Source organism: Bos mutus, chromosome 16 (assembly GCF_027580195.1).
Source record: "Bos mutus isolate GX-2022 chromosome 16, NWIPB_WYAK_1.1, whole genome shotgun sequence".
NCBI lineage: Eukaryota > Metazoa > Chordata > Mammalia > Artiodactyla > Bovidae > Bos > Bos mutus.
Genome location: NC_091632.1, coordinates 70,116,220 through 71,269,652, shown reverse-complemented (window position 1 = coordinate 71,269,652; position 1,153,433 = coordinate 70,116,220). Strand labels below are relative to the sequence as shown.

The window sequence follows — 1,153,433 nt, the reverse complement described above, 5'->3', positions numbered from 1 at the left end:
CATGGCATCTGGTCCCATCACTTCATGGGAAATAGATGGAAACAGTGTCAGACTTTATTTGGCGGGGCTCCAAAATCACTGCATATGGTGATTGCAGCCATGAAATTAAAAGACGCTTACTCCTTGGAAGGAAAGTTATGACCAACCTAGATAGTATATTCAAAAGCAGAGACACTACTTTGCCAACAAAGTTCCGTCTAGTTGAGGCTATGTTTTTTCCAGTAGTCATGTATAAATGTGAGAGTTGGACTGTGAAGAAAGCTGAGCGCCAAAGAATTGATGCTTTTGAACTGTGGTGTTGGAGAAGACTCTTGAGAGTCCTTGGACTGCAAGGAGATCCAATCAGTCCATTCTGAAGGAGATCAGTCCTAGGTGTTCTTTGGAAGGACTGATGCTAAAGCTGAAACTCCAGTACTTTGGCCAGCTCATGTGAAGAGTTGACTCATTGGAAAAGACTCTGATGCTGGGAGGGATTGAGGGCAGGAGGAGAAGGGGACGACAGAGGATGAGATAGCTGGATGGCATCACCAACTCAATGGACATGAGTTTGAGTGAACTGTGGGAGTTGGTGATGGACAGGGAGGCCTGGCATGCTGTGATTCATGGGGTTGCAAAGAGTAGGACACGACTACTGAACTGAACTGAACTAAGATAGAATAATAAGATAAAGATTTTAACAACATTTATTCCAGTTTGTTTACATTCCAATTTTGCACTGAGCCAAAATACATCTAAATTTTATTTAAACATAATCAATTATTTGACCATCTGCAGATTCTGTTAAAGCTTCAAAATACAATACTTTATTATCAAAATCACAAAGCTAGGTGACTAAATAGAAATTGCTATTGTTGTTCAGTCACTGAGTCACGTTTGACTCTTTGGAACCCCATGAACTACAACACAGCAGGGTTCCCTGTCCTTCACTATCTCCTGCTTAAATTCATGTCCATTGTCTTTATAATGTCATTCAACCATCTCATCCTCTGTTGCCCCCTTCTTCTCCTGCCCTCAATCTTTCTCAGCATCAGGGTCTTTTCCACTGAGTTGATCCTCTTTTTAAGCACAAGATGGTAGCTTTTATGCCTCAAGGGAAAGCAATCACATTGAGAAAGGAAAGATCCTTCCAGGATAGGCTTTTTCCTCCTGTATTCTAAAGCTGCACACTTATTCTCAGTTGTTGCTTTGTGCACTCTCTTAGTTGTGTCTGACTCTTGAGACCCCATGGACTATAGCACACCAGGCTTCCCTGTCCTTCACTATCTCTTGACTGTGATCCACACAGTCAAAGGCTTTAGCATAGTAAATGAAGCAGTGGTGGATGTTTTTCTGGAATTCCCTTGCTTTTTTTCTATGATCGAACAGTTGTTGGCAATTTGATCTCTGGTTCCTCTGCCTTTTCTAAATCCAGGTCTTACATCTGGAAATTCACAGTTCACGTACTGTTGAAGCCTATCATGAAGGATTTTGAGCATTACCTTGCTAGCTTGCTTGCATATTCTCAGTAAGCAAATACTAACATTTTTCCTTGTCCTCTTGTGCTCGTATTCTGTTTTCTCTGTTGTTTTGTTGAGATTCAGGATAAACTTTCCTCTTCTTTCTCTGGTGCTGGCCTGCACATTGCTTGAGAGATCTAGTGTTGTTTATAAATTATGGGAAGTCAGGTGGAGATTGGAGTGGGAGTGGATTGGTCGGAGAAACTGCTGCCAACCCTTGGTACCTGGAGAGTGAGCTGCCTAAAGGCACTCATCTAAAATCACAAATAGATTTGTCCATTATTGTATTAGTTGAGGATGTGTAGATTGTGTGTGAATTAGTGTCTCTTTGGAAACACAGTATCCTCATCCCATGTAAGTCAGAGAACAATGGTAAAGATAATGAGCTTCCCATGTGTGTTCAATCACTATGTTTGTTTTTTATTTCTAATTGTTTCAGTTTAAATCAATCAGCTGTACTCGCTTCAAGGAATTCATTATTAGCCAATATTCTACAAATGTGTTCCTGCCATTCCATGTGATTTGGCATGGGAAAGGGTGTAGACTCAGGCACTAAATGTTTTGCTTTCACTGTCAACTCATAAAATTTCTGATTTTAATATTAAAAACATGATATACTCTATTCTCATGCATAGAATGAAAAATTTTAAATGAGCTAATACAAAATTAAATTTATATGAATACATCTCTGGGTATCACATTAAACATGCTTTAGCACACAAATTAGTTCAATTGCTTTCATAGTTAAATATGTAAATAAATATAAATGATGACAGATTCTGTAGTTTTTAAAAATAATGCCTTAATGACAATGACTGAAATCAAGCATCTTCTCTGATTTTCTAAAAAATAGTATGTATGATGTGGCAGACACACTCACAGAGTAACCTTCAGTGAGTCACACTTTTGTACAATTCTCAGCCTTTGCATGTCAGAGGACCCAATAAGTTTTTTCTTACCAAAAGAAGAAAGATCATAGAATGATACTCCTGGATTAAGTTATGTTATCTGGCAAAGGTGATGGATTTTCACACCTGTGTTACATAAGACATAGCAGACTACAATGAAATTGTTGGCTTTGAAGAAACTGTTATTTTGTGAGTAGCCTTGGATAATTTTCCCAAGTAATTTTCCTTATTGTTCATTGTAAATGAATATGTACTACCGGTTTTATTTTGTCTGAATCTCCCTCAAGATATTTTTGATATATGTGGAAAACTAACCTGTTTTAGCAACCTGAGTGATTCTGTAAGAGACACCTTTTGTAATTCTGTTAGTGAATTTAGTAGCAGTGAGTACTGTGCTATAATCAACAGAATCTAAAATGTCAATGAAATCTATAGAGAAAGCAAGGTTTGGGCAGGGGAGACACAGATACTGTAGCATGAAATAATGGGATCCTATTTTATGCTGTGGCAAAAATTCTGGTTACAGTGGTGCTATTTTGTGGCTCCCAAACTCAGAGAAAATGGGGGAAAAAATTGGAAAGTCATATGCTGATTATTTCTTGTGAGTTTTCTCCTTTTTAAACTTCCATAAAATGTGGATTAAGTGATAATAGGATGACCAGTCTGTAAAAAAGAAAAAAAGGTGGAAAATAATATACAGCTATACTAAAAGGATGATTTGGGAGAATAGCATTGAAACATGTCTAATATCATATATGAAACGAGTCGCCAGTCCAGGTTCGATGCATGATACTGGATGCTTGGGGCTGGTGCACTGGGATGACCCAGAGGGATGGTATGGGGAGGGAGGAGGGAGGAAGGTTCAGGATGGGGAACACATGTATGCCTGTGGCGGATTCATTTTGATATATGGCAAAACCAATACAATATTGTAAAGTTAAAAAATAAAATTAAAAAAAAAAAAAAAAAAAAAAAGAGGCTTGAGGGGTAGCCATTAACACACCCAGTCAAGAGGATCAATCCACAGCCTCACTTGGCAGGATTGGCAAGACAGTAAAGTGGCTGTCAAACTCTCCCAGAGGTCCTCAGAGCTTTAGGCAAGTGATGAGGTCTGTAGAGTATGACTGCTATAATATGGTAAAGGTAGGCTTTGTTCATTTACTTTATCTTTAAATGTATCATTAATAAAATATTGATTTTTCTTTTATAAAAAATAAAAAAATAGTTATTAACAGTCTAAACTGGATGGGAGTAATATATTCACTCTTCTTTCCTAAATGCCTGACAGGTTACATTTTTCATAACATGAAAGAATCTGGAGATAGGGTTGGTAGGGATGCTCTGCAAAACACATTAGGGGCTCAGACACTTTCCATATTTATACTAGACTCTCTAGGATATAGACGTTTTCCTCCCAGTTGTAAAACCACGTATTTATTATGAATACAAGGCAGGAAAATAATTAGAAATGAAAAAGTCCAAAGGATATTCAAAAAAATGAAGATCATGGCATCCGGTCCCATCACTTCATGGAAAATAGATATGGAAACAATTGAAACAGTAACAGATTTTATTTTATTGGGCTCCAAAATCACTCCAGATGGTGACTGCCATCATGAAATTAAAAGATATTTGCTTCTTGGAAGAGAAGCTATGACCAACCTAGATAGCACATTAAAAAGCAGAGACATTACTTTGATGACAAAGGTCCATCTAGTCAAAGTTATGGTGTTTCCAGTAGTCAAAGTTATGGTGTTTCCAGTAGTCATGTATGGATGTGAGAGTTAGACCATAAAGAAGTCTGAGCACCAAAGAATTGATGCTTTTGAACTGTGGTGTTGGAGAAGACTTTTGAGAGTCCCTTAGATTGCAAGGAGATCAAACCAGTCAATCCTAAAGGAAATTGACCCTGAATATTCATTGGAAGGACTGGTGCTGAAGCACCAGTACTTTGGCCTCCGTTGAAGGCAGGAGGGGAAGAGGACAACAGAAGATGGCTCTGTCAATGGAACCATTGACATGGTTGGATGGCATCACAGACTCAATGAACATGAGTCTGAGCAAACTCCAGGAGATGGTGAAGAACAAGGAAGTTTGGCGTGCTGCAATCCACAGGGTTGATGGCAAGGAGTTGGACATGCCTGAGTGACTGAATAACAAAAAGGACACATCCCAGGTGAGTCTGTACTCTTTTACAGGTTTCCCATTCACCCATCTCTGTTGATATCTTAGAGGTTACAAATTTCTCACATCACTGTCCTATTTAGTAGGGCAGTTGGAAATCTGAGTGTTTCATCCAGTGAAAATTATTAGCTCAAATAAATGTATAGTTCTGCTAAAGCATAAAACTAAGAGAAGTTATTGGATACCAATCTCTGCCATAACTTTTAAATTTCTGAATCTGGTGTTTATAGTTAAGAAAGATCTACACTGTCTTAAAAAAGAAAAAGAAAAAAAGCTTTGGACTAATCACTGCCCCATTTTGCCCAAGATGAGACCAAGTTTAGTCTGGATCACCATATTCCCACACCTATATGGAGATGATATTTGACAGAAGCAGAAAGATGATTTGACTGGTGGGGCTTTATTAGCCTTTGGTAGGTTTAAGGCCTTCAAATAAGATGTAGTTGTAAACAGAGATTCAAAAATAATCCTAATAGTCATAGGTATTGGGAATTTAAATAGTTATATAAATATTTTTCTAATTTTAGGGGAAAAAATGGAAACAGGGATGTGAAAAGAACAACATGTGAGAAAATGGAACCTGGAAGAGACTGAGGATTAGAATTAAACCAAAGACACAAAAGTAAATAAATATGGAAAGGAGTAAAAGGTTAAATAAGCCTATGGCCATTTTAATGACTGATGTTAAGAGCATACTTGAGAGGCTCTTTGAGACTGTACAGGTACAGGCCAAGCAGCTGAAAATTCTGAGAATAGACAAAGAAACAAAGAGCCACCTGGAAATTACAGGTATTTCAAAGGAGTAATTGAGATTCAAACCAAAATCAAACTCAGAATTGAAGGGTATTTTATTGTACTGAAAATAGCACTAAGAAGCAAACTTAAGTGAAATTAAAATTTAAAAGAAAGCAAAAACAGATCTAAATACATCTGGTCACTTCTATTTATTGAGACATAGCCAATTCAATGACCTGAAATACTAGGCATTACAAAAGTTCTAGAAAGTCTTAATAAAATATCAGATCTACACACGTACAGTCAATTAATCTTCCACAAAGAAGGCAAGATTATACATGGGAAAACATAGTCTCTTCAGCTAGTGGTGTGGAGAAAGGTGGACAGCTGAATATATATCAATGAAGTTAGAATACAGCCTTTCACCATACAGAACACAACCTTTCACCATACACAAAAATAAACTCAAAAGGGCTTAAATACTTAAACATAAGACATGCCACCATAAAATTCCTAGAAGAGAACATAGGCAACACATTCTGACATAAACCAACAAATGTTTACTTATGTCAGTCTCCCAAGGCAATACAAATAAAAGCAAAAATAAGTAAATGAGACCTAATCAAATTTGAAAGCTTTTGCACAGCAAAGAAAACCATAAATAAAATGAAAAGACAAAATTCAGTCTGGAAGAATATATTTGCAAATGATGTAATTGACAAGGGGTTAATTTCCAAAATATGAAACAGCTCATGAAACTTAATAACACAAACAACAAAAACAAATAACACAGTCAAAAAAAGGAAAGAGGACCTAAATAGATATTTCTCTAAAAAAAAAAAAGAACAAAAAAATACAGATGGACAAATACACATGAAAAGAAGATGCCCAACATCACTAATTGTTACAAAATGCAAATCAATACTGCAATGAGGTAGCACCTCACTCTGGTCAGAATGGCCATCATTAAAAGTCTACAAACAAGTGCTGGAGAGGGTGTGGAAAAAAAGGACCCCTCCTACACCATTAGTGGAATGTAAATTGGTGCAGCCACTATGGAGAGGAGTATCAGTTCAGTTCAGTTCAGTCCGTCGTGTCTGACTCTTTGCGACCCCATTAACCGCAGCACGCCAGGCCTCCCTGTCCATCACCAACTCCCGTTTACCCAAACAAATGTCCATCAAGTCGGTGATGCCATCCAGCCATCTCACCCTCTGTCATCCCCTTCTCCTCCTGCCCCCAACCCTTCCCAGCATTAGGGTCTTTTCCATTGAGTCAACTCTTCGAATCACCAAAGTACTGGAGTTTCAGTGTTAAGATCAGTCCTTCCAATGAACACCCAGGACTGATCTCCTTTAGGATGGACTGGTTGGATCTGCTTGCAGGCCCAGGGACTCACAAGAGTATTCTCCAATACCACAGTTCAAAAGCATAAGTTCTTCAGTGCTCAGCTTTCTTCACAGTCCAACTCTCACATCCATACGTGACCACGGGCAAAACTATAGCCTTGACTAGATGGACCTTTGTTGGCAAAGTAATGTCTCTGCTTTTGAATATGCTATCTAGGTTGGTCATAACTTTCCTTTCAAGGAGTAAGGGTCTTTTAATTTCATGGCTGCAGTCACCATCTGCAGTGATTTTGGAGCCCCCCAAAATTAAGTCTGACACTGTTTCCACTGTTTCCCCATCTATTTCCCATGAAGTGATGGGACCAGATGCCATGATCTTCATTTTCTGAATGTTGAGCTTTAAGTCAACTTTTTCACTCTCCTCTTTCACTTTCATCAAGAGGCTTTTTAGTTCCTCTTCACTTTCTGCCATAAGGGTGGTGTCATCTGCATATTTGAGGTTATTGATATTTCTCCCAGCAATCTTGATTCCAGCTTGTGCTTCTTCCCAGCCCAGAATTTCTCATGATGTACTCTGCATAGAAGTTAAATAAGCAGGGTGAAAATATACAGTTTTGACATACTCCTTTTCCTATTTGGAACCAGTCTGTTGTTCCATGTCCAGTTCTAACTGTTGCTTCCTGACCTGCATATAGGTTTCTCAAGAGGCAGGTCAGGTGGTCTGGATTCCCATCTCTTTTAGAATTTTCCACAGTTTATTGTGATCCACACAGTCAAAGGCTTTGGCATAGTCAATAAAACAGAAATAGATGTTTTTCTGGAACTCTTTTGATTTTTCCATGATCCGGCAGATGTCAGTAATTTGATCTCTGGTTCCTCTGCCTTTTCTAAAATCAGCTTGAACATCTGGAATTTCGTGGTTCACATATTGCTGAAGCCTGGCTTGGAGAATTTTGAGCATTACTTTACTAGCATCTGAGATGAGTGCAGTTGTGCTGTAGTTTGAGCATTCTTTGGCATTGACTTTCTTTGGGATTGGAATGGAAAGTGACCTTTTCCAGTCCTGTGGCCACTGCTGAGTTTTCCAAATTTGCTGGCATATTGAGTGCAGCACTTTCACAGCATCATCTTTCAGGATTTGAAATAGCTCAACTGGAATTCCATCACCTCCATTAGCTTTGTTCGCAGTGATGCTTTCTAAGGCCCACTTGACTTCACATTCCAGGATATCTGGCTCTAGGTAAGTGTTCACACCATCGTGATTATCTGGGTCATGAAGACATTTTTTGTGTAGTTCTTCTGTGTATTCTTGCTACCTCTTCTTAATATCTTATGCTTCTGTTAGGTCCATACCATTTCTGTCATTTATTGAGCCCATCTTTGCATGAAATGTTCCCTTGGTATCTCTAACTTTCTTGAAGAGATCTCTAGTCTTTCCCTTTCTGTTGTTTTCCTCTATTTCTTTGCATTGGTCGCTAAGGAACGCTTTCTTATCTCTTCTTGCTATTTTTTGGAACTCTGCATTAAGATACTTATATCTTTCCTTTTCTCCTTTGATTTTCACTTCTCTTCTTTTCACAGCTATTTGTAAGGCCTCCTCAGACACCCATTTTGATTTTTTGCATTTCTTTTCCATTGGGATGATCTTGATCCCTGTCTCCTGTACAATGTCATGAACCTCTGTCCATAGTTCATCAGGCACTCTATCTATCAGATCTAGTCCCTTAAATCTATTTCTCACTTCCACTGTATAATCATAAGGAATTTGATTTAGGTCATACCTGAATGGTCTAGTTGTTTTCCCTACTTTCTTCAAATTGAGTTTGAATTCAGCAATAAGAAGTTCACAATCTGAGCCACAGTCAGCTCCCAGTCTTGTTTTTGCTGACTGTATAGAGCTTCTCCATCTTTGGCTGCAAAGAATATAATCAATCTGATTTCTGTGTTGATCATCTGGTGATGTCCATATGTAGAGTCTTCCCTTGTGTTGTTGGAAGAGGGTGTTTGCTATGACCAGTGCATTCTCTTGGCAAATCTCTATTAGCCTTTGCCCTGCTCTGTTCCATACTCCAAGGCCAAATTTTCCTATTATTACAGGTGTTTCTTGACTTCCTACTTTTGCATTCCAGTCGCTATAATGAGAAGGACATCTTTTTGGGTGTTAGTTCTAAAAGGTCTTGTAGGTCTTCATAGAACCATTCAACTTCAGCTTCTTCAGTGTTACTGGTTGGGGCATAGACTTGGATTACTGTGATATTGAATGGTTTGCCTTGGAAACGAACAGAGATCATTCTTTCGTTTTTGAGATTGCATCCAAGTACTGCATTTTGGACTCTTTTGTTGACCATGATGGCTACTCCATTTCTTCTAAGGGATTCCTGCCCGCAGTAGTAGATATAATGGTCATCTGAGTTAAATTCACCCATTCCAGTCCATTTTATTTCACTGATTTGTAAAATGTCTATGCTGACTGTTCCCATCTCCTGTTTGACCACTTCCAATTTGCCTTGATTCATGGACCTAACATTCCAGGTTCCTATGCAATATTGCTCTTTATAGCATTGGACCTTGCTTTTATCACCAGTCACATCCACAGCTGGGTATTCTTTTTGCTTTGGCTCCATCCCTTCATTCTTTCTGGAGTTATTTCTCCACTGATCTCCAGTAGCATATTGGGCACTCACCCACCTGGGGAGTTCCTCTTTCAGTATCCTATCATTTTGCCTTTTCATACTGTTCATGGGGTTCTCAAGGCAAGAATACTGAAGTGGTTTGCCTTTCCTAAGTGAAGTAAACCAGAAAGAAGACAAATACCAAATGACATCACTTATATGTAGAATCTATAATTTGACACGAACTATTTATGAAACAGAAACAGACTCACAGACATAGAGGACAGATTAGTGGTTGCCAAAGGGCTGGGTGTCAGGGGAAGGTTGGAATGGGAGGTTGGGATTAAATGATGCACACTATTCTATATATTAATACAACAGATAAACAACAAGGTTCTACTGTATAGCACAGGGAACCATATTGAATATTCTGTAGTAAACCATAATGAAAAAGAAAAAATAAAATATCAGAAACGTCTTTTAGATACACAATTGAATTTGAATGTTTATAGGAGAAATCTCATGAAAAAGATCAAGAAAAAGTGGAAAAGAGGGGCTGGTGTTTCAGTGTACTGAAGGTGATGGGCTGAGGGAAAAATCATTGGCCAAAAACCAAACAGAATTTCAAAAGTAAACATCACTATTAGAGCATAACATACTTGAAGAAAGGTGAACTATATGACAAGTTTTCTCAAAGTAACAACTAGTGCAATGAATAAAAATCAAATATTACAAGCATCATAGAAATCCTTCATCCATCAACAAAGGAAACATTAATTGCATTATAGATAATTTTGTCTATTTGTGAAGTTAAATAAATGAAATCAAAGAGAAAACACTTGCTTGTTTTGGCATCTTCTGCCCACTCGTATATTTGGAGGGTTTCATCATAAATGTGTTTATGCATTTTGACTGTACAAATATATCATAAATGAGCTATTTTTTGTCACTAATGATATTTAGGTTTAGTCTAGTATGGGGCCACTAAATATAATGCTGTTACAAACATTCATGTACACATCTCTTTGTGTACATAGGCATTTCTATTGGATATATCCATAGGAATAAAAATATCAAGCCATAGAGTATAGATAAGTTCCACTACTGTAACTAGTGACAAGCTTTCTAATATGATGGCATGCACGCCCATTTCCATCAGTGTATGAAAGGTTCAATCCTTCCTATCTCCACCTATACACAGTACTGTCAGCACCTCCCCATCTTAACCCCAGGTCAGGACCCCGCCTCCCACCCCACCCCAGAAGTCATGCAGGCTTAACTTTCTGGTTTTAATTTTCATTCCTTTGACAATTAATGAGATAATTCATAATTGAAATTAAGTGTATTTCTCTACCATATAGGTCACTTGGGTATTCAAAAAAGAAAATACATAAAGGAATAAAGTGTTTTTCAAGTCTTTGCTTCATTTTTATTGAGCTGTCTGAAGTCAGATTTTTCTACTTAAATTATCGAAATTTTCAAATTAAAAACATTTCTTTGTGGTCTGTGTTTATTAGGCCATATTTACAAAGTCTTTGCTTGATATAAGGTCATGATGATATAGACCAATGTTAATTTACTTTTCTAGAGCTTTTATTATGGTACATTCTACTACTCACCTAGAATTGTTTTACAAATACAGTGTGATAAGAGTCGGGATTCTTTTTATGCTCCATATCAATGGTCAATTAGCCTAGCACTATTTTTAAAATATAATTATTTTCATACTGTATTATATTGTCAACTTGATATAAAACAAGAGACCATGGTGTGTGAATATGTCCCTTGAATTCTTTATTTTATTCCCCTCGTTGAGTTGAATTCTGCTCCACTAATATTACAATGCTATTTTAGCTTTATGATAATGATTTCAATTGTTATTTGGTATAATATTTCCATAAATTTCTTTTTCTTATTTGTATTTCTCTTGGCTCCTCCTGGCCATTTGCAATTCCATATATATTCTAGAATCAATTAAGAATATTCACACACAACATATAAATAAACCTAACATATTACTAGTAATTTTATTAGGATTATATTGAATGTATAGATAATTTGGAGAATAAGGATATTTTAATATAGTGCATTATAAACCACAAATATAAATCCATTTATTATTATAAATATTTTTTAAAATTTATACACAGTTTTTATATCTTTTCTTAGATTTATTCCTAAGTATCTGGTAATTTTATGTCACTGTAAATGATGTAAATTATAATAATTAAAATTTTTGTCACTATATATAAAATAATTTTTACATTGGCTTCAATATTTAGCAACTTAGTTAAGTTCATTTTATTATTTCTAATAGTACTTGGAAATAACTATGCTGTGATCTATTTCTCATGTTCAATCTTTTTCCATAAAATAATCTACAGTTTAAAGAAATGGTCTGATTAGTCCTCAAAAGCCCATATAAAAACAAAATGTATAATGAAGTAACATAATTATAAGAAACATGATCCATATCACATCATAAGAACACCCTCAGAAAGAATAAAGAAATTTTTATAATTTATTTAGAAAATTATGGTTTGCTCATGTGGTCAGTTGCTCAGTCATGGCCAACTCTTTGCAACACCATGGACTGCAGTCCACAGGCTTCTCTGTCCATGGAATTTTCCATTCAAGAGTACTGGAGTGGGTTGCCATAGTCCAAATTAAAATTACATTCATGAGAAGAGACTGAGATTACTTAAATTTTTAGTTCCATAAACTACTCATGCTATGAATGATTTGGGTTGTCATTTTATTTTCAACATTAATATATGTGTGTAGATAATTTAACAAAATAAAGCCAATAATAATAAAAGTTAAAAGTTTGAACCACTGTGTACCAGATACTATTCTAAGTGTTTAATGTAAGATAATTAATTTAACTCTCACCATAAACAATTTCATATATAGGCACACTGAATAACACAAATAATGTACCCAAGTTCACATGGCTGGCAAACAGTACATCTGGGATTTGAAACCTATCAGCCTAAGCCCAAAATCTTGCTACCAATCACTGAACGTACTACCAAAAGAATTTAAAGTACTTTGAATAGAGTTTATATCCAATACTAAGCTTTTATACAGGCTTATACATTGGTAACATAAAAATCTACAGAAATTAATGCAACACAAACTTTATGATAGAATATAGCCATGTGGTATGGAAGTCAGGGAAACCCAACTATGAAAACACAAAGCTTCTATCAGTATTGACTTTAAGTCACAATTCAAAGTCTGCTCACTTATTTTATTACCATTAAATTCTCCAAATCCCCCAAAGTCCTTTAGGAAGATAAAAAAAGAAGTGACTTACATTCTGTTGAAAATGTAATTTGTGTTTACTAATACAAGCTTTCTCAAGGGTGTGTGTGTTTATAAATTACAATTAGAACTGTCATAGGATGGACAACCAAACTGATATTCAGTTCACTTTGTGTTTCTCAGTCGTATCTGACTCTTGGCGACCTCATGGACTGCAGCACACCAGGCTTCCCTATGTATCACCAACTCCCAGAGCCTACTCAAACCCATGGCCATCACATCGGTGATGCCATCCAACCAACTCATCCTCTGTTGCTCCCATCTCCTCCTGCCTTCAATCTTTCCCAACAACAGGGTATTTTCCAATGAGTCAGTTCTTCACATCACGTGGCCAAAGTACTGGAGCTTCAGTTTCAGCATCAGTCCTGCCAATGATTATTCAGGACTGATTTCCTTTAGGATTGACTGATTTGATCTCCTCACAGTCCAAGGGAATCTCATGAGTCTTCTCCAACACCACAGTTTGAAAGCATGAAATTTTCAGTGTTCAGCTTACTTTATGGTCTAACTCTCACATCCATACATGACTACTGGAAAAACCATAGCTTTGACTAGATGGAATTTCATCAGCAAAGTAACATCTCTGCATTTTAATATACTGCCTAGGTTTGTCATAGTTATTCTTCCAAAGAGCAAGCCTCTTTTAATTTCATGGCTGGAGTCACCATCTGCAGTGATTTTGGAGCCCAAGAAAATAAAGTCTATCACTGTTACCATTGTTTCCCCATCCATTTGCATAAAGTGATGGGACCGGACTCCACCATCTTCCATTTTTGAATGCTGAGTTTTAAGCCAGCTTTTTAACTCTCTTGTTTCATCTTCATTAACAAACTTCTTAGTTCCTCTTCACTTTTTGCCATAACTTCATCTGCATATCTGTAGTTATTCATATTTCTCCCTGGTAACTTGATTCCAACCTGTGCTTCATCTAGCCCAGGATTTTGCATGATATAATCTGCATACAAGTTAAATTGGCTTCCCTGGTGGCTCAGAGGTTAAAGCGTCTGCCTCCAATGTGGGAGACCTGGGTTCGATCCCTGGGTCGGGAAGATTCCCTGGAGAAGGAAATGGCAACCCACTCCAGTATTCTTGCCTAGAGAATCTCATGGATGGAGGAGCCTGATAGGCTGCAGTCCATGGGGTCACAAAGAGTCGGACATGACTGAGCGATTTCACTTTCACAAGTTAAATAAGCGGGGTGACAATAAATAGCCTTGACAAATTCCTTTCCCAATTTGGTAGCAGTCCCTTGCTCCATGACCAGTTCTAATTGTTGCTTCTTGACCTGCATACAGGTTTCTCAGGAGGCAGATAAGGTGGTCTGGTATTCCCATCTCTTTAAGAATTTTCCACACTTTGTTGTGATCCACAGAGTCAAAGGCTTTAGTGTAGTCAATGAAGTAGAAGTAGATAATTTTATGGAATTCTCTTGCTTTTTCAATAATCCAGAAGATGCTGGCAGTTTGATCTCTGGTTCCTCTGCCTTTTTTAAATCCAGCTTGAACATTTGGAAGTTCTTGGTTTGTGTACTGTTGAAGCCTAGCTTGAGAACATTGAGCATTACTTTGCTAGCATGTGACATGAGTGCAATTGTGTGGTAATTTGGACAGTGTTTGGCACTGCCTTTCCTTGGGATCAGAATGAAAACTGATACTTTTCAGTCCTGTGGCCACTGCTATGTTTTCCAAATTTGCTGACATATTGACTGCAGCACTTTCACAGCATCATCTTTTAGGATTTGAAATAGCTCAGCTGGAATTCCATCACCTCCACTAGCTTTGTTCATAATGATGCTTCCTAAGGCCCATTTGACTTTGCACTCCAGGATGTCTCGCTCTAGGTGAGTGATCACACCATCATGATTATCTGGTTCATAAATATCTTTCTTGTATAATCCATCTGTGTATTCTTGCCACCTCTTCTTAATATCTTCTGCTTCTGTTAGGTCCATACCATTTCTGTCCTTTATTGTGCTCATCTTTGCATGAAATGTTCTCTTGCTGCTGCTAAGTCACTTCAGTTGTTTCCGACTCTGTTTGACCCCATAGACGGCAGCCCACCAGGCTCACCCGTCCCTGGGATTCTCCAGGCAAGAACACTGGAATGGGTTGCCATTTCCTTCTCCAATGCATGAAAGTGAAAAGTGAAAGGGAAGTCACTCAGTCGTATCCAACTCTTAGCCACCCCATGGACTGCAGCCTACCAGGCTCCTCCATCCATTGGATTTTCCGGGCAAGAGTACTGGAGTGGGGTGCCATTGCCTTCTCCGAATGTTCCCTTGATATCTCTAATTTTCTTGACGAGATCTCTAGTCTTTCCCATTCTATTGTTTTCCTCTATTTCTTTGCAATGATCACTGAGGAAGGCTTTCTTATCTCTCCTTGCTATTCTTTGGAACTGTACATTCTCATGGATATATCTTTCCTTTTCTCCTTTGCCTTTTGCTTCTCTTCTTTTCTCAGCTATCTGTAAGGCCTCCTCAGACAACCATTTTGCATTTTTGAACTTCTTTTTCTTGGGGATGATTTTGATTATAGTCAGTTGTAGAATGGTACAAACTTCTGTCCATAGTTCTTCAGGCACTCTATCAGATCTAATCCCTTGAATCTATTTGTCATTTCTACTGTATAATTGTAAGGGATTTGATTTAAGTCATACCTGAATGACCTAGTGGGTTTCCCTACTTTCTCCAATTTAAGCCTGAATTTTGCAATAAGAAGTTCATGATTTGAGCCATAGTCAATTCCCAGTCTTATTTTTGCTAACTTTATAGAGCCTCTCCATCTTCAGCTGCAAAATATATTATCAATCTGATTTTGATATTGACCATCTGGTGATATCCAGGTGTAGAGTCTTCTCTTATGTTGTTGGAAGAGGGTGTTTGCTACGACCCGTGCATTCTCTTGGCAAAACTCTGTTAGCATTTGCCCTGCTTCATTTTGTACTCTAAGGCCAAACTTGCCTGTTACTTCAGGTATCTCTTCATTTCCTCCTTTTGCATTCCAGTCTCCTATGATGAAAAGGATATCTCTTTTTGGTGTTAGTTCTAGAAGGTCTTGTAGGTCTTCATAGAAGTTGGCTTAAAGCTCAACATTCAGAAAACTAAGATCATGGCATCTGGTCCCATCACTTCATGGGAAATAGATGGGGAAACAGTGGAAACAGTGTCAGACTTTATTTTGGGGGCTCCAAAATCACTGCAGACGGTGAGTGCAGCCATGAAATTAAAGATGCTTACTCCTTGGAAGGAAAGTTATGACCAACCTAGATAGCATATTTAAAAGTAGAGACATTATTTTGCCAACAAAGGTCAGTCTAGTCAAGGCTATGGTTTTTCCTGTAGTCATGTATGGATGTGAGATTTGGACGGTGAAGAAAGCTGAGCACCGAAGAACTGATGCTTTTGAACTGTGGTGTTGGAGAAGACTCTTGAGAGTCTCTTGGACTGCAGGGAGATCCAACCAGTCCATCCTAAAAGAGATCAGTCCTGAGTGTTCATTGGAAGGATTGATGCTGAAGCTGAAACTCCAATACTTTGGCCACCTCATGTGAAGAGTTGACTCACTGGAAAAGACCCTCATGCTGGGAAGGATTGAGGGCAGGAGGAAAAGGGGATAACAGAGGATGAGATGGCTGGATGGCATCACCGACTCGATGGACATGGGTTTGGGTGGACTCTGGGAGTTGGTGTTGGACAGGGAGGCCTGGCGTGCTGCGATTCATGGGGTTGCAAAAAGTCGGACATGACTGAGCGACTGAACTCAACTGAACTAGAAGGTCTTGTAGGTCTTCATAGAACCGTATGACTTCAGTTTCTTTGGCATTAGTGGTTGGGGCACAGACTTCGATTACTGTGATATTGAATGATTTGCCATGGAAACAAAAGAGATCATTCTGTCGTTTTTGAGATTTCATCCAAGTACTGCATTCAGACTCTTTTGTTGACTATGAGGGCTACTCCATTTCTTTTAAGGGATTTTTTCTCATAGTAATAGATGTAATGATCTTCTGAATTAAATTCGCCCATTCCAGTCAATTTTAGTTCACTGATTTGTAAAATGTTGATGTTCATTCTTGCTATCACCTGTTTGACCACTTCCAATGTACTTTGATTCTGGGACCTAACATTCCACGTTCTATGCAATATTGTTCTTTACAGCATCAGATTTTAATTCCTCACCAGTCACATCCACAACTGGGGATTGTTTTTGTTCTGGCTGTTCATTCTTTCTATAGCTATTTCTCCACTCTTCTCCAGTAGCATATTGAGCACTTAATGACCTGGGGAGTTCATCTTTCAGTGTCCTATCTTTTTGCGTTTTCATACTGTTCATAGGGTTCTCAAGGCAAAAATACTGAAGTAGTTTGCCGTTCCCTTCTCCAGTGAACCATGTTTTGTCAGTATTCTCCACTCCCAGACGGCTGAATTCAGTGCCCCCAACCCTGTAGCACGCCACTGTTGACCCATGCCTCCATCAGAGACTCCTGGGCACTCATAGGCAGGTCTGGTTCAGTCTCTTGTGGGATTGATCTTGAAATTTATATTACCACTATACAAAATAATTGCTAACAAAGAAGCAGTGAGTCTGACTCGTCTTTCACATTCTACATAATTTTATCAAGATGTGTTTTTCTTCAGAAACATAAGTCAATGGAACAGGAAAGAAAGTCCAGAGATAAACTCTTGCACCTATGGACACCTTATCTTTGACAAAGGAGGCAAGGCTATACAATCAAGAAAAGACAGTCTCTTCAAGAAGTGGTGCCAGAAAAACTGGACAGCTACTTGTAAAAGAATGAAATAGGAACATTTTCTAACATCAAAGAAAAAATTAACTCAAAATGGGTTAAAGACCTAAATGTATGCAAGACTGGACATTATAAAACTCTTAGAGGAAAAATACAGCAAGATCTCTTTTTGATCTACCTCCTAGAGAAATGAAAATAAAAACACAACTAAACAAATGGGACCTATTTAATTTATAAGCTTTTGCATAGCAAAGGAAACTATCAAAAGATGAAAAGAAAACTCAGAATAGGAGAAAATATTTGCAAATATTTGCAAATAAAACCAACAAGAGATTAATTTCCAAAATACACAAACAGCTCATGAAGTTCAATATGTATAAAAAAAGCCAATCTGATCAAAAAAATGGGTGGAAGATCTAAATAGACACTACTTGAAAGAAGATGTATAGATGACCAAGAGGCCTATGAAAAGATGCTCAACATCACAAATTATTAGAAAAATACAAATCAAAACTACAGTGAGGTATATTAAAAAGCAGAGACAATTCTTTGCTGACCAAGTTCCATCTAGTCAAAGCTATGGTTTTTCCAGTAGCCATATATGGATGTGAGAGTTGGACTATAAAGAAAGCTGAGAACTGAAAAATTGATGCTTTTGAACTGTGGTGTTGGAAAAGAATCTTGAGAGTCCCATGGACTGGAGAAGATCTAACCAGTCAATCCTAAAGAAAATCAGTCCTGAATATTTATTGGAAGGATGACAGTGAAGCTGAAGCTCCAATACTTTGGCCACCTGATGCAAAGAAGTGACTCATTGGAAAAGACCCTTATGCTGGGAAAGATTGAAGGCAGGAGGAGAAGGGGATGACAGAGGATAAAATGGTTGGATGTCATCACCAACTCAATGAACATGAGTTTGTGCAAGCTCCAGGAGTTGGTGATGCACATGGAAGTCTGATATGTGGCAGTCCATGGGGTCGCAAAGAGTTGGACACAACTGAGCGACTGAACTGAACTGAACTGAGGACATGGAAGCAACCTAACTATCCGTCAATGGAGGAATGGATGAAGAAGATATGATAATGCACATGTACAATGGAACATTTACTCAGGCATAAAATGAATGAAATAAGTCATTTGCAGCAACATGGATGAACCTAGAGATTGTCATACTGAGTGAAGTAAGACAGAGAAAGACAAATATTATATAATATCACTTATATGTAGTATCTGAATAAGTGGTTCAAATGAACCTATTTACAAAGTGTACATTGAGTTATAGATGTAGAAAACAAACTTGTGATCACCAGAGAGGATAATAGGAGGAGATAGTTTGGGAGATTGGGGCTGACATCCATACGCTACTATATATATAGAATAAACAACTAATAAGAACTTAATGAATAGCACAGGGAACTCAATTCAATCCTGTATAATGATTTACATGGGAGTAAATCTAAAAAAGAGTGGGGGAAAAAAAAGAACCTGAAAAATGTGTTTTTTTCTTTAAGAATTCTTAAAAATATTCACAATTCAGAAAGAAGGCAAATTCAACTTGACTTAATGTTTCTTAATAACTCCATTTTATTTTCACAATCCTCTAAAGTCCCTGGAATTTTGTATGTAGGTCAAAAAACACAAAAGCTAGAACCATCTCAAGGGTGATTTGCAAACATCTCTGTAGGCCTTTCATTTATAACTATCATGTGTCTTCTGCTAATAATGTGGTATATACTATTTAGAAAAAAAACTAACTGCAAAGATTTATTTCCATACAGCGTGATTAATATTATATATATTATAACTATTGTTTTCTAATACACATAAGCACAACAGAAACCAATAAAATATTAGCAAGACAGCAGAAATCCAGAAAATAAATAAAAATACAGAGTTTTTACAGATAAAGTAATCAAAGGCAGTGCTAATATTTTCAATAACTTTTACTTCAAATTATGCATGGGAACTATGGCTTGTTTTACACAGGGTCTTTTCAGTAAACATCTGACCATAACAGTGAGAACCATAACATTTTGGAAAGTGAGGAAATAAGTAAGACTATTAGCTTTAATTTTTATGTAAAGTTCTGTTCAAAATATACAATACAATTGTTAAAATAAAAATGTTTAACCTAGGTGATGTGTAAATGAAGCATTCACCCCAGAGTTAAGAAGGTGCTAATGACAAAATGTACCACCACAGACAAGTGAATCTGGTTAAATGAAACATAAAGCAATCAAACAAAAATGATAAAGAGGAAGCTCTTATATTAATTAGCCACCCTGAGTCATGGAGAAGCACTTCTCATTTTTTGTTCTTAATATTTTTTGAAGGTACATAAAAGAGATCCATGAGATCAGAGAATCCATCTGAGAAGGGAAAACTACTGAACATTTTTAGGAAAATCTGGGGCAAGGGGAGCCTTGTCATAGGAAAAATATATATATACTTTTAAAAAGATCTGTCTTGGAGATCTCAATAGAACCAAAGAAAACATTAACTTTTTAAACCAAAGGATGTAAGATAAAAAGGTTATATGTAGAATATAATAAAGGAGGAGCAGGAAGAAGCTAAAAGTATTGCAAAGCATAAGACTTCTTTGAGTAGGGGGAAAGGTGAGGACAGAAGAAACAATAAAATGATGTAAACCTACATGTGGAGACAATGCAGAAGTTGTACTTGAATTATTTTGGCATAGCATTTAGGTAAAATGAAAATGTTTACCTAATTACAATTCACTAAATGCAAACTTATCCTGATGAAATAATAAAAATTTTAATCAAAGACTGTGTCCCACAAGTAGACTGGCAAAATAATAAGCAGAACAAACAAAATGTGCTTGCTATAAAAATACAAGAAAGAAAACAAATGGAAATTTATCATAATGTCACCTGAAACTAACAGAAAAAAGTAGAACGAAAACAATTTTGAAAGAAAAATTATGTGACTGGCAAATTTTACATCTATGATTTGTTGTTCATAAAGCATAGCAACAGTACCAAAATCTTCAAAAGAGAATCTTAACATAAAAGGACTAACTAATCAGGACAACCTGAACCCTTCCTGAAAATGTCATCCAGCATTAGAATCTTGGCAAATATACTGAATTATTGTAAGTAACTAAGAATTTAAGGGTAAATAGGGAAAAGCGATTGATGTTCAATACTGAAACAAAAATCAAAATATGTGTAGAATTAAAAGCAATGAAGAGTCTGCCTGCTATGCGGGAGGCCCAGGTTCAATTCCTGGGTTGGGAAGATCCCCTGGAGAAGGAAAAGGCAACCTATTCCAGTATTCTTGCCTAGAGAATCCCATAGACAAAGGAGCCTGGCAGGCTACAGTCTATTGGATCGCAAGAGTCAGACACAACTGAGCGACTAAGCACAAACACTCACAGCATTTTCACAGATAAGAGTATTGAAATATTTTTAAAGTAATTTAAAGATAAATTATCTAATTTTAGACAAAAAAAATTGTTTTAGAGTCCAATAATATACAAGGATAAATTGAAAATGACTGAAGCAACTATATAAAGAAATATTAGTATACTCCTATTATTTCTGACAAAGAAACAATACTTGAAACAATGTCAATAGCAGGGCAAAGGCTAATAGAGTTTGGCCAAGAGAACGCACTGGTCATAGCAAACACCCTCTTCCAACAACACAAGAGAAGACTCTACACATGGACATCACCAGATGGTCAACACCGAAATCAGATTGATTATATTCTTTGCAGCCAAAGATGGAGAAGCTCTATACAGTCAGCAAAACAAGACTGGGAGCTGACTGTAGCTCAGATCATAAACTCCTTATTGCCAAATTCAGACTTAAATTGAAGAAAGTCAGGAAAACCACTAGACCATTCAGGTATGACCTAAATAAAATCCCTTATGATTATACAGTGGAAGTTAATACAGTAATAAAGTTATTATTTAAATAATACCCACAAAAATTAAAGCTAGTTAACTACCACATTATATATAGGAAAATTTTTCTAAAAAAAAAAAAAAAAACTACCCCAAATGAACAGAAATTGGAAGCAGGTAATAGGAAAGCAACTGTATAAGTTATGATGATGAATTCTGAGAGATCAGAGAAAATATTTTATGATTCAATAAAAAGCAAGTCCTTAGAATAATATAGCGCCAAAGAATTGATGCTTTTGAACTGTGGTGTTGGAGAAGACTCTTGAGAGTCCCTTGGACTGCAAGGAGATCCAACCAGTCCATTCTGAAGGAGATCAGCCCTGGGATTTCTTTGGAAGGAATGATGCTAAAGCTGAAACTCCAGTACTTTGGCCACCTCATGCGAAGAGTTAACTCATTGGAAAAGACTCTGATGCTGGGAGGGATTGGGGGCAGGAGAAGGGGACGACAGAGGATGAGATAGCTGGATGGCATCACTGACTCAATGAACATGAGTCTGAGTGAACTCTGGGAGTTGGTGATGGACAGGGAGGTCTGGCATGCTGCGATTCATGGGGTCACAAAGAGTTGGACATGACTGAGGGACTGAACTGAATTGAACTGAACTGAAAATAATATAAATCGGGTATTCAGCAACCTGTCCATATACAGAATCAATCTTGTCAAACCCCAGGTCAGCCTTTATCAATATAGTGCATATCAAATATTAAATCTCTTATTCAGTGTTTCATATAAAGTACATTTCTGTTGATAGAATTCTTAAAGTGAAAATCATGTTTTACTAATCTCTTCTAATTTTTATATTTGTCAGAAAGTACATATGAAAAACATGAAACAGAAGGTGGCTCAATAATTCTCCCTTTATAATACATAACAATGTATTTTCTAACCTGTTATTTTTACTAGTCTTAAATTTCATATCTGTAAGGTTTGCTATATTGTTTCTATTTTGAATGAATACATTTATTAAAATAATTACATTACATGAATAATAATGATGATAATAATAGTTTGGACCACAGTAGTTTGAATAAACAGATAATTTAATGTCCTTATGCATATTATTTAATAATAATATAAAGTATAATAATAATAATAAAAATGAATACATCAAGAATTGTCACCCTGCTTATTTAAAAGAGGTCTGTCTAGTCAAGGCTCAAGATTGGTTTTTCCAGATAGTCATGTATGGATGTCTAGATGAAGTGAAAGAGGAGAGTTGGACTATAGAGAAATCTGATCTGGTCACCAAAGAATTGATGCTTTTGAACTGTGATGTTGCAGCCAGAAGACTCTTTGGAAGAAAAGCTATGATCAAACTAGATAGAGTCCCTTGGTCTAGCAAGTAGAGATCCAACCAAAGTCCATCCTAAACTGTGGTGTTGGAGAAATCAGTCCTGAATATTCATTGGAAGGATTGATGTGAAGCTGAAACCCCAATACTTTGGCCACCTGGTATAAAGAACTGATTCATTTGAAAAGACCCTGATGCTGGGAAAGATTGAAGGCAGAAGGAGCAGAGGATGACAGAGAATGAGATGGTTGGATGGCATCACCGATGTGATGGACATGAGTTTGAGCAGGCGCTGGGAGTTGGTGATGGACAGGGTAGCCTGGCGTGCTGCAGCCCATGGGGTCGGAGAGTTGGACATGACTTAGCGACTGACTTGAACTGATATAAAGTTGTCAAGAATGTATTAAAATGTTAAAGTTTCCATTTTTCATATTTAATTCAAGTCATATATATATGAATTTAAAATATATTTTTCAGACATATATAAGCAAAATTAGCTCTAAGGCCTTCAAGATTTCAGGTGTTCATCACTGATGTATGCTGCAGGAGAGAAAATATGTAAGATTATTTTAATTACCATGAGCAATCATTGAATAATTGGTGATACGCTGACAGAATGACACAACTGCATATTTGCAGAATCATATGTCCTCATCTGTCTTTTTATCTTTGCCAAGTTTATTTTCCCCTCCTACATATTTTCAGTATGAAACATTCTTAAAAACTGAGATGTAGGAATAACATCTATTTGAGATATGCTCAAAATCATGACTTCTATCACCCTCGTCTTTGACTTGCTTTTTACCAGTTTATTATTTTTCTCTCACTGTGCTGAAATGAAAAGAAGTTCAAGAAAGAATCCTGAAATAATATCTCTTTTCATATCAAGTCTACCAGCTGTGATATTGGAGACATTTTTCCCCAAAAGGAACCTCCTACTTATCTTGCTGATGATGAGTCCTTGGGGCCTTTTTATTTAAGCTACAACAATCAGCTTTGGTGGACTCCTAGTATGTATGAATAAAGAGCCAGTTGGTAGAAAATTCTAGATGTGCTGTCTCAAACCATATGGAGTTCATAGCTATGGATTTGAATTTCTCTACTGTTTTACATTCTGGTGTTTTTTATTGAAGATGTTCAACTAGATTGATATTCTTCTCTAAAATCATGTGGTGACCCATTGCCTATTTCTGTGTCTGATTTTCCAACATTAAATTTTGTAAATTTGATTTATTTTTGCATTTTAATAATCTAAAAGTAAGTTGTATAATTTAATAATTAATAAAGCAAAATATGAGGATGAAGATATACTACCAATGAGTCCTACCTCTTTCTGAGATGCATTTTTTTTTCATATAAGAGGACAAGGAGCTTTGTGACACACTTTAATGGGCCTATTATATGCCACCCCTTCACAGCCTTGTCATGACAAAGAGGTCTACAATACTCAATGAACATATGAGCTATGCTATGCAAGAGTTCTAACAAAATGAGGTCCACTGGAGGAGGGAATGGCAATCCATTCCAATATTCTTGCTTGGAGAACCCTGTGGACAGTATGAAAAGGCAAAATGATATGACGGGAAAAGATGAGCACCCCAGGTCAGAAGGTGTCCAGTATGCTACTGGGGAAGAGCAAAGGACAATTACTAATAGTTCCAGAAATAATGATGTGGCTGGACCAAAGTGGAAATGACACTCAGGTGCAATTGTGTCTGGGATGAAAGTAGAGTCTGATGCTATAAAGAAAAATATTGCTCAGGAACCTAGAATTTTAGGTCCATGCATCAAAGTAAATTGAACGTGGTCAAGTAGGAGATGGGAAGAGTAAACATTGACATCTTAGCAATCAGTGAACTGAAATGGACAGGAATGGGCAAATTTACTTCAGATGATCACTACCTCTACTACTGTAGACAAGAATCCCTTAGAAGACATGGAGTAGCCCTCATAGTCAACAAATGAGTCCAAAATGTAGTACTTGGGTGCAATCTCAAAAAAGAATGATCCCTGTTCCTTTCCAAGGCAAACCATTCAACATCAGAGTAATCCAAGTTTATGCCCCAACAACTGATGCCAAAGAAGCTGAGGACGATAGGTTCTGTGAAGACATAATACCTTCTAGAACTAACACTAAAGAAAAATATGTCCTTCTGGAATGCAAAAGCAGGAACTCAAGAGATACCTGGAATAACAAGCAAGTTTGGCCTTGGAGTACAAAATGAAGCAAGGTAAAGGCTAACAGAATTTTGTCAAGAAAACACACTGGTCATAGCAAATACCTCTTCCAACAATGTAAGAGATGACTCTACATATCACCAGATGGTCAATATTAAAATCAGACTGACTTTGCAGCCGAAGATAGAGAAGCTCTACACTGTCAGCCAAAACAATACTTGGAGGTGACTGTGACTCATATCATCAGCACTTTATTATAAAATTCAGACTTAAATTGAAGAGAATAGGTAAAACAATAGGCCACTCAGGTATGACATAAATCAAATCCCTTATGACTATACAGTGGAGCTGATGAATAGAGTCAAGGGATAAGATCTGGTAGACAGAGTGCCTGAAGCACTATGAACAGAGGTTCATAATATTGTACAGGAGGTGATGACAAAAATCGGTCCAAAGAAAAAGAAATGTGAGAAGGCAAAGTGGTTGTCTAAGGAGGTTTTACAATTATGGCATGGAATTAAAAGACTCTTACTCCTTGGAAGAAAAGTTATGACCAACCTAGATAGCATATTCAAAAGCAGAGACATTACTTTGCCAATAAAGGTCCCATCTAGTCAAGGCTATGGTTTTTCCAGTAGTCATGTATGGATGTGAGAGTTGGACTGTGAAGAAAGCTGATAAATGAAGAATTGATGCTTTTGAACTGTGGTGTTGGAGAAGACTCTTGAGAGTCCCTTGGACTGCAAGGAGATCCAACCAGTCCATTCTGAAGGAGAGCAGCCCTGGGATTTCTTTGGAAGGAATGATGCTAAAGCTGAAACTCCAGTACTTTGGCCACCTTATGCGAAGAGTTGACTCATTGGAAAAGACCCTGATGCTGGGAGGGATTGGGGGCAGGAGGAGAAGGGGACGACAGAGGATGAGATGGCTGTATGGCATCACTGACTCAATGGACGTGAGTCTGAGTGAACTGTGGGAGTTGGTGATGGACAGGGAGGTCTGGCGTGCTGCGATTCATGGGGTCACAAAGAGTCGGACACGACTGAGCGATTGAACTAAGTAACTAACTAAGGAAAGATGAGATGGGGAAGGCAAGGGAGAAAAGGAAAGATCCACCCAATAGGATGCAGAATTCCAGAGAATAGAAAGGAGAAATAAGAAGTATTTTGTAAATGAACCATGCAAGTAAATAGAGGAAAACAATAGAATGGGAAAGATTAGAGATTGCTCTAAGAAAGTTGGAGATATCAAAGGAAGATTTCATGCAAAGATGAGCACAACAAAGGACAGAAATGGCAAAGACCTAACAGAAGCAGAAGAGATTAAGAAGAGGTGACAAGAATACACAAAAGAGCTACACGAAAAAGGTCTTAATGACCCGGATAACCACGATGGCATGGTCATCTACCTAGAGTCAGCTACCTTGGAGTGTGAAGTCAAGTGGGCCCTAGGAAGCAATGCTATGAATGAAGATAGTGGAAGGATGGAATTCCAGTTGAGCTACTTAAAATCCTAAAAGATGATGCTGTTAGAGTCCACATTCCATATGTCAGAAAATTTTTAAAACTCAGCAGTGGCCACAGGACTGGAAAGGGTCAGTTTTCATTCCAATCCCAAAGAAGTGCAATGTCAAAGAATGTTCAAACTACTGTACAACTGTGCTTATTTCGAATGCTAGAAATATAATGCTCAAAATCCTTCAAGTTAGGTTTTAGTAGTATGTGAGCCAAGAACTTCCAGATGTACAAGCTGGATTTTCAAGAGTCAGAGGAACCAGAGATCAAATTGCCAACTCCTTTGGATCATGGAGAAAGGAAAAGGGTTCCAGAAAAAGATCTACTTCTCTTTCATTGACTATGCTAAAACCTCTGACTGTTCAGATCACAACAAACTGTGGGAAAATCTTAAAGAGATGGGAATACCAGATCACCTTACTTGTCTCCTGAGAAGCCTGTGTGTGGGTCAGAAGCAACAGTTAGAATAAGATAAGGAATAATTAACTGGTTCATAATTGAGAAAGGAGTATGACAAGGCTATATATTGTCATCTTGCCTGTTTAAATTATATGCAGGGTACATCATGTAAAGTGCTACACTGGATGAATTACAAGTAATCAATATAGACAGAAGAATTATCAACCACCTCAGACATGCAGATGATACAACTCTAATGGCATAAATTGAAGAGGAACTAAAGAGCCTCTTGGTAAGGGTGAAAGAGGAGAGTGAAAAACCTGGCTTAAAAGTCATCATTCAAAAAACTAAGATCATGGCATCTGGTTCTATCATTTCATGGCAAACAGAAGGGAAGAAGTTTTAGGCAGTGACAGATTTTATTTTCTTGGGCTCCAAAATCACTGTGGATGGTGACTGTAGCCATGAAATTAAAAGATGCTTGATTCATAGAAGGAAAGCTATGACAAACCTAGACAGTGTATTAAAAAGCAGACATCAATTTGCAGACAAATGTTCTAGTCAAAGCTATGGTTTTTCCAGTAGTCATGTACAGATGTGAGAGTTGGATCATAAAGAAGACTGACTGCTAAAGAATTGATGCTTTTGAATGGTGTTGCTGGAGAAGACTCTTGAGAGTCTGTAGACTGTAAGGAGATCAAACCAGTCAATCCTAAAGGAAATTAACCCTGAATATCTGTTGAAAAGCCTGTTTCTGAAGCTGAAGCTCCAGTACTTTGGCCACCTGTTGCAAAGGGCTGACTTACTGGCAAAGACCAAAGACAAAAGGAGAAGGAGGCAGCAGAGGATGAAATGGGTGGAAGGCATCACCGACTCAAGGGATATGAGTTTGAGCAAACTCCTGAAGATAGTGGATGACAGGAAAGTCTGGTATGCTGCAATCCGTTGGGTTGCAAAGGCCTGGATTTGACTTAATGACTGAACAACAACAGTAGCAAACTATATACCAAGAAATTTTGGTGTTTTAATGACAATGTCTAAAATGTATGGAGCATTCCTATCACAGATTAATTAACATCAGAGACAAGATAAAATATGAAAGTCATCAGTTACTAGACTCTGCCAATTCTCACTCTTGATGTATTTATTGAACAATTGTTTACCATATGGTTGTTTTATTCCAAGCTCTATTCTAGGAAAAAGAGTAGCTAATGATTTATTTTTGAAAATATATGTTTAAAGTCTATTTAAGAAAGCCATGCAGTAAACAAATATGTAAACTATATATAGCATACTAAGTGCATATACATACTATACAGAAAAGCAGTGAACTATAAAAGGGATAGAGCTGTGTGTGTGTGTGTGTGTGTGTGTGTGTGCGCACACTACTTTGGTATAAGCAGTAAAGAAAGAACTCTTTGATAAGTTTATCTTTTGAGAAAGCTGAAAGAAGCAAGGAGATGGAATAATCTATATGAGCTTCTTTACATTTCTCTAATTTATACACATTTTTTCATTATTTCTACTACTACTAACTTAGTTTATAATCCACTCCCAGTGACCCACATCTCTGGACATCTCCTTTCTCTTTCTTCTTCACAAGCTTTTAGAGCTGAAAATTTTATCACCCCCTATGTAAAATCCTTCACTAGCTTCCATCAAAATGATGTCTACATTCTTTAATAAGATATTTTGACCTTTGGCAAAACTAATACAATTATGAAAGTGAAAAATAAAATAAAATTAAAAAAAAAAAAAAAAAAAGAAAGAGGAGAGAAAGAGGAGAGTGAAAAAGTTGGCTTAAAGCTCAATATTCAGAAAATTAAGATCATGGCATCTGGTCCCATCACTTCATGGCAAATAGATGGGGAAAAAGTGGAAACGGTGTCAGACTTTATTTTTTTGGGTTCCAAAATCACTGCAGATAATGATTGCAGCCATGAAATTAAAAGATGCTTACTCCTTGGAAGTAAAGTTATGACCTACCTAGATAACATATTCAAAAGCAGAGATATTACTTTGCCAACAAAGGTCTGTCTAGTCAAGGCTATGGTTTTTCCAGTGGTCATGTATGGATATGAGAGTTGGACTGTGAAGACAGCTTAGTGCTGAAGAATTGATGCTTTGGAGAAGACTCTTGAGAGTCCCTTGGAATGCAAGGAGATCCAACCAGTCCATCCTAAAGGAGATCAGTCCTGGGTGTTCATTGGAAGGACTGATGCTAAAGCTGAAACTCCAATACTTTGGCCACCTCATGCGAAGAGTTGACTCATTGGACTCTGATGCTGGGAGGGATTGGGGGCAGGAGGAGAAGGGGACGGCAGAGGATGAGATGGCTGGATGGCATCACCAAATCGATGGACATGAGTTTGAGTGAACTCCGGGAGTTGGTGATGGACAGGGAGGCCTGGCGTGTTGCAGTTCATGGGGTTGCCAAGAGTCAGACATGACTGAGTGACTGAACTGAACTGAACTGAAAGTATTACTTTGCCAACGAAGGTCACTCTAGTCAAAGCTATGGTTTTCCCAGTAGTCATGTATGAACTTGAGAGTTGGACTCTAAAGAAAGCTGAGCACCAAAGAATTGATGCTTTTGAACTGTGATGTTGGAGAAGACTCTGGAGAGTCCCTTGAACTGCAAGGCGATCCAACCAGTCCATCCTAAAGGAAACCAGTCCTGAATATTCATTGGAAAGACTGATGCTGAAGCTGAAACTCCAATACTTTGGCCACCTGATACAAAGAACTGACTCACTAAAAAAGACTCACTAGAAAAGATTAAAGGCAAGAGGAGAAAGGGATGACAGAGGATGAGATGGTTGGATGGCATCACTGACTCGATGGACACAAGTTTGAGTAAACTCCAGAGTTTGTGATGGACAGGGAAGCCTGGTGTGCTGCAGTCCATGGGGTTGCATGAGTTGGATATGACTGAGCGATTGAACTGAACTGAAAGTATTACTTAAGTAAGAGGCTAAATCAAACCTTGTCTAGGAAATCTTCCCAGAGATATGGATAGCCAGACTGCATCCTGAGGTATGTAGACTGGCCAGTTAAGAATAGGTTGAGGAGAGCGAGCATGAAGCTGTCAGAAATATTTCATAGAATGTTTCCTTACATGCAGTAACAAGGATGCTCTCAGTTAATTCAGTTCAGTGGCTCAGTCGTGTCCAACTCTTTGAGACCCCATGAATCACAGCACACCTGGCCTCCCTGTGCATCACCAACTCCTGGAGTTGGAGTCCAAGGGACCCTCAGGAGTCTTCTCCAACACCACAGTTCAAAAGCATCAATTTTTTGGCAGAAAGCTTTCTTCACAGTCCAACTCTAAAGTTCATACATGACCACTGAAAAAACCATAGCCTTGACTAGACAGACCTTTGTTGGCAAAGTAATGTCTCTGCTTTTGAATATGCTATCTAGGTAGGTCATAACCTTCCTTCCAAGGAGTAAGCGTCTTTTAATTTCATGGCTGCAATCACTATCTGCAGTTATTTTGGAACCCAAAAAAATAAAGTCTGGCACTGTTTCCACTGTTTCCCCATCTATTTCCCATGAAGTGATGGGACCAGATGCCATAATCTTAGTTTTCTGAATGTTGAGCTTTAAGCCAACTTTTTCACTCTCCACTTTCACTTTCATCAAGAGGCTTTTGAGTTCCTCTTCACTTTCTGCCATAAGGGTGGTGTCATCTGCATATCTGAGGTTATTGATATTTCTCCCGGCAATCTTAATTCCAGCTTGTGCTTCTTCCAGCCCAGCATTTCTCATGATGTACTCTGCATAGAAGTTAAATAAGCAGGGTGACAATATACAGCCTTGACGTACTCCTTTTCCTATTTGGAACCAGTCTGTTGTTCCATGTCCAATTCTAACTGTTGCTTCCTGACCTGCATATAGGTTTCTCAAGAGACAGGTCAGGTGGTCTGGTATTCCCATCTCTTTCAGAATTTTCCACAGTTTATTGTGATCCACACAGTCAAAGTCTTTGGCATAGTCAATAAGGCAGAAATAGATGTTTTTCTGGAACTCTCTTCCTTTTTCTACTTTAGGCATTTCTAAATAAGAACATTTACCAAGCCTTGGTATATTGAATGTCAATTTTATCTTTCTTCCCTTATATTGAAGGAAGGATCTGTTTTCCTTGCATAAAAATGTGTGTAACTTATATTCCTTATTTATTAAATAACTGTGAATAAATAAATGAAGTGATAATGAAACATATTTTATAGTTACACTATTAGCAAATGTGAGGGTGAAATTGGAAATGAATCAAATCTAAAAGTCTATGATCTATTAATACTAAATGATACTGATTCTGGGGAAGTTATTTTAATTTTTCTTGGTTTATATAGATCTTTTTATAGAAATTTCAATATATGTGATATCTGAAAACCCCATACACACATAGAAAGGAAAATTATTCTGTGAAATATTTAAATATTAATTATACATATGTTGCAGCAGCTTTCATTAGATGTACAATGGCATATTGATTTTAACCATCTGAATCAAACTAGACAAGTATGAGGTAGAAACTCTTACTACCAATCAGTTCCAACTATACTATTTTGAAAACTTGTATTTTTATTCTATAGTCACACAGAGAAAGCCATTTATTATTCACTGCCTCCATTGCTGTTTTGAGATTGTCTGCTTAACACAAATTATTGTATCAAGAAAAGCTGGCCATTGAATTGAATTTGTTCATATTGCAAAAGGCTACCTTTTGTGACCCTGTGATGGCTCAGTTTGTGTAGAATCTGCCTTCAATGCAGAAGACTCAGCTTCAGTCCCTGGACTGGGGAGATCCCCTGGAGAAGGAAATGGCAACCTAATCCAGTATTCTTACCAAGGAAATCCCATGGACAGAGGAGCCTGGTGGGCTGGAGTCCATAGGGTCACAAAGAGTCAGACACAACTTAGCAACTAAACCACCATGAACATAGTTGAGGAAAAGTATACTAATCTGCAGTACTAAGGAAAGAAAAATTGCTCCGATAGCAGTTTCAAGGCAATTTCCTATATAAATAAAAAGGCAAATAAATTTACCATGGGTTTGTTGAGCTTACACAGGGTAAATATAATATAAATAGAGATGTATTCATTCATTAGGAATTGAATCCAAGTGAAAAGCACTCATTTTCTATCTACAAATTTTGATCTCTATGACCGAATGAGAAGCCTTGGGAAAGTAGAGAATGAAAAGTAAAAAGATATTAAACATCACATTTTCAACTAAATCAGAAGTGCAGAATCAGCTGCCCTAAACCATGATAGTACTATGATAGAAATGTTTGCATTTCTAATTGTTAAAACGCTACTCGGATGTTTTTAAAAGCCATAAATTTAACTCTGCACAGAAAATAATTATATACTTAGTTACCAAGAAAAAAAGTTTTATTCTATTGTTGTCTCTACCTGGTAAACTACCCTCTTACTCTCTCAATCACAATGTTATCCATCCTTCATTTCAGAGGGCTGATCTTACCATGAAGACCTTCCTGGTTGCTCTCACAATCAAGCGCTCCTTTTTTTTCTTCCAACTTCCTGCTGCTGCTGCTGCTGCTAAGTCGCTTCAGTTGTGTCCGACTCTGTGTGACCCCATAGACGGCAGCCCACCAGGCTTCCCGTCCCTGGGATTCTCCAGGCAAGAACACTGGAGTGGGTTGCCATTTCCTTCTCCAATGCAGGAAAGTGAAAAGTGAAAGTGAAGTCACTCAGTAGTGTTGGACTCTTCATGACCCCATGGACTGCAGCCTACCAGGCTCCTCCATCCATGGGATTTTCCAGGCAAGAGTACTGGAGTGGGGTGCCATTGCCTTCTCCATCCAGCTTCCTACAACTCCTTAATTTATTTTATCTGCTTAACTTTTTCCAGGTTAGGTTTTTTGCGATGTGCCATACATTCCCTTGTCAACTTAAAACATTGTTTTATCTTCCTTCAGATTTTTAAAAACACTATGTAGATTATTTTGGAAATCACAGAAATATAGTTATTTAAAAAAATTGAAAATGTTAATGATTGCTAAGGTTCCATCGTAACTGTAGTCCCTTTGAAATCTTACCAGTCATTCCTAAAGAAAATCAACCCTAAATATTCACTGGAAGGACTGATGCTGAAGCTCCAATACTTTGGCCACCCGTTGCAAAGAGCCAAGTCACTGGAAAAGCCCCTGATGCTGAGAAAGACTGAAGGCAAAAGGAGAAGGGGATGGCAGAGGATGAGATGGTTAGATAGCATCACTGACTCAATGGACATGAATTTGAGAAAATTCCAGGAGATAATGAAGGACAGAGGACCCTGTCATGCTGTAGTCCATGGGGTCACAAAGAGTCAGACACAATGACTGAAGAACAGCAACGTAACTGCAGCATCCAAAGGTTGTCACTTCATGCTTACGGCGATACTGACCTGAGGCACAACTGTAGGTGACAGGGGTATGGTGAATTAATTGAGGAGAGAATTTTCCATGGCTCTTTCCTTCTTCTGCATGTCAGGGAGGCAGAAGCTCTGATGTTTTGCTCCAGACAAACTTTGCAAGAATGTTTGTATAGTAAACAGTCTTAGAAGATAGACATGACATTTCCTTCTGAGACACAGGGAATGCAAAAAAGTTAAAGTCTCAAAGATTCCTCCTAGTTCTTCACAGTGGGCTATAGGGACTTCAGGAAAGCAACAAGAAAGTTATTGTAAATAGTGACAGAAAGCATTGAGCTCAATGTATTATTGGACCATATTTATGCATCTTGAAGTTGGTTATGTGCCTCTGAAATAATTTAAAGTTATGAAGTAAATTATAAACTATTCAAATGATATCCCTTAAATTATAGAAATAGAGCCTATAAGAAAGAGAAAGATGTCATTATTTTATCATTCAGTATGAAGGCTTATCTATTAGTTTTAGTAAATAGAATCATTATAATCATGAAATATAATAGATACTAGCTTAATTTCTTAATTTACCAATGCGATATAGTATGTAAAACACTTCTTCCTTCATTTCATTTGGGTACGTTATTAAGTAGAAACGTCTTAAGAAGTTTATGGGTTTTTTGTGCATCAGATATTCTAATCTGTTCCTCAACTGGACTGTTATTTTTAACCTGAGGACACTTTATATGAAATTTTTCATGACCAATCCTGTCTTTAATTCAACCATGAAGCCATTGCTAATGGTATATTAGTATTTCTAAATAATTTTCTATCTAAGGACCAAGTTGTTTTTTCTCAGCCTAAGGCAAAGTCATGTATCATAAAATATTCTCAGACCTATTAATTATTTATCAGCCATTAATTCACACCAATTGTTCTATCAAAACATTCTAATTTTTAATATGAGAGATAAATTATACATTGCCTTGCATTTTTACTATTATTTAGAATTGTGATACCCTTTCTTAATGAGTTTTCAAAACTCTATCCTTTTTCAAAGAGAGTTTCTGAGAAGTTCTCAGCTACCAAAACCAGAGTAGATGAGACAAAATGACGGCATAACAAGAAAGCAATATGCAGATTACAGGACTTCCTAAGTGGTTCAGTGGTTTAAAGAATCCGCCTGCAATGCAAGAGATGCAGATTTGATCCCTGGGTCAGGAAGATCCCCTGGAGTATGAAATGGAAACCCAATATTCTTACCTGGAAAATTCCATGGACAGAGGAGTCTGGCATGCCCCAGTCCCTGGAACCCCAAAGAATCAGACATGACTGAATGTACATTATAAGTTTTATCATGGCTTACTACTCCTGGGTCCCTTGTGTGAATTTTCAATAAATGCTTGAAGAATTTTAGTATGAAACAGAATATTTACATTTTATCTGGTTGGACTAAGAAAGTATATTAGAGTCTTCTGCATTTCCACCTAAATATCATTGCATACTTGCCATTTATATTATGTGAAATTTGCTGCTGTACAATTGGTTCAAAGAAATGATAATGAAAACATCTTAACAGTGAATTATTGTCTTTCACATTAAAGCCTTAAATATTGTTTTAGTGGATCTTTGTTTTTCTTTCTACATGTTTCATATTAGAGGACTCTCTTTGGTGTTAGTTTTTGTGTGACTATAACTTTTTTTTTATTCTCAAATCTCAGGATAAGTTAACTTCAAGCTTATAGAGCAGTCAATAAGATTTTGACCCATAAGTCAATATGCAAGTAATTTCCTCCTATAAGGGAGATAAGCTCCATTATTTTTCTTGACATAAATGACATGTTGGAACTTTTTAATTATATTAATTTATCTTTATATGCAGTATTCTGTATGTGAAAAAGTATAAATACAGACACATTCTTTTCTATGTGGTACCTCTGATATTTAGATGAGTACTTTTATTCTTTTGGTAAATTTTATATCCATCAGTTCAGTTCAATTCAGTCGCTCAGTCATGGCCACATCTTTGTAACCAAATATAAGTTACATGACCAAATATAAGTTATATCCATAGCTTAATATAAAATGATGTGTCCCCTCCTTTCTAAACAGTGTCTATTAAAGCAACCAAAAATCACCTTTTACATTTGTTTTCCCCTCCTCAAACTCTTCCAATTTAAGTCAATATTTGTGTCAATTTTGGTGTATTTTGTTGTCTCTTAAATACACTCAACTTGTAATTTTTCTCTTGTGAGATAAATTAAGAAGTCATAATCAGAAGGGGAAAAAAAAACAGTTGGAGAAAATTGATAAACTGCATTTCATTAAATTAAGAACTCCGATCCATTAAAAGATAACATTTAGGCAAATCACAAAGGTAGAGAACTTATTTGCAGGACATAATCAATAAGGGAATTATAATCTCTAGATACAGGTAGAGAAAGAGAAATGGTTGATTGATTGATGGATGGATAGATAAATCAGTCCTACAGACAGAATCCTACAAAAAAGACAGAAGCTAATTGCAGAGAAGTTAATAGGCAAACAGGCAAAAGAATTAAAACAGTATCTCACAGAAGAACTTATTCAAATGGCCATTAACAAAATGAATATAAGCTCAACCTCTCTAGAAGTCAGGAAATTAAAAATGCTGTGAAATATCACCACCTCATACCATCATGAGTTAATTCTTTTTGTTGTCTACCCATACAAGTTGATTTTGCTAAAGAAATATGAACAGAGATAATGTATATCACTTCCTTTGGAAGTTTACAAGTCTCTATTTGATTCATCACATCACAGAAGCTCCTCACTGAAGCTTCAACCTGAATCATTGAGGAGCTACAATGAGACCAAGCAACCCTAATGACTTGTTTTGATTCTGTAGTTTAAGCAAGAAATTAAGATTTGCCGTATTAAGTCACTGAGAATTTGCCCATCATATTATACAGTGTAACTTCACCTTTGCTGTTTAATGAATTAAAAATTAATCAAAGGCTGCAGCCATGAAATTAAAAGACGCTTACTCCTTGGAAGAAAAGTTATGACCAACCTACATAGCATATTCAAAAGCAGAGACATTACTCTGCCAACAAAGGTCCGTCTAGTCAAGGCTATGGCTTTTCCTGTGGTCATGCATGGATGTGAGAGTTGGACTGTGAAGAAGGCTGAGCGCTGAAGAATTGATGCTTTTGAACTGTGGTGTTGGAGAAGACTCTTGAGAGTCCCTTGGACTGCAAGGAGATCCAACCAGTCCATTCTGAAGGAGATCAGCCCTGGGATTTCTTTGGAAGGAATGATGCTAAAGCTGAAACTCCAGTACTTTGGCCAGCTCATGTGAAGAGTTGACTCATTGGAAAAGACTCTGATGCTGGGAGGGATTGGGGGGCAGGAGGAGAAGGGGACAACAGAGGATGAGATGGCTGGATGGCATCACTGACTCGATGGACGTGAGTCTCAGTGAACTCCGGGAGTTGGTGATGGACAGGGAAGTGTGCTGTGATTCGTAGGGTCGCAAAGAGTCAGACATGACTGAGCGACTGAACTGAACTGAACTGAACTGAACTGAATATTCTTCAGGATGCCCTTCCAAAGAGGAAGCTAAGGCGGTTCATAGTGGGCTTATTTGGAAACTGAAAATTGCTTTATGCAGTCCTGCTGTACCAAGTATTAAGACAATGAATGATTCTACTTCACAGCCTTGACCAGTCACTGTGTCAGTGGCAACCACAATTCTTGGACCCCAGTCCATGGGATGAGCATGGGATGGGTGGTGCTTTTACTTTGAATAATGAAGTGGAAGTAAAGGACTTGAGGCCATGGATTTGTATATTATTCAAGCTGAAGATTCAAGGCTTGGGCCTATCCCAGGCCATGCTGAAGGATGAAGGGATGTTTTATCAACCTTGCAGTGTAAAAGGAAACAAGACAGAATTTTTCTTTTTTTTCAAATTTAACACTTAACAAATTTAACACTTTTTTATATCAACATCCATTTTGTGGTTTAAGTCTCTCTGAATTATTTATAGTAATTGAGATTTGCTTAATTCTAAGGAAAGCCTTTTCTTTAGAATTGTAAATGTCTGTAAGGAAACCCTGGATTTTCTCTAAAATTGTAAATTTCTGTTCCATGTTTTATTCACTTTGATATTTTACATTATTGGTATACTTTTAAAGCCATAATTTTTTTCACTTTGAATGGAGTACCAAAGCAAAGATTTTAAATTATGCAATTGAATGGGGAACAGTAAAATAACAATCTAAATGAAACATTTCAAATTTAGCTGAAAGTTAGCAAATGATACAAATTAGTGATTTGTATCCCTAAAGATCAGTACATTCTCTATCGTTTAGAATTTTAATAACAATCTGCCACTTGTTTCAGTAGCTTAGAAATATTTTCTTAAAAATAATAAAATGTGTGCTGCTGCTGCTAAGCCGCTTTAGTCATATCCGACTCTGTCCAACCCCATAGATGGCAGCCCACCAGGCTCCCCCGTCCCTGGGATTCTCCAGGCAAGAACACTGGAGTGGGTTGCCATTTCCTTCTCCAATGCATGAAAGTGAAAAGTGAAAGTGAAGATGCTCAGTCGTGTCCGACCCTCAGCGACCCCATGGACTGCAGCCCACCAGGCTCCTCTGCCCATGGGATTTTCCAGGCAAGAGTACTGGAGTGGGGTGCCATTGCCTTCTTCGAATAAAAAGTGTATTTCTTCTATAATAGTTTTAAAGTATAAACCTAACTTTTTATTCATTATATATGCCTTTTTCAACTGAAAGTTGTAAAAATTTTGTGTCTGGATGCTGTGTTCCATGAGTTTTTTTTTTTTTTTTTTTAATAATATGATTACGTAAGCTTGGAATCAATAAAGTGTTTACTACATGATTTATATGCAACATACTTATATATTTATATGCAATAAAAATTTCCAAGACAATATGTACGCCATTTCTCAGATGTCTTTATTTACAGAAATATTTCTTCTCGTATGCCATAAAAAACCCCTCAGGAAAAAAAAAAATAAGAATTTGGAAAAAGGGCTATGTGAGGCTAGGTTTCTTCTAAATTTATAAGAAAATATTTGCTTTGAAACAGAGTTTATTAGAAAATAAAATGTGATGTTATATAGTAGACATAGGTATGCGGCTGGGCGTCCAGTTTCTCAGGCATGTCCAACTCTTGCAACCCCATGGGCTGTAGCCCACCAGGCTCCTCTGTCCATGGGATTCTCCAGGCAAGAATACTGGAGTGGGTTGCTATTTCCTTCTCCAGGTCATCTTCCTGACTCAGGGCTTGAACACACATCTTCTTCATTGCTGGCAGATTCGTTGCCGACGGTGCCATCAGAGAAGACATGGGGCTTCCAAGGTAGCCCTAGAGGTAAAGAACCCACCTGCCAATGCAGGAGACACAAGAGACACAGATTCGATCACTGGGTCCGGAAGATCCCCTGGAGAAGAAAAGAGCAACCCACTCCAGTATTCTTGCCTAGAAAATTCCATGGACAGAAGAGGCTGGCAGGCTACAGTCCATGCAGTCATGAAGAAACTTTAGCTTACCTTAATTGATCTCTGATTTACTATAGTAATGCAATTTAAGAAAAACATAATTTTCTTGAAAAACTGTAGGAAAATTGTAGACAAAATCATTTGCTCATGACATGATTAGACTTGGATAACAATAACCATTTTTCCATTAAAATTGATGGTGACTAGAGTAAATGATATGTTACTTCCTAGGTACTTAAGCAGTGAAAGTTATAGAGGCCCCTAGTAAAAGCAATGGCACCCCACTCCAGTACTCTTGCCTGGAAAATCCCATGGACAGAGGAGCCTGGTGGGCTGCAGTCCATGGGGTCGCTCGAGTAGGACACAACTGAGTGACTTCACTTTCACTTTTCACTTTCATGCATTGGAGAAGGAAATGGCAACCCACTCCAGTGTTCTTGCCTGGAGAATCCCAGGGACGGGGGAGCCTGGTGGGCTACCATCTATGGGGTCGCACAGAGTCGGACATGACTGAAGCGACAGCAGCAGCAGCAGCAGTAAAAGCAAATATATCCTTGGAACAAGAAATATTTCAGTAGTATGCAAAATAACTGGGTACATTTCCTGGCAGGTTGACTCTAAGTACTCTAAAATAAAATTACCCAAAATTCTAGATTTTGGATTGTTGTTGGTTGCTCTTTAAAGCAATAACAATATTTTTGGGCAAGAGGAGAATCTGTTTTTCTCACTGAATAGATTAGGTAAAGGATTAATGTGAATAATTGAATCTTTAGGAATTTTAACTCATTAAAGTCAAAGAAAAATTATTCTGGTGGCTTTATATGTCCTGTTATGTATATCAAGACCTTCAAGAGTCTGTCTTGCATAAATGCCAAATTATATAATGCATTTTACTTAGCTTATACACTATGCCTTTGATTAATTTTATTTTTATAAATGATATATACTATATAAATTATATACATTATATAAATTGCATGTATCTTGAAATAGATCTTATATAAAGAATAAAAATGGTAAAGCTCCTCCTTTATATGCTTCATGAATTTATCTGTTTTATTTTTATACCATCTGTTAATTTTGTGTGTCAAATTGGCTGGGACATAGTGACTAAATATTTGGTCAAACATTGTTCTGGATGTTTCCATGAAGGTATTCGTTTGGATGAGATTAGCATTTTTTTCTTTCTTTCTTTTAACTAATTAATTTATTTTAATTGGAGGCTAACTACTTTATAATATTGTAGTGGTTTTTGCCATACATTGACATGAATCAGCCATGGGTGTACATGTGTCCCCATCCTGAAGCCCCCTCCCACCTCCCTCCCAATCCCATCTCTCAGAGTCATCCCAGTGCACCAGCCCTGAGAACCCTGTCTCATGCATCGAACCTGGACTAGTGATCTGTTTCACATATGATAATATACACGTTTGAATGCTACTCTTTCAAATCATCCCACCCTTGCCTTCTCTCACAGAGGACAAAAGTCTGTTCTTTATGTCTGTGTCTCTTTTGCTGTCTCGCATATAGGATCATTGTTACCATCTTTCTAGATTCCATATATATGCATTAATATACTGTATTGGTGTTTTTCTTTCTGGCTTACTTCACTCTGTATAATAGGCTCCAGTTTCATCCACCTCATTAGAACTGATTCAAATACATTCTTTTTAATAGCTGAGTAATATTCCATTGTGTATATGTACCACAGCTTTCTTATCCATTCAACTGCCGATGGACATCTAGGTTGCTTCCATGTCCTGGCTATTGTAAACAGTGCTGTGATGAACATTGGGGTACATGTGTCTTTTTCAATTCTGGTTTCCTCAGTGTGTATGCCCAGCAGTGGGATTTCTGGGTCAAATGGCAGGTCTATGTCCAGTTTTTTAAGGTGAGGTTAACATTTAAATCAGTGAGCTTTGAATAAGATTACCCTCAGTGATATGAGTGATATTTACAAAATCAGTTGAAGGCCTTAATAAAATAAAGAATGACCTCTTCTGAGCAAGAAGAAATTCTACTGTCTGACTGCCTTTGGGCTCAAACTGCCACTTCACTTCATCAATATTTTGGGTTCACCAAGCTTCCATAACCATGGGAGGAGCCAAATATAACAAATCTCTTCAAGGTCACTGAGATTTATTGTAAAGAATTGGCTCTCACACAATCATGATATATATCTACATACATACACATCCTATTGGTTCTGTTTCTCAGGAGAAATCTGATTAATACATCATCTAAGTTATAATACTTAAAAAGGATACATTGTGGGTTCCTATAAATATCTACACATCTATCCATCTATGTATCTATCTTTGTATCTACCTAAACCAGTTAATAATATATGGTAACATAAATAAATATGAGAGATAAATGAAAATATCCCACACATGATGATATAATATGATGAAATATACCTTTATCTGGAGACAGATATCTTAGAATCATTCCCCTGTAACACTGTGTGACAGCTGATGATTTTCAGTTTCCAGTTTACATATACAGTAGACCCTTAAACACCACAGGTTTCAACTTCAGGGGTCCAATTACACATGAGTTTTTAGTACATTCATACTACAGTACTGCATGATTTGCAACTGGTTGTATCTGCAAGTGTAGAAACACCCTTGTGAAGGGCAGACTATAAACTTCCAGGCAGAATATCAACTGCCTGGGGATTTGCAACCCTAAACTCTGTGTTGTTCAAGGATTAATTGTATACAAAAAAATTGACAGGATATCTGCTACAGAAGGGACTCTCAAAATTAACTCAAATTTGAAAATATAGGTGAATGTGTTTTATATATTTAAAATAATATAAAGCATTATTGTCACTCAAAGTCTTGATATGAAGTATGTAGATGATGTGCTCAGTCACTCCATCATGTGTGACTCTGTGACCCGGTGGACTGAAGCCCACCAGGTTCCTCTGTCCATGGGGTTTCTCAGGCAAGAATACTGGAGTGAGTTGCCATTTCCTTCTCCTAGGAAACTTCCTTACCCAGGGATTGAACTTGTATCTCCATTGTAGGTAGATTCTTTAGCCATTGAGCCATCAGAGAAGCGCAATGAAGATAATACTTTACTAAGCAGCCATGCATTTTATTGTAGTTAGTACTTCCTTTCTCTTTACTGTTTTAGGCGCATTAACTTTTCTTCTGTGGTGCTAGTTCTCATAAGGATGATTCACCTTCCCCAACCAGACATATTTTGCTTAGTCACTTCAGTCATGTCTGACTCTGTGTGACTCCATAGACTGTAGCCCTCCAGGCTCCTCTGTCCCTGGGGATTCTCCAGGCAAGAACACAAGTGGGTTGCCATGCCCTCCGCCAGGAGCTCTTCCCCACCCAGGGATCAAACCCAGGTCTTCCGCATTTCAGGCAGATTCTTTACCATCTGAGCCACCAGGGAAGCCCATTTAACAATGTCTAAAGATATTTTCAATTGCCATGCCTTGCCTGTGCTCCTGGCCTCCTGCAGTAGAAGCCAGGGGTGTCACTAAACATCCTACAGTGTACACAGCAGCCTCTGACAAAGAATCATCCTGTCCAAAATCTTAATAACCTTACTTGGTAATTTTCTTTCTGTGTGATGTATATCTTTCAGAAATTAGAATCTCCATTGATGCTGGTCTGCTGTAAGCAAAATCAGCTTTTATTAGTCTGAAAATGCTTACTTTTACTATTTTCTTTTATTTTTGCAGAATTATTTATCTGTGTATAAAACTATACTTTGACAATTATTTTCTTCCACCACATGGATGCTAGAGATAAGTCAGCTCTTAATCTGTGACCTTTAGAGATGAGTTGTCTTTTTTTCTAATAGTGTTAAGGATGGTCTCATGTTTTAGCTTTCTGCAGTTTCTCATTTTGATATAACGGGGCATGTATTTTTCTGTTTGATATCCCTCAGATTTACTGGACTTTAAAAATCAGTTAATTTATGTCTCTCATCAGTTCAGAAAAATTTGCAGGTGTTATCCTTTCTAACGTTGCCTCAAATATTCTGATATTTATTCATATCTTTCCCACTAGGCAAGATACTTGAGAGTAGAAATTGTGCCTATTTTGCTCATCATTGGAATAACTCTTACCTAATGCAGCACCAGACACATAGTACAAGTGCAATACATATATTATAAATGAAAAAAACAAATTGCAAAAGAATATCAAATAATTTAAGTATGCATACATACAAATAATATGCATATATACAATACACAAAATGTGCATACTTTAAAGATATGTGTCTACTTAAAATTATATTTTGTATTTGAATGACACAGTTTTAAATTTTAAATGAAGATTTTATTCTTTCTAACATGGAGTCTGGTGGGCTGCAGTCCATGGGGTCACAAAGAGTCGGACACGACTGAGCGACTGAACAACAATATGGAGTCTCCTGAGAAACCTCTCTGAAACTTTCTCTGAACTCCTTAAATTATGATATATCAAGAAAATAACATTATATACTTGACTAATTATGAGCCGTGAAAAACAAAACATGCATCACCTTTATTCTGAAGAAAATATTTACATTCAAGAAAATGACATATTAATTTTTCTGACAGCCTTTATCACATGATGGAATTATACCTTGATATTACAGTCAACCTAAGTCATTAAATAATTTAATGTGTTAGTGGTCTATTTCTCTAAAATTTGAGACTATTTCCTGTTTTCTAAAAATCAAGAGTTATAAAGGAAGTTTCACTGGTCATAGTGCTGATAATATCATAATAAATATTCTTGATGCTAGATTAAAAGATGAGATGGTTAAAAACTTAAAAGGAAGATATCATTTTTTCCCTTAAGCTAGAATACTAAAAAAAAGACCTAGTATATTAAAGCAACTAGAACAGATGCTTGCTTATTTTAAATGCTTAAGGAATGATAGGTGCCTCCAGGATGACACTAAGTAGCCTCATCAAAAGAAAATGACAGGTAGGGTGAAAAAAGAAGACAAATTATTACATGTGAACAAATGTTGGAAGTGAAAGCATTGTGCTAAAAACAAGAGAAATTATGGAAACATGGTAAAAATAATCCATTAATAATTCATTAAATTAAGTCACAGGAAGGGAAGATTAAATTTCAAAGACATCAGGGTCCGAATACGGAACAATATATTAAAACTACATGATCATTTCCCCTAACTATACATGAATATATTTGTCTACAGAGCTTTTTGAAAACAGAATAGTCTTTCATTTTCTTTCCCTGAAGTTGTTTAAGCTGCAAGAATTTGAAATGCTGCAGAAGGATACAAGTGCTGTGCTGTGGAGTAAATTTTATGGGGTCACTAACCATTGACAGGTATGTGATTTACCAAGACAACCCCAGAGATAGAAGAGATATTTCAGTAGAAGCCAGAATTTTGTACTTTTAAAAGTGTTTACAAACTTCATAAACATGGAACATTCTATGGACTGAGTTCTGAGTACTGTACTTCTTTATTCAAATAACTTATATGTGAAATCTACTGCTGAAAAATTCCTATGTTCACAAGAAAACAACATATTGTTTCCTAATCTGTTTTTACCACTTCAGTTATTAACATTTCAACAGAACTGTAATTACATTATTTTGTTTGAATTTCCTTTTGTATTCTTATGAATAATTTCCATAATATTAAAAAAAAATCAGAAACTGGAGAAAGAAAAAACAAACAAAACCCAAAGTTAGTAGAAGGAATGAAATCATAAAGATCAGAGCAGAGATAGAGACTTAAAAAAACAACTGAAAAGATCAATAAAATTAAAAGTTTGTTCTTTGAAAAGATTTTAAAAAAGATAAATCTTTATCTAGTCTCATCAAGAGAAAACAGGAGAGGAACCAAATTAATAAAAATCAGAAATGTTAAAGGACAAGTTACAATCGACACCACAGACATACAAAGGATTATATGAGACTACTATCAGCAGATACATGCCAATAAAATGGACAATCTAGAAGAGATGAACACATTTTTAGAAAGGTACAATCTCCCAAGACTAAACCAGGAAGAAATAGAAAATGTGAAGAGACCAATTACCAGTATTGAATTTGAATTTGTAATTTAAAACCTCCCAATAAACAAAAGTCTAGAGCCAGATGGCTTCACAGGTAAATTCTACCAAACATTTAAAATGAATTAAAACCTATCCTCCTCAAGCTAATACAAAACACTGCAGAGGAAGGAATACTTTGGAGCTCATTCTATGAGGCCAGCATTGCCCTGATACCAAAATAAGACAAAGATATCATCACACACACACACACACACACACACACACAGAAAACAAAATTACAGGCCAATATCACTGATGAATAGAGATACAGTCTTCAGGAAAATAACAGCAAATCAAATTGAACAATATGTTGAAAGGCTCATACACCATGATCAAGAAGGATTTATCCCAGGGATGCGAGGATTTTTCAATATTGGCAAATCAGTATATGTGATGCACAACATTAACAAATTGAAGGACAAAACCCCTATAATCATCTCAATAGATGCAGAGAAACATTTCGATGAAATTCAACATCTACTTATGACAGGAAAAAAAAAAAAAAACTCCAGAAAGTACAGAAAGAACAATGCACAGAAAGAACATACCTCAGCATAATAAAGGCCATATGAAAAACTCACAACTAACATCATACTCAACCATAAAAAGCTAAAAACATCCTGTCTAAGATAAGGAATAAGTACACTCTCACTGCTTCTATTCAACACTGTTTTTGAAGACTTCAGTTCAGTTCAGTCACTTAGTCATATTCAACTCTTTACACCCATCGAGTGCAGCAAGCCAGGCTTCCTGTCCATTACCAACTCTGGGAGCTTACTCAAGCTCATGTTCATTGAGTCAGTGGTGCCATCCAGCTCATCTCATCCCCTTCTTCTCCCGCCTTCAATCTACCCCAGCATCAGGGTCTTTTCCAATGAGTCAGTTTTCCAATGAGTCAGTCATCAGGTGGCCAAAGTATTAGAGCTTCAGCTGCAACATCAGTCCTTTCAATAAATATTCAGGCCTGATTTCTTTTAGGATTGACTGATCTGATCTCCTTGCTGTCCAAGGGGCTCTGAAGAGTCTTTTCCAACATACAGTTCAAAAGCATCAATTCTTCAGTGCTCAGCCTTGTTTATGGTCCAACTCTTACATCCATTCATGACTACAGCACAAACCATAGCTTCGACTAGATGGAATTTGTCGGCAAAGTAATGCCTTTGCTTTTTAACATGCTGTCCAGTTTTCTCATATCATTTCTTCTAAGGAGCAAGCGTCTTTTACTTTCATGGCTGCAGTCACCATCTGCAGTGATTCTGGAGCTCAAGAAAATAAAAGTCTGTCACTTTCCATTGTTTCCCCATCTATTTGCCATGAAATGATGGAACTAGATGCCATGATCTTCATTTTCTGAATGTTGAGTTTTAAGCCAGCTTTTTCACTCTTCTCTTTCACCTCCATCAAGAGACTCTTTAGTTCCTCTTCACTTTCTGCCATAAGGGTGGTGTCATCTGTGTATGAGATTACTGATATTTCTCCCAGCAATCATGATTCCAGCCTGTGCTTCATCCAGCCTGGCATTTCTTACACGATGTACTCTGCATATAAGTTAAATAGACTGGATGACAATATACAGCCTTGATGTACTCCTTTCCCAATTTGGAACCAGTCTGTTGTACCATATCTAGTTCTAATTTTTGCTCCTTGACCTGCATACAGATGTCTCAGGAGGGAGATAAGGTGGTCTGGTATTCCCATCTCTTGAAGAATTTCCCACACTTTGTTGTGATCCACACAAAGAGTTTAGCAAAGAAAATGAAGCAGAAGTAGATGTTTTTCTGGAATTCTCTTGCTTTTACTATGATTCAACAGATGTTGGCAATTTGACCTCTGGTTCTTCTGCCTCTTCAAAATCTGGCTTGGACATCTGGAACTTCTTGGTTCATGTACTTTTGAAGCCTATCTTGCAGAATTTTGAGCATTACTTTGCTAACATGTGAGATGAGTGTAATTGTGCAGTAGTTTGAACATTTTTGGCATTGCCTTTCTTAGGGATTGGAATGAAAATGGACTTTTGCCAATCCTGTGGCCACTGCTGAGTTTTCCAAATTTGACGGCATATGGAGTGCAGCACTTTCACAGCATCATCTTTTAGGATTTGAAATAGGTCAACTGGAATTCCATCACCTCCACTAGCTTTGTTCATAGTGATGCTTCCTAAGGCCCACCTGACTTCACTCTCCAGGGTGTCTGGCTCTAGGTGTGTGATCACACCATCATGGTTATCTGGGTCATGAAGATCTTTTTTGTATAGTTCTCCTGCTTACTCTTCTGCTTATTAATAGCTTCTGCTTCTGTTAGGTCCTTACCATTTCTGTCCTTTATTGTGCCCATCTTTGAATGAATTGTTCCCTTGGTATCTCTCATTTTCTTGAAGAGATCTCTAGTCTTTTCCATTCTGTTGTTTTCCTCTATTTCTTTGCATTGATCACTGATGTAGGCTTTTTTAAAAAATCTCTCCTTGCTATTCTTTGGAACTCTGTATTCAGATAGGTATACCTTTCCTTTTCTCCTTTATCTTTAGCTTCTTTTATTTCTCAGCTATTTGTAAGGCCTTCTCAGACAACCATTTTGCCTTTTTGTATTTCTTTTTCTTGGGGATGGTTTTGATCAGCATCTCCTGTGCAATGTTATAAAACTCCATCCATAGTTCTTCAGGCACTCTATCTATCAGATCTAATCCCTTAAATCTATTTGTCACTTTCACTGAATAATCGTAAGATAGTTGATTTAGGTCATACCTGAATGGTCTAGTGGTTTTCCCTGCTTTCTTTAATTTAAATCTGATTTTTGCAATAAGGAGTTGATGATCTGATCCATACTCAGCTTCCTGTCTTGTTTTTGCTGCCTGTATGGAGCTTATCCATCCTTGGCTGCAAATAATATAATCAATCTGATTTTGGTATTGACCATCTGATGATGTCCATGTGTAGAGTCATCTCTTGTGTTATTGGAAGAGGGTGTTTGCTATGAACAGTGTGCTCTCTTGGCAAAACTCTGTTAGCCTTTGCCCTGTTTCATTTTGTACTCCATCCAAGTTTTCCTGTTACTCCAGGTATCTCTTGACTCCCTACTTTTGCATTTCAGTCCCTTATAATGAAAGTGGAACTGGAGTCTCTCAGTCATGTCCGACTCTTTGCAACGCCATAGACTGTAGCCTACCAGGCTCCTCAGTCCATGGAATTTTCCAGGCAAGAATACTAGAGTGGGTTTCCATCTCCTTTTCCGGGTATGATGAAAAGAACATCTTTTTTTGGTTTTAGTTACAGAAGGTCTTGTAGGTCTTTAGACAACCATTCAACTTCAGCTTCTTTGGCATTAGTTTATGCCTTCTAAAGGCATAGACTTGGATTACTGTGATATCGAAACATTTGCCTTAGAAACAAACAGAGATTTCTGTTGTCTTTGAGACTGCACCCAAGTACTGTATTTTGGACTCTTTTTTTGACTAGGAGAACTACTCCACTTCTTTTAAGGGATTCTTGCCTACAGTAGTAGATATAATGATCATCTTAATTAAATTCACCCATTCCAGTCCATTTTATTTCACTGATTTGTAAAATGTCTATGCTGACTCTTCCCATCTCCTGTTTGACCACTTCCAATTTACCTTGATTCTTGGGCTTAACATTCCAGGGTCCTATGCAATATTGTTCTTCACAGCATTGAACTTTAATTCCCTCACCAGTCACATCCACAGCTGGGCACTGTTTTCTCTTTGGCTCAGCCTCTTCAGTCTTTCTGGAGCTATTTCTCCACTCTTCTCCATTAACATATCTGGAACCTACCGACCTGGGGAGTTCATCTTTCAGTGTCATATCTTTTTGCCTTATCACACTGTTCATGGAGTTCTCAAGGCAAGAATACTGAAGTGGTTTGCCATTCCCTTCTCCAGTGACCACGTTTTTTCAGAACTCTCCACTGTGACCCGTCCATCTTGGGTGGCCCTACAGAGCATGGTTCTTAGTTTCATTGAGTTAGACAAGGCTGTGATCTAGGTGATCATTTTGGTTAGTTTTCTGTGATTGTGGTTTTCATTCTGTCTGCCCTCTGATGGATAAGGATTAGAGGATTGCAGAAGCTTCCTGATTTTTGGAAGTCTTATCCACAGAAATCATCAAAGAAAAAGAAATAAAGAAATCCAAATTGGCAAAGAATTAAAACTGTACTCTTTGCAGATGACATGACTATGCATAGAAAATCATAAGGATGCTTCCAGAAAACTACTTAAGCTCATCAATGAATTCAGTAAAGCTGAAGGATACAGAATTAATATACAGAAATCTGTTACAATTCTATACACTGACAAATAAATATTAGAAAACAAATTAATAAAATATATATCACTTTGCTTTGCATCTGAAATATTATAAATCAAGCATACTTCAGTTTTTAAAAATTGAGTTTCTTGATTTTTTTAATGTTATTTACACGCATTAAAATTTTATGCCACCTATTCTCATATATATTTCCAATACTGGTTTAGAATATATCCTCCAAAAAAAAACACTTTTTTTTTTTTTTTGCTACTCTTCCACAATTTGACTGATCCAAATTACTGATAAGTATCACAATTCTATTTTCAGTATATTTTAAAAAGTGTATTAAGTATAGGTTACTTATACAGTAAACAGACACTTGCTTCTTGAAAGGAAAGATATGACAAACAATATATTAAAAAACAGAGACATCACTTTTCCAACAAAGTTCCATATAGTCCAAGCTATGGTTTTTCCAATAATCATGTACAAATGTGAGACTTGGACTATAAAAAAGACTGAGAGCTGAAGAACTGATGCTTTCAAATTGTGGTGCTGGAGAAGACTCTTGAGAGTTCTTTAGACTGCAAGGAGATCAAACCCATCAATCTTAAAGGAAATCAACCCTGAATATTCATTGGAAGAACTGATGCTAAAGCTGAAGCTCCAATACTTCAGCCACCTGATCCGAAGGACATTGGAAAAAAATATTGACACTGGGAAAGACTGAAGACAAAAGGAGAAGAGGGTGGCAGAGGATGTGATGGTTAGATAGAGTCACCAACTGAATGGACACAAACTTGAGCAAATTTCAGGAGATAGTAAAGGACAGGGAAGCCTGGCATGCTACAGCCCATAGGGTCACAAAGAGTCAAACACAACTTACACAGCTGACCAACAACAAATATAGTAAATAAAAATTCTTTTTATTAAAAAGCATAAAATGTTAAATCTCAATCAAATGTTCTTGAAATTATTAATACTATTTTATTGCAAATACTTTTATTTGGTCAATTAATTACTAAAAAGATTCCCTGGCAAGTACACTGACCAATTTTTGAAGGAAAATATTATATTGAGTTCCTTTTATTTAATTATGTACTGTCAAACCAGGCAATCTAAGAATAGTATTATATAATATGACACAGTATTTCAAATGAGATTTCATTGATATTGTAAGTGAGAAAGACATTTTCTTTTTGAGAAGAGAACTTATTTTTTTTCTAGAAATTAGCTGTGGCATATGTGACTTTAAAGTATTATTATAAAAGTGTTTTGTGTGGGTTGATTGATTAACTCTGAAATTATTCATTTATTCCTCTACATGGATAGATTTTAATCAAAACAATTATTAATTTCTCAGACATTTCTAGACTTTACATTAATAAGTAGGTCTTCAATTATAGCTCCTAATTCAAGTTTAAAACTCTTGCATCTGCTTAGGAGGAAAATTACATGAATGCAAAATAAAGGTAGCTAAATTACTTCTAACTGTGTACTTCATTTGGCAGGAGTTGTACTTCATTTGTGAACTGGACATTTAGCATTAAGAATCCGAACGAGGTAAAGAAACCAAAGATAGGGAGGAATGAATTTGGTTAGAGGTAGAAATATGTAATCTTCAGATTCTTATTTAAAATAATGGGAACTAAACAGAAAAATATTGTAAACTTTCAACTCATGCCATAAATAACATGGGGTATTTTAAATTAAATTTGTTATAGAATGATATAAAATATTTTAGCATTTACAAATGATGCATATTCTCATATTACCTTTTGCAGAAAAGATAGATAAGTTGGGTAAAGTGCTGGTCACCCAATCATGTCCCACTCTTTGTGACCACATGGAAATACTTACTATATAGTTTTATTCATCATGGGCATAGATTTAAAGGCAACTGTTTAAACATTAATTTGCTCATAATGTAGTTTATTGTTACTTCATTTTTCTATGTATTTAATCATAGGTGCCTCTTCCAGTTCATATTTTTCTTACATACATATAGGGCTGATATTCAGCCACTAGACTGAAAATAGCTACAGAACAGATGGGTTTAATCTTTAAGCCCTTTTATTCTGTTTGCAAATACTTATTAATAATTGCAGTGGAATACAAAATTAATAATTTATGTTCTGTCCAACAAAGACATTAGTTCAAGTCATTTAAGATGTGAGGACAATTTGATAAATGGCTTTCTAATATACTGTGTGTTGGAGAAGACTCTTGAGTGTCCCTTGGACTGCAAGGAGATCCAACCAGTCCATTCTAAAGGAGTGTTCTTTGGAAGGAATGTCGCTAAAGCTGAACCTCCAGTACTTTGGCCACCTCGTGCAAAGAGTTGACTCATTGGAAAAGACTCTGATGCTGGGAGGGATTGGGGGCAGGAGGAGAAGGGGACGACAGAGGATGAGATGGCTGGATGGCATCACCGACTCAATGGACATGAGTTTGGGTGAACTCCGGGAGTTGGTGATGGATAGCGAGGCCTGGCGTGCGGCAATTCATGGGGTCGCAAAGAGTCGGACACGACTGAGCGACTGAACTGAACTGAATATACTATGTGTTAGATTAATTCGTAATATACATAATGATGAGTAAATGCTTCAGAAAATTTTAAGAATTAGAGAATATTTTAATAGACTTGATTTTGGTGCATCAAATGTTGAGATTCAATTTGCCATCATAAAGAAAGAATAACTGATATACACCAAATATTTATTGAGGCTACAAGTCGCCTAGTAGTTTTCTCTTGATTTAACTTCAGAGGTAGGAGGTAGAAATGAGAGCAGTACCAACAAAGGTGTGGGAAAGCTTGGAGGTCACTGGGTAACCAGTGTAAGGGCAGTGGGGGCCATTTGTAGCATCTGCTCACTCTTCTAGAGAGATCTGGTCCTGGCCAGGATGGGGAGCAAAAAGCCTTGGAGGCAACTTGGTGGTACTGTTGATGGAAACTGTCACAGAATGTTGGAAGTACAGGTGTTTGGGTTTGCACCCAGCTATAAAGTGTTAAGTACCATGATTCACTTTTCTCCTTTGTAACAAATCATGAAGGATTGTGCCACTGTCACAAGGAATGCCTATATTTCCTTGTGCAAAGTGATAACTAAGAGAGGGCATAACTCATCCAAAGAGAGCAGCATCAGCATGATCACAAAATTTTTCTAAAACTCAACTAATGATTAGGGTTTTCTTAGCATAGAAATATAAATGACTTAGCATAGAAATATAAATGACTTACACCTTACGAATTATTATACCTTATGAGTATAATTTATACCACAAAGTAAGCATTTTGTGATAGTGTATTTTAGTTACAGAATAAGAGGCAATAAATGACTTCTGGTTTTACAATATTTTATTGTATTTGAAAGGTTTCTTGGATACCCATAAATATGCTCCTAATTTTTTCCTGTTTGTTTTTTGCTCATTTAAAGAGGAGTTACTCTCAAACTATAATAAGCATCTTTTATTTTGTTGTTAAATCTATTAATGGCACTGGTGGTAGTGGGAAAAGGGTCAAAATGGAAGGTATGGAATGTTTTTGTTGTTCTTACTTCATGCCAGCTATGGAGTCAAGGTATTACTTTCACATATATTGTTAAGAGCAAACTTCATTTTTCTTTCTTTAGATATAAGTTTAAAAAAAAAAAAAAAAAAGTGACAGCTAAGAAAGACCAGCAGATCCTAATATTACCTCTCAAAAAGTATGACAAATTCAGTAACAGGAGAATAAATTGGTGTATTCTTCAGATACACAGAAATCTTCAAAGATCCATTAAGGTAAGTCCTTTCTTAATTGGCTACATATTGCACCTGGAATCTCAAGTTATTTTTCTATTTATTAAAAAAATCTGGAAGTAATGTCGGCAAAAGTTATATCTTAGTGACAATTAGTAGAAAATTGTAGCTGCTTTTTTTTTCAGTTAAATTGTAGCTGCTTTTATTTTTTTCTGTGCTTTGAACCACTTTCTGTCACTGTGCCGATGTGCAATTTCATTGTGTTTGGTATTCATTGTTATAAGTTTACTGCTGAGCAGATTCTAGTGACAAAATAATTATTTATTAGGTGAAAAGAAAAGTGGGGTATAATGAGGAAAATAAAGTCCAGGGGAAAATACTATTTGACTAAGTGGGAAAAGTCAATTATGAATCTACTTTGAATAGGCAAGTTCCTTTTAGTAGTATTATGAGGTTGCACTCTAAAAATGTAACTAGGGCAAACAAAATGTAGTTTTCCATTGGTATAACTGTTATAAGATAACGAGAGGCAATAAACATGAAAAATCATATAAACAAATATAAAATTAAATGTAACTCAGCCCCTATATACTTTCTTTCCCACTCTGTGCACTATTTCCACAGAAAGTATATGTGATCAATTTCCCCTTCTTATATTGATGGAACTGCCTTACACGTATTTTGTAAGAAAGGGTGGATTCAGAATAACACTGAGTGTTAACTTCATTGTAAACACAATGCAACCACTTTTTCAATCCATCTTTATAGTGACTCAGAGCTGCCCTGGTAGCTCCGCTGGTAAAGAATCTGCCTGCAATGCAAGAGACCCTGGTTTGATTCCAGGGTGGGAAAGCTACCCACTCCACTATTCTTGGGCTTCCCTGGTGGCTCAGCTGACAAAGAATCTGCCCTCAATGCAGGAGACCTGGGTTTGATCGCTGGTTGGGAAGATCCCCTGGAAAAGGGAAAGGATACCTACTCCAGCATTCTGGCCTGGAGAATTCCATGGACTGTTGAGTGCATGGGGTTGCAAACAGACACAACTGAGTGCCTTTCACTTTCACTTTAGTGACTCAGATTACAATGAGCACTGCTTTAATGATAACAAGTGACAGGAGTGATTAAATAAACAGGAGTTAACACAGCTGGGCTTCCCTCATGGCTCAGAAGACAGTAAAGAATCTGCCTGCAATGTGGGAGACCTGGGTTCCACTCCTGGGTTGGGACAATCCCCCGAAGGAAGGCATGGCAACCCACTTCAGTATTCGTGCCTGGAGAATCCCCATGAACAGAGGTGCCTGGCAGGCTACAGTTCATGGGGTTGCAAAGAGTTGGACATGACTGAGTCACTAAGAACATACACATAACACAGCTAGGAAGATGTAGACTTTGACGCCAGTTCTATTTTAAAGCTGAGTTTAAGATAGTGTGCTACAGCAGATCTCTAGGGAGAAAACGTAGTAATATGCTGAGTGCCAGAGAGAATGTATGTCTTCACTGGAGTTGCATTTCAAACACATCATGTTGGCTTACAGTAGTTGTTTTAACTTCTTTCATTATTTAATACTTCCTCTTTCATACCCACTACATATGCTGCTATCAGAATAACAGAAATAAAACTCAACATTGACCATTCACTCCCCTTGTACTAAATAATTTAGTTCTTCATTTATTCCAAATATTTCAAAGTTTCCTGGTATTTAATTAATCCAATATCTAACCTCTACCTTTTCAAAATGTTTAGACAACCAACTCTATTATTCCACACCTTAAAACTCATGTACATTAATTCACTTCCCTGTCTTCTACCCCTTCATTTCCTCTCCGTCTACCCCTTTATTCATTCTGGTTCATCCTTTTCCCTGGAATGTCTTTCCTGCTGTATACATTTATTAAAATTCTTCCAGAGCTCAAAGGCCAGTTAAATCCCACAACCTTAAAGAAGACTTTCTAGATTTGCATAAAATAAGACTTCTAATTTGAATAATTCTTTTATCTTGTGTTCATTTATTCACCTTTCTTCTCTTCAAAAGGGAGGTGGACAAACTTAATAGTTCTTTATAAAAGATAATACTCAACTATTTGACATATTAAGTCTAGTAAATTTATCTTGGTTTTTTAATTGAATTTACATATATTAACATAATATATTATTTAAAAAATTATATATACCGGATTTGGCATATGGAATCATCATATCATTTCAGTTACTAAAAATGAAAATGGCAATGTTAGCTATTTCCTAGCACAATCAAATAATTTAGCAACAGTGTGGTTTTGAAACAATTTATTTCAGTGAAATGAAGGCTATTTTATAGGCAAAATAATATTGTCTCCAGTAGTATTTTCCAAACTCTGTCCCTGGTAATCCTAGGAATTCTGTGAAGCTTTTTTAGCAGTTGTACTCCCTTTTAACTAAATCAAGCTGCTCTTATTCACTTTTAAGAATATAAGATTTCCATTGGATATATTATTCCTTCTAAAGCCTAAATAAGTTAGATATATTAGTTAAAGTCAGCTATGACAGCATAGATAGTTCATCAATTTATATCTGCTATCTTTATAACAACATATTAAAATTATTTAAGCAAGATAAAAATGAATGAAAAATTGTTTCTAGGAACAGTCTTTGGGTTATACAAACAATGTGAAAGCCCAGAGGTTCAAGCCAAAGCTTTTGTAGTATTTTTTGGATACAGAGGTAAAAGTCAATGTGAGCTAGTTTTAAGGTAACATTTCCATGACATAGCACTTTCTTTGGGACTCATAAAATATGAATATTTGCTTCTTATGTATAAAAGATTAATATATTGAATTCTTGCATATATGTAATAGCCCCTCTTTCAATGACTATCCTTGAAATTTAGGAAAGTAACATGATGAGGGTCTATTACAGCATCATCTTACTATGAAGATCTGAATATCCAATTAAGGACAAATGCTAGCGAACTTTCCATCTATTTCAATTTATTTAAATAAGAAAATTTATATTAATCAAAATCTTCAAATGGAAATGCTAACTTCTGATATACTTTATCAACTAACAAATATGAATAATGATAAATCCCACATGTTCATAAATGAACTAATAGTTTGCATATGATCTCATATGTTTTATGAAACTGCTTTGTAGTGACTCCATTTTAAAGGAAGTTGCTATTGAAATTTTTTTCAAAAGAGGTTATTGATATTAAAAATCAGGGGAAGGGAGAAAAAATTGACTCTGGTTTAGCAGAAATCAAAGTGACAGAAAAAAATCTACAAGACAGAAATATCTTTAGCAGATATTTGAAAAACGTAAAGTGGTAGAAATTGATATACAAACTAAATTGAATTTTAGTAGAGCTATTCTTTGTTTTGAGGGGAAAAGCAAAGCACATTAGAAAGGAACCATTATATCTGGTCTTACTAATGTACTGGCATTCAATTATTTAATCAGAAGAGAAACTCCACAGATAGACCAGGTTTCAATAAGAGTTACAGAGCATAAAGATTATCTTCAGGATGATGTCATGCCCTCTTCATGAAAAGAAGAATCACACATCTTCAGGGAAAAGAACTAAGAATTTTAAGAGAAATAAGATATTCAGAAAAGAATTTAATTGTTTAACCTTGTAAGATCTCTGCTGTATCTAGAACTGACTGGAAAAAAAATTTAAAAGCAGAACATAGCTTATTTTTCCCTTTATAATCACCTAATATATAATTTAGATTGTCATCATAGGTAAAGAAAAATAGTTCTCTGAGGACAAACATTTGCCAAAATAAACTGATAAACCACCAGATGAAGTTTCTCTTTTATAAATTCTGGGAAGATATTTTTTATATAGGAATGGTACAGGTGAGTACAGGTTATCCTGCAGATTTAAATATAGAAAAAAATTATATACCAGTAAAGAGACTAACTTATGATTAAAAACAACCAAATACTTATCAGTGTTTCCTTCTCATTTTGACCAAGCTTATACTTCATATAAACAAAATCAATTTTACTTACATAGCTACACAAAAGAGACATACTAGCAATTTTTAAGCAAAATTACTTGACTGAATGCTAACTGATTATAAATTAAGAAACAAATTTTGTCTTAATTAAAATTAGGAACAATATAACCTTGAGTGGTAAATACATAATGTTTGGTAGTATGGCTCACAATAGAGAGCATTTAACTTTTTCTATTTCTTTTCTTTGAAGTAAGTATCAGATTGTTTTTCAGTCTCTCAGTCATGTCCAATTCTTTGTAACCCCATGGACTGCAGCACGCCACACTTCCCTGTCCATCACTATTTCCAGGAGCTTGCTCAAATTCATGTTCATTGAGTCAGTGATGTCATCCAACCATCTCATCCCCTGTCAACCCCTCCTCCTCCTACCTTCTATCTGTCCCAGAATCAGGGTCTTTTCCAATGGGATGGTTTTTCTCATCAGATGGCTCAAGTATTGGAGCTTCACCTTCAGCATCATTCCTTCCAATGACTATTCAGGGTTCATTACGTTTAGGATTGACTGGTTTGATCTCCTTGCAGCACTAGGGACTCTCAAGAGTCTTCTCCAACACCATGGGTCATAAACATCAGTTCTTCAGTGTTCAGTCTTCTTTATGGTTCAACGCTCACATTCATACATGACTACTGGAAAAACCATAGCTTTGACTAGATGGACCTTTGTTGGCAAAGTAATGGCTCTGATTTTTTATATGCTGTCTACGTTTGTCATAGTTTTTCTTCCAAGAACCAAATGTCTTTTAATTTCATGGCTGCAGTAATTGTCTGCAGTGCTTTTGGAGACCAAGAAACTAGTCTTTCACTTTGCAGTGTTTCCCCATCTACATGCCATGATGTGATGGGACCAGATGCCACGGCCTTCGTTTTTTGAATGTTGAGTTTTAAGCCAGCTTTTTCACTCTCCTCTTTCACCTTCATCAACTGGCTCCTTAGGGCCAGTTTCTGCCCTAAGGGTGGTGTCATCTGCATATCTGAGGTTATTGATATTTCTCCCAGCAATGTAGATTCCAGTTTGTGATTCATCCAGCCAGGCATTTTGCATGATGTACTCTACATAACTTAAATAAATAGGGTGACAACATACAACCTTGACACACTCCTTTCCCAATTTTGAACCAGTCTATTGTTCCATGTTCTGTTCTAACTGTTGCTTCTTGACCTGCATAGAGGTTTCACAGGAGGCAGGTAAAGTAGTCTGGTATTCCCATCCCTTTAAGAATTGTCCACATGACATACATTAGCATTTTTAAAACCTGTACCTAAGTCATGACGTGCTCATGTTAGCAATCTTATAAATATTTAAGTAATAAGTTCATGTGTATAATAAAAATAGCTTCTACTCAGTCATTTTCATAAGTGAGAAAAATTAATCATTTTCTTATTGTGTTATAACATTACTACCTACTACCTACTGGCTTAAAACAATTAAGACTATTAATGATGTTTTAGCATTTCATAGTTACTTACTTCCAAACAATCATTATGGGACTTGATTTTTTTAACTGACAATATTGTAGCAACTGAACATTAAAAGGACTAGTGCCTATGGTAATTAGTGTGTATGATGGCTGAATTGAGTTTGAAATAGTTATTGCCTGCAAATATAAATTCTATGATATAAGAAGTGGAAAGAAATAATCACATTTGTTGAAAAAAGATTCATGTTTTATCATAAGATTTCCAAAAAAAAGATTAAGAAAAAATTGACTCTTTCTGATTAATTTGCAATAAGTCAAAAGGATGTGCAGAAATGGATAATGGATTTCCTTCAAACATTACGACAAACACTTTTGAATATTTGCTTAAAGTTCTACAAATAAAAAGTAATTTTAGATATTTTGACATGTAATACTTCTTGCTATACTTCTACATATAAGAAATCTTTCTGCTCTTGTTAGAACATGTAAAAAGAATATTTTAAAACTAAAATAAATGAAAATCACTCATTTAGTTTCTAATTAGGATCATATATTCAAATACAAATATCCATCATTTTGTTTCATATGCATGCATGCTCATTCACTCAGTAATATTTGACCCTTTGAGACCCCATGGGCTGAAGCCTGCAAGGCTCCTCTATCCATAGAATTTTCCAGGCAAGAATACTGTAGTGAGTTGCCATTTTTTCCTCTAGGTTTGTTTCATATATGTCTTTACAAATGATGGACTAAAAAACAAAGCAGACCCTTTTACACAACACAAAACCAGAATGTAGTCAATAAATGGATCCCATAAAATATTTTCACTTACTTAGGTAGCTAAAGGAACTAAATGCATTTTAAAATGATATTTAATTAGCAACTCAACAAGACTATCACAAGTTCCCATTAAACATTAAAGAGCACATACAAAAAATACTGAGATGAGGACTCAGATCAATTATTTTCTACATGTATTTTCTGTTTTATCTCTTCCCGGACAGATATAAAGATGGAAAACTTAAATTCACTTTTGCAAATCTAGCATTAACTTGAGGTGGACATAAAAATAGCATCAAAAATAAAATATAGGCAATTTTTGCAAGACTGGTAATGATAAATTTTAGAGTAGTATAGCTTCATTTTTGCTTTCTGAAATTCCAATAGTTTCATAAAATATTATGAGTGAACCAAGAAATACTAAATTCTATTTTTTTCCTTATTTTCAGTAGTTCATGTTGATTTAAAAGTACTCTGCTAGAATAATGGCCAAGATGACAGAGTAGAGAGACCTTGAGCTCACCTCCTCTCATGAGCACACCAAAATCACAAATACCTGCAGAATAATTATTGATGGAAAAAATGGGAATCTGTCAGAAAATATCTTAAACAACTAAAGATATAAAGGAGAAGCTACAATGAGATGGGTAGGAAGGGCAGATGAGATATAATCAAATCCCATAATTCTTAGGCAGGTGAGCCACAAACTGGAGAATAATTCTATTACAGAGGCTCTATCACAGGAATGGGGTTTCTGAGCCCCACGTCTGGCTCCCCAGCCCAGGGGTCCAGTACGAGGAAGATGACCCTCCAGATAATTTGGCTTTGAAGTCCAATGATATTAAAAGCCCCATTGGATTTGGGGAAATAGAGACTTCCACTCTTAAAGGGTGCATTCAAAATCTTATGCACCCTGTGATACAGGGCAAAAGCAGTAACTTCAAGGAGCCTAGGTCCTACCTGCTGGTATTGGAGAGTCTCCTGGAGAGCAGACAAGATGCCTAAAGACTTCCTGAGATCACAGCTGCCTCAAAAACAAAACAAAACAACAAAACCCTAGACACTGCCCAGCCATTAAAGGGCAAAGACCCAGCTCCTCCCACCAGTGGGCAGGCCCTGGACCCTCCTACCAGGAAACCTGAATAAGCCTCTAGACTAGCCTCACCACCTATTAGGCAGAAGACACAAGAAGCAAGAAAAAAAAAAAAAATCCTGCAATGCAGGCCAGACCCTATCCTGGGACCAGCTGGGCCTTGGTCTTGCCAACTAACTGCTAAGTCACTTCAGTCGTGTCCAACTCTGTGCGACCCCAGAGACGGTAGCCACCAGGCTCCCCCATCCCTGGGATTCTCCAGGCAAGAACACTGGAGTGGGTTGCCATTTCCTTCTCCAATGCATGAAAGTGAAAAGTGAAGGTGAAGTCACTCAGTCATGTCCGAATCTAGCGACCCCATGGACTGTAGCCCACCAGGCTCCTCCATCCATGGGATTTTCCAGGCAAGAGTACTGGAGTAGGGTTCCATTGCCTTCTCCGTGCCAACTAGCAGGCCAATGCAAACGTTGGGACCCCTCCAGAAACTATTCCCCAGTGTGTCAAAAACAGGTCCCTCCCTGCAATCTGAAACAAGCTCTGGGATCACTGTGTCCTGCAGCCAGACTCAAGGAACCAGTTCTGCCTGTGAGAAGTCCAGCATCAACCCCAGGATTTGGCTTCAACTACCAAAGGATGGACGTCAGCCCTGGTCTTTGGAATACCGACTCTACACATCAGTGAGCCAGCACTAGCTCCAAGGTTCCCTAGGATTCTGCAACCAACCAGCCTCCTCATGGCCATACCCTGCTAATAAGCAGCCAAAAGCACCCACACAAGGCAGGGCTTGGCAATCAACCAGACTAGGGACCAACTAAGGCTACCAGACCAAACACAGAGCTGTCCAACCACAACAGAAGTAGCCATGCAGCCCTCTTAGCAGAAACACCTAGAGTATATAGCTTGGGTGATAAGAGGGGGATTGGACTGCTGGGATACATAAGATGCTTCCTACAGAGGACCACGTCTCCAAGGTTAAGAAACAACCAAACTTACTACATACATAAAAATTCAAACATTAATTAGACAAAATGAGGCAGTAGAGGAGTATGTTCCAGATGAAGGAATAAGAAAAAGCCCCAAAAGAAGAACTAAGTGAAGTATAGGTAGGCAATTTTCCTGAAAAACAGCCCAGAATAAAGATTGCAAAGATGACCTAAGAATTTGGAAAGAGAATGGATTCACAAAGTGAGAAGTTAGAAAATTTTAACAGAATCAAAAAAAAAAAAAAAATTTTAACAGAGTTACAAAGTATGAAGAACAACCAGACTGAAATGGAGAATACAATAACTGAAAAGAAAAATACACCAAAAGGAATCAATAATAGACTAAATGATACAGAAGAGTAGATCAGTGTATATAAAGTAGTAGAAATCAATTCCTGGGAACAGAAAAAAAAAAGAAATGAAGACAGTTTAAGAGACATCTGGGATATCAAGCACATGAATAGTCATATTATAGGGGTCCCAGAAAGAGAAGAGAGAGAGAAAGAACATTATAAAATATTTGATGAGATTGTATCTGAAAACTTCACTAACCTGGGAAAGGAAATAGTCATTCAAATTCAGGTAAGTACAAAGTCCCGAAAAGAATTAACCCAAAGAGGAACACACCAAGGCACACTGTAATCAAAAATGACCAAAATTCAAGAGAGAATACTAAAAGTAGCAAGGAAAAAAACACAAAGGAAGTCTCACAAGGCTACCAGCTGATTTTTCAGTAGAAACTCTGCAGGCCAGGAAAGAATGTCATGAGATATTTAAAGGGATGAAAGAAGACTCTGCCCAACAATGATTTCATTCAGATTTGATGGAGAAATCAAAAGCTGACAAAGGTCATATAGTCAAAGCTATGTTTTTTCCCAATAATCATGTATGGATGTGAAAGTTGGACCATAAAGAAGGTGAGTGCCAAAGAACTGATGCTTTCAAACTGTGGTGCTGGAGAAGACTGTTGAGAGTCCCTTGGACTACAGGAGATCAAGCTGGTGAATCCTAAAGGAACTCAAACCTGAATATTCATTGGAAGGACTGATGCTGAAGCTGAAGCTCAAATACTTTTGCCACCTGATGTGAAGAATTGACTCACTGGAAAAGACTCTGATATTGGGAAAGGCTGAAGGCAGCAGAAGGGGGCAACAGAGGATGAGATGGTTGGATGGCATCACCAACTCAAGGCACATGAGTTTGAACAAACTCTGGGATATAGTGAAGGACAAGGAAGCCTGGTGTGTTTCAGTCCATGGGGTTGCAGAGTGGGATGCAATGTAGTGACTGAATAAAAACAGCAGCAAAAGCTAGACTTAGAAGCAAAAATCTAAAAAAGCTAAGCACCACCAAACAAGCCTTATGACAAATGCTAAAGGAATATCTCCAGGTAAAAAAGGAAAAGCAACAACTAGAAATAAGAAATTATAAAATGAAAAACCTTACCAGGAAAGGCAAACATATAGAAAGGAGGAAATTATCAATGCACAAATATAGCACAGAAGATGAAATACACGTAATACTATCATCTGTACCCACAATAAGCAGTTAACAGATATACAATTCAATTAGATGTAAAATATGAAAAAAAAAAGTCATCATTATGTGCATGCGTGTGTGTGTGCTAAGTTGCTTCAGTCATGTCTGGGTCTTTGTACCTCTATGGACTGTGGCCTGCCAGGCTTCTCTGTCCATGGGATTTCCCAAGCAAGAATAGTGAAATAGTTTGCTATTTCCTTCTCCAGAGTGTCTTCCTGACCCAGGGATCAAACCCATATCTTATTATATCTCCTGCAGTGCAGGAAGAGAGTACAAATACAGGGTATGTAAAATGTTTTTGAAATTAAGAAATCAGCAACTTGTCATGTACATATGTAGACGGCTATACAAAAATCTCATGGTAACTGCAAACCAAAAATCTATAATAGATATGCACACAAAAAAAGAAAAACTTATCCAAGCATAACACTAAATATAGTCATCAAATCACAAGAGAACAAAACAAGAAAGGGGGAAAAGACCTACAAAAACAAATCTAAAACAAAAAAAATGGTAGTGAGAATATACATTGATAATTACTTTAAATATAAACAGATTAACAAACCAAAAGAAACAGACTGATTGAAGGGATACAAAATAAAAAATCAAGTATATGCTGCCTAGAATAGACTCACTTCAGATTAGTAATGCCTATAGCCTAAAAGTGAGCAGAGCAAAAGAGGTATTCCACACAAATGAAAATCAAAAGAAAGCCAGAAATCAACCGCAAGAAACAAACAAAAAAAGACACAAACACACAGAGACTAAACAGCCAATATATCACTGAAGAAATCAGAAAACTCCTAGAAACAAGTGAAAACTAAAACATGAGGATGCAAAACCGATGGTACACAGCAAAAGAAATTCTAACAAGAATGTTTATAGTGATACAAGCATACCTCAGAAAGAAGAATATCTCTAACAAACAATCTAAACTTATGCCTAAAGCAACTAGAGAAATAACAAACAAAACCTAAAATTAGTAGAAGCAAAGAAATAATAAAGATCAGAACAGAAATAAATGAAATAAAGACTAAAAAAAAAAAAGATGAAAATCAATGAAACTAAAAGCTGGTTCTTTGAAAATGCAAACAAAATTGATAAAGTTCTACCAAGACTTGTTAAGTAAAAAGACAGCAGGTCCAAATCAATAAAATCAGAAATGAAAAAGGAAAAGTTACAACCAACACCAAAGAAATAAAAAGGATCATAAGACAGTACTATGAGCAAATATACAGCAATAAAATGGACAACTTAGAAGAAATAGACAAATTCTTAGAAAGGTACAATCTCCCAACACTAAACCAGGAAGAAATAGAAAATATGAACAGACTAATTACTAGTACTGAAATTCAATCAGTAATATAAAAACTAAACTATCCCAACAAATTAAAGTCCAGGACAAGATTGCTTCGCAAGTGAACTCTGCCAAATATTTAAAGAACAGTTAACACCTACCATTCGGAAACTAATCCAAAAAATTGCAGAGAAAGGAACACTTCCAAACTCATTCTGTGAGGTCACCATCATGGTGACACCAAAAAAAGACAAAGATATCACACAAAAAATAAAATTACAGGCCAATATCACTGATGAACATAGAATTCAAAATCCTCAACATAATACCAGCAAACTGAATCCAACACTACATTAATGGGAGTATATAACATGATCAAGTGGGATTTATCCCAGGGACATAAGGATTTTCAATATCTACAAATCAATCAAAATGATATACAACATTAACAAATCAAAGAAAAAACAAAAGCAAAAATTATATGAACATCTCAAGAGATGCAGAAAATCCTTTTGGTGAAATTCAACATTCATTTATGATAAAAATTCTTGGGAGGGAAAGTGGGCATAGAGGGAACATACATCAACATAATAAAGACCATATATGATAAAAATCACAGCTAATGTACTCAATGGTGAAAAGCTGAAAACATCCCCTCTAAGTTCAGGCACAAAGCAAGGATGCTCACTCTCTCCACTTTCATTCAAAATAGTTTTGGAAGTCCCAGCCACAGAAATCAGAGAGAAGAAATAAATAAGGGAATCCAAATTGAAAAGGAAGAAGTAAAACTGCCACTGTTTGCAGATGACATAATACTATACATAGAAGATGTCACCAGAAACTACTAGAACTCATTGATAAATTAGGTAAAATTGCAGGACACAAAATTAATACAGTCATCTGTTGCTTTTCTATGCATGAATGATGAAATATCATAAAGAAAAATTATTAAAACAATCTCATTTACCATCACATCATAAAGAATTAAATACCTAGGAACAACCCTACCTTAGCAGGTAAAACACCTCTATTCCAAAAACTATAAGACACTGATGAAGGAAATCATAGATGGCACAAACAGAAGATATACAGTGTTCTTGGATTGGAATCATTGATATTGTTAAAATGACTGTACTACCCATGACATGAAATGTTCCCTTGGTATCTCTAATTTTCTTGAAGAGACCTCCTGTCTTTCCTATTGTATTGTTTTCCTCTGTTTCTTTGCATTGTTCACTGAAGAAGGTGTTGTTATCACCCCTTGCTATTCTTAGGAACTTTGCATTCAGTTAGGTATATCTTTCCCTTTCTCCTTTGCTTTTATTTATTTTCTTTTCACTCTTCTTCTTTTCTCACATATCTCTAAGACTTCCTCAGACAACTATTTGCCTTGTTGCATTTTTTTCTTTGGATAGTTTTGGTTACCTCCTCCTGTATAGTGTTATGAACCTCTATCCATAGTTCTTCAGGTACTCTCTCAGGTCTAATGCCTTGAAACTATTTGTCACTTCCACTGAGCAATCATAAGAGGTTTGATTGAGCCCATACCAAATGGTCTGGTGGTTTTCTCTACTTTCTTCAATTTAAGTCTGAATTTTGCAATCAGGAGCTCGAATCTGAGCCACAGTCACTTTAAGATCTTGTTTTTGCTGACTGTATAGAACTTCTTCGCCTTCAGCTGCAAAGAATATAATCAGTTTGATATTGGAACTGACCATTTGTTGATGCCCATGTATAGAATTGTCTTTGTGTTGTTAGAAGAGAGTGTTTGCTCCGAACAGCGTATTATCTTGGCAAAACTCTGTTAGCCTTTGCCCTACTAAAGGAAACATTACTATGAACAAAGCTAGTGGAAGTGATGGAATTCCAACTGAGCTATTCAAATCCTAAAAGATGATGCTATTAAATTGTTGCACTCAATACACCAGCAAATATGGAAAACTCAGCAGTAGCCAAAGGACCGGAAAAGGTCAGTTTTCATTCCAAACACAGAGAAGGGCAATGCCAAAGAATGTTCAAACTACTTTACAATTGCACTCATTTCACATGCTAGTAAGGTAATGCTCAAAATTTTTCAAGGTTCACTTCAACAACGTGAACTAAAAACTTTCATATGTATAAGCTGGATTCAGTAAAGACAGAGGAACCAGTGATCAAATTGCCAACATCTATTGTATCATAGAAAAAGCAAAGAGAATTCCAGAAAAAAAAATCTACTCTGCTTTATTGACTACACTAAAACCTTTGTGTGGATCACAACAAACTGTAGAAAATTCTTAAGGAGAAGGGAATACCAGACCATCTTACCTGCCTTCTGAGAAAACTGTATGCAGGTCAAAAAGAAAGAGCTAGACCAGACATTGAACAATGGACTGGCTCAAAACTGGGCAAGGAGAACATTAAGACTGCATTTTTTCACCCTGCTTATTTAATTTATATGAAGAGTACATCATGTGAAATGGCAAGCAGAATGAATCACAAGAGAATCAAGATTTCTGGGAGAAATATCAATATTCTCAGATCTATAAATGATACCACCCTTATGGCAGAAAGTGAAGAGGAACTAAAGAGCCTCTTGATGAAGGTGAAAGAGGAAACTGAAAAGCTGGCTTAAAACTCAACATTCAAAGAATGAAGATCATGGCATCCAGGCCCATCATTTCATGCCAAATAGATGGGGGGGGAGGGAATGGAAACAGTGGAAAATTTTATTTTCTTGGGTTCCAAAATCACTGTAGATGTTGACTTCAGACATAAAATCAAAAGATGCTTGCTCCTTGTGAGAAAAACTATGACCAACCTAGACAGCATATTAAAAAGCAGAGACGTTGTTTTGCCGACAAAGGTCCATTTAGTCAAAGGTATAATTTTTCCAGTAGTCGTGTACGGATGTGAGATTTGGACCATAAAGAAGGCTGAGCATCAAAGAATTGATGCTTTTAACTGTGGTGCTGGAGAAGACTCGAGAGTCCCTTGGACAGCAAGGAAATCAAATCAATCAATCTTCAAGAAAATCAACCCTGAAGATTCATTGGAAGGATTGATGCTGACCAACACTTTTGTCACCTGATGGGAAGAGCTGACTCGTGGGAAAAACCCTCACACTGGGGAAGACTGGGGGCAGGAAAAGAGAGGGGGTAACTGAGGATGAGATGGTTGGATGTCATCATTGACTCAATGGACATGTGTTTTAGTAAATTTTGGGACATAGTGAAGGACAAGGAAGCCTGGTGTGCTGCAGTATATGTTTGGAAAGAGTCAGATACAATTTAGCAACTCAACAACAATCACAATAACCCATGGCAATCTATAGATTCAAGATAATCCCTATCAGTTACCAATGACAGAACTAGAGCAAAAAACTTAAATTTGTATAGAAACACAAAAGATCCCCCAAAGCTAAAACAACCTGGAGAAAGAAGAACAGAGTTGGAGGAATCATGATCCCAGCCTCAAGCTATAATACAAAGCTGCTGCTGCTGCTGCCAAGTCGCTTCAGTCATGTCCGACTCTGTGCGACCCCAGAAACGGCAGCCCACCAGGCTCCCCTGTCCCTGGGATTCTCCAGGCAAGAACACTGGAGTGGGTTGTCATTTCCTTCTCCAATGCAGGAAAGTGAAAAGTGAAACTGAAGTTGCTCAGTCGTGTCCAACTCCTAGCGACCCCATGGACTGCAGCCCACCAGGCTCCTCCGTCCATGGGATTTTCTAGGCAAGAGTACTGGAGTGGGGTGCCACTGCCTTCTCCGATAATACAAAGCTACAGTAATCAAAACAGTATTAGGGCTCAAAAACAGACATATAAATGAGTGAAACAGAATAGAAAGCACTGAAATAACCTCATCAACTTAAGGTCAATTAATCTATGACAATGTAAGCAATAATATATGATGGAAAAACAACAGCCTCTTCAATAAGAGGTGTGTGGTAAAGTAGACAGCTACATGTACTAGAGTAAAACAAGAATGCCCCCTCTCCCGATACACACACACAGAAAAAAACTCAAAATTCATTAAAGACCTAAATGTAAGACTGGACATTATAAAACTCTTAAAGGAAAATATAGTCAAAATACTCTCTGACATAAATCACAGGACTCTTTTCCAACCTGTTGCCTAGTGTAATGGAAACAAAAGCAAAAATAAACACATGGAACCTAATAAAACCTATGAGCTTTTGAAAAGCAAAGGAAACCATATAAGACAACCTTTGGACTTGAAGAAAATATTTGCTAACAATGAGACCAACATGAGCTTAATTTCCAAAGTATACAAACAGGTCATACAGCTCAGTATCAAAAAATAAACAACTCAATCAAAAAACACACAGAAGATCTAAACAGACATTTTTCCAAAGAAGATATACAGATGGCCAACTGAACATGAAAATATGCTTAACATCCCTAATTATTAGAGAAATACAAACCAAAACTAATAAAATGAGATATCACCTCACACAGGACAGAATGGCTACCATCAAAAATCTACAAACAATCAATAATGGAGAAGGTATGGGGGAAAAGGAATACTCCTACACTGTTGGTGGGAATGTACATTGTCACATCCTGTACAGAGAAGAGTATGGAGGTTTTTAAAATCTCTAAATATAGACCTACCATATGATCCTACTCCTGGGCATATATCCAGAGAAAAAAGGTATATGTGCATAAACTGTGCATATATCAAAAAGATTTATGCACTGTTTAGAATAGCCAAGACACAGAAGCAACCCAGATGTTCATCAACAGATGAATGGATTTAAAAATGTGGTGCGTATACAGAATGGAATGTTACTCAGCCATAAAAAGGAACGCATTTGAGTCAGTTCTGATGAGATGGATGAACCTAGAGCCTATTATACAAAGTGAAGTTAGTCAGAAAGAGAAAGATAAATATCGTATTCTAACACACATATACGGAATCTAGAAAAATGGTTCTGAGCAATTTATTTACTGGGCAGCAATGGAGAAACAGACATAGAGAATAGACTTATGGACGTGGGGAGAGAAGGGGGTGAGATGTATGGAAAGAGTAACATGGAAACTTACATTACCATATGTAAAATAGATAGCCAACAGGAATTTGCTGTATGGCTCAGGAAACTCAAACAGGGGCTCTGTATCAATCTAGAGGGGTGGGACAGGGAGGGAGATGGGAGGGAGGTTCAAAAAGGAGGGGATATATACCTATGGCTGATTCATGTTAAGGTTTGACAGAAAACAACAAAATTCTGTAAAGCAATCATCCTTCAATAAAAATATAAATTAAAAAAAAATGAAATAATGCCACTGTCAGGAAAATGGATGGACCAAGAGATTATCATACTAAGAGAAGTAAGTCAGAGGAAGACAGATATCATATGATCTAATTTTTATGTGGAGTCTGTAATATAATACAAATGAACTTATTTACAAAATAGAAATAAACTCACAGACAGAGACAACAAACTTACAATTACCAAAAGGTAAAGAAGAGGAGTGCTGGGATAAATTAGAAATTTGTGATTAACAGATAGGCACTATATGTAAAATAGATAAGCAATAAGGTCCTCCTATATAGCACAGGAATCATATTTAATATCATAATAATATATAAGGCAAAATAATCTGAAAAAGATTATTGTGTGTGTATATATAACTGAATGACTTCACTGTACACCTGAAACATGGTACTCCAATAAAAATTGATTCAATTTATAAAATAAATAAAAATATTGTATTAATCATTTATAAAATTCATTTATAGTTTTCACTAAATCAATGTGTTAATTATTCTAAATTAGCAGAACAATTTCCCTACATCATTGGTCATATCTTACTCTACTCCTATTAATCCATGTTAATTTTATAGTTAGGGGTGCTGACTATAAGGAGTACAGATTTAGATTTTATGTGCATTGTGTTATGAAGATCCCTGAATTTATTAATTTTTCTCTAAGAAGTTATTAGTAAGCACATCCAAATGTCTCAGGGTACACTGGGGGAAATAAGAATTTAGATAAAATTTAATACCCAAAGTAAAGAAAAACAAAAGTATTAATAGTTTAATGTGGCTATTGAGTCAATTTACTTCTTTCTGCACTTATATGTAATCTTATCTTCTCCATCCAACTTAATTTTTTTTCAGTCCTTAGGACAATATACAGTTTACTTTTTCATATCAGAAGAGGAAACAATAGTTAAGCACAACCTCACTTTTCTAAATATTTCTATATAAATATAAACACAAAACAGTTTATTCAAAGAGTGGCAGGTATTGCGGAAAAAAAGAAAAAGTTGAAGAGAAAAGAGACATAAATTCAACACAAAAGATAATTATAGCAATTCTGAAGATACTGTGGAATATGGAGAGATTGTAAACATGGCAGGAGAGTACCTTGAGTTTGCATTCTTCTCTATTATACACTTATATTTAGGCCTTGTACATTTTCAAATCCCAGTTTTCTCCTGAAAACAATAATCTACACCCTATGGCAAATATAATTAATAAATTATATATTTGTGCATAAACTTACTTTTATTAGGAATTTACTATCAAAATTACCTACTATATTAGAGTGAAAAAAATGTGTTCTTAACAAGATTAGCAACAACATAACAATGCTCACTATCTCCAGTCATATTTGATAAATAGGTGTTAGCCAATAGAATTTAAACAAGTCAAGAAAATTAGAAGTATAAAATTGAAACAAAAGAAAACTATACTTATAGAAGACTTAATAGTATACCTGTAAATACCTAGAGTCAATGACAAACTTAACTACAAATAATTCAGCAAGGTAGCAAGATGGAATATCCTCATGCAAAATATAAGTGCATTTATGGACACAAATAAAAACTTAGAAGATACAGTGGAAGAAAAAATGCCATTTATAATAACAAAAAAGAGGAAGTAGAAATGGAATAAGCTTAGAAGTAAATGTTAAAACTGCTGTGAATAAAACTATAAAATACTCTTAGAAGTCACAACCAACCCTAAAGTAATATAAAACTGGGCCTTGACTTTATTTAGGAAATCTTAACTGCATCATAATGCCAAGCCTCCCTTTGTTAATGTGTAAGCTTACTGTGATCTGTGTGACCTGTTTCATGGCACTAGGCATGAACGCTGAAGTCCACAGGGAAAAGAAGCACACTAGAGTAGCTAGGCAAACATGGGAAAGAAAGAGCTCAGTAGGGGATCAGACCTTTCAGCACACTGGGAAGCCTCTATAATTAAAACTCCATAGTACTGAGGGAAACAAAAAGGGCATGAAAGAAATTCCAGGACTATGTGTAGAAATACATGTACATTATAAAAGTAGTATCAACTCATTGAAACAAAGTTAGTCTTTGTAGTAAATGGTGTGGGGATGAATGAATAAACATCTGGAAAAAGATGAAAACAGATTCAGTTCACATTTCACAGATAACATAAGAATAAACTCTGTGTTTACAAAGATCTTAAAGAGATATGTGCAAATTATATAGTAAAACATAAAGTACTTATAAAAGGCAAAAATAAATCATTGGCTAATCCCACTACAATCTGGACATAAGATCTTCTGATTATGATAAATTCAGATGGGATAAAAAGAAATATAACTGATTATATAAATTATATTTGGTTATATCAAAAACTTATGCAAGGCAAAACAGTTTAAATAAATTTAAAGACAAATGACAAACTAGAAAAAGATGTTTGTGGCTTTTAGCACTGCTGCTGCTGCTAAGTCACTTCAGTCATGTCCGACTCTGTGCGACCCTATGGACTGCAGCCTACCAGGCTTCTCCGTCCATGGGATTCTCCAGGCAAGAACACTGGAGTGGGTTGCCATTTCCTTCTCCAATGCATGAAAGTGAAAAGTGAAAGTGAAGTCCCTCAGTCGTGTCTGACTCTTAGCGACCCCATGGACTGAAGCCCACCAGGCTCCTCTGTCCATGGGATTTTTCAGGCAACAGTACTGGAGTGGGGTGCCATTGCCTTCTCCGGCTTTTAGCACAGGTAAGAGCTAATCTGGGGCTTCCCAAGGTGGCTCAGTGGTAAAGAATCGACCCGCTAATGTAGAAGACATCAACCTGCCAATGCAGGACTTATGGTTTGATCCTAGGGTCAGGAAGATCCCCTGGAAGAGGGCATAGAAACTCACTCCAGTCTTCTTGCCTGGAGAATCACCTGGGCAGAGGAACCTGGTGGGCTATAGTCCATGGAGTTGTAAATAGTCAGACAAGACTAAGTGACTACAACAACAAGGGCTAATGTCCCTAACGTAGGAAGAACTGTTTAAAATCAAGGGGAAAGACAAAATATCACATATGAATACTAACAAATGATACAAACAATTCAAACTAAGAAATATAAAGCTGACCTAAACATGAAAATATATTCAGCTTTACTCATCATAAGATACATGCAGATTAAAACTGCCATCCATAACAATCCTTACCCATTGAAAGTGAAAGTCACTTAGTTGTGTCAGAACTCTTTGTGACCCCATGGACTATACAGTCCATGGAATTCTCCAGGCCAGAAGAGTGAAGTGAGTAGCTTTTCCCTTCTCCAGGGGATCTTCTCAACCAGGGATCAAACCCAGGTCTCCCGCACTGCAGGTAGATTCTTTACCAACTGAGCTATCAGGGTACCCATTAGATGTCAAAATTGTAAAACTTGACAATCCAACTGTTCAGAGAGTCTAGAAGAGAAGAGGCAGTCTCACCAACTGCTTGTGGAAATGCAGAATAATGGAATTTATGTGTAGAGTAATTTGTTTTTGAGGGTAATTTTTAAAAGAAAATACTTAACTATGTAAAGAATGCATTACTCTTTTAGTGTTAATGTAGCAAAACAGCACAGCTTGAGTGACTAAAAAGATATTTGTTTTCTGGCATTTCTGGAGGCTCAAAGTCCAAGATCAACGTGCTGGTAGGTTTGATTTTTCCCAAGTCCTCTCAACTTTGCTTACAGAAGGCCACCTTCTCATTATCTCCCCTCATTACCTCCCCTCTCTCTGTGCCAGATCCGTATGTCCCTTTGCCCTCCAAATTTCCTCTTCTTGTTCCAATAAGGACAAGCCATACTGGATTAGGGCCTCCCCTAATGGCTTCATTTAATCACTTCTTCAAAAGTTATGTCTGCATATATAGTCACATTCAGAGGCACTGAGGATTCAGCTTCAATATATGAGGAAAGTGAAGCAAAGTGAAGTTGCTCAGTCATGTCCAACTCTTTGCGATGCCATGGACTGTAGCCTATCAGGCTCCTCCATCCATGGGATTTTCCAGGCAAGAGTACTGGAGTGGGTTGCCATTTCCTTCTCCAATATATGAGGAAGATCTCTGTAAATAATACAGTGACTGTTAGGTGATGTTGGCAAGCATCAATACAAAATGCAAAATGTATAGGACTATATATTATATACTAACTTTTGTGTAAGAAAAATGGGAAATACATAGTGTGTTAATATAAAGATAACACACACATAAATATACATATGTGATCATTACCAAAGGAGCTGCAGGAAGGATAAAGAAGAAAATAATGGCATTGAATACCTACAAAGGGTGGAAGTAAGAGACAGGTATAAGACAAGGAGGAGGAGGAGAAGGAGGGGAAAAAGAAAGAAAAACAAAAGAAAGAATTCTAAGTAATCCATGAACAAAAAATGGGAAGCCACAAATCAATCTTCAACATGTTTTAGAAATAGTGTTTTTGTAGTCATACAGGTCAAGCAACTCTGAGAATGTTTCAGATGTTTCATAGGGTTGATCTAATAAGTAAATGTGTTGGTCTTGTCAGGAGTCAGGTTTTCATTGAAGAAGACACATTCATATGGAAAGGGGAAAGCAAAAAGAACTTTATGAGAATAGAGTAGAATTGGCGGTTATAAGTATGAACTCATGGCTTCTAAAACATGTGTGTGTGTATATGTGTATACATTTATATATGTACACATAGGCATGTATATGCTTGTCTGTTTTTATCATGTGTATATGCACATTCACTTTCTTAAGAAGCCCAGAAACAGACATTTCAGTTATGATGAGTACACCTGTACCCTGCTCTTGTTTATAATATCATTCCTTAAAGAGAAATCATGCTCCTTAGAGAAGTAGCTGATTCCAGAGTCAGAGCAGGGCAGAGACAAAATAAATATGAAATGTCTTGCTATTCCAGAAAGCAAAAACATAAATGATGGGGCTTTCATAAGAAAGATATAACTGCTTCAAAAGTGCCAGATATGGGACAATTTGACCCAGAAAACAAGCAATTATAAACACTTGAATAATAAAGAATCCATGAACCCAAACCAATGGAAAATTCACAAATGAGGATGAAGGGAAGACTCTGTCTTACAGTTGGAAGGCTGAGTATTTCTTGATAAAAATGGAGGAACTGCTGGAGTTGCAATTTAATCCTTTGTGCAGCCATTGCAGTAAAGATTGATTCAGGAAAGAATCATAGTCATCAATGACTGAAAACTGGAGGAGGAGGGATTTGATGAAAAACATGATATCTGTATACTCTTAAAATATAAGACAATATATAGAAAGAAGTATACATACAGTATATATGACCAATTAATTAAAATTAACATCACTCCTGAGCAGCTGATGGACATCGTGTGCTTCTTAAAGTGATGGCTTGAGAGGCACAATGTCCCTCAGTCATCCAATAAATCCAAAATCAAAATGAAGAATTTTTAAGGATGGGGGTGGAGAGAACTATACTCTGAAAATATCAAAATGCCAAAAACAAAGCAACAAAACAAGGGCTGTGGAAATATCCCAGGTTAAAGCTCACTAGAGATAGATAAACTGAATGTGACATGTGATTTGGACTGAATATTACACTGGAGGGTAGGAAAGAGCATTGTTGTGTCAGTAAACAAAATCAGAATATGAAGTAGATTAAAGTAATATATCAAAGCTAAATACACTGAAGTTATTTAACTGCTGCACACTATAATTATCTAAGAGAATGTTCTTATCTTTAGGAAATGGATGCTAAGGCAGGTAGAGATACAGGGCCATGAGACATGCAACTCTTTCTCAAAGGTTCATTTTGGATACAGAGAAAAGAAGAGATGCATACCAGGAAAGAACGAGTGAGGAAAATAATAAATTATCAAATGGATCAAATGTTAATAATAAATAAATTTGAGTAAGGGGTATACAGGAGTCCTTTGTACTGTTTTCTTCCATTTAAAATTATTTCCAAATAAAGTGTTTTAAAATATGCCTTGAATTAGACAGAGGATGACATAAGACATAGAGATGATGAGGAAGTTTATTGAACATAAAAAAGATTAAATGTATCCAGAGTACATATTTCAGTGCTATTTATGCTATTCAAGAATTTTAAGAAAAATTGAAAGTATAAAGATTCTGGACTTCTCTGTCTATTCTCCTCTTCTGTCTATTTCCTGCTTAATTCTCAGTTTGGATACATCCAGAAAAACTGTTTCATTTTACAGAACAGAAAATTAGCTCCAAAGAAACAAAATAACTTCTTCTTAACTCACTTGAGGTTTTTCCTGAGAAGTTTAACTTGAAAAATTAGCCTTAACTATTGATTATAAAGTGATTATAAGGCATTTTTTTATCTTAAATCCTCCTCTCTAAATTAAAATGTTAGGCTGGTAAAACCTCAGCTATCTTTATGAAAAGCTAATTCAAGTTTCACTTATTTTCTCAATCATTCAATAATTCTGTATATGTAGCAATTTTGTGCTTCTAATGATTTTAGATTAAAAAATAAAATAGCTTTGCTTTCTGCTTACATTTTAAATAGAAAGTAAAATTCACTATTTTGAAGGTTATTTGTTGGAAATAATATTGGATTTCACTTGATACAGGTAGGGCATGTCGTGAACTCCATTATTTAAGTATATTTCCCATTGTACAATTTTGCCATTAAAATGTCATGACTTTTAAAATTAACTTAGCTTGAAAAGTGAAAGTTTAGTCGCTCAGTCGTGTCCAACTCTTTGCAACCCCATCAACTGTAGCCTACCAAGCTTCTCTGTCCATGGGATTTTGCAAGAGTACTGGAGTGGGTAGCCATTTCTTTTTCCAGAGGATCTTCCCAATCCAGGGATTGAACCTGGGTCTCCCACATTATAGGTAGACATTTTACTGTCTGAGCCACCACAGAAGTCCTGGTGGACTTAGCTTCAGATCAGATCAGATCAGATCAGTCGCTTAGTTGTGTCCGACTCTTTGTGACCCCATGAATCGCAGCATGCCAGGCCTCCCTGTCCATCACCAACTCCCGGAGTTCACTCAGACTCACGTCCATTGAGTCAGTGATGCCATCCAGCCATCTCATCCTCTATTGTCCCCTTCTCCTCCTGCCCCCAATCCCTCCCAGCATCAGAGTCTTTTCCAATGAGTCAACTCTTCGCATGAGGTGGCCAAAGTACTGGAGTTTCAGCTTTAGCATCATTCCTTCCAAAGAAATCCCAGGGCTGATCTCCTTCAGAATGGACTGGTTGGATCTCCTTGCAGTCCAAGGGACTCTCAAGAGTCTTCTCCAACACCACAGCTCAAAAGCATCAATTCTTCAGCACTCAGCCTTCTTCACACTCCAACTCTCATATCCATACATGACCACAGGAAAAACAATAGCCTTGACTAGACGAACCTTTGTTGGCAAAGTAATGTGTCTGCTTTTGAATATGCTATCTAGGTTGGTCATAACTTTCCTTCCAAGGAGTAAGGGTCTTTTAATTTCATGGCTGCAGTCACCATCTGCAGTGATTTTGGAGCCCAGAATAATAAAGTCTGACACTGTTTCCACTGTTTAGAACTTACTAAAATTTGGTATCATAAAAACAAAAGAAGTTTTGGTGTAACAGAATTTTATGAAAACTGGTTAATTAAGTAACTAATTAATTAATTAATCTTAACTCTTCATTCAAATAAATGGGCTTTTTATTAATAACATATAGAATTTTGCTTTATGCATTTAGTATCTAAATTATGTTTTATTTTGCAAGATGATGATCTTTAGATCAACTTAATAGAATATCCGAGTGATATTTACCTGAATTTTTCATATGTTCTTGGGATAATTATTTTATAGAAGTGATCATTAAATTGGCCTTGAAAGAATTAATGGAGTTTAATTTTCCTTAGCAGTTTATTCTGGTTATGAAAGTCTGATTAAGTGTTTAAGAATAAAATAAATCAAGGAGATAGTCTAGTCTTTTATAATTCCTATTAATTACCCACCTGTGGACTGTCAGTTCTATAATAAATAGTTCCTCCCAAATTTTAAAACCATAAAATTATTACCATCCAGGAAATGCCAATGCAATAAAAATAAAATTTTAATTATTTTAATGTTTTAAATGTGCCTTCAATTAAAACCTGAGAATTAATAGCTAGCAAAATCATGGGCATTAAAAAATGTAATATATAATGGTAGAAATTAAAGCAATAATTTACAATATATGCTGATTACTCAGGTTTTACACAAAAAGCTTGTGAAAGGATTTTGACTTTACACAAAAAGCTTTTCAAAGCCTTTATCTTTGTTATGAACTGAACGTTTGTGCATGTATGCTAAGTCGCTTCAGTCACGTCCAAGTCTTTGTGACCCTATGGCCTATAACATGCCAGGCTCTTCTGTCCACGGGATTCTCCATGGGAGAATACTGGAGTGGGTGGCCATGCCTTCCTCCAGGGGATCTTTCCAACCCAGGGACCGAACCAGCGTCTCTTAAATCTTCTGCATTGGCAGGCAGGTTCTTCACAACTAGCACCACCATCCTGCCACAAAATTCCTAGGTGCAAGCCCAATGTGATGCCATTTGGAGATTTGACCATTGGGATGTATTTAGGGTTAGATTAAGTTATGAGAGTGGAACATTTATAATGAGATTCATGACCTTAAAAAATTGGGAGAGAGACTTCTCTTTCTACCTGTATGTGTGCACTGAAAAATAGCTACATGAAGATGTGAACACATAGGGAAAATGTACTACCTACAAGCCAGGAAAATTGCTCTCACCAGGAACCAGATCAGCTGGAAACTTGACCCTGGACTTCCAAGTCTGCAGAACTGTGAGAAAAAAATGTGTTGCCTAAACCCCTCTGTCTATTTTGTTATGGCAACTAAGCAGACTATGACAATCTCATGCAAAAACTTGTGGAAATATTCTCCCTTTAAGTTCAAATAAAAATTTCATTGAATACTTTGTTCTTCTTTTTATTAAATTTGATGCACAAAGAATTCTTAGAAAGCTATATTTATTAAGGGCTTATATAATTGCATTACAATGTTATAATTAAGTAAATAAATATAGCTCCTTGCCCCTGAAGGAGACAGTGAATGCTAATCATGTAAATCAATTCACACAGTGATAAATTCTAAGAACAAAAATGAAAGATGACAAACTAGAGAATGGCTTTGATGAGGGGTAGGCCACTTTGAAGGTGGGTTAGGAAAGGACTCTATAAAATAGTAATGGTTAAACAAAAGCTTGACTAATAAAAAGTAGGAAGCCTCATGTTAATATGAGGAAACAGCCTTACAGAATGGGGGAATGCCAAGGGCTCAGCTTCCAGGAGTTTTGCCACCTGTGATTTCAGAGACTTTCAAACATTTTTGATCTGGTATTGGTGTTTATTATTTTCAGGAATGCAAATAAACATTTTTTAAATGTTAATCTTTACTTCAATTACCTCAGTTTGTCCTCATGTCCATGTTCAGTTCTGTTCAGTCGTTCAGTAGTGTCTGACTCTTTGCGACCCCATGAACTGCAGCACGCCAGGCCTCCCTGTCCATCACCAACTCCTGGAGTTCACTCAAACCCATGTCCATTGAGTCGGTGATGCCATCCAACCATCTCATCCTCTGTCGTCCCCTTCTCCTCCTGCCCTCAATCTTCCCCAGAATCAGGGTCTTTTCAAATGAGTCAGCTCTTCGCATCAGGTGGCCAAGGTATTGGAGTTTCAGCTTCAACATCAGTTCTTCCAATGAACACCCAGGACTGACCTCCTTTAGGATGGACATGTAAGGTAATTAAATCCTTTTTCCCTTTAAAAATGAAGACTCCTGAGCTATTGTGCCAGGACCCCCCACAGGGGTAACAAGAACAGGACCCCAGCCCTGCCCCACCCCAGGCTTGCCCTCAGCCTGACTTCTCTGGGGCACACTGTCCTCCACACACGACATACTGAGTAACTGTACAGACCACTTTCACTTTCTAAGAAAATTAAGTATTTTCATTATGAGAATTAATGAGAACATTTTGTCATAAGATGAGAAATTCTAGGCACTGAAAAAACATAAATGAGTCACAATATATCTTCCTAACAAGTACAGACAAAGTATATGCACTATGTAATATGTGTTAAGGTAAAATAGTTCAACAAATTGTTTTGATTAAGGTGGCTATAAGATAGTATTACTCTTTTGTATCTGAAATTATATTCAAGATAAAATGACCATGGTGTTTTGATGAAAAATGCCACCACTGTCCAATTGAAAAAATATTTTTTCCTTCATTTAAACACCTCTATGAAATAACAAGACAAAAGCATTTCTGTGACATGAGTTTCTCTGACAAATGCTTGAATTGTTTTGAAAAATATTGCTATAAAATATATTATTTACTATTATAAGTATTATTATTGGTGCCACTGATATGATAAAACATTTAATTTTTAATAAACAATTTTATGGCCATTCCAAGATGTATTAGACAGGATACAGGAATTTCTGCTACTTAAGGAATTATGTGGAAGTTATAACTTACAGAGGACTTAACTAAATTTGTATTCAGATGCTTAGCATATATGTTAATAATTTTAGCTAAGAAAACCTTTGCTGTTCTTGATTACAGTAGTGATTAAAAATATTTTGTGGAATGGTCAATTAAAAAGTTTAAAACAACTAGATCTTATTCTCTAGATTAAAACCAAGACATTGTGTGCACCAATAATTTTTCTAAAAATTTAATTTTCACAAAGATACATGCTTTAATCCCATAATATATAATCACATAGGGAAAACTCAAGAACTAACCATACTACAGTTGTCAGGTATGATTTTCTCAATGTTTTCATCATTTGCTTCAAACTACCGATTTCAAAGACATTGCACATACATGATCTTTGATCCTTATAATAATCTTTTGCTATGAACAAGGTAAACATGCAAGCTTATGAACTGTCAATGGTCTCTCCATGCTTCTCTTTTAGCATTCAGGAGAGAAAGTAAATATAGATTTTTTTTTTAATGAATATAAGACACCTAAACTTTTGTTTTATTCCAGATTTAGCTTTGTAATCAACCATTAGCATTTAAGTCATTAAGAAAACATCTAAAAATGATACAGATGAACCTATTGGCCAAGCAGAAATAGAGACAAAGATATAGAGAAGAAATGCATGACACCAAGGCGGGGAAGGCCATGGAGTGGGATAAATTGGGAGATTGGGACTGACAGATATACAATACTATGGACAAAGTAGATAACCAATGAGAGCCCACTATACAGCACAGGGACTTCTACTAAGTGCTCTGTGGTGAACCTAATAGGAAAGAAATTAAAAAAAAAAAAAAAAAAGGTGGGGGGATATTTGTATATGTATGGCTGATTCACTTTGCTGTTCAGCAGAAACTAACAACTTTGTAAAGCAACTATACTCTAATAACATTTTTTTAAAAAAAGAAAACTTCTAACTTTTTCAGGGTCAGAAGGGAAGTTGGTTACAGAGTAGACTTTGCCCAGTTCCTCAGATTGGAAAAAGAAAAGTAAACTAGATCATTTATTTTCATGTCTTTAAAGAATCACACACCTGATCTCACCTCTTTATTAAGCAGCATTGACTATTACATCTGAACATCAAATTCATGTAGCACCTTCCCTGGTGAATTTTATATCCTTGTTTACCTTACCCAAGTCCTGTGTTTTCTTATGCTGCTACTACTGCTGCTAAGTCGCTTCAGTCGTGTCCGACTCTGTGCGACCCCATAGACAGCAGCCCACAAGGCTCACCCTTCCCTGGGATTCTCCAGGCAAGAACATTGGAGTGGGTTGCCATTTCCTTCTCCAATGCATGAAAGTGAAAAGTCAAAGTGAAGTTGCTCAGTCGTGTCCGACTGTTAGCGACCTCATGGACTGCAGCCTACCAGGCTCCTCCACCGATGGGATTTTCCAGGAAAGAGTATTGGAGTGGGGTGCCATTGCCTTCTCCGGTGTTTTCTTATAGGTACTCTCAAAGGTCTCTCAGTGAGTTACTGAGCTTTTACAATACATTAAAGCAGTTCATGTTCCACTGCATGTGCCATTAATTCTATCTAGACATTTAATATGTGAAGATGAAAGTTCTTATCTGCTAAGTATTTGGCTAGAGAAAAACATCATTCATTCATGACAAACAAATTCATTTTAGGTTACAAGACATTTCCGTTAATTGTCTATGTTTGCATAGATTCAGTTCAGTTCAGTCGCTCAGCAGTGTCCAACTCTTTGCGACCCCAGTGAATCGCACCACACCAGGCCTCCCTGTCCATCACCAACTCCCGGAGTTCACTCAGACTCACGTCCATCGAGTCGGTGATGCCATCCAGCCATCTCATCCTCTGTCATCCCCTTCTCCTCCTGCCCCCAATCCCTTCCAGCATCAGAGTCTTTTCCAGTGAGTCAACTCTTCGCATGAGGTGGCCAAAGCACTGGAGTTTCAGCTTTAGCATCATCCTTTCCAAAGAACACCCAGGGCTGATCTCCTTCAGAATGGACTGGTTGGATCTCCTTGAAGTCCAAGGGATTCTCAAGAGTCTTCTCCAACACCACAGCTCAAAAGCATCAATTCTTCGGTGCTCAGCCTTCTTCACAGTCCAACTCTCACATCCATACATGACCACTGGAAAAACCATAGCCTTGACTAGATGGACCTTTGTTGGCAAAGTAATGTCTCTGCTTTTGAATATGCTATCTAGGTTGGTCATAACTTTCCTTCCAAGGAGTAAGCGTCTTTTAATTTCATGGCTGCAGTCACCATCTGCAGTGATTTTGGAGCCCAAAAAATAAAGTCTGACACTGTTTCCACTGTTTCCCCATCTATTTCCCATGAAGTGATGGGACCAGATGCCATGATCTTCGTTTTCTGAATGTTGAGCTTTAAGCCAACTTTTTCACTTTCCACTTTCACTTTCATCAAGAGGCTTTTTAGTTCCTCTTCACTTTCTGCCATAAGGGTGGTATCATCTGCATATCTGAGGTTATTGATATTTCTCCCTGCAATCTTGATTCCAGCTTGTGCTTCTTCCAGTCCAGCATTTCTCATGATGTACTCTGCATAAAAGTCAAATAACCAGGGTGACAATATGCAGACTTGATGTACTCCTTTTCCTATTTGGAACCAGTCTGTTGTTCCACGCCCAGTTCTAACTGTTGCTTCCTGACCTGCATATAGGTTTCTCAAGAGGCAGGTCAGGTGGTCTGGTATTTCCATCTCTTTCAGAATTTTCCACAGTTTATTGTGATCCACACAGTCAAAGGCTTTGACATAGTCAATAAAGCAGAAATAGATGTTTTCATGGAACTCTCTTGCTTTTTCCGTGATCCAGCGGATGTTGGAAATTTGGTCTCTGGTTCATCTGCCTTTTCTAAAACCAGCTTGAACATCTGGAAGTTCATGGTTCACGTATTGCTGAAGCCTGGCTTGGAGAATTTTGAGCATTACTTTACTAGCATGTGAGATGAGTGCAATTGTGCGGTAGTTTGAGCATTCTTTGGCATTGCCTTTCTTTGGGATTGGAATGAAAATTGACCTTTTCCAGTCCTGTGGCCACTGCTGAGTTTTCCAAATTTGCTGGCATATTGAGTGCAGCACTTTCACAGCATCATCTTTCAGGATTTGAAATAGCTCAATTGGAATTCTATCACCTCCACTAGCTTTGTTCGTAGTGATGCTTTCTAAGGCCCACTTGACTTCACATTCCAGGATGTCTGGCTCTAGGTCAGTGATCACACCATCGTGATTATCTTGGTTGTGAAGATCTTTTTTGTACAGTTCTTCTGTGTATTCTTGCCACCTCTTCTTAATATCTTCTGCTTCTGTTAGGTCCATACCATTTCTGTCCTTTATCGAGCCGATCTTTGCATGAAATGTTCCCTTGCATAGATTATGACACATTATTTTTTTGGGGTTTATTTTGCCTTTTTAATTCAGCCAGAAATCTGAAGATATGGAAAAAGGTATTCTTATGCCAAGAGAACATCAGTTCAGTTCAGTTGCTCAGTTGTGTCCAATTCTTTGTGATCCTATGGACTGCAGCATGCCAGGCTTCTCTGTCCATCACCAACTCGCAGAGTTTACTCAAACTCATGTCCATTGAATTGGTGATGCCATCCAACCATCTCATCCTCTGTCATCCCCTTCTCTTCCCACCTTCAATCTTTCCCAGCATCAGGGTCTTTTCCAATGAGTCAGTTCTTCGCATCAGGTGGCCAGGGTATTGGAGTTTCAGCTTCAGCATCAGTCCTTCCAATGAATATTCAGGACTGATTTCCTTTAGGACTGACTGGTTTGATCTCCTAGAAGTCCAAGGGACTCTCAAGAGTCTTCTCCTACATCACAGTTCAAAAGCATCAGATCTTTAGTGCTCAGCTTTCTTTATACAAAGTCAAGAAAATATTTGTTAGTGATGCAAAGTAAGAAACCAACTCAAAGCTTAGTATATATTTTTTAAAAGTTCCTCTAACATATGTGTGAGCCAGCTGGGACTCAGCTAGTATGGGCTGGACTTGAGACTGACTTTGCTTCAGGATGTGAATGTTGGTATGACTCTAGTCTTCATTCTAAGTCTGAGGAGCAGCTATGCTGCTGGGTTTCTGTTTTCTTCCTTGGATAAAGAGGAAATTTTTTTTTAATCTTATGGCAAGCTGAAATACCTAAGCCTTAAGTCCTGTTCTCATTTTACCTGTAGGCTATCTCCAAAAGAAGCCACATAACCAAGCCCATATCAAGGAGGAAGTGAAGATACATCCATTAGGAGGCCATAGCAAAGATGTGGTTGCAGATAAAAGCTAAGATTTGGAAACAACCTAAGTTTCCATCCGTGGATAAATGGATAAGGGAGATATGGTACATACATGCAATGGAATATTATTCATCCATCAAAAGGAACAAAATTCTGCCATTTGCAATAACATGGATGTACCTAGAGGATATTATGCTCAGGGAAATAATTCAGATATAAAGACAAATACTGTATAATATCAGTTACAAATGTAATCTAAAAAAGCCAACTCCCAGAAACAGAGAGAAGAAAGGGGATTGCCAGAGGCTGTGGGGTGGAGGGAATAGGGAGATATTGGTAAGTGGGTTCAAATTTACAGTTATAAATAAATTCTAAAGATCTAATGTAAAGCATATTTATTACAATTAATAATACTATATCATATATTTGAAAGTTGCTAAGAGAATGTATCTGAAATGTTTTCACCACAAAAAATGAAGTAGTAATTCTGTGATGTGATGCAGGTGTTAGCCAGTGTTATTATGGTAATCATTTTGCAATATGTAAGTATATCAAATCAACATGTTGTACACCTCAAGCTACACAATGTTATATGTTAATTATATATCAATAAAATTGGGAAAAATTAAAATAAAAACAGAAAAAAACATTTCACACATACGTAAAGATATAGATGCCAAGACAGGTTAACAACCAGTGCCAATTATTTAATTGTTGACAAAAATATCTGATTATGCTTAGTGTATACTCCTAATAAGAGATTAAAACACCAGTAATCAAGTTGAATTTATCATGAAATATTATGTTCAGATATATTTAGACTTATTCTGTATTCTACAGAATACATAATGAAATAGCTTAAAATACAATATAACAGTATTTTGTTTATTATTCTTCAATAAATAAATATCAAATAAAAACTCTGATTAAAACAAATGCCATAAACTCTGATTATAAAAATATTAACATTTATTTAAATCTTGCTACTTACTAACAACTATGCTAAAATCTTTCTAAGAAGTTAATTTAACCTTCATAAAAAAAGCATGAGGTAGTTATGATTATTCCAAATTTGTGAAGGAAAAAATTTTAAGATAGAAAGTTTAAGTATTGTGTTCAGAATCAAAGATATGATTTAAACTCACACACTCTAGACTCATGAAGCATACATTCTTATAAATGGGATTAATAATTTGTCTACAAGTAAGTACTATCTGACTTTAAGTACTTCTAAACTAATGGCAAATATTAAAAAAATAGATTAAAATAGCAATGTGCTCAGAAAAATTCAAGAAAAATATTTTGAGAAAAGCAAGAAAAATGCTTTCCAATAATCAGTCTATTATAATAGCAATCAGAAATTACTATTAAGAATTCTAGAATAGTTTCATTTCCTGATCGAAAATCAATGTGGTATTCCTTTTAAAACTCATCTGATATATTTTTATTGTGTTTAGGCATCTATTAAAAAGAGATAGAAATAACATACAGTTGTTGAAGTATATAGTTAATAGGTGTAAAATACCTTGACTTGTTTGCATTTCATAAGTTCATAGCAATACTAATGCATATCATTGCCAAAAATATATTTATTTAATATTGATTTTCATTTTGTATGCATTTTGTATTCTACCTGCAGATAAATTTGCTATTAAATTGGATCATATAGTTTACCACAGGAAAAAAAATACATAAAACAGTCTAAACACTCTATTACATATTGCTGCCCTCAAAGGACACAGCAACATACCATTGTAAAATTGAGTATTTTTGCAGAGGTATAGGAAAACTAAGGAAACGTTAAATCTAAATGTCCTGGGATTCATTCACATAGGAATGTGAGCCCTTGGTGTGGGTGGACTAATGGACATATTTAAATCAAATTAGCTTGAACAATTTCCAGGGACAAGTATTTGCTAACACTCAATGTGTGGAACTAACTTTGGTATGAATTCTATTTTGAATTCAGAATTTTTCATGTCCTTACATCTGTCAAAAAAAAAAAAAGTCTTGATTCTCCCAGAGTAAGCTCCAAACCTTCAGTGAAGTTCTTCAAATTTATGGCTGTCATGACGAGTCCTGCTCTGAGAGTCTACCTACTCACTGAGGGCTTTGGTGATGTTACTGAGTGCACCTGAGCCTTCTAGTCACCTAATAGCCTGCCAATTCCTAGACTGTATGCAGTGACTCTGAGTATGGGGTACCAGTGGAACATGCTGATTTTTACAGGACTCTGAAATCTTGGGGATCTCCCACAAACGGAGGTAAGAACTAGAAATGGCATCTCCAGGCCAGAAGGTAACGCACTGCATCCCTATCAGTCTGTTTTGAGACCCACGAGGACTGAATCCTGAAATTTCTGAAATGAAATGAGCAAGTACAAGTCACTGCTCCATCCTTACATCATTAATTCTCAAGCTATACACCCCAAAGGGGCATTATAGACCATATTTCCTGAGATACTCAATTGACAGGTGAGAAACAGAGGTTCAGCACAATACAGAATATACATAATAAAAAACTAACTTCTTGATTCTTTTTGAAAATCATTCATTTCTAAAAGTCAATGGTTTGTCTTCAATATATAAGTCACTTTTAAATTTTTCAAAATATTTCTATTATATCACTGTAATATCACTTCTGTGGCTTCCCTGGTAAAATTCTTTCATTGGTAAAAGAATCCACCTGCCAATGCAGGAGACATGGGTTCGATCCCTGGGTCGGGAAGATCCCCTGGAGGAGGAAATAGCAACTGGCTCCAGCATTTTGCCTAAAAAAATCCCATGGACAGAGGAGCCTGGCGGGTTACAGTCCATAAGGTCACAAAGAATTGGACACAACTAAGCATTGCCACATATCACTTCTGATTACAATATTTAAGTAAATTGTACCTTGGCAGGAAGAAAACAACCATAACCATAGCCACTTTATCTAGAAAAGGATTACTTTTAATAATTACTTTTAAATAAATAAAAGTGATGACATAGAGCAGAAGATACATTAGTACTAATAACTGAAGCTTTTCCCTTGAAGCCACATTCCCTAACTATGTGCATAGCTGCTGCTCATCTTCTCCATAAAGAGAATTTGCCAAAGTTGATAAAACAACATAATTTTTGGTATACACTGTCATCAGAGTTTAGAACATTTTATCAGAAAAAAAAAATGACACAATGTATGTTATTTTCACTTCAAGATTTATAAACATCAGGTTTTTCTGAAACAAATGTGGTATCAACCAGGCCACAGTCGTATATAGCAAAGTCAGTTCCCAGGTGTCATAAGACAGTATCTGTCTCCATCTTTCCAATAACCCAGAAAGACATTTTCTTTCAGCTCATGACCTGATACTGGTTTAATTTTCTTTCACACGGATGGAACTGACAGTGAGTTTTGTCTAGGGACCTGGATCACAAATTCACTTTACATTCCATACCAATAGCCTACATTTAAGGAAGATCAAGTAGATATTATCATTTAAAGAGTAGGAAACTTAATTCCAAAAAAATAAACTGATAAGATGATAGAGTTAGTTATGGAAAGAGTCAAAAAGTCATGGATGCCAGCCCAGATGGCTTTTCACAAACCACAGAATATTTTGATTAAAAATTATACCTATATAAACATTTTTGAGAATCAAGACATTGAAAAAGGCCTATTTAGTAATGAGTATAAAGTTTATGTATATTAGAACATAAACTATTTGCTGACAGCTGTTACTATATAATACTATTTTTTTCCTATAAAGTGAAGAGAAAGACTGGTTTAAGATACTCTTTTCATATAATTATAAGATCAAACTTTAATTCTTATTTATCAATTTTTAGTAGTTGTAGGGAATCTACAAGTAAAATCTACATTAAAGGGGTTAGGATTTAGGTGTTGATTAAAATCAAGTTTTATACTTATGCAATGTTATAGTCTGTATAATAGCAGTTGCCTATAACTAGAATATTACTCTAACCAGTAAAATAGTAGACTCAAAATAGGAAAACAGTAAGAAAAAAAACTAAAACTGACCATAAGTACTGGAGAAAACCAGGTGATAGAAGGAATAGAGATGATGAAATGACTGACAGGAATCACACACAATTATTAAACATTTTTCTTTTTAGAAAGAACTCAACCTGAGGGCAGTTCTGTATCTCTGAAAGGCAAAGAGAGCGAGAACTCTTCCTGCTAAAAGGACTCAAGACAAAGTCAGCAATGCTTAAAGCAGAACTAGATGGCAGAGATGAAAAGCGCAGTTCAGAGAAAAGCAGAAGTTCATCTTCTCTTCTAAATTCACTGTTTACCTTCCAAATTCCTCAGAGACCTCACTTTCTCAATAATCCTTTCTCTCAAGCTCACTAACTCTTGTACCACATAATAAATATTTCCAAATGTCCTTTCTGTCTTACATGATAGAGAAGAGAAGGGGAAAGGTAAGACAAAGGGTGACCTCCAGAAAACTTTGACTCAATATTATGTCCCACTGAGAAATACCTTCTCTCTTTCCCAGCAGAGCAAAGTCTTCTCTTCCCAAGGAACCCTCTGTCACTTGAAGTTCACTGAAGAACCTTGGTTTTCCTATCCATGCATCCACTGAAATTATTCTGGTTAATGTCACCAATGGTCTCAGCACTAAATTCATAGCATACTAATGAATCCTCCAACTCCGATTTCCCTAAAACATATTGACACTTTGCTGCTTACTTCTTGTTGTTGTTCAATGGCTCAGTCATGTCTGACACTTTGCAACCCCATGGACTGCAGCGCACCAGGTTTTCCTGTCCCTCACAATCTCCTGGAGCTTGCTCAAACTCATGTCCATTGAGTTGATGATGCCATCTAACCATCTCATCCCCTGTTGCCCCTTCTCCTCCCACCTTCAATCTTTCCTAACATCAGAGACCTTTCTAAGGAGTCAGTTCTTCACATCAGGTGGCCAAAGTATTGGAGGTTCAGCATCAGTCCTTCCAATGAACATTCAGGGTTGATTTCCTTTAGGATGGACTGGTTGGATCTCCTTGCAGTCCAAGGGACTGTCAAGAGTCTTCTCCAACACCACAGTTCAAAAGCATCAATTATTCAGCATTCAGCTTTTTTTATGGTCCAATTCTCACATCCATACATGACTACTGGAAAAACAATAGCTTTGGCTAGACAGATCTTTGTGGGCAAAGTAATGTCTCTGCTTTTTAAAATCTGCTCTCTAGGTTTGTCATACCTTTTCTTTCAAGGAACAAGCATATTTTAATTTTGTGGCTGCAGTCACCATCTGCAATGATTTTGGAGCCCAAGAAAATAAAGTCTGTCACTGTTTCCCCATCTATTTGCCATGAAGTGATGGGATCAGATGCCATGACCTTTTTTGGAATGTTGAGTTTTAAGCCAGTTTTTTCACACTCCTCTTTCATCTTCATCAAGAGGCTCTTTAGTTCCTCTTCATTTTCTGCCATGAGGGTGGTGTCATCTGCATATCTGATGGCTGTTACCCCTGGATTTCTTGGTGTTATTTACAGTCTGCCAGTGAGATGTACTTACTTACATTTAGAATGCTGAAGCAAAATGAGCTTCTGCCTCTGGCAGTGGCTGCATGGATTTTTGTCAAGCATGGGGATTGGCAAAGACAGGCCAGTCTTCATGTTCTTCTGCTAGTCAGCTGTTTAGGATTGCACAGCAGCTTTGACTTTAGCTGACATTCTGCAGTTTCTGAACTCTGAGTGTCAGCAACAGCTTCCTGGTACACTGCATGCAGATTGCAGTGACATGACTTAAAGACAAGTTGGCAGCTGTACCCAATTTCTGTTCTGCCAGCCCCCTCCAGCAAGTTAAGTAAGACTTCCTTCCCTCTATTATATTTCTTACCGATGGAAATACATAGAGTGGTTTATCTTCTCCACCTCTAAATGCTAATCTAATTATAAGTACTTTTGTACCAAGAGTAATTCTAGGAAATATACTTTTAAAGATTGGAATTTGAGATTAGTTGTTACCTATTTTTACCTTTATCAACTTGATATAATAAAAGATGCACATTTTGATCCTTCTAGTTATAGTATTGTGTGTAGGTAGATTACATGCAGATTATAATACAAATTGAATTCTTATAATTATCAGATCACTTATATTAAAAACTAGGGAACCGATTGGGAAACAAATCTGATAAAAGGAATGTTATCTTTGCTAGATTCTAGGTAACTTGAGCTCAATCCCATTGAGCGTTTTTCGTCAAACACCACCAGCCCTCTTCTTGAATTTCAGGAAGTTATTCCTTCTTATCCCAAATACCTTTTAATGACCTCATGCTATTGTGATCTACATTAGTCTTAAACAGATGGACAGCTTATTAAAGCTCTAATATATGCACATATAGCTCTATTTTTGTCTTTAAACAGAGACTTGCACTGCCTCATCGGAATGAAGGCTCTGATCCTCTAAACCAGACTTCATTCTCAGTTACTTTTCACTCTCAGCTGTACTGAAAATAGAGGTGGCTCTGCTCCCTGAGTAAGAATTCTATGGGGAGGCAGTCCTAAGATGGTGGAGGAATAGGACAGGGAGACCACTTTCTCCCAAACAAATTCATCAAAAGAACATTTAAATGCTGAGTAAATTCCACAAAAAAAACTTCTGAATGCCGGCAGAGGAGATCAGGCACTCAGAAAAGCAGCCCATTGTCTTCAAAAGGAGGTAGGAAAAAATATAAAAGACAAAAAGAGAGACAAAAGAGGTAGGGACGGAGCTCTGTCCCGGGAAGGGAGTTTTAAAAAGAGAGAAGTTTCCAAACACCAGGAAACACTCTCACTGCCAAGTCTGTGGTGAGCCTTTGAACCTCAGAGGGCAACATAACAGGGAGGAAAAATAAATAAATAGTTAAAACCCACAGATTACGTGCCCAACGGTAACACCCCCAGCGGAGAAGCAGCGCAGACGCCTGCACCCGCCACTAGGAAGTGGGGCTGGGCAGGGAGGCGCAGGCTGCATTGCTTAGAGTAAGGACCATGCCTGAATGCCCCGAGGACAATCTGAGGGAACTAACTTGTGCTAGCAAACCAGACTGTGGGACAGCTACCACGCGAAAAGCCCTAACCTAAGACACCGCCAGGGCCGCGCACAGAACAAAGGACTGAACAGAGATAGCTGGCTGCAGACCATCCCCCTCTGGTGACAGGCAGCCAGAGCCAGAAGCGGGCAATCGCAGCCCCAGAGAGGCATTATCTACCAAACTGCAAGCAGGCTTCTTTGCTAACTAAGACTTCTTAGACAAAAGAGACAACTAAGACAAAAGAGGAAGAGATAGGGAATCTACCTGATAAAGAATTCTGAATAATGATAGTGAAAATGATCCAAAATCTTGAAATAAAAATGGAATCACAGATAAATAGCCTGGAGACAAGGATTGAGAAGATGCAAGAAAGGTTTAACAAGGACCTAGAAGAAATAAAAAAAAAGAGTCAGTATATAATGAATAATGCAATAAATGAGATCAAAAACACTCTGGAGGGAACAAATAGTAGAATAATGGAGGCAGAAGATAGAATAAGTGAAGTAGAAGATAGAAGAGTAGAAATAAATGAATCAGAGAGGAAAAAAGAAAAACAAATTAAAAGAAATGAGGACGATCTCAGAGACCTCCAGGACCATGTTAAAAGCCCCAACATTCGAATCATAGGAGTCCCAGAAGAAGACAAAAAAAAAGACCATGAGAAAATACTTGAGGAGATAACAGTTGAAAACTTCCCTAAAATGGGGAAGGAAATAATCATCCAAGTCCAAGAAACCCAGAGAGTCCCAAACAGGATAAGCCCAAGGCAAAACACCCCAAGACACATATTAATCAAATTAACAAAGATCAAACACAAAGAACAAATATTAAAAGCAGCAAGGGAAAAACAACAAATAACACACAAGGGGATTCCCATAATGATAACAGCTGATCTTTCAATAGAAACTCTTCAGGCCAGGAGGGAATGGCAAGACATACTTAAAGTGATTAAAGAAAATAACCTACAGCCCAGATTACTGTACCCAGCAAGGATCTCATTCAAATATGAAGGAGAAATCAAAAGCTTTACAGACAAGCAAAAGCTGAGAGAATTCAGCACCACCAAATCAGCTCTCCAACAAATGCTAAAGGATATTCTCTAGACAGGAAACACAACAAGGGTGTATAAACTCGAACCCAAAATGATAAAGTAAATGGCAATGGGATCATACTTATCAATAATTACCTTAAACGTAAATGGGTTAAATGCCCCAACCAAAAGACAAAGACTGGCTGAATGGATACAAAAACAAGATCCCTATATATGTTGTCTACAAGAGACCCACCTCAAAACAGGGGACACATACAGACTAAAAGTGAAGGGCTAGAAAAAGATATTCCACACAAATAGAGACCAAAAGAAAGTAGAAGTAGCAATACTCATATCAGATAAAATAGACTTTAAAACAAAGGCTGTGAAAAGAGACAAAGAAGGACACTACATAATGATCAAAGGATCAATCCAAGAAGAAGATATAACAATTATAAATATATATGCACCCAACGTAGGAGCACCGCAATATGTAAGACAAATGCTAACAAGTATGAAAGGGGAAATTAACAATAACACAATAATAGTGGGAGACTTTAATACCCCACTCACACCTATGGATAGATCAACTAAACAGAAATTAACAAAGAAACACAAACTTTAAATGATACAATAGACCAGTTAGACCTAATTGATATCTATAGGACATTCCACCCCAAAACAATGAATTTCACCTTTTGCTCAAGTGCACACTGAACCTTCTGCAGGATAGATCACATCCTGGGCCATAAGTCTAGCCTTGGTAAATTCAAAAAAATTGAAATCATTCCAAGCATCTTTTCTGACCATAATGCAGTAAGATTAGATTTCAACTACAGGAGAAAAACTATTAAAAATTCCAACATATGGAGGCTGAACAACACGCTGCTGAATAACCAACAAATCACAGAAGAAATCAAAAAAGAAATCAAAATATGCATAGAAATGAATGAAAATGAAAACACAACAACCCAAAACCCGTGGGACACTGCAAAAGCAGTGCTAAGGGGAAAGTTTATAGCAATACAGGCATACCTCAAGAAACAAGAAAAAAGTAAAAAAAAATAATAATAACCTAACTCTATACCTAAAGCAACTAGAAAAGGAAGAAATGAAGAACCCCAGGGTTAGCAGAATGAAGGAAATCTTAAAAATTAGGGGAGAAATAAATGCAAAAGAAACAAGAGAGACCATAGCAAAAATCAACAAAGGCAAATGCTGGTTCTTTGAGATGAGAAATAAAACTGACAAACCATTAGCCAGACTCATCAAGAAACAAAGGGAGAAAAATCAAATCAATAAAATTAGAAATGAAAATGGAGAAATCACAACAGACAACACAGAAATACAAAGGATCATAAGAGACTACTATCAGCAATTATATGCCAATAAAATGGACAACATGGAAGAAATGGACAAATTCTTAGAAAAGTACAACTTTCCAAAACTGGACCAGGAAGAAATAGAAAATCTTAACAGACCCATCACAAGCACGGAAATTGAAACTGTAATCAGAAATTTTCCAGCAAACAAAAGCCCCAGTCCAGATGGCTTCACAGCTGAATTCTACCAAAAATTTAGAGAAAAGCTAACATCCATCCTACTCAAACTCTTCCAGAAAATTGCAGAGGAAAGTAGACTTCCAAACTCATTCTATGAAGCTACCCTCACCCTAATACCAAAACCTGACAAAGATGCCACAAAAAAAAAAAACTACAGGCCAATATCACTGATAAATATAGATGCAAAAATCCTTAACAAAATTCTAGCAATCAGAATCCAACAACACATTAAAAAGATCATACACCATGACCAAGTGGGCTTTATCCCAGGGATGCAAGGATTCTTCAATATCCACAAATCAATCAAGGTAATACACCACATTAACAAATTGAAAAATAAAAGCCATATGATTATCTCAATAGATGCAGAGAAAGCCTTTGACAAAATTCAACATCCATTTATGATAAAAACTATCCAGAAAGCAGGAATAGAAGGAACGTACCTCAACATAATAGAAGCTATCTATGACAAACCCACAGTAAACATCCTCAATGGGGAAAAATTGAAAGCATTTCCTCTAAAGTCAGGAACAAGACAAGGGTGCCCACTTTCACCTTTACTATTCAACATAGAGATGGAAGTTTTGGCCACAGCAATCAGAGCAGAAAAAGAAATAAAGGGAATCCAAACTGGAAAAGAAGAAGTAAAACTCTCACTGTTTGTAGATGACATGATCCTCTACATAGAAAACCCTAAAGACTCCACCAGAAAATTACTAGAACTAATCAATGAATATAGTAAAGTTGCAGGATTTAAAATCAACACACAGGAATCCCTAGCATTCCTATACACTAATATAGAAATATAGATCAATGGAACAAAATAGAAGGCCCAGAGATAAATCCACGCACCTATGGACACCTTACCTTTGACAAAAGAGGCAAGAATATACAATGGAAAAAAGACAATCTCTTTAACAAGTGATGCTGGGAAAACTGGTCAACCACTTGTAAAAGAATGAAACTAGAACACTTTCTAAAACCATCAGATCAGATCATTCACTCAGTCGTGTCCGACTCTTTGCGACCCCATGAAGAGCAGCACGCCAGGCCTCCCTGTCCATCACCAACTCCGAAAGTTCACTCAGACTCACGTCCATAGAGTCAGAGATGCCATCCAGCCATCTCATCCTCTGTCATCCCCTTCTCCTCTCACCCCCAATCCCTCCCAGCATCAGAGTCTTTTCCAATAAGTCAACTCTTCGCATGAGGTGGCCAAAGTACTGGAGTTTCAGCTTTAGCATCATTCCTTCCAAAGAAATCCCAGGGCTGATCTCCTTCAGAATGGACTGAGTCCAGTCCAAGGGACTCTCAGGAGTCTTCTCCAACACCACAGCTCAAAAGCATCAATTCTTCGGCGCTCAGCCTTCTTCACAGTCCAACTCTCACATCCATACATGACCACAGGAAAAACCATAGCCTTGACTAGAAGAACCTTTGTTGGCAAAGTAATGTCTCTGCTTTTGAATATGCTATCTAGGTTGGTCATAACTTTCCTTCCAAGGAGTAAGCGTCTTTTAATTTCATGGCTGCAGTCACAATCTGCAGTAATTTTGGAGCCCAGAAAAATAAAGTCTGACACTGTTGCCACTGTTTCCCCATCTATTTGCCATGAAGTGATGGGACCAGATGCCATGATCTTCATTTTCTGAATGTTGAGCTTTAAGCCAACTTTTTCACTTTCCACTTTCACTTTCATCAAGAGGCTTTTAGTTCCTCTTCACTTTCTGCCATAAGGGTGGTGTCATCTGCATATCTGAGGTGATTGATATTTCTCCTTGCAATCTTAATTCCAGCTTGTGTTTCTTCCAGTCCAGCACTTCTCATGATGTACTCTGCATATAAGTTAAATAAACAGGGTGACAATATACAGCCTTGATGTACTCCTTTTCCTATTTGGAACCAGTCTGTTGTTCCATTTCCAGTTCTAACTGTTGCTTCCTGACCTGCATATAGGTTTCTCAAGAGGCAGATCAGGTGGTCTGGTATTCTCATCCTTTCAGAATTTCTCACAGTTTATTGTGATCCACACAGTCAAAGGCTTTGACATAGTCAATAAAGCAGAAATAGATGTTTTTATGGAACTCTCTTGCTTTTTCCATGATCCAGCGGATGTTGGCAATTTGATCCCTGGTTCCTCTGCCTTTTCTAAAACCAGCTTGAACATCAGGAAGTTCACGGTTCACATATTGCTGAAGCCTGGCTTGGAGAATTTTGAGCATTACTTTGCTAGCGTGTGAGATGAGTGCAATTGTGTGGTAGTTTGAGCATTCTTTGGCATTGCCTTTCTTTGGGATTGGAATGAAAACTGACCTTTTTCAGTCCTGTGGCCACTGCTGAGTTTTCCAAATTTGCTGGCATATTGAGTGCAGCACTTTCACAGCATCATCTTTCAGGATTTGAAATAGCTCAAATGGAATTCTATCACCTCCACTAGCTTTGTTCGTAGTGATGCTTTCTAAGGCCCACTTGACTTCACATTCCAGGATGTCTGGCTCTAGGTCAGTGATCACACCATCGTGATTATCTGGGTCGTGAAAATCTTTTTTGTTCAGTTCTTCTGTGTATTCTTGCCATCTCTTCTTAATATCTTCTGCTTCTGTTAGGTCCATACCATTTCTGTCCTTTATCGAGCCCAACTTTGCATGAAATATGCCTTTGGTATCTCTGATTTTCTTGAAGAGATCTCTAGTTTTTCCCATTCTGTTGTTTTCCTCTATTTCTTTGCATTGATCGCTGAAGAAGGCTTTCTTATCTCTTCTTGCTATTCTTTGGAAGTCTGCATTCAGATGTTTATATCTTTCCTTTTCTACTTTGTTTTTCTCTTGTCTTCTTTTCACAGCTATTTGTAAGGCCTCCCCAGACAGCCATTTTGCTTTTTTGCATTTCTTTTCCATGGGTTGGTCTTGATCCCTGTCTCCTGTACAATATCACCAAAATAAACTCAAAATGGATTAAAGATCCAAACGTAAGACCAGAAACTATAAAACTGCTAGAGGAAAATCTATGCAAAACACTCTCCGACATAAATCATAGCAGGATCCTCTATGACCCATCTCCAAGAATATTGGAAATAAAAGCAAAAATAAACAAATGGGACCTAATTAAAAGTAAAAGCTTCTGTACAACAAAGGAAACTATAAGCAAGGTGAAAAGACAGCCTTCAGAACGGGAGAAACTAATAGCAAATGAAGCAACCGACAAAGGACTAATCTCAAAAATATATAAGCAACTCCTGCAGCTCAATTCCGGAATAACAAATGACCCAATCAAAAAATGGGCTAAAGAACTAAACAGACATTTCTTGAAAGAAGACATACAGATGGCTAACAAACACATGAAAAGATGCTCAACATCACTCATTATCAGAGAAATGCAAATCAAAACCACAATGAGGTATCATTTCATACCAGTCAGAATGGTTGTGATCCAAAAGTCTACAAGCAATAAATGCTGGAGAGGGTGTGGAGAAAAGGGAACCCTCTTCCACTGTTGATGGGAATGCAAACTAGTACAGCCACTATGGAGAACAGTGTGGAGATTCCTTAAAAAACTGGAAATAGAACTGCCTTATGACCCAGCAACCCCACTGCTGGGCATACACTCTGAGGAAACCAGAACTGAAAGAGACACATGTACCCCAATGTTCATCGCAGCACTGTTTGTAATAGCCAGGACATGGAAGCAACCTAGATGTCCATCAGAAGATGAATGAATAAGAAAGCTGTGGTACATATACACAATGGGGTATTACTCAGCCATTAAAAAAATACATTTGAATCAGTTCTAATGAGGTGGATGAAACTGGAGCCTATTATACAGAGTGAAGTAAGCCAGAAAGAAAAACACCAATACAGTATACTACTGCATATATATGGAATTTAGAAAGATGGTAACAATAACCCTGTATGTGAAACAGCAAAAGAGACACAGATGTATAGAACAGTCTTTTGGACTCTGTGGGAGAGGGACAGGGTGGGGAGATTTGGGAGAATGGCATTGAAACATGTATAATATCATATATGAAATGAATCGCCAGTCCAGGTTCAATGCATGATACAGGATGCTTGGGGCTGGTGTACTGGGATGACCAAGAGGGATGGTATGGGGAGGAAGGTAGGAGGGGGTTCAGGATGGGGAACACTTGTACACCCATGGCGGATTCATGTTGATGTATTGCAAAACCAATACAATATTGTAAAGTAATTAACCTCCAATTAAAATAAATATATATTAAAAAAAAAAAAAAGAATTCTATGACACTACTATAAAGAAGGGCTTCCTGATAGCTCAGTTGGTAAACAATCTGCCTGCAATGCATGAGACCCCAGTTCAATTCCTGGACTGGGAAGATCTGCTGGGGAAAGGATAGGCTACCCATTCCAGTATTCCTGGGCTTCCCTTGTGGCTCAGCTGATAAAGAATCTGCCAGCAATGTGGGAGACCTGGGTTCATCCCTGGGTTGGGAAGATCCCCTGGAGAAGGGGAAGGCTACCCACTCCAGTATTCTGGCCTGGAGAATTCCGTGTATAGTCCATGGGGTCACAAAGAGTCAGAAAGCTGAGCGCCAAAGAATTGATGTTTTGAACTTTGGTGTTGGAGAAGACTCTTGAGATTCCCTTGGACTGCAAGATCAAACCAGTTCATCCTCAAGGAAATCAACTCTGAATACTCATTGAAAGGATGGATGCTGAAACTGAAGCTCCCATACTTTGGCCACCTGATTCGAAGAGCTTACTCATTGGAAAAGACCCTGATGCTGGGCAAGACTGAAGGCAGGAGGAGAAGGGGATGACAGAGGATGAGATGACTGGATGATACCACTGATGCGATGGACATGAGTTTAAGCAAGCTCCAGGAGTTGGTGATGGACAGGGAAGCCTAGTGTGCTGCAGTCCATGGGGTCGCAGAGTCCCACACGACTAAGTGACTGAACTGAACTGAATGGAACTAAAATATTAAACTGTAAACCTTCTTTCCAGCTTACCCCCAAAGGCACTCAATCATTTACCCTAGACATTATACACTGTGAAAGAAAAATATGTAGACTTTTAAATTTTATAACCTGCTCTCTGGCTTTGAACTGTTTGCTAATCATAGGAGACCAAAAAAAGAACAACAAAGAACTGCAGCATAGTCAACCCCAACAAATTTTCATATTCCCCTATTATGTGTTTTCAGTTTGTCATCATTGTTGTTGTTTAGTTGCTAAGTCCTGCTTGATTCTTTTGTGACTCCATGGACTGTAGCCCTCCAGGCTCCTCTATCCATGGTTTTCCCCAGGCAAGAAAATTGAAATGGGTTTCTATTTCCTTATCCAAGGGATCTTCTTGATCCAGAGATCGAACTCACGTCGCCTGCATTACAGGCAGATTCTGCACCACTGAGCCACCAGGGAAGCCCATTTAAGGTTAGGGTTGGTACAACATGATTAGTTCTATCTAATAGAACCAGTACACCTCCTCTATCTCGCTTATCCTCCTCCACAACATTCCCTCTCAGACATCCCAGGTGCCAGGTTTCATAGCCTCAAGACGGTGGAGAACTGCTTCAGTGAACTCTGCCTGTGATGTAAACAAGACATTAAAGTCTTATATTAAATCACTGAGACCTTCAGATTGAAGGCTCGCACAGCACAGCTGGGTTTCAAAGTAGAAATGAAAATGACCTTACAAAGTTATAAAGCAGACTACTGCTTGATTTCAACAGTAAGAAACAGGGTTTAAAAATACTTTGATCAATAAAGGCACAGTAAAATTTCTCTTGCCAATGTTGAGATTAAGGATATAGCTATACCCATCTATTTTTTCCAGATAGTCACAATGTAGTTCCTTTTAAGTTGAAAAGTGTTATAGAATTAAGCAGAAAAATAAAGTAGTAGAGAACAAAGTCATCAAAGTGGGCACTGGCATGTGGAATTGACCTAAAATAAATATATTGATGGCTTCAAAAATTTTTGCAGGGAATGTATTTCCAAAGAAACCATAGCCTTTGCTTAAAATCTTTTGACTATTTGGGATTTAAAACAACTCTTTAAGTACCTCAAATTTTAAAAGCAATCAATGACTCTGTCTTTCTAAAGTTTTAGGACAGAGTTGAAAAAGTAAAACAGACTTAATCGTAAGAGTAGATGAACTTTAGATAAAGCTGTCATTCTGAACAAGACTCCTTCATCAAAATCAGGACCATAATAAACAATGAGTGGATGGAACCCTGATACTCAGGATGGGAAAGTCCACATGAAATTTGGAAGTCCATATCCCCTTGAACTCTCTGTGCCTGAAGAAGTGATACAGCTCCCAATCCCTCCTCACTTCTTGAGTAAGAAATTTCCTCTCTTGCTTGAGAAAACATAAATAAAAAGGTTTCCTTAAAAGGAATTGCTTTTGCCTTTTTCAATGTCTGCCTACACTTGTCCTCCGGGCCACCAGACCTACCACTAGGGTCAAATTGTAACATGACTCAACTTGGTAAATGCTCACCTAGCTAAACTGACTGTCTAATACAACATCTGCAGTCCATGGGGTTGCAAAGAGTCGGACACGCCTGAGCGACGGAACTGAACTGAATACAATATCTAGGATTTTTCTCTGAGTGTCAAACTAGTATATATTACTGTTTTACAGAGATACCCAAATTCAGCACATCTGAAATAGAATTTATTTTCCCCTTAATGCTCCCTTTAGAAATACTGATCAGAATATGGTGTTTTGTGTTTTTTGTGGTTTTTTTTTTTCCCACTTAGAGTTTTACCAGTCACTGATACTCAGCATACCACTTTTGTAAGAACTCTGAACACAGAAAACTTGAGTTCAGACCCCAGCTCCCATATCTTTGAGTCTCAGCTTTATCTATATAATAACTTCACTATGAAAATTAAATATAAATATATGTAAATACTTATACCTACACCTGGAACATGAAAGTGTTCAATAAATGCTAACCATGTTTGTTATTACTTAAAATAGGTACCAGAAAATTTATAGCCAAATTCTATAGTAGCTATCATTTACTGGATATTTTATCATGCTTTAGTTAATTGCATAATAAAGTAATCTGAAATTAACAGGAAGCACTTTAATGGTGAAATGATCAAGGCATCTCCCTTAAATCATGAAGACTATTAAAATGCTTATTCATATTATTACTATTTAGCATTTAAAAAAATAAATGCTTGACCTTGAAATAAATGATGCAAGGAGGGGTGGGTGGGGAAAAGGTATATATTGGAAATAAAAAAGAGAAGGTTAACACTATTTGCAGATCATGTGATTATTTATCTATCTAAAATAAACCAAACAAAAATAGCTGGTAAAATGAGAAATAAATTTAATTAGAGAATAAATTAAAATAATAAATTACAAGTTTTAAAAAATAGTTTTATATATAAAGGAATATTCAGGTAGAAAAATTAAGATGGGAAATCTTCAAAGCAGTATTATTCTGGTACAGGAAGTTATTTCATTTTGTAGAGAAAAGTGGATATTTCCATAAAAGATACTGATAAAGGTGATTAATTTACTATAAAGAGAATCATCAAAAACATTTCACTATTAAAAAATTTATTATGCTTGCGCTTAGTCGCTCAGTTGTATCTGGTTCTTTGCAACATTTTGGACTGTAGCCTGCCAGGCTCCTCTGTTCATGGGATATTTCAGGCAAGAATACTGGACAAGGGTGTCATTTTCCTCCTCTAGGGGATCTTCCCTACCCAGGGATTGAACCTGCATCTCCTTTGACTCCTACATTACAGGCAGATTCTTTACCTGCTGAGCCACAGGGTACACATTCCACATATTTGTACAAATATATATTTGTTTTTCTCTGATTTACTTCACTCTGTATGACAGTCTCTAGGTCCATTCCAGAACAGAGACACAGACATAGAGAATAAACAGTATGGATACTAAGAGGGGAAGGGAGGTGGGATGAATGGGGAGATTTGGATTGACATTTACACTACCATATATAAAATAGATAACTAACAAGAACCTACAGTATAGCACAGGGAACTCTAAATGCTCTGTAGTGATGAAGAGGGGATATATTCATATGGGTGGCTGACCTGCTTTGTTGTTCAGCAGAAACTAACACAATATTGTAAAGAAATTACACTCCAATCAAAAAATCATACATTTTAATTTTTTTAAAAAAAGTAAAAATCAATCTGGCTAGTAAATGACCTTCTAAGAATAATATGGAAAGCATAAACTAAAACAATCCAAAACTGATCATTTCAAATATATATTAGCATTATTTAACAAATAATGCTAAATATCACATGATATTTACAACATTTTAGTACTCTTGCCTGGAAAATCCCATGGACGGAGGAGCCTCGTAGGCTGCAGTCCACGAGGTCGCTAAGAGTCCGACACGACTGAGCGACTTCACTTTCACTTTTCACTTTCATACATTGGAGGAAATGGCAACCCACTCCAGTGTTCTTGCCTGGAGAATCCCAGGGACGGGGGAGCCTGGTGGGCTGCCGTCTATGGGGTCACACAGAGTCGGACACAACTGAAGTGACTTAGCAGTAGCAGCAGCAGTGTCAATACTAATAATTAAGATCTCTTACATTAATAATTAAGATCTCTTAAACATTGTAAGAAATAGGAAGATGCTCAAGCAAAAGTTATAAGTAATTCACAAATACTTACACATGTATATAAAACTAAGACAAATATATAAATGAAGCACAGAACTGGAAGAGTGTGAAGAAAAAGCTATTAATTAATAGTACCAAGAGGGATATCAGTTACAATGGAGTTTCAGAGAACTGGTAAAATGTCATATAATCTAAAAATATAAAAATTCTTAGAACTCAAAATGATTAATTTTTTTTCAGTAATTTTTTTTAAAGAAAGCCCACTTATTTTTTATTTTTAATTCAAGGATAATTGCTTTACAATATTGTGTTGGTTTCTTCCATATATCAACATGAATCAGCCATAGATATAGAGCCTCCCACCCCATCCCACCTCTCTAGATTGCTACAGAGCCCTGATTTGAATTCCCTGAGTCATTCAGAAAATTCCCACTGGCTAGGGCTACCCTGATAGCTCAGTTGGTAAAGAATCTGCCTGCAATGCAGGAAACCCTGGTTCAGTTTCTGGGTCAGGAAGATCCACTGGAGAAGGGATAGGCTACCCACTCCAGTATTCTTGGGCTTCCCTTGTGGCTCAGCTGGTGATGAATCCATCTGCAATGTGGGAGACCTGGGTTCGATCCCTGGATTGTGAAGATCCCCTGGAGCAGGGAAAGGCTACCCACTCCAATATTCTGGCCTGGAGAATTTCATGGACTGTTTAGTCCCTGAGGTTGTACAGAGTCGGACACGACTAAGTGACTTTCACTCTCACCTTCACTTTACATATGGTAGTGCCTGTTTCCATGCTACGCTCTGCATTTGTCCCACCTTCTCCTTCCCCCTATCCAATGTCCATAAGTCTCTTCTCTCTGTATGCGTCTCCACTGCTGCCCTGCCCCGCAAATAGGTTCATCTTTCTAGATTCCATATATATGGGTTAAAATATGGTATTTGTTTCTTTCTCTGACTTACTTCATTCATTTTGTATAATAGGCGCTAGGTTCATCCACCTCATTAGAACTAATTCAAATGTGCTGCTTTTTATGGTTGAGTACTATTCCTCTGTATATATGCACCACAGCTTCTTTATCCATTCATCTGTTGATGGACATCTAGGTTGCTTCCACACCGTAGCTACTGTAAATAGTGCTGCACTGAACACTGGAGTACGTGTGTCTTTTTCAGTTTTGATTTTCTCAGGGTATATGCCCAGAAGTGGGATTGTTTGGTCATATGGTAGTGTTAATTCTAGCTTTTTAAGAACTCTCTATACTGTCTTCCATAGTGGCTGTATCAATTTACATTCCCACCAACAGTGCAAGAGGGTTCCCTTTTCTCCACAACCTCTGCAGCCTTTATTATTTGTAGATTTTTTGATGACGGGCATTTTGACCTATGTGAGGTGATACTTTTTTATAGTTTTGATTTACAGGTCTCTAATAATGAGTAATACTGAGCATTTTTTCATGTGTTTGTTCGACATCTGTATGTCTTCTTTGGAGAAATGTCTGTTTAGGTCTTCGGCCCATTTTTTGATTGGGTTGTTTGTTTTACTGGTATTGAGTTGCACTAGCTGCTTGTGTATTTTGGAAATCATTCAAATGTATTGATTACCTTGAAAATTTTACCAGTTTATCCTGAAATGGAATACATAGCTATCTTTGAAATGATTATGTAGAAATACATTTAAAAATAAAAAAGACTTTTTATATTATATTGCTAATTAAAAATCACATTCTAGTAAACTATGTGCAGAGTATAATCTTAATTTTGTAGGAAAAAAAAATGTATATTTAGAGAAGAGGAGGGCAAATTAACCCACTCCAGTATTCTTGCCTAAAGAATCCAATGGACAGAGGAGCCTAGTGGGCTCCTGTCTATAGGATCACAAAGAGTCAAACATGACTGAAGCGACTAAACACCAGCAGTCTAAACTTATTTATCTCTGGTGGTAAGTTACTGTTTGTGTTACTTTTTTCTTTATGTTTATCTCTCTTTTCCAATTTGTTTTGTATAGTGGGCCCACTTTACATGGGCTAAAATAAACTAAATTCTATAATAAATAACTTTCATTTGTATAGTATCACTTCATTTTTTCATTCTTACATGATACATTCTTATATCTTTTCATTGTATTGTAAACTTCTTGGTTAAGCAATTCCTTCATTATTATTATTACTGATAAATGTTTCACAGATTGGAAATTGTGCTAAAAGTGGAAGTTCCCAGTGAAAGAAGTGCATCTTTTATAAGGTTTTCATTAAAATGACTTATTCCTGCATGAAGGTGACATAATATGCTTTCATAGAAACTTAACATTAAAAAAGCAACTTGAAAGTATTTTGTAGAAAACTTCAGGGGAGATTTTTGTAAGTAATTCAGCATATGGCTATCCATAAAATCAATGTGTTTGTGTGCTCGTTGCTTCAATCATGTACAACTCTTTGCAACCCTATGGACTCTAGACTGCCAGGCTCCTCTGTCCATGGAATTTTCCAGGCAAGAATACTGGAGTGAGTTGCCATGCCCTCCTTCTAGGGATCTTTCCAACCCAGGGATTGAATCCAAGTCTCCTGCATTACAGAATCCACCTGCAATGCAGGAGACCCTGGTGCAATTCCTGATAGGGAAGATCTGCTGCAGAAGGGATAGGCTACCCACTCCAGTATTCCTGGGCTTCCCTTGTGGTTCAGCTGGTAAAGAATCTGCCTGCAATGTGGGAGACCTGGGTTCAATCCCTGGGTTGGGAAGATCCCCTGGAGAAGGGAAAGGCTACCCACTCTGGTATTCTGGCCTGGAGAATTCCATGGACTATATAGTCCATGGGGTTGCAAAGAGTCAGACACAACTGAGAGACTTTTGCTTTCACTTCATTTTCACTCTTTACCACTGAGCCACTGGGGAAGCCCCTAAAACCAATGGCTTCCCTGAGCTTGATTACATGCTTCAACACTGTGCTAAATTACAGATGGAAATAAAGATCATCAAAAGAACTGTGAACTCCATGATAGGCAGAATATATTTATTAATCTCTGAGTTTCCATGACTTAGTACATGGGGTAACACACAGCATGTGCTAATTCATTATTTGTTGAACAAATAAATGACTTCATGATTTTGGAAGAACAATACAATCATGGTTCATCTGCTCATATGTTATGAAGATCATGGGCTGGTACTTCAAATGGATTTAATGCTACACTATCAGAAAAATCATAATTAGGATATTTAGTATGAAGTTACAAAAAATGTCTATGTTTTTCTTAAAAGATGGATATTTTTATTAAAATGCAGTCAAGTCCCACAGTTCTGCTGACCAGAAGCATAACTAAAAGCAACAACTTAAGGTATCTTAGTCAATTTAAGCAGAATGACTCAGAGAATGTTCTAAATACTCTTATTTGAAGCCCCATATAGATTCTGTCAATAATAACTGCGTCTTCAATGGTTTTCTAGTAGTTGCTTAAATCAATCAGCATTACATAATACCCAGGCACTTCATTGATACAATTTGGACTTTAAGTATATAAACTATGTGTATCTCAGTCCTGAACTATAAGGGACATTTTGAGCCTCCCTGGTGGCTCAGATGCTAAAGCGTCTGCCTGCAACGCGGGAGACCCGGGTTTGATCCCTGTGTTGGGAAGATCTCCTGGAGAAGGAAACGGCAACCCACTCCAGTACTCTTGCCTGGAAAATCCCACAGATAGAGAAGCCTGATAGGCTACAGTCCATGGGGTCACAAAGAGTTGGACACGACTGAGCAGCTTCACTTTCACTTTATGTAAGTTAAGTATTCCAAAGCAACATTGTCAAATGCTCTTCCAGTTCACATCTCCATCACGTCCATAATATATTAAACTCCATCCTACATTAACAATGACATGGTTATAGAAAACAGTAACAAGCTGTTTTTTAAAAGAACATTTTTCCAGTGAACGCTGTTGGCACTCTCTTCTACTACCTCCATTCTCTTGGAGCACTCTCTCAGGCAGAGCTACTCCATTTGTTTTCATGGACTTTGCAGCTAACAGTCTGCACTTGTACATTTCTTCACATGGATGCCCTTGAGCACTGAAATTGCTTGTTTGTGAAAAGCCAAGAACGTGTGCGTTTTTTGGGCTTTTGTTTTGTTTCGCTTTAACCCAGCTTCATCCCCTCTGCCCGCCCCAAACCACCCCCCAACCCTGAGAGTGACTGTAGCCAAATATTGACAGTTTGGAGATTAAAAATCCAGGTCCTTTTCCTGTAGGCAGATAAACTTGAAGATATACTTTACATGTAAGAACATCCTGAAGGATCAGCTTGAGTCTGGAACTTCATCAGAAATTCCAGCTTTGTTTCATATCTTCCCTTCCTGATTATAGTAATGTCATGCTTAAACATATATATATAGCTTTACGTATACAAAGGGAATCTATACTACACACTTAACCAAATATTTTTCCAGAAGTACCTTTTAATTTAGTGTTTTGGGATAGTATTTCATTATAGTTTTCTCATGATTTTATAATAAAATATATATTTGAGTATCCTCATGTCCTACTGGGCTCTGGCTGAATCTTCAGGGCATGCAGAGCCTATGATTATTAACATGTCTTCAAACTTTTATTCTTATCTTTCATTCATATTATAGCTCTTATGTACAAATAAGATCCTTGCTCTGAAGTCAGTAGTCAAGATGGCTGTTATGCTGAAGTGATAAGGTTTAACTTAAATATATATATGTGTGTATATATATATATATATATATATATATATAATATACTTGTTTTGTGTGTACATATATATACTTGGTTTGAAGAAAATGTTCATTTTCATCCTTATTATTTGAAAAAAATATAAAAACATTTTTTGTAATTTGCTTTCCTTACCCTAAACTAGACTGGGCTGATTTATATCTTACTATTTTCACATGAAATAACCATGCTAGTCAGCATGTTCAGATGTTTCAAAAGTCTTATCAATTTAATTTCTTTTACTTAAAAATCTGACAAATATACACCCAGTTATATGGAAACTAACAGAAACTATAACAGAAACAACTAACAAATTAGTACGTATATAGTAAAATAAAACTTTTATTTAAAAGTTAAACAAAAGAAGACACTATCTTTTTGATGATTATTTAAAAATTTTGGCAAATACAAGCAACTACGAACCAAAAAAGCCTACAGTTCCTAAAAATTGTTCCCAATATCTAATGTTAAATACAATAAAATTATTTTATATTTAAATTAAGTAATAAAATATTTATTTTAAATAAAATTTTAATATTTTAAGTAGTTTTCATGTGGGGTCTTGATCCCACAGGTAGCTATTGGTGAACCTATTTTACCTAAAATTCCACTAAAATTAATTGAGCAGATTAAAGACTTGTTCAAAAGTAGTACAGCATTGTGGTTCAGAATGCATGATGTAGACATGAATGCATATTTTGACCTAAAGGAAAATCACAGAATCTTTCTTTCCAAAGTTTTCCACAAATTTCTACAAAGTTAGTATACTTTATAGTGTTTCGAAGGTATATCTCCACATTCTACACTGCTTTCGTTTCCATTATGAAGCAGGAAAACTATGTAGGCATAATTGAGGAGAATTAGGGCATTTCACGTATGGGCATTAATGTTTATACTTGCCCTTATTTGTCTATCCTAGAATTGCTATAGAATGCTTACCATATTGTATATTCTATAGTTACTGTGTACCATTTTTATAGCTTCATGTAGCTTACATCCTAAAGAGTGAGCAGAAATGTAATAAAATAATAAATTAAAATATTAATTAGTGATCTAAATATTGCTAAGTTAAAGAATGAGGATAGCAACCTGATTTAATTAGGATGATCAATGAGTATTTCTTTCAGTCTCATCTAAGTGGAGACTACGTCAAGGCTGTATATTGTCATCCTGCTTATTTAACTTATATGCAGAGTACATCATGAGAAATGCTGGACTGGAAGAAGCACAAGCTGGAATCAAGATTGCAGGGAGAAATATCAATAACCTCAGATATGCAGATGACACCACTTTTATGGCAGAAAGTGAAGAACAACTAAAAAGCCTCTTGATGAAAGTGAAAGTGGAGAGTGAAAAAGTTGGCTTAAAGCTCAACATTCAGAAAATGAAGATCATGGCATCCAGTCCCATTACTTCATGGCAAATAGATGGGGAAACAGTGGAAACTGTGTCAGACTTTATTTTGGGGGGCTCCAAAATCACTGCAGATGGTGACTGCAGCCATGAAATTAAAAGATGCTTACTCCTTGGAAGGAAAGTTATGACCAACGTAAACAGCATATTCAAAAGCAGAGACATTACTTTGCCAACAAAGGTCCGTCTAGTCAAGGCTATGGTTTTTCCTGTGGTCATGTATGGATGTGAGAGTTGGACTGTGAAGAAGGCTGAGCGCCGAAGAATTGATGTTTTTGAACTGTGGTGTTGGAAAGACTCTTGAGAGTCCCTTGGACTGCAAGGAGATCCAACCAGTCCATTCTGAAGGAGATCAGCCCTGGGATTTCTTTGGAAGCAATGATGCTGAAGCTGAAAACTCCAGTACTTTGGCCACCTTATGCGAAGAGTTAACTCATTGGAAAAGACTCTGATGCTAGGAGGGATTGGGGGCAGGAGGAGAAGGGGATGACAGAGGATGAGATGGCTGGATGGCATCACTGACTTGATGGACGTGAGTCTGAGTGAACTCCGGGAGTTGGTGATGGACAGGGAGGCCTGGCGTGCTGTGATTCATGGGGTCGCAAAGATTTGGACACGACTGAGCGACTGAACTGAACTGAAGTGGAGATTTGAAAGATGGTTAGGGTCTAACTTCAATGAAAGTACACAGAAGAGTATGTCAAAAGGCCCTGAGGCAAGGAGAAGCTTATGGGTGACTGCATGTAGGGAAAGGAACATCAGTTGAGACTGGAGAACTGAGAATGTATAAGACTACTGCGGACCTTGTAGACTACGATAAGAGAATTGTCTTTATTCTTCAATAAATGGAGATTTTCTAAAGAAGTTTAAGCAGTAGACAGACATTTAAGTGGTACTTATCTATTGATGTCACTGTCATTATTACATATATATGCCCTCCCTGTTGAGCTTCCTCCTGCACCTCTCCCCGCCAGCGTCATCACAGAGTGCCAGTCTTGGCTGACATTGTTGTATGGCAGAAACCAACATAACATCGTAAAGCAATTTACTTCCAATTACAAAATAAATTTTAAAAATATGGAATGATTCTACAAATGCTTTGTGCAAGTAAAATCTTTCCCCATTAAAAAAAAAAAAAGTCACTCTGGTTGCTGTGTAAATGGATAAAGATTAGATTTCTTAGATCTAGTTAGAAGTGTCCTCTGAAGGCCAATGGCAGAATTGATTTTTAGGATAGAGAGAATACACAATTTAGAATCACTATTACTTGATTTTGAAGAAGGCAAGTTCAGGTAAAGGCAATATATAAAAGCTTTTCACTGCAGGCCAGTGGTAGGTAGTGATGCCACTAGGTGACAGAGGTAAGTTGGGGAGCAGAAACCAAGAGTTCACCTTTCAGAAATGCTAGTTTTTTGTGTGTGATATCAAAGAGATATCCAACTTGAATATTCTAGAATATATCTTAGAAGTCATGGCAAAAGATATAAATGTGTCAATCATCTACTTGTCAGTTCAGTTCAGTTCAGTTCAGTCACTCAGTCGTGTCCGACTCTTTGTGATCCCATGAATTGGCAGCATGCCAGGCCTCTCTGTCCATCACCAGCTTCCGGAGTTCACTCAGACTCATGTCCATCAAGTCGGTGATGCCATCCAGCCAAGTAGATGTTATGAAAAGTGAAAATGAAAATCGCTCATTCGTGTCTGACTCTTTGTGACCCCATGGATTTCCATGAAATTCTCCAGGCCAGAATACTGGAGTGGGTAGCCGCTCTCTTCTCCAGGGGATCTACCCAACCCAGGGATCAAACCCAGGCCTCCCAAATTGCATGTGGATTCTTTACCAGCTGAGCCACAAGAGAAGTCCAAGAATACTGGAGTGGGTAGACTAACCCTTCTCTTTCTGACCCAGGAATCGAACCCAGGTCTCCTGCATTGCAGTTGGATTCTTTACCAACTGAGCTATCAGGTAAAATGATAACCACTTTGGAAAAAAAAAAATTAAGTAGGGCCACGTTTGAGCCTTTATTTAGGCCAATGTATAGGGAAAGACTTGGCAAAGAATCTTGGAAATGTCGGCCCGAGAGATGACAAGAAATACATGACTAATGGCTGTCAGAAGGCCAGAAAAGGAACTCTTTAAGATAGTAAACTCATTGTGTAGAGTGAGGATGGAAATGTCCTGGGTTTACCAACATGGAAATTATTATTATTTTTTAATATTTATTTATTCAGCTGCACTGTATCTTAGTTGCAGCATGTGGGATCTACTTCTCTGATCAGGGATCAAACCTGGGCCCCCTGCTTTGAGAATGGTGAAGTCCTAGCCACTGGAGCACCAGTTCCTAATATAGAAAATCCTAATACAGAAGTTCCTAATACAGAAATTATCAATTGATGAGTAAGATGATGAGTTTATAGCAAAAACACTTCAGTGGTGGAGTAGGAAGGAGTAAAGGGAAAGAGAATCACAAAGTGGGAGATGAAGGGGTATGTGGCTTTAGAAGAGGTTTTTAGATATTTTGCTTTTGTTTTTTATTTTTCTATGTTCAGTGAAAATAATCAAGCATTATTCTGTGCTCTTCTGATTTTTCCAGTATAGTCTGTCCTCAGCTCCTAAAACTGATACTTTATTTCTCAGTCAGACTTCAAATGTCTACTCTCTCCCCGTAAGGCTCTTAAATTCCTTATTTCAAAAGTTCCTAAGTTATAACAGGAAATCATATACCATCACTATTTTTTCATAGACTTAATTCATTATTTTAAAATGTTTTAGATCTATGATAGTACAGTGCAAGAAAAGGCATGGGGGAAATTAGGGGTATAAAAAGGCATATCAAATTGCTCTTACTCTTTGAAGCTCAAAGAGAAAAATATATAAATCAAAAGTTGCAATATAATCTGAGGACCAAGAGCAGCAGATTAAATATTTTAAGTGCTTTCAATTTTATTTTTTAAATTTTAGCAAAGGTTCAACAATGGAGCCAAAATGACAATGAAGAATAGGACTGATTTGTCGAGAGAACATAGGACTTTCCCACCAGAAGAAATGGCAGATGTAGAGGTCTGTTTATATGAAAGAGCATAACGTACTTATAAAATGCAGATTGAGTGACATGTTTGGAAATTAAGGTAGTAATGCAGAGGTTGGAAAGATAATCTGAGACCAATAATAAAAACCTTTACAGCTAAAATGAACTCAGCTGATAAGTGGGTTATGTAGAAGTTTGTTTCAAGAGGGAATAAAGATATGAGGAGGAGAATCAGTGCTCTTTCCCCCCGCCCACAATGTCTAAAGTTTTTAAGCAGAGGAATGCAATGATCATATATTCAGTTTGGAAAGGTAATTTTGACAGCAGAGTTGAGAATATTTTATGAGATGGAAAGACTGAAGGCAAACTGTTAGGAGTTCATTTTATCAGTTCATAAAATAGCTAATGGAGGCTCAAACTGAAGTATTGGCAGTGAGAATAAAGAGGAAGGTGAAATTTTGAGAGGTATTTATGAACTAGCTTTAACAGACCTTTCTGACAAATGAATAAGACGGTAAGGGTGAAAGGAAGTTGAGAATTCAATAAAATATAAGAAACATTCACCTACAAGACTTATGCTAGTTGTTTTCATATACATTTTCTCATATGCATGTCCCAGTGTCTCCGGAATGTAGATGTTTATCATCCTCACTTTATAGGTGAGTGTACTAAGGTCTGGAAAGGGAAGATAATTTGCTCAAGATTTTATGGTTAGCAGTTGCCAGAATCATTGGGGATTCCCAGGTGGTGCTAGTGGTAGAGAACCCACCTGCCAATTCAGGTAGATGTAAGAAATGTGGGTTCAATTGCTGGGTTGGGAAGATACCCTGGAGGAAAGTACAGCAACCCACTTCAGTATTCTTGCCTGGAGAATCCCATGGACGGAGGATCCTGATGGGCTTCGGTCCACAGGGTCGCAAAGAGTTGGACACAACTGAAGGAACTTAGCATGCACGCAGAATCTGTACTTGAACTCCAGTTGTTTCATTCATCTCTACCTAGCTTGGTTCCTCATTCTACTTTTTCTCAAGGGCTACAAATCTGGCTAAATAACACTGAGAGTAGTTTCAACACACTTTGAAGCAACAAAAATATGCCTATAGATTCCAAAGATGACTAAGTGCTCTGATAATAACTTGCTTTTGTATAGTGGTTCACAGTATTCAAAACACTAAAATATATAGATTATAGGTCCCTTATGTAGGTCCCCTATGTAGAACCTCAATTTTCCAGCTTTCAAGATGTGAATGTATGTTTGCATGTTCAATCATGTAAGTCAGTTCATGTGTCTGGCATACACAGTCATGTGGGTGCACCCTCTACAGGTGGTTGTCCTTTTGTGTTCAGTACTATTTTTTGTGTTTGCTTTTGTGTATTATTTTTGTGAAAAGTATTATAAATCTATTACAGTACAGTACTATATAGCCAATTATGTTTGTTGTGTATCTACACTAACTTGGTTGGACTTACAAACAAATTGGACTTAGGAACACATTCTCAGAAGATAGCTCATTTGTAAGTAAGGGACTTATTTTATCTTATTTGAGCCTCGGCACAGCCTTGCAGATAAGGAAGGCAGATTCCAGATGAGGATGCTACTCTTGACCTACTTGCCAGCTCTTTAGTCCCCATCACACTTTCTTTATCTTAGTCCATCACCACTGGATACTGGAATAATAAAAAGTTTCACAATTTTCTTGTGAAACCTGAGAGCTGCAGAGAGACTTAGAAGGTATCAAGTAAAAGTCCCTCATTAGAGATGATGAAAATTTGACCTGCTGAAAAAAAGTGATTCACATAGACTGAACTCAGATTTTCAAATCTTCTGTATCCCTTTTTATAGTGTGCAGTATCTTTCATTAAAAATCATCCCTAACTTTGCTTTTAATAGCAATGCTAATAAATTCTAGAGTCCTTCTCCTGTTTAAGATTTGCCTCTTAAAAGGGGGGTAAGTTTATTTTACTAATAGAAATTAAATGTTTTCATTTTGAGAGTAAAACTGTTCTCTAAAAAAATACAGAATTATGATTTTGTTTCATAAAAAGGTAGGTTCTATGTAGTAATCTGCTAAGGAACTTAAATGAATTAATAACTAATAAATGACTATCATTCAAGCCCAAGAAAATACCAATTAGTCCATAAGCCCACTTGGTTGCTGGGGTAATTGTACTTATTTTGATCTTTCCCTGTTTACATTTGATTTGGTTTTCTGAAACTATTTCAATGTAATTTATTGTTTTTGAGATGGTTTGCACACTTTTAACTAAATTACAACCTTTGAAGCTTTCTCATTTTAAATCAGATATATCATTAGCAAGGTAAACTAATGAGGACCAACATATACAGCATCCAATGTACTGATTTCATTTTTCCTGAAAAAAGTTTTGCTTGAGAATTTGTATCTGTTTAACCTATTTATTGACATTTATGAGTTTTATTGTCTAGTTATATTTACAGTAAAATAATTTTCTATATGGTAGTTTCAATGGGTATATTTCCATTTGTAATTAGAGACAAAGTTTGCATTTATGTTTATTCAGCATTGTTGATAGCTTCAGGGAAATATGCCTTTTTTATATCAGTGGATTAAGAAAACAAGTTATTTTAGAAGTAACACTTCTGCTCAGCCTCCACTCATTCAACAACAGCAGCTCATGGTTTGCTTTCAATCTCATTTTAGATTTCAACAGGATTCAGTATGTGTATGAATTTCTTTCACAAATAGCCTTTTTTGAGTGAAACTGATTTCTGTGAGTAGTTGTCAAATGTGACATTTCCTGCCATTTTGCAAAAGTGGAAATTGTTCACTAGGGATGGAAAACTCTTTGGTAAGTTAAAGTTCAGAAATTGGTGTGTTGAAAATCAGGCCTTCAATGCATGTCTTGGGAGAATAAGTTTAAGGATGTCTGAGAACTTTTCTTCTCATGAAATAGGAAGATAAAAAAGTTTCTAAACATCATTTCCCGTATCTTAGGCAACACACATATTTAAGCAGCTTTTCTCATTTATTTCTAGCAAGTAGGCCATCTAAATTACACAGACACTATATCTTCCTTCAGCAGTAAACAGGCTATTCTAATCACCTTTGATTGCCTAAGTTTGCTGAAAAGAGATTTTTTTTTTTCACTTATAGCACACTATTTCTGGTCTCTGTATTTTTATTACTTAACAGACTCATTAAAATATTGATCTTTATTTATAAGCTAGCATTTCAGACTAACAACACCATAAAACAGAAAATCTCTTCTTCCTCAGTTACTAAGTGAAAATTGTGACTAAACGTATATAATATCATTTTGATAATATATATTTATGATTAAAACATAATACTTAAGGATGATCATACCTATAATATTTAGAACATAGAGGGAAGATGAAGATTAATGAAAAACATTATCTAAATGTATTCATATACAATAGACTATTATCCAGTCACTAAAGACAATAATTACATGAAATTTGAAGCAAAACAATTAGCTGTAAAATTTATATATTCTGTGACTTCAAATAATTAAAGAAACAACATACAAGAAAAATTTGGATGAAAGCTCCAGTACTCTTGCCTGGAGAATCCCACGGACAGAGGAGCCTGGTGGGCTGCAGTCCATGGGGTCATGAAGAGTTGGACACGACTGAGTGACTTCACTTTCACTTTTCACTTTCATCCACTGGAGAAGGAAATGGCAACCCGCTCCAGTGTTCTTGCCTGGAGAATCCCAGGGACGGGGGAGCCTGGTGGGCTGCTGTCTATGGGGTCACACAGAGTCGGACACGACTGAAGCGACTTAGCATAATCAAAATTAAGTATTATTCAATGCTAACTGATAGGATTATGAGTGATTTTTATGTTTCTTCATGTATTATGGAGTGAATGTAACTCCTTGAAATTCAATCAGAAATCAACAGAAGTTTTAAAATAATGAAAAGCAAAATATCCAAAAAAAAAAAAAACACCCATAAATCAATGCCTTCCTTTCCTTTCCATTTTCCAATTCAAAATTTACAATTTTAGATGACATCCATGGACTGATAAATCTCAATTTGGATCCATTCTCTGAAATTCAAACAACCAATTTGTCACCCCAACTTGAATGTCTAATAGGTATCTGGTATGCAACACACACACACCTGAGCCCATGGTATCCCCTCCACAAAGCTCTTAAAGTCTTGCCTCTTAAAGAATTGAATTAAGGTCAATTCAATTCTTCCAGTTGTTCCAGCCAAAAGAGTGGAATCACTTGTTTCTACATATTTCTCATGTTTCTTATCCAGCCCACCAGCAAACATTCATTGCTCTATTTTTAACATAAACGACAGGGTGAAAACGCCACACCATTCTCAAACCCCCATGGATTATAGACTAGCCTCCCATCAATTTTGCCTTTACACTCTCTAGTCTAATCTGAATAGAGTACCCACAGACATAAAGTATGACTCAGTTTATGTAAATGTATGCATTTCTGTGTCCCTGAGAGTACAGCCCAGGTTCTTACTATAACTCAGAAGAACCTACATAAATCTGGCCTCATGAAGTAAGTCAGAAAAAGAAAAACAAATATCATATACTAATGCACATATGTGAAATCTAGAAAAATGGTAGAGATGATCTTATTTGAAAAGCAGAAATAGAGACACAGATATAGTGAATAAATATATTGACATCAAGGGGGACTGGGAAGTGGGATGAACTGCGAGATTGGGACTGACATATATGTATGTGTTTACACATACTCCTATGTGTAAAATAGATAACTAATGAGAACCTATTGTATAGCTCAAAGAACTTTACTGAATGATCTGTGGTGACCTAAATGAGAAGGAAATCCAGAAAGAGAAAATATATGTATGCATATAGCTGATTCACTTTGCTGTACAGTAGAAACTAATAACACTGTAAGCAATTGTACTCTGATACAATTTTTTAAAAGACCCTACATAAATCTGGGCTCTAGTTTTGATTATGACTTTGTTTCCCACAATTCTCTATTTCATTCACTCCGCACAAGACACGCTGAGTGCCTTGTTATGCCAGCAGGCTAGATGTTCTGCTTTAAGATCTTCACTGACTTGTCCCTCTGCCTGGAACTCTGTACACTCAAGGTGATGGTCAGTATTATACATTAACTTGGTGAGTCTACAGTTTCCTGTTAACCAAACACTAAATTATGTGCTGCTATGAACAAATTTGAATTCCTTGAAGAAGAGAAAGGCTACCCACTCCAGTATTCTGGCCTGGAGAATTCCATGGACTATAGTCCATGGGGTTGCAAAGAGTCAGACATGACTGAGTGATTTTCTCTTCACATGAACGAATTTGTAGAGATGATTAAAAGCCCACAATCAGCTGACCTTAAGCAAGAGAGATTATTCTAGATAATCTGAGTGGTCTGGATTCAAGAAGCTAAAAGACCTTAAGAGGAGAGCTGAGACAACCCAAAAGAGGAAATTCTGCTGTGGAAAGCAGCTTCAACTCATGCACAGAAGTTCTAGACCACCCTTTCTGATGGTTTGCCTACTGATTTCAGATTTTCCAAGTCAGGCTCCATAATGACAGAAACCAATCCCTTGCAATAAATATCTTTTTCATTGGAATATAATTGCTTTAAAATATTGTGTTGGTTTCTGCTGTATAATGAGGTGAATCAGCTCTTTGTGTATATATAGATAAATAGCCTCCCTCGTGAGTGTCCCTCCCACCCCTCTAGGTTTTCACAGAGCACCAGGCTGAGCTTCCTGTGCTTTATAGCAGTTTTCCACTAGCGATTTTACACATGGTAGTGCATATATGTCAATCCCAACCTCCCAATTCATCCCACACTCTCCACCTTCCCTGAGTCCAGATGTCCATTCTCTATATCTGAGTCTTCATAGGTTATCACTCCCAGTTTTCCCTCAAAATATGGAGAACTGGAGAACAATTACACCAAAAAGTATCCCTCAAACTAGAGAACAATTATACCAAAGAAGCTTTCACACTTTTGCAAAAGTTCTAGGGCCCACAACAGATTTCTCTACCTGGGGGTATGGCAAAGGGACTTAGAACCCCAGGAATTTGACTTTGAAGTCCAGTGGGATGTGATTACAGAACTTCCCCAGAACTTGGAAAACAGACTCTTGGAGGGGAAAAAATAAAAAACCTTGTGTGCACCAGGAACCAGGAGAAAGGAACAGTGACCCCACAAGAGACTGAGACAGACTTTCCTGTGAGAGTCCAGGAGTCTTCAGTGGAGACACAGGTCACCAGTCAAGGGCACTGAATACAATAGCCCTGGGAGCCACAATGAGCTGACATAACTCCTTTTGAAGGAGGTCACCATGACCACCATTAGCCTTACCACAGTTTTGTTATATAGTTAGAATAGGAAAAAGGAGTCCAAAATGGTGGTGGCTAAAAGACAATGAAGGGAAAAGCCCAAAAAATAGAAAACAGAAGGTCCCAGAACCAAAGTGAGAGTCTCAGGTAAAACAAACAGCCCTCCTGGCTACCCCAAATTACATAGGGCAGACTCGGGGGGAGGAGACAAATGTATAAAAGAAGGAAGCCTAGAAGGATTGAGACCTCTCTTCTTTTTGGTCTTTTAGGTCAGCCTGCCCTCACTCCTCAAGGGTGTTCTATCCTTTATTTTTCCCAATAAAACTGAGCTATAACACGGGTCTGTCTGTCACTTCAAATTTTTGCTTCAGTGAGACAGGACCAAGGAAATGACACACTCCCCAACATCTATATCTGAGTCATGGCTCTTTGAGACCCCATGGACCACAGCACATTAGGGTTCCCTGTCCTCTACCATCCCCTGGAGTTTGCTCAAACTCATGTCCATTGAATCAGTGATGCCCTCCAATCATCTCATCCTCTGTTGTCCCCTCCTCCTTCTGCCTTCAATCCTTCCCAGCATCAGGGTCTTTTCCAATGAGTTGGCTCTTCATACCAGGTGGCCAAAGTATTGGAGCCTCAGCTTCAGATCAGTCTTTCCAATGAACATCCAGGGTTTATTTCCTTTAGGATTGACTGGTTTGATCTCCTTGCTGTCCAAGGGATTCTCAAGAGTCTTCTCCAACACCACAGTTCAAAGTCATCAATTCTTCAATGGTCAGCTCTCTTTATGGCCCAACTCTCACTTCCATACATGACTACTGGAAAAACCATAGCTCTGACTAGACAGACCTTTGTCAGCAAAGTAATGTCTCTGCTTTTTAATGTGCTGTCTGGTTTTGAGAGGGTAACAGGCAAGAAAGCCAGGGGTCTCCAAATGGAGAAAATATGCTGCAAGTGTCAGACATGTTTTCTCTCTCTCTTAAGTGGCAGGAGGAAACAAACAAGTGTTAGAAATTTTCCCTTTACTATACAAATTAAAAAAGAGGTTTCTCTTGAATTCTGTGTGGCAAGGAGGACACCTGACTCCACCTAAACTTAACTTTTCTCAAGCCTTGAGCTAAGCAATGTGTTTTTCTTATGAAAATGCTTTTCTTAAGTTATGTTAATGAACTGTGTATTTACCCTAGACTCTGTCTTTCTTTGAGTCCATTCCATTTAAGACTCAGAACCAATAAGGGCTCAGGAAACCAGTATGTTTTACTCATACATTGCTCTCCTAATCTATGTTAATGAAACTATATATTTACTTGGAAACCTGCCTCTCTTCAAGATTCATGCCCTGGGTCATTTTACGGCCCAGGATGACTTACCTGGTGCCAGTGTTATCTCAAAATGCATGTTGTGGCTGAGGGGCCTGGTACCACTCTGAGTTTGAGACATCTCCTTTCTATAATTAACAGCTTGCTAGTAGCTATATAACATATGGCTAAAGAATAGCAAGGGGGCACTCTTTCTGCCCCCTTCTGATGTATATGTCAGAAGCTTTCTCTATCTCTTTTATACTTTAATAAAGCTTTATTACACGAAAGCTCTGAGCGATCAAACCTCGTTACTGGCCCCAGATTGAATTCTCCTCTGGAGGCCAAGAATCCCGGCATCTTTCGTGGCTCAGCAACACCTTTCAGTTTGTCATAGCTTTTCTTCCAAGGAGCAAGCGTCTTTTAATTTCATGACTGGAGTCACCATTCACAGTTATTTTGAAGCCCAATAAAATAAAGTCTGTCACCGTTTCCATTGTTGCCCCATCTATTTCTCATGAAGTGATGGGATAGGATGCCATGATCTTGCTTTTTTGAATGTTGAGTTTTAAGTCAGCTTTTTCACTCTCCTCTTTCACTTTCATCAAGAAGCTCTTTAATTCCTCTTCACTTTCTTCCATTAGGGTGGTATCGTATCTGAGGTTACTGCTATTTCTCCCAGCAATCTTGATTCCAGCTTGTGCTTCATCCAGCCCAGCATTTTGCATGATGTACTCTGCATACAAGTTAAGCTAGCAGTGTGATAATATATAGCCTTGATGTACTCCTTTCCCAATTTTGAACCAGTCCGTTGTTTCATGTCCAGTTCTAACTGTTGCTTCTTGACCTGCATATGGATTTCTCAGGAAGCAGGTAAGGTATTTGGTATTCCCACCTCTTTAGGAATTTTCCACAGTGTGTTGTGATCTACACAGTCAAAGGCTTTAGCATAGTCAATGAAGCAGAAGTAGATGTTTTTTTCTAGAATTCCCTAACTTTTTCTATGATCCAATAGATGTTGGCAAGTTAATTTCTGGTTCCTTTGTCTTCTCTAAATCCAGCTTTTACATCTGGAAGTTGTTGGTTCATATAACATTGAAGCCTAGCTTGAAGGATTCTGAGCCTTACTTTGCTAGCATGTGAAATGAGCACAACTATGAGATAGTTTGAACATTCTTTGGCATAGCCCATCTTTGGGATTAGAATAAAAACTGATCTTTTCCCAGTCCTGTGGCCAGTGATGAAATTTTTGGCATATTGAGTGGAGCATCAATCTTTTAGGATTTGAAGTAGCTCACCTGGAATTCCAACACCTCCACTAGCTTTATTCTTAGTAATGCTTCCTAAGACCCACTTGACTTCACACTCCAGGATGTCTGGCTCTAGGTGACTTATCACACTATTGTGGTTATCCAGGTCATTAACATCTTTTTTTCTTTTATATAGTTCTTCTATGTATTCTTGCCACCTATTCTTAATATCTTCTGTTTCTGTTAGGTCCATACTGTTTCTGTCCTTTTTTGTGCCTATCTTTGCATGAAATGTTTCCTTGGTACCTCTAATTTTCTTGAAGAGATCTCTAGTCTTTCCCATTCTATTGTTTTTCTCTATTTCTTTGCATTGTTCACTTAAAAAGGCTTTATCTCTTCTTGCTAGTCTCTGGAAGTCTGCATTCAGATGGGTATATCTTTCCTTTTCATCTTTGTCTTTTACTTCTCTTTTCTCAACTATTTAAAGTCCTCCTCATACAATCATTTTGTCTTTTATCTGTAGGTGTATGTATTTAGTCATCCTGTATGAGGTAGCATTATGGGTTATTCAGGTAGATGACAGAAGTCAGGATAATTTCCTAATTTTTTGGATCTGTGAAACTCATGATGACTCAATTAACTTCCTAAAGACTGCTTCTCTATTGTGAATAGCTAACAAAGTTACTGTAGTGAGTGAAGCAGTGAAAGTGTTAGTTGCTCAGTAGTGTCCAACACTTTGCAACCCCATGAACTGGAACCCGCCAGAATTCTCTCTCCATGAAATTCTCCAGGCAAGAATACTGGAGTGGGTTGCCATGCCCTTCTCCAGGAGATCTTCCTGACTCAGGAATCAAACCCAGATCTCCTGCATTACAGGCAGATTCTTTACCATTTGAGCTACCTGGGAAGCCCACTGTTGTGAGTGAGTACATCACAATATATGGGGCAATATTAGGGCTTCCCTGGTGGCTCAGAGGTTAAAGCATCTGCCTGCAATGTGGGAGACCTGGGTTCAATCCCTGGGTCCGGAAGATCCCTTGGAGAAGGAAATGGCAACCCATTCCAGTATTCTTGCCTGGAGAATCCCATGGATGGAGGAGCCCAGAGGGCTACAGTCCACAGGGTTGCAAAGAGTTGGACATGACTGAGCAACTTCACTTTCACTTTCATATTTATATCACAATATATTGGGATGCAATTATACACAGTACATATAGTATAAAACATTATTAAAAGTATTAATAATTTGGGGATATTAATAAATATTTCATTTAATAATTAATTTCACATTATATATTCTAACAGGCTAATTTACAATACAATATATTGTCTTTAAAATTTATGTTAATAATATGTCTGCTACAAATAAAAATGCATTCAGTAAGTACTTAAGGTTCATACCTGAAAATATTTTAGTATAATCTGAGATTTACAAAAACATGTTTTCTATTTTAAAACTTATTAAGTGCAGTTTATGTTTAGATAAAATGTGTTTTTTTTAAATGAATCTTGGATAAGAGCTTTATCCACAAAAACTATACTGAAACAAGGGAGACAATGACAATTCATAGTGTCTTCATCTGTCATAAACACTGCTGTTTTTATTGTCATTTGGGATGAGACTTCTGAAACCACTATCAAAAAATCAACTTCACTGGACCATCTTCTATGGTTTTCATCATTTCCCTAGGAATCAGTTTCTCTCTCTCTCTTACCTCCTGTCTCTCACCCACACACATATACACATATGTAATACCAAGTCACAATTTTGTGCATATAACAATTGCTCTGGGTCAGAAAAAAAAAAAAAAAATCCTGAGCTTAGCTTCAGCTTAATGGCAGAACTTATAAATACATCTCACATCCCAATAATGTTTAAGTGTTATTTTGCAAGCACAAGTAGTTTCTGTGATTACTCTAACTCTAGCCTGGAAACATAAAAATCAGAAGTGATTTAGATGTTCTAATTCCAGACAGTAATACTGGAAAATATGTTTATGAAACAAGATATTCTAAATTATGGAGAAAATTTTATATGTAAGTCAAATTCAGTTGAATTTCAGAGTAAACATCAGATTGCATTTCCTAAATATACACAGAAAAATGTGAAATTATTCAAGCTAAGCTCTAATTCAAAATCCTCTCCAATTTATTGTCAATAAAATAAATCCTATACAACAACAACACAAAATACACAATGGCTAAAACATACACTTCTTGGGCCAACCCTAATTTAATTGACTGTTTTTGTTAAGTAAAAAATACATGTTAGAATACTTTTCTTGAAATTCTACAAGGTAATGCGAGCTTTGTTGCCCAATATTCAGTTTATTATGTTCTGAATTAGTTTAATATGAATATCTTAATAGAACGTTTTTAACAACACGTGGTAACCACTTTATTAAATTGAAAGTGCTGATGTGACCAAAGCTTACTAGAATGTCTGTGCACTTATGACAAGAATAAGTTGTTATGACCATTTTGAAAATATCTACCATTTATAAACATACTCTATGATCCAACAAATTTACTTTTAAGACCTGGAGCCATCTCCTAGTTAGCACCTTCTTCCCCTCCACTTCCCAAGAGCACCCCCAAAAGAAAAAAAAATCCACACTTGTTGTGGTAGAGAGGTTGGAATCCTCATGGTCAGAGCTTACAATTTCAGTTGCTTCTTACTTGCTCAGTTGTGTCCCTCTCTTTGCGACCCCATGGACTGTAGCCTGCCAGACTCCTCTGTCCATGGGATTCTCCAGACAAAAATACTGGAGTGGACTGCCATACCCTCCTCCAGGGAATCTTACTAGCCCAGGGATTGAACCCACATATCTTGTGTCTCCTGCATTGGCAGGTGGATTTTTTACCACTGAGCCACCTGGGAAGCCCCATGGCATCAATTAGATTGCACTTATAACTGAATGGTATTACTAATTTTACAAGAAAAATAAAATGGTAATGTGTTGAAGAGTCCTTTCAAGGCCTTGCCATTCTTTTTAGCATGGACATCTCATAAAATAAAGGGTAACATCTAGATTATCTAGGAGAACACTGAAGATAGACTGGAAAAGTCGTCCTTCACATTGAAACCTAAATCTGCCCAGAATATTTCAGCAGACATTAATAAATTTACAATGTATCTCCTATCTGCTGTCATTATCTAATGTTTTCTGTATTAGTAACACGTGTAAGTGTTAAGAGTCTAATGGAGCTAGTAGCATTTAGCAACATCTAAACTTTAAACTAAGTCCTTTATAAGAGTTTCAAATACCAAATGTATTTTTACAAACCTCACTATATTGATTGGCTAGCTTGCCAGTTTTGAAGACAGCCCTCATATCCAACTCTTTGTGATTCCATAGACTGTAGCTGGCTATTCTCTGTCCAAGAGATTTCCCAGGCAAGAACATTGGAGTGAGTTGCCATTTCCTTCTCCAGGGGATCTTCCTGACCCAGGGATCAAAACCAGGTCTCCTGCATTGGCAGGCAGATCCTTTACCACTAGTGCCACCTGGAAAGCCCAGACTTTAAACTTAGCCCTTTACAATAGTTTCAAATACTATTTATTTATTTATTTATTTTTTGAACCTTACTATATTATTTGTCAATGCAGGAGACATAAGAGACATGGGTTCGATCCCTAGGTCAGGAAGATTCCCTGGAGGAGGGCATCGCAACCCACTCCAGTATTCTTGCCTAGAGAATCCTATGAACAGAGGAGCCTGGCGGGCTGCAGTCCTTAGCATCTCACAGAGTTGGACACAAATGAAACAACTTAGCACACACGCACATATTGGTTGGCTAGCTTGCCAATTTTGAAGACAGCTCTGTTTTATATACATATTCTTAATATGGATTTTAAAATTTTAAATTACAGTATAGTTCATATTGTAAATATCTTTTCACATGTTACTATAGGGGAGCCTGGTGGGCTGCCGTCTCTGGGGTCGCACAGAGTCAGACACAACTGAAGCGACTTAGCAGCAGCAGCAGCAGCATAGTTCATATATTTTATTTTAAGCCCATTTTTCTCTTTAGGCAAATGTTATGGCAGAAGAACCCACCATCCTTCCAAGGTATCAGTCCCTTCAAAGGCCAGGCTGTAAAGATAATGATGACATAAAAATCAGAGGTGTCACAGAAAGTTTAGAGGGCTCAAATTTACTACTGGGAATTCGAAAGCAGAGATCTAACTCTTCTTTCCTAGTGATGAGCAGAGAGCTAAAAATATACCTGCTAGATAAAGAACAAATGTTGTTTAAAGCAGACTGGAAAGGCTTTTCATGATCCTGTAACCTACGAGTTAAAAATTCTGAGCTCTGCTTCCAGGGAATATGAAATAGTATCACCCAGTGTTATCACGGCAAATACATTCTCATTTGCACTCCAAGAAGGAAGTGTATTCTCACATTCAAAGGATTTTTTAAATGGCCCTCCCGTCACCCGTGAGCTGGCTCTGGTGATCACGCAGACCCAGCATCCTCGGGTAAGATCAAGAGATAGAACTGCAGCATCAACTGGCACTTCCATGAATACATCCAGCAGGCAGGAAGTATTCTCTAAGAACCAGAGTGACTTATAAGTACATTAAAGAGGAAAGAAAAAAAAAAAAAAATTCAGACAAATATAAATTAGACACTGAGTCGAAAGGGCTTCCAGTTAAAGTAAATGCTACCCCCTCCCCTTTCAGAGTCTGCTGTTAAAAGAGCAAGCTCAGGAGTCACACAGCTTGGGTTCTGATTCAGGCTGTGACATCGTGTGACTGTAGAGGTCCAAGGCCCAGCAGGAATCAGAGAGCAGGCTCTAAAGAGTTTCACTGAAGGGAATGTACAGAGAGCGCTATTTTCAGAGACACAGGCGAGGTTAACCAGCAAAAATGGCAGGGCAGCCCTGGGCGAGCAACAGCGAAGCGGGGCCCACCTTGACCGGAAGAAAAAGCGGAGGATCCGGTGTAAGACGTTACCAGGACCCAGGGCTTCGCAAGTGGCTCAGTCAGTAAAGAGTCTTCCTGCAACGCTGGAGACCTGGGTTTCATTCCTGGGTGGGGAAGATCCCCTGGAGAAGAAAATGGCAACCCACTCCAGTATTCTTGCCTGGAGAATCCCATGGACAGAAGATCTGGCAGGGGGTGTCATAGGGTCCCAAGAGTCTGACACGACTTAGCAACTAAACCATACCAAGACCCAGGGAAGGCTGGAGAGGCCACGCGCAAGCACGCACACCAAGAGGAAGGCCACGGCCAGACTGACAGCCCAGCAGGAAAGGGGGACCTACAGCCCCACTGCCCGCTCTTTCTACTCCTGTTCCACCAGCGGCCACCCACAAAGCCTGTTAACAATTCTCAGGAAATAAAAACAGAATGTGGATAAGAAAATAAAGTCTAACCTTTGCCTTCTCCTTTGTGCTTACTCGAGTTTCCCTGGCTCACAGAGTAGCGCGTGCAGAGGTTCCAGACTTGGTCACTTCCTGGTGCGAAATGGCTGCTTGGCTTGGGCGTGTGTAGACGCCACTCTCCACATTCGGATCTGGGGTGCGAGCCGCACAGCTGGACTCCCTACTTGAGCACACTGGTTCCTCCCCATCCACAACATCCCTGTAAAGCAGCCCCAACCCTGCCAGAAGAGCATGTCCTCTAGAACCCAAGTTCACACCTCTCCACTCTCCAATCAAAAAATGACGCCTGCCTTTGCTTCTCTATCCAACTCCATCTCATTCTTTTGGCTCAAATGACCCTTCACAGAAGGACAGAAGACAGAAGGACTGTCTTGGGAGGGTCAGTAACACAGACATCTCTCAGCTGCAGCAAACTGAAAGCCAGAAGCCAAAAGATTCTGAGTGATGCAGTTCAGGGAGATATGCCTCCTGGGCAGAACAGAACAACAATGGATCTTGAGGGATAAATCCTAGTTGGATGGTGGGTGGGAATAGGAAAGTGCAATAAGTCTCTGTTTTAAAGGCTAATGTAGCTGCTTCACCTAGAAGCAGAAATTTGAATTTAAACTTTCTCACTAGGGAGTCAATCACTTGTTTTCATTTTATCCTCTTCAGGACAAAAGCAGCTGCAGGTTATTATTATCCAAATCCCTCAGGCCTGTGTTTCTTCCTTAAGATTTTTCTCATAATTTTATCAATCGCAGACTTGTGAAATGGCTTGTTTTTCGCCCTGAATAAATTTAAATTTGTAAAACCAGATTTTCCTTAAATGATCCTGTATTCCTAAAAGCTTGCCTCTTAAACAGTTCACAGAAAAGATTCACATCTTTGCAGAAAATAAAATCTTCAGGTGAGCTGTCTAGAAGGGGAAGAAAACAGAACCCCAACCATGAGAACACAAAACTGAGTCTAGAATAAGAAGCTAGAAGAGTAAAATACGCTATATGAATCTCATGGACTCCAAGCCAGGCCTTGCTACATTCTGGGTGCAGAAAATCCTGGAACCTGATGGGTCTTCCTCTGGGCTCTTAACTTTAGTACTTGCATCTGCTTTCAGTGGTGCTTGTCCATGTGGCACAGTCTTTGCTAGTGTTTAGTTTAGTTTAAGGCTCAATCCTAGGAATGAAAAGAACTCCTTCCCTTACTCTTCAGAGCTAATGAAATTAGACATTACCATCAAGACAACATTTTTTTTTCTCCCCCAATGAATCAGCTCTTCATCTCTGATGCTGGGAAGGATTGAAGGCAAGAGGAGAATGAGAAGACAGAGGATTAGATGATTGGATGGCATCACCGAATCAAAGAACATGAATTTGAGCAAACTCCAGGAGACAGTGAAGGACAGGGAAGTATGGTGGGCTGCAGGCTTTGGGGTTGCAAAAAGTCAGACATGACTTAGTGACTGAACAACAATAATCAAGATGTCAATATCAATCCTATTTATTGGTTGAAAAAAAAATCAAAGAAAATTCCATGACTTACTCCCCTATTTTCTGTTGCCCCCAATTGGAAACAGGTTATATTTATGGAATACATTTCTGCCTTGTTGCCATGCATCAATAACATTTGTACTTGATTCCCTAGAAAGAGACCTGGTTATATTGTGCCCTATCTGATCACTTATCTTGAAGAGTTAAGAAGCTTTAAAAAGAGTCATTATCATCTTCCAAAATAAGTAGAATGCACCTTCTGTTAAGAAACAAAGTTCAACTCAGCAAATTTTATCTGTCTTATTGGCTGTATTCAATGAATCTTGAGTAGGGCATCATGCCAACTAGCAGATAGAAAGGAGTTCTGAACAGTTATATAAAATGAGACATTTATAGGCAGAAGGGGGCAGGACAAGGATTTACTATCAAGAGTGATTGTTTCAGACAAGCCCACTTTCCTTTGGAGAATGGCAGGTGTTTATCAGGCTGATTACCCCACTAGGGTTGACCAGGTAATTTCAGATTTACTCATTTAATATTCCATTCCTTAAAGAGGTTGAAATTATAATTGTTAGGTATTACTAAGTGGTTTAGTCATATTGGCTTAGGATGCTTTCTAACATATACCTTGGTATATCTTTGCTCACTTTTTATGCTCAGTCTCCAAAGCTTATGTCATCAGTAAAAACAAAAGGTTCCCATGATATGATGAGAAATCTTCTGTTCTTATTAGGGAAAGTGGTTCATTTCTTTATACAGACTAAATTTTTTTGCATTTATTTTCAAATAATATTAATTTTTAATTAATTTAAGAGGTATTTTCTGTTCTGGCTTCTTCCTCAGAAAAAAAGAACTAGAAAGAGCTAGAAAGAGCTGTACACATACAGTGAACATAAGCTACACCAACACTAGAAAGAACTTCTTGGGTGGCTCGGTGGTAAAGAATACACCTGCCAATGGAGTTGCAGTTTCAATCCCTGGTTAGGAAGATCCTCTGGAGAAAGAAATGACAAGTCCCTCCAGTAGTCTTGGGTGAAAAGTCCCTTGAATAGAGGAACCTGGCAGGCTACAGTCCATGGGATCAGAAATAGCTGGACACGGCTTATTGACTAAACAACAACAACAGGAAAAAATTTTATGAAGTGTCTATTATAGTGCAGAACTGGAGGAAAGGAGCAAAAACCATGTGAGAGAGCCTAGAATCTCCACCTGAATCATACCTGCCTAAAAACAAAGTTTTTAGAAGTTTGGGAAGAACAGTAAACCTCCATCACAATGTAATTTACCATTTTAACCAAAAAAGAAGAAAAGCAATGCAATTATGGCAATAAGTATAGAATAGACATTTGATTTATATGCAGAATACATCATGAGAAATGCTGGACTTGAAGAAACACAAGCTGGAATCAAGATTGCCAGGAGAGATATCAATAACCTCAGATATGCAGGTGACACCACCCTTTTGGCAGAAAGTAAAGAACAACTAAAAAGCCTCTTGATGAAAGTGAAAGTGGAAAGTGAAAAAGTTGGCTTAAAGCTCAACATTCAGAAAACGAAGATCATGGCATCTGGTCCCACCACTTCATGGGAAATAGATGGGGAAACAGTGGAAAGAGTGTCAGACTTTATTTTTCTGGGCTCCAAAATCACTACAGATGATGACTGCAGCCATGAAATGGTTCAGGATGGGGAACACATGTATACCTGTGGCGGATTCATTTTGATATTTGGCAGAACTAATACAATTATGTAAAGTTTAAAAATAAAATAAAATTTTAAAAAAAATCCAAAAAAAAAATAAAAAAAAAAATAAAAAAAAAAAAAAAGAAATGAAAAAAAAAAAAAGACACTTACTCCTTGGAAGGAAAGTTATGACCAACCTAGATAGCATATTCAAAAGCAGAGACATTACTTTGCCAACAAAGGTCCGTCTAGTCAAGGCTATGGTTTTCCTGTGGTCATGTATGGATGTGAGAGTTGGACTGTGAAGAAGGCTGAGCGCCGAAGAATTGATGCTTTTGAGCTGTGGTGTTGGGGAAGACTCTTGAGAGTCCCTTGGACTGCAAGGAGATCCAACCAGTCCATTCTGAAGGAGATCAGCCCTGGTATGTCTTTGGAAGGAATGATGCTAAAGCTGAAACTCCAGTACTTTGGCCACCTCACGTGAAAAGTTGACTCATTGGAAAAGACTCTGATGCTGGGAGGGATTGGGGGCAGGAGGAGAAGGGGAAGATGGAGGATGAGATGGCTGGATGGCATCACTGACTCGATGGACGTGAGTCTGAGTGAACTCCGGGAGTTGGTGATGGACAGGGAGGCCTGGCGTGCTGCGATTCATGGGGTCACAAAGAGTCGGACACGACTGAGTAACTGATCTGATCTGATCTGACATTTGACAAAATTCAACAAGTACGCATGATAAATACTCTTAGCAAAATAGGAATAAAAGAGACCTTTCTTAATCTGATAAACAAAAGCTATCTAAAAATTAGAGCTAGCATTATATCAACAGATGAAAAACTAAAGGCTCTCCCCATGAAAACCTGAACAAGGCAAAGACAGCCACTCTCATTACTCCTATTGAGTATGGTATTAGAAGTTCTAGCCAGTGCCACAAGACAAAAGAAGAAAACAAATGTTTTGGGAAAAAATTAAATGAAAATATGTCTATTCATCAGACCAGATCAGATCAGTCGCTCAGTCGTGTCTGACTCTTTGTGACCCCATGAATCGCAGCACGCCAGGCCTCCCTGTCCATCACCAACTCCCAGAGTTCACTGAGACTCACGTCCATTGAGTCAGTGATGCCATCCAGTCATCTCATCCTCTGTCGTCCCCTTCTCCTCTTGCCCCCAATCCCTCCCAGCATCAGAGTCTTTTCCAATGAATCAACTCCTTGCATGAGGTGGCCAAAGTACTGGAGTTTCAGCTTTAACATCATTCCTTCCAAAGAAATCCCAGGGCTGTCTATTCATAGACAGTGTCAATATTTTGTAGAAAATTTTGAAGAATATACAAAAAGTTTCCCAGAGCTAATAAATGGGTTTAGCAGGAATGCAGGATGCAGTAAACATAAAATACCAATTGTATTTCCTTATGTTAGCAAAGAATAATCTTAATTCAAAATTTTAAAAGCAGTAAAATTTATAATAACACCAAAATTGAAAATTTAGTTATAGATCTATGAATGTATTTTCTCTTATCTTTCTTTTCTTTCTCTCTTGATAGAGAAAGTCCCATGTTTGATTAATTCTATTTCCATAGTTTGTTTTGTGTAGCATCTTGTTGGATATTATGTGTAAATAACAGGTTTGGTTGCTAGCATTGAAAATACAAACATATACAGTGGTTTGTTTTAAGAGAGTTGTAGTTGGTTTTATAACATATTTTGTATGGTGATAACTATAAAACCCTGACTAAATAGGGAAGACATTTTCAGGAACTCCACAGACTTCAAGTCATTTTTTCTTGCTCTCTTTGCAAATACAAGTTCATATTTGTTTTGTCAGACTAGTGTCTTTCCCATGGACAAAGTAAAAACAGCATGGGAATTTTAAATGATGTTTGTAAAGCACAACATTTAAGAGGTGCCGGGAGGAAAGAAGACATCCAAGTAGGCAAAGTTCAGTTCTTATGAGCAACTCTTCAATTTGACCAATATCAGCTGTCAGCCTTTTATTGTCTGTCTCTACGCACATATTTCTTCTCAATGTTTTCAAGTTGGAAACAATGCTTTTCTCTGGCATTTAGGTTAGACTTCCATTTAGAACAATGAAAAGGCTGATTTCCTTATCTAGAAGAAGAAATAAAGGAAACATATTAGCAACAAGACAAAAATGTGAATTGCCTTTTCTATATCTGGTAAAAAAAAAAAAAAGAAGACAAATAAAGATAGATATAAATATCAGAGAATAATTTTTCAACAAGCTCCTATACATATAAATAGGCATATTGTGGTGACATTTAGCAGTAAGGAATTTCAAGGTGAGAGGGTAAAATGTGTAAATTTTCAAAATGGAAATAGAATAATAAAAGAAGAGCATTTTGCATAAAACGCTACTGTAAGCACTTGACTTCAGTCCTGAGAACTATAGATCCAGATGATAGATATGGAACTCAATAATGAAGCAAAAGAAGACATAAGATAGAAAAAGCAACATAGACAGAATTGTATAGAAATAAATATAATAAGCATCATCAACTCAATGGACATGAGTTTGAACCAAGTCCAAGAGATTGTGAAAGAGAGGGAAGCCTGGCATTTGCAGTCCATGGGGTCACAAAGAGTCAGACATGACTAACCAACTGAACAACAGCAAAAACAAAAAGGAAAATAGGGAACTGAATAAAGAAATTTGAAAAAAGGAAAAAGAAATCCAAACTAAAGTAATGAGAAGCATTTCAAAAATGTAGATAAAAGCAATCAATCAATATAAATAATAATTTCAACAAATAATATGTTAACAAAAAAATGGCAAGTCTTTGGAAAAATACGTTTTAATGTTACATAGCCCTTTATTCATGAAAAATCATTATAATTTATAATGATCTTATATGTGTGTATGCTTAGTCACTTCAATCATGCCTGATTCCTTGAGACTCTATAGGCTATAGCCTACCAGACTCCTCGGTCCATGGGAGTCTGAATACTGGACACTGAATACTGGAGTGGGTTGCCATGCCCTCTTCTAGGGGATCGCCCCCACTCAGTGATCAAACTGGCAAGAGCAAGCATCTCTTGCATTGCAGGTAGATTCTTTACCCACTGAACCACCTGGGTTGCTCATAATGATCTTAAATATGTCTATAAATAAAAAGTATCAGAGTGCTGAGAAAGAAGAGTATATATGAATAATAAATCTAAATCGTAATACTACATCATTAGTATCAACATAATAATACATTTCATGACTAAATAAATGGACCAGAACTGAAATAATTTCTTCATTATGAAGACCAAAAAATTATTGGGACCAACAACAGAAAGCATATTTTTTCCTTCACTTCAATTTTTCCTCAAAATGGGATATCTGGTTAGCTGGGTGGAGGGGAGGCCTTGAAGATAATTAATTAAGTATATTTTTTTTCCTGTCATGTCCTTTCTTTATCTCCTACCAGTTTAGAAGTGGGTGGCATAGACACTCAAGTTTTGTGGCATCTGAGGATTATGTAACTTGAAGGATTCTTTTTAAGAAAAATAACACAAATTTAGTAATAAAATATTAGATATAATAATATTTTTAGAATCAGGACAAGTACAATTTCAAAATTGTAAAACCTGATAAATACCACAATTTAAAAAAACAGTAAAGCAACATGATTTTATTAATTAAATGCCTGATATGCCTTTATCATATATGCCCCCCACATACATAAAATTTGGATGGAAATCCCTTAAGTACATCACATGATATTAATTTTTAAAGAGAAGAATAGAACTTGATCCAGTCTCTCCTGGTACTGTGAATCATTATTTTATTTTTATCCTTCAAAAAATTTTCATGCAGTATAACTATAGTACATTAATAACATAAATTTTAAGGCCATTGTCAAATTTGGGGGAAAAAATCTATAATTTTTTTTTCCTTGGGAGCTATCTTAGACATCTTACTATTTTATAATACTATTCTAGATTTGTGCCCTGGGAATAAAATTTTTTGATAAATTATTTTTCATGCGATTCCCATATTATTAGCCCAGTGCTCTGAGAAGCAAATGCCAAGATCGTACAAACGTGCAAGAACTTTCTTATGGAAATGCCTGTGAGAAAAAGAGAATGAGGTGATCAGTATGAGACAATGATGCAAGTCTGATTCCAAGTGAAGCAGAGAAAGAAAGCAGAAAGGAAGGTGGAATTGAAACCTCCTAGACTGCATTGTAGTTCTAAGAAAAGATCCACGAGGCTGCTAGGGAGTCATCAAGCCACAGTCACTTGTCAGAGGAATTCTGTATCTGCCAGGAATGCACTTGCCTTAACACCTCTGCCACATTCAATCATGAGCAGCCTGGGGAGAATGAGGCCTTGGTTCAAATCTTGGGATGGATATAAAGATGCAACTGCTGAGCCCATCAGTCAGTTATGGCCCCTGCAATTGGTCATGAGAATAGCAAATTCTCATGGCCACCAAAATTCCCATCAGAAAAAGAAACAGATGTATGGTTTATTGGTGATTGTTCTTTGTGTTCTATCTATCTATCTTTCCTTGAAATGAAACAACTTCTATTTTTGGTTTACATCAATAGAAACCAAGTCATAGGCAATAGATATATACCTAGGAGAAGATTCTACATCAGAACAAGTGGCAACTTAACTTCACACGTGAAAAAATTTATATTGACAACTTCATCCAAATTCTCAAGATCAGTCTTATGTCATCCAGTGAAAAGGAAATTTTGACAGATGGGAAATCAAAGTGGAAATGGATAATGGATCAAGAAGAACTTGTTTTAATTTTGTAAAGTTTATGAAAACATTTGACTATGTGAACACTTTGTTAGGGCAAGTTCTTGGGAGGGAGTTTTGAAAATTAGGGGACCCAAAGATTCACAGTTGATCTGTCCCTTAAGATTGTAAGTGTCTGAGTAAATTCTATTTTAAATTTAATTTTTTAGAGGGAGTAAAATATAAGAAATTATAGTATTCAGAAAAGTACAAGAATCAGTAGGACATTTCTACTGGAAAAATGACATGACTATCTGTTATTCAACTCCTGATTTAAGGAAAGGAATAGAATATGATGGAATCATGAGAGAAGTGTGGGCAGAAGGAAAGATCAAGTAAAACATCTAATTTGAGTACTAGGGCGTGTAAGTAAACATATTGTAATAGTACAAGGTAAATAATACAATGGGTGGTAATTATGTGTGTGTGTGTGTGTATGTTTGTGTGTGTGTTTATACATAGTGGAATCTATGCTTGCATACCTGCATGCTAAGTTGCTTGAGTCATGTCTGACTGTGATCCTATGGACTGTAGCCTGCCAGGCTCCTCTCTCCACAGGATTCTCCAGGCAAGAATACTGGAGTGGGTTGCCATGCCCTCCTCCAGGGGATCTTCCCAACCCAGGGATGGAACCCACGTTTCCTGCAGCTCCTGCATTGCAGGCAGATTTTTTACCATTGAGCCACCAGGAAGCCCCATTGGAATCTATGAACTGTCCTAAATCTTCTACTATAGCAGCATAATAGTTTTAATTGTATACATTTAAATGTCAGCTTGAAACATTAATTAGTATTTGAATCCCTTCGTACCTTTCCAAAACTTTCCCTAAGGAGTATGTTTATTACCTGGAATATTTTGATCTCATTTGCTACTACTACATTCTATATATATGACAAAACTGAAGAAATATGAAAGCTATGGTAAGATAACGAAGTCTCAAAGAACAGAATCAAATATTAAAGCAAATTAAAATATTTTAATAAATAGTTATTTTATGATTGTATAAACATTTTAAAATGATCATTTGAAAAACAAAAGCTATGAAATAATCACTCAAGAGAAATTATATCTACCAAAATTTAATAAATTAATAGGATTGTGTTAGAATGGAATTAAGCAATAATCCAAACCAAACTCTTACTTCATACACCAATGGCCATGTTTCTCTTTCAAAGTGATATAAACTTTACCTCAGTTCAGAATAACTTTCTGACTACAAGGGTTACCAATTTCAGCACTAGTTTGCTTTAGGAGAACGTGGAATAAACTCTCAATATTAAAACTTTAAGGCAATCTAAAACCATCTTCTGTGAAAGTTCAAATAAAGTCTCTCTTAGAGACAGAGAAATAAGGTGACTGACCCTGCAAAGCCTCTTCTGACCCCAAGAATATAAGTAATAAAGGAAGAAACGATCAGAGAACCGTGAGTGCAAAATCAGGAGCTTCACTTCTACACAATGTTTTCATGGACAGAGTTTAAAGTTCAGAAACAAGCTATAGATATTAAAGAAAATATATGTCAAAATAAGACATCTTTTAAAAAGATGTAAAAACATGCATGAAACAGATGTAGGCCTCTCTATTTTTATTCCACATCACTAGAAAAAATTGCCTGCATATCTGTAGATCTTAGTTGCTTGTGATTTTCCATTCATGTACATGCTAATGACAATATTGGTATTATTTGTAAATAATAATTCAAGTTAAGATAGCATCCTTTCTTAAATATAATAAAACATTTCATAGCTAAAGCTAATTAACTTTCAAAACCTATGTGGACCTTTGTTTATATAACCCAAGGCTTGTATTTCTATGAAGTAGTCCCATTTTACAGACTTCCCTCGTGGTTCTGTGGTACAGAATTTGTCTGCCAATGAAGACTTGAGCTCAGTCCCTGGGTCAGGAAGATCCCCTGGAGTACGAAACGGCAACCCACTGCAGTATTCTTGCCTGGAAAATCCCGTGGACAGGAGAGCATGATGGGCTACAGTCCATGGGGTCACAAAAGAGTCAGACACAACTTAGAGGCTAAACAACAATGAGTCTTATTCCAAGGCCAAACAAGCTGAATGTGACTAAAAGATCCATGCTGTATCCAATGCTTTTATTGTTTATGTATTTTATTGCAAGGTAACACCTAAACCAGTCTTTAATGTACTCAAAACCATAGTGAAAGACAATTTGCCCAGGGGACGAAGGATGAATGGAAGAATGATATACCAGTTCATCAAGTTCAGCTAACATATTCTTGCTAGATTAACCGGCCCACTGAATAGATTAAACAGTCAAAACACTAGAATGTTAAAATATAAGATGTCCAATATATGTAGATATTTGATAATTACAAAGCACTAATCATGAATTTTTAGTTCCGCCCTGGCTAGGTTTCATTTATTCGGATATGCAGTTGTTTCATGCTCTTTCAAGGCAAACACATGCCTTGGTCTAATGATGATAATGAAAAGTTAAGAGAATTTACACTGACGTTTTCAATAAAAAATTATGGTGATAAGTAAATTGACAGACCGAGATAGATGATAGAGAAGTAGTTGTATATTTAGATGGGTATGTGATATATATGAAGATACTTCCATAGATATATGTATACACACACAGAAGTTGCAGGTAGTTTCTGGATTAATTTAAATAGTTAATGCCACCAAATTTAAATTTTACCTCTTCCATTCAATTGCAAAAAGCATTTATTCATGCCATATACTTGCAAGTAGAAACGAAACCCTATCTCTCAGGATAGAATGCCTCATTCCCATGCAACCTTCCTCAGTAAGAATGCAGCTTGTGAGAGGTTAACAGTGATTCCTCCTAGACTCAGAATTTATTCTCTCTAGACATTATTTTTCCCTCTGATTATTACATGAGACATGCAGTTGGACCTCAAGTTGAGTCTCAAAACACCAGGCAAACAAGCAAACTTGCATGGCAGCTCCCCACAGAGTGCATTGTAATCAGCACTCTTTACTGTGTCTGTCCCAGCTCCTGTCCATCATACACACACACACACACACACACCACATGCATCATGCAACCTCTATCTCCCAGTATTATTCCCCTAAGCTATTTCATCAGATGTAGGGGATGGCTTATTTTTCATTAGCTAAACTATTTTATTTTACCTGGGAAGAAAAATTGGCAGTATTAGATAATACAGTATTTCTCTGGAAGGTCATTCTGTCTAGCACAAACTCATTACCTTTGCACTGTAGTTTTACAGCACTACATATTTACTTTTGGAACAGTGAACACTGGTAGGACATATGCTTTTTTTCAATGTGGATGGAGAGGAGACAAAACAATATTCCACAGAGAAAATTCTCAAAATACAGACTAAAATAAGCTTTACCTTTTTTTTTTTTGAGCTGAACCAAGGTTATTTAAGGATGATAATTTTAACACACATCTTCTACAATAGATAATTAATCCTGTTCTATTACTTAGGCAAAAAAGGTCTTGGAGGAGTAACCTGTTAAGCAAAAATAAGAATGTTCAGCTTAAACAGGAAGAAGTGTCCACAAAATAAAATAAATTGTTGCAAATAATTTCAGGCCAAGTATACAAAGACTTCAAAAGATGCAAGACTATTTAGAAAGTCTTTCAAATAGAAAACTTTGTAATGTATATCTTGGTTTCACTTAGGTATTGACTTTATTAAAAAAAAAAAAAGAAGGAAGAAGGAAAGAAGGAAAGAGAAAGTTACTATTGATATCTTAATATCTAAAGCAAATCATTTTCAATTCACAAATATTTCAGCTTAAAGTAAATGATTATTTTGTAAGCATACTTGGTCGATGGTAGCTGGTCTTTCTGATTTAATATCTTTAAAATATCTACTAGAATAATTAAGGAATAGAAATAGCATAGAGACAGTGATATATCATTTGTAGAGTAACTAAATTGTCCAAGAAAGAGAAATAGGTATATGCAAATCTAGATGTGTGTGTGTGTAGAATCTACACATTTTAATAGTAGCTTAAATCTAAATTAATTAGAACTTCACCTATAGATTCATATCTAGAACTGAATCAGATCAAGTGTGACCTTTAAAAGAGTAACTGAGACATAGTAAGCATTTAAGAAATGTTAGCAGCTTCTGATATTTCTATGCCAAGTTTGAGAGGGCAATGGCACCCCACTCCAGTACTCTTGCCTGGAAAATCCCATGGACGGAGGAGCCTGGTAGGCTGCAGTCCATGGGGTCGCTAAGAGTCAGACACGACTGAGCGACTTCCCTTTCAATTTTCACTTTCATGCATTAGAGAAGGAAATGGCAACCCACTCCAGTGTTCTTGCCTGGAGAATCCCAGGGATGGGGAGCCTGGTGGGCTGCCGTCTATGGGGTCGCACAGAGTCGGACATGACTGATGGAACTTAGCAGCAGCATGCCAAGTTTGAAATCTTGGTTTTCCTCAGGTTCAATCTATTTTGAAATAAAACTATTTATTTGTGGAATAAATAATTCTATGCATTTAAATCTATTACAAGTTATTAATTTAAGCCAAAATGTGTCGTTCATTTGTTTTCTCGTTCTTCCCATTATTAATTTATTCTTTCTTTCAAATTGATATTAATCTCTTACTTCATGAAAAGCTATTTCTCCTAGGTTGTAAAAATTAAAAAATGAATATGATCTTTCAGCTTTACTTCAAATAGTTTACAGTTAGAACATGGAACTATAGAAAGAGCAGCACAAAGATATTGTTTTAGAATATGAGAAAATTTATTAGCAGTGCCTTACTTGATCAAATTTTCCTCACAATAATAAACACCACCTTTCTTTTCATACCAAGAAATGCTTTATCTTCAAATTCTTCATTTTTGTCTATTTTACAAGCACATATTCATGTAACTAAAACAGATAAGAAAAAAAAAAAGATTTCTCATTAGGTAGCATGATATGTTAGGTGTCCTTCATGACCATGTCGATTGTTTCCAGTTTGATAAACAATCATCAGGCCTCTTTTTCTTTCAATGTTTTAAGAAACTAATTCCAAATAAAGCATCCTTTCAAATTAATTAGCAGAAAGTAGGATCATCTTGGCAAGTGGTAGAAGCAAGACAGAAATAAGAATATAGCTGGAAACCATTATGCCTTAGTTATTAACTTTTTACTCCTGTACAGTTTCTAATTGTAGCATGCTCTCAATTACCTGGTTATTTTCATCATTCAAACCCACATTATATACTAGAGTAGTCTCTTTATTATGAAATTCATGTAGGACAGTAGTCTTTGTTTAATAACTGATCATTGAACTTCATGTATTAATCATTCCATATACAATTATACCATAGGATCGATAGAATTTAATGAACTCTATCCGGTCAGTGAAATAGCTATAAATTATTCATGTCTGAAAATGTACTGTATTAAGTTAATCAGACCATTAGGATCATTTCTAAAGTAAATTACGAGACAAAGAAAATGTATCTTTAAATTAAAAGAGCTACTCTCACTTAAATGCTTTCTGCAATCACTCTCTGTGTTTTTTCAGTCTTTAAATTTCAATGGCTAAGTCAAAATGTCTCTTGGTAAACGAGGCATTGCACTTGAAAATGTGAGGGTTATTTTCAAATATCTTTTGATATTTATCTTTAACATAATTCCACAGTAATAAGAGAACAGACTCTGTATAATTTCCGTACCTTTTACCATTAAATTTTTGCACCATGTCTTATGTCCCTGCATATGTTCCTGTTTATAGTCCATGGGAACTTGAATAGAATTTGTATCCTGCTGTTGAGTGAAAACTGTATAAATCTTAATTATCTTGAATCTGTTCATAGTGCTTTTCAGGTCTAGGATATCCTCCTACTTTTCTATCTTTTCATTCTATTAGTTTTTGAGAGAGATATATTGAAACTGAAAATCTTAATTTATCTACTTAAAAAATAGTTGTAATATATAGTGGAACTATGTGCAACTTTGCTCCATATTTACCAAGTCTCCTATAGATGTGTTATCAAACTTTCATAATTTAAAAAATAAAAAAAAGAAGATTCCAAAAAATAAATATTAAAAATGAGCAATTCTACAGTAAGATCTGGCATTCATATGAAGTTCCGATCAAATACAAAATTTTCAAATGCGTTTTTCTGTGCTTTAGGTAAAATCTATCACACAAATACATATTATTTATTAAATATTTTATGAAACATGTTGAGTATATCTATTCCAGTCTCATGATGATTTAGAGTGAGTTTGTAGAAGATACAAATTATATTGCAAATTTATACTCTATGCACCTTTTAGAAAACATTAATGATTGCTAAAGGAATGACCTCTACTTAGAAATTAAATTAATTCAAATAACAATGACATATTATATCTCTAAATATTGTATTTTCTATTTCCAATTCTCTCTGTGGCTTATCCTCTAGATCTGTTTTATACTTGATCTTAGACAAAAGGCCAAGAAGGAAAAAAATTTGTGTTAGATCTAGTGTTAATTATTAGTTCTATTTTAAGTAATTATCTTTTCAATTAGGTCTCTACTATGTAACGCTATTTTACCCGTCCATTACATTTTAATTTTTTAGATGACATTTTCAAATAAATATTTTAGAATATATTTCAATTTACAGAAAAGTTACAAAAATGCTACATAGATTCTCTATAACCCCTTACCATTAATATCTTCCAATAGTATGGTACATTTTTACAAATTAACTAATATTAAAAAATATTATTAACAAAATTTCATATTTTACTTACATTTTTTAGTTTTTACCTAATGTTCCTTTTTTTGTTCTAGGATTCCATTCAAGATATCACATGACATTTAGCTGTCATCTCTCCTGAAGCATGTCTTGGATATAATGACTTGTTCATTGAATTTCAAATTTTAAGTATATTCTTTATATTTTAAATTTTCATATGATTCTTTTCAAAGAAGTCTGTACTATGTGTGCTTTATTAATGGATGACCTATAAGCTCCAATCCAAATTCAAAGTTCAATGTCTTTGAAAACTTATTAATTATTTAAACATAAAGATTGGATAATCATAAGATTATAGTTTTACTTATATGAAAAATGCTAATTTCACATCATAGTCCCAGTTCATCAATCACATTTTAGATTATAAAATTAGTTGTATCATGTTCTGTTCATATAAATGTAGGAAATACATGAATGATTCTCTGAAATATTCAGAACATTGGAATCTGAATATCATCATACCATGCTTTCATGGGCTTCCCTGGTAGCTAAGCTGGTAAAGAATTTGCCTGCAATGTGGGAGACCTGGGTTCAATCCCTGGGTTGGGAAGATTCCTTGTCCAATGGCAACCCACTTCAGTATTCTTGTTTGGAGAACCCATATGGACAGAAACCTTGCCGGCTACAGTCCATGGGGTCTCAAAGAGAGATGATGATCAACTAAGCACAGCATAGCACGGCAGTATGCATTCATATTGTATACGTTAGTTTATGAATATTCAGGAGAACACAGAATCTAAAACTATTTAAAAACTCATATTTTTAAAATCGTAGTGATTTAAGCAGACATTTTCAAATATTTGACACTATTATTTGTAGTAAAATAGTTTTAAAAAACAATTTTGCATCAATAGTGCTTTTTATTTCTATAGAAAATCCAAAAAATATATTACTCAATCAGCCTTTATTATCTTTCTTTATTACAGCAACAAATATATTTTCTAAACCCTGAAACATTGTATATTATTACCGTTTATTATAGTGAATTTGACTGTATAGCTAGCTTACCTCATTACAAAATAAGTTTGAAAACATTTTAAGATCCAGTTTATTTCCTCTGAAAAAATACCCACTATCATCACTATTAGAAAACTGAAATGCATGATGGAATTCTCTAGGCCAGAATACTGGAGTGGGTAGCCTTTCTCTTCTCCAGGGGATCTTCCCAACCTAGGGATCGATCCCAGGTCTACCTGCATGCAGGCAGATCTGTACCAGCTGAGCCATGAAGGAAGCCTAAGAACCCTAGAGTGGGCAGCCTATCCCTTCTCCAGGGATATTCCTGACCCAGGAATTGAACTGGGGTTCCCTGCATTGCAGGCAGATTGTTTACCAACTGAGCTGTCAGGGAAGCCTGTGATTGCAGATAACAGGTCATAATTTAAAACTGATTTAATCAAGATCATAATTACAATTTAAGAAATAACGTGCAAAAGTATATGAAAAATAGTACTGTTCTTCCTCAATCCTGGTCTTGTGTTTCTTTATAAAACAAAGTAAATCCATTGCTAATTCCTGAGAAAATCACTAAAAGCATCCAGGTGAATAGATCAAGCTAGATATTTAGACTGAAAAAGAAAATATGCTTCTGCAAAAGAAAAAAAATACAACCTTAAATTAATTAAAATTATTGAAGAATAATTAAAGTGTTTTGAAGACAAAAGATAATAGTTGTCCGCCCCCACCCCTTTCTTTTCAGTGAGTTTCTTTTCAAATCCTTTCTCCAATGGAAATTGCTTCCTTTTCTCAAATTTCCTCTTGGACACATTTTAATTTTTACTCTTGAGATTCACTTCACATTTTATATAGTTAACTGTTTTCTTTGTATTTCATTTGTTTTAGTCTTATTTTTCAATATAAATATTTCTTTACATAATTTTTCCATATGATTTTCACATTAATTTCTTTTTTATTATGATTACTCACATAGTCATTTAATAATCTTTATATGCTCACAAGTATGTTTGTAGAACTGTAAACTCTGATTATATAATGTCCACAAATGGGAAAAATCTATGTTCTCGTGAATTTAAAATCAGGTTGATTACCATGTAAAATGAAGTTTATTACTAATTTTTTGGCTGGCAAAACGCATAAATGAATTAGTTATCAGAAAGGTATACAAATATTCTCCTAGCTGATTGTCTATTTGATCACTTAGAGTCTTCTCGACATTGCAAAGAATCTCAGAACATGACATTTTGGAACGTTTGAGAGATCAGAAAGTGCTTTCAGCATCACATGGACACTTTGGCAATCGATGCAGGATGTTTCATCACCCACACCAACAGAGTCCCACACTAAATCCAAAGTCAAGATCATTCGGTCTAATTACTTTCAAACAGTGGCCTCTGATTGTGTTTTATCCTGTTCTGTATTATTTGAGAAGAAAGTAGAACTGATGTGCATACTGTGGCACCATCAACTGTTCCAAATCTGCTTTCATCATCTGTATGAATAGAACCAATATTCTTAAGCGTTCTAACCTTTTGTGGTGAATCTTGTGCTGAATATTCACAAAAAGCAGGCCTTGTGACTCATATTGTAACTGTACCACAAGCTCTCTCTTACACTTGTGTGGGGTTATTACTCTCTTAATTCTCTTCTTCCCCAGGATCTTGGCCTTCAACCCCAAAACTCATCTCAATGGTATCCAGAAGCAAAATGAATTGAAATGCCTATCAACTTATTTCTTTGAGAGATTTATTTTATATATTTTACCTCTTTCATGTAAACCAGCCCTGAACTTTTTCTTTCTTATCTAAATGCCTAGTGTACATTGTTCTATCAAAAGTACGATTATACTTTTAAGATAAAAATCAGCCAATTAATGACAATCCAGATATAGATGCGATGAACAATTTATTTTTTCCTGTTTAAGTTCACCCTTTTTCCCCCATCTGCTTTCCTTTCCTTCTAGTAAAATTTTTGTGGCCTTAGTGTACATGATGATGTATACTTTTTTTTTCCTGAAATGAGTGTAAAGAAATAGTCTAAAAAACATATTTAGTTGTAATATCAGGTTGTTTCATCCACATTGGTCCCTCACAGATAGTGGTTTCCAAACCAGATTCAGCAGTAACACACATGAATGATGCATTTCCTGGCAGACCTGTGTTAAACATACAGACCTGTGTATGCTTGCTAAGTCATTTCAGTTGTTTCCAACTTTTTGCGACCCTATGGACAGTAGCCTACCAAGCTCCTAAGTCCATGGGATTCTCCAGGCAAGAATACTGGAGTGGGTTGCCACGCCCTTCTCCAGGGGATCTTCCTGACCCAGGGATGGAACCCATTTCTCAATATGTCTCCTGCATTAGACAGGCAGGTTCTTTACCAGTAGCACCACCCCAGAAGCAGAGGTGTATATGAGACCAATTTTCTCACCTTCCTAATAGCTCCTTTTGGTATCTTTCACTCCAGCTTTAAAGTGTTCAATGTCAGGAACATTGTTCTTTAGTGGCCACCTGTAGTTATGGAAAATCTTCAGAAATTCTTAAGTAACCAAAAAAAGAGCTGTTTTCTTTTCTTTGATTCACAATAACCGCCTCAGAAACTAAAGCCTCTTCTAAGGGAAAGTGATCTATAGCTTACAGTCACCCCAAAAAGTGAAAAATGAGTCATTCAGTCATATTTGACTCTTTGCAACCCCATGGACTGTAGCCTCCCAAGGCTCTTTTCTCCATGGAATTCTCCAGGCCAGAATACTAGAGTGGGTAGCCATTCCCTTCTCCAGGGGATCTTCCCAATCCAGGAATCGAATCCATGTCTCTTGAATTGCAGGCAGATTCTTTACCATCTGAGCCACCAGAGAAGCCCAATCTTTTTCATTTAAGTGTCTAAGTTCAAACTCAAATCTTACACTGGATGCAAATGCATATGGCTCCTCTCTTCTTTGGAGAAGGTTCCCTTCCATCTGTTTAACTATGGTTATTCCTGTGCAGTTCAGAGTATGGGTACTGGAATTTCACCAATTACTGAGGAAATAAAAGATGAGTTTTGGAGCTGTGCCAAACTCTTCATAAACAGATCTTCCAGACTTCACTAAATGAGAGGGTATTCATGCAGAATTATACTAGTAATGGGAACCATCCGTTTATCATCCAATTACTGCCCCTTTTCTCAGTTCCACCAGGCAGGTTTTTATTTATTTATTTGGCTGTGCTGGGTCTGTCTTACAGAATGTGGGATCTAGTTCCCAGATGAGGGATTGAGCCAAGCCCTCTGTGTTGGGAGCCTGGAGTCTTAACAACGGGACCAGCGAGGAAGTCTCCCAGGCAGATCCTGAAGTAATTAAATTGGGCTTCTTATCAGAGCATAAAAATCAGCAGTTTATCATCACTTCTGTTTCACAAAGTATCAGAGTTCTGTTCACAAGTATGGCCTATTTGCAGCTGAATAGTATCCTTCTTTGGTAGATCCTTCAAAGTTTGGAACCTTTGACACACTGCTGCAAGTTGCCCTTCAAAGCAACATACATAACACATACATAATATATACATACAAATCCATCCAGATTTGCTCTATTTTTTAATTGTAACTTTTATTATTGATTATGCAATGTTATTTTGCTTAACACAATGTCAAAAATCTTACCCAAAGACTTCTACTCTACACCAAACTTTAGCTTAAATACCATTGTGAAATCAATCACAGGTACTAATCCATTTGGGAATTTGAGGCCATAATTGGATAACCTCAATTATATCATAGTCTCAGATGTTACTGGTAAGAGTCAAGATTTCAGATATTTTCAGTGTCCTTTACTTAATGGCTTCAAAAACATGTTAGTCCTATAATATCTCAATGGTTCATTCAAAACACCATACAAAAGACATCACTCCAATTCTTGGCTTTACACTTTTTTAGACCCTGCTTAGCCTTTGGTAAGACAAGACTGCCTTAATGGGCTTCATCCTTCATACTCTTGTATATTAAAGAGTGTGGATGCAATTTGGGGGATTTTCAACTCACAGAAGGGAATATAATTTTAATAATTCAATGTTTTCTAATTTCAAGACTCTAGCTCTTTCAGAATTTCAGTTCCTATAACGGCTTTGCATAAACATTAATCTTTATAGTTTTCTTTGGCTTATTACTTTCCTCCAAATGTAGAAGTTTAACCTTTCTTGAAATACACATTGCAAGTTTTATTTCTGATGTATTCAATCTTGAACAGCTTGTTGCTTCCTAATAGCTACAGTAGTGAAGTAAGAGCTTGGCATCTTAATTTGAAGTAATAGAAACTAATTCTACGTAATCAAGAAAGAAAAAATTTATTACAAATATGTAAATGTTTAAACAATGTAAGTCAAGGATATGGTGAGGCTACAGTGGACACCATAAGAGTGATAGAGGGTGGTCCAGTGGTTAAGACTCTTTCTTCCAATGCAGGAGTGCAGGTTCGATCCCTGGTTTGGGAGCTAAGATCCTACATGCCTCATGGCCAAAAGACCAAAGCAGAAAACAGAAGCAATATTGTAACAAATTCAATAAAGTCTTTTAAAATGGTCCATATCCAAAAAAATATTAAATGCAATAATAATAGAAAAATATTTTAATGAATTATTTATTCTCTACTTCTTACTTCTTTTTGTATCTGTTTTTTCCTTCTTTCTCTCAATTAATTTCTCCAGTCCACAATAGATTTTGAAAAATGATCATGAACATCTTACAAATGTCTGTCACTTCATTCAAAAAACCATCTAATCTGAGGCTAAACTCTCACATTCTAGAAGATAAATTCCAAGCAGTGAACCCTAATTGGCACAGCCTCCAGAGGCTGGTCCCTGCACCTGGTGGGTCTAACTCAAAGCTAACTTAAATTGTGCTACTTAGGATTCCAAGAGCTATTACCATAGTGTGCACACCTGCAAATGTAGAGACAGCCACAGAAAAGGCAGACAACAAAGAAATCTGGATCGGCCACCCACTAGTTTAAGTACTACAACTAAGTAGCTTTACTATCTAAGTAGCTTCAATAACTCTATCATTAATTTAGGGTATTTTTACCCTAAATTAAAAAAAAAAAAACAGCTCAGATTGTACTTGGCAGATCTTTATTCTACCCTGTTACTCATTTATAGCTTGGCTGCAGTAACAGCATGAATTCTTGGTATAATGAGAAGTCTAACATTTAGATATTTCTCCAGAAATCAGAAATTCGCAGAAAACTCTCGTGTATAAGTAAACAATCTTGGTCCCTTTCCTTTAAAATTCAAATAAAATATATAAATTCTATATTCCAAAATCCTTGGCAATCCAGATATTTTTCTAACATAAAGCCATTACTTTTGGATAATATTTTTAGAAAGAAGTCAAATATTAAAAAATCTAAAAACAATTGCTCTAGTAGGTTAGTATAGGTACAATGAATGATGAAGAACAGAATTCTAAAAGCAAAATAAAAAGAATTTACATACAGATTTAAGTAAGATGGTAGACTCTGGAGCTGGACCCTTTAAGTTCAAATCCCAGTCCAACACCTACCAGCTGTGTGTTTTTCAGGAACTGGCAAAATTTTTGTCTCAATTATTTTCAATTGGAAAATTGAGATAACAAAGATATTTGTCTTACAGGATTGTGGTGAACACTAAGTAGTTAAAAGAGGTAAAGAGATATTAATGATGTCTGGAATATGAGAATGTTCAATAAATGTTAGTAATTGCTTTATGTTTCTGTGATGAGTCAAAAGCACATGAAACCATCATTGATTATTTACTTGAAGTTCATTTCCATATGTGTCCTTTTGCCATTTTAAAATAGCCCTTAAAACTAAATATAATTTCTTTGTCTTCCCCTCCTAAGCAAGCTGCTTCCCTCAACAGCACCAAAACTGGGTTTGTCAGTATATTTTAAACATCAGAGTCATATTCTCAGTTCTCTCTCTTTCTTTTTCCTTGATCACCATATCATAGAAATTCCCTGATGATCACAGCGATCTTACATAGTACATGACATATTTCAGGTAATCAGGAAATGTTTACTGAATGCACTGAGGAAAAAATAAAAGTATATTGTCCTCCTTGTATCATAATGCCAGTTTCCTTATGTATATCTTCACATTGACCCTGAATTAATTGGTCTTCCCTGGTGGCTCAGATGGCAAAGAATCTGCCTGCAATGCAGGAGACCAGGTTTGATCCCTGGGTCAGGAAGATCCCCTGGAGAAGGGAGTGGCTATCCACTCCAGTATTCTTGCCTGGAGAATTCCATGGACAGAGGAGTCTGGCAGGCTACAGTACATGGGGTTGCAAAGAGTCATACATAACTGAGCTCGCACACACAAATTAATTAGTGACATAAAGAGCAAGTTAGTCCTATTTCCAAACAATATGTATATGCAAAGGCATTTTTCAGAAATTCAATTTTAGTAAGAGTTAAACAAGAGTTAAAGGAAGGAGAACAAGAGAGTGATAACTTCTCTGTCCATCATTTGCTCTGGGAACTGCTGGTTTTCCACACAGATGACAAAGGAGCGGTCACTGTACAGGGTTTAGTGGTGATTAATTTATAGAGTTTCATGAATAACAGATGGATGGGACAGTAAGAGTTCTGTAATGAGGGTACTCCGGTGACTAGCAGTCATGCAGAGTCATGAGCACTCACAAGAACTGAGGGCCACAAGGGAAGACTGCCAGAAAAGAAAGGACATTCCTTTTCTTTACCATTTTATTAATTATAAACCTCCACATGAGTTTGGGTAAACTCCAGGAGTTGGTGATGGACAGGGAGGCCTGGCGTGCTGCGGTCCACGGGGTCACAAAGAGTTGGACACGACTCAGCGATTGAACTGAACTGATAAACCTCCACCGTTTCTCATAGCACTTTTTTTTTTGTAGACTATTTTAAAAAGAGAGCTCATCACTTTTGTTAACTAAAAGTTGAGAAACAAAGACCTGATTAAAATAAAGAGGCATTTATTTGAGGTTTGTTAGGACCGCAGCCCAGGAGACTGAATAAAAAAGCTCTCAAATTGTGTTCTGCTGGACCACAAAATGAAGCTTTTATAAAAGCAGAAACCACAAGGTTGCAGTTAGTTCCATGAATTGTATCAGGGATTATAATTGGAGCTGGCAAGAAAGGTACTTGTTTAGTAAGGATTGGTTGAGGTCCAAAATGGTTGAATAGTTACAAATCTATCAACCTTGAGACACAGGTTGCAGCTAGCAGATGCTGTGAAAATGGCTGGAATCCTTGGGTTATGTGTAGTTCACAGGAAGTTCAAGTTCTCAGTGGTGCAGGAACTTGCCTAAGACCAGGTCCTTATTGGCCATCAACTCCATTTCTATAAGTCTGCACTGTAATTACTTCATTATAATTTCATCAAAAGATATATCATGTATAGTTATGTGTTTAGTAAATATGTATGTAAACAGGGAAAATGCAATTAATTAGACTGGAACTTTGTGTCTGTTATTCTGACATAACTCAATATTTATTTAATTACAATGAGCTTAAATATCACAAACATTAAATAACTGTCCTACATAATTTTTTAAGTGGTTCTAGCACAATCAAAAGCATTGTAGGGATAAGGAAGAAAGACATTCTCACTTTCACAATGTCTTTCTAGGAGCAGTGAGTGGATGGAGTAGAAGATTACAACTGCAGGACTTTGCTTTTATTACAGAAAACTAACGACTAATCATTCTGAGTTCTACACATATAAAAGGTACTATTTCTTTTTAAGGCATGATTCAGTGATTTTAATAACTCATGGTCAAATTAACAGGTCTATAAATGGCTCTAGACTGAATGTATTTGTAATTCTTAAGCTAAAAGATATTTCTCATTGAGAAAATTAAGGAAAAATTGGATTTTTTTTTTTACATTTTAAATAAATTATAATGAAAATGTTAAGGAGGAGCATTTTTGTGTCATGTACAACACTTTAAATGTGACCTTATATACTTTATGTGTATATAAACCTAAACTCAATGATGGTAGCCAGTAGCAATTTATAATACCAACAAAGACACATAAGCAATGTTAATCTTTTAGCTGATTATAAATTATATGGTACTTAATGCAGGGTAGTTATCTGAACTATAGCTATTACATTCTAAGGAAGAAAAATTATGTGAAATGGGTTCAAATAAACAAGAAATTAGACATGATTTTAAAATATAGTTCTGTGGCAAAAATGCAATATTCTGAGAAACTTATCAAGTATCATACTAACTTTTTTAAGCATTTGCTGCTATAAAAAAGCAAGATAGTCACACAGAGAAATAGTCTGAGCCCAGGGATTTCTTTCTTTAACAAAAACAAAGAACCAAACAAATACAGTCTTCTTCAGATGCTTCAAATTTGAATCTCTTCACAACTTAAATAATACAAGTTTTGAAATGAGACCACACATTTTAATTTCCTTCTGAAATGCACTGTGTAGGAGTTAATGTGCCCTAGAAAAGCAATCATCAATTTTATTCCTCTTTCTGTTTATGTACTATAGACAATGTAGAGAAAGTATAAAAATTGAGATGCATTTCCCATTCTCTAAAACTGAAATCAACATGTTAGATTCATACTCTAACAAAAGAGTTGCCAACATTTTTACAAAGTTGAAAAGTTCAAAGTATTCATACGAATGCTAAAAATAATTTAATTAAGCTTACCCACAGTGAACAGACACAATAAGTCCAATAAATAATTCCATTTGGCTTAGATATAGATTGCCCCATTATCCAGCTAAGGAAAAGTACAATGTATTCTCACGGCATTCTTATTTTTGTTATATGCAATTGTGAAAAAAAGGTAAACTGTGACATGGTTGCCAGTAAAACAATAGATTTATTAAAAAGTTTAACAAGACAATTGTAATTGATATAGCATGTATATGGCCTTTTATGTCAATTTTATAATTCTCTTTTTGAAACTAATACTTGGAAGTAAAAAGCCAGTTTCAATTTAATATCAACATATAACCAATGCATCTAACATACTTTATAATGAGAAATAGCTGAGAAAAACAATAAGCCTTACTTCTTATGAAAAGGACAGTTTAATAATAAGAAATCTGTTGACCATGTAAGTATCTAATTTCCTAGAAAATGGAAAAAGAAAGATGATTTGGTAATAATCAAATATATCACGAAATAGATATACTATTTTTGATACAGTATTTTTTAATAATTTGACATTTAATTTTGTATCAGAATATATACAATATGACTTATAGTGGTGGTTTACAAACAAATTATTAGCCAATTTCAGCTTTGTTTAAATTAAATTTTAAAAAGAAGCTATAAGCTTCAGTAGCAAGAAAATTTAGAGCACGAACATGTACTCCTGAGTTCAAAGTTTTAAATTAAGATCAAACTTGTTGAGATAGATAAAAAAGATAAGCAAATATTTATACAACAATTATTATTATATGTGTATCTAACTTTCTATTTCTTATCATCATAAAGCAGAGTTTTGTATTTCTGTTTGCTAAGTCTATTCCTCTGATACTGAAAGACAACTATTAATAATTTCAAAATCCATTGATTCATACCTTTGAGATAATTGTTACTTTAATAAGAATGTTTTATCGAATATGTGTGGTATGAACATGTTGTAATTTAACTATGTTTGCCATGGATGATGGAGTTCATTACTGACCTCAGAATGACTGACTGCTGCATGTCATGTAGAACAATAGTCATGGATTACAGCACCTAGTGTGTGTCAAGTACTCTTTCATGCTATCACGACACAGTAGATGTGTGTGAGTGTTAGTCGCGTCAGTCATGTCTAACTCTTTGCGGCCCCATGGACTGCAGCCCACCAGGCTCCTTTGTCCATGGAATTCTCCAGGCAAGAATTCTGGACTGGGTTGCCCTTCCCTTCTTCAGGGGATCTTCCTGACCTAGGAATCAAACCCATGTCTCCTGCATTGTAGGCAGATTCTTTGCTATCTGAGCCACGAGGGAAGCCTGGCAGAGTAGTCACAAAATATATAAGCGTGGAACCGACATTCAAGTGCTTCACTCATAGCTCAGTTGGTAAAGAATCCTCCTGCAATGCAGGTAGCATCCGTTTGATTCCTGGGTCAGGAAGGTCCCCTGGAGAAGGGATAGGCTACCCACTCCAGTATGCTTGGGCTTACCTTGTAACTCAGCTGGTAAAGAATCTGCCTACAATTCTCTTTTCAAGTAATGCAAACAAAAGCTAAACAAGCATATAACATACTAGTGGTGAAAATGCTATAAGGAAAAAGTAAATCAGTACAAGGTAGAGAAAAATAGAGGGAAAGGACCTAATCAAAGAAGACATCTCAGAAGAAGCAACATTTTAACAGAGACTTGTGGCAGGCAGAGGATGACATTGCAAGCAGAGATAGAGCAAAATGCCAAGAAATGTGCTTGATATATACAGAGAATAGCATAGAGGAGAGAGAGTTTGGACCAGTGAGAGCTGTTAATGTTTTGGACTTTGATGGTAGCAATGGAAGGGGGGATGATCCCCAAATTATAGAAGACTATAGCTTCACAGAGAAAATTCAGCATTTAAAAATCACACAGAACAACTCAATGCCAACTCTCCCACGAGAGTTTACAATTCTGTCTACATATAGAAATTGACGTGGGCCAAATTATAAGAAACACTTACAAAATTGTACCATTTTAAGTATTTAGAATTTCGTAAAGGAAAATGTGTGTAAAGCCAATCTCCACTTCTCTGCTTTTTTTAAAGCTTATGCACATGGCTCAGTGAGTTGATTTATCCAATGCAAGCTTCTGTCCTTAAATCTGGAAGTGTGTATTCAAACGCCTACTAGATAGCTTATGCACTTGGCATTGATTTACTCCACAAGTCGACTTCTTCCTTGGAATTTTCTCTCTCTGACACTGGTAGTACCCTTCACCTAGTTGACCAGGTCCCAGACTTGGATAATGGAAGCACTGTTGACTTGTGTATTTCTCACATACTCAACAAGTCACTTAATACACCAGTACATCAGCATATAATCATAATTACCCGTCACAGTTCTAGCTAGTTCTCATCACATCCACTGCCATCCTTCTGTGAATCCAAGTCAAGATCCGGTTTTGCCTCCACTGCAGTGAGAGCTCCCTTATTGAATTCTCTCCTTCTATGTCATCCCCACAACCCCAACACCACCACCCCACTCCACACCTAATAATCTGCTATCCAAGTTAGATCATTTTATCCCCTGATTCAAATCTTTATGGCTTCTCTTCTGCCTGGGGATGTGGAAGCCACCAGTCATGGCCTTGAAGACCCCACATGACCCTGCCCAGCACTTCCCACCTCTATGACCGCAAATGCTACTGTTCTCACCCTGTCTCGACAACACCAGCCTCCCCCTCTGTTCCTTTGCTGTGGTCAGCAAGCTCATGGACTGGGGAGGAAACCTCTTCCTGCAGATGTTACAGCACTTGCAGTCTCCCCACATTCAGGCCTCTGCTGTCCATAGAAGAGGCCTTCCCTGATAATCCCTTCTATAATGGCACTCCTGTTACCTCCTTGTCCTTCATCCAAATGAATTTTCCCCTGTCTTTTGGCATGGAATTGTCACTGTCTGCTATCACACTGCTTTATTTATCTATTTGCTTATTGCTGCATCAATTTCTGCCCCTGCAATTAAAACAGAAACTCCAGCAGGATAAGGACATTGCCTTGTCTCCCGATAATTACTGAGATGTGGTGACTTAGGAGGTGTTATGGGTTGAATTGTGTTCTCTAAAAATTCATACGATGAAATTCTAACCCCTGCACCTCAGGATGTGATCTTGTTTGGAAGTAGGGTCATTGAGATGTAATTAGGATGAGGGCATTCTGGAGTACAGGGGGCTCCCATCCAATGAGACTAGTGTCTTTATGCATGTGTGCGTGTTCAGTCACTCAGTTATGTCTGACTCTTTGTGACCACATGGACTGTAGCCCACTAGGCTCCTCTGTCCACTGAATTTTCCAGGCAGGAATACTGGAGTGAGTTGCCATTCCCTACTCCAGGAAATCTTCCCAAGCTAGGGATCAAACCTGCATCTCATGTGTTCCCTGCATTGGCAGGTGGATTCTTCACCACTGAGCCACCTGGGGAGACCAATGTACTTCTAAAGAAGAGGAATTTGGACACAGATGCATATACAAGGGAGAATGCTATGTGCGGATGAAGGCAGAGATTAGAATGATGTTTCTACAAGCGTAGAAATGCCAAATACTGCTTGCAAATCATCAGAAGCTACAAAAGAGATATGGCACAGTTTCTTCCTTAGAGCCCTCAAAAGAAATTCTGTGGACACCTTGGAATTTCTAGCCACCAGACTTAAAATTTCTCCTGCCTAAGCAACTCTTTGTGCTACTTTAATGACAAGTGGAAGAAAATGTTAAACACACCTAATAAAATATAAGACATTCCAATCTGGGGTGTTCCAATGCCTAAAATTTTTCAGAGGAAACTCATAAATCATTTTGTTTGTGTCCTTTAAAACAGGTTGTGCTTACCCTCAGGAATATTATGCAGGAGGAACACTGTTCCCTCCACATTGAAAAATATAGTTTTAATAGGAATAGTGGGAAATATTTTTGCCTTCAGGCAGGAGGAAGATTACATATTGGTGCTTTTATAGAGCAGTAGGATATTCTCAAATATATATCTTCAATTCCCTACAGTCAAAGGGAGAGATAAATAAGACCAATACATTGTTTGAATGCCAGGAGCAATGTAAGACAATTGCTCTTTATTACAAATTTTGTATAATATAAAAAAGGAAATTATCATTTCAAGCATAAAAGAAACTCATAACCATTTTGGAAAGTCCACATTTAATATACTAATTTGTAAGGTACAGTAATATAATTTCATTGTTCATAAACAATGTGATAATAATTGGATAAGCCTAATATGTAATGGCTTTATATCTGTATATGATATATCTTTTAATGCATCTTTTAAGTGTATACAATTTCTTTAAAAATATGTCTGCATTTACATTTGGCAATTATTTGAATTTCCACAATGTGGATAAAATTTATTTTAATATCAGTTCAGTTCAGTAGCTCAGTCGTGTCCACCTCTTTGCGACCCCATGAATCGCACCACACCAGGCCTCCCTGTCCATCACCAACTCCCAGAGTTCACTCAGACTCACGTCCATCGAGTCGGTGATGCCATCCAGCCATCTCATCCTCTGCTGTCCCCTTCTCCTCCTGCCCCCAATCCCTCCCAGCATCAGAGTCTTTTCCAATGAGCCAACTCTTTGCATCAGGTGGCCAAAGTACTGGAGTTTCAGCTTTAGCATCATTCCTTCCAAAGAACACCTAGGGCTGATCTCCTTCAGAATTGACTGGTTGGATCTCCTTGCAGTCCAAGGGACTCTCAAGAGTCTTCTCCAACACCACAGTTCAAAAGCATCAATTCTTCGGCGCTCAGCCTTCTTCACAGTACAACTCTCACATGCATACATGACCACTGGAAAAACCATAGCCTTGACTAGACGGATTTTTGTTGGCAAAGCAATGTCTCTGCTTTTCAATATGCTATCTAGGTTTGTCATAACTTTCCTTCCAAGGAGTAAGCGTCTTTTAATTTCATGGCTGCAGTCACCATCTGCAGTGATTTTGGAGCCCAAAAAAATAAAGTCTGACACTGTTTCCACTGTTTCCCCATCTATTTGCCATGAAGTGATGGGACCAGATGCCATGACCTTTGTTTTCTGAATGTTGAGTTTTAGGCCAACTTTTTCACTCTCCTCTTTCACCTTCATCAAGAGGATTTTTAGTTCCTCTTCACTTTCTGCCATAAGGATGGTGTACTAAAATAATTGAAAACATATGTGAATTATTTTATATGTGACCTGGATTTGCATAATTATTAGATAAAAAGCATAAGGCAAATGAAAACTGAGTAAATACCCAACTCTGCATTCACTTCAGTTCAGTTGCTCAGTCGTGTCTGACTCTGCAACCCCATGAACTGCAGCACACCAGGGCTCCCTGTCCATCACCAACTCCCAGATAACCCAACTCTGAAGGTTAATATTTTTAAATCATTATTCTTGCATAAAATAGAGATATTTCATGACTTAGGGCTTAATTAAATTATTTCTTTCAGAGCAGTAAGAAACAAGGAAAAAATCACCCTGTTAAAGACAGTACCATATCACTGTAAACAACTATTTCAGTACATCACTAAAACATAAATGAAAAAAATGAAAAGAATTTAGATAAGGATAAAATACTAACTAAGGAGCATAGTACATTATGGTGTACCAATAAGTTACGACTGCTCCCTCATTTTGAAATATATGAGATCATATATTTTGAATTGAGAATAATTTATATATTGTCAAGTAATAGAGGCTGTAGTTTAGAATCTTCCACTATCTGAATATTATTTTCATCCATTTTTCATGTTCTATTCTTATTTTTTTAAACTTTGTATTTTATATTGGAGTATAACTGAGTAATAATGCTGTGATGGTTTCAGGTGAATAGTGAAGGGACTCAGTCATATGGATACATATATTTCCCAAACTTCCCTCCCATCCTGGCTGCCACATAACATTGAGCAGAGTTCCCTGAGCTATATAGTAGATCCTTGTTGGTTACCTCATTTTGTTAGTTTGAGTTGAATACTTACTGATGACTTTTTCAATATTAATAGTGATTCTATCATATGTTGTTTCTACCGAATGAAAGTGAAAGTCGCTCAGTAGTGTCCGACTCTTTGCAACCTCATGGACTATACAGTCCATGGAATTCTCTAGGCCAGAATACTGGAGTGGGTAGCCTTTCCCTTCTCCAGGAGATCTTCCCAAGCCAGGGATGGAACCCAGGTCTCCCGCATTGCAGATGGATTCTTTACCAGCTGAGCCAAAAGGGAAGCCCAATTTCTACTGAACATTAGCATAATCAAACATATTAGATATTCTTCAAAATTTAATCTAACTCAAATTTTTATTAAAGTCAAATTAAACATATCAATGAAACACTAAAGCAAAATCACAAAGCAAAGATTTTCTTATGGATGTATATTAAACATATATTTAAATAACAGCAGGTTTTCTTAGAGATGAAACTTTCAGGAAATGATTAAATTTTAATTTTTTATTTTCTGCCTTATTTATTTGTTATAGTCCTAGAGAAAAGCTCTCAAAATAAGACACACACAGACACACACATACACTCATACCTACATCCAGAACAGAGTACTCTGTATACTTTATTTTCATTTAATGTTTCTTATAAGAATGAAAAAAAATGATTGAAGGACTACATTTGAAAATGTAATGATTGGTAAATCGCAGGATTTTTTCCTCATTTATTTCAATGCAAATACATATTTTTAAAAATTTTACCTTCTATTGGAGCATCCTTGATTAACAACATTGTGCTAGAGTTAGGTGTACAGCAAAGCGATTCAGTTATACATGTATCTATTCTTTTCCAAACCTTTTACCATTTAGGTTACTACAGAATACTGAGCAGAGTTCCTTGTGCTGTACAGTGGGTCTTCGTTGGTCTTCCATTTTTAATATGGCAGCATGTACTTATGTGTCCCAAACTCACAATCTATCCTTTACTCTCACCCTTCACCCACTCCTACCTCCCCCTGGTAAGCATGTGTTCCCTCTCTAAGCCTGTGAGTCTGTTTTATAAATAAGTTCACTAGTATCATACTTTTGTTTTATATTCTGCATGTGTGTGATATCACATGATATATGTCTTTGTCTATCTAACATACTTTACTGATAGTCTCCAGATCCATTCATGTTGCATACATTTCTATCTGACATCTTGATTTGTGACAGTTATTTATTGATGAGATTTACACATAGGTAAAATCAAAATTGGAGTAGGAAATGGCAACCCACTCCAATATTCTCTCCTGGAAAATTCCATAAAGCCTAGTGGGCCACAGTCCATGGAGTCACAAAGACTGGGACATGACTGAATGACTGAGCATAACACAATAGAATCAAAATAGAAGATGTGATTATTTTATATACATATTTCAAACTATAAACCCCAACTAAAATATCATTACATTTTTGTATTATTTAAACTATGTATTTGAGTTTTTAATGCATAGTTAAAAGTGTATTTATGTGATAAAAATAGATTTTTTGAATAATGAATTTATGTCTGCTTATTAATTTGATAGGCTTCATTGTGGCTCAGCTGGTAAATAATCTGCCTGTAAAGCAGGAGACCTGGGTTCAAGCCCTGGACTGGGAAGATCCCCTGGAGGAGGGAAAGGCCTCCCACTCTAGGTGGCCTCCCACTTCTGGCCTGGAGAATTCCATGGACTGTATAGTCCATGGGGTCTCAAAGGGTCAGACACAAATGAGTGACTTTCACTTTTCACTTTCATTAATTTGATAATATTGGCTAAATTAGTTATATTTTTAATCTCTTTTTACCTGCAAAATTAAATTGAAAATTATAGGAAGAATAGTGTAATAGTAATTATCAGCAGTAGTTATATTAATATTAGCTTATATTACCCATAATATTTTTATGTAATACAAATAAAATAGTATCTATGAGTGCATTTTCTAAATGGAAAAGCATTTTAGAAATATGAAACATAAGAATCAGTATGAATTGACATAGAATCAAAATGGTCAGATATAATTTTGGTCATTAATCATCACAACTCAGCAGACACTGGGTATACTCGTGTACTTTCTGGGCATCACAGCATATTTAGGATGTGGTGCTCCCAATACTTAAATGCTCCTGTAATACATGAAAGAAAGTGTTAGTCATTCAGTCGTGTCCAACTCTTTGCAATCCCATAGACTGTAAACTGCCAGGCTCCTCTGTCCATGGGATTCCCCAGGTGGGAATAGTGGAGTGAGTTGTGATTTCCTTCTCCAGGGGATCTTCCCAACCCAGGGATCAAACTCAGGTCTCCCACACTGGAATACATATGCAGGATTATTGTTTTGTAGAGATAATTCCCACTTTTGCAATATTTGTCATATGCTTTATATTTACAGGGAACATGTAGAGTATTAAAACTTTTTCACAAGTAATATCATTTTTCATCCGCATAGAATATTTCCAAGGCAGGTAGGGAAAAAGCATGATGTGTTAATAAAGGGCAGCTTATAGCAAATTGCTACCATATATTTCCAAAGGCTAATCTATCTGTAAAACTAATCCATGTGAAAGAGGCCAAAGAACTTGGAAAGTCTCCAGGCTGGCAAGAATTCTTCCTTTCGTATAGCATATGAGGGAAAACATTTTGCTATAGTTGGTTTGATGAGTCCATATCTGTGTAAGTAAGATGTTACCAGATGCTAACATTATGGTAGATAAAGGGAAGTGATTTTTCCATGTTTTTTCCATGTGAGTGAAAGTGAAAGTCACTTAGTTGGGTCCAACTTTTTGGGACCCCATGGACTGTAGCCCACCAGGCTCCTCTGTCCATGGAATTCTCCAGGCAAGGGTACTGGAGTCGGTTGCCATTCCCTTCTCCATGGGACCTTCCCTATCCAGGGATCAACCCCAGGACTCCTGCATTGCAGGCATATTCTTTACCATCTGAACCACTAGGGAAGCCCTAATCTGGATACACTGGTTACTAAACTCTCAATTTCATATGAGAGTCTTCCTAAAGAATTTTTAGAGCATCAGTGAAATATCTTTAACACTATCTATCTATCCATCCATCCATCAATTTTTTATTTACCGTCTATCTCTATCCAGCCATTTGCCTCAAATATCTATTTTCTGAACAAGCTGCTGATTATTCACTTCTTACATACATTTACATTATACCATCCATCATTGTAAATGATGATTTCTTAAATTCTGGATATTTGCTAAGTTTAAAGGGTACTGAGAAAATCAAATTTGGGGACCTGAAATCTCAGGGATATTCCCTATGTCATTTTTATACATTCAAATCTTGCCAAGCTGCATATCCTGACCATACTGCTACCCTGCAGGTCTGTGACAGATTCATCTTATTTAAAATTGCAGAGCTACTACCTAAACCACAGGCCCTATGCCTTTTCTTCTGCATCCCATTGACTTTCATAAATTTTACTGTATTTATCTGCTGTTTTACCCACACTGACGTTTCTGTTAACCTGTATTTGTGGCACATAACTACATATTGAAATGTTGCTTGCTGAACTTGAAATATACGAGAGTGATACTAGAGATGCAAAGTGCCTTCAAATAAATGCATACTTTCTGCACATTTCTTATTTTTATAAATGGTGTTTCATGTTTAGTATAGGGAACATGTGTATTCCCTACCTAACTCTTTTCCTAACTCTCGTGTAGTTTGTTTTATAAGCATTTTACTATCCCTCCCTGGTGGCTCAGCAGTGAAGAATCCACCTGTAGTGCAGGAGTTGAAAATGATGCAGGTTTGATCCCTGGGTCAGGAAGACCCCCTGGAGGAGGAAATGGCAATCCACTTCAGTATACTTGCCTGGGAAATCCCATGGAGAGAGGAGCCTGGCGGGCTACAGTCCATCCGGTCACGAAGAGTTGGACATGACTGAGCACACACACACACTATCCCTCCTGGTATCATTCAAATTTAAAGATATGAATGAGGCTGGTCACTTTCCTCTTTTAAAAGCCTTCCTTAAAATAACAAACACACTAAACACAATAATATTACTACTCCTGTATCTACAATTCCTGGTATTCTCAAACAGTTAATTTGCCAATGCTAATTTGATATATTTCCACATCTTATATGTATATTTGCTCGTTGCTCAGCCCTGTTTGACTCTTTGGTGTACTCATGGGTGTAAACAGAGACATATCCTCATTTATCATAACATTCATAATCAGGGGGAGGTAAAATAGATATTAAGCAACTAAACAAACAGAAAAATATATAAATTGAGTGGATAAGTGGTTAAAGGTAAGCAGATTTCTCCAAGTAACAGAGTAACAGAAGTAACAGAAGCAAAGAGTAACAGAAGGTGAAGTTATTACTTTACAATGTATAATTAGGGAAGGACTCTTCCAGAATGTTATTTTAGTTCAGACATATAAAATGAGAGAAGCCAGTCAGCAAAGAAATTAAGGGAAAAACAGGGGGGAAAGACAGAACAAAAAGTGCAAAGATTTTGAATTAGGAAAAACATTTTTTCCAAAGTAGAAGTAATTGGAGTGGTAAGAGGAAGTACTAGAGAATTAATTAGTTAAGAGCTCACATTTGCAAAGCTTCATAAATAATGTTATAAGACTTGATTTTATGACAGATTTCATGAAAAATTCAAAATCACTGGCATTGTGACTATCTGATTTACGTGTTTTAAGTCATTCTGTTCCTATATGTAGTATGAAATATAGGAGGACCAGAATGACGGGAGAAAGTTACTAATCATAGTGGTCATTTAAAAACTACCAGATGGTTAGCTTGTTTTTTAAATTTAACTAGTTAAATCGTGATGTACTGGACATCCAGGCACATAGACTTTTGTGAGAATAACTTGATATTTCTTCAGGGTAGATTCATACATTCTTGGATTAATGAGTCTGTTCTTTTTGAACTTAAAACATCGCCCATTTCTTTTTTGTTGTTATATAATACCATAAATATTGTATTAATAATAAAATATTAAGAAAATTATAAAAAATTTTTAAACTTTTTTTGTTCATTTATTATGTTTGTTTTACATAGTGCTTATATCTCTTGTAGAAAAACCTCTGCTCTAAACAGAGAATAAAATCATTTTAAAAAATAAATTTTAAAGTTCAAACATATTGCAATCATTCAATCTCCTTTTTTATAATTTTAAATGTAGTATCTGTCCTAGCTTATCAATTTTGTCATTGAGAAAATAAAGTTAATGAGCTTAATTAAATAGTAAGTCATGAACACAGTCATAAGTTAGGATATTCAGGCAACAGAGTTTCTCTTAAGCAAGTAATCAGATGACTCTTCTGATATATGCAAAGTATAATCAAAGAAACAAAACTTGCCTTTAATCTTCTTTACTGTATAAACAACAGTAGGAAATTAGCATACTGGGAATTCAGACATCACTAACATAATCCTCAAATCACTATAAACATTTGACAGAGAGTTAGAATTTTATTCTAATTACTTTTTCAATGAGCTACATTATTAGAAAAAATGTCTATTAATATTTCACCTTGAAGATCACAACAGAAGTTGTATTCACATAACACTTTCCCATAAGTGTCTGTATTTACACAGCATCCATTATTTTCTTTCCGAATAAGCAGATTTACTGCCACTGGCATGCTCCAGCTGTAAATAAATTTCAGTAGGGTGTATAGAAACAGGAAATAATATTCCTGGAACTTGGCCATTGTTTGATTTGGTCCCTTGTTAGAAGTAGCATTAATTTGAAAGAATAGATTGATTGCTGACTTGTGGAAAATATTGTAGAGAAAGAAGTGGGCAGTAATGCAGCATCAAATTCTGCTGAATAGTCATGGAAAATGAAAATGTGTATGCAAATGTGTAAAATTAATTACAACAATTTTGACCAATTCCTATACTGTTTTCAAATTATGTAAACTTAATTACATATGCTGTAAAATGATCCATGTTTTTACTCTAAGAAAGTATTTGAATATATGCATAATTTAAATTCTCCCTCAATTTCTCTCATTGTAATATTTTGTACGAAAGGGAGTAGCTACTACATTGTATATATGCCAGTAAATAACATGTTCTCAGAAAAGAAACTGAGGCTTTTAGCGGACTTTCTAAAAATATGAATTTCATTGTTTTATCATTTTAAAATTGGAACATTTGTAAAAATAATGTTTTTTTAAAGGTAATTTATTTCCCATAAACTTCAGTCTACCCATTTGATTAAAATATATGGTGGTAGGCAAAATAATGGACTCATAAACTTGTCCACATCCTGATCTTTGGAACATGTGAAATTGTTACATGTCAAAAGAAATTAACACAGTAGACAGTATTAGGTATTTAATCATTGGTGTAGTTGTTTGGTTGATAAGTCATGTCTGACTCTTTGTGACCCCATGAACTGTAGCTAGCCATGCTTCCCTGTTCATGGGATTTCCCAGGCAAGAATACTGGAGTGGGCTGCCATTTCCTTCCCCAGGAGATCTTTCTGATGCCGTGTCTTCCGTGTCTTCTGCTTGGCAGTTGGATTCTTTACCACTGAGCCACATGGGAAGCCCCAGTGTAAACACAGGGATCCTTAAATGTGGAAGACAGAGCAGAAGCGCATCAGAGTGATACAGGGTGATGTGATGGAGAGCCCACAAGCCTTCACCAAAAACAACAACAACAACTCACAATCGCTGCTTTTGGAAGTGGAAAGTGGCTAGGAACAAAGAAAACCAGCACCTGGAAAAGGCAAGGAAATGGATCCCAGGAAGGAATGCAGCGCTGCCAGCAGCTTGACTTTAGCCAAGTGAGATTCATTTCAGACTTTTGATCTCAAGAACCGAAAGATAATAAATTTGTATTATCTTCAGCCATCAAATTTGGGGCAATTTGTTACAGCAGCAATGGGAAACTGATACACACATGAAAATATTTAGCAAATAATTTTAAGGGGAGATAGATTCCACATTTCTTTTACATTGATAAAATATGAAAACATAGCATCACAGTATTACAGATATCCTACAAAGTACAAACTCTTGGGGGAGGGGAAATGGATAATCCCCCCAAATCATGAATTCAACCCCTATTTATTACTCATTTTTATGACCAAAACTAGTAGGACACTTTAATCCCATAGCATCTTACTTGTTAAGTATTTTTCAAAGACCAGAGAATAACTTCTTAGATTGTATGCACATTAAAGGAAAAAACTCATGATTTTGTAATAAAAACACATTAGCCGTTTTAAAATTAAACTCCACAAATACTAAGTTATTTAAGATCTCTCAAACAGGTAAAATGTAGCCAATTTTTAGCACATTTGTAAAACTAGTTTTCCTATAAATAAACATTGTCCCTTCTTGGAGAAGTTCTTTTTTCACTCCCCCTCCTCATTAGCTATCTATTTTACATATGGTAAAGTATATGTGTAAGTATATGTAAAATGCTCTTCCAACAACACAAGAGAAGTGCCGGGGACCAGCCCCGGCTGATCCAGGGTACTCGAAGGAGAGACGGCGTCGGCGAGGGTCAGGATACGATAGTTTCAATTAGATATTAATTAGAGATATAAAGAGTAATAGAATAAGGATAGCTCAGTAGGAAAATTCAGTGGAGAAAAGAGGCTGAGTAGCTTGGTTTACGCAGGGGACCAATAAAACTTCAAGACAAGAAGCTTGCACCACTTACGTAGGCCGCAGGCGTCCTTCCGTTCTCCCGAAGGAGAGGAGACACTGAGGCCTCCCCGGTCGGATCTTAGAAGCCCAGGCAAAATTAGTAAGCTTGGTGGGTTCCGCGCCTCCAGATGGAGACTCAGCCGGAGGGAGAGAGAGACATGGGGAGACCAGTATTTTGAGAAACTGATCCCAATTCTTTATTTTCCAGAGTCTGTTTTTATACACTGAGATGTTATACAAAAGTCACGTGGGGACAGCAGTCCTGACTTTTATTAAAGTCAGGTGCTTCACACAAATGTATACAGAGGTCTTAGGGGTGTTACATCATCTTCTGGCCAGGGGGGCCTGCTGACAATTCTGACCCTCTCCTTGTGACAGCGGTCAGTCAATCAGGACACTTATTTCTCCAGGGCTGATTATTCTCAAAACAGACGCCACCCAAGTAAAGTTACATTCCTACAGGGTGAGGGTGTAGTGGGTTTTAGCTAAGGAAAGAATTTACTTAGCCTAAGGTCTAATGATTAATATCAAAGGTTAATACTTATTTCTTCTATATATTCATTAATGTGTGTAAGGGCAGGGGATGTGGAGACTTAGCAACAAACATTGGCTCAACAAATGAAAAACCCTTCACCAACACAATTTCTAATTAGCCCATTATATTTATACTAATAGTTTTCTAACTTCTCTAAAGAACCTGTTTTTAGAGGGTTTAAAGCATCTTGTGCCTCTCACGGTTGGGAGGCTGTGAGCAATCACATGTGGCCGGACGAGCCTGTCAGGCAGGCTAGAGAACCTTCAGAGGAGTTTGTAGGTTAAAACACTCTTATCACGCCCAGGAATTATTATTAACTGGAGCTCTAGGTTAACTCCTTCTCCGAAAGAGGTGGTGGGGGACAGCCCCCCGTAAAGTCAGAGGTGTAGGTAAGCACAAAGTAGTAAAGTAGGCAGGCTCTGGTTATGGGGGTAGATGCTCGAGGAGTTCCAGGGGGACTCCTGAGGCTCGATCCCGCCTTTGCGTATGTCGAGCCTCCTTCCTCATGACCTTTGTCACGGGCGGAGTACCTCACTCTGGCCCCCAACAGAGAAGACTTTACACATGGACATCACCCGATGGTCAACACCGAAATCAGATTGATTATATTCTTTGCAGCCAAAGATGGAGAAGCTCTATACAGTCAACAAAAACAAGACCAGGAGCTGCCTGTGGCTCAGATCATGAACTTCTTATTGCCAAATTCAGACTGAAATTGAAGAAAGTAGGGAAAATCACTAGACCATTCAGGTATGACCTAAATCAAATCCCTTATGATTATACAGTGAGAGTGAGAAATAAATTTAAGGGCCTAGATCTGATAGATAGAGTGCCTGATGAACTATGGACTGACGTTCGTAAAATTGTACAGGAGTCAGGGATCAAGACCATCCTCATGGAAAAGAAATGCAAAAAAGCAAAATGGCTGTCTGGGGAGGCCTTACAAATAGCTGTGCAAAGAAGAGAAGGGAAAGCAAAGGAGAAAAGGAAAGATATAAGCATCTGAATGCAGAGTCCCAAAGAATAGCAAGGAGAGATAAGAAAGCCTTCCTCAGCGATCAACGCAAAGAAATAGCGGAAAACAACAGAATGGGAAAGACCAGAGATCTCTTCAAGAAAATTAGAGATACCAAGGGAACATTTCATGCAAAGATAGGCTTGATAAAGGACAGAAATGGTATGGACCTGACAGAAGCAGAAGATATTAAGAAGAAGTGGCAAGAATACACAGAAGAACTGTACAACAAAGATCTTCACGATCCAGATAATCACGATGGTGTGATCACTCACCTAGAGTCAGACGTCCTGGAATGTGAAGTCAAGTGGGCCTCAGAAAGGCCCACTAAGAACAAAGCTAGTGGAGGTGATGGAATTCCAGTTGAGCTATTTCAAATCCTGAAAGATGATGCTGTGAAAGTGCTGCACTCAATATGCCAGCTAATTTGGAAAACTCAGCAGTGGCCACAGGACTGGAAAAGGTCAGTTTTCATTCCAATCCCAAAGAAAGGCAATGCCAAAGAATGCTCAAACTACCACACAATTGCACTCATCTCACATGCTAGTAAAGTAATGCTCAAAATTCTCCAAGCCAGGCTTCAGCAATATGTGAACCGTGAACTTCCAGATGTTCAAGCTGGTTTTAGAAAAGGCAGAGGAACCAGAGATCAAATTGACAATATCCACTGGATCATGGAAAAAGCAAGAGAGTTCCAGAAAAACATCTATTTCTGTTTTATTGACTATGCCAAAGCCTTTGACTGTGTGGATCACAATAAACTGTGGAAAATTCTGAAAGAGATGGGAATAGCAGACCACCTGATCTGCCTCTTGAGAAATTTGTATGCAGGTCAGGAAGCAACAATTAGAACTTGACATGGAACAACAGACTGGTTCCAAATAGGAAAAGGAGTACATCAAGGCTGTATATTGTCACCCTGCTTATTTAACTTATATGCAGAGTACATCATGAGAAACATTGGGCTAGAAGAAGCACAAGCTGGACTCAAGATTGCTGGGAGAAATATCAATAACCTCAGATATGCAGATGACACCACCCTTATAGCAGAAAGTGAAGAGGAACTGAAAAGCCTCTTGATGAAGGTGAAAGAGGAGAGTGAAAAAGTTGGCCTAAAACTCAACATTCAGAAAACAAAGATCATGGCATCTGGTCCCATCACGTCATGGGAAATAGATGGGGAAACAGTGGAAACAGTGTCAGACTTTATTTTTTTTGAGCTCCAAAATCACTGCAGATGGTGACTGCAGCCATGAAGTTAAAAGATGCTTACTCCTTGGAAGAAAAGTTATGACCAACCTAGATAGCATATTGAAAAGCAGAGACATTACTTTGCCAACAAAGGTCTGTCTAATCAAGGCTATGGTTTTTCCAGTGGTCATGTATGCATGTGAGAGTTGTACTGTGAAGAAGGCTGAGCACCGAAGAATTGATGCTTTTGAACTGTGGTGTTGGAGAAGACTCTTGAGAGTCCCTTGGACTGCAAGGAGATCCAACCAGTCCATTCTGAAGGAGATCAGCCCTGGGTGTTCTTTGGAAGGAATGATGCTAAAGCTGAAACTCCAGTACTTTGGCCACCTGATGTGAAGAGTTGACTCATTGGAAAAGACTCTGATGCTGGGAGGGATTGGGGGCAGGAGGAGAAGGGGACAACAGAGGATGAGATGGCTGGATGGCATCACTGACTCGATGGTCGTGAGTCTGAGTGAACTCCGGGAGTTGGTGATGGACAGGGAGGCCTGGCATGCTGTGATTCATGGGGTCACAAAGAGTCGGACATGACTGAGCGACTGAACTGAACTGAACTGAAAGTATGTTTCCACATTATTCTTTGAGAAGTTCTTCTTTTTGTTTATAACTTAATCCTGGGTCTTGAGCTGCATATGTGACTCGTAATCTACGTAAAAGGTAGTATCAGAATATTTTAAAGAAAACCTATATTTCGATATGAGAATGAGATAAGAGCCATGTAAATGTGATTTTTCTTATTTCTAGTTAGTACTTTTGGATAATTTTTCCAGTAAATATTTTTACACAGAGTCTTTTCCTTCACAGAAGACTCTAATATCACAAACAATAATAAATGCCTGAATAAAAATGGGACTCTTTTATTCATCATTTAAAAAAAATAACATATAAAACATATACAAAAAATATGACCAGAATATGGACAAATCATCTATAAACCTGTAAAACTTGTTCAAACATAGACTGGTAATAAAGAATTCTAAATTTAAGTAACAGTGATTTAGCACTGAAGGAATTTCCCCAGTGACTTTAAAACCAGACTAGGCAGTTAATTATTGGTCTGTAATATTACAAGGTCACTCCATGATTATCTGAGAAGCAGAGCACATTTATATAGGAATTGGAACAGATCTGGTTTAGGCAGGAGCATCACCTGGAGTATGAGTAACAGACAAAATTCAGTTAATAAATCAAATATTGAACACATGGAATTAAAAAAAATTGTGGAAAAAGATTCTTTATGTGATTGTATTTGAATTTATACATACACTTCATTGGTGGCCTAGGAAAAGTAGCTACTAATACCACTGCATTAATTATTAATTAATAATGAATTAATAAATTAATTTCATGCTAACGGTAGAAAAAGGTAGTCTATGGACCTAAATTTTCTTATGTCTACAATAATAATTTCCAAAATTCTTTTGAAATTTGTAATTCAATGATTTATAGAAAGTGAAAATATGGTAGGAAAAATTTTGGGAAATTGTGTTTGACATTCTTTTCAACAATTCTTTCTTTTGGCAATTATAATTGGCAGTATGCAGTGTTTACAAGGAAGAAAATAGTGGACATTTCCTATTGATAAAAAGGTAAAATGGTTTAGCAGTTACTTATAAAGCCATTTAAAAGAGATGATATGTTTTAAGAAGGAAAATTTGTTTGACCTTCTTCCAATATATTAAAAAAATATAGATGCACTTTGTGATCAATGCACAGACTTCACCTCTCAGGGATGAAGAAGTGACCTGAAGCACATAAAGCCCTGGAAAACCTCCCTGCCCTGCAGTAACTACTCTTGTGTTAGGAGAGGGAGAATTCACCACCGCTGAACCCTGCCTACATTATTCAAACTAAAAGGAAAAACAAAAGTCAAGAAGTCATATTTATAGGCTTAAGGGAAATAACAAAAATAATATCAATGCTAATAACACTGTTTTGAGACCAGGAAGGCAAATTGATTTCAACACTATTTCTCTGCTAACACCACGAAGTAGGCTTTTTCTTTCATTTTTAGTTCTCATGGAAAGAACATTTTATACAATCAAAGACTTCCTTAAATCTTTTCAATAACAAAGGAAACAAACTTAAGTCAAAGCTCTAAATACATGACTGGTCTTGGATGAGCTTAGAGAGACCATGTGAGGCACTCCTGGATGTGTGACTATCTGTACTACATAGTATTCTTTTTTAAAAATTTTTATTGGAGTATAGCTGATTTACAGTGTCATGTTAGTTTTTGCTATACAGCAAAGTGAATCAGTTACACATATACATGTGACAATTCTTTTTTTTAATTCTTTCCCCTTACAGGCCATTACAGAGTATTAAGTTCCCTGTTCTGTACAGTAGGTTCTCATTAATTATCTATTTTAGGTACGCTGCTGCTAAGGCTCACCTGGGATTCTCAAGAACACTGTGTCCAACTCTGAAAGTGAAAAGTGACCCCATAGACAGCAGCCCACCAGGCTTCCCCATCCCTGGGATTCTCCAGGCAAGAACACTGGAGTGGGTTGCCATTTCCTTCTCCAATGCATGAAAGTGAAAAGTGAAAGTGAAGTTGCTCAGTCGTGTCTGACTCTTAGGGACCCCATGGACTGCAGCCTACCAGGCTCCTCCATCCATGGGATTTTCCAGGCAAGAGGCACTGGAGTGGGGTGCCATTGCCTTCTCCGATTTTAGGTATAGTTTTGTGTATATGTCAATCTCAATCTCCCAGTTTATCTCTCCCCTTACTCTATGGTAATCACAAGGGGTTTGTTTTCTACATCTGTAACTCTATTTCTGTTTTGTAAATAATTTTGCTTGTACCCTGCTTTAGATTCCACATATAAGTGATAGCAGGTGATCATAGTCTTTCTCTGTCTGACTTACTTCCCTCATATGATGATCTCTAAATGCACCTACATTATTTTGCTCGCTTTAATGGCTGAGTAATATTCCATTGTACATATGTACCATATCTTCTTTATCCCTTAAGCTGTTTATGAACAGTTAGGCTGCTTCCATATTCTGGCTATTGTGAATAGTGCTTCAGTGATAATCTTTGTGAATTATAGTTTTCTTTGGATACATGATCAAGAGTGAGACTGCTGGATCATATGGTATCTCTGGAGGCTTCTGAGGTAGTGCTAGTGGTGAATAACCTGACTGCCAATGCAGGAGACATAAGAGATGCAGGTTCCATCCCTGGGTCAGGAAGATCCCCTGGAGGAGGGCATGGCAACCCACACTAGTATTCTTGCCTGGAGAATCCCATAGAAAAAGGAGCCTGGAACACGTGAACAAATATGTAAAATACACTGCAAATTAGATTTTGTTAGAAAATCTTAGAAGCAAAATCTTTTGCTTCTAAGCAAAGTAAGAAGAATGAGTTATTGAGATGAGGAGACAAGCCGTGTATATGTGTTAACCAGTGAAGGCTTTGGTTAGAAAATACGAGTATTACCACCAAACTTTGTGGCTTAAAACAGCAATCATTTTAAGATATCTCATAATTTCTGTACATAAGGAGCTTAGAAAGGACCAAGCAGGGTATTTCTGATGTGAATTACTCATGCAATGGCAATCAGACTGGATGGAGGTAGAATGTGTCACTCACTTCTTGTCAAATCAGGTCTATCTTCATGGGCCTTATGCATCAGCTCTTTGGGGATTTTCCACAGCATGGAGGCCTCAGGGCAGCTTACATGGTGGCACAAGCCACCAACAAACATGTGCAGAAATTTTTATAACCTTACCTTAAGAGTCAAATAAAATCATTTCAGACAGAGCTACAAACCCACCCTGATTTAAAGGGAGAGAACACAGAGCTTGGCTTTTAATGTGAGAATGAAAGTTAGACTGTAAAAGAGTATGTGTGATGCTGTATCTGTTGTCACCATTTAAAAATATACTGTCTGCCACAGCATAGAGTGGTAACTTCCCTCTTTTGCAGTGCTGGGACTTGTATTCCTAGGGTCTTGAAAAGTTATTTTTTAAAATCTGTATTTTAGTTTACTCATGTGAAAAATTGGGGTAACTCTATTTCATCTTAACAGGCTCCAATTGAGGGCTGGCACATGTGGCCACATATATGAATGTGAGAGTTGTACTATAAAGAAAGCTGAGCGCCAAAGAATTGATGCTTTTGAACTGTGGTGTTGGAGAAGACTCTTGAGAGTCCCTTGGACTGCAAGGAGATCCAATCAGTCCATCCTAAAGGAGATCAGTCCTGGGTATTCATTGGTAGGACTGATGTTGAAGCTGAAACTCCAATACTTTGGCCATCTGATGCAAAGAGCTGACTCATTGGAAAAGACCCTGATGCTGGGAAAGATTGAGGGCAGGAGGAGAAGGGGACGACAGAGGATGAGATGATTGGATAGCATCACCGACTCAATGGACATGGGTTTGGGTGGACTCCGAGAGTTGGTGATGGACAGGGAGGCCTAGTGTGCTGTGGTTCATGGGGTCACAAAGAGTCAGGACACGACTGAGTGACTGAACTGAACTGAACTGAATAATGACTACTTTGTGTATATTTACCATGAAATTGGAATTATAAATCAACATAACTGGTGATTATATTATGCTTATTCATATTTACTCTATATCATTTATTTATTATATTTTATCTGCTTGATGAAATGTATACTGACATTAACTTGTTGCATACAGAGAGATCTTGAAACTATGCAAATATCCTTTCTCTCATATTTTACCCACTAATTTTAGCAACTGTTGATGGTTATTGCTTACAATAATTATGATTGTGACATTTGTTAATAGTAGATATTTAATTTCCTCCCAACATTTATAAATTAAAATTATGCCATAAGAAAGAATATCCCTCTTCCCTCATTATTTTCTGTAATTTCTTTCTTCATTTATCTTTATGAGATGGACTTGTGGATACTTTTTAAATTAGAGTTAGAACCCAATAATGTCAATATTTATTTTGTTTATACTGGTACATTCTCTAGAAGATATTCTACTTTGGGAGACTTAGACCTCGGAAATTTGAGAGAAATAAAGGAAAATTTCTGCCTTGGGGCTTCCCAGGTAGCAGTAGTAAAGAATTCGCCTGCCAATGCAGGAGATGTGGGTTCAGTCCCTGGGTTGGGAAGATGCTCTGGAGGAGGAAATGGCAACCCACTCCAGTATTCTTGCCTAGGAAATCCCATGGACAGAGGAGCCTGGTGAGCTACAGTCAATGGGGTTGCAAAGAGGTGGACACAACTGAGCATGAATGCATGCATGTATACATAATTATACTATAGTTGTATAAGAAGATAACAGTAGAATTTGGGAAAGGACTAAGGGAACTCTCTGCTTTTATGCAATCTTTTCAGAGGGAAGGGAATGGCAACCCACTCCAGTATTCTTGCCTGGACAAGAATTTATTCTTGTCCTCCTCCAAGGACAGAGGAGCCTGGTGGGCCACAGTCCATGGGGTCACAAACAGTCGGATATGACTGAGTGACTAACACTATAAACTTAAAATTATTTCAAATTAAAAGTTGAAAAGAAAAAAAAGGGGGGGGTAACAGTGGATATCAAGTATTGACCAAGACAGCCTTAGCATTCCCCTCAACTAAATCACACACGTTTCTTCCAGACTCTCTGTCATAACCTCCCTTTTCTTAAAGCATTTACTACAGAAAACCTTTGATTGTGAATTCTTGCTCTGCCTCTTTGAGATGAAAACTTTCTCTCAACCTCTTGCTGGTTTTATAACCTACTGACATAAAACAAATAGACTACCAGTTATTTCTCCAGCAAAGATGGTTTTACTTGAGATCAGAAAAAAATTGCAATTTGGAGTCTGCAGCCATGGTGCTGTTCACTCCTTAAGTTATGTCCAACTCTTTCCAACCGTGGTAAGCCCATGCAAGTTCCCACACAGAAAGGGAAGGAGAACCCATTTATAGAGCAAAAAAGAAAGTTGGGGGAAATGTAGAAGACAGTCATGACAATTCATTGGCTGAGTCTTTTTTCAGAAAAGAAGAGCCTGTCTTTTTCCTGTTGATCTCTGCTTTGGTATCAGGGATTGAGAACTCCCCAGTCTGGTCTCCCAAATCTATTTCATTGAGATCTCAGCTTATTACTTTTTTTTTTTTTTTTTTTTACAAAACCAAGTATGTGTTTCTCAAGGACCTGGGAGACATCCATTTGAAATGTAGCCATCAAAGGAAACAGCTCCCTTGTCTCCTAGTCACTGTGGTAAGTCAGGAACCTAACTTCCATAAGCAACACTTAACAAACATAGAATATCTCATCAAACCTTCCCACCACCCGCTAGGGTCTCCCTGTGCTTTTCTACCAGCTTATTTCAATGCTTTCAAACTCTCCCGTCTTTTGATTCATGGGAGCTGAGTTCAATCTCTCTCCCCTTTTGTGGTAGTTTTGGATAAAGCCTTTCTTGCCTATTTTATTTTTAGGTACATTTACTCTTTGACATTATTCAAGTTTGCCTTTGAGTCTTATTTTATAGAGCCATGATTTTATATAATTTTAAGATTTTAAGACACAATGTTATATAATGAATCTGGTAAATAAATAATGCCTTATTTTAAAATTGAATTTTGAGGGTCTAGGACATGCAAACTTAATTTTTATGTTTTATTTTAGAAATATTTTAGTAGAAATGATAGAAAAGTAAGCTCCAAGGTATTTCAGGGTCCTTCACAATTCACAAACAGCACCATCTATTTTTTCCTAACAAAAATGTCTTAGCATCACATCCCCAGGACTCATTTATCTCATAACTGGAACTTTGCCCCTTTTGACCACTTTCATCCAAACCCCCCCACCCCTGCCTCTGGTAATCACAAATTGGATCTCTTTTTCTATAAATCTCTTTGTCTTTGAAGTGTAATTTACCTGTTACACTATGCTAGTTCCTATTACACGACATGTGCTGTGCCGTGCTTAATTGCTCAGTCATGTCTGACTCTGAGCAACACCATGGACTGTAGCCTGCTAAGCTCCTCTGTCCATGGAGATGTCCCAGGCAAGAATATTGGAGTGAGTTGCCATGCCCTCCTCCAGGGGATCTTCCCAACCCAGGAATGGAACCCAGATCTCCCACATTGAAGGTGGATTCTTTACCGACTGAGCCACCAGGGAAGCCCAAGAAATTATGGAGTGGATAGTCTATCCCTTCTTCAGGGGATCTTCCCAAACCAGGAGTTGAACCGGATTCTCCTGCATTGCAGGCAGATTCTTTATCAGCTGAGATACAAGGGAAGCCCATTATACAACATAGTGATTCAGTATTTCTATACATTTCAAAATGATCACCACAATGTCTCATCATCATCTGTCACCATACAAAGATATTGCATAATTGTTACCTTCTGCACACTGTACATTTTGCCTCCATTGTCATTATTGACTAAGGGATGTCTTTATTTATTTATAAGTAAATATAATTTTTTGACTTTTTATTTTTTATGTATTTATTTTGCTTTACAATATTGTATTGGTTTTGCCATACATTGACATGAATCTGCCATGGGTGTACATGTGTTCCCCATCCTGAATCACCCTCCCACCTCCCTCCCCATCCCATCCCTCTGGGTCATTCCAGTGCACCAGCCCCAAGCATCCTGTATCATGCATTGAACCTGGACTGGTGATTCATTTCACATATGATAATTTATATGTTTAAATGCCATTCTCCCATATCATCCCACCTCATTCTCTCCCACAGAGTCCAAAAGACTGTTCTATACATCTGTGTCTCTTTTGCTGTCTCTCATACAGGGTTATTGTTACCATCTTTCTAAATTCCATATATATGCATTAATATACTATATTTGTGTTTTCCTTTCTGGCTTACTTCACTCTGTATAATAGGCTTCAGTTTCATCCACCTCATTAGAACTGATTCAAACATATTCTTTTTAATGTTTGAGTAATATTCCATTGTGTATATGTACCACAGCTTTCTTATCCATTCGTCTGCTGATGGACATTTTGTCTAACCCATTTTCTTCATTTGTAAGGGGGTAATCATAATACTTATGTTGCCATATCATTTGAGGATTAAATTATATAAGTAAAAACAGTAGAATACCAATTATATATTAGACATGTCAATGTGATGCTACCCTTTCTTGAACTATTAGAAATAATTCAAGACACATAGCAAGTGCCCCTTGAAAACTGTTATTCCTATTGAAGTAATTATTTTTCTGTTTTTAGAGAGATGATATTAGGTTGGAACTTAATTAAGTAGAAAATTTTGGGGAAAAATAGTAAATACTTTATAGCAATGCCATGGAAAGAAATCTAGTACATACCATTTCATCAACATAAATAAAATTAATTTAATAATTAAACTTTTAGGGAAAATAAATATTAGTGAAACAAACAACAGCTGCTTGAGGTACAAATATTTGTTTCCATAATAATCTATTCTTAAATGAATGCTTCCTTACAAACTTCCATAATTATGCAACATCCCTTTGTGTGTGAAAGTGTTATTTGCTTAGTCATGTCTGACTCTTTGTGACCCCATGGACCATAGTCTACCAGACTTTTCTGCCCATGGAGTTCTCCAGGCAAGAATACTGGAGTGGGTTGCCATTCCCTTCTCCAGGGGATCTTCCTGACCCAGGGATTGAACTCAGGTCTCCTACATTAGAGGCAGATTCCTTACTGTCCAAGCCTCCAGGGAAAATCCCACAATATTACTATAGTCATATTAAACTCTTTCCAAGGTGATCCCAGTATTAACAACTGCTGAGATAAATTTGTGACTGAATTTATTTTGAAGTAACTGGTAATTTAGCAATATGACTTCAAGGGAGAAAGTGAATTATTTAGAGCTTATAGATTCCCTCAGATGCTCATGGTTGTTAGAAATAGAAACGATGCTATTAAGTCAAATTAATATGAGCAAATAATAGAAATGTGCTTCTGTGGGGATTAAAGAAATTGCTTTATATTTCTAAGATACCATCACAGATACCCTGCTTCAATTTACATTTATTTAATTATTTTCTTGTAGAATTTGTGTCTAATCAGATAATAGTTGCATACAAAGAAACTCACAAGGAAAATAAATCATCTTGCTTCTCAAAATTAGTTTTCTTTATGAAACAAAGCACATAAAACCTGAAAATTTTAGTACTGGAAGGAAAAGTTCCTGGTGTATGCACAGCAACACCCACGGGTGTGGGGGTAGGGTATTTTATAATTGTTCTTGGACTTTGGTAAACTTCCACTGTGGAAATCTCAAATATGAAAAAGGTTCAGGTTTTTAAATCCTTGGTCCAGCTGTGCCAGTGAGGAGTGTCAAAATATTTCCAACAAAATTGGAATGAAAGTAGAATACAAGGACTGTAAGTAGCCTGGATTATAAAGAAAGAGGTTGTCACTTAGCCAGGGAAAAATGGCTTCCAAGGATTTTATTTTCTTGGGCTCCAAAGTCACTGCAGACAGTGACTGCAGCTATGAAATTAAAAGACGCTTGCTCCTTGGAAGGAAGGCTATGACAAATCTAGACGTGTATTAAAAAGGAGAGACATCACTTTTTCTACAAAGGTCCATAAAGTCAAAGCTATTGTTTTTCCAGTAGTCATATATGGATGTGAGAGTTGGGCCATAAAGAAAGCTGAGCACTGAGGAACTGATGCTTTTGAACTATGGGGCTGGAGAAGACCCTTGGTAGTCCCTTGGACAGCAAGAAGATCAACCCAATCCATTCTAAAGGAAATCAAACCTGTGTATTCATTAGAAGGACTGATGCTAAAGCTGAAGCTCCAAATATCAAAATGAATCCACCATATTTGGCAAAACTAATACAATTATGTAAAGTTTAAAAATTAAAAAAAAAAAATAAAGCTGAAGCTCCAATGCCTTGGCCACCTGATGCAAAGAGCTGACTCAATGGGAAAGACCCTGATGCTAGGAAAGATTGAGGAGAAGCGGGTAAGAGAGGATGAGATGGTTGGATAGAATCACCGGCTCAGTGGACATGAGTTTGAGCCAACTCAGGGAGATAGTAAAGAACAGAGAAGCCTGGCATGCTGTTGTCCATGGTGTTGCAATGAGTCAGAGAGGACTTAGTGACAGAACACAACAACTCAGTGCTTATTACTATCATTACATCTGGTTATATTGGGCTTGAAAAAATATATTATTGTTAAAATTAACTTCCCTTATTTCTCTGTATCTTTTTAAATGTGGTCACAAAAAAATTAAATTTACAAATATGATACCATGGGAAATTGTTGCCTTAGATGCTATTGATCTACATACACCACACAGTTAGCCCTTAGGATCTTGCCACTTCCATACAGAGCTGATCTTAGGTCTACTCTGTTCTCAGATTTCAACATCTTTCTGCACATTCTGTGTATTCCTGGAAGATTCAGAGTTTGGGCACTGGCTTGTTGTTGATGTTACTTGCTAAGTAGTGTCCTACTCTTTGTGACCCCATGGACAGTAGCCAACCAGGCTCCTCTGTCCATAGGATTCTCCAGGTGAGAATACTGAAGTGGGTTGTAATTCTTCCTCCAGGGGATCTTCCCGACCTAGGGATCAAACCCACATCTCCAGTGTCTCCTGCATTGGCAGGCAGATCCTTTACCACTGAGCCATCCAGGAAGCCCTTGGGATTGGGTAAAAGTGGAAATACATATATCAGCAAAATTCAGCATATCTTTACAATCTGTACATGATTTGGTGAAGTTTGGTGGAAATTGTGAGAAGTTTCTAAGTTATTCTTTGTGTGTTCTTTCAGATATTTTGTACCAGATTTCTTTCTGTGGCCAAAATAACCTGTACTTTTATGAAAACAAATAAATAACACTTTTCTTCTACATTTTGCTTTTTGTCCTTTCTCCTGGACTGAAAATAATCATACTGAATGAATGGGAGAGGATTTAGGGGAGACAGAAATAATATACCAAGAAAATAAAGTAGCTAGTATTTAAAAACCAGTAAGTACATTGACAAATAAAATAGATACCTAGTTAGAGAATAAAACTAGGATGTTTATACTAAAACACCATGTGGGTAAAGTAATGATAACACAATGAAAACCTACAAAACACCTGAGATATTTACATGCATGTTCTTTTTTCTCAAATGTGAGTCATGGCACCATAGATGTTGGGGAAGTTTGTGATTTCCTCAGTTCTGTCTCATCACAACAAAAATTTGAAGTGATGGACCAATGTTACAGCCCTCAGATGGACCAGTGTTACAGCTCTGTGTTACAGCTCAGTTTTATTTAGAAAGTAAAGGAAAATACATCCTCAAGGCGTGAGGGCATACCAACCCAAAAGAAGTGAAAAGAAGAGAGGCCCCAGCCCAATTTTGGCTCCTCTTTTTATATGTTTTTCTCCTCCCCTGGGCCTGCCCTATGTAAATTGGGTTAGCCAGGAGTGCTGTTTTTTCTACCTGAGGTCCTCACTCTGGTCCTCGAACCTTCCTTTGTTCTATTTTTGTGGGCTTTTCCCTTCCTTGTCTTTTAGCCACCACCATTCTGGACTCCTTTATCCTATTCTAACTACCTAACAATTTCATATACCTTGGTCAGCAATTAATTCCTTGTCATTTAATCATATATTGTTGACAACTTTTTAAGGTCAATATTAATAGATCCAGTTAATTCTCTTTGGCTACTATTTTTATACTGTTATTTATATGTACCTTGCATGTTTGCTTTTGGGGGGCATTGTTTCCATTTAATCAATGTAAAATTTATTGTTCAATCAATGAATTAATTTATTGTACAAATAGTATGGCACATATGTTTGAATAGACAGAAACATTTTAATAGATTACACTGAACAATGTGAATTTTGTATATAATGGGATTGGAAAATAAACTACAAACCTTTCCATTCTTGAATTGGACTATATTCCCAGTATCCCACTGCTCCAGACATTTTGTTTGGAACAGGTTACAAAATGTGTGTTATCTACTTGGAGAATTCCTTCAGTGACTGTCACTCTGAAAATCTCAGCCAACTATAAGTCCCAGAAATTTATCCAACACTATTGAAACCAGAATTGGCAATCCCTATCAGATAGTACATGCCAGATCACAGCTAGGACTCAAATGGGTTTGAATTGGGCAGCTGGATCATGGGAGGTATTGGCCAGCTATCTAGGTATGTTTATCCTGGTCACTTCATTAGCTATGCCCTGCCCCTTACTTTTTGGATAATATTTATTGGGTTAGGATGGAGTTTCACTATGTCTCTAGAGGACATTTGTAAACATGAGATTTTAGGGGGGAAATGGTGCACATTATTAAACTTTATGTGTGTGTTCAGTCTCATTTGACTCTTTGAGACCCTTTGGATTGTAGCCTACCAGGTTCATTTTTCCATGGGGTTTCCTAGGCAAGAATCCTGGAGTGGGCTGTCATTTTCCCCTACAGGGGATCTTCCCAACCCAGGGATCAAGTCCACATCTCCTGGGTCTCTTGCATTGCGGATGGATTCTTTATCTGCTGAGCCATTGGGGAAGCCTGCTAAATGAAATAGATGAAAAACTATTCTCTAAATATGTCTATAAACATTATTTTGCTCACAAAAATTTCTTCTTCCTCCTCCTCTGCACATAATTATATCAGCTTTCTTTACATGGACCAGGCCATGTTGCTGAGGTCTGGGGAAAAAAATGTGTACAAAAAGAATATGCATCACTTTTGCATGGGATCCTCTATTACATATCCAGTCTGTGAAGATTTAGTCATGAGCAGAATGGAGTTACAAGGTGGAAAGATTTTGGGACTAGAACAATTATAATAGAAGGCCACCTACTGAGTAAAAATTAAACTTTATTAAACTACAGAGGTTTTGAAATTGTTAGTCTTCTGAAGCAAGAGAATGGATTTTCCACAACATTTCTTTGGCCTTCCCTACATTCTGTGAAGATGATCAAGTTAGAAATTTACCTGGGATAGACAGTATCTGATCATTTTAGCTCTATAGCAGAGATGTCCCCCAATAAGACATATGAAGAAGATTTTAGTTATATATCTGGAAAGAGAGAGAAATGGAGGAAAAAGCCCTTCATTTTTTGAATGTTTTTAACCTGCCTATTTTTCCTGTATATAATTGACAGAGTTGTAAAATATCTATGAAAAAGCAGTTTTGGCGTGCTGATCAGACTTTTTAATGTTTCAATTGGAATATCTCTTTTTGCTATCATATTTGAGCATACTTTTATACATTATTTAATTTTTTCTAGCAGATTATTTTTATTAATGTGTAAGATTTATTATTTCATTCTTTCATTCAACTAAAATGTATGAGGAATGAAATGTGTCCCCAAAACTTTGCTAGCTGCTGGAGACATTTTCTTAGGAAGAAAATAAAAGCAGATAACATAATTAGAACATAATGGCTGGGGCACATATTACCAAAACAGCAATGAAGTCAGAATATTTTGAGGATTTGGCATTTAAATCTGAGACTTCAAGACCTGAGTCAAAGACTTCACCAAGGTCTAAAAATGGAGTCTTTTGGAAACAGTAGACTGTAACCAAAAAAGTAGTAATACAAATTTAGAAGCTTAGGAATTAGGAAACTGGCCTAATTAGAAACATGTAAATAAAGAAGAGACTAGCAGGGGTTACCATCAGAAAATTAGGGAGAAGAAAAATCAAGTGGGGACATAAAAATAAAAGAAGGAATTTGGACTTTATTATCACTTCCCTTTCCTATATTCAGTATTTTATTGGTTTATAGGTAGTTCTTTAAAAAAAATATTTATTTATTTGCCTCACTGTATCTCAATTGCAGCATGTAGAATCTTAGATCTTCACTGCAGCATGTGGGATCTTTTAGTTGGGATCTATTGATAATTCCCTGACTTGGAATCAAACTTGGGCTACCTGCACTGGGAGCTCGGAGTTTTAGCTATTGGGCCACCAGTCAAGTTCCTATAAGTGCGTGCTATATACTATTTTCTACTTTAAATCAAATAAACATATTAGAATAGACTGTGAAGTTAATGAAATTAAAACCCATTTGGTAGTGTGAATCAGATGCTCCCAAATCTCTCTAAGAATGTAACTTCCAAATACACAAATTCATTGGAAACAAATGTAAAATTCAAACAAATAATAGAAACAGCCATAGATTTTATTACCCATCTTCTACTGAGTGTACATTAGTAGTTCTATTTGGGATAAAACCTGCTTGAAGAGCTGAACTATACGATTTTAGTACAAAAGACAGGATATCAGGCCTGTGGATGGGAATGATGAAATGTGTTATAAAAAGGATTTAGTAAGTTTCTGGGCAAAAGGATGACTGGCCATACAATGCACAGATATCTTCTACCAACTGTTCCACGCACTGCTATCCAAAGGTACTGCGGGAAACTTATCACCCACAATACTGACAGGTGCTATAAAGTTAAGTTGCCCTGTACCAGTGAATAAAAATAAGCCAGACTGAAGAGCTGAAAGTGAATTTAAAGGCATAAAATATTTTTACAGAAAGTCCATGAAATTTCTACTTGTTTAACAAGTAAAATTACAAAGAATGTAATCTATGTTAAATTCATAAGCTGGACAATTTTAATAGGACAAATATTATAATTTTACTGTTGTAATCATTGGCGATATTCTTATATAATTCCTCTCTGAAAAACATCCAAAACACATGTATGTATCACAAAACCTTGTATATTGGATAAGTCTAAGCCACTTTGCACTTAGTTTCCCTACACTAAAGCCTGTGTTTGTGGCATACCAGGTATCCATGTTTAAAATTATTCATATCTATTGTTTTGGACAGTAGCTTGGTGATATATGTCTAAAATTCTCAAGGGAATTTTATTTTTCACTTACAATTGCACTATTATATGAGCATCATATTGGGAAGAGCCTGTGTATGTTAAGTGTTTGTTGAATTTCCTAGAAATTTTTGTGGAAGAGGAGAGTGGAAAAATGATGATGAAGAGATTAAGGTTAAGGCTCTGAGGCTTCACGTTTCACAGTGCCTGAAGAGAATCTGAAATACCCTTCACCACTAAAAGAGAAGCATAAAATTGTTTCTATGTAGTTTATAAAATTGAGCCAAGTTTTCTTTCCTTGAAAGTCAATAGTCTCCAGGAAAGCAATGAATATTGATCACTGTAATATTCATGATATAGCTATGGTAAAGTCATGCAAACTAAATGCAATAAAAATATACACCCCAGGACTTCCCTGGTGATCCAGTGGTTAAGACTCTACACTTTCACTGCAGGGATGCACATTCCATCCCTGTTTGGGGAACTAAAATCCCTCAGGTGGCCCAGTGTGGCCAAAAATTTAAGTAAACATTTTTTAAAAATATATAAACCTAGATAAAAAAAAATCAAAATAAATATAGGCCAGGGGAAGCACAATTTGTGAGAGTGTAAGGATTCATAGATTCATAGATAACTGGGTAGCAAGTGTTAGATATGTAAGATTCAAGACTTAACATTTATGCTGTCAATCATCAGGCTCAATCCAGAAGACATCATTCAGAAAGGACACAAAACAAGACAAAGTTGCTTTTTATTATTATATATTAGCTTATACTCATTTTTTAAAACTCAGTAAAAATGTTCTAATAATATGCACAACTTACAGAAAGTGAACTGTAAAGCCTTTCCATAGAAGTTTCAAAGTCTTTATCGTAGAATAAGTAGTTTTGATCTGTTTGAGTCCCAGAGTCTAGAGGCTTAGCCAAGAGGCAGTTGGATCAAAGCCTGTCTCCCTGAACTATGTCAAAAAGAGAATGGTTAATCGTGTTTACTAAAATGGGGAAGCAAGACACCCAGAGCATATCTCAAACTGGTGAATATGAAATCTCTACAGAACATGGTGAGAAAGGATATCTTTTCATATATTATTTTTAATAAAAGTGCCCTAGTACAGTATTCCAATGCTCTTCAAAAGTAAAACATATGATTTGTTTCATGTGTTTATTTGAATTAACCAAATATAAAATGGTTCTATGTATGGATGTTATCCAACTTAAGACAAGTTCTTTTTCCTCAAAACCCTAAGAGAATATGTTTTTTTAAAAAAAATTCAATTAACTCATTGAAAGGGACACCTTCAGTTGTAAATAAAATGTTTAAAATAATGTAACATTTTCTTCTTAATTGTCAATAAATATCACACAATGTAGATGCTTAAATTAAGTAGTTCTTATTCAAAACCCTAGTGGTTCTCTAAGAATATCATTTATGGAAGCAAGTGAAGCAATTAATCGGTTTCTATTTATTAACGCACCTCAGATGTAATAAAACCATAACAGCAAACTAAATGTCTTTCCACTTTAATCTGTGAGTGATGGTAATATTACTGTTGTATTCAAAGTTGTCTCATATTTCTAACAAATGTATGCAAATATGTAATAATTATTTAGATAAAGGTCCAAATTAAATCACCAGAGACTTATGTAGAAGTAGCAAATTACTTTTATTCATTTATTTAATCCAAATATGTTTATTGACCTCATTCTGTGCTTCAAATCCTGGAATAAGCTTGGAATAAAATATTTGTGAGGATAGCTAATGTCTTAGAACTCTGAAAATTTTATTGTGGCAATTTTTAAATAACTTCATATCTATATGCTCAATCTATGAATATATTATTTTCAGATTGGTTCTGAATATCATTACAGGCTTTGTTTGGTTGTTTCAACATTTTCAGTGAATGTCTAGAAATCTTTAGCATTGTCATTATTCTTTTTTCCTCAGTAATTTGTTTCAGATAATATTTTTGTTTATAATCAAAGGGCTATTTTTCTTTTTTAAAATAACTTTGCTGAGACAAAATTTACAGTGCACAAATATCATTCCCTTCACTTCAAAATGATCCTCATCTTCCCCAGCCCCAGGCACCACCAAGTTGATTTTTTATTATATTTTTGCCTCTTTAATGTTTCATATAAATGAAATTATACAATATGTACTCTTGGGTATCTGCCTTCTACATGAGGTTTGTTCATACTGCTGCATGTATAAAAGCCTATTTCTTTTTATTAAGAAGTAGTATTCCATTTGATTTCAGCACTATTTTAGAGTTTTCAGTGTACAGGAATTGTATTTTGTTAAACTTTCATTAAATGTGTTAAATCACCCCTAATTATTTATTCACCTTGATGCTATTGTAAAATGAATTTTTTTAATTTCACTTTTGGAAACTGTAAATAGTAGATAGAATTATAATAGATTTGTGTATAATGTGTCTATGTGTGGCCCTGTAAAGCTTGCTTATTGCCTACAGTAACTGCTGCTGTTACTGCTGCTAAGTCACTTCACTCGTGTCTGACTCTGTGTGACCCCATAAACGGCAGCCCACCAGGCTCCCCCGTCCCTGGGATTCTCCAGGCAAGAATACTGGAGTGGGTTGCCATTTCCTTCTCTAATGCATGAAAGTGAAAAGTGAAAGTGAAGACGCTAAGTCGTGTCAGACTCTTAGTGACTCCATGGACTGCAGCCTACCAGGCTCCTCTGCCCATGGGATTTTCCAGGCAGGAGTACTGGAGTGGGGTGCCATTGCCTTCTCTGTGGCTACAGTAAGGTGATATATAAATCCTTTCTAAACCTTAGAAATCTCTACATACAAGATTATGTCATCATTGAATTAAGACTGTTTTACTTCATCCATTCACATCTGTAAGTCTTTAATTTCTCTTCAGTGGCTTACTGAGTTAGCTAGAATTCCAGTAAAACAGTGATTAGAAATGGCAAGAATGACATCCTTACTCTTCCCAACCTTCAGAAGAAAGCATTCAGACCTTTAAGCATGATGTTAGTTATATGTTTTTCATAGATACTCTGTATTAGGTTAATAGAATTCCTTCTATCCCTACATTGTCAATAGTGAAGTCAGTTAGTCGTATCCAACTCTTTGTGACTCCATGGATTGTAGCCTACCAGGCTTCTCCGTCCATGGAATTTTCCAAGCAAGAATACTGGAGTGGGTTGAAATTAGTCTTTTATTTTATTATTTACTCATTTTTTAGAAATTAATTTATGTTAACTGGATAATTACTTTACAATACTGTGATGGTTTTTGCCAAACATCATTATAAATCGGCCACAGGTGTACACGTGATCCTCCCCATTTTGAACCCCCCTCTCACCTTCCTCCCACCCTATCCCTCTGGGTTGTCCCAGAGCATCAGCTTTGGGTGCCCTGCTTCATGTACTAAACTCACACTGCTCCATCTATTTTACGTATGGTAATGTTCATGTTTCAGTGCTATTCTTTCAAATCATCCCACCCTTGCTTTCTCCCACTGAGTCCATTAATTTACTTTTTTTTTTTTTTTTGGCTGTACTGGGGTTTTCATTGCTGTGAGGGCTTTTCTCTAGTTATGGTTAGCGGGGTCTACTCTTCTCATTGTGATGGCTTCTCTCGTGGAGCACAGACTCTAGGTCATGCAGGCTCAGTAGTGTGGTTCACAGGTCTAGCTGCTCTGAAGCATGTAGAATCTTCCCAAATCAGGGATTGAACCAGTGTCCCTAGTAGCCACTGGGTCAATAGGAAAACTCTGAATGGATTATTTTTATGAAGTGATTTTGCTACCTCTGTTGAGATGATATTATGGATTTTGTCTTTTATTCTTTGAATAGGGTATGTTACATTAACTGATTTTGAATCTCAAAACAACCTTCTATTTCTGGGATAAACACCATTTGTTCCTGATATAGGACAATTTTTTTTTTTTTTTACTGCTAATATCTAATGAAGGAGTTTTATATTAATATTTATAAGACATACTGGTATGTAGTTTCCTTCTTTTGTTTTGTCTTTATCTGGTTGGATATTGAGGTAACACAGACCTTATAAAATGAGTAGGGAAGCATTTCTTTATAGAAATATTGTTCTGCATTAATTTCTTTCCTTGATGTAATTTCATAAGTCTTTCTTCCACCTATAAGTAAGAAACCCACATTTGTGTGTATCTAGAACATTTTCTTTTTCATCGTATTTGCTGAAATACAGTAATCTGTAAGAGTGACATCACATCCTTTTGATTGCTCTGGGATCTGTATTGATGACCTCCCCTGATTTTGATAGTCTGTATCTCTGTCTTTCTCTTCTCTCCCTATAACTCTCCTTATTTTCTATTTTATCCCATTATTTTTTTTATTATTCACAATAGTAAAAAATGTTCATTAGTTTTCACAATCAATAGCCAGACAAAATATAAAAGGTAATTAACAATTGCAAGCCATAATGTGCCCCACTGGTTTTTAATCTGATCTTCCCCCACTTCTTTTTGATTGTTTTGAATTTAAGTTCTTCATTTTCTAGATTCATAAGGTAGATGCTTAGATTAATAACTTTGGATCTTCCTTTTTAGTGTAGGTATTTAAAACTAAAAATGTTTCTCTAAGCACTACTTTCCCTATATCCCATTATATCCATATATTTCTATCTTTCAGTTTCGCTCAAAATATGTTCTGAATTATTTTGTGACTTCCACTGGATTATTTACTGTTGAGTGATTTAATTTTTAAGTACTTGGAGATTTCCCAGATTTTTTCCTACTACTGATATAAACCATTGATATTTGAGAATATACTTTGCATAATTTTAATAACTTTAAACACAATTGAGTGTTTTGTTATTTACCAGTTGGCTTATCCTAAAGAATGTGCCATATGCATTAGATTAGAAAGGACACTCTGATGGAACTTGTTAGAGTTTTTACTTGAGAAATTTTCATTGACAGATTTTTTTTTTTTTCCTTTTGGCAGTTTACAAGCAATTCCACTGCCTTCTTTTTTTTTTCTCTGAGAATACAACTGTTTTTGATCACATTGTTATTCTCTGTACACTGAGAGCTATAGTCTTTTGCTGATTTCTCTTTGTTTTTGGGTGTCAGCTGTTTGATTATCAGGAAGTAAACTCTGGATAGATGTAAGTAGATACACTATATTATGCACACTTATCTGTGATTTTGGTCATAAAAACAAATTAGAAACTCCAGTAGGTTAAAAAAGATTAGTGATTAAATTTACTCACAATGCATTACATCAAGTGGTACACACACAGAAACTTCAGGAAAAGCAGAGGGTATTCAGAGAGGAGAATCAAATTAAGCGTGAACTGCCAAGTTCCCATTAAATAGCCAGAAAAGTCACTGTATGAAAGATTTTTTTTTAAGTTGTTGCATTTGCGAGAATTATGACAAAAAAAGAAATCACATTTAATTGGAAGGAGATGCAGAGCAGAGGTAACTAGGCGGCTACAGCTTTACTCCTGATGGAAGAACAGCTCCTTTCAATAGTCTTAATTAAGTGAAGAACAAAATTGTGATCCCTAATGAACTAGAATTTAAGCAAACTGTGATAATGACAAGGCTAGAGGAAATAGGGACAGATGTGCAAGGTAGAGCAATGCTCACAAAAAGTTTCTTTTGCATGTCACCAACATAGACCTAAGAGAGATTAATGCAAGAGAAATTTAGCCACTCCAGTTTTAAATAGGTATCCCTGTGTATTTTCTTATTTTAAAAACCACATTCTAGACTCTATATATTAGTGAAGAATTAATTAGGAATGTTTTAAAAGTTAACATTTTGACTCTAAAGAAGGGCTTTTCTGCAGTTTTTAAAAACGACTTTCACAAGCTATTTTTTTTAAGTTTTTGCTGTCATACGTGTAACTGATTCAAGTTCAAGTAGCAGCAATTCAAGCCAAAAATAGAGGCTAATAATGCATTATTAAAAAAAGAAATAAAATATAAATTATTTTAACTCAACTGAAACAAAAATGTTAGATCATACCCAAGTGATAAAAAGAAAAATTGTTACTTGGTGCAAATAGACAACTAGACCAACCAATTTTAGGCCCTTCCTGGGAAAAAGTAAAGGTTTAATATAAAATGATAATAATTCTAAAGCATCAGCAATCACTTACAATTAAGAATAAATTGTCAGAGTGCTAGTAGAAGTAATTAAGACAGTGGAATTTTGAGGGAGATGGGAAGGCTTAGAAACACAAAATGGACAACACAGAAACAGAAATTTGTATATGTAAAGACTTGAGAGTGATGGCAGGCAGATCTCAAGGGATGAGAAATACTTAAATTGTGCTGACCCAATTAGATATCCCTATAGAAAAAATTATGATAGATACCTTCCATACAGATTTTATACATCAATCTCAGATAATGGAATACTCAAATGTGAAAGGTAATATGATAAGACTTACATTAAAATAAATATATAAGGCAGGCTTATGACCTTGAGATAGACAAAGATTTCTTAAATACATCTGAAAACTACATATTAAAAGAAAAAGACATATATAGAACTATAGTAAAATTAACAACTTTTCTTAGTGTAAGAATATCATAAAGAGAATATTAAAAGTCAAGAACATTTGTACACGTTATCTGTAACATATATAACATATGAAGATTGATATTGGGGAATATATCTCTACTGAAAACCAGTGAGAAAAACGCAAAAAATCTAGTAGAAAGTTTTTTAAATAATATGAACATGTATTTCAAAAAGAGGGGAAGTAGACGTGAACACACTTAACCACAGCACAATAAGGGAAATATCATTCATTCACCTGTAGATGTGTGTATAAAAACATATACCCATACATACGTATGTGTGTATGTATATTTATATACATGCAAACACACACAATATGTATATATATTTACTCCACATCTTGATAATGTCAATATATACCACAGAGAAACTTGCATATGTGCACAGAGAAGTGTACGAGAAAGTTCATACACTTGGTTTATATGACCAAAATACTGAAACAACCCAAATGTTCAACAATAATTAGGGTTTCCCTGGTGGCTCAGATAGTACAGAATCTGCCTGCAGTTTAGGAGACCCAGGTTAGATCCCTGGGTGAGAAAAATCCCCTGGAGAAGGGAATAGCAACTCACTCCACTATTCTTGTCTAGAGAGTTCCATGGGCTACAGTCCTGGTAGGCAGAGTCAGACACGACTGAGTGACTTTCAACAATAATAGAACTGACAAATGTGGTACAATCGGCCCTTGTAGCCACAGGTTTTGCATCCATAGACTCAATCAATAGCTGATTAAAAATACTCTGTTTAAACCAGAAAATTCCTAATGAAATTTTATAGAGCTCATTGATATACTTCTTGTTAATTGATTTTAAATCATAGTGTCCATTGGTGAACAGTCACATAACTGCCCATTGGATGGATGATATTGTTATTTACATTAATGTGCTTATTTATAGTTTGTGTTATGCATCTGATCCTATCACTTCATGGCAAATAGACGGGGAAACAATGGAAACTGATAGACTTTATTTTCCTGGGCTCCAAAATCACTGCTTATGGTGACTGCAGCCATGAAATTAAAAGACGCTTGCTTCTTGGAAGAAAAACTATGACAAATCTAGACAGCATAATAAAAAGTAGAGAAATCACTTTGCTGACAAAGGTCCATCTAGTCAAAACTATGGTTTTTCCAGTAGTCATGTATGGATGCGAGAGTTGAACCATAAAGAAGGCTGAGCTTTCAAACTGTGGTGTTGGAGAAAACTCTCGAGAGTCCCTTGGACTGCAAGGAGATCAAACCAGCCAACCCTATAGGAAATCAAACCTGAATATTCATTAGAAGGAATAATGCTGAAGTTGAAGCTCTAATATTTTGGCCACCTGACGTGAAGAGCCGACTCATTGGAAAAAACCCTTATGCTGGGAAAGATTGAAGGCAAGAGGAGAAGGAGGCAACAGAGGAAGAGATGGTTGGATGCCATCACCAACTCAATGGACATGAGTTTGAGCAAACTCTGGGTGACGGTGAAGGACAGGGAAGCCTGGCATGCTGCAGTCCATGGGATTGCTAAAAGTCAGATATGACTGAGAGACTGAGCAACAACAAATACTCTCCGTGGACAATTTGCAATGGAAAAGGAAATAAAACCTAACATCTCATTCATAAAAATAAATAGCTATATTCAAAAACTTCTGAAAAGCAAAACTTAAACTTGCTGTTTCCAGGGAACTACTTACATAGCTCTTATGTCATATTAGGTATCATATGTAATCTATAGATGATTTAAAGTATATGGGAGGGTGTGCATAGGCTATATGCAAATACTATGCCATTTTATAGGAGAGAACTGAATATCCCTGGATTTTAATATCCCTGAGGCATCCTGGAACAAAAGTTCTTGACTATCTATATCAGTCTGAAAAACTCTTAAGTTTCTTTTCACATTTAACATCCATTATCCCCCAGACAAGCCTTGGCTCTAATTCTTATACCTTTCAGCTGGGGTTGGGACTGTGTTGACTACACTCTGGGACTACCTGTAGGTTTTCGCCACACTAACTAGCAAAGCCCAGATCTTCAGTGGATGGCTCTGTACTCCTTGCGCGTATCTGTGCTAAGTCGCTTCAATCATGTCTGACTCTTTGTGACCCTAGGACTGTAACCTGCTAGGCTCTTCTGTCCATGGGATTCTCCAGGCAAGAATACTGGAATAAGTTGCCATTTTTCCTCATGTCTCTTACATCTCCTGTCTTGACAGTCAATTTCTTTACCACTAGCATCACCTGGGAAGCCCCTGTCCTCCGTGATTCCCTGCTGATTTCTCAGTCTTCTAAACTGATATTTTGCTATGTTTAGCCTCCTTACTTTTTGTAACCTTTCTTTGTCATGGTGCTACATAATTTCATGAGATAATATTTCAGATGGTAGCAAGGAGTGATTCTGACTTTGAATGATGCCTCTTGGGGTTGTGGAAAGTGGTGCCTTACCTGGCACTAGAAATTTATAATTCTTGGTCTTCTTTTGTCATTTTATTTAGTGTTTCATTTCTTTCCCAATTTTTCAATCCATTATTAGACATTGCCTATTGTTGTCCCTGCTAGTTTCATCTTTATTTATTTGCCTTTCTCTCATTACTCATTTTGGTATGGTAGTGACAAATCATTGGTGTGCTTTAATTGTTAAGATAATTTTCAAGGAAATTCTCTTTAACCCATTTCTTAGAGGGTAGCTTAAATTGCTCTTAAAGTTTTAACTCTACAATGAAGGCTTTGTATTGCCCCAGTCACTCTTTCAGGAAGAAAACTGTATATTGCCCTAACTCTTAAAAATCCTACTCTAACTCTTAAAATTATAAGACACAATTTTGCATTTAATTTATATTGAACCAAATTATTTGCACATTAATTAAAGTGTTCACCTGTGCCTTTCAAATGAGTCACAAGTTCCTTGAGGCCAGGGATATCTCATCCATTTTCTGTAATAATCTTTTACAACTACCTACTACCTCAGTTCCTAACACTGAACTAGATTGTTTAGCTCAAACTAAAATATAATTGCCTTCAGTGAACACAAAAATAGGTGATAGATTCATCATGTTTATCAAGTTACAATTTCATTGGCCTTTGCTTCTTTTCCCTCAATAAAATTTTGGACTTTGGTACCAGTGTTGTGAATTTCAGAGACAAAGACATGGTCTTCAAACATTCATTCTGTCTTTCGATGTGATTGGGTTTCACTAACTTTATATCAAAGAAATATTATGAATGAACTGGAACTTTCTAAGAGGCCAAGACTCTTAGTAGGTTATAGTTTCTGTGAAGCATGAAACCAATAAATATCTACCCATGACTACCATTTAGTACCCCTGTCCCAGCTTATTTCCCACTAAGGAAAGATTCTGTTTTTCAAGATCCCCCCGGTGGCTCAGATGGTAAAGAGTCTGTCCAAAATGCGGGGGACCAGGGCTCGAGCCCTGGGTTGGGAAGATCCCGTGGAGAAGGAAATGGCATTCCACTCCAGTACTATTGCCTGGAAAATCCCATGGACAGAGAAGCCTGCTAGGCTACAGTCTATGGGGTCACAAAGAGTCAGACATGACTGAGCAACTTCACTTCACTTTCACATAAATAGCATTTGGATAGTGAAGCTTTAGTGCTGCTGCTCACCCATGGGTTTTCTCTACATACAAAAGGTGAAAAGAATTACACACTGTGGTTACACTCCTTAATTATAATTAGATACAAACATAACAGCAATAATAATTTTGCTTCTAATTCCTAATGGGCTTTAAAGTAAAGGTCATCCAAATTTTAGTAATCAATCTCCAAAAAATTTACATAGTATAACTCAGGATGTATTCAGACAGATAAAATACATTGTAAAGCCCAATTATTAAGGAAAAATGCTTACCTGAATTAGCCCTCTCTGAAGATCATTATCTATATGTAACCAACAATCTATGTTTCATAATACTTTGGTGTTCTCAGGACCCCAAACCCAGAACTCAGAAAATGACAACAGAATTCCCTGAAAACCCTATAGTGTGTAAAAAATGTTTCCCCATTTTTATTGTCAACAGTGAACTTCAGCATAACAAGGAGTACTACTATGATCAGCTATGTGAACAGCTATAAATGATGCAACAGACATTGTTAGTGCTTCACCCAGATCTTCTCAAATGTTCTTACATTTGTGACACCTGTTCCTCTGCTTTGATGTGCTTTTTTCCCACTGGCTGATATCTGAGCATCTTCAGAGGCCTTCCCTTGGACTCCAACGTGCCTTGGAATTTCAGTTTTCCTGGGGCACCATTTCTTATATTTCAGAATTCCTCTACAAGATAAGGGGACTTGACTTGGAATCAGACCCTTGTGTGACTATGGCTTCTTCCTCTCTCTTGCTCAGCTTTTCCCACACCTTTACCAGTTTTTCCCTAGGAACACTTCTTTGTAAATGACATGCACAATCATCTCTTTGTCTAGTTTGCTTTTTGAGACCTGCCAACAATATATAAACATGTATAATGTATACACATAAACACCAATTTATCCTCACCTAACATCTATGGATCATCCAAAAGCAGGCACTTCAAGAGCATAAACTTCATCTTTTCCTATAAACCTGACTTTGCCTATATTTACAAGCTGGGTGTCTGCTTCTCCCTTCAGGTATTTTTCTTACTTAATCATAGAGAGTCTTGGATCTTGGCTTATCTACTTGTTCCAAGTATTGTCTTTGAGGACATTTGTTCTGTTGGTTTTTGGCAAGGCTTTTTTTCTCCCACTACATTTCACGAAGTGTTTCTGTCTGCTTGTGAATTGCAGATGACTACCACATTGCATTTTTTCAACTCTCTATCTCTTACCTTCTAAGGCTCTAGGTTTTTGCCTGCATATGTCTTTTACCATTAGTTTTACTCCTGCTCCTCAGGGTAGAGGAGCTGTAAGTCTTGAGTAAAATTATTTGTGTATTTAGGCACAGCAGAAAAGGGATTTCCCCTACTCTTTTGAACTATATCATGTCTCCTTAAATATCTTCTTGGCAGCCCCCTCTCATGAACGTTCACTGCTGAAGTCCATCCATCGTTTTCAATATTTAAGGTAACAGTGATTTTATACTCTCAGACCATACTAGTGATGGTCTTTCAATGGTCTTCTCATTATCACCAAGGTTAATTTTACTAGTGTGCAACCTTGAGAATTTTTTGGAACAAAGTCTATATAGTTTGTATAAGAAACTGATTATAGTCATGTGTTTGCCTTACAAATTTGGATATACTTTCACCAACTTCCACTTCATATCCTTGGGATTAATTGTGTGAAATTCTACCCCTTCAAATTTGGTTTTTGACTGTGATCTTGTTAAAGTTCATTCTTGTTTTTGTTTGCTCAGTTTTGGGCTGTACCAAGTAGCATGTGGGATCATAGTTCCCCAGCCAGGGATTAAACCCACACTCTCTGCATTGGAAGGGTGGAGTCTTAACCACTGGACAGCCAAGGAATTCCCTTGAAGTTCTGAACTAACCAATGTATCCACAAGATATTTTTCAATCTTGTTTCTCATTTGTGTCTCTCCTTTGTCTTCTTGTTCTGTTTGTCACTTATTATTTCATTGCTATGGCCTTCTGGTCAACTAAATCTATAGCACATGGCAAAGATTATAAAAGAGTATTAGAAAATAAAGATCTAGATGGGTATATATTACCAAATCTAAGATGATCACAAGTGAAAATATGTCTTAATTTTTACTATGTATAGTTCAGTCAGGAACAGACTGAGATTGAGGAGTTTGAGGCTTTATCACAGGTGTAGGATTGCCTCAAATACTTAATTTAAGAGAAAAGGGACTCTGGAGATAAAATGTTGAAAGGAAAACTCTAGGATAAAGAATTTATAAGACAAAGTTCAAAAATTAGACCTATATATTTAAAAATTTCTTTAGTTCTTTCTGCTATAAAAGAAATACAAATCTTGCTGAGTTATCAGTAACTTATTTACATACAAACCTACTAAATTAAAAATATACTTGAGGTAGCTTAAGTATTATAAAAATATGTTACCATTAAATAATTATGAAATAATAACTGACCATGTAATAATAATAGATATGAATGCATCAGAAACATAAGATAAATTAGCTGGTTTCCAGCATTACAGTGATGTGAATTTTTTACTTATAAATCTATTTAGAATTTAGATATCTTAAAAAAAATTAGAATTATGAAGGTAATTTTTTCTGATTGCCTAAATTGCATCTGAAGATTGCTTTCATATGGAAAATATGGGATTTTTGCAGACTTCAACAAAGTTGATTAAGACAGTTAATGTATAGAGTACAGGAGAAAAACAGGTCAGAGTTTTAAATTCTCTAGTGACCCCTTCTTCTATCCACCCCCCATACACAGAAACACACACATATCAAGTTTGACATATATTTCTTAATCTTCATGTCTAACAGTGAAGAGCATTAAAAGTAGAGTACAAGTTGGAAAATTATAATTTAGAAATCAAAGTATAGTCTGCAAAGCTTTTAAAAAGTAACAGGAGAGAAAATTTTGGCTTTCATCTTTAGCTAAGTGGCCAAACAGACTAGCAGAAAAAATCTACTTGAAGTAATTCTTAAACTATACAGACTATATAGCACATTGTCATTAAGAGTGAAAATTTCCTTTTTGGCATTTCCTTCCTATTTCTTTCCATTTGTTGTAAACATGCACATAATGTATTTTTAAAATAAATGTCTCTAGTGTGAAAACGAAAATTGCATACTCTAAAAACTCCTACACTATTATGATAAACCTTTAAATACCATAAATGGAACTAAAACTGAAACGCACAAAACAAATTTTAGTTCCACAGAGCAGGCGGTGATAAGGCATGATATTTATGGAATTCCCACGATGGCTTACATATTAAAATACTATTAATACATTGTTGAGAAGCTCTTCTTATTGAGTTCCTTTTACTTGCTTACTAGGAAACTTCATCACAATATGTCTTGCATTTCACAGTATGAATAATTCCCCAAAATGGAGTTAAAATAATACTTTACCAAGTATTTCCTGATTATTTAGTGAAAGATACTAAGGTAGACAATATAAATAAAAGCCCTATCCTGAAGGTGTTAGAGAAATATGCCAATTCAAATATCAATGAGATTCATGAAAAAGAGCTAATCATGCAAAAATGTTAATGTTATTTTTTAAAGAAGAGATTTTTAAAATTTCACTGGTATTTTTGGTGGAAGAACTTTTAGGTTAAAGCTAGACAAAATGAGGCATAATTTAATTTATCTATCTCACAACATCTAATATTACAGATTTGAAGGAGATAAATTTGGTGGTAATATAGTTAAATATCAGCAAAGAAATTTTATGGAGCATATAATAGATTTGGAAAATATGGAAGGATTAAAAAAATGGTCATGCAGAAGGCTGTAGAAGTAAAGAGATTTTGGTCAAAGAGTACTGAGAGTTTGATACACTGGGTGCTAGATAAGTCAAAGTCATTCTAGTCCATTACTGAAATAAAGTTGTCCGTGAAAATTCAATTAAACCATCAAGTTAAGAAGAAACAAGGGGATTTTATTTGAGTCAAATAGATTATCATCCAGGAGACAGACTCTTAGAAAGCTCTCAATTGTTCTGCCTGTTCGAGGTGGAAGGCACAGTCACATACATTTTCCAGACAAATAACTGTACATCAAAATAACATACTGGTATTCTACACAAAGTTCCCCAAGGGAACATGGTCCAGGTAAGCACATACACGTCACCCTACAGACCTAGGAAAGAATGGTACTCTTTTGAGAAGAAAGGGTAAAAATCAATCTTTAAGGTCAAGCAGGCACTCCCATCTTTGAGAGCTGTTTGGTGTGTAGCGCAGATGCACACTGCACTTCAGGAGCAAGGTGTTTGTGCTCAGAGAGTTCAAAGGATCTTTGCAGTCCCATGGACTGTAGCCTGCCAGGCTCCTCTGTCCATGGGATTTCCTAGGCAAGAATACTGAAGTGGGATGCCACTTCCTCCTCAAGGGGATCTTCCCCACCCAGCGATCCAACCCATGGCTCCTGAGACTCCTGCCCTGGCAGGAGTGGGTTTCATATGTTATAATCATATGAAGATTATATGAACCCACTTTCAAAGTGGGTTCTTTACCACCGCATTACCTGGGAAGTCCCAGGAGGAAGGAAGGCAGCCCAGATGGACACACAGAGAGAACTTTATGTTTAGTTTTTCTTGTCGTGTTTTAAAATATAAATTTGATCAAAATGAAGATGTAAGCAAACTTATTAGAAGAAATATAATAATGATAACACTTGATTCATCACAATAAATGCTGTATTTATGAAGGTTATATAAAGAAAATAATTATGAAATTGTGTTAAAAATCACTGAGGGAGTTCATATAAAGTCACGGAGAGTGCATGAGTGAAAAAAATCCTTCACAGAGTGCATTTTGAAAATCTAATATAGAAAAATGCTAGATATTTTTAAATAACTAGACCATGAATAGTATAGATTCTCTGTTCATCTCCTTTGTTATACTGTCACATTTGATTCAATATTATTGGAAAATTTTTACAGCAAAGACAGTCTTAAAAACGACTATGAGAAATAACACTACCTATTATTTTTTCTTTGAAATACTAAGATTGATTAATCATTTTAATATATACTTATTAAATTAGTTGTTTCCTAACTTTCAAAATGAACACAAATCTTTCACTGAAATTTCTCCACTGTCTAGAAGTAAATTTAATTTTTACTGTTAATATAATCATCTGTAGTCATTCTTCATATTATTATAACATTGTTTTAGACTGGTAACACATAAAAGTTTTAAGCTTATTAGAAAAAGAAATGTTAAGATATTATTCTATTTGGGTCACTTTCTTCAAATAAGACTATGTCTAAATTACTATCATGCATAATTTCAGTGTAAAATCACTAAACTAAAAATACATTTAGAATAAAAGTCAGCATTAATAATGAAGAAACTAAACAAAAAATTGAAGGTAAATAATTGAAAAGCTGATTATTTTTGACATGAACAATGAGACAGACAAACTCGTATAATATGAAAAAGAAGGACTTCCCTGGTGGTCTAATGGCTACAACTGCATGCTCCCAATCCAGGGGGCCTGGGTGCAATCCCTGGTCAGGGAAATTAGATTCCGCATGCTGCAACTGAGTATTTGCATACCCTAGCTAAAGATCCTGCATGCTGCTAATAAGACCCAGCAGAGGCAAATAAGTAAATCTTAAAAAAAAACACACACACACACAGAGTGACAAACCAAAAGGAAAAATGGCAGTGAGAAGTAAGATAAAAACACCTATGGAGAAGAGACTAAAATTATTGTAAAAATACACTGCTTCCAGATTTATGGGAACAAATTGGTAAATACTGAGGAAATGAGTGACTCCTTAGTAAAAATACTTATCGACAAGGATAAATATACAGATGGCTAACAAACACATGAAAAGATGCTCAACAGCACTCATTATCAGAGAAATGCAAATCAAAACCACAATGAGGTACCATTTCATGCCAGTCAGAATAGCTGTGATCCAAAAGTCTACAAGCAATAAATGCTGGAGAGGGTGTGGAGAAAAGGGAATCCTCTTACACTGTTGGTGGGAATGCAAACTAGAACAGCCACTATGGAGAACAGTGCGGAGATTCCTTAAAAAACTGGAAATAGAACTGCCTTATGACCCAGCAGTCCCACTGCTGGGCATACACACGGAAGAAACCAGAACTGAAAGAGACACGTGTACCCCAATGTTCATCGCAGCACTGCTTATAATAGCCAGGACATGGAAGCAATCTAGATGTCCATCAGCAGATAAATGGATAAGAAAGCTATGGTACATATACACAAAGGATTATTACTCAGCCATGAAAAAGAATACATTTGAATCAGTTCTAATGAGGTGGATGAAACTGGAGCCTATTATACGGAGTGAAGTAAGCCAGAAAGAAAAACACCAATACAGTATACTAACACATATATATGGAATTTAGAAAGATGGTAACAATAACCCTGTATGCAAGACAGCAAAAGAGACACAGATGTATAGAACAGTCTTTTGGACTCTGTGGGAGAGGGAGAGGGTGGGATGATTTGGGAGAATGGCACTGAAACATATATAATGTCATATATGAAACAAATCACCAGTCCAGGTTCGATGCATGATGCTGGATGCTTGGGGCTGGTGCACTGAGAGAGGGAGGTGGGAGGGGGGTTCAGGATGGGGAGCACGTGTACACCCATGGCGGATTCATGATGTATGGCAAAACCAATACAATATTGTAAAGTAATTAACCTTCAATTAAAATAAATAAATTTATATTTAAAAATTTAAAAATAATAAATAAATACCCTCCCCCCAAAAAATAAACCTTTAAGACCAATGCAAGAGAGACACACTTAGAAGAAATGTAAAGTCTATTTTAAAAGACTTTAAATATAGGTGGCTTTGTCGCTGTGGTCCGTCTATACCCTGATTAATAGAATCCATCTATTGGGAAGAGAGAACCAGGTTTTCCTTTATCATCAACTCATAAGTGGACCAAACAGTTGTATGCCTGAGTTTATGGTTCATCAGATACTGAACACCACACTGCAAGGAATAGATCAATGAGCCCAAAGAGCTGCTGAAAAGACTTGATAAGACAACCAGAGAAGATGGAGGAATTAATCATCTTGGAATAAAACTATTTTCCCACTTTATGGATTACACCAAGAAAGATTTTCTCTTTGAACTTTTTTGTGATAACTCCTTAGCATCCAGTAAAATCTTTTGGAGCAGTCTATTCTATTTTCCCTGGAATCGACTTAAATCAGTAACTAGCATGAGAATGCATCCCTTCCCATTACCTCTCATTCTCTTTACTCCTATTTCTTTTCTTCCCATTCGTATTGCCTTATTTTACACTTACTAAATAAAGTATGTATTCTTTGATCCTTTTTTATAGGCTTTGTTGTGCTGAGGACGCAGGCTATATCACCAGGGGTTTAGAAAGGAAGAAAAAAAAAAGATGCATTTAAACTAATAATTTCAAACGTTTCATTTAACAATATACAAATTTAATACTCAAGAAGAGTCAGTAAACCTATGGAAAGAGATTTTTACTGCCTGATATTATAATATTATGTAAAACACTGAAATCAAATTATCATTATATTATTTTAGTAAGATATAAGAAATATTACTAATAATATAGGAACATATATTAGTATATTTAAATATATGAAAAAAGCGGCATTTCATTAAATGAAATAAAAAGTTGTTTCAGTTGGTAAATGTGATGGTATTCAGTTAAGTGCAGTTCAGTCCCTCAGCCTTGTCTAACTCTTTGCGATCCCATGGACTGCAGCACACCAGGCCTCCCTGTCCATCACCAACTCCAGAGCCTGCTCAAACTCATGTCCATAAAGTCGGTGATGCCATGCAAACATCTCATCCTCTGGCATCCCCTTCTCCTACTGCCTTCAATCTTTCCCATCATCATGGTCTTTTTCAATGAGTCAGGTGGCCAAAGTATTGGAGTTCCAGCTTCAGCATCAGTCCTTCCAATGTATATTCAGGGTTGATTTCCTTTGGGATTGATCTCCTTGCAGTCAAAGGGACCCTCAAGAATCTTCTCCAGCAGCACAGTTAGAAAGCATCAATTCTTCAGTGCTCAGCTTTTTTTATGATCCAACTCTCACATCCGCACATTACTGGAAAAACCATAGCTTTGACTTGACAGACCTTTGTTGGCAAAGTAATATCTCTGCTTTTTAATATGGTGTCTAGGTGGGTCATAGCTTTTCTTCTAAGGAGCAAACATCTTTTAATTTCATGGCTGCAGTCACCATCTGCAGTGATTTTGGAGCCCAAGAAAATAAAGCCTGTCACTCAATCCATTGTTTCCCCATCTATTTGTCATGAAATGATGAGACCAGATGCTGTGATCTTTGGTTTTTTAATGAGGTTTTGAATGGTTTTGAATGAGGTTTTGAATGGTTTTTGAAGGAGTTTTAAGCCAACTTTTTCACTCTCCTCTTTCACTTTCATCAAGAGGCTCTTAAGTTCCTCTTTGCCTTCTGCCATAAGGGTGGTACCATCTGTATATCTAAGGTTATTGGTATTTCTCCCAGCAATCTTGATTCCGGCTTGTGCTTCACTCAGCCTGACATTTCTCATGATGTACTCTTCATAGAAATTAAATAAGCAAGGTGACAATATGCAGCCTTGATTTACTGCCTTCCCAATTTAGAACCATTCTGTTGTTCCATGTCTGGTTCTAACTGTTGCTTCTTGACCTGCATACAGATTTCTCAGGAGGCAGGTAAAGTTGTCTGGTATTCCTATCTCTTTAAGGATTTTCCACAGTTTGTTGTGATCCACATAGTCAAATGCTTTGGCATAGTCAACAAAGCAGAAGTAGATGTTTTTCTGGAAATCTCTTGCTTTATTGATGATCCAGTGGATGTTGGCAACTTGATCTCTGATTCCTCTGCCTTTTTTAAATCCATCTTGAACATCTGGAAGCTCTTGGTTCACGTACTGTTGAAACCTGGCTTGAAGAATTTTGAGCTTGTCTTCACTAGCATGTGAGATGCATGCAGTTGTGTGGTAGTTTGAGCATTCTTTGGCATTGCCTTTCTTTGGGATTGGAATGAAAACTGACCTTTACCAGTCCTGTGGCCACTGCTGAGTTTTCCAAATTTGCAGGTATATTGAGTGCATCACTTTAACAGCATCATCTTTTAGGACTTGAAATAGCCTAGCTGGAATTCCATCAACTCCAGTAGTTTTGTTCATAGTGATGCTTCCTAAGGTCCCCCTGACTTCGGACTCCAGGATGTCTGGCTTTTGGTGAATGATCTCATGATCTTGGTTATCTGGGTCATTGAGATCTTTTTGTATGGTTCTTCTGTGTATTCTTACCACCTCTTCTTAATATCTTCTGCTTTTCTTAGGTCCATACCGTTTCTGTCCTTTATCATGCCCATCTTTGCATGAAATGTTCCTTGGTATCTCTAATTTTCTTGAAGAGATCTCTAGTCCTTCCATTCTATTGTTTTCCTCTATTTCTTTGCATTGATTGCTGAGGAAGGCTTTCTTATCTCTCCTTGCAATTTTTTGGAACTCTGCATTCAGATGAGTAAATCTTTCCTTTTCTTTTTTGCCTTTTGCTTCTCTTCTTTTCTCAGCCATTTGAAAGGTCTCTTCAGATAATCATTTGCCGTTTTGCATTCCTTTTTCCTGGGGATGGTCTTGATCACTGCCTCCTGTACAATATCATGACCTCTATCTATAGTTCATTAGGCACTCTATCAGATTTAATCCCTTGAATCTATTTGTTACTTCCGCTGTATAATCATAAGGGATTTTATTTAGTTCATAACAGAATGTTCTAGTAGTTTTCCCTACTTTCTTCAATTTAAGTCTGAATTTGGCAATAAGGAGTTCATGATCTGAGCTGCAGTCAGCTCAAGGTCTTATTTTTGCTGACTGTATAGAGCTTCTCCATCTTTGGTTGCAAAGAATATAATCAATCTGATTTTGGTATTGACCATGTGGTGATGTCCATGTGATGGTATTGCTGAGTGCCAATTAAAATAAAGACAGACTCCTGTGTCAAAGTACAATTTAAAATTAAAAATGACCTAAGAAATTAATTTAAAAATATTACTTACAAGGTAAGGGTCTACATACACACTATAGGGATGAGGAAGACCTTACCTCATAAGCAACAAAAGAAAAAAATAAATATATTTCATCATATTATAAATCAACTTTATATGACAAAAAGTTAGAAAAGTCCAATTCAGAGGGTAGACAAGCGTTCATATTTTAGAAAACAGAATCCTAAACTAAAACATTTCAAAAATTTGGCAAAGGATATAAAATTTACAGAAAAATCATATTAGGAATACATGTGTGAAATAATCTCCAATTTATCAGTGTCAGTGAAATAAAACAACAAATGAAATATAAAGTTTGAAAAATATCTATACTAATTAATTGGTCAATATTAATAAGAACATGGTTAAAGATAATAGATTAACAAATATTATCTATCATTTTTTGTAAGTGGTAAGATGAAGGGTAAGTCTAAATAAGTGTTTTTCAGTTGCTAAGTCCTGTCCAACCCTTTGAGACCCCATGGACTGCAACACACCAGGTTTCCCTGTCCTTCATCATGTTCACTGAGTCAGTGATGCCATCCAACCATCTCATTCTCTGCTGACCACTTCTTTTGCCTTCACTCTTTCCCAGCATCAAGGTCTTTTCCAATCAGTCAATTCTTCACATCAGGTAGCCAAAGTATTTAGCTTTTAGATGAGGTGATCAGAAAGAGCCTCTCCAAGTAAGAAGGAGGAAATGGGGTAGTGGCAATGACATCCTGCATTGTGGGGCTCTGTCCACTCATGGTAAACTACTAAGAAGAGAAGGAATAAACCCAAGGACTTTGCCATCTTTGATAAAAAATGTTAGTAGCTACTGAAAAGTTTCATGGTTTTTAATAGCACTTCTTCAGCAAAAGGTTAAATGAGTCTTATTTTGCCAAGAAAGAGATGTGTTTATTTGTTTTTCTGGAGGCCAAATGCATCCTCATTATATAATTTAAGTTGCTAAAAATAATATAATAAGGCAAATAGTTACCTGATAAAACTGTAAATATAAAACCTGAAGGCCTAGAGGTGGTAGCAAGCTTGGTAATTTCCAAGGAGACTCGTTTGACGGGAGCAGATGATGAAGCTGAGAAAGACATGAGCACTGAGATCAGAGGAGACAGAGGCAGACATGACCTTGAAGAACTCAGGAAGGAGTTTAGTATTTAGCCCTTGGAGGACTGGAGTTAAGTAATGGCAAGGAGATCAAACCAGTCAGTTCTAAAAGATATCAACCCTGAATACTCATTGGAAGAAGTGGTGCTGAAGCTGAAGCTCCAATACTTTGGCCATTTGATGCCAAGAGCTGATTCATTGGACTAGACCCTGAAGGTGGGAAAGATTGAAGGCAAAAGGAGAAGAGGGCAGCAGAGGATGAGATGGTTAGATAGCATTATTGACTCATGGCAGATGAATGTGAGCAAACTCTGGGAGACAGTGGAGGACAGAGGACCCTGGCATACTACAATCATCACAGAGTTGGACATGACTTAGTGACTGAACAACAGCAATGACAAGTGGCAAAGTTGGCTTAGCTTTACTGTTAAGTGAAAGAAGCAAGTGACAAAGAGCAAAGTATGTTGCTATTTCTTTATGAAAAATGAACAATGTACAGAAGACTGTAAATGTAAAACCTAAAGGCCTAGAGGTGGTAGCAAGCTTGGTAATTTCCAAGGAGACTAGTCTGACCGGAATCTCTCCAAATGTGTATAGTGTGAGCAAGGAGAACGTTGTGGAAGATATAACCTTCCAGGCTGCTGGTCTTGCTGACCCAGGTCTATGAGTGTGATGGATTTGGGATGAAAATAAACTTTCATCTGTAGTTTACATAGTCATTGGTTACAGTGTAATCGTATTCTTTTTGTAATTTTATTTTTTTTTTTTTTTCTTTTTTTATTATTTTTTAAATTTTATTTTATTTTTAAACTTTACAATATTGTATTAGTTTTGCCAAACATCAAAATGAATCCGCCATAGGTATACCCGTGCTCCCCATTAATTTCAAAATCATCAAAAAAAAAAAAAAAAAGGGAGATGAGTATGAAGAAAGTTTAAGTATTATCAACCCTAATTTATTTAAACAAGAAATACAGTAAAGCACAGGATATGAAAAGAATAATTAATTCAGAATCTTGGCTGTAACTTGAAAGAATAATATAGTGAAATGGTTTATATAGCTAAATGATAAACAATTAAATTTGTATGTAAAGTATATGATGCTAACTATAATATATTAATACAACCTTTCAGGAATCATATACTTAACCTCTAAAAATCAGCTTAAATCATGTACAGAGCTTCAGATTTGCAATTAGTTTAAAAGTCTTGAGTTTCTGAGACTGGTGGTACAAAACCAGAATTTTGTGTTCTCTGAATTGGCATTTGCAAATAGTATTCTTTGTTCTCTGATCAGTAAAATGAAAATGATACTCATCTGTCTCATGGCATTGATGTACAGATTAATTAGATAATGTTTATAAAATGTTTTGAAGATTAAAAGTGCTAAGTATTTTTATGCTTATTACTTCACTACTGACTCATCTGTGTTCCTAAAGACTTAATCTATTACTTGGCTAGCAATCAACATTCGCATCATCCAGCCACTGAAAAGAGCTTCACTTCTTAGCAGACTGAGCTTAAAATAGTTTCCTTTGAAATTGTTTCATTAAATAACAGGTCGTTTTACCCAATCTAATACTTTCACCTTAGAATATTGTTTACTCAGATTTCAAACACCTTAAATTATTTCTTCAGCAACTAACTTATTTTGGCTAATAAATAGTAGTTTTGCATAACGCCTATGGAAGCATAATCAGAAAATTTCTGATAAGAATTTTTAATTCTAGTCAGAATTTAATTCTAATAAGAAATTTCAAGGAAACCTCTGAATTGTAAAGCTATCATAAAAGAATGTCTTTATCCATTATCTTATAATGGAACTATCACATTTAAGTTCTTCAAACTTTAACTTGAATATTAATCCTGTCTTTATTCCCAAAGATACCTATGTTGCCAAAAAATCTCCCTCATTTATTCCTAAATTCGTTCAAATATATGTAATATCTTAATTCTATCCCAGGCATTGTTAGGTTGGCTTAGAGTCTATATTAATTGACAAGAAAGTTCACAAGATTTGGAAAGACTATTATAAAACTGTAAAAATAATGATATAGACAATATTCAGTAGTCTCTCATGTTGCACAAGAAAGTGGGGTCAAATTTCTAATGCATTTATATCAGCTAAAAGTAAAATTGTATGAATGTCAAAAATAAATCCAGGTTGAAGAAACTTGGGATTTTTTCCTAAAATGAAAAAGATTTAGTATAAGTCCACATAGTTAAAATCCGCAACATTTCTGCCATCCCTTTAACATACCATACATTTTTAGGACATCCATATCAATTTTAAATAATACATATAATTTATTATTCCTGTTTGGTTTACACTTTGAAAATATTATTGAAGAAGAAAACATAGATACTTTTGATCTCTTCAATATTACCATATTTTGATTGATGCAGACAACTTTTTTACACATTTGATTTAAAATTATACTGAAGTTGTGAGTACTTAGCAGCTTGTATATCTGTTAATGAATACGTGCTCATCAGCAAATACCATTTCTCCTCTCAAGTTCAGATGCACTATCAGATTTGCTTAGTAAAGTTTATAAAACTACCTTTAATATGTTTGGAATACAATATACTTTACTTTGACAGAATGCAGTAAATAAATATACAGTCTATTTTTTACAAAGACAGTATCTGTTAATAGAATCTCGATCTACAATGGCATATAAAGTAGAAAGCAAGAATTCACATCTATTTTTATGTTAATTGAAAGTTTTATGGATATTGATTGTTAAATTTCTTTAAAGAAAAGCAAAAGTGCCTAGCATATAAGATTAGAAAATATTTGGATATCTGTTTTAGGATGTGCAATACAAAGACGTGCAAAGAAAACAGGACATGTTATTTAGGGTAATGCTGTAACAGGCTTTTATACATTTTAATAAGTTCTCCAGTTACATTTTATGATTTTTTTCCTTTAAATGAGGTTACAGCATTGGAAAACCTTGTGAATATTGTCAGGATAGTAGAATGTTCAGGGAATGGTGGTAGGCTATAAAAATTTCAATTAAGGATTCACTTCAAATACATACAGAATAAAGAACAGAGTTTGGGAAGATATCAACATTTAAGGGAAAAGAATAGTAGAGAAACTAATTAAAGAGAATGAGAAATTATGGCCAATAAGATGATGTTGGATTAGTTACCACAAAGATGCAAGAAAGAAGAGTAATTGGAGGAAGTAGGTAGTGGTGAACAGTGACTAATGATCCATAAAAAGGTAATCACATAATCTACAAATGGATTCTTAAATGAAACATAATTGGTGACTTTGCAGCAAACATTTAGTTTTGAAGTGAGGAAAGAAAGGGAAAATAGTCTGCTTATGACAGAGGAATGGGAAGAAAATAAAATGGACAAGAGAGTGAATTAGAGGTGAAGAAGTGGAGGAAATAAGGATAGACCACTTCTAAAAAGTATGTCCGTGAACAAGAGAGTTAATGTAGCCTGGCCATGGCTATGAAGGACTGACTGTAATGATTAATTCTGTATGTCAACCTGACTGGGCCCCAGGATGCCCAGATATCTTGTTAAGCATTATTTCTGGGTGTGTATGAGAGGGTATTTGTAGAAGAAATTAGCAACTGAACTGGCCAACTGAGTAAAACAGATGGCCCTCCCCAAAGATAATAGGCATCATATACACCACTTCATGGGAAATAGATGGGAAAACAGTGGAAACAGTGTCAGACTTTATTTTTCTGGGCTCCAAAATCACTGAACATGGTGACTGCAGCCATGAAATTAAAAGACACTTACTCCTTGGAAGAAAAGTTATGACCAACCTAGATGGCATATTGAAAAGCAGAGACATTAACTTTGCCAACAAAGGTTCATCTAGTCAACGCTATGATTTTTCCTGTGGTCATGTATGGATGTGAGAGTTGGACTGTGAAGAAAACTGAGCGTCGAAGAATTGATGCTTTTGAACTGTGGTGTTGGAGAAGACTCTTGAGAGTCCCTTGGACTGCAAGGAGATCCACCAGTCCATTCTGAAGGAGATAAGCCCTGGGATTTCTTTGAAAGGAATGATGCTAAAGCTGAAACTCCAGTACTTTGGCCACCTCATGCGAAGAGATGACTCATTGGAAAAGACTTTGATGCTTGGAAGGATTGGAGGCAGGAGGAGAAGGGGACGATAGAGGATGAGATGGCTGGATGGCATCACTGACTCAATGGACATGAGTCTGAGTGAACTCCGGGAGCTGGTGATGGACAGGGAGGCCTGGCGTGCTGCGATTCATGGGCTCGCAAAGAGTCGGACATGACTGAGCCACTGAACTGAACCCACTGAAAGCCTGACTAGAACACAAATGAAGAAGGTCGAATTCACTCTGCCTGACTCCATGGCTGGAAAGTTGACCTTCTCTTGACGCCAGCACTCCTGTCTCTCAGGCCTTTATACTCTGACTGAAATCTCTACCATCTGCTCTCTGGCTCTCAGGACTTCAAAGTATTTCCCTGTTCTTCCTGGGCTTTCAGCTTGCAGATGGTGGGCCTAGGGATTTTGCCTCCATAATTGTGTGAGCCAACACTTTGATAGATACTGAAATATTATAAGGTATTGTTTCTGTTTTCTGGAGAACCCTGACAAATACAGATTTGGGTATTGAGAGTAGTTCTAGAAGAACACAATTTTCAAATGAGTTTTCCAAACTGATTCTCTAGATTTGGCCTTCTAATCTGATGTGAAGACACAAATGACTTTATTTAGAGCAGTTAAGAGAACTCTGGTAGTCCATGACATCCATGGTGTGATTTGGCAGTACCGGTATGCAATTATTTTTAAGAAGGAAATGGCAACTGGTTCCAGTATCCTTGCCTGGAAATTCTCATGGACAGAGGAGGCTGGAGGGCTACAGTCCAACTCAAAGAGTTGGACACGACTTAGTGACTAAAGAGCAATAACATGCAATTATCTGCATTTATTCTTCCTAATCAACCACTTACAGGAAGCAAAAATTGTGTAAAAGTATGTATGATATTTTTAAATGTTTTTCAAAAACTAACAAATATATTAATAAGAAGTTTGACTGGTTGGCACCAAATGTCACTGGCCAAAGTAATGAGACCAAAGGACAACCTCAGGGGAAGTATTAATAAAATTCCCAGCTCAAGTGCTGTATGAATTACCCCAAGACTTCTATGTAGCCCTGAAGAAGATACTAGTGTAGATGCAGACCTGAAACTGCTGAAAATCACACATAGCTCCACACTCCAGAACTGTCATAATTTAGTTCATAGGGATTTTGATTGTCTTCCTCTTCTGCAAGATACCACACTAGTCCATTACAATGAGAACATTATGCTGATTTGACTTACTGAGCAAGAAGTAGCAACTACTCTAGATCTATTGGTGAGACATCTGTGTGAAGAGATGTAGAAGACAGGAGAATCCTCTTTCTCTCTGCCTGATTGGTTGAGGTTGAACATTGATCTTTTGTGCTAAGAACTCTTCTGTGCTAAGGCTCAGGCCATCAAAATACACCACTGACTTTCTTGGGTCTCCAGTTTGCAGATGCCACTTCTCAGCCTCCAGAATCACATGATTATGGTAAGCCCCCTATATCTGAACAAATTCTGTTCCAAGAGCATGTTCGTAAGTCCAGTTTGTTCGTTAAATCCAAAGAAGTTACCCTAGGTACCCAACTAACACAACCAGCTATATAGTACTGTACTGTAATAGGTATATAATACTTTTCACACATATAATACATTAAAAAAACACACAAAAAATAAATATTTTAATCTTACAGTACAATACCTTGAAAAATATAGTAGTACCAGTAAATCACCACTGCTTTAACACTTGCTTCTGGACATCCTGGACTGGAAATAAAGATACTCTGACACTGTATTTTCTACAGTATTGTATATTGTACAGTAAGGTACACAAAAACATGACCACTTGTAGAGGATGCACACATAAGACAATGTACACTAAACACGTGAACCTACTTATGTAATTCGACATATGAATGCACGTTTACATCTTTGAAATTTCACAACCTGAAGGTTGGTAAATAGGGGACATCCCATATAGAGCAATGATTAAACATTTCAGTATTGAGAGTGGTTCTAGAGAAGGAGAATTTTTAAGGATGTTTTCCAAATAGGGTCTGGGTTTTCTGGAATTGTTTCTTTAGTATATTCCTATTGGCTGTGCTTCTCTATAGAACCCTGACTATTACATGGACTATTACATGGTATGAGGTGAGACCAGTGCTTTGGCCAAGAGCCAGATGAAAGACTTATGAGGAGAAGGTGAAGAAGCAAAGAAGGGAAATTATTTTTGGCCAAAGCTTGAAGCCTAGTTGGCTGTTTGTGACTGATTGTCCATAGTGGTTTGATTTCATAAACTTGAGGCATTTATAGGCTTAGATTTTCCTTCGCTTATGTAGGCTCTTAGAGCATTAGTCGCCTCGGTCTGATGGCTTCCTTGTTTATTTAATATAACAAGGGGCAGAGTAAGTTCTCCACCAACAACTCTGGGTCAAAGGCATATATGAGAACTTCCCTGGTGGTTCAGTGTTAAAGAATCCACCTACCAATGCAGGAATCACGGGTTCGATACTTGGTCCAGGAAGATCCTACACAATGCGACAATTGAGCCTGTGCTCTAGGGGGCAGGAGCTACAACTGGTGATCCCGAATGCCACAGTTACTGAAACCCACACATTCTAGAGCCTGTGCTCTGCATCAAGAGAAGCCACAGCAATGAGAAGCTGGTGCACTGCAATTATGGAAAAAACCCATGCAGAAATGAAGACCCATTACACCAAAAAATAAATACATTTAAAATAACAGCATATGAGACAATAGTCCACTCCACAGTGTCCAACAAATAAAGTGGCAAAGTTGGCAAAGAGAAAGCTAATAGACCTGTGGCAATGTTTACAAGCTGAAACAGTGTCCACACAGCAAAAGATATAGTGTGAACTATTCTTCTGGGTTTGAAGGAAGCTAGGCTGTTTTAGAATAGTGAAGCAATGATGAGAAAATGCCCAAGGATCAGAGGAAAATGATTAGATCTCAAATGCTGTTAATATAGCATCAAGAAAAATCAATAATGAGTCTTCTCTATTCCCCTCCCCACAAATATGAGTGGCATTTTCATAAACCACTGGCTGCTTAGCATGAAATTCAGAAGGGCAGAAAATATAAAATGGAACTATTACTAAATACAATTGGAGTGATAATCTGATATGACTGGGAAATAACTGAAAATAACACAACTTCACTGGAAATTTCCATGTTTTTGTGTCATTGTGCAGCACAGAGAATCAGATGCATAAGATATAAAGTGAATTCAATTAAGGAAAACTTAAAGTTACGATTTTTAAGGCTGTTGAGTTTCTCGATGCAAAACATTTATTTCACAACTCCACGAAAATTGTTGTAAAAAGGAAGCATTCATAAAATTGATAAGGAATTAGAGGAAGGGTAAGTTCAAACAAGAAATGGTAAAACAGCCCTATTTCAGTACTTAAAGAAAGGAAATCAATCTGAAATTTACACCTTGGTCACAGACAATCTCAATTCATGCAGTTTTACTTTTTACCTTTTGTCATAGTTAACTCTGATAAAAGAATCAGACTCAAAAGGAACTGATAGAAACAAATGTATGGCTATCATAGGGGATGTGAGAAGTGTAGGAAGAATTGGGAGATTGGGGTTGACATGTATATACTATTGAATTGATTCCCAGGTGGCTCAGTTAGGTAAAGAATCCACCTGCCTATGCAGAAGAAATAGGAGATACGAGTTCAGTCCTTGGGTTGGGAAGATTCTCTGGAGGAGGAAATGGCAACCCACTCCAGTGTTCTTGCCTGGAAAATCCCATGGACTGAGAAGCCTGGTGGGCTACAGTCTATAAGGTCGCAAAGAGTTAGACAGGACTGAATATGCATGCATCAATGCAACACTGTTGATATTATATATAAAATATATAGCTAATGAGAACATACTACATAGCACAGGGAACTGTACTTAATGCACTGTGGTGACCTGAATTGGAAGGAAGTCCCAAAGGGAGGGGTATATATGTATATATATATGGTTGATTCAATTGGCTGTACAGTACAAACTAGCACAATATTGTAAAGCTGCTATACTCCAATAACAGTTAATTTTAAAAAATGCCCTGATGAAGAACAGAGGTTATGATTGAGCAACACCAAGGTAGCACAACACTTAGCAATTCAAAAAAAGTGCAGCAACCTAAGAACTTGTATTTAGGTTCTTTATAATTATGTAAAACAAATTTATAATGAGGTATAAACCTCCATTGGTGCTTCATCTACAGTAACAAAGAAGCAAATTATCTGAGCTCTTAATTGGTCCCTATGAAAGTTCACAATAACACATGAACAGCTTCTTTTAGCTTTTCTCTTTCCTCTGTTTTTACTACTTGAGCACAAGGAGTAAGCCTTCCTGTTTGCCTGCAGCCAGTCATTTTAGAAGTGCTGAGTACCTTTCCCTGGGTTCTTTACTTCTCTGTATTTTGTTCTGCTCTATGTTATACAGTTCACAGTTGTTATCATGTCCCATCTCCCTGTTGTTTAAAATATAATCTGATGGCTGCATTTTACTCCAATGAAGACCTACTTATATTAATGTAAACTCACTTGTACTTTAAATTGCCTATGATCTCCTCTAGTTGTGTGCTATTATCAAACACATATTACTGTAGAATTTAAGTTCCTACCAGGCACACAAGTACTGCTATGACATTTACAATAATCCATTTATTTACTCTCCAATTTCTTAAGTATCAAAATAACCCTATGATTTACAAGTAAGGAAATCAATTTGGGTTATTTTCCCTTATGTTTCCCAGAGGAAAGAAAAACTAACCACTTACAAATAGCATGTGTGGTAGCTTATTGTATAGCACACAATTTGTGCAATTTTTTTTTAAACACTGATTCAAGCCATTATTATTTCCATAGATTTCAAACAATAAGTGACCAAACTCTCCAGGTTAGGTTTTTCGAATGGCTCTTCGCTAGACTGTAATACAGATTATTGATAAAGAATGGGAAGTCAGAAAAGTGACTAAAATTTGACAGACCGGTTCATACTTTTAGAATTCATGTTTGAAACTGTAGTCTGAATCAGATCCCTGCATCTCTTTCCTGAACCATTCATCATTTTTCAAAGAACTGGGGAAGAAGGGGTTGTTTTTATTTGTGCTTCTGTCTTTTTTTTTTTTTTTTTTTAATAACACCAGGAATCTCTATAGTTCTGTATTTAAATGACTTGAAAGAAGTATTGAGAAGCTAGGAACTTCTGGGCAAATTTCTAGAAAACCTCAACTAACACATTCAGCACCCTGGGATGTTTGCTCCTGTAAATTGTGGCCTGAATCTGTTACACCCCAGAAGCATAGATGTCAAAATACAAAAGCCAATAACGGTGCTTTGACAGTGGAAACACAGACAGTGGAAACAAACAAACAAACAATAAACACGGGGTGGTGGATGGGGGAAGGGTGTATGGAGTAGAATCTTGGAATTTTAACAACTCTCTCCCTCAGTCACATGTCAAAAAGCCAGCAGTTGTATGGTTACAGACTAGTGTTTTCAAAACCAATCCAGTTACTGCTGCTGCAACCAGGTTGAAAACAGTGGCTGTGCTGCAGGCTTAATAACCATTAAGATATGATAGTTATATTATGGATCTGAAAGATGTCATTTAAAGCGTATTTGTTGAAGTTGAACTGCAAGCACTGCATTTTCTAACAAAATGTGTACATCCGTTTTATTTATAAATACGTGTACATAGTATTTAGATTTAGGTCCTGAATTTTTCTTTTCCTTTTTTGGTAGGAAGAATCCAAAACACCAAACGCCAGTGTAAGAACTTAGTTTTATTCCTGCAGTGAGAGGAAGCTACCTATTTTCTACATGTAAAATACAATGTATGTCCTATCACAGTGCTACGAGGAAACCATCCCTGAAAATTATGGCAAAAGAGGAGGAAAAAGGATTTTGGAATCCACAAACTGTTGCTGTTGTTGTTGCTGTTCAGTTGCTCAGTTGTATCTGACTTTTTGCAACCCCATGGACTGTAGCACGTCAGGCTTCCCAGTCCTTCAAATTCATGTCTCCCAGACCTTGTTCAGATTCATGTCTATTGAGTCAGTGATGACATCCAACGATGTCATCCTCTGTCATCTCCTTCTTCTTTCTGCAATCTTTCCCAGTATCAGGGTCTTTTCTAATGACTCAGCTCTTCTCAGCAGGTGGCCAAAATATTGGAGCTTCAGCTTTAGCATCAGTCCTTCTAATGAATAATCAGGAATGATTTCCTCTAGGATTGACTGATTTGAACTCCTTGCAGTCCAAGGGACTCTAGAGTCTTCTCCAACACTATAGTTCAAAGGGATCAATTCTTCAGTGTTCAGTCTTCTTTTTGGTCCAACTCTCACATCTATGCATGACTACTAGGAAAACCATAGCCTTGACTAGAAGGACTTCTGTCCACAAAGTAATGTCTCTGCTTTTTAATACTCTGTCTGGGTTTGTCTGGGTTGAAATGATGGGGAATTTGGTCCCGTCACTTCATGGCAAACATATGGGGAGTAGAAAACTTTATTTTTGGAGGTTCCATAATCACTGGATATGGTGACTGCAGCCATGAAATTAAAATATACTTACTCCTTGGGAGAAAAGTCATGACCAAACTAGAAAGCATATTAAAAAGAACAGACATTATTTGGCCAACAAAGATCTGTCTAGTCAAGGCTATGGTTTTTTCAGTTGTCATGTTTGGATGTGAGAGTTGGATTATAAAGAAACCTAAGTGCTGGAGAATTGATGCTTTTGAACTGTGGTGCTGGAGAAGACTCTTGAGTCCCTTAAATAGCAAGGAGATCCAACCGGTCCATCCTCAAGCAAATCAGTCCCCAATATTCATTGGAAGGACTGATGTTGAAGTTGAAACTCAAATATTTGGCCATGTGATGCAAAGAACTGACTCATTATAAAAGACCCTGATGCTGAAAAAGATTGAAGGCAGGAGGAGAAGGCGATGACAGAGAATGAGATGGTTGGATGACATCACCAACTCAATGGACATGAGTTTGAGTCAACTCTGGGGGTTGGTGATGGACAGGGAAGCCTGGTGTGCTGCAGTCCATGGTGTCGCAAAGAGTCTGACACAACTGAGCTGAACTGAACTGGGTTTGTCACAGCATTTTCTTCCAAGGAGCAAATGTCTTTTAATTTCATGGCGCAGTCACAATCTGCAGTAATTTTAGAGCCCAAGAAAATAAAATCTGTCACTGTTTCCATTTTCTCCCCATCTATTTGCCATGAAGAGATGAAACTGGATGCCATGATCTTCATTTTCTGAATGTTGAGTTTTAAGCCAACTTTTTCACTCTCCTCTTTCACTTTCATCAAGAGGCTCTTAAGTTCCTCCTCACTTTCTGCCATAAAGAGGGTGTCTTCTGCATATCTGTGGTTATTGATATTTCTGCTGACAATCTTGATTCCAGCTTGTATTTCATCCAGCCTGGCATTTCACATGATTTACTCTGCATATAAATTAAATAAACCACAAACTGTGGCTAAGCTAATTAAGAGTTCCTATGGGGACTTCCTCGTCAATCCAGTGGTAAAGACTCCATGCTTCCACTACAGGGGATCTGGGCTTTGATCCTTGGTTGGGAACTAAGAATGTCACGCAACGAAAAAATAAGGAAGTTTCTTGAACTGAATAAAATATAGCAGATTAACTTTAAAATTATTTTTAAAAAATGTTCCTATGGCTCAGTTTTCTCCTCTGTAAACTGGGAAAACAGCCTACCATCACAAGATTTGGTATGGATTAATGAATACCTATGACCCATTTAAAAAACATGTGACAGATTATACTCAAAAAAAATAAATGTGACTATTAGTATCTTAAAATAATTATCTTTATTCATTTAATTTAAATTATTTTTTCTCTTTTTTCCTTAAAAAATGACTTTTAAATTATTAGTTTGTATATGATCTCTATTTATTCATCTTACATTTCAGTTCAGTTCAGTTGCTCAGTTGTGTCTGAATCTTTGAGGCCCCATGGACTGCAGCACGCCAGGCTTCCCTGTCCATCACCAACTCCCAGAGCTTGCTCAAACTCATGTCAGTTGAGTCGCTGATGACATCCAACCATGTCACCTCTGTCATCCCCTTCTTCTCTTACCTCAATTATCTTACATTTGGTCTTTCTTAATTTTAATTTTGTAATAATTTCAAATTCAGAGAAGAATGGCAAGAATATTATTAAGAACATTCATACATTTTTCACTCAGATTTATCAGTTGTTAACATTTTACACTTATTTTAATACTTAATATCACTTTCTATCAAACATACTCACACACATACACACCCCTGAACATTTTTGACCAAGTTTCACATTATCACACACTGTATTTCTAAGTGGGTTGAGTAAGACAAAATTGCCTATGTTATTTCTGGCTTTGCCCACTTGAGGCTTGAAACAAAGGTTTCTCAGTAGTGAGTGTATCCACTCTTTTACAAAAATCTTAAATTCAGGAATCTTCCATGCCAGACCTCATTTCATAAACACACTATATATTAATCATGTAAGTAAGCAACACATTGAATTATGTATAGGTACATATTGCTATAATGTGGATAAAATATTGAAATCATGAGTTTAAACTGATATTTTGTTTTGTTTTGTTTTTAAAATTTATCTGTTTTATTTTTTTTTATTATTATTATTATTTTTACTTTACAATATTGTATTGGTTTTGCCCTACATCAACATGAATCTGCCATGGGTATACACGTGTTCCCCATCCTGAACCCCCCTCCCACCTCCCTCCCCGTACCATCCCTCTGGGTCATCCCAGTGCACCAGTCCCAAGCATTCTGTATTATGCATCTAGCCTGGATTGGCGATTCGTTTCTTATATGATATTATACATGTTTCAATGCCATTCTCCGAAATCATCCCACCCTCTCCCTCTCCCACAGAGTCCAAAAGACTGTTCTATACATCTGTGTCTCTTTTGCTGTCTCACATACAGGGTTATCCTTGCCATCTTTCTAAATTCCATATATATGCGTTAGTATACTGTATTGGTTGGAGAAGGAAATGGCAACCCACTCCAGTGTTCTTGCCTGAGAATCCCAGGGATGGGGGGACCCTGGTGGGCTGCCATCTGTGGGGTCGCACAGAGTCGGACACAACTGAAGTGACTTAGCAGCAGCAGCAGCAGCATACTGTATTGGTGTTTTTCTTTCTGGCTTACTTCACTCTGTATAATAGGCTCCAGTTTCATCCACCTCATTAGAACTGATTCAAATGTCTTCTTTTTAATGGCTGAGTAATACTCCATTGTGTATATGTACCACAGCTTTCTAATCTAAGACCACAGAATCCTTTCTTGCCTTTCTCATTACACACTTTTTACTCACTTGTATAGTGAGATCCATGGCCCCTAATAACACCAATATATTCATTCATTTTCTACGTCCTACAGTACTGCCCGAATGGTGACAGAACTTCCATATCCAAAATACCATGATAAACAAGCTATTAAATAGAAATGAAGATTGTTTACTGTTATATATTTTTTCTTTCCAGTGAGAATAGAGAATCAAAATATTGGGTTCAAATTTACTTGGATTAGCCATTCATTTTCTAAATATTTTTTATTTGAAATAATTATAGATTCACAGGAAGTTGCATGAATAGTACACAGATTCTCATATGCTCTTCTCCCCAAAGTTCTATCTATATATAGCCAGAAAAGTCACTACTGGTGTAGCACTGTGAACCAGACAACAGGCCTTAATCAACTTTCATCAGCTTCTATGTGCATTCATTTTACACATTTCCTTTGTCTTTTTTTTTACCACTCTTCACAGCATTTGGGATCTTATTTCCCTGACCAGGGATTGAACCCACATCCCCTGGTTCGAGAGTGTGGAGTCTTAACCACTGCAGCACCAGAGAAGTCCCATGCACATTTACTTTTAAGACACTAGCAATCTGACATCTATCCTTAAATGCAATTAATTTTTCCGGAGGTCATCCCTAACTTTCTGGGTAGAGACTAGTGGAATAGATACATACTTTTCAGTCTATATTTAATTGTTGTTTATGTGATATTTGATACTCTTAAATCCTCCTTCAGATCCTGCTTTTCTTTAGTTTCTGAGACATTGCTTCTCTTTTCCAGATTCTCTGTCTCAGTCTTTTTCTAAGCATCTCTGCCTTAACCCCTTAAATGTCAGGATCTCTCCAGTTTGCATCTTTATTTATTTATTTTTTTATTCTACTGGCACAGAGTAGAAGCTCAATACATGATGACTGAATAAGTGAGTTGAAGAATGTGTTTTAAAGAGACACTATTTCAGCATATTTACAGCTATAGTTTAAGTTTTTTAATAAATATTTCAAACACCAGTAACACTATCCTAATATTAAAATACAATTTTTAAAGTTAGAGATTATGGGATGAACAGATACTAGAAGAAAATTTTTTCATTCAATATTTCTAATTTTGAGCTTTCTTCATAGAAACTTGATTATACAGCCATGTGAAATGGTTTCGATTCTCTCAACATCACTGTGTTAAGGTTTCTGTTATTCTGGTTTATTTAGCCATTGGTTTTTAAGCATCATCTATCTAAATTCTGTCTGGTTTCATTTGTACTATAATGGAAAAGAGAATGAATAACAAAAAGGAGCAAAGTGAAAAGCTAGGAGAGACCAGAAACCATCTTTGTGATTAGTTCAGAGTCAGAATCATTTTATAATCTGAAAACTAACAATTCTCTCGAAATATGTGGTAAACTGCGTGATTATGAAAGTACTTAGAGCAGGTACCATGTACACTCTTATCTACTTCACCTAACAATATCATTACATCTTAAATATTAGAATGTTATTTATATAATTTTTTAATATAAATGATCTGCTACTGATTTAAAATAAACTATTCATGCTGATTTGATACAGCGATGAAATGAAGCCCTGTGGTTCTTACAGAATATTATATTTTAATAAAAAGAGCTGATTTAGTAATGCAATAGTTTGCTAAACAAATATAAAAGGAAACCATTTCATATAGCCATTAAAGGGGAAAACATATCAAAATTAATGTATTTATTTCTTCCGCATAATAGAAAACAATGGAATAGGACTTGGAATACCACCTGCATAACGGCACAAGTGAAGCAAAGGTATCAATTGTAAGTTCCTTTTCAGTTATCGGGTTAAAAATGTGAACAATGAAAGCAGGTATATGAAACAATATAAGCAAACATTTATTTTGACTATTTTAAAAATGAAAGTATGTTAGAAAAAGACATAAGTAACTTCATATTAGAGGGCATATTAGCTCAAAATGTCCAAATACAAGGAGCTTTGTAAAAGCATACAAAAAGAGAAAAAAAAATTTAATAAAGCTTTACTGTGTGAATTGGATCATATACATTGGATAAAAAAGAGAATGATATCAGCAAATACATGCTCATTTATACACAATTTTCCCCAGCTAATGTTTTGAAGCAACCCTTCAAAATACTGAAAATCCCACAGAGGTCCCTTCCTTTGGTATAAGAAGTAGATGCTTGACAGGCTTTGAAACTGCTAAACTCTCCAATGTATCTTGGGACTATTCATGTGTCGAGAGAAGCTTAAGAGCATATTGCCCTTTATTTTAAAATAATGGTTAATAAAAATGTCTTCTCCAAAATTTATTTATTAACTTTGATAAAACCATTCCCTCTATAGGGAAAAAAGACATTATCTGGAATTCTTACTTATCAGGAAGCACAAATCTCATGTTTAAAGCCACAAAAGATTGTCATTCCAGGGGCAAATTCCAGTAGAGATTTAATTATACTAAATAAATTTATTTAGTATTGGGATTGTTATTGTTTTTTCTTAAGGCTCTTATCACCAGGAACTGGATTTTGAGTTATTGGCACCAAATTTATTATTCCCATAGCCCTATTATTTTTAGTGAATGATTTTTACAGACAAAGGTTTTCAGGAACCCATATATAGTAGAAAATTATGATCTGTCTTATGAATGTCACATGTCTTAAATTGTAATAGGTGAAGATAGGAGTCAAAAAATATCTGCAGTGTCAAAACATAAGTATTCCAAGAAACATGTTAAACAAAATTAAAAAGTTTAATAACAAGTAGATAATAGCATGAATTTCTTGAACTTAGACAAAAGTGAAAAGTTGTTCTTTCTTTGAGTTGTAATGTTCTAGCCTCTGAAATTTATTTCTAAATACTTCAATGGCAGTAACCTTGCTTTTTTCTTTCCTACCCCTGTGTATTTTTCTCTCATTCTACACACTAAGTATTCAATAAGTGTTTGAGAATATTCAATTAAGTTTCAGGTAACTTATGAAAGAATATATTGGAAAGTTATACTATATTCAGAATCATGTTTTTACTTAGTATTTAACCCAATTTTCCCATTCCTATGGCTCTGGTAACAACAACAACAGCAACAAAATTGCCAGAGGAAAAAGTTGTGTATAAAATATATTAGTTGAAACATTATTTGAAAATATATTCAAATATGCAACAGCTATAATAAAAATGTTAAAAATGTTTAGCAAGTTACTATATGTCAAAATAATAAAATATTTGCTTGTTAAAATGATTATTATAATATACCAAAATACTAAATATTTTCAGAAATAATATCAAGGAGGCAAAGCAGTACCCTGAATGGTATTCTAATGATAAATAGTTTTATTGTGCACTTAGAAAAGATACAAAGAACATATGCCAAATTTAAAACGCTTTATGTATTAAAATTTTAATGATTTTATTTCACATTTTTATCTTTTTGTACACTGTACCTTGAATAATTTTAAAATAAAGCTAAAATAATTTTAAGTTGCAAAGTTGATATTTTGCTAACTTTGACAAAAACTTATCAGTTTTAAAATTTTTTTTAAATCCAAAATAAAATGCTGTAGTGAACTACATTTGGATTTATGGTAGCTACTAGAAAGGTAAGCAAACAGAATAGATCTAGATAGATGAGAGATAATTCTCCATAAGTCATGCTTTCTTAATTTTCTACAGATAATGTACTCTCGAAATTTTGAAAGTTTATGTTTACTACATAAAATGATAATTATCAAAACAGATAAGGTTCTCATGAGTTTTACCTTTTTATGCATTTTAATGAATAGTAGTATTGTAAGGTGTCATATGACTAACGGCTTATTTTAATTATTATAACAACATCCCATTTAAAACAGTCTTAAATGATGCATTTTTAAGTTTATAAGAACTACAATTATTTCTTCATATTGAACATTTTAGAAATTCCATTTTTGACCACTTTTCTATTACTCATTTTTTTTTGGTATAATTTAACCAATCTCTGTCATTTCTCATTCATTGTATAGAGCATGTTGTTGTTGTTCAGTCACTAAGTTATGTCCAACTCTCTAACCCCATGGACAGCAGCATGCCAGGCTCCCCTGCCCTTCACCATCTCCCGGAGTTTGCTCAAACTCATATCCATTGAGTTGGTGATGCCATCCAACAATCTCATTCTCTGCTGCCCCCTTCTCCTTTTGTCTTCAATCTTTCCCAGCATCAGGGTCTTTTCCAGTGAGTCAGTTCTTCGCATCAGGTGGCCAAAGTATTGGAGATTCGGCTTTAGCGTCAGTCCTTCCAATGAATATTCAGGGTTAATTTTCTTTAGGATTGCCTAGTTTGATCTCTTTGCAGCACTAGGGACTCTCAAGAATTCTCCAGCAACACAATTTGAAAGTACCCATTCTTCAGCACTCAGCCTTCTTCATGGTCCAGTTCTCATATCTGTACATGACTACTGGAAAAAATATAGCTTTGACTACACAGACCTTTCTATGCAAAGTGATGTCTCTGCCTTTTAATATGCTGTTTAGGTTTGTCATAGCTTTCCTTCAAAGGAGAAAGCGTCTTTTAATTTCATGACTGCAGTGATAATCCATAGTGATTTAGGAGCCTAGTATAATAAAAACTGTCTCTGCTTTCACATTTTCCTCTTCTATTTGCTGTGAAGTGATGGGATGGGATCCCATGATCTTAGTTTTTTGAATTTTGAGTTTTAAGCCAGCTTTTTCACTCTCATTAAGAGGATTTTAAGTCTTCTTCATTTTCTGCTATTAGGGTGGTGTCATCTACATATCTGAGATTGTTGATATTTTTCCCAGCAATCTTGATTCTAGCTTATGATTCATCCAGCCTAGCTTTTTCATGATATACACTGTATATAAATTAAACAAGCAGGGTAACAATATACAGCCTTGATGTGCTCTTTTCCCAATTTTTAACCATTTCATTTTTCCATGTCTGGTTCTAACTGTTGCTTCTTGGCACACATACTGATTTCTCAGTAGACATATAAGGTGGTCTGGTACTGTAAGAATTTTCCATGGTTATTTTTGTGATCCAAACAGTCAAAGGCTTTGGTGTAGTTAATAAAGCAGAAGTAGATGTTCTGAAATTCTCTTGCTTTCTCTATGAACCAATGAATTTTGGCAATTTGATTTCTGGTTTCTCTACCTTTTCTAAACTCAACTTTTATATCTGGAAGTCCTCAATTCATGTACTGCTGATGCCTAGCTGAAATAATTTTAGGTGTAACCTCATTAGTATGTGAAATAGCACAATTGCATGGTAGTTTGAACATTCTTTGGCATTGTCCTACTTTGGAGTTGGAATGAAAACTGAATTTTTCCAGTCCTGTGGCCATTGCTAAATTTTCCAGATTTGCTGACATACTGAGTGTAGCACTTTAAGTGAATCATCATTTAGGATTTGAAATAGCTCAGATGGAAATCCATTACCTACGCTAACTTTGCGTGTAGTAATGCTTTCTAAGGCTCACTTGATTTCATACTCCAGGATGTCTGACTCTGGGTAAGTGCCAACACCATCATGGTTATCTGGGTCATTAAGACATTTTTGTATAGTTCTTCTGTGTATTCTGCTATCTCTTCTTAATCTATGTTTCTGTTAGGTCCTTACCATTTCTGTCTTTTAGCATGATCATCTTTGCATGAAATGCTCCCTTGATATCTCCAATTTTTTTGCTGAGATTTCTAGTCTTTCCTATTCTACTGTTTTCCTCTATTTCTTTGCACTCTTCATTTAAAAAGGCCTTCTTGTCTCTCCTTGCTCTTTTCTGGAACTCTGTATTTAGTTGGGTATGCATATGTGCATGCTAAGTCACTTCAGTTGTGTAAGACTCTTTGCTACCCTATGGACTGTATGTATACTGCCAGGCTCATCTGTCCATGGGATACTCCAGGCAAGAATACTGGAGTGGGTTGTCATGCCCTCCTTCAGATCTTCTTGACCCAGGGATTGAACCTGAGTCTCTTAAGTCTCCTGCATAGGCAGACACATTCTTTAACATTAGTGCCACATAGGAAGCCCTCAGTTGGGTACATCTTTCCCTTTCTCCTTTATCTTTTGCTTCTCTTCTTTCCTCAGCTATTTGTAAAACTTCATCATACAAACACTATGCCTTATTGCATTTTTTTTTGGGGGGGGTGGTTTGGTCACCACCTCCTGTGCAATGTTACCAACCTCTGTCCATAGTTCCTCGGACACTTTTTCTACGACATCGAATGTCTTGAATCTATTCATCACCTCCACTGTATAATCATAAGGGATTTGATTTAGTTCATATCTGAATGGGCTGGTGGTTTTCCCTACTTTCTTCAATTTAAGCCAGAATTGTGCAGTAAGAAGCTCATGATCTGAGTCACAGTCAGTTACAGGTCTTGATTTTGCTGACTGTTTAGAGCTTCTCCATCTTTGGCTGCAAAGAATATAATCAGTCTGATTTGGGTATTGACCATCTGGTGATGTTGATGTGTAGAGTTTTTTCTTGTGTGGTCTTTTCAGAGTGTGTTTGCTATGACCAGTGTGTTCTCTTGATAAAACTTTGTTAATGTTTTTACTGTTTCATTTTGTACTCTAAGACCAAACTTACATTAATCTAGGTAAGTCTTTTGACTTCCTACTTTTGTGTTCCAATCTCCCATGATGCAAAAGACATCTTTTTTGGTGTTACTTCTAAAAGGATTTGTAAGTCTTCATAGAACTGGTCAACTTAAGCTTCTTGGGCATCAGTGGTGGGGACATCATTTAGTTTAGTCACTCAGTCATGTCCGACTCTTTGTGACCTCATTGACTGCAGCATGCCAAGCTTCCCTTTCCCATCACCAACTCCCGGAGCTTGCCCATGTCCGTTGACTCAGTGATGGCATCCAACCATCTCATCCTCTGTCATCTCCTTCTCCTCCTGCTTTCAATCTTTCCCAGCACTGGGGTCTTTTCCAATGAGTGAGTTCTTCATATCAGGTGGCCAAAGTATTGGAGTTTCAGTTCAACATCAGGCCGTTCAGTGAATACTCAGGACTGATTTCCTTTAGGGTAGACATTTGATCTTGTAGTGCAAGGGACTCTCAAGAGTCTTCCACAACACCACAGTTCAAAAGCATCAATTCTTTGGTGCTCAGCCTTCTTTATGGTCCACCTCTCACATCCATACATGACTACTGGAAAAACCATAGTTTTGACTAGATGGACCTTTGTTGGCAAAGTAATGTCTCTGCTTTTTAATATGCTGTCCAGGTTGGTCATAGCTTTTCTTCTAAGGAGCAAGTGTCTTTTAATTTATAGACTTGGATTACTGTGATGTTGTATTGTTGGCCTTGGAAACAAATTGAGATCATTCTGTTACTTTAAGATTGCACCCAAGTACTGCATTTCAGACTCTTCTGTTGACTATGAGGGTTACTCCATTTCTTCTAAGAGATTCTTATCCACAGTAGTAGACATAATGGCCTTCTGAATTAAATCCCCCCTTTCACATCCATTTTAGTTCACTGATTCCTAAGACATTAATGTTCACTCTTGCCATCTTCTGCTTCAACACATCCAATTTGCCTTGATTCATGGACCTAACATTCCAGCTTCCTATACAATACTGTTCTTTACAGCATTGGATATTATTTTCACCACCAGACACATTCACAACCGAACATCATTTCCACCTTGTTCCAGCTGCTTCATCCTTTCTGCAGCTATTAACAGTTGCCCTCTACTCTTCTCCAGTAGTATATTGGACACCATGGCTCTTAGCTTCATTGAGTTATGCAGTCCCCTTCACCAAAACAAGGTTGTGATCCTGGAAGGAGTGTATAGAGCATACAAATTTATAATTCTTCTATACAACTAGTAAACTAAATTATTTCTCTATAAATTATCATTTTATTCCTTAAAATGTTTTTTATTGATTTAAATTCTAATTTGTTAGACATTAACATAGTTATGTGAGCTCTCCTTTGGCTCATATCCTGTATGGTATATATATTTTCATTATTTTCTTTTCAACCTTTTGAACCTTTTAGAAGGTGTATTTCAACTCTCTCTTGCAAGCAGCTTATATTTAAGATTGCCTGCTTTAGGTGATTTGTGTATTTTCTACTTCCTAAAAATGGTTATGATGGCTATCACTCTTCCACACTCTCCTTATTGGTCATCCTAGAAATATATACATACAAGAATATACATACTTGACCTAGGAAAAATCAATTTTCTCAGTTTTCCCCTGGGTAATGCAAATATCTTAGAATGTGTTAACGACTCATTCCCCTCACAGTTTACACGCTCTTATTGCTTTTACTATACACACACACACACATGCAGAGGAAGACAACATATATGTTGCTTCACACACTCATTTAGAGTCACCCACAAGCTTCTGTTTTCCATTCCTTTTCATTTCTGTCTTCATCTTCATATGTCCATGTTGTTGTTTTCCTTCTGTTTATAGAAGACACCTGATGTCTCTACAAGTCAAATATTCATTTAGTTTTTGTTTCAAGGATATTTTCAAGTAAGCATATATTTCTTAGCACATATTCCTATGTTTTGAGTGACCATCTATTCTGGTTCAGGGATTTAACTGGATTTTCTCATTGTTTAGTTATATCTGTCTGTCTCTTTCTCTCTCTTTCCCTCACTCACTCTCTTTCTGTCTCCCCTTCTCTCCTGTTTTGGCAGACTCTAGACTCTGCTTTTATTACCCCCAAGAATTTGACAGAAATAAGCTCTCTGAGTGGTTCCTCATTGTCCAGCATCCTCTTCCAGAACTGGCAGCTGCTCTTCTAAAAAAGGTGACCCCAAATGCTAGGCTGACCTCTCTTGTTTGTTTTGCATTTTAGTGGATGTTATCCTTATGATTTTTACTGCTTGTTAGCTCTCGATGTCTTCAAGAAAATGATTATTGCTTTATACACAGCTTTTCTAGTTTTTCTGAGAGGGAACATTGGCTTGACTATTGGTTTGACTAAGAAGTCTGCCCTTCTTGAATGAAATACTTTGCTTCTTGTAATATAAGGTTGGTAAGATCCAACTGTCTTGCTTGAATATAGATGTTGCTATGAGTACATCATGAGAAACGCTGGGCTGGAAGAAGCACAAGCTGGAATCAAGATTGATGGGAGAAATATCAATAACCTCAGATATGCAGATGACACCACCCTTATGGCAGAAAGTGAAGAGGAACTAAAAAGCTTCTTGATGAAAGTGAAAGAGGAGAGTGAAAAAGTTGGCTTAAAGCTCAATATTCAGAAAACTAAGATCATGGCATCTGGTCCCATCACTTCATGGAAAATAGAAGGGGAAACAGTGGAAACAGCGTCAGACTTTATTTTTTTGAGCTCCAAAATCACTGCAGATGGTGATTGCAGCCATGAAATTAAAAGATGCTTACTCCTTGGAAGGAAAGTTTTGACCAACCTAGATAGGATATTAAAAAGCAGAGACATTACTTTGCCAACAAAGGTCTGTCTAGTCAAAGCTATGGTTTTTCCAGTGGCCATGTATGGATGTGAGAGTTGGACTGTGAAGAATGCTGAGTGCCAAAGGATTGATGCTTTTGAACTGCGGTATTGGAGAAGACTCGTGAGAGTCCCTTGGACTGCAAGGAGATCCAATCAGTCCATTCTAAAGGAGATCAGTCCTGGGTGTTCATTGGAAGGACTAATGCTAAAGCTGAAACTCCAGTACTTTGGCCACCTCATGCAAAGAGTTGACTCATTGGAAAAGACTCTGATGCTGGGAGGGATTGGGGGCAGGAGGAGAAGGGGACGACAGAGGATGAGATGGCTGGATGGCATCACCGACTCTATGGACATGAGTTTGAGTGAACTCCGGGGGTTGGTGATGGACAGGGAGGCCTGGCGTGCTGCAATTCATGGCATCGCAATTGGACACAACTGAGTGACTGAACTGAACTGAACTAAACTGACTGTTTAGTTGCTAGGTCATGTCTCCCTGTGACCCCATGCCAGGCTTGGGGAGAGACCCCATGCCAGGCTTCTCTGTTCTCCACTGTCTCCTGGAGTTTGCTCAGATTCATGTCCATTAAGTCTGTGATCCTATGGAGCCCATTAATTTTTACTGCCGTATTGTTTTCCAGTGTTTACTTTTCAAATTTCCTGGCAAAGGGTTTTAAAAAGAGGTTTTTCTGTTACAAAGTGTGTTACTCTAAATATTTTCATAGATATCTACTGGTGTGTATGGGCAAATTGGTATTTTTTGACATTAAAAGAATTGGACTATAATTGCTTTATAATGCTGTGTTAGTTCCTTCTGTACAGTGAAGTGAATCAGCTATAATACATATATCTTCTGTCTTGGAAGAATTAATCTTGTATAAAAAGCTTAGTCTGTGGGAGCAAGTCTGATTCTTCCCCATAGAAAGGGTTTGCTTCAGCTACTTCTAGTAGCCAGATGTGCTCCCAACCAAGAGTCATGGAAATTCTCATATAAGAGTTTCAGGCTGATTACCACATTAGTTTTCAAACTCTAAAATATCATAGCAGTTTTCCATGTCCCAAGGAATATCAGCCCCTTTGGATTCTTGCAGTTTCAGAATTCTTTCTTGTACTCTGACCCTCTGCTGCTCCAACTCCTCACCATAGGCTCCGTTTTCCCATTTTTTCAAGTCCAGACTTTCAAATATTTAATTATCCTCCCCCCGCTTGCTTCTGACACTGCTTCTAGCCACTAAAGCTTTATGCTTTGATCATGAAGACCTCATTCTGACCCTCCAGGGTATAGATCATGTTTGTTTGTCTGTTTGCAGGAAAGTTTTTGAGATACTTCCTACATTCATTCTGACCTGACAATTATGTGCAGTTCAGGTCCGGTTGTTGTGAGGTTGGAGAATTCCTTAGACTTCAAAGAACTTTCCCAATTAATCACACGAAAGCTTTTCAAACATTCATCCTATATCTATCATCAGCACCTGGCACATTGCCATGGCCAGTAACTTCACTCCAGGAAACCTGGAGAACCCAAATACTGCTAGAACACAGTAGACCCCACATTGGGTGCCAAAAACTATTAGCAGAAGTGGGGTCTTCCTGTTGCTCGCTGCTCTAAAGCCAATAAAGAGCCAAGGTTGGTGGAAAGAGAAGTTTGCTTATTTTCTGAGGCTGTCAAAAGAGGAGTTGGAGGAGAACTCATGTTCAAAGGCCAGCTCCCCACCCCTTCAGTCAGTGGGTAAGAGCTTTTTTGGCAGAGGGAGGGGATGGGTACATGCAAAGTCATCTTGAAATTGGTCATGCATGATCTGATCAGCATCATCTTGATTGTTTAAAGAATAGTTAATCTGCAGTTCCAGGATCGGTTTGTTCCCATTTCTCTGAGGCCAGTTCTTGGAATTGTGGCAGCTTATGTCATGGCTAGAGCCTGGTCATCATGTAATTAACTTTTTCCACCTGGCGGAGGTTTCACTATCTGTAAGACAGCTCATAGGATATGGCTGAGAATATTATCTATAACTCTTGAGGAAGAACTAAAGGTCCCTGACTTTGCTTATTGATTAAACTATTATCATTTTGTCCTGTTTGACGGTTCTCCTTTGCTTCTGTATTTTCTCACTTCTCTGATTAAACTGATTCTTTGGTTGCAGTTTTCCACAGACAAAAGGTAGGCTGAGGACATGGGGGAAGGACCATAGGGTTTTAGTTTCCCCTTTTCTTTGAAACTCCTAATGCTTGAAAAAGAACAAGTGCAGGAAAAAAGGGAGTAAAGTTTTGGAGAGAGAGGTTAGTCATCAATTTGGCAGAGGAATGCAGTTTCAGTTTGCATTTCTGCTTCAATTTTCCCCAATTCTTTGAGAGAATGAGACAATGACCATTTGGCTATATTTTGCTGAAATGGGGTGTTCAGTTCAGTCGCTCAGTCGTGTCCGACTCTTTGTGACCCCATGAACTGCAGCACACCAGGCCTCCCTGTCCATCACCAACTCCCGGAGTTCACCCAAACTCATGTCCATCAAGTCGGTGATGCCATCCAACCATCTCATCCTCTGTGGTCCCCTTCTCCTCCTGCCTTCAATCTTTCCCAACATCAGGGTCTTTTCAAATGAGTCAGCTCTTCCCATCAGGTGGCCAAAATATTGGAGTTTCAGCTTCAGCATCAGTCCTTCCAATGAACACCCAGGACTGATCTCCTTTAGAATGGACTGATTGGATCTCCTTGCAGTCCAAGGGACTCCTAAGAGTCTTCTCCAACACCACAATTCAAAAGCATCTATTCTTCTGCACTCAGAAGAAATGGGATGTAGGCCTGCCTAACTTGGGGAATGGATATAAAGTTGGGAAAAAAATATCAAGTTCCAGGCTTTGAATCAGTATTTTGTATTGAAAAGATATTACCTCTCTCTTTAATTGCTTTGTCATAGCACTTGAACAAACATTTCAAATTTAGCAGATTACAATGAGGATGACAATCAAAATCCACTTTTGTACTATTCTCTGAATGTATTTTTTCTTAGTGGTTAAAGTAGATGTGCAGTGTATGTTTAATAGGCTGCTTGGTTAGCCTAAAGTCCAAATTAAATCCAAAATGACTTCCCATACTTCAATATGTAAGCATTTTTAAAAATCATGTTCATCTTTTAACTGCAAATCTTTCCATAGAAATCATTGACAGTCAATATACTTTTCCGACATTGCCAGAGTGGCTCAGTTGCCTGATCTGGGTCCATTCATTTATCTCAGTACTAGGTTTATTTTTGTTTGTTTGCTTGTTTATATATTTGCCTACCTATACACATTGGGGAAAAGTAATCAGGCATGACAAACAAGTACAGAGAGGTTTATGTTGATGGGGAAATATTTTATAAGTACATATTTTATCAGCTATACCCAATTGTTTCACAAACATTTTACATGTGCTTCAAGCAATAAACTTAAAGCCAGCAGTAATACACATCATAAGCAGTTATATACTCTATGACAACTTCACTAGACAATTTTTTCCATCCTGAACATTGGGTCAAAAATATGGTTAGGAGCAAAACAATAACTTTCCATTAGAATTCTCTGTTATCAAAAGCAGCTCTAAATTCTAGGAGAACTTTGTTCTCTTAACAGAAAAAAAAAAAAAAATCAGTGTCACATCAGTTTGCTTTTAATAAGGAAATTCATTTACCTAATTAAATTCAGTCTAAGCTTAATCATTCCTGACAAGAAACAAAATTCTTTTCTCAAGGTTCCTCTTTTACAAACCATCTATCACACATTCTATATCAAGATTATTCAACCTCCATCCAGAAATAACCAAATGAAAAACAAAATTATCATTTTTTTATCAATAAAAATATTTCCATTCTTTATACTTCCTCTCACCAACAATACATATGCTATTTGCTTTGCATACTGAAGTGTTTCCCCTATTATTTTTATATTTTGAAATTTCTAACCCTTAAAAACCTTAACAAAAACAAGAAACATGTAATTGAACTATTATACTAGCATTTTCTTATTGACAAACTTAATATATTTCATAATCTCCAAGAAAATACATTTTTCTTATAGCACAGTTTTTCTTTAAGATGGTACAAGATGTGTGTTTTATAAACCCAAACCCTCTTTTCTTCAACTAAGGCTGAAGTCTCAGAAAAAGTGGACTGTGTTTGTATTTCAAGGATGAGATGAGTTAACTTCAAACTTTCTCCTAGGTATATTTTTAGTCTCTTGAGGTCAGGATTTTGAAGAAAGTACTTTATCAAGCTACCTTTCTCTAACTTCATAGACAAAAAGATCCAGTTTTGGAGTTTCAAAAGAGTTTCATTCTAACCAATCTTCTCTGGACTCTAAAGAGCACTGTTAGTTACACAACGTTAAAAAAAATAATAATCCTTTCTTTAATCATAGTTTCGTAGCTTAAATTTTTCTAATGAAAAGAACCTGAGTTTCCCATTTTAAAAAGACAATAGGGATACCATGGAATATATATTGGCACACCAGAAGACAGAATTGTCTCAATCCTTCAAGATATGACTCATACAAAGTCCAAACAAATACATTCCCGACACAAATGGTCTTCAATAGAAGACACACATCAGAACCAACTGGCAAAATACCCAAATAGAACTTCATACTCAAAAGAGAAATTTGCTCTGGAGCAGGGGCGGGAGGATAGGGAACCACTGGACTTACTAGGTCTTGTAGCACACTGACTCATCCAGATGCATCTTTCTGTTTCACCAGGGAAAATTCTAAGTTGGCAGCAGTGCTGAGCAAAGAAGAAACAGGGACCCTTCTCAAAACAAATGGTTTCAGCACCTGCTAGGAATATTCCACCAAATCTCTCTCAGGGCCAGCTAGTCATCACGGAGCAGTGGGTTCATGGCCACCATCCCTGCGCACTGCAGGGACCAGCGGCTTTGCGCCGGAAATCCCGGGAGCCAAATGTCGCAAGAGCACAGCAATCACACACTGGGAGCCCCATGCTGTTCTCATAACCATCCTAGCACATCGCTGCAGCCAGTGGCTTTACTCCAGGGAACCTGGAGGACCCAGACACTGCCAGAACACTGCAGTTCCACTTTGGGTGCCAAAAAACTGTTACCAGAACTGGGGTATGTCTGCTCGTTGCTCTGAAGTCAATAAAGAGGCCAGGTTGCTGGAAAGGAAAGTTTGCTCTTTTTCAGAGGCTGACAAAAGAGAGGCTGGTGGGTGAACTCATTTCCAAAGGGTGACTCCCCGCACTGACAATCAGGGAGTAAGAACTTTTACAGGCAGAGGGAGGGGGCTACATGCAGAAACAGCATAGTCAGCTCTGAAATCATCTTGAAATTGGTAAAATCAAGTCATCTTGAAATTGGTAAAATCAACTGATCATAGGTGGGCTGATCAGCATTATCTTGACTGTCTTAAGAGCAGTAAATTATCAGTTCCAAGGTCAGCTTCTTCCCTTTTCTCTGAGGCCAGTTCTTGGAATTGTGGCACCTTATGTCATGGCTGCAGTCTGGTCATTATGAAGTTAAAGTTTTCCATCTGGTGGGGGTTTCAGTATCTGTAGGACAGATCACAGGATATGGCTCAGAATATTATCTGTAGCCCTTAAGAAGAAACTAAAGGTCCTTGACTTTGTTTAATGGCTAAATTATTATGTTTTTTTGTCCTGTTTGATTGATTTCCTTTGCATCTATATTTTCTCACTTCTCTGATTAAACTTACTCTTTGACTAGTTTTTCTACAGAAAAAAAAGGCAGACTGAGGACATAGGGAGAAGAGCCACGGGGTCGTGCTCCACTCTATACACACACACACACATCTACTGTTAACTTCTCAACACTGAGCACATAGTTCCATATTTGGGACTAGGTCCACAGCAATATGGAAGAACTATTTTTCAAACCTGATTCTTCTGATGTTTGTATTCTGTCCTTTCTGTTTCATAAATGCTGCATTTCCAAAATAATTTTTACATATTAAATTCTTCAAATTTACTGGGGGTGTCAATAAACTCAATACCTTAGGATTTTTGATTGAATTGATAAAGGAACTTAGGAAGTGAAAATGAAGAAATTTCAATATCACTCTATTTCATTCTTTAATATCTTTGCAACCTTGGTAAATCCAAATATCTCAAGGAGCTTAGCTGATTGATTAAAAAGTTATATGTACTGTACAATTTGAATCATTTAACAGACTTAATTTGTCTTTACAAACTCTTAGAAAGTAGATGATTAAATTAAACTACTCATTGTGGTGTACATATCATATTACAGTTGAAAGGCCAACTTGAAAATTGGAGAGTATATGTATATATATAATATTTATTAAAGAAGAAAAAATATATAACATCTGATAATTGACTTTTTCTGGTCCAGCATGCTTTGATTCTGAGTGCACTTTTTTTTGCCATATTTAATATATAATATAAGCACTGTCTTATACATGAGACCAAAGCCTTAATTTCATTAAATTGGTTAATATCTGATATGTATGTATTCTAAAATCTTCACAGTTGAGGGAAAATCTAGTCTTTTTCTCTTATAATATAAAAACTATCCTGAAATAGAAACCACTATGTACTTCAGGAATAAAAATCCAGAATTCTGAACATGGAATATTTATGAGGAAATTCATTAAGATCAAATGACACATTCTTTCTTTATCTGATGCTCCCTGTTCATCTATTACTATTAAGTCCTGTATAGACAGTGAGTTCAAGGGATACAGCAATGATTGAGGAGCCACCATGGTGCTTCAGCCAGCCCTTGCCATTAATTATATACTCTAAGTGGCATATTAGGAATCCTAGGAAATGTCTTTGCTACACAGACAAAAAACGATGATTGGAAAGATAAGATGCAAGATGCGAAGTCACTGCTACCCCATGAAGTCAAGTGATAAGAACATTGTGATTGACTATATGCAAGGCTGCTGTTAAATTGAGCAGAATCAAGACTGACAGAAAACACTGGAGTTGGCAATCAGCAAGTCATATTTTGCTACATGCACAAACATCAGAATATATTTTATGAAACATATAGCAAAATAATCATGCAAAAACTAAAAGACAGTGTGGGAAGGAAAGAAAAATATTTAAAAAGTATTTTGTAGTTAAGTTTCCTATGGTTTTAATCAGACACATGGCAAATATATTAATGACAATACAGGAAAAACTTTTAGGATTGTAACCAAAATAAAAAGAATAATATCCTCAAATATTCCATGAGGTACAGAAATATACTGGAATCCTCAACTCAGTTTTTGAATAATGAAATCACCAACAGATTTTGAATAATTATGATCTTTTAAAGATGACAAAAAAGTTGAGTGAAAACAATAATGTCACAAGTATATCTTTAAAAATTTGTGCTTCAAAATAGGTATATAAAAATTGTCCAGATATAGAAACCTATAGTTTGTAATAACAGAAAATAATTTTAGATGCTGAAATTTCAACAGAAATCTTTTTCCTCCAACAAGCATTCCACAAACATATAGGTCAAGTAAAACTAATGTATCATTTTACATTTATATGAATTCAGAAATAATTTATATTGGAATCATTTAATGTCTTGAAGCCATATTAATGTGATTTCCACATTTTTCTAACAGACAAAATTTGATATTCCTTATAATTAAAATTGTTCTTAGCAATTTTTTGCATTACATGAATTTAAATTATATTTCTACTCCCCAAGAAATAGCATCTCCAAGTCATTTATTCTTTAATTTATTCATTTTTAATTAATATCACCTTCTGCTGCTTTTTCAACCGTGGGTAGAGGCATTGCCTGCCCAGTGACAATCGTTAAAAGGCCATCTTCTCTCAAAGACATCACATTCTAGTGAATGAGTGTGTTGAGTGTCAGTCATTCAGTTGTGTGATTCTTTGCTACTCCATGAACTGTAGCGAAACCAGCTTCCTCTGTCCATGGAATTCTCCAGGCAAGAATACTGAAGTGGGTAGCCATTCCCTTCTCCAGGAAATCTTCCTGACCCAGGGACTGAACCCAGGCCTCCTGCATTGCAGGCAGATTCTTTACCATATGAGCCATCAGTGAATGAGAGAGGGACATTAGCAAACAACTGGACATCATTAGAGATAGATTAAAGGTAAGAAGAAACACTTGTCATTGGGTAATCTAGCCTGGGATGGATTTAGAAGTCTTAAATAATGCTGAATTCAGCCAAGAGGACATAGATGAGACTTTCAGCAGAAAGAATACTGTGAGGTAAGGAATAGAAATTAGAAACAGGATATGATGTTCAAGGGACCACAAAGAACTTCCTGTTAGTGGAATGCAAAGTACTGAAGATAAGTAGCCAAACCAGATGGTGTTACTCTGATACTGGGAACTAGAAACTAACATATTTCATGAACAGAGATCAAAACCATGAATAGATTGTTAGCAATCTAAATCCAACAATGCATAAAATTGTTCATGAGCCATCTATCAAGGCTTATTTGTGAAATTCAAAATTAAATATTTAAAAATCAATCAATGCAAATCACTGTATAGACAGAATAAATAAGAAAACTGTATGAACATATAATAAATGCAGCAAGACATTTGAACAAATTCAGTTATCAATCATGATATGATTTCCTGGTATTCTAGAAATAGAGTAAAATAAAATTGTCTTCAATTTGATCTCTATCATTATGAAAAGCCTAGATATAACATCAAATAATATTTCTTCTCAGACAACAAACCAAGGACATCTGAACTCTACTTTCATGTAACTGAGTTAGTCCTAAATACTTCAGTATGACAATAAAAAAAAATAACTAAAAGGTGTACAGATAGCAAAGGAAGAGGTAAAGCTATCTATAAAGAAACGACATGATTGTACATACAGATTATGCTGAAAATTCTACAAAAAGGATTTAAAACTAATAATTCAGTAAGATCACAGGATCCAAGCTCAAAGTACAAAAATCAGTTGTAAATCTATATACAAACAATGAAAAATGGGAAACTTAAAAAATTCAATGCCATTTTTAAGGTGGTTCAGTTCAGTTGTGTCCGACTCTTTACAACCCCATGGACACCAGCATAGACCCATGGACCCCAGGCCTCCATGTCCATCACTAACTCCCTGAGTTTACCCAAACTCATGTCTATTGAGTCAGTGATGCCATCCAATCATCTCATCCTCTATCATCCCCTTCTCCTCCTGCCTTCAATCTTTCCCAGCATCAGGGTCTTTCAAATGAGTCAGCTCTTTACATCAGGTGGCCAAAATATTGGAGTTTCAGCTTCAACATCAGTCCTCTCAATAAAACACTCAGGACTGGTCTCTTTCAGGATGGGCTGATTGGATCTCCTTGCAGTCCAAGGGACTCTCAAGAGTCTTCTCCAACACCATAATTCAAAAGCATCAATTCTTCTGTGCCCAGCTTTCTTTATAGTCCAACTCTCCCATCCATACATGACTACTGGAAAAACCAAAACCTTAACTAGACAGACCTTTGTTCGCAAAGTAATGTCTCTGCTTTTTAATGTGCTGTCTAGATTGGTCATAACTTTCCTTCCAAGGAGTGTCTTTTAATTACATGGCTGCAGTCACCATCTGCAGTGATTTTGGAGCCCCCCAAAATGAAGTCAGCCACTCTTTTTACTGTTTCCCCATCTATTTGCCATGAAGTGATAGGACTGGATGCCATCATCTTCGTTTTCTGAATGTTGAGCTTGAAGCCAACTTTTTTACTCTCCTCTTTCACTTTCTTCAAGAGGCCCTCAAGTTCTTCTACACTTTCTGCCATAAGGGTGGTGTCATCTGCATATCTGAGGTTATTGTTGTTTCTCTTGTAACAAATCATAAAATATTTTGAAATAAATTTGACCCAGATTAATCTAAAACTAGAGAATTCAAGACAAGTTTGTATTGGTAAAAGGACAGACATGTAGAGAAAGGGACTAGAATAGAGTCCAGAAATAAAGCTACACATATATGGTTGATTGATTTTCAATAAATGTATCACATCACTGAATCAGTAAAATGTAATACTTTCAATAAACAATACTGAAAAATTAGATATTCATATAAAAAAGCTAAATTCTTACCATATACCATATATGACAAAAAGTTAAATATAAATGGATCCTAGACCAAAATAAAAGAGCTGAATTTATAAAACACCTCGAAGTGACACATACATTCAAGGGATTAGATCTGATACAGTCCCTGAAAAACTATGGATGGAGGTTCATGACATTGTACAGGAGACAGTGATCAAGACCATCCCAAAGAAAAAGAAATGCCAAAAGCCAAAATGGTTGTCTGAGGAGGCCTTACAAATAGCTGAGAAAAAAAGAGAAGCTAAAGGCAAAGGAGAAAAGGAAAGATATGCCCATCTGAATGCAGAGTTCCAAAGAATAGCAAGAAGAGATAAGAAGGCTTTCCTCAGTGATCAATGCAAAGAAATAGAGAAAAAAAAAAAAAAAAAGAATGAGAAAGACTAGAGATCTGTTCAAGAAAATTAGAGATACCAAGGGAACATTTCATGCAAAGACGGCCACAATAAAGGACAGAAATAGTATGGACCTAAGAGAAGCAGAAGATATTAAGAAGAGGTGGCAAGAATACACAGAAAAACTATACAAAAAAGATCTTCATGACCCAGATAACCACGATGGTGTGTACATCCACCTAGAGCCAAACATCCTGGAATGCAAAGTCAAAGTAGGCCTTAGGAAGCATCACTACGAAGAAAGTTAGTGGAGGTGATGGAATCCCAGCTGAGCTATTTCAAATCCTAAAAGATGATGCTGTGAAAGTGTGGCATTCAATATTCCAGCAAATTTGGAAAACTCAGCAGTGGCCACAGGACTGGAAAATGTCAGATTTCATTCTAATCACAAAGAAAGGCATTGCCAAGCATTGTTCAAACTACCACACAATTGCACTCATCTCACACATCCGCATACAGATTTCTTAGGAGGCAGGTATGATGGTCTGGTATTCCCATGTCTTTAAGAATTTTCCACAGTTTGTTGTGATCCACAGTCAAAGGCTTTGACATAGTCAATGAAGCACAAGTAGATGTTTTTCTGGAACTCTGCGTTTTCAAAAGAGATCCAGCAGATATTGGCAACTTGATCTCTGGTTCCTCTGCCTTTCCTAAATCCAGCTTGAAAATCTGGAAGTTCATGGTTCATGTACAGCTGAAGCCTGGATTGGAGAATTTGAGCGTTGCTTTGCTAGTGTGTGAAATGAGTGCAATTGTGCTGTAGTTTGAACATTTTTGGCATTGCCTTTCTTTGGGATGGAATGAAAACACCTTTTCCAGTCCCTGGCCACTGTGGAGTTTTCCAAATTTGCTGGCATATTGAGTGCAGCACTTTCACAGCATCATCTTTTACAATTTGGAATAACTCAGCTGGAATTCCATCACCTCCATAGTTTTGTTCCACAAAGGGTCAGAAAAGTACAAAAAAGTGAGGAAAGAAGGAATCCATTCCTTCTTCTGCATATCACTGTTTGACCAGGGACATTTCATCTCATCTCCTCTGGCCCTCAGATTGGAATTTACATCATTCACTTATCTGGTTTTCAGGTCCTTGGACTCAAGCTGACGTATACTACATGTGTTTCTGGGTCTCCAGCTTATGGAAGGCAGCTTGTCTGACATCTAAGCCTCTGTAATTGAATGAGCTAATTTCTTGTAATAAATTTCTTTCTCTCTCTCTTCATATATAATATTGATTCTGTTCCTCTAGAGAAATCTTAGTACAGAAAGTGTTCCTTCCTTTTCTATTTTTGAAAGAGTTGTGAAAAATAGGGATAAATTCCTGAAATACTGAGAATTTTCCAGTGAAGCCATCTGGGCCTGTAGTGGTGTTTTCTTTGGGGGGAGTTTTTGAATTACTAATTCCATCTCTATATTTAATATAAGTCTATTCATTTTTTTCTTTTTATATGTCAAAGTTGCTAATTTGTACATTTCAGCAATGTTTCATTTTATCAAGATTATTTAATATATGTTAGCATACAGTTGTTTATGGTATTCCCTTATAAATATTTTTGTTTCTGTAAATTCATAAAATTAATAAATAAATGATTATATATTTGAAACTATTTTTATATTTATTTTTGATGTCCAGACAAATTGACAGTTACTGAGATGATGTTTATTCAGATTTTAATCATTATGTATATGGTCTTTATCACCTTTGTTTTCATTTATTTTTCTATTATTCAACCTATTGTGAAGCACACTGTTAATTTTATATAAATAAAAAGTGATTTTTAATTTGTTAAAAATATTATATATAGTGTCTTATATGGTTATATATGGAGAAGGCAATGGCAACCCACTCCAGTACTCTTGCCTGGAAAATCCCATGGACAGAGGAGCCTGGTAGGCTGTAGTCTATGGGTCACTAAGAGTCAGATATGACTGAGCGACTTCACTTTTACTTTTCACTTTCATGCATTGGAGAAGGAAATGGCAACCCACTCCAGTGTTCTTGCCTGGAGAATCCCAGGGACGGGGGAGCCTGGTGGGCTGCCATCTACGGGGTTGCACAGAGTCGGACACGACTGAAGTGACTTAGCATAGCATGGTTATATATGATTATGTAATATCTAATCTATATATGTAGATAATATTTATATATGATATAGTGTTTCAGTTTACATAACAATTCCAGCTGTTTTTTTATTATAAACTCTATTATTCTTAATTACTAAATGACTTTGTTCACAATATGGGAAAGATTTGACATTTTCATTTTTCTCACAAAACTTTTAACTTAAAAAGTAGATTATAATTATTTGAAGACAGTCTACTCAGAATCTCTACCAAAGAATGACTTTTATTTTGCACTTTAAAATTGCAACTGCTGCTAAGTCACTTCAGTCATGTCCGACTCTGTGCGACCCCATAGAAGGCAGCCCACCAGGGTCCCCTTTCCCTGGGATTCCCCAGGCAAGAACACTGGAGTGGGTTGCCATTTCCTTCTCCAGTTCATGAAAGTGAAAAGTGAAAGTGAGTCACTCAGTGTATCAGACTCTTAGCAACCCCATGGACTGAAGCCCACCAGGCTCCTCCATCCATGGAACTTTCCAGGCAAGAGTACTGGAGTGGGGTGCCATTGTCTTCTCTGAAAATTGCAACTACCTTCTAATAAAAATTTGAACAGTAATAACAGTAATAAGAATAGAAAATTTGAGTTCAAAATTTTAAACCACAATGCAAATCTGTAATATTGCTCCCAAATTTAATCAAGTAACATTTAAAATTTTAAGTTTTTACTGTATTTTCTACTTGTGATTTAGTAGGACTATAGTATTATGCACCAAGAGGTTGAGGTTTATGCAGGTAAGTACTATAACTTTAACTATAACTATAACTCTGTTCGTTTCCAAGGCAAACCATTCAATATCACAGTAATTCAAGTCTATGCCCCAACCAGTAATGCTGAAGAAGCTGAAGTTGAACGGTTCTAAGAAGACCTACAAGACCTTTTAGAGCTAACACCCAAAAAAGATGTCCTTTTCATTATAGGGGACTGGAATGCAAAAGCAGGAAGTCAAGAAACACCTGGAATAACAGGCAAATTTGGCCTTGGAATACGGAATGAAGCAGGGCAAAGACTAATAGAGTTTTGCCAAGAAAATGCACTGGTCATAGCAAACACCCTCTTCCAACAACACAAGAGAAGACTCTACACATGGACATCACCAGATGGTCAACACCAAAATCAGATTGATTATATTCGTTGCAGCTAAAAAAGGAGAAGCTCTATACAGTCAGCAAAAACAAGACCAGGAGCTGACTGTGGCTCAGATCATGAACTCCTTATTGCCAAATTCAGACTTAAATTGAAGAAAGCAGAGAAAACCACTAGACCATTCAGGTATGACCTAAATCAAATCCCTTATGATTATACAGTGGAAGTGAGAAATAGATTTAACGGCCTAGATCTGATAGATAGAGTGCCTGATGAGCTATGGAATGAGGTTCCCGACATTGTACAGGAGTCAGGGATCAACACCATCCCCATGGAAAAGAAATGCAAAAAAGCAAAATGGCTGTCTGGGAAGGCCTTACAAATAGCTGTGAAAAGAAGAGAAGCGAAAAACAAAGGAGAAAAGGAAAGATATAAGCATCTGAATGCAGAGTTCCAAAGAATAGCAAGAAGAGATGAGAAAGCCTTCTTCAGCGATCAATGCAAAGAAATAGAGGAAAACAACAGAATGGGAAAGACTAGAGACTACTTCAAGAAAATTAGAGATATCAAGGGAACATTTCATGCAAAGATGGGCTCGATAAAGGACAGAAATGGTATGGACCTAACAGAAGCATAAGATATTAAGAAGAGGTGGCAAGAATACACAGAAGAACTGTACAAAAAAGATCTTCACGACCCAGATAATCATGCTGGTGTGATCACTCACCTAGAGCTAGACATCCTGGAATGTGAAGTCAAGTGGGCCTTAGAAACCATCACTATGAACAAAGCTAGTGGAGGTGATGGAATTCCAGTTGAGCTATTTCAAATCCTGAAGGATGATGCTTTAAAAATGTTGCACTCAATACGCCAGCAAATTTGGAAGACTCAGCAGTGGCCACAGGACTGGAAAAGTCAGTTTTTATTCCAATCCCAAAGAAAGGCAATGCCAAAGAATGCTCAAACTACCACACAATTGCACTCATCTCACACGCTAGTAAAGTAATGCTCAAAATTCTCCAAGCCAGGCTTCAGCAATTCGTGAACTGTGAACTTCCAGTTGTTTAGCTGGTTTTAGAAAAGGCAGAGGAACCAGAGATCAAATTGCCAACATCCGCTGCATCATGCAAAATGCAAGAGAGTTCCAGAAAAACATCTATTTCTGCTTTATTGACTATGCCAAAGCCTTTGACTGTGTGGATCACAATAAACTGTGGAAAATTCTGAAAGAGATGGGAATACCAGAACCCCTGACCTGCCTCTTGAGAAATTTGTATGCAAGTCAGGAAGCAACAGTTAGAACTGGACATGGAACAACAGACTGGTTCCAAATAGGAACAGGAGTAGGTAAAAACTGTATATTGTCACCCTGTTTATTTAACTTATATGCAGAGTACATCATGAGAAATGCTGGGCTGGAAGAAGCACAAGCTGGAATCAAGATTGCCGGAAGAGATACCAGTAACCTCAGATATGCAGATGACACGACCCTTATGGCAGAAAGTGAAGAGGAACTAAAAAGCCTCTTGATGAAATAGGAGAGTGAAAAAGTTGGCTTAAAACTCAGCATTCAGAAAATGAAGATCATGGCATCCGGTCCCATCACTTCATGGGAAATAGATGGGGAAACAGTGTCAGACTTTATTTTTTCTGGGCTCCAAAATCACTGCAGATGGTGACTGCAGCCATGAAATTAAAAGGCACTTACTCCTTGGAAGAAAAGTTATGACCAACCTAGATAACATATTGAAAAGCAGAGACATTACTTTGCCAACAAAGGTCCATCCAGTCAAGGCTATGGTTTTTCCAGTGGTCATGTATGGATGTGAGAGTTGGACTGTGAAGAAAACTGAGCGTCGAAGAATTGATGCTTTTGGACTGTGCTGTTGGAGAAGATTCTTGAGAGTCCCTTGGACTGCAAGGAGATCCAACCAGTCTATTCTGAAGAAGATCAGTCCTGGGATTTCTTTGAAAGGAATGATGCTGAAGCTGAAACTCCAGTACTTTGGCCACCTCATGGGAAGAGTTGACTCATTGGAAAAGACTCTGATGCTGGGAGGGATTGGGGGCGGGAGGAGAAGGGGACGACAGAGGATGAGATGGCTGGATGGCATCACCGACTCCATGGACATGAGTCTGAGTGAACTCCGGGAGTTGGTGATGGACAGGGAGGCCTGGCGTGGTGCAATTCCTGAGGTTGCAAAGAGTGGACATGACTGAACTGAACTGAAACTATAACTTTATTTATGATACTTGAAATGAAAATGTAAACATTATTGAAAAAATATATAATATAGAATGTCTATAACTGGAATAAGAGCTTACTTTTTAAAGTTTAGAACTTAATAAAAATTAAGATCTTTATATATTTCAAAACTCACAGTACACAAGGAAATTTATATATTTCTTTATTGTTCTTTTGTCACTAAGTTTTGTCCAAATCTTTTGCGACTGAATGGACTGTAGCCTGCCAGGTTCCTCTATCCATGGTATTCCCAAGTTAAGTGTACTCAGTGGGTTGCTATATCCTTCTCCAGGGGATCTTACCTACCCAGGGCTTGAACTCGCGTCTCCTGCATTGGCAGGCAGTTTCTTTACCACTGAGCCACCAGGGAGGCTCACATATTCCATTAGACAAATGATAACAAAATCTTCGCATTCCCAGGACAGATGTGAAGACACACAATTGATATATCCAAAATGTCTATTTCCTAAGAAAACAAATAAAGTTAAAATCTCTTTGAAAAATAGTCTGGTGAGAAATTTAAACTGAATTCCATCTCAAATCTTTTATACAAGAATATATAATAAAAGGAAAGGAAATCTGGGGAAATACTAAGATGTGAAAAAGGAATTACAAGACTGAAATAGAACTATTACTGCATCAGGTCTATTGAAATTATAAATAGTATTGAAATTACTTGGATTCAGTTCAGTTCAGTTGCTCAGTTGTGTCTAACTCTTTGCGACCCTATGGGCTGCAGCATGCCAGGCCTCCCTGTCTGTCACCAACTCCTGGAGTTTACTCAAACTCATGTCGATAGAGCCGGTGATGCCATCCAACCATCTCATCCTCTGTTGTCCCCTTCTCCTCCTGCCTTCAATCTTTCCCAGCATCAGGGTCTTTTCTAGTGAGTCAGTTCCAAAATATTGGAGTTTCAGCTTCAGCATCAGTCCTCCCAATGAATATTCAGGACTGATTTGCTTGAGGATGGACTGATTGGATCTCCTTGCAGTCCAAGAGACTCTCAAGAGTCTTCTCCAACACCAGAGTTCAAAAGCATCACTTCTTTGGCACTTAGCTTTCTTTATAGTCCAACTCTCACATCCACACATGACTACTGGAAAATCTTGACTAGATGGACCTTTTTTGGCAAAATAATGTTTCTTCTTTTTAATATGATGTCTAGGTTGGTCATAACTTTCCTTCCAGGGAGTAAGCATCTTTTAATGTCATGGCTGCAGTCACCATGTGCAGTGATTTTGGAGTACACAAAATAAAGTCTGTCACTGTTTCCACTCTTCCCCCATCTATTTGCCATGAAGTGATAGGACTGAATGCCATGATCATAGTTTTCTGAATGTTGAGCTTTAAGCCAATTTTTTCACTCTCCTCTTTCACTTTCATCAAGAGGCTCTTTAGTTCTTACTACTTGGATTATCACGGTAATTAGAATTATTCAAACTTTATCATTTTAATTATTTCAGTAAGAACTTAGTGTTTACTTGACCAAAGCTGACCTCCAGAGAAAGAAATTGGCTTGGGCAGAACCCTGGAGAAAGAAGTCACAGTCTAGTGTTCAAGCAATTGCTTCTGGTCCAGAGGAAGACCTGGACTAAGGCTCCTAATTCTGCTAAGGATAGGTTTGTGCTTTTCCATTTGAAATACTGGACCAGCAGGATAGGACTGGAGTCACAATTTTGCTGTATCACATTGCTATTATGTCTTGACCCAGATTCCATAAAGAGGAGGCACTTTACCGCTCTTGCGACTTCAAGGATCTTGTGGAGGAAGGATGAGCATCCCCTACCTAGATTGTGATGTCATGCCCTGCCATCTGGGTGTGTGCTAGGTGATCACAGACCCACACACCTCCTCCTGCTTATATCCCTGTGAGTTTTCCAATGAGCACTCTTTTCATAGGCCCAGCATTTAGCTCTTGACCATTGCTTTTCATTTTGGGAAAGTCAGCTCCACAGTAAAGAAAAGCTATATCTTATTCTTTGGGAAAAGTCTTCCCAGGTGGATCAGTGGTAAACAAAACCACCTGCAGTGCAACAGACAGGGGTTTTAGCCTTGGGTCAGGAAGATCCCCTGGAGAAGGAAATGGTGACCTACTCCAGTACTCTTGCTTGAAAAATACCATGGACAGAGGAGCTTGGCGGGTCACATTCCATGGATTCAAGAAGAGTTGGTCATGACTTAGCAACTAAACAACAACAAAAAAACAGTTCTTTGAGAAAACAATAATTTTTTTATTTTTGTTTGTTTAGGGCAATTTTGCCACTTAGAATTGACAGAGCATCAATGTTATATTGTTATTTTTCCGTCTCCATATATACATATATATATATATTTTTAAAGGACATTTAATGCCAAGCTCCTCTGTCCATGGGATTTTTCAAACAAGAATACACTCTAGTAAAATAATGCTCAAAATTCTCCAAGCCAAGCTTCAGAAATACATGAACAGTGAACTTACAGATGTTCAAGCTGGTTTTAGAAAAGGCAGAGGAACCAGAGACCAAATTGTCAACATCCATCGAAAAAGGAAGAGAGTTCCAGAAAACATCTATTTCTGCTTTATTGACTATGCCAAAGCCTTTGACTGTGTGGATCACAATAAACTGTGGAAAATTATGAAAGAGATGGGAATACCAGACCACCTGACCTGCCTCTTGAGAAATCTATATTCAGGTCAGGAAGCAATAGTTAGAACTAGACATGGAACAACAGACTGGTTCCAAATAGGAATAGGAATATGTCAAGGCTGTATATTGTCACCCTGCTTATTTAACTTATATGCAGAATACATCAGGAGAAACACTGGGCTGGAAGAAGCACAAGCTGGAATCAAGATTGCCGGGAGAAATATCCATAACCTCAGGTATGCAGATAACACCACCCTTATGGCAGAAAGTGAAGAGGAACTAAAAAGCCTCTTGATGAAAGTGAAAGAGGAGAGTGAGAGAGTTGGCTTAAAGCTCAACATTTAGAAAACAAAGATCATGGCATCCGCTCCCATCACTTCATGGGAAATAGATGGGGAAACAGTGGAAACAGCATCAGACTTTATTTTTGGGCGCCCCCAAATCACTGCAGATGGTGACTGCAACCATGAAATTAAAAGATGCTTACTCCTTGGAAGAAAAGTTATGATCAACCTAGATAGCATATTCAAAAGCAGAGATATTACTTTGCCAACAAAGGTTCGTCTAGTCAAGGCTATGGTTTTTCCAGTGGTCATGCATGGATGTGAGAGTTGGACTGTGAAGAAAGCCAAGCGGCGAAGAATTGATGCTTTTGAACTGTGGTGTTGGAGAAGACTCTTGAGAGTCCCTTGGACTGCAAGGAGATCCAACCAGTCCATTCTGAAGGAGATCAGTCCTGGGTGTTCTTTGGAAGGAATGATGCTAAAGCTGAAACTCCAGTACTTTGGCCACCTCATGCGAAGAGTTGACTCATTGAAAAGACTCTGATGCTGGGAGGGATTGGGGGCAGGAGGAGAAGGGGACGGCAGAGGATGAGATGGCTGGATGGCATCACCAAATCGATGGATGTGAGTCTGAGTGAACTCTGGGTGTTGGTGATGGACAGGGAGGCCTGGCATGCTGCAATTCATGGGATTGCAAAGAGTCAGACATGACTGAGTGACTGAATTGAACTGAACTGAATGCTTATAATAAAATATTTTATTAAAATAAAAGCTGTAAAGTTTACCTGATGGTATTATACTTGACCATGGCAAACCAATCTTTAGTATTCTAGTATCAGTATCTAAGGGCAGCTAACTCAACTATTAGGTTTACACTGAATTGAAAAATTCAGTTTCTTATACAATAATTAGTGATTGCTATATGCAGCATGATCACATACCTACAGATGTTAGGCCTATAGTAAAGATATTATTTAATCAGAGGTGTCCAAGGCCCACCAGATAATTGCACCTGACCTGAGATATGACAACATAGTAGAAATCAAGCAAGTTAAGATGAAAAAGAGTCTTATTCCCAGCAGAAAAATAGCAAGTGTAAAGGAAGCATATGGAAACATGGCAGGCAGAAGAGAATGAAATGAGGCAGTGTCTTGATTAAAGAAGGTAAAGAGAATTTTTGTACAACTTGAAGCTGGAGAATTTGATTGGGGTCAGGTCAGGTGGCTTATAAGTGAAATTGGGGAACTGTGAATCAACCTAACATTCTAATGAGCAAATAATTATAGTTAGGGGGATGGCAAGATTTATATGATATTGAAAATATCTCTCCGATGAGGTTGTAGAGAATTCCAGTTAGATGCAGTTATGTGTTGCATTCAGTGGTCCAAATGACAGATATTAATAATAGCCTTGGCAAGGGTTATAATGATACAGTCAGTAAGGACTGATCAGAACAGGGTTATTTATGGTGTTGTATGTACCAGTTCATAATTGGATATGGAGGAAGAGTAGGAAAGTAATTCAAGAAGGACTCACACAGTTGGATGTTTGGTGGGAGCACTCACTGAGATCAAGGATACTTGAAAAGGCATAGGATTTGAGGGGGAAAGATGATGAGACCAGTTTTTATTAATTTGCAATGCTTTGTGACAACCTGGTCAGTTTTATACCTCTATCAGGAGCACAGAAGAGTCATCTAGACTGCTGGCACACATGTTACAGTTACTTGCAAAGTTTTCTATAAATAGGCATTAGAAGTAACTATGGATTATGTAAGCAGAAGTGTGGTTTTATTGGGAAGATTTTTATTAACTCACATTTTCTCAAATAAGCCCACAAAACCAGGCTTAGAAAACAATCAAGAGCAAGGAATGCAAGGTGGCCAACTGAAAGCAAAAATCTCATCCCAGAGCCCATCTAATGAGACTGTATATACTCTCCACCTCATTCACCTCCAGCCCTCTGTACCACAGGATATTACATGTGTGTGTGCTAAGTCTTCAATCATGTGACCCTATGACCGGACCCCACCAGGCTCCTCTGTCCATGGGATTCTCCAGGCAAGAATACCAGAGAGGGTCATCATTTCCTCCTCCAGGGGATCTTCCTGACCCTGGGATGGAAAGCACATCTCCTGCATTGCATGCAGATTCTTGACCTCTGAGCCACCAGGAAACCTGCCACAGGATATTAGATGCAGCTAAAGGTGTTGCCAGCACTGCTCCTGCTGTTAGAACCACAAGGAGGGGGCTGCAGCTGACCCAACTGCTACCAGGAAAATGAATCCTGACTGTGCCAGATGATTTGTCTTCCTAGTTGGAGATTTAAACTCTGCTAGGCACGAGCATCTGATTATACAGCCTACAACATATGCTTGAGCTGCAAAAGTGCATCTCTGTAGCTTCTCTGAGCCCAACCTCATCTCATGCTGTGGAGAATTCCTCACTTGTAGGAATGGTCTTCAGACAATGAGCAACCAACAGTATGACAAGAGTCCAGATCAATCCAGTCATTACACTAACCATGTAATAGATTTAAAGAAATCTCTTAGGGCATATAGATTGAGAAAATGAAAATAATTCTATTTAAAAGTGAATCTATTTAATTATTAATATTTCCATATGGAAAAAAAAAAAAGACTCAGAAATTTCAGTTGTGAGTCTTCCTAATTTTTACCCCTATGTGTTCTTGTGGTGTTTGTTTAACTTGATATCCTGGGTCTACCTTGCCATGCTCATTTTCTTGCTGGAGTATAGTAAGAAGTTACGAGAATTTCCTGGAGCTCTAGTGGTTAGGCGGAGAAGACAATGGCACCCCACTCCAGTACTTTTGCCTGGAAAAACCCCGTAGATGGAAGAGCCTAGTAGGCTGCGTCCATGGGGTCTCTAGAGTCGGACACGACTGAGCGACTTCACTTTCACTTTTCACTTTCATGCTTTGGAGAAGGAAATGGCAACCCACTCCAGTGTTCTTGCCTGGAGAATCCCAGGGACAAGGAAGCCTGGTGGGCTGCCGTCTATGGGGTCGCACAGAGTCGGACACGACTGAAGCGACTTAGGAGCAGCAGCAGCAGCTAGTGTTTAGGACTCTGTCATCTAATGTGGGAGGCATGGGTTCAATCCCTGGACTGGGAACTAAAATCCCACATACTGTAGGATGTTATCAAAAACTAAAAAAAAATTATGCATACCCACAGTTTCCCTCATGACCACTCTTTCTGCAGAATACTCTGCATGGAAGCATTATGGTGTTTGGTAAGACAGAACTTAAGTGGTGACCTACTCCTGCTCTAGACCAAGGGTTAAAAAAAATTATTGGGTAAATTAAAAGTCAATGTAAAATATTATTGGAGGGAATTGTCATTTTTGGCATGGTCTAGCTACTATGGATTAAATTGAGTCCCCTCAAATTCAGATACTAGAACCCTAAAACTCCCAACCCATGTGATGCATTGGACAGAGGCCTTTAAGGAGGTTATTAAGGCCAAATGAGGAGAAGGAAATGGCAACCCACTCCAGTATTCTTGCCTGGGGAATCCAGTGGACAGAGGAGCATGGTGGGCTGCTGTCCATGGTGTCACAAAGAGTCGGATGCAACTGGAGTGACTTAGCATGCATGCATGCATTCGAGAAGGAAATGGCAACCCATTCCAGTATTCTTGCCTGAAGAATCCCGGGGATGGAGGAGCCTGGTGATGGAGGAGCCTGGTGGGCTGCCGTCTATGGGATCACGCAGAATTGGACACAACTGAAGTGACTTAGCAGCAGCAGAGGTCCTCAGGGCCATCTCTGATCCAATAAAACTGGTGCCCACATACGAAGAGGAAGAGGGGCACTCCTGGTGGCTCAGTGGTAAAGAATTTGCCTGCCAGTCCAGGGGACATGGGTTCAATCCCTGGTCCAGGAAGATCTCACATGCCACAGAGCCACTAAGCTCATGTACCACGGCAACTGAGTCTGTGCTCTAGAGCTCAGCATCCACAACTACTGAGGCCTCGAACCACAACTACCACAGCCTGAATACCTAGAGCTTGTGCACCATGACAAGAGAAGCCACCGTAATGAAACACGCCCACACTGCAACTGAACAGTAGCCCTCCACTCTCTGCAACTAGAGAAAAGCCTGCAGAGCATCAAAGACTTAAAGCAGCCAAAAATAAATAAATAAAATATTTAAAAAACAAAAAGGAGACACCAAACTTTTTCTCTTCCATATGAGAACACAGGGAGAACACAGTCGTCTACAAGTCAAGGAGAGAATGCTCACCAGAAACCAACCACGTGGACACCTTGACCTTTGACTTCACAGCCTCCAGAACTGTGAATAATAAATTTCTATTGTTTAAGTGACCCAGTCTATAGCATTTTCTTATGGCAGCCTGAGCAGACTAATACACTGTCTGCCTTTTACTGGTTTTGTACTGCGCACAGTTTTAGGAAAACACAGAAAGACTGGAGTATATTCCAACTCTGAGTGAATAAAGGAGAGCTACCAAGATCACTGGGCTTCCCAGGTGGCTCAGTGGTAAAGAATCCGTCTGCTAATGCAGAAGACGTGGGTTTGATCCTCAGGTGGGGAAATACCCTGGAAAAGGAAATGACAACTCACTCCAGTATTCTTACCTGAAAAATTCCACGGACAGAGAAGCATGGTGGGCTACAGTCTGCAGGGTCACAAAAGAGTAGAACATGATTTAATGACTGAGAATGAGTGTACCAAGATCATAGGCTACCAAATTTATCATTAGTGTTGTGATGATGTTTGAAGAATTTTCTATGAGTGCATAGAATAAAAATGACCAGTATTAAATAAAGAAAAACATTTTTACTTCTAACATTGATAGATACGTAGGTACAATTTTTCAAATTCTAATGCAACAGTGAATTTTATACACTATTATAAATAAATCACCTATTTATATTGGGCAGAATTTATTACTGAGAATATTTAGCAAGAACTTTGTTATATATTATCAATATCCACTGGATCATCGAAAAAGCAAGAGAGTTTCAGAAAAGCATCTATTTCTGCTTTATTGACTATGCCAAAGCCTTTGACTGTGTGGATCACAATAAACTGTGGAAAATTCTGAAAGAGATGGGAATACCCGGGAGAAATATCAATAACCTCAGATATGCAGATGACACCACCTTTGTGGCAGAAAGTGAAGAGGAACTAAAAAGCCTCTTGATGAAAGTGAAAGAGGAGAGTTAAAAAGTTGGCTTAAAGCTCAACATTCAGAAAACTAAGATCATGACATCCAGTCCCATCACTTCATGGCAAATAGATGGGGAAACAGTGGAAACAGTGACAGACTATTCTTTTGGGCTCCAAAATCACTGCAGATGGTGACTGCAGAAATTAAAAGACGCTTATTCCTTGGAAGGAAAGTTATGACCAACTTCGACAGCATATTAAAAAAGCAGAGACATTACTTTGCCAACAAAGATCTGTCTAGTCAAGGCTATGGTTTTTCCAGTAGTCATGTATGGATGTGAGAGTTGGACTAGAAAGAAACTGCTGCTGCTGCTGCTGCTAAGTCGCTTCAGTCATGTCTGACTCTGTGTGACCCCATAGACCGTAGCCCACCAGGCTCTGCTCTCCCTGAAATTCTCCAGACAAGAAAGACTGGAGTGGGTTGCCATTTCCTTCTCCAATGCATGAAAATGAAAAGTGAAATTGAACTCGCTCAGTCGTGTCCGACCCTTAGAGACCCCATGGACCATAGCCTACTAGGCCTCTCCATCCATGGGATTTTCCAGGCAAGAGTACTGGAGTGGGGTGCCATTGCCTTCTCCAAAAGAAAGCTGAGCTCCAAAGAATTGATGCCTTTGAACAGTGGTTTTAGAGAAGACTCTTGAGAGTCCCCTGAACTACAAGGAGATCCAACCAGTCCATCCTAAAGGAAATCAGTCCTGAATATTCATTGGAAGGATTGATGCTGAAGCTGAAACTCCAATATTTTGCCCACCTGATTCGAAGAGATGCTCACTAGAGAAGACCCTGATGCTGGGAAATATTGAAGGCGGGAGGAGAAGGGGACGACAGAGAATGAGATGGTTGAATGGCATTACTGACTCTATGGACATTAGTTTGAGTAAACTCCTGGAGTTGGTGATGGACAGGGAGGCCTGACATATTGCAATCCATGGGGTAGCAAAGAGCCAGACATGACTGAGCAACTGAACTGAACTGGTTATATATGCTAACAGTAAAGTGATTACAGTGTATGAAAATTTTCTATTATTCATGTGTGGGACATATCAGATCAGATCAGATCAGTTGCTCAGTTGTGTCCGACTCTTTGCGACCCCATGAATCGCAGCTCCCTGTCCATCACAAACTCCCGGAGTTCACTGAGACTCCTGTCCATCGAGTCAGTGATGCCATCCAGCCATCTCATCTTCTGTCCTCCCCTTCTCCTCCTGCTTTAAAAAATAGGGACTTTTTTTTTGAAAAGTAGTAGTAGGTTATATAAATGAAAATTAAAGGAGTAATAGAGGACTTAAAAATTAGAAAAAAGTTTAGAAAAATGATCATAAAAATAGTAAAAATATATCTAGGACTTTCTCTGGTATTATTGTGGGTAGTGTGGGGTCAGTTCATTTTTGGATAGTTTCTTGGTCCGGCTTATATTTCTCAAGATCGATAGGCCCCTTCCTCTGTAGTCAGTACTAACTATAGGGTTTTAATCTATTGCACCTGTCACTTCCAAGGCCGTTCCCTCTGTTTTAGCTTCTTCTGTTTGCTGGTCTCTTCAGTGTCTGATTTCTGCCCTGACACAAGGTGGGTGGTGGTGGGCACTTTTTTAGGCTCACTTGTTCAGTCGTGCTCTGGGGAGGGAGGGACGCTGCAAATAAATAACACTGGCATGTGCTCGCAGTGTCTTGGCCACACTGGGCCTGCCCCCACTCACGGTGTGTGTGTCCTGCCTGCCCACACTGCTCAGGCTCTACATTGCTCCTCCGGGAACCGTCCGAGGCTGCCCCTTGGCTGCATGCACCTCCCAGGTCTAAGCCGCTCAGGTTCAGGCACTCTGGTAGTCCTCAGAGGCGCAGACTCATTGGGCCTGCGTTTTGTGCGCTTCCCAGGTCCGAGCAGCTCAGGTGATGAGGTGTTTGGTGAGCGCGGTTGCTGCAACTTTTCGTCTCTCCCATCCCTGCTGCTTGGTTTTCTGGGTGTACCTTCTCAGGCGGATGATGACTGTCCAGAACCCCAAGTAGTATTAGTTAGCAAAGAAGCCTGCTTGCAGTTTGGTAGATAATGTCTCTCTGGGGCTGCGATTGCCCCCTTCTGGCGCTGGCTGCCTGTCAACGGAGGGGGATGGTCTGCAGCCGGCTAATTCTGTTCAGTTCTTTGCTCTGCACCTGGGCCTGGTGGTGTTTTAGGTTAGAGCTTTTCACGTGGTATCTATCCCACAGTCTGGTTTGCTAGCCCAAATTAGTTTACTCTGATTACCCTCGGCACATTCAGGCCATCTCCTTACTCTAACGATTGCAGCCTGCGCCTCCCTGCCAGGCCCCGCCTGCTAGTGGCTGATGCAGGCGTCTGCGCTGCTTTTCCGCTGGGGGAGTTACTGTTGGGCTCATAATCTGTGGGTTTTAATTATTTATTTATTTATTTTTCCTCCCTGTTATGTTGCCCTCTGTGCTTCCAAGGCTCACCACAGACTCAGCGGTGAGAGTGTTTCCTGGTGTTTGGAAACTTCTCTCTTTTTAAGACTCCTTTCCTGGGTCAGAGCTCCATCCCTACCTCTTTTGTCTCTTTGTCTTTTATATTTTTTCCTACCTCTTTTTGAAGACAATGGGCTGCTTTTCTGAGTGCCTGATGTCCTCTGCTGGCATTCGGAAGTTGTTTTGTGGAATTTACTCAGCGTTTAAATGTTCTAAAGGTTCATCTAGTCAAGGCTATGGTTTTTCCAGTGGTCATGTATGGATGTGAAAGTTGGACTGTGAAGAAGGCTGAGCGCTGAAGAATTGATGCTTTTGAACTGTGGTGTTGGAGAAGACTCTTGAGAGTCCCTTGGACTGCAAGGAGATCCACCAGTCCATTCTGAAGATCAGCCCTGGGATTTCTTTGGAAGGAATGATGCTAAAGCTGAAACTCCAGTACTTTGGCCACCTCATGCGAAGAGTTGACTCATTGGAAAAGACTCTGATGCTGGGAGGGATTGGGGGCAAGAGGAGAAGGGGACAATAGAGGATGAGATGGATGGCATTACTGACTCGATGGACATGAGTCTGAGTGAACTCCGGGAGTTGGTGATGGACAGGGAGGCCTGGCGTGCTGCAACTCATGGGGTTGCAAACAGTCAGACACAACTGAGTGATTGATCTGATCTGATCTGATAAATTTGTGGGGGAGAAAGTGGTCTCCCCATCCTATTTCTCAACCATCTTAGGACCACCCCTGTTTCCCAATTTTAAACCAGTCTGTTGTTCAATGTCTGGCTCTAACTGTTGACGCTTGACCTGAATACAGGTTTCTCAGGGGATAGGTAAGATGGTCTGGTATTTCACCTTGTTTCTCATGAATTATGTACATGATGGAGAATATCCAGCTTTTCTAGAGGGAGATCATACTGAACAGCTGCTTTGGAACCCAATGAGGCTTGGACTTGGGATCAGACAAGTATAAAATAAGAATTCTTTTCAATATGATGGCCTAAGGAAGAACATGTCTTGCAATTTCTGCAAAGAAGCCAAGATGACTGGAAGAGAGTGGCTATGGGTACAGCCATAACAGACTAGGGGATAAAGAAAGATTCAATCTTTTAGGGTCTTTGGATCCATGGTAATTATTTTGGTATTTGTTCTAGATAAATAGGAACTTAATGCATATTTTTAGCAGAGGAGTTATATGATTAATTTTCACTTTAACATAATTATAGTATTTGTTGTGTTAAGTATAGAAAGAAATGGTAATGGGGAGACAGAGCATAGATAATCTTACAGTAAATCAGGTTAGAAATCATTGATGGTTTGGGCTAGAATATTAGCAAGGAAAGAGAAAAGAAGTAGTTGATTGCTGGCTGTATTTTTTAGGTAGGATCAAGATGGTTTTTGATTCTTTGAATAGGAGCTCTGTAAGAAACAGAAGTCAAATATCTCTCTATCTCTCTTTTTCCTATCTGCAAAGATGGATTGTTGTTCATTGAGTTGGAGAAGAACTTTGGTAGAATCAGTTTGAGGAAATGTTGGAGTCAAAGAGAACTTTGGACATGTTAAATTTAGGATGATAACTCTACTCCCAAGTCAAATTGTTAAATAGGAATTTGTATAGACTCTGGAAAGTCTAAGGCAAAGGATCATTGTGAAAATATCAACTTTAGAGTATTCAGTAGACAGATGATATTGGATGCCATGGAAATGAGTGAATTCTCCAAGAGAATGAGTGTAGACATAAACGTGAAAAGTTCAAGGACTGTATCTTGGGGAAGTTCAACTTTAAAAGTTCAAGATGATGAGAATAAACTAAAAAAAAAAAAAAGACTGAAATGCAGCAACCAGAGATATTGAAGGAAAGTCAGTTTGTGAATTGTCCTGGAAGCACTGACCATTGATTTGAGATTGACATCCCCTGTGTTCCTTTGATTTATTCCACCCTCCCCAACACGTCTACCAATAAAAATCAGCCACTAATCAATAACTGTTTTACTGTCTCTGTAATTTTACTTTTTCCGAAATATCATATAGTTCAAATCATACAGTTCATAGCTTTTTCAGATTGGCTTCTTTCACTAAACAATATGAATTTAAGGTTCCAAGGCAATGGCACCCCACTCCAGTACTCCTGCCTGGAATATCCCATGGATGGAGGAGCCTGGTAGGCTGAAGTCCATTGGGTCGCTAAGAGTCGGACACGACTGAGCGACTTCACTTTCACTTTTCATTTTCATGCATTGGAGAAGGAAATGGCAACCCACTCCAGTGTTCTTGCCTGGAGAATCACAGGGACGGGTGGGCTGCCATCTCTGGGGTCGCACAGAGTCGGACACGACTGAAGCGACTTAGCAGCAGCAGTAGCAGCATGTCCTTTATGGCTTGGTAGTGCATTTATTTTAATCACTGGATAATAGTGTGCTCTGCAGATGTTCCACAGCTTATTTATCCATTTTCCTTTTGAAGGATGACTTGGCTGCTTCCAATTTGGGGCAATTAAAAATAAAACTTCAGGTATTTCTGTGGACATACTTTTCTACCTTACTTGGGTAAATAACAAGGAATTCTGTTGATGAATCATATAATAATATGCTTAGCTTTATAAAAACATGCCAAACTTTCTTCCAAAATAGCAATAAATAAGCCTTCCTGTTGTTCCACATCATCCGACTATTTGCTATTATTAGTTTTTCTTTCTTTCCTTTTTTTTTTTTTGGATTTTAGTCATTCTAGTAAGTGTGCAGTGTCATTTTATTGCTTTTTAAATTTGCAATGTTTTAGGGACACAAGCTGTTGAGCATCTTTTCTTCTACTTATTTGTCATCTGTAAATTTTTAATGAGGTCTCTGTTTAGATCTTTTCCCAAAACTTTTAATTTTTTTTTACTATTGAGTTCTTTGTCTATTTTCAATACCAATTCTTTATCAGATATGTCTTTTGCAAATATTTCCTCTGAGTCCATGCTATGTCTTTCCATTATTTCAATAGTGTCTTTTGCAGAGAAAAAGTTTTTAGTTTTAATGAAGTACAACTTATCATTTTTTTTCTTTCATAAGTTGTGCTTTTGGTGCTGTAGCTAAAGCATCATTTTCAAAGTCAAGGTCACCTAAATTTCTTCTATATTATTTTCTAGGAGCCTTTGGTTTTACATTTTAGATTTAGGCTGTGATGTATTTTGAGTTTACTTTTGTAAAAAGTCTAACTCTGTGTTTAGATTCAGAGCTGAATGCCAAATTTGGGCACAGGAGTATTTTATGGGAACCTCCAAGACCATAGGCAAACATTAGTAATTTATTAGCAAACATTTATTAAGCACAAACCATGTGCAGAGCCCATTCTAGATGCTGACAAGGACTGGAATTCCTCCTGTTACCCAGTAGGGTATCACTCACAAATCTTCATCTAATTCCATCCTACAAAGTGAAAGTGAAAATGTTAGTTGCTCAGTCCTATCCAACTCTTTGTGACCCCATGGACTGTAGCCCACCAGGCTCTTCTGCCCATGGGATTCTCCAGGTAAGAATAATGGAGTAGGTTGCTATTGCCTTCTCCATGGGATCTTCGCTGATCCAGGGATTGAACCCGAGTCTCCTGCATTGCAGGCAGATTCTTTACCACAAGCAAAGTTGAAATCTCTGCTCTGCAGAGATGAAGGGATGGTTGATGCTATAGCCACATATCAGAATGCTGTGGTTTGAGAATATCAATGCAGCAGATAGCTGTCCATGGTCTTTTCTTCTTCCTAGACACAAAGTTTGACTTCACTTTACCATTTCCTTTGCAGTTAGACATGGTCATAAGAACTGTTTTGGTCAGTGGGTGTAAATATAAATGACATGAGCCACTTCTAAGTCTGGTCCGTGAAATCTCCTAAGTGATCTTTCACAATTTCTCTTTCCCACTTTTACCAAGTGAATAAAGAGCATTTAAGGACTTAGAGGGAAACTGGGTCAGAGATGGAAGGCATCTGCGTTCCTGAATCACTGTGTATCAGATCACCACACTCATCATGCTGACTCAACTGAATGATGTGTGAACAAAAAATTCAAATTTTAATTGAACAGCAGGATACTGAAATTGTTAACTCCCAATTTAAATTTATAGTATAAAAAACATCCATCCTCCTGAAACTGTTGACTCAAACTCTAAGGAAATTCTTCCTCCCAACAAGTACAGATAGTAGTTAACAAATTTCAGTAGGTAACAGATTTACATGCTTTCAGAAGCTATTAAATGATGTAAATGAATGAAGCACATATTGCTGAAGACATCTCATTCATGCCTAAGCTAAAGACACCAGCAATTATTCAACTCTAGGTTTTTTATTTTCTTTTGCTGTTGCTGTTGTGATAATATCAATATTTGTAAGATACTTGCGGTCCATGACGTTGGTCATCTTATTCCATACATTATTTTCAGAAGTGCTTGGCTTTTGGATGACAATCAATATATATTTTTTCTCTTGATAAAAGGATGATTGATTATGTGAATAGAGTGTAGAATGGAGAAAAAAAAAAAAGACCTTTTATATTTGTCAGTTCACGCCCCTTATATACCTCCTAGGACGTAAAAAGGAGAAGGCAATGGCACCCCACTCCAGTACTCTTGCCTGGAAAATCCCATGGACGGAGGAGCCTGGTAGGCTGCAGTCCATGGGGTCGCAAAGAGTGGGACACGACTGAGCGACTTCACTTTCACTTTTCACCTTCATGAATTGGAGAAGGAAATGGCAACCCACTCCAGTGTTCTTGCCTGGAGAATCCCAGGGATGGGGGAGCCTGGTGGGCTTCCAACTATGGGGTCGCACAGAGTCAGACACGACTAAAGCGACTTAGCAGCAGGACATAAAAGCTATAACTTACTCATTTTTATATCATTATAATGTTTAGAAACTTGCTGCTTATATATGACCACTAGTAAATGGGTGTTGAATAAATACTTGATAGATATTTGTTGAATTGACTTTTAGGCTTTGTCTCCTTCCATAGATGTGAAATGAATTCATTTTATATAGTCTTTTGAAATTACTTTTGTCTGTAAATTCATATTTTCTCCTCAGAGACAAAACTCCATGATCAATGTGAGGGATTGTTTTTCATCCTCCTACAAGGTATGTATTTTTGTCAAATAGGAAGTACAAGTATTAGACAGATTTTGAAATACCAAGAGAATTGACAATAAAGTAGTTTAGTTTCTTTCTATTTTCATTAAAAGGTGATAGGCCTTAGGAGTTCATGAGACACTAAAATTAATGATACATCCTAATTAAGTAAATGTTCAGTTTCTTTTCTTGATTGCAGTACTGTACAAAATAAAAGGAGAAGACGAAATGATCAAATTGCTTCATATCAATCTTTTCATGAAAATAAAAGTCCTCCCACTCCCTGTCAGTCATTCTCTTGTGGTCTCATTTTAGATCTCAAATTTCTTCTAATATTTTGCTAATTTCTACTGGCTTTTACACTTAATCTTCTTGTGCTTTTTCTTCATATCATATATTTTTCATATAATCTTTAATTATACCTATATCTGCATTTTAAAAAACAAATAAGTATGGATTGAGTAAAACTATACCAGTTAATAGATTCTCAATGAATACAACTATGTAATGTTATAAGCTTTTAAACTGTTAGTTTATTCATGGAAAATAGTGCTTTGTCTAGTTCTCAACATCCTGGTTTCTATCCATTCCTTACATAACCAAGTTGGAAGAATCAACTTGGCTCTTCAAATAATTCAGTACCTGGAGGAATGAAATGGCCACAAAGCAAGAATTTGCTGTGAAATCATAAAGGTCTTCTAGAGGAAACAACTTCCTGCTTATTTTTCAACTCTTTGCTGACTGACTCAGAATCTTATTGCTGCTGTTCAGTTCAGTTTAGTTCAGTCGCTCAGTCATGTCCGACTCTTTGCAACCCCATGAACCGCAGCAGGCCAGGCCTCCCTGTCAATCAACAACTCTCGGAGTCCACCCAAACCCATGTCCATCGAGTCGATGATGCCATCCAACCGTCTCATCCTCTGTCGTCCCCTTTTCCTCCTGACCTCAATCTTTCCCAGCTTCAGGGTCTTTTCCAATGAGTCAACTCTTCACATGAGATGGCCAAAGTACTGGAGTTTCAGCTTTAGCATCATTCCTTCCAAAGAAATCCCAGGGCTGATCTCCTTCAGAATGGACTGGTTGGATCTCCTTGCAGTCCAAGGGACTCTCAAGAGTCTTCTCCAACACCACAGCTCAAAAGCATCAATTCTTCAGTGCTCAGACTTCTTCACAGTCCAATTCTCACATCCATACGTGACCATAGGAAAAACCATAGCCTTGACTGCATGGAAATTATTACAAATACATAGTGTCTTAAAACAACACAAATGTATTCTAGGAGTCCTGAGGACAGAAGTCTAAACTGGGTCAGCAAGGCTTCATTTCCTCTGAAAGGTCTAGGGAGGAGTCTGTGTCTTCCCCTTTTCCAGCTTCTAGAGGGTACTCTGCCTGATTTCCTTAGCTATGATAATCCCCTGTCATTCCATCTGCTTCTGGGTCACATCTCTTTCTCTGGCTCCATCCTTCTGTCTTTCTCTTGTAAAGATGCTTGTGGTTACATTAGGCAGACCCAGCTCATCTAGGTTTCTCTCTGCTTCTCAAGGCCCTTAACCTTTTGAAACTGGCAGTTTCTTTTGACCGTATTAAATAACTTAGTTGCACATTCTAGAAATTAGAATGTGAACATTCATAGGAGTGGCTATTATTTTTGGCATACTGAATAGCTGCTGAAATCCAGATACAAGGAAGGATTATAGGAAAGTTGTATGTGATTATTTCCTTGATTGTTCAAAATTGGTATTCTTATAAATGACTTCAAAAATTATGCAAGTTTATACGTGTTACTTGACATTGATTAATCCATAGGATCACTATGTCAATGAAGATACTTTGATCACTACACTCTTGAATAAATTTTGATAGTACAAAGAATTTAGTGATTGTCATTATTAATTATTTTGGTTAATTTCAAAATTTTAACAAAATGTTATATAAACTGATAGCTTTGTAATGCAGCTCATAACATCAGAAATATTTCTTTCTTCCATAAGCATATTAAACTTGCAAAAGGTAGTATCTACACTTAGATAAATAACTGATTAAACAATTAACATATATCTTGATGTATTATTATATTTATTTTCTCCAGCAAATTAGAAAATGCAATATGGTTTAAAAATAACTCAAGTATTTCTTTTATTAATTAATAATGATATTTCAGTTTTCTCAAATTTCATTTTCCTCATCTTCAAATAAACAAAATGTTTTAATTCACAGCATGGTGAGAGGATTAAATTAGTATGGTGGCTAATAAAGTATCTTTCAAAACATAAAGTGCCATGTGAAAGCCAAGAGTCATCATTGTCAGCATGGTTTACTAGGCCTAATATATGTTGAATATCCTGAAAATATTTTGAAGAGTGTTGTCATTTGGTAACAATATTTCTAAATGTTGGATAAAATTTAAATATAGTAAGCCTTTATATGAATGTTAAAGAGGGAAAGTTTGGTGAAGTACTTAAATTCATCTACTAACTACTTAGCTTCTTTTCTGTTGAGGATCCTATACTAGTTAGCAGAGATACAAAGTAAGTGAGTTAAGAATAAATAATGGAAAAATACAATAACCGTTTCCTCTTCATGGAACTGATGGTAGGCAGTATGTGATTGAAACACGTTAGACTCTTAATTCCATTATGTGCATGTGAAGACATTATCAATCACACAAAAACACATACAACAATACAAACACTACTTCACAAATCTTCCCAGAGTGCTTCTATATCCCAGTATTATATATATGATTGAAAAGTACAATGGAAATCGAATGAGACTATGAAGTCATAAAAATTGACTTAATTTTTTTTTTTTTAGGAGAAAAGGATGGCTTTACTACTTTGTCAGGCAAAGGGGACCGCAGCAGGCTAATGGCTCAAAACTGTGTGTCCCCCTGACTTTCACTTCTGTCTCTTCTACTTGGTTTGCCAAATTAATTAAGCTCTTTGAGACTATTACATCATATATGGAATGTTTATAACAAAATTACACAGCTTGACATTGAGATAATTTATGTAAAGAGGTCTATAGAAGGCTTTCAAAAGAATTCTATGAACTTATGTTTTCCTTTAACAATTGCACATTTTTATTTATCAGCACATAGGTTTTTGAATTAGTGTAGATTTTTTCAAGATTTGAGACATAAAATAGCCAATGCAAATTCTTCTTAATATGTGTCTCATCATTTGGAATATTCTAAGTTAGTGTAAAATTTTAACTTTATTCTAGAGAGCACATCATAATGTTTAAATTTGGTTCTATTACTGTCTTGTTTAATCCAGGAATGATATCTCTTCTGAAGTAATAACAACTCCCATGGATTTTCATGTTAATGCTTGTCTTTTATGTCTGTCATTACCAAAACTTACAGCTTATGTGTAATACTCAAATATTGACATATATGAAAGAATGAAGAAGATTGATATGGCTTCAGTCACTGCAGAAAACTGAACACCCTCTAAATGGCTATAGTCTTGCAGCTTTTCTCCTAATAATTTTTCTTTTTCCACCTAATGTCTTCATCACAATGCACAGTCTTAACTTCTGCATTTATTTCATAGTGTCTGCATGTGTGGGGTTTTTTATTTCTGAGGTAAGTCAGGGTCTATTTAAATAGCTTATTTTGAGATCCTGGCTTTCTTATTCATACAATCCCACTTTTTATATTGGCAGGAAATTTAAAATGCAGAAAATAGAAGTGACATGATGGAAAATGATGTTGCAGGTGATTGAAATTATCTATATTTTAAGGTTGTATTGTGTAGTTGAACATAGCCTAGTGAACAACCCAATGCACATACAAACAGAACACTGAGAATCTTTCCTGAGGAAGTAAAATTATGTCATGAAATATTCCCCAATCTTTGAGGACAGGGATAGAAGGAAAAGGGAGGATAAAACACAGCAGAAAAAGAAAAAAAAATCTAGAGTGTTAGCAACAAAATAAACTTGGAGAAGACTGCAATACATTCATCTTTACACTACTTTTTCTTTCATTTATTGTTTAGCCCAATTTCAAAAACACTACTTGTTTAGCACGCGTTTGCCTACAATGTGGGAGACCCGGATTCGATCCCTGGGTCAGGAAGAGCTCCTGGAGAAGGAAATGGCAACCCACTCCAGTACTCTTGCCTGGAAAATTCCATGGACGGAGGAGCCTGGTAGGCTACTGTCCATGGGGTCGTAAACAGTTGGACACGACTGAGCAACTTCAATGTCAATAGAATTTAATTGATTCAGAATAATACTAGCTAAGAAGTTAGGAAAACTATAAAATTCTCTGGATTAGTAGCTAGTGTATCATTACACTAATGACTTAATTTCTCTGGTTCTCATTTTTTTCATCATAATGAAAGTGACTAAGCTATCTTTAATACTCCTTCAAGTTCCAATACACTTTTTCTGAGATGTGAATATACTGGTCAGTTCATTTAGCAGCATATTGACCTTGTTTCTGAAATTTGGCCTTTGCACAATGGTGCTGGAGTAAATCAGACAGAGTTTTTGGTGAAATAGAAATAGCTTTATTTCTTTGCCAACACAGAGGGCCACAGAGGGCTAATGCCACAGAGGAAACCATGTGTCCTACCATGGAGAGGGTAGTTGGGAGTCTTATTTAAGTATTCAAGGAGCAGGGCACGATCAGCTTGTGTTCATTCTTCCGCTTGGTTGATAGTGAGGTGATTGGGAGTCAATATCATCGGCCTTCTGGTTCCAACCTGTCTGGAGGTCTCCCTGCCTATGGGCAGACAACAGTAACTACTTCCACCTGGTGGGGGTTTCAGTATCTGTAAAACAGCTCAAAAGATATAGTTCAGAATATTATCTATAGCCTTTGAGGAGGAACTAAGGTCCTTGACTTTGTTTAATGGCTAAAGTATTAGTTTGTCATGCTTGACTGTTTCTCTTTCTTTCTGCATCTTCTCACTTCTCTGATGAACTTTATTCCTTGACTAAAGTTTTTCTACAAAGGCAGGTGGAGGACATGTGTGTGGGTCTGTTCTGGGAAAGCCTCCTAGGGTCCTGCTCCATTACAATCTCATGAAATAAGACATGAAGATGCTTTCACACTTAGTTATTGAAGAAGTTTTAGACACTTTCAAAGAGAAAACTCTGAAATCAAAATAAGCATAAGACTAAAATGAATAAATTTAAACATTGTAATGAGGGCAACTATATATGTATAAATGTGAGTGTTACATATGTATACAAGGAACAGTGTGACTGTACTTATCTCATTATAACCCATTTTTGTTACACATTTATTTCAGGTTAAAATAATCTGAAGTATATTGACACTTTTCTTCACAAGCAAATTGCTTCATAATTTCTCTAATTCAACATGTCTTGAATGTTGCTTTGTGTTAGCAATTTTAGTGGATTAATACATAAGAAATATATTAGGTAATACTCATATTCTTAAAAAAGATGGAGCCAGAATAACAGACAAAACATTACCAGTAACAAAAATTGGCTAAAATACCAACTGCAGATGTACATGAAGATTACCCAGGAAAAGACAAGGTCAACATAAAAATAAAATGCATAACTTCTGAGTAAGGTCTAGGCTCAAACTTTCTTGCACTTAGGTAAAAACCAGTTAGGTGACAGCTCTATTTGGGGGTTGATCAAATATAATCATATGATCTAATATAATGTTAAAATACTCACATTATTTATTGATGTCTAAGTGCTGTAAACTCTTTAAAAGTTAAGGAACCATGGGTCACAGAATTTTTTCATCCTGTCCTATTTTTTTCTCTAAATATTTAAAAAAATATCAACCTCACATTTATTTCACACATGTGCTAAAAATGTTAATGTTAACTATTCTAAGTTGGGTTCTCAATAAATAATTCTATTTCCTTGAATAACAACTTAAATAGGTTTGAACAGCATATTGCAATTTTTATATAAAAAGTATGTTCTTTCAAACCACAACTGCTAGGTTTGTGTTTGTAATAAGTCATGCTCCTCGGGGGGACCTCCAATCTCCCTTGCCACATGTATCTAAAAACATAGGGACACGCACAGAAATCATCCTTTTGGTAAAATGAGATGACTGAAGGAAACCTTCTGCTCTAGGACATCATTAGTAATGAAATACAGCCTGAGGAGAGAAAGAAAAAGAGTTATACAAACATGTCCTTTGTGAAAAAAATTTTTCCCTTGCCTATTTTGATAGTAATGATAGCTACGGATTTGCACATGTGCACACCTACTTGGTTCTTCTGGGATTTTACCCTAGCAAGTTCTAGAAAATTGATGATCAGAAATAAAGTCTATTTTTACTTTCTCATCCATGGAATTTTTCAGATGAGTTATTTCAGATGAGGTTAAGGGCAGTCTGTTTGTATCAGGACTACATTTTGTGACAGTTAAATAATCCATTATCATTAAAACTGAGGATAAGGAGTTTACAGTGGAAAGAATGATAACAATGGAGGAAAAAGTGAATATGAGTAGTTCACCAATAAATCATGTTCTTGAACTCAAAATTGCAACAATTTCCTTTAGAGCAGGTCTCCTTTAAGTATTCACCTCTGAAGTGGTCAGTAGCAAAACCCAGTTCATACAATTTGCAAGCTTTGTGATTCTGAGCACCAAGTGACACACGATGTCAACACAATCAACCTTTGGCTCCTCCCATTCCTCCACCTACCCATTCTCCAGGCAGAAGTCTCTGCAGGCTGGGGGTGCTGTAGACTCAGGAAAGCCAGAGGACTGGATGAATTCACAGGTATCACCAGGACATGCAAAAGCCTATTCTGGACCTTATAAGTTTATATCCGGTGCAAGAATTGGAAGGAAGGTGCACACATTTGTATAACGTTTCTATGACTTCATCTTTCCTGCCCCCGCAAAAAAGGGGGGGCGATTCACATTATTTCTGAAACTGAGAAAATATTATATTTTAGAACATGGTCAAGCTATATGAAAAGCATAGACACAGACCCCAAACTATTTTCTTTATTTTCAGAAAGGAAAATTTCAGTAAGAAATCAGGGAGATATTTAACTACTCATTTAGCAAGCAAGCAGGCATCAGCTTTATCTGAGTTTCTACTTTGAATGCAGGAAATTTAGGACCTTAAAGCCTTCACACTGCCTTCTTCAAGCCCTCTTTCTTCAAATTCATCCTTACAAGCTCCGACTCTCCTAGGAAGAAGGAAAAGAAAAATTCCACTGACTCGGCTCGTGATTTACATACAGAGAGCAAATAAATGAATGGAGTGGGGGATGGGGCAGTGAGAAGCAATGCGTTTCCTTTTCAACCGCAGAAAATAAGATTACTTACCAAGAACATTTTTATCCAGGGCAAATGTTTATTCCCTCTTTCATTTGGCGCCTCAGTCTCTGCAAGAAATCAATTTCCACTCTACCTTTCCCTCTTATTTCTAAAAAAAAGAAAAAAGAAAAGAAAGAAAAGAGAGGCGAATAATGCTTAAGCTTCGGGGTCCGGCGGAAGATAAGAGGGCAAAAGACTCCCACGGCGCTCTTTACCCAGACCCTAGCGCTGAGAGTGAATCCCTGGGGGCACGGAGGGAACCTCTCTAAGGAGGGTGTGTGTGTCTGAAGGGGTGCGGGTGGCACGGGGGTGCATTTCACTGCCAAAATCTAAATCATTTGCAAAGAGAATCACCAGCCCCTCGGTCGCACAAGCAATTCCCTGGGGGAAGTAGGAGGCAAATAGAAAAGGGAAGTTCCTGAAAGAGAGAGAGAGAGAGAGAGAGAGAGAGAAGCTGGGATTTGGGTTCGGGGTTTGGGTTTAGAGAAGCGATGGGGCGGTAGAGGAAAGGGGAAGAGTCAAGCTTGTCTTACCGGATCGATCAGGCGATCGTTTGTGCGGTACAGGGCTATGAACATGGCCAGATAATGCATTCGGCAGCAAAGCCATTTCTGACTCACTCTCCCTCCGTTAACAGTGCAGGAATCAGAGGGGGCGCGGGAGACTCGCAGCCTGCCACCCTCTCCCCCCAGGGACAGGGACGATTCTCAGAACCTCAAAAGCTCTAGCTGCTAAAGTGAGGCATTTGGAGCTGAGGTTCCCGATGGAAGTCCATTGCCTGGAGTCCCGGGGAAGCAGGATTCGCCGAGGAAGCAGGACCTGGGAGGGCTCCTGCCGCCGCCGCCGCCGCTTCCAGCCGCGGTTCCCGGGTCCCCTGCCTACGCCTCCCAGCCCTGCGCCCCCGGAAGCGCCCGGGAGACCCGGCCTCCTCCGCATCTTCAGCCCCCCAGGCCAATCCCCGAGGATCCGGCCATCCTAAAGTGAACACAGGGGTTTATCTGGGGGGCTCGGTGGAGTTGGGCTTCCTTACTACGCCTCCCTCCGTTGCTGCGAGGGAAAGAAAGGGAGATCCTAGTGGAATGCACTGATGGAATACTGTTAATCCTAATAATAATGTTCCCAGCACAGGTAACTCTTAAAGAACTGAGAGAGGGAAGATCTGAGCAGGATTTCCGAAGCGGTGCCCTCTTGAATTCTCATTGGATCCTCCCGAGCAGACTAAATCTCTCTTGCTGCTCTATCTATCAGGATGACTACAGCTTCGCTCACTAGTTCTCTCTTTATCTCGCTGTCTTCAACACATCTTTTTACTTCTCTTCGCAGATTTATCTGTAGTCCACCTTCTGGTCTCTGGGGTTACACAGCTTCTATTTTCCCCCACTGTCTGGGGCTGTACAGTCCGTAAATTTTCACTTTGCCTGCCTAAGGATCACCACAAATAAGCCTCCCCCCTCCCTCTTCTCGCCCCCCCCACCCCAATAAAAGGCACCTCTTTCACATTTTGCCTCCCTTCCTTGGGGCTTCCTGGCTTTCCGTGTAACTGGTTTTTACTTGGTTACATGCCACCAGGATCTGCTGATTATTTCAAAGTTCCACCAGCCTGAAGCTCATCACTCTACCTTGCTTTGGAAGATCATGGAATATCTGTTGGAATTCTGGATGTGTTTTTCTCACAGTCTTCTTGCTTCCTGAAATTTCCACTGGTAAGTTCTTCTCTTCATATGTGATTAGAAACTTACTGCTAGTGTTATTTTTGATAAACCTGTGTGTTTAAAAAATGTCTCATGTCTTACATTTTTGTCACTTTCAGAACCCAAAGATCTATGTGACCCTGTTGATTAATTAGTATGTTCCTTGCAATTGTGCTACTACGATACAGCCCATGTAATGAATCACCCCATCCCTTTTTACATTCTTTATTTCTGCACTCATTTATGTTCAGGTTATAGGAAACATTAACCATCCCTCCCTCCACCCCCCAGCCGCACCCCCCCCCCCACCGCGCCCCGCAATGCTTCTTGGCACATATTCTTGTGCCATTTGAAAGATCAAATTTTATACGTTTGTCTAAGAGTGAGCTTAAAACAGACCTGCTGACAATCGCAGGGTCTGAGAAAGTTCACTAGTTCCTGATCTTTAGAAGGTTGTTCAGGTCACTATTTGCTCATTGTAAGCAATTACATGACTAGGAGGACTTTCCTAAAGTGTATTTTTGTGGGTTCAGGATATCAAGCACTAAAATCCACTGTATGGTAACAAGAGGAGTGTGAGTTTTGAGTGCACCATTTTTTTTTTTTTAACAACATCCCAAATCACACATGAACACATTATTTTGGGTGTTGTATTTAAAATCGGGCACCACACTTGGGAGTACATTTTCAATTTTGTGAATTTAGCCTGTGAACAGTTAATTGGACACAGAGTGCTCATTTCAGAGGAAGAGAACTATCAGAAGCAAGTACTGATTATATTGGTTGTAATCACTGAAATTCAGGGACAGGCTTTATAGGAAAAAATTAATTGCCTCACTCTTCACACTTGTTCAACCCCTAGACTCATTTTTAATAAGGATGTTAATATGTCAGTGTTTTATTTTTTTTTTCACTTTTATGAGCAATTTTATGGGCTAAACTGACAGTTAAGATTACCACTTCCCTTTTAAGTATAGCTGTGTTGAGAAACATTTAAATCTCAGCTTTTACTTCACACATTGACAAGGACACAGTATTTATTTAATGCCAAACATGAATGTATCATCAGTCATCCCTAATGCATAGAGATTTTTTCCCCCTCTGCGAATCCCCCGCCCCCAGTAAAAACAAGTTTCTGGTTTCTACATTTCTGATGGATAGAGGTGAAAACCTATTGTTCAAGCCCTTTTTTCCCCCCTTCTTTCTTCTTTAAAAAAAAATTCTCAGAAAGAACTATTTCTGTCGTCATTGATGACTGACTCGACAACCTATATTTTTTTGTTTTTTTGTTTTTTTTTAATTCAAGAGCCCTTTTAGCTTCCAGACAGAAAAGTACTCCAGCTGCAGCGACACCCCATCCCCCAGTCTCGGGGTTCAAGGGCTTTCCCCCCCTGGCTCCCAGCGAGAAAACGGGGCTGCCTGTGGTCCGCACCGCTTGGCGCCCCTCACCCGTCACTAGTTTCTACCTGGTCTCCTTCCCAGCCTGGTCGTTCTGCCAGACAAGTGCCATCAGCGTCCGAGATTTCAGCTGAAGAAACGAGGTCTTAGCATAATTCACCAATTCAAACATCCTCTTTGGAGGACTGCTGCTGTTGCGCAGGAGTGGAGGGAGGGAAGGAAAAAAAAAAAAATCCAACTTTCAGTGCAGTCAGATCTTTGCTTCTTAACGTAGTCTACCCCAGTAAGGCACAGACGTAAGGTACTTAGGTAAGTGCGTTTTCCTGTATCATAACCTGAAACTCAAGTTGGTAGAGGGGAGGTGTGCGTCTAGCAGGCTCGTACCGCCAAAGGCGCTTTCGCCGGGTGGGGTAGCAACAGGCGACTCGCCTGGAGGTTTCTCCGCAGCTGGTGGCAACGCCTAAACTACTGGGCTCCGGGGGCGCGGAGGACACGGGGCTGGGTGGACCAGGCTGCTCGGGCTGGGCGCCGGGAGTGGGGACGACTCGCCCGGGTGGAGACGGTACCCTGCGCCCCGCCCGCCCCGCAGGCACAGCCTTGGCTCTCGGTCCCTGCGGCGAACGTGCGCCGGTCATGGGCATCGCAGCCCCGGAGCCGGGAGCGCGCTAGGGGTGCTTCCTTACTTCCCGCTCCATTGCCAGCCTTCCTCCCGCCGGTTTTGAGCAAAACCGCTTTTCTGTGAGAGAGGCCAGATTTGGTATGAGAATTCCTCATCCGCTCCCATCTGCGTTTCTATTTATTTATTATTATTATTTTTGATGAGCTGTGACTAAGATTAAGACTTGACGGCTCTCCAGCATGCCTGCCTCAAAAAAAAAAAAAAAAAAAGTCGCCGTCTGCATTCGTCCGCTTAGCTGGGTTTAGAAGAGCTAGCTGACTTCTTGGGCTCTGTGGGAAAGTGTAGCTGACCGTCACACCCTCTCCTGCTTCAACAACTCGCAGGGATCTAGCGGGCGGGAGGGGTGGAGGAAAGGAGTTGGATGTCAACTTGGAGCCAGAGGTTGGAATGGAAGTGTAAAGCAAACCGTAGGGATTGGGAGTCTTTCAGCTTCTATTACCCCCACTTGAGAGTTAGGATTTTCTGTTTCTGTCCCCCTTTCCTGGAGGTGGGGCGCGAGGTAGGAGGGTCCAGGCTGGGCGCGCTCGCCTCCGGCGTCCACCCGAGAGGGGGTGGTGCTTCCCGGCCGCTAGAGAAGCTGGATCTGCAGCCGAACGGTGGCTCAGAGTTGAAGTCTCCGATGGCTGTTGTCCTAGTCCCCAAGAGTTGAGCCCAGAGAGCCTTCTCCTTTGCACCAGGTCAGGAACGTGAGCAGCCCTTTGGGGCAGAGACCTCCCTTGGACGGGAATCCGACTAGGAAACGCTGGGGAGGCTGTTACCTCCGAGGATAAGATGCATGTTTCCAGCTGTGTGAAATGACCACCCGAGGCTTGAAAAGGCATAGAGGTGACTGGGGTTGCGAAATAACCCTACTATTGCTTACAAATAGTCTAGCCAGTCAAATATAAGCAAAGAAGAAAGCACCAGTGTCTAAAACTGTCACAGCCGCTTCGAAGACAGATGATCAGATTTGGGGGACTTTTTTTCTTTTGCGTGCCATTTAGATTTATCATCATGCAGTTAAGCAGGTAAGAACTGAATGTCTATATTTTATTGACAATGAGATAACCTGTGTTTGACCCCTCCCGTGACAATTTTTTCCTCTGTTTGAAGCGATGGGTTATATGTATTTTCAAATGGGTCTGCTATGATGCATAACTTCGTAATATTTGCATTCATGAGCCGTTTAAATCCATTTCAATGTTTAACATGCATTCATTTGAGTGTTCAAGGTACATTTACTTAAATGTCTAACAATGTTACAGAAATCATAAACTGGGCCAAGGTGAGAGGAACAAATGGAGAGGGTAGACATCAGAAGAAGGAATGTAGAACCCAAATGAAGGAAGTAAGGAAGTAGTTGCAGAAATGCCTTAAAACTGCTTCTTGTTAAGGTCACAGACCTGAATACATAAAGGACAGCTGGAGAACTATTCAGGGCATCTTCAAACAGCAATTTAATTCTGACTACTTGAGGGAAATTTATTGGGGGGTATTTTCATGTAATTTTCTTAATTAAAAAAAAAAATAGAGTAGATATGGGTTGTGTTGTCAAATACGGTGAGAAAAGAGCTTGCCCTAAGGTAAGATATGTTTGACCCCAGTATAGAAATCTTTGAGCTTAGGAGACCAGTGGGAAACCGAAAAATACAATATAAACAATTTTTTCCATTATGAAAAATCTCCCATAAATAAGACTTTTAAAATTCCAAGTTTTGTAGATGTATAATGTTACCAGCCAATAGATTTCTTCCACTCTCAGATTTAACAACCATCCCCCCCCAAAAAAAAAAATCTCAATTAAAATGCTAAAACTCAATTTGAAGAACTTCTGTTATTATTATTGAAATTGTTTTGTTATGTTATGCTAATATGTTTAAGGAGTCTGGAGTCCCCACACAGTGAAGCAAAAAGAAATATTAATAAGGTACAATCCTAAAACTGTTCCATTTATTTCTAACAGTTTTTCTTCTCTAAGAAATCATATACTTTAAGATTTTTCTCTGGAAATATTTTAAGTGCTTACATTTATTGATGTAGATCTCTGATCAATAATTTTCTGCTTGTAAGGCTCACTGATAACATATTGAAGACATATGAAAGATAATTGCAACTTTGGGTCATAAAATTGCAAAGTTATAGTGCTTTTCTTAGTTTGATGCAAGAGGTAGTTTTTACTCCACTGGAAAAAGTAATTCATCGATGAATTCCACTTTCTTAGTTCTTTTGCATTTTATCTTCTAGAGTTCTATTGTAGTGAACATGACATTATTATATATTATATTACATATGTATGTCCACTTTTGGGTGAGTGTGGAGGCATTGATTTTAAATTACATTGCTCTAATAGTATTTTAAAATAAAATAAGCATGATACCATATGATAGATTTCACTTATCATTTAATCAGATAATATGTCATTTCAGTTTCTCATGAGCTATTTTCTCTTAATAAACTCAACATTGTAATGGAAATGTACAGTTTTATAAAGTATAATACATTTTGATTTTAATCATGCTGAAAGATTGGTATATGATAGTGAAGTAAATCAAACCTAAGAAGGATGAAACCATTGGGATTCTAAGAGTGTCTGTGCGTGATTGTGTCTGTCATACACATACATGCATGCATGAAATTAGCCTTACTGCTAGGTTTGTGTGTTCTTTAAATAAAAGAGACTTTCTTTTCAAGACAGTGCCTTTGTGTTTTTCTCTCTACAAGTGCAAAGAGTCAACTGATAGAACTTCAAAACTTTGATGCTTTCTTATCAACCTATGCTTCCGTTTCCTATGTTACTTGTTACTTTGATCTTTTTCATATTAGCTCCCAAATGAGTAATTACTGACCAGAGTAGGTGTCTAAAATTTAAATCATTTAGAAAATTGAGTATTAGTATCATAAGCTCAAAGTTCAGACACAAAGAGTAATGTAAAGATTATCTGTGTCAACTTTTGAACAAACATCTTTTATTAAAAAATATCCCAAAGGTATCTGTATATTATGACTATGACTTATGATTAATGAGGTCTTCTAGCATTTTTCTTTTTACCTCTAGTAGTGGGTTATTGTGAAAGTAGAGAGAGATGGATCTGAGATTCCTTCCTCAGTTTTATTTTTAGTTCCGCCTCACTAATGGGATCCTAGTAAGATTTCTGTCTACTCTTTACACTCCTTATCTCTCACATAGTTAAAAACACCAGAGTGTTGTTGTAGAAAAAAAATGACCCTAAATAAGGATGCTTTAAAAAGATAAATGTTGTGGAGACAATATGTATTTTTCAAAAGGTATCATTTGCATTTGATTTTTTTTTGGTTTGTTTTCTGATAAAACTCTCCATGAAAGAAGTAATGTTGACTCAACTTTAAAATATATATATATATATATAGTACCAAATATTCTTGGTTTGTTTTTATGGTGTCTAATGAGTTTACATAATGTTTCTTTTATTTTGATATCATATAGCTTAGAAAGAGAAAAGCTTACTCCTTAAGACACATTAGTTTTTACGACTTTAATCCTGTCTGTCTTGGGAGAAGAGTCACTTTTACAAAAATAGTTGTTCTTGACTGGCTTTTCACTGTCATTTAGTGAAAGTCTGATTTCTTAGCAAGTTTATATTATTAACTTGTTGATTTCTCTCAGATTATTTGAAAGCAAGATCAAAATATTTTCATATAACAACTTTCATAATGAATAAACTTGAGAAAATCATACCGGTAATTTCTATCATTTATCAACTCATATTCAGCTTACCAGAAGTAATTAGGTGACATCTAACATTTTTGGTGTTTTAATTTAGCAATTACTTGGAAAATTTCATTTAGACATTTAGTAGTGTAACTCTGACCAGAGTTGCATGTGCTGTTATTTAGTTTTATGATTTTAATGTTTACAATTCATGAGTTCTAAAGAAGAGCAAAAGAAAAAAGAAATGTGCTTAATATCATTGATTGCTAATGGATGGTCTTGACTCTTAAAAGAAAAGGATGGTGTAAAGATATTTATTCCATTCTATAAGAGTAAAAGATTCTCTGAAGATGAAATTTAATCATGAACACTAATGGCCTTTTTACTGAAAATATATCTAGAAGTTCTGATCTAGCTTTTTTTTTCTTAGCAATATCAAATAGCCACTCTAAGCATTTTATACTGGTCATCAAATATCCTCATCAATAACATTTTAAAGCTTTTATCGCTATCATTTCAAGGATATTTGATGGGTTATTAAGAATATTTATATCCAATTACTTATTTGCAGACCTATCCAGTTACAAAGTTTCCATAGATAACTATTTCATAAGCTATGAATTAGCTCTTCTATATTTATGTTTGAAATAAAGTATTCATGCAAACAGTTCTGGGATATTTCTCAATTTCATATTCAAAGTAGCAAATCATGAATAACTATTAGATGCTCTAATTGAAATAAACACAGTGATAATTTTCTAACCAGTTTCTTTTCCCCCAAAGATTAAAAGATATAACTAATATACTTTCAGTGAGCTGAGTAGATTTTATTTTATCTTAACATAAATAATTGTGTTAAATTTTAATTGTTTATTTTTAACCAAGAAAGCATTAATTCAGATGTGAAAATATGACATGCAATCTAATAATTAGGAATCTTATAGAATCTTTCTTCCATATTCACTGTTATTTCTTACAATTTATAATTTCTCACATTTTTAATTTTTTAAGTTTAGAGTTACAAATGGTAGTTTTCCTCAATGTAACCTATATTAACTTATATTTTAGGAGCATTTGTATTACTGCATAAACCCTAATTTTCTCAGATGTGGATGACTTTAAAAGCACCACAGGCATAACAAATTTGTTTCAATAGCTAATAAAGAAACTACCATGCTACAGTTCCAGCAAATTAAATCTATAAAATACATATTTATTGATTAAATTAATAAATACGTTAACATTACTTTCAAATGTATTGTAGTTCTCTGCTACAGAAGAATTATTGTTTCATAATGGTGTGTTTCATTTAAATTCCATTATAGATTTATTGTGAAAGAATGCTTATAGTTAGACTTTTTCTTCCTGATTTCTGTGAGTATCAGCCAACCTCATCAGGACTGAGCTTTTTTTTATTAACTTTTCTGGAGTCTTGCATTTTGTTAATTTTAAAAGCTATCTCTAGAATATTGCACCATTAAAAAACAATCTAGCCTTGGGAAGACCAGAATTGAGTAAGCATGCATTTTAGTTTTTAAGTGTCAAATAGTGACTCACTACTTCATAGTTTCATTAAACACTCTCACAACTTAAATACATGATCTTTAAAACATTTCAAATGATGTTCTTGAAAAGAAGCCGTTTTAGGAAAGTGATCAAATCAAGGAGTAAATTTAAATGTGTTCACTCAAGTATCAAAATACGAAATCGCATATTTATGCAGGTTGCTTATCATGAGTCCTTTGTAATTTGTAATATCTTTGATATGGATGTACTTTTAAGATACAAGGATTTGTAACTGCTTTTAGTTATGCAATTTAATACTGTGTATAGAAGTGCCTTCTGAGGTAGCCAAAGTAAATATAGAACAAAAGTTAATTCAATCACTGAGTTTCTGAGATAGATAATATATTTAACTGGCTTTCCTATCTTTGTGTGGCAATATTTCTAATGGTTTTAAAAAATCAGCCCCGTAAATGTATGTACAGAGATGGTGGAATAGTCTTTTTCAGAAGTGAATACCTCAAATAGTAATGAACAAAATCTAATTATTCACAAGAAAATCATTAAAGATTGAATAAAGCACACGCTAGAGTTGTAAAAAAAATGCTCCTTTATGATAATTAACTGATACTTTTCTCAACATTTTCTTATATAACATCAAATATATTAATATACAGACCAAGTCTAGCTTACTCAAAACATTTAAATTGAGTGGTTTTACTTGAATTTACTATGAGAATTTCTAATTATTCATTCAGGCCTGTCACCAGAATACAAAGTTTCAATACATTATATACATGTGATAAAATATTTTCAAGATTATACATCAAATAATGTGGAATAAGACTAGAGTTTCCAAAATTGAATAGTCTAGAATAAAAATGAATTGCCAATGATCGTTTAACAACAGCGACAGATTAGAAAGTATATTTTCTGTTTCTTATTACTAATTTCACTCCTAATGAGCTTTTTAACCAACTTGTTAATTTGAGTTCAAAACCTGTCTTGAGTAAGCAATTTTTGATAGGATGTGCATTTTTTTGATTTGTAAGTTATACTCTGTTCCACTTTTTAAATTTTCCCAATCACTCAAAAACAACACTTTTTTTTTTTTTTTTGAAATGTGAACTGAGAGAAATGAATCCAGTCTTCACTGTGAATTTAAACTTAAAATTCATAGCTAAGAAAAACAATCCTGAGTAATTTCTTAAGAAGCACAAAGTTATTCTTGAAGCCTCTTTTTTGACTAAAGTACTTATTTTCAGCATCTTCTCACCTCTGAGTGGAACTTCTAGTCTTACATTGCTACTCCCAAACATATACATTTTTGCAACACCTTGTCTGCTTATTTGGGAACTTGTAGATCAAGGGCAGATTATTTTAAATGTATAGTTTTCTTTATACTTCAGCTAAAAGAGTAACACCAATTATGTTTGAATAGTGACATAACTGTGGTGAAAAATAACTTGCAGCATCCATGTTTCCTCTTAGAGTGAACTCTAACAGGTTTTCTTATGTCTCTTCCATCCATCCATGAAATGCGAACATTTAAACACGTCTCTTCTTTAACCAATTTAAAAGACAAAACAACAAATTACAATCTATGAAGGTAGGCCAGGAAGATATGAAAGATCACTCATGTCATTAGAACTATTTCAACCTATCCTTGACAGTGTCTCTTTAAGGAAATCAATTCTGATTTAGAGTAAAAACAGCAACTCCAACATAAACTGTGATTAACTATTAAATATATTTCTTTCTCATCAGTAACATTGAATCAGTAAGGTAAACCAAAGTTTAGTCTAGGGTCACATGATTCTTTCATCACAAAAATGATAACAATTTGACTGACTTTACTGTCTTTTAAATATAGATTTGCAAAGGTCTGAGCTGAAGATAACAATGTATTTGCTCAGCATTGAAACTGGACAGTTATTAACTATTTATTAAATTTTTTTCTATTACCAGATTTTGGTTTCAGATAAGTCCTGCAATATTGATTCCTATGTTTATTATTTAGAAGGTATTCTTGGCCAGTTCAGACAGTATGATTTTAAAAATTATTGGGAGTGGTTAAGACTTCACCTTCCAATGCAGTGGATGTGGATTCCATCTCTGGTCAGGGAGCTAGTATCCCACATGCCTGGTGGCCAAAAAAACAAAACATAAAAAAAGAGGCAATATTGTAACAAATTCAATGAAGACTTAAAATTACCTCTAGTATGTACATGACATGCTAGGTATTAGCTTATATTCAAGTTTCTCTGTATCTGATACAGTAATGCCCCATTTATTCTTTCTTATAAAATTCTTCAAAACCTGCCTGACTCTTCTTATATAAAAACTTTTTAATAATCTAGATTTCCTTTAAAAATAGATTTACTTTACTTTTCGTTTTAAACTTAGTATCTTAAGTTCTTTATATCTCCCTGAATGTGGAGACAGTTTGAGCTATTTTAGCAGTTAAAGTAATTTATTGCCAAGAGTGGTCCTTGAAAATACCAAATGTTTTCACAATTCTGTGTTGGGCAATGATGGGGAAAGCAGGTGTTCATATTTAGAAAAAAGTTTAGTTACACAAGCTAGAATATATTGCCAACGCCAGGCACTGTAAGGATAGTTACCAATGCAAACATAGACCATCCCAGCATCTCTGGCAAACTGGATAAGCAAAAGTCCATTGCCGAAGACTCATTCTTTAATTAGAAGTACCCAGAGGTCTGAATCGGAGTAGGGAATGGCAACCCTCTCCAGTATTCTTGCCTGGGAAATCCCATGGACAGAGGAGTCTGGCAGGCTATAGTTCACAGAGTCGCAGAAGTATTAGACACAGCTTAGTGACTAAACAAGAGCAACACAAACGTTCTGACACTATTAGATGCTGGTTCAGAATAAATTGGAGAACAGCAGACAAAGATTTAACGGCTTGCTGATAGATTGGTTTGTTTGCTGTAGATCACATCTTTTTGTGATTTTTGTTTTTTTTAAAAGAAATATTTAATGGACATCTGATCCACCGAGTGAACTAGGGTAAAGCTTGGGAATATAACAATGAAAAGACACACTTGTGCTTAAGAGGCATATTTTTTTATTTTTTGCTATTTGAAGTATGCTTAGAAATAATCCACAAGGCAAATGTAATGCTTGATCACTCATTGTATTTTCACACATGTCCAATTTTGATATTGTAAATATAATTATGTTTAAGAGAAAGAGATAGTTGTCAAATTCCTCAGTTTACAGATAGGTCAGTAAAAAATGTATTTTCTATCTATAATATTAAAGGATAACTATTAAAGAGACATGGAAGAACAAGCAGGGTTCTGCAAATAAAGTCATACTGATTTAGTTGACATCTGAGTCTGTGGTGATTCATTTGTTTCAATGTTAGCTTTTTTTAGTGGAAACACTTTCAATGGCTTATGCCTTTTGATTTTTAGGACTTACAGTGAAAGGAAAATCATATTAACGTTGCAAAAATTCACTTTACAAATTTAATTTTCTTATTTTATCTTGTATTTATTGAGGACTCCCCCTGTTTCCGGTTCTTTTCTTGGTGGTACAGATGCATCCCTGGTGGCTCAGATGCTAAAGAATCCACCTGCAATATGGGAGACCTGGTTTGATCCCTGGGTTGGGAAGATCCCCTGGAGGAGGGCATGGCAACCCACTCCAGTATTCTTGCCTGGGGAATCCCTATGGACAGAGGAGCCTGGTGGGCTGCAGTCCATGGGATCTCAAAGAGTTGGACACGGCTGAGTGACTAAGCATAGCACAGCACACAGCATAGATACATTAGTGAATCAAATAACACAAATCGTTGCCTCATGTTGTTTATACTGGAATTAATTGTTACATTATTACAGGCATTTCAGGAATTATTATACTATTATAGGAACTATTATCCTGTAAGTTGAATGATCCCTATAACCAGAATTAGAAGATAAATTTAGGAGTGCACTGACAATGTTTATAACCACACTGTCTTAGGTTGTTGTTGGTGGTTTTATTGCTAAGTTGTGTCTGACTCTTGGGACCCCATGGACTGTCACCTGCCAGGCTCCTCTGGCCATGAGATTCTTCAGGCAAGAATACTGGAGTGGGTTGCCATTTCCTTCTCCAGGGGATCTTCCCAACCCAGGAATTGAACCTGGGTCTTCTGCACTACAGGCAGGTTCTTTACCAACTGAGTGACTAGGGAAGCCCTCTCTTATGTTTGAGGTCGAATATTTTCATTTCCTTGCAAATGAATATAAAGAAACTGAATATTATTATTTTAAAAGAGTTTTCTATGGCTAAAACAATACAGTTCTTTGAAAAAACTTTTTAATAATTTTATTAAATTTTCTTTGAAACTTCCTTGCTGCTACTGCTGCTAAGTCACTTCATTCGTGTCCGACTCTGTGCGACCCATAGACGGCAGCCTGCCAGGCTCCACCGTCCCTGGGATTCTCCAGGCAAGAACACTGGAATGGGTTGCCATTTCCTTCTCCAAAGCATGAAAGTGAAAAGTGAAAGTGAAGTCGCTCAGTCGTGTCCCACTCTTCGCGACCCCATGGACTGCAGCCTACCAGGCTCCTTTGTCCATGGGATTTTCCAGGCAAGAGTACTGGAGTGGGGTGCCATTGCTTTCTCCAGGTTGCCATTGCCTTCTCCACATACTATTTTTGTGTGTGGGTGACTTCGGATTATACACTTCTATTTGTGTTTCTCAGTATAGAGACTTCTAATTCAAAAGCTCATTTCACCTTCTAGGCCTGGTTAACTTCAAAGCAAGTTTTAGTCTTATTAAAGAGCAAGAGATTTATTGTCCATTTGGTTACCAAACTCCAAGATTTCTGAACTTCATCCCGTTTATTATGTTTTAGCCTTAGAATACATCATTGAGCCTTTATCAACAGTAGTTCAGATACCTTAGCTAAGCAACAAGTTAGGATTATACTTTCAATTTTTACTCAGGCTCACCATAAATATATATATTTTTATAAAGCATTTCTAAAGCTTTGCAAAACTGTAACTGAGGCTGTTGTACATAAAGGCAGGAACAAAAGGTTTATTATCTTTGCACATGCATGAATTTGCACAGAGTATGTTTTTTTCAATTAACTTTTTTCATCAGATTCCCTATAAACTTGCATTTTTGTGGCAGAATTCTTTTACTGACAAGAAGCACTTTGTCCTTCACAAGCCAGAATGCTTTTTATTATTGGAGCATGCCAGAAAAAGCAGAACCATGTTTCCAGTTATAGTAACCATATTAAATCCAGATGTCTGGTACTGTTATTTCCACTTCATTCCTGTACATAGATTATTTTAATCTTTATTTTAGACTGTCTTCTGTTTCTCAGTTTTGGTAGTCAAAGATACTAATTATAATAAGGTTTCTGAAGCATCCCTCATATTTTACATTAAAATTAGATTTTTAATCTAAAAATACTATTCTAAATATCTTCCATTTGAACTTTATTCTTATGTCTCTGACCGCTTTCCTTTTGAATGAAAATTGAGTACAATCTGAATCTTACCAAGATTTTTTTCCATGATCGCTTATATCAAAACACCAAAATATTTTATATTTAAACTGTAAAGATAAAGCAAGTGACTTGAAATTTGGGCTTTTAAGAATAATGTCTCCTATGTTCTGGACAGAACTAGAGAATGGAACTCACTTTCTATTCATTTTTTCTAATCAGTTCTACCATTAGGTAGTAGCATTTAACTTCCTCTTTATTGGTAAGACAAGATTGTATTGACAGAATCAAGCAGGAGATTAGTTCCCTCTGCAATATAACCTCCTCAGAGGAATACTAACCCTCATTAAGATGGAAAACACTTAAAGCTGTAATTCAGAGGCACTGTATTGCTCCATCAGCTAAATAAAATAAATAACGGCAAGTGCCCTCTGGAATACAGGTTTAGCAGAGTTAAATGACTAAGAAGATTCACTTCTAAGTCCAGTCTTAACAATGTGATTTAAAACAAGAAAGCTCAACTTTTTTAGAATAAGAATAGTGAGAAAATACAATAATAATGCACTATAGTATATTAATATAATGACAATATCTTTCTAGTATAAGCAGTGCCTAATGTAGCAGCTCATATATTTTCAATAAAATAAAAAGGAATTCAGTTCAGCACATGTTCCCAAACCTTACAATGTGCATGGCAACGTGTTAGACATGAGGGGCTCCACGGGTTCCTATGCCAGCAGATCCTTCCTCATTTGGTCATAAACTAAGGTGTTTAAGAGGATAATACTAGTACATTGTAAAATTTTAGAAGACTAATAAATGAAAATCCATCCAGTATGCAGTTATTTTAATAATTTCCAACAAACATATTGAAAAGAATTTAAAGTAGTAATTAACCCAACCAAAACAATTGTCTGTACAATTCAAAAAGGATTGCTAATTCAAATCAGCGCTTCCATTGTTTCTGTCGTCTCTGAGTGGAGAACTTCAGATTTTTGTGATGTCTGGAATTGAATGGCTTTTTTTTTTTTTTGCTTCAAAGATCAGTGTTACTTTTTATAAATTTGTTTAAGGGAAAAATGCAAGAATTAGCAATTCATAAGAAAAAGAAAAACTTAATTTTGGTTTAATTCCTATATAAACCCAGTAATAAATTGCATAGCTAAGAGTCAGAATGACTTTCTTTCCATTTCAGCATACTACTGTTTACTTCAACAGATGCGCTAAGATAAAGCAATGACTTCTCTATACACCTGGTGAAGTATGGAAAAGAGAGTGGCAAAATCCTACCTATGTATATTGGGTTCCTTAAAATCCTACCTACTCCACTGGGTTCTTTAAAAATTCAATACCTTTAGGGATTTCCCTGGTGGTTCAGTGGCTAAGGCAGTGCTTGTGATGCAGAAATTCCAAGTTTGATCTGTACTCAGGAAAGTAGAAAGTCTCACATGCTGCAGCTAAGACTTGGCATCAGTTCAGTTCAGTCCAGTTCAGTTGCTCAGTCATATCTGACTCTTTGCAACCCCACGGACTGCAGCACGCCAGGCTTCCCTGTCCGTCACCAACTCCCGGACCTTGTGCAAAGCCATGTCCAGTGAGTTGGCGATGCCACCCAACCATCTCATCCTCTGTTGTCCCCTTCTCCTCCTGCCTTCAATCATTCCCAGCATCAAGATCTTTTCTAATGAGTCAGCTGTTCGCATCAGGTGGCCAGAGTATTGGAGTTTCAGCTTTAGCATCAGTCTTTCCAATGAATATTCAGGACTGATTTCCTTTAGAATGGACTGGTTGGATCTCCTTGCTGTCCAAGGGACTCTCAAGAGTCTTCTCCAACACCATAGTTCAAAAGCATCAATTCTTCAGTGCTCAACTTTATAGTCCAACTCTTTTATCCATACATGACTACTGGAAAAACCAAAGCTTTGAATAGATGGACTGTTGTTGACAAAATAATGTCTCTGCTTTTTAATATGCAGTCTATGTTGGTCATAACTTTTCTTCCAAGGAGTAAGCGTCTTTTTATTTCATGGCTGCAGTGATTTTGGAGCCCCCCAAAATAAAGTCTGTCACTAAATAAATATTTTTAAAAATCAATACCTTTAAATAAACAATGTCTAGATTAAGGAAGAGCAATTTTAGGCCATTTGAAGACTAAAATTATAGATCATAACTATAACTGAATTAAAGTCATAAATTAATGCATCATTATTGAGATGATATAAATCACTGAATAATGATACTCTCATTCTTTTATTAAATTTGACTATGTACTACATATAGTTCATGAACATTCAAAGTTGGTAATTTGTATGTACATGCATATCGGAAGATGATGTGTCATATCATGCATGCATGTTTGAATATGTCAAATTTAATATTTGAGTTTAATTGGTGTTCATGAAACGCTATACGTTTAAAATTATTTTTATTATAGCCAGGGATCTTCCTTGCTAAATGTAACTATAATATATAAATATATGTATATTTTTAGCTGTAGTCTTGAGTTTTCACACTATTGTTCTTTCAAATAATACTTGTTTGAAATGATCCTCATATTCTTGTCCTTATCTGGTATGTTTGAGAACATAATAAAACTGACCTTATATAAAAATTTTTGGCTGCATTTCAACAAAATATTAAAGTCATCTCATTCCTCTGAAATGGCATTATGTCTCCCATCTTGAGACACCAGTTCTGTTTTATGTATGTTGGATAGTGTTTTTTTGTTGTTGTTATACTATACTATAAAACAATTTATAATCAGATTGAGTAATCAGACCATTAATCTTGTAATATCTCTGAAGATCAGATAGGTAAATTAAATCAATCTGACCATGATTATACTTTTAACAATAAATAACACATACACTCTGAAAACCTTAGTTTTCTGATTTTTGTTTTTTAGTTTATAGTAGTACATCTTAAAAGATATTAAACTGAGTAACATTTAGCTGATTAAGCTATAATCTTTATTGAAAACATTAAAGTATATGGAGCAGACATGCTTTGAAAAGCCATCATATGAAAACCTATATTATGAAAATTCATAATATGTAGTTACTCAGATCACTTGCTTATAATTGCCTGAGATAAAAGGATCCCATTTTCATTTTATTTTCTATTTTTATTATTTATATTGTCCGTTTAAAGATTTTATTTTGTTCAAAAGCATTTCATTAAGTGGCAACGAAAATCCTAATAAATAAGTTTCACTATGCAATTAGTTCTAATTTGGCTGTGGTGTGGTCTAACAGAGAGCACAGTTTTCGGTTTAAGTTCAAGAGAAGTGCTTGAACCCTTGCACTGCTGCATGTTCTTTCGCCCTGAACTTCAGTCATCTAAATAAGTAAACGGTGATAATAAAACATGCCACACTGTGCCTCTCGGAGGCAAAGGAGGAAATATTGGTAAAATGCATGGCATATCGAAAGATCTTAATATATGTTTATTTTGTTGTGAAGAAATTAAATATAGCATGTCATTTTCATCATCAGTCTCTCCCCATCCCCTACCTTCCAAAGCAAGCCGCCAACCCATTCCACTGCTGTATCTATATTATTATTCTTTAAATTCAACAGTTGCAATACTCTGTGACACACTGCACTCATTAGTGGGAAGAGGATTTGTGTTTGACTTTGCCCATGAGCTCTCATTCATTTGGTCTATCTTTTGAAACCTTGAATAATGGAACATAAATGAAAAGTTTCCTAGCTTTCCCCAATTGTGTGTGTGATCATGAGAATACCTTATATGTCTACCTACAGCTAATAATTAATAAGGGTGCTTTCAGATCCTTGTTCTTAACAATTTTTGAACATTAAGAATGCTTTGCTTTGGTACTGCTTGAACATGTCATTTATGATTATGATTTGAACACAGAAACTATGACCTCAGAACTCCATTTCTCTCTTTTCTCAACTGTCAAAGCCAGTGCCATCCTGAGGCATAGGTCAGTTGCAAACTCCTCCATAAAACATTCTTTTTTTTCCCCACATTGAAGAAGTTTTCTTAACCTTGCCATCTGTATCACATTAATTACACCTCAATTTAGTACTTAATTAATCATCATTTATTCATTCACTCAAACAATACTTATCAAACAATTTTATTTCAGACACTTTGCTAACTGTACTCAGTTGCCATTAAACTAGGAACAATTATTGTCCTCCTAAAACGAAGTCTAATTGGGGGCAGGGGAGATATGCAGACAAATAGACATTACACAGATAAATATGCAGTGTCGATGTGCTATAATAGGTGAAGTAATGGCTTCATAAACTATGACTAGTTAACCTAGAAGGGTCACGCAGAGGCCTTGTGGAGGAAGTCACAACCTAGTCTGAAGCTCAGAGATAGGGTTGGGTTTCGGCAGGTGAAGAGGTCCAGGTCGAAATCATGGTTCAGGTTAAATAAACTGCATAAGCAAAGGTGCTGAGGATAGGGAGAAAGTGAGGAGAATTTGTGGAATAAAATTATGGCTGGAACAGAGTTGAGTGTTTGATTGATAATGGTAGTGGCATATGCACGGCATGGGGTTTGAATGAAGTTAAACAAGGGAAGACACTTAAAAAAATTATTTATTTGGCTGTGCTTGATATTTGTTGCCACAATGGGTTTCTCTAGTTGCAGCGAGTAGGGGCCGCTCTCTAGTTGTGATTTGTGAGCTTCTCATTGCGGTGGCTTCTTGTCGCAGAGCCCAGGCTGTAGGGCGCACAAGCTTCAGTAATTGTGGTGCGTGGGCTTTGTTGCTCAGAGGCTTGTGAGATCTTCCCGAATCAGGGATCGAACCCTTGTCTCCTGCACTGGCAGGTGAATTCTTTACCACTGAGACACCAGGGAAGCTGAGGAAGGAAGTTTTATAAATTTTCTTAAGAGTCTGGATATTATCCAGAGGGCAACATCATGATCACAGGCGTGTGTGTGTGCTAAGTTGCCTCAGTCGTGTCCAAATCATTGCGACCCTGTGGTCTGTAGCCTGCCAGGCTCCTCTGTCCATGGGGATTCTCCAGAAACCTAGAGCGGGTTGCCTTGCCCTCCTTCAGGGGATCTTTCCCACCCAGGGATCCAATCTGTGTCTCCTGCGGCTTCTGTATTGCAGGCGGATTCTTTACTGCCTAATTACCGGGAAAGACCTCATGATTACAGAGTGGGAGTAAAAGTGGTGCAAGCTCAAATTTATTTATTTATTTTTAGTAAGATAGCTTTGCAGTTAAAAAGACAGATTGGAGAGAGTCACATCAGTGTTAGGATGACCATTTATGAAGCTATTGTAGTACTTCATACAGGTTCTGGGAGGTTAGTAGGACCTGTGGTCTCCTCCCTCCTCCTTTTAGCCCCTCCCAAGAACTCTCCTGGGTGAGTTTTATGAGACCTCCTGTGGGCTGGAATGCCCGTCCTTTCAGCCCCTCAGAAATTCTTCTGGTTAGTTTTCAGCCCGTGTTTTCCTTTTGAGAGACAGGCTCAGGCTGGTGGTTACCCCTGTGCCTGGCAGAGGAAGGTAGTTTCGGTCATCAACCTTTCCCTCGCAACAGGAGGAAGAACTCTTAGAACTCTGGAACTGGACGGTAAGGAAAAGTAGATCTGAGTGAATGGAAATATCGTTTGTAAGATAAAGCACCAGAATAAGAAACAAATGAAAGAATGTTGATTTTCAGTTGACAGAGGTATCTGTTTCTGACAGAGATGACTAGGGGCAGTGCGTCCTGCCTTACATACGGCATTCCTCAGTTAATTCTGAACTTCTGAGGACAGAAGTGGTATTTTTCGTGGCCACTAGGGTTTACATCCATCTCACAACATAGCAGAGTGTTTTGTACATTGTAAATGATGGATAAGAGTTACTCTTTTATGCTTATTTTCTATATTAAGTAGGAATATAAATAATGACTAAATGTGGAGACGCTATTAAAAATTTACAGTTATAATATGTTTTAACTTTTCCATCACTTATTTACTTATACAATGTTATATTTAATAGTTATTTAGAGCTCGCATTTATTTCATTCAGAGCTAATGTTTATTTCAATATATAATAAAAATATATAATATATGATAAGATAATAATGGGGCTTTGGAAGTGGCCCTAGTGGTAGAGAACCCATCTGCGAATTCAGACACATAAGAGATGAGGGTCAATCACTGGTCGGAAAGATCCCCTGGAGGAGGACATGGCAACCCACTCCAGTATTCTTGCCCAGAGACGCCCATGGACAGAGGAGGCTGGCAGTCTATAGTCCATAGGGTCACAAAGAGTCAAACACAACTGAAGTGACTCAGCACACACGCATACAAGATAATAGTATGCTATATACTAATAGAATTTGGAACTATTTTATACAAATATGCTTATTTTATAATATAATTATTCTTTGTATACCTGATATATTTTTAAAATATTTGATGTATAAATATAAATGTTTATATTTGATAGAATAATATATTACATTTCATTATTTGGAAGAATGTGGCTTTTTAAATGAATGCTATCACTGGAAATTGGAGACTTTATTTTGATGATTCAAATATGTATATTTACAAATGTAATATTAGTGATTACGCAAGTTAAGAAGTTACTTTGTGGAGCAATGCAGTAGTTGCTCATACTGAGAAATTTAAAGAATGGGCCTATGACCTTGGCAAATTAGGCAATTTTCTTTCGATTTTTGTTCCATACAAAACAATCTATAAGGGATTGAGATAGAAAAAGAGAGAAATACTGACTAGAATATGTGGTAAAACATAAACAATTGGTTAATCTAGTTGAAGGATATATGTGTTTACTAGTTTCTTAGCTTTTCTGTGCGTTTTACATTTTTCAAAATAAAAAAAGAAAGATCTTTGACACAATTATTTATGAAACTTCTTGCATTCACAAGGTCCCAAGTGGATTTTATTCCCTCAGAAAATATTTTAGACATTTAGTAAAAATTGGTCTAAATGCAGATGTAAAAGCAATCATATAGCATGAAGTGTTAATTTTTTAATAAATAGGAATCATTAGCATTGGAATACCAACTAGATATTGGATAATGAATTAATATGGTTTACATGATGACCCTCAATGATTTGACTAATGATTCTAAAGGGTAGTAAGTCTGTATCAGTGATTCCTAATCTGCTTTTCATCTTTGTAATTTCAGTTACATTAGAAATTCACCTGTCATATGATAGAACATATTTTATTTTACACATTTCCGTATTCTATGAATTTCAAATATGCATAAGGTGTCACATTTTAGGTAAAAGTTGTGCACCACTACCCTGGAATAAGATTATGGAGGGTTAGTGAGGAAGACTAGTTTAATATACTAGAAAATGTATATATATATATCATATTTTATGTATTTATTATGTATTACATGTATTGGTATATATTACTAAGTATGTAATATAGTCTTAGTGTGTTTTTTTCTGAGTAGATTCTCAAGGCCATTAGGTATTTACAAGTAATAATAATGTGTGAATCGATAACGTTCTCACTAAATTTTATTTTATGAGAAATAATTTGTTACAAGTAGACCATGTACTAAATATATATTTTTAAATAGTATGATATTTCAATAGTCTTACTTTCTTTTATTTTATGAAAAGGAAATCTAGAGCAATACTACTTTTTAATATAAATTCATGTTTTTGTTTTTAATACATTTTTTACCCTAAATCTCTTTTATTATTCATAAAATATACCCTTACATGTTCTGTAAAGTATTGTGCATTGACATTGTTATTTCCTTAATTGTTCTCTTAGGCACTTATGCCATAGGGTGGCAGAAAAGTTGGGAATGACTTAGTGACTAAACAACAAGAAAAAGAGAACAGAAATCTGCCTGGGCTTCCCTGGTGGCTCAGCTGGTAAAGAATCCACCTGCAATATGGGAGACCTGGATTCGATCCCTGAATTGGGAAGATCTCCTGGAAAAGGGAATGGCTACCCACTCCAGTATTCTGGCCTGGAGAATTCCGTGGACTGTCTAGTCCCTGGGGTCACAAAGTGTCAGACACGCCTGAGCAACTTTCACTCACTAGGCATTTATTCAGGAATATTAAACTTAAGATCATTTTGTACTATCCCTGCACTCCAGGGAATGGAATTGATGAATTATTTATAATTTTCACTTTCATGATTTCTCATGATTTCTTTTCCTAATAGTACCTCTGAGTTTAGCTGTTTACTTGTGACTTCCAAATATCCTCAAAGGAATTCTACTCATTACTTTTGCCACTGGTAATATAGCTCACAAAGTTATCATATTATAATAAGGACAATTCAGTAATAATTTTAAAATTAGTACTCATGTACAAGGGTAATTCACATGTGCATTTACCTGCTTTTGTGAAAAATCAGGTAAATGATATCCTTTTGTTCATGAATATGGAGCCTAATGGTCACTTGTTCTAAGGATTTTTGAAAGCCTAAATATAATAATGTGTTAATGTATTTTAACTCTACTTGTCTTCTCGTTTTGTAACTCTTCAAAGTTATTTCTTAAAGAAGACTTCAACAGAACTGTTAGGTATTGTACTTGGGTCATTGTTGTTGCTGTTGTTTAGTTGCTGAGTTGTGTCCGACTCTGTGACCTCATGGACTCTAGCAAGCCAGGCTTCTCTGTCCATGGGGATTCCTGGGCAAGAATGCTGTAGTGGGTTGCCATTTCCTTCTCCAGGGGATCTTTCTGACCGGGGATTGAACCTGTGTTTCCTGCATTGGCAGGTGGATTCTGTACTGCTGAGCCACCAAAGACCTTAAAATATAATGATTTCTATAGATCCTCCAAATTACTTAAATTTGGGCAGGATTCTTATTCCCATGTGCTAATAAACTGTTTTGTCAGAAAAACTCATTTCTAAAGAGAAGAGGGAAACATGTACACATATCAGAAGTTGAAGAAACACAAATAAATCTAATGCTAACATTTTTAGGCAGTTTCCCTGTACACAATTTAAGAAAATCTTTCCAGCTTTCTGTGTATTACAAGTAAGAATTATGAAGATCTTGACACGTATTCAACCTATTTGTAAAGAAAATATTAAAAGCAGTTGTTCTGGGTAATTATACTAAAAATTACAGAATTTTAGGATAGTACTTTAAGTGCCATCTGGGTCAATCATATCCTACATTTATGTTAATAACATGCTGTATCTTAACAAAATCATGTACTTGACGTTAAAGAGTTGGATTTAATTTGATGGTATATAATTATATGATTTTGTACCAGTGTAAAATATGCTTTAAAACACTCCTAATGTCCTTACTACATGCTACTATTCTAGATACTTTAGGTAAGAAAATACAACTTTTTGGTAGCAATGATTGTGTTGTTTATTTGAATATATTTGATCAAGAAAATAAAATTTGTTTCGCAAAGATAAGAAATATTTGTTAGTCATTGATGTGTTATACCTTACCATTATACATAATAATAATTCTTAGTTTATGAATAAAAATGAAATATATTGTTTTTAAGGTAAATGGTATAGCTTCCACATAAAACCAATATGGAAGAAAAATGTATTTTCTCCGTCAGTTATGACCTGAATCATTTGACAATGTTATGTTTCTACAAATAATTAATGGGGATTCAGGGTCTTTTAACTCCTATTCCAAAATCATTTTATTATATGATATTGTCCTTTCTTATGATAAATCATTTTTAAAATATTGTCACTTGTAAGGTGTCCCACATTGCTTACAGATGAGGTCATTTTTTAGTCCTCACATTTAAAATTCACCACAGGAACAACTCATAATACTGGGGTGAATTAGATAGTGTATGGATATTGGACCTTATAATTGTATAGAGGGTGAAACTGAATCTGATGACCTACGTCAATCATATCATATCATTGTTTTGAGACACGTTTTAGTTGCAAAATTGCTGTATATCTTTCATATTGAAATAGTTTAGGATTATATTATGAATTAAAGGTTTATAACTAAAAGCAAATTAAGCTTATCAATCAGTTTAACCTAACACCAAAGAAATATGGCAACCATCATAGTTAAAATGTTTTACTTAATACTGTGCATTTTGATTGCTCCCTAAAACAGATTTTACTGACCAAAAATGCTCACAATCAAACTTTCTTGCTAGTCAGAATTTATTTACTGCAGAGTTTTCTGTGCTATAAATAATAATATTGAAAAGGTTTTGTGAGATGGAAAGTAAAATTGAATTCAGATATTTGTAGAATATTTTGCATAACCTATAGATATCGTATCAGTTGTTTTGTGTAAAGTCATTACACTGAATCACACTGGGATGGTGCCTCTTGTTACTTTAGTTTTGAATGCCTATAAAATTAGTGTATGTATTTTCATAGTTTATATATAATATGCATCTTTTTGTGTGTGTATATGAATTTTATTAATATGCCTATTTATCTTTTGAATAACACACAGATGCACATTTAAATCTTTCAGAGTCCTAGAAATTATTTAATTATGATTCTGTTTAATCAGGAAAGTTTTTCCCTATCAGAATAATGGGAAAATATCTGAATAAACATGCTTACCCCCACTCCTACCCACCTTCACACCCATCCATCTATCTAAATATAGAGCTAGATAAATGGCAGATGCATAAACACACACACAAAATTATTTATGTATTCTAAGACCCACAGTTCCATTCCGTCTTAGTTTATCTTTATTATGGAAATAACTACCTGTATAATTTTAATTAATTTAAAGCCTATCTCTAAAAGAAGTAAAGGATAAAATACATGTAGTGTTAAAATTTATAACATAACTTATTAAATAAACATATCAAGTGTTTCTTTTGAAACTGTTCAGTGTCATAAAACATTTTTGCTGAAAAAGTAATTATGAGTGAAAATTTCTGATGATCATTGCTCACAGTGGGCTTTAGTGATCCACTGTATGATGTTGCCCTGACAAGGTTTGCTGGAACTCAGTGACTTATTTTCAAACAAATAGAGAAGCAACCTAAGTATGAAAGAGCTCTGGAAAAAAATCATTTTGGTGTACTGCTTACGATTGACTTTTGCTATCATCTAATTTAAGACAATGGTATTAGACTTTTTAAAAAGGATTTTCCACCTCAGCACCTTAACTGCTAGAAAAGAACCTCCCAGGGGCTAACTAATTGCCTGTGTATTTTGTCTAGGTGTTGAGGGAAAGCTAAGAGAATGAAGGCTCTAAGTCCCCAGTGGAAGCATGATATGGCGAAGCAGAGCTGGTGCTGAATTGTTCTCTCTGATGGCTCCATGGGAGTGGATAGCACTGAGTCTTCATTGCTGGGTTTTAGCGGTTGCTGCTGTTTCGGATCAGCATGCCACAAGCCCCTTCGACTGGCTCCTCTCTGATAAGGGACCCTTCCATCGTTCACAGGAATACACAGATTTTGTGGACAGAAGCCGGCAGGGATTTAGCACAAGATACAAGATATACAGGTATGAAGCAAAGGGAAAGCAATGGCAGAGATGTCTTCCTTGAAGGTGGTGGATAAGTAAGTTGCTCTAAGGGCAAGTTTCAGATGGAAAAGGGTTTATATGAAGGGTTATTATTTGCCATTCACCACGGTAAGGTTTTCTGGTTATTGCAAAGCATTTCTTGTCGATGTAACTTCTTCCAGAAAAACTGGATAATGGTGACCATTTGTGTACCGCTCCCAAATTCTAGACTAAATTTCAATTCACTGTGAGGCTGGGTTTATCGCTTTAAATACTCAAAATTTTAAATCAGAATTTCTTGAATGGCATTTCCTTTCTACCTTGTACCATGCTTTGTTACCTTTTTTAGCTTAAATGGAGATGGTATCTTCTACGAATCACTGAGAAGTTGAGTCACCTCATCATTTTTTACCTGCAAGGTAATTGCACATTCAGAAGCTGGAGGAAATGGCCATGGGATAAAAAGGAAATGCACATAAATAGGATCTGGGAGCAAGGGCCAAGAAAAAGGAATAGATTGAGATATATGGCCTTTAACTTTCACTGCTCTTCTAAGCTTGAATCTAAATAAGTTACACAAAAGGAGTCATACATTAAATCTGTCAGACTGCTTGCTTCCCACAAGTGCAGTGAATCCATTAAGTAGAGGGGTATCCAAGTGGTTGCCTGAATGAGTTAGATTGCATTGATCTATGCCATAAAGAACATTTTATGAAGGTTATCAGTTTGGTTTGTTTTTTCATGATAGAAGTTTACAATTCCCAGTGATTGGTTTAGCATGCATGCAGAAGCAACATTTCATTTTGTATTGGTGTCTGTATCTGTGTAGTTCCTGTTATATAAATATTTTATTTTATGTTATATGCGCACCAGAGGGCACTGTGCTTCTGGTCTGTATGTAGTCTCTCATATAGCATTCTGAGAACTGTATAAATCATGCATATTTACAGAAGAGACTGAGGGTACTGAACATGTTCCGTAAGGCATCACGCAATTCTTGCTCTATGTGAGTGTGTGTCCCTTTCTTCCAGGCAGCCAAGAGCTCTGTCACAAGTCTGCAAAAAAGAATCATTCTACTTTAGTAAATGAAATGACAAATATTAAAGATTTCCTTTCTGAAATGCAGTCAATATATTATGATTCCAGTTATAATCATTTTTACATGTTTTTGTGGGTTTAGCCAGATTTCTTTCACAGACTGAGTGAAGCTATTACATTTCAGAGAATGAGACTGTGTTCTGTTTCAGCATTCTGCAGAAAAATTTTTAACAGTCTCTCAAACAGACGGATGCCAGAGCATGTCTCCAGGATCTATGGCATCTCTGTTGGGAGGTCTGAGGTCTTGTCTTGTGTGTGATTGTTGAGCTTTGGATTATCGATTGATTGGCTGTGAGTTGCAAACATGGCTTGACATGTGTACAGAGGTTCTTGGCTGAATGAAAGAGGCAATCTTTGGATCACCACAGTGAAAGGTAATAAAGAAAACAATGCCTTGGGGTTGGTTTGTAGGGTTCATGCATTCCCTGTTGTCTTCATGTTTTTCTATTCATAAAGACCTTCAGTAACTCTCTACTCCTCATCCTTTTAATGTTTTTACTGTTGTGTTGTTGAATAAACGTAAATGGGAATTGTTTATTTATAAACAATGGAATAAGATGTCCCTGTCCTTCTGCCTGGACCAGACTACAACTTATATAACCTTTGACACAATGGCTGATGATGCTATGATCAGTGATGGTTGCTATAAAATGAACGGTGTAGTAGACTCAGGAGGATTCCATTTGCCTTGGCACGTCGAGTATTTCCTCTCATTTCAGAGAATGCTGTCTACCTATCTGTTTGATATAATAGATGGGTTATATGGGTATGAGTTTTCCCTAGTGAAGTTGACCTTATTTTTGAGAACTTGAGAATCTAAATTCAAAGATTAGAATGGCTTTCTGGCTTTGTTTAGTTCTTACCTCTGTTTTAAATATTTGTCTTAATAATTTTTAGACTTATGTTTCATAAATGTTTAATTACTGAATATTTAAGACACATAAGTGGAAAATTTGTATTTTTCACTATTAAGCACTAAATTTATCATTTTAAGGGACCATATCATTTTGAAAAGTGATCAAAATCTACAAGTGCTTATTACTGTCATAATCTTCTTTTTGCAAGTTATTGCATTGACATAATATCTGAAATGCTTTAGTTATAAATGTACAACATATTAAGCATGAATAATTAGGTCAAATTTCTTTCAGTTGTCAGTCTTCATTTTATCTTCTTTTCCAGTAACATATTTTTCTTTTCACCTCAAATATAGAACAACAAGATCATAACAACTGAACATTGCCAGAATCATAGTTAGAACTTAAAATAAAAGGAACCACTTTTTTTTTTTTTTTTCTTGATACTGTGCATTTGTGTCAACTATCAAGTCTTATTTTTAAATTGAAGTGTATTATATTTTTAGGTTTTATTCTGAAGCTACGTTAAAAATATGAAGTGATTACTTTATGAGAAGATCATTGAATTGAAGACCTAGAATGAGGTTGCTAACACTTAAATTGTTATTTGGTTAAATATTAAAGATTGGATTTTCTGCTATATTTTAGCTAGAGATGGATAATGGAACTTAGGGTAAGCATTTTAAGCAAGTGTTCTCACTTTTAGAAAGTGGACTCTGCCTGGAAAAATTTTGCCCCATGTGAAGCACAGACTAGGAGTACACTTGGCCCCTTAATAAGTGGAAGCCTTGTGATGGCAGTTATTATGTTCCGAAACACCCTCTGTCAGTAGGCCCACCAGCAAACATATAATTTCTTCCACACCATAGAAATCCTCATCCTTTAAATAAATTATAAGAGCTCTGAACAAGGGACACACTTTTAGTATTTCTGACACCATTTTCTTGAACCAGGGATATGAATTCTAAGATAAAATAGATGGTGATTTTTATCCCACAAAAAAAGATATTTCTCATGTGTAAATCCATATATGTTGCCAGAAAATAAAAGTCTTTCCCCACCCCCTAACTTTTACCATTCTTTTTTTAACCACATGTGTAAGAAAATCATGGGGGGAAGTAATGATGCTTTTCTTATAACTTTAAAGAATGATATTACTATGTATCAATTTACTACAACTTAGCTCGATTCCTCAGAGCGATTTTTCAAAGCAAAATTTGGGTGAGAATAAGAGACAATAGGGATAAATATGATGTCTTATTGGTCTTCTTGGTAATGTTCCCAGAAAAATTATATTTAAAGAATGACTTGGAAGGGATAAGGTAGTCTAGAAACAAAGTGAGTGTATGGACACTTCGTGACAGGGGTATAATGAAATAGAGTGTGGGGGAGGGGAGAGTTTCGAATAAACAGGTTCTGCAGTCTGTGTAGCCATGTGTGAAAAGCAGTTTCCCAGGTGGCTCGGAGGTAACGAATCCAACTGCAATGCAGGAGACGCAAGAGATGCAAGAGACGCGGGCTCAGTTCCTGGGTTGGGAAGATCCCCTGGAGGAGGAAATGACAACCCACTTCAGTATTCTTGCCTGGAAAATCCTGTGGACAGAGGAGCCTAGTGAGCAATAGTCCTCCGGGTCAAAAAGAGTCTGACATGACTGAGAGAGCACACACATGAGAAAAGTAGAAATGAGATCTCGTTCCAGTACCATACTCACAAATCTACTTTATAAGGAATAAAAATCTAAATAAGAAAGGCAAAAGTATTACATTTCTAGGAGAAAAACAGAGGAAAACACTTTCAGATGTGTATGTATTTCCTAGAATTCAAAGCATTAAACAGCCAAAAACCCTGATCAATTCAGGTATATTAACATTAACAAGAGTGTAGCCACCAGCAGGATCCTGGATGAATCTCCCAAGCAGAGTGTTAAGTTCAAGAAGCATAACACAGGAAACATTTGCACATAATCTGATTTTATTACACAAAGTTCACAAAACAGGTAAAACTAAATTATATTTAGATATGCATACCTAAACATGGTTGGTAAAACCTAAAAAAATCCCCAAGGAAATGACTATAATAAAAGTCAGGATAGCAGTTATCTCCATGAAGATTGGAGAAGGATAGGATTTTTAAGGGAAAATGAGTGATCTCTAAAATAATAACAGTACTCTTAAATTGCTTAATTGTTACACTCATGCATAGACTCTAAATATTTTAGACAATTATTCATATGGATTTTATATTTCAAAATCATTTAATAAGTAAATACATATTGTGTCAGCTTTGAATTAAAAAACTGGAATCCTCAGATTAAGTAAATTAATTTTTTCTTTGAGTTATTCACAAATTCAATATTAACATTTATTAAGCCCTTTTGTATTCTATAGAAATGTTCAATTATGTGAGTAATATGTGCTCTGATACAAAATTATATTTTGTTACATATACATGCATTTCTGTATAAAAATCAAATTTTTCCTTGCTGCTTACAAAGACCTTTCATTTTTTTAAATATGTGATTTTTACTGCAGCCATTTATTGATGATACTGTATCAATTTCAAAAAGCTACCATCCAGAGATTTTAAATAGTATGTCTGTAAATAGCAGACATGTTAAAAAAATAATTAAAACTCATACTTTTGAAATTAAACTTATTAATGATTTTACCACAGTTAAGTAAAACCAAAAGTTTCCATAGATAATTGACCACATCTTTGGAATTAAATCTTCTAATATATAAAAACAAATCCTTTGCACAACTTACATCTTTCTCTGTTCATATTTATTAGTCAGGTTTGTTCAATAAATATATCCTTGATTTATTTGCCATAGATGTAATAAAATTGTGTTAGATTGTTGCAGTCACATCTCCTGGTGACTCAGATCTCTCCATCTCTACGACTTTGCATATTTGGCTTTGGGCTATTGGCTTTGGGCTTGGCGTTCACCTTCTTTTGTCAGTGTGGCATCAGCAAATGTGATGCAAGAAGAAGATTATAAAAGTGTCTGTGTACTAGCCTTGCACTGGATCAGATCTGAAAACAACCTTTGAAGAAGTTCAGTCTAGACCGATAGAGCAGAAGAAACCACACAGAGCAGAGAGGAACCAGGCCAGATAATGTGTTTTGGACCTCACAGCCCCCAGACAGAAACAATCACCACATGAGGAAGTGGGGCCATCCCAGGATATTCAGACCTAGCTGATCTGGTAGAAAACTGAAAACTACATTGGTGATTAGGCATACTGGAAGAACCAGACAGCTGAGCCCAGCTCATAATGCTCATTCATTCACAGAATCATTAATAAGCAAACACCAAATCTTTCTTTAGGCCTCTAAGTTTTGGGAAGGTTTTCTATGTAACACATATAATTGATATAAGTATTTTTTCATCAGGAATATAAATTGGCCAGGTATTTATTAGTGATATAAATAATATGGTAATCATGATATCATTTACAAAAGAACATTAAGAATGTATATGTTTTTAAAGAAAAAAGATTTTTCTTTAAAATGTCTTTTTAAAAAGACATTTCTAAAAAAATGTCTTCTAAATAGCAGTTCTTTATAGCATCACTTTAATTTTTCTATTTAAACTAGTGTAAATTCAACAGTTCCATTGCTCAGTCATGTCCTGACTCTGTGCCACCCCATGGACTGCAGCATGCCAGGCCTCCCTGTCCATTGCCAACTCTAGGAGTTTACTCAAACTCATGTCCATTGAATTGGTGATGACATCCAACCATCTCATCCTCTATTGTCCCCTTCTCCTCCTGCCTTCAATCTTTTCCAACATCAAGGTCTTTTCCAATGAGTCAGCTCTTCACATCAGGTGGCCAAAGTATTGTAGTTTCAGCTTCAGCATCAGTCCTTCCAATGAATATTCAGGGGTATTGAAAACTCATAACACAGTAACTTGGTTGGTATTCAACTTTGTGCCAGAATATGAGAAGCATTTTAATGGTTATATGAATCAATGATTAGAAAATATATTTTAATGCTTAAGATAGAGCAAGCCCAGTAGTCTTGACAGAGGTGACACTTACTGTAAATACAGTTGGGAATTATATCATTACTATCAGCTACCTGCTCAGAAACCCAGAGTTGGCTCCAAAGACTGAAGTGACTTAGCAGCAGCAGCAGCAGCAGCAGCAGGAACTGTGTAGTTGTCTCTCTCCTGCAGAACTCTGCCTTGTGATGTAACCAGAGTATAAATATTCAGTTTCTCTCTTTTCCATGATATTTGGAGATGGTAGTTCTCAAGAGTAATGTGGTAGGTAGAGATTTTGGCAGATAAGCATGACCCAAGATCCCCTGGAGAAGCGATTGGCTACCCACTTCAGTATTCTTGGACTTTCCTGGTGTCTCAGATGGTAAACAATCCATCTGCAATGCAGGAGACCTGGGTGCAATCCCTTCTGGGTTGGGAAGATCCCCTAGAAGGAGGGCATGGCAATCCATGCCGGTATTCTTGCCTGGAGAATCCCCATGGACAGAGGAGCCTCGTGAGCTACAGTCCATGTGGTTGCAAAGAGTTGGACATGACTAAGCACAGCACAGCATGCAATATTTGGGACATACTTATACTAAAAAATAATTTGTTTACTTACACTTTACTTTTACTCGTTGCCACATTTTATTTGCAAAATATGGCCAGTCTAGGAGGAAAAAAGTGATTATGACATTAACGATTATGTATCAGTGACAAAGATGCCCAGAAGTAAATTTGGGACAGGAAAGGGAAGAGCCCAGAATGCAGTGAAATCTATCTTTGTAGCATTTAAGTGGAGTGGGAAAATTTATATTTAAATTCTAAAAATAGGAACTGGGAAAAATAAGTTTAAATATTATTGCAAACCTTAAGGGTAAATATAAAAATCAGCATTATATCTTAAATTTCCTTGCTACATATAAAAACAAACATATAAAAGTTTAAAGGTTAAATAAAAATAATAAACATAACTTAAAACAAGGTGGCTACAGAACAATATAGTTAATGTAATGAATGTAAATATTCAATCTCCAAAAATAATTGGAATAAAACATTTACTAAAATATGCTTCTTATAGCAAAGTTACCTAAAACAAAATTGCACCTAACAGAAAAGGCTATAACATGTAAAAAAGATGATCTAATATATTAAAATCCATATGATACTCTCTAGTGGATAATAGTGTTTTATGGAGCATGTATATCTTCCCTGATGGCTCAGCGGTAAAGAATCCGCTTACCAATGCAGGAGACATTGGTTCAATCCCTGGGTCAGGAAGATTCCCTGGAGAAGGAAATGGAAACCCTCACCAGTATTCTTGATTGAAAATTTCCATGGAACAGAAGAACCTGGTGGGCTACAATCCATGGGGTTGCAAAAGAGTTGGATGCAACTTAGCTACGAAATAACAACAACAAATGGAGCATCCGTATAGTGTAGACTAAGAAAGAGTAAAGATGGAACTAAATTCTGTGATTTTATTACATGATTATACTTTCATATGTTATGTCGTTTAATCATCTAACCAACCCTCTTAAAATAATTCCCAGTTTACAGGTTAGCAAAATAAAAACTTAAACCCTTTTCCCTTTTGTTTACCCTCCTATCCCTGAATATCTGTCCTTGTACCTTTGATACTGCTCTAAAATCATCTGTTGTCTCCTCTGAGGTATGAGTGCCTTGGTTGGAGGCAAGACCTTTCTAGTTTCTATTTTATTTTTAAAATTTTATATACCTCATCTTATTTCTTTATTTCTATTTGCCTTTATATTCCTAGAACAAGAAGTTGCTCACTTTACATTTGGGCAGCTTCGTTTCAAAATCAAGCTCATCTCATTGAAAATATACCCTCTTGAATCCAAGCGCGGAGACTTGAATTGATTCCTTGTCACTAACCGAACTGTTTAACCTCAGGCTTGTAAGTTAATTTCTCAGGCTTCAGTATCCTCTTTTGTAAAATTAAGGATGCTCTAGATTTCTAAAGATCCTTTGAGTTATAAACTTCAGTGTTAGCAATCCCAAAAGCAAAATGGGAAAATATCAGAACAAATTGATAAGCATGAAAACGAAAATCATTTGAAGTTAATTCTCCTATCTGCAGCCTTTTGTCTTTTGCAAACGTCACTTATAAATACTTTTTAAAAATAATATATAAAAATCTCTCAGATTACTCTGTGTTCATGGGTACCTAAACCTAAATTTTTTAATAACTTCCATTCTCCTCATTACTTCAATTCTTTTCTGTTTTGTGTATTTGTACTGTAGGGGCTATAGTGAGGAAGCTATTTTTCCTAGTTGGTTGATTTTCCATAAATCCTTCCATTAGTCTGTTAGCACAATACCATTCAGTGATAAATTAAGGAGAGTATTCTAGGTAGTGAGTTTTTATATAAATAACTTAAATTAATTAAATATATCTACTCAACAACTCTAATTACATCTCCAATTTTGAGAGTAAACCATAAAATAAATTTAAATTTTTGATATTCAATTCTAATTCACAATCGAATCTGCATATGAATTCATACTTTGTATCCTTTAGTTGACACTAGGAAATTTCAGTGAGGAAGAAAATAGAAATATTAATTCAAGGCTTTAGGAGTTATAATGGAATTTCAGAAAAGCAAGTTCTTAATGGGGATTGTATATAGCCTCATGATAAGTAAATACATGCTTTGCAACAATTAATAGCATTTATAAATAATAATACTTAGCCGAAAGTACATTCACGTTTGTTTCTATTGTATTGAAAAAAAATGAACAGAATTCCTAGTTCATACAATTATTTATAGAAGAGAAAATAACAATTATGATTTTTGGCATTCAGACAAATACATTATTTGATTATTTGTTTCTCTAGTTTCATCTTACCAAGCACTCTAATTCTTTACTACCCTTATCTCTGTGATCTTCTTATAAATTTAATTGCCAACATTATCAGTATCGTTTCTTGTTATCATTGCTCTGTGGGTTTTGAATTGCTAAGATGCATTTTTTTTTTTAAACTGGGCACTATTCCAAAAATGCAAAGTTTAAAACTCGAGCAAAAAAGTTGAGTAATAATAGTTTTAAAGAGTTTCCTTGGCTTTTTTCTTGAGAGTGTGTGTGTGTATTTAAAAGGACTGTTATGAAAAAAAAAGTCTTTAGCATTATATTTCTCATTGTAAGTAAGAAAAGGTCCTAAAATGGCATTTATTATGTCTTCTTTGTTTTAATACAAAAGTAATGGCGCTAGCGTAAAGAGTCTGCCTGGCAATGCAGGAGACCTAAGAGATGCAGGTTTGATCCGTGGGTCAAGAAGATCTGCCTGCAGGAGGGCATGACAGTGCACTCCTATATCCTTGCCTGGAGAATCCCATGGATAGAGGAGCCTCATGGGCTACAGTTCATAGGTTCACAAAGAGTCAGACATGACTGAAATGACCTAGCATACAATGATGCAATTGCTATTTAATTGCAGTATTTTTAAAAAATTTCCAATAATATTCCAAAATATTAGTTATAAAATTAAGATTATTTTACTATTTTTATTTTAACAAGCATATAACATGAACAGGAAAAGAATCCTCACCTTCATGTTTTAACTTCCAAAGTTAAAGCTGTAATTTATACTGAATATTTATGATTTTTAGTAGAATACGTTTATTCAGTTTCTATCATCAAACCATTCTTTTATAGAAGTAACAATTTTCAGTTATTTTTGAGATTACTTTTTCTGTAAATTGCTTATTTTTCCTATTATTTTCAACTGAAATTGTAATTCCATAATTAGACTTAGGATGTAAACATTATCCACTGAAGTTCATTTGGCCTAGAGAAGAGTTTTATATCAATTAATTAGTAATATTTATCCTTGGAATTTGCCTCAGACTGAAGTGATATATGAAATACATAGACTTCCAGCAAGTGTTGGTTGAAAAAGATTACTCAAAGAGTCATCATGCAGTGTTTATTTGACTTTTATCTATCTCTCTAAATATTCCAGTAAACAAATGCCATGTAAATGTAAAAAGTGTACTATTTATTGTATCAACAAACTCAGGAAAAACATTAATAAACCATTTTGGTTTAAGAGTAAAAGCTTGTAACCTTGATTATAGGTGTAGGAGACAGTTTCATGCTCTTTGCTTACTATTAAAGAATTACTAAAGCTTTTCAGCCGAGGGCTTCCCTGGTGGCTCAGAGGGTAAAGCATCTGCCACGCAATGCGGGAGACTCGGGTTCGATCCCTGGGTCGGGTAGATCCCCTGGAGAAGGACATGGCAACCCCACTCCAGTATTCCTGCCTGGAGAATCCCATGGACGGAGAAGCCTGGTGGGCTATATATATAGTCCATGGGGTCACAGAGAGTCGGACACAACTAAGTGACTTTAATATTCATATATATATATATAATATATATATATATTCGGGATGATTTACCCATGGTCAAGGCAGAGTTTTCACAATATGTGGAAGTAGTTCACTTATGTACAAGTCTGTTGTGAAGGCACCGGTATCTCTCAACTCCAGTATATATTTGCAGACATACGACTACTTTTGTGTCTGTCTCTACTACTTTTGTGTCTGTCTCTACTTTTTTTTAGTAGTCTTCTTTTTTCCAAATAAGTGCAGTCTCTTTGTTCTCTTCTTTTTTGACACAATTTAAAAGAGCCATTGAGAATGGCCTTGCCTTTCATTTGCAAGTCCTTTTTCTAACAGACATTTCCTTGGCTGCTCACTTAAACAGATATTAGCAGCTAGCTCATTAATTAAACTACCTCCCTGTCAGTCTGAAATTAGCAAAGGCTGGACTTGGCTGTGGGCTTGTGCGCGGCTGTCTTATCTTAAAGACACACACTACTATAGCTCCAAAACAGAATCAAGCATTAGATTTAAGTAAACACACCCATTTAAAGTTATAAAGCAATTCCTCACAAAATGTAATCTTTAAAAGATTATTCATTGTATAAAAGTATTTTTTTATAACAATCATTAAATTCATTACACATAAGAATACTTTTTCATACTTATAAAAAGGGATAATAACTTTCTTTGCATTTATTATTACAGAAGATGAACTTTTTAAAACATAAAGTCAAAGATTCTAATGATTAAATATGTCCTTAGCATTCATCTATTCAAATCAATGATATTTAATGCATGCTGTGCAATCCGTATATATAATACTACTGTCAAATGGTTATCACCCCTTTCTTTCAATGTTTCAGTGGATTGAGAACTCACTCTTTCCCAAGAATACAGAATCAGTGGATGAAACATGACACTTGGGAATGCCTTCCTGGTCAAGAGTCACGATTTGTGAGCTTGCGTCTCTAACCATTGTACCAAATCTCTCTCTTCATTGTTTATTCACATCATAGTACCCAGGTGTCCTATTCATCTTCAGTTTTGTAGAAATCATACCTCTCCGTATATGTCAGTCTGACTCTTCTACTTTGGAGAGCACTGCATGTGTGTCCATATCTCATTGAATGCAATATAAAAGCCTTTTTGGCCTGTTTGACAAATTTATCAAGAAAATCTGTTCTTGATCATTATAATCCAATATCCTCCTTATTTCAAATGTGCACATTTGAGAAGAATATCTCCTCATGGATTGCAGCCTACCAGGCTCCTCCATCCATGGGATTTCCAGGAAAGAGTGCTGGAGTGGGGTGCCACTGCCTTCTCCAGAAATTATTTTAAAAACCTTTAAAAAGGTTATGGATGTAAAAATATTTTTTAAAAAAATATAGCAGAAAAAGAGTATAAACAGATCTTTGAACCACATCATGAGAAAACTTCCAGCTAGATACATTTAAGTTCTTGCAGTGTTAAGCACTGTATCAGAAATTTCAAAATCCCAGCATTCTGAAATTGAGCCATTTTTCTCTTAGCACTTTAGGTTTCAAAACTTGTCCTGCCCTGGAAAGACATGAGGCTCTAGTTTTTATTTTTGTATTTAATGGAAATATTCATATGTTGCATTTCAAGGGCATTGATGTGTTTGAGTTGATGACTTAGACTCCACCGAGGATATACATAAGGTATACTATATATATATATATATATATATATATATATACATAATATATATATATATATATACATACCTCATTTTTCCTCTGAAATCTGAAAAACTGAACTCAGATACATTTAACTCAAGGGCTTCAGATAAAGCCCTGTGGTTCTGTATTAACCTTCAGCCTTTTCCCTAGTGTCCCCATAAAGGATATTATTTTTGACCATGTTAAATGCAAACAAGGTACAGTTGGATCCCACAGGGTGTGCTTTATGGCCTCATGTGCGGGGCAGGGAGGGAGTAAGGGCAGGTCTAGTGGAGGGGCTGGGAAAGGAGGGCCTGGGATGTGCTGAGTGTCTGGGAGGCTCAGAGGATGGGGCATGGGGCCTGAGGGGCTGCTGCTAAGACCACTCTTCCCAGAGGGAGCCTGATTGTGGGATCTCAGAAGTTACACCGGGTGATGAGGAGATGAGAAACACTCACATGCCCTGGGTACCAGAGGCCCCTGGCCCCAAGCTCATGTGTAAGCAACCTGGGTCACAGCACCTATCCAGTAAACCCCAATCCTCGTGATAGCTCCCCGATAACACTCAGATATTTGACAGAATACGGACTTCTTTGTTGATCAACATGTTAGGTTAACTATGCCATCTATGGAGGAAATGAAATGAATTTTCCTATTCTTCATTTTCTTTCCTAACTTTTTAAACTTGCATAGAATGCAATCCAGAACAGTTTTTCCATTTTAAATGTTGAAATTATGTTTGCAAATCCTTATTATTAGGTATGACCATATAGTCCTTATACTCTACTGAAAAGGTTTTAAATCATTTTTTGTTTCACTTGACCTTTAGCTTAAAGAGTTAAACTACTTATTTTTGGCATTATGTTAATTTAATCCTGCTCATAGAATAGAGAGGTGAATGGAACTAAGGGTAGGACAGAGAGAAGACTAAGAACTAAGAATTACAGAACTAAGGTTTATAGAACTTGGAATTATAGACTAGGTTTCAGGCCTGTATCTATCATTTACTTTTTGTATAAATGTATAAAATGGTATCACCTCTCTTTGTCTCTGAGTCCCTATTTATTAAATGAAGATGACAGGAAATTCTATAACTTTATTTCTAACCATGAGATTCCACGGAAGCATAGTCCCTGATGGCCTCTTTTTGAAGAAAGTGTTAGTTGCTCACTGTTGGTTAGCTGACTCTTTCTACCCTGTGGACTGTAGCCCACCAGATTCCTCTGTCCATGGGATTCTCCAGGCAAGAATACTGGAGTGGTTAGCCATTCACTTCTCCAGGAGATCCTCCTGACCCAGGAATCGTACCTGGGTCTCCTGCACTACAGACAGATTTTTTTTACCACTGAGCTGCCAAAGAAGCTCCAAAATTTATTCACTTGGCTGCACTGGATCTTGGTTGCAGTACATGGGATCTAGTTTTCTCACCAGACATTGAACCCGAGCCTCCTGCATTGGGAGCCTTGAGTCTCAGTCCCTGGACCACCAAGGTGGTCCCATAGAGAAATTGTGTTTGTAAACATGCCATAGAACTGACTGCATTTTTTTTTTTAGGGTCATTATTTGAATTTGTTTTGAACATGGTTTTATAATTTAAAGACTTTTACTTAGTGAGCTTGATATCTGAAAATAAAGAACTCAGATTTTTCTAGAATTTCTAAAGTTCCTGTGTAATTTTTCAAGATAAACAATCTTCAGTTAAGTTCAGTTCAGTCGTTCAGTCGTGTCCGACTCTTTGTGACCCCATGAATTGCAGCACGCCAGGCCTCCCTGTCCATCACCGTCTCCCAGAGTTCACTCAGACTCACGTCCATCAAGTGAGTGATGCCATCCAGCCATCTCATCCTCTGTCGTCCCCTTCTCCTCCTGCCCCTAATCCCTCCCAGCATCAGAGTCTTTTTCAATGAGTCAACTCTTCACATGAGGTGGCCAAAATACTGGAGTTTCAGCTTTAGCATCATTCCTTCCAAAGAACACCGAGGGCTGATCTCTTTTTTTTTTTAATTTATTTTCAAAAATGAGTTGACTTTAAAAAAAAAATGAGGAAACAAAGATGACAACAGAAACAAAAACATGGGGAAAATGGAAAAGATGTAATTAAATGGTAGGCAAAAATCTACATAATGAATAAGCACATTAAATGCACAGAACTGAGGATTCAAAATTTTAAATCTAGACATTTTCAGAAGGTATACAGAAACAAGACATAGCATCCTTTCTACAAGAGGCATACTTTAAATATAAAACATAAAGGTAGGCTTAAAGTAAAAGAATGGATAGGTAAACCATGTGTATCATGTAAGAAAACTAGACTCTCATATTAATATTAGTACTACTTAAGTTATACTTTGACGCAACAAGAAAATGAAATATTTTAAAATTAGAAAATAGTAAATTCTAAAAAGGAATAAAAATAATAAATATTCATGCATTTAACAAAGCCTCAAAACATCTGAGAAAAATTTGACAAAATTAAAATAAAAAACAAATTCACAATTATAGTTGCATAGTTTACAATTCCTTTCTCAAGATGATCTCTTTTATTTTTTTTTTTTTTTTTTTTTTTAATTCTGATTACTTTTAAAAAAAAATGGAACCCTCCTCCCTCCCAACCTCCCCATACCATCCCCTGGGCCTTCCCAGGCATCGTGAACCTGGACTGGCATCTCGTTTTCATACATGACATTTCACATGTTTCAATGACATTCTCCCGAATGGACTGGGTGGGTCTCCTTGCAGTCCAAGGGACTCTCAAGAGTCTTCTCCAACACCACAGTTCAAAAGCATCAATTCTTCGGTGCTCAGCTTTCTTCACAGTCCAACTCTTGCATCCATACATGACCACTGGAAAAACCATAACCTTGACTAGACGGACCTTTGTTGGCAAAGTAATGTCTCTGCTTTTGAATACGCTATCTAGGTTGGTCATAACTTTTCTTCCAAGGAGTAAGCGTCTTTTAATTTCATGGCTGCAGTCACCATCTGCAGTGATTTTGGAGCCTAAAAAATAAAGTCTGACACTGGTTCCACTGTTTCCCCTTCTATTTCCCTTGAAGTGATGGGACCAGTTTGCTTCTTAAAAGAGAATGATATTGAAACAATGTAAGGTACGTGAGGGCTTCCCTTGTAGCTCAGCTGGTAAAGAATCCACCTGCAGTGCAGGAGACCTGGATTCGATCCCTGGGTTGGGAAGATCCCCTAGAGAAGGGAAAGGTTACCCACTCCAGTATTCTGGCCTGGAGAATTCCATGGACTCTGTGGTCCATGGGGTCACAAAGAGTGGGACATGACTGAGCGACTTTCACTTAACTTTAGATACATGAATTAAAATATTAAATCTGTTGGAAGGGAAAACACTCTCCATTATTGATGCTGCCATGATAACTTAGTCATTATGTAGTTTTAGCAAGTCATGTGAATAGTTTTTTTTTAATTTTATAAAGAATCCATGTAAAAATTTGGTGACTGCATTTTATATTATATTTTAGCTTTCAAAAATGATTTTTGGTATCTGCCTGAGGAGGCATAGTCTAGTATGATTCTTAAATACATTTTATATTAGCATATTTTAGATTAAAGCAGTTTGATTCAAAGTATTTTTCTGAAAAAAGTAAGACATTGTGAGTATTCCTTTCATTTCACTAGTAGAAAAAAAACACTTCAAATGAGAGTAAAAAATTTGGCCCATCACATAGAAACTTAATACCAAGAGTCCTGTTTTTGTCCCTTCTTATGGATTCAGGTGCTTTACTAGAGGAAATTGGACTTATTGTTGATAAGATATTAGGTTAGTATTATATTTCATAAGACTAAGACTCCCTACCTCTCTTTCTGGCATCATAATTATTAAAATTGGGCTCATACTTCAGCTTTTCCTTGGCACTCTTCACAGTTTGAGATTTACTGTTCAGGCTTTACATTCAAATTATCTTCTTTCTTATCCTGGCCTCAATAATACTTCTACATTAGATCATCATAGAGTTAAACATATTTCTACCATTAATTCATTCAAAATACACACACACACACACATCTTATTATGAAAAATAGTGAACTGGGACTTCTGTCTTAGAACAAACTATTTTTTTTAATTGAGTTATAAATCAACATGTATAATTGATTATATACATTTGATTATATTCATTTCAGATGTACAACATGATGATTTGATATTTGTACACATTGCAAAATGACCATTATAATAATTCTAGCCAACATTTATCACAAAACATAGTCACAAAAATGTTTTCTTGTGATGAGAACTCTCAAGATCCACCCTCTCAGCAAATATAAAATGTAATATTATAAACTATAGTTACCATGCTGTGCATTAGTCATGATCTAGTTTTTGACATATTAGTCATGATCTAGTTTTTGATGTATGTCTTCTATTTGGTTAAATATAAAGGAGTTTTGTGCCAACTTTTGCTATTTTAAACTTAAAAATAAATTGAAGCTGGAAACTCAAACCATATTAGGGTACTAGGATTATATAAAAACAGTTTGTATTAATATAGCCAATTTCAGCTGAAATAGTCTTTATTTATTTTTACTATATATTCATATGAACATCATGCCTGCTTATGAGCAACACATGTTTCTCTTCTCAGAAGTGTGGAAGGTGAAGAGTACAGCAAATTACTTTCACCTTTACATCTGCTGCTCTGAATCATTTCAGAGTCAAAAGAGAAGAAACATGTTCACTTTTAAGCCTCTCCCATTATGTGTCTTCACACACACACACACACACACCCCTCTGACGATGACACCATTAAGCAGAGTAGATCCAAGGTTTGATTTCAAATCAGAAAAGACTTGGCTACATCCTAATTTGCAATAGGCAACCAGGGCAAAAATGAAAATAAGTAAATCTCACAATGGTGGTGAAATTGTTCTCTGGAAGCGGAGATTGGTGGATCCCGTAAAGAAAAAGAAACTCCCCCAATATGGCTGGCATTAACCTGTCCTTTACTCCTGCAGTCACTTAACTTGCATTGAGAGCTGGGAGTGCATCACTTTTAGGCTGTCTTGGGGAAGAAACATCTACTCTAGGTGAATGCCCTGCTTTTGAATGGTGGGAGTAATAACCTACCTGCATGTGTGCTGGACCCAGCATGTATCTCAGACAAAATTACAGTTCACTAATTATTTGTGGAATTGGATTCATATAAACCAGCATTTTCTAAATGTGGATGGGATCTTTGTCAAAATTATTCCAGTGGCTTTGAGTATAAAAATTCTCAGGGTATATGCCAAGTAGTGGAGTTAGTGGATCATATGGTAGATTTAGTCCTAGTTCTATGAACCTATAGCCTGCTTAGAAAAGGCAGAGGAAGCAGAGATCAAATTGGCAACATCTGCTGGATCATAGAAAAAGCAAGAGTTCCAGAAAACATCTACTTCTGCTTTATTGACTGTGCCAAAGCCTTTGACTGTGTGGATCACAACAAACTGTGGAAAATTCTTAAAGAGATGGGAATACTAGACCACCTTACCTGCCTTCTGAGAATCTGTAAGAAGGGCAAGAAGCAACAGTTCGAATAAGACGTGGAACAACAGACTGGTTCCAAATTGGGAAAGGAGTACGTCAAGGCTGTATATTGTTACCCTGCTTATTTAAATTATGCAGAGTACATCATGTGAAATGCCAGGTTGGATGAAGCACAAGCTGCAATCAAGATTTCCAGGAGAAATCAATAACCTCAGATATGCAGATGATACCACCCTTATGGCAGAAAGCAAAGAGGAAAGGAACTGAAGAGCCTCATGATGAAAGTGAAAGAGGGAGTGAAAAAGTTGGCTTAAAACTCAACATTTAAAAAACTAAGATCATGGCATTTGGTCCCATCACTTCATGGCAAAAAGATGGGAAACAATGGAAACAGTGATAGACTTTCTTTCCTTGGGTCCCAAAATCACTGCAGATGGTGACTGCAGTCATGAAATTAAAAGACACTTGCTCATTGGAAGAAAACCTATGACCAACCTAAAGCATATTAAAAAGCAGAGAAATCACTTTGCCAACAAAAGTCAGTCTAGTCAAAGCTATGGTTTTTCCCGTAGTCATGTATGGATGTGAGAGTTGGACTATAAAGAAAAGTGAGCACTGAAGAATTGATGCTTTTGAACTGTGGTGTTGGAGAAGACTTGAGAATTCTTGGACTGTAAGGAGATCAAACCAGTCCATCCTAAAGGAAATCAGTCCTAAATATTAATTGGAAGGACTGATGCTGAAGCTGAAATTCCAATACTTTGGCCACTTGATGCAAAGAACTGACTCATTTGAAAAGACCCTGATGCTGGGAAAGATTGAAGGCAGGAGGAGAAGGAGACAACAGAGGATGAGATGGTTGGATGGCATCACCGACTCAATGGACAGGAGTTTGAGCAAGCTCTGGGAGTTGGTGATGGACAAGGAGGCCTGGCGTGCTGCAGTCCATGGGGTTGCAAAGAGTAAGACACAGCTGATCGACTGCACAGACTGAACTGAGAGCCTGATACTTTCACCTTTTACAGAGTGAATTAAGTCAGAAATAGAAACAATTATTGCATATTAACCATATATATGGAATCTAGAAAAATAATATAAGTGAACATTTTGTAGGAAAGGAATGGAGACTCAGATGTAGAAAACAGTCTTGTGGGCACAGTGGAGGAAGGAGTGAGTAGGATGAATAGAAAAAGTAACATCAGCATATATACACTATTGTGTGTAAATGAATAGTTGATGAAAAGTTGCTGTATAATGCAGGGAACCCAGGCTGGTGCTGGTGTTGACATAGAGGAGCAGGGTTCGGTATGGGAGGAGGCTCAGGAGTGGGGTGGGGTATATGTATAATTATGGCTGATTTTTGTTGTTGGATGATGGGAACCAACATAACATTGTAAAACTTTAAAAAAAAAATGAGGCTTCATAGATGATTTCTTATAAAAAGTCCTCTAGGTAAAAAAACCTCTAGGTTAAAAACCTAAACTCAGTATAGGTTACTAGTTTAAGCTAACAATAAAGTTCTACTGGTAAACTGTAAGCTTTTCCAAAGGAGGGAAATACGTCTTTTTGACAATGTATTTCTAAAAATACTGTTAATAAGTACTTCTGTGGCTTTGATTTTAGTACAGTTTATATACAGACAAGAGTGATAAGACAATGCAAGAGAAGAAGAGAGAGAGAACTGTTACTGGGTCATCTAGTGTTTAAACAAATGAATAATGGCTTAAAAATTATATTTAGGGTTTTCTTCCATGTTGTTTTGTAATGAAATGACATTATTTTAGTTATTTTTGTAGCAGCATCTAAAGCTTGTGTTTAATATTATATAATGGTCAAAAAGTGATTCTAAAAGAACTCTTGGACTTCAAAGAGATGTTAGGGACTATTAATTTGGAATCTCCTCATCTTACTTTTGATTTTACTGTAGTATCTTGAGGAGTGAAGCATATACTGTTGCAAAATACCTCTACATAAGTGAGTCGCCCCCTCTGTATTCCTTTTAGCATTACTTCTGCTGTTCCACTATGTATCTTACAAGAAAAAAAAATTATAACAGAATCTTGTAGAATATTATTTTTAAAAAATATTTACTCCTCTTCAATATGTTTTATTGTTCCTAAGTTTATTAGTATAAAATTAATTGAATTAGTTATATTTTGATACAATTTTTAAATGGTTAAATTGTATACCAAGAAGTCATTAGTTAGTTAGTTAAAGTCACTCAGTCATGTTAGACTCTTTGCGACCCCATGGACTGTAGCCCACCAGGCTTCTCCGTCCATGGGATTCTCCAGGCAACAATACTGGAGTGGGTTGCCATTTCTTTCTCCAGGGAAGAAGTCATTAGACATTTTCAAATATAAGCATAAAAATTATTTGAACACATAATAAAATTTTTGAATGCTGGTTTCCCAAAGTATTAGCAAAATGACCTGTTGATACAACAAAGCTGATTTTATTCCTACATCATAAATGAGTGTTTTCCTTTGTAATAGAGATTTAATAGTATCTCAGAGTAGAGAAGTTAAAGTTGAAATATTATTGGGATTTTCCAATTTTGGTTAATTTTTATATATGATGGGCATCTTGGCATTTTGTTGAAGAAACCAAAAGGGGTCATCTAATTTTTAATAAAAATTTAATAATAGGAAAAACATTGTAAAATAAGCATCTACCTTAAACAATGATGGTTATATACACGGAATGCTTTGAGCAGTTCTCAGGTGAAGATCTGTCTTCATTAAAATGGTAGAATTTATAAGGCATTTGTTGTACTTGTGTAGTTATCTTACAGAATTATCTGAGACTCTCAGCTTTCTGAGAGCAAATATAATATCTTGTTTCTCATAGTTCCAGCATTTACTAGTCTTGGACACACTATATGCTTAATAAATACAATAATAATACAATAATAGCTTCCACCAGATGGCATTGTCTGTACTTCACACCATGTCATTTGCTTGTTTGCAGCCACAGACAATTGAGCCCAATAAGTCTCATAATTCTATTTGTTTAATATCATTTTCAATCAAACATATTTTCTATATTCATTATATTGCATGGGATGAATTATTCAGATGATGTTTTAGGAACAATTTTAATTAAGAACAAAAGTTTTTAGAATGAATTATTAAGCATTATTATTGGTATTTGTATCATGTGTCTGCCATTTGTAATTCAAAGATGTTAAGAGATGCAAATTTGGATCTCCCTATGCTCTTCTTTTGGGAATGATAATTTATCCCGGGTAAATTTGTCTATTCTGTACTATTTATCTAAGAAAGTCATGGAATTATAGACTTCTAGGAAGGATTATTGGCCATATAAATTTTCATATCTTTAGCTCTGGAATTGTCCACTCAAAAATTGGTGTAAGTCAAAGCCAAAACAAAAATTTCATGCTTTTTCTAATTCAATAGTACTTTAATTACTGCTTATTTACATCTAACTAAGGCAAATTAGTTCCCTCAATCCATGCATGTGTTAAAAGGTTATTTTATAAAAAAGGTATGACTTTCATAGATATAGAAAATAAATGTGTGCAAAAATTTTATTTAACTCACCGATTAATGGAAAACTAGTAAGAAGTTATACTGTTTCAAAGAAGAATTCAATCAGGGATACAGATGTGAATTTACAAATAGATGTGTAGCTAGTTTATTCCATGGTAGAGAGGATAATTAATTGTCTCTCTATCTTACAAAAGCTATTTGCATGTCTATGAACAAGAGTCGTTTGCATTGCTGTCAGTCATCTAAAACTTGCAGAGTTGTAAATAGCTCAAAGGCTATGGAAAATTCAGAATCCTCATAGAATAAAATAACCCTGAAAGGTGTGTTTGGACCCTGCCACATCTTTCACTGAAGACATCCAGTGTATTTAAAAGTCAATTGCATTTTGTTCCTACACTTTCCCTCTACTCATTTGGCAATCATAACAATCTAAACGTGAGATTTTTGACTACGAAGAAGGCTGCATGGTTAGATTTGGCCTAACTGTTTATATAGGTGCAGCATGGATGTTTAATTTTCCAGAGACCTTGAATTTACTTGTGATACTAGAAGTGTGCAATACTGAGCAATCATTAAGACCACAAATTGAATTTCTGTCTGGAATTTTTAAATACATTTTGGATTGGACTTTTAAAAGCTTTTACTATTTGTTATCCCAATAATAGGACACGCAAATCCAAGAGAGTTTCTCTAATAGATTTCACCTCTCTTTCCCAGCCTGGCAAGAAGAAACATTCCTCGCCCCTGATAAACTTTGGAAACCAAGTATTAGGCTAATTTTCTTGGAATAGCTTTGTGAGAATTGGTTCCATAAGTATAGCCACCATTTGTTTTTAAAATAAGAAACCTTATTATACTACACATATGACACTTCAGTGAGACTTCTGTTATATATTTGATTTGCTGAACTAAATTCTGGTTAGAAAGAGGGCAGGTTTTTACTGACCTAAACAAATAAATATATTGCTGTGAAAAATTAGGAAACAGCTAGAAAGATTCTAAATTCTGTAAGTTCAGTGAGAATCAGGTCATTTTTTAAAGTTTCAAAAGTATACTCTACTGTAAAAGTATAGATTATAATATTGGTATGGATTAGATTGTTCAGTAAACAGACTTTCTTCTGTATCCAGAGGGTTGAACATCAAATAAAAAATAAATTGTTGTTCAGTCGCTAAGTCATGTCTGACTCTTTGCAACCCCATGAACTGTAACATGCTAGGCTCCCCTGTCCTTCACTATATCCTGGAGTTTGCTCATATTCATGTCCATTGAGTCAGTGAATCTATCTAACCATCTCATCCTCTGCTGCTCTGATCTCCTTTTGCCTTCAATCTTTCCCAGCATCAGGGTCTTTTGCATTGAGTATTCAAAGTTGATTTCCTTTAGGATTGACTGGTTTCATCTCCTTGCAGCCCAAGGGATTCTCAAGAGTCTTCTGTTGTGCCTGACTCTTTGCAACCCATGGACTGTAGCCGGCTAGACTCCTCTGTCCATGGAATTCTCCAGGCAAGAATACTAGAGTGGGTCGCTATTTCCTACGCTACTCAACAAAAGAAGTGTTCTAAAAATTCTGACATGGTCCACTGATAAGACCTGAAATTTGTCTGAGTGATGTCTATTTAGAACCCTTTCCAAATGTTTAAAGTGTCAAATGGTTTTTCTAGGCTTGAGGTGTTATAAACCAAGGCTAGTAAAATTCACTTTCCAAGTTTTGCCCTTCATTATGCTTGTTTATATTCTGGGATTTGACACTTTCCTTTAAGACAAGTCTCAGGGCTTCAGGAGGTCAAAGCTAAATACATGAATACAAATGCATTCATCTTTCTATATTTAATGAATCAATAGATATGTATTTCAATGATTTTTCAGTTTCAGTGTATAGTATCTGAATCATTATACCCACAGGGAGAAAAAGCTCTTTGGGATACCCAATAAGTCCCACCAGTGGGAAGGAGTGTCATGTCAAAGAAATAATCAACACACACACAACACTCACACAGAGCCAACAACTACTACTTTAGGACAAAACCAAGTTTTCCTTGAAAAACAAAAGCACAGACAAAATTATATTTCTTTGCCACAATTGCTCCTAGGGTGGTCTGCACTTCTTATATGAATTATAACTCTTAACCAAAGTAGCTTCTGTTTCATGGAAATTTGGAATGTGGATAATTGAGAATTTTTTTGTCATGCACAAACATTTGAACAGACTAGCAAAGCACATGACTACACATAATTCTGCTTCTTATAATACACTATCCTGTTGTTATTTTTTTTTTTACTTTTTATAAAGTGGCTGCTGCTGCTGCCGCTAAGTCGCTTCAGTCGTGTCCGACTCTGTGCGACCCCATAGACGGCGGCCCACCAGGCTCCCCCATCCCTGGGATTCTCCAGGCAAGAACACTGGAGTAGGTTGCCATTTCCTTCTCCAGTGCATGAAAGGGAAAAGTGAAAGTGAAGTCACTCAGTCGTGTCCAACTCTTCGCGACCCCATGGTCTGCAGCCTACCAGGCTCCTCTGTCCATGGGATTTTCCAGGCAAGAGTACTGGAGTGGGGTGCCATTGCTAGAATTAACATTTCCATTAACATGACCAAAAGATATAGCCTGCTGTAGTAAATATAAATAATGAGCACAAGAAGATAACAAAGCAATTACAAGAATGATGTCTAGCTACTCACTGGAAAATTGGAGGACAGAAGACAATGGAATGTGGTAGATTGACAGACAGGATTAATGGTTTCAGACTGTGACCTTTGCTGTAAGAGAAAGAAACAGGAAGAACTAAGGGAAGACAGCTGCAGAGGGAGGTAGTAGCAATGATAGTAAGTAATAGTGGTAACATGTGATATTTGAGCTGAGATCTGAAAAGTGAGCATGTGCCATACACAGGTTGCAAGGAGAAAGAATATCCCAGGCAGAGGAAACTGCAGTCAGTCGTTAGAGAAAAGAGTTGAAGACTTTGGAAGACTAGGTATGTGATGTTAGATGAGGTTAGAGAAAGACCCAGAAGTTCAATTTTGGGGGTTTTGAATGTCCGGAGTTGAGATCAGGTGATTTTCTACATTCTAAAAGAAATTGATAGTTTATTGATTGTTGATATTTTAACCAGAGGATAATGGTTGATTTGATTTCCTTTTTTAATTTTTATTTTTTTAGTTGACATTTTACAGAGAACTTCATTTTTTGTTGGAGTATATTTGCTTTACAATATTTTGTTTCTGTTGTACAGCAGTGAATCAGCTATATGTATACATATATCCCCTCCCTCTTGGACCTCCCATCCTCTCCCTTCCTCCCACTCATCTAGGTCATCACAGAGTACCGACCTGCGCTCTCTGCGGTTTCCCACTAGCTATCTGTTTTATACATGGTAGTGTATATGTATCAATCAGACTTACTTTCTAAGAGATTATTTGACACCATGAAGATAGTGGACTAGAGAGCCAATATTAGTCAAAACAAGGATAGCAGCTGTGAGATTTACAGTAATATAACAAGGAATAGATGAAGACTTGGATCCAGGGTAGTGAAGAATACATGTAAATTTCTCCATTTCTTTAGTTATAATTTGGAACAATATTCTTAATTTCTCAATCCATTAGAAGTGATCCTGTTAACAAAACAGCATTTTCTAAAATGTTTGTTAGTCTATATCTCTTTTAATGAATTTCATGTATTTATTCATGTTTATAAATACACGTGTCATGCTAAGTATGTGTTTATGAGAAAAAATTAAAAACAAACATTATAAACTGTGTTTGAAATTAACACCAATTAGTCATCTTTTGCTCCTGTCCCAAATATTAGATATGACCATTATCTGTGAGTTGATAAGTTTCAACATCTGGAAGGTTAATAATAAACTAAGTCAGGTCTATTCCTAATTCTCATGGCAAATGAAGGATTTTTCACAGATGGATTAAAGTAGACTTCGCTGAGAAGCAGGAAAATAGTTCATGCCTCTATTAAGTCTTGTGTAGACAGAACCTTCAAGAATCATTTTAGGTCCACCTCTTACAACAGGCAGTGGAATCGCAAGCAAAAACAGATAGTTATGGTTGCCAAAGGGGAAAGATGGTGGTGGGGGGGGTAGACAAGTTCAGATGTTGGGAATAACATATACACACTGCTATATATAAAATGTATCACCAACAAGGACCATAGCACAGGGAACTATATTCAGTACTCTATAATGACCTATATAGAAAAAGAATCTGGAAAAGAATAGATGCATGTGTATGCATAACTGAATCACTTTGAAACTAATGCAACATTATATATACTTGAAACTAACAACAATATAAATACCTGAAACTAATTCAACATTGTAACTCAACTGTACACCAACATACAACTATATACCAACCTACAACATGTTACAACATTGTATATCAACTGTATGTCAACATGAAATAAAAGCTAAAAAAATAAAAAGTGCTCCAAAGCTCCACTCTCCTTCATTTTAAAATTATAGTTTCAACTCTAACATTAATGACAGTTGTCGTTAAGCAAAGATGAGTTTGTTAGGGAATAGCAGAGGAATTGCAAGCCATGGCACATCACATGTAAGTTCAAGAAGAGGAAAGGGAGGCTAGCTTTTTATTAGGTCCTCAGAGGAAGTTGTTAAGAACAAAAGTTCTTTGGAGGAGGAAGAAGACTCAGGGTTGTAGCAGTTTCACATTGGTTGTAAGTGATGAAGGTTTGCTCTTTCTGAGCAGTGAAGAGGTCTCTCTTCGGGTGACTGGGTAAGCTGAGACCAGGAGTACGTGCGGGAAAACTCTTTCCCAGCTTCATTTTAATCCAGATTTCCATTATCCATTTTCACAGTTCTAAAACTCTCATGGCGCCCTGGAAGATGGGTTTCTAATGGATAATTGGTCAAAGGATGACCAATTAAAATTATGTTTTCCATCATTTTTGTGTGTGATATAGATTCTGAATATCATCAATTTTGAATGACCCAGAAAAATGAGAAGTCTGTTTCAAACTCATAAATTGTCAGCTGCATGTTATGGTTCTTAAAGTATCTTATTTTGGAAATAGAAGAAATATATCACTAAATGGCAGGTGGGCATTTCATTGTTTTCATTATGTAGAATTCCATGATTTAATGTTTAAGATTTGTTATATCTGTACTTTTAACAGTGAAAGCTCTGTTTACAGGAACAGAACTTGACTCTGTGTGGATGAGAGCAGTAATAAAGTGTGGATAGAAGGGTTCTGTTTCATAGAAAACTATTAGGATTTACATATTTGTGATTTGCAGTTTTGATTATTTCTAGCACATCACACTTTCCATTTGTGTGTGTATTTGTGTATGGATGAGTGTGCTTTGTTACTGTATTCTTCTATTGCCTTCAATGTGTTCTTTTTAATGGCATTATTTACTTCATGTTTTATACTAAAAATGAATGCCCGTTAGATCTCATGGGCTTATGTGCAAATTATTTTTTGTTTTTGTTTTTTTTCAATTCTTTCAGCAATGCAGATAAATGTTTGAATGACATTTCAGAAAAAAATATAGATTAATATTCATATAATTTGCATTAACTGACAGAAAAAGAAATATAATTATGCAGTAGAAAATTCTTGAAGGAAACAGTGGATTACTTGCAAAGTTTGTGGGCATGAATGCATTTATTTTCCCATGAGATGGTATTTATTGAAAATGAAATACTAATCACTTTTAGCTTAATATTTTATTAAAATAGTTATTTTTAAATAAGAAGTGATAAAATTTAAAAATTAAAGTTTCTATATGAAATATTATCTTTTAAATTTGAATATAAATATTTGAGTGTGACTTACATAACATAAACATTAAATTCATTTAAAGATCAATTAATCAAGCAATAGTGAAAGTCATTCAGTCGTGTTCGACTCTTTGCAACCCCGTGGACTATACAGTCCATGGAATTCTCCAGATGAGAATACTGGAGGGGGTAGCCTTTCACTTATCCAGGGGATCTTTTCAACCCAGGGATCGAACGCAGGTCTCTGTCATTGCAGGCAGATTCTTTACCAGCTGAGCCAAAAGGGAAGCCCAAGAATATTGGAGTGGGTAGCTTATACCTTCTCCAGTGGGTCTTCCCCAACTCAAGAATCAAACCGGGATCTCCTGCATTACAGGTGGATTCTTTACCAACTGAGCTATCAGGGAACAATTAAACAATAGCCCTGCTTATTATTTAGATAAAATATCCATTAAATTTCCAGAAATATTTTATTTAAAAATAATAATGTTATGCGGATTCGGGAATACCATACTTTTAGACATGGCAATTCAAACTAACATTCTAGATAGAGAGATAATACATAATATGTCATAAATTATCTCTTGTTTCCGAGATCTTTCAGTAACTATGCATTATCCTATCAGACATATTACTCAAGCATAAATTTTCTGAGAAAAAAAAAAACTTGTAAGGTTATCATTTGAACAGGACAAGCAGATTTGAGTAATTTACAGCACCATTAATTTGACATAAATTGTACAGTGGGGTTGAAGAGTTTCATTTTATGGATTGACTTCAACATCAAGAACCACACCAATTGAACTTCTTGCTTTATAAAGCTAAATTATGGCTTTTTGTCAATATTTCAGCATTCCATACCAAGAAGAAAATGTGGTATGTCACCACTGCTTTTGTATCTGGTGATCTTTCAGTGTTGCTGAGAATTGGAAATTATCCCTTATGATGGATGAAATTGCAAAGTTTAGATATGAGCACATACAATACTAAACTTCATTTTAATTATACAACTTAGCTATGAGGTTCTGACCTATTCCCTATACCTGCTAGTCCTTCTTTCCCACCAGCTTGGAACCTTTGGATTTTTGTCCTCTGAAATAGGCATATTGAGCCCCTTGTATACATTTGAGCTCAGTGGGAAGAAATGGATGGATGGCGGCTGTAACCCTGTATTACAGGACTGAGTCTTCCCTCTGCTGTATTTTTCTAGGGCAATTTGAACTCCATAGACTCAGTTCTGATAACTGGGATTCTATTTTGTTTCTAAGAATGAGTAATAACCTTTACCATTGTAGTGGTACTTAGCTTTACTTCAGTGGTTTCTTGTTTTAGTAACTGAATTGATATCCGCGCCCCGCCCTGCCCCCTTCATTTTTAAATCCTACTTCTGGGAAAGTGGCGAACAAGGACCCTTTCTCTGATTTTTAAATCCTACCACTGGCAAAGTGGCAAATGAGGGCCAAAACTGACTTCAGGTATTTGAAAATATTTTCTTTCTGTGATTCACCTAACCTCTAATAAAAGTCAAATTTGAAGTAAGCATTTGTATTTGGTGATCAATTTTTACAAGGGAAAGCAGGAGATGTCAGGTTAAAGTGAAGTCAAGTTTTATTGGAAATGTCTTTAAACCTTCTCAACTATAGGAAAGTACCTGTAGACAGGAAAGATCTAGAATCATATGTTAACAGCTATGTTGCAGTTATATTCATTAAGTATATCCTTAAAGTTATGAAAATATACTACTAAATAGCCTTTTTAAGAACAGGTAGACATAATTAAAATTAATCATCAAATTTTTAGTTATTATTTAAATCTGGGCTGTAATTTGTTGCTCAGTCGTGTCCAACTCTGTGATCCCAAGGACTGCAGCCCACCAGGCTCCTCTGTCCTTGGGGATTCTCCAGGCAAGAATACTGGAATGGGTTGTCATTCTTTTTGCCAGAAGATCTTCGCAACCAAGGGATTGGTTGCGAATCCCTGCAATCCACCATTGCAGGTGGATTCTTTGCCAACTGAGCCACCAGGGAAGCTAGCATATTTAGTACAAATTAAAACAGTGCAAGTTGATTTGCAGTATAAAGTAAGTCCCTGTCCCAGTTTTGAACCTCAGTACCCTGGTTCTCTGTGTTTTCCCTGGTGGCTCAGATGGTAAAGCATCTGCCTGCAATGCAGGAAACCCAGGTTTGATCCCTGGGTCAGGAAGGTCCCCTGGAGAAGTAAATGGCAACCCACTCCAGTATTCTTGCCTGGAAAATCCCACAGATGGAGGAGCCTGATGGGCTACAGTCCATGGGTTGCAAAGAGTTGGACACAACTGAGCAACTTCACTTTCTTTCACCCTGGTTCTCAAGTTTTCATCAGAGGCAACCATAGTTTCAGTTTATATAAGCCTTCCATTTGTTTTTGTGGTTGCATGGTTTCCATTACATGTAGAAACACAACTTATTAAACCATTCCTCTGATGTTGGCATTCAAATTCTTTCCAGTCTATATTGATATGAAATACATCTTTGCAAAGTATTTTTGTCCAATATACCTGTAAAATAAATGCTTATATATGGCATTGTTGGTGAAAAATTATATACCTTTAAAATTCTTAAATGGCTTTCAGTGACCTTATCTGTTAAAGTGATGCCTTGGTATTTAAATGCATTTGTCTTTATTATGAGTGAGCTTACAAATCTTGTATTTTCTTTGGCTAAAAAACATAGTTTCATGACTTCTCACACTTTTCACTACCTTTGAGAAACTTCCATGTTTAAAAAGGGAAAGTGATGTTATGAAACTGAAGGTAACGTTTCAAAAAAAGGATAAACACATAGATTAATATATAAGCTAAGAATGTAAAAAGAAGTATTTTAATGAAAATGCCTAGAGAGAAAAATAGATTTGGTGCTTTTTCCACTCACTCTTTTCACAATTTACTGTCTTTAATTCAAAAGTGGTCATCTAATTACCAAATCCAGGGGCAGCTTCTCAATTTTGTGACAGTGTGGGAGTAGCTAAATGGCATAGCAATTAAAAAGCATGGACTACATTTGAATTATGGTCTGGCCTCTTCAATATCTCATAATTGGACAAGTCATTTAAATTCTCTATCTGTATTATTATCTATAAAATGAAGATAATGATGGTATTTACCATCATATTTTATGTGATAATTCAACTAAATGATGTGTCAAGAAAGCACTTAGTCTAGAGGTTGACACTAAGTAAGCAATGTTTCTATCAGTATGATTATTATTGGCATCTTGTCAGCACATCGTAGGGTGCTCTTGACCACACCTCATGGTCCAAATTCATTTTTCCTTTGCGTTTTTAGTTAAAGGTACTCGGCTTGGCTCTTTCTTCTCTGGTAACTCTTACAACTTCTTTCCTGATCCTCTTTCATCTTTTTAATGGATATTTCTATTTTTGAAGGTTATCATATTAGATAGAAGATGAATGTTTCCTAGTCACAGTTCTGACCATGCTGTCACTCTGATTACAATTAATTACCAGTAATTAAGAACTGATTTGGAAAGTAATTTTAGTCTTTTTTTTTTTTTTTTTGCCTTGACACAGGGCTTGTGGGATCTTAGTTCCCCGACCAGGGAAGGAATCCAGTCCTCTGGCAGTGAAAGTGTGGAGTTCAAATTATTGGACCAGGAGGGAATTCCTTGATTTCTGAAACTTTCCTATGAGCTATCCAGGAGTTAAGGTCCAGGGATATGTTGTGCAGAAAGAACTCCAAAATAGAACTGAGATGTAGCTTTGAATTGTGGAAACTAAAATATGTATGAAAATGTTACAGGTTAGTTTACCTCTCTAGAAAGCAGCTTTCTATTCCAAAGAAGCTGGACTAGATCAAGGTACATCAACTGGAACTCTCCAAATATGTTGTAGGAGTCAGATTTTTACTATTCTATGGTCATCTGATAGTAATTTGAGGAAATCTGTATACCCATACTTATATAAATTACTCATTGTAACTGTGTGCTCATGTTGACAACTATTAAAAAGCAAAGATATCACTTTGCCAAAAAGGTCCCTGTAGTCAAGGCTGTGGTATTTCTAGTAGTCATGTATGGATATGAGAGCTAGACTGTAAAGAAGGCAGATTGCCAAAGAATTGATGCTTTCGAACTATGGTGCTGAGGACTCTTGAGAATTCCTTGGACAATTCAGTCCAGTTCAGTTCAATAACTCAGTCATGTCCGACTCTTTGCAATCCCATGGACTGCAGGACGCCAGGCCTCCCTGTCCATCACCAACTCCTGGAGTTTACTCAAACTCATGTCCATTGAGTCAGTGATATCATCCAACCATCTCATCCTCTGTCGTCCCCTTCTCCTCCCACCTTCAATCATTCCTAGCATTAGGGTCTTTTCAAATGAGTCAGTTTTTTTGCATCAGGTGGCCAAACTATTGGAGTTTTAGCTTCAGCATCAGTCCTTCCAATTCATATTCAGGACTGATTTCCTTAGGGATGGACTGGTTGGATCTCCTTTCAGTCCAAGGGACTCTCAAGAGTCTTCTCCAACACAACAGTTCAAAAGCCTCAATTCTTTGGTACTCAGCCCTCTTTATAGTCCAAATCTCACATCCACACATGACTACTGGAAAAATCATAGTTTTGACTAGACAGACCTTTATTGGCAAAGTAATGTCTCTACTTTTTAATAAGTTGTTTAGGTTGGTCATTCCTTTTTTTCCAAGGAGCAAGCCTCTTTCATTTTTTTTTTATTTTATTTTTTAACTTTACAATATTGTATTGATTTTGCCATATATCAACATGAATCCGCCACAGGTATACACGTTGCAGACACCATCTGCAGTGATTTTGGAGTCCCCCAAAATAAAGTCTGTCACTGTTTCCACTGTTTCCCCATCTATTTCCCATGAAGTAATGGGACCAGATGCCACAAGATCTTAGTTTTCTGAATGTTGGGTTATAAGCCAGCTTTTTCACTCTCCTCTTTCACTTTCATCAAGAGGTTCTTTAGTTCTTTGCTTTCTGCCATAAGGATGGTGTCATCTGTATATCTGAGATTATTGATATATCTCCTGGCAATCTTGATTCCAGGTTGTGCTTCATCCAGTCCAGCATTTCTCATGATGTACTCTGCATAGAAGTTAAATAAGCAGAGTTACAATAACAGCATTGACGTATTCCTTTCCCAATTTGGAAGCAGTTTGTTGTTCCATGTCCAGTTCTAACTGTTGCTTCTTGACCTGCATACAGATTTCTCTGGAGGCATGTCAGGTGGTCTGGTACTCCCATCTACTCCAGAATTTTCCATAGTTTGTTGTGATCCACACAGTCAAAGGCTTTGGCATAGTCAGCAAAGGAGAAGTGGATGTTTTTCAGGAAATCTGTTGCTTTTTCTATGATCCAGTGGATGTTGGCAATCTGATCTCTGGTTTCTCTGCCTTTTCTAAATCCAGCTTGACCATCTGGAAGTTCTTGGTTCATGTACTGTTGAAGCCAGGCTTTTAGAATTTTGAGCATTACTTTGCTAGCATGTGAGATGAGTGCCATTGTGTGGTAGTTTGAGCATTTTTTGGTATTGCCTTTCTTTGGGATTGGAATGAAAACTGATCTCTTCCAGTCCTATGGCCACTGCTGAGTTTTCCAAATTTGCTAGCATATTGAGTATGGCACTTTCACAGCATCATCTTCCAGGATTTGAAATAGCTCAACTGGAATTGCATCACCTCGACTAGCTTTGTTCGTAGTGATGCTTCCTAAGGCCCACTTGACTTCACATTCTAGGATGTCTGGCTCTAGGTGAGTTATGACACCATTGTGATTATATGGGTCGTGAAGATCTTTTTTTTTTTCTTTGTATAGTTCTTCTGTGTATTCTTGCCACCTCTTCCTAATATCTTCTGCTCCTCTTAGGTCCATACCATTTCTGTCATTTATGGTGCCCATCTTTGCATGAAATGTTCCTTAGGTATCTCCAGTTTTATTGAAGAGATCTCTAGTCTTTCCCATTCTGCTGTTTTCCTCTATGTATTTGCATTGATCACTGAGGAAGGCTTTCTTATCTCTCCTTGTTATTCTTAGGAACTCTGTATTCAGATGGGTATATCTTTCCTTTTCTCCTTTGCCTTTCACTTCTCTTCTTTTCATAGCTGTTTGTAAGGCCTCCTCAGACAATCATGTTGCCTTTTTGCATTTCTTTTTCTTGTGGATGGTTTTGATCACTGCCTCCTGTACAATATCACGGACCTCTGTCCATAGTTCTCCAGGCACTCTCTCTCTCAGATCTAATCACTTGAATCTGTTTTTTCACTTCCACTGTATAAGGGATTTGATTTAGGTCATACTGTGGTGCTGGAGAAGACTCTTGAGAGTCCCTTGGACTGTAAGTAGATCCAACCAGTCCATTCTAAAGGAGATCAGTCCTGGGTGTTCTTTGGAAGGACTGATGCTAAAGCTGAAACTCCAATACTTTGGCCACCTGATGTGAAGAGTTGAATCATTGGAAAAGTCTCTGATGCTGGGAGGGATAGGGGGCAGGAGGAGAAGGGGACGACAGAGGATGAGATGGCTGGATGGCATGACCGACTCGATGGACATGAGTTTGAGTGAACTCCGGGAGTTGGTGATGGAGAGGGAGGCCTGGCATGCTACAATTCATGGGGTCACAAAGAGTCACACACGACTGAGCAACTGAACTGAACTGAACTGAATGGTCTAGTGGTTTTCCCTGCTTTTTTGGACAGAAAGGAGATCAAACCAGTGAATCCTAAATGCAATCAGCCATGAATACTCATTGGAAGGACTGATGCTGAAGCTTCAATACTTTGGCCACTTGCTATGAGCAGCAGACTTCTTGGAAAAGATTCTGATGCAGAGAAAGATTGAAAGCAGAAGGAGAGAAGGGTGACAGAGGATGAGGTGGTTGAATGGCATCATTGATTCAATGGATATGAACTTGGGCAAATTCCAGGAAATGGTGGAGGACAGGAAGGCCTAGCATACTGTAGTCCATGGGGTCACAAAGAGTCAGCCATGACAGTAACTGAACAACAATAATTTGATTGACTGCTGTTTTGATGATGATTAATTTAGTAACAGATTGGTTAATATAAAGAGAAAATTAAATGATAGTAAGCAATGAAATAGGAGATTATGATATTTTAAAATTATATGAAAATTGAATTCAGGATGCCTGTTATCAACACATCTGGTCTGTTGTACTGTTTCTCTCAGTGTGGCAATGAAATACGTGCATTTTCTAATGGCACCTCTCTTGTTCCTGTTTCTACTGCTGTCCCTTTTCAGTGTACTCTTAAATTAGCATCCAGAAAGATTCTGTTAACATAGAAGGGAAATTAAGTCATCATTGGCTACAGTGTCTCCAAAATTTTCCCATCATACTCAAAACAAAAATTAAAACTGGTTCATTGATGTATGAGTATTAAGACGGTCACAAATCACTTTTCCTACTGTTCCGCACTTACTGAGCTCCAGCTCTCTTTGCCTTCTTGCTTTTCCTAGGACTGTATCGGGTAAATTACTTCAGGGCCTTTGCATGTTCTGTTTCTTTCCTGGAATACTCTTTGACCAGATGCTCACACAGCTCATTTTCTTTTCTCTTGTGAACTTTTTTTCACTGAAGCATTTTCAGCTTTTCAGTAAAGTCTTCTTGATTAGTTTACTTACATTTGGTATGATTTCAAACCTCTGTACAACTCTTCCATGGCTCATTTTTCTCAATAGCTTATTACTTGTCTTTCCCATTGGTAATACAAGGTCCCATGTTTGAATTAAATCTCTGTGAATGGTAGGTATTCTTTTCTAGTTTTTTACTGGTATAATATGTCAGAAACTTAGTATACTATGCCCCCTGTTGTAGGCTGTTAATTCTAATTAAATGGGTAAATGTAAAGTAGCTAAAGAAATGTTTAACCTACAGCAAGTAGTTAATATGTTTTTTTCTTATTATTTTTAGGATAAGATTAAAAAGTTGACATTGAACATACTTTGAGATCTTGAATCTATGGTCTGAGTCTTTATTTTAGCAAGTATTCATTGGGAACCCATTGGAATGTTTTAAACTGTGCTTTCAAGAGTTTTATTTGGAAAAGATTGAGCTTTAGAATTGAGTGCATATACTTAGGGAGAACACAGTGTATGGTATGGTAAAATATTAAGGTTCTCAGGTTTAAGGTAGTGGCAAAAGTAAAGGAAATATACCAGGGATGGTATCTTTCAGAGGAGGGATTGATATATTTGGGAGTAAGGAAAAGAAGTACACAACTTAGCCAAAGTTATTATGATGATAATGATGTAATTAAAAACAGTAGAGACTGAAATGGAAAGTATACTTAATACCTTGGTAATGAATTTAATATAAAAAGACATCAAATGGACTGCTGGCTAATATTTTAAAAAGAAATAAGCACTGGGGAGATTATGGAGAAATCAGAACCCTTGTATACTGTCAGTGGGAATGTAAAATGGTAGAGCAGCTATGTAAAACTGTATGAACATTTTTCAAAAAATCAAAAGTAGAACTACCAACTGATCTAGGAATCCCACTTCTGAGTATATATCCAAAAGATTCAGAATCACGATCTCTAAGAGTTATCTACATGCTCAGGTTCATTGCAGCATTATTCTCAATAGCCAAGCTAGAGAAACAAAGTACCCATTGACAAGTGGATAAATAAAAAAAATATGCACAATGGATATGACTCAGCATTAAAAAATGAAGAAAATCCTACCACTTGTGACAACACAGAGGATGTTGTCATCCTTATGCTAAGTAAAAGCAGTCAGTTACGGAAGGACAAATAGCACATGAATTCACCTACATGAGTCCGTCTAAAACAGTCAACCTCATGGAAGCAGAGAATACCATAGTGATTGTCAAGGGCTCAGAGTAGGGGAAATGAGATGCTGTTATTCAGTGGGTGTCAAGTTTTGATTATGCAAGATGAACAAGTTCTAGAAATCTGCTGTACAACATGGGGCCTGTAGTTAACAGTATAGTGATGCCATTTCAGAGTTTATTAAGAGGGGCTAATTTCATGGTAAGTGTTTTGACCACAAAACACAGAAGCAACGCATGTATACAGAATCCAGAAAGATGATGCAGATGAATCTATTTGCAAAGTAGAAATAGAGATGCAGGCAAAGATAATGGACATGCGGACACAGGGCGGGAGGGGAAGAGTGGGACAAATTGAGAGTAGCATTGACATATATACACTGCCATGTGTAAAATAGATATTATTGGCAAGCTGCTGTATATCACAGGGAGCTCAGCTTGGTGCTTTGTGATGACCTTGTTGGGTGGGAGGGAGGCTCAAGAAGGAGGGGATATATGTATACATGTAATTGATTAACTTTGTTTTATAGCAGAAACTAACACAACATTGTAAAGCAGTTACACTCCAATAATTAAAAGCAACAGCAACAGCATGCTGTACACCTTAAATAAAAACACAGAAACAAAATCAAAAACCAAAGGACACAATAGGTTCTGGGAAGTGTTGGATACATCTGCTATATTGATTGTGGAGATGATATCATGGGTATATGTTTTATGTTCAAACTCATCAAATTGTAAAGATTAAATATGTGCAGTTCTTTTTATATAAATCATACTTCAATATAGCTCTTCTAAAAAATGAATGAACAGAAGACATATTTCAGACATGTGCAAGAAGCACTGCAGAGTCAAGAAGAGAAAGTGGGATAAAGTGAAGTGAAGCAAAGTGAAGTCGCTCAGGCGTGTCCACTCTTTGCGATCCCATGGACGCTAGCTACCAGGGGATAAAGTTAACTGAGACTTTTTTTTTTTAGCAGGGGACAGCATGAGTATGTTTTTTGACTGTGAGGTATTAATAGTGGAGAGGATGTGATAGAATTAGAAGGCATCCTTTTCCTGAATGAAAAACCCCAAAATTCCCATTCATAATATTTTTTGGTATCAATAGACATACTGACTTTCTATTGGCTTAAAACAACACAGTTGATTACCTTATAGTTCTGGAGTCAGACATCTAAGATGGGTTAGAAGGCTACATTTTTTGCTTACGGCTCTAAGGGAAAAGCTTTTACTTACTGCTCCTTTTTATAATGATATGCAAATATTTTGCACCTTCAGTAATTTGAAAATAATCATTAGCTTTAACCAAGTAATCTACATACTTTGTTAATGAAACTATTTTATAAATGCTATTTAGATTCAACTATTCATTATAATATATCATAGAGAGTGATTCTTGTTGAAAGGAGGGCTGCAGATTAATTTTGCTTGTATGATTTATTTCTTCATATGTACAGCAGGTTTTATTTTTAGCATTCTGTGTTAATACAAAATGGGGGCACACAAACAGAGTAATTTAAATAACTTGAAATTTAGAAGACTTTGCTATTTTTATAAGCATTTCTAATTACTTTTTTTTTTCTCCATATAAAGTTGACAAAAAGCACATTGCCAAACCAGTGGAGAACACATTACTGTGGCTCATAGCATTTAAAAGCATGTCTAGTTGTTCACATCCATGTTTGAAGGTAGAGATGTGTTTTCTAAGCTCATCTGAAAATGTATTCTGTGTAATACTTTCTTTGATTTTAAGAGTCTAACATTTTAAAGCTAGAAACAGAAGAGTAAACAAACACATAGACCAAACATAGAGACAAGGGAACACAGTGTTAGGAGACTGACCATTTACATGACACTCTCCTAGGTTGTAAGCAATATTGTGGATATTTTATATTTTCTTTTCATTTTCACGCTAATCCCTGAAATAACTTTTTAGATCTCCCTCCCCAAAATAGGTATTCGAGAAAATTAATAACCTGCTTATAACATAATACTCTAAATGCTCATTCAGAACTCAACATTATGTGGCCCTTGGCACAGTAGTCTATTTTTTATTAGTAAATTAATTACTACAGGGATAATTTTAAGCTAATGAAAACAATAAAGAAAGCAAAGTGATTTGACTGTCTGGAACTAGGCTAGGTATACGTATTTAAATTATAATAATTCTATAAGGTTACCACAGAGAGACAACCAAATTTAACTTTGGATGTGTTTTCATCCTGTATTTTTACTGAGGATATATTGCACAATTGAGATTATGTGTTTCTCTTACGTTTAAAAAATTTTATGTTTTAAACACTTCTATTATTATTACATTTTTATAGTAGTTGTATTTAATAAATATATTCAATTTAATCAGGTCACATGCTCTCTCATAAAGTGTAAGAAGGTAAAATGATAGAAAGGGACTTCCACAATGGCTCAGTGAGTCAAGAATCTGCCTGCAGTGCAGGAAACACAGGAGACACGGGTTCAATCCCTGGTCGGGGAAGACCTCCTAGAGAAGGAAATGGTAACCCACTCCAGTATTCTTGCCTGGGAAATCTCATAGACAGAGGATCCTGGCGGGCTACAGTCCATAGGGTTGCAAAGACTCAGACATGAATGAGAGAGAGAGAGATGAAAATGATGGAAACTATACTATATGAAATAAAATTGCATGCAAATTATACATTAATGTTGCTATAGCAACACTTTTATTAATATAATTTTATGAGTTACATGGTGTTGAGACTGAGAATGTTTTACTTCTTCCTTCAGAACTAATCCTGAAAATTATCTTCTGGATAATTTTCAAACTAAAGGATATTAATAAACATTTATAATGTTCAGATTATGTTATAATAGTAATGGCATGTGTGCGTCATTTTTGAAACTTCATGTTGTACATATCAAAATATAACTGCACAGCTTTTTTTCAGTAGTGACATTGCATATGCCAATGAATTTAATTTTTGCTGATTAAAAATAAAATGCTGGGCTTTTCATTATTTATCGGCTTATCATGAAAGGCAAATTTATTGGCTTCCTGTTGAAATGAATACTGTTAGAGAGGAAGATTTTATTGCAATAATTTTGTTTGAGCCATTTACCTTTCAGAAAGGCACAAATCAACATTGTTGGGGCTAATGGTTATTGATTTGGAAATAATTCTAACAAGTATGGTTCTTTAAATTCAAGTAAAGGTTTTGCCAACTTAGCTGTTGTACAGCGTTGCACATCGCCTGAACCTCTTTTTGTACTTTATCTGGTTTACAGTTCGTATTTCCAGTACAAAGGTGAAGTGTTAAAAATTAATCTTTTTCATACTGTGCACTCATGCCTTATTAAGTATGTTGTCGCTGATTCATGATAGAGAAGTTGCTGTTATTTGCAAGTTAAAGATACAAACTTCTTTGATAAAAGTAATTTGACCCTCACTTTCTCAGCTCTGTCTAACACACTGTCATATTTCTCAATTGTTTAAATAAATTGGTTATTGGAAATTGATTGAAGATGTAAAAGCCTTATTCAGTTATTTTTAGGACCTGTTTTAGGCTTATTTTGAGATAATATCTATTTATTTGCTAACATCTATTAAATTTTTAAGTCATTGTTATTGCCTTGATACTGTTAATTCACTGAAGTTCACAAACTTTTCATGCCATTAAGAATTTCTTCCATCTAAGTTTTTAAATTATTTTCTGTGTGTGAAAACTGTTCTACAGCACATCTGATTCATATAACTCATATTCTTTTTCTGACCTTCAAGCTATCACCTTGCTGCTCCTTATTTTAAACTTTTTTCTTTTCCATTCTAAGATACATTTCTCAATATTTTCCTCCATGTCCTGATACAGTTATGTGAACTGTCAGTTCTGTTTGTGTTTTCTTTTCATCTGATTTTTATTTTATTATTGCAATTCTAGTCCCCTTGAAGTCCTCCCTTCTCCCATCCATCTTCCCCTTAATCACATCTGTTTCTCTCTCTGGCTTCTTTTCTCCCAGGAGTGCTCTTTTAAAGAGTCCGTGTCATCTTGCATACTTCTCTGATATTGCTGGCACAGTACTGAAATTTCCTTCTTGTGTTAGAAAGAAACACCCTGTCTAAGGATGACTTTCTAATGCTAACATCCTTGAAGCTTCTGGATTTAGTTTTCCTTGATCTGTGATATATTATGCAGCTCCTCTGTCATTTTCACATGGCGAATCTTTAAGTTCTAAAAAGACTGGATGCTTACAGATATTTCTATCATACATGCTGTAGCCGTTCCTTTCTCATATGTATAGCAAGAAGGTAGTCTATTTTGCAGATTTTCTAGAACAAATTTTTTCTCAGTCATTTCTTAGTGGTGCATAGTTGGCAAGTTATCATAAACCATTGAATGGTTCCTTGACAATCTGAATTAAAAATATGTGTGACTCTCTAAAGTCCCCATAATAATGTAATTTTTACTGAGGTATAATTAGCATATAACATTATATTGACTTCAGGTATACAACAGCATGATTCACCAGGATAAGTCCAGTTAACCCCCATTGCCATACATAATTGCATTTTTTTTCCTTGTGTAGAGGACTTTTAAAATGTACTCTTCTTAACAACTTTTAAATATATGATACAGTTGTGGTGGCATTAGTGGTAAAGAACCTGCTTGTCAGTTCAGAGATGTAAGAGATGTGAGTTTGATTCCTGGGTCGGGAAGACCCACTGGAGGAGGAAATGGCAACCCACACCGTAATTCTTGCCTGGAGAAGTCCACGGACAGAGGAGCCTGGTGGGCTACAGTCCAGGGGGTGGCAAAGAGTTGGGCACAGCTGAAGTGACTTAGCATGTATGAAGACATTCTAAATTATAGTCACCATGCTCTGCATTATTTCCTTCAGACTTATTTATTTTATAATTGGAAATGTGTACCTTTTGACTTCCTTCTCTCATTTTGCCCCCAATCGTCCAGCCCTCTAGAAATTATCAGCCTATTTTCTGTATCTATGAGTTTGGCTTTGTTTGTCTTTTACATTCCACATATAAATGAAATCACATTTGACACTTGTCTTCCTCTGCCTTCAGAGTTATCCATGTTGTTTCAAATGACAAGATTTTTTTCTTTTTATGGCTGAATAATATCCCATTGCCTGTCTGTTTCATGTCTTCTTTATCCAGTCATCTATTGATGGGTACTTAGAACAACAGGGAAAGGATTGTGTCTTCAGTATGTGGGGTTGGGAAAATTGGATAGTCACATACAAAATAAAGTCATACTATAATAAAAATTAACTCAAATGGAGTAAAAACTTGAATGTAAGACCTCTAATAATACAATTCTGACAATATTGATCCCCTACTCTCCCTGACTATATTGTTCTTCATACAAAAACTCTGCCTTCCATTTTAAAATGCTCTTCTGCCAACATCAGGTTGTTTTCTAAGCTATGAAATCTCTGAATGGATATAGAAAGACTAGGAAATGGCAGTACTTATGATTTTGAGTGACTAGAAAATAATAACCATGAATGTATTTTGTGTTGGCCTCAATACTTTGACTGTGTAACAGCACATTCCAGAATACAGTGAATATGTACAGTACAATTTAAGATCAAGTTTAAGACTCAAGTATGTTACATGTACGCAAGTTGTCTTTCATGGAAAAAGGCAGGAGCCACATATGTAAAATCTGTAATAAACTGGATTTATTTATCTGGATTTATAATCCAAACAATAGATTTCACTATACCTACTAAAAAATGAAAATGCTGTATATGGAATGTTTACCAACCAAGAAGCTAAATATAACAATATTCAGGGTGCAGATCTATAAAAGGACAGGTTGTGAGCAACACTGAAACTAGGTTAACACAAACTGACTCCACATTGTTCAAAAGTGGATGACAGTAATACAAATTGATAAAATTATTTTTAGAGACATGAAAACTGCCATAATAATACTAATAAATAAGATCTTTATGTCTGGCACAAGTGGCAAGAGCTATATGTGCATATGCTTTGTTTCTTGGTTGGAAAAGTTGAGAGCAATACATGAATTCAAAAGTTTGACAAATTCATTCATGAATAGGAAAATATCAAAAGGCAATATTTCATTCTTTTTTAATGGTTTTATCTTTAAAATGTTTTAAGTTATGTTGTATTGGATGCATAAATATAAAGTATAAATAAAACTTAAGTTGAAAGAATTGGCAATATTTTTCTTGTCAACTTACCAAATATGTAAAAGTACAATAAATTTTTGCATGGTAAGAGTCATTGATCTATCTGATGCCAGTTTATAATATTTATGGAGGGAAAATTTTACACTATTAAATAGAAGATTTAAATATTTATTATGTTTGGTCAGTGCTCTGTCACAAAGAACTCAAGTCAAGGCAGTGAATTTAGATGCCTTAGCAAAATGCTGGTCTTACTACAGAAATGTGGAATAATTTGTCGATTTTGTTGATGACAGTGAATTGAAACAAACATTCCCATTGTAAAAGGGAAAAATTCAGCATTCAGAAATGAAGAGGTCAACCCCCACACAAGAGTATGAAGCAACATTTAACCCGTTGTGACTAGATTTGGTGCTCTAAGGACACCCCATCCAGGGTCATGATGCCTCAGATCCCACCTTTCAGAGAGCTGGAACTGACCAAAGCGTAAAGAGATGCTCATCTGAAAAACCAATATGATGGGCTGCTGCTGCTGCTGCTAAGTCGCTTCAGTTGTGTCTGACTCTGTGTAACCCCATAGACGGCAGCCCACCAGGCTCCCCGGTCCCTGGGATTCTCCAGGCAAGAACACTGGAGTGGGTTGCCATTTCCTTCTCCAATGCATGAAAGTGAAAAGTGAAATTGAAATCGCTCAGTCGTGTCCGACTCTTAGTGACCCCAAGGACTGCAGCCTACCAGGCTCCTCCATCCATGGGATTTCCCAGGCAAGAGTACTGGAGTGGGGTGCCATTGCCTTCTCTGATATGATGGGCTAGTGGTCTAGAAAATCTCCTTCTCTCCCTTCCAGAGAGAAGACAATAGAAACGTGCTGCCTACCTGAGCCACAGTTGAAAATTGGTCACTTTTCCAAAGCCAGATTAAAAACCTCTAATGAATGTTTCAAAACACAAAGTAATACATTGAAAAGGGTAATGCTCTAGTAGTTTAAGTTTTTCTATGAAAGTTAGTTTTTACAAATGATGTATGTCAAAAAGATTTTTAATATCGAAAGCTATTTGTCAAAAATGGCAAACCTAAAATACAAGCTTAACTAAAAATACTCAAAATGCTCTTTAGTTTTTGAATGAGTTTCAAGAATTTAAATTAATTTTTTCCCGCATCGCACTTCCCCAGCATTGGACTTCAGCTCTTATTTCTGAAGACTAGACTTAGAATTTGTGTTATTTATGGTGGGGTATAAATCACTCATAAATTCTAGAAATCCTACAGGTGCTCTGGTTTTCACTGTGTTTCTAGTCGCCGATCATATCGGGGAATGTTTATAGTGAATTTGCAGCATGTGTTCTGAATGTGTCATTTTTCATGTTGATTCCTCTACAGCAGGTGTCATTTTTCAGTGACAGTTAGTTTTATGGTTTCTGAAGGCTTAAATAATTTAATAATATAGGATCTAATTTTCTGGTGTCTTTTCTGAGATTCATAAAAAACCTGAGCAATATGATCTTCCAGTTATAGATTATTTAATATATTCAAAATGTATCCATCTCTATACTGACAATCACTTGTTAACTTGATTCGGAGAAGAGCAAAAGCACACATTCACTTATATCACCCTGGTCACAGTTAAGGTTTGCACGCATAGTTCTAAACTTCACACATTGTCTTAGTTAATTCTCAGATAACACCATGGGTTAAGTACTGCTATGATTTTCACTGTGCAGATTAGAAGGCTCAGATGTAAAACTGTTAACTAACTCACCCCAGGCCACAGGAATTATCAGGGCTGGGACATAAATCCAGTCATCTGATAAGATGTCAGGGCTACCTTGGGAAATGTGGACAGGAAAATCGGTGCTGGATAGATAATTCATTGAATAGTCAGAAAGAGATAAAGGGCAAAATGGCTTTTAAAATTGGGAAGAATAAGGAAATCATGTAGAAAACATCCATGAAAAAAACACAAATGAGTAACAAAAGTAGGAACTGGGACTTTATGGAATTTAATATTGGGAACCCCTTTTGACTCTTTCACAAACTACCTTGTGCGTTTTTCAGATGAGGAAACTGAAGCTCAGGGAAGTTAAACAATTTGTCTGAGGACTCTGAATGTATCGATACTACTGCCAGGATTAAACCTACATACTGTGGGACTGACATATACACACTGCTATATATAAAACAGATAGCTAATAAGAACCCACTGTATAGCACAGGAAACTCTACTCAATATTCTGTAATGACCTATATGGGAATAGAATGCTTTAAAGAGTGGATATATATGTGTATGCTGCTGCTGCTGCTGCTAAGTCGCTTCAGTCGTGTCCAACTCTGTGCGACCCCATAGACGGCAGCCCATGAGGCTCCCCTGTCCCTGGGATTCTCCAGGCAAGAACACTGGAGTGGGTGGTCATTTCCTTCTCCAATGCATGAAAGTGAAAAGTGAAAGTGAAGTCGCTGAGTCTTGTCCGACTCTTAGCGACCCCATTAACTGCGGCCCATCTGGCTCCTCCGTCCATGGGATTTTCCAGGCAAGAGTGCTGGAGTAGGTTGCCACTGCCTTCTCCAATATATGTGTGTGATTCACTTTTCTGTAGATCAGAAACTAACACAGCATTGTAAATCAACTATTTCAAATAAAAAGTAATTACAAAACCCTACATATCATGTTAGCGACTATATGTCTATAGAAAGTTCTCAAAAATTATGCATTTTTAAAAAGAGTGTAATAGCTATTGTTTGTAAGTCTGAGTAACATATCTTGTAGTTGATTCTTACTTTGTAAAAATTTCACTACTTTGAACTCAGAATTGGTGATTATGATGGTAGTACTTTCTTTTCTTGAAACTAATTTAATTCTGTGTGTGTTTGAAGATTCAGTATAATTACCATTGTGTGGAATTTTGGATTAATCTGATACTTTACGCTCGGAAATGACATCTAAATGTTAGCTCAAGTTTTAGAAACAATTTTTTTAAATTATTAAATCTTTTGTCTTATAAACAATCAATATTTTTTCTTGAATGACTTTAGCATTTGCCTTGTAATGGAATTTCATATTTTATTATGTTTAAGCAAGCTAGAAACATCTCTCATTTTGATTATTGGAAAACTGAACTTTTTTTTATGATTGTAAATCTAGCAGTATCTAAGATGCTAAAGATGACATTACTTAAAAAATATTCTGCATATTTATATCAGCATCTTAGATTTTACTGTCTTTAACACTTTACATGGTTCAAACCTAAAAGTCAAGATACCATTGAATAAATAAAAAGCTAAATGTTTAGGTGGTTTATTTCTCCGATTATGAAATGTGAAGTTATCTGCATTATTTTTGACATAAAAACCAAACAAAGAGACAAATTAGACATATATTCTGAAAATTTATGTTCTCCAAATTCTACAAACCACATACACACACAAACTTTTGTTCTGAGTCTTCATATGTTTATTAAATCATAAAAGCAAGGACATAAAAACTTACAAAATTTTAGATAAATGCTGTCATAAGCAACTTACATTTTTTAAAATGCAGTAATGTGCATATTCTGATTTAAATGAAGAACAAGTTGTTTTTGTGGTTAACACTTGAAGACATAATAAAAATGTGTATATTTTTCAAAATGTCTTAGAACCATTATATCATTATTCAAAAGTTTTATGTGACTATTTTAACAAATATTACCTTTAATAGTTCAGTGTATAAAATGATAAGCGAATTACACAGTAAGAAAATTCTTGTTGAAGCAACTTTTTAAAATAATAATCGTGTTTAAAAAGTATTTTCATTACACTTACCAAGAAAGTGATAGTTGTTCAGTCCTGTCTGACTCTTTGCGACCCCATGGACTCTACAGTGCATGGAGAATTCTCCAGGCCAGAATACTGGAGTGGGTAGCCTTTTCCTTCTCCAGGGGATCTTCCCAACCCAGTGATTAAACGCAGGTCTCCTGCATTGTAGGCAGATTCTTTACCAGCTGAGCCACAAGGGAAGCCCAAGAATACTGGAGTGGGTAGCCTATCCCTTCTCCAGTGGGTCTTCCAACCCAGGAAGCAAACCAGGGTCTTCTGCATTGCAGGTGGATTCATTACCAACTGAGCTATCAGGGAAGCCCCCACTTATCATGACTTTCCATTCTTTCTAATATTTTCCAGATATAATATTTAAATAAATGTCATTTAAAGTGCCAATATTTACATAACCACATTGCCATACTTTATTCTAAGTTCTTAAATAACAAACAATATATTAAGATAAAATATAGAACACTATAAATAAGTATATATGTATATTGAAAGCCTCTTCATCTACTCTTATTATGTGGCTCAGTTGGTAAAGAATCCGCCTGCAATATAGGAGAGCTAGGTTCAAACCCTGGGTTGGGAAGATCCCCTGGAGAAGGAAATGGCAACCACTCCAGTATACTTGCCTGGAGAATCCCATGGGCCGAGGAACCTGGTGGGCTACAGTCCATGACATCAAAAAGAGTTGGCCACAACTTAGCTACTAAAGCACCACCACCAGAAGAAATTCTGGTTTCATATTTTATATATATATATATATATATATATATATATTATATTCACAGTGGGGAAAAAGCAAAGACAAAAATATCTTTCCTTATGAATCCTACATTCTATTAAGGGTAACCAATGGGTCTTCCTCAGTGGCTTTAATGGTAAAGAATCTGCCTACAACATAGAAGCCACAGGAGATGTGGGTTCAATCCCTGGTTTTAGAATATCACCTGGAGGAGGCCATGGAAACTGACTTCAGTATTCTTGCCTGGAGAATCCCATGGACAAAGGTGCCTGGTGGGCTTCTGTCCATAGGGTCCCAAGGAATCAGACATGACTGAAATGAATTAGCATGCACACATGCACAGTAACCAATGAGTAAATCAGTTCAGTTGCTCAGTCATGTCCAACTCTCTGTGACTGCATGGACTGCAGCATGCCAGGCTTCCCTGTCCATCACTAACTCCAAGAGCTTGCTCAAACTCATGTCCATTGAGTCAGTGATGACATCCAACAATCTCATCCTCTGTCATCACCTGTATCAGGGTCTTTTCCAGTGAGTCAGTTCTTCGCATCAGGTGGCCAAAATATTGGAGTTTCAGCTTCATCATCAGTCCTTCCAATGAATATTCAGGATTGATTTCCTTTAGGATTGACTGGTGTGATCTCCTTGCAGTCCAAGGGACTCTCAAGAGTCTTCTCCAATACCACAGTTCAAAAGCACCAATTCTTCAGCGCTCAGCTTTCTTTATGGTCCAACTCTCACATATGTACATGGCTACTGGGAAGACCGTAACTTTGACTAGATGGACTTTTGTTGAGAAAGTAACGTCTTTGCTTTTTAATACTCTGTCTAGGTTTGTCATAGCTTTTCTTCCATGGAGCAAGCATCTTTTATTTCATGACTGCAGTCACCACCTGCAGTGATTTTGGAGCCCAAGAAAGTAAAGAGTGTCACTGTTTCCATTGTTTTCCATCTATTTGCCATGAAATAATGGGACAAGATGCCATGATCTTAGTTTTTTGAATGTTCAATTTTAAGCCAGCTTTTTCACTCTCCTCTTTCACTTTCATCAAGAGTCTCTTTAGTTCCTCTTCACTTTCTGCCGTAAGTGGTATCATCTGAGGTTATTGATATTTCTCCTGGAAATGTTGATTCCAACTTGTGCTTCATCCAGCCTGGTATTTCACATGATGTACTCTGCATATATAGGAATTCCCTGGTGGCTCAGATGGTAAAAGTGTCTGCCTGCAGTGCGGGAGATCCGGGTTTGATCCCCGGGCCAGGAAGATCCCCTGGAGAAGGAAATGGCAACCCATTCCAGTACTCTTGCCTAGAAAATTCTATGGATGGAGGAGCCTGGTGGGGTACAGTCCATGGGGTCACAAAGAGTCGGACACGACTGAGCAACTTCACTTCACTTTACTCTGCATATAAGTTAAATAAGCAGGGTGCTAACATTCAGCCTTGATATACATCTTAATCAATTTTGGAACAGTCTGTTTTTACATGTACAATTCTAACTGTTGCTTCTTGACCTGCATACAAGGAGGTAGGTAAGGTGGTCTGGTATTCCCATGTCTTTAGGAATATTCCCAAGTTTGTTGTGATCCACACAGTTAAAGGCTTTGGCATAGTCAATAAAGCAGAAGTAGATATTTTTCTGGAACTCTTGCTTTTTCAATGATCCAGTGGATGTTGGCAATTTGATTGCTGAATTCTCTGCCTTTTCTAAATCCAGCCTGACTATCTTGAAGTTCTTGTTTCACATACTGTTGTAGCCTAGCTTGCAGAATTTTTAGCATTAATTTACTAGCGTGTGAGATGAGTGCAATTGTGTAGTAGTTTGAATATTTTTGGCATTGCCTTTTGTTGGGATTGGAATGAAAACGGACCCTTTCCAGTCCTGTGCCCACTGCTGAGTTTTCCAAATTTGATGGCATATTGAATGCAGCATCATCTTTTAGGATTTGAAATAGCTCAGCTGGAATTCCATCACCTCCACTAGCTTTGTTCATAGTGATGTTTCCTAAGCCTCACTTGACTTCGCACTCCAGGATGTCTGGCTCTAGGTGAGGAGTCACACCATTGTGGTTATCTGGGTCATTGAAATCTTTTTTGTATAGTTCTTCTGTGTATTCTTGCCACCTCTACTTAATATCTTCTGCTTCTGTTAGGTCTATTCCATTTCTGTCTTTTATTGTGCCCATTTTGCATGAAATATTTTCTTGAAGAGACCTCTAGTCTTCCCCATTCTGTTGTTTTCTTCTATTTTTTCGCATTGATAACTTAGGAAGATTTTCTTATCTCTCCTTGATATTCTTTGGAATTCTGCATTCAGATGGGTATATTGTCCCTGATCAGGGATAGAACCCAGGCCACCTGCATTGGGAGTGCAGAATCTTAGGTGGTCCCATGCCTAGGGTATAGGCATGTATGTGTGTGCTGGAGTCAGGTTTTGAAATTTAACTGGATGGTCAGAAAAGAATTCATTAAGAAATCATATAGAAATTGAAGTGAAGAAGTGAAGTCGCTCAGTCATTTCCAACTCTTTGCGACCCCGTGGACTGTAGCCCACCAGGCTCCTCCATCCATGGGATTCTCCAGGCAAGAATACTGGAGTGGGTTGCCATTTCCTTCTCCAGGATAGAAATTGAAAAAGTTTTATATCATACCTCCACCTTGTTCTTAGAGATACATTAGTTAACTTACTGGCAACCATATTCATTAATCCAGCCACACATGATAATCTACCCAAAGTAAGTAATACTTGTGTATACATTTATATAGTGATGCATGTCAATTATTTTTCAATAGAAGTGGAGAAAAAAGTGGAGAGAAATTTGGGATGTATATCAATTGCTTATTATTTTCAAGAAGTAAATATTTAATTTCATCTCACAGTTTGAATGTAGAAGTATTTTGTGGGGTTGGGTGTTTTTAGAAAATGTGTGTTGACCCCAATATGGGACTAAAATTCAGTGTATCATCAAAAGAAGTAAAGTATTATCTCAATAGCCTACATAGTTTTGCTTGTGTTACGCCTCCAAGCATCTTTCTGATGCAATTCATCTTTTAGTCCTGCCAAGCTTGACTCTCAGGTGTCTTATTCTATTCAAAATATCAGTGTTCTGCTCAGAAATCTCTTTGTGACCCACACTTTTATATGAATAGAAATGTCAAGAAAACATTAGAATTCTAGTCATTTCTCATAAGAATTTTGAAAATAAAATATAAACATTACTCAACAATATTTAAAATGTTGTGAAAACCTTGCAGGCTGTTGTGATAGTCACAATGCACAGAAACATCAAATGGAGCAGATCAGTCTATAAGAATCCTAAAGAGACTGTAGAAAGTTTTCTGTGAGGATCAGTTGAGAGTATGAGAACTTTTGCAGAAAGTTCAAAGACTTTCTGCAAAATACAAAGGCTACAGAATATGGGCATAGTGATTTTAGGCATCATGATATCTTAATGATTAGAACATCCCCTTTATGGTGTGGGAAGTCTAAACAGAACAAAATGATATTTATTTATGTAATCACATATGCAACTAATTTCAAGAAATAGAGGTCAAATTTATACCATACAGAATCAGTTACTTTTCATAAATATCACATATTATTATAGTCATATGATCTCCTCTAGTCTGACATATATACATACACACATATATATGTATACAAATATGAGTGAATATGACTCCTCAGCCAGTCAGTCATATATGATTCTTTGTGACCCCATTAGAATGTAGACTCCTCTGTCCAAAGAATTTTCCAGACAAGAATACTGGAGTCGGTTGCAATTTCCTCCTCTAGGGGATCTTCCCTACCCAGGGGTTGAACCTGTGTCCTTTGAGTCTCCGGCACTGGCAGGCAGATTCTTTACCACTGCGCCCACTGGAAGGCCCTGTATATATACAGTAATGATATGTTTCTACACAAGATTGAATCAAATCATGTATAGGTTCATTTTCAGTATCACCTAAAACATACATCTTCAACAGTTCATCCATCACAGATTGTTGAAAGAATCTGCTAAAAATCAGGGTTTCCTTAAAAGCTTCGTTGCCCTTCATACCACTTCTTATTCAAGTATCCTTTACTATAAGGAAAAAAAAAATCTTGTTTAAGTACCCTTTACTATAGACTGCTCAGTACTGTAATATTTCAATTGCATCCAGTCCACAAAACAAGACATGTTTGATGAAAAAATTCACAACTGTTAGGAGTGCATATGAAAGAAATCTAGTAATTAGCAGTTTATTGGATTGCAATATAAATTTTTTTATTTTTAATTGCAGTTAGCCTTAAGTGAAAGGTTCGTGCAGTTGTCAGTAGAATAGCTGGTACCAAGATGATATTTGTGTCATCCTTTTCCTACTGAGTGATAATCATACAACTATTCTATCTGCTAACGTCTCAAGGGCAGGACACTATTCCCTTTTCACTCAAGAGGTTGCACCAAAAAGCTTGTTCTGACCTCTTTCTGGTAACTAAAATTGAAACCTTTACGTGGTGGAAGAACTAAAATTCCTATGCAAATATGTCTTTTGCTAAAACTGTTGTTCTAGCTTGGCAGTCTAGAAAATCTCAACGACCTGTGCTGGACCTTTGAATGAGATAGCTGCTGTTACCTGGGTGACAGGACATACGATGTTTCACTGTTAAAGAAGAATAATAATTTTGCTACCAAAATGATGGTTTGATGACCTTTTCTACAGTTGGGGGACCAAAGTGGCTATTTTGCTAAATAGAAATTTGTCAAAACCTAACACTTCATTGAAATTGTGTAGGTAATTCATATGTTGCTTCCCTGGTGGCTCAGTGGTAAAGAATCCTCCTGCCAATTCAGGAGACATGGGTTGGATCCCTGGGTTGGGAAGATCCCCTGGAGAAGGAAATGACAGTCCATTCTAGTATTCTTGCCTGGGAAATCCCACGGACAGAGGAGCCTGGTAGGCTATAGTCCATGGGGTCACAAGAGAGTTGGACATAATTTAGTGATTAAACACCAATAACAATAATTCATTTATTAATTAGAAATAGTTGGTCAGTTTGGTTAATCTAGGATTACAAATGGATAACACCATTTGATTTTATCCTGCTTTCATGTGGAAGGGCTTCCCTGTGTCTCAGATGATAATGAATCTGCCTGCATTTTAGGAGACAAGAGTTCAATCCCTGGGTTGAGAAGATCCCTTAGAAAAGGAAATCACAACTCTCTCCAGCATTCTTGCCTGGAGAATCTCGTGGACAGAGGAGCCTGGCTGGCCACAGTCCATGGGGTTGCAAAGAGTCAGACACGACAGAGTGACTAACACTTCCAGTCTCATGTGGAAGGTGAAAAGTCTGATCTAACTGCATGTGCTACTAAAGCTTTTCTTTTCTCTTTGGGAAGTCAGTTACTGCATCCTTCCAAGCTCTGATCATCTCTAACCTTTCTCACATGTGTCTTATACACCTGTTCAAGATGTACAGTTAGAGCTGGTAACACAAAGACTGTTGAGTGAGTGTGACCTGTTGAGACAATTGAAAACATCATGGTGGCCAAATGATTGACAGAGAGGTCAACTCCATGGATTGAAGAATTCTTAGAGATCTGTTGTGTGCCCATCATTACTTCAAGACACTGACACATGCTTCTTCTAGAAAAGCTTTAGTTGTTAAGACATTACCACCTGCAAAGCCATCTGTGTGCTTATTGAAGCTTATTTAAGATTCATATATAGATTCATTATAAAAATTTACTTTGGCCCCCAAATTTGGTTTGCTTGCAAACACATTATACAAACACAGCTGATATTTGTAAAACCTCTCAAGAGAAACAGCTTATTTCAAAAGTCAGAATGCTTTCAAGTGACATTTGCATATTGACCTGGAAATTTTTTTTCTAAATAGGCAATTTTTTTTCCTTGTAGCTCACAATTGGCCTATACCCCAGTACTTTGCATTAACTTTCTGTGTTTTGTGACCATTTTTCTCTTTCCTAGTTTCTTTGGAGCCTAAAATGTGTGTGTGTGTAAATGTATGTATACACATACTTTTTAAGATTTAAGGCTCATACAGGGAAAATATGAAAATCTGTTTTTGTGTATATGTGCGTGTATGTGTGTGTTGCTGCTACTGCTAAGTCGCTTCAGTCGTGTCCGACTCTGTGCGACCCCACAGACGGCAGCCCACCAAGCTCCCCCGTCCCTGGGATTCTCCAGGCAATAACACTGGACTGGGTTCCATTTCCTTCTCCAGTGCATGAAAGTGAAAAGTGAAAGGGAAGTCGCTCAGTCGTGTCCGACTCTTAGCGACCCCGTGGACTGCAGCCTACCAGGCTCCTCCGTCCATGGGATTTTCCAGGCAAGAGTACTGGAGTAGGGTGCCATTGCCTTCTCCGTGTGTGTGTGTAGGGTTTGCCATCTTTGTTCGCTTAGCATCAGATATCAAAATTTCATAAAAGTTATTTCTGCATACAGTTTTATTTCAAATATCCATTCATTATGATAAAATATTTTTGAAGCTACGTTTGGATGAAATAGTCATAAGTACTTGTATTACTAATCTTCAAACTCAATTATAAATATTGGTAAACACATTGTTATAACCAATGATTTAAACTTAAAATTCATATAAATTTTATATTTTGTCTCTTTGGAACAAAAATAATCAAAAGGAACCTACTGGGTTTAGTTGTCTCTATTAATTCAATAAGAAATTGGTGAGTATGTAATGACTGAATTTTTATTTCTGAAAATTAGTTTCAGTTTTGAGATGAATTTTAACTTTTTAAATATAATACTGTCAAAACATGGTTTTATTCCTTTGTTCCTTTGATCATAAAGGAACGCAAGTAATTAGAATTTTCTAATATTTGAAGTTTCACTAAAGGATGGATGTTGATTTTAAAATTTCCTTTTTTTCTTAGATGAGCTAAATAGTCCATAGCTTACAGATGGGTACTACCATGGGAAATATAGAATAATTCTAATTTTTTCATGAGAATTCTTTAATACCAGGGTCTTGGATATTTTACAAAAATGAAATGATTTGTATTTAAAAAATTAATATTATATAATTTTTTACAGAAAAAGTAGACTATCAGAGGTACATTTTGAATAAGGATACATTATGCCTTGGCTTGGGTTTGGCAGCGATATAATGAGTATGTTAGAGGTACCATTTTCTCCTTGTCAAACCATAGCTGAGTTGTGAAACTACAGGATGCACAGGATCACAGGGAGGCTGATCTCACCCTAGGTTTGAAGGCTCAAGTTAAAGTAGCGTAAGTATTGGCTGGCAGGTGGAAGGCAGATGAGAACCTCAGAGGGACTCACACTGAGTCTTGATCATTCTTGCCCATATCTGTTCAGTTAGCCTCAAATACTATTCATCTCATACCTACCACAGTCCCTCTCAAAAGAATTCCAGACAAATCACTTAGGTTAAAAGAATTGGGTAATCAATAAATTGTTCACTTGCTAAGTCGTGCCTGTTGTCTTTGCAACCCCGTGGACTGAAGCATGCTAGGCTCCTGTGTCATTTACTATCTCCCTGATTTGCTCAAATTCATGTACACTGAGTTGATTATGCTGTATAATCATCTTATCTTCTGCCTGTCCCTTCTCCTTTTGCCTTCAGTCCTTCCCAGCATCAGGGTCTTTTCAAATGCATTGGATAAGTTCAGTTCTTTTTGTTGTTGTTATTTATTTTTTATTTTGTAGATTTTGGGTAAAAAAAAAGCAAACAGCTATATTTAATTTTAGAATGAGTTATGCCTAAGGCTTTAGTTTTTAAAGTTTTAAAGGTGACTAGTTTCATTCTAAGGGATATATGAAAAGATACTGAATAATATTTTCAGGGAAATGCAATTCAAAATTGCAACGATTTACTAGGATGATTCATCAAAAAAGAAAAGATAACAAATGGTGAGGATGTGGAGAAATTGGAGGGTTTGTATACTGTTGGTTAAAATGATGCAGAAATTAGAGGAAAGTGTGAAGATTCCTCAGAAAAATTAAAATATAACTGCCATTGGATCCAGCAATCCCACTTTAGTTATATGTCCAAAGGAAATGAAGTCAGGATTTCAAGGATCCCATGGTCACCGCAACATTATTTACAATAGCCGAGATATCAAAACAATTTACATGTCTACCAACAGATGAATGGATAAAGAAAATGCAGTATTTATATACATATGATGGAATATTATTCAATCTTAAAAAATAAGATCCTGTCATCTGGACAACATAGACAAAATTGGAGGATATTATGCTACATGAAAGGACAAATACTGAATTTCTAGGTTGTTTTGTCATGAAGAACAGAGCAGAATATTTAGGAAGTGTTCAGATAAATGTGCAAGGAAAAGGAAAATAAAAATTCACTTAAGAAAGAATGAACGTAAGATACAGGGAAGAGAATTTATATAGGGCATAAAATGTGTAAGCTATACTAGGTGACAAAAGCAGTGTGATGTCGAGTGATATTTTAATTTTAGAAAAGAATGAGAATGCACGATACTGGATGTGTGATGGTTGGGGAGGGAGGAGGAGGAGGAGGGTTCAGGATTTATAATTTTGAAAAAAAATGAAAGAAAAATAAAATAAAATTAATTAAAAAAATGAGAAAATAATTGTGTATAAGAACATGATAAAATATAATATTTTTAATCAACTTTTTATCATCATCAACCAGATTTTGTTTAGAGTTTTTTTTATGGTAAATAGGTATACTATTTAAAAGAGTTGCCATTTTACATGAAAAAAGATTGTTATTGATAAGAGTTGATGACTGCAGCTCCCATTCAAGTCATACTGTAAGAAATGTGCAGTATAATTAACGATATTATATACACTAATACCCAAAGCCCATAAGCAGTGAGTGTCAGGGAAGGGGCTGAATACTTAGAAAACGTTGATATATATTTGTTAATATGATGTTTTAGGACTGTGCGGTGTGTGTGTGCTTAGTTGCTCAGTGGTGTCAGACTCTCTGCGGCCCCATGGACTGTGGCCCACCAGACTCCTCTGTCTGTGGAATTTTCCAGCAAGAATACTGGAGTGGGTTGCCATTTCCTTCTCCAGGGTATTTTCCTGATCCAGAGATCCAACCCGCATCTCTTGCATCTCCTGCATTGGCAGGCAGATTCATTACTAATAGGGCCACCTGGGAAGCCCTCAGGCAATGTATAGGGAGGACTGAAAGTCCTTAGCCTAGGAACTAGACACCCAGTGGAGGGACTGATTGCAATTCTGCATTATTCCGAAGGTGTTGCACTTTCCACTTAGTTCTCTAAATTCAGAGAAGAAACTTCTGTTTTACACTATATATTTCATCCAGGTGTCTTTCAGTGGGGGCTTCCCAGGTGGCTCAGTATGAAGATAAGCAGTGCAGAATGCCAATGCAGAAGATGCCGGGTTTTTTTTTTTTTTTTTTTTTTTTTTATTTTTATTTTTTTTTTTTTTTTTTTTTTTTCTAATTTTATTTTATTTTTAAACTTTACATAATTGTATGCTGGTTTGATTCCTGAATGGGAAAGATACTGGAGAAGGAAATGGCAACCCACTCCAGTATTCTTGCCTGGTGGGCTACAGTCCACAGAGTTGCAATAAGTATATGGTGCCTTATCTCATATTAAAATAACTTTTGCATTTATAATGAGAACAATTTATCTTTTTTCAATATTCTGTGTTTCTGTATTGCTTGCTACTCAAATCCTCCTTCTTTAACTTTAGAGAAAGGCCAATTACATAGCACTAAAATGAAAACCAAAAGACAAAAATACAGACTACAGGAAGGGCTGAATAAATTTTTATAAAACCTAATAAAACTTAGGTAAATTTTTGATAGATAACTTCTAGAAACTATTATAACACAAATATTATATCAGTAATAAGTTGAATTAATACATATTTATATGTTGCTGAAAAGGATTTTAAAGTAAATATCAGTAGACAATTAAGCATATTGTGTTGATCAGGTATACTTGAACTAAAGAAGAGTTCTGCCAAAGTCCTTAATATATATTTAAAGTAAAACAAATGCACAGAGTATGGAATTCTACACTCAATTTTTTAAAGGAAAATTAAACTCGATGTAATTTTGCTGTACAGCCATATCTCATAACAAATTATCTTTTTAAAAGTCAATAAATATGTATATCTAATAATATAAACATTGAGGGCAAAAGAGAAGAAAGTGGCAAAGGATGAGATGGTTAGATAGCATTACTGACTCAATGGACGTGAATTTGAACAAATCCTGGAAAACAGTAGAAGACAGGGGAGCCTGGTGTGCTGCACCATCCGAACGACAACAGTAACAACCATGTTAGAAAAACCACCTTTTAAGTGAGTTTTGTTTACTTTAACTTGTGATTCCATTTTAAGAGATTTTCACTCTATTTCAGAAAAACTGTTTCTGTTCACTTGAATTTAATGGCATTTTACACAATTCTGAAGTGTCAGTTTCTTAGCTACAAGAGAATATAGGGGTTATTGTGAAACTAACTTTAGTTTCTGAAATAAGCATGTAAATAAACCTTCTATTTAATCTCCTACATGTCCTTCCCTCTGGTTTAGTTACAACTGTGAATCTAGAGAAAAAGGTAATCCAAACTCGTTTTTCTCTGGAAGGAAACAGGTGTCTATACTCAGTAAGGCTCTTCATGTTCTCAAATACAGGTGTGTGGCTAAACACTTCAGTTCTGGAGTAAGGCTGTCGACAGCTGTAAGATCTCAGTCAAAGCTAATTTATATTCTCTAAGTTTTAGTTTCCTTGTTGGTAACTGATGACATATAATAATCATGGATACCTGCTCACAACAAGAGTTTTCAAATATTATGCTCACGTATCTACATTTTACTTCTGTTTTTGAAACTTAGTTCAAATGAACTCCAGGTCATTTCTTAAGCACAACCAGTGCATCAGCAGAAGTTATGCATGGAATAAATATTATAGGGGCAACAGTTATGCTTAGAATAAATCACGGAGTTTCTTCTCTTATGGTGTTCCTGGGCAAGGGGCAGTTAGGAGCATATAGGAAGGATTAGCAACCAGGGGATGTTTAGTAATTAGATAACAGATTGAAAAGTGAGAAACTTAAAAATAGGGAGAAAGCAATTTGTGAATGTTTATAGCAGAGAATATAACTGTGTGGATCACAATAAACTGTGGAAAATTCTGAAAGAGATGGCAATACCAGACCACCTGCCTGCCTCTTGAGAAACATGTATGAAGGTAAGGAAGCAACAGTTAGAACTGGACATGGAACAACAGACTGGTTCCAAATAGGAAAAGGAGTACGTCAAGGCTGTATATTGTCACCCTGCTTATTTAATTTATATGCAGACTATATCATGAGAAACGCTGGGCTGGAAGAAGCATAAGGTGGAATCAAGATTGCCGGGAGAAATATCAATCACCTCAGATATGCAGATGACACCACCCTTATGGCAGAAAGTGAAGAAGAACTAAAGAGCCCCTTGATGAAAGTGAAAGAGGAGAGTAAAAAAGTTGGCGTAAGCTCAACATTCAGAAAACTAAGATCATGGCTTCTGGTCCCATCACTTCATGGGAAATAGATGGGGAAACAGTGGAAACAGTGTCAGACTTTATTTTTTTGGGCTCCAAACTCATTGCAGATGGTGACTGCAGCCATGAAATTAAAAGACGCTTACTCCTTGGAAGAAAAGTTATGACCAACCTAGATAGCATATTGAAAAACAGAGACATTACTTTGCCAACAAAGGTCCATTTAGTCAAAGCTATGGTTTTTCCAGTGGTCATGGATGGATGCAAGAGTTGGACTGTGAAGAAAGCTGAGCACCGAAGAATTGATGCTTTTGAACTGTGGTGTTGGAGAAGACTCTTGAGAGTCCCTTGGACTACAAGGAGATCCAACCAGTCCATTCTAAAGGAGATCAGCCCTGGGTGTTCTTTGGAAGGAATGATGCTGAAGCTGAAACTCCAGTACTTTGGCCACCTCATGCAGAGTTGAGTCATTGGAAAAGACTCTAATGCTGGGAGAGATTGGGGGCAGGAGGAGAAGGGGATGACAGAGGATGAGATGGCTGGATGGCATCACCGACTCTATGGACATGAGTTTGAGTGAACTCCAAGAGATGGTGATGGACAGGGAGGCCTGGCGTGCTGTGATTTATGCGGTCGCAAAGAGTCTGATACGACTGAGCGACTGAACTGAACTGATAGCAGAGATAAGATCTAGTATATAAAACTAATATATTTATATAAATATTTACAGATGTGGATGAAATATAGACAAACACACACATATGTACATACGGAAAGAATATATCTTTGAAGAGGCTCATAGTTCTTGAGACCACCTAATAGATTTGTGTGTTGAGTTGATCATTCTTTAATCAAGATTTTTGTTTTCTATAGATGTTAATTTAAAAGGCAATCAAAGGGGATAAAAATTAGGTTTAACTTTAGGAACATACTGAATGTGACAGACACAGTAGAATAAAATATGTAACATAAATATAGAATATACAAAAGAGAACATTGTTTGAAGATTGTTTTGATATTGAATTTTATTTAGATTCTTATTTATTTTACACTAATATTAATTTGTTGAGTAATCTTTTAATTTAAAAAGTTACAATTGTATCAAAATGCTTACTTGTATGCCTATTTAATATTCATTTAAGCTTTGTTTCACTTGCTTTATTTTCTATTAATGATTCACAAGAACTGAAGCAATTAAATGTGCTGTATGTCCCTCAGTTGTATCTGAGTCTTTGTGATCCTATGGACAAAGCCCACCAGGCTCCTCTGTTCATGGAATTTTCCAGACAAGAATACTGGAGTGAGTTGCTATTTCCTACTCCAGAGAATCTTCCTGACCCAGGGATCAAACTCCTGTCTCTTGCATCTCTTGCATTGGCAGGTGGGTTCTTTACCACTGTGCCACCTAGGAAGCCCATTAAATATTAATAATTAATTTAGATAATCCACAAATTGAAGATTTACAAGTCTTAATTTTAGGTGGAATAAATTGAATGCTTTTTGAACCAAGCACTTAACATAGGAACTTATTCTATTTGCAGTCTATAGTAGGCAAAGAAGGAGTAATAGACATAGGCAGTCTTTAATGTTAAGGCAGAGCAATCTTACCACTGAATTGTTCTTTCTAGAGTAATATGACTGGCAACAAGTATCATAGCAGTGACTCCTCCTGGATGGTGATTTGAATACTTCTCAGTGACATCTTTAGATGTTGGTTTGGTGGATATGACAATTACTGCCTGCTGTCAAACCAATATCCATTCTCCCTTCTACCTTAGTAATTGTGCCCCATCAATAAGACTACACTTTGCTACCTCACTGCAAATCGGGATGGCCAATCAGATATGAGTGGATATTAGTAGGTAAAACTCCTGAGAGGTTTGGTTGGAACCAAACTTCTCCTTTGGCCCTTCCCATTCTCCTAAAATGTTGGATCAGCATCTACCTTATGACAACTGAATGCCCTTGAGAAGGAAGCAGTGCCCTAAAAGTGAAAGAATAAAGACAGAAGACATTAGTGCCCTTGGTGACTTCCAGAGCTTCTACACCAGCCCTCACTAATCCTAACTTCAGATTATCTTTACATGAGAGGAAGTAAACATATCTTACACTGAAGTCAGGAACCAGGGTTTCTGATGTATGTAAGTGTGTGTGCAGTTGCTCTGTCATGTCTGACTTTTTAAGGTCCCATGGACCATAGCCCTCCAAGCTCCTCTGCTGGTGGAATTTTCCAGGCAAGAATACTGGAGTGGGGTGCCATTTCCTCCTCCAGGGGATCCTCCCAACCCAAGGATCTACCTGTGTCCCTTGCGTCTCCTGCATTGGCAGGCAGATTCTTTACCACTAATGCTACCTGGGAAGCCTCAGGGTCTCTAATATTAGCAGCCAAATATAATTCCTAACTGACACACAGAAAAACACAAAAGTTCCTTGAGCCTCAAACCATTTCTAATAAGATACATTAGAAAACTGCGTCAGGCAACAATACCACTGCATAGGGCTCAATATCCCCAGGTACAGAAAACTCAACTTTAGCTTACTGTTAGAATGGGGATATTTTGCAGTTGATATACACAAAAATACATTTTGTTTAAAAAGTATTATATTTTGTTTAAAAATTAAAATAACATTTTTTACCAGAAAAAAATAATATATGGTTATGGTCAAAATTAAAACAAAAAATCACAAACTACCAATGATCTTAATATTTATGTATAAGTCCTGTCAGTATATTTTCTAGGTATTTTTCATGTAATTTTGGATATGTATGATTCATGAGCTGACAATCTTAATTAAAATATAGACATTTTCCTTATTGATGAATATAGTTAGTGTATTAGCTTGTTATAGTTTCTGTAACATGTTACCATAACCTTGATGCTTTAAAGCAATAGAAATGTATTCTTTCATAGTATTGGATGCATACCTCCAAAATTTAGTATCACTGGGCTGAAACTAGTGGCAGAATTATGCTGCTTCTGGACACATTGGCAGAATATGTTCCCAGCTGCATCCAGTATCTGGAGACTGTCAGCCTCCCTTGATTGTAGCCACATTACTCCCACATCTGCCTTGGTCCTTGGTGGGCACACTGCCTTCTCTTCTTTCACCTGTGTCTCTTATAAGGACAACCTACTGGGATAATTCAGTGAAATCTGTTCATGTTAAGATTCTCAACTTAATTACATGCACAAAGGAATTTTACAGGTTCCAGAGGTTAGAGTCCGATGTCTTTGAAAAGTCTCATTACTGGCACCATCCTTTTAAGTATTTACATGATACTGCATGCATGTACACACGATGCTTAATTTTATCAATTCCCAAGGATAGGTATTATAGTAACTCAAATTTTTCAATTTTTTAGTTAATAGAAACAAAAACAACACAATAACACACACAAGCACATACTTCTTTTTTTCTAAGTAAAAGGATCTGAAAATTGCCTTATCAAAGGATTTGATCATTGAAATAACTTTATCACAAAGCTCTTAAATTGAAACTCAGTTTTAATTCTGCTGAAGCAAAATATCCCATTAATTATTTTTTAATTGATGGTAAAGTTCAATGTGGTTCTTACATTATTTAAATGGTTTGTATATTCTTTGCTCATTTCACTGTGGAGTTGTTCAAATTTCTCTAACTTAATTGCAGGAGCACTTGTAACAGAAAGTGTAACTCTCTCTTCATTAGGCTCGCCATAAGCATCTGTTCCAAGTTTGTTGTTTAAAATTGTTAATTGTGTTTTTATATACTGTAGATGATTTTTTCAACTTCTTTACCACAAGGTTGTATAAATGATCATCTATATTTCACATGACAGCTATTATCTATTACATGTTTAGATGTTTAATCACCAAGTTATGTGATATATACCCTTCAGTTCTTCCCTAATCCTTGTGAAATATTTCTTGTTCTCGGTTTGCATCTTTGTCTTTGAAGTCTGCTGTTTCAGGTGTCATACAGACATGAACTCTGTGAATAGAATCAGTGTCAGATTTCCTGGACACAGAGGGGCAAGAGGGGAGTATGCGAGGCATGGGGTAGGGAGGTGGTGACCTGGGGCTGGGTATGAAAGTGTCTGAGGTATAAACAAACTTGCAGCCATATACCTTCTCCCAGCTCTATTTCTCATGTAACTGGTGATTCTGTGAGCAAACTGATTTGCTTTCTCTGCATTTAACCCTTCAAGCATATAGATTATCACTTCCTCCTGCTTCTAAACTGATTTCCAAATTCAAAAATGTGTTTTAATATCTGGTCTGCTGTTATTTTACTCTTTGTCTTTGGTTTTCCACCTTGTAAATATATGCCATTGAAAAAGTCTTAATGCCATTTTAGCAATATTTCAGTAGGAAGAAAAATAAAAACTTGTTCAAAAGACCGTATTTGCAAGTCTCCATTTTTGTAACCACTCCAGTCAGACTTTTGACCCAGGCACTTCACTGAAATAACTTTTGTTAAAGTCATCAAAATTGCCTCTCACTATGGGCTTCCCTGATAGCTCAGTTGGTAAAGAATCCACCTGCAATGCAGGAGATCCCAGTTCAATTCCTGGGTCAGGAATATCCACTGGAGAAGGGATAGGCTACCCACTCCAGTATTCTTGGGCTTCCCTTGTGGCTCAGCTGGTAAATAACCCACCGGCAATGTGGGAGACCTGAATTTGATCCCTAGGTTGGGAAAATCCCCTGGAGAAGGGAAAGGCTACCCACTCCAGTATTCTGGCCTGGAGAATTCCATGGACTGTAAAGAGTCCATGGGGTCACAAAGGGTTGAACACGACTGAGTAACTTTCACTTTCATGGTCAACTTTCTGTTCTCTCCTTACTTTAACCTCAGCAGGATTACACTTTGTTATCAGAGCTTCTTTTTGAACTATTACTTTACTTGTCTTTAGGGAGGACATTTTCTGTTGGTTTCCCTTTTAAAACTCGCTGATCCTCTCTTTCCCTTTTTCTGATTCCATGTCATCCCCTTGACCTCTAAGCTTTCTAATCTGTTAGCCTCTGTTCTATTTCTTTTTCTCTTTTCTCTCTTTATATTCTCTATAGGTAATTTCACTTAATACTATTTGTGTGCTCTTATGTACTGATGACACCAAATTTGTAATCCAAACCCTAATCTTTGCATGAGTCCCAAATATTTTCTTTTATCTCTGTTTGTATGTGCAGTGGAGATCCTAAACTTAATATGTTCAAAATAGAAGACTTATTTTCTCCATAAAACAAATAAGCAAGCAAAAAATATAATGAGGAAAACAAAACCTGCTGAAAGAAAAAAACCTGCTCCTTTGGTTTCCATTTCTTAGTGATGACCAGTACCATGAATTCAAATATTTAAGCCAAAAAGCCTGGAAGCACACACTCCCTTGACCCTCACATCTGATATGCTAGCAGATCTTAGGATATTAAGCTTTATACTATATCCACTTTTTCTCCCTTTCTCAGCACTACTAACCTAGACCAGGGCATTCCCCATTTATAATGTTTTCAGTTTATACCCTTCTAAACAGCTAGTGACATGTGAAAGAGAAAAAAAAAAAAAAACTAATGAAAGAAGGAAGGAAAGAAGGGACAAGAAAAGAGAAATGAAAAGACATTAATTCTGACATTTTCCTTTGTAAAATATTCTACTGGTTTCCATTAATGGCCCTCCATGCCTTATGTGATTTTTGCTTTTGTCTGCATCTCTGGATTAATTTTCTATCCTTTCCTCTCACTCATGACTCTTCATCCCTAAAAGGCTAGATTTCTTTTTCCCTTGGATATGTCCCATTTATCCTTCCTTGGGTTTTTATAGAAACATTTCCCTTTGTGTTTCTCCAGTTTGTCGTGGGGTCTGTCTGCTCCTTCATGTCGTGCTGGCATGCAGCAGGTGCTCAGGAAATGTGGGCTGTGAAAATAATAGTCAGTGTAATTCTCAGTTTCTATTTTTCAACGTGAGATATTCATGTCGATTTTTAAAGTTAATCAGAAATTACTTGAAACTTCTGCCAAAGAATGATCGGTTTGTAAGATAGAATGACAGTTTAAACATAGTAAAAAATAAATAATTTTGCTCTGTTTTTAATGTGCAAGATATGTAAAATATCTTTACAAGATTAAGAAAAAGAAGCTAAGGTAAGATATTAGCCTGTAGTTTTGAAAGTGATACAGATCTAGAAATTAAAAGGCTGAGTTTTTGCTTTTTTTCCTGAAGTATGCTATAGTCATAATAATGTTATTTAATATATAGGCATTTATATTTCTCTTATAAGAGTAGGCTAAAGGCAGAAAGGTTTTTTCCCTACCTGGTACAGGGTTTCTCAAGCTCAGCACCGTTGACCTTTTGGGCTAATTCTTTGTCCTAGCTGTTATCCTGTGCATTTTCACATGCTTAGAAGCATTGCAGGTTTCTACTCACTAGAGCCCAGTAGCAATACCCACCCCCCACACCACCCCAAGTTCTTATAACTAAAAATGCCTTCACACACTGCCACATCTTCCCTGGGGGTGAAGTCACCCCACTCCTCACAAAAACTAGCCTAATTTAAATAATTTCTTCAGGACAAAAACATCCTCACTGGAGAACCAATAATCTACTAACTGTGATAGTAAATTTGAGTATATTGGTCTTCAAGTAAAATCAAAAGATACTAGTATAAACTTCATCGACCCATTGCTTGGAATTCATCAGTAATAAATCTTTTCTACTAATTAGTATTTCAGATCTTCAAATCAAGACTTTTTAGTGCTGAAAGGGGCCCTAAGCAGAGTGTAGTCCAATACTCATTTTATAGGTTAAGACATTGAAACAACAATAAAATGTATGTACTTTGTTCCAGATCACATACAAAATCTACTTTAAATAATCTGTATATAATCTAATTTAAAGAAATGAATTGTATCTATTAAAATAGCAAAAATGTAAATAATTAAGCATAGAACAGCATTCTAGTGAAGAGTAATGGAAATATATCAAGGAGTAACATAATTGTTTGATTACATTTTTAATTTGGTTTAGAAATTCCTCTAAGTTAAAGCACCAAATTCTCATCTAATAAAAGAACATTAGCTGTTTAAGTGATACCAAATTTTTGTGTTTTTTTAACCAATTTTAAGAGAAACTTGATTCATGTATCATATTTTTTCTTTTATTATGCATATTTGTTCTGAATAAAAACCATAGTCATAACATTTAAAATATCTGTTTTGTTAAAAAGTAAATTAACAATAAAAATATATTCTTGTTTCCATGTACAAAACGTTCTATAAATTAAAGAGTTTACATGCTTTAAATGAATATACTGCATGGTGCATATATCTCTTTTCTCCAGTATCACTTCTTTTTACCAGAATTTACTAAAGAACTTGGAGAAGGAAATAGCAGTCCATTCCAGTATTCTTGCCTGGAGAATTTCATGGATGGAGGAGCCTGGCGGGATGCAGTCCATGGGGTAGCAAAGAGTCGGACACGACTGAGCAACTAACACACATTTAAAAACCGGAGAATAGCAGGGCCTTCAAATTTAAACTGTCTGGAGAGAATTTGATGTGCCAATATCAGTTATTGACTATAGAAGGGTTAAATAATTTATATTCCAATTATACTGTTAAGGGGTTGGTAATCTATTGTGTTAGGTGGCAAACCAAAACTGTGTGGATATCTAATTGGAAGGACGCACATCACCTGTGGACATGGCCCTCACAGTTGCTGGAAAAATGGAAGCAATTTGTAGTTTTCTCCCTCAATAAATTGCTTTGCTGCTACTACAAAACTTGTTCTATAATGATCAAAGGAATTCTGATCAAGGAACATGACTAATATCTCAGACTGATATATTTTCAGATCGGTTGTAATCTGGCATCTAATTTGATCAACGAAGAGCTTCAGTGATCTGGCATCTAATTTGATCAATGAAGAGCTTCAGTGATGTTTGTGTGAAACCTTTAACTTTGTACTGATCTCTTCCTTCATTTTCAATGCTTTAATTAAGAGTGAATTAGGTACAAAGGATAACTAAATTGATTACAAGCTAGCACTCGTCTGTAATTTTCATTTGAACTTTAGGAAGCATCTGCCACAGTCAAGAGAACCCAAAGTTTTTTTTTTTTTTTTTTTGCAACTCTTTGTTTGCAATGATAAAACTGTTTTCAGCATACAGGATGCTTGTCTATTTTAAATTAACTGGATGTATATCACAGCAGGACATTATGTATCTGGGTTCACCTCAAAGCTGGAATAAGTTTGTGAAAAATAAATGAAGGAAAAACCAAACTAAAATGTGTTCTATTTTATATCACTTGAGACTGAAATCTAATCTGCCAGGAAGCTCATCCAGATAGTTCTGACTCTTGTATTGATAAGAACATACAGGCTTAGCAGGAACAGTAGTATAATGTGATGTGTGTTAAGCTTAAAAAACATGGTCCATAGCATATTAAAGGATGGTGATGGATAGATGATCACTAGGAAATCTTTGCCATATTCTTGTTGATTTCTCAGTAAAATGAAAGAAAGTAGCCAGTGGAGCAGTTGTGTATAGGGTCTGGTAGCACAAAGAATTGGTGATGGAGCTGAATTTAATACCAATTATCCTATAACCATGTGTACATTTTTACTTCTTCAATTACACATACTAACAATTTTATAGTACTTAAGAGTTTATAACTCACAAAATTCTGGTGGAAATCTAATAGGGTTGGCCTGAAGAAATTATTGGCTCTCTCTGAAGCAGACAATAACTTGGAAGTCAGATTTGAAATGTACAAATGAAAAAATAGGCAAAAGCAGGCTGCCTCAACACCAAAAGTCATCAGGTATTGTTCAATGTTACTGCTGCTGCTGCTGCTGCTAAGTCACGTCAGTTGTGTCCGACTCTGTGCGACCCCAGAGACGGAGCCCACCAGGCTCCCCTTCCCTGGGATTCTCCAGGCAGAGATGAAAAGGACACATTGATCTGGCTGACTAGTCTTCAGTCTAATTACTTGAATGTATTTTGAATAATTTTGTTACTTGTCTGCCCTAATATAGTTACTGCAGCATATCTGCATGGTAAAGGATGATTGCAAACGAAATCCTCAAATCCATCTTCAGAATTCAGAAAGATTAAATTGAAGAGTAAAGCGGTATTATTGCATTTTTGCTTTATTTCAATATATGGCAATTCCTTTCCTTCGGTTTGAATTCATTTTTCTGATTGTGCCTTGTTTGCTAATGTGATACTGCATTAATTTATATGGTAAGCTTCCAAGCTGCAAACTCTGTGATCCTGCAGCATCATTAGAGCTCAAACCTGCCCATCATTATTCATGCTAAAAAATGATGTGACATGTCGCTGATTCTTTGAAAATAATTCACATTACTCTAAACTAAGAAAATGAGGTATTATTAATTCAAAAATTCGGGAACTGTTGATGCAAGGCATGGATGTTCTTTTTAACCACTTCTATAAATTGAAGAACAATTGCTTCCTTTTTGCTTCATTTATTTACATATTTGGTTTTCTGCATTAGAAATATACTAATTTCTGTGAATGATTTTTGAAAGCCTTTATGGGGCTTTATAGTTGTTATTTCATGGCATTCATTCAGTTCTAATCTTTAGATTAAAACCATTTTTCAAATTAGGGAAACATTTGTAAAACTTTATCTCAAATAATAAAATCACTGTTGTTGAAGGATGCCAGAAAATCTAGAAAGAAACTTGACTTTGATAATATATAAATGGCACCATCAAAGCTACGTGTATTATTATGTAAGACACTTAATCTTTCTGAGCCTTAATTTGCTCACCCATAAAACTGGGTTACTAATTTATCTTTCCTTGCAATCTCACAGGGCTTTTGAAGGGGTACATACTATGTGGGAAAGAGCCTTGAAAACTATAAAATGCTTTATAAATTTAACGTAGCATTGTTAACTTTTTTTAAACTAAAGATATTCCTTTCCACATTGGCTAACCATATTCTGTCTTTGTTGCTATGCACATATAAAAGCATTTTAGTACTTGCCATTCATCTCTAAGCAAAATAAGTAAATACAGTAATAAGTAGCACCATGCTTTATGGCATTGAGAGCATCTGTAACTGTACTAAGAACACCCGCATCTTTTTAGCATGGTTCCACTTTTACATCTAAAGAAATTCTTCTGAAAATAAAATATATCTTTTCTTTGAATTTTGGCCATGGGATATAGTACTTCTTTAGTGGATTCATTTTCCTTCCTTCACTCAGTAGTAACTTTCAAAATGTGTCAGCTTGTTCTGTTGCAGAATACTGCTATTAATTTTGGTTTGCAACAGACTGAAAGTTTTTCATTAAAATTATTATTTGCGAATAACAAAGCCATAAAAAAACTACGCAGAATAATAGTATTTCGAGAGCGTGAAATATGAAGTGAGAATTAAGGGTTCAATTTTAGTTTGTATAGGTTTTTTTTTTTTTTCTGATCAGATTTGGTCATTTTTAAAATTACCTGGAGTAATTATCTCGGTCTCTTAGGGCTGTTTTGTAGAATTAAATGGAATAAGGTAGATTCATTGGCACATAGTAAATTCCAAATGAATTCAGATCCATTTCATGCATTCTCTTAAGAAGCTCTACTTAAAATATGCATTACTTCTGAGCCAAGGAATTCTTCACTTACTTTTCACTTTGGCATGGACATATTTATCATATTACCTATCGAGATGGAAACATTGATTCAAAATCAGTAAACAGCGATGGAAGGGTTACATTAAAGAGAATTAGATTAACTCCAAAATGTGGAAGAAGCTCAATACTTTTTAGTTTATTTAAAGAGTCATCTTTTAGTTCTCAGTTTCCTTTAGAAGGTACATTCCTTATTCATATTCTGATTTATTAACATGTTGATTTCTTATTCATAGAATCATCAAGTCATTCATGTACTCGAGGTGATATTCAATTTAAATCCCTACAAGTTTTGTTCTATGCTAGGCAGTGAAGATAGAATGAAATCATTTGGCTCCTATGTTTGTCTTTGATTTAAAGTAATGTGATATTGACATCTCTTCTCTCCATGCACAGTTTTGTCAGGCATTTTGATTGAATTCATTCTGTTTTCACCTTGTTAGAAAAATTGGAGCCAGGCTTGGGATATGCAGCTTCTAAGGCTTTGCCTTTTGAGTTCAAGTGATTTACTCATGGATTAACTTAACTTAAAGGATTAACTTAATAGATTAACTGAATATAAATCTAATAAAACTTTTCTATTTAGCCAAAGTATTACAGTTTGACACATACTAAGTTATAGGCTGTTCGTTCTTCATGCTCATATTTCCCTAGACCTACTCAATATTGAATAAGTTTATCATAATTTAAATGTATCATTTGTTGCTTCATAAAATCATGTTTTGAGAACATTATGAAAAATAATATGAATAGGCAAGAAATCTAATTTTTAAAAAATTAAATGTAAGCACACTTTAAATAAGTCATGGCAGAAAAGTTCAACTTATCACTTTATGAATATACTGCCTTTTTTGGTAGAGGTTTCAAATTTTATTATTTAACTTTTTTTATATTGAATGGTCAAGCTTGAGCATTAAGCACTAAATATGTTTGAATAATATAAAACTTGATTCTAATTTTCTTAAAAGTTCAGGATTAATATGTGAACTTAAGACTTTCATTTGTTCTATGAATAGACTGGGTGATTTTAGTGGCAAAACATTCTTCTCTGGAGACACTTTCAAAGATATTTTAACATAGAGTTTAAAAGGATTTTTTAAAAGTAAATTGGATTTCTAAAATTGATAGTTGCTGTTAAGTATAGAGATGATGTAACTAATTTTAATTTACAATAAGAAGGAGCTATTATAGACCATTAACATCTGAATGTTCATGTGTCTAAAGCTCTTCCAGTTGATGAATATATGAATATTTTAATTGCATATATTTATATAATTTTAAATGGCCTGTAATTTCTCAAGTGAAACTATAATCAACTGTGTAATTTTTAAATATAGGAATGTATTACTTTAATTTCTTTAAGTTAAACTCTATTTTGAGGAAAAAAATGCCATAAAAATGAATTTTGTCATACATACAAATATGTATACCTACATGATATGACATCAGTTTTCACTTGAGAGGTTCATGTGGATTTATTCTCAAAACTGTTATTTCTCTAAGGATGATGTACACTAACAGATTTATATTTACATATTAGACTCATAAGAAATAAACCTGCCTCTTAGAAGTAGGCTATTGGTTCTCTTTTCCCTGTTCATACCACAGAACTCGTGACACCAAATATGCAGGGTTTCCCCTCCCACACCAATTCTCTTAGCTTTCCAGGCACCAATTGGGGTTCTACAAGGCAATCATGATACTAACTACCTGGAGTTTGTCAGACCCCATAAGTTAAGGGCTCAGTCCCACAAAGTCTGTCTCATTTTGGATGCCAGACACAGGTAGTGGATCCCCAAGTTATCCACACTGTGTCTACTGGGCTCAAAATTAGGGGTGGGGGAATTACTGCAGTTCTTTCCTCAGATCGGATACTTTGCTAGAGTGGCTTCTCAGAACTCAGGGAAATAGTTACTTATGTTTGTGTGTGTGTGCTAAGTCCTGTCCCTAACTCTTTGTGACCCTGTGATTTGTAGTCTGCCAGGCTCCTCTGTCCATGGGATTTCCCAGGTAAGAATACTGGACTGGGTTGCCATACTCTCCTCTGGGGATCTTCCCAACCCAGCGATCAAATCTGTATCCCCTATGTCTTCTGCATTGGCAGGCAGGTTCTTTGCCACTAGTGCCACCTGAGAAGCTCCACTTATATTTACTAGATTTACTATAAAGGATGTGATTAAAGAATACAGATAAACGGCCAGAACAGGGCAAGGTCTAGTAGAGGCCCAAGCCCAGGAGTTCCTGTACTTATGGAGCCAGGGTTCCCCACCCTCTCCATATGTTCACAAACCCAGAAGCTCTCTGAAGCTCCTAGTTTTTTTATTTTTATGGAAGTTTGAATAATTATTAACTCCCTCCTTGGAGGACAGGGATGGGGCTAAATGGTACAGGTTTCTAATCATGGCCTTATTTTTCTAACTCTCCCCATCCAGGAACACACACTTTACTTCTTTAGGACCAAAGGTACTCCTATTACTCAGGAAATTCCAGAGGATTTAGAAGCTCTGTGTCTGGAATTGAAGTCAAAGACCAAATATTAGAACAAAAATGGCTCTTAAGCACCCTTACCACTCAGGAGATTACAAGGATTTTAGAAGCTCTGTGTTAGGTAATTGTTGCTGCTGTTTACTCCTAAGTCATGCCCAAGTCTTTTGCAACTCAATGGACAGAGGAGCCTACTAGGCTCCTCTGTCCATGGGATCTCCCAGGCAAGAATACTGGAGTGGGTTGTCAATTCCTTCTCCAGGGAATCTTCCCCACCCAGGGATAGAACCTGCATCTCCTGTATTGGCAGGCAGATTCTTTACCACTGAGTCACCTGGGAAGTTCCATGTTGGATAATATGGGCAGGTATATATCTATATTTATCTATCTATATCTATATCTATATATATTTATACATATACATAGGTATATACATTGCTTACCCATCTATTTTCCATCACTTCATGGCAAATAGATGGGGAAACAATGGAAACGGTGACAGACTTTATTTTCTTGAGCTCAAAAATAACTGCAGATGGTGACTACAGCCATTAAATTAAAAGGTGCTTTCTCCTTGGAAGAAAAGCTATGACCAACCTAGACAGCATATTAAAAAGCAGACACTACTTTACCAACAAAGGTCTATCTAGTCAGAGCTATGGTTTTTCCAGTAATCATGTATCGATGTGCGAGTTGGACCATAAAGAAAGCTGTGTACCTAAGAATTGATACTTTTGAACTGTGGTGTTGGACAAGACTCTAGAGAGTCCCTTATCCCTTGCACAGCAAGGCGATCAACCAGTCATTCCTAAAGGAAATCAGTCCTGAATATTCATTGGGAGGACTGATGCTGAAGCTGAACTTTGGCCACTTAATGCGAAGAACTGACTCATTGGAAAAGCCCCTGATGCTGGGCAAGATTGAAGGCAGGAGGAGAAGGAGATGGCAGAGGATGAGATGGTTGATGGCGTCACCGACTCAATAGACATGGGTTTGAGCAAGGTCTGGGAGTTGGTGATGGACGAGGAAGCCTGGCATGCTGCAGTCCATGGGGTCACAAACAGTCGGATACAACTGTGCAACTGAACTGATTTGATGTATAGGTGTATATATATATATATATATGCACACACATATACGTGTGTATATATATGACAAGCTACAGTCTTTAGGGTCGCAAAGAGTTGGATATGACTGAAACAACTTAGCACACATGCATGTGTATATATATATATATGCATTTCAAATATATGTATATTTAATAGTAGATAAGATACATATATACTCATATATATATATATTTCTTTTGTTCAGTGGAGAAAATGAATTTTTGTGAATTTCAAATACAGATGAATAACAACTTCAAATTGCAATTTTAAAGAGATTTACATTAAATTTGATTAAAATTTTTAAAAATTAAATTTTTTAAAAATACAGCATTATTTGGCAACTCTGTATGTATATGTGGCATACTTGGTTTGATGGAGGGGATTGCTTTTTTTATTACTTTGGGTACATTTGACTATAATTAATAGAAATCTTGACTTAAAGTAGCTCATATTAACGTCTCAAACTTTGGTGTACCTGGGAAATGTCATGGAGACCTCACTCGGCCACACAGATCTGCCAGAAACACTCCAAGTTTCTGATTTATTTGATCTGGGATGCAGCCTAGAATTTGTATCGGTATCCATTTCCCTAGTGATGCTGATCTTGCAAACCCATGCACCCTGCTCACAAAAAATGGCTTAAACAAAAAGACAAGTAAAACAGTCTGAAGATTGGACCCACTCCAAGAGACTATTGAGCCCCAGGTTTTTTTCCTGTGTTGCTCTTCTCCATGCTCCTCCAGCACGTCCAGGATTTGTCCTCAGGCAGCTTTCCCTCAGGGACGTGATACAACTGAAGGCCTGAGGATTGGAAGCTTCCTTGTTCACATCCAGCAAGAGAATGAAAGCTTTCTCTGAATTGTTTAACACAAGAATTTTGTAAGACCTGATGTGACCATCATAGATCACACACCTCACTATAAGCAAATAATAATTGCAAAGGGATTGAATTATCTGCTTGGAGTAAGCCACTGATCCTGCCCCAGTAGTACTGGCAAGGAGGTTTGTTGTTTTTCAGTGGCTAGATTGTGTTCGACTCTTTGTGACCCCATGGACTCTAGCACATCAGGCTCCTCTGTATTCCACTGTCTTTTGGAATTTGCTCAAATTCATGTCCATTTAGTTGGTGATGCTGTCTAACCATCTTTTCCTCTGCTTCCCTCATCTTCTTTTGCCTTCAATCTTTCCCAGCATCAGAATTTTTCCCAATGAGTCGGCTCTTCGCATCAGGTGGCTAAAGTGTTGGAGCTTCAGCTTCTTCATCAGTCCTTCTAATGAATATTCAGGTGATTTCTTTTGGGATTGACTGGTTTGATTTCCTTGCTGTCCAAGGGACTCTCAAGAGTCTCCTCCAGGCAAGGATGTTAGGATTACTTTGACTGGTTTATACATATCAGGATTCATTTATGGAGTTATGAAGAAGATCTGCTATTCTGAGTCATTTGGGCTGTAGCAAACAGGATGACAATTGACCAAGATCAGTGTTCTGTTATGATGGTAGGAGAAAGTGAATGGTACTGGCAAACAATATTGAATACTGGCCAAGGTTTATTTACACACAAAGTGATCCATAAACAAAGGAAGAAAAGAGATGTGAGCAATCACATCTATATGATTAGTCAAAGAGCCTTTCACTAGATATATTGGGTTGTTATTTTTCAGTTGCTAAATTGTGTCTGACTCTTTGTGACCCCATGGACTGCAGTACACCAGGCTTCCCAGTCCTTCACTATCTCCCAGAATTTTCTCAAGCTCATCTTCATGGAGTCAGTGATGCCATCCAAACCATCCCATTCTCTGTCACCCGTTTCTCTGCCTACCCTCAGTCTTTCCCAGCATCAGGGTTTTTTCCAATGAGTTGGCCCTTCACATCAGGTGACCAAAGTATTGGAGCTTCGGCTTCAGTGTCAGTCCTTCTGATGAATATTCAGGGTTGATATATTGGGTATTTTTTAAATATCTAGAATTTTCATTGAATTAAACTCTTTCTCGAAAAAATATTGAAATATAGTTGCTTTACAATATTGTGTGATTTTCTGCTGTAGAATAAAGTGAGTCAGTTATACACATACATATATCCATTTTTTTTTTGATTTCTTTTCCATTTAGATCACCACAGATCATTGAATGGAGCTCCATGTGCTAAGCAATAGGTTGCCATTAATTATCTGTTTTATGCACAGTAGTGTATGTATGTCACTCTCAGTCTCACAGTTTGTCTGACTTCGCCTGCCCTTCCCTCCTTGCTAAGCATACGTTTTTTCTCTACATCTGTGATTCTATTTGTCCTTTGCCAGTAAATTCATATATACCTTTTTTTCTATATTCCACGTGTAAGTGATATTATATATTAATTTGTCTCTTTCTGGATGACAGTCTCTAGGTCCATCCACATCATTGCAAGTAACATTATTTCATTTCATTTTATGGCTGAGTAGTATTCCATTGTATACCTGCACCACGTCTTCTTTATCCATTCGTCTGTTTTTGGACATTTAGTGTGCTTCCATATCCTGGCTGTTGTAAACAGTGCTGTAATGAACACCAAGTGCATGCATCCTTTTGTATTATTGTTTCCTCCAGAGATATGCCTGGGAGTGGAATTGTTCTGTCAGATATAGCCCTGTTTTTAGTTTTCTAAGGAACCTTCATACTGTTCTCCGCAGTGGCTGTACCAGTTTACTTTCCCACCAACAGTGTAGGAAGGTTGCCTTCTCTCCACACCCTCTCCAGAATTTATTGTTTGTATTTTTGATGACGCTCATTCTGACAGATGTGAAGTGTTACCTGATTGTAGTTTTGATTTGCGTTTCTCTAATAAATAATGATGTTGAGTATCTTATCATGTGCCTTTTGGCTGTCAAACTCCCTCTTTTGTTCACAGTTATTGTTTAATACATAGTACTCAGTAACATTTTTTCAATTTACTACATTAACTAATTAGAATAATTGATTTTGCTTTTCAACCAATTTAGAAAATCTAAAATATTTTGAGGTTGCCCTATGTTCTTTCAAAATTGAATTATATGACTTATCTGTATTCCTATTTTTAAGTTGAGATATAATGGACATAAAATATTTGTTTCTGGTGTACAGTGTAATTAATATTTGTATATACTGCAAAATGATCACTATAATAATTCTAGTTAATATCCATTGCCACGTATAGTTAAAAATTATTTTTTATTATGACGAGAACTTTATTCTTTTAATATAAATGTTTTTACTTTAATTGGAGGCTGATTACTTTACAACATTGTATTGGTTTTGCCATACATCAACATGAATCCGCCATGGGTGTACACGCGTTCCCCATCCTGAACCCCCCTCCCACCTCCTTCCTCATACCATCCCTCTGGGTCATCCCAGTGCACCAGTCCCAAGCATCCTGTATCATGCATCGAACCTGGACTGGCGATTCATTTCATATATAATTTTATATATCTTTCAATGCCATTCTCCCAAATATTCCCACCCTCTCCCTTTCCAACAGAGTCCAAAAGATTATTCTATAAATCTGTGTCTCTTTTGCTGACTTGATACAGGGTTACTGTTACCATCTTTCTAAATTCCATATATATGCATTAGTATACTGTATTGGTGTTTTTCTTTCTGGCTTATTTCACTCTGTATAATAGGCTCTAGTTTCATCCACCTCATTAAAACTGATTCAAATGCATTCTTTTTAATGGCTGAGTAATACTCCATTGTGCATATGTACCACAGCTTTCTTATCCATTCATCTGCTCAATGGATAAGAGGTTGCTTCCATGTCCTGGCTATTATAAACAGTGCTGTGATGAACATTGGGGTACACGTGTCTCTTTCAATTTTGGTTTCCTCGGTGTGTATGCCCAGCAGTGGGATTGCTGGGCCATAAGGCAGTTCTATTTCCAGTTTTTTAAGGAATCTCCACACTGTTCTCCATAGTGGCTGTACTCATTTGTATTCCCACCAACAGTGTAAGAGGGTTCCTGTTTTTGATTTGCATTTCTCTGATAATGAGTGATGTTGAACATCTTTTCATGTGTTTGTTAGCTGTCTGTATGTCTTCTTTGGAGAAATGTCTGTTTAGGTCTTTGGCCCATTTTTTGGTTAGGTAGTTTATTCTTCTGGAATTGAGCTGCAGGAGTTTCTTGTGTATTTTTGAGATTAGTTTTTGTCAGTTGCTTCATTTGCTATTATTTTCTCCCATTCTGAAGGCTGTCTTTTCACCTTGCTTAGAGTTTCCTTTGTTGTGCAAAAGCTTTTAATTTTAATTAGGTCCCATTTGTTTATTTTTGTTTTTATTTCCAGTAGTCTGGGAAGTGGGTCATAGAGGATCCTGCCGTGATTTATGTCGGAGAGTGTTTTGCCTATATTCTCCTCTAGGAGTTTTATAGTTTCTGGTCTTACGTTTAGATCTTTAATCCATTTTGAGTTTATTTTTGTAAATGGTGTTAGAAAGTATTCTAGTTTCATTCTTTTACAAGTGGTTGACCAGTTTTCCTAGCACCACTTGTTAAAGAGATTGTTTTTCTCCATTGTATATTCTTGCCTCCTTTGTATGACTAGAACTTTAAATGAGAACTACTCCTTTGCTGCTGCTGCTGCTGCTAAGTCGCTTCAGTCGTGTCCGACTCTGTGCGACCCCATAGATGGCAGCCCACCAGGCTCCCTTGTCCCTAGGATTCTCCAGGCAAAAACACTGGAGTGGGTTGCCATTTCCTTCTCCAATGCATGAAAGCGAAAAGTGAAAGTGAAGTCGCTCAGTCGTGTCCGACTCTTAGTGACCCCATGGACTGCAGCCCACCAGGCTCCTCCGTCCATGGGATTTTCCAGGCAAGAGTACTGGAGTGACCAATACATTATTATTAACTATAGTCACCATGCTATACATCACATCCCCAGAATTTATTTCTTTTATAACTGGAAGTTTCTGCTTTTGACTCCTTTCACACATTTCACTTATCCTCTCCACCACCTGCCACTGGCAACCACCAATCTGTTCTCTGTATCTGTCTTGTTTTTCTGTTTGCTTTTTGTTGTCAGATTCTGCATGCAAGTGAAATTATACAGTATTTGTATTTCATGACTGACTTGTTTCACTTAGCATAGTGCCCTCAAGGTCCATCTGTGTGGTTGCAAATGGCAAGATTTTTGTATCCATTCATCAATCATGGACACTTAGATTGTGTCCATGTCTTAGCTACTTTAAGTAGTTCTGCATGAACATGCAGGTGCATACATCTTTTTAAAGTAGTATTTTCGTTTTCTTCAGGTAAATATTCAGAAGTGGAATTGCTACATCACCTGGTAGTTCTTTTTTTAGTCATCTGAGAAACCTCATACTGTTTTTGATAGTGTTTGTACAAATTTATAGTTTTACCAACTGTGCACAAGGGTTTCCTTTTCTCTACATTTTCACTCATGATTTCTTGTCTTTTTGACTAGTCATTTTAATTGGTGTGAGGTGATATATCTCATTGCAATTCTGATTCACATTTTCCTGATGATTAGTGATACTGAGCATCTTTTCATATACTTGTAGGCCCTTTGAGTGTTTTATCAGGAAAAGAAAATCGTTTGTTATGCTCTTCTACTCATTTTCTAATTGGATTTTCTGTTTGTTTGTTATTGGAGTGTATGAGTTCCCTATATATTTTGTATTATAGCCTCTTATCAGATATAAAATTTGCAACCATTTTCTTTCATTCCTTAAGTTTGATTTTCATTTTATTGATAATTTCCTTCGTTGTGTAGATGAAGTTTAATGTAGCCCCACTTGCTTATTTTCACTTTTGTTCCCTTAGCTTGTTGTGTCAAATCCAAAAACCCCTCTGACACCAATGTCAAGGAACTTATTGCCTATATTCTCTTCTAGGAGTTTTATGATTTCATACATTATACATGTATTACATTTATATCTTCAATCTCTTTAATTTTTATATATGTGTAAGATAGTGATCCAGGTTCATTTTTTTGCCTGTGGCTGTCCAGTTTTCCCAGCACTGTTTGTTGCAGACTGTCTTTTCCCATTGTATATTCTTGGCTTACTTTTCTTAATTTTTTTCTTAATATATATATTATATTGAATTTTAGTTTAGTTGACTTACAATATTTCAGGTGCACAGCAAGATGATTCAGTTATACATATACACATATATTATTTTTGAAATACTTTCCATTATAGGTTATTACAATATATTGACTATAGTTTCTTATGCTATAGAGTAAAACTTTGTTGCTCGTTGCATATCTATTGTTTTTAAAAACTAAAGATCTAACATTCTATTCATGCTAGCTCATTGATGACCTTTTATCTAGTTTGTTTTACTTTTTCTATTTCATATTCAGTGCTCCCATTTCATTTAGTTTATGTTTTCCAGTTTCTCTATGTCTTCTTTTCTTGGATGTCTTTCTCAAGTGTTTATCAAGCATAGTGTAAAAGCTTTTGTATCCATACATATAAATGATATGTATAATATATATATTTTAGAAAACTTACAAATTTTTTGCCTAACTAAAACATTTATGACACTTTGATGTCTTAAATTAATTGACTCTGTATGAATAGGTTTATTTCTGAGCTCTCTATTCTGTTCCATTGACCTATGTGTCTGTTTTTATGCCAATATCATACTGTTTTGATTAGTATAGCTTTGTAACATAGTTTGAAATAAGAGTGTGAGATGTCTCTAGCTTTGCTCTTTATTCTCAAAATTACTTTGGTTATTTGAGGTCTTTTGTGTCTCCACAAAATTTTAAGATTTTTTATTCTATTTCTGTGAAGAATTCTGTTGGAATATTGATATTTTGTTGAATCTGTAGACTTTTGGATAACATGGACAATATTAATTCTTCCAGTACATGAACATGGGATAGCTTTCCTCTTATTTGTGTTTTATTTTATCTCTTTCATCTGTATCTTATAATTTTTAATGCACCATCTTTTACATTTTTGGTTAATTTTTTTCTAGGTATTTTATTCTTTGTGATGCAATTATAATAGGGGTTATTTTCTTATAGTCTGTTATTGATGTATTTTTGTTATTTATCTTCTGATAGTTTGTTATTAATGTATAGAAATGCAATAGATTTTTGTATATTGATGTGAATTCTAAGAGTTTTTGAAGATGGATAGAGATACTTTGAGGTTGTTCTGTGTTCTTTGAAAATTAGATTATACGACTAATTTACATGTATTATTAACGTATGTGAGTTATAATGGGTTAAGTCTTTGTGATAATCTTGAAGATCCTTTTCAAATCTGAAATTCTGGAAATCTCCAATGCCTAATACATTGGAGGTTGTTATAAATTCAGAAATGACAAAACAGTCTTTTCAATTCTCTCTTCTATGCCATATTAGATGTTTTTTAGTCAAACCCTTCCATGGATTTGAGATGTCTTCATATAGTGAGATGTCTTCACTATCTTACATGTCAACCTTCTGAGGATTTATATGTCAACAGTGCTGGGAAGTCAATAAATGCTTGTTATCTGAGTCAATGACTAGAGCAGGTGAAGGGCAAAGAGGGAAAGCATGGGGTGGTACAAAGAACAAGAATTCCAAATGGACAGACTGCTCTCTGATCATTAGGACATTAGAATACAAGTATCAATGTTCATTACTTGAAAAATATTGAGACTTAGTATGTTCATCTGTAAGACAGGGAACAACTGAAAATATATGACCTTAGACTTGCTTTACGTTGTTAAAAATGAATGACTTAATTATGGCTTTTGTTCTTGACTGCAGATAATATAATATAGTAAATTTCCAATTAGATAGATGTTGTTGTTGTCCAGTCATTAAGTTGTGTCTGATTCTTTGTGACCCCATTGAATACAGCATGCCAGGCTTCCTTGTCCTTCACTCTCTCCTGGAGTTTGCTCAAACTCATATTCATTGAGTTCTTCCCAGGTGGCTCAGAAGGTAAAGAATCTGCCTGAAATGCAGGAGGCCCACGTTTGATCCCTGGATTGGGAAGGTCCCCTGGAGAAGAGAATGACAATCCACTCCGGTATTCTTGCCTGGAAAATCCCATGGACAGAGAAGCCTGGTAGGCGACAGTCCACGGGGTCACAAAGATTCTGACACAACTGAAAGACTAACACCATCACTTTCATTTTCGCTGAGTTGGTGATACTATCTGACGATCTCATCCTCTCTCTATCACTTCCTTCTCCTCCTGACCTAATTGGGGGTGGGGGGGGTTGGGACGGTGGGTTGTTGTCATTGTTGTTGTTTTTTACAATCAGAAAATCTTTATTTTATACAGAGGTAGAGGACCATGCTAACTTCTATGCTAATTTCAGTACATGATACTCAACATAGGGAAATACGATGTAATATGTGCTGTGCTTTCTTTTTCCTGTTTCATTTGTATCTATATATACCCAGAGACTGGTTATGAACAGCAGAGCACTATTTACATTTTTTTTAAATCTATAAAACCCCTGGGAGATTCTAAATGAAAACTATGTATTGTACTTTATAAGGATATACTTCAATTTCATACTCAGGTAATGTTACTTTTATTTTTAACTTGAAGTCATTGTAACTTGATGAAGAAGCACATAGGAACAGAAATTAGCTCCCCTGAGAAGATTTTCTATTTTCAGTCAGAGATTTTAGTAATAGAAAGATAAAAAAACAAAACTGTCAGGATTGTTTGAAACTACTTTCTATCTTTGTTTTCTAAGGGCACTACTTTTCCTTTCTGTTTATTGTGTTTGGAGGAGTGAATATGTTTTCCATGTTAGTGTGTGTTTTTATTTTAAAAAATTAAGTGACTCATCTTGATTCACACAGATCTGGTATGTCTTAAGATATTTAGTTTGTAGATGAAGTGTTCTCTTTCCGAATTTAGTTTGTAGATGAAGTGTTCTCTCTGTTGTCTCAGAAGACACCAACGATGTAAATTAAGACAAATTCTTATCCACACAGAATTCATAGTCATTTGTGAGAACAGACATAGAAACAGACAATACTGCAGCTTGCCCAGTGATGGCATGGGACTGTTATTAACGTTATAAGAGACATATCTAAGGAGAGGTGCTGTGTAGAGGTTGATTGTGAATCCTTCTTAGAAGAGTTCAGTTTTGAAGTAGGTAAATTTTTAGCTGAGTGAGAATGGGGGAGGCTTTCACAGCAGAGGAACACCAGGAAGGAGACAACATTCTGTTTATGAGATCATCTTAATTTCCTCACCTATTAAAATATAAATAACACCTAACTCATAAATGTTGTGAGATTAAACTGAAATATAAACATAAGACACTATGCTTAACATGTAGTAGGCACTTAAGAAATGTTTACTATTTTTCTTTTTATACTTAACTGTATTTCAGGAAATTAATGGAAGAAATGCTCTTTTAAATAAAATTGTGCTGTTTAGGTAACCTCCCTGTTAGCATAAATTGGATTACTCTCTCTATATATATGTATACATGAAAGAAAAGTGAAAATGTTAGTTGCTCAGTTGTGTCCAACTCTTTGCAACCCCATGGACTGTAGCCCACCAGGCTCTTCGGTCCATGGAATTTTACAAGTAAGAATACTGGAGTGAGTTGCCTTTTCCTTCTCTTGTAAGATTCCCAGGGGACCTTCTTAGGAATCGAACCCAGGTTTCCTGCATTGTTGGCAGATTGTTTACCATTTGAGCAACCAGGGAAGCCCCCGTTTATATATCTGTGTGTATGTGTGTGTGTGTGTGTGTGTTCCAAAAAGAATTAAATCCTTAACTCAAGGAATTGATGAACCATCCACCAAGTTAATTCTCTCACATAAAAATGTTTATATGATATACAAATGAGCTTATTTACAAAACAGAAAAATAGACCTGCAGACATAGAAAACAAGCCTGTGGTTACCAAAGGGCAAAGAGATAAATTAGGAGCTTTAGATAAACAGATACAAACTACTATATATAATATAGATTAAAGAAAAAAAAAGGACTTGGTGTACAAACACATGGAACTATACCCAATATTTTATAATGACCTATAAGGAAAATAATCTGAAAATATATATATATATATAAACTTTTTGTTTTATATATATGTAAAGCAATATTATATATATATATATATATAGAGAGGAGAGAGAGAGAGAGAGAGCTGGACTATTTTGCTGTACAACTAAAACTATCATAATTTTGTAAATCAACTATGAAGAAGTGAAGTTGCTCAGTTGTGTACAACTCTTTGCGACCCCATGGACTGTAGCCTACCAGGCTCTTCGGTCTATGGGATTTTCCAGGCAAGAGTACTGGAGTGAGTTGCCATTTCCTTCTCCAGGGGATCTTCTTGACCCAGGGATTGCACCTGGGTCTCCCACAATATAGGCAGACACTTTTACCTTCTGAGCTACCAGGGAAGTCAACTATATATACAATTAAATTACAAAAAATTTATATGAGAATGAAATTCTCAGACTCCAGTTTTCCCATATCTTGCTTGTGTGAGCTTCCCTGGTAGCTCAGTTGGTAAGGAATCTGCCTGCATTGCAGGAGACCCTAGTTTGACTCCTGGAGAAGGGATAGGCTACCCACTTCAGTATTCTTGGGCTTCCCTTGTGGCTCAGTTGGTAAAGAATCCACCTGCAATAGGGCAGACCTGGGTTGGATCCCTGGGTTGGGAAGATCTGATTCCCTGGAGAAGGGAAAGGCTACCCATTCCAGTATCCTGGCCTAGAGAATTCCCATGGACTATATAGTCTGTGGGGTCACAAAGAGTTGGACACGACTGAGCGACTTTCACTTTCACTTTGCTTGTGTTTATGATAAGGCAAACTCCTAGACTCTGAGAAGTCTGATGTTGCAGGCCTCATCCCCAACCTGGAAATGTGAATTCTTATTAAATACCTCAGGAAATTCTGGTGCAGATGTTCAGTGGGCAATACTTTGAGAAATACTTGCACTAAATAAATTTGTCTCATTTTAGCCCAATGTATTGCATCCATCTGAAAAGTGAACCATCATATATTTAGTATAGTTTCATGAATGACACTCAATACAATAATAGGTTATAAACTAGACTTTCTTGATTCACTTGATCCAAACTTGAAGAATGTGCATTTATAATTTTTTCAGCATGATATTTAATACATGAGACATAGTCACCTGTAAGAAGAAAACCCCCTGTTAAATATAAATTGGGTTATATTTTGTGCTGTCCATAACTTTCTATCATCACTTTTATTAATTCAAATTTCCATGTAGGCTATATTAAAACTGTTTACACCCTGTTAGTCTGGTGTGGATATCAATGAAGTTTTAAAACTAATAGTTTATCACCTTTATAAAGATACATATGAGCCTTCACCCTATTCATCTCTAAAGGAATTATACAGTCTCTTTGTACTCAAGGGCATGAACTATTGTTAATTGTTAAGTGGAATGTTAGTTATACGAAAATTTTGTCCTCTAAAACTGTATTGTTCATCACTGAGAAAAATAACTTATGACTTTTAAATTGCTTTGAATTTATGATATTTTTTAAAACTGCAGTTTGATTGATATTAGGATTGATACTGATATTGGGATATTTCAAAATTAACTCAATTTATATTTTTTGTAGCTTAAAAAATGGTTCCTTTAACATATGTTTGAGGTAAGTTTATTTAATGAAGATAAAATCCACACTGAACAGGATTTTAATCCAATAGTAGAGTATCATTTCAGCAAAACATGACAGATTCATATATTCATTTTCTTTTAGATAAAAATTGTAAAAATCATCTCATACATAAAAATAATGATTCAGAAAAAGGGTTAATTATTCATGGATTATTGTGCAAAGATTAAAATATTATTTACCTTTTATTTTTCATGAGATAGTCTTCCTAGTATATTGTAGAGAAAATTTTAATAATTAAATTCACTTAATTAAATTACTCCCAAAGATAATTAATTATAGCCTTAATCTAATCTCTATATTTAAAGTCCAAAAGGGAATTCGGTTTTGTCCCAAACTTTCTGACTCAGGGAATACCAAATTTAGGTTATAATTATATCAGAGAGTTTCACTGTATTCTCAGTGTAGAAAGAATTGGGATATGACATGAGGGAAGCAAAAAGTCCAAGACATTTTTTCTAGCCTAGGATGTGAAGGTTATTAATAATTAAGTATGAAGTGGGTAAAATAAGTCAAATGCCTGAGTGAAAATGTATGGGGAGGTGGGGAGAGAAAGGGTTAACAATATTGATAGTTATGGAAATTTTGAGAACAGCAGCCATAGTGATATAGTTCACTGGTAATTGGAGGAGGCTGCAAGCCTGTCCCAAATCACTTGTGCATGAACAATTTCAACATGACATGGGTGGCCTGATTACAGTAGGATATGTTTAGGCGGGTGAAACTGGAGTGTGTCTTAGATGCCCATGGCTTGCAAGTGGTATACCAGGGGCCATAAGTACCATACTTGTTATGGTAAGGGACTGCAGACAGATGGAAGAGGATGGCAGAAGCTCAGAATCAAATGAAAAGGCCAAAGTGGACCTAATGCACTGAGTCTAGAGGCACAAGGTAGGAACTAGTTTCTCCAGTGAGAAGTCATAAGATGAACTGAACTTTAGTTCACAGTGACAAGCACAACAGCCTCTGCATATTGGATCCATGTTCAACCTCTGTCTCCCTGTGGTGACAGTAGTCACGCATTTCCTTTGTGTTGCAGAAGGTTTGGAAAAAGGAATGTCAAAGCTTTATGCCTACAGAGTCAGGACATACACCACCAGGGAAGTCCAAGAATGCTGGAGAGGGTAGCCTCTCCTTCTCTACAGGAACTTCCTGACCAAGGAATCGAACTGGGATCTCCTGCATTGCAGCCAATTCTTTACCAGTTGAGTGAAGCATACCTAAAGGGTCATGTTTAAATATCAAAAAGGACTGACTTCACATAATTTTAGTTTATATTTTCCTCCCTACTTATACCCCTTACCCATATGCAGGTTGGCAGATGGGGACAGTTAAGAACACATGCTCTATTAGAAATGAATATAGACATTAATAATCTTTCTCTCTCTCTCTGCTCACACACACACACAACTGACCCTTGAACAAAGAGGTTAGGGGCGCTGGAATTCTCTGCACAATTGGAAATCTGTGTATAGCTTGCAGTTGGACTTCCATATACTGCTTTCTCATATCTAAGGTTCTGCATCCATAGCTTCAACCAACCCAGGATCATGTAGTGGTGTATTATCTACTATTGAAGAAAATTCATGTATAAGTTGGACACAGCCAGTTCAAGCTCATATTGTTCAAGGGTTAAATGTATATGTATATGTATATATATATACACATATGTGTGTGCATTCATTTACCTACCCCTGTGTTTGCCACTCTTTTGCAAGTATTCTTAAAGTTATAGTCTAGTATTCTTGAAATTATAACATAAAAAGTGGAATGCAACTCATCGAGAAAGTCATTATATTTAGTTGGAGAGTTTCCATAATTGATAATTGGTAAAATCACTATTTTTCAGTAAATAAATAGATACTTAGTCTTTGAAGGGGCTTCCAAGCAGCAGCAGTCTTTGAAGACTTAGTAAAAAGGAGGCGTTCAAACCTAAACTTGCTTTTGATACAGGGAATAGGATAAGGAACTATGTTAGGAAGCACCTCTTTGGCCACTGGAGTTGAGGTCAACAATGTTTTGCTTTGTGTGGCATGCATATGTATTGTAAATAGTATAGCGTCCTGATGAAAATATCACTGCTGCTGCTGCTGCTAAGTCACTTCAGTCGTGTCCGACTCTGTGTGACCCCATAGAAGGCAGCCCACCAGGCTCCCCCGTCCCTGGGATTCTCCAGGCAAGAACGCTGGAGTGGGGATTCAAAAATGCTTAAAGCTAGTAATGATTACTTGGTGGAGACATTACTTTCCTTATATGTAAGGCTGCCTGTAAGTTTAAATCCTAGCATTGCCCATGTACTAGCTTTGTGACGTTGAGCAGTTCATTTAATCATCTTCTGGATTCTTCATGTATAAAATGCCAATGATATTACTTGCCTTCTAAGTTAGTTAGGAGGATGGCGTAATGAATATTAAGAACTGTGCATCTTAGCCAGGTACATTTGCAGTACTGCCAATGCCCTTATTTTTACCATTTCTCATGTATTGTCATGAAAGAGAATCTGCAAATGTTTTTGAAGTGATAGCATGTGACTTTGAGAAAATATTAGAAAAGAAAACAAATGATGTCCCTTTTATTACCAACAACCTAAAAAGTCAATCAGTACTTTAGGGCTTCTAGAGTGGAATTCCTCACACTGAATAAGAACCTTTATGACAAGGTTCTGGACTGACTTGAACAGTCCAGGTAACGTCTTGCTCTAGGGGCAAAGATTGAATTTGAATGAAAATAGTTGCTAAGAGTCCGACACGACTGAGCGACTTCACTTTCAGTTTTCACTGTCATGCATTGGAGAAGGAAATGGCAACCCACTCCAGTGTTCTTGCCTGGAGAATCCCAGGGACTGGGGAGCCTGGTGGGCTGGCGTCTATGGGGTCACACAGAGTCGGACACGACTGAAGCGACTTAGCTGCAGCTACAGTTTTGTAACCAACTCTTGAGTTATCAATAACAGTAGTGAGTTGTTGTTTAGTCACTCAGTGGTGTCTATCTGTGACCCCATAGTCTTCATTATGCCAGGCTTCCCTATCCATCACCAACTCCCAGAGCTTGCTCAAACTCATGTCCATTGAGTTGATGATGCTGCCCAAACATCTAGTCCTCTGTCACTCCTTCTCCTCCTGCCTTCAATCTTTCCCAGCATCAGGGTCTTTTCAAATGAGTAGGCATTAGGAGGCCAAATTATTGGAGCTTCATCTTCAGCATCAGTCCTTCCAAGGAATACTCAGGGTTGATTTCCTTTAGGATTGACTGGTTTCATCTCCTTGCAGTCCAAGGGACTCTCAAGAGTCTTCTCCAACACCACAGATCAAAAGCATCAGTTCTTCGGTGTTCAGCTTTCTTTATAGTCCAACCCTCATATCCATGCATGACTACTGGAAAAACCATAGCCTTGACTAGACAGACCTTTGTTGGAAAAGTAATGTCTCTGCTTTTTAATATTCTATCTAGGTTGGTCATAGCTTTCCTTCCAAGGAGTAAGCATCTTTTAATTTCATGGCTGTAATTACCATATGCAGTGATTTTGGAGCCCCAAAAAATAAAAATCTGACACTGTATCCGCTGTTTACCCATCTATTTGCCATGAAGTGATGGGACAGGATGCCATGATCTTAGTTTTCTCAATGTTGAGCTCTAAACCAACTTTTTCACTCTCCTCTTTCACTTTCATCAAGAGGCTCTTTAGTTCTTCTCCACCTTCTGCCATAAGGGTGGTGTCATCTACCTATCTGAGGTTATTGATATTTCTCCCAGCAATTTGATTCCAACTTGTGCTTCTTCCAGCCCAGTGTTTCTCATGATGCACTCCGCATAGAAGTTAAATAAACAGGGTGACAATATACAGCCTTGACGTACTCCTTTTCCTATTTGGAACCAGTCTGTTGTTCCATGTCCAGTTCTAACTGTTGCTTCCTGACCTGCATACAGGTTTCTTAAGAGGCAGGTCAGGTGGTCTGGTATTCTCATCTCTTTCAGAATTTTCCATGGTTTATAGTGATCCACACAGTCAAAAGCTTTGGCATAGTCAATAAAGCAGAAATAGATGTTTTTCTGGAACTCTCTTGCTTTTTCCATGATCCAGCAGATGTTGGCAATTTGATCTCTGGTTCCTGTGCCTTTTCTAAAACCAGGTTGAACATCTGGAAGTTCATGGTTCATATTGCTGAAGCCTGGCTTAGAGAATTTTAAGCATCACTTTACTAGTGTGTGAGATAAGTGCAACTGTGTGGTAGTTTGAGCATTCTTTGGCATTTCCTTTCTTTGGGACTGGAATGAAAACTGACCTTTTCCAGTCCTGTGACCACTGCTGAGTTTTCCAAATTTGCTGACATATTGAGTGCAGCACTTTCACAGCATCATCTTTCAGGGTTTGAAATAGCTCAACTGGGATTCCATCACCTCCACTGGCTTTGTTCGTAGTGATGCTTCCTAAGGCCCACTTGACTTCACATTCCAGGATGTCTGGCTCTAGGTGAGTGATCACACGTTCATGATTATCTGGGTCATGAAGATCTTTTTTGTACAGTTCTTCTGTGTATTCTTGCCACCTCTTCTTAATATCTTCTGCTTTTGTTAGGTCCATACCATTTCTGTCCTTTATCGAGCCCATCTTTGCATGAAATGTTCCCTTGGTATCTCTAATTTTCTTGAAGAGATCTCTAGTCCTTCCTATTCTATTGTTTTCTTCTATTTCTTTGCATTGATCCCTGAAGTTCCCTTGGTATCTCTAATTTTCTTGAAGAGATCTCTAGTCCTTCCTATTCTATTGTTTTCTTCTATTTCTTTGCATTGATCCCTGAGCAAGGCTTTCTTATCTTTCCTTGCTATTCTTTGTAATGATATAATTTTAGATATTTTACTTTTTTGGCCTATGCACATGAATATTCTCTATAGAAAGGAAAATTCATAATTAGAAAAAGAGTACAAAGAATCCATAGACAGCTGAAATCTGTGTTATTGGAAATAATGACAATTTAATTGTATTACTGTGTTTAATAATTCCATTTTTATTAAAAAGGGAAATTACATTTTATTCTAAGAACTTATTAAATGCTCCATAATAATAAGACTAAATAATCATAAGAATGAGGGAAGTGTTACAGCCGTGAAAGACTTGACACTTTAAAATCATGTGCGTGTTCTTTGGTTTGTTTCTTTGAATTGAGCTTAAAACTAATTATGATGAGCAATTTACCTAGCATACTTCACTTACCTAACTGATAGGAAATTCAAAATACTACAGAATTGATGTTAAATATTTTGTATGGATTAAAATTGAGTTTAAAAGAATGAAAGACTCACTGTTTAGTAATTTCTCAAGCAAAATAGTAGTTTTAATGCAGGGGAAAATTTTAAAATAAAATGCTTAAACAGTGTTTCCTCAACTTATTCCCTTTTCCTTTGGCTTAGCTTTAGGGCATGTGGATATATTAAAACATTTCTTAAAAATGAAATTCTGCAATAAGTGCTCAAAAGTAGCCATAACACCCTTTTAGCATAATCACATGCAAATCCTAGCAAGCATTTTCAGTGTAATACATGCACTCAAGGTTTTTCAGCATGCTTTTAAAATTTAGTTGTTCTGAGATGTGAGCTATACATAAGAAAATTGATCTAAAATATATTTTGGACTCCTCTTTTAAGTATATGATTTTACTAGATAATTGGAAGGGAGTGCAGAAGAGTAAGATTTTATATGTCTAAAGTTTTCTAATGTCGGTTGCTATATTAAAAAATATATATATATTTTAAGAACCTGTGGCTTTCCTTGTATTGTCCTTATTGCAGAAATGGATCCCATGGCTACTTTGTATCATAAGTTCTCTTCAAGTATATGTTGAAAAATACATTGGTATGCCAACTTCCTGCTTAGTAATATGTGCTACTACATCTTTTCTGTACCCCTCCCACAGAGGGCTTTCTTTCCTATCAGAGGTGATCTCGCCATAGTGTCTCTCTTAGAGTGTACCCAAAAGCCATTATCAATCAGTAAATTAATTTGGTGTGAGTAATACCTGATTGTTATCCTGATATAAGAGAATTCTGTAATCATCCTAGGCAAACTCATTGGTCCTTTGGCACACACAGAACTATATACGTATATACACACACACACACACGATATATATATGCTGATGCTGCTGCTGCGTCGCTTCAGTCGTGTCCGACTCTGTGCGACCCCATAGACGGCAGCCCACCAGGCTCCCCCGTCCCTGGGATTCTCCAGGCAAGAACACTGGAGTGGGTTGCCATTTCCTTCTCCAATGCATAAAAGTGAAAAGTGAAAGTGAAGTCGCTCAGTCTTGTCCAACCCCACGAACTGCAGCCCACCAGGCCCCTCCGTCCATGGGACTTTCCAGGCAAAAGTACTGGAGTGGGGTGCCATTGCCTTCTCCGAATATATGTGCATTGTACGTATATATTATGTATGTATTGCATGTATATACATATGTATATATATAATATATACACACAAATGCATGCATACATATGCAAACACATAAATATGTTTCACATATTTAAATGCATATATAATGTTTTCCAGAATCCCACAGTTAATGTTGAAGTGCACATTACAAAAACGACAACATTGGAATCATGTATTAAATGCAAACTTCTCCTGATATTATTTTTAAATGGGTTTCATGTATTGAAAATGTTTTCGAGGTCCTTGACAAAACATTATTTATATGGATAGCTTTTAATTCAGACATGATTTATTTCCAACCTTGTGATTTCAGCTTGATCATAACTACATAGAAAATATAGTAAATATGAATATAGAAAGAGTGAGTGAAGTGAGTGAAGTCGTTTAGTCCTGTCTGACTCTTTGCAATCCCATGGCCATAGCCTGCCAGGCTCCTCTGTCCATGGAATTTTCTAGGCAAGAATACTGGAGTGGGTTGCCATTTCCTTATGCAAAAGAAAATACAGTGATTATGAATATAGAAAGAAGCTCAACATAATTAAATCATTACCTTACATGAATAGCATTTCTAAGACTTTACGAGCAATAATTCACAAAATTTAGGTTAAAGGAAGTTTTAAATTATTTTGTCCTGATCCCCAAGTTATTAATACTTTTATTTTATTTTACTTACATTGAGAGTAGAAATGTATTGTTTTACAGTAAACCCAGGTATAGTATGGTATTGACACCAGGTATGGGTCTATTAGGAGTGAAGGTTTTAATTTTTCACTCTTACCCTTTCTTAAAAAATATAAAAAATGTGAAAATGGAAAGGAAATGTGAACTGTATAGTTTAGGGGTATCATACTTTTCCTTTCAGGAAATTTTTATATTAGGAGGGATCAAAAGTGACATTTTCAGATAATCCTTGTAAATTTGTGCTATCCTCATCTACATTGGAGTATCATGTATCATGGGTAAGAAATGCATATTGCTTGGGAATTCCAATTACACCACATTGAAGTGGATAACCTTTTAGTCAAGTTACATCACTTTTCTTATCCTTAGTTTTTTATCCATCAATAAATTAGGAATAATAATATCTACTTCACAGATTTGTTGCAAGAATTAAATGGCGTGAACTCTGCATATACCACTTAGTTTCAGGTTCATAGTAAAGGAGCCAAAAATTTTAGATGATCTTGTTGTATTTATCTTTATTATTGCCATTATTAGAGCTGTACTAGTCCAGCTCAGCAAGATTTATTAAGTCTTATTACCATAATCTCATATTTATTCTATGAGAGTGTTCAGATACAATATAATTTTAAAGCCCTTTTAAAAAGGAGTATTAATAATTTGCACCAAAACATTTTTGAAGTTAATCTCCAGAAAGCCTTTCTAATTACAGAGTTTAGGGTGTTTGACCAATCTAATCCCTTGTTCCATTTTTAACTTTATAACATATGCTGTGCTAACCAAGTAAAATTGCAATGCAGCAGAGATTAGGGTTATGCACACATTACCATTCCCTATAAAATATTGCAGAACTGAAGAGAATGGCTTCTGAAAACTAATTAGCATCGTCTGTCCTCCTCCAGGTATTGAGTGTAAAGTGATAAAGTTAACTGTCTTCAGTGCTTAAAGAAGTGATGAAGACAGACATGTGTGATCTCTCTCATTGACCCTAATAATCTGGCAAAATAGAGTCAATCTAATTTACAGTGTGGTTACAACTCAATCATTTCCTACCTGGAGATCACCAGGAAAGCCTTAATTCTTGGAGAAAAAGTGACTGAAAAGAACATTTCTATATCTTACACTCCATAAAAAACCTGTAAGGTTTTCAAAGCTTCAGTTGGATCTTTTCAACTTTCTGTTTAAAAAGATCTATTTTAAAATCTGTTGGTTTCTATGAATATATTTTTTTGTTTTCTAATAGTTCATCAAAGACTAGATGCCCATCATGATAACAAGTTGCTACTGTAGTACTGTTGGCTTAATATAAATGCTCTTTACAATTCAAATGCTAATCGTGCTGAGTTTTTATTCCCTGTTCTGTTGCTTAGTCATGTCCGACTCTTTGCGACACCGTGGACTGCAGCATGACAGGCCCCGCTGCCCTTCAACATTGCCTGGAGCCTGCTCAAATTCATGTCCCTTAGTCAGTGTTGCCAACCAACCATCTCATCGTCTGTTGTCCCCTTTTCTTGTGCCTTCAATCTTTACCAGCTTCAAGGTCTTTCCCAGTGAGTCAGTTCTTTGCATCAGGTAACCAAAGTATTGGAGCTTAAGCTTGAGTATCAGTCCTTTCAATTAATATCCAGGGTTGATTTCCTTTAGGATTCACTGGTTTCATCTCCTTGCAGTCTAAGGGACTCTCAAGAGTCTTCTCCAGCACCATAGTTCAAAAATATCTGTTCTTTGATGCTCAATATTCTTTATGGTCCAACTCCCACATCCATACATGACTATGGGAAAAACCATAGCTTTGACTAGATAGAAATTTGCTGGCAAAATAATACCTCTGCTTTTTAATATGTTGTCTAGGTTTGTCGTAACTTTGCTTCCAAGGAGCAAGTGTCTTTGCAGTTACCATCTGCAGTAATTTTGGAGCCCAAGAAAAGAAAGTCTGTCACTGTTTCCATTGTTTCCCCTCTAATTGCCATGAAGTGATAAGACAGAATGCCATGGTCTTCAGTTTTTGAATGTTGAGTTTTAAGCCGGCTTTTTCACTCTCCTCTTTCACCTTCATCAAGATCCTGTTTAGTTCCTCTTTGCTTTCTGCCATAAGGGTGGTGTCTTCTGCATATCTGAGGTTATTGATATTTCTCCCCACAATCTTGATTCCAGCCTGTTTCATCCAGCCTGGCATTTCACATGATGTACTCTGAGTATGAGTTAAATAAGCAGGGAGACAATATACAACCTTGATGTACTCCTTTCCCAATTATGAACCAGTCTGTTGTTCTATGTCTGATTCCAACAGTTGCATCTTGACCTGCATACAGGTTTCTCAGGAGGCGGGTAAGATGGTCTTGTATTCTCATCTCTTGAAGAATTATCCTTAGTTTTTTGTGATCCATACAGTCTAAGACTATAGCATAATCAATTAAGCAGAAGTGGATGGTTTTTCGAATTCTCTTGCTTTTTCTGTGACCCAACAGATGTTGGCAATTTGATCTCTTGTTCCTCTGCCTTTTCTAAATCTAGCTTTAACATCTGCAAGTTCTCAGTTCACGTACTGTTAAAGCCTAGCTTGGAGAATTTTGAACATTACTTTGCTAGCATGTGAAATAAGTGCAATTGTGAGGTAGTTTGAATAATCTTGTCATTGTCTTTCTTTGAGATTGGAATGAAGACTGACCTTTTCCAGTCTTGTCGCTACTGCTGAGTTTTTCAAATTTGCTGGCATATTGAGTGCACTACTTTTGCAGCATTATCTTTTAGGATTTGAAATAGCTTAACTGGAATTCCATCACCTCCACTAGCTTTGTTCACTGTAATACTTCTTAAGGCCCACTTGACTTTTCACTCCAAGATGTCTGTCTGTAGGTGAGTGATCACATCATAATTGTTATCTGGATCGTTAAGATCTTTTTGTATAGTTCTGTATATTCTTGCCACCTCTTCTTAATATTTTCTGCTTCTGTTAGGTCCTTACTATTTCTGTCCTTTATTGTGCCCATCTTTGCATGAAATGTTCCCTTGGTATCTCTAATTTTCTTGGAGAGTGCTTTTAGTATAGACTAGCAATTATATCAGAGAAGGCAATGGCACCCCACTCCAGTACTTTTGCCTGGAAAATCCCATGGACGGAGGAGCCTGGTGGGCTGTAGTCCATGGGGTCGCTGAGGGTCGGACACGACTGAGTGACTTCACTTTCACTTTTCACTTTCATGCATTGGAGAAGGAAATGGCAACCCACTCCAGTGTTCTTGCCTGGAGAATCCCAGGGATGGGGGATCCTGTTGGGCTTCCGTCTATGGGGTCACACAGAGTTGGACATGGCTGAGGTGACTTAACAGCAGCAGCAGCAATTATATATCAACAAATGAAATTCAACATTTTTTTTTCAGGTGTCTACTATGAAGCACTACTGTAAGGTAGTATGAAGTTTTAGAGATGAATAATCCGTGTCTTCTTCCTCCCAAAAGCTGGTTTCGGAAGTTTATTTCATCTCTACAGGAACATTTTCATCAGCTTATAAGCCTGCTGTTACAACTCCTATCAATTATCAATATAAACAGCAAAATGCTCTCTTGACCCATGACTGCATGTTTCTCCACACTCAGGGGCAATAAAACTCATTTATCAAAAGAAATATATATACGTTATATTTCCAATTCTTCTCCTTCCATTTTTATTGAGTGAAACCCAATTAAGGTTTGGCTCAAAATAATAACACTTGATATAATAATAATAATATCAAGATCCCCAAGAATTCTCATATTCCTAAAATCAATTGTCAGCTGGTTCATTTCAGTTCCAATAACATCTATATTCATTTATTGAGATCTTGTTAATACTTCAAAGAAAAGAATATGCTTGAATGTGCCAAATGATATGGCTTAAACTTGTGATTTTATTTTCCCAGAAAAGAGGAATGTGTCTCTCTCAATGCATGAAAGAGTCCTTTATGTCAATGTAATTGTGCTAAATTTTGTCCTATGAAACTGATTTTTATAAACAGTCATTTGGACCCTTTTTCCACCAATTAGCTGAACCTTGGTCCCTAAACCAGTTATTTGCAAAGGCATGTAATGCTGTCAGTTCATCAAAACCTATTTTTGGAAATATGAAAATAGTCTTTTTTTTTAGATTCATGAACCATAAAGTATATGGTTAAATAGTTGATCAAAAATAAGATTCTATTAGGAAGAAGAAGGGCTTCCCTGGTGGCTCAGACAGTAAAAATTCTGCCTGTAATGTGGGAAATAGAGGAATAAAGGGAATGGATAGTATGGTGTGGTCACCACAGTTTTAGATGCATTTTCCCTTTTTGGAGAGGATTTTATCACATACAAGCATATCAAATCTTGGTAAAGTGAAATGAAAATGTTAGTTGCTCAGTCATGTTCAACTCTATGTGACTCCGTGGACTATATAGCCCACGAGGCTTCTCTGTCCATGAAATTCTCCAGACAAGAATGGATAGCCATTACCTATTCCAGTGGATCTTCCTGACCCAGGCATCAAACCCAGGTCTCCTGCTTTGTAGGCAGATTCTTTACTATCTGAGCCACCAGAGAAGCCTGTTTATTCCGGTACTTTACTTGCATTTTTATTATTAATTAGTTCATTTTTTGGTCTTTATTTTATGAGAAAATTTTACCAACTACATAGTTTTCTTCTGGATATGATATTATTCTGGCCTGAGTTTGCCTTATTTCTACTCCAGACATTAAACCAGTAATTTGTTTTTCATTCAAGCAATCATTAAGCACCGACTTCTTTTACCTAGTACCCTCAAAAGCCAAATATGTAAGCTAAAACTTGCCCAGTGCCTCACTTCAGTAAACTGTCCTGCTATCCCTTGCTAAATCATCTCGTAGCATCCTGTGTATATTCGTAACACAGTTTGCATGCCGATGATTATTCATCTTTGATGGCTTTTCCCACTGGTCACCAAGCGTAGTGACTGTGACTTCTTACCACTCTACCATTAGTACCCACTTGTATTAGTTTCCCAGGGCTCTTGTAATAAATGATCACAAACTGGGTGGCATAAAGCAATAGAAGTTCATTAACTTACAGTTCTGGAGCCTAGAAGTCCAAAATCAAGGTGTCATGCTGTCTCTGAAAGATACAAGGAACACATAGCTGATCTTCTTATAGATTCTGGTGGTTTCCTTGGTATTCCTTGACTTGTTAGATGAATTACTTCACTTTCTGCCTTTGTTGGGGCTTCCCTGGTGGCTCAGAAGGTAAAGAATCTGCCTGCAAGGAGGAGACTCGGGTTCGATCCCTGGGTCAGGAAGATCCCCTGGAGAAGGGCATGGCAACCCACTCCAGTATTCTTGCCTGGAAAATCCCATGGACAGAGGAGCCTGGTGGACTGCAGTCCATAGCGTCACAAAGAGTTGGACATGACTGAGTGACCAACACACACTGCCTTTGTCATCATGTGGTATTTTCCTCATATGTCCTTGTCTTCAATATCTCTCTTGCTATAGGAATACCAACCACTGGAATCTTAATAATCCATGTGAATCTCATTTCCAAAACTCTTTTTCAAAATAAGGTCACATTCATGGGTACCAGAGGTTAAGACCTGGATATATATTCTTAATATATATATTCTTAGGGCACATTATTCAATCCAGCACCCTATAGTGTCTGGAACATAAGAGGAGCTTAGAAAATGATATTGACTACAAACTGAATGACTTTTTATTCCTATGGATACTGAAATGCATTCCATATAACCGGAATATAATGTGCTAAGCATTTTAATAGCAATTCACATGGAGAAGGATTCCTTCATGATTTATGCTAAGATATGTCTATTCCATCTCTATTTGCACTTGTATTATGAAGGAACATTTGTACTGGAGAATGGTTTATTTTTACTAGTCAACTCTTAATATTTATATACATACTTAAATACGTGCATATAATTAATGTACATTCATATATGTGTAAACAGATTTTTTTTTAAAGTACTACTCTGACCTTTGAGTTCAGAATTAACTTAGTGAAGTAAAGGCCAAAGCAAAAACTCTAGTGTGCTGCCTTTTTCTAAGTGAGAGTTGGTGAGTTAGACCAAATTAATAGTCTTGAATTTGGTGAGAACTGGACAGTTCATGCATACAGTGCAAGATATTGATACATTTGAAGATAAAATGAGAAAGAGAATGGCTCTGAATGCTTTAAGTAAGAGCAATGATGAAGTCATTTACCTAGAAAAGGAGGAATTTAAAATAATGTTTTTTGGGGCAGAAAATCAAGATTTTAAATTTTCATTTATTGAGTTTAAGATTTGTGAGACTTCCCAGTAGAGATATTCAGAAGATATTTAGATATTATAGCATAAATTCCAGCAAAGAAATGCAAGCTTAAGATACAAACTTGTAAGTCATCATTATAAAGATGGCATTTTAAGGCCATGATGCTAGATAAGGTCATCAGAAAGGTTAATGTCAACAGAGCCAAAAAGAGGTCAAGACCCAGCCTTGTATCACACCAATGCTTAAGACCAGTGAGATGAGGATAAGTAAAAATCAAGACTTAGAAAAAATAGTCAGTAAAATGAAATAGAGGGTATGGTATCCTACAATGCAGGTTCATTCTAAGCATGCCTGATCTCTTCGAGAATTTTCATATAATTTGCTACTGTTTTTTCAAGACTTTTGCAACTATATTCAGTCTGTTATCTTTGGGGTTTTGTGATATTTTTCCTAGTTTTGATATCAACTCAATAGTAGTCTTGTAGAATTAATCTGGAAGTGGCCCCTCCTCTTCAAATTTCCAGAATAATTTAAGAGTAAGTATTAATTCTTCTTTATATGTTTGGTAGAATTCCACTGTCTGGTCCTGGACTTTTGTTTGCTGGGATTATGTTATATAAAAATATTGATTCAATATGTTGTATATTTGAAACTAATATAATATTATAAATCAACTATACTTTAATTAAAAAAGAAAAAGAATTATCATACATCTCAAATTACAGACCTGTCCTCATTTTTAATAAAGAATGATAGCCTCTCGTTTTCATTTCCTTTCCTAAATTTTAGTATCCAGAATTAAACAGTGTTCAACATTCACTTTGACAGTGCAGAGATTAGTGAGGTTATCAATTCCCATGATAAGGACTCTATAACTCTATTAATGCTACCTAAGATTAAATTAGCTTCTGCTAGTTTGTCATATTATTTACTTTGATTAACTGAAAACTCCAAGGTCTTTGGCAGATGAACTGTTTTCAAGCCAAGGTTCCTCCATTTGTTAATTTTTACTATTGATTTCTAGAAATTATATCCAGAAATTTGCATTTATCCTTATTAAATATCACCATTTGGTTTTAGCCAACTTTGCCTTTCAAATGACCCCTCATTCTTGATTCATCAGTCAAATAAAGTAGGTATCATTTAACTAGATGTCATATCCAAATTGGCTTCCCAGGTGGTGCAGTGGTAAAGACTCTGCCTGTCAAATGCAGGGGACACAAGAGACACAGTTTCCATCCCTGGGTCAGGAAGATCCCCCTTAGTTGGCAATGACACCCTACTCTAGTATTCTTTCCTGGAAGATTCCATGGACAGAGGACCCTTTGGGGCTATAGTCTATGGGGGCTACAAAGAGTCAGACTTGACTGAGCAAGCATACACACACACACACACACACCCAAAATTTGGTGATGATGCATTATTTTCTTCTCCAATTCACTGATAACAGTGATCAGCAGAGATGAAGACTGTGGCTATTAGAAACCTTGATACAGAAAAATATTAATTTTTCATGCCATTGTTGAGAAGTGATATTTCTTAATGATGGTATTGGCATTTGCAATGCATTTATAAAATCAAAATAATAGTTCCCAATGTTATTCTTTCTTTAAGAAATAAGAATGTTTATGATGGCATGAATAAGAAAAATAAAGACCTAATAAAATCATTTCCTCCATGTAGCATAGTTAAGAAATAGCTAGCCATTATTGGCTGATAAGTTGTATGCTGCTTACTTAGATAGTCGTTTAATTCTTAGTGAAACTCTAGGCAAGGGGCTTCCCTGATGGCTCAGCAGGTAAAAAATCCACCTGAATTGCAGGAGACACAGGAGACTGTATTCAATCCCTGGGTTGGGAAGGTTTCCTGGTGGAGGATATGGCAACCCACTCCTATATTCTTGCCTGGAAAATCCCATCTATAGAGGAGCTTGGTGGGCTACAGTTCTTGGGGTCACAAAGAGTCCTATGCTACTGAAGTGACTAAGCATGCACACATGAAAGTCTAGGCTAGATACTATTAACACCTTCATGTTACAGAAAAGGAAGCTTGAGATTTAGACAAGTCAGTATTATAACTCTTCAAATAGTTATCAACGCTCAGAATGTGGAGTTGATGTACCACCCAGGTATCCAACTCCAGAGCTCCAGTGCTAATCCAGTGAGCCATTTTAAGAAAGTTAAAGTTAAGTCGCTCGCTCAGTCGTGTCCAACTCTTTGCGACCCTGTGGACTGTAGCCCACCAGGCTCCTCCATCCATGGAATTCTCCAGGCAAGAATACTGGAGTGGGTTGCCATTTCCTTTACAGCCATACAAATCAGTCTTTCTAAAGGGATCAGTGTAAAATTAAGACTGTAAGGAATGTCTTCCAGATACAATTACTGTAAATATTTTCAACTATTATCACATTTTGAATATATATCTTTATTAAAAAATAAAAAAATTTTGAATATATATCTTTATTAAAAAATACTTCTTGCTATAGAATTGATTTTAAAATATTTTTTTCATTACTGGAAAACATACCTTGAACACATTCTAATGTCAAAGAATATAGAACTATGTCATTTGCTGTAATAGTCACATAACTTGTACTGATTTCAGTGTTGGCCATCTGGTGATGTCCATGTGGAGAGTCTTCTCTTGTGTTGCTCCAAAAGGGTTTTTGCTATGACCAGTGTGTTCTCTTGGCAAAACTCTATTAGCCTTTGCCCTGCTTCATTCAGTACTCCAAGGCCAAAGTTGCCTGTTACTCCAGGTATTTCTTGACTTCCTATTTTGTATTCCAGTCCCCTATAATGAAAAGGATATCTTTTTTGGGTGTTAGTTCTAGAAGGTCATGTGGGTCTTCATAGAACTGTTCAACTTCTTCAGCATTACTGGTTGGGGCATAGACTTGGATTACTGTGATATTGAATAATGCCTTGGAAACTAATAGGAATCAATCTGTCATTTTTGAGATTGCATCCAAGCACTGCATTTCGGACTTTTTGATGACCATGAGGGCTACTCCATTTCTTCTAAGGGATTCTTGCCCACAGTAGCAGATATAATGATCATCAGAGTTAAATTCACCCATTCCAGTCCATTTTAGTTAGCTCATTCCTAAAGACTCTATACATGGACATCAACAGATGGTCAACACCAAAATCAGATTGATTGTTCTTTCCAGCCAAAGATGGAGAAGCTCTATACAATCAGCAAATAGAAGACTGGAACTGACTGTGGCTCAGATCATGACTCCTTATCGCCTAAATCAGACTTAAAATGAAGAAAGTAGGGAATGGCATCCCACCCCAGTACTCTTGCCTGGAAAATCCCATGGACAGAGGAGCCTGATAGGCTGCAGTCCATGGGGTCACTAAGAGTCAGATATGACTGAGCGACCTCACTTTCACTTTTCACTTTCATGCATTGGAGAAGGAAATGGCAACCCACTCCAGTGTTCTTGCCTGGAGAATCCCAGGGTGGGGGAGCCTGGTGGGCTGCCGTCTATGGGGTCGCACAGAGTTGGACACAACTGAAGAGACTTAGCAGCAGCAGGGAAAACCACTAGACCATTCGGGTATGATCTAAATCAAATCCCTTATGATTATACAGTGGAAGTGAGAAATAGAATCAAGAGATTAGATTTGATAGAGTGCCTGAAGAACTGTGGATGAAGGTTAATGATCTTGGACAGGAGACAGGGATCAAGACCAACCCCAAGAAAAAGAAATGGAAAAAAGTAAAATGTCTGTCTGAGGAGGCCTTACAAATAGCTGTGAAAAGAAGAAGTGAAAAGCAAAGCAGAAAAGGAAAGATACACCCATTTGAATGCAGAGTTTCAAAGAATAGCAAGGAGATATAAGAAAGCCTTCCTCAGTAATCAGTGCAAAGAAATAGAGGAAAACAATAGAATGGGAAAGACTAGAGATCTCTTCAGGAAAATTAGAGATACCAAGGGAACGTTTCATGAAAAGATGGGCACAATAAAGACAAAAATGGTATGGACCTAACAGAAGGAGAAGATACTATGAAGAGGTGGCAAGAATGCACAGAAATAAACTATACAAAAAAAGATCTTTATGATACAGATAATCAGGATGGGATGATCACTTACCTAGAGCCAGACATCTTGTAATGCAAAGTGGAGTGGGCTTAAGGAAGCATCACTACGAACAAAGCTAGTGGAGCTGATAGAATCCCAGTTGAATTATTTCAAATCCTGAAAGACGATGCTGTAAAATACTTCACTCAATATACCAGCAAATTTGGAAAACTCAGCAGTGACCACAGGACTGGAAAGGGTCAGTTTTCATTCCAATCCCAAAGAAAGAAAGGCAATGCCAAAGAATGCTCAAACTACCACACAGTTGCACTCATCTCACATGCTAGTGAAGTGATGCTCAAAATTCTCTAAGCCAGGCTTCAACAACATGTGAACCATGAACTTCCAAATGTTTAAGACGGATTTAGAAAAGGCAGAGGTACCAGAGATCAAATTGCCAACATCCATTGGATCATAGAAAAATACAAGAGAGTTCCAGAAAAACATCTACTTCTGCTTTAGTAACTATGCCAAAGCCTTTGACTTGTTTATCACAACAAACTGTGGAAAATTCTTAAAGAGATGGGAATACAGGCCACCTGACCTGCCTGTTGAGAAATGTGTATGCAGGTCAGGAAGCAATGACTAGAATTGGACATGGAATAACAGACTGGTTCCAAATTGGCAAAAGAGTATGTCAAGGCTGTATATTGTTAGCCTTCTCATTTAACTTATATGCAGAGTATGTCATGAGAAACACTGTGCTGGATGAACCGCAAGCTGGAATCAAGATTGCCAGGAGAAATATCAATAACCTCATATATGCAGGTGATACCACCCTTATGGCAGAAAGTGAAGAAGAGCTAAAGAGCCTCTTGATGAAAGTGAAACAGGAGAGTGAAAAAGTTGGCTTAAAATTCAACATTCAGAAAGCTAAAATCATGGCATCTGGTCCTATCACTTCATGGCAAATAGATGGAGAAACAGTGGAAACAGTGGCAGACTTTATTTTTTGGGGCTCCAAAATCACTGCAGATGGTGATTGCAGCCATGAATTTAAAAGATGCTTACTTCTTGGAAAAACAGTTATGACCAACCTAGACAGCAAATTAAAAAGCAGAGACATTGCTTTGCCAAGAAAGTTCTCTCTAGTCAAGGCTATGGTTTTTCCAGTAGTCATGTATGGATGTGATTGCTAAGTCACTTCAGTCATGTCCGACTCTATGCGACCCCATAGACAGCAGCCCACCAGGCTCTCCCATCCCTGGGATTCTCCAGGCAAGAACACTGGAGTGGTTTGCCATTTCCTATGGATGTGAGAGTTGGACTATAACGAAAGCTGAGCACCGAAGAATTAATGCTTTTGAACAGTGGTGTTGGAGAGTCCCTTGACTGCAAGGAGATCCACTCAGTCTATCTTAAAGGAAATCAGTCCTGAAATATTCATTGGGAGGAGTGATGCTGAAGCTGAAACTCCAATACTTTGGTCACCTGATGCGAAGACCTGACTCATTTGAAAAGACCCTGATTCTGAGAAAGATTGAAGGCGGGAGGAGAAGGGGATGACAGAGCGTGAGATGGTTGGATGGCATCACAGACTCAATGGACGTGAGTTTGAGTAAACTCCTGGAGTTGGTGATGGACAGGGAGGCTTGGCTTGCTGCAGTCCATGGGGTCACAAAGAATTTGAACACAACTGAGTGCCTGAACTGAAGTGAACTTTTACTGAAAGGGTGAGTCATTATTTTGTCAATCTTTTATCACCTGTGTTTCTAAGTTTAAAAAAAAACAAAAAACTTTTAAAGATGATACAAAAAGTCCATTACAAAATTATAGCCATCGTGATATAGTGGTTTGGAATCACATTGCTTAAATTTTAATTCAGGTTGCTCCGTGAAATACTTAAATTATGTTAAGCTTCATGTTGCTAATGATAAAAGAATATAGTAAAGTACCCGTTTCATAAAGTTGAGGTGTGGATAACGTAAGAATACCCAAAGAAGCTTATAGTAGTGTCTGAATGACTAAGAACTATTATTTTTATACTTAGGCATATGCAAATTGTCTCATTAATTTTGTAGACTAGGTCCCTGAAGGTGAACTTTGGGGGATATAAAATATTTATGTTAAAATCAAACAATATTTGGTATATATGTGAAATTTCTCTCCAGAAATATTTTACTAGAGTCCATTAAATCTTTACAGTGGGGAAACATGTTTAATTATATTGATATAGATCAGAGTTTTCAGTTTTCATTACTTAAAATAAGAAATGACATTTAATGCTTGATTTTCCTAGAACTGATTTGTAATTCACTTGTCCCTGCATTTCTTTTTGCAAAAATTAAGCTTTCTATTTCCTATTTCATGTAAAACTTAAAGCCTCAGTCTTCTATTTTTTTAATATCTGATTTTCATGGCTACTTTTATGTGACCCTCTTCTGATAGCATAGAAATAAAAATTCTAGTAAAAAGAAAGGAATGCTAAAGCAATGTAAAAGGAATTTGAGGTCAAGAGGAGAAGGCAATGGCAAGCCACTCCAGTGCTCTTGCCTAGAAAATCCCATGGATGGAGGAGCCTGGTGGGCTGCAGTCCATGGGGTCGCTAAGAGTCGGACTCGACTGAGCGACTTCCCTTTCACTTTTCACTTTCATGCATTGGAGAAGGCAATGGGAACCCACTCCAGTGTTCTTGCCTGGAGAATCCCAGGGATGGCAGAGCCTGGTGGGCTGCTGTCTATGGGGTCGAACACAGTCGGACACGACTGAAGCGACTTAGCAGCAGCAGCATTTCGTCAATAATGTGGAATGATGTGATCTTTTCACATACTGATGAGGTGACTACTTTAGAGCTGACTACTTTAGAGCTGACCCCTGTACTCCCTTAAGCGGGTTAAGGATGCTACTAATAATAGCATGTTGTTTTTGACCCTCCCACAAAGAGAATCCTAGGATTGAGTATATGAGAACCAAGAGTTTAATTTATCAGAAAGTTAAAGGCAGTCAAACCAGTCCTGAATCACAGTGTATCAGTTTAAAGGGAAGAGCAGGTATAATGCTAAGCATAAGCTAATATTTCACTATTAACCTAAAGGAAATTTATGCCTTTGTAAATTTATGCTTAACTCAATCATCTTTGTTTTCCCACATATGGAAGAGTAGCTATATACAAATGTATTTCATTTTCTGAGAATTATATATTGATAAAAAATGACATATTCATATTCTTTTTGCTCAGTGATGTCAATGATTAATATTGTACTTCCTTCTCTGTCAGATGAACTTCCCTTTGAACATTGTTTAATTATCAGTGCACAAATATTTTAAACATTTTCTGTGTGAAAAGTATACTTTTACTCTAAATATCACAATCATACTTTACCAGAAAAATGAATTTCTTTATCCTCATAGTAACAATAATTGTATGTTGAAATTCCAGTTGTAATTGCAATACGTCCTGGAGCCTTGGAGTTACTAAGTAACAGAGAACCTCAGTCTTAGGTTTTGTATTATTTTTTTCTTACAAAATATATAAGAGAAGCAATGACAATACAGTTTTCTTTTTAGGAAATATAATTTTGTTTTGAAAATTAATATATAATGGAAATGCATTAAAGTGTAGTGACCAAGTTAAAACAAAGATTCTGGATATTGGTACCTGAGATTTGAGTCTTAGCCCCATTATTTGCTATGTGTGTGATGTTACTTAATTGTTCTGTGCTTCAATTTCCTCGTTTGCAAAATTGGGATAACTATAACTACTTCATGAGCTTGTTGTAATGACTGAATGAATTCATACATGAAAAATAGTTATAACAACAACTTGCACCTAGTAATAAATTAATAATTCATAGTATTATTTTATTAATCTATACAATTTAGGAGAGTTTAGTGATTACCTGTAAGAATGAATCATAGTTAATATCTATTTATTAACAATGTAAGAAGTACCTCTTCACAAATATTAGGTATCACATTATCCTTTGAACTCAGTGTTCTTATTTTCACAATACAGAAATCAAGGGAAAGAAAGTTTGGAAATTGGGAGTAATTTTTTCATGGTAAGTATATGTATAATCGAAGAGCTAGGGCATGTTCCCAAGGCTATATGATTCAAATTTATTTCAGTATTCATGCTTTATTTTCCTCAATAACAAAACAGTGATTTACTCTCTAATACTATAAAATATATACTAAAATTGCTAACAGATACAAATCTCACATAATTGATACAAAGTTCATTATTCTCTAGAAATTTGTAGGGAGTCAGAGAAAACATTTAGAACTTACTAGGAGAAGGCAATGGCAACCCACTCCAATGTTCTTGCCTGGAGAATCCCAGGGTGGGGGAGCCTGGTGGGCTGCCGTCTATGGGGTCGCACAGAGTCGGACACGACTGAAGCGACTTAGCAGCAGCAGCAGCAGCAGCTTATCCTAAGAGGTTTATAGTTCAAAGGTAACTGCAATTTTATAAGAAATATATAATGTCACAACTTAATCACAATATTTTCTTCCTTCTCAGTGTGCTCATAATTATAAATGCCATATTAGTACAATCCTAAGTTAGGGAATAATGTCTTCAATTAATCAGAAGTCAGATTTTACTGTTATTTTTACACTTAACAAGAAACTGAGACTCTCCTGAATCTCATGGCCCACTAAAAATATAAAAACAAAAACAACCAAGGGAATTACTTTGTGAAGGGCCTCATACAAAGCACCCAGTTAGATATTTTCCTGGTCAAAATGAGATGAATAGGGAAAAAAAAATGGGATCTATCCCAGGGATGGATGCATGCCAATCTACTAATTTCAAGAGCGTCCTTTCATTTCCCTGTTCCACCTGCACCACTGAGAAGGCACAAATCAATACTGTATCTATTCTGAGCTGTCAGTTTGCCAAATCCAAGTGATGAAAGCACTTGAGGAAATTCAGAATGAGGCTGGGTCCACATGACTGCAGTGAATTGGAATGGCTGCAGTATTCGCTCTGCCTGGATTGGGTTGGGGTGACTCACAGACACAGCTTGAACCTCAAGATCCAGGATGAGGCACATGCATTTGGACTTCACTACCTGGACAGACATGCTGGAACTGTTCTGGGGCCAAGTCAGTGGCTGCTGATTTTGTCAAAGGAAATATATAATACTGGGACATTTTTAATATGTGAAAGTCAGTGAAACTCATTAGAAGGGCTTTTGAACTGTTAAATAAAGGACAACTTTGAAGGGCATATTTTAAAAGGACAAAAAAATTGAATAAACATGTACTTGGCTTCACCATTTGCCAAAAGTAGGCTGTTCTTTTCTCAGGAAGAAAAAAAAAGTTAGTGCACACTCCCTGCTTTTTAAATAAATCAATCCTGGCTCAGGGCAATCTTTTGCAGAAATTTGTAGTTAGTTTTTTAAACATATTACACTACTAAGCTGAAGTATGAGCTAGTAAGGACTGCACTCCTGAAGTGAGTACACATTTCACATTTTCTCAGTAGTTGAATATGCCCTGGGAACCCAAAACAATGTTTTCATTGATGATGGTGTATTGGGAGGGAGAATGTAAATCCCAGTTTGTGGACAGGGAAAGATGTGACAAGATTCCTAAGTACAAAGTAATTAGAAAAATTTGGGAGGATTGAAAATTTTAGAAACAACAACTCAAGATTTTTTAGAAGTATGTACATGCATCTCTTTTTTTCTTCTTTCTGATTTTAAATTTATGTCAATGAAAAGGGTAAATGAAACTGAAAAGTTCATTGTAAGGAAATTTTAAGGCTTCCTGAAGTGTGAAATATTTTAAAACAAAACAGTTCATATTAAAAGAGAAAATGTGTTGTCACACATATTCTCTGCAAGGTGTAAATGGTCTTAGGCAATACCTGTGTCTATGTTTTGTATATGAACACATAGTTTTCTGTCACTTGTGATTATCTCTTCCTTTGTATTTTCAAATTTGCACACCATAAGCTTTACCCAGAGGATTAAAACTTAGTATAGAACTTTTTAACATGAAAATTTCCACATAAAATCTGAAGAAGTTAATTTCCACATATTATCTGTAAGAAAATGAAAAGAATATTGAAATTGTCTTGGAAATAAGTACAATTCATATGCCTAGGAACCTACAAGATACCAGTGTGTGTTGAATGAAATTGGCTTGGAAGATGAATGAGAATTAGCTGATGGGTTTAATGAAAAATATGCTATTCACTGCCACTCATTTCCATTATTATTATTTGATATTTAATGGCTCTCTCATTGAAGGTTATGAATATTTTCATATAATTGAGGCTAAAAAGGAAGGTGGTTAAAAAGAAAACTCAAGGTCATTGGTATACATGTACCTGACCAGTTAAAATTTTAAAGATCCAATCAACTTAGACCCTTTTTGTTGTTTTTTAGTTACTCAGTTGTGTCTGATTCTTTTGTGACCTCATGGACTATAGCTCACCAGGTTCCTCTGTCCATGGAATTCTCCAGGCAAGAATACTGGAGTGGGTTGCCATTTCCTTCTCCAGGGGATCTACTTGATCCAGGGATTGAACCTACATCTCCTGCACTGGCAGGTGGATTTTTTTTTACTGCTGAGTCACCAGGAAAGCAAAAATTTAAAGATCCAGTGAAGTTACAGATATTAAATATAAAAACAGAAATAAGACATAAATACATGTTTATGTTATTTTTTCATCTTTATTTCCCTTTAAATTAGTTAATGATAGTCATGTCCTACAATAAAAATAATACAAGTGCTGTTTCTGAAGCTCAGGGCTGGCCTGGCCCATAATTGAAATGAATGGTTTGTGGTCCTCAAAAGCTTGTACTGATCCAGGTGTGGAGAAGGTTGTGTGTGTCATCAGTGTGTTTTTGGTGGAGGAAAAGGTCAAGGAAACAAAGTATTGCCTAAAGGAGAAGCTAGGACCAACCCACAAAGTTTTTTTAAATAGTATATTTAAGTAAACAGATAATGGAAGAAATATAAAGCTGCTTTTATAATGGGAACATGGCTGGGCAAGCCACCTGACTTAGGCAGGACTTGAGACATGAACCCCAGTCATGACTCTGCCACTTACCAGTTAAACCCTGAACAGATCATCAGATATGTTTGAAGTTCATATTTCTCATTGATGAAAAAAATGGGGACAATTAAATTTACTATCCTAACTTCGTAGATTTATAATATAATGAGAAAAATTAAATATTTTTATAAGAGAGGATGATAGAAACAAGTCTAGACTTTAGTGCTGTGCCTCTTTATTTACTAATTATGTAAACTTGAGCGAGTTATTGGTTTTTTTCCTATGATGGTAGGTTTTGTTGTCTGTAAAGTAGGTAAACCATGAGCAACAACTCCTTTTAGGGGTTGTCAGAATCACTGCAGTGGTGAAACTACAGACTCTGAAGCTCATCATATCTCTAGGTTTACTTGTATATTACTTGATAAGTTTCCTTCTTAATTCACGTTTAGAATTGATCTAATGCTTCTTGTTTAAATGTTTTCTTGCCTTGAATCTCTGCTCTGGTACATTTTTTCCTTTGAAACTGAAATATCTTTTAAGAAATATTATCCAATCCCATCCATAGTGTTAAATACAAGTATTTACTAATATAGATATCAAATAGGTTTCTTCAGTTTAGATCTCCCTTTAGAAAGCCATCCTGATTCTAGTAATTGTCTACTTTGTTGACATCTTCTTTTAGATATTAAATGCCTGGCTCAAAATTAATATGTTGAAAATAGAGCTCTTGATATGCTTCCAGCAATTCTGCCTCCTCCCCTTTATCATCAGTCAGCTCCTTGCTGAGTTTTAAAACCTATGGATTATTCCCAATACCCTCTTTCCCCTCATTAGCCGTTTTCAGTCCATTAACAAACACTTTTAGATCTCTAATACATCCATTTAGCTCCATCCCATATCTCAGCCTGAGTCTAGGATATCACATTATTTGACTGGACTATTGTTACAGGCATCCAACAGGGCTAAATAAATGTACCTCAGAGAAACCAGGGCGACATCTCGGGATTGTAAATTAGATCACATCAATTCTTGGAATAAAAGTGTCTAGTGATATTTTTCTGTTTCTCTTGAAACAAATTCTGAATGCTTTCCCATAATCCACACTTTTTTTCCCTTTGCATCTCTTTGTTGCTGTCATTGTTTTGTTGCTCAGGTGAGTCTGACTCTGTGCCCCATGGACTGTTGCCCACCAGGCTCCTCTGTCCATGGAATTTTCCAGGCAAGCATACTGGAGTGGGTTGCCATTTCCTCATCTAGGGGATCTTCCCAACTCAGGGATCTTGAAAACCTAGACATAGAATTTTAATTTTTTTTTTAAATGGTGATCATCTATTGGAGGACATTAGGTGATAAATGATGATTTGAGAGTTTCTTTTTTTTTTAATTTAAATTTATTTATTTTAATTTGAAGCTAATTACTTTACAATGTTGTATTGGTTTTGCCATACATCAACATGAATCCACCACAAGTTTCTTTTAAATATGACTTAGAGTTTTATTGTTACCTTACCCTTTTTTCAGTTATGGAGAAATAAATATACATAATGAAATTTGCCACTTTAACAATGTTTAAGTATAAAAACCAGTGGCATTAATTAAATTTACAATGCTGTACAACCTTCTCCACTACTACCTGGTTTGAAAACATTTACTCAATTCAAACAGAAACTGTACCCATTAAGCAATAACACCCGATTCCATCTCCCTCCCAGGCTGTGGCAACTTCTAATACACTCTCATCTCTATAAGTGTGTCTTTGTTAGATCTTTCATATATACATTTTTATATGTATTTTTCTTTTTGTGTCTGACTTATTGCACTCAGCATACTGTTTTTAAGGCTTACTCATGTTGCAACTTGTAGCAAAACTTCATGCTTTTCTAAGATTGAAAAATATGTGTTGCATGTATATACCACATTTTGTTTATCTATTCATCTGTTGATGGATACTTGGGTTGTTTCCATCTTTTGTGCATAATGTTGTAGTAAATATTGGTGTACAATCATCTGTTTGAATTCCTGTTTCCAATATTTTAGGTATGTAGGAGTTGACTTGCTGGATCATATGGTAAATTTATGTATACAGTTTTGAGGAACTGCTAAGCTCTCTTCTATAGCAGTTGCAATATTTTGCATTTCTACCAGCAATGTGCAAGGGTTCCAGTTTCTCTGCATCTTGACAATCCTTCCTTCTTTCTTTCCTTCCTTCCTTTATGCTTTTGTTCCCCTCTCTTTCCTTTTTTCTCTCTCTCTTTTTTTTTTTTCATTATAACCATCCCAATATTGATTTGTGCTTTGGTTTACATTCCCAAATGAGTAATGTTTTTGAGCATTGCTTAGTCTGCTTATTGGCTATTTTGAAAATCCTCTTTGAAGAAATGTCTATTCATATCCTTGGCCCATTTAAAAATTAAGTTGTTTTTCATTTTGCCTTTGAGTTGTAAACTTAATTTTTTTTTTTTTTTACTATGAAACCCTTTTCAGACATATGATTGGCAAATATGTTTTCCTATTTGTTTTTTTGTTTTTTACTCCCTTGATAGCTTTCTTATATCCACACATGTTTTTAGTTTTGATGAAGTCTAACAGTCTATTTTTTGTTGTTTTTGCTCTGCTTTTGGAGTCACATTTAAGAAACCATTGCCAAGGCCAGGACCATGCAGATTTGCCTTTATGTTTTCTTCCAAGAGTTTTATAGTGTTAGGTCTACTTTTTTGATCTTTGATCCATTTTGAATTAATTTATGAATCTGGTGTATGTAAGATAGTTACAGCATCTCTCTTTTGCATGAGGATACACAGTTTCCCAAGCATTGATACTGTTCTTTTCCACGGAATGGTCTTGGCATCTGTGTCAAAATTTAATAGAACATAGTTGTGAGAGCTTTTCTCTAGTCTCTAAATGTTATTCCATGGGTCTATACATCTCTTCCATGTACTATTTTAATTATCGTAGCTTTGTGGTAAATTTTAAAATCAGGAAGTGTGAGACCTCAAACTCCATTGTTCTTTTTTAAGATTGCTTTGGTTATTCAGCTCCCCTGAGATTTCATATGAATTTAAAATGGATTTTTACATTTCTTCAAATATGCTGTTGAAATTTTGATGGAGATGCATTGAATCTCTAAACTGTTCTGAGTAATATTCTCATCTTAACAATATTGTCTTCCATTTCATGGACATGGGGTGTCTTTCCATTTATTAGGTCTTCTTTAATTTCTTTAAAAATGTTTTGTACTTTTCAGTGTACAAATCTTGTACCTCCTTGGCTAAATGAAATTTTATTCCTTTTAATATTACTGTAAATAGAATTGTTCTTTTAATATAGTTTTTGGCTTACTCATTGCTAGTGGTTAGATATGCAACTAATTTTTGTGTGTTAATTTTGAGTTCTGTACTTTACTGAGTTTGTTTACTAGCTTTATGGGTTTATGTGTGTATGTATGTATTCATTAGACTTTTATCTATGTAAGATTATTTTATCTGCAAATAGATAAAATACTTCTTATTTTCTAGTTTGAACACCATTTATTTCCTTTTCAAGACCAAGTACTCTGGCTAGAAACTCCAAAGCTGTGTTAAACAGAAATGGTGAAGATTGGCATCCTTGACTTGTACCTGATCTTAGGGAAAAAAGCTCTCAATCTTTCACTGTTTAGAATTTTATTATGTTAATTTGATTTTTTAAAGACTTACTTTTATTGCTGTCTGGAGAAAGGACTGAAGGAGTAGAACAGGTGTACTAGTTAGAAAGCCTTTGTAACTTTTGTTGATACAATTGTTTGAAAGATGAAAAAATGGGCATGTTAGAGACATGTCTGGATGTAAGTTGACAGACTTCTACCATGAATGAGATGCTTGTTTGGCATAAACTTTAGAGGTGAACTGTCCAATACATCATCCATCGTTCGTTTGTGGCTAATAAAAAGTAAAGGTAGTTAAAATTAAAAATTCAGTTCACTTACATTAGTTTAATTTTAAAAATCAAAGCAACAAAATAATATTGGACACATTCCTCCAGGTTTACTGAGATATGATTGATAAATAACATTGTTTAAGTTTCATGTTTACAACTTGATGATTTAGTAAAATGATTACCAAAACAAGGTTAGGTTAACCTGGTGGCTCAGCAGTAAAGAATCTGCCTGCCAGTGCAGGTGAACCGGTTTGATCCCTGGATCAGGAACAGAGCCTGGGAAAGGAAATGGCAACCTACTCCAGCATTCTGCCCTGGGAAGCCCATGGACAGAGGAGGCTGTTGGGCTACAGTCCATGGGGTCGCAAAGAGTCGGACATGACTGAGCAACTAAATGACGACAACCAAAATAAGATTAGTCGACACATCTGTCACTTTACATTGTTAGCTTGTGTGTGTGGTGAGAATATTTAAGATCTATTCTCATAGCAACTTTCAAGTATACAATACATTATCATTAGCTGTGGTCACCATGCTGTACATTACTTCCTCAGAATTTATTTCCTGAACCCTTTGACCACCTTCATCCAGTCTTCCCATGTGGCTAGTGGCTATCATATCAGAGAGCAGAGATACAGAAAATTCAATAATTATAGAAAGTTCTATTTAAAACCACTACCCTAAATCCTGCCTGTGAATTGATCTCTGCCTTTTCCCACTTCTCATAGCTCAGAAAGAGAAAAATGAGTTGAAAAGAATAACAAATACAAACATCAATCTGTAAAGAGGTAAAATTGTTTTAATAATGTAACATATGAGTTAACCAGTTCAAAACTGATGCATTTATGTCAGAAGTTCAGCAAAATACATTTGTTATAAACACATGTATATGAGTATTTTTAAGGAAAGTATATAATCTGCTGTTTAAGAAATTACGCTATGATGTCAGACTTATTTTTATTCCACATCAAAACAGATTAATGAATATTTGTAATCCTGTTTTTCATAGTTATTATGAAGATATTTTTGACTAGTTGTGTTGTTATGAGAATAAAAAAATAAAACTTATAGCACAATTTCTAGCACATTTAAAAATGCTTACTGAAACACAAAATTCCAAATATCTATGAAAAGTATCTATGAAAACAAGTTATAAATAGATGGGCTGATAACATGGTTTCATTACACAACTCTAATTCAGCTATGCCTGCTTCAAATTCTGAGTAAAGTTTGCAGATTTAATATGAGATTTAATAATGTGCATTCCTTTAAGTATACTGAATATTATGGATTTGATGCTGCTTCTGTGTATCATTTAATCGAAACAATGACTGAATGAAAAAGCCTCGGAACATCCAAAGATAAGCTGTTGCTTAATTTGTTTAGTTTTTTCTCTCAGTGAGCTGTTTCTAAATTAAATAAATAATATTCATAAATTATTACACATATTAAACACTACAGAGATAGGATTTGCAATCCTCTTTGTCTTCATTGATGCAATAAGGATATGATAGTTTTGACTACCTGGATTGTTATGAGAATAAAAAAATAATAGTGTGGTAATACTTCTCTCTGGCTTGGAAAATTGTGTGTCCCTGATTATTTAAAGATGTCCACAGTCAGTTATTGCTTCTTTGTTTAAATTACTAAGATATTTTTTCATCAAAAAAGAAGAAAATGTGCAAGATAAAACTCTTGTTTTTATTATGATGAAGAGTATATTTTATTTAAAATTAAAAATGTCATGAAGAGGAATTAAAAACTCATTAGTTTAAATATAAAAACAAAATCACTAGCATTTTGTTTAGTCTATATCTTTAAAGGGCAGTCTTTTTAGACATCAGTTATTTCAGAGTGCCGTTTTGAAATTATTTTCTTATCATTGTGGAAATGAAATTTGAAAGTCTTTTCAAAGTGGATTTTCCATACCTGCATATGAACAAATGTAATTAGATTAGCAACAAAGACCATTTTTAGGAATCCAGCTATATGGTGTGGTGAACTTGTTACTTAGCATATATAATTACCTATTCATTTGTTTTATCCATTTTCTATTGAACTGATCTTTTTCTTATTAATGTACAGAGCTTTTTACAAGTTAGGTATGTTAGACTCTTCATCTGTACTATGAATTTTGATATTTTCATAGTTTGTTATACTTTTTGTCTTTTTTTAAATTTTATTTTATTTTTAAACTTTACATAATTGTATTACTTTTGCCAAATATCAAAATGAATCCGCCACAGGTATACATGTGTTCCCCATCATGAACCCTCCTCCCTCCCCATACCATCCCTCTGGGTCATCCCAGTGCACTAGCCCCAAGCATCCAGTATCGTGCATCGAACCTGGACTGGCATCTCGTTTCATACATGATATTTTACATGTTTCAATGCCATTCTCTCAAATCTTCCCACCCTCTCCCTCTACCATAGAGTCCATAAGACTGTTCTATACATCAGTGTCTCTTTTGCTGTCTCATACACAGGGTTATTGTTACCATCTTTCTAAATTCCATATATATGCGTTATTATCCTGTATTGGTGTTTTTCCTTCTGGCTTATTTCACTCTGTATAATAGGCTCCAGTTTCATCCACCTCATTAGAACTGATTCAAATGTTTTCTTTTTAATGGCTGAATAATACTCCATTGTGTATATGTACCATAGCTTTCTTATCCATTCATCTGCTGATGGACATCTAGGTTGCTTCCATGTCCTGGCTATTATAAACAGTGCTGCGATGAACACTGGGGTGCACGTGTCTCTTTCCCTTCTGGTTTCCTCAGTGTGTATGCCCAGCAGTGGGATTGCTGGATCTTGTGGAAGAGCCTGTGGACAGAGGAGCCTGACAGGCTACAGTCCATGGGGTAACAAAAAGATGGACACAACTGAGAGACTGAACACATGGTGATGTGGGGTACCTAGGCATAGAATCGTATTTATATTAATATAAAGTAGAATTAGATGTTTCTTTTATAACTTCTAGATTTTGAAATAGCTAGAATAGCCTTTTGCAGTCTATGGTTATAGATTAAGGAGGGCAGTGGCCACCCACTCCAGTACTCTTGCCTGGAAAATCCCATGGATGGAGGAGCCTGGTGGGCTGCAGTCCATGGGGTCGCAAAGAGTCGGACACGACTGAGCGACTTCACTTTCACTTTTCCCTTTCATGCATTGGAGGAGGAAGTGGCAACCCACTCCAGTGTTCTTGCCTGGAGAATCCCAGGGATGGCGGAGCCTGGTGGGCTGCTGTCTATGGGGTCGCACAGAGTCGGACACGACTGAAGTGACTTAGCAGCAGCAGCAGCCATACCTTCCACACTGTTGTTGGAGGTAAATATAAAAATTATATGAATCTATATATGTGTATGTCTTTAATCAGTTTTGATTCATTTTAGTGTGTGATGAGGTATCAATTCAACTCCAATATTTCACAAATTTATTACAACACCTTGGTTTAAAATTTCAATCCTACCTATTTTAACCTAAGTGCTATAGTATAGTAAATGGTATAGTAAATTTCTATATGTATATGAGTTTATTATCTGAAAAATCAGCTTATTTTGTTAGTCTGTTAATACAGAAATCAATAACTCAGTTTTTAATTTTATGTTTGTTTTCTGGTAGTGCTAATCTCCCCATGTCACTCTTTTTGCCAACATTTTTTTGGAAATTTATGCCTATTTATTTTTCCATATGCCCTGCAGATGAACTCTTTATGAAGCTGAGTCTTCATATGGTATATAATTCCCCTTGTTTCATTCTACTTTTGTGATTGTTAAGAATGCTTAAATTTTTTTAAGTAGATTTTTTCCCATTTTTCATTGATTTTTTTTCTGCATGCTTTTAATTTTCTTTGGCTGCTAATATAAATAAGGTCTTCTTTTACCTTTTATCTTCAATTGGTCATTATGTGTATACATGAAGGCTATTGATTTCTGTGTTTTAATTTCATGCCTCACTACCTGAATGAATTATTTATTGTTTGTAGAAGTTTTCCCGTTGAGTCTGGTGGAATTTCAGGTTTAAATCATATCATCTGCAAATATTAATATTTTAGTGTTCCCTCCTTTTCAGTATTTATGCTTCTAATTTTTCTGTTTTAACCAATTACATTGGTGAGGGCATCTAATTCTGTACTAGATAGTAAAGCTGATTATGGGATTTCCATGTGCTTAACTTAGTGATGAAGCCTTCAGTATTACCCCTGTATGCCATTCTTACTTTTCACAAATCTGTGATACATACACATATACACAGGATGCACACGTATATCAGATCGGATCAGTCGCTCAGTCGTGTCCAACGCTTTGTGACCCCATGAATCGCAGCACGCCAGGCCTCCCTGTCCCTCACCAACTCCCGGAGTTTACTGAGACTCACGTCCATCGAGTCAGTGATGCCATCCAGCCATCTCATCCTCTGTCGTCCCCTTCTCCTCTTGCCCCCAATCCCTCCCAGCATCAGAGTCTTTTCCAATGAGTCAACTCTTCGCATGGTCTTCCCTGGTGGCTCAGATGGTAAAGAATCTGCCTGCAGTGCAGGAGACCCGGGTTTGATCCCTGGTTCAGGAAGATCCCCTGGCAGCTTACTCCAAAAGGAAATGATAACTAACCCACTCCAGTATTCTTGCCTGGAGAATCACATGGGCAGAGGAGCTTGACTGTCCATGGGGTCTCAAAGAGTCGAACACAAATGAGCAACTAACACTTACACTTTTTTTCATATATATATATATTCACATATAGATGTATTATATACATATGTAATATATATTTGCACATTCGGTTCTTATTCTTCATGATAATCATGTTCTATAAAGTCACCACAGACTCTCAGCAAGTACAGAAATACTGTGGTAATAGTGTGAGTGTGGTTCCAGACCATTGCAATAAATCAAATACCATAGTAATGCAAGTCATTTGACTTTTTTGATTTCCTAGTACATATAAAAGTTATATTTACAGCATGAATTGTGCACTAGAATTATGTCTAAGTAAACAATATACATACTTTAATTAAAAATTACTGTGTTTAAAAAATGCTAGCAATCATCTGAACCTTCAGTCAGTTGTAATCTTTTGGTGATTGGTAATATCAAAAGTCACTCTATGTGTGTGTGTGTGTGTGTGTGTGTGTATACATGTATATATAATATCACATTTTAATTCACTTGTCTGTCAGTGGACACGTGTTGTTTCCTTGTCTTGTCTTATTTCTTTATATTTAAATACTTCTTGTTTTTATTTCTTAGTCCAGTCTGACATAGTCTTGCTTTGTAATCAAAATTTCAACAATTTACATGTGATATTATTATTAAATATAGATATATTTTGATAACTGCAATCCTGTTATTTGCCTTCTATTTTTCCTGGTTTTCTTGGTTCACTTTTCCTCTTTTTTTTTTTTTCCTGTTTTCTTTTGCATTGAGTACTTTTTATTACTCAACTTTCATCTCTTTTGCTGGTTTATTCACTGTAATTGTTTGCTTTGTTACTATAGTAGTTAATTTAGTATTTGTAGTCTGTTTTTCTAACTTGTCAAAGTCTATAATCACATTATGTTACACTACTTTACATAAAATATAAAAAAAACACAAATCAATTTTCTTTTCAGTTCAGTTCTGTCATGTGCAACTCTGCGACCCCATGGACTGAAGCATGCCAGGCCTCCCTGTCCATGAGCAACTCCCGGAGTTTACACAAACTCATGTCCACACTGAGTCGGTGATGCCATCCAACCAACTCATCCTCTGTCATCTCCTTTTCCTCCCGCCTTCAATCTTTCCCAGCATCAGGATCTTTTCCAGTGAGTCAGCTCTTCGCATCAGGTGGCCAAAGTATTGCAGTTTCAGCTTCAACATCACTCCCTTCAATGAAAACTCAGGACTGATCTCCTTTAGGATGGACTGGTTGGATCTCCTTGCAGTGCAGGGGACTCTCAAAAGTCCCTCCAACACCACAGTTCAAAAGCATCAACTTTTTGGCGCTCAGCTTTCTTTATAGTCCAACTCTCACATCCATACATGACCACTGGAAAAACCATAGCCTTGACCAGACAGACCTTTGTTGGCAAAGTAATGTCTCTGCTTTTTAATATACTGTCTAGGTTGGTCATAGCTTTCCTTCCAAGGAGTAAGCGTCTTTTAATTTCGTTGCTGCAGTCACCATCTGCAGTGATTTTGGAGCCCAAAAAAATAAAGTCTGACACTGTTTCCACTGTTTCCCCATCTATTTGCCATGAAGTGATGGGACTGGATGCCATGATCTTAGTTTTCTGAATGTTGAGTTTTAGGCCAACTTTCCACTCTGCTCTTTCACTTTCATCAAGAGGCTCTTTAGTTCTTCTTCACTTTCTGCCATAAGGGTGGTGTCATCTGCATATCTGAGGTTATTGATATTTCTCCCTGCAATCTTGGTTCCAGCTTGTGCTTCTTTTAAAAATATATACATAATAATAAAATATGTATTTGGGGCTTCCCTTGTGGCTCAGCTGGTAAAGAATTTGCCTGCAGTGTGGGAGACCTGGGTTGGGAAGATCCCCTGGAGAAGGAAATGACTACCCACTCCAGTATTCTTGCCTGGAGAATCCCATGGACAGAGGACCTTGACAGGCTACAGCCACTGGGTTGCAAGTGTTGACTTAGTAACTAAACCACCACCACCAAAATTGTATACATTTCCTCCCTTAAAAAAAGTTCACTGATCACAAATCAAATATACTAATGAAAATGTTTGGACTATTGTGAGTTACCAAAATGTGACAGAAATACAGAACTTGAACAAATGTAAAAATGGCACTGGTAGACTTGCTGGACTCAGGGTAGCCGCAAATCTTCAATCGGTAAAACAACACAATATCTGTGAAGCACATCAAAGCAAAATGCAACTAAATGAGGCATGCTTTTACCGACCCACTGCTCCTAGGGTAGTATGTGTGTGAGTTTTTGTGGGGTACAGACGTGTCTCACATAATCTTAAATCCTAAAACAACATAATCTTTAATCCTAAAACAAAAGAGGAAATAAGAGTGGATTTAAGTGACTTGCCTGAGACTGTCCCACTAACCGTGGTAGAGTTGGTGCAGCGCTGGGCTTGCGGCCCACACTGCACTGCCCGCTGCTGTCTCCATCCTATGATGGGCTCTGGAGTGGCCCTGGACCTCAGCAAGTTTGGACAGCTCAAAATTTTCACAGCCCTGTTCTTGTCTGTGTTCTGCAATCACTGCAGCAAGTCCGCAAGTATTGATTTTAGGATTGCAAATCCATTTTCGCCAGTAGGTGGATCACAGATACTGAATCGGCAAGTAATGAAGATCATTGGTAAATGCATTTGTTAGTCATTAAGGGGTTATCCATCAATTTCTATTTTGTTCAGGGTTTCTGTTTTTATGAATAATTAGTGTTGAGTCTGACAAACCCCTTTTCAGGTCCAAGAAGGAGGTAATCTGAATTTTTTCTCAGATATATTAATATTGTGGGTTATATTAATAAACTTCCTAATAATGTATGCTGAATGGCTTATAAGCACAGGAAACTAACAAAACTGATCATATGGATCACAGTCTTGTCTGACTCAATGAAATTATGAGCCATGCCATGTAGGGCCACCCAAGATGGACATGCCATGGTGCACAGTTCTGACAAAATGTTGTCCACTGGCGAACTTTTCACAACAAACTGTAGAAAATTCTTAAAGGGATAGGAAAACCAGACCACCTTACCTGTCTCCTGAGAAATCTATATGCAGGTTAAGAAGCAACAGAAGAACTGGACATGGAACAAAAGACTGGTTCCAAATTGGAAAAGGAGTATGTCAAGGCTGTATATTGTCACCCTGCTTATTTAACTTACATGCACAGTACATCATGCAAAATGGCTGGGGAGGGGTGGATGAAGCACAAACTTCAACCAAGATTTTGGGGAGATATATCAATAACCTCAGATATGCAGGTGACACCACCCTTATAGCCAAAAGTAAAGAAGAACTAAATAACTTCTTGATGAAAGTGAAAGAGGAGAGTGAAAAAGCTGGCTTAAATCTCAAAATTCAGAACACTAAGATCATGGCATCTGGTCCCATCACTTCATGGCAAACAGATGGGTAAACAATGGAAACAGTGATAGCCTTTATTTTCTTGGGCTCCAAAATCACTGCAGATGGTGACCGCAGCCATGAATTAAAAGACGCTTGCTCCTTGGAAGAAAAGCTATGACCAACCTAGACAGCATATTAAAAAGCAGAGATATTACTTTGCTGACAAAGGTCCCTCTAGTCAAAACTATGGTTTTTTTCGCATAGTTATGTATGGATGTGAGAGTTGGACCATAAAGAAAGCTGAGCACCAAAGAACTGATGTTTCTGAATTGTGGTGCTGGAGAAGACTCTTGAGAGTCACTTGGACTGCAAGGAGATCAAACCAATTAATCTTAAAGAAATCAGTCTTGAGTATTCATTGGAAGGACTGATGCTGAAGCTGAGACTCCAATACTTTGGCCATCTGATGTGAAGAAGTGACTCATTGGAAAAGACCCTGCTGCTGGGAAAGAATGAAGGCAGAAGGGGAAGAGGATGACAGAGGATGAGATTGTTGCTTAGCATCAGGGACTCAATGGACATGAATTAGAGCAAGCTCTGGGAGTTGGTGATAGACAGGGAAGCCTGGCATGCCACAGTCCATGAGGTCACAGAGAGTTGAACACGACTGAATGACTGAACTGAACTGAACTGAATAATCTGTGTACCTCCCTGGCTTCTTAGAATATCTCTCTTACTTGCAATATTCTTTAAATGAAGTCCTCTCATTTATTTTCTAATATTTTGTTTAGATTTTTAATTACATCACATAGAGATTGGCCTGTGAACTATTTGTGCATTATTTGTTGTTTTATTCTATTGATTTATATTTGCTTCATCAAAAAATTGTTTGGATGGAAATTAATGCTCTGGAGTAGTTTAAATGGCATGTAGAATTACCGGCTCTTTCCAACAGTGTGTTTTAGTGTAATTCATGTTTTAGAATCTGAAATTACCTCATAAACAATGAGTAAATAAAGAGGTTGTGACAGTATAATGCAGCAGTCACTTTGTTTCACACATACTCTTTCTGTGCATCTCGGGTAACAACACTAAATAATAACAGCTCAAGGATAAGTTCATCAACACAGAAGGCTGCATTCACCCTTTGCTCCAGGGGCACTTGCTTGCCTTTCAGCTGGTATGGGACTTGATCCTGTGTCAGACAGAACCCTGCCAGAATGATATGGGGCTATGGCTTGAGCATCACACAGCTTCGCTTTCTGTCTGTAACCAGCCAGTGGATATATATTATGTCAGGGCTTGAGCTCCCTGGGGGAAGACATGAAGGCTCACTGCAGGATGCAGTTTGCTGCTGCTGCTGCTAAGTCACTTCAGTTGTGTCCGACTCTGTGCGACCCCATAGACGGTAGCCCATCAGGCTCCCCCGTCCCTGGGATTTTCCAGGCAAGAACACTGGAGTGGGTTGCCATTTCCTTCTCCAGTGCATGAAAGGGGAAAGTGAAAGTGAATTCGCTCAGTCGTGTCTGACTCTTAGCGACCCCATGGACTGCAGCCTATCAGGCTCCTCTGTCCATGGGATTTTTCAGGCAAGAGTACTGGAGTGGGGTGCCATTGCCTTCTCCGAGGATGCAGTTTGCCTTGGTGGAAATGGTCACTCCTTTGAACTTGGTTAGATGCTACAGAAGCTGTGCAGGCAGAGTTAAAGACACCAGGCTGAGTGGCATCTGAGTCCCTGCAAGGTCTGGGCTCCTGGGGTTTCCTCTCTTAGCTTCCCAGGATGGAAGTCACTCACTTCTGCCCTCAGTGCATCTGAAACCAAGCACCTGTAGTCATGGACCTGTTAGGACCAGCAGTGATCAGAGCACCAGCCGCGTCTCCAATCTGTGGTAAGGTCCTGGGGGGAGTGCGGGACAGAACAGAAGTCGCTGCAGGTCCCTGACATGGAATACCAGGCGTCTTTATTCCAAAGTGGTCATGCCTGAGGCCACGTGGCCCTCCAGAAGCATTCAGGAGCTGGGTCCTGAAGGCTGACCCTCTGGGTGTGATCGTTGCTGTCAAGGTCAATGTAGCTGTGAAAGTCGGTGGTTGGTCCAGGTCTGTGCCCAGGTGGCAGGCCTGCCCCATCCGTTACCCTCGAGCATCCTGTAACCTAGTTTCCCCATAAGCCTGGTTATTTCTAAACAGAACATTGTGTTGTGACGGCTTTCTAAAAATGCAAATGCTGAGAGATTTGTATCTGATGGTAATACCATCTGAATCCAGTGCTGGGTGTTTTTTTAGAGTCGTTTTTTATTTTCTCTCTAAAATGTTTCTGCTATCTCTATACCTTGTTTAGGATTCTATTAGCCTGTAGGATTGGTTTTGGTAAAGTTCTAGAAAATTTCATTTTTCTAAAAAAAGTATCAATTTTATGTAAGATTTCAAATTTATTTGCATAGAGTCGTGTGGACAGAGGAGCCTGGAGGGCTACAGTCCATAGAGTCGCAAAGAATTGTACATGGACTAAAGCTACTTTGCACACATGTGAACACACACACATATATCTGTGCCTATGGTTATTTCTTTCCTGCTTCTTTCTTTTTTTATTGATTGTATTAACTGATGGTTTATCTAATTTAGATATTTTCAAAGAATCAGCATAGGAAAGCAATGTGTATGTGCATGAGGATATTAATTATTTTGACTTGTGAAAATGTTAAGGGTATGGGAATGGCTTGGAATCATTCTTGAAGCATCTTCCTTTTTCCTATCCTCTCTGCTTTTAAATTTCTCTATTCTCTTCACTAAAACAGTCAAGGGGATGTTGTGCATGTTGGCAGGGTGAGGAGTGTGGCACTGGAAATGAATTAAGCCAAGAAACCCGTGGGAACAATATCTACCATGAGTTTAAAATATTTCTGATTCAGATTATTCACAAAGGTACAAATGTATGTCTACTCAGGTCCTTTTTTGTGATGATTAAGTGACAATTATTAGTTAAACATTGTCATAAAATGTAACATATTTAATAATTTGAAGCATCACATTGAAATTCAGACCTAAAAATTTACAAATATTCTATTCAGTAGTTTCATAGTTCATGTAAAGCTTGTCTTGGACTCAACATATTTCAAGCAAACTAATTATAGAAAGAATACAAATGGCTTTTGCAACCACAGCGCGTGCTTGGATGGACCTGGAGGATATTATGCTAGGTGAAATAAGTCAGACAGAGACTGACAAATACTGTATGATTTCACTTATATGTGGAATCATAAAACAAACCAAGAAACACAATGGAACAGGAAGAACTATTCATACAAAGAAAAAGCTGTGAGAGAAAAGAGTAGTGGGTTGATGAGAGAAATAGATGAGAGAGATGGAGAGGTAAAAACTTCCAGTTACAAAATATGTCACAGGTATGAAGTGCACAGTGTGGAGAATATTGTCAGCTATTACATCATATCTTTGTATAGTGACAAATCTTAATGAGACTTATCCTAGTGATCATTTGAGACCTGGGACAAGTATCAACCAACAGAAAACTTCTTCTATCTCCTTTCTCATCCTACAGCTTCTCAAGATGAGTTTTGTGTGTAGGTGTTGAAAGACATACTGCCTGTGATCTTTCATGCCTCATTTGTTGGAAAGCCTTTATCACTTTTTTTCTAGTTATTTTCCTCCTATTCTTCACAAGTCAACTTAAATTTTTTCAAAGATGTTTTCCTTCACCTTTTAAAATTTGACACTAAGCTTCCCTGGTGGCTCAGATAATAAAGAATATGCCTGTAATGCAGGAGATCCAGGTTTGATCCCTGGAGAAGGGAACAGTTACCCACTCGAGTTTTCTTGCCTGGAGAATTCCATGGACAGAGGATTCCTGTGGGGTTGCAAAGAGTCAGATACGATTGAGCAACTAACACTTTCATTTTTTTTTTCATATATTCTCTCTTTCTCTGATAGTTCTCTTTGTGATTTTTATATTTTACTAAAAATATTAATTTAATTTGCTTTTAAAATTTTTATTGGAGTCTAGTTATTTTATAATGTTATTAGTTTCAAATATACAGCAAAGTGATTCAGTTATATATATATATGTATGTGTGTGTGTGTGTATATATGTGTGTATATATATATATATAGTCTTTCTTTTTCAGAATCTTTAACCATCTAGATTACTACAATTTATTGAGTAGAGTTCCCTGTGCTATACAGTAAGTCCCTGTTAGTTATCTATTTTCTATAGAATAGCATGTGTATATTAATCCCAAGCTCCTAATTTGTCCCTCCCCGCTCAAAATATTGACTTTATAATATTTTTTTGACACTCATCTCCCCTGAGGCTAACACAAGAGCAGGGATTCTGTCCAGTTAGTTCATCATAGCATTCTTAGCACCTTGCAAAGTGAAAACAGAGAAGGCAATCAAATTAATGTGTACATGAGTGGATGTGTGAATGAATGAATGGATGGATGAGAACAAAGCCTTTTTCAGACGGTCACCAACACCTCATACTGAGCAGTCACCTCTGATTTCATGGAGGGGAGGCAGCCTTGGCTTCTGTTGTGCGGCTAATTTCATTCTCAGGAATCAGGCAGAAGTCTTGTTTGCTTGACTTTTTAAATAAATTAATATCCACTGAGTTGATAACTAACACAATCAGAAATGGTTGGATTTTAAATTAGGATCTTTTAGTGATTTAATGTCTCATGGGATAGCTTTGATTTTGATGAAGTAAATAAGCCATTCTCCCATGTCACCTATGTCTGTAATTGAGGTGAATGTACAGCTGGCTAAATGACTGTAGGCCAAATTTGATTCTTATCAGTCTATGGACTCTGCAGCCCACTCTTTTAGAGCAATTCCAGCTGCAGGAAAATTAATGATTTAGACAGTCTCTTTATCACTGAGTCATTTCTTCCTTTCACTCTCTTTTCAATTCATTTCTCTAGATTCAGTGTGTTGGTAGTGAAATTTCAGTTTTTAAACTTTACTATAAAAGATATTTGCAAAGGCAGTTTTGCAGGTATTATATATTTAGTACATGTTAGAATTTACCATTACAACTGTCACAAAGCATAATAGTCACATTTTGATCCATATATTTACAGAGTAAGGCTATTCTCTGTTCTCCTAATTCTTAGCTTTTTGATTGTCACACTTCTGTCTCCTCCTTGGGCTTCACTATCTCCTTCTCATAGTCTGATCTGTACAGTGATATGAAGACTGATATAACTAACTTCTTACCAGACAGCTCCTTTTATATTTTCTAAAATTAAATGTTCAGAACATTGATATGTGAGCATACATTCAAGCATTATTTTGAAGTCAATACAAAGGCAGATTTCTGAATCAGACCAGTTCAGATGCTTGTTAGAGACATCTATAAGGAAAAAAAAAAGAGGTATGCATCCTTGCAAACTTAAAAAAGAAAAAAAAATCTGCTTATTAGACTTTTGATTGACAGCTGAGTGAGAGGGGGATTCATTTCCCAGAATTAATCTGAATACCATTAAAAGTTTATCTTATAATTGATTGAATACCTTATCAGAAATGTTAATTTCTTCCAAGAAGGGACTGTGAATATTTCACACAAAAACATGCCACAGATTTGGGACATCATTTTTCCTTCACATTCTGTTCTATATAGACACCCAAACACTGTATTTCCAAAGTTTAATTCATTATTTCTTCCCATCTGCCACCTTCCATTGTATTCCCACATTAGACTGTAGCCCACCATTCATGGTAGAAATTTGGGAGTCATTCCAGACTATTTTCTTCCTTCATTCGCCACATGCAAACATCTCCATGTCTGTCCTTTCACCTCTTAATCTCTTTTAGTGCATTCACTTTATTCCATTCTCACTGCTTCTGCTCTAAACAAGCTCTCCTTTTCTATTTGCCAGAGGATCACTATAGTGTTCATGTTGTACAAGATCAGCAGTAGTGCCCTCTTATTTACCCTCTATACTACAGCCTTGCTCAAGGAAATCTGACATGTGTCCCTGCTACAGTCACTCAGAGGGTCTTCACAATCCACATCATGATGCCAAAGCTCCTCTATCTTGCCTCTTCAAGTTTCATATATTAAGGTCTCTTTCATTGGAAGGACTGATGCTGCCTGACTGAAGCTGAAGCTTCAAAAGTTTGTCCACCTGATGCGAAGAGCAGTCTCATTGGAAAAGACCCTGATGCTGGAACAGATTGAAGGCAAAAGGAGAAGGGGATGGCGGAGGATGAGATGGTCAGATAGCATCACCAGTTCAATGGGCATGAATCTGAGCAAATGCTGGGAGATGGTGGAGGACAGAGCATCCTGGCATGCTACAGTCCACAAGGTCACAAACATTCAGTTATGCCTTAACAACTGAACAAAAAAATAATATATTGAGTTTCTATTGGGTTGGTCAAAACGTTCAATCAGGTTTTTCTATAAGATGTTGCATAAAAATCTGAATGGATGTTTTGGCGAACCTGATATTTCTGCCTAACTAGGTACCACAAAGTTACACATTCATGACAACTCCAACTTACCATTTCTGTGGGTCAGGGTTCAGGACTTGCGAGTCTCTCTGATCAGTTTATTTTGAGACCAAAATCAAGGCATTGGTTGGGCTATGCATTCTCTTTCTGGAGTTCAGAGTCATGTTTCAAACTCACAGTGTTGCTGATAGTATTCAGATTTCTGTGGTTGTAGGACTGAGGTCTTTGTTCTTTGCTGGCTGTTGGGCTCAGGCTCCTCTCAGAAACTTAAGGTCCTCCACAGTTCTCCATATGTGCCTTGTCCACATGCTCCCTCACACCTCAATATCTCTTTCTTCATAAAAGCTCCAAATCCTGATAAGAGTTTCCATGGTTAACTCGGGTATACTCAGATCCTTTCCCTTTTGCTGAACTCAAAGTTGACAGATTAATAACTTAATCAAAGCAGAGATATTCCATCATGTTCACAGTTCTTTCTGGAATCAGGAGAGAAAAGAGGAAATCTTAGAGTCTTTCTCAGAATTCTGCTCTTCACAAGAACTAACTAGTTAAGATTTTCTGTAAATATTCATGTTTCAACTTACGGTATTTCTTCTAATGAGAAATTGATTCACAATTTTTGGCATTAATTATGGTTAATTCTTACTCATCTTTGTTTGTTTAAGCATAATATCTTTCAGAAAATAAGATTTCCCTGAATTCCCAGGACTTGTTAGTTCTCTCTGATATACTGTTATATTATGCTACTAGCAAGAAATTTATTAAATGAAGTCTCTGTTTACTTTAAATCCCAAGGGTAGAGTATTATTCAGCTCATGCCTTGGTATCAAAATACCACAAATGAGGTACTTTAAGTTTATATTTTCACAGTTCAGAAAGCTGGAATTCTGATATCTGGGTACCAGGATGGACAGTTTCTGATGAAATCTCTCTTCCTAGCTGGTAGGATCCCACTGTCTTGCTGTGTGCTCACATGACTACTTTGTTCTGGAAAGAAGAAGGAGCAAGCTCTCTGCTGCCTCTGCCTACAAGGGCACTAATGCCATTATGAGGGCCCCACCCTCATGACCTCATCTAATCCTAATTACTTCCACAAAGACCCTATCTTCAAGTCACATTGAGCTTAGGGTTTCAACACATAAATTTGGCAGACACAAATATTTAGTCCATAACAAGTTGGGATGGTGATTGCTTTCTCTTTGTCATGTTGATACTTAGTAGCCTTTGACACATAGTAGCCTCCCAAACGGAGAAGGCAATGGCACTGCACTCCTGTACTATTGCCTGGAAAATTCTATGGATGGAGGAGCCTGGTAGGCTGCAGTCCGTGGGATAATGAAGAATCGGACACGACTAACTTCACTTTCACTTTTCACTTTCATGCATTGGAGAAGGAAATGGCAACCCACTCCAGTGTTCTTGCCTGGAGAATCCCAGGGACGGGGGAGCCTGGTGGGCTGCCACCTATGGGGTTGCACAGAGTCGGACACGACTGAAGTGACTTAGCAGCAGCAGCAACAGCAGCAGCAGCCTCCCAAAGTTCTTTGTAAGTGACCTAGCCTTGCAGGTCAAAACTCATCATACTTGATATCTTTCCTTTATAAGCTCTATGGTTGAATCACTTACCACTTCTTATTGGTCTATCTTAATGTTATTTTTTTTTGTCATATTCACCTTTTTTCTAGTCTTTATGCTTTAATATTGTTTTAAATTCCCTTCTAAGTAATTTAATTCACCAACTTTAACCTTGATTATATCACTTCATTATCTAGTTTTTGAGTACAAATACAGTTTATATTACCTAACCTGTTCTAATTACAGAGGTCCAGAGAGATAGAGAGATACTGAGATATGTATATTTATTTAATTGAAACATTATAGAGTAACATACAAGGAAATAAGTGTTCAATTATGGGACTGATAATACTAATTGTATATTTACAATGGAAAATAATGTATCCCTTGAAATTATATGCTAGAAAATAATAATATGTATAATAATCATGATGGAGTAAGTTAAAATTGATCTAAAGAAATGATACATTTTGTTGCATCATTTATTTTCCTATCTAATCCCCCCTCCCCTCTCACATACACACTGTGATCTTTGAGGAGAGGGCCTGTATTTTATTCATCTTTATGTTTTTGGAAACTAACAGATTGTTGAAAGATTGTAAACAGTGAAAAATGTTTTGGCTTAAACTCAATGGGAGAAGTATAAAACATGAAAATATTTTTAGTAACACAAAGATAGAAATACTGGCATATATTAGTGTATAATCATAAATAGTAAACGTCTTACATTAATTTTAAAGCAAGACTAAAACTATCAATGGAATTATAAAAATAAATCTACATTTTGAAATGGAATTAATTCAACTGTTTCCTGTACTACGTCTTAGTACAAGCACTTTTCTCCTTTCAGAATGTTTTTGTACCTCTGTGGTTATGATATTTTTCCAGTTTTATGAAAAGGGCCAAAATGATTGCTTTTAAAGTTTTTTGACCATTTCTCTTACTCATGATTTATATAGATTTTATAGAGCATAAATATGTTATGATAGACTTCTATACACATCTGCAGGTGAGAAATCCTTTGAAAGCCTGCAGCTTTAAAAGAAGTAGCTAGAGAAACAGGTCACTTAGTAAGAACAAGTTACTGTAGTCCTGAAATTGTTTATTTTTTAGTTGTGGATTGTATCACTTGTATATATATTTTCTCTATCCCAACTAAAGAGGTTATTTATTATTATTATTTTTGCTGTGGGCCCCATTGATTTATTTTAACCACTATCTTTTGACCTTAATATTAATCTCTTACTTAAATTATGTCAGCAGGACCTGCAACAAGAACAGAAATAAAAAGTTATTATATGCAAATGTACTTATTTTTCCCAAGGTTAAGTGTGTGTAAGTGTGCAATTATATATGTGTGTGTATATTTGTATTTTCTAGATAATAGGAATTTTTATAATGTGAATAAACATGCATAGCATCTTGCTTTATTTTCTGATAAAAAAAACTACCATGCATAAACAGTCATTTATCAATTTAGCAAATATTTGTCAAATGCCATATAGATCGTATTGTACCAGACAGTAAGATTAAAGTGGTAAGCCAAAAAGCCAGATACTCTGTTCTCCAAGGCTTAATCTTGTGTATGTGTGTGTGGTTTGGGGTGTGGGGGAGAAAACTCATTCACCAAAAGATATTTTACTCACTTAAGCCTAATTAAAGGAACAAAAAAAAAAAACAGATTAAAATATGCCATAAGAGAACTGCATAGGGTGAAGTCTGAGGAAGTGTCACACATGGAACTTCCCTTTTCTTCTCCCTATAGAGTTGGCTTCTGCTGCTGTCCCAGCTTCACCATATGCAATAATACTCATGAGGTATAGACAGGGTATTAAAAAGCAGAGACTTCGCTTTGCCAACAAAGGTCATATAGTCAGAGGTATGTTTTTCCAGTAGTCATGTATGAATGTGAAAGTTGGATCATAAAGAAGGCTGAGTGCCAAAGAATTGACACTTTCAAACTGTGGTGCTGGAGAAAGCTCTTGAGAGTCCCTTAGAATGCAAGGTCAAACCAGTCCTAAAGGAAATCAACCCTGAATGTTCACTGGAAGGACCGATGGTGAAGCGGTAGTTACAATACTTTGACCACCTGATGCAAAGAACCGACTCATTGGAAAAGACCCAGATGCTGGGAAAGACTGAGGGCAGGAGGAGAAGGGGACAGAACAGGATGAGATTGTTAGATAACATCACTGACTCAATGGACATGAATTTGAGCAAACTCTGGAAGATAGTGGAGGACAGAGGAGCCTGGCGTGCTGCAGTCCATGGGTTTGCAAAGGATCAGACACAATTTAATGACACAACAAAAATTCCCAAGATCACACAAACGTGTGTTGGGAGTTTTTATTGGTGCCCGTCATGTAGACATGATTGTTTGCTTGCCCACATGGTTCTCAATCTCCATGTGTACTGATACTGCATGACCAAAAGCTTCTACCCTAAATGGCATTGTTATTCTTTTGACTTTTTAAAGTGACCTGTCTTCACCCTGAATCACAATGTGAATATCTGGCTGACCCAAGGAAAAGCAAAGATAACCTCCCAGGAACTAAGGGAACAAGACCTCTTTTGGGACAAGGTTAAATTCTTTACTAAACTAAGAGCTCTTAAAAGATATCCTTAAAAGTTGCTACACTGAATACAGACTCAGCATCACAACTGTGGAAATTTGAAACTAAAATGACCCCAATTCTCTACTAAACATAGAGAGTTGAAGTGAAATATTAGTGAAATGATTCTACAGTCCATTTCTTCTGGATATTTGTTTAAAAATCTCATGTATTTAAAAATATAACCTTTTAAACGCAGACATCCATCAGATAAAAATTTAGATTAAGTTGTTGACTCTGTGTGGCCAGTTTCAAGATGTCTTTAAAAAGCCCATGCAGGACCCTTTCTTTTTCCCTAATTTATTGTTCCATAAAACTTAGAGCCATCTTAATTACCAGTACTAACCCTTTGAAAAATATGAGTTTGCTAAAGTAAATTATGATCCTTGGGCTAAAAAATGGGGGGAGGGAAGAGAAGGAAATGAGGGAGAGTCCCTGTAAACACTCGTAGAAGTGATGCTGACCATTCCCACAGCCCTCAGCTTTCCTCTGGGAAAGCATTTATCACTCTCTCATTCTGTAAGGTAACTGTTAATCTAGTGGGTTGACCTTCTGCTTCCAATGCCTTAAGGGCATCTTTCCTAGTGCAGCTCCCAGAGTAAACTGCATATTTATTAAATGAATGAATAAATGACTGGGTAATCACTTTCCATTCATTATTATTTGATGTGGTGGTCCGGGTAATGGCTCAACCCCAATTCCTTAATCCCCTAAATCTGGGAATACGTACATGTGTGTTCAGTTGCTAAGTCATATCTGATTGTTTGTGATCCCGTGGACTGTAGCCTGCCTGGTTCCTCTGTCCATGGCATTTTTCAGGTAAGAATACTAGAGTGGATTGCCATTTCCTTCTCCTGGGAGTCTTCTTGACCCAAAGATAGAACCCGCATCAAATGGCAAGAGGGATATTGCAGATGTGATCATTAGGAACCTTGTAATGAAGAGATTTTCCTGGATGATCTAAATGAACCCAATCTAATTACAAGTATCTTTATGTGAAAGGCAAGATGGTCAGATTCAGAGAACAAGATGTGACTACAGCATTAGAGCTAAGAGAGGGATTGACATTTGAAGATGCTTACGTTCATGGATTTGAGGACAGAAAAAGGGACCATGAAAAGGGATGCAGTCAGCCTCTAGAAGCTGGAAAAGGCAAGGAAATTAAAATATTGTCCACAGTGAGCCCCCGGAAAGAACACAACCATGCCAAACCATTTTAAACTTTTGACCTCCAGAATATTAAGATAATATATTTGTGTTGTTTTAAGCCATTGGGTTTCTGGGAATTTGTTACAGAATTTTTATAGGAAACTAATACACTTGGGATCTGCTGTTGTCCTTTCAAATACCTTCAGCCTCAATGAAAGAACTATTATTTAAAATCTGATAAACCTTGAACTTTTTTTATTATATTATTTTATTTAACTTTACAATATTGTATTGGTTTTGCCATATATCAAAATGAATCTGCCACAGATATACATGTGTTCCCCATCCTGAACCCTCCTCCCTCCTCCCTCCCCATACCATCCCTCTGGGTGGTCCCAGTGCACCAGCCCCAAGCATCCAGTATCGTGCATCGAACCTGGACTGGCGACTTGTTTCATATATGATATTATACATATTTCAATGCCATTATCCCAAGTCATCCCACCCTCTCCCTCTCCCACAGAGTCCAAAAGACTGTTCTATACATCAGTGTCTCTTTTGCTGTCTCGTATACAGGGTTATTGTTACCATCTTTCTAAATTCCATATATATGCGTTAGTATACTGTATTGGTATTTTTCTTTCTGGCTTACTTCACTCTGTATAGTAGGCTCCAGTTTCATCCACCTCATTAGAACTGATTCAAATGTATTCGTTTTAATGGCTGAGTAATACCACAGGCCTGGAAAGACAGTACTGGACAAATAGTATATGATATTACTTATATGTGGAATCTGAAACAAATAATACAAGTGAACTTGTGTACAAAACAGAAATAAGACCCACAGACATAGAAACCAAACTTAGAGTTGCCAAAGGAAAAAGATGGAGGCGGAGGATAAATTAAAAATTTCGGATTAACATATACACACTACTACTATATTAAGTAAATAACCAACAGGGACCTACTGTATTACACAGGGAACTGTGCTCAGTATTTTGTCATAACCTATAAGGGAAAAGAACCTGAAAAAGAATAAACAAATATCTATATATATCTCTGTCTATCTATCTGTCTATATCACTTTGCTCTACACTTGAAACTAACACAACATTATAAATCAGCTATACTTCAATTTAAAAAATAAAAGATACTAGATTTTCTCTCTTCTATTAAAGCCAAATTGCAGAAGAGGATGTATAGATATTCAGCATTCATTCATTTAAGAAATACTTATACACTGGCCCTCCCAAGTTCCAGGAACTCTTCTTATAAAACATAAATTAACTCTGTTAAACCTTAATTCTAAAGAATTGAACAAAATAATCCTGCCGTGTGTCCCTCACGAAGGATACATCATTTCAGTTAACATTTCAAGTGGTTCACCAAAATAGCAGAAAAGGTTTTTGTTTATGGAAATAAATGCTTTCTTAGCCTCCTCAGTGTGACATTTTGGGCTGAATAATTCTGTGTTGTGGGGCTGACTGTGCATTTTAGGATGATTGGTAGCATCTCTGGTCTCTACCATGGAAGCCAGGGGCACCTCCTTCCAGTTGTAACAATCAAATATGAATGTTATTGAAGGTCCTCTGTAGGAATGAGGCTGGATCAGTAAGTCAGCATCTGTATGTTAAGAAATCTGGATTTGGTTTGAAGGTAGTGAGGAGCCATTGAAGGAAGGAGTGATGTGGGTAGATTTGTATTCTAGAAGGTACAACTAAAAGCAAAAAGTGCACTCATAAGTACATAGAAGACAAGATTGTTTAGAGGATATTCAGGTTGAGAGATTTGACCGCATGAAGCTAAGGTAGAATCAATGGTATTGGAGAAATGGGAGCAAATCTGAGAGACAGTCATATGGGATGGAATAAAGAGATTATGGGAACAAATTAGACATGATGGGGCACTGAGAAAAAGTTGAAGTTTCTGAATAGGATGATTAAGTGATTGGTGGCTTGTAATTCTCTTTATTTCTAAAGAGAGGAAAATGAATTATATGCAGCCAAACACATGCATATAGGTACATAAGCATCAAACAAGGAGAACAGAACATTTCTGATATCAAATTTCCTTTGCATCATTTTTGTCATATTCATGTTCAGTTATAGCTGCTTAAAATCAGAGTTTAATCTTGCATAAGTCTCTATGATAATTCTCCATACCAGAAATAGTCAAGTTTTAATCAAACTAAATTGTATCATTTAATGTGAAGGGATGCTGCGGTCACACTTCCAGCATCATCTCACTTTCAAAAACTGTAGTATTACTTAGTCTCTAATCAGCTGGCATTAGTGATGAAGTTTCGGCTTACCATGTTATTATGGCCATGTTTTACATCGTACCAAAGAATACTAAAATATAGTCACCTTTTGCCTCTTCACTTTGTGAATTTTGTATTACTAATTAGAGGCAATTTTCATTCTTATATTTCTCTACTTCTTTCGTAACCTTATAAGCAATGAACCTTATTATAAAAAGTGCAGCAATATGTAAAATTTGGAATAAATTGTAAACAAAGCATGTTCTCTGATGAGAGCCTGTGTAAGTCACTTCAGTTAAAATGTTTAGTAAATGAAGGGGGTTTTTTTGTTTGTTTTTTTAGGTTGGTCGTTCATAAATGGCAAAGATAATGCATCTTTCTTGAGTAACAGCCATCCATGTGTCTGCTCTAAGTCCTGGTTGTCCCAGAAAATGTTCTATGTGAAGAGTTCTAACTTTCCTAGTTTCAAATTGCAATAGAAAGAGAAAGAAGGAAAGAGATTAGAATATCTGTTACAAGTGTAATTACCCTTGAGAGAATGCCATGATGATATTTATATCTTAGCATGAACATAATGAAGGGCTGGATTTTGTTGCTGGATGGTACAGAAAGATTTTTGAAATAAATAAGATAAAAGGGTGGTGTGTTAAGTGGGGCAAAGAGTATAAATTAGGTTAAGAAGCTTTGAGACATTGCATAGAAACGTATTTTGAGATTAAAAAAAATGTCTGGACTATCTTTGCTTTTAATAGTAAAAGGGTACATTTAGGGAATTTTTAAAAAGTAAAAGCCTATATGTATATATATATATATATAAGCTTAGGGGCAGGAGGAGACGGGGATAACAGAGGATAAGATGGCTGGATGGCATCACTGACTCGATGGGCGTGAGTTTGAACTCACGGGAGTTGGTGATGGACAGGGAGGCCTGGCGTGCTGCGATTCATGGAGTCGCAAAGAGTTGGACACGACTGAGCGACTGAACTGAACTGAACTGAATATTACTTATAACCATTGAAATGAACCATTTCCAGTATATGTAATACCCAGATCAATCACTGTTTTCTCAGGAAGTACACTGTGGATAGTTTACAAGACAATATTTTTTTTGAGACACTGTCCTTTTCATTGGGCTTCTCTGGTGGCTCAGCAGTAAAGAATCTGCCTGCCAGTGCAGGAGACAGGGATTTGGTCCCTGGGGCCAGAAGATCCTTTGGAGAAGAAAATGGCAACCCACTCCAGTATTCTTGTCTGGGAAATCCCACAGGCAGAGGAGCCTGGCAGGCTTCCGTCCATGGGGTCACTAAGAATCGGACATGACTGAATGACTGAAAAACAAATACCTCATCCATAAACCTCTAGTATTCACTTTTTCTTCCAAATCTAACACTCAGAAGCCATGCTTCCACAAATTCTGAAGCTTCTCCTGGTAGACTAGAATCATCCAGACTAAAGTTTATTGAATCCTGAGAATGGTGTTTAAATATATTTTTGAAGGTCTAAATCAAATTTTCCATAGCCAAAATGATATATCAACCATATTACGTCAATGCTTTGATTGTCTGAATTTTTTTGTTTTCTGAAAGGGACACCTTTGTTCTACATACATATTTGTTTTCAATTTTTTCAGTTAGTCTGATAAATTATCCCTGAAATTTGGAGCGAGGTGCAATGATTTTTATTATAGACCATATATTATTGATTGATTGCAAAGAAGTAAAGATCTATATTTAACATGTAAAAAGAAAGGAATTTTCCTATGAAAAATGTAAAATGTTCAAAAACTTTTATATCAAGATGATTCAGAATAGAATCAAGTTACTCTCTAGAGAACTTTCAATTGCATTAACATATTAAATATAATTTTGATTTTTTGCCAAATAATACACTTACACTGGTACGTTCATCTGAGAAATGGTGAAAGTTAGAAAAGTGCAGTAAGTGCATATCTGAAAGAATATTTTTTCTAAGTTTTAATTCAATCCCAAAGAAAGGCAATGCCAAAGAATGTTCAAACTGCCACACAATTGTACTCATCTCAAATGCTAGCAAAGTAATGCTCAAAATTCTTCAAACCAGGCTTCAACAGTACGTGAACCAAGAAATTCCAGATGTTTAAGCTGGATTTAGAAAAGGCAGAGGAACCAAAGATCAAATTACCAACATCCGTCAAATCATAGAAAAAGCAAGAGAGTTCCAGAAGAACATCTACTTCTGCTTTATTTAATATGCCAAAGCCTTTGACTGTGTAGATCACAACAACTGTGGAAATTTGTTAAAGAGATGGGAATACCAGACCACCTGACCTGCCTCCTGAGAAATCTGTATGCAGGTCAAGAAGCAACATTTAGAATGGGACATGGAACAACAGACTGGTTCCAAGATGGGAAAGGAGTACATCAAGGCTATATATATATTGTCACTCTGCTTATTTAACTTACATGCAGCATACATCATGAGAAATGCCAGAATGGATTAAACACAAGCTGGAATCAAGATTGTCAGGAGTAATATCAATAACCTCAGATACACAGATGTTACCACCCTTACAGCAGAATGTGAAGAAGAACTAAAGAGCCTCTTGATGAAAATGAAAGATATATTTCTCCTTTTTCACCTTCATCAAGCCAGGCTTCAACAGTATGTGAACGGAGTATGTAAACCCTGGCTTGATGAAGGTGAAAGAGGAGAGTGAAAAAGCTGACTTACACTCAACATTCAAAACACGAAGATCATGGCATCCAGTCCCATCACTTCATGGCAAGTAGATGGGGAAACAATGGAAACAGTAAAAGACTTTATTTTCTTGGGCTCCAAAATCACTGTAGATGGTGACTGCAGTCATGAAATTAAAAGATGCTTGCCCATTGGAAGAATGACCTAGACAGCATATTAAAAAGCAGAGACATTACTTTGCTGGCAAAGGTCTGTCTAGTCAAAGCTATTGTTTTTCCAGTAGTCATATATGGATGTGAGAGTTGGACCATAAAGAAAGCTGAGCACCAAAGAATTGAAGCTTTTGAACTGTGGTGTTGGAAAAGACTCTTAAGAGTCCCTTGGACTGTAAGGAGATCCAACCAGTCCATCCTAAAGGAAATCAGTCCTGAATATTCACTGGAAGAATTGATGCTGAAGCTGAAACTCCAATACTTTGGCTACCTGATGTGAAGAACTAACTCATAGGAAAAGACCCTGAAACTGGGAAAGATTGAAGGCAGGAGGAGAAGGGGATGACAGAGAATGATAAGGTTAGATAGCATCACTGACTCGATGGACATGAGTTTGAACCAGTACCAGGAGTTGGTGATGGACAGGGAAGCCTGTTGTACTTCAGTCCATGGGGTCATGAAGAATCAGACACAACTGAGCAACTGACCAGAACTGAATCCATAAGAAACTCCTGATCGATCTTCAAACTCCTCAAGCTACATGAATCTATGATAGCCTACAATTAGCTAGAAATTAATAGAAAACTTTTCTGTGACATTTTTTGAAAACAGACTTAGGTTAAAAAGCCTGAAATGATTGTATTAATTTCAACAATACACGGGACATTTTTTTTTTCAAATTGCATATTTTTACAGACAGTAGCATATCTTACAAGTGTTCAATATGTGTCAGAAAGATACTTTACATTATAATCTACTTCTCTTCCAAATACCACTTTGTCAGTATTTCTTCTTTATAAATCCATGAATATTCATAAACTCTTGATAATATCAATTTGTAAACTAAAGTATTATATAAATGTTAAGTATTTATGAATCTTAAGCAAAACATTAATAACTATCAGGATGGTTTATCATATATTTGCAATGTTTCCAGGGTAAATTGCTCTGCCTGGTGTGTCCAATCTCTTGGACTGAAAATCTGAAATACGAGAAGAAACAGAAATTTAAAACACTATCTCTCTCACCTCTCTCTCTGTTTCTCTCTCTCCCAAATAAGAGAAAGGTTTTATTCTTTATGTGGCATCAGTTGTCTGCTTTGGAGCTATAGTGCAAACCAAAATATCAAAAAAAAAAAAAAAAAGCTGCGTTCATGTGTCCCACTCATTTCAACCCCATGGACTGCAGCTCGCCTGTCCTTCACTGTCTCCGAGGGGTTCCTCAGACTCATGTCCATTGAGTCAGTGATACCATCCAACCATCTCATCCTCTGTCGCCCCCTTCTCCTCCTGCCATCAATCTCTCCCAGCATCAGGATCTTTTTCAGTGAGTCATCTCTTCACATCAGGTGGCCAAAGTATTGGAACTTCAGCTTCAGCATCAGTCCTTCCAATGCATATTCAGGATTGATTTCCTTTAGGATTGACTTGTTTTGATCTACTTGCTGTCCCAGGAACTCTTAAGAGTCTTCTCCAGCACCAGATTTGAAAGCATCAGCTCTTCAGAACCATACTGTTATGTATTCTAATGATAATGAACTTAGTAAGAAATAGAATTAGTCCATGGGCCTGTAGCCTCTGTATCTTCTTAATGACACCAATAGGAATTACATTCTTAACCAGGGAAGAAATAGATTGATATCTTTTTCAATCTACCTCTCTCTCTAACTCGCCTTCTATCCTGTGGGTTTCTTTACCTAAACACATCCTAGAAAACTGTCTTTCTTAATCCTAATGTTTCCCCTTCCTCATTTCCGAGCTGACCCCACACCCTATGCTTATCCCATCTGCAATCTGTGCTAATTATTCTACAATTAAGAAATGAAAAACTGATGAAGTGACTCATGAGATGAAGGGAAAGTCCTATTTGGTTTGCTTTTTAAAATTGGAGAACTTTAATCCAGCTCAAAACCTAGGCTAAGATTGCTATCATTTTGTGGAATGAGTTATCCTTCAACTACCAAGCCTGTCTCTTAGTGGGTAACTTAAAGTGTTAAATTTATAATTAATCTTGCACTGGACTATCAGCATTTCACTTGGAAAACTGTACATACTTAAGCTCAGCTGTTACTTGTTATGGACTGAATCTATAAATTTCTTATTATTTGTTTCATGTTCCTTACCATCTAATGAAGTGAAGTGAAATGAAAGTCACTCAGCTGTGTCTGACTCTTTGCTACCCCCTGGACTATACAGTCCATGGAATTCTCCAGGTCAGAATACTGGAGTGGGTAGCCTTTCCCTTCTCCAGGGAATATTCTCAACCCAGGGATCAAACCCAGTCTCCCACATTGTGTGCAGATTCTTACCAGCTGAGCCATAAGGGAACCCCTACCATGTAATAGTAATTAACAAAAAATAATAATATAATGCCATATTTCCTGAAAAACAAGCTATTATATATTTTAAATAAGTGTTTATCTTCTGCTCAAATTAGAGGTGAATGAATCTGGAGCCTAGATTGAAACATATTTCATCCTAAGTAACCGTTAGATAACAGTTCTAACCATTTCAGTTAGAAATGAGCTCCAAAGGGATGTGTCTCCTATTCTTGACTAAACATAAGTAGGATTTAAAGGTAGAAGCTAAGCATGGACCCAAACTCTGATAATACAGATGTGTGTACAGGCTAAAATGGTGGACACTTTGGGAGATGCATGGCTGCTTAGTGTATAAGCAGGGTCATTTCAGTCGTAAAGTACGGAGCAATAAGTGAAAGACTTCACAGAGCATTAATCTGTGGGCACATCAGGAAAGCAGTGTCCAGGACTCCTCATGCAACTATTCTGAAGTGTCAGGAGAATTTTGGACACACAGTCATTGACACACAGAGCCTGGAATTAAGGACTAGAGAGGTTTTTGCTTATCTCATGTTAAAGATTCTGACCACAGAGCTTAATTTTTTGAAGATGACTGGCTTTCCCTCTAGTTTTTCTAGTTCCTAGGAGGATGTTTTGAGATGGATCAAATAGTATTCACTGCGTGGAGTCACATATAGCACTCTTCTCAATTTACAGAGCTGGAAGCATGTGACCTAAACATTTATAAGGTCTTGAGTTCAAAAAGAACTAAGACAGTAATGTCACCATTCAAAGTAAAAAGCCAGAATTTTCTTTCATTTCCTAAATTCTGGGTCTAACAAGAGGACATTTCCTTCCTCTGTGAGTTTAGTCTTTTCTGAATGGCTCCTTGTACTTTCTTTGCCTATTGTGATTTACAGTAACCCTGTCTTCCCTATTTGAATTTTACTGAAAGTTGTCTAAAAGGCAGAGTGGCAGCAGTAATATCCTGGATGTGCTCCCTAGGTTAAATTTCCAATTTGATCCACTTCATTTTTTTAATTAAATTATTACTGCCTCAACTCATCTTCCTTCTTATGATTGCATTGCTAGCTTCCATGAAATATCTTCAATTCATGACCTCATTCTTTGCTTTGTTTGTGATCTAGCTACTTGTCCATATAGTGTAAACAGTAAAGGAACATTTTTCCTCAGAAATGTAGTTCTGGAATTGTAACTGAGAAACTCTAAGCAAAAGAAAAGAAATGAAGCAAGCTCTATTTCAGGCATTTGGTGGTCACCTTACGGGTTGTAAACAGAACCTTTTTATGATCCTGAGGTCACTAGGGAGAAACAAGAAAAATCATTCTGGCATTGTCAAGTAGAATGAGAAATTCAGCTTTCTTTATACCAGTTTCTGAAAATTGCTAGTTTAGGGAAAAATAAGCATTTGACAGTTATTTTTCAACACATATATACTCAGTGCCTATTGAATGCCAAAACATGGTAACTTGAAAGAGGTACAGGCATGATTCTTTCTTTCCTCAAATCCATGGACTAGCAGGAGATGCAGACATGAATATGTTTTACTCTTATCATTAATGATAAATTATCAACCAGTCTTATTTGGAGACATTTTCTATATTCTGTCTTCTAAAATCTATTTTGTTCACTTTGATTTGTTCCCTTGTTATTGTTAGGGGTTGATTTTAAGGTTACATACACACATGCACACACATACACATGCACACAAACACCTTAAAATTGTGTAGCACAGGCTGAAATTGACTAAATGGAAAGTGCTGCTTCTTTTTGCTAATTGCATTTTAACAGAGATATTTGCTAATGCAGTAAAGAGGATGCTGTGTTAATGTTGTTCTATCTGCAGTCTCCTGTGCGATTCAAAGCACTGAAATTAAACCTGGACTTCATTAGAAGTTTTTCAAGAAACTGGAAGAATTTCCAGCCAATATATTAATTGAGAAAACCCATACAAATTGGAAAAAATTTTTTTTCTCTATTTGGGGGAAGCTATTGTGCTATATATCATTTCATATTTTTTGAAAATATAGCATTTATTCTGGCCTCCTCAGAATTATGGTATAGATGCTTTCAGTGTTGGCATCCATTTCTCCTAACATGCCATCTCTTTGTCCTTGTTTGCATATTTTCCCTTCCCATGCTTGTGTGGCCTGGGAAAACTGATCATTTTAATATGTGTTGTATACCCATAACGGATATTCCATCTTTATTTTTAAATAAGTGAACAAATGGAAGTACTGAGTACATAAGAAGGGAAAGAAAGTGAAAGTGAAGTCGTTCAGTCCGGTCTGACTCTTTGCAACCCCCTGGGCTGTAGCCTGCCAGGCTCCTCCTTCCGTGGGATTTTCCAGGAAAGAATACTGGACTGGGTTGCCATTTCCTTCTCCAGGAGATCTTCCCTACCCAAGGATTGAACCCAGGTCTCCCACATTGTGGGCAGATGCTTTTACTGTCTGAGCCACCACAGAGTACATATGAAGGGAAAGAACTATTTCATAATAACTAAAGATGGAATCAGGCAAACAGAATCAAGATCCTGAATAAGTTGCTTACTACCTTAAAGCCTCAGTCTCCTCAGATATAAAATTCTGGCTTTCATGATGGGTGTGAGAACTAAAAACTACAGTGTCTATAAAGCTTTGACACGTAGCAAGTCCACAAAGGATTATTATAGTGATAAATTTTACTGCCTTTCTGTGTGTGTGTGTGTGTGTGTGTGTGTGTAGGGGGGATTGATGACTTGCATACAGTAAGTGTTTTTCTCCCTTCCATATGCTATTTTTATTCTTGATTAATTGTAAATATCCTTCAATAAATCATATTTATTTATCTGTATTTTAAAAATTTTATTGGAGTATAGTTTCTTTACAAAGAGGCTTCCAAGGTGGCTCTAGTGGTAAAGAATCTGCCTGCCAGTGCTGGAGATGTGGGTTCAATCCCTGGGTCAGGAAGATCCCCTGGAGAAGGAAATGGCAACCCACTCCAGTATTCTTGCCTGGAGAATCCCATGGACCGGGAAGTCTGGTGGGCTGCAGTCCACAGGGGTCGCAAAAGAGTCAGACATGACTAGCAACTAAACCAATAACAAAGTCACTTAGGTCACTGTCTAGCACTGTGTAGAGTTCCCTGTGCTATAGCATACTGCTTCTGCTAAGTCACTTCAGTCGTGTCCAACTCTGTGCGACCCCATGGACAGCAGCCCATCAGGCTCCACCGTCCCTGGGATTCTCCAGGCAAGAACACTGGAGTGGGTTGCCATTTCCTTCTCCAGTGCATGAAAGGGGAAAGTGAAAGTGAAGTCTCTGTCGTGTCTGACTCTTAGCAACCCCATGGACTGCAGCCTATCAGGCTCCTCTGTCCATGGGATTTTCCAGGCAAGAGTACTGGAGTGGGGTGCCATTGCCTTTTCCGGTGCTATAGCATAGGTTATCATTATTATCTATAGTATATAGATATCATATATCATAGTATTTATGATACATTTATCATTTATTTATAGTATCATTTATACATAGTATTTATCATTTATACATTGTATCAGTATCACATATATACATAGTAACAGTAGTATATATGTGTCAATCCCAACCACCCAAAAGCCCTCTGTGTGCTTGTTACTGAGAATACAGCAATAAAAATATAAGACGGTTTCTATCCCAGGCTATTTACAACCTTCTGGGGAAGATATTCAAGTTAATAATACTGTGTGATGAAAGTTATAAGTGCTAAGGCAGTTTGCACAAAGTTTGAGGCTAAGCAAGGAACAATAATAACCTAGTCTTTGGGATTTCAGAGATTGCTGCTAGGGAGAGGAAACTCTAAACTGAGTTCTCAACAATGAAGATAAATTTGTCAGGAAGAACAAAGGAAAAAAATTAATAGGGGCCTTCTAGGGAGAAGGCAATGGCACCCCACTCCAGCACTCTTGCCTGGAAAATCCCATGGAAGGAGGAGCCTGGTGGGCTGTAGTCCATGGGGTGGCTGAGAGTCAGACACGACTGAGTGACTTCCCTTTCACTTTTCACTTTCATGCACTGGAGAAGGAAGTGGCAACCCACTCCAATGTTCTTGCCTGGAGAATCCCAGGGACGGGGGAGCCTGGTGGGCTTCCGTCTATGGGGTCGCACAGAGTCGGACACGACTGAAGCGACTTAGCAGCAGCAGTAGCAGTAGCAGGGAGAAGAAGTAGCCTACAAAAATGTCCAGAGTAAGAGAGATTGGCTAAGATTTTCAGCTTCAAACCTATCATTTATTTTAGATAGAAATTGGCAAGTAGTTTGTGTTCTTTGCTATTAAGGATAGGAACATTTGTGACCTAAGATTTTCAAACAGTGAAAGGTTATAAGAAATCAAAGATGTAAAGAAATATCTTATTATGTAAAGGGAAAAATGTTTTATGATTTGTTGCTTATAACCAAAATCTTAGAGCCCCCTAATCAATTAGATTAGCATTCTACAGTCATTGCTTTAAGGTGCCCCCTAGTATTTTTTATAGTTGTTAATTTTACATGTGGATAAATAGGGAGATTTTTCTCATTATATATTTTGGCAGTATACTCCTACCTCAGTTGAAATACTACTTTTGCAGTTTGTTTTTCTTTTTTTTTTTTCCTCCTTAGGATAGCTGCTAGAGTGGCCTATACAAAAATTGTTTTCTATTACTCAGTTCAGTACAACTGATGGTTATTCTCACCAACGTGTGAATAACTGTTCTTGCTTTTGAAAGTATGTTAAAGCTGCTAGAAAGGCCACATTTTCTTAACTATTATATGGTTTTACTGTCTAATACTCTTCAATATTATCATTTTCTATTTTATCTATGCTTTCTTTTATGTAGGTCATGGCTACTTTTGTTTGTTGTTCAGTCGCTATGTCTAACACCGTGATCCCATGAACTGCAGCACACCATTACAATGTGCATAAATATAGTCATTCTCAAATAAATTCTGCTCTTATTGATGTTGATCATTTCTGGAATTGCAAATATTTCCATATTTAGGATTAATCTTAGAACTGGAAAATACTTGGAAATAATTTCCAATGAATGTTAGAGAAAAAAAAAAGTGTTACTCCATTTAAATTAATAGATTATCCTTTCATTCTTTTTGCTGCTTTGAAGGGACAGATGACAAATTGTTCCACATATTTTAAATATTATTGTTTTTCTAAGGGTAAATGGATATTCTGTGCTTGAATTAGTAACTTAATTCATTCCATGACAGTTTTTCCAAGCTAGGTTGCCTTCTTTTATCTATAATCTTCTGAAATGGAAAAATTTGCATAATTTTTCATGTTGTCCAATTCTAAATTAACACTTTCTGCTTTAAGCCCTATGCAATATAAATGAAGAAAACTATATATGAATAACTCAACTAATAATATTGAATCTCCAACTAAAAATCAATTAAAGGATTGAAAATGAAGGAAGGAGGGAGAAATAATTTAAAATTTCCTAAGTACATCCTCCTGACTCCAATTCTTGATTTTACTTCCATTCTGGGATATGCACTATTGCTTTGTTTCATAGGTAAATTGCCATTTTGAAATTTTTAAGTATAAGTCCCCACTCCAGTATTCTTGCCTGGAAAATCCCATGGATGGAGGAACCTGGTAGGCTGCAGTTCATGGGGTCGCTAGAGTCGGACACGACTGAGCGACTTCACTTTCACTTTTCACTTTCATGCATTGGAGAAGGAAATGGCAACCCACTCCAGTGTTCTTGCCTGGAGAATCCCAGGGCAGGGGAGCCTGGTGGGCTGCCGTCTATGGGGTCGCACAGAGTCGGACACGACTGAAGCGAAACAGCAGCAGCAGCAATCTGAACTTAGAATGCTGGAATCCCTTCTCCAGAGAGGATCTAAGTGTCTGTTTCTGGAATGACTGACATACACAACTGGTCAGTGAGAGATGGAGAGACAAGCAAACCTACTGAGGGCCCTTCCAGATCTCTGAGTCCAAATGTTTATAATTTTCCAAGTGAATATGACATTGGATATTCATAAAAAGGAACAAAGATCATGACTAAAATACTTTGTAGGTTAATGGACTTTATAAAATGATCTGAAACTCATACCATGATTTAGAGAGTTATTAATCATTTGTGACAATTTTTATGACCATGTGTGTAATGTATATTCAATACAATTATATTAAAGTCAATTATATAAGTCATACAGTGTTCTCTGCTTCTACTTCAAATGAATGTTCTTTATCACCCTGTCATAACAGTTTCTTCTGAATTTCTACTCCCATAAGGTCACTGATGACATATAGGTTAAAATAATGCTAAATTGTTCAAATATTTGAACTTTATCCTATGACTAGTAATAATTTATCATAGTGTCTATTACCATCATTATTGAGGTAGGTTATTTATTATGCTAAACTTTTCAACTACTTCATAGCTAAGAGATTCATATACGATTGATCTTCAGTGAACATTTGATTTTTATACATATTCTTTCTTTTATGGTCCAATTCTCATTAAATTTTTTAAGATGAATGGGAGAGGAAATTGAGAGTACCAGAAAAAAGTGTTCTCTAAGAATGTCATGATGATTGAATTTGTTTTTTTTTATGATTTTATTTTTTTAGAGAGAGTTTAGACTTACAACAAAATTGAGAGGGAGATACAGAGGTTTTTCATAAACCATCTACGCCCATGTATGTATAGCCTTCCCATTATTAATATCACTCTCCAGAAGGATTTGTTACAAGGGTGAATCTACATTCATATATCATAATCTCCCAAAGTTCATAGTTTTCTGTAGGGCTCACTATCGGTATAGGTGATTCTATGGGTTTGGATAAATATATAATGATATATATCCATCATTATAGTATCAAACAAAATACTTTTACCCTCCTAATATTTTCTGTGTTCTGCCTGTTTTTGTCTCTTTCCACTCCCACTGCCACTACTAGTAAATTTGATCTTTGTATTGTCTCCATAGTTTTGCCTTTTCCAGAATGTCATGTAGTTTGAATCACACGTTATGTAGTCTTTACAGTTTCGCTTCTTTCACTCAGTAATATGTGTTATGTTTCCCATGTCTTTTCATGGCTTGATAGCTCATTTCTTTTTAGCACTGAAGAGCATTCCACCGTCTGGAGGTACCACTGTTTGTTTATCCATTCATCTACTAAAGGATATCTTGGTTGCCTCCAAGTTTTGAAAATTTTGAACAAAGCTGGTATAAATGTCTGTGTGCAGGTTTTTGTATGTATGTATTTTGTCAGCTCCTTTGAGGAAATATCAAGGAGTGTGATTACTCAATTATATTTTGACAGACTTTATTTTCTTGGGCTCCAAAATCACTGCAGATGGTGACTGCAGCCATGAAATTAAAGCACGCTTGCTCCTTGGAAGAAAAGCTGTGACAAACCTAGATAGCATATTAAAAAGCAGAGATATTACTTTTCCAACAAATGTCCATCTAGTCAAAGCTATGGTTTTTCCAGTAGTCACGTATGGATGTAAGAGTTGGACCATAAGCAAAGCTGAGCGCCAAAGAACTGATGCTTTTGAACTCTGTTGTTGGAGAAGACTGTTGTGAACCCCTTGAACAGCAAGGAGATCCAATCAGTCCATCCTAAAGGAAATCAGTCCTGAGTGTTCAATGGAAGGACTGATGCTGAAGCTGAAACTCTAATACTTTGGCCACCTGATATGAAGTACTGACTCATTTGAAAAGACCATGATGCTGGGAAAGATTGAAGGCAGGAGGAGAAGGGAGGACAGAGGATGAGATGGTTGGATGGCATCACTGACTCAATGGACATGAGCAGGTTCTGGGAGATGGTGATGGACAGGGAGGCCTGGCATGCTGCAATCTATGGAGTTGCAGAGTTGGATAGGACTGAGTGATTGAAAAAAAAAAAAACTTTTTTTTTTTTTACAAATGAGTGAAAAAAAACTACTGAGTACAAATCATGAACTGAAGATAGCAGTTGTCTTAGTCTGTTCAATCTGCTATAAAGAAATACTATAGACTGAGTGGCTTATAAGCAAGAGATATTGATTTCTAACCATTCTGGAGGCTAGAAATCTGAGATCACGGTGTCAGCCTGCTGTGTGAGGGCCCTCTTCCAAGTTTTATTTTTTTTAATTTTATTTTATTTTTAAATTTTACAAATTGTACTAGTTTTGCCAAATATCAAAATGAATCTGCCACAGGTATACATGTGTTCCCCATCCTGAACCCTCCTCCCTCCTCCCTGCCCATACCATCCCTCTGGGTCGTCACAGTGCACTAGCCCCAAGCATCCAGTATCGTGCATCGAACCTGGACTGGCATCTCATTTCATACATGATTTTATACATGTTTCAATGCCATTCTCCCAAATCTTCCCACCCTCTCCCTCTCCCACAGAGTCCATAAGACTGTTCTATACATCAGTGTCTCTTGCTGTCTCGTACACAGGGTTATTGTTACCATCTTTCTAAATTCCATATATATGCGCTAATATACTGTATTGGTGTTTTTCTTTCTGGCTTACTTCACTTTGTATAGTAGGCTCCAGTTTCATCCACCTCATTAGAACTGATTCAAATGCATTCTTTTTAATGGCTGAATAATACTCCATTGTGTATATGTACCACTGCTTTCTTATCCATTCATCTGCTGATGGACATCTAGGTTGCTTCCATGTCCTGGCTATTATAAACAGTGCTGCAATGAACATTGGGGTACACGTGTCTCTTTCCCTTCTGGTTTCCTCAGTGTGTATGCCCAGCAGTGGGATTGCTGGATCATAAGGCAGTTCTATTTCCAGTTTTTTAAGGAATCTCCACACTGTTCTCCATAGTGGCTGTACTAGTTTGCATTCCCACCAAGAGTGTAAGAGGGTTCCCTTTTCTCCACACCCTCTCCAGCATTTATTGCTTGTAGACTTTTGGATCGCAGCCATTCTGACTGGTGTGAAATGGTACCTCATAGTGGTTTTGATTTGCATTTCTCTGATAATGAGTGCTGTTGAGCACCTTTTCATGTGTTTGTTAGCCATCTGTATGTCTTCTTTGGAGAAATGTCTATTTAGTTCTTTGGCCCATTTTTTGATTGGGTCATTTATTTTTCTGGAGTTGAGCTGTAAGAGTTGCTTGTATATTTTTGAGATTAGTTTTTGTCAGTTGCTTCATTTGCTATTATTTTCTCCCATTCTGAAGGCTGCCTTTTCACCTTGCTAATAGTTTCCTTTGATGTGCAGAAGCTTTTAAGGTTAATTAGGTCCCATTTGTTTATTTTTGCTTTTATTTCCAATATTCTGGGAGGTGGGTCATAGAGGATCCTGCTGTGATGTATGTCAGAGAGTGTTTTGCCTATGTTCTCCTCTAGGATTTTTATAGTTTCTGGTCTTACGTTGAGATCTTTAATCCATTTTGAGTTTATTTTTGTGTATGGTGTTAGAAAGTGTTCTAGTTTCATTCTTTTACAAGTGGTTGACCAGATTTCCCAGCACCACTTGTTAAAGAGATTGTCTTTAATTCATTGTATATTCTTGCCTCCTTTGTCAAAGATAAGGTGTCCATATGTGTGTGGATTTATCTCTGGGCTTTCTATTTTGTTCCATTGACCTATATTTCTGTCTTTGTGCCAGTACCATACTGTCTTGATAACTGTGGCTTTGTAGTAGAGCCTGAAGTCAGGTAGGTTGATTCCTCCAGTTCCATTCTTCTTTCTCAAGATAGCTTTGGCTATTCGAGGTTTTTTGTATTTCCATACAAATTGTGAAATTATTTGTTCTAGCTCTGTGAAGAAAACCGTTGGTAGCTTGATAGGGATTGCACTGAATCTATAAATTGCTTTGGGTAGTATACTCATTTTCACTATATTGATTCTTCCAATCCATGAACATGGTATATTTCTCCATCTATTAGTGTCCTCTTGATTTCTTTCACCAGTGTTTTATAGTTTTCTATATATAGGTCTTTAGTTTCTTTAGGTAGATAGACTTCTCCTTGTCTCTGACATTTCAAAAGGGGAAGCTTTTAAAGGGACATTGGTCTCATTCATGAGGGCTAAGACATCATGACCTGACCACCACCCAGTATCATCACCCTCGACATTTGTTTTCAACATGTAAATTTTGTGGGAGACACAAATATTCAGACCACAGCAGCAGTAGACAAGCAAATCTTTGCTATTTATATTTGTGCTCAAAGATTCTGAGATGGTAACATTGGAGGTCAATTTGGCAATAGTAATTGATCTGTTCCCTTTTCAATATCAAGCGGCCTGGCTAATAGTCAAGTTTAATAACTTATATGTGGTCTCCGAGTATTTGTGTGTCTTCTCTGTTTACTTGATTTGCTTATCTCAGTTTTCTCAACTAAAATTGGGTATATAAAGGTGACAAATTTATAGGAGAAATAAATTAATGCACATAAAATAATTGGCATGATGTCTAACAGAGAGTTCTCAAATAAAATAGTCTCCAGTTATGTTTTCAAAAAGAGTTTTCTCCTTATTCAGTAATACCTGAAGGGTCTTCACAGTTGAGACCTTGCTGAACACCGTGTGCTTTACCCTGTATTTGGTAATCTCTTTTCCACTGATGTTTATTATGAATGTATTTGTTTATGAGCATGAGGTCTACTCATAACATAGTATACCATGTTACAGTACTCTTTGTCCTCATGCTATGAATGAATTATTACAGTAAAATCCTTAGGAAGATAATCCTATATGCAATATGGATTTATGAGCAAGTCCAGGTGAAAAACTTTTGTCAGTGGATGTTTATAAAGAAAAATCTGCTCTCCAGTACTGTATCTGAGAATTATTCTTCCCACTTCATTTTTGAGTGGAAATAATTAAAGCATCTGCCTCCAATGTGGGAGATCTGGGTTCAATCCCTGGGTCAGGAAGATCCCCTGGAGAAGGAAATGGTAACCCACTCCAGTATTCTTGCCTGGAGAACCCCATGGACGGAGAAGCCTGGTAGGCTACAGTCCAAGGGGTCGCAAAGAGTCGGACACAACTGAGCGACTTCACTATTCTATACTATATTATCGACTCAATGGACATGAGTTTGAGCAAACTCCAGGAGATAGTGAAGAACAGGGAAGCTTTGTGAGTTTCAGTCCATGGGGTCACAGAGTCAGACATGACTGAACAATAGGAAAGAGACTTTGCACCAATCAAATATAACAAATATTAGGAAAGATTCATTATTGCTTCTACTAAATTTTTAGTTTGTGTGTAAGCTGTCTGCAGTCCAAGGGACTCTAAAGAGTGTTTTCCAACATGACGGTTCAAAAGCATCAATTCTTTGGCACTCAGCTTTCTTTATAGTCCAACTCTCACATCCATATATGACTACTGGAAAAACCAAAGCTCTGACTAGATGGACTTTGTTGACAAAATAATGTCTCTTCTTTTGAATATGCTATCTAGTTTAGTCATAACTTTTCTCCCAAGGAGCAAGCGTCTTTTAATTTCATGGCTGCAGTTACCATCTACAGTGATTTTGGAGCCCCCCAAAATGAAGTCCGTTTCCACTGTTTACCCATCTATTTGCCATGAAGTGATGGGACCAAATGCCAGGATCTTAGGTTTCTGAATGTTGAGCTTTAAGCCAACTTTTTCACTCTCCTCTTTCACTTTCATCAAGGGGCTCTTTAGTTCTTCTTCTTCTACCATAAGGGTGGTATCATCTGCATATCTGAGGTTATTGATATTTCTCCCTGCAATCTTGATTCCAGCTTGTGCTTCTTCCAGCCCAGAGTTTCTCATGATGTACTCTGCATATAAGTTAAATAAGCAGGGTGACAATGTACAGCCTTGAAGTACTCCTTTCCCTATCTGGAACCAGTCTGCTGTTCCATGTCCAGTTCTAACTGTTGCTGCCTGACCTGCATACAGATTTCTCAAGAGGGAGGTCAGGTGGTATGGTATTCCCATTTCTTGAAGAATTTTCTAGAGCTTGTTGTGTTCCACACAGTCAAAGGCTTTGGCATAGTCAATAAAGCCAAAGTAGATGTTTTTCTGGAACTCTTTTGCTTTTTTGATGATACAATGGATGTTGGAAATTTGATCTCTGGTTCCTCTGCCTTTTTAAAATACAGCTTGAACATCTGCAAGTTCACAGTTAATGTACTCTTGAAGACCTGGTTTGGAGAATTTTGAGCATTACTTTGCTAGCATGTAAGATGAATATAATCGTGCAGTAGTTTGAACATTTTTTGGCATTGCCTTTCCTTGGGATTGGAATTAAAACAGTCCTGTGGCCACTGCTGAGTTTTCCAAATTTGTTGGCATATTGAGTGCAGCACTTTCATTGCATCATCTTTCAGGATTTGGAATAGCTCAACTGGAATTCCGTCACCTCCACTAGCTTTGTACATAGTGATGCTTCCTAAGGCCCACTTGACTTCACATTCCAGATGTCTGGCTCTAGGTAAGTCATCACACCATTGTGATTATCTAGATCATGAAGATCATTTTTGTCTAGTTCTTCTGTGTATTCTTGCCACCTCTTCTTAATGTTGTCTGCTTCTCTTAGGCCCATACAGTTTCTGCCCTTTATTGTGCCCAACTTGGCATGAAATATTCCCTTGGTATCTCTAATTTTCTTGAAGAGACATCTAGCCATTCCCATTCTATTATTTTCCTCTATTCCTTTGCATTGATAGCTGAGGAGGGCTTTCTTATCTCTCCTTGCTATTCTTTGGAACTCTGAATTCAAATGGGTATAAATTCCCTTTTGTCCTTTGCCTTTTACTTCTCTTCTCTTCACAGCTATTTGTAAGGCCTCCTCAGACAGCCATTTTGCTTTTTTGCATTTCTTTTCCATGGGGATGGTCTTGATCCCTGTCTCCTGTACAATGTCATGAACCTCCGTCCATAGTTCATTAGGCACTCTGTCTATCACATCTAGTCCCTTAAATTTATTTCTCGCCTCTATTGTATAATCGTAAGGGATTTGATTTAGGTCATACCTGAATGGTCTAGTGGTTTTCCCTACTTTCTTCAATTTAAGTCTAAATTTGGCAATAATGAGTTCATGGTCTGAGCCACAGTCAGGCTCCTGGTCTTGTTTTTGCTGACTGTTTAGAACTTCTCCATCTTTGGCTGGAAAGACTATAATCAATCTGATTTTGGTATTCTGCTCAATTGGAGCCTCTGAATCAGAACAAAATGTGCTCAGCCTTCTCTTAACTTTAGACGTGAGCTCAGGGTTAAGTATCTGGCACTGACAGGAGCATCTGCCATTGCATCACACATTAGTGTTTTTGAGAGGGCTCAAAAGAGTTGGTTATCTCATGTACAAGGAGGGTTCCTTTCTAATTGTCGTGTGTGAAAAAGGGAATAAGGACTTGAATGATGGTATGCAGTCTCAATGCTAAATCTCAACTTTCTATTTTTGGAACATGTCTGTCATGATTTAGTCTTGATTGACCAATCTATTAGAAAGTTTAGCCTAAGTTGCTCATACTTCAAAACTCTTAAGCTATTTCCCATTAAGTTCTAGGGATGAGTAATAAGTCCATGGAGAGGATAACCCAGTCAACATAAAGGCAGAGTAAAGATCTGTGTTTTGAGCGAAGACGAAAAGCAGTGTCTTCAAAGACTTTATTCAGTGGCAGAATCTTCAAATACTTGATTATAGAATGGAGAACCTTGGCTCTCAGATGGCCAGCACACAGTCTCCCTAACACCCCATGTGGTTGGACAGATGTCTCCTGAGGAAGGTCCTCCACTTTCCCAATCCTTTGTTATATAAGCTTTTCAAGTCAATGAGACTTGAAACAGGGTCACTAAGACCCTGTTTTCTATCAGAATACACACAGCTTAACTCAGCGGAAAGGCAGGACTCCCATAATAGATTGAATTGAAAACTTTTCTTATCAAAATATTTTATTTACCTTTGATTCATAGGTACAGAATTGATGTATAACATAATACAATGAGTCACTTTTAAATGTGATTATAGAAATAGACATTTCTAATTCTCTCTCTCTCTCTTTTTCTTTTTTGGTTCTCAATAATAGCTAGTTAGTCCAGTCAGTCAAATTTCATTAGATTTTTGTTATTAGACCCTTATCTAATAAGTTAGACCAACGGACATGGAAGCCTAGCTTGAAAGATATATTTTTGCATAGAAGAATAACTCAATGGCTTTTGATATCATAAATTGTAATTCACACACACATAAAATATCCAGGTAGTATATGTTAAGTGTTGCTCTAAAATGTACCTCAGCTCAAAAAACCCAGTTGCTTCTGAAGACAAGAAATGAGGAAATCAAAGTGCACCTATGGACTGATTAACATGGTCTCACTGAATTGTATTATTAGAAAAAGAATTTGATTGATTTTCACTTTTTTTTTCCCCTAAATATGGGGAGAAGGTTGGTAGACAGGCATTTCGACAGGGTCAATGTGTATGTCAATAATACTGGATGAACCGCTCTGAATGAAATCATACGAAATTTCCATCATTTCTGCTGTTGGGATGGAAAAAGAGGAGCTACTCCTCACAGACTTACATTTACTCCTTTCACAGTATCCATTTCTTTGCCTGACCTTCTGTTTCACTGAAGAGCAGATTCCCAAACTACCTTCTTATTTTCTCATAGGTCACAAGCACAATGAATTGAGATGTGATTTTGGGACAAGTTGTACAAATATTGGAAGTTATGTAAGAGTCCTCCATGTTCTCAGGGGTTCTACCAGATAGAAAGGGAAAAATTTGATTTTTTTTTTTTTTTCCTTCTAGGATTACAGTCCTTCTCCAGAGATACTCTCCGTTTTAATGACACTGTCAGGCTATCTGCAGTGCAGCTGTGCTGCACAGAGTTCTCTGGGAATCGTTGAGAGCAACAGGGACAAAGCAGATTAACCATTTCTGTGAAGTTTTTGAAAGGCTAGTGTCCTAAGGAGGGTAGGCAAATTGATTTGTTGCTGAGTATTCTCTCAAGATTATAGGCATGCTGCCTCATTAAGCACTGAAAGCAAAAGAATCAGCTTCCTTTTTCTTTTTGCTCAGGATCAACTATACTCAATAGGAAAAACTGACATGCCTGTGTTGGGTGGGTGCTTACACAAATAATTTGCTTGCTTTAATCTGCTATCACACATGGAAAATATGCATAAGGACTGTTCCCTTTTTTATTTACTTTTGCTAAATTGGCGGGTATAGTTACTTTACAGATTTGTGTTAATTTCTGCTACACAATGAAGGGAATGAGGTAAATATGTTCCCTTTTATAGGCCAGAATATATTGCTAATTATTCATTGTGCCTGCATGCTCAGTCACTCAGTCATGTCTGACTATTTGTAACTCCACGGACTGTAGCCTGTCAGGCTCCTCTGTCCATGGAATTTTCCAGGCAAGAATGCTGGAGTGGGTTGCCATTTCCTCCTCCAGGGGATCTTCTGACCCAGGGATCGAACTCTTGTTTCCTGTGTCTCCTGCATGGCAGGTGAATTCATTACCACTAAGCTGCCTGGGAATCCCTAATTATCCTTTCAGTTCAGTTCAGTTCAGTTGCTCAGTCATGTCTGACTCTTTGCGACCCCATGAATTTCAGCATGCAGGCCTCCCTGTCCATCACCAACTCCCTGAGTTCACCCAAACTGTTGTCCATCGAGTAGGGCATGCCATCCAGCCATCTCATCCTCTGTTGTCACCTTCTCCTCCTGCCCCCAATCCCTCCCAGCATCAGAGTCTTTTCCAGTGAGTCAACTCTGTGCATGAGGTGGCCAAAGTTTCAGCTTTAATATCAGTCCTTCCAAAGAACAGCCAGGATTGATCTCCTTTAGAATGGACTGGTTGGATCTCCTTGCAGTCCAAAGGACTCTCAAGAGTCTTCTCCAACACCACAGTTCAAAAGCATCAATTCTTCAGTGCTCAGCTTTCTTCAAAGTCCAACTTTCACATCCATACGTGACCACTGGAAAAACCATAGCCTTGACTAGATGGACCTTTGTTGGCAAAGTAATGTCTCTGCTTTTGAATATGGTATCTAGGATGGTCATAACTTTCCCTCCAAGGAGTAAGTGAAGTGAAGTGAATTGAAGTCGCTCAGTCGTGTCCGACTCTTTGCGACCCCATGGACTGTAGCCTGTCAGGCTCCTCCGTCCATGGGATTTTCCAGGCAAGAGTGCTGGAGTGGATTGCCATTTCCTTCTCCAGGGGATCTTTCCCACTCAGGGATCGAAGCAGGGTCTCCTGCATTGCAGGCAGACACTTTACCATCTCAGCCACCAGGGAATTTCATGGCTACAATCACCATTTGCAGTGATTTTGGAGCCCCCAAAAATAAAGTCTGACACTGTTTCCACTGTTTCCCCATCTATGTGCCATAAAGTGACCAGATGCCATGATCTTAGTTTTCTGAATGTTGAGCTTTAAGCCAACATTTTCACTCTCCTCTTTCACTTTCATCAAGAGGCTCTTTAGTTCCTCTTCACTTTCTGCCATAAGGGTGGTGTCATCTGCATATCTGAGGTTATTCGTATTTCTCCCGGCAATCTTGATTCCAGCTTGTGCTTCTTCCTGCCCAACGTTTCTCATGTACTCTGCATATGAGTTAAATAAGCAGGGTACAATATACAGCCTTGACGTACTCCTTTTCCTATTTGGAACCAGTCTGTTGTTCCATGTCCAGTTCTAACTGTTGCTTCCTGACCTGCATATAGGTTTCTCAAGAGGCAGATCAGGTGGTCTGGTATTCCCATCTCTTGCAGAATTTTCCACAGTTTATTGTGATCCACACAGCCAAAGGCTTTGGCATAGTCAATAAAGCAGAAATAGTTGTTTTTCTGGAACTCTCTTGCTTTCTCAGTGATCCAGCGGATGTTGGCAATTTGATCTCTGGTTCCCCTGCCTTTTCTAAAACCAGCTTGAACATCTGGAAGTTCATGATTCATGTATTGCTGAAGCCTGGCTTGGAAAATTTTGAGCATTACTTTACTAGCATGTGAGATGAGTGCAATTGTGCGGTAGTTTGAGCATTCTTTGGCATTGCCTTCCTTTAGCCTTTGTGAAATGGAAGTTGCCCTACACAGTTCTCCTTCTTAGTTAAATCTCCTTACTAACCATTTGTAACCATTTCTAACCTAACCCTAACCCTAACCCTCACCCTCCCAACTTACCATTTACACTGCATTAAAAATTGAGTAACTGTCATTATTTCCAGAGATCTTAAATAGTATCTGTAAGATAGTACAAGTAAGAAACACACAGCTCATCAAGAAAAGATGCTATTACTGCAGAAGTACTACAAACTGATAAGTACAAACAAGTGTGTGCTTAAAATTTGCTCTGTTTATTTCAGTTACACGTGTCATGTTATGATATGCATCTTTTATTTTTCTATATATCCTGGTCCTGAAAATATGTTAGCAAAAATGCATGTGCCTAATATTACAACCAGTAGCAGTGCTAGTATCAATGCATTATTCCTTCTTCTGGACCTTGAGAGCTGAAAGAACAAGTCAGCCTTAACATTCCACGTACTTCAGATTTGCTTTCTCAATCATATAGTCAGCAAACAGAAAATATACATTTCTCTCAATATCCAAGATATAAATCCTGTAACTTTCTCTAGTAAACATTTTGTTGTTCTTTTTCATTTTTATTGGAGTATAGTTGCTTTACAATGTTGTTTTAGTTTCTACTGCACAGAAAAGTGAATCAGCTATACTTATACATACATCCCCTCCTTTTTTGGATATCCATCCCATTTAGGTCACCATAGAGCATTGGTTGAGTTCCCTGTTCTATACAATAGGTTCTTATTAGTTATCTATTTTATGCATAGTATCAATAACATATCTGTGTCAATCTCAGTCTCCCAATTCATCCCAACCCTATTTTACTCATGGTTTCCATATGTTTGTTCTCATACCTGGGTCTTATTTCTATTTTGTAAATAAGATCATCTATGCCATTTTTCTAGATTCTATATATGTGTTAGTATATGACATTTTTTTTCTCTTTCTAACTTACTTCCCTCTGTATATCAGTCTCCACGTCCATCTACGTCTCTAACAAATGACACAGTTTTGTTCCTTTTTATGGCTGAGCAACATTCCATTATATATGTGTACCACATCTTTACCCATTCCTCTGTTGATGAACTTTTAGGTTGTTTTGATGTTCTAATCTTTTTTTTTTATTAAACATTTTATTGGATTATAGTTCATTTACAATATTGTGTTATTTTCTTGTGTATAAGAAAGTGATTCAGTTACTTTTTTCAGATTACATTCCATTATATGATGTTACAAGGCATTGAATATAATTCCCTGTGCTATACAGTAAATCTTTTGCTTATCTATTTTATGTGTAGTAGTTCATATATGTTAATCCCACATGGGCAGTTTGTCCCTTATTCCTTCCTTCATCCCTTTGGTAACCATAAATTTGTTTTCTATGTCTGCCAGGCCATTTCTGTTTTATATGTAAATTAATTACTTTTAGATTCCAGATAGAAATGATGTCATATACTATCTGTCTTTCTGTGTCTGACTTACTTCACTAAGTATAATATTCTCTAGGCTCGTGTTTTGGCAACCCTCTAGGAACCTTTAACTTTGAAAACTAAACAAAACATCACATAACTGGTAGGGCTAGCCTTAGCATTATATTCTTTCCTTGTTTTTGACTCACATCAGATACTGCAGCAAAATAAGAGAAGTTGTTCCTTAGTAGGAATATAGTTATTCTACTATTACTTTGACTTCTTAGGAGAAGGAAATGGCAACCCACTCCAGTATTGTTGCCTGGAGAATCCCAGGGACGGGAGCCTAGTGTGCTGCCGTCTATGGGGTCGCACAGAGTCAGACACGACTGAAGCGACTTAGCAGCAGCAGATGTTGTCTCAATTGCTCAAATCACTAATATTGCAAACTTAAATTTATATTAGTTGCCCTTAGACATAAGACCACGTTTCTCAGAGTTTGTTATCTTTGAATTCTTGGATGAAGGGCTTATTAGATGGACAAAATTGAGTGGTTCCATTTAGAGTGTTCAAGGCAGAACTGAGGAAATGAAGTTAAATTTAGGCAGTTTTTTTTTTTTTTTAAGAGGCATAATCTATTTCCTGTGGAATTATGACCAGAAGTAGATACTGTAGTAATTAAAAACACATAACAAAAAAGGTTTGAGCATGGTCTTTGATAGTGTCCAAGTCTGTGTCTGAATCCAAGATCAGTAGAGGGTAGACAAGAGCTAGCAAGTTGACAGGCATATGAAATGGGAAGCTACTACTCAGTTGAGTTCAGTTCCTTTCTTTAGGACAGAGTGGGCATGGACGGCAGAGGGACTCGTAGCTTCTTTTGATTATCTAGCTTTTTCTGATTATCAACCACATAGGAAATGTTGTTGTTGTTCCATCATTACATTGTGTCTGACTCTTTGCAACCCCATGGACTGTAGCACGCAAGGTTCCTCTGTCCTTCACCATCACCTGGACATCACCATTGCTCAAATCCATGCCCTTTGAGTCAGTGATGCTATCAAACCATCACATCCTCTGCTGCCCCCTTCGCCTTTTACTTTCAATTTTTTCCTGCATCAGGGTTTTTTTTTTTTTTTTCAATGAGTCATCTCTTCACATCAGGTGGCCAAAGTAGTGGAACTTCAGCTTCAGCATCAGTCCTTCCAAAGAATTGACAGAGCTGACCCCCTTCCAGTCCAATGGATTCTGAAGAGTCTCCTCCAGCACCACAGTTCAAAAGCATCAGTTCTTGGGCACTCAGCTTTCTCTGTGGTCTAACTCTCACATTCATACATAACTACTGGAAAAACCGTAGCTTTGCTTATATGGACTTTGGTCAGCAAAGTGATGTCTCTGCTTTTTAGTATGCTGTCTAGAATTATCATAGCTTTCCTTCCAAGGAGCAGGCGTCTTTTAATTTCACCACATAAGCATAGAATCTTCACCATTAAGCAGATGCTCTGTAGAGACTGATTTCTTACTTAGATATTTCTCTTCTTTCAAGACACCTGCTGTTATTATTAGTATAATTTAATATTATTTGCAATTCCTGCTTTTTTGCTGCATTCTTGAAATTCTAAAGTTATTTCATCAAATATTCATCATGTTTTTCACGGATATTTTTCTAGGTAAAAACATTTACAAAAAATTAAAGATTTAGGTGAAGTTTAACAGAAGGGAGGAAGAAAGGAATGGAGGAAAGGAGGGAGGGAGGAAGGGAGGAAGGGAAAGGAGAATATTTTTCACCTTAGTGTAATTTTATTTATTACTCACTTTGTGACTGTGCCATAGGAAAAGTACATTTTATTAGAACTTGTTACACTTCATTTTGTCTACACCAGCTTAAATTTATACTTATATTTTCAGGAACCTATCTTTCTACAAACTAAGTTCCCTTTGTAAATAACATATGCAGTGATATTTATCTTAAGCTAACTTTCTCATTAAATATGCATAGGCCTTGATAAGATTTACATTTTCTTGAGTGGAGAACAGTCACTTTCGTGCTAATGTCATAGCTTGAGCTTTGTATTTTTCCTTGTGATATTTTAATTCCCTTGATGTTGATATATGTGGCTTTCTTCAAGAACCCATGCAAGTATACAACCCATAATATAGTTTATAATAAATGAGTAAACAAAGATAGAATAACTATTGTAAGTTTATTGCTAAAAGAAAGGAGATGTGTAATTCTTGCTTTAAGTCCCCTCATAGCATCGGAAGGATCTCAGTATAACATAGATGGACCAACCAGGAAACCCAGGGCTACAGCTGCAGATAAATAGTGTTCACTAAAACTCATGCATTTGTGTCCCACTAAAGTTGCAAAAGTTTCAATTCAAAGAACAAGGGAATATAATCATGGAATCAGTGAATACTGTAGCTTGATGAAATATTAATGGTCATTATTGTGTGGTTATGTTGAGAAGCAGAAACTTAGCCACCTGCCCTAATATATATCTATATCTATATATACACATAATATATATCACATAATATATATATATATACATCCTACACAGCTGGATTCTAAAATGCCAGACTTCCCACAGAGATGGTCTTACTTTTTTGTTATATAGTCCTTATTCTCCTGGGGATCACCATGTAGTTCTATAAATTACCAATACCATATCTGAGAGGAAATAAAGAGTTTCCATTCCCATTTCCCTAGAGTTTGCTACTGAAATATCAAAGGAGAAAACCTTCAGTTGTCAAAGAACATGATACATATAAAGTAGACAAGTTTAGGGACACTGGCTTTGTAATGATTTTTAAATCTTGCTTATAAGGAAGGTTTCCCATTAATATTATGTTTTTTATCTCTTGAAATTATTTTCTGAGAATATCTTAAAGTTAATTTAAAAACATTTAATAATTTCAGTTCAGATTTAAAAGAAAGTGTAAACAAGTCACATATTCTTTGACATTTCCTAACATTTGGGGTTAATAAGATTTTATGCAAGCTTCAGAACACGAGAAGCACAGTTATATCATGTGCTCTCTCTCTATATATATAAAAATATATTATATATGTATTTATATTTCTATTATGTTAAATGGACTTCCCTAGTGGTTCAGATGGTAAAGCATCTGCCTACAAGGCGGGAGACTCAGGTTCAGTCCCTGGGTTGGGAAGATCCTCTGGAGAAGGAAATGGCAACCCACTCCAGTATTCTTGCCTGAGAAATCCCATGGACAGAGGAGCCTGGTAGGCTACAGTCCATGGGATCACAAAGAGTCAGACATGACTGGGCGACTTTACTTTCACTTTATGTTAAATATCCATCTAGCCTAAAATGTCTTCTTTAGCAATGTGTGGTTCAAACTATACTATCCTTAAATATTTATATATTATTTTAAAGCCATCATGTTATATAATTTTCAATTAACTAAGTTTTAATATATAATAAATGCCTCATAAGGTAAAGACACTAGCATATTATTTGTGACTTTGGGAACTAAAAGTCCTCCTTTTCTGGAAGAAAATAGTAGAACACTAACTTTAGCTTCCACCTTTTACTTGATTTAAGAAAATAGCTTAAGATATGTGTTTAGTGGTGCTGGTTGTAGATGTTCAATTCATTCTATTACTTTCTCTCCTGGTTTCTCTTCTAGCTATTTTATTAGGACCTTCCAATCTTAATCTAGTAAACTTTCTGCTCCACTTTGCCCATATCTTTCACCACTATCCTCTTTTCTTTCCCTAATACTAAGTAATAATTATAGTTACCTAAGTTTTCCTGGAGATTTATAGAAGCCAAAAGAAGAAGTCTTAGGGAAGACTTAGAATATTAATGAGAGGAGACATCTTCAAACTGGATATAAGATCTCAAAATTTCTCAAAATTCTTTAATCCCATTGACAATACCTAATATAGAATTCTCTTCCAAGAGGCATTTCTATATCTCTCTTGTTCCTGATGTTTCCTTCTTTCTAGAGAGACTTGTATTTTTTTCTTTTTCACTTATTCCTACATTAAGAAATTTCCTGTCTGAGCATGCCCATATGAGATTTAATATCACTTCATGTTTAAGGGCCACTATATCTTCATTTTAACATTATTATTCAACACTCTTAGCAATTTGGAGACCTTTGTTTATGAAACCCCCATTTTCAACCTGCTTTGGGACCCTAATTATATGCCATTTAAGGTCTGGAAAATCACCTCTAATTGAAATACAGTTTACCTTAGAGATCAATTTTGCTCAAGCATACAGTGCCTTGATCAATTTTCAGAGCATTTTCTTCTCTAAAATCATGTAGTGGGTAGAATCCAACTTTATTCAAGGGTAGAAGAGTCATGCATCTCCAATAAACATGAAAATTATACTCTGACTTCCTTCCCTTCCCCACCCCCCAAAAACCTATATATAAAATACAATAAAACTCACAAACAATGATGTAATTAGAAAATTTCACAATGGCATATCTTTTCTCTCAATTTCTCTCAGTTGTAATAGGGGAAACCAAAAGAAAAAAGTGTTTTATGTAAAAATACTATAGGTTTCAGTGGAGAAGAGTCCAACTCTTTAAAGCAACTTGGCCAGGGCCTTTGAAACTAAGAAATTAAGTGAAACTCCAAGGACAGAATCAAGTTACTTATTAATACCCACTCCACTCTATTTGTAGAGTGACCTTAAACTAACTTGGAATTTGTATTATAGAATTTAATTTTTTTTAATTTCCATTTTTTTTATCATTTGTTAAATTAAAGAGTTAGATGCGAGTTGCACGTGGCAGGGGGTGGGATAGGAGGAAGAAAGGTGTCCCCTTATAATACTCTGCTTATTATAGTACAGTGCGTTTAAATTAAACTAAGGAGATATTCTGGAAGTGAGAAACTCTTTGGAGTCATTATGGAGATCTGTTAAGTATTTGAAGCCTGCCAGGTAGAATCTGTAAGTAAATTAATTATGCATTCCTCAAAGGACGGAACTGGGATCAATGAGTTAAAGTTAGGAAGAAGTGGGATAGATTTCAGAAAGATCACACAGTATAGATTGGGCTCTGTTATGAGGAATTGATCTCCTCTTTCCAGGAAACATTTTATGTAGACATGAATGCCCAATTGCTCTGGGTGTTGTTAAGGTGTTTCCTATATTAGAAAATACTCTTGAAGTTAAAACTTTAAATTCATTTTCAACACTATACACATTTCATAAACAGAGGGGTAAATATTTTAAAATATTGCTTTGAATTGCAATGGTATAATTGGATCATTAGAAATGAGTATCTGGTTCAACTCTATTAAAATATGCATATACTAGTCATCCTATTGATTTTATATTTATTTTGATTCTGTCACTCTTTTGATAGCATAAAAATTTAAGACTTGACCACCTACTATACATATGTCCACTAACCTTAGGGACATTAATGAATTCGATCACTATACCTATATTGACGATGAATTTACCTTAGGAGAAAGGCTTCAGGAAACAATATGTTCTTGAAACACAGGTTCACCACAAAATAGCCTCTGCATTTAGGGATTTCTTAATTTTTTTTTTGTTTGGTTTTCTCATGAAAATATTATAAAGGTAAAAGATCTACCTTAGCTGTTGTAAGTATTAAATGAGATTATTTATGGAGATCACTTGGCATGGCTTCAAGCTTATAAGAAACATCTAGAAATGTTAGTAATAATGCTTGATAGAAGCTCTTGTTTGCTAATAATTGATATTATCAATAAATGTACCTAAAATATTAAGTATAAGAACAGATTTGTTTTTCATCTTTGTATCCAAAACTTTTGCAGTTTTATTTGCAAAAAAAGGTCTGATAAATTTGGTATAACATGATGAATGTGTGGGTATATGGATGGATGAAAAGGAAAAATGGGACAAATCATTGGAGAACCCTTCACAATGAAACACAAAGAGTGTAATTGTTCTGATAAATCAAGAAACATGTCTTCTTATTTTTTTAGAGCAAGTATTTATTAAAAAGGAATCATCTGGTTTATTGTTATGCCCTTGGAGAAATCATAGTGGACTAACTAAATCACTGTGAAGGCTTGTCTTGTCTTTGATGCACAGAGAAATGTGATTTTATTTTCAGTCAATCAGGGATTGCAGAAAAGTAAATGTGAAAGATGTAAACAAGGCAAAACAAATAGAAGGGGTCTCCCTTGTAGCTCACTTGGTAAAGAATCTGCCTGCAGTGCAGGAGACCCAGGTTTGATCCCTGGGCTGGGAAGATTCCCTGGAGAAGGAAATGGCAACCCACTCCAATATCCTTGCCTGGAAAATCTCACAGACAGAGGAGCCTGGTGGGCTGCAGTCCATGGGGTCACAAAGAGTCGGGCGTGACTGAGTGACTAACATTGTTTTCAGAAGGGTCCTGGTAACTTTCTACCTACCAGAAGACATTACTGAATTCTGATAACTACAGATTCAAGCTTGACTATTCTTCCCACTGATCAGATCAGATCAGATCAGATCAGTTGCTCAGTCGTGTCTGACTCTTTATGACCCCATGAATTGCAGCACGCCAGGCCTCCCTGTCTATCACCAACTCCCGGAGTTCACTCAGACTCACGTCCATCAAGTCAGTGATGCCATCCAGCCATCTCATCCTCTGTCGTCCCCTTCTCCTCTTGCCCCCAATCCCTCCCAGCATCAGAGTCTTTTCCAATGAGTCAACTCTTCGAATGAGGTGGCCAAAGTACTGGAGTTTCAGCTTTAACATCATTCCTTTCAAAGAAATCCCAGAGCTGATCTCCTTCAGAATGGACTGGTTGGCTATCCTTGCAGTCCAAGGGACTCTCAAGAGTCTTCTCCAACACCACAGTTCAAAAGCATCAATTCTTTGGCGCTCAGCCTTCTTCACAGTCCGACTCTCACATCCATACATGACCACAGGAAAAACCATAGCCTTGACTAGACAAACCTTTGTTGGCAAAGTAATGTCTCTGCTTTTGAATATGCTGTCTAGGTTGGTCATGACTTTCCTTCCAAGGAGTAAGCGTCTTTTAATTTCATGGCTGCAGTCTGATAACAGGCTGGTAAAGGAGAGCAGGCATATTTAAATCCACACTGTGAGCACACAGGTGGGAGGCAGTCAGAATGGATAGATATAGTGGTCAACATGAAATCAGAATGATTAGTAATTGGTTACCATACAGTATATCAGTTCAGTCAACTGTAAGTTCTTTGGCAATGATCTTCAAGTCCTCTTGATGATGGATCCTTTAATTAGGGCACTTTTCCCTTTGATTCTTATCTACCATACTTACTCCCACCTTAGTTCTTAGAAGTTTCCACCTTAGTTCTTAGAAGAACTAAGAGCTAAAGAACAGACAACACTGTGCAAAATTACATAGACACACACACACATCTCTCTCACACACACACACACATACACACGTATATGTACATCCATGTAATTCTTCTTTGACATATATGCTTATTTTATTAATATATAATATACAAACAACTTAGCAACTGAAGAACACGAAACTACCAAAATGTCTATGTAACAGAAGCAGCTTGGTAATGTTGCTAAACTTTGTGTATTAGTTATGGTAAGCTCACTACTGCAACAAATAGACTCAAGAATTCATGGTTCAAATGTAAATAGGATTTACTTTTTGCTCATATAATAGAGATGAGTAATCTACTATCTTCAACATGTGGTTTTCATGTTTGCACTGGGGGTTAACCTCATTTTATTTAGCTGAAAGAGGTAAAGAAGATACCAAAGTTTAGATGGTGGATTTTTACAAGCCTGACCTGCAAGGGAACACACATCATGTCTGCTTGTAACTGACAGCAAAAGTCAGTCATATGGTCACCTCTGGATGTCTGTGGGTATGCCCAGGAGTACCAGAACACTTTTTCTGCTGTGTGAGTGTTTAACAGGCTCCACTATACATTGCATAATAATTAGACTTCCTAAAATAACAATAAAGAGTCCTTATGAAACTGTTATTCTAACAAACTCACTTTAATTTATAAAATCTAGATGTATTAGTTTTCATAGCTAAATTAAAGTGCTTTCAAGTGGTTGCAATGTATAGGTAAAATTTTAAAAAGTCCATTAAGTTTATATCATTCAATCAAGAACTCATTTTTTCATTGAGATATAATTGACATATAACACTGTGTAAGTTTAAGGTCAATTATGTGTTGGTTTGATATATTTATATGTTGCAATATAACTAGAGTAACACCTTTATAATGTCATTTATTTTGTGTTGAGGACAGTTAAGATTTTGTTTCAGAAATTTTGAAGTTTCTAATACAATATTGTTGACTATACTCACTACACTGCACATTAGATCTCCAGGCATATTAAAAACCGATTTTTTAATAGATACATGCCTACTTATTTGAGTATTATTAGATCACGGGATAACTTTCTTGAGTGGACTTGTCTTTACATCAACATGTAAGGAGTTCTCATTTCTTACATCCAGACTATTAGTTTACAATTCTAATTTAACATTTGCATGGACTTAATATCCAATCCTTCAGCACAAAGTTTGAATATCTACTTCCTATGCATCCCCAGCCTTTCGAAGTCCATGTCAGTTCTTCTTAACTGTTTTGGGTACCTTATTTCTCAGTGTTTGATAATTGTAGTTTTATTATTCTGTAAGCCTGTTTATTGGCATAGTAGGCAATAATATTTCAGATCTGGAATTTGAAGTAGATAAATTGTTGTTCACCAGAATTTTCCTTTAGTGGACTTTATTCCCTCCAAAACCAACAAATATTTGATTTCAATATGATTTTTAAGGACTTTATGAGCAAATCAAGGATTTTGCTGTTTAAAGTGATAAGTATCTCTTTATTATTTAAAATGACTTTAAAATTTATTTTTATTCCCTTTTGTATTTGGCATAAACTTTTCTCTGGGTGCCAGTCTTCCATATGAACATGCTGGATGTTTATGACTTTCATGTATTTGTCCTCCTAATACTCCTTTTGTTTAATTTTTAAACTTTTTATTTTAAAATTCATGCACACTGAAAAATCATAAATTTATTAATGTTATAACTTTTGTTTTCATCCTCTAAAAGCAGTGTCTTATCAGATTTTTGTTTATTAAGCCCCCAGTTTCTTGGAATCTTATTCCCTCTGGCTAACCTAATGATTGTAAAATACTACAATTTTAAAAAGCCATCAGTATTGTTATTTTTAATGCTTCCTTGCATATCTTCTAGTTCCAATTAGAGTAATTTATTTCACTAAACTTATGACAAAAAATAACATCAAAATAATAATTGCTTGGTGGTTACAGAGTATTTTTAATAGCTAATTATATCAACACTGATATCTATTATTCAAAATATTACAAATGATATCTTAGTAATATTTGATAATTAGTAACAGTAAATATTATTGATGAAACAGTTTAAACAAGTTGTTTTCTTCCCCAAAATTAATCAAGAAAAACACTTATCAAACTTTGACAAATGTTTCAAAAGCAACATTTGTCATCATATTCTGGAAACAGAGTGAATCTTATCAAAGCTAAGATTCTCCCCTAAATAGCTCCTTGTTTCTTTCTGATAACATTCAATACTTTGTTAGAGAAAATGTTCATATTCAATGGCTTGTGGTGAAATTGTTGGCTCTGGAATATAGCCTCATTATGTATTGGAGACAGTGTGATCTCAATCTCCAAAAATTATAATGGAACATAATTTTTGAAACTTCTACATTAGTTTTGGCCCTATTCATGTTTAACCCCTCTTTTTAAGTCTTCTTTCTACTCTGCCTCCTAGTTTTAAGACATCATTCAAATTTTATAGCTATAGATCACAGAGAATGATTTCTTTTCATTGCTGCTTACCCAACCAAGTTAGTAGCTTTCATTACAATAAAAAGCAGTGTGACTATATCTAGCAATTTCTTCCACATGTTCCTCCCACTTTTTGCATTGTGAACACACTGAAAACAGTCTCAGCTGCTCTTAACCTGTGAATGGTCATGAAACGGACATTTGTATTTGTTTATTGTTCTTCTCAAATTCCTATCTTTAATTCCAGAAGCATGCTCGTCCACTGGTATATTTGTCCTCCATTCAGGGGCCTTAGACCTTAAAGAATCTGCCTGCAGTGTAGGAGATCTGGGTTTGATCCCTGGGTCAGGAACATCCCCTGGAGAAGGAAATAGCAATCCACTCCAGTATTCTTGCCTGGGGAATTCCATGGACAGAGTCTGGTGGGCTATAGTCCATGATATCTCAGAATCGGACATGACCGAGCAACTAACAAACACAAGCATGCTTTATTCATTTATTTATATACAGTTCAGGTTGTAAAACTGTTGACATTTTTTTCCAAAAAAGCCCAAGAATTTATCACTCAGCACTTCTGTGTACTCAAGCTGTGAAACTGCAGGGGGATTTTCTCTCACAATTTCTTACATGTAACTGAAGGCTTTCATTTGCAGTAATTATGCAGCTGTCTCATGATTCTCCTATGCTTGTCATGTCTGTCTTGCTTTTTTGTGTAATCTTAGTGACATGAGTTATAATATTCAACCACAAAGAGCAGTTAAATAACCAGTCATAGCACATATTAGAAAAAAATATTCTTGTGTAAACTTTCTATATCCTTTTAAACATTTATCTGAAGAACATACAATTTTGTTATCTGTTAAATATTAAAACATTTATTATTATTTTATTCACTCAGCTGAGCAAATCTCATAAGATTAAAAATATTAAACTACTGCAACACACTTCATCCCTCAAACGAAGATTTCAGTAGTCACAAGTTTTTTTTCTCCTTGTGTAAATGTTATGGCTTTAGTGAGCATATCCGTGGGTCCCATTTGATCACTGAACATGTCAATTACATTTTAAAATCAAGTCATCATTTTGATACTCAATATTCCTTGAGACTGTGAAAACAAAGGAACCTGATATCCTTTATATTTTCTATTTGGCTTTTATGCTAACCAGAAAAATGATAGTAACAATAGTAATTTAAAAAAATCTGACTTTAGATAAAATTTATGGTGGAAAAATAGTTTTTCTCCCTATTAAATTCTCACTGACTAGGACAGATGTATAAAAGAGATGTTATTATCATACGGCAGTCTATCTATGTATCTATTTACTTCTATAGGTAGCTGATCTAACTACTTAGAGTTAATTAATATTTTAAATAAGAAACTATCAATACTTGGAATTAATACAATCCTAGTAAAGATCCTGGGTCCTTAAAGTATGATTTGGTCAAGTTACTTAATCCTGATCTTTGTTATGTAAAAAGATGTGAATAATATCCCTACTCTTTAAAGGCATTCAGTGGATTAAATGAGATGGTTAATGTGAAGCAATTTATCACTACTTGAAACAAAATGAACACTTGGGACATGGTGATGGTGATGATGGGGATGATGATGATTTTACAGCTAACAATCACACAATTGCAGATGTAAGAGGAATGTAACTTTATTTTTATCAGGAGATTCGCATTTCAACATGAATTTTCTTTTGTTGTGTGTGTGTGTGTGTGTGTGTGTGTATATGTGTGTGTATGTGTGTTCTTATCCCCTAGCGCCACCTGGAGGGTGAGCTGAAATTTAAACTTGATCAATTCAGGGTTCCTTCTTTTCTCTGAAATTGTTTGGAAAGATTGACTTAGCACCTGGTAATAGATGATTGTTTCTGGTCACTGAGATCATCATTTATTCCACTGAAATGTCTTTATCACCATCCTTCATTGATAAAATTCACTCTATGTATTCCCCCTTTTCAGCCTTTGAAAGCCATTCCTTTTTCCTCAGGTCTGTCTACTTAGTCACATCCATGATGTTATAGCATGAATGAGAAACATGCAAATCCCTACGGAGGTCTCTTAGGTGTATCCGCTTAAATGTTGGGTACAGACTAGTATTTTGCTCCCAGGCAAAGCACTTCCTTCACCTTGCATTTTTTCTGGACTATATTTAGCGACAAAGGACCATTTTCTCAGATGACCAACCTCTCGGGACTTTATTTCACTCCCATAACCCCTAGAACTGGGTAAGGCACAGAACAAATTTTCAGATTTTCAGAAATTTGAAATAATTTTATATTTTGATTATATACAGTAGTTGATAATTTCAGATTCTCCAGTTTCTAGATGTATTACGTGAAATTTCTTGGTATATTTCATTTGAAAGGTATCTGATTTATATGTATGTATTATGTATATGTATGCATATGTATATATATACATTAGTTTTTAAAAACATAATTTTACTAATTTCAGAAAAAAATCCATCCAATCACTGTGAGCTTTATATTTTTTCTGCATGTAGCATGAAAAACAAGATAAATTTTGAAGTCAAAATCTACTAAATGCTATGGCAAGCAACACTGGTTTCCAAATGGTATGAACTTTTCATACCAGCATGGAAAAATCAACTGTTTAAATACTAATTGTTCTATAACCTTTGGGTGAAAATAAATGACATGGTTATTTTCAAATAAAATGCAATGAGGACATTTTTTTGATATTATAGTGTTTCCAAAGATAAAAAACAATTCATAAAAATGATGATGACTAAATGATATGTTTAGTCAGTTAAAATGTAAAACTAGTGGAACTGAAAAAATCTTATTTCTTAATCAAGAGATAGCATTCATTACACAAACAATTGATTCTATCATTTGTTAAGATTTCCAAATACAGAAGTCTAATTTTTATTTAAAAATATCAAATCCTTGAGATTTTACTGTGTATTCAAATATTTCTCCATTGGAATTTTGTTTTATATATGATTTATAAATAGTTAATTTAAAAGTACTGAGAATATAAATTAAAGATATTTTTCAGCTTAACTCAAAACATTGTTACTTTGTTCAAAATGAGGGTAATAAATATAAAGATAATCACTTCCTTCCACCTCTGATATTTGTAATTCATTATTGAGTTTATGGTGGAGATTCAGTTCATTTCAGTCGCTCAGTCATGTCCAACTCTTTGCAACCCCATAGGCTGCATCACGCCAGGCTTCCCTGTCCATCACCAACTCCCAGAGCTTGTTCAAACTCATGTCCATCAAGTTGGTGATGCCATCCAACCATCTCATCCTCTGTTGTCCCCTTCTCCTCTTGCCTTCAGTCTTTCCCAGCATCAGGGTCTTTTCCAATGAGTCAGTTCTTCGTATCAGATGGCCAAAGTATTGGAGTTTCAGCTTCAGCATCAGTCCTTCCAATGAATATTCAGGACTGATTTCCTTTAGGATTGACTGGGTTGATCTCCTTGCAGTCGAATGGTGTGTTTGATTCATTTTTTTGTGACATGACCTATTCTTCAATACTTTGATCCAAAGGATGGTAGCATTATGTTGTTTAATGAAGTCTAGCTTTGCTCTCAATACATCTTGGAAAAACTAAGACAGTTCATTATTTTTCTAAACATTTCCTACTCCAGGGGAACTTCCTGAATCAGTGATTGAATCAGGTCTTCTGTATTGCAGGCAGATTCTTTACTGACTGAGCCATCAGGGAAACACTCATTCAATAAGATAAATTACTTAAACTGTTCACCTAGTTAAATGAGTGAAGGATATAAGGAAACATAAGACTGTATGTCTGATGTAATCATTTTAGGGAAGAGGAAGTAGTCAAAATGTGACCCAGCTTCATAATTTAAGGATCAATTTGGGTGAACCATCTCTGAAGCAAAAGAATTAATCCTGATATATATACTCTTTATTCTTTTACACAAGAGAATAAAGATGGAAGGGAGAGATTATAATAATTAAAAAATTTTCTCTACCCCCACATTTATCACCAGACACAAGGAGAACCATAAATCCAAGGGTGCATTGCCTTGAGAAGTCTGTTGGAAGACTGGGTTTCATGGACAGTTGGTGACAAAATATTAACTCATTAAAAAAAAAATACTATATGGGGTAAAAAAGACTTGAGATAAACTGTTTTATACAACCCCATTTCTCTAAGCAAATAAAAGGCAGATTGGATCAAGTCAAAATATTTTAAGTTAAGGTCTTTATAGAAATAAGACCAAGTATGGAATTAGCATTCTCATTATGTATACAAAGGCTTCCCTGGTGGCTCAGACGGTAAAGCGTCGGCCTGCAATGCGGAAGACCCGGGTCCGATCGCTGGGTCGGAAAAATCCCTTGGAGAAGGAAATGGCTACCCACTCCAGTACTCTTGCCCAGAAAATTCCATGGACAGAGGAGCCTGGTAGGTTACAGTCCATGGGGTCGCAAAGAGTCGGATATGACTGAGTAGCTTCACTTTCCTTTCCTTTCCTATGTATACAAAAGTACTGAAAATATTAGATAAAGGTAAAGGAAGTAAGAATGGAAATGAGAGCTCAGGTGAAAATGAAAAAAGATTCTTGGGAAGAGATGTAATGATGGGTAGTACTATATTCATTTTATCATCCAAGAAGTCTAGTTTTAAGGTCCACCTTAAAGCAGTCAGTTTGAGCAAATCTTCCTTGTCCAAAGTTTTTATCAATATAAAGAAAGAGGAAATGTGTATCTTCTTTGCTTTCTTTTTTGAATAGTATTTTCATTCATTGTGACAAATATATACTGAGCATTGAAATGCCCGTCTTTGTGCTCAGGACTGATTATGCTTACACATGAACTCTGCTTTCAGCCTACGAGGGAGACCGGCATGTAACAGATAAACTATTTTTTAAAACAGCTAATATAAATAAAGATATCAATCAATTGTGGCCAGAAAGTAACCCAGCTGAATAATTCTGTCCACTGAGACTTGTAAAAGTTTTACTGAGAAGGAGAAGTTAAGGTCAAAATATTACGGGATGAAGGTGATTGAAACAGGCAAAGGTAAGGAAGAGGGCTATCTGACAGGCGAAAAAATGGGGGAAGGAATGGGTGTATGAGGAAATAGGCACTATATCTGGAAAATGACAATAGTTCAATGTGATTTTTTTTTCCCCAGAATGACTTTCTAAAGAACTGGGGCACTAATGTATGGCAGAGATAGCGTGATTAAAAATGCAAGAGAAAGGTAGTCATTGATGGAACAAAGGGCTTGAAGCTGGGATGAGGAGTTAGAGGTCATGCCCAGGGTACAAAATGAAAGGACATCACCACCTTCCCTGTGACAGATGGGCAGAGGGGGTGGGCGGGAGCTTTGAAATGCAACTCAAGAAATGGAGATGAGGAATTTAAAATACTTTCTCCTTATTAGCCTCAATTTCTACTGTAAAATTGGAGGCAAGGCAGTAAGTGGACAATGTGGGAGCACTGCTGAGGTTTGAGACAAGAGACAAAAACTTGGAATAGCTGCTCCTGGGTATGTTTGAGGTTGGGATAGGGTAATGCAAGCCTTATCCATTTAAAGTTTAAAGCTTAGCAACGATTTCTATGTGTCCTGCTTCTTCTAAAATAAAGATCCTTCGATAGGCTGCTGTTGACAGCAATTGCTTTTAGAAAGTCAAGATATTTCAGAGATATTTTAGCATAACGAAAGAGGAGAATCCATTACAAAAATTAACAGTTTTTCTATATTGACCCTTTTATTTGCTTACATTGACTACAAAGAATGCTAAGTTGGTAAATTTTAAATGTATTTAGCACAAGCCCAGCAAGTCTTTTATATTCAGGGTGAATATAATCATTAATATGTTTTTGCCTAGAAATAAAATGGTATTCAGATTTTATAGAAGTCTCATAGGTATCTGTAAGCTTTATAATGCTGAGTTTCTCAATATTTATGAAAATGATTCATCTTGGATAAGAGATTCACTAAAATCATTTATATCCACTCTCTTTAAATCTTCTGTACACAATCATACCTTATCTTGATTACTACTCTAAAATAATGATTCCCAGAATCATCAATGTTTATTCTTGTTCAGTCTCAAAGACTTTGTATCATAGGATAAAACAGCTCTAAGACATGTAAGTGAACTGGCTGGGTTCAATTCTGCTCTGCTACATACTAACTAGTGTAACCTTGGGTGAGTAACCTGACTTTTCAGTGTCTCCATTTTCTTATCTCTAAAGTTAATAATTGAATCTACCTAAGAGTTGTAGGAAAGTCTCGAAGTTCAGTTAGCTACTGTGACAAACTCCCAAGTTTCAGTGACTAAACATTTTTTGGCATTCACAGAACATTTCAATGTTCATACTCTTAGTCTGCAGAGGTTAAGAGTGCTGAGTTTTTTTGTTTGTTTGTTTTAGAGCATTTATTTGCATCTGAAATTATCTTGTCTAGGGACTTTTATCTTTTTTTTTTTCTCACCTGTGCCTGTATTGCTTAGAACTTTTCCTGAAACTTAAGTGTTCAAGAAATAATAAAGATGACTGTGTACATGAATATCCTTGGAGATCAATGTACTATATGATTGCTCTAATGATTTGTGTGCTCTTGTCCTCTGTTTTGTATTTGGGAGGATGACTCAAGTTGACATTTTACTTGTTCTTTTTTCCACACTGCTAATAAAAATCATTCAGGGGCCCCATGTTACTGACAGCTCTATCATCTTCCACTCCATCCATGTGAAGTTGTTGGTTGGAATGGATCATGGAGGACCTGCCATGAGGTATTTTCCTGCAGCAGGTTTAGAAATGGGTCTCATCATTTCTGTCTGCCATCTTTTTACTAGAGCTCAACCATATGGCTATTTCTGTCAACATAGAAGATAGTATGCTGCTGCTGCTACTGCTGCTAAATCGCTTCAGTTGTGTCCGACTCTGTGCAACCCCACAGACGGCAGCCCACCAGGCTCCCCCGTCCCTGGGATTCTCCAGGCAAGAACAGTGGAGTGGGTTGTCATTTCCTTCTCCAATGCAAGAAAGTGAAAAGTGAGAGTGAAGTCGTTCAGTCGTGTCCGACTCTTAGCGACCTCATGGACTGTAGCCTACCAGGCTCCTCCATTCATGGGATTTTCCAGGCAAGAGTACTGGAGTGGGGTACCATTATAGGAAACAGGAAATTGTGGTTTTGGCTTTGTGTCCAGGAAGAACTGAGAGTGGTGATCAACTAGCAATCTCTGTAAAAGTCCACCTTTCTGGATCACAAATATCTATTCAACCTTCTTCTTTTATATATAAAATATACTTACACCCACCCCAAGAAAGACAAATCAAAGTTTTATCAAGTTATTGCAATGAATGTAGCAGAGTTCTTTCAACTAATGAACTAGAGACTTATTCTATAGACTGGAGACTGGACAACCATAATACAATCTCACTCAGAAGAGGGAAGAATAGAAGACATTCAGCAATTGTTGACCAATAGGCAGTATGCAGTTCTGGTGTTAGACATGCTGAAGACTCCCTACCCTAGCAACAGATAGATTAATTAAACTTAGGTTCCACTGTCTGTGAGAAAATTAGTTGTGTGTGTCCTCCTCTGGTTCTCAACTCTTCCATCTTGAAGATTCTTCCTTGTCTCTTGCTTTTCACGGCTACCTCTGCAACAGGCATTAGGGTAGAGTTTCATCCTTGGGGCCCCCACTGCTTTTGCGGTCTTCTTCTTATTCTAGGGTGGGCATTTAAGGCTGTTTAAGGCTCAAGCAGTTAAATATTTTCAAGCTTTAAACAGATAAATAATTTTCTCATTATTTTTTGTTTAATCCAGGTTTATGCTTTCTTTGTCAATATCAGGTCCACAAAAACCTGGTGTTCTTTCAATCTATTTGCTTCCAGTGCCATGTAAAGTTCCCACTCAAAGTTTTTACGGAGCTTTAGTTCTCAAGATCTCCTGTATGTTTTTGACTTTTAGCCCCATGGCTTCCTCTCTCTCAACTTAATGGAGCTTTTGTGAGGCTGCCTTTACAAAAACAGGTAGGAAAAGCACATAGTGAATTGTGTTTGAGGTTTGGTTGCCCAGGAATGGATGTGGTAGACATCCATTCTAGTAGCTAGAACTTAATTACAGAGTGACATCCACACTAAGAAAGAGGCATGGTATCCATCTGTGTGTGCTGGAAGAAAAAAAAAAAGCAACAGTTTTGGTGATCAGTTAGTACTTACTGCTATGAAGACTTATTGGGTTAAAATATGCACTATATTTGGAATAATATGTGAAACAATGACTTAATTAACATTTCCAATTATTATTCAACAACTGTTGTTATGAGTCCAAGCTTGGACTGCTCACCACACAGCAGGCCAGTTAACCAAGAGACATGATGTTGAGGCAAGGAATATGACTTTATTTGGAAAGCTGACTGACCAAGAGGATGGCAGACTCACCTCTCAAAATAACCATCTTGTGGGGTTCTGGATGCCAGTTTCTTTTATAGAATGAAGAGAGGGAGGAGTTGAGGAAGTAAAGACCATTTTCTCGTAAATCTCTTGGAATGGCCAATCTCAGGGAGGGGATGTGTTGATCTCTTCAGGCAGAGAGACAGGGCTCCCCAGGGCATGTCATTTTGTTTGATTACAATAAGAAAGCAATGAAAAACAAAGATTAAAAGTCAAAGAAACAGATCCATCATGGAGTCAGAATTGGCTCTTCCTTGCAACACTTTTTTTAGTAGTTGACCACAGTTATTACTTGCTTTCCAAAGTCCCTGTCATTTCTAGTTCTCTTCCTAACTCCCAGAATATTTCATAGCTTTCTGTCTGTCCTTTCACTCTGTCCATACTTTAAATGATCATTTCTCTTAGTGATTTGTTCTTAGTATTTTCTTCTTATACTTCTTTATCTATAGGTGATCATATATTTAACATAGCTTTAACTATAGTTTTATGTTGATGATGTTGGAGAGTATAGATTAATCCCTCACATAATCCCCTGATCTCTGAATTTCAGAACAAAATTTCAGATGATTTGGTAAATATCTCCTCTGGGATGTCCCTAATGCCTTAGGCTTAATAAATGAAAAAATGAACACACTGGTCCAAAATGCACTCCTTATCATGTATGTTCTTATATTAGCATCATCAGCCTTCTAATTTCATTGAATAGCAATGTCAGAATTTTCTCTTTCACCTTTCCCTTTCATACTTTTAAATTATAGTAGATAAATCTTATGGAGAAGGCAATGGCAACCCACTCCAGTACTCCTGCCTGGAAAATCCCATGGACGGAGGAGCCTGGTAGGCTGCAGTCCACGGAGTTGCTAAGAGTCCGGCACGACTAAGCGACATTACTTTCACTTTTCACTTTCATGCATTGGAGAAGGAAATGGCAACCCACTCCAGTGTTCTTGCCTGGAGAATCCCAGGGATGGGGAGCCTGGTGGGCCTCCATCTATGGGGTCGCACAGAGTCGGACACAACTGAAGTGATTTAGCAGCAGCAGCAGCAGCTAAATCTTATAGATTTAAATACTTAATGATTCTCTTATTTTTTATTTATTCCTTCTGTGACTTTATTTTACTTATTATCTTTTATTTTGTCTATTAAAATAGACCCTAGCAAGTTTTCCATCCTATGACTTCTAGATGCTACATTCATTGTATACATGTACATCACGGCCTAGTGTTTCATATAGAAGCTGCTCATTACAGCTGTCCGTCAGTACAGCTGTACTGCACAGGCCCTGGGGGGCTGGTTCCAGGGTTCCCTGTGGATGCCAAAATCTGTGTATACTCAAGTCCCTTATATAAAATGGCACAGTATCTGCATCTAACCTATACATATCAATATACTTCAAATTAGTCTTCCCAGGTGGCTCAGTGGTAAAGAATCTGCCTACCAATGCAGGAAACACAGGAGATGCCGGTTCGATCCCTGGGGTGTGAAGATCTAGAGAAGGACATGGCAGCCCACTCTTGTATTCTTGCCTAGGAAATCCCATGGACAGAAGAGCCTTGCAAGCTACAGTCCATAGGATTGCAAAGAGTTGAACACTCCTGAGCAACCGAGCATGCATGCACATACTTCAAATCATCTATAGTACTTACAATACTTAATATAAATGTTTGTAAATGGTACTAAATACAAAATAAATACTATGTAAACTTGTGCTGGGTGCACAGCAAATTCAAGGTTTGCTTTTAGGATCTTTCTGTAATTTTTTCTAATATTTTTAATCTGTGGTTGGTGGAATCCATGAATGCAAAAATCCCTGGATACAGAGTGCCCCCATGGCCTCTGTTCTCTGCTAGTCTCTCAGATGTCAGTGTGCTACTTCTCTGCTGAAGCAACTTCCCTTTACCCTGACCCCTACCTGGCATTTTCCCCATACCTCTGTAACCTCTGATTTCATAGTAAATAAGCATCCCACATAGTAAGCTTCTTTACCTCCTAGTGATATAATTGACACCCAGCACTGCACTGGAGCTATTTCCCCTGCAGCCAAATCAAGGAGAATCTTATTTTCACACACCCTTCCTTACCTTAAATTCACTCCCTTGCACCACTACCATGTTATTACTTCCTAACTGTCCATATCGACTCTGCACTTTATAGACTCCTCTGCTATTTAAAAACTCCAGCTATCAGACCATTTCCCCCCACTCCCTCCTCATCATTGTAAAATATTGATAAATAGGTCATTTCATGACATTAACTGAAGACTGTTATCAAAAGGCTCTATACATTCCTCTTAAACCAAGTCTTGACTATTCAGTTCAGTTGAGTCGCTCAGTCATGTCCGAGTTTTTGTGACCCCATGGACTGCAGCATGCCAGGCCTCCCTGTTCATCACCAACTCCCGGCGTTTACTCAAACACATGCCCATTGAGTCGGTGATGCCATCCACCCATCTCATCCTCTGTTGTCCCCTTTTCCTCATGCCTTCAATCTTTCCCAGCTTCAGGGTCTTTTCCAGTGTGTCAGTTCTTAGCATCAGGTGGCCAGAGTACTGGAGTTTTAGCTTCAGCATCAGTCCTTCCAATGAATATTCAGGACTGATTTCCTTTAGGATTAACTGGGTCTCACTGCTGTTGAAGGGACTCTCAAGAGTCTTCTCCAACACCACAGTTCAAAAGCATCCATTCTTTGGCTCTCAGCGTTCTTTATAGTCCAACTCTGACATCCATACATGACCATTGGAAAAACCATAGCTTTGACTAGACAGACCTTTGTTGGCAAAGAATAATGTCTCTGCTTTTCATTATGTTATCTAGGTTGGTCATAACTTATCTTCCAAGGAGTAAGTGTCTTTTAATTTCATGGCTGTAGTCACCATCTGCAGTATTTTGGAGAGCAAAAAAATGAAGTCTGACACTGTTTCCACTGTTTTGCCCTCTATTTCCCATGAAGTGATGGGACCAGATACCATGACCTTAGTTTTCTGAATGTTGAGCTTTACCAACTTTTTCACTCTCCACTTTCACTTTCATCAAGAGGCTCTTTGGTTCTTCTTCGCTTTCTACCATAAGGGTGGTGTCATCTGCATATCTGAGGTTATTGATATTTCTTGCAGCAATCTTGATTCCAGATCGTGCTTCATCCAGCCTGGCATTTCTCATGATGTACTCTAAATAGAAGTTAAATAAGCAGGGTGACAATATACAGCCTTGACGTATTCCTTTCCCGATTTGGAACCAGTCTGTTGTTCCATGTCCAGTTCTAACTGTTGCTTCCTGACCTGCACACAGATTTCTTAGGAGGCAAGTCTGGTGGTCTGGTAGTCCCATCTCTTTAAGAATTTTCCACAGTTTGTTGTGATCCACACAGTCAAAGGCTTTGGCATAGTCAATAAAATAGAAGTAGATGTTTTTCTGGAACTCTCTCACTTTTTCAATGATCCAGTGGATGTTGGCAATATTATCTCTGGTTCCTTGACTATTATGTAGGGTTAATTTTAACATCCATTTGGGCCACACACTCACTATGTTAATCTTTTAGTTCCTCTACATTTTCATGGTGCTTTTCACCTTTGGTTTACTTGAACAATCACTTTCTTGGTCATAATCCTGACTTTGTCATGACCTAGAACTTTTTTATATTGGAAATACTAATTTCTGTTGCTTAGTTGCAAAGTTGTGTCCAACTCTTTTGTGACCCTGTGGACTGTAGGCCATCAGGCTCCTCTGTCTATGGGGATTTTTCCAAGAGAGAATACTGAGTTGGGTGAATACTTGTCTAGGGGATCTTCCCAACCCAGGAGTCGAAACTGTCTCCTGCTTGGCAGATAGAATCTTATCACTGTGCCACCACGGAAGCCTAATATGATCTTTAGTCACCTGCTTATTTGTCAACAAATCAATCATATATTAAGCTACACACCCAGGCTCTTTTTCACTATAGACTATTTCTTTTTCAGTTTCACACTTCTGAAGAATTTTGACTCCTCTTACCCTCTTTTACCTCAAATGTCATTTTTTCAAGGGCTTTCCTTCGAATCTTTCTGGCATCTTACCTTGAGTTCAGTTCTCTCTCTGGTTTTTTCATAGTGGTGCTCTTTCAAATTTTATTGTAATTATATGTGATTGTTTTAGTTCTAGAATATCTTTTGGACTGGAGGCAAGGGCTCTGTTTTTCATTTCCTCACTGTCTTTAGCACCTGTCTTCATGGAAACTTACTGGTAATATGTGTCTTCAGTATTGATTACCTTCTTTCACTTTCAACTCCTAAATCTTGTGTAACACTAGTGTTACTTTCTATAACACAAACTTTTTGCTACTTTTCGGCTTATAAATTGTAAATGATTCATCATAGAAATGCCACACTTCTTATTAGTACATTGAGGATCCCAATATAGAAATCTGTATTAGTTTTGGTTGCTGTTGTAACAAATAATCACAAACTTGATAGCTTCAGATCAGATCAGTCACTCAGTCGTGTCCGACTCTTTGCGACCCCATGAATCACAGCACACCAGGCCTCCCTGTCCATCACTAACTCCCAGAGTTCACTCAGACTCACGTCCGTCGGGTCAGTGATGCCATCCAGCCATCTCATCCTCTGTCGTCCCCTTCTCCTCCTGCCCCCAATCCCTCCCAGCATCAGAGTCTTTTCCAATGAGTTAATTCTTCGCATGAGGTGGCCAAAGTACTGGAGTTTCAGCTTTAGCATCATTCCTTCCAAAGAAATCCCAGGGCTGATCTCCTTCAGAATGGACTGGTTGGATCTCTTTGCAGTCCAACGGACTCTCAAGAGTCTTCTCCAACACCACAGTTCAAAAGCATCAATTCTTCGGCGCTCAGCCTTCTTCACAGTCCAACTCTCACATCCATACATGACCACAGGAAAAACCATAGCCTTGACTAGACAGACCTTTGTTGGCAAAGTAATGTCTCTGCTTTTCAATATGCTATCTAGGTTGGTCATAACTTTCCTTCCAAGGAGTAAGCTTGAAGTAATTGAAATTAAAATTCTCTTAATTTCATGGCTGCAGTCACCATCTTTAGTGATTTTGGAGCCCAGAAAAATAAAGTCTGACACTGTTTCCACTGTTTTCCAATCTATTTCCCATGAAGTGGTGGGACCGGATGCCATGATCTTCGTTTTCTGAATGTTGATAGCTTAACACAACACAAATTTATTTTCTTTTAGTTCTGGGGGCCAGAAGTTCAACATGGCTTTTTACTAAAAAGATGTCAGTATTTCTAAACTTATTTTAAAGGCTCTGGAGGGAAATTAATTCTTTTGCCAACCCCCCTCTCCCCTGCCTTTTTTTTTAAAGAGGTCACCAGCATTCTTTAGCCTGTGGCCATATCAAGTGAGCACGGTCATACCAAATGTTTCTTATGCTGCCATTTCTCTGATTTTCTCCTCAATTTTTTTTTTTTTTTTGATGTGGACCAATTTTGAAAGTTTTTATTTATTTATTATATTGTTTCTGTTTTCTGTTTTTGTTTTTTGGCTGAGAGGCACGTGGGATCTTAGGTTCCCAGCCAGGGATTGAACCCACATCCCGGCACTGGAAAGTGAAGTCTTAACCACAGGACTCCCAAGGACATCCCTGTCTTCATTTTCAGTGGTCCCCCTGATTACATTGGATCCATCTAGTTAATCCAAAATAACTTCTCTATTTTAAATTTATCTGACTAGCAATCTTCTTTCCCCTTGTCATATAACTTAAGATAATCATAGGTTCTTTGGAGTAGCATGTGGACATTTGGAAGTAGGGGCATTATTCTGCCTAACTCAGAATTTGTTTCTCCAGGAAACCTTTCCTTACTCCCCAGTGTGGTTGATTATTCCTTATCTGTGTTCCAAATTTCTATCTCTAAATTTTAAATATCGCTTATTTTACTATAAGCCACAATGTAAATATTTTTGTTTCTACTACTGGGCTGTAAACTGCATGATGGCAGGGGTTGTGTCTGTATTAATAACTGTCGTAATACTCATACACACCGTAGTTCCTCTAAAAATGAACAGATAAATGAATATATTGTGCAGGAAGGTTAGATTTGAATTTAGAGGACTGGGTTAAGTCTTGGCTCTTCAGCACTAGTGGTAAAGAACACGCCTTTCAATGTAGGAGATATAAGAGACATGGGTTTAATCCCTGGGTTGGGCAGATCCCCTTGAAGAGGGCATGGCAACCCACTCCAGTATCCTTGACTGGAGAATCCCCATGGACAGAGGAGCTTTGTGGGCTACAGCCCATGGTTCGCAAAGAGTCAGACACTAGTGAAGTGACTTAGCATGCACACTACCACCTATAAGCTAATGATATGGAAACCAGCTAATGTCTGAAGTCTCTATTTCTTTTTTCTACAAATTATACAAAATAATATGTGTTTCTAAAGTTATAAAATTAATAGTATGAGTTAAAATACATTAGCATGTTGTTAATTGATAAGCATATTTATATGTATAACATATTATTAAAACACAAATTGAATCTATTTACTTCTTATCTTAAAAACCTGGTCATAAGAATTAGTCTAGAAATAAATTTCAAATTTCTTTCCATTAAGATTCTCTACTGTCTGGCCTAAATTTATTTTTTTAAGACTGTGTCAGATCATATCCCATAGTCATATCTTTTTTTTTCAGTCAATTTTTGTTTTACTCTGTCCATAAATCATATCATATTTTATCATTCTTGGTAAATTAACATCATATTACATTTTATTGTAAAATGTATTTTCCAAGAATACTCACAGCAGCTGCCCACTCTATTCTCTAACTATATCAACAACATTGATGATTGTGGTAACAGTTACATTATTTCAAATATTATATTAGCTTTGTATCCTTTAACTTTCTCAATATTAATGATACATCTTTGGGTTTTATTCCCATTAAGCAAGTTAGAAAAACTTGTAAGACAAAATTTCCAGTGTCTATACTGTTCCCTTCTTCCCTGAATAATCTTTTCTAATTTTTCATTTACTGAAATTTTAATAATCCTTTAATATCTTCAAATGTAACCTACTTTCTTAAGATTTAATTTCCTTGGTTACTATTAATTAGACCTTTCTCTCCATTTCCACAGCATGTTATTTGCATGTGTATTTCTCAGATATTTTATTCTCCATTAAAAAGTATGTTTTTGATACAACTTGACCTCTGATGGAGATCAAGGTTTTAAAATATTCTTTTTACATATCAAAATGTCTAGCCCAATGACCTATATATAACATCACTCATTATAGGTTGAAAATAAATCAGATCTTTTAGGCAAAAAAAAATCACAAAGCCCATAAGTGGACTAGAGGGCTCTTAACATCTCTTCCAGCTCTATTTTATTTTTATATATTTATTAAAATTTCATCTGATAGAAGAAAGGTCAGCTCAGAGATTCAAGTACCTAGCTGCGGTTTTTCTGAATTTGATAATATGACTTGAAAAGTGTTTTAATATTTAGTTCACAAAGTGCCTGCATAATAGAGGTGTAAAACTCAGACAATTAGAGGCCATCAAGGTCAGATGAATCTGGACTAGAATCACACTTTTCTTACTGTGCATCTGTGCAATTGATTTATTTCTTTAAACCTCAGCTTTCTAATTTGTCATTTAGAGAAAGTCCAAGGAGCTAACTCAAAGCTTATTATGAGGATTAAATAAGAAACAACCTAGAAAACACTTATCCGGAACACATTTTTAATGATGTTATTCTATGAATAAAAAGTTACACATGTAAAAGTGGATGTATACTTACATTATATGTGATTACCGTTCATACATATATGACATAGTTTGTAGAGTGTTCCTTTATAGTTATCTCTGCTTAAATAGCCTTCCCTACTAAACAAAATGTGTCAAGTTCTCACTGTTGTTTTGGTGAATCTTATTTTACCAGTTTCATCACTTTCAATTTGCCCTCCTCATCTCTCCTTACCCTGACTTCTGCCTTTTTTTCATTCTCTTGCTTCATCTGTTACCTGTTTCTTCTACTTTCATTTTCCTGTTGGCTTGACTTATATAAATGCATTGGAATAAGACCTGATTAAATTTTGTTGTACTGATTTACTAAGCAGATTACAAACTCCTCTTGAGATAGTTTCAAAAAAACCTCTGAAAGTACTAATTCTCTTTACTTAATTAACTGGACAACCAATTTTTTCCATTGTATTTAATGACACTAAAATAATGACAACCAATTATACTCTTAATTCTCTTCTATTTTCAGTGTGTTGTAAATCATTTGTAATCTGCGGTCCCCATCTTAACATGACAATATGTGTTAAAAGTTATTTGTAAATTAAAATCATTATGTAAAGTTTGTAATTGATTGTATTAGTTTCTGCAAGAATACATTGGTGAATTTGAAATGAATGTTTGAAACTCAAATTGAACAGAATGACACCGTTGCTCAAGCAAAAAGCCACAAATTCCCAGAATGGGTTATTATATCCACAAGTTGGCAAAGATTTCCAATTAAATGTTAGAGACCATGAAGGAAATAACCCTTCACGTATGATGTGACATTTCTCCAAAATATCACTCATATCCTTAGCTATCTCTTATTATCTGATAATACAAAATGAGATTTAATTTAAGATTTGCAGTCAGTATTTTAGTACTTTCATTTAAGAAATTTTATCTTGCTCTGCTTTCTAAACACTTATACCTCTCACATTTGAAATCTCTCAGTAAATTTAGGAAGAATCTTTTCAGTAGAAAACCTGAGAATATAGAAAATGCTTCTTAAGGTCTATTTCTTTCCTATTTAGAGACAGAGACAACTTAATTATAACTGGATTTATAACTAAGGTATTTTGAACTTGGAAAAAGCTTATTTATTTATTTCAACACTCTAGGGTGTGAGGATAGATAAATTTGGGAGATCACTGCTGCTGCAAAGTCACTTCAGTCGTGTCCGACTCTGTGCGACCCCATAGACGGCAGCCCACCAGGCTCCCCCGTCCCTGGGATTCTTCAGGCAAGAACACTGGAGTGGTTGCCATTTCCTTCTCCAATGCATGAAAGTGAAACGTGAAAGTGAAGTCGCTCAGTCGTGTCCGACCCTTACTGACCCCATGGACTGCAGCCTATCAGGCTCCTCCATCCATGGGATTTTTCCAGGCAAGAGTACTGGAGTGGGGTGCCATTGCCATCTCTGGGGAGATCACTAGTAAGATGCATACATTTTTTGTCAAATGCCTCTGGGGAGCATGTAAATGTATTGTCAGAAATTCTGTATTTTGACTTGTCTCCTTGCTTTTATAACCTTCCAAGGTTTATTTACCTCTTTGTAATGCATATGTATTCCTTTTTATAATATCTCTAACTTATAGTTCATTTTCAACTACGTAAGAACTCTTTGGACTATTATTACCTTTAACTTTACAATAACACAATTTATAAATGACTATCATTTTCTATTAAATCTTGGCACCACTTCAAATGTGGTTAGTTACTTAAACATAAAAATGCTTTCATTATTAAGTGTTTTCATCTATAAGGTGACCTTGGAAATAGTTACTGTGACAGGTTTTCTGGACAGTATTTTAAATGTTCTATACAATTAAAAGACCATATGCCTTGAATTTATATTCAGAAAATGTGATCAAATGCCTCCAGGCATGTGAGTGTTCATTCCACTGGCACGATCCTTGTAAGTTTTGATGTTTGAGTCTTTATAAATGCTTTTTGATCTGTGGGAATACACTTTACATTTGTTTTATCACTCTACTCTCTTTAGTTCCAAATTCTTCCTCTCTCATCTATTTGGTCACCAGTTTTTTTTTGTAATTTTATTTTACCTAGGAAAGATCAAATAAACTTTTTATACGAGGAAAGCTTTTTGGTTTCTTTATTAAAAAATAAAACTATGATGATTTAAGCTTTTTCACAGAATAAAGCAATCTTTATTCTATAGATATTCAAGATAACAGGAAAATGAATAGTGGTATTTGGTTAATACTCTTTTCCAGATTCTGTGATTAATGCATTCACATTCCTCTTTGAATTCTCAAAACAACTTATCATTAGTAGCTTCATTTTATTCCTATTCTTTTTGGTTTCAAACCTCAAACTCTTAATCATTATACTCTTTTTCCAACCTCTGTGTTTGTATGTGTGTACGTGTGTGTTTGTTTTCTTCCCAAAGCTTATTATTTACCTCCTTATGGTCTGCCTTTCAGTCACCTAGGATTAATCTTTGTTCTGCCAATGCTCAGTGTACTTTTCATTATATATAGTCTTTCTTTTAACCTTGAATGTTCTACTCACATTTCTCATATATGAACAATCTTGTCAGTTTTCAAGGCAAAGTTTAAACCTTGTGTCTTCTATGAAACCTCCCCTGATAATCAATATTAAAATAAATGGCTTACTTTTTCAAACCACAAAAATGTATGATACTAAATACTATCATGTGAGGCTTGAAGCTTACTGTTTTAGTTCACTGGCAGTCTTTCTAGAAGCCCAGCTCCTAGAATCAAAATGAAAATACATGAAGACAGAAGATGCTTGGGTTTGGAAATGAAAGATATAAGAGTTTTAGACCAGGCTCTGGCATGAAGATCTGATTCACCTAGGGACTTAAGAAGAAGAGAAGGAAATGGAGACACCTTAGTTCCTTCCTGGAACTATTGAATCCTGCCTGTGGTTAAGGAAGTTATTAATACTTATATTAGCAGGTATTCATTCAATGTTAATTGACTTGAATTATACCCTTTGTGTTGAAAATTAAACAGCCATTTTGTAGTGTATCATGGGCTAATCAGTTAATTTATTCTCACCTTGTATATTTTGCATGACCTGGAAAGAGATGAGTGATGTCGATTATGATTGAGGATGAGCAATAAGAAGCCTTGGATTAGAAGGTGGTAGTTTCGGGTATTTTCAAAGAGAGCTGTTCTATGCTTATACCATTAATGGGGTAGAGAATTTGGGGAGGGGAAGAATGCTGAGGAAACAGTAACGAATGGAAAGAGATATGAAAATTCAGTGTGACAAACTCATGATGCTGATTTAAGTGGCCATGATGGACGATGGTCTTAGTTTTAGGAGGAGTTATTTGACATATCTTACCATATTTCTTCCAAAATTTTTTTGCTTGATAAAACATGTCAGAATGGTACTGAAATCATTTTAAGCATGTATAAAAGCATATTAGCATTGAAAACATCATAGAAATGTATTTTTATTATATCTTAGTGGACTAGCACTTGAATTACTATTTGAATTACAAATTAATGATCTCAGAAAGCCTGTATGCTGCTATAAACATGAATCAGTTCAGTTCATGCTCAGTCGTGTCCGACTCTTTGCGACCCCTTGAACCACAGCATGCCAGGCCTCCCTGTCCATCACCAACTCCCGGAGTTCACCCAACCTCATGTCCATTGAGTCGGTGATGCCATCCAACTATCTCATCCTCTGCTGTCCCCTTGTCCTTCTGCCTTCAATCTTTCCCAGCGTCAGGGTCTATTCCAATGAGTCAGTTCTTCATATCAGTATATAAATATGAATATAAGCTGTCAAAGTTTTTCTTGATAAACTAAAAGTCAGGAGACAATAAAAAAAATTCCCATGCAATCAACTATACATTCTTTGGGTTTAATACATCATCCTCTTCATTATCAACCCCTCCTTACTTTGATTTCTTAGCCTTGTTTTCTATTACAGGGCTTTTTACTTTGTGTTATTTTAAATAATAGTCACTTAGAATAGCAGTTTCCTAAAAAACAAAACAAGCAAACAAAAAAAGTGTGTCCCAATATACTAAAAACCATAAGTAACAAATAAGAGAGAATATGAAAACAAGTAGGGATTGGGTGGTAACCTTTTGGCTACTAGTGCTGTGAACATGAGTGTACAAATATTTCTTTGAGATCAAGCTTTCAAATTATTTTTTGGAGGGTGTATACCTAGAAGTAAAATTGCATCACATCATAATTCTATTTTTAGTTTTTAAAGAAACCACTGTATTACTTTTCACAGTGGTTGCTGGCTACACATTCCCACTAACGATGCACAAAGGTCAAAGGTCTGTGTTTTTCAATCCTCACTGATGTCAGTATTTATTTCCCTCCTTCCTTTCTGGCCTCCTTCACTCCTTTCTCCTCTCTCTTTTTTTCTCTCTCTCTTCCATCCCCTTCCTTCCTCCCTTTTTTTCTTTCATAGTAGCCACCTTAATTGGAGAAGGCAATGGCGACCCAGTCCAGTACTCTTGCCTGGAAAATCCCATGGATGGAGGAGCCTGGTAGGCTGCAGTCCATGGGGTCGCTAAAAGTCAGACAAGACTGAGCGACTTCACTTTCACTTTTCACTTTCCTGCATTGGAGAAAGAAAAGGCAACCCACTCCAGTGTTCTGGCCTGGAGAATTCCAGGGACGGGGGAGCCTGGTGGCACAGAGTTGGACACGACTGAAGCAACTTAGCAGCAGCAGCAGCAGCAGCAGAATGTTTAATTATTTTCATGATCAAGACAGTCTATGATTCTATTGTAAATGGAAACTTTGCTCCTTATTTTTAATCGTCTTTCTGTTACTATTTCAAAGCACAGATGTGAGGCAGAAGGAAAAATGAAGTTATTTCTATTTCTAAATACAGAAGTTACTTTTGGGCAGAGATTAGCCATATTTAGTGTTATTGATGACTAAAATCTACCCTTGAACATATTTGAATTATAAAGAGAAAAATTAGACTTTGGATTTAAGCAGTAAGTAAATACCATCATACTATGATAATAGCTAATTTAAATTAATATACAATATGTCTCTATGCACTCACATGTTAGGTGCCTGTGTTATTTGAATATATAGATGTGTAAAAGTATTTGAGTATACACAGGGACATGGGAACATAATGTACTCACACTGGGACAGTCCAGACTTCTCCAAAATTTGACTAATAATATTATTCTTATTTTTAGAGATGATTTAAACATGTGGTTAATACAAGTTTCCCTTCACCACAATGCATCTGATTTATGAAAAAAATGAAAAATGTTTTTTTCATTAGCCAATTATGTTCTAATTTTTTAATCTATGTTCTGTATTATTCCTTGACCTTGGCAATGACATTTAACTAAGCCTAATTAAGACTTGATTTCCAACTCTGTAAAGTGATAAGACAAGACAGAATATTTTGCACTAGACAAGAGCACTAGACATAGAGCACTAGACAAGACATAGAGTATTTTGCACTTTGAGGTACTCAGTACTGTACGGTTTTCAACAAACTAGTGAATATAACAAAACAGAGGCGGACTCAGAGATATAAGAAGAAACTAGAGGTCACCAGGGAGGGAGGCGCAATATCGGTGTGGGGGGCCTGGGGGACATAAAGTGCTGCGTGTAAGATAGGCTTAAGGATGTATTGTACAACACAGGGGATATGGATAAAATTTTTAACTGTAAATGGAAAGTAACATTTAAAATTATATAAAAATTTAAAACATAAATGACACAATGATAATGTAAGAACACTACCAATAAAAAATTCAAATAGCCCGTTTTAGTCTATGTCACCACAACAACCTTCTGTTCATTTGCCTTAAGATTATGTCACCCTCCTGCTCAGATAGTATTAATAGCATTTCTGAGTCACAGAATTTCTGTTGGGCAGTCCTGACTTGAACACTATTTCAGACAGGTCAAGTACTTTATTTTCTGGGGCTCCAAAATCACTGCAGATGGTGACTGCAGCCATGAAATTTAAAAATGCTTACTCCTTGGAAGGAAAGTTATGACCAACCTAGACAGCGTATTAAAAAGCAGACATTACTTTGCCAACAAAATGTCCGTCTAGTCAAGGCTATGGTTTTTCCAGTAGTCATGTATGGATTTGAGAGTTGGACTACAAAGAAATCTGAGTGCCGAAGAATTGATGCTTTTGAACTGTGGTGTTGGAGAAGACTCTTGAGAGTCCTTTTGTCTGCAAGGAGATTGAACCAGTCAATCCTAAAGATCAGTCCCGAGTATTCATTGGAAGGACTGATGCTGAAGCTGAAACTCCAAGTTTGGCTATGTGATGGGAAGAACTGACTCATTTGAAAATACCCTGATGCTGGGACAGATTGAAGGCAAGAGGAGAAGGGGATGACAGAGGATGAGATGGTTGGATGGCATCACTGACTCAATGGGCATGAGTTTGAGTAAATTCTGGGAGTTGGTGATGGACAAGGAGGCCTGGCATGCTGCAGTCCATAGGGTCACAGAGAGTCAGACACGACTGAGTGACTGAACTGACTAAAGTATTTTAACTTTACTATGCCTTATCTTTATGATCTACAAATAATAAAAATAATTATTTATGGCTTATAGGATTATTGTGAGTCTTCAGTGAGAAAATAGATACAAAGTTATCTATATCTTTTATTGCAATTATCAGTTTTCACAGAGCATTAATTGAATATTGCCCAAACGAACAAACAATGGAAAATGTAGCCCAACAAACAGCATTTTGTTCTTAAAGTATATACATATGATGTGATGGTAAAAAATAATTTTCAGTATTTAAGTCCTTGTAAAATAATATAAATCACATACTAGCTATCTAGAGATTTTGCATTTATCTAGAGATTTTACTTTTAGAAAAGGCAATGGCACCCCACTCCAGTACTCTTGCCTGGAAAATTCCATGGACGGAGGAGCCTGGTAGGCTGCAGTCTATGGGGTCGCTAGGAGTGGGACACGACTGAGAGGCTTCACTTTCACTTTTCACTTTCATGCATTGGAGAAGGAAATGGCAACCCACTCCAGACTTCTTGCCTGGAGAATCCCAGGGACCGGGGAGCCTGGCGGGCTGCCGTCTATGGGGTCACACAGAGTTGAACACAACTGAAGCGACTTAGCAGCAGCAGAGATTTTACATCATCTACATTTAATCATGAGACGTTTAAGCATGTGAATTTTCTTCTACAGAATTATTTAAATTTAAAGCAGGAAATCAGAAACATGAAAAAAGGATACTAAGTGTGATTTTATAGCAGAGAAAATTAAAAATCTGAGTGATATAATGTGATTTACCCAAGGTCATAATACATTGCAGAACAGAAATGTGTGAGTATAAAATTCTCCCACTGTGCAGGTTTCCATTTCTTAATTTTTAAAATCATTTTATACAATAGAAAATGTTTCTTTTGTGTAGACAACTACTTCTTAACTTTTATGCAAATGGTTATTTTTGTTACTAACCTGTGGAAAAAAATTTAGGTACTTGTGATTTTCTTTAGATTGTTCATTTTTTGTGTTATAGATACAGTTGCTGTTAACAACGTTTGAAGGGAAAGAAGACCCTTGTGTTTAAATTGGTGATTAGGAGAAATGAGCCATCTTCCATTGATGGACCAAATTAATGGCGATTTTCCAATTTGCCAGATTTTCACCTGTATCACATGAATAATTGAATGATGAGAATAAGCCACATTCAGCAGAGTTAATTTTAGTTGGGTGAATTCAGTACCATCTGGACTTCTGGCTTTACTAACTTTTAATTGACCCAGTTCTTTCAGAAGAGCCCTAATACCTAATTTATACAATAGTTATTCAAGCTCAACCCAGAATGAGGAAGGTCAGTTGTTCGAATACTTAGTTTTAGTTTTAGTCTAAATTTTATAAATGAAATATGTGTCTGATTTGTGACATTAAAAATGCATTCCTTTTCATTGTCAATTTAATAACTGTGTAATAATTTATCTAGATGTCTTAACATTTAGCTTGAATTTTCTTACCACCTCCCTTTTCAGCTTTTATTTACTATTAATTTGGTGTTACTCTGTTGCTGTCTCTGATTAGAATATATCACTTTCCCCAAAACTTGATCACTTTCCACCTCACAGGAACCTTAACCATCTGCATTATTTCTTTCCTATGAAACATTTTCAGTAATTATCATCAGAAGAGTCATCATAGAATTTAACTTAGATTTCATTGGACCTCAAAATAGTAATGTTTCTACAATATTTCATTTTAATGATTCTCTTGGGATTTTCTTGGAATGATCTTACTGTTAAATTTAACCGAAACTTAATTTCCATCTGCTGCTAATGCTTAAACTTCATAAATTAAAATATGTTATCTAATTATTAAAGTTATTATTATGTCCTTCACCAGCATTAATATGTAATAAATCTTTGGAATACCCCCTACCCCATATGATGGTAATAAAACATTTACTTTAATATTAAAACTAAATTTATATTTCTCTGAAGCTGAGTCATTGAAGCAAACACTATTAAATCCTACACAGTCAAAAAATATTTATTGGTCATCATTAATTTTACTTTCTAATAAGTACTTTAAATAATATTCAGCAGAAAGAAGCTGAATATTTTCTGCATTCTAAAAATATATTTGCATTATGATTGAGTATGTGCAGCATTTACTATTAAAAGTATTCTTGTTTGGAGGAACTCTGTGGTCCTGAGATTCTTGCCTTTTTTTCACATTTATGGCCTCAGTAGCCAATAAGAAGAATTTTATTTCTTGGAGGCATAGGGGATATTTAAAATGTGAGAAGGTAGTACCTAAACCACATATTATATGTTATTGCACATAAGGCAAATTTATTTTCTTCTTGTTCTTGCTCTTATAACTAGTATTAGATTTTTTTTGTTATTTATTTAATTACTTTTATTTACAATGTGAGTTTTTTTTTCCTTATAGTGTGTGTTTGCTAATCTCAACAACTTCCCATTATAAAAAAGGAAAAAAAAACCAAACTTTATTCTATATTTGTCATCAAAAACACTTTCAACACAGGAATCTAGGGAAGTATAAATATGTTAACCATTATGATACATAGATAGAGAAATGTGATTTTATATCAATATTATACATAATTAGATTATACATTTTGTTAGAAAATGTTTGGTTATGTGCTCCCATTTTATTTATTTTTATTTTTTACTGAAGTGTAGTTGATTTGCAATGTTAATTTCTGGTATACAACAAAGCTATATAACTGAATTACTTTGTTGTACATCAGAAATTAAGACTGTAAATTGTATGTATATTATATAATTATCTATTTTATAATATTAATATATAACATATTGTATAATTATATATCACATACATTAAATATATATATTCTTTTTCATGTCTTTTTCTATTATGGTTTATTACAAAACAATGAAGATGGTTCCCTGTGCTATACAATAGTACCTTGTGTTTATCTGTTTTGTTCGTAGTAGTTTGTATCTGCTAATCCCAGTCCTTACTGCTTCCACCTTGGTAAGCATGAGTGTGTTTTCCACATGTGTCAGTCTGTTTCTGTTCCATAAATAAGTTCATTTGCGTCATATTTTAGATTTCACATATAAATGATATAGTTTGGTATCTGTCTTTCTCTTTCTGATATGTTTCATTAGTATGATAATCTCTGGGTCCATCCATGTTGTTCCAGATGGCATTGTTTCATTCTTTTCTTTATGACTGATTAGTTTTCTGTTCTGTATATATTCCATGTCTTTATCAACTCATCTCTCAATGGACTTTTAGGTTGCTTCCATGTCTTGACTATTGTAAATAGTGCTACTATGAGAATTGGGTGCATGTATCTTTTCAAATTAGAGTTTCTCCAGATATATGCCCCTGAGTGGGATTACTAGATTGTATGGGAACTTGAGGTTTTAATATTTTTAGGAACTGCTATACTGTTTTCCATAGTGATGCACCAAAATAGATTCCCACCAACAGTGTAGGAGGGCTCCCTTTTCTCCATACCCTCTCCGACATTTTTTATTTGTAGACTTCTTAGTGATGGCCTTTCTAACTGGTGTGAGACGGTGCTTCCCTGTAGTTTTGATTTGCATTTATCTAATAATTAGCAATGTTGAGTATCTTTTCATGTGCCTGTTGGTAACCTGCATGTCTTCTTTGGAGAAATGTCTGTTTAGGTTTTCTACCCATTTTTTGATTGGGTTGTTTGTTTTTCTGTTATTGAGTTGTATGAGCTGTTTGCATATTTTAGAAAATCAGCCCTTGTTGGGTGCATCATTTGCAAGTATTTCCTCCCAGTTTGTTGCTGTCTTTTTGTTTTGTTTATTGTTTCCTTTGCAATGCAAAAGCTTAGAAGTTTGATTAGGTCCCATTGTTGTTGCTTAGTCACTGAGTCCTGTCTGACTCTTTTTTGACCCCATGGATTGTAGATTGTAGCCCACCAGGCTACTCTGTTCATGGGATTCTCCAGGCAAGCATGCTGGAGTGGCTTGCTGATTGCTCCTTCAGGGCATCTCCCCAAACCAGGGATCAAACCCATGTCTCCTGCATTGGCAGACAGATTCTTTACCACTGAGTCACCTGGATCACTACTACAAAAAATAAATAAATAAATAAAAATAAAGATTACCACAAAAACTCTACCTTTAAGTGAATACATAACTCTTCCTCAGATTAAATTAAGTTGCTTATATAATTACAAAAGGATAGTTTTTCCACTAGACTTTGTTTCCTAATTTACCACTTTTACATATTCCAAAAACTCTAAAAGTTAAAAAAAAAATATTGTATATACTTTTTTCTTTTCTTTTCAGAGATCTTCAGAAAGGTGCATAAACTTGGTAGGAAGAATTTTTGTTTTCTCAAGTGGATTTTTAAAAATTGAGTTATGGTTGCTTTACAATGTTGTGTTAGTTTCTGTGTACAACAATGTACACAGAAATACATATGTGCGCAGAAATGTACATCGAATGTATCAGCCATATATTTATCCCCCTCTGTTGGACCTCCCTGCTCGTTCCCACCCTATCCCATCCATCCAGGTCATCAGAGAGCACTGCGCTATACAGCAGGCTCCCATTAACTATTGGCTTCACATAAGGTAGTGCACATGTATCAATCCCAGTCTCAATTCATCCCACCTCCCCTATCCCACAATGTCCAGACATCTATTCATTACTGCAACGTCTCTATTCCTGCCCTGCAAATAAGTTTCTCTGTAAATTTTTCTAGATTCTATTTGGAACTCACCATTTTTAACAGACACCTGTATTAAAAGTTTAGTAACTCCTCCTTGGCATTTACTAAGATTATTAGTCTCTTAGCAGTATTTTGTATTTAATAATGCAATTATATTTTAATACCTATTATAAAATAAATGAAAAGTAATTTAAAAATATTAGCGTTGTTATAGCAATCCTGTTTTAAGGAGTATATATAGTTTTCTTGATTTTCCCAATAAGCACAACTAAAAAAAAGATATTAGATATAAAACAAAATTAAAGAGATTTTGAAAGTTGTAGGGAAGAAGGTGAACTGGCTAGGGACATTAGAATCCAAGCACTGACAGTTGATGAGTTCCTAGATTTTCTTTTTGCCTCATATATCCCAGACTTGGAGTGAAAAAGTTAGCAAACCAGAAATGCCAAAAAAGATTTTGGCATTTGGTCTATAGACCAAAAACAAAACAAAACAAGCTAACAAACAAAACTCAATAAGAGACTGCTCTCTAGGGTCGTTTGGACTGCAAGATTAAACAAGTCAATCATAAAGGAAATCAACCTTGAATATGCATTGGAAGGACTGCTGCTGAAGCTGAAGCTCCAATACTTTGGCCACCTGATTCAAAGAGATGAGTCTTTGGAAAAGACCCTGATGCTGGGAAAGATTGAAGGCAAAAGGAGAAGGGAGCAGCAGAGGAGGAGATGGTCAGAGAGCATCACTGACTCAATGAACCTGAATTTGAGCAAACTCCGGGAGATGGTGGAGGACACAGGAGCCTGCTGCAGTCCATGGGATTGAGAAGAGTCAGACATGACTTAGTAACTGAACAACAACAACTGTAGTTATTCAACCAGGAAAGAAGTTGAATAGTGTGACAGAAAAAAATTACATGGTAATGTCTCTACCCCAGCCAAATACTTAGAGACAACCAGTCTCTCCTCACTGTCCTGTGCCAACAAATACCAAATGGGTTCCTTGCCAGGTTGCAGCAAAGGAGCCCCCCGCCCCCCCCCCCCGCCCCCGCCCCCCGCCGCAGAGCAAGATGTCCCAGGGAAATCCAGGTGAGTGGAAGACTGAACTTTTCATCCCTGCTGGGTGGTAGCAAGACCCTTTCCTCACAGTGTCGGTGCAGTTTACATGTGGAGCCCACACATTAACCCCCACCAAGGATTAAGATTGTCTTCCTCTCTCCACTGGTATGGTGCCAGCAGTAGTGTCAAAGATAAGACTTTTTCCACAACTCAATAGAAATGAATCAAACCCTCCCCACCAACCACTGCAGTATCAGTAGAAGCCAGGTGGGGTATTGTAGAACTACTAGTAGTACCAGTAGTATTAGCATCTTTATGACTAATACTACTGCTTCTCAAGGCTGGCCTTGGTGTAGCAGAAGTCTAGTTCAGAGCTGAAACTCTGACCTCACATCTCCTCTAGGAGCCACTCATAGGCTGGGGTGTCAAAGAGGCTGAATAGGGAAAATGAATGTCTATTTGCATAGGACACAGTGTAACAGTGCTCACCCCCTTTCACTATAAGTGGTATCAGGGGAATCCAAATATTTAAATAATATTTAAATAGGACCCAGTGTCTTATAACACAATACATAAGATACCTAGGTTTTCACTAAAAATGGATTGTCATACCAAAAACCAGGAAAATTTCAAATGGAATAAAAAAATATGAACAGATGAAATCACTGAGTTGTCAGAAACATTGGAACTATTTGAGCACTCAGTCATGTCTGACTCTTTGCAACCCATGGACTGCAGCACACCAGGCTTCCCTGTCCATCACCAACTCTCAGAGCTTGCTCAAACTCGGGTCCATCGAGTTGGTGATGTCGATTTACAAAGTAATTACTTGGCCAAGTAATGCTCAAAATCCTTCAAGCTAGGCTTCAACAGTATGTGAACTGAGAACTTCCAAACGTTGAAGCTAAATTTAGAAAAGGCAGAGGGACAAGAGATCAAATAGACAATATCTGTTGGATCACAAAAAAAGCAAGAGAATTCCAGGAAAAAAAATCTACTTCTGCTTCATTGACTGTGCTAAAAACCTTTAATTATAGATCACAATAAACTGGAAAATTCTTAAACAGATGGGAATACCAGACGACCTTACCTGCCTCCTGAGAAACCTGCAGAAAGGTCAGGAAGCAACAGTTAGAACTGGACATGGAACAATGGACTGGTTCTAAATTGCGAAAGAAGTACGTCAAGGCTGTATATTGTTACCTTACTATTTAACTTATATGCAGAGTACATCATGTGAAATGCTGGGCTGGATGGAATCCAAACTGGAATCAAGATTGTGGGGATAAATATCAATAACCTCAGATATGAAGATGATACCACCCTTGAGCAGAAAGTGAAGAGGAATTAAAGAGTCTCTTTTTGAAAGTGAAAGAGGAGAGTGAAAACTCTGGCTTAAAACTCAACATTCAAAAAATGAAGATCATGGCATCTGGTCCCATCACTTCATGGCAAATAGATGGGAAAACAGTGGAAACAATGACTGACTTTATTTTCCTGGGCTTCAAAATCACTGTGGATGGTGACTGCAGCCATGAAATTAAAAGATGCTTGCACCTTCGAAGAAAAACTATAATAAACCTAGACAGTGTATTAAAAAATAGAGACATTACTTTGCCTACAAAGGTCCATCTAGTCAAAGTTATGGTTCTCCAGTAGTCATGGACAGATGTTAGATCTGGACAATAAAAAAGGATAAGCACTGAAGAATTGATGCCTTTGACTTGTGGTGCTGGATAAGACTCTTGGGAGTTCCTTGGACTGCAAGGAGATCAAACCAGTCAATCAATCCTAAAGGAAATCAACCCTGAATATTCACTGGAAGGACTGATGCTGATGGTGAAGCTCTGACACTTTGGCTATCTGATGTGAAGAGCTGACTTGTTGGAAAAGACCCTGATTCTGGAAAAGAATGAAGCCAGGAGGAGAAGGGATTGAGAGAGGACGAGATCCTTGGATGGCATCACTGACTCAGTGGATGTGAGTCTCAAGCAAACTCTAAGAAATAGTGAAGTACAGAGGCCTTCACTGTTTATAGAGAGGGCTGGCCTGCTGCAGTTCATGGCGTGGCAAACTGTTTGACAGGACTGAGTGACTGAAAACAGCAAAAGTCATTAAAATTACTTCCTTCTCCTTACCAGGCCATTACTTTGTGATGGGCTAGTTTTGGTGCCCTCTGGTGGCAGTGTGAAAAACTACAACCTGAGGTCAGCCTTCAGTCTGGATATTGGAGGTTTGTGGCCTCAAAGAAGGCAATGGCACCCCACTCCAGTACTCTTGCTTGGAAAATCCCATGGATGGAGGAGCCTGGTGGGCTGCAGTCCATGGGGTTGCTAAAAGTCGGACAAGACTGAGCGACTTCACTTTCACTTTTCCCTTTCATTCATTGGAGAAGGAAATGGCAACCCACTCCAGTGTTCTTGCCTGGAGAATCCCAGGGACTGGGGAGCCTGGTGGGCTGCCATCTATGGGGTCACACAGAGTCAGACACGACTGAAGCAACAGCAGCAGCAGCAGCAGCAGTGGCCTGAGAGGGATAAGGGTATGGGGGTGGGGAGGTGAGTAGGAGAGGGGGGCCTCAGAACTGTCTGTGCAATTTAGACTTTTGCTAATGATGTTGTCTTTTGAAAGGTGGCCCACTTACTCTTGAAGAAGATTATGTAAAAAGAAGAAATATATTTTAAAATAATGGAAAATTATCAATGGAAAAATGCAAAAATTGATTTCAGAAACTCAGTAGATCTTAACATTCTTCTAAGAGTAATGGGCAGATCAAGCAGGCAGAAAAATCACACAAGAAAATACAGTCAGACTGAATAGGCCTATATCTGTTAAATGAACTGAAACAATCCTTAATAACCTTTGAAGACTGAAAGCACAAAGTCCAGATGGATTCACTGGTGAATTATACTAAACATTTGAGGAAGAAATAATATCAGTTCTCCACAATAACTATCTTTCTGAGAACAGAAGCAGAATAAATGTTTCCTAATTTATTCTAAGACGTCAATATTACTCTAATACCCAAACCAGACAAATAATATAAGTAAATATAATAAAAGAACAATACTTCTCACGAACATAGATACAAAAATCCTCAATTAAAGATATTAACGAATTGAATCCATTTAAGAAAGAATTATACCATGATAAGTGGAACCAATACCTATTCATGATAAAAACTCTCAGTAAATTAGGAATATTTGGGAACTCCTCAACTGGATAAAGAATATCTACACAGAAGCTACAGCTAACATCACATTTAATGGTGAGGAATGAAGTTTTCTCCCTTGGGCAAGGATGTCCTTTATCACCACTCTTTTTCAACATTGTATGGGAAGTTCTAGTTAATTCAATAAGAAAAGAAAAGAAAAATTATACAAATTAGGAAGGAAGATATAGAATTGTCTTTGCTCTCAAATAACATGAAAATCTATGTCAAAACTTCTGAAAGAATCAGAATCAACAACAAAAAAAATGTCTGAAACTCATATGCTTACAGTGAAATTTCAGGATACAAGTTCATTTCTTTCCAGTATGTCAGCAATGAACAAGTGGAATTTGTGTTTAATGACTTGATACAAAAAATAAATACCTATGTATAAATATAATAGCATATGTAAATGACCTATATAAGTAAAACTGCCAACCTCTGAAGAACGAAACCAAAGAAGAACTAAATAAAATATAGATATTCCACGTTCATGGAGAGAAACATACAATATTCTCAAGATGTCAGTTCTTTCCAACTTGTTATGTAGATTCAATGGCATATCAATTAAAATCCCAAGAAGTCATTTTGTGGATATTGACAAACTGATTCTAAAGTTTTTATGGAGAGGATAAAACTCAGACTAGCTAACCTGATAATTAAGAATAAATTTGGAGGACTAACATTAACAACTTTAAGATTTATTATAAAGAAGCAGTTTTCAAGGCAGTGTGGTATTGTCAAAAGAATAGATAAAGAGATCAATGTAACAGAATACATAGCCTACAAAAAGACCCACATAAATATGTTCAAAGGCAATAAAATGAGGTAAAGTTAGTCTTTCCAACAAATGGTGTGGGAATAACTAGATATCCACTTGCAAAAAATAAAAAGAAATATAGACCGAGACTTCACACTTTTCACAAAACCTAATTTAAAATGGATCTCAGACTTAAATGTAAAGGCAAAATTATAAAACTTCTAGAAGATATCATAGGAGAAAACTTAGCTGTTCTTGGGTTTGGCAATGACTTTTAGATACTACAGCAAAAGGATGATTCATTAAAGCAATAATGATAAGGTGAACTTTATTAAAATTAAAAACCTACGCCATGCAAAAGACAATGTCAAAAGAATAAGACAAGTCTCAGACTGGAGAAAAATTACAAAAAACCCATCTGATAAAGGACTCTGATCTGAAACATGCAAATGTTGTGTTAATTGTTCAGTTGGGTCCGACTCTTTGTGACCCCACAAACTGTAGCCCTACAGGCTTCTTTGTCTATGGGATTCTCCAAGCAAGAGTGCTTGAGTGGATTGCCACTCCCTTTTCCAGAGGATCTTCCCGACCTAGGAATCGAACCTGGGTCTCCTGCAGTGAAGGCAGATTCTTTACCGTTTGAACTACAGGGAAGTCCTTAAAAATATGCAAAGAACTCTTAAAATCCAGCAATAAAACTGAACAGAGTTCCTTGTGCTATACAGTAGGTCCTTGTTGGTTACCCATTTTAAAAATAGCAGTTGTACATATCACATGTAATACTAAAGGAAAATTTGGTGACACTTGGAAAAAAACCACACACAACAATAAAAAAAGTAATAAAAAAGTAATAAAAAATCTACTTAATAAATGAGTAAACGTCTATTACTTACCAAAGAAGGTATACAGATGGCAAATAAGCATGTGAAAAGATGCTCCACATCACATGTCATCAGAGAAATGCAAATTAAAACAGCAATGAGATACTCCTGAATAGCTATTAGAATAGCCAAAATCCAGAGTAATGGCAACAGTAAATGCTAGCAAGGGTGTAAAACAACAGGAACTCTCATATATTCCTTGTGGGAATGCAAAATGGTTCAGGCATTTTGGAAGTCAGTTTGGCAGTTTCTTTAGGAAACTAAACCAGCTCTTAGCATGTGTGTGTGTGTGTGTGTGTGTGTGTGTATGTGCATGCTCAGTCACTCAGTCATATCCTACTCTTTGCAACTCCATAGACTATAGCCATCAGACTCCTCTCTCCATGAAGTTTTCTAGGCATGAATACTGGAGCGAGTTGCCATTTCCTCCTCTAGGGGATCTTCTCGACTCAGAGCTCTCTTATGTCTCCTGCACTGACTGGTTCTTTACCATTAGCACCAATGGGAAGCCCCTAGGAAGCTGTATGGTCTAGCAATTGTACCAGGTATTTATCGAAAGGATTTGAAAAGCTATGTCCGCAGCAAAACCTATACAAATATTTATAGCAAGTTTCTTCATGATTGCCAAAATTTGGGGGTAACTGAGATGCCCTTCGGTAGGTATGGATATCCAGACAATGGAATGCTTTTCAGTGCTAAAAGTAAATGAGCTATCAAACCATGAAAAAATAATGGAGGAAATTTATGGGCATATAATTAAGGGGAAGAAGTCAATCAATAAAGTCTGCATTCTATAATTTTCAAAGATATAGAATTCTGGAAAAGACAAAACTATGGAGACAGTAAAAAGATCTATGTTGCCAGGGATTGTTGTGGACAGAAATGAACATGCAAATCTCTGAGTATTTTCAGGACAGTGAAAATACTATTTTGGTGAATACATGTCATTATACATTTTTCCAACACATAGAATGTAACCAAAGTGAACCTTACATGAACTATGGACTTTGAGTGACTTTGAGTGATTATAATGTATCAATATAGGTTAATTAATTGCAACAGACTTACCACTCTGGTAAGTGATGTTGATAATGGAGGAGGCAATTTGTGTGGAGGGCTAGGGAATATATAGGAAATCTCCATACCTTTCCACAATTTTGCTGTGAACCTCAAACTGTCCTAAAATATGATACATTCTTAAGCAAACTCTCAATGGATTGGGTAACAGTAAATGATAGGGAAAGAGAAAAAAGAATTGTGAATTTAAATACAAAAGACATTGTCTAATCTGAATAGCTATATATATATATATATATATATAATATAAATCCTCCTCCAAACACAAATAAATAAATTCAGCTGAAACAAACAATAATAAAATACAATGAAGAGACTCGGAGCTCAGAGATCCTTGGAGCTATAACAAAATATCTAACATTTATGTCACTGAAATCCCAGATGGTAGATGGCAAGGCTGAAAAAGAACTCAAAGAAATAACACCTTTTCAAGTTTGTCAAAAGACATAATCCCCCTGATTCAAGAAGCTGAACAAATCCTAAATAGGGAACTGTAGAGAGATACACACTAAGCCACATCATATCAAACTTCTGAAGGCAAAAGAGAAAAAAATATATCAAAATCGACAAGAGAATAACACCATCCTAGGGGAAATTCAATTTAAATGCAGGAAATTTCGCATCAGAAAAAAATGGAAGCAGAATTTTTTTTTTTCAAATGTTGGAAGAAAAGAAGTATCAACCCAGAATTTAATATCTATTCAAAATCTATGCAACTGTTAGGAATAAAAGAAAAATCAAAACATTATCCAGATTGAGGGAAATGGAAAGATTTTTATCACCATAAAATGTACTTTAGAAGAGAGTTCTCTAAACAGGAATGAAATAATAAGTGAAGGAACTTTGAAATATTAAGAAGGGGAAAAATGGAGTAAAAATGGATAAGCACAAAGCATTTTCCTTCCCATTTTATTTTGAAATATAATTGCTTTATAATGTTGTGTTAGTTTCTGCTGTACAAGATCATGCATCAGCCATATGTATAAATATATGCCCTCCTTCCCTTCCCACCCTCCCCTCCCCACGTTCCACCCCTTAGGTCACCACAGAACACTGAGCTTGCCTCCCTGTTCTCTACAGAAGCTCCTCACTAGATAGCTGTTTTGCACATGGCAGTGTATATATAGCAATGTTACTCTCTCAATTCATCCTCCCCTTTCCTTCCCCTCCTATGTCTACAGGCTTATTCTTTATGATTACTGCCCTATAAATAAGTTCATCTGTACCATCTTTCTAGATTCCATATATATGCATTCAGTTCAGTTCAGTCACTCAGTCGTGTCCCACTTTTGTGACCCCATGGTCTTTCTGACCCCATGGATATATGCCATTAATATATGATATTTGTTTTACTCTTTCTGACTTACTTTACTCTGTATGACAGACTCTAAGTTCATCCACATCACTTCAACTGACTCAATTTCATTCTTTTTTTCTGGCTGATTAATGTACCACTGAATATATGTACCACATCTTCTTTATCCATTCATCTGTTAATGGACATCTAGGCTGCTTACATGTCCTGGGTATTATAAATAGTTAGTGCTGCAGTGAACACTGGGGTGCATATGTCTTTTTTTATGTGTCATATGTCTTATGATTTTCTCAGGGTGTATGCTGAGTAGTAGGATTGTTGGGTCATATGGTAGTTCTGAGCTTCCCAGGTGGCTCAGTGGTGAAGAATCCGCTTGCCAGTTCAGCAGACATGGGTACAATCCCTGGTTTAGGAAGATCCCCTGGAGAAGGAAATGGCAACCCACTCCAGTATTCTTGCCTGGGAAATCCCAGGGACAGAGGAGTTTGGTGGGCTACAGTCCATGGGGTTGCAAAAAGTTGGACATGACTTAGCAACTGAGTACATGTGCATGGTAGTTCTGTGTTTAGGTTTTCAGGAACTGCCATATTATTCTCCACAGTAGCTATATCAATTTACATTCCCACCAATGGTGTAGGAGGGTTGCCTTTTCTCCACACCCTCCCCAGCATTTATTGTTTGTAGATTTTTTTTTTTTTTTAATGATGGCCATTCTGACCTGTGTGAGGTGATACCTCATTGTAGTTTTGATTTGCATTTCTCTAATAATTAGTGATCTTGAGCATCTTTACACGCATCTTTTGGTCATCTGTATGTGTTCTTTAGAGAAATACCTATTTAGATATTCCACCTATTTTTTGATTGGATTTTCAGCTTTTTTGATATTGAGCTCCATAAGCTGTTTGTATGTTTTGGAGATAAATCCTTTGTCTGTTGCTTCATTTGCAAATATTTTCTTCCATTCTGAGGGTTGTCTTTTAATTTTGTTTATGGTTTCCTTTGCTGTGCAAAAGTTTTTAAGTTTAATTAGGTCCCAGTTGTTTATTTTTCTGTTTATTTTCATTATTTTAAGAAGTGGGGTTTGACAAAGAGCATTTTTCCTGTTTTCCTTTATAAGGCTTCTAGTGTTTGGTATTTCTCTTAATCCTCTATTGTTGAGATGAAATTTAAGAAATATTGTTATTTTTGTTTTCTCCTTTTAAGATGATGAAAATCTTTTCTTTGTTTCCTTTTTTCTCTATAATATCCTCACTTTTACCCCACCCACACTCATCTATCATTCTGCTTCATTCTGGGAAATTTTCATTAGGTTCTCCCTAGATTATATTTCATCTTTTTATTTTCTATTTTCTTTGGTCACATAGAGTGACTCTCCGTGATAGGCTTTTAGGTTCATTGGCATTTTAGACCTACTGATTCCCATCCTTTTGAAATCAATAATGAAGTCATAATATGTGTTCTAGACGTTTTCAGTGGTTGGTATAGTTCCCCAAAACTTTCACTGGTATATCCTTTATTCTGGCCTTTCATTTTTTTGTTTGTTTATTTATTTATTTTAATTTTATTTTATTTTTAAACTTTACATAATTGTATTAGTTTTGTCAAATGTCAAAATGAATCCATCACAGGTATACATGTGCTCCCCATCCTGAACCCTCCTCCCTCCTCCCTCCCCATACCATCCCTCTGGGTCGTCCCAGTGCACTAGCCCCAGGCATCCAGTATCGTGCATTGAACCTGGACTGGCATCTCATTTCATACATGATATTTTACATGTTTCAATGCCATTCTCCCAAATCTTCCCACCCTCTCCCTCTCCCACAGAGTCCATAAGACTGTTCCATACATCAGTGTCTCTTTTGCTGTCTTGTACACAGGGTTATTGTTATCATCTTTCTAAATTCCATATATATGCGCTAGTATACTGTATTGGTGTTTTTCCTTCTGGCTTACTTCACTCTGTATAATAGGCTCCAGTTTAATCCACCTCATTAGAACTGATTCAAATGAATTCTTTTTAATGGCCGAGTAATACTCCATTGTGTATATGTACCACTGCTTTCTTATCCATTCATCTGCTGATGGACATCTAGGTTGCTTCCATGTCCTGGCTATTATAAACAGTGCTGCGATGAACATTGGGGTACACGTGTCTCTTTCCCTTCTGGTTTCCTTGGTGTGTATGCCCAGCAGTGGGATTGCTGGATCATAAGGCAGTTCTATTTCCAGTTTTTTAAGGAATCTCCACACTCTTCTCCATAGTGGCTGTACTAGTTTGCATTCCCACCAAGAGTGTAAGAGGGTTCCCTTTTCTCCACACCCTCTCCAGCATTTATTGCTTGTAGACTTTTGGATCGCAGCCATTCTGACTGGTGTGAGATGGTACCTCATAGTGGTTTTGATTTGCATTTCTCTGATAATGAGTGATGTTGAGCATCTTTTCATGTGTTTGTTAGCCATCTGTATGTCTTCTTTGGAGAAATGTCTATTTAGTTCTTTGGCCCATTTTTTGATTGGGTCATTTATTTTTCTGGAGTTGAGCTGTAGGAGTTGCTTGTATATTTTTGAGATTAGTTGTTTGTCAGTTGCTTCATTTGCTATTATTTTCTCCCATTCTGAAGGCTGTCTTTTCACCTTGCTAATAGTTTCCTTTGATGTGCAGAAGCTTTTAAGGTTAATTAGGTAACATTTGTTTATTTTTGCTTTTATTTCCAGTATTCTGGGAGGTGGGTCATAGAGGATCCTGCTGTGATGTATGTCGGAGAGTGTTTTGCCTATGTTCTCCTCTAGGAGTTTTATAGTTTCTGGTCTTACGTTTAGATCTTTAATCCATTTTGAGTTTATTTTTGTGTATGGTGTTAGAAAGTGTTCTAGTTTCATTCTTTTACAAGTGGTTGACCAGATTTCCCAGCACCACTTGTTAAAGAGATTGTCTTTAATCCATTGTATATTCTTGCCTCCTTTGTCAAAGATAAGGTGTCCATATGTGCATGGATTTATCTCTGGGCTTTCTATTTTGTTCCATTGATCTATATTTCTGTCTTTGTGCCAGTACCATACTGTCTTGATGACTGTGGCTTTGTAGTAGAGCCTGAAGTCAGGTAGGTTGATTCCTCCAGTTCCATTCTTCTTTCTCAAGATCGCTTTGGCTATTTGAGTTTTTTTGTATTTCCATACAAATTGTGAAATTATTTGTTCTAGCTCTGTGAAGAATACTGTTGGTAGCTTGATAGGGATTGCGTTGAATCTATAAATTGCTTTGGGTAGTATACTCATTTTCACTATATTGATTCTTCCAATCCATGAACATGGTATATTTCTCCATCTATTAGTGTCCTCTTTGATTTCCTTCACTAGTGTTTTATAGTTTTCTATGTATAGGTCTTTAGTTTCTTTAGGTAGATATATTCCTAAGTAGTTTATTCTTTCCGTTGCAATGGTGAATGGAATTGTTTCCTTAATTTCTCTTTCTGTTTTCTCATTATTAGGGTATAGGAATGCAAGGGATTTCTGTGTGTTGATTTTATATCCTACAACTTTACTATAGTCATTGATTAGTTCTAGTAATTTTCTGGTGGAGCCTTTAGGGTTTTCTATGTAGAGGATCATGTCATCTGCAAACAGTGAGAGTTTTACTTCTTCTTTTCCAATTTGGATTCCTTTTATTTCTTTGAGGTGGTGGTGGTGGTGATTTAATTGCTAAGTCTTGTCCGACTCTGCAAGCCCGTGGACTATAACCCGCCAGGCTCCTCTGTCAATGGGTTTCTCTAGGCAAGTATACTGTAGTGGGTTGCCATTTCCTTCTCCAAAACTTTGAGGAGGAGACATCATTTAGTTTTTGTAAGTATCAGTAGATTATCTTTATGGACTTATTGTTTCTACATGCATACTTCTCAGTGCAAGCAGTTCCGATAAAGTGATGAGACATAGTATCCCCGTCGTAGAATAAGCCTATTTCTTGTGATGGGGTATCTCCATTTGTGTTCAGTGATGTTAACCTTTTATCATGGTATCTAAGTTTCCCTGTGGATTGACAGGAATTTATCCTACTCTGGAAACCTTCTTATGCATTAGGTACATATTGATAGACTTCAGCTTATTGGTTGTTTGATGTAACAGATTTTTTCCATTATCTTCCCAATTTCACCCTTGAATTCCTTCATCACTGCTGGGTGAGCCCATCGGAGTATCTCTTTTCCTTCTCCCTATCTGTGTTTCTCTCTCTGAGGCTTTTATTCTCTGTGCCCTGAGGCTGGATTTTGGGCTTTACTATATGACTTATGAAACCAATTGAGCATACACCTCTTTAATCATTCAGTTCCTACAACTCTACCATCCTCTTCTGAGAAATGTGAATTAGTCCCAAGGGTTTTTTAAGCTGCTTCTACCAAATAGATGTTTACATCTTTTCTTTCTTGGATGGATGTTTAGTCAGGACAAAATATGATTAATCTGTAATCAGCATTTTGCTTCTATTACAATAATTTATATTAATATTTCTGATATTCCTCCCCATTTGACTGATAATCTTCTCCCAACTTCTTTCCTTCCCACTTCTCTCTACATATATATATATATATATATATATTATATATATTTCTATCTCTCCTCCTCTCTTTCACCATATAATCCCTTTATGATCCCCACACACATAAACACAAACACTCAAACACAAAAACATTGTTTATTATTATTAAAATCCATCTTTCAAACAAAGTAGCTATTAATCTGTAAAGAAGTTAAGGTCAATACTTTTGGTGTCAAGCTCCCTGGATTCAAGCTATTAGGTATACATCTCTAGAGAAATAATTCACACCTAAATCCTCTCATTTATCAAAGGAAGATAAGAAGAGCCTATATATCTCACAGTGCAATAGTTTAAACCTCAAGGCCGAGTCACCTTAAACGAAAATCTAATTAAGTATCATTTCTAATTCCATCTTGAGGTAAATGTTATTTGACAATAAAAATTTCTAGTATATCATTAATATGAAAATTTTACTTCTTACTGATCAAACTTTAAACTTATTGCCTATTAATGAGTAAAAGCAAATTATTTTATTAATAGTCAAAGTGTGTTTTATAGATTTATCTATTCCCTAGCAAGATGGAAATTGATTTTGTACAATCAATGTCTTTTCCTTGCCTTTAGCCTGATAGCACATTGAAAATCCTCGTATAACTGATACCAGGACTCCTATTGCACTCATGGACAATGGTAGCATCTTTCTCAACATTCAGATATGTGTTTTGACTTTGAGTAGGAGTAGATCTTTACCTAGTGCTTCAGTTCAGTTCAGTTCAGTTCAGTCGCTCAGTAGTGTCCGACTCTTTGTGACCCCATGAATTGCAGCACGCCAGGCCTCCCTGTCCATCACCAACTCCCGGAGTTCACTCAAAGTCATGCCCATCGAGTCGGTGATGCATCCAGCCATCTTACCCTCTGTCGTCCCCTACTCCTCCTGCCCCCAATCCCTCCCAGCATCAGAATCTTTTCCAATGAGTCAACTCTTTGCATGAAGTGGCCAAAGTACTGGAGCTGCAGCTTTAGCGTCAGTCCTTCCAACAAAGACGCAGGACTGATCTCCTTTAGAATGGACTGGTTGGATCTCCTTGCACTCCAAGGGACTCTCAAGAGTCTTCTCCAACACCACAGTTCAAAAGCGTCAATTTTTCAGCACTCAGCTTTCTAAACAGTCTAGCTCTCACATCCATACATGACCACTGGAAAAACCATAGCCTTGACTAGACGGACCTTTGTTGGCAAAGTAATGTCTCTGCTTTTGAATATGCTATCTAGGCTGGTCATAACTTTCCTTACAAGGAGTGTATTTTAATTTCATGGCTGCAATCATCATCTGCACTGATTTTGGAGCCCAGAAAAATAAAGTCAGCCACTGTTTCACCGTTTCCTCATCTATTTCCCATGAAGTGATGGGACTGGATGCCATGATCTTCGTTTTCTGAATGTTGAGCTTTAAGCCAACTTTTTCACTTTCCTCTTTCACTTTCATCAAGAGGATTTTGAGTTCCTCTTCACTTTCTGCCATAAGGGTGGTGTCATCTGCATATCTGAGGTTATTGATATTTCTCCCAGCAATCTTGATTCCAGCTTGTGTTTCTTCCAGTCCAGCATTTCTCATGATGTACTCTGCATAGAAGTTAAATAAACAGGGTGACAATATACAGCCATGGCATACTCCTTTTCTTTTTTGGAACCAGTCTGTTGTTCTATGTCCAGTTCTAACTGTTGCTTCCTGACCTGCATATAGGTTTCTCAAGAGGCAGGTCAAGTGGTCTGGTATTCCCATCTCTTTCAGAATTTTCCACAGTTTATTGTGATCCACACAGTCAAAGGCTTTGGCATAGTCAATAAAGCAGAAACAGATGTTTTTCTGGAACTCTCTTGCTTTTTCCATGATCCAACGGATGTTGGCAATTTGATCTCTGGTTCCTGGCCTTTTCTAAAGCCAGCTTGAACATCTGAGTTCACGGTTCACGTATTGCTGAAGCCTGGCTTGGAGAATTTTGAGCATTACTTTACTAGTGTGTGAGATGAGTGCAATTGTGCGGTAGTGAGCATTCTTTGGCATTGCCTTTCTTTGGGATTGGAATGAAAACCAACCTTTTCCAGTCCTGTGGCCACTGCTGAGTTTTCCAAATTTGCTGGCATATTGAGTGCAGCATTTTCACAGCATCATCTTCCAGGATTTGAAATAGCTCAACTGGAATTCCATCACCTCCACTAGCTTTGTTCATAGTGATCCTTTCTAAGGCCCACTTGACTTCACATTCCAGGATGTCTGGCTCTACGTGAGTGATCACACCATCATGATTATCTTGGTCATGAAGATCTTTTTTGTACAGTTCTTCTATGTATTCTTGCTACCTCTTCTTAATATCTTCTGCTTCTGTTAGGTCCATACCATTTCTGTCCTTTATCGAGCCCATCTTTGCATGAAATGTTCCCTTGGTATCTCTAATTTTCTTGAAGAGCTCTCTAGTCTTTCCCATTGGCGATTCTCAATTTAAAGTACATAGTTAATTCCTAACGTCCCACCATCATTTGAACACTCAATGAGTTCAACTGGGAAATGCATTCTTCCAGTGAGCTTGGTTTTCTATAAACGTTAGCCAGGGTATGTGCTCATAAGTCAGAAAGCATCTTTTTTCTTACTTTAGGTGTTTATTTCATCTTAGTTCACATAATAACAGTCACTCCTTTGTTGATTCAGTATGTATTTATTGAGCAACTAGGATGGATCATGGATATGAGGCTTAAGAATACATAATTATAGAAACAAGGTGTAATCTACGTCTATGTGGAGCTTATTGTATAACGGAAGAGGCAGATGTGAACAGAATAATCACAAAGATAAATATATTTAGTACTACGAAGGAAAAGAATACTCTGCTATTAATAAAAATACACACAGCAAGAGGACTTGAATTAGCAGAAGACAGGGTTGGAAGAGCAGATAAGACAGCAATCTTCTCATGTGTTATTGATGTTTTTGAAGGGTGTACATAGTGGGTGTTATTACAATTATTTCTCTTTTTTCTCAAATTTTTATTTTACATTGGAGCATAGTTGATTAACATTATTGTGTTAGTTTCTGGTGTAAAGCAAAGTGATTCAGTTATACATACACATATAGCTAGTCTTTTTCATGTTCTTTTACCAGTTAGGTTTTTATAGAATACTGAGCAGAGTACCCTGCCCTATACAGTAGGTCATTTTAGGTTATCTCTTTTAAATACAACAAACTTATTTTATATGAATCCCAAGCATAGAAGACAGGAGAACTGAGTGTCTGTTAGAAAATGTTTCAGTATGTAATCTCTACATTATGATGATAATATCCAGAGAAAGGTAATATTCCAGTTTATATTTCACAAGCTTTTTGTATGTAAAGCAGCATTCTGACAACTCAAGTCTGATTCAAGCTGAAAAGTTATAATTTTGGGAAACAAGTAATTTATACCTTGTAAAATTAAGATTATACATTTTCTGAAAATTTATTTTGTCATCAAACACCATATCCAGCCTCACATGTGAAAGACATAAAATTAATAGCAAGTTGAAATAAATTATATGTATCTTAAAACCTGTGACCTACTACAACACACTTATATTTTTCTTTACTATGTGGGAAAAATCATAACTTTTAAAAAAAGTTTCCTTAAGGCATTTTAAACATTATAGGAAAAATACTAAATTGAGTTACTACTTAAAAATAAGTTTTATTATGGGAGATTTTCATGCAAAGATTAGCAATTTGTATTCACTATCTCTAAAAATTTAGTTAATAAAAAAATGTCCTTGATCTTTCATTTTTGAAGACAACTTGTAGGTTATTTGAAATGAAGAAGTATATGTAGTTTTCACATATTATAAGTTCAGATATTTGATTTGTTACTTACCTTGTCATAATTCAGGGTCTATGAATGTTTGAGTCAATGTTTAAGGTAGAGTGTATACCATCATGAAGAAATCTCAATGAAATTCTTAAATGTTTAAATAAATTATCAAACAACAAATTGATTTTTTGTTAGCAGGTAACTATTCTTTTCACACATATTCTTTCTAAAGAGCATTTATTAATCTGTGCTTGGACCAAGAAAAATAATTTGCAGATTCTTTGAGTGTAGGCAGAGGATGAGATGGTGGGATGGCATCACCGACTCAGTGAACATGAGTTTGGGTAGACTCCAGGAGTTCGTGATGGACAGGGAGGCCTGGTGTGCTGCAGTCCACAGGGTTGCAAAGAGTCAGACATGACTGAGTGATTAAACTGAACTGAACTGAGTGTAGTCTTATTTTAAAACTCTTTTTATTAATTTTGCTTATTGCATACATATTCAGTTGCTTCAGTCATGTCTGCCAGACCTCTCTGTTCATGGAATTTCCAGGAAAGAATACTAGAGTGGGATGCCATTTCCTCCTCTGAGGTATCTTCCCAACCCAGGGTTTGAAGCCGCTTCTCCTGTGGCTCTTGCTTGGCAGGAGGATTCTTTACCACTGAGCCACCTGGCAAGCCCTAATTTTTTCTCATTAACTTTACTAAAGTACATTACTGTGATTCATAGTTATGTTTTTGTTCTTTAGTTGCTAAGTCATGTCCTACTCTGTTACGACCCCATGAACTGTAGCCCAGCAGGCTCCACTGTCCATGGGATTTCCCAAGCAAGAATACTGGAGTATGTTTCCATTTCCTTCTCCAGGCAATCTTCCCGACCCAGGGATCAAACCCACCCCTCCTGCATTGCCAGGCGTATTCTTTACCCACTGAGCCACCAGGAGCTGGCTGGGACTAAAATCTGTGACTTCACAAGGGTGCACACAACAAAATTTACTAAGAAATAAACTCTGCTCCTTGTACCATCTAAGTTAATTGTTACAAATTTTTCTTCTGTAAAAACTCTACAGAGACAGTATTAGCAAACATAGACTTATAAATTAAATGACTTTACATCACTGAGGTTAAAAACTTGCCAAAATGTACATACCTTTGAATTTTGTGAACTAAATTGGTGAAAATTCAATTTGAAACTTTAGCTGACTCTTAAATCTATTCTCCTTTGAAAGACTAATATTAGTTCCTAAAATATTTAAATTTATGTAAGAAATGTAAATTTTGACTCATTATTCAAAATAAGTAATTAATTTTGTAATTATAAATTTCAAAGAAGGACATTTGTATTTGTTGCTTATTTTCACAGAGAATCAAGTAGACATTTTATTTTAGCTCAGTTGTGTTTGTCTCTTATCTACACTGATCAATAATTATGAAATCTGTGTAATTACATGAATGTGGTTGAGGAATAATTGTGATGAGATGTAACAGATGTTAAACTATATTTCCAAAATTTAGAAAGAAAGCTTTTGCTTGTTAAATCATTCCCTCTCTCAACTTAGGAAGTCATTCATTGGCACCATGTATGTTTATTTTTTACATCAAAACTTTTGCTAACGTCTCTTCAAAAGAGTGGTTTAATTTAAAAATGAATAATAAATCCTATATATATATATGTATACGTGTGTGTATATATATATATACACATGTACATATACACACATATGTGGGCTTCCTCAGTAGCTCAGGTAGTAAAGAGTGAGTGAAGTTGCTCAGTCGTGTCTGACTCTTTGTGACCCCATGATTGTAGCCTACCAGGCTCCTCCATCCATGGGATTTTCCAGGCAAGAATACTGGAGTGGGTTGCCATTTCCTTCTCCCAGGTAGTAAAGAATCGACCTGCAAATCAGGAGACCCCGGTTCAATTCCTGGGTTGGGAATATCCCCTGGAGAAGGGATAGACTACTCACTTCAGTATTCTTGGCCTTCCCTGGTGGATCAGATGGTAAAGAATCTGCCTGCCATGTGGGAGACCTGGGTTAGGAAGATACCCTGGAGGAGAGCATGGCAACCCACTCCAGTATTCTTGCCTGGAGAATCCCCATGGACAGAGAAGCCTAGTGGATTACAGTCCATGGGATCACAGAGTTGGACATGACTAAGCACACACCTGTATATATATATATCTACATAAGTATATAAGCATGTAGTCCCATCATAGTCCTAGGAAATGAATTACTTTGGGGATACCTGTGGTATTTCCCTTAAATTTTGATTCAAATCTCTATTAAACTACTGAAAATAATTTAAAATTGTGGCTTCCCTGGTGGCTCAGATGGTAAAGTGTCTGCCGGCAATGCAGGAGACCTGGGTTCTATCCCTGGGTTGGAAAGATACCCTGGAGAAGGAAACGCTATCCCACTCCAGTACTCTTGCCTGGAAAATCTCATGGACGGAGGAGCCTGGTTCTTGGGGTTGCAAGGAGTCAGACACGACTGAGCAACTTCACTTTCTTTGCACTTTCAAGATAAAATTAAATCATTTTCAGTATTTCATTGCCCTGAAAATGTAACATATTTTAAGAATTAGAAAAATACGTTAGTAGCCACAAACCAGACCATTCTTTAAAATTTCTCAGTAACCCCATCCAGATCTCATATACTCAATAATATAGTCAAGAGGCTACAGCTATTAATACAATGAATTGTTATTGTTTTACGGGGATGGGTAACGCTTTGTTGCAATCATGGTAATTGGTCTTCGTTCTACTCTGAGGGCTTCCCAGGTGGTGCTAGTGGTGAAGAATCTGCCTGTCAATGCAGGAGATTTTAATGACACAGTTCAAGTCTTGGGTCAGGAAGATCCCCTGGAGGAAGGCATGGCAACTCACTCCAGTACTCTTGCCTGGAGAATCCCATCTATAGAGGAGCCTGGCGGGCTACAATCCATGGGGTCGCAAAGAATCAGACATGACTGAAGCAACTTAGCACAGCACGAACATTCTGCTCTACATTTGGCAGCTTATTCAAAATATAATAGTCATTAATGATGCTTCTCAAAAATCTTGCATGTAAACATTTCACATAAGTCATAATTGTGATTATGCCTTTCTTCCAGTATTTATTCTTCTAAATTCCTAGCTTCATATTAAAATACCTCCCAAGCTTTGAAAACCCTGCTACTGTTAAAAAAAAAAAAAAAAAAGTATCAGTGTATTAAGGGGCAGGAGGGTGAAAGAGAATAGGTTCTGTATCCTGCCAACTGCTCAGCATTCAGTTGCTTTAGAAAACTGGCCTCATAACTACTGTTATTCAGGCCATTAGCAACATTTGCCTTGTTCTGGCCAAATGGAAAACAGCATCATTTGTGAGATGTGGAAACTCGTCTGAAAGAACTTTTAAAAAGCCAATTTTGTATATAACGATTACACATAATAGAATTATGGGAGACCAGTATTGATTATTGGTGGCCTTTCTTAAGATCAGTATGATTTTACAGATGCAATTAGAAGGTGATTGCTGCTAAAGATTGGCAAGTTAATTTATAATTCTTAGGCTAGATTTGTCCACACATTAGTGCTTGGGCAATGTATTTTAATATTCTGTTGTGTCTGCAAGTTTTAATGAATATGAACAGAATTAAAATTTCAAGCCAACAAATGTAGTATCATGAAAAGTAATGTAATAATAGGTTTTAGGACTTCACAAAACAACTTTATTTAGTGTAAATTAGCAATTAAAGATAAACCTTTCAGCAAATGTATAAACTCATTTCATCAATATTTTTATTTTGCCCTTCCTTTGGTAGTGAGTACAAAATATCTAATATCAACCATGGTAGATTCTATATTTTTCAGGAACCAAGTATATATGTGTAATTTTAAAGCAAACATGGTAGTTAACTGTAAGTCAAGTGTAAGTGCAAGTCAATTGTACTGAGTACATTTATGTATTCACACAGAATGTAAATACAAATAAGAAAGGTCAATGGCAATGTGGCAATGATGTAACCATTATTTAAATGGAATTTGTTGATGTCATTCGGGTTTTCTAATCTTTTTTATGAGATGGGTAGGGATAAAATTATAATAAATATGTTTGTAGAAAAGTAGACAGGGACACACATAATAAATGATGCTTGCAAGTCCGAATTTTTAGCAGCAAACATGCAACTCTAATCAACTAATGGAGGCCCCTTAGAGCCAAAGAAAACAATTTCAAAGTAATGTTCTGGCTGAACTGGTTATAATCCATCTGTGTGTTCTACAAAATAGTGGTGCTTATAAAGGCGCTGCTGCTGCTGCTGCTGCTGCTGCTGCTGCTAAGTCGCTTCAGTCGTGTCTGACTCTGCGCGACCCCATAGACGGCAGCCCACCAGGCTCCCCAGTCCCTGGGATTCTCCAGGCAAGAACACTGGAGTGGGTTGCCATTTCCTTCTCTAATGCATGCAAGTGAAAAGTGAAAGTGAAGTCGCTCAGTCGTGTCCGACTCTTAGCGACCCCATGGACTGCAGCCCACCAGGCTCCTCCATCCATGGGATTTCCCAGGCAAGAGTACTGGAGTGGGGTGCCATTGCCTTCTCCGAAAAAGGGGCTGAGTTAAACTAAACAATGATGATTGTGCTGATGTCACTTAAAGACTTCCAATAGCGACAGTGAGATAACATTTATGTTCTATGAAGGCTTCAGGTAGAATACAGCATTTAGTTAGATATAACAATGTTCTTATTTAATATAAACATAATGCATCTGGATAGAATCCTGAGATGCCTTTAGGTAAAATGCTCTTATTATGATAATCTTATCAGGCAGCGTGTTTTCAATTCAGCACTCTATTGCTTTGTTTTTCCAAAATTTAATGAATGCATGGTCTAGTTCTAACTGAAGTGAATTTATTCTTCAGGAAAGGAAAAAAAAAAAAAAAACTGTACCAATAAATTTCTAATTCATATACAACCAGTAGTTCCTTGTTGTCTTCTCAAGTTACCCCAAATTTAAAATACTTGATTTCAGCGATGATATTGCTAGAAAGCAAGCAAACAAATGACCAGCTCTGTAATCTTGGTAGATTACATGACAAGCTCTCTTTTCACTTCATGCTCGTGTTCATCCTAAGAAGGTGCAGGACCAATGGTTGAAGGATAGGGGTTTGAATCATCTTTCTTGATCAGGGTTCCAAGCTGATTGTCCAGGCTAACCTACACGCTCCCACTTTTTTGATCACAGTAAGCTACATGGCCATACTGATTTTGAAGAGCATCGATAAATGCAATCAATCATACTTGTGCTTAGGTGAAAGAAACACATTATTTGAATTCATATCTGTGTCTACTGCTCACAGTATGGTACTTAACTGTTCAGAGATTATTTCCTTTACATGAAGTGCTCTTATCACCACTTCTGAGGATGATTTCAGTATGTTCTAAGTAGGTTTTCACCAAAAATTTATAGAAATTATAGCAGTGATCATATATCATTACAACACAATCAAAATGTGAATAGCAATAAGAGATCTCAGATCTCACACCAATATTTGTGTTTTCTATGCAAATAATAGGAAGTATAATATTTCATTCTTTATATGAAAAATATTTTTAAAAATCTAGGAGAATTTAAATAAAGCTTTGAAAATTAAAACAATTTACTGCAGTTACTAACAATCCTGTTTTTTAAAATTCATTTATTTATTCATTTAGTTAGTTAGTTGACTGGTTAATTAATTTAGTTTCAGTATTTGGTGACACTCCTAAAGGGTTTGTCCTTTACTCTTGGTGTTGTATGACAGAGAGAATAAATTAACCTGATGGTATGGCAAAGTGTTTTGTCGCACTGAAATGTTGGAAGGTGAATTGAGACCGTAAATATAATCCGTGTTAACAGACTGAGGTAATAAAAAGCATCCAATAAGAAGAAGAAAGCAGCCTGGAAGATTGTCCATAGTCTTCAACTCTTAATAGCCATGTGAGATGTGCATATCTAAGGGAAGACAAAACATATTCGAAATGAATTAGATTAGTAACATTTATATCAAGGAATTGGGCCAAAGGGTTACGTTCATTAAGTTATTGTCCCACTTGTGTTTTTGCACATTGTGAAGGCTTTGCAATTTATTCATTCATGTTATACTTCACTTAGTATAATTTTGGAACCCTTGAGGTCACAGGTTTTCTTCTAGTCATCTATATTACTAGCAAGATTTCTGGTAGCTACAGCAATAAGTAGCAAACCATTAGTAAATATTCTTGTTAAATTAATGTCATGAGCTGGGTTCAGAAATTGATTTAAATTTAAGAAGAAGAAGCTAAAGAAAGTTGCAAATATTTCAAGTCAGAATAGATCATGGGTTGGTACTGATCATGGGCTGGTGGTATACGTTGACTAATTGTCAAAAAAATAATGGAGGCTGGGATCGCACTCTTGCGCTATGTATTAACCTACAGTCATCTAGCAAGAAATAGCAATTTAGAAAGAGTTTGTACAGGTTGTAAAAAAAAAATCACCATCAAAATATTGTCTTGGTTATTTAAAGTCCAATTACTTCACTTAGCAATTTGTATCTTATGAGTATTTGTCAATGCATATGAATTTATAAATCTGTTCATTTAAACCATTGAAAAAGATATACCATAACTTTCGGTTCAAGCTATGTTACTCTCTCTTGATAAAATTATAAAATCTTTTCAGCAAATAAAAAAGTAACTGTTGGGGAGTAAAGTTTTGAAATTAATGAGCAACTATTATTTAGATCATGGTTTAACAAATAACTTTTAGAATCACTGTTTTATTGTATACCTTATGTCGCAAAACACTAAAACCTTAATATTTTGAATATATATTCCCATTTGAATATTCTACATGTATATCAAACACACACATGCACAAATAAATTCAGGTAAATCTCTTACAAAATGAAAAGAAATAGGAAATTAATGTTATCAATCAGATTTGGGAAGATAATAACAACAACATTCTTACTCTCTTCTGAGGAAACATGAAATAATAAATCCAGTGATAAACTCCCAAAATTTAATGAAAAGGGGTTTTAAAATTTACTCAAAGTAAATTTGACTCAAAGCAACACACCAAATGATCTAATCAGTAGTTTTCTTCGAAGTATGATCCCAGGAATAGTAGTATTAGCATTGCTAGTTGAAAATGCAAACTCTTGACCCCATCCGAGGCCTAATGAACCAAAAACTCTGGGATGGAGTCTCCAGGTGATTCTAATAGGTCCTGATGTTTGAGAACCATTGGCATGGTCATACTATTTAAAGCTGTTGGGATCTGCTGATTTACAGAGGTGGTAGCAGGTGTGTCTCAATGAAGGAAACATTTTCAGGCTGGTCTTCCCTAGATTCCTTATAGTGAATCTTGTAATTAGTTTCCAAAAGACTGGACGGATTGTTGGCTGCCAAATGTGTGTCAGAGGAACAAATGATTCATGGTTAGAGACTCCATCAGGGACGTGGTTCTTGGTCCTGGAAATATTTATTTACCGTTCTTCATTATTCTGTGTAAATCTTTTCTGTGCCTCCCCACAACTAGTCTCTTGTATTTTTCCTTTAAAGACTGCCTAAGTGTCAAATACCACCTCTCTGGAGTTGCCCTGTCTGGTCACTTATGATAAAATAGGGCCATCATAATAGGCTGCCTGTGATAGCTTTCAGCACTTGTCACAATCTGAATGTGTTTAAAATTTAACATCTTTGTTTGTTCTTTAAACTGTCTCTAGAATGTGAACTCCATTTAGATTCTGGTTCACAGATGTATCTTTATCATGCACTTTTTTGTAGGGCATTACAGGTATTTTTTGTAGGCAAAAATGTAAATAAATATGGCACATATTTATACAGTATTTAATCAGCCTTTTATTTGCTAAGTAGTAACGGGGTCAAATTACACAAGTAGGTGAGTTTAAATCTAGTAGAGGGAAATCTTCTCTGTGGAAGCTACTTGAGATTTATCAGATCATTCCTGAAGGGGGGAAAAAATCAATATAGTTGATATAAGCAATCTAGTTCAGCATAGTCATTTTCTAAAATATTATTAGGTTGGCTTTAATTCAATATAAATGTATACATTTTTATATAAATCTTTTATATTCATATTTGCTATTTCTCTGATTTGACCAAATCCAGCTTAAAAGTCATTTTGCATCTTGAGTAATTGCTGGTTAAGTTGAATTGGGGTTTCAAAACATACTGTAAACAACAATTATTACAAGAACTAGTTTCTTTGTTGATCATATTTTTAAAAATTCTTCTACAGCTCCTTAATATTCTTGAAGTCTTACAAGTTTCCAATCTAAACTGAATAGAAAAAGAATGATTAATGATAAAAACAAATTTAATCTTTTTTCAAATTCCATTGGAAAATAATAAAATATTGCTTTGGTTTCCTTTTTAAAAATAATTCTACATTAATATTCTATGCATAATGAAATCATTTTTATAAGTACATAATTCCTTAGGAAAAATAATCAGTGGAAACTGTTTACTTTAAGTGGTTTATTTTTCCTCTACACGACTTGGTTTCAGAATAGTCACTCAGCTACATAAATTATAAATATTGCTTCTCCTACCCATAGCACATGCAGTATTGTTACAAGCAAAAATCATTGTAATGTAGCGACTCCAGCAAAACTACCAAGTGAACTTTTCAAATGAAAACATTCAGATAGATTATGTATTTATGAATAAAAATAAATTTGCTTTTCAGGGAGTTTGGCCGCTGGAAAGTAAATAACCTTGCAGTTGAGAGAAGAAATTTCCTTGGCTCCCCTCTGCCTCTTGCCCCTGAATTCTTCCGCAACATAAGACTTTTGGGACGTCGACCTACCCTTCAGCAAATCACAGAAAATCTTATCAAGAAATATGGGACACATTTCTTGCTCTCTGCTACTCTGGGAGGTACGGCTCTTTGAAATATTTGTGCCTGTGTATGCTTGTGCATAAAACTGTATAAGTCAGGGAAAAGTGTTGGTTCATCCAAATTGCTGCAGTTTGAATAATCTTAGATTATTCATTAACTTAATCAGCACGTTTATTGAATTACTGCTAAATATCTTGTATGGTGTTCACAAGGGTGAGTTAGAGGATTGTCACTCAGTTTCTGCCTGAAAATAATTTACAATCTAATAATATAGACTAAATATAGGCATAGTTATGATACTCTATAATGCAAGGTGATATGCCAAATTTTGTTTAAATTTGAATAATAAGCATTCTAGTCACAGATGGGACTCTGTTTCAGAGAGCAGGAAAGGTCCTGAAGTAAAAATTAAAATTCCAAAATTACATTTTTAGAGCTATTTTAACATTTCTGATTGTGGTTAATATATGATATGAAGAGAGTATCATATGATATATGATATGAAGAGAATATTTATGTCATTGAAATAAATATCAATGAAGAGGCATAATATGAAAGTAGAGATTAACAATGTTACTTCTTCCTCCATGTGATTAAATATCATTACATGTGTTTTATCATGGTGATATATAATTCAGTATTTTGAATACATGTAAATGATTTGGGGGGAGATAATGTATAATTATCTCTAAATGTCATTTAGAAAATGACATTTTTCTAAAATTTAAAAGTATACCAGAATTCCATATATTTAATAATGGTTTATAGGACTTTAAATAATGTCCAAATATTCCACTTAAAATGGATGTTACTCTTTCCTGTAAAGAGGACCATTGGACAAAATTGGGTAGGAATCACCATGGAAGCAGTGATTCCCTGCCCCCTTGTCAATTTCTCAGGAAGTATATGGAAGACAGACAGACTGATTCACAGTAACAGTGAGGAGGTGTGAAAGACCACCTGCTCTTTAATTTTTCTGTCTTAGAGCATGTATATTTTTCCCTGTTTCCTGCCAGTCCAGACTGCCACCAAATCACATCAGTTTATTTTTCCAGAATATATCCTGTATCAAATTCTTTTCTGACTCCCACCCCAGTGTCCCTAGACAAGTGACCACCATGTTTCTTCTAGATTACTTCTAAGATTCGTCCTTTGCACACATCTTTTTAAAACTTGAGTTGTTTTAACTCAACCTACAATTAGCCACTTGATATGAAATCCAAATGCCTTTCTGTGGTTTCTTAAGGCACCACATGAATGATCTGTCACTGGCTTTTATCTGAAACCTCATCTGACCACTCTCCTGATTGTGCTTGATTTTTCAGCCACAAGAAAACTTCACATTTTTCTGCTCAAATGTTACTCTCAGAGGGGAGTAACATTACTGATGTTCCCATCAACAATAGTGCCTATAGACCATCAAGAGTCTCTACTATTTCATGATCTCATTTTACATTATTCAGAGGATTTATTATTATGTGAAAAAAATATTTATGTTCTTACTGGTTTATCATCTGTCATTCCTGCATATTTTCTTAAAGACAGGAATCTTGCCTGTATTTGTTACTAATTTATCACCCACAGTTATTGTGGATGGAAAATACCAGTGTCTAAATAAAGCATATTGCAGCCATCAAGTTATCAGTCACTGCAGCCACCCCAGCTGTGCACCCTCATGGGATTCCTGACAGAGAAAGGAGGATACTGGCCCTAGATAGTTAAAGTGCATATCAGAGGAATGATTTCAGTTAGCGCAGACTCTTGCATCTTCCCATACATAGAAAAGTGCTAAATTCATTAACCCAAACTTCTTTTTAAAACTCAATTTCAGTTTTTTAAACTTTTCTTTAATTAATAGTAATTTTTTTATGTTCTTTTATCTGATTTTTGTTGCAAAACTCCTATGTATCCTGACTCCTCCTTTCTCTTTTCAGAGCAGTCCCACAGAGTCACTTCAGAGACTATCTTCTGGGCTTAGGTCCTTAATTTTGTCCACCAAATAAAACAATTTTCAACTTCTGCATTGTGCAGTTTTTTTCAATCAACATTATAGTAGTGCTGGGCACACAATAAGTTCTGTTTAAATATTTGTTAAATTTTTAAATGAATAAGTGAAACCACTTTGCTAGGAAGCTGAGACTGCCCAGTCCACTAGATAAATGTCAAAATGATGAAATATATGATAGAGGATAATTGAGATCTAATTCAGGAAGAAGACTGAATGAAAGAAGCAAATCCATGGAGCCAGAATGGGTCAGTTAAACCAATCGATTCAGAATTGGAGAGAATCAGGATAAGAGGGACAGCAGGTGAACCAGGCATGGGGAGGGTGAAAAAGGAGAGATCCCTAGACACACTAAAGAAGCAAGCCTGCCATGGAACCCTGAGGAGTTAAATGTAGAAGAGACAGCTAGTCCAGGCAGACAGAAAAGTTTACTGTAACGCATGCTCTCTCCATTACCTTCCTCCATAAATAAATAATATTAAATAATGAGATAAAGAGATCAGACAAGCCTGGTGTTGAATCCTGACTTGTTTTTTATTGTAAACAAATTGAGAGACCTTAAAAACAAGTTATTTCACTGCTTTTTATTTTATTTTATTTTTTTAAGGAAAAATGGGGGACAGTAACACCTGTGTGACAGGGACATGGGAAGATTAGTGTAAGTGCCATAAACAAGCCATGCGTTTATGTAATTGCTGTTGTTATTACAGCACTGTAGATGGCAAAACAATGACAAAAAATATCCCCATAATCGTGAAAACTGATTCTTTGAAAGTTATGTCTCTTTGGCTTTGTAATGACAATGGTTATTAATACAATAAAATCTGAAGTGAAAGTCAAAATTAAATTATTTCTATCACACCTCCTTTTAAAAAGTTCAGTGTTCTTGCAACACATACATACTAGGTTTCATTACATCAACAATACAGAGTTCCCAGAAGAATTTCAAAACATAAAATATATTCTTCAAATAAGAAAGGAAGGAAGTGAAACCAAAGAGATCAAAAGTAGAGATAATTCTCAGGGATATTTTTGTTCCTTAGCAACAAAACTATGGTGACTTTTTGATATATTTCATTGCTTTGGCCTTATGGGTGTCACATTGATACCTCAAGATAGTTTTTGTTTATAGGTTTTTGGCTTATTTTTATAAACATGGTTGATGAAAACCTTTGTGATAAATTACTTTTTAAGGTTGATTATTTGATAATGACAATCTACTTTCTCAAAATTGATTTACTTCAGTTATTTAAAAGTTTTATTCAAGCATTGTCTTCCATGGTGGGTTGGGGGAAAGAATGGAATCATCACCCTCATTTGCCTTCTAATCTCTGACTATCCTTTGGATTTAGTATTCCTGGTATTTTCTGTTGAAATTATTTCTTTCATCTTTAAGTGTTACTTATATTTTCCTTCAGAAATCTCTCTGTTGGGTGATGTTAATAATTTAGCTAAAATGCATGAAATTAGTTTAGTAGCTTAAGGATATAAACTATTAGCAATTAAAATGTATACTAGGTTGATTTCAACCATTTTTAAAATTATTGCTATTGTAATGACACTCTTTTTTGTTGCTATAAGTGTATTTTAACTTCATATGTTTTACCTGACTGAACATGAAATTGTATTACTCCATTTCTTAAAAATGAGACTGGTGGTGTTTAACTTGAGTAAATTTTCTTTCTCTCTCATTAAATGACCAAGACTGAAGAACAACTCTAATATTAACACTGAGGATATCAGGTATACAAGCAAGATATTTTAAATAAAAAGCCAGGTTTTAAAATTTTATTTTTATGGTTTAATTGAAATGTAGTTGATTTGCAATGTTGTGTTAATTTCTTCTTTACAGTAAAATGATTCAGTTATACATATATATATATATATACACATTCTTTTTAATGTTGGTTTTCATTATGGTTTATCACAGAATATTAAATACCATCCTCTGTGCTAGACAGTAGGACCTTGTTGTTTATCCAGTCTATATATACTACTTTGCATCAGAAAACTCATTACTTTATAAATAGATGCTTTCTAAGTAACTAGATCTTCAACTAAATTTAAACATTTTTCAAAACAAGTTGAGTGTAAAATACTCTCTACCAGCATTAAAGTGATGAAAAGGAGATAAATGAAAAATGTCTTTTTTTCCCAAGAGTTATTTAGTACATCATATTATTGACTTAGACATAAAACTTGGGATAGGATATTCGAAGCCTTTAATGGGATATTTTATGATAGAGAAGTCAGTGATTAAATTATCTTCCTATAGGGGAAAATAAATTATAAAAAGCCTTCTTCAATATATATCATTTTCTACGTTTGTTTCATCTTATAGCTTCCAAACTATTTTTCAATATAGCTATTTAGCTTGCTTCTATTTGGGATAATGATATCTAAACTCCATCACAGTTTAAAAATCTAAAATAAGCTACTAAATTTAAAGAATCAATCTTGGAAAAGATTGCACTCCTGGGATATATTGATTTCTAGCTATGGAATATATTTCTGGACTGTTTTTATAAAATATTTCATTATAATATAATCTATGACAAACACTGAAATAAAGTGCATCTGTGTACTGAATACAGAAATACCGAAAAAGGAAAAAAAAATGAGTGAATGGAAACAAAAAGACCTTAACATTGTTGAGCTTACTGAGCAGACAGAGGGTGTTCACTAATAACAGGTCAGGATTCTCTATCAATAGAAAAGGACAAAGGATTAAGGGAGATGAAAATCAAAAATTAATTAAAAATTGATAAAAAAATGTTATAGCAAAATGTTTATAGTAGTTTTAAATATGACCTGGGCCTCACCTCCACAATTGCAAAGACTTGTCCAAGCAGTCATATGTAAAGCTCTGAGCCATCCACAGTCACTGGAGAATGTGAACACCTCCTGGTGAAATGGCTCTTTAAAGTCTAAGGAGGTGAGAAGCCAACCACAGCAGGTGCTCTGTGTTCCCTAAAGCACATCCTAAAGAGGAAGAAGAGGAAGGGGTGGGGTTACTGACTCGCAGGTCCCTTCCCAACACCCACCAGTCCGTCAGCTCACACCTCTGCGGGCAGGGTCTGGAATGTGGACTCAGTGAGGAGAGTTTAGGCAAAATAACTTCCCTCAAAGTACTCTTTTTCTCAGAGATGTTTTTCTTATTGGACCAAAATTCATTTTACAAGCAAATGGATTATATATTGAGATTTGTTCATTTACAACTTTAAAGGTTTTTTTTTTATTCTCAGCAACATAAAAACAGTTCTATTTTGATTTTGAATGCACAGTTTTAAAAGCCATCATTAATTTTATAGCAGAAAGAGTTACATTTTTTTTTTTTGCAAGTTTGCTTTGAAATTTTTTTTCTGAAAGTGCTTCTTATGAGAATGTATCAGGGACTACCATATGGCTCAATTTAAAGCATTTTGTCAGATATTTAATTTTACTAGCTATAGAAAATATTTTCTTCATTGTTGGAGTGAAAAAATGCATGATTGAAATGCAGACTAATATTAACTTACTAAGGTAATTATGTAAAATAAATACTGTCTCAGTGACTATATAGTATATAATTAGCTATATCTGCAAGGTAGTTTATTTAGCTCAAAAATTTCTTGATATATATTTTATGTGTATGTATATTTGTCAAAGAAAAAAACAGAGGTCAGTAAGCTGGGGTATGATAGAATATTAGTTTAATTTTTTTTCTTGCATTTCTATAAGTATGGAAGTCCAAATATCCTCATTTAATTTCAGAAATGCTCAATTCTCACTTTTCTTTATGCGAATTATATTTTGTAGAAAATAGTCAAAGATAGTTTGTAATTCTATATCATGCACCATCTTCTTTCAAAATAGATTGATAGCTGTCTTTCTCATTTTCACTCTCTCTTCTCAGGAGGCATAAATTCCTTTTATTTTAGTTTATCTATGATATAATTTAAAGAAGTTAATCTGCCAAGGTATGTATTAGTACATATAATTTATCATTTAACCAAATAGAAATAATTACTTGAAAATGCATGGAACTATTTCTATGTATTTTCAATTAATTAGAAATGCATAGTCAGTTGCATTTCTAATTAGAATGCATATTCTCTTCAAGAAAAAGTATTGAAAGAAAGAAAAGAACAATTTTCTGAAGCTTTATACTCCAAGGAATTATTAAAATAATTACACTTCCATATTTGTATTTAAGACTGAATACTACTTAAGATTAGTTATATCAGTTCATCTCTCTGTCATCGCTCTGTCTCTCTCTTTTATTCTTTCATTTCTATCTCTGTCGCTCACATTTCTCTGGTGAAAAGAATGAAAACTTTGAAATTAAAGTAATATTGTTAATTCACGTGTAATGATTATAAGGCAGTTACCTACTAAAAATGACTTGAGCCCATTTATAAAAATCATAATAAAGATAACAAAGAAGAAAATGAAATTAAATTTGCTATGTCAGTTGATCTTAATAATGGCATTCCTGGCAACTAAGTCAAAAGATAAATGCTGAGTTTTAGAATTTCATAAATACAATTATATTTATTCTTGTTTTTCTGTATAGCACTTTAATAGGACAGATAAATCACTTGTCCATTTATTTGACAAATATGTACTGAGTTACCTATAAAAGCACAAAGATTCAGGACCTTTCTTAAAGGAACACACAGGTCACTGATAAAGACAGACATTTAAATTGGTAATAAATTTTACTGTGGTTGAGAGCCTCATTACTTGAGGCTGGTCCATGATCCAAGAGCATCAGCATCACCTTGGAACCTGTTAGAAATGCAGAATCTCAGATTCCATCCCAGATTAATGAATCAGAATCTACATGTTAACAAGATCTCCAGGTGATTTATATGCACATTAAGTCTGAACAGCACTATTTAGAGTATCTACATAAATTTCAACTGCACTTAACTGCTCCAGAAATCTCACTTCTGAGAATCAATCTTACCAAAATAATAGCAAGAGTCTGCAACTATACATAACAAAAATGTTCAGTATAGCATTGTTTGTAAACTTCTCCATGAAACATTTATTTCACTCAGGGTGTATTCTGTTCCATCTCTACTTGGAACTATATGTTTCCAGTTACTTTTTTATTCATGTCGTTATTCAATAGGGACTATTGTTTCTGGGCAATTTTGTTTAGAAATTTTTCTGACAACTTGGGGGGATAACTGTTAATAAGCATAAGGTCAGTTGCTTTCTTTTAGAGTGTTTTGTAAAATATATTATGTTTTTTGTCAAAGCTGTATAAGTCTAGCTATTTTCTTTGCAAAATATCTTGCAGATGCCAACTGGTATTAAGCCAACATGTCTATTTTTTACTGTCTTTATATATTTGAATTTGCTGCTTATCAGAAGCCTGTTTTTTCTAGATTTTCCCCTTCTATTTGTATCTAAAACCCTGTCTTTTTTCTACAACACTATGTTAGTGGAAAGATACATGTCTTCCGGGGATATACCTTTTAACACAAAAAGCTGGGAAACAATGATCATTAGCAGTGAAAGTAAACACTGAAAAGTGAAGTAAAATTTAAAAAGACAGAGATACTTAAAATATAGTAAAACTTGGAGAATTTTTTAAGGAATGAAAAATACAAGGAATAATATGACCTGTTATTACCGAAAATAGGATAACAATTTTGAACTAAAACAATACATCAAAAGTAAAACCTACAATTATATTTAAACTGTATTTGCACTGGTTGTTCCTGTTATTCTACGCTTATAGCAGTTTTTGATACATGAAACTCACACAAAAGCAAAATAGACATTCACAGTAAGATTTTCAAGGATAAGAAAGCTGAATGACTGGGAAGATATTTGCCATAAATGCACTTTTTTTTCCCACCTGGGTGGAATGATATATATTGGAGTCAGTATACTAGTCCATGGGTAGTAGCAATGTTAAAATAAAATACAGCCAACATCCAAGAGTTACCGTCATTTCAGTTAAAAAAGAAATAACCTCAAAACACAGTGCACTGCAACTACACAACACAATACTGGCTGTGTCTCCCCAGTATTATGTCTTGTCAGTATATATGGATCCCGTGCTCTGAGTGTCTGCTCATTCTGGGAATCAAGTTGAAAAAGGCTCTCATTGGAACATGCCATCTTACTGGCAGATGGCAAAGGCATAAAAAGAAAAAATGAGCATAATAATTTCTGATGTGTTTCAAAACTTGTACTGAATCATGGAACATCTGGCTCTTATGAAGTCTGCTGACCTCATCATTTTCTATTTTCGATATCAAGTTAAAGGGCAGCACTCACTTTTCTTTACAATGGACCATTAATTCATGCATGGGCTTCCCTAGAGGCTCGGTGGTGAAGAATACCCTTGCCAATGCAGTAGAGGCAGGTTCGATTCCTAGGTCAGGAAGATCCCCTGGAGACGGAAATGGCAACCCACTCCAGTATTCTTGCTTGGAGAATCCCGTGGACAGAGGAACCTGATGGGCTACAGTCCATGAGGTCACAAAGAGTCAGATATAACTTAGTGACTGAACCACAGCAATACATGTGTGCATGTTTGCATCCATGACACAGTTAAAATTACAAATAATAAACTACTGCATTTTATTGATTTATCTGTAGATTCTGTTACTCATTCTCTTTTCCATTGCTTCTGGTTGTGAAATTTTGAAAAAGCTAAAAGCTTTTATGTAAGCTAAAAGCTATATATGTAAGAATGCAAGTTGAGAAGATCCAAGTGAAAAGGTAATAGAATGAAAGTTCTTTCATTTCTGTTTCTCCTGGACACAAAATCAACTCTTGAAAACCAGGCCAGAAAAATACATAATTGTGAGGTCCACAATATAGGGAATATACCTAATCTTACCCTATGAACTAACCCTAGGATAACATTAAAGTCATGATTTTTTTTGTGGTTTTACAGTCCTCTGTTTTGTATTCTCTATGAAAGCAATCTTCAGTATGTGCTTTTAAAGTCCATAAACCTCCACAGCATTTTAGTTGTAAAAGGCACAGCTGTATGATTTCTATGTGAAATAATCACATCTTTTTATATCTACAGTCATTAATCCTTTTCACTTTCTAATGGACTCAGAATGTTGAATCACTTGGAAATCACATTTAGTTTTTACAAAATGGGTAGATGTCCTTTGGCACTCATGTCATGCTTATGAGCTACAGCTGGCTTTAAAAATGTGAATGAAAATTACTTTTGAACACACAATTTTGGTTGATTGAATAATATATCACTTTTCAAATCTGAATATTTTTACATAGAATTGTCATGTACTTATGTATCAGTTCTTTCAGTTCAATCACTCAGTCGAGTCTGACTCTTTGCGACCCCATGGACTGCAGCACACCAGGCCTCCCTGTCCACCAACTCCCAGAGTTTACTCAAACTTATGTCCATTGAATTGGTGGTGCCATCCAACCATCTCATCTGTCATCCCTTTCTCCTCCCACCTTCAATCTTTCCCAGCATCAGGGTCTTTTCAAATGACTCAGTTCTTTGCATCAGGTGGCCAAAGTATTGGAGTTTCAGCTTCAGTATCAATTGAACATTCAATTGATATCTAATGAACATTCAGGACTTATTTCCTTTAGGATGGACTGATTGGATCTCCTTGCAGTCCAAGGGAATCTCAAGAGTCTTCTCCAACACCACAGTTCAAAAGCATCAATTCTTTGGCGCTCAGCTTTCTTTATAATCCAACTCTCATATCCACACATGACTACTGGAAAATCCATAGCCTTGACTAGATGGATCTTTGTTGGCAAAATAATGCCTCTGCTTTTTAATATGCTGTCTACCTTGGTCATAACTTTTATTCCAATGAGTAAGCATCTTTTAATTTCATGGCTGCAGTCACTATCTGCAGTGATTTTTGAGCCCCCAAATAGTCTTTCACTGTTTCCATTGTTTCCCCATCTATTTGCCATGAAGTGATGGGACTGGATGTCATGATCTTAGTTTTCTGAATGATGAGCTTTAAGCCTACTTTTTCACTCTCCTCTTTCACTTTCATCAAGAGGCTCTTTAGTTCTGCTGCACTTTCTGCCATAAGGGTGGTGTCATCTGCATATCTGAGGTTATTGATATTTCTCCCAGCAGTCTTGATTCCAGCTTGTGCTTCCTCAAGCCCAGCATTTCTCATGATGTACTCTGCCTATAAGTTAAATAAGCAGGGTGACAATATTCAGCCTTGATGTACTCATTTTCCTATTTGGGAACCAGTCTGTTCCATGTCCAGTTCTAACTGTTGCTTCCTGACCTACACACAGATTTTTCAAGTGGCAGGTCAGGTGGTCTGGTATTCCCATCTCTTGAAGAATTTCCCACAGTTTATTGTGGTCCACACAGTCAAACGCTTTGGTGTAGTCAGTAAGGCAGACATCGATGTTTTTTGTAACTGTCTTACTTTTGGAATGATCCAGTGGATGTTGGCAATTTGATCTCTGGTTCCTCTGCTTTTGCTAAAAGCAGCTTGAACAGCTGGAAGTTCACAGTTCTCATATTGCTGAAGCCTGACTTGGAGAATTTTGAGCATCCCTTTGCTAGCATGTGAGATGCGTGCAATTGTGTGGTAGTTTAACATTCTTTTGCATTGCCTTTCTTAGGGACTGGAATAAAAACTGACCTTTTCCAGTCTTGTGGCCACTGCTGAGTTTTCCAAATTTGCTGACATACTGAGTGCAGCCCTTTCACAGCATCATACTTTAGGATTTGAAATAGCTCAACTGGAATTCCATCATGTCCACTAGCTTTGTTTATAATGATGATTCCTAAGGCCCACTTGACTTCACATTCCAGGATATCTGGCTCTAGGTGAGTGATCACACCATCGTGATTATCTGGATTGTGAAGATCATTTTTGTACAGTTCTTCTGTGTATTCTTGCCACCTCTTCTTAATATCTTCTCCTTCTGTTAGGTCCATAACCATTTCTGTCCTTTATGAAGCCTATCTTTGATTGATTGTATTATATTATATTTTCCTCAGTTTTTCTTAGAATATTTGTTATTTTTCTTTCATTTATCCTAATACACAATAATTATATAATAGAATATCTATGCATAGGAAATTCAAAATAATGTTTATCAATTTTTAATTTTAGTGTATTGTAATCATTAAGAGTACATCATAAGAAACACTGGGCTGGATGAAGCACAAGTTGGAATCAAGATTTCCAGGAGAAATATCAATAATCTCAGATATGTAGATGGCAGAAAGTGAAGAAGAACTAAAGAGCCTCTTGATGAAAGTGAAAGAGGAGAGTGAAAAAGTTGGCTTAAAGCTCAACATTCAGAAAATGAAGATCATGGCATCCAGTCCCATCACTTCATGGGAAATAGATGGGGAAACAGTGGAAACAATGGCTGACTTTATTTTTCTGGGCTCCAAAATCACTGCAGATGGTGACTGCAGCCATGAAATTAAAAGATGCTTAGTCCTTGGAAGGAAAGTTATGACCAACCTAGACATTAAAAAGCAGAGACATTACTTTGCCAACAAAGGTCCGTCTAGTCAAGGCTATGGTTTTTCCAGTGGTCATGTATGGATGTGAGAGTTGGACTATAAAGAAAGCTGAGCGCCGAAGAATTGATGCTTTTGAACTGTGGTGTTGGAGAAGACTCTTGAGAGTCCCTTGGACTGCAAGGAGATCCAACCAGTCCATTCTGAAGGAGATCAGCCCTGGGTGTTCATTGGAAGGACTGATGTTGAAGCTGAAGCTCCAATACTTTGGCCACCTGATGCAAAGAGCTGACTCATTTGAAAAAACTCTGGTGGTGGGAAAGATTGAGGACAGGAGGAGAAGGGGTGATAGAGGATGAGATGGCTGGATGGCATCACCGACTCAATGGACATGGGTTTGTGTAGACTCGGGAGTTGGTGATGGACAGGGAGGCCTGGTGTCCTGCGGTTCATGGGGTCACAATGAGTCAGACACGACTGAGCGACTGAACTGAAGTGAACTGACCTGAATCAGTAAGTGTGTTAAAGAAAGTTATCTGGACATTTGATAAAGAACAGTAAGACAGATTTTATGCATGGGGCCTCCAGCAATTGAGTTGTATAGCAGGGGAGATTGTGCTTAATTATGAGCAGAGCCAGGAAAATGGTGCATTTAGTCTATGAGCAGAGTAGAAGGGTTGGTAGATAGAATAATACAGAGAAGGCAGAGTAATTCTTTTTAAAGACACCTAACGGGAATCTTTGGAGAAGGCAATGGCACCCCACTCCAGTACTCTTGCCTGGAAAATCCCATGGACGGAGGAGCCTGGTAGGCTCCAGTCCATGGGGTCGCTAAGAGTTGGGCACGACTGAGCGACTTCACTTTCACTTTTCACTTTCATACATTGGAGAAGGAAATGGCAACCCACTCCGGTGCTCTTGCCTGGAGAATCCCAGGGACAGGGGAGCCTAGTGAGCTGCTGTCTATGGGTCGCACATAGTCGGACATGACTGAAGCGACTTAGCAGAAGCAGCAGCAGCAGCAGCAGCAGCGGCAACAGGAATCTTGCTGAAGGCAGACCAGGGTTACCAAATGTCACCAGGGAGATGGTGATGGATGCGGAATTTGGTCAGCTATTAAAGATGATCAGATGTTCAGGCTAGGGGATTCTTGCTAAAGTGACTTGACAGAATTCTTCCTAAAGTTGGACTCACACATGCCTATAGAAAGAGTCTAGACAAAACAAGCTCATATGACTTTGTCTTGAGTCATCAAGGAGAAAAACTTTCTCAACTGATTTATTTTTTCAAACTTTTGAAATTTGCTAAGGATTTTTTAATGGAATATATGGCCAATATGTTCTATGTACTGTTGAGAAGAAATTTTCATTTCCTCTTTATTATTATAAGGTTTCATATTTCACTAGATGATCTATCTTATTAAGTAGGTTTTGTAGATCTCTATTGTTACATTTTTACCCCACGAATGTATCTAGGTCTAGGAAACATGTTCTGGAGTCTCGTAACATTGTCAGCGTATGGATATTTTAACCTGTATCTTCTGTGTTCTACTTTATGAAAAGTGTTTCAGTTAAAGCAGATTTGCAAGTTTTAGTCTTTAGCACTATTCAGTCTATTTCGTTTTCTGATGTAATAATTTTGACCTGAAGAGATGATTAATTTTTCTTTCTTTTTTATTTACTTTTATCAAGATATCTTTTTCATTTGGTTTTTAACTGTTTTTTGTTTGTTTGTTTGTTTTTTTCTGTTTTTAAGAAGAGACACTGTTTGCTGTCTTAGTCTGTTCAGGCTGCTATAGCAAAATACCAAAGACTGGGTAACTTGTAAACAGCAGAAACACCTTGCTCAAAGTTCTGGAAGCTAGAAGTCAGAGATCAGAGTGCCAAGATGGTTGAGTGAGGGCTGTCTTCCACTAACAGATTTTTCCTTGTATATTCTCATTGCAGGAGGGACAAAGAATCTCTTGGTAGACTCATTTACAAAGCATGACTTCCATTCCTGAGGGCTCTGCTCTCATAAGCCAGGCATGTCCCACAGACCCCACCTCCTAATACCATGATCTTAGAAGGACAGAATTTCAGCATATGAATTTTGTGAGACACAAACATTCAGATCATAGCGCTTACATGTGTCATGGAGCTGCCTTATGACTTCTTAGATCATAAGAAGATAATGGCACTGATCTTTCTGTCTCCATGTGCAAGATGTTTGCTTGGGTACATGTGTGAGTTGGTCTCAGATTCAGTGAAACAAAACTTCCAAACCAGTTCATCCTTCCATTCGAGGGTAAATGGTTGCTGCTTTTTTTTTTTTTTTTCCCTTATAGTATTTGACATAAATATTTCTTTTTGCTTTCAGATGTTCCCATCTGAAGTCTGGTTACCGTGCAAATGACTTAATGCTGTTGATAATTTGATCCACTCGTTTATATATTTGAAGGTCTTTTTTTTTTTCCTTCTGTAATTCTAATCTGCTTGATTTCCAGGATATGTGTGTGTGTGTGTGTGTGTGTGAGCGTGTGCACACGCACGCACATGCACACACTCAGTTGTGTTTCACTCTTTGTGACCCTCCTCTGGAATGTAGCCCACCAGGCTCCTCTGTCCATGGAATTTTCCAGGCAAGGATATAGGAGTGAGTTGTCATTTCCTTCTCCAGGGGGTCTTCCAGACCCAGGGATCAACCCACGTCTCTTGCATCTCCTGCTTTGGCATATGCTGAGTTCCAAATACAAACTGAGAATGCTACTTTCTGAAATAACATTGTTGACACATTATTTCTGATAGCAACTCACCTTATCTCTTGCAGAGAAGTAGAAACTGTCACTTAGAATTAGATGGTCACTAGACTGTGTCATTTTAAAACTGGCATTATTTTTAATTTTGAGAAGACAAACAAACTCTTCTTCTGCTACAAATCTTATTTGGTGTTTTAGGAAATTGGCTTGCCAATTTGTCAATGGGCATAATGCCACCTGAACAGATGGGTTTCTGAAAGAATGAGAACAAGCTTCAAGTCTGACAATTATATGCTAGATGATCCAAGAATCTGGAAGTCTGAGAATGGCAAGTTCTTAATGTTAGTCTTAAATGGCATTGATACTTTTTTATCAACATTCAAATGTTGAAAACTGCAGCTTAACTGTAATTCGCTTAACTTCAAATTTCACCTTAGAGGGTCCATTATCAAGAACCTAAAGCTCCCATGGATGTTAGTGATTTCTACAAAGCTATCAACACACAATAACATAATATTTAATGTCATGTATTTGTTGTTGTTTAGTCGCTCAGTTGTGTCCGATTTTTTGTGACCCCATGGATTGCAGCACACAAGAAACCTCTGAGCTTCAGTTCAGTTCAGTCATCTCCGACTCACTGTGACCCCATGAACTGCAGCACGCCAGGCCTCCCTGTCCATCACCAACTCCCAGAATTTACTCAAACTCATGTCCTTGGAGTCCATGATGCCATCCAACCATCTCATCCCCTTCTCCTCTGCCTTCAATCTTTCCCAGCATCAGGGTCTTTTCAAATGTGTCAGTTCTTCACATCAGGTGGCCAAGGTATTGGAATTTCACCTTCAGCATCAGTCAGTCCAATGAATATTCAGGACCAGTTTCCTTTAGGATGGACTGGTTGGATCTCCTTGCAGTCCAAGGGACTCTCAAGAGTCTTCTCCAACACCACAGTTAAAAAGCATTAATTCTTCGGTGCTCAGCTTTCTTTATAGTCCAACTCTCACATCCACACGACTACTGGAAAAAATACAGCTTTGACTAGACGGACCTTTGTTGGCAAAGTAATGTCTCTGCTTTTTAATGTCTAGGTTTGTCATAACTTTTCTTCTAAGAAGCAGATGTTTTTTAATTTCATGGCTGCAGTCACCATCTGCAGTGATTTTGAAGCCCAAAACAATTCAGTCTCTCACTATTGCCATTGTTTCCTCATTTATTTGCCATGAAGTGATGGGACTGGTTGCCATGATCTTAGTTTTCTGAATGTTGAGCTTTAAGCCAACTTTTTCACTCTCTTGCACTTTCATCAAGAGGCTCTTTAGTTCTTCGCTTTCTGCCATAAGGGTGGTTTCATCTGCATACCTGAGGTTATTTATATTTCTCCCAGCAATCTTGATTCCAGCTTGTGCTTCAACCAGCCCAGCATTTCTCATGATAACCTCTGAGCTTAATACACATATTTATATAATTGTATAGTCATATATATGTTTTCTCTGCATTTTAAAGATACAATTGAAAGCAGGTAATGTTTTGAAGTGGTCTTCCAAGGTGGCTCAGTGGTAAGGAATCTGCTTGCCAATCAGGAAATGTGGGTTTGATCCTTGGGTCTGAAAGATCCCCTGGGGAAGGAAATGGCCACCTTTCCAGGATTCTTGCCTGAGAAATCAAGAGTTGGACATTACTTAGCAACCAAACAACAATATTTTTTAATATACTTGATCAAGTTTCCATTTGCCATAACGATCTATAGTAACTATTGTTTATTTTACATATTTTCTTATCTTAATTTGCTTAATTTTGGGGCTACATTAGTGTTAGATAAGCTAAACCATACGAAAAAGTCAATAAAATCTAGAGAAAAAATTCTCTAAAAGCTTGCTATTCAGTGCTTACTAAATATGTATTCACAACCATGATCATCCCGGGTACTTTTCTAGGTATGTGTGAAATATTTGTGAACAAAAATATAAATAAAACTCCCTGCCCATTTGTTATCTGTCACTCTTTTGTTTCATAATGGTTATAATCTAGGCTTCCTCAGTTGCAGGTAATTTAAACGCTGATTTTAAGTGGAAAATGGAATAATGTAAAATATTATTCATGCAGGAGAGGAGTCACTCACAATTTTTGTGGACAAGCGGAAGCTGAGCAAACGATCTGAAGGAAGTGACCCCAGCGCCAATAGCTCCTCGGTTACTCTGGAGACTCTACACCAACTGGCTGCTTCCTATTTCATTGACAGGGACAGCACCCTTCGGAGACTTCACCACATTCAAATCGCATCCACTGCTATAAAGGTATTAATATGTTTATCTTATGATTATATCATACCATGAGGCTTCACTGGTGGTTTAGTGGTAAAGAATCTGCCTGCAGTGCTGGAGACTGGGTTTCAATCCCTGGGTCGGGAATATCCTCTGGAGAAGGGAATGGCAGCCAGCTCCAGTATTCTTGCCTTGAGAATTCCATGGACAGGGGAGCCTGGCATTCTACAGACCATGGGGTTGCAAAAATTGGATATGACTTAGAGACTAAACCATCATATCATACCACTGTGTTTTCCGTCTCTAAGATCCGTTTCTATGTATGTTCATGGCTCACTGATTTAAACCATGGTGTCTTGAAGAATAATGTATTATTTCCTTTTGTTTTGAGTTTTGCAATACATTTAAGGTGAAATTATGTATATATGTTTTCATGTAATTTTGTTAACTGGATAATTGGATTAAGGTTTTTCAAGTCAGAGCATTAATTGAAATGCACATGAATTGAGTTTATCCTTGGCTACTTAGACTCACACACAAAGCATACATGGATGAAACTTTGTTTTAATAATACTGATTTCTTTTGTAAAACTTCATAATTTGATTTGTGTGCATTTAAAAACATTATCCTGAGAAGTGGATGATTGGGCTCAAAATGAGTCAGTGACACAAAAATCATTAAGAAGTCTGATTCGAGGAGTATTTCCCCCTTTGTTTTTTAAGACACAGTTAAGGAGTACAAGTAGTTGTTTTTAAGTTTCTAGAAGTCAATATACACCATAATCTGGAACTAGTGGACAAATCCATGTGTTTGCTAAAATCTTTAGCCTTTGACTCAACTAAAGTTGACTTTATGAACGCTGAGAGAATGGGAAAACAGGATACCTTTAATTTTCAGAAGAAAGAGAAAGACAGAGAGAGAGAGAAGCAGTAGTTTCCAGAACAATAGATGTTTTGACATATTTCTCTGGAAGTTTGGATAAGCATGTTGTTGTGTTTGGGTTTGGCCAGGGGCCATTGTAAAATTAACAGACCATAGAGTTGGCACAATATCATGGTGTGATTCTGGACAAAGTAGTAAGAACAAAATAAAACATAAAGAGCATTTCTTAGTGTTTTAAAATGTAACATGTCATAATTAATGTAAAAATCAGTCATTAAATATATCATTGTATTGCTTTGTGAGATTAAAATTAGTATTTATATTTTTTCAGTTACTTGAAAAATTAGTACATTGATATGTTGAGAATGCTAGACAAATTAGCCTAAGGTACATCTTTTGTCTAAGATTCTCCTAGAGAGAATAAAAGGTTACATGAAAATATCTTTAGCTTAAGAGTTGCACAAATAATAACTGCCGATTTCCAATACTGTTTGTAAATGAGGTTAAGAAAAAGACTTCTGTAGAGATAAATTGTACAATTATAGTCTACCTCTGACCATAGAATTTAGGTTATATTGAGTAATCAAGTATATAAATAATATTTATGCCATATAGATACCAATGTGGCCAGCATGAATGCAGATGTTGATTAATTTTAAAATATTGTAAGGTAGAGTAGTGTTGTAGGTATTTAGCTTAAGGTTACTGAGAGGAAATAGGCTTTTTCAGAAATCAATTTCAGTGATATAAACAGTGACTTAAAGTATATTTTCTAATAGAAGACATCATTGTTGTAAGTGTGTTTATTATATGGCTATTGATTTTTCACTCAGCACACCAAGTAGAATTATACAATAAAGTTTTTGTATCCATAGTAAGTATTCACTCACAGTTCATATCAAAACTTAATGGATATTTGTACATACTCTTTTGTCCCAGAATAGAAATCTGTATCATAAAAGGCACATGTTTTAATGGCTAGGCTATTGTATGCAGGCAGTGTTCTTAGACACTGATGCTACAGCTGATGTTGATAAGGCTTCATGGATGGTAGAAATGAGCCAGCCTCAAAGTAGAAGTGACTTTTATCAATGAGTAAGCTCACAGGAGCTCTAGGGAACACAGAGGAGTAGCCTGGAGTGTGGGAGAGTGAACAGTTTTGCCTTGAAAGGACTCCAGAAAATACTCTTTATCCAGTAGTCTTGGAAGGGAGTTCTAATGCACACAATGGAAATAGTTTCTAGAGTAATTATATTTATTTATTTTTGGCTGTTCTGTGTCTTGGTTGCCGTCTGGACTTTTTTCTAGTTGCATTGAGCAGGGGCTACTCCCTAGTTGTGGTTTGAGGGCTTCTGACTGTGGCTTCTCATTGCAGACCATGGGCTCTAGGGAACGAGTGCAGGCTTCAGTGGCTTCAGCTCCCAGGCTTTAGAGCACAGGCTTAGTAGTTGTGGCGCCTGGGCTTAGTTGCTCTGTAGTGTGTGGTATCTCACAGACCAGGGATCAAACCCATGTCTCCTGCACTGGCAGGCAGATTCTGTATCACAGTAACTAAGGAAGTCTCCATAATGGAAATATTTTAAAGTGTGTGTAGCAGGGCTGGAAACAGGAAAAATAAGTGGAACTTTAGATCAGGGAGAGGAAACAGAGAACAATATAGGAATGATATAGAGATGGATGGATTGTAAAGAAAAGTTCACATATCTTATCTGTAACTAAGAAAAAAAGGGAATGAGGTATGTGTACTGGGAGCAACAAGGTTCAGAAAATAATCTGAAAGTACCCAAGGCCTGCAAGGGTGAGGTAGTAGGAGCTGAGAAAGAGGGGAGGGCCATCAGACTTTTCAGGATTAAATTCAAACATGGATGGAGTTCCCACCTGAGGCAGTAAAGTAGCTAGTGATTATCTGACCCATGGTCAGCTGCAGTCTGGGCTACTGTGAAAGCTCTGGGAAAGATTCTTGAGCAGCTCTACAGGGTCCTTGAATTTCATGCACACTTTTATTATGCTGTGTAATTTTCTGGAGAGAGTATCTTTTATTTTTCCTTAGTTATCAAATGTATAGATAAAAGATAAAAGATGTCCCTCCTCAAGTATAAGATTGTAATTGCTTAGATGTAATTGGACAGGGTGAAAGGGACTGAATGGCTACGGTAGTGGGTGTGTAAGCAAAATCCAAGGGTATTCAACTTCTGAAATCCTTTTACCTGAATAAACAACTGACTGCAAAGTGCTTTTGTAGTATATTTAAAATCAAAAGCTGAAAAATTCTACCAACTCTCTAAAGGTTCAATGTGTTGCTTTTATATTTTAAAGATTCACACTAGGGATACCAAGATCTACAATTTCTTTGATTAGATAAAAAACCTTGGATTTTAAGTGTCATGTAGTGGGCATGTAATTTCTTGAACAAATGTTGTATGAAGATGTGTCATGATTCATAGAATCTAGGAGACAGAGTATTGTTAAAAAATAAAGTCAAATAAGTTCATTATCAGATAACAGCAAAAATATTGTTAAATCTGCATTATCGTGCCTACTTTTATCATGCTAAATCTTTAAAAAACACAGGAGTTGAATGAATAGCATTGACTATGAACCAGTTTCTAGAAAAGGAAATTGAACAAATGGTTGCTTTTATCTCTTATAATCATGAATGTAAATGTAGACTGAAGTTCATTAACACATCTATAAACAAAAAAGGAATGGCTCAAATGCCTATATAGCTTAATTAACTGCTATATTATTCCAATAATGGCATTTATGTCAAATATTATTTCTCAATATAATTATTAGTGCAAAAAATATCAAGTATAATGTCTAGGATTCTCCATTATTTTCAGAACATTCAATTAAATTGACTCAAGTTACCTAAAAAAATCACACTAACATATTCTTTAGGTTTATTTTGAAATAGTTGAATGAACTTTAATATGATTGTCAAAGATGAGAAAAATAAAAATATATATATTGTGGGAAATTTAATCAATTGCCTGATATGCTATATGCATTTTCCAAAATTTCCTTTATACTCTGTTTTAAATTAAAATTTTGAATCTGTTAAAACTCTAAAAGTTATCATTATTTTTCTAAAAGAAAAGATACAATGATTACAATACAATACAAAAAGATACAATACAATAATATATTCCTAGCATTTTCCTAACAGAAAATTTACTGGAAATATATTTAAAATTATGGTGTTTAGAATTTTTTTGAACAAATTTAGTGAAAGGCACAAACAATATGATAAAATCAACTTACAGGTCAATATTCCAGCTAAAAAATCCATCTTCAAATGATGTTTTGGTGCTGCATAGTTTACTAAGGGTGGTCAAGGTGATACTGAGAAGAAGTTCCATGACTTTAGAGCTTCATTTATATTTCTGAAATTATAAAGATACATTATTATAAACTTCAAGAACTATTCATAAAGTTAGGATATATATTAGAACATTAGAATATACAATGGAGCAAAGACAGTCTCTTTGACAAGTGGTAATGGCCTTAGAAAGCATCACTACAAACAAAGCTAGTGGAGGTGATGGAATTCCAGTTGAGCTATTCCAAATCCTGAAAGATGATGCCGTGAAAGTGCTGCACTCAACATGCCAGCAAATTTGGAAAACTCAGCAGTGGCCACAGGACTGGAAAAGGTCAGTTTTCATTCCAATCCCAAAGAAAGGCAATGCCAAAGAATGCTCAAACTACCGCACAATTGCACTCATCTCACATGCTAGTGAAGTAATGCTCAAAATTCTCCAAGCCAGGCTTCAGCAATATGTGAACCGTGAACTTCCTGATGTTCAAGCTGGTTTTAGAAAAGGCAGAGGAACCAGAGATCAAATTGCCAACATCCGCTGGATCATCGAAAAAGCAAGAGAGTTCCAGAAAAGCATCTATTTCAGCTTTATTGACTATGCCAAAGCCTTTGACTGTGTGGATCACAATAAACTGTGGAAAATTCTGAAAGAGATGGGAATACCAGACCACCTGATCTGCCTCTTGAGAAATTTGTATGCAGATCAGGAAGCAACAGTTAGAACTGGACATGAAACAACAGACTGGTTCCAAACAGGAAAAGGAGTTCGTCAAGGCTGTATATTGTCACCCTGTTTATTTAACTTATATGCAGAGTACATCATGAGAAACACTGGGCTGGAAGGAACACAAGCTGGAATCAAGATTGCCGGGAGAAATATCAATTACCTCAGATATGCAGATGACACCACCCTTATGGAAGAAAGTGAAGAGGCACTAAAAAGCCTCTTGATGAAAGTGAAAGAGGAGAGTGAAAAAGTTGGCTTAAAGCTCAACATTCAGAAAATGAAGATCATGGCATCCTGTGCCATCACTTCATGGGAAATAGATGGGGAAACAGTGGAAACAGTGTCAGACTTTATTTTTCTGGGCTCCAAAATCACTACAGATGGTGACTGCAGCCATGAAATTAAAAGACACTTACTCCTTGGAAGGAAAGTTATGACCAACCTAGAGAGCATATTCAAAAGCAGAGACATTACTTTGCCAACAAAGGTCCGTTTAGTCAAGGCTGTGGTTTTTCCTGTGGTCATGTATGGATGTGAGAATTGGACTGTGAAGAAGGCTGAGTGCCGAAGAATTGATGCTTTTGAACTGTGGTGTTGGAGAAGACTCTTGAGAGTCCCTTGAACTGCAAGGAGATCCGACCAGTCCATTCTGAAGGAGATCAGCCCTTGGATTTCTTGGGAAGGAATGATGCTAATGCTGAAACTCCAGTACTTCGGCCACCTCATGGGAAGAGTTGACTCATTGGAAAAGACTCTGATGCTGGAAGGGATTGGGGGCAGGAGGAGAAGGGGACGACAGAGGATGAGATGTCTGGATGGCATCACTGACTCGACGGACGTGAGTCTGAGTGAACTCCGGGAGTTGGTGATGGACAGGGAGGCCTGGTGTGCTGCGATTCGTGGGGTCGCAAAGAGTCGGACACGACTGAGCGACTGATCTTATCTGATCTGATCTCATGGGAAAGTTGGACCACAACACATGTATCAGTAAACTAAAGTAAACTCTGGGAGTTGGTGATAGACAGGGAGGCCTGGCGTGCTGCAGTCCGTGGGGTTGAAAAGAGTTGAACATGACTGAGCAACTGAACTGAACTGACTAAAATAAACTCAAAATGGCTTAAAGACTTAAATATAAGACAGGACATCATAAAACTCCTGGAAGAGAACATAGGCAACAAATTCTCTGACATAAATCATATCAGTGTTTTCTTATCATATCATAAATCATATCAATGCCTTTCTCCTAAGGCAATAGGAAAAAAACAACAACAGCAACAAAAATTGGACCTAATCAATTTCATAAGCTTTTATACAGCAAAGAAAACCATAAACAAAAGGAAAATACAACCAATGCACTGGAGAAAATATCTGCAAATTATGTGGCCGGTGAGGGCTTAATTTCCAAAATACCCAAGCAGGTCATACAACTCAACAATGCAAAACAACCCAATCAAAATACGGGCAGCAGACCTAAACAGACTTATTTTCTCCAAAGAAGACATACAGATGATCAACAAGCATGTAATAAGATACTCAGCATTGCTAATTATCAAGAAATGTAAATAAAACCTACTATGAATATTACCTCACCTGAATCAGAATGGCCATCACCAAATAGTAAAGGCTGGAGTTCAGTTCAGTCACTCAGTCGTGCCCGACTCTGTGATTCCACTATAAGTGTTCTTTATAATTCAGATGCTAATCATGCTAAGTTGTCGTTCGTTGTTCAGTTGCTCAGTCATGTCCAGCTCTTTGCAACCCCATGGACTGCAGCATGTGAGGCTTCACTGTCCATCATCAGCTCCCAAAGCTTGCTTAAGCTCATGTCCATCGAGTTGGTGATGCCATCCAACCATCTCATCCTCTGTCGTCCCCTTCTCCTGCCTTCAATCTTTCCCAGCATCAGGGTCTTTTCTATTAGGCCAGCTCTTTCTATCAGGTAGCCAAAGTATTGGACTTTCAGCTTCAGTATCAGTCCTTCCAATGAATATTCATGGTTATCTCCTTTAAGATTGACTGGTTGAATCTCCTTGCAGTCCAAGGGACTCTCAAGAGTCTTCTCCAACACCACAGTTCAAAAGCATCAATTCTTTGGCGCTCAGCCTTCTTCATAGTCCAACTCTCACATCCATACATGACCACAGGAAAAACCATACCTTTGACTAGATGAACCTTCGTCAGCAAAGTAATGTCTCCTCTTTTTAATATGCTGTCTAGGTTGGAGAGGGTGTGGAGAAAAGGGAACCCTCTTACAATGTTAGTAAAAATATAAATTGGTATCACCCCTATGGTAACAATATAGAAGTTCCTTGAAACGCTAAAAATCGAGTTACCATATGATCCAGCAATCCTATTTCTGGGCATATATCTGGAGAAACTCTAATTTGAAAAGATACAAGTACCCCAATAGTTCAGTTCAGGCTATTTACAATAGCCAAGACATGTTCAGTTCAGCTAAGTTCAGTCACTCAGTCCTGTCCCACTCTTTGTGACCCCACGGACTGCAGCATGCCAGGCTTCCCTGTCCTTCACTGTCTCCCGGAGTTTGCTCAAAAACTCAGATCCATTGAGTCGGTGATGCCATCCAACCATCTCATCCTCTGCCATCCCCTTATCCTCCTGCCTTCAATTTTTCCCAGCATCAGGGTCTTTCCTAAGGAGTTAGTTCTTCACATCAGGTGGCCAAAGTATTGGAGCTTCAGCTTTAGCATCAGTCCTTCAAATGAGTATTCAGGGTTAATTTCTTTTAGAATTGACTGGTTTGATCTCCTTGCTATCCACGGGACTCTCAAGAGTCTTCTACAGCACCACAGTTCAAAGGCATCAATTCTTTGGGACTCAGCCTTTTTCATTGTCCAGGTTTCACATCCATACTTGACTACTGGAAAAACCATAGCTTTGACTATATGGACCTTTGTTGGCAAAGTCATGTCTTTGCATTGTAATATGCTATCTAGATTGACCATAGCTTTCTTCCAAGGAGCAAGCGTCTTTTGATTTCATGGCTGCAGTCACCATCTGCAGTAATTTTGGAGTCCAGGAAAATAAAGTCTCTCACTGTTTCCACTGTTTCCCCATCTATTTGCCATGAAGTTATGGGACTGGATGCTGTGATCTTAGTTTTTTGAATGTTGAATTTTAAGCCAACTTTTTAACTCTCCTTTTTCACTTTCATCAAGAGGCTCTTTAGTTCCTCCTCATACTCCTATGTTGTACTGTTGTGCTATGATTAAATTCTTGGAATCAAAAATTTCCATAATAATAAAGAATCATATTTTTTCATATTCACAATTTTCATATGCTTGATAACAACTTTGTAATTTGCATTATGGATATTTATTTCCCCTGTGCCATGTCTTCATGGCTTTTGATAAATAATTTTTGGAGGGCAAAAGCAGAAACTATTTTTACTTGTTTTTGTCTATAATAAAAATAATGTCTTATATATGTTTTGTTGTTCAGTTGCTAAGTCATGTCCAACTCTTTGTGACTCCATGGACTGTAGCACACCACACTCCCCAATCCTTCACTATCTCCTGCAGATTGCTTAATCTCTTTTTCATTGAGTTGATAATGCTGTCTGTCTCAACTTCTGCCACCCCCTTCTCCTTTTGCCTTCAATCTTTTTCAGCATTGGGGTCTTTTTCAATGAGTCAGCTCTTTGCATCAGGTGGCCAAAGCATTGATGCTTCGGATTCAGCATCAGTCCTCCTTATAAATAGTGGCATGTTGTCTGACTCTTTGTGACCCCATTGACTGCAGAACGCCAGGCCACCTTGTCCTTTACAGACACCCGTATCCTGGAGTTCACCCAAGTTCATGTCCATTGAATTGGTGATGCTATCTAACAATCTCATCCTCTGCCACCCTCTTCTCCATTTGCCTGCAATCCTTCCCAGCATTAGAGTCTTTTCCAGTGGGTTGTCTGTTTGCATATTGGAGCTTCAGTTTCAGCATCAGTCCTTCCAATGAGTATTCAGGATTGATTTGCATTTGGTCCTATCATAGCAAATAGATGGGGAAACAGTGAAAACAGTGAGAAACTTTATTTCCTTGGGCTCCAAAAACACTGTGGATGGTGACTGCAGCCATGAAATTAAAAGACATTTACTCGTTAGAAGAAAAGCTATGACAAACCTAGACAGAGTATTAAAAAGCAGAGACATTACTTTGCCTACAAAGGTCCATATAGTCAAAGCTATGGTTTTTCCAGTAGTCAAGTATGGATGTGAAACCTGGACAGATAAAAAGGCTGAGTGCCCCAAAATTGATGCTTTTGAACTGTGGTGCTGTAGAAGACTCTTGAGAGTATCCTTGGGCAGCAAGGAGATCACACCAGTCAATCCTAGAAGAAATTAACCCTGAATATTCATTGAAGGACTGATGCTAAAGTTGAAGCTCCAATACTTTGGCCACCTGATGTGAGGAACTAACTCCTGAGAAAAGACCCTGATGTTGGGAAAGATTGAAGGCAGGAGAAGACAGGGATGATAGAAAATGGGATGGTTGGATTGCATCACCAAATCAGTGGACATGGGTTTGAGCAAACTCTGGCAGATAGTGAAGGACAGGGAAGCCTGGTATGCTGCAGTCCATGAGGTCGCAAGAGTTGGACACGACTGAGTGACTGAACAACTCACATCTGTACATGACTACTAGAAAGACTGTAGCTTTGACGATAAGGACTTTTGTTAGCAAAGTTATGTCTTTCCTTTTTAATATGCTATCTAGGTTTGTCTGGGCTTCCCTGATAGCTCAGCTGGTAAAGAATCCTCCTGCAATGCAAGAGACCTCGGTTCCATTCCTGGATTGGGAAAATCCCCTGGAGGAGGGCATGGCAACCCACTGCAGTATTCTTGCCTGGAGAATCCCCATGGACAGAGGAGCCTGGTGGGCTACAGTCCATGGGGTCACAAAGAGTTGGACACAACTGAGCAACAAAGCACAGCACAGCACAGCACAGCACAGCACTAGGTTTGTCATAGCCTTCCTTCTAAAAAGCAAGAATCTTCTACTTTCACGGCTGCAGTCATCATGCATAGTGATTTTGTGTTCCCATAAGCCAGAGGGAAATGCTAATAATTCATGGAGTACTGCATGAAATGCTTAGAAATGCCATGCCTCACTGGTGGGGCATACCAAAGGGTACTGCTGCTGCTGCTAAGTTGCTTCAGTCATGTCTGACTCTGTGTGACCCCGTAGATGGCAGCCCACAAGCCTCCCCCATACCTGGGATTCTCCAGGCAAGAACAATGAAGTGGGTCGCCATTTCCTTCTCCAACGCATAAAAGTGAAAAGGGAAAATGAAGTCACTCAGTCGTGTCTGACTCTTCGTGACCCCATGGACTGCAGCCTACCAGGCTCCTCCGTCCATGAGATTTTCCAGGCAAGAGTACTGGAGTGGGGTGCCATTGCCTTCTCCAGGGTATCTTCTTGACCCAGAGATCGAACCTGGGTCTTCCATACTATAGCCAAATGCTTTACCATCTGAGCCACCAGGAAAGAAACAAGTCATAGGTCCTATCTAAATTTAGTGGAAGAGGATTACAGAAGATTGTGCATACCATAAGGAAAGGGTTAGGAGTGGACATTAGAATCTATTGCTACAGACTAAATGAAAAATATTTGAAGGGTTAATGACCAATTTCCAAATTAATTGGGATATTTAAAACCCACAGATCCTAGCAACTCAAAAGATGCCAAACATAAGAAAGATCAAGAAAATTGCACCTAGCTAGGCATTTCATTTGGGCTCCAAAATCACTGTAGGTGGTGACTGCAGCTGTGAAACTAAAAGATGCTTACTCCTTGGAAGGAAAGTTGTGACCAACCTAGACAGCATATTAAAAAGCAGAGACATAACTCTGCCAACAAAGGTCCATCTAGTCAATACTTCACTTCCTTCAGTCTATTTGGAGGCATTATACTCCTGGAAGAAATAAAATACATCTACTTTCAAGGCTGGAAAAAAAAAAAAAAAAAAAAGGCTACAGTTTTGCCAGTAGTCATGTATGGATGTGTGAGTTGGACTATAAAGAAAGCTGAGCACTGAAGAATTGATGCTTTTAAACTGTGGTGTTGGAGAAGACTCTTGAGAGTCCCTTGGACTTCAAGAAGATCCAACCAGTCCATCCTAAAAGAGATCAGTCCTGAGTGTTCATTAGAAGGACTGATGTTGAAGCTGAAATTCCAATACTTTGGCCACCTGATGTGAAGAGCTGACCCATTTGAAAAGATCCTGACACTGGGAAAGATTGAAGGCAGGAGGATAGGTGGATGACAGAGGATGAGATGGTTGGATGGCATCATCAACTCAGTGGACATGAGTTTGGATAAACACTGGGAGTTGGTGGTGATGGACAGGGAGGCCTGGCGTGCTGCGGTCCATGGGGTTGCAAAAAGTCGAACACAACTGAGCGACTGAACGGAACTGAACTGAGGTATTTCATAATCAGCTTCCCTGGTGGCTCAGATGGTAAGGAATCTGCCTGCAATGCGGGAGACCTGAGTTTGATCCCTGGCTTGGGAAGATCCCCTGGAGAAAGGAACGCTACCCATTCTAGTATTCTGGCCTGAATAATTCCATGGACAGAAGAGGCTGACAGGCTGCAGTTCATGAGGTCACAAAGAGTTGGACATAACTAAGTGACTTTGATGAAGGTGAAAGTGGAGAGTGAAAAAGTTGGCTTAAAGCTCAACATTCAGAAAATGAAGATCATGGCATCCGGTCCCATTACTTCATGGGAAACAGATGGGGAAACAGTGGAAACAGTGTCAGACTTTATTTTTCTGGGCTCTAAAATCACTACAGATGGTGACTGCAGCCATGAAATTAAAAGATGCTTACTCCTTGGAAGGAAAGTTATGACCAACCTAGATAGCATATTCAAAAGCAGAGACATTACTTTGCCAACAAAGGTTCGTCTAGTCAAGGCTATGGTTTTTCCTGTGTTCATGTATGGATGTGAGAGTTGGACTGTGAAGAAGGCTGAGTGCCGAAGAATTGATGCTTTTGAACTGTGGTGTTGGAGAAGAGTCTTGAGAGTCCCTTGGACTGCAAGGAGATCCAACAAGTCCATTCTGAAGGAGATCAGCCCTGGGCTTTCTTGGGAAGGAATGATGCTAAAGCTTAAACTCCAGTACTTTGGCCACCTCATGTGAAGAGTTGACTCATTGGAAAAGACTCTGATACTGGGAGGGATTGGGGGCAGGAGGAGAAGGGGACGACAGAGGATGAGATGGCTGGATGGCATCACTGACTCAATGGACATGAGTCTGAGTGAACTCCGGGAGTTGGTGATGGACAGGGAGGCCTGGCGTGTTGCGATTCATGAGGTCGCAAAGAGTTGGACACGACTGAGTGACTGATCTGATCTGATCTGATCTGAGTGAATTTCACTTTCACTTTTCATTTCATAATCAAATCGCTCAAATTTGTGACCCCATGGACTGTAGCCCACCAGGCTCCTCTGTCAGGCAAGAATACTGAAGTGGATTGCCATTTCCTACTCCAGGGGATCTTCCTGATTCAGGGATGGAACCTGGATCTCCTGCATTGCTGGCAGATTCTTTACCATCTGAGCTGTAGGAAAGTCCATAAATTGCTCAAAACCACTATTAAAAAGAATATCTTACTTTCCGTTAGTTATTGGAGGACTCCCAACCAGAATAAATGGACATTTTGCTGAGATATAAGGTTGACCAAGAGTGTAAATGCTTAGATATAAATTCATGTGGTACAGGGAGTCAGGGGAAAGAAAGAACACATTAGGTGCAGAAGAATACAGCTGAGGGTGATAGCAGATTCCTTGAAACAATGAAAGTAAGAAAATAGTGGAGATGAGAACTTTAAAATACTAAAAAATTCTGTCAATATAAAGCTTATTTTCTAATAAAAATGTTTCAGTAATGGAAAATATATTTGCAAATGTATAAAATCTGCAAGATTCTCAGTGGCAAACCTGAATGAGTGAAATGAGTAAGAAAATTTTCAGGCAAGAAGGTAGCTAATGTCAGTCATTAAATACATACATGTGTACTTACATAAATGAATGAAGAAAAGTGAAAAGAGAAAATGGTGCCAACACTGGTAATTATCTTTTATTATTGTTGTTGTTTTGTCTCTTTAAAAGAGAAGCATTTCTTTAAACAATACCACAATCAATGTATTATGAGGTTTATAGCATATATATAAATAAGTAATAGGCCCACAATAGCATAAAGATTAGATGAAGTGTACTGGATGTAGTTGACCCTTGAACAACATGGGTTTGAACTACAAGTTTCTACTTACAAGGAGATCTTTTTTCAATAGTAAATATTGCAGTACTACATGACCCATAGTTAGTCAAATCCATGGGTACAGAATTAATGTTATAGAGGAACCATAGAGACAGACGGCCAATTGTGAGTTATAGTCATTTTCTACCGTATGGAGGTTGGTACCCCTAACCTCCTCTTGTTCAAGGGTCAAGTGTATAAAATTTAAAGTTCTTATATTGTCAGTGAAATTCTATAATATAATTTAAAGGTATTTTGATAAGTGTGTATACTATGAACCTTAAAACAAGCACTAAAATAACAAAACATTATAGTTAACAGGACAGAAAGGTAATAAAATAGAATTATTTTAAAACTAACTCAAAGGAAGTTAAAAATAAGAAAAAGGGAAGAAAGAACAGAATGGGAAATAGAGAATAAATATTAAGTAAATAGACTTAAACCTAATAATATCAACATTCTATTAAAATGCACATCAGTGTCACATTGACTTTTTTAAGAAAGTAAAATTTGACTATACATTGTCTACAGGAGAATCATTTGAAATTTGAAAGTAAGTTAAAAGTAAAAGGATGAGAGTAGATATGTGATTTTAACACTGGAGTGACTATCTTAATATGAGAGAAGTATATTCCAGAGAAGAATCTTACCACTAAGAATCTTCAGTAAGAAGAATCTTACTGAAGTTGTTCAGTCGCTCAGTCGTGTCCAACTCTTTGTGACCATAGACTACAGTACACCAGGCTTCCCTGTTCTTCAGCATCTCCCAGAGTTTGCTCAATCTCATGTCCATTGAGTCAATTATGCCATCCAACCATCTTGTCCTCTGTTTTCCCCTTCTCCTGCCTTCACTCTTTCCCAGCATCTGGGTCTTTTCCAAAAAGTCAGCTCTTCGCATCAGGTGGCCAAAGTATTGGAGCTTCAGCTTCAGCATCAGTCCTTCCAATGAATACTTAGGGTTAATTTCTTTTAGGATTGACTGATTTGATCTCGTTGCAGTCTAAGGGACTCTCAAGAGTCTTCTCCAATACCACAGTTTGAAAGCATCAGTTCTTCAGGGCTCAGGCTTCTTTATGGTCCAACTCTCACATCTGTACATGACTACTGGAAAAATCATAGGGAAAGGCTACCCACTCCAGTATTTTGGCCTGGAGAATTCCACAGACTATACTCTTGGGCTTCCCTGGTGGCTCAGATGGTAAAGTGTCTGCCTGCAATGTGGGAGACCCAGGTTTCATCCCTGGGTCAGGAAGATCCCCTGGCAAAGGAAATGGCAACCCAACCCAATGGAAAATCCCATGGACAGAGAAGCCTGGTAGACTACAGTCCATGGTGTTGCAGAGTCTGACATGACTGAGCGACTTTCACTTTCAAGTTCAAGGCATACAATGGGAAAAAGAGCTAGGAAAGATGCCCATTGAAGCCTTTCAGGCTTTCACCAAGTACCAGGCACTGATCTTCCAAGTGTGGATGGAGAAGCCTGCAAAGAGGAAGGTGAACTCCCAGTGTACAGAAAGTTAGGACAAGACTGTAAAGCAAAGAATTCTGCAGGATCCCAAGAGATCAACAGCCAAGCCTTCAAGCTGGAAGAGATTCCTCTTGATTCAGAAGTTGGCAGCTGGGTTGTGAAGAGTATGTTCATTTCCTGAGTCTCACTCTTGGCCAGATCCTAAGTCCTTCTGAAAAGAAAGTGCTGATGCTGTCTTCCAACTGTTTTAAGCCAAAAGTCACTAAATCAAGTCAAATTTTGAAGAAAGCTCTGGTCAACCTCAATTCCAGATTAGACTATTCAGTCACACTTAATAGAAATGTAATACGGGAAGAAGTATGCTTATTTTCAGAGGAAGTATTATTTACATAGAGTCTTCATTTTGCTGTTTGTTTTTCTTTTTTTTATACATGATGTTTGACAATAGCAATAATATATGAAAAAACAAGAGAATGTGGATTCAAAGGGCGTGACAGACAGTAGTCAAGGAAAGCAGACTAAGAAATGAATAATTATTCTATTGTCAAACGTTTCCCATTGTATGCCTTGAACTTGGTGAAAGCCAAAAATGCATCAGAGGGTTTCTCCCAAAGCCTTGTACTTGAGGAAAGCACAATTGCTTCTCTCAGCTATGCTGTTTTGCAGCTAACTTCTCATGTGCTAAATTCATGTGGTCAGTGAGGGCTAATGGCAGTAATTGCCTGGGAGGGTGTATACTCATTTTGGAACTTCCTGGTATTTTAATTCATCATACTGGCACTGACAAAGATACTAAACATTCAATTCTAGTTTCCCTTTATTTTATCAATGGCAGATTTATCCTCTTCCCTCTCTGCCAGAGATTAGAGCAGCCTAGTGTTATTTTCTCTCAGAAAAGCTAATTATTTTCTGGATTTAAATATATTTACAGCATCCACTGTACTCTTATAGTTAAAAAGAAAAACTTTGACTTTGTCTGGCTTTCATTGTTAGGATGAGAATGATGGTTTCTTATGATTTTATGCATCCTAACTAGAGTTGGAAGTCCTTACTTTTAGCCTCTGCTATTTCATTTCTATATCTCTGTATCCCTTGATAACTATATAAATTTGCTCAAAACACTATATTGGATCACATAATTTTTTCTCATATGAGGTCACAGAAACTTCCTGGAAATTATTAAGACACTCCAGGTTTGTATTTTATACTCCATAACATTTCTAGCCTTATTCTTTTTGAAGTGCATGAGCTCTAACATCATACTCCTTCCCCTCTTCCACCCTTAAAGACTTTAGAACCAATTAAGATGTACTCATAAAAATCATCAAGACTGAATTTAAAGTATAAGCTCTATTTCTAGGCATTTTGAAAAACTACAGACACAACAGGCTTCTGAACAGTTCACTCCCAATTAAATACCTAGCACTCTCCCTCGGACAGAGCCACTCCTATAATCTTAACCTATGAAAACAGGAATATAACTCCTCTGATGGATCTGTCCAAGTGCTATTTCAAAAGGAGCAGAGTAGAGAATACATAATCCCATCCTTCAATATCACTAATCAGGTATTCTTTTATCTTTGATGGAAGCTATTGAATGTGGGAGGGAGATGGGTTAAGAGAGGGCATGAGAGGTATCCTAGTAAAATTCCTGCCAGTGAAACATTAGACAAAATAAAATGCACTTTCTCTTCTAGTACTATGCAGGGCATCTTTCTTAGTTTGAATATAACCGGTTTCTCAGGATGTTTAAAGTTAACTGTATTTATTGGGACCACTGTTCTTGGTTCGTGCTTAAGTCACATCTGACTCTTTTGAGACCCTATCAGGAAGTCTGTTTTATTGCCTGGGATATTACCTCCTCCATGAAAAACAATTAGATGACACTCTTTCAAACATAATATGTGTTGATCACAATCACCCTGCCTTTATCCAGGAAACCGAGGCTGTTTTGATTTTTGTTTTGTTTCAATGTAGTTGCTGATATTAGATCACTAAATTTATGCAAATCTTTGTTATTTAACTTTATTTAGAGATAGGAGGCACAACAATAGCATTGTGTGAGGGATCATATCTATCTTTCAGAACTCTAAGTTGGATTGTTACAATGATCTGGAACAAAGGCTCTCAAGAGCAATACTTTAAATCAATAAATCTTGAACTCCATTTCTTCCCACATATAAATTAAACTTGCAGTTCCCAGAGGACTATAAAAGAGCAAATGTCAAGTGATATCGCCGTAAAAGGGTCCTTCTGTTTCACTAAACCCATGATGACTGCCTACCAGGATTGCTTGAATTAATTACTCTGGCAGGTGTCAGCAGAAAAACTAAAGATAGGTCTGAAAAACCACCTGGACAATGCAAATATTTGAGCTCCCTGCGCGCACGCGTGTGTGTGTGTGTGTGTGTGTATGTTTTTATACATATATGTAATATTGTATTATGTAAAATCAGACTCTTTCAAAATTCTTAACTCTATTATGACCACATCTCAAAATTTGATACCATTCAAATTTCCAGTAGTATAAAAATAAGAGGATTTAAGTCATAGATTAGGGAAAGAAATCGATTTTCAGAAAATTGCTAGATAATTTTAGAAATAATCTCCTACAAGATGCGTTTTCTAAACCCACTGATGCTTACACAGTTTCCTATGAAACAGTTTTGGTAAAAGCCAGTTAAAAAGCATATATGCCTGGTTTGTGGGTCTGCTACAGAGGAAAGAACTTTGATACATTCATCACCTTCATAGTTGCGGTTCTTAGATCCCACGCAGAGAGGTGTTCTTCTCCGGGGGAGTCTATAGAAAGCCAAAAGAATCACTGCTATCTTGTCTAGGAAAACTGTTATCTTCACAGAGTCAAATATTTCTACAGTAATTAAAACATTTGCAGTCATCAAGACATTCAACCAAAGGCTAGGAATAAAAACCTATATTTCTATCTACATAGTAGGGAAAAATACAGAATCTTTTCTAACAACATCAGTATAACAATCTTTAGGAAAGAAGGAAAGATAAAGAAAGAAAAGAAAAAGAAAAACATTTATTGATGCCTTTACACAATGTTGTTGTTGTTAAGTCATGTCCAGCTCTTTTGTGACCCCTGGGACTGTAGCCCACCAGGCTCCTCTGTCCACGGGATTTCCCAGGCAATAATAGTGGAGCAGGTTGCCATATCCTTCTCCAGGGGATTTTCTTGACCCAGGGATCAAACTCACATCTCCTGAACTGGCAAGTTGTTTCTTTACTCTTGAGACAACAGGAAAACCTTATACAATGTATCCATTGTGAATACAGTTCAGTTCAGTTCAGTGGCTCAGTCTTGTCCGACTCTTTGCAACCCCATGAATCGCAGCACCCCAGGCCTCCCTGTCCATCACCAACTCCCAGAGTTCATTCAGACTCACGTCCATCGAGTCAGTGATGCCATCCAGCCATCTCATCCTCTGTCGTCCCCTTCTCCTCCTGCCCCCAATCCCTCCCAGCATCAGAGTCTTTTCCAATGAGTCAACTCTTTGCATGAGGTGGCCAAAGCACTGGAGTTTCAGCTTCAGCATCATTCCCTCCAAAGAAATCCCAGGGCTGATCTCCTTCAGAATGGACTGGTTGGATCTCCTTGCAGTCCAAGGGACTCTCAAGACTCTTCTCCAACACCACAGTTCAAAAGCATCAATTCTTCGGTGCTCAGCCTTCTTCACAGTCCAACTCTCACATCCATACATGACCACAGAAAAACCATAGCCTTGACTAAACGGACCTTTGTTGGCAAAGTAATGTCTCTGCTTTTCAATATGCTATCTAGGTTGGTCATAACTTTCCTTCCAAGGAGTAAGCGTCTTTTAATTTCGTGGCTGCAGTCACCATCTGCAGTGATTTTGGAGCCCAGAAAAATAAAGTCTGACACTGTTTCCACTGTTTCCCCATCTATTTCCCATGAAGTGATGGGACCGGATGCCATGATCTTCATTTTCTGAATGTTGAGCTTTAAGCCAACTTTTTCACTCTCCTCCTTCACTTTCATCAAGAGGCTTTTTAGTTCCTCTTCACTTTCTGCCATAAGGGTGGTGTCATCTGCATATCTGAGGTGATTGATATTTCTCCTGGCAATCTTGATTCCAGCTTGTGTTTCTTCCAGTCTAGCGTTTCTCATGATGTACTCTGCCTAGAAGTTAAATAAGCAGGGTGACAATATACAGCCTTGACATACTCCTTTTCCTATTTGGAACCAGTCTGTTGTTCCATGTCCAGTTCTAACTGTTGCTTCATGACCTGCATATAGATTTCTCAAGAGGCAGGACAGGTGGTCTGGTATTCCCATCTCTTTCAGAATTTTCCAGTTTATTGTGATCCACACCGTCAAAGGCTTTGGCATAGTCAATAAAGCAGAAATAGATGTTTTTCTGGAACTCTCTTGCTTTTTCCACGATCCAGTGGATGTTGGCAATTTGATCTCTGGTCCCTCTGCCTTTTGTACAACCAGCTTGAACATCAGGAAGTTCACGGGTCACATATTGCTGAAGCCTGGCTTGGAGAATTTTGAGCATTACTTCACTAGCATGTGAGATGAGTGCAATTGTCCAGTAGCTTGAGCATTCTTTGGCATTGCCTTTCTTTGGGATTGGAATGAAAACTGACCTTTTCCAGTCCTGTGGCCACTGCTGAGTTTTCCAGATCTGCTGGCATATTGAGTGCAGCACTTTCACAGCATCATGTTTCAGGATTTGAAATAACACAACTGGAATTCCATCACCTCCACTAGCTTTGTTCGTAGTGATGCTTTCTAAGGCCCACTTGACTTCACATTCCAGGATGTCTGGCTCTAGATGAGTGATCACACCATTGTGATTATCTGGGTCGTGAAGATCTTTTTTGTACAGTTCTGTGTATTCTTGCCACCTCTTCTTAATATCTTCTGCTTCTGTTAGGTCCATACCACTTCTGTCCTTTATCAACCCCATCTTTGCATGAAATGTTCCCTTGGTATCTCTAATTTTCTTGAAGAGATCTCTAGTCTTTCCCATTCTGTTGTTTTCCTCTTATTTCTTTGCATTGATCGCTGAAGAAGGCTTTCTTATCTCTTCTTGCTATTCTTTGGAACTCTGCATTCAGATGGTTATATCTTTTCTCCTTTGCTTTTCGCTTCGCTTCTTTTCACAGCTATTTGTAAGGCCTCCCCAGACAGCCATTTTGCTTTTTTGCATTTCTTTTCCATGGGAATGGTCTTGATCCCTGTGTCCTGTACAATGTCACGAACCTCATTCCATAGTTCATCAGGCACTCTATCTATCAGATCTAGGCCCTTAAATCTATTTCTCACTTCCACTTTATAATCATAAGGGATTTGATTTAGGTCATACCTGAATGGTCTAGGTGTTTCTTGACTTCCTACTTTTGCATTCTAGTCCCCTATAATGAAAAGGACATCTTTTTTGAGTGTTCGTTCTAAAAGGTCTTGTAGGTCTCATAGAACCATTCAACTTCAGCTTCTTCAGCATTACTGGTTGGGGCACAGACTTGGATTACTGTGATATTGAATGGTTTGCCTTGGAAACGAACAGAGATCATTCTGTCATTTTTGAGATTGCATCTAAGTACTGCATTTTGGACTCTCTTGTTGACCATGATGGCTACTCCATTTCTTCTGAGGGAACCTGCCCACAGTAGTAGATATAATGGTCATCTGAGTTAAATTCACCCATTCCAGTCCATTTGAGTTCGCTGATTCCTAGAATGTCGACATTCACCCTTGCCATCTCTTGTTTGACCACTTCCAATTTGCCTTGATTCATGGACCTGACATTCCAGGTTTCTATGCAATATTGCTCTTTACAGCATCAGACCTTGCTTCTGTCACCAGTCACATCCACAGCTGGGTATTGTTTTTGCTTTGGCTCCATCCCTTCATTCTTTCTGGAGTTATTTCTCCACTGATTTCCAGTAGCATCAGTTCAGTTCAGTTGCTCAGTCGTGTCCAACTCTTTACGACCCCATGAATTGCAGCACGCCAGGCCTCCCTGTCCATCACCAACTCCCGGAGTTCAGTCAAACTCATGTCCATCGAGTTGGTGATGCCATCCAGCCATCTCATCCTCTGTCATCCCCTTCTCCTCCTACCCTCAATCCCTTCCAGCATCAGAGTCTTTTCCAATGTGTCAACTCTTCGCATGAGGTGGCCAAAGCATATTGGGCACCTACTGACCTGGGGAGTTCCTCTTTCAGTATCCTATCATTTAGCCTTTTCATACTGTTCATGGGGTTCTCAAGGCAATAATACTGAAGTGGTTTGCCGTTCCCTTCTCCAGTGGACACATTCTGTCAAATCTCTCCACCATGACCCACCCATCTTGGGTTGCCCCATGGGCATGGCTTAGTTTCATTGAGTTAGACAAGGCTGTGGTCCTAGTGTGATTAGATTGACTAGTTTTCTGTGAGTATGGTTTCAGTGTGTTTGCCCTCTGATGCCCTCTTGCAACACCTACCATCTTACTTGGGTTTCTCTTACCTTTGGCCTGGGGTATCTCTTCATGGCTGCTCCAGCAAAGCGCAGCCTCTGCTCCTTACCTTGGATGAGGGGTATCTCCTCACCGCCGCCCTTCCTGACCTTCAACATGGGATAGCTTCTCTAGGCCCTCCTGTGCCCGTGCAGCCAGGGCTTCTTGGACATGGGGTTGGTCCTCCTGGCTGCCGCCCCTGGCCTCGGGCATGGGGTTGGTCCTCCAGGCCGCTGCCCCTGGCCTCAGATGAGGGGTAGCTCCTCCCCACCTGCCACCCCTGGCCTTGGATGCGGGATAGCTCCTCTCTGCTGCCACCCCTGACCTCAGAGAATGCCTTTTTTAGGCAGTTAGGAATAAATGGAAATTTATGTTATATGTTAATTGAAATTTCAATTCTATTTATAATATGGAGAAAATCAGAAAACAGGTAGGATGTTTTCCAAGTTAGAACATAATTTTGATATAACAAACTTGTTTTGTTGTAGTTTTACATGAGTAAATGGCAAGAATAGAGGTTAAATAATAATGAAATTAAAATGGGAGAGTGGAATCAGCAAGGATCACAATATGTGGAGCAATATAATGAACTGTCAGAACCTTTTTGATTTTGGATAACCCCCAATTTAAAACTAAAATGCATGTAATTACGGGTTTCCTCAGAAGCATATTGGCTTTGGAAAACATGCCCTAAACCTGATCAAGTAATATTTTCATTAATCAGGTTTTTCTTCATAACCCACCAACATTTTTATTAGTGAATTCATAGGGTTATACAATGTATATTATTGCTCATATTTTTCTTTATTACTGGATTTTCTTCCCATGTTATCTTAAATTGATTCATTTTACTCATGTCTCAAAGATCTCCCTATTTAGTACCTTTTATTTGGTCATTTAAAAATATATAAATTTGTTCATTAGGCCACTCACTCACACAATTTTATTTACACACTTAATAATATGAATTCTAGAATCAGAATGCCTGCATGTAAATCCCAGCTTCACTGATCGCTAGTCATGACACCTAGATAAATTAAAGCACTCAACTTCTCCTTGACTTAGGTTCATTGTCTCTGGATTGAGGATTATATAGATTTGTTGTCAGGGTCAAATGGGTTAGTATTTGAAGTGAAGTGCAGTCGCTCAGTCTTGTCCGAGTCTTGCTGACCCTGTGGACTATATAGCCTACCAGGCTCCTCGGTCCATGGGATTTTCCAGGCAAGAGTACTGGAGTGGATTGCCACTTCCTTCTTCAGTGTATCTTCCCGATCCAGGGATCGAACCCGGGTCTCCCGCATTATAGGCAGATGCTTTACCATCTGAGCCACCAGGGACGTCAATATTTGAAAGGCTCTTACAACAATGCCTAGCATGTAAAAGTGCAATGAAGTGTTAGCTGTAATTATTTAGCGCATAGTTATTGAGCTCATGCTATATTCCAAGAGGTAGTTTATTTATCTTCTGATCTCTCCACCCTGAGCTCAGTACAAGATAGGAGCTCAATAAATGCTAATTGAAATTAAGTGAACCTAACTCAGCATGAGCAGAATTGATGATGTTGTAGCAATCAGAAACTGCAGCAACCCGAGTTTGAGATTGCTAAAATTAGGTAAGTGACTGTAACTATTGCGTGGATGCTGAAATAGCTGTGAGAAGTTTCATAGGAATCCCCAATATGCCTCTATATTTATTTCAGCATCCTCATATTTCTTCTACCTCTGAGTAGCAGAATAACAACTCTCCTACTAAGCAAAAAAACCCTCAAAATCCTCTTTTAGAAATACCTTCTTTTTAAATAAGAGTATAGAATTGCTTGTTTCTTATATAATAATTCAGTATATTCCACTTCCTGTTTTGCAAAACATCAAGCCCATATCACAGCTAAACTGGGACACCCCATCACTATAACTAACATGTCAAGCTCTTTGGCAGAATCTCCTCACCTTTGAAATGCTGGCAGCACCATAGATCACACGCAGTACTGCACTTGGTGACTGACACTTAACAAATATTTGTTGAGTGCATCCTGTTGAATTTGTGAAAGACCAGATGCCAGTAACAAAGGTGCTTAGAAGGGAAAAGTCCTAAACTAAGTGCAGATTGACTATCTGTCGAATCTTATTCACAGTATAGCTGACTATTATTGTATAGAGAGTAGTGAGTGAATTTCATTCATTGAGTGAATAGGAATTTGATTTTTTCAAAATTATTTTTTTTATTTTATTCATTAGTGTATGAATACAAAAAGAATTGGTTAGATTTCCTTATATTTGGTAAAAGCTCTGGAAAATAAAGTAAGAAACTCTTAGTTGGGATGGAAATAAATATGCATGGTTTATGAGTTATCTGGGTCCTTAAAATTTGTTTGTTGTATTTTTAATTAAGAATTTATTTTTAGAGAAGTTTTAGGTATGCAAGAAAATTAAGGGGAACATATGCTTCTCATATACTCCCTGCCTCTATGTGTGTATAGCCTCCTCCATAATCAACATCGTCCATCAGATGATACATTTATTGAAATGATGCACCTGTATTGACACATCATAGTGTCCTGAACAGAGAAGGCGATGGCACCCCACTCCAGTATTCTTGCCTGGAAAATCACATGGATGGAGGAGCCTGGTAGGCTGCAGTCCATGGAGTCGCTAAGAGTCAGACACGACTGAGCGACTTCACTTTCACTTTTCACTTTCCTGCATTGGAGAAAGAAAAGGCAACCCACTCCAGTGTTCTGGCCTGGAGAATCCCAGGGACGGGGGAGCCTCGTGGGCTGCTGTCTATGGGGTCTAACAGAGTCGGACACGACTGAAGCGACTTAGCAGCAACAGCAGCAGCAGCAGTGTCCCAAAGTCTACAGTTTACATCATGGTTCATTCTTGTTGTAGTATGCTCTATGGATTTGGATAAATGTATGATGGCACGTATCTATTATTATGATCATACACATATTTCTACTGCCCTAAAATTCTCTGGGCTCCACCAATTCATCCCTTCCCTCCTCCCTAACTGGAAACCACTGATCGTTTTACTATCTCCATATTTTTTAAAGATAACCATTAAATGTCATAGTACGTTAAAAGACATAAAAATAATTTTGTTCTACCTCTCCCATATAGTTCTGAATTTGGTTCATCTATCTACGAACAGATGGTAACATCCATTGTTAGACATTACTTGTTTTACTCAATTTCTTCTGTTACATTCCTGGGGATAGAGTTAAATAATTAAGAGAGAAATATCGTATTATTTACTTTCTCTACATTTCTGTACACACTCCCTATTTCAGTATGGTGCATTATGTCAGAAAGAGCCAAGGGAACAGAGCAGTGAAGAGTCCTGATTCTGGGGCCACCGTCCCCTGGGCTGGAATCCTAATTCCACTGTCTACTGATTGTATGATCTAGCTTAAATAAACTCTTTTCTCTCTCAGTTTAACCATCTCTGAAAGGGAGGCAGTAATGGCCCTAAGATTATCTGGCTGTCATGAAGATTAGAAGAGTTATTATATTGAATGTACTTATACAGTGCCTTACATGTATGAAGTATGGTATAAGGGAATAAGTGACCTGTAAGACAGTTACTGGGCTTCCCTGGTGGCTCAGCAGTAAAGAATCTGCCTGCCAATGCAGAAGATGCATCTTTGATCCTTGGTCTGGGAAGATCCCCTGGAGAAGGAAATGCAACCCACTCTAATATTCTTGCCTAGAGAATCCCATGAACAGAGGTGCCTGTTGGGCTACAGTCCGTGGGGTCACAAGAGTAGGGTAGGACTTAGCGACTAAACCACTGCCATGCCCATTACTGTCAATTTAACTCATTATAAGGAAGAATTACTAATAAATAATTATATATTTGAGATACATTTTTATTAATAGAAATATTGGCAGATAGGAAATTATGTCAGACAAGATCATCTGTTTTAGTCTATTTTATCAACCATCAGCACTATGTCAACAATTCCTAACTATGTACTGCCATTCCCATTTCCAAACCCAAAGTCTTCTGATTTTTCCAATAACCTATAATGTTTTCTTCTGTTTATCAAATTTTTATCAAATTCTAAATTTAAATATGAATTCTTTGTATGTTATTCTCTCTGTTAGTCATCTGTATTTAATCAAGCAATGAGTTCTGAACACCTTTTTGGTTTCTATCCATTTGTGATAGGATTTGAGCTGAGGCACTTCCCCTTGTAAAACTTCCCAGATACTCTCCCTGACTTTGTCTTATTACCTTTCTCATGCAGCCTGCATAATATCTCAAGATAAATCCTTCACAATGCTTTCTTGAACCAACCTACAAAGTTGTTCAACACTCGAAGGGCTTATTTCCTGCTACATCTATGGCTCCATAGGGAGTTGTTCAGTCTCTCTGTCGTGTCCTTCCTTTGTGACCCCATGGACTGCAGCACGCAAGTCTTCCCTGTCCTTCACCGTCTCCTGGAGTCTGCTCAAATTCATGTCCACTGAATCAGTGATGCCATAGGGAGTAGTCTCTCGAATTGAATGATGCAGTGCCTTTGACCTTTTCCTATTCCACCATTTCATCACTAACTTGAGTAGCTATACAAAGGACAAGCTGAGCAAATTGGTGAAAACTAGAAAGGAAATGAACAGAGATTCAAAGCCATCTTAGTGAGATAGAGTGCAAATGATTATGAAAGTATGGCGTGTCATTGATATAAATGTAAAGTTAAAGAAAGATATTGCATTTTTCTGCTTTAATATTCTAAACATATATCATTTTTTTCACCTTTAAAGTTTAACACTTTTGTCCAGGGAATTGAAAAAGACTAAGCTAGTTTTAAAAGGGGATTTGTGATGTGACATATAATTCCAAATTTATTTTATGCCACTTGATAATGGATATTTTCCCCATTGCACTGCTTAAGAGGAGCTCAAAATTTAAGTGATCAAATCTCACTCGAGAATGTGCTGGGCAAAGAATTTATATTTCAGATCATTGCATTTCCCTCCAGCCGGATTGTAAAAGGTTGAGGTTAAATTACTTTTACATTTTAAAGTGCACTTTAAAGTGCATTAACTTCCTAACATTTCTGCCCTGAAATGCTACACTAATTTGATATTTGTCCTATATCTTTTTTTCTATCTAATCTAGATAGAAATCTGAGTTGACCTTAATTATATTTTCCTTACTTTTAAACTACCGTCCTCTGTTAGCAATCTTCAGACACGTACACAGGAATTTTTGTCATCTTAAAAATGACTCGATATTTTCTTTTAAATTTAAAGGTTTCTTTGAGAAATATAATAATTCTGTCAACTTTAAAATATATAGCATTAGTCATTTGTGACTTATGTAAGTAGAAAAGGTTGGAGTCTATTTTAGTTAGGTGCATGAAAAATGTACTCTCACCTTCACATAACTCAAAAATGGCTAAAGCAATTTAGTTCAAACTCTCAGACAAGTTCACCTTTGGTCCATGAAAAAATTTGAAAAATCTCATCAAAAATGATATCATGCTATCAAATTATGACCTAAAATGGAGATAAATGTTTTATATAAATCCTTATATTTTTAATACATAAAATTATCTTTTCAGTTTAATTTGAGGCATCTAATAGTTAAATTTTTATTTTAATAAGATTAGTTAAAACAATTTCTCTTGATTGAATTAATAGATTTGGAAATTAAAACAAAACATATGTATAATATGTGATCCTTTCATGGCTAGATATAATGTCCAGTACCCTATATCATTGTAAAGTTATCCATAAGTTTACAAATTACTTAATTAATTTGCTTATTTGGTGAATGTTCATTTAGCATCTGTGATGTGGTCAGCACTGCTAGGTATTAGGACTAAATAAATGAAAATAACATGATTGTTAGCCTTGGCAGATTTAATCTGGGGAGGCAGATATCTGGACTGAGAAAGGCAATATACCAAAAGTAAATTTACTCCAAGGACACTCATTGATTCTCGTCTAAGAGAATTGATAAGAATGCCCCCAAATATCTGATCTGGGTCTTGAAGGATAAATAGTATGCAGTATCACACAATGAAAAATCCAGACAGAAGACAAAGGCTTTGCTAAAGAATTATGGAGAATTTCAGTGTGTCTGAAGAAATCTGTGACTGATTTGTGAAGAACAGTGTTTACCCAGGTGGGATAATGACATAGATTGAGTTATTTTTGTCCCAGTTCCTTACCCATGCCTTTAGCTTTACCCCATTATTTGCACATGCCTTTTAGCACACCCTTTGCCAAAAGAGTTTATAATTTCTCTGATGACATCTAGGAAACATTTTTTTCTGTCTTTTTAGTGTTGGCCTTAGTCATGTGATTTTGGTCAATGAAATGTTAGTGGACATGACACGTAGGCTCAAAGTATATATTCTGTGGTTAAATTTCTGTTCTTGTGTTTCCATCACTGTCATGTGAAAGATTTTCTCTGTGAAAATCAGTGTCTCTTTAGTCTGGGTCCTAGAATGAACACTTGAAAAGTAAGCTTCAGCTCCCCTTCAAGAATCCACCTACAATGCAGGAGACCCAGTTGGATTCCTGGGTGGGGAAGATCCGCTGGAGAAGGGATAGGCCATGCACTCCAGTATTCTTGGGCTTCCCTGGTGGCTCAGCTGGTAAAGAATCCTCCTGTAATGTGGGAGACTTGGGTTCGATCCCTGGGTTGGGAAGATCCCCTGGAGAAGGGAACAGCTACCCACTTCAGTATTCTGTCCTGGAGAAGTCCACAGACTGTATTGTCCATGGAGTCACAAAGAGTCAGACAAGACTGAGCAACTTTCACTTTCAGAGAGGGCTTGAACTCATTGTTAACCTAACCAAGCCATTGTAGCAGACACATAAACCACTGAGAATAAATGAAAATAAAGCAGCTTTTAACACCAACAAATTGAGTGTAGAACTATTTGCAGGTAGTTGCCAAAATATTTGAAGAAAGCAAGAAGCCAGTTGGGAGGCAGTTGGGGGTCTGTAGCAATGTTTTGACATGTCAATAATTTTGTTGTTGTTATATGAGAAATTTATTAACATTGTAACTCAGAAACATAATGGAGAGCTTATTAGATCAGAAAAGTCTAATGGCATATAAATATGTTAGGATGTTATTACAGTAAATAATGGAGGAGAGAATAAAAGTCTTAACTCATACAGTAGCAATAGAGAAACATGTGGGTTTGGGAAAATATAATTTACATTATTGCAAACTAACCAGTGTTAGGCCCAGAGGAAAAAGCTGGAGAAAATAAACACTTGAGAGATTTGGTGGATATGGTGTTTCCATTAATTTGACTAGACAGAGATAATATGGGTTTTATAGAAACAGAGATAATAAGTTTAGTCTATGACACAAAATTTATGAGGTATTAATGAAAAACCAAATACCAACATCTAGAAGATGGTTGCAAAGATGAGTCCTAAAGTGCAAGAAAAAATCAAACAAGGAGCAAATATGTGAAAATCACCAATAGGTAGATAATAAGTGAAGAGACAAAAGTGAATTAGGTCAATCACGGAGAGTTTATCGGTTTGACAGATAAGAGGGGCATTCGGGAAAGATGGCAGGCTAAAAAGAGGATTGACTTTCTATCCCCAGCTCCTATTGCCAACCATCCAAACCTCTTGAGCCAGATATGTTTAGGTGCTCAGAGGAAAACAAACCCTGGACAGTATAATCATGAGAATTATTTGAAGCATTTTCTTCCCTCTGAGATTACTGCAAACCTGAGAAGCAGCTTCTGAAAGTCTTAATTTTGAGAGTTAGAATCTTATTGTTACCAAGGAGAATTTAGCACTCAAATGATGTCTGGTACCATATGAGTTTATCTTTGTTTCCCTAACTCTTAGGAGCTGAAGACTGGTTGAAAACCTGGTCAAATTTTCCTACCTAAGGCATGGAAAGCTCCTCAGGGTAAAGAAACTAAATCTTAAAAGCAGAGCAGAGATTGTGAATAAGCTACTGTTGTTCTATTTGAGGTGACAGCTACATGGCACAGTCTTCACTTCTCAGAATTACAGATAATGAAGTATTCTAATATTCTACCGTTGAACAAGTCCCAGTGAGTAAAGAGAGAAAAAATATCAATCTAGATAAGCAGAGGCAGATCAGAAAAATAAACCATTGTATGCAATCTCTGTAAGCCTCTGAAAAAATAGAGATGATAGAGAAAATTCTTGCAAACTTGGAAAATACAACCCCAAATACTTTGTGATTGAGATTAAATATATCTACTAATGGAAAATGGTTACAAATAAAAAATTAACAGAAGGTATGTTTCAAACCTAAAAAAAAAAAAAAAATACAAAGAAAACTACCAAGAACTGAAATTAGGATGAAATATAGATAATATATCCAAGAGATATTACACTTTGAAGGTATAGACATTTCACAAAAATTAAAAATAATATAAAAAACAGAGGAATAAAGTTTCTAATTTAAAGAAGTAAAGCAACTTCCACTCACTGTATATAGCTCAAATAGTATAAAATAACTATGAAAACAGGTTTTACTTATAATGATAAAAGAAAGATTTAATGAATATTCAGAAACTGAGCAAATATATCATTCATTCACTCAATCTGAAGGTAATATTTTTTAAAAAGATTCTAACAAAATAATAAGTGTTAAGACCAGAGACTGCAAGATAGGAAAGATGAAAATTTTAAGTAGTTAAAAGTTATAGATCTCAAAATATATAAATGTGTATGTATTGAAAGCCAAAGATACTCATCAATACCCTTTGAACTGAGAAGGAACTTTGAGAATGAAAGATGAAGCAGGCAACTTTATAATGTGCAATATGAAGTTTATTGCAGTTAACATACATACAGGTAGGAATGGGCAAATGGTGATCCAGAGTATGCTCAGCTGCACTCCATACTGTTGAAAGGAATACAGAAAGGTTGACAGGGGCCAAATTGAAAAATAGAATTTGACTACAAAGGGAGAAACATGTCTGTAGCTACAAGAACAGAGTTTTTTTCTAATCCCTGAAGGTCTCATGACCTTACCATCTGCCTCAGCAAAAAAGCACTCTGCCAATTTTTATAACAGACAAGCAAGGGTAAAAATTGATTGGGAACTTATGTGGCTTGGGTGCATTTCTTGTGAATTAGGTTAAAGCTCAGTCATGTAGAAAAAGAAGGGGGTAGGACAGCAGGCCTAAGTTAGAGCTGAAAAAATGGAGTCCGTGTGGTTCAGTCACATAATGTGTGTGTGTGTGCCTGTGCAGTAAAAGAGGTCAATCTAAATGGAAACTGATACAGTCCTATTAGAAAATACAAAATTTCCAAATCAGGATTTTTTTAAACATAAATCAAATCAATTCAGTTCAGTTCAGTCACCCAGTCATGTCCGACTCTGCAACCCTATGGACTGCAGCACACCAGGCTTCTATGTCTTTCAGTATTTCCTTGAGTTTGCTAAAACTCATGTTGCATGAGTCAGTGATGCATTCAACCATATCATACTCTGTCATCCCATTCTCCTGACTTCAATCTTTCCTAGCATTAGGGCCTTTTCTAATGAGTCAGCTCTTCACATTAGGTGGCCAAAGTATTGGAGCTTCAGCATCAGTCCTTCCAATGAATATTCAGGACTGACTTCCATTAGGATTGACTGGTTTGATCTCCTTACAGTCCAAGGGACTCTTAAAAGTATTCTCCAACACCACAGTTCAAAAGCATCAATTCTTCAATTATCAGCTTTCTTTATAGTCCAACACTCACATCCGTGCATGATTACCAGAAAAAACATAGCTTTGACTGATGGACCTTCATTAGCAAAGTAATGTCTCTGCTTTTTAATATGCTGTGTAGGTTGCTCATAGTTTTTCTTCCAAGGAGCAAGTGTCTTTTAATTCCATGGCTGCAGTCACCATCTGCAGTGATTTTGGAGCCCCCCCAAAATAAAGTCTCTCACTGTTTCCATTGTTTCCCCATCTATTTGCCATGAAGTGATAGGACTGGATGCCATGATCTTAATTTTTAATGTTGAGTTTTAAGCCAACTTTTCACTCTCCACTTTCACCTTCATCAAGAGGCTCTTTAGTTCCTCTTCACTCTCTGCCAAAGTGTGATGTCATCTGCATATCTGAGGTTATTGATATTTCTCCTGGCAATCTTGATTCCAGCTTGTGCTTCATCCAGTCTGGCATTTTGTATGATGTGTTCTGCATATAAGTTAAATAATCAAGGTGATGATATACAACCTTAATGAACTCCTTTCCCAATTTTGAACCAGTCTGTTGTTCAATGTCTGATTCTAACTGTTGCTTGTTGACTTGCATACAGATTTCTCAGGAGGTAGGTAAGGTGGTCTGGTATTCCCATATCTTGAAGAATTTCCCACAGTTTGTTGTGATATACATAATTAAAGGCTTTAGTGTAGTCAATAAAGAAGTAGATGTTCTTCTGGAATTCTCTTGCTGTTTCTGTGATTCAGTAGATGTTGGCAATTTGATCTCTGATTCCTGTGCCTTTTCTAAATCTAGATTTAATATCTGGAATTTCTTGGTTCACATACCTTTGAATCCTAACATGGAGAATTTTGAGCATTGCTTTGCTAGCGTGAGAGATGAGTGCAATTGTGTAGTAGTTTGAACATACTTTGACATTGCCTTTCTTTGGGAATTGGAATGAAAACTGACCTTTTCCAGGTTTGTGGCCACTGCTGAGTTTTCCAGATCTGCTGGCATACTGAGTGCAGCACTTTCACAACATCATCTTTTAGGATTTGAAATAGCTCAGCTGGAATCCCATCACCTCCAACTAGCTTTGTTCCTAGTAATGCTTCATAAGGTCCCCTTGACTTCACACTCCAGGATGTCTGGCTCTAGGTGAGTGATCACACCATTGTGTTTATCTTGGTCATGAAGATCTTTTCTGTATAGTTCTTCTGTGTAATCTTGCCACCTCTTCTTAATATCTTCTGCTTCTGTTAGGTCCATACCATTTCTGTCCTTTGGTGTGCCCATCTTTACATGAAATGTTTCCTTGGTATCTTTAATTTTCTTGTAGAGACCTCTAGTCTTTCCCATTCTATTGTTTTCCTCTATTTCTTTGCATTCTTCCTCTAGGAAGGCTTTCTTATCTCTCCTTGCTGTTCTCTGGAAATCTGCATTTAGATGGATATATCTTTCTTTCTCCTTTGCCTTTCACTTCTCTTCTTTTCTCAGCTGTTTTTAAAGCTTCCACAGACAACCATTTGCCTTTTTGCATTTCCTTTTCTTGGGGATGGTTTTGATCACTGTCTCCTGTACAGTGTTATGAACCTCTGTCCATAGTTAATAATGCAAAATATATTCTTATGGTAGTATAGAACTATAAAAACTTAAGGGAAAAGTTCATAAAAGTCTTTTATTTGACTGGAAAGTGGAAAAAAATTAGTATTCCTTAGGTATTATTCAGTCAGGGAAAAGTGTAGAACAAATTGTGAGAAAATGAATATATTCAAAAGGTTTCATCTTAAATTGTAGGGAACACATTGTGGAATCTAGGTTTTGTGGAATATGATTTTCATATTATAGCAAAATGATTTCAATTATTAGTATTGTACCATAATTGTACAGGTATTTCTGTATAGCTCATCTTTTTATTTTTTGGTGACTTTAAGTTAAAAATATATAATTTTCTTTAAAATTATGTCAGTTTGATCTACATTTTCGGATGTTGCACAAATATATATATATATGTACCTATGTATAGATACAGGCATAGATCTCTCTCTCAGAGAAGGCAATGGCACCCCACTCCAGTACTCTTGCCTGGAAAATCCCATGGACGGAGGAGCCTGGTAGGCTGTAGTCCATGGGGTCGCTAAGAGTCAGACACGACTGAGCGACTTCACTTTCACTTTTCACTTTCCTGCACTGGAGAAGGAAATGGCAACCCACTCCAGTGTTCTTGCCTGGAGAATCCCAGGGACGGGGGAGCCTGTTGGGCTGCCATCTGTGGGGTCGCACAGAGTCGGACACAACTGCCGCGACTTAGTAGCAGCAGCAGCAGCAGCATAGATCTCTCTTGAGAACCCTTTCCCTTTCTATCTATCTATGGAATATTTTCTTAGAAAGTCCTATATATTGAGTAATCACATATGTTAAGGGCAGTTCTTATGTGCAGTTCACCTATGAGCTCCATCAACAAGGACAAATGCACAGTTTCTGTTATTTAGGAACTCTATCACCTTGTTAACAGAAACTTGACTAATATGAGAGGTACCCTTTGAAGTATTTAGTTCTTTTTTTGATAACACAAACCTGTATTTGCATAGAAATTAACTAGGCATTGTATGTATTATATAAATTATATAAATGTTACATATAAGCATTTATTTTTCCCAAGATAATTCAGGTAAAGTACTTTTCTTTATCTATGGAGAAGCCATTGTGGAATCTCCGCAGTTTCTATCTTGTAGCGGCACAACTGACAGGTGACAAACCTGGGAATAGAAATTAATTTATCTGTATTTTTGTTTTTCCCCTTTCCAGTAACCTAATTGCCTCATCCTCTATATTTGAAAATCTAGCATAAGAGAAGGATTAAGCATAAGATTGATATTTGCCATTTGAAGCATATCACTTTTAAAAATGTAGAGGTCATTTTTCAATAGCCTAAACAATATTGCCTCAGAAAAATTATCATGCATTGGAGAAGAAAATAGCAACCCACTCCAGTGTTCTTGCCTGGAGAATCCCAGGGACGGCGGAGCCTGGTGGGCTGCGTCTATGCGGTCGCACAGAGTCGGACATGAGTGAAGCGACTTAGCAGCAGCAGCAGCAGCAGAGAAGACTCCTGACTGATCGGTCAAAAGAGATTTCACAGTTTTCATTCCTAAATCCCATATCTTTCAACATGGAAGCGTCTGCCAAATTTCCCATAGAAACTATTCAGGAACAAATATACCCAACTTACTTATCTGACTTCCTCACTGATAGCAGATAGTAATAGGCTTTCAGGAGACAAAAAGAGCTGCTAGTGGGAGACACAATAGCTGTATCAATAAGTTAAATTTATTGTAAAGTTGGGGGAGCAGGCAATCCAGCTAGACAGCTAAAATAACATCTCAACATAATGCAGCTGAAGTAACAGCTCAGACATTTTCATCAGGCCCCATATAGTGCCTGGGCAAATACTCATGCACTCGGTATACTGACAAGAAAAGACTACTTCTTTTTCAACTGAGCCAAGGAAAAATGAAATTATATTTTGTTTTAAAAGGCAGATTAAATTATTTTCTGATTTTGAAATTCTTCCATAGAGAATAATTCAAACGTAAGCTTTGTTACAAAAAAAAAAAAAAACAATTCCTTGAGCCAAGCTTGAGTGGCTTAGAATAAATCACTTTTTTTTTTTTTTTTGGTCATTAAAACGCTTTTTTTTTTAACTAACAATGTTAAATGAATGACACATGAACCAACAGGTATTTTCTTTGTAATTGTTCATAGATGACAAAATTGAAGTTGTATACCCATGGAAGAATCATCTACTCCTTTAGGATTTTACTTGATGAACATGGTGGATTTTAGTGTTTAGTGTGGTTGAAAATTACCTGCTTGTATCTAAAAAGCATCTCCACAGGTTCAGAGTTAACACTCCTGGGGCCTTAAAACTATAGGGGTCACCAGCACATATGATTCCTGGGGTGCACTCGATGGTGTGTTGCCAGCAAAGCTGCATGAAGTCCCAGAGGTGGCCTGGAGTCCCAGAAGTCACTTTGGCACCCTGGTTTCAGGAGAAAATAAATAGGAAGAAATAATATAGCAGAGATAGGATATAAGGAAAAGTAATAGAAGAGGAAAATAAAGTTTGGAGTGGGAGTACACTTTGGAGTTTTATTATTGCACTCCCAAATATATTCTGGGACGTAGAAAAACACATACTGTAACAATAAAACTTTTTGTCCTTGTAACTTTTGTTTATGCTTCTATTAATTTATCATGATAAGCAATTATCTTAATTGTGATCCTCAGTTTTCAACTAAAAAAAAGTGGGAGGAGAACAGCGCTGAAGAGAGCTGTTGCCTTTCTGTTGCTCATTTGTGTCTGACTGCAACCCCATGGACTGCAGCACACCAGGCTTCCCTGTCCATTACCAACTCCCAGAGCTTACTCAAACTCATGTCTATAGAGTCGGTGATGCCATCAAACCGTCTCATCCTCTGTTTTCCCCTTCTCCTCCTGCCTTCAATCTTTCCCAGCATTAGGGTCTTTTCCAGTGAGTCAACTCTTTGCATCAGGTAACCAAAGTACTGAAGTTTCAGCTTCAGCATCAGTCCTTCCAATGAATATTCAGGGTTGATTTCCTTCAGGATTGACTGGTTTGATCCCCCGCAGTCCAAGAGACTCTCAAGAGTCTTCTGGAGCACCACAGCACTGAAGAGTATGATTACTGACATACAAGAGTATTACAAGAGTAATATTCCTGACATAATTGACCAGTTTATTGTTTTCTCTTGCTCTTAGAATTTTAATAATGAAAGAATTTAATAATGCAACTGCTTATCATAATGTGAACTATGATTCCACTTTCTCTTACACAATTTTTAAATTCATTTGAAGTCAACTGTGTTAACTTTTAGTGATAATCAGTTGCTAAAGAATCTGAATTTGTCATAACTTTTTTGTGTGTGAGCAAGCCAATTTATTTTTTTTTGAGGGGAAAAAAAAAAAGGAAGGAAGAAAGAAATGACAGCAGAACCGTTTCTGTAATGGCCAGCTGAAACAAGAAATCCACTTCTGTCTCTCTAATTACTCCTGAGACTGTTGAGTTTTAACGTGCACTTACCAGTTCTCTGGGCGCTTGTTTAATTGGGTGACACATGGAAGAATATGACAGTCTCAGTATGAAAGTTTAGCCAGTCTGAGCACAGGCATTAGTTGTCCTATCATAATAAGATAACTGAAGTCAGACACTTTTGATACGCTTAAGGAATTCAGAAATATTCAATACTGCCAAAACTTCAAAAGACTGTGATAAAATTTTTTTCCATTTCTAATCAGAGCAATAAGGAATATTTTAATAAGTAGTTCAGAACAGTCATATTAAACGTGGAATTTCAGAGGAGTCAGGCAAAAATTTTAGTGCAAGTCTTTTTTTTCTGAAATAAAATAGTGGGAGCTGCAGGAAATGTTACGATCTACTCTACTGACTCCATAATTGAAGGAGAAAATTAAAAATAATAATAGCGAAATAGTTTTATTAAATTTGAATTACAGAATAAGCCTGTTTTATCCAGGTGCCCTACGTTAGTATCCTAGTATGGCGGAGCATTTGCAGTTGGCATTTTGACAGTGACAGATTGTCCTGGGGTGTGCATCTTGTGCCCTACCAGCCACAGTGGACTGGCAGAACCTTTGATTCAGCTGCCATCATCCTTAATATGGTGATGTGTGCTTTTCCTTCAGCACTTGACGTTTGCATCTGCACATTTTTAGCTAAAGTGTCAAAAGGAAGCAAAATAGATAATTCAGTTGGTAAATGTTTATATCATTTGGAGCATCAGCTCACAGTTCCCTGCTTGACTGAGACTTCAGGTGAGGACCAATTGGGCAGATTGGGTAGATTTAGAAATATACCGATCAAACGAATTATATAACAGGAATTAATGAAGTGAGTGGCTCTCCTTGGTGTTATCCTTTGCTCACTGGTCCTGGCAGGAAATTTTGTTTGTGAACTTAGTGGCATTTGCTCAGTCATAGGTTAGTGTCTGTAATGTCTTTGGTATATTCAGTCTAACTGCTTCTTTGTTTACTACATCAAAGAAGAGAGAAAACACGTCAAGATAGAGTGGCTTGGAGTGATTGGATAAAGAAATACAGAAATTATTTGAGAAATGAATGAGAAAGACCAGAGGGAACATGCCACATGTGTGTGTGTTCTTTTGCACTTAGAGATTACTGTCTCCAATGGGGTGGCAAAATGGGCTGAAAACTTTTAATCCTATTTTTGTTCAATGATGCTGTTATACTCAGTGTAGCTTTTCTTATAACTATTACTATATATTTTCAAAATGATTACAAAAAACCCTATTAGTTTTATGTGATGATTTACACCAACTCCAAAAAAAATAGTACTTGAATTCTGAAATTGCCACTGCATTTTAAAATCTGTGATAATTTTAAGTAGCTATAATAACTAAAAGCCAATGAGATTGCAAGTCATATAATAAACAATAAAGAAAATAAAATCATTCTTAATATTTTATCTCTTCTGTTTCATTTCTTTAAAAAATGTAATAAATACTCTTTTAGATTACATCTATTTTTTTATGTGAAGCAACAGAAAAGCACCTCTGGCTCCTGAGTTCCCTAAAATGTAATGTCTCAGGTCTGATGGACTCGGCATTCAAGCTTACAAGTAACAGTAACATGTGCAGTGGTGGCCTAATAACTCTTGCCAGAATGCAGATGGCAGGCCACAGTCCTGAGCTGGGATGCAGTCTGTGTCCATTGTTTGTAACTGCCCTGTGGCAGTGAGTTTTTATGCTTTCACATTAACATTGAATACATCGGAAAACTCTTAGCTAACTATAGTACAATAAAAATATCCCTTTAAACTTCATACAATGAGGTACAAGTTTATCATTTATGTAAGGTAGTCAGTTATAGCTGTCAAAATGTAACATTTTTAAAAATGTCAGTTTTATAAATATATATACATGTAGTTAGAAATCTAATGAAAGCTTTTTTTTTTGCTATAGAGTTTTCTTAAAATTGCTGTGATTTTAAGCTTTGTGTTATTTTAAAATATATCAAAATAGCATCTGTAGGAATGAGCTTATAGATTTGGCCTGCCCAAGACCAATCAAGTGCCAGACATTTAAATTCCATGGTAACCATGGTTTAAGCATAAGGGTGTCCTGATGTTGCTTCCACTTGTTCCAAATAAATTGTGTCCAGTTTACCATATTCCATATCACGCTAAATAGAAACTTTAGAAACCTGAGAAAACTCTTTTCTAGCTTCGTGTGCAATTCTGTATTTTAATGTGTGCTCAAGGGGAAAGCATAGTCTTTCTCAACAGGTTTCCATGTGGGTGTTTGTGGGTCATATACATGTATATTATTTTGAAAGAGGATAATTTGTAGGGTATGAAAAAAGGTCAATCATTGTAGCCATGCCTAGACTCATAATAGCAAGTACAAACGGGAACCACACTGAAGCAGTTACTCTCCAAGAATATATACTCTATTTTATTTCTAAATTAAATGTGTGCCATGTCTTTTGTATTAAATATTTGTGCTTGTATTTGTGCTCAGATGTGTCTGACTTTTTGCAACCCATGGACTATAGCCCACCAGGCTCCTCTATTCATGGAGCTTTCCAGGCAAGAATACTGGAGTGGGTTGTCATTCTCTACTCTGGGTATCTTCCCAATGCTGGGATTGAACCCATGTCTCTTGGGCCTCCTGCATTATCAGGTGGATTCTTGATACTTAATACTTTATTTCACATGCTTTTTCTCTGTTGTTTCTCATTCTTTGTTGTTCAGTTGCTAAGTTGTGTCCAACCCTTTGTGACCCCTTGGACTGCAGCATGCCAGGCTTCCCCGTCCTTCACCATCTCTCGGAATTTTCTCAAACTCATGTCCATTGAGCTGGTGATGCCATCCAACCATCTCATCCTCTGTTCCCCACTTCTTCTGCCTTCAATCTTTTCTAGCATCAGGATCTTTTCTGATGAGTCAGTTCTTTGCATCAGGTGGTCAAAGTATTAGAGTTTCAGCTCCAGTATTAGTCCCTCCAATGAATATTCAGGATTGATTTCCTTTAGGATTAACTGGTTTGATCTCCTTGCTGTCCAAGAGACTCTCAAGTGTCTTCTCCAGCATCACAGTTCAAAAGCATCAATTCTTTGGCACTCAGATTTCTTTATGCTCTGCCTCTCATATCTCATGTATGGATATACATGACTACTGGAAAAACTATAGTTTAGACTATACGGACCTTTGTGGGCAGTGATGGAGGAGGGCATGGCAACTCACTCCAGTATTCTTGCCTGGAGAATCCCATGGACAGAGGAGCCTGGAAAGATACAGAACACAGGGTGCCAAAGAGTCTGACATGACTGAAGCAACTTAACACACTCACACAGAAAGTAATCAACACTTGTATTTTACTTTTTAAAAGCCTGGGGTAGAGTAATTTAAGAATATATGGAGGGTTATATTTCAAGGCATTAATGAATTAATACTTATAATAATAGCTAACTCACTTGGCTTTCCATCAAAATTATATTAACCAGTACATTCATAGCAATATTTATTGTTCATGAGAATGACCCAAGATATTACATTATTCTAATTGACTTGTACTTCAATCCAGATCAATTAAATTGTGCTTTGTTATAACTTTATTGCTTGAGTGAGAGAAAGAAAGTCAGAGAGAATGAATTAGATTGATTAAGGCAAGCAAAGTTTCAGAAACAAGTCTAGAGTACTGGAAAGCCAACATGATATTTGAAATGATTGCAAGATTATAAAGTCAAAAGGGTCAAAACCAGTGCAGTTGCATTTCTTGTGTCATAGGGAGTTAGTAAAACTTCCCTAGGTTCTAGATACCTCATTTGTGTAATAACACAGTGAGTCTACGTGATTTCTAGGACTCCTGATAGCTCTAAAATTTATGTATGCTGGCTCTACTCCATTTTCTTCAAGAGGTTTTCAAAAATGTTAGAGTATTTTTAAATAAAGATTTCTAAATAATAAGTAAAATATCCACAGATTTGGCTCACAATTATTATTTCTACCATGTGCCAGGCAGTGTTTAATTATGAGTAAGGATTTTATAGTAAAATAAGTAAAAAAGACAGCATAAGTAGATGATTGTAATTATATAATTCCCATATTGAAACATAAAGAATATTTTGTGGTAAGAAAAAGAGTAAGATATTAAAATATCTTGAGAGTTTTAATCTCCTAATTCTTAGTATATTTACTTTCCCAATAATGTTCTACTCTTGGGAAATAGTGCTTTTAATTTTGTTTAAAAATTCATTGCTTTTAAAAGTCTTTCCAAGTAGACCCATGGGGTCTTTTTTTGATACCATTGTCTTCATTAGAAATTCTCTTTTGAGTACTAGTTATGGAAATTCAGTAAACACTTATCTTTTTAATGTCAAACAATAGGATATTTCTGAAAAATTTCTGAACTTTTTAACCAAAGTAAACCTAAAAATTAACATTAGGAAAAATTGAAATTTAAATAGCTTGCTTATATGATTATATTTTTTCTTCTGCTTCCCTGGTGGCTCAGCTGGTAAAGAATCTGCCTGCATTGTGGAAGACCTGGGTTCAATCCCTGGATTGGAAAGATCCCCTGGAGAAGGGAACGGCTATCCACTCCACTCCATTTTCTGCCCTGGAGAAGTCCATGGACTGTATAGTCCATGGGGTCTCAGAGTCTGACATGATTGAGCAATTTTCACTTTCACTATACATGAGATTATTAGGAAAAGGCTAATTTCTTTTTAGTATTTTTTGGAATTATGAATACCTACAAAATAAAGATAAGAATTATTGGTCTTCAAGTTAGTTCCTAGTGGATGGCTGATTTATCATGTATGAATCTGTAATTATAGAATACTTATAATTGTAGCCTTGAAAGAAGATAAAAAAATATGATGTTTTAAGATAATTAATAGGGATGTGTTTTGATTAAGTTAAGCTATTATATTAATCATCTAAAAATAACTCATTTTAAATAATCATTCAGGGTCAGATTTTAGTACTTTCTTTTTGCAAAATCACATTATAATAATAATAAATTTGAAAGGTACATTTGAAAGGTAAATTTGCAAAGATACAAGCTAGTATTGTAGTATTGGAGAGATGACAAATGGATAGATGACAGATAAATAGATAGATATCACCCACTCTGGTATTCTTACCTGGAGAATTCCACAGACAGAGAAGTCTGGCAGGTTACAGTCCATAGGGTCACAAAGAGTCAGACATGACTGAAGTGACTGAGCACTCATAGATGTAGACATAGATGACATGGTCCCTGCCCTGATGTAATTCATGAGGACAATAATATTAGCCAACATTTATTGGTAAATATGTTACAGATATAAAGCATATATACAGAAAGTACGCAATCACGTTCAGATTGTGTTGAGCTTGGAATGTCTTTCAACCACCAACATCTACATAAAAGAATAAAACATTACCAGAATCCAAGAAATCCCACTTATACCTTCTTCTGTGACTTCTATTCACAAAGTCTAACCAACATTCTGATTTGTTACATCATAGATTATTTTTGTCTGATATTGAGCTTCTTCTTAGTGGAAGTATAATATATGTGACTTATTTTACCTGATGTTATATTTGTGAGATTCATTCTAGTTATTCTGTGTCATTGACTTTATTTTTACTGTGGTACAGTATTTGAATCCTCAATTTACTTATACATCAAATTATTAATTAACAATTGATTTTTTTTCCTGTTAGAGATTATTAAGAATGGTGTTTCTGTGAGCATATTTGCATGTTTCTTTTGGTTACAGACATCTTCATATATATATTTATATATTTGGCTGTACATCTGGCTCTTAAGGGAGAAGACAATGGCAACCCACTCCAGTACCCTTGCCTGGACAATCCCATGGATGGAAGAGCCTGGTGGGCTACAGTCCATGGGGTCGTGAAGAGTAGGACACGACTAAGCAACTTCATGTTCATTTTCACTTTCATGCATTGGAGAAGGAAATGGCAACCCACTCCAGTATTCTTGCCTGCAGAATCCCAGGGACGGAGAAGCCTGGTGGGCTGCCATTTATGGGGTCGCACAGAGTCATACATGACTAATGCAACTTGGCAGTAGCAGCAGCAGCAGCTGGCTCTTAAGATGTGCCAACATCTGTTTATGTAGATGGTTACAAAGAATTTTCTAAAGTGGAAGTGGTTGTACCAATTTATACTCCTGGGTACAATGTATGAGAATTCTACTTCTTTTACATTATTATCAATACTTGGCATTTTCCATCTTTATACTATTTGTAGCCATTTGAGAATGGATAATGCTCATTGTTCTTTTAAATCCCCTGATAAGGAAACTGCAGTTTCATGATCATCAGATTTTAGCATCACCTATTTTGTCAAGTTTTCTTTTTTTTAAGTATTGCTATTGCCGTCTTGGGCTTCCCTGGTGGCTCAGATAGTAAAGGATCCACCTGCAATGTGGGAGATTCAGATTTGATCCCTGGTTTGGAAAGATCCCCTGGAGAAGGGAATTTGGACCACTCCAGTATTCTGGCCCAGAGAATTCCATGGACAGAAGTGCCTGGAGAGTTACAGTCCATGGAGTGGCAAAGATTTGGACACAGTGGCGTGACTAACACTTTCACTTTCATTGCCATCTTGCTATTGATTTGTAGATTTCTGCCTTTTGGACCTGTTCATCTATAAAAGAAAGGTGTTGAAATCTGAAACTAAGCTATTGTATTCACCCATTTCTTTTTACAATTCTGTAAATTTTTGCCTCACCTAGCTCAATGCACTGTTGTTAAACACATAGATATTAAGTATTATTATATCTTCTTGGAGAGATGACGGTTTTATCATTGTGTGATGTCCTTCCTTATCCCTGTAGCTCTACTAGCTTCAAAGTCTGCTCTGTCTGAAATTAAGATAGTTATGTAATTATCCTGTTACTTTTTTTATTATATTTTCTCTATTTATTTTTTAATGTACGTTTAATTTGAAGTGGCCTCCTTGTGGACAGTATGTAGTTGGGCCTTGTTTTCTGCTCCATTCTGACAATCTCTGTCTTTTAATTGGTGTGTTGATGTTCAAAAATGATTATTGATACAATTATTTCATTTAAGTGAAATGAATGTAAAGAATGATAGAATAATACAAGAGATGGGAGGACAAATTAAGCTTATTTTATTATTATAATTTACTCACATTACCCAGGAAGTGCTATAGTGTTATCTGAAAGTAGACTTGAATTAGTTATAATTTCTAATTGCATGATCCAGGATGATGACTAGAAAATGTAAAAAAAAAAGAAACAGAAAAAAAAGGAATTATAACCCATATGCTAAGAAAGGAGAGAAAATGGAATAATGTGAAATACTTTGTTAAAACCAAAAAAAGGCAGACAAAGAATGAAAGACAAAAATAGAAACAAATAATAAGGTCAACAAACAGGAAATAATAATGAATATGGTACATATTAACCTAACTTTACCAATTGAGCATCATCTCACACACTAGTAAAGTAATGCTCAAAATTCTCCAAGCCAGGCCTCAGCAATACGTGAACCATGAACTTCCTGATGTTCAAGCTGGTTTTAGAAAAGGCAGAAGAACCAGAGATCAAATTGCCAACATCTGCTGGATCATCAAAAATGCAAAAGAGTTCCAAAAACACATCTATTTCTGCTTTATTGACTATGCCAAAGCCTTTGACTGTGTGGATCACAATAAACTGTGGAAAATTCTGAAAGAGATGGGAATACCAGACCACCTGACCTGCCTTTTGAGAAAACTGTATGCAGGTCAGGAAGCAACAGTTAGAACTGGTTCCAAATAGGAAAAGGAATAAATCAAGGCTGGATATTGTCACCCTGCTTATTTAACTTATATACAGAGTACATCATGAGAAACGCTGGGCTGAAAGAAGCACAAGCTGGAATGAAGATTGCTGGGAGAAATATCAATAACCTCAGATATGCAGATGACACCACCCTTATGGCAGAAAGTGAAGAGGAACTAAGGAGCCTCTTGATGAAAGTGAAAGAGGAGAGTGAAAAAGTTGGCTTAAAGCTCAACATTCAGAAAACTAAGATCATGGCATCTGGTCCCATCACTTCATGGGAAATAGATGGGGAAACAGTGGAAATGGTGTCAGACTTTATTTTGGGGGGCTCCAAAATCACTACAGATGGTGACTGCAGCCATGAAATTAAAAGACGCTTACTCCTTGGAAGGAAAGTTATGACCAACTAGATAGCATATTAAAAAGCAGAGACATTACTTTGCCCACAAAGGTCCATCTAGTCAAGGCTATGGCTTTTCCAGTGGTCATGTATGGATGTGAGAGTTGGACTGTGAAGAAAGCTGAGCATCGAAGAATTGATGCTTTTGAACTGTGGTGTTGAAGAAGATTCTTGAGAGTCCCTTGGACTGCAAGGAGATCCAACGCGTCCATTCTAAAGGAGATCAGCCCTAGGCGTTCATTGGAAGGACTGATGCTAAAGCTGAAACTCCAGTACTTTGGCCACCTCATGCGAAGAGTTGACTCATTGGAAAAGACCCTGATGCTGGGAGGGATTGGGGCAGGAAAAGAAGGGGACGACAGAGCATGAGATGGCTGGATGTCCATTGATCACTGACTCAATGGACATGAGTTTGAGTAACTCCGGGAGTTGGTGATGGACAGGGAAACCTGGCGTGCTGTAATTCCTGGGTCGCAAAGAGTTGGACACGACTGAGAGACTGAACTGAACTGAACTGAACCTAACTTTGTCTATCTATCTATAAGCATACACACTTTATATATACACACACACACACACACACACACACACATAATATGTATATTTTGGTATTATTATTTTGAACAAACTGTTATCAGTTCAGCCAAGTAAGAATAAGAAAAACAAAAGTTTTCATTTTGTCTTCATTTATTCCTTCTTTGATGTTCTTCTTTATATAGATCTGAGTTTCTGAGCTATAATATTTTAAACATTTTCCTTTATAAGGAGCTTCTTGTAACATTTCTTGCAAGACCAGTCTACTGACAACAAATTTTTTCAGTTTTTGTCTGTGAATATATATTTCTTCTTTATTTTTGAAGGATAACTTTGCAGGGCATAAATTTCTAGGTTGATAGGTTTTTTTGCTCAACAGTATAAATATTTCAGTGTCTCATTTGTTTCTGAGAAGCCAGATGTAATTCTTATGTTATTTCTTCTGTAGGTAACATATTTTATTCCTCTGGCTTCTTTCAGGATTTATTCTTTAATTTTGATTTTTTGTAATTTATAAATGATATGCTTAGTTTAGCTTTTAGACTTTTTTTTTTTCTATTTGGTGTTTTCTGAGTTTCCTGGATCTTTGGTTTGATCTTAGACATTAATTTGAGGAAATTCTAGGTCATTTTTGTTTTGTTTTGTTTTTTTCCTATTCCTTGTTCTCTTTTCTCTCTGGAATTCTCTTGTTTATGTCACACATTTTGTGTTTGTTCTTCATTCATTGGATATTCTATTCCTTAAAAAAAAAAAAAAACAAACTTAGTCTCTGTTGTCTTTACTTTTGATTTTTGAGGTTTCTATTGATAAATCCTTTAGCTCAGAGATTCTTCCCTCAGATCTGTTGACTAATGAACCCATCAGAGGCATTTTTCTTTTCCATTGTGGTTTTTTTTTTTTTCCTATAACATTTTTTTTTCCGTTCTTTCTTGGATTTTCTTCTCTCTACTTAACTTGTGTATTGGTTTTTATATATTAATTTATCCATTAGAGCTCTTACTGTATTAATTATAGTAATTTAAAATTTTTGATCTGATTAATTCCAGCATCCTTGCCATGTCTTGTTCTGGTGCTTGCTCTGTCTCATCAGATTGTGTCTTGTGCCTTTTGTATTCCTTGTAACTTTTTCTTGGTAGGTGAATGTGATTGATGGGTAAAAGGAACTGCTAGAAACAGGTCTTGAGTAATGTGATGATGAGGTGTGGAGAAAGGGAAATGTTCTATTATCCTTCGTTTGGTCATTTTTTATAGAGTTTATGCCTTTGGACTGCAAAATTCATAAAGTGTCTCAGATTTTTCCTCCCTCACACCTGGAATTGGACAAGATGGCTAGAAAGGGCTGCTGCTGCTGCTGCTGCTGCTAAGTCACTTCAGTCTTGTCCAACTCTGTGTGACCCCATAGACGGCAGCCCACCAGACTCCTCTGTCCCTGGGATTCTCCAGGCAAGAACACTGGAGTGGGTTGCCATTTCCTCCTCCAATTGCATGAAAGTGAAAAGTGAAAGTGAAGTCGCTTGGTTGTGTCCGACTCTTTGCAACCCTTTGGACTGTAGCCTACCAGGCTCCTCCATCCATGGGATTCTCCAGGCAAGAGTACTGGAGTGGGATGCCATTGCCTTCTCTGAGAAAGGGCTAGAATCAGGTATTTCCCTTCCCCTAGGTCACTCAGGCTGAGATAATCCTATAGAAAGTTAACCTCTGATTATCTAGCTTTCTCTGAGGCAGAGGAGAGCAGAGTGTTCTAGAGTATTTCAAAATGGTTTCTTTTCTATCCCACTGTGGAAAGCAAGAGGATATTATTCTTAAATATTTACTGTAGGAAGCTGGTTGAGTTCCTTGAAATAAATCTCAAAAAAATGGTGGAAAGTCTTCTTATGACGGGATCTCTCTGTTATCTTTAATTCCCAAACTTTCCACACACACACGTGTGTTTGTCACTAAGTTGTAGCTGACTCTTTTTGTGATCCCATAGATTGTAGCACATCAGGCTCCTGTGTCCATGGGATTTTCCAAGCAAGAATACTGGAGTTGGTAGCCATTCTCTTCTCCAGGATATCTTCCCAACCCAGGGATCAAACCCAGGCCTCCCCACTGCAGGCAGATTCTTTTCTGTCTGAGCAGCCACCAGGGAAGCCCTTCCACACATTTGCTGTCAACAATTTGTCAGTGGAAATTCAGGTGTTCTTACCTTAGCACTGATTCCTATGATTGTTTCAACATGAATTTCTGCTTTGTACTGTGACTCCCTGTATTCCCTGTCTGTCTTTCCAATCTTGGAGCAGCAGTTTGTTTCCTTATTATGGATGTAAGAAGACTCATGGATTTTTCCATCTGTTTTACTTGTTATGAGGAGGGAATGGCAACTTCCAAGCTCCTTATATGCAGAACTGGAAACCAGAGATCATATGGATTTCTTCATTTATTCTGCATATTGAGTCATTTGTTGGAATACAGTTATGTATTCCAACAAATAATCCTTAATGTTAATGTCAGTAACATTTTTGATAAAGAGATAGTAAAATGAATAAGTTTTGATATAAAAATCTATACAAAAATGTGTATATATATTTGAAAAAATATTAGTTTTTATATTAAATGAGAAAACTTGTTAAGACATAAAAATGCAATATTAGACAAATATGGTTGATGTCCTCTATTTTAGTCTTATTCTCAACAAAATTTTTCTTCTATTTTTAAAAATTTTTAGTTTTGAAGTTTATTTTTCATTAGGGAATAATTGCTTTGCAATGTTGTGTTGGTTTCTGCTGTACAACATGGATCAGCCATAAGTATACATAGGCCCCCTGCCTCTTGAACCCCCTCCCATCCCTCTAGGTTGTCACAGAACACCGTGTTGTGCTTCCTGTGCTACACAGCAACTTCCCACTAGCTAGCTGTTTTACATACGGTCATGTGTGTTTTCCGTGCTCCTCTCTCAATTAGCCCCACCCTCTCTTTCCACTGTGGTGTCCACAAGTCTGTTCTCTCTCTGTATCTTTATTCTTGCCATGCAAATAGGCTCATCAATACCACTGTAAAGTGTGTGAGGTGATTAAAGATTAGAAGGATTATTTATGGAAGAAGGGGCATTTGACTTGCATTATACAGTAGAGTGTCTCTGAGGGAAATGTGAAAAAATGCAGTACACCTTAAAAATTGTAGGCAGTATCTGGTAGTGTAGTTCATCTGGATATAGATACCAATAATCAATTTCATTGGTCCTCCCACACCAACCCCCATGTAGATGTTTTTATTCACTGTAATATAGGTTAGCAGGATCCTCTCTTAAATGTTAACACTTCTTTTGTATTATATGGCTAAGATGTAAGATTGTAGAGGAGACAACTGAATGCAGAAGGAATATTAGGTTTTCTGTTTGAGCATAACTCTTTGTAAATGAGTTACATTATACTTATCTATTGTTCCATATATATGATGAATGGCAATATGAAATTGTTCAAAAACTTTCGATATACTCTAACTTTGGAACCAATTGAATATAATATTTTTAAAGAAAAAATGGTTGTAAACAATAAAACACATGAAAATTTGATGCTATGAATAAACAGTGGCCCCGAATAGGAATTACTCCTAATCACAACCATTTTCAAGTCTGGTAAAAAGTTGAAAGCAAACATGTAATCAGGGAAAGCAATTGTTTCTCTCAGTTTTTCAATTTATTTCACTGCTTGAATTTCCAACATAAACACGTATTAATTTTGCTATTAAAAATAACAGGTTGGAACAAACAAGAATCCTGCTATTCCATGTTCTTATCAAATGATCAATAAATAGTCTAGAAATGACAAGTCATTGTAATAGAAAATAGACACATTCTTGTCTTTTTTTTTTTTGAGTTTAAGAGGTAAAAATATTTCCCCCTCTTAAGTTTAGATAAAATTTCCGGGAATATTAAAACTTTAAAAAAATGTGCATTTACAGATTTGCAATAAGAGATATACTATTCATACAATTATACATTTTATTGAGTTGCTGATAAATAATTAGTTCAGTCAAAATGATGAACTAATTTTTTTTTTTCCATTTGAAGAAAGTGTGGAGTAATAGCAGTTTCACAGAGCTATTTATTGTATATGTGTATGTATAATTTTACAAAGTGCATATGCATTTTCTATCACTTTTTTCCATTCAATGTGGATAAAGTTTTTCTCATACAAGCATACTTACCTGAGACTCATTAGTTGTCTTCTATATCCGAGTTAAGTCAACTTTTTCTATTTTCAGTGTAGTTGCTGTTCTATCCTTTTCTGTGCAATCAAACTGCCTATTTTTTTTTTTCTATATCATTGTCTCAGGTTTAGTCTTAAGGATTATTCTTAATATATTGTGCTTGATTTTCACATTGATGTGATTTGTAAAATTTGTGCATAGCCTCATTTAAGGGTGCGGTTGATCCCCTGGAGAAGGGAATGGCCACCCGGTCCAGGATTCTCGCCTGGAGAATTCCATAGCCAGAGGAGCCTTGTGGGCAACATACCATGGGGTTGCAAAGAGTCAGACATGACTAAAACTTGATTTAGGATTATATAAAATATAGACACTCTTTTTCTCTTTTCAAAGAAAAATGTTAATATGCAGCACTGATGTCAGAAAAAAATATTACAATTTTACAGTCTTAGAAGTAGGCTGTGAATGATTCCAAAAAGTTTACCCCAGGGCTATTATTGTGCCTCTGCCTTTCAATAGTAAACACTTTCACACACCTTACACACACCTTACACTTGCTGTGCAATCATTACTCTCCTTCAGGCCCATGATAAGCACATAGCATTTGTTATCTCATGTTTCTTCACAAACTCTTCAGACTGTAAGAAAATTTTAACTATTTCACTGGACAGAAACTTGAAACTTGGATCCAGTAAGTGGTGGAGTTCTAATGATGATCAGAAATATTTTAAAGATATAATGTGATAATTTTATTAATAAAACAACAGACTCTCTAATAATACTGTTTTCCTTTAAGAATGTGATGTGTTTTTTGTTTGATTACTCTTTTTTGTTCCACTTTTTTTTCCCTTGTTTTAACTTTTTTCTGTTCTTGTTTTTTTGCTTGAGATTCAAGCAAATCTGATTCTTATTGAATTAATTTTATAAATTCAATTCATTTTTGTGACATGGTGCTGATATTACCTTTCGGATATGTAAGACCCAGAAAATGATCAAAAATAACAAAGCCTGCTTATTTCCAAATGAATTACTGATGCCATTTTATTTTAACCTAAATAAAGTTGAATTTATATTATTATTTATTTAATTCCAAGTCATCCCTTTTAATAAGAAGGTTATTTATTTTCTTTTATTCTCTGTAAACTTCTCTGATTGTGAAAATGATGGATGGTAGTTTAATGAAACGAAACAGAAACAGTATAGGAAAAGTTGAAATGAAAACATGGTCATATTTTTACTTAATACTTTTAATATCCTCTCTGAATTTTAACAATGTATTTAAGAACAGTTTACGCCAGTTGTCAATTAGAGAAGAGCACATTCGTTACAGTGTGAAGACAGATTTTTGCTAAATATCAGTACATTTTGAAAAGTTTTGATTTTACAGCTGGGCAAGTCATAGTTTCCGTTCTTGTACACAAAATACCCCTCTTCAGCTTCCCAGCCCCTTAATTTTCCTCATGATATTCAGATAAAACCACAAATCAATGTAACACCTCAGAAAGGATATCATTTTTGTGTCCTAAAATCTATTTTCCTTTGTTTCAGCATCCTCTCACCAAGAGATAATTGATTAAAAGAAAAACATGTTTTTTACTCTGCATGTCATTTCTAAAAACACTGAAGGCTATCAGTACTGGGTTATTGTTAGTCTTCATCATTTTTATGTTTAGCTATTGAATTTAGCTTCCTTTGTTACATTACATATGGAGACCTCTAAGTCAGATGCTCATCTGCCCGCTGATAAACAGAGTTGAAATCATTTGTGGCACAACTACAGAATTCATTTTTAGAAAGTTAGCATCTTTATACAAATGTTTATACATTAAGTTAGTTTTTATTACTCTCTTTTCATTTGTATTCCTTTCATTAGCATTGGAAATATAAAATATTATAGACACATTTGTTAGACTGACATCTAGGGTTCTTAAAAAATAGTACAATTGGAAAAATAGATTTGAAACCTTGAACATGCTAGAGTTTTTGAACTTTATATTAAGTCAAACAATGATTAGTGAAATTGGTTATGAATGATAAAGTATAAAATAAAATTATAAATAAGAATATGCAATATTTTTATTATTGTATACTCTAGAGGTGCAGGAATAAAATGATTGCTAGAAATAGAGGTTAGTACCTGGGAAATCCCATGGACAGATAAGCCTGGCAGGCTACCATCCATGGGGTCACAAAGAGTTGGACATGACTGAGCAACTGAACACACACACAGAGATATTCAAATATTCTGAAAAATTGTGAGACTGTTATTTAAATCCCCTGTATTTATTCTCAATTCATAGTAATTGAATTAGGAATTGTCTGCAATGAGATAAAATAATCCTTTTTATCCTCTTTCAACAATTAGCTGTCTAGGATTGCATACCAATTTCTAAGATCTCATATGTCAATGAGAATATTTATTTAGAAAGTTTCCTTAAAATGGCAATATTAGAGTTTGTATTAATGTGGTATGTATGTTTTTGTGTGTGTGTGTTGGGGGGAATAAACTACCCGATAGAACAAGATGAAGATTTATATTATCTCAAATTCTAAATGGTCTTCCCAGGTGGCTCAGTGATAAAGAATTAGCCTGCCAGTGCAGGAGATGAGTTCGATCCCTTGATTGGGAAGATCCCCTGGAGAAGGAAATGATAACCTACTCCAGTATTCTTGCCTGGGAAATCCCAGAGACAGAAAATTCTGTTATTCTATGTTATGATTCATTTATATTTAATATTATTTATACACACATGCATATGTACATGGCTGTATATGACACATCAACATCAGAAATTATTCTCCTAAAGAAAATAAGGAATATTCAATGTCACCACTGGAGAGCAGCAGTAGAGGAGAACACAAGTGTATGTGGTGTTAGAGAAAGAGTAAACCACATCCCCCGTGGTTGCTGTGTGCTCATAGCCAATCTGGGCTATTCTAAAGGACTTGGTGTTTAGAAAATGTGATAGAACTGTCATAATACAATTATGCATTCTCTCCATGCACCTGAGGTGGCATGTCCATGCTGCCCTGTCTTTATCACCTATGTGTTTTTGACTCCCAAAATAGTGATTCCATGTTTGACATAGCTTCCAAGAAATATACTACGTTGTCATTTCTTCTAACAGTGTTGTTCAAGTCAGAGTCAAAATGGTCAAAATCAGGCTTCCTTACATGCTCTTCACAATGGAGTTTCTTTGCCTTATATTTTAATGTTATCACTTAGTCTAGAAATTTCATTCTCAATGTTTCATAATCTTATTAGTTCTAGTTTTTCAAAACCCATCTTCTTCAGATAAATCATATTGCCACTGTCCCACTCAGGCCTTCATTATCTTAATAATGGCATTAATGTCTTCCTAGGTTTGACTTTCCCCTCACACTGTCCTCTTGTTTTTTTCTAGTATTAATACCTGTGGGTTTACACAAGAGCATGATTTGTTCTGCAAATACTTCAGTAAACAAATAAGCAATATCCCTTGTGCTTGGTGGAGGCTTGCATTCTAATGAGAGGTATTGACAATAATCATGATAAATGAGTAAATTATATGGCATGTTATAAGCTAAAAACTACTGTGGAAAAGATAGAACAAGGTAAGGAGCAGAGGAAATAATAGTTGGAAGAAGGAAATGTGGGAAGGTATGTTCATTTAACACTGGTTAGTCCAAGTGATCTGGAAAGAGATACATTTGAGTAGATATGAAGAAAGTGAAGGAATAAGCTCACAAATATTTTGAGGAAGAGAATTTCAGATACAGGAACAGCAAGTCAAAAATCATGAGATAGGAGAAGAGCCTAGCGTGTTCTGGGGACAGCAAAGAAGCCGTTGTGCTTGGGATGGAGTAAATGACGAAGAGAAGGAGAGAGAGAAGTTAGAGAGGTATTGGGGAGCTTGAAAATAGAGCATTTTTTTAGTTATAGCAAAGAGCTCTGGCTTTCACTCTGAGCGAGGTGGGAAGCCATTGTGTGGCTGTGGACTGTGAAATGAAATGAGATCAACAATGTTTTGCAAACCTTTCTGGTTGTTGAGAGTATCTTTTTAAAACCCCAAAATGATTATAATACTCCTCTACTTTAAAATATGTTTGTATTTTTTAAAAAATATCCTCAGGATAAATTTCTAGTCTGGTATAATCACTTAAACATCTCATCTGATACTGTTCATCCCACAATACCCATGGGGGGGAAAATCACTCTATGTGATTCCATAATTAAGTGCTAAGGCTGGACTCTGCAAACCATAACTTTATACAAATATGAAGTAATACAAGTGGGAATCATTAGGGACTACTTTGTGTAGGTGTTTAAACACAAGGTCAATCTTGAAGGTTAAAAAAAATCAATTTATCTAAAAGGAGAAAGGTGGGATAAGGTGAAGGATGTTGTATAAGCAAAAGCAGAGAATTAACAAAGTCCAACTGGATGGCAAGATTGCCTGCCTGCTGGGAAAAGAGGGGCAGATGGAGGCCAAGCAGAAGAGTTTAAATATTGATACCAGCATAAAAGAGTAGGAAATCGTAGATTTTTAAGTAGAAAAATGAAATAATAAAATCAGTCTTTAGACAGTAGCCTGGAAGATGGTTTTGACTTATTGATGACAGATGAGCAAACAAGAAACTAGTCTCAAATGAGTCAAAACTTGCTTTCTACCTAAAGGAGCAGGTGCTCTGTCATATCTTGGTAGATTCAGTCTTGGCAAATTCGGTAACCTTGTGTGAGTGATGTTGTTGACTAAGGAGGGCTTCCATTATTTTCTCTGAAGATTGATGTGTGGCCAAAGGGAAGGAAATGGAATTGAAGATAAAGGCATCATTCGTCTTCTTTCTGCTTAGGTGTATTGTTGATGCGTATCAGATCCTAGACCTTTTAGTGATGTTTACTGTCCAATGGATGTGTGAGTGACAACTATTAATAGATTGAATGGAAAGAACACGGTAAGGTCTGGTACATATAATAAAGCTGATGTTTTGTTCTTCAGGTAACAGAAACACGGACGGGTCCTCTTGGCTGCAGTAACTATGACAACCTAGATTCTGTCAGTTCTGTTCTGGTTCAGAGTCCTGAGAATAAGATTCAGTTGCAAGGTATGTAGCTGAAATTTCATTAATTCTCTATAAGCCTGAATGACAGTTATCCAGTTGTGATTTCTTTCTTCTTCTTCTTTTTTTTTTTAATAAGCTGTGTGTTCAGTACTAGGCTTTTAAAATTCTTATAAAAGGCTCCTAATCTTTAACTGATATAAACATTCTAGACCAGATGAAGAGAATGTCAAAATTCACTTTACTTTTTAAATTAAATAATTGATAAGAATTGAAAATGCATCTTGATAATATTTTGTTCCAGTAATCATTGTCTCAATAAGTAGCAGTTTTCCTTAGCTTTCCTTGAGCTTTAACTTTTTCCTCATGAAAGTGAAAGTGGAAGTTGCTCAGTCGTGTTGGACTCTTTGCAACCCCATGGACTGTGCAGTCCATGGAATTCTCTAGGCCCGAATATAGGAGTGGGTAGCCTTTCCCTTCTCCAGGGCATCTTCCCAACCCAGGGATCAAACAAAAGTCCCCCACCTTGCAGGAGGATTCTTTACCAGCTGAGCCACAGGGGAAGCCCTTTTTCCTCATAGATTCTGATAAGAATTGTAACCATATTTAAGTATACTGTAATGTGAAACTTTGACATTTTAAACATAACTTAATATGATAGTTAAGGCTGCCTTTCTATTCTGACAAATAGATATATACTTAAGAGTATATTAACAAAATATTTATACTCGCATTATTTCTTTTATAAAGATAGATTCATGATAATGGTAATAATTTATCATCTTCTTTCTATTACTGTACTTTGTGAAATAATTCAATAGAGAACTTTTTAAAACTGTAATTTTATTTTATCCCCTAAATGTTTACGCATGTGTATATCACTCTTTCATACAGACAGGGAAACGTTATATATCCACATGTTTAAACATGTACTAGCTGAATAAGTTCAAAAATGCCTTTTTGATGACACATAATCTACATTTAATTCACTGATCAAAGGGGTAATTTTGAGTTGTTCTTCTCTAGTCTACCTTCTTTAATTGCTTAATTTAGAGCTATATTTGCATTATTCAGTTTTACATAAAAATGTTTAACATTTCAGAAATTTATGAGATTTTCTCTCAATTTTTCCATCTAAAAATTTAAAGGCATCAGGTTATTTAAATTTAACTTAAGTAATAAATAGATTTCATTCAATTTGAATGTACAAACTCACAGAGAAAGTGCTTAAATTTTTAAACTCTAAATGCTATCCAAGTTATTATTGTCAATTTTAGCTTTAAAGTTATTGAAATATTTTCTCTAACTTAAATGGAAGCACAGTCTCTCACTATTACCTATAATTCTTTACTATTCACCCCTTTTTAAAATGTATTGACTTTCCATCAGAGTATTAATTTTACTAGAAAAAGACAAGGAATTTTTATATCAAATACATTTATTTCAATTGATACAATTTATTTATTAACACTTTTGATTTTTATCTTTGTGAATTAACACTATTGATTTACTGTGTTCGGTATTAAGAATATAATATTAAACACAAAACTTCTTTTTTTAAATATAATATTTAAATAATATTTAATTTATTTAAATTTTTAAATAAAATTTAAATAATATATTTAAATATAATATTTAAACACAAAATACAAAACAAATCAGCCTTGGAAAAAATCAGCACAAGGAATAAATGAAGAGACATGCCCCTTTTGTGTAACTATTTTTTCTATTCCCTTCAATTTATGTAAAACAGAAACCTGAATCTCTTTCACCTTTTACTACTTGCTAGGACTAGTTACAACTATATTTGTACCACAGTGCACAAAGTCCCGTGCAAAGATAATACTGTGAAAATCAATATCAAGGCCCTCAATATCCCATGTACTCTTTCTTTCTTAAATTTAATCTGTACTTACAAGTTTCATGTTGATTCACCTATTCAATCTCACCTTTAATATATATTACATATATACATATATATATATATATAAAAATAGTATATAGCAAAAAATAGTAGCCCTTTGCCACTAAAAAGAAAAAAAAGGAATGCAAAACTCTCACCAATTCCAGAATATTACCATGGTACATCTCTTTGAAAAGTATTTATAAAACCCTGGGTCACTATATGTAGCAACTGCAAAAACTGATGTTTCAGAAGAATCTTTTATTAAAGTACTACCATAGGTCTTTGTGTCTTTCATCGTTAGCTGGTTTTATGGATAGATGTGCATAGGTATGGATAATATGTGTGTGTGTGTGAGAGAGAGACCTTGTGTTTTGCTTGTAAGAATGAGGTGAAGCACTAGAATCAGTGTTTGGTCCATTTGGAGATATTGAGTTCAGCTCTATTATTGACCTTCTACTTCTGAAGCTCTGGTCTTATAGAAGAAAAAGAATTGTTCTTGAAGTAGAATTTTACCGGAGCAAAGAAAGCAACGATAAGAATTACTGAGGTACAGCATTAGGCAAAAAATTCAAAATGAATTCCATGACTTAACTATCTATATTAGAATTGACATTCATAAATGAGATGTCAGAGAGATGCATTACACATTAGCACATTGATTTTGACTGAAAACAAATGAAATCAAATGTTGGCTGGCAGTGAGTAAGCTGGATTTGTCTCCTTTCTGTCTGGCTTTGTCAATCAGGTTTCAGAGCAGACACTTTTTTTTTTTAATTGAAAGATCCATATCTACTACTCTGAAATATTGATGAAAATACATTGAATACATATGACAAAATGTAATTCATAGGAAGTATTAGCAAATACATATTGAAATGAATGATATTCCAATTTTTCAACCCACTTAAGAATTTAACATATCAAACAAGGTACATTTGCATGAAAGGGTAACAGAAGTAATTCAAAGTTATTAAATTTTGGTAGTAATTTTTTGGTAAAGTTCCCAGAAAATGAATGATCCATGTGATTAGGTAACAAATACTTTTCCACATCAGTTGGTTCCTAATGCTTTATTTCAGCAAAATTGGCACGACTGTGTTATCAAATAGATAATAAACGATGGAGCACTATGCAATTATTTTTTGCTTATAATAAAAGTCTGATTATATTGCTTACAAAACTATCCTGTTTCCTATTTTTTATCTATTGATATGTTGGAACATATTTTCTTAGAGCTTGGTGGTGAAGTCACTAAGTCATGTCCGATTCTTGCAACCCCATGATATAGCCCACCAGTCTTCTCTGTCCATGGGATTCTCCAGGCAAGAATACTGGAGTGGGTTGTCATTTCCTTTTTTAGGGTTCTTAGAGCTTACATATATAAAAATTAAAAGAAGGCAAATAATTTACTTTGAAATAATTCATATTAATTTATATTTCTAGAAAAATCCCACAGTAATTAACAAAGCTCTATCAATTCATTAAATCATGCATTTTCAAGGAACAGATAACATATGTCTTTAAAAGTTGTCAATCCTTGTAATACATATAACTATTTAATTGCATATTATCAGTAATCATGATAATTCAAATCATAGTGATTTTTAAAATTATTTTCATTATTAGAAAACTATTTTATGTAATTCATGCTACAAAATTTTGTATTATTTATAAGTTTCAGAAAAACATATATATATTTTCAATCATTGATTTTTATAGTAGAGATATGACTGTGATTAAAAAAAGATGTTTAGTAATAAAATGTAATATATTAGTACAAAAACTTGTAGGACAGTGAAATGAAATGGTGACTTCAAGGAGAGCACACACACACACACACACACACACATACACATTGCTCATTTATTCTTTTTAAAGGAGAATATTGATGCCAGATTGCTGGGATTAGGTTCCATCAGTACATACAGATATATGATGTAATATTTTTATTTTAAGATATTTATAATATAAGAGATTACCTACTTTTGATCTATTTAATGTATGATAAAAATTTTAGATGTCAACTTCATCACATTCAAGGGAGTCCTTAGTTTTTCACCCTCTTCATATTCCTTTAGGTAGGACATGAGCTATTTTTTGTTCAGTCACTCAGGTGTGTCTGTCTCTTTGTGACCCCATGGACTGCAGCATGCTGGGATTCCCTGACCTTCACCATCTCCCAGAGCTTGCTCAAACTCATGCCCATTGAGACATGAGCTATACAGCACTGAGGATCTCTGGTCAGCTGATCATTTTCACAATTGTCTATCTTACTAGACTTTATGTTTGTGTGATGCAAATTAGAACTTTATTCATCTCCCAGGAATTTATTAAATTTCTTAAATTTTTATTTGCCAAATATTGCTTCTTTCTTTCTCTACTCTCATCATGAAGTTCCAATTAACTGTGTTTTTAGATAATTTAGTTATGACCTATGTGTCTTTTCTTTTGGAAGAAAAGTTATATCCAACCTAGACAGCATATTAAAAAGTGGAGATAATACTTTGCCAACAAAGGTCTGTCTAGTCAAAGCTATGGTTTTTCCAGTAGTCATGTGTGGATGTGAGAGTTGGACTATAAAGAAATCTGAGCGCTGAAGAATTGATGCTTTTGAACTGTGGTGTTGGGGAAGACTCTTGAAAGTACCTTGGACTGCAAGGAGATACAACCAGTCCATCCTAAAGGAAATCAGTCTTGAATATTCGTTGGGAGGACTGATGCTGAAGCTGAAACTCCAATACTTTGGCCACCTGAAGCAAAGGACTGACTCTTGTTTTGAAAAGACCGTGATGCTGGGAAAGATTGAAGACAGGAGGAGAAGGGAATGGCAGAGGATGAGATGGTTGGATGGCATCACTGACTCAATGGATCTGAGTTTGAGTGGACTCCGGGAGTTGATGGACAGGGAGACCTGATGTGCTGCAGTCCACGGGATTGCAAAGAGTCAGACATGACTGAGCGACAGAACTGTGTCCTTTCTACTCTTTTCTGTTCTTTATATCCATTTGCCATTTTAGTATTCTGTGTTCAATATTTTTTATGACATATACCAGTTTGCTGTTTATCCTTTCAGCTGTGTCTAGTCTGCTATTAAATCTATTATTGGTAACTCCTATATGTATGTGTGCGTGTGTTTGTATGTATGTATATATACTTTATTTGCAGAATTTCCATTTCGTTATAATTTTTAGTTTCCAATTCTTTGTCAAAATTGTCTACAGTGTTTGTTTAATTCTTTATTGGGTGACTGAAATTAATTTACAGTTCATTTTTGATAAACTATTCTTTCTTATTTATGTGCTCATTATTTTTATTAAATTTTGATGCTGTGCTTTACAAAAATAATTTAAAATTCTTGATGTTTTCTTTCTCCAGAGAAGGTTTACTTTGATTTGCAGTAGCATTTCAATCCATTTTAATTGACTTCTTTGAAAGTATGCTTTAAACCTATGAAATCTAATTTTTTGTTTAATTACTGCTTGAGTATATAGGCCTTATGTATTTCTACAAATCTGGAGCAATTTACTATCTTTATCATGACTGGCTCTAAACTTCAGTTTTTGATTTGTTAACTGGACAAAACTCTAAGACAAAAGCTGTGTGGTTTGCACCTCAGGGATCCTTTTCTTGTCATGGTAGTTCTAGACATCCTCACTTTTATTGGACTTGGATCCTTTTGAACAGATTTTTAGAAGTTGAATTATAGTTTATTTACAATGTCATGTTAGTTTCAAGTGTACAGGAAAGTGATTTTGTGCCATATATATATATATATACATATATATGTATATATGTAAGAATCTCTCTGCACATACTTTTTAGATTATTTTGCATTATAAGATATTGACTATAGTTCCCTGCACTATATAGTATAGACAGATTATTTTAATATGCCTTCTATATTTTCTAGTTGTTCCTAGTGAGAAGTTTGGTTGAAAAAAACTGGTCCTCCAATACTGGACATGGTTATATTTTACTCAATGGGTTTTCAGCTTGTAACACTAGCCCTGCCTCACATGCTTACTTTCACAATATCCCCTAGGCTCAGAACTCTTCTTCCTTAGCTTTGTCTCACAATCGAGGAGACTTTCTAATAATGGTTTCATCAGTATTTTTACTCTGTTGGTTCTGTACATTAACAAAATGTCTGTAGGACGGCCTTCAATCCCTCTGAGTTGTCTGTTAAAACAGTCCAAGTTTTCTCTCTAGGTATTAATTATTGTTTACATTAATGATCTGGTTGTAAAGTTAAAGAGTTTTGAGTGGTCTGACTGTAAATCTCTTTTCCAAAAAAAATTGTATTTTTAGTATGGTTTTACAGAATATCAGTTTCCTTTCTTTAGACAGACAGATAGATATAAAGCAGAGATAACATGCAACAGAAATCCTTGCATGTCTAAAGCTAAACTCATCATTTTCTGCCATCAGTCTTTCCTTCTCAAATTACTTTTCCACCCTTTTCTATTTCTGCTAAGGCACTATCATTTTTACAGATTGAAAATTATACTGTAACTACTTGGTTTATAACATTTTAAGTGTTACATAAATTCTCTGATTTTCTTTTCATTTTTAATTTTTTTTTAATTGAGATAATCAGTGGGTTCCATATATCTGGTCCAAAGTCCTGAGTCTCATTAACAGGGACTCTGACTTAGCCAGTTTTTAACACTGAATATCAGTATTTTCAGATATTAGATATTTCTGAAGTATACAGTCATTTGATGACCTGCAGGACTAGACATTTAAGACTATATCTAGCTTTACCAGTTTACTCCTCCAAGTCATTTGACATATTTCACCTGCCTTACATCATATAAAGTACTGTCTAGTAGATCCCATTCATCTTCTCCTGTCTCCTAAAAATTGCCTTTTTATCCCCTATTCTTTGGTTTAGATATTTTTAGTTTTCTGTCTAAATTAATTTTTTCTTTATATCTTTTGCATATAAATTAAAGTACTACTCAGAGTACTTTCATGGTTAAACATCATTTAAATACAAGTGAACTAATTCCCTGTACTTCATCCTGAAATAAGAGCCCCAATAACATTACCCTGGATCTATTTTTCTAAGCAACTCACTCATTGCATTCTCATAGTGCACATGAATTAAAACAATATTGCTAATTGCTATTTTAAAGAATATGTTCCATAGTTCATTTGTGTGTGATATTGCTAATGTATTATCCCATGGCCCATCAAATCTCTTAAAGTTGAAAACTATCCATGTATCAAACATCAAATAATGTTCCAGTCTACCTTTCTAATTAAAGGTTTTATTAATCTTATGAACCTAATGTGGTTGCTTTACCAATTAATTATACCTAGTGAAATATTGTATAATATCATTGTATATATCTAATATTATATATTATATTGCTTCTTCTACTAAATATATTGCAAATGCCTTTAGGGCAAGAATTGGTCATTTTCATATTATACTTTTCCTAGAAAGTCTCTTCCAAATGGAAGGCATTCAATGTTTATTTGAGATGAAATAAAAATGAATAGTAAAGTAATAAATATGTGTTGAGTACTTTTCCTGACCAATCTATGGTAGCATTAGTCTGAAAGAATGAGATAAGTACAATTGTCAAGATTTTTACATGATAGACTTTTTCCCCTAAATGTTAATTCATGATTTTAGTTAAATTAAAGTTGTAGATAATGATTATATATAAAAAAATGTGTTTTTGTTTTGTTTTGCTTTGGTTTTTTTTGTTAGAAAGGAAGCATGTAAAGGAGGTAAAAATCAAATTTTGTGGTAAATTGCTGTGAGTTATTGAATAAATTTTCCTTTACTTTTATGTTTATTTTTACCTACTGATTATATTGAATATTTACCCTTTTGATTAGATTTTTGTAGCAAATGCTTAAATGTAAAACAAGTAGAGATCCCTAAATATGTTTGATAGCCTTATTTTTATTCTTAATATATTCTTAAGAATTAGTAACTTAACTTGCATGTTGAAAAGTAATAAACTGTATCACTATGACTGATGAGGAATAATCAGTGAAACAACTCAGTCTCTCTATGACTTCCCTGTAGTCAATTGAAGTGATCATTTGAAAAACATACTCATATAAAGTTACGTGTTTTAATGACATGAGATACAGCAACATTTCATAACACTTTTGCCAATGCTGCAAATAATATCTAAGTAGAGATGAGCTGATAGTTTGAAGGTAAAATAAAAATATTGGAAGTATTTGAAAATAAGTGGAAAAGAAATGCATACATCTCCTGAATCCTTGCGAACTGTCGGTGGGTTTGTAAACTGGTGCAGCCTCAATGGAAAATAGTGTGGAGATTCTTCAGAAAATTAAAAATAGAACTACCAATGCTGGTATGTATCCAAAGAAAATGAAAACATTAATTCAAAAAGATATATGTACCTCAGTGTTCATGGCACCATTATTTATATTGCCAAGATATGGAAACAACTTGTGTGAATATAATTTTTGGAAGAATTTTTTTTCTTTTATTGATTTGAATTGCTTTTAAATAACTAAATATATAACAGACTGTTTCTTAACATTCTATAAGACTCAATTTTTCTGTTGTTTAATTCCTGTTTCACTACCATAGTATTAGAAGTATTGTAATTTTTCAATTAATTTAATATTTGGTTGAAGTCTTTTAAAATTATTTGACTGGTGAAAAATTCTTAATAAATCTTCCCTAGCTAAAAAAAAAAAAAAAAAAGGAAATGCATACATCTCATTTCAAAATATATAAAGGTAAATTCTATCTACATTACATAAAATAATCAAATATTCTGATCAATAAATTCAAATAGCCAATTAAGTCAATTTAAAAAATAAAATCAGATAGTTTGAGATATTAAATGTTTTATAATTTCCCAGATTCTTGAAAAGTGCTTGGAGTTAGTATATGTTGAAAAAAATGATAAACATTTGAAAATTTTTCAAAATTCAGTAATTTTTCTAATGATCATATTAAAATATGCATAAACCTGTAACTTAATATGCTGCATTTTTGACATTTTCTGAATATTGTAATTATGTATTATATTTTGGCCTTTATCAAAATGAATTTCCTTTTTCGGTTTGTTCCTTAAGGGCTGCAAGTCCTACTTCCAGACTACCTTCAGGAGCGTTTTGTACAAGCAGCTTTGAGCTATATTGCTTGCAACTCAGAGGGAGAGTTTATCTGCAAGGACAATGATTGCTGGTGTCATTGTGGCCCCAAGTTCCCAGAATGCAATTGCCCTTCCATGGACATTCAAGCCATGGAAGAGAATCTTCTTCGCATAACTGAAACCTGGAAAGCCTACAACATTGACTTTGAGGAATCAGGTAAGACATATATTTTTATCTAACACTTCTAAACTTCACCAAAAAAAATGTTATATTGAACAGACAATTTTACCCTTTTGGAAGAAACTATTACATACTTGGAAGAAATTTATTCAATTTGTTATTATTCTTTGTGGATATTGCTTTTATTGTTGGTTATTCAGTATTTTACTGAAACCCTATGTGGTACTTTTTGTATGCTATGTACTATGGTAGTAGAACCCAGCCCTCTCTTGAGCTGACATATTAATCATTTAATAAAGAAGGTCCCTACCTTTTTCAATATAAGAATTTAAACTATGGACTGAAAAAAGTGCACAGCCTAGAAGTTGAGAATTATGTAATTATGCTTTATTTGGTGGATTTTCTGAGCTCTTCGAGAGCTCTGAAGAGACAGAACTCTCAGGTCGCTCTGCAGGATGGCCCCAAGTGGTAAGGGAGGAGCCAGCATTACAGAGGAGTTTTTAGAACAAAAACCAGGTAGTTGGAACATCGATTCTGTTGATTAAGGAAAACCAGACATCTGAAGTTAAGGAATTTACTGCTTTTCTGTGTACTGTTGTTGTTTAGTATCTAAGTTGTGTCCGACACTTTTGTGACCCCATAGACCCTGGACTATGGCTCACTAGGTTCCTCTGTCCATAGGATTTTTCAGGCAAGAATACTGGAGTGCATTGCTATTTCCTTCTCTATTTCAATGTAAGAGCAGATGAAACGTCAAGGCTGATGGAAGTCTTTCCTGTATTATGCACTTCAGGTTTTGGGGCCAGTATCCTATGCTTTTCCTGAGTCACCTTAGGGTGCAACCTGGCAGGGCTGCTGCAGTATCTGATAGGTTGATGGTTTGCATCCTGTTTCCATCTTGCATTCACTCAGGGCTCACGCTGGGGCAGCTGTGGTGGCTCAAAGTCCAGGCAGCTTGTGTTTACTGACATGGCAGGTGGCATTCTTAGTCCAATACCTCCGATTCCTTTCTGGACTATTCTCATGGGCCCTGAGTTCCACTTCTGAGGCAAGATCCAGAGAAGGATTTTTCTATACTTTCTTCACATTAAAGGGAATCTCATGAATGTGCACTTTTACTCTACTACTTATTTTTAAACCAAATTTAGATCAGCTTTGATCTAGTAATGTCTGTGGAGTTTGTTTCTGCTATTTCTGAATTTTTATGAGTGCATACTTGTGTTTCCCATATTGTTACATATAAAATAGACTATGTTACCTGTAATGGCCTTCATTTCATAAAGCAATGAACTTTAATAAAAAGTTGAGTGCCTCAACATGAAATGAAAAATGATGATAATAACATATATGATCATTCTTATTAATAGAATAATAAAAATCCTCAGAATGTGCTAAGTATAATTATGTAGCATTTAGTCAAAAGTGTTGGATATGACTAAGTTTCAAATTGGCAAAGACGTTTTAATTGCCAAGAGGTCAGATTATATTCTTGAAAGTTATAATTTTGTCAGTGATTCATTTAACTGAACTCACTTAAAACAATGACAATGAAATTTACTATATGTTCACAATAAACACCCTTAATTTAGGCATAAAAATACATATCTCAACATAATAAAGGCTGTATATGACAAGCCCACAGCTAACATCAGACAAGAAAAACAATATAGATGATTTCAATAAGCCCTCACCATTTTGCGTAGTAGAACCACAAAATTATAAAATAAAATGGAAAGTAATAGACCTACGAAGAGTTCATAGATACATATTTTCTTTATAAATATATATATATGTATATATTAATCAAAATAGTGTATAATAAATTATCCTCCTCAATTTTAGTAATATTTCTCTTTATATAAAAAGGAAAACCTGTCTAGAATTAAGCAGTTTCTCGACATTGTCAGAATGAATTTCTAAACTCAAACTCTTCCTTTTAGTTTTTCAATAGAACACTCATAAGTAACATATTAGAAACCTAATTTTATATTCAAGTAGAACCATCTGATGTTTAAAAATAATGATGAAATGCAATACTTTTAGATAAGCTATAATATAAAATAGTCTTCTTAGGGTTAGATTTGAAGAGAAAAAACAAACCTTCTGTCTACATATTACAGTGTATGGCATGTTAGATCAGAGAATCTTAGAAGCCCCAAGTCTGTAGAACTCACATAGGAATGCTGCCCCTATTATTTTGCTTTGAGAGAATATTTTAGAAAATCACCAAGTGAAAGGTGGGGGTTTTGTTTCAGGTGATATGTTGTAGATTGAAGTAGGCCAATACATCTGTTGATAGTAACTAAAAGTTGAATAGTTTTTAAAATTATACATTTAAATATATAATAGATCATAAAAGTCACAACTGCATGGACTAAAATTCCTGGCACAAGATATAAGCTTAGGATTCATAACTTTTTTTTTTCTTTCTTTCTACTTTGCTTCCTTTCTGTCCTTCTTTCCTTCTTTCTTTCTTGTTTTATTCATTAATTTGCTTACCTATGTGAACAGAGGCTGAGGACTCATCATTTCACCAAGCAGAGTGGCTGATGGGCGAAAAAGAAACCAGCAAAGCTTCTAATGGTTGTGGAGAGTAGAATGACAAAATTTTAGACTCAATAGGCTTAAAGAAGTTTAATCTACCCCAAGATATTTGCTGAATTTCAGATAGTGCTGGATGCTAAAACATATTCAAAAATCTTTGCAAGCAGATGAAATTTACCACAGACTTTCAAGTGCTTGAGGGATAAAAGCTCTCCAGAGGGAGGAGATTGAAAATAGAACAGGAAAGGATGGGATACTCCAGAGAGAATGAGGAAGTACCACTGTGTTTCTAGAACTGCTTTTCCTTAAAGCGCTTTTGTCATTTCAGGGCAGAGTATGAAACTGAAAATTTAGGACTAGCCCCTGGAAAATGCTGGTATTCCAGGACAGAGAAATCAGATGAAAATTTTGCAGTCACAATTGATTGAACTAAAAAAATTAGAGGCTTAAGGAGTTTTAAATATATGTTCAGCACCCTCTTTAAGACACTCGCCTTAACCTGTGGCAGATGACTAAAGAGATAAAGTAAAAACTTCTGCATGATAGAACTGAATCTTCTTCAGTGTTACGGGCCTGAAGTAGCATATGCTCACTAGGTCCGTAACAGAAAGCCCTGAAGCATCATGCCCTAAGAACAGGGGAGAGTCAGAGCTAGATTGAGTTTTATGTAAGCATAACAGCACAGATACAGCTCAAATCTTGATACTAAAGAGGTTATCCTTAAAGGATCAACTCCATATGATGTTTGTTAAATATAAAGAGGGTGGCCTCTTTAGAGGAAAAACGTTTTCTAAAACCTCTGCAGTTCCTTTTATTTATGATGAACATAAATCTCTAATCATCAGCATGTGAGTAGACCTTAAGGCTAATATCAAACGGAAAAGAAACCAGGCCTCCCACGTCATTCACTGGTAAACAATCTGCCTGCAAGAGAAGTGGGTTCCATCCCTGGCTTGGGAAGATCCCCTGGAGGAGGAAATGGCAACATTCTCCGGTATTCTTGCCTGAAAAAAACTCCTTGGTCAGGAGCCCGCTGGGGTCACAAAGAGTCAGACATGACTAAGAGACTGAGCGCACATGAACCAACAACAGATGTAAGATGTTTCAGATATAGAAATTAGTAAGAACAATCAAGATTGCTGGGAGATTTATCAATAACCTCAGATATGCAGATGACACCACCCTTATGGCAGAAAGTGAAAAGGAACTCAAAAGCCTCTTGATGAAAGTGAAGGAGGAGAGTGAAAAAGTTGGCTTAAAGCTCAACATTCAGAAAACGAAGATCATGGCATCCGGTCCCATCACTTCATGGGAAATAGATGGGGAAACAATGGAAACAGTGACAGACTTTATTTTGGGGGGCTCCAAAATCACTGCAGATAGTGACTGCAGCCATAAAATTAAAAGACGCTTACTGCTTGGAAGGAAAGTTATGACCAACCTAGATAGCATATTCAAAAGCAGAGACATTACTTTGCCAACAAAGGTCCGTCTAGTCAAGGCTATGGTTTTTCCTGTGGTCATGTATGGATGTGAGTTGGACTGTGAAAAAGGCTGAGTGCCAAAGAATTGATGCTTTTGAACTGTGGTGTTGGAGAAGACTCTTGAGAGTCCCTTGGACTGCAAGGAGATCCAACCAGTCCATTCTGAAGGAGATCAGCCCCGGGATTTCTTTGGAAGGAATGACACTGAAGCTTAAACTCCAGTACTTTGGCCACCTCATGCGAAGAGTTGACCCATTTGAAAAGACTTTGATACTGGGAGGGATTGGGGGCAGGAGGAGAAGGGGACGACAGAGGATGAGATGGCTGGATGGCATCACTGACTCGATGGACGTGAGTCTGGGTGAACTCCGGGAGTTGGTGATGGACAGGGAGGCCTGGCACGCTGCGATTCATGGGGTCGCAAAGAGTCAGACACGACTGAGCAACTGGACTGAACTGAAGAACAAATTTCACATAGTTATCATGAAAATGTTCAAAAAATGAAAGGAAAGGAAGGATAAAATAGATGGAGTAGTGCAGAAGTCACCCAAGATTTGGGTGATTTATGAAACAAACTAAAGGACATTCTAAAACATCAAAATTCAGTATCTGAAATCAATAACTCAAAATTTTGTTCTAGTAGAAATCTTGGCTTAGTGGATGACAGGATCAGTGACCATGGAGACAAGAAAATAAAATCGAAATGGTAAAATGGGATCAGTGAGGAAACCAACAACAAAATATTGGATAGATGCATGAGAAGCATGTGAGATATGCTTGAAGGGTCTAAGGTATTTTAGTTTGAGACACAAGAAGAATGAAGGGGAAAATGGGATACACCTAGGGAAAAATGTAAAGGATATAGATTTTTTAAAAACTGAAAACCCAAATTCAACCTACAGATTCAAAAAGCACAATGAATACAAAGTAAAGTAAAGTCAAGCAAAACCACAGTTAGGCATATCTGTTGAAAAAAAGAATAAAATTCTTCCAATATAACTAGAGAAAAAAGAAAAACATTACTTCCATTGGACTAATAATAAGCTTGACTTATCAAAACAAAAACACAAACAGATTTTGGCATCTTTAAAGTGCTAAAAATATAACAATCTAGAATTATGTACCACTAAAAAAAAATGAAGGTGAAAATAAAGATGTGTTCAGACAAGAAATGCTAATGGAAACTTGACCATGTAAAGGGGAAGAGGAATGCCAGAGATGGCAAATGTATGTGAGAAAGTATAAGTGAATACCACCTGTACAAAATAATAATTATGAGGTTATCTGAAAATAAAATATATGTAAGATTTTAATGTATGACAATAGTGTAATAATGGGTGGTAAATGGAAAGAGTTTCTAAGGATCCCAAGTTACTAGCATTGTTGAGGATGTGCTTAAGAGATGTACTTTGCATTAGAGTGAAATAAATCAAGAATAATATCTGGAATATCTACTAAAATAAGAAAAATGTTTATAGCTAAGAAAATAAGATAAAACATTTTTGATCACCCTATAATAAGACAATAAAGGATAAAACAGAAGAAAAATTATCTGGGTCAAATAGATAAACAGAGGAAGGCTTAGATGGTCTAGATAGAAATCCAAAAGAAATATGTACATATTTGCAACAATGAATACCCAAAAATGTACAAGATTGTTCACAGTAGCGTTATGCTTAATAATATTAAGGTGAAAACTACTAAATGTTCATCCACAAAGACAGAGTAAAAAATTGTATATTTACACAATGGCATTCTATAAAGGTAAGGGATAAAACTATCCATCCAGAATAATATGAATAAATCTCTCTAATATCAAATTGAAAAAAAAAAAACTGAAGTATATACATACTTCAAAAAGAAATTGAAATATATACATATATTTATATGTATGTATGTGCTCAGTGGCTCAACCATTTCTGACTCTTTGCAACCCCATGGACTCTAGCCCACCAGCCTCCTCTGTCCATGGGATTTTCTAGGCAAGAATACTGGAGTGGGTTGCCATTTCCCAATGGGCAAATAAAGGTCTGCATGTCTTATTTGGTATTAAAAACAAGATTCCTTAATCCACGGGTTGGCTACCATTGTATGTTGGGTTTCTGAAAAATTTCTGGGTTTATATTTATGTGCATCTTACTGTATTTATAGCATAATTTAATTGCAAATTTAAAAATAAAAAGAATTTTGACATCTAAACAATATAAAGAACATGATCTCAGAACAAGTGAATCAATATTTTAAAATTTTGCTACATAGTATATGCCTAAATGCTAGTAATTTAGTCAAAATTTAGTCAGAAATATTCAATGTTCAGAGGTTTTGAACTACTAGTTTAAAGGTAATATTATTAGTACAATCAGATGCTTTAATCTTAACTCATCTTTGGATTGCCCATCTTGAGTTTAAAACTGGACTCATCATACTGGTTCACTTGTGTTAATATTGAGAAAACAATGATTTACAGGATAAATCTATTTTTTTGCATGATATTTCTGAAACTGTCTATAATGTTGAAAATGTTTATATTTAATTATTTGTTTCAATTGGTGCCTAATGTTTTTAGCTGATTCGTATCTAATGGGAGGAGTGACCTTAGTTTGCTATAAATTTTATGACCCTTCATAGGTAGTGTGGAGAGTATTCTTTTATCAATTTCAACATATAGATAAAAATGAACCCCAAATTTTATTACTATATTAGATCTTTAGCAAAAGATAACATTCACTCTTGTAACTAAACAACTGATAAAATATTCTGTTTTTACTGGAATTCTCTCAAAACTAGTGAAATCTGTGGGTAACCACATTTGATAGATTTTAAAAGAGCTTTTTATTGAGAAATAAAACATTTTACCTCATAGAGGTAAAGAAAATACAAGAAGTATGAGGCAGGTACTTAATTGGGAAAAGATTTCCAAATTGTTCCCACCCCCCACAGGCACCTTTAAGTTGACAGACTTTCTTCTTGGTACCTTGACTGTAAGGAAACGCACCAGCTTATTTCATACTCCTAGGGATTGGGAAAGCAGTGACAGTGTGTCAAGGAAACTCTTTAGAAGTCTCCTTGAATTTTAGGTAAAATGCACAGTTATTTGTGTATATGTGTCCACAAGCCTAAAATTCAAATACAGGTGTATTCTAGGTAGACTATGCAAGTTACAGTGGGATTTTAGGTTACTTTCAAACATTTAACTCAAATTAGCTTATATGTTGTTTTTTTATTTAAAATTTGCATTTCAAATGCAAATAATATATCTAAAAGTTATTTTGATTGAAACTGAGGAAAAAATATTTGTACCTGTTATTTTATCAAAATAGAATAATGTGTCTGCATATAGGAAATACTTTCTTAAGTACGAATAGCGTTAAGTATAGAAGTGTGTAAATTAGAGTACACATAGTAACCATACAGAATGCAGATGCCTGCCATCACACACACAAAAATACAAAATGTACTGCAAATTGTATCAGGTCAGGATAACTTGCAAATGTCTTTCTGTTGTATGTGTTTTCTATTGCTACTGAGTAAAACTAAATCAGTAAAATCAGTGTTATCTGTTATCACCATGAATAAAAGTATATCTGATTAGCATATAATGCTAAGCTCTTTTTTATTTGATTATGGAGGATTCATTTTGTTCTGTTAAAAAGAGTCCTGGAAAATATACCTTTTATAGCCTGCAAATAAAAGCGTCAGAAAATTCCAAAATAGAATGTATTTCTCTTTTCATATATTGCCATCTGAGAGAAGTATTGGTTGAAATATTTATATTTTAAACAAATCTATCCATTCTCTACCTTTATATTTTGAGAAACGAATGTTATTTAATAAGAAATAATGATGGCATATATGTAACACTGATTATAGCAAAATAGAGCATATAGGGAAAGATACAGAGAAAAACAGAGGCAGAGAAAAAACCCTCACATGCACCCTCACAGTCACAGTGCCAAATAAAAACTAGTTTATATATTATATTTAATTAGATAAAAACGAAAAGTATGTTACCAATTATTTAGAGATAATTTCTACCCAGATTTGGATCAAGGATTCAAACCTAATGAAAAAGCTGGAAGTCTTTACAGTTTTACCAATACATCTAAATCGTTAAAACCACAATTTATTTGAATTTGGATTATGCAACTATTTAATAAAATTGCCAGAAAAATTAAAAAAAAACTAAATAGCAATGTGGTATTTTTCCCATGTCACATTCTGAATTATCCTCAATTATTTTTGGATTAATAAGAATCAATAATTTAACCTGTAGCTATGTTATATGATGATAGAAGTAATACATAAGCTTAAAAAAAATAACAGGCCTGGTTTATAAAGAACATAGATCTTTTAGAAAGTTTTAACATGGCTTCTTTACTCTTTAGAAAAATGGTGTTAACACTTGGTGCATAGAAAATCTAGGTGTAGAGTATGCTGTCAACATAGATTGTTATCAAGATCATGTCCTATTACATTTAATAATACTCATTTGATGAACCAAGAATGGCAGCTGGAGGCCACCTTGATAATGAACTTGTCTAGATGTTACTTGCAGAGAATACTGTCTATTTGATAATTCATCTGAAAATGGATAAACTTTCTACTGCTGTTATGGCAAAATGTAGTATTAAAGTTGGGTTAACTTGATTTACAAACTTAAAAAAAATAATGTATTTCTTTCTTGTTATTTTTATCTAAACTATTCTTAACTTTGTTTCTCAGAAGTAGCTTCTCCCTCAGATGATATTTAGTTACCAATTCACGGGAAAAGACTATTTTCCAAGGAAAATAAGTATATCTAAATAAAATATTTGACATTTAATTATCAATCCATTTTGCATATTATAACTTTAATAAAATCCTACTGTTTCCTTTCAGTTTTTTTTTTCTTTCTTTGACATAAAACACCTTGATTTTTCTTCCAGGAGCCCCCATTCCCATTCTTAGTAATGCACAGCTTATGGGACTTAACTCATAATGACATCCAGAACTGCTCTCTGATGAATGCAAATGAATCACAAGAATCCATTCTCCCAGCTACAAAGATCAGTTCAAGACATATGAAAAATTGGGTCAATGATACACAGAAATATATTTCCTAGGAGTATCTCAGAGACATGGAAGATTCTCTGTTTCCCCAATAGCTATAGGAAGTGCTGTTCATTTTCCTTCTCAGATATGAAAGAATAACAAGGTCAGTAGAATGTTAGAGAACCATCTTGCCACCACAGGAATTGCTTGAACCATGTGAAGTGGAAAACATTGGAAATCTAAATGTTTTTAAATCTTAAACTTCATATGATTTTTAGCTGGCAGTCTTTTTTTTTTTTTTTCATTTCAACTCATGTTTTATCCACTGGAGTTCAGTTAATTTCATGGACCTAAACTTAACCCTAACCCTAACCTGGAGTTCAGTCAAGTTCATGGGCCAGTGGTTACCAGGTCCAAGCTCATACTGCTAACTATATGACAAGCCAATAAGTAGAGAGATGAGTTGTTGGGGCAAGGAATAGTGACTTTATTCAGAAAGCCAGCAGACCAAGAAGATGGTAGACTAGTGTCCCAAAGAACCATCTCACCCTATTTCGAATTCAGGCTTCTTTTATACTAAAAGAGGAAGGGATATAGTTGGTTTTTGCAAACTTCTTGCTTTCAGAATCCTTTGTTCTTGCTGCTGTCTATATAGATCAGGTTGTGATGTTCCTATAAACCTCTAACAAGACAGATATTATTCTCTGTTTTGCAACTTTTAATCTCTATATGAATGAAAAGTGTTATACCTTTGAAGGTCAGAGCCATGAGAATGACTCTTGTATATTTTAGACGACACGACTGAAGTGACTTAGCAGCAGCAGCAGCAGCAGCAGGCAACATTCTTGCATCTGTGCATGCTAAATCACTTCAGTTGTATCTCTTAGCGACCCTTTGGACTGTGGCCAACTAGGCTTCTCTGTCCACTGGATTCTCCAAGCAAGTATACTGGGGTGGGTTGTCATGCTCTCCTCCAGGGGATCTTCCCAATCCAGGGATTGAACCCACTTCGCATGTCTCCTGTATTGGCAGGAGAGTTCTTTACCACTAGTGCCACCTGAGAAGCCCTGATGACATTCTTAACTTATAGAAAAAGCGATAGAATACAAAGGTTAAAGTTAAAGAATCAGATCCAGTCTGGAGTCAGATTTGTTCTTTCCTATTATAAGTTAGTCACACCCAGTTCTCCCTAGATCTGTTTCCTAAATTTGCTATTTCTTTTTCCTTTTCATTCTATTTCTCTTCCTACCTCCCTCATTTGAATTATGTGACCGTGTTAAACTTCTTTATCGGTGCCTTGTCCAGTGAGAATATTTACTGGTTCTTAGGTCTTTTGTCTTAGGGACATATTCCCTAAGACAAATTAATCTATTCTGTGCTCTAGCCCATTGTAACGAAATATATTATTTTAATATTAGGAATTGAGAAGCATTTGTCTTTTTCAACTCTGATTAGTTGTTTATTTATTCCCTTTTGTTTCTGCTTTCAGGCTCACTAATTCTCTTTTAAGTTTGAGGTGGTTGTATCAGACCCAAAATCTAGGTAATTAGCTATAGAAATGCACAATCAAAAATTCTGTTTGGAGTATGACATTACAATTATTTTTTTTTCATACCATTTGTCCGTGGCGAGCTGGCTTGGAGTCCTCTGTAAGCTGTTCCCTCCAGGACTTGGGCTGACAGTGAAGTGTCCATCTGGAGCAATGTGTCACTGTGACAGAGGGTCATAATTTGCCATACCTTGCCAGAAACAGTCATTAGCAGCAGAACTAACATTCTGGTTGCTGGCTTCTTCCCTGGCACTGTGCATTTAGTGGGTGCAATGATCTTTATTACCAAGAACACAGATAGCAGTTTTACCAGATGCTTCTCCACTGCTTAATGTGATGGTCATCATTCTAGCCTCTGACAGAGTGTCTCTAACACAGCCACAATCCACTAAGTCATCATCACACGTGCACACTTTTGCTTTCTTCAGCATGGACTGAGCCCTCCATTTTGGCTTCCGTTTCCATGTAAGTCAAGATCAGCTTGCTAACACGTCAATAGTAATAAACACCCCTAAAATCTCAGCTATAAAAAGTTAATTTCTCACTCATATTGTGTGTCCACACAGCTTAGCTGGGGTCTTTGCACTGCATTGTCTGCAGTCCTGGGTTCAGGCTGAAGGTAGTGTCACCATCTGGAGTGGTTTGGCTCTAGAGGCCATGGAAAAAGTGCTGTAAATTGTCCCTGGCTCTTACATGGATTGCTGGGAGTTAATATGAGCTACTGGAAAGCACTCCCATTACCTGTGATCAGTTTATAGCCAAGGCTAATTTCAAAGGAAACAGAGAAGTGCCATTTTACCATATGCCTAGAAGAGGATCCAGAATGTTTGTGAATAGACGCAATATCAGGCACAGTTGGCTTTTTAGACACAAGCAACTAAAAACATCATATTCTAACCATACAATTTTAGATAGAAATATATATTTTGATCTTGCTATCTGAAGTTCTACAGTTATATGCTAGCAGGGAAAGGCAATGTATGTATTTGTTAATGTGATTTTGACACATTCAACCCTACTGTCCCCATCAGTTCAGTTCAGTTCAGTTCAGTCGCTCAGTCGTGTCCGACTCTTTGTGACCCCATGAATCGCAGCACACCAGGCCTCCCTGTCCATCACCAGCTCCAGGAGTTCACTCAAACTCACGTCCATCGAGTCGGTGATGCCATGCAGCCATCTCATCCTCTATCGTCCCCTTCTTCTCCTGTCCCCAGTCCCTCCCAGCATCAGAGTCTTTTCCAATGAGTCACCTCTTCGCATGAGGTGGCCAAAGTACTGGAGTTTCAGCTTTAGCATCAGTCCTTCCAAAGAACACACAGGGCTGATCTCCTTCAGAATGGACTGGTTGGATCTCCTTGCAGTCCAAGGGACTCTCAAGAGTCTCCTCCAACACCACAGTTCAAAAGCATCAATTCTTCGGCTCTCAGCTTTCTTCACAGTCCAACTCTCACATCCATACATGACCACTGGACTAGACTAGACATGACCACATATCCTTGACTAGATGGACCTTTGTTGGCAAAGTAATGTCTCTGCTTTTCAATATGCTATCTAGGTTGGTCAAAACTTTCCTTCCAAGGAGTAAGCGTCTTTTAATTTCATGGCTGCAATCACCATCTGCAGTGATTTTGGAGCCCAAAAAAATAAAGTCTGACACTGTTTCCACTGTTTCCCCATCTATTTCCCATGAAGTGATGGGACCAGATGCCATGATCATAATTGTGTCCAAACTAAATAGTGGAAAATTTGATAAACAAGCTTTATTGGTAACAAGCTTTTTGATCAAACTCAAAACTTAAGCTATCTCGTTTGTCGTTCAGTTTCTTTATTTAATTAAAGGTACTAGATCTAAAATTATTATTCTAAATTAACTACCATATATAATATTGCCTTCTCATGAGTAAAGCTTTTTGGAAGTCATATGCTTATACTTAAAACACAATTGATTTTGGTGTAAAGTTGTTTCAGTCATGCCTGATTCTTTGTGATCCTAGGGACTGTAGCCTGCCAGGTCCTTCTCTCCGTGGGATTCTCCAGGCAAGAATAGCAGAGTGGATTGCCATTCCCTTCTCTGTGGCTTTCCAGGTGACCAGGGGGTAAAGAACCTGCCTGCCAATGCAGAAGGTGGTAAAACCCACTGGTTCAATCCCTGGGTTGGGAAGATTCCCTGGAGAAGGGAACGACAATCCACTGCAGTATCCTAGCATTTGGTAATTGAAATATAAGAGTAAGAGAAAGAAAATAAATTTTTTATGATATCAAATCTCAGTTGTGAGTTATATAATATGTATATAGGTTTGAATTTATTGTGATAATCTGTTCATTGACTATACTGCAATTCACAGATACTCTCAGCACCAAAAACTGTGTGCACCTTCAAGGCTGACATAGCAAAACTGATTTGGTTTTCACTGCTGTTTGTTCTGAGTAGTCACTGTTTCTGCTCTAATTCATCAATGCCTTGCTGTGTTATGTTTAATATAGTATGAATACTATCTTTGCCATAGCCAAATTTTATTTTGTACTTCAATTAATTTTTTAAATCATCTGAAATAAGATGGTTGTAGAATGCCAAGCATGTGTTTTATGCAAAGATTCCTGATTTAGATCCCAAAAGGCTTTCTGCCAAGTTCTTTCTACCTGTTCCAGTTTGTCTGATGTATTTCCATACCTAGATCAGTGCCATCATCCCAATTATCTAAAAAAAGTTTAATGTTTCTTGAGGGCAAAGAACACCATATTTTTAATCAGTGACAGAAACAAGGAAAGTGTGCCATATTTGATAGACATTATGTATATTACAATGTATGTTGATTGATGAATGCGATAACAAAATATATATTGTCAAGACATCGCCCAGGTTTTGGTTCAATCTACCTCATTTACTACCTCTTGAAATGTCACCATAGCTATAGCACAATTCATCTTTTTGGAGGCATATTGTAAAAAAAACTTCTAAGAAACAAAAATACCTTGCCTCTGTATTATGTTGTATTGTTTTCACCAAGGTATTTTGAGAGTTTTTTTGTTTGTTTATTTGTTTTGGGGGAGAGTCTTCTTTTCTATCACTGAAATCTGAATAATAGCATGAACAACTCCTTTCAATAACATGATAGATCATATAGATACATCGGAACACAAAAACACGATGTTTTTTCCATGAGTTTAAAAGTCTTTATTGTGAAGAATTATCTCTCAATATATGTGTGTGTTTGTTCTAAAGCTATCATAGTCCGTATTTATTAGAACCAATAAATTGGTAACCTATCCGGTTTAGTCACAAACAAATTATTCAAGGCTTTGATTCAGCATCATAAAAATAAAATAAATGGTGACTTTATTAAGTGCCTTATTGTTTGTTGTCTCATTGATACAGACTATGGTGAAGAGAGGTTAAAAAATAATACTGAGTATTCAGAGAAATTTTACTTGCTACTGTTTGGTTGGTTTTATAAGAGTCTATGTGATGCCTTTTCTAATGATTTCTGGGTCATTTTGATAAAAAATAGTTATTCATTTCAGCTAAATTCTAGGAAGATATGACAAAGGCTATCAATACTCAGTGCATTCATATCTTCCACAGTTACCTCATAATGGTCACATAGCTTTTGTTAAAATCTTCTAATGTTGAATACTCAGTACTCTCTAAGTTAAATATTCCATTGTTGTATAAATTTAATTTAATTCTTAGGCAGTGTCCCCTCTATCAAACTACCAAGTAGTTCTACCCATTCATTTTCATAACGTCCCATTTATTATTAAATTTCATTATTTTGCTAAAGAAAATGAGTGAACTCTTTATATAGGTGCAGAGTTAATTTTGTTGTCCTTTACATGAACTGCTTCATCAGTTATTTCACTGATAAACAAAGACAACAATGTATGAATTTTAACCTGGGCTTTTGGATTCACGCAGATAGTCTAATTATAGTGCATTAGACATGAACACAAAGTCAAGGTATATCTCATGTAAATTTTACTTGCTCATAAAATCTTTAAAATGAGATATTTAAAGTATATAAGAAAACACTTCCAGATTGTCCAATGACAGTGGTTTATAAGATAAAGTTGTCAGTCATGCTCTTCAGCAAGTATAGATGGTTCTCATCTTTATGGGCATATGAGAATTGACTTCATGGCACCGCTGGATGTGGCCATTTGGCTTGTTCAGATAAAGGAAATGTGAGAGGAAACAAAGCTTGTCATTCTCTAGAGGAAGCCTTTGAGAACCAGGCACAATGTCTTAGGTTTGCTTCTTCAGTCAACGTAGTTGATGATGATCCAGGTGGTCAAGACCGGCAGCTCGTGTCACTGAAATAGAACAGTAGACAGCAGAGCCCCACCCGCTCTGAGGTGGATGCATCATATGAGCAAGAAATAAATCTTTGTTGCTGAAACCCAGCAATATCTTGGTGATTTTTTTTATGCTGGGAAAACTTAGCCTCTGGTCCCTTACATATGGGGAGTCTACACTTTCTATTTCACTGAAGATGAAAGAAATGTAGAGACTGGTATCATGATCTATTTAATTAAAATGGAACATTATGAGACATTAAGTTTGACCACGTTCTCCAAGAAATCGTGGTAAATACTTGCTATATTTTCCAAGTTCATTATTTGATGGGTTTCGTAGAAAGTATATGGACCACTTAGATATAGTTTAGACCTTATTCCCTTTATTATTTAAAGTAATCCTGCTGCTGCTGCTAAGTCGCTTCAGTCATGTCCGACTCTGTTCGGCCCCATAGACGGCAGCCCACCAGGCTCCCCGTCCTGGGATTCTCCTGGCAAGAACACTGGAGTGGGTTGCCATGTCCTTCTCCAATGCATGAAAGTGAAAAGTCAAATGAGGTTGCTCAGTCATGTCTGACTCTTAGCGACCCCATGGAATGAAGCCCACCAGGCTCCTCCGTCCATGGGATTTTCCAGGCAAGAATACTGGAGTGGGGTGCCATTGCCTTCTCCCTAAAGTAATCCTACACATTACTAATATAATTGAATTTTTGTTTTTGTATTACAGATAGGAAAGCCAGGTCTAACACACGCTTATGTTACTTTCCCAACATATCTACTTTGTAGTAAATCAAGAATTCAAGTTCAGTCCGGTGGTTAGGACTTTGCTCCTCCACTGCAGGGGTCGCAGGCTGATCCCTGGTCAGGCAAATAAAATCTCAAAAGCCATGCAAAAATTAAAAAAAAAAATCAAGCTCAGACAGAAATACATGATTCTTGTTTTGTATGCCAAACTGTTTCATGAACAAGTGCTCTTATCACATAAGGAAATTCCTCACCTGCTTGTCATAGCTTATTTTAACATGAAAGTGAAGTTGCTCAGTTGTGTCCGACTCTTTGTGACCCTATGGACTGTAGCCCACCAAGCTTCTTCATTCATGGGATATTCCAGGCAAGAATACTAGGGTTGCCATTTTCTTCTCCAGGGTATCTTCCTGACCCAGAGATCAAACTCCAGTATCCCGCATTGCAGGCAGACTCATTACTGTCTGAACCAACAGGGAATCCCTATTTTAACTTAGTGGCTTGCTATAAATGTGGCTTGCAGTAAAATGAATACACTTGTAGACAATACATAGATACATGAAGTGACATTAGCAATGTGTATTATGTATATTTGTATGAAATATGATATTGATAACTAATTTCATATGTCTTAGATTCTTCTAAATGCTGACAGTGAATTATATGTATTATCATTTGCTTATTTCATTATGGAATGATGTGAAACTCTAGAGGCAAAACAGATAATAATTCTATTTAGAGGGAGTTGAACTCCATACTGGATACTTTCACTCACTGTTAATATTTGTTAGCTATATTTAACAAGATTCTAATTTTAAATGTGGTAATCTAGGCTGTCATACTAAGAATAGTATTTCTGTATCTCTGACTTTTTATAAAAATTACTTTTCATTATATTATGATAATTCAAGATTCTTTGTACATTGATAACTGCACATTTTGTAGAGCATAGCCAGATAGCTCATAAGACTTACCAATCTGTTTACAAAAGGTATATTTTGTTCGATTTAACCAATATCCCTTCAATCTACTCCACTCTTTGATAGTGACACCTATAGCATGCATGTAGCATCTGCCATGGGGCTAAATGCCCTGTCACTGAGAGTCTCATTTAATTTTTGTTATCTTGCTAGTATGATCTTAACAGCTAGCTGTGAAGAAAAAATCACTCTTCTATTGGCAAAAGTCACCGCATCATTTAAGGATCTGACAAAGTGTTAGTGGAAAGATCTTGAAGTTAATTGGCAGGAAAACAAATGTGCAGTGTTATGTCAGATTGTCAGGTAACTGTGTTGTGTGAATTCTGAACAATTATCATCCCAGGGAGGTTGACCAAATGTGTCACACTGGCTGTGAAAGATAACACACATAGAATAACAAGATAAATGTCCACAAACACCACTGAGGTCTAGAGACATGCCTCAGCCTTTTAAAACCGACGGGTCTTTTAGTGGTCCATTTGTCAAACCTTTTCCGGGTTCCTCTGTCCATGGAATCCTCCAGGCAACAATACTAGAGAGGGTAGCCATTCCCTTCTCCAGGGCATCTTCCCAACACAAGGATTGAACCTGGGTCTCAGGCATTGCAGGCAGATTCTTCACCGTCTGAGCCACCAGGGAAGCCCTTAAACTTAGTGTTGATTATTTAACTTCCAATGATAAGGAATTCAGTGTATCATGAAGCTGAAGAGTATGCTTTTGAATGGCTCTAATTATAAGATGACTCATTTATTTTAAAATTCTACTTATTCCTCATGTTTCTGTAAAAGTAGCATGCTGTTGCTGTGTGCTAAAATATATGTCACTTTAACTGTGCTTTTTAACCCTCTCTGTGCTGGTACAAATGTCCACTTTTCCACAGGGAAAGCTTCAGGTATTTGCAAACTATTACATCTCTCTTATGTATTTGTACTAGTAAATTTAATATTCCCACTCTCTTCGATTATCCTTTATTTTTGAACCATTAACTAGTTTTATAATCCTTTAGGGGCAATTGTGGTTTGTCAATGGAATTCAGAATGAATAGAGCACAGTTTGGTAATTGTGGTTTTATTAATGTAAAATAAAAGAAAATAAATACCTCCTTTATTATAGACATAAAGCAGACTGAGAATCAATTAATTTTTTGGCAACTATGTCATACTGTTCATAAACATTGAATTGTGAGCAAGATTTTCTAAGTATGTTTTGAATAACTTGCTGGCAAATTAGATCCTCTCTCCTTCCCCCCACCCCCAAACACATTTTAAAAATAAATGCTATGTTTAATTTTTTTTGGATATTTCTGCCATTGTTGCATTGAGCTCTTTTTGGATTGTGATTACATCAGAGTCTTTCACGATTTCTTATTAACCATGGGCTTCCCAGATGGCATTAGCAGTAAAGAACCCACCTGCCAATGCAGGAGACATAAAAGATGCAGGGTCAGTCTCTGGGTCAGGAATATCTCTAGCAGTCCACTTCAATATTCTTGCCTGGAGAATCCCATTGACAGAGGAGCCTGGTGTTACAGTCCATAGGGTTGCAAAGAGTTGGTCATGACTGAAGCAATTTTAACATGTTATAGTCCATAGAGTTGCAAAGAGTTGGACATGACTGAAGTAATTTAACATGCACACACACATTGGGAGTCTGTTTGCTTTTTAGCAGGGCAAGTAGCAGAACCTTGTCATAAACCATACTAAGGTTTTCCTGGAATTTGTGAAGAGTTCCATATTGATTTTGATAATTTTTATAGCCTTTTACACCAGAAATAACATTCTATGATTTCTGTGTTTCTCATTGAGTAAAGCAGTGAGCCCTAATTTAGGCATAATTCAAAAACTGTTCACTTGCAAGATTATTTTAGGCATGGATAGTCTTGCCATGGGCAATGGGTAAATTTACCCACCTAAATATGTTAGGATATCTTTTTAGTTTAATGCTTTCCCCTATCCGCTTGTTCTGCACTAGGCAATTATCTAATTAGTTTGTCTTAAAGTTTTCATACACGAAAATACTGTTAGCATTTTACTCTTCTTTAAGTCTTTAAGACTTATGTTACTCATGATAGAAGTATGTGGTATCACTAGAACATTACCTTTGGTTTAGAATATGCTTTAAAATGCAGGAAACCTGCATTCAATTCCAGGTCAGGAAGATTCCCTGGAGAAGGAAATGGCAACTCACTCCAGTATTCTTGCCTGGAGAATCCCATGTACAGAGGAGCTTGGGGGGGCTTCAGTCATGGGGTTGCAACGAGTCTGACATGACTGAGTGACTAACACTTTCTGGGTTTGGAAGCAAAAGGTCATGAAGTTCAATGTATAGAAATTGAAGGGAAAGGATATATCTTTTTCTTGGCTGCAGGCCTGCTGCTAAATGTATTTGGAATTGTAATAAGCTTGCACCTGGCTTTTTAAAATGGTTTTCCTTTGGTCCATATGTAACCATACCCCTTCTTTGACCCTATAATTTTTTCTCCCCATCTAGTGACATGGGCAGACATCTAGCCTGCTTCTGCAAACACACAATGCCCAGAATAATCTTTTACCAACTCTAGTTGTTTATATCAGCCAGGATGGACAAGGTAACAAATGACCTCAGAAGCTTAGAGTTCTACAACGACATACATTGATTTAGCCTTTGCCCTGCATGTGTACTGCGAGTCAGCTGCCCTCTGTCCCTTGCTCATCAGAGATCCAGGCTGACAGAACAGTCTTTCACTTGAATGTGGGAACATTTCCCATAGTCATTTCAGGCAGAGAAACGATGGATGAACAGATTTTGGCTTCTAAAACTTCTGCTCAGAAACTTGTATCCTGTAGATTTACAGTTTACTGGCCAAAGGAAGTTATATGACCAACCCTGAATTTAAATAGAGTAGGAATGTAATATTCATCCACAGGGAAGGACAAGGCAAAAATGTTACCAACAGTAGTGAATATTCATTAAGTCTATCACACTTCTATGAAAACTGTGGATCCACCGGCTTCAATTGTGTCAGTGTTTGAGAAGGAAAGCAAGTAGCTTTAAATAAACCATGCTTAATATCCAAGAACTGATAGTTATTTTCATTCCTAAGGTAGGTTACTTGTTATTCTAAACATAGACTCTTTGAGTTTTGAGATTGTATACTGTACTCTTAGGGCTGCCCTGGTCGCTCAGACGGTAAAGCGTCTGCCTGCAATGCGGGAGACCCGGGTTCGATTCCTGGGTTGGGAAGATCCCCTGGAGAGGGAAATGGCAATCCACTCCAGTATTCTTGCCTGGAAAATCTCATGGATGGAGGAGCCTGATAGGCTACAGTCCATGGGGTTGCAAAGAGTCGGACACGACTGAGCGACTTCACTTTCACTGTTGTACTCATAGTATATAAATTAATACAAGGAAAAACTGAAGCTATGAGAAAGATAGCATTTTGGGTTATTTAGCAGACAGACTCTGAAATACCCTCATAGCATTACAACCTTTCAAAGTTAGATCAGTATATTAGAAATCAATTATATCAATTCGGTTCAGTTCAGTTCAGTTGCTCAGTCATGTCCATCTCTTGCGAGCCTGTGAACTGTAGCATGCCAGGCCTCCCTGTCCATCACCAACTCCTGGAGTTTACTCAACCTCAGGTCCTTGGAGTCCATGATGCCATCCAATTATCTCATCCCCTTCTCCTCCACTTTCAGTCTTTCCCAGCATCAGGGTCTTTTCAAATGTGTCAGCTCTTCACATCAGGTGGCCAAAGTACTGGAGTTTCAGCTTCAGCATCAGTCCTTCCAATGTGACTATTCAGAACTGATTTCCTTTAGGACTGACTGGTTGGATCTCCTTGCAGTCCAAGAGACTGTCAATAGACTTCCCCTGAAACCACGGTTCAAAAGTGACCATTTTTCAGTGCTCAGCTTTCTTTATAGTCCAACTCTCATATCCATACATGACTACTGGAAAAACCATAGCCTTGACTAGATGGACCTTTGTTGGCAAAAAAATGTCTCTGCTTTTTAATATGTTGTCTAGCTTGGTCATAACTTTTCTTTCAAGCAGTAAGCGTCTTTTAATTTCATGGCTGCGGTCACCATCTGCAGTGATTTGGAGACCCAAAACAGAAAGTCTCTCACTGTTTCCACTGTTTCACCATCTATTTGTCATGAAGTGATGGGACCGAATGCCATGATGTTAGTTTTCTGAATGTTGAGTTTAAAGCCAACTTTTTCACTCTCCTCTTTCACTTTCATCAAGAGGCTCTTTACTTCTTTTTTGCTTTCTGCCATAAGGGTGGTGTCATCTGCATATCTGAGATTATTAATATTTCTCCCGATAGTTATGATTCCACCGTGTGCATCATCCAGTCCAGCGTTTCTCATGATGTACTCTGCATATAAGTTAAATAAGCAGGGTGACAATATACAGCCTTGACATATTCCTTTCCTGATTTGGAACCAGTCTGTTGTTCCATGTCCAGTTCTAACTGTTGTTTCCTGACCTGAATACAGATTTCTCAGGAGGCAGGTCAGATAGTCTGGTATTCCCATTTCTTGAAGAATTTTTCACAATTTGCTGTGATCGACACAGTCAAAAGCTTTGGCATAGTCAATAAAGCAGAAGTAAGTGTTTTTTCTGGAACTCTCTTGCTTTTTCAATGATCCAGTGGATGTTGGCAATTTGATCTCTGGTTCCTCTGCCTTTTCTAAAACCAGCTTGAACGTCTGGAAGTTCACGGCTCACGTATTGCTGAAGCCTGGCTTGGAGAATTTTGAGTATTACTTACTAGCATGTGAGATGAGTGCAACTGTGCGGTAGTTTGAGCATTCTTTGTCATTTCCTTTCCTTGGGATTGCAATGAAAATTGACCTTTTCCAGTCCTGTGGCCACTGCTGAGTTTTCCAAATTTGCTGGAATATTGAGTGCAGCACTTTCATAACATCATCTTTTAGGATTTGAAATAGGTCAACTGGAATTCCATCACCTCCACTAGCTTTGTTCATAGTGATTATCTGGGTCATTAAGATCTTTTTTGTATAGTTCTGTGTATTGTTGCTACCTCTTCTTAATATCATCCGCTTCTGTTAGGTCCATACCATTTCTGTCCTTTATTGCCCCTCTTTTTGTGAAATTTCCCCTTGGTATCTCTAATTTTCTTTAAGTGATCTCTAATCTTTCCCATTCTATTGTTTTCCTCTATTTCTGTGATTTGATCACTGAGGAAGGCTTTGTTATCTCTCCTTGCTATTCTTTGGAACTCTGCATTCAAATGGATATACCTTTCCTTTTCTCCTTTGCCTTTCACTTGTCTTCTTTTCACAGCTATTTGTAAGGCCTCCCCAGACAATCGTGTTTCATTTTTGTATTTCTTTCTCTTGGGTATGGTCTTGATCACTGCCTCCTATACAGTGTCACAAACCTCCATCCATAATTCTTCAGGTACTCTATCAGATCTAATCCCTTGAATCTATTTGTCACTTCCAGTGTATAATCATAAGGGATTTGATTTAGGTCATACCTGAATGGTCTAGTGGGTTTCCCTACTTTCTTCGATTTAAGTCTGAATTTTACTCTAAGGAGTTCATGGTCTGAACCACAGTCAGTCTTGTTTTTGCTGACTGTTTAGAGCTTCTCCATCATTGGCTGCAAAGAATATATCAATCTTATTTGGTATTGACCATCTGGTGATGTCCATGTGTAAAATCTTCTCTTGTGTTTTTGGAAGAAGGTGTTTTCTATGACCAGTTGGTTCTCTTGGCAAAACTCTGTTAGCCTTTACCCTGCTTCATTCTGTACTCCAAGGCCAAATTTGCCTGTTACTCCAGGTATTTCTTGACTCCTGCTTTGCGTTCCAGTCCCCTATAATGAAAAGGACATCTGTTTTGTGTGTTAGTTCTAGAAGGCTTTTTAGATCTTCATAGAATCATTCAACTTAAGCTTCTTCAGCATTAGTGGTTGGGGCATAGACTTGGATTACCGTGATATTGAATGGTTTTCCTTGGAAATGAACAGGGATCATTCTGTTATTTTTGAGATTGTATCCAAGCACTGCATTTCAGACTCTGTTGTTGACTATGATGGCTACTCCATTTCTTCTAAGGGATTCTTGCCCACAGTAGTAGATATAATGGTCATCTGAGTTAAATTCATCCATTTCTAGTCCATTTTAGTTTGCTGATTCCTAAAATGTTTATTCTTGCCATCTCCTGTTTGACCATTTCCAATTTGCCTTGATTTCAAGGACCTAACATTCCAGGTTCCTATGCAACATTTCTCTTTACAGCATGGAGTTTACTTACATCACCAATCACGTTCACAACTGGATTTTGTTTTTTGCTTTGGCTCCATCTCTTCATTCTTTCTGGAGTTATTTCTTCACTGATCTCCAATAGCATATTGGGCACCCTCCATTCTAGGGAGTTCATCTTTCAGTGTCCTTCCTATCTTTTTGCCTTTTCATACTGTTTATGGGGTTCTCAAAGCAAGAATACTGAAGTGGTTTACCATTTCCTTCTCCAGTGGACCATGTTTCGTCATAACTCTCCATCATGACCCATCCATCTTGGGTGGCCTTACACTGCATGACTCATAGTTTCACTGAGTTACACAAGGCTATGGTCCATGTGATCAGATTGGCTAGTTTTCTGTGATTATGGTTTTCAGTCTGTCTGCCCTCTGATGGAGAAGGATAGGCAGCTTATCCTCCTGGTGTTAGAGATGTTAGAGGAACCTTCCTGATGTTAGAGACTGATTGAAGGGGAAACTGGGTCTTGTTCTGATGTGCAGGGCCATGCTCAGTAGTCTTTAATCCAATTTTCTGTTGAAGGGCAGGCTATGTCCTCTCCCTATTATTTGACCTGAGACCAACTATGGTGGAGGTAATTAAGTCCCATGCATGCACTACTACACTGAGTTCCCCCAACTTTGCAGCAGGCCACCCCAACCCACGCCTATGCTGGAGACTCCTGGACACTCACAGGAAGTGTGGGTCAGTCTCTTGTGGGTCGCTCAGTTATATCAATATGTTATAAATCGAATAGTATATCCTACTCATCCAATATTTGAATTCCACTTATATAAAACTCTAAACATTGATGGAATGTCCTGAAGCCCAAGTGTATATTTCACATGCCAATGTTTGATATATTATGCCACTTCTGAATGGGTATTCTTATATTTGTGAAAAATATTCACCAGTGTTTCAGTTTGAAGTGTATACTTCAAATTGTGCAGTAAGCAAAGCCACAGATAAAATGCCAACATGTCCTTATTCTCCATGCTTGATAATTTTTTTCTTTCCTGATGTCTTACTTTCTGCCAAAATGCATACTTATATTTTGAAGTTCTCAGATGAAATACAAGGTATTTACAATCAGGAAAGTCTCTTAGGAGAAACTACATCTGTTCAACAGTCTTTAAAACAATGCTTGAACTTCTCAGCATTTTTAAATTTCAAGCTAGCTTTGATGATAACATTCTAGGATGTGAAAATCCTTCCCAGTGGAGTGGAGAGCAGCAGAGGAATCTAGTTAGTTGAAACTATAAGAAATAGATTTTTTAAAAAAAGAGAAATACATTTGTAACACATGTCTTTTAAAAATGTTCTTTGTTCTCTTTTCATTCTAACTCCGCCCATATTCCTTAAGAGAATGAAATGCAAATTTAAAAAGAAAATCATTCTTGAATAAGTATATATTCCCTTTAATGAATTGTATTGCATTTAAAAGCATTATATCTTTGTATAGCATGGGAGTTATAACTTCATCTTACATCTACAATAAAGCCTAGGCATGTCTAATAATAATCTTAGTGAGAGAAAATCATACATAAATTTGAGTAATGGAATTTTACAGAGATGATCCTGGTGCAAAATTGAAGGAGAATGAATGCAAATCAATACAATGACAGATTTCTTGAGAATCATTAAGCCCATAGGAAGATGACCTGTAAAAATTGCAGCTACCACATTTACCATTACAATACCTAAGAATAGTCACTCTCTTAATGCATTTTAAGTTGGTGCTGTTCGCTGGGTAAATTGCTCTCACAGTTAATCACCCTTTTCTTCCATTGTCCAATGACTAATTGATCAAAATGTGTAGGTATTTAGGTGTGGAAACTATGTCAGTGTCTCAGCAGTCATAGCTAATTTGCTAAGACCCAGATATAAAAGTAAATGTTTCCTGCAAGTCTAAATGCCTGGGGAGGTGATTTGACACTTGTTCCCTACTCCTGCACTGTGCCCTCTCCAGGGAGAGACTAGAACATGAGCCCTGTGATGCCTGAGGTCATTTTCCACCTATTCTATTTCAGTCCAATTCTAACTCATCCCAAGTCAACATATGTCTCATGATGGAGAAGTAGTATTTGGAACCAGGCAAAAAGCACTGAGCCACTAGGGCGTGATCACATGCAGTAATTGTTTATCGAGGAATAGGTATTTAATAGGCAGAAGAGATATAAAATGATGATGACTGTGTCCTTACAGAGCACAAAGTCTGTCTGAGAAGAGAGATTTTAATAGCTGATGCCAATATAAATAGGACACAGGTAAGCCTGGGGGTGGTACTGTTGCAAAGAAGAAAAATAAAGTGTGATATACAGATGAGAAGCAGTGAGAAAGAGCTTCTGGGAAGTGAATGCTTTAGCCAAATCTAGAAGGATAAGTACAACTTTGCCAGGGATCTGCCAGTCATGGTCAGGGACTGCCAAGATACAAGATAGAGGGGGAAAGGGTAGAAATGAGACTGGCATTTTAATTTGTCACAGGATGAAAGTTTAGTTTTTTAAATATATATATATATTATTGAGATATAGTTGACTCACAATGTTTCAGGTGCACAGCAAGGTGATTTGGTTATACAAATACACATATATTATTTTTGAAATTATTTTCCATCATAGGTTATTATAATATTGACTATAGTTCCCTTTGTTATACAGTAAACCTTTGTTGCATACCTATTTTTAATTAGAAATCTAGCATTCTAGTCTTACTAAGTCAAATAAGTGGAATCAAAATGTCATAATTTTAGTTATGCATAAATTCATTTTTTAAATGTATATTGTACATATTTATATATGTACACAAAAGCTTTCCTACTACACTTTATAAAGGCTTGAGAAAGAATATCAAAAAAGAGGGGGAAATGTGAGAACATAAACTAAATGAAATGGGAGCACTGAATATGAAATAGAAAAAGTGAAACAAACTAGATAAAAGTAAAAGATCATCATATAGTACAGTTGTTTTTAACATGACTGCTCATTAGAAACATATCTGGAGCTCTGGAGAAAAAAAGCAATACCCTAAGCATTTGTATTTTTCAAAATATTTCAAGATAATTCTGATATGCATCTGGATTTTAAAACGTGGTTACAAGTTTTTCTATTAGGTCTTAATTTTGGTGATATAGAGTTCTATTATTTTTCTGTTGGCCAATCATCATACAATGGGATTAAGTGAGTAATAGTTGCATAGTCATGATAGTAAAAGATGTTTATCAGTTTTCACAATCAGTAGCCAGACAAAAAATAAGAGATAATTATACTTGCAAACCACATTATGAACATGATTAATTTAACAAAATAATTACATGCAATTTGAGCAGGTAAAGCAGAGTGATATGGTAAGTGGAAGTGCATACATGCAGGTTGTCATCCACCTGGCCAGTCTATGTCTTTTGGTTGGTACATTTAACTCATTTACGTTTAAGGCAATGATATATATGATCCTATTAGTATTTTCTTAATTTCAGGGGGTTTATTTTCTATAAGATACTTCCCCTGGTGGCTCAGATGGTAAAAGCGTCTGCCTACAATGTGGGAGACCCAGGTTCAATCCCTGGGTCGGGGAGATCTCCTGGAGAAGGAAATGGCAATCCACTCCAGTATTCTTGCCTGGAAAATCCCATGGATGGAGGAACCTGGTAGGCTACAATCCATGGGGTCGCAAAGAGTCGGACACGACTGAGCGACTTGACTTTATCTTTTGTAGGTCTTTTCCTCTTCTTGTGTTTCCTCCCTAGAGAAATTCATTAAGCTTTTGTTGTGAAGCTGGTTTGGTGGTCCTGAATTCTCTTAACTTTTACTTGTCTGGAAAGCTTTTGATTTCTCCATCAAATCTGAAGGAGAGTCCTGCCAGGTAGAGTATTCTTGGCTATAGATTCTTCTCTTTCATCACTTTAAATACATCATGCCATTCCCTTCTGGCTTGTCGAGTTTCTACTGAGAAATCAGCTGATAGTCTGATGGGAGTTCCTGTGTATGTTACTTGTGACTTTTCCCTTGTTGCTTTTAGCATTTTATCTGTGTCTTTAATTTTTGTCAGTTTGATTACTATGTGTCTCAGTGTGTTCCTCCTTGGGTTTATTCTGCCTGGGACTCTATGCTTCCTGGACTTGGTTGACTATTTCCTTTCCCATGTTAGGGAAGTTTTCAGCTATTATCTCTTCAAATATTTTCTCAGGTCCTTTCTCTCTCTCTTCTCCTTTTGGGACCCTTATAATGCAAATGTTGGTGTGTTGAATGTTGCCCCAAGGTCTCTTAGGCTGTCTTCATTTCTTTTCATTCTTTTTTCTATATTCTGTTCTGTGGCAGTGATTTCCACCATTCTGTCCTCCAGGTCATTTATCTGTTCTTCTCCCTCAGTTATTCTGATGTTGATTCCTACTAGTGTATTACTCATCTCTGTTTGTTCTTTAGTTCTTATAGGTCTTTGATGAACATTTCTTAGGGGCTTCTTTGATAGCTCAGTTGGTAAAGAATCCACCTGCAATGCAGGAGAACCTGGTTTATTTCCTGGATTGGGAAGATCTGCTGGAGAAGGGATAGGGTACCCACACCAGGATTCTTGGGCTTCCCTTATGGCTTCCCTGGTAAAGAATCTGCCTTCAATGCGGGAGACCTGGGTTTGATTCCTGGGTTGGGAAGATGCCCTGGAGAAGGGAAAGGCTACAAACTCCAGTATTCTGGCCTGGAGAATTCCATGGACTTTATAGTCCATTTCTTGGATTTTCTCAATCTTTGCCTCCATTCTTTTCCTGAGATCCTGGATCATCTTCACTATCATTATTCTGAATTCTTTTTCTGGAAGGTTGCTTCATTTAGTTGTTTTTCTAGGGAATTATCTTGTACCTTTGTTACGTAACTTTTGGCTTTTTCATCATGATTACCTTTCTGTAATATGATTTTTGTACAGCCACTGTGAAGCTGTGCTATTTCTTGCTCCTTCTGTCTGCCCTGTGGTGACTGAGGATAAGAGGCTTGTGTAAGATTCCTGATAGGGGGACTGGTGATGGGGAAAACTGGGTCTTGCTCAGGTGGGTAGGGCCTTGCTCAGTTCAGTTCAGTTGCTCAGTGGTGTCTGACCCTTTGCAACCCCATATATTGAAGCACACCAGGCTTCCTTGTCCATCACCAACTCCTGGAGCTTACTCAAACTCATGTCCATTGTGTTGGTGATGCTATCCAACCATCTCATCCTCTGTCGTCCCCTTTTCCTCCCACCTTCAATCTTTCCCAGCATAGGGTCTTTTTAAATGAGTCAGTACTTCACACCAGGTGGCTGAAGTATGGGAGCTTCAGCTTCACCCTCAGTCCTTCCAATGAATATTCAGGGCTGATTTACTTTAGGATTAACTAGTTGGATCTCCTTGCAGTCCAAGGGACTCTCAAGAGTCTTGTCCAACACCACAGTTCAAAAGCATCATTCTTCAGTGCTCAGCTTTCTTTATAGTCCAACTCTCACATCAATACATGACTACTGGAAAAACCATAGCTTTGACTAGACAGACCTTTGCTGGCAAAGTAATGTCTCTGCTTTGTAATATGCTGTCTAGGTTGGTCATAGCTTTTCTTCCAAGGAGCAAGTGTCTTTTAATTTCGTGGCTGCAATCACCATCTGCAGTGATTTGGGAGCCCAAGAAAATAAAGTTGGTCACTGTTTCCACTGTTTTATCATCTATTTGTCATGAAGTGATGGGACCAGATGCCATGATCTTAGTTTTCTGAATGTTGAGCTTTAAGCCAACTTTTTCACTCTCCTCTTTCACTTTCATCATGAGTCTCTTTAGTTCTTCTTTGCTTTCTGCCATAAGGGTGGTGTCATCTGTATATCTGAGGTTATTGATATTTCTCCTGGAAATCTTCATTCCATCTTGTGCTTCATCCAGTCTGGCATTTTGCATGATGTACACTACATATAAGTTAAATAAGCAGGGTGACAATATACAGCCTTGACGTACTCCTTTTCCTATTCGAACCAGTCTATTGTTCTATGTCCAGTTCTAACTTTTGCTTCTTGACCTGTATACAGATTTCTAAGGAGGCAGGTCAGGTGGTCTGGTGTTCCCATCTCTTGAAGAATTTTCCACAGTTTGTTGTGATCCACACAGTCAAAAGCTTTAGCATAGTCAATAAAGCAGAAGTAGATGTTTTTCTGGAACTCTCTTGCTTTTTCAATGATCCAGCAGATGTTGGCAATTTGATCTCTGTTTCCTCTGCCTTTTCTAAATCCAGCTTGAGCTTCTGCAAGTTCACGGTTCATGTAGTTTTGAATTCTGGCTTGGAGAATTTTGAGCATTACTTTTCTAGCATGTGAGATGAGTGCAATTGTGCAGTACTTTGAACATTCTTTGGCATTTCCTTTCTTTGAGATTGGAATGGAAACTGACCTTTTCAAGTCCTGTGGCCACTGCTGAGCTTTCCAAATTTGCTGGCATATTGAGTGCAGCACTTTCACAGCATCATCTTTTAGGATTTGAAATAGCTCACCTGGAATTCCATCATCTCCACTAGCTTTGTTTGTAGTGATGCTTTCTAAGGCCCACGTGACTTCACATTCCAGGATGTCTGGTTCTAGGTGAATGATAACACCACTGTGGCTAGGCTTTGCTCAGTAAAGCTTAATCCAATTATCTCCTGGTTGGTGGGGTTATGCTCTCTCCCTGGTAGTTTTTTCACCTGAGCCAGTCCAGCCCTGGGGTCTACAGGCTCTATGATAGGGTTAATGACCAACTCCTAGAGGATGTGTGCCATGAGTGAGTTTCCAGTGCCCCTGTCCCTGCAGTGAGCTCCTGCTGACCCATGCTTCCACAGCAGGCCCTCTAGCACTGGCAGGTGGTTTTGATTCAGTCTCTTGTGGGGGTCGCTGCTCCTTTCTTCTGGGTCTTCGTGCATGCAATATTTTGTTTGTCCCCTCCAAGACTTAGATCTGGTTCCCCCAGTCCTCTGAGAGTCTTATAATCAAATCAATAGCCCTTAAGGCCAGATTCCCTAGGGATTCCCAGTCCCTTTGTCAGATCTGCAGTCTGGGAAGACTGGTGTGTGGTTCAGAACCTCCACAACAGTGGGAGAGCTTCTTTGATTTTTTGTTTTTTCTTCCGTACATGGGTCACCCACGCGGTGGATATAGGATTTGATTTAATCTTGATTGTGCCCCTCCTACCATCCTCCTGCAGCTTCTTCTTTGTCTTTGGATGTGGGGTATCTTTCTTTGGTGGGTTCCAGCATCCTCCTGTCAATGGTTGTTCAACATCTAGTTGCAGTTTTGGTGCTCTCGCAGGAGGAGATGAGCACATATCCTTCCACTCCACCATCTTGAACCAGAACTGAATGTTTATTTTTAATGTTAATAATACTGCTTTTTGCCTTAAATGAAATCACTTTAAAATAGGAGTGGGGAAGCAATATGGCTAGATTTTCATTTTTAGCAAAATGAACCTAGAGCAGAGGAGCAGATTACAATTATCAGGGATCTACCTCTTTATTATCTTGTCTTTTCTTTGTTATCACTTTCATCTCGGACAGTTTTCCCCCAGTTGGTGATAAAGATGATTACCAACGTGTACACGTACACACCAACGGCATCAGAATTTTATCCTACCAGATTAGCCTATGAGAGAAAGAATAATGTTTTTTCCCAGTGTCACAGAAGAAAGTAGTGGATGGATGGATAGATGGATGGATGGGAACTTTATAGTTCTGACTTGTGCCGTGAGCATGATTCTGTACTAGTCACTACAGTCAAAGGGGATAAAATTGGACTGAAATGTACTGGTTTACCAGGCCTGGGGCTTTTGTCTTCTTCTTGCTCAATGTTAGCCTTTGTGGTGAATAAGGTAACATTTCTGGATTCTTCTTAATTTCATCATACCCCCAGGGATAATGGAAGAAGAGAGATCAAAATGGATGCAAAACAGTGGCAACAATATGCCTGTTTGCTATCATACAATTTATAATTCTGTTAATTATAATAATGGGTCAGTTCTAGGCATAACCCTGCTTGTGTTTGTTTGAGAGAGAAATTGCACAGTTAAGAGTGCCCTTGACATTTTCCTAGTGGATAATTAGACTCCATTCATATTATGGTTTCTTTCAATGGGTTAAGCATTGCCCTAGGAAGACTGATGGCTTAAATTTAATTATTAGATTCTGAAATACAAAGTAAAAGTGTTTTCTAAAAATTCTTCTAAATGTTACACATCTCCAGAATATAAATAAACAAACAAAAATTGAACTATTGTTTAGTGTAACCAACCACTGTGGGTACAGGAAGCAATAATAGCTGAGGTACCTAAGTCCCTAATAATGGTCATCCATAGCTTTCTTTCAATAGTTCAATATCAATACATAGATATGTGCTTCTATGTTGAATTTCTGACTCAGGAAACTTTTGTTACAAACGTTGACTATGGAAAACAAATGAAAACTTCCCCAGTGGCTCAGTGGTAAAGAATCTACCTGCCAATGTAGGAGACTTGGGTTCGATCCTTGGGTCAGGAAGATCCCTGGAGAAGGAAACAGCAACCCACTCCAATATTCCTGCTTGGGATATCCCCTGGAAGGAGGAACCTGGAAGGTTGCAGTCCATGGTGATTGCAGAGAGTCAGATATGACTAAGCAATGAAACAACAATAAACCAAACAAGATGGAATACAGATACATGTTTAAACATTTTGGGAGGAAAGATGTGTGTGCAGTAGTTCCCAGACTCTATCAAAGCTCATATAAATCACCCAGAAAGTTTTTAAATCTCACAGTAGCTGAATGGCTACGTGGCGTTGGGAAGTAATTTGACTTTTTGATGTATAACACATAAGAAGGCTAGCTTTATATGCCTCACCTGGAGCCATACCTGACTAATAATGGCAGGCTGATTGCAGAGGATGGAGCACTATTCGGAGGTGAGTAGAAATGTAGTGGTCTTTGAGGCATAGAATCTACTATTCAAGAAAGCATGACTGAAACTCTGAAGCCAGGGTCAGAATAATATATTAGTGATTGATGGTGATGTCTTCTTTATAGGGTTAGAAACTGTAACACTTATAAATCTTGGTTAGATAATGGTATTCAAGAGTTGCCAGAGGAGATCTGAAAGCCTCCATAAGATCTAGAGCAGAAAACTCACTCTTGACTCTTCCTGGCCACTGTCCACAATAGTTACTTATATGAAGTGTTTTAAACTCAGAACAGTGCACCAGCCCCAAGCATCCAGTATCATGCATCGAACCTGGATTGGTGACTCGTTTCATATATGATATTATATGTATTTCAATGCCATTCTCCCAAATCATCCCACCCTCTCTCTCTCCCACAGAGTCCAAAAGACTGTTCTATACATCAGTGTCTCTTTTGCTGTCTCATATACAGGGTTATTGTTACCATCTTTCTAAATTCCATATATATGCGTTAGTATACTGTACTGGTGTTTTTCTTTCTGGCTTACTTCACTCTGTATAATAGGCTCCAGTTGCATCCACCTCATCACTGGAACGACCCAGAGGGATGGTATGGGGAGGGAGAAGGGAGAAAGGTTCAGGATGGGGAACACATGTATACCTGTGGCGGATTCATTTCGATATTTGGCAAAACCAATACAAATTATAAAGGTTAAAAATAAAATAAAATTTAAAAAAATTTAAAAATAAATTCACTTTTTCCAATAAAAAAACACTTCATTTAGTGTAGTTTCAGGAAAATAAAAAAATGAAAATAAATAAAAATAAATAAACTAAGAACAGTTGCCAAATACATAGGTATTAATGATGTGTAGCCAAACATGAGCTTAAGAATAACTTAGTGGAAAGAAAGTAGAGAAAAAACAAATACATTTTTTTTTTCAAGAACTTCCATTATGAAAAGAGGACGAATTTTGGAGTATAGGATTGAGGAGAATACAGAGTCTGGTAAACATTTGTCTAGAAAATTCATAAAACCCATCTTCACACCAAAAAGGTTGAAACAATGAAGAGGGAAATGTTAGTCAACCAAAAGAAAGGAGATTATGAATCATGTTATAAGACTTGTAGTCATGGATAAACACAGGTATAGAGGTATATATGCTTCTGTGAAATAGGATAAAAGGAATTATTCATACATGTAAAACATAGGAAAAAATTTAAGTAAAAGGAAAGAAGTCTATTTTCAGAAAGAGAAAGAAAGATTAACAAAAGATATGTAAAACCTTTACCATAAAATTTAAGCATCAAGTAGGGTTATAAAACTATAAGGCTAGTATTTTATTTTCTTAACTGAAGGAGTGATTTTAGATTTGTATATATTAAAAAAAAATTAGTTGAAGGATTAGAAAGAATGTTTATAAAGTATAAGCTAAGCTAGCTAAGTCACTTCAGTCGTGTCCGACTCTATGTGACCCCATAGATGGCAGCCCACCAGGCTTCCCCATCCTTGGGATTCTCCAGGCAAGAACACTGGATGGATTGCCATTTCCTTCTCCAATGCATGAAAGTGAAAAGTGAAAGGGAAGTCGTTCAGTTGTGTCCGACTCTTAGCGACCCCGTGTACTGCAGCCTGCCAGGCTCCTCCGTCCATGGGATTTTCCAGGCAAGAATACTGGAGTGGGGTGCCACTGTCTGTCAGTCGTGTCCAACTCTTTTGTGACGCCATGAACTGTAGTCCACCAGGCTCCTCTGTCTATGGGGATTCTCCAAACAAGAATACTGGAGTGGATTGCCATCCCCTCCTCCAGGGGATCTTCTCAACCCAGGGATCAAACCCAGGTCTCCCACACTGCAGGCAGATTCTTTACCATCTGGGCCACCAGGAAAGCCATATAATATACAAATAGTGCTCTTATATAATGCGTACCATGCCTCTTTCTGTATTGATTTTAGAGAACTAATCTTTAAATGATGAAAATTTGTGCTTTGTTTGGGAATTGCATGCTGAAAGCAAACTAGGATGGGGACAGAAATAGTTTGTATGCATAAAGTTCCAAGTAACCTTGTAAACATAGTTCAACACATTGTTTTTACCCAAAGAAGTGACTGGAGAGTGATTTTGAATTATTTATGCTAACCATCTGTTCCTTGCATATCATATCTTCCAGAACAGACAAATCTCATGGCCTTCAGACTTTAGCTACTACTACCCCTAGATGAGCAGCTGTTTTCTTATCAAAAATCCATACTGAAGCTGTTTATCCTAAATTGGTGAATTTCATTAGTATCTCCAGGGTTTTGGCTGAATTTATCTATTTAAACAGCATCCTCCTAAAAAACAGGTGCTTAAGTGGCTTATCCCAGTTCTATCATTTTAACAATAGTACTTAGAAAAAAGAGAAAAACACTTTACATTTTCTACTAAAAATAGTATGATTGCTTTCATTTACTACTGCTTTTTCTTATGAAAACAGTGCACAGTTGTCAACATATGGTAATGTTATGGTATTACTTTAATCAAAGAGTGGGCTCTATCCAAAATGTTTTGAATGGAATTAACATTTTTATAGTAATCTAATTATTGCAATTTTTAAAAGATACACTTAAAAATGATTTCTAATAAACTCTAGTAATGTTCTAGGGCTACTATAGCAAATTGCCATACTTGGTGGCTTAAAAGTATAGAAATTGGGACTGTCCTGGTGGTCCAGTGGTTGAGATTTGGCCTTCCGATGCAGGAAAGGCGGGTGTTCCATCCCTGGTTGGGAAGCCAAGATTACACATGCCTTGCAGCCAAAAAGTCAAAAGATAAAACAGAAACAATATTGTAACAATAAAGACTTTAAAAATAATCTGCATTGAAAAAAAAGAAAAACTGTAGAAATTAACTCTGGAAGCCAGAGTGCAAAAGTCAGGTGTCAGTAGGACCATACTCCCTCTGGGTGGGCTCGGGGAGGATACCTCCTGCTTCTCCCGGATTCGGGTTGACTATCCTACTCCAGTCTCTGTACTGTGGTCTTGTTCTTTCTTCTCCTGCTCTCCTTTGTGTGTTTAATCTCCTTCTGCCTTTCCATCAGAATAATACTTAAGATGGCATTGAGAACACACGCCAATAGTCCAGGTTAACCAGCTCATATTTTTTTGTTTGTTTGTTTGAACAGTATGGTCTTTCTTCCTTTTAGGAAAATGAGTCATTTATATTTTAGTTTTTACTTTGTTTTTGACTGCACTGGGTTTTTGTCGCAACACATGGAACTTTTCGTTGCATTGTGCGGGCTTTCTCTCACAGCGGCACCAGGGTTTTTCTGCTGGCAGTACATGAGATCTAGAGCCTGTGGGCTCAGTACTTGTGGCACACGGGCTCTAGAGCTCTTGTTATCAAAGAAACAAATTGCAACAGGCAAGTTAAAAAGGCAAGGGTGATTTTATCCAAAACTATTACAGTAGGAGAGAAGAGGGACCTCAATTCTGCTTCGACAAAACGTGGGAGAATTTTTAAATACTGGCGTGAGCTGGTGGAAAAGTAGTGGAGGACAAGTTGGGGAGAGGTTTAGTCAATGTCAATAAGCCATCTGTGTTTGCTAATGGGTTAGAGGTAGGCTTCTGCCCTCCCACAGAGAATGAGTGCGAGGGACTCTATCTTTCTTAATGGTCGTATTTCAAAGGGTCCTTGAGAAAGACATCCCTGAGTTGTAAAACTGTCCAGAGGCTGCGATAAGATTTACATCTCAAAGGGTCAGAGACAGAATTTACAATTGCAGTTTTTCTAAAGTAAATGTTCTAAGCAACATGAGGTCAGGGCCGCCTTAGTCCATTTGGGTTGCTATAACACATATATCACAAACTGGGTGGCTTGTGAACAAAAGAAGTTTGTTTCTCGTAGTTCTGGAGGCTAAGAAGTCCCAGATCAAGGTACGAACAGATTTGCTGTTTGGTGAGGGCCTGCTCGCTCATTTTTCCAACTACCAAAATAATCATCAAATATGATCACCAGAATACTAAATAAGCTTGCTAACTCTTAGTCAGAGTTCTTAAAAACTCTTGCTAACAGATACTTGAATGTGTAAAAGTGCCATGTAAACTTTCATAAAACACTTTGAATCAGCTTCTTTATATCTTATGAGACTAAATTGCAGAAATTTCTGCTTGGGTCTTAACATGTTGCCTTGTGTATCTTTTCAAATATCCTTTTACTCTTTTTTCAAGATACTGTTGTATATTCCCAAATTTATTTTATGTTATAACTCCTCCTCATTTCCTCCATGTTGCTACTTTTCTTCAAAGGAAGCCCGTTAAGTCATCTCAGGCCAATTATAAATCAGCCCACTCAGGGTTTCCAGGAGTACAGAGATTCATGAATTAAAAACAGTTTAAACGTAAAGCACGTTATTGCTGAGAGTTTTGGGGTTATCATGGACTCATTCATCTTTACTTTCTGTACAAATATTATAAAATTGACTTCAGAGTCAAACAGATATTTTTTGAGGGGCACAAAGTTTGCTTTATATTCACCAAATGAAAAAAAAAATTAAAAATTAAAGTAAAATACAAAGCAACAAGCTTCATAATTATCATAGCAGGATATTGAAAATCTTGGCTTTCAACTGTTACAACCATCTTGCTCCCATTCTTCCTCACATGAGCCAAAACTGAGCCTCTTTTACTCAGACTAGTTTCTGGAAATGCACTTGATTTATTTGTCTTTACTTCATTTTTAAGAATTTTATCGTGTAGAAAATCCACTACTGAACTCACTTCTCCTTTTCCTTGTCTTTAGGTATGTTTCTAAGGGTCTTACAAAACCTCCTGCGAAGTTAATATTTCTCCTTATTGAAAACCTTTCCTTCCTTTCGGAAGGTGATGCTAATACTAATAGGAATCTTTTAGAGCAGACTAACACCCCTTCCTAACAAAGGAAACATTCCTGCAGACTATTATCAAATGGAACTATTATCTAGTTGGTAGATGCTAATGCAAAGAACACATACCAAATGGAATAACTGCTCACTTTTCAATGAAATCTTATTTAAGGAACATCACTTGAATGTTTCTCATCTAAGTAATAGCATTTTAATGTTCTTTCATGAGTCAGTACACTAATCGACGCTATATAGATTTCTTTTAAAGAGTGAGACTGATCTGTTCTAAAACTATTATTTGAAGTCAACCCTGAAGCTTAGCAGCATAAGGATTATTTCCATTTAAATTTTGCTTTAAATATCTTTTAATATGCTGAAGCCTTTCTATGCAGAAAGAAAAATGCTTTTTTTTCTTTGTTTCCTGTGAAATTTTGAATAGTTGGTCAAACAATAAGAGCATTCAAAGATCACATTTCTGAAGTTCAGTTTTAGTACAGATTTTTGACAATTGGATGTAACTTAATTAGTGAAAATTAAGTCAGTTTGAGTAACAAATGCTATTTTTTTTTTTTAATCTTGAAATTTGACAAATCTTGACTGGACCATTTTATTTAACTAAGACAGTACATATGCTTATATCGCTAAATCTGTTGAGTTTTCCTTTCTACCCTTAAATAGTGTATTTAGCATGAATGTAAATCCCTTATGATTATACAGGAGAAGTGAGAAATAGATTTAAGGGACTAGATCTGATAGACAGAGTACCTAAAGAACTATGGATGAAGGTTTGTGACATTGCACAGGAAACAGGGATCAAGACCATACTTATGGAAAACAAATGCAAAAAAGCAAAATGGTTGTCTGAGGAGGCCTTACAAATAGCTGTGAAAAGAAGAGAAGCAAAAAGCAAAGGAGAAAAGGAAAGATATAAGCATCTGAATGCAGAGTACCAAAGAATAGCAAGAAGAGATAAGAAAGCCTTCCTCAGTGATCAATGCAAAGAAATAGAGGAAAACAACAGAATGGGAAAGACTAGAGATCTCTTCAAGAAAATTAGAGATATGAAGGGAACATTTCATGCAAAGATGGGCTCGATAAAGGATAGAAATGGTATGGACCTAAAAGAAGCAGGAGAGGTGGCATATTAAGAAGAGGTGGCAAGTATACACAGAAGAACTGTACAAAAAGATCTTCACGACCAAGATAATCATGATGGTGTGATTACTCACCTAGAGCCAGACATCCTGGAATGTGAAGTCAATTGGGACTTAGAAAGCATCACTACGAACAAAGCTAGTGGAGGGGATGGAATTCCAGTTGAGCTATTTCAAATCCTGAAAGATGGTGCTGTGAAAGTATTGCACTCAACATGCCAGCAAATTTGGAAAACTCAGCAGTGGCCACAGGACTGGAAAAGGTCAGTTTTCATTCCAATCCCAAAGAAAGGCAATGCCAAAGAATGCTCAAACTACTGCACAATTGCACTCATCTCACACGCTAGTAAAGTAATGCTCAAAATTCTCCAAGCCAGGCTTCAGCAAATACGTGAACCGTGAACTTACAGATGTTCAAGCTGGTTTTACAAAAGGCAGAGGAGCCAGAGATAAATTGCCAACATCTGCTGGATCATGGAAAAAGCAAGAGAGTTCCAGAAAAACATCTATTTCTGCTTTATTGACTGTGCCAAAGCCTCTGACTGTGTGGATCACAATAAACTGTGGAAAATTCTGAAAGAGATGGGCACACCAGACCACCCGACCTGCTTCTTGAGAAACTTACATGCAGCTGAGGAAGCAACAGTTAGAACTGGACATGGAACAACAGACTGGTTCCAAATAGGAAAAGGAGTGCGTCAAGGCTGTATATTGTTACCCTGCTTATTTAACTTATACGCAAAGTACATCATGAGAAAGGCTGGGCTGGAAGAAGCACAAGCTGGAATCAAGATTGCCGAGAGAAATATCAATAACCTCAGATATGCAGATGACACCACCCTTATGGCAGAAAGTGAAGAGGAACTAAAGAGCCTCTTGATGAAACTGAAAGAGGAGAGTGAAAAAGTTGAATTAAAGCTCAACATTCAGAAAACGAAGATCATGGCATCTGGTCCCATCACTTCATGGCAAATAGATGGGGAAACAGTGGAAACAGTGTCAGACTTTATTTTTTTGCACTCCAAAATACTGCAGATGGTGACCGCAGCCATGAAATTAAAAGACGATACTCCTTGGAAGGAAAATTATGACCAACCTAGATAGCATATTCAAAAGCAGAGACATTACTTTGCCAACAAAGGTTTGTCTAGTCAAGGCTATGGTTTTTCCAGTAGTCGTGTATGGATGTGAGAGTTGGTGCGCTGAAGAATTGATACTTTTGAACTGTGGTGTTGAAGAAGACTCTTGAGGGTCCCTTGGACTGCAAGGAGATCCAACCAGTCCATTCTGAAGGAGATCAGTCCTGGGTGTTCATTGGAAGGACTGTTGCTGAAGCTGAAACTCCAATACTTTGGCCACCTCATGCAAAGAGTTGACTCAGTGGAAAAGACTCTGATGCTGGGAGGGATTGCTGGCAGGAGAAAGGGTCGACAGAGGATGAGATGGCTGGATGGCATCACCAACTCGATGGATGTGAGTCTGATTGACCTCCGGGAGTTGGTGATTGACTGGCAAGCCTGGTGTGCTGCAATTCATGGGGTTGCAAAGAGATGGACACGACTGAGTGACTGAACTGAACTGAACTGAAAGAAGCAATAGTTTCCAAAAGTTTTCTTCATTTGCAACTCATGCTGGTTTGCTTAGTTGCTCAGTCTTATCTGATTCTTTGTGACACTTTGGATTGTAGCACACCAAGGTCCTTTGTCCATGGGATTTTCAGGCAAGAATGCTGTAGTGGGTTGCCGTTTCCTTCTCTAGAGGATCTTCCTGATGCAGGGATCAAACTTGTATCTCCTGCATTGCAGGTGGATTCTTTTCCTGCTGAGCCATCAAGGAAGCTCATTTATAACTCATCAGGGTCACCAAAACTGTGGATGCCTACAGTCCATCCCTAGATATTTGTCCTAGATATTTGTTCTGGAATGGAACTTGGATTGGGCTTTTAAAAGACCAAGGTGATGCTAATGTATACCAAAGCTTAAGAAGAGAACCACTCTTGTAGGGAAATAAGATTTCCTTGTTGGAACTAAATGATTAATGATTGATAAGTTCTCACTGTTTAGACAGGGAGGTTGCATCCTAGAAATCATCATGTTTATTCACACGCATTTAAATATCTTCAATTTCCAAACCAGTAGATCTTAAAAGTATCCTCACTACCGCTTTGCTTACAGATAACTAGTTCATAACACCTAACATTTTCCTATATGCATTTAAAAATCACTTTCCACTAAAGATAATATTTGAAAAATCCCATCCTATTTCTTTTTATTGAAAAGAACAGTTTTGTGGAGAGAAGAATATATTTGAATATAATTAGATGATGACCAAGTTCATTTATGGGCTTCCCTGGTAGCTCAGACAGTAAAGAATCTGACTGCAATGTGGGAGACCTGAGTTTGGTCCTTGGGAAGATCCTCTGGAGGAGGGCATGGCAACCCACTCCAGTATTATGGCCTGGACAATCCCAGGACAGAGGAGCCTGGCGGGCTACAGTCTCTGGGGTCACAAAGAGTCAGACACGACTGAATGACTAAGTGCAGCACAGCACACCACATGTTTATTATAATGCAGAAATCATAGCATATTGAACATGAAGCTGATTGTGTAGACTGGTATTTTTTTTTTTTTTTCAAGGGAAAAAAAGCCCTTGGTTATTCCATATTCCCTAATTCTCTTTATAAGTCACTTTCTTTCAGATTAAAATGATATTCTGAATTTTGAAAGACAAGTATTTTTATACTCTCCAGTAGAAGAAATACGTAATCATTTGTGGTGGGGGAGGGGCAGATTCTTTTGTCCTTCTATCAAGACTTCACCCAGGAGTTTGAAAGCTTGTGGCTGAGGAACACTGAACCTGAGTCTTAACACCATATGTGCTTTCTACCAACTGTGAATTGTTGAGCACACAGTTTAACATTGATAGATTATTCGTAAAATGAAAAACTCTACCTGTTGAAGATACAAAGCTGTGATCAGACCCTAGACTCATCTACATCTTTAAAAATACAGAATCCTAGTTCCCTAGACAAATTGAAACCTAAATTTGGGGAATATTTTATTCTTTAAAACATCTCTTTTCTGTTATCAAACTACTTCCCCTAGGACCATTTCTGAATTTAGAGAAATTATACTGGTCATTTTTTTTTATGGGGTCGCACAGAGTCGGACAGGACTGAAGCGACTTAGCAGCAGCAGTAGCAGCATACTGTTCATTCATTGAAGGATTGATGCTGAAGCTGAAACTTCAGTATTTTGACACCTGATGTGAAGAACCAACTCACTGGAAAAGACCCTGATGCTGGCAAAGGTTGAAGGTAAAAGGAGAAGAAAGCAACAGAGGATGATATGGTTGGATGGCATCATTGACTCAGTGGACATGAGTTTGAGCAAACTCCAGGAAATACTGAAGGACAGGGAAGCCTGACATGCTATAGTTCTTGGCGTCACAAAGAGTTGGACACGACCAAGGGGCTGAACAACAACAGTACAGCTCAAATGATATGAAATTCTCCCCAGACATATTTTATGAAGCAAACCAATTGTAATTATGTATTTTATTAGAATGTGAGGCACTAAAGATTAAGATATGAAATAAAATTGTGTCTTTGAAAGACACTCAGGATAGTGCTTATAAAGATAACAGTAAAGGAATGCTGTGCTAGTACCAAAAAGAGTCGTTTGTGGTTACTGACCTTTTGGGTCACAGCCCCAAAGATTTCACCATCTACACTAGTGCAAGATGTGGCTTTCTTTATCGTACTTTATACACACATTTTTTTGGCCCGAGTCTGTGAAAAGAGTAGGTGTTTCACACATGTATTTGAAATAATTTTACTTTTAAATATGATTTTAAGGGGTATTTCTTTCATTTATAGATGATATATTTCTGTTACACTTGTTGTTGTTCAGTAGATAAGTTGTATCCTAATCTTTGTGACCCCAGGAACTGCAGCATGTCAGGCTTCCCTGTTCTTCACTATTTCCTGGAGTTTGCTCAAACTCATATCCATTGAGTCGGTAATGTCATCCAACCATCTCATCCTCTGTCACCCACTTCTCCTCTTGCCCTCAATCTTTGCCAGCATCAGGATCCTTTCCAATGAGTCAGCAATTCGCATCAGGTGACCAAAATATTGAAGCTTCAGCTTCAACATCAGCCCTTCTTCTTTCAATGTGAAAGTGAAAGTCACTTAGTCATGTCTGACTCTTTGCAACCCCACGGACTATCCAGTCCATGGAATTCTTCAGGCCAGAACATTGGAGTGAGTAGCCTTTCCCTTCTCCAGGGGATCTTCCCAACTCAGGGATCAAACCTAGGTCTCCTGCATCACAGGCAAATTCTTTACCAGCTGAGGCACAAACAAAGCCCAAGAATACTCGAGTGGGTAGCCTATCCCTTCTCAGCTGATTTTCCTGACCCAGGAGTCAAACTGGTGTCTCCTGCATTGCAGGTGGATTCTTTTCCAACTGAGCTATCAGGGAAATCCCTCCTTCCTCTTTGGGTATCCCTAATTAACTCTGCTAGTTGCATGTTTTTTATAGCTATATTTTAGGGTCCAAATCTTTGGATTTCAGTGTTATAATCTAATAGATAGCATAATGTAAGTTCAAGATAGCAAGAAAAATGAAAGACAGAGATGTGTACACTATTTCTATTCATTTTGCACTTTTGTAATCTCTTTAATGATAATCCTCTAAAATCAAGTAGAAAGATTGCTGCACCAGCTTAGTCTGCTTTCTACCAACCTGAAATTTACAAATAAGGTAATATCTCAGAGATTCAAGTTTTCTGCTTTTTGGTTTTTTCAGTAAATGTGGCTTTGAGAAAATTAATGGAGAAAAAATATACAAGGGCTTGGCAGTACTTTTTCTCTTATTCCTTTTAAAACTTGGAGTTCATCTAAAACTCCAGATGTCATTATGTGAAACAAACATGAGCTTGTAAAAGATGTGTAAAAGGTGGCAGCCAGGCTGGGGATCAGAGGCTGTGAGGAACAATACCACCTTAAATCCTATATATTTGCTATTTTTGTTGTTTAATATTTTCCTTTTCTTTCTCTATGACTTTATATGTCAAATGACTATGACATATAGTTATTTGACTAGCTCTCCAGAAACATGAATACATCAATGTATGTGTGTGCTCAGTCCCTCAGTTGTAGCCAGCTCTTTCTGCCCACATGGACTGTAGACTTCCAGGCTGCTATGTCCATGAAATTTTCCAGACAAGAATACTGAAGTGGGTTTTCATTTCCTTCTCCAGGGATCTTCCCAATGGAGGGATCAAACCTGCATTTCCTACACCTTCTGAATTGGCGTGCATGCTTGCTAAGTCACTTCAGTCATGTCAGACTCCTTGTGACCCCATGGATTGTAGCCTGCCAGGCTTCTCTGTCCATAGGAGAATCTGTCCAATCTGAATTGGCAGGCAGAATCTTTACCCATTGTACTGCCTGGGAAGCTCAGAATACATCAATGGGTGGGGACAAAAGAAACCCCAAGAAAACTGCTCTCTTTAGCAGAGAAAGGGCAACCTGGAAAAAGAAAACTTTTAGACAATAAACACCATTCCTGTCCCTGCCAAATGCCTCAGAAAAACCTGCAGCCCTAACCTGCCTCTGCCAACAAATGCCAAGTTGGGAACCTAGATTTCTGTGATGAAGTTATTTAGCACCACCCCAACCTCCCCACCCCCGCCCCCCGCCATGAGCTGATGTCATAAGGACCAAGTAGAGAGCCTGGACTTTCAGTCCTGCTGGGCGATAGCGATTACCCTCACCTCCATGGTGTCAGAGGACACCTAGGGAAGTCAGAACTTTACCACCAAGGGAGCAAGAAGCCCAAGGCTCTGCAACGTCAGGGGAGGTTAACTGTAGAGCAGTGATGAGTCCCCAGTTCCCTCATATTAGGACTTTATCAGGAAAGGTGTCATTGGAAACCCGAGATCCACCCTGCTTCTAGCAGTAAGGGGAAGCCTTCTTTCCAGGGGCTTCAATGTATTACAAGATTGAAACTTGGACTTTCACCTTGACCTGGCATTAATAAAGTGATGCCTTTCTTTGCTTGAGCAGTGTCAGAAGTGATCTTCTTAACACATTTAAATAAGACCCAATGGTTCATAGCATAATACTCAGAAGACTCATGTGTCAATTGAAACTACTTATCACAGGAAATACCAGAAAATCTCAAGTTGAATGAAAAAAAAAAAGATCATTAATAAATACCAACAGCAAGATGATACAGATTTATCTGAGGATTTTAAAGAGGCCATAACAAAATGCTTCAGCGAACAGTTAGGAATTTGATTGAAACAAATGAAAATATACAAAGTTTCAGACTGAAGTTAAGCCAACTACTAAGGTAGAGGTGACATATTTCTTACAAGATTGTCTTAACTTTTGACACCAATTGCAAGTCTGGAAGTTTCCCCAAACTGCCCTCACTTTTGGTATGTAAGGACTCACAGATGTCACTTATACTCACAGATGTCACAGATGTTACTATACTCATGGTTATACTGATGGCTACACATTATCACAAGAAAAGGATACATTTAGCCAGGAAATCAGAGAAGGCAATGGCACCCCACTCCAGTACTCTTGCCTGGAGAATCCCATGGGCAGAAGAGCCTGGTAGGCTGCAGTCCATGGGGTCACTAGGAGTCAGACATGACTGAGCGACTTCACTTTCACTTTTCACTTTCATGCATTGGAGAAGGAAATGGCAACCCACTCCAGTGTTCTTGCCTGGAGAATCCCAGGGACGGGGGAGCCTGGTGGGCTGCCGTCTATGGGGTCGCACAGAGTCGGACACGAGTGAAGCAACTTAGCAGCCAGGAAATAGGCACATAGGACAGTGTCCAAGGAACTACTAGACTTAGATCTTCTTTTGTCCTCTCCCTGCAAAATCAGGGCATGTTGCTTTCCTTGCATTGGTTTGTGACAATTTATATGGTGTATCACCAGTCATGGAAGGTCATCTGAGCCTCTGCATTTAGTTTTTATTGGAAGCTCCATCACATAGGCACAATTGATTAATTGCCTATGTAGCTAATCTCAGTCTCCAGGTCAAGTCCCAAAGTCCCCAAAATACATTATATTGTTGATTTTTCTGGTGTGTCAGGCCCCTCCCTAAATAACACTGTCCATGGCCCCCAGGCAAAATGACACTCCTTACAGGCATGACACAGATTACCTCCCAAGAGCTGAGAGCAAAGACTAGACCTCTTTTTTGGCAAAGATAAGTTTTTGTTGTTGTTACATACTCTACAAAGAAATAAAAGTTATTAACAGAAGACCAAATGGGAATTTTATAAATCAAAGCTATAATAACTGCAACAAAACTAAGATAGATTCAATAACTGAATATAGAAGAAAGAAGAGTCAATGAACTGCAAGATAGAACACTATAAATTACTGAATCTAAAAGCAAGATAGACAAAATAGAGTAAAAAAGTTAAATTGAAGAGAAAAAAAAAAAAAAGAAACAGAGCTCCAGGAACTGTAGTGCTCTAACAAAAGATTTACCTTCCATGTCATTGGAGACCTGCAAGGAAAGAGAGAAGGAGAGGGTGAACATTATTTAAAGATGTTGTAGCTGAAAATTTCCCTAATTTGCCAAAGATATAAAGTTATAAGATCAAGTCGGAAAAAAGCCCCAAACAGAATGGACACAAAAAAATCCACACCAAGGACATCAGAGTCAAAATTCTGAAAGCTAAAGGCAAATATAGTATCTTGAAAAGACTAGGGGGGAAATAACACCTTTCTTAAGGGGATACAACTTGAATGACTTCTACTGAAAACTATGACGAACAAAGTGACACAACTTTTTTCCAGTGTTGATGGAAAAGAAAAGCTAACCAGGATTCAACAGCCAGGAAAAAATACATTTCAAGCACTAAGGAATTTCAAGATATTCTCAGATGAAGGAAAATTAAGATACTTTATCATCAACATAGCAACTCAAAATGATTGCTAATGAAATTTCTCTAAATAGAAAGAAAATTATAAAATAACTAATCAAAAATCTAAGAGAAAGAAAGAACAGAAAGATTAAAAATATAAGTAAACTTTTATGCTTGAGTTTTCTAAGTTATGTTTGATAGCTAAAAAAAATTATAGTACTGTCTGATGTCATTTTCCATGTATGTAGAGAAAATATATGAGAATTATACTGTAAAAGAGGAGTCAGTTCAGTTCAGTTGCTCAGTTGTGTCTGACCCTTTGCGACCCCATGGACTGCAGCGTGCCAGGCTTCCCTGTCCATCACAATTCCCAGAGCTTGCTCAAACTCATGTCCATCGAGTCGGTGATGCCAAAGAAGAGTAAAAGAACTTAAAAGGAGGGGGTAATGTTTCTACATTCCTTTTACTGGCCAAATCTCCACACTGCTGCTGCTGCTGCTAAGTTGCTTCAGTCATGTCCGACTCTGTGCGACCCCAGAGATGGAAGCCCACCAGGCTCCCCCGTCCTTGAGATTCTCCAGGCAAGAACACTGGAGTAGGTTACCATTTCCTTCTCCAATGCATGAAAGTGAAAACTGAAAGTGAAGTTGCTCAGTTGTGTCCAGCTCTCAGCGACCCCAAGGACTACAGCCTACCAACCTCCTCTGTCCATGGGATTTTCCAGGCAAGAGTACTGGAGTGGGGTGCCATTGCCTTCTCCAAATCTCCACACTAGTACACTGTAATAAGTTATGTATATATAGTGTAATACCTAATGCAACTATTTTAAATAGGCCTATAGAAAAATCAAAATAAAATTCTAAGCAATGTGTATGCAATGCACAGAAAGGCAGTAAAAAGAAGAAGTAAAAACAGGGCACAAAAAAGAAAATAAAAATAAAGTGGTATGGTCAGGCCTTCACATATCATCAATAATTTCATGAAATATAAATAGTTCTCTTTACTTGTATTAGACAAACACTGTAAATCAGTCCATCATCAGTTGGTTAGTTAAACCAACAGCAGCACATTCACATCGCTGTGTTCTACTCACCATTAACAGGGAATGAGTGATCTGTATTGGTCCATATGATTACTTGGTTAAATCATGAAGGCATTATGCTGAATGAAAAACAGAAGACAGTTTCAGTAAATCACATATTATCTAATTCCATTTGCATGACATGTTAGAAAAAAAATTGTTAGTGTCTGCCAAGGGTTAGGGATGGTCAGAGGAAGAGAAACCAGTTGACTATAAAGATGCAGAAGGAGAGATATCTTTGCAGTAAAAGAATAATTTTGTATCTCACTTGTGGTGGTGATTAATATATCTAGACTTCTGAGAAAATAACACAGAACTTCACACATACACATTATTCCAATGTCATTGTTCTGGTTTTGGCACTGTGCTGTACTGATATAAAATATAATCTATGTGTATGTGTGTGCTCACTCATTCAGTGGTGTCTGCCTTTTTGCGACCCCATGGACTGTAGCCTACCAGGCTCCTCAGTCCATGGAATTAATTTTCCAGTAAAGAATACAGAAGTGGGTTGCCATTTCCTACTCCAGGAAATCTCAACCCAGGAATGTCAAATTTGAGTCTGTTGCCTCTCCTGCACTGCAGATTTTTTTTTTTTTTTTTACCACCGTGCTGCCTGGGAAGCCCAAAATGTAACCGTTAGGAGACACTAAATAAAAAGGTATACAGGAGTCTCTGTACAAATACATAGCTCCATATGAATTTTTATTATTTTAGCATTGAAATTTGGGAATTCCCTCGTGGTCCAGGGGTAAGGACTCTGTGCTTCCACTGCTGGGGGCTAAGTTGGATCCCTGGTTGGGGAACTAAGATCCTGCAAGCCACACAGTGTGGTCAAAAAACTAAAAAAAAAAAAAGGATAAAAATAAATAAATGAAACAGTTAAAGAAAGGATATTTAGTATTAAATAGCAATGTGTAAAGGTTTTCATCTTTTTACACATTTATAATTACACATTTATAATTTATATTTAAATTATATTGGTAATACCTTATTTCTAAGATCATTGAAAAATCAACTGGGGTTAGACTCCTTTTTTGCTAATATTGAGTAGCAGATTCTAAATGATTTGTTAAGTAAATTTATGCGCTAATTCATAAACCTCACAAATCCTCTCAGGTGGCTTCTTACCATGACTTATGAGAATATATAACTTTGCTGGATTTCTTACCTGTCCTGCAGCAATTCTTAGACTCCTAAAGACATGTTCACATACCATAAGGGTTAGATCTAGTTCCCTAATGCAGGAGCTAATTACTCTGATTTCAAAAGATAATAAAACCTATTTTATCCCAAGAGGGCCAAGTAGTCACAGCTCACTCTAATTTCCTCACTTAAGCCTCAAAGAGCCAAGAAGACAGCAGGGACTATCTCCTTGGGTCTTTTCGAGGAGAGAGAAAGATCCAGAATTTGAACACATTCTAGACCTGGAGAAAATAATATAAAATTTGAATACAGGAGGCTAGTTGGTTCCTGAAGATATCTCATACACATACAAGAGAGTTGAAGTTCAGATTCAACCTCATGTATTTCCAAGGAGACCTTTAGATTAGGGAAGGGAACCACTGTCTCCTTTCTCTTTCTAAGTGGAAAGAGCCATTTATCTTGGTGCCTGATCTATGAGAGTATTGGACTACTTGTGGGGAAAAAATTGCATTACCTTTAATCATGTCACCCCAGAAGTAAGGACAGATGCAAAGAGGAGCACACTAGTGTTATAAAATATTTCATGAAAGAATGAGAATACCTAGTGTTTAAGATAAAAATAACAATAAATATGACAAATCTAGCATTACTCCACTTTATAGAACAGATATGTGACAGAGAAGGTAAATAACCTTCCCCAAGGTCATAGGGTTTCTGGAGGACAATATGGGAACTAAAGCCCAGATGGCCTGGCTTTAGAATCTATTCACTGAGCTCCCATCCTATAACAGAGAAAGCAGAAATTTAATTTAACGAGATTACAAACTAATATTAGATAAGGTATCCTGAGTATTTTTCAAGCAGATCTGTTTTTCTACAAGGATGATTCACTTTATATGCAAAGTAAATCTTATCTTGTTTTTTCTTTAGGGAATTTGTAATTAGATGGATGAAAATTCAGGATTCTTTTTAATAATTTAAAAGGAAACAGAGTGTTAACGATTACCACTTTTCGTCAGGGATAGGCTGTGGGCTGAAGAATGTAGACACAAAGATATGCCAAAATCTGGGTTGCCATAACTATTCAGAGACCTGGGAATATCACATTTAAGATTACAAACAGTCTCTGGGAGTTCTCAATATAATTATGTTTTCCTTATTATTTTGCATGGGTGTTAATTGCCTACTAGTAATTAACTTCCCATGTGACTGTCAAGAAATGTAATCAATAGTAAGAGCCTAGGGACCAGACTGTCTTGGCTTCTGTGACCAATATCCTCTTCCCCTGGCAAGGTGTTTCTGTTATAATAAAAGGAACAGGTGCAAATGTACAAGGTTACTTCAGCAAGCCACCAGCTAAATCAGTGCATCTCATACTTCTGAAATTAAAATATAGCCAATCAGAACTTTGAAATATAATTGCCTCATTTTCAAACTTAAATACATTATGAGCCTCCTGCTAGTGCTGCACCTGGCAAATCTACTTGTTAAAGTGGTGAAGAGAAGAGTTTGCTGAGACATTTTAAATATTATGCTGACATTGTAATAAAAGAAAGGAAAAAGGTAGGCATGATCTAATTCTACTGATGTCTGCCCCCTTTAATAGATACTGTTATTCCCGTAAAGCCAGTAACCAAATTTTATCCGTAGAAATATTTCACGTAATATTGTGTACAAAGTAAAACCTTCTGAATTTAAATATATGACTTCCTGTGTAGTTCTAAAATCTCTCCTAACTTTTTTATTACCCTGATATTGTTTTATCATTTAACTCACCCAAAGTGTTTAATATTCCTTTTAGAGCAAGTCTGTTTTCTTTCATCTCTGTAGTGGTTGTCAATGCATTTATAGATACTTATGTAACCAATGGGTAGGGGCTGTGAGAAAGATGAAATCTGGTCTGTGTTGAAGTCCTGGCAAAACAGTCATAGGTGTTTTGAGATGTGATTAATCCTCATCAGTATGTAAGGAAGATACAGAACCAGAGTTCAGATTTTTGGCATCAGTATTTTTACCTAATTCCTTAGATATTTTCTCTGCTCTTTCTTAGATGCCATAGGTTATAATGAAGTATTGGATTTTTGATTGACAAAACTGAGTACTTACAATGTGGGATAATACAATTTGGCTTATACAAAAGGCAATTGCACTGAATAAATATTTTTACAACCCAAACGGTTTTAGCACTAGAAATAATCACATTCCAATATTATTGCCTGGAGAATCCTCATGGACGAGGAGCCTGGAAGGCTATAGTCCATGGGGTTGCAAAGAGTTGGACACAACTGCGTGATTAAGTACAGCACACACACAGATAATCCCATCAAACATACACACACAGACACACAACATGCAATCACAATAATATAGACATAAGAAAGAGCAATAAGCACATACAGAGTGTAGGAAAGGTCAGCAATCTAAATGTACGAAAAATGGGGAAACATGATGTGTGTCAAAGTACTATGTGCAAGGAGTCACACATGATACCGCATTATCCTACATGATTTAGGAATTGCAGGTCCATAGTATTGATTTGACCAAAGAGTTAGTTTGGGTTTTTCCATAAGATATTACAGAAAAACCTGAACAAACTTTTTGGCCAACCCAATACTATATGCAAAAGCTCTTTTGAATATGTATTCCAGAATTTATAATATCTCACCCTTTAGAATGATTATATGAGACAAACACTACATGCTACATAGCACTCCATCTTGTGTGAGACCATGTGATAGCCGCAGATTGCTTCAGGAAAGATTTATTTCCAAGAGAACATAGGTAAGATTGGGCTTGTTTGTCAATTATAAATGCTTCCTTGTTTTTTAGGGCTTCTTGGATTTTAGTATTGCAAACACAGGTTTATGGAATTTGTTAGCAAAACGTTATTTTTCTGATTTTGCAATTATTAAGTAAATAGCATTTTTCATTAACATTATGCATGGAAGATATGGATTTGTTTCAAAAAGATAGGCTCACATTGAGTCTGAAAATAATGACAAAGACAAACAGATTATGCTGCCTCTGGATTTGTTGTTGCTGTATAACCTGGTCTCCACTCACTACCACAGTAGTTTTGTGTTAGCTGTGAGATACTTCCATGAGAAACAAACAGAAACAGAGGGGTATTGGCCTACTGGCCAGTCTACAGGTAGCAAGAAAAGATGTCCACCCATATTATGCTTTGGTAATGCTGTCGTTTGCAGTTACCTAAAGGAAAGCCCCTTGCCTTGTGCAATTACAGCTCTAGTGAAAGAGGTTAAAAAGCAGAGCCTTCATAGTATGTGTTGATAGGTAATAGCTGTGTTTGACCATGTAATAAAGAAGTGAATGAATTCTCTTTGGGACATGAAAGCTACAAGCTCTCTTTGGGACTTGAAAGGGAAAAAATCCAAACATTTCAGGCCTCCAGACTTAAAAGAACTAACTGCTTCTTGACTCTAAGCCCTAAAGCATTAAGAAAGAAAAAGTCTAAGGGAAGCATGTTCGGTAAAAGATCAGAATATGGACATGGTCTTCCTTTAGAATCTTCACAGCTTCCAGGTCTTCCTTAAATCTAAGACATAGAGAAAGGCTAAAATGTAAAGAAATATAGCAGATCTAAGAACTATTTCTGAAAAACAACTGTGGAAGCAGTTACTGGTAAAAGGAAATCATGAAAGGAAGAACCTTCCAGACAGTAACACCAGCCCTAATCAAGAAACAATTTCCACTCTTAGGGTAAGGAGACCTTACAGTGTCTGCTATGGTGTGTTCTAGGACGACTAATCATAGTAACCTTTATGTGTCTCCTGTTTACATCTCTTAAAAAAAAATTTTTTTTTTAATTGGAAGGTATTGCTTTACAATATTGTGCTGGTTTCTGACATTCATCAGCATGATTCAGCCGTAGGTATGCTTATGTCCCCTTCCTCTTGAATCTCCTACCCCAACTCCATCCCATTCCTCTAGGTTATTTCAGGGCACTAGGTTTGAGCTCTCTGAATCATGCAGCAGATTCCACTGGCTCTTTTTTACATATGGCAATGTATATGTTTTAATGCTACTCTCTTCATATCCTTAAATAGTAGTGTTAGGTATAGGAGGCAAATAACTCATCTTTTTAATTTGTTATCACGTAGACACATGGTTCAGTTCAGTTCAGTTCAGTCGCTCAGTCGTGTCCGCCTCTTTGTGACCCCATGAACTGCGGCACACCAGGCTTCTCTGTCCATCATCAACTCCCAGAGTCCACCGAAACTCATGTCCATTGAGTCAGTGATGCTATCCAACCATCTCATCCTCTGTCATCCCCTTCTCCTGCCCTCAGTCTTTCCCAGTATCAGGGTCTTTTCAAATGAGTCGGCTCTTTGCATCAGATGGCCAAAGTACTGGAGTTTCAGCTTCAACATCAGTCCTTTCAATGAACACTCAGGACTGATCTCCTTTAGGATGGACTGGTTGGATCTCCTTGCAGTCCAAGGGACTCTTAGGAGTCTTCTCCAACACCACAGTTCAAAAGCATCAATTCTTCAGTGCTCAGCTTTCTTTATAGTCCAACTCTCACATCCATACATGAGCACTGGAAAAACCATAGCCTTGACTAGACAGACCTTTGTTGACAAAGTAATGTCTCTTTACATGGTAGCCATATTATGTCTGAACTTGACTTACAAACTAGTACACACCTCTCAGATAACCTGGTCTTTGCACTTGATACAGTGGTAGGATGTTTGGGTTATCTTTCCTGGGGGAAATGTGAGAAGAAGAGAGACAAAGGAGATCTGATGAGGAGAAGGGCAGATTGCAGAGAGAGGAATACTCATCAAGTATCCTATTTGCTCCCTCAATTCTTTTCTAGTCCTATTGCAGTTACATAGTGCTGAGTGAAAAATTTTGACAAATAAAAAGTAAGTTTAAGTGAAAGGTGTCATTTCTGGGCTATGGCAGTAAAAATAAAGAAAGAAACTCAAAACATACATCTCTTTCTTGCCCCTTACCGTGGAAACCACAAAGGCTTTTTATGCTCCACTGTGTGTCGCTGATGCCAGAGCCAGAGCCTCCGTGAGCCTTGGACCTAGTAGAGTCCTCCACTGCTCAACCGGGCGTTCGAGATGAGCAAGAAATACACTGTTGTTGTTTTAAGCATGTAGGATATGGGGGATGGTTTGTAATAGCGGCAAAAATGCGCCTTTCCTGACCATCACAAGACAGGTGTGAGATGATAACTAGATAGATAGATATTATTAGATAGAGGATAGCTGGATACTGATGATAAATACAGAGATAAATCTCTGTTTATATGTTTAGTGTCCTGTAAAGATGCAATTTTATAATAATCTTTTTAAAAATAATTTTATGTATTTATTTTGACTGTACTGCATGGGATTTTCATTGCTGCGTGGAATTTTCATTGCTGCGTGGGATATCTCTCGTTGAGACAAGCAGGAGCTACTCTCGAGTTGCGATGCACAGGCTGCTCATTGTGGTGGCTTCTCTTGTTGCAGAGCATGGGTTCAAGGGTGTGAGGGCTTCAGCAGTTGTGGCTCCCAGGCTCTAGAGCACAGGCTCAGCAGTTGTGGCGCACAAGCTGAGCTGCTCTGCAGCACGTGGGATCTTCCCGGATCAGGGATCAAACACATGTCTCCTGCATTGGCAGGTAGATTCTTTACCACTGAGCCACCAGAGAACCCTATAGTAATCTTTTTTTTTAAGTTTCTTTAATATGCAATAGGAAAAATAAAATTGTAATTTGCTACCAATATATAAATAATTATTCCTAAACCTTTCTTGAACAATTACACTGACTGCATTTGTTTGGTGCAGAGAAGCAGCAACGAAATTCTGGCTAAGGTCTAATGTTTCCATGGTTTCCACTACAAAGAATCATTCCTTGAAACTGGGAGTCTGGCCTTTTTTAGGATTTTTTTAAGTAACGTGTGTGAACAGCAAAAGTCCAATGCAACAGAAAAATAAGCGTGCTTTCATTATAGCTCTTTCTGTTTTGCCACAGCCTATGAAAGACCGCAAGATATCTTTAAGTCGTATTTCTTTGGTAAAGCACTATCATAATGCTTGCACAATAGTGAAGCATCACTTTATCGAACATTTGTTTGGGAGCTTGAAATATTTGTTCTATTGTAGATCAATCCCTCTGATAACAATTTCACTAGCTTTGCAATTTGCTTTTTCAATTTAATGTTGCCAGTGGTGTTAGACCTGTTATTATTTTCATTGCTTAGATTACTATTGAAAATATTGTTGTGAGATAGAAGTAATATTGCTGTGATTTTATTATTAGCCCACTTTTCTTGTACACAATGCTAGGTGTCTACAAAAGTATCAGGCTTTCAGGCCATATGGTATCATTTATATCTTTTATGACTGGCTCTCAGAGTCCTCCACTAAGAATAGTAATGGTGGTTTTCAGCACCCTGGTCATAGGAACAGAGCACTGCAGCACACTAAATAATACGATGCTTCAACTTTGAAATTTGGCAGCACTTTCAGGGAAAAAGTCAAATGATGACTGTTTCCACGTTGTTTCTCTGCACCAGGACGTTCCAAGATAATCTGTGATGAAAAAGGGCAAGACAATTGAACACATATAGCAGCTATTAACTTAAAACTAACGTATGATTTCTATCTTTGATTATTGTGTTTAAATGATTTGAAAAATGAAACATTGCATGTTAAATTCTTTGAAAGTAAATGTCATAGATTCCCTTTCCTTCAAAAAGGAAACATACTGGCTTCTGTTGAAAAACACATAAAAGGTGATATTGCCTCTTGAAAGGGAAAGTTTTAGTTGCCCAATGATGTCCTACTCTTTGTGACTCCATAGACTGTAACCTACCAGGTTCCTCTGTCAATGGACTTCTCCCGGCAAAAATACTGGACTGGTCAGCCATTCCCTTCTCCAGGAGCTCTTCGCTACCTGGGGATTGAACCCACGTCACCCATGTTACAGGCAGATTCTTTACCATCTGAGGCACCAGGGGAGCTCTTATTTTGTCTCTTACTATGAAATTTATCCTATTTATTATTATTTTTATTGTAGTATTAATATTTGATATTAGCTATCAAACTATAAAGCTATATATCTTACATATTAACTACCTGACATATACACTAGCTACCTAATACATAAACTCTGAATATTGCAGTTTATATAATATTATTCTTTAGAATAGAGGATTTCAGTGTGTTCTCGGGAGAAAGCTGGTGTCCTTGAAATACTTTTAGAATGTCCATGAATCATTGCTCCTTGTTATAACATTTTGAGATGTCATTGCTTTTCTTTTCCATTTTCATTCTTTCTTAAGTGTATAGTGGAGGTGTCTAGCAGTGACATGGCATGTGATATGGCAGTAAATCTATGTGCAGAATCAAATACAAGAATCAAGTGTTTTGGCTTGAGTCAGACATTAAAGAGGTTTGCAAACACGTAACAATGCCAATCTCTCCCAAGTTATCTTTTGTTTTTAAAAATATAGTTATTATTATTTAAATATCTTGTTTATATGTCAAGGGTAAATTATTGTAATTTCACGTGTAATAATAGACATATGTTTAATTTAGCATGGTAGATACCTATAAAATAAACCACAGAAACAAAAGCTCTTTGGAGTCTTCAGTCATTACCAAGAATATAAGGGGTTTTCAGGGGCCTTCCCTGGTGGCTCAGTGGTAAAGAATCCACCTGCCAATGTGGGAGATGCAGGTTCAATCCCTAGCTCAGGAAGATCCCCTGGAAATGGAAATGGCAACCTACTCCAGTATTCTTGCCTAGGAAATCCCAGGGACGGAGGAGCCTGGCAGGCTATAGTCCATGGTGTCGCAAAAGAGTCAGATAGGACTTAGCGACTAAACAACAGCAAGGAACTCGCAAGATAAAATGTCAAAGGACTGTTGCTTTAAAGACTTGCATTCCCCCATCCTCAGTTACAATAACCTGACAGATGACAGAAGTGAGGGAGTGTTGCCAGGACTGCTTCAAGGACTGGTGGAACTGGAGAGCAAATCTTCTCCCTTGCTGTTGGCTTTCCTCCCACGCTTACTATATGGCTGCTCCAGCATCCAGTCTGCAGTTCATGCAACAGGATGCAGGAAAAGCCGGGAGAAGAAAAGAGAGAAGCACCTAAATCTGAAAAGCAAACCTTTACTACACAGCAGTTCTCCAACCCCAACATACAGACGCAGATTGTAGCTTTTGTCACTTTGGCCAGGACATTGTCACATATCCACCAGAGGCTGCGAGTTTAATATTGGACCCATCACGGTCGACAGCAAAATCAATGTTCTGGAAGAGGACAATGGATATAGTAGAAAACTGGCCAGAGCTGCTTCACCTGTTTCCTTCCTCTGAGCTGAAGCAAATAAAGAACAAAAGCTTATGGGAATACAGGGGCTTGACATGGAAAATAGTGTTTACAGCAGGGAGAAACTTGGAAAGTGAAGGCATGATGGGGGTAGACAGAGAATTAGAGAAACATCCATAATCCACTTAATCTCAAGCCCTGGAATGGATGGAGAAGCCAGAGCCTGTGGACAGGTCCAGAAGACAATGAGCATCTGGCCACTGTCCAGTGGGAGCCCAGGGAGGATGCTGCTTATGGGCAAGCTGCTATTTCTGTGGAAACTGGTCTCTCTGTAGAACCTACCATGTACTGAATTTTGGAAAGAACTGTATATGACCATCACATGTTCATCATCATAAACTCCTGAGAATAATGGCTTCTGTTTAATGTCCACCTTCTACATCTCAAGTTTATTTCACTGACCAACTTTAAGCCTACAACTGAAAGGGATTTGTGGAAAGAGTTCTCAGCCTTTGACTGGGTTGATGGTTCCAAGATCATAATAAACAACTGAGCATGACTGCCAGTTGTGTGTAAAGTGTAAATGCCATAGTCTGAATGTTTTCATTTGGAATAAATAGACAATGCATGGTAAATTGGAAGCATCACATGTTGTCTTTTTGCAAAAAGTCGTGTTCCTGACAAATTTGAGTAGCAGTATGAAAAACGTATTCGATGAACACAACACAGTGTATTTGGTTAGTTGGATTCAGAGAAAAAAGTGTTCAGCAATTAAGAAATCTGAGGAATCTTTTTCAACCATGGCATGATAAAAAAAGACTATGACATCTCTTAATTCTACATTAAAGCTAATGTGTAACTATTTGAAGATAGAATTAAAGGTATGTATACACATATATGGAGAAGGCAATGGCACCCCACTCCAGTACTCTTGCCTGGAAAATTCCGTGGATGGAAGGGCCTGGTGGGCTGCAGTCCATGGGGTCGCTGAGAGTCGGACACGACTGAGCGACTTCACTTTATTTTTTCACTTTCATGCATTGGAGAAGGAAATGGCAACCCACTCCAGTGTTCTTGCCTGGAGAATCACAGGGACGGCTGAGCCTGGTGGGCTGCCATCTATGGGGTCACACAGAGTCGGACATGATTGGAGCGACTTAGCAGCAGCAGCAGCAGCATACACATATATGGGCTTCGCTGGTGGCTCTGCAGTAAAGAACCTTCCTGCCAATGCAGCAGACTCAGGTTAGACCTCTGCATTGGGAAGAACCCCTAGAGGAGGAAATGGCAACCCACTCCACTATTCTTGCCTGGGAAATCCTATGGACAGAGGAGCCTGGCGGACTATAGTCCATGGGGTCGCAAAGAGTCAGACATGACTTAGTGACTGAACAACAACAAGGCATTTATGTGTTACCAAAATACTGACTCTGTCTTATTAAACATTTTATCATATTTTCTTCTAGTAGCTAGTTTGTTTATACAAGGCATCTGTGAAAAAGGAAGTAAAGAGAAAATAGATTTCCATTGAATATCATGTATACCAGCCAAGTAACTGCCTGGTTTCCCATCGTGCCTAACTGCCTGTAGACATGTGCTGTGGCTGGTGGAGAGGTCTTCATTTTTAATATTTTAAAATTGAAGTACAGTTGACTTACAATGTTGTGTTCATTTACAATGTTGTGTTAGTTTCATGTATACAGCACAGTGATTCCGATAGATAGATGTAAGGAGGGCTTCTTTCTCTTGATGTACTTCCCCTATGCTTTCTGTGAAGGATCTATGGTGCTTTCTTTTCTGAAAAGATTCACTATTTAAAAGATGTGTCTACTCTTTGTTAAAGGTTGGTTTTCCAAAGTTCTACAGTAATTTATTAAGATTCCATCAGGTGAGAAAGGACTAAGATAATTTTTCCATAGTGCATTGAGAGTCCTAACTACACTTGGAACTATATCTGGAATAAACTATATCAGAATAACTTAAGATAAACAACTTTATGCTTGTACTTAACTTTATTACAAATTTGTCAACCTGAACATCAAAAATGGTGATTTTATTTATATAGTTTTAAGAGTTTCCTGTTTGGATATTATTTCTAATAGTTAAATTACTTGTGAATTAATACTATTTTAATACTTATTATTAACATATATTCTCATGTACATTTATGGCATTTAAGATGGTCACATAGGATAAAAGACAGATTTTGTGTGGAATTTTTTAGTTTAAGTACTAATTCCATTTTTCTGTGACCTGTTTTCATTTGGAAATCACTAAGGTTCCTTGGCTTCCATTTTTCATTGTTGAAGAGAAAACTGCTGCAAAAATTGACAACTGGTGTACGAGGGGCTGGGAGAGGATGGTGTCAGGCATGTTTTTTATCTTTCCAGAGAAAGGATATATCCTTTTGAGTATCACTTAGTATTTACAGTGTATGAAGTAAATTCTCTTCTCACAAGAATAAGCCTGCCTCTGGATTCTCTGTCTGACATTGGGACAAGGTTTCAGATGGATTTGATCTCATAGCAGACATTGCTTATGTGTTCACCAGTTTTTCTCCAGGTGGTACTTACAAGGTTTCCCTCCTAGCGAAATTTACTCAGCATCTCTTAAGTCATAGGTATGGTTTTAACACAGTGGCTGTAACAGCAATAACTATGTAGAATTCAGAGAACTAAGTTCCTAGAAGAGTGCTTGATACTTAAAAGATACCATTCGTAAGTTTTCCTTCTGCAATATGAGTGTGTACTTTCAGTTTTGTTTATAACCAGTGATTGTATGTCATTGCAGGATATTTTGGTTTTTTATTGATACTCTGAAATTCACATGCACTGTAACTTTACCACCTGGACCCCATTTGCCAGTTTCTCATCCATAAATGAAGACATTTATCAATGTTTTGATCTCATAATCTTGCCTTCAACCTGAATATTAAACTTAGAACTATACTACACATCTTATTTCAGCTTTATTTTTACCATGTGAATTACTTGCAGCTTCATATTTCATATGACCAAACTCAACTTTTCCAAATAAATCATTCTATATATGTTCATATTTAGCTTCAAACTTTTCTTTCTTAATCTTGTCAATCAGTTTTGCCATTTAAGAAACATGTTATTAATTCATACTATATGTAATGTGCTGTATGAGGCTTTTGTAAAGGAAAAATATAAAGAAAAATAAAACTTTGTCATGCCCTTCAGAGAAATATAAAACGATCTTTCTTTTTATATTTCTTTGAGTTCATTATTTTTCTTATTTTTTTCTCATAATTGACTCTGTGTAAGCAAAGGAGAAAAGGAAAGATATAAGCATCTGAATACAGAGTTCCAAAGAATAACAAGAAGAGATAAGAAAGCCTTCCTCAGTGATCAATGCAAAGAAATAGAGGAAAACAACAGAATGGGAAAGACTAGAGATCTCTTCAAGAAAATTAAAGATACCAAGGGAATATTTTATGCAAAAATGGGCTCGATAAAGGACAGAAATGGTATGGACCTAACAGAAGCAGAAGATATTAAGAAGAGGTGGCAAGAACACACAGAAGAACTGTATAAAAAAGAGCTTCACAACCAAGATAATCACGATGGTGTGATCACTCACCTAGAGCCGGACATCCTGGAATGTGAAGTCAACTGGACCTTAGGAAGCATCACTATAAACAAAACTAGAGGAGGTGATAGAATTCCAGTTGAGCTATTTCAAATCCGGAAAGATGGTGCTGTGCAAGTGCTACACTCAATATGCCAGCAAATTTGGAAAACTCAGCAGTGGCCACAGGACTGGAAAAGGTCAGTTTTCATTCCAATCCCAAAGAAAGGCAATGCCAAAGAATGCTCAAACTTCCGCACAATTGCACTCATCTCACACACTAGTCAAGTAATGCTCAAAATTCTCCAAGCCAGGCTTCAGCAGTACGTGAACCGTGAACTTCCAGATGTTCAAGCTGGTTTTAGAAAAGGCAGAGGAGCCAGAGATCAAATTGCCAACATCCGCTGGATCATGGAAAAAGCAAGAGAGTTCCAGAAAAACATGTATTTCTGCTTTATTGACTATGCCAAAGCGTTTGACTGTGTGGATCACAATCAACTGTGGAAATTTCTGAAAGAGATGGGCATACCCAGACCACCTGTCCTGACTCCTGAGAAACCTATATGCAGGTCAGGAAGCAACAGTTAGAACTGGACATGGAACAACAGACTGGTTCCAAATAGGAAAAGGAGTTCGTCAAGGCTGAATATTGTCACCCTGCTTATTGAACTTATATGCAGGGTACATCACTGGAGAAGGCAATGGCAACCCATTCCAGTACTCTTGCCTGGAAAATCCCATGGATGGAGGGGCCTGGTAGGCTGCAGTCCATGGGGTCGCTAGGAGTCGGACACGACTGAGCTTCTTCACTTTCACTTTTCACTTTCACGCATTGGAGAAGGAAATGGCAATCCACTCCAGTGTTCTTGCCTGAAGAATCCCAGGGACGGGGAGCCTGGTGGGCTGCCGTCTGTGGGGTCGCACAGAGTTGGATACGACTGAAGCGACTTAGCAGCAGCAGCAGCAGCAGAGTACATCACAAGAAATGCTGGGCTGGAAGAAGCAAAATCTGGAATCAAGATTTCCAGGAGAAATACCAATAACCTCAGATATGCAGATGACAGCACCCTTATGGCAGAAAGTGAAGAGGAACCGAAAAGCCTCTTGATGAAAGTGAAAGAGGAGAGTGAAAAAGTTGGCTTAAAGCTCATCATTCAGAAAACTAAGTATCATGGCACCTGGTCCCGTCACTTCATGGGAAATACATGGGGAAATAGTGGAAACAGTGTCAGACTTTATTTTTGGGAGGCTCCAAAATCACTGCAGATGGTGATTGCAGCCATGAAATTAAAAGACACTTACTCCTTGGAAGAAAAGTTATGACCAACCTAGATAGTATATTGAAAAGCAGAGATATTACTTTGCCAACAAAGGTCTGTCTAGTCAAGGCTATAGTTTTTCCAGTGGTCATGTATGGATGTGAGAGTTGGACTGGGAAGAAAGCTGAGTGCTGAAGAATTGATGCTTTTGAACTGTAGTGTTGGAGAAGACTCTTGAGAGTCCCTTGGACTGCAGGGAGATCCAACCAGTCCATCCTAAAGGAGATCAGTCCTGAGTGTTCATTGAAAGGACTGATGATGAAGCTGAAACTCCAATACTTTGGCCACCTCATGCGAAGTGTTGACTCATTGGAAAAGACTCTGATGCTGGGAGGGATTGGGGGCAGGAGGAGAAGGGGACAACAGAGGATGAGATGGCTGGATGGCATCACCGACTCAATGAACATGAGTTTGAGTGAACTGCAGGAGTTGGTGATGGACTGGGAGGCCTGGCATGCTGTGATTCACGGGTTCACAAGAATCAGACATGACTGAGCCACTGAACTAAACTGAACTGAATGATCCTTTAATTCAAAATTGTTTCACATCACATCTCAATAAAACCTGCCTATCTTATTGCAGTGTTATCATGAGATTGGATATAGCAATATTTGTGAAAAATCTACTGAAGAAAAGCAGTCTTTAAAAAGAAGGAATAATTTTGTTTTTCTGTCAACTCTCAAAAGAGTTTATGCTTATAAAGATAGGAGCACACTTTTTTCAAACAGACGTCTTTTGTTCTGGGTTCTAATTAATAACTGTGTCACTTTGAACAATTGATTGAATCTTGCTAAGTCTTTTGTCCTCCTCAGTGAAATGCTGAGTATAATAGTACTCATCTCCAGAAATACCCAGTACTGGTTACCCAGTACCCAGCAATAGGGTTGCTGGAAAGATTAAATGAGAAAATTCACTTTAACTGCTCAGCCCGGCACACATAGAAACATGGAATAAATTATAAAAAGAAAAATAATAGCTAGCATTTATTTATCACTAATTATGTAAAAGGTATTTTATTTTCATTATTATCCCATTTAATTTACTAAACCTGTGAAGAAATTACTACTACAGTTACAAAAATGATTATTAATGTAATTTTAGCTCTTAACTAGCACAGCGATTGTCACACATTAGACACTCAAAAAATATTTGTTATACTCTTGTTGAACTCCATCTTCTAATTATATTTAAGGGCCCCATTAACTGTATCAGTCAGCATTCTTGCAAGAACAGAATCTGACTGTAGCAGAAAAGCAATTTATGTGCAGACAGCGGATTGGGTAGCTGACAGAATCAGCAGAACTGGAGAGCCTGGCTCTGAGGCTGTGCCAGGAACGGTAACAAAATCACATAATAAGTGCCATCTTTTGAGCGTATAAGGAGAACACACATCTGCAATGTGCACCTTTGACAGCCCAAGAGAGATCATTGCAGTCATCGTTATCAGTGATGCTACGAGATAATTCATTTGCTGCTTCTTCAAAGATCTGTAGAGTTTTGTTATTAAAGGGAGCTGGAGGAGAGCAGTTGCTTGCTGTTCGCTTTGGAGAAGCTACCCAAATGTGCTCTGGACTCTCAGAAATTTCACTCGCACATCAGAGGCTTGATAAGCTAAAATATTGGCCAGCAGACAGGATACCTGTTACTTGTATTTTGCACGTATTTTTTAGTATGATGTCATTAACAAAATATGTCCCATAACAGGATGCAGTGGTCTGCATTCCTTTGAAGACACTTGGCAGACAGAGGCTGAGGAATGATTTGACCCTTGAATATGATGGAGATGCTTCATTCTCATAGCTGACATAGGAACAAAAACTGCTTCCAGGCTTCCCTTTTTATAATGATAGATAAGAGAGTTTGTACCATAGAAGAAACTTTCTCCCTAGTGCTAGGAGTCCAGTCACCAGTAAGCTACCATATCTGGAATGGCAGCTTTAAGTAGAGTTACTCTGTGATTGACAGATCACCAATATGTGAGTTAATTAGAGATGTAACGCGATTACTATTTTCAAAATGTTCAGTGTTGAACAGATCTCCAAGTCCTGCAACCATGTCGAGCATTAAAAAAAAAAAAAAAAAAAAAGCAGTATCACCTGAATTTAGTCTTTTCCTAGGAGAAGGAAGCTTCCTTTTATCCATCTTACCTTTATAGGTTTTACCTGATAGGTTAGTGAGACAAAGCTTTTCTATTTTAATTCTTTAGTCAGTTCAGTTCAGTTCAGTCGCTCAGTCGTGTCCGACTCTTTGTGACCCCATGAATCGCAGCAGGCCAGGCCTCCCTGTCTATCACCAACTCCTGGAGTTCACTGAGACTCACGTCCATCGAGTCAGTGATGCCATCCAGCCATCTCATCCTCTGTTGTCCCCTTCTCCTCCTGCCCCCAATCCCTCCCAGCATCAGAGTTTTTTCCCATGAGTCAACTCTTCGCATGAGGTGGCCAAAGTACTGGAGTTTCAGCTTTAGCATCATTCCTTCCAAAGAAATCCCAGGGCTGATCTTCAGAATGGACTGGTTGGATCTCCTTGCAGGCCAAGGGACTCTCAAGAGTCTTCTCCAACACCACAGTTCAAAAGCATCAATTCTTCGGCGCTCAGCCTTCTTCACAGTCCAACTCAGAGACCAGAAAATAAACATGGTCTGGGTTAGGATCCCATTGGACCTGATTTGAGGAGGCTTCATAGAAAACCCAATTTACTGTTTACTTTCTATAAGGCCCCTCTCTGTTTCATGTGGCATTAGGAGCCCAAGGGGTTAATTCATAATGCAAAAGAAACATGTGATCTATTAAGTAGTGTTTAAGAGTTCTGAGTCTTGAAATCATTCAGAACTCCAGATACCATTCCTCTCTCAGGAAAACTCAAGTCAGGCCTCTTTTGCAGATTTTTTTTTCTTTCAATAATACAAATTAAAAAGAGGACCTCAAAGCACTGATTCCACATTTAAATCCCAAGGAACCATGACCTGATTAGTGAACTCTAAAATTCCTCCAGGTAGACTTTTTTGAATAGCACCTTGGACTTATCATCTATGACAATACCAATGTCCACTTTGCCTCTGAGGTGTAATCTCTGTTTCTAGGCCTCAGTCACAGAGGGTTAATTGTGTCCTAATTGAAACCAGAGCCCACCATCCGATTTCACACAGATTTTCCCACTAACAGATGTCCCCATCCTACAGAATATAATATTCATCAGATATGCATGCATTCCTTTTATCAATGCATTTAATGTTCTTTCTCCAGTAGAAAATCAGCAAATTCTTGATAACAACTGGAAAGTCATAATATTTTCAATAAACTCCCTTGGGACATGATAGATGATGGAAGTGGGATGTGATGAAATTTGCTTCCTAATGACGGTCATTTCTTTGATTAAAATCATCACAATGACTCGAAGCAAGATAATCTAGTCCATCATGCAGGAGAGAAGATGCTGTTTCTTGGGGACAAAGAAAGTGAGCATTAGTGTTCTGGATTACTCTGAGTTCATCCCAGTCCTCCCCCAATCTACCTTCCAGTTCCCAGGTTCCCACCCCTTCTAATGTTCTTTCCAACTTTAACAGATCTGGCAGGAATTTAAATTCAGTCTTGGGATCAAAATTTGTTTTGAAGCCCTACAGCTGCAAGAGATAAAAGATCTCTTTTAGTCCTTTCCAGCATTCTGTGCTTTGAGAAAAAAAAAAAAGTAGGATTTTGAGCTCTTTAGGCAAGCCATCTCTATTTGTAGTAACCAAGTCAGTCTCGGTCTTTGAAATTTTTATGTTCCTCATTCAGTTCTATATAGGCACATAGTCCCAAATGTGCCTTCAACAAGCTCTTCATTCTAGATGAACACAGGTGGTACTTCTATTGTCAAACTTCCACCCTGAATACTGCACTTATTTAAAAAGTCTTTTTCCCCAACAAATCCAGAAAGAGTCTCCTATTATCCATGGAGACTCTTCCAAACCACTTATGACACCAGTACCTCTAGTAGCCCAGAATTTTCTTTTTCTTTGGATGAAGGTAAGAAAATCAGTCTCTAGATAACCCAATCTGATAAGGAACCAATTAAAGGATATTGGTTAGCACATAGAATCTGCAAGAAAGCTAGAGAATCATACTCATACTACCTGGTTGAGACAAATTAAAAAAAAAAATCTTGCATAAGACTTATTTAGTGAGATCACCACTGATGAATGCATGTAACCCTAGATCTCTATAGGGCTGCACCCCGCAGGCCTTTAAGTCCTGCACTTGCCCACCTTCAAGACTGAAGAAAGAGCCTGGAGTCAGTTACAGAAGCATTAATTGTTTAATGAATGGGTAGAGCTTACACATCTGAAGCAAGACCCTAGAGCAACACCTCACCATGTGTGGTGGACAATGGGGTAGCACAAGGTGGCCTTCTTTGCTCCAATGGGCAGGGCTTGGCTACCAGTTATAGGGAATTGATGTCAAGTTGGCTTATCGGTTGCCAAGGAAACCAGCAGAGGGGCATGCCCCTTACTGCCCTTTTGATAAGCATAGTTGAAGTTCTGATCTAAAACTAGAATAGTCACTAGTTGAAGCCTGGGGCCAATACATGGGAAGGTCAATCATATGAGCATAGTATAGGTGAAGCAGGCGGTGGTCAAGCAGAGGACAGACAGAGAGCAGGAGGACAACCATCTTGAGTGGCTGATCATCCAATAGCAGCAAACACTACCATTACTGCTGCAATCACTATGTCCCTGAGAATTGCTCTAGGCATCCTCTGTTATTGCTTCAACAGCGTAAGATCCAAACTCTGCTCGTGTTCACTTGATTCCTATATTTCTTAGATGATGCAGCTATATCTTGTAGCTGCAAGGATGCTGGGAATGTGAAGACCTGAGTCTTGACTATTCTATAGTTATAGTTTGTTATAGAGATAAACTATAACTATAGAGATAACTATAGTTATAATTGTAGAGATAAGCTCTGGGTAAATTTTCAGACATTTGAAGGGGGTTTATAAACAGAGCAATTTGATGAAGGACAGATTAATTGTCTTGCTGTATTAAAATATTTTAACATAAATAAAAGTATCTTTCAGAGAAAAATAAAATGATCAGGAAAAGCACAACATTTCTAGGCCAGCTACTAAGGAATTAGGTTCTATTTCTGATTTATGCCTGCATGAACCCCTCATTTTATGGCCTCATAAAATTGGCTAGTTCACAGGCTATTGAACAGGCTTGCCATTTATTTTATGCAGTATTCTAGTATTTTGTCAATTTCAGTATAAACTCTATACCCACGGTTAATAGAAAGATTTGAATAGACTTACATTGATATGTGGTCACCCAAAGTCCTATCAGTGATTTACTGTAGAAGTTGAGAAAATGTTAAACTGATACAAATGATTCAAATAGTCCCTTGGAAATGTTTGGAGAAAAAGAAAACTTTATAAAAGTTAAAAAACAAGCAGTTCTAATCAGGATTATGGGGTGAGTCAAAGTTTGCCTCTTCATTGTACTCCCTCAAGGGTCAGATTTCCATTTCAGTCATTAGTAACTTTCTGGCATTCAGGACACTACCTAAATTTTCTGTCTCAACTTTGTTCCCATCAGCCCTTCTTCCTACTCACACTCCCATCTATTTCTTAGTTTTATATCTTACCTCTTTAAATCTTGTATATCTGTAGTGTCAAGGATTGCAATTAAATTTTTTCCTAGGTAGATATTTCTCTTTGAAAATCAGAGGAAGACAGATGAATCCATACTATCTTCTAGGAAACTGATTCTCAAGAAACAACTTTATTAGAAGTGGCTCTGAGTGAGCAGTAACTTTGAAGTTCAGTGGTAGAGTTTGATGCTTATTTTTCAACTTTGGAGGTAGTACTTAGCATAGGTAAAAACCTACTGTATACTAAACAAACTAATAAATAAAAACCCAGTCTTAAAATAGCAGACTAGATTTGACATGTGTTCATTTATAGATAAGGTACTGCATTCAGTATAAGGAATTAATATTTGTTTGATTAACTTCCTGATCACAGAAAATTTTGTGTTAATAGAATATATTATTAACATGTATTATTTTAAAACTTCTTTGTTTACAAACATAAATAAGAGATACATGTATGAAGAACTAGACCAGTAGTATCTCAAAATAAGAAGTTATTTTTCTCATGAGAAATGAACAGATGAGTTCTGGTTAAAAACAAATGTTTTCATGGATTCTTCATGTATATATGATACACATCTTTTTTGCTTATTACATCCTTTCATTTAAGGATGTTCTGTGTCCATGTTCTTTATTTTGCTATACATTGTACAATATTTTGTTAGTAAAGACTATTGCTATGTTTTCATAATACTTAAAATTATTATCCATACTGCATTGTCATTTCTACTGAAAAGGTACTTTGTACCAATATAGTAATTGATACAGAAAACAAAACCCAGAATGTGAACCAGTAGACTTTAAATTTATGTTAACAAGTCTTTAAATAATAGCATTTTATATAAATGTCTGAAATATAAGATATATACATATTGAAATGACAACTTAGTGGTATTTCTTGGCTATGATTTTTACTGGCTAACAATATTTATTGACATTTTAGTAGAATAACACATTCATATGAAATATAAAAATCATAAAAGCACAAATTTCCTCCTTGAATCCTGCCCACCCATAGTCCTACTTGCTAATGGAAGCAGCTTCTGTTTTAGATATGTTGGTGGTTTTACAACTCAAGAAATCATCTCTGAATAATAATAATAATAATAATCTGATTGCTTTTCTACACTTTTGAGGAAGTAAATTATGTGCTCCCAAAGCTTTAGAAAATTTAGAGTGCTTTAGAACACTCTTGAAAATATAGTCCAAAGCTGTTCTGAGCAGAGGTTCTGAATATGTGAAAATGTATAATCAATACACTGGTCAATGTTTTTCATGTTCATCAATGAAGACAGAAGCACAAATCAGGATCTACATATTATGTCTGGTCCTTTTATAACCAAAAATGTTCCGTTCTCCACTCTTATTTAATTCAACTATGAAGCATGAGAATAAAGTCCATACATATATAAATACATAAGATCAATATGTAAATGCAGTAGCAAAAATAAAAGTTTTTTGCTGACATTAGAGTTACAAAACTAAAAGTCATCTGCATTCAACATACATAACTGTGCCAATAAAATTTACATGAAAGACTATTGAGGGGACTGAGTTAATATTTAAAGCCCTGCAGTTGAGTTCCTGCCAAAGCGAGAACTCGTGTTAAGAGAGAGACAGTGAATTCATTTCAAAGTTAACTAACTAGATATCAAGTGTTAACTAGAATTTGTTTTAGAGGAGAGGAAAAAAACAACAGCAACAAACCTTGTTCGGCTATTTTAGAAAAAATTTCATTTTTATTGGAAGAGCAATAGTAATCTTGAGAGTCTACATGGTGCCTAGCTAGTCTTCTATAATTTATTGGAAAGACGTCACCTGCGCTAATTCTCTTTGGCTCCACAGAATTCATTAAGATCATGCATCTGCTTTTGTATTATTTTTTACTTCATGTGAATTAGTTTTGTGAAGAAGACTGACTGACTTACATACAGGATGTTTATACCACTGATATTGCTGTTGTTTTGTCTCTCATAGTCCTCAAAACTATGCTGAGCAAAAGTACTCATTTGGTACATATCTTGCAAACAGGGGTTTCCAGATTAATCTCTCTCCAATAACCCAGATACTGAATTAATTTCTCCTAGGATATTTTTATGTGACATTAATTTTTTTTTTCTTTTACACATTTATTTCCCCAAAAAAGTATGGTTAGTCATTGTTTGTACTTCCCTCATAGCTCAGTTGGTAAATTCTCAATCGGTAAATGTCCGCAATACAGGAGACCTGGGTTCAATTCCTTGGTTGGGAAGATCCCCTGAAGAAGGAAATGGTAACCCACTCCAGTATTCTTGCCTAGACAATCCCAGGGACAGAGGGGCCTGGCGGGCTACAGTCCATGGAGTTGCAAGAGTCTGACATGACTTAGCAACTAAACCACCACAGTCATTGTTTAGTTGCCGTTTTAAAAGCAAGAGCACTTTATTTTCTACATGAGTTTGGACATTATTATAGGGTTAACTGTAATCTGGTGTCCACTAATCATTGTATTTTCTCTTTGTAGTTATGTAAATCTGGAGGTTTATATAATAATTCTAATGTATCATTCAAATTTCATTTTCATAATATATAAACATAATTTTTATTAACTGAATAAATATCCAGAGGAATATTTCTGGACATTCTATTGACTTCTAAGTAGAATGAATTTCAGATAAGATGCTATTTTAACATTTTAAAATATTACATGTCTTTGTCATTTTAAAAAAATAAGATGAAATGTTTATTCATATTCCTACTCAGAGATTGAAATAGCTGTATGTTTTGTGCACAACAGGTGTCCGATAACTGTTTTGGGGACTATCAATGGTGACTCTTAATGACTTCATAATGAAGTAATTATTCAAACGTCATGTTAAAACCCTTTTTTAAAAATTACATAGTGCCAGTTTTCAGCTGGCATGTACTGTTACATCCACTTTGGTAAAATAAATAAATTAATAGATTCTTTAACTTGAATAAAATGTACTGATTTAGAAACTTTTATAATACTACTATAACAAACAATGAAAATAATTAAAATATGCAAACCCATGAAACAATAAAAGCTTATCAGAAATGTTCAAGTAAAAGATGACAATGAAATGAAATGAATGATTAGTTTGCAAAGTAGTGGCATCTGCTCTGTGAATAATCCAGGGAATGCTTTCCAATTTCCATGCCCCAACTCTTTTATTCAAAGGAGAGAATTTGTCAAAGGAGACATATGGGACCAAACAAAATGTAGAGGACTGTGAAATTGGAATTTTAAAATGCATCTCTTATTTATACTCTGCTTACTTAAAAAAATGATTTGAAGCATATCAAATGGATATATCCTCAAAACTCTTTCCTGATGAATTTTACTATAAAAAGTCCTGGTTTTCCTTTTGTTTCCTTGTTCTTCTGGATGCATTTAACATCCAAAACATGCCAGAACTCTGTATTTATTTGCTCTAGAAAAAATATCAACTCAACATTCATGAATATAACTTTCTGTTAATTGTCTACAAGTTGCCTTTTCCATCACTGATGAAATAGTTTGGATTTGATTATTGAAATAGCCCTGGTTTGTAAAATATATATAAATTAATTGCCGTATATATATATGTATATTAATGTAGTTTATCTTTTCCCATGTGAATGGCATATTTTTTAAATATTAGTGATAACTTGGGGGTTTTGAAACACTCAATAGAGACAGTCTCTACCAAGGAATCAGTATGAACATACTTTGTCCAAATTCAAGTAAACACTAACACCTATAACTGGTATTTGAAAATAACTATTTTTGAATTGGATATTTACAACTAACTAAAACAATTTATTTGCAACTTCATAAAAATTTAAAGTAAAATGCTATTTCTATAATCAAAAATTTTCTATCTCATTTACAAACAAGGAAATCAAGGCACAAACAGACTGAGGTTTAATGCATGCTGTGTAAATTTTTTGTGGGTAGAATAGTGATTAAAATAGGGTTTGTATCACTTGCCAGATAATATATCTTTAACCACTGCAAACATTTATTAATGAAAATCTGTGTATTCTCCTATACTGATTTAAGGATAATTTCTGAAAATATTTATTTAATAAACAATACTTGAAACATGATTAATGCTGTTGCCAGAAAGAAAAGCTAGATTAATGACTATTAACTTTGGGGAAAAAAATTCAGCACCATCAAATTCACTTATCATCAAAAGGAGAACATGGAAAAATTAAGTTCAAGTTAAACTTTTACCCCAAATATTTGCTTTAGAACACTTATTTTAATTACCTTTTTCTATGAATGTTCTTGTTCTATCTTATGAGGAACAAAAGAGAAAATAATCCTAAATCATAAAAAATTACCTTCTTGCTATTAATTTGCCACACAGAGAATAACAGTTTGTATTTGTTTCAGCATTAACATACTAAATATACTTTGGAGAAGAAGAAAACTGATTATTTTATTATTAAAGTATTGAATTTTGGCATTTTTTTCAGATGAATTCAAGTTCTTTATGAAAAGGCTACCCATGAACTATTTCCTCAACACATCTACCATAATGCATTTGTGGACAATGGATTCTAATTTTCAGCGCCGCTATGAACAACTGGAGAACAGCATGAAGCAACTTTTCCTAAAGGCGCAGAAAATTGTACACAAGCTCTTTAGCCTTAGCAAGAGGTGTCATAAACAACCCCTCATCAGCCTGCCAAGACAAAGGTAAGATAAGTGCGCTAACGTAGACAACTGAGGACAGCTCACTGATTTTCTGAATGTAGGTGCAGTAATATACATAATACAGTGTTATTCATATTTTTAGAGATGATTTGAAAACATATTGTCTTAAGTCTCAAAATGATTAATTGCAGTTATTTTCCAAAGTAATGCTATAATGGGAACACATAGACTAATTTTTATTTAATTTTTTTTTATCATTAGAATCAAGATATTATTCTAACTTGTTGTACAGGGTAATCATCTGATAATTGTGTGACAGTGAACATAAAAACACAAAACCCAGTTACATTGTAAGCATAGGAAGTAAGCAGGAATAAAAAGTGATATTTCTCAAGACGTAACTTTTAAATAAAAGCATCTACATTTTATTTATTTTACACGTTCTTAAAACCATAAATCTCATTCTACGTGAATGTATGAAAATTGCTGTGAAAGTTTCAAACAATTTATATGAATGTTGACAGACTCTTCGAATATTTGTGTCTGAACTGACTTAGGGAAGCCTGGGTTTTAGATTTGGTAGTTTAATATGTATTGATCAGTCAGGGCAGTAAAAAGTTGTATTTACTTAGTACGAGCAGGTTGAAAATGAATAAAAGGAAAAGCTAAGGAAAAATTTAGGAAAAAAATTCAGTAAAAAATGTATTTGTATCAGTATCACCAATATAAAATACTTGAACTTTGACTCGATTATTAAATTATTAAGAAATCTATAATTACAAATTTTTTTCACTGAAAAAAAATAAAGTTTATACATTTTAAAATTCAATTTCAAAATAAATCATTTGCATTCTTTACAATCATTGGATTTTAGCATATTCAACATGTATGCAATCTAAGTTGAGAACATTTTCATTGGATCCATTTTTAGCCCCATACTCCCTTGCCCATACTCCGCATATTCCCATGCCCATCCCTCGGCTATTTGTCTCTCCAGATTTGTCTAATCTGCTAATTGTCTCCATAGATTTGATTATTCTTGACATTTTGTACAACATGTGGTCTTTTGTGACTGACTTCTTTCATCTAGCATAGTGCTTTCTGGTTTACCCATTTGTGGCATGCATCAGTAGTATATCACATTTTATTTTACCTATCAATTAATCCTTTGATGGACTTGGGGTTGTTGCCACTTTTTGTCAAGTATAAATGATGCTGCTGTGAACATTCACGTGTGCTTTATTTTTTTTAATCTGGACATATGTTTCAATTTTCTTGGATATATTGTTGTTGTTCAGGCACTAAGTCATGTCCAATTATTTGGAACCCCATGGACTGTAGCCTGCCACTCATCTGTCCTCTGCTATCTCCCAGAGTTTGCTCAAATTCAAGTCCATTGAGTCGGTGATGCTATCTAACCATCTCATCCTCTACCACCCCCTTCTCCTTTTGCCTTCAATCTTTCCCAGCATCTTTCTGAGGGTCTTTTCCAGTGAGTCAGCTTTTTGTATCAGGTTGCCAAAATTTGGAGCTTCAGCTTCAGCATCAGTCTTTCCAAATGGTTTGTTGGGGTTGCTTTCCTTTAGGATTGACAGAATTGACTATTCAGAAGATAATCCTATATTTAACATTTTGAGGATCTGGCAAACTGTTTTCCAAAATGGCTCTGCTGTTTATTATTTCCACCTACTATGAGTGACAGCTCCAATTACTCCACATCATCACCAACACTCTTTAGTATCTGAGATTTGATTATAGTCATCCTAGCAGTTGTGAAGTAATATCCTTTTGTGGTTTTAATTTACATTTCCCCATCATGACTAATGATGCTAAACATCTTTGCATGTGCTTATAGTCCGTTTTGTACCTTCTATGGGGAAATATCTATGTGAATTTTCTTCCCTCTTAGTTTTTTTTTTTTTTAATTTGCATTATTGAGTTGTATGAGTAATTTATATGTTTGGATGCCCCGTTCCTTTAGAAACTGTTTGGTATAAAAATATCTCCTTCCAATATCTGGGATATCTTTTCATTTTTTTGTCCATCTCCTTTCCTAGTCTGTCTATCTGTCTATCTGGTCAGTTTGTCAATTTTCTTTCTTTTCAAACACTGACTTTTAGTTTCCTTTATATTCTCTATTATTTTTCTGTTTTTATTTGATTTTCCACTGTGATTGCTCTTATTTCTCTTTTTCTATTTGCTTTATGTGAATGCTCTAATTTTCTTTTTCTAGCTTCATAGAAAGAAAATGTGGGTTACTGACTTCATAGCTTTCACTTTTTTAACATAAGCATTCACTGCTGTAAATTACTCTCTAAGCACTACCATTAAGATTTGTTCTTTTATACTTCCTGTAAGTTTTCTTATTTATTTCATGCATAAGATATTTTTTATATATCTGTCTTCAAACTTAAAGTAAATATTCCCTAACAGAGAATTACAGCTTGAAAAAGATACTTATTTAATTGCAATGAACCTTATTCTCCCTGTGTGAGCTAGAGTTTGTAAACCACTGAAATAGATGATCTCATCTTCAAACATAAGAGGAAATACGAGAGAATGAGATGGAAGCAACTGATGAGTTTGCTTATAATGTAACTTGTTGACCTTAAGTGTTCTTTTAATCAAGAACAACTGGAGATTATATATATATCTATATATGTATAATATATATATATGCACATATATATAGATATATATATGAAGCTCAGGGAGATTTGAGAAACTTAAGATGGCAAACATCAGTGCACATGAAATCATAAGATCTGAATGTAATATCATAGGAAATATGTTTAAGGGATAAGTGGAAAATGGACCTGAAAAGGAAACAAGTAGTGGAGTAAAATATGTCAAAAGAGACACATTAATTTCTAGTAAAAATAAATAAAAATTAAACATTCATGTGTCATTACAGTACAATATTTCTAATAAAAATATGCAAGAATTCAAGTTACGTGTGTGCAGAATAAATAAATAGGCAGTATAATAGAAAGATGCATTACTTGAAACAAATTCAAAAAGCTATAGAACTAAATATTTGTTGTCCAAAACTTCTTAACTAAATAAATCAAAGATAGTTCAGGCTTTTTCTTGACTTGTTTTTTTTTCAATTTAGCTTAATTTCTATGTTTTCTATTGTCATCCCACACAGTTAAAAAAAAAAAATACAGACCACTTGCTAGATTTTTACTGAATTTGGATTTTTTTTTCTTCATCACCATATTTCTTTTAACAGTAATGTGAGATTTTGCTTTGTTTTTACTTTTCCCATCTTAATAGATTTTCATGTACTAAAATTACATTCAGTTCAGTTCAGTTCAGTCGCTCAGTCGTGTCTGACTCTGCAACCCCATGAATTGCAGCACTCCAGGCCTCCCTGTCCATAACCCACTCCCAGAGTTCACCCAGACTCACGTCCATCGATTCGGTGATGCCATCCAAACATCTCATCCTCTGTCATCCCCTTCTCCTCTTGCCCCCAATCCCTCCCAGCATCAGGGTCTTTTCCAATGAGTCAACTCTTCGCATGAGGTGGCCAAAGTACTGGAGTTTCAGCTTTAGCGTCATTCCTTCCAAAGAACACCCAGGACTGATAGGGAAACTATAAACACACACACACACACACACACACACACACACACATATATATATATGTACTAGGGAGAAGCAATGGCACCCCACTCGTGTACTCTTGCCTGGAAAATCCCATGGATGGAGGAGCCTGGTAGGCTGTAGTCCATAGGGTCGCTAAGAGTCGGACACGACTGAGCGACTTCCCTTTCACTTTTCACTTTCATGCATTGGAGAAAGAAATGGCAACCCACTCCAGTGTTCTTGCCTGGAGAAACCCGGGGACAGGAGCCTAATGGGCTGCCGTCTATGGGGTTGCACAGAATCAGACACGACTGAAGCGACTTAGCAGCAGCAACAGCAGCATGTAGTAGAGTTTGTTAGCAGAATTCAGTGGAAAAGAGATTGGAAATTTGTGGGGTGTATTTTCAGAAATCTTTGAAAGAGAAAGTGAATAAGTAACCAGTGATTCACTTCTAGCAGGTATTTTTGGTTTTTGTCCTTTCATTATGGAATTTTTTTCAGTTTTCCTCTTGAACTTGTCCAGCTCTCAGAACTAGCTTTCAATATCTGATATTCTAAAATCTGGAAAAAGAAGTAGAAACAAAGAAAAATGAGACCTGCAAAATATATCTCACTAACATTATTTCTTAGACAGATAGATAGTGAACATTATTTCTTAATTCTTCCTGTATAATGGTGGGGCAGTTGATTTTTTTTTTTCTCCATAATATAGCGTGTAATTCTTTCTTTCTGGTAAAGTGTGGACCTTTATCTAGGTGGCAGCTCTGCCTTGTTACTACTATCCCTCTCATGAATTCCCATGACAGCAAAATGCTTTTTCTCACTGAAGTGAATTCCAAAGCCTGTGATCATGTGGTTTCTTTGAGTTAGTCAACTTTTGTTGCTATTCAAAAATTTTTGAGATAAGTAAAAATGCTATATTCATTTCATTAAAGAACATTAGCTGCAGCAATTATTGAAAAGTATTCATGTAATATTCCTAGAAAGCATCTCAACTACACTATTTTGTGCTGTCATATCTTATTCACAGAGTAGCCAAGGGTCTATGGAAATATTACATTTAAAAGTCTCTTGGTAAAGGCTTAACAACCACATCTCTAGGGGTAGAAAACCTAATTTATTCACATTTACTGATTTTTGTGTTAGAAATATTTCCACCATGGTCAATTTCAAGCTATCAATGTACTGTCATGGCTCATGGAGTTGATGTGCAGCTGGATATCCTGAGCCAGTGCATGCATACTGCAGCTAACCTCAGAAATTTTACTAAAACATTTTTGCAAAGTTCTCTCTTCTTCATTAACATTGGAAAGTGATATAGGATGAAATCACTTCTCTAACATCATAGCAAAGGATGACTTGACGTCTGTGTCATTCTTTGTCTGAGAGCTGTGTCATGTACCTCCTATGTATTCTCTATGACAGCAGTCAGAAATTGGCATATAGGTCAGATCTATCCCTCACCAATTTTTGTATCAGCCTGTTGAAAAAAAAATCAAAAGGAGAATAGTATTTTTGATGGATGAGGATGGTATGAGTTTATATTAAACTATGCATCAATAAAAAAGCCATGCCCATATGTTTATATACTGTCTGTGCCCACTTTCATACCCTACTGGCAGTTATTGACCACTGCATGCTCCTGAAACCCTACAGTATTTGCTACCTGGCTCCTACAGTAAAGTTTTGCCAACATGGACTCTAATATTAATATGTATTCTCTGTCTTTAAAAACACTATCAAGTGTATTAAAAGTATTTAACTTGTATATCATTGAAAAGTTTATAAATATAGTTCATGTTATGTTAAGGAAAGAAAGTTATTACTTTAGTATCCATCATATGGAAAACAGAATAACACTGAATCTTGAATCCAGGTATTTGTGAGTTAATACTGAATATTTTACTAATAATAACTCTTATACAATCATATTAATATATGTGCATTCGCTATATATTATATATTATGCCCATGAATTAAATGCAAATATATACATTATATATAGATTCATACATTATATATATACCCTAATATATAATATATACTTATATACATATGCATTTTAACTAACGTAACTTCCATAGCAATAATCTAAAATCTTACATATCAAACTGATCTTAACTGAAGTGCCATTTCAAACTCATCTCCAAATGCAGATTTGTATAATTTCATAGAGTCAGCCAGCTTTCCCATTTTTCTCTTCCTTCTCCTCATGATCTCCAATTCTAGTCCAATTCAAAATGACATGATTATGAACTAAGAGGAAGAACAAACAACATGAACACTTGAGGAAAATGAAGCTGAAAAACTGAACAGTATCTGTGGGTAGGGGAGGATAAAGGGAATCTGGTAATGCTGAAATGAACTGTGGAAATTTTAATGTATTTGGGAAGAATTACCCTGCCCAGTGGAATGCTGAAAAGATAAGATACAGGCAGAATTTCAAGAAATCTGAATGCTTAGTTTTCAGCTGGAGTTTCTAGAGACAGCTCTCACATTCCCAGACAACAAGTGCTCAATACATATTTGATGAGTGCTCTGTGATGTTTTTGTTAATACTTTAGTTCAACCTCTGAACGCACACAGCAATGAATTATTACTTTATGTAAAATGTTTCCCACTCTACATAAATTGAATTGCCTGTTATAATATGCATATCATGTTCTGTTTTGTTTCTCCATTAAGCAGGTGAATGCTCTCCCCCATTCTTTCAAATGGAGCTGAGACAGTGCCTTTGTCTGTTTAGGCTGCTATAAACAAAAAATACCGCAAACTGGATGACTCACAAACAACTGTTTGTAGTTTTGGAGACTGAAGTCCAGGATCTAGGGGCCATGATGGTGGGGTTCTAGTGGAGAGCATTCATCTCATTCACGTGGGCTCCATCCTCATGACCTAAGCACCTCTCAAAGGCTCCACTTCCCAATAGCATCATCTTCAGGGGTTAGGATTCCAACATGTAAATTTAGGCAAGACATAGCATTTATATAGTATCAGACTGATTCTGTCTCTGTCAGTTAACACTATGAGATGTGACGGTGAGGAGACTAGCCAGCCGTTTCTTTTGTGTAAGGATACTGTCCATGGTGTATGACAATGAAGCTGGCATGTGAACCCAATAGGAGATAGAGAATTCAGGTGTCCTTTAAACTCCTGTCTTCATTTGACTCTCTAGTGTACTTCTCTTCTTGAAGTTTTGTTATTCAACTTTTCCTTCTCAAACTCAAAACATGACACTTTGTGTCCCTCATTATAAGCAAGCAGTTACCACTCTATAATTCATGCATGGAAAATAGATATTTAACACTTTCATGGGGAGAAATCTTTGTGAATACTGTTTCTCAACATCTGGCATACAGTAATGATGTATAAAAATCCTTTTCAATCATATTTTCCCCTGAGTTCTTTTTCATCCTCTTTTAGCCTATTTTCTTTTTTCCACCTCTGAATATCCGACATTTTCTCTCTTTGTTGACCCCCATTCTCTTCAATATGCCCCCTATTTACTGAAATCTTTCTATAATTTTTTTTTTAATTTGGTTTACTGCTCTTGGAATCCCAATTTACAATTTCTCATTGATATTTTCCTGCAAAATAGTGCCTCTTCACCTTAGATAAACTTGCTCTTTTAATGCATTTTTATTTTATTTTTATAATAATGCATTTTATTTTTAATGCAGTTTAATACATATATGAGATACTGCCTCTGACTGTGCTTCCAATAATTTTGCCTTATAATATTTGTTCATTGGAGTTGGTTTCTTTCACTTCTTAAATCTAATAGATATAAATAGATACCAATCTAGAATATATAGAAATCAAATAAAATCTGGATCCATTTTCAATATAGCCTGGAAACAGCAAAAATGAAGTATGAACATGTGATTTGCCTGTAGTAATAAATATCATCAACATGGCATAAAACTCTCTTGAGATAAAGGAGGCCCCTCAATGTCTAGGGCAGTAAATATGTTTGTTTTTTCTTTGTTTTGATAGGTAATTTAATCAAAGTCTTTGTATTACTAGAGCATATAGATAATCATCCAAGGCAGAATTATTACATAATGTTGAAAAAGGCAATTTGGGAGATTATTGGCCTGGGAAAGAGGACAAGGAAAAAACACAAGTTATTGCCAAGTCTTCAGTTCAGTTCAGTTACTCAGTCGTGTCTGACTCTTTGTAGCCCCATAGAATGCAACATGCCAGGCTTCCCTGTCCATCACCAACTCCCAGAGCTTGCTCAAATTCATGTCCATTGTGTTGCTGCTGCCATCCAACCATCTCATCCTCTGTTGTCCCCTTTTCCTCCTGCCTTCAGTGGCTTTTCCAATGAGTCAGTTCTTTGCATCAGGTGACCAGAGTATTGGAGCTTCAGCTTTAGCTTCAGTCCTTCCAATGAATACTCAGGACTGATCTCCTTTAGGATTGACTGGTTGGATCTCCTTGCAGTCCAAGGGACTCTCAAGAGTTTTCTCTAAAACCACAGTTCAAAAGCATTAATTCTTCCATGTTCCGTTTTCTTTATAGTCCAACTCTCACATCCATACATGACTACTGGGAAAATCATAGCTTTGACTAGACTGACCTTTGTCAGCAAAGTAATGTCTCTGCTTTTTAACATGCTGTCTAGGTTGGTTATAGCTTTTCTTCCAAGGAGCAAGTGTCTTTTAATTTGATGGCTGCAGTCACCATCTGCAGTGATTTTGGAGTCCCAAAAAATAAAGTCAGCCACTGTTGCCACTGTCTGCCCATCTTTTTGCCATTGAAGTCATGGGACTGTATTTCATGATCTTAGTTTTTTAAATGTTGAGTTTTAAGCCAGCTTTTTCACTCCCCTCTTTCACTTTCATCAAGAGGCTATTTAATTCTTCTTTGCTTTCTGCCATACAGCTGGTGTCATCTGTGTATCTGAGGTTATTGATATTTCTCCTGGCAATACTGATTCCAGTTTGTGCTTCATCCCGCTCAGCATTTTGCATGATGTATTCTGTATATAAGCTAAATAAGCAAGGTGACAATATACAGCCTTGACATACTCTTAATGGTACTTGTCAAGTCTCAGTGGTACTTTATAGCAACTAATAAAGAACCATAAATACATAATATTAAAAGCAATGATGTAAAGTAAATTTAGCTGTTAAATATTGGAAAAAATCACATTTTGTTTGGCTCATGAAGAAAATGAAAGTCTGTGAAGAATATTAATTTCCTAATTTATAAACAATAGAAATACAGAAATGAAAAGAATTTTAAGTCATTATCAGGATATGTTAGTTTCTCAGTATTCAAAAAAGTGATCAGGGTTTATAGTTCATATCTTCTATTAATAAGTATATAATCAGCAATCAATGATTTTTGTTTCTTTAAAAACAGATATAAATTTGGATATATCCTATGTGGTATTACATTATTTATTCCTAGAAAAAAATAAATTAAACCTGCTTTAAGTAGGCTACTGCCAACTTGGGCAAGAAGAATTATAAAGGCATAGATATTATTCCCTTACCAAAAAAACAAAAATTTAGGGTGGGGTTTATTTCAACTGGCCCATTTTAATGGCCTTAAGCATCATTCTATGAGTCACTCTGCATAATAAGTTTAGTTGTTTTCTGTTATTTTAGTGATAAATCTTCTTGCTGAAATTCTCTGATGATCTTGACTGGAAGTTACCACCTGTTTGGTGTCAAGACTCTTTCAAATGCATAACAATTACTGAGAAATCTGAAAAGCTTTTTGTTATGGAAGCTATAAATCTACATATATATGTATATATAAATTGAAATCTATATTTACCATAGTAAAATTAAAACAGATTTTAAAATATGCATTTATTAATACAATTTAAATAACATTAAGCAAGCTTATTACATATTATTAATAACATATATAACATTTAAACTTTAATGATTTTTGCACATTTCTTTAATATTTGGCTTAAGAGAAGATAATTGAATTCCCACTGCTGTTTCTGCATGCAATCTGTTGCAAACTGTAGTTTTATAGCTTCACACAGATTTATTGGAGAAATAGGAATTGCAGTGCCTTTTTGAATAATTGTGGATATTAGTCTTAGCTACTACACCAAAATTCAACATGTGGTAGGAGAACAGGCAGCTCATGTTCAAAAGACCTGAACTTCCCAGTGGCTTTCAAGGAAGGAGTTTTAAACACAATGTGAGGGAGGAGGCTTCAGGGTGCGTGATCAGCTCGTGGACAATTCTCTAATTGGTTGGCATCAAGGTGAAGTTTCACATGTCATCAGCCTTCTGATTTCAACCAGTCTAAGATCTGTTTTTCAGTCAGCAATTTTCATCTGGTGAAGGGTCTGCTTCCTGTAAAAAAACAACTTAGGAATGTGTGTCAAGCCTTTATCTATATTTTCCAGGGAACTACGAGTACAGTGATCCTGCTATAGGAAGGACTTACAGCTTAAATGTTTCCCAGTTTCCCAGCCCAGCAGCTATTCTTTGTTTCTACATCTTCATATTCCTAATTATTAACTCTTGAACCAGCCTTCAGTGACTCAAGGGAGGCCTGGGAGAGTAAAGTAAAAACCTTATACTTCAAAGGACAAGGGCTTGTATATAATTTCATGAGGACCTAATAGACCGAGAAGACAAATTGTGGGGTTGTCATAGAGGTTCACATTTACAAGCTGAAATTGAAATTTCTGGGAGAAATATCAACAACTGCAGATATGCAAATGGTACCACTCCAAGGGCAGAAAGTGAAAAGGGATTAAAGAGCCTCTTGATGAGGGAGAAAAGGGAGAGAGAGTGAAAAAGCTAGCTTAAAACCCAACATTCAAAAAACAAAGATCGTGGCATCCAGTCTCATCACTCCATGGCAAATAGATGGGGAAAAAGTGGAAACCAAGACAGATTTTATTTTCTTGGGCTTCAAAATTACTGTGGAAGTAGCTTCAACCATCAAATAGAAAGATGATTGCTCCTTAGAAAGCAATCTTGCTCCATAGGAAGAATAGTTATGGCAAACCTAGACCACATATTAAAAAGCAGAGACATCACTTTGACATCAAAGGTCCATATAGTCCAGGCTATGGGTTTTCTAGTAGACATGTGTGGATATGAGAATTGGAGCATAAAGAAGGCTGAGCATGAAAGAATTGGTGCTTTTGAATTGTGGTGCTGGGGAAGACTCTGAAGAGTCTCTTGGACTGAAAGGAGATCAAACCAGTCAATCCTTAAGGAAATTAATCCTGAATATTCATTGGAAGGACTGATGCTGAAGCTGAAGCTCCAGTATTTTGGCTACCTGCTGCGAAGAGCAGACTCATTGGAAAAGACCCTGATGCTGGGAAAGATTGAGGGCAGGAGAGAAAGGGGTGGCAGAGGATGAGATAGTTGGATGGCATCACCAACTCAATGGACATTTGAACAAACTCCAGGAGATAGTGAAGGACAGGGAAGCCTGGTATGCTACAGTCCATGGGGATCTCAGATAGTTGGACACGACTTAGAAACTGAACAACAGAGAGGTTACATCCCTTCTTCCTTTATTTCTCTTTCTTTTCAAATGCAACCCTTTGTTTTGGCAAAGCACATGCTGTACCACCCCCTCAGCCTCCCTTGAATGTTGGATGGATAACAAATGGATGTAAGTGGAAGAAATTCATGAAGCTACTGAACTGGATCCTTAAAGAAAGAAGAATATATGTTTCATCTTCTCCCTAACTAAAATGCAGATGTGATGGTTAGAACTAAAAACTATGACATGAGAAAACATACTAATATTAGTTATATCTAATCTCTTTGAAGTTAGCTTTGCAGTCCTTGATTGTTTATGTTTCTACTCGTATTTGAGAGAAAATGAAACTGAAGTTTATTGAAGCCAATCTTATTTGGCTTATGTTACTGCATCCAAACTTGTATCCCAACTATTAAAAGGGCCTTACTGTATGGCCTCCAGAATCCTTTAATATTGCAGAATTTGTGATTTAATTAAGAATGGCTTTTATATATTAATATAAGGGAATTTGCTGAGAGCAATTTCATATGAAACTGTATGGAAAAGTCAGGATATTAATTTTCTTTGCATTTCTATATTAAAAAGTAATTTTTAAATTATTTTTTTGTGTTTCAACCATTCCATGATGACTCATAGGCATTGCCAGGTAATAGCGAATCTGTAAATTTTTATATATAGAGTTCTGTATTTTGACATCTTCAATGTGTTATTGAGAAATGTGAAAAATGGAGGAATTATAAAGTGCCCAGTACATGAAAGACACTTAAATAAATATTTATTTGTAAATAGAAATATCATTTTTATGTACATGTCAATACTAATATGGTAGTGAATTTTATGCAAAATGTGTTTCATAGTCAAAATAAAGTTTGTCATAGGATAATGGTATAAATGTTGTAAGAAGCTCATTGTTTCTTGTATAGTGTAGCTCATACTTGACTGGATTCTGATTCAAGGAAGCCAGCAAGATGAATCTTCAAGGAGGGGATTAAAAAAAAAAAATGGTGTGCCCACTCTCCTGGGTATAGGCCACTTCCAAACAAATTCAAAGTAGGCAAATTTATTTTTTCTCTCATGCTCTTTCCTTCACCTCACTTTTGGGGTAGCCTGTGTTTTAGTTTTCCCAGCTCTAAAATGTCCTTATCTTTATCTATAAAGTTTCTACTTTGACCTTCAGTTGCAGCACTGATTTCATGATCTTTCAGTTTATTAGATTTTGATAGATGTTAAATGAAAACAAATCTTTTAAGGCAAATTCATACTCACTGACAAAATATCAATTATATGCTAGTCATGTGTCCGTGTGCTTAATCACTCAGTTATGTCCAATTCTTTGCAACTCTATGGACTGTAGCCTGCCAAACTGCTCTGTCCATGGAATTGTCCAGGCAAGAATACTGGAGTGGGTAGCCTTTCTCTTCCCCAGGGGATCTTCCTGACCCAGGAATTGAACCCATCTCTCCTGCATTTCTGGTGAAATCTTTACCATTTGATCCACCAGGGAAGTCCTCATATGGTAGTCATAGAAGTCTTTAATTTTAGACAGAGTGCAAAATAATATTAAAACAATAAAAATCTGTGGGATTATTCTGCTGTTTTCCCTTCTTAGTATTATTTTTTCCTCATGGATAAAGGTCATATGGAACAATCAGAGAACTAGTCACCATGGAATTTTGCCTAGAGAATGCTGTCTACAACTCACAATCTATACAGAAAAGTGATCAAAATTTAAAACACAGAGGCTCTCTTTTTAGATAGTTGCTTCATGGCAACGCACTCCAGTACTCTTGCCTGGAAAATACCATGGATGGAGGAGCCTGGTAGGCTACAGTCTATGGGGTCGCAAAGAGTTGGACATGACTGAGCGACTTCACTTCACTTCACTTCTGATAAGATAAACAGAATCAAAAGGCTCTGCTCCTTTTGGAAATTCTGTGGGCTCGTGTGTATATGTTTATTTGGATGTGTGTGTGAACAGTGGTCATAAGTTTATTATATGTTTTAAGTGAAAACCTTATAGTATTGTCTTATCCTTCTTTTAAATTGGCTTATTCTCTGAGCAGAGGAAAAGGAAGCTAAGAGCCAAGAGGAATAGTCATGAGTATAACACATATTTCAAATAAGAGAGGTTTGTTCCTTTGTTTTCATGTGGTTAACTGTCCTGATGTCATTTCAATACCCCCTACTCCATATCATGGCATTTAATCAGTCTTCCAAGAAAGATTGCATGTCACCCTCAAGTTCCCTTCCCCCCGGAACTCAATGGGGTTTCTGGCTTAAATGGTCAGATTTGAGAATATCATCAACAGCTCCAGAGAACTATCTTAACACTTAAGTGAACTTTCTGGAAATAAAAGTCCTATTCATAGCATCTTGGAGGCAAACTCCACAGTGTGCAAGATTAAGATGCTTCTCTCCAGCACTATTTGAAGTGAGAACCACTTTGTTTAAACAATCAGAACCAGTTCTTTATTTGACATTGCCCACAGGCTCATGCCGCAGAGGGTACTTGGAAGTTGTGCTTTCGGAAGCCTTCATTTTTCTCCTCACTAAGCAGTTGATGTTCCTTCATTACATTCCACTAAAAAGTTGCATTTTGTGAGATATTAATGTTTATTTTCTAAAATTAATACATAACACATACTTTTTTTAAAACAGCCATAGTCAAGAAAATTTGGAATTTGAATTACTATAAACTTTGCTTGAAAGTCTACTTTGTATATATGGATGGCAAATGTTTTACAATGTCCTACAATTAGAAAAAAGATGGATTTGTTTAAACAAGGATTTTATGGAGTGAACATTTTTGTGTCCTAAAATGCCCATTACTGTCTCAAAGTAAACACTTGGAAAACAACATAGCACAATTTTTAATTCAATCTTGCAGCTTCTAGAACTGTTTTCAGCTAAAATGCAATCACTTCAGTCACCATACAATATTTGACAATTACCTTGAGCTGAAATGATTTTAGAAAATCTTTATTTTCTCAACTTCTTAGATGATTTCTGAGTGCTAGGTACTAATTCCTGACAAATAATTGCTTTAATTGCTTTCTCAGAAAGACTTGGAGACTACACTACCTCATCTCTATGAAGGAATTACTTGATATGGTACTTCAAGTTAAATGCTAATTTGTTTACCAAAATACATTTTTTAAATATACTTGAACTCTATGATTTTTACCTCAATATTTTGCATGAGATGAAGGGTTGCATTAAATGCACACCTTTTTGTGATGATTAATCGGTACATGAAATTATATCTCAGAGAAAATGTGTTATGGAACACAGGAAATAAATTGATTATTTGTTGACATCATATTAACTATCAGTTATTAACCATGTATTGACCACAATGTGAGGATCTATATAGATTTAAAGACACTAGTGTTTCCCCAAATCTTATAGTTTTATTGACAATAAAATTCTTAGAAGAGATGCACATTCAGTTTTTACACATATTTAACTCAAGGTTGAAAATCAACCTCATTTCTACTTGAATCATTTCTCACAATTTTACTTACTTTATGTGAGAAATGGATGTATGTTTACTTGCCAAAATAAATAGGAACCTGAACATCATCCGCTATTGGAATGCTGTGATAGTTTTATTATCTCAAATAAGAAGCCCATTTTTAAAATCAGAATGATGTTATCCATGAAACTTCCATGCTGATTATTCCCCTGTTAACATGTAGAGAGGTTAATATCTTGATGTAGGCATGATATGACTAACTTAGAATAGAATGCAATTTTCAAATGTCTTAGTCTGTAAAATAATAATAATAATAGTATATGCATAAGAGAGGAATAACACTCAAAGTTTACCCATATTATATGAAAAGATTTTTATATGAATAATATTGGAGGCTTCAATGTGTGTAGATAAAATAGGTTGTGTCAAAACCATCACTTGTCATTGCATCAATAAATTAATATTTGTCTTAAAGTCTTTCCCATTAATTCGGTAACACATTTTGGAAGCAGTTTGCCACCCTTAAACTTAGTGTATTTTATAATCTTCATGCTGAGGACCCCTCCCCCCAGAAAACAGCCTTCATTACCTCCTTTCATCATTGAAGTGAAATGAAGTCGCTCAGTTGTGTCTGACTCTTTGAGACCCCATGGACTGTAGCCTACCAGGCTCCTCAGCCTGTGGAATTTTCCAGGCAACAGTACTGGAGTGGGTTGCCATTTCCTTCTCCAGGGGATCTTCCTGACCCAGGGACTGAACCCAGGTCTCCCACATTGCAGGAAAACGCTTTACCATTTGAGCCACCAGGGAAGCCCATCATTAATTTTTACCATACATTTCTCACATGTATGTGTGTGTGTGTGTGTGTTTGTGTATATACACACAGGTATTCATGTATACATATATAGCAAATAACTGAAATCGTATATGACAAATGTCTGTATAGTCAAAGCTATGGTTTTTCCATTAGTCACGTATGAATGTGAGAGTTGCACCATAATATTGGAGCTTTGGCTTTAGCATCAGTCCCTCTGATGTGAAGAGCTGAGTCATTGGAAAAGACGCTGATGCTGGTAAAGACTGAGGGCAGGAGTAAGAGGTGGTGACAGAGGATGAGATGGTTGGATGGCATCACCAACTCAGTGGGCATGAATTTGGGCAAACTCTGGAGATAGTGAAGGACAGGGAAGCCTGACATGCTGCCGTTCATGGGGTCTCAAAGAGTTGAACACAACTTAGCAACTGAACAACAGTGACCAAACCCCAAAGTTCCTTTCCTTCAGCATTAAAGTAATATACTATTTTCTAAAAACAAATGGCTTTATGAATCAAGAAAACTTAACATTACAAAGATATACACAGCTTAAATTTCTTACACTGGAAAAGAAAACAAAAGACAAACAAATAAAGAAAACTTTAAAGTATTTCATTTAAGGCAGCTGCTACAAGTTATAAAGTGAGTGAATAAATTTCAAAAATCAATGTCAGTTAAAATCGAAATGCCTTCTCTCAGAATCCAGATGTACTTCAGACAGCAACAAATAGAACAACACAAAAGGACATAGATGTGACAAAGGACACAGGAGAAAATGAAGGTCAGCTTGTTGTGCTTGTACTATTAAACCCAATAGGAAAACTTCATGTAGGTGTCTAAAAGGAAGCAGAAAAGATCAAGTCTGAGGTAGTATCTTTTATTGAGCTGAAGTAAAATTAGTTCATAGAAGCTATAAACAAATCTAAAAGCAAAATAGTAAGAATATAAAGAAAGCTTACCAATTTTAATGTGTTCAGTTGCTCAGTTGTGTCTGACTCTTTGTTGCAACCCCATGGACTGTAGCCTGCCAGTCTCATTTGTTCATAGAATTTTCCAGGCAAGAATACTAGAGTGGGTTGACATTTCCTACTCCAAGGGATCCTCTCAACCCAGGGATTGAACCCACATTCCCACGTTTCTTACATCTCCTGCATTGGTAGATGGATTCTTTACCACCTTCCCACCTGGGAAGCCCTGCCAATTTATATATATATATATATATCATGCAACACAAATAGCATGATAAAGGGTGGTTTAGTCACAAGTCAACTCTTCCAACCCCATTGACTATAGCCTGACAGGCTCCTCTGTCCATAGGATTTTCTAGGCAAGAATACTGGAGTGGGTTGCCATTTCCTTCTCCAGGATAAAAGGTGATGATTTGTTAATCATCAAGCAACTGACTTGTTAATGAGAACTGTCATAATTAGCTAATGTGCATTGAGCACAAATTCTGAAGTGCTTTACCTGGTTTTGCTAATTTAATACAATGTTACAAGTTAATGTTATTACCCTAAAATTAAGGAAGTTGAAATTTAGATTATCTAAATAATTTACCCACTGGTAGCTCAGATATTAAAGAATACACTTGCAATATAGGAGATCTGGGCTCAATCCCTGGGTTGGGAAGAAACCCTGGAGAAGGGAATAGCAACCCACTCTAGTATTCTTTCCTGGATAATCCCATGGACAGAGGAGCTACAGCCCATGGAGTTTCAAAGAGTCAGACACAATTGAGTGACTAAACACACAGCACTCAACTGGTATCAGTGACTTTATTCAATCAGTGATTATAGATTTAGGGTTCGAAGTCAGGCAGTCAGGCAGTTTAGCTCCAGAATATGGGTTCTTAATCCCTACACCATGGTGCTTCCCAAATTTTCCATGTTTGCTGAAATAAGGCTCCCAGCTCCTGTTCATCCTTATTGCTAAGGAGTGTGAGAGGATATTGAGTCCATGCAAAAGCATTAAGTTATGAAATGGAGTCCTCAGAAAATAAGAAAGGCTTTAGAGGATTAAAAATATGATCATTAAGTTTAATACTAAAAGAAAGGCAGTAACATATATATGGAATTTAGAAAGATGGTAACGATAACCCTGTATGCGAGACAGCAAAAGAGACACAGATTTGTAGAACAGTCTTTTGGACTCTGTTGGAGAGGGAGAGGGTGGGATGATTTGGGAGAATGGCATTGAAATATGTATATCATATATGAAACGAATCGCCAGTCCAAGTTCTATTCATGATACAGGATGCTCGGGGCTGGTGCACTGGGATGACCCAGAGGGATGGTACGGGGAGGGAGGTAGAAGGGGGGTTCAGGATGGGGAACACGTGAATACCCATGGCAGATTCATGTTGATGTATGGCAAAACCAATACAATATTGTAAAGTAATTAACCTCCAATTAAAATACATAAATTTATATTAAAAAAATGAAAGGCAGTAAACTGTTAGATGAAACTGAATAGGTTTATTAGAAGAAAATCTTAAGGAACTAACACCTAACAGCAAATAACTAATGAGCAGATGTAATTTATGGGGGAAAAAAGAAAGGAGCTGGAAGAACATGGAGGATGCATTTTATGTCCATAAGGAGAAAACTGATAGCTGTTTGAGAAGACACAGAGAGAGAGAGAGAACTTTCGTTGTAAGACCTAAAATTGAATTTAACAATGACAGAGCACCAAGCAAAATTTATAAGGAAGGATGGTGCTGTGTAGTGATTTCTGAGTTAATGTCAGTCATTTTTAGCTAATCCATTTCAGTTCTTTATAGTTCAGCAAAGAGTTTCAAGAATTGACACATTTTAAGAGCCAGCCTATCACATGCACTTCCCTAGTGACCCAGACGGCAAAAGCGTCTGCCTATAGTGTGGGAGACCCTGGTTCGATCTCTGGATCAGTAAGATTCCCTGGAGAAGAAAATGGCAACCCACTCCAGTACTCTTGCCTGGAAAATCCTGTGGACAGAGGAGCCTGGTAGGCTACTGTCCATGGGGTTGCAAAGAGTTGGACATGACTGAGTGACTTCACTTTCATTTTCATCACACGCATGGACACAAAAGAAGAGACAAAGGTGTGTACTTGGTCATCTTCACCTCACATGCTATCTATCTCCAGGAATGACAACTGTGGTATCTGTCTATGATAGATCAAGGCATCTTCATCTCTGGATGAAGTACCTAAGGGCAGATAGAACTACTGACTTTTTTGGGATCACAGTTTTGGTAAAGAATCTGCCTGCGGTGCAGAAGATTTGGGTTCGATCCCTGGGTTGGGAAGATCCCCTGGAGAAGGAAATGGCAACCCACTCCAGTATCCTTGCCTAAAAATCTCATGGACAGAGGAGCCCAGTGGGTTGCAAAGAGTCGGCACAATTGAGTGACTAACACTGAGTCTCTTGAATTCCTATTATTTTCCTTCCAGAGGATAAGAGCACCTTGTCAAGATCCCATATATTAATAGTTTATCCATATAAAGCCATAGACAGCAAGCCAATCCATAACCACAAGAAGGGAGCCTACTCCTAGCTTGACTTTTTTTTCCAAGACCATGACAGCAAAAGAGTTTTCATTTTTCTTCACTGAAAATGTAACCAAGAGAGGGTAGGACAAATAGAGAAAGTAGCAAAAACATATATACATTATCTGATCTGTAGGCTGTCTGTGATGACCTAGAAAGGTAGGCTGGGAGAGGGGAGGGAGGCTCACGAGGGAGAGGAGATATAGATATAATTATGTATAATTATGACTGATTCACATTGTTGTTATATGGCAGAAACCAACCCAACACTGTAATGCAATTATCCTTCAATTAAAAAACTAAAAAAAGAATGTGTAGTCAAGTGTGCATGAAAAAAATGTTGATGTGTAGTGGCAGACCACTTAATATGGAAGATCATTAGGTCATGTTTTATGAGGAATAAGAGTGAGACGGGAATCTTAGCCTTTGTTAGGTGATCTTCTAAATAAGAAGAAAACAAAAGATGTTGCATTATGCAGTGAATCGTTGCTAGGAATTTTGCTCAACCTCAGATATTATAATATCCAAGTATTTCTCCTGAAAACATTATTTATCAAATCAAGATACTGAAAGAAAAATTAGTATAAGAATATTTATAAGCTTTTTACTCTGAAGTTTAAAAATTTATCCTTGTTAGATTTAATAAAAAGCAAACAATGCCAACATCCACTGAATCATCAAAAAAGCAAGAGAGTTCCAGAAAACATCTATTTCTGCTTTATTGACTATGCCAAAGCCTTTGACTGTGTGAATCACAATAAACTGTGGAAAATTCTGAAAGAGATGGGCACACCAGACCACCTGACCTGCCTCTTGAGAAACCTGTATGTAGGTCAGGAAGCAACAGTTAAAACTGGACATGGAACAACAGACTGGTTCCAAATAGGAAAAGGAGAACATCAAGGCTGTATACTGTCACCCTGCTTATTGAACTTATATGCAGAGTACATCATGAGAAATGCTGGGCTGGAAGAAGCACAAGCTGGCATCAAGATTGCCGGGAGAAATATCAATAACCTCAGATATGCAGATGACACCACCCTTATGGCAGAAAGTGAAGAGGAACTAAAAAGCCTCTTGATGAAAGTGACAGAGGAGAGTGGAAAAGTTTGCTTAAAGCTCAACATTCAGAAAACAAAGATCATGGCATCCGGTCCCATCACTTCATGGGAAATAGATGGGGATACAGTGGAAACAGTGGCTGATTTTATTTTGGGGGCTCCAAAATCACTGCAGATGGTAACTGCAGCCATAAAATTAAAAGACGCTTACTCCTTGGAAGGAAAGTTATGACCAACCTAGATAGCATATTCAAAAGCAGAAACATTACTTTGCCAACAAACGTCCGTCTAGTCAAGGCTATGGTTTTTCCAGTGGTCATGTATGGATGTGAGAGTTGGACTGTGAAGAAAGCTGAGCGCCGAAGAATTGATGCTTTTGAACTGTGGTGTTGGAGAAGACTCTTGAGAGTCCCTTGGACTGCAAGGAGATCCAACCAGTCCATTCTGAAGGAGATCAGTCCTGGGTGTTCATTGGAAGGACTGATGCTGAAGCTGAAACTCTAATACTTTGGCCACCTGATGCGAAGAGCTGACTCATCTGAAAAGCGCCTGATGCTAGGAAAGATTGAGGGCAGGAGGAGAAGGGGACAACAGAGGATGAGATGGTTGGATGGCATCACCAACCCAATGGGCATGAGTTTAGGTGGTCTCTGGGAGTTGGTGATGGACAGGGAGGCCTGGCATGCTGCAGTTCATGGAGTCACAAAGAGTCGGACACAACTGATTGACTGAACTGAAAGAATGTCTGCTATTGTTTTTATTACTTATTGTTTAGGAATATTTGCTTATAAAATAAGGTGTGAATATGGAATTAGCAGAAATGGTATGGCACTAACAGAAGCAAAAAAGATTAAGAAGAGGTGGCAATAATACACAGAGTGAGTATGAGTGATAATCCATCAGCCGTGTCTGACTCTGTGCAACCCTACGGACTGTAGCCCATCAGGCTCCTCTGTCCATGGGATTATCCAGGCAAGAATACTGGAGTGGGTTGTCATTTCCTTCTCCTACATAAAAGATCTTCATGACTCAGATATTATGATGGGGTGATCATGCATCTAGAGCCAGACATCCTGGAATGCAAAGTCAAGTGGGCCTTAGGAAACATTTATACGACAAAGCTAGTGGAAGAGATGGAATTCAAGTTGAACCTTTTCAAATACTCAAGGATGATGCTGTGAAAGTGCTGCACTCAATATGCCAGGACATTTGGAAAACTCAGCAGTGGCCACAGGACTGGAAAAGGTCAGTTTTCATTCCAATCCCAAAGAAAGGCAAGGCCAAACAATGCTCTGCTGCTGCTGCTGCTTAGTCGCTTCAGTCGTGTCCAACTCTGTGTGATCCCATAGACGGCAGCCCACTTAATACTGCACAATTGCACTAATTTCACACATTAGCAAAGTAACGCACAAATTTCTCCAAGCAGTCTTCAACAGTACATGACCCGTAAACTTCCAGATGTTCAAGCTGGATTTAGAAAAGTCAGAGGAACCAGAGATCAAATTGCCAACAGATCACTGAAAAAGCAAGAGAGTTCCGGAAAAATTTCTGCTTTATTGACTATGCCAAAGTCTTTGACTGTGTAGATCACAACAAACCGTGAAAATTCTTCAATAGATGGGAATACCAGACCACCTGACTTGCCTCCTAAGAAATCTGCATGCAGGTCAAGAAGCAACAGTTAAACCGGACATGGAACAGCAGACTTGTTCCAAATTGGGAAAGCAGTATGTCAAGGCTGTATATTGTCATTCTGCTTATTTAACTTATATGCAGTGTACATCATGAGAAACGCTGGACTGGCTGAAGAACAAGCTGGAATCAAGATTGCCGGGAGAAATATCAGTAACCTCAGATATGCAGATGACACCACCCTTATGGCAGAAAGTGAAGAAGAACTAAAGAGCCTCTTGATGAAAGTGAAAGAGGAGAGTAAAAAAGTTGGCTTAAAACTGAACATTCAGAAAACTAAGATCATGGCATTTGGTCCCATCACTACATGGGAATAGATGGAGAAACAATGGAAACAGTGACAGAGTTTATTTTGAGGGGCTCCAAAATCACTGCAGATGGTGACTGCAGCCATGAAATTAAAAGGCACTTGCTCCTTGGAAGAAAATCTATGACCAAGCTAGACAGCATATTAAAAGTAGAGACATTACTTTGCCAACAAAGGTCCAGCTAGTCAAAGCTATAGTTTTTACATTGGTCATGTATGGATATGAGAGTTGGAGTATAAGGAAAGCTGAGTGCCAAAGAATTGATGTTTCTGAACTGCAGTGTTGGAGAAGACTCTTGAGAGTCCCTTGGACTGCAAGGAGATCCAACCAGTCCATCCTAAAGGAAATCAGTCCTATATATTCATTGGAAGGACTGATGCTAAAGCTGAAACCCCAATACTTTGGCCACCTGATGTGAAGAACTGACTCATTGGAAAAGACCCTGATGCTGGGAAATATTGAAGGCAGGAGAAGAAGGGGATGACAGAGGATGAGATTGTTGGATGGCATCACCGACTCAGTGGACATGAATTTGAGCAAGCTCTGGGAGTTGGTGATGGACAAGGAAGCCTGTCATGCTTCAGTCCATGGGGTCACAAAGAGTCATATATGACTGAGCCACTAAACTGACTGACTAGTGGAATTAGCAAAAATAGAGATATTAATATTTCAAAGAAGGTAAGTGAAGAGGAACTAAAAAGCCTCTTGATGAAAGTGAAAGTGGAGAATGAAAAAGTTGGCTTAAAGCTCAACATTTAGAAAACGTATGGAGAACAGTGTGGAGATTCCTTAAAAAACTGGAAATAGAACTGCCTTATGATCCAGCAATCCCACTGCTGGGCATACACACTGAGGAAACCAGAAGGGAAAGAGACACGTGTACCCCAATGTTCATTGCAGCACTGTTTATAATAGCCAGGACATGGAAGCAACCTAGATGTCCATCAGCAGATGAATGGATTAGAAAGCTGTGGTACATATACACAATGGAGTATTACTCAGCCATTAAAAAGAATACATTTGAATCAGTTCTAATGAGGTGGATGAAACTGGAGCCTATTATACAGAGTGAAGTAAGCCAGAAAGAAAAACACCAATACAGTATACTAACGCATATATATGGAATTTAGAAAGATGGTAACAATAACCCTGTATACGAGACAGCAAAAGTGACACTGATGTATGGAACAGTCTTTTGGACTCTGTGGGAGAGGGAGAGGGTGGGAAGATTTGGGAGAATGGCATTGAAATATGTAAAATATCATGTATGAAACGAGTCACCAGTCCAGGTTCGTTGCACGATACTGGATGCTTGGGGCTGGTGCACTGGGACGACCCAGAGGGATGGTATGGGGAGAGAGGAGGGAGGAGGGTTCAGGATGGGGACACATGTATACCTGTGGCAGATTCATTTTGATATATGGCAAAACCAATACAATATTGTAAAGTTAAATAAAATAAAATTTAAAAAAAGAAAACAAAGATCATGGCATCCGGTCCCATCACTTCATGGGAAATAGATGGGGATACAGTGGAAACAGTGGCTGATTTTATTTTTTGGGGCTCCAAAATCACTGCAGATGGTAACTGCAGCCATGAAATTAAAAGACACTTACTCCTTGGAAGGAAAGTTATGTCCAACCTAGATAGCATATTCAAAAGCAGAGACATTACTTTGCCAACAAAGGTCTGTCTAGTCAAGGCTATGGTTTTCCAGTGGTCATATATGGATGTGAGAGTTGGACTGTGAAGAAAGCTGAGCGCCAAAGAATTGATGCTTTTGAACTGTGGTGTTGGAGAAGACTCTTGAGAGTCCCTTGGACTGCAAGGAGATCCAACCAGTCCATTCTGAAGGAGATCAGCCCTGGGATTTCTTTGGAAGGAATGATGCTAAAGCTGAAACTCCAGTACTTTGGCCACCTCATGCGAAGAGTTGACTCAATGGAAAAGACTCTGATGCTGGGAGGGATTGGGGGCAGGAGGAAAAAGGGACGACAGAGGATGAGATGGCTGGGTGGCATCACTGACTTGATGGACGTGAGTCTGAGTGAACTCCGGGAGTTGGTGATGGACAGGGAGGCCTGGCATGCTGTGATTCATGGAGTCGCAAAGAATCGGACATGACTGAGCGACTGAACTGTATTGAACTGAACTGATGGTTATTACTTACAGGTGGCATGATTATTTATCTGGAAAGAATCAACTAGAGCAGAAAACAAAACCTAAACCACCTTAAAAATTTTTGTTACTATAAAATAAGTAAATAAATAATCAGTAGTAGTAGCCACCTACTAAATGAGCAAAACCAGTAGCAAAATATAATAGCAGACTACATTCACAAAAATGTCAAATTATATAATTAAGGAAATAAACTAAAACAAAACTGTTTAAGGGAAATTATGAATAAATTAAGACCTTAGTCATGTTTCTGAATGGAGAAAAATCTTAGAAATATATTTCCCCCTCATTAATGTTATGCAATTTAAACCATATTAATCAAAATTTACCTGGAAAAAAACAAGTAAGGGAAGGTGGAAAATTATATTTTAAATGAGCAGAGGATAATGATAGTATACAAGCAACATTAGATATTAAAATCTATTGTAAAGAAATAGGATAGAGCTTTAGATATGTCCTGACTACACTGCTGGATAGCCTTGAGTAATTTATCTCTTTTTGTCTCATTTTTCCTAACTGTAATGTGTGAATAATGAGAGTACTTACCTTGTAGAAGTATCATGAGAACTAAACTGGCTTATTTATGTAACTATCAGCATTTATTAAACATGCAAAAGTTATCACTTTGTTAATGGTTCTGATGATGATGATGCTACAGTAATTAAATAGCAAATAAAATGCTGTAAAGTCTAGGAATATACTTAAGTATATGCCATAATTTCATATATGGTCATAGCAATACAGAGGATGTGCCCAGGAGAGAGCATACAAACACACCTATTGTAAGGTTAGATTAATATCTTGAATCTTAAAAAAAGTTAAGAGTGAGAGACTTCTTAGGCCACTTCTAAATCATGTAATTGGAGAAGGCTATGGCACCCCACTCCAGTACTCTTGCCAAAAAATCCCATGGATGGAGGAGCCTGGTGGGCTGCAGACCATGGGGTCGCTAGGAGTCGGACATAACTGAGCGACTTCACTTTCTCTTTTCACTTTCATGCATTGGAGAAGGAAATGGCAACCCACTCCAGTGTTCTTGCCTGGAAAATCCCAGGGATGGGGAGCCTGGTAGGCTGCTGTCTCTGGGGTCACACAGAGTCGGACACGACTGAAGTGACTTAGCATAAATCATCTAATAGAGTTAAATATTTTAAGTGAAATTTCTCAAGTGCAAGGTTTTAAATGAAATTCTTACCTGACTGGAAAGAACTGTTTTAAATGTTGAAGGAAAAATTTAAAAATTAATGTTACTTAGATCTTGTAACCACTTATTTGTTTATTCAGCAAATATTTAATGCCATTTATAGGCACAAAAGGTACATCAGCTTACAAAATATATTTATTTACTTATTTCCAGAAAACTTGAAGTTTTAGTGCAGTAAGGAAGACAATAAACAGGCAAATGGTATGTTATACTACATAAACTGAAGGATAAAAATCATATCATTCCAATAGATGTGGAAAAAAAATCTGACAAAATTGAGTTTTGCCATAAAATAATGTTGAATTTTGCCAAATTTTTTTTTCATAGCTATTGGAATGGTCACATAATTTTTATCCTTCAATTTGTCAATGTAATATAAGGTATGATTGATTAGCATTGCAGGAGTATCTTCTAAAAGGGGAGGGTAGCAGTCAGCATCCAGCTGCATGCAAATTAGAAGCCATACTCTCAGATAGTGGATGTACAACATACAGTAAAATCCATTCCAGAAAAGACTGGGCAGTTGGTGCTTTGGCCGGCTCCCTCTGCACCGAGCCCCGGGGACATAGCTCCAGTGAGTGCTTTCACACTCAGGAACAGCTGCTTCTTTGCTACAGTCCTGTGGAACTCATAAGCAGGTCCTGTTGCTTTTCAGAGATAAGTGACCTGGGAGCCCATCTCTCAGTTGGCTGCTGAAAGACCAGACCTCTGAGTAGCCTGTTGGTGAACCAGTTTCCCTTTTTTTATAAGTTGGGGTGCTTCACATTTGTGTCGTCTGGCTTTCTTTGCTTTATTACCTGTCAAGGATTAATTAAATTGAACAGAGTGGATGTAATGTCTAGAGGGATAGCAATCCCAGGATGCTAGGTGTAGTCTAACATGCAGCTGAGATTCTTGCTGTGCTTCAAGAACCAACCATCTTTATAAAGATGACCAGACAAACCTATAGGCTCACAGTCTTCCATCTTCTTGTAGCTGTATGTTGATGTATAATTCTGTGAGATTTGAAAATATTTTCAATTTTTAATTATCTTTATTTTAAACAAGGGAATGAATTTCCTATCCTTTTTTCCTCTCTATTCTTTGCTCAGAAGCCATAGATCTCTCAAGCCAAAATACTAATGCTCCGAAAGGAAAAAAAAAGATACCAGACTTTGAGGAAATTTTTTTGATAATAGTCATTCAGGCTTATTTCCAGTCTTTCCTTTTATCTTAGATCCCTTTAATATACCATGGTTAATCTGATTTTTTTCTTATAAAATTGTTCCTGAGATCAAAATGAGCATCTTAATTGTTAAATTGTCTTAAGAAAACGTCAACTCAATATTTTAAGATTTCCATTTTTAAGTTGCATTTTCCTAAGTACAAAATATTTTTGACATGTTGTTTAACACTGTTAAAACTAAAAACCAAAATCCACTCAAAGTTGTATTCAAAGTCATTGAACTTTTTCAGATGGCATTTTCCATGAAAGCGAAAAACAGGAATATGGATTCTATCATGTCTTTCCCAAAGCCAATGATATAAAGTTAAAATATTTCTTAGATCTGTCCTTAGCTCCAACCATGTTTAAAATCTTAGTTTTGTGGTTTCTGACTTGAATGCTACCAATTATTTTCTTGCCCCCACAACAAATTATGTTCAGTATCATTTCAGATTCAAATTGATCACTCATACATCATGTTCTGTATGCTCAAATATTTTATTTATTTTTATTAAGCATTTTATTTTCTCATTATTGAATTGTAACAGTTTTTTGTATTTCTGATATAAGTATTTTTTCAGATATAGATAGTGATAGATAGTGAAGTTGCTCAGTCATGTCCGACTCTTTGCGACCCCATGGACTGTAGCCCAGAAGGCTCCTCTGTCCATGGGATTCTCCAGGCAAACATACCGGAGTGGGTTGCCGTTTCCTTCTCCAGGAGATCTTCCTGACCCAGGGTTCGAACCCGGTTCTCCGGCATTGTAGGCAGACGCTTTACCATCTGAGCCACCAGGGAAGTCCATCACAAATATAGTCACCCAGCATCTGTCTTGCTATTTCTTTTTTCTTAATGTTGTCATTAGAAGAGTGGATTTTAAAATTTTGCTGAAATTTAATTTATCAATCATTTTCTTCTGTAGTTAGCAATTTTGAGTTGTAAGAAATCTTTGTCAAACAAAAGGATGAAAAAATGTTCTCCAAAGTTTCTTCTGGGAAAAGAATCCTTTTATATTTGATCTTCCCTTTTTATATTTATTTCTTACATTTTTAAGCTTATAGATATACATTTTTTCATGACCAATATTCAATTCATTTCTCCCATTAACTCTTTGAAATATACAAGTCAGGATTTATTATTCTGTTTTACAATCAGGGAAAATTAAGATTAAAATATCAAATAATATTAAGAAGATTATACAGTTAGCAAATGGTGGTAATAATTCTAGAATAGCCTTGCATGTGCTAAGTCACTTCAGTCATGTCTGACTCTTTGCAATCCTGTGGACTGCAGCCCACCAGGCTCTTCTGTCCATGTGGATTCTCTAGGCAAGGATGAGAGAGTGGGTTGCCATTTCCTTCTCCAAGAGTAGCCTTCAGTTAAGTTCAGTCGCTCAGTCGTGTCCGACTCTTTGCGACCCCATGAATCGCAGCACACCAGGCCTCCCTGTCCATCACCAGCTCCCTGAGTTTATTCAAACTTACGTCCATCGAGTCGGTGATGCCATCCAGCCATCTCATCCTCTGTCATCCTCTTCTCCTGCCCCCAATCCCTCCCAGCATCAGGGTCTTTTCCAATGAGTCAACTCTTCCCATGAGGTGGCCAAAGTACTGGAGTTTCAGCTTTAGCATCAGTCGGTCTAGTGCAATTTTCTCCACAATTCAAATCATCTCTAAATTCTAGTCTCAGTTAAAGGTGTGTGCATTTAAATTCCAGGCATAAAATCATCTTTTTTTTTTTTTTGCTAGAAAATCACCAAGAGGTCTAGCGATTTAGTATAGATAAATAAATGTGTTTTTTTTTTTCATGTAAGAAACATCAACTCTATAAAATATAGCAATATCTTAATAGCACATTTGCACAGGAGACACAAACCAATTGACACTGGATATTTTCATTAGTAAAATAAATTAGGTACAGTATGGAAGAGTCGATGCATTTAAAATTAGGAGACCTGGGAAGAGCTGGCCTCATTTAAAGCGACATGGCATTAAAATGCTAAAGCGAAGGAATCCTTTCAAGAATATTTATAAGAGAGCCAGTGTATCATTCTGCACCTGTTGTTAAGAGGAGGTACAACTGCTCAAGTTCCAGATTGAATTGGCTTCAAAGATTTTGAAGAATAGCCTCTCTGTTTCTACGTTTTTCACCTCTTGTGAATAGAAATGTGTCTTTTGCAAGGGGAGAGTGGAGGACTATAGGGGCATTCTCAGCAGGAGGCACCTGTGAATCTTGGCAAACTTAAGTGTTTTAAGCTGCTGGTATGAATAGCTTTCCAGTACGTGGGGAAAGAGGCAAGCAGGACCTTCTGATGAATGAATCTACAGAATGTTAATTTTGTGATCACTGAATTATGTGCCTAACTCAACGTTGAAGTGTTGTTTTGAAATACAGTTCACGTCATCTCACCAAGTTTGAAAACATACCTTCTGGCTTTAATTTCAGCATTTCAATCTGTAAATGTTTTGTTGTGATGTTGAGAAGACATCAAAAAATAAATTATGTCTGGATCTAAAATTTCTGGTTTTAGTAAATAAAAAATTTTTTTTAATCTAAAATTAACTTTTCTATGTATGATAAAGTCAAGAGTTAATAATAAGATTATATGCCTAAATAGATTTCTGTTTCAGGCACATTTTAATACAATATGGTTAAGTAAAGAGACATCCCAGATAAATTACTTTTTCATAGCAGATGACCCCCGGTCACCAATAAACATATAATATTGTTGATAGTATCATATAGAGGAGTAGATTTTATAACTTTTAATCTATAGAAGAGTCTTTATTTTAGACTAATATAATATGTGTGTTTTAAAGTACAAACCAATATAGTTTTGAACAGTAGTGAAAATGTGTGTGGGGGTTACATCAATACAAACAACGTTTGAGAGAAATAAAATTGAAGTGGAGAAATGCTTATGACCATGTAGAACAAACTGCAAAAACTCAAGTTAGCCCAACTTGGATATTCTTTTTTTAATGTCTTTATTTGTTCTTATTTGCTTGATAAATGTTTTCATATCTTTCAAGACTTATTTGAAATAAGACCTCCTTTCCTGAAAGCTTTTCTTAACCACTTTTCTCTCCAACAAGTTAAAAACTGCCTTTCTATGTTCTCCATCCCTCAGTTAAGACTTATGACATTTTCATTGTATTTATTTGCTTCTGTGTCTGTCTTTCCAATTGATAGTGAGCCCTTCAGAGACAAGGATTGAGTTTTATTTATTGGGTAGCCCTTCTATTTGACATAAGGAACCCTGAATACACAGTTACAATAAATATAAGGTTGGGTACAAAAAAGAGATAACTAACATCATTTATTCATTGCCTGGAGAGAACCTTAACCATGTGGACTTACTTCTTGTGCTATATGGTTGCAGACGGGGCTTAACTGAATTCTAGATCTTACTTAGCAACTAGTATATTCTCTTGCTTTTTTTTTTTTTTTGGCAGTGACTTGAAAATGTTTTCTATTTTCCTCAAGCCACTTCCTCATCTTTCCTCTTTCCTGTAAGAAGATTTGTTATGATTTGCTTTATGTTTAAATTATAAATGAGACACAGCATGACTTTGATAGTCACATCCTCAGATATGAAATAAAGGGGTATCAATCACTTTCTTCTATGATGCAGTCTTTTGTCATTGATCCAATTGTTTTATGGAATGCAGGAATTTAATCCAAGCATGTTAAGGGATCTTTTCCCTAAATCTCACAGTCAACTCTGGTCTGTGTTTTCATTGCATTCAGTTATCAGATCATCTCTAGGTCTTTTTTTTTTTTTTCTCCTTCACCCTTGAATTGACTCTAAACCCAACAGGGTTTCCTAAGTCCACTGGCATACGAGTGTCCTCTTTGTGGAACTCCAGCTTTGTCTATCCCTGTTTCTGTCTTAGAGGTGTATATGATTTAGCCTTAGGCTGTGGCTGACAAATAAATGCATTCCCTTCTGCATCTTTCTCATCTTTATGTTCAGGTCATTCAGGTGTTTTGACCTTCCTCTGACTCTTTGAACCCAAGGAAAGAATTGGGTGTTCTGCCAGTCTTTCTGGGGATCATCTTTCTCTGTGTTGCCACTCTGTAAGACTGCACGCAGCCGAGTTCTGCTAGCATGCACATGGACTGCTGGCTCACTTTGCTCTGATCTCCAGGCCTACAGGTCCCCCACCAATGCCAGCTCTACTCTGCCTCAACACAAGGGACAGTGCATGACAAGCGACCAACGTACGACCTCTGGGTTTCCTTCCAATTTCCTTCCCTGAGACGGGTGACCAAATCGTTTTCTGATTCATACATATACCCCACTACTTCTTGCTCAACATTTGAAATGAAAATTCAATAATTTGATGCTTGGGCTTCTTTGCCTCATTCGTATGGTTAGCTGTTCATTGGGAGAAAGTATAAAATTAATTAGGAAAGAGTATTACCTACTCATCCAGGTATCATGATGGTTTAGAAAAGCTCAATTTTATTGAGTATTTACTACATCTCAGTCATTTACAAGCATTTTATTATAAAATATATTTATTTGGAGCCAGTTTAAATGATTTTTTAAATATTTAATAAAAGCCTGATATATGGTATGCACTCAATAATCGATGACCAGTTATCCCATACGCACTTCCTTCATGCTTTTTCTAGTCTTGAATTTGCTTCTTAATAGTGTCTTGAACAAGTATTGTAAAATTTATTTATGTGTAAAAATTGAGATAGGAATAATTATTCTCCTCTAATTACAGGAGTCATGTAGACTATATGAAAAATGTGTGTGTATATAAAAATGAATTAGATGATGAATACAGAAAAATTAGAAAATATGCTGAAATTGTAAGCTCATGTTAATTAAAATTTCAGTGATAACAATAATTCATTATTTCAGAGAGTTAAATATTTTGATGAATGAGATTGTTCACAGAGAGAGGGCAGGCAAAGACATTAGAAGTGTATCCTGCTGCTAAGTCACTTCAGTTGTGTCCGAGTCTGTGCGACCCCATAGACGGCAGCCCACCAGGCTTCCCCGTCCCTGGGATTCTCCAGGCAAGAACACTGGAGTGGGTTGCCATTTCCTTCTCCAATGCATGAAAGTGAAAAGCGAAAGTGAAGTCGCTCAGTCATGTCTGACTCTTCGCGACCCCATGGAATGCAGCCCACCAGGTTCCTCCATCCATGGGATTTTCCAGGCAAGAGTACTGGAGTGGGGTGCCATCACCTTCTCTGAGAAGTGTATCCTAGTAATATATTAAATAAAGACTGTAGCCTGTGTCTTGCCAATGTGAATAGAAAAGAAGGAATCCATCTGACACGAACTGAGTTGACAAGTTATGGTGGCTGGATATATGTTCAAAAGAGATGATTTTTGTTAAGCAATTCTTGTTGGACCTTTGAGTACAGTGTTAATTAAGTCAACTTTTTCAGAACTTTTGAGTCAGATAAATAGAATTGATTTTTTAAAAATTTAAACAAAAGCTAAAGGGAATGAAAAAAATGAAAGTAATATAACATTCTGGATATTTCAGATAATAATATTATTTTAATAAAATTGCACTATAGTAGGATTTCTAGCTTAGAATTTTTTTCTTTACTATTAAAAAGACTGAAACCTAAGGCATGTGCCCCGTTAATGTAAATGAATGAACAGATTTTACACAGGCATACATGCACATTTGTGCTTGTCTGTCTTATGTGTCTTATTAGTTGCAGACTTAATTTTTTGTACATTTGTGGTAATTTTGTTCAGCAAGAAACTAGCTGTTATAGCAATGTAGGTATTATTTTATACATTTATGTATTAGTGTAGAGATAATAGAATTAGAAAAATAAGTATTTTGACAAAATAGACTGATGTCATACATTTCATTTTATCTTACCTGTTTTACTCATACTGTAAATATTCTAAAATATTCAATTGAAATGAAGAATGTAAACTAAGGCAGAAGCAATTATTCATTTATTTATAATTTATAACCTATTCCCTTATAAAACATCATTTGAGATGAATGATTGATGCTCTTGTTTATCCTGGGGCATAAACTGAAATCAAAGTGTTAAGATGCAAATATCTCTGGTCAGTATATTAAATGCAAACATATTTGTAGTTGGCATGGCAATTGCTACCTCCATGGAATATGAAGCATACAAATGCATAATTTCTGGCTATTCCTACAGTATTATGTTGATTTCCAAAAGTGGTTTCTGCTGTCCATATACATATACACCACAATTAAGTATAAGCAATTCCTTAAAAATAACAACACATTTCCAAAAACTTTGAAAGTGTCATCTATATTGTACTAAAACAAAAGACCTTCAAATTCTACCAACAAGTGAAAACAAAACAAAACAAAACAAAACATTAGAGTATCTTTGAAACAGGAAACATTCCCAGAAGCATTTCCATAAAAGAACTTTAAGGAGAGTCTTAAGCAAAATATATATCATCAAAGTCATATTGTTTAAATATTCTATAATGGCAACATTACTGATTCTCAATTTTAATTGAGAATTTTCATAGCAGTTCTATGGATTAATTCCCAGATGCATTTTTAATAACAAATGCTATATTGCCTTATGATGATTAATTCAAGAAAGGCCATCTCAGTTTCTTAGAAAGATTTAAACAAGGCTGAAATTTTATCAAAGTAGGCCTTGGCAACTACTTTTGATGCTAATTAAAATATATTCATTTACTACTCTAGGTGTCAAATATTCCCCAAATTCCAAATGGATTAAAGCAGGTGACCCATGTCACTAAACTTACAGTAAAGAGGATGTGGAACACACTCCACATCTGGGTTTTTCATAGCTTCCTTCGGAAAATTGCCATCCTGCCCTATAGACTCAGGCTACAACTCTCCAGGACCAGTTATCCTAAAGACTGTCATTTTATCATTCCTCATTTATTTAATTTATGAATATTATGCAAATTAAATACCCCCAAAAAATGCATGGGCTAAGATATATGTTTTTGTTGTTGTTATTGTTGTTCAGTTGCCCAGTTGTGTCTGACTCTTAGGATCCCATGGACTGCTGCACACCAGGCCTCTCTGCCCCTCACCATCTCCCGAAGTTTGCCCAAATTCATGTCCATTGCATTGGTGATGCCATCCAGACATCTCATCCTCTGATGTCCTCTTCGTCTGCCCTCAATCTTTCCCAGCATAAGGGACTTTTCCAATGAGTCAACTGTTTCCATCAGATTCCCAAAATACTGGAGCTTCAATGTCAGTATCAGTCCTTCAACAAGTACTCAGGGTTGATTTCCTAAAGATTGACTGATTTGATCTCCTTGCTGTCCAAGGGACTCTGTCTTCTCCAGCACCATAGTTTGAAGGCATCAATTCTTTGGCACTTGCCTGTTACTCCAGGTATCTCTTGACCTCCTACCTTTTCATTCCAATCTCCAGTGATTAATAGAACATCATTTTTGGTATTAGTTCTAGGAGGTCTTCTAGGTCTTCATAGAACTGATCAATTTCAGCTTCTTTGGCATCGGTGGTAGGCATTGAATTAGGCATTGAATTGCTGTGATGTTGAATGCCTTGACTTGGAAACAAACCAAGATCATTCTGTCATTTTCGAGGTTATACCCAAGTACTGCGTTTTGTACTTTTTTGTTGATTATGAGGGCTAATCCATTTCTTCTATGGAATTCTTGCCCACAGTAGTAGATATAATGGTCATCTGAAGTAAATTTGCCCATTCCCATCCATCTTGGTTCACTGATTCCTAAGATGTTGATATTTATTCTTACCAACTGCTTGACCACATCCAACTTACCTTGATTCATGGACCTAACATTTCAGATTCCTGTGCAATACTGCTCTTTGCAGCATCAGATTTTACTTTCATCACCACACACATCCACAACTGAGCATCATTTCTGCTTTGGCCTAGCTGCTTCATTATTTCTGGGGTTATTAGTAGTTCTCCTCCACTCTTCCCCAGTAGCATATTGGACACTCTTAGATGTGGGGACGCATCTTTCAGTGTCATATCTTTTTGTCCTTCTATACTGTTCAGGAGGTTCTCACAGCAAGTATATTCGGGTGGTTTGCAATTCCCTCCTCCAGTGATCATGTTTTCTCACAACTCTCCTTTATGACCTGTCCATCTTGGGTGGCCCTACACAGCATGACACATAGCTTCATCGAGTTATCCAAGCCCCTTCACCGTGATAAGGCAGTGATCCATGAAGGGGAAGATATATGTTATAATTGTATAAATCAGATCATGTAATTCCATTTCCACCCATTTGCTCTGGGGTAAAATTGAAGTCTCCCATCTGGCCAGCTTGTTTTGTATAACCTCTGCTTGTGTCTTTAACCTCCTGCTGACCATACTCTTCCAACCCTGCCTACATTGTTCCACCCTCCACACCAGCCCCGCCTTCTTCAAACACTCAAGTCCAGCGCTGAGTCTTCGTCCATAGTCCCTTATTCACGTTCATGCCCTGCCCTACAACCACAGCACAGTCTACCTGGACTTTTTACACTTTGCACAAAGGTCATGTTATATTGATTCATGTGATTATTTGATTAACATCTTTCTTTCTTCTTAGATAGTAGTGTCTAAATGGTCAGAACCATTTATTATTTGACTCAATATTTGTTCTCAATGTTTCTCATGCTTCCTGGAACAGAAAAAAGAAGCATTATGCCAGTTTCATCTAGGAAAATAGATCTTTCAGGAAAGGGAAAGTAATCAATTTAGATTTGGGGTATTGTTTCTGAGAGACACAGTGTTGATGGCTTTCTGTTTCAAGCACTGTGCAAAGTTCTCTGTATGCCGTTAGCTTGTGCAATCCTCATGGGGAATGCACTGTGACTATCCCCACTGGCTAGTGAGCAAATAGAGTCAGAGAGGTAATTGTCTTATATCCAAGATCTATGGAGAAGGCAATGGCAACCCACCAGTACTCTTGCCTGGAAAATCCCATGGGTGGAGGAGCCTGGTAGGTTGTGGTCCATGGCGTCTCTAAGAGTTGGACACGACTGAGCGACTTCACTTTCACTTTTTACTTTCATGCATTGGAAAAGGAAATGGCAACCCACTCCAGTGTTCTTGCCTGGAGAATCCCAGGGACGGGGGAGCCTAGTGGGCTGCCGTTTATGGGGTTGCACAGAGTCAGACACGACTGACGCAACTTAGCAGCAGCAACAGCAGCATATCCAAGATCTAGTAGGAGACAGAGTCGATGAGAACCCAGAATTTGTAATACTCAAGTTTATGATCTCAAATCCCATTGTAGCTCTGAGATGGGATGGGGATGTCTAACTATTATCAGTTTACTGAGGTTAACAGAGGGAACCTTGAGTTATTTTCATTTTTTCTCTCTAGACTTAATTCTCATTTATGTTCATGCTTTAGTGTCTGATTTAAAATAAATGACTCAATCCACAATAGATGAATTTAAACCAATAGTATTTATATAAGATATATTCCCACTCTGTACCAGTGTCCCTATCCACTTAGTTGCTCAAATAAATATCGTAGGAATCATCCTTTCTTTCTCTCTCTTCTTCATGCTACATATGTCATCCAGCAACAAGTGTTGTTAGCATTCTATAATCCAAACATCTATAATCCATTTACCCAGTTCTTTCTAAACCTACTCCTCCCATCATTGCCTAAGCGACCATCACATCTTCTTGGATGAAAGCAACAGCTGTGGAATCATAACCAGTCTGCCTCATCCCACTTCTGTCTGCATCTTTCTTTAAATTCACTCTCCACACAGCAGTCAGAATTTTCTTTGTAAAATTTTCTTTCTACACAGCTTTTCTTTGTAAAACATTTTTTTTTCCTTCTTGCTCTTTATGTCACCCTAAGGCTATAATCCAAACCTGCCTCCTAAGACTAACATAATCCTACTTGATCTGCCTCTGTTTTATCACTCTCAGCTAACTCATTACCTGGCAGCCACACTGATCTTTGTTATCCTTTTCATGCCAACCCAAAGCATCTGCACTCTGCCTGGAATACACATCCTTTGCTCAGCTTTGCAAAGAGAGAGAATTCCAAACATTCAACTCTCAGTTCAAATATCACCTCCACAGAGAGGCTTTCACAAGGCTCTCTGCTCACAGTAGTCAGTGTACCTTATACTCTAACACATCACACTGTTAATCTTTTTTGTAGAACTTATGCTTATTTAATATTTCCTGCTTATGTATTGTTTCACTTATATTTTGAGAACGAAATTTGCAAGGAGAACATGTCTTTTTTGCACTATTGTATTCTTAAGCCCCAAATATAAGAAAGAGTGTTGGTGGTTTTTGTTTTATCTGTTAGTTTTTTTTTTTTTTTTTAATGGAACTTAGGTACAGAGATTTGAGTACATCATATACACAGCTCATAGTTATCATTTTCTTTCTATGCTAGGACTTTGTCTCACTTTATGTATACAGATATTATGTTTATTTCTTCATTATCTCTCCTTTCATTCTATGCTCATTCTATTGGGCTTGATCTATGTCTTTAAATGTGAAGGCATGAGGAGAAGGGGACGACAGAGGATGAGATGGTTGGATGGCATCTCCAACTCAATGGACATGAGTTTGAGTAAACTCCAGGAGTTGGTGATGGATAGGGAGGCCTGGCTTGCTGCAGTTCATGGGGTTGAAAAGAGTTGGACACGACTGAGTGACTGACTGAACTGAACTGAACTGATGTCATTGTCAAATATGTAGAGATGATATTTGAGTATGCATATTTAATTTGCATTAGTTATATTCTGCATTTTGTTTCTTACTTTTTTCATAAAGTGTGTTTTAAGATCCCTACATTTTTCTGTACCTATATTTTGTGACTGTTGTATGTTCTAATAGTTGGCATCCACCATAATTTCCATACATTCTTGAGTGATTTGCACCCAAACAAATTCCAACCCCCACCAACATATACTTTATCAGAGTGGATATGCAGCTTCATGTTCTGCCTCTGATCTGTGGAGAATTCATCTGTGATACACACTCAGGAGTGGGATTGCTGAGCTATATGTAATTTTTACAATAAGACACAATAGTTTTTAAAGTAAATTATTTAATTATTATTTATTATTAGTTACTTAATTATTTTAGCACTGTATAGTAAACTATCTAGGACTTCCCTGGTGGTTCAGATGGTAAACAATCTGCCTGCAGTGCAGGAGACCCGGGTTCTATCCCTGGGTCAGGAAGATCCCCTGCAGAAGGAAATGGCTACCTACTCCAGTGTTCTTACCTGGAGAACTTCATGGGCAGAGGAGCCTGGCAGGCTACCATACAAGGGGTCCCAAAGAATTGGACATGACTGGGCAACTAACACACACACACACACACACATACACACAATAAACTATCTTATATTTTTGTCATGTGAATAAATATAACCCCCTACATGGACATCAACAGATGGTCAATACCAAAGTCAGATTGATTATATTTTTATAGCCAAAGATGGAGAAGCTCTATACAGTCAGCAAAAACAAGACTGGCAGCTGCCTGTGGCTCAGATCATGAACTCCTTATTGCCAAATTCAGACTAAATTGAAGAAAGTAGGGGAAAACACTAGACCATTCAGGTATGACCTAAATCAAATCCTTTACAGTAATAGAGTGGAAGTGACAAACACATTCAAGGGATTAGATCTGATAGAGTGCCTGAAGAACTATGGACAGAAGTTCATGATATTGTACATGAGACAGTGATCCAGACCATCCCCAAGAAAAAGAAATGCAAAAAAGGCAAAATGGTTGTCTGAGGAGGTCTTACAAATGGCAGAGGAAAGAGAAGCTAAAGGCAAAGGAGAAAGGAAAGATATACCTATTTGAATGCAGAGTTCCAAAGAATATCAAGGAAAGATAAGAAAGCCTTCCTCAGTGATCAATGCAAATAAATAGAGGTAAATAATAGAATGAGAAAGACTAGAGATCTCTTCAAGAAAATTAGAGATACCAAGGGAACATTTCATTCAAAGATGGGCACCAAAAGGACGGAAATGGTATGGACCTAACAGAAGCAGAAGATATTAAGAAGATGTGGCAAAAATAAACAGAATAACTATACAAAAAAGACCTTCATGATCCAGATAACCATGATGGTGTGATCACCCATCTAGAGCGAGACATCCTGGAATGCGAAGGCAAGTGGGCATTAGGAAGCATCACTATGAACAAAGCTTCTGGAGGTGATGGAATTCCAGTGAAGCTATTTCAAATCCTGAAAGATGCTGCTGTGAAAGTGCTGCACTCAATATCCCAATAAATTTGGAAAAGTCAGCAATGGCCACAGGACTGGAAAAGGTCAGTTTTCATTCCAATCCCAAAGAAGGGTGATGCCAAAGAGCATTCAAACTACTGTACAATTGCACTCATCTCACATGCGAGGAAAGTAATGCACAAGTTTCTCCAAGCCAGGCTTCAACAGTACATAAACTGTGAACTTCCAGATGTTCAAGCCAGATTTAGAAAAGGCAGAGGAACCAGAGATCAAATTGCCAACATTTGTTGGATCATCGAAAAAAGCAAGAGAGTTCCAGAAAAACATCTATTTCTGCTTTATTGACTATGCCAAAGCCTTTGACTGTGTGGGTCACAACAAACTGTGGAAAATTCTGAAAGAGATGGGAATACCAGACCACCTGACCTGCCTCCTGAGATATCTGTATGCAGGTCAAGAAGCAACAGTTAGAACTGGACATGGAACCACAGACTAGTTCCAAATCAGGAAAGGGGTACTTCAAGGCTGTATATTGTCACCGTGCTTATTTAACTTATATGCAGAGTACATCATGAGAAATGCTGGACTAGATGAAGCACAAGCTGGGAGAAATATCAATAATCTCAGATATGCAGAGGACACCACCTTTATGGCAGAATTTGAAGAAGAACTAAAGAGCCTCTTGTTGAAAGTGAAAGAGGAGTATGAAAATGTTGCCTTAAAACTCAACATTCAGAAAACTAAGTCCATGGCATTTGGTCCCATCACTACATGGCAAATAGATGGGGAAACAATGGAAACAGTGACAGAGTTTATTTTGAGGGGCTCCAAAATCACTGCACATGGTGACTGCAGCCATGAAATTAAGATACTCCTTGGAAGAAAAGCCATGACCAACCTAGATAGCATGTTAAAAAGCAGAGACATTACTTTGCTAACAAAGTTCTGTGTAGTCAAAGCTATGGTTTTTCCAGTAGTTTTGTATGAATGTGAGGGTTGGACTATTAAGAAAGCTGAGTGCCAAAAAATTAATTTTTTTAAACCATGATGTTGGAGAAGACTCTTGAGAGTCCCTTGGACTTCAAGGAGATCAAAGCAGTCAATCCTAAAGGAAATAAGTCCTGAATATTCATTAGAAGGACTGATGGTGAAGCTGAAGCTCCAATACTTTGGCCATGAGATGCGAAGAACTGACTCCTTGGAAAATACCTTGATGCTGGAAAGATTGAAAGCAGAAGGAGAAAGGGATGACAGAGGATGAGATGGTTGGATGGCATCAGCAACTCAATGGATATGTTTTGAGCAAGCTCCAGGAGTTGGTGAAGGACAGGGAAGCCTGTCATGCTGCAGTCCATTGGGTTGCAAAGAGTCAGACACGACTGAGCAACTGAACGAAACTGAGCCACATAGATATGTTATAACAAGTTCTTAGCAATAAATTCATAGTCTTACTCTAAACTATTAAGTATTAATTATCTATGATTGCATAACAAATCACTCTAAAATAGCAGCTTAAATGATAAATGCTTATACTATAATTTATGTGAGTCATGATTTGGGGAGTATCTTCTTTGGATATTTTTTCTTAGTTTCTCATGAAATTGAACAGTATGCTGCAATCATCTGAAGGCCTACCTGGGGCTGGAGGAGTAACTTTCAAGATGGCTCACAGGCATGTCTATTGGAAGGAGTTCTTAGTTCCTTGATAGAGCTGTCAAAGATCTCACTGAATGTCCTTCTGTTATGTTAGCTTGTTTTCTCCAGAGTTAGTCATCCAAGAGCAAGAAGGAAACACAAAGTTTTTTTATGACTTACTCTCAGAGGATAAAATCACTTTCTTCATTGTCTATGTGTTATATGCAAATCTAGCTCATGCTCAAGGAGAAGAGATTTAAGTTCCACTTCTTGAAGAAGGAGTGTCAAAGAACTTTTAGACATACTTCAAAGACACCACAAAACCCATAGATCATAATGGAGCCCTATATCTTGTAAACTCTGAATAAATATGTTTTATTATGTTCTGGTTTTGATTCTGTAAATAACATTAAATATTTACTTTGTGCTAAACATTTTGCTGAGAAAGGGAGAAGTAAGATGAATAGTGAGGGCTGTTATACAATTGGATAAAAAAATGATACTTTTATCAGATTATAAATGCATAACAGCATCTTAACTCTATACACATACTTCAGTATTTTAAAGGAATAACATTACGTTTCATTACACCATGATCCTTGCTAATAGTTTTTCAACACTTTGAGAGAAAAATCTTGTAAAAGATTTGATAAATCACCCAATAATTACAAATTTAACATTATCAAGGAAGGAATGCCTCTGTTCTCTTACAAAGATCATTAAAAAGAAACAACAAAAGAAAGACAACTAAGAAAACTGACTGATTCACATTCTTACTATCATTATTTAGCTCTTATTCTATCTTGATTTGAGAAGTATAACATGCAAATATCATCTCTGTGTTATTCATTACAGTATATGGAGTTTCACTGTAAATCCTCTGTGACTTTTGGGAGAAAATGCTAAAGGAACGAGAAAGGCTGCTAACTAGGCAACTGAAACAAACTTTTGTCTGCTAACATTAACTACAGTTTAAAAATCTTTATGTCAGTAGCATTCTTATTCTTCACATGAGACAGACTGCTCCAAACACAGATTGGCTTATTGTCCTTACTGCTCAGAAGCTGCACCTGTTCTTTTTTAATGGTATTTAAAAGAAGATAATGCTCCAATTATCTACTGCATGAATTACAAGTATTCCCAGAACTGGTAAATAATATAGCACTACAAACTAAAATTATAGTTCAATGCTTATTTGCATGGAGATGACCAAAAAATATGTCTTTCCACACACTCTTCACCTAGGAGACAAAAAAATTACTATCATTACAATTCAAAAAGATAACCTCTGTTTTTAATTATTGGCTGAGCTGGATAAATTTTAGAATTGGTTTATATAGAGGAAAAGTTCAGTAAGAATAAAAGAATGAAGGTGTAGGTTTGTTTGTTATTAACCTTCTCATACTTCTATCCCTTATCATGATCCTTACCTAACAGACAGTAATAGAATGGTTTTGTGTAAAGGACAGTACCAAATAAAATTGAATCTGATTTATTTTTGACAGAAACTGAAATAGGTATAAATGAAAGCTTAGTAAAAATCATATTTGATTGTCCTGTATAAACATGGTAGATTTACTTCACAAATCAGAACTTTTAAGTGTTTGTTCTTATGAAGTAGTAATCAGACACATTCAAAAGATTTTAAAAGTATTTTGTATTTTTGTCCTTTTCATTGTATAATTGGCATTGGCATAAGAACTTTTTTTTTTTAACATGGTGTAAGTCAAGCCTTGATGAATAAATAGACTCAGCAACGATTTACCAAACACTGGCTGTATGTAAATGCTTTATTCACGATCCCTCTGTTCCACATGTTTCTGAAAATTGGTTTGCTTACTTTTGTCTTTGTCCTGATTATCTGCTACTTTGGGCATAGGTAAAGCCATTTCAATATTCATTTGTTTAACTAGGAAGCCATGGCAGATATAAAATGAAAGTTCATACTGAGACCCTATCTTATTAACAAATAGCATGAGCTGTTGAGTGTGGCATTGTATCCTCTTTTGGCAGATCACAGGCAGAATTCTCCGTCTAGAAATTTAGTTCTGGGAAATTCCCCAGTGGTCCAGTGGTGAGGACTCAGTGCCTCCACTGCTAGGGCCCAGGTTCCACTGATCCCTAGTTGGTGAACCAAGGTCCCACCACAAGCTGGGTGGCAGCCCTACCACCTCATAAAAAGAAATTTAATTCTGGACCTAGTTGGAATTTAAGTTCTATGAAATCAGTAAATAGTGGCAACCTTTATCCATTAACCAAGTCTTGTTCATTTGATATAGACAAATTGATTTATCAGTTAGAAGCTTCAAAAAACAGTCTGTGGCAGATAGATTTGAATTGTGTTATGTACCATATACTAGTCCCTTGATAACTATTTGCAGAATAAATAAAATTAAGTTATTAAATTATAAAATAACATGATTAAAGCCATTTAAAATCTAGGAAAGCAGGTAACTACTTTCTGGGGACTTACCATGTGACTAAATTTACATATATCATCTAAACTAAGCCACTGTAATGGTTATTTTTATGCATCAGCCTGGCTATGCTATAGTACTTAGTTATTCAATCAAACAATTTGGGGAAAAAACACAAAAAGATTGTATAGTTTGGGGAGACTTTGTGTGTTCAGAGTTTTATAGAAAGAAAAGAAGACAGAATGAAAACCAAATGTGTGTTTGTAGAACTAACATTTGATTATAAGACTTAGAGAAAGACTGATCTTGTATTTTACAGAATGTTCTATATAAACCAAGCTTTTGCACTTTATATAAAAGTGTGAAAAACTAAGTGATCTCCTTAGTGAAAAACTAAGGATATTCTAAAAAAAAATAGGTTAATAGTTCAGATTAAATGATTGACTGCATCCATTTTAATTGAATATTCTCTACTTAGGTCGGGAAATATGAAATGAATTAATGTTATTCAGTATCGAAAACAAAATTTGAGTAGCTATTCAGATACATAGTTACCCCTTCAATGGAGAAAAGAACAATAAATTCATGTAAAAAAGATTTAAAAATAATCAATTTCAATCACAGTTTATTTGAAAAGACTCATCATACTGCAAGTTTCTGATTTATACACATTTGCAGTTTTATTCCATATTATGTACAATGGTGAGATTCACTGAATTTGTGATTGATGCTTTTGAGAGTTAAATAGGTTCTGTTTCTGATTAAGTTCAATATTTTGTTTTCACATGAGCCGCATCAACCCCTTAATGAGTACCTTAGTCATTACTTGTTCAGTGTTTGTTGCCTTCTCTGCCCTATAAATCCAGTAAAGCTAGAAAATGTGTCCATGTTCGCCTTTACTGAATCCCAGCACTGCTTCTAAGTAATGTGCATCTAGAAGAATGTAAGAGGGAAGACAGATAATAAACAATCAGCAAATAAATACATAATACAATTTTGGATAAGGTTAAAATCTGTGGAGAAAATAAACAGATGGATTCATATGATTGGAGGAGAGGGTCATTTGACATAGGAGAGTCTCTGAATAAGTAAGATTTGAGCAAAGGTATAAAAGATGAGAAAGAGTTTAGATAAAATAGAGTTTTGATAAATCTGGGAAATGGAAAGAAAAAAATGCAAAGACACTGAACATTGTCTGTAAACTGGGAGTTAAAAGATCTATCGTGAGGTATCCTGCCTTCAGTGGAGATTAAAGTAAAAATAAATTTCTGTAATAGTAAGATAGAGTAGTATAGTGTAGAATTAGTATTAGTATAATTAGTAGTATAATTAGTATTAGTATTATTGATTAGTATTAGTATACAATAGATGCTAAGCTCTATGGTAGAAGTGGGCTTTCCAGATGGTGCTAAGGATAAAGAATCCACCTGTCAATGCAGGATACATAAGAGATGCGGGTTCAATCTTTGGGTCAAGAAGATCTCCTGAAGGAGCACATGGCAACCTTCTCGAGTATTCTTGCCTGGAGAATCCCATGGACAGAGGAGCCTGGCGGGCTACAGTCCGCAGGGTCACAAAGAGTCAGACATGATTGGAGTGACTCAGCACGCACACATGGAAGAAGTTTATTAACAGGATATTCCTCTGGAGCATCCAGATAAGCACAGAGGAGACACAGTCAAGCAGACTATGGTAGAAGGACGGATATGGAATTGACTTCCTTTTATTATAGCAGCTACTCCTCTAAATTCAAGGTGAACTTATGGAAAGTGCAGAAAAATAGTTTAAAAAATTATTCCTTTTTTTGTAAATCAATATTGCTGTGCAATGAATTATTAAATGGATGATTATATTTTCATACTCTTCTGAGGATGAATGAATTGCTGTCAGCATGAAGTCAGGCAAAGGCTTGTTTTTTTTTTTTTTTTTTAATCTAACTGCCTAATATTCTGAACATAAAAGTGTCTATTAATGTAAACATACCAATTTCCCAGCCAAATCAATCCTGTTCATATGAGGTCAGTTGTAGGATAAGCTGCTATGAAAAGGAAGACTTGAATGATAGTTTACATGGGCTAGAAGTGTCTTTCCATCTTATGGAAGTAACTGCGTAGGATTTTTAAGGCTGATATGTTGGCTTCACAATATTAGAGACCTAGGTTCCTTCTAGCTGTTGTGTCACCGTCTTGCACACACAGATCTGATCTTAGGCCACAAGATAGCTGTTTCAGCTGTCACCATAGTGACTCCATCCCAGCAGCCCAGAGGGAGAAACGGAAAATAGATCACACATTTTTCCTTTGAAAACATGACCCAAAAGTTAACATACCATCCCAATTACAACCCAGAGACCAGAACTTATCTTTAGACTACTTCTGCTGCAAGAAAGGTTAGGAAAGGTGGCCTTTGGCCATGTAATGATGTGCTCAGTGAAAAAGTTGATTACTATGCAAAGAAAGAAAGAATAAATATGAAGAAACAAACTGTAGTCTCTGCCATATCATCGCATTGTGATCTTAATTTTCAGGTGTTAGATTCATTTGTGGAAATGTAGGAAATTTCTTAAGATGTAATCAAATGAACTGTGCAGAAAATCAATTACATATTCAGATTAATTGTCTCATATTCACTGCTTACACCTTTATCATTATCAACAAAGCTTTCATGTTAATAATTGTTAAGATGAAATGTGCAACATATTCTTTAAGAACAAATGTATAAGTTTCTCAGAAAGACAGAAACATATGCATATCTTTCTGTAACACATTTCATTATATATATATATCTACATATCTTTCTATAACATTATATAATATATATGTTCACTTTTACTTTTTTAGAACATGCTTGATTGTGGAGCTCTTTATTCCATTTTATTTTTAGTGCTTTTGAACAGCGTGACCTTTATTCAGTTGAAAGGACCCTAGTTAGGAGTTTGAATACTTATGTTCGAGGTCTTGTTCTGCTACTAATTATCTGTGCGACCTTGGGAAATTATCCTTACCAATCTAGTTTCAATTTCCTCATCTGCCAAATGAAGGTGTTGGACAAGGTGATCTCCAAGGTCCAATTCTGCTGTAATTTCCATGATTCTCTGACTCACAGTACACTGTGAGTGCTGATCTAATTAATTTTCTTAGTCACCTTCACGACACTCAACAGAATATATTTTCTCATGATGTTCAAGAGGTTGATGTGTACATCTGTAAAGATTTCAGCTAAACATAAACACTACTTTTGGCTTTCCTGAAAGGCACAGGGTTGAATTTATGATAATGTACACTAATTGCAAAGTGCAACTCTTTTGTCCCTTCTTTGTTCTTCTTGCATCAGTTTTCTACATCTCTGTCTCCTCTGAGAAGCTATGAAATGGGGCCAAGTTAATCTTTATACCCACGGTGTTACATTCAATGCTTCATGTTCAAAGCCATTTCTTAAATACACAGCATAAACAAATGAGCCTTTTAAAATGTTTTACACTGTTCAAAAGGGAATGATTTCTTTAAATCCCACCATATATTCATTTGATGTATCATGTTGTTATTTTCACTGTACATAATTATTTCCTACTTCTATAGATTGTACATTTTGCTGAGCTCCAAGAACAAAAACATAATATATTGCAATCAGTTCTCAAGCTGAGCATCATTTAGGGGTTCATTTAGGGCACAGGCTGTATATAAGTACAGAAATCCATTAAATGACTTCAGAATCACCAAGGGATGAGGAGAGCTAAAGACAGTGTCCAGAGTCTCTGCTAGGTTTGTCCATTAATATAAGAACAGGACTTAAGCAGAGTTTGATGTAGCTATCTGAACATAGGAAATTATTTAAACAAAGGTGTGGAAGTTAGCCTATTTAACTAATAATTTGAAGGAAATGCTTAGAGATCAATAGTAAAATACATACCGCAGGCATTGCATGCGGACAGATGCAAGAGCCTGCGATGCTGTATTGGGAGCTTTGCAGTGAAGATTCAGTTGTTTTTCTCTCCACCTGGGGTGACATACATGTTCATAGAGAATGCAATTAAAATTTTTGATAATCTAATTAACTGATTTGGTGGCACTATGGATAAGGCTACGAGACACTGAAAATGATGACAAAATTTAGTAAATAACTAGATAGGAAAGAAGTGTCAAGAAATGTGTAGGATTCTGATATTTTACCTTACTTGTGGGCTAATCTTTTTACCCTACTTGTGGGCTAATCTGTGAGCCTGTTACCTTTCATGGATGTTGACAAAAGACACTCCTGAGTCTGGAACAAAGGACTTTATTACTCACCACACAGCAAAGCAGTGAACACACCAGCATATTTTTTGTAAGGTCCCCTTGCCTCCAGTGCACACAGGGATGAAGTGATGGGTCCAAATAGATGCTTTATATATGGTGGGATTTCATCACAGCGGAGAAACCCAGCACCAAGAGCCCAACAACTTTTGAGCAAAAAAAAAATTCTGGTGGCTCAGTGGTAAAGAATGAGCCTGCAAAGCAAGAGACTTGCAGGAGACTGGGGATCGATCCCTGGGTTGGGAAGATCCCTTGGAAAAGAAAATGGCAACCCACTCTAGTATTCTTGCCTGGGAGATCCATGGAGAGGAGCCTGGCAGGCTGCAGTCCATGGGATCACAAAGAGACGGACATGACTAAGCAACTAAACAATAGTAACAACAATGGGTAGAAAAGCTAGTCCCCCTCCCCCGGGGAGGTGTATAGTCACACAGTAGTCACCATCAGGCTGAGGTTGCCTTGACCTACTTACCTGTCTGTGTGACAAGCTACAGAAACTGTCCAGTATCAGGACAGATAAAGGCTTTCCATCTGGCACACTTGGCAAGAATGTGCAGGGAAGCTCAGGGCTCATGGTGACTCTGTTCCAACAACAGGAGAATTCAAAACTGATTCCCAGATTTTCTGCACTAGACTCTCAACCTCTGAAGAGCATGAACTCAGATTTACTTATCTTCAAAAGCTCAGTTGGCTGGCATAGACGAAGCCTTATTTACCTATATCTATACCTGTATCATTAGTTCCCTGCTGGTGCTGCTAAGTCACTTCAGTCGTGTCCGACTCTGTGCGACCCCATAGACGGCAGCCCACTAGGCTCCCCTGTCCCTGGGATTCTCCAGGCAAGAATACTGGAGTGGGTTGCCATTTCCTTCTCCGATACATGAAAGTGAAAAGTGAAAATGAAGTCTCTCAGTCGTACCCGACTCTTAGTGACACCTAGGACTGCAGCCTACCAGGCTCTTCCGTCAAAACGGCAACAAACTGGGTGGCAAAAAGCAAAAGCTAAAAGCAGGCATTTATTTTTATAATATTCAAGAGGCTCTAAATCCAAAATGAAGGTATTGACAAAGCCGAGCTCTCTCTGACAGCTCTGGGAAGAATATGTTCTTACCCCTCACTAGCTTTGGGTGGTTGTCAACACTTTGGCTTATAGTCACATCCCTTCAGTCTCTGCCTCCATGATCATATGACCTTCTTCTCTCTGTGAGTCTGTGTCTCTGTGCCACCTCCTCTTCTTGTAAGGACACCAGGATTTGGAGATAGAGCCTAGCCTTAACTAGCATGAACTCATTTACACTTAAATTATTACATTTTCAGAGACCTCATTTCCAAATAAGGTCACATCGTGTGGTCTTTGAGTGCACGTGAATTTGGAGGGATGAACGGTATATAGCCCAGTGTAAACTCTGTATCTGTATCTGGTCAGTGAGTATATGAATGAATCAGTATGTGGATTAACAGGTATATACATGAATGAATTCAAGACAGTGTAATGCCTTGACTATGCGAATATGGATCCAAAGGCAGAAAAATAATATTAAAAAATGGAAGAATTCAGTATGCTATATTTAAGTTGATAATGAGACTTCAGGTGAAAAAAACCCAGAGGCAGTTGAGTAAAGTTGGGTGTTGACACTCCATGGTTTATTTTGCTGTATAGCATATTATTCTCCGCAATAATATGGCTCTGGTGTCTCCCTCCACTTATTCATATATTCATTCTGCAATGCTCGGCTCACATAATATCTCCTTTTTGTTTTTTCCTGTCTACATGGGTTGTATTTTTACAACTTCTACCATGCCTACTAGCATAACCCATAATTCACTTTTTGTTTACATTATGTATTTATTATATATGTTTAGAATAATAGGCACATGGAATTCACAAATAAAATCTGTTTATTTTTTAATCCTCCCTTTTCCACTTTCCTCACACAATATTATTTAAAATGATGCTAGATACATAATTAGAATTTAAGTATACTTACTGACTAAACTTTCACATTTATGCTTATGTAAGTTTTCCATAAGGATTTTGTTTGCATTTTAACCGATTTCAAATCAGGGTAATTAGGTAATAAAAATTTTAGCATTGGTTTATGGAAATATTATTTCTTTTTGTAAATAAATGTATACAAAGACACGTTTCAATAGCATTTTTTGTGAAAATTGATTTCAAGCAACATTGGATATTCAGCCAGCTCTGCTTTTTAATACTTGGTATTCTCTTTGCTTTTAGGTTCCTTAATATGTGCTTTATCCTTTTAATTCTAAACTTTCCTTGCTCTGTGCTTGTGGCTCACAGTGCTGTATTATGCTTTTGTTTTCATTTTTATCTCTGACAATAATACACCATTTTCATTCTCTTCAGATTCCCAAGTAATAAAACACATTTTATCATATTCTGGGAGATTATACTAGTCACAGTCTGCCTTTTAAAGAGCAAGAGACAGTTCTCGACCAGGGTATTGTGTGTCCTCGGATTCAGGCGGAGGTTGTCTTTCAAGACATCTTATTTCTTAGATTTGCAAATTTGCCGGATCTACTCATAATTCTGTAATTTTATTTCATGGCACTTTCATCTTGGTTGACAACATGTTGTGTTAGACTAAGTGGCCTCTTGTTTGCATTTTCCTTGGTTTAATTTCAATTCCTTATGTAAGTCATAGTTAAATTTAATGGGTTTTTTGTTTGTTTCTTTGTTCTAATTGTTTTTTGGTCTACAGACCTAGAAATCCATTATCTCTGGGCACTGTGGATACATAATTCAAATGTCATTTTAAAAGGTATTTTCTTTTGTGTACAACTAGTTTTAGGGAAATTCTGCACTTAATAAAAACTAGGTTTGTAAAATTTTATTTATATGCTTGCCCTTATAAGGAAACATTGATTATAATAACAATATTTATGTATCCTAATTGATAAATATACCAAGCATTTTCCTTTTTTTAGTATGTTGTATTTTTTATACATGTATCTCATGTAACTATTTCCTATTCCCTTTTCATTCAGTGGTAAAATTATATAATCAAATACTTCATAGTGTATTGATTGCAATGCAGTAAAGTTACCCCAAAGGAATGATAATGCTGAAGGGAGATGTTGAAGAGCTGGACTTTTCAGAATTCTGTATTGTTAGAATTCAGAACCACTAGCTTCTTATCATTAGCCTTCGGATTTTTAAATATACCTTTCACAAGAACCAAAGAAAGCAGTTAACTACCTTTCCCTAAAAGATAAAATAAAAATATCTCTGATCTAGCAATTTGAAGGAAAGTGAGAAAGAAGTGCAGCAATGAGATATTTACTGGCTAGATTTGACGAGATAGGGAAGGAAGAAATTTTCCTCTATGCTTCTAGGTTCTTCTGGCTGGTGTGAGAATTAGATTGACATGAGACAGATTAATAGCAGAAAGTCAAATAAAAGTTTAATAACATGTATACCCAGGAGAGACCGAGAAAAACTGACTCCCCAGAATGACTGAGGCCCTCACTTTAAACACCATCTTCAGGTAAAGACAAGAAGATGTTAGGAATAGTAGTTTGGGACCTCAAAGGGAAGGGAGGCAGTAGACCTGAGGATGAAAAAACGAATGGTTGATAAATGAATGTTTTCTGGGTCATAAAGAAACAATGCATCACAGAGTCAACCCTGATCTAGGCCCTGCCTGAGTTTCCCCCACCAAACCTAGTCCATATTTTTTTTTGCAGATCTCTGGTAATTGCTCTGTTCTGGGAACAGAACCACTGTGTCAATTTTAGGGAGCTATGTTGAAAAGCCAACATTTCTTTTTGTATCTTTGGGGCCTTGATTGTTTTTGGTTCAAAACAATCTTCATGCCAAAAAGAAGCTTTAGGGTACCAAATTGTATGGAGTCGCACATGGACTTATTGCAAAGTGAGGAGGCAAAGAGCAGTGCTCTCTGAGGATCAGTAGACCTTGAATGTGATGCCACTGGCCCTGCCACACCGGGGCCCCCACTTGAGTGGTCCATAGGCCACATGATGGTTCTCTACCTTGAATGCTACTAATTCCAGATGCTGGGTTCTCCATCTAGAAATGTTTATTACGCAAAAAGAGGTATGTAAGGCAATAATCAATCAATAGACTGCAGTCAAATCTCACCATTGCTGCTTTGCCTGTCCCTCAAGTAATTTTGTCCAGTGTGTGTGTGTATGCTTAATTAGTCATGTTCTACTCTTTCCGACCACGTGGACTGTAGCCCACCAAGCTCCTCTGTCAACGGAATTCCCAGGCAAGAATTCTGGAGTTGCTAGCCATTTGCCCTTCCAGGGAATCTTCTCGACCCAGAGATTGAAACCTCATTGCTGCTTTCCCTGTTCCTCATATAATATTTTGCCCAGTAATGTGCCTTAATAAAACACAAGTTGATTATCTGAAATATAGACATCTGCATTCAGTGTAAGTGAACTTTTTGGATAACAAATGGTTAAAAACTAGAAAGAGAAGATTTAAAAGTGTTAAATCTAATGTAACATCTGAACATTTATAAACCATCAAGTCATGTCAGGCTTCCCTGGGGGCTCAGTGGTGAAGAATTCACCTGCCAATACAGGAAACACAGGTTGGATCCTTAGCCCAGGAAGATCCCACATGCCAGGAAGCAACTAAGTCCATGAGCCACAAGTATTGAGCCTGCGCTCTAGAGCCCTGGAATTGCAACTACTGATACCCGAGTGCCCTAGAGCCAAGGCTCCCTAACAAGAGAAGCCACGACAATGAGAAGTCCGCACACTGCAACCAGAGAAGAGATACTCACTACAGCTAGAGAAAAGTCCATGTGGCAGTGAAGATCCAGCCAAAAATAAATAAATAAAATGATTTCAAAGAAGAAAAAAAGATGTAAGCATTTATATTAATTTTCATAATGGTAGCCTAGAAGTGAATCTAACTGAATTTTATGTTTTCTGTTTAGCTACAAACAAGAAAATCAGAGAAACATAAATAGCAATTATCCTTTGTTTTTTCTTCTTATATCAAATATTATGTCAGCAGATTCTAAAAGTCCATATTTTAACCGTTATGTTTAATTTAGAAATACCAGTAAGCAAACCAGAAGGAACATGAGATGAGCTGTTGGAATAATCTTTGAATTGACACATATACCAAAAAAAAAAAAAAAATCTCAGCTCAATAAGTGTTTCTTGAATGAACAAATGAGTAAATAATTTAGGTTTTGTCTACCTACTAAAAAATTCCCTCTTCATCCCTTCTGCCTTTTTGTAGACTGCCTTACTTTCCTCATGTATGCATAGGTCTTTCAGAATTGATTGATGTCTTGTTTTAAATTACCTGAAAAAAATGTCATTACCTTTTACTGTGCCTTTATAAAGAAGCTGGTTTTATGGAAATCTAGGATTAAGTAATACATGAATATCAGACTGCCTGTTTCAATCCCAGCTCAGCCATTTCAGTGTTCATATTTAAATTTGCTTCACTTCTTACTGTAATTCACTTCCCTTAACTGCCAGATGGAGAAGATGTTAGTACCTACCTCAGGCCCATATTGAGTCTTAAATGAGTTAATAAAATAATGTGTTTAGAAAAGTACCTGGAACACAGAAGACAGTCAGTATTAGCCACCATGGCCAAATTAAGTCCTCACAAAACACTTATCTAGTACAAAATTAAAATAGAAACACCAGCTCATCATAATAATCAATAACCTTGTTTAGGCATAAAGTAATTATTTTAAGGCTAAAATTAAAGGAAAATTTAGCACTACTTTGTAGTTAATCTGGGACTAGAACCAAGTATTTTCTACTGTAATAAGTAGTCTTAGTACCATATTTTCATAATTATCTCATTTGAAGTACAGGCTTTTTTTTTTTATGGATGCAAAGTTATAATAAAAAATGTACAAGCAACAGAAAAGCCCATTTTGGATGGGGGATTTCTCCTACAGTTGTAGTTATCGATCTACTTTTCAGGTTGTGCTAGGGAGTAGAAAGGCCTTTGTACAATCCTTTATTTGTTGCTTACTCATTACCTGTGTGACCTTAGGAAAGTTACTCAGGCTCTCTGTGTCTGGTTAATCATCTCTATAAGAAAATAGTATATCGATAACATTTACATTAAGAGTAGTGAGAATTATATGAATATGTTAGGTAAAGTGCCTAAATGTTTCATTCCTTTATCTTCTTGCTTAGGGTCCACTTGAAGGCCCATTTGCAGGGCTGTATTATTGTAAATCCATTTCTCATTTTGTCATTGCTATTTTTTCTTTGCTTTTTAATGCCAAACAATATATTTGGTAAGCTGAGTCTTTAAGGATTATCCAACTTAGACTTTCCAATGCTTTGTGAAAAACATTAGGCTAATGAGTTTATTCAACAGCTTTAAGGCTAATAAAAGCCAATTCTGTAACCCACACAATCCCTCAATGGAGTTTTTAAAAATTAGATTTTGCTTTTTTAAAAATAGGAAAATAAAACACACTAGATATGCTGTACACACATTTCTTAACCTAGTTTAGACAGTAACAGGACTTGGTTTGAAAGCTGAATTGTTTCTACTGTGTGTATTTATGTGAGTGTGTGTTGTGTATGTGTGTGCATTTATGCTTAGAGGATAGAAAGTTAATTTAAATATAAAAATAGTAAATCTTCAACATCTCTTACATTCTTTTTTACCCTCTACCCCAAAACACAATGCACTTGGATTTAATCACTTTTTAGATGCCAACTTTGTCTACAAATAATTAATTAGGGATAAGGGAGCATGTCAAATAGCACCAGGAGGAATTCACCACTCAGATACATACAGTGGGATGTTTTTCAAAACTTGATTTTATTTCCAAAAAGCCAATGGCATGGGGAAAAACAAAGAAAAGATGAAAAAGATTTAAGGAACATACCTACATAATAAAATAGTAGGACCTTTTTAAATTATGATTTTTAAGAATCAAAAAGTATTATTTTTAGATTTCCAGGGAAATTGGAATATGACTTGAATATTAGTCACTGTCAATGAATTATGGTTAAATTTGTTACATGGTAATGGAAATTGTGATTATGAAAGTTAATATGCTTCTAAGATTTTAATTTTTGAGATGCATATTAAATCACACACAGGATATCTGACTGAAATAACATGAGGTCCAAGATTTGTTTTAAAACCTTCCAGACAACCCAAACCCCACTGAAAGGTGGGGAGGGAGGAGATAAAACATGTTAAACAAAACATTGGTAGTTTTTGAGGCTGGTTGATGAATACTTGAAACCTCAGGGAAAACCTCTACTGTTTGTGTACATTTGAAAACTGTATGCTAAAACAGTTGTTAAAAATAATAGATATTGAATGTAGGTGCCTTAATATTAGTTCTTACGTCTTTTAGGGTTTTAAACAAGTATTTGTAGAGTAAAAAATTAATAAATACATCCTAAACTGCATATGTTATTATGTGCATATTGTATTTATACTAACACAAGATTTTTGCAGCAATTGGTTAAGAAAAAATGTTTAAAGATTGATACTACAGTTATAAAACCTTTAACAAGATATCTCTCCTTAGATTAATTTATACTGAATAACAATAAGACAGTTAGCTCTAACATGTAGCAACTAGATTTCAAAAGGATTTAGGTCTTTTAGTTTCCTATTCTGTAAAGGCATTATGTTGAGGTTAGGTATATCTTGTATGGAGTGGTAGTTTAAATACCACTTAATTGCTAACTTTTCATCAACTGTAATTTGATTTAAAGATCTAGAAACTTCTGTAAGTTGAGGAATAAGTGTGAAGATTATTATGTCCATATACATCATGTGAAATGCAAGGCTGGATGAATCACAAGCTAGAATCAAGACAGTTGGCAGAAATATCAACAACCTCAAATATGCAGATGATATCACTCTAATGGCAGAGAAGGAAAAAGAACTAAAGAGCCTCTAGATGAAGGTGAATGAGGAGAGTAAAAAAGCTGGCTTGAAAATCAACATTCAAAAAACTAAGATCATGGCATGCGGTCCCTTCACTTCATGGCAAATAAAAGGGTAAAAAGTGGAAGCAGTGGCAGATTTTATTTTCTTAGGCTCCAAAATAACTGTGAATGGTAACTAAAGCCATAAAATGAAATAATGCTTCCTCATTAGAAGGAAAGCTATGACAAATCCAAATAGCATATTAAAAAGCAGAGACATCAACTTGCTGCAAAGGTCCATATAGTCAAAGCTATAGTTTTTCCAGGAGTCATGTATGGATGTGAGAATTGAACCATAAAGAAGGCTGAGCAACAAAGAATTGATGTTTTTGAAATGTGGTGTTGGAGAAGACTCTTGAAAGTCCCTTGGACTGCAAGGAGATCAAACCAGTCAAAAGAAATCAATCCTGAATATTCATTGGAAGGACTGATGCTGAAGCTAAAAATCCAATATTTTGGTCACCTGATGTGAAGAGCCAACTCATTGGAAAAGACCCTGATTCTGGGAAAGACTGAAGGCCAAAGAACAGGGTGGCAGAGGATGAGGTGGTTTGATAGCAGTACTGACTCAATGGACATTAATTTGAGCAAACTCCGGGATATGGTGAAGGACAGAGGAGTCAGGCATGTTGCAGTCCATGGGGTTGCAGAGAGTTGGGCACGACTTAGCAACTGAACAACAACAACAATACCCAAATCACTGCCTTTAAAGTCATGTAGAAAAACAAGAATCTGTACAGAAATATCAAGGAACACAACACACACAAATTCAATGACAAATAAGAGAACTTTAGAGAATCAAAAGTATTTCATATGGAAATAACCAAATGTTTTTACAGCTTCAACCCATCCTTCCAAGTTTTCTTCATATAACTACACTACAAATAAATACACATATTTACCTCACTCACTGTCTTAATCAGAAAACTCTATTAAGAATGGTCATGGGAATGTGTTCATTTGAAATTGTTTAGTCCCTTTAAAATGCTAACACCAACAAGTGACATTGCAAGAACACTTGAGGACACTTAACTCAGGGTGGGTATCCAGTTGTATGGTAGTCACGCTGTTCTGAATTTAATTTGTCAGACAAATAACAGAAAGGACAGCAGGTGTTTTTGTCTAACCCCATTGGTTATGATTAGAGATATTATAAACCTATGAAAATGAATGTTGACATGCCACTTTGCAAGCTAATTTTCTTGTGTGGGGGACATGCCATAGCATATCTGAATGGAATGTATTCCCACTTGCCAGACTAACACATTACTTCTCAGAGTCTTTGGTTCTAAAAGCAGATGTTGTCTACTTCAATCAATTTTCAGCTATTAATGGTAGCTTTTAACTGTATTTGTGAAAGGCAGATACATTCAATTAGTATTTGTCAGGAGCAACATGACACTTAATCTGAGGATAAATTTAAGGCTGCCAGAATCTATTGTAACATAGCATTATGTAGATCAAAAGTATCAGTAAAAACAAGACTGTATGGTACACAGCTTTAGAGAACAATTTAATTTTTCCTCGGATTTTACACTATATAGACAATGAACATAAAAACAATGTTTACACATATAAAGAGTGAACGGTGATTACCCTTTGTGTTATGAAATGAAAAGAAAAAGAATGGAGTGAATGAATTACAAAGGGCCACAAAATGAATTAGATGGACCACAAAACTCCATAGTGACCTTTCTTTCTCATAACGTTGCTTTCTTTTTCAGAGGATTCCTCAGAGAATCATATATAATATATTTACTTGAAATTTCATTTTCTTATTAAAATATATAAAAAAATAGAAAGCTGTGTAGAGCATGTTCAGAAAATCAATTGCATGCCCCATATTTTATATGTAATTGTAATTAGAGCCATTAAAATAGTCTTAATTCAATGGTAAATCTAAGAAATTATCTGTCATGTTTATTTTTCCACAGTTATCACTATGTCCATCCAGGGATTTGCTCTTAGTCTCAGAGATAGTCCACATTCCTGTCCAAAAAAACCTTGAGCATGAGGGATGTTGTTCAGTCATGTCTGACTCTTTGTGACCCCATGGACTGCAGCACACCAGACTTCCCTGTCCTTTACTACCTCCCTTCACTATCCTCCACTGTCTTTCACTATCTTCACTATCTTGAGTAGTTTACACAAACTCACATCTATTGAGTTGGTGATGTCATCCAACCATCTCATCCTCTGTCGTCCCATTCTCCTCCTACCTTCAATCTTTCCCAGCATCAAGGTCTATTCCAGTGAGTCAGCTCTTCACATCAGGCGGCCAAAGTATTGGAGGTTCAGCTTCAGCATCAGTCCTTCCAATGAATATTCAGGGTTGATTTCCTTTAGGATTGTCTGGTTGGATCTCCTTGCAGTCCATGGGACTCTCAAGAGTCTTCTCCAACACCACAGTTCAAAAGCATCAGTTCTTTGGTGCTCAGCCTTTTTTATTGCCCAGCTCTCACATCCATACATGACTATGGGAAAAACCATAGCTTTAACTAGATGGACCACCTTTGTAAGCAAAGTAATGTTTCTTCTTTTTAATGTGCTGTCTAGGTTTGTCATAGCTTTTCGTCCAAGGAGCAAGTTCCCTTTCATTTCATGGCTTCGGTCATCAGCCACAGTGATTTTCGAGCCCAAGAAAATGAGAGATGAGGATGCCTAAGTTATTATTGCTTTATTTGTTTAGCTTTGATTTCTAATTCTAATATCATGTATAAGCACAGATGTGTCTTTCCCATACCCTTTGTCTCTTTAAGAAACTGAAAAATAATGAACTCCAATAGAGCAAGAAATTTTTCAGTATCGGATGGGGGTGACATTCATTTACTTTTCAGGGGAAAGACAGCTAGATCTACGCAGAACATGTTAAGAGAAGCTGAGATCTAGAAATAGTTGTCAATTTTTAAGGGAGAAATATCTTCAAGGGTTGATTCTTCCCTTTGTTCTTCTCCTTTGCTTTATTCTAAAAAATTTCCTTTCCCATGTGGTGCTAATGGTAAAGAATTCATCTGCCAATGCAAGAGATGAGACACAAGAGACATAGGTTTGACCCCAAGGTCAGGAAGATCCCCTGGAGAAGGAAATGACAACTGGCTCTAGTGTTCTTGCCTGGAAAATCTCATGGACAGAGAGCATTATGGGCTACAGTGTGAAGTGTCACAAAGAGTTGGACACAACTGAGTGAACACACACACAAATTTGCTGCAACTAAAAATTTTTATTTCAGATATCCCAGTACTTGATAAAAAGAAGATGGAATGGAGTGGAGCTTTGATGGTTGAAACACAAAGCCTAGAATTGGGAGCTAAGGGGAGAAGTGATACATAATAATTTTTAAGTAAATGTGTTTCTACTTGGCTGAGAAATGCACTATAGCTAAGAGAACCTTCTCTAAATTGAACATAGGCAAATTGAACAGACTGTACTTACTTGCATCTACTAACTATGCCTCTCTCCTTATAAATTGTCTAAATGAATTCACTCATCGATCAACATAATTTATTGAATTCTTACCATGAGCCAGATCGTGTTTCTGGAAATACCACCATAAATGAGTAGGAGAAAAATCCCTGCCTTTACCCAAGTTAACATCCTAGTGAAGAGAGACATTTAAAACAAAATGAAATGTTAGAGTTAAGAAAAACAAGACAATGAAGGGTGCTAAGGATGGCTGGAGTGATGAGAAATTTGAATAGGTATCTTTGAAAAAACTCAACAAAGAAAATAATGAATTTACGGATCTGAAGGAAATGAAAGAGGAAGTCATATAGACATGTGATCAACACATCTAGTACTGGAAATAGGAACCAGCAAATGTAAAGATCTAGAGGCTGGAGCAAATATGTGTATGGAGTGAGAAAGTGAGAAAGAGGTCCTGGGGAGGGCAGAGAGCAGTCTAGAGGGGAGGGGGGGTTGATTATGCAGGGTTTTAAAGGACTCACTAAGGATTTCCACCTTTATTCTTAAAGAGATGATTGGAAGGTTTTGATCTGATTAATAGTATGACCCTACTTGATTGCTAATAGAATCAGGATGAGTTCAAAAGAGACCAGTATAAATATAAATACCTACATGCACAATGTGGCTAACATTTCTAAAATACATGTAGAGAATACAAGGTGGTTGCCTTCTTCTGGATAGTACTACTCATGTCTTACTTACAAAACTTTAATAGGTATTACAACCTTTTTTATAGGTACTAATTTGGCGGGGCAGGGAGGTATTATATGAGTATTGTTAGTGGAAAAAAATAGAATTATTGAGTCTTCAGGTAGAAAGTCGAATGTTCACTCTGGAGAAAAGCTTAGAAATAGCATTCCATGTGCACGCATGCTCAGTTGTGTCTGACTCTTTGGGACCCCATGGACAGTAGCCCACCAGGCTCCTCTGTCCATGGGATTTTCCAGGCAAGGCTACTGGAACAGATTGCCATTTCCTTCTTCAGATGATCCTCCCAACACAGCAATTAAACCCATATCAATTGAGTTTCCTGCATTGGCAGCTGAGTTCTTTACCAGCTAAGCCACCAGGGAAGTTAAGAATAGTCTAATATGGAATAAATAATGAATAAAAAACCTCCTGAATAGCACAGGAAATTCTATTCAATACCCTGTAATGACCTATATGGGAAGAGAATCTAAAAATATAGTGGATATATGTACGTGTCTGTATAAATTACTCATTTTGCTGTATAGCAGAAACCAAAAAAACTGTAAATCAAATATAATCCAATAAAAATTTAATTGAAAAAATAAAGTAATAAATAAGTAAAATATCATTTCCAGGGTAAAAAAAAAAAAAAAGGTCTAGTACAAACTAGCTTGTGTGTCAAAGCAAAAAAAAAAAAAAAAAAATCATAGAAAGGCTAATGATATTCCCTACTCACATAGCTTTTAAGTCCCCAAACATAGTTGGACAAATGTTATCTCAGATTTTAAACCTGGCCAATTGTTGTTCTATTAGATTATCAATGTAATGAGGAAATGCACACTATAATATATGTACACTATTTAAAAATGAGAATATTGTTCTGCTTGATTCAATTAACTGTTGCCCAACTTTATTTTTCTAGAATTCCAGATGTCTGAACATGAATTATTGAATACAAACTTACTAAATGTGTATCCTTAAAAGTGAAATAATTGGTTGACTTAATTAGCACAATTCTGTGAGGGAGATTTGGTTTATTTTCTTTGTTTTCCACATATATTTTAAATGGGCTGACTTTATGGCAAAGGAACTGATTCGTTGATTTGGCAATTTATGTTCATGGGCACAGCCTCTGTCACCTCTACCTATATCCTCTCAATATAAAAATAAGATAATCTAAAGCATTTTGTGAAAGATGTTTTCAGAAGAAGTGGGGAAATAAAAAGATTAGGAGGAATGGCAAAGGTATCAATACAAGGATTTGACAGAGTTGTTTTTAAAACTTTTATGAAGAAAACATACTCTGTTATTTTCATTTAACATGAAAAACTATGCTTTGAATACTGAAATGAAAGTTGTAAGTTTGATTTAATCCTAGGTTCTTCCCTGGGAAATGTAATGCTTCAGCACAATTCTCACCAAAACAATTTAAGGCATTGATATATGGTGACATGTTTCTTTCAATTTAGAGAAATAGGAAGAGTTTGTACTTCAGATCTTTTACAGAAGTGATATATGTGGGAATAAACTGAAGTGAAAAATAAAACACTTCTTATAAGATCCCAAATACCTGTTTGGAAGACACTAAAAAGATACTTTGGCTCATTGAAGAGGAAAGGCATACATTGGTTTAAAAAATTCAGTATAAAAAAAGAATTCAGTATGTGTTTATTGGCTTACTGGCTTTGTTTCCAAATCTAAAACTGTGAATGGATATTCTAAAGTTTTCAGTGCAACTCTCCCCCCTCTAAAATATGAAGTATATAGATACAATATTCTACTTGGATTCTGTGGTGACATATTCAAGGAATTCACAATATACAAATACATAGAAATAGTCAGTGATGTCAGCATAACTAAGTTAATGATATATTATTATTTGAATAAATCCTCATGAACGAAGAAACATCACCTTGACTGTTTAGAGACAAATGCATTATAGGGTTATAGCTAACTGATGCTAAAAGCACACAATTTTTTAAAAGCATTTATTTTAAACAAGAATTATAAAGCTTTCAGGTCTATCCAATAATGCTTGAAGACACCACATTCTTTCCCAAGTTGTTAATACTTCTGTTGATTGTTGTGTTAAGTGTTTTCACTCTTTGTTCAGGAACATAAAATCATCTGTCTATGGACCTAATAGATTCTGTTTCAGGATAACAATCTCTATACATTTTAATTCCACAAGAATTCCAAGAATTTGGCCTTCTTGACTTTCTTTTTAGAGTTGCTGAAAACAAGTTACGTTTTGCGATATTTCCTCAAAAACCTTTTCACAGTTAGTATGCAGATTATTAAAATTTGCTCCACCTGAGATCTCTGTCCCTCAATACCCAACACAGCAGGTTTCTTGATGTCTCAGAAGCAAGATCAACAGACTACTTATTTTGAAAGTTCGAATGCTTCTCAGAAACTTCATCTGGTTCCTAGTAATCAATATTCTACTACAACTAACAGAAAACTTGATTAATTGAAGCCTAAAAACATAAGGATCTTTCTTTTTCAAGGAAAAGGAATTCCACGGAAAGTAGCTATGGGCAGTGGTTTTGCAACTTGATGATTCAGGATCAGTTATCTCTGGTTTTTTGGTTTTGTTTTTTCATTTCTCTCAGTGTACACGTTTTTTGTTTTTGGCTTTTTCCCTTGAAATCACAAGATGTTGTCTATCGCTTCAGACATCACAACTATTTTCAGTGTGTTTCCGACTGCAAGTCCCTGTGCCCAAAGCACAATGAGACCAAGCAAATTGAAAGTCAGAGTTTGCATCAGAGAAAGGATTATTGTAGGGCCATGGAAGGAGATGGGTGGCTTATGGCCCCCCAAACCCCAAACTCTCCAAAGGGTTTTAGCAATATACTTTTAAAGGCAAAGTGGAGGGTGGTGGTTAGTTGTTGCAAATTTCTTGGTATTAGAATCCTTTGTTCTTGCTGCTGTCCCTGTAGGTCAGTCATGATGTTCCTGTAAATCTCCAATGAAACAAGTTTCTGAAACTTATCACTATATGAATGGACTCAAAGGTCAGAACCCTGAGAATAGGCTACCTTGTATATTTCAGGCTTTAGGCAATATTCTTTTACAAAAGGTGCAGAGCCAGCATGACTAAGCACAGACAGCAGAGAACAAAGTAAAAGGAACGGATCTAATATAGAGTCAGGTTTGTTCTTCCCCATTACATAAGTAGCAAGAAGAGCTACAGCAAGTCATGGCCTTTGACTTCTTTCAAGAGAAAAAAGTTATCTCAGACTCTCCGACCTTAGAAATGTGCCGCAAAGCCACCTCTAACTTCAAGGGAACCTGGGAAAGTAGTTTTATTTGGGCACCTGGTGTTGAACAAAGCCAAGGTCCTGTTAGTAGCAAGAAGAAACCTTTGGATAGGAATGCCAATATGAGTCACATTCTCATCTCACTTTGTATTAGTTAATCTAGAAACAGGACAGCAGTTCACATTTTCTCCAAAGGTAATCTGGGCTGTCAAAACACTTCAGACAGCTGTCATATTAGAAGGTAAGCTGAAATTTTAATTTTCTAGAAAGCTGTCCTTTCTCAACATTTATTGTCTTTATATGTGTTTTTTAGGCCAGTTATAACACAGATCATAGAGAGGAGTGGCAAAGAACATGGGCTTTGGCCCATTTTATATTCCATACTGTTACTTAAGGGGCACCCTGTGTACCTTAGTTCCTCATATAGAAATGTGGATGATGATAATAATCACCTCACAGAGCTGTTACAAGGACTGTGATTATTACATAATGTGCACCTGAGGACTGGAGAGAATGTGATTTTGACTTCCAGTACCTACATCCTGATGAATCTGATAAACCATGTCTGGAATGGCCTTTGTTATTCCTTGGCTTGCAAATTACATATGATTTTATTAGGTCAAGCCATTTTTATTAGAATAGGTACTTACTATATGTATTATACATAAACACATGAAATAAATTAATCATATAATACTTTAGCATCATGGTCTCAGCAGTTTTTGGAATATAGTGTGTCATTTGCCTCTTATCCCCCAAGGAATTATTTTATTAGCAAAAGATGATAAATGACAAAGGTAATAAATGATTAGAAAAACAAAGTTAATTTCAAATAAATTTGGAACCAAAATTTAATAATACTTCATTTTCAAATGACTTGAAACTGGATTTACTGTCCAAAATTAAATAAAAGCTAAACTGGCAACACTAAGGAATGGACTTAGGGATGTTTCCCCTGCCAACAGAACAGATTAAGTTCTTCAAGTGACACAAGTTTCTATCTTTCTTCCAATTGATAAGAGGTTCCCATTTGTATTGTGGTTTACCCTGAAAATAAAAGAGAACAGTTCGTTTCAAATACCCATTTGATTTATGTCACTGCTGACATCATCCAGAGTGACTCATTGTTTTTCCCCAATCAGATACATTATGGTTAATGGAACATCTTGGACACTGGAAAAAAGATATTCTACATTTCATGTCTGCCTGAGAATCCAAGTATAAAAGTGCTTACTCTACTCTGTTTTCTGAATAGATGTAGAACAGTCCTTTAAGCTAATCCATCATTTACTGTGGACTCATCTAGAAAGTAATGGGGCCAAAGAAGACTTGCCATGCTGGATTGCTTCCACTTTCTAAACAGTCATCCCACACATTATGCTTTTGTTTTCCATAGACTTAAATGTAATATTAAATTGCTAAAGATAAAAAAATAAATTAGAAGATAATACTTATCATAGTATGGGATGCTCTAACATAAATACCATAGACGGAGTGGTTCAAATCACACACATTTATTTCTCACATAAGGAGGAAGAAGATGGAAGACTGAGATCAAGGCACTGGAAGACTCAGTGTCTTAAAGAAATCTCTTCCTGATTCATAGATGGCCATCTCCTCACTATGCTGTTATATAGCAGAAGGAATGTGAGATAACTCTCTAGTTCTTATATAAGGGTGCTAATCCCATTCATGAGAGCTTCACCCTTATTACCTAATTACTTCTGAGGCCTTAACCCCCAGTACTTTCACACTGGGGATTAGGGTTTTAGCAAATAAATTTTGAGTGAATACAAATATTCCATCCGTTGCAATACCTATATTCTTTTTCATTCTGATGAATAATATCATGCGAAATAGGGTCAAAAGTTATTTCTTATACTTTCATGGTAAGCAAGCCAATTTTTAGAGATGTAAATTGTCATTCCTTAAATCTTTGTATAAATTTTGCAACATTTAACATAGACACAATCCACAGTACTTGTTTATTTCCATAAAACACGACCTTTGTTAAGATCAGGAACACCCATTCATGTTGTGGTTTAACCATTAACCAAGTTTATAATTCAGAGCACAGAGTCTTGCACCCAGCACAAGTAGTGTTCATATAGAGCCATGGTATTGAAGGTGTAATATCACATCTGTCTTGTCTATGCAGTAAACATTAATGATTAAATCAGTACTCTGAGTGCTCCTGTGTACTATCACACTCATAATTCACATTAAGTTCAGTAAGACCTTTGCAGTTTTGTGGTTAGCATTATTGTCATTGTTGTCGTTCAGGTGCTAAGTCGTGTCTGACTCTTTGCAACCCCATGGACCACTGCATGCTAGATTTCCCTGTCCTTCACCAATTCCCGGAGGTTACTCAAACTTGTCCATCGAGTTGGTGATTCCACCCGACCATCTCATCCTCTGTCATCCCTTTGTCCTCCCACCTTCAATCTTTCCCATCATCAGGGTCTTTTCCAATGAGTCAGTTCTTTGCATCAGGTGGCCAGATTATTGGAGCTTTAGCTTCAACATCAGTCCTTCCAATGAATATTCAGGACTAATTTCCTTTAGGATTGATGGGTTTGATCTTGCAGTCCAAGGGACTCTCAAGAGTCTTCTCCATCACCACAGTTCAAAAGCATCAGTTCTTTGGTGCTCAGCTTTCTTTATAGTCCAACTCTCACATCCATACATGACTACTGGAATAACCATCGCTTTGACTAGATGGACCTTTGTTGGCAAAGTAATGTCTCTGCTTTTCAATATGCTGTATAGATTGGTCATAGCTTTAACTCTGAGGAACTACTCCAAAGAGGCAAGGTGAGCAGCCCATATATATGAGTTTGGCTATGGAATACATGCACTCAAGAGTATATCTCAATAAAAGCATCAGACATCTCAGTTAAGGATTTAAGGTTTTCTTTGTATAAGAAGATGCAAAAATCTGAATTTGTTAATTTTTTGTCCTGAAATGTTCCTAACTATCAAAGAGGCCTGTTTTTCTGAAGCACAGAGCACTTTATTCTGCTTGTGTCTTGGATTCCTTTCAGGATGTACTGTCAGTGACAGCAGTGGCTAATGACTTGATCCTTGTTGAACTAGATGATAGACAACCATCCTCCTCTTTTGGTTGTCAGTTCAACCCAGCTTTGGGAATCATTCCATGACCAATTTGTTCCACAGTGATAGGAAAGCTTATTCCTAGGTCAGGAAAAGATTTCATTGATAGGCCACTGGATGTGCTGTTACTGGACTAAGTCCTGTTATAGGCAGCCATAAAATTATCTTTCCCACCAATCTTACTAGTCTATTAAACAATAGGAAATGATTCTCCCAATTGTAGAGTTACGCTGTTGTGCTCATACTAATCTTATATAAAATTGTGTATTTCATCAATTATTTCCAGTTGCTTAGTTGTCATTTGTCAGAGGCTTGGTTATATACTGGGTAATAGAAGAAACAACAATCTTATAGAAGAGGCAGAATTTAAGTAATATAACTGGTAGCATTAATAAAGTAATAAGCAAGAATTAAAGTCAAGAACTTTCTTAAGGTGCAGGCCAATATAGCCCCAGTCATCTGTCCCAGTCTGTCCCATACCAATTGCTATCCTTAAGGATAATGATATATTGGCATTATTTACAAGGTACTCAGCCCAATTTCCTAGCCTCATTATGCTGATTATTGCTCTTGTTCAATTGCTAAGTTATGTCTGACTCTTTGCAACCTTATGGACTGTAGCACACCAGGCTCCTCTGCCCTCCTCTGTAAACTCCTTCCCAGAGTTTGCTCAAATTCATGTTCATTGAGTCAGTGATGTTATCTAACTATCTCATCTTCTGCTGCCCCCTTCTCCTTTTGCCTCCAATCTTTCCCAGCAACAGGGTCTTTTCCAAGACTTATGACTATTTTTAGTTTGATTTAATTGTTCCCAATATAAGGGGAACCTTAAATGATTGAAGCATGCTGTTACCCATATAAACTTATCCTATAACTGAGGAAGGGTCCCTCTTACTAAATGGGGAGTTATGGGTTTTAATTAAAATTTAGCCAATTGCTCTGATTGAGCTTGAGGTACTTTTAAAGAAAATTCATCTTATGGTTATAATCAGAGCAAGTATGAATATTGGCCAATTAAGGGAACCCACTTAGTAATGTCAGTAATATAAAAGTATATTTCTTTTGTCTAGAAAAAATTTCCTAAGAGTTGTCTAATCAGAGTCCACGAAAGAAGAAATTCACCAAGTTAACCAGAAGTACTAAACATAGGTAATTTATCATAAACCCAAGAATTTCATTGACTTTTAAATGCTGCATAAGATTGTACACACGATAGAGAAACTTTTACTTATACGTAAAAGTCCAAGAAATCAAGACAACACTATAAATAACCATATGGGTCAGGTTTAGCATCTTGCGATAGCTGTCTACTTCTTTTTTTTCATTTTTAGGAGGATAATTGGTTTACAAGTTCTCTACTTCTGATGCCATCTTCTTGTCCTGATGTGATTTCTCCTCTGTTTGTGCATTGTTTTTAAGCGAGTTTGAGGTTAGCAGTCCTCTCTGTAGGCCAGGCTGATGCAAGAACCTTTTTTAAGTGGGAAATATAAATACAAGAATCAGTCCCTTTCAGCTTTGCTGTGCCTGAGCTAGTTAAGAGTACCTGATGAGGTTCCTTTCAGCTAGGTTGGAGAGCATCCTTTAAATGATGTCTTTTCCAGTATATGTTGCAAGTCATGGAGCATTTGATCTTTCTCCAAAGATAGATCACTCTGATAAGCTTCAGAAACAAACTTAGATGATCCATTTAATAATTCAATTAAACTTTACAGTAATACAGCATCTTAGTAGTAACAAGAAGCCATCTTGGTAGTGAGTCTTAGGCAGTAAATATAAAACATTAAATATAATCAATAACGCCAGAACTTAATATCCACTGAAACCTACTTTTCCTTTATAAAATTACCCTCACTTCTACAAAATATAGCCAGATGGTCTACCAAAATATAGATTAAATTGTTTGCAAAATAAGTCTTATTTCAATAAATTTGGCCTGATGATTTATGTAAGTAGTGGATTGCATAGGTTTTTTAAATTGCCTTTACTGGAACATTTTGGAATCTCAGATTAAACTTTTAAAAGGCTTCTCAAAGATGGAAAAGCCATGCTAAGGACTTGCTGTTGGATTCTGCCTGCAATATCTACAAATTTGGATGGATTCCTCTCTTCTTGAAGGTTTGCAATATACGTTGAGGTCCCTGCACCTGCCAGGAAGTGGATTTCCTTAGTCAGCTGATGAGGCTGCCTGGAACCCTGTGAGCAAAGTGCCAGGGCTGTTTTTCCAAGGGGCTTTATGGCTCCACAAAGTCCACCTTATTTCTTTAAAGCTGTCTGGTCATATCTGATTCTATGCACATTCTCAAATGTGACATTATAGTCAACTGATAACAATGTTTCCAGATTCTAAAGGGATCAGGTAGAGAGAAAAGATAAATGTTTCAATTCTGTTTACAAAAGTATAATTTATCAAGCTGTTGTAAGCCATAGCTAGTTAAAAGGGAAAGGTTTCCTTACATCTGGAAAAAATTTTAAAGCCAGTAATATCATTATTCAGACAGATATAACTAATTATTGTTGATCTTTATTTTCTGTTAGCAGTTTTATGAAAGATTTTTAATTAGAATATTATGATTTATTAATATCACCAGTTCATCAGTAGGATGTGAAAGATATCAGAAACTTATACTTGTCAAAAAGTGGTTTCTATAAATCTTCTAGAATATGAAGCAGTTTTGCAAAAGCATCAGATAAAACAGTAACTATCTGTAAATGACAAGACAACATGAAATGGCTAAATATCTGATTACAATACAGTTGTCAAGAAATTTGGTTATTTCTATTTATATTTTACATCTTAATAACTAGAATTATGACTCATAATACCAAGATATATCCAAATTTTAGAAATTTCTAATAATTTCTAGAACATTTATATTAATAACATTGATCCATACACTATAACCTAAGAAGGCTTATTCCCACTCATTTTACAATGCTTTCTATGTAATTTAGCATAGCAAATAAACATATATAGTTTAACACCTCTCTTTGAGGGATTTGATTTCAGGGGCACTTTGATATGTCCCAGAGTTAGCTAGAGGTCAGAGAAACTTAATTTAGGATTTGACCTGGAAAGTTAAATATATCAAAAGTTTAAAACACTTGGTCAAATAAGATTATAGATCACTATAAAACAATCCTTATTCACTTAAGCAAAATGACAATACAAGATTTCAAAGGAAAATACAGAAAGTTAAAGCATATTGCTTAAACAGTGAAGAAACATTACAATATGTTATCAGAAGCAGATAAATATCCCCAAATATCTTGTCCTCTTAACAGAGAAAAAACCAAATCCTAGTGTTGTATCAACTTACTTTTAATATTAAAATGTGTTTACTCAAATTTATTCTTAATTAATCTGTCCTGACCATACATTGTTTTTCCCATTATTTCTTTTCCACAAACCTTCTATAACTTCCTTTTTTACTTTCAGATTCTGTCCTTTTCTCTTTGTCTCATTTGAGCCTTTCTTTAGAGCAGAATTAGGCCTTCCCTGATGACTCAGACAGTAAAGAATCTGCCGGCAACATGGTAGACCTGGGTTTCATCCCTGGGTCAAGAAGATCCCTGGAGAAGAGAATGGCAACCCATTCCAGTATTGTTGCCTGCAAAATTCCAGGGACAGAGAAGACTTGTGGGCTGCAGTCCATGGAGTCACAAAGAGTCAGACACGACTAAGAGACTAACACTTTGACTTTAGAGCAAAATTACTTACTTTTCCCTTAACTATAGGCATTTAAATTCCTTGTATATTCTTTTTCCTTTGCATATAAACATGATTTTCTTCTTAATTTTATTGGTTTTAATTAAATGTTTTAATTAGAATTATTAACTTTTAAAACCTTAATTTCTAGTGAAAACTAAGAAGTAAACAATTATAAGCTGTCTTTTACATCAGAATTCTGTAGAATAACAAACATAAATATTATTCAGACTTTCCAAAACATGCATTCTTATAGAAAATGTCTCAGTGTGGCACCAAACATATTTATTAATAGTCCTAAATAACTTTAGTTTCTTTGTAAAAGCCTATGCTCAGTAATTAATGTTTCAGTGATTTTATTTGGGAGTGATCTAGATATTCAATAACTTCCATCATTTAACTTAATTTAGCAAATCTCTAAAGTTTCAAGTTACTAAAATTTCAAAGAAACTGTTTTTAAGTAGATATACCATAAAACATAATTATTCTTAAATAGTTCACCTAAAAGCTTTCACTTCATTTATGTCAATTTAGTTCACTTTTCCTCAATAATTATGTTCAGATTACTCATGAAATCTTCAGAAGACATTGGACCATACCAGCCATCACCACCCCCCATTTTTCTTGCTAAAAAATTTTGTGACAGAGATAATGTGAACTTATTTGAGTTTTAGTAAACTTGGTTACAATAAAAATGCTACACTTAATGTTGTCTATGTTAGTTAAACCAACAAATTTAAACTAACTTTAGCAATAACTATTAATTTAATACTGAATATTTCCTAGATCACATGAAACTGAAACTCATTTGGGTTAGTTTCTGTTTCTGAGTTTATAGAATAACTTATTTTCCTTTAAGTCAATTAAATAGTGTTCACTTATAATTAATTTTGGCAATACCATCAAAGGTAGAAACATATAGTGTAGAAACATAGATATACATATATCCAGATACATATAGATTTCATAGTTTTCATTTCTAAAACTAACTTATAAATCAGGCATTATAATATAAAACTCACTAGTTTATAAAAAACAATTAGAATAAGTTGTTTTCTTGCTTAAGTTTAAAAGTCCTCTTTTCCTTTTTTTTTTTTTTTTAACTTAATCTCAGGAATTGGAGAGGGTCTAGATACAGTTCCCTGATCTGTACAACATTTACATCTCAAAGGCATAGTGAGAGAAAATGCAAGTTCCTCCTAGAAGGACTTCTGTTCCCTTAGGGTCAGAATTTTGAAAAGATGATTTATCAAGCTGGCTTTTTTTTTTTTTTTTGCTGCATACACAAAAGTCAGTTTGGGAATGTGAAAAGAGCCCTATGTTGGCCATTTCTGTACAAGATTTTCTTAGTTTCCAATAAAGTGAGTGCTTATGTGCTTCATACAAAATGTGCATGAACCTGGTTGGAGGTTAGCTATCTGACTTCCCTCTGTCTTCTGTGTAGGAGGCTTTATCTGGTGGCTCATTGGTAAAGAATCAACCAGCCAGTGCAGGAGCCACAGAAGATGTGGGTGTGACCCCTGGGTTGGGAAGATCCCCTGGAGAAAGAAATGGTAACCCACTCCAGTGTCCTTGCCTGGGAAATCCCATGGACAGAGGAGCCTGGCAGGCTACAGTCCATGGGGTCACAGAGTCAGACACAACTTAGCAACTAAAAAACAAGAGGAAAAACAATCCCCCATTTTAAAGTTGGTTTGTCAAAATATTACTATCAAAAGCTGTGTGGTGGGCTGTTGTGCTATTTGTGAGTTTACATCCTGTAGGTGTTACCCTCAAGTTGTTTCAGGAATTTTATGTGTCTGTTTCTGAATTCTCTCACTGGCAGTCTAAAACCAGCTTGGGTGCTCAGAATTCTGGATGGGCAACCCTATGTGTGCATTCCTAGACAAGTAAGTCTTTGGTTTGAGTGGCTTTCCTTATGAGACTGCCAAATGGTATGAGGATTGTTTCCACTACTCCCATAAATTTCTCAGTTGCTTGAGAAAGCTGTATCAGCTGGGAGGATCTGTGGCCCCTATCTTTGGAGCTGAAAGCTCTCATTTGGTGTCTTCAATTTACTCTGACCAGCCCTGTTAAATAGCCAGTTCCAGCAAGGACATCAGATAGCTCTTACCTAATGACACAGTCCAAACCACCTAGATGTCTTTCAACTGAGCAAAATCTTGTCAATGTCTTTCATCTGGAGAATCCAGATACCTCTTCTTGAACTTAAGTTCAAGGAAACCCTAGTCCTCATATCAAGGAGTTTAATAACAACTGAATAAGGCTCAGGATGTCAGCCAAGATGGGAGATCCAAGACCACATGAGAGACTCACCCAGTTCATCTGGACACATCAAGGAGGTGGATGGGCACATGGAACCCTTGCTGATACCACAGACCTAGATCTCTGTAGAGTTCAGTTGAAGGAAACAAATCTGCTCTGAATCCTTCATGGTTGTCAAAACTGTTGACTGAAAAACACACACACATAATATAATAGCTGAGTTGAGTTTTATTCAGGGCCTTCCTGAGGACTCTAACTCAGGAGATTGCCTCTCAGAAAGCTCTTGAGAAATTGCCCCAAAGAGTTGAGAGAGTGGCCAGATATACACAATTTTGCCTAGGAAATACATGTAGTCAAGCATATAGCTCAATAAACATTTACTGCTGGTCATGAAGATTACATATCTCCATTAATGATTTTAGTGATTTTCTATAAATGAGAAGATGCAAAAATCTGGGTTCATATTTTTTTTTTATTTTTCTGAGATAGCTGTGATTATCTAAGGGAACTGTTTTTCCAAAACACAGAATGCCTTATCCTGTTTTTTGTCTGAATAATTAGAGAATTAGGTTTTATTTTAATAGGTAAAATCATAATTTGAATAAATCTATCTTTAATGGAGAAATATCTGTCAGTCTCTTTGTTTCAAGTCAACATTTATCAGTCAATAGCAATTATGTAGGTTGTCGCGGGACCTATTTCTATCAATAGCTTTTCTTTTTGCAATGAATGGCATCTACTTGTTTGTTCACAGTTCTTGTAACTACATATTTTTATTGGGCTTTGTAGGTGATATTATATATTGACTCTGAAGTATGTTATTTTATTAGAATACTGTTGATTTTTAACAAACTGTTTTGTTATTTGTTGACCACATTGTCTTTACAGATTTTTTTTTTTAATTACAGTGAGTCTTTTTAGTTCAACAGTTAGTTTAGGAATAATCTTTAGTCTTGTGACACTCTTTACTGCGAAGGCATGGCTTTTCTCGTATTTGAATGTGTTTACCAAGCCATTCTACCTTGGAGATACCCAAACTGCAAACACTGTCTCCTCTGTGATAGGCAAAGAATGCAGTCTTTACATTTGCTTTCTGGTTGATTCCTCAAAATGTGTCTCACAATTGCCTCAATTGATATCTTCTCTGGCAACTCTCCATTTTCATTCTGTACACATTAAGCCTTTAAGAGTATTGTTTCTGACTGAGTTCCATCCTTCCCACTTTGTCCAGATTAGGGAGTTCCCTAAGGCAAAACTTATCTCTCCATTGGTGGTGTCCCCTTCTTTAAAGACAAAAACTCATTTTGCTTTTGCTTTTGGACATTGTATAATTCCTTTAACTAGTAGTTCTTTCTATTTTGGTCAAATTTTATAAATTATTATTGGGAGCATTGATTGAAGACAAGCTACTCTAGCGTTAGTCACTTAGTCATGTCTGATTCTTTGCAACCCCATGGACTATAGCCTGCCAGGCTCTTCTGTCCATGGAATTCTCCAGGCATGAATACTGGAGTGGATTGCCATTCCCTTCTCCAGTGGATCTTCCTGATCCAGGGATGGAATTCAGGTCTTCTGCATTGCCAGGCAGATATTTTTATCATAACTAAAAACAAAAAAGAAAACTTGAAGCAGTTTTTATTGGAGTTGCATAAATATAGAAATACATTTGGGAAGAACTGATGTCTTTCCTAGTGAGTCTTTCTATTTGTGAATATTGTGAATATAACTGCATTGATTACATATGCTTTAGTATCTTTTAAATATTTGTATATTTTTATGTTTTGTTATATATAATCTTTGTTATTTATAAAAATTTTTTGTTACATATAACAAGAACCACAAGTTAAGTACAATGTGAATAGTTATTCTTCTTGGAATTTTTTGAGCTTCCTCTATCTCAAGATTTATGAATTTCATAGACTTTGGAGAATTCTCACTTACTGTCATTTTATATGGAATCTCCCCTTTTTCTCCATTTTCTTCCTCTGGAACTCTGATTAGGTATTTATCACTTTCTCTAACGTTCTCCTCTTGATCTATTTTATATTTTCAATCTCTTCTCCTCTCTGTTGTGCATATTCTCAGTATCATTATCTCAATTATATTTAATTCAACAATTTTCTGCTCAGCTTTGCTAATCTGATGTTTTACCTCTTACTGTTTAAATTTAAATCATCATCATCATATTTCCTTTCTTTTTTCAGATTTGTTTTGGTAACCACTTGTGTCTATCTCATATTTTATTTTACATAGAAATTATTTGAGTGTGTTCCTGGTAATTGACTTCAATATAAAATGCTTTCAATTTCTGTAATCAATGCTGGTAAGATTCTGATTTTTGTACATTTTCAACCTTGGTAACCCTGGTTCCGCTTTAGGTTTTTTTTTTTCTATTGTGAGTTCACAGTCAAAAAAAAATTTCATCTTTATTGATTCTTCAAGTCCTTTACAAAATGTAAAAGATATACACTGATGTAGAAAATATGTATATTTAATATCACCACAGTAAAACAATTTGGGGTTACTTTAAAATAAATTACTATTTCCATTGGGGTTTTGAATGTTTAGATTACATGTTTTATAAAAAAATACTTTGAATTTTTAGATTATGTATTAATATTTTCTCTTCTACTACCAGTGGGGTTACTGTAGGCATTCATCATGCTCCTTTCTTTTCTAGAATGCTTATTTGTTTGCTTAATTGCTTGTTTTGTTTTTAAGCTGACTCTCTTTAAATTCATAGTCTCAGTCTTACCAGCCTCATCAGTTCAGTTCAGTTCAGTCGCGAGTCGTGTCCAACTCAATGCGACCCTATGAATTGCAGCACGCAAGGCCTCCCTGTCCATCACCAACTCTCAGAGTTTACTCAAATTCATGTCCATCGAGTTGGTGATGCCATCCAGCCATCTCATCTGTGTCGTCCCCTTCCTCTCCTGCCCCCAGTCCCTCCCAGCATCAGAGTCTTTTCCAATGAGTCAACTCTTCGCATGAGGTGGCCAGAGTATAGGAATTTCAGCTATAGCATCAGACCTTCCAGTGAACACCCAGGACTGATCTCCTTTAGAATGGACTGGTTGGTTCTCCTTGCAGTCCAAGAGACTCTCATGAGTCTTCTCCAACACCACAGTTCAAAAGCATCAATTATTCAGCACTCAGCTTTCTTCACAGTCCAACTCTCACATCCATACATGACCACAGGAAAAACCGTAGCCTTGACTAGACGGACCTTTGTTGGCAAAGTAATGTCTCTGCTTTTTAATATGCTGTCTAGTTTGGTCATAACTTTTCTTCCAAGGAGCAAGCGTCTTTTAATTTCATGGCTGCAATCACCATCTGCACTGATTTTTGGAGCCCCCCCAAAAAAAGTCTGCCACTGTTTCCACTGTTTCCCCATCTATTTCCCATGAAGTGATAGGACTGGATGCCATGACCTTCGTTTTCTGAATGTTGAGCTTTAAGCCAACTCTTTCACTCTCCTCTTTCACTTTCATCAAGAGGCTTTTTAGTTTCTCTTCACTTTCTGCCATAAGGGTGGTGTCATCTGCATATCTGAGGTTATTGATATTTCTCCAAGCTATCTTGATTCCAGCTTGTGCTTCTTCCAGTCCAGCGTTTCTCATGATGTACTCTGCATAGAAGTTAAATAAGCAGGGTGACAATATACAGCCTTGACGTACTCCTTTTCCTGTTTGGTACCAGTCTGTTGTTCCATGTTCAGTTCTAACTGTTGCTTCCTGACCTACATATAGGTTTCTCAAGAGGCAGGTCAGGTGGTCTGATAGTCCCAATCTCTTTCAGAATTTTCCACAGTTTATCGTGATCCACACAGTCAAAGGCTTTGGCATAGTCAATAAAGCAGAAATAGATGTTTTTCTGGAACTCTCTTGCTTTTTCCATGATCCAGCGGATGTTGGCAATTTGATCTCTGGTTCCTCTGCCTTTTCTAAAACCAGCTTGAACATCAGGAAGTTCATGGTTCACGTATTGCTGAAGCCTGGCTTGGAGAATTTTGAGCATTACTTTACTAGCGTGTGAGATGAGTGCAATTGTGCAGCAGTTTGAGCATTCTTTGGCAGTGCCTTTCTTTAGGACTGGAATGAAAACTGACCTTTTCCAGTCCTGTGGCCACTGCTGAGTTTTCCAAATTTGTTGGCATATTGAGTGCAGTACTTTCACAGCATCATCTTTCAGGTTTTGAAATAGCTCCACTGGAATTCCATCACCTCCACTAGCTTTGTTCGTAGTGATGCTTTCTAAGGCCCACTTGACTTCCCATTCCAGGATGTCTGGCTCTAGGTCAGTGATCACACCATCGTGATTATCTGGGTCATGAAGATCTTTTTTGTACAGTTCTTCTGTGTATTCTTGCCACCTCTTCTTAATATCTTCTGCTTCTGTTAGGTCCATACCATTTCTGTCCTTTATCGACCCCATCTTTGCATGAAATGTTCCCTTGGTATCTCTAATTTTCTTGAAGAGATCTCTAGTCTTTCCCATTCTGTTGTTTTCCTCTGTTTCTTTCCATTGATCGCTGAGGAAGGCTTTCTTATCTCTTCTTGCTATTCTTTGGAACTCTGCATTCAGATGTTTATATCTTTCCTTTTCTCCTTTGCTTTTCACTTCTCTTCTTTACACAGCTATTTGTAAGGCCTCCCCAAACAGCCATTTTGCTTTTTTGCATTTCCTTCCCATAGGGAGGGTCTTGATCCCCGTCTCTTGTACAATGTCATGAACCTCCATCCAGGCACTTTACCTATCAGATCTAGGCCCTTAAATCTATTTCTCACTTCCACGGTATAATCATAAGGGATTTGATTTAGGTTAGCTGAATGGTCTAGTGGCTTTCCCTACTTTCTTCAATTTAAGTCTGAATTTGGCAATAAGGAGTTCATGATCTGAACCACAGTCAGCTCCTGGTCTTGTTTTTGCTGACTGGATACAGCTTCTCCATCTTTGGCTGCAAAGAATGTAATCAATCTGATTTCAGTGTTGAGCGTCTGGTAATGTCCATGTGTAGAGTCTTCTTTTGTGTTGTTGGAAGAGGGTGTTTCACCAGCCTCATAGAGGTCTCAATTCAACTTCTTTCCTTTCAAGTCACTGGACTTTGTTTCTTACACCTGACACAGCCCTTGAAACCTCTAGATCCAGTACACCCATATCTTCCTTCACATTTGTTCTTTTACTTCAATTTCAGCCTCTGAAATTTACCCCATCTTTTTTTCCAGATCATAAATGCATTTAAGACATTTTTGTCAGAATTATTTGGCATTTTGTGCTGAGGAGTTTTTAAAAGTATTTCCTTTGACATTTTCCCACAAATATAAATCCATAATTCAATTTTGATTTAGAAGTTTTGTTTAAAGGGGTTGCATGGGAAGAGATTTTGCTTATCTCTAAAAATTCCAATGAAACAACATTCATTTTCTTCTTTCTGAGAAGCTTATATTCCAAATACCAAAACTAACATGTAAAAATATAGATATTATAATAAACAATACACTTTGGTTGAAACAAGAACATATTTATCAATAATATATGGTTGTACATTGCTTAATTACAAATATAGTAATATAGATTAAATTATATAATTAAGAATATAGTATATATAAGAATATAATATATACATATAATTATATATAAGAATCAAAGAATTAAGTTGTTGTAAAGAGGCTTGTTAAGAACTATTTACAGTAAAAAAAAAAATTAAATTTGCATCTTGAACTGGCTAAGCAGAGGGAAAGGACAATTCTGTAATGAAATTCTGTAATGACAAAATTCATTGTGGTTGAAATTGAGCATGACATATTTAGGGAGGGGAACAAAGAGAGCCTAAATGGAGAATATATTTTATAGAGTACTGAAGCCTAGGTGGGTATTGTATGATTGTAAAGGGCTTTAGAAGTTAGGCAATATACATTTTATATGAAAGTTATTAGGTATTATGCAATAAGAGATAAATTCATTTTAGGAAGATTAGCTTGGAAGCACACAAATGTAATAAAATGACAAAAAGAACAGGTACAGGGCCTCCAGAAGCTAGATCTTACTTTAATTGATACAGAAAGGGATGAGTTGATATCCATCAGTATAGATAACAAGGATAGTTGTGTTAGGAGAGAAGAAAATAAGGCCAGAGACATTCAGTTTGGAGAGATGCTTATCACACAAATGCAGGCATATCAAAAACAGTTCATACCATAATTACATTCTGGTTATATGAATAGACTGACGTTGGATTTGGACAAATTATGTTTTCTTTAATTGAAAATATGATTTAGATATGAATAGTGTCACCAATTGAAACATTAAAATTTGATTAAATTATTTAAATAATACAATTTCCTTTTGTTTCAAGTTTTCAGTATCCAACAGAAACATTTTATGTTTTTTTTTTTAATGGATGAGAAATTGGTTATGCATTATTAAATTAATTTTGAAAATGTTTATCACACACTGAATATCAAGAAAAATCATACGCAATGCTAAAGATAAATAAATGAATACAAGCAAGAACATTCACAATTTTGCCTTGAATATGCTTTTTTCTAGCTTCTTCTCTTTTTTTGTTCTTAATTTACCCATTCATGTGATATTTGTTATTTATATTTAGTTTGAAATATTAGGGTCAGAGATGAATAGATCTATGAAGGGTAAGATAAAACGGCCTCTTCATGAATATTTTACTTTTAGAAACTTCTATTTATATTATTTAGATTTTCAAATTTGGATTCATCATTAACATATTTCAAGACTAATAAAGGTTCAGAAGGTTTTAATGTGAAAACTTAAGCATAAACACTATAAACTGATTAAGGTACTTTATGATAGTAAAATGGTGAAGTAAACAAATATATCTTCTCCCTCACAGCATGTATAATGTAATGAAGTATACAGATGATTGGGTAATAATGACTTGGTATAATGAATATTATGCTGAATGAAAACCAGGGTGTTGTAAAAGCACATAGGAGAGACCATTGCATTTGTGTCAATATTCCTCAATTATACTACTTAATAGACTGAACTTGCACATAATAAATACTTTCCAAGTTTTATTAACTTATCATGTAAGTGATTCAATTGGCAAAATAGTTCAGGTTCTAATTTGGAGGAAATTAAATGTGGACTCTATTTTTTAAATAATATATTCCCTTAATATACAGTAAAATAATTGAGTTGTATTTCTCACATTTCACATCCTGAATGTTGCCTTTTTCTTTTCATATTTTATGTCATAAGATGGGAAACATATCTATCGGTTTTTCTTTAACTATACTATTAAATGCAGCACAAACGTGGACAAAATGTTTCAGTTGCAGATTTTTTCTGTGTATACTGTTCAATTAAATGAATTACAGTTTAGTTGGACTGAAGCTTTCTGGTTTGCCGTTGTCCCACTTAGTACTTTTTGCTCTTGTTGTTTGTACTTTTGGTGTTCAGTTCAATCGTGTCTGTCTCTTTGTGACTCCATGGACTACAGCATGCCAGGCCTCCCTGTCCATCACCAGCTCCCAGAGTTTACTCAAACTCATGTCCATTGAGTTGGTGATGCCATCCAACCATCTCATCCTCTGTTGTCCCCTTCTCGTCCTGCCTTCAATCTTTCCCAGCATCAGGGTCTTTTCCAATGAGTCAGCTCTCTGCATCAGGTGGCCAAAATATTGGAGTTTCAGCTTCAATATCAGTCCTTCCAATGAATATTCAGGACCGATTTCCTTTAGGATGGACTGATTGGATCTCCTTGCAGTCCAAGGGACTCTCAAGAGTCTTCTCCAACACTACAGTTCAAAAGCATCAATTCTTCAGTGCTCAGCTTTCTTTATAGTCCAACTCTCACATCCAAACATGACCACTGGAAAAACCATAACCTTGACTAGATGGACCTTTGATGGGGAAGTAATGTCTCTTTAAAAAAATGTGCTGTCTAGGTTGTTCGTAACTTTTCTTCCAAAGAGTAAGCATCTTTTTATTTCATGGCTGCAGTCACCATCTGCAGTGATTTTGGAGCCCCCAAAATAGAAGTCTGCCACTGTTTCCACTGTTTCCCCATTTATTTGCCACGAAGTGATGGGACCGGATGCCATGATCTTAGTTTTCTGAATGGTGAGCTTTAAGCCAACCTTTTCACTCTCCTGTTTCACTTTCATCAAGAGTCTCTTTAGTTCCTCCTCACTTTCTGCCATTCCTGCCAGAGATTCTCAGAGGGCTCAAACAAATCTTGTGCATACCAGGACCCAGGGACCCCACAGAGACTGAGACAGAACTGTTTTGGGGCATCTCCTGAGGAGGTACGGGTCGGCAGTGGTCTGCTGCAGGGACAGGCGCTCTGGGTGTGGGTATGGCATAAGTCCCCTCGAAGGAGGTCACCATTAACCCCACTATACAGCTGCCAGAATTTACACAGGACTTGTGGTGTTATATCCCCATATTGTCAGGAGTAACAATGACCAGGATATACTTTGAGTTCTGTCACTTACTAGCTAGTTGACTTTCTGCTGCTGCTGCTGCTGAGTCCCTTCAGTCGTGTCTGACTCTGTGCATCCCCATAGACGGCAGCCCACCCGGCTCCCCCGTCCCTGGGATTCTCCAGGCAAGAACACTGGAGTGGGTTGCCGCTTCCTTCTCCAATGCATGAAAGTGAAAAGTGAAAGTAAAGTCGTTCAGTCGTGTCCAACTCTTCGCAACTCCATGGACTGCAGCCCACCAGGCTTCTCCGTCCATGGGATTTTCCAGGAAAGAGTACTGGAGTGGGGTGCCATTGACCTTCTATAAGTTCTAATTAATTAAGCTTTTTACAACTCATATCTTTAAACACAGATTGGGATAACAAGGGTCCGTACTTCAAGGTGTAGTTGAGAATTGGGAGAGTTAATGAAATGCCTGTAAATGGACTGTGCACTTGACAAAACCTCGGCTAATATTGTCTTTAAAATATCACCTACATCTTCAACTGCTTCACTCACTTTTTCATCATCCTCCTACAAGCTGAAAGTTTTAGTAGATACCTGAATTCAAGTTCATAAAAATAAAATGTGTGTGTATATATGCATCTATAGGTTTATAGATGTGTATCTATACACACGTGATATATATATGTGTGTGTATATATATACACACACACACACATATGTGCTTATTCACTTCAGTTGTGGCTGACTCTCTGTGACCCCACGGACTGCAGCCCACCAGGCTCTTCTGTCCGTGGGATTCTCCATGCAAGAATACTGGAGTGGGTTGCCATGCCCTCCTCCAGGGGATCTTCCTCACCCAGGGATTGAACTCGGGTCTCCTGCAGCTCCTGCATTTCAGGCGGATTCTTTACCACTGTGCCACCAGGGAAGCCCATATATATGTATACATATATATAAATGATGCTTCTTTGGGAGATTCATAGCCAAGGGACCTTTGACAATGATATCCTGTTTCTCAGGATGTGATATTATTTCCAAGAGTGAGACTATTGTGTGATGAGCCCCAGGTCATGTTGTCAAGGCTGAGATGGACACAGCAGCAGAGCTGGAGGAGAGTGAGTGACAGCATATTATTTGGCATCATTTGTCTGTGACTGCGCTAATAATCAGTTTATGATTGTTTAAATGGCTGTGGGCACTCAATCCCAAATTCTTATTCAGTTTAAAGTATTAGGGTTGAAGAAGAACAAATCTATGAAGGCTGAAATGAATAATGAATGAAACAAATAATATTTAACTTCAAAAATAGACTGAAGTTGTGTTGTTTAGATTTTAAAATTCAGATCCACACTGCACAGATTTGGAAAGCCAAAAAAGATTAGAAGGTTGGAAAAAAGGACCTTTGAAATAAGATTATTAGTGCTCAGAGAGGATTTAACTGTGAGAGAAGGTAATTGTTTTTGTATCAACATATGTTCTAATACCTCAGTGCAAACTGTCATGCATCAGAATATATGTACCAAATTCGAAAAAATATTGTTTCTTCAGATTTTTGAGTTTCCAAATTAATACAGAGGCCATCTTAATCATGCTATCAATAACTAGGTCCATCTGATAAAAGTGAGATAAAGAGTAAGATTATGCATGTAATCCACAAATTGTTGAAGATAAAGTGACAATTTCCACTTTCTAGAGGAAAATAGCATTTGTAATAAAGAAACTGCATATGATATGATTTCTTTGGAAGGTAACGGTAGTTATAATCATCATCATAAGAATAAACATTCACATTTATTGATCATTTTTTTCTGTGCACAGGCACTCTTTTAATGGATTTTCTTGCTATTTCCCTTTAATTCTTACAATAGCATATATTTCATTCCCATTTTCCATATGAGTCAACGAAAATAAGGTTCACTGATACTTTAGCTCCCAAAAGATGATTGAAGTCAAGAGAGTGGGCTATAACTCAAGTACCTAATTTTATATAATAATTTAAAGTTATCTTTTATCTTTAATGCTTTCCAGTATGACGATAAATAGATATCTTTCCTTAACTCATTTTTCCTTACTATTAGACACACATTAAAAAGTTAGATTTGGTTCAAGTCCTTTTTCATTGTAATACCTAATACATATATAAATTGTGAAAGTTGTTGAAACTATGACTCTATGTATTTTTTCAAATTGTCAAATGGGTTTAAGTTTTACATTTACTGTTGAAGGATTAAAAATAACAAAGTGACTGGCCCATGATATGAGGGAAATTCAGTAAATAATTTATTAATGTAACTGTAACATAGTAGATTTCTAAAAGTAGGCTTTAGGGTTTTGGTTTATTTCCCTGGTAGCTCAGCTGGTAAAGAATCTGCCTGTAATGTAGGTAACCCCAGTTCGACTCCTGGGTCAGGAAGATACACTGGAGAAAGGATAGATTACCTTTATTCTTGGGCTTCTCTGGTGGCTCAGCTGGTAAAAATGCACCTTTAATGCAGGAGACCTGGATTCGATCCCTGGGTTGAGAAGATCCCCTGGAGAAGGGAATAGCTACCCACTCCAATAGAATTACCTGGAGAATTCCATGGACTGTATAGTCCATGGGGTCGCAAAGAGTTGGATGCAACTTTCACTTTCACTTTTTGTTCTGTGTGTGTATGCCCAAAATTTCTATTTTAGGGCTTGCAAATTTAGCATACATTGTGGGCACAAGGCCCCAAATGTATATTAATTCAAAGCTGTCTGCTGCTATACAGACATTTTAGCTTCTCTCTGTCTTCTTCTGGACATGTTCTTAAAGGTTCATGGCTAACTGGTATTTGTGTGTGTGAGTGCCCAGTCACTCAGTCATGTCTGACTCTGTGCGAACCCATGGACTGTAGACTGTCAGGCTCCTCTGTCCATGGAGTTCTCTAGGCAAGAATCCTGGAGAGGGTTGCCACATCCTTCTCCACAGGATCTTCCTGACCCAGGGATCAAACCCGTGTCTCTTGCATCTCTTGCATTGGCAGACAGAAGCCCTAAAGAGCCCCTAATAGCTATTGTGGTTGTTCATTTTCATATAGAACCTTAAACAGTGTCTGTGTACATAGTTCTCTGAGACTGCATGTTTTATTTTAATTAAAATGAAATACTATTGGTATAATACAAAGAGAAAGTGAAGTGAAAGTCACTCACTCTTGTCCAACTCTTTGTGACCCCATAGAATATACAGTCCATGGAATTCTCCAGGCCAGAAAACTGGAGTGAGTAGCCGTTCCTTTCTCCAGGGGATCTTCCCCACCCAGGGATCAAACCCAGGCTCCCTGAATTGCAAGCAGATTCTTTACCAGCTGAGCCACCAGGGAAGCCCATAAAGAGAAAGATAGTTGCTAAATATGTGCATGGGGCTTCCTTGGTGGCTCAGACAATAAAGCCTCTGCCTGCAATGCAGGAGGTTGAACCTAGGTTCAATCCCTAGGTTGGGAAGATCCTTTGGAGAAGGAAATGTCAACCTACTCCAGTACTCTTGCCTGGAAATTCCCATGGACAGAGAAGCCTGGTAGGCTACAGTCTATGGGGTCACAAAGAGTCGGACACAACTGAGCGACTTCGTTGACACTTGCCTAAATCCGTTTGCCACTCTTTACTGCACACAGAATAAATTTAAAACCGAAACAAAATTCTGCCTGATCTGGCCACTACTTAGTTCACAGTCTAATACTGCATCGATATGCTCTCTGTTCCAGCTCTACTGGCTTTCATTTAGTTCCTGTAGACAAGACCCTTCCTACCAAGTCCTCTGTACATACAGCTCTTTTAGTGCAATACTCTTTGCTTTGACCACACTGGCTTTGTCTTTGGGGCTGGATATTTTTAAAAGAGCTTCCTGGGCCCTGCTTCTAGGGATTCATATAATATGTCTGGGGTGGGGTCTAGGAATCTATTTTACCCAACCCACTTAACACTGCTGATAGAAAGAGAATGCGAAAGGTGAGAGTTGTGAATTAATTTGATTTGGGACAAAATGAGGACTAATAGTCTGGGAGTAGCATTTCAGATAACTCTGAGAGCTGCTCTGAAGAGGTAGGAGGGGAGGTCAGTGTTATATACAATTTTAGATAAGAAAGTCCATGCAGTCAAGCATACATTTTGGCCAAGGCTTGCTGCTTGTAATGAAGAACAGATGCCATCTGTAATGACTTTAGTGCTTTTCTACATATGAGGAGATGTAAGAGTTGGGCCCATAAAATCATCTTTTGAAAATATCTATCTGAAGGTATATTCTGCCAGTTTTTCCCAGAGCACAGATGCCTCATTCCTGAACTTGACCCTCAACTCCTTTAAAGGGGGGTGTTGAAGATCAGTGGCTGCAGTGACCAGTGACTTAGTCCTTGTAGAGGCAGATGGCAAGTGCCAATTTTTAGTTGGCAACATCATTCAAAACTACAAGGCCAAGACAATATCTTCTTTGATATTCTTCATAGCAACGTTTTAATACAGCATTTCATTCATATTGTTGCATTGTGGGCAGCTACCATGTGTGGGGGCTCTGTGACGATGGGATTTGTTACATCATTTCATCCTGACAGTAGAGCAACAGGCAAACTGAGGGTGAGCTTCTGAGATTCAGAAAGCTGTACACATTCCCCAGCGTCATGCAGAATCAAAATCTGGACCAGTGTTTCTTTGAATTCTAAAGTCTTCGCTCAAAGAGACTAAAGTGACTTGTCCCCAGCCACCAGGTAAAGTCTGTCCTAGAAATCCAGTGTTCATACTTCTGGTCTAGTGCTCTTTTGACACTCATATAATGTATGTTCTGTGAAGAAGAACAGATTTTAAATACACAGAGAAGGACTTCCCTGGTGGCCCAGCGGTTAAGACTTTGCCTTCTAATGCTAGAGGTGTGGGGTTTAATCCCTGGTTGGGGAGCTAATATTCCCCTATGTCTCGTGGCCAAAAAAACAAAAAATAAATAAATAAAACAGAAACAATATTGTCACAAATTCAATAAAGGCTTTAAAAAGGATCTACAGAAAAAAAAATTCTTTCATGAAGACAGAAAGAATGTTGTCGGTGAACAGAGACAACTGAACCAAACTTGTGTCTAATCTCAACTTGGTTTGCTACCTGATTTCTCAAATATAAACATGTTATAGGCTTTTAACTAATTATATTTCTTCCAAAAGTTTAACTTAACTCTGGAAGGTATTTTCTTTTTGTAATGCAATCACATAAAAGGTGTTTTGTTTTTTTTTTTTTTTTTGTTTGTTTTTTTAGATCAGTTTCAATGCACTTACTTCTGATAGATAAGGAGTTTTTAAACCCCTTGAATCGCTTCATATCATTGTCATTATCAATTCATTGACTTTAATACTGCCTTCCCTTCATTTTTTCTTCTATACTTCTATAATTTGCATAGTTCCTTCACTTTAATTTATATTCTCTCCCTCCCTTTACTCCTTCTCTCCCTTTTCTTTCCTATTTCCTTGCTTAGTAAATATTTATTGAAGTGCTATTAAGTAGTTATTAGAAACAATGCCACATGTTTGATAAAAAGCAACAAAGGACTTACTTGCCTGCCAGGAGTTCATCTTTCAAATTGCATCTTCTAAACCTAACCCCAGTAGACCCTAAATAGTTTATGTGGAAAAAAGTTATGTATGAGAATAAAAATGTGGCATTACTTTGTTTTAATACTTAAGTATAAAAGAAAGGATTGATGCTTTTGAATGGTGGTGCTGAAGAAGACTCATTAGAGTTCCTTGGACAGCAAGGAACTTAGACTAGTCAATCCTAAAAGGAAATCAACCCTGAATATTCACTGGAAAGACTAATGCTGAAGCTGAAGCTCCAATACTTTGGCCACCTGATGCGAAGAGCCAACTCACTGGAAAAGCCCCTGATCCCAGGACAGATTGAAGGCAAAAGGAGAAGGGAGTGACAGAGGATGAGATGTTAGATAGTATCACAGACTCAATGGATGTAAGTTTGACCAAACTCTGGGAGACAGTGAAGGACACCGAAGCCTGGCATGCTACGGTCCATAGAGTCACAGAGAGTCGGACATGACTTAGCAACTGAACAACAACAAAAAAGAAAGGGAGTTTTGAAAAAATACTTCAGTAAAGTTCAGTCGCTGTTGTGTCTGACTCTTTGTAATCCCATGGACTGCAGCACACCAGGCTTCTTTAATGTGGAATATATTTCTCTTCAAAAATTTAACTTTAAATTTTAAAACTACAGTTAAAGTTTACTTTGTCAGAGAAAAAAAAAGAACTACATGATCTTTTGGATAAAGTGAAAACCCATGTACAAACGTGAAATTTGCTCCACTTTCTACTTTTTTTTTTAGGCCAGTTTTTTATTTTATTTTTTTACTTTACAATATTGTATTGGTTTTGCCATACATCAACATGCATCCGCCACAGGTGTACATGTGTTCCCATCCTGAACCCCCCCCCACCTCCCTCCCCATACCGTCGCTCTGGGTCATCCCAGTGCACCAGCCCCAAGCTTCCTATATCCTGCATCGAACCTGGACTGGCGATTCGTTTCTTATATGATATTATACATGTTTTAATGCCATTCTCCCAAATCATCCGCCCCCTCCCCCACCCGGAGTCCAAAAGACTGTTCTATACATCTGTGTCTCTTGCTGTCTCGCATAGAGTTGTCGTTACCATCTTTCTAAATTCCATATATATGCGTTAGTATACTGTATTGGTGTTTTTCTTTCTGGCTTACTTCACTCTGTATAATAGGCTCCAGTTTCATCCACCTCATTAGAACTGATTCAAACACTGCCTTCACAAGATTTTACTAGTAGTAATGAATAATTATTGAATTTTGTTCCTTTAAAAATCTATTCCCTACCTGTGAAGTAATTAAAAAAGTAAAAACATAGGGAATAGGGAATAAAGGACAAGAAACAGCAAGGAAGGAAACACATGTAAGCTCTTCTGTCCTAGGGAACAGGAGCTTTGACAGCATACTGAGTTATCAGTATTCATACATGACAAGCTGAAACCCACGAACCTCCAGTAATGCATTCCTTCAATAATGCATCTGCAGGCGATGTGAAAAGAACTGGAAAAGGCTGAAAAAGTCACTGCTTTTCTAAAGTGTCCAAATGAGTCTTTCTATGATACCCTGGTTTTGTGAGCTCTGTCTATAGACTTGGGTCTATTTAACTCATTTTTTTTGGTTTGTCCTTATGATTTGGAAACACAATGAGAGCTTACAGTAAGAGATGGATTGGCTCAGAGAACTTATGCTTTGATTCTAGGGAAGAAAATATAATGTTCAATCCAGACAGGGTATATATTTTATATGGTTTATATTAGATAGATATAAATAAGGCTACAGACAGAAAGAAAACACAGAAATAGGGAAGAAAGAAAGAAGGATAGAATGGAAGGGAGGGAAAAGAGAGAAGGGGAGAAAGAAAGAAGGTAACAAGGAGAGAGATTAATTCATTGAGAGTGAATTGATGAAATAAATATATCAGTAACTGCAGATAACAAGTCAGTAATAATTTCTGGATTCTGAGACTGAATACAGAAATCATGAATCAAGCTATTTCCTCAGTGAGAAAAAGAAAGCTTTTGTATGTGTGTGTGTATATATATATATAATACAGCAAGAAAACAAGGAACCAGAGAAGAAGAGATGCTTACATAGATGTATGGCTAACCAAGTGCCAATCATTGCTATTTCACAACCCCTGAGCAGCCTCCTGGGAGAGTTTTCTAAGAACTTATTTTTAAAGTATCTTGGGAAAGTTAGAAATGATTTTAATAGGTGTAGTATCCCAGTTAGTGTTTTTCAGTGCAAGAGACAATTAGGAGGAAAATATTTTGTGTTTTTGTTGAGCTTAATTAGGTTTTACCTTCTATTCTAGGTCTATAGAAAACAGTTGCATTTAGGGACTCTGGAAAGAAAGGTTTTTAAAATATACATTTACTGAGATTTGTATATAGATTGAATTGTGCAGATGTCAAGAATATGTTGTGTAACTCCACCTCCTGCATCTTGGGAGTTAGATCTTCACAACGGTATGAAATACAAAGTTTAGTGCTTTAACTTTTCACTGAAAAATATGCACATTGAGAAAATGTTCCTTTAATTTGTCTGTGCATTTTATCTAATATTCATTAAGTATTAGAGCATTGTGATCTCCCAGCATTCTGCTAGGCCCAAGATCTAAAGCTGCAACCAAAGCATATATGATTTGGGCAAGTTGAATATTATACTTAATGGGATAAATGGAGTATAAACAAGTAAGTACACGATATAACATTTTAAGTGGAAAAAGGCACTATGAAGAAAAATAGGTAAATATTATGAGTAGGAATAAAGGAGTTATTCAATTTATTTGGAAAAAAACAGGGAAGAGCTTCCTTTAAAAAAAAAAAAGTGTTATATCACAATAGGAGAATGAGCAAGGACCAAAAATGAATATATAACTCAAATATTGCTCTGAATGTGATTATAAATTGTTCTGACTGATTATTTACACATTCATATCTATATTTTACTGCATATACAAGTTCGTTAAATGGTAGCAATGTAATGTCTAAAGGATTGGGTACAATATATACAATTTGCAGAAAATCTTACATGTACTGAATAATCAACACTGGAAAGGCATAAAACACCAAAAAATATACAATTTTTGGTGTCTACTGTGACGCATGCTCTGTACAATAGTCAAAACACATGTAGCCAGTCTGAGGCAAACTATTTCTCACAAGAACTTAATATGGAAAATATTACTAACTTGAGAGCTAAGTCACTTGAGTCATGTTGACTCTTTGCCACCCTATGGACTGTAGCCCTCCAGGCTCCTCTGTCCATGGGATTCTCCAGGCAAGAATACTGGAGTGGGTTGTCATTTCCTCCTCTGGGGGATCTTCCTCACCCAGAGAGTGAATTCCCATCTCTTGTCTCCTGCATTGGTAGGTGGGTTCTTTACCACTAGCACTATCTGGAAAGCCCTTTGCTAACTTAGGTCATTCAACATTTCCACTATTTTGCAGCTAGTATGAGGAAGTAGCGAGATAAAATCAAAGAATTGTCTGAATACACAGCCACATGTTTTTCCTTAATTATTTTACTGAGATTTTAAACACACTAAAATAATTTGAATAATGTGGGAAAAGAGGAAAAATGAGATCTTAAATTTGCATGAAGATTAGCCTGATTTCTAAATATAAATTTTAAAATGTTAATTATTCAAATCAAACCCATTCAACTAACACACTTAACCCTTATTAAAAGAACTCGTAGTTGGTTTTAATGAGATATTTTCAACAATTTTCTTGAGCAGCCTGGAAGGATAAAAATCAAACATGTTTTAATAATATTTTCCCTCTCAGTGGGTACTTGTTCTTCCAATGTTGATGGAACCCTAGAATTTAAATCCATTGATTGAATATTTAGAGTTGTTTTAATTTCATTTTTTCCTTTCTATTTAGGATTCCTGCTGCATAGTGCTCTATGAAGCTAAGAGTGAATGAATGAACAATCATCATTTATGCACTCTAATTCTACTGCAGATATTTAATGATAAAACATTTTATTTCCTTTTGTTGGATATCATTTCAAAACTATAACAAACCCAATTATATTCACAATCAGCTTCCAAGGACACTAATGAGATGCCATGTAATCTCTTCAGAAGATATTTCATGCAGTTTTCCAGTTCAAATCAAATGTATCTATCTGTAATCTTATTCAATGATGAACAAATATATATATATAATTTAAATATATAAATATTATATAAGTATATTTATATTTTTTAAATGATGAACTACACGGATTTTTTTTTTAATCTCAGTTAAATAACTGACTGGAAAGGTCCTAAGAACGTAACAGTTAAGCTTTCAGACACAAGGTAACTTGACTGCAGGATACACACACACACACACACACACGAATGCTTTTGTATTAATATAGTTTCCTTTTGTTTTCTGTTTCTAGAACTTCAACTTACTGGCTCACTCGCATCCAGTCTTTTCTCTACTGCAATGAGAACGGCCTTCTGGGCAGTTTTTCAGAAGAGACGCACTCCTGCACGTGTCCCAATGACCAGGTGGTCTGCACGGCCTTCCTGCCCTGCACGGTGGGCGACGCGGCCGCCTGCCTCTCCTGCGCCCCAGACAACCGCACCCGCTGCGGCACGTGCAACACGGGCTACATGCTGAGCCAGGGCTTCTGCAAACCCGAGGTTGCCGAGTCCACCGACCACTACATCGGCTTCGAGACTGACCTGCAAGACCTGGAGATGAAATACCTGTTGCAGAAAACCGACAGGCGGCTGGAGGTGCACGCCATCTTCATCAGCAACGACATGCGCCTCAACAGCTGGTTCGACCCCTCCTGGCGCAAGAGGATGCTCCTCACCTTAAAGAGCAACAAGTACAAGTCCAGCCTGGTCCACATGATCCTGGGTCTCTCTTTACAGATCTGTTTGACGAAAAACAGCACCCTGGAGCCCGTGTTGGCCGTCTACATCAACCCCTTCGGAGGCAGCCACTCTGAGAGCTGGTTTATGCCTGTGAATGAAAACAGCTTCCCCGACTGGGAGCGGACTAAGCTGGACCTCCCCCTGCAGTGTTACAACTGGTCGCTGACTCTGGGGAACAAGTGGAAGACGTTTTTTGAAACCGTGCACATCTACCTGAGGAGTCGCATCAAGTCAAACGGCCCCAACGGCAACGAGAGCATCTACTACGAACCCCTGGAGTTTATTGACCCATCCCGGAACCTGGGTTATATGAAAATCAATAACATTCAAGTGTTTGGCTACAGCATGCACTTTGACCCGGAAGCCATCCGGGACCTGATTCTGCAGCTGGACTACCCCTACACTCAGGGATCCCAGGACTCAGCACTTTTGCAGCTTCTAGAGATAAGAGACCGTGTAAATAAACTCTCCCCACCCGGTCAGCGTCGTCTAGATCTCTTCTCTTGCTTGCTTCGTCATAGACTCAAGCTGTCTACTAGTGAGGTGGTGAGAATCCAATCTGCTCTGCAGGCGTTTAATGCCAAATTGCCAAACACAGTGGATTATGACACAACCAAATTATGTAGTTAACCATACATGTCAAGCACAACCCAAAATCTTGAAGGAGTTTTTACAGTGCTTTTGTGGAACAGTTTATGTTTGGAAGAGTACCTTTAAATTGTCTTTTCAATATCTGTCTTATATCCGTCAATAACGTTGGATGGCAATTTACACAATGGACTTGCTGACAATGAATATATTATACTGCAGTTTTGGTTTCTGAATGAAATAAATACTGACACCAGTCTAGAAGACATTCTACTTTTTACAATAAATTTCATTTGTAATTTTATATGTTCCGTGGCAATGCTTTTGTGCATTACATCCTCTAGAGGGAACATAAAAAGATACCAATAAAATTTTGTAGCTGAACAGTTATTAAAAAGAAATGCTGTGGGATTCCTTTTTTCCATGAAATGAGTTCTATTTTGATATAGCTTGTTAGAACCTGGGGAAAATTCCCAAGATTTTTTAATTGAAACATTTGACGGTTCCTTTCAAAAGCCTTTAGGGAAAACCCAACTAGGAGAATGCCTAGCATTAATGTATTTTTATGGTTAACAGCATAATGGCAGTGCTTTATTACCTATACTTATAAACCAGACACAATCATTATTAAAATAGACAACTTATTTCTCAACTAAATATCTAAACATTCGGGCAAACACACAGAAAGTCAGTGTGCTTATAAGTACACATGGAGAAAGTAAAGCCTTCATTTCCTCAGCAACTTGCTTTGTCATTCTCTTTCTACATTCTAATAACCAGCAATCAGCATACTCTACACACTTATTTTCATTTCAAGTATTAAAAGCCTAGTTATTCCAGTACTTTAGCAATGTCAATAAGATAACATTTCTAGAAATCATAAATTGTAACGTGCTGGCGTAAAATAAATGGTCAAATAACTAATTCAAGTGTAAATAGACATTTTTTCCTCTCAGAGAAACTAGTATCATTAAAATACATTTTGCAGTGCAAATTCTTTCAATACAAACTATTTTAGTCCAAAATATTTGCTTGAAATTCCATATTACCAATATATAATATTAGATATGTGGGCTTCCCAGGTGGCACTAATGGTAAAGAACCTGCCTGCCAATTCAGGAGACATAAGAGACACAGGTTCAATCCCTGAGTCAGGAAGATCCCTTGGAGGAGGCCACGACAACTCACTCCAGTATTCTTGCCTGGAGAATCCCATGGACAGTGGAGCCTGGCGGGCTACAGTCCATAGGGTCTCAGAGTTGGACACGACTGAAGGCACTTATCACAGACAATATTAGACATATAATTAATGTTTTTTGTCTAATGAACTTAAGTTGCATTTTTGTTTAGATATATGAATGTGTTTGTAAAGTATGGTGATGCTTTTATCACTCTGCTCTTATTTAAATATTTCATAAACATTTCTTATAATGTTAACCAATGCACTGTCCAGCCCAGGTTTCCTGTTGAGGTCATGAAGTTATTTCTCAGAGCACAAAGAAGGGAATGTATGACATGATTGAAAATAGTAAGACTGATGATGAAAACATCACATCCACATTCTGGATTCTTAAGCTGTTTGTTTAGATTCCAAAGCATTTTAAGAAAAGGTAGCTCAGACATCGCATACCAATTCAGTCACCATAAGTGTGGCATAGCCTTCTAACCCCTGCCTGGATAACTGATTTTCTTTCTTTAATCATCTGATTTTTTTCCCCTTACTTTTGCTATTATCAGTAAATCAACTGAAAATATACACAATTATTTAACACCATTTTTCTGATGTCATAGCAGATATACTTTTTATTTAATTCTGACAACACTAGGCTATAGATTATCATTCCCATTTTCTTGATGGAAGAAAAACAAACAGAGGCTCAGAATGGTTTGTCAAATTCCCCAAGATCACAAACCAGTAAGTTAAAAAATCAGCCTACCAACACAACTTTTCTGGAATGAATTGTCTTCTTTTCAAGTGTGCCACTGAGATTTAAATGAACCATCCTATTTCTGTATTTAATCTCATTACATGGACAGGTTTATGGTGAAACAAGAATCGTTTATAAAATTGAGGTCTAAATCATTATAAAACACATACCTTCACAGTACACTGGAGTAATTAAATAAACCAGAATGTATCATCCAAAATTGATCACCCACAAAATGACCAAGCTTATCGAAAATAGATAGACCATATATTTAAAAAGACATTTGCTATAAAAGTCAGAATTGCAACTAAGGCTTTTTCCAGAAGCATTTTAGAGGCCCAGATGTCCAAAGCCACTGATCTCAGAAACCACCTGAGCAATGTATGTGGTCACCAGTGGACTCAGAACAGCAACCATTCTTGGAACCTAAGCAAAATGTCAGCAATGCTACTTCTATTGCTCAGCTCACTCTGTGCTGATGGGCTTATGATAGAGAAACTCCTATGGCTAAAGGTAAGGATATACCTGGCTAGGGTGGCTAGGGGTTTATCCTGAGACTTTGCATGTGTTGCCACAGAAGGCTATTGAAAGATTATTAATCATCTTCATTCTGCCTTGGTAACAACCTCAGTGAATATTCAGTATCTCTGACTCCATTTTTCCCTTGAAAGTGGAAAAGTAATATGAATGTCTTTCTCTGACTATTGGGTCTTACATGAATAATATGAATACAATAAAAGTAAACCTACCAAGCAGATTCTAAAGCACTATACACATTTAAAGGATAAGTGATCAACATCTTTTAATATTTTTGTTTCTCATATGCTACCAGTAAAGTCAAACAAGCAATAGACAATATAAAATATACTTAATTCAACATTTGTTTGTCAACATATGGGAAAAATGCTTTATGATGTTGAAAATTTTTAATAAAATTAATTTTATTCAAAATCTTACTTAGACCAAAAATTGAAAAATCACATTTTAAAAGACAGCATTTGATTTCTGTTTTTGATATTTCTAATGTAAGCTTCTAAATTAGCAATTGCTGCTGCTGCTGCTGCTGAGTCGCTTCAGTCGTGTCCGACTCTGTGCGACCCCATAGACGGCAGCTACCACGCTCCCCCGTCCCTGGGATTCTCCAGGCAAGAATACTGGAGTGGTTTGCCATTTCCTTCTCCAATGCATGAAAGTGAAAAGTGAAAGTGAAGTAGCTCAGTCGTGTCCAACTCTTAGCGACCCCATGGACGGCAGCCCACCAGGCTCCTCCACCCATGGGATTTTCCAGGCAAGAGTACTGGAGTGGGGTGCCATTGCCTTCTCCGAAATTAGGAGTTAATTGACCTTAAAAAATTCAGTGAAATTTGAAATTCTGAAAATTCAAAAATGTATTGAGAATACATTTTGCTTCCATAAACATCTCGTATTGCTCTAGATTTTTTGATGACTATACTAAATTTGACTTGCTTTACTGTTCCTGTCCCAAGTTGACTTTTTGCAAGTTAATCAGTATTGAAATGATCACTGTCAGCTCAAAAAATTTTCTGAAATGGCTGATGGTCTTCCCTGATTTAAATAGAGCCAGAAAATTGATTTTCCTTTCCTCCTCTTTTTTAAAAATTTTTTGATGACTCATCAGGATATAGAAATATATTGGAAGGAACCAGGTCCATGTATTGCCCTCTAATCATGTATGTCCCCTTTTTGTAAATATGCCTCCTTCTTTCTTTATGGAGGTTATTTAAGATCTCCAGTTTGAACAGATCTAGAAAATAAATAATTTTAAACAATGTAAGAGCAAAAATAAAACTCTCTCTCTATATATATATATATATATAGAGAGAGATAACAAATATATATTTGTTAAGTGGGAATTATAGAATATTCACCTGAATGGAAAGTTGAAAGTTTCAAAAATCCAGTAGAAAATATAACTTTTAAATAAGAAACTTGGTTTAAGATTTTAAGAAGCTACATAGATGTCTTCCAAATCCATGTGACAATTGAAAAGAACATACCAAAAAAATCAACCTTAGAGAAACTGAAAACAACCTCATTCTGATTTGTTTCCTAGACCATTTAACTGGAATAATAATTCTTTAGGAAAAATGTATCTTCCTGGCCATGAATAAGGTGCTTATAATTGAAACTTCAGAGTCACAGATGTTAAGCTTGTGATATTCTTTGGCAATAATAGTGCAATCATCTGATTTTTTTAAAATTTTTATTTATTCATTTGGCTGTGTCAGGTCTTGCAGGATCTTTCACTGTGGCGCACGGGTTCTCTAGTTGTGGCCCGAGGAATTCAGTAGTGGCAGAGCACAGGCTTTGTTGCCCCACAGCATGTGGCATCTAGTTCCCTAACCATACTTTGCATTGCAAAGCATATTCTTAACCACTGGACCACAAAGGAAGCCCTTCACTTGAATTTTTACAACCTGAGAGTTTACTGAGCTACTTTTCTACAGCTATCAACCTTCTACTTTCCTCTTCTCCATCTCTGCCGTCAGTTATAGTTCTACCTCCAGGCTCTCCTAGAGATAGACATATATATTATAATTCAATCACAGTATAATACTCTAATATCTGGAAAATTTTCTTAGCTGAAAATTTTTACAAACATCTACATTTTTTATATGGAAGCAACATTAACTATTTTAATGAGCCATGAATGACTAATGAATTAGAATATCCATGTCAAATTATTTGATATTGAGGACATGCAGCCAAGTTTGGTAAGTTAGTACATATAAATGAAATTCAATGAAAGGAAAAATTCCACACTTGAAATTATCTCATGTGCTGGCAATCAGAAGATTAAATGATTATTTAATGACTGAAGTACTATTTCATGCTATGATTATACCATATAACTGTCAAATAAAACCATACTACATAATACCTGATTACTTAAATATCTGTGCAGTATGTACAATAAAGCACTGTTCAGAGAGCATAGTGATTTCAAGGATTTTGTGATAACCTGGTAAACTGATCCCAGGTTTCTAACTTTGCCTCTCCCTTCAGTCACCATTAAAATGGCATCAAGAGTCCTGAAAGCATCTTCAAAGGGCAAGAATAAATAAATAGGAAAAAATAAGCCCGTAAAAAAATTGTAGCAAAAATACAGGCTATGACACTCAAAATGCTAGCAGTAATATACTTCAAAATTAACTATATGTGTGCATGTGCTTAGTTGCTTCAGTCGTGTCTGAATCTATGCGACCTGTAGCCTGCCAGGCTCCTATGTCCATGGGATTCTCGAGGCAGGAAAATTTGAGAGGGTTGCCATGCCCTCCTCCAGGGGATCTTCCCCACCCAGGGATCAAACCCCATCTCCTGTGGCTTCTGCACTGAAGGTGGATTCTTTACAGCTGAGCCCCCAGGGAAGCCTAATAAAATTAGCTATTTACTACAGAAAACTGAAATCAGCTTAATCATTTTACATAGAAGTAACTTGTGATTTTGAAATGTAAATTTTTGCTCTTTCATAACAAGTTGGGCAATTTCTTTAAATTTATCCATCCCAAATCATTAAAATGAAAGAAGAAATAAAGATTTATCTATAGGTTGATGGTACTCTACACTTACATAGGTTACAAGCTTTTCTGGTAGCTCAGCTGGTAAAGAATTCACCTGCAATGCACGAGACCCCAGTTCAATTCCTGATTTGGGAAGTTACCTTGGAGAAGGGATAGATACCCACTACAGCATTCTTGGACTTCCCTGGTGGCTCAGACGGTAAAGAATTCACCTGCACTGCAGGAGACATGAGTTCGTTCCCTGGGTTGGGAAGATGCCCTGCAGTAGGCATGGCAACCCACTCCAGTATTCTTGCCTGGAATACTGGTAGGAGCCTGGCAGGATACAGTCCATGGGGTCGCAAAGAATCAGACATGCCTGATCAACTAACCACAGCACACAGCATGTAGGTTAAATGAAAAAAGGTGAAAGTGTTAGTCATTTGGCTTCCCTGGTAGCTCAACTGGTAAATAATCCACCTGCAAGGCAGGAGACCCCAGTTTGATTCCTGGTTCAGGAAAGTTCCCTGGATAAGGGATAAGCTACCCACCCCAGTATTCATGGACTTCCCTGATGGCTTAGCTGGTAAAGAATCCACCTGCAGTATGGGAGACCTGGGTTCAATCCCTGGGTTGGGAAGAATACTGGGAGAAGGGAATGGCTACCCACTTCAGTATTCACAGTTCAGTCGTTCAGTCATGTCCAACTCTTTATGGCCCCATAGACTGCAGCACGCCAGGCTTTCTTGTCCATCAACAACTCCTGGACTTTGCTCAAACTCATGTCCATTGAGTCGGTGATGCCATCAAATCACTGCATCATCTGTCATCCCTTTTTTTCCTGCCTTCAATCTTTCCCTACTTTCAATCTTTCCCAGCATCAGGGTCTTTGCTAAGGAGTCAGTTCCCTTTCATCAGGTGACCAAAGTTTTGGAGCTTCAGCTTCAGCATCAGCCTTTCCAATATTCATTGGAAATATTCAGGACTGATTTCTTTTACGATTAACTGGTTTGATCTCCTTGTTGTCCAAGGGACTCTCAAGAGTCTTCTCCAACACCACAGTTCAGAAGCATCAATTCTTTGGCACTCAGCTTTCTTTATAGTCCAACTGTCACATCCATACATGACTACTGGAAAAACCATAGCTTTGAACAGATGAACCTCTGTTGGCAAAACAATGTCTCCTTTTTAATATGTTATCTAGGTTTGTCATAGCTTTTCTTCCAAGGAGGAAGTGTCTTTTAATTTCATGGCTCCAGTCACCATCTGCAGTGATTTTGGAGCCCGAGAAAATAAAGTCTCTCACTGATTTCATTGTTTCCCCTTGTATTTGCCATAGAGTTATGGGGCTGGATGCCATGATCTTCACTTTTTGAAAGTTGAGGCTTTTTTTAGAAAATAAATTTTATTTTATGCTTTGAAGTTAGTATTTAAAATAATACCTGTTAATCAGCTAAGACCACTGCCAGGTTTTTCACTCTCCTCTTTCACTTTCATCAAGAGGCTCTTTAGTTCTTCTTCACTTTCTGCCATAAAGGTGGTGTCATCTCTACATCTGAAGTTATTGATATTTCTCCAGGCAATCTTGATTCAATCTTGTGCTTCATCTAGCCTGGCATTTTGCATGATGTGCTCTACATATAAGTTAAATAAGCAAGGTGGCAATATACAACCTTGTCATACTCCTTTCCCAATTTTGAACCAGTCCATTGTTTCATGTTTGGTTCTGTTGCTTCTTGATCTGCATACAGATATCTCAGGAGGCAAGTAATGTGGTCTGGTATTCCCATCTCCTTAAGAATTTTCCACGTTTTCTTGTGATCCACACAGTCAAATCCACACAGCTGATCTACACAGCTTTGGTGTAGTCAATGAAGCAGAAGTAGGTGTTTTTCTGAAACTCTCTTGTTTTTTTTGATGATCCAGCAGATGTTGGCAATTTGATCTTTGATTCCTCTGCCTTTTCTAAAACCAACTTGAACAGCTGGAAGTTCTCAGTTCACATACTGTTGAAGCTTAGCTTGGACAATGCCACGAACCTCTGTCCATAGTTCCTCAGGCACTCTATCAGATCTAATCCCTTGAATCTATTGTCACCACCACTGTGTAATCATAAGGGATTTGATTTAGTTCATACCTGAATGGTCTAGTGGTTTTCCCCACTTTCTTCAACTTAAGTCTGGATTTTGTGATAAGAATTTCATGATCTGAGCCACAGTCAGCTCCTGGTCTTGTTTTTGCTGACTACATAGAGTTTCTCCTCTTTGACTGCAAAAAATATAATCAATCTGATTTTTACATTGACCATCTGGTGATGTCCATGTGTAACATCATCTCTTGTGTTGTTGAAAGAGGGTGTTTGCTATGACCAGTGTGTTCTCTTGGCAAAACTCTGTTAGCCTTTGCCTGCTTCATTCTGTACTGCAAGGACAAATTTGCCTGTTACTCCAGGTATCTCCTAACTTCCTACTTTTGCATTACAGTCACCTATGATGAAAAAGACATTTATTTTGGTCCTAAAATTAATTATAGAAGGTCTTTTATGTCATCATAGAACCTTTCAACTTCAGCTTCTTCACCATTAGTGGTTGGGGCATAGACCTGGATTACTGTGATATTGAATGGTTTGCCTTAGAAATGAACAGAGATCATTCTGTCACTTCTGAGACTGCATTCAAGTATTGCATTGCAGACTTTGTTGAATATGAGGGCTACTGCATTTCTTCTAAGGGATTCTTGCCCACAGTTGGAGATATACTGGTCATCTGATTTAAGTTCATCCATTCCAGTCCATTTTAATGTTCACTCTTGCCATCTCCTGTCTGACCACTTCCAATTTACACTGATTCATGGACCTACATTACAGGTTCTTATGCAATATTGTTCTTTATAACATTGGACATTACTTCCATCACCAGTCATATCCACAACTCGGTGTTGATTTTGCTTTGGCTCTGTCTCTTCATTATTTTTAGAGCTATTTCTCCACTCTTCACCAGTAGCATATTGGAGCTTAACCAGGTAAATATAAGAAATAATATTATTGCAGGGAAAAACAAACTAAACCTACAGTTCCTATGCAATATTGCTCTTTACAGCATCAAACCTTGCTTCTATCACCAGTCACATCCACAGCTGGGTGTTGTTTTTGCTTTGGCTCCATCCCTTCATTCTTTCTGGAGTTATTTCTCCACTGATCTCCAGTAGCATATTGGGCATCTACTGACCTGGGGAGTTCCCCTTTCAGTATCCTATCTTTTTGCCTCAATGGGGTTCTCAAGGCAAGAATACTGAAGTGGTTTGCCATTCCCTTCTCCAGTGGACTACATTCTGTCAGACCTCTCCACCATGACCCGCCCATCTTGCGTAGCCCCACACGGCATGGCTTAGTTTCATTGAGTTAGACAAGGCTGTGATCCATGTGATCAGATTGGCTAGTTGTTGGTGATTGTAGTTTCAGTCTGTCTGCCCTCTGATACCCTCTCTTAGTGCCTACCGTTTACAAGGGTTTCACTTACCTTGGATGTGGGGTCTCTCTTCATGGCTGCTCCAGCAAAGTGCAGCCACTGCTCCTTACCTCGGACACGGGGTAACTCCTCTTGACTACCTCCCTGACCTCAGGCGTGGGATAGCTCCTCCTGGTCACCGCCCCTGTCCTTGGGTGCAAGGTAGCTCCTCTCGGCTGCTGCCCCTGACCACCAGTCCCAGGTAGCTTCTCTCGGCCATGCTTTTGCACAGTGGCAGCCAAGCATGTTCTTGAATGTTAGGTCCATGAATCAAACAAATTGGAAGTGGTCAAACAGGAGATGACAAGAGTGAACATCAACATTCTAGGAATCAGTGAACTAAGATGGACTGGAATTTAACTCAGATAACCATTATATCTACTACTGTGGGCAGGAATCCCTTAGAAGAAATGGAGAAGCCATCATAGTCAAGTAAAGAGTCCGAAATGCAGTACTTGAATGCAATCTCAAAAATGACAGAATGATCTCTGTTCATTTCCAAGGCAAATCATTCAATATCATGGTAATCCAAGTCTATGCCCTGACCAGTAACGCTGAAGAAGCTGAAGTTGAACAGTTCTATGAAGACCTACAAGACCTTCTAGAACTAAACCCCCAAAACATGTCCTTTTCATTATATGGGACTGGACTTCAAAAGTAGGAAGTCAAGAAACACCTGCATTAACAGGCAAATTTGGCCTTGGAGTACAGAATGAAGCAGGGCAAAGGCTAATGGAATTCTGCCAAGAGAGTGCACTGGTCATAAAAACACCCTCTTCCAACAACACAAGAGAAGACTCAACAATGGACATCACCAGATGGTCGACACCGAAATCAGACTGATTATATTCTCTGCAGCCAAAGATGGAGCATCTCTACACAGGCATCAAAAACAGGACCGGGAGCTGACTGTGGCTCAGATCATGAACTCCTTATTGCCAAATTCAGACTGAAATTGAAAGTAGGGAAAACCAATAGACCATTCAGGTATGACCTAAATCAAATCCCTTATGACTATACAGTGGAAGTAAGAAATAGATTTAAGGGACTAGATCTGATAGACAGAGTGCCTGATGAACTATGGATGAAGGTTCGTGACATTGTACAGAAGACAGGAATCAAGACCATCCCCAGTGAAAAGAAATGCAAGAAAGCAAAATTCTGTCTGAGGAGGCATTACAAATACCTGTGGAAAAAAGGGAAGCAAAAAGCAAAGGAGAAAATGAAAGATATACCCATTTGAATGCAGACTTGCAAAGAATAGCAAGGAGAAATAGGATGGCCTTCCTCAGCAATCAATGCAAGGAAGAGGAGGAAAACAATAGAATGGGAAAGACTAGGGATCTCTTCAAGAAAACTAGAGATACAAAGGGGACCTTTCATGCAAAGATGGGCTCAATGGAGAACAGAAATGGTAGGGACCTAACAGGAGCAGAAGATATTAAGAAGAGGTGGGAAGAATACACAGAAGAACTGTACAAAAAAGATCTTCATGACCCAGATAAACATGATGGTGTGATCACTCACCTAGAGCCAGACATCCTGGAATGTGAAGTCAAGTGGGCCTTAGGAAGCATCACTATGTACAAAGCTAGTGGAGGTGATGGAATTCCAGTTAAGCTATTTCAAATCCTGAAAGACGATGCTGTGAAAGTGCTGCAACTCAATTTGCCAGCAAATTTGGAACACTCAGCAGTGGCCACAGGACTGGAAAAGGTCAGTTTTCATTCCAGTCCAAAGAAAGGCAGTGCCAAGGAATGCTCGAACTACCACACAGTTGCACTCATCTCACACGCTAGTAAAGTAATGCTTAAAATTCTCCAAGCCAGGCTTCAGCAATATGTGAACTGTGGACTTCCAGATGTTCAAGCTGGTTTTAGAAAAGGCAGAGGAACCAGAGATCAAATTGCCAACATCCGCTATATCATCAAAAAAGCAAAAGAGTTCCAGAAAAAACATCTATTTATGCTTTATTGACTATGCCAAATCTTTGACTGTGTGGATCACAGTAAACTGCAAAAAAATTTGAAAAAGATGGGCATACCAGACCACCTGACCTGCCTCTTGAGAAACCTGTATGCAGGTCAGGAAGCAACAGTTAGAACTGGACATGGAACAACAGACTGGTTCCAAATAGGAAAAGGATTATGTCAAGGCTGTATATTGTCACCCTGCTTATTTAACTTCTATGCAGAGTACATAATGAGAAACACTGGGCTGGAGGAAGCACAAGCTGGAATCAAGATTGCTAGGAGAAATATCAATAACCTCAGATATGCAGAAGACACCACCTTTATGGCAGAAAGTAAAGAAGAAATAAAGAGCCTCTTGATGAAAGTGAAAGAGGAGAGTGAAAAAAATTGGCTTAAAGCTCACCATTCAGAAAACGAAGATCATGGCATCCGGTCCCATCACTTCATGGGAAATAGATGGGGAAACAGTGGAAACAGTGGCTGACTTTATTTTTTGGGCCTCCAAAATCACTGCAGATGGTGACTTCAGCCATGAAATTAAAAGACAATTACTCCTTAGAAGGAAAGTTATGACTAACTTAGATAGCGTATTCAAAAGCAGAGACATTATTTTGTCAACAAAAGTCCGTCTAGTCAAGGCTATGGTTTTTCCAGTGGTCATGTATGGATGTGAGAGTTGGGCTGTAAAGAGAGCTGAGCATCGAAGAATTGATGCTTTTGAACTGTGGTGTTGGAGAAAACTCTTGAGAGTCCCTTGGACTGCAAAGAGATCCAACCAGTCCATCCTAAAGGAGATCAGTCCTGGATGTTAATTGGAAGGACTTATGTTGAAGCTGAAGTTCCAATACTTTGGCCACCTGATGCGAAGAGCTGACTCATCTGAAAAGACCCAGATGCTGGGAAAGATTGAGGACAGGAGGAGAAGGGATGACAGAGGATGAGATAGTTCGATGGCATCACCGACTCAATGGTCATGGGTTTTGGTGGACCCTGGGAATTGGTGGTGGACAGGGAGGCCTGGCGTGTTGCGGTTCATGGAGTCCCAAAGAGTCGGACATGACTGAGCGACTGAACTGAACTGAACTGAAACCTACAGTTTGGTGAATGCATATATGCTTTCAGAAGATTAGATCAGTAGTGAAAAGATGTAATATTGTGCGTGTGTGTGTGACCCCATGGACTCTATCCCACCAGACTCTTCAGACTGTGGGGTTTTCCAGACAAGAATAAAGGGTTGGATTGCCATTTCCTACTCCAGAGGACCTTCCCTACCCAGGGATCCAACCCACAGCTCCTGCATCTTCTAAACTGGCAGTAGCATATAGTATTTTGGCCTGGAAGTCCATGGAGTCTCAAAGTGTTGGACACGACTGAGAGTCTTCACTTTCACTAGTGGCTTAGTCATGTTTGACTCTTTGGGACCCTGTGCTTGTAGCCTATCATCCTCCTCTGTCCATGAGATTTTCCTGGCAAGAATGCTGGTTGTCATTCCCTATTCCCTTCTGCAGGTGTTCTTCCGGATCCTTTACCATCTGAGCCACCAAGGAAACCCATGCACATTATATGCTTAGCATTTAAAAGATTCAGGTAAATTAACATAAAAAGCTATTATAAAATAAAAATCATAAATGTTGTAAATGTGTCTAAATAAACCACCAATTATGAGTTTGTAATGGGAATTTTTAAAAAAAGCCCTCAATTTTTATAGCAAAAAATATGCTATTAAAATCTAATTTCTAATATAGTTGGATATTTCTCTCAACATAAATTGAAAAAGTCCTTAATGAAGAGACTATAATATAAAGGATAGGAGTTAATCAGATAAATATAAGAAATAAAATTATTGGAAGGAAAAATATAAAACTAAACGTACTGCTTGGGAAATGGATATATGCTTTCAGAAGATTGGATCAATATTTTAAAAAATGTAATATGTGTGTGTGTGCACACACATGTGCTCAGTCCTGTCAGATTTTTTGTGACCCCCATCCACTATCCACCAGACTCTTCTGTCTGTGGGATTTTCCAGGCAAGAATACTGGTGTAGATTGTCATTTCCTACTCCAGGGGCTCTTCCTCACCCGGGGATCCAATTTGACTCTCTTGCATCTTCTACATTGACAAGTGGATTCTTTACCACTGAGCCAACTGGGAAGCCTCCAAAAGATGTAAACTCTATCTCGGTGTCATTTTTAAGTTAATTTATAATCAAACAATATATTAATGTAATATTTTATTATAAGTATGACAAAGAATCAAAATATGTTTGGAAGAACAAATGATTATAAACAAACAAATGAAATTTGTAAATAAAACTACTTAATGGGAGCTTCCAATAACAATAATATTAAAATAAGTAGTAGAAAAATAAGATATCCAGAAGCATAGTGAGGTGTTTGTGAAAATGGCATTTGTGATAAAATTCTCATTTTAAATAATAAAAGGGGTGGTTCATACAGGTTAGATCATTTGATTTTCTATTTAAAAAGGAGATTCAATAATTAAGTTTATATCTTAAAGCAAAAGCAAAGAAGAAACTAAATTCTAGTTGCTTAGGGAGTTAACACTATCAACAAAGAATAATACAATGACTAGCCAGGGAGATCTCTAGTGTTAAAAGATTATTCCCCAGGATAGAGCTGTCCAATAAAAAGATAATTTGAGCCATACATGCAAGCGTATATGTAATTTACATTTTTTCAGTAGTCATATTTTTTAAAAGTAGAAGAAAAAGAGAAGTAGAGTTTAACATTTTAGTTAAGCCAGTATATCTAAAACATAATTTCAAAAGTAATTAGAAGCAGTGTTAATAAGTGGGTATTTTATATTGCTTTCTGGGATCAAGTCTTGGAAATCTGGTTAATATTGTACATTCACACCCCTCTCAGTTTGGGCCAGTCCCATTTCTAGAGCTTAAAAGTCCCATGTTGCCACTGTTTTAACAGTGCAGCCCCCCGGCGTGTCTCTTTCCTACTTCTTGTTTTACCCGAGCAGCTTCACTTCCAAAGTGACGTGTTCTAGAGAAGACACTATCCTGCCATCTTGATTTAATTTCGTTATCTGCACTTTCAAAGGTTTTCTTTATATATTTTCAAGGTCCCTCCTCATGTTCGTCCACTGTGGGCAAATGAAACTAATAGTTTAGCAAAATTCCAGTTGTTCCCTCTCCTTTATCATCATCCTCTCCATACTTCATCCATTATCCCAAGGTTGCCAGCAGCCTCTGCTTTTCAATTTTTTGCTTAATTTGGGAGCTCGGACAATATCTCTTGCTTCCTTACTTGCTAGCTCTGCTTAAAAGAATGGTTAAATTGTTGTTTATTTAATTTGTCAGTTTCAAGTGTTTGTTCCGGAGTTTCCCACCCCGCCCCCCCCCTTTTAAATTGCTGTGTGTGCTGTATTGATGGCAGCCTACCATTCATTTTCTCCCACTATTCTCCTCTATACCATTACAAACGTATATCTAGACACCAGAGTGAACTCTTCCACTACAAAACTTTTACTTTGAAAGTGTGGTGCATATCTCTGCAGAATAGGGACCTAACTAACCATTTATCTGGCATATGATTCCTTTCTTAAGCACGTCCTTGTCTATTTCTTTCTCTATCTCTTCAGATGTGTTTGTTTCACATGAAGCTATAATGTACCTATATAAACGTGTATTCGGTGCAAAAACGGCATGCTTTTTCATGCCTACAGACTTTTTCTTCTCCATTCAGCCTGTGACATTCTTTCATCCTCCACCCTGGATTGCCTTCTAAAAAATTACAACTCTAATTCTCACTCATGGATCAGATGAAAAATTGTCTCATATTTGAATTTAATTTTCATCTTACCATTAGCAAAAAGGGTCCATTACCTCTTACACCCTAACTACAAAAAGGTAAAAATGGTCAAAGTAAACAAAGTTTTGATATTTTAGTGAACTTAATTTTTTTATATATCTATCAGATTGTAGATCCCTAAAACACAGAAACCATATACATTCATATCCTTAAGTTTTAACCTGTAATATGTGCTGTTAATAGATAGGCCTAAGATCAAAATTTCTGGTACACAGTGCATTCTATATTTGATTGGTTCAGTGAATGAATAATGTGAAAGGTGGTTCTAAATTTAAAGATTCTTCCTAAAGTTCCTATATGTGATTATTTTAACCCTGTGCAGACTTTCTGTGTTGCTGCTAGTATTTCCTGAGGGAGGAATAACTTATAATGCTGTGTGTGTGTGTGTGTGTGAGCACACACACACATGTGCTCAGTCATTTCTGACTTTTTGTGACCACATGGACTGTAGCCCACTGGGCTCCTCTGTCCATGGAATTTCCCAGGCAAGAATACTGGAGTGGGCTGCCATTTCCTCCTCCAGGGGATCTTCCCAACCCAGGGGTCTAATTTTCTTGAGTCTCTGTGAGTCTCCTGAACTAGCAGGAAAATTCTTTACCACTGTGCCACCTTAGAAGACTTATAATGATGTTTAGTTTTGTACTATTGGTGTGCTGGTAAATTTTAAAGCTGTGTGCTAACTGCAATAAATTATATCAACTGAGAAAAATATATATATAATTGACATACAATATTAGGTTACTTTGAGAGGTACTGTATAGTGATTTGACATTTATATATATTCTGAAATGATTACTCCCATAAGCCCACATACAATGTTACTACAATATAATTGACCATATTTCTTATGCTAGATATTTCATCTCCAATGTCTTATTTATTTTATAACTAGAAGTTTATACTTCTTAAACCCCTTTACCTATTTTACCTACCCTACCGCCCTCTCTTCTGGTAACTATGCATTTTTTTTTTCTCTGTATCTATGAGTCTTTTAATTTTGTTTTGTTCGTTGATTGGTTTTTAGACTCCACATACAAGTGAGATCATATGGTATTTGTCTTTTTCCATCTGACCTATTTCACTAAACATAATATCATCTAGAATTTAGATCCAACTATATTGTCACATATTCAAAAGCAGAGACATTACTTTGCCAACAAAGGTCCGTCTAGTCAAGGCTATGGTTTTTCCAGTGGTCATGTATGGATGTGAGATTTGGACTGTGAAGAAAGCTGAGCACTGAGGAACTGATGCTTTTGAGCTGTGGTGTTGGAGAAGACTCTTGAGAGCCCCTTGGACTGCAAGGAGATCCAACCAGTCCATTCTAAAGGAGATCATTCCTGGGTATTCTTTGGAAGGAATGATGCTAACGCTGAAACTCCAGTACTTTGGCCACCTCATGCAAAGAGTTGACTCATTGGAAATGACCTTGATGCTGGGAGGGACTGGGGGCAGGCGGAGGTGGGGACGACAGAGGATGAGATGGCTGGATGGCATCACCGACTCAATGGACATGAGTTTGGGTGAACTCTGGGAGTTGGTGATGGCCAGGGAGGCCTGGTGTGCTGCAATTCATGGGGTGACAAGGAGTTGGACATGACTGAGCAACTGAACTGAACTGAACTGATATTATCACAAAAGGCAAGATATGGAAAAAATATATCCATATATCTCACATCTTCTCTTCTTTATTCATTCATCTATGCATGAAACTTTAGGTTGCTTCCATACCTTGGTTATTGTAAATAATACTGCAATAAATATTTGGGTGCATACATCTCTTCAAATTAATGTTTTTGTTGTCTTTGGGTAAATAACCAGAAGTGGAAATGCTAGAATTTATGGTTCTGTTTTTAACTTTTTGAAGAACCTCTACTGTTTACCATAGCGGCTGCATCAATTTACAATCCCACCAACAGTGCATGAGGCTTTCCTTTTCTCCACATCCTCACCAAACTTGTTATTTGTTGTGTTTTTGATTTTAACCATTCTGGCAGGTGTGAGGTAGTATCTCATTTTGGATTTGATTTGCATTTCCTGACTATTAGTGATGCGGAGCATTTTTTCATGTGCCTGTTGACCTTCTATATGTCTTTTTTGGAAAAATGTCTATTCAGGTCCTGTACCCGTTTTTAAAAATTGAGTTGTTTAATTGTTTTTTCATTTTGAGTTCTTTACATATATGTGTATATATATATATATATATATATATATATATATATAATATTAAACCCTTTTAGAATATAGTTGACCCTTGAATGATGCAAGGTTTAGGGTCAATGATCATCTGTGTGGTAAAATATCTGTGTACAACTTAATAGTTGACCCTCTGCATTTCTGGTTACACATTCTCTGATTCAACCAATGCCAGGTTGTGTAGTACTGTAGTGCAAATTTACTGAAAAAGTCCACATGTAAGTGGACCCACGCAGTTTAAATGCTTGTTTTACAAAGGTCAACTATATATCATTTGCAGATATCTTCTCCCATTCAGGAGGCTGTTGCTACTTTCCTTCACTCTATAGAAGGTTTTTAGCTTGATGTAGTCCCATTTTTTTTTCCCTTGGCTGAAGGGACATATCCAAAAAATATTGCTAAGACTGATGTCAAAGAGCATATTGGCTATGTTTTCCTCTAGAAGTTTTATGGTTTCAGATCTTACATTAAGTCTTTGGTCCATTTTAAGTTTATGTTCGTATGATGTGAAATGGTAGTCCAGTGATTCTTTTAATAGCTGTATAGTTTCCCCAACAGCATCTATTGAAGAGGATGTCTTTTCCCCATTGTACTGCATAGTCTTGCCTTCTTTGTCATAGATAAATATTTCATATATGTGTAAATGCACTTCTGAGCTCTCTATTCTGCTCCATTGAGCTATGTGTCTGATTCTGTGGGAGCATCATGTTTTTTGGATTACTGTAGCTTTGTCATATCATTTAAAATCAGGGCGTCTGGTACCTCTAGCTTGTTTTTCTTTCTCAAGGTTGCTTTGATTTCTACATTCCTTGTATTAGAGTAAACATGAAATCATCATAGCTAAAAGTCAACACTATATGAGTGATAACCATTTTTGTTCTAAATTTAAGCACCATCATTCAATCCTTTTAATAGTATTCATTGGTCATTTTGTTGGCAACATATGACTGTTTCTGCTGCTAGAGCTCACCTAAGACACACTGTACTTTAATATTTGATTTAAATTGATGACTTAAACATCTATTTCAAATATTAACTTATATGCCCTTCTTTTAAAAAGCTCCTATACTCCCCAACACAAAAGGTAAAAAGATGGGACATGAGTAACTTTCTCAAGAAATTTACTCCCTTGAGTTTTGTACAACAGAGTTAATATATTCAAATTTTTAAATAAAATATTTTTGGTAGAAAGCCACAATAACTGGAATAGTTGGGTTATTATTAACTATTAGTTTATGAATTTTTTTAAAGTAAATGGTGGATATATACTATTTCCTGCAATGGAAAACCCTCCTCCACTTTGAGGATACTAAGGTAAAAGACAGGCCAGCAGCAACAATATTTTAAGAAACACAACATTTATGTATTTTTTAAAATAAAATTTAGCCATGCCAAACAATTTTCTCAGTTTTTAGACTGTAATACTTATATGATTATTATATAGAGCTTGATAAATATAAAGATATATCTTTCTTTGAAAGAAAATTTTAAACATTAAAATTAATGAAAAAATATGTTAAATCATTTAAGTACATATTATGGCTATAAAATGCATGAAATAAGTTAACATACTTAAAAGGAGCTTTACTTATTAGTTATAAGGAAGGATTGAGTGTGGTAATATCTCAATTATACTTACAAAAACTGCCATGATCTTGATTTGAAGAAATATACACTCTAGTGTGTTAGATTGTCTTGTTTCATTTGATCAGAAAATTCTAATAATACAATAATTTAATAAGTTTATATTTTATAATATTTTAAATTCATTTTTATGTTCCTCATCTCTTCTAAACAACTTTACCAGATAGTCTATTATCTCCTATACTAAGTTCACAGTATAATACATGCCTCTTCATAATAGAAATGTTTTCATCAATTTGCACTACATCTAAGTATTATTATTTTTTCAAACAGCAAAAATCTAAACCTGATGTACTAATCACAAAGACATTCAGTTTCACCAGGAAATTAAAATATATGAGGCAAAATAATAGCAGGAAGTAGACTGTAGAGTAATGCCCCACTAAAGGAATTCAAATATTGTTTTGTTATTTTTGTAGCTATTATTTAATATTAGTCTTTAAAAAGAGAGAATTAGGGGAAAAAACACAGAACAAATTTCTTCTATCCAGTTTACTACATTACCATCTATAATATTTTTCTTAGAAAGATTCTGTTACAGATTTTAATAGCATGAATTTAGTTTAAAATGATAAAATGCTTGCTTTTAACTTAAAAATTCTAACATGAATTCTAAACTCATTCTAACATGATTAATCTAACACTTATTCAAATTTTAATTGAATAATTTAAAATTAATTTAGGAGAAGGCAATGGCAACCCACTCCAGTACTCTTGTCTGGAAAATCCCATGGATGGAGGAGCCTGATAGGCAGCAGTCCATGGGGTCGCAAAGAGTCTGACACGACTGAGCAACTTCACTTTCACTTTTCACTTTCATGCACCAGAGAAGGGAATGGCAACCCACTCCAGTGTTCTTGTCTGGAGAATCCCAGGGACAGGGGAGCCTGGTGGTGGGCTGCTATCTATGGGGTCGCACAGAGTTGGACACGACTAAAGTGACTTAGCAGTAGCAGAGCATCAAAGCCATGATGATCATTAACTTTCCAAATTATTGTTTACTATTTATCTTTTCTTGCATTTGTCATTCCATTGTTATCAGTATTTACCCAATTTCTTATTGATTATCAAGTATTTGTTAATATGAGAATGAGATGGTTGGATAGCATCACCAAGCCAAACAGATATGATTATAATTAAATTTTATATGTCAAATTCATAGCAAAATGATATGCAATTAAAATAATAATGTGTTAAATATACAAAGTAAGCCATTATAATTCGACTTTCAGGTTCAGTGTCAACATATAAAAAGCTTGGAAGTCATTAATAAATCCAACTTAAAACCAATAATTTTCATTGAATCTATTAGAGAACTGAGTTGGCAGAACAAACCACCACCCCCAAATCTGGAGAAACAGATAAATCTAGAGAAGAAGAGTGAAGATATGCATTCCTGGAACAGAAGTTGCCGGGGTCATCAACTGATGGAAAGTTATAATGGTAACTTGGATTAATTGCTGGAAGCTGAGTATGGGCCAGCACGATGCTGAGACTCTCCTAGGGACATTTTTAGCTCCTCTCACTTCCACTTTTGTGAATTTTACCTTTAGAAACATCAACAGGCTCTCGTGCTGGAAATCAGAAAGAATAAGCACATAGGTCTGACAGAGGATGGGGAAGAGAAGTCATTGTGAAATTTGCCCAGAACTTTCTCTGTAACAAAGGATTACTCTCCAGGCGAAAAGCCTTTGTTGTTATTGTTGTTGTTCAGTCGCTAAATTGTGTCTGATTCTTTGCGATCCCAGAGACTGCATCACTCCTTTACCAGAGTTATTTCACTCAGTGTAAGGGCATTCTGTTTATTCTAACTCCCGCTAGAATAACACACAGCAACTTCTTGTCTTGTGGAAGGGGTGGCTAGACAGCTATACCATTAAGGAAAAACACTTGTTCATAACCAGAGCCAGAGAGCCAATACAAGATGAATGTTTAATCAAAAGATTATAGAATACATTCCCTATTTCTCTCATACCTTACCAGTACACCAACAGGGCTCCAATATTACTACATATAATAATAAAACAGTGGATCACAGCTGAAACTGTTGAAATTGCAGCTGAAACTGCACGTCGCAGACTCTTTCTGAGAAGAAGTACTAAGGAACAAAGTGAAAGGGGAGACAGAAACAAGGGAGATAGAGGAATCTGAAGCCTCTAGCACCTATAGCTCCAGCAAGCATTAAACTCAGCTCAACTGGCAGATTTCCATTGAGGGTTCTCACTAAGGAATATTCACCTCAGTGTCTATTACATAATAATAGACGTGTGCATATCTATTACATAATACATCTGTGTGCATGCTAAGTCGCTTCAGTCATGACCAACTCTTTGCACCCTGTGGACTGTAGCCCACCAGGCTCCATGAGAAAGAATACCAGGCAAGAATACCAGGGTGTGTTGCCATGCCCTCCTCCAGGGTATCTTCCTGACCCAGGGATCAAAGCAGCATCTCTTATGTCTCCTGCACTGGCAGGCAGGTTCTTTACCACCAGCGCCACCTGGGAAGTCCTATTTTATGTCTGTGTTAGCAAAAAATTACAAGGCATGCCAAAGAGAGAGAAAAGAGGGGGAGAGAGAGAGAGAGACATTATATTAGAATTTTCTAAGAATTTAAAATAAGGATGATTATTTTCTGCTAATGGAAAAAATACACAAAACCAAGAACATATAAATAATATAAGCAGAGAAAAAGAAATTTAATAAAGTACCAAAGGGAAATGGTTTGGGGGGGGAAACAACCAGCAGCAAGGAGAAATGTCATTGATAAGTTTATTAGTAGATTGTATCCAGTTGAAAAGGATATCAAGGAATCCATGTGCTTAAACTTAGTTCATTAGAAATTTCCCAAACTTAAAATCAAAGAAGAAAAAAGAATGAGAACAACAACACAACGGAAGATCCAAGAACTGCTGATATGGGCTGAATTGTGTACCCCCAAAATTCATGTTGACATCCTAACCACCAGTATCTCAGAATGTGGCTGTGTTTGGAGATAGGGACTCTAAAGAGGTAATGAAATTAAAATGAGAGTCATTAGGGTGGGGCCTGATAAAATACGACTGATGTCCTTATAAGACAGAAAGATTAGGACACCGATACACAGAGTGAAGACTGGCAAAAAACACCACCTACTAGCCGAGGAGAGACTCTTCAGAAGAAACCAATACCGCAGTCACCTTGATTTTGGACTTCTAGCCTCCAGAATTGTGAGAAAATAAATTTCTATTCTTTAAGCCGCTTAGTTTGTTGTACTTTATTATGGCAGCCCTATCAAATTATTGGGCTTCCCAGGTGGCATAGTGGCAAAGAATCCACCTGCCAGTGCAGGAGAAGCAAGAGACACAAGTTCGATCCCTGGATCAGGAAGATCCCTTGGAGGAGGAAATGGCAACCCACTCTAGTATTCTTGCCTGGAAAATCCCATGAATAAAGGAGCCTAGCAGACTACTGTCTATAAGGTTGCAAAGAGTCGGACATGACTGAGTGACTGAGCACATCAAACTAATCTAACCAGGAAACAATTTCAAATGCTTCAACACAGAGATAATCAGAATAACAGAAGAAAGAACAAAAGTTTATTTGAAATGTCTATGGTAAAGAACTCACCAAAATCCATGATGAACACCAAACTATAGATCCAAGAAGCTTGTGCTGTGATTAGTCACTCAGTCGTATCCGACTCTTTATGACCCCATGGGCTGTAGCTCACCAGGCTCCTCTGTCCATGAGATTCTCCAGATGAGAATACTGGAGTCGGTTGCCATGCCTGTCTTTGTCTAAGAAGCTTAGAAAGCAACAAATAGAATAAACATAAAAAACATTTTGCATCTAGACATATCAGTCAAGTTGTTGTAATTAACATTGACAGAATTTTCCATCCAATGCAGTTGAACACGTATTACTGGGATTAGACTAAGGCTACATGTTTTTGGTAAAAGACCACAGTGTCATTGGTTGTGGGTTGCCCTTTCCTTCTCCAGGGGATCTTCGACCCAGGAATTGAACCCACATCTCCTGCGTTGGCAGGGGTATTCTTTACCACTGAGCCACTAGAGAAGCCCTTTCAAAGATGACAGAGTATCTATTCCTGATATGAATACTCTAAGGAGGCCCACACGTTACAAAATAGAAATGAATGTATCTCTTTTTTATTTATTCTATTTTAGGACTTAAAAATTTTTTGTTTAGTTTTCATTCTAATATAGTAATGTATACTATAGGACAGATACATTAGAATGAAAACTAAACAAAAAAATTTAAGTCCTAAAATAGAATAAATAAAAAAGAAATACATTCATTTCTATTTTGTAACGTGTGGGGTAGGTATGACTTATTTTATTTTATTTTTTTTGACTTATTTTATAGTAATGGGCGTAAAATTTGTAATTTACAAAAAGAAATTCTTAACTTATTCAGTAACTTAGGAGGAACTAAACTTTTTTATATGAAATGAAAACTTTATACCCCTTTTATGTTCTCACTGCTTTGCTGTGATTGTTTTGATGACACTTTTTCTAAATTTCATATATAAATATGCTAAGTAATCAAAATGACCTTTAGCTTCCTCATGCTGCTGTAACTGTATGTGAAACATAGTGATCATTTTGGCACACAAGCTTGTTTTACTTTATAGTAACTGACTATACATTGCTATAATTTTTGTGTTTATGTCTTTTTCATGAGCATCACCCTATCATTTGAAAACTTAACATCACCTAGCCTTTGTCCTAGCCCTCTTTTTTTTAGAAATGTGTTTCTCTTAGTTAAGGTGATTACAGAAAGGAAGTTAGGATGCTCAGAAGTGTCTGAATTAAGTTTTCTTTATCCAGGATAATAGAACACACTGAGTAATTAGAGAACATGAGGTTTTATGAGCTTTTAAACCTCTGTAACATATGGTTTGATCAAATATGATTTATATTTATGAAAATAGAACTCCACAGGAATACTACTCATCTACTTTTGCTTATCAAAAGCCAAAAATTTTGGAAGTATTTTCTAATCTTTGGAAATACCTGAAACATTATATGTTGCCTAATTTATTATTAGATCAGACTGGTCTCATTGTCTTAGTGCCCTTGATTGCATGCATGCATCTACCTAAAACTGAACAATTTGTTTGTTGCTGTTCAGTTGATTCTGTTATTGATCCACACGTTCATTTATTCAGCATCAACTACCAAGCACTGACCATGTGCCTGTCATATCACTAGGTTCTGGAAATGATAAAGAAAAATGCAGACAGTGTAGTTGAGTTCACTAGATATAGGCAAGATTCATTTTTTATAGAAGCATAGTTGATTTACAATATTGTGTTAGTTTCAGGTGTACAGCAAAATGACTCGGTTACATGTATACATCTGTATGTATATATTCTTTCTTTTCCATAATAGTGTATGTAAGATATTGAATATAGTTCCCTGGAAGAGCTGTGGATCCAAAGAAAAAAGCCATGTAATAAGAAATGAAACAGGTACTCATTATCCTCAGACTACCTACCTATCCCTTCAGTATTATGTGAGATGAAACAGAAATCTTATATCAGCTATTGTAAGTTTTAGTCCCTTCACCATAGACAAATGCCAAAGTTACATACAGACATTTTCAGAAGGCCACTTGATCAATTTGACTATGTTATTTCAATAGCCACAGAGCTAATTTTTCATTTTCCTTATGTTTAATTTCTAGATTTATAATTTAAAGCTGAATAGGTCTACTCAGTTCACTTCGGTCACTCAGTCGTATCCGACTCTTTGCAGCCCCATGGACTGCAGCACAACAGGCCTCCCTGTCCATCACCAACTCCTAGAATTTACTTAAACTCATGTCCACTGAGTCGGTGATGACAACCAACCATCTCGTCCTCTGCTGGCCCCTTCTCCTCCCACCTTCAATCTTTCCCAGCATCAGGGTCTTTTCCAATGAGTCAGTTCTTTGCATCAGATGGCCAAAATATTGGAGTTTCAGCTTCAGCATCAGTCCTCCCAATGAATATTCAGGACTAATTTTCTTTAGGATGGACTGGTTGGATCTCCTTGCAGTCCAAGGGACTCTCTCAGAGGGACTGCTGCTGCTAAGTCGCTTCAGTCGTGTCCGACTCTGTGGGACCCCATAGACGGCAGCCCACCAGGCTCCCCCGTCCCTGGGATTCTCCAGGCAAGAACACTGGAGTGGGTTGCCATTTCCTTCACCAACACATGAAAGTGAAGAGTGAAAGTGAAGTCGCTCAGTCGTGTCCGACTCAGCGACCCTATGGACTGCAGCCTACCAGGCTCCTGCGTCCATGGGATTTTCCAGGCAAGAGTACTGGAGTGGGGTGCCATTGCCTTCTCCTAAGAGGGACTACTCTCTAATAAGTCTACTAGATCTATGTTATTTATTTAAATGATCTTAAACTAACTTTAATATGGTTTAGCATATGTTTATTGTATCCCACTTTATAAAGCATGTTTCCCTAATAATTTAATTTCATTTAGTGAGTGAATCATTAATTTCATTAATTAATGTTGGTGTCAGTTATGTCAAACTGTTGATACATATAAAATTTGCATACTGTTTCCACTTCAGCTGATGAATTATTCTCATTATCATCAATATCAGAAAGTATACTGATTACATAGTTTATTGTAGGCAGTTAGAAATAATCTGGGTAATGAGAGATGATAGAAGGCACTGTCATCCCCTCTGAAGACAATGACATTTAAATTGTGTGATAGAAAATATACATTCTTGTGTGCTGGCTTGTGTGCTGAGTCATTTCAGTCATATCCAAATCTGAGATCCTATAGACCGTAGCCCGCCAGGCTCCTCTGTCCATGGCGTTCTCCAGACAAGAATACTGGAGTGGGTTGCCATGCCCTCCTTCAGGGGATCTTCTCAAATCAGGGGTAGAACCCAAGTCTCTTATGTCTACCTGCTTTGGCAGGTGAGTTCTTTACCATTAGTGCCACCAATGTACATTCTTATCTACTCACAAAGATGGACAGAGGAATGGATATATAAATTATAGGTAGAATACTCTATAAAAAGTATATGAGACAGAGGAAATTTTCAATGTAGTAGCTTAATTTTTAACAGGAAAACCTCCTCTTTTAACAGAAACCCATGAAAGCAATATAGATTAAAATGGTCCTTGTACTCTGGGTGAAATCAGGTTGAAGTATCATGTGAAAAGCTAAGCCTTGGTTATTCAACAACACAATTAATCTCCTTTGAGGCACTTGATTGATTTTCATGGACCCCCTAAGAACACAAGCATATAATATAAAAAAAAACCACTAGTTTAATAATAAAATGTAGCCAGGGACTCTAATTGTGTGTGTGTGTGTGTGCGTGTGCATGCACGTGCCAAGCATTTTGTTGCTGTGAGGAAGCATTTAACTCCCCTGGGAACTGCGTTTCTCCCTTATAAAGTTAAGTCTGCTTGTGTTTTAAGCTCTTTTTCAACTTGAAAATTTTTATGACTTCATGTGCAAATGATTCAAATAATATAGCTCTATTTGGGTAAAAATGGTTGGAAAATATTATTGGTGATGGTGGCTCCTTAATTTTCACCTTTGATTGAAACACTTTGATTTTGGAAGGGTAAACGATTTCTTAAAACATTGCTGAACACAATGATATACTCAGTTGTTCAGATCGATTTAAAAATTAATGCCACTTTTCACTGGCAAGAGTTCATATGCACAATTAGATATATTTGCCCTTTGTCATAACAAAGCCACAATTGAGTTGCCAATACAGCAGCTGTTAAAATCATAATGTCTATTGCTCTATGATGACTGAAGGGTGAGATGGAATAGAAAGAAATCCAATTCAGTAGATTGGCTCACTTTCTACAACAGATTAAATTCCTGAAAATTTATGTTAGTCATGTAGAATACAGAGATTATAGAAAAGTATACCTAAAATTTAGAGATATGCTGCCTTTCAAAAAGGTGAATCACTAAAATCAACACATAAGAGATTTACCTGCCTATTCATAAATGTTAATTCTTTCTAAGAAAGCCTTCAAAATAGATCAATGGAAAAGAAACCAATAACTTTTTCAGTCACATTGCCATTTACAATGGAAGAATATCTCAACAAAAGTAAAGTTGCCTACATGAATTCTAAAGAAAGGGGATCCAAGATTCATAATTCAACTCTAGTTCTCCAGTACCATCCTGAGGCATTCATGCCCTGATCAGGCTATATCCTCTTTTAAATATTTATAAATATTAATATATTAATATAAATATTAAAATATTTGTTTTCTCTGTTAACACTTTTGAAACTCCTAATAGCATTAATATGGAAGTATTATTTTATTTTCTTTTTGTTTCCAAAATTAGCAATTTGTTGTTGCTATTGACTGAATGTCCATGTTTCATCAAATTCATCTGTTGAAATCCAGTTCACAAAGTAATGATATTAGAAAGTACAGCCTTTGGGAAGTGATTAGGTCTTGAGGAGTGAGCCCTCATGAATGGGACACCTACCCTTTTAAAAGAGGCTCCACAGGGTTCCTTCACCCCTTCTACCAGGTGAAAACATGGGGAGAAGACAGTCTTCTGTGCACTGGTATACATACTCTCAAAAGACTGAATCTGCCTGTATCTTGGATTTCACAGCCTCCAGATTGGTGAGAAATAAATGTTTCTTATTTAAGCCATGTAGTCTGCAATATTTTTGTTGTAACAGTCAGAACAGACTAAGACTTTTATAAAATTGGTAAAACTCCTTAAAATTACTGGTGTCTTAAAAATCATAAATTTAGCTTATGTCCTGAGTGGTCATGAGTACTTTAGTCTCTTTTGTTTATTAACAGACATTTTAAAAGAACTGAATACCGAGCATAATTCTAAGTTTTATACTTATATCAACCCACTTCATCACAGAGAGACTTAGTGAAGTCTATTTTTATCACTAGTTTACAGATTGAATAAACCAAGGCTCAGAAAGGTGAAATAATTTGCCCAAGTTCTCACAACTGGTAACAATATTTTACAAGTGGGATTTAGACAGAACAAAATTTAGTTCCAGACCCTATGATCTTAAGGACTATACTTTTGATCACTTTTAAAAACTGCAAGATGCTATATCATATGAACAACTTTTTAGCATCTTAAGATTCATTGTCTCTATTAACTGCAGGATAACCTTGGAGACTCGGAGAAGGCAGTGGCACCCCACTCCAGTACTCCTGCCTGGAAAATCCCATGGATGGAGGAGCTTGGACAGTCCATGGGGTCGCTGAGGGTCGGACACGACTGAGAGACTTCACTTTCACGTGTTGGAGAAAGAAATGGAAACCCACTCCAGTGTTCTTGCCTGGAGAATCCCAGGGACGGGGGAGCCTGGTGGGCTGCCGTCTATGGGGTCACACAGAGTCAGACACGACTGAAGTGACTTAGCAGCAGTAGCAGCAGCAACCTTGGAGACTATAAGTGACTCATGCCTTTAGGTTCATAACAATAATTTTAGCAACTTTTAAAACTATATTAATAATTATCCATTCACTTCAATTACTTCATTCCTTGTGTTATGTTTTTTTAAAATGATAATTGAGTGTTTACACGATAGTATGAAAATCCTGCAAATTAATTTTGCTTTAGTTATATGCAAATTACTACATACTTAATATTATAATCAAATTAAATTTTCAGATACTAACCATATCCCGTGGGTCCTTAATTCTTAATTTCTTTCTTTCCTAAGTCTTTTTGACTCAGTCAGTATCATTTATTTCATGGCTTTTACTTGTTTATTTGCATTCAAAGCACAACTCAGTTTCCTATGAAGTTAGTTACCGTTTTATTTTTCTGTTGCCTCTGTAACAAATTACCACAAATTGGGTAGCTTGAAACAATTTAATTTATTTTCTCACATTTCTGGAGGGCAGAAGTAGGAAGTCGGTATCACTGGGCTAAAATCAAGCTGCCGGTAGGGCTGCCCTCCATGCCAAGGCTCCTGGTGAGAATCCATTCCTTGTCTCTTTGAGCTTGGTGGCTGCATTTTAGGTCCTGGGAACATCTCTCCTTTCTCTGCCTCTGACTTCACATTGTCCTCTCGCTCTGCTCTGCTGAAGTCAGGTCTTCTTCTGAACCTGCCCTTAGATGAAGGCTCATGATTCTATTTAGGGCTTCCCAGGTGGCTCAGTGGTAAAGAATCTGCCTGCCAAGGCCCAGATGCAAGAGACGTGGGTTTGATCCCTGGGTCAGGAAGATCCCTTGAAGAGGGAGATGGCAACCCACTCCAGTATTCTTGCCTGGAAAGTTCCATGGACAGAGGAGCCTGGTGGGCTACAGTCCATGAGGTCTCAAACAGTCAGACACTGAAAGAGTGAGGAGGCATACTAGCACTTCAAGGCTAGGATAATCTCATCATCTCAAAAAGCATAATGTAATCACATCTTTGAAATCCCATTTTCAAAGCAGGATAACATTTAAAGGAATTAGGACTTGACATTTTTGTAAGCTATTATTTAACCTTTAATGAAGAGGAGTTGTTAGAAAATTAATCTATGTTTTTCATGCAAATTGAAAAGAGGATTTATGAACCTAGGCCTGATGTCTAAGTATCTCTTGAATGTTTCTGTCACTCAGTTGTCTCCAACTTTCCTTCAATCCCATGGACCATAGCCCACCAGGCTCCTCTAGCCATGGAGTTTTCCAGTCATGAATACTTGATGGGCTTGCTATTTCCTTCTCCAGAGGATCTTCCTGAACCAGGGATCAAACCCGTGTATCTTGTATCTCCTGCCTTGACAGGCAGGTTCTTTCCTGCTGAGCCACTGGGAAGCCCCAAGTATCACTTTACCCAAAATTAAAGTTCAAATAAGATCAGATTATGGTTTTCTAGGCTGACTTCTAAATGCCTATAGAGATAAAACACATGTGTAAATATGAATGTCTTTTATTTTTAAGCATTAGTCTGAATTATCAAGCTTTCATTTATTAATTTTTTATTTTGGTAAAACACATATATTGTATTTACTCTCTGAACTTTTTAAGTGTACAGTACAAAAGTGTTAAGCATTTCACATTGTTGTGCAAGGGATATGTGGAAATTTTCACCTTGCAAAACTAAAACTCTTTACTTAGTAAACATTAATTCCACCTCCCCCAACAACCTATTTTGTTTCTATGATTTCACTACATTAGATTCTTCATATGAGTGGAATGATGCAGTATCTGTCTTTTTGTAACTGACATATATCACTTAACATAATGACCATGGCTACCTGATCAAAAATAGTATATAACATCAATAGGATAGGCAATCTGGCAGTAAAAGCAAAATTGGCAAAAAGGATAAGGGATTTAATATTAAGCATACTGAAGTTAAACTCTGAGGAAACTTTCAAGTGAAATTATCTAAGGAGTATCTTGATGTACAGATTTATAGCTCAACCTGAGTAGGAAATATATTAGATATCAGACATGTTTGAATAGTGTAGAACCCGAGGCATGGACAAAATATTACAGAACAAGGATGAATCATCAGAAATGTATCACGGATGGAACTCTGAACAAATAAATATAAGAAAGAGACACTGACAGAGGGAAAACAGAAGTGGTAACAAATAACTTAAAAAAACAGAAAAGCTAGGTTTCTTCCTACAAACTGATAGATAAAAGGTGACAATATTCAGTAGAGTCAAGGCCATGGGTAGGAGCTAGGACAAAGATTGTCATTCTTTTTTTTTTTTTAATTTATTTTTAATTGGGGGATAATTGCTTTACAAAATTGTGTTGGTTTCTGCCATACATCAACATGAATCAGCCATAGGCAGACATATGTCCCTTCCCTCTTGAACCTCCTTCCCACTGTATCCCACCCCTCTAGGTTGTCACAGGGCACTAATTTGAGCTCCCTGAGTCATACAGCAAATTCCCACTGGCTATTTATTTACTTTACATATGGTAATATATACACTACCCTCCTGCCCTCTCAATTCATCTCAGCCTCTTCTGCCTCCATTGTGTCCACAAGTCTATTCCCTATGTCATTCTTAAGCATCATAGCTATAGAAAGTCTATGAAATAATCTGATGGGTTTCTTCTTTATCTAAGGAGAGGTTGGATGATTAGAAAATAAAGGTAAGAAAGCACAGCATCTTTTTTAAAAGCTTGATTATGTTATCTGGGCTAGGGGTCACTGCATATTGGCCTCCTAATAACTTTACATATTTTGTCAAAGATATAAATCATGCAGATGCTTTGATATATGTTCCTGAGAAATGCTGAACAAGGGCAGCACATGAAATAAAATATCTATGAGTATTTGTGCCGGGGTCCAGGCCCGGTGGATCCAGGGAATTTGAAGTGGGGACGGCATCGGCGAGGATCAGGAAACAATTGCTTAATTAAACTTTAATTAAGGATATAAAGAGTGGTTAAGTAAGGATAGCTCAGTGAGAAAATTTAGTGGAGAAAAGAGGCTGAATAATTCAGCCAGAAGGCGAGAAAAAGAACGACATGGGGAGACCAAGTTTCAGTGAACAAGGCCCGCACTTTATTTTCCAAAGTAGTTTTTATACCTTAAGTTATGCATAGAGGATAATGGGGGAAGGGATAGAGTCATGCAGTAAGCCAGGCTTTCTTCCTGCAAACTTATCATATGCAAAAGTTTAGGTGATTTGCATCATCTTCTGGCCCGGAGGCCTGTTAACATTTTAAGACCCTTTCTTCAGAAAACTTACTTTTCTCTAAAGGTGATTAGTCAGGCAACACCCTCCAAAAGCATTAGATAAAGTTGCATTCCTATAGGACAAATGTGTGGTGGGCTATAATAAGAAAAATAATTAACTCAAGGGTCTAAGTTTACAAACATTAAAGCTACTACTTACACCAATTATATTAATCAGTACACTGCCAGGGACACAGCAGGTAAGGGATATGGAGACTTAGCAGCAAACATTGGCCCAACAAGTGAAAATCCCTTCACCAATACAATTTCTAATCAATCTTTTAACTGCTCAAAGGAATCTGTATTTAGACAGTTTAGAACATCTCATGCCTCTCACAGTTGGGAGGCTCTGAGCAATCACATGTGGCCAGAAAAACCTATTCAGGCAGGCTAGAGGACTTCCAAAGGAGTTTGTAGGTTGAAACACTATCACTTTGTAGGTTGAAACACCAGAAACTTTATTAACTGGAGCTATAAGTTAACTCTTTTTTCAGAGAGAGGTAGTGGGGGACAGCCCCTGTACAGTCAGAGGTGTAGGTGAGAGCACAAAGCAGAAAGTAGGCAGACTCTGGTTTTGGGGGTAGATGCTCGAGAATTTCCAGGGGGACTCCTGAGGCTCGATCCCGCCTTTCTGTATGCGGAGCCTCCTTCCTCATGACCTTTGCCACAGGTGGAGTTCCTCACGCTGGCTCCCAGCATCTTTGCACATTTTCCAAAGTAAGTTAACTTCTATTACCACTCTGTATCAATGTTAATGTCTTTTCTGGTCTTTAGCTTTCTTGGGACAGCCTCCCTGTTTCTCAGTCTTTAGGAAAATCATGGAAAGTAAAGTGCAAAGAAGAAAGTTTAGCTCTAAAAGCTCCTTAAGAAGGAGTTTAGAATGGATCCCATGTGTATCAATAGAAGAGGGGTTATGGTAAGATTGCTATTTTAAAGTTATGCCTTAGACTGGAAGGCTCATAGTCACATGCATATACTGGGATAAGGAACTAGTGGAATGAATGATGGTCCATGAAGGAGAAAAAGGAAATCAAGAGATGTGTGGTGGTGAGATGGTAAACATTAACATTGCTGGTTTAACTGCATACAGAAACAAGATTTTGAGATGAAAAATAGTAAAATTAGGAGTTTCAAGGAAACCACGACAATATAAGTGAATACATATGGGTACTTCATGAGTGATCCTGAGGAAGATGGAGGTGATGATCAAGAATCAGTGCTATTAAAAGACAAGCTTGGTTTCAATAAACTGGGAGATTGGGATTGACAAATATATACTACTCTATGTAAAACAGATAACTAATAAAAACCTACTGCATAGCACAGAGACTCTACTCAACAGTCTGTAATGACCTATATGGGAAAATGATCTAAAAAAAGAAAAGAGTGGATATATGTATATGTATAACTGATTCATTTTGTTGTACACCTGAAACTAACACAACATTTTTAATCAGATATACCACAATAAAAATTAATTTTTAAAAAAGCAAGACTGGATTTGGGAGAATCATCTTAATAGTATTAAAGGGTACTTTAGGTTATTTTTGACTTGGTTATGAATGAAGAATTGATACTTTTGAACTGTGGTGTTGGAGAAGACTCCTGAGAGTCCCTTGGACTCCAAGGAGATCCAACCGGTCCATTCTGAAGGAGATCAGCCCTGTGTTCTTAGGAAGAAATGATGCTAAAGCTGAAACTCCAGTACTTTGGCCACCTCATGTCAAGAGTTGACTCATTGGAAAAGACTCTGATACTGGGAGGGATTGGGGGCAGGAGGAAAAGGGAATGACAGAGGATGAGATGGCTGGATGGCATCACTGACTCGATGGACATGAGTTTGAGTGAACTTTGGGAGTTGGTGATGGACAGGGAGGCCTGGCGTGCTGTGATTCATGGGTTCGTAAAGAGTCAGACACAACTGAGCGACTGAACTGAACTGAACTGATGAACGTAAATTTCTTCAAGCCATTCTTTCTCATTTATATGAACAAACATTGTGAGAGAGAAAATCCACCCAACCCCACCTCCGCCAAGAAAAAAAAAAAAGATTTTAAGAAGGGCTTGAATGATATCTCTCCCTAGTCAAATTCTTATGTGACATATATCAATAATTTGGTGTAATATCAGAATGTGCAAGAATTTCTAAAGGAATAAAAATTTTATGAGAGTATACTTTCAAAAGAACCGAGCAAAAAAGTCTGAAATTTTTTTTTCAGAGACATCATGTGTATACTTATATATATGTGTGTGTGTATGTGGCATATGTCTTTGCAAACTCTAGTGAAAATTGAAATTCTCAACTAAGACTGTACGTCATATTTAAATGATATGTGAATGGAAATTTAGAAAGATTTTTATGTTACTTGCTTAGGAAGCTCACTGTATTCTAAATCCCTATTAAATTGACTGTAAAAGTGAAACAGAAAGGACCTTACTCACTTTTACTTTAAACATATTGCTTATTAGTTCTTTAGCTAAGCAAAATGTTATACCATCAGTGGATGGACATCTATTGATGACTTTGAATTGACTTTTAAATAAACTCACAAGAACAAAATATATTTGTATCTCTCAGTTCAGTTCGGTCACTCAGTTGTGTCCAGCTCTTTGCGACTCCATATACTGCAGCATGCCAGGCCTCCCTGTCCATCACCAACTCCCGGAGTTTACTCAAACTCATGTCCATTGGTTGGTGATGCCATCCAACCATCTCATCCTCTGTTGTCCCCTTCTCCTCCCGCCTTCAATCTTTCCCAGCATCAGGGTCTTTTCCAATGAGTCAGTTTTTAACATCAGGAGCCAAAGTATTGCAGTTTCAGCTTCAGTATCAGTCCTTCCAATGAATATTCAAGACTGATTTCCTTTAGGATGGACTGGTTGTATCTCCTTGCAGTCCAAGGGACTCTCAAGAGTCTTCTCCAACACAACAGTTCAAAATCATCAATTCTTTAGTGCTTGGCTTTCTTTATAGTTCAACTCTCACATCCATACACGACTACTGGAAAAACCACAGCTTTGACTAGACGGGCCTTTATTGGCAAAGTAATGTCTCTGCTTTTTAATGTACTGTCTAGATTGGTCATAGCTTTTCTTCCAAGGAGCAAGCGTCTTTTAATTTCATGACTTCAGTCATCATCTGCAGTGATTTTGGAGCCAAAAAATTAAAGTCTGTCACTGTTTCCCCATATATTTGCCATGAAGTGATGGGAGCAGATGCCATGATCTTAGTTTTCTGAATGTTGAGTTTTAAGCCAACTTTTTCACTCTCTTCTTTCACTTTCCTCAAGAGGCTCTTTAGTTCTTTGCTTTCTGCCATAAGGCGGCATCATCTGCTTATTTAAGATTACTGATATTTCTCCCAGCAATCTTGATTCCAGCCTGTGCTTCATCCAGTGCAGCATTTCTCACAATGTACTCTGCATGTATGTTAAGCAAGCAGGGTGACAATATACAGCCTTGACGTACTCCCTTCCTGATTTGGAACCAGTCTGTTGTTCCATGTCCAGTTCTAACTGTTGCTTCTTGACCTGCAGACAGATTTCTCAGGAGGCAGGTCAGGTGGTCTGGGATTCCCATCTCTTGAAGAATTTTCCACAGTTTGTTGTGATCCACACAGTCAAAATCTTTGGCATAGTCAATAAAGCAGTAATATTTATATTTTTACATATGGTAATATATGCCAGCAAATTTGGAAAACTCAGCAGTGGCCACAGAACTGGAAAAGGTCAGTTTTCATTCCAATCCCAAAGAAAGGCAATGCCAAAGAATGCTCAAACTACCACACAATTGCACTCATCTCACACGCTAGTAAAGTAATGCTCAGAACTCTCCAAGCCAGGCTTAAGTAATACGTGAACCGTGAACTTCCTGATGTTCAAGCTGGTTTTAGAAAAGTCAGAGGAACCAGAGATCAAATTGCCAACATCTGCGGGATCATCCAAAAAGCAAGAGAGTTCCAGAAAAATATCTATTTCTGGTTTATTGACTATGCCAAAGCCTTTGACTGTGTGGATCACAATAAACTGTGGGAAATGCTGAAAGAGATGGGAATACCAGACCATATGCTCTGCCTCTTGAGAAACCTATATGCAGGTCAGGAAGCAACAGTTAGAACTGGACATGGAACAACAGACTGGTTCCAAATAGGAAAAGGAGTTCGTCAAGGCTGTATATTGTCACCCTACTTATTTAACTTCTATGCAGAGTACATCATGAGACACTCTGGGCTGGAAGAAGCACAAGCTGGAATCAAGATTGCCGGGAGAAATATCAATAACCTCAGATATGCAGATGACACCACCCTTATGGCAGAAAGTGAAGAGGAACTAAAAAGCCTCTTGATGAAAGTGAAAGACGAGAATGAAAACGTTGGCTTAAAGCTCAACATTCAGAAAACTAAGATCATGGGATCTGGTGCCATCACTGCATGAGAAATAGATGGGGAAACAGTGGAAACAGTGTCAGACTTTATTTTTCTGGGCTCCAAAATCAGTGCAGATGGTGATTGCAGCCATGAAATTGAAAGACGCTTACTCCTTGGAAGGAAAGTTATGACCAACCTAGACAGCCTATTGAAAATCAGAGACATTACTTTGCCAACAAAGATCTATCTAGTCAAGGCTATGGTTTTTCCAGTGGTCACGTATGGATGTGAGAGTTGGACTGTGAAGAAAGCTGAGCTCAGAGGAATTGATGCTTTTGAACTGTGGTGTTGGAGAAGACTCTTGGGAGTCCCTTGGACTGCAAGGAGATCCAACCAGACCATCCTAAAGGAAATCAGTCCTGGGTGTTCATTGGAAGGACTGATGCTAAAGCTGAAACTCTGATACTTTGGCAACCTCATGTGAAGAGTAGACTCACTGGAAAAGACCCTGATGCTGGGAGGAGTTGGGGGCAGGAGGAAAAGGGGCTGACAGAGAATGAGATGGCTGGATGGCATCACTGACTCGATGGACATGAGTTTGAGTAAACTCTGGGAGTTTGTGATGGACAGGGAGGCCTGGCGTGCTGCAATTCATGGGGTAGCAAAGAGTCAGACACGACTGAGTGACTGAACTGAACTGAATATATATGTAGCTACTCAGCACTGGAGCGGTGGCTGCATGGTGCTGGAATGAGGATTAGGAGATACCCCACATCTAAGGGCATAGGAGAAACCCCAGCAAAATGGTATGAGGGGTGAAATTATGTTTGGAGTCAAACTCCATACCTGCCAGAGACACTCAGAGGGCTCACACATACCCTGTATGCACACCAGCACCCAGAGACCCCACTGAGACTGAGACAGAACTGTGTTTGGGTGTCTCCTGCAAAGGTACGGGTCAGCAGTGGTCTGCTGCAGGGGCAGGGGCTCTGTTTGCAGTAGACCTGGGTATGGCATAAGCCCTCTTGAAGGAGGTCACCATTAACCCACCACAGAGCTGCTGGAACTTACACAGGATGGGGAAGTAGACTATTGGAGGGCACAAACAGAACCTTGTGTACCCCAGGACCCAGGAGAAAGGAGCAGTGAGAGAGACTGACTCAGACTTGCCCGGGAGTGTCCAGGAGTCTCTGGTGGAGGCGTGCGTTGGCAGTGGCCTGATGCACGGTTGCGGGCACTGAGTGTAGCAGTGAATGCATGGGACCTTTTGAAGGAGGTCGCCATTATCTTTATTACCTCCACCATAGTTTGACCTCAGGTCAAACAACAGAGAGGGAACACAGCCTCACCTTTCAACAGAAAATTTGTAACTCTAACTACAGATATAAGATAATTCCTCAGGTCTATGATTTTTTATCATTTTGTAATAGTGAGTGGTGGTGGTGGTGGTTTAGTCCCTAAGTCATGTCTGATTCTTGCAGCCCCATGGACTGTAGACCCCCAGGCTCCTCTGCCCATGGGATTCTCCAGGCAAGAATACTGAAGTGGGTTGCTATTTCCTTCTCCTGGGGATCTTCCTGACCCAGGGATCGAAGCCGGGTCTTCTGCATTGCAGGCAGATTCTTTACCAACTGAACTACAAGGGAGACCCATAAAAGCCAATACTTTATATAAAAGCTTGAAATACAGTTTGAGGAAACTGTCTTTTGACCCTATTGAGTTAAAAAGTATTTAAAGGCTCACAGTGTACAGAGTGGCATTTTATTTGCAGATTTTTAGCAGCTATTGAATGTTCAAACTTGCTAGAAGGCAAACTAAATAAATCACTTTTTTCAAGCTAATGAAACTCTGATGGTTCAGTCTGTTGTATTGACATCTGAATCACTATTGGCTACATAGAAGCCAACACCTGGGGCTGCATTTCAATGACCAGGAAACTTCAAAGGAAATTCTAATAGGAGGAAAAGGAAAGCAGAGTTAGGGTAAATTAAGTGGCAATTGATACTGGTTGAAATAATGAAACAAGTAGAAATAATGAGCAAGTAGAACTAAATTCCAAATTGTGGATAGAATTTGGTGTATTTCATTCTTTTTTTGGTTTGGAGTTTTTAAGTAAATTTCAAAATATTATGCTTTCTCAAAATAATTTATAGAAGATGTAGTATGTAACCCAAACTCTTGTTCCATAAGTTCATGTTGTTAAACATAACACATGTTGTGGTGCTACTGGTAAAGAATCTGCCTGCCAATGCAGGAGATGCAAGAGACGCTGATTTGATCCCTGGGTAGGGAAGATTCCCTGGACTAGGAAACAACAACCTGCTTCAGTATTCTTGCCTGGAAAATTCTATGGACAGAGGAGCCTGGTGGGCTACAGTCCATAGGGTTGAAGGAGTCGAACACAACTAAGTGATTGAACACAAGCACACACACAAAGACTTGAAAGATTATTTTAGTTCTCAGGTGTATTTGCGTTCACCCTCATATATATCTTAATAAGACCGTAAGGAATTATAATTTTGATATATTGAAGTCATTTTTAATTCCTGGTTATCATATGCCCCTATTGCATCTGTTAGGATCATTTCAGGTATTAGTAACAGAGAAATAAATACTAACTGTTTTAAACAGTTAAATCAGTATTTTGGCTCACTTAAAAATTATAGCACTAGCATGGACTTAAGGACCATATTATTTTCCCGTCCAGATTTATTGAAGCGTATTTGAAAATCAGAAATTATATATATTTATCTTGTATAAAATGAAGATTTATATACAAATACATTGTGAAATAATTACCACAATCAAGATAAGTAACATATCCATCACCTCATATAGTACATTTTATTTTTTGGTAGTAAGAACACTTCATATCTATTTTCTTTCGAAATTTCAAGCATGTAATACTATATTTTAAATAATAATCACCATATAGTACATTATTTCTCCAGAATTTATTCATTCTGCATAACTGGAACTTTTGACCAACATCTCTCATTTTATCCCACCTTTCATACTGTATTAACAACCCCTCAATTCTGCTTTTATGAATTTGCCTTTTTTAGATTTCACATATAAGTGGGATCATGCAGTATTTGTCTATCTGTTTCAGACATTTTACTTAGTATAATGTCTTTCAGATTCATCCATGTGTCACAAATGGTAATACCACTTTTTATAAGGTTGGATAATATTCCATTGGATATATATGCCACATTTCCTTTATCCATTTGCCCCTAAATGGACATTTTGATTGTTGTCATTCTTTGGATATTGTGAATAATACTACAGTGAATATGAGGGGGCATATATTTCCTAAAGACATTGATTTCATTTCTTTTGTGTGGATAACCAGAAGTAGGATTTTGGGGTCATATGATAGTTCCATTTTTAGTTTTTGAGAAACCTCTGTATCATTTTCCATAATGACTACGCCAATTTATAGTCTCAGCAACAGTGTACTAATGCTCCCTGTTGCCAACACTTGTTAACTATTCTTCTTGATAATAACCATGTCAATAGCTGTAAAGTGATATCTTATTGTGATTTTCATTTGCATTTCTATGATTGAAAGATGCTGAGTACACATCCATATACTCGATCATATGCATTCCTTCTTTTAAGAAATGTCTATTTAAATCTCTTGTCCATTTGTAAAATGTGATAATTTTTATCTTTTATTTATTTATTTTTTTTGCTTTTGAGTTATTTGAACTTCTTAAACATTTTGGATTTTAAGCCCTTATCAGATAGGTGATTTGCAAATACATTTCCCCCATTTCATAGATGTGTCTTCAGTATGTTGCTTGTTTCCTTTGTTGTGCAGAAGCTTTCAGTTTGATGTTGCCTCACTATTCCTTATTTGTTTCTTTTTTCTTTTATTACTTATGCTTTTGGTGTCAGATCAAAAAAAAAAAAAAAACCTACCAAGACGAATATCAGAATATCAAGGAGCTTTAACCCTCTCTTATCTTCTAGTAGGCTGACAATTGCAGGTCTGATGCTTAAGTATTTCATCCATTTTGAGTTGGTTTAGGTTGTTTACTTGAGATATTTCCTTTTTCTCAATGTAAGCTTTTATCACAATGTAAGGTTTTATCATTATAAACGTTCCTGTTAGAATTTCTTTTGCAGCATCCCATAAGTTTTGGCATGGTGTATTTCCATTTTCATTTGTCTCAATGTATTTTTTTAAATTTTCCTTTTGACTTCTTTGCCTCTTACTATTCAGCACTGTCTTGTTTAATATTCGTGAATTCTCCAATTTTTCTCCTATTATTGATTTCTAGTTCTTTACTATTGTGATTATAAAAGATCTCCAATATTATTTCTGCCTTCTTAAATTTATTACAGCTTGTTTTATAGTCTAATGTCTGATCTATCCTGAGAATGTTCTGTGAGTACTTGAAAAGAATGTTTATTCTACTGCTGTTGGATGTAATCTTATGTATATGCCTCTTAGTTCCACTTGATCAAAGGCTTATTCAAGTCTACTGTTTTCTTATTGATTTTTCTGTTGGGATGATTCAATGTTGAGAGTGGGATATTGAAGTTTCCATCATTATTGTACTGCTTGTTGTCTGTTTTTTTACCTTCAGTTCTGCTAGTATTTGCCTTATATATCTATGTACTTCAATGTTGGATGAATATATTTTTACAGCCACTATATCTCCTTGATGAATTGACCTTTTTCTCATTATCTAGTGGCCTTCTTTTGTCCCATGTGATAGTTTTGCATCTGCAGTCATCTATTTTGTGTGATATAAATACAACCTCTCATGCTTTCTTTTGGTTACTATTTGTTTAGAATATCATTTTTGACTACTTTAGTTTCCACTTCATGGTTTCTTAAGTGAAATTGAGTTTCCTGTAAGCAGCATACTTTAGATCTTGTTTATAATTTTTTAACCACTCTTTCTATATATATGGCATGTTAATTAACAAATTACTTAATTTGAAATTCTAATTTTAGTCTTTGTCTAAATAGGCAATAAGAACACCAATAAACGGCTAAATCACATTTTACTTATTATAGTAATACTTTAATACCTTTAAATATTTGTCATCTTAGGCAGTATGGATCATCTAAAAGTCTTATTAAAATCCTTGTCATAAGAAAGAGAGAAAATATGATTAATCCTAACAAACCAAGCCTGTCACAGAATCAGAACAGGGTCAAGGAGGCCTCCAGCAGTCAGAAGTGCAGTTTCATTTACTGAAGCACAAAGTATTCAGGTAATTCTAGAGAAAAGATTGGGCTGCTGGAGCATTTGGAGTTTTTACTGGACTTAAAGAACTGGCTATTCATTGAGGAAAGTGTGAGTCAGGTCCCTGGGTGTATCCACTGGTTTTTCAGAATATTGAAATGTGTTGACTAATTGAGAACATTGAAACTTACAGACTGAAATTCCATGGCTCTGCAATTCATGTTTAAACTTTAATATCTTTAAACTCTGATATCACTATGTTCAAAGATAAGATCTTTCAAAAAGTAAATAAGGTAGTTTGTGCATGCTTAGTTATGTCTGACTCTTTGCGACCCTATACAGTCTCCTCTGCCCACAAGATTCTCCAGGTAAGAATACTGGAGTGGGTTGTCATTTTCTCATCTATAGGATCTTCACGACCCAGGGGGCAAACCCAGCTCTCCTGTGTCTTCTGCATTGACAGGTGGATTCTTTACCACTGATCAATTCAGTCACTCAGTCGTGTCTGACTCTTTGCGACCCCATGAAATGCAACCCGCCAGGCCTCCCTGTCTATCACCAACTCCCGGAGTTTACTCAACTCATGTCCACTGAATCAATGATGCCATCCAACCATCTAAACCTCTGTCATCACCTTCTCCTCCTGCCTTCCATCTTTCCAAGCATCAGGGTCTTTTCAAATAAGTCAGTTTTTCATATCAGGAGGCCAAAATATTAGAGCTTCAACTTCAACTTTAGTCCTTCCAATGAATATTCAGGGGTGATTTCCTTTAGGATAGACTGCTTGGAGCTCCTTGTAGTCCAGGGGACTTTAAAGAGTCTTCTCCAACACCACAGTTTAAAAGCATCAATTCTTCCGTGCTCAGCTTTCTTTATAGCCCAAGTCTCACATCCATAAATGACTACTGGAAAAAACAAAGTTTGACTAGACAGACATTTGTTGGCAAAGTAATGTCTCTGCTTTTTAATATGCTGTCTAGGTTGGTCATAACTTTTCATCCAAGGATTAAACATCTTTTAATTTCATGACTGTAGTCACTATCTACAGTGATTTTGGAGCCCCCCCAAATAAAGTCTGCCACTGTTTCCACTGTTTCCCCATCTATTTCCCATGAAGTGATGGGACCAGATGGCATAATCTTTGTTTTCTGAATGTTGAGTTTTAAGCCACCTTTTTCCCTCTCCTCTTTCACTTTCATCAAGAGGTTCTTTAGTTCTTCTTCACTTTCTGCCATAAGAGTGGTGTCATCTGCATATCTGAGGTTACTGATATTCCTCCTGGCAATCTTGGTTCCAGCTTGTGCTTCATCCAGCATTTCTCATGATGTACTCTGCATATAAGTTAAATAAGCAGGGTGACAATATACAGCCTTGACGTACTTCTTTCCCGATTTTTAAACAGTCTGTTGTTACATGTCCAGTACTAACTGTTGCTTCTTGACCTGCATACAGATTTCTCAAGAGGCAAGTCATGTGGTCTGGTATTCCCATCTCTTGAAGAATTTTCCACAGTCTGTTGTGATCCATACAGTCAAAGGCTTTGGCATAGTCAATAAAGCAAAAGTAGATGTTTTTCTGGAACTCTTTCTTTTTCAATGATCCAATGGATGTTGGCAATTTGATCTCTGACTTCTCTGCCTTTTCTAAATCCAGCTTAAACATCTGGAAGTTCACAGTTCACATAATGTTGAAGCCTGGCTTGGAGAATTTTGAGCATTACTTTGCTGGCATGTGAGATGAGTGCAATTGTGTGGTAGTTTGAACATTCTGTGGCATTTGCTTTTTGGCAATTGGAATGAAAACTGACCTTTTCCAGTCCTGTGGCCACTGCTGAGTTTTCCAAATTTGTTGGCATATTGAGTTCAGCACTTTCACAGCATCATATTTTAGGATTTGAAATAGCTCAACTGGAATTCCATCACCTCCACTAGCTTTGTTCCTAGTGATGCTTCCTAAGTCCTTCTTGGCTTCGCATTCCAGGATGTCTGGCTCTAGATGAGTGATTACACCATCGTGATTGTCTGGGTCATGAAGATCTTTTTTGTATAGTTCTTCTGTGTATTCTTGCCACCTCTTCTTAATATCTTCTGTTTCTGTTAGGTCCATAGCATTTCTGTCCTTTATCGAGCCTATCTTTGCATGAAATGTTCCCTTGGTATCTCTAATTTTCTTGAAGAGATCTCTAGTCTTTCCATTCTATCGTTTTCCTCTATTTCTTTATACTGATCACTGAGGAAGGCTTTCTTCTCTCTCCTTGCTATCTTTGGAACTCTGCATTCAAATGGGCCTATCTGTTTTTTTCTCCTTTGCTTTTCACTTCTCTTCTTTTCACAGCTATTTGTAAGGCCTCCTCAGACAGCCATTTTGCTTTTTTGCATTTCTTTTTCTTGACGATGATCTTGATTCCTCTCTCCTATACAGTGTCATGAACCTCCATCCATAGTTCTTCAGGCACTCTGTCTATCAGATCTAATATCTTTGATCTATTTCTCACTTTCACTGTATAATCATAAGTAATTTTATTTAGGTCATACCTGAATGGTCTAGTGGTTTTCCCTTCTTTCTTCAGTTTAATCTGAATTTGGCTTTACCACTGAGCCACCCCGATATCATAAGGATATGAGAGAAGTACATTGTGGTAGTTTCTTATAAGAAGAGGAAGAATAGTCAGTTAAATATTTTCACAGAGAAAATACTACGTGAGGACACAGCAAGATGACAGACATTTGCAATCCGAGAACACAAACCTCAGGAGAAATTATACCTGCTATCCTCTCATTCTTGGACTTTCCAGCCCATAGAACTATGAAAAATTACATTTCTATTTTTTAATCCACTAGTCTGTAGTAAATTTTTGGAAGCCCAAGCAAACTAACACAGGACATATTGCTTCATATCTTGACATAGACTTCGGAGATTACATGTTTCCCAGAGAAGCCCTAAATCAATATGATCTTGGTCAGATTAAGTTAGACATAACTGTGTAATGTGTGAATCAGAGACCAGCAACCTTCTTGTTCCTCATGGTACTTATCCATTTGAAAATATATATTAACTCCCAAATAATCCTTTGAGAAAGAATGGTGACAGCTCAGGAATAAACTTCATGTGCCTGCCTGAGGTGTGAGGTGAGGTGACTGTGCAAATTGAGAAGGCAAATTGTTCTTTGAAATTCAGCAGCACCAGCTAGAATAAAGATGGAAATAGCACCATCAAGGATGGTTAAGTAATCACCATGAATGACTTGTTTCAACAGAACAGACCACCAGTTACACCATCCAGAACACAGCCCAGTGAAGACAATCTATATTCCCTAGGATAGCCCAGTGGCTAAGAAAGTAAAGAATCCACCTGCAGTGTAGGAGACCTGGGTTTGGGAAGACCCCCTGGAAAAGGAAATGGCAACCCACTCCAGTATTCTTTCCTGGAGAATCCCAGGGACAGAGGAGCCTAGTGGGCTGCCATCTATGAGGTCCACAGAGTCAGACACAACTGAAGTGACTTAGCAGCAGCAGCAGCAGTCTCACTCTTACACACATAGATGAAGACTTAAACAGGATTTTAAGTTAATTACATAAACAAATCAGAAAAGCTCCTTACTTTAGTGGACATCACTACCAATAAATGTGTTCATTGTTATTAAGTAGCTAAGTCATGTTTGACTTTTTGAGACCCCGTGGACTGCAACATGCTAGGCTTTCCTGTCCTTCACTATCTCCCTGTGTTTGCTCAAACTCACGTCCACTGAGTCAGTGATGTCATCCAACCATCTCATTCTCTGTAGCCCTCTTCTCCTCCTGCCTTCAATCTTTTCCAGCATCAGGGTCTTTTACTGAAGAACAAATATTTTTAATAATTTATCTTGATGTCAAGTATTAAATCCTTTCAGGTTTTACTTTACATTTGATGATATCTGAAAGAATTGTGCAGCATAGGAATTGTAAAGATCAGTAAATGGTTTACAAGAACTAAGGATGTTATATGAGCTAATAATAATGATATCAATTTCAAAACAATTAAACATATACATGGACACACAAGTACACTCATACATATAATGCCCCTCAAAGCTCACTTACTATGACATGCATTTCTATTAATCATTTTAAATAATATTTTTTCTGGTAATTTTTGTGCAGAGGTTCTTCATAGGCACACATGTTGCTGATCCACTACTTCGTACACCATACCGGTTTGTTGAAGAATGGCTTCTATCTAGTCAGTTTTTATCAAATGTGAAGAATTCTGTCTCTACCTCTGCACAGATTACATCAAAGCTAAGTTTTTTCCCTAGGAACTTTGTGTCATCAAATTGTATGCTTTTATTAACATGCCTGATTGTATGGGATTTATGAGATTCTCCTAAGCTTAGAACTGGGGGATATTCCCTTTCTCTCTGTCTTTCTTTCTTTCTCTCTCTTCTCATTTGTAAATCTTTATTGATAGTGTTCTGAAATTTCATGTCAATTTTTCTTTCTTATGGTGCTGTAAACTTGAACATCTTTTACAGTATTCAAGTGCATGGCATTCAGGCTTGAGAATTTATTTCTTTTTAGTTAATAATGTCTCTTCTGATTTCCCTCATCTTTCTCTCACTCTCATTTTCTCTTTTTTATCAATGTTCATTCAGCAATAGATTCAACAGGTAATTGGGTGAAATTAGATTGAGTTTTGATTGGAGATAGTTGATTACTGCTAATATTTCCTGTGTATGTCTCTACTATAATGATGATAAACATTTGTGGAACAGAACGTTGCTGGGATCTGGGGATAAAGTCACTTTTTACGGAAGTTAAGATCTCTGCGAATTTTTAAAACTTCGCATAAAATAAGGAGAATTATATTTAACAAACTTTGAGAGGATTATACAAGCTGTTGGCCTAACTTACAATGTTATGGAATTTCCTAGCCTAAAAGCACTTAAAGGAGTTTGTTAGGTTAAAAGGTCGGCACTGCAGAGTCCAGATTAGTGTAGATGGCAGGTAGAAACTTATGCAGTATGTGATCTGAGAATCAGGTAATGGAAATAAATATAAGGGTAGTGGGGTATGTATTATTAAAAAAACAATTTGTTACACAACTATTAAATGTTTTATTCAGTAACTGCTTTAATATTGCCCCTTCCAGATTCATTTACCCTATTTCTCCCATGTTTCCTCACTTTGGGATGTTTAGTATATTTATTGTACTTCTTTTAAGTTAACAACTATATTACATGCTTTGAATTTAGAGGTACTTCACCTGGAAAGAAACAAAATTATACATTATCTGTTTTAAGTAATATTGTTTTTAAACACAAGTTTATCCTGTTTCTAGACTTAAGAACATCCTATAAAATGACTTCATACACTATCAATTAAGTGCCTTATATTAACCTTTCTTTCTATATTGTAGTATAAAACATGTGGTGGGGCTTCCAAGTTGTGCTAGTGGTAAAGAACCAGCCTGCCAAAACACAGGAGACATAAGAGACATGGGTTCAGGGACCCATGGGTCAGGAAGGTCCCCTGGAGGAGTGCATGGCAACTCACTCCAGTATTCTTGCCTGGAAACTCCTAAGACAGAGGAGTCCATAGGGTCACAAAGTGTCAGACATAACCGAAGTGACTTAGCACACATCCACACACATATGACATGTGGGAAAAGTTCTTGTTGACAAAACTTTCCAAGGGTTTCTAATTATTTCCTTAAAATAAAATTTCTAGGACTAGAATAGCCAGATCAAAGGGCATGAATATATTAATGACTTTTCAGATGTATGGGAAAAAATTGGCCTGCAGAAATACAGCATCAATGTATTTCTCATCCTCAGTGAAATACTAATGCAATAATGGCTATTGTTTCATAATTGAAAAATTGCAATTCAATAAAATCATAAATGTTAAAAATTATAAATTTATAGAGCTAGAAGATAACTTAATAATTTAATATGGTCAATTAATTTAGTTAATGTGGTGATTGGGTTCAAATCAGTTAACTGAAATGAGTAATTATATGTTACTGAGGAAACAGAAACATAACCTAAAATCTAGATTTTTTGCATAAAACCTAAGTTCCAGTATTTCCTTGGTATAAATTTTTTATAGAATTTCAAATGCCTACTTATATCTTGTATATATCTCAGAATTAGAAATAAAGTAAGTGATATTCCTATACCACTGCCAAGATGAAACTATAATTTTACAGCTAAAATTGATTTCTTATTATATCTATCCTAGCTGACAACTTGAATGAACATCTTTATTAGTCTGAGAAAACAATAGAGCAATTTTTTCCCAAAATGCCTAATAGTCAGGACTGGGCTGTTTTTGAAAGGCTAATAAACATGGTGAGATAATAGAATGGGAAAGACTAGAGATCTCTTCAAGAAAATTAGAGATACAAAGGGACTATTTCATGCAAAGATGGGCACAATAAAGGACAGAAACAGTATGGACCTAACAGAAGCAGAAGATATTAAGAAGAGGGGCAAGAATACACAGAAGAACTATACAAAAAGATCTTCATGGCCCAGATGACCACGATGGTGTGATCACGCATCTACAATCAGACATTCTGAAACGCGAAGTCAAGTGGGCCTTAAGAAGCATCACTACGAACAAAGCTACTGGAGGTGATGAATTCCAGTTGAGTTATTTCAAATTCTAAAAGATGATGCAATGAAAGTGCTGCACTCAATATGCCAACAAATTTGGAAAACTCAGCAGTGGCCACAGGACTGGAAAAGGGGTCAGTTTTCATTCCAATCCCCCAAAAAGACAATAGCAAATAAAGTTTAAACTACTGAACAATAGCACTCATCTCACAGGCTAGCAAAGTAATGCTCAAAATTCTCCAAGCCAGGCTTCAACAGTACATGAACCACGGACTTCCAGATGTTCAAGCTGGATTTAGAAAAGGCAGAGGAATCAGAGATTGAATTGACAACATCCGTTGGATCATAAAAAAATCAAAAGAGTATCAGAAGAACTCCTATTTCTGCTTTATTGACTATGCCAAAGCTTTGACTGTGTGGATCACAACAGACTGTGAAAAATTCCAGAAGAGATGGGAATACCAGACCACCTGACCTGCCTCCTGAGAAATCTGTACACAGGTCAGGAAGCAACAGTTAGAACTGGACATGGAACAACAGACTGGTTCCAAATTGGGAAAAGAATACGTCAAGTCTGTATATTGTCACTCTGCTTATTTAACTTACATGCAGAGTACATCATGAGAAACGCTGGACTGGATGAAGCACAAATTGAAATTAAGTTTGCAGGGAGAAATATCTATGACCTCAGATATGCAGATGACACCACCCTTATGGCAGAAAGCAAAGAAGAACTAAAGACCTTTTGATAAAAGTGAAAAAGGAAAGTGAAAAAGTTGGCTTGAAGCTCAACATTCAGAAAACTAAGATCATGGCATACAGTACCATCACTTCATGGCAAATAGATGGGGAAACAATGGAAACAGTGGTAGAGTTTTTTGGGGAGAAGGGCCCCCAAATCACTGCAGATGGTGACTGCAGACATGAAATTAAAAGACGCTTGCTACTTGGAAGAAAAGCTATGATCAATCTAGACAGCATGTTAAAAAGCAGAGACATTACTTTGCCAACAAATGTCCGTCTAGTCAAGGCTGTGGTTTTTCCAGTAGTCATGTATGGATGTGAGAGTTGGACTATAAATGAAGCTGAGTGCCAAAGAATTGATGCTTTTGAACTGTGGTGTTGGAGAAGACTCTTGAGAGTCCCTTGGACTGCAAGAGATCCAACCAGTCCATCTTAAAGGAGATCCATTCTGAATATTCATTGGAAGGACTGATGTTGAAGCTGAAACTCCACTATTTGGGCCACCTGATGTGAAGAACTGCAAAACCCTGATGCTGGGAAAGATTGAAAGGAGGAGGAGAAGGGAATGACAGAGGATGAGATGGTTGGATGGCATCACTGACTCAGTGGACGAGTTTGAGTAAGTTCTGGGAGTTGGTGATGGACTGGAAGGCTTGGCATGCCACAGACCATGGGGTTGCAAAGAGTCAGACACTACTGAGTGACTGAACTGAAATGGATAGAGATAACTTTATGGATATATTTAGACTTAACAGACTTCTTTAGTTAAAAAGATGTTTGAATATGCACAACATGTATAAGACAAAAAGTAATGTATCAGTTTTTAAAAAGTATTAGTTTATTGTAGACTGTATATTAAGATGATGAAAGTCCAAGACTAGCTTTGTCTATAGCTCAATCATTTTTATTAATGTCAACTTGTAAACTTTACCATACACTTATTCAATGTGTATGCATTGCCTAAAAATAGTTTGATATTGTTTTCAGTTAAAAACTAATCCAGCTTCCATATATAAAAACATATAATCTGTAAACACAGACAATTTTATTTCTTCCTTTCCAATTCTTTGATATCTTTTTTTCTTGTTTTCCTTTCCCAATCTTCTTTCTTTCCATCTTTTATCACTCAAAGTGAAAGTGAAATTCGCTCAGTCAGGTTTGACTCTTTCTGACCTCATGGATATACAGCCCGTGGAATTCTCCAGCCCAGAATACTGGAGTGGGTAGCTGTTCCCTTCTTTAAGAGATCTTCCTAACCCAGGTCTCCCACATTGTGGGCAGATTCTTCACCAGCTGAACCACTACGGAAGCCTAAGAACACTGAAGTGGGTACCCTATCCCTTCTCCAGTGCATCTTCCTGACCCAGGAGTTGAACGGGGTTTCCTACACTGCAGCCAGATTCTTTACCAGCTGAGCTACAAGGGAAGCCCTCTATCACTCTAAAGTAGCAATAAGGTCATGCTCATAAACACATTCACACATGTGTGCACATACACTACAAACAAGGAATTGTTCCCTTTTCTATTTTACAAATGTTGGGTCATTGCACCGAGAAGTTACTTTTTCTCCATAAACAATGTAACATGAAAATTCTTACCATTTACTAGACAAAGACTTGACTAATTCTTTTCTAATTGATCTCTGTGTAATTCTTGTATGTATCATTCTTGAATTATGATCAGATCAGATCAGATCAGTCGCTCAGTCGTGTCCGACTCTTTGCGACCCCATGAATCGCCGCACGCCAGGCCTCCCTGTCCATCACCAACTCCCGGAGTTCACCCAGACTCACGTCCATCGAGTCAGTGATGCCATCCAGCCATCTCATCCTCTGTCGTCCCCTTCTCCTCCTGCCCCCAATCCGTCTCAGCATCAGAGTCTTTTCCAATAAGTCAACTCTTCGCATGAGGTGGCCAAAGTACTGGAGTTTCAGCTTTAGCATCATTCCTTCCAAAGAAATCCCAGGGCTGATCTCCTTCAGAATGGACTGGTTGGATCTCCTTGCAGTCCAAGGGACTCTCAAGAGTCTTCTCCAACACTACAGTTCAAAAGCATCAATTCTTCGGTGCTCAGCCTTCTTCACAGTCCAACTCTAACACCCATATGTGACCACAGGAAAAACCATAGCCTTGACTAGAGGAACCTTTGTTGGCAAAGTAATGTCTCTGCTTTTGAATATGCTATCTAGGTTGGTCATAACAGTATCTTTTATTTCTTCATATAGAGCTCCAAAATTAAAATTGTTTGGCTTTTGTATTTGGGAACTTTTAATTTGAAGTTATCTTGAAATTCCCTTACAAGTAGAGATATTGAAAGTACCTTTAAATGTATGTGCTGCCATGCTTATTTTGTGAAATTTCTAGTCAAAGTTCTTTGATTCACTTTTCTTTAGATATTGTTATCTTTCCCTTACAATTGACAGAAAAAAATTCTGTATATTTTAGTAGAACTATTTATCTTCAATACACCTTTTAAAATACTTTCCCATTCACTTTGATTTTCATTTTTGAAAAATTTCTGCATGTTTAAAAATATATGAATTTAAATATTTATTTTCCAAATTTCCTATTATTCTTATAGCACCATTCCTAAGTTTCTATTTCTGAGTTTGATACGTAACAAAAGTTTTCTTTATAATTCAATGAGAAAGCTATTTTTGTTTTAAAAAATTGTGATTTCATAATTAACTGTACACCTGAACTAAAAATTTGACTTCTTCCTCACATTTCATAAAAATGCATTATTCAGATAAATAACATTTAAATATAAGGAAAAAAGACTTCTGGAAAAGATATTAAAAGATATGTGTAATATATCTGTATTTTACACCATTGCTTACTTTCAATATTTTTAAGTTTTTATATTCCAAAGTTCTATATTTAAATCAGAATAAAATATAATTTGTTAATGTTAGCCAAAACTGTTAATAACTATGGAGATATATATATTGTATACATAGAGGAATAAATGAATGATGTCTAAATAGATGAATATATGAAAGAATATTAATAAAATAACAATTTTAAAATTAAATATTTGCATGTTAAAACATTTTTTATCTCTGAATTACCTACTTTCCTAAAGTTTAAAAAATATATTGTACTTTTTAATTTTAATATATTTTAAGAACTGTAGTGATCATTTAATATTCACCAATACAATTTCTGCATTTTCACTTTCTTATTTTGTGATCTATGTTTTCAAACTGATGGAATATTTTAAACATAAGCATTATTTACATATTTTATTTTGCTCTATTATCTCTCCTTTCCTTGATTGTTCATTTTTCTTTTTGACTTTTTGCACCTCTCTAATTATATTAATATTCCCCTGTGACTCAACTTTTTGAGACTGGGATTGTAATTTCTCAAAGGTAAGTTCATTTCTACCCACAGACTAACCTCAGCAAAGATGCTAAAATACTAGGCAGATACTTTCAAGTTTTCTTTTATGGGTGTGATAGATGATTTCTGGTCCCATCCCAAATATTTCATCCTTGATCCAGTCCTGTGGCCTAAAGTACAGTTTTCCTATGAAAAAAAGTACAGTTTCCTATGGCATTTTCACTACAATCATTCAAGATTGCATCTGATCTTTGCCCCCATCAGATAAATCATGACAACTGCTAATCACTAAGTGGTCTAGCTATTAATTTTTGATATCCAGAAAAATTTTATTGAATTAAAACTTTCAAAATTATATTTATTGACTGTATCATTTTGACATACATATTTGGGGAGTGAGGTGGGACTTCTTACATTTGTTAAGTCTTCTTGTCCACAATTGTTTTTCACTAATTACCTGTAGATAGATATGACATATTGCCATATCCTTAATGCATAAGTCATACTTCAATTTGTCTTGAATCTTATTAAAGTACTGCTATTAATAGTTTCTATGATTTATTTCAATCCAAAGAATTTACATATACCATAGATAACTAGAAAATATTTTTGGTTGTTTTAACTTACTTATTTACCAATTCAAAGTTTTATATGTAGAATTTCTTTTAAAAATGCAGTGACATAAAGGAAATTAATTTGTTATTTTTTTATGAGTTGAGTTTCTTTAAGAAATATATGGAGATGGAATGGAAAATAAGTTGTATCCTAGTTTTTTGGAAACAGCTCATGTAATTTCCAAAAGTTGTGAGAATTTTAAAGTAGAACAAACTATAGTTATCTAAGTAGATGTTAGAGACATATTATAATTTAAATTTATACATTCTACAATTTGCTAAACATTTAAGGTAAGATAAACATATGTTATAGTGTGACAATATTTCATGGGATTAATAGCTAAAATGAAGCAATGTCATTCTGCTTTTAATTCTGTTATCTTCCAGCTCCTGAGTGTTTTTTAATAACTCTTTTTTGCACACTAAAGGTTGACTCAAACTTTGTTTCAGGTTTTCCAGTTACAATGTATATATTTTCCAAAAGAATTCTACAGTTTGAACTCAGAATTAGGCCATAATCCCAGGGCTGCTCCAAAGTCTGACAATCCAAGACTGAAAAAGAACATCAAATGTCTCTTGTTCAGGAAAAAAGTGTCCTCTGGATCAATATTAGCCAGGCACACTTTGCCACAACAAGATCATTAAAATATTTAATTTGATCTTTTCCTGAGCTCATGTAAATCTCCCCTCCCCTCAAAATTAAAGTCACAGAAGAATGATAACCATCACTGTTTAAAATAAAAAGGTTTGAAAGAGACAAAGTTAGGCTACATTTTACAGGGAAATGCAATTTTTAGAAATAAATATGTACATAGTAGTTATCATAATCCATAGGAAAAGGTCTTAAATTCAGTTAGATAAAAAGATAGGGGGCATAACATCACTGAAATAAGAGGAGATATTGCCAGGAATGAACAAGATAAGGAGAATATGCACAGTATTTTCATAGTTCCAGTGGGTGAATGTGGTGAACTATGAGTTGAAATCTATCTAATTGTCAGAGAATTCCAAATGAAGCCACACTGTGCAGGTATCACTTCTGGACGTCCATGTTCAGGGTAACTTTCTGACACTAACAAAACATAAAAAAAAGAAAAACAAAAAAAACACATACAAACGAAGCAAATAGCTAAACGTGGAAGAGATCATGCTGGGGAAATGTTTATAGAGGAATTTAAGAGATATTTGAATAGTGGTAAAAGACTAAGATCACACAGAGAAGATACATATTAATAGAAAATGATGCCTTCTGGGTTACTTTAGCTGTTCTAGTTGGTGGAATAGGAGGTAATCCAGGCTGTAGATGACTGTGGTAATCCAGTGTGAGAGACACACTGTAGATTTTATTCGATTACTGTTATGAGTTCTGGTAATAAGCCTGATTGTTCAAAAAATTTGAAGATCTTTCTGATTTAATTATCTCCTTGCTACTTCCAGGAAAGGATTCCATTCACAGGGCCTAGGATAAATAGAAGTGAAATTTTATATATATATATATATGGAGGCCTGGCATGCTGCAATTCATGGGGTCGCAAACAGTTGGACACGACTGAGTGACTGAACTGAACTTATATATATATCCCTTTAACTTAAATAAATAAGTATCTATACAAATCACAATTATTTTAAGAATTTAGAGAGATGAGTAGAGAGATCATAATGACTACAGGAAAATGAGAATACTACAGGGAAAAAGTATCATTGTTTATTTTCTCTAAATAAAATTTAAATTTACCAAGAATTGGGACTACCTTATATATATATCTTCTTGTGATTCTTTGGAACTCTGCATTCAGATGCTTATATCTTTCCTTTTTTCCTTTGTTTTTTGCTTCTCTTCTTTTCACAGCTAATTAGTAAGCCCTCCCCAGACAGCCATTTTTCTTTTTGCATTTCTTTTCCATGGGGATGGTCTTGATCCCTGTCTCCTGTACAATGTCATGAACCTCTGTCCATAGTTCATCAGGCACTCTATCTATCAGATCTAGTCCCTTAAATCTATTTCTCACTTCCACTGTATAATCATAAGGGATTTGATTTAGGTCATACCTGAATGGTCTAGTGGTTTTCCTGACTTTCTTCAATTTAAGTCTGAATTTGGCAATAAGGAGTTCATGATCTGAGCCACAGTCAGCTCCCGGTCTTGTTTTTGCTGACTGTATAGAGCTTCTCCAACTTTGGTTGCAAAGAACATAATCAAACTGATTTCAGTGTTGACCATCTGGTGATGTCCATGTGTAGATCTTCTCTTGTGTTGTTGGCAGAGGGTGTTACCTATGACCAGTGCATTCTCTTGGCAAAACTCTATTAGCTTTTGCCCTGCTTCATTCCATATTCCAAAGCCAAAGTTGCCTATTACTCTGGGTGTTCCTTGAATTCCTACTTTTGCATTCCAGTCCCCTATAATGAAAAGGACATCTTTTTTGGGTGTTAGTTCTAAAATATCTTGTAGGTTTTCATAGAACCATTCAATTTCAGCATTTCTGGTTGGGGCATAGACTTGGATTACTGTGATACTGAATGGTTTGCCTTGGAAACGAACAGAGATCATTCTGTCATCTCAGACTTTATTTTTCTGGGCTCCAAAATCACTGCAGACAGTGATTGCAGCCATGAAATTAAAAGACACTTACTCCTTGGAAGGAAAGTTATGACCAACCTAGTTCAGTTCAGTTCAGTCCCACAGTTGTGTCCAACTCTTTGAGACCCCATAAATCGCAGCACACTAGGCTTCCCTGTCAATCACCATCTCCCGGAATTCACTCAAACCCATGTCCATCGAGTCGGTGATGCTACCCAGCCATCTCAATCTCTGTCGTCCCCTTATTCTCCTGCCCCCAATCCCTCCCAGCATCAGAGTCTTTTCCAGTGAGCCAACTCTTCACATGAGGTGGCCAAAGTACTGGAGTTTCAGCTTTAGCATCATTCCTTCCAAAGAAATCCCGGGGCTGATCTCTTTCAGAATGGACTAGTTGGATCTCCTTGCAGTCCAAGGGACTCTCAAGAGTCTTCTCCAACACCACAGTTCAAAAGCATCATTTCTTCAGTGCTCAACTTTCTTCACAGTCCAACTCTCGCATCCATACATGACCACTGGAAAAACCATAGCCTTGACTAGATAGACCTTTGTTGGCAAAGTAATGTCTCTGCTTTTCAATATGCTGTCTAGGTTGGTCATAACTTTTCTTCCAAGGAGTAAGCGTCTTTTAATTTCATGGCTTCAGTCACCATCCTTAGTGATTTTGGAGCCCCAAAAGATAAAGTCTGACACTGTTTCCCCATCTATTTCTCATGAAGTGATGGGACCAGATGCTATGATCTTTGTTTTCTGAATGTTGAGCTTTAAACCAACTTTTTCACTCTCCTCTTTCATTTTCATCAAGAGGCTTTTGAGTTCCTCTTCACTTTCTGCCATAAGGGTGGAGTCATCTGTATTTCTGAGGTTATTGATATTTCTCCCAGAAATCTTGATTCTAGCTTGTGCTTCTTCCAGCCCAGTGTTTCTCATGATGTACTTTGCATATAAGTTAAATAAGCAGGGTGACAGTAAACAGCCTTGACGTACTCCTTTACCTATTTGGAACCAGTCTGTTGTTCCATGTCCAGTTCTAACTGTTGCTTCCTGACCTGCATACAGGTGTCTTAAGAGGCAGGTCAGGTGGTCTGGTATTCCCATCTCCTTCAGAATTTTCCACAGTTTATTGTGATCCACAGAGTCAAAGGCTTTGGCATAGTCCTTAAAGCAGAAATAGATGTTTTTCTGGAACTCTCTTGCTTTTTCCATGATCCAGCGGATGTTGGCAATTTGATCTCTGGTTCCTCTGCCTTTTCTAAAACCAGCTTGAACATTGGGAAGTTCACGGTTCACGTATTGCTGAAGCCTGGCTTGGAGCATTTTGAGCATTACTTTACTAGCATGTGAGATTAGTGTAACTGTGTGGTAGTTTGAGCATTCTTTGGCATTGCCTTTCTTTGGGATTGGAATGAAAACTGACCTTTTCCAGTCCTGTGGCTACTGCTGAGTGTTCCAAATTTGCTGGCATATTGAGTGCAGCACTTTCACAGCATCATCTTTCAGGATTTGAAATAGCTCAACTGGAATTCCATCACCTCCACTAGCTTTGTTTGTAGTGATGCTTCCTAAGGCCCACTTGACTTCACATTCCAGGATGTCTGGCTCTAGGTGAGTGATCACACCTCGTGATTATCTTGGTCATGAAGATCTTGTTTGTACAGTTCTTTTGTGTATTCTTGCCACCTCTTCTTAATATCTTCTGCTTCTGTTAGGTTCATACCATTTCTGTCCTTTATCAAGCCCATCTTTGCATAAAATGTCCCCTTGGTATGTCTAATTTTCTTGAATTATCTGACAGACAGATATCTGACAGAATGTGGTCCATTGGAGAAGGGAATGGCAAACCACTTCAGTATCTTGCCTTGAGAACCCCATGAACAGTATGAAAAGGTAAAATGATAGGATACTGAAAGAGGAACTCCCCAGGTCAGTAGGTGCCCAATATTCTACTGGAGATCAGTGGAGAAATAACTCCAGAAAGAATGAAGGGATGGAGCCAAAGCAAAAACAATACCCAGTTGTGGATGTGACTGGTGATAGAAGCAAGGTCTGATGTTGTAAAGAGCAATATTGCCTAGGAACCTGGAATGTTAGGTCCATGAATCAAGGCAAATTGGAAGTGGTCAAACAGGAGATGGCAAGAGTGAACATCGACATCCTAGGAATCAGCGAACTAAAATGGACTGGAATGGGTGAATTTAACTCAGATGACCAACCTAGATAGCATATTAAAAAGTAGAGACATTACTTTGCCAACAAAGGTCCATCTAGTCAAGGCTATGGTTTTTCCAGTAGTCATGTATGGATGTGAGAGTTGGACTGTGAAGAAAGCTGAGTGCCGAAGAATTGATGGTTTTGAACTGTGGTGTTGGAGAAGACTCTTGAGAGTCCCTTGGACTGCAAGGAGATCCAACCAGTCCATTCTAAAGGAGACCAGTCCTAGGTATTCTTTGGAAGGAATGATGCTAAAGCTGAAACTCTAGTACTTTGGCCACTCATGCAAAGAGTTGACTCATTGGAAAAGACTCTGATGCTGGGAGGGATTGGGGGCAGGAGGAAAAGGGGACAACAGAGGAAGAGATGGCTGGATGGCCTCACCGACTCGATGTGAGTTTGCGTGAACTCCGGGAGTTGGTGATGGACAGAGAGGTCTGGCATGCTGCAATTCATGGGGTCGCAAAGAGTCAGATATGACTGAGCGACTGAACTGAACTATCATATATACATTTTGTGCCTTTATATTACTTGCCATAGGTTTCAAGTTAAAATAAATTCTCAGTGAATATATGATTAATATTTTCTTGAAACTTACTAGTGTTTTTTTGCAAGAGATTTCTTTTATTTTAACAAGTCATCTTTTGACTTTATTCGTAAACAGCATGAAAGATGGGTTATTTTTGTAGAACAGTTTATCTATTTGGCCTTGCTTCTCAATGATTGAAAATAAATTTCCTGTGGATTTACATGTTTTACTGCAGTAAATCAAATAGAGAAAAGAGTAAGAAATAATACACCTGAGGTTTCTCCATATTTGTTTCATTAATTTATCCATACTCATTGAATTCTAATATATAATTGACCATCTCAGTTATAGATAAAAGTGTATGCCAATCCTGATGGTTCCTGCTTCTTCTTATCATACCCTAGTTTTTAAAATTTGTTTTTATTATCATGTTCTTACTTTTAGCTTCAAAATTTCCAATGCCAGATTTACTCAACTCAGTTAAGTTCAGTTCAGTCACTCAGTCCTGTCCAACTCTTTGAGACCCCATGGACTGCAGCATGCCAAGCTTCCCTATCCATCACCAACTTCCTGGAACTTACTGAAATTCATGTCCATTGAGTAAGTGATGCCATAAAAGCATCTCATCCTCTGTCATCCCCTTCTCCTCCCACATTCAATCTTTCCCAGCATCAGGGTCTTCTCCAATGGGTCAGTTATTCACATCAGGTTGACAGTATTGGAGTTTCAGCTTCAGCATCAGTCCTTCCAAAGAATATTCAAGACAGATTTCCTTTAGGATTGACAGGTTGGATCTCCTTGCAGTCCAAGGGACTCTCAAGAGTCTTCTCCAACACTACAGTTCAAGAGCATCAGTTCTTTGGCACTCAACTTTCTCTATAGTCCAACTCTCACATCTATACATGACTACTGGGAAAACCATAGTTTTGACTAGATGGGCCTTTATTGGCAAAGAAATGTTTCTGTTTTTTAATATGCTGTCAGGTTGATCATAGCTTTTCTTCCAAGGAGCAAGTATCTTTTAATTTCAAGGCTGCAGTCACCATGAGCAGTGATTTTGATACCCCCCTCTATAAATAAAATCTCTCACTGTTTCCATTGTTTCCCCATCTATTTGCCATGAAGTGATGTGACTGGATGCCCATGATCTTAGTTTTCTGAATGGTGAGTTTTAAGCCAACTTTTTCATTCTCATCTTTCAATTTCATCAAGAGGTCTTTAGTTCTTCTCCACTTTCTGCCAGAAGTGTGGTGTCATCTGCATATCTGAGGTTACTGATATTTCTCCCGGCAATCTTGATTCCAGCTTGTGCTTCATCCAGTCCAGCATTCTCATGATGTACTTTGCATATAAGTTAAATAAGCAGGGTGACAATATATAGCCTTGACGTACTCCTTTTCTGATTTCAACCAGTCTGCAGTTCCATGTTCAATTCTAACTTTGCTTCTTGACCTGTACAGATTTCTCAGGAGGCAAGTCAGGTGGTCTGGTATTCCCATCTCTTTCAGAATTTTCAACAGGTTACTGTGATCCACACAGTCAAAGGCTTTGGTATAGTCAATAAAGAAGAAGTAGATATTTTTCTAGGACTCTCTTGCTTTTTCTATGATCCAATGGATATAGGCAACTTGAATACTGGATCCGCTGCCTTTTCTAAAACCAGCTTGAACATCCAGAAGTTCATGATTAATGTACTGTTGAAGCCTGGCTTGGAGAATTTTGAGCATTACTTTGCTAGCATGTGAGATGAGTGCAGTTGTGTAGTAATTTGAAAATTTTTGGCTTTGCCTTTATTTGGGATTAGAATGAAAACTGACCTTTTCCAGCCCTGTGGTCACTGCTGAGTTTTCCAGATTTGCTGGCATATTGAGTGCAACACTTTCACAGCATCATCTTTTAGGATTTGAAATAACTCACCTGGAATTCCATCACCTCTACTAACTTTGTTCATAGCGATGGTTCCTATGGCCCACTTGACTTTGAATTCCAGGATGTCTGGCTCTAGGTGAGTGATCACTTTATTGTGGTTATCTGGGTAATGAAGATTTTTTTGTATAGTTCTTCTGTGTATTCTTGTCAACTCTTCTTAATACCTTCTGCTTCTGTAAGTCCATACCATTTCTATACTTTATTGTGCCCATCCTTGCTGAAATGTTTTTTCATTCAGTTCAGTCACTCATATTTATCTGATTCTTAGAGACCCTATGGACCACAGCTCTCCAGGCCTCCCTGTCAATCACCAACTCTCAGAGTTTACTCAAACTCATCTCCACTGAGTCAGTGATCCCATCTAACCATTTGATCCTCCATCTTCCCTTTCTCTGGCCCTCAATCTTTCCCAGCATCAGGGTCTTTTCCAATGAGTTGGATTTTCCAATCAGGTGGCCAAAGTATTGGAATTTCAGTTTCAACTTCAGTCCTTCCAATGAACACCCAGGACTGATCTCCTTTTGGATGGACTGGTTGGATCTCCTTGCAGTCCAAGGGACTCTCAAGAGTCTTCTCCAACACCACAGTTCAAAAGCATCAATTCTTTGGCCCTCTGCTTTCTTTACAGTCCAACTCTCACATCCATACATGACTACTGGAAAAACCATAGCCTTGACTAGATGGACCTTTGTTGGCAAAGTAATGTCTCTGCTTTTTAATATGCCGTAAGGTTGGTCATAACTTTCTTTCCAAGGAGTAATCCTCTTTTAATTTCATGGCTGCAGTCACCATCTTCAGTGATTTTGGAGCCCCCCAAAAATAAAATCTGCCACTGTTCCCACTGTTTCCCCATTTATTTGCCATGAAGTGATGGGCCAGATGCCATGATCTTCATTTTCTGAATGTTGAGCTATAAGCCATCTTTTTCACTCTCCTCTTTCACTTTCATCGAGGTCTTTAGTTCTTCTCCACTTTCTACCATAAGGGTGGTGTCATCTGCATATCTGAGGTTACTGTTATTTTTCCCATCCATCTTGATTCTGGCTTGTGCTTTTTCCAGCCCAGCGTTTCTCATGATGTACCCTGCATATAAGTTAAATAAGTAGGGTGACAATATATAGTCTTGATGTACTCCTTTTCCTGTTTGGAATCAGTCTGCTTTTTCATGTTCAGTTCTAACTTTTGCTTCTTGACTTGCATACAGATTTCTTAAGAGGCAGGTCAAGTGGTCTGGTATTCCCATCCCCTTCAGAATTTTCCACAGTTTATTGTGATCCACACAGTCAAAGGCTTTGGCATAGTCAATAAAGCAGAAATAGATGTTTTTCTGAAACTCTTGCTTTTTTGATGATCCAACGGATATTGGGGATTTGATCTCTGACTCCTCAGTATTCAAGGCAACACAAATACTGCTTCCTCTGCCTTTTCTAAAACCAGCTTGAACATCTGGAAGTTCACAGTTCATGTGTTTTTGAAGTCTGGCTTGGAGAATTTTGAGCATTACTTTACTGGCGTGTGAGGTGAGTACAATTGTGTGGTATTTTGAACATTCTTTGGCATTGCCTTCCTTAGAGACTAGAATGAAAACTGACCTTTTCCAGTCCTGTGGCCACTGCTGAATTTTCCAAATTTGTTGGCATATTGAGTGCAGCACTTTCATAGCATCATCTTTTAGGATTTGAAATAGCTCAACTGGAATTCCATCACCTTCACTAGCTTTGTTAATAGTGATGCTTCTAAATGCCCACTTGACGTCACATTCCAGGATGTCTGCTTCTAGACGAGTGATCACACCCTCGTGATTATCTTGGTAGTGAAGATCTCTTTTTGTATAGTTCTCTATATTCTTGCCACCTCTTCTTAGTATGTTGTGCTTCTGTTAGGTCCATACCATTTCTGTCCTTTATTGAGCCCATCTTTGCATGAAATATTCCCTTGGTAACTCTAAATTTTGAAGAGATCTCTAGTCTTTCCTATTATATATTTTCCCTCTGTTTCTTTGCACTGATCACTGAGGAAGGCTTTCTTATCTCTGCTATTCTTTGGAACTCTGTATTCAAATGGGCATATCCTTCCTTTTCTCTTTTGCTTTTCACTTCTCTTATTCTCACAGTTATTTGTAAGGCTTCCTCTGACAGACATTTTCCTTTTTGCATTTCTTTTTCTTGGGGATCGTCTTGCTCCCTGTCTCCAGTACAGTGTCATGAACCTTCGTCCATAGTTCGTCAGGCACTCTTTCTATCAGATCTAATCCCTTAAATCTATTTCTCACTTCCACTGTATAATCGTTAGGAATTTGATTTAGGTCATACCTGAATGGTCTAGTGGTTTTCCCTACTTTCTTTAAGTCTGAATTTGGCAATAAGGAGTTCATGATCCCAGCCATAGTCAGCTCCTGGCCTTGTTTTTGCTGACTGTATAAATCTTCTCCTTCTTTGGCTGCAAAGAATATAATCAATCTGATTTCCGTGTTGACCGTTTGGTGATGTTTACATGTAGAGTCTTCTCTTGTGTCGTTGGAAGTGGGTGTTTCCTATGACCAGTGCATTCTCTTGGCAAAACTCTATTAGTCTTTGCTTTGCATCATTCTGTACTCTAAGGCCAAACTTGCCTGTTACTCCAGGTGTTTCTTGACTTCCTACTTTTGCATTCCTATAATGAAAAGGACATCTTTTTTGGGTGTTAGTTCTAAAATGTCTTGTAGGTCTTCATAGAACCATTCAACTTCAGCTTCTTAAGCATTACTGGTTGGGGCATAGACTTGGATTACTCGGATATTGAACAGGTTGCCTTGGAAAAGAGCATAGGTTATTCTGTCATTTTTGAGATTGCATCCAAATACTGCATTTTGGACTCTTTTGTTGACTATGATGGCCACTCCATTTCTTCCAAGGGATGCTTGCCCACAATAGTAGATATAATGGTCATCTGAGTTAAATTCACCCATTCCAGTCCATTTTAGTTCTCTGATTCCTAAAATGTCAATGTTCACTCTTGCCATCTCCTGTTTGACCACTTCCAATTTGACTTGACTCATGGACCTAACATTCCAGGTTCCTATATAGTATTGCTCTTTATAGCATCAGACCTTTCTTCTATCATCAGTAACTTCCACAACTGGGTGCTATTTTTGCTTTGGCTCCGTCTCTTCATTCTTTCTGGAGTTATTTTTCCACTAACCTCCAGTAGCATATTGGGTACCTACCGACCTGGGGAGTTCATCTTTCAGTGTCCTATCTTTTTGCCTTTTCATACTGTTCATGGGATTCTCAAGGCAAGAATACTAAAGTGGTTTGCCATCCCCTTCTCCAGTGGACCACATTTTGTCAGAACTCTCTACCAAGATCCGTCTGTTTGGCATGGCCCTATATGACAGGGCTTACTTTCATTGTGTTAGACAAGGCTGTGGTCCATGTGATTAGTTTGGTCAGTTTTCTGTGATTGTGGTTTCAGTCTGTCTGCCCTCTGATGCCGTCTCTCAGTGCCTGCCATCTTACTGGGGTTTCTCTTACCTTGGATGTGGGGTATGTCCTTACGGCCGTCGCTACTGACCTTGGATGTAGGGTATCTCCTCTAGGCCACTTGTCCCTCCAGCTCTGTGAAGCCACTTTTCACTGCTCCAGCTTCTTCAGCATTACTTGCTGGAGCATAGACTTAGATTACCATGATACTGAATGGTTTGCCTTGGAAACGAACAGAGATCGTTCTGTTGTTTTTGAGATTGCATCCAAGTACTGAATAGTTTCATTGACTTAAGCAAGGCTGTGGTCCATGTGATCAGTTTGATTAGTTTTCTGTGACTATGGTTTTCATTATGTCTGCCCTCTGAGGGATAAGAATAAGCTTATGGAACCTTGCTGATGGGAGTGACTGGCTGTGGGTGAAACTGGGACTTGTTCTGATGGGCGGGGCCATTCTCAGTAAATCTTTAACCCAATTTTCTGGATTTTCTGATGGGCTGGGCTGTGTTCTCTCCCTGTTGTTTGACCTAAGACCAAACTATGGTGGAGGTAATGAAGATCATGGTGACCACCTTCAAAAGGCCCCGTATAGGCACTGCTGCACCCAGTGCCCTGGACCCTGCAGCAGGCCACCACTGGCCCATGCCTCTGCCAGGGTCCTGGAGACTCACAGACAAGTCTGAGTCAGTGTCTTGTGGGGGTCACTGCTCCTTTCTCCTGGGTCCTGGTGTGAATGAGGTTTTGTTTGTGCCCTCCAAGTTACTGTTTCCCCCGTCCTGTGTGAGTTCTGTAATCAAATCCCACTGGCCTCCAAAGTCAAATTCTCTGGAGGTTCTCAGTCCCTTTGCCAGTTTCCCAGGTTGGGAAATCTGTTGTGGGTCTAGAACTTTCTTAGCAGTGCAAGAATTCATTTGGTATAATTGTTCTGCAGTTTGTGGGTCATCTGCTTGGAAGCTGTACGGTGGGATTAATGGTGAACTCCTCCAAGAGGGCTTATGCCACAACCAAGATTGCTGCACCCAGAGCCCCTGCCCCTGAGGCAGGCCACTGCTGACCCGTACCTCCACAGGAGACACTCAAAGGCAGGTCTGTCTCAGTCTTTGTAGGGTCTCCTGGTGCACACTAGGTGTTGTTTGAGCCCTCTGAGTGTCTCTGGTGGTTATGGGGTTTGATTCTAAACGCGATTTCGCCCCTCCTACCATCTTGCTGGTGTTTCTCCTTTGCCCTTGGGCATGGGGTATCTTTTCTTGGTGGGATCTAACATTCTCCTGTCAGTGGTTGTTCAGCAGCAAGTTATAATTTTGGGGTTTTCACAAGAGAAGATGAGTCCATGTCCTTCTACTCGTCTCCAGCATTGCAAGAGGATTCTTTACCAGCTGAACCAAAGGGAAGCCCATTTACTCAACTAAGTATCCTAAATTTTTAAGAAACCTATAGTATATGGGATTCTGTAAGATTATGCTCTTTTGTGATTTCTTCCAGAGAATTAAACATTCTTCTTATAGGATTTTATCTTATCTACCCAGGTGTTCCTATAAAACTTGAGTTAGACTATCTCCTTAGTTTAGCAGTTTTCAGGCTGATTCATAAAAAGAAATGAACAACAATAATTCCAGCATGTGTTCTCCATTGTAAAATTAGATTGCATAATATATTGTTTTAATTCATGAAGATCGATTCTGTGATTCAAAGAGATACATTGAACAAAGTCACACATGTCAAGAAGGCATTTGTGTAAGTGAAGATGTAAGAACATATTTTTGCACCTCTACTATCTCAAAGATTACAAAATTAACTGTACTTACAGTATCTAAAATTTTTGATGATTGTTAAAACTATTATGTTTGAAGACACAACATATGACCAAAATTATTTTTAAATATCTCAATGAAATGCCTTATAAATTTTATATAAAAGCAGGCACAAAAGGCTCCAACTTGTTTACCTGTTGAAACATTTCAAATATAATATACTTGCCAAATTTAGCAAATGAAAGATTTTGACAAATTTTTTAGTAGACTCTGCAGTTGGGATTCTAATTTTTGTTTCACTGTAAAAAAAAAATATAAAGCAACTACATAGGCAGTAATGATAATAGGTTTTTTTGGTCTCACAGTGAAGTTTCTCTGAGTCTTTTGCTCTTTGCATATAAAGTTACATTTACTCTCTCAGCTGAATTAGTTTAATAAAACTTAGTGGAAAATCTTCAAACCTAATGAAGCATTCTAAAATGTAAAACATAGACAACTAAAGGTTGGACTACAGCTATAGACTCCCCTGCCCCATACACTGAAAAAAAAAGGGGGGGGGGAATCAGATTAGAGCATAAATTTATCACAGTGAATATTTAGAAGAAAATTAAAGTTCAGTTGATGAAATATTTAGTATTTTCCACCCTTCACTAAGAAGAAGCTCTTCTATAATATAATTTGAATTATATGTACACAGATAAATATATATATGCATTTATAATGTATTTCACAAATCCTGTGTGCATTTAGAAGCCCAGCTGCACAAGCTTCACTGAATAAATTATTGTTTTGTGTTGTGTTAGGACCAAAAAGAGCATTGAAGTTTAAGATGCTCATGCGTGACCGAATGTTATGGATTCCCAAAGACTGTAGAAGGCAAGGCTAAGCTAAAGGCAATTGACATTATCACAGAGTTTAAAATCCAATTGCATGGACTTTTCTGAAGTTCAGATTGTCACACAATCTCTCTTTGTGAAAGCATCTCTGTTAGATTTAATTTACAAAGAGATTTAATGCCACATTACAATCAATAAATAAATATAGTGAAGAGTGACAATGAAAACTAAATTAAGATAAAATGTACATGTAAGACATTTGACTTATATAAAACACTAATAAATCAGCATGAGGTCAGTAAAAAAGGATGATGTATTTTGAATTACAGACTTTTTAAAAGGAATACAAATTCTAAACCAAGGAACCAGATCAACAAAGGGTCTTATGCTAAATATATTGTTTTAATATAAGACAAAAGTTTTAATTAGTGACATGGTGTTAATGTTAATTACTCAGCATGGTTCTGAAGATAAGTAGTTTAACCAGAGAGTTTGCAGTGTGTGGTCTTGATACACAACCTCTGAAACTTTAGTATCCTCACTGGAAAATGAGAACTATTTTAAATTTCTCCATCCACATTGTGGGTTGGGGCATCCCATGAAAAAATTATTGTTTAGACACGAAATTGTGTCCCACTCTTTGCAACCCCACAGACTGGAACACCCCAAGCTCCTCTACCCTCCATTCCACTCTCTTTTGGAGTTCACTCAGATTCGTGTCCATTGAGCTGTAGATGCTATCTAACCATTTCAACATCCACTGCCCACTTCTCCTTTTGCTCTCAATTATTTAGTGCAAAAAATAGACATAAAATATTTTAAAACTGAAAAGTCATGAATAATTTAGTTGACATTTTGTTATTATTATTTTTCTCCAGCCATGAGTAATAACAAAATATGTGATGCCTTTCAAGATATTGTTTATATGTTTATATGCCTTTCAAGATAAAGTTTATCAATTATAAACATGTTTTATATACTGGTATTGGGGGCTTCCCTGTTAGCTCAGCTGGTAAAGAATCTGCCTGCAATGCAGGAGACCCCAGTTTGATTCCTGGGTCTGCAAGATCCCCTGGAGAATGGATAGGATACCCACTCCAGTATTCTTGGGCTTCCCTTGTGGCTCAGCTGGTAAAGAATCCACCTGCAATGCAGGAGACCTGGGTTCAATCCCTGGGTTGGGAAGATCCCTTGGAGAAGGGAAAGTCTACCCATTTCAGTATTCTGGCCTGGAGAATTCCATGAACTCTATAGTCCATGGGGTTGCAAGGAGTTGGACATGACTGAGTGACTTTAACTTTCACTTTCCTCACTTTCATTGTGAAAATAGGGCTTCCCAGGTAGCGCTAGCAGTAAAGAACCTGCCCGCCAATGCAGGAGACATGAGACACAGGTTCTATCCTTGGGTTTGGAAGGTCCACTGGAGGAGGGAATGGCAGCCCACTCCAGTACTTTTGGCTGGAGAATCCCAAGGACAGAGGAGCCTGGTGGGCTTCAAGTCCATGGGGTCACAAAGAGTCGGACACGATTGGAGCAATTTAGCACACAGGTTGTGAGCATGTTATTTCTTTATGAACAGACAGAGACTGAAATAGTACTGCATTCTCTTTTAATATGTTACTCTGAGCATGCTAGTTGAAACAAAACAAGTAAAATTTTGTGTCTGTGTGTATTTACCAACAGAAGTATGTTATGTTGTAGAGTTGGCATTCCCAGCTAAAGATTCTGTCTTGTATCTAATTTAATTCTGTTTTAAGCTTATATGTTTGGCCTGTGCTTTCTGTTGGAATATAGCTCTTCTACACATGGGCTGCCATATTTAACAAGTAGGAAATCTTTTGAAGCAGTTGCTCCATATTTTGTGATACATACACCAGTACTATTTCTCTGCATGATAAGTGACTATTACAGCTAATGCCATCAGGTAAAACACATGGATATTGTGTGTATGCTCAAAGACCCACATTTTAAAGACAAAACATATCATGGCACTTTTGATATATTGCTTATTAAAATAACTAAATACTCTCACTGATTATGGATGGCTAACTCAAGATAGAGGTATTGGTTTGACTATTTCATCATCACTAGGTCTAAATCCCTGAGTCAGTTTGCCAATTCATCCGTTACTAACCAGAATTTAGGCACATATTTTGTTAAGAGAAATGAGTTTATAAAATATCTAGTACTCAAGATTAAGTATATCATTTACTGCCTTAAATTTTTAAAAAATTCTAATCTCAAGAATAAACAGTATTACGTAGAGCCTTTTCACTTTTTCTTTCTTTATGCATTCATTCACTTATTATGCATTTATGAATTCCTTCATATAAATTATGTATTTGCTGCTGCTGCTGCTGCTAAGTCGTGTCAGTCGTGTCTGACCCTGTCTGACCCCATAGACGGCAGCCCACCAGGCTCCCCTGTCCCTGGGATTCTCCAGGCAAGAACACTGGAGTGGGTTGCCATTTCCCTCTCCAATGCATGAAAATGAAGAGTGAAAGTGAAGTCGCTCAGTCATGTCTGACTCTTTGCGACCCCATAGGCTGCAGCCTACCAGGCTCCTTCGTCCATGGGATTTTCCAGGCAAGAGTACTGGAGTGGGTCACCATTGCCTTCTCCGAGGTATTTTCTAGGTTGCATGAATACTTTTCTTTACAATTCCATGTAGATATATAGTGAAAAGCAGTTTTGACTGAGTACTGTGTAGTTAGTATTTTTTGTGGGGACTGGTCCTGATAATCATATGTAAACTTTGCCTAGTAGGAAAGTTAAGACAATGATAGCAATATCTTTCATATCTCACAGCCTGAATGCATAGACACTCGATATTTCTTTTTAAAATATTAGATAAATATATCAAAGAATAAATAGAAAATGTATAGATTAAAATTTTGCTAACTTTAGAATATTGCTTTATAGTAAACAGAGCACTGCCTTATGTGTTTATATATAAACACACATGCTCATTCATTCATCAATATAGAAATGAATAAATGCTTATTCACAAATGCTTATAACAATTCATTGTCTTTCTTCATTTGCATATTTATTCAGAAGTTACCAAAGGCTAGAACAAAGAGACTCTAGGGAAAAGACAGGTAAAATATATACATGAAAAGATAGACCCCAGTGACATATTTACTCATATTCTTCCCTGGTGGCTCAGAGGTAAAGAATCAGCCTGCTGTGCAAGAAACATGGGTTCGATCCCTGGGTCAGGAAGATGCCCTGGATGAGGAAATGGTAATCCACTCCAGCATTCTTGCTTGGAGAATCCCATAGAGAGAGGAGCCTGGTGATCTACAGTCCATAGGGTCGCAAAGAGTCAGTACATGACTAAAACACCTGAGCACAAAGGAGTTACAGACAGAATAGGCTTTCTATTTTCTCAGACTAACTTGGCATGCATTAGTATCATCAGCAGAGCAATAGTGGGCTGTTCCCTCTCTTAAATGCAAAAACAGCTGGGCTCAGAGAATTAAATGGCTTTCTCAAGGTCCCCACAGGAATTAAATGGTAGGCTAAGAACTGAAGCCTTATCTTATTATTAGAAGACTGATATTATTTCCAGGTATCCAGCTGTGGGCAGTTATTTATTGTTTGTACTAAAATATCTTTAGAGTAACAATAAAATTTTAGAGTACATTATCTTTAAAGGGTGACATCATCAAGATGGCAACAAAGGTTGATCCTGACTTCAGTCTCCCTCATAAGATCAATTAGCAGAGATTCATAGAGGACACACCATTGTGAAAATTCTAGAGAATGGAGGTGAAATTGAAGCACCCCCTTGACCACGGAGACCACAAAGGACTGTATTAGCAAGGTAAGAGGAATGGCCACTCTCTGTCCACACTCTCTTGCCCCAGTCTTGCATCAAGTCACACCAAGAGGGCCATTCTTTCTCCAGTGGGAAGGAGAGGGCCCTAGGCAGGTATCCAGCTCCCTGCACACGGTTGCTCACTTCCCAGGGGGCCCAGGCAGGTCATGCCTCACGAAGATCAGAGGGGCAGGAATTTATGGAGCTTGAATACTGGAGATCAAATTGCAATGGGAAAGAAGGTTGGACATACAACATCTAGAACTCAGACCTTGGTAGACTGAAGTTACAGCAGCCCCCAGGAGAAATCCCAGCCAGTAGGTTTATACATCTAGAGAGCCAAGATGATGGCCTCATCTGGCCAAAGAATGTGGTGTATAGTCCTTTGGGTCCCCAAAAAAAAATCCTTGCTGGCCTTGGAGCCTGATCTGCCTCTTCACCCAGAAAGGGAAGGTAGTTAAATATCCCTGCCCACTGCTGAATTCAGTCCTCAGCCCTGTGTAGCTAGAAAACCTGGCCAGAGCACCAGGGAAGCAGCTCTGGCCAGGTGGAAACTCCAGCAGAGCCCACCCAGTAAACCAGTGGCTCTGCTTGGGTAGGGAACTTAGAGGACCATTCTGCTTGATTTGGTCCTCAAAGAATGAAAACCTTTTCAGCCTAGGCATCTTTTCTGTGCCCACATCCAGATAAGAAAGTCAATTCATTTAACATACACAAATCGAAAAATGTGATACATTGTATTGATAGAATAACATATAAACATCATACGATCATCTTAATTACTGCTGGAAAAGTGAGAAAATTCAACATCCATTTATGATAAAAACTCTCAACAAATTAGATATAGAAGTGACACATTAATAAAGAGCATATATGACAAGCACACAGCTCACATTAGACTTAGTGGTGAAAGATTAAAAGCTCTTTTTTTCTAAGACCAGGAATAAGGCAAGGGTGCCCACTTTCACCAATCCTATTCAACAAAGTACAGAAGTTGTAACCAAGCAATCAGGTAAGGAAAAGAAAAGTCATTAGAATTAAACCAGAGAAATAAAATTGTCTCTATTTTCAGTTGACAGGATTTTATACATAAAAGATCCTAAAGACGCCACTAAAAATCTGTTAGGTCTAATCAATAAGTTCAGTAAATTTTTAAGATACAAAATCAACATACAACAATTAGTAACATTTCTATATACTAGCAATGAATTCACCGAAAATTAAAGAAAGCAATCTTATTTATAGTAGCATCAAAAATAAGGATAAGTTTATGCAAGGAGGTGAAAATTATGACATTGATGAACAGAATTGAATAAAAAATTAAGTATAAACATAGCCTGTGTTCATGGAATTTTTTTTTTGATCTCATTGTATCATTTTGCTCCTTTGTCAAAGAGTATGCTTATGTGGGTCTATTTCCAAGTGGCTGTTTTTCTTGAGTCTTAGTTTCCCTTTAAATTCAGCTGTTTTCTTATTACCTTTCTTCCTTTCTTATTTCATATAATCCATTTTCTCAAATTTCATAATGTGAAAAGCAGATGCTTTCTAGTATTCATTCTGTGTTCATATTAAATCTATTTCAAAATACAGTAATTGTATATTGATGGTGTGAAAGTTACACTTTATTTTGTAGGTACTCATTTTTTCCCCATTTTTCCTGTTTATACATCTGTGAGTGATGAAAGAACTATACAGGCCTATTTTCAAAAACAGGCCTATGGATTACCTTATCTTCACTTCCTAAACATGAGTCTGCTTGAAGTATTCTCCTTATGGATAATGCATTGTAAGTTGGCAAATGTGCACAGCAAACTCTCCTGTGCTTTTGCAGATGTGGATTTAATATCTAGATCAGTGCCCATAAAAAGGGATCTATTTATTTTCTCTCCCAAACATTCAGGACTGGATTTCATTTCTGAATAATATACAGCAGTCTGTAGTTTTAGTTGTGTCTCTCGATTTTAAAAAGTGACTGAAAAGTAAAAATCCCAGAGTATATTGTTACTAAAATTTATTCAGTTGCAGTCTGTTTTCACAGTGACAATCTATGTAGGAAACAACTTGTCTCCTTATGTAAATACCAGCTTTATTGGTGGAAATCAATTTCCCAGCAAATTATTTACTGGGTAATGAAAGGATGCAATAGTCCTGGCTAGTCTTAAAAAAAAAAAAATAGCTAAAACTAATTGTAAAGAATGATGTAGTGAATACAAAGATACATATATCTTTTAGAACTAGTGTTTTTCTATTCTTTGAATAAATACCCAGAAGTTTGACAGCTGGATCATATCATAGATTTAAAAAAAAGCCTCTTATTGCACACTGGTGCAGGATGAAGGAGATGGAGGCATGAGGATGAATGAAGTCAAATGTCTGTAAGATACAGAAATGCAAAGAAATTGGGTGAATAGAATGAAATAATCTATTATATTCCAATTCATCCTTCTTGGTTCTACTGTTTTCCTTAGGGTTCCTGGCAAATTGGTACAGGATAGGCTTTGAGGCAGATAACCTTGGTTTGCATAAAAAGCCTTGCCACTTTCTAGCAGTATGACCTAGAATAATGTTTGTTTGTTTATACCATTTTCTACCACAATATCATCTGCTAAGTAAGCTTGGTAATTATATCTACTTTATAACTATAAAGTCATCTATGCATACTAAATGAGCTAATATTTATAAAATGTTATGTACTGGCACACCATATATATTAAATTATTTAACATTTGCTTAATACATATAAATAAATATCTATCATAGATATTTACTCAACTTAGTGGTAAATTAAAAGGGTAGATCAGATTTTCCTCAATGATATTTAAAATCAAATATCTAACAGGCACTTATTGATATGTTTATTTAACATATAAATATATGATAGGAGCCAAAACCAAAGGAGCCAAAAATATAATATTTTTATCAGATCCATCTACATCTTTCAGATATTTACCTGATTATTTTCTAAGAAAATTTCCTGAAACATCAACCCTTTAAACTCTTTTAATTCCTTTTCGAGTTATACCTCATAGAATAGCCATTGTAACATCCAAGGCAGTGATTTTTTTCTTTCTATTTTCTGCAGCCTATTTTCCAAGTAGAAAATTATTTCAAATGAAGCACATACAGGATGGGGCTACATAGGGAGAAGTGTAAATAGAGTGTATGGGATATAAAGATGTTGCACAGAGATATGGAGGTAAATATTCAAAATAAAGAGGTTCTCCAGGGAGTTCGCAGCATCAATCAAAAATTACCTGGCAAAGTGAAATATTATTTGGCACTCTCTTTTTCAAAAATTAAGGTTGCCATAATTTATTATTGGTACCAAATTCCTCACATATCTAATTCTTTTTGCATGCATGATAAGTCATTTAACACCATGGACTGTAGTCCACCAGGTTCCTCTGTCCATGGCTTTCTCCAAGCAAAAATACTGGAGTGGGTTGCCATTTCATCCTCCAGGGGATCTTCCCAACCCAGGGATCCAACCCTTGTCTCCTGCATTGCAGAGGGATACTTTACAGCTGAACCATAAAAAAAATTCATGTGTGTATAATGCTTTTACTTAATTGGTCTAGGAAAAAAAAATCTTTGAAATATTATTTCTTGAACTGACATGAGATGATTATTTTTCCCTGTCAAGTTTTCCTTTTATCTCTTATGGTCTTGGGAGCAAACTTTTTGAGATTGTTTTGGTTTCTATATTTCTTAATGAAGATGGTAATGAGAGTTTTCTCTTAATAGTTGTGTAAATCCTGTTGAATGCATATAATGTCAACTCTGCTTATTCAGATGAGTTTTATTCAATTTATTTAAAAAATCTAAAGACATGCAATTTTTGATGGCATCTATATATGCAAATCAGTTTAACTGTTCTGGCAGAATATACTAGTAATTAACCTGTTACTAAATGTGTGCTTAACTAAATTACTCACTGAATCTCTTTTATGGGAAGCAAAATCAGGGTAGAATTTTCACCCATTTTGTGTATACAACCAACTTCTTTGAAAAGTTCTAGTATCATATTAATTTTCTATCTTATTTTTTCCTATAAAGATAAATTAGAGAGGGACCATTCAGGTGTATGGAAATAAGAGGAACAAACAGTTATGCATAAAATAATCTACAAGGATATATTGTATAGCATAGGAAATATAGCTAATATTGTATATTAACTATAAATGACATATAAGCTTTAAAAACTGAGTCACCATTTTGAACACCTGTAACTTATATAATGTACATCACCTATAGTGTTAGTTGCTCAGTCATGTCTGACTCTTTGCAACCCCATGGACTGTAGTCTGCCAGGTTCCTCTGTCCATGGAATATCCCAGGCAAGAATACTGCAGTAGGTAGCCACTGCATTCTCCAGGGAATCTTCCCAACCCAGGGATCAAACCTGTGTCTCCTACATTGCAGGCAGATTCTTTAAGTCTGAGCCACTAGGTATATCACCTATATTTCAATTAAAAGAAAGAAAAATATCACACGTATTACTAAAATTGAAACAAAGCTACAGTCTCCCATAGCTGTAAAACACTGTTACTTCAGCACTACATACTGATCCTCCTTGAGTGTCTTCAAGTTCATTCATATTTTAGTGTCTAGACATGTTTCTGTGTGCTGCTCAAATAGGTCCTTTTGGTTCTGTTATCCTTCCCATCATTTGCTACCTTCCTTGCTTTATTTCTTGTGTATGTATATGTGTGTGTTTCTATTTCTCCCAATTCAAAAAACAGCAGTTTACTGTTATCTCACAAAGATATTACTACTTGTAATGCTCTCTGACTTGAGAGTTGAGATGAATATTTTATAATGTCATGATGGGTTGCATTGAAACCACCAATTTCCATTATCCTTGCCCACTAAACCACTGTATGTGAGCCTGCATCTGCCAATATCTACTTCAGGCTTTCTATGCCTGAAGAGCCACAAAGGAAGCCCGAGAATACTGGTGTGGGTAGCCTATCCCTTCTTCAGTGGATCTTCCCAACCGAGGAACTGAACCAGGTTTCCTGCATTGTAGGCAGATTCTTTACCAACTGAACTATCAGGGAAGCCACATTAAAAACTGCAGGTGACGGCATGTATTTACTATTTCATAGTTTTACTCTTTCTTGTGTGTATGTGTTTGTATGTGTGATTACTTATTTTTGTTTCTTTTTTTCTACCTATGACTAAAGCACAGCTGTAAAGGTTAACAAGCACCTTTTGGACTATTCTGTACTTTTAATCTTCCAGACTCCTAAAAGTTAATTGTGCACCTTAAATCTTTCTGTCATATGTCTGCTAACCTTGCTCTGTTCTATATGGAACAATGGTAGGCTTGTAGTAACTGAACATCACTGAAGCCTAGTGTAAACATGAATAATGTTCAAGCTTACACCCCTGTTGTATGACAATTATCTGTATTTGGAAAATTTTTATGAAAGCTTGGAGTCATTTGTCACTTACAGGTTGACTTTTTGGATCTGATATGATTTGTTACATTGATTCATAAGTGAATGAATGAAGCTATTCAAAGCTTGTCCTCAAAACAATGACTGACCTGCATTGAACAATATCAACCATCATCTAATCAAAATCAGTTCAGTTCAGTTCAGTCGCTCAGTCGTGTCCGACTCTTTGCAACCCTATGAATCGCAGCACGCCAGGCTTCCCTGTCCATCACCAACTCCCGGAGCTCACTCAGACTCATGTCCATCGAGTCAGTGATGCCATCAAGCCATCTCATCCTCTGTTATCCCCTTCTCCTCCTGCCCCCAATCCCTCCCAGTCTTTTCCAATGAGTCAACACTTCCCATGAGGTGGCCAAAGTACTGGAGTTTCAGCTTTAGCATCATTCCTTCCAAAGAAATTCCAGGGCTGATCTCCTTCAGAATGGACTGGTTGGATCTCCTTGCAGTCCAAGGGACTCTCAAGAGTCTTCTTCAACACCACAGTTCAAAAGCATCAATTCTTCGGCGCTCAGCTTTCTTCACAGTCCAACTCTCACATCCATACATGACCACTGGAAAAACCATAGCCTTGACTAGACAGACCTTTGTGGTCAAAATAATGTTTCTGCTTTTTAATATGCCGTCTAGGTTGGTCATAGCTTTTTTTTCCAAGGAGCAAGAGTGTTTTAATTTCATGGCTGCAGTCACCATCTGCACTGATTTTGGAGCCAAAAAAAAATAAAGTCTGACACTGTTTCCACTGTTTCCCCATCTATTTCCCATGAAGTGATGGGACTGGATGCCATGATCTTTGTTTTCTGAATGTTGAGCTTTAAGCCAACTTTTTCACTCTCCTCTTTCACTTTCATCCAGAGGCTTTTTAGTTCCTCTTCACTTTCTGCCATAAGGGTGGTGTCATCTTCATATCTGAGGTTATTGATATTTCTCTTGGCAACCTTGATTCCAGCTTGTGCTTCTTCCAGTCCAGCGTTTCTCATGACGTACTCTGCATATGTTAAATAAGCAGGGTGACAATATGCAGCCTTGACGTACTCCTTTTCCTATTTGGAACCAGTCTGTTGTTCCATGTCCAGTTCTAACTGTTGCTTCCTGACCTGCATATAGGTTTCTCAAGAGGCAAGTCAGGTGGTCTGGTATTCCCACCTCTTTCAGAATTTTCCACAGTTTATTGTGATCCCCACAGTCAAAGGCTTTGGCATAGTCAATAAAGCAGAAATAGATGTTTTTCTGGAACTCTCTTGCTTTTTAGATGATCCCGTGGATGTTGAAAATTTGATCTCTGGTTACTTTGCCTTTCTAAAACCAGCTTGAACATCTGGAAGTTCACGGTTTACATATTGCTGAAGCCTGGCTTGAAGAATTTTGAGCATTACTTTACTAGCGTTTGATATGAGTGGAATGGACTCTTACTAAGGACTGGGTCAGGATATTGTGCTTGGTTTGCATTTGTGGTTAGTGCCTTAATTCCAATGCTAGTTGTTGTTGTTTTTCTCTATACAATCAATGACTAACTACATCACAATGATGTTTAATATTTTTAAAGCATAATGAACACACTTTTATTCTAGTTTCTTTTTTTTTACCTACCTTTTTGCCACATTTTATTCTAATATTTTAAAGTACAGATTCAGCTGAAACTCACTGTGTACCTTTTACCAATTTTAATCTCATGCTTCCCCAGATAAATCCACATCTTGAATTTATTATTTCATGTACATAATTATATTAATACCATGTGTATTCATAAATAACATATAGTATTGTTTATGCTTTCAAAATTAATATAAATGCATCATAATGGGCAGATATCTCTGTAGCTTTCTTTTTTTCTCATCACTGTTTCTGAGATTTAGCTATGATGATACACATGAAAGTCTCACAGTCGTATCCAACTCTTTGCGACCCCATGGACTAGACAGTCCATGGAATTCTCCAGGCCAGAATACTGGAGTGGGTAGCCGTTCCCTCCTCCAGGGGATCCTCTGTACCCAGGGATCAAATGCAGGTCTCTCCCTTTGCAGTCAGATCCCCCACCAGCTGAGCCACCAGGGAATGATGATAAATGTAGCTGTAATATATTCATTTTACATAGTATATAGTGTCCCACTGTCTGAATTCATCCTTCTGTCGATGAATGGTTAGGTGGTTTTTCACCTGACTTATTGACAAGTAGACATACATACATTTTTGCCGTCAAATATTCCAACACTTTTGAAAAGGGAAAATATCCTTAAAACCCCCGTTTCCACACCCCACGTTTTCCTTCCCAGAGGTAACTGGCACTATTAGCATACTGTGCATTCTTCCCCAATTTATTAGGACATCAAATTAAACAAACAAAAGATCACAATAATCTCTTTAAAAAAATCATTCGTGTCTCTCATTTTTGGAAGCCACTGCATCATCACTTTTGTGATGTTTAGCCCCAAATATTTGTAATTTCACAATTTTATTTTTTGTAATAATTATGGTTATTTTGAAAGCTTGTCATCACTTAAATTGAAATTGTATCACAAAATTTACTTTTACTCTAAAATTATTTTTCAATAGAATATTTTTTCAATTATATTTCTTTCTTTTATGTTTTAAATTTGGTCATGCTGTGCCACTTGTGGGGTCTTAGTTCCCTGACCAGGAATCAAAATCAGGCCACCAGTCCTGTAAGCACAGTCTTAACCACTGGACTACCAAGGAAGTCACTATATTTCTTTTATTGCTTTTATGTTTTCCTATTTCATTGAGATATAAAATTGTGTAGGTTTTATATTGTGTGTAGGTTTTATATTGTGATTATTTAATATATCCATATATTATGAAGTGATCACCCCAATAAGTTTAGTTAATACCTGTCACCTCACATAGCTACACTTTTTGTTTCTGTGTGATGAGAACTTTTAAGTTTTACTCTCTTAACAACTTTCAAATATATAATTTAGTGTCATGAACTATAGTCATCATTGTCTATATTACCTCAGAAATCATCTTATACCTAGAAGTACATTTTGACCACATTTGCCTAATTTTCTCACCCCACACCTCCCACTTCTGATAATTGAAAATCAGATCTCTATTTCTCTGGGTTTGTTTTTTTGTTTGTTTGTTTATGGATTCCACATTTAAGTAATATTATATAATATCTGTCTTTGTTTTATTTTGCTTAGCATAATGCCCTCAAAGCCTATCCATGTTGTCAGAAATGGCAGTGTTTTTCCTTTGCATAACTGGATACGGTTCCATTGTGTGTGTGTTTATTTCGTATTTTCTTTATCCATTCATCCGTTGATGGAAACTTGGGTTGTTTTCTCATTTTGACTATTGTGAATAAGCTGCAGTGAATATGGGGGTACAGATATGTCTTGGACTCATGATTTTGTGTCCTTTGGATGTATAGCCACAAATGGAATTGCTAGATTAGGTGGCAGTTCGATTTTTAATTTTTTGAAGAAACTTCATACTGTTTTTCATGGTGGTTGTATACACATTTACATTCCCACCAACAGTATGCAAGGTATACTCATGTGTCTCAATCCTTTGTTCCAATGTTGTTTTAAGAAATAACATTCAGAAGAAATAAACAATATCAAAAGAAGAAAAACTAATCAAAGGATGAGTAGAGTTCAGTTCAGTGGCTCAGTCATGTCTGACTCTTTGTGACCCATGGACTGCTTCCCTGTGCATCACCAGTTCTCAGAGCTTGCTCAAACTCATGTCCATTGAGTCAGTGATGCCATCAACTATCTCATCTTCTGTCATCCCCTTCTCTTCCTACCTTCAATCTGTCCCAGCATCAGGGTCTTTTTTAATGATTCTAATAATCAAAGGATATTAACAGATAATTCATGAAAAGAAGACTAAATTGGCAAATACACATATAAAATATCTCTGCATCACTTTGCAAACACACACCCACACACAGAGGTATGTATGTGCTTATGAACATAAAAAAAAATTTGGAAAAAATGGCTCTCAGAGAGAATAAGGCAATTATTTTAAAGGTTTTATGGCTCAGCTTTCCTTTTTATACTTGCAGTGACCCAGAAGGGATTCTGCCAAGACTGGATCAGTGGAGGGCAATTTATGGTATCAGGGAAGTGCTCAAAGAGAAGCTTCTCAGCTATTCCTGGAAGAGACTGTGAGTTGACCTGTGACTTTGTAAATGCTAACTCAGGTGTCTTGGCCCTTTCCCTTCCTCTTACCTGCAGAGGTACTCTTATTCTCCTGCCATTTTGAAAATGAGCACCTTACTAAAGCATTACAAACTAGCTTACAAACTGGAAGCCAAGAGTCAAACAGTCTTTCTAAAATAACCATGCTGTCTGTTTTTAGAGAAGAACTAATTTAAGAGGAAAAAATTATAAAAAGAAAAAAACTTGAAACTACATCATATGAATTCTCCTGGTGAAAATCAGTCCTTGGACAATTGTGACCTATGCATCCAGAGAAGAATTGCCTGGTGGTTTCTGGAGTTTGCCCCAAAGCTGAAAAGAACTCATCATCATAAATGTGTTTTTCTGATGTAACATTTCCCGCACCTGAGAGATGATTGCTGAAAATTCCTTGCAGGTGTCTCAGAGATTACAATAAAGGCATAGAGACTGTTTTTCTTAAGGAGTTAGCAAAAAGTGTTTAGAAAAATAATCCTGGAATATGCTACCCTGCTCTGTGTATGAACCCTGACTGTTAAACTGATCACACATACCTGTACAGCAATGATTAATGAGGATCATGCTAATAACCCAAGACCTAAATCTGAGTCTGGGATGGATAATTTATAGAAAATATTTCTTTGCCAATGAATGATTTGTTGAATAAATTAAGTGACTTGATAATGTCTGAAGAAGCATGCTGGTGTTTATTTCTAAGCTCTGGCATTGAACAAAATGACTATAACAACATTTATACTAAATTATACCATACTAAATTAATTAAATAATATCATTTATACTAAATATATAAATGATTTGATATCACTTATACTACAATACTGACATAATAATACTGGCCATTCTTTTAAAATGTGATTACTTTCCTTCAGAATTATTTTATTACTGAAATAATTTAATGTAAGTTTAAAAACATTTTCATGTGATAAAAAAATCTAAATAGTATTCAGATAAAAGAACAAGAAGATTCTTTTTTTCTCAAAGCTGTATTTTACTTTATGATTAGTAGGTGTATGTCAGACAATGTATCAGTAAGACAAACAGTGAACAAGTAAGTCAATATATGCAGAGTAATCATATATTGTATAGGTAATATTTGTTGAAAACAGGTTCTAGAACTGAGTAATATTCAATAGCTCAAACAATGCAGGAAGATCAGCCATTTACACAGCTCTAATATTCTTGCTTCCTGTTTTTAAAAAGAGCATTGTTTCCTCTGGTTTCTTCACTGTTTGGTCCTTTTTCCTGCTTCCCCATCACTGAGTGGACATCAGGGTAGACCTCTGGGCTTTGCTTAAAAGAATCCACATTAATTATTGCTCATCAGCATTCATCATGGTGACAGCTCCGGTTAACAGTGCTGTTTATTTTGTTCTCACCTTTCTGCTTGGCTGTCAAATGGAAGAGCTTTATGGTTCTTAAGGGAACAATCCTTCTCTATGACCAGCTGCTTTCAGGAGAAAGAAAAAAGAAAAAAGTCTTTTCTTTAGTGTTGTACTGGCTTTGGTAATTCCTTGCAAATGAAATGGCACAAATGTAGCAATTAATAGTCTCCTTTAATTGAGTTCACTTATAACAGAGCAGAGTTAAACCAATTAAAACTCCATTGAACAAAATCCTGAAATTGAATGGTATTTCAAGTGTTTTTCAAAGATGATAAAACTTACATTGTCTTATAAAAATCATATCTGTATAGTGCTTGACCTAAAATTGAACTGCTTATTCCTAAATAAATATCTTCTTAAGTGTGAAATAACTAACAAAATAGTGAAAAATCGCTGGCCACATTAGAGAGGAAAGACAGAATTTTAAAGAGATAAACCCAGTAATTAATGGGAAGCACTTGAGAATATCCAAGGTGCCTGAGATAGAAGATAGCTTTGGCAGGAATGACTGTGAGGGACTTTAAAAGTAGTAACTGCAAATCAGAATAAATTTTCCCTGATAAGAATTTCCATCCTGCTGAAAGTCATGGAACAAAAGACTGATTCCAAATTGGGAAAGGAGTGTGTCAAGGCTGTATAATGTCACCCTACTTTTTTAACATATATACAGAGTAGATCATGGGAAATGCTGGACTGGATGAAGCACAAGCTAGATTCAAGATTGCTGGGAGAAATATCAATAACTTCAGATATGCAAATGACAGCACCTTTATGGCAGAAAGCAAAGAACTAAAGAGGCTCTTGATGAAAGTGAAAGAGGAGAGTAAAAAGTTGACTTAAAACTCAACATTAAGAAAACTAAGATCATGACATTCAGTACCATCACTTCATGGAAAATCGATGGGGAATTTTGAGGCTCCAAAATCACTGCAGATGGTGACTGTAGCCATGAAGAAAAGTTATGACCAACCTAAACAGCTTAGTAAAAAGCAGAGACATTACTTTGCCAGCAAAGGTCCATCTAATCAAAGTTATGGTTTTTCCAGTAGTCATGTATAGACGTGAGAGTTGAACTATAATGAAAGCTGAACACCAAAGAATTGATGCCTTTGAACTGGGGTGTTGGAGAAGACTCTTGAGAGTCCCTTGGACTGTAAGGAGATCCAACCAGTCCATGCTATAGGAAATCAGTCCTGAATATTCATTGGAAGGATTGATGCTGAAGCTGAAACTCCAATACTTTGGCCACCTGACGCGAAGAACTGACTCATTGGAAAAGACCCTGATGCTGGGAAAGATTGAAGGCAGGAGGAGAAGGGGATGACAGAGGATGAGGTGGTTGGACGGCATCCCTGACTTGATGGACATGAGTTTGAGCAAGCTCTGCGAGTTGGTGATGGAAAGGGAGGTCTGGCACACTGCAGTCCAGTTCAGTTCAGTTCAGTTCAGTCACTCAGTTGTGTCTGACTCTTTGCGACCCCATGAATTGCAGCATGCCAGGCCTCCCTGTCCATCACCAGCTCCCGGAATTCACTCAAACTCATGTCCATGGAGTCAGTGATGCCATCCAGCCATCTCATCCTCTGTTGTCCCCTTCTCCTCCTGCCCCCAATCCCTCCCAGCATCAGAGTCTTTTCCAATGAGTCAACTCTTCACCTAAGGTGGCCAAAGTACTGAAGTTTCAGCCTTAGCATCAGTCCTTCCAATGAACACCCAGGACTGATCTCCTTTAGGATGGACTGGTTGGATCTCTTTGCAGTCCAAGGGACTCTCAAGAGTCTTCTCCAACACCACAGTTCAAAAGCATCAATTCTTCGGCACTCAGCTTGCTTCACAGTCCAACTCTCGCATCCATACATGACCACTGGAAAAACCATAGCCTTGACTAGATGGACATTTGTTGGCAAAGTAATGTCTCTGCTTTTCAATATGCTGTCTAGGTTGGTCATAACCTTCCTCCCAAGGAGTAAGCATCTTTTAATTTCATGGCTGCATCATCATCTGCAGTGATTTTGGAGCACCAAAAAATAAAGTCTGACACTGTTTCCACTGTTTCCCCATCTATTTCCCATGAAGTGATGGGACTGGATGCCATGATCTTTGTTTTCTGAATGTTGAGCTTTAAGCCAACTTTTTCACTCTCCTCTTTCACTTTCATCAAGAGGCTTTTAGTTCCTCTTCACTTTCTGCCATAAGGGTGGTGTCATCTGCATATCTGAGGTTATTGATATTCCTCCCCACAATCTTGATTCCAGCTTGTGCTTCTTCCAGCCTAGCATTTCTCATGATGTACTCTGCATATAAGTTAAATAAGCAGGGTGACAATATACAGCCTTGGTGTACTAGTTTTCCTATTTGGAACCAGTCTGTTGTTCCATGTCCAGTTCTAACTGTTGCTTCCTGACCTGTATATAGGTTGCTGGATTCTAAATTTTGACCAGGTTGTTAAAAATATTTTTTTAGTGATTTAGTCAGCTTTGACAGTAATAAAATTCACTCAATTAAGTATATATTTTGAAAAGTTTTGACAATCGTGTGCACTCCTATAATCGTTACCACAATTTAGAGTTTCAACACTCTAGAATATTTCTCTGCACCTCACTAAAGATGATCCCCTTGGTATATTTTGATGCTGCTCTCTTCCTACAGTTAAATTTTTCATATTTAATTTTTTTCCTGAGTGCTATCTACTCTGATTTCACAACTTTGTATATTTCTATTCTAATTTCTGACTTACAGTATCCTGTCATATCTTTAATTACCTATTTAATTAAAATTAATTAATGTTGAAATATTGTGTTATTATTGTTCTCACCTTTGTGATTAGATTTTCGGTCATGTTTTTATTAGCTAATTAGTATTGATTAGTTCCTTCTGCTTCACTTTTTTTTTTTTACAGTTATCTTTTTTTATTTTTTTAATTTTTGAAACTTCTTACCAATTTCCCATTATTTTTTATGGTTGATTCATGCTTTTTTTTTTTTTTTTTTTTTTTTGGATTAACAGTTACAAGTATTTTTAAAGAGAGGTCAACATTCTAGACCCCCTTTTCTGTTGGTAGTTAAATGCAGTTTCTTAAATACAGAGCAGCTTTTCTTGATTAAGAAGTTTTGGTGAACTGGCTGATTTTGTGATGGGACCCTTACTTTTCATCCTTCTTATTTGTTCTTTTTTGCCCCCTCACCATCAAGAATCTGAGGGGTGCCTTTCTCTTCCAAGTTTCTTTTATCTCCCTCAAAGTAGTGTCTTCTACACACCATTGTTTCTGTGAATACACTTACCATGCTAAGATTTTAGATTCTTCAGTATTCAGCTCTGATCCAATGGTTCTTAGACCACTTCTCAATAAAGTCCCAGATGCCAAAGGCTCAGGACCAGAAACACCAATGTTGGAGCACAAGATAAGATAGATGTCCCAGCTTAAAAAGGAGTGAGAGCTAGCCCTTGGTCTGCCTTTGTGTTCTACTCAGGCCATTAACGGTTTGAATGGTGTCTCATCTCACATTGGTAATGACAGATCTTCTTTACTAAGTCTACTGATTCAAATATTAATCACTTCTGGAACATACTTACAGACACATTCAGATATAATATTTTACAAGCTATCTAAGTAGCCTTTAGCCGAGTCAAGAGGACACAGAAAATTAACCATCGCATATAGGTCAACACAGATTTTAGCGTGTATCCTAGCTTTGACTAGGTATGATTTTTGAAAGGGGTTTAGCCAAGTTCCATCTTTTTGACCTATTTCTTTCACTCTGTGTACATTCTTGGCAGCTTATGCCTTTACCAGAGAAAACCAACTGTGTCTTCATTTCTACTTCTCCCTTTCTCAATATTCATGATGCTCAGTCTACGCTGGAATTTTTTCCACCTCCAAAACTCATTGTAGCCTCAAAATCTTTGGGCATCACTTTCCCTCTATTTGAATGTGCCTGCACTGGATATTCATATATTTAAATACTTCTTATCATCCAGATCTCTGTTCAAATTTTTCCCATTCTGTCATATTTTATGGGCACTCTAGCCAAAGAATCCCGCATCCTCAATTTTTCTAGCTATCCCTTCCCTACAGTTACTGTATTTGCTTTTCTTCAGAATACTTGTCACTTTTCTCTCTCTTTCTTTCTCTTATTGAACTAGGGTAGAGTTGCTTCTGCTTTATCGCATCTACTTCTGCTTTATTGACTATGCCAAAGCCTTTGACAGTGTGGAACACAACAAAATGTGGAAAATTCTTAAAGAGATGGGAATACCAGACCACCTGATCTGCCTCCTGAGAAATCTGTATGAAGGTCAAGAAGCAACAGTTAGAACCGGACATGGAACAGCAGACTGGTTTCAATAGAAAAAGGAGTACATCAAGGCTGTATATTGTCACCCTGCTTATTGAACTTATATGCAGAGTACATCATGAGAAACGCTGGGCTGGGTGAAGCACAAGCTGGAATCAAGATTGCTGGGAGAAATATCAATAACCTCAGATATGCAGATGACACCACCTTTATGGCAAAGAACTAAAGAGCCTCTTGATGAAAGAGAAAGAGGAGAGTGAAAAAGTTGGCTTAAAGCTCAACATTCAGAAAACGAAGATCATGGCATCTGGTCCCATCACTTCATGGCAAATAGATGGGCAAACAGTGGAAACAGTGAAAGACTTTATTTTCTTAGGATCCAAAATCACTGCAGATGGTGATTGCAGCCATGAAATTAAAAGATTCTTACTCCTTGGAAGGAAAGTTATGACCAGCCTAGACAGCATATTAAAAAGCAGAGACATCACTTTGCCAGCAAGGATCCATCTAGTCAAAGCTATGGTTTTTCCAGTGGTTGTATATGGATGTGAGAGTTGTACTATAAAGAAAGCTGAGTGCCGAAGAATTGATGCTTTTGAACTGTGGTGTTGGAGAAGACTCTTGATTCCCCTTGGACTGCAAGGGGATCAAACCAGTCCATCCTAAAGGAAATCAGTCCTGGGTGTTCATTGGAAGGACTGATGTTAAAGCTGAAACTCCAATACTTTGGCCACTTCATGCGAATTACTCATTGGAAAAGACCCTGATTCTGGGAAAGATTGAAGGAGGGAGGAGAAGGGGATGACAAAGGATGAGATGGTTGGATGGCATCACTGACCTGATGGACGTGAGTTTGAGCAAGCTCCGGGAGTTGCTGATGGACAGGGAAGCCTGGCGTGCTGCAGTGCATGGTGTCCGCAAAGAGTTGGACACGACTGAGTGACCAAAGTGAACTGAATTGATAGGTGCTCTACAATGTTGTGTTAGTTTCTACTGTACAGTGAAGTGAATCAGCTATATGTACACTTATATCCCCTCCGTCTTGGACCTCCGTCCCACCACCCCTGTAAGTCCTCACAGAGCAGCCAGCTGAGCTCCCACTGCTGTAAATCAGCTTCCTACTAGCCAGCTATCTTACACGAGGCAGTGTTACATGTCAGTCCCAATCTCCCAACTCATCCTGCTCTCCCCTTCTCCCCCCGCATTGTGCCCACAGGTCCATTCTCTATGTCTGTGTCTCTATTCCTGCCCTGCAACTGGGTCCATCTGTACTGTTTCCTGGAGAGTGTGATGAAATAGGGAACCCACTTGCCACTCTTTTAACATTGCATTATGTATACATTTGTTTATATATTTATAGCCTGCCCTCTCTAGTAGAATGTACTCAATAAAAGCAAGTATTATATCTGTTCTTTTTGTATTTTCAGCACTTAGAATCATTCCTACACATAGTAGGTATGTAAGTCGAATAGTTTTGTCAAATATAGTTTGATTTTTAACCTATTTATAAATAGCAGTTCTGTGAGAAAAATGCAATATTTCATGAGAAAATTGAACGAATTCTGTATTCCATTTTGATTTATCACACCAAAAGTATTTTATGTTCTTGAAGTAAGATTACTGGATTGAACTGAAATTTTGGATTATGGTTAAATTTGTAATTTTTGTATAGATATCACCTGGAAGTTATTTAAACTTCTCTCATTATCAATTAAAAAAAAAAAAAAGCATTTTATGTCATACCACCTGTGTGTAAGTTCAGAGGGAGACTTCCCTGCTGAAAAGCATGTCTTGTGTTGTAGACTGTCTAAGTTTCTCTTCTTGATGCCTCTCTATGCATGACTTTTGCTCTGCAGGGAATATTATTTACTCAATATTCTTTGCCCTCCCTAAAAGTTGTAAGCACTTTCAAGAAGCTCACTAACAAGGTATAAACACAACATTTATCATTTCACAAATGTTTTGCTCTTCTTTGAAATCCTTCCTCCTTAAACTACAACAAATCTTAGTCATTAAAGGTTCATAACAAAGGAAAAGAAAACAAAAAATGAGAAAGTTCCCCAACCCTATGGGTACTCTTCCTTTGAACTCTGTGGGGTTCTCAATTTTTCTAAGATGTTTGAGCCAAAGGAAGAAGAAACAATTTTGATTGCTCCTTCTCTGAGCAGTATCCAGGGGCAGAGTCCATTAAATAAAGAGAGAAAAAAAGACAGACAGACAGAGCACTCACCATGGTATACTAAAATCTGTATCATTGGCAGTGTGTGTTTTCATTTGTCATTTTTTTTTTAGTTTATTTATTTATTTATTTTTTTACTTTAACTTCTCCTAATTTTGCATGTCTGTAACTAAGTTTGCTTTTCTTTTTTTTTTTTCCTTTTTTTTTATTTTTTATTTTTGTCATTTTTGAAAGCAGCATTTCACAAACAACCTTATGTCACACTGTAGAGTCACTATATGTTACAGACATTACAGAGTTAGGAAAATTGAGAAATATATGCTATTAAAGAACAGTAGTGTGAATAGTAATTATTACTCAAGAAATGTAATAAGGAAAAATGTAGATATGTATGTTTTTCAATGTACATTGAAATAGACATTTGTACATGATTCTCCTAACTCTTGTCAAAATCATTGGATAATATATTTCATACATTAAATAAATGTATATGTATTTTAACTGCAGTGCTATAGCTAATAGAAAATCTGAGAAGCCAAAAACACACATTTGGATAATTAATTTAATTACAGTATTTTTACATATATAAAAAAAGTATAAACTAAAGTGACCTAGTTCTATTATTCAAATGCAAAGCTAAAGAGGATTTTTTTTCTTTTTTTAATTTAATTTAATTTTTAACTTTACAATATTGTATTGGTTTTGCCATATATCAACATGACTCTGCCACAGGTATACACGTGTTCCCCATCCTGAACCCTCTTCCCTTCCCGTACCATCCCTAAAGAGGATTTTTAAGACAAAGTATTGCACATAACTGGTCACTCTTCCTCCTCAAAACATTTTCTTTAGATTTTTCTGACATTTTGCTTTTCAGGTTCTCCTAGTTATTTAGTCAGAATTCCAGTTAATCTGATGTAATTGTTACTCCGTTGCACTCTGAACTCCTTTAGGTTTGTTCATGTCATTTTCATTACATTGAGGCTTATAGGCTATTTTGTTACTTGACTAACTCAATATCCTGCTATAACAGACAATTAATGAAAATTTATAATGATGTCTATTCTTAAATAAAAGGGTGGAAGACCATGGAAAGTAATGAAATACTATATTTAATACCAAGTGTCTTTTCATTCTGCTTGCTCCAGGGCTGGTGAATTTAGCTGTATAAAATGGGGACTACTGGCCAAAGTGTATCTGGCAACGTAAACAGACTTTAAAAAAAAATACTTTAAAATTATTGATTTATTTGGCCATGCCCCGAGGCATGTGAGATCTTAGTTCCCCAGTCAAGGATCAAACCTATGCCCTTGCATTGGAATGGTGGAGTCTTAACCACTGGACAACCAGGGAAGTCCCCAGACATATATATATATATTTTTAAGATAAAATTATGACACTCAAAAAAATTTAAAGTGGAACACACTTTAAAGTTCTTTATTATTTAATGTTATATCCACAGAGTGTCCTTCCACAAACAAAAGTCCTCATATATCCATAGAAAAGTATTATTTTTGCATTGCTATTAGTTACCTATAACTCACAAAATTATGAAATGCTTCTCAAAATATCAGAATGAGGTGACCTGGTAGTGTGTGCCTCGGACAATGCATAGATTCCACTGAAGCACAATTTTTTCATTACAAATGTAAGAGGAATAATATATAAGAAGATGTAATTAACTTTGACAGAGTAAAACAGATTTCTCAGAGGTTGCTCAGAGGTTACAACTTTTGAAGACACACTATTAGTATTTCTACATCCAAGGGTTAGAGAAAGGATGGATCGTGAAAAGAGGTTAGGAAATGTAATGATGACTTTGTCCATGTGTGTGTGCATGCTCAGTCACTAAGTCATGTCTGACTCTTTGTAACTCTATGGACTGTAGCCCACTAGGCTCTTCTGTCTATGAGATTTTACACGCAAGAATACTGGGGTGGGCTGCCATGCCTCCTCCTTGGAATCTTGCTGACCCAGGGATCGAACTCGTATCTCTTACGTCTCCTGCATTAGCAGGTGGGTTCTTTATCACTGAGCCACCTGGGAAGCCCCATGTATATGTTACCTGTCTATATGGTTCTGGTTTATAATTCTGATCATTCATATTTAACTTATTTGGATTATCAATTGGAGAAAATTGGAAAAGCATATCTAGGCTTCCCTGGTGGCTCAGCAGTAAAGAGTCTGCCTTTCAAGGTTGGTGACAGGGGTTTGATCCCAGGGTCAAGAAGATCCTCTGGAGAAGGAAATGGCAATCTACTCCAGCATTCTTGAGTGGGAAATCCCATGGACAGAGGAGCCTGTATATCCTATTTGTTCTGTGAATAGATGACATGAGGGGATGACTAAGGCAATCACTTTAAGAATAAAATAGGATTGTACCTTCACATCAACCATTAGAAAATTCTCCCTTTGGCCTGTGTCCTAGAGCATATGCCTGGAAATTTGCAACACCTCCTTTTCTTTGGAATTGTTGCCTCTGGTTTTGGCTTTCGTGGGTGTTTATCCCAATCAGTTAGATGGAATTAGTGCAGTTCTGAGTAAAAGTGAAGAGGCTGACTTCACATTTATTGTTTAATTGCCTTATGGCTCCTCATCCCTTTGGCTGTGGAAGTCTGGCCTGAAGATGCCAATAGGGAAAGGGAGATTACTTTCTCTCCAAATAACCCCATTTTCTCAATGACTATTGACATTATGAAGCTATTCAAGGTAACCAATTAAAAACATAAAAAGGCAATGAAGTTAGCTTACTAATACTTACAGCAATGTTCTTTCCACAAGATTGAGAAGCTGACTTCTCAGTATGCTAAAGTGCAGTTCAGATAAGGAATATGTGGATACTGAAATCCATATGTACAGGAAGAGCAGAGTGTGTTGACTGGGGTCCTCATAGTACATACTTAGGATTATTTTAAAATTTTTAAATTATAGTCTGATGAAAGATAGTTATTTCTACTTAGCCACAATGTATCATCATTTCTAGTACATTTCATCTGCATTATTCATAGAGAATAGTGTATATCTGGATCTTCCCATTAGTATAATTCTTTATTTTAGTAAAGTAAGACTATTGATCAGTACCACTATAATAAAAATGCAACTATATAGTGCTATTTGAAGTTTGGCTACTTTTCCTAAGCAATACTGCATAAGATACATTTTTCCCTTCTTGTGCATTTGTATACACATTTTTGGTTTTTATTTTTTTTAACTACACTTACACAATAAGTATTTTAAAAATAATTGTCTCACTGTATGAAATTTGTTCTAATACTCTTCTTGGAAGAATAAAAGTACAATTTAGAAGTTTCTTTACTCTCACTGTGATGGTTCCATTCCTTGAAAGCTAGATATTACACAGAAAAAAAAAAAAGTCTAATGAAATGCTTGAAGATAACAATATGAGTTATTAGGATAATGTTGAATACAAACATAAAAAATGCATTAATGTTATATAAATCTAGTGTTTTTATTTCTTTCTGCTTCATTATAATTTTTACATTTTTGAAATTTGTTTTTCAAAGGATAGTCTTTAAAATTTTTTAAATTTAGATTCCTTCTTTTTTGGTTAGCAATGTCAGTAACATATAGTAATACATTTGAATACTTCTTTGTAATGCAGACATGTAAATATTGTGACCTTTACTGAATTAAGACTCCCCAAAGAGGGATATTCTCTTCTTAATTCACAAGATATATTAACCATTAATGAATATCGTTCAGTCACTAACTTGAGTCCGACTCTTTAGGATCCTGTGGACTGCCACAGGCCAGTATACTTGCCCTTCACTATCTCCCAGAGTTAAGTTAAAAAAACAAACTCTACACTTAAGTATTAGGAGACTGTATTTTTGTTTAATATTATCCATCAAACAATAAAATATTTAAAATAATTATGAAAACAATTTTATGAATTGTCTTTTATTAGAAGAGGTCCTTATTCAACGAAAGAAAGAAAAGTAAATAAATGATCACATTGTCTTTATTTATTCAGTTCTTTGGAATGGGTTTTACACTGATTTTATAAGTCATCTAAGGATGTATTTTATTTGATATGTTTCTATTTATTAAGGACTTTTCATTTGTTATATCAAATTTTGTCTCTTTTGTGAACAAAATGATAAAGCATGCATTATCTCTTCAACCATGGAGAAAATATTTTTATTTTAGGGCTTTGTTTTAAATTTTGTGGAAACTTTGGAACTTAATTAAAATATATCATGAAAATTAACTTATGATGGATTAAATAGAGAATTCTAGATAGAAATTTACTTCCAGAGATGTACGTGCTTACATCCAAGGAGGGTAAGGCACAAGGCCAATGAGATATCCCAGGAGTACTAAAACTTATGGGTTTCACAGGTGGCTCAGTGATAAAGAATCCACCTGCCAATGCAGGAGACATGGGTTTGATCCCTGGGTTGGGAAGATCTCCTGAGGAGGGAGTGGCAACCCTCTCCAGTATTCTTACCTGGAAAATCCCAGAGAAGACAGAGCAGTCTCGCAGGCCACACTCTATAGGGTCACAAAGAATCAGACATGATTGAGCATGACCACACACTCTAAAGCTTAAAATACTAATTTGATCTCCCCCTTAGAAGCATAAATGTATATTCTAAGATCCTTTTCTTTTGAACTTCCAAAAGAATTGTTTATATGAGGAACAAAATTCTGCTCCCCATCTTTAGGAAGAAATGACAGTACAAATAGCCTCCTCCTCCTATGTAATAATCCTCTGGATTCATATTTTAAGGTCTTGCCTGCAGGACAAACTCTGGCCCATGAGGATAATCTCTTATCTTGTTTTTAATGTGTAGCCCTGCAAGGGAAAATCTGGCCTTGAAAAAATAAGCAACATTATTGACTGTAAATAAATAAAGATCTTCTCTGCTGCAGAAACCATGTGTTTGCATTCAGGAAAACATTAATAAATACTGATATTAAAAATTTAACACACAGGCTTCCTAAACAGATCATTATTTTTATATCTAATGGTTGGGGAATGAATGCTTATTGCCCCTCAATTATTGTTGAATGCTTGTTGCCCTCAATCCACCAGTGTGATGGTATCAGAAGGTTGAGTCTTTGGTAGGCAATTAGATTCAATGAAGTCATAAGAGTGAAGCCCTCATGGATAGTATCACTGCCTGTATAATATTCATCAGAGAACTTGTTTCTTCTGCTCTGATCTCTACCATTTGAGAATGCAGTAAGTCAACCATGTACACCAGAAAAGGGCTCTCACCAAACATAGCTGTGCTAACATCATGATTTTCTTAATATGGTAGTAATTTTTTGGCATTTTGTTATAACAACCCAGACTAAGAAAATAATGGTTGACAAATCACTGACTGTCTAGAACTAACACCCAAAAAAGATGTCCTTTTCATCATAGGGCTCTGGAATGCAAAGTAGGAGGGCAAGTGATACCTGGAGTAACAGGCAAATTTGGCTTTGAAGTACAGAATGAAGCAAGCCAAAGGCTAACAGAGTTTTGCCAAGAGAGCACATTGGTCATAGCAAGCACCCTCTTCCAACAACACAAGAGACTACTCTACACATGGACATCACCAGATGGTCAACACCGAAATCAGGTTGATTATATTCTTTGCAGCCTAAGATGGAGAAGCTTTTTGCAATCAGCAAAAACAGGACTGGGAGCTGACTGTGGCTCAGATCATGAACTCCTTATTGCCAAATTCAGACTTATATTGAAGAAAGTCGGGAAAACCACTAGACCATTCAGGTACGACCTAAATCAAATCCCTTACAGTTATACAATGGAAATGACAAATAGATTCAAGGGATTAGATCTGATAGAGTGCCTGAAGAACTATGGATGGAGGTCTGTGACATTGTACAGGAAGTAGTAATCAAGATCATCTCCAAGAAAAAGAAACGCAAAAAGGCAAAATGGTTTTCTGACAAGGCCTTACAAATAGCTGTGAAAAGAAGAGAAGGTAAAGGGAAAGGAGGAAAGGAAAAATATATCCATTTGAATGTAGAGTTCCATAGAATAGTAAGGAAAGATAAGAAAGCCTTCCTCAGTGATCATTGCAATGAAATAGAAGAAAACAATAGAATGGGAAAGACTAGAGATCTCGCAAGAAAACTAGAGATACCAAGGGAACATTTCATGCAAAGATGGGCACACTAAAGGACAGAAATGGTATGGCCCTAACAGAAGCAGAAGATATTTAAGAAGAAGTGGCAGGAAAACACAGAAGAACTATACAAAAAAGTTCTTCATGACCCAGATACCCACGACAATGTGATCACTCACCTAGAGCCAGACATCCTGGAATGCGAAGTCAGGTGGGCCTTAGGAAGCATTACTAGGAACAAAGCTAGTGGAGGTGATGGAATTCCAGTTGAGCTACTTCAAATCCTAGAAGATGGTGCTGTGAAAGTGCTGCACTCAGTATTCCAGCAAATTTGGAAAATTCAGCAGTGGCCACAGGACTGGAAAAGGTCAGTTTTCATTCCAATCCCTCAGGACAATGCCAAAGAATGTTCAAACTACTGCACAATTGCACTCATTTCACATGCTAGCCAAGTAATGCTCAAAATTCTCCAAGCCAGGTTTCAACGGTACATGAACCGAGAACTTCCAAATGTTCAAGCTGGATTTAGAAAAGATAGAGGAACCAGAGATCAAGTTGTCAATGTCCGTTGGATTAGAAAAAAAAAAAAGAATTCCAGAAAAACAACTACTGCTTTACTGATTATGCCAAAGCCTTTGTGTAGATCACAACAAACTGTGGAAAATTCTTCAAGAGATGGGAATATCAGACAGCACCTGAACTGCCTCCTGAGAAATCTGTATGCAGATCAAGAAGCAACAGTTAGAGAGAGAGATAGTTATGTTTGTGTGTGTGTGTGTGTATACATATGCTGCTGCTGCTGAGTACATTGCTGCATATTGCCATGTGTTTATTTAACTTATAGGCAGAGTATATCATAGCTAGAATCAAGGTTGCCTGGAGAAATACCAACAACCTCAGATGTGCAGATAATACCATTTCAATGGCAGAAAGCAAAGAGGAAATAAAGAGTCTCTTGCTGAGGGTAAAAGAGGAATGTGAGAAAGCTGGCTTAAAACTCAACATTCAAAAAACAAAGATCATGGCATCCAGTCCCATCCCTTCATGGCAAATAGAAGGGGAAAAAGTGGAAACAGTGAAAGATTTTATTTTCTTGGGCTCCACATTCACTGTGGATAGTGACTGAAGCCATGAAATTAAGACACTTGCTCATTGGAAGGAAAGCTATGACAAACTTAGTGTATTAAAAAGCAGAGACATCGCTTTGCTGACAAAGGTCCCTATAATCAAACCTGTGTTTTTTCTAGTAGTCATGTATGGATATGAGAGTTGGACCAAAAAGAAGGCTGTGCATGGAAAAATATTTTCTCTTATGTTTCATCATTAGTTTAAATTTTTATTGTAGTTGCTTTATAATGTTGCGTTAGCTTCTATAGTACAGCTATATGTATTTGTTGTTGTTCAGTCACTAAATTGTGTACAACTCTTTTCAACCCCATGGACTGAAGCATGCCATGCTTCTCTGTCCTTCACTATCTCTTGGAGTTTGCTCAAACTCATGCCTACTGATTCAGTGATGCCATCCAATCATCTCATCCTCTATCACCCCCTTCTTCTCTTGCCCTCAATCTGTCCCAGCACCAGGGTCTTTTCCAATGAGTTTGCTCTTCATATCAGGTGGCCAAACTATTGGAACTTCAGCTTCAACATCAGTCCTTCCAATGAATATTCAGGATTGATTTCCTTTAGGATGGACTGGTTGGATCTCCTTGCAGTCCAAGGGATTCTGAAGAGTCTTCTCCAGCACCACAATTTGAAAGCATCAATTTTTCCATGCTCAGCCTTCTTTATGGTCCAACTCTCATAATCCATACATGACTACTAGGAAAAACACAGGTTTGATTATAGGGACCTTTGTCAGCAAAGTGATGTCTCTGCTTTTTAATAAACTAAGTTTGTCATAGCTTTCCTTCCAATGAGCAAGTGTCTTAATTTCATGGCTTCAGTCACCATCCAGCTATGATATACTCTGCCTATAAGTTAAATAAACATGTGGCAATATGCAGCTATGTGTATGTATACACACCCACACCCACACACATCTCTCTCTCTCTCTATATCTATATATATATATATATATATATATATATATATATATATAGGAGATACATACATATATATGTATGTCAATGACTACTTGTCCTTTTGCTTCAGAAACTGGCAAAAACAGCTGATGCTGGTGCCCACAGGATATCAAGGCATTGCAAAAGTTTGGGTGGAGGAAGAGTTGAATTCTAAATGTATTCTCTCGCCTGAGATTTGGTTTCTTGCATTTTCACTTCTCCCTTGCCATTCAGGGTAATTATACCCAAAAAATAGTTTCAGCAAAAGCAGCTACTGCTAATAATTTGATGATGAAATCAAGACCAAAGGGGTTAACCTGATATGTGGAGGTGAAGGAGGAAGAGTATTAAGGTGAGGAAACATGTAGGTGGGATCAGATGGATTGGAGGGGTGCTTGGAGTTTTCCACTCTTCAAACTCATGGACCAATCTCATCATCAAAGTAACTTATTCAACCAAAAGAGCACAAACTCATAGACCAAAGCTAAATATCTAAAAAGCATACATTCATTAAACATACATAATACACTAAAGAACATATTCCACTAAAAGGTAGGTATTTGAAGAGAAAGACAAATAATTAAAAGTAAGATTATTTCTTAAGTGAAAGTCACTCAGTTGTGTCCAACACTTTGTGACCCAATGAATATACAGTCAATGAAATTCTCCAGGCCAGAATATTGGAGTGGGTAGCCTATCCCTTTTCCAGCGGATCTTCCTGAGGAAGATCAAATGGGGATCTCCTGCATTGCAGGCTGATTCTTTACCAGCTGAGCTACAAGAGAAGCCCATTTCTTAAGGGTGTAGGTAAAATACTAGCAACATAAAACAAAAATTACAGTAAAAAAGACCCTAGGTTTCCAGTTTCTGGTTCCACACTGAAGCAGCTTAGAAGTTCCTCCTGCATTCCTAACAGCAAGCAAAAATTTGGACAGGCTGGAAAATCACCATTTCTTGGTTCTATGAGAGGGGAAACCACTGACCCCAAGATTGGAGAGATAGGGAGTCGTGAGTTCATAACAGACTCTCTAGCAGAAATTGTGTTGAGGGAACCAGAAGGAAAATATATCATAAGATTTAGAGCAGAAATCCATGAAACAGGGTTTGAAAACAGGAAACAAGTAGGAAAAAAATCAATAAAAGTAAAAGTTGGTTTTTTGAAAAGATCAATAAAATTGATTAGTCTCTAGCTAGACCAACCACCAGAAAAAAAAAAAGATGCCAATTACTAATATTAAAAATAAAAGATGGAACATTAGTACATACGTGATGGAAAATAAAGGATTATAAATCAATTCAAGCTGGAAATTTTAATAAAAGGTAGTAGCTGTGGCAGAAATTTATAAATGAAGTAGACCAAAAAATTGGTTTTAATTTAAAAAATAAAGAGAGCCATTGAAGATCTGAGCAATGTAATCAATATACTCAATTACTAAATGTGGAAGGAGCACTGTCATACACTGAATGTCTGTATTCCCCCAAAGTTGTATGCTGAAATTCTTAACACTAACATGATGGTTCTAGGAGGTAGAGCTTTAGGAGATAATTCAATCACTTGGACCACATGAATAGGATTATCATTCTTTAAAAAAAAAAAAAAACAGAGAACTTTCTTGCTGTCTTTCTGTCATTTGAGGGTACAGAAAGAAGATCTGCTGGAAACCAAGAAGAGGGCTCTCATCAGACCACCTGCAAATCTGTGCATGCCCTAATCTTGTATTTCTTAGCTGATAAGACCATGACAAGTAAATTTTTGGTTTTTAAGCCACCCATGGTTACATGCTCAGTTGCTGAGTTGTGTCTAACTCTTTGCAACCACATGGACTGTAGCCTGCCAGGCTCCTTTGTCCATGGGGTTTTCAGGCAAGAATACTGGAGTGGGTTGCCATTTCCTCCTCCAGGGATCTTCCAGATGCAGGGATTGAACCTGTATCTCCTGCGTTGGCAGGTAGATTCTTTACCATTAGCACCATCTGGGAATCCTTGTTTAAGCCACCCAGTCCATAGTGTTATATCATAGCAGCCTGCATTGTTTAAAAGAAACCTTTCACCCCTGACACAGATAATCTTTTTTTCAAGCACATGTAATACATTAATAGTAAGCATGCTACTGCTGCTACTGCTGCTAAGTCATGTCAGTCGTGTCCGACTCTCTGCGACCCCATAGATGGCAGCCCACCAGGCTACCCGTCCCTGGGATTTTCCAGGCAAGAACACTGGAGTGGGTTGCCATTTCCTTCTTCAATGCATGAAAATGAAAAGTGAAAGTGAAGTCGCCCAGTTGTGTCCCACTCTTAGCGACCCCATGGACTGTAGCCTACTAGGCTCCTCCATCCATGGGATTCTCCAGGCAAGAGTACTGGAGTGGGGTGCCATCGCCTTCTCCAAATGAAGCATTACTTGATCCTAAAGAGGAAATAATGCTTTTGTTGTTGTTCAGTCACTAAGTTGTGTCTGACTCTTTGCCACATTATGGATTGCAGAATGCCAGACTCCCCTGCCCTTCACTGTCTCCCAGAGTTTGCTCAGATGAATGTGCAAAGCATTTTATATAACTTTTTTTTCTTTCAAGTAATCTTTATTAAATGCTTAATATTTTATATTTCAATTGGAAATAGCACAGTGATACTCTTGCCGATATGAAATTCATTTTCTCAGTGATTTTATAAGATATCTTGAACTTTGTATTAGCATATGTATTTGAACTGTACAATGAAGGCAAGCTTTTATTCTGACAGAAACTAACTATGATATGCCTAATTAGTTTAACCATGATGACTGGCTTTCTTAATTGGGTTATGTGAAGGGATCAAATCATTATTAACAAATATTTCATTGGCAAATGTAAATTAGCATGAAAAGTATTCCAGCTTTCATTACCCTTTTTGAATACATAAGACTAAATACATGTCTCTAGGTGAAAACATAACAGATGTAATTAATAGTCAGCTGATAATATTTGGTAAATCATTTTTGGTTTACTTCCCAGAATTCGGGGCATGAATGATCTGTTGGCACACTAAGAATTTTGTTTTTTGTAAGTCAGTTGATTTTCAAATCTTTGCTTTCAACAAATTAAAGGGGAATCTTATTTGTCAGCTAATATCTTATAAAATAAATATATTAATTAATCACTATGCAACTTTTCCATGTAATTAAAAAATTCAAGTAACTCAGTGACAATCTATAATAAAATTAACATATTTTCATCTACTTATTTATATGAACAAAAATTTTAACCCTTAAAATTAATTTTTCTTTAAAAGGATAGTTAATTTCTGATGAAAGTTGATTCAGTCCGTCAATGTGTAATATTCGTTAATGGGTATATTAGGGGCAAGGATATCAATCTCATTCAGAGATATATTTTGATAAAAGTATACTCTTGTTAAATAAAATTTGTTGAATTATTATATATTTATGTGTTATAATGAATGTATTCTTTTGATCAATTACTGCTGATAATAGTTACAAGATAGCTGAGTGCAGAAAAAAATTGTAAAGTCTAACATCAAGTGGAAAATAGTCATTAAATTTCAACTTATATACTCTTTTGCATGAAATATAATAGAAGATGAATAATATTCTGATAGTGCATAGTTAGAAATTTGAGTCAAATGAAAAAAGGAGTGATGACAACATGATAGTTTTTAGATTCCACTGACTTTGTTTAATAGTATCACAATGATTCCATTGTACTATTATAGTAAAATGATTTCACAGAGTGTAATAAAACAACTCTATGTCTTTACTGACAGTTTTTCTCAGACGCTCTTTCCAAGATCAACTCTATAGCAAATAGCCTTGGAAGATAGTATTTACTAGGGGGTATAGAGTTCACATTGCAGTCCAAGCAGTATGATTCCTCCATCCACATATAGGTTGGACAGATTTTTAGGCCACACTGTCACCATTTCTCACTTGTGTGCACAGCACCCACCAGGGCCCACCACGGCGTTGCCCACATAGGATTTACAAACTCGAAGCTTATGCTTTTTGCTCAGCCACAAATAATGAAGATTTTTGTCAGTGACTCAGGAGGTTCACATGTTTTTGCAAGCCTCTATAAAACTGTGCCACGTTAAACTGTCAGCTTGCAGGTAAAGCAAAATCTTAGACTCTTTGCAGTTCTTGACAAATACATTGATAATACTTATAATAAATGAAAGTACATCCTTTACAATTATTTATTCACATGTGATCAAATATTTAGATCAACATATAAACATGTATGCTCAAATGTGAAGCATATAAATTTATTTTATTAATCTTATAACTTAAAACCTATAGGAAAGGAGGAATCTTATCTCTTTTGCTTTTATTTTCCCCTTTGCTACACCCCTAGTGGAGCTTCAACAGTAAAAAGAACTCACCTGCAATCCAGGAATGATCCCCTGGGAAGATCCCCTGGAGGAGGAAATGGCAACCCACTCCAGTGTTCATGCCTGGGTAATCCCATTCCAAATGAGCCTGGTGGGCTACTGTCCAGGGGGTCTCAAGAGCTGGACATGACTTAGCGATTAAACCAACCAACCAACATACCCCAAGTAGCTGCCTACATGGACAAAGTTGGTGTTTTAAAATTACGTTGAATCAATGAATACTTTAATCAGTCTTCAATTATATATATATAAAAAATGGCAGTATGTTAAAGATTTAGAATTTAAATAGGAAAGACCATAGTTTGTTTTTGATTTTAAGATTTATTTACACAAAATGCATAAATTCATGTAAAATACACTGGCATGATAGACTAAACTTTTGTAGATCCTATTTTTCAAGAACTTGCACAAAGCGCTAGCAGCCATTTCATTTAAGAAGATATTCTTCGGGTTTCAAAGATGTTAGAATGAATGTGACTAACTTGCTCAATGCGGAGAATCAGAGTTCACTTGACTGTATGATATGTGGCCAACCTGAAAATTTAACGGGGTTTCAGCACCTGTAAGAAGCAGGGACACAATTTTCACAGTGCTGTCAGCCACATACTTGGATTTTTTTTCCTAATGCTATTTAGTGAGGATATGGAAGAACTGCAAAGCTGTTTCAGTGCTCTCAAAACTTCAGAAAACATTGTCGAAAGTGTGAAAACTTCCAGGCACATTTGAAAACAGAACTGAATAATCAACTTTCAGAAAGTTAGTCAAAAAGATGATAAACACTGACAGAGTGAATAAATTGCAATGACGATGCTTATGAAATTATGACTCGAAAGAAAAATTTTTGTACTTGTTAGTGAGTCAAGTATATGTTAAAACTGGAATCAAACATGAATGTTATTTTAGAGTAATTTTTTATTATCGTAAGTAATAAATTACTTATTAATCTAGTAATTAAATACTAGATTTTTTGTTTTTAACTGGAGGATAATTGCTTTACACTGCTGTATTGGTATACAAGATGTTAGAATTATTATTTCTAAAGGCTTTAACTTCCGGCATATCTTCAAAATAAGATATATTTAAACAAAATAATATTTATTTCTAAATTACAGGACGTATGCATTTCATAAACCATAAATAGATCTGCATATGTACTATTACAAAATCTCTTAAGAAATAGAAACTTAAAATTGGCAATTTGGGAAAAATCTATTCCCTCCTACTTTGTGAGAATATTATATATAGGAATGTGTTCCTAAGTATTGTCAACAAAATAACTATGACAAAGTGCCAATTATCCAAAGAATAATACCAAGATTAAAAAAAAAAAAGATTTCCTTTTTAAATGCAAGAAACTAGCTGAGGAATGCATAGAAAATTTTTATTGTTTGTTGAAAATATGATCACAATTTCTTTTCTATTTCTTCATTTATGCAAAATACAACCTTATCTAAAGTGAGGTGAATTTATTAATAGTTAATGTTGGGTATTTATCCAAAATGGTTTTCACAAAAATTTACTTGCATCACCATAAGCACTGAATATTTAGAGTCTATTTTCAATTTCATACAGTCTCAGGGTAGCATGACAGAAAACCTACTAATTGACTTGTTGAATATTGAATAAGAATTAGTATCTAAACATTTAGAGTTTAAACGTCTCAGGAGTAAGTCGGACAATTCAAAAAAATAATTTACAAATATCTCTCATTTTGAATAAATTTCACTGTCTTGGTGTATTCTATGTCTTATACTTTATGTCTTGGGATTACAATGCAAGTAATAAAAATTAAAGGTATATTTAATAAAATCATCACATACTTTTGAAAATAATATTAAACTAACATTTTTCAAAGGTGTTTGGCTTTTTTCAGTTTATTTACAAATTTCAGTTGTAAAGTCATATCTAATAAATGAGACTCATACCATATTTTAAAATCATATCATAGCAAATGATTTCACTAAGTAGTATGATTCATTTACAGAATATTCATTAGCTCCAAACTGTTTTGTTTATAGAATGTAGGTATCATAAATGCTAGTTAAAACACACTCAAAATGTGTCCAATTTGTCTTGGTGGGTACTATTTGAAATGTGTATCTCTATACTGTTGTACAATATTCCTCATTCAATACTAATAAGCAACTAGTACAACTCTAAATAACTAGAGAAGGAAATGGCAACCTACTCCAGTATTCTTTTTCTGGGAAATCCCATGGGCAAAGGAGCTTGATGCGCTACAGTCCATCGGGTTGCAAAGAGTTTTTTAAACAACTAAACACCACACACACCACAGTTCTAAATGAAATTCATAATTTATACCTATTCTGTTAAGTGTTAATGTATAATAACTGCTTCAACTTCCAAAAGGCAATTAAATATCAATTCAGTTTTTCAAAGGTAAGTTAATATCCAAACATCCAGAATATCCCAGTCCTTTTTTTATAACTTATTTTATTAAACTATTCATTTCCATTTTAATTTTTTTTAAGTTCTGTCATCTCAATTATTTTATAATGATGAATTTATAAGTAATGCAGACCATAAAAATAAATGCAATAACAAATAAAATCTAAGAAAACTACACTTTTATTTTGAGTTCATAAAGTGAAAGTGAAAAGTGAAAGTGAAGTTGCTCAGTCGTGTCCGACTCTTTGCGACCCCATGGACTGTAGCTTACCAGGCTCCTTCGTCCATGGGATTTTCTAGGCAAGAGTACTGGAATAGGTTGCCATTTCCTTCTCCAGGAGAGTTTCCCAACCCAGGGATTGAACCTGGGTCTCCCACATTGTAGGCAGACGCTTTACCATCTGAGCCACCAGGGAAGCTGTTGAGTGGATAATAATTAGGTATTTTTAACCACAGAGAAAATTTGGCACTCACAAAACAAGTGTTAATATCTGTGTTGAGTTGTAAAATGAGTAACAGCACTACACTCAATGTCAGCAAAATTTGAAAACTCAGCAGTGGTCACAGGACTGAAAAAGGTCAATTTCCATTCCAATCCCAAAGAAAGGCCATACCAAAGAATGTATATTGCATTTATTTCCCATGCTAGTAAAGTGAAGTGAAGTGGCTCAGTCGTGTCCAACTCTTTGTGAACCCATGGACTGTAGCCTACGAGGTTCCTCAGTCCATGGAATTTTCCAGGCAAGGTACTGGAGTGGGTTGTCATTTCCTTCTCCAGGCACCAGGCATGCTAATAAAGTTATGCTCAAATTTGTTCAAGCTAGTGTTCAGCATTATGTGAACTGAGAACTTCTAGATATACAAGCTGGGTTTAGAAAAGGCAGAAGAACAAGAGAGCAACAGTCCCTTGATCATAGAAAAAGCAAGGAAATTTCAGGAAAAAAAAGTATCTACTTCTGCTTCATTGACTAGGCTAAAGCATTTGACTGTGTGGATCACAACAAACTGTGGAAAATTATTAAAGAGATGGGAATACTGGACCTCCTTACTTGTATCCTGAGAAGCCTGTATGTGAGTCAAGAAGCAACAGTTAGAACTTTACACGGAACAATGGACTGGTTCAAAAATAGGAAAGGAGCACAAGGCTGTATATTGTCACCCTCTTTATTTAACTTATATGCAGAGTACATAATGTGAAATGCCAGGCTGGATGAAGCACAGACTGGAATCAAGATTGCTGGGAGAAATATCAATAATCTCAGATGTGTAGATGATACCACATTTATGGCAGAAACCAAAAAGGAACTAAAAGCCTCTTGATGAAGGTGAAAGAGGAGAGTGAAAAAGCTGGCTTAAAACTCAAGATTTAAAAAACGAAGATCATGGCATCCAGTCCCATTACTTCATGGCAATAGATGGGGAAGAAATGGAAGCAGTGCCAGATTTTATTTTCTTGACTTCTAAATCACTGAGGATGGTGACGGTAGCCATGAAATTAAAAGACACTTGCTCCTTGGAAGGAAAGCTATGACAAACCTAGACAGTGTATTAAGAAGCAAAGACATCACTTTGCCAACAAAGACCTGTCTAGTCAAAGCTATGTTTTTTCTACTAGTCATATATGAATGTGAGAGTTGTACCATAAAGAAGGCTGAGTGTCAAAGAACTGACGCCTTCGAATTGTGGTGCTGGAGAAAACTCTTGAGAGTCGAACTGCAAGGAGATCAATCCAGTCAATCCTAAAAAAATCAACCCTGAATATTCATTGGAAGGACTGATGGTGAAGCTGAAGCTCTAATACTTTGGCTGCTGCAGTCCATGGGATTGCAAAGAGTCAAACAAGAATTAATGACTGAACAATAAAAGAAAAGAGATTGAATGTTCTTTGGATCAAGACTCTTTTTACCCTTACCAAGTCCTTTCAGTAGGCACTGCAACATAAACTTGATGTCAATACTGAATCCTTTCTGTAAATAAGTTAAACATTTTATTCTCATAGACATTCACCAGCAGAAATATGTAAACACAAAGTCACCAGAAAATTATCTAGCAAATTTAGAACTTAAAAAGTGTAAGTTTAAAATACAGAGAGTATGAAATCAGGTAAAATTCTTTAAATTTCTTCCTCCTCTTATTCCCTTTTCAAATTTATTAATAAATGGCCTATACATCTTTGGGTTTGCTGCCTCTACACAGCTGAGTGCCAGATGGTTGACGTCTTATTTTATACTTTTAGAAGAAAATAGAATTTCCTTAATACCATAAAATCAGTTTACCCGAATAATTGGGATCAGAAGTTCTTCATGAAAAATAAATGGTGTTACTATGCTATTACCCTCTGCAATGAGCAAAAGTACTCTTTAACTTTTCTCTTTTCGATCATAGTGATGTATAGTCATAGCAGGAAACTCATTTAACAAAAGTTTGAGGACATTGAGATTAAAAGTTTAAAGTTCAGAAATTGCCAAGGAATAGTTTTTGAGAACTGTCTGACTGACTAAAACATTTTGAAAGAAGACCTCAATCTGATTATTAATTTCTAATAGGAAATGAGACACCAAGCACCATTTGTCATAACATGCCTGGTGAAGATGCCTGTATGTGTGCTCAATCATGTCCAACTCTTTGTTACCTCATGGGCTGTAGCTCACCAGGCTCCTCTGTCCATGGGACTTTTCCAGGCAAGAATTCTGGAATGGATTGGCATTTCTTACTCCAGGAGATCTTCCCAAATCAAGTCTCCTGTGTCTCCTGAATTGACAGGTGGATTCTTTACCACTGAGTCACCTGGAAATCCCTTAGCTTTAAGGAACACCTGTGTAATTATAATCTTATCCACACCATCAATGTGTCCTGAAAAACTGAAAATTTAACAGAAAAATATACTTGATTGTGAATTCACTAGATCAATAGTCCTAAAATATTTCTTAAAAGAAATTCAAGATGCAGCTTCTAAAATTTCTTCAGAGAAGCAATTACTGGTGGACTGATGGGATCAGTGGAAAAAAAAAAATCTTAAATGGACATATATTTCAGGTGCATTCATTGTCTAAAGCAATGTTAGCTTTTGAAGGGAATGATAGCTTTAAAAATGAAGGCTTGAGGCAAAGTACCAGTGATACCAATGGTTATATGGGGTTCCCTGGTGGCTCAGATAGTAGAGAATCCATGTGCAATGCAGGAGACTTGGGTTCAGTCCTTGGGTTGGGAAGATGCCCTGGAGGAGGGCATGGCAACCCATTCTGGTATTCTTATGTGGAGAATCCTCATGGACAGAGGAACCTGTCAGGTTACAGTGCATGAGATTGCAAAGAGTTGGACATGACAGAGCAACTAAGAACAATGGTTAAATACTCTGAAGTAAATTGTAATATCTGGAACAGATCGTTTTTTAATATAGTCTCTATATCACAAGATTATTTTGAAAATTTACTGTCTAAGAAGTAAAAAATATTGATAATGGCTGCAAAAGTTATTCACACACTAAAATTTTCTTTTGTTAAAATGGATATGTGTAAACATTAAAATATACTACAATACAAAAAGACAAAAGTTATAGGTTAATATATTACATTTAAAGATTTAAATAGATGTTTTAAGAGCTGAGTTCATATCAAAACTGAGCAGAAAGTTCAGAGTTCCTATATGACTCCTGACAGCCTTCAAACACCCACAGCCTCCTTCATGATCAATATCCCACATGAGGGTGATACATTTGTCACAGCTGATGAGTCTACACTGACTCAGCATCATCCAAAGTCCAAATTCTTTTGGGCAAATATCAAGGAGCATGGCTGCTGGATCTTAACGTAAGTCTAGTCTTTCAAAGTGGTTGAACCATTTTGCGTTTGCACCATCATAAGTGAGTTCCTATTGTTCCACATCCTCACCAGCACTTGATTTTTGTTAGTGTTTCTTGGGGCCTTCTCAGTTCAGTTCAGTCACTCAGTCATGTCTGACTCTTTGGGACCTCATGGACTGCAGCACTCCAGGCTTCCCTGTCGGTCACCAATCCTTGAGCTTACTCAAACTGATGTCCATCGAGTCGGTGATGCCATCCAACCATCTCATCCTCTGTCGTCCCCTTCTCCTCCTGCCTTCATTCTTTCCCAGCATCAGGGTCTTTTCTAAGGAGTCAGTTCTTTGCATCAGGTGGCCAAAGTATTGGAGTTTCAACTTCAGCATCAGTCCTTCCAATGAATATTCAAGACTGATTTCCTTTACATTTGACTGGTTGGATCTCCTTGCAGTCCAAGGGACTCTCAAGAGTCTTCTTCAACACCACAGTTCAAAAGCATCAATTCTTTAGTGCTCAGCTTTTTTATGGTCCAACTCTTATATCCACACATGACTACTGGAAAAACCACAGCTGTGAGTAGATGGATCTTTGTTGGCAAAGTAATGTCTCTGCTTTTTACTATGCTGTGTAGGTTGGTCATAGCTTTCCTTCCAAAGAGCAAGTGTCCTAATTTCATAGCTGCAGTGACCATCGGCAGCGATTTTGGAGCCCCTCCCCCCAAATAAAGTCTGCCATTGTTTTCATTGTTTCCCCATCTATTTGCTATGAAGTGATGGGACCGGATACCATGATCTTAGTTTTCTGAATGTTGAGTTTTAACCCGACTTTTTCACTCTCCTCTTTCACTTTTATCAAGAGGCTCTTTAGTTCTTCTTCACTTTCTGTCATAAGGGTGGTGTCATCTGCATATCTGAGGTTATTGATATTTCTCCCAGCAATCTTGATTCCAGCTTGTGCTTCATCCAGCCTGGCATTTCACATGATGTAGTCTACATATAAGTTAAATAAGCAGGGTGACAATATACAGCCTTGGTATCTCATTGTTGTTTTAATTTGCATTTTCCTGATGACATATGATGTGGAGCTTTGGTGATGTGTCTGCTAAGGTCTTTGGCTCACTTTTAATTGGGTTGTTTGTTTTCTTAATGTTGAGTTTTAGGAGTTTTCTGTACACTTTGGATAACAGTCCTTTATCTTTTGCATTATTGTGTTCTCTAAAGGAAGGGAAATATACACCAGAGGAAATGTTCCCAGTAGAAATTCTTCTGCCAAAATTAGGGAATAATTTGCACAGAAAGTGACAATAAATGCAACTCAAATTTTGTTTCTGCTGTTTACGATCACTGTGCTCTCATGGTTTATTTTAATTTTACTGTTATATGTAGGAAACTGTAATTATATGGTGGTTACAGGTAAGACTATCCCCTAAAATTTGTTTGATTGATTCTGAATCACACTACACTCTTAACTCTTGGAATAAATTTGTGTAACCGATCTGTTTAAGTAGAATTTTACTGCATAACTGAGAGTTATTATAATTATCTTTCATGTAGAATGCAAAGATTATTAAAGGGAGTAATAAAAATGTGATGACTTGCAATCTGAATTTTTATCACATTGTTAAAACTCTATGATAACTACAGGAAGTGCTTTGATTTTAAACCAAATAAGACAATTTTTACAGAGAAATATTGTGTCATTGGCAGTATTTAGAATTTTCAGTGCATTGGGATGATGAAAGAAGTAGACTGAGTTTTAGCCAAGCTTAGACTATTTTAAATTTTTCTACAGAGAAAGTTTCACTCCTCTTATTAGCTCCATCCATTGCAGACAGCTTCTGCTGCATTTTACAGGAGATTTATTCATCATACAGCTGCATGCACACACACATGCAAACCTCCATATCTTCCTACAGGGAAAATTCATGGGAACAATAACCCATTGGGAATGAGCAGTTGGAATAAATACCTATAAGTAGATATATTTTTCAGAAATATTTTATACAGTTTCAATAATTTTCTTAAGATATCTTATATTTTCACTTCATTTTTTCTTTAGAATGAGATTCATAGCAGAAAAAAGCAGAGATCTGTTTTGCACAGTCAGTTGCCCTAAAATTCCTGGTGGACAAAATTTGTGAAAAATATAAATAATTATTATCACTTTTTAAGATGCCTATGCTTGGGAGTGATTTGTTACACTTCAGACAACTAAAGTCAGAAAAATAATGTCAGAAAAACTGTTCTTAAATAGATTCATTAATTAGTAGGAGAAAAAAAAAGTCCAGAAGTTTTATTTTGCTGTGTTTTACATTGGTCCTTATCACTTAAAATAGGTATATAAACTGGAAAATTCAGGTCAAAAAAAAAAAAAAAATATGAAATGCACAGTCCCAGACAGAGCTTCTTCACTTTATCTTGAAAACTTAGAAATGAAAATAATTTGCATTAATCAATCATTATTAAGTATTCTATTTGGTAATGTGAAGTAATTGAAGAACATAAAATGACTCTTCTAGCAAGATACTGGTGTTAAGTCAAGAAGCGTATTTAGGAATTTTGTAAGGATGGACTTTAATCAATATCCTTATTTTCAATTTCCAATCAACTTCTTAAGAATACAGTTTTGAAAATCAGCACTAAATGTAGTGTCCTACATCTCTTGACTGAAATTGAGAATTTCTTCTCTATATTCAATTAGATTTAGAAAGACAAAATTAATTTATATTGCCTAGTACATAATGTTGTTCAGTAAAAGTTTATTTTGGGTATGAGAAAATTATTTCATTACATTCATACAAAAAAGACAAAATTACACATATCCTACTGATTTTCTGTTCTGACATTTTAGGGAGGGATAGTGGTAAATGGAAATTAAAATATAAAAAAGCATTTTCTCTAAACACCTATACACACATTAAATTCTTCTATGAAGTTTTTATCATGGTTGTTTTGAAAAGCTCAAAAACTCAATTACTTCAGTATTCTGAAATTGAAGGATCTGTTAATTAGATGTTTTTGTTTGTATGTGGTTAGATGTAGAAACACATGCATTTGCTTTTGCAACTATTTCTATAGCTTCCAAAAATATATTGAGTCTCTAATTCTCTTAGTTTGGGCTGTGTATACTTCATATAATTTATTAATTGCAATTTTGCCCTCAAAATAAAGATTCTGGAGCTCCTACTCTGGTTAAGATGTTGTACTGTGCTCTGACGGTGATTCAGTCATAAATAAGAAATGACTCTGACTCTCAAATATGGGTCCATTGGGAGAGGTAAAACATGAACACAAATAACTCAAAGACAGTTGAAACTGATTAGAGTCTTTAGGGAGTCATAAATTAAGTGTTATCAGAGCACAGATGAAGAGAGTAATTCTAGATACTTATTGACTGAGAAGTCATAGATGGGAGCACGTCGTTTCATTTTTAGGAACTGAAAATGTGAAACTGGGGAGATGGATAACTATGGGATCAACAAATGCTTTAGAGAGCCAGATAATCAAAGGCATGTGGGCAGAAAGAAGGGCATAACAGAGGCAATCAGGGACTTTGGCCTAATAAATGTAGTTCAGTTCAGTTCAGTCGCTCAGTCATGTCCAACTTTTTGTGACCCCTTCAACTGTAGCATGCCAGGTCGCCCTGTCCATCAACAACTCCCAGAGCCTGCTCAAACTCATGTCCATTGAGTCCGTGATGCCATCCAAATATCTCATCCTCTGTCATCCCCTTCTCCTCTTGCCTTCAATCTTTCCCAGCATCAGGGTCTTTTCCAAGGAGTCAGTTCTTCACACCAGGTGGCCAAAGTATTGGAGTTTCAGCTTCAGCATCAGTCCTTCCAATGAATATTCAGCACTGATTTCCTTTAGGATAGACTGGTTGGATCTCCTTGCAGTCCAAGGGACTCTCCAGAGTCTTCTCCAACACCCCAGTTAAAAAGTATGAATTCTTCAGTGCTCAGCTTTGTAAATATAGATAAGCTAGTTAAATCAGCTCTGGACAAATATTAAGTACCAACTATCAAGCCAATCAGTTTTATCTCCTCCTAAAGTATAGTAGAACATTGCAATTATTAGAGAGTTTCAAGCTGTTTGCTAGGCACTAGAGTAAAGAATTAGGTAGTATAGAAAACAGTACTTTTTACAATAATTCAAGCAAAAAGAAACACATCTTGACTAGCAGTTTGCAATAGAAATGAATAGAACAGGGCGAAATTCCAGAGGACACTGATTTTGTTCAAATATTTATTTTTTTAATGACTGAATTGTTGCAGATACAAATACAATACACAAAATAAGCCATGTTTTTATACAAGAAAAATCAGCTGATACACTTTAAAGTGTTGGCTTATGTTAATGAAGGAAACTCCCAAAGTACATTTTAATAGGATTCATGCTTCCTGGTGACTCAGCTGGTAAAGAATCTGCCTGCAGTGCAGGAGACCAGGGTTTGAACCCTGGGTCAGAAAGGTCCCCTGGAGGAGGAAATTAGCAATCAACTCCAGTATTCTTGCCTGGAGTATTCCATGGATATGTCTCAGTCTCAGGGGTTGCAAAGAGTCGGAAAGGACTGAGAAACTAACACACACATGCACAAAATATAAAAAGGTAAAATGGATTTTTTTATAAGGAATTCTTAATGTGTGTGTAAATAGGCATGAAGGGAGAGCCTAGTCATACCCACCAGGAGGACAGAGCTTTTTTGAATCATGGGTTGGAAACCCTAAGGATGTTTCATTCCGATGGCATCTGATTGAGAATTGTCATCAAGAAAAGAAAAGTGAAAGTGTTAGTCACTCAGTTATGTTTGACTCTTTGCCATCCCATGGACTGTAGCCCACCGCTGTAGCCACCGGGTTTCTCTGTCCATAGAATTCTCCAAGCAAGAATACTGGAGTGGGTAGCCATTCCTTCTCCAGGGGAATCTCCCTGACACAGGGTTCAACCCTGGGTTTCCCGCATTGTGGGCAGATTCTGTACCATCTGAGTCACCAGAGAAGCCCTAACACAGGTGAACTGAAAGCTGTGGATGGGGTGGGGTGCAGCAGGTTTACAAGGAAATCCTTTTAAGCATTTAAAAACTGTGCTTGAGTCTGTAGATGATGAGTTATGTTTGCTTTAAATGTAGTTTTTTATAAATTCAAACTAAAAAAGTCCTGATTAACTATTGATGGCTGGATGGCATCACCGACTGGATGCAAGTGAGTTTGAGTGAACTCCGGGAGATGGTGATGGACAGGGAGGCCTGGCGCGCTGCGATTCATGGGGTCGCAAAGAGTCAGACGCGACTGAGTGTCTGAACTGAACTGAATATGCATTTGCGATCAGTGCAAAATTTGTTTCAATTTATTAAAGCATAATAGGATGGTCATAAGCATACATTTAGAAAATAGTCAATATTCAAGTTGCTTCTATCTTTGGATTCTTTGTCTTGCCTTTGGATATGGAAGAATTGTAGGTTTTGAAAATATAATATCATATTTAAAACAATTTATAGTAAAACTCTAAAAATGTGCAAATGAAGTGGAACTGTGTCCAACAGCTCCTTTATTTTTCTCTGTTAAAATTTACCATCTCATCAAAAAGAATAAAACATGTAGGAGTAAACCTACCTAAGGAGACAAAAGACTTGTACTCCAAAAACTTTAAGCTGTTGATGGGACACAAACAGATGGAAAGATATACCATGTTCTTAGCTTGGAAGAATCAAAATTGTCAAAATGAATATACTACCCAAGGCAAAAAGGCACTTGAAAAGATGCTCAATAATGCTAATTATTACAAAAATTCATATCAAAACACCAATGAGGTATCACTTCATATTGATTAGAAGTGCCATTGTCAAAAAGTCTATAGATAATAAATACTGGAAGGGGTGAAGAAAAAAGAGACCCCTCCTAGATTGTCGGTGGGAATGTAAGTTGGTTAAAGAGAAAAACATCTACTTTAACTTTTATAATCCAATTTTGTAGAATTGGGAGTCCAATATATCTTAAAATTAAAAATAAGTAGAGGAGAGCATAGTTTATAAACTGTCTAAAATTTAGAATGATATTATGTGAAGACAAGTGAAATATGCTTTCAGGGTTAATGCAGTCTTTCATGTGGGATAAAGAAGGATCAGCAAGGAAGATCTAGTTCCAAACTTTGAATAAAGACTGTGCTGTTTAAAAGCCTATACTCAAATCACCTGTGGTATTTCTGGTACGCTAGTTTATATTTTCTGGGCTGCAGTGTTGATATTTATAATTTGACACACATTACATATAATATAAATCTTTATATCCTGAAGCTGCTCATATTTACAAAATGTGAAAAATAAACAAGGCCAACCTGAGAGTTTACTTTTAGAAAGCTATAGATAGGAATAAAAACAAAAATCTTTCATTTTTTTCCCTATAATACAAGAAAAATGTAATAAGAAGTATCCAGTTGATTTTAACTTCTCCTCCAGTATTTTCCACTACAGGGACAAATATTAAATTTCCACTTGTACACATTTAAGTATTACTAAATATGTGCACATTTGAAGATTTTCTGTGCATAGTTGAACTGGAAAAATTTCCCCCTTACTTGAAATCGCTTTAAGTGCTTTATTTCTAGACAAATTAGATTTCTATAAAATAATACATTAAAAATGTCTGTCTGTTAAAATACTTTGCAAATTTTATGGTACTTGAAATGGTGCATGGTATAGTTCATGAAACAGATTTTTCCAGAAATCTACTGGTAGTGTACTAATTATAGCATTGTGAATTGGAGGGCATAGATTTGAGAATTCAAACTGTTTAACTCCGAATCTTAGTGTGCCCTGACTCTGTGACCTTGAACCAGTTACTAAATCTCCTCTGACTTAATATCTTTAGTCTAAAATAGGGGTAAATCAGTTCAAAACCTCATAGGGTAATCCCAAGGATTAAATGAGTTGACACATAAAGAATATAGCTCTGGGCAGGGCACATCATTGGTCTTCAATAAATCTTAGCTTTTACTATTTTCAGCATAAGCCATGGAGCTAGGAATTAATTTAGGGACTTTCTTTTCTTTTTAAATCGTAAAAGTGAAAATTGCATCTATTCTCAAGTGCAGAATAACCATCCACTTTGTTGTTGGGCAATTTTAAAGACAGAGTAGGATACAGCCTCATAGTTTAAATGTATTTACTTATTTTAGAAAAAGGCAATGCATTCCCTTAGATCAATTTTTTAAAGTATGTTCTCATTATTCAAAATACAAAAGGATACAAATAATTTATATAACATGATTTCACTTATGGCTAAACACCATAACAGAAGAGACTAGAAAGTACTGGCGATGGATCCCTTCTACCTAGAGAGTCATGGAAGTTTTTCTGTGTAGGCTGAATTATGTAGATGACTAAAGAGAGGGAGGGAGGGAGGTAGAATCTGGACAAGGAGCTGAGAGGAACGCACAGTACAGCTGTGAGGCATCCTATCATCCTGCAAAGGCATCCCCTCTCCCCCTCCAAAACAGAATGTGTTTAAAACATTCTTTTATTAGGAACTTTTAGTGATTTCAAGTCAGAAGAATGAAACTGTCAAAGATACCTGAATTCTTGCTGAAAGGCCAAAAGAGCCTGCTTGCTTTTGGCCATGTTGTGATAATTTGGGCATCAAAAAGAGAATAATAACTTTAAGAGAATAATATGTTGAGTCCATCATAGGGCATGAGCACCTCACAACCTCGATCCGTGAAAATATGAATGCATTTTTAAAAGGAATAAAATATAATACATAACATGTGTTTGTTGTTGCTTAGTCACTCAGTCGTATATGATTCTTCGTGATCCCATGGACTGTAGACCGCCAGGCTTCTCTGTCCATGGGATTTCCCAGAGAAGAATACTGAAGTGCATTGCCATTTCCTTCTCCACTGGATCTTCCTGACCCAGGGATCGAATCCATATCTCCTGTGTCTCCTGCATTGCAGGTAGATTCTTTACCTGATGAACCATCTATGGTTAAAGACAAATGAACATGTTGGGGGTCATAGTTTGGGACTTCAGAGGGGAAGAAGGCAATTTACATGGAGATGAAAAAGCAAATGTCTGATAAACAAATATGAAGAGACATGGAGACATAAGGAGGAATTTTAGCAGACTTTGCTAGATTCCTCCCTGTCTAGCATGGTGTTCAGTTCATAATGTAATTATCTACAGTAGTAGTTCCCTTCCTGAAACAAGTCTTCTCTCTACATTATTTTAGGCAGTCAGGGGGAATGTCAAAGTTTCTTTCTGACTGTTTTAGGTCTTGATTGCTTTCAGCTCAAAATAATCCACATGCCAAAGAAACATTCTGGGGTGATAAGTTTTGTTCCTCAACATTATGTATTGCTGTTTAAAAATTACCCTCAAGTTTAGAGCTTAAAACAGGCGACATTCATGATTTCAGTTTCCAAGGAGCAGGCAGGAAGGAATGGCTTTTCAGGGTAGTTCTGGCCCCTAGTCTGGCTTCAGTTGCCTCAAGGCTTGACCACAGATGAAGATCCGCTTCAAAGCAAACTCCTATGGTTTTTGGCCTCAGTTATGAGAGTTGTTAGACTGAAGGCTGTCTCAGTGGCTCCCAGTTCTTGGCTTTTGCCAAAGTGAGATTTCTTCAAAAGAGAGAGTGCTCTGCTTAATGGCTCTGTCGTGTCTGACTCTTTGAGACCCCACGGATTTTAGCCCTCCAGGCTCCTTTGTCTATGGGGATTCTCCAGGCAAGAATACTGGATTGAGTTGCATGCCCTCCTCCAGGGGATCTTTCCAACCTAGGGATCGAACCCAGATCTCCTTCATTGCAGGCAGCTTCTTCACCATCTAAGCCACAAGGAAAGCCCAAAAGGGAGCACAGGATGAAGCAATCAAGACAGAAGTCACAGTGTTTATTTGTAACCTGGTCTCCAAATATGAACACTAGACTTATTTGGCAGTCCAGTGGTTAAGAATCCATTCTTCCACTTCAGGGGGCACAGGTTCAACCCCTGGTTAGGGAAAAGGGATCTTGCATGCCATGGAGAGGGCAAAAATCAAAAGAAAACAAAAAACACATACAAAGACAATCCCTTCCTCCCCAAAATGAAAACCAAACAAGGGTGCTTCCACTTGACTGATTGCTATTTAATAGAAGTAAAGCATTCAGTCTTGCCACATTTAAGAGGGAAGAATTAGGGTTCATCTTTTAAAGATGAAGGCAGAAAATAACCTGTGGACTTGTTTTTAAAACCTGTGAGCTATTGACCAGATGACAAGAAAAAAAGGGCTTAAGCTGGGTTTCCCAAAGATTATGGATTAGCAAAATGTTCTAAATGGGTAATCTGACTCTGTAGACATAACACATTGTGATCTGGGAACCAAAACTTAACAATTATGCTGCTAATTAGAATGAGCTACTAAAGACAACAGGCACAGTTTTTCGATAGTACTAAGTACCAGGTCAATATGAAAAAAATGACAGGGCAATTGACCAGGTAATGTCTGAAAAGCAAAGCTAAAAGGAGACAAGGGAAAAAACAAAACAAAACAAGAAAGCTTTCAGGAGAATTACACTTCTGTAAAATTTATGAGCTAAAAAAACAAACAAACAAAAAAAAACACCTCTTTGGTATAAACATGGAATTTGACTACAGCAGGGTATAGGTTTAGCTTTGTTAGCCAGTTCCAGATCTTTCCCCCAAATCAATTGTTTAGTAAACCATAACTTAAAATCTTTTGTTGGTTGAATTAGTCTTTTTTGACTTGGACCTAATAATGTTAGCATAACCCCCACAATACAGAAAAATATATCTAAAGATAATGAATTCTGAAGGAATAATAGAATATATGAAGATAATGACTATATTAAATACTCAATATTGTTTTCATATAAATGCTGCTGCTGCTGCTAAGTCACATCAGTCATGTCCAACTCTGTGCAACCCCATAGACAGCAGTCCACCAGGCTCCCCTGTCCCTGGGATTCTCCAGGCAAAAACACTGGAGTGGATTGCCATTTCCTTCTGCAATACATGAAAGTGAAAAGTGACAGTGAAGTTGCTCAGTCCTGTCTGACTCTTAGCGACCCCATGGACTGCAGCCTACCAGGCACCTCCATCCATGGGCGTTTCCAGGCAGAGTACTGGAGTGGGGTGCCATTGCCTTCTCTGCATATTAATGAGTAATAATGTAATAATGAGTACTGTGATATTTCACTTTTTATACTCTACCTGCGATTTAAGATATTTCTAAATGCTCTAAAAAACAAATTTGTTAAATTTATAGACTGAAACTTAAAATGGCTTTTATTTTCAGGAGCAATTATTTTCTTCAAAAAATATCATTTTATTTTTTAAAATATCCTGTGGGATATTAGTTCCACAATTAGGGCTTGAACCCATGCACCCTGCCTTGGAAGCTCAGTTTCTTAACCACTGGAAAATCAGGGATCAGATTAGATCAGATCAGTCACTCAGTCATGTCCGACTCTTTGCGACCCCATGAATCGCAGCACGCCAGGCCTCCCTGTCCATCACCAACTTCCGGAGTTCACTCAGACTCAACGTCCATCGAGTCAGTGATGCCATCCAGCCATCTCATCCTCTGTCATCCCCTTCTCCTCCTGCCCCCAATCCCTCCCAGCATCAGAGTCTTTTCCAATGAGTCAACTCTTTGCATGAGGTGGCCAAAGTACTGGAGTTTCAGCTTTAGCATCATTCCTTCCAAAGAAATCCCAGGGCTGATCTCCTTCAGAATGGACTGGTTGGATCTCCTTGTAGTCCAAGGGACTCTCAAGAGCCTTCTCCAACACCACAGTTCAAAAGCATCAATTCTTCGGCACTCAGCCTTCTTCATAGTCCAACTCTCACATCCATACATGACCACAGGAAAAACCATAGCCTTGACTAGACGAACCTTTGTTGGCAAGGTAATATCTCTGCTTTTGAATATGCTATCTAGGTTGGTCATAACTTTCCTTCCAAGCAGTAAGTGTCTTTTAATTTCATGACTGCAGTTACCATCTGTAGTGATTTTGGAGCCCCCAAAATAAAGTCTGACACTCTTTCCACTGTTTCCCCATCTATTTCCCATGAAGTGATGGGACCGGATGCCATGATCTTCATTTTCTGAATGTTGAGCTTTAAGCCAACTTTTTCACTCTCCACTTTCACTTTCGTCAAGAGACTTTTTAATTCCTCTTCACTTTCTGCCATAAGGGTGGTGTCATCTGCATATCTGAGGTTATTGATATTTCTCCCGGAAATCTTGATTCCAGCTTGTGTTTCTTCCAGTCCAGCGTTTCTCATGATGTACTCTGCATATAAGTTAAATAAGCATGGTGACAATATACAGCCTTGACGTACTCCTTTTCCTATTTGGAACATCAGGTAAGTACCCCAAAATTATTTTTAATCTTATCAATTTTTAATCCAATATTACATAAGTTGTATTTAAATATATGAAGAACCATTGTTTAACAGATTTATAAGATTTGTAAAGAAACATAAAATGTGTAATTAACAGCAAACATTCTTCTTCATGTTTACAAGACTCTCAAACATTAAAAATTTAACTAAGAGTTTTGGTAGAGACTGGTTATATACAATACTAACACAACTAGTTTCTTCATTAAGAATAAATACTGTGGATAAGACACTAGAAAATGAATAATGAAAACCCAAAGAAAACTTAAATAACTTTTTTTTGGTTATACTGTTCAAATTTATTATTTAGGCTCCTACGAAAATTAACTTTTAAAGCTCAACATTCTGAAAATTAAGATCATGGCATCGGGTCCCATCACTTCATGGCAAATAGATGAGGAAACAGTGGAAACAGTGACAGACTTTATTTTGGGGGCTCCAAAATCACTGCAGATGGTGACTGCAGCCATAAAATTAAAAGACACTTACTCCTTGAAAGAAAAGTTATGACCAACCTAGATAGCATATTAAAAAGCAGAGATATTGCTTTGCCAAAAAAGGTCCATCTAGTCAAGGCTTCGGTTTTTCCAGTAGTAATGTATAGATGTGAGCGTTGGACTATAATTAAAGCTGAGTGCCAAATAATTGATGCTTTTAAACTGTGGTGTTGGAGAAGACTCTTGAGAGTCCTTTGGACTGCAAGAAGATCCAACCAGTCAATCCTAAGGAAAGTCAGTTCTGAATATTCATTGCAAGGACTGATGTTGAAGCTGAAACTCCAGTACTTTGGTGACCTGATGCAAAGAACTGACTCATTTGAAAGGACCCTGATGTTGGGAAAGATTGAAGGCAAGAGGAGAAGGGGATGACAGAGAATGAGATGGTTGGATGGTATCACTGACTTAATGGACATGAGTTTGAGTAAACTCTGGGAATTAGTGATGGAAGGGGAGGCCTGGTGTGCTGCAGTCCATGGGGTTGCAAAGAGTTGGACATAACTGAGAGACTGAACTGAACTTTGAAAACTATCAATTTGATCACAGTGTGACGGAGTTGTTTTGACTATAGCTGTGTAATGAATCAATAATCTAAATATCCCCATAATAATTCATATCAGTCTTTAATTTAGTGTTATAGCTAGTATTTTCTTGCCCTTGAGCTTTTTTTTGTTTTTCTCTTTTTTTATCTATAGCTACAGCCTTAGGCCCTTTCTCATCAGAAAGCTAAGGAACACAATTGTCTGCTCAAGCTTCCTCAGGTATATTTTTGTGCCCCTTGTCTTTTCCAATGTAATGAATTGATTCTTTGTCTCCAGCTAACTAGCCATACCTCAAATTTTCTTCCTTTGCCATATGAGACAAAATGCATCTTAGGAATTTGGAACAAGTTTCTTTGCCTGCCAATTAAGAAAGTCCTGCTGGCTTGAGAAATTGCAGGAGAAAGTTTATTTTGAAATGTATCACTTTAAGAATTTGAACTTGTGTTTTTTTAATATATATTATCAAAATCATGTATATTTTGATGCAATTAATTTATTCTGAGTGACATCTCAAAATCACAGTTAATTGTATATTTTTATCTGTACAGATGTAGCTTAGAAAAATGGGTGATTAGTAGAGTCAAGCTTTTCTCTTTTCTACAGGTGTGAACATTAATAGAAGCAACTGGATGCCAAAGGAAATATGAAATTCATTGAAACTTGATTTTTAACAAAACATGTCAGTGACAATTTACCAAGCTATAATTTCTTTCATGTGGTATCTATGCATGTGTATTTTCAAGTTTCATTTCTACTATTTATTTTAAATATTCAATTGCAGAACTGTAATCTCTGAATTTTCTAAATATTCCAACTCTAAAAAATGCTATTGCAATCATACATATGAGTGCCCCCCATAACCCTCCAAGCTTGGTGTCTAGTACCACTGACCCTGTATCTACTGAGTCACACATCACATATAAGAGGCCTGCTGGAGTCACACATCATATATAAGAGGCAAGCTGGACACATACTAGTAAGTTATCATGTGTTTGTGCTAAGTCATTTCAGTCCTGTCAGACTCTTTGCAACCCCAAGCACTGTAGCCCACCAGGCTCCTCTGTCCACGGGATTCTCCAGGCAAGAATACTACAGTGGGTTGCCACGCCCTCCTCCAGGGGATCTTCCCAACCCAGGAATTGAACCTGCCTCTCTTATGTCTCCCTCATTGGCAGGTGGATTCTTTACTATGAGCATGACCTGAGAACCCCAGGAAGTTATCAATTCAACACTGATTAAGTGTTGCTCTTAGGTACCTTTTCACATTGATTGCAGTAAGTCAAACCTGGGGTTCCATACCCAGCTTGGTTGTACTTAAGATCCAGCTGGGCTTCTTTTAAAGACACTATATGAGAAACAGCTATAGCTGGATTTCTTTGATGGCATACTTGCCTGATTGACCCTGTAATAATCCTTCAAATCTGCTTAGAGGAAATGCCTTAAAATTTAAAACTCTTCATAGAACTTGATTAATGTAATTGTATCTCCTCTATTTGATTTCTGATTAACTGATCTTTAATTTTAGATATAATTTTTGAACTTGACGTTTTGCAACCCTGCCTACACATCGGAAAGTTGTGCTGGAATGTCTATGTCTTTTCCTGCAGCTTTTCCTTTGCCTAACACAACATCTTGGTCGATGTCTTCCACAACCCCTGCGGAGCTGTTATAGATTGAGACACAGATATGGATGACTTAGTTCCCTGCATTAGGGCCTGAGTGAGAAGGATAATAGTCTGGAACTAGTATTGATTGTTAAGCTGGAGCAAGGCCAGGGATGTTAAGGATGAAGGTTAGTAGGCATTCATTGTACTTGGCAAAAGTAAAAAGCAGTTGCATCACAAAGTAATGGGTGTTCCTACAGGGAATTACTAAAGACAATCTAGTGGCAGGTAAAATCTGCAGCTCTATCAAGTTGGTCAGTAGATGTTGGCTATGTCTATCTGCAGGAAGCTAAACCCGGTCTCCACTGTACATTTATAAGATGATGGAAAAGAACAGCTTTAGTACTCCAGCAGCCAGGGTGCTAGGCCTTTTGCTCCAACCAGGCTTCAGAAGCAGAAAGTCTAATGCGAGTATTGTGAGAAATAGGCTAGTTGTTAGGGATTTGATCAGGTATAAGGCAAAAACTCAGCTAGTGGAATTATTGCACATGTTTAGACTCAGGTAAGTAGTAAGAGTGAGTTAATACTAAATGTCAGAGAATCGACTCAAGGTAGAATTCCTTAAGTTTCTCTGGCTAATGCCAGATTTAATTCTGGGCCCTGCTGCTGTTGCTAAGTCGCTGCAGTCGTATCTGACTCTGTGCGACCCCATAGATGGCAGCTCACCAGGCTCCACCATCCCTGGGATTCTCCAGGCAAGAACACTGGAGTGGGTTGCCATTTCCTTCTCCAATGCATGAAAGTGAAAAGTGAAAGTGAAGTCGCTCAGTTGTGTATTCGAGACCCCATGGACTGCAGCTTACCAGGCTCCTCCATCCATGGGATTGTCCAGGCAAAAGTACTGGAGTGGGGTGCCATAGCCTTCTCTGAATTCTGGGGCCTAGGGTGTAGATAAAATAGATTTTAGATGATAAGTGATATACAAAATGATAAAGACAGGAATGTTTGTAACTTTTATTCATTGTGTGTATCTTTTGCCTCTTAAGATAATGTTTGACTTGAATAAGAACTCAATAATTATGTGCTTAATGTTGAATGGCTAAATAAAGAAATGGGATGAGGCATTCATAGGCTGCAGAGTTCAGTAGGTCTGGGCACACAACTGAAGTTGTGAAACTGTTCATAATAAATGCTGTCAGTCAAAATATCTCATTGTGCATAATAGTGTATAAAAGCATTCACCAAAAGCCACAAGCAAATGTTTGATATAACATACAGCTGGGGCTTCCTGCCTGCCAATGAAGGAGATTCAAGAGACACAAGTTTGACCCCTGGGTCAGGAAGATCCCTTGGAGAAGGAAATAGCTCCACTCTAGTATTCTTGCCAGAAAAAATCCATGGGCAGAAGAGCCTGGCAGGCTACAGTTCACGGAGCTGCAAAGAGTCAGACACAACTGAGCATAACATAGAATTACCACTTTTGTATCTACAATTTGCCAATGCAAAACTTTTCAAGTAATCTAAGCTACCAAATATGTATTTACAAACCATTCTTAGTCAAGTAGAAAGTATAGAATGAATATCATCTGTATTTTTTGGTTTAATATTAAGAGAAAATAATCAAATTATTATAATAAAAATTAAATTTTTATTATTATTCTATTAAGTCTTTATCACACAGTGAATCATTTTACCAAGTCACCCAAACACACAGATGAAATAAAAATTTAGGTCTGCAAGAGCAATGTCTTAATAGAAGAATCATTATTTAGCTTATTAAGTGAATCATCAAGAAAAATGCTTTTCTTCATAGGAAATTACTTTTATGAACTCTTTCACTTAAAAAAAAAATTCTCTGAACTATCTAGTATTCCATCATTTCTATTTTTAAATAAATAAGAAATAAATGCAGACCAATTAGGTGTCCAGTATGCTACTGGAGAAGAATAGAGAAATAACTCCTGGAAGAATGAAGAAACAGAGCCAAAGCAAAAACAACACCCAGTTGTGGATGTGACAGATGATAGAAGTAAAGTCTGATGCTGTAAAGAGTAATATTGCATAGGAACCTGGAATGTTAGGTCCATGAGTCAAGGCAATTGGAAGTGGTCAAACAGGAGATGGCAAGAGTGAACATCAACATTTTAGGAATCAGAGAACTAAAATGGACTGGAATGGGTGAATTTAACTCAAATAACCATTATATCTACTACTGTGGGCAGGAATTCCACAGAAGAAATGAAGCAGCCCTCCCAGGCAACAACTGAGTTCAAAATGCAGTACTTGGATGCAGTCTCAAAAACGACAGAATGATCTCTGTTCATTTCCAAGGCAAACCACTCAGTATTAGAGTAGTCCAAGTCTGTGCTTCGACCAGTAATCCTGAAGAGGTTGAAGTTGAATGATTCTATGAAGACCTAACAAGAAAGATGTCCTCTTCATTATAGGGGACTGGAATGCAAAAGCAGGAAGTTAGGAGCTACCTAGAGTAACAGGCAAATTTGGCCTTGAAGTACAAAATGAGGCAGGTCAAAGGCTAACAGAGTTTTGTCCAGAGAATGCACTGGTCATAGCAAACACTCTCTTCCAACAACACAAAAGAAGTCTCTACACATGGACATCACCACATGGCCAATATCGAAATCAGATTGATTATATTCTTGGCAGCCAAAGATGGAGCGGCTCTATACAGTCAGCAAAAACAAGACCAGGCACTAACTGTGGCTCAGATCATTACCTCCTTATTGTCAAATTTAGACTTAAATTGAAGAAAGTAGGGAAAACCACTACTGAGTGATTTAGGTCACCCAGGTATGACCTAAATCAAATCCCTTATCATTATACAGTAGATTGATTCAGAGGGATTAGATCTGATAGAGTCCTTGAAAAACTATGGATGGAGGTTTGTGACACTGTACAGGAGGCAGTGATCAAAAGCATCCCCTAGAAAAAGAAATGTAAAAAAGCAAGATGGTTGTCTGATAAGTCCTTACAAATAGCTGAGAAAAGAAGAGAAGCTAAAGACAAAGGAGAAAAGGAAAGATATACCTATCTGAATACAGAGTTCCAAAGAATAGCAAGGAGAGATAAGAAAGACTTCCTCCATGATCAATGCAAAGAAATAGAGGAAGACAATAGAATGGGAAAGACTAGAGATCTCCTCAACAAAATTAGAGATACCAGGGTAACATTTCATGCAAAGATGGGCTCAATAAATGACAGAAATGGTATGGACCTAACAGAAGCAGAAGATATTAAGAAGAGATGGCAAGAATACACAGAAAAACTGCACAAAAAAGATATTCATGACACTGCAATGATGTGACCAGTCATCTAGAGCCAGACATCCTGGAATGCAAAGTCAAGTGTGCCTTAGGAAGCATCACTACCAACAAAGTCAGTGGAGATGATGAATTCCAGTTGAGCTATTTCAGATCCTAAAAGATGATGCTGTGAAAGTGCTGCACTCAATATGTCAGCAACTTTGGAAAACTCAGCAGTGGCCACAGGACTGGGAAAGGTCAGTTTTCATTCCAATCCCTAAGAAATGCAATGCCAAAGAATGTTCAGACTACCACACAATTGTACTCATTTCACATGCCAGCAAAGTAATGCTCAAAATTCTCCAAGCCAGGCTCAAACAGTATATGAACCATGAACTTCCAGATGTTCAAGCTGGATTTAGCAAAGGCAGAGGAACCAGAGATCAGGTTGTCAACATCCATTGGGTTATCTAAACAGCAAGAGAGTTCCAGAAAAATACCTACTTTTGCTTTACTGACTATACCAAAGCCTTTGACTGTGTGGATCAGAACAAACTGTGGAAAATTCTTCAAAAGATGGAAATACCAGACCATCTGACTTGCCTCCTGACAAATCTGTATGCAGATCTGGAAGCAACAGTTAGAACTGGACATGGAACAACAGACTGGTTCCAAATTGGGAAAGGAGTACGTCAAGGCTGTATATTGTCACCCTGTTTATTTAACTTATATGCAGAGTACATCATGAGAAATGCTGGACTGAATGAAGCACAAGTTGGAATCAAGATTTCCAGGAGAAATATCAATAACCTCAGATATGCAGATGATACCACCCTTACAGCAGAAAGCAAAGAAGAACTAAAGAGCCTCTTGACGAAGGTGAAAGAGGAGAGTCAAAATGTTGGCTTAAACTCAACATTAAGAAAACTAAGATCATGGCATCTGGTCCCATCACTTTATGGGAAATAGATGGGGAAACAATGGAAACAGTGAGAGCCTTTATTTTGGGGGGCTCCAAAATCACTGCAGATGGTGACTGCAGCCATGAAATTAAAAGATGCTTGCTCCTTGGAAGAAAAGCTATGACCAACCTAGACAGCATAGTAAAAAGCAGAGACATTACTTTGCCAACAAAGGTCTGTCTAGTCACAGTTATGGTTTTTCCAATAGTCATGTAGGGATGTGAGAGTTGTACTATAAAGAAAGCTGAGAGAACTGATGCTGTTGAACTGTGGTGTTGGAGAAGACTCCTGAGAGTCCCTTGGACTGCAAGGAGATCCAACTAGTCCATCCTAAAGGAAATCAGTCCTGAATATTCATTGGAAAGACTGATGCTGAAGCTGAAACTCCAATACTTTGGCCACCTGATACGAAGAGCTGACTCACTGGAAAAGACCCTGATGCTGGGAAAGATTGAAGGCAGGAGGAGAAGGGGATGACAGAGGATGAGATGGTTAAATGACATCACTGGCTCAATGGACATGAGTTTGAATAAGGTCTAGGAGTTGATGATGTACTTGGAAGCCTGGCGTTCTGCAGTCCTTGAGATCACAAAGAGTTGGACACACCCTAGTGACTGAACTGAGCTGAATATGTACAAGCAAGGTAAAGATCCACCTGAGAAAAAGGTAAGTGCTATCTGCATGGTCAGGTAAGTTCCATCAAGAAGGCAGTGTGAAAAAAAAACAAAAAACAAAGAAAGACAACAGAAGATAGTTGTGGGACTTCCCTGGTGGTCCAGTGTTTAAGAATCTGTGTTGCAACACAGAGGACACAGGTTCAATCCCTGGGCTGGGAACTAAGATCCTACATGCCTTGGAGAAACAAAGCCCCTGTGCTGCCACTAGAGAGTCCATGTGCTGCAGTATCCAGCGACATTGGATATAAACATATCCAGCGAGCCGAAGACCCTACACAGCCAAATAAATGAATGAATAGATAAATGAAAAGAAGGCAGTGTGTAGATGAGCACAAAAATAGCATACATACTCATGATAGAACTAGAACCATTTGGCAAAGGCACTGAGATATTCCAGTATCTCTTAGCATTATTAAAGACCTCAAAAGATGTGGAGGTAAATTCTAAATCAGTTGCAGAACGTTGAACTGTGAGGCTGGAGAAGTGAACAGGGGTCAACGTGTTGGTGCATCTGGAAGGTGTCCTATGAGCCATGAGTTCTCTGAGGCTGTGATGCTGACATGCAGAGGCCTTGATTACATTCACATTTTTTGAAAAGTCGTGGTTAACTCATCAAAGCGTTGCTATGTTGGCTAATATATTTATTCTGCAATTGAAGAAATAGCCTAAAATTGGTGAATGTTTTGTAGTCACTTCAAGGCAATGGCACCCCACTCCAGTACTCTTGCCTGGAAAACTCCATGGACGGAGGACCCTGGTAGGTTGCAGTCCATTGGGTCACTAGGAATCGGACATGACTGAGTGACTTCACTTTCACTTTTCACTTTCATGAACTGGAGAAGGAAATGGCAACCCACTCCAGTGTTCTTGCCTGGAGAATCCCAGGGACGGGGAGCCTGGTGGGCTGCTGTTTATGGGATCGCACAGAGTTGGACACGACTGAAGTGACTTAGCATAGCATAGCATACTTTTCAAAGTGGGCCTATCCTTATCACCTCATTTATGAACTTATATGATGTGAGGGCTAGAATCCAGCCTTTCTTACATCTAATTTACTCCTACTGAGTGGGGAAAGAATGGGTTCATAAAGAAAATTAGAAAATATTATTTTCTCAACATTCACAACATGGTTAGAACGTACTGTTAGGTAAATTGACTCGCTTCAGTAACATCACTCTTACCCACGTCTTATTCATATTTTACATTTATTTCTTGTTTTCTCTGACTTTAATGTGAGAGCACTTGATGCAGGAGAACAAAATTAAGAGTTAGATATCTTTGATTTGATCATTTTCTCATCTTGCTTCTGCCCCTCAAGCTTTGCACTGCTCTCCTTATGGGCTTCCCTATATCTTGTCCCTTCTTGATCTAAGCTTGATCCAGGCTTAACCTCAAGCCTGGGATAAGAAAGTCAGAAATAATTTTTCACAGTTCATGGGTCAGACAAATATGTGCTGGGTAAGTTTTCACAATGAATCAAGAAACACACAGCTAAGGCAGCTGTCAGATATGCTCTGAGAAAAAAGGTAGTGAAGAATATTGAAAACTGATACAATGTAGTTTTATAAAAAAATGTTTTTTCTCTGCATGGGGATGCTGAAATAAGAATTAATGCAATAACTAAAAAGCAATTGTATTACTAGTATTCTAAATTTCTCTATTTCCATAAATTATATGTATTTGAAATGTTGGGACATGTAATCCTTTGTCATCTCATCAAAATTTGTGCATAAATTTGAGATAAGTTTACAAATATGCCTATATTGATATTAATGTAAGTTAATTAAAACTCAAGAAATACATTATAATGAAGAAAAGGTAAAAGAAAAAAGACAATACATACAGAAAATCGCTAGCAGTTTCTGGCGATTGTTGGTCTTTTGCATATTAGAGAAGGTGTCAGAGACAGCATTTCCCCTGTAACCACAGGTAATATAAATTTTGTACATTATTACATCTGCTTTGCTAGCATTGGAAATTGTAGCCTGGGAGGCAAATGAATACTATTCAATGCTTATCAAATGTCTGAAATAGAGGAAAATATTCTTTTATCAGGCAGCGTACTTGCTGAGAACTTTCTAGAGAGCCCATGCAAGTGGTTTTGACTTTTTATTTAAAAATGTGTTAATGGTTGCTCTAATCTGTCCTGTTCCTCTGTGTATGCTCACCTGATCCTGGCTACTATTAGAGTTCTGGACACCCTTTAAACCAGTCTGACCTGTCTGTCATATCACTTCACTGGCTTAATTAGTGAGGTCATACCTGAGTTCTTTTTTGGCCAGAGCATGGGCCCATATTCCATAATACTTGATTTCAGCATCTCATGGTAATTCATCATTTGAGATACAAAGCACAGCAGGGTTACTCTCCCTAGGTAAGCTTTCACAGAAATAATTGTGAGCTGACTAGTCACGACCTTGGCTTTATCTATGCTCAATTTTTGATCTAAAACTTCAGTGAACATCAATTTTGAAACCATTTCTAAGTACACGGAGAAATAGCATTTGAAGCTTGGGACCATAAATTCTCCTTTAGATATTTCCCTGTCCAGGGTAGATTGAGTAGGATTAAAGAGAGCAGTCATGCACTCAGGGTTAAATAAAAAAGGTATTACACTTGAATGGTAATTTAGGTAGGACGGATGTTTTTTGCATTACAGACACAGGGGTAAAGCATGGCAGGAAACTATTCAGTGGGGAAGATAAAGGGAAATGATGCTTTAAGCCTCTCTGACCCACAAACAGAAAGAAAAGCCATTATTAACTGAAACCAGGAGCAAGTGTAAGGCAGAGGACAAACAACCAGACTATGAATCACCCAGGGAACTTACTTGCAGTTGGTTTACACCATGTAAAAAAGTTCAATGATGATGAATGTGATAACCAAGGTTTAGCTAAGTGATTAGAGAAGAATATTAAGCTGGGTTTTAAAATAATATTAATTACTCCCAGAAGCAGATAATTGGGGAAATGTTTTAAAACCTATAGGTGATATGCTTTGCACACATTAAATACAAATAATAAATTAGAAACTTCAAAGTGAGAGTCTATGTGGGCAGAAATATTTTGAAAATTAGTTTGGTATTATAAAGATATTTTATGTTTGGTTGCTTTAAATTTTATAAAAATGGTACTATATAGACAGGTACCCCAGCAGGTATTTTCATGAATGTTTATGGCAATAAAATTTATAACAGATAAAGTTAAAATTCACTAATATTCAGGGGCAGAATGGATGAAAAACAGAGGTATAGTTGGCCCTCTGCATATTCTGCTATCTACTTCCCAGATAGCTCAGTTGGTAAAGAATCCTCCTGCAAAGCAGGAGACCCCAGTTTGATTCCTAGGTCAGGAAGATCCACTGTAGAAGGAATAGGCTACCCACTCCAGTATTCTTGGGCTTCCCTTGTAGCTCAGCTGGTAAAGAATCCACCCACAATGCAGAAGACCTGGTTCAATCCCTGGGTTGAAAAGATCTCTGGAGAAGGGAAAGACTTCCTACTCCAGTATTCTGGCCTGGAGAATACCATGGACTGTATAGACCATGGGGTCACAAAGAGTCGGACATGACTGAGTGACTTTTGCTTTCATACTATTAGTGATAATATTATAAATATATTCAAACAATGGAAAATGCAATATTTCCTATCTGGAAATATCTAATACCACTGGATGGGTGGGGATGGGTTGGGGTAGGGTGCATACTTTTGAGTCGGGCATAAGAGATCAAAAATACTTCATAGTGTGAGTAGTCTTAAAGAAAATGGTTCATTTAAAAAAATATTTTGTTTTATAATTTACAACACCATTTTGCTATATCAAAATTCCGTGATTAAAAAGTCTTGAAGGCAACAGATCCAGTACACGGAAGTATTTTTATACTATTAGAAAAAAATTGAGAGAAAAAAATCTCAATTCTATTTCCTTCTACTTATCATACTAAAATAAATGATCTTCAAGCTTTCAAATGTAGAAATAAAATATAGCTTTTTAGAAAATTGAAAAGACATATACATGATTTAAAGTTGCTAGTCTAGATGGAGTAAGACTGTTTCAGAACATATTGTGCATGACTCAAGGATGGGTTATCCTGACAGAGGTGCTGTCGCCATAGAAAAGCCAGGACAGGACTGTGTTCTCATTGTCCTGCCCACCTTAACTGGCTATTTCAGAGTTTTGCATCTGGATAGAATCTAAGCAAACACAATGGTGAAAGGCATCTCTTTCCAGTTTTCTTCTGGAAGTGTATTTGTGGGAAAGCACATTAAAAAAAAAAAAAAGCCCTGTAGCTATTTCAGTATCTGACCGAGTGTGTTAGGAATCAATCATATTGAATTCAAACTAATAACTTCATTTTGGAAGAAAAAAGAAAGACAGGAATCTGGCATAGCTGGAAGTCCCCAAAGTGAAACGGTCCAGCGATGACTTCAAGATAACCTTGCCTTGAGCTCTTTGGGAAAATAAAATATACAAAATTGGGGCAATTTGTATATTCCCTTTTATACATGACAATTTCAGAAAATTTCCATCAAATACAGGGTAGAGTTAAATTAAAAAGAAAATACAGAATAGTATGCATGTGACCTGAAATTTTGAGTTAGAAAAATGTTGCATCTTTCTTTCAGTTTACTTTATCATCCTTTTTAAAGGAGCAATTTTAACAACATATTTGTTTTATTTCTTAAAAAAAATTCCAAAACAATCGGTTGGTTTAGAAACTTTTATCAGAGATTTTTCTCCACATGCTTATTATCTATAAATTAAAAATCATCTCACACGCTAGTAAAGTAATGCTCAAAATTCTCCAAGCCAGGCTTCAGCAATACGTGAACTATGAACTTCAGCAATACGTGAAGCTGGATTTAGAAAAGGCAGAGTAACCAGAGATCAAATTGCCAACATCTGCTGGATCATGGATAAAGCAAGAGTGTTTCAGAAAAAACATCTATTTCTGCTTTATTGACTATAACAAAGCCTTTGACTGTGTGGATCACAATAAACTGTGGAAAATTCTGAAAGAGATGGGACTACCAGACTACCTGATCTGCCTCTTGAGAAACCTATATGCAGGTCAGGAAGCAACAGTTAGAACTGGACATGGAACAACAGACTGGTTCCAGATAGGAAAAGGAATACATCAAGGCTGTATATTGTCACCCTGCTTATTTAACTTCTATGCAGAGTACATCATGAGAAACACTGGGCTGGAAGAAGCACAAGCTGGAATCAAGATTGCCGGGAGAAATATCAATAACCTCACATATGCCGATGAATCACCCTTATGGCAGAAAGTGAAGAGGAACTAAAAAGCCTCTGGATGAAAGTGAAAGAGGAGAGTGAAAAAGTTGGCTTAAAGCTCAACATTCAGAAAACAAAGATCATGGCATCCAGTCCCATCACTTCATGGGAAATAGATGGGGAAACAGTGGAAACAGTGTCAGACTTTATTTTTTGGGGCTCCAAAATCAGTGCAGATGGTGATTGCAGCCATGAAATTAAAAGGCGCTTACTCTTTGGAAGGAAAGTTATGACCAACCTAGATAGCATATTCAAAAGCAGAGACATTACTTTGCCAACAAAAGTTCGTCTAAGGCTGTGATTTTTCCAGTGGTCATGTATGGACGTGAGAGTTGGGCTGTGAAGAAAGCTGAGCACTGAAGAATTGATGCTTTTGAACTATGGTGTTGAAGACTCTTGAGGGTCCCTTGGACTGCAAGGAGATCCAACTAGTCCATTCTAAAGGAGATCAGTCCTGGGATTTCTTTGGAAGGAATGATGCTAAAGCTGAAATTCCAGTACTTTGGCCACCTCATGCAAAGAGTTGACTCATTGGAAAAGACTCTGATGCTGGGAGGGGTAGGGGGCAGGAGGAGAAGGGGACGACAGAGGATGAGATGGCTGGATGGCATCACCAAATCAATGGACATGAGTTTGGATGAACTCCAGGAGTTGGTGATGGACAGGGAGGCCTGGCGTGCTGCAATACATGTGGTTGCAAAGAGTCGGACACAACTGAGCGACTGAACTGAACTGAACTGAACAATTATCTCTTTGAAAGCATTTCTCTTTAAGTGAATTGTTTCATATTTAATCAACTATAAAATAGATCCCATATATTTTGAAATGGAACCATTGGTTTAACTATATAAATATCTGAACTAGTGAAATGAATTTTTATTATTTTGAACTATAACAGATTGGATAAATTACAAATAATATTATTGCTCTATGATAAGAAATAACAATATACCATGACTGTTATCTAGAACCAGGCATATTTACTTACAGGTGAATTTATTAATCTAATAATTAAATATAATTAAAAGAATATTTTATAGAAATATGTCTTTTAAAGTTACTGGTTCGACACAACCACAGATTTTCTATATTTTCAACAATAGTTTGATTTTTTTTTCTGAATCAACTAACTGTAAATACTATTTCTGGTGGATAGTTTTTACCCATATTAAACATATAACTTAATTTACCTCTCAAATTAGTATAACTATTTCATTTTTCAATTAAAAAAATTTTTTTGACTGCACAGGCATGTGGGATCTTAGTTCCCTGACCAGGCATTGAACCCATTCCCCTTCCGGTGAAAGGATGGATTGTTAACCACTAGACCACCATTGAAATAGCTAGGCTTTGTTGTTGTCTCTAGTCATGTAAAGGTCACTAATGTCTTAGAGTCTCCAAGGATTTCCTGAGACCAGAATTTGATAGCAAGCAGTCTTTTATTTGGGAACCATAGGATGAAAGTGGCTCCTAGAGCCAACTCTATGTGGAAATGCTGCTGCTGCTGCTGCTAAGTCGCTTCAGTCGTGTCCGACTCTGTGTGACACCATAGACGGCAGCCCACCAGGCTCCCCCGTCCCTGGGATTCTCCAGGCAAGAACACTGGAATGGGTGGCCATTTCCTTCTCCAATGCATGAAAGTGAAAAGTGAAAGTGAAGTCGCTCAGTCGTGTCCGACTCTAGGGACCCCATGGACGCAGCCTTCCTCGAAATGCTGGGAATAGTACAAAACAGATTCTTCATCTGACCCGAAGTTTGAGGAACTGAGGGAGCTGAGATATTTTCACATCAGCTTTCGAGAGTCTTGGTCTGAGAGCTGCTCTTGTGGGCTGAAGAGATTCCTCCTCTGGTGCTTTTTGTTTGGGGCCCACGGTTGTTTTACTTTCCACAGTTTTGGGGCAGGCAGGGAGAAGCCATCGAGCAGAGTGAAGCAGGCAGTGGCATAGAGTAATCCGCAAGGGCACCAAATAGAGCCTGTGTCAGCACTGCCAGGCTCTGCTCCCACTGCCATTCACCTCCTCCTCAAAACTCTCAAGACTCTTTCTGTGATATTTTTTATTTCAATCCAAATATCAATATCTTGTACATTTGCATCTTATATATTCTACCACTAAATTATCTGTCATACATATCTCTATTTACACTGTAGAGATGTACAAAATTTATCATAATTGTTCTCTTGGATTATTGCAAGTTTATTCTAACTGGCCTTATTATATCTAGTGTTGCTCTCCTCATGATAAAATCACATAATTATTATTTATAATAAATTCACAATGTGTATAATAATTATTATTTTTTATCATTTTGCTAGATTAGTTCTTTAACATGGTGCATTTTGAAACTGGAGTATTTTTCTAGCTGTCTGCACCTAAAAGGAAATATTCAATATGATAAAAAAAATCTGGCCATGTCAATCTTGAAAACACTTTAATAATATCCTATTGTGCCTAGTATAAAGACAAGAATTTTAATATTTTTCATTTTAAAAGACTTTTATCAAAGTATAGTTGATTTGCAATACTACATTAGTTTCAGATATACAACATAGTGATTCAATATTTTATAGATTGTTATTGTTCAGTCACTCAATTGTGTCCAATTCTTTGCAAACATTTGTACTGCAGCATGTTAGGCTTCCATGGCCTTCACCATCTCCCAGAGCTTGCTCAAACTCATGTCCATTGAGTTGGTAATGCCATTCAACCATCTCATCCTCTCTTGTCCGCCTCTCCTCCCACCTTCAATATTTCCTGGCATCATGGTATTTCCTAATGAGTTGGCTCTTTGTGTCAGGTGGCCCAAAGAACTGGAGCTTCAGGTTCAGCATCAGTCCTTCCAGTGAATATTCAGGATTGATTTCCTTTAGGATGGGCTGGTTGGATCTCCTTGCAGTCCAAGGGACTCTCAAGAGTCTTCTCCAACACCACAGTTCAAAAGAATCAATTCTTGGATACTCAGTTTTCTTTATAGTCCAACTCTCATGTCCATACATGACCACTGGAAAAACCATAGCTTTGACTAGACAGACCTTTGTGGTCAAAATAATGTTTCTGCTTTTTAATATGCCGTCTAGGTTGGTCATAGCTTTTTTTTCCAAGGAGCAAGAGTGTTTTAATTTCATGGCTGCAGTCACCATCTGCAGTTATTTGGAGCCCAAGAAAATAAAGTCTATCACTCTTTCCATTGTTTCCCCATGTACTGGACATGAAATGATGGGACTGAATGCCATTATTTTAGTTTTTTGAAAGTTGAGTTTTAAGCCAGATTTTTCACTCTCCTCTTTCACCTTCATCAAGAGATTCTTTAATTCCTCTTTGCTTTCTGCCATAAGGGTGGTGTCAGCTGCATATCTCAGGTTATTGTTATTTCTCCTGGCAATCTTGATTCCAGTTTGTTCTTCATCCAGTCCAGCATTTCTCAGGATGTACTCTGCATATAAGTTAAATAAGCAGGGTGACAATATACAGCCTTGACGTACTTCCTTCCCGATTTGGAACCAGTCTGTTGTTCCATGTCCAGTTTTAACTGTTGCTTCTTGACATGCATACATATTTCTCAGAAGGTAGGTAAGGTGGTCTGGTATTCTCTTCTCTTGAAGAATTCTCCACAGTTGATTGTGGTCCACACAGTAAAAGGCTTTAGTGTAGTCAATGAAGCAGAAGTAGATGCTTTTTCTGGAATTTTCTTGCTTTTTCTATGATCCACTAGATGTTGACATTTTGATCTCTGGTTCCTCTGCCTGTCCTAATTTGAGCTTGAACATCTGAAAGTTCTCAGTTCATGTACTGTTGAGCCTAACTTTGAAAATTTTCAGTATTACTTTGCTAGCATGTGAGATGAGTGTAATTGTGCAGTAGTTTGAACATTCTTTGGCATTGCCTTTCTTTGGGATTGATAACTGACCTTTCCCAGTCCTGTGGCCACTGCTGAATTTTCCAAATTTGCTGGCATATTGAGTGCAGAACTTTCACAGCATCATCTTTTAGGATCTGAATAGATCAGCTGTAATTCTATCACCTCCATTAGCTTTGTTCATAGTGATGCTTCCTCAGGCCCTCTTGACTTCGCATTCCAGGATGTCTGGTTCTAGGTGACTGATCACACCATCATGGTTATCTGGGTCATTAAGATCTTTTTTGTAGAGTTCCTCTGTGTATTCTTGTCATCTCTTCTTAATATCTTCTGCTTCTGTTAAGTTCATACTATTTCTGTCCTTTATTGTGCCCATCTTTGCTGAAATGATCCCTTGGTATCAGTAATTTTCTTGAAGAGATCTCCAGTCTTTCCCATTCTATTGTTTTCCTCTGTTTCTTTACACTGATCGCTGAGGAAGGCTTTCTTATCTCTCCTTGCTATTCTTTGGAACTCTGCATTCACGTGGGTATGTCTTTCTTTTCTCCTCTGCCTTTTGCTTCTCTTCTTTTCTCAGCTATTTGTAAGGCCTCCTCAGACAACCATATTGCCTTTTTGTATTTCTTTTCCTTGGGGATGATTTGATCATTGTCTCCTGTACATTGTTATGAGCCTCCATCCATAGTTCTTCAGGTACTCTGTTTATCAGATCTAATCCCTTAAATCTATTTGTCACTTTCACTGTATAGTAGTAAGGGATTTGACTTAGGTCATACCTGAATGGGCTAGTGGTTTTATAGATGATACTCCATTTTAAGTTAGTATAGAATTATGGCTATATTCCCTGTGTTGTATAATATATCCTTGTAGTTTATTAATTTTATACGTGGTAGTTTGTAACTCTTAATCCTCTCCTCCTATTTTGCTCCATTTTCTTTCCCTCTCCCTACTGGCAACCACCAGTTTGTGCTCTGTATCTGTGAGACTGTTTCTGTTTTGTAGAAACATTGTATGTGTTATTTTTACATTACCTGTATAAGTGATGATATATAATATTTGTTTTTTATCCATCTTGCTTATTTAAGTAAATATCTACATATTTAAATACTATACTAAAATATAGTGCAAAATATTATATTTTAAAATGTAGAGGAGAAAGATGAGGGATTTCATATATATCTCTCAGATCTACCAGCATGAATATGTTCCCTGTATTTCTTAGCTTGTTTTTTGCTTTATTTTGTTTTTGTATTTTTAGATTCCAGTGAGATCATATGGCCTTTCTCTTCATGATTCATGTAGCATAACGTCCTCAAGATCCATTCAAGATATTGCAAATGGTAAAATTTTCCTCTTTTTAAATATATCATTTTTAAATAAGGTGAAATTAAATTATGAAGTATAGTTTAATAGTAATTTTATGTATTTAAGTAAAACACATTTAGCAATCTTTTTATAAATAAAGAAAGCGAGAGAGCAGATAAAATAGGCAGCCATGTTGGGGAAGGCCATGGGCTTCAGTCATTGTCCAGTAATTATATAGTAAGAGTATTGAGGTATACTTTATCACTGACATGGTGGTTCAGATGATAAATAATTTGCCTGCAACACAGGAGACCCAAGTTCAATCCTTGGGTTGGGAAGATCCCCTGGAAAAGAGAATGGTAACCATCTCCACTATTCTTGCCTGGAGAATTCCATGGACAAAGGAGCCTGGCAGGCTGCAATCCATGGAATAACAGAGAGTCAGACAGGCATGAGCAACTAAAACATTCACTTTCATGGTTTATTATTTAATCTTTTATTTTGTTTGTTTTGCAAATGGATAACCGGGGTATCACATTGCTATGATATTTTATATTTACTTTTTATCCATAGTATTAACATGTGCAGTCAAATTCTGTTTTTAAAACTCATTGTAATACAGACCTAACACAGTTTCACTTCTTTCAGGTTGCCTCTGATTTTTATGAATTGAGCCTTGATTTATAGTTGTAATTGCATAATTTATAAAAGTAAATGTTTTAAATTTCAAAATTAAATCTAGAAAAAAAATTTATATTTAGAGAAGTCAATTTTATTTTTTCTGGTCACCTCTATCTTGTTGTCTCCTCCTTTTATATATATATACCAGAGTCAAATGCTGCTGCTACAGAGAGCTTTGGGGAGCTCCACAGTTACTGCGCTGGCTGAGCAGTGCTGTTATTATCCATCAGCCAGAATGACTGAAGTGCCTGGGTTCTCTGAGTCCAGAGATCCAGTGGCTGAGTCTATGAAAATGAGCCCTTAATTAGACACTTTCAATGACCATTCCTACATGAGTTAGTTATTATTGGTAATGAAGCACTGCAAGAAGTAATGACTTAAACAGCCATTTTATGATTTCTCACTAGTGTATATATTGGCTGAGAAGTTCTGCGTCTCTGGCTGTGCTTGCTCATGCATCTCCATCAGTGGTTGGCTAGGCGCTGCCCTGTTTCAGAAGGTCTCAGTAGCTAACTCCGCTCTCCCCAAAAACCTCTCACATCCTTCCAGAGGTTAGTCTTGGTGGCACTTACAGTGTTTCAAGAAGGAAAGTAAAAGTGTGAAAATATCTTTTCAAGCCTCCATCTGAGTTGTTTGCTCCTGTTGCATTAATACGAAGTCAAGTGTAAAGTCAGTGAGGGAGGGCGCTATCCAAGGGCCTAGATACAGGATGGTGTGAATGAATGGGCCATTCCTGCAATTGGTCTGATACAACTCTGTTCTAACTGCTTGTGGTTTGAGGTTAAGGATGGAATCTGAGATACTGGGTTGTAGATGAGGGAACATACAAACAAGATGAGGAGCTTACAGTCATCTGGGGCTGGTTGAGGAGGCCTCAGATGCAACTGACTCTTTTTATCTGAGTGTCTGATTGATTTGTTTTCTTCTTCCTTCTCTTTCTCCTTCTTTTCCCTCCTCCTTCTTCTCTTTCCCCTTCATTTTCTTTTCTGTCTCTATTTCTCTTTCACATGCATGTACATTATATATTAAGTTTTAGCAATCCCCATGTCATCTCATTATCTAAGATAACTGGAGCACGTGCTCAGGGACACTGGTTTTTCCTTTACTAACTACTAGTTTCATTTCCGGAGAAGGCAATGGCACCCCACTCCAGTATTCTCGCCTGGAAAATCCCATGGATGGAGAAGCCTGGTGGGCTGCAGTCCATGGGGTCGCTAAGAGTTGGACACGACTGAGCGACTTCACTTTCACTTTTCACTTTCATGCATTGGAGAAGGAAATGGCAACCCACTCCAGTGTTCTTGCCTGGAGAATCCTAGGGACAGGGGAGCCTAGTGGGCTTCCATCTATGGGGTCCCACAGAGTCGGACACGACTGAAGCAACTTAGCAGCAGCAGCAGCAGCAGCAGCAGCAGCAGCAGCTTCATTTTCACTTTGTCTCATATATGGAGAGGAAAGAGTTGAAGGGGTAAATGCTGGTGGAAAACAACATAGTTGGTGAAAGTGACTTTTAGAGGAATATTTTTGTTGTGATTTGGCAATATAATTATTCAAAGAATATTTGCAATATGCCAAAATACCTGAAAAGATTTAATATGAATGAAGATTGAATAAAAGGCTAAATAACTAAATCTCTAATATTCCAAATCTATCATCTTTGCAGTTAGGATTATTTATAAGAGAAGGAAATTCGAATCTACATAGGGTGACTTTGTTGTTGTTATTGTTTCAGTTGCTAAGTCGTGTCCGCCTTTTTGCAACTCCATGGACTGCAGAGCGCCAGGCTTCCCTGTTCTTTGCTATCTCCCACAGATTGCTCAAATTCATTTCCTTTGAATCAGTGATGCTATCTGACCATCTCTTCCTCTGCTGGCCCCTTCTTATGGTGACTTAAGTTTGTGCTAAAAGTTGAAATATGTTGAAATATGTTCCCAAAGATTTGCAACAATCAAATGCTTACTATGATTGTTGAAATGATTTTGTTTTAGTCTCTTGAGGAAATCAGAGAGCTGAAATTTTATTGACAAGTTCTTAATAGTGTAACATCTACTGATATTTGGAGTGGTTTAAGAGGGATATACTATTTGGATAAACTCTAATGCATCTGAAACATTTTAAAAATAAGAAGAAAGAGGCACTCATTTTTTTCTCTCACTCTATTCTGATAATGAAACATTAGCAAAGTATCACTTTTTTGGTTTTTAAGTATTTTCAAGAAAATGGAAAACTATTTAATTTTTGATCTTATTTAAATAATGGAAAAATTTTAGGGACTTACATGCAATTTTTACTTCTATGTGTAATAGTTTTATGTTATAATAAGTAAATAACTATGCAGTATCCTTAAGGAAGGGCTTCCCAGGTGGTGTTAGTGGTAAAGAACCCACCCGCCAATGCAGGAGATGTAAGAGATGTGGGTTTGATCTTTGGGTCAGGAAGATCCACTGGAAGAAAGCATGGCAACCCACTCCAGTATCTCTTGCCTGGAGAATCCCATGGACAGAGTAGCCTGGCAAGCTATAGTCCAAGGGGTCGGACGTGACTGAAGCGACATAGCACGCACACATGCATCCTTAAGAATATAGAAATGTATTTATGCCATAACTATTGGAAAAAATTCCAAATGATCTTTAAAATTTGTGACCAGGCTGATACAAATTTAAAAAGCTCTGGTAATAATTACAATTTTGTTCCAAGGATACCTTCTGTGTCAATATCCTATGAAATGGAGAGGATGTAATCACATGAAATAGATGAGTATTTAGAAGTCTCCTTGTTCCAAAATAATGTTCTGCTGTTACTAGATCCAGGACCTGCAATCCAGTACTGCTTTATTCACCATCTTAGGTCTACTGAAGGCTACTTAAAATTAATAAACATTTTCAGTATTCTTGCCTGGAAAATTCTACAGACAGAGGAGCCTGGCAGACTGCAGTCCATGGGGTTGCAAAGAGTTGAACACAGACAATATCTGGGGATTAAGCACATTGATGTATATCTTTGAATGAAGGAAGAGGGCTGCTGTGAAGTTTAAATGTACTGTGTTCCTAAAAATGGTTTTACCTGACATCTAGGAACATCAAGAAGGTTATGATTTCTGGTGGGCACTGTGGCCAACAAAGAATAATATTACAACTATGTGTCATTTTGACCTCCTTTTATAAAAATGCTTTTTATTTGTATTTTATTTTATTTGCTCTGTGCCTCAGCTTCAAGTCAGTTAAGAGTCCACATGGAATACAGACTGAAAATATCTGTTTTAGAATTTTGTTTAAAATCTTTTATGTACAAAGATACATAAAAGCTTATATGCATATATATAATTTTAAAACTATGAGTGAATATTTGATGAAGTTTTCATGAATGTGTAGCCATGAACACCCTGAAAATAACCTGATGTGGAAAGTGAAAGTGTTAGTAGTTCAGTCCTGTCCGAGTCTTTGCAAACCCGTGGACTGCAGCCCACCAGGGTCTTCTGTCCACAGCATTCTCCAGGCAAGAATACTGGAGTGGATAGCCATTTCCTCCTCCAGGGGATCTTCTGACCCAGAGATCAAACCTGGGTCTCTTGAATTGCAGGCGGATTCTTTACCATCCCATCTGAGCCAGTAGGGAACTTTACGAAGTTTTCATGAATGTGTAACCATGAACACCGTGAATATAAACTGATATTGTTAATTTTCATATTTTGGTTACTATATTTAACAAATATTCATAAATTAGAAAATAGCTTTGTTATGTTTTAATTATGTGTGTCCTTTCCACGTCTTCGGCTTCAAGACAGAAAGGAAAAATAAACCTTTAATAATTAGTATACCATTGATAGTATAACACATAATTCTAAAGTAGATTCTACCAATCATGATGAACCAAATACATTAATTAATAAAATTAAATTATTAGATTTTAGATATATGTTTTACATAAAGATGAATAGGTCAGCCTGCACCAAGCAGAGTAAATAACATTTTACTCCTTCAAAAAGTTCATTTTAGATATACACAGTCTTCAGTTCTATTTAGGCCTTAAGCAACTAGTCTTGTTTGCTAAAACTTTTAAACATATAAAACAAGATTCTTTCATTTATTGGGTTAAAAAAAAAACCTTTTAACATAAAAAAATGGTCCTTTTGGAAATATTATATATAGGCTATTTAATAAGCATCTCAAACCTTTTAAAATGTAAGATGTTAGGGAGTTATTCGAATTAGATATCTTTACTGATAAAACTCTATAGTGTGCTTGCTTGTTTCATGGGAATAACCCTGTGAACTCTTTGAAATCAATGGAAGAAGATATATAATTGTGTTTTACATTTACAGCCATAACCCACATTGTGCACAATCTACTTAGAACCACTATGATGTTATACTACAGTCTGTTTTATGCCTAATGTTTTCATTCTAACATTTCTAAATTTCTCTGCTTAACAATTTCAAATTGAACTGTAAGGTAACAGCATAATTTAGGTTACTGGAAGTCAATTAACTCTGCATGAGACTTGAGAAAAAATTGGCTTATACAATTGCAATTTCAGAAAATAAAAAGCTTCACTTTTGTTTGTAAAGAGTAGCTCACATCAAGGACTATTATTCTACTGGGATATATGTTTAGGTACAACCTAGTAGAAAATAGAGACACTTTTTTTTTCTCTTTTACTTTGTTGACCCCACTGTATTGTTCTAGCCAAAGAAATTTCCACAAGATATTGTAGCACATTCAGTGCTTTGGGTTGCTTTAGGGAATATTGCTTCAAAAATGATGAAACCACTGATGATTTCAGCTTTTAACCTCAGCCATAAATACAAGTACTCTACAATATCCTCACAATTTAAATGCAAATAATCTTTAAACAAAACTAATCTTGAGGGCTTTTGTATAGTGAATGATAAATGGAAGGGAATTTTATAAAGTGTGATAGAGAGCAACCTCAGTTTCTTTCTCACATCAATCATCTCTCCTCATGGATCAACAATTAAAATAGTTCAGTGCTTTTGAGGGAGCTGGGGAGAGCAAGTTCATCATTTAGCTGCCCATGGCATTACCTTAGGGAGAGGCAAGCTGATCCAAAGGGTAAGTGTTAATTGAAAAACGTGTAAAGGAAGCTGAAGATTCTTCCTCCAGGTTTGCTTACCTGCAATCTGAGTTATGCCTCAGTTCAGTTCAGTTCAGTTCAGTCACTCAGTCACATCCGACACTTTGTGACCCCATGGACTGCAGCACACCGGGCTTCCCTGTCCCTCACCAAATCCCAGAGCTTACTCAAACTCATGTCCATTGAGTCGGTGATGCCATCCAACCGTCTCATCCTCTGTCTTCCCTTTCTCCTCCTGCCTTCAATCTTTCCCAGCATCAGGGTCTTTTCCAATAAGTCAGTTCTTCCCATCAGGTGGCCAAAGTATTGGAGCTTCAGCTTCAGCATCAGCCCTTCCAATGCATATTCAGGGCTGATTTTTTTTTAGGATGGACTGGTTTGATCTCCTTGCAGTCCAAGGGACTCTCAAGAGTCTTCTCCAACACAACAGTTCGAAAGCATCAATTCTTCTGTGCTCAGATTTCTTTATAGTCCAACTCTCACATCCATTCATGACTACTGGATAAACCAAAGCTTTGACTAGATGGACCATTGTTGGCAAAGTAATGTCTCTGCTTTCTAATATGCTGTTTAAGTTGGTCATAGCTTTTCTTCCAAGGAGCAAGTATCTTTTAATTTCATGGCTGCAGTCCACCATCTGCAGTGATTTTGGAGCCCCAAACAGTAAAGTCTCTAGAGTTATGCCTAGAAAGTCTAATCGTCTTATCTAAAATAATATGTGCTTAATACAAAGAAAGTAAACACTTATTATAGCTGAGTTCTTCATATTGAACAAACTTATGTTTTCAAAACATCACTTTCGGCAGAATTTTGTAGTAATTAAAACTATATTTTACATATATCTAACAGAAAGAAAGAGGCTTCCCAGGTGAGGCTAGTGGTAAAAAATCTTCCCACCAATGCAGGTGACCCAAGAGATGATCCCTGAGTCAGGAAGATCTTCTGGAGGAGGAAATGGCAACGTACTCCAGTATTCTTGCCTGGAAAATCTCCTTGAGAGAGGAGCCTGCTACATAGAGTTGCAAAGAGTCAGACATGACTGAAGCCAATTAGCATCAGACAACAGAAAGAAAACTTACATTTAGCTGTAATTGTTCATGATCTTATTCTATATGTAATTGTAAATTTAAAACTAGTAAATTGATACTTCCTTTTACTTCCAATGATCTTTTTTTCTTTTTCTGAGACATAGAGATCTTTTGTTATTGTTTAGTGTCTTAGTCATGTTCTGCTCTTTCAGGACATTAGCCTGCCAGGCTTCTCTGTTCATGGAATTTTTCAGGCAAGAATACTGAGGTGTGTTACAATTTCCTCCTCCAGGGGATCTTCCCGACCCAGGGATGCAACCCATGTCTCCTCGTCTTCTGCATTGGCAGGGGATTCTTTATACCACTGGGAAACCTCTGTGATTATTTTGATTGAATGCTAAGTCGCTTCAGTCATGTCCACTCTTTGTGACCCCATGGACTGTAGACTCCCAGGATCCTCTGTCCATGTCATTCTTCAGACAAGAACACTGGAGTGGGTTGCCATGCCCTCCTTCAGGGGATCTTCCTGACCCAGGAAATGAACCCGTGTCTTTTATATCCCCTGCATTGGCAGGCAGGGTCTTTACCACTAGCAGCACCTGTGATTATTTTTATAACTCTGTTGCACTGGTGACATGCACAAGGAGAAATATATCTTATAAAAGCCTCATTCAGAAGATGATATTTCTTTCTTCATTTTATCTGCTATTTGGCATCAGTATTTAATTATAATAGTCACATATAAAACAGAGTTGAGACAGCTGCCCAGAAAAAATTGCTAGGAGTTTTCGCTTAGGACTTAAAAATAGTGGACATAACAGGATGAACAAACTGAAGAAGAAAAAATAGTTACATCTTGCAATCAATTAACTGTATATATTTATATTTCTGAAGGGTTTACAGTTTAGCTTAAATATAAATCTCCAGTTCCTCTTTAGCAAGAACTAGAAAAATTCATCAGTTAATTTTAACTGTGAGAATAGTTTCCTTTCTGGTGTCATCTGAGATCCTTTACTCCCTATTTTAATGAAGTATTTTACATCACTATTTCCCCCTCTTTTGCTGTCTTTCAATCATTAAATTATTCAGCAAATAACTAGATCTATAACTGTTCCATGGAAATAATAAAATAGATAATACAATTTCTATTCTGGAAGTTATAATCTAGTGGGAGAAAAAAGTAAGAGGAAATTTGTGTTACAATGTAGTTGTGATTCATGTCAGTTTTTAGACTGTTTGCAAGGTATTCAGAATCTGTGCAGTTGGTCAAAGTTAACTTTAATGCAGTGTCACTGTTTTGTTATGAATGAGAATTCTTTTTACCAATAAGCTCTTTGAATGTTGTTGTTGCTTTTTAACCTGAAAATAACTGATCTACATTTGCCTTTTGTTCTTTCTCTCATTTGTAAATCCTCTGCCTTTCACCTGCAGTGTTGTGGTAATAGGGAAAGTTATATTCTACCTAGTTTTTTGGGAAAAACATCCGTCATTAATCAAAACCACAGACGTTCTGAGGCTAAAACTATTAAAATATCTCCCTCTGTGTGACCTTCTACCCCACACGAGAAGCTCAGGTTTTCCCTTTCAACTAATATTAAGCAGGCTCTAATATTACACAGCAGCTTCTCAGGTGGCACAGTGGTAAAGAATCTGCCTCCCAATGTAGCAGATGTAAGAGACTCAGGTTAGATTCCTTGATCAGGAAGATCCCCTGGAGAAGGAAATTGCAACCCACTCCAGTATTCTTACCTGGAAAATCCCATAGATGGAGGAGTCTGGAGGGCTACAGTCCATGGGGTCATAAAGAATCAGACATGACTAAGCGTGTGCGTGTGTACACATGGACACACACACACACACACACACACACAATGTTTCATCACTTCCCAATGTCCCAGATCAGCATCAATTCCCCACTATTCACAGAATAAAGTCCATGATTTTTCCATCATCTGTCCATTTCTTACCTTGACAATCTCTTTCATTTTTTAAGAAGTAGTTCAAACACAATTTCCTCTGTGAAATATGAAATCTTTCCCCAAACCAATCCTCATACTTAACAACTCCCAAAAGCATCCCACAGGGGAGGAAAGACTTTTCCTCTACCCTCTTAATATATATAAGTGGGGCCTGCATATTAAACTAATAAAAGGCAGATGAACAAGAGAAAAGGCATAAAAATGTTACTGATGTTAATATTTTTATATGCAAAGGATTTCCCAGAAAAGAAGTGAGAACCTGAAGAAACAACAAAGACTCAGGCAGTTATATGCCATTTTTCGGAAAAGGCTTTAGATTTCTGGGGGTTGTACATTGGGGACAAGCAAATACACTGGTTAAATTAGTTATAAATAAGGATTATAAGCTCTGTTTATCCAGACTGAACCCAGTGCCTTCTCTATCTTTGGTGATAATGATTCTTCTCTCATTCCTGGGAAGGGAGAGGGATCACTTTCACAAACAAACATTAAGGCCTGCTTTTTCCCTTAGTGCCTCAGATGATAAAGAACCTGCCTGCAATGCAGGAGACCTGGGTTTAATCCCTAGGTTAGGAAGATCCCCTGGAGAAAAGAATGGCTATCCACTCCAGTATTTTTGCCTGGAGAATCCTGTGGACATAGGAGCATGGAGGGCTACAGTCCATGGGATCACAAAGATTAGGGCATAACTTGGGTAAAGCCAGATCCTTACATTTATAACTTGATGTAATTCTTGTAATAGGACTATAGTTTGTCATTTTCATTATTCTAGTTTACAGATGAGGAAACAGAGGCATAGAAAAATTAAATCACTAGTCTAAAATTACACAGGTAGTAAGGGGCAATCCTGGATTAAAAGAGTTATTTATACATAATCTTAATTGAAATAGAATTTAAATGTACTTCAAACATGTCTTTCTATAAAAACTATTCTTACAAAGAGTTTCAGAAATAATAAAGCATAAGTTTGAGTCAACAAAATGTTACTGACTCCATAATCTCAACTCTTAGGATTTTCTATGTATTCCAATATTCTAGTTCTGTATCTTTTCTTGCATTATCTTTCTGCTTTAACAATGAGTCTTGCTAAGAAAAAAAGTCACTTCACTTCCAAAAGGATAATTGTTAAAGATTTTTACAGGGAATTCTCATTAAAATCTCTGTCAATTTGTCCATTATTTTTATGTCCTTAGATTACATCTTTGCTTCATTCCATTATTAGAAAGATTACAGAATTCTATATCCTCTTTAGGTAGTATTAATTATACAATTGATTAAATGATAGAGATATAGAGAGAAATAACTCTTTTAAGATAGCCATATTCTTTACAGCTGGAAAGTTAGGTTAACAATAGAAGAACATACTGTACTTCATAAATTTCATTTGCATTTTTTCCTGTCCTTTTATTCATGAGTTTAGACAGTATGCTAAAATGTGCTCAATCCACTGAGGCATGGAACAAAACTACATTTCCAGCCTTGAATTATTGTGCTCTCAGAGGAGATGGGGCACTTTTACTTTTGGCAAGGTAATCATTTTTTGGAAACAATGTTTTGAGACTATTACATTCTACAATAATGAATCATTTTATATTGAGGAATTGATGGACTGTTTTTTGGTGATTCATTTAAGACTGCCTGGAAATGACAAATAAAACCAATCAAACATAATTGCAGACAGAATACTCCATCTCAATGTTAGATATATGCATGATGTTGGCATGAACATTTGAAATAGTCCTGGTTCTTTATGTTCAGGTAGCTATAACTGCCTCAATAACTATCTGCTTTTATGACAAACAAAGACATGAAATGAGAAGCTTCATAATTAAAATGTCTAACCATCCAAATGCTTTCAGTATTTTACTCAATGCACTACATTTCCTTGTAAATTTGCTGAAAAAGATGGAATAATAAAATTAAACATATAGAACTGAAAACACTGAAAAAGCTGTCTTAAAATTCAACATTCAAAAAACGAAGATCATGGCATCTGGTCCCATTACTTCATGGCAAATAGACGGGGAAAAATAGAAACAGTGACAGAATTTATTTTCTTGGGTTTCAGAATCACTGTGGACAATGACTGAAGTCATGAAATTAAAAGACACGTGCTCCTTAGAAGAAAAGTTATGATAAACCTAAACTGTGCATTAAAAAGAAGAGACACCACTTTGCTAACAAAGGTCCATATGGTCAAAGCTATGGTTTTTCCAATAGCTGTGTAAGGTTGTGAGAGTTGGATCATAAAGAAGACTGAGCACCAAAGAACTGATGGTTTTGAGCTGTGGTGCTGGAGAAGACTCTTGAGAGTCCCTTGGACAGTAAGGAGATAAAGCCAGCCAATCCTAAAGGAAATCAACCCTGAATATTCATTGGAAGGAATGATGCTGAAGCTCAAGCTCTAGCACTTTGGCTACAGATGCAAAGAGCTGACTCATCAGAAAAGACACTGATGCTGGAAAAATTTGAGGGCAGGAGAAACAGGGGGAAACAGAGGATGAGATGTTTGGATGGCATCACCAACTCAATGGACACAAGTTTGAGCAAACTCTGGGAGACGGTGAAGGATAGGGACGTCTGGTATTCTGCTCTTCACGGGGTTGCAAAAGTCAAACACAACTGAGCAACTGAACAACACCAAGGAACTGAAGAAAAATTTCCAAAGTCTTAGATTTAAGAAACCAGTGAAACCACATAAATTAACTAGCATCTCTCATATGTTAATGGTTAGGAAAGCCTGCTAGTCATGTATGACTTTTGAAAAAAAACTCCTAAAATTGGTCAAAATATTCTCAGAAATAAATATTACAGCTACTTATCAGCTAGGGGCTTCCCTGGTGACTCAGGTGTGAAGAATCCATCTGGCAGTTCAGAAGACATGGGTTCAGTCTCTCATCCTGGAAGATTCCACATGCATTGGAGCAACTAAGCCGGTACACCACAACTCCTGAGCCTGTGGCCTAGAGCCATGAGTCACAATTACTGAAGCCTGTGCACCCAGAGTCCATGCTCTGCAACAAGAGAAACCACCACAGTGAGCGGCCTGTGCACCGCAACTAGAGAGTAGCCCACGCTCCCCAAAATTAGAGAAACTTGTGCCGAGCAACAAAGATGTAGCACAGCCAGAAATGAAAAGATCAGCCAGGACTATTTCTGCATCATGACTATATAGAAATTCCCTAGGTAATATATGATTACTGTATTTTCAAAAATGCTGACTGTATTATAGATATTTACATTCAGAATAGAAACCATCAAAACTAGCTTTCATAGCTATGTACATATGGAATATGTTAGAGGACCAGAAGGTTCTAAAGGAGTACTATTTTCCCTAGTAAATATTTATTATCACAAAATAGAATTCCTATTGTTAATGCAGAGTGTTTGTAAAATACAAATCCATAGAATATAGCACAGTTATATGAAATGATTCTCCAAGTCAGGCTTCAACAGTATGTAAACCGTGAACTTCCAGATGTTCAAGCTGGATTTAGAAAAGGCAGATGAACCAGAGATCAAATTGCCAACATCTGCTGGATCATGGAAAAGGAAGAAAGTTCCATAAAAATATCTACTTCTGCTTTATTGACTATGCCAAAGCCTTTGACTGTGTGGATCACAACAAACTGTGGAAAATTCTCCAAGAGATGGGTATACAAGACCACCTGACCTGCCTCCTGAGAAATCTATACTCAGGTCAAGAAGCAACAGTTAGAACTGGACATGGAACAACAGACTGGTTCCAAATCAGGAAAGTAGTACATTAAGGCTATATATTGTCACACAACTTATTTAACTTATATGCAGAGTACATCTTGAGAAACGCTGGGCTGGATGAAGCACAAGCTGGAATCAAGATTGCTGGAAGAAATATCAATAACCTCAGATATGCAAATGACACCACCCTTATGGCAGAAAGTAAGGAAGAATTAAAGAGCCTCTTGCTGAAAGTGAAAGAGGAGAGTGAAAAAGTTGGCTTAAAGCTCAACATTCAGAAAACTAAGATAATGGCATCTGGTCCCATCACTTCATGACAAATAGATGGAGAAACAATGGAAACAGTGGCAGACTTTATTTTGGGGGGCTCCAAAATCACTGCAGATTGTGATTGCAGCCATGAAATTAAAAGATGATTGCTCCTTGGAAGAAAAGCTAAGACCAATCTAGACAGCATATTAAAGAGCAGAGACATTACTTTGCCAATAAAAGTTTGTCTACTCAAAGCTATGGTTTTTCCAGTGGTCATGTATGGATGTGAGAGTCAGACTATAAAGAAAGCTCAGCACAGAAGAATTGATGCTTTTGAAATGTGGTGTTGGAGAAGACTCTTGAGAGTCCCTTGGACTGCAAAGAGATCAAAACAGTCCATTCTAAAGGAAATTAGTCCTGAATATTCATTGAAACTACTGGTGCTGAAGCTGAAACTCCAATACTTTGGTCACCTGATGTGAAGAGCTGACTCATTTGAAAAGATCCTGATGCTGGGAAAGATCAAAGGCAGGAAGAGAAGAGGATGACAGGATGAGATGGCTGTATGGCATCACCAACTCAATGAACATGATTGTGAGCAAGCTCTGGGATTTGGTGACAGACAGGGAAGCCTAGCATGCTGCAGTTTATGGGGTCGCAAAGAGTCAGACATGACTGACTGACTGAACTTAATTAATATGAAATGAATCAACATCAATATCAATTATTTGATAAAATAAAATCTTTTTAAATGGAGAAAGATCTGTAAGATACATATATACACACAAACAATATGACACAATTGAACTGGAAAATTGCTCCTATAATACATGAAATATTTTGCAAACATAAGAATTAAAACATATTAGAAGTGGCTTCACCTATCATTTATCCTGATTGACACACTATAATTACTGTTCTTAAATCTGAAATCTTGCAGTATTATTTAATTGTATAAATGTAATAACGGCCATTCATTGGGCATAAAATACTAGACATATGAATAAGCTCTTGATTAAGTACAAAGGAGGAACATGTTTGGGAACACTGGTGGCAAGGAGCATAGACTCTGCATCCAAGGAACACCTCTAAGTGCTGCAAAAACATTTAGTGACAATGTGCTAGGCACCTTGAACTCCTGATATCCAAAGAAGTTATCAAATTTTATTTATCTGCTTTTCCATTCATGGACATTGGTATTGTTTCCAGGTTTTGTTCTTACAAATGATGCCATCAGGATCATTCCTACACATGTCTTCTGGTCTATTGCAGCAAAATAGTGTCATGCATAGAAGTGTAATTTGGGGATCATAACATAAAAGGATTCCCATGTGGTGATACTGATAAAGAACCCGCCTGCCAATGTAAAAGACGTAGGAGACATGGGTTCAATCCCTTGTTCAGGAAGATCCCCTGGAGGAGGGCGTGGCAACCCACTTCAGTATTCTTGCCTACAGAATCCCATGGACAGAGGAGCCTGGTGGGCCACAACCCCGGCGGGTTGCAAAGAGTCAGACATGACTAAGATGACTTAGCACCCAAAATATGGGGATACTCAACATTTCAAGACAATGCTGAATCATTTACCTGAAAGTGGTACCACTTAATACCCTCATTTATTAAAAAGTAAGGAATCTCAGAAATATGAAGCTCCCCAGTATTTGATATTGGCAGATTTTATTTTATTTCATTTGCCAGTCAGTTAAATGCTTGAGAAACAGAAATTCATTGTGGCCTTATTTTACTTTGATTAATCATAAGGCTGATGCTGCTGAGTGATTCTTTTTCCGGTCATTAGTTTTTTTCTGGTGGAGAATGTCTGCTTATGACATTTGCTCTTTTTGTACAAGTTTGCATGGTAGATTGTTTTTAAAAAAGTGTTTAAAAACTAGATGTCCATCGGCAGATGAATGGATAAAAATGCTGTGGTACATATACACAATGGAATATTACTCAGCTATTAAAAAGAATGCATTTGAATCAATTCTAACGAGGTGGATGAAACTGGAGCCTATTATACAGAGTGAAGTAAGTCATAAAGAAAAACACCAATACAGTATAATAAAACATATATATGGAATTTAGGAAGATGGTAACGATGATCCTATATGTGAGACAGCAAAAGAGACAAAGACGTAAAGAACAGACTTTTGGACTCTGTGGGAGAAGGTGAGGGTGAGATGATTTGAGAGACTAGCATTGAAACATGTATATTACCATATGTGAAATAGATCACCAGTCCAGGTTTGATGCATGAGACAGGGTGCTCAGGGCTGGTGCACTGGGATGACCCTCAGGAATGGGATGGGGAGGGAGGTGGGAGGGGGGTTCAGGACGGGGGACACATGTACCCCCCGTGGCTGATTCATGTGAATGTATGGCAAAAACCACTACAATATTGTAAAGTAATTAGCATGCAATTAAAATATATTAATTAATTTACCAAAAAAGGAAAAAAAAAAAAAGAATCTCAAAGATTCCCTTATCCTAAAGGTTTTCTAAAGCCATTTCTCTTAACAAAGGTTAGTATCAGTGTTTACTCCCCTCTAATATGTGACTTATTTTGACATATAGAATGAGACAGAAGGGATGTTGTATTATTTCAGTGCCTAGGCTTATAAGCCGTTAGTATGTCCTTCTCTACTCTTGGAGCCCTAAGCCATCATGTAAAGAACCCTGACTAACAAAGAGTATAGATAAGTCATATGGTGAGAGGATTTGGAAGATGTGAGAATAAAATGAGACAATCCCAGCCAGTCCCAGCCAGTTAACCACTGAGCCACCCAAAAGCTGATGGCTGAAATAAGGTCATGGAGTCCAGGATTTTTCTGCTTGTGTCTCTCAATCCAAGTCTCAAACGCACTATGTCTCAAAACTATGAAAAAAAATTGTATGGCACTTGTTTTCACAGCATTTTAGAATGGTTTGTTATGCAGGAGAAGATTATTAAGACATTTCCTTCCGATTATATATTCTTTATATAGATCATCATCTCTCAGTTGTATCTGACTATTTGTGATGCCATGGACTGAAGCACACCAAAGCTTCCTTGTGCTTCACCATCTCTCAGAGCTTGTTCAAAGTCACGCCCATTGAGTTGGGAATACCATCATTCATCTCATCCTCTGTTGTTGCCTTCCCCACCTGCCTTCAATCTTTCCCAGCATCAGGGGCTTTTCCAATGAGTGAGTTCTTCACATTAGGTGCCCAAAATATTGGAGCTTCCACTTCAGCATCAGTCCTTCCAATGAATATTCTGGATTTATTTCCTTTAGGGTTGACTGGTTGGATCTCCTTACATTCCAAGGGACTCTCAAAAGTCTTCTCCAACACCATAGCTCAAGAGCATCAATTATTTGGCTTCCAGCCTTCCTTATGGTCCAACTCACATCCTTACACTACTACTGCAAAAACCATAGCTTTGACTATACAGACTTTGTCAGCAAAATAATGCCTCTGCTTTTTAATATGCAGCCTAGATTTGTCATAGATTTACTGTCTAAGAGTCGTTTAATTTCATGACAGCAGTCACCATCTGCAGTGATTTTTGGAGCCCAAGAAGATAAAATCTGCCACTGTTTCCATTGTTTCCCTATCTATTTGCCATGAAGTGATGGGACCAGAGGTCATGATCTTCATTTTTTGAATGTTGACTTTTAAGCCAGCTTTTTCACTATCCTCTTTCACTTTCATCAAGAGACTCTTAGTTCCTCTTTGCTTTCTGCCATCACGTAGTGGATGGTGTCATCTGCATATCTGAGGTTATTGATATTTTCCCTGGCAATCTGGATTCCAGCTTGTGCTTCATCCAGCCCCTCATTGCTCATGTTGAATTCTGCATAAGTTAAATAAGCAGGGTGACAATAAACAGCCTTGATGTATTCCTTTCCCAACTTTGAACCAGTCCTTTGTCCCATGACTATTAACTATTAACTATTGCCTCTTGACCTGTGTATAGGTTCCTCAGGAGGCAGGTAAAGTGGTCTGGTGTTCGCATCTCTTTAATTATTTTTTGCAGATCACTGTGATCCACACGAAGGCTTTAGCATAGTCAGTGAAGCAGAAGTAGATGTTTTTCTGGAATTCTCTTTCTTTTTCTGTGATTCAATGGATGTTGGCAATTCAATTTGATCTCTGGTTCCTCTGACTTTACTAAATCCAGCTTGAACACCTGGTAGTTCTCAGATCATGTACTGTTAAAGTCTAGTTTGGAGAATTTTCAATATTACTTTACTATTGTGTGAAATAAGTGCAATTTTGCAGTAGTTTGAACATTTTTTGACATTGCCTTTCTTTGGGACAGGAATGAAAACTGACCTTTTCCATTCCTGTGGCCACTGCTGAGTTTTCCAAATTTGCTGGTATATTGTGTGCATCACTTTAAAAGCATCATCTTTTAGGATCTGAAATAGCTTAGCTAGAATTCCATCACCTCCACTTGCTTTGATTGTAGTGATACTTCCTAAGGCCCACATGGCTTTACATTCCAAGATGTATGGCTCTAGGTGAGGAATCAAACAATTGTGATTATTTGGGCCATTAATATCTTTTTTGTATAGTTCTGTGTATTCTTGCCACCTCTTCTTAATACCTTCTGCTTCTGTTAGGTCCATAGTATTTCTATCCCTTATTGTGCCCATCTTTGCATGAAATGATCCCTTGGTATCTTTAATTTTCATGAAGAGATCTTTAGTTTATTTCCATTCTATTGTTTACCTCTTTTTCTTTTCAATGTTCACTTAGCGAGGCTTTCCTAACTCTCCTTGCTATTCTTTGAAACTCTGCATTCAGATGGGTATATATTTCCTTTTGCTTTTCTTCTTTTCTCAAATATTTTTAAGGTCTCCTCAAACAGCTATTTTGCCCCTTTGCATTTCTTCTTCTTGAGAATGATTTTGGTCACTGCCTCCTATACAATATCACGAACCTTCATCCACAGTGCCTTAGGCACTCTGTCTATTAGATGTAACCCCTTCAATCTATTTGCTACTTTCACTGTATAATAGTAAAATATTTGATTTAGGTCATATCTTAATGGTCTAGTGTTTTTTCCCCTAGTTTCTTCAATTTAAGTCTGAATTTTGCAATAAGGAGTTCATGTTATGATACAGAGTCAGCTTCAGTCTTGTTCTTGCTGACTGTATAAGCTTCTCCATGTTCAGCTCAGTTCAATTCAGTTCAGTTGCCCAGTGGTGTCTGACTCTTTGTGACACCATGGGCTGCAGCATGCTAGGCCTCCCTGTCCATCGCCAACTCCCAGAGTTTACTCAAATTCATGTCCATAGAGTCAGTGATGCCATCCAACCATCTCATCCTCTGTCGTCCCCTTCTCTTCCTGCCTTCAGTCTTACCCAGTATCAGGGTCTTTCCAATCAGTCAGTCCTTCACATTTGGTGGCCAAAATATAGGGAATTTAAGCTTCAGAATCAGTTCTTCCAATGAATATTCAGGACTGATTTCATTTAGGATGGACTGGTTGGATCTCCTTGCAGTCCAAGGGTACTCAAGAGTCTTCTCCAACACCACAGTTGAAAAGCATCAATTCTTCAGCATTCAGCTTTCTTTAGAGTCCAAGTCTCACATCCATATATGACTCCTGGAAAAACCATAGCCTTGACTAGATGGACCTTTCTTGGCAAAGTAATGTCTCTGCTTTTTAATATGCTGTCTAGGTTGGTCATAACTTTTCTTCCAAGGAACAAGCATCTTTTAATTTCATGGATGCAATCACCATCTGCAGTGATTTTGGAGTCCAAGAAAATAAAGTCTGTCACTGTTTCCACTGTTTTCCCACCTATTTGCCTTGAAATGTTGGGACCAGATGCCATGATCTTCATTTTCTAAATGTTGAGCTTTAAGCCAACTTTTTCACTCTCCTCTTTCACTTTCACTTTCTCTTAGGCTGCAAAGAATATAATCAATCTGATTACAGTATTGACCATCTGGCGCTGTCCATGTGTAGAGTCATCTCTTGTGTTGTTGGAAGAAGGTGTTTGCTATAATCAGTACATTCTCTTGGCAAAACTGTTAGCCTTTGCCCTGCTTCATTTTGTGCTCCAAGGCAAACTTGCCTGTCACTCCAGGTTTCTTTTGACTTCCTACTTTGCTTTCCAGTCCCCCCGTGATGACAAGGGCATCTTTTTTTTGTTGTTGTTAGTTCTAGAAGATCTTGTAGGTATTCATAGATCCATTCAACTTAAGCTACTTTGGCACTAGTGGTTGAGGTATAGACTTGGATTATTGTAATATTGAATGGCTTGCCTTGGAGACAAACAGAGATCATTCTGTCAGTTTTGAGATTGCACCCAAGTACTGCATTTTGGACTCTTTTGTTAACTATGAGGGCTACTCCATTTCTTCTAAAGGATTCTTCCCCACAGATACAATGGTCATCTGAATTAATTTTACCCATTCCAGTCCATTTTAGTTCGCTGATTCCTGAAATGTTGATGCTCACTGTTGCTATCTCCTGTTTGACCATTTCCCAATTACCCAATTACCTGTAGACCTAACATTCCAGGTTCCTATGCATTATTGTTCTTTACAGCATTGGACTTTAAATTACCACCAGATACATCCACAACTGGGTGTTGTTTCCACTTTGGCTCAGCCTCTTCATTCCTTCTAGAGCTATTTCTCTGCTCTTCTCTAGTAGTATATTGGGTACCTAATGACCTAGGGGGTTCATCTTTCAGTGTCCTATCTTTTTGCCTTTTCATACTGTTCTTGGGATCCTTATGGCAAGGATACTGAAGTGGTTTGCCATTCCCTTCTCCAGTGGACCACATTTTGTCAGGACTCTCCACCATAACCTGTCTGTCTTGGGTAGCCCTACATGGCATAGCTCATGGTTTCATTGAGTCAAACAAGGCTGTGGTCCATGTGATCAGTTTGGTTAGTTTTCTGTGATTGTAGTTTTCATTCTGTCTTTCATTTGAAGGCTGATGATAAGAGGCTTATGGAAGCTTCTTGATGGGAGGGACTGGCTGTGGGTAAAACCTAGCTAGCTCTGGTGGACAGAGTCTTGCTCAGTAAATCTCTAATCCAATTTTCTAATTATAATAATTCATGTTATTATTTGTTATTCAAAAAATATTGTTTTATATCTTATGTGTTTCCAATATTTTCCTAAGTTTATAGCTTGATTTTCCACTTTACAAGATATTTTTTGAAGACCAGAAATGTTTGAACTTAATATTGCCACATTTTGAATGTTTATGTTCTTTAATACTGAAAAAAACTTTCATGACCTGTTTAAGAAGACTTCTATCTCCTATTATAAAAAATATATTTGTCTATGTATTCCCCCAAACACTATAAAGCTTTGTCTATGAAATTTTAAGTTTTAAGCCTTCTAGAATGAATTATGGATATGTTTTGAAGAAGAATTTAATTTCAATGAAATGAACTGAAGAAGTCAATTTCACTTTTCTTTCCATATGGATAACAAATATTTGCTGATCATTTTGCCACTTCAGCTCTAAATCAAAGTGGCATATTTGTGTGGATTTATTTCTGGGTTCACTATTTTCTTCTATTTATCAATTTGCCTCTCCTTGTACACATTTTACACTTTCTAAATTGCTCTAGCTTTAAATAAGTCTCTGGATTTTGTAAAGGCTGTTTTTCCTCCACATTTTTTTTCTTCAGAAAGATTTAAACTATTTTCAGTTCTTTGTTATTCTATATAAATTTTCAAATCATTGAGTGTGTAGTTCTGTTTGTATCTATAGAGAAGGCATGGCGTTTTTATGATATTCATTCATTATACCTATTGATATTGGGTATATTTCTTTGTTTCAGATTTTCAGTGATTTTTCACTAGATCTACATTTTCAGTCTTGCCATATGTATTGCATATTTTTAGTTACATTAACTTCTAGATATTTATTTTACTGTGATATTTAAATGTCTTAGCGTTGTTGGTAAACACTGATTTTTTAATTTTATTTTAAAAATTTATCTTTATGTTTTAATTTTATATTGGGGGTATAACTGGCTAACAACATTGTGTTAGTTTCAGGTGTACAGAAAACTGATTCAGTTATACATATATGTGCATCTATTCTTTAAAAAGCCTCTTGAGAGTGAAAGAAGAGAGTGAAAAAGTTGGTTTAAAGCTCAAATTCAGAAAATGAAGATCATGGCATCCGATCCCATCACTTCATGGGAAATAGATAGGGAAACAGTGGAAACAGTGTCAGACTTTATTTTTTGGGGCTCCAAAATCACTGCAGATGGTGATTGCAGCCATGAAATTAAAAGATGCTTACTCCTTGGAAGGAAAGTTATGACCAACCTAGATAGCATATTCAAAAGCAGAGACATTACTTTGCCAACAAAGGTCCGTCTAGTCAAGGCTATGGTTTTTCCTGTGGTCATATATGGATGTGAGAGTTGGACTGTGAAGAAAGCCGAGCACCAAAGAATTAATGCTTTTGAACTGTGGTGTTGGAGAAGACTCTTGAGAGTCCCTTGGACTCCAAGGAGATCCAACCAGTCCATTCTAAAGGAGATCAGTCCTGGATGTTCATTGGAAGGACTGATGCTAAAGCTGAAATTCCAGTACTTTGGCCACCTCATTGGAAGAGTTGACTCATTGGAAAAGACTCTGATGCTGGGAGGGATTGGGGGCAGGAGGAGAAGGGGACGACAGAGGATGAGATGGCTGGATGGCATCACTGACTTGATGGACATGAGTTTGAGTGAACTCGGAAAGTTGGTGATGGAAAGGGAGGACTGGCGTGCTGTGATTCATGGGGTCGCAAAGAGTCAGACACGACTGAGCAACTGAACTGAACTGAACTGATTCTTTTTCAAATTCTCTTTCCATGTAGGTTATTACAGAGTACTGAGCAGAGTTCCCTAACACTGATTCTTTTTGTATATTTTTCCTGTTTCCAACCTTACCATTTTATCCTATTTTCTTTAGTACTGATAATGTGTCTGTATCTTCTCCTCATCCAAACAATCACATTAACTACAAATGATAAATAATTGCCATCTTTCTAATCCTCAAGCTTTTGTGTGTCTTTTCAGTTCAGTTCAGTTCAGTCGCTCAGTCTTGTCCGACTCTTTGCGACCCCATGAATCGCAGCACTCCAGGCCTCCCTGTCCATCACCATATCCCGGAGTTCACTCAAACTCATGTCCATCGAGTCAGTGATGCCGTCCAGCCATCTCATCCTACATTATCAAATGTAAGTAGTGATAATGGATTTGTCCCTACCTACAAAGGACATGCCTCTCACTATTCTCATCCAGAGCTATATTTATGGAAAACGTTTTCCACCTTATCTTTATTCAGTTAAATAATTTTGTCTGTATCTCAAATATTCTAAAACCTTCTATCTCAAATTAAAAAAAATAATTAAATGTCAAATTTTATTTTACTTTTTAAAACTATATTTAGTGTGATGATTATAGGCTCTTTTCCTGTAATTTAATAATTGTCTCAACTACCTATTGATTTTTGAGTATAAGTTTTTTTTTTCTACAACTTTTATTTTCAGCCTATTTCCAAATCTATTTCTCACATTTTCTCTGTTGAGTGCTTATTTAAGAAACTATCTGATTTGTTTCTTTAAATATTTTATATGTAAATATTGTATATTCTGTGAATGACCTTCTAGACACAGATAAGCCCTGGAATTAAAACCATTTATTTATTGTTTCTTTTAGAACTTCACTCATAGTTTCTGGGATTCTTGTGCCCTTGGTTGTTTTTTGTTGTTGTTGTTTTGTTTTGTTGATGGTTTCCTTTGCTATACAAAAGCTTTTGAGTTTAATTAGGTCTCATTTGTTTATTTTTGCTTTATTTCCTTTTACTTAGAAAGCAGATCAGGTTCCAAATAAACAAAATAAATGAAAAGAGATGTGGCTTATTTCTGAAATGACAGCACTCTATGTTTGTAAATAACTCTAGTGGATAGAATATTCAGTCTTTAACTCATACATAATATACTGACCCCTACACAAGGAAGACAACTCAAAAATCATTCACAGTAATTTATCATACTCCTTGTTCAGGCCATTGGGAAAACCTCATATCTGGTCTAAGTCTGGAAGCTCATGAATTAAGAAGACAAGTAATACACTACCAGGGAAGATTCCCCTGGAGGAGGGCAAGACAACCCACTGCAGTAGTCTTGCATGGAGAATCCCATGGACAGGGGAGCCTGGCAGGCTACTGTCCATAGGGTCACAACGAGTCAGACATGACTGAAGTGACTGAACATGCACACATGCATGATATACTCTCCACAAACCCAGTAAAATGTAGCTTTGAGGCAGGATAACCACAGTAAACACTCACCTTTTGGGAAGAGATCATTGGAGCCATACAACAATCTCTCTACATAGCAATAGTGAAATTCCAGCTGACAAATATTGGGCGGATCCCCTACTCTCATATCCTGGGTTTTCCAGGTGGCATTAGTGAAAAAGAACCCACGTGCCAGTGCTGGAGACATAAGAAACTCAGGTTCAATCCCTGGGTCACGAAAATCCCCTGGAGAAAAACATGGCAACCCACTGTAGTATTCTTACCTAGAAAATCCAATGGACAGAGGAGTCTGGCAGGCTACAGTCCATAGAGTCACACAGACCCTCATATCTTCAGTCAGTTCAGTCACTCAGTTGTGTCCGACTCTTTGCGACCCCACGGACTCAGCATATGGGATCCCAGTTCCTAGAGCAGGGATCAAACTCTGGCCTCCTGCACTGCAAGGTGAGTTATTAACCACTAGACAATCAGGAAAGTCTTTAAAAATATTTTTAATTGTATCTTTGACTATTTAGGTTTAAGAGATTTTTTTCTTCCAACCTGTAAGTCTCTGAATTTCAGCTTTCATAATGGCCAATTATTTTCTGAGGTAACATTTCTTTGCTGTGCCTTGTGTGAAGTAGCCAATGATTTTAAGCCTGTGCTCTTAAATTCTCTTTGTCAGCCTCTGCATCCAGCAGGACACTTTTTTCAGCAAAGAACATTTTATTAGGATACAGACACACCTATTTACTTGCATTTCATTTATGGTTATTTTCTTGCCATGGTGGCAGAAGTGAGTAATTTTAACAGAGAGCATATGACCCACAAAACCCAATACACTCTAGTCCTTTACAAAAACAGTGTTTGCTAACCCCAGATTGAGAGGTTTAAGCTATTATAGGCAAGTGGATTACTACATTTTTGCCATGCATAACATGAATAACTCTGATATATTTCATCAAATAAGATGAAAACTGTGAATTGGTCATTTATTTTACTCATATTAAAGTTATTGGCAGTTTTGTAAAGAGCAGATTCAGTGGAGGAGTAAAGTGAAACAACATATCAATGAGGAGAAATATGAAGTTAAAAGTGAGGATGGCAGAGAAGTGTTAGCTATTTGAGGAAAGAAGAGAAAATGTAAAATAGTTGTCTATAATAGTGACAGATTAAACAGAAAAGGAAAGTATGATCTGATTTCCAGAAATCATTAAAATATTCTTGAGTTTCACAGAAATAAATTGAAGTGAAAACAGTCAGTATGGTTTTAAGTTTTACTTCTACTACATTCAATAATGTTCAGTTGTATTATAAGCAGACTTTGGATCTAGTAACCATTGTGATTAAATATGTGCTCAGTTATTATATTTTGGTTCAAAGTCTGTTGGATTTAAACTATTAGAATAATCTGAGACACAAAAAAACTAATGACCTTTGATGGAAGAACTTAATATTTTTCTTATTGTAAAAAGAAATGTATACTCATACAATTTCTCTGAAAATAAAGATTTTAGTATCCAAATTATATTAGGGTTATATTTTGTTAACTCTTTTCCCAGTGCTGAAATCCATATCATGAATACTTTAAATCCTAAATGGGCAAGGATTGAGAAGATGCAAGAAAGGTTTAACAAGGACTTAGAAGAAATAAAAAAGAGTCAATATATAATGAATAATGGAATAAATGAAATTAAAAACATTCTGGAGGCAACAAATAGTAGAATAACAGAGTCAGAAGATAGGATTAGTGAATTAGAAGATAGAATGGTAGAAATAAATGAATCAGAGAAGATAAAAGAAAAATGAATTAAAAGAAATGAGGACAATCTCAGAGACTTTCAGGACAATATTAAACACTACAACATTCTAATCATAGGGGTCCCAGAAGAAGAAGGCAAAAAGAAAGACCATGGGAAAATACTTGAGGAGATAATAGTTGAAAACTTCCCTAAAATGGGGAAGGAAATAATCACCCAAGTCCAAGAAACCCAGAGTCCCAAACAGGATAAACCCAAGGCAAAACACCCCAAGACACATATTAATCAAATTAACAAAGATCAAACACAAAGAACAAATATTAAAAGCAGCAAGGGAAAAACAACAAATAACCACAAGGGAATTCCCATAAGGATAACAGCTGATCTTCAATAGAAACTCTTCAAGCCAGGAGGGAATGCCAAGACATACTTAAAGTGATGAAAGAAAATAACCTACAGCCCAGATTATTGTACCCAGCAAAGATCTCATTCAAATATGAAGGAGAAATCAAAAGCTTTTCAGACAAGCAAAAGCTGAGAGAATTCAGCACCACCAAACCAGCTCTCCAACAAATACTAAAGGATATTCTCTAGACAGGAAACACAAAAACGGTGTATAAATTCAAACCCAAAACAATAAAGTAAGTGGCAATGGGATCATACTTATCAGTAATTACCTTAAACGTAAATGGGTTGAATGCCCCAACCAAAAGGCAAAGACTGGCTGAATGGATACAAAAACAAGATGCCTACATATGTTGTCTACAAGAGACCCACCTCAAAACAGGGGACACATACAGACTGAAAGTGAAGGGCTGGAAAAAGATTTTCCATGCAAATAGGGACCAAAAGAAAGCAGGAGTAGCAGTACTCATATCAGATAAAATAGACTTTAAAACAAAGGCTGTGGAAAGAGACAAAGATGGTCACTACATAATGATCAAAGGATCAATCCAAGAAGAAGATATAACAATTATAAATATATATGCACCCAACACGGGAGCCCCGCAATATGTAAGACAAATGCTAACAAGTATGAAAGGAGAAATTAACAATAACACAATAATAGTGGGAGACTTTAATACCCCACTCACACCTATGGGTAGATCAACTAAACAGAAAATTAACAAGGAAACACAAACGTTAAATGATACAATAGACCAGTTAGACCTAATTGATATCTATAGGACATTTCATCCCAAAACAATGAATTTCACCTTTTTTCTCAAGCGCACATGGAACCTTCTCCAGGATAGATCACATCCTAGGCCATAAATCTAGCCTTGGTATATTCAAAAACATAGAAATCATTCCAAGCATCTTTTCTGACTACAATGCAGTAAGATTAAATCTCAATTATAGGAGAAAAACTATTAAAAATTCCAACATATGGAGGCTGAATAACACGCTGCTGAATAACCAACAAATTACAGAAGAAATTTAAAAAAAATCAAAATTTGCATAGAAATGAATGAAAATGAAAACACAACAACCCAAAACCTGTGGGACACTGTAAAAGCAGTCCTAAGGGGAAAGTTCATAGCAATACAGGCATACCTCAAGAAACAAGAAAAAAGTCAAATAAATAACCTAACTCTACACCTAAAGCAACTAGAAAAGGAAGAAATGAAGAACCCCAGGGTTAGTAGAAGGAAAGAAATCTTAAAAATTAGGGCAGAAATAAATGCAAAAGAAACAAAAGAGACCATAGCAAAAATCAACAAAGCCAAAAGCTGGTTCTTTGAAAGGATAAATAAAATTGACAAACCATTAGCCAGACTCATCAAGAAACAAAGGGAGAAAAATCAAATCAGTAAAAATATAAATGAAAATGGAGAGATCACAACAGACAACACAGAAATACAAAGGATCATAAGAGACTACTATCAACAATTATATGCCGATAAAATGGACAATGTGGAAGAAATGGACAAATTCTTGGAACAGTACAACTTTCCAAAACTGGACCAGGAAGAAATAGAAAATCTTAACAGACCCATCACAAGCACAGAAATTGAAACGGTAATCAAAAATCTTCCAGCAAACAAAAGCCCAGGTCCAGACGGCTTCACAGCTGAATTCTACCAAAAATTTAGAGAAGCGCTAACACCTATCCTGCTCAAACTCTTCCAGAAAATTGCAGAGGAAGGTAAACTTCCAAACTCACTCTATGAGGCCACCATCACCCTAATACCCAAACCTGACAAAGACCCCACAAAAAAGGAAAATTACAGGCCAATATCACTGATGAACATAGATGCAAAAATCCTTAACAAAATTCTAGCAATCAGAATCCAACAACACATTAAAAAGATCATACACCATGACCAAATGGGCTTTATCCCAGGGATGCAAGGATTCTTCAATATCTGCAAATCAATCAATGTAATACACCACATTAACAAATTGAAAAATAAAAAGCATATGATTATCTCAATAGATGCAGAGAAAGCCTTTGACAAAATTCAACATTCATTTATGATAAAAACTCTCCAGAAAGCAAGAATAGAAGGAACATACCTCAACATAATAAAAGCTATATATGACAAACCCTCAGCAAACATTATCCTCAATGGTGAAAAATTGAAAGCATTTCCTCTAAAGTCAGGAACAAGACAAAGGTGCCCACTTTCACCATTACTATTCAACATAGTTTTGGAAGCTTTGGCCACAGCAATCAGACCAGAAAAAGAAATAAAAGGAATCTAAATTGGAAAAGAAGAAGTAAAACCCTCACTATTTGCAGATGACATGATCCTCTACATAGAAAACCCTAAAGACTCCACCAGAAAATTACTAGAACTAATCAATGATTATAGTAAAGTTGCAGGATATAAAATCAACACACAAGAAATCCCTTGCATTCCTATACACTAATAATGAGAAAACAGAAAGAGAAATTAAGGAAACAATTCCATTTACCATTGCAACGGAAAGAATAAAATACTTAGGAATACATCTATCTAAAAAACTAAAGACCTATATATAGAAAACTATAAAACACTGGTGAAAGAAATCAAAGAGGACACTAATAGATGGAGAAATATACCATGTTCATGGATTGGAAGAATCAATATAGTGAAAATGAGTATACTACCCAAAACAATCTATAGATTCAATGCAATCCCTATCAAGCTACCAATGGTATTCTTCACAAAGCTAGAACAAATAATTTCACAATTTGTATGGAAATACAGAAAACCTCAAATAGCCAAAGCTATCTTGAGAAAGAAGAATGGAACTGGAGGAATCAACCTACCTGACTTCAGGCTCTACTACAAAGCCACAGTTATCAAGACAGTATGATACTGGCACAAAGACAGAAATATAGATCAATGGAACAAAATAGAAAGCCCAGAGATAAATCCACGCACATATGGACACCTTATCTTTGACAAAGGAGGCAAGAATATACAATGGATTAAAGACAATCTCATTAACAGGTGGTGCTGGGAAAACTGGTCAACCACTTGAAAAAGACTGAAACTAGAGCACTTTCTAACACCATACACAAAAATAAACTCAAAATGGATTAAAGATCTAAACGTAAGACCAGAAACTATAAAACTCCTAGAGGAGAACATAGGCAAAACACTCTCCGAGGTACATCACAGCAGGATCCTCTATGACCCACCTCCCAGAATATTGGAAATAAAAGCAAAAATAAATAAATGGGACCTAATTAAACTTAAAAGCTTCTGCACATCAAAGGAAACTTAGCAAGGTGAAAAGACAGCCTTCAGAATGGGAGAAAATAATAGCAAATGAAGCAACTGACAAACAACTACTCTCAAAAATATACAAGCAACTCCTACAGCTCAACTCCAGAAAAATAAATGACCCAATCAAAAAATGAGCCAAAGAACTAAATAGACATTTCTCCAAAGAAGGCATACAAATGGCTAACAAACACATGAAAAGATGCTCAACATCACTCGTTATCAGAGAAATGCAAATCAAAACCACTATGAGGTACCATTTCACTCCAGTCAGAATGGCTGCTAGCCAGAAGTCTACAAGCAATAAATGCTGGAGAGGGTGTGGAGAAAAGGGAACCCTCTTACACTGCTGGTGGGAATGCAAACTAGTCCAGCCACTATGGAGAACAGTGTGAAGATTCCTTAAAAAACTGGAAATAGAACTGCGTTATGATCCAGCAATCCCACTGCTGGGCATACATACTGAGGAAACCAGAAGGGAAAGAGACACGTGTACCCCAATGTTCATCGAAGCACTGTTTATAATAGCCAGGACGTGGAAGCAACCTAGATGTCCATCAGCAGATGAATGGATAAGAAAGCTGTGGTACATAAACACAATGGAGTATTACTCAGCCATTAAAAAGAATACATTTGAATCAGTTCTAATGAGGTGGATGAAACTGGAACCTTTTATACAGAGTGAAGTAAGCCAGAAAGAAAAACACCAATACAGTATACTAACGTATATATATGGAATTTAGAAAGATGGTAACAATAACCCTGTGTACGAGACAGCGAAAGAGACACTGATGTATAGAACAGTCTTATGGACTCTATGGGAGAGGGAGAGGGTGGGAAGATTTTGGAGTATGGCATTGAAACATGTATATCATGTATGAAACGTGTTGCCAGTCCAGGTTCGATGCAGGATACAGGATGCTTGGGGCTGGTGCACTGGGACGATCCAGAGAGATGGTATGGGGAGGGAGGAGGGTTCGGGATGGGGAACGCATGTATACCTGTGGCGGATTCATTTCGATATTTGGCAAAACTAATACAATATTGTAAAGTTTAAAAATAAAATTAAAAAAAAAATTCCTAAATGGGATTCCCTGGTGGCTAAGACAATAAAGGATCTGCCTGCAATGCAGGAGATCTGGGTTCGACCCCTGGGTTGGGAAGATCCCCTGGAGAAGGGAATGGCTATCCACTCCAGTATTCTGGCTTGGAGAATTCCATGGACTATATAGTCCATGGGGTCGCAAAGAGTCAAACACGACTGAATGACTTTCATTTTAGATGATTATCATATGTTAATTGACATTTATATTAAAACAAGAAAAAATAAGTTAAAATTCTCTTTGATTTATTTGAAAAATTCAATTTATGTTATATCCCAAATTTAGCAGTTTGCTAACAAAGAGCAGGGAATTACAGAAATCACATTTTTGATGATAGCTGCCCTGAATGCAATTTCTACCCTATCAATGAAAAATGAGTTACTTAAGGAGCTTGGGGAATGTTCCAATTAATCTTAACCTACATAATATTTAAAAGGACCTCTCTCAGTTCAGTTAATTATTATCTTTGTGATATCCACTCAATTATATTTCATTTTGGGAGGTCAACAGCAGCAGCCCATCAACTGCACTGAACCACCCTTAATTAAGGATAATCATAGGGTAAATTTCTTCTCCCTAAAAGAAACTCTCGGTGTTAAAAAAGGGATGTTTTTGTATACACTGAAAGTACTGCACAAATTTTTACTTGAAAAAGAAAAGCAGCTACACATTTAGCCAATGAAAAAATTATGGCTGCAAATTTATCTATTTGATTTTTCCATCTTAATTCCAAATTACATGTTTGATATTAACATTTATAATGTTATTGATAATTCCAAATTATTAACTTTAACAACACTTGAGATTGTCATTATGAATTGAAATTAATAAAAATGAAGCTATTCAGGATTTAGGTAGTAAGTACATAGTAAATGCTTTATAGATAAAAATCCTATGTGCCCTATTCATATATGCTATAACCAAAGACAGAAAAATCAAAAAAGAAAAATTATAAGCATATCCTACAATATAATAATAATAAACTGATTTTGTGTAATGTGTCTATCTCTCTTTTCTTATTCTCTTCATTGCTGGTCATACACTGTTGACTCTTGTATATGTATTATATACCTTTATGATATCCTGGACTTCATGGCAACAGAACCAGAGGCTCTGAGAAGGTTGTTTGCATGGTGTCCCCTCTTTCTTCTGTTAGGCACAGGGTGGGGTCCATTCACTTCAGTCTAGACAGGCACTGGGCTGGCCTGGGGTTCATTTACATTTTGGAGAGTGTAAATTTCCTCTACACCATCTTCATCTGTGTTGCACATGAATGTACCTCTGATTTCTGATTGAGTGCCTGGCACATCTCTTTGGCAATAGCACTGAAAGACAGAGGGATGTCTTGCTCTGTTCTTTAGAGGTTCCTAATTCAGTTCTCCAACCACCTACCACTCAGCTTCAGAATTTGGCACATGCCTTGAACAGGAGAGCAGCAGAGTGCATGGGACAGGTCCACTCCTTCTAGTAGATATTTTCTTTTCTAACACCACAATGTAGAGCTTTCACTCTGCATTTAATTAATTAATTATTTATTTATTTTAAAAGTATAATTGCTTTACAATGTTATGTTGATTTCTGCTATATGATGAAGTGAAAGTTATTTGTATACATGTATCTTTTCTCTCCTGAGCCTCCCTCCTATCCCCATCCCATCTCTCTTGACTCTGTATTTTAGAAACTATTGACCTAGTTCTATGTACTCTTATAAGCCTTGAAACTCAACAAATAGTTTATAGAAAGAAACAACTGTGTGTTTGAGACCTCTCAAATTTTCCATATTGTACTTTATATCCACACGACTGCCAACAGTTTTTTCCTCTTTACCCAGTGAACATTTCTCATGAGCCTATGGTGTTTAATTCAATAAATTTAAGTATTGTGCAAAACCAACCGTTAAGTCCAAGGTGTAGTTTTATTTCAGTCCCTCCTCCTTATAGACAATTTCTGACTACCTTCCATATCAGAACATTTTCTTTGGGGTAAACACATATATATCGCAGAAGGAACAAAGTTAATGAGTAATGCAAGTTAAACTATTTTGTATAATAAATAATATTTTAATTTTGAAAGACGCTCATTTATTTAGAAATTTTAGATAAATAAACACCTGGGCTTAAAAGCGTTCTTCAAAATTTAACACTTGTTTTTCCTATTTTGATTCAGAACCTTCTCTTATCTATATACGATAATTTTTAGATATTTACAATTGCACCTTCATATTTTAAACCAAGGAGTGTTTTAAAACCACATGGGGAAGAGCACAACAAAAAGAGCCAGCTGTTGGCCTTTCAATTAAGAAAACAATAAGCCTCCACATAGTGACAATGAACCAACAATCCAATTTCAACAAAGCAGTGAACAAAGCAAAAACTGCAACAGATGCTGTTTTCAATATTATCAAACACTCTATATAGAATAAACTCCCTTGAAAATTTAGCAGAGAGAACATGCCAATTTTTGATTAATTCAAATTTGCCTCAGCTCTCGAGAGCTCAAGCAGAAAACTGACTTGCCCCTATGGTACTAGAACTAGAAACAGTGATCAGTGATTCAAAAGAAATAAAACTCAAATCCAGATGGCTATAGGGCAAACTATAAACCTTTCAAGGAAATTTTTAAGTGAACGCATTAAAAAGCCTTTCTCTACATACAATGAAACAACATTTTACTGCCTACCCAGCAAACAATAACTTTCAGCATCATCTCTAATGCTTTTTGATTTCTGCCTACTTAGTAGAACCAACACGATACCATAGCAGCGATTCTAGTGGAATGGTTCACCTACTTGCTCCTTCATTTAATGCAATCTCTTTTAACACATTGCATTGTGTGTATGTGTGTGTGTGTGTGTGTGTGTGGTGGCATGTGTATGTGTATAACTATTAAGGATCTAATTAAAGTTAAGGTTATTCACCACGGAGAAAGGCACATTTGAACTCACAAAGCTTTACATAAAATTACTGAGAATTTCATGAAGCTTAAAATTTTTGCCTGGCCTCTAGGACCTGAGGATAAAAAGAAAATCTTCCTTAAGGTCCATGTAGATATGATAACTTATTATGATATACAAGTCACATTTCAAATCAGAAAGGATGTTCAGTAAATGATCCTGAGAAAAGTTTAGAAAATCATACCCATTAACTCTCCACACTATTTCAAACATAACTCCTGATATATTAAAGATCATAAATATTCTATTTAAAAAATAAAGGAGAATATGGAAGACCAAATATATGCCTTTGGCCAAGGGAGAATTTTTTCAAGAATGCATGAAAAGCTAAAGCCACAAAGGGAAACATAATAATATAATAAATCTGAATTTATAAAGATTAGATACCTATTCATGGAAAAAAATGACCACAAACAAAATTTTAAAGACTACTGGCCCTCAAGGAGAAAATATTTATAATAATATAATAGCCAAATGGTATCCATCCAGAATGTAATAATGTAATTATTCTCAAAAGAAAAATAAGGAAATATTTAAATCAGATATTTCACAGAAGCATAAATATAAATGAGTATTCAGCATAAAGATAGTTGATTCTATTAATTACTAAGGAAATCAAATTAAAGCAACAAAGAAAGAGCATTCTTTTCACACATAAAATTGTCAAAAATTTAAAAAGGCAGTTTAAAGAAACTTTACAAAATGATGGAATCTGAGTCTTCTCCAGTGGCTCAGTGATAAAGAATCCACTGGCCAATGAATGAGACACAGATTCAATCCCTGTGAAGATCCCACATACTGAGGAAGCAGCTAAGCCCATGTGTCACAACTACTGAGACTGTGTTTTAGAGCTCGGGAACCACAAGTTCTGAGCCCAAGTGCTGTAACCACAGAAGCCCATGAGCCCTAGAGCCTGTGCTCCACAACCAGGGAAGCTACTGCAATGAGAAGCTTGCACACCACTGCTAGAGAGTAGCCCCTGCTCACCACAACTAGAGAAAAGCCAGTGCAGCAATGAAGACCCAGTGAAGACAAAAAAAAAAAAAAAGATGGAACCTAAAAGTGCACAATGTAGGCGTGTTGTTCACTAACCAAGTCATGTCCAACTCTTCGCGACCCCATGGACTGCACGTAGGCATAAACATTATTCAATAGGGTAATAAAGCCATAAAATATGACAACAAAATTATAATTCCTGCTAATAAATGTTAAATATATTAAATAGTATTACTCATATATAGAATTTTACTGGAAGCTCTAAGATAATCTAAGAAGTATAGTATTTACAGAAAATATTTTCTAAGTCAGTTTTTTTTTTAATAAAATTACATATATAATCACTTCAAATATATCCATTAATCATTTATCATATGTTAGAAATTAGGACTGACAATACCTTATCAGGACATACCATATTTTTAGGAATTCCATATAATTTTTAGAATACTTATATTTAAAATGTTTACTCATACAATATAACCTGAAAAAGCTTCTCACTCATTTGACAATGCTTCCCATGCAACTTCACGTACTAAATAAGGTGCATGTGTGCTAAATTGCTTCAGTCTTTCCTCTTGAGACTCCATGGACTGTAGCCTGCCAGGTTCCTCTGTCCATGGGATTCTCCAGGCAAGAATACTGGAGTGGGTTACTGTGCCCTCCTCCGGGGGGATCTTCCCAACCCAGGGATAAAACCCACATCTCTTACATCTACCTTCATTGGCAGGCAGTTCTTTACCACTAAGGACACCTGGGAAGCCCACCAAACAATAACAAAGCCCCTTTTTTCCCTTCGGTCTCAGGGATCACAGATAACTAGACTTAACATTAAGATATATCACTTACATCTCAATGACACAGAAAGATAAATAACAAGTCTTTCAAGAGACCTAGCTTCCTCTAACTGAAAAGAAAAACCTAGATTTAGAATATTGAAAGAGACTCATCTTGGCCATTGTTGGGGATTTTCTCCCCAGGACTTGGAAGCAACGAACCTGAATGAATGACACTCAGGCAGTTTCTTGCAAGGAGTCAAGCCTTTTTATAGAAGCAGGAACAAAGAGCTTAGAGTATACAGCCAGCAGAGCGCATACAGGGTTAACACCTAATCAGTAAAAATATTTCAAGGACAGCGCGCTCTAAGTGACCCATGTGCTTATCCCATAGCCTGTTTTCTCAAGCAACATCCTTAATATTTATTATTAAATCTTGACGCCGGGCATAACCAAAGGCAGGAGATGTTTTTCTGCCCACAGCACACCAAGCCAGGGTACTTTTGGCCCTTCACCATTTTCCCAAGGGCTTCCTTCAGCCAGCTATTTTGTATTGCATTTCCCAATATATCCTCCTTTTGTTTTTAATTTAAGCATGGTAGCTGCTAGTTTGACTCTGTTGTGGGAGGCATGGCATCTTGAGGAGAGACATCTATATCCTATAAGCAATGACAGAAAAATCAGAGTGATTAATACATATATAAAAATGTTGCTTCCTGAAAACCAAGTTCTAAGGGTATAGAGACAATAGGGTTTTGGTTAAAGTACCATAAAATTGAGTGCTGTACAATTCCTTAGGTACCTTAACTTGAAAATTAGCAACTTGTTGTTTCAACAAATTGATGTCTAAAACTTGTGTTATCTGTGAGATCCTGCAAATGCGCTTTAACTTTACCCCAAGGATATTCAGTGCTATTATAGGGCATGTTAGTCAGACAAAAAGAAGTAAAATTCCAGTGACAACATATACGTGTTTGGAAAGTCAGTTGTTGCACTTGATCTCCTAAGGGGATAACCAGAGTTTGTAACTCACTAATTCGTGTTTGTAATTGCTGATCTATTTGAGCTTGTCGAGTCCAAAGATTATGAGAGTCTTTGTGCCAAGCAGTGATAAAATCATGATTTTGTATAGAATTATGTAAAGCCATACCAGACAAAGTTCCTACAGTCATAATAGAAATAAGGCTTAAGATGCCTGCAATAATCCACCCAATGATGCGCTTAGATCACCTAAGTCCAGTTTTCAACAATACAGAAAGAAATACAGAATCAGTTAAGTTTATGGGAAGCCATAACTCGGATCTTTGTTTAACTAGTGCAATGCTAGCATCGTGATATGAAATGGTGTGATTAAGGCAGGTATACAATGTACATGCAGTACAATTGACAATCTTGGCTGATAAGTCAATATCAAAATGTCCTACAATAAATAAGTATGGAAGGTGAACACACGATTGCATATAGCCAGTACTATTGTATAGGAAGGTATAATTAGAAGGACGAAACACACCCATAGTCCCATAAACATTAGCGAAGTGCTCTAAGGCTGCTGGAATTTTCCAAATGTGCCATTGCTTTGGCCCCACAATGGGGACGACAATCCTGGGTCGTGGGGATGATAAGCCCCCGTTATACCAATTCAGCAATATGTTCTTATCAGTCCAGGAACTTGTCTTAGATTTATGAAAGCCTCCAATGCTTGATCTATTAAACCAGGAGCAATTATGATGTTCCTCCTGCTCTTCAGAACAGTTTACAAACAAACCGTGAGGTCCCCAGTCAACAAATTTAAATGTATGATTAGTATGATTTTGCTGAATTATAGAAACTTTCCCAAATTGGCCTCGACAATCACACCAGTGTAACGGTTGTATCGCCTGTTTTCTTCTCCAAGATACAATATGACATGAAGGTTCCTCTGGTTGAAAAAGCGAGTTCAAATAGTTGGCTATCTGGCCTGGATAATGTCACTTGGTGCCATTAAGTAAGAAAGATGCTGTAGCAAACATTCCCAGATGCAAAGCAGTCCCATTGTTGGCAGAGTATGCCCACCACTGTGGGAAGATAGTCATGCAAAGGGGATGAGATCCAAAACAGATAGGCAAGGTTTTGAATCCCATGGAAATGTTGATTGGCTTTCCCTCATCTTCTTCATGAATTGGTTGCTTTATGGACCAGGGACTTGGAAAATGCATGCTATCTTTAGTAAAGATCATAGGGGCTTTGTCTACCGAATCTACTATGGAGAGAAGTGGTGGGTTGGGTATGTATGCCCAATAAACATATTCTGCACTTACCCCAGAGGAATAGGAAAGAACAGCTAACATTGGCAGAAACAGCTTATCTGGAGTCATAGGAGTTCCAATACTCTTCAGTGTCTGCTCAGCCTGACGAGTCATGTTTTTCACTTGAGCACATGTTGAGTAAGGATTCAGACGATGGCGTTTCCTCATTGGTTCCTCCAGGGTCATTGACGAGACCCTTTGTGTCAACTTCATCACTCCCTGAGGGAGTCCGGTCTTGGGGTCCCTCTCAGTAATGGACATGGTGAAGGGAAACCTAGATTTCCTCTCCATCTGCAATGACAAGACCATAACCCTTGCCTAGGAGTTGTAAGATTCCTGGCAGCCACTGATTAAATTGCTTATACCATATTGGTGTATTGATTTCTAATTTGCTGTTTTTGTCTTCTGCAAAATGTCTATCTTCATGAGTATCAGAATTATTTTTTGTTAAGTTTAAAAAATTCAGGGAATAAAGAGTTAAAGATAATAGTAATTGAGGGTTCATGGGATAAGAAGTGTATCTCTTTTTCCATATTTCCCCTTTCTGTTTTAATAAATGAGTTTTTAGGGTGCGGTGGGCTCTTTCAATAATGGCTTGACCCTGAAGATTGTAGGGTATTCTTGTAATGTGTGTTATGTTCCATTCTGATAAAAATGAACAAAATGAATGCAAGGTGAATGCAGGTCCATTATCTGTTTTCAAGACAGAAGGAATCCCCATAACGGGGAGGGTGAGTAAGAGTGTGGAAAAGGTGTGTTTACTGGATTCTGAAGAGACAGGTACTGCCCAGATAAAGCCTGAAAATGTATCAACTGAGACAAAAAGCAAAGAAAACTTTCCTAAGGAGCAGTGAGTGAAATCAGATTGCCAAAGGGAGTTAGGCTGTTGCCCCTGGGGATTAACTCCTGAAATCGTAGTTTGTAAGTGCAGAGGGGAGCAAACATCACAGGTTTTAATAATATGCTGCGCTTCAGTGAGAGGAATATGGTATTTAGAGTGCAATCTGTTGGCATTGGTATGAAGATTAGCATGCTCATCATTGGCAGACGTAAAAATGGGAGCTATGAGCCTGTCAACAGCATCATTTCCTGCAACCAGAGGGCCAGGTAAACCTGAATGAGTGTGTATATGTGCAATAAAGAAAGGTTCTGTACATGAGTGAATTAAGGCTTGAGTCTGTGAAGAGAGAGTATATAATTCTTCATTTAGGTTGTATAAAAAGGCAGTAACAAAATTGGGAAAAAGGGAAGCAAGGTATTTGGAATCAGTATATACGTTGAAGGATAATGGTTGAAGCGACAAAAAAGCATATAAAGCATACAATTTAACTCTTTGTATTGAAGAATAGGTAGTGGGTAATTTTTCTTTGATATCAGGGCCGACAATCCCTGCTATGCCTTCTTGTTGCCATCAATGAAATAGGTGGGTGCATTGGAAATAGTCTGGGATGCAATGATATTAGTTACAATGAATTTAGTACATTGTAGAAAGTCCCATAATTTTCCTTTTGGCAAATGAAATGAGATAACATTTTGAAAATCACTTAATGCCATTTGCATGGTCAAGTTATACTATAAGGCAATTTGCAATTCCTTTTTTGTCAAGGGAACGTGTATTGCATATGGATCAAATCCAGTCAAAGTTTGTATATGGCTTCTTCCTGACATAATTAAGGGCCCTATTTTCTCAATATATGATACAATTTTTTTAGACTGTTTAGTGTGTAAATATACCCATTCTATTGGGCTATGCTGAGTTATAATTGCTGTGGGCGAATGTTCAGTGGGGAATATATATACAGACATTGGTTGATCATGATCTAGCCGAGTTGACAAAGACTGTTGAATGCATTTCTCCATTAAGGCCAGTTCTTCTTTGGCCTCTTTTGACCCTAGCTGCCTAGGGATATTAGGGTCAGGGGATCCCTCTAAAGTTTTAAATAGATTTTGTAAGACATAGGTGTGGATGCCAACAGATGGCCGCAGCCAATTAATATCTCCTAGCAATTTTTGAAAATCATTCAGCGTGTATAGAGACTGCACAGAAATTTGAGTTTTTTGAGGTTTGATTTTAGATTCTTCCATAACCTGTCCTAAATAATTAAAGGGTGCTTTCTATTGAATTTTATCTGGCATAACAAGCAGGCCATGACTTTGAAGAGTAGTAGTAACTTCATTGTATAACTGTTGCAAACAAAGTTCAGATTCCATAGAAAGAAGTATATCATCCATGTAATGAATTATAAATGCAGTAGGATACTTATCTCTAATGGGTTGTAATAAAACAGATATGAGATATTGGCAAATGGTAGGAGAGTTCATCATTCCCTGAGGTAGCACCTTCCATTGAAATCTTTTAACAGGAGCCATGTGATTTATAGAAGGAACTGAAAAGACAAAACGCTTTCTATCTTTAGCGTGCAGAGGTATAGTAAAAAAGTAGTCTTGTAAGTCAATAATAATTATAGACCATCCTTTTGGTACCATAGAAGGGGAGGGCAATCCAAGTTGTAAGGGCCCCATAGGTAACATGGTATTATTAACATTTCTTAAATCTATCAACATTTGCCATTTTCCTGATTTCTTTTTTATTACAAAAATAGAATTCCAAGGGGAAAATGAAGGTTCTATATGAGCCTTTTGTAATTGTTAATTTATTAATTGCATAAGAGCTGCCAATTTTTCTTTAGTTAGGGGCCATTGAGGTGTCCATACTGGGGTATCAGATTCCCAATCGAGAGGCAGCAGTGTTAACTCAATGGCCCCCATTAAAAAGGTTCATTTAAAGAAATTGTGGCTTTTGTTTGTTCAAAAAAATCCCGTACTCATAAATTGATAGGGATATTAGTAATATATGGTTTAAGATAAGCTACAATTTGATCAGGGCCATACACTTGTAAATAGGATGCATTGACAAAAGTTTGTGTGGCATCAGTTTTATCCATTCCTAATAGTTTAGAAGGAGCCATAACCTTACCCCAATCAAGGGGCCATTCTGCAGCTCTAATGATTGTAATGTTAGCTCCAGTATCTAACATGCCTGTGAAATTTTTTCCCCATGTGCATAAAGTAAGCATGGGTTTCTGATGTTCCTTTAATAAGGTGGATAGTGCAGCAGTAAGGTTGGTACTGCCAAAGCCTCCCTGCCGAACTTTATCAGATGCCTTCATTGGTTTGACATATGGCAAAAGTAATAATTGTGCAAAATGTTCCCCTTTTTGTAAGTATACATTTCTCATTTTCACAGTATTTACCGTAACATGTATTTCCCCTTCATAATCTTCATCCACAACACCAGTCAATACCATTGAACCTCTCATTGTGCAGCTACTACATCCTAAAATCAGTCCCATTGTCTCCGGTGGAATCGGGTCATAATATCCAGTGGGAATTTTGTGGGGGTTGTATAACTCTATTAGTTTCATATCATAAGGACTAGGTATATCAATGCAAGCACTCTTAGATGTAGCTGCTCGTAGCGTCATAACGCTAGGTCCTCCTTTTGTAGTGGGGCTAGAGGACAGCCCCTTTATCAGTTTCCTTGTTGTTTTTGTTGTGCACCAGGGTTCAAAGTATTTCCATCCTTATCAAATTTAGAATGACATTCATTCAGCCAATGGAACCCCTTTTTACATCTTGGACATACTCCTGGGGTCTCTTCTTATTAGAAGTATTATTATTATTATTATTTTGGCTTGTGTTGGCAGGTGGCATTGTTTTTTCATATGGCTGGGCTTCCCACAGGTAAAACATTTGGCATTAGTAGCTTATGTACATTAAAATTTTCTAATGTTGCCAATTTTGCTCTATGGGAACTAGATCCAATATCCTTATAAGCTTTCAAATATGCAATAAGAGAGCTAGTCTCTCGAATTGGTCTAAGCATGGATTGACATTCCTCATTAGTGTTTTCAAAAGCAAGTTGTTTGAAAATAATATTTTATAAAGTCACATCCTTAATAGATTTTTCGATTGTATCCTTTAATTTCCCTATAAATTGAGAATATTCCTCTTGATATCCTTGAATAATCTTAATAAATGAACCATCAGAGTTAGTGCTATCAACCTTTGCTTATGCCCTGCAGGCAGTTTCTTTAATGAAATGTAACATCTGAGGGGTAATATTAGCTAATTGCACAATCATATTGGCTATGGCTCTTGTTCTAGTGAGTATATCATAGGTTAAATTGGCAGGGTTACCATGATATTGCTGGTCAATCATCAGCTGTCGGGCCTCATCATTAACCCACATTTGCCACTGAAGTAATTGTTGAGGATTTAAAATCATCTTTGTTACTTGAAAAAAATCATATGGCATCCAATGGTCAGCCCATCCTCCGAGAAATTCTATACAGTAAGGAGAAGTAGGTCCATACAGAGTGCATGCTTTCTTAAAGCTAGACAACATGCCAAAATCTAGATTAGCCCAAGTATTCTGGCCTTGGACAGGTTGATTAAATTACATTGGGAAAGCGAAAGTGCAAGCAGGCATCTCCTGAGGAGGAGTGAAATGATTAGTACGAGCAAAGTTAGCAATTGCTATTACAGGTGGAGCGGAAGGAAAAACCTCAGATTTGGGCTGTCCGTTGAATGAAATGACCTCAGTTCTAAGTGGCTTCAGTTTTGACATATTCTGTATGTATTTGTCTCTTTTATATATATATATATGCATATATATATATATATATACATATCCTGTATATATATGTCTCAATTGTGTCTGATTGAGCATAACGTTCTTGCATTTCAAAGCACCTTGCATGTCTTGTTCATTAAGCTCGTATTCATGCAAAGACCAAACAGTCTCTACCTCCAAATCAACATTATGTCCTTCAATTTGTTCTATGACAGCCCATATGAGTGACCAGGTAACCCACCATTGAGGAGGAATGTGAACTCCATGCCGATATGCTCACAAAACATTATTTTTAACCCTTTTCCATATGTCTAGATTGAGTGTCCCCTCTTCTGGGAACCATGAATTGTTCCAGTAAAATATGATAGCAGACGTTCAACTGATCTCTTGAAACATTAACACTGTTTTGTTTCAAAAAATGATGCATTATAGAAATGAAAGGAATTTTACTGTTATGTTGTCCCATCCTGCTTACCTCTTTCTGTAGGCACTCGTTGCTTTGTTTAGCCTTCCTTTCAAGTCCCTGTTCAGGTGCCACTTGTTGGGGATTTTTCTCCCTGGGACTTGGAAGCGACGAACCTGAAAGAATGACACTCGGACAGTCTCTTGCAAGGACTGACAAGTTTATTTCTGCAGTCAAGCCTTTTTATAGAAGCAGGAACAAAGAGCTTAGAGTATACAGCCAGCAGAGCGCGTATGGGGTTAACACCTAATCAGTAAAAATATTTCAAGGACAGCGCGCTCTAACTGACCCATGTGCTTATCCCATAACCCATTTTCTCAAGCAACATTCTTAATATTTATTATTAAATCTTGGCGCCAGGCATAACCAAAGGCAGGAGATGTTTTTCTACCCGCAGCACACCAAGCCGGGGTACTTCTGGCCCTTTGCCATTTTCCCAAGGACTTCCTCCAACTGGCTATTTTGTATTGCGCTTCCCAACAGCCATTTTCTGGGATTGTTTCTTCAGTTGCTAAATCGCCAATTCAATTATACTCAATAACAGTAATAGAAAAAATACACAATGCTCATTTGTGTTTACATGCATCATTTCCAAATAAACTTGAATCTGCATTGAAGCTACCTGACCCCATAAACAAAGATCAAAACAAAATTAAACATCCATTTATGATAAAAACTCTCCAGAAAGCAAGAATAAAAAGAACATACCTCAACATAACAAAAGCTATATATGACAAACCCACAGCAAACATTATCCTCAATGGTGAAAAATTGAAAGCATTTCCCCTAAAGTCAGGAACAACACAAGGGTGCCCACTGTAACCACTACTATTCAACATGGTTTTGGAAGTTTCGGCCACAGCAATCAGACCAGAAAAAGACATAAAAGGAATCCAAATTGGAAAAGAAGAAGTAAAACTCTCACTGTTTGCAGATGATGTGATCCTCTACATAGCATAAAGACTCCACCAGAAAATTACTAGAACTAATCAATGAATATAGTAAAGTGGCAGTATATAAAACCAACACACAGAAATCCCTTGCATTCCTATACACTAATAATGAGAAAATAGAAAGAGAAATTAAGGAAACAATTCCATTCACCATTGCAACGAAAATAATAAAATACTTAGGAATATATCTACCTAAAGAAACTAAAGACCTATACATAGAAAACTATAAAAGACTGGTGAAAGAAATCAAAGAGGACACTAATAGCTGGAGAAATATACCATATTCATAGATCGGAAGAATCAATATAGTGAAAATGAGTATACTACCCAAAGCAATCTATAGACTCAATGCAATCCCTATCAAGCTACCAACAGTATTCTTCACAGAGCTAGAACAAATAATTTCACAATTTGTATGGAAATACAAAAAAACTCAAATAGCCAAAGCAATCTTGAGAAAGAAGAATGGAACTGGAGGAGTCAACCTGCTTGACTTCAGGCTCTACTACAAAGCCACAGTTATCAAGACAGTATGGTACTGGCACAAAGACAGAAATATAGATCAATGGAACAAAATAGAAAGCCCAGAGATAAATCCACGCACATATGGACACCTTATCTTTGACAAAGGAGGCAAGAATATACAATGGATTAAAGACCATCTCTTTAACAAGTGGTGCTGGGAAAACTGGTCAACCACTTGTAAAAGAATGAAACTAGAACACTTTCTAACACCATACACAAAAATAAACTCAAAATGGATTAAAGATCTAAATGTAAGACCAGAAACTATAAAACTCCTAGAGGAGAACATAGGCAAAACACTCTCCGACATAAATCACAGCAGGATCCTCTATGACCCACCTCCCAGAATATTGGAAATCAAAGCAAAAATAAACAAATGGGATCTAGTTAAAATTAAAAGTTTCTGCACAACAAAGGAAACTATAAGCAAGGTGAAAAGACAGCCTTTGGAATGGGAGAAAATAATAGCAAATGAAGCAACTGACAAACAACTAATCTCAAAAATATACAAGCAACTCCTGTAGCTCAATTCCAGCAAAATAAACGACCCAATCAAAAAATAGGCCAAAGAACTAAATAGACATTTCTCCAAAGAAGACAAACAGATGGCTAACAAACACATGAAAAGATGCTCAACATCACTCATTATCAGAGAAATGCAAATCAAAACCACTATGAGGTACCATTTCACACCAGTCGGAATGGCTGCGATCCAAAAGTCTACAAGCAATAAATGCTGGAGAGGGTGTGGAGAACTTACACTGTTGGTGGGAATACAAACTAATATAGCCACTATGGAGAACAGTGTGGAGATTCCTTAAAAAACTGGAAATAGAACTGCCTTATGACCTAGTAATCCCACTGCTGGGATACACACTGAGGAAACCAGAATTGAAAGAGACACATGTACCCCAATGTTCATCGCAGCACTGTTTATAATAGCCAGGACATGGAAGCAACCTAGATGTCCATCAGCAGATGAATGGATAAGAAAGCTGTGGTACATAAACACAATGGAGTATTACTCAGCCATTAAAAAGAATACATTTGAATCAGTTCTAATGAGATGGATGAAACTGGAGCCTATTATACAGAGTGAAGTAAGCCAGAAAGAAAAGCACCAATACAGTATACTAACACATATATATGGAATTTAGAAAGATGGTAATGATAACCCTGTATGCGAGACAGCAAAAGAGACACAGATGTATAGAACAGTCTTTTGGACTCTGTGGGAGAGGGAGAGGGTGGGATGATTTTGGAGAATGACATTGAAACATGTATAATATCATACAAGAAACTAATTGCCAGTCCAGGTTCGATGCATGATACAGGATGCTTGGGGCTGGTGCACTGGGATGACCCAGAGGGATGGTACAGGGATGGAGGTGGGAGGGGTGTTCAGGATGGGGAATACATGCACACCTGTGGCAGATTCATGTTGATGTATGGCAAAACCAATACAATATTTTAAATTAATTAGCCTCCAATTAAAATAAATAAATTTAAATTAAAAAATCAAAGCATAGGCAAAGAATTTAGCTTTTGATGTAAGAAGATATTTCTTCTAAGGAAGAAAACAAAAAACATAGTTTTGATACATGCAGTTTGAACTACCTAGTCTACTATGTTAAGCTTGCTGAGAAGAAAACACAATGAAACATCTTAAATAAATGGCTTGCATTATTAAAAAAAAAAAAAAAAAGATCAAAACAAGTAAAAGAGAACAGGGCTAGGGCTCATGTACTGAGATAACATATATACACCCAAGATATTGATAAAAGCCAAAACAATTCCAAGATGTTCACTCTGATACAGTAGCACAAATATCAGGGGGTATTGTTGCCCAGATCTCAAGGAACCTTGAGGTCAAACAGTGTTACCAAACCAACCCCCCCCCAGAATTTTGTTTAATTTGTGGGAGCATAGTTGAAGATTATAGCAAATATCCTCTTGCAACAGTACAAGAAAAGATTCTACACATGGATATGACCAGATGGTCAAAACTGAAATCAGATTGACAATATTCTTTATAGTCAAAGATAGAGAAGGTCTATACAGTCAGCCAAAACAAGACTGGGAGCTGACTGTGGCTCAGATCATGAACTAATTATTGCCAAATTCAGACTTAAATTTAAGAAAGTACGGAAAACCACTAGACCATTCAGGTATGACCTAAATTAAATCCCTTACGATTATACACTGGAAGTGATAAATGGATTCAAGCAAGGGATTAGATCTGATAACAGAGTGCCTGAAGAACTATGGACAGAGGTACATGACATTGTACAGGAAGCAGTCATCAAGTACACCCCCAAGGAAAAGAAATGCAAAAAGGCAATTTGGTTGTCTGAGGAGGTCTTACAAATAGCTGAGAAAAGAAGAGAAGCTAAAGGCAAAGGAAAAAAGGAAAGATATACCCATTTGAAAGCAGACTTCCAGAGAATAGCAAAGAGAGATAAGAAAGCCTTCCTCAGTGATCAATGCAAAGAAATGGACAAAAACAATAGAATGGGAAAGACTAGAGATCTCTTCAAGAAAATTAGTGATAGCAAGGGAATACTTCATGCAAAGATGGGCTCGATAAAGGACAGAAATGGTATGGACCTAACAGAAGCAGAAGATATTAAAAAGAGGTGGCAAGAATACACAGAAGAACTATACAAAAAATATCTTCACAACAAAGATAATCACGATGGTGTCACTCACTTAGAGCCAGACATCCTGGAATGTGAAGTCAAGTAAGCCTTAGGAAGCATCACTATGAACAAAGCTAGTGGAGGTGATGGAATTCCACTTGAACTGTTTCAAATCATAAAAGATGATGCTGTGAAAGTGCTGCACTCAATATGCCAGCAAATTTGGAAAACTCAGTAGTGGCCACAAGACTGGGAAAGGTCGATTTTCCTTCCAATCCTAAAGAAAGGCAATGCCAAAGAATGCTCAAACTACTGCACAGTTGCACTCATCTCACATGCTAGTAAGGACTTCCCTGGTGGCTCAGAGAGTTAAGCATCTGTCTACAATGCGGAAGAGCCAGGTTCAATCCCTGGGTTGGGAAGATCCCCTGGGGAATGAAATGGCAATCCACTCCAGTACTATTGCCTGGAAAATCCCATGGACAGAGGAGCCTGGTAGGCTACAGTCCATGGGGTCGCAAACAGCTGGACATGACTGAGCAACTTCATTTTCACTTTCACACACGAATAAGTTCAGTTCAGTAGCTCAGAGGTGTCTGACTCTTTGTGACCCCATGAATTGCAGCACGCCAGGCCTCCCTGTCCATCACCAACTCCCGGAGTTCACTCAAACTCATGTCCATCGAGTCGGAGATGCCATCCAGCCATCTCATCGTCTGTCATCCCCTTCTCCTCCTGCCCACAATCCCTCCCAGCATCAGAGTCTTTTCCAATGAGTCAACTCTTCACATGAGGTGGCCAAAGTATTGGAGTTTCAGCTTCAGCATCAGTCCTTCCAAAGAACACCCAGGACTGATCTCCTCCAGAATGGACTGGCTGGATCTCCTTGCAGTCCAAGGGACTCTCAAGAGTCTTCTTCAACACCACAGTTCAAAAGCATCAATTCTTCAGCACTCAGCTTTCTTCACAGTCCAATTCTCACATCCATACATGAGCACTGGGACCATAGCCTTGACTACAAAGACCTTTTCAATATGCTTTTCAACATGCTATCTAGGTTGGTCATAACTTTCCTTCCAAGAAGTAAGCGTCTTTTAATTTCATGGCTGCAGTCACCATATGCAGTGATTTTGGAGCCCCCCAAAATAAAGTCTGACACTGTTTCCACTGTTTGCCTTTCCATTTCCCATGAAGTGATGGGACCAGATGCCATGACCTTCGTTTTCTGAATGTTGAGCTTTAAGCCAACTTTTTCACTCTCCTCTTTCACTTTCATCAAGAGGCTTTTTAGTTCCTCTTCACTTTCTGCCATAAGGGTGGTGTCATCTACATATCTGAGGTTATTGATATTTCTCCCGGCAATCTTGATTCCAGCTTGTGCTTCTTCTAGTCCAGCGTTTCTCATGGTGTACTCTGCATATAAGTTAAATAAGCAGGGTGACAATATACAGCCTTGACATACTCTTTTTCCTATTTGGAACCAGTCTGTTGTTCCATGTCCAGTTCTAACTGTTGCTTCCTGACCTGCATACAAATTTCTCAAGAGGCAGATCAGGTGGTCTGGTATTCCCATCTCTTGAAGAATTTTCCACAGTTTATTGTGATCCACACAGTCAAAGGCTTTGGCATAGTCAATAAAGCAGAAATAGATGTGTTTCTGGAACTCTCTTCCTTTTTTGATGATCCAGCGAATGTTGGCAATTTGATCTCTGGTTCCTCTGCCTTTTCTAAAGCCAGCTTGAACATCTGGAAGATCACGGTTCATGGACTGCTGAAGGCTGGCTTGGAGAATTTTGAGCATTACTTTACTAGCGTGTGAGATGAGTGCAATTGTGTGGTAGTTTGAGCATTCTTTGGCATTGCCTTTCTTTTGGATTGGAATGAAAACTGACTTTTTCCAATCCTGTGGCCACTGCTGAGTTTTCCAAATTTGCTGGCATATTGAGTGCAGCACTTTCACAACATCATCTTTCAGGATTTGAAATAGCTCAACTGGAATTCCATCACCTCCACTACCTTTTTCATAGTGATGTTTTATAAGGCCCACTTGACTTCACATCCCAGGATTTCTGGCTTTAGGTGAGTAATCACACCATCGTGATTATCTTGGCCATGAAGATCTTTTTTGTACAGTTCTTCTGTGTATTCTGGCCACCTCTTCTTGACATCTTCTGCTTCTGTTAGGTCCATAACATTTTTGTCCTTTATCAAGCTCATCTTTGCATGAAATGTTCCCTTGGTATCACTAATTTTCTTGAAGAGATCTCTAGTCTTTCCCTTTCTGTTGTTTTCCTCTATTTCTTTGCATTGATCACTGAGGAAGGCTTTTTTTTATCTCTTCTTGCTATTCTTTGGAAGTCTGCATTCAAATGCTTGTATCTTTCCTTTTCTCCTTTGCTTTTCACTTCTCTTCTTTTTACAGCTATTTGTAAGGCCTCCCCAGACAGCCATTTTGCTTTTTTGCATTTCTTTTCCATGGGGATGGTCTTGATCCCTGTCTCCTGTACAATGTCACGAACCTCAGTCCATAGTTAATAAGGCACTCTATCTATCAGATCTAGGCCCTTAAATCTATTTCTCACTTCCACTGTATAATCATAAAGGATTTGATTCATACCTGAATGGTCTAGTGGTTTTCCCTACTTTCTTCAATTTAAGTCTGAATTTGGCAATAAGGAGTTCATGATGTGAGCCACAGTCAGCTCCTGGTCTTGTTTTTGTTGACTGTATAGAGCCTCTCCATCTTTGGCTGCAAAGAATATTGTCAATCTGATTTCAGTGTTGACCATCTGGTGATGTCCATATGTAGAGTCTTCTCTTGTTTTGTTGGAAGAGGGTGTTTGCTATGACCAGTGCATTCTCTTTGCAAAACTCTATTAGCCTTTGCCCTGCTTCATTCCATATTCCAAGGCCAAATTTGCCTGTTACTCCAGGTGTTTCTTGACTTCCTACTTTTGCATTCTGGTCCCCCATAATGAAAAGGACATCTTTTTTGGGTGATAGTTCTAAAAGGCCTTGTAGGTCTTCATAGAACTGTTCAACTTGAGCTTCTTCAGCATTGCTGGTTGGGGCATAGACTTGGATTACTGTGATATTGAATGGTTTGCCTTGCAAATGAACAGAGATCATTCTTTTTGGGGATTGCATCCAAGTATTGCATTTTGGACTCTTCTGTTGACCATGATGGCTACTCCATTTTTTCTAAGGGATTCCTGCCCACTGTAGTAGATACAATGATCATCTTAGTTAATTTCACCCATTCCAGTCCATTTGAGTTCACTGATTCCTAGAATGTCAGCGTTCACTCTTGCCATCTCCTGTTTGACCACTTCCAATTTGACTTGATTCATGGACCTAACATTCCAGGTTCCTATGCAATATTGCTCTTTACAGCATCGGACCTTGCTTCTATCACCTGTCACATCCACAACTGGGCTTTGTTTTTGCTTTGGCCCCATCCCTTCATTCTTTCTGGAGTTATTTCTTGACTCATCTCCAGTAGCATATTGGACACCTACCAACCTGGGGAGTTCCTCTTTCAGTATCCTATCATTTTGCCTTTTCATAATATTCATGGAGTTCTCAAGGCAAGAATACTGAATGGTTTGTCATTCCCTTCTCCAGTGGACCACATTCTGTCAGACCTCTCCACCATGACTTGCCCATCTTGGGTGGCCCCACACGGCATGGCTTAGTCTCACTGAGTTAGACAAGGCTGTGGTCCATGTGATTAGATTGACTAGTTTTCTGTGATTATGGTTTCAGTGTGTCTGCCCTCTGATATCCTCTCACAACACCTACCATCTTACTTCGGTTTCTCTTACCTTGGACGAGGGGTATCTCCTCACCGCCACCCCTCCTGACTTTGAATGTGGAGTAGCTCCTCTTGGCCCTCCTGTGCCCAAGCAGCCACCACTCCTTGAACGTGGGTTTGCTCCTCACATGCTAGTAAAGTAATGTTCAAAATTCTCAAAGCCAGGCTTAAACAGTATTTTAATTGAGAACTTCCAGATGTTCAAGCTGGATTTAGAAAAGCCAGAGGAACCAGCAGTCCAATTGCCAACATCTGCTGGATCATTGAAAAAGCAAGAGAATTCCAGAAAAACATCTACTTCTGCTTCATTGATTATACCAAAGCCTTTGACTGTATAGTTCACAACAAACTGTGGAAAAATTATGCAAGAAATGGGAATTCCAGATAACCTTACCTGCCTCCTGAGAAATCTGTATGCTGGTCATGAAGCAGTTAGAACCCAATATGGAACAACAGACTGGTTCCAAATCAGGAAAGGAGTACATCAGGCTGTATTTTGTCACCCTACCTATTTAACATATATACAGAGTACATCATGTATATATGATGGGCTGGAGGAAACATAAGCTGGAATCAAGATTACCAGGAGAAATATCAATAACCTCAGATATGCAGATGGCACCACCCTTATGGCAGAAAGTGAAGAGGAATTAAAGAGCCTCTTGATGAAAGTGAAAGAGAAGAGTGAAAAAGCTGGCTTAAAACTCAACTTTTAAAAAAGTCAGATCATCTGGTCCCATCACTTCATGGCAAATAGATTTGGGAACAATGGAAATAGTGACAGACTTAATTTTGTGCGCTCCCAAATCACTGCAGATGGTGACTGCAACCATGAGATTAAAAGATGCTTGCTCCTTGGAAGAAAAGCTATGGCCAACCTAGACAGTCTATTAAAAAGCAGAGACATCACTTTCCTAATAAAGGTCCATCTAGTCAAATCTATGACTTTTCTGGTAGTCATATATTGATGAGAGAGTTGGAGTATAAAGAAAGCTGTGCGCTGAAAAATTCATGCTTTTGAACTGTGGTGTTGAAGAAGACTCTTGAGAATTCCTTGGACTGAAAGGCGATCAAACCAATCCATCCTAATGGAAATCCATCCTGAATATTCATTGGAAGCACTGATGCTGAAGCTGAAACTCCAATACTTTAGCCACCTGATGTAAAGAACTGACTCATTCAAAAAGATCATGATACTGGGAAAGATTGAAGGCAGGAGGAGAGAAGGACTACAGAGGATAAGATGGTTGAATGGCATCACCGACTCAATGGACATGAGTTTGAGTAAGCTTTGGGAATTGGTGATAGACAGGTAAGCCTGGCGTGCTGCAGTCCATGGGGTCAAAAGAGTCTGACACGACTTAGCGATTGAACTGAACTGAGTTGACTATTTACCAGTTTTGCATAATATACCCCTTGCAGGATATAAGTTGGAGTAGATCTCTGATCACCTGTTTTTAATTATGCACAGCCAAAAGCAAACTAATGCAATGCAGGATGGTCTCTCAGGGTTGCAGCTCCCTAGATCCAGAAAGGGATATTCCCCACCAATTGTCCACCATAGGTGAAGCCAGTGCAATAGGGAAGAATAGCCTAGTGTCATCAGAACTCAGAGGCCAGAGACACCTCAACCAGTCAGTGCAAGTACTCAAACACACACATATACAAACAACAAACATGGGCCCACAAACAAGAGATTGGATGAGGTGTGGGCCAAAAATTATACTTCCACTCCCCAACAAAGTTCTCCTAACAGATTAGACCAATTCTTAATCTAATGGGCCCTGAAGTGGCTCACTTTCTGAAAGGGAAATGAGCCTTGATGGAGTGGGTAGAATTTTCCCATCCTGCACACACTGGAATGACTCAGTTCAGGCAGTCTCCTCTGTCCATGGAATTATCCAGGCAAGAATACTGGAGTGGGTTGTCATTTCCTTCTCCAGGCGATCTTCCTGACCCAGAGATCAAACCCATGTCTCTTGCATCTTCTGCATTGGTAGGCAGATTCTTTAGCGTTGTGCCACTTGGAAAGCCCACAACTATTTGAATCTGCTTGCTGGAACTCAGGGAAGGACTAGGAGATCAAATGAAGCCTCTTTCCTAGGAACAAGAAATGGGGAACATGTAAAGAATTTATATACATCAGAGTCCCACAGAGTCCTGCCCGGTTTTATTATGACACATTATAGTTATTAAGTTTGTCACATGGCCACACAAAACTGGAAATCACAATGGGAAAAATAAAATCTAATCTAGGTGGTCATAAGAAAATCTAAAATCTTACATTTGTATTAAAAATGAATGAATAAAGGAAGCAATAAACAGTTTCTGCTATATCCATGGTAGACCGTCAATCAAAAAACAAAACTGCCTACAGAAGAATATATAATGATCACATGCAGAATATATAATAGTCACATAAAATATACCAATATATGCTATTATATTTTCAAGTCTATGTTTATTTTCGGGTAGCTATAAATATCAGTATGTCTCCAGTGCTAGATTATGGGTTAAGCAGAAGCAGAAAGTGAAGATTTTTACATTTTTTTCCCTTTAGATTTCTATATGTATCTTTTTCAAAGACGATTCTATTTTGATAACTTAAAACAAATGAAAAGAAAAGAAAAACTATGGACTCAGGAGACTTCATTGGTAAATTAACAGTTTAAATTGACAAAGAATACATCTCAATGCAATAAAAATGAACTTGAAAGCAAATATTTAAATGTTACCCCTATTTTTACCATTATGTTTTAGGATGTTATCTAGATGTTGGATAGCAACTCAATGTTCCTTTTTTGCATATCAACCTAGGATAAGTTCAAAGGGTTCCAGAATTCTGGTAAGGAATACTAGAAGGATTCATAAGCCTTACAAGAAGGAAAAATTAAAATCAATCAACTATATTGCTTGTTAGCAACTGTGTAATGTTTTCTGAATTATCTAGATCAGCCATCTTTGGAATATGATCTCTGTGGACTAGCAGCAGTAGCAGTAGTACTTGATAACTTGCTGAAAGTCATGTTCTTGGGCACCGACCCACGCCTATTCCATCAGAAACTCTATAGGTGGAGCCTGACAATCTGCCTTTTTACATAAAGCTCTGCAGATGATTCCAATATGAGCTCAAATTTGAGAACCACTGACCTAGATAATTACTTCACCCTTTCGCTTTGTTTCCCTTCTGCAAACATGTCAGTAATTGCTATGGAAATGTATTATAATATAGTCAACATGCAATTATCTCTGATATTCAGGGAGCAGAATGATTTGGACAAGAAAATACCCTGGATAATCCCCACACCTCTCTTTAGCTGTTAGTTTCAGACTCCGCCCACCCACACATTATTTTTTTTGCCAGCGCCCCTAATGAGAACTGTAATTGACTGACTCCTGTTTCAGCTCATTTTTTCCTCCAGCCCACTCTCTGGTGAAGGTGCTAATGAACAGCGAAATAGCCTGAAGGCAAACAGCAGGAGAGAAAGAGAGAGCCCTGTCCCACTGAATATTTGTGAATATAATATCAAAAACAATTTTTTAAAAACCTCTTTCTCCTGACTTAAAAATTCTTAACATCCAATGTTAAGTTTATTTTAAACACTCTCAGTAAAAAACTGAACTGTTATAGTAGTACTATTATTTTCTCAAGATTACTTTCTTTTACTTCAGCTATTGGTTTTCTTTCTCTCCCTTCAGTCCTGTTTGACTAGTTTCAATCTCTTCCCTCTATTACTGCTATCAACAAAGCCTTCCTTTCCTTCTTTCTATATCTCTGTAAACTTTCATCTCTCTGTTTAACTGGCTTTGAATGCTAGTCTATAAACCTACTTAAAAACAGATGAGAAAGAAGGAAAAAATAACATAACATTAAATGCCATGGCACTGTTATAGGTATAATTCTAAAGGTGTTCCAGGGTTTGAAACATCAAATAAACCTCAGTCTGAAGGGTATTATTTGACTTCTTTGTCTGTATTGCTTTCTGCAAAGTAGTGGCAAGAAAAAAAAAATCATTTTAGAAATTCTTTCTGTGACTTTGACTGAAAAGAAAAAATAAAAAGCTATATCATCAATACAGTCATAATAATGCCAAACTCTTATTTTTCTATGTTTTTATTTGATTCAAAAGATTGCCCTCCTCTCCCCCAGTAAAAAACCTTATATCGTTATGTTATAAATGGTAAAAATGATTTTGTGAGCTTCCCTAGAAATTTAACAGTCTTGTAGGTTATATATCACTTAGGCAAAAAGCCCTGGGTAAGATAACTGCCATGTTGATGCAATTATATCGATGAGATTGTTACAGATTCAGCATTGATGTGAGGCCATCTCCACTGTTTACATAAATACTACTGTACTAATTTTAATTCCTTTCCATATTTAATGTGATTTAGCCTGTTGATCCTTGTTAGTTATCTTTGTTGAGATCAAAGTAAAGAAAATTGCCAAGATCCCAGTCATTTGATCATTATATTAATGTTTTCAAGATTCACCGCATAGTTTACATAGAAATGTAAACTGGGACAGAACTACCATGCATTATGTTTCTGAGTACAGTAAGATTTTTGTATACAGTAAGCTACTTTTGTTTAAAAGTACACTAATGCTTCCTCTTCAAAGTTGTTTCTTTGAGAAGATCCATCTATTGTTAGTATTAATGTTTAAGATAAATTTGAAATTTAAACAATGGTTTTCAAATTCTTTTCAGTTGTTCCCATGTTTCCATAACCTTATCTGTCAAAATAGAATTTGAATTAAATAATTAAATAATCAAGCCTCAGTAGAAATGAAACATGATGGCAGAGAAAGGGGAAGATGTTCTCTGGTGGCTGTGTAAACAGAAGCTGAATACAATTCCATATTTTGGTCTTTAGCAGAATTAAAGAAATTAGTTACAAGCTATGTTTTTATTAGTTTTAAGAATTGTCTGATTTATCCATGTCCGGTAAGATTATTAATAAAAGTGTATGGCAGATGCTATTTAGTGGATCAAATTATATTAAATGTATTCAATTCTGTAATATAATCAATCTATAGCTAAGCCACCAGCATGTCACTGTTAACTGATGGAGTGATGTAGAATCAGCAGCATATCCTGTCACGGATGTTCTTTGTTTCAGTTTTTTTCTAGAAATGAATGTCACCAAGGACATTCTTGACTATGGGAAGGTAAAAATAAAAATATTTCTTGGAAATTGAATTTTGCTGTATATGCACTCTTGAAATCTCTGTTTTTATTTTGTTATCTGTTGTGAATGAAGGAGCAGCCCATTTGTCTAAAACAGTTCAAGACTCTGAATTTTAAATAAAGAAATACGTGTTTTGCATCTGTCATTGGACAGAATAAACACTGTGATAATGCATTTTTAATAAGGTGATATTAGTTTTTCTATTACATATGTGCAACCCTTACTTTTAAAGCCAGCAGCTGCTCTCACGTAGCAGAACTGTTGCCAGACTTCACAAAAATAATTCCTAGCATTTCTAATTCAGGCTTATCCACATGCTTAGAGAGTTGCAAACATCTGGGAATTCAAAGGTTTCTGCCTATTTTGAAATCTAAATCTTAACTATTTTTTTAAAGACTGTATATCTTGAAAATAAAATCCATTAAAAATACTGGCATTTAAATTGTGATTGTATTAGAACCCAGTTACTGTGCTGAATACAAACCACCTGAAAACTCAGGCTTGAAACAACCTTTTATTATGCTCACAGGTTTTTGGGTCAGGAATTTAGACAGGATATAGAAAGAATGACTGTTTTCTATGTGGCTTGACTTCTTCACAGCATGGCACACTCAGGGTGACTGAACTTCATACATGGTGGCTTCCAGTTCAGGTATTTCTGAATTATGCAAAGGCTGACTCCCCTTTCATAACGCAAATTCAAAAGTCACTCAACATCTTTAGATTCAGAGTTAGTGATAATACAAATTATTCCTAGGGATAATATGAATTATACCATTACAAATATTCTTCAAATATGAATTTGTCATTTTAGATGTGATTAGTCTTTGGCTTGAATTTTTTAGAAAAATATTTATTGAAATTTTCACATGAATGAATTTTTGTTGTCTGTGTGGTTATTATTATCATTTTGTTCTCCATATCCTGCTTCATTTCAATATGTTTATTAAAGTCTTCTGATTTTCTCTTTTACTGAGGATTTTTTTGCCTTTGGATATGACTAATTTTTATAACTTTCCACAGGACAATATAAATACATACACAAATTGGAGGGTGCAGAAGTTTTTCTGCAAAATCTATTTACCAGATTTGAGTGTTTAACTGCATTCACCTCGTCATTTCTGAGTTAAACTGCTTGCTGCTGCTGCTGCTAAGTCACTTCAGTCGTGTCCAACTCTGCAACCCCATAGACGGAAGCCCACCAGGCTCCCCCATCCCTGGGATTCTCCAGGCAAGAACACTGCAGTGGGTTGCCATTTCCTTCTCCAATGCAGCAAAGTGAAAAGTGAAAGTGAAGTCACTCAGTCGTGTCCGACTCTTAGCAACGCCATGGACTGCAGCCTACCAGGCTCCTCCATCCATGGGATTTTCCAGGCAAGAGTACTGGAGTGGGGTGCCATTGCCTTCTCCGGAGTTAAACTGCTTATAGAATTTTAAAAGTTTCTGATTATAATAAATATGATGAATCATATTTTTAATAAAATAATGTATACTAGACACAATTTGGCCTATAAATTGATGATTTGTTCTTTTAAAAATAACTATGTATTTGTTTTCTGACAAAGTTTGTCTTTTTCCATATGCATGGATATTATTGAATTAACTTGCTCCTTGGAAGAAAAGTTATGACAAACCTAAACAGTATATTAAAAATCAAAGACATCACTTTGCTGAAAAAGGTTTGTATAATCATAGTTTTTCCAGTAGTCATCTATGGATGAGAGACTTGGACCACAAAGAAGACTGAGGGCCTAAGAATTGGTGTTTTTGAACTGTGGTGCTAGAGAAGACTCTTGAGAGCCCCTTGGACAGCAAGGAGATCAAATCAGTCAATCCTAAAGGAAATCAACAACAGCAACAATTTACTGGAAGGACTGATGCTAAAGCTGAACCTCCAATACTTTAGCCACCTGATGCGAAGAGATAACTCACTGAAAAAAACCCTGATACTGGAAAGATTGAGGGCAGGAGGAGAAGGGGGTGGCAGAAGATGAGACAGTTGCATGGCATCACTGTTTCAATGGACTTGAGTTTGAGCAAGCTCCAGTAGATAGAGAAGGATAGGGAAGCCTGGCGTGCTGCAGTTCATTGAGTTGCAAAGAGTAAGACACAACATAGTGACTGAACAACCACAAAATGGATATGCTGAATTAGTGAACAATTATAACTGTGATTTCTAGCAAAATCAGTCATTACACACTCTATAATTGGAGCCAGACTCACTTCTGTGTAATTCTGAATAAAAGTTGAGACAACAGTATCTAAGTAATCTTGAAAATCAAGTTGAAACTCTCACATATAATTTTTCTTGTTTATGTTTTAGAGGAGCAAGAGTGAAGAACAAAGGATTTAGAGTTCTAAGGAATTTAATTTTTAAAATATTTTACTGAAGTTTAGTTGATTTGTAATAATGTGTTATTTTCTACAAAGTGATTCAGTGTGTGTGTGTGTGATATAAATATATATTCTCTTTCCTATTCTTTTTCATTGTGGTTTATTATGGAATATTGAAAATAGTAGAACTTTGTTATCTGTTTTATTATATTTTTGTTATCTATTTTGTATTTAGCAATTTGTATTTGGTAATCTCAAACTCTAGTTTACTAAAGGATTTAAATATAAGAAATTATATAATTAAATAATGATAATCTAATGAACCACTTATATTTGAAGAGGTTAAATATACAATATGTTCAAAGAATTTAAATACCTTTACAGAGAATGTTGTTAAAGTACAGAACTTAAGAGGAATGATGAAAAATTTTTTAGTAAAATACTCTACTTTGTGATGGGACTATCAGCTTTATCTTGACAAACTGTAGAACATTAATGATATCATAAAGCCAAGAATTCTAAAGATTGATAGGGAAAAAATATGGCTACTTTTTAGTGGAAATAAATGTAAATAAGATTTAGCAATTTATATTTTATTCTGTAGAAAAGACAACATTTTCTTTATTTCTGCATGATACATTACATGATACACATTAATTCTTAAGAAGATTTTATCTTATTAGATTAAAATGTTGGATGATCCATTATGTTATAATAATTATATAAAATTATCTTACTGTTTCTAATGAACATTAATTTCCTTCATATGTCTTTATTTTTTTCACTCTCTCTTCAAAATAAACATTTGATAGATGGAGCACAAGATCTTTAGCCAACTTACTGCCTCACTCCCTGCTAGTGTCTTCTTTGTTGTTGTTCAGTCGCTAAGACATATGTGACTCTTTGCCACCCCGTGGACTGCAGCACAACTGGATTCCCTTTCCTTCACTATCTTCCACAGTTTGCTCAGATTCATGTTCATTTAGTCAATGATGCTATCTAACCATCTTATTCTCTGCCTCCCTCTTCTCCTTTTGCCCCCAATCTTTGCCAGCATCAGGGTCTTTTCCAATGAGTTGGCTCTTTGCATCAGGTGGTTAGTTTCTTATACCCCCACCTTTGTACCTACATTAGAGATATATCAATTTTCTTGTAGAATCTGTCTATAATTAACTCTCTCACCAGCATCCTCTTACTTCACATATTTTCCTTAGCCTCTTACTTTGCATATTTTGCTTAGTAATGTTTAGTAAGCTCCATGATATGTGTCATATCTATTCTGTGACATAAAAACCCACAATCCAAAATTATCTTCACCTTACTTTCTTAGGCTACTGTACCCAAAGATGTCTCAGCCTACACAGCACTATTTTGTGAGTTAAAAAAAGGAAATCTCATTTGTGTGGTCACAGACCTGCCAGAGTGCTCAGTGCTCAGAGTGCTTGGCGGAGGTCACCACTTGCTCTATGGGACATAAGCCTACACCAGATCACCACTTTGTGACACTTGTCTTCCCAATATATTAGTAACTCTTGCAAACTGATGGGGAATGCAAAATACAACTAAGCAAACAATTCTTGTGTTATGCATTACATCATTCATGCATGTACTCATATATATGACTGACCTACAAAAACCTAATATGTGTCAGGCAGTATGTTATTAATTGAGGATACAGCATTGAACAGGATATAAAAATCATTGCATCTAGGGTGTGTATATTCTAGTTGGAGAAATAGAAAATAAACAAACTCAAGAATAACATAGCACCAGTAACTGAGAACGGCCACACGACTTGTGTAATGAGATAAGTTACATCTAAATATCAACTATAAAATACTGAAGCTACCATTCAAGTACAGGAAGTCTAATTGCACAGTTGAAGAAAGACCTTTTTAAAAGCTCCCAATCTATTTCTGTTAGTTACTTTAACATGTCATAGACTCAGCTTTGAAGCAGTGTTCTCTGACTTTATATTTTGCTAGAATTTCGAAGGTTTCTTCTGTCCATGATACAGGCATTAGTGACTCTGCCAGAGGTGGAAGTTCCAGATAAAGACTGACCATCCAATGTCTATGCAATCATGACCATGAAGTTGGAATATTTTCAAAATTATCTTCAACTACTCCCCAAATGCCAACACCTATATTGCTAAAGGTAGCAATTATATCTGTATGTTCAGTGTCTGATAAACATATTATGAAAAGCTTTGTTTTAACAAGTCTGTAATTTCATGTTTTTATCCAACAAGGCAGTTCTTAAAACTAAGATTTTGAGGGTTTCTCTGGTGGCTCAGCTGGTAAAGAATCTGCCTGCAATGTGGGTAAAGCTGGGTTCGATCCCTGGGTTGGGAAGATCCTCTGGAGGAGGGCATAGCAACCTCATTTCAGTATTCCTGCTTGGAGAATCCCTACAAACAAAGGAGACTGGCAGGTTTCAGTCCATGGGATCACAAAGAGTTGGACACGACTGAGAAACTTTCACTAACATGAGTTCTGTAGAAATATTTATATTCTACATCTTTATATGTATGTTTTATTCTCATGAGCCTTTTCAGTATCCTCTATCAAAATCTTGTGCTGAGTCACTTAGTCGTGTCCAACTCTTTGAGATCTCATGGATTATAACCCACCAGGCTCCTTTGTCCATGGGGATTCTCCAGGCAAGAATATTGAGATAAGGTTGCCATGCCCTCCTCCAGGGAATCTTCCCAACCCAGGGATCGAATCCAGGTCTACCCACATTGCAGGTGGATTCTTTACCAGCTGATCCATAAGGGAAGCCCAAAACACACCAATAGCAGAGGATGGTTTCTATCTATTGACCTCTGGGTTATGGGCCCACCATGCTTCTGCTGAGCCACTCTTTTCTACAGAATAGTAAGTTAAAAAAATATAATGTTTTAATGATAAAAGGGAACTATAACCATTTGCTTTCTAACAACACTCTTTGTTTAACTTCAACATTGTTAGTTTTATCTTGTTATTGTTCAGTCTCCAAGTTATGCCTGACTCTTCATGACCCCTTGGACTGCAGCTTGCCAGGCCTCCCTGTCCCTCATCATGTCCTGGAGACTGCCCAAGTTCATGCCCATTGTATCAGTGATGCCATCCAACTATCTCATCCTCTGTCACCCTCTTCTCCATCTGCCCTCAATATTTCAGGGTCTTTTCCAATGAGTCATCTCTTTACATCAGATGGGCAAAGTATTGGAACTTCAGCTTCAGCATCAGTCCTTCCAATGTGTATTCAGGGTTGATTTCCTTTAAGACTGATTGGTTTGATCTCCTTGCTGTCCAAGAGACTCTCAAGAGTCTTTTATAGCATCACAGTTTGAAAGCATAAATTCTTCAGTGCTCTGCCTTCTTTACTGTCCAGTTTTCACAACTATAGATAACTACTGGAAAGACCATAGCCTTGACTATACAGATGATACTTTAGCTTGCTATATCCAAATGCATTCTACTAAATCAATCTAAATCTATCCAGCCAGCTGACAGTCTACTTACTAGGATTTGTATTGACTTATATCTTGAGAAGAGTGGCATGTATATAACTGTACTGATGGAAAGGAAAGATGATATCATACCCTTCCTGTGAAATTATATTTATGCAGTTAAGTCGTAGACTGTTTTTTAAAAATGGGAAACAGCTTTTCTGCAATTGTCTGAATTCCAGAATATATACCATAATTTCATTGAACCCTAACTCTTTGTGAGCAGGTTATATGTATATTCTATTGAATTATAGGGGACTTCCCTAGGGTCTGGTGGTTAAGACTCCAGGCTCCCAATGCAAGGGGCCCAGGTTCAGTCCTTGATCAGGGAACTAGATCCCACATGCTGCAACTAAGACCAAGGACAGCCAAGTAAACTGAAAAACAGGAGAAGAAATATTACTCTCAGATTTAATAAATACAACCTAAAATATTCATTTTTATATTTAAATATATTATACTGGATTATATTATACCACACTTTATCACTATATGTGTAGTCTTGTATGTGCTGAAACTTTCACTCTAATGTATTCTGGTCATGGCAACATGGATTTATTTAACAATAGAACATTTCAAAAGATATTTTACTCTGTGAATGAAAATAAATCCTACAATTTTACAATTTGTTTTCAGTACATATTTTAAATACTGCATGTTATACCCAAAATGATATTTTAACAAATAAGATCAGTGAAAATTCATATTTATATGACAGTTATTTATGACAGTTATTTCTTCCTAATGCTTATTCATTTTTTCACAAAAGAGAAAATGAATCATACTCTGTATGATTCAAATAAAAATAATTTGTTAAATACATGAATGTATGAAATATTTTCTCAGAATTTAACAGCCATTTCGTTTCTGATTTATTTTGTTCAAATAAAATGCAATTGTGTGTGAGTCTATATAGAAAACAAACTTATGGTTTCCAAAGTGTATGGAAGAGTAGGGGAGATAAACTAGGAGTTTGCGTTTAACATAAATATACTACTATATATAAAATAGATAGCTATAAGGACCTGTCGTATAGCACAGGGAGTTCTACTCAATGTCCTTTAATAACATAACGAAAAAGAATGTGAAAAAGAAGACACACACACACATATATGTGGGTGTGTGTGTCTATGTATATATATATATAATTTTGTTGTTGTTTAGTCACTAAGTCATATCCGACTCTTTGTGACCCCATGAACTGTAGTCTGCCAGGCTCTTCTGTTCATGAGATTTCCCAGACAAGAATACTGGAGTAGGTTGGCTTGCCTTCTCCAGGGGATCTTCCCCACCCAGAGATCAATCCCGTGTCTCCTGCCTTGGCAGGTGAATTGCTTACCACTGAGTCACCAGGGAAGCCATATATACGTATATATATGAATACATTCATATATGTATCAATGAATCACATTCATATATATACATGAATTACTTTGCTATACACTTGAAAGTAAAACAACATTGTAAATTAACTATATTTCAATAGAAAATTTAATTGCAATAAAGAATAGAATTTATCCTGGAGATACTAGCATTTTTATCTCACATTATTTATGTAAAAATAATTCATTGTAAAGATTACTCATGTTTTGAGTACAAAGAAACAAGCATTTACTTAGTCTATTCAAAGGTGAACATTCTTGTTGAATAGATATATGTCCAACAACTCATAAATATTTATAGATTCTTAAACAAAGAAACACAAAGAAACTTGATTTTTATGATCACAGTTTTGTTAGCAGTTCAAAAGTGTTAAGTTCTCCTTTGAGAACTCAGTGTGTGATCTATTTTTGAAAGATTTGGGTAAAATAACATATATTAAATTTTAAGCAAATAAGGAATTTTGCCACTAAAATATAAGTTGTTTGGTTTTATCACTTGTGTTCCCTGGATCTGAAGAATATACTGTTTAAATTTTCATGCTGGAGACTTTTTAAAAGTAATTTCTTTCTTTTATTCTAAGACTGTGGCACATCCTGGAAGCTTTAAAGAATCCAGAAGAACCAGATGCATATTATAAACTTTAAAAGGAATATGAACACAATTAAACACCAGACAAGTACAAAGAAATTAAAAGTAGAGCATTAAAGTGTATTCTCTCAGAGTTTTAATGTGCTAAATGTCTCTGTTCATAACATTGATGGTATCTTTTTTTGCATGCTAGTGGCTGAGAATAATTATCAGAGGCTATAAAATGTACTGTTTTGAAAGAACAGCTTTTATAAATTATGAAGAATTTTCTTCAAAGGTAGTATTAGCATTAATTTGCAGCAACATGGTAGCACATTTATCTATTTAAACACTAAGAAACTTCCAAATTAAAAAGAATTAAGAATGTTGACTAATAGAGTTATTTTTGCTTACTATGTGCTATGGTGTCTTATGCATGATGAAAATTTTTTCCTTTCCTTGATTTTTTTCTTTGTTACAAGCTTATGCAATATTGACAAGTGATTTCTAGCTACTGGCATTCATAGGCTTCAACTTTAAAGGCTCTTATTTATAAAGAATACAAACATATATATAATCTTTTACAAATGGAATATCTAGGCTACATTTATTTATGATCTCTTTGTTTTGTCATTTCTTCTGTGTTTCTTTTTTCTTTTCTTTTTTTGTTTTTTTGGTCTAATAAGGATCCATGATCACCCTTCTACCTACATTACTTCATTTGAATACTTTGGGAGATATATATGAAAGAACTTGTAAAATAAAATACAATATATAGAGAGAGTTATAAATTTATCTTCTTGGGTATCAATTACACAACATAATGACTCAAAATAAATGACACCGAGAAATCAGATGAACTGTATGCTTAAAGATCATTTAGGAACAACAATAAACACAAGCAAGCCCACCAAAAAAAGTGTTTTGAAATGCATCAGCTTTTTAAGTCACTCATTCTAAATCTATAGGCTGTTTTGATCACATTTTTAAAATAGTGGAATATGAACCCAGTGGCTCATATTCCAATAGTTAAGATATTTTTCTTTAGTTTCATTTTTAAGCATATTAAAGTTTTTTAATAGGTATCTGAGAATCTAAAGGATTTTGTGCTGTTTTTGTTCTCCTTAATTTGGTATTACATTTCTCTTAAGGGTAAGTTTTTCAATTAGGAACAGCTTTACCCTTAAGCTTATTATCTACTTGGTATAGAGCATTTCAATTTTAATTTTACTAATCAGTGCATTTGGAAAGATCCTTCCAATCTTTCTCAGCTGTACTAAGCTATGTAAAGCAACTTGTTTTCTCTAAGAATTATGCTAATATTTTGTTGGCCTTTGTATTATGTAGGTTCAAATATGAAAAATATCCTTAGGATTCTTGCTAAATTTGCATTTTAGTTACTAAGAACTGTTTAAATTTTTATAATATTGTATTATTAATTGAATTTTTTCTCTATGGTTTTCAAACTTGAAAGAACTGCTGTCTAATAAATGTTTAGGTCTTAGTCCCAATTTTTTGTTGAATAAAAAAAATACCTTGAAGATTTAGACACGAGTGATGCCACAGTGATGCCAAGTTCACATAATTCCTGGTCTGACTGTACCATTAGTAGACACTTAACTGAATCAGAGCTTCCTGTGACGTGTGATGTGGCCTGGCAGAAAATGATGAGCAGGCCAAATAAAGCTGAGAGAAAGAGAGATGGAGATCAAAATATCTAAGCATTGACACCACAACTGCTGATAGGTGGCATTAGATTTAAAAAAATGTTTTCAAGTAATGAGTGTATACTTGTTTCTTGCCCTCCAAAACATCTATCAAAAACGTATATGATTACCTTAACTGAGCAACTTATGACTCAACAATAAAGAACTGCTTCATCAACAGTATTAATAGAACCACAAATGGAAAACAATAGTATGTAATAGAAATCTCAAGAAAAATTGTGTTTCACTTGTTTCTCTTTTGTATCCGTGTTAGAATAGTCATACTGAGCTACATGAGAGAGAGCGTTTTTTTTGTTTAATGTTCTGTTCAACAGTCTCTCTTAAGAATCTACAAAAATTTATCTATTGTGTAATTTTAAAATGTCATTTCTTTTTTAACCCCTTCTAATTTCTGCCTTCATTCCATATTTCAACAAATACTTCTTGATAATATTAGGTATGAAACAATTTGTGAAGTAACAGGTAATAGAACTTTGAAATTGTTTTCTAATCGGCAAAGAATTTTATTTGTTATTTTGAAAGCTTTGTATTTTTATTCTACTAGTTTTCTGGATTTTTGAAACACTTTATTATTCTGTTGTTGTTGTTCAGTCACTCAGTTGTGTCCAACTCTTTGTGATCCCATGGAAGGCATCACACCAGGCTTCACTGGCCTTCACCATCTCCCATAACTTGTTTAAACTCATGTCCATTGAGTTGGTGATGCCATCCAACAATCTCACCCTCTGCCATTCCCTTCTCCTTCTGCCTTCAATCTTTCCCAGCATCAGGGTTTTTTCTAATAAATTGGCTCTTCGCACAAGGCGGCCAAAATATTGGAGCTTCAGCTTCATGATCAGTCCTTCCAATGGATATTTGGGACTGATTTCCTTTAGGATAGACTGGTTGGATCTCCCTGCTGTCCAAGGGACTCTCAAGTCTTCTCCAACACCACAGTTCAAAAGCATCAATTCTTTGGCATTCAGCCTTCCTTATGGTCCAACTCTTACAACCAAACTGGAAAATCTATAGCTTTGGCTATACAGATATTTTTAGGCAAATTAATGTCTTTTTAATATGCTACATTTGTCATAGCTTTGCTTCCAAGGAGCAAGCATCTTTTAATTTCATGGCTGAAGTCACCATCTGCAGTGATCTTACAGCCCAAGAAAATAAAATCTATCATTATTTCCGTTGTTTCCTCTTCTATTTGCCATGACATGGGGGACCAGAGGCCATGATCTTTGTTTTTTGAATGTTTAGTTTTAAGCCAGCTTTTTCACTCTCCTTTTTTACCTTCATTCAGAGGCTCTTTAATTCTTCCTCACTTTCTGCCACAAGGTTGGTGTCATCTGCATATCTGAAGTTATTAATATTTATCCCAGCAATATTGATTCCAGCTTGTCCTTCATCCAGCCTGGCATTTTACAAGATGTATTCTGTATATAAGTTAAATAAATAAAGTGACAATATACAGCCTTGGCATATTCCTTTCCCAATGTTGAAGCAGTTTGTTGTTCCATGTCTGGCTTTAACTGTTGCATCTTGACCTGCATACAGATTTCTCAGGAAGTAGGTAAGGTGGTCTGGTATTCCCATCTCTTTAAGAATTTTCCACAGCTTGTTGTGATCCACAGAATCAAGGCTTTAGCCTAGTCAATGAAGCAGAAGTAGATTTTTTCTGCAATTCTCTTGCTTTTTCTGTAATCCAATGGATGTTGGCAATTTGCTTTGCCTTTTCTAAATTCAGCTTGAACATATGGAAGTTCTTGGTTCAAGTATTGTTGAAGCCTAGGTTGGAGCATTTTGAGCATTACTTTGCCAGCATGTGTAATGAGTGCAATTGTGTAGCAGTTGAACATTCTTTGGCATTTCCCTTCTATGGGATTGGAATGAAAACTGACCTTTTCCAGTCCTGTGGCCACTACTGAGTCTTCCAAATTTGCTGGCATATTGATTGCAGTATTTTAGCAGCATCATATTTTAGGATTTGAAATAGCTCACCTGGAATTCCATCACATCCACTAGCTTTGTTTGTAGTGATGCTTCCCAAGGCCCCCTTGACTTCACATTTCAAGATATTTCACTCTAGGTGAGTGATCACACCATTGTGATTATCTGGGTCATAAAGATATTCTTTGTATAGTTTTTCTGTGTATTTGTGCCACCTCTTCTTACTATCTTTCTGCTTCTGTTAGGTCCATACCATTTCTGTCTTTTACTGTGCCCATCTTTGCATGAAATGTTCCCTTGGTATCTTAATTTTCTTGAAGAAATCTCTACTCTTTCCTTTTTTTTTTTTTTCCCCTCTATTTCTTTGCATTGCTCAGTTTGGAAGGCTTTCTTATCTCTCCTTGCTCTTCTTTGGAACTCTGCATTCAGATGAATATATCTTTCCTTTCCTCCTTTGCCTTTTGCTTCTCTTCTTTTCTCAGCTAATTTTAAGGCTTCTTAGAGAAAGTTTTTTCCTTTTCACACTTCTTTTTCTTTGGGATGGTCTCGATCACTGCCTCCTGTACAATGTTATGAACCACCATCCATAGTTCCACAATTATCCTAATATCATATTTTTCTAACTTAATCTTTTACTGTTAGTTTTAAAAGCAATCCTTTGACTCCTACATAATCTAAAAAAATAGTTTATAATATTTACCTTCCCCTTTAAACCTCCCCCTTTAGCCACTTTTATTTGCATTGTTTTACTCAGTCATACATATGATGCTCAACACATTCTCATCTGAAAACCTCACTATGTGTTAGTCTTAGCTCTACAGTTAAACATATGAAATGTTCAACATGAATTTTCCCACTTTTTGTTGAGATAATTTTTATCTTCTCTTTGTTTCCTTGGGAAAGACACAAGTGCAAGCTTTCCCTGATTTCTGGCATGTTTTCCTATGGCCTCAAGACCTGAAGGACAGCATGATGGATAAAATATTTTTGATTGGCACTTTATTCTTAAGTAAATAAAAAATTCAACAGCCTGATGTTAGTACAGTTTCTTGCTCTTATTGAGAAAGGAGAAAATTCTGATTATCCCTTAAATTATTCTATTATTTCTTTTCATTCATTGCATGTGCCACTTTATAATACACTATATATTTTAGTTATTTATCATTTTCTTTTATATTTATATTTATTGTCTGTTCCTTCCCCAGTAGACTACAAGTTCCATGTATGCTATAGTTGTTCCATGTATGCTATATTTACTAGAATAGTGCCTGTTACATAGTAAGCACTGCAAATATTGAATAATAAATGACAGTATATATATTTTGATAGATTCAATGATAATGGTATTTAATTTTTCATTCTGCGAAATTTCCACTTTATAAATACTAAAGGAGGCAGAAGGTGTGTTAGCTATAAAGTCTTAGAAGTAATTCCCACATGCTTCAACCAGAGAAAACCCAGACATAGTAACAAGATCCAGCACAACCAAAGATAAATAAATAAACGAATATTTTTAAAAGAAGTAATATTACTAACATTCAAGTTCAAATTGACAGTGGAAACTCTTGAGGTTCTAGATTTATTTTTGTCACTCTCGTGATTGGAAAAAAAAAATATTTATCTCTCTTCAAATAATAAAAAAGCCTCTTTCTTTTGACCACACTGCAAGGCATGTGGGATCTTAGTTTAGGAACCAGGGATCAAACCCACAATCCCTGCACTGGAAATGGTGAGTCTTAGCCACTGGACCATCAAGGAATTCTCTTCTCAAATCGTTTAGACAGTGTTTCCATGAAGAAAGTCTCTGTAATTAAACAAACGCTTGAAATTATGTTTCCAAAGTGCTTCTAAATACAAGAAGACCGAGAGGAATATTTTCTTCTTTAGGGGGAAGCTGATTGTGCTCATATTCTAAAACTGCATCTTCTATTTTACCTAGATGTACTAGGTCATAAACTATAGTTTGGTTTTTTAAACTAGAATTCTGTGTTATTGTGCATGCCATTCCAAGTACAAAATGGAAGATTTGTGCTTCTCCATTTGTCTGAACTGCTATCTACCAAGCAAGAATAAACTTACCAACATCCGTCCAAAGCAGTAAAAAAATTTATGACCAGCATTGGCCCAAGATGGCAGTCTGTCTGTTGGAAAAGAAAACTCAATAAGTGAGCTGAATAGTAGAATAAACACAGCTGAAGGTCAATTTGGCTAGCTACTAGATTGAATCGATGAACTCTCTGAAAGTGATTGATTAATCATCCTAGCTTTTACAGTAACCCCCTTTATTTCCTGCTGATCTAGCAGCATAAGGGGACAAAAATGGCCATTGGCAGTCTTGGCATCCAATTTAATGGAACCATGACTTGTTTCCTGGTAGCAACCTTTCTCCCTTGGGAATAGAACTCACCGAGCCCAATATTACAGGAATGGGCGGGAAGGGAGACTATGATAGCAGATTCTTTGGCTTTAGAGTAAAAGAGTCATATCCCATCTCCTGAATTGTGGGGTGCATACATTCTAATTATACGAGAATGACCATCACCTACTAAGTACTAGCTGAAGACATATATGACACGATCAGGACTCAAGATTTTATTTCTCCAAGATGGTCCCATAACTAAGACTGTGCTATGCTGTGCTGTGCTTAATCACTCAGTCATGTCTGACTCTTTGCAACCCCATAGCCTGAAGCCAGCCAGGACCCTCTGTCCATGGGAATTCTCCAGGCAAGTAAACTGGAGTGGTTTGCCATGCTCTCCTCCAGGGGATCTTCCCAACCCAGGGATCAAACCCAGGTCTCCCACATTGCAGGCAGATTCTTTACTGTCTGAGCCACCAGGGAAGTCCTAAGTAGAACTACAGCAGCCTATCTCACAATTTTCTCAAACAACTGCTTCTGGTTGATGAAAGATGTTGCACCAATGAATTTGTGGCTGTGAGCCGATTGCTCTAATTCCTTCACTATAAAGCATGTTCTTTGGAGATGCTGTATGAGATACTCTGGCAATGGATATGGCTTTCTGTAAGTTTATGAATGGTGGTATTGGTAGAAACACCATGGGCAGTAAGGAAATATTGTATCTCTGTGGACACGTATTCCAAACTATTGCTCTCTCTGTGATGAGAGGAGTCCCAAACAATCAATCTGTTGGGAGATGCTTGGCTGGAACTCTGCAAAATGTGCCAAGTATATTTCACTGTTAGCCTTTGTCATTCACAGATTGGGAACTTGGCAGTGATAGTAGCCAGATCAGTCTTAGTACAAAAACTTTATAAAGTTGAGCCCATGCATGGCTTCCATCTTTGTTTTCATGGCCATTGAGTCTATGTCCATTGAGCAAACACCAATATGACTGGGGAAAGAGTGAGCAGTCACATTTTCCTTCTGCTTACTGAGGGCCGTGTCTAGTTTACAGCCATCCATTTTCATTTAACTGGGACACTATATCATTTTAGATCTAGTCTGACAAAAAACCTACAGCACAATAGTGAATAATTCTCAAAGACTAACAGAAACTCTGCAATTTGGAAGAGGCTTAGGAAAGACCCACCAACTGCCTTGGAATACAATAACAGGGAGCTGTTGACAAGAAACCATTGAAGTTGCAACACAATTGGGATTTCAGCTTCTTTAAAGGTAATAGGACACACAGTAAAGTCAATGGATTCCATAGACATGAGCCTATGGCTTCCCCTTCTTTTCTGTAAAATACAGTTTCTTGGTCATAAAAATAAGTCATTCTGTAAGCTCAACCACAGGACTGGAAAAGATCAGTTTGCATTCCAATCCCAAAGAAAGGCAATGCCAAAGAATGCTCAAACTACCACACAATTGCAATCATCTCACACGTTAGTAAAGTAAAGCTCAAAATTCTCCAAGCCAGGCTTCAGCAATACGTGAATTGTCAACTTCCAGATGTTCAAGCTGGTTTTAGAAAAGGCAGAGGAACTAGAGATCAAATTGCCAACATCTGATGGATCATTGAAAAAGCAAGAGAGTTTCAGAAAAACTTTCTGCTTTATTGACTATGCCAAAGCCTTTGACTATGTGGATCACAATAAATTGTGGAAAATTCTGAAAGAGATGGGAATACCAGACCACCTGACCTGCCTCTTGAGAAATCTGTATGCAGATCAGGAAGCAACAGTTAGAACTAGACATAGAACAACAGTCTGTTTCCAAATAGGAAAAGGAGTACGTCAAGGCTGTATATTGTCACCCTGCTTACTTATATGCAGAGTACATCAAGAAAAACGCTGGGCTGGAGGAAGCACAAGCTGGAAACCAGATTGCCGGGAGAAATCAGATATGCAGATGACACCACCCTTATGGCAGAAAGTGAAGAAGAACTAAAGAGCCTCTTGATGAAAGTGAAAGAGGAGAGTGAAAAAGTTGGCTTAAAGCTCAACATTCAGAAAACTAAGATCATGGCATCTGGTTCCGTCACTTCATGGCAAATAGATGAGGAAACAGTGGCTGACTTTATTTTTTTGGACTCCAAAATCACTGCAGATGGTGATTGCAGCCATGAAGTTAAAAGATGCTTACTCCTTGGAAGGAAAGTTATGATCAACCTAGATAGCATATTCAAAAGCAGAGACATTACTTTGCCAAAAAAGGTCTGTCTAGTCAAGGCTATGGTTTTTCCAGTGGTTGTGTATGGATGTGAGAGTTGGACTATAAAGAAAGCTGAGTGCATAAAAATTGGTGCTTTTGAACTGTGGTGTTGGAGAAGACTCTTGAGAGTCCCTTGGACTGCAGGGAGATCCAACCAGTCAATCCTAAAGCAGATAAGTCCTGGGTGTTAATTGGAAGGACTGATTTTGAAACTAAAACTCCAATACTTTGGCCACCTGATGCAAAGTGCTGACTCATTGGAAAAGACCCTGATGCTGGGAAAGATTGAAGGCAGGAGGAGAAGGGGACAACAGAGGATGAGATGGTTGGATGGCATCACCGACTCAATGGACATGGTTTGGGTGGACTCTGGGAGTTGATGATGGACAGGGAGGCCTGGTGTGCTTCAGTTAAGGGGGTTGCAAAGAGTTGGACACGATTGAGAGACTGAACTGAGCTGAACTGAACTGAACTGAACTGTAACCTCAACAATGTGGTTTGAACAAAAGCATGTGGGTAAGAAGGTAAGTCCATACATAAATACAGAGCAAGTTATCTTTCCAGGAAGGAAAATTTGCTGCCTTATACCTTAGTGGAATGGGTCCAATGTAGTCAACCTGCCACCAGGTGGCTTATGTTGGCAGGTGGGGCCCTGAGATAAATTAAAGTTTGAGCCTTGTGACTAATTGATAGAAAAAATGGCCAGGAATTTTTCTCATCTACTTATGAATGTTCTCTTGGCTTGGAGAGAAGGATCTCACAAATGGAGTCTACTTTGCCTTTCCATAAATCTGGGCAGGTCTATGATTCAGTTAAGCCAGTTGAATGTTAATAAATTGGGGATTTCTCACTTTCTACTTTTGGAACATGTTTGCCATCTTGTGAAAAAAATGTTTTTGATATCTATGGTAACTCCTTTGAGACCATGTAATATTCAGGCTTCCCAGGTAGTTTGGTGGTAGAAGAATCTGCTTGCCAATGCAGGAGATGTGGGTTCAATCCCTGGGTCAGAAAGATTCCCTAGAGGAGGAAATGACAACCCACTCCAATATTCTTGCCTGAAGAGAAATTCCATGGACACTGGAACCTGGTGGGCTACAGTCCATGAGATCGTAAAGAGCTGGACATGATTGAGCAACTGAGCATGAATATGAGAACAACTTGGAACTTGGTAGTTTAGAAGAGTAACTGAAGACATCAGCTAAATGAGCTGAAGAAGTTAGTTTGCAAAACTTCACTGGGGAACTGTAATTCTCAAGTCTCTGGAAACTGTTGACCGGAAAAGCTGCTATATAGCTTGTGGTTGTTCATATGCCTGATCACTGTGAAATCTTAATAATGCCTTTTCCTCACTTTCACCCCATAAGCTTGATATGCATTCCTAATATAGACTCTTGAAAGGAAAAAAAGGGTCTTTTGAGATGTTTTCTGGCTTCTCCTTTGCAATCAACAAAGCCCATAGATGTAACTGGTAGTAATGTAGACTTGGCAACCAACAGCACAGATTAGCATATCTTCACATGGAATACTCATCCTGAAGGGTTCAATCATGTACTTCTCACAAAGACATCCTTACAAGCAACTCCTGCAGCTCAATTCCAGAAAAATAAATGACCCAATCAAAAAATGGGCCATAGCACTAAATAGACATTTCTCCAAAGAAGACATACAGATGGATAACAAACACATGAAAAGATGCTCAACATCACTCATTATCAGAGAAATGCAAATCAAAACCACTATGAGGTACCATTTCATGCCAGTCAGAATGGCTGTGATCCAAAAGTCTACAAGCAATAAATGCTGGAGAGGGTGTGGAGAAAAGGGAACCCTCTTACATTGTTGGTAGGAATGCAAACTAGTACAGCCACTATGGAGAACAGTGTGGAGATTCCTTAAAAAACTGGAAATAGAACTGCCAAACGACCCAGCAATCCCACTGCTGGGCACACACACTGAGGAAACCAGAATTGAAAGAGACACATGTACCCCAATGTTCATCGCAGCACTGTTTATAATAGCCAGGACATGGAAGCAACCTAGATGTCCATCAGCAGATGAATGGATAAGAAAGCAGTGGTACATATACACAATGGAGTATTACTCAGCCATTAAAAAGAATACATTTGAATCAGTTCTAATGAGGTGGATGAAACTGGAGCCTATTATACAGAGTGAAGTAAGCCAGAAAGAAAAACACCAATACAGTATACTAATGCATATATATGGAATTTAGAAAGATGGTAACAATAACCCTGTATACAAGACAGCAAAAGAGACACAGATGTATAGAAGTCTTTTAGACTCTGTAGGAGAGGGCGAGGGTAGGATGATTTGGGAGAATGGCATTGAAACATGTGTAATATCATATATGAAATGAGTCACCAGTCCAGGTTTGATGCAGGATACAGGATGCTTGGGGCTGGTGCAGTGGGATGACCCAGAGGGATGGTATGGGGAGGGAGGAGGGAGGAGGGTTCAGGATAGGGAACACGTGTATACCTGTGGTGGATTCATGTTGATATATGGCAAAACCAATACAATATTGTAAAGTTAAAAAATAAGATAAAATAAAAAAGACATCCTGCCCCCATCTTCCAAGTTTCTATTCATCTGAAAAACTCTCAGCCATTGCTAATGAATTAATGTAGATGCCTACTTAAAGTTCTAGCACCTAATTAAAGCCATTTATCAACCCCAAATGTTGTGAGCAACTAAAAGTTTTGCTGGAAATTCTGTCCCCTGGAAGGGGCTTTTTTCTCCATTATCTCTTAGGGACACTCCTTACTTCTCAGTGTGTATATGCTATACAAGTCAGACAGTTCCCACTAGCACCAGCACACAGTGAAGATTCATCTATAAACCAAGCTTATCTTTTCTTTCTTTTCTTCTCAACCACCTGGTCATAGTGAATTTCCCTAGGTATGTGGGTTGGAGGGAATGTTAACAAAACAGCAGGGGTAGATACCGTGGAAGCTGGGCCAGCAGTTGTGAAGGTTTTCCCTTCTAGATCTGGTGATTCATACACGATTTCAATTTTGCAAGAGATTACTGCTGTGCATGACCAATTTCATGATCCTGTAGATTGGATAAAATGTATTTCATCAGGGGAAATTTAGTTTCTTTTATGATTGATGTCCCTTGGACATGTATGTAGTTTCTATTGAAGCACAGCTGCAAGCCAGAAGCTGTTTTTCAAATGGAAAACAGTTGTATTGCATAAAATCTTTAAGGGTCTAAGCTATGAGTTTCATATTGTTCAAGGCTTAACATAGAACCATAGACATTTTCAATGTCATTGGTTGGTTAAATGAAAACTATGGTAGTCTGGCTTTGTCACTAAGAAGTCTCTTGTGTTTACCTAGAAGAAAAGTTAGAGAAGCATACTCAAATATATTCTGCTTTGCCTCCTAAATTAAAAGCATTTTGGACTTCCCTGATGGTGCAGTGGATAAGAATCTACCTATCAATGCAGTTGGCATGGATTCGATCCTTGATCCAGGAAGATCCCACATGCATGGAGCAACTAAGTCTGTGTGCCATAACTACTGAGCCCATGCTCTAGGGTCTGCAAGCCGCAACTACCTAGATCCCTAGAGTCGACGCTCTGCAACAAGGGAGGCTACTACAAGGAGAGGCCCGTGTGCTGGAATGAAGAGTAGCCCTTGCTTTCCACAACTGGAGAAAGCCAGTGCAAAGCAATGAAGATGCAACCCAGACGAAAATAAAATAAATAACTATGTATTTATTTATATAAATAACTATATATCATTTTATATGTATACAAAGCATTTCATCATTTTTTCTCTGCTTTGTGGTAGCATAAAGCATAGCGATTTTAATTTTCTTAAAGGGAATATCACCTGATGCCTTCAGACCATGGAAACTTAGAATGCTCCCTGCTGTATGGGGGTTTTTATACATGCATGGGTTTTATTTCTCCTTCTACACAATGCATATAAATTAAGAAGATATCTAGGCTGTTTTTTATGTCTTGCTCAATAGGCTCATGTTGATGTTCTGATATCAAGATAATCAATGTCACTGTTGACTATAGCAAAGGCAAGGCATTTGATAGACCAAGATGAAAGGCAATGAAAGTGACCATCCATTCACATGAAGGCAAATTGCCACTAATTTACTCTGTGATAAAATTTTATTAAAATTATATGCTTGATAAATTTCTGATGTCAGTTACAGAGACAAGTATTTGCTCCACTAAAGATATTACAGCCAGAATGACGGTTGTGATTGGCATTATCAATTGGTTAATGTGGATATAATCATCATCCTTCCTCAGTCAGTCTCTCCCATCAGGAAGTTTCCATAAGCTTCTTATCCTTCTTCATCAGAGGGCAGACACACTGGAAACCATAATCACTTAAAACTAATCAATCTGATCACATGGACCACAGCCTTGTCTAATTCAATGAAACTATGAGCCATGCCATGTAGGGCCACCCAAGAAAGATGGGACATGGTGGAGAGTTCTGACAAAACATGGTCCATGTTTTGGAGAAGGGAATGTCAAACCACTTCAGTATTCTTGCTTTGAGAACCAAATGAACTGTATGAATAGGCAAAAAGACTCTGAAAGATGAACTCCCCAGATAGGTAGGTGCCCAATATGATACTGGAGATCAGTAGAGAAATAACTCCAGAAAGAATGAAGAGACGGATCCAAAGAAAAACAACACCAAGTTGTGAATGTGACTGGTGATGGAAGTAAAGTCCAATGCTGTAGAGAGCAGTATTGCATAGGAACCTGGAATGTTAGGTCCATGACTCAAGGCAAATTGGAAGTGGTCAAACAGGAGATGGCAAGACTGAACATCGACATTTGAAGAATCAGCAAAATAAACTGCTCTGAAATGGGTGAATTTAATTCAGATGACTATTATATCTACTACTGTGGGCAAGAATTCCTTAAAAGAAATGGAGTAGCTGTCATAGTCAACCAAAGAATCTGAAATACAGTACTTGGATGCAATCTCAGAAATGACAGAATGATCTCTGTTCCTTTCAAAGGCAAACCATTCAGTATTACAATAATCCAAATCTATGTCCCAATGAATGATGCTGAAGTAGCTGAAACTGAATGGTTTGATGAAGACCTACAAGACCTTCTAGAACTAATGCCCCCAAAAAATGTTTTTTTCATTACAGGGGACTGGAATGCAAAACTAGGAAGTCAAGAGCTACCTGGAGTAACAGGCAAATTTGGCCTTGGAATACAAAATGTGGCAGGTCAAATGCTAACAGAGTTTTGCCAAAGGTATGCACTGGTCATAGCAAACATCCTCTTTCAACAACATAAGACTCTACACATGGACATCACCAAATGGTCAACACTGAAATAATATTGATGATATTCTTTGCAGCCAAAGATGCAGAAGCTCTATACAGTCAGCAAAACCAAGACTGGGAGCTAACGATGGCTCAAATCCTGACCTCCTTATTGCCAAAGTCAGACTTAAATTGAAGAAAGTAGGGAAAAACACACCAGATGGTCAACACTGAAATAAGATTGATGATATTCTTTGCAGCTAAAGGTGCAGAAGCTCTATACAGTCAGCAAAAGCAAGACTGGAAGCTGATGATAACTCAAATCCTGAACTCCTTATTGCAAAAGTCAGACTTAAATTGAAGAAAGTAGAGAAAAACACTAGACAATTTAACACTATGACCTAAATCAAATCCCTTACAATTACACAGTGGAAGTAAGAAATAGATTCAAGGGATTAAATCTGATAGAGAGAGTGCCTGCAGAAATATGGATGGAGGTCCATGACATTGTACACAAGGCAGGGATCAAGACCATCTCCAAAAAAAAAAAAAAGTCAAAAAAGCATAGTGATTGTCTGACAAGGCCTTACAAATAGCTGAGAAAAGAAAAGAAGCAAAAGGCAAAGGAGAAAAGGAAAGATATATCCATTTGAATACACAGATGAAAAGCATAACAAGGAGAGATAAGAAAGCCTTCCTCAGTGATCAATGCAAAAAAATAGAGGAAAACAATAGAATGGGAAAGATTACAGATCTTGTCAAGAAAATTAGAGATACTAAGGAAAAATTACACGCAAAGATGGGCACAATAAAGGACAGAAATGGTATGGACCTAACAGAAGCAAAAGATATTAAGAAAAGGTGGCAAGAATATACAGGAGAATTATACAAAAAAGAACATCACAACCCAGATAATCATGATGGCGTGAACACTCACCTAGAGCCAGACATCCAGCAATGCAAAGTCAAGTGGGCCTTAGGAAGCATCACTAAGAACAAAGTTAATGGAGATGATAGAATTCCAGTTGAGCTATTTCAAGGCCTAAAAGATGATGCTGTGAAAGTGCTGCACTCAATATTCCAGCCAATTAGGAAAACTCAGCAGTGGCCACAGGACTGGAAAAGGTCAGTTTTCATTCCAATCCCAAAGAAAGGCAATGCCAAAGAATGCTCAAACTACTGCACAATTGCACTCATCTCACATCCTAGTAAAGTAATGCTCAAAATTCTCCAAGCCAGGCTTCAATAGTATGTAAACCATGAACTTCCAGATGTTAAAGCTGGATTTATCAAAGACAGAGGAACAAGAAAATGGCAATCTACTCCAGTACTCTTGCCTGGAAAATCACATGGACGGAGAAGCCTGGTGGGCTGCAGTCCATGGGGACATGACTGAGCGACTTCACTTTCACTTTTCACTTTCATGCACTGGAGAAGGAAATGGCAACCCACTCCAGTGTTCTTGCCTGGAGAATCCCAGGGATGGGGGAGCCTGGTGGGCTGCCATCTATGGGGTTGCACAGAGTCGGATACGACTGAATGGACTTAGCAGCAGCAGCAGCAGCAGAGGAACAAGAGATCAAATTGCCAACATCTGTTGGATCATCAAAAAAGCAAAAGAGTTCCAGAAAAACATCTATTTCTGCATCATTGACTATGCCAAAGCCTGTGACTGTGTGGATCACAACAAACTGTGGAAAATTCTGAAAGATGGGAATACCAGACCACCTGACATGCCTCTTGAGAAGTCAGTATGCAGGTCAGGAAGCAACAGTTAGAGCTGGACATGAAACAACAGACTGGTCCCAAATAGGGAAAGGAGAAGGTCAAGGCTGTTTATTGCCACTCTGCTGTTTTACATATGCAGATTATATGAGAAATGCTGGGCTGGAGGAAGCACAAGCTGGGATCAAGATTGCCGGGAGAAATATCAATAATCTCAGGCATGCAGATGACACCATCCTTATGGCAGAAAGCAAAGAACTAAAGAGCCTCTTGATGAAAGTGAAAGAGGAGAGTGGAAAAGTTGGCTTAAAGCTCAACATTCAGGAAACTAAGATCATGGCATCCGGTCCCATCACTTCATGGCAAATAGATGGGGAAACAGTGGAAACAGTGGCAGACTTTATTTTGGGGGGCTCCCAAATCACTGCAGATGGTGATTGCAGCCATGAAATTAAAAGACGCTTGCTCCTTGGAAGAAAAGTTATGACCAGCCTAGACAGAATATTAAAAAGCAGAGACTACTTTGGCAACAAGGTCCGTCTATTCAAAACTATTGTTTTCCCAGCAGTTATGTATGGATGTGAGAGTTGGACTATAAAGAAAGCTGAACGCTGAAGAATTGATGCTTTTGAACTGTGGTGTTGGAGAAGACTCTTGAGAGTCCCTTGGACTGCAAGGAGATCCAACCAGTCCATCCTAAAGGAAATCAGTCCTGAATATTCATTGGAAGGACCAATGTTGAAGCTGAAACTCCAATACTTTGGCTGCCTGATGCGAAGAACTGACTCATTTGAAAAGTCCCTGATGATAGGGATGATTGAAGTGGGGACGAGAAGGGAACAACAGAGGATGATATGGTTGGATGGTATCATCAACTCAATGGACATACATTTGAGTAAACTCCAAGAGTTGGTGATGGAATGGGAGTTCTAGCCTGCTGCAGTCTGTGGGTTTGCAAAGAGTCAGACACAAGTGAGTGACTGAACTGAACTGAACTCAAGGAACACTTGAATTTTGTGCTGGCCAAGTAGAAACCATAAATTTGATTTTATGGTAGGAATTTAGGGATGTTCAAGGAAAAAGAGATGATCTTCATGTAACAGTATTATGCCCAGTTTATTTGGGCACTTCTTTGGGATAAAGCAATCTAAATACCTTCTTAAGCTATATGTGTGCTGGAGAATGGAAAGACAATCCATGAATGTGTAAGGACCATATATAGCATATATATGTACAAGGAAAATCTCTCATCATATGAGATAATCCAGGCACTACACTCTAGTATTCTTGCCTGGAGAATCCCATGGATGGAAGAGCCTGTACAGGTCGCAAAGAGTTGGACAGGATTGTGCAATTCACTTTTTTTTTTTTTTTTTAATGCAGAAGGGGAGGAACAAAGAGAAGGATCAGAGATGGGACTTATCTTATCTAGGTAATGACTCTTAGAGGCACAGTGACTAGAGTCTGGCTCAGAGCTCCAAAGGGAAGTGATTGGTCTTCATAGCCACAGGGTTTATCTAATCTATAAAGATAAATTAGGTTAGCAGATGTGAGGAACAGTTTTCGAGGATACACAAAGCAAGCGGGTGCTAAAATCGGCTTTGCAAGCTACCTAGAGAGGTAAGATGGGGTGGAGGGGAGGTTCAGATGGGAGGGGACCTATGAGTAAGTAAGTGTAAATAAGTGTTAGTTGCTCAGTCATGCTTGACTCTTTGCGACCCCATGGACTGCAGCCCACTAGGCTCCTCTGTCCATGAGATTTGCCAGGCAAGGATACTGAAGTGGGTTGCCTTTTCCTTCTCCAGCGGATCTTCCCAACTCAGGGATCGAGCCCGGGTCTTCTGCATTGCAGGCAGATTCTTTACCGACTGAGCTACAAGGGAAGTCCTATGTGTACTTGTGGCTGATTCACATTGCTGTATGACAGAAGTCTACACAATATTGTAAGGCAATTACCCTTTAATTAAAAATGAATTAATTAAAAAATAAAATACATTTTAAAAAGGAAGAAAAAAATTGGATGTGTCAAAATTTGAGTTTGGCCCTGGTAAGATTCTAAGATAAATTTCAGTGTATGTAGAGAAATAAATCGGAGAAGGCAATGGCATCCCACTCCAATACTCTTGCCTGGAAAATCCCATGGATGGAGGAGCCTGGTATGCTGCAGTCCATGGGGTCGCTAAGAGTTGGAAACGACTGAGTGATTTCACTTTCCCTCTTCACTTTCATGCATTGGAGAAGGAAATGGCAACCCACTCCAGTGTTCTTGCCTGGAGAATCCCAAGGATGGGGGAGCCTGGTGGGCTGCTGTCTCTGGGGTCGCATAGAGTTGGACACGACTGAAGCGACTTAGAAGCAGCAGCAGCAGAGAAATAAATAATTCAAAGGCCAATACACAGAGGTCATCTTTGATTCACTTCTGTAACAGTCTTATTCTCATCATTGTTATTGCATCTTTCAAGTACTTTCTGATGAATCTAATCACTGAATTTCACCTAAGGCTACAGTATTGTTTTTAGTTGATTGATTAATTTAGTGCTTGGATAGCTGTAGAGGATGTTATTCAGGAAGTGAAAGTGAAAGTCACTCAGTCATGTCCTATTCATTGTGACAACCATGGAATTCTCCAAGCCAGTATACTGCAGTGGGTAGCCTTTCCCTTCCCCAGGGGATCTTCCCAAACCAGGGATCAAACACAGGTCTCCTGCATTGCAAGCTCTTCTTAACTATGTCTTGAGTTCATTGGTAAAGTTAGTAATATAAGTATCTGGTCAGTTACTAAGTGTGCCTAATCCCATCATGGATTCTAAACATAGAGAAGGGAATAGCAAACCACTTAAGTATTCTTGCCTTGAGAACCCCATGAACACTATGAAAAGGCAAAATGATAGGATACTGAAAGAGGAACTCCCCAGGTCAGTAGGTGCCCAATATGCTACTGGAGATCAGTGGAGAAATAACTCCAGAAAGAATGAAGGGATGGAGACAAAGCAAAAACAATACCCAGCTGTGGATGTGACTGGTGATAGAAGCAAGGTCCGATGCTGTAAAGAGCAATATTGCATAGGAACCTGGAATGTCAGGTCCATGAATCAAGGCAAATTGGAAGTGGTCAAACGAGATGGCAAGAGTGAATGTTGACATTCTAGGAATCAGTGAACTCAAATGGACTGGAATGGGTGAATTTAACTCAGATGACCATTATATCTACTGCAGACAGGAATCCCTTAGAAGAAATGGAGTAGCCATTATGGTCAACAAAAGAGTCCATAATGCAATACTTGGATGCAATCTCAAAAATGACAGAATGATCTCTGTTTGTTTCCGAGGCAAACCATTCAATATCAAAGTAATCCAAGTCTATGCCCCAACCAGTAATGCTGAAGAAGCTGAAGTTGAACAGTTCTATGAAGACCTACAACACCTTTTAGAACTAACACCTCAAAAAGATATCCTTTTCATTATAGGGGGCTGGAATGCAAAAGTAGGAAGTCAAGAAACACCTGGAGTAACAGGCAAATTTGTCCTTGGAATATGGAATGAAGCAGGGCAAAGACTAATAAAGTTTTGCCAAGAAGTAACCACAGTTTTTCTAAACTCTCAGTGAGATGGATTTGTCCCAAGACTGTACTATCACCAATTGTTTTTTTTAAGCCCCAATCTAACTGGTAGAATGTGAGGTTTTTGGTCTTCAAGCATGTATGTCATTTAAAAAGTCAGCAACTTACAACTTTAAAGGGAAGAGAAATTCATTTTTCCCAGTGCATAGATCCTCAGTAAATGGCATCAGGTTCCACCAGGCAAAGCTTTGGGAATGAGTAATGGTGTGTAACTATCACATGATCCCAGTGTCCTTCCCCAAACATTTATTGCCTCCCTTCAATTTGAGGTATCTTTGAGTAAATTTGAGTAAGTAGGGGGACTGAATAAGAGATTTTGAATGCCTGCTTAATGATACAATTTAGCTTTTTTTCCCTGCTCAACATAAAAATTTTGCACCATGTGATGGCAAACTGCTCTAATACTATAAGAATTCAAACATTAAGACAAATTTCTGCAGACCTGAAAACACTCTTAATGTACCCTTCCATTCTGTGGTTGGATATAGTAATTATACTATACTTTGTCATTGGCTCTTAGGCATCTCAACCTACTATCTATAGCTGTAAGATTCTTGGGGCTTCCCTGGTGACTCAGTGGTAAAGAATCCACCTGCCAACGCAGGAGATGTGGGTTTGATCCCTGATACAGGAAGATCCCACGTGCTGTGCAGCAACTAAGCCCATGTAACACAACTCCTGAGACTGTGCTCCAGAGCCCAGGAGCTGCAGCTACCTAGCCTATGTGCCACAACTACTTGAGGCCAGCTTACCTAGAGCCTGTGCTTCACAGCAAGAGGAATGCACTGCAATTCCTTCTGCACTGCAATGAGAAGCCCACACACTGCAACTAGAATGTAGTAACAAAAACCCAGCATAGTCAAAAATAAAGAAATAAACGCAATTGTAAGATTCCATTATTTCGATTGATATCAAGAAACTTAAATCCTTTACATTAGAGCATGATCTCTGCATGAACAATCACTTCAAACTATTAAGGATGCTCCTTCTCAGTAATAATTTTTAAAATATATCTTCTCAACTTTCCTTCATATTTTGTATCTATAGTGCCATTGCAGGATTCCAGAGTTTTAACACAACATATTCATTACACCATTCCCACTTCCTTAAGACTGTATACTCCTTCCAGGATGGATCTTAATGTCATTTCAAGCTCATTCACATTAGGCCACTGTGGATTCTGGGCTTCATATAGCCATTCTGGAACTCTAGATACCTTTGTGCACTCAGCGATGCCAGCTATCCTGTGAGTGCACCTGTGTACATACACATTTGACTTGCTTATTTTTACAAAAAGACTTTCAGAATTACCAAGATTCTGTTGAATCTATAGATCATTTAGGGACCCTTGAAATTTTAACAGTGATAAACCAAATACCAATAATATGTGAATACAAAAAATATTTCATATTTTCAGCACTAATTTTTTTATACCAAAAGCAGATAGACTTCAATAAAAAGAGAATTTCAAAAGAGATTTTTTAGAATAAAATCTACATTTACTGATACAAGATATTCATAATCATTTGAGCAATGTTTTATAGTTTAAAAACACAATTGACATTTTATATTGGCCTTATGATTTTGCTAAAAAGGGTTTAGTTCTAGTAGTCTTTTTGTAGATTCCATTAGATTTTCTGTAAAAAATTTTTTTCTATGAATAAAGGAATGTTTACTTCTTCCTTCCCAATCATTATGCTTCCTATCTCTATTATTTTTTCTTTCTGCAGTGTTAAGTGGAAAAATAAAGCAGGTATGCTTGCTTTTGTCCTGAGTGAGAAAGCATTTCATCATGAAGTGTTATACTAGCTATAGGTTTTATAGATGCTCTTCTACCAAACTGAAGAAATTCTTTGCTTTTTTTCTGATTGGCTGGTAATTAAGCCATGATGGCTTAATAAATATTGAAGAAATTATATTATTTTTTCCTTTAGTCTCTTAACTTATTAGAGACTAATTTTCAAACATTAGCTCAACTTTGAATTTCAAAGATAAACTGCATTTAGACCATAATTATGTGCCCTTCACCTCTTCCTGATATTGATAATTTGTGTCTTCTCACTTTCTGTAATGTTTTCCTTGATCAGCCTATCTGGATTTATCATCCCATTCAGAAAACCAGCTAAATAATAGCTATATGGTTAATTTTCAAACGTTTTACATTGAAATTTTGATTAGATATATTAGTTTTTGAAGCAATTATAATATTTATCGGGCTTCTGGATAGGCAGATTACATTAGATTTCCTTAATTTATAAAAATTAATCCCTTAAATTTTCATCTATTTCATAAATATATGTACATTTGTATGTGAATATTTCATTTTATTTTTTTGTTTGCCAAGTTTAAAATATATGTTAGTTATAGAGAAAAGCTCTCACTATATATGTCTTTGATACTTTAATCAAATTATTTCAAAATGTTAATAGATATGTGTACATATATAGGTGTAATCTTTTTCTACATTTCCAAAGGTATCTATCTTAATCCTATACCAGAATGTTAAGGGATTACTATACGTTGGCTGTGAGCTGATGCAATTTTCAAGAGATCTAAAATACATTGTGGTTCATATTTTTAAAAGGTTTAATTTAAAAATTATCTGTTTTAAGCATGATGATCCAATTTTGGCTCAAGTCTGCTTCAGAATGAGCCTATTGGTCATAAAGCCAAGTGAACCCCCTAGACTTTTCTCTCTCTTCTCTTCTTTAAGATTTAAACCCAAATCCCATTTCTGTAGGAATTGACAAGCTTAGTGCCACAATAAAGGTCTTGAAAGATGGAGAGCTGAAGACTTCCATCATACCCCTGTTAAGCTAGCCTGTTTGGACAGTGCAGAATCTAAAAGACCTTGGAGAATATGAATGGGTTATCATAAACTATCCCATGCACTTTCTAATCATGTTACTGTTGAAGATCTGGTCCCTTGTGCGGCTCTTGACATCATGGTTTACAATCATGTGGTTGGACTTTAAAGCAGAAAGTTTTAAATCCCTCAGATATTTGGTTAACAGAACACACGTGTGCCATAAGTGAGAAATCAACCTCATTCTTTTTACCAGAAGTGTAAGAATCTAAGACCCAACAGCCAACAGTAGCCACATTAGCTTTTCCAGGTATAAAAGAGTTAATGCAGGAATTAAAAGCTTATAGAAAAGTTAGAAAGACTGAAAAAAAAAAAAAAAGATCAAGAAGGCCAATTCTGAAAGATAAGAAGTCCAGGAACAAATTTCAGTAAAGCTACCAGATATCTTAGTCGGAAGCTCTCAAGAACTGTCTTGGAAAGGGCTGCAGTGCTGAGTCTATGTGAAACTCTCACTCATTGTCTTAGTATGCAGCAGTCAAGCAGGTAGTTCCCCAGTGCTGTTTGAAATGATGCAGTGAAATCTCCCATCTGCTCATTTGTCTCGTTGTGACAGCCTCCAGAGAATAATGGCTTTTCTGGCTCTTCTGTCTTCCAAAGCTCACACAAGCATCTATCGTTGGCAAACTCTAACAAGGAAACATATGGCAAAAGGAGTTTTGGAAATGCAGAAGAGACCTTGGAAAGACATGGTTATGCCAAGTTGACAATAGCCAGCCTATCACATGATAGAAGTTAAATTACCTCATTTTGTAAATGAGGAAATAACATAAAGATGTTAAACAACTTGCTCAAAGTTACACAGCTGTTAATTGGCAGAGCAACTTACTTACCTGCTTGTTTGTACCCTTCACAAGATGCACAATCCCTCTGACACCAAAGAAAGGCTTGCATCTTGTTCATTGTTACAGACTAAGAGGCTAATACATTTCCAGGTGTGTGCATACATGCATGCTCAGTTGTGTCCGACTCTTTGTGACCCTTTGGACAGTGGCCTCCAGGCTCCTATGTCCATGGGATTTTCTTGCCAAGAATATTGGAGTTGGTTGCCATTTCCTTCTCCAGTGATCTTCCTGACCCAAGGATCTAACCTACGTCTCCTATGTCTCCTGAATTTCAGATGGATCCTTTATCTGCTGAGCCATCGCGGAAGCCCCTACCAGGTGTGGGTTAAGCATTAAATAAATATCTGGTATAAAGTTAATGATGATGCAATATTTTAAGGACAAGATCACAATGTTTAGTTTGTTCAGAAAACTTGCTGAATTTTTTTTAACTTTTGATGTTTTAAATTGAGATAAAACTCAAGATCTATAGGCCCCTTCCTATGTAGATGGTACTAACCACAGAGTTTACAAACACATGAAAAGATGCTTAACATCACTTATTATCAGAGAAATGCAAATCAAAACCACTATGAGGTACCATTTCACGCCAGTCAGAATGGCTGTGATCCAGAAGTCTACAAGCAATAAATGCTGGAGAGGGTGTGGAGAAAAGGGAACCCTCTTACACTGTTGGTGGGAATGCAAACTAGTACAGCCACTATGGAGAACAGTGTGGAGATTCCTTAAAAAACTGGAAATAGAACTGCCTTATGATCCAGCAATCCCACTGCTGGGCATACACACTGAGGAAACCAGAACTGAAAGAGACACGTGTACCCCAATGTTCATCGCAGCACTGTTTATGATAGCCAGGACATGGAAGCAACCTAGATGTCCATCAGCAGATGAATGGATAAGAAAGCAGTGGTACATATACACAATGGAGTATTACTCAGCCATTAAAAAGAATACATTTGAATCAGTTCTAATGAGATGGATGAAACTGGAGCCTGTTATACAGAGTGAAGTAAGCCAGAAAGAAAAACACCAATACAGTATACTAACACATATATATGGAATTTAGAAAGATGGTAACAATAACCCTGTGTATGAGACAGCAAAAGAGACACAGATGTATAGAACAGTCTTATGGACTCTGTGGGAGAGGGAGAGGGTGGGAAGATTTGGGAGAATGACATTGGAACATGTATAATATCATGTATGAAATGAGTCGCCAGTCCAGGTTCGATGCACCGATACTAGATGCTTGGGGCTGGTGCACTGGGACGACCCAGAGGGATGGTATGGGAGGGAGGAGGGAGGAGGGTTCAGGATGGGGAACACATATATACCTGTGGCAGATTCATTTCGATATTTGGCAAAACCAATACAATATTGTAAAGTTTAAAAATTTAAAAAATATTTGAGATAAAACTGACATATAGCATTTTTTTAGTTTTAGGTGTAGAACATCTTGAGTCAATATTTATATATTTTAGTTTTAGGTGTAGGACATCATGAACCAATATTTATATATCATTTCATCAAGTGAAATGATTGCCATAATAAGTCTAGTTACCATTTTCCCATCACACTTGGTTACAGAGTTTAAGATTGTTTTTATGTGTGTGTGTGTGTGTGTGTGTGTGTGTGTGTGTATATATATATATATATATATATATATATATATATATAATCTTTTTCAAATTCTTTTCCCTTTAGGTTTTTACATAATATTGAGCAGAGCTCCAACAAGGACTTTCTGTATATTACAGGGAAATCTGCTCTACGTGCTTTTGTTAAATGAGTATGGAGTTATTTCTAACATATACTGAAGCTTCCACTTCTGCCCTCCCAATCTATTGAAATTTCACTGGGAAAGATGTCCTTCTGCTAGTGCTTCTCCTGTGTCCATCATTTCCCGTGCACCTCACTCCAAGGTAGAAGGACTAGAGATGTTTTGTTTCATTATGAATGTCTTTTATACTTCTTACTTGGGAATTTTTCTTTGTATTTGGTGAATTGCTGGTGAAGAGTCCTCTTTCAGTTATCTCTCTCTCTCTCTTTTTTTTTTTTTTTTCTTGTATAACATTATATTCATGCAGAGTTCTCTAAGAACTCATGCCTCTTGTAAAATTCTCTGATTTAGCTTTCTGTATTATTCAACCTGTTGTTTAATGCCTCTGACACATTTCAGATGTGACAATTACAGGTTCAATTTCAAACTAACCTACTGATTTTAGCTTCCTGGATTTTCTGCTCTTCACGAAGTTCATACACACCTCTTAGAAGGGAAAAGAATTCTAGGCGCTAACTTTCCTTTCTTTCTGAAACTGCTAATCTGGGGATCTTCATTTGCTTTCTTAAACTGGTGGTTTTCTTTTAAACTACCTAATTGCTTTATACAAACTTAGAATTTTGGGGAGAGCCGGTTGGAGTGCCTATGCAGAGAAGAAATAGGGAAGGAAGAAACATTCTTCCCTTTGTCAGCATTTAATTTCTGTATTTGTTGTGGTAATATTCGTAGTGTTCTCCTAGCCATGTGCTGCCAGTATCGAATGCAACTATCTCTTTATGAATCAGCTGGAACAAGCAATATTTGCTAACCATGCCAAATTTAAGGAGGAAGTAAAAGCATGTACCATAACAGATAATTGCTATACTGATTTTAGTACTAGGTTAGATTGATTCAAGAATCCATAGACTAAGTTTTGTCTTCCCACCAACTGTTGCCCTATGACCTATTTCATTCTAACATCTCAATCACTCACTGTTATGAGGACTAGAGAATTTCTTCTGGGTTTACTTTCACTTTATTAACCAGATTATTAAGTTTATTAATAAAAAGCAGCCAAGAGGAGCTACCCCACATCTGAGGTCAGGGGTAGCGGCCAGGAGGACCTACTCCACGCCTGAGGCCAAAGGCCGCAGCTGGAAGGAGCAACCCCACCTCCAAGGAGCGGTGGCTGCACGGGCGCAGGAGGGCCTAAAGGAGCTATTCCACCTTCAAGTTCAGAAGGGGCGGTGGTGAGGATATACCCCTCGTCCAAGGTAAGGAGCAGTGGCTGCGCTTTGCTGGAGCAGCAGCGAAGAGATACCCAATGTCCAAGGTAAGAGAAACCCAAGGTAAGACGATAGCTGTTGTGAGAGGCATCATAGGGCAGACACACTGAAACCATATTCACAGAAAACTAGTCAATCTAATCACACTAGGACCACAGCTTTGTCTAATTCAATGAAACTAAGCCACGCCCATGGGGCCACCAAAGATGGGCGGGTCATGGTGGAGAGATCTGACAGAATGTAGTCCACTGGAGAAGGGAATGGCAAACCACTTCAGTATTCTTGCCTTGAGAACCCCATGAACACTATGAAAAGGCAAAATGATAGGATACTGAAAGAGGAACTCCCCAGGTCAGTAGGTACCCAATATGCTACTGGAGATCAGTGGAGAAATAACTCCAGAAAGAATGAAGGGATGGAGCCAAAGCAAAAACAATACCCAGCTGTGGATGTGACTGGTGATAGAAGCAAGGTCTGATGCTGAAAAGAGCAATATTGCATAGGAACCTGGAATGTCAGGTCCATGAATCAAGGCAAATTGGAAGTGGTCAAACAAGAGATGGCAAGAGTAAACGTCGACATTTTAGGAATCAGCAAACTAAAATGGACTGGAATAGATGAATTTAACTTAGATGACCATTATATCTACTACTGCGGGCAGGAATCCCTTAGAAGAAATGGAATAGCCATCGTGGTCAACAAAAGAGTCTGAAATGCAGTACTTGGATGCAATCTCAAAAACGACAGAATGATCTCTGTTCGTTTCCAAGGTGAACCATTCAATATCAAAGTAATCCAAGTCTATGCCCCAACCAGTAATGCTGAAGAAGCTGAAGTAGAACAGTTCTATGAAGACCTAGAACTAACACCCAAAAAAGATGTCCTTTTCATTATAGGGGACAGGAATGCAAAAGTAGGAAGTCAAGAAACACCTGGAGTAACAGGCAAATTTGGCCTTGGAATATGGAATGAAGCAGGGCAAAGGCTAATAGGGTTTTTCAAAGAGAACACACTGGTCATAGCAAACACACTCTTCCGACAACACAAGAGAAGACTTTAACATGGACACCACCAGATGGTCAACAACGATATCAGATTGATTATATTCTTTGCAGCCAAAGATGGAGAAGCTCTATACAGTCAACAAAAACAAGACTGGGAGCTGACTGTGGCTCAGATCATGAATTCCTTATTGCCAAATTCAGACTTAAATTGAAGAAAGTAGGGAAAACCACTAGACCATTCAGGTATGACCTAAATCAAATCCCTTATGATTATACAGTGGGAGTGAAATAGATTTAAGGGCCTAGATCTGATAGATAGAGTGCCTGATGAACTATGGAATGAGGTTCGTGACATTGTACAGGAGACAGGGATTAAGACCATCCCCATGGAAAAGAAATGCAAAAAAGCAAAATGGCTGTCTGGGGAGGCCTTACAAATAGCTGTGAAAAGAAGAGAAGTGAAAAGCAAAGGAGAAAAGGAAAGATATAAGCATCTGAATGCAGAGTTCCAAAGAATAGCAAGAAGAGATATGAAAGCCTTCCTCAGCGATCAATGCAAAGAAATAGAGGAAAACAACAGAATAGGAAAGACTAGAGATCTCTTCAAGAAAATTAGAGATACCAAGGGAACATTTCATGCAAGATGGGCTTGATCAAGGACAGAAATGGTATGGACCTAACAGAAGCAGAAGATACTAAGAAGAAGTGGCAAGAATACACGGAAGAACTGTACAAGAAATATCTTCACAACCAAGATAATCATGATGTTGTGATCACTCACCTAGAGCCAGACATCCTGGAATGTGAAGTCAAATGGGCCTTAGAAAGCATCACTACGAACAAAGCTAGTGGAGGTGATGGAATTCCAGTTGAGCTATTTCAAATCCTGAAAGATGATGCTGTGAAAGTGCTGCACTCAATATGCCAGCAAATTTGGAAAACTCAGCAGAGGCCACAGGACTGGAAAAAGTCAGTTTTCATTCCAATCCCAAAGAAAGGCAATGCCAAAGAATGCTCAAACTACCGCACAATTGCACTCATCTCACACGCTAGTAAAGTAATGCTCAAAATTCTCCAAGCCAGGCTTCAGTAATACGTGAATCGTCAACTTCCAGATGTTCAAGCTGGTTTTAGAAAAGACAGAGGAACCAGAGATCAAATTGCCAACATCTGCTGGATCATGGAAAAAGCAAGAGAGTTTCAGAAACACATTTATTTCTGTTTTATTGACTATGCCAAAGCCTTTGACTGTGTGGTTCACAATAAACTGTGGAAAATTCTGAAAGATATGGGAATACCAGACCACCTGATCTGCTTCTTGAGAAATTTGTATGCAAGTCAGGAAGCAACAGTTAGAACTGGACATGGGACAACAGACTGGTTCCAAATAGGAAAAGGAGTACATCAAGGCTGTATATTGTCATCCTGCTTATTTAACTTATATGCAGAGTGCATCATGAGAAACCCTGGGCTGGAAGAAGCACAAGTTATAATCAAGATTGCCAGGAGAAATATCAATAACCTCATATACGCAGATGACACCACACTTATGGCAGAAAGTAAAGAGGAACTAAAAAGCCTCTTGATGAAGGTGAAAGAGGAGAGTGAAATAGTTGGCTTAAAACTCAGCATTCAGAAAACAAGGATCATGGTATCTGGTCCCATCACTTCATGTGAAATAGATGGGGAAACAGTGGAAACAGTGTCAGACTTTATTTTTTGGGAGGCTCCAAAATCACTGCAGATGGTGAATGCAGCCATGAAATTAAAAGGCGCTTACTCCTTGGAAGGAAACTTATGATCAACCTAGATAGCATATTCAATAGCAGAGACATTACTTTGCCAACAAAGGTTCATCTAAGGCTATGGTTTTTCCTGTGGTCATGTATGGATGTAAGAGGTGGACTGTGAAGAAGGCTGAGCGCCGAAGAATTGATGCTTTTGAACTGTGGTGTTGGAGAAGACTCTTGAGAGTCCCTTGGACTGTAAGGAGATCCAACCAGTCCATTCTGAAGGAGATGAGCCCTGGGATTTCTTTGGAAGGAATGATGCTAAAGCTGAAACTCCAGTACTTTGGCCACCTCCTGCGAAGAGTTGACTAATTGGAAAAGACTCTGATGCTGGGAGGGATTGGGGGCAAGAGGAGAAGGGGACGACAGAGGACGAGATGGCTGGATGGCATCACCGACTCTGTGGACGTGAGTCTGAGTGAACTCCCGGAGTTGTTGATGGACAGGGAGGCTTGGCATGCTGCGATTCATGGGGTCGCAAAGAGTCAGACATGACTGAGCAACTGAACTGAACTGAACTGAACCTTATTAACCTTATTGTTTAGACTGCTAATTGCTATAGGATTGGCTTTTCCCTCAATCAAATTCCTCTTACACTAACCACTTCGTAAGTTATCTGATCATTGGAGTATATGCATGCAAGCTAAGTTGCTTCAGTAGTGGCTGACTCTGTGATCCTATGGACTATAGCCCACCAGGCTCCTCTGTCCATGACATTCTCCAGGCAAGAATATTGGAATGGGTTGCCATGTCCTCCTCCAGGGGATCTTCCTGACCCAGGGAGCAAACCCGTGTCTCTTACATCTTTTGCATTGCCAGGTGGGTTCTTTACCACTAATACCTATCACCTGGGAAGCCCATATTATAGTATATAAGAAGTACAAAAATAAAACGAAACTTAAAATATAGTCTAGTTCTACTGTATTTTTATGAAACATTTCAAATGGTTCTGTTTGTCACCTAGATCTGGGACCATTAGTCATTTTGGTTTTGATTTTATTGTTGAAATCATAATTTTCTTTGTGTGTGTAGTTCTAATTTTTAGTTCAGGTACAAGTTTACTCTTATTCGTATGTGTGTGGTTTTAAGAAGAGAGGGGTAAATAATTCTTTGAAATCATATTGTTTATACTGAAGGAGAAGCTATCAATTTTAGCAGCTTATCAGTTACATCTGTTTCTCATAAACATAGATAACCTTGGGATTCCGTGGTGGCTCTGTTGGTAAAGTATCTATTTGCGATGCAGGAGACTCAGGTTCAATTTCTGGTTCAGAAGATCCCTTGGAGAATGGAAAGGTACTGGCTCCAGTATGTTTGCCTGGGAAATCCCATGGACAGAGGAGCCTGATGGGCTGCAGTTCATGGGGTTGCAAGAGTTGGACACGACTTAGCAACTAAACCACCACCACTACCATAGATAACCTTGCACTATCCTTTCCATAGTTAACCATGCTATGTTCTAGTTATTCTTGTTATCATATCAATAATCTCACACTATTCATTTTAATACTAGCTTATAGAGCAAAGATATAATGTAGATTGCTAATTTTAAGAAGTTGGTTTAAATATGTTTTATTGTGACAGATTAAAGTCAAAAGTAAACATTTATTTTTTAGAAAATGATTAAAATTGGAAATGAGAGAAAAAATATTTAAAATATCTTCAAATCTCCTATTCAAATTTTCATTTTTTCTTTCTTGGTAATTTGATATGTCATTGATGGATTTTTATCAGGAAACTTTTGTTATTATTAAATCTTAGTTAGAAATACTAAAATTGCTAAATATATTCTTGTGAGTTTTATCATTTGATCTAGTTGTTTTGTCTTGGGAGCAGAGAATGACTTGAATAATTTATGCTTTTTAGAGTTAACTTATACAAAATTTGATGCAATATTTGATGAAATGCTTTAAAGCTTTATAGATACTTCAAAACGAGATGTAGTCTCTATAAAAATGGATATGAGTTATGTTTTGAAGAACCTCCAAGGTTTTTAAATTAATTGGATATGGTAGATGAGGGTAGGAAAAACCTTTGTATTTATTTGAATTTCTACAATGATAATAGAGTCCTTTCAGGCTGAAGAAGCTAGAGTTAGGTGTGGGTTTAATTGGAGAACAGAGGGGAGCAATCTGCAGCCCTGAGTAATCTATATTAAAGTGAAGTGAAAGTGTTAGTCATTCAGTCGTGTACAACTCTTTGCAACTGTAGCTCACCAAGCTCCTAAGTCCATGGGATTTTCCAGGCAAAAATACTGAAGTGAGTAGCCATTCTGTTCTCTGGGGGATCATTCTGACCAAAGGATCGAACATGGATCTTCTGATTTGCAGACAGATTCTTTAACAACTGAGCCACCAGGGAAGCCCAATCTATATTAAAGGGAATGTCAAACAGGAATTTGGGTAAGTGATGTAGAGATCAAGAGTAAGATCGTAATTGGTAAGTCATTGACACAATGTATAAAAGTGTGAACTCTCATAGTCATAAGACACAAATAGAAAGCATAGAACAAAACCAAGGGTCGTAAATAATATGAATAATAGACCACTGAAACATTTTCTAAGCACTTAATATGTGTCAGGAAGTACAAGTATTTACATGATTAGCATCTGATTTAATTTTTGCAAAAGCAAAATGAGGTCAGTACTATTATCATGCCTAATTTACAAATGAGGAAATTCAATCATGAAAAGTTAAGTAACTTGATGAGGATCACACTGAAAAATTGTATTGAAATATGCAGATATGATCACAGGACACACATTCTGATACTCTTTTTCACTGCAGTAAACTATCTCCATACATATCTATTTATATGCAATTCGAAGAGAGAGAAAGTCCTCTTTGTTTTTCTTATTTATTTGTTTGGTTTTGACCTTAAATTAGGTCTTTTTTAAAGTTGAAGTTTTTTAAAGTTGAAGTTGTCTCCTTCAAATTGACACTTGCCATGTACCTCTACAAGGATCAAGTTATGAGTTGCTGCAGCTGCTGACCTTCAGCACCCCCTGAAAGAAGTTCAGAATGTAGATCAGGAATGAGTAAACATGTGCTCTGGGAGAAACTGGCTGAACAGGTCTTCAGGTAGTTGGATATTTTCAGGTGATTTTATGAGCTCAAGTCTTGCAGCTCCTTGCATCTGGAAAAGCACTAAAATCCTTCATGGTGACTCCTGACTAGCAGTAACCTTCACAAGTCTAGCAGAAACCTGCAAAAAATTGTACTTGTTTGCATGTTCTCCTCTTTCACCAAAGTCCTACATACATTGACCTCTCCTGCTACCTCTTTGGAGCAGTTTCTGAGAGCTATCTGAAATGCTGTCTCCCAGGCAATAGTCCCCATTTTGCCCCATATAAAACTTACCTCACAACTCTCACATTGTGAATTTTTTTTTTTTCAGGCAAAAATGTTGTGTTAATTTCAGGTTTACAGCAAAGTGATTCAATTATATATATTTATATACATTCATATTATTTTCCCTTATAGGTTACTGAACTGAAAAAAAGTGAAAAGTGTGCTAGACACTCAGTTGTGTCTAACTTTTTGTCCCATGGACTCTAGCCTACCAGGCTCCTCTGTCCATGGGATTTCTCAGGCAAGGATATTGGAATGGGTAGCCATTTTCTTCTCCAGGGGATATTCAATAATCAGTTAAGGTAGGCATTTTCTTTACCATCTAGGATTTAAGATTATAGAAAGAAAGACTATTAAGTACAAGGACTTGGAGGGAGTTCTGCAGAATATTAGGAGATCTCACCATTGGGGCTTCTAAATTCAGTGAAGTTCCTGGAGAACTTGAGCTCAATAGTGTTGGGTGTATGAATAATCAATTATTGAATGAAAAATTAGAAACCAGTGCCTCTGCTGTCTTCCTAGATAGATGACTATTTTTCCAGTATTTTGCATTTGCAACATAATATGCTCATTACTTTGGAGTATTTTTTTCCTGTAAGAAGTATCTAGGAATTGCTTCATTACAAAATTTCATTAAACTAAATTAAAATTTTTTCAATATTATTTTAATATTACAAAAGCCACAGTCTCAATGGAATGCTAACATTAGATTTAAATAATTCCCATAACCATTGGCATAATAGAGCAGGCACCATCATATTATGTGACAAATGACAAATTTTCTTTCCTTATATTATTAGAAATTCTACAGTATTTTACATATTGTAAATTTTTGATTAAACCAAAATACATAAATCTGTATCAGCATAAAGGATATCATGGAATATTGAAAATGAGCACTTCTTTGCTTTTCATTGTTTATAATTGAATGACATTCCATGAATATATTAAATTATGTGCAGTGTAATTGAAAAGGACATTAAAAAGTCTGCATGCATTTTCATAGCATGTGTTATGCATCTTAGGATAGGTGTTTGCATCATTTCATTCTTGTTTTTCCATCCAGGATTTATAATTCATTTCTGGTACTTTGAGATATACCAGCATTGTGAGGAAAGCTCTAGATTAAGGAATATATCAACATTTTAATCAAGAAAAGGTCAGAATAATCCTGAATATTTTAAATTTTAATTTAGGAGGAAACATACATGTGATCTCTGAGATGCCTTTAAAACAGAAAATATCCCAGAAACTTCAGGAAATTTTTTATTAAAATATTTTTATTGACTGACTGATCAGTGTATTCTTTATATAAAATTGTATATAAAAATATACAACTTTTACTGATCCAGACAAAAGGGAGTTCTGCTCAGCTTTTGGTATAGAAGAATCTTGACTGTCAGTAACCCAAGAAATAGTTTCCAGTTTAAAAGATTTTATATCTTATCATATTATGGCTATTTACACAGCAAAGTTTAGTATTTTTTATACTTCCTTAGTTTCTTGAGGTTCATCTAATAAGTGCTAATTTCTTAAAATAATTTTCACTGTCTACAAAGTAAGAAGGTCATGATGAGGAACATGGATTATAAACTAACTGAAATGAGAGGACTTTAAAATGTTCTAAGCAAATTTGATAAGGAGAGTCAAGGGCCAAAGTATGTGATTAAATACTTAATCCCAGTAGGGGATTGTAAATAAAGAAAAATGTATGGGAGAGCCCTGTGAGTTAATGACCACTCAAGAAAGCAGGTTTGCTTAACCATAAAGCCAAATGAGCTTGCTTAGCATCAAAATCATGCAACAGAAGCGTGAGACACACTCCCAAACAATACAATGGTGCTATGATACCCACTTTCTTTCCAGGAGTTCAATAATTCAACGATTCCTAGGAAATGCTCCTCTGTGCACATTAAAAACAAAAATATAAGGAAAAGGTGACATTACAGTAAAATTGGAGATGATTTACCAGGTTTAGCCTGTCAGGGGAGTGTGTAATTTCCTTGGTTCTGTCTTGCCACAGCAAAAGTTTGAAATAATGGACGGACCAGTGTTATAGCTCAGTTTTATTGGCAAGCAAAGGAAAATACATCCTCGAGGCATGAGAGCTGGCTGACCCAAAAGACATGAAGAGAAGAGAAGGCCCCGCCTCAATTTTGACTCTTTTTATATGCTTTTCTCCTCCCCCTGAGCCTGCCCTATGTAAATTGTGCTAGCCAGGAGGGCTGCTTGTCACTCTCATCCTTGGGCCTTCCGTTCTTCTATTTTCGCAGGCTTTTCCCTTCTCTGTCTTTCAGCCACCGCCATTTTGGACTTCATTTTCCTATTCTAACTGCCTAACATTCCTCCCTCAAGAAATGGGAGGCCCAATTTTTGGAAATAGGGGCGTTGAGGTGTCTCTGGCTACTTCTTGCTGAACTTGGATGGAGAGGGGCATTGGGCCTCCACTCTTGCTGTTCTCAAGCCTCAGAGTCCTTATAGCAGTGTCCATCTAAGGGTGGGTGATATTTTCAGTGGCTGGCTGTAGTTTTATATATCCTTGTTAAACTGGCACTGCATGTTGTAGCCTGTTGACCTGGGCAAGGGCAAAATGGGTTAGACAATTGATAATACATTAAGCAATCTAAACAGCATCAATACAATGATAACAGGATTAGTAGGGGCATTCAGTTCAGTTCAGTCACTCAGTCGTGTGTGACTCTTTGCGACCCCATGAATCGCAGCATGCCAGGCCTCCCTGTCCATCACAAACTCCCCGACTTCACTCAGACTCACGTCCATCGAGTCAGTGATGCCATCCAGCCATCTCATCCTCTGTCGTCCCCTTCTCCTCCTGCTCCCAATCCCTCCCAGCATCAGACTCTTTTCCAATGAGTCAACTCTTTGCATGAGGTGGCCAAAGTACTGGAGTTTCAGCTTCAGCATCATTCCCTCCAAAGAACACCCAGGGCTGATCTACTTCAGAATGGACTGGTTGGATCTCCTTGCAGTCTAAGGGACTCTCAAGAGTCTTCTCCAACACCACAGTTCAAAAGCATCAATTCTTCAGCGCTCAGCCTTCTTCACAGTCCAACTCTCACATCCATACATGACCACAGGAAAAACCATAGCCTTGACTAGATGGACCTTTGTTGGCAAAGTAATGTCTCTGCTTTTGAATATGCTATCTAGATTGGTCATAACTTTCCTTCCAAGCCAATTCCAAATTCCCCATCACCAGGAGAAGGATTCCCCCAAAAGAGATATGTAGCCACCCCAAGAAATCTCCAGCTTGTTCTTTTAGGTCCTGTAGATCTAAAATGCTTTTCTCGAGGACTGTGAAACTATCTTTAACATAGCTGGAGGTATTTACCCAGAAACAACATGTCTCATTCAAGATGGCTCAAGTCCCTCCTTGTTCAGGGATCAGGAGATCTATCTCCTGTCTATTTTGGAGTACAACCCCTGCCAAGATGTGTTGGCCATTTAGATCTGTCCTGAGAAATCTTATTCCCAGAAACCTAATTCTGGGGGTGTTCATTAGAATGGCACTCATTGGTAGTCCTGAATAGGTATCTGAGATCTCCCAGGGGCTCACAGGTATATTGAGTGTCCTCTTCTGTTTTCTTCCACAGCTTGACTCCTGAGTCAAGGAGTTGTGTCCTGGTACCTTAACTGCTGTGGGGGTAGAAAGTATTGCAGGGTAGGGGACCTTCCATATGGGCTGGAGTTGAGCCTTTGGGGATCTATCTTTCCAGACTTTAATTAGGACGTGTGTCCCTGGAGCATATAGTGGTGGCTCTTTAGAATATTTTGGGTCCTGGTTCACACCCCACAAGCATATATCCTGTTGGAATTGTCCAATGGCCATGGTATAAAAAAGGAGGGATTGAGCCTCTGGATCCAGGGAGAGGTCATTGAAATAAACAAAAGGTATCCCATATAGCATCTCATAAGGACTAAGACCACCCTGTTCCTTGGGGGCAATATAGAAGCAGAGGAGAGCTATTGGTAAAGCCTCCTTCCATCACAGTGAGGTATCCTGGGTTATCTTTTTTATCACTGATTTTTAAGAGTTGATTGGCTCTTACTACTTTTCCTGACGACTGAGGCCTCCAGGCACAATGGAGGTAATAAGCAATGCCCAATGATTTAGAGACCCCATGGGTGACCTTAGAAGTAATTGATGTCCCATCGTACTTTGTAATGACCTGGGCAGACCAAATCTCAGAATGATTTCATAGAACAGTTTTTTTTACTACCTTCTCTGCCTTCTCCTTCTGGGTGGGAAAGCCTTCAATCTATCCTGTGAATGTATCTATCATGACTAATAGGTATTTATACCCTTGAGAAATTGGCATCTGGGTGAAGTCCATCTGCTAGTCCTCTCCTGGGTAGGTCCTACATCATTGGGCAAGTTGGGCCAGCTGGGGTCTTTGAGCTTCTTGGGGGTTGTTTAATTGGCAAGTGGGACAAGAGGAGACCACCTGTCATATAGTTGTTTGGAAGCATGTTCCTCTGAAGGACCTTTCTAGTAATCTTTGGAGGGCCCTCTCCCTAAATGAGTGGTGGCATGTAAGGAGTTAACCAACTTCCATTGGAGGTTCCCAGGCAGAAAAAGGAGTCCCTCCTTTTGGAACCACCCCATATGATCTTCTTGAAAGCCTTCCCTCTCTTAGCTTTAAGAGTCTCACCTTCAGCATATGAAAGAGTTTCTGGCAAATTAGTCTGTGGAACTAAGGTGGCAACCCCTATTATATCCTTGTTCTGTAATGCTGCTCTCTTAGCTGCCTGATTGGCTGCTTGGTTCCCTCGTGCCACTTCTGTGTTTCCTTTTTGGTGTCCTTTACAGTGGGAGACTGAAACCTCAGCGGGCAGATGGACTGCCTCCAAGAGCCTAAGGATTTAATCACCATATTTGATTGGAAACCCTCAGGTGGTCAAGTTACCTCTTTCTTTCCAAACAGCAGCATGTGCACATAGCACCAGAAAGGCATACTTGGAGTCAGTGTAAATGGCTACTCCTTTTCCTTTTCCCAGCTCTAATGCTCAAATTGGGGCTATGAGTTCAGTTAATTGGTACCTGGTGGCAAAGGTGTAGCTTCCATGGTCTCAAAATTGGAGACAGCTGTGTATCCAGCTCTTCTTTTTACATCCAACACAAAGCTGCTTCCATCAGTGCACCAGATTTCCTCAGGATTGGTCAGAGGATCTTCTGACAATCCCTCTCGGGGTTTTGTCCAGTGGTCCAGTTTCTAGGCAAGACCGAAAGGGGAGAGAGCCCTTGGGGTAAGCAGGAGAGTGGCAGGGTTAAGAACCTCACAAGGGATATAATCAGGACTGGATTTTCCATCAGCACTACTTGATATCTGCGGAATCAGACAACCATAAATGGCCTGTCCCATTCAGGAGTTGTTTTACTTGGGGGCTGGTAAAAATAGTTTTCCCCCCAAAGAGAGTCTTAAAGCATCTTCTATCAGGACTTCAAAAGCTGCAAGGTTTTTAAGACAGGGAAATATTTCTTCCCAATAAGGGAGTAGGACACTCAGGGATCACCAGAAACTGGTGGGAAAATATTTGTCCATCACAGCAACAAAGACGTGCTCGGGTGAATATTTTCGTAATTGTTTTTCCTGTAGCACCGAAAATAGTACAGGCTTGGGAGGAGAAGGCTCCGGAGTAGGAGGTCAGGACAGAGTAGGTAGCCCCTGTGTCAACCAAGAAATTCTCGGACCTACCTGCCACATCCAGTTTCACCCTTGGCTCCAGCCCCATGTTGGTTATCTGTGACAGATGGGCTGGATGTAGCAGGCCACTTCAGTACTGTTGAACCACCCTGAAGGAAGGTTTGGCGCTTGACCTTGAGGCTCTTGGGTCCCCAGGGCAGAGTGCCACCCAATGTCCCAACTGATGGCATTTGTAGCAAGCCATTTTAGGAGACTTGTCACAGTTTGGATACTCTTTAGCCCAGTGTCCCACCTGACTACAGATTAGGCATTTGCCGCGTGCCTTGTTCTTTAAAGACTCAGGGTTTGCCTAGAGGGTGGCCAGCATCTGGCCATGCCTTGTCTCTTTCCTTTTCTTCCTTTCCTGGGACTTGTCTTCCCTCTCCTGTTCTCTGCTACAAAGGATATTGGTGGCTGTTTGGACCATCTCATTTAAAGAGGCAGGAGGGTCCTGCTGCTGTAGCTGTTGTAACTTTATCCTGATGTCTGATGCACACTGTGACAGGAATTTGTCCTTTAGAATCACCTGTCCCTCATAAGAGTCTAAGTACAGATTGGTAAACTTTTGGAGGGCCTCTTTTAGCCTTTCCAGAAAGGCAATGGGGTTCTCATTGTGCTCCTGAGTTACTGCCGAGATGACACAGTCCCACAACTAATAGGCTTCCTTTTGTTTCCATGGGTGGACTGGGTTAGGGGTGAGTCTTTCTGAAGCTTATCCTACCCTGTACTGTTACAACCTGAGAGCCAGGCGTCTGCGGGTCAGGGTGCAGATCCCCAGGCAGGTTGAGGCGTGACAGTCTCCTGGAGATTGAATACCCGGGCTTGTCAAGGCATGTCAGCCTCCTGAGAATTGGGTCCCTGGGCAAGTCGAGGCATGTCGACCTCCTGGAACCCCTGAACTGGTGGATCCCCAAACAGGTTGAGGCGTGACAATCTCTGAGGACCAGATCCCTAGGCAGGTCGAGGTAGATTGACTTCCTGGGACCCCCAGACTGCCAGATCCCTGAGCAGGTTGACATGTGACAACCTCCCAGGGACCAGATCCCTAGGAAGGTTGAGGCAGGTCGACCTCATGGGACCCCTAGACTGGAGTTGGGTATCCCAGAGGTCTCCAACGTGACCAGTGCTGGGTAGGATTTTAAGGGGTTGTAATCTTAACTCATTGCTGGTTTGTCCACTACAGATGGGAATGTAAAGCAACCCAAGCCTGTGCCCTGAGACTGGAAACCTGGGGAAACAGCCATAAGCCTTATCCTCTTATTGCTCTGAGAAAATGTCAGTCACTGATTTCTTCTCCTAGTCCTCCATAAGAGCAGTTCAGGGTGTTTCCAATGGTAAAAGTCTCATTGTCATAGACCCACTTTAGGTAATAACGGAAGTAATAATAAAGGAGTGGGTTATCTGGTTCTGTTAGGGGTATTAGGAGTATTTTAATAGTAAGTGGGATGAAGCAATGTTGTTTACAAGGGGGCAGGGTCCTATTTGTAGGAGTTAGTAAGTTGCTTAAGAACAAATTGACAAGAGGCAACAAACCAGATGTTCCATAAAAGTGAAGTGGAGATTTGATCCGTTTGGGTATGTTTGTAAGTTTAGGAGAAGGGTGGTAAGGATTTGGGCCCAAAGGGCCTGCAGGGCTAACTCCCAAAGTGGTAAACATTATCGCCAGAAGCCAAATTGCCCTTGAAAGGATGCCACCAACAGATGGACTTCTGGCAGGCATTGTGTGCCTGTCACCAGCCCTAGGGTATTCACTGAGAGATGCTATTGTTGCACATGTTGTAAGAAACATGGAAGATGAAGGCCTGAATATATAGAGTGATTGGATATTATACAGTATTTCTCTCCCAAGGGCCAGCTATTTTCTGTTCATTCCTCCAGAAGATTGTAGAGGCAACACTGTGGGCCCAGATGGGGCTCAGGAAAAGAGCGTGAAGCAGAAGGAAAGGGGACAGGGCACAACTTTTGAAAGAATGACGTAGCCCAAGAGCATAACATAAACTGATTAAAATCAAATGGATCCAAGATGACAAGTCAAATTCAATTAAACATTGATTCTCAATCTGCAAGCTGAATGACACACCCAGAAGCTCCAGGACAGTTCCAAGGCACTGTCAAAAGACAGGAGTGTGTGGTTCCCTAATTGTTCGGGTGATCCTCTCACTCATTAACATATGAAATCACACAACTCAAACTAACCACAGGACATTTTATGGCCAACACACTGCACTCACCCTCTGTGATGGCCCACACCCTGTGGAGTGTGCTTCTCTCTGAATCCAAACAAATCCACCTCTTAACTATTGCTGTGTCTTTTGCTGAAGTTTATTCAATGAGACATCAAGAACCTGAGCTTCATTAGGCCCTGAAACTAGGCACTGAGGGTTTTGGCCAAGAGAGAAGAGCTGAAGGACTGGAGGAAAAAGCAGTGGGAAAAACATGCTGAGAAATCCCCTTCATAACCTGCTGGAAAATATGATAAATACCCTGACCTGTGCCCACAATTCTCATTGGCCTGATCCTTGGCACAAAGAAGATTAAGGACAGAAGAACCCCTACTCGCTTGGGCAACAGCTACTAGGGCACCTCAGATAGTGGAGGCTTCAGGACACCCTGGGGCACCCACTGCTGCTCACTTATTTGCAGGTGGTTGGAGGAAATAAGAAATGAGGGATTATAAAGGAATTAAGATTTTGTCAGCCATATGTCCTTCCAGCTGTAGGAGCGAGGACTTCCTACCCCAACCGGAGCTCTGGAATAGGAGACTGAGCCGTGTGAGCTTTCTGCTGACTTTGTTTTTGTTGTCCTGGTTTCCAGTACGGTGGGCTTCTTGTCACTTCCACTGCGCTGGGTTTTCTTTGCGTTCAGTTTCCTTCCCAAGAGCTTTCTCTGAGTTGAGCTTCTGCTGTGCTTGGCCTCCGCCTCACAGGGGCCAAGCTGAGGTTGTTTGAGCCAGGCTAAATCTGGGAAGTGGCACCATATATGTCAGGGGAGTGTGTAATTTCCTCGGTTCTGTCTCCCTGCAGCTTCTGTCTCTCTGAAGCGACGGATGGACCAGTGTTATAGCTCAGCTTTATTGGCAAGCAAAGGAAAATACATCCTCGAGGGAAGAGGATGGGCTAACCCAAACTACGCAAAGAAAAGAGAAGCCCCCGGCTCAATTTTGGCCCGTATTGTTATATGCTTTTTCTCCTCCCCCTGAGCCTGCCCTATGTAAATTGGGCTAGCTAGGAAGGCTGTTTGTTTTATCCAAGGTCCTCACTCCAGTCCTTGGACTTTCCTTTGCTCTAATTTTGTGGGCTTTTCTCGTCTTTGTGTTTTAGCCACCGCCATTTTGGACTCCTTTTTCCTATTCTAATTACCTAACAAGCCTATGTTACCACCCCTCTGCTAACTTACATAGAGCCATTACATACATTTGAAGTGAAAGTCAAAGTCACTCAGTTGTGTCCGACTCTTTGCGACCAATGGACTATACAGTCCTTGGAATTTTCCAGGCCAGAAAACTGGAGTGGGTAGCCTTTCTCTTCTCCAGGGGATCTTCCCAACCCAGGAATCAAACCAGGGTCTCCTGTATTGCAGGTAGATTCTTTATCAACTGAGCTATCAGGGAAACCCATTATATACATTTGGTTATATAAATATATATAATTTAGAATATCTATATTAAACATATATAATTTGAATATTTCTCTTCTTTCCTAAAGTGAGTTCAAAAAGTAAATGTACATTTGTCCTCTCCTAAGTTTGGGCCAGAATTGATAAAAATGTAGAAAACACCTATCTATTTTAACCTCTTCAATTTACAGCTGAACAATTAGAGGATCTGAGAAGTTCATTGAATTTACCTCTGTAAACACAGAGAAGTAAACTCCCAGTAAAGAATGAGGACAAAGACTTGAAATTGTTTTTAACAGTTCCCATCTGGGTGAGGAAAGATCCATTACTGAGTAATAACATAAATTTTATCTGGAAAATAAATTGTCAGTCATAAAAATTTAAAAGGCTGTAATTTCCTAATACATAAATTATTTTAGAAAAGACTAATAACATTTAAGACTTATTCTGAGTCCATCCTGTTCTGCCACAAAGTATATTACTCTCAGGCAAATTAGCTCACACATGATTGGTAAATTAGTATAAATCAGAAGTCAACTTGTATAGGAACTTTTTTCAGGGACATTAATGTTTTAAAACTGAGCTTGCCAGACCTTCTTACAAGGAAAGGTCAAGTATTTAACATGAAAACCTTAAGAAACAGCTAAAAATCCTACAGAAGTGCCTTTGTTTCATAGAAATCATATCTGTTTTATTGCTTCAAGATCGTCTTTGATTCTGTTAAATTATTTGAGGAATCTACACAGATGAGGATGATGTGAACATATTTACTCCATGTTTAAAAAAAAAAAAGATGAAAGAGCCATACATATCTGGGATCTGATAGTTTAAAATGTTGATGACACTGGTCCCTTTTGGAAGCAAATCCTCTTAAGGCCCCACATTTAATGAGGGTAACAGAATTGAGGTTTTAAGTCTACTAAGTATGTGATAGAGGTTTCCAGGTGGCTCTAGTAGTAAAGAATCCGCCTGCCAATGTAGGAGACTTAAAAGAAGAGTGTTCAGTCCCTGGATTGGGAAGATCGCTGGGCTGGGAAAGATCCCCTGGAGGAGGGTACAGCAACCCACTCCAATATTCTTGCCTGGAGAATCCCCATATACAGAGTAGCCTTGTGGGCTACAGTCCATAGGGTCATAAAGAGGCAGACATGACTGAGTGACTTAACAGGCACACAAGATGTGATGCTTGTTGTGAATGTCAGCAGGGTGCTACCCGTGCTATTGTTTTTCTTTGAATTCTTGTTGCATCTATAGGGCAGTGTAGAGTTGTGTGAGTTTTAAGTGGTCTATTTAGAACCTCATCTCTTTTTTTGTCATAAGTCTTCCAATTTTAGTGTGCAGTTTAGCAAAATGTGAGATTATTCAGGTACACCTATATAGTAACACTATATATATTATATATATATATTTTTGTACATGATTCTTAGGAGTGGGCTGAAAAATAAAAATGCAATGTCAGGAGTTTTGACATTGCATATATGAACTAATAATTCATAGTTTTCTTCCTCCATCTTCACCTTTTTCTTTCTTTTTTATATATCTTAAACTCTTATGGCCTTATCATCTTATAGAGGACAATGTTCCTTCTGCTGGAACCAACATTTCTACCATTTAAATTTGTTTTATTCTTTCAAGTACCATCTTCAATGAAACTTTCTCAAGGAGGTCTTTTCAACGTACATCATCAATTTTAATCATTGGACTCTGAAATCAGAAGTTTTTTTAAGACAACTTATGAGATTGTCACATTAATTAAGCAAGACATTTTCCTTCTCTATGCCTCTAGCATATAAATGGTGTATGTTGTTACTGTGGCTATTAGTGACAACACATGTAAAGAAGTTAACATATGTGTCTGGCACATTTAAAGCATTCACAAAGTTTTAATTTTAGTATTAGAGTTGGGCTTTTTTTTTTTTTCTACAACTATGAAAATTTTATTATTGGTGTGTAGCTGTTTTATAAATGTTGTGTTAATAATAGTTTCTGCTGTACAACAAATTTAATCAGCTGTGTGTGTGTGTGTGTGTGTGTGTGTATCCATTTCCTCTTGAACCTTCCCCCTACCCTCCCATCCCACCCCTCTAGGTCAACACAGACCACCAAGCTGGGCTCGCTGTGTCATACTGCAGCTTCCTACTAGCTATCTATTTTGTGCATGGTAGGGTATATATGTCAATGCTACTCTTTTAATTCATTCTACTCCCCTCCCCTCACACATACACATCTGTTTTCTATATCTGCATCTCCCTTTCTGTCCTGCATATATGTTTATCTGTACCATTTGTCTGGATTCCATATATATACATTAATATGTGAAATTGTCTTTTCTCTTCCTAACTTACTTCACTCTGTGTGATAGACTGTAGGTCCATCTGCATCCCTATAAATGACCCAGTTGAACTTTTAATATTCATCTTTATTAATTTTATCCAGAATGCACACACAAGCTGTACCACATCAAAGACAGATTTATTATTACTTTACAGCAAATATATATGTGTTCTTCCTCCCCTGCCAGTCTTTACCCCATGGGGATATCACCAGAGTCAATAATGGGAATTTTCCTGCATGAGTAACTGGAAATCTCATAGCAAACCATGAGTAAATTATTTCTCTCTGCTTATAAAGTTTCCTTTACCCCAGAAAAGCTCTCCTCCTTCTTTAAGCCCTTTGAGATGGGAGTAGAATCTCGGCAAATGTCTAATAACTCTGTGTGTCTCAGCCTTTAAGACCTAGAGTTATCTCCAAGTGTCTGGGCCTTATTCCTCATTTATATATAAATCCAAAGAAGATAAAGTACCAGTCTCCCTGGCCACCTCATGTATTTAACTTAAGGGCCTAGTTCATGGCTGTAACAGTTAGGGCCTTTCCAGGAAAAATAAAGAGAAATATTTTACTACACTTCTGGATCAGAGCAATTAACTAGACAAATGTCCACACAACTCATGGCATGTGAAAATGTTGTAGGAAGCTGGGACTTTTCTTTTTCTTTTTCCATGATTAGTCTAAACTGAGTATCAGTACATGTTCTTATTATGTGCTTTCACAGCAAACTTCTATTTCATAACATTCATCACTATTGTAGATTTATTTCTGTGTTTATTATTTTTGTCAAATGTGTATGTAGACTGTCAGGTTGCAAACCCCATAAGAGTACAGATAACATATATTTTGCCCAATCCTTTGTCCTTGGCTATCAATTCAGTGGCTGGCACAGTAAGCACATGCCTTTTATATATCTTAGGTCCTGAGCTGTGTTGACTATGCCACGAAAACTGTACTGCTCAAGTTGAAATTGTCATGTCTGAAATAATTAATTTTTAAATATATTTTTACCAGGGCACATAATGGTTTATGACTTTCTTATTTAATAGGATAATAAATACATCAATGACATATTGGTTGATAAATGTGATGGTATTATAACAATCTTCATTAAAAACTCAGAGGAGTTAAATTTTTCTTCTATTTCCTTTATATTGTTAAATTCACTAAAATATGCAAAGTGTCAGTCTAATTTATTATGACATTCTATATTTATAGGTCAGTAATTAGCATTAGAAGGCAATGGCACCCTACTCCGGTACTCTTGCCTGGAAAATCCCATGGATGGAGGAGCCTGGTGGGCTGAAGTCCATGGGGTCGCTAAGAGTCAGACACGACTGAGTGACTTCCCTTTCCCTTTCAATTAGCATTTAGTAGTTGCTCAATAAATAATTGGCTGAGTGAATTCATAAATTAGGTAAGCGGTTTAGTTGAAATTTAGTTTAAACCAATGAACAACTTATTAGGTTGCCTTAAATACTTAAGTAGTTATTATTAATAATTAATTGTTCTTTAATTTGCTAAGGTTATCCAGGATCATTTTGTTTCACCTTATTTTATCATGTTAAAATGGGACCAGTATCTTCCCAGAATGCATATGATTATCATTCAACAGGTTTTATACTTCTTTTTACTTAGACTATAAGATTTTAAAATCATTTTTATTAAAACATACTTTGCATCATAGAAGGACATTTAATCATGTGTATAGCTTGATAAATTATCACAATGTAAACATATTTTATAACTACCCCCAGATGAGGAATAGTGCATGACCAGCAATATATAACCTCCTCATATGTTCAGTTAAGTTCAGTTCAGTTCAGTCGCTCAGTCATGTCCGACTCTTTGTGACCCCATGAATCGAAGCACGCCAGGCCTCCCTGTCCATCACCAACTCCCGGAGTTCACTCACACTCACGTCCATTAAGTCGGTGATGCCATCCAGCCATCTCATCCTCTGTCATCCCCTTCTCCTCCTGCCACCAATCCCTCCCAGCATCAGAGGCTTTTCCAATGAGTCAACACTTCGCATGAGGTGGCCAAAGTACTGGAGTTTCAGCTTCAGCATCATTCCTTCCAAAGAAATCCCAGGGCTGATCTCCTTCAGAATGGACTGGTTGGATCTCCCTGCAGTCCAAGGGACTCTCAAGAATCTTCTCCAACACCACAGTTCAAAAGCATCAATTCTTCAGCGCTCAGCTTTCTTTACAGTCTAACTCTCACATCCATACATGACCACTGGAAACCATAGCCTTGACTAGACGAAACTTTGTTGCCAAAGTAATGTCTCTGCTTTTCAATATGCTATCTAGGTTGGTCATAACTTTTCTTCCATGGAGTAAGTGTCTTTAATTTCACGGCTGCAGTCACCATCTGCAGTGATTTTGGAGCCCCAAAAAATAAATCTGACACTGTTTCCACTGTTTTCCCATCTATTTCCTATCAAGTGATGGGACCAGATGCCATGCTCTTCGTTTTCTGAATGTTGAGTTTTAAGCCAACTTTTTCACTGTCCTCTTTCACCTTCATCAAAAGGCTTCATCAAGAGGCTCCTCGTATGTAGGCCCCCAAATCCATATGCTTCTGTTTCTCAAAGAAAACAACCTTCATAGTTTCTGACAGTGTAAATTAGTTTCCTCTATAGTGAGCCTCATATGAAAAAATTAATAATATATTCTTCTGCATCTCACCACTACAACACAATATGAAGTTTGTACTAGAATAAATAATATTAGAATTCATCCTATTTCCAGGTTTTGGTCTATTAATGATAATGCTGCAATAAATATTCTTGCATATTTCTTGGATGTACATGGAAGGGTAATTCTGTCACTGACGTATTCCCAAGGGAGGAATTATTGGTCATAGTGACTTCCCTGGTGGCTCAGTGGTAAAGAATTCACCTGCAATGCAGGAGATGTGGGTTCGATCCCTGGGTTGGCAAAGATCCCCTGGAAAGAAAATGGCAACCCACTCCAATATTCTTGCCTGGGAAATCGCATGGGCAGAGGAGCCTGGGGGTCTACAGTCCATGGGGCCACAAAGTGTTGGCCAAAACTTAGTGACTGAACACACACGTGCACATGTACACATATATTTATTTGTTTAACATCTGGTCCCATCACTTCATGGGAAATAGATGGGGAAACAGTGATGACTTTATTTTGGGGGGCTCTAAAATCACTGCAGATGGTGATTGCCGCCATGAAATTAAAAGTTGCTTACTACTTGGAAGGAAAGTTATGACCAACCTAGACAGCATATTAAAAAGCAGAGATGTTACTTTGCCAACAAAGGTCTGTCTAGTCAAGGCTCTGGTTTTTCCAGTGGTCACGTACGGATGTGAGAGTTGGACTATAAAGAAAGATGAGCGCTGAAGAATTGATGCTTTTCAACTGTGGTGTTGGAGAAGACTCTTGAGAGTCCCTTGGACTGCAAGGAGATCCAACCAGTCAATTCTAAAGGAGATCAGCCCTGGGATTTCTTTGGAAGGAATGATGCTAAAGCTGAAACTCCAGTACTTTGGCCACCTCATGCAAAGAGTTGACTCATTGGAAAAGACTCTGATGCTGGGAGGGATTGGTGGCAGGAGGAGAAGGGGACGACAGAGGATGAGATAGCTGGATGGCATCACTGACTTGATGGACGTGAGTTTGAGTGAACTCCGGGAGTTGGTGATGGACAGGGAAGCCTGGCGTGCTGCGATTCATGGGGTCGCAAAGAGTCGGACACGACTGAGCAACTGAACTGAACTGAAACTGAACTGTGGTGTTGGAGGAGACTCTTGAGAGTCCCTTGGACTGCAAGGATATCCAACCAGTCTATCCTAAAGGAGATCAGTCCTGGGGGTATTCATTGGAAGGACTGATGTTGAAGCTGAAACTCCAATACTTGGGCACCTGATGTGAAGAGCTGACTCATTTGAAAAGACCCTGATGCTGGAAAAGATTGAAGGCAGGAGGAGAAGGGGACGACAGAGGATGAGATGGTAGGATGGCATCACCGACTCAATGGACTTGAGTTTGGGTAAGCTCTGGGAGTTGGTGATGGACAGGGATGCCTGGCGTGCTGCAGTTCATGGTGTTGCAAGGAGCTGGATACAACTGAGTGGCTGAACTGAACTGAACATGAAAATGATGTTAAAAGTTTTCTAAGCATCATTTTAGCATCTAAGCATCATTTACAATCTCTCCAGCAATCCAGTAGTTTTACTTCCTCACCAATACTCAATATTATTAATAATTCTTGGTCAGTGGTGTATGGTAGTATCTCACTGTATTTTTAGCATGGCTTTTCCCTAACTCCTACTGAGGTTGTGTACAAGTGTGTGTGTGTGTGTGTGTGTGAGTATGCAGGTTGCCTCTTTTGAGGAATGCCCCATAGTCCCTTCTATATTTCTACTGGACTTTTTTTCCTTTCATTTTGTAAAAATTCTTTTTTTATTATTATTATTTGCAGATATTTGATTTTATTTATTTATTTTTTACTTTACCATATTGTATTGGTTTTGCCATACATCAACATGCATCCACCATGGGTGTACATGTGTTCCACATCCTGAACCCCCCTCCCACCTCCCTCCCCATACCATCCCTCTGGGTCATCGCAGTGCACCAGCCCCGAGCTTCCTGTATCCTGCATCAAACCTGGACTGGCAATTTGTTTCTTATATGATATTATACATGTTTTAATGCCATTCTCCCAAATCATCCCCCCACTCCCTCTCCCACAGAGTCCAAAAGCCTGTTCTATACATCTGTGTCTCTTTTGCTGCCTCGCATACAGGGTTGTTGTTACCATCTTTCTAAATTCCATATATATATGTGTTAATATACTGTATTGGTGTTTTTCTTTCTGGCTTACTTCACTTTGTATAATAGGCTCCAGTTTCATCCACCTCATTAGAACTGATTCATACAACCCAGCAATCCCACTGCTGGGCATACACACCAAGGAAACCAGAATTGAAAGAGACACATGTACCCCAATGTTCATCACAGCACTGTTTATAATAGCCAGGACATGGAAGTAACCTAGATGTCCATCAGCAGATGAATGGATAAGAAAGCTGTGGTACATATACACAATGGAGTATTACTCAGCCATTAAAATTTCTTTTATATTCTACATATTTGCTCTTTGACAATTATATGTATTACAAATTTATTCACCCACTCTTTAACTTTTCATTCATTTAAAAAAAATTTGTTTATTTTATTGCAATATAGTTGCTTTACAACATTGTGTTAGTCTGATGTACATTGAAGTGAATTAGCCATAAGTATACATATAACTCCTCCCTTTTGAGCAGCCGTCTTGTCTCCCTATCCCATTCCTCTAGATCATCACAGAGTTGAGCTTCCCACGCTTCCCATTAACCATCTACCTTACACATGGTAGTGTATATATGCCAATCCCAGTCTACCAATCCATGCCACCCTCCTTCTTCCTCCCTTGTTTCCAAAGACCTGTTCTCTACATTTCATTCTTCATGGTGTCATTTGATGAACTGAATTTTTATTTAATGCAGCCTAATTATTTATAGCTTTCACGAACAATTAGTATTTTTGTTCCAAGAAGATTTTCACTACACAAAGGACATGAAGACAGTTTCATATGTGACTTTTTAGAAGTTTTATAGTTTTACTTCTCAAATTCTAATGTACAAGTTACCCAAGACATATCTCTCTGTCTACCTAACTGGGTCTTTTATTGAACTCCCTATGTGAGTGTTTATTTAATAGAATTTTTTATAATGATGGAAATGTTTTATGTCTGTTTAGCCTCAATACAATAATCACACACTGTTGAACACTTGATATATGTATAATACATTTGAAGAAATGAATATTTAGTTTTATTTCATTGAATTTGAAATTTAAACTACTACATGCAGCTGGTAGCTACCATATTGGACCAGACAATGAGTTCTGTTTCATTGATCTATTTTCTGAATTTCACACCAAATTCATAATTACCATATGGTTGAGGAGGCCTCCAAGATAGTAGTCAGGTGCATAAATAATAGTCTCACAGAAGTCAGTAGAGTTGTTATACTCATGGTTCCAGTCCATTACAGTGAAAGGATACAGATTATGACAAGCAATAGGAAAAGGCATATTGGGCAAAGTCCAGGACAGAATAGATACAAGACTGTCTGTTGTCATCTCCCACAAAAGTGGTGCAAACAGCCTGTATTTCTCCCAGAAATGATGTTTGACACTTCCTGTAGAGTATTGCCAACCAGGAGAGATCATACAAGTCCTGGTGCCAATAGATGTACCAGAGATTGTACAGGTAGACATGGCTGACCACCCCCATAGGTGATGCTAATCTTGTACCCCTCCGGAGGTGGAGCTGACACCAAATGGCCCAAAATCCTCACTATAAATCATGTTGTTGGCATCAATTAAGTGGCAAGGCCCAAGATGTCCTGGTAAACAAAAAAAGTTTATTAGATAAGCTTAGTGGTTACCCTCTAAGACATGAGGACAAAAGACCAAACTTTACTTTAGACAATGCTTATCCTTTATTGAGGGGCTTCCCTGATGGCTCGGTCAGTAAGGAGTCCTCCTGCAGTATAGGAGATGTGGGTTTGATTCCTGGGTTGGGAAGATCCCCTAGAGGTGGGCATGGCAACCCACTCCAGTATTCTTGCCTGGAGAATCCCATGGACTAAGGAGCCTGGCAGGATACAGTCCATAGGATCACACAGTGTTGAACACTGACTGAAGTGACTGAGCATGCATACTTGTATCCTTTATTGCACATATATCTTGAAATTCAATAACTTATGTCCAACTTTGCTCTTCTTTCATCCTGATTTCCTTTGACACTGTTGGATCTTTGAATTTTCACATAAATTCTAGAGTTCATTTGCAAATTTCCCAAACAAACTTTCTTGAATTTTTCAGCTAGGGTGGAAATAAAATTAGAGATTGGATAAGAAAAGGTACAGATTTTTCAAAAATATTCCTTCTGCCTTTACATTTAGCCCTAGTTTAAGGAAGAAGAACATTAGTATAGAATTTGGAGAACAGTTTATGATTAAGTTGGTGTTTTAATCAAGCTCTACATAATGGCAAGTTTAAAATTGCAGAGACATAGAGCAAGCACAGTGGCCATGAGTATGACAAAAAATTACCCTGAAAAATTGTTGAATATAAAATTCATCTCAAATTCTCCAACTTACATCATAATACTAAAATACTGAAGCAATTTGAATAGTCATAGTTAGTTCAGTCGCTCAGTCGTGTCCGACTCTTTGCGACCCCATGAATCGCAGCACGCCAGGCCTCCCTGTCCATCACCAACTCCCGGAGTTCACCCAGACTCACATCCATTGAGTCAGTGATGCCATCCAGCCACCTCATCCTCTGTCGTCCTCTTCTCCTCCTGCCCCCAATCCCTCCCAGCATCAGAGTCCTTTCCAATGAGTCAACTCTTTGCATGAGGTGGCCAAAGTATTGGAGTTTCAGCTGTAGCATCATTCCTTCCAAAGAAAACCCAGGGCTGATCTCCTTCAGAATGGACTGGTTGGATCTCCTTGCGGTCTAACGGACTCTCAAGAGTCTTCTCCAACACCACAGTTCAAAGGCATCAATTCTTTGGTGCTCAGCCTTCTTCACAGTCCAACTCTCAGATCCATACATGACCACAGAAAAAACCATAGCCTTGACTAGACGAATCTTTGTTGGCAAAGTAATGTCTCTGCTTTTGAATATGCTATCTAGGTTGGTCATAACTTTCCTTCCAAGGAGCAAGCATCTTTTAATTTCATGGCTGCAGTCACCATCTGCAGTGATTTTGGAGCCCCCCAAAATAAATCTGACACTGTTTCCACTGTTTCCCCATCTATTTCACATGAAGTGATGGGACCAGATGCCATGATCTTTGTTTTCTGAATGTTGAGCTTTAAGCCAACTTTTTCACTCTCCACTTTCACTTTCATCAAGAGGCTTTTTAGTTCCTCTTCACTTTCTGCCATAAGGGTGGTGTCATCTGCATATCTGAGGTGATTGATATTTCTCCCAGCAATCTTGATTCCAGTTTGTGTTTCTTCCAGTCCAGCGTTTCTCATGATGTACACTGCATATAAGTTAAATAAACAGGGTGACATACTCCTTTTCCTATTTGGAATCAGTCTGTTGTTCCATGTCCAGTTCTAACTGTTGTTTCCTGACCTGCATACAAATTTCTCAAGAGACAGATTAGGTGGTCTGGTATTCCCATCTCTTGAAGAATTTTCCACAGTTTATTATGATCCACACAGTCAAAGGCTTTGGCATAGTCAATAAAGCAGAAATAGATGTTTTTCTGGAACTCTCTTGCTTTTTCCATGATCCAGCGGATGTTGGCAATTTGATCTCTGGTTCCTCTGCCTTTTCTAAAACCAGCTTGAACATCTGGAAGTTCATGGTTCACATATTGCTGAAGCCTGGCTTGGAGAATTTTGATCATTACTTTACTAGCGTGTGAGATGAGTGCAATTGTGCAGTAGTTTGAGCATTCTTTGACATTGCCTTTCTTTGGGATTGGAATGAAAACTGACCTTTTCCAGTCCTGTGGCCACTGCTGAGTTTTCCAAATTTGCTGGCATACTGAGTGCAGCACTTTCACAGCATCATCTTCCAGGATTTGGAATAGCTCAACTGGAATTCCATCACCTCCACTAGCTTTGTTTGTAGTGATGCTTTCCAAGGCCCACTTGACTTCGCATTCCAGGATGTCTGGCTCTAGGTCAATGATCACACCATCATGATTATCTGGGTCGTGAAGATCTTTTTTGTACAGTTCTTCTGTGTATTCTTGCCATCTCTTCTTAATATCTTCTGCTTCTGTTAGGTCCATACCATTTCTGTCCTTTATTGTGCCCATCATACAACATGGCAAAGTCCTCCGGAATACCAGCCTACTGTTTGAAAAACCTGAATAGTACATGTAGTGAATCAAATCATTCACAGGACTCAATCACACCTAACACCACTAGTTATTTAGGGGAAGTAAAAGAACAAAAGGGGACTTCCCTCGTGGTCCAGAGGTTAAGACTTCCCCTTTCAATCCAGATGGTGCAGGTTTGATCCCTGACTGGAGAGCTAAGATCCCAGATACCTCCTGGCCAAAAAACCAATACAGAAACAATATTGTAACAAATTCAATAAAGACTCTAAAAATTATCAGCTTCAAAACAAATCTTAAAACAAAAGGAAACTAAATTTCCTTTTTAAAAAAAAAAGAAAAAAGGAAACTCATACCCAAAATATGAAATAAATTTTATTCAATTATTTGTGCAGGTAATGTAATAATTTTGAAGATATTTGTAACTTTCATGTAGTAACTCTTTCCAATTTTCAACAACCTGTGCTATACTTTTTAAATGTCAGGCACTGTACTAATCACTTGATCCATTTCAATTTCACTAGCGTTGGTAATAACCCAGTGAGGGTTAATGAAATCAATATTTCCTTTATCCTCAACACAGGTAGTGTAGGTATCTCTTCTGTGTATATATTTAGAATATTGTGAGTCTATTTCTCTAGTTAATTGGGTATACATTCAGTGATCACTGGTACATTCATAAATTATTAGAAGGGCAAGAGCACTTGGTTTCTTTCTCAAGAGGTAGTTCAGGAACTTTGGAGATCTATAAACCTCCAGAAAGTTAAATTATCCTACACACTACCCATAGGTACTATTAGAACACAAATGTTCAACCTTTCTGAAGAATACACATTTCACTAAATCTGTAGGCAGAATTGTTATTTTACATAGTCTACTATGTGATTTGCAAGAATTACTGTTACAACAACCAAGAAAGCACTTGAAAGATATCTGAAATTATTTTTCACACAAGGCTATATATTTCTCTATCTAATATGACAGCATGCCATTCATATAAACATATTTATGGCTGTGTCAGTTCATATCAAGCACATTGGGACAGTGAAAAAAATGTAATCTAGATGAAAAAGAATTTCATCTGATTCTCAAGAGTCCCCACTCCTCTGTAATGCATTAGAAATTATGATCAGAATGATATAACTTGGACACCATCACATCTCAGGAATCATCCATTATTTTAACAGAAGTGCCTGAAGCTTCTTTTATTCTAATACTATCCTTGTAAAGCACCTAAATAAAAGGCTGGTTAGTGTAAATATAGTTTGGGACTTGCTAATTATGATTTCTGGAAAAATAATACTGGTAGAACAGAGATAAGCTTGACACATGTTTCTGTGCCAAAGATGAATGCTGACATAGATATTCAAAAGGAGCATTATTATTTTTCAGACATAGTGTAACTTTGTTCTGTTATCAACGTTTAGCTTTTTCATGTTTGGCTCATTGCATCACCTTCACTTTCTTGTTTTGCAACCTCCTTATATCTTCTTCAGTGTAATCTGAAACCAGCCCTGTCATTGAGAGGGATATGGGATGGAGAGGGGGTGCCGTGAAGGGAAGGGATATATCAAATAAAGAGTCATGCAGCTTCGGCTTGATAGGCAGCAGTTTTTAATAAGCAGGGGAACTTACCAGGCTCCTCTCAGGTCAGAGGTCCCCAACATTTTTGGCACCAGGGCCCAGCTTCATGGAAGACGTTTTTTCCACAGACAGGAGGGGGCATAATTTCAGGATGATTCAAGTATATTACATTTATTATGCACTTTGTTTCCATTATTATTACATAAGCTCCAACTTGGATCATCAGGTATTAGATCCCTCAGGTTAGGGGCTCTGTCTTAGAGGAGCTCAAGATGAGTAGATTTCTCCACCTGCCCACAACATCTTAAAAGTTTATATAGAGAACTTAATAGGGCTCAGTCAGGTAACCAGTCCAGGTGGCTTCAATACCACATTGCTGTATCAAGGACATATCCTTGAACAACTCCTGGAAATGGGAAGAACAGCAGAATTGGAACTACAAGGAAAGAGGGGTGGTGGAGTCTTTAATTCATAAGGTCCAGCACTTGGGTCTACTGATCTATCTTTTTGATGGTTTCCTCCAACACTTCTTTAAGACAAACCACATTATTTATTTTTTAGAGCATTTTTTTTCAGGGAGTGCTTGTAGATATTACTTATCTTAATCTTTATACCTTAGCATAAATTTTCATTCTGTATAGGTAGAGTGGGGAATAATTTTGAAAAGGAGCCTCAATGATGTTATGTGTTCTCTGTCTAGGAGAGACTATGTTATTTAATTAAACAAAAAGTATTCTAAGGTCATCAAAATAGTTTGTTGCTTTATATACATTATATATTATACATTACATGGATAGGATATGATTTTAAATAACTTAATTTACCTTTTTAATAAAACCAAGGTATTGGCCATTACAAATTATTTTAATACAGTCATTCTTCTTTTCTTTATACAATTAACATGAATTGAACTTCATCATGAAGTATCCTCAGTATATGATTACATGCAATTTCAGAAATTCTGCCTATATTTTGTTATTTGTACAATGAGTGCTTTTCACGTAATGTATATTTTTGTCATCCCATTTAGGTCATGTATTTCTGAAGACTGATTCCATCACGTCTTCCTATTCTTCATCTGTTTTTGGATCTAGCAGATGGAAATCCAATGAATTTTTATCTTAAAGCCTTACTTCTCTCTCAGAACATGGAAACATTTCAGGATAACCATATTGAACCTGAAAAAGAATGGTGTTTGAAGATCAGATTCAGAAAGAATGAAGTTGGATACCATGAGGAAACTATAAAATTACTTTTCAATAATATTTTTGCATGATTGACTTCATATGTTCAAAGAAACAATTGTTTCACTAATTTCTCACATGTTCTTGTTGCTAGTCAGATATTTATGCTTTCACTAATCTCATCAAACTTTTGTGACCTTTAAAAATATAGAATCACTGAATTGCCTGTTAAAGAGAAACTTAGGGAACGTTCTAGAATGAATCTTTCACATTTCAGGTCAGAGTAACTAGACTTTCACGCATTTATAGGTAATATTATCTACATGTCAGTGCTCATCTCTCTGTTTTAGTTTCTATTTTTATCTCTAATCCATTACTCTTTTTTTTTAAATTTCATTAAAAAGATGCTAACTCATTCCTTAATGATAGAAATTCTTCTCTCCTATTGGTATAGTTGTTTCATCTCATCTGGTGAGCAATAACTCATAGCATCTCAATTAACCCCTTCCAATTTAATTATTGTTTGATTTAATAGCTTTTATATGGATTAAACATTATTTCAAAAATACCATGTTATATTTAAACAGAACATTTATTTCAATGTAAACTGGTACTATATATTCCTTATTGAGAACATAGTACAGGACACTACAAAATAGTTTAAATTTTTGCGTGCAATCAACATCCAGAAATAGCTTCTTTGGATTCAGTTCAGTTCAGTCACTCAGCCATGTCCAACTCTTTGCTACCCCATGGACTGCAGTACACCAGGGTTCCCTGTACATCATGAAACTCCTGGAGTTTGCTCAACTCATGTCCATTGAGTTGCTGATGCCTTTCAATCTTCTTATTCTCTGTCATCCCCTTCTCCTGCCTTCAGTCTTCCTCAGCACCAGGATCTTTTCCAATGAGTCAGTTCTTTGCATCAGGTGGCCAAAGTATTGGAGCTTCAGCTTCAGCATCAGTCCTTCCAATGAATATTCAGGACTGATTTCCTTTAGGATTGACTGGTTTGATCTCCTTGCAGTCCAAGGGACTCTCAATAATCTTATTCAATACTACAGTTCAAAAGCATCAGTTCTTTGGCACTCAGCTTTTTTTATAGTCCAACTCTCATATCCATACATGATTATTGGAAAAAACATAGCTTTGACTAGATGGACCTTTGTCAGCAAAATAATGTCTCTGCTTTTTAATATGCTGTCTAGGTAACCTCAGATATGCAGATGGCACCACCCTTATGGCAGAAAGCAAAGAAGAGCTAAAGAACCTCTTGATGAAAGTGAAAGAAGAGAGTGAAAAAGTTGGCTTAAAATTCAACATTCAGCAAACTAAGATCATGGCATCTGGTCCTATCACTTCATGGCAAATAGGAACCATGGAAACAGTGGCAGACTTTATTTTGGGGGCTCCAAAATCACTGTAGATGGTGACTGCAGCCATGAAATTAAAAGATGCTTGCTCCTTGGAAGAAAAGCTATGGCCAACCTAGACAGCATATTAAAAAGGAGGGACATTACTTTGCCAACAAAGGTCTGTCTAGTCAATGCTATGGTTTTTCCCATAATCATGTATGGATGTGAGAGTTGGACTATAAAGAAAGCTGAGTGCCAAAGAATTGATGCTTTTGAACTGTGGTGTTGGAGAAGACTAGTGAGAGTCCCTTGGACTGCAAGGAGATCCAACCAGTCCATCCTAAAGAAGATCAGTCCTGGATGTTCATTGGAAGGACTGATGTTGAGCTTAAACTCCAATACTTTGGTCACCTGATGTGAAGAGCTGACTCATTTGAAATGACCCTGATGCTGGGAAAGATTGAAGGCAGGAAGAGACGAGAATGACAGAGGATGACATGGTTGGATGGCATCACCGACCTGATGGATGTGAGTTTGAGTAAGCTCCGGGAGTTGGTGATGGACAGGGAAGCCTGGCGTGCTGCAGTCCATGGGGTCACAGAGAGTCGGACAGGACTGAGTGACTGAAATGAAATGAACTAGGTTGGCCATAGCTTTTCTTCCAAGGAACAAGTGTCTTTTAATTTCATGGTTGCAGTCACCATTTGCAGTGATTTTGGACCCCAAGAAAATTAAGTCTCTCACTGTTTCCATTGTTTCCCCATCTATTCACCATGAAATGGTGGGGCCAGATGCCATGATCTTAGTTTTTTGAATGTTGAGTTTTAAGCCAACTTTTTCACTCTACTCTTTCACTTTAGAAAAAGAAAGCATTTTTAGGTATTTTATTTTACCTCTTACACCACTGAAATAATGGAGATCATACTAACTCCATTTTTACATTTAAAACCTTAAGAAGTCCCTTCAAAACTATCAGAATTTTATTAAAGAGTAATTTTTGTCATGTCACCATATAGTCAAAGATCTGTAAGATAAACTACATGCTTTACAATTTCACTGAAATAGAATGGCCATCTTGTATTTAGTATACTTTCTCTTCACTAAAAATGTTGTATTTACTAGACATTGTTCCAGAAATTGGGACCACATTAGTGAACAATTTTGATGGAGACCCTGCTTCAAAAACTTTGCAATCTGATGGAAGAGATAGCTAACAAGTAAAGATGCATAGAGATGTCATAATTTAAAGAATAAAATATGCAGTGAGAAATATAAGGTGAAGTAAGTCATTAGATAACCTGGGAATGATTGTGTAAAAAGATTTCATAGACTTAGAAACATAAACCATTAGCAGGACTAGCCATATTGACTCACTAAATTAATGCACTGTATCATCCATTAAACTTACATGCCTCATGCTATTTAATCTACATTTGTATAATTGAGGAAATGATGCTCAGATAAATTAAATGCCATGCCATGTGCAACTATAAAGTAGCATAAACCGGATATGACTATAGGTTTAACTGATGATAGTCTATTGTTTATACATTGCCCTGTTTTCTGTGGTCCCGTTCTCTGTTTTTATTTATTTTTTTCCTTTGATAACTCTTCTACTTTTCAATTTACTTTCACTCTGAGAATAAATTTCAGTGCAGAAAATTGGTCCCTATTTTCCATGCTTAGTTCTGGTCAAGAGGTAAGGTCAGAAGTTTACATCTAGAATGGGGCATGTTTTGTTGCTATGAAATATGGCCCCTTTGGAGTTGGTGCAGTTGAGGAGTCCCCAGCTCAAGATTGGCCACAGAGCCCCTACCCTGGAAAAGTAGGATTGGAGAAAAGGGAAAAAAAAAATCCTTTTACTTGCCTAGAATTGGATGATTCTATTTTTCTTGTCATGTGCATTAAATAATATAGAATGCTATTGTGCTAGAAAAACTGAAAGAAGCCAACTCTAAAGAATTAGATATTAAAAAAAAAAGTAAACTCCCAGGTTCTGTGTTTCTGATAGCTCTCCCTGTTTTGTTCACAGTCCTTCCTAAGCCCAGGGGCTTTTCTGTCCAGGTATGACACATCCTTTTGTACTTTAAAAAAAATGCCCTGTTTTTCTTAAGCCAGCTCAAGTTAATTTCTGAAAATTGAAATCCAAAATGCCAAGCTAAAATATTTAATTATAACATTATTGAAGTAGTGGCTAGATGCAAACTATTAGACAACATTCAGGTATGTATGTTATTTAAAAATCTGTAGTAATAAGAGGAAAGAAAAGAAGTTGAAATGTGTCATGCAAGCAATGTATAAGAGCTATCAGAGGAAACCACCAGTAGAACCACATATTTTTTGAAATACCTAGAGACACCTCCCGAGAAGGCAATGGCACCCCACTCCAGTACTCTTGCCTGGAAAATCCCATGGACGGAGGAGCCTGGTGGGCTACAGTCCATGGGTGCGGGGAGCGAGTTCCGCCCCTGGCAAAGGTCATGAGGAAGGAGGCCTGGCATACGCAAAGGTGGGATCAAGCCTCAGGAGTCTCCCTGGAAATTCTCGAGCAATCTACCCCCAAAACCAGAGTCTGCCTACTTTCTGCTTTGTGCACCTACACCTCTGACTTTACGGGGGGCTGTCCCCCACTACCTCTCTGAAAAAACAGTTAGCTTACAGCTCCAGTTAATTCCTGGGTGTGACAGTGTTTCAACCTACAAACTCCCTTGGAAGTCCTCTAGCCTGCCTGAATAGGTTTTTCCGGCCACATGTGATTGCTCAGAGCCTCCAAACTGAGAGGCATGAGATGTTCTAAACTGTCTAAATACAGATTCCTTTGAGCAGTTAAAAGATTGATTAGAAATTGTATTGGTGAAGGGATTTTCACTTGTTGGGCCAATGTTTGCTGCTAAGTCTCCATATCCCCTACCTGCTGTGTCCCTGGCAGTGTATTGATTAATATAATTGGTGTAAATAGTAGCTTTAATGTTTGTAACCTGGGACCCTTGAGTTAATTCTTTTTCTTGTTATAGCCCACCACACCTTTGCGCTGTAGGAATGCAACTTTATCTAATGCTTTTTGGAGGCTGGCGCCTGACTTTAGAATAATCACCTTTAGAGAAAAAGGCCTTCGGGCCAGAAGATGATGCAAATCACCTAAACTTTTGCATATGATAAGTTTGCAGGAAGAAAGCCTGGCTTACTGCATGACTCTACCCTTCCCCATTATCCTCTATGCATAACTTAAGGTATAAAAACTACTTTGGAAAATAAAGTGCGGGCTTTGTTCACCGAAACTTGGTCTCACCATGTCGTTCTTTCTCTTACCTTCTGGCTGAATTATTCAGCCTCTTTTCTCCACTGAATTTCCTCACTGAGCTATCCTTATTTCAGCCTCTTTTCTCCACTGAATTTCCTCACTGAGCTATCCTCATTCTATTACTCTTTATATCCTTAATTAACGTTTAATTAAGCAATTGTTTCCTGATCCTCGCCGACGCCGTCCCCGATTCGAATTCCCTGGATCAGCCGGGGCTGGTCCCCGGCACATGGGGTCGCTAAGAGTCGGACACGACTGAGCAACTTCACTTTCACTTTTCACTTTCACGCATTGGAGAAGGAAATGGCAACCCACTCCAGTGTTCTTGCCTGGAGAATCCCAGGGATGGTGGAGCCTGATGGGCTGCCGTCTATGGGGTCGCACAGAGTCGGACACGACTGAAACGACTTAGCAGCAGCAGAGACACCTCTGTCCAGCTATAAAGGAAAATTCTCTACAGGTTACTTTTATGCAGCATATACAATGTAAATATTAAGGATGAGTTGTTTATTTGAGAAGAATTTTTGATAATGAAATTTTAGTATTTTAAATGCAGAGTGGGATGTTGTGAGGGACAGGACAAGCAGAAGACAATTACTTACTACAGTGTTTGGTTAGGAAATTCAGGTTACTGATTGACATTTGTGTGACTGAAAGCTATTTTCTGGATTAATAATTTTAACAAATTTTTATCTGATTCCAAGAGCCATTTGGGCAAGGTGGCCTATATCACAGGGGAGTCATTAGGTTATAGCTTTAAATTGCAGCCGCTTATTGCAGAATATGAACTGAGGGATGTTTGAAGAAAAAAATTAGAGTTAATAAGAGCTGGCAGTGGCAAAATTTGACCTTGGTGATCTAATATGTAATTACCAGGTGCCAAAGGAAATTGCAATAACCTGGCTACAATACTTTTGAGAACACTAAAAAAGCAAATCAACAAGCAAGCAAAATCAGAAAAATCTCTCTTTTTAAGGTGAATAGTGAAACACTGATAATTAAAATATCAAGCACTAGAGTTAGGTGGTTTCCTCTCAACTTCATAAGTTTCTAACAAAGCAATGAATTGCTCAAGTTCTGACAGATAATGTATTTTGATCCAAGGGGTCTGTATCTGATTCCATGATTTAATGCAATGCTTGTTCTTTTTCATTTTCCATCTCTGAGAGGTACCATATTTGTTTAATATGATAACTTCATCAAAATAGAACTGTCAGTATATTTTTTGTTTTAGTGTTTATTGGATTACTGTAATTAAATGTTATAATTCTGGAACTTTTTTTTAGCAAAAGTAAAAGATAAACCAGTGATAGCATTGTGGAATATGTTAATTTTACAATATATTAGAAAATAAATTTATGTTCTTAATTTTAAAACATTTCAGTCTTACAACATTGTGGTCATTACATTATCATTGCATTTTACTAGTATACTCTGCATGCCTTCTATGTGATAATCTATTTTAATGTTGATTGTTATTATATTTAAACAACTTTTATAAAATGGGTCCTGGTGTTTTTTATATTAAAAATATTCATATTCTTAATTACTCAATGCTAAGTTAATTGAGACATTTTAGAATTCCCTAGATCAGAATTAAATTAAATTTAATTTCTACAAGGTGGCTAAAAGGTCATTAGCATTTTATTGTACTATCTACTATGCTATGTTACTCTTCTGCCAAATCAAATACCAAACAATGGTGCCACACAAAAAAGTCAATATATAGTTGCATAAAATGCAAAATAATCAAGAAGTTATAAATATATAATTTAAATTTAATCTCATGTATTAAAAACATAAATAATCATGAACATTCAATCACATTTTAGTTGTGGCCATATAATAGCTGTTTAAATGTTTTTCTTGCAAAATATACACTACTATATTTAAAATATTAAGAAATAACCAAGAAGGATAATGACCTACTGTGTAGACTGGGAACTGTGCTCAATAGTCTGTAAAAACCTAAAAAGGAAAAAAATTTGCAAAAGAAAAATTACATGTGTGTGTATAACTGAATCACTTTGCCGTTCACGTGAAAGTAACACAACATTGTTGACTACATTCCAAAGGGGGGGAGGAGAACCTCAAGGACTTATCTCACTTCTGAATTGTTTGATGGATGTTTCTGATTTCCATCACGTTATTCTAAGTCCAGAAAATTCCCTATTAAAGTATAAATAGAAGATAAAAACATAGGATTAGAAGCATATCCTACATAAACCTTTGATATTCTTTACCTCTGTATTTAATAACATAAGCTGCTTATCTAAGCCAAGAGAGAACCTGGGGGGATGGGCTTATGACAGGTGAATTTCAGTGAGAAGTAGAGAGAGTGTGAGTGCATGCTCAGTCCCTCAGTCGTGTCTGACTCTTTGTGACCCCATGGACTGTAGCCCATCAGGCTCCTTTGTTCATGGAATTCTCCAGGCAAGAACACTGGAGTGGGTTGCAATGTCCTTCTCCAATGCATGAAAGTGGAAAGTGAAAGTGAAGTTGCTCAGTCGTGTCTGACTCTTAGCGACCCCATGGACTGCAGCCTACCAGGCTCCTCCGTCCATGGGATTTCCCAGGCAAGAGTACTGGAGTGGGGTGCCATTGCCTTCTCCAAGATCCCCTAAACCCATGAGCCCAGTTTGCCTTAGAATGACCTTATCAGAAATTGTGTTGCCTTTGTTATCATGTCTTGTTAAGATACATTTGAAAACCACAAAGATTGTAGGCACTCTTGGCCACAGAGTTTTGGATAAAGGTGGGAAATAAGATAATCCAATATTTTGAATATTTTTAATTCAACAGAAATACAATCATTTTTTTATAGTTGACACTTGTACTGAAGAAGGTCTTTTTTTCAGAGTTTTTTTTTTTTTTTTTCTTATACTGTTCCAGGAACAAAGTAATGCATTAGGATTACAGAATTCCTTTTAGGACAATGGTTCTAAACATTTGATACAATTAACTGTAATCAAATACCTTTTTGGTTCTTTCATTTCTTCCTTTAAATTCATGACTCAGGTATAATTTAAGACTTGGTTAAGCAAAAATCTCTGGGGATGAAACTGAGTCATGAATCCTAAAAAATGTGTAAGCTAAAGCTATGGGATGTCACGCAACAATGCTAGAAACAGACGGGGAAATATGCAAGTATAACATGGAAATGGTACTCATGACAACAATTAAACTGAGATTACACACAAGATACAGGGGGAGCTTAATTACTTCTCCCATCCTGGAAATAACAGATTGCTAGTGTGGAAGGTAGATTGCTAATCCTGAAGGAAATAGTGTCGGCTGATATTAAAATATACGGAGTTGGAGACAGGATAGTAAGAAGGAGAGAATAAGTTTTATGAGCCCAGAGAATAGCATGTGAAAAATCCAAAATTTCTGAAGTCAGTGTAGTTACAAAACCATAGTGGTCCTGGAAATAGAATTGTTTCTCTGACATAGAACAGAAATGCAGGTGGCAGGGAAAGTACACAGGTGTTACACTGATAGGCATTGAAGGGAAAAAGTTTTGATTATTTTCTCTGAGATTTGGGGAAACTAAAGATAGTTTTTACATAAAATTGTACAATGATCAAATCTGCATTTTAGATGTGTCTTTTAAGCAGATTTTAAATTAGGATAGTGTGTTTATGAAGGCAGGGAAATAAACTGCCAGTGAGATATCACTTGCATAGTGATGTGAAGCAATACAATTTTGGCTTAATATTATGTATCAAAAGCACTCTTACAGCAAAAATCACTTACCCTATGTTAACTCTAGTCTTATTTGCTGAAGTTGTTATTGTAATTAACAGCAATCATTTTCTTTTCTTTATATGAGCAAATACTGCCTCGCTTCAGTTGTGTCTGACTTTGTGACCCTATGGACAGTAGCCTGCCAGGCTTCTCTGTCCATGGGATTTTTCAGGCAAGAATACTGGAGTGGATTGCCATCTCCTCCAGGGGATCTTCCCAAACCAGGGATCAAACCCATGTCTCTTGTGTCCCCTGCATTGCAGGCAGGTTCTTTACCAGCTGAGCTATAGGGGAAGCCATCCAATTCCTAATTTCTACTAATAATTACCTTTGTTCATAATGGTCATGAGTGGCTTTATTATGCCATATGTTCATTATCTTGCAGGTAAGAGGAAATTTTATAGCTTTCTTTCAATATCAAAGCCTCTTATCAATATCCGTAGTACCATTTAAGATTTACTCCAATACTGTGGCCACATGATGCCAACAGCCAACTCATTGGAAAAGACCCTGATTCTGGAAAATATTAAAGGCAAAAGGAGAGGAGAGTGGCAGAGGATGAGACGGTTGGATAGCATCACTGATTTAACAGACATGAACTTGGGCAAACTCCTAAAGATAGTGAGGGACAGGGAGACCTGGTGTGCTTCAGTCCATGGGGTTGCAAAGAGTTGGACACAACTTAGTGACTGAACAACAACAACATAAATAGAAAGAAATGGCAACCCACTGCAGTATTTTTGCCTGGAAAATCCCTTGAATGGAGGAACCTGGTAGGCTACAGTCCATGGGGTCGCAAAGAGTCGGACAAGACTGAGCGACTTCACTTTCACTTTCCAACTACTTGTAACTAATGAAGAACATACATTTTCGTCAAGGGAGTCTTCTGTATCCTGGATTCTTCTTCCTTGCCACAGGTTTGGGTAGTATAATGTTTGTCTATGATGATTTCTGGGATAAAATTACTGTCCTTTAAAATAGCCCACTTTTCCAAACAATTGACATTGAACTAAGAACTTACACAATGGAAAAAAAAAAAAAACACACACATCTACTAGAGAACTTGATGACATTAAGCAATCAATAAATGTTTCAGTCAGTTCAGTTCAGTCACTCAGTCATGTCTGACTCTTTGCGACCCCATGAATCACAGCACGCCAGGCCTCCCTGTCCATCACCAACTCCCGGAGTTCACTCAGACTCGCATCCATCGAGTCAGTGATGCCATCCAGCCATCTCATCCTCTGTCGTCCCCTTCTCCTCCTGCCCACAATCCCTCCCGGCATCAGAGTCTTTTCCAATGAGTCAGCTCTTCACATGAGGTGGCCAAAGTACTGGAGTTTCAGCTTCAGCATCATTCCTTCCAAAGAAATCCCAGGGCTGATCTCCTTCAGAATGGACTGGTTGGATCTCCTTGCAGTCCAAGGGACTCTCAATGTTTAGAAGCATTCAAAATTTATTTTGTTTTAATGTTGAAGGCTGAGTTGGAGAATCCTTCATGGCAGTGAAGTAAGGGTACTAGAGAGCATATTTTAAGGCTCTCAGACACCAGTGAGGAAGGAGTAACTGACTGCCTGGATGATAGGACACATTATGTATGAGGGGGTCATATTAACGAAGGCTTTGAAGCAAAAGTCAGGTTTTTGTATTTTAATCTTAAGGAACTTGGGGAATAGCATCCTAGTAGATAGAGCAGGATAATTAAGGCATGGAGGAGCGGGGAGTAAGGTATTTGAAAAACTGGGAATATATATAGTATGGTGTTCAATGTTTCTAGAAGAAAGCTTCATCTAAAAAAACAAATCAGAATGACTTACGAAACCTTCCACATCTCTACTTCATCTCCTTCCATTTTATATCTCAGCTTTCTTTTTTACTATTTCTTTATATTTCTAGAAATAAAGAAAGGCAGACAGAGATATTGATATAGATAATGTCATCTATATGCATGTATAATAGGCATACTACACATAATCCATATCTGTAGATTTACATATAATTACTACATTTAAAATGTATGGCACATTTTATTGTCCTTTATTTCTCTAGTTAACTGTAAATTCCATGAGGGCAGGGACTCTGTTTTAACATTCTATGCCCATGAATTAGAAAAATTCCTGGTATATAGAGAGTGCTTAATACATTTTTCTTATTTTATTTTTAAACTTTACATAATTGTATTAGTTTTGCCAAATATCAAAATGAATCTGCCACAGGCATACATGTGTTCCCCATCCTGAACCCTCCTCCCTCCTCCCTCCCCATACCATCCCTCTGGGTGGTCCCAGTGCACTAGCCCCAAGCATCCAGTATCGTGCATCGAACCTGGACTGGCATCTCGTTTCATACATGATATTTTACATGTTTCAATGCTATTCTCCCAAATCTTCCCACCCTCTCCCTCTCCCATAGAGTCCACAAGACTGTTCTATACATCAGTGTCTCTTTTGCTGTCTCGTACACAGGGTTATTGTTATCATCTTTCTAAATTCCATATATATGCGTTAGTATACTATATTGGTGTTTTTCCTTCTGGCTTACTTCACTCTGTATAATAGGCTCCAGTTTCATCCACCTCATTAGAACTGATTCAAATGTTTTCTTTTTAATGGCTGAGTAATACTCCATTGTGTATATGTACCATAGCTTTCTTATCCGTTCATCTGCTGATGGACATCTAGGTTGCTTCCATGTCCTGGCTATTATAAACAGTGCTGCGATTTTTGATGAATAAATGGGCAAGAGAATGAGGAGATTAATGTGTGAATGAAATCAGATGGAGGTTTTGCTTTACCCTTAATGGACAGAGCCAGCAAATGTATTTTCTCCTAGATCACTTTGGAGCCAGTTCCTAAATTACTGCTTCTATCAACTTTATTGAAATTAACATGCACTCTAAATCATGATCTCTAAATCCAGATTATTTTGTTTGAAACATGCAGTTCTTTTTGTGTTGATGGCCTGCCTGGTCTTAGCTTTGAGCATCTCTTATGATTTTCTTTTTCCTGCTGATCTAACTGGTCCCTGGCTGCACTTTTCTCAGTCTGGTTCACCTAACCCTAAAGTATTCCAGTTACTTCATCAACAATATGAACTGAATTTGTGATCACTAGAATTCAGTGTCTGAGAAGACAAGTCTGTTTCGTTTACCCTTGTACATCTTATGTCCAGACAAGACCCAGACAAGAGGATAAGCTCAATATTTGCATAATCAATAAACAAGTTGTCAATGAACCCTGATCTATTATTACTACAAGCTGAAAAAAGATTTAATAAGACCTTATAGAAAATCACAGACAGGCTTATCACATGTTTGACTTTCTTTGGAGAAGTAAACTCAAATGACTATTCTGAATTATTTTAATTATTTAATTTAAATATATTATTGGATGTTAGAAATAGTGCAATTTTTAAAGAATTACATCAATTTTTGAATGGGAGTATTAATTTATTTTTAAAGTTTCATTTTTTAAAAATCAAATAGATGAAAATAGAAGGTGACTGAGTGCTTAATTTATAAGATCACTTCAAAAGGATGTTTGGGGGCAAAACTAGAATAGAATTTTAGGAGAAAAATATATTTCATTTGGACATCTTACAGCAAAGCTTGAACTTAGTAATAATAGAATCAATTTTTTTTTTTTTTTAGTTTCTAGGAGTTTATATCTCTTCACGGCTGCTCCAGCAAAGTGCAGCCATTGCTCCTTACCTGGGGCGAGGGGTACCTCCTCACCGCCGCCCTTCCTGACCTTCAACATGGGATAGCTCCTCACGACCCAGATAATCACGATGGTGTGATCACTGACCTAGAGCCAGACATCCTGGAATGTGAAGTCAAGTGGGCCTTAGAAAGCATCACTATGAACAAAGCTAGTGGAGGTGATAGAATTCCAGTTGAGCTATTCCAAATCCTGAAAGATGATGCTGTGAAAGTGTTGCACTCAATATGCCAGCAAATTTGGAAAACTCAGCAGTGGCCACAGGACTGAAAAAGGTCAGTTTTCATTCCAATCCCAAAGAAAGGCAATGCCAAAGAATGCTCAAACTACCACACGATTGCACTCATTTCACATGCTAGTAAAGTAATGCTCAAAATTCTCCAAGCCAGGCTTCAGCAATATGTGAACCGTGAACTTCCTGATGTTCAAGCTGGTTTTAGAAAACGCAGAGGAACCAGAGATCAAATTGCCAACATCCGCTGGATCATGGAAAAAGCAAGAGAGTTCCAGAAACACATCTATTTCTGCTCTATTGACTATGCCAAAGCCTTTGACTGTGTGGATCACAATAAACTGTGGAAAATTCTTCAAGAGATGGGAATACCAGACCACCTGATCTGCCTCTTGAGAAATTTGTATGCAGGTCAGGAAGGAACAGTTAGAACTGGACATGGGACAACAGACTGGTTCCAAATAGGAAAAGGAGTATGTCAATGCTGTATATTGTCACCCTGTTTATTTAACTTATATGCAGAGTACATCATGAGAAATGCTGGACTGGAAGAAGCACAAGCTGGAATCAAGATTGCTGGGAGAAATATCAATCACCTCAGATATGCAAATGACACCACACTTATGGCAGAAAGTGAAAAGGAACTCAAAAGCCTCTTGATGAAAGTGAAAATGGAGAGTGAAAAAGTTGGCTTAAATCTCAACATTCAGAAAACGAAGAACATGGCATCTGGTCCCATCACTTCGTGGGAAATAGATAGGGAAACAGTGGAAACAGTGTCAGACTTTATTTTTCTGGGCTCCAAAATCACTGCAGCCATGAAATTAAAAGACACTTGCTCTTTGGAAGGAAATTTATGACCAACCTAGATAGCATATTCAAAAGCAGAGACATTACTTTGCCAACGAAGTTTTGTCTAGTCAAGGCTATGTTTTTTCCTGTGGTCATGTATGGATGTGAGAGTTGGACTGTGAAGAAGGCTGAGTGCCAAAGAATTGATGCTTTTGAACTGCGGTGTTGGGGAAGACTCTTGAGAGTCCCTTGGACAGCAAGGAGATCCAACCAGTCCATTCTGAAGGAGATCAGCCCTGGGATTTCTTTGGAAGGAATGATGCTAAAGCTGAAACTCCAGTATTTGGCCACCTCATGGGAAGCGTTGACTCATTGGAAAAGACACTGATGCTGGGAGGGATTGGGGGCAAGAGGAGAAGGGGACGACAGAGGATGAGATGGCTGGATGGCATCACTGACTCGATGGACGTGAGTCTCAGTGAACTCCGGGAATTGGTGTTGGACAGGGAGGCCTCGCGTGCTGCGATTCATGGGGTCGCAAAGAGTCAGACATGACTGAGCAACTGATCTGATGTGATCTGAGGAGTTTATATAGCTTTAACTTTATTAAATCTAGAGCTATTTTTGAGTTATCTATCAGTTTAGACTTTGACTTCCTTCAGAAATGACAGCGACCTTTTAAAATGCTCATTTTGCTGCTATTCAGTATTTTATCTGTAGCCACAAAGACTCATTTATTAAACATTTGGGGTAATTATTATTTCTGAAGGCATGTATTCAACTTCACCATCAACACGTTCTCTATTTAGAATCCTTTTTAAAGACCACAACCAAAACTGAATTGCAATGCCATAGCACAAGAATAAACACAAAGTCTAAATGAAATCTTTACCTCCATTGTTTGTATTTCCATAAGGTCACCTCTCTATGTATCCAAAATTTGATGAGTGATATCATTTCTGGTTAATGCCTCTTTTCCTAAAGAGGCACATTAGATTTCAAAATAAATTTCGTGAGAGATTTGACCATAATATAACTGCTTTTGTAGGTATTTAAATTTAAGCTTATATCCTGCTTTCTGAAGGAAAATTTGAGGGACAAAACACCCCATGAATCTTACTTGGGCTTATGAGTTTACTTATGTTGATCACCACCAGCCACTAGGAAACCTGATCACAGATAGCATTTGGTAAATGTTTTCTTTACCCCGTAACTGTTTCAAGGGTATACGCAGTTCACAAATGTGAATGCATTTCTATTTGTATTTGTGTATATTTGCTTAAGATGTCATTTGGAAAAATTGACTTGGGAAGTGTGTCCTGCATACACCATCCACATTTTCACATTTCTATAATTATTTTGAGGCACAAAATATATCTGGTCGCAACCAGAGGGAACCTCAGACAGCGCCTGCCCTCTCACTGTGGGACATCTTTCCCCTGATGACAGGCAGATCTGTCATGGGGAGAGATGATTTATCTCCTCTGATTTCATCCAGTAAAGACGCCCTATACAAGGTGAAGTGATAATTTTCCTCAGAGCTAACATGTCCGATGTCTCATTTTTCATTCTAGTCCTTGTGAAATGACATCGAACACTAAATTGGGAACTAATTTCACTTGTGAGGTTTGGCTGCCTGCCCACTTCCTTGGGAAAACAAGCAAATTATCTGTACTTTTTAGTCATAGGCATTATAGGATACCTGAGGCTGGCTATTTAGTCTAAGGATTTTTTTTTCCTTCTTTTTTCTTTTAACCTACACTAGAGAAGTAAAAGAAAATTATAGATGACAGGGAATTTTGCAAAAAAAAAAAAATACTTTTGCCAGAAAATTAATTAAAAAGAAATATGCCAAGTGCTGTATTTGTGAAAAAGCAAAGTAGTACAAATTAGGGAAGCTTCAGGTGAAGGAGTATGGCAGTTAGTATACTTGACTACAACACTAAAATAGAAAATTAAATCAGTATGATTTTAGGAAAAAAAAAAAATTTTTTGAAAGTAAAAATTCAACCAGTCAACAAATTATGTTCATCTAGCAAGAAAACTTGCTTATAAATGTATGTTTGAAGATAGAACACAATCTTATAATGCATTTTATGAAAGCATTTAACATAAATTGGGTAGTCAACTGTGAAGTATGTTTGGGTAAACAAAAGATTTATGTGATAAGTTAAATTCTCAGCTACACAATTACACATTTTTCCTTGATGACTACAACTGTTGACGGGTTACATTATTTATCAGGAAGGTGAGACATTGAATTAGCAGTGAGATAGTTAGAGAAGTTAGAGAAGTTTTCTGAAAACTTAACTTTGGTTAAGACTAGGGCTTCCAAAGCAGGGGGTGTGAGTCTGATCCCCGGTTAGGGAGCTGAGATCACATATGCCTTGAAACCAAAACATAAAGCAGAAGTGATATTGTAACAAATTCAATAAGGACTTTAAAAATGATCCACATTAAAAAAAAGTCTTAAACCAAAGAAATATTTATATGATTAGATAATGAAGATAAACTAAAAATAGAGAAAGATTGTGCTTTCTAAAGTTTATGATTATTTTATAAGACAGACAACTTAAAGGGATATGAGTATTAGTAGAATTGAATATAAGTTCATTGAGTGATTGGTATCTGAGAGTTTTGCAGGCCTTTCCTGTTGGCAACTAATATCATAAATTTCATAAACTAAATAATAATGAAAGTGAATATAGAAAGTAGTAGAAGAATAGCAAATGTTTGTTGAAAGCTTGCCATTTATAGGACCTAGGTGAAATTAAGTAGATCTAATTTAAGTAGATCTGTTTTTTTATTAAACATATATTTCACCTATATGAAATGCATGTTAGTCACTCAGTCATGTCCAACTCTGCAACATGGACTGTAGCTCACCAGGCTCCTCTGCCATGGAATTCCCCAGGCAAGAATGTTGGAGTGGGTTGCCATTCTCTTCTCCAGGGATCTTCCCAACCCAGGTATCAAACCTCATCTCCTGCATTGCAGGTGGATTATTTACCTGCTGAGCAGTTGGGGAAGCCCCAGTTAAGTGGGAGGTCATTAATTGCATCTTTTGTATGGTTGGGGAAAATAAGATGTAACAAAGGAAAATAATTTTCCCAAGATCTCACACTTAGTAAGTGGTGGAGTCTGAACCCAAACCTGTCTAGAAAATGTATTTTTAACCTTAGACTAATAAAAAGCAAGGTAAGCTAGGTACCTTAACCATCTAGTAACACAAAAGAGGTCAAGCAAGTCAATCCTAAAGTAAATCAACCCTGAATATTCATTGGAAGGACTGAGGCTGAAGCTGAAGCTCCAACATTTTGGCTACCTGATGCAAAAAGCTGACTCCTTGGAAAAGACCCTGATGCTGGGAAAGATTGAAGATAGGATAAGAAAGGGATGACAGAGGATGAGATGGTTGGATGGTATCACCATCTCAATGGACATTGAGCAATGGAGCAAACTCCGGGAGATGATGAAGGACATGGAAGCCTGGCATGCTGCAGTCCATGGGGTCATGAAGAGTTGGACATGACTGAGCAACTGAACAACAACAACACAAAAGAGAATGATGCTACATCTGGAGAAGGACATCAGTTGCAGCTAAAGGAGGAGTAAAATTTCTTCTACCTGGAACAAGGAAAAGGAAAATGTCACCATGTAGATGAAACATTATGAGCAAAGGCGAGTAAAGATGAAAGACTCTCTGCTTTGCAATAACAAATTTTCTAGACTGTCTGGAACATAAGCCTCAGAGGGAAAATTTGAAGGAAAACTAGCCCAGAAAAGTATTGCATTACAATCCTTGACTTTATATTCTAAGCCAAAATGAAGTGACAAAAATATAAAGACTGATTCCCTGGTGACTGAATGGTAAAGAATCCGCCTGCTAATACAGGAGACATAGAGATATGGGTTCAATCCCAGGGTTGGGAAGATCCCCTAGAAGATCTTCTGGAGTGGTTCCACTGGATCCACTGAAGTGGAGCCACCCACTCCAGTATTCTTGCCTGGAGAATCCCATGGACAGAGGAGCCTGGTGGGCTACTGTCCATGGGGTCACAAAGAGTCAGACACAACTGAAGTGACATAGTATGCACAGACAAGTATATATGTTTGTGTCAGTGATCAGCAATTACTTAGATTGCTGGAAAATTGGCTCATGACATCAGAAAATATTTAATTTATATGCCTACCATGCATAATCCATTAAATTAATTTAAAATTGAATTGAAAAGTTAGAAGTGATTGGTAGAGAGTTCTTCAAGTCTATTGATAATTTTTGGTTCTCTAGTTTTGTTTTCCAGGTCCTAACTCCTCTAATCTATGAGTGTGATTTTAGATCTTAGCTAGGATTTCACAGGTGTGATTAAGGATCTTGATGTGGTGAGATCATCTTGTATTATCAGGGTGAGTCATACATGTTCTCACAGTTGTCCTTACGAGAGGGAGGCAGAGAGGGATTTGAAGGTAGAAGAGGAAGAAAACCATGTGACCATGGAAGCTAGGGAAAAAGGTGGTGTGATGTGGGGCCATGAGCCGACCAGTGAACAAGCCTCCAGAAGCTGACAAAGGCAAGAAAATGTGTTCTCTCCTGGAGTCAGCAGAGGGAGCTGCTGATGCTGATGTCACCCCAGGGAACACTTATAGACTCTGGCCTCCAGACCATAAGAGTACATTTATGTTGTTTAAGTCACAAAATGTGTGGTGATTTGATAGAGCCACCAGAGGATATTAAGGCAATTATTTTTATAGCTGTGTGACTTCCCTGGTGGCTCAGATGGTAAAGCGTCTGCCTATAACGTGGGAGACCCAGGTTCGATCCCTGGGTTGGGAAGATCCCCTGAAGAAGGAAATGGCAACCCACTCCAGTATTCTTGCCTGGAAAATCCCATGGACAGAGGAGCCTGGTTGGCTACTGTCCACGGGGTTGCAAAGAGTCAGACATGACTGCGCGACTTCACTATCATTATCACTATCAAGTCACAAAATGCGTGATGATTTGATAGAGCCACCAGAGGATATTAATGCAATTATTTTTATAAATGTGTTCATTAGATCATTACATAGTTTTATGTATATTAAATACTTATAAATTAGTATGAATTAAAGGTGAAGCTGAAAGTCCAATACTTTGGCACCTGATGTGAAGAAATGACTCATTGGAAAAGACCCTGATGGGAAAGATTGAAGGTGGGAGGAGAAGGGGACAACAGAGGATGAGATGGTTGTATGGCATCACCAACTCGACGGATGTGAGCTTGAGCAAGCTCTGGGAGTTGGTGATGGATAGGGAAGCCTGGTGTGCTGCAGTCCATGGGTCTCAAAGAGTCAAACATGAACAACTGAGGGACTGAACTGAACTGAACTGAATATAAAATAATAAAATATAGGCAGCTACTTTTTTGGATTAAAGAATGACTGTCCTATATAGTACATGAAGTATTTTCATAACTTAAGAAAAAGTTATCAACAAAAAAACTTAAAAGGTATTTAGCATCTAGTTCCTAATACAAGACAAGTAAATAACTATTAAATGGTAAAAAGGTCACTTTAGCTGTCAGAGTTACAAACTTAAACAGTAAGGGAAAGCATTTTTAATTCTGCCAAAATGGTACATATTGGTATATATTGAATTATCTTATTGAAATAATTTATTTGTAAGATCTCCAGCAAGTTTACTTTGGAATTACTGTGTTCTACAAATCAGTTAAGTACATTGCACTTTCATTTTTTAACTTCTCCACAGTTCCTATTGCTATTAATAATCCCCAAACCTTTGCAATCAACTTGAGTCCTATATCTCTCTCATACCTTGTGTTGTTTGTCAAAGAAATCTTTCTGGCTTTACTTTCAAAATTTATCTACTCCTCTACAACTTTGGTCTACATGTCCATCATTCTTCCCAAGGCTTTTTGCAATAGCATCCTAACTGATCTCCCTGCTGTGACCTTCAAATTATCACTGTTCATCCACAACATGAAGTTCAGCGTGGCCCTGTGAAACTGACCATATCTCTTCTGTAAGATGTCCCTTGGACATCAAGGAGATCAAAACAGTCAATCTTAAAGGGAGTCCATCCTGAATATTCATTGGAAGGACTGATGCTGAAATACTTGGACTGAAGTATTTGTACTGAAACTCCAATAATTTGGGCACCTAATGCTAACAGCTGACTCATTGGAAGAGACTTTAATGCTGGGAAGGTTTGAGCTCAGGAGAAGGAGGCAACAGGCAGTGAGATGGTTGGATGACAAAGCAATAGACATAAGTTTGAGCAAACTCTGGGGGATAGTGAAGGACAGGAAAGCCTGGCGTGATGCAGTCCATGGGGTCACAAAGAGTTGGACATGACTTAGTGACTGAACAACTTCTCTGGGATGGAAACACCCTATGGTTCTTTCAATGACCTCTGACGCCCTACCTGACTCCACACTCCTTCTCTCTTGTCTTTTTTTTTTTTTTTTTTTTTTTAACTTCCCTTCCTGTTAGCCTCATATAGCTCTTCATCATTCCTCAACAGTCTATGCTTGCTCTGATATAAAAAGGTTTTGCAATGGCTCTTCCTGCTTTCTGAAAGCAAGTTTTCTTCTTCCTATTTTTCCTATTTTCCTCCAAACAACTTCATGGCTCACTTTCTCTTCTGAGAAGGATATTTCTACTGAGTGTGCCTTCTGAAATCTTAAGTCCCCCAGCAGTCTCAAGGCCTGTCACATTGTCCAGTTTTATTTTCTACAACATTTACTACATTCTGATTCTATAGGCCTATTTACTATTTCAATGTGTCTGCGGTATAGAGTTCTGCGGGCTTTTGTGTTTTTGTTTTTCTTTCCACACTTAACATTATGGAAGTCTTATTGTATCTAACAATCACTGTCAGTCTAATATCATTAGTGACCCAACTGTGTGAAAAATATTCTAGCTATGCCTTCTAATATCATGAAAACAGCAGCATTAAAGTGGTCTAGGTCTCAAAATATGCTTATTTTTTTCCTTAGCTGCCTTTTCTCCCAGAAATAATCTTCGTGAATGCAGAGATGTTATTTTTTTTTTGCTTGTTTGTTTACTCATGCATTCCCAAACCCTGGAATAATTTCTGGTACATGGGAGAAATCAAATAAGTATGTGTTCAATGATTTTATGGATTAACAAAAAGCAATTATAATGCTTCATTACATAGTAGATATTCAGTGAATATTGGTTGTTGTAACAGAAATCCTAAAGAACATCCAGAAATGATTTTATGAATACATTTTGTGGTAAATATTTAACTTAGAAGCAACAGTTTTGCCCAATCACCTGGTTACTTATTTTTGCATCCTATTGTTATATTCTTAAAAACATTTAAAATTTTTTAAGGAAGATACTACTTTTGAGTCAGACATGACTGAGGGAATAAGCACACACACACTACTTTTTATATTTTAATAAATAAATGAAAATTTCAGAAAATTATCTTTTTATATAATTATCTTTACACAAATATCTTGGCCATATTTTAAATCAAAACTAGACTGATGAGTTTTCCAAATCATATTATACTTAATGTAAATGCTTTTACCATAAGAAAAATTAAAGAGTTGAGAATATTTAGGTTAGTATTAATACAAGTATTGACTTTAAGTTGTCATTTTTATTAATTATTAAAGCAGTGCCTTTGGAGTATTGCCATTTTTCCTGGTGGTGTTGACACAGAAAATATGAATTACTATAATATTTTCTTAATTTACATTTTGCATTTAGCTCCAACTCAATCCAATACAATCTAGATAATAATGAAACCCAAGTACAGGTAGGCAGCTGGGTTCAACTATTGCAGTCTATATTTACTTTCACTTTAATAATCAGTTAAAGGATATTTGATTAGATGCTATTTCTATCTTACTGGGCAGTGTGAGATGAAATGTGATAGATCATAACATTGTGCACATTCTAAAATAGTATCAAAATAAGGATAGATATCATTAAAGCTTACATCTGGCTTTCATGTCCTTCCACAAACTTATTAAGACATTATTTTTTTTTTGTTTTGAGGTGGGTCTCTTGTTTATGTATCTTATTTTTGTATTATTCAGCCAGTCTTTGTCTTTTGTTTGCATTCAACCCATTTACGTTTAAAAATTACTAATAAGTATGATCCGTTGCCATTTACTTTATTGTTTTGGGTTCAGTTTATACACCATTTTTGTGTTTCCTGTCTAGAGAATATCCTTTAGTATTTGTTGGAGAGCGTTTGGTGGTGCAGAATTCTCTCAGCTTTTTGCTTGTCTGAAAAGCTTTTGATTTCTTTCATACTTGAATGAGATCCTTGCTGGGTACAATAATCTGGGCTGTAGGTTATTTTCTTTCATCATTTTAAGTATGTCTTGCCATTCCCTCCTGGCTTGAAGAGTCCACCTCAAAACAGGGACACATTCAGACTGAAAGTGAAGGGCTGGAAAAGATTTTCCATGCAAATTGGGACCAAAAGAAAGCAGAGTCACAATACTGTGATTAGATAAATTAGACTTTAAAACAAAGGCTGTGAAAAGAGACAAAGAAGCTCACTACATAATGATCAAAGGATCAATCCAAGAAGAAGATATAACAATTATAAATATATATCCACCCAACATGGGAGCACCGCATATATGTAAGACAAATCCTAACAAGTATGAAAGGAGAAATTAACAATAACACAATAATAGTGGGAGACTTTAATACCCCTACTCATTTATGGATAGATCAACTAAACAGAAAATTAACAAAAAAAAAAACAAAACATGTATCTATAAAGCTCACTAAAGCAAAGCACAGTAAAATGAGGTATGAATAAAAGGCATTAAATTTATCAAATAAAAATAAAAAAGTGCTGAAAAATTAAAGCTGTCAATTCTGTAATAGATAAAAAAATAAAATAAAATAAAATCGACGTTCTGTTAGAGAATATTTAACTCTCCAGCTAAATTTATTTAGCTATCTGTGCATGAATTTCATCTTAGTGAGTCTTATTAACTTATGTTCTAAGAAATAATTATTTTTACAGAGTATAAAAACCTAAGTATTTACATCATTCAAATTTAATACCCTTTTCACAACATATCTATTTTATAAATATGACAAGTCAGAATAGATGGGTAAATTAAATGCCCTTCCTTCTTTGCAACAGAACTTGAAGCTATCTGTTCAGCTGATTCCTATTAACCTAGCATGGTGATCACATTACCCTTGAGTGTGATTGATGTACCATAGATATGTATCAGGCAGCAAGTATTTATAAGCATGTGGCTATCTTTGGGAAGGTATCCTCACCAATTAAGAAAGGAAGAAGGCTCATTTTTTCTGCTGGATATTGATATCACTGCATATATCACCTAGAATTTTGTAGCAATCTTTCAAAAAAAAAAAAAAAAAAAACATTATTTTTATAAGCAGATATATTGGTTTTTAACATAACAGAAATTACATCTATTTTGAGTATTACGTTTCAGTAATTTTTATCACCTTTACTGAGTGTTTCATCTGTCACAAAAATTAGAACATTTTTATCCCTCCAAAGGGAAAAAAAAAAATCCCTCATGTCCATATACACCTCAGTAGTAAAGAATCCAGCTACCAAGCAGGAGAAGATGGTTCCACCTCTGGATCAGGAAGATGCCCTGGAGAAGGAAATGGCAACCCACTCCTGTATTCTTGCCTAGAAAATCACATTTTCTAGGACATTGGCACCTGGCAGGCTACAGTCCATGGGATTGCAAATATCCATATACAGTTAGTCCCCATCCTACGCCCAGCCTCAGACTTCCACTAATCTATTTTTTGTCACTATACATTTGCTTCTTTCAGAATATATATATATAGATAAAATCATATAATATGTGGTACCTTGTATATGGTCACTTAACATTTTTTAAGTTCATGGAATATGACGATATTTTCTTTTATTGATGAATAATTTTCCATTTTATAGATAAAACACATTTTGTCTTTCCATTCCACTTAGATCGTTTCTGCTGCTGCTGCCGCCAAGTCGCTTCAGTTGTGTCCGATTCTGTGTGACCCCATAGACGGCAGCCCACCAGGCTCCCCCATCCCTGGGGTTCTCCAGGGAAGAACACTGGAGTGGGTTGCCATTTCCTTCTCCAATGCATGAAAGTGAAAAGTGAAAGTGAAGTCGCTCTAGTTATTAGCTATTATGATAATGCTTTTCTTTACAATCTCATACAAGATTTTCTGTGGACAAAAATTTCACTTGTCAGTTAGATACCTATTCGTCAAAATTCTAGGTCATGTGGTCATTTTATGTTTAATTTTTCTAGAAACTACCAGACTTACTTTATAATGACTGCACCATTTTACATTCCCATCAAGCAATAATATGTAAGTTTCTGTTTCTCCATATTCTCACCCACTTTGACTATCATCTGCCTTATTTACTATAGATATTTTAGTAGAGGTTAAATTGTTATCAAATTGTAGGTTTAATTTTCATTTCCTCTATAAGTAATTATGTTGATCAATGTTTTAAACATTGCATATCCTCTTTAATAAAACATCTGTTGGGAATTTGTTCAAATAAATAAATACTGTCCTAATTCTTATAAAATTTTCGTTAATTTTCAGAGTTCTGAAAAAGTTCATTTTGATCTTCATTCAAGATTCTTTTATTATTCATTTTATGGAAGAAAGAATTTACAGAAGTCCTCACATTTCTATTCAAGGCAGTTCTGCTTCCGTGAAGCACACACATATTTAATTTTTTTTTCTGGTATAATAGTAGATCTTTAGTTTATTTTTTTAATTGGTATAGAATTGTTTTATAATGTGTTATTTTCAGCTGTACAACGAAGTGAATCAGCTATATGTATACATAGAGTGCTAAATAATTGCAATAACTAGTATTTATCTTTCTTAATGCCAAATACTATTTTAAGCACTTCACACATACACATTTATTTAATCCTCACAACAATCCCATGAGCTAGAAAGCATTATTGACCCTATTTTATGTGTGAGAAAACAGAGCCACAGAGAGCTTGAACAAGCTGTCCGATGTTCAATAGCCAAGTGGGAGAGCCAGAATGGAAACCGAAAACACGTTTCCAGTTTTCAGGCAACTAGCCATTATCTATGCTCTACCATCATACAGAGCTTTCAAACTGCCTTTTCAGACATGTGATACTCGGTCTAATGTGATCTCTAGTATCATCTAGATCACTCGTCTTCAGACCATCACACTGGTCCTCAATGCCTTTTTTTCATGCTTTATTGTCTCAACTGCATTCTCTTAGTAAATATTAACTATTCTTCCTCATATACCCTTAAACCTATAGTTTCTCTAAGGTTTACCAAAACATTGTATGATTTAAAGAGAATGTTTATTCACAACAAGCCATATAGCATTATTTAAAAATTACGAAGTTTTAAATTCTGTCCTTCAACTTTATCATAAGTATGTTGAGGATAAGGCTATGTCTTATCTCTCATAGTTTTTAGAAGAAATTATGTCTTATAGGTTCTGAAGAGATTGGATAAGTGTTGTTTTTGAGTTGCTAAGCCATGTCCGACTTTAGGCCACACCATGGATGGTAGCCCGCCAGGCTCCTCTCTCCCTGGGATTTCCCAGGTAAAAATATTGGGTTATTGCTAACCCAGTGATGAAACCTGTGTCTCCTGCATTGTAGGCAGATTCTTTACCATTGACTCACCTGGGAAGCACTGGATAAGTGAATAGATATCAATTCTTAAGAAACTACATAGCAATAATTTGTTTGCTATGTAATCTTACATACTATCTTCATTCACTGATTGAACTCTATTATATGAAAGATTCTGTTAGAAACACCTTAAAGGCACCTAATTTATATATAAGCAGTTCTTATATTCTGTTAGAAGCTGAAATTTTTTCTAGATCATCTTAATTTTTATTGCTTTATTTATATGATCTTAAAAGAATCACATAGTTCAATTAAAGGTGAAAATAAAGTGCTCTACTTGTATAGCTTATATCATAAATATAAACCATAATTGTATTATTTTTCACTCTTTTATCGTAAGTTTTTTACAAATTCGACATTTCTAATAAATGACTCATATGCAGTCTTTGCATCATTTCTCAGATACAGCACAGCAGAACAATTAATTTCTTAACAGCTTTAATATCTCACATATTAAACACTTATGTTTAGATTTTATTTCTTCAACCTGTTAGTCCATCTAATACTGAGGTCTGGTTTGCTTGTGAAAGGAGTAGAAAAATAAAAATAGAATGCTAATATTATCCCACTTTAAGGAGATTTATAATGAAAATAAATGTATCCTTGAACATATTGCTTTTTTAATTTGATCATTGTTATTGGGAATTTACTATGTAGTGATTGATCTTCAAGCTATTTTGATTTGCTTTTCTTTTTCATCTTTTATTTGTAGGAGTATGTGGGTGTAATATTAATACAAGTTACATGGAATTCTGGACAAACAGCATTTTGTGAAACTGCTGTCACCTAAATGAATACCAATGCTTTGGGCAAAACATAAACAAAAAATGTTCTAAAGATGTATAAGATAGAAAAATTTATATTAAAAATACTTGCATTGACACTCACTTAAGAGAGAGGAGATTAGAAAATTTAAAAGCCAGCATGCCCAAGCTCTTTTTTTGCTGAAATGACTTTCACCATATTCACATCTGGCTCATCTAATTAGGTTTGCAACTGTTACACTTTCGGCATCCACCTTTAGAGGAATACACCTGTCAACACAGAATTTATTTACTTCTTTTTAAAGGAATCATGTATAACCCTTAGGGGTTGTTGCTGTTCTATTTATTTTAACCTCATGTCTTAAATTTCTCTAAGTGCTAAAATTTTGCTTTTTATTTTTCTGGGAGGTAGAATCTCTAGCTAGCATTATATTATCTCCTGGTTCTGGTTTGCAATTCTATTTTCAATGTTCATGTACCCTGTGAATGTGGTTTCTCTCAGCATGAAACATCATACTTATTTCAAAGTCAATGCTCTTTATTTTTCTTTCAAGACTTTCAGTGCTTCTAAGAGTCTGCTCAGCAGGAAATACTATTTTATCCAGGTTCTGTGTTTTGCTGCTTCATTTGACAATTTCTGTGTTTAGACAATGAATGACATCCAGATGGAGACTGGAAATATTCTCTCAATTTGGGTTGAGTTTTCCACTCTTTTATTCTTTCAGAGTATAAATAAAAACTTAAATGAAAAACTTAAATGAACTTCTAATAACTCTAAAATAGTAAGTTAGCATAGATATGGTAAATCACCAAATGATGCACGATTAAAATTATTTAAATGTAAAACAAGTGGGAAAATGGAAGAAAAATATTATAGTAGATGTTTTAACTAGATTGATATTATTTTCTAGTATAAAATAAACTAAGTCTTCAAAATAAAGAAAAGAATTATCTTATCACCCAGCAATTCCACTACTGGACATATACCCAGAGAAGACCATAATTCAAAAAGATACATGCACCCCAATGTTCATTGAAGTACTATTTAAAATAGTCAGGACATGGAGGCAACCTAAATACCCACTGGCGGAGGAATTAATACAGAAGATGTGGTGCATATATGCTACTGAATATCACTCATCCCTAAAAAGAAACGAAATCAGGTCATTTCTAGAGATGCGGATTAACCTAGATCCTGCCCCACAGTGAAGTAAACAAGAAAAATAAAAAATACATATCACATATTAACACATATATGTGGAATCTAGAAAATTATATAAGTGATCTTATTTGCAAAACAGAGATACAGATATGTAGAGAACAAGCATATTGACCCAAGGGCAGGGGGGGAAGCATACATCTTTCTGAACATAGAGAAGTACTAAGAACAATCATAAGGGTAGCCAGCGGGTAAAGGGGGGAGCAATGAATTGGGAGATTGGAATTAACACATATACACTATCGATGTGCTGTGCTGCGCTTAGCCACTTAGTTGTGTCTGACTCTTTGCAACCCATCGACTGTAGTCCACCAGGCTCCTCTGTCCAGGGAGACTCTCCAGGCAATAATACCAGAGTGGGTTGCCATGCCCTCCTCCAGGGGATCTTCCCAGCCCAGGGATTGAACCTAGGTTACCGGGTCTCCCACATTGCAAAAGGATTCTTTACCAGCTGAGCTACCAGGACAGCCCCATACACTATTGAGACTATGTATAAAATAGATAGATAATGAGAACATACTGTATAGCACAGGGAATTCTACTCAGTACTATGTAGTGACCTAAATGGAAAGGACATACAAAAAAGGAGAGGATAAATGTATATGTATAGCTGATTCACTTTTCTGTATAGCAGAAATTAACATAGTACAAACTGTTGTTGTTTAGTCACTAAGTCATGTCTGATTCTTTGTGACCCCACAGACTGCAGCACTCCAGGCTTCCCTGTCCTTCACCATCTCCCAGAGTTTGCTCAAACTCATGTCCATTGTGTCAGTGGTACCATCCAACTATCTCATCCTCTTTTCTGATGAGTTGGCTCTTGGTATCAGGTAGCCAAAGTATTGAAGTTTCAGCTTTAGCATCAGTCCTTCCAATGAATACTTAGGGTTGATTTACTTTAGGATTGACTGGTTGGATCTCCTTGCTGTCCAAGGGACTCTCAGGAGTCTTCTCCGGCATCACAATTAGAAAGCATCAATTCTTTTGTGCTTAGCCTTCTTTCTGGTTCAACTCTCCTATCTGTACGTGACAACTGGAAAAACCATATTTTCAACTACAAGGACTTTTGTGGGCAAAGTGATAGCTCCACAACTACACTCCAATAAAATTAACTAAAAATAATTTTGTTTATAAATATGTACTGATTGACAGAAAGAGTGTGAAGGTATACATGAGTCATGAAAGTTCCAAAGGAAATGATCTAGAGGGTGATAAGCACACACTGCAAGGAGATCAAACCAGTCAATCCTAAAGGAAATCAGTTCTGAATATTCATTGTAAGAATTGATGCTGAAGCTGAAGTTCCAAAACTTTGGCTACCTGGTGCAAAGAACTGACTCATTGGAAAAGACCCTGATGTTGGGAAAGATTAAAGGCAGGAGGATAAGGGGATGACAGAGAATGATATGATTGGATAACATAAGTTTGAGCAAGCTCTGGGAGTTGGTGATGGTCAGGGAAGCCTGGTGTGCCTCAGTCCATGGGGTCATAAAGAGTTGGACATGACTTAGCAATTGAACTGAACTGAACTGAAACACACAGCATTTTATAAAGTTTGGTGTTAAGTGAACTTTTAGATAACAAAAATGGTTGCTGACAAAACCTAGGTTCTAGAATTCTATTATGATATAATTTTACTGTGTCAGGGCTTTTTCTGAAAATCAGGTAATTGAAACCTTTAGTCTTAACTATGCCTAGTTCTAAACAAATTATTTGAAGAAATATATGTGAACCAAAATGAGCCCTAATCTCTTGATCACATAATGATTATAGTTGTGAATATTGCACCAGCTTTAGCAATAATTAAATGATAAAATACAAATTGAAATGAAAAAACATAATTAGATAGACATAGTTCCTGGCATTGTTATTGTTATGATTTTATTCAAGTTTTTTCTTTTTTTTTTTTTTTACCAAAATCTGTTTGCTATTACCTGGTACACAGGTGGGCAAGACGCCTCCTAGGCTTCTTGGTGCATAGTGCCAAGTCCCATAGCCTCTACTGAGGCACTTTTGCTCATGGATGGATGCCAGTTGTTACAAGGGAGACAAAAAGGAGGCCACCATGACACCAATGTCACTCAGGCCTATTTGTTAATAAGAAAATTTAGGAGAGACATTTGTAAGGGGTACATGAGAGAAAATGTGTTCAGTTGCTCAGTCATGTCTACTCTTTGTGACCTGATGGACAACCAGGCTCCTCTGTCCATGGAATTTCCCAGGCAAAAATACTGGAGTGGGCTGCCACGTCATCTCCCAGAGGATCTTCCTGACCCAGGGATCAAACCTGCATCTCCTGTGTCTCCTGCTCTGAAGATGGATCCTTTACTGATGAGCCACTGGGGGAGCCCATGAGAGAAGATAGAGTTTTTTTACTCTATTATTTTATCTCACACTAGGACAAAAACTCTGAAGCAAGAAAAATAAGGTACATTCTAAGATTTAAACAGTATAAATTTACCTTAGGTTAGTCAGGAAAACAATCTGGACAAAATAAAACTAATGTGTAGGATGTGTCTGTCCCATAAGTTCAGACATTGACATCTCTGTGTCAGATATATCCCCGTCATGGAGATAAAGTCTCTGGCAATCAGTCTTGATGTCATTAACATTTAAAAATAATTCCCCTTGCTTGAGTGTTCAACTAAGTGCATTTTTTTGATCAACACAAATACTCAAGTCCTATTTCTGATTACTAAAAAATGATGCTTTGAACTGTGGTGCTGGAGAGGACTCTTGAGAGTCCTTTGGACAGCAAAGAGATCAAACCAGTCAATCCTAAAGGAAATCAACCCTAAGTATTCATTGGAAAGACTGGTGCTGAAGCTGAAGCTCCAATATTTTGGCCACCTGATGTGAAAAACTGACTAATTGGAAACAACCCTGATGCTGAGAAAAACTGAAGGCAGAAGGAGAAGGGGGCAGCATAGATGAGATGTTTAGATAGCATCAAGGACTCAGTTGACATGAGGTTCAGCAAACTCTGTGAGACAGTGGAGGACAAAGGAGTCCAGCAAGCTCTAGTCCCTGGATCCCAAAGAGTAGGGCATGACTTAGTGACTGGACAACCAGCAAATATCTGACTACTGCCAGGTTTTTAATATTCATCTATATGTGCTGTATCTTTGCAATATGAGAAATTCTGAATCAGAGACAGATTTCCAATGAAATACCATATAGTAAATGATAAGTGTATTGGCTCCTCTTGCCCTAGTGGTTATGCCTAATGTGGGGTCATAAGAGCAAGATTAACTACAGGAGTAGCCAGAGGCCCCACAGGCTAAGAATGAGAAAGAAATTTCTCTCTGCTTTTAAAGCAGAAGAAGGCAATTGTTCTTCCTTCCTAAAGGAGTTCCTAGGAAATATAAATACTGCAAATTCTAACTCCAACTATTTGGTAAACAAAAACATTTCTTCAGGACTCAGGCAGACCCTGGAGTCTCTGATTTTTTGACATGTAAATACCAGATAGATATTGTTCCAGTCTTCCTGGCACCTGGTTTTAACCTGGCTGTCCCAGAAATGGACAGAGAAGTTTCATTAACCATTTTGATCAGAGAATTTAACCCAAAAAATGACTACAGATATAAGTTTTAGAGTATGTGAGCTGTTTCTTGGGGGGAAAAAAGCACTCTATCCTATATAAACATACTGTAAGTATATATGTTTCTATATATTCTATATGGGCTTCCCTGAAGGCTCAGTGGTAAAGCATCTACCTGCCAATGTAGAAGGCATGGATTTGATCCCTGGGTCAGGAAAATCCCCTGGAGAAGGAAATGGAAACCCACTCCCATATTCTTGCCTGGAGAATTCCATAGACAGAGGAGTCTGGTGGGCTACAGTCCATGAGGTCACAAGAGTCAAAGATGACTTCTCAACTAAACCACCACCATTTATTCTATATAAACATAAGCTATATAGTATATATTTCCATGGCTCAGAAGCTAGTGCTTTTTGAAGGAGTACAGAAAAATGTATAGGAGTTTTATTTTTCTAAAGTTTTATATTAATAATCAGAGAATATACATTTTATATCAATGTCTATGAGTTTTGTTAAGTCCACCTGTTAGGGAATGAAGTAGTCATTCTGTTGTCAAAAGCCAAATATCTGACTTCACAAAGGTGAAGTAAAGTTACTGGACAGGGAAAATTTATCCATAGTAAATGTCATCTTGTCAAACCAAATAGTGTATATATATGTGTATATCAGGTTATAAGTTCTACCAGCATTTGACCTGATTACTATTTAAAACACCAAACTTTTCCACTTTTTAGTTGTTAAATAATTTGAATATATAGTTGGGTTTTAAAAAGTATTAAGTAATTATTTTAAGTATTATATTGCATATTTTATAGGGATGCTAAACCATCCTATATTAAAAAATAAGAAAATTATAAAATTGTATCTATCTTTATGTCTTCAGGAGGAAGTAAGTTTGACTAAGTTATAGTTGCAACAAAAATTGGCCATTAATGTTATTAGACACATTTTAAGTGCAAAAAATACAAACATACAGCATCTTTAAAAAATCATTTTTCATTGTTACAGTGAAAAAACTTAACAGTGAAAAGAATTGATGCCTTCAAACTATGGTGATGGAGAAGATTCCTGAAAGTCCCTTAGACAGCAAGGAGATCAAACCAGTCAATCTTAAGGGAGATCAACCCTGAATATTCACTGGAAGGACTGATGCTGAAGCTGAAGCTCCAGTATGTTGGTCATGTGAGGTGAACAGATGACTCATTAGAAAAGTCTCTGATGCTGGGTAAGTTTGAAGGCAGACGGAGAAAAGGGCATCAGAGGATGAGATGGCTGGACATCATCACTGATGCAATGAACGTGAACTTGGGCAAACTCTAGGAGATGGTGAGGGACAGGAGGCAAAAATGCTGCAGTCCATGGGGTCTCAAAGAATTGGACATGACTGTGCGACTGAACAACAACAGTCAAAAACACTCAGTATCTTAAGTTCTGATGCCTTTTAATGAATTAATTGGAGTAATAGTATTACTAAGCAATATAACAAGGAGATACAACCAACCCATCCTAAAGGAAATCAGTCCTGAATATTCACTGAAAAGACTGATGATAAAGTTGAAACTCATTTGGCTACCTGATGTGAAGAACTGACTGTTTGGAAAAGACCCTGATGCTGGGCAAGACTGAAGGCAGGAGAAGGGGATGACAGAGGATGAGATGGTTAGATGGCATCACTGACTTCAATGGATATGAGTTTAAGTAAACTCCGGAGATTGGTGATGGACAAGGAAACCTGGCATGCAGAGGTCCATGTGGTTGCAAAGAGTTGGACACAACTGAGCGTCTGAACTGAATTGAAGCAATATAAAGTTTATAAGAAAATAATATCTATATATTTTGGAAATGCAGTAATGTCCAAATCATGTGGAAAATTTGACATAGAGCTTTCAAGAAGTTTAGATAATTCTCATTTAATATGTTAAGATGAGCAAAAAAGGCATGCAACAAAAGTTATTTTAAGAACATAAACACAGTCCATGATTGGAGAAATTATTAATTAGTCTGCAATTGAAATACATATTTGAAGAATTAGAAAAAATAAGACACTATAATAAATATTTAGAAAATGTGAATATCATGTAGAAATTATTGCTAACAGAGAAAAGTTATTTAAAACTAAAATATAGCAAAAACTTAAATAGCTACAGGAAAAAATGAATTTAACAAATCTGCTAGTTTACATTTTCATGTGTGCCTTGGAGAAGGAAATCTTTGTTTTCAATAATCATTTTGTACCTTGAAAAAGGAAGCAGGGAAGACAAATATGCCTATATCAGTCAAATTGATAAAAAGTCAAACTGTGAATTTTAAATTGGAAGAAACAAAAGAATTTTTTATTGATCTAGAAATTGAAGTCAACTTTTCTTTTAAAAATTCAGATTCAGTAATTATGTTCAACTCATAACCAAGATCTATACATTTTCAAAAACTCTTAAAATGAACAAAACTAATGGAAATTCAATATTCAACTTTTTACCAAAAGAGGATTTTCTCACAATATGAGAAAAGCCTCTGCATGCTGAGAAGATCAGCCATTTGTCTGGTATTATGATTTCCACTCTCATATTTTCTATGGGATGTTGAGTGGAAACTAGCTTTCTATGGCTTTTGTTTGTTTTGCTTATGTTTTGCTTTGTTTTGTTTACAGTATAGTGGCTTACACCACAAATTATTTGTGGCTAAAACATATCACTGTCACAGAATAGTGAGGTTCGAGGACGCTAAAACCTTCTGAAAGGCATAGGTTCAGGGTTAGCAACTCTATTGAAGCATGTGAAGCAGAAGGCACAAGATTTCTCAATACAGCATTAGATACTAGAATAAAATATAACAGCTTCTTCAAATGTCTAAGGAAACATGATTTCCAGCCAGAACTACATATACAGAGAAAGTATTAATCAGACAGGAAGAAATAAAAATATTTTTAGCCCTAAAACAACTTAGAAAATTATTCTTATGTACACTTTCTTAGGACATAGTTGGGGGAAAAAAAAAAAAAAAACAGGAACCCAGAAAATACTGTCTACAGCACTGTAGAGATATCAAGGGAAGTATAAGATCAAAATTTTAACTAGTGTTCAAAGTATATTAGTCGATGTGCTGTAGAATATCTATCCTACCTTACCGAGTACTCCAGAAAGTAATACTTATGGAAATAAAGTTTTTTTTTTAATAGATTTTTATTTAAAATATATAGCTCACTTCTTTACTGGGTTTGTGGTTTGTGACTAATTTGATTACGTAGTCTTTGGACTGACATATAGAAGAGATGGGAGGGAGATTCAGGAGGGAGGCGACATATGTATAACTGTGGATGATTAATGTTGATGTATGGCAGAGGTCAACACAATATCTTAAAACAATAATCCTCTAATTAAAAAAGAGAGGAAAAATATCCTAAAAATTTCATTGAAAAGTTTAGTCCACCAAATTTCTTTGGCATGTAGTTGATGATTTTGCATAATTTTTTTCTTTAACAATATTGACAAAATAACAGGTATAGGGACCAGTTGTCATTTCATGGCTGCCTACCATTTTGAAGTGAGTGAGTGAAAATCACTCAGTCGTGTCCGATTCTTTGTGACCCCATGGGCTGTATATTTTCAAAACTGCACACATTTATAAAAGAGTAGGATTTGGAAGTTAAGGTAAACAAACTAACTTTGGACAAAACTTCCATTATTTTCTGGCTAAGAGTAGTGAAGTGACAGTAATAGCAAACCCCTAGTAGTTACAAAGTTGAAATTTTAATAAATATATTTCCTGTAGGTTAATATTAAAATGGTAGAATGATAAAATTGAAACACAAATGTGAATCAATCCCAGAGATGGTTGAAAGCTTCCAGAAAAATTATCTGTTGGTTCAACTCCTTAACCATTGTAATAATCTTTCCACATATTTATAGTGATGTAATATCATTCAAATCCACTTTTTCCCTATACAAGCGGCTGCTGAATAGCAGATACAAGTTTAGACTTATACTGCTATTTAATAGCTTCTCAAATAGAGCAAAATAATTTAAATTTAATAATTTGCACACAGTTTATTTGGGGCTTCCCAGGTGGCACTAGTGGTAAATAATCCACCTGCCAAATCAGGAGATGCAAGAGATGCAGGTTCAAACCCTGGGTTGGGAAGATCCCCTGGAGGAGGGCAGTGTATTGCCGATCCTGTTTGTGATGCCGGTTGTCTCACTGTATCTCACTGTGCGCATTGTTCATTGATACCAGGGTAGGCCAGCCGCGAGCTAAGGGGCTCCGGTAGGAGCTGAAGACAGGTTTATTTTCTCCTGGCTAATGCAGCAGCTGTAGCAGCAGCCATGGCGTAACCTAACACAACACAACCTCTCTCCTGCTTGGCACAGCAGCCGTAGCCGAGGACACACTATATTCTCTCTTCTCATGGCTGACCCAATCAACACAGCCGTGATGCGACAGTAATGGAGCCGTTTTCTAGACAGGGCTCACATATGTGTACTGCACAAAGTAACCCGTGACCAAGCCAGTGTCTCCTGACGCGCATGTGCCGTGCTATCAGTGATCTCAGCTTTTACATAGTCGTTATTTACAAAACGTGGGGTGAGAAAGGCTGAACACGCCTCTTGGCTTATTTGCTCTCTACCCACACACAGCAACCCACTCCAGTATTCTTGCCTGGAGAATCCTATAGACAGAGGAGCCTGGCAGGCTAGACTCCATAGGGTCGAAAAGAGAGAAGACTGGCGCACACGCAAGCACACAGTTTATTTATGCTGTACATGGTTAAATTTAGAGCTTCCCGGTGGCCTCAGCTGGGACAGAATCCGCCTGCAATGAGGGAAACCTGAGTTCGATCCCTGGGCTGGGACGATCCCCTGGAGAAGGGAAAGGCTACTCACTCCAATATTCTGGCCTGGAGAATTCCATGGACTATATAGTCCATGGGGTCTCAAAGAGTCGGACATGACTCAGCGAGTTTCACTTTCACTTCACTAGTTAAATTTAAAGAGCTAAAATATAATTTGTTTAGAGTAGTGATTTTCACCTCTCTCTGCTTCTGAAAGTTTTTCTACAAATTACCATCAGGGAAATAATGCCTGAGAATATCTGTAGAGTTTTAATAATAGTTATTCGGGGCTGCTGCTGCTGCTGCTAAGTCGCTTCGGTCGTGTCCGACTCTGTGCGATCCCATAGACGGCAGACCACCAGGCTCCCCCGTCCCTGGGATTCTCCAGGCACGAACATTGGAGTGGGTTGCCATTTCCTTCTCCAATGCATGAAAGTGAAAAGTCAAAGTGAAGTTGCTCAGTCATGTCCGGCTCTTAACGACCCCATGGACTGCAGCCTACGAGGCTCCTCTGTCCATGAGATTTTCCAGGCAAGAGTATTGGAGTGGGGTGCCATTGCCTTCTCCAGTTATTTGCTAGAACATTTCTTTATTGAATGACTCACCACAGAAACTTGAGATCACAAAGCAAGACAGCAATACTATAATGTATGGCAAAGACAACAAAAAGAATATTTGATATACTTGATAGGATTCTCTAAATTTGAGAATTGCATTTGTCTGAAGAAGGTATGCTTTTTAAACAACAACAAAAATATAAAAACATGAATAAACAAATTTTGCTATTACAATTGAAATCACATTTTTTCTTCTGTTTTGCAGTGGATATTTCCATAGGGAATAAAGTAAAGAGTATTAGATTTCTAGCTCAGATCTCTCTGTTCAGTAGACTTGGAGATTTGCCATGCTGTGGATTCCCACTTCATCTAGAGATGGGACTTCATGAAGGACTGAAAAGGAAAAACAACCTAGCTGATAATCAACTGGGTGCAGTGAATTTTTTGAGATATAAATGTTATGCACTAATTCTCGTCTTACCCATCTATGACTGCCCTCCCCTTTTGCTGAAACAATTTTCAAAAGAATGAATGATCATCTTTTCAACTCTAGAGCATACATATGCTCCAAGAAAGTTTTCTTAAGCTTCACATGTGTTGATACACTATTAAAGGAGGAAAGTGTTGCCACTTCCAGGTATGGAAACTCATTTCTCCATCTTGATGGTGGAAGAATTTAGGTATAGAGTCCCAGCAAGAATTTCAGATTCTCATCACAATCAACCACACTAATCAAGTCCAGGAATTTTCTGACAGTGCAAAACTTCCTTAGGTAACTACATAATGTGAATTCAACAGTTGTGTAAACAACTTAAATATTGAATCTATTGGATTTTGTTATATATGCTAGTAATCTTTACACAGAGCCAGAATGAGTGTCAAGAAAACCTAAGTTTATGCATTCTCATTCCTCTTTAATATACAGGATATAAAAGAGAACAAGCTAACTTGAGTGAATTATTTATTTTGCCAATCATGTTGGAAAAAGATTCCTTTCAATAATAGATGTCTTAGTCCTTTTGCAATAGGTCTTTTGGAGACTAGAGGAAATATATGAAGAAAACATAATAATAACAGCAACATCTTCACAGCAATCCTGAAAACCTCAAAAGCATATTGAATCTCAAATGTTATATATATGCTTCTATGAAAGTAAGCATGTAATAATGTAATTCCATCAATCACTGTTTTATGCAAATTTGGTCACACTACTGATCCTAACTGGAGAAGGCAATGGCACTCCACTCCAGTACTCTTGCCTGGAAAATCCCATGGACGGAGGAGCCTGATAGGCTGCAGTCCATGGGGTTGCTAAGAGTCAGACACGACTTCACTTTGACTTTTCACTTTCATGTGTTGGAGAAGGAAATGGCAACCCACTCCAGTGTTCTTGCCTGGAGAATCCCAGGGATGGGGGAGCCTGGTGGGCTGCCGTCTATGGGGTCGCACAGAGTCGGACACGACTGAAGCGACTTAGCAGCAGCAGCAGTGATCCTAACAATGTTCATGTGTATGTTCTTAAAGTATTAATATCAGTTCACAATAAAAATGGCATTGGAGTGCTTCATTAGCACAGATTAAATTTTAAAATAAAATAATGAATATGAAGTTGTACTTTAACATTTTTGAGAGTTAGTATATTTAAAACCTTGATTGCTGATAAATGCTTGCAAAAATCACAACTGACCTGAAACACGTTATTTTGCTTTGAAAAATAGAGTTTGAAGAATCATTTTAAAGAAAGTATTAGATTGATGCTTCCTCATTTAGACTAGATATGATTTGTATATTATTTAATGGTACAAATGTAATTTTACATTTTTTTTTGCAAAAGTCATCTTATCACTTCATTAAAGTTTTATTAAAAGTTTCAGTTTGATGTATTTTATGTATCTAAAGTCACATAAAAAGGCTTCAGAAGTTTAAAATAATTCAGCACTGGGGAAAATGAGCAGGGTAAATTGTTCTGAATTTGGGAGTCTTCCAATAGGTTAAAAATATTGATAAATGACAAGTAGTCAGTTAGTAAACGTCAACTAAAAAAGAAAATACATATGGAGAAGATGGCCAGTAAATATCTTTTGCAATTGTTTTAGCAAGTTTGTGAAAGAGAGAATGCTGCTGCTGCTGCTACTGCTAAGTTGCTTCAGTTGTGTCCGACTCTGTGCGACCCCATAGACAGCAGCCCACCAGGCTCCCCCGTCCCTGGGATTCTCCAGGCAAGAACACTGGAGTGGGTTGCCATTTCCTTCTCCAATGCATGAAAGTGAAAAGTGAAAGTGAAGTCACTCAGTCGTGTCTGACTCTTAGCGACCCCATGGACTGCAGCCCACCAGGCTCCTCCATCCATGGGATTTTCCAGGCAAGAGTACTGGAGTGAGATGCCATTGCCTTCTCCAAGAGAGAATATAATTTGTCTAATAATAAAAGTATTTGGCATTACTTTTGTATATGTGTATTTGTGTATTTGGTGCATAACTTTGCATGAAAACCTAAATTGCTAAAAGAAAATCTAATATTTTTTTTCTGGATCTCTATATCATAGAGTACTTAAACCCTCCAATTCTTGAAAATTTTAAGCTTACATTAATAACAAAACTTACCACTTTAAAATTTGATCTCTTAAAAACAAAATATTTCAATAAATTTTAATGTTGTAAAGAAATTGAAAGGCTTCATTCAAACAAAATTCCTTCTATGGCCAGGTGTGGCTATTTATTGGGTTGGTCAAAAGTTTCATTTGGTTTTTCCATAACATCTTATAGAAAGACCTGAATAAGTTTTTTGGCCAACCCGATATATCTGGAAGCACACAAAAAAGTGAAGATCATGGTTCTTATCTTTCAATAGATTGCATTTGACTGGAGAAGATAAAGCAATGATGTATTTATGATTCTTTTTAATGCATGGGTGTTTGTGTAGATATGAAATATTATAGGAGCAGAGAATACAGGGAAGCACTCCCTGTCTGTGGGAGGCAGGACAGAAAGACTATGCAGTACAAAAAAATCTTTAATTTTATTTTCTGCTTACCATAAATCTAGAAGCCTTAAAACAGCATCTGTTTAGCATCTTGCAGTTTTGTAAGTTAGCAATCTAGATGGCCTCAACAGAGCTAAACTCTTCATTGGAGATTCTAGAAAATAACTTATCAACTAGCTCATTGAGTTAGTCGGAAAAATTCAGTTCCTTGTGGTTGTAGGACTGAGGGCTTCTTTCTGTCGCAAGCTGTGAGCTGGAAAATACTCTCAGCTCCTACATTCTGCTTCAGTGTTGTGCCTTGGGCCAGTCTCACAGGCTCTGTCACATTACAGCTGCCGCAGGAGACTCAAATTTCCCTCAGGCTTCTAATATCTGACTTCCTATTTGTAACCAGCTGGAAAAAACTCTTCTTTTAATGTGCTTATATGAATGAGTTAAGCCTAATTGGATAATCTTTCTATTGTAAGGTTCAGTTCAGTTCAGTTCAGTCGCTCAGTCGTGTCAGACTCTTTGCGACCCCATGAATCACAGCATGCCAGGCCTCCTTGTCCATCACCAACTCCTGGAGTTCACCCAGACTCATGTGCAGCCAGTCAGTGATGCCATCTCATCCTCTGCTGTCCCCTTCTCCTCCTGACCCCAATCCCTCCCAGCATCAGGGTCTTTTCCAATGAGTCAACTCTTCACATGAGGTGGCCAAATTATTGGAGTTTCAGCCTCAGCATCAGTCCTTCCAATGAACACCCAGGACTGATCTCCTTTAGGATGGACTGGTTGGATCTATTGTAAAGTTAATTGTGTGTACAATGTAAATATGAAACATGATATAACCATGGTAGTATCAACAGGAAATGGAGATGATGCCGAGACTGGCTGGGACCTGAAACCTGGGACCTGGGACTGTTTGCTTCAGTGCTTGCACCTGGACAAACAAATATCTCCTCCAGCAGCAAAATGCAAAGAAACTGTAAGGGACTAAAAATAACTGTGCATGAGCAGTTCGGGCAAATTGTGAACAACAAGCTATAAAAAGACCCAAAACCCAATGGTTAATTCTGAGGAGCCACGAGCAAAAGCAGAGTGCTACTCATGCTCCCTGCACACAGCATCACCAAGGTGGTGGGTACTCTACCTAAGCCCAACTCCTAGATCCACCTCCTACCCTCCCCTCATATGAGGAACCAGCTCCCTCACCTCAGGGAGTGAGCTTGGAAACGCTGTTACTTGTGTTCACACTCCCCTGCTATAGCAGGGCTCCATTAAAGTCTTGCAAACATTTCTTGTCTGGCCTGTTATTAATTTCTATTGATTAAGGAGGCCAAGAACACTGGTCAGTAACAATGAGGGCTGTCTTAGAATTCTGTTTAAAACAGAGCCCAAAATGGGGAAATAGAGAAACAATAGCAGAATCAAGATCTGAAACAGTAATATCAAAGTATTTTCCAAAATTACTGAAAAACTTCCATTCATAGATTTTAAAAGTGAGAAATATAAATAAAAAGAAAACAAACAGGTACATGTTTTAATCTGTTTGGGCTGCTATATCAAATTATCATAGACCACGTGTTTTATAAACAGCAGAAAATGATTGCTCCCCATTCTGGAGGTGAAGTCAAATTCAGCATAGTTGGATTTTGGTGGGGACCCTCTTTTGGGTTTATGTTGCTGAGCTCTCCTCAGGCCTCTTTTATGAGAGCATGATTCCCATTCATGAGCACTCCATTCTCAGGACTAAAGCACATTCCAAAGGCCCCACCTCCTAATAACATTAATTTCAGGGTGGGGATTCCAATATACGAATTATGGGGAACACAAACATTCAGACCATGGCACTGAAATATAGATATAAAGAAAATAGCAAATAAGTGCATCATAGTAAAAGTGGTGAAACTAAAATGACTAGAGAAAAAAATTAAAAGAAAGAAAATAAAGGGTAGATTTAAGGTTTTTTCAGTGGAACAAGATTAAGATTTCAAGCTCAAAGAAATGGGGGGTGAAAGCTGAAAGGAAAAAATGCAATGCTACCTTGAAACTGCTGTAAGAAAACAAAACACCTGCCTACTTGGAATTTTGTATCTAGTAAACTGTCACTAAAAATATATATTTAAATAATCCCCCACATAGATTGTCTATATGAAATCTGTATAATAAGAGCAATATTTTATAATTGTATGTATATTGGTTAATTGTTCATAATATTTAAATACTGTAAATAATAATATATAGAAATAGTAAAAAAAAAAAAAATACTATTAGATGAAAGTCTCTCAGTTGTGTCTGACTCTTTGCAACCTCATGGACTGTAGCCCACCAGGCTCCTCTGTCCATGGAATTCTCCAGGCAAGAATACTGGAGTGGGTTGTCATTTCCTTCTCCAGGAGATCTTCCCAACCCAGGGATTGAACCTAGGTCTCTCACATTGCAGGTGGATTCTTTATCATCTAAGCCACCAGGAAACCCTATATTATTAAAGGTAGCGACCACACTGTAGTTTTGACAAGTGATTGATGGAGATGTATCAGGACAGGCTGCAGAGCCTAGATATTTACACTCTCTAGTTTGTCATTGGAGAAGGCAATGGCACCCCACTCCAGTACTCTTGCCTGGAGAATCCCATGGACGGAGGAGCCTGGTGGGCTGCAGTCCATGGGGTCACTAAGAGTCGGACACGACTGAGTGACTTCACTTTCACTTTTCACTTTCATGCATTAGAGAAGGAAATGGCAACCCACTCCAGTGTTCTTGCCTGGAGAATCCCAGGGACAGGGAAGCCTGGTGGGCTGCTGTCTATGGGGTCGCACAGAGTCAGACACGACTGAAGCGACTTAGCAGCAGCAGCAGTTTGTCGTCTTTCTTATCAGCCTCCAGGGTGAAAGCCCTCTGTTACCTGGGGTTCACACAGGAACTTCAGAAACTGGGAGATTTTCAGAAGAGCAGAAGATGAAAATCTCAACAGACAATATTTGTCTGAGTGTCCCTAGGATGGAAGTAGCTGAGGGAGTTAGGTACCACTTTCAGGACTCAGGGAGATAATGATTATGAAACATACCGGAAACATTCCAGTAGTATAACAAACTATACCTCATATTCATGAACAGTTTTATTACCATGAATATGATAATGGTTATCTATTATCTATTATTAGCTATTATCTATGTATTATCTATTACCACATCTATTGAATACTTATAGTTTTGGCAGTCCTACTTAAATACTTTTGCTTGTATTCTAGCATTTGTCAAAATAAGTCTGAGACACATGCTCTCATTATTCTCATTTTTACAGGAACAAAACTGATACATAGCTTTGAATCTGGAACCTATACTCTTAGCCAGTACACTGAATTATAGAAAAAAGTGTAGCATAGTTTGCCCTGTCTGAAAGTGTTAGTCGCTCAGTTGTATCCAACTCTGTGACCCTGTGGACTATAGCTCGCCAGGCTCCTCTGTCCATGGGATTCTCCAGGCAAGAATACTGGATTGGGTGAAGAAGAAGTGAAGTCGCTCAGTCGTGTCCGACTCTTTGCGACCCCATGGACTGTAGTCTACCAGGATCCTCCGTCCATGGGATTTTCCAGGCAAGAGTACTGGAGTGGGTTGCCATTTCCTTCTTCAGGGGATCTTCCCAACTCAGGGATCAAACCCAGGTCTCCCGCATTGTAGGTAGATGCTGTACTGTCTGAGCCACCAGGGAAGTCTGTAATGGAATGGGTAGCCATTCCCTTCTCCAGGGGATCTTTCTGACCCTGGTATCAAACCTCATCTCCTGTGTTTCCTGCATTGACAGGTGGATTCTTTACCACTGCTTCACCAAAGGTCAGTGAAATGACTTATGTTACATCTTTAATATGGAAGACTGCAGTTATTTGAATAAGGCAGACCTATATGTACCCACAAAGAAACATACTTTCCATGTATTTATTACAAAGGAAAAAGATAAAGCAAAATGTAAAATATGATATGTTGACAATAGCTCAATACGTGTATGGAAATGGATATGTGAATTCATAGCAAAATTTCTAGGATACTTGTAACTTGAAGGAGGGGGAATAGGATGCTGAGATTGGTTGGGAGGGGACAGGAGAAAGCAAGGAAAAGGAAATTGAGAAATCTTTATATATTTTTGTTGGTGTAAAAAACAAATTTTCCTGTTTAGTATTATAATAAAAACATAAGAAAGAAAATATGATGTTGGTATATTTGCTTATTTATAGAAAATCATGTATCTATCTTGAAATGAAGTATGAGATAATTGTACTTTGAAGTATTTACAGTGATGAAACTGAACTTGTTTATAAAATTATTACAGGTGTATTTCTGTTCTCTGTGGACACTGGCAGGAGAGAACATGCAGTTATTTCTTTTTTTGGCTATGTGGCATGTTTGATCTCAGTTCCCCAACCAGGAATTGAACACATGCCCCCTGCATTGGAAGCACAGAATCTTAATCACTCGACCAACAGGGAAGTCCCAACACATTGTTCTTTCATAACTCACCTATAAAATTATCTTTCTAGAGTGTCACCAACTATGCCATTACCTTAGATTGCTTCCCACAATTTTTAGTAAATATTCTGATATCTTTGCATAATTTTAAAATATAAATTATTTGCTCATGCCCAAGGAGGAATTTCTCTATGCATTTATAAATAATACATTTGGAAGTACATATAACTAAAGGAAATTTTGATGATAAGGTGCTGCAGAATACAGAAGGGAACTGGACGAGAAAAGCAAATAACTGTTATGGATATGTACACATATGTTCATAATTTTTTTATGTTACTTATTAAGACGTGCAAGATAATTTTTCAGATAACAAACTGGTGCAACTTTGAATTTCATATAATGTGATCACATAAAGCTCCATGTAGTCAGTTCCTGACTGATCTGAGAACATAATCTGATCAAATAGAGAAAAGGGGGAAAGTTTACAGAGGAAATGGAACTTCAATGAAGGTGTGGAAAAGTGATAACACTGCCATTTTATATTTGGAAGGATGAAAATTTAGTCATTATAGAACCTTAATAAAGAACACTCACTTCTTCTCTCATGGAAATTGAATATAATGAAATTCTGTATTTAGCAGATTTCTTCATCACAGTATGTAGAACAAGAAAGAGAATGTGTGCAGGCACATAATAATCATAGAGAGCATGGTCTTAAAAAATAATGACCAGCACTTTTACAAAATAGGTCAAGGAGGATTTGAAAGTATTCAATAATTTGGAAAGGCCTAAAAAGGGCTTGAAGATTTAGTTGTGACAGAAACCAACTGGCAATTAAACCTGCTGAAATGATTCTTTGTCTTTGTAACTGTTCAAATCTCTTTTAAGTGTGTGGCTTTTTAGAAGAATTTGTAGTTTCTCATGAAAAGAGAGAAAAGATAAGAAACACTGAGAAATTCTCTGGCTTTTATTACACTCTTGCTATATTTATTTTTTAAGACAAACATCTCAATAAGGTGCTATACTTGCAAAGGAATGCCTTATGTTCTTCACCAATTAACTCTCTGAAAATTGCTTGCCATCAAAATCCTCTGTTTATGAAAAGTTATCAAAATAAATGCAAAGTGGAGGTGTGATGCTAGCATGATGGCAGTCTATGTGACATCCAGATTGGTTACTTTTTCCTTTTTTTTTTTCCCCACTCTCTCCACACACATCTCCTGCCCCGCCTCCCAGAGTGGTGACTTTTTTCCCTTATTGAGTTGTAAGTGTAAGTATTTCTAAAGTGCAATATGATACAATTTAAAGCAAATTAAAATGCTTGATAATGTATTTATTTGAATACAAATCTTCACAATTAAGTGTTATCTACCTGTGACCTTCAGTGGACAGAATAGGTATATTGTCCTAACTAGATATCTTGCATCTTTCACTAACTTAAAAATCCTTAAAAGCAGCACCTAGTGGACTTATATAGTAAAATTTCAGTAATTATTTAACAAAGTTTGGTTTAGGAAAGGACTTTCGTGATTATTAGATGAACTTACTATTATATTCATGAGAAAATTGAGAATCGCAAACATTAAGTGATTTACTCAAAAGGTTATTAGTTTTAGAACCTATAATTATCCACTTTTTATCCTACTACTTAACTGCTTCTCCAGCAGAATTTTGTGGACCTACATGATCATACAGATGCACTCAAGGAATTCACCAATATCCTGTTGAGATCCTGAGTTTTATTCTTCCTCACTCTGAATTTGCTCCTCTCCAAGTGATCCTTATCCTATTTGAATATGTGGCCATAACTGGCAAATTTATTCACCACTTTGCTTCAGCTAAAAATGGTGGAGTCAGTATTTACTCTCATCATTAGTCAATACCACACAGATTGTCCGTTATAAAATTCTGTACTCTACATCAGGGATCAGCAAGCTTTTTTTTTTGTAAAAGCGAAAACTGCAAATGTTTAGTCTTTGCAGGCAATAATTGTCCAAGTACTCAACCATGCTGTTACAGTGTGAAAGCAGGAACAGACGATCTATAAAAAAAAAAAAAAAAAAAGTGTAGCTATGTTCCAATAAAATTTTATTTACAAAACCGACATTGACCCTGATTTCAATCAAGGGCCATAGGCTGCCAACGCCTTTGAAGGTTTTCCAAAGCTATCTTGAATATGAAAACCTCTTCTTAACAGGTCTCCACTGCTATCCCCCTATTTCAATGCAAGCACTACAGTGTTGCTCCATCTGATCTTTCTGAACCCTACAATTTAAAATCTTTATAAAACTATATTTTTATTCAACTTTTGAATAGCTGGAAAACTCTCATGAGTCACAAAGCAAAAAGTAGAGAAATGTGCATGCAGTGAAGTGTCTCTACTTATATTTCATTCTCTATCTTGCAAGCAGATAGCCACTGTGGCTCCTTCTAAATATCTAGATAGATGAATTGATAGATATGAACCATTTTTAAGCAAATGATATAAAATAATCTGGTCCTTGTCTTTTAACTTACAATAAAATTTGCACAGCTTTCCATTTTGTTATAGTACATTTTATTATGGTTGTGTTATATTCCATTTCATTAAGTTTTAATCAACTACTACTACTACTACTAAAGTCGCTTCAGTCGTGTCCGACTCTGTGCGACCCCATAGACGGCAGCCCACCAGGCTCCCCCGTCCCTGGGGATTCTCCAGGCAAGAATACTGGAATTGGGTTGCCATTTCCTTCTCCAAAGCACGAAAGTGAAAAGTGAAAGTCAAGTTGCTCAGTCGTGTCCGACTCTAAGCGACCCCATGGACTGCAGCCCACCAGGCTCCTCCGCCCATGGGATTTTCCAGGCAAGAGTACTGGAGTGGGTGCCATTAATCAACTAGTTACTCCTTATTGGCATTTAGGATATTTATCAGTTTTTGCTATTAAAAATGATACCACAGAATAGTACTATAATTTATAAATGGGCATAATATAAATATTTATAGACATCATGTTTATACCTTGATACATCACTTGTATACTTTTATATATCTAATATTACAAGAAAAAAAATAGACTCTATTCTGGATTTTTAAAAGTTCTGGAATATACAGATATAGATATATAGAAAGATATAGACATAGATTTTATTTTAATTCCTTTTTTTCTTACAATAAAATGCTAGCTCTATGAGAAAATGGATTTTGAATAAATTTTCCTCTGTACCCAGCTCCTGATACAAAGTAGGCATTTAATCAATATTTTTAATATATAAGTGAATAAATACATAATATTATATTTTTATTAAGAACTATACTGAAAAATATGAACTGATTACTTGCCTCTTGGTTTAAATTTTGCTTTTAAAGATATTTTGAATCTACATAGTATTATTTTAAATGAGAAAAGGAAAGATTGCCACATTCTACTAATAATGAGGCAATGACAGGGTATATTAATTGCAAATTCTGCACTCTGCCTAGTGATTTAGGAGGGTGAAGTGTCCACCACAGTTTGAATAGAAATACTGGTAAGAAAATTTAGCTATCACAGAGTACAAACTTGTAGGTATGCTGAATTAAAAAACAACTTCTGCCCAGCATAGCTGGTTATTGCAATTAAGTTTCAGCAAAATATTATTTGTAACATTAAATCAATGTTCTTAATTTGAATATCATTAACTTTACAGTGTTTATAATTAATTTTTAAATTAGTTTTGGTTATATAGCTGTAAAAGCATATGGGTTTTATATCCAGGTCTATGTTTTGAACTTCTTATGCAACATTAAATACATGTTTAAGTCAGGTGTAACCCTAAGTTTACATATTTTCTTTCCACCAAAATATGGGTACATATTAAATAAGTTTGAGAAATACTGCTTGTCATGCCTTTTCCCTTTGTATTATTTGCTAAACCAAAGGCAAAAGTACATTTTCCCTCATTGTATATATCTTTGGGGCATTTTTCTGCCAATGCACTTAAAAACTACATAAAAATAGGTGACATTTCTGCTTTATTTAGTAACAACATCAACAACAACAACAAAAAATGTGGTTAAAAACTGCTTACATTCTGATTTTTAAATGTCTATAAAAGTTACCAATCTAAAAGTATAACCAATCCATTCACTGTATATAGGCATAGAAAACGATGAGTAATTATATAACTTTGAAGCCCATGGAAAACATGGATATTTATGTGTAATTAGTGTACATGCCTATATGATTATAATAATTTTATATGTATATATATATAAATATAAAGCTCTACATATATATTCCCAAAGGAAAGGGACTATAAATACCATATTATTAATTCTGATTTTAAAGCTTAATTTCCCAGGTGGACAAAACTGGTAACAGTGAGCTGTTATGAGTATATTCACACATTAAAAGTATGAAATAACTTGTAAAAAAATTAAATGCCATGGAAACCCAAATTGTTATGATTATTATCATTATTAAGGCACTTGAGTGGAAGAAAAACATAGCAAACTGTTTAAATGTGTTGGACATTAATACAAGAGATATAGCTTTTCACCATGCATGATCTTCAGGCATTTAAACAGTGGAAACACATAATAACTGATATTTAGTCTTTTTCTGGGGCTTCTCTTAAGTTTTCTTGACCTTCACTTCTTGCTTGGTCAATTAGAACTACATACTGTATAAGTTTAGACAAATTCTTCAGTCTCTCTATGGCTTATTGTCTTAATCTATAAAATGAATGATGACTTGTCTAAGAGGATTGTTATAAAGTTTAAATAACTTAGAAGTTCAAGACCTTATAAAACTACTTGGCAAGGTAAGATAGGAAGAATACTGGAACAGGAAAAGGAAATAACAGTATTTATTAGAAAATATTCAGATTTTTTAAATGTGTGCTTCATTGTTTACCCAAGGTGTGATATATAAAGATGCTATGCACCATTGTTTTATAAAATTATATTTTCAAATTACTTTCCACATTGCAGACAATATAATTTTTGCCATGGATTTAAGAGAATCCAATATCCATGCATTCTTAATATGGCACTCTGAAAAAGATACAATGTAATATTTTTCATCATTAAAGTAATGTTTACAATGGGCATCATGTATGAGTTTGGAAGGCCAAGAGAACAGACCATCAGTTTCCAAAAGCGCTTGTAGCGACAACTGAAGCCAAATAAGAGCAGCACAGCCAGCAGCTTCCAGCAGAGATTGTGGACCCCTGGTATTTGACTTCTTCAGTTTCAGTGACGTCACTGTTGCCAAAAGATCATAGCCTTTGTTCTCCCAGCTCATCCAGTGGTTATCTGTGCTCTAATTCCTTATTGTTTCTGTTTTCCTGACCAAACTTTTCCTATAATTTGGTCATTTAAAAAAAAGATAATGTATGCACTGTTTGTTGGTCCATCTAATAGTTGATATTAACCAAGTTGTTATTAAAGGTGAAGCCATGTCTTAGGATTTGTGGGGATTCTGTGAAGGCATAGAATGCAGACTTGGCAGTTTGTATATTGCATATGATTTTATGACACACTAAAGTAATAATGAATCCTTCACGATATTGTGACTTCACTGGCTATTTGGTTAGTGTTAAACTGTCATCCTATGTACTGATTATTCTGCCTTATTTTTAAACAATATTGAAAAATAATCAAGAAATATAACAGGCTTTGATCTGCACATTATTTACAATGTATTATTATAAGCAAAAAAAGTACTTAACATCTGAATAAAGGCTATTTAAACAAAGGTTTCCCCATAACAGAGGAAAATATGTCTGTCACCAAATCTTCATTAATTCCTGAAAACTATGAGTGGTTTACAAACAGATTGATGCAACAAAAATTAACCAATCATTTAGCTTTCTGTACCAAAGGTTAATTCTTAGAGGTATGTGTACAACATAACTAAAAGAATCTTTAAAATTTAATCAAATGCTGAAAGGATCCTAAAGGACATAACTGACACATAAGTTTAAGATTCTGTGGTTTTGTGTAGAATCACATACTACAGGTAGACTCCAGTCATGAACAGATCTGTTCTTAATTTTATTTAGATAATAGACCCATAATAATTTGTTCAAATTCTGATCTTGCTTCACTAAGAACAAAGCTAGTAGAGGTGATGGAATTCCAGCTGAGCTATTTCAAATCCTAAAAGATGACGCTGTGAAAGTGCTGCACTCAGTATGCCAGCAAATTTGGAAAACTCATCAGTGGCCATGGGACTGGAAAGGTTCAGTTTTCATTTCAATCCCAAAGAAAGGCGATCCTAAAGAATGTTCAAACTACCACACAGTTGTACTCATGTCACATGCTAGCAAGGTCATGATCAAAATCCTCCACGTGAGGCTTCAACAGTACATGAACCGAGAACTTTCAGATGTACAAGCTGGATTTAGAAAAGTCAGAGGAACCAGAGATCAAATTGTCAACATTAATTCAGTCATCGAAAAAGCAAGAGAGTTCCAGAAAAAACATCTGGTTCATTGACTACACTAAAACCTTTGACTGTGTGGATCACAACAAACTCAAAAATTCTTGAAAAGGTGAGAATATCAGACCACCTTACCTACCTCCTGAGAAACCTGTATGCAGGTCAAGAAGCAACAGTTAGAACCAAACATGGAACAACAGACTGGTTCAAAATTGGGAAAGGAGTGTGTCAACCCTGCCTATTTAACTTATATGCAGAGTATATTATGCAAAATGTCAGGCTTGATGAATCACAAGTTGAAATCAAAATTGCTGGGAGAAATATCAACAACCTCAGATATGCAGGTATCACCACCCTTATGGCAGAAAGCAAAGAAGAACTAAAGAGCCTCTTGATGACAGTGAAAGAGGAGAGTAAAAAAGTTGGCTTAAAACTCAACATTCAAAAACTAAGATCATGGCATCTGGTCCCATCACTTCATGGCAAATAGATTGGTAAACAATGGAAACAGTGACAGACTTTAATTTCATGGGCTCCAAAATCACTGAAGACAGTGACTGCAGTCATGAAATTATGATGCTTTATGCTTGGAAGAAAAGCCATGACAAAACTAGACACCTTATTAAAAAGCATAGACATTACTCTGCTGACAAAGATCATAGCTATGGTTTTTCCATTAGTCATGTATGGATGTGAGAATTGGACAATAAAGAAGGCTGAGTTCTGAAGAACTGACATTTTTGGTTTGTTTTTTTTTTTCCTCAGAGTCAGCGTTCTGTAATGCCTTTCCATCAATCATGACATCTATGGGGCTCAGCAGGTAGACATGGAGAGTGTAGTTAGCTTCTTTTTTTAAATTCTCTTATTGTTTAAACCCTTTTGAGTAGACTTTTTGATTATTTGCTGCCAAACCCATCTTCACCGATAAATCTAGCTTCATATAATTAGCAGCAAATTAATGTGACCTCCTTTGAGCAAATGCCTCTGGAGAAAATGGTCTAGAGATTCATAATTCTGCCCATATCCCTCCAAATCTTCAGATGATGGGTCTTAAGTGAACTTTTCCCCAAAAGGAAGACAACTGAGATGCCAGGGAAAGTATTAACCCCGTGATCCTCCGACACACTCTCTCCATCATGAGAGTCATAAAGCACTCCGCAAATGCTGACGCATCACCTTGTCTCAGTGGCAAATTTGGGGCAGCATAATTTAAAGAGATCAATTTGCGCATTTTGTTATCCCTCCTGTGTATATTCTTCCCTTTCTCATCTCAAGAACCTCGGCAGACTTTGCATTCTGCACTGGGAGCATGTCCAAAAGCAGAAAGCACTAGAAGTATTCTCCAACCTTTATTTTTTTTTTTTCTTTTTTTCGTTCTTTTTTTTAATAGGTAGAGTCTTCATGAATTTATTTTTTTTTTCTAAATTTTTAAAAGAAAATCCATCCTGAACCCTCCTCCCTCCTCCCTCCCCAATCCCTCTGGGTCGTCCCAGTGCACCAGTCCCAAGCATCCAGCATCGTGCATTGAACCTGGACTGGCATCTCGTTTCATACATGACATTTCACATGTTTCAATGCCATTCTCCCAAATCTTGCCACCCTCTCCCTCTCCCACAGAGTCCATAAGCCTGTTCTATACATCAGTGTCTCTTTTGCTGTCTCGCATACAGGGTTATCGTTACCATCTTTCTAAATTCCATATATATGCGTTAGTATACTGTATTGGTGTTTGTCCTTCTGGCTTACTTCACTCTGTATAATAGGCTCCAGTTTCATCCACCTCATTAGAACTGATTCAAATGTATTCTTTTTAATGGCTGAGTAATACTCCATTGTGTATATGTACCACAGCTTTCTTATCCATTCATCTGCTGATGGACATCTAGGTTGCTTCCATGTCCTGGCTATTATAAACAGTGCTGCGATGAACATTGGGGTACACGTGTCTCTTTCCGTTCTGGTTTCCTCAGTGTGTATGCCCAGCAGTGGGATTGCTGGATCATAAGGCAGTTCTATTTCCAGTTTTTTAAGGAATCTCCACACTGTTCTCCATAGTGGCTGTACTAGTTTGCATTCCCACCAACAGTGTAAGAGGGTTCCCTTTTCTCCACACCCTCTCCAGCATTTATTATTTGTAGACTTTTGGATCGCAGCCATTCTGACTGGTGTGAAATGATATCTCATAGTGGTTTTGATTTGCATTTCTCTAATAATGAATGATGTTGAGCATCTTTTCATGTAGAACTGACATTTTTGAACTGTAGTGTTGGAGAATACTTTTGAGAGTCCTTTGGACTGCAGGGAGATCAAACCAATCAATCCTAAAGGAAATCAACTCTGAATATTCATTGGAAAGACTGAAGCTGAAGCTGAAGTTCCAATATTGGCCAGCTGATGTGAAGAGTTGAATCACTGGAAAAAATCCTGATGCTGAGTAAGATTGAAGGCAGGAGGAGAAGGAGATGATAAAGGATGAAACAGTTGGTTGGCATCACTGACTCAATGGACATGAGTTTGAGCAAACTCTGGGAGATGGTGAAGAACAGGGAAGCCTGGTGTGTTGTAGTCCATGGGGTCACAAAAAGTCAGATACAACTGAGTGACTAAACAACAACAAGTCTTGCTTTGTTTAAATGTAATCTAAACATCATCTCCTCCCCCCAAAAAAAAACCCTCTTGTATTGTCTATATTTTACATTGCATTTTTATTTTTGTCTAGTGAGAAACTGCATTATGAATAATTTTATATTTTTCTTTGGCAGATTTCAGTAGATTGTGAGGTTTTACAGTAACACTTCCTTGAGATCTTGCTTATTTCATTCACTGTAGTCAAGAGACCTGCAAACATAACATACATTTCCCTTAGTATAACATTCTAACTATTTTTCCCAGATGGGTGAGTGTCTGCATGGTAATCTGAGATCTCAAAAGAGTTTGTAGAATAATATCAACTGAATCAGACCAAACTTATTTTTCTATCCTAAAATTGTATAGCCTTTAGGTCTGGAGTTTGGGGGATGGGGATTGGTTTATTTGTTTGTAGTGCATTCTTGGTGTGTATTTTTATACTTTTGTGTGCATTATTTGACTCTTGAAACTTTTGCAGTTATAAAATGAACATTGTGATAAAAATTGCTCTTTCTTGGTGTAGTATTGTCTGTCCACACTGTAACCTTCTTTCACTAAAAAAGTGAAAGTTCCAGAACCTTTTCTGTATGTTATATGACATTTTCCTAAATGGAACCATGATTGATAGTGTATAGAGCCAGACAATATTTAATCATCTCCTCTGTGATCTAACCAAAGAGGGACAAAGGGGGACAATGAAAACAAACAAACAAAAAATGTCTATACTTGCTTGAAGATTTCCTTTGCACATACACAGAAGAATCTGTAAACCCTGCTCTTCTTGAAGAATGTGACTTAAATATATGCAGGAAGCTGCAGAAGTCTCTTTTACACTGAATCCCTTTCAATCAGTGGACCCCCAAGGAGCAGATCCATTTGGAATGTAGAAAGCATTCATTCAGTGATAAACTCTAATTAAAACCCTGCTTTGTTGAAATCTATTTCAGATTCCACATTTCCCCCAAATCTAAATTACTGGCCAACTTATTTGCTCAATGAGAAGCTGACTTTATGTTTACTAACACTTCTATCCTGGTCAAGAAAAAAAATTGTAAATTGGCTTTTTGTTTCACATATATTAGTGATTTGAGATTTCCATCAACATCAGTTCAGTTCAGTTCAGTTGCTCAGTCATTTCCAACTCTTTTTGATTCCATGGACTGGAGCACCCCAGGTTTCTCTGTCCATCACCAACTCTAGAGGTTACTCAAACTCATATCCATTGAGCTGGTGATGCCATGCAACCATCTTATCCTCTGTCATCTCCTTCTCCACCTGCCTTCAATCTTTCCCAGCATCAGGGTCTTTTCCAATGAGTCAGTTCTTTGCATCAGGTAGCCAAAGTATTGGAGTTTCAGCTTCAGCATCAGTCCTTCCAATGAATATTCAGGACTGATTTCCTTTAGGATGGACTGGTTGGATCTCCTTGCAGTCTAAGGGACTCTCAAGAGTCTTCTCCAACACCACAGTTCAAAAGCATCAGTTCTTCAACACTCAGCTTTCTTTATAGTCCAGCTCTCACATCCATACATGACTACTGGAAAAACCATAGACTTGACTAATCGGACCTTTGTTGGCAAAATAATGTCTCTGCTTTTTAGTATGCTGTCTAGGTTGGTCATAGCTTTTCTTCCAAAGAGCAAGCCTCTTAATTTCATGGCTGCAGTCACCATCTGCAACATCACTCATGTGCCAAATCAATTTTTTTTTTTTTTTACTATTTCTAGTTGATATGGAAAGAATAAGTATAAGCTAATAATGGTGTAAATGTAGAATTATCTTTGCTAGGCCCCCATCTCAGTTACACTGAAGTGTCCTTTTCCACCATCAGGGTTCTAGTAAGGAAGCTGTCCTCCCTTCTTCTTCTACCATGAGAGGTACCAGCTTCTGGATGAAGCCATAGAGCATCCCATTTGGTAACCAATGAATTTGTCACATGACCATTCTGTCTCAAAAATACTTTTGGTATCTTACTTTGGAGATAATTCATTTATTGCCAGAAAAGTTCACCCAGGATGGAGACAAAGAAATCTACATGTATCCTTTCAGATTGTAAATAAACTATGCTCCAATCAAATTAAAATTTAAAAAAAAATGTCATTCCTAGCTAACACTTTGAGCTGGCATGTTTTGTTGACCATGGGGATCCTGAGGAGTCAAAGTTTCCTAGGTGGCTCTAGTGGTAAAGAATGTGCTTGCCAATGCAGGAGACATGGGTTCAACCCCTGGATCAGGAAGGTCCCCTGAAGTAAGAAATGGCAACCCACTCCAGTATTCTTGCCTGGAAAATTCCATGGGCAGAGGAGCCTGGTGGGCTACAGTCCATGGGACAGCAGAGAGTCAGACACGGCTTAGCAACTGAACACACGAATACATCTGATAACTCAGATTGTGCTTTTCACGTAGGGACCTTTTCTCACTTACTGGACTTGGTGCTTCTTAAGCCTCAAAGTGAGGAAATAAGTGAGGGCCCTCTCAGAGAAAAAGCTCTTGACTGAATTGAAATGCTCTAACCCTCTTTTCCTACACTCAATTCTTCTGAGCATCCTCTTTTTTACTCTAATCCTCCAGAAACAAAGGTCCTCATTTAAATTCTTTTCTGCAAGCTGAGGCTTAAGATATTCAGGACCTGGATCAGCCCTCCCAAAGACAGCTGCAATCTTTAGATACACAAAACATTATCTAGATTCACTGAAGGTGTGAAAGCATTTCTCCTTAAAATCGTACATTTCCTTCCAGATAAATCACTCCCATTGACTGCTTAAAGAGTTTCCAGCAAAAGCAGCCAAAAATTAAGACTACCGTTGAATTTCTAGGCCACAGTGCCCCATAGCTTTCTAGTCCATATTTGAAGTACACAGTGATTATTCTGGAGCATTTCCTTCTATTCAGAATCTCAGAACAGACAACCTGAGAGCTTTTAAAAGCTTTTATAAAGTATTGACTCTGTAATGTGCTTTTGTTGTTGTTCAGTTGCTAAATGGTGTCTGACTCTTTGTGACCCCATGAACTGTAGCACACCAGGCTTCCATGTCCTTCACTAACTTCTGGCATCTGCTCAAACTCATGTCCATTGAGTCAGTGATGATATCCATCTCATGCTGCACCCTTCTCCTTTTATCTTCAGTCTTTTCCAGCGTCAGGGTCTTTTCCAATGAGTCAGCTCCTCACCTCAGGTGTCCAAAATAGTGGGCTTCAGCTTCAGCATTGGTTCTTCCAATGAATATTCAGGGTTGATTCCCTTACTTTCTTGAAATAAAAAATAAACCTTCCCTCCTGTACATGAATGAAATATACTGAAACTGTCAGTTAGTTTGAATTTTTTAAAAATACTTGAACTGTTTTATGTTTCAAATGAGATAAAGACATTTGCAACATCGTTTTCCAAAGTGTGATTTTACAAATAAATTACCAGTGTGGGCTTTACCAGTGTAGGAAAGTTTATGTGAATTCAATTTAAATTAGAGAACCAGAGAGATAAAGACCACTGAGTCACATAGTGAAATTTATAATATAATTAAGAAGCACAAGATTTCTTTATGAAATGGTTTTCTTCCTTTTAAATATAAGAATTCAAAAACATATATTCAAAGTTTGCTCAATAAAGTGAGATTAGTGGATGAGCAGAACTCATTAAGGGGCTTTCCAGGTGGCATAGAATGCCCCTGCCAATGCAGGAGACTCAAGAGATGCAGGATATGTGGGTTCCATCCCTGGGTGGGGAAGATTCCCTGGAGTAGGAAATGGCAACCCACTCCAAAATTCTTGCCTGGAAACTTCCATGGACAGAGCAGCCTGGTGGTCTACAGTCCAGGGAGATGCAGAATCTGAGATGAGTGAGCATGCATACATATATACAGAACTCATTAACTAGATCTGGAAATGTGAGAATGTGTTATCTGTTTTTACTTTAATTGATATTATTCCTGTTAATAAATATGGCAACTTAATTAACAGTGAATTTAACGTTCAGATTACATAAAAGATATGTGTACTTTAATCTTGGGCTTATAAGTTTAGCAATGTAGCAGGATGATATTATCCATTTTGATTTAAGTTACAAGGAAATTTTATCCTTGGTTTGGTCCTCTTAAATTTGGATATAATAGACTTCTCTCACTGGATTTTGCTCTTTAGAAAAATGCTTATGGAACTTCAGAGAAAGTAGCTAGTTGCAAGCCATACACATGATAATTAATATTAATATCTCATTTTTAGCCTGTAGTCTGAAAGTTCCAGTGTCTAATTTCTGTGACTGTGTGTTTACATTCTTGCAAGTGTATATAAATATATGAATTTGTCTTATATAGGATTTTCCAGGTGGCACTAGTGGTAAAGAACCCACCTGCCAATGCAGGAGACTTAAGAGATGCAGATTCTATCCCTGAGTTGGGAAGATCCCCTAGAGAAGGAAATGGCAACTCACTCCAGTATTTTTGCCTGGAGAGTCCCATGGACAGAGGAGTCTGGTGGGTTACAGTCCATAGGCTGTGAACAGTAGGACATGACTAAAGCAACTTAGCACACACACATGTGATATATATGCAAATATAATAAATGCATAGGTGTATGTAACTCTAAATATGCTTTAAGACCATTAAGACTAATCTCCTTGATTTCACCAGACAGCGAGTCTATCCAGTAGACCAGGAAGCCTATGTCATCTGTCATCATGGGAACTCCATTTATCCTGTGTGTCCCTTTTTCTCTATCAGTTGCCCCTGTCAGCTGTTGCAAGCTGCTCTCCAAATTTTGAATTTTTTAATCATGACTTCAGGGAATCTTGGTTGTTAATCAGCAAAAACATTGTCTTCTAAATACTTTCTTTGAACATTCCCTTTGTCTTAGTGAAAATGACACTAGGATTTCCCTCAGAACAATGCTCCCTTTGTAGTCCTCAAGCGAGGACTGTTTTCGTTCACATGTCTTATGTACTGCAGATCTTGGAAAGCTCCTCATCTTTATTTTCACAGTGTTCTTCATCTCTATTCACTAAAATCCCTCAGTTGTAAATTTCAGGTCACTAAATTTTACCACTCACTATCGATTTTTACTTGTTGTCATGTACAAAGGAATGTTGTCATGTACGGGCTTCCCCGGTGGCTCAGCTGGTAAAGAACCTGCCTGCCAATGAAGGAGATGCAAGAGATGAGGGCTTGATCCCTGGGTCAGGAAGATCCTTTGGAGAAGGAAATGGAAACCCACTCTAGTATTCTTGCCTGGAAAATTCCATAAACAGAGGAGCCTGGCAGGCTACTGTCCATGGGGTGGCAAAGAGTTGAACATGACTGAGGCCACAAGCACACACACACAGGAATACTTAACCCTGAATAGCTCTGGTTGTTCCTGGTGAGACACTTGCCCCTCCTCCATTCCCCATAATATTGTCAGTCTTATCACTACTACCATCCAGGTCATTACCCATCATTTATAGGTTATAGCACGTGACTGTAATACAGTCTAAAATTAATATTGCCTTAATGTTGGATTTAGGTCATACCTGAATGGTCTAGTGGTTTTCCCTACTTTATTCAATTTAAGTCTGAATTTGGTAATAAGGAGTTCATGATCTAAGCCACAGTCAGCTCCTGGTCTTGTTACTGTATAGAGCTTCTCCATCTTTGGCTGCAAAGAATATAATCAATCTGATTTCAGTGTTGACCATCTGGTGATGTCCATGTGTAGAGTATTCTCTTGTGTTGTTGGAAGAGGGTGTTTGCTATGACCAGTGCATTTTCTTGGCAAAACTCTATTAGTCTTTGCCCTGCTTCATTCTGTATTCCAAGGACAAATTTGCCTGTCTGATAGGTAAGAGTGCCTGATGAACTATGGAATGAGGTTCATGACATTGTACAGGAGACAGGGATCAAGACCATCCTCATGGAAAAGAAATGTAAAAAAGCAAAATAGCTGTCTGGGGAGGCCTTACAAACAGCTGTGAAAAGAAGAGAAGTGAAAAGTAAAGGAGAAAAGGAAAGATATAAGCATCTGAATGCAGAGTTCCAAAGAATAGCAGGAAGAGATAAGAAAGCCTTCCTCAGCGATCAATGCAAAGAAATAGAGGAAAACAAAAGAATGGGAAAGACTAGAGATCTCTTCAAGAAAATTAGAGATACCAAGGGAACATTTCATGCAAAGATGGGCTCGATCAAGGATAGAAATGGTATGGACCTAACAGAAGCAGAAGATATCAAGAAGAGGTGGCAAGAATACGCAGAACTGTACAAAAAAGATCTTCACGACCCAGATAATCACGATGGTATGATCACTGACCTAGAGCCAGACATCCCAGAATGTGAAGTCAAGTGGGCCTTAGAAAGCATCACTACGAACAAAGCTAGTGGAGGTGATGGAATTCCAGTTGAGCTATTCCAAATCCTGAAAGATGATGCTGTGAAAGTGCTGCACTCAGTATGCCAGCAAATTTGGAAAACTCAGCAGAGGCCACAGGACTAGAAAAGGTCAGTTTTCATTCCAATCCCAAGAAAGGCAATGCCAAAGAATGCTCAAACTACTGCACAATTGCACTCATCTCACACGCTAGCAAAGTAATGCTCAAAATTCTCCAAGCCAGGCTTCAGCAATATGTGAACCTTGAACTTCCTGATGTTCAAGCTGGTTTTAGAAAAGGCAAAGGAACCAGAGATCAAATTGCCAACATCCACTGGATCATGGAAAAAGCAAGAGAGTTCCAGAAAAACATCTATTTCTGCTTTATTGCTATGCCAAAGCCTTTGACTGTGTGGCTCACAATAAACTGTGTAAAATTCTGAAAGAGATGGGAATACCAGACCACCTCATCTGCCTCTTGAGAAATCTGTATGCAGGTCAGGAAGGAGCAGTTAGAACTGGACATGGAACAACAGACTGGTTCCAAATAGGAAAAGGAGTACATCAAGGCTGTATATTGTCATCCTGCTTATTTAACTTCTATGCAGAGGAGATCATGAGAAATGCTGGACTGGAAGAAACACAAGCTGGAATCAAGATTGCCGGGAGAAATCTCAATAACCTCAGATATGCAGATGACACCACCGTTATGGCAGAAAGTGAAGAGGAACTAAAAAGCCTCTTGATGAAAGTGAAAGTGGAGAGTGAAAAAGTTGGCTTAAAGCTCAACATTCAGAAAATGAAGATCATGGCATCCGGTCCCATCACTTCATGGGAAATAGATGGGGAAATAGTGGAAACAGTGTCAGACTTTATTTTTTGGGGCTCCAAAATCACTGCAGATGGTGATTGCAGCCATGAAATTAAAAGACGCTTGCTCCTTGGAAGGAAAGTTATAACCAACCTAGATAGCATATTCAAAAGCAGAGACATTACTTTGCCAACAAAGGTCCATCTAGTCAAGGCTATGGTTTTTCCTGTGGTCATGTATGGATGTGAGAATTGGACTGTGAAGAAAGCTGAGTGCCAAAGAATTGATGCTTCTGAACTATGGTGTTAGAGAAGACTCTTGAGAGTCCCTTGGACTGCAAGGAGATCCAACCAGTCCACTCTGAAGGAGATTAGCCCTGGGATTTCTTTGGAAGAAATGATTCTAAAGCTGAAACTCCATTACTTTGGCCACCTCATGTGAAGTGTTGACTCATTGGAAAAGACTCTGATGCTGGGAGGGATTGAGGGCAGGAGGAGAAGGGGATGACAGAAGATGAGATGGCTGGATGGTATCACTGACTTGATGGACGTGAGTCTGAGTGAACTCTGGGAGTTTGTGATGGAAAGGAGGCCTGACGTGCTGCGATTCATGGGGTCGCAAAGAGTCAGACATGACTGAGCGACTGAACTGAACTGAACTGAATGTTTGATTAGTTGAGAATATGTGTATAAAAACCATCTAATAAGTTTGCTACTCAGTTTTTTTATCTGAATCCTCCAGTGTTCATATTCTTTACTCTGCTTCAGTTGTTCATTCTCACAGACAACCCTATTCTTTATTTCCAACATCTTTAACACTCATAAAATTCTACTCTGCAGTAACAACTTTCTGTCTTGTCTTTCCATTTTAGCTTCCTATCTTTAATCTTGACCCACTTGTAACCATTTATCAACCATGCTAACACTTCCCTCAATTATTTTAAATCATTATTCAAATGTCATCTTCTCAGTGAGCCTTTCCTTGGCTACCAAATAACAGCATGGTAACTGCCTAACTGCTTTGAGCTCCGCATCTTTCTTGTCAGTTTTATTTTAAGCCAAACATCAATTGTGGGTGTACTAGAAAACTGATACTTATATGTCACATCCCTCATGGGTATAGCCCCTTATAATTCTTCCAATTTTGTAGTTATAATTTTAATTATTTCTTTAAAAATTGCCATCTAACTGTACATGAATTATTAATATAATATGTATATACACAAACACCTACACACATATTATATTTATAATTAAACATATTATATTAAACATTTATATAATTATAAACACATTAAACAGAATATATTATGTTTAATTATATATATATAAATATGTTTAACATGTTTAATATAAAATATATAAATATATATATATATGTTTAGGCATGTATGTATACAAAGATGGGGTTTCCATGGTGGCTCAGCTATAAAGAACCTGCCTGACAATGCAGGAGATGCAAGAGATGTAGGTTTGATCCCTGTATTGGAAAGATCCCCTTGAGAAGGGAATGGCAACCCACTCCAGTATTCTTGCCTGGAGAATCCCATGGACAGAGGAGCCTGGTGGTCCATGGTCCATAAGGCCCACCTGTGTCAGACACGACTGAAGCAACTGAGCACACATGCATGCAAATATAAAGACACCAAAAAAAAGTAGACCTTCTCCTCCTTATAGCTTATTGACACCAGCTGTATATATATATATATATATATATATATATATATTTGCATTATTATTTGTTCCCTAAGTATTTACCTATTTTCCTTGAATAGAATGTAAGCTTCATGGTGGCAAGTATTTTGTCTGCTTTGGTCACTGTTATTTCTCCAGCCCCAAAAAGGGTAAATAGAATATGATAAATATTTGCTGAATTAGTTTTTTCATCTGTTTGATTCTTGTTCACATCTATTGTAAATCTTGTTGGCATTTTATTTATTAGCTGAAGACACAACTACATCTCTGATAAACTAAGAAGGCAAAAAGAAGATAAATTCCAAGTTTCTAAATTGACAAAAGAAGAAACTTGTCAGGTATAAGATATAGAACATACATAGCTTATGAAACAGATTTGTCAAAAATACAGAACTAAAAGATACAATTGCCTTAAAGAAAGGAGAAAATTATTTGTGCTTAAAAAATGCAAAGCAAAGTATATGTGGTAGAGTTGACTGCTCTCAGTGCAAAGGCAAAGTAGCAATTTGAGCATGGTTGCTTGGCAACGAAGCTGAGGACTCCATATAAGTGAAGAAAGTTCAAGGCAGTTGCACAGAGGGCAGAATTGTACTTCATTCTGAGTCAGTTCTAATTAAACAAAGTAGCACAATATAAAAATGTCATATACTTCCCCATAGTTCCTGAAGACAGTACATGTACATTATAAGAGTTTACACAAAAGGTGAGAATACAGATGTTGTTTTTTTAAGTTTCACTGCATGATATCATTAGGAGAATTCATGAAAAAACATGCAAATGTGCATTTTCCTAAACTTGAAATAATTAGTTATTGAAGGATGTCAAATAGCAATAAGAAAATAAGATTTTTCCAAAAACTCTATCCCATTCATTTAAAATAAATGCTCCCTCAGTGGATTGATAAAGCAAAAGGTGATATGCCTTGCTTCAACTTCAAAGGACAATCAAGAGTGAGTGTTAAGGCTCCAACCTAGGAGACATGTTTTTCATAAAGAGATAAATCAACCAGTGAGTAGAATGAAAGAAAACTTAATGTGTTCATAGTAGCACATGAATCTGCTAAAAAAGTCAAATTGTCCTTTAAAAATTTTTATTGAAGTAGAGTTGCTTTATAATGTTGTTATTTTCTCCTGTATAGCAAAGTGAATCAGCTGTATGTATACATATATACCCTCTTTTTTTTTTTTTTAATTTCCATCTATATGATGTGATTTTCTCTTTCTGACTTTCTGTATGATAGTCTCTAGGTCCATCCATGTCTCTTCAAATGGAACAATTTCATTCCTTTTTACGGCTTTTAAAAGTCACTTCCCTAAAGATATAATAGTAGAAATCACTGAGGCAGAACAGAATATAGAAAAAAGAATGAAAAACAAAATGAAGACAGCATAAGAGACCTCTGGGACAACATGAAAAACACTAACATTTGCATTATGTGCATGTAAAGTGTGTTAGTCACTCAGTCATGTCTGACTCTTTGTGACCCCATGGACTGTAGCCCACCAGGCTCCTCTGTCTATGAAATTCTCCAGGCAAAAATACTGGAGTGGGTAGCCATTCCTTTCTCCAGGGGATCTTCCCCACCCAGGGATCAAACATGGGTGTCCTACATTATAGGTAGGTTCTTTACAATCTGAGCCACCAGAGAAATGTCAGAAGGAGAAGAGACACAGAAAGGACCAGGGAAAATATTTGAAGAGATAATGGCTGAAAACTTCCCTAACATGGGAAAGGAAATAGTCAACCAAACCCAGGAAATAGAGAGTCCAGGCAGAATAAACCCAAAGAGGAGCGCTCTGAGACACATAGCAATCAAAGTGGCAAAAATTAAAGAAAAAGATAAAATATTAAAAACAAGAAGGGAAAAAATGACAAATAACATATGAAGAAACTATCATAAGGTTATCAGCTGATTTCTCAACAGAAACTCGACAAGCCAGAAGGGAAGGGCATGATATATTTAAAGTGATGAAAGGGAAGAACCTACGACCAAGAATGCTCTACCCAGCAAGACTTTTGTTCAGATCTGATGAAGCAATCAAGGTTTTCCAGATCAGCAAAAGTTAAGAGAATTTAGCACCACCAAACCATCTTTACAACAAATGCTAAAGGAACTTCCTTATGTAGGAAACACAAGAGAAGGTATACAAAATAAACCAAAAACAATGAAGAAAATGCAAATAGTATCATCAGCTCAATTCAGTCACTCAGTCGTGTCTGACCCTTTGTGACCCCATGAACTGCAGCATGTCAGGCCTCTCTGTCCATCCTCAACTCCCAGAGTTCACCCAAACTCATGTCCATTGAGTCAGTGATGCCATCCAGCCATCTCATCCTCTGTCATCCCCTTCTCCTCCTGCCTTCAATCTTTCCCAGCATCAGGGTCTTTTCAAGAGTCAGCTCTTCTCATCAGGTGGCCAAAGTATTAGGGTTTCAGCTTCAACATCAGTCCTCCCAATGAACACCCAGGACTGATCTTCTTTAGGATGAACTTATTGGATCTCCTTGCAGTCCAAGGGACTCCCAAGAGTCTTGTCCAATATCATAGTTCAAAAGCATCAATTCTGCACTCAGCTTTCTTTATAGTCCAACTCTCACATCCACAACATGACTACTGGAAAAACCATAGCCTTGACTAGACAGACCTTTTATTCATGCATACAGATAATTACCTTGAATGTAAATGGATCAAATGCACCACCAAAAGGCATAGACTGGCTGGGCAGATGGAAATTTGTATGTATACACTTCCATGTACCACATCACTCTATTTAACCCCTCAAATTGTATGTAATTATTTTACATGATTAGGTGAATCATGTTTCCATTATGGTTTGCAGATGTAATTATCTTTTGATTTTTTAAATCTGGCTACTGACTGTGGTAACTGATAAACATCTTTTACAATTGTGATTATGTAGCTATTATTTGCTTAATACCATTGTATCATGATTAGTCAACAGAAAATAATAGAATTCTATATCACTAAACCTACCATTTAATAGAAAACCTCTAATTACTTATTAAAATCCAGATGCATATGAGAATTTTCTTGTAATTTTTTGAAAAATGCAAATGCCCAGGTGTTGCTTTTTTTCTCCAAAGCTCTATGTGTATTTCTAATGAACAGCCATGTTTAAAAACAACTGGAGTATTTGATGGTCTTCTATTTTCATTTAGTTTGTTTCAATTTTTTTATTTCCTATTCAGTGCTTCCATTTCATTTAGTTTATGTTTTCCAGTTTTTCTGTCTTTTTTTTGTTGTTGTTGTTTTCTGAAGTCTTTATCAAGATGATGACAAACTGGTTTTGATTCAACAAAAAAGAATTGTTACTGCAAGGTTGAAAGGGGGCATTTTTGAATGTTTGTTTTATTGATGTGGTTATTGCTATTTTTTTATATTAAATTGAAGTAGGTTTTCAAATTAATTTTGTAAAAACCTTTGGAATGTACAGCATAATTACATCTGTGATTGCCTCTGATTCTCAAAATCACAATCTCTTTAACCTGTCTAAATGCTTAACTTTCTCTAAGACCCAGTGTCCTTACCCATAAAATGAGAATATTTTTAAGTATTTAGTATCTCAGGTTTTATAGTACCAAATGAACAAATTTGTGCAAAGTGGTAACTGCAGTGATTAAAATATAGTTAATTCTGATTAAAAACTACCTATCGTTATGAAACAAAACAAAAAACCCACTGTGAGCCATCGTGCAGTGATTGAAAGCCCAGACTCATGAGTGGCACAATCTGGCTAAGTGTATGCTCTGTCACCACTAACGTCTTCTGGCCTTGCTTTTCCTGTTCAGATTTCTTCTTAAGCAACAAAGCATGGGCTCTGGAGACACAATGCCTGGTTCTACCACTTACCTACTTGTGCTTTGAAGGAGTTCACTTGCCCAACTTACTAATCTTTAAAGCACATGTAATAACAGTGCTACTTAACAGGATGGTTATGAAGAAAATGTCAATTCAATTTACTTAAGGGAATTTTCATAAATGGACTATCTCTCATAAAAGATCAAACATCAATCTTTAGGACGATTTTATCTTACTTAAGAAACACATTATAGAGCTTCCTTGGTGGCTCAGTGGTAAAGAATCAGCTTGCCAATACAGGAGACATGGGTTTTATCCCTGATTCAGGAAGATCCTGCAGGCCATGAAGCAAATAAGCTCATGTGCCACAACTATTGAGCCAGGGCTCTAGAGCCTGGGAGCAGCTACTAATGAATCTATGCACTGCAGTTACTGAAAACCATGTGCCCTAAGGACTTTCCTGGTGGCTCAGACGGTAAAGCATCTGCCTATAACGCAGGAGACCCGGGTTCAATCCCTGGGTTGGGAAGATCTCCTGGAGAAGGAAATGGCAACCCACTCCAGTATTCTTGCCTGAAAAACCCCATGGACAGAGGAGCCTGGTGGGCTACAGTCCATGGGGTCGCAGAGTCAGACACGACTGAGCAACTTCACTTTCACTTTCTCATGTGCCCTAAAGTCTGTGCTCCACAACAAGAGAAATCGCTACAATGAGAAGCCTGCTCACTGCACCTAGAGAAAAGCCGGAGCAGCAACAAAGACCTAGCACATCCAAAAATAAAATAAATAAATAATAGTCTAAAAATTTTTTTAAAATAAACACATTGTAATCGTATATCATCAAATGTTCAGTTACATTTTCCCCCATAGGTTTTTTTCTGCTGTTTACTTGGCTATTCTATCAATATCACACACTTAAGTTACAACTCTAGAGTAAGACTTCTGTCCTCATATATATCATTGGTGCAACCTTAGAACAATGTCTTCCAGAATGAGGTTTCCAGTTCAGCAGCATCCGCATCACTTTGGAACTTGTAAGAAATTGGAATTTTCAAGCCTTTCTCTACCTACTGAATCAGAAACTCTGACAATGAGGCCCAGCAATTTATATTTTCAACATATTTCCTTGTGACTCTAATGTATGTTCAAGTTTGAGAAGGATTTTATTAGAATTCTACAAGCACATAATCAGAAAAAGCTAAGTGAGAATCTCTAAGTGTCATAGATTTTATCGCTTTAACAGGTGAGAAAATTTACAAAGAAAAGTATTTCCAGCAAGGATGAAAAGTTTTTGTGAAGAAAAGATTTAAAATCTCTAAAGATCTAAAGACATACAAATTCAATTAAATGATATAGTACACAGAGTCAGCAGAAGAGAAAATATAATACAGATATGACAAAGCATTAATATTTTTGATCAAGGCACCTGTACAAATATGGAACTTTGTGTGCATGTAATATTTATGAGCTTTGGGATGTCTTAAATTGGGTTTTCTTGAAAACAAAGACTGAGAAAAACTCTCAGGGAATAATACTGTCATGTGGAAACAGAAATAAGAGAAAAGAGGAGTAAGACAGGAAAAGAGAAATCACAAAGAAATGCTGATTGGTCAAACTTGCCATCTGAAGTTATATGAAACTATTGTCTCCCACCAGTCCATTGGCAGTTTGAAAGGGAGAAGAATTTGCCCTCAGACCTTTGCCAATCATTCTGTTTAGCCTTGCTGTCAGTAATAGTTACTTGAAACACCACTGGATCTGTTGCGTCACACGAAACAAGAGGCAGAACAGCCTCGTGGTGACCTAAATTTCTTGCCAAGGTAGTATGAACTAAGCCCAGTAGGAAACTAGAAAGCCAGGGAGATCAGTTAATGCAGTTCTTAAAGCATCCCCAACCCTACCCAGGAAATAGTCAAAGTGAAAGATGGTGGAGAGTATATTTGGAGGAACAAAGGAAGAATATCCAGTAGATTCTGAAAACTATGATAGTTTTCCATATGTGTTTTAGACTGTTGCATCTGTTTGGAATCTGTCATAGAACCAATCCAACAAAAGTCTTACCTTAATAGAATTTCTCCAATATATTTTTTTTTTTTTTGAAGTGGATGACTGGTGATCTTGGGCATATCAGGTTATCTGTATAGACCTCTGTTGTTTTATATATTAAATGGAGATAGCAATATCTGCTACTTCAAAGGGTGTTTGTAGTATTAAAATAAGATTAAGCTCTTAGCCAGTATTGATAAAAGTACACATTTAGTATATGTTAGTTGTTAAAATTGCTGGTAATTTAAGATGAATATTTTTAAGGTATAGAGGGGGGAAAAGAAGTGGATACATTTGCTGACAATATAATATCAAGATACTGAAATATCTAGCTAAGGATCTATGACTTTTTGATGTATACTATCAGTACATAGTAAATATCCAAGCAGTATTTAAACGTAATTTGTATCACCAATTAGATGTTTGCAAAAAGAATTATTTAGCAATTAATTCCATTTTGGAAATTATTCAGAACAGGGAGAAATTTTAGCTTGTCACAGTGGTAATTTCAACATGATGAAATTAGCATTGTGCCAGTGTAAACCTTTGGAGAAGGAAATGGCAACCCACTCCAGTGTTCTTGCCTGGAGAATCCCGGGGACGGGGGAGCCTGGTGGGCTGCCGTCTATGGGGTCACACAGAGTCAGACACGACTGAAGTGACTTAGCAGCAGCAGCAGCAGTGTAAACCTTTGGGTACTAGAACATGAAGGTATGAGACCTCAGGCTGATGCAGTAAGTTAGAAGTACCTGCAGGACATAAAGAGTTTTCAATGGGAGAGAAACATTTTCAGGTTCTACCAATGTGAAACCTGTTCTCATCTCACCATAATTTGGACCAGAAAATAAATTCACATCCACTTTCACAGCACATCTCAGAGCATGAAGTATAATTAAAGATGTCCTAAAGGGAAGTTCACACAGAGAAAAGCTATTCTTATATTAATACAAAAAGCAACCATTCTGCAAAATACAGGGTGAACATCTCAGCTTCTAGGGGCTTCCCAGGTTGCTCAGTGGTACAGAATCTGCTTGTCAATGCAGGAGACACAGGAGATGCAAGTTTGATCCCTGGATCAGGAAGATCCCCTGGAGGAGGAAATGGCAACCCACTTCAGTATTCTTGCCTGAGAAATCAAACAGAGGAGCCTGATGGTCTACAGTCATGGAGTCACAAAATGTGAGACATGACATAGTGACTAAGTATGGATTTCAGCTTTATGTGAGTTAGTGCAAGGGTTATTTTAAATTAGAATATTGAACACTCCAGAAACGCTGCAAATGAAGACTCTGCCTTTAAAGTGTAAATTTTGAGACCTTTCTGAAGAAGAGACTGAGTATTTTCTGTAATTGATGTAACATGAATGGACTATTACAAAAATGAGGACAGTTAAAGAAGACAGTCAGATAAAATTAAACCAAGAGAGAATGAAAAGAAAATTACAAGAATATCTTTGCTCCCTCTTTACAGGTTTCACCACCACATTAATGAAGAAGTGCAGATAATAAAAGCTGATGTGAGAATAGAGCAAGTGTCCTCTTCTTATACTTGCCTGAGGTCCTTGCTTTACATTGGGATAGGTAATGTCCAAAATGGTACATGAGTGCAGTTGAGGAGAGTCAAACATTGATTGAAATCTATTGATGTATAACTTGGTATTTCCCAGATGGTGCAAGTGGTTAAGAATCCACCTGCCAATGCAGGAGACAAAAGAGACAGAGATGAGATGCTAGGCTAGTTTGATCTCTGGGTTGGGAAGATACCCAAGAAGAGGAAATAGCAACCCACTCCAGTATTCTTTCCTGGAAAATCTCATGAATAGAGGAGTCTGTTGGGCTACAGTCCAATGGGTCACAGGAGTTGGACATGATTGAGTGACTGAGTATGCACATTGAAGTATAACACGGTAAGGAAAATTGAAAATATCTTCCTTTAGATACTCAAAGCAGTCTTTGGCCTTTTCAAATTATCAAGAACTGTTATGCAATCATTATCTGTAGCTATAAGTATAGGTTTCAAAGGTAATATAAAATCCAAAGTTTACTTCAAATACAAAAAATATAATTTTTCATGAACTTAAAATCATAAGAAATTTTGATGGTAAAAATTATAAATATAGCTTGTTTAAAAACCACAATAAGTAAATAAAGCTTCTAAAGTTGTCTATAATATCTCAAAAATAAAAATTTCAATAAATTATAAGATTTATGGAAACATGGTGTATGTCAATGATGTGATTTGTTCATACTGATAACAAATGAGTGACTTGTGTCTGAAGAGTTGTATTGAGACAAAAGGAAAAAATCTTGGAAAAACTGAGTCCAAAAGAATGTCCTGCAATAAAAATTACACATCTTTTGAATGATGACTAGAGTCATTGTGTCAGCAGTTCAGATTTGTTGTGACCATTAGAAGCAACCAGACAAAAATATCTGTATTTCAGAAAAATGTTAGCATGATAACATATTTATTTTTCTATTTATGCTAAAAAGAGTCTATGAAGATAATGTTGCAGAAGAATAGCCTGCCCTCCTTTTCTCAGTCCCTGATGGACTGGCCAAGTGGGCCGCGAGAGGCCAGCACATTAGGAATGGGCCATATGGCACCATGTCAGCCAAGGTGTGACTCAAGAAGCTGGAGCAGCTACTCCTGGATCAGCCCAGGTGCGATGAGGGTGCCCTAAACATGGAGACACTGCTTGATGTGCTCATCTGCCTGTACACTGAGTGCAGCCACTCAGCCCTGTGCATTGACAAGTATGTGGCCAAGGTACTTGAGTGGGATGGTGAAGTAGAGGGATCTGAGCTCATCTTCTCCTGAGAGGACTCCAAAATTACAACTCTCTGCTGAACAACCATGGACAAGAGAATGCTGGATCCCACCAAAAAAAAGATACCCCACATCCAAGGGCAAAGGAGAAGCCCCAACAAGATTGCATGAGACGCAAAATCATGTTTAGAAACAAACCCCATACCTGCCAGAGACACTCGAGGGCTCCAACAAAATCTTGTGCACACCAGGACTCCTGGAGGCCAGTGGGATTTGATTACAGAACCTCCACAGGACTGGGGAAACAGACTCCTGCAGGGCACAAACAAAACTTTGTGTGCAACAGGAGCCAGGAGAAAGGAGCAGTATTCCCAGAAGACACCAAGCCAGATTTGCCCTGAGTGTCCTGGAGTCTCAGGCCAACAGTTTTGGTGTGGGCCAACAGTATTGGCCTCAGGCCAGATAAGGAGGGAACACAGCCCCAGCCATCAACAGAAAATTGGATTAAAGATTTACTGAGCAGGATCCCACCCATCAGAAGACCCAGTTTCCACCACAATCAGTCTCTCACATCAGGAAGCTTCCATAAGCCTCTTATCTTTATTCATCAGAGGATAAACAGAATGAAAACAACAATCACAGACAACTAATCAAACTGATCACATGGACCATGAAAGTGAAAATGAAGTTGCTCAGTTGTGTCCGACTCTTTGGGACCCCATGGATGGTAGCCTACCAGGCTTCTCAGTCCATAGGATTTTCCAGGCAAAAGTACTGGAGTGGGTTGCCATTGCTTTCTCAGGGGATCTTCCCGACCCAGGGATCAAACCCGAGTCTCCAGCCTTGTCCAACTCAGTGAAACAATGAGCCATGCCATGTAGGGCCACCCAAGATGGATAGGTCATGGTGGAAATTTCTGACAAACCATGTTCCACTGGGGAAGGGAATGGCAAACCACTTCAGTATTCTTGCCTGAAACCCCATGAAAAGTATGAAAAGGCAAAAAGATATGACACTGAAAGATGAACTCCCCAGGTTGCTAGGTGCCCAATATGCTACTGGAGAAGAGTGGAGAAATAACTCCATTAAAGAATAAAGAGACAGAGCCAAAGCGAAAGAAAACACCCAGTTGAGGACGTGCCTGGTGATGGAAGTAAAGCTCAATGCTGCAAAGAACAATACTGCATAGGAACCTAGAATGTTAGATCCATGAATAAAGGTAAACTGGAAGTGGTCAAACAGGATATGGCAAGAGTGAATATTTTAGGAATCAGTGAACTAAAATGAACTTGAATGGAGGAATTCAATTCAGATGACCATTATATCTACTCTTGGGCAACAAGGAGATCCAACTAGTCCACCCTAAATGAAATCAATCCTGAATATTCACTGGAAAGACTGATGCTGAAGCTGAAACTCCAATACTTTGGCCATCTGATGGGAAGAACTGACTCATTTGAAAAGACCCTAATGCTGGGAAAGATTGAAGGCAGGAGGAGAATAGGCGACAGAGGATGAGATGGTTGAATGGCATCACTGACTCAATGGACATGAGTTTGAGTAAACTCCAGGAGTTGGTGATGGACAGAGAGGTCTGGCATGCTGCTGTCCATGGGGTTGCGAAGAGTTGGACATGACTGAGTGACTGAACTGAACTGAACTGTTGGCAAGAATCCCTTGGAAGAAATGGAGCAGCCCGCAGAGTCAACAAAAGAGTCCAAAACACAGTACTTGGGTGCAATCTCAAAAGTGACAGAATGATCTGTGCTCATTTCCAAGGCAAACCATTCAATATTACAGTGATCTGAGTCTATGCCCCAACCACTAATGCTGTAGAAGCTGAAGTTGAATGGTTCTTTGATGACTTACAAGACTTTCTACTACTAACACCAAAAAAAGATGTAATTTTCATTATAGGGGACTGAAATGTAAAAGTAGGAAGTCAAGAGATACCTGGAGTAACAGACAAGTTTGACCTTGAGTAAAAAATGAAGCAGGGCAAAGGCTAACTGAGATTTGCCAAGAGAATGCACTGGTCATAGCAAACACCCTCTTCCAACAGCAAAGAGACAACTCTACACATGGACATCACCATATGGTCAATACTGAAATAAGATTGATTATATTCTTTGCAGCCAAAGATGGAGAAGCTCTACACTGTCAGCAAAAACAAGACCAGGAGCTGACTGTGGCTTAAATCATGATATCCTTATTGCAAAATTCAGACTTAAATTGAAGAAAGTAGGGAAAACCACTAGACAATTCAGGTATGACCTAAATCAAATCCCTTAAAATTATACAGTGGAACTGACAAATAGATTCAAGGGGTTAGATCTGCTAGACCAAGTGCCTGAAGAACTATGGATGGAGATTCATGACATTGTACAGGAGGCAGTGATCAAGACCATCCCCAAGAAAAAGAAAAGCAAGAAGGCAAAATGGTTGTCTGAGGAGGCCTTACAAACAACTGAGAAAAGAAAAGACACTAAAGGCAAAGGAGAAAAGGAAAAATATACCTATATGAATGCAGAATTCCAAAGAATAGCAAAGAGATATAAGAAAACCTTCCTCAGTGATCAATGCAAAGAAATAGAGGAAAAGAATAGAATGGGAAAGACTAGGGATCTCTTCAAGAAAGTTAGAGATACCAAGGGAACATTTCCTGCAAAGATGGGCATAATAAAGGACAGAAATGTTATAGACCCAACAGAAGCAGAAGACATTAAGAAGAGGTGGCAAGAATAAACAGAAGAAATATACAAAAAGATCCTAATGATCCAGATAACCACGATTGTGTGATCACTCACCTAGAGCTAGATATCCTGGAATGCGAAGTCGGGTGGGTTTTAGGAAGCATCACTACAAATAAAGCTAGTGGAGATGATAGGATTCCAACTGAGTTATTTCAAGTAATAAAAGATGATGTTGTGAAAGTGCTGCACTCAATATGCCAGCAAATTTGGAAAACTCAGCAGTGTCCACAGGACTGGAAAAGGTCAGTTTTCTTTCCCATTCCAAAGAAAATCAATGCCAAAGAATGTTTAAACTACTAAATAATTGCATTCATCTCACACATAGCAAAATAATACTCAAAATTATCCAAGCCAGGCTTCAACAATACGTCAACCAAGAACTTCCAGATGTTCAAGCTGGATTTAGAAAAGGCAGAGGAACCAGTGATCAAATTGCCAACATGGTTGGATCATATAAAAAGCATGAGAGTTCCAGAAAAACATCTAATTCTGCTTTATTGACTACACCAGAACCTTTGACTTTGTGGATCAGAACAAACTGTGCAAAATTCTGAAAAAGATGGGAATACCAGACCACCTGACCTGCCTCCTGAGTAATCTGTATGCAGGCGAAGAAGCAACAGTTAGAACTGGACATGGAGCAATGGACTGATTCCAAATCGGGAAAGGACTATTTCAAGGCTGTATACTGTCACCCTGCTTATTTAACTCATATTCGGAGTACATCATGTGAAATGCTGGGCTGGATGAAGCACAAGCTGGAGACTAGATTGCTGGGAGAAATATCAATAACCTCAGATATGCAGGTGACACCACCCTTATGGCAGAAAGTGAAGAGTAACCAAAAAGCCTCTTAATGAAAGTGAAAGAGGAAAGTGAAAAAGCTGGCTTAAAACTCAACATTCAATAAACTAAGTTGATGGCATCCAGTCCCATCACTTCATGGCAAATAGATGGGGAAACAATGGAAACAGAGACAGACTTTATCTTCTTGGGCTCCAAAATCACTGCAGATTGTGACTGAAAGCCATGAAATTCGTGTACGAGACAGCAAAAGAGACACTGATGTATAGAACAGTCTTATGGACTCTGTGGGAGAGGGAGAGGGTGGGAAGATCTGGGAGAATGACATTGAAACATGTAATATATCATGTAAGAAACGAGTTGCCAGTCCAGGTTCGATACACGATACTGGATGCCTGGGGCTAGTGCACTGGGACGACCCAGAGGGATGGTATGGGGAGGGAGGAGGGAGGAGGGTTCAGGATGGGGAACACATGTATACCTGTGGCGGATTCATTTTGATATTTGGCAAAACTAATACAATTATGTAAAGTTTAAAAATAAAATAAAATTAAAAAAAAAATACTTGCTCCTTGAAAGAAAAGTTATGACCAACCTACACAGAATATTAAAAAGCAGATGAAGGTCCATCTAGTCAAAGCTATGGTTTTTCCAGTAGTCATGTATGGATGTGAGAGTTGGACCATAAAGAAAGCTGAGTGCCAAAGAATTGATGCTTTTGAACTGTGGCATTGGAAAAGACTGGAGAAGGCAATGGCACCCCACTCCAGTACTCTTGCCTGGAAAATCCCATGGACGGAGAAGCCTGGTAGGCTGCAGTCCATGGGGTTGCTAAGAGTCGGACATGACTGAGCAACTTCACTTCCACTTTTCACTTTCATTCATTGGAGTAGGAAATGGCAACCCACTCCAGTGTTCTTGCCTGGAGAATCCCAGGAACGGGGGATCCTGGTGGGCTGCCGTCTATGGGATCGCACAGAGTTGGACATGACTGAAGCGACTTAGCAGCAGCAGCAGCAGCAGCATTGGAAAAAACTCTGAGAGTCCTTTGGACTGCAAGGAGATCAAACTATTCAATTCTGAAAGAAATGCGTCCTGATTATTCATTGGAGGGACTGACACTGAAGCTGAATCTCCAGTACTCTGGCCACCTGATGTGAAGAGCTGACTCATTGGAAAAGACCCTGGTGATGAGAAAGATTGAAGGCAGGAGGAGAAGGGGATGTAGAGGATGAGATGGTTGGATGGCATCACTGAATCAATAGACATGAATTTGAGTAAGCTCTGAGAGTTGTTGATGGACAGGGAAGCTTGGTGTGCTGCAGTCCATGGGGTTGCAAAGAGTCAGACATGGCTGGTTTACTGAACTGAACTTGAGAACCTCAAAGAAAGAAAACAGCAGATCTGTCTCTTGGCATTGATATCATTATATATTTAGAGTTTATCTGGGAAGACTAAACCAACTTGTTTTTCTCATAATATAAACACAGTGATATATTTACTAGTGTATGCAAAAAGTATAGTGAATATGCATATCATTTTGGCTCATCGATTTGGGATATAACTGAAATATAAATAGAATTCAATTAGGAAAATAAACGATTTATTAGTACACATATTCTCCCTGGAAGGAGGATGATAGCTGCCTTAAAGCAAACATGGAATCCAGGCTTAAACAGCCAGAAAATTTTTCCTATGCTTTTCTTTCTGTGATGCTTTGAAAAGACTCCATGCTTTTTATTCTTCTTCTCAAAGTACTGAATCAATTGTGAATAAATGGTCAACATTATTACAGATGATGCCAGATTGAAAGATATGGTTTAGATATCTCAGCCATGCTGATTTTTTAAAATTAGCTAATTTAATTTTGGCTGTACTGAGGCTTCATTGCTGCATGAGTATTTCCCAAGTTGCAGCAAGCCGAGGCTACTCTCCAATTGTGGTGCACGGGCTTCTCTTGTTGTGGAGCACAGGCTCTAGGGCACTTGGGCTTCAGTAGTTGTGGCTCCTGGGCTCTAGAGCACCGGCTCACTAGCTGTGGTGCATTGGCTTATTTGCTCCAAGGCATGTGGCATTTTTCCAGATTAGGGATCGAACTCCTGTCTCCTGCATTAGCAGGCAAATTCTTTACCACTGAGTCACTAGGGAAAACCCATGTTGACTTTCAAAAAGAAACTCTGATTTAGACAGACTTACCCAGAAGTCACAGGCAATGATGGTAAATTATTTTCTTTGTGGAGAAGATCATAGCCTTTGTAAGCTACTCCATTCCAAAAGGAAGTGGCAGAGCTGAACTGAATATGTCCAAAGTTTTCTCCAAATATATAAGTAGATAAACCACTTCATTTGCTTGTGTAAGAGGGCTGAAAGGTCACTGAGTTACTTTAATTGACTTTTTTCCCAAATGAAAGAAAACATGACTTGGGGAGAAGTGGTTCTCATACATTCTACTTCTATTTACATGTGTTTATATTTAAACGTCATCCTCATTCTCTCTCAGTGCTGATCAGGATGTCAAGGAGGAAGCATGATGATTGCTGGGGTCCTACTCACAACCTCAAAACCCAGTGTCAGAAAACAAAAAATAAAAACAAAATAAAATGCAAATAAAAAATGTACCTTTTCCAGTTCCAAATTGAACATTTCTATTGAAATAGTTTGATTGGCTTAACTTGGGTCATATATTTATCTCTTGGAAAGTCACTGGAACCAGCTGAAGAAGGCAATTATTGGCTTGAACTGGACTTCATGTTTACCCCTGAGAACAGGGAATCAATTATAAAAAAGAGAGACAGGATGTAGCAGGGCTGAGTTCACATTGTAATGGTTTTTAAAACTTTCTAAAAACATGTCTTTAGTTTACCTTTCATCCATTAGCAAATATTTATTGAATGCCTAGAGTGTGATAAGTGCAATGCCATCTACTATTTATTTGCACTTCATCTTAACACTAGATGCCAAAATGATCTGGAGCTCAGTCTTTCCTAATAGACCTGCCCTGCTCTACATCTGTAGTCATTCAGCACCTTCCACCTGTGAGCGCATTTCAGGGTATTTACAAAATGGAAATAAATTGAATCAAGCTAACATTGACCTTTAAATTCCTATCCATCTCAGATTCTATAATTCTTCAAATGTAAAAAACAAATCATGCAGAGAAAGACAAATATTACACAAATATAATACATGGCTTGTATGCAGAATCTAGAAAATGATAAAAATGAATCTATATACAAAGCAGAAACAGAATCACAGATGTAGAAACAAACTAATAGTTACCAAAAGGAAAAAGTACGTGGGGAGGATAAATTAGGAGTATGGGATTAAAAGATAAAAACAACTATACATAAAATAGATAAGCAATAGGATTTACTGTAAAATACAGGGAACTATATTCAATATCTTATAATAACTATAATATAAAATAATCTGAAAAAAAATATGTATAAAAACTGAATTACCCAAAACTAACACAGTGGAGTAATTCCCCTACATATGAACTTTTAAGTTGCGAACTTTCAAAGATTACAAATGTGTGTTCACATGTTCAATAAGTAAGTAAGCTCACGTGTCTGGGGTATTGTCATGGTGCATCCTCTACAAATGGATATGCTTTTATGTTCTTTACTGTACAGTACTGTATAGAGCACAGCAGTACAGTTTGTTTCAAGCTCAGGATTGCATAAAAGGAGAAAGTATAAAAGCATCAATAATATAGCTGATATTATACTGTACTTTTCAGGGTAATGTACTATAAGATTTAAAATGTTTTATATTCTGTTTGTTCTGCATTATTTGTGTGAAAAGTACTATACACCTATTACAGTACAGTACTATATAGCAGATTGTTTTATTTGTGTGTGGAGAAGACTCTTGAGAGTCCCTTGGAGTTCAAGGAGATCCAACAAGTCCATCCTGAAGAAAATCAGTCCTGAATATTCATTGAAAGGACTGATGCTGAAGCTCCAATACTTTGGCCACCTGATGCAAAGAATTAACTCATTTGAAAAGACCCTGCTGCTGGGAAAGATTGAAGGCAGGGAGAGAAGGGGACAACAGAGGATGAGATGGTTGGATGTCATCACCGACTCGATGGACATGAGTTTGAGCAAGTTTTGGGAGTTGGTGATGGACAGGGAGGCCTGGTGTGCTGCAGTCCATGGGGTCACAAAGTGTGGGACATTACTGAGTGACTGAACTGAACTGAACTGAGGCTTTGTTCGGCTTACCTACAAGATGGACTTACGAAGGTGCTCTCAGAATGGAACTCGTTCTTATGTAAGGGACTTACTGTATTATAAATCTGGTCACTTAATCTGCTTTCCCTTTCCCAGTGACAGGTCCTGTGCCTAGCTAGGTTATTCTCTTTTGGCCCTGAGCAGTGCTGGGAGGCAGGGACAGGATGATGCAGATGAGATGAAGCTGTTCTTTCTTCCCTTTTGTTCATTATTCTCAGGTTATTTGTTCCACCAAGTTACCTCAATTTTTATTTTTTTGTATTCTTTTTGAAAATTAATTTATTTATTTTAATTGGAGGCTAATTACTTTACAATATTGTAGTGGTTTCACCATATATCGACACAAATCAGCCATGGGTGTACCTGTGTCACCATCCTGAACCCCCCTCCCACCTCATAGGACTGCTAATGACTTTTATTTATTCTTCTTTTTCTCATATTCCTCTTTGTTTTCCTTCATTATTTTAATTGCAATTAACTCACTTGCTCCAAATTCATTTGGAAGTGATCAATAACCAAAATTCATCATGTTTTCTTAGTGATAGTGTATGTGTGTTAGTTTCTCAATCGTGTCTGACTCTATGTGACCCCATGGACTATAGCCCTCCAAGGATCCTCTGACCATGGAATTCTCCAGGCAAGAATACTGGAATGAGTTGCCATTCCCTTCTCCAGGGGAATCTTCCCAACCTAGGGATCAAACCAAGGTCTTCTGCATTGCAGGCAGATTCTTTACCCTCTGAGCTACCAGGGAAGCCTGTGATAGTGCATACTATCAGATTCATGCATGAAATTTGGGGATGAGCTGAAGGGTTTATAATCAACTTTATGGGGTCACTTTGCAAAACTTTTCCTTTGTCAGCAGTCTCCTGGGTACTTTCTGTTTCCCTGGAGGCCCCCAATTTCCTTTTTTCCAGAAAGCACAGGTTGTATGTAACCTGCTCTGTCTCATACTTTTTGCATTGGAGGAATATAACATTCATGTCCAGAACCAAGCTGCCCGGTGTCAGAGAGAGAGAGAAAGCAATTGAGGTTTGTACTCTTGGGGTGACCATATCTACAATCAGAGAGGAAGTTACTCCGTCTTCAGAGTTTTAGTATCTGTGATTCTTTGATGCCTCTGCTGTCACCGTCAAGAGATCCCTGTTCCATTCTTTGAGCTCAAACTTGAAGACTTCTCTCTGTGCTGATGCTCTTACTAGGTTTTGGGTTGCCTTATGTCCATGGTAGAAGATACTAAGTGAAAACAGAGGCTGTTCTAGTATTACTTTTAAATGATTTTGAATTTCTTGGGTACCTCTGTACTGTTTTCTACAGTGACTGCATCAATTTACATTCTCACCAACAGTGCACAAGTGTTCCTTTTCTTCACGTCCTCCCCAACACTTAAAAATCCCTTGTATTTTAAATAATAGACCTTCTAACAAGTCTGAGGGGCATCTCACTGTGATTTTGATCTGTGCTTATGGACTGACTTGAATGAGAAAAGCCTTCCCACACACACATGGGGCATGCTGGAGCTTGTGTGGCCCCTGGGTCCAGTGGCTCAGGGCGCCGAGTACATGAGCTTCTGGTGGCTCGAGATGAAGGTATGAGGCATGATGTTTCCTCAGTCTGGGCTGCTGGAATCCACATTATAGCATCAACAAGTGCTTGACTGCATGGACAGTTTAGGTCCTCAGTTGCACCTCCAGGGCCGGCAGCAAGGGACCAGGGCAGGTAGCTGTGGTAGGTAGAGCCTTAGTTTGCACACGCTTGGTTGCAGGGACCAATGGAAGTGCCTGTGTATGGCAGAGTCTGGTTGTAAACTCTGTAAGAAAATAATAAACAGAAACTTCAATTAAACAGAGTTGGGAGAACAGAAAGGGGAGGTCTCAAGTATGAGACCATAGCAGAGCCCAACAGGTGGGTGAAAGACTCCTCTTCCTTCCTCGCAAGGACTCGGCCAATGAAAACCCATGACCGTCTGATTACGACAGTCCTCTCAAATCATTTTCCTCTCCATAAGGGTTCTTCCCTTGCCATGGGCTCAGTGTGGTTGCAAACCCTGAATTGCAATTCTCTACTGATCCCAATAAACCTATTTTCACTGGGAAAATATCTGGCAGTCTGTTTATTTTAAGTCAACAGTACACACGCAGGGTCAACAGCAAGGGCAGAGTCAACAGTGGCATCTGCATGGGTCCATGGCTGCCTGTGGGCACTCCTGGGGTGGCTGGGTCTTACCCCCGGGGGCAGAGGTAGCAGTGGAGGCATTGCTGTGACAGATTTCCTACTAGAAGAGTGTAGGTACACAGAGGGAAGGCTAGCAGAGCAGCAGATGAGCCCAACAGTGCAGGCCAGTGAGAAGAAATAGACCCAAATCCAAGCTCACAGGCAGATGTGGGAGCCCTGGCTGTCAGAGTCCAGAGCTGTGGTAGCAAGGTGTCACTGAGGATGCACACAAAGCGGTGGACCCTGGTGATGGGCCATTCAGGAGGGGCTGGCCCTGAGCGCTCATGTGGCTGTGGGGGTCTTGCCTTTACCCAAGCCCAAAGGCCTGGGCTGGTCACCACCCCAGATGCTGGGGTCCAGCTAGAGAGGGGGGTGAGGAATGTAGGCAGCTGTCATCTGCAAACTCCAATAACCTTCCAGGGAGGAGTGTGAAAATAAGAGAAATAGGTAGGGATTTCACAGAGGTTGTTCCAAGGAGGTAGATTTTCTCAGTGACAAGAACCTCTGGGTCCTCCGCAGAGCAGGCCAGTGGGAACTGGGATTATCTCCAGGTACCTGGCTGGTTGGGGAGTTCTTGCTTTTCTTCCTTGCTCCAGCCATCTCTGTGGCCTGTCTCAGCTCAGCTGGTGTCTGGGTGGGGCAAAGACAAAGGGGGTTCCTCACACAAAGCCCCAAAAGGCTGAGGTAGCTGATCATATAACCTGCTTTCCCTGTCCCAGTGAGAGGAACTATTTCTTTTTTTTGTATATGAATGCTTATAGCAGCTTTATTATTTTTTTTTTTTTTTTATTTTATTTTTAAACTTTCGAGCTGGGTTGGTCCCCCTTGGCTGGGGTAGGCAGAAGACAGGGGTTGATGCGGTCGAGATGACGAGTTTCTTTCTTTCTTCCCATGGCCTGTAGCCCGCCTGGCTCTTCTGTCCATGGAATTTTCCAGGCAGGAAATTGGTTGCCATTTCCTTCTCCAGGGATGGATAGCTGTCTAATTATTAATCTCTGTCAAAGGCTGAAAGCTGAGGTCTCCAACTCTACCATGTCCGTGGTACCACTCCTCTTAACTCTTACTGACCTCATTATAAGTCACCTCCATCTCCAAAGAACTCCAGAAGATTCTTGGGCGAAACTCAACTAGACTCCATATTCTTAACATCATTCTATGCTGAGTCAGTGTCATAAGAAAATATTTAAGGGTGATGAAAGGAGATTAGTCTTTAGGTCATGCCTCGTATAAGTTAAGTTACAATAGTACATGAGTACTGATAGGAACACTAATCGAATGGTAATTTTTGGATGTTTGATTTATTCACAAAGGCAATAAGGATCTACAGTATTTTCTTGATCAAAAGAGTGACATGATGAACAGCAACTTGGGCCAATTAATCTGGAAATATAACATGTTCTAGAGAGGGGAGGGAGAAGGCAATGGCACCCCACTCCAGTACTCTTGCTTGGAAAATCCCATGGACAGAAGAGCCTGGTGGGCTGCAGTCCATGGGGCCGCTAAGAGTTGGACACGACTGAACGACTTCACTTTCACTTTTCACTTTCATGCACTGGAGAAGGAAATGGCAACCCATTCCAGTGTTCTTGCCTGGAGAATCCCAGGGACGGAGGAGCCTGGTGGGCTGCTGTCTATGGGGTCACACAAAGTCAGACACAACTGAAGCGACTTAGCAGCAGCAGCAGAAAGGGGAGACACTAAAGATGAAAACAGCATGCTCAGAATCAGTAGAGGTATCACAGTAGGATATCATGAGAACTGATGATGATAGAAATGAAGAATAACAGGTCATGCACAGAGATATTGTAAGAAAAATTGGTACTTATTAGGCATTTTTAATTTGACAAAGAAGAAAATACCTTATATATGTTGATTTCAAGGTTCCCTAGAGATAGTCAAGAGAGACATTATCTGCATGCTTCCAAAAATTTGACAGTAGATCCAGATAAGAATCTAAGACCATTAAAATACATAAACAACATCCAAATAGTGGCCAAAGTGATGGAAAACAGGAAGAAGATGATACATACCACTAGAAAGCATGATATTTGGTTGGAGAGTACTGTTTATCCTAATATTTGCTTGAAATACAGCATAACTCGTAAGTAAAAATGCCTTTGGCAGTTTGAAAGATACTTTTAAAAGTAAGTTTTCATCATTTTAATGTACTTTGATTGTATTTTAGAAGGGATTATTTTACTTCCCTTAACAATATTGTTGAATTTTGCTATGAAATTAGGCTTAAGTGATTCAAAGTACTACCTCAAAGGTAAGAACCACAATTAGTCAATTAACAACAACAAAAAAAAAAGGCAAAAATTATGTCATGGAAAATAAAGTTTCCTGTCTTTTATTTATTTCTTTAATTCAACTGTTTTAAGGTATCATCCTTGCTTATTAAGTATAAAAGTGAATATTTGGCTCTCTTTTTCTAGAATAAGGATAAAAATAATGTTAAAACAATGTTTAAACCCTATTTTGAATTAAACATACCTACACATACTAATAATAATTCATGTTTGTATTTTAGATGTTCAATTCCTTTCTGTGATATTTAGAAATACTTTGAGTCCTGAGAAAATAATGAAATTACTATTTTTATGCATGGTTGAATTTAGTGTTCAAATATATTAAACTGATTATGCAAAAAAATGGTAGCCAACTTTAGTAATGAATGGTGATTTCTTTTATTATTATTTCTAATTAACCTCAGGGAAAATAATGAGATGGTAGTTAGGCTGAAAAGAACTAAGAATGATAACTGCCAATACCAAATTACATTTGTGCTTTCATTTTACAGATTGTTTTAGATAAACAGATTTTTTAACTTTGGAGAGTCAAATATTCAAACAAAAATATTTTTTATATAATTAGAGAAGTTTTACATTTTAAGTTGAAAATCTTTACTGGCATTTACCAAATGTGAAAACAAAAATAAATAACATTACTATAAATTATAGATATATGTGAGTAGTCATAAATACAGATATAGAGCTCAAAAGTGCAAGCAGATTGTTTTTGATAAATGCATCTCATTTTTAGTAATCATGAAACATATGCATCATACTTTTGAATGCTGGAATGGATCATTTATATTATAAAGTAAACTCTAAATCCACAAAATTTTGACAGTAAAAATGTTTCATTCAGAATAAATTCACATTAAGTTGCATGACACTATTTATTATTAACAATAAATGGTATTTAAATGATTGTTTTAAAGAAAGGAAATTAAAATTGTTAAGATTTAATTATGTTTCCTAAAGGTGAAAGGGTTAGTTGCTTGGTCTTCTCCAACTTTGCAATCCCGTGGACTTTAGCCCACCAGGCTCCTCTATCTGTGGAATTCTCCAGGCAAGAATACTAGCCATTCCCTTCTTCCGGGAGCCATTCCCTTCTTTGGGGATCTTCCCAACCCAGGGATTGAACCAAGGTTTCCTACATTGCAGGTGTATTCTTTTACTGTTTGAGCCACCAGGGAAGCCCAAAATACCATGTACAAATAAAATTTTTTATTTTGACATACATAGAAATCTGAAGCTAAAATGTCCTGCACTAATATTAAATATGTCCAAGTTTCCCACATGAAAAAAAAATAACGAACTTGTAGACTACTATAATACAAACAATGAGGGGTACAATTTTATTGTTTTTTTCAACATCTGAATTATATTTATGAAATTAAAAAATATCAAGAATTTGAAGACCTGAAAAATAGATTATCTCAATAGTTTTGGTGTGATATCAAACCAACAAGACAAGGTATAACTTCCTTTTGCTTTGACTTTATAGGCCAATCTAGGTCTCATTTGGATGAAGGCCAGACTTTATTTCTACTTTTATTTTATTTTCTCACATAAACCTTTCTTTATTGCTTTTGGAGTTCAAACTGAAATAAGTTTCTGACAATTCTCCAAGGATTTGGGTTCTTAGATTTATTTGATATCTTTATGTTGGAGAAAACACTTTTTTTTCTTTTCTTCTTTTTTTTTTTTGGTATCTTATTCCTGCAAGGTAACTAAGGAAAGTATTGCTAACTCTAACTCAAATACCTCTTAACCAAAGGAGGTAGAAATTTCTTTCACTTACTGTTTTAAAATTAACAAACTGTAACAGGAAAATATTAAAATGGAACTAAAAGAGTTCTAACTCAAATGAAAACCTATTGCACAGCTTTTCAGCACATGAGTATATAATAACAGAAGGGTTGGCATATCTTCCCTTTATTTATTATGACAGTTTTCCATCAAGCTGTTCCTGTTTTTTTTGCAACTGACAGGTGTCATGGAGATGCCAGTAATGAGGGGATCATGAAGGTACACTTTTGCTTAAGATCAAGTTCAATCTATACCTGTTTTAAGGCAATTTGATCTAACATATGAATGTTTAATAAAAGTTGCAAAAGCCCTGTCTGGCTCACTGTAAAGATCTGAAACAGAGAATTATGTTAGATAAATTGTGATTTGTTTGTTGCATGGTTGGGTGAGTGGTGGTTAGCTTTTAACTGATCTAAGTGTGAATAGAGAAAATCACAGTAAAATGGCGAAACTGGGGTACATATTTAGAGCATCAACCAAGATTTCAAGTGTCAACTGTTCCTGAAAATATACTAATAATACCTTATCCTGGTTTTATTGTTTTTAAGGTGGGAAAATGATCCTCTCTGCCACCAAGCTTGCTTCTATGTGTCAAGATATATTTTTTTCTTGGAAAATTCAAATATTTTATGAAATCAGTACTCTAGCCATTTGGGTACATATACTTCCCATGTGGCACTAGTGGTAAAGAACCTGCCTGCCAATGCAGGAGACACAAGAGACACTGGTTTAGTCTCTGGGTCAGGAAGATCCCCTCAAGGAGGAAATGGCAATCCATTCCAGTATTCCTGCCTGGAGAATCCCCATGGACAGAGGAGCCTGGAAGGTTACATTAAATGGGGTTGCAAAGAGTCAACTGAAGTGACTTAGGACCAACTGACCATTACAAAAAATAGATATCTAGCATTTGAAAAATGTCTTGTGGCCTTTCATTAGAATACTTCCATTTATTTATTATTTGAGACTGAAATGTGTCATAACTATCAACTCCTCCTCTTATCAAGTAGGAGGTCATATAATGTTTTTAATTTAGAGATATTTCAGCAGTTAATTCTTATCAAAGTGAGATACATTCTTTTTAGGTCATTCAAATAACGATTATATGTTGTTGTTCAGTTACTCATTCATGTCTGACTCTTTGTGATACTATGGAGTGAAGCACATCAGGCTTCCCTGTCCTTTGCTATTTCCTGGAATTAACTCAAACTCACGTCCATTGAGTTGGTGACACCATCCAACCATCTCATGCTTTGTCTTCCCTTTCTTCTGTTGCCCCAATCTTTCCCAGGATCAAAGTCTTTTCCAATAAGTCGACTCTGCATCAGGTGCCAAAGTATTGGAACTTCAGCTTCAGCGTCAGTCCTTCCAATTCAGGATTTATTTCCTTTGGGATTGGCTGATTTGATCTTCTTGCTGTCCAAGGGACTCTCAAGAATCTTCTCAAGCACCACAGTTCAAAGGCATCAATTCTTCAGTGCTCAGCTTTTTTTATTGTCCAGCTCTCACATCTGTATAACATTACTAGGAAAACTATAGCTTTGACTATATGGACCTTTGTCAACAAAGTTCGCTGTCTAGGTTTGTCATAGCTTTTCTTCCAAGGTGCAAGTGTGTTTTAATTTCATGGCTGCAGTCAGGGTCCAAAGGATTATATGTTGAAATGAAAGTTTAATGTGTATGACATTTTTCAGATATGAATAATATTTGGCAGATTCATGTTGATGTATGGCAAAACCAATACACTATTGTAAAGTAATTAGCCTCTAATTAAAATAAATAAATTTAAATTTAAAAAAAGACATTTAAATATTTGTAGGTGTGGGTTTATATAGGTGAAAATGAAATTTAAATAAAATGACAAATTAAAAAAAACAAAGTGTACTGAAGAGATAGTAGTAGTTATCAGTTTTTTAAAAAGGAGCTTCATTTTTTAATAAAATATTTGTGACTGTACATAAATAAATGCCATACATAAAAATGAGCTTTAAAGCTGACACAGGCCTCAGTGTTGATTGCATGAACTATTTTCCATATTCATTAGATAATTCACTAATTACCCTGTGAGATGTAGGTATTAAGCACTCACAGATACATAGATACAGACACATACAGCCCAAATTCAAATACATGTTTAAGGAATTTTAAACCACTAAAATATTATCATTGAAAAATTATTTTATAATATGCTTTGTTGACACAGAATTTACTTTTTATTTCCTTTAATGTTGACTGATGTTCGATTATATGGGCATAACACAGTTTGTTTTTCCATTTATCTGTTAAAGGATATTTTGGTTGCTTCCAAGTCTTGTCAATCGTGAGTAAAACTGCTATAAATATTTGAATGTGAATTATGGGTAGATAAAGATTTCGACTCTTTTAAGTAAATGATAAGGAGCATAATTGCTGAATTATGTGGTAAGAGAATGCTTAATTTTTGTAAGAAACTGTCAAGCTCTCTTGGCTGTGCCATTTAAGGTGGCTGTACCATTTTACTGGAGAAGGCAATGGCACCCCACTCCAGTATTCTTGCCTGGAAAATCCCATGGACAGAGCAGCCTGGTAGGCTGCAGTCCATGGGGTCGCTAGGAGTCGGACACGACTGAGTGACTTCACTTTCACTTTTCACTTCCATGCATTGGAGAAGGAAATGGCAACCCACTCCAGTGGCTGCCGTCTATGGGGTTGCACAGAGTCCGACACAACTGAAGTGACTTAGCAGCAGCAGCAGCAGTACCATTTTATATCACCACCAGCAATGAACAAGAATTCCTATTGCTTTGTATCTTTACCCACATATGTAGTGGTATCTCATTACTGCTTTAATTTGTAGTTCTCTAATCGCTAAGCACAGGCGGCTGTGACCGGCATGCTAAGTGTGGCGGAGAGGAGCTACCCCACGTTGAGGTCAGGGGCACAAGCCCGGAGGACCCCATGCCCTAAGGGCAGCGGCCAAGAGGAGTTACCCCATGTCCAAGGTGAGGGGCAGCGGCCGAGAGTGCCAGGCTGCGACCACACAGGAACGGCAGAGAGGAGCTACCCCATGTCCGAGGTCAGGGGCCGCAATGAGAGGAGTTACCCCACATCTGAGGCCAGGGGCGGCGGCCAGGAGGACCAACCCCATGTCCAAGGAGCCATGGCTGCACAGGCGCAAGAGGGCCTAGAGGAGCTATCCCACGTTGAAGGTCAGGAGGGGTGGCAGTGAGGAGATACCCCTCATCCAAGGTAAGGAGCGGCGGCTGCGCTTTGCTGGAGCAGCCGTGAAGAGATACCCCACGCCCAAGGTAAGAGAAACCCAAGTAAGATGATTGGTGTTGCAAAAGGGCATCACAGGGCAGACACACTGAAACCATACTCACAGAAAACTAGTCAATCTAATCATACTAGGACCACAGCCTTGTCTAACTCAATGAAACTAAGCCATGCCCGTGGGGCAACCCAAGATGGGCGGGTCATGGTGGAGAGATCTGAAAGAATGTGGTCCATTGGAGAAGGGAATGGCAAACCACTTCAGTATTCTTGCCTTGAGAACCCCATGAACAGTATGAAAAGGCAAAATGATAGGATACTGAAAGAAGAACTCCCCAGGTCAGTAGGTGCCCAATATGCTACTGGAGATCAGTGGAGAAATAACTCCAGAAAGAATGAAGGGATGGAGTCAGAGCAAAAAGAATACACAGCTATGGATGTGACTGGTGATAGAAGCAAGGTCCAATGCTGTAAAGAGCAATATTGCATAGGAACCTGGAATGTCAGGTCCATGATCAAGACAAACTGGAAGTGGTCAAACAAAAGATGGCAAGAGTGAATGTCGACATTCTAGGAATCAGTGAACTAAGATGGACTGGAATGGGTGAATTTAACTCAGATGACCATTATATCTACTACTGTAGGCAGGAATCCCTCAGAAGAAATGGAGTAGCCATCATGGTCAACAAAAGAATCCGAAATGCAGTACTTGGATGCAATCTCAAAAACGACAGAATGATCTCTGTTCGTTTTCAAGGCAAACCATTCAATATCACAGTAATCCAAGTCTATGCCCCAACCAGTTATGCTGAAGAAGCTGAAGTTGAACGGTTCTATGAAGACCTACAAGACCTTTTAGAACTAACACCCAAAAAAGATGTCCTTTTCATTATAGAGGACTGGACTGCAAAAATAGGAAGTCAAGAAACACCTGGAGTAACAGACAAATTTGGCCTTGGAATACGGAATGAAGCAGGGCAAAGACTAATAGAATTTTGCCAAGAAAATGCACTGGTCATAACAAACACCCTCTTCCAACAACACAGGAGAAGACTCTACACATGGACATCACCAGATGGTCAACACTGAAATCAGATTGATTATATTGTTTGCAGCCAAAGATGGAGAAGCTCTATACAGTCAACAAAAACAAGACCAGGAGCTGACTGTGGCTCAGATCATGAACTCCTTATTACCAAATTCAGAATTAAAAGAAGAAAGTAGGGAAAACCACTAGACCATTCAGGTATGACCTAAATCAAATCCCTTATGATTATACAGTGGAAGTGAGAAATAGATTTAAGGGCCTAGATCTGATAGATAGAGTGTCTGATGAACTATGGACTGAGGTTCGTGACATTGTACAGGAGACAGGGATCAAGACCATCCCGATGGAAAAGAAATGCAAAAAAGCAAAATGGCTGGGGAGGCATTACAAATAGCTGTGAAAAGAAGAGAAGCAAAAAGCAAAGGAGAAAAGGAAAGATATAAGCCTCTGAATGCAGAGTTCCAAAGAATAGCAAGAAGAGATAAGAAAGCCTGCTTCAGCAGTGAATGCAAAGAAATAGAGGAAAACAACAGAATGGGAAAGACTAGAGATCTCTTCAAGAAAATTAGAGATACCAAGGGAACATTTCATGCAAAGATGGGCTTGATAAAAGACAGAAATGGTATGGACCTAACAGAAACAGAAGATATTAAGAAGAGATGGCAAGAATACACAGAAGAACTATACAAAAAAGATCTTTATGACCCAGATAATCACGATGGTGTGATCACTGACCTAGAGCCAGACATCTTGGAATGTGAAGTCAAGTGGGCCTTAGAAAGCATCACTGCGAGCAAAGCTAGTGGAGGTGATGGAATTCCAGTTGAGCTCTTTCAAATCCTGGAGGATGATGCTGTGAAAGTGCTGCACTCAATATGCCAGCAAATTTGGAAAACTCAGCAGTGGCCACAGGACTGGAAAATGTCAGTTTTCATTCCAATCCCAAAGAAAGCCAAAGAATGCTCAAACTACAGCACAATTGCACTCACCTCACACGCTAGTAAAGTAATGCTCAAAATTCTCCAAGCCAGGCTTCAGCAATATGGGAACCGTGAACTTCCTGATGTTCAAGCTGGTTTTAGAAAAGGCAGAGGAACCAGAGATCAAATTGCCAACATCCGCTGGATCATGGAAAAAGCAAGAGAGTTCCAGAAAAACATCTATTTCTGCTTTATTGACTATGCCAAAGCCTTTGACTGTGTGGATCACAATAAACTGAGGAAAATTCTGAAAGAGATGGGAATACCAGACCACCTGACCTGCCTCTTGAGAAATTTGTATGCAGGTCAGGAAGCAACAGTTAGAACTGGACATGGAACAACAGACTGGTTCCAAATAGGAAAAGGAGTACGTCAAGACTGTATATTGTCACCCTGCTTATTTAACTTATGCAGAGTACATCATGAGAAATGCTGGACTGGAAGAAACACAAGCTGGAATCAAGATTGCTGGGAGAAATATCAATCACCTCAGATATGCAGATGACACCACCCTTATGGCAGAAAGTGAAGAGGAACTAAAAAGCCTCTTGATGAAGGTGAAAGTGGAAAATGAAAAAGTTGGCTTAAAGCTCAACATTCAGAAAACGAAGATCATGGCATCTGGTCCCATCACTTCATGGGAAATAGATGGGGAAACAGTGGAAACAGTGTCAGACTTTATTTTTTGGGGCTCCAAAATCACTGCAGATGGTGACTGCAGCCCTACCCAAAGAAACTAAACACCTATATATAGAAAACTATAAAACACCGGTGAAAGAAATCAAAGAGGACACTAATAGATGGAGAAATATACCATGTTCATGGATTGGAAGAATCAATATAGTGAAAATGAGTATACTACACAAAGGAATTTATAGATTCAATGCAATCCCTATCAAGCTACCAATGGTATTCTTCACAGAGCTAGAAGAAATAATTTCACAATTTGTATGGAAATAGAAAAAACCTCGAATAGCCAAAGCAATCTTGAGAAAGAAGAATGGAACTGGAGGAATCAACCTACCTGACTTCAGTCTCTACTACAAAGCCACAGTTATCAAGACAGTATGGTACTGGCACAAAGACAGAAATATAGATCAATGGAACAAAATAGAAAGCCCAGAGATAAATCCACGCTCCTGTGGACACCTTATCTTTGACAAAGGAGGCAAGAATATACAATGGATTAAAGACAATCTCTTTAACAAGTGGTGCTGGGAAAACTGGTCAACCACTTGTAAAAGAATGAAACTAGAACACTTTCTAACACCATACACAAAAATAAACTCAAAATGGATTAAAGATCTAAACATAAGACCAGAAACTATAAAACTCCTAGAGGAGAACATAGGCAAAACACTCTCCGACATACATCACAGCAGGATCCTCTATGACTCACTTCCCAGAATATTGGAAATAAAAGCAAAAATAAACAAATGGGACCTAATTAAACTTAAAAGCTTCTGCACAACTAAGGAAACTATTAGCAAGGTGAAAAGGCAGCCTTCAGAATGGGAGAAAATAATAGCAAATGAAGCAACTGACAAACAACTAATCTCAAAAATATACAAGCAACTTCTACAGCTCAATTCCAGAAAAATAAATGACCCAATCGAAAAATGGGCCAAAGAACTAAATAGACATTTCTCCAAAGAAGACATACAGATGGCTAACAAACACATGAAAAGATGCTCAACATCACTCATTATCAGAGAAATGCAAATCAAAACCACTATGAGGTACCATTTCACACCAGTCAGAATGGCTGTGATCCAAAAGTCTACAAGCAATAAATGCTGGAGAGGGTGTGGAGAAAAGGGAACCCTCTTACACTGTTGGTGGGAATGCAAACTAGTACAGCCACTATGGAGAACAGTGTGGAGATTCCTTAAAAAACTGGAAATAGAACTGCCTTATGACCCAGCAATCCCACTGCTGGGCATACACACTGAGGAAACCAGAAGGGAAAGAGACACGTGTACCCCAATATTCATTGCAGCACTGTTTATAATAGCCAGGACATGGAAGCAACCTAGATGTCCATCAGCAGATGAATGGATAAGAAAGCAGTGGTACATATACACAATGGAGTATTACTCAGCCATTAAAAAGAATACATTTGAATCAGTTCTAATGAGGTGGATGAAACTGGAGCCTATTATACAGAGTGAAGTAAGCCAGAAAGAAAAACAACAATACAGTATACTAACGCATATATGTGGAATTTAGAAGATGGTAACAATAACCCTGGGTACGAGACAGCAAAAGAGACACTGATGTATAGAACAGTCTTATGGACTCTGTGGGAGAGGGAGAGGGTGGGAAGATTTGGGAGAATGGCGTTGAAACATGTATAATATCATGTATGAAACGAGTCGCCAGTCCAGGTTTGATGCACGATACTGGATGCTTGGGGCTGGTGCACTGGGACGACCCAGAGGGATGGTATGGGGAGGGAGGATGGAGGAGGGTTCAGGATGGGAACACATGTATACCTGTGGCAGATTCATTTCGATATTTGGAAAAACTAATACAATATTGTAAAGTTTAAAAATAAAATTAAATTAAAAAAAATAAAAGATGCTTACTCGTTGGAAGGAAAGTTATGACCAACCTAGATAGCATATTCAAAAGCAGAGACATTACTTTGCCAACAAAGGTTCGTCTAGTCAAGGCTGTCGTTCTTCCTGTGGTCATGTAAGGATGTGAGAGTTGGACTGTGAAGAAGGCTGAGCGCCGAAGAATTGATGCTTTTGAACTGTGGTGTTGGAGAAGACTCTTGAGAGTCTCTTGGACTGCAAGGAGATCCAACCAGTCCATTCTGAAGGAGATCAGCCCTGGGATTTCTTTGGAAGGACTGATGCTAAAGCTGAAACTCCAGTACTTTGGCCACCTCATGCGAAGAGTTGACTCATTGGAAATAACTCTGATGCTGGGAGGGATTGGGGGCAGGAGGAGAAGGGGACGACAGAGGATGAGATGGCTTGATGGCATCACTGACTCGATGGACCTGAGTCTGAGTGAACTCTGGGAGTTTGTGATGGACAGGGAGGCCTGGAGTGATGCGATTCATGGGGTCGCAAAGAGTCGGACACAACTGAGTGACTGAAATGAACTGAACTGAACTCAATGAAATACAGAGTCAGTCACTCAACTGTGCCCAATTCTTAGTGACGCCATGGATTGTAGCCCTTGAGGCAAAGGGCTTCCCTGGTGACTCAGTGGTAAAGAATCAGTCTTCCAAGCAGGAGATGTGGGTTTGATTCTTGGGCCAAGAAGATTCCCTGGAGAAACAAATAACAATCCACTCTGATATTCTTGCCTCGGAAATCCCATGGACAGTGGAGGCTGGTGTGCTATGGTCCATGGGGTCACAAAAGTCAGACAAGACTTAGCAACTAAACAACAACTACACAATACAATGTTGAACATCCTTTCATATGCCTCTATCTATATATCTTCTTTCATTAGGAGCATGTCAGAATTTTTTCCCATTTTCAAAATTAAGGTTCTTGTTTTCTTATTGTTGACACTAAAGTGTTCGTTGTACATGTTAAATAATAGTCCTTTAACAGGTGTCTTTATAAATACCATCATCATTTTGTGGCTCATCTTTACATGCTCTTAACAGTGGCTTATGCAGAGCAGAATGGGTTTTTTGTTTTTTTTTTTTAATTTGAATGATTTAATTTTTTTTTTTTTTTGTAAATCATGATTTAAGTGTTATATCTAAAAAATCTTTACCAAACCGAAAGTCACTTGAATTCTTCTTATAGTATATACTAGGACTCTTATAATTTTGCATTTTGTTTTTGTGTATATAACCCATTGTGAATTAATTTTTCCAACAGTTGTGCTGTTTTTAGTCACTCAGGGATGTCTGATTCTTTGCGACCCCATGGACTGTAGCCCATTAGGCTCCTCTGTCCATGGGGATTCTCCAGGCAAGAATACTGATGTGGGTTGCCATGCTGTCCTCCAGGGGATCTGCCCAACTCTGGATAAACCCAGGTCTCTGGCATTGCAGGAATATTCTTTACCATCTGAGCCACCAGAGAAGCCTTTCCAACAGTTGTGACATCTTTATTTAGATTCATTTTGTGACATGTGGGTGTCCAGTTGTCTCACCATCATTCATTGAGATTATCTTTTCTCCACTGAATTCCCTTTACTTCTTTACTCTGACCAGTTGATTATATTTGTGTAGGTTTATTTCTAGGCAACCTCTTTGTTCCATTGATCCGTATGTATATTATTTTGTTAATACTACACTGTCTCAATTACTGTATATTTATATTAAATGTTGAAATCAGGTAACTTTAGTTCTTTAGTTTTGTTCTTCTTCAGTATTGTTTTGATTATGCTGAAGTTTTTTTTTAACCTTTTCATTTAAAATTTAGAATCAGTTTGTCTATATGCACAAAATAACATGCTGACATTTTGATTTGAATTGTGTTAAACCTACAGATCAATTTTGGAAGAACTGATATCTTGACAGTTTTTAGTATTTTTAGTCATGCACATAAAATATCTCCATTTAATTAGAACTTCTTTGACATCTATCATCAGAATTTTATTTTTCTCATATAGATCTTGTACATATTTTGTTAGATTTATAACTAAGGACTGCATTTGTGTTGGTGATAATATAAATCATATTGTGTTCCTAATTTCAAATTCCAATTGTTCCTGATGGTATATAAGAAAGAAATTAAATTTGTATTAACCTTGAGTCATACAATCTTGCTATAATTGTGTATTAGTTCCACCAGTCTTTATTTTTAAATTTATTTTCTTAGCAAGCTATTGTTACTTCCTTGAAAGCAACATGTTCTTTGTAATTTGAGTATATTCATATGTGCTGTCCTCAAGAACTGGAACACACTGGTCAACTCTTTCTGCAAATGTTGTTAACATGCTGTACTCAACATTCCAGCAACTTTGGAAAAACAGTGGCCACAGGACTGGTAAAAGGTCAGTTTTCATTCCATTCCCGAAGAAGGGAAACACCAAAGAATGTTCAAACTATTGCACAATTGCACTCATTTCACATGCTAGAAAAGTAATGCTTAAAATTCTCCAAGCTAGGCTTCAACACTATGTGAACCGAGAAGTTTCAGATGTTCAAGCTGAATTTAGAAAAAGCAGAGGAAACAAAGATTAATTGCCAACATCTGTTGAATAATAGAAAAATCAAGAGAATTCCAGAGAAACATCTACTTGTGCTTCACTGACTGTGCTAAAGCCTTTGACTGTGTGGATCACAACAAACTGTGGAAAATTCTTAAAGAGATGGGAATACCAGAACATCTTATCTGCTTCCTGAGAAACCTGTATGCAGGTCAAGAAGCAACATTTAGAACCAGACATGGAACAACAAACTGGTTCCCAATTGGGAAAGGAGTGCACCATGGCTGTATGTTGTCACCCTGCTTATTTAACTTCTATGCATAGTACTGTGTGCTTAGTTGCTCAGTCATGTCCAACTCTTTGTGCCTGCATGGATTATAGCCTGCCAGGTTCTTCTGTCCATGGGGATTCTCCAGGCAAGAACACTGGAGAGGGTTGCTGGAGTGGATTGCCATGCCCTCCTCTAGGGGATCTTCCCAACCCAGGCATCAAACCCAGCTGTCCTCCATTGCAGATGGACTCTCTACTGTCTAAGCCACCAGGTAAGCCAAGTGCATCATTGGAAATGCCGAGCTGGATGAAGCACAAGCTGGAATCCAGATTGACAGGAGAAAATCAATAACTTTGGGTATGCAGATGACACCATGCTTATGGCAGAAAAAGAAGAACTAAAGAGGCTCTTGATGAAGGTGAAAGAGGAGAGTGAAAAAACTGGCTTAAAACTCAACATTCAAAAGATGAAGATCATGGCATCTAGTCCCATCACTTCATGGCAAATAGATGGGGAAACAGTGGAAACGGTGACATACTTTATTTTCTTGGGCTCTAAAATTACTGCATATGGTGATGGCAGGCATGAAATTAAAAGACACTTGCTCCTTGGAAGAAAAGCTATGACAAACTTAGACAGTTTGTTAAGAAGCAGAGATGTTACTTTGCCAACAAAGATCCATGTAGTCAACACTATGGTTTTTCCAGTAGTCAGATATGGATATGAAAGTTGGACCATAAAGAAGGCTGAATGCTGAATAATTGATACTTTCAAACTGTGGTTTTGGGGAAGACTCTTGAGAGTCCCTTGGACTGCAAGGAGATCAAACCAGTCAATCCTAAAGGAAATCAGTCCTGAACATTCATTGGAGGTACTGATGCTGAGGCTAAAGCTTGCCAACTCATTGGACCCTGATGCTGGAAAGATTGAAAGGAAGACAAAGGGATGACAGAGGATGAGATGGTTGGATGGCAGCACCGACTCAATGGACATGAGTTTGAGCAAGCTCTGGGAGGCGGTAAAGGACAGGGAGGCCTGGTGTGCTGCAGTCCATGGGGTTTCAAAGAGTTGGACGTGACTGAGCGACTGAACAACAACAACTAATCTTTGAAGACTTTGCTTGATACATTAACAAAAATTTATTTAAACTATCCTTTCCTACTCATATAAAAAGAAATTAATGTAAGTTCTCAATTTATATGTCTCTGTAACACTTTCACTTTCTCCTGCTTGACAATTAACTGTAGTCATAGTTATGTGTCTATCCTCCTTATCAGACCAGAATATTTTAGAGGCAGATATTATGCTTGTTCTACACATTGCTACTTTCCCATTGCTTATGTAAATAGACCTTTAGCTACATACTATCGGTACATTAAGTGGCACTAAATTCTTACATGCAGCTAGCTATAAGTCTTTCATACTGGGATAATTTTGAAACTGTGGAAACACAATATTCTTTAGTTTTTCTCTTCTGTCCTGAATCTGACAAATCCAATAATAATGCCTTGAATTTTCAATGCATGGTTTGAAGATACCTTATTTCCTTCAGTCTGTAAAAGCCAGTCTGTTTCTTTTCAGTCATCATCATTCTAATTTCTGCGGACACCCAAGAGAAAAATTTATTTTTTTTAAGTTTTTTCCATATTCACTTGCCTCCTTTTCCCTCCTTGAAACTAAATGTTTTCTGGGTTTCAATTCATGGATTAAAACTGTTATTTAACTCACATAAGGTGAAAGATGCTATATTTAGTCATGATTGCTATAGAATGCTAATTTAATACAAGCATTTTTGAAATACATGGATGATCTTTGAATCACAGAGTATAATAATATTTTCCCCTCATTGTTGGGAAGAAAAATTACAGAAAACAGTAAGCATCATCAATCTGATGGATTTATTTTCATCTAGAATGTATTTTGGACCCAAAATAGAAATTCATCAAAAAATTAAAGGGCGTCATGACAATATATGACATATTTATTTCTTTGTTGCTATTATACTTGATTATTTCCGTAGTTTAATAAGGTGGATTTTAGTTTATTTGCAATATTAGAGCTAACATTGCAAGTATTGCAAACAAAAATTTCCAAATTATGTTCTTTCAGTGTTTTTTTTCTTTTTTCTCTTGAAAGTTGAAACTCAGATGCTTTTAAATATTTCTTTTTCTTTAATGCTATTAGTTATAAAAATGAGGAACATGAGCAATGGAGATGAAATTTAAGCAAAATCTTATATCTAACCTATATTCCATATGAATGAACTCTTGTGATTTTAAAAATTGTAATATGTAATATGAGTTATTGAAAGTGCTTTAATGCTTTGTCACATTATATACTAAATATTTACTGCTGTTGCTACTGCTGCTAAGTCACTTCAGTTGTGTCCGACTCTGTGTGACCCCATAGATAGCAGCCCACTAGGCTCCTCTGTCCTTGGGATTCTCCAGGCAAGAATACTGGAGTGGGTTGCCATTTCCTTCTCCAATGCATGAAAGTGAAAAGTGAAAGTGAAGTCGCTCAATCGTGCCTGACTCTTAGCAACCCCATGGACTGCAGCCTACCAGGTTCCTCGGTCCATGGGATTTTCCAAGCAAGAGTACTGGAGTGGGTTGCCATTGCCTTCTCCAAATATTAATTGTAATTAGTTCATTCATTATATAGCTGACATATAAATACCATGCTGCTGCTGCTGCTAAGTTACTTCAGTCATGTCCTACTCTGTGCAAACCCATAGACAGCAGCCCACCAGGCTCCTCTGTCGCTGGGATTCTCTAGGCAAGAATACTGGAGTTGGTTGCCATTTCCTTCTCTGATACACGCATGCATGCTAAATCACTTCAGTCATGTCTGACTCTGTGTGACACTATGGACAGCAGCCCACCAGGCTCCTCTGTCTACGGATTCTCTAGGCAAGAATGCTGGAGTGGGTTGCCATTTCTTTACCCCTACAAATACCACAAATAAGAACCAGGTGGGGGCGGAGGGTTGGGGGGAAGTATTTTATTCAAGGAACAACAGACAGCTAGGGGAGAAAGATGAATTGATGTGAACAGTGGTGTGATAGAGTCAAAGTGTCCTGAAACAGGAGGGATACCCAGCCTGTGATGTGTTGTATAGAGTCAGGAGATGCTTCCAGAACTGTTCACACAAGGTGTGCATTGAGTCTTTCTAGCCATACAAATCTCCTCCCACCACCACTGCAAAATTGACCAGGATTAAACCTTAAAATGACCAAGGTAAGTATTTGGAGTTATAAAATCCTACCATTCATATTTCTAATAGCTCAGATGGTAAAGTATCTGCCTGCAATGTAGGAGAACCAGGATCAGCCCCTGGGTTGGGAAGATTCCCTGGAGAAGAGAATGACTACTAGTACTGTTGCCTGGAGAATTCAAATATGATTTTAGCTGATGGTTTAGCCTAGTTGATTTGCATATAATTATTTAATTTTTCTATAAGGATAGTCTTACTTGAAGATGTTTTTAATCAACATATTTTACTTCTAGATTGAAAACAAAACCTAAAGTTTATGCAATTTGTAAAAGGGCTGAGCATGCTCTGTAATTTACACTGTAAGCTGTAACAGGTATTTTGAAGGTGTACTATTGAATCAAAAAAATAAGAAGGAAGGGGAAACAGAAAGAGAAAGAGAGAGAGAGAGAATCCTGTGACAGGATCCAGTACACTACAAGTGTAATTTATTAAATGAAACCTTACTGAGGTGAGGGCAGTGCTCCTGGGGTGCTACTAAATAGAGACAGCATGGTAGCTGCCCTTTCTTTGCCATGGTAATAACAGGACTCTTGCTGTCAATGGCCTCACTGGGATGATTGACAGGTGGCCCTGGAGAAATGTTTCAGAATGACCACCTTAGGCTCCAGGAATCCCAGCAACAGGACATAGCTATGGTAATTATTTTCCACCAAAGCTACTCAACTATTTAGAGAAAACATTTTATTTATCTGGAATTATTTGCATCTAAAAATGTAAATGTCAATAAGTTTAGTAAAAGGTTAATCTTACGGAAACATTTATAACATTGCAAGATTCAAAACTTCAAATCCACTCACATTTTATTCAGTAAAAACTTTGAACAGGACAAAAATGACTGATTTGTGCAAAGAGTGAAGGTTATAGGGTTAATTCATTTTTTTTTTCAGTATTATTCATTCGGTAAATATAGTTTACTGGTTTTATGTACAAGGAAGGTAGGTTGTCTGAGTACGCACAGAAATGACAGCTACGCCAAAGGAAGAAGGAAGAGCGACCATTTGGGGTTAGTGGTGAAGAACTTAAAATTAAATTTTATTTAGTTAATGACTGTGCAGAGAGTGGGATACGGAGAGAAATCACCAATGAGAACACCAGCACCTCTTCTAGATGAAGAAATAAAGACCTGAATCAAAGATGTGGCAGTGGAAAAAGTACTGCGGTTTCATAGTTTGTAGTTCAGGACTATATGATAGAAAAAGGTGAAAGATTTTTAAAAAGGTAAAACTGAAAATATGAATATTATAACAAAAATACTTAGGGGACTCTATTGTTCTGGGCCTAGGTGACAGGAAGAATGGCAATGGCATTAACTGTTACAGACAATATACAAACAGGCAATGGTCAGATCATAAAGGAAACTAGAAACTTGACCTAAAGTCTTCAGCAACTAGTGCCAGAGGCCAAATCACCACCACTTCTACAGCAATTGTCAGGATTTGATGAATAACTGACAGCTTCCCTACAGTCTCTCCAAACTTGGGGCCAACTGGAAAAAGGCAAAAATATTCCCATGAAAAAAAACAGAGAAGACACACCACTTGTAGTCATCTTTCCTCAGCTTTCTGACCAGTGACCTCCAATCAGGGTATACCTGATGCTTCCTTTCCTTCCAGTTTTAAAGCTTTCACATTCCTTTACATGCCTTGAGTCTTTGCTAAGGCAAGGTGTGATTGACGCTTGCTATAACAAATTCTGAATAAATAAACTTTGCATGTCCTCCTTTGAGTGGTCTTCATTAATTTCCACAACAGAAAGAAGTAAAATTAAAATAAGAGTCAAGACAGCAAGTTAACTTTTAAACTTGTCTCAGTTACCTCTGAAGGTGAAAGACAGCAAACTGTTGTCCCAGACCAACTGACAATATTCAGAAAAAAAAAAAAAAGCCAAAATGATGACAACAAAACACAGCACAACTAGCCAAGTGGTTGGTAAGAGATTAGCATTATTAAATAAAAAGTGCATTATATTAAATTATTAACATTATTAAATCCAAAATACACTGTATTAGCATTATTAAATACAAAACACACATTATTAAACACAAAATACAAATTAAAGAGGTGATTTTGTTAAAGCTGTTGCAATAGGGAGAACATTCATTAACAAGGAATGTGACAAAGAAAAGGAAGTGAGCCTGGGGTTTGATGGAGCCAGCTAAACAAAGGAGCTCTCCATGAGTGTTGAGTGATTCATGAGGAGTATAGAAATAGGCTGTATTTCAGAATATATGGTGGTTCTTCTTGATCAGCCCTTTTCAAGAACAAAAACAAATGAGGTTATGTCCTAGCAGTTCCTGCTTTTTGAAAGCATGTTGCTTAATATTGTCAGCATCAATACTGAATGCAGTTGGAGAAACGTATCTAAAAATAATCTTCTCCTGACCCAGTAGTCCTCTCTCCTAAAGTATAAGAAAAAGACATTTTATCACTGAATAAGCATCAATCTAGAATGTATTGTGCATCACAGATCGCAAAAACAGACATGTCACCATGTTATGTAACCAAGAAGATACACCCTATTACGTATGTGTCCTTAAGATAAATGAAAAGGGCTTCCCTGGTAGCTCAGCTGGTAAAGAATCTGCCTGCAATGCAGGAGACCCTGGTTTGATTCCTGGGTCTGGAAGATCCCCCGGAGAATGGATAGGCTACCCACTCCAGTATTCTTGGGCTTCCCTGGTGGCTCAGCTGGTAAATAATCCACCTGCAATGCTGGAGACCTGGGTTCAGTCCCTGGGTTGGGATGATCCCCTGGAGAAGGGAAAGGCTACTATTACGTAGTTAGAATAGGGAAAAGGAGTCCAAAATGGTGGTGGCTAAAAGACAAGGAAGGGAAAAGCCCATGAAAATAGAACAAAGGAAGGTCTGAGGACCAGAGTGAGGACCTCAGGTAAAAAAACAACACTCCTGGCTGGCCCAATTTACACAGGCCCAGGGGAGGAAAAAAAAAAAAAAAACATATAACAAGAGGAGCCAAAGCTATCTCTCTCTCTCTCTCTCTCTCTGTTTCTCTCTGTCTCTCTCCCCGCCGCGGTCTGGGGTGCTTTTCTCTTTGCGTCTTTGCATCAACATGCCTTCACGCCTTGAAGATGGATTCTCCTGCTGTCTTCTAAATACAATAGAGCTGTAATACTGAGCTGTAACACTGATTTGTCTAAGAGCTATAACATGGTCTGTTCGAGACCTGAGAGCTATAACACTGTCTGTCCAAGACCCAAGAGCTGTGACACACCGAGGGGGCTTTAATGTCCATCACTCCAAATCTTTGTTGTGATGAGACAAAAACTGAGGAGCATACACTCGCCTGACAGCTACCCACTCCAGTATTCTGGCCTGGAGAATTCCATGGACTGTATAGTCCATGGGGTTCAGAGTCAAACACAGCTGAGCAACTTTCGCTTTTGCTTTTCAAGATAAACAAAAACTAGTCCTCTCATAAGAGGACTTGACAGCACCATTTGTCATACATGGTTTATTCTAAATTCAACAGATAATTCAACATGTGTGCTAACTAATTGGCTTAATCCAAAAGAGCAAAAACTTTGTCATGTCTTTATGAGGGGAAGTAGTTTTCAAGCGAGGCAGACCCCAAAGTTAGGTTCCTATTCTTCCACAGAAACGGATAGATAGTGACGCTGTCTTTTTTTGATAGATATATTTCAAAAAGAGATGTTTCTCTGGGTCTCACAGTATGTCTTTTTGTTAATTTTTTTTTTCCTATTTTATTTACCCTGACATTGCCTACTTACCCTTCACTGATTATACTTCTTTGGATAAATTTCTTAACTTTTCCATTGTTTCTAGACAGTGAAGATAATGACATCTATCATATTTTCATAATGATTAAATGAAATAATACATGACAAGATTGCAAGGGAGGGGGAATAATTGTTTTCCCTCTAACCCAGCCTGGGCTTGTTGGCTAGGACTCTGTAAATCAGACTCATTAAAGGATTAAAGGTTAAATATCAAGAGGAAAACAAGAAGTTTATTAACAGGGACATCACAGTGATGTGTAGTGATGAGTAGCTCAAAAATGTGGTTCTTTAGATGCCTTGTGTCCTCCCAAAATGCATATGTTAAAGCATAATCCTCAAGGTTATGGTATTTACAAGTGGGGTCGTGTGGAGGAGATTCAGTCATAAGAGCTGAGACCTCATGAATAGGATTAGTATCCTTCTAAAAGAGAGATCAGAGAGATTCCTCACCCCTTTCTCATGCGAAGACAGCAAAAAGATGACTATATATGAACCAAGAAGTAGCCTCTCACTGATACCAGGAAGGGCCCTGTGGGGGTCCTGGGCACAAGTCTTTCTGTGTCTCCCATTTCTTTGATTACAGGAACAGCCTTCATTCAGCCTGTATGACCTTCCCGAAGTTCCAATGCACAGATTCAAACAGTTGTTAGGGAAGGGAGGGGGGAACAGTCAAGAGCAGCCTTGAAGCAAGGTCCTATTTCCTCATCAAGGGATACACACAACTATATCTTTGAGCTGTTTTGCAGGTACTGAAACCCCCTCCAGTTGGGGAAAGTTAACAATTAGTATTGGTATGCTGCTTACAGGCCTGGAGAATTCCATGGACAGAAGAGTCTGGTGGGCTACAGTCCATGGAGTCACAAAGAGCCAGATACAACTGAGCAACTAACACGGGATAGGACATGCTACCTACAAGCATGTAGATGCCAGACCAGTTGGATCTGAAGATCAGTGATGCTGACTCCTACTTACCTTACACCAACCCATCAGAAGAACGGCAAAGAGCTGATGACACCTTCTTTGAACAACTGCTATAAAACTTCTCACTGTTTTCTAGGGAGGCACAGTCTTAAGGGCATCAGTCTGGGACTTCTTCGCTTCCAGAACTGTGAGAAATAAATTTCTGTTTTTATTTAACCTGGCCTATGTTTTTTTTTTCCCTGTAGATCGGAGAGAATCTGCCTGCAGCAGGAGATCCAGGTTCGATCCCTGGGTTGGGAAGATCCCTGGGTTGAGAAAGGGACAGCAATGCACTCCAGTATTCTTGCCTGGAGAATCCCATGGACAGAGGAGCCTGGCGGGCTATAGTCTGTGAGGTCACATAAAGTCAGACACAACTGAGCGGCCACACTACTACTACATGGTTTAACAACCTGAGAAGACTAAAACAGATGATTAGAACCTGAGCTCATCTTTACAAAAAAACCCAATAAATTTGAAGATAAATGACAGGATGAAGGAAAAGGACTTTGAGTTTCTTCGGAAGGAAATTATAGAAAGGTAAATACATGGGAAAGCAGTAAAAGTGAAGTCGCTCAGTTGTGCCCGACTCTTTGTGACCCCATGGACTGTAGCCTACCAGGTTCCTCCATCCATGGGATTTTCCAGGCAAGAGTACTGGAGTGGGTTGCCATTTCCTTCTCCAGAGTATCTTCCCGACCCAGGAATCAAACCCAGCTCTCCCACATTGTAGGCAGACACTTTACCATCTGAGCCACCAGGGAAGCCCACCAGGGAAAGCAGTAGATAAGGGCTGATTAGTAAACTTCTTTATGTAGAGTACTCTGACACCCTCATGGGCTAATAAGGATTTAGAATTGTCTCTGTGACTAACTTGTGTCCTCCTAATAGAGGGGATGGGGACACCTTTACAAATGCATGCCTTAATTTTAGACAAATAGGGGAAGTTCAGAGAGCTTTTCTTAAATCTGTTTCTTCTCTATTGAGAAGAACTTCAACTCAAAATAATCATTATGTCAAAGCTGCATATTTTGGGGTGGCATATTCTGGGGTTCCATATTCTGTTACTTTCCAACACTGAATGAACACAGTATGTAAGAAATAATGAATAAAATGTCATTAATAATAATAAGTAAGCCAATCATATACATATACATATGAATTCAGAAGAAGTTCAGGTGTTGTTTTGGAGAGGGAAATGGCAACCCACTCCAGTGTTCTTGCCTGGAGAATCCCAGAGACAGGGGAGCCTGGTGGGCTGCCGTCTGTGGGGTCGCACAGAGTTGGACACGGCTGAAGTGACTTAGCAGCAAGGTGTTGTTTTAGAAGTCAAGACTTAGCATAATAAAGTAGCAAATTAAACAAGTCTACAGTAAGCTACAGTTTGTTCCTATGGTCAATGCCCAATTGTAATTCATAAGAAATATATGTTTGGTCATTCAGATGGCCAAATATATATTTCTAATATATATTTGATCTTCATCCATGGTTCCTGGCTCACAGTTCCCAAGACTCTTAGAAGTTTTAAATGATAAGAGCAATGAGAGTACCTTTTGTTATAATATTTGTTCTTGTTTACCAAAATCACTTCAAAGACGTAAAGATCAAAGAGTGTCTTGTTAATTGCAACAATCCCTTTTCCATCACGACTGTGCTTATGATGATATGGTTACTTTTGGAAAGCACCAAGGATGGGGGCTAGTTGCCAGGGCAATCAATCAGGAAGATGTGTGTGTGCTTAGTAGCTCAATTGTGTCTGACTCTTTGCAACCCCACTGGACTGCAGTACACCAGGCTCCTCTCTTCATGGGATTTTCCAGGAAAGAATACTGAAGTGGGTTGCCATTTCCTACTCCAGGGAACCAATCAGGAACAGAAGCTTGGAATTTTCGACCCCCACCCCTGACCTCCCAAGGAGAGCTAGGGGCTGGAGGTTGAATTAAGCACCAATGGCTAACAATTTGATTACTCATGTCTACATAATCTAGAAAGTAAAATATTTCTTTAGTTCTTTGAGACCTTCTAGCAAATTAATGGAATTCCAGGATGTGGTAATTGGAATCTCTTTTTGCCAAGCAGCCAGAAGATCAAGTAATAACATGGGTTTGCAACTGGCATCAGAAATATGTGTGTGGGCGTCGGAGACAGTCTCATAGGATTAAGTCCTCAAACTCTAGCATCAACCTGTAGAATCTGACGCTGGGGGTAGATAGTGCCAGAAATGAGTTGAAGTGAAGGACACCCAGGTGGTATCTGAGAATTACTTGTTAAATGGAAGCCACCCCCTCCTCACACCCACTAGAACTGGGTGATGAATTTTAGTCAAAAAAACTACCGCTGCCCAGAGAGTGGGCTTCCCTGGTAGACCGGCTGGTAAAGGATCCACTTGCAATGCAAGAGATCCCTGTTCGATTTCTGGGACAGGAAGATCCCCTGGAGAAGGGATAGGCTACCCACTCCAGTGGGTAGTATTCTTGGGCTTCCCTGGTGGTTCAGATGGTAAAGAGTCTGCCTGCAATGCCAGAGACCTGGGTTCAATCCCTGGGTTGGGAAGATCCTCTGGAGGAGGGCGTGGCAATTCACTCCAGTATTCTTGCCTGGAGAATCCCCATGGACAGAGCTACCTAGCTGGCTACAGCCCAGGGGATGGCAAAGAGTCAGACATGACTGAGCGACTAAGCATAACACAGCATGGTCCAGAGAGTAGCAACTCAGTTTGAGAAAACAACTTTTCTCCACTGTATTTCTCAGGACACTTTACTTTACAATTTTATTTGTTTCAAATTTTTTCAAAGTGGTAGAAATAAATCAATTTGGGGAGAGGAATAGAGAAAAACAAAGAAGCAAAAATACCAGAAAAGTAATAGTTTTCAAAGTTTGAGAAAAAGAATGTTCATACTTGGTAGACATGAGTGTAGGAAGCCAAGATTTAATCCTGTTTAAATAAATCATTCTGTATTTAACAAAAAATATATTCAAAAGCAACCATGTGGAAACTAACATTTTTCATGTGAAAAAAAAGAGGTAAAAGTTGGTTAGGATTACCCTGAGCCAAATTATTTATGGGAATAAAACCAATATTTGAAGACACAGGATACAAGAAATAAGTAGTCTATGTCCCAAAGCAAACCATCAATCATTATTCCCTGGGGGTCAGGGTGGGGGTTGGTTTTGGGTGGTGTGGTGATGTAGGGAGTTATCAGAAACTAAGAAGGAAAACCCCAGTTTGGGCCTAGAACACCTTTTAGATCACTAAAATTGGAAAAGGCCTACCAATGGTACAGGAGTCACTTTAGCCTGTAACACAAAATAACTTGCTGTAAAGTTTTACAAAACAAAACAACTCAACCAAAATAATGGCTTTCTAACTAATTAAAAACAGAGCCGGTTATCCTCTTTAATTGTGTTTAAAAAATTCTAATTGGAAACTGCAAATCTGGTAACATCTGTTAGACAGTTTGCTAAGTGTATCAAGATAAAAGTTACTTCAGCCTTTTTCCTTACACATTCTAATGTCTTCAAACACAATCATGCATATATTCCCTGAGTTTCTTCATATCAAATGATCTCCCAATTAAAAATTGTTTTTAATCTCTTATTATTCACTTTTATAACTGTTCCTCTATGTTGAGAAAAATGAAAAAAAAATTGACTTATTTTGCATTTTCAGAATAAGAACCAATTTTAAAATTTTTATTTAAAGAAATTATGTAGTCTATTTAAATTGTATCTTCATCATATGTAGAAAATATTTAAGGAAAAATTATTTAAATAGTTTATTCACTAAATATTGAAAGTTTAATAATATTAGATAATAAGAAGTCAATTTTAGTTGTTTTTGTGTTTGAAATATATTTCATATTGAATTATCAGCATGTTAGGATCTACTTGTTTGCTAATAACTTTTTCCTGATATGTGATCTTTCTTGGATGCTTTCTTTATACAATATTTAAATATCATTCCTAATATGATATTTAACATTCTCAAATTTCTTAAAAATGCAAGAAAGATGCATTTTTAAGAAATTTGAGAATATTAAATATCATATTTAATGCCCATACTTTATCCCTATATTAAAAAAATGTAGAGTGACAGTTTTTTGCAAATAATACTGCCTATCTTTTTAATTTGAAAATGCTTTTTTCTAGCTATCAAACACAAGTTAATCAGTTTGAAAGTTAAGCACATTTCTCTCTTGTTATCATGTTAAAATTCTAAGTCTCTCATACAAGAGTAAAGGGTTTCTATTACAAGAATTTTACTAGTGAAAAATGGAAGATATATTTTACTACTACTTATTTAACTTTCATGAAATAAACTATTACTCTCTATTTCCTGTAATAAACTATTTACTCTCCAAACTGGTGTGGAGATACAAAGAATCCAAAATGCTGTTTTTGTGTGTGCTTCGTAGATTGTACAGTGCCCTCATTGGCCTGCAATTAAATTTTTACTTTTCTTGAATTGGTGGCATTTATTCACAAACTTTTGTGTACCAATGGTACAAGTTGCTGCAATTAAAAATCATCAAAGAAAAATGGAAGCAAAAAAGAATGTGCTCTCTTAAAGGCTGAATTCTTTGGAAACGTGTCCTTTGAAAAGGTTTTATAAATTCAGTTTTTTTTTTTTTAAGGTTTTGAAAATTAGCTGTGGAATTGACAATGACAAAAGATTGGAAAATTTTATGTGAAAATCTAGGAGTTTGCACTCATTTACATTCATAAATCCTTATGTTTTCATTTTATTCATAATAAGTTGAAATAAGCAATTATTAATGATGTATAAAGCTGTGTTTTATGTGAGAAAAACAATGCTGATCTACCAAGTGAATCCACAGTTTGAGAAATGACCTCAAAATATGTCAACAATAGGAATCAAAAATGTTATTTCTTTAATGATTATATGATTACTGCTTTCAAAGTACTTTATATTTAGATAACTTGTAGGATTAGTCATATCATAGGAGAAGGTTTTTAATGGATAAGATGATGAGCTCATTGTGTAAAATGAAAAAGTATAACATATGAATAGGTATTTTGATAAGAAAACTTATGTCAAGTGTCAAATTCCATTGATTCACTTGTGAGTCTGTAGTATTAATATGTACCCACCATGTGGTTAAATACCATGTTAATGGTGTGGAGATAAAATGAGACATAAAAAAAATTAAGAATTCTTAATAACAAGAAATTTAAAGTATTAATTTAATTTCTTATTGCTCAATATAATAGTGAGGAAATTGTTGTTAAAGAAGATGAATATCCTCTGAAAAAACAGTGGAAAAATGCTAAATCTGGTCATCCATTTCATGTCTTGACAAAGAACATAGATGTCATCACCCAAGAAACAAACTGAACAAGTTGAAAATCAGTGACTTTTCTTGGAGTCATTAAAAAACTGAATTCCCAGGGCAGCCACCCTGTGAAATCTGGAAAGTAAAAATGTTAGTCCCTTAGTTGTGTCTGACTCTTTGTGACCCCATGGACTAAAGTCAGGCTCCTCTGTCCATGGAATTCTCCAGGCAAGAGTATTGGAGTGGGTTGCCATTCCCTTCTCTAGAGAATCTTCCCAACCTAGGGATCAAACCTGGGTCTTCCACATTGCAGGCAGATTCTTTATCACCACCAGGGACTGAAATCTGGAGAGACATGTAAATCCAGAAAGTCACAATTGAGATCTGTGTAAGTAGAGCAAAAGTCACTGATGCGGTCAAATGGAAGGATCACTTAACTGATGGTTTTGAAGAATACCTAAAGGTTGTTTGTGGACTAGCTTGAGAGTAAGAAATTCCTGAACTCTGTGGTCTTAAATTGCCTCACGGATCTCGATGCATTTTACCTCCAGGAACTCTTAAGAGTTCCTCCTCACAGTGAGGAGTCAAGGAATCTCTCCTGGAGGCAGGAAGAGGGAAAAAGTAACAATTGTGATGTCTGCCTAGAATATTCTTTCTAACAAACTCCTACTCTCAAAGGACAAAGACTTTACCAGTACAGTATCCCACCTGTAAGAAACATATCCCTCTGACCTTAGTCTCCTCTATTCTTCTCATCTTGCCTGTAGTTTGGGGGAGAAGCTAATCCCCACAATAATGGAGCTATGTCAAAAGGACACAGGACCCAATGGCCAAACCTAGAACAATTTTTGGAGAAGGAAATGGCACCCCACTCCAATACTTTTGCCTAGAAAATCCCGTGAACAGAGGAGCCTGGTAGGCTGCAGTCCATGGGGTCGCTAGAGTCAGATATGACTGAGCGACTTCACTTTCACTTTTCACTTTCATGCATTGGAGAAGGAAATGGCAACCCACTCCAGTGTTCTTGCCTGGAGAATCCCAGGGACGGGGAGGCCTGGTGGGCTGCCATCTCTGGGGTCACACAGAGTTGGACACAACTGAAGCGACTTAGCAGCAGCAGCAGCAGAACAGTTTTAGCAACAACAACAAAAGAAATAGTGAACCATAATACAAATTATGGGTTTCCCAGGTGACTCTGTGGTAAAAAAGTCCACCTGCCAATCCAGTAGATGTCAGATGCGTGTTTGATCCTTGGGTCAGGAAGATCATCTGGAGAAAGACGGCAAACCACTCCATAAAAAATTCCATGGACTGAGAAGTCTGGAGGGCTGCAGTCCATGATGTTACAAAGATTTAGACACAGCTTAGTGACTAAACAACAGAAACAGCAATATAAATTATAATATAATCATAAACATACCATCAAATTTATACTGATAAGAATAGATAAATAAATGGTGGAGAAGAGAAAAATCTCAAGAGCAGAAGATTTCCAGATAATTTATGGAGATGCTCTGCTCTCAGGGAGATGAAGCATGACTCCCCTCTCCTTAAGTGTAAACTGTGTATAACAACTCATTTTCACAAAGTAGGGTGTGAAAAGGGAAGGGGGTGGAGAACAACTTTATAGGAGAGGAATCTGACAAACTCTCTTTCAGGTCATCTAGTCATCTCTACAATGATGACCTATATCTATAGTATGTCCCCATGATATAATGTGATTCTGACCCTTTCACCCAGATCTCATTGTGAGGAAAAAGATCAGAGAAACCCCAATTGAGGGTCATTCTCTTTTATACCTGATTATTACTTCTCAGACTATGAAAGTCATCAAAAACAAGGACAACTTGAGAGATTGTACTCACCTAAAGGAACCTAAGGAGACTTGACTGCTAAACCCAGTGGGGTCTGTAATAGAAGGAGAACAATAGAGACAAACTAAGAAACCCAAATTGAGTTAATAATAGTAATATTTAATATTAATATATCAACAGTGTATCTTTAAATGTGACAAATACATGACACTAATGTAAGATGTTAAAATGGTGAAAACTATGGGACATATGAGAACTTTGTATTGTCTTCTAAATTTTTCAGTAACTATAAAATGGTTCTAAAAATAAAGTTTATTAAAAATATAGTCAGTCTGAAAATATTTTAAATTTGTGAATATTAGATTAGACAGAACATATTAAGCATAGTAATAAGAGGAAATTAATTAGCAATATGTACTGGAGTTGTTAAGAGCACCAATGAAGGCAATCACCTGCCTACTTTTGAAGTATTGTTTCTCATGACTGGCTATGTTTCTTAACCAGTTTGTACCTATTTGCTTGGTTATTAAGTGGAGTTGATAATAGTACCCATCTAATACATTTCTTGAGATTAAATGATTAATGTATAAGAAATACTTGGAACCATCAAGGCATACAGCAAATTTCAAAAGTACTACCTATTATTGTCACTAAGTTTCAAGTCATTTTTAAACCTTTTGCTTTAAAGTAATTTTGATGTATAGAAGACTTGCAAATATATTTCTCTCTTATACCCTTCACCAAGCTTCCCTTAATGATAATCTCTTATACAACCATGGTGCAATTATATCAACTTGGAAATTGACATTGATACACTGTCATTAAATGACAGAAGTCATTTGAATTTCACTGGTTTCTCAGTGCTGCCCTTTTCTGGGTCCAGGATTCATTCTGGGAGCACACATTATACTTAGTTGTCATGTCATTTTAGTCTCCTCTAATATGTAACAGTACATCAATTTTTCTTTATTTTGTGATCTTGACACTTTTGAAGAATACTGACCAGATATTTTGTGGAATGCCCCTTAGGTAGGATTTGTCTGATATTTTCTTATGATTAGATGGGAGTTTGTGCATTTGGGGCAAGAATAAAACAGCAGTATTGTGGCACTTTTCTCTATGCCTCACATCCAGAGTTGTTAGGGTATATTTATCTTATTGGTGAGGCTAACTTTGATCACTGGATAAGTGTGCTGTCTTCCAAGTTTCCCCAATTATAACATTATTTAATATTCCCTTTTGATGAGTACGTCTCTTATGGGGAGATAACTTTAGACTCTGATATATCTATTGTTGATTCTAATTGCAGTGCTCGTTTATACTAGTATTTACTTAAGATGATTTCTATTTCCATTACCCTTCTACATTTATTAATTCAAATCTTTCTTTGAAAAGAACTGTCCCTTCTCCCAATTTATTATGTATTCAATTATTCATTATCTGTATGCATAAGTGGGTATATAGTTTTGTCAAGCAAATCTCTCTTGTTTGCAGTCATGATGTTGATAGTGGTTACTGTCAGACAATCAAAGATAATTAGGAGAAAAATATACATATTCCTATGTATATATAGGAAACAGAGAAATCTGACATGAAATTTGTATTGAATTGGTTAAATTTTAGAACCATTGGACACTTGTAAGTTAGCTGATACCATGTTTATCATGACAGTTACTGGTTATTCACTGATTGAGTCATTATACATTTAAAAATTTCTAACTTTTATTTCTCTATGAAAAAGGAAAAAGTAAATAAAATTAAAATATTATAAGTGACATACTTCTTTCAAATTGTTTGATTTTATTTTTGCTGTTTCCATAAAATAATACATATAATCCATACATATACATATATGGAATCATAAATCACATGAACAAAATCTGGAGGGTACAGTACTATTAACTTTTTTGTAACTAAGAAGTAACTCAACACATAAAAACAGAATAAATAAAAGTAAACATTTTCAGAAAAATGAAGTCATTAATGAGAACACTGTAAAGAAACAGAATCACTGACTATGTAAACCCTCAGCATCTTTATATGAGCAGAAAACAATTAGGATTGTGAATGGAAAATTTGTCTGATTTCAGAATCAAAGAGGATCTTAAACATCAAATAATTTTTAAAAATTGGAAAGATTTGCATTATATTTTTCAATTTTTTAAATTTGCAAATCAAGATTTCATAACAAGTGAATAAAAGAAAAATGTTAATAAGGAATTGCTAAGACTTTTTCACAGATATGACAAATAATGCCCTTGGAAATTTTGGAAAACAACAGATTGATTATTCTATGGGAAAGTTCATAAAATCCACAAAGAAGAACTGCAATGGCAAACAACATATGACAGAAATGTAGAAATTACTATTTATTGAAACACAATATAGTATACATGACATGACATTCATTATTCCAACATACATCATGCCATGCCTGTGTGCTTAGTCATGTCAGACTCATTACAGCCCTTTGGACTGTAATCTGAAAGGCTCCTCTGTTCATGGGGTTCTCCAGGCAAGAGTACTGGAGTGGGTTGCCATTTTCTTCTCCAGGGATCTTCCTGACCCAGGGATCGAACCCGTGTCTCCTGTGTCTCCTGCACTGCAGGCAGATTCTTCACCTGCTGAGCCATCAGGGAAGCCCAACATACATCTTAGCACAAACTAAATGACACTTTTATATTACCAAAGGAAGAAAATGCTTTAAAAAATAACATGTAGTGTTCATGAGAGTATAATAAATGTCCAGGTTGTAGTCCAGTATTAGCAAAGTAAATCACTTTAACCTGTCTGGAGTTAATGTTGCAGTATTTATCAAAGTTTCTTATAAAATACAGACCCTTTGATGGACAAACTCTAGATATTTAAACTAAGAGTGTAATTTAAAATTCAGGTAGCATTTAAATAAAAGAATGTTCATATCTGTGGTTTTGTAATAATTAGAGATGATATAAAATAATATAGGTAGAAAAATGCCTAGTAGTAGAATAATGTTTATTCAGATCAATGTTTAGATGTTCATACAAACTAATATTAAGCAAAAAAATGTTCTTGATGAAACACTGTGAAACAGGTTTTCATGAAGTGAGTTATGATATAATGCTATGACCTAGCAGATTTTAATATTATGTTCATAATCTAAATTTCAGAATATATAAGTACATATATATAAAACAAGTATATGTATAAACATATTTTATATTGATATTCATGTCTTTACACATGTCTATATTTTGAAGACAGATGTATTGGATGATTTTATTAACAGTGAATATTTTTAAGTACTCATGGCATGTTTGGTCAATTTTGGGTGGACAGTTATGTGTTTTTTAAATTTACTATGATGCATTTTCAAATTTTCCCACCATAAATATCATTTCTATAATCTCAAAATATAAACAGCATGTTTTTTTTTCAAATTTATTTATTTTTTTACTGAAGGATAATTGCTTTATAGAATTTTGTTGTTTTCTGTCAAACCTCAGCATCAATCAGCCATAGGTATACATGTACCTCCTCCCTTTTGAACTTCCATTCCATCTACCACCCCACCCCACCCTTCTAGGTTGATATAGAGCCCCTAAAAACAGCATATTTTAATAATTTGATTTACTCTTATTTCTTTGAACTGTATTCACCAGTGTAAGGAGAAAAAGACAGCTAGAAAGACAAAGTTCAAATCTTTATCTTCTTTTTTCTTATAATCTTCAAATATTTTGACATTATTCCCAGGTGTTTGTCAAGCAGTTCTGAACAGAAAAGTACAACATTAGGTCAAAGCATTGAAATAACAAGAGTCAGGCTACCTCAATGAACTGCTTGGGTCCTCTGATTTTTCTTCTCCTGCCGAAGAAAGGAAAAATGTGTTTAGATCAATCTTATGTAAAAAATAATCCACTGAGATTCCAACTTAAAAATGTACATAAATAAGTCTTGACTTCAAATACAATCCTTTGAAACACTATATAGAACTGAGGAACAGTATTTGTCTAGAATATTTATTTCTACTTAAGGGTATAAACTCTAATGAAAAGTGTATTGTTCTACAAGTTTGGACAGAACTTTAGCATCCTGTCCCAAATCAGAGTGGGGCTTCCCAAGTGGCTCAGTGGTAAAGAATCTACCTGTCAATGCAAAAGACGTGGGTTCGATCTCTGGGTTGGGAAAATCTCCTAGAGGAAGAAATGGCAACCCAACCCAGTGTTCTTGCCTGGGAAATGCCATGGACAGAGGAGAGGAGCCAGGCAAGAAATAGTCCATGAGGTCGCAGAGTTGGACATGACTTAGTGACTGAGCACACATCACATGCTTTAACAGTAACAATAAACCTGAATCAGAGTATATAAGAGAGGAAAATGTCATTTCACAAAAATTACACTCTAATTATACAATATATTCATTTTACCATACATTTACTAAAAAAATACCATTCCTCAAAAATTAATATAAATCATTGCATTCCTCTAATAGGAAACACAAGCTCGTGTTTGTAATGCAGAGTTCTTGGTTGAAGAAGATAACATCTAGATGATTTCAGAAAGAAAGAAAGTGAAGTCACAAGCTCGTGTCCGTGTTTTGTAAACTGCAGCCTACCAGGGTTCTTGGTTGAAAGAAGATAACATCTAGATGATTTCAGAAAGAAAGGTCTCCTGCAGTGAAGTCTGAGCTACTCAGTCAGTGATCCGACTCTTTGCGATCCGTCGTGGACTGTAGCTTCCGTGGACTGTAGCCTCCCTCCTTCGTCCATGGGATTCTCCACCCAGAATACTGGAGTGGGTTGCCATTTCCTTCTCCAGGGGATCTTCCCGACCCAGGGATCGAACCCAAGTCTCCCACATTGCGGGCAGATGCTTTAACCTGTGAGCCACCAGGGAAGTCCAAATGATATCAGAAGAGATTAGTAAATGGCATACATAGCCCTTAGAATTATAAGAAGCCTTAAAAAAATGTCTGTTGGCTATACACTCAAAACAACTCTCAAACAACATCTGAAAACCAAATTGTTTTTGTCCAGTGCAAACTGATGCAGAATCAGAAAATGTAATAAATCAAGACCCCAAATTTGCCATGCTGATTCTAGAACCATGCTATCTCTACTACCTATGTTGTAGAAAAGTGGATTATTTTGTGTATAGAACATAATCATGATGCCTTGTCAGGCTTAAATATTGATATATAATGGCAATGCATAATACCACAAAAGGGGCATTGGAATAAAACAATTTTATTTGGCTGTCTATATATACATTTATTTCTTTATGTAATATTTACTTCTACCTCTAATTATGAGCACCGTTTTATTTCTCTTCAAAGAAATCTTCAAATGAATATGTTCTAAATAAAAACAATTATCTAAATACACATATATTTTGGGGGGGATTGCATATGTCCCAACTCATTAAATCATACATATTAAAAATGTGAGATCTTTGAATATCAACTATACTTTAATTTTGTTGTTGTTTAGTCTCTTAAGTCGTGTCCAACTCTTTGCAACACTATGGACTGTAGTTCGCCAGGCTCTTCTGTCCATGGAATTTCCTAGGCAAGGATATTGGAGTGTGTTGCCATTTCCTTCTTCAGGGTATCTTCCTGACCAAGGGATCAAACCCATATCTCCTGCATTGTCAGGCAGATTCTTTATCACTGAGACACCAAGGAAGCCCTATACCTCTGCTGCTTCTGCTTAGTCACTCAGTTGTGTCCAACTCTTTGTGACCCCATGGACTGTAGCCAGCCAGGCTCCTCTGCCCATGGGGATTCTCCAGGCAAGAGTACTGAAGAATCCCCATGGACAGAAAACCTCAATAAAGCTATTAAAAATATATTAAAATAAATTAAATATAAAATTTAAAGCTCAATAACCTTGAATTTAACTTTATTTTTATTCAAGTTAAATTTATTAATTTCATATGAATTAGTAGATAAAATTAAAAGTTTTATTTTTCATTGTTTAAAATAAAAATTGTCCTCCAGAAGCTTTTTGTAAACTATATAATTTTAAACCTAGAAAAATTATTTAGCATATATAATTCATATACCATAAATAGAGAATAAAATATGCATGTCTAAAATAATAATCCTTTTGATAAAATTTTGGTCCTTATTGCAGAATTTAAGGAAGATATTCGCTATTATAAGATAATAAATAAGGCAAAATTTTATGGCCTGTATATTGTGGGAAAATAAATATTCATTGACTTTCTCGGTGCTTATCTCACCTCCCTAAGTAGTGAAAAATGTATACCTTATAAACATTATAAAGGCAAAGAATATTTACCTTCACTTCTAGAAATATTTTACTTTTCACATACCATGAGGATTATTTCTGTAGCCTAATGGTCCCACAATTACTTTGATCCAGCAAACTTTTTCTTATCTGTACAAGAGCCAAGATTTACAATCCCCAGGAGACAACTCTCTCAGAATGGCAGGAGAGAAAGCCATCTCTTTCTTCTTTAAAAATGAAGAAAATGTGCGTTTTCCTAACCTTCACCTTTGGAGTGAGCCCACCATGTGCACAAGGTATTTTTCCGTCTGGCTCTCAACATGTAACTCTTCTGGATTGCTGGGCATGCGAGAACAGACAATGTGATGTTATTTTAGCTAATGACTGTGCTGCAAGTATCGCAGTTCTTTACTCTGACCCAGGTTTGTGTTTGTGATATATACTGGGTAAGTAGGGTGACAGTTCAGACCGTTCACAATTTCTGGCAACATATATCTTGATATTGTTTTCAATATTTAGCTTAAATGGAGTTATTGTTAATAGTGAGGCCATAAATACAAAATATCCTATCTTCAATCTTTTCTCTGGATATTCTGAAAAGTTATATTTTCCCAAACTGTAGTGGTTTATGCCATATTTAAAAACCACTGTATGATATATGAAAGCCCAAAAGATAAAGATTTATAATGGACATGTTAGGGATTTCTTAACTACAGTAGCATAAAAAGAAGCAGCATAATTTATAACGGCTCAAGTTCCACTTACAAGTTGTACTCTAGATCTTAATGTCCCATAATCACCACATAGCTCTTATTATTAACAGGAAGCAAAACAAATTAGTAGTATTATACTAACATTTTTCAAATGTTCTGGATTACTTTTCAGAGGGCTGTAATATCAAAACATCTGTGATTTATTTTGTAGGTAGAGCAGGAGTGGAAATCCATCAAAGGAAAAGAGAATTTTTTTTATCTGCAAATATTAATGTGAAATACTTGATTTGAAAACAGCTGTAATCATGCCATAAATCCATTCCTCTGTAATATAAAAAGGTTACATGCAGTTCCTCAGCTATGAGTACTAATGAAATAAGGTACAATACTATAATTCTGATTATTTTAAGAAACTGAATGTTGAGGGGATTAGTACAGATCATATAGCTAATGGAGATCTCGATGAATTAATATGTCAAAGTTTTAAATCACATTTAACACATAAAGCATACTTATATAACATACAAAGTTCTATTTTTATTTACATTTTAAAACTGTATTTCTAGCTTGTACAGTTCATATTCTGTAGCACCATTATAAATGCAATACATAATCACCTCTAAAGGAATCAGGAATCCAGACATTCTTATGGGCATACTGTGTAAATCTAGTTATAAAATATCAGCTTGCATATTTTAACATAATACTCCATAAATCATGAATCATTATAACTCTTTAAGTACTTTTCTATGTTCTTATCATCATGGAATTAAATTCTAAAATTATGAAAACATTTAATGTTTTCTTTTTAAGCATGCTTTATGAAATAAAATTTGAGAACTAAAGCTCTTCTTGTGACAAAATGGAAAGACAGGTTAGCAAAGAATATACCAAAGTGGAGTGGTACTTTCATTTCCATTTAGAGTTAATTAATTATTCCTGGCATCAATATTTAAAGGTATGCACTTATTGTTGTTTATAGTCTACACATTCAAAAATAATAAGTTGTATATTATATTTCCACTGAATGTACATTATATATATACATTACAAAAAGTGAATTGTTAAAGGCAGAATTCTGAGATTAAGATATTTCTTTTTTTTTTTTTTTTTTTGCCACACCACAGGGATTGAATCTGCAGCCCAAGCTTTGGAAGCACAGAGTTTTAATCACTGGACCTCCAGGGAAGTACCAAGATTTTACAAATATCTGCTTTTATTTCTTGCTGTGTCTTTCTTCCTGCTTATTATCTCTTTTACCTTCTCTAAAAATGTTTTGTCTGTATCTTTTCTCTGACAATTCTTTTGTCACCTGAACTCCATGGTGGTAAATCCAATGGTCTCCTCAGTAACTCACCTCAGTAGATCAGTCAGGAATACCTGATTTGATTCATTTCTTCTTCCCTGAAACCCTTTCTTCTCTTGATTTCTCTGACCCTCCCCCCCACCTCTACTGATTTTCATTCCTCATCAATGGTCAACATTCTTATTCTCTCTTCATGTGGCTCTTCCCCCTCTTCCAACTTTTAAATATGGGAATGCCTCAAGATTTGGTGCTGATTTATTTCTTGTTTATATCTTCTTAATCTACACAACCTCTTTAGAAATTTTCTTAACCTACACATCCTCTTTAGAACTTTTAGAACTTGTATACTAATATTTATACATCCAAATCCCAAATTTACATCTCTTCACCTCTATGTAATTGGTATTGTTTTCCCTTTTGTTGTTAAAATAAAACTAGCAGCTGCTTAATTCTTACCTGTTTCCTCTTTTACATCTTCTCCATCATCAAATCCTGCCAGCTCTTCATCTACAGCATACCCACATTTCATGTTTCTCTACATGTTATACTATTTGTTGTTTTAGTTGCTAAGTTGTGTTTGACTCCTTTGCAGCCCCATGGATTGTAGCCTGTCTGCTTCCTCTGTCCATGGAATTTCCCAGGCAAGAATATTGAAGTGGGCTGCCATTTCCTTTTCCAAGAGGTCTTCCTGACACAGGGATCAAAACTGCATTTCCTGCATTATAGGTGAATTCTTTACCACTGAGCCACCAGGGAAGCCAGTTATGCCCTGATCCAAATGTTTCTCCTCTCTTAACTAAACACAATGACTCCACCCTCACAATGGTTTCTTTGCTTTTGCCCTCCCTGAAACTTTCTGTATGAAGCAACTGAAGTATCTTAAAAATATAAATTGGTTTTATCAATTATGCTTTATAATAGTCTAAGATCCTATTTAAAATGAATGTTGTTCAGTTGCTAAATTGTGTCTGACTCTTTGTGACCCCATGGACTGCAGCATGCCAGGCTTTGCTGTCCTTCACTATCTCCCAGAGTTTACTCAAACTCATGTCCATTGAGTCGGTGATGCCATCCAACCATCTCATTCTCTGTCATGAATGTGGACCCTTTACCATGGTATCCAGGACCAGCAATTCTCTTGACAAATACTATTACTTTCTCCTCTAGACACAATTGTCCAATCACTCTATTTTTACGTTTGCAAAACACATAAAATCCATGCCTACATTGATGTTTTCAAGCTGTTTCTTCTATTCAGTCTGTGTTTGCTCTGCCTGGCCCACAAATGGACTAAGTTAATAAGCTTCAGCTCTGTATTCTCTTTCCAGAGTCACCTGCTTTGAGCCCTCAATATTAAAACTATTATTCCCATCCAAGTCTCAGTCAATATCATATCTCTCCATTTTATTTCTATTATCTGAAAGCATCTTGAAATTTTCTTAAATGCATGTTGTTTACTTCTTTTTCTTTCTTTCACTCCTTGTAATATATATGCCAAGAAAGAAGGGTCATGCATGCCTGTCAAGGGTTAGACCAGTATAAGGGACACAGCAAGAGTTAAATAAATTGTTAAAATAATAAACGTAGTACTTGAACTTTTAAAACAGTCTGAGATACATAATTTAAAGCACCATACCATACTGTATATAGGGCTTCTCTGGTGGCTCAGTGGTAAAGAACTCACCTGCCAATGCAAGAGACTTGGGTTCAATCCCTGGGTTGGGAAGATCCCCTGGAGAAGAAAATGACAGCCCATTTCAGTATTCTTCTCTGGGAAATCCCATGGTCAGAGGAGGCTGGTGGGCTACAGTCCACAGGGTTGCGAAAAGCTGACAGGACTTAGCGACTGAGCATGAGCACATCATACTATATGGATACTATAATTTTCCATTTTAAAGGAAATGTTTGTATAGTAATCAACAAGATAAAAGAGCTAGCACAAAGTCAATGAATGACAAATGCAATTCAGAAAAAAACAAAATGAATTTTTTTTCAAAATATAAATATAAATGCACATATGCACACTCTTTGTTTGGCAATATCTGTAATTGCTGAGCAAATGTAATATGAAAAATTCAATTTCTTAAAGCATGAAACAAAAATAATTTGAATACATTGATGTCTGTTTCCCATTTGCCCCTTAGTTGATTTTTTTCTGTGTTTTTCTTCTCGGCTACATTCTCTTTCATTGCATATGTTCTTTCTGTTTTTATTTGTTTATTGACCAATCCTTCAACTTGACAGTAAACTTTATTAAGAATATTAGCATATACTCTGGTCTACCACCGTTGATTCACAGCCAAGCACAGAATCTACATGAAAAAATTGCTTAATAAATAATTGTTGAATAAATGAATAAATGAAAAAAAGTAATTTTAAGCCTGAAATTATCAGTTTCATCAAAATCCTAATTTTACAAGACCCAGCACAGATTCTATAAATTTTTGACCATGTACAAATGATTTTTCCTTTCACTGAACATTTATGATTTTTGAATACTCCTTATTTGAAGCAATTATAATGTCAATATTTTTATAAATATCTTGCTAGACAATATTAGTAAGCTATTTTTTAATAACAAGGATTCTTTTTTAATTGTCTATATACATATAAACCATATAAAACTCCGGAATCAAGATTGCAGGGAGAAATATCAATAACCTTAGATATGCAGATGACACCACCCTTATGGCAGGAAGTGAAGAGGAACTCAAAAGCCTCTTGATGAAAGTGAAAGTGGAGAGTGAAAAAGTTGGCTTAAAGCTCAGCATTCAGAAAACGAAGATCATGGCATCTGGTACCATCACTTCATGGGAAATAGACAGGGAAACAGTGTCAGACTTTATTTTTCTGGGCTCCAAAATCACTACAGATGGTGACTACAGCCATGAAATTAAAAGACGCTTACTCCTTGGAAGGAAAGTTATGACCAACCTAGGTAGCATATTGGAAAGCAGAGACATTACTTTGCCAACAAAGGTTCATCTAGTCAAGGCTATGGTTTTTCCTGTGGTCATGTATGGATGTGAGAGTTGGACTGTGAAGAAAGCTGAACGCCAAAGAATTGATGCTTTTGAACTGTGGTGTTGGAGAAGACTCTTGAGAGTCTCTTGGACTGCAAGGAGATCCAACCAGTCCATTCTAAAGGAGATCAGTTCTGGGTGTTCTTTGGAAGGAATGATGCTAAAGCTGAAACTCCAGTACTTTGGCCACCTCATGCGAAGAGTTGACTCATTGGAAATAACTCTGATGCTGGGAGGGATTGGGGGCAAGAGGAGAAGGGGATGACAGAGGATGAGATGGCTGGATGGCATCACTGACTCGATGGACGTGAGTCTGGGTGAACTCCAGGAGTTGGTGATGGACAGGGAGGCCTGGCGTGCTGCGATTCATGGGGTCGCAAAGAGTCGGACACGACTGAGTGACTGATCTGATCTGATCTGATACATATAAAATTCTATAAATTTAAAATATATATCTTCCTCCAATTAAAAAAATAAAAATAAAATGTACATGCTATTTTGATAGGATTAGATATTGTAATATGAATGCCTTTATAGTGGTACTTAATGAATTACATAATTGTAGCAGAACATTGTTGTCTATATTCATTATACTGGGCATTACATTTCTATGGCTTATTTACTTATTGCAAGTTTGGACCTTAAACAATATCCTTATCCCCCAGGCCCTGGTAGCCACCATTTTGCTCTATTCATTATGAATTTGACTTTTTAAAATTCCACCTGTATGTGATATCATCCAGAACTTGCTTTTCTCTTATCTCATTAAGTGTAATGTGCTCAGTCTTCCACATTGTTGCAAATGATGGATATGTGAAAAGAATTCTCTTGATTCTTGATTCCACAGAAAATCTACACAAAGAAAAAGTAAACAACTAGGCCAACTCATACATTTGTATATGATGTGTTGTGGGACTTAACTGCAAGATTCTGATTCTGCCTTTGATTTGCTGCCTCTCAGGTGGCCAAGTTACTGTAAGAAGAGAGTTAAGGTGCAGTGATAAAGCAAGATGTTAGTCACAATTCTGACAACCATCTCCAAGTATCAGTCCTCCCAATGTGGACCCTCTTAATGTAATGTTCCAAATGGAAAACAAGATAGGTACACTATTTACAATAGCCAAGACATGCAAGCAACCAAAGAGTCTTCTGACAGATGAATGAAGAAGATGTAGGACATATACACAGTGGAATACTACTCAGCCATAAAAATATGCCATTGCAGCAATATGAATGGACCAAGAGATTATCACACTAAGTGAAATAAGTCAGACAGAGAAAGAAAAATGGCATATGATACCACTTACATGTAAAATATAAAGGAAATGATAAAAGTGAATTTATTTTCAAGACAGAAACAGACTCACAGACAGAAAACAAATTTATGGTTATTAAAAGGGAAAGGGTGGAGAGAGGGTAAATTAGGAGTTTGGGATTAATAGATGTACACTACTACATATTTAATAGATAAACAATAAGGCCTATTGCATAGTACAGGAAACTATACTCAACATCTTGTAATAATAACCTATAATAGAAAAAATCTGCAAAGTTTTATATGTATGTGTATATATATATGTATGTATATATATCACCAAATCACTTTGCTATATGCAAGAGACTAACACAACATTTTCAGTTAACTATAATTCAACTGCAAAAAGTAAAATAACAAAAAGAGATAGATATCTGCTTTTCTAGTCATCAGAAATCATCTGATGAAGCAAATCCCTCCCAAATTGCTCATTTGAGCTGAACAGCCAAAATTCCTGATCATGGATGAAAGGATCTCACTTAACCCAGTAAGATTCTTACTCTCCAAAAAGGACTAAGGTATTTTTCACTAATCCAAGGCCTCTTTTCCACGTTGACAGCAGAAATTTAGCCTATAAAGGCACTCTACTATATAAACTTGAGTAATATTTTCTAAAATTGTTCCAGAAGAGGGATAAAGAGAAAGTATTTCTAACCTAATGGAAGTGAAAGAGAAAAAAAAAGAGAGAGAGAGAGAGAGAAAGACCTAATCCAGTTGGTGCAGAAAGCAAGTTGAACTTTGGCTTAGAAAACAAAGAAAATATTTTTTGCAGAATAAATTTAAAAGGCTCTTATTTCTACAGAACTGAAAACAAAATTAATTAACTTGGCTCAGGCGAAATGGAGAGGAGGAAAGTAGATGAAAATAAGAAGCAATATAATTCAAGGGATGAAATTATCACTGAGAGCTTTGATGAAACATACTGGTGCTTTAAATGTCCTCCAGTATTACTGAACTACTTCACACAAGGTGTTTGGAAACTTTTTCTGTAAAGGGCCAGGTAGTGAATATTTAAGAATTGCAGGCCATATGGTCTCTGTTGCAACTGATCAGCTCTGCCTGTTTCAGGAAGAAAATAGCCACCAACAAAATGTAAATGAATGGTGCTGGCTTTGGTCCGAATAAACTTTATCTAACAAAACAGACTGCAAATCAAGTTTGGCTTGCGGTTGGTGGTTTGCTGACCACTGCTTCAGACAGTAATTAGACTAATTGTGAATTTTTCCAATGCTTTTAATTTGTTTGATAAAATATTACATAGTTGAGAGATGTTTAATAACCCTGAACCAAGTATGAGCTACTGACATTCAGCAGAAAGTAAAATTTGTGTCCCAGTGATTAGACAGACTGTTATGGTAGACAGTAAAGTAAGATGTGGGCTTATTCACTGAAGCAATATCTACCTCTAGTAATAGTGGTTTGAATAATAATATTGAAAAAGAAATAGCAACATGCTAGTAATCTATATGCAGTGGGTTGTAATCCATTTGATCTTGAATTTGTTCTACTTGAAGTAAACATGCTGTATCAATTGTAGGCAGTTGAAAGTCTCTGTATACAATGATTAATGTCATTCCTTTATTTTGCAAAAGAACATACTGAGCCATTCCTGCTCCATGTCTTTTGTACACACTATTTTCTGTTTTTGCACTTCTCTTCTTCCATTCTTTTCCATTAAAATAGTTTTACCAAAACAATATTAATAGTTCAATAAGAAGTAGGAGTCCTTATTTAGTGACAATGCCATTAACATTTATATAATGTCCCAGGTCTCCCTTTTTGTAATTTAGTTCTCAGCCCTCAGAGAGGACTTCCTGGCATTTCAGCAGTCCCCCACCCACTCTTGTTCTCTATTTCCTTATTTTGTTGAATTTCTATCAGAGCACTTTTCACTAGATGCTATGCTATTAATAAGTCGTTTCAGTTGTGTCCAACTCTTTGAGACCCTATGCCCTGTATCCCATCAGGCTCCTCCATGGAAATCTCCAGAGAAGGATACTGGAGTGGGTAGCCATTCCCTTCTCCAGGGCATATTCCCTATGAGACCCTATGCCCTGTATCCCATCAGGCTCCTCCATGGAAATATCCAGAGAATATTGGAGTGGGTAACCATTCCCTTCTCCAGGGGATCTTCCCTACGCAGGGACTGAACTGATATCTCTGGTGACCCCTGCATTGCAGGCAGATTCTTTACTGCTGAGCACCGGGGAAGCCCTTTTCACTATGTAAAATGTCTTATTTATTTGTTTGTTTGTTTCCTACTGTCCCTTAGCTAAAGAGTAAGATCCATGAGGAAAGATACTGTTTATTGTAATTACAGTGGTGCCTGAAATGTGATGGGCATTAAGGGGAAATTCTTAGTCCTCTGAAGGGCATAATGCCATTTTTCTACCACCCATACCCACCAGGGCTTCCCAGGTGGCTCAGAGGTTAAAGCGTCTGTCTGCAATGTGGGAAACCTGGGTTCAATCCTTGGGTCGGGAAGATTCCCCTGGAGAAGGAAATGGCAACCCATTCCAGTATTCTTGCCTGGAGAATCCCATGGATGGAGGAACCTGGTGGGCTACAGTCCACGGGTTCGCAAAGAGTCGGACACGACTGAGTGACTTCACTTTCACTTATACCCAATCTAGAGGTTATTTACTGTGGAAAATATACCAGTTTTTGCTTTGAATTGTTTAAAAATGGCTTTGATTTTCTTAAGTGTTTTCAATAATGACTTTTTAAAGCTGTAGGCTGAACAAAAGAACATCCTTCATCTTCATAGATTAGATGTCCTTTAAACTAATGGATAATTTTAGGCCTCAGAAATTCACCTATTCTGTTGTAGAGTATAGGCAACTACACCATCCAAGCTTCTGTCTGTTTGCTAAATTCATGTTTGCATTCCAGAATGGATTTCTAGCTTCTAATGATCTTTTTGGAGTAACAGATAGAAAGGTAAATTGATTTTAACTGGAGTGTCAATTCTCATGGATTGGTAGTGGTTGTTCAGAGCATTAATGTGAGGTATGCTCTGAAGCTACATTTGAGTTCATGAATTTTCATTTGAGAAAAATGCCCTGGAGGATTAGTGATATTGTTTGGGGGAAAGGAGACATTGGGTACATGATATATACATATATATATATATATATATATATATATATATATATATATATATATATGCCTGTTTCCCATCATTTAGAAAAAAATATGGTGTATTATTTTAAGATATTTTTTGTAAGGAAGTCTATTGTTATTGTTTATATAACACTAATGCTTTCCTTTTTACATGCAAATTTACTTTGTTCTATCTTCCTCTTTACTGCTAGAATATAGATGTCTTCCACGTTTCAGTCTTGCATTAGTTATTAATAGAAATATCTCTTGCTTGATCAGATTCTTAGACTCAAGCAGTCATAAATAGATTCAAAGTTTAATGAACTATGTATTTCAATTCTATTTCATGTTAAATTTTAAATAGTTATATAATAGTTACAGGGAAAAACAAATGTTAGCTGATGAAATATTAACAATATAGAAAATATGAGAACACAATTGAATGACAATGAAAATGGCATTAATATCAAATAATGTCTGGACACTTTTACTCCCATTACATTATTTATTGTGGCTGGTAATGTTTATATGGCCATCTGTTCAATATCCAAATGCTGCATGTCATTAAGACACTAACTTGCTATCAGATGCAAAAAATGTATAAGGCTTACAGTCTAACTATTTTATGTTAAGAAATATGAAGTACAAATTACTCTTAGGAAATGTAAATCCTTATGTAATCATTGTGAGAGTTTTCTTCAATTGTGAAAAACACTGATTCAATATATATGGCTTTATTTCCATGCCACTGGGTATGAAATCTATGAGAGGGAGTTGGTGTCTATTAAGACTAAAACAAAGAGATGTTCTCTGATAACAAAGCAAAGGCCTTGTCTGAAAGCTAAAAATACATATCTAGGATCATGATACAGCAGAAGACCACTATCACTTAAATCCTTTGACTGTGAGTTTTGAGTTAGAGAATTGAGTTAGAGAATTTTGGATTACAGTGACCCCATGAGCTGATTATTCCAAATACTGTTTGCGTGAATTCCTTCATGGACATCATTACTAAATCACTATCTACTACAAAGGTTGTAGATTTTAACTTCAAGATTAATATTTTGAACCAAAAAAAGTAATCAAAAAGTGTATGGACATTTTTAAAACAGAAAATTAAGATGAACATAAGACCAGTCATTTTCCGAATAATAGATCATTGGTAATGAGCTATATTACACAGTTACACACACACACATCCCTCTTGCACCATTTTGCCTTAATTGGTGAAAAAGTTTGTTGCATACTTATACCTCTCTGAATAACAAAGTTGTAAACCACTGAGGTACTCTGAAATAGGCTTTATCATTTTTGCAGAATGTGAGGTATCATAAATTTATATGTTAGGCTGAAATATAACTTCTTACAACTTTAAGCTATAACTTCAAGTTCTGCCTTTTGAGATTACACAGCAAAGTCTAATGCATTTCTATGTAAAGGTTACCAAATATTTGGGAAATAGATTATATTTCTAGAATTTATTCCCTGGGTTATACCCTCCAATTCTCTTGACTTCTGTGGTCATTTTCCATGAACACACATTATTTTTTTTTCAATATCCTTCCTAAAATGTTATGCTCATCATGGCATATATTTAATGACAAGGAAAAATATAGACAATCCAACTGTAAGTATTCTAAAAAAAAAATCACTATCTCTGAATTACGATAAAAATCCAAAGTAAGGAAAGTATTTATGGAGCATAGCCTGAGGAATTTGCAGTCCATACACTCATTAAATAACTCTAAAATACATTTGGGATTAAATGCCACAATTAGGAAATTCCCAGAGGGTTATCCAAACCTTTTTGTGCCTTGGCCATTACAGAATCAGATTAAGTTGAAAATATTAAAAGAAATGGTCCTTGGAAATTTGCCATGCTTTTTCTTCCCCTATTTGTGGTTAAATATGTTTATCATTATATCACCTTAGGTCCATTTAGGATAATGTGTCTCTGTTCAAATCCAGTGTAAGAAATCTTGGAGTCATATTTTTGGCTCCTCTTGGAATAGACTAGTACATCTTCTCAATCCACATGTTTTATGTACAAGAATAATATGTGATGTAATCTTACTTTACATCCTTGACTTCCTCACTTATTCAAAATACTTACCTAAAACCATTTCATTTTTCAAAGAACAAATTGAGTAGTGAGGAAGAAAATATAAGCAACCATGAATTGCTTACAGAACTGAACACTGTACTAGGTAAAATTACCCCTTTTATACTTCCAACACAGTAAGACATGGCAATTAAATGAATTTGTACACATCAAGACTACTGTATCATCTGACATAATAACTGCACTCAGAGAGATCAAGGAACTCCATTCACCTTCAGCCAGTTTTTGCTGGCTGTCAGCATGGGTACTTTAAGTTCCCCCCACAATCTCACTTACCATTAAGCAGACTGACATTTTCATAATAAGGTGGTCTCATGACCCTAGAAGATCAAAAGTCGAACCTACAAGTCCTCTTGAGGCCTAACTTTAGGGCTATTCCTGCACAGTGCTATTTTTCCAATATTGTCTTAGCCAAAGAGTCCAGATTTTACCTCTTCATTAAAAGGCAACTAAATCTCACGCTCAGTAAGCATGATAACTAAAGATAATACTTGACAACAATGTATCCCACTCTTACAAATGAACTTGGAATGTCATTGGAGAGAGAATAACAGCAAGAAGGACCAATACAGGAAGTTGCCATGTTCCCAGAAGTGCAAAAGTTTTAGAAGAAATAGATAAAAGTGAATCTGGAAGGAAAAGTGAAATATATTCAAGCAATACCATTATACATTATGGTCATTCATATAAAGAGGCTATTTATTTATTCTCGCTGGGAGCACATAAATCTCAGCTATACAGTAGACCATCTCCACATAACAAAAAGCTAAAGAAAGAAAATAAAACTCTAGTAATTGCTGCAACTTAAAATATAAAAGAATGTCTATTTCTTTTATCTCATTTAAATTCTACAGCTGCTCTGAAAAGTAAATTGTATCAGTGGCATTTTAAAGACAAGGAAGTTGAGATTAGGTAATTTGCCAAAAATCCTGGTCTACTTTATTCTAAATGAGCAAAAACAGAAAAGGAATTGTAATCCTGGTCTGAGAATTGGGAAGATGGAGCATATGGACTTTTTCCAGGGTTGTTTCCCCTCCACTTGACACGATTGTCAGTAAACAAGCAGAATAGGGACTACTCTATATCCATGCACAAAAGGGTGTGGGGGGAGGATGCAGCTCCTCACATGGGGGGCTTGAAATTCAATAGTCAGTGTGGAATTTGAGGACCCTTTGATTTAGAGGAACAAAGTAACTGCAAGTTTACTGCCTTATGTACCACTGACTGGCAAGTAGGCCATATAAGCTCTCAGTAATCTATATACTTTCATGTCCTGGCTATTTAAACAGTGCTGCTATGAATATTGTTCTTTCAAACTATGGTGCTGGAGAAGATTATAGAGAGTCCCCTAGACTGCATGGAGATCAAGCCAAGTCAATTCTAAAGGAAATCAACCCTGAATATTCATTTCAAGGACTGTTGTGAAGCTGAAGCTCCAATACTTTGGCCACCTGATGCGAAGAAACCCTGATGCTGGGAAAGATTGAAGGCAAAAGGAGAAGGAGGTGGCAGAGAATGAGATGCTAGATAGCATCACCGACTCAATGGACATGAATTTGAGCAAACTCTCAGAGATAATGGAGAACAGAGGAACCTGGAGTGCTGCAGTTCAGGGGGTCTCAAAGAGTCACACAGGACTTAGTGATTGAACAACAACTTTGTATGTTATATTCCTATGGATTCTTATTACCAGGTTTCCAATTCTGAACTCCGTACCTTTTTGATAACACTAAATTGCTTCCTTATGGAAATTCTCTCATTTTTAACCCCCAGTTAACTTTGAATTCATTTTCATGAAGAACATATTGCATATCTAATTATATAGCATCTCTGTGTCACTATATTAAATTCCATGACAAATATGCTCATCTGCAAGATTTTTGTTAAGTCTAGCTAATGGATTTATAGAATTTTATTCCTTTAGTATCATGTTTTAAAATGTTGAGGGACAATTACATAGTAAAATACTCAGTTGAGTGCAGGTGAGAAAGCCATGTCCTCAAATGCTTCCAAGCTTCTCTTTTTAAATTTGAAAATACTTGTATAATGTCTTATAGTAAGATGTGGAGAAGGAAATGGCAAACCACTCCAGTATTCTTGGCAGGAAAATCCCATGGACTAAGGAGCCTGGTGGGCTACAGTCCATGAGGTCACAAAGAGTCAGATACGACTGAGTGACTGAGCACACACAGTAAGTTGCCTATTACTTTTCCAGGTCACTTACACCTAGAAATATTATAAAAAAGAAAACACTGAACTTTTCTGGGTTTGAACACAAAAATTAAAAGCTTCCTTATTTTTGATTCTTGGCTTTTTGGAGCATCTCCAGGGGAGCACTGCTTCACTACAGATTGAGTGAGTTAACCTGCTGCCCTCAAGGCTATTTGTCTCTATGGAACTTACTCATTCATCCTCAAAGGCACCTTTCCCTTCAAAGCCACACAAGCAGAGAAGTTCTTGTACAGAAAGAGAATTAATCATGTATTTGTCATACTGCACACAAAATAAGTCATTTGATACAATGGAGCAAACTGTTAGCTGTAAGTTAGCTCATTCCAGTAGAGTTTTACAATAAGATGTTAGCCATATGCCTCTTAAGAGACAGGGAGGATGGATGGCAGGGTGAAATATTTAATTTTCAATTTGCACAAGTACAGTACTCAACCTCAGAAACATTTTAAAGGAAGTATAGTAAGAAAGCAATATAGTACATAGACTAAATATTATATTTCTATCAGGAGTTCTAATACGTTTTTTTAGACCCAAGTTTGAAATATTTTAGGTGATATAGGTGCTAATAATTGGATGGTATACAATTTATTATGAATAATTAAAACTTTACCATGTTTTTAAACTTAGATTCTCAGCAGTTTTAATTACTTAGCACAATCTATCAATTGTTTTCCTCTTATCTAGGAAATAATCCTTTTGTGTGTTTTGTCTCATTTTCTACAATTTGAGCTCCTAACTACATTGAAATTTATGTAAGCAAATTTACCCTCTTAAAACTTGTCCCATGAGATGGCAGAGAAATACTTTGAAAGGTAATCCAAAGAACTATGCTTCTCTTTAAACAACCTAAGAGATATGGAAACATGGATTTCAGCCAAGAAAAGAAGAAGAGTAATGGGAAAATAAATTAATTTTAGAAGCTATAAAGGAATAAGTACTGTAATTGGTAGATATAATATTAGAGTCATTTAGAAATACACATTTTAAACATTATTTTTAAATGAGAACTCCTTTGAAGATTTCTGCAACTATGGTTAGACTCTTAAAGACACAATTATCCTATAATCATTTTCAAATAACTTTGTTCCCCTTGACTTCCAAGAGAAGTTTTTATGGAAAATAGTGGGTCAAATTTTTTAGAGTTAATGTATTGGAGCAAGTTCCATATGGAATTATAATTCTCGAAAATCCAGGTCTTTTTATTTTGATACAACCACAACCTTCTGTTACTGAAGGAAAATCTTTAAAAACCTTTCGGTTCTTGAACTACTTAAGAGTAAGTCGCCTAGATGATGCCCTTTCAAAGCTGAACACTTCGATATGTACCAACTACAAATAAGGACATCCTTCTGTATGCTGGTCACAACACAGCAATCAAACAAGGTCATTAACAGTGATATATTACTATCATCTAATCCAAAAGCTTCATCCAAGTTTTGTGAGTTTTCTCAATAATGCCCTTTTTAGCAAATAGGATCAAGTCAGGATCACCTCTTATACTTAGAGATTATGAATCTTTAGCTTTTTTTTTGGGGGCAGCTGTTTTTTTTTGTTTGTTTGTTTGTTTTTGTTGTTTTTTTACTCCGAAACAGTTGTTTGACTTTGATGATCGTAACACTGTGAAGATTATAGACCAATTATCTTATAGGATGTCCCTTAGATTACATTTATTTGAAATGTCAAATGTAGGTTATAGAGTTTTGGTAGGAATAACACAGAAAAGATGTCTCCTTCTTCCATTTTATCAGACAGGACACAATTTCAATCTGTCCCCTTGCTTGTAATGCTAAATTTGCTACCTTGAATTAAGTGTTCCTGGCCAGGTTTCTCTAAGGTATAGGAATCTTTTGTCTTTATAAGGATTTTGTAAGGAGGCAATTAAAACTGTTACATTGCTCATCAAACCTTCATCCATTACTTTAACATCTGTTTCTGTTTCTTGGATAAATAATCAATGTCATAGATGCCAAATGGTAATAACATCTTTCCTTCATTCCATCTACAGCCTTCTATTGGCATGCAAGTTAAGGAAAGGTTTTCTCCTCTGGAAATAATTCAGTAAACAAAACAAAACAAAAAAAATCATGGATTCCTGTTTGTTTATAATAGTCCACACCTATCATTATTTATTTTGCTGATCAGATTACCCCCAAAATAGCCTGTGATAGATCCTTCAAGGGGACTTCCAATTGTTTTTGACAAACCTTCATCTTTCTTAGAGGAAGTCGTTACACTTTACTACAATAAGATAGTCCAGGCTTATCTTATGTCTTCACTATTCCAACTTTGAAATCAGCAATTTTGATATACAATGGTATATATATATATATATATATATATATATATATATATCTCAAGTCACTTTTGATCCTCAGCTTTCACAGCCTTTCAGAAGACTGAGCTAAAGAATATATTAACTCCCTCCCTCTCCCATGCATAGTTATGTCTCTGTATATACTGTTGGCCCTCCATACCTGGGGGCTCCTTTTTGCAGATTGAAACAACCTCAGGGATGTGATGTGCAATCGGTTGAATCCATGATTCTGAACGATGCATACGGAGGGCTGACTATATGGCGCCATTTTATATAAGGAACTTGAGAGTTAGTGGATTTTGTAATTAGAAAATTGGGGAATCATCACCTGTGGATACTGAGGTACAACTGTATATTCAAAACCATAATGTCATGCTGATATCAACCTCACGGAAATCATTTTAGTTTTTCCCTTACTATGTCTTATCTCACAGACAGGAACTTGACTTCCACCATTCCTCATATATATGTACATATATATAGTTTTTGACAAGTTCCCCTTGCATGTCACCAATGCCTATATACCATCGCAGCTCCTCCTATGCAAATGGCCTGCTCACCCTACTTGGCCTCCGACACACAGGGACAGGTAGCATCATCTCAGCTCTGGGGCTCCGTGCAGGCTACCTTCTTTTATTAACCTACTGGATGGCCAAGTGCTCTGCTCCTGTGCTATACTCCACTTGAGTTCTTAACTCCTGTGCTATGCTCCCTCTCTAGTGCAAAGGGTTCTGACCTTCCTGGATCCCACCTAATGACCTTTAGAATGAAATTTTTAGGAAGGAAAGAAGGAAGGAGCAGAGGAAGGAAGAAAAGGAGATAAGCAGGTATCAGAATTAGGCTTTAAAAGCAAACATTCAGGAAACCAATTATTCTCCCATGATTGTTTTATGGAACTTTTGGGGAACAAGATACTTTTAATGGCTGTTTTTAATCATAGGTGCTATTCATATCTGGCAGTATTGAAGGAAAAGAAATAGTAGAATTGTCAGAATGCATTGCATATATGTTAAAATCTCCCCAAGTAGAAGGCAGACTTCCTAACATGACAGTTCTTCCCGAAGCTAGACCATTCTAGAACAGTCTATAAACAACGAGACTAATGATATGATAACAAGACTCCAAACGTATTGGCTCTGTCTGACTTTTATTCTCTATGGTTCCTTCTCAGAGGTTAAATAGCCAATCTTATGCACAATAGTTCATTTAACAAAGTATTGATTTGTAACTCATGGCACAATGTATTATTTGGAGATAGTCCATACTTAGTTCTTCATATACTTCATATTAAAGAAATAATTGAGGATGGCAATCAAAAACAGATTGATGCTTTTTTATGGGGGAGGCTGCCTTTTTTAGGTTATATTGATAAAATGACTTTCTAAATCTCTTTCAAGTCACATTTTGTGGCAACTGTGTGCTCTGTGCATGAAAAAGTTCAGTTCTGTAAGGGAGCAGTGTTTGACCTAATTTGTAAGTGTTTTGTTTAATGTAAGTGAAGGTCTTTATTTACAGGTGAAACTCTCCCCAACAAATCTATAAGGTCAGGTCAGAATTTCACCTCTGAGTTACAATCAGCAGCCAAGAAGCAGTGGGTTTAAGAAAAAATCTGCAAGGCACCAGTTGTAATAGATATTTTGTTATTGTTAGATTGCTTGGTTTTGGTTTAAGCATTTCCTCAGTGGATTACAAATTATGTTTTCATATCAGTCTCAGAAAAAGTAACAGGCAACACAGTGTTTCTAATTTTGACTCTGTTGATTTTACAATGTAAACATAAAAGAATTTTGCAGCATGGAGGGAGAAAATGATTTTACTGAACTTGAAATTCTACTGAGATTGCTATTTAAAATAATCAGCTGTAGGGATATCATATGAGAATGAAAAATTTCATGCTGACTTGTTTTTAGATGAGTTTTTAAAAAAATTTTTGCACTTGCATTTATAAAACAAAATTATTAAATTATTTTGAATATATGTCCTTGGGTGATAACAGTTGCTGACAAAAACATGACTCACAACACAAGTTCCATTTCACTGACTTCAGTATAGAAAAAAATACTATGACATCCTGTTCCACATTAGGTGGAATATATTTTTTTAAAGACAGACTTTATTGTGCATAAAATGACAAAAAATATTCAGGATACTATACAAACAATTTATCTGATTATAGGAAGGTTTGATTATAATGAGAAAGTATTTGAGTGCAGAATAATTAATATAATAGGAATAATTAATATAATTAATTATAATAGGATAAATAATAGAATAATAAATGAATCACAATTGGGATAAATAATAATATTAATAGAATAATAAATAAATCACAATTAGTATGTCCATTTCAGTTGTACATTGTATTTTTACATCCAAAGAGGTAGTGGCTATGATGGACATAGCACAATCTTTGGAGAAAATTTGTTATGGGTTCACTTATTTGCAGGATGGGAATAGAGATGCAGACATAGAGAATGGATATGTAGACACATGGTTGAGCAGAAGGGGAGTGTGGAATGAATTAGGAGAGTAGCAATGACATAGATACACACCATGTGTCAAATGGATAGCTACTGGAAAGCTGTTGTATAGCACAGGGAGCTCAGCTCTGTACTGACCTGTAGGGGTGGGATGGGGAAGGGAGGCTTAAGAGGGAGGGGATAAATGTGTATATATATAGTTGGTTCATTTTTTTGTACAGCAGAAACTAACACAACATTATAAGCCAATTATACTCCAGTAATAATATTAAAAAAATTGTTCTGGGTTCTAAATCCCATCTCTGACATTTGCTGGCTCTTTGTGTCTTCAGATAAGTTACCTACCATCAATTTCTTCATCTGTAAAAGGAACAATGCTATGATTTACCAAATAAGCTTGGAGTGAAGTTTCATGAAGGGAAACTTTCATGACATAACACAGCAGAGTGTTTGGGGACATAGTAGGACTCGGTATAATCTCTTAAAATAGGAACAACTGTGCCAGCTAGGGAATTATTCATCTAAAATCAATTGCAACCAACGTTGTGTATTAGCAACAAAATCAACTCACTAACCTTTTTCACTTCTTTTCTCTGCTTTAGAGGCTATAAAGTCCAACATTTACCTTCCCTATTTCCTTCCCTGGTGGCTCAGATGTAAATAATCTGCCTGTAATGCAGGGGACCTGGGTTCGATTTCTGGGTTAGGAAGATCCCCTGGAGAAGGGCGTGGTAACTCACTCCAGTATTCTTGCCTGGAGAATTCCATGGACAGAGGAGCCTGGTGGGCTACAGTCTATGGGGTCACGAAGAGTTGGACACAACTGAGTGGCTTAACACACACACACACATTTCCTCTTAGCTAGAGCTACACGGGAGACCTGGTTACCTAGTTGTGACTATGGAGTGGAGTTGGGGATTGGGGAGGAGAAGCAATATGATTTCTGAAAAAAAACATTTTTAAAGGGGCAGACTTGTCTGATCTAGACTTGGTCCCTTTTTGCTTCTCTTTTATCTTTCTGTCCCTGGGATACAGGTGTGACATGTAAAACTGTTCAAGTTACCCTTTAATTACAAAAATAAATGCCACAGTGATAAAATGGCAGGGAGAAAGAAAAAGGAACTTGAATTTTTATAACATTTTTGAACTGAAATAGGAGAGGCAACATATCTCCAATTAACGTGACTTTGTGTGTGTGTGTGTGTGTGCGTGTGTGCGTGTGCTCAGTCACTCAGTTGTGTCTGACCCTGCGACCACATGGACTGTAGCGCACTAGGCTCCTCTGTCCATGGAATTTTCCAGGTAAGAATACTAAAGGGGATGCTATTTCCTCCTCTAGGGAGTCTTCCCAACCCAGGCATCAAACCTGCTTCTCTTGCATCTCCTGCATTTGCAGCTGGATTCTTTACCACTGTGCCACCTGGGAAGCCCCTTCTTATCCCATAAACTTGTCCAAATGAGGTTGTTCTACATTCCTGTCTCCCTGTATTCACTAAATCTAAACTGTTATAACTTATGTTTTACCCACCCTCAAACAGTTCCCAACATTGAGAGAATGATCTTAAACTAGATATCAAAAACCTATAATTATCCTGCCCAAAGCCTCCCAACTCTAAGCAGATAATATGATGCCTTCAAAGTCTCACTTAAGTGAGAACAGAAATTATCTTTATTTTATGAAGAAGATATTCTGATGGTCTTTTCAGGACTTGGCTAACAAATGATAGGGCTGGATTACACCCCATAGGATTCTTGATACTAGAAAAATAAACATTTTTGTTTAAACTATTCCATTTTAATTCTGCTATTTATTCCCTATCACTTCTCCAGTAAATTATATAAGAATTATTTTGTATAATGAATGTAAAGACATTAGCACAGTATCTAGTATATATCCAATGAATGTTAGTTTTCTTTACTTTATGAACACCCATGAATGAGTTCATACAATCTTCACGAAAAAAAATTTTTTTTAATTTATTTATTTTTTTCTTTTATTCAATTTTAATTTAAAAAAATTATACATGTGTTCCCCATCCTGAACCCTCCTCCTCCTCCTCCCCCATACCATCCCTCTGGGTCGTCTCAGTGCACCAGCCCCAAGCATCCAGCATCGTGCATTGAACCTGGACTGGCATCTCGTTTCATACATGACATTTCACATGTTTCAATGCCATTCTCCCAAATCTTCCCACCCTCTTCCTCTCCCACAGAGTCCATAAGACTGTTCTATACATCAGTGTCTCTTTTGCTGTCTCGTATACAGGGTTATCGTTACCATCTTTCTAAATTCCATATATATGCGTTAGTGTACTGTATTGGTGTTTGTCCTTCTGGCTTACTTCACTCTGTATAATAAGCTCCACTTTCATCCACCTCATTAGAACTAATTCAAATGTATTCTTTTTAATGGCTGAGTAATACTCCATTGTGTATATGTACCACAGCTTTCTTATCCATTCATCTGCTGATGGACATCTAGGTTGTTTCCATGTCCTGGCTATTATAAACAGTGCTGTGATGAACATTGGGGTACACGTGTCTCTTTCCCTTCTGGTTTCCTCAGTGTGTATGCCCAGCAGTGGGATTGCTGGATCATAAGGCGGTTCTATTTCCAGTTTTTTAAGGAATCTCCACATTGTTCTCCATTAAAAATAATATAACCTTTCTTTCAGCCAGACCTTGATTCAAAACCTTTTTCTGCTATTCACTCATTGAATGACCCACACAATTATACCTGTCTTTAAGCCTCAATCTCTACATAACTAAAGTCATAGCAACTTTGCCAGATTATGGTGAGATAAAAAAACAAAAAACCTATTACTCTTAAATAAATTAGCTAGTTGGAGCATTAATTCAAATCATAAAGTAGTCAATGAATTATATTTCCCTAGCTGATTTTCAGAACTTCATGTTTCTTTATGGTTGGCTCCTTCCATATCCAAGTGACCTCTCTTGGTCTGAACTCTCTGTTCTTTCTTTCTGTTTCTTCCTCCACTCTAAAAAAGCAAGAAGTTTCACCTTATTGTGAATTTGTAAACCTTCTGATTTATTCCTCTTAAACGTTATGACTCACCAGGTTCAATAAGCTATTCTGCCCCAGAATTTTTGCATTTCTAATAGTAGTAATAGAATCTAAGGATCATAAAATGACAGTTGAGTGATTTCTTTTTTGCTTTGTCAAAGGATTTTACTCTTTGAAGTTGAAATCACACTAGATAAACAATAATCTATTCCTTTATAATTTTCATATATCTAAAATATGGTATTATTCACCACTCACAAAAAGTCAGCTATCGAATAAGTCATCAGTCTGCAGAAAGCCAAAATATCCACATTTAGATGTACCAGAGTTACAGGAAAATAGGCTTTGGATGTTTTGCTTCATAAAAATCTTGAGAGACTAAACTCTGCGAGTTCATCACTTTCACTGATTTCCCCTATTGTCAGAAAGTATCCATTTCAGCCTCTCCTTGTACTTCTATCAGCAAAATGGCAGTAACCCAATTCAAAGAAACTTCTTACAATATTCTTTTACTTGAATAAAACAGAATCTTTCAAAATAAGCTACTGAAGATATTATGTTTAGCAGGTTTATTTGTTTAGTTTTAGATGGTTTCAATTATGATGATTAGTTATATTTACGGTGGAATAATATAGGTAAAAGAGTAAGAATTGATTTGAAATAGTTAAACCAGAATTAGTTCAAGTTAAGAAGCTTCAATTTGTTTTGACCCAGCCTCTCTTGATTTAGATCAATACTTAGACACAGATCTGGCACTATAGCCATTTGAGTCGGATTTCTTTGTCTTGAGGAGAGGTGTCCTGTACATTGCAGAATGGTTAGTCCTCTGCCAAGCTCCCTAACCTGTTTGATGACAACCAAAATTTCTTCAAACATTGCCAAATATTCCTGAGAGCAAGGGCAATTACCTCCAGTTGAGAACCACTCTGTTAATATTTGATGTTTACAGTTGACAGGATCATAGTCTCATTCAGTACTAGAAGCTTTATGTACTTCAGGAACATCTTGCATAATTCTGAGAAACTCTTGATTTTTTTAAAGTTATCTTCACTTTATTTTTTATTTATGAGCCTTTGGCATTACTTCAGTATATTTGTATTAGTCTCTTAAAATTTCCAATGTGTGAACAGTCAGATTGCTAAAATTAGTAAATATATCAGTTCAGTTCAATTGCTCAGTTGTGTCCCACTCTTTGAGACCCCATGTACTGCAACACGCCAGCACCCCCTGTCCATCATCAACCCCCAGAGCTTACTCAAACTCATGTCCGTTGAGTCGGTGATGCCATCCAACCATCTCATCCTCTGTCTTCTTTTCCTCCAGGCTTCAATCTTTCCCAGCATCAGGATCTTTTCAAATGAGTCAGTTCTTCCCATCGGATGGCCAAAGTACTGGAGTTTCAGCTTCAGTATCAGTCCTTCCAATGAATAGTTAGGACTGATTTCCTTTAAGATGGACTGGTTGCATCTCCTTGCAGTCGAAGGGACTCTCAAGAGTCTTCTCCAACACCACAGTTCAAAAGCATAAATTCTTTGGCCCTCAGCTATCTTTATAGTTCAATTCTCACATCCATACATGACTATGGGAAAAACCATAGCCTTGACTAGATGGACCTATGTTGGCCAAGTAATGTTTCTGCTTTTTAATATGCTGTCTAGGTTGGTCATAGCCTTTCTTCCAAGGAGCAAGTATCTTTTAATTTCATGGCTGCAGTCCCCATCTACAGTGATTTTGGAGTCCCCCAAAATAAAGTCTATCACTGTTTCCATTGTTTCCCCATCTATTTGCCATGAAATGATGGGACCTGATGCCATGATCTTAGTTTTCTGAATATTGAGCTTTAAGCCAACATTTTCACTCTCCTCTTTCACTTTCATCAAGAGGCTTTTGAGTTCCTCTTCACTTTCTGCCATAAGGGTGGTGTCATCTGCATATCTGAGGTTATTGATATTCCTCCTGGCAATCTTAATTCCAGCTTGTGCTTCATCCAGTCCAGCATTTCTCATGATGTATTCTGCATATAAGTTAAATTGGCAGGGTGATAATATACAGCTATGACGTACTCCTTCCCGATTTGTAACCAGGCTGTTATTCCATGTCCAGTTCTAACTGTTGCTTTTTGACTTGCATACAGATTTCTCAGGAGGCAGGTAAGTTAGTCTGGTATTCCCATCTCTTTAAGAATTTTCCACAGTTTGTTGTGATCCACACAGTCAAAGGCTTTGGCATAGTTAATAAAGCAGAAGTAGACTTTTTTTTTCTGGAACTCTCTTACTTTTTTGATGACCCAATGGATGTTGGCAATTTGATCTCTGGTTTCTCTGTCTTTTCTAAGTCCAGCTTGCACATCTGGAAGTTCATGGTTCACGTACTGTTGAAGCCTGGCTTGGAGAATTTCAAGCATTACTTTGCTAGCGTGTGAGATCAGTGCAGTTGTGTGGTAGTTTGAGCATTCTTTGGCATTGCCTTTCTTTGGGATTGGAATGAAAACTGATCATTTCCAGTCCTGCTTTCAGTTCTGCTGAGTTTTCCAAATGTGCTGGCTAAGAGTGCAGCACTTTCACAGCATCATCTTTTAGGATTTGAAATAGCTCAACTGGAATTCCATCACCTCCACTAGCTTTGTTCATAGTGATGCTTCTTCCTAAGGCCCACTTGACTTCACATTCCAGTGTGTCTGGTTCTAGGTGAGTGATCACACCATTGTGATTATCTGGGTCATGAAGATCTTTTTTATATAATTCTTCTGTATATAAAGGCACATATCTGGGGTCATTAAAAAAGAAAAAAAAGATATGTCTTAAGGAGAATTGGAAAATCACTCAGATCACAGTATATTTCAATGGCATAAATGCTCTTCTCTTTCCCCCAGAAGTATCTATGGCTTCTTCTTTCAGTTACTCTCTTTTACCTCTAATCAGTGATCCCCAACCTTTTTGGCCCCAAGGACCAGTTTTGTGAAAGACAATTTTTCTACCAACCGGGGTGGGGGGATGTTTTCAGGATGATTCAAGTGCATTATATTTATTGTGCACTTTATTTCTATTATTATTACATCAGTTCCACCTCAGATGATCAGGCATTAGATCCCAGAGGTTGGAGACCCCTGTTTCCTTTCTTTGTTTTGCTTCTAATTTATGGCTCTTGTTTACTTACTAATTTTATTGCCTTTTGGATTCTACTTAAGGTCCTCCTATTTTGTGTGTTGTTATTCTTAATTTGCCTATTTTTTTCATTAAATTCCCTAACAGAGAGAATCTGAGCACATCTGTCTGCATCCACTACACAGAGTGATCTTATCAGTATATACCACAGACTGTATCTTCCTCTCATGGGAATGTCTCTTGGTTCAGCATCCTGGCTTTATTGATTGACTGGTCATATCTTTTTTTTTTTTTCTTTCTTTCTTTTTTTTAAAATTTATTTTAATTGGAGGTTAATTACTTTACAATATTGTGGTGGTTTTTGCCATACATGACATGAATCAGCCATGGGTGTACATGTGTCCCCCATCCTGACCCCCCTCTCACCTCCCTCCCCATACCATCCCTCTGGGTCATCCCAGTGCACCAGCCCTGAACACCCTGTCTCATATATCGAACCTGGTCTGGTGATCTGTTTCACGTATGATAATATACATGTTTCAATGGTATTCTCTCAAATCATCCCACCCTCGCCTTCTCCCATAGAGTCCAAAAGTCTATTCTTTACATTTGTGTCTCTTTTGCTATCTTGCATATAGGGTCATCGTTACCATCTTTCTAAATTCCATATATATGCATTAATATACTGTATTGGTATTTTTCTTTCTTACTTACTTCACTCTGTATAATAGGCTCCAGTTTCATCCACCTCATTAGAACTGATTCAAATGTATTCTTTTTAATGGCTGAGTAATACTCCATTGTGTATATGTACCACACCTTTCTTATCCATTCATCTGCTGATGGACATCTAGGTTGCTTCCATGTCCTGGCTATTATAAACAGTGCTGAGATGAACATTGGGGTACACGTGTCTCTTTCCCTTCTGGTTTCCTCAGTGTGTATGCCCAGCAGTGGGATTGCTAGGTCATATGGCAGTCCTATTTCCAGTTTTTTAAGGAATCTCCACAGTTCTCCATAGTGGCTGTACTAGCTTGCATTCCCACCAACAGTGTAAGAGGGTTCCTTTTTCTCTGTACCATCTTTAGTATTTATTGCTTGTAGACTTTTTGATAGCAGCCATTCTGTAGCTGGTTATTTCTTAGAAAGCTGTCTGTGGTCATTTCTTCCAGTGAGAACTTTGGACCAGGAAGTCTTTGTGAGTCATCTCAGAATTAAAGTGTTAGACCAAGCACACATCTCACCTGCCTTATCTCATATGGATGAAACTTGGGCATTATTTTTTGTCACTTGAAATTCAGAATCTCAAGAAAGAAATATGATTTTACCCTTAAACTTCTCAGTGAATTGTATGAGGAACAACTCTCGCTTTGTTCATCTTCTGATGAGTATCTTCCTTATAGAGGTGAACTTTGTCATCCCTGTCTGAGGTCATGAGGACTGTAATGCCTGACAGGTTGCTGCTTTTGGGCAATATTCTTTCCTTGAGAGGAATTATATAGAGATGCTGTTGCTGCTGCTTAGTTGCAAGTCATGTCTGACTTTTTTGTGATACCCCGTGGACTGTAGCCCACCAGGCTTCTCTGTCCATGGAAATTCCCAGGCAAAAATACTGAAGTGAGTTGCCATTTCTTTCTCTAGTGGATCTTCCCAACCCAGGGGTTAAACCCACATCTCTTGTGTCTCCTGCATTGCAGACAGATTCTTTACCACTGAGCCACCTGGGAAGGTCCACTGAGACATTGCGCTGGTGCTAAGAAATTTTGAGTATTCAGTGTCGCCATATCAATGACAATATACCTTACACTATGGATTGACTTTTAAATGGTAGGAAAAATGCAAGGTGTGTGATTAATCATGATCGATCGAGTAATTTCTTGAATATAATTAGGCAGTTTGTAAATACCAAAAACCCCCCAAAACTCAGAAGGATGAGTGATTTGGAGAAGCAGCACATTATCGGGCAAAACTTTTGAGTTTGAAGTAAGAAAACATTGAAACAAGACATGTTATTCCTTCTAGACACCTTTAAATTATTGAGATCTTGTGATTTAGTCAGGGTTAATTTCTTATATCTTACATCAGCCTGTCTGAGTTTTGAAGCATTAATGTGAATATTCCAGGTCTTCAAGACACTTTACAAGTTGTCTTTATCAAAGCCATCATCAGGTTGTTTTGATTCTGAATGATAAAATGAATGTGTGCATTTTCATTTTTTTTTCTTGAGTTTACCAATTGCATTGTATATGCTGAGGAAGATTAGAAAAGCCTGTATATACATACAGATGTAGAAAGGATAAAGGAAACCCCTTATTTCTTTTCATGCATCTGTTCATAAAGAAAATTGCTAAAGCTCTTGGGATACACTGAACCAAGACTGGATATATCTTTTGAATTTTTTTGGGAGAAAGATTTGTTTCGCTCACAGAATACTCAAGGTATTCGTGAGCAAATTTTGCAAATATTAGAATTCTTTCTGAGCTTCATCTTAAAAAGAGATGAGCTTTTCCCTAAATCCTGACCTTCTTTTGCTTCAGAATACACTAAGGAGAGGGACACATACTCAGCACTCTTGTCTAGAAGTTTTATAGCCTATTTTTCTTTTATATAAAGCAATTTAACAGCTTTCCCCACTAGAACCTCCTTAAAACTGATGGAATAATTTACTAACTTGACCAAATGAAGGAACTTTCTCACTTACTCACAAACAGAAAACAATATTGTTCAAAGCCAAACATGGAGATGATAAACTATAACTGGTGTTTGGCAGTGATTTTCATCTTATGAATTGTACCAGGTGAATAATAGAGAAGATGACTAGAAAGAAAGTTATGTTTCCTCTAAATGTAAAGGAGAAAGTGAATTACTTTGTTCATCATCTTATCAAATTCAATCGTGTGTTTATCTAATTAATCTCAACCTGTCAATATATTTGAATATTTTGAAATGTTTCTTGCCTTTATATCATCATATCTATGAAAATATCAAGCCATATTGTTGCAATTAGTTAAGCACTGTGTTTTTCCTTTATTCTGCATGTCTATGAAAGATAGAATTAACAGAATTTGAAATCTTTTCTGATAACTGAAAGATACAATTTTCATCTTTATATTTAACATCTTTAATCATACATATTTAACACTTATCTCAAAGACAAGCTACTGGCATTCATTCTTGTAGCTGTCTGAAGCAGCAGTTGGTACAGCAGAATTTTGACATATTTTGCCATTGCACTTGAAAATTTGGTGAAGTATGGTCAGATGCCTGCCTCTGAGAAAATGCCACAAATATTTCATGCCTAATAAATAAAATTATGAAAATGTATGCTCATTATGTTCTCCTCAGTAGCAGAAAACAACACAAGAGAAAATGTTGAAGGTGAAATTAAAGAAAATACTTTAATACTGTTTTTAAGAGTAAAAACTTGCTTAAAATTTATATGAGTAAAAATAAATAAATTACAAAAAAATATATAACAGTAAAATATTTATAATCAAATTTGAATGGTGAATAAAGGCAGAAATATGTTACTAGGGTTTTAAAGGAAACTGAAGGAAATAGACATTTATTATACCTGAAAAAGAATGAAAAATTAGTGATGTGTCTGAACACGGTTGGGGTTGTGTTTGCCAAGTTTTTCCTCAGTAAAGCTAGTATTTTGCACTTTATGGTGAATAATTAGCAGGTGGTGATGCAATTTACGATGATGCAAATGTCTTTCTTCTCATTATACATTTGCCCTTAAGTTTTAGCATCTGTTGATGATATTTGCTTATATCAATTATTACTGTATGTTTTGATTAATGGCAATATTTATATTTTCAATATTCTCTTTCTATTGGTGAGCTGGAAGTCCACTACATATAATAATTTCTCATTTATTTGCTACTCAATCATTTATACCAGTGTGCATTATAGGTGTTTATTTTAATTTAATACTTATAACCTATCACTGTCATTATTTATTTACTGCTTTAATTGCCTCATATTTGGTTATTAGGAGCTTCTTTAAGTTGGCTTTTCAGTATGGAGTGACTATGTTTTTGAGTAATTTTACTTGCAAGTTTCCCAAGTACTTCCAGATTTATTTTATGCTTTATTTGCACCAGGCATGGAATCAGCCACTTCTTCAAAGAGCTCTGGTTGGTTCACGTTGGTTCAGTCGCTCAGTCGTGTCTGACTCTTTGCGAATTCGTGAATCTCAGCACGCCAGGCCTCGCTGTCCATCACCAACTCCCGGAGTTCACTCAGACTCACGTCCATCGAGTCAGTGATGCCATCCAGCCATCTCATCCTCTGTCATCCCCTTCTCCTCCTGCCCCCAACCCCTCCCAGCATCAGAGTCTTTTCCAATGAGTCAACTCTTTGCATGAGGTGGCCAAAGAGCTCTTAAGTTTAAACAGTTAGTAAGGTTCAGAACACAGAGGTTTAATGGCTTATTCCAAGAATCAGATGACTGAATATAGCAAAGTTGTAGGGTACAAATCAATATAAGAAATTCAGTTGTTTCTGGTGTGTGTTAGTCTCTCAGTTACATCTGACTCTTTGCAAGCCCATAGACTGTAGCCTGCCAGGCTCTTCTGTCTATGGAATTCTCTACGCAAGAATACTGGAGTGCATTGCCATTCCCTTCTCCAGGGGATTTTCCCAGCCCAGGAACTGAACCTAGGTCTCCCACATTGAAGACAGGTTCTTTACCATCTGAACTACCAGGGAACTAACAACAAACTCTCTGAAAAGGAAATCAGGAAAACAATCCTCTTTACAAGAGCACCAAAAAGAATAAAAAATACTTAGAAATAAACTTAACTAAGGATATAAAAATGTATATATTGAAAATTGTAAAATATTGATAAAATAGATTAGACAAGACAAACAAGTGAAAAGATATCTTGTATGCATGAATTAGGAGATTAATGTTATTAAAATATTCATACTATCTAAAGCAATGAAAAAAATCAGCATAATCACTACCAAAATCCCAATGATTTTTCTACAGAAATAGAGAAAATAATTCTAAAATTTATATAAAAGCACAAGATACACACAATAACTGGAGCAATCTTAAGAAACAAATCTGGAGACCTCACACTTCTTAATATCAAATATATTACAAAGCTACAGTAATAATAAAAAAGTATGATGCCTGGGTAAGTGTGGACATATAGAACACTGCAACAGAACAGAAAGTATAAAAATAAATCCATGCATATACAACTGATCTTCTATAACAGTTCCAAAGAAATACAAAGGAAAAGACAGTCTCTTCAACAAAAAGTGTTGAAAAAGTGGCTATCCTCATGCAAAAAAATGAAATTTGATCCTTATACAAAACACAAAAAATCAACTTGAAATACATTAAAGATTTAAATTAAGGCTTGAACTTCATAAAACTCCCAGAAGAAAACATTGGGGAAAAAATCTTCTTGACATTGTTCTGGGCAATGATTCCTTTTTGGATAAGATATTAAAGCATAGTTAACCAAAATAAAAATAAAGTGATACTGCATCAAAGTAAAAACCTCTATACAGCAATAGAAAGATTAATAGGGTGAAAAGCCAACCTATGAAATATCAGTAAATATTTGCAAGCCATATATATGATAAGGGGTTAACATCCAAAATATTTAACTCCTAAGTTATAGTAAAGTAACTAAGTGATACAACTAGTAAGTCAGTTAAAATATATTAAAGATCTGAACAGATATTTCTTCAAAGAAGACATAAAAAGAATAAATATATGACATATATATCACTAATCATCAGGAAAATGCAAATTAAAACCATCATGCAATATCACCTCATACTTTACAGGATGGCTATTATAAAAAAAAAAAGAAAGAAATAAAGAAACTAAAGACAACAAGAGCTGGCAAGGATGGGAAAAAGTTTTTACCCTTGCTCATTAACTGGTGAGAATGCAAAATGGTGCAGATGCTGATGAAAATAGTATGGAGGTTCTTCAGACTATTAAAACTAGGCTACCATAGTATCCATTGATATCCACTACTGAATATTTATCCAAAAGAATTGAAATCAGGACCTCGGGAGATATTAGCACTCCTGTGTTCATTGCAGCACTATTCACAATAACCAAGACATAGACAATCTAAATGGCCATTGTCTGATGAATGGATAAAGAAAATAACACAGACACAAGGGAATAATTTTCAGCCTTAAAAAACAAAGAAATTTTGCAACATGTGACATATGGATGAACTTAAGGATATTATCCAAGTGAAATGTCACTCAAAGACAAATACGGCTTGATTCTACTTATATGAGTTATCTAAACTGTCAAATCATAGAATCAATTAGTGAGATGATGGTTGGAAGAGTCTGTGCCCCAACCAGTAACGCTGAAGGAGCTGAAGTTGAACGGTTCTATGAAGACCTACAAGACCTTTTAGAACTAACACCCAAAAAGGATGTCCTTTTCATTATAGGGGATTGGAATGCAAAAGTAGGAAATTTCCTGGGGTAACAGGCAAATTTAGCCTTGGAATATGGAATGAAGCAGAGCAAAGGCTAATAGAGTTTTGCAAAGAGAATGCACTGGTCATAGCAAACACCCTATTCCAACAACACAAGAGAAGACTCTACACATGGACATCACCAGATGGTCAACACCGAAATCAGATTGATTATATTCTTTGCAGCCAAAGATGGAGAAGCTCTATACAATCAGCAAAAACAAGACCAGGAGCTGACCATGGCTCAGATCATGAACTCCTTATTGCCAAATTCAGACTTAAATTGAAGAAATTAGGGAAAACCACTAGATCATTCAGGTATGACCTAAATCAAATCCCTTATGATTATACAGTGGAAGTGAGAAATAGATTTAAGGGACTAGATCAGATAGATAGAGTGCCTGATGAACTATGGAATGAGGTTCATGACATTGTACAGGAGACAGGGATCAAGACTATCCCCATAGAAAAGAAATACAAAAAAGCAAAATGGCTGCCTCAGGAGGCCTTAAAAATAGCTGTGAAAAGAAGAGAAGTGAAAAGCAAAGGAGAAAAGGAAAGATATAAGCATCTGAATGCAGAGTTCCAAAGAATAGCCAGGAGAGATAAGAAAGCCTTCCTCAGCGATCAATGCAAAGAAATAGAGGAAAACAACAGAATGGGAAAGACAAGAGATCATTTCAACAAAATTAGAGATACCAAGGGAACATTTCATGCAAAGATGGGCTCGATAAAGGGCATAAATGGTATGGACTTAATAGAAGCAGAGGATATTAAGAAGAGGTGGCAAGAATACACAGAAGAACTATACAAAAAAGGTCTTCATGACCAAGATAATTATGATGGTGTGATCACTCACCTAGAGCCAGACGTCCTGGAATGTGAAGTCAAGTGGGCCTTAGAAAACATCACTATGAACAAAGCTAGTGGAGGTGATGGAATTCCAATTGAGCTATTTCAAATCCTGGCAGATGATGCTGTGAAAGTGCTGCACTCAATATGCCAGCAAATTTGGAAAACTCAACAGTGGCTACAGGACTGGAAAAGGTCAGCTTCATTCCAGTCCCAAAGAAAGGCAATGACAAAGAATGCTCAAACTACCACACAATTGTACTCATCTCACACGCTAGTAAAGCAATGCTCAAAATTCTCCAAGCCAGGCATTAGCAATACATGAACCATGAACTTCCAGATGTTCAAGCTGGTTTTAGAAAAGGCAGAGGAACCAGAGATCAAATTGCCAACATCCTCTGGATCATTGAAAAAGCAAGAGAGTTCCAGAAAAACATCTATTTCTGCTTTATTGACTATGCCAAAGCCTTTGACTGTGTGGATCACAATAAACTGTGGAATATTCTGAAAGAGATGGGAATACCAGACCACCTGATCTGCCTCTTGAGAAATTTGTATGCAGGTCAGGAAGCAAGAGTTAGAACTGGACATGGAACAACAGACTGGTTCCAAATAGGAAAAGGAGTACGTCAAGGCTGTATATTGTCACCCTGCTTATTTAACTTATATGCAGAGTACATCATGAGAAACGCTGGACTGGAAGAAACACAAGCTGGAATCAAGATTGCCAGGAGAAACAATAATCTCAGATATGCAGATGACACCACCCTTATGGCAGAAAGTGAAGAGGAACTAAAAAGCCTCTTGATGAAAGTGAAAAACGAGAGTGAAAAAGTTGGCTTAAAGGTCAACATTCAGAAAACGAAGATCATGGCATCCCATTACTTTATGGGAAATAAATGAGGAAACATTGGAAACAGTGTCAGACTTTATTTTGGGGGGCTCCAGAATCACTGCAAATCGTGATTTCAGCCATGAAATTAAAAGACACTTACTCCTTGGAAGGAAAGTTATGACCAACCTAGATAGCATATTCAAAAGCAGAGACATTACTTTGCCAACAAAAGTCTGTCTAGTCAAGGCTATGGTTTTTCTGGTGGTCATGT

At 37.0% G+C, this 1,153,433-nt stretch overlaps 1 protein-coding gene and 2 non-coding genes across 4 annotated transcripts; all 3 read left to right on the top strand.

The window, feature by feature from the left end:
• The first annotated feature begins 267,103 nt into the window (after positions 1-267,103).
• On the top strand, positions 267,104-752,178 carry BRINP3 (BMP/retinoic acid inducible neural specific 3). Of its 2 annotated transcripts, none has more exons than XM_070384505.1 (8): positions 267,104-267,192; positions 289,330-289,615; positions 509,754-509,944; positions 526,209-526,399; positions 580,172-580,277; positions 589,219-589,455; positions 660,662-660,884; positions 750,747-752,178. In XM_070384505.1, the coding sequence occupies exons 2-8, from the start codon at positions 289,380-289,382 to the stop codon at positions 751,861-751,863; spliced, it is 2,301 nt and encodes a 766-aa protein (XP_070240606.1). In that variant the 5' UTR covers positions 267,104-267,192; positions 289,330-289,379; the 3' UTR covers positions 751,864-752,178. The 2 variants fall into 2 exon arrangements, with proteins under 2 accessions (XP_070240606.1, XP_070240605.1); XM_070384504.1 differs by lacking the exon at positions 267,104-267,192 and adding an exon at positions 268,159-268,569.
• A 270,199-nt stretch (positions 752,179-1,022,377) lies between these two features.
• TRNAY-AUA (transfer RNA tyrosine (anticodon AUA)) lies at positions 1,022,378-1,022,449 on the top strand. The gene has a single exon. It is a non-coding gene; the product is annotated as a tRNA-Tyr (tRNA).
• Positions 1,022,450-1,069,794: 47,345 nt separating this feature from the next.
• TRNAY-AUA (transfer RNA tyrosine (anticodon AUA)) lies at positions 1,069,795-1,069,867 on the top strand. The gene has a single exon. It is a non-coding gene; the product is annotated as a tRNA-Tyr (tRNA).
• The last annotated feature ends 83,566 nt before the right edge of the window (positions 1,069,868-1,153,433 follow it).

What these genes read in the sequence shown, in the direction of transcription:
- BRINP3 (XM_070384505.1), top strand. Translation starts at nt 289,380, where the DNA reads ATGATATGGCGAAGCAGAGCTGGTGCTGAATTGTTCTCTCTGATGGCT. An exon ending in ACAAGATACAAGATATACAG is followed by an intron (nt 289,616 to 509,753) that starts GTATGAAGCAAA and finishes TTTGCTTTTCAG; the next exon opens with GGAGTTTGGCCGCTGGAAAG. An exon ending in GAATAAGATTCAGTTGCAAG is followed by an intron (nt 580,278 to 589,218) that starts GTATGTAGCTGA and finishes TTGTTCCTTAAG; the next exon opens with GGCTGCAAGTCCTACTTCCA.